At 35.7% G+C, this 1,069,744-nt stretch overlaps 1 protein-coding gene, 3 long non-coding RNA genes and 2 pseudogenes across 8 annotated transcripts; 3 read left to right on the top strand and 3 right to left on the bottom strand.

Annotated features, from left to right (window-relative positions):
- Positions 1–191,977: 191,977 nt before the first annotated feature.
- On the bottom strand, positions 191,978–693,276 carry CACNA2D1 (calcium voltage-gated channel auxiliary subunit alpha2delta 1). 5 transcript variants are annotated; one of them, XR_013172125.1, is made up of 40 exons: positions 692,831–693,276; positions 605,136–605,217; positions 577,427–577,543; positions 433,260–433,319; positions 389,093–389,134; positions 372,067–372,196; positions 321,403–321,534; positions 310,841–310,910; positions 308,935–308,985; positions 307,202–307,301; positions 283,823–283,981; positions 278,833–278,937; positions 266,233–266,311; positions 265,298–265,347; positions 264,021–264,110; positions 257,656–257,733; positions 255,650–255,724; positions 255,318–255,392; positions 252,763–252,819; positions 248,697–248,768; positions 246,756–246,827; positions 243,039–243,100; positions 238,240–238,316; positions 236,183–236,243; positions 231,844–231,941; positions 228,736–228,823; positions 227,643–227,705; positions 226,862–226,965; positions 225,856–225,942; positions 224,511–224,578; positions 224,051–224,089; positions 222,408–222,479; positions 221,251–221,403; positions 221,106–221,158; positions 219,377–219,432; positions 218,806–218,935; positions 216,015–216,124; positions 213,905–213,987; positions 197,248–197,333; positions 195,973–196,084 (listed from the first exon to the last, which is right to left on the bottom strand). XR_013172125.1 is itself a non-coding variant. In XM_077151905.1 (39 exons), the coding sequence occupies exons 1-39, from the start codon at positions 692,923–692,925 to the stop codon at positions 195,968–195,970; spliced, it is 3,312 nt and encodes a 1,103-aa protein (XP_077008020.1). In that variant the 5' UTR covers positions 692,926–693,276; the 3' UTR covers positions 191,978–195,967. The 5 variants fall into 5 exon arrangements, 4 of the variants coding, with proteins under 4 accessions (XP_077008020.1, XP_077008040.1, XP_077008054.1 ...); XM_077151905.1 differs by lacking the exon at positions 197,248–197,333 and having other exon boundaries at positions 191,978–196,084; XM_077151925.1 differs by lacking the exon at positions 197,248–197,333 and having other exon boundaries at positions 191,978–196,084; positions 248,697–248,753.
- LOC143676514 (uncharacterized) lies at positions 252,867–267,577 on the top strand. Its single transcript, XR_013172163.1, has 3 exons — positions 252,867–252,957; positions 266,247–266,327; positions 267,320–267,577. It is a non-coding gene; the product is annotated as an uncharacterized LOC143676514 (long non-coding RNA).
- LOC143676050 (guanine nucleotide exchange factor MSS4 pseudogene) lies at positions 562,670–563,031 on the top strand (annotated as a pseudogene).
- A 537-nt stretch (positions 693,277–693,813) lies between the features above and the next one.
- On the bottom strand, positions 693,814–730,554 carry LOC143686574 (uncharacterized). The gene is made up of 4 exons (XR_013177256.1): positions 730,500–730,554; positions 704,523–704,704; positions 694,302–694,521; positions 693,814–693,954 (listed from the first exon to the last, which is right to left on the bottom strand). It is a non-coding gene; the product is annotated as an uncharacterized LOC143686574 (long non-coding RNA).
- Positions 730,555–781,061: 50,507 nt separating this feature from the next.
- On the bottom strand, positions 781,062–802,556 carry LOC143686567 (uncharacterized). The gene is made up of 3 exons (XR_013177255.1): positions 802,044–802,556; positions 797,670–797,720; positions 781,062–781,513 (listed from the first exon to the last, which is right to left on the bottom strand). It is a non-coding gene; the product is annotated as an uncharacterized LOC143686567 (long non-coding RNA).
- Positions 802,557–877,366: 74,810 nt separating this feature from the next.
- LOC143681385 (protein O-linked-mannose beta-1,4-N-acetylglucosaminyltransferase 2-like) lies at positions 877,367–1,045,745 on the top strand (annotated as a pseudogene).
- The last annotated feature ends 23,999 nt before the right edge of the window (positions 1,045,746–1,069,744 follow it).

Raw genomic sequence — 1,069,744 nt, 5'->3', positions numbered from 1 at the left:
TACGCACGCATACACATGTATGTACCTTCTAACGCACACACGTATGTATGTTCTAAGACTTTCACTAGAAATCCCTCAAGTTGTTTTTAATTCGGGAATAGTGAGTATGCCTCTCTTTTCCAGCTCCATCCTCCTACATGCACCCACCTCACCGCCTCCAGTGTCTAAATGGAGGGATAAGAGCTTGGCCTGGCTGCAAATGGGGGGTGGGGGGGAGAGAAAGGGGAGTTCACATCTATCAAATCCTCATGGGATCATTTCCCAGACACCTCTCTCTCTCTCTCTCTCTCTCTCTCTCTCTCTCTCTCTCTCTCTCTCTCTCTCTCTCTCTCTCTCTCTCTCTCTCTCTCTCTCTATCTCTCTCTTCCCCATAGGATTTGTCTTTGTACCTTGAAGTGGATAATCTGATTGCTTTAGAAAAAGTTTGCTCGTGTGTCCCCCAGATGAGTTGAAGTGGGAACCAGCGTCTCTGTGGATTGGGGAAGGGGAGGTGGGCACAATGTGGGAATGACTCCACTGCTGAGTGTGGCTGTGCAAAAGGGGTAGAAGAGCAAAATTAACATCCTCAGAAGAGCACTCTTCTTTCCACGTCAGCCTTCATTCTTCCTGCCCAGCTCCCTTCACACCCATCTCCCAAAAAGCCTGCCTGATCAGCCTCCAAGGTTGTGGGATATCTAGAGACGCTAGATTCATTTAATATTATATTTTTCTGATGTTAATCCTTCTCGTTTTATCATTTTCTTCTTATTAAAAAATTGATGTAAAATTTAAAAAATCATTTGTCAGCCTCTCCCCTGAGTCCCAAGTACCCATTTTAGTTTTCTTTTTCATTTCTATTATGCTTTTTGGAAAATCTCAATTTCGTGTTTTCCTGGCCATGACCCTGCATTTTTCCCAATGTATCTTTTGTACTTTATTAAGGATTACAATTACTTTCAAAGAAGCTAGATTTTTTTATAGGCAAATTCTTCTGTAGGTAAAGAGTAAAGGAGACCAATATCTCTTAGTTTCATCTCTCACTCTCCTAGAAAGCAAAATTCAGCTATAAGCATAATTGCAATTGTCTTCATAAGCTTGAAGCTAAATCTATTCAGAATAAGGGATTCAAGGCAATACAAGGGTAAATTTATTTAACAGATCACACATTTTCACAATATATTTTTGTAATTTTAAACATGGTAAACACTTACCTTAATTGTACTTACTTACTGCGTGTTTATATTTGTCTTTTGACCGAAGTTACTATTTAGTTTCTCTGTATTGAAATAATAGCTAGTATGCACTGAGCTTTACTGCATACTAAACATCATACTAAGGACTAAAAAGACTGTTTTATTCAATTCTTATAATGAATTTATAACAGAAGAATTATTATAATTGCCCATGTTTGACTAAATTATTTTGATTCGTAAGTAAGTTTCCCAAGATCCCACAAAACCAAGTTGCAGGTGTGCGATTCAGACTCACACAGGTCACACCCCACAGGATGGAGTGACTTTGTGTTAACCCCTAAGGAGAACCCCTATGCTTCTTTTGTTCAAAACTATAACTGTCGGGCGGGCCACGGTGGCTCAGCAGGTAAGAATGCTTGCCTGCCATGCCCGAGGACCTGGGTTCGTTTCCTGGTGCCTGCCCATGTAAAATAAAAAAATAAATCAATAAAAAATAAATAAAACTATAATTGTCAAAATTGACCTAAGAGTAAACATTCAGGAGATGTTCAATAATGATTTACAAAATAAATCAATTAACAAATATAATAAAATCTTCCCAAAATACAACATACAAATGAAACAAGTTACCAATTATGCTATTATTTTACTTTGTTCCGATAATGCGTTCTTTAGTTCTAAATCATAATAGTAATGTCTTCTCCCCCCCATTAATTACTTTTATTTTCCATAGGTGATATTCAAACTGGGTGTATAAATACCCAGAAATGTGTCCGAAAACTTTTCCCTAAAATAGAAAATCCTTTAAAGAAAATCCTTTAAATGCTTCAATTACTATAATGTCTTAAATACAGGACAGATATTCAGCGCCCTATATAATATTTTAAATCAGTCCCAAGTTTGAGATCTCTTGTATCTCTAGGATTGAATGGGAAAATGTGTGATTGTACCTTTTTTAAAAGGCTGCACTTCGTTTTAAAACGGTAACAATTGTACATCTTGACAAACAAACATAAAACAGTAACCACAAAACTTTGGCTTCAAAAGCCCCATGTATCTAAACAACAAGCGATATTTGTAGCAACATACATTGGAAAAAAGCTCATTCAACCCTGTGCTCTGCAAATGAGTTTTGTGCTTTTGGAAAGTCATTTCATTTATTAAGTGCCTGTTACATGGTTGGTGCCATTCAGTTCGCCTTTGGCAGTCCTATGGACTTAGATTAGTCAGGTTATTCTACTTATCTAAATTCTTTAGTTTAGCCATACTTCTGCAATATTCTTCACTTCCACATCTAAGAAAGAAGTACCTGTATACTTTTTGGTACAGCTTATATTTCCCATACAACCATTCGTATATATTTTTGGTTCCTTTCCTCATTATTGAGTTCATTCTCTAAATGGTAATTTTTCATCCAGGGCCCCACCACTGAGTTATTTTATGTTGACTATTCTTAGTGCATGAAATATTGAAAAATTAATTGAGGTTTGTACTGAGTTCTTCTAAATGATACAGCTCATTTCAGAGCTCTTGCATAAAATGTTGATCAAATGTATTAGTTTGCCTCATTTTACATTGAGGTATCTATAACAGGAGCGCCTAATGAAGAAAGAGTATATTGCAATGATGGAAAAGGGTTATTGGGTGATTGCTACACGTGCTTCTCAGAAAACAAAATTTAAAAGGATGTCTAATGTGTAAACCTGAGGAGTGGTTCAACTGAAACATTGCACCATATACATACCATTTATAAACACAGAAGCAGAATCAGAAAACATAATATGGTACAATCAGACATGATGGCAATTTGCAGATTTTTCAAGAGTGGGTGCATTGGACACATTTAGACCTAGACCTGTGCGATATGGTAGCCTCAAGCCACATGTGGCTGTATGATTTTAAACTTAAGTTAATTAAAATTAAGTAAAATTAAAGCTATCCTTCCTCAGTGACACTGGCCACCATGTTTCAAATGCTCAATAGCCATACGTGTGTGCTTAGTGGCTACCTAGGGGACTCATCTCAGAAAATTCTACTGGATAACATTGATCTAGTCTAAGATGATTGGTGTAAATATTATCTAAATGTGGTTATGGGCTCAACAAGAGGGGCAGAGCAAAAACAATGACGTTAAAGATGTATTCAAAGAGGGTATTAAAAAGTAATCTGTATGTTGGAGACATTTTAGCTTGAAACTCACCCCTACGTTACTTCTATCCATAGTTTAGATAGTTTAAACAAGGATAACAAGGTTTAATTACCTGGTCTTGTGTACATAAGATTATTATCACAGAAGACAGCTAATTGGAGAAATGTCTAGCACATACCACAGACACAAACCCAGAGAAATAGGTCATGAAAAAATGTATTTTAAAACAGGCATTGTTAACGAAACACCTGTTACCTAAGGAACATGATGCAATCCATGAAGCTATATTCTCTAGAAGTGTGAAAAGTCTTTGTCTATAAAATACTGAAAGTGTTCTAACTGCAAACAACTGGCAGAAGTTTAGGTCAAATTATAGATGTAACCAACACTTTTTAAAATTAATTCAACATTGATTAACCACGAAAAGATTCTAATGGTTACTCAATCAAATCATAGTCTTAGCTACTCACCCATGACTTTTGTCACACTCCCAGGAAATCTGTTGCAGAATTTGTGGTGAGACCACAAGGCAACATCCAGGAAAATGACAGAAACAGTTTAAGTACATCATCATAGTGTAGAATTGTCATAGGCGTCATAATAGTGGGGTTATTTTTTTTCTCTAGAAATATGTCATATCAAGCAGAAATCATCATTTTTCTTGATGAGATTCACGAATAGCCACAAAGCAAGTACATGGTGCATATTAAAATAAATTGTTCAGAGCCCAAAGATAGTTGGGTTTTGCCTTGAGCTTTGCCTTGCATTTTGGGAGTAAAGAGAAGATATGCGGTGAGAAGACCAGGAAATCTGAGCTAAAACTGACCTCTCTGATGCTGCATTTTCGTTTTCTTTTCTGAGTCGCGAGAGGCCAGTCTCTGAATCCAGGGGGCCTAGTTAACTAACACTCATCACCTTGCACTTAGAGGCCAGCTTTTATGTATTTCCAGGTGTTGGCTGCTTTGTTAAATGTGGAGTGCCCCCGAACTTATAAAGCCTAAGCATTCCACACCTGGTACATCGGACACGGGTATATTAGTAAATGCTTGGAGTTGGGGAGTCTATTCGTTTTGTCCTGTGATTAGAATTCAACAACTATAAAGTTATTAGTATAAGAAGACTGAAGTGTTCGTGATAGGTTGCTTTTCAAAGCAACTGTTTAATCCATTTCTATTGAATCTTAAAACCCTCATAGTAAAATCAAAGTTTCCCTTTTATTATATGTACATGTTGTATGTTTATAGTGGTCTTGGGAATATCTGAGGGCAACCTCATTTACCATATGGCACTCAATACCAGGAATTACATTTTAAACTTGGGTTTAAAAAGCTTCACATGGTGGAACAGTGCTTGAGGTGCAGAGTGAGGTAAATGGAAGGGGAAGGGCTGTAGTTTTTATTTGTGTGCTTGTTTTTAATATACTATACTGTAAACGGCTTATTTAGTGCATTGGCCCTAAATACATACTACTTAAAGAGATAGTTAGCAGATGCCAAAATAGTTGTATCCCATATCATATATTAATCTTGATAAATTCAAAGATGGCTGAATTAATACCCATCTTATACTTAATAAGGCAGCATAGTTTCGGATTTTTAAGAAGTTGACACTTGAATTCCTAATCTAATGAGCCTAGGACCCATCATTATAAATTATTTTCTAATGCTGATAGGGTCATTGACATTCTTCTTAACCCCTTCGTATTTGTGAGTCTTTGTTCTCACTAGAATCCTGAGTACTTTCTAGAATTAAGGCATTATTAAATCCATCAGAAACATCGCTTTTCTCCAGCCATCTAGTTTTGAAAATAAGGAGGCAAATTCATAGTTCCTGAAAATGTCTGTAATTTTCTGTAATTATTTAACCTTGCTTCATATGTGTGTTTTTCAAAATTCATAATAATCTTAGGGAAAAATGGTACAATTATGGAAAATGCAAGAGGAAGGGACAGTCCAAGTATTTCTTGCTCAATGCTTTAATCTAATCCCAAATGGAGCGAAAAAAAAACTGTAGAGTGAGCCAAATGTTTTCACCCTGCAAGTTTGAAACAGAATTATGCCTTACATATTGAATAGGTGATGACATTCAGCAGAACACCCACTGTGAAGAACACGAGTTTATAGCTATCTTGAAGCTTTTTTTTTTGCCATGACAAATGAAAGATGTTGGTAAAGTTTCTGAATCTCTTTTGCAAGTTTGGGTTTTTTCTCATCTATGAAAGAGGTTATAGCATTCTCTTTTAAGAGTGAAGTTAATAAAATATCTTTCAGCTATCTCTTTCCACCCTGAAAACAATGAATGCATACTATATTTATGTTTAAATGTATATTAATATTTTCCAGGTTGCTTTTTTTTTCTTATTCCCCAGAAATAACTTCCTCTCCAAAATGGTATGCCTTACAGTTTTTCAGTATCCTCTCAGGTATTTCTGATCAGAAGAAAACTTTATGTGTTGCTTAATTTTTAAATCACTATTTCTATAAAATATGTATCTTCAATACCATACTTGTTAAATTTTCTTGTTATGAATTTGTCTAATCCTTTCCTAGGTGCCCAAAGTCAAGATCAGCCAAGTCCAAATTACACCACTTCCTAACTAACAAGCCTTGGAAAACTTAATTCACTTTATTTGTCTTCAAAATGTTCATAATAAGGGTTGTGACAGTTATTTATAATTATATTTTATTGTATAATTATTAATATACTAATGATTAGAGAATAGACATATAACATATAGGACACATTCAGAAGTACAAAAAAAATTTTAGTTGCTATTACTCTTGCTACTGAAAAGTTTAAGGTACCCCTTTGGTAATTAATATCTCAAACAGAAAATATCTAAATTAAAATACAGAGTGAAGACATGCTTTTGGCAATAAGATGTTTAGACCCTCAATGCTTCATAGGCATTTAATCCAAAACATCTGTTAATTTTTACAATAAATAGTAAATGAAATTAAATGTGAATTAAAATTTTCCATATCAGTCACTTAATAACTAATGTAAGGAAGCAGAAAAAGCCACAGAATCCCATGTTATAAAATATTGTTAGTAAAAAGTTATATTTAAGTAAGATAAATTTTTTTTTAAAGTAAACAGTTTTGGGCATGGTCAACTTTGCATTGGCCTCTTGTCTTACTAAAATTCATTCAAATAATCATGACGGTGTAAGGTACATAGAGCATCCAGAAACCTACAGCACTTTTTTTTGTTCTATTAAATACATGAAAAAAGAAATTGAATATCAACATACTTTTTCCCAAGGTGACCTTATTTACTCACGTGGTGGTTAGGCTTGTTTGTTAATTTGGCTAGTCTAGAGTACCGTTATTTAATCAAAATACTAATCTTGGTGTTGCTGTGAAGATATTTTGTAAATATGGGTAACATCTTCAAATAAACATGACTTTATTTGAAGGAGATTTAATGTGGGTGGACCTCAAGCAATCAGTTGAAGGCCATAAAAGCAAAAACTGAGGCTTTCCAGAAGAGAAAAAACTCTCCTTCAAGACTGCACAAAACTTCCTGTCTGAATTTCCAGCCTCCACAATCACTTGAGCCAATTTGCATATATCTCTTATTGATTCTGTTTCTTTGAAGAATCTTGACTGATAGAACTCAGTTGCTAAATGCTAAAATATTTATTGAATTTTACTATTCAGAACAATCAAAAACTAATCATCCATTACATTTGTCTATGCAGTACATGATTGAATAGACATTGTACACCTTGTGTATTTTGGCCTATAGAAGTGTCTGGAGTATCTTAATGACTATCAAAAGCTATGCAGAATCTGAGTAGGCTTTTATAATTTTTATCTTATATATCCAAAGTGTTTGGTGTTTGTCTTCAAACAACTTACAAGATAGTAAATTAACCATTTAATTTATACACACACACCCATGCACACACATATGCATATGCACACATGTGTATGCAATATGTATTTGTAGGAATGCATAAATAAAATTGATTAGGTAAAATCATTATAAAGTACTCTAAAGGGATTAACGTGTCCTTACCATTCAGTACACTGATAAGAGTTGTAAGTGACCAAAGATTTTTCAATTTACAAAATGAGAAATTGAAACTGAGAACAGAGTTCTGTTTTTCTAGAACTCAAAGATGCTCTATGCTCCGATACTCAAATTTATACATGGATTTAAGGCTAAACCCAAGAACCATGTCTGTTGAGGCTGTTTTTGAGATTGATTTCAACTCTAATAAGTACCATTCTTAATAGCATATAATTTGTAACAGTGGAACTATCAGTAGTTAAGATGCATTCACATTAGGATTGATTTCTGAAAACTCTGACAACCCTCAATAATGTTTATATCTGTACATTTATAATCATTTCAAAGTTTGACTTGAAATAGTTTTATATTCCTGTAGCCATAGCAAGTCCTACAAGATTTATATACAAGTGATATTTATTTTCATAAACCTAAATATACTTCCATATATCTTAATTACTTTATGTGGTTGTCTAGTCATTCATTGCTTCAAAGTACATATGGAACACTGTGCTAGGTGCTAAAAACACACTTATTTTATATGTTGCTGTAGTTAGAATAAAGGCTCCTAAAGATGTCTACATCCAAATCCCCAAAACCAGGGAAGATGCTGTCTTGTGTGGCAAAAAGGACTTTGCAGATGCAATTAACGTAAAGGACCTTGAGTTGGGGAGATTCTTCTGGGATATCCAGGTGGGTCCAGTCTAATCACGTGAGTCCCTAAATCAGATAATCTTTCCCAGCTGTGTTCAGACAGAGAGCTGTGCTGACTGAAGACGGGCCAGAGGAATAAAGTTGCAGGCCTTGAAGATGGAGGAAGGAGGCTGCCAGCTAGAATATAGGTGGCTTCTAGAAACAAAAAATCAAGGAAACAAATTCTCCCCTAGGGCTTCCAGAAAGGAACACCACCCGGCACACATCTTGATTTTAGCTCAGGGATACCCATGCTAGACTTCTGACCCACTGCACAAAGATAATAAATGTGTGTTGTTGTTGTTGTTTTGTGCATGGGCAGGCACCGGGAAACAAATAAATGTGTGTTGTTTTAAGCCACCAAGTGTTGGTCATTTTTTGACAATAGCAATAGGAAACTGCCATATTTGTTTATTTCTTACCTACGTGAGTAGTTCGTAAGCATTTTTAAGGTAGGATTCAAGTCTTTTATTTCACTGTATCTTTCCAAAATATCTCTGTCTATATTTCGCACTTAGCTATTCAAGAGCTCTTGATTGAATAATTGGTATAATGAAGATTTTTAAAGCGCTACTTTTACTGATTTAGGTTGCAATGGCAATCTTAACCTCACAGTGGTTTCAGGCTGTGCAATGATGCACTACAAGCTCTCTCAGAGAAACATTTTGCAATGTGCTGTTTATTCAAGTAATCGGGAGAAAGCACAAAAATTACACTTGACATTGCAGGAAGATTAGCAAACAATAGTGCGGTTTTGAAACATAGAGAGATCTGTGTCTTTGAAACGGGAAGTTGCAAAACTGTCTTTTCCTTTATCTATTCAGATTCCTTAGGAAGGGGGATTTTACAACTAGTATTATCCATGTTGGCGACTCTTTTATACATCTGGCTTCCTCCAGTCCGAGTTTATCTGATACCCTATGGCTTCCCAGAGCCTGCTTTGGGATGAAGATCCAATATTCTTGTGCAAAATGTAGCTAAAAAATTGTTGCCAAAAAATGTATTAAAAAGGAATAGAAAAATAGTTACAGGAATTACGCAAAGACTGTCAAACACAGGTGGGTTTTGGCAAAAATACTGGCCACATCCTCTTGGACCTGTGGGTGTAAAGTGGGTAATTGGAAGTACTTTTATTTCTCCCCTTTACCTCATTGGCCCATTCACTATGCCTCGGATGGCTGTTGTATTTACTTATCTTATTACAAACATAAATCATGTGTTAAAACCTACTCCAATTCTTGCACCTGCTGAGAAATAACATCAATAGTCACTGAGTGCCCACTGTACTGATAGATATGAGGTCATACAAAGAAATAGGAAACCTGTTCCCATCCAAAGAAGGAATTATCTTCTACCAATCAGCATAAACACATTAAAATAACTAGATCCACTACAGAGTTTTGTATACTTATTTATATTTTTTACATCATATATTTTTATACTTAACTTTGAATTTTCATTCTTTGTATTTATATTTCTTGTGATTTTTTTTCAACTGCTAAGTAAATAACCACATCTGAGTTTATTTCTCTTCCTTTCTTTCTCAGTTATCCTAGTTATGGGTGACCATAACTTGTCAGTAATATTCATCCATTTCCAGTTTTTGCAACCTTACAATTTTCACTATATTTTCTAGTTAAAAGGTGACTAGAAATAATATATTCATGAATTTAGGAAATAGGCATGGGAAATCACCAAAATATCTCCCATATTTATTTTGCTGCAATCATTTAAATAAAACAGCACACTGCAAAAATGCAACTCCAGAACTTTTACTGAGCGCTAATTTTAAGCACATTCCATATTTTATACTTTTAAAATAACTTTTTAAAATCTTCACAACAAACAAATGGATAGATACTGTTATAATCTCCATTTATAGGTGAGGAACTGAATCAAATTACAGACAGCTAGACACCAATGTTTATAGCAGCATTATTTACAATTGCCAAGAGTTGGAAACAGTCCAAATGTCCATCAACAGACCAGTGGCTAAACAAGCTGTGGTGTGTGTGTATATATATATATATATATACATTATATTCCATATATAATGGAATATTATGCAGCTGTAAAACAGAATAAAGTATGTAAAAACCTGGATGGACCTTGAGGACATTATGCTGAGTGAGATTAGTCAGAAACCGAAGGACAAATGCTGTATGGTCTCACTGATGTGAACTAACATTATTAGTGAATAAACTTGGAGAATTTCAGTTAAGAATAGAGATCATCAGGAGATAGAAATTGGGTAGATATCAGATAACTGGAGCTAAAGGGATACAGATTGTGCAACAGGACTGATTTTAAAAGTTCAGAAATGTATAACACAATACTACCCAGCTGTAATACAGTAATGTTAGTATAGTGAATGAAGCTGAATGTGAGAATGATGGAGGAGGACTGGGGGCACAAATTAAATCAGAAGGCAAGATAGACGATAAAGACTGAGATGGTATAATCTGGGAATGCGTAGAGTGTAATGATAGTGACTAAATGTACAAATTAAAAAAATGTTTTTGCATGAGGAAGAACAAAGGAAGTCAATACTGCAGGGTTTTGAAAATAGATGATAGTTCATATTTTAAAACTTTAACTTGTGTGTGAGACTAAAGCAAAAAATGTTTATTTTGTACAAAATTTTTTTGACTAGTGCATTTCCTAATATAGCTTATGTGGACAGTTTTATTGAACATCATGAGTACATGGAACCTTGAGTAGGGTATGAGATTTTGTAGGTTTGTCCAGAGTGATGCCCTGATAAATCCCAGAGTGATCTGAACAGTGAATAAAACAGTATTTGCCAAGTTCCCTTGGGGGAATGGCGAGAAAGGGGGAAAATTCAACTTCCCCATGTGGAGAATTCCTGATATTCTCACAAGCAGTGGGGACATCCAAAGCAAAGGCTGAAAGCCCTCAATCTTGGGGTTTGTTCATATGAAACTTATCACCGCAAAAGATAGGATAAGCCTACAAAAATCAGACCTAAGCGTCACCCCCCAGAGAATGTCTTTTGTTGCTCAGATGTGGCCTCTCTCTCTCAGCCAACACGGCAAGCAAATTCACTGCCCTCCCCCTCTCTACATGGGACATGACTCCAAGGGTGTAAACCTTCCTGGCAACATGAGACAGAAATCCTAGAATGAACTGGGACTCAGCATCAAAGGATTGAGAAAACCTTCTCAGCCAAAAGGGGGAAGAAAGAAATGAGACAAATAAAGTGTCAATGGCTGAGAGATTTCAGAGTCGAGAGGTTATCCTGGAAGTTATTCTTACACATTATAAAGATGTCACCTTTTTAGTTAAGGTATATTGGAGAGGCTGGAGGCAAGTGCCTGAGAATGTAGAGCTGTGTTCCAGCAGCCATGTTTCTTGAAGATGATTGTATAATGATACAGCTTTCGCAATGTGTGATTGTGAAAACCTTGTGTCTGATGCTCTTTTTATCTACGGTATGAACAGATGAGTAAAACACATGGATTAAAAATAAACAAATAATAGGGGGAATAAACGTTAAAATAAATTTAGCAGATTGAAATGCTAGTGATCAGTGAAAGGGAGTGGTAAGAGGTATAGAAAAAATAGGGGAAACAAAGGCTAAAATACACTGGGTCGATGGAAATACAAGCAGTCAATGAGAGGGAGAGGTAAGGGGTATGGTATGTATGCGTTTTTTTCTTTTCTCTTTTTTATTTCTTTTTCTGAATTGATGCAAATGTTCTAAGAAATGATCATGGTGATGAACATACAACTATGTGATGATATTGTGAGCTATTGATTATATACCAAGAATGGAATGATCATATGGTAAGAATGTTCATGTTTGTATGTTGTTATGTTTTAAAAAAATTTTAATTTAAAAAAAAGAAATTACAGACAGCTAGTACTATCAAGACTATGATTGAAACCCAAGGATTCTTTTTCCAAAGCCTATGATGTATTAACCTCTAGCAAAAAAAACCTAATAAAAATAAAATATTGCATAGCAGTCTTGGAACACAAGATAGGGGTTTTCCTCTAATTCAAACTTGAAGTTAAGTGTGGAAATGGAGAGGAATCTATCCATTAACAATAAAACTGATTTCCCTTCATCTGGCAGGTGGCAGCTTAATCACTTCTCTTAATCCTTACTCAGGACCAGCCTGTCCCCACCCACATAGTTCAATATCACTTTTCACATTTTCTGAACCATACTGATGGTTATGAGTTTATTGGATATTGAAATAAAACACTAGTTTTAGAATCCTAATGTACCCATTGTTGCTAAGAATATCTCCAACCAGTAGTCATTCATCCTCTCTTATTTTTTCAAAGACAGGAAGTCCACCATTATTTTAGGCAATACTTTCTGGTTTTAGATGTTTGTAGAAAATTGTCCTTCATATTGATCTGAAATATGCCGCCTTATCACTTTCATGAATTTGGTCCTGATTCTGCCTCTCAGAGCAGAAGAAAATAAGACTACTCCCTTTCAAATATCTAAAGAGGTGCAATGCTTCACATGACACACCCCCATTCCAGGCCTTCTAACTACTTATTCTTAACTCTTACTCATGGTCAAATGTCATCTCAAACTGGCATGTCCAGAGGCTAATGAAACACTATAAACATGACCTGATGCACCCAAAGTGGAACTCTGATTATCTCAATTCATGAACTAAAAACCAAAGAGATGTCAATGGGATTAAATTCTTATAATGCAGAACCTGCCATCTCTTGACAGGCTATTAAGTGTCCAGAACTGGGAAAGACATATATACAACACCATGTCATTTAAGCCTTATAATAAAGGGAGTACTGTGAGGAGAAAAGTGTGCTATCTCTGTCCAGTGCAAATTTTCTTTCTCCACGCTGTGTTCACTGTGGTCTCTAGGTGCCCACTCAGTATCACCTTTGCAGCAGCCTTGTGAAACTTCACTTACATACTTGGTGGATATGGAGGAGCAATAAAATATAAAATGTAAGAAATATATTTTATAGCAGTATTAAAATGATGTAGTAAAACCATTCCCACCTAATAAATTCCCATAAATGCAGTAATTTTAAAGTGTTATTTTCCCATGTAATTCTTTCTTTAACTCATACTTGTAAGGTTATGTCAGCTCATATATTCACATATGATTTGATTATGTAACATTAACAGATAAGCATTTGATATAGCAGTTTTTCAAAACTGAAATCCACTGTAATTAGGGGAAAAACCCGTATTTTATTAAGAGAAAGTTGTTTGGAATGGGAAAATAAAACAACTATAACAAAAGTATCCATAAACCACAAAGAAAAAAACTTTGGAACACTTCCTACACTTAAAACCAGAAATCTTGGTTTTTCAATTGGAATAAAATTTAATTACGGTACCACTAGAATCAAGAATAACTCCCCGATAATGTGTTTTAAATTAACTAAATGACACCTTACACTCTTTTCACATCTACTCCAGGAACCACTGATCTTCATAGTTCACGAAAATATAAACAGACTTGACAGAGCTCACGAAATTTATTAAGATTTGGCAAAATGCCTGTGCAGAAAAATCACGTTTCAGATGAAATTCAAACGGGAAAGAAAAATAAGCTCTTGAGCAAAACAGGTTGCAGGTAACTAGTGAAATAATGAGTTTGGGTATTTATTTATCATATACTGACCATTCTATTTTATTTAACAAAATTCTAACAGATTTACTGCAGCCTGCTTTCTGTTCATTCAGGCAGATGTAATCAAAATCTCACTTAGGTAAATCAGTGTCATGAAAATGAGGGAGAAAGATGAGAATAAGCACATTGCCTAGGTGATGCCATCACGTACACTAATGCCTTATGTTTGTTTTCACCTGAACCTTGAATTTATGTCATTCTTGGTAAATTACTCATGTATAATGTTGGCTTAGCATAAAACCTGAGACTCTGGCTACTTTAAATTAAATTATAAAAAGACAGATAAGAAGCTTTGCATAACGGTTACAGAAAAAAGTGCATTTCAATGACTATCCTTTAATTTCCTTATTTATATGGTGTGATTAGCATTTTATTTGCCCTTAGGAAATAAATAAATGATATTTTATTGCTATATAAAACATTAATATATGAACATATTAATGTGTTAAAGATGATTGCACATAGACAAAGTATACATCCACATATTCAAGATGTGGGATGAGATATTAGAAATAAATAGTACATTCACAAATATTACACAAATGTCACAATAGTTTAATGTCTTAATTCTTAAAGGATCATTTCTCCAAATCTGTGTTTGCATTTATTTACAAAGATATTCATAATTATTCATCAAGAGTTTCTGGCAGTATAACATTTTTCAAAGACAAACTCCTTAAAAATGTAATGAGTAGATATGTTTGATTTAAGAATGAAAAATAATTTTGTTCAATAGACACAAAATACTCTGCTGGCCTACCAATATGATGCAGAAACTGTGATCATGATAAACCTAATTTTCTGCTACTGTGCACATATTTCTACAGTTTCTAATTCTGAGATTTAAGGATTTAAATTTTCTAGATGTATTTATAATTTAATCTGATTGTCATGAATAAAGCAAAGGGAAACAACTTCTGAAGAAAAGTGAGTTTTATAACTTTATTTTACCTTAATTCTTCCAATAAAAACAAAGAGAGGTCAACATTTTATCTGTCATTGAATATATCGTAACAACAAAGACATTCAAGACACAATAGTCAAAACTCAAACAAATTTGGAGACTAAACTAGCTATTAAATACATAATTGCCTTGTGAGATATAGACCAAGTGTAAGTTTCAGTGAGATAAAATTTAAATGGTAATAATTAAAATGTAACTTAAATTTTCAGCCAAGAGAAATATTGTTTTCATTCTTGCTAATCTTTTCCAGCTCTTGAACTACCACTAACATTACATTTGTCTCCAAATAAGGCCACTGGTTTCAGAGGAAACTGATCATATAAATGGGCAAAATATTGTGATCTCATGTAGAGAAGGGTAATTCCATTTAATTGTTCAGATATAGCCATATTGTTATACTTTCTTCTATTACTATTATTATATATTTAGTACTCTACATAAATATGATATTATTTACACATGCAAATTTGTATTTAAAACATCACTGTAAAACTATTTCAAGAACAAAACTAGAACAGTTTAGTATTTTAACTTGTTACTTATTTTTGAATAAGACTAAAAGTAGAATTAATGTTAGCATCAAAGTAGGACCTTCATATTTTTTATTATCTGTGCAATTAATGGGTAAAGAACAAATTAATTTTATATGCCAAAAATATTCACCATAAAGCATCTCTCCCCATATGTTTTTCTTACTTGGTTTCTATATTATACTATCATACTTATCATTGCATATTTTTGTTTTTCTCTTTTATTGTATTAGTTTTGCTCCATGCACCATATTTATGGCTGTTCTCTGGAGTTCACCCATCATTTTGTTCCATGTCTACACATCCTCCTTAAGAAAACTGATTTATTGCCAGGGTGTAGTTCCTTAATGACAAGTGATAGATCTCATTAAATTATGAATCATCACATTTAATTTGGAGACTCACGTGCATTTCAATTAAATTATCTACATTCATTTCTTCTTTATTTTACTTTTCTTTCTCTAAATATTTAATGAGTACCTAACCCATGCCAATCACAGTTCTAGGCTCTGATGATGCACTGTTAAATAAGACAGGCTAAAGCCCATAGTCCTGGAGATGTCTGTAGTGTAAGGAGACAGTAGACAATAAGTTATGACTAAGATCACTTCAGACAATAATAAGTGCTATGAAGAATATAAACCGGGATGCTGTATTCAAGTTTTGGGGCAGGTAGGGATGGAAATCTAGATTTTTGTGATAAGTGCATTAAGAACAGAATGTCAAGAAGGAAATAGCTCAGGAATATCTGGGACAAGAAATTCCAAGCAGAGGAAATAGCAGGTCTGATTTTAAATCCGTTTCTCCAAAATGAACCTGTTACGTGACCTACCATCTCAATTATTTTCAGGTACTTTCTCATCATCCCAATAAATATTTGGAAAACTACTCAAAGTCAGTATAACAAACCATGATATTAACCTCCACTTTAAATATGCTGTATTACTTTCCTAGCTGCTAAAACAAGTACCATAAGATGGGTTGCCTTAAACAAAGAAAATTCACTGGCTCACTGTTTTGAGGCTAGGAGAAGTCCAAACTCCAGGCATCAGGAAGGGATGCTTTCACCCAGAAATAGTGGCATTCTGGGACTGGCTGCCAATGATCCTTGGTCATTGCTTTCTGTCACATGGAAATGCACAGGGCAATGTCTTCTCCTTTTTCTTCCTGGTTCTATTGACTTCCAGCTTCTAGCTTCATGTGGCTTCTTTCCTTCATGTTTGAATTTCATTCTGTTTATAAAGGACTCTAATAATCCAGAGTAAAATGAACTAATGCAGCTTGCCACAGCTTAAATAAAAACACCACCTTCAAAAGGTCTTATTTATAATAGATTAGCACACTAAGTGGATAAAGAACATGTGTTTTGGGGGTATATAACTCCAAGCTACCTCACTTGCTATCTTTTTTAACTTTAAAATGTTTTCAGTGATACCACCAATTTCCAAATCACCAGGTTTAGAATTCTGAATTAGCTGAGATCCATATTCTTCTTTTTCAATAAGTATCAGTCAATGTTCTTTTGATATTTTCTCATATCTCTTTCATCTTAGTTCACCAGAATGGTCCACCTGGTCCAGTTACCTGACTTTCTTAAAACTTACATTTCTCATTTGTAATATGGAGATAATAATTATATACACTTCTTTTGGAAGGAACATGGGTTTTGAAAGGAGATAAACAGATTTAAAATCTAGTCCACCACTAATTAGCTGTGGCCTCAGAAATGAAAAATGCACCAAAACTTTAATTTCACTTCCCATGATTGAGTTTCCAAGGGTGCAGAAGTTTCATGGAGAAAGCGCTGGTCCCTGGTGCCCTGCTGCTCCAGTAGCAGGCGGTGAAAGGACTGATCCCCTGAGTTCATCGGGAGGGGAGGCCTCGGCCTGGGCCTGCGAACCGCACATCTTCCGTGATCAGGAGACTGGCAACCTCCCCTGCGGACAACAAAGTGGCTATACTATCATACAGCAGGTCACCACCCTCAAAGATTAAGAGAGGATCTCACTGTGAAATTATTATTCTCTGCACTGGGAGTTCCAGCAAAGAAGGGCTTTTGCTGTGATTGCTTTACTTGTTTTCATTTTGTTTTGTTTTTGCTTTTGCTTTTTTTTTTTCTTAACCAAGTTCAAAGCAAAAGATGTGTAGCTCACCCAAAAAGTATACTCAACTTCATGCCAGAGGAATTTCTGACAAAATGAATGGTTTCACATGCAGCAGCCTGTCTGCTGACCAAGTTCCAGACTTGAGTCTCACTGGAATCTGCAGTGTCTCGATTAACCCTTAGCATAAAAGCCCCTCATTTTGAGGTTTCTACCATCTCTATTTATGCTCCAATCCTAGAAACAGACCAGGTAGGCTAATTTGGACAGCTAGATGTGTGGTCAGACTTAAAAGCTATTTTGTACAGCTCCATTTTTTAAAAAATATGTTTAAAAAAAAACAATGTGAGGAGAAAGCAGCAAAGCCTCTTTAAAAGCACAAATTCAAAACACTGCAGAAGGAACACAGGAAGTTTGACTGAGTAATTGAAGTGATTACATGCAAAGCACTTGCCCATAATCAGTGAGTTTCAAAAGAGGGTAGAGGATGACTGACAGCACTGGCCACCCTTGAATCTACATCCTGATTGGAGGAAATAATTACAAACAGGGAGAAAGTAGCTCAGGGTTCTGCATTTCTTTTATTTTCAGTTCTAACCTGGAAGAAAAACTGTCATGGAAAAGAAAGTTTAGAAAGTTTAGAAACCTTGTTCTTAGGGAACAAGAAAGCTGGAATCCCTGTTATACCTACCACAAAAGATTGTACTATTTTCCATGTATTCATTTACTAAACACTTACTAGGCCCCAGATTCTGGTAAAAATCAAAACCTGTATTTGATGAAAGCCATTCATTTGAATTATAAGCCTATAAATAGAGACAAACTGTCGTTGTAGGTATTATCTTTTAAACAAGTGTAATTAGGGCAAAGGGACAAGTTATGATGCCAGATCAAACTTGGTGTCTGTCTGCTAGAATGCTCATTTGTATATCCATCCATGTGGGCCAGATACAAGCAGAGCTGTTTCAATTGAGCAGGCATGAGCCAGTCAACTCCAAGAACTTTAGAGCTCCAAGAAAGAGTTTGAAAGCCACTGGCCTAGAAGAAATTGTTCATGCATCTTTGTCTGCCGTTGATGCTTTGAAATTCAAAAGGACCCAGCCTATTTTCTTGCTCTTTCAAATGCATTCTTCCTTTTTTCTTCCATCTCATTCATACACACCAATGTTTGTATTTTGAATTCTTTATGTTTTTTTTCAAAACAAGCATAAGCTTGCCCAATTCCCCTAAAGATTCACATTAATCCATTGATTTCCCCCAAATACCCAAACTATCTACTGAAGATATAGAATTTAATCACATACTATCTTTTTTATTACTTGCTTAGTGTATGAATTTCTCATAAGTCCCAAGAAGGCCATGAAATAATTATCTACATCTTTTGAAACGCTTATTATAAATGTCTGGCTTCTAGATTCACTTTAGAAGGTTTGAATCCTGGCTCAACTGCTCAATAGTCATGACATGTGAGAAAGCTGCTTACCATCTCTAAGCCTCATCTTTTTTTCATCTGTGAAAGGGGGAAAATGCTAGTATATATATCCTATATGGTCACTTTAAGAATTAAATAAATAGTGAAAGTAAAGCACTTAGCACAGTGCTTAGCACATAGTAAATATGCAATAAATTTCAGCTCTTATTAATTACCAGTACTATAATTATTTTCTCAGAAAAGCCTTACTGATCAGAATTCTATTGACTAAAAGTTAGAATAGGTCTGTGTCCCACATTCTTTCCCAAGAAGAAAAATGGAAACTTTTCAGAATGTCACCCATTCACAAGAATGCACTGTCAAAGCCAAATGGAAAAGAACTAGAAAATCCTGAATGGAACTAGCTAAGCAGAAAGTATATCAGACTAAACAACAAGCTGGCTCATGTGGGAGAATAAGGCATTAACATGAAAGCATTGGCTTTGAAATCTCTGGTTATCCCTGGTCAAGTTGGATGAGCAGAAAGTAACGTGGCCCAGCTGCCTTCCCTCCCACTGCCCCTTCCATTTGCAAGTGTTTTCTTGTGAAAGGTTTAACACCAGCAACATTTAATGTAACCTTTAGCTGTTCCACTCCGTTTCATGACTAAATCATTTCTAAGTTCTTTAGTGGATTTTTTTTTAGACCAATTATAGGTGGTAGAAACTAATTGGTCTAGAAACAAGTGTAGATCGCGGATATTTTTAGAGACAGATGCTCAGACACTCCGCATAGAGACTCAGCCACTAGCTTCGTTGTGAGCTTTATTATGATAACAGAGTAGTAAAACCTTAGATTACTACCAAGCAGAAAGCAGTGACAACTACAAAATGAAATCTTTTGTAGATCTTGTACACAAGGAAATACCCTAAACAAATTCTTCTTTTAATCATGCATCAATGAATGTTTTTATCTCACAATTTTTTTTTCTCTAATTCAGTCAACATTCTCTCAGCAATCTTGTTAACTAAAAAGTATTGGCCAGGTGCACGGGCGGTTCAGTGATAGAATGAGCATCTTTCACATGGGAAACCTGGGTTCAATTCCCAGACCACGCACCCAAAAAAAAAAAAAATTATTGGCCAATGGTCTGACCCTATCTCATGCATTAAAAAAAAAGCTACTTTATAAATAACTGAATATTTCATCCCATATGTAATAATTCTGTGTGTATATGATAAAAAGCAAAGTATCAAATCCCTTTATAAAAATAAGCTCTATAAATTGCATATCCCACTTGGAGACATTTGTGGTCACAAGAGTTAGTACATTTTCCCAGGCTCAATACATCATAGACATTATTAGGGGCAGACTGGAAAAGTATATTCTCCATTATTCTCCATATTTTTGGAAGTTAAAGAATCATAGGCTAGAATTCAGGGCTCATTTATTCACTCATTTAGCATATATTTATCGAACTCCTCCTGTGATCCTGAACAGTTGTAGTCTCATGGTATGCAATTATTTAGCCCTTTTTATGTGCCAGAAATTTCCCAAGCACTTTACCCATTTGATAATCTGAACAACTCAATGAAATAGATATTATCCTCCATTTTACAGATGAGTAAACTGAGGCACAGAAATGTTCAATAATTTTCCTTAAATCTTAACAGCTATTAAATGGCAGGACTGGCTATAAACTCAAGTAACGTGCCTCCATGAAAATAAGACCAGAACACCACAGTTGTCTTTATGAAGCTCTTAACTGTGTGATGGCAGAAAAGGTATCTCCTTCTCAGTTTGAATAATGAGTGTTTATGTTCAAAGGAGAAAAATTTAAACCATAGTGATGAAGCTGGTTTCACGCAATCTTAAATCAATTTTTGCATCAGTAGTACATTAGGGAGAAGTACTGCTCTTACTAACATTGGGCATTTATGTATGGTTTATTAAAGATTATTATTTCTTTTAATAGTCACAGCACTCCAGGGAAAAAGGAAACTTCTGAAAGAGATTCTTAAGTGCAGGTTTGAATTTTTTTTTCTTGCTTACTTATTATACTAAATTACTTTTCAGACAGCAAGGCAACTGCTAGTTTTGTCCATTTAAAAGATTAGGCAGCTGTAGCATAAAGAAGTCAAAAAAGATACTACACTCCAGAACATTGGACAGAGATGAAACGAGAAGCCAAATCTCTTTGTTCCTACCCAGAGTTCTTTCAGCCAGTCACACTGCTTTCTCACGCTAAGTGGTGCCCAGTATTCTAGATATAAATCATAATCACTGGGTTTAAAAGATAGTAAATAATGCTGCTATTCTCCTCAGTTTGTGCCCTCTCCCTTCACTCACCCACTGACTGATTTCACTTTGTATAGCCAGCACCTGTGACTCTTCGGAAGCCCTGCTGGAAGAGCCTGGGCGTTTTATCCTTCTGGGATGGCTCTTAAAGCAATACTGAGGGGACACTAATTCCCTTGCCTGGGAGAACAATTCTGAGGCACAACTTATACTCCAGAGCCCTCCCACCTGCAGGATCAAGTTGAATCTACCCTCTGGAGGAGTCGGTCTGAGATCATTGATCCATTGTTGGGTTAAACCCCTCTCATGTCCTGCTTCTCCCTCCTTTACCGCTTTCCCCTTGGAGTGCTTCCTCAATAAATCACTCGTACCTGAACCCGTCTCAGGGTCTGCTTCTGGGCACGTGATATTTGCTTATTATTATTAATAGTGTTGCTTTATTATTGTTATTGTCCTAGACCCATTGATGAATGCTACAATACTCTGATTATCACTCTTGCAATGTCAAATCCTTACCTCCTCCTGAGATCTGGATTATTACTGGGCATAATTCATTTGGATGCTCTGAAAATTCCACCAATATCTAAAAGAGGACATCTTATCTTCTCCACAAAGCCTCACTGTCTCTCCTTCTTATCTCTGTTAGCAGCAATTTTTAAATTAAGAACCATCAGTCATTTTAATGTTTTCTTCCTTTTTACCTTCATACATTCTCATACACTTTTTGAAATAATTTTTATTCTTCTTTTCATTACTACTGTCTTAGTTTGCATTCTCATCAAACCTTTCTGGTACTGCTCTAATAATATTCTACATTTCTCCACTGTCTCTATTATATATCCTCGAATTCATCTTATGCCAGAATGATCTTGAAATTTGACATTGTTATTTCTTTGCCTGATGAACTCAGATGACTTTCCAGAATTTGGGATACAAACCCTTCACCAAACCAGTTCTAATTGAATCCTCCAGCCTCATCTCAAGACAAATTCCTCCACTTAAGGCAATGCCCAAGCTACTCAGAACTGCTGGCAACTTTATGAAGGTGGCTTGCATTTTACAACTCAATGTACATGCCATGTCCCTTCTGCCTGGAATTCACCTCTCCCAGTTTATCTGGATCCTGCTCATTCTTTATAATCCAACACCTCTATTGAATTATTTTCTGACTTCCCCAGTCAAAAGTAGCTCTTCCCCCTTCTGTGGTAATTGAGATTTGTAGAATGAACTGGTTAGAATATTTGTCACATAGTTTTATCTATTGCTATATTTCTGTCTATCTCTCTTTAAACTCTTAGTTCCTTGAGGGCAAGGACTTTGTCAGTCATGTATTTTCAGTTCCAGGCACATACTAGATGAGCAGAATATGCTTGATGAAAAACCAAATGATAAATGTTTTGTAAATACATGAAACTATATATTTTTTAAATGTTCTAATTCTGAGACCTATATGAAAATATAGGAAATGGGGTTAATTGTACCTACCTCACACATTACCCTAAGGATTACTGACAGAAAATATGTAAAAGAATATAGGGCATTAATTGGCTTTTACTTATGCAGGTATTGCTTTTGGCACTAAGGGCTACAGCAAGAGAAGCAATACCCATGATGGGGGGCCCACTGGGAGGGGAAGGAGGGAAGGCAAGCTTTGTTGTTATAGTTGAACAGACCTATTATATTTGGGGGAAGCTCTAAATATCCATTTCAGATAAACAGTGCTCATCCATTTAAAATAGTATGAGATGCCACATATTAATCTTGTAAAAGTACAAAAGGTACACTTATATCTCCTGAATCTTCCAGATTAATAATTAACCCAGACTGGTGTCATTCAAAATATTCCATTAAATGACCAATGTGTTACTATAGATTTGACTACTTCTAAATTTGTGGTAAATAATTCTAGATTAACTATCTCATCTTCCAAAATGATACCTTCTTCATGAGGAAGAGGATTAAACATTATAAATTCTGATGTGACTGTGTGACTGTGAAAACCTTCAGTCTGAAGCTCCCTTTAACTAGGGTATGGATAGATGAGCAAAAAATATGGATAAAAAATAAACGAATAATAGGGGGAACAAAGATTAAAATAAGTTGGGTAGGGCGGGCCACAGTGGCTCAGCAGGCAGAGTTCTCGCCTGCCATGCCGGAGACCTGGGTTCGATTCCCTGTGCCTGCCCATTCCCAAAATAATAATAATAAGTTGGGTAGATGGAAATACTGGTGGTCAATGTGAGGGAAGGGTGAGGGGTATGGTATGTATGAGTTTTTTTCTTTTTTCTTTTTTATTTCTTTTTGTGGAGTGATGCAAATGTTAAAAAAAATGATCATGGTGATGTATACACAACTATGTGATGATATTGTGAGTCATTGATTGTATACCATGTATGGGATGTTTGTATGTTAAAAATGCTTGTATGTTGTTTTATTAAAAATATTTTTAAAAAATTGTAAATTCTGCATTCCAGAATTTATGCCTAACTAAATGATATCTCTTGCTTCTAAATATTGTTTAGCTTAATATAATTCTAAGAGCCCATATAAGCCAGAGACAAACATACAAATTTGCTCTACAAATATTAACTGCAAGAATATATATACTTTTAAAACTAAATCCTCATCAAAACACTTAAAATTTTCAGATTTAAATGCTACCATATTTAGCCATGCCTATGAGATTCTTTCTGCAAACCCTACCTCTGTTTTTCAAAGGATTTTAAAATATAGAGAGAGATAGGTATTTTTATAAAATTATCTGAGTGATTTCAACTCCCATAAGTAATACCTTAACGAATGTCATGTCTTTGTAGATAAAAATGTAAAAATTTTCAGGTGACATATTTAATACAGATTGATGATGTTTATAGTATGGTGCAAACAGTAAGAATTATTTTAATTATTCCTAATGAAAATGTTGATGTAAGCTTAAAAATCATCAAGGCTCAATAGAAAATATGTTTACCTAAATGATAGTGTTTATGGTTTTTATGGTTGGGAAAAATAAATGTCAGTTATTTACTTCTTTGTGTGAAAACCCTATGTTCAAAAGGTTAACAACAGATTTTGACTATTAAGATAGAATCTTTGTACAGAATTTTATGTCCAGTGATTGGATAATCTCCACCAGGACCAAAACATGAAATCAAAATATAAATAAAAGATCAAAGACTTTGCACAGCTGGCCACTGTGGCTGTTCAATTCACACCAGGTCTCGCTAAGCAGTTAGCCTTGCTGTGGGTCAGTGTCACCCTGAAATCAGAACAAGTACGGAAATTAGGGAGGGAAAATAGAAAAAGGGTTATGTAGAAGAGAAGCTGAAAATATCAACAAAATCTCCAGATTTTGCCTTACAAAGAAGAAAAATGATTTTGCTTTTTAAACTTCTTTCACCTTAATAAGCAAATTCATTTTGCAAACAATTATTTTAAGTTGATTTCTGAATTAGTAAGCATTTTATTTTTCAAGCAAAACCACAGGACATTACCAAGGAACCTTAAACAAGGTCTTGGCACACTGCATGTCATCAATCCCTCTCTTTAAATCAGGCATGCAAATTTCCTGTCATTTTCTAGGAATCAAGAATGAATCGTGTCTTGTTTATATTAGATTGCTTTATGCACGGTCTCATTCATGGGATAATTTCAAAGACCATAGTGATAAATATGCATTGAACGCCTCCAGAATGAGATTATTATGCAGAACAACACTGGGTGGATCCCGCAGTTTAAGAAATAGACCATCCCCGCTCCACCCACCCCACCCCCGCCGCTTCTCTTTAATACCCTTTAAAACCTGTCTATAATACATCTGGTGTTTGTTCTCCTAGAGTGAAAATAACTAGTAGACCACCAGTAATTTAAATTGTACCCTGTTCCAAGGAGGTTTGACATGTGGTCCCTTTGGAAGGACTAATGCAAAAAACTGGCTCTAACCCTGGAAATAAGGGTACTACAGACTAACAGAAGGTTGCAATTAGCTAATATCAAAAAGGTTAACCTGAAAATTTCTCTCTCAAATGCATACTAATCTCATTTGCAAACCATTTTATTCATGTACAGAGAATGAAATAATATGGGTTATAATGCTTAATATTATAGTTAATTTCTTTTCTCCAAAAAGAAAAATAAGAACAAAATGTGACATCGTTAATAATCACCAGAGTACTGAAGAACACACATAATGAATTTATTTAATACTTACTATTCATAGAGAGGTAGATTAATAGATAGATGGAAAACGTACATTCATTTTGAAGACCATAATGTCTGTTCTGCTTTCATTGAAATATGCATGAAAGAAATAAGACTTAAGTGTTAAGATCTTTTCATAATTCCCCATCATTGTGATTTCCTAGAGGGAACAAAAAGGGATAGAATTCATAGAATATTATAGAGCGTGAAGAGTTAGACAATTATCTTATTTAACCACTATACTTCACAAATCAGTAAACTAAAACCCAGATCATTGAAATGCCTTGCTGCGGTATGCACAGCCTGTTATGGCGAACACAAACTAGAAATCTGTTTTCTTAATTTGAAGGCCAGAACACTTTTTTACAATACCACAGTGTCCCCCATAAAATATTCTGCATGTATCTCTGTAATTGATAAAATGTGGGCATACTTAACTGAAAAGTTAAAATGAAGCATATAAAACTTGGTGACAAATTTAAATAAATTATTTTGTAGACAAAGGTCAATTTTAGAACATTTTAAAAAATGGGACAGGCAAGCAGAGAGAGTTCATTCTTAACTAAAAGAAGAAACTTGTTTATTTTCATTAAGTAAACAAGAGCCTGGTCATGAAACATTTAACACTTATCTATAGTTTTAAAGAATTATTTTAATTCATGCTGACTCTTTGGAACACAGTGCATGGGTAAGTATGAAGATCATGTTAATCCAGTAGTTTATGAATTATGGTGTTGTACATCCATGCATGGTGGAATCAACAGAAATCCGTACGATAATTTCTTTTTAAACTCTGTGATTCAAAAGAGTCCATTGTGGAATCACATACAAAGCTTACAAAGCAAAATAAGATAAAATAAAAATTGAACCTGGCCTAGAATATTCATTTATTTATATGATGATAAAAATTGAAAATGATAAAGATCAAAATTTAATTATTCTGAAAATAAGTAAGTTATTGCTAATTTTAGTCAAGTTTATTTTTGCTTTGTAGTGTTGGATCACCCTTCTCCCTAATGACCACCATTCCTTGCATGCCTTCCAATTCTTTTTTTTTTTTTCTCTTTTGGCTCTTGCAGATAGAAAAATTATCTTTGAAAAAGTGCAACACTCATTTATTTCCTCCATATAAGCATCAAACATGAAATACCATTAATAATCCCATTAAATAATAATAATACTATTAAATCTTACATTTTAGAACAGTCAATGCTATTGCAGTAAAATCATTCTTGAGTTTTTTACAATATATTCAAAATAAGCAAAATCGAGCAACAGATTTGGCACAAAAAATGTGAACAATTTGGTTAAAGAGTGGATCCTCATATAGGGAAGGAAATGAGCATATGATTGACTTTAGAATATGCCATTAATAATAAAGTTATCAGACCTTATAAATGAGCTCAGCAGTATGTATAATTAAAATTTGTACAAAGTAAAAAATTAGAAAGTGATACTTTCCGATCATACAATTTGACAGACTTTTGACAAAATATTACCACTGGAGAATTAGTCTTGAAAAGGATCAAAAATCAGAAAAGCTAAATATAAGTTAAAATAACATTCTTCAACACCTATATAAATGATAAAAACAAGCTCTAAAATAGGTCTAGACTACCTTGGTTTTTGAGATAGTATGACTGTTCCAAACTCACCCTAAAGGCAGCATATCAAATTTTATATCAACTTTTCATTCAAGGTATGGAGAGAAGTTCTCTTAGAAGCTAGAAGCGATAAAACCATAAAGCCATGAAACCATATAGATTACAAATGTGAGTCATTCTTTCAATTTCTTGAACTTCACGCTCCTCATCTGACAAACATAAAAATCAATAAATAGCTTGTAGAGTTGTGGTGATTTTCACAAATATACAAAATGCCTGGTGGAGAAGAGAAATTTAATAAATTTAAATTTATTTATTAAATAAAAATTTAGCTCATGTTATGAATGTGGCTAGAGGACATAGGTTCAGCATAGTGTGGGAGAAACTTCAGAAAGAGGCTAGAAGTAAAGTATGCCACAATTTTGCTAGGTTTGGCTCTATTAAACATCAACTTGGCAAGAGCAAATCACTTGTACAAAGCAGCATTTTTTCAGGCAGACACAAGCACATGATTTGTGTCTTCTTAAAAATAAATCTGGTCTTACACGTCATTGACTATGAAAAGTGGGGCTCCCCTCACCCAGTGAATGTGTAGTAATGGTACCTGTTTATTTTTTAAAAAGTGAAAATGTTGAGAATGAGTAACAATCAGAATTGTGTAAATGACAATGTCAGCAAAAGCTTAAAGTATTTGAAAATAAATTTTTAAAAATATATTTTGCCTGAATTCAGGGTTGGTCATTGTTAACTATTTTAAAAATATTATGGTTTCTCCTATACCACAATCAGCATCACTGTGTAAGAAATAGTATTCTTCAAGCAATTAGATGAGTGAAAAGCAGTTTAAAACTGATACCATAGGTGATGGGTTATAAAGATCTAAATAGAGATGGACTTTAAACATGCAGTAGAATTTCGGTTATCATTTGCCATCTGTGAGACCATAGTTAAACACTGAAAGTTAGTTTTAATAACAGTATTCTAAGTCAGTATGTCACTAATGTTCTATCATTTTTAATTTAATGTTTTAATTTAATTTATTTTTTTTCATGTTCAGTCATGAAATCCTTTCATCAAAAGATAGCTTACTCACATGGACATCATTTAATATAGGTGAATCTCCATATTTTCTGGTTGAAGCAGAAATAGTAGCCAGATAACCTTCCAGCTTCCGGATTGGCCCAAACACTTTCTTCCCAATAAGCTTTTCTCTTGACCAGGGTGTACCATGGAACCCAGTTTGAAATACTCTTTTCAGGAGTCTTTTGATCTGAGTGTTCTGGTCCCAGTGTTCATTTAGAACAAGTGTTCCATTTTGAAGTCTATCTTATAAGGAATGATTAACTCCTCTTATTTATTAATCATGAGTCATGCTACAAGGTCTACTGAAAAGACAGCATGGCATAAAATAAATGCCAGAGGATTTAATGTAAAAAAAAAAAATCTGGTTTGATTCCACTTTCCCCAGTCGCAACCTGGGTTATCTTGTCCAAGTCATTTAACTTCCATTAGGCTTAACTTCTCTAATGGACACAATGATCTCTAATTACCTCAAAGGAGTATTGTGAGTTTACCACAAGATAAACATATAAAAATGTTTGGGGGGAGGGGTGGTAAGTGTAGCTCAGTGGTAGAATTCTCACCTGTCATGCAGGAGATGTGGGTTTGATTCCTGGCCCATGCACTTCCCCCCACCACACACACAAAAAAATCCAACAAACGATGCCGCAATAACAGGTTAGTCACATGGAAAAAGAATGAAATGCGACCCCCCACTATACAGCATACAAAAAAAATAGTGTTTGTGATATTTATAAAATTTGCCTTCTGTACTGGAATCTTAATTACCACAGATTTTTAATCTTAGTTCTTAATTTAAATGTTCACCACTGGTCCTTATATCAAATTTTCTCATTACTAAGCTCTTTATTTTGATTAATTTCTAATTTGGTTAAACTTAATCTTCAGTTAGCTCTTTCTAGAGGGCTTCATAAATGCTGTATTCCCTTAGATATTTTCATTCTTTGTTTTCTTCCTTCTCTACTCCCTTGCACTGCTGGTATTTTTACTTCCTTAATTTATTCCAGATTCTTAAGGGGAATATAAAATTTCTCCCATCTCCCATTTTCCCCCACATTCCTAACTCCTTGAGCCCTTTATCTTTTTGTTCTAATTAAGACTGATTGCCCTATAAGTCCCCTGAAAACTGTCATCTTGAATATTTCCTTTATTCTTTTTCAGGATTGGTTCCACTGTTTACTCTCCATTCTGCAGGAGTATCAATTAACATCATAAGAGAGGAGATGCAAGTCGTAAAGTTTTCTGAGTCATTGTCCTTTCAAAAATGTCTTCATTTTACCCTCAGATTTGATCAATAGTTATAACTAAGTATAGACGCCTAGGTCAAATAAAGTTTCCCTTAGAATATCAAAGATATTGCTCCTTTGGCTTCTGGTTTCTAGCACTGCTGATTAGAAATCTGGGAAGTATTGTCTTTCAGAGCTGGAAATTATGTTGCTTGTTGGTAATTTCCTCTCCTTCATTTGCTCTTTTCTGTGGGCCCTTCTATTTAGTTTTAGACTCACTATACTGATTCTCTATGTCTCTTACCTTTTCTTCATCTCTTCTGTCTCCATTTGTTCTACATTTGTTCTGAAATTGAGAAAATTAACTCAATTTTACCTTAATTTATTATTATTATCTTAAAATTGGACCCAATAGAGGTGTGCCAAGTACAGTTTCTAACTATACACTGACTGGTATTACTAAAATCAATATTTAATCATATTTGAAGTTAAAAATAAATATTGTTCCCATAGAATGAACTTCTATCTAATAAAAAATTCTAAGTTATATTCCCTAAAATTCATACTTCTACAAAATTGTCATTTAAAGTATCAGTAGTCAAATTTTGAAGGTTCATCATGAGAAAGTTGTAATAAATTTTCGGCAGTACCTGCTCCTAGTTTGCTCCTGTAATTTCTATGCTGCTTATTTTAAATTCTATGTAAAAGCTCACTTTTAACTTCATATTTAAAAACACTATTTGTAGGAAGAGGAATATAATTGAAGAAACACTTTAACAGTTACATGCTTTCTATAACAAATACTGTGTTCTGATTTCATAGTGTGGGAAAATTTCAAATCCTTTATTTTCAACCTTCTACAACTATTAATAGTCTATCACAATTACTTTGGCAAGGTTTTTGTTTAAATATTTGGCTGCCTTAAATTCAAAACTATAGGATTTGTCTTTGTTTTCTTAGTACACTAAAGTTGACTGTTTTGAAATTTTATTAATGAAAACAAAATGTGTTTCAGGTCCCTCAATTTTCTGTGACACTTTTATTTTACCATATTCTTTATTTCGTTTATTGTATCTGCATAAAAGAAAACTTTCCATTGATATTGTTATACATGATTTTAGAGTTTATGCTCTTTAGGACATTTTGAAGCAAAGTTGTCATTTTCTTTTTTTAATTGTGAAAAAATAACATATATTAAAAAAAGCAATAAATTTCAAAGCACACCACAACAATTAGTTACATAATAGACTTCAGAGTTTAGTATGTGTTCTATAAATTTAGGGGTTTTTTTGTAGCTGCTCCAAGACATTGGAGACTAAAAGAAATATCACTATAACGATTTAGCAGTCATATTCATTTGTTAAATCCTACCTTCTTTGTTATAACTCCTTCTCCTTTCATCTTTCTCCCAATCTTTACAGGTATTTGGGCTCTGCCCATTCTAACTTTTTCATGTTGGAAGGGTTGTTGATAATATGGGATAGGGTGATGGAACTAGTGGGTATTCTAGAGAGGCTGGCTCCTCTGGGTTTCAGGACTTATCTGGCCTAGGAAACCATCTGGAATTTGTAGGTTTCTGGAAAGTAGTCATAATGCATGGAAACTTTGTAGAATCTCAGATAGAGCCCTAGTATTCTTAAGGGTTGGCATGAATGTTTTTGATTGGGGGTTAGCAAACCATGGTAAATAGCAATATCTAGCTGGAGCTTGTGAAAGAGAAGCCTTCAGAATAGCGTCTCAACTCTATTTGAACCCTCTCAGCCACTGATACCTTATTTTGTTACTATTCTTTTCCCTCTTTTGGTCAGGAAGGCATCACAAATCCTATAGTGCCAGGGCAGACTCATCCCTGAATCATGTCCCACGGTGCCAGGGAGACTTTCATCTCTGGATGTCATGTCCCACATAGTGGAGAGGGTAATGATTTTACTTGCAGAGTTAGGCTTAGAAAGAGAGAGGCCACATCTGAGCAACAAAAGAGGTCCTCAGGAAGTAACTCTTAGGCATTATTATATGTAGGCTTAGGTTCTCTGCTACATAAGTAAGCTTCACAAGAGGAAGTCCCAAGATCAAGGCCTTAACCTATTGATTTGGACATCCCTAATGTTTGAAACAGTGTCTGGGTTTTCCCCAGTGGTAAAATTTAATAATTTCATGTTTTCTCCCATCTGTCAAGAGACTTTGCCAATACTTTTTGATTATCTTCTCAATATACTTAGGGATGTATCCAGGCATTAAGCTATAAAAAATTATAAGCCTTCATTCCCATTTTGGACTCCATATGTTTGAGTTGTTGAAATGATCTCTCCAGACAGATTGAGCTACATTATGTGCTACAGAAAATTTAGGTTTTGGACAAAATAAACCTCTCTTCCTTTGGAATCATAGAATAGGTAAACTTCTAAATACAGACAATATCCTCCTGACCCCTCTGTTCTGATTTACCTTGGTCCCAACCTTGTTGGCTTCATTCTTATCTCTGGTTGAAGCCTGATCTCTTTTCCAGTTTCTTTAACAGTTGTTTGTTGTATGTGGCAATGCTACGTTTTGGACCTGCAGAACTCCTACTTATACAATATAGCATAGCCTCTCCAAATCTAGAAACAACAATTACAGCTCCAGCCTAAATGTGACTGCTATAAGAGTTTACAGTCTAGGCCCCAGTTTTCTTATAAGTACTTCCTAAATGCTACCACACAATATTTGCTCTTTTGTTTCTGGATTATTTTGCATCACTTAATGTCTCCAAGGTTAATTCACATTGTTGCATCCCTTACTGTCATTTTCTTTTAATTTCATTCTTATAAGATGAAAAATGATTTTAATTGTTTTTTTGAAACCTTATGCCGAAATTGAATTGAACAACTAGAAATTATATACTAGCTTTAATGGTATATTGTGTGTGAATATTGAACTACTCTGAAATGAAAATCATGTTAACACTACTATCTAGCAGAATTGCTATTATTCTACTTTATTATTTTCTTCTTTAGATAACATTACATGCTTATTTTTATTTGTTTTTTTATTTTGACATGAATTCAGAGTTATTTTTGATAAAGCTGGAAAAATAGTACAGAGAGTGGCTGTAAACTCTTCACCTAGAGTCATCAAATATTAACATTTTACCTCATTTCCTTTATCACATTCTTACTCTATGTATAGATTTTTTTTCTGGAAGCATTGAGCGTAAGTTGCAGATATTTTGCCCCATTATCTCTAGAGAATTCAGGGTCTATTTCAAAAAGCAAAGACATTTTCTTTCCATAACCAATTTACAACCATAAACCTAGGAAATTAATATTGATATGATGCTATTATCAAATCTCCAGACCTTATTCATATTTCAGCAATTGAGCCAATACAAAAGAAGACCCTGGCTCATGGATTACATTCACTCGTCATGTGTCTTTAGTCTCCTTTAATTTAAAACAGTTCTTCAGCCTCTTGTGGTCTCTCACGACTATTTTTGAAGAGTGCAGCCAATTATTTTTAGAATGTCTCTCAATTTGTGTTGTATTTGTATTTCTTCATAAATAAGTTCAAGTGTGCATTTTTGTTTAATATTCAGATTAATTTCTGATTCATTTCTTGCTTTGACTCTGAAAACAATTATGATTTTTTCATAAAAATACCAGTTTATAGTTTCTTCAATTATTTACAGCAAAATTTTAAACTTGCATATATATCATTAAATATAATAAATAAATACATATATATTTATACTTCGACTGATTGCTAGAACTTCAACATATATGTCACCCAAAAATCTTTCACTTCGAGGGAAGTAAATATTCACATATGCAAAATAAATCTGAATGGCATGGCCTATTCTTTTTACTAGCATTGATGTGGCAGTTAGATTTCATGGCACCCCAATCACTTTTCATATATATGTTCAAGAATGCCAGAAGTGACATTGAAGCAAACATTCACTTTTGTGTTCAAAGATTAAGGCTGAAGCCAAAGCCAAATAGGAGATTATGACCAAATTTAAAAACTAAAGGGGAAATTTGGTTCATCTTAGATATATTTAGTTTTCATGGTCTCGCTTTTGTTTTCTATTCATTTTTCTAAAATTTTTCTTATTCTTATTTTGTGGCCATGCTTATCTTTTCAAATCTTTCTGAGGGTATCCAGTAAAGATTGATTTGAACTTGCTTCTGTGTTCTTAGCAGGGCCAGCCTCACGGGCATGTGACCTATGCAGCTCGTTCCCCAGGGCCCTGTGCTCAGAAGGTCCCTGCACTTGGTTCAGTGCTCTGCTGTCACCATCTCGAAATTATTAATAATTTTTAGACAGGGGCCCCACACTCTCATTTTGCACTGGGTCCCGTACAGTATGTGGCTGATCCTGCTTCTATATGCGCTCTTTCTTCTTGGTTCAAGGTTTTTAATATTTTCTCATGTTTACCTTAGTCTTTTATTTTGATTCACTTCCTTTCCTCAACTGACTAATAATCTTTGGTTATCTATTCATTTTTAAGAGTAAGGCAAGAGTAAGTAAAAACTGCCCTTGGTATTTCTGTGTATACAAGCAGGGCTTTGACTTAAAGGACTCGGGCAAGGAATCAGCCGTATTGCAGGGAATTCGTGAAACCTGTTTTGGGGACATTAAATTCCCTCACAGAACAGATTTCTAATTAAATGTGATGTTGATACAATCACCTTTCAAGTTAGGGTCATTCCAAGGTACAAATGAAAACAGACCTCTCTTTATCCTCCTTAGCATGTAGCAGAATATATCTATATAAAAATCTTTTTCAAGAAAATCTAGTTTAATCTGTCCATTGTCTTATCATCAAACACCTAACAAATTATTTGTTTAAACTACTAACCAAAATAAAATGTTAAGATTGATTTAGTGGGGAAAAAAAGAGGCTGTTTTGAGTAGCTGAAGGAAAGTCACTTTATAAGCAAATTAGTTCTGTTATCAAACAAATTGATTGAACTCGAAGATGAGATGTATTAGCCTCCTTTGTGGACACCGGAAACGTTGACCCCTGTGTGTGCGCGTGCCTACATGCGCGGGTTCGCCACCTGCGTATTTTAATGGTAGAAAGAGAAGATGAATTGAGGGGAGCTGGAGACATGGGAGGAATTGGACATGTTGATAAAGGTTAGTAAAATCAAGTCTTGCCTTTATATATTATAATCTTATTCTTTTATTATCCAAAGTGTTACTATTTTTTAAATTTGAAAAATATACCATATGAACGGTTTTTCCAAGAGTCAGTATGTTCTTGCTCAAAAAGTGCTTGAAATAATAGAAAATTCATTTAATTGCTCAATTTATTTGACAGAGACACTTTTAAATGGTAGTAAAATAATGTATATGCTATTACGGACATTATTATATATAAAGAAAGGCTATATTGTTCAGGCAGCCTTTCAGTACACATTTCCCTAGTAAATTCTCTGATAGAAAAATACACAATTAAGCGAGGGGTCTTACCAGACAACCACTGTGACTTCAATGTTTTGGGGGTTGATGAGCCCCCTGAACTCATTTATAAACTTGTATGAGGGATTGTGCAGGTTATGTATATTTTTTTCTGAGTGGAGAAAGAAGATTCAGAGTTATCAAATCCAGAGATCTGAACTTCTTCAAAGTTAAAAAAAAACAAAAATCAATTGTCGCTTTTATGAAACTAAGAAAAAAGAACAATGTCAGAAATTGAGATATGGTAGAGAAATAAATTTCTTCAATTTCTATCCTCACTATTCAAATAACTTTATTATCATTGTTTTAGAGAAAAATATAAATGACATTTAAGATTTGAAGGTATGAAAGTTAAATCAATGAATAGCTTCTGCTGTTATTTGGCTATAATTCTGGGTCACAGGTATCCCATAAAAGTCTAAGTGTCTGCCTGCGTGCTCTTTTTTTTTTTTTTTTTTGTAGGCTGTATTGCAGGATCACATTTCATTCTTTTTCCATGTGACTATCCCATTATTGCAGCACCATTTGTTGAATTTTTGTTTGTTGTGGCTTGTTTTGGTTTTTTTCCCTTTCTTTTGCTCGCTTGTCTTTTTGGAACTGCATGGACCGAGTATCGATCCCGAGTCTCCCGCATGGCGGACGAGAATTCTACCACTGAACCACTCTTGCACCCGTGCCTGCTCTTCTAAAATAAGATTATTTTGAACAATTATTCCTCAAGTTACTTATACCCAGGGAATAGGACTGGTAGAAAGATTTGGGTGTCAATGGCAAGGAAGTTTTGCTTTTAAATGGCATATAAATTGAATTTTTATAAAATTCTTGGAAACATTTATATTTCTTCTATTTTTTTAAAAAGATAGTATAAAAATAATAAATTTAATTAACTTATATAAATTAGATAATCATAATCAAAACTTCGAGAGAGTCCTTCAACAGATGAAAGGACAAAAAATATAGTACATCTACAGTGGAGTATTACTTGGAACACAGAATGAAGTTTTGAGATAAGCTGCAACATGGATGAAACTTGAAACCATTATACTGAGCTAAATAACCCAGACACCTAAGGAAAAATACTGTATGACTTCACTTATATGAAATATCTAGAAATAGCAAACTCTAACAGACAGGAAATAGATTACAGGATGAAGGGAAAGGGAAGGGAAAATTGTTGTTTCATGGTTATAGAGTGGTTATGATTTTGGAAATGCATAAATTTTAAAAATTAAAGAAAAATATGTCCAGAGAAAGTAACTTCAAACTCTCTATCACCAAATAAACTTTCTAAATTTTTCCTAAAATGATATTGGCCACCTGCAGTCTTATTTCTTTAGACTTTTCTTCTTTCCTTTTTCTTTCTTTCTTTCTTTCTTTTTTTTTTTTGATAGCCCATAGAAGTCAAGCGTGCTGTTAAAAAGAGGGAAATGGATTGTGGGGAATTGATCCAAATACACTCAATGCCCAATACCCATGTCAGCAGCCACAATACCGGTAGCAGTATCTTATCTGACATTTATTGACTGTTTATTATGTGAAGACACGATTTGAGTTTTGCATTTATTAATCCTTGCAACCACCCTATGAAGATGGCACATTAATTTATAATTACAATTTCAATAAATAAGGTTATCCAGAGATAAATAATAGAACTAGAATTCAAATCTGACTGCAGATTCAAAATCTGTTCTTAATTCCTATGGACACGTTCAACAGCTATTTTTAAAGAGATGCAAAACCTGTCTTCTCAGCCTTGGTAAGATTATAAATTCACCCATTAGGGATACTCACATGGAAAAATAATGAAATGTGATCCTACCATACGGCATACAAAAAAAACACCCAATAGGGAAGCCAGTGGGTTTCTGAAGATTTCTTCCATCAGAACCTTCCTCTCACTACCCTGGTTCAGCTAAAGGGTTAGCATGTGTGCTGGGCTCAAAGGATTATGTGCCCTAGAAAAGCCATGTTTCAATCCTTATCCATCTCGTGAAGGCAGCCATTTCTATAGTTCCTATTCCATACCACAGGTTGGGAACTTGATTAGATTATCTCCACAGATGCGACATGCCCAATTGTGGCTATTAACCTTGGATTAGAAGGAGATGTGACTCCACCCATTCAAGGTAGGTCTTGATTAGTTTACTAGAATCCTTTAAAAGGAAACATTTTGGAAAGCCCCTCAGAGCCACGAGAACCATGAGAGCCCACACAGCAAGAGACCTTTGGAGATGAAGAAGGAAAATGTCCCTGGGGAGCTTCATGAAACAAGAAGCCTGGAGAGAAAGCTAGCAGATGTCACCATGTTTGCCATGTGCCTTCCCAGTCAAGAGAGAAACTGTGAACATCATCGGCCTTCTTGAACCAAGATATCTTTCCCTGGATGCCTTAGATTGGACATTTCTATAGACTTGCTTTAATTTGGACATTTTCACTGCCTTAGAACTGTAAACTTATAACTTACTAAATTCTTTTTAAAAGCAATTCCGTTTCTGGTATATTGCATTCCTGCAGCTTGCAAACTAGAATAGCATGTCGCCTATGCTCAAACAGAGTAAGTCTCTCATGAGACTTTTAATCTTGAGCATTTATGAAAATATCTGATATACATTCTGCTTTTTATTTGGGGGGGGGCGGCCCTTTATGTCTCTTCTTCCTTGAAGATGATGGGTTCACTCCCTCCTCCTTCTCCATCCTCCTGCACTGTGGCCTGGTAGTGAGGATGAGGAGGAGTGAAGATGAAGATTCCCGGTTAAAGTGTTTCATTTTCTTCAGAGAAATTCCGTCTGGTGCAATGATATGTAATCATCACAGATTATTAAATTTCACTCTCATTTCAGGTTCAATGTTCCCTCTTCCCTCGGCATGGTTAATTTTCTTAACCACTGACATGGTGGGCAGGGGTGGGAGAGAGCAACAGTGGTGAGAGCTGGGAAGCAGTTTGATATCTCAAGTGACTGCCCCAAAGAAATGCTTGTTGTAGAAGCAAAGGTGACAGAAAAGTGAGACTTAGTCATTGATGTGGTAGTGCCTGAGAGTGACTGTCAAACATTTCCAGCTACTGAGACAGAAGTCACCTTGTTATGGTTATAGACACAGGGACAGCAGAAAAGTGAGACTTACTGAAATGCTATTGCCTGAGAAAGGCTGTCAGATCGTTACGGCTACTGAGACACTAAAACAACTCGTTTCTCTTGGGTCCGGGCCGGTTCTGCAGCCTTCTCTCTGATTCTGTGTGCTCCTTCATATCTGTTCAGTAAACTTCCTCTCATTTCCCAGAGGTGATATCTGTTGTTTGAAACGAAGACTAACTGAATTAAACCTATAAAATGTCACTTACTAGATAAATTTCCGAAAGTTAGTATTAGGAGAAAATTTGTTCTCATGATATTATATTTTGCTTCCCATGAGACAATTTATTGTATTTCTCATTTTGCCTTAGTCACTAGAAATTTATGGCTAAAATAAACTGCGATAGCTATCTTTAAGCTAGGACGTTAGAGAAAAAATAATGCCCTCTTTTTTCTCTTTTTAGCATTTCTTTACCTTTGTTTTCACACTCCATTACATGTGTTACCTGTTATTGTCAGTTGCTTACTTTATTCTTTAATGGATGAATAACAGAACTTAAAAAAATAACCAAAACAGAGAGAGAGTGCATTTTTATTTCAGACTTTACTCCTTTTCTGTCCTCCTTGGTAATCTTCTACACTCAGCCCCCCCCAAAATGGTGTGAAAACATAAAGTCTTATTTGGTGTGATAAGTTGATCCTGAAGTTTCTTTAAGCAGATTTCTTTTAAAACTATTTGCATATATGCATGGGTATGAAACATTAGTGTCAGTAAGGCAGATTATCATGAACGTTTGCACAATCCTTTTTTCCTCTCTGATATTTAGTGTCATTGTACCCTTTTCTTTATATTTAAACTCTTCAGTGACACTCACTAATGATTAATGACCCACTGGCTCGTGCTGCCTTATAACATGAAAGTCACCGAAATACCTTTTCCCTGGAGAGCAATTATTCTATGGAACCATATCCCCTACCTAGTGGATTGAAGTCCCAAAGGTTGGCTGTTAAACTCGCAGTTGTAATTCGTGAAAAAGTCCAGAATGCCTAGTTTTGAACTGCTGGAGATTTTATGCACAGTTTCATTTTACTAGAAAGAACTTGTTTCTTTTCAGCCTTTGCTTGCAAAAATTTTGAATAAATGGCAGACATGACACAAACTTGATCTAGATGTTTTTCTTTTTCTGACCAAAGAAACTTATCTGGGAGCTATGTATCTTTCAGGTTTGTTTTGTGAAATTATGCTAATGACATGAAAAAAGAGGTGAAGAAAGCCAGGAGTGTGAATTTATTCAGATTCTTAACTATTTTGATATTTCCATGGGTAAGACAGTTAGACAAAAAATGTAGCATAAGCCTCAAAGTTACATTTCTCACAGTAAAGAGTTTCAATACATAATACAATTTTACATGTAAATCTATAGTCCTTAAATTAAAGGATGCTGCCTTTTTTTTTTGATATTTTCCTTGTCCACAAAATGTTCAAGATGTCTAACTCAAGGTAAGTATATAAATGAAACCAAAATCATTGGACTTTTAAAGTCTAAAGACTGAAGTCTAAAAATGTCCCTATCTTCTCACCAATATTTGGTATTGAGGGACACCTTGTGAGTTTTTATAAGTTGCAACTTATAAAAAATAATAACAACTGTTTCATAATATTTTGGCAAGATGAAAACATCATATCTATTAGAGTACAATGAGGGACCAGCATATGAGCCAATGATCTAATACAAACATATGAATTCAGAAAATGGAGACATCGTTATAAACTTGCTTAGACATAGAATATGGGGGACAATTATTTGAAGCTGAGCCTTCCGTTATGGTTACAGTTTGAATAAAAAGAGAAGAGGTAGAAAGGAAGGAACCAAAAATAATTTAAGACAAGGTTTTGAAGCAGAATAAAGTCACTTGTGTAGGAGATGAGGTGGAAAATGGCCTTCATAGAGCAGAAAGTATTTCCTAGGACTATCCCAGGAAATAGATTTAGATTAGAAAGACCTAGACATCCCAGAAGTGTTTGGATGACCTAATGGCTGAGAGTGTTGATGGGCCACTGATCTGAGGCAAGAGTAGTGGATGGAGTATAGGCAGGGGAGCCATCCAGCAGGCTCTTAGCGATTCAAGTCTGAGGTGATGAAAGCCTGAAGTAATGAGGTAGCTGTGGGAATCAAGCAGGGGTGGCAAAAATGAAGGAATGATAACTGTTGAGGGAAGATTATAATTAGGCAATGGAGGAGTGGAAAGAATAAAAGATGGCTCCAAAATTTGTAGTCTTATCCACATGACTAGAAGAATAGCAGTATATGTGAGGGATATAATGCATTCAAGAAATAATAAATTGAATGTGGTGGTAAGACATTTAAGTGGCAAATCCTACATGCAGTTGGAAATGTGGCTCAGGGAATTAGCTGAAAGATCTAAGCTATATGTAAAAATATTGAAAAATCTCAGTCATTCAAACAATATCTGGGTGATCCCAGGTCAGTGACTCAGCCAGCCATTTTACACATCAATTTACTCATCTATAAACTGGAGATGACAACCTTGGCCTTTCTCTACTCAAAGGAGAATATCAACATATTGATATTCTAATTATATTTTATACTAAAAAAATAATGCCAGGTTCATCCATAAATAAATTTAAAAACTGACCAAAAAACCCCCCAAATCGTATTTTCACTCTTGCCATCTCTTAACGATATAAATATACATAGGGATACCTCATTTTATTGTGTTTCTCTTTATCGCACTTCACAGATATCATAGTTTTTACAAATTAAAGATTTGTGGCCAGTCTGTATCAGGCAACTCCACCAGTGCCATTTTTCCAACTGGATGGGCTCACTCTATGTCTCTGAGTCACATTTTGGTAATCCTCACAATATTTCAAACTTTTTCCTTTTTGTTATATGTTTTGGTGATCTGTGGTCTTTACTGTTACTGTTGCAATTGTTTGAGGGTGCCCTGAACTGTTCCCATGTAAGACAGTGAATTTAATCAATAAATGTTACTTGTGTTCTGACTGCTCCACCAACTGGCCATTTTCCCATCTCTCTCCCTGTCCTCAGGCCTGGTCACCCAAAGAGCTCTGATGGAGATGTACAATAAGATTAATGTTGTTTTCATGCCTGTTAACACAATATCTATTCTGCAGCCCAGGGTTCAAGGAGTCGTTTTGAATTTCAAGTCTTATTATTTAAGAAATACATTTTGTAAGACTATAGTATAACTGCCATAGATGATGATTCTTCTGATGGATCTGGGCAAAGTCAATTGAAAACCTCTGGAAAGGATTCACCATTCTAGAAGCCATTAAGAACATTCATGATTCATGGGAGGATGTCAAAATATCAGCATTAATAGGAAGTTAATTCCAACCTTCATGAATGACTTTGAGGGATTTAATACTCCAATGGAGGAAGAAAATGAGAATTTGAACTGGATCCTGAGGATGTGATTGAATAGCTGCAATCCCAACATAAATGTTTAATGGTTGAGGAGTTAATGGATGAGCAAAGATACTAGTTTCTTGGATGGAATCTACTCCTGGTAAGAGGCTGTGAACATTCTTTAAAGGATTGAGATTATTATATAAACTTAGTCGCTAAAACAGCAGCAGGTTTTGATAGGATTGACTTCAATTTTGAGAAAAGTTCTACCATGGATAAAATGCTATCAAACTGCATTGCATGTTACAGAGAAATCTTTCGTGAAAAGAAGAGTCAACAATGTAGCAAACTGCATTGTCTTATTTTGAGATAAGACAAATATCTGCCACCCCAATCTCCAACAGCCACCAGCCTGATCAGTCAGGAGCCATCAACATCAAGGCACTCTCCACCAGCAAAAAGATAACAACTTGCTGAAGGCTCAGATGATGGTTCACATTTTTTAGCAATCAAGTCTTTTTAAATTAAGGTATATACTTTTTTAGACATAATTCAACTACACACTTAATAGAGTATATTATAGCGTAAACATAAGATTTATATGCACTGAAAACCAAAAAATTCATGTGACTTGCTCGATTATGATATCTGCTTTATTGTAGTAGTCTAGAACTGAACTCACAATACCTCCAAGGTATGCCTGTATATGTAATATATAAACAATATTTAAGGCAGTTTCTAAGATGGACATCTACATTTGTTACTTATTAAGAGCTGGCCTTGACTAGTCAGCTATGAGGCTCCCTCTGTGTTACTGTAGAGTCAATATCTCGCTTTTCTCTCTCTTTCTTAACCCAGTGATATCTAACATGTCTGCTGCAAACTCACCACCATCTGCCTGGCACTATTTCCTCCTGCCTCTTCTAGTTTTGGGGGCTTGTGGGGAGCAATGGAGCATGGTGGCCCTGACAGACATGTGCAGACGAGGAAAGGAAGGAAGAGTTGCGCGTTCTTACCCAGACACCATCAGACCATTGACAGCCATAGTACCCACCAATGTTCCGATGGCGATTGGAGAGGAAGTAGAATGAAAAGAGGAGGAGGAGGAAGCAGGAGGAAGCTGAGAAGGAGAATAAGTCATACAGAAAGGAAAGAACATGGAAAAGTTCTTTTTAAACTTCAACAGGAGTTATAGATTCCCTTTACTCATTGATCACATTGCCATCTCACTCCTATTTCTCAGCCCCTAATCTCTGATTCTGGAACTCTGCTTTGTCTCCTCTATCCTGGAGTCCTTGCTTTGTTAGATACAGGTTATTGAAGGCAGTGCCACCAGTTCTAGAGTTGGGGACAGTCCTTTTTATCATAATCACCATCTAGGACACATAGGAAACAGTAAGAAACAGGAGAAAGAACTGGTTTTCTGTCCCACACACTGTTGAGATCTTCCTTGAATTTGTGATAATTGTTTGAAGGTTACTATTAAAAGATAAATTCATGTCACTGAAAATGTGGATTTGAATGTCCATTTTCTCTCCTTTCACTACAATACAGTACATTGAAAAAAGATATTTCCCAGCACTCAGCCTGTGGTGTTCTATATTGCATTGTTCTGTTAATAAATTTTTTATTATATATATTTTTCATCTGTGGATTAGACCCAGTCATTGATATTTTGTTTTCTTGAATTTTGAATCTTCTCTGCCATTTTGTGTAGAAGAAAGTAGCGAGCCAAAAGGAAACAATTTTTATTCTTGTCCCAACTCTGTCACAGTGGCCTTGAGAAAAACACATTTATTTTGGTCTTGAGTGTATGTCCTCTCTGGGGATAATGTTTATCTTACCAAGCTGTTGCAACCTTAAATTAAGTAATGTACTTAAAGCATTTGGCAACTGTTTGTATTAAATGATAGCTTTAAAATTCCATATTTTGTAACTTTTTAATGACAGGATCACAAATTTGGAGGGATAAAGGATGACGTCAATGGTAGGTGGAATAACAAAAGTAGGAAATCAAACCACTTTATGAACTAAACATTCTGGAATTCAGAGACTCTTGATATTATAAATATTTTTTTTTAATTTTTGAATAGAGAGAAAGGTTATATTTTAAGGCAAATTTTTGTTTGACAATAATACGGTAAACAGATGCCTAGAACCCCATAAAAGTGGAAAGACACCTCTGTGTTCTTGGAAGATAAGGCAGCAGAAATATTATTACCAGCTTACCATGAGAGGCAGAGTGGGTGGACTATGCCTTTCCTAAGTTCCACCTGTTCTGTATTTAAGTAGAAGTTTAATTCCATCATTAAGGCAGCATTAGGAGAACAGAGATATAAGGAAACACCCAGGTGTCTGCTTTTGTGATTTTAATGAAAACTAGATGGTTTTAATGTTGCGAATAAACTTGAAAATATTTTTAATGAATTCGCCTCTCATTTTTGTTGATTATTAGTGTCATGAAGATAAAAAATAGAAGTTTAAAAATTTCACTTATAACAAAAATAATTCAATATTAGAAATAATTCTAAATATTTACTTCTTACATGTTACACATATCTCTCTTTTCTTTCACTACATATGTATGCATTTGGGTATTTAATTTATTTTCTGCATAGAAGAATAATAAACTGCTTTTGTATTACATTGAAATTTTTTAAATATTTTAATAGTGGAGCAATATAAGATATATATATTTTTCATTTTAAGAAGTTTTATTAATTTTGCTAAATCTGTGACTTTACCACCAAAATTTCTTTATTCAATGAACAAGATGCATAATTGTGTGTTTCTTCATCTAAAAGTTAGTAATACAATTTTCTTCCCTTTTTCACTTTCTAAGGGAAACAAAAGCAAACTTGGTGTTGTGATATTTATCATGGAACTTTATACCAATTGTCCATAGACATGCTACTATATGCTCTGGCTACCAATGACTTTAAAGGGAAAAGATTGGATGTCTTATAGGCCACAGTTTTGGACACAGAAATCTCTTTTTCAAACTCTGATATTTATTAATATCAGAGCCTTAACTTGTGCGGTGCTTGGCGATACATACTTTATGAACACTGGAGCAAAGCAGAATTAGTCACCTTGGCTTCCAGGGCTTGTCATTTAAGTTTCCTTTTGCCTTGGCTATCTGTAAAATGGGACTAATAATGCCTTCCAGCAATGGTTGTAAGGGCAATCAATGAAGCAGACTTTGTGGAAACTTAAAGTATCTAATGAAACAAGTGTTAAATCACCCATCATGCACAGCACCTGCCTGGGAACTGGCAATTATGGGCACAAGCATGTGTGTATGTGAATGTACACACACACACACACACACACACACACACACACACACACATACTTTTTCCTTTTTGGTGTTGAAAGATGCGATGACACTATTTAGAAAAGTCTCTAATTTATCATAATGAAACCCTGTTTAAATACAAACTGAGGGCCAGCTAACATACAAAGCAATAGGGGAATCCTTTTCTCTTTGGACCTCTCATACTTCATTCTACCAGTCACAACTCCATGGCTGCAGTTTCCCAAGGTGGTGAACCAAGGACAAGTATTTCTCTATAAACTTGACTGCAAGTGGGCAAAAGGCATCGTTTCACCTTCCCATCAGTCTGATTTACAACAGCTTTCAACCAGGTAGCGGTTAGAAGAGTACAGGTCCCGGGAAATATTCTGTTTGGGGAACTCCCCCAAACATGTTAAACTAAATGTTCTAGCAACAGAAACCGGCTTGAATGCACCTTTCCCGGGCCACTTTGGTTTACTGGCGGATTGCCGGGAGGCAGCTGTGTGCTCATGCAAGACAAATTCATAGATTTCTGAAAATTAGTTTCACCTATAAACGCAGTGAGACAATACAGGACTGAGATTTGACTCCCTCAGAAATAGGCGCTGGGTGGGGAAGTACATCTTCATATGTCATCACACAAAAAATACTGAAGTTAATTTAGGGAACTTGGAGTTTATGACCAAAAAAATATCATTACAAAGGCATAATTTTTACATTTTGATGTTTTCTGGAGTCGCTTTTGCCATGTTCAGAGGGTTTGGTTCTAATTAAATACCAGAGAAATAGACCTTTCTAGATGAAAAGAGAAGCCAGTGATGCTGCCCTCTGAGTAAAAGTTCTTTAGGGATTTGGAAGTGAAGATATTCTCCGCAATTTGCTTACAGTGACAATGCAAGACACTGAACTTGACTTGCCCCATCAATCTTCGCCAATCATGTGGTCCACCCAAGTCTTGAGCTGACACAGGGATGGCTTGCTGATGCCGCAGAATTATTTTTAAGTATTATTTAATGGTCTTGGGTCTTTTGCTAAAAAAAAAAAAAAATAGTGAGACAGAGAATTCCTCTTTTTATCTTAAGTAGGGCAAGCCATCTCTGGAGGTTCTGACTAAATCATCAGGACCTGATGAGTAAAACTAACCCTATGGACTAAAGTTCCACTTCTCAGCTGACTGCTATGGCATGCAACAAACACTATTTTAGGTACAGACAGAAGGCAGCAAATCCTATAATATTTATGTGTAGCCTGCATTCCTGAAATTTTTTTGATGACACCCTGTGAAGGAAATCAGTCACTTAATGAGTGGGTCAGCCCTATAGACTATTTAATATCCAGTGAATACTGACACTAACGAAAACTATGATGTGTCTATACAAACAAAGAGCATGCAATTTATTATGGCCAGTATTATTAATCTTTGGAAAAAAGGTATTGCAGGCTATTGTAAATTCTAAGAGGATTCACAATTTGTCAGTTCCCTTATGGAGTTATCTGATCTCCATAATTGAGAAATGCAGAAATTTTATTTGGTGAACACACCAGAAGTGGCTTGTAGCAGATCTATAAATCCAGCTCACAGTAAAACCTGGGTAAGCCAGGATGGCAATCATCAATGTACAACAAGAAATGCAGTTGTATTGGAGACTGAAATCATTGTCCCATGTGAACACTTGATTTCTTTTCTGTGGGGGACTTTCACATGAATATAAGCTGAAACGATAAGCATGAAATCAGATCAAAGGAATTACCCAGCTCATCTAAAGAAGGATGCATATCTGTATCAGCTAGTGAGCTTGTAAAAACTATAGGTGACTTATTAGCTGTAGATTCTGAGAGGGGTGTAGAAATTGGATTTTTTAAAGGCAACTTAGACAATTGTGTTGACACCATTTTGCATCTGGAACAGCTGAGAGATCATCCAGTATGTACCAGCATCACTCTAGGACAAAAGAAGTTGCTCATCACTACCTTAGGTATAAACCAATTCCCTGAAAAAACAGTTCAATTTTTTATTTCCTGTTTTCTGGACCTAGATGGATGAGTGTTGCCAGTGAAGTTCTTTCTTGAAGTGTCTATTCTGAGCAACTGCATTTACAACCAGCAGCTTCTTTATTTGCACGAATTCTCACCTTTCTTTGATATTGTATATCCTTGTATATCCTGTGATCTATTTAACTTCCTCAAAGGCAAATTTCTCAGATGATTGTACATGGTCATAGATGATGATGAACTGCCTTGCAAATTTATCGCCATTTTATTTATCAACAAAATCAATTTCAGTGAAGTTAATGGATTTGCCCAAAGTAAAACTTGTAAAAAAAAAAAGGTGAGACTGGAGATCAAATTTGGAGGAGGTCATTTTAAATCCCAGTGCCATAATCACTAAGCATATTGCCCTGCACATTGATTTTATACTTCAACTCGCAAAGGACATGATTAATTCCAAATGCGTGTGTAACCTCTCACTGTTTTTTTTTTTTCTTCACGAATTGTTTGTCTGGAGAGTTGAAATACCTGATTGTCTAACAGTGCATCTGCCTGGTCCAAACAAAGATTCAAATTTTTTTTTTGGTTCATATCCACATTCAACTCTTAGACTCAGTGATAATATATTTCAGCTTTCTGACCATTTGCACTTTAATTTTCATAGAATATTGAAAACAGCTAAATATCAGAAAAAAAGCTTTTATGTAAGTTGTATAAAAATGGATATTGAATACTACCACATTATATCTTTTATTAAAATATGTACGTGTCTATATATTGAAATAGAAAATGACTGACAAATATTGAAAGAAAAAATGCTCTTATTTCACTAGAACGTTCTAAGAAGACATGTAAAATTTCTTAATCTTGAAATACCAAGGTCAAGATTCCATCTGCTCATTTTTGTTACTTCCCCTCCTCACTCTTGGTGGAAAGGCAGGTTAGCAAGAGAAGAACAATATTATCAATGGCAAACTTTGTTTAGCTTTCTTGGAGTTCATTTGGAAACATATCAGAGATTTAAAATCTCTTCCAGTAATGAAAAGTAAGGAACTGCTACCTGACTGCCAGGCGCACTGCCTAGATTCTCCTTCATCATAAAGCGTTACTCCTAAGAACCAAGTCACAAACTAGAAGACGAAAGAGAACCGAGAAAAGCTGGTATTTTGGTCAGAAGACTGAACATTCATTGGAAATGGATTCTAATTGGGTTGAAAATTAACTCAGTAGGTAAAGGAAATAAGTGTTTGGTACCATTCAACAGGTTCTAGACTTCACTAGCATTCTTTGTCATCTAACATGATTGGTTATTTTTTCTAGTAGAAGATTATACTTAAATATCCTGCCAGATGTTGAAGATAAAGAGGTTAGTGGACGGTATTAAAGTTTTCTTCCAGCAATGAAAGTAGGATCGTTAAACCTCAAATTCTGTTGTCTTCACCTTTTAATTAATTAATTAATTAATTAATTAATTTTTTTAGGGGGTGGTTCACGGTCCTGGAATCGAACCTGGGTCTCCCACGTGTAAGGAGAGCATTCTACCACTGAACCACCTATGTACCTTTCACCTTTTAGTTTTTCAAAAAAGACATCCATGTAAAGACCTAACCGGGAAAATGCTCATTTTATCTCCTTCCTAATTTCCAATTTGATTTAAGAATAGCTCAACATTTGCCCAGTCACAAACTTTTATTGAGTCAATGCTATGATTCAGACACTATACTATGGTTCTGCTTGCTGATTAAAGTTTTCCCATTTGATGAGTTTGTAACAGATTAGTTGTATTTCAAAGGCTATTTGATATTTCTGTAGTTTTACTCAAGATCTCTCTTTTTGTTGTTACATCTTACTACTTTGGTCCAAAAAATAAGCATATACTTTATATTATAAGACTCAGGCCATAGGTTATCTATTATTTTAAGCCTTCCTTGACCTTTCCCACCCATCTAGAATATTGGCAACCTCTAACTTTTTGCTCTTATTAAATGCATTTGTATTTCTATATAATAACTGTTATAAAAATGTACCATTTTAAAGTATATGCAGAGGATATTACATTTTTGGAAATATACAGATAGTTTTTGGAAAAAAATACTTCCTTCCATTTTAGCCCCTGTAGTTCAGTTGAACTGACTCCACCTCCTGGCTTCCAGGGTGGACACACAAAACAAATCAAGCCAATCACAATACTAGATTCATCTGGCCAAAATTAATAACTTGGGAAGGACACGTGATGTAAGTGATAAAAATCAGATTCTTATTTGAGATTGAGGCCAATATTTGAAATCAAATTATCACTCTTCTGAGAGTCAATTGCTTAACGTCCTATAAATCTGTGCATCATATTTGCCACCATTTATTGGAGACATGGCTGAGAATAAAGCCATTAAAAAGAAAAAATAAATAAATAGGAGTTCAAGAGAAAGAAAAATGAGAACTTAAATATTATTTGAGACCTTGGATTTTGCTATGGCTGAAGCAATATGTATCCCCTAGATATTTTATCTACTCTTGCTAATGGTCTTTTTTTCTGATTAGGCTAGTTTAGGTTGAGTTTTCATCATTTATAAACATGATGTGGAACTGCCACCTCTATTCTAGGGCAGGATATGAAACAAAGCAGGTACTAAGTTTGTTAGAAGAAAAAGAAAGAAGGAAAGAAGAAAGGAAGAAAAGAAGGAATGAAAGAAGGAAGGATAAAAGAAAGAAAAAAAAGGAAGAATGGAAGGGAGGGAGGGATGAAGGAAGACGAGATGGAGGGATGAAAGGAAGGAAGGAGGGAGGGATAGAGAGAGGGAGAGTAAATAAATGAAAAATAACTTAGGAATACTTAGGAAAAATCCAGTGTTTCTGGCCATAGTACAAGTACCCCAACAATTTGTTTGTTCTTGCCCCCAAACACACAAGAGTCCCCAAGTAAAAATTATCTAATTATTTTACTATATGTTGCAGGGTCACAGTGGGCCATGATCCCTCAGACAATGCTAAAGGTAGCTTACTCAGGTTGGGTGGTTTTAGTAAATATCTCAGGATAATTAGCCCTTTATTTACAACTTAACACAAAATGATACCTTCCAGGTCCTAAAGTTATTTTCAATGGTATATGATATGTCGTTTCTCTGTCTGTTCCTTTGGGATCAGATTTCATGGTCTAATCAGACTCACCGTTAACAATCTTCCCCTGGACAGGAACAGAACTAATATAGTGTGATGAGAGAGTGTTGGCTGGTGACTGAAGCAGCTCTGCAAGTCTGCACATGTGGATTCTATTTCCAAACATATGATTGATTTACTTTCTGACTATGGCAAACCACTCCATTCTTCCCTATGATGCTTATGAACAAATGGTGTCTGCTTAACTCATTTAATGGGAAAATTTAGGTGCATTTCAGAAAGTTACAATTATTTCCCATGAACAATTTTTGCTTTTCTTACCACAGTACAGTTCTGTGTGTATGATATATCACCTGATTAAAATAAATAGTTACTTTGGGATAGTTATTTAAAATTCTGGATATTCACTTTTTCCCTTTAATGTAAAAATTGACCTCTTTTGAAAATTTGATAATTCTCTTATCTGAATTCCTACATCTTTTATAATCTCTACCATAAAAAATGTCTTTTGAGGATGTATTGTTTTTTAACATTCTCTACTTGGTTTCCTACAAATGCTAAGTTACTCAGATAGGGAGGGATCAATACTGAAAAAGATACTTATTGATTTGACCTAACATGCTTTTAAATTGATACAATATCATCCATTTCACATATTCATATAGAATGATTATATATATATATATAATCTTATACACACATATATGTATATACAAATACAAACTGCTAGAAGAATAAGAGGGCAATCATTTGGGATTCATTTTTATTTTGATATACAAAATTGATCTGTTTTATGTTGAGAAGAAATGGCATGGCTCCATAAAATAGTTAGAGCTACTGAATTATTGTTGCACCTCTCACTCAAGACGACCTCAACATCCTCAACATACTTTAGAAGTGATTCCATTATTTTAAACTATTTGATAACATAATAAATTCTGTAAAGCACTGTGACCCATACATTTTCTCCTTTTTTCATTTCTAAAAATCTACCTAATGGGGTATGGATTTGTTGTAGAGTTATGCTAACTCATTTATCTCAGTGTTATGGACCAGATCAAACAATATCTGAATTATCTGTTCTTCTGAGGATTGAAAAGTGTTTCCTGGGAAATTGTCTAAGCCTGGCACTTCTGGAGGCTCAATAATCCAATGGTCATAGTTAATGGTTTGTGTTTCAATTTGCCAAATCTGCCAGAATGCAAAATACCAGGAATGGATTGGCTTTTATGAAGGACATTTATTTTGTTACAAATTTACAGTTTTAAGGCCATGAAAATATCCAAATCAAGGCATCCAAAGAAAAATACTTTGACTTTGAAGAAAAACCACCAACATTTAGAACACCTCTGGTCAGCTGGGAAGGCACATGGCATGTGGCTGGCATCTGCTGGTCCTTGTACCTGTTTCATTGCTTTCAGATGCTGATTCCAGTGGCTTCCTTTCTAAGTGTCCATGGGTCCTCATTAGTTTCTTTGGGGCAAACTCTGGATTTCAATTCTTAGCTTAGCATCTCCAAACATCTGTGTCATCTGCTTTCATCTCTCTGTTCTTTGTGTTGGCTCTAAGCGCTCTTTATGTAATCTGTTTTTCATTTTCTTTATTTCTTTACAGAAGACTTCAGTAAAAGGATTAAGTGCCACCTTGAATGGGCAGGATCTCATCTCCATGGAAACAACCTAATCAAAAGGTTCCACCTGCAATTAGGTGGACACATCTCCATGGAAACAAACTAATCGAAAGATCCCACCCAAACAATAGGTCTGCCTCCACTAAATTGGATTCAAAGAACATGGCTTTTCTGGGGTACAGAACAGTTTCAAATCAGCACAGTTGCTTAGTATTTCTATCTCTTCCAGGGTCAGTTTTGGTTATTTCATTTTTTAAATTTTGTTTTTATTATAGAAAATCATCCATTTTTTAGGTTTTCATATTTATCTACAAGTACTTTTGAAAGTGGACTCAAAAATTGTTTAAATTGTTTAAATTGCCTATATCTGTATTTATTTACTCTTTGTCTTGTATAATTGTGTGTACTACTGTTTTCTGACTTTAGTTTTTAATTTTTAATTATTTTTACTAAAACAAATTGATCCTTGGCTTTACTAATGTTACTTTTTTCTATTTTTATTTATTTGTTTCTAGTTTTGATTTTATGTGTGTCTTTCACTCTTTGTTCCTTAGATTTCGTTTTACCAATGTTTCTTTTTTCTATTTTTTAATTCATTTGTTTCTAGTTTTGATTTTATGTGTCCTTCACTCTTTGTTCTTTAGATTTATTTTGCAGTCTATTTATATCTTCTTGCATTAAATGCTAATTTAATTATTTATATTATTTTGTACCTAACTAAATAATTTAATGTGTATGGCTATGTCTTCACTGAAGCCCAAGTTTAGCTTTATTACATACGTATATATATATATGGTGATTTATTATGAATATTTTATATCTTTTCTGGATATTAAATATATGCACACATGCATGCACATACACATATGAAGTGATTGGCCACTTTTTTATTTCATTCTAGTAGTAAAAATGTATGATTTTTTTCTAGACCTTATCTTGAAATGCATTGTCTAAAATATACTTTTTTTGTTTTTCTTTTGGTTTTGATAAATGGTCTAAAATAACTTGCAAAGAAATTTTACTCTATCAAGATTTTCTTGATATATATTTTTTTGGGTCAACATTATTAATTGCTATATACATCTGTAGCTTTTTTTTGTCTTTATGGTTTTCTTGATATGCCATGTGAGTTACTCTCCTGTTTTATTAAGTTTCTATTGATTTCTCCTTGAAAATATGCAGTTCTTACTTTTTATATTTCATTGTCTGGTATTTACTGCATAATCATTCATTTTCTGATTAAAAGATATTAGCTTTTCATAAGTTTAATATTAGTTCTACACCTAACATAAATCATCTTTTCACCAGCTATTTTTTTCTATGTCATTATTTTTATTCTTTGGTATGCACATTTTATTCCTTCCTGTTATCCTGTGTTAGTTCTGTAATGATATTGTTTTGGTCCTCAATTTGTTTCCTTGAGTCCACAGCTCCTCATTTACATCACTGTTTTCTCTCATCCTCAGTTAAGTTTTTGTTTGATTGATTTCAGGTTCTTTCACATTTTTTGTAGATGAGTACATATTTTTGGAAAAAAAGTCTTTTTCAGGATCTTGTATAATTTTCTAAGAAGGGATTTTTAAGCTTTACATTGTATTTTGTGTTCCTTTTTAAAAACGTTTGTAGCATTTGTGTTTTCATAATGGCTAGGGTTTTTCTTTACATCTTTATCATATTTAATGTCGAGAGTTATGTCAGGGCATTTTTATGACTTTCCTATGAGGCTTTTACTTAATTAGCTGATATTTGTAGCTCACCTGAAATTTGGAGCTCATGACCAAAAGTCATGAAGTTTGAGGATAACTGTGTTGGTTTGTGTTCTACCTGTACTTTTGTGCTCCGATACTAGTTTGGAGGCACAGGTTCCTCAGGTGGGTTTGTGTGTTGACATAACTGATACATTTGGTATCCGATATGTTTTATTAAAAGTTTTACACCACCTAATTAGAAGCCTTTCCTAACTCAATAGGAGATATATTTGAATTTAATATAAAAGATAAATCACAAAGGCTTCAACTCTCACAGATTAATCAGAGAGATTGAGGCCAACACTTTGGCCAACCTTTCCCCAGCAGTATTCCAGCTTCTGTCTTGATCGGAGGAGAGAAAATTAGCTAAACTTTAATCAGTTTAACAGAGCTTTCTTTGAGGCTTTTCTTTTCCTTGACCCCCAGAGATTCCTGTGTAATTTATTTTTTCTCTTGTGGTTCTATCTAATTTCACCTTTATTATTGATGACCATTATTAGTCTGTATTACCCACCCACCCCTGCCTTTCTACCTGCAAGAAGACAAAGTCACTCATCGTTGATTAATAATTCTTATGAGGATGACATTTGCCTCTTTTCCCTTTGGCTATCTGTCTGCAGATAGAATTAATTACTCTGGAAATGAGGTTTACCGATTATTTAACCTGAAGTAATCCCATTTTCCACAGCTCAATCAGAATTCTGGGAGGTAAAACTCTGAAACAAGTGTTTTCTGTATCCACAATGATCAATGCGCTAAACTATTCATTGTCTTCTAAAAATGTCCACTTTACTTTTCTTAGCTCCACAATGACAATAAGACACCCAAGTCTTATAACAATTTCAGCTTTTACATTTTCAAATGCCTATAAGCGTTGATGTCTACAAAGTTAAAAGCAAGGCTATTTCTTTAGTTTTTGCCAGACTAATTTGTTCTGGTCAAGCCAAAATATCATTTTGCTCATGTGGTATTTAATTGTGAACAGCAATGGCTAGAGGATTTTAAGGGTCACTAGGTCCAGATGTTTGGTCATTAGTCACCACCATATAACCCACCTTCAATATAATAAATACGGATAAAATAAGGAAACACTTCAGCCGTCAACAAGATTAGTGTTCAAGACTAATAGGAGCCTGATTTCTGCTTTTTAACTTTGTTAACATTTAACCCTTTGAGGGCAGAGGATTTTGCTTGAAGTAAATCTCTCTTCACACACTCTCTCTTATTTTCTGAAGTTTATATACCTTCATTAATGGCATGTCCATTCAACAAAGAAGTGCAGGCATGCTTTTAAGTATTTTAATACTTTACATCACACTTCATATCTTTTTTCTTAACAACATATTGGAATGTTTAAGAAGGTGGTTTTGTTGGACAGTCAGGTAATTGTCTGATAAAGTGCCCTACGTCTGTGGCTATAGACTAGCCTATTTAAAAGAATTTATTGGACATTTTGGGCTGACCTCTACTCCCCCAAACAATAAAAAATATTATTTTAAAATATTTTTGGTGTATTCACCCCTCTTATTTTTCGGTATATGTATAAAATGAAAAGAAAATAGCCCAAAATCTTTTCTCTCTCATTTAGTGTTTCTCATGGTATAATAGAAATAAAAACCTATACCCATATATGTAGCTAAAGCCTTGGAATCTAGCTGCATTGAGGCCATCTCTAGGACTTCTCTGAGCCATGGTTTCCTCCTCAATAAATTAGGAATAATAATTCTAATCAAGTTGAGTTGTTTGTTTGGATTTGATGCAATTATGTATGTATACCATTATTGCTAAATTTTGTTATTTATATAGATATTGTAAAATATGCTGACACAAATGTTTGCAAATCAAATATCTACCTCAAAAAAGTGAAAGAGATACTTTGCTACAAGATGCAAAGTAGCCAGTTTAGCTCCTTTTGCTGAATTAATATGGTATTTTAGCATTGTGCAATGCCTTTGTTATTATGAATATATCTCACTCTTTTGGGGAAATCACAATGTTTTATTAGACTAAATATCACCTTGATTCTCTGTTTGGGGTATGTCTTTGTTCTCTATCAAAGCAACCCTCATTCTTTACTGTTAATAGGCTACTTAAATACTAGCTGAATCTTCAAAATAAAAGTTATAAGTTGAAAAAAGTGAAAACAAAAGAAAAGCTAATGTCTTTAACTGTTGGGTCAATTTATTAGGGTTTATTTTTATAGACTCACATGGCAGTTGTGACCCTTCTGTGTACTGATTACTTTTGCTCTATTCCATGGCTCTAGAACCCTAAGTCTGGCCATGTTTGTATCATGCTTGCCTCCCCCAAGCCTTTGAGTCCCTCCTTGACTTATCACAAGAAGCTAAGTGACAATGATCCAGGTGAAAGTAGTCATTCACTGAAAAGAAAGTACTGGGAAAACAATGGGCCACCTTATTCAACCGAGAAAGTAGGAGATCCCCTAACTAAATACCAAAAGAGCCTCAGAATCCTTCCTGTCTTTATGAACCGTGTAATTATCTTCTCTTTCCTCCTCTCCCTTTTCTTCTCTCTCCCTTGTTTTATAATTTGTTATTTTGTCTGCTCCAAAAATTAATAGTAAAAATCTCATTCCACATGGTCTATTTACATGGTATGATGCATTTATATGAATAGTAAGAAAAAGGGAGTCATTCATACCGTTTCTCATTGTATGATCTTAAGAAGCCAGAATTTATAAGCATTTATATAATATGTAAATTATATATTATTATATAGTATATAAATTATATACATATTATATAATTTATATAATGCATTAATCATTTTCTATTGAGATTTTTCATGTTTTCAAAACTCAGCTTTTGGTTTTATTCAAAAACTGAAAAACTTCTTTTTTATTTGTTTACTTATGAGTAACTTTTATTTTTCAAGGCCATTTTTTAATTGCTATATTAAATAATATAGCAATTTATATTTATATAAATAAAACGGTTATGTTTGTTATGTATGTTTGTAACATACACGTGTTGCTCTTGTTCTGCATATATGAACATCAATATGCAGATTATTTTTACTTGTGTTCATATGTTATTATAAATCTGGAAATAAGTTCTCCAGTGTCTGCACCCATCCCCTTGAGTCTAGGAACATTGTCACAATTCATGTAATGTGCTGCCATGAAGATAACAAGAAAACATGCAATTTCTTTTTCAATTGTCGACAAAATACTTTATAGATTTTTTTCTCCATCTGCTCCTATAACCCTTTTAGTTAAATTAGTACAGCTGTCTGAAAGATCAGATTTAAAGCCTCCAAATGTTTCCTTGGTCTTAGAACAGATGCCTCAGGAGACTTGCCACCAGAGAGGTATATTGAATTAGCACAGCCTGTTTTCTTACTGCATTCTTTAAACAGAACTGACAGCCCCAAAATAAGGAGGACAATTTATTTGTTAGGATGTGTATGGAATTTAAAGAGACACATATTTTCACCCTACCAGTATGAAGAAAGGAACCAAAATAGGTTATCCAAGAAGCAATCCCATACCATTCCATGAGCAGGAGGAGGGCGAATTAAATATGTAGACATGGGCAGGTTTCTATCAAATGAAATGGACGCTTGCAAAATGAGAAGAGAGATTTGAGGCTGACGGATTTAGTGTCACAACTTAATAGAACTATCAATCTAGGAGTAATTCTATGCTAAGGCTTCTCAGTAAATGGCAGCAGTCTTGATTGCACACACTCTGATCTGATTTTTTTTTTTCATCGGAACACGAATATTAATCGAAGCCATGTTTATTGATTAAGGAACAGGGGACATGGTGAAATCTGAGACAGAATCTTCAATTCCTTGAGAGAAGAATAGGTTTAGGAAAGGATGCAGCACCTGCTCTTTTTCACCAAGTGAGATTTAGGGATTTACTTTTTCTTTGAACTCTGAACTGACCAGAATTTAGTCTTTGGATAATTCCACAGAATTAGAAAACACAATTCTAAGATGGGAGGTAAAGTTATGTCATACGTTATAGAGCCCTAAGGTTTAACGGATAAAAATAAATAGTAAATGTAAGTATGGTGCTTTGGAGCTGTATGTATCCAAGAAAAACATGTTCTTAAAATTAATCCATTCCTGTGGCTGTGAATGTAATGTGTCCACTATAAGTAGGACTTTTTTGTGTGATTACTTCCGTTAAGGTGTGGCCCACCTCAATCAGGATGGCTGTCAATCCTGTTACTGGAGCCCTTTATAATCAGAATGAAATTCACACATAGAGAGAGAAACCCACAGGGATTAGCCAGAAGCTGAAATTCAACAGAACTGGGAAGAGAGCAGAGAGGCCAGGAGAGGCCCCTGTGTTCACAGCCAGGTGATGGCAGAGCACAGGACTGGTCCCAGTAGGCAGCCCCAGAATGCCACAGTCTTTGGCGAGAAAGCATCACCCTGATGATACCTTGATGATGCCTTGATGCTGACATTTTCACAGCCTCAAAACCATGAGCAAATAAAGCCCCCCTTTTTGTCTTTGAATATGATCCATTTCATGGTATTTGCTTGAATAACCAAGGAAACTAAAACAGTGCGCAAAGTACAAAAAATTTTTCACTGTACTCCTCTGATTGTATGGGGTGGAGAAATGTTTTTTTGTTAGAAACTCGTGTTTTGGGTAATCAAAATCTTACTCTTTGGATAAAGAAAATTTCCATCATGAAACAATAGTTTGTACACCAGATTGTATACTATTTGTTTATGTCGGCACCAGCCTGTGTTGACGGTGTCACTGAAATAACAAGCCACATTTCTATGCAGTGAAGAGCAGGAAGCCCCACACAAGCAACCTTCACATCTATTTTCATTTCATTATTTTAATGAAATATAAATTTTAATACATAAAAGGCAAAAATATTTCTAATTATGAACTCAAGCATATCTAAATTTTCCTTTTTGCAAAGCTATACTGAATGAAAAATAAATATTTTATCAATGAGAAAACTAATCAGTTATCACACATAATTAAGATGCTTAACCCATCTCCTTCAGTTTCCAAGTCTTGTATTTTTTGCCACAGGTTCACCATGCTTCCCATTTGTCACCTATTTTTAAATGATGAATCAAGGAGCAAACACATAATTGAATAGTCAAAGAAAATCAAATCAAATAGATATTGTATATTTTTTCTTAAAAAACAGGGTCAGCATAAGAAATGTCATTATTTTTACCATGTTGGTAAGCAGCAAATCAAGTTGTCATATCTACATTAAATATAGGGAAGTAATGGAGAATACATATTCGCACCCCCCCCCCCAATCTAATTCTTTACATTCCTGGGACAATGCTATTTCCAACCAATTTAAAACTATAAAATCTCAAAGGTTAGAAACTTTGTGTCTTCCAATGTCCTAGACAGGCATCCCAATCTTACTCTCAGCCCAGAGCAAGGATTCATTCCTTCCTTCAGTAAATGTTTTTACCTGTCCTGAACAACAAGACTCTCTGGCATTCTATACCCTCTATCTTTATGTGTTATGTGATCATTTCTTCAATTTTAAATATTTCTAATTGTTAGAAAGTTCATCCTTTTATTGAATTAAAATAATTCAATAAATTAATGAATTTTGAATTAAATATGAAACTCTTAAGTCCTAATTCTACCCTTTGAATAAAAACCAATACCCTAGCCCATGATAACCCTGGAAATATTTCAACTATATCTCATGACTTGTCTGGGCTAGATATTTTTATGCTTTTCCTTTCTGGGAAATAATCATGACTTGCATTCTTCTAGCTGCTACCATAAGGAATTTTTAATATTTGTGGCCCATGTTTTCAGAATATGTCTTTTAGCCCACAAACAGTTTTACAAAACTTGATTGCCAAGATTAAAAATCAGGAGATACCACATAAAAAATACATTTCCCACATTTTTTTAAAAATATATAAAGTTCCTAAGGACTTGCATCTCATGTATATTGTAGTAATTTTGCCTTAACTAGGGAAAGTACTACACAATATTCTTCACCAATCCCTATTGCCTTCTTACCACTGAGGCAGGCCAAGTGGCAGTTGCCACTTAACATTATGCTTCCTTCCTTCCTTCTTTCCTTCCTCCCTTCTTTCCTTCTTTCTTCTGGATATGCTTTATTCCTTTGCATTATAAGCATGTTTGTGCCTAAACCATGTGACCCTATTCCTCATAAAACTTTAAATCTGGATTCATGAGCAAAGCAGCATTTGGAGACACCCTCTTTAATCTTGACACTATATTTCTAAATGCAGATAACAACTGTATTATATTTTTTGGCTTATAGATAAGCTTATATTGAATTCACAGTTAACTAAAATTCTCAAGGTTGAAGCCCCGAACCCTGATTTCCAAGACTGCTGGAATTCCTTGAAAATTCCCTGCAGACTCATCACTTCCCCAGATCCTAGAGAGAAACACGCTGTTCCAGCTAACCAGTATTAAACATTAAGTCACCACTGGAATGACCCATGGTTATGTTCTAATAACTTGGATCTTAACTCGGATAATGGGCCCCTGCCTACTGTCCTGTGTTCAAGCTCCTGCTTGGTATCCTATCATTTCAGAATATGTGCCTGGTCTTTAAATCCCAGCGTAGTAACTGACATTGTCACTGGCCCTAGACAGATGCTTGCTTTGATCTCAAAATGAATCTTGCCGTTGGATTTTCCCATTACTACCAGCATTGCCATTTGCCATTTCTCATGATCTACCTGTTGGGTTGGATCTGCTAGTCGTTGCATAGACTGGTCCTCTCTGTGTCTAGAAGGCAGCCAACTCCAGAACCCAGGCACTGTTTGTTGTCTGCACTGTGCTGCTGCTATGTAAATCACCCTTACTTTTATTTTTTTATATAAATATTGTATTAGTTAGGGTTCTCTAGAGAAACAGAATCAACAGGGAACACTTGCAAATATAAAATTTATGAAAGTGTCTCACGTGACCGTAGGAATGCAGAGTCCAAAATCCACAGGGCAGGCTGTGAAGCCAATGACTCCAATGGATGGCCTGGATGAACTCCACAGGACAGGCTCACCAGCCAAAGCAGGAATGCAACCTGTCTCCTCTGAGTCCTCCTTAAAAGGCTTCCCATGATTGGATTTAGCATCACTAATTGCAGAAGACACTCTCCTTTGGCTGATTACAAATGGAATCAGCTGTGGATGTAGCTGATGTGATCATGACCTAATCCTATGAAATGTCCTCATTGCAACAAACAGGCCAGCACTTGCCCAATCAGATACCACAACTTGGCCAAGTTGACACCTGTCCCTAACCATGACAGTCCACCCCTTGTCAACTTGGCACATATATATATATATATATATATATATATATATATATATATATATATATATATATATATCACCTTAGACCATACTTAATTTCCAAATGAAAACAAATAAGCACACATTTTTTCTTTTACCTGACAATACTCAACTGTCCTGCATATAACTGGAAACACATTAAATCTCTCCAGAATAGCATGCAAATCCTTGGGCAACATTCATTCTTAAACTTGATATCTTACAACTTAAATAGTATAACACGAACAAAACAGCATTACAGTCCTCGTTTCTGTAACTGATCACATGGTCAAAGTTCATATTTATCACTACCTTCTTCCACTACCCATTCCATGTTCCCTTTCCCTTCAGCAAGCACTTCAGCTGGCCGTGGTTCTTTGCCTGGTGGGGTGACCCAAACCTTCATTCCTGAAGTCTCAGAGCCATTAGTGGTCCTGCCTGGATTGTGTTGTTGCAGTTTTCCATTGATTTTAATCACAGGGCATGGTAGTACTAATAGACGCCCCAGGGGATCTCCTATATTCCAAGAAAACTCTTCTTTACCTCCATTATGTATTTGCAGTCCTACTTCCTTCTGATAGTCAGGGTCAATTACCCCAGACAATAATGTAATCCCCTTCTTGGTGTGTTGATCCAGAGGCATACGTAGCCCAAAGTGGCCAGGTGGCAATCTTAACTTCCAGTTCAGTGGTATCACTGTTGTTTCTCCTGGAGAAAGCACACCCTGTTTTGGAACTAAAACCTGTAGACCAGCAGAACTCAGGGTAGCAGGGACAGGAAGCAAAAATTTTCCTAGTGGATCACTAGGAATAATAGTGAGTGGCACCACACCCATTTCCACCCCTTGGTTCCTGGACCCATGGATCCTGGCTATGGGAGAAACAGCACCATACAGTGGACGCTGATTCAGAGCACACACAGCTTCCTGGAGAACATTACCCCAGCCTTTCAAGTTTTTGTCACCTAGTTGGCACCGTAATTGAGTTTTCAAAAGGCCATTCCACCATTCTATCAATCCAGCAGCTTCTGCATGATGGGGAACATGGTAAGACCAGAGAATTCCATGAGCATGTGCCCATTTTCGCACTTCATTTGCTGTGAAGTGTGTTCCTTGATCTGAAGCAATGCTATGTGGAATACCATGACGATGGATAAGGCATTCTGTAAGCCCACGGATAGTAGTTTTGGCAGAACCATTGTGTGCAGGGAAAGCAAACCCATATTCAGAGTAAGTGTCTATTCCAGTTAGAACAAATCGCTGCCCCTTCCATGGAGGGAGTGGTCCAATGTAATCAACCTGCCACCATGTAGCTGGCTGGTCACCTCGGGGAATGGTGCCATATCGAGGGCTGAGTGTGGGTCTCTGCTGCTGGCAGATTGGGCACTCAGCAATGGCTGTAGCCAGGTCAGCCTTGGTGAGTGGAAGTCCATATTGCTGAGCCATGCATAATCTCCATCCCTACCACCATGACAACTTTGTTCATGAGCCCATTGGGCAATGACAGGAGTTGCTGGGGGAAAGAGGCTGACTGGTATCCACAGAACGGGTCATCTTATCCACTTGATTATTAAAATCTTCCTCTGCTGAAGTCACCCTCTGGTGTGCATTCACATGGGACACAAATATCTTCATGTTTTTAGTCCACTCAGAAAGGTCTGTTCACATTCTTCTTCCCCAGATCTCTTTGTCACCAATTTTCCAATTATGGTCTTTCCAAGTCCCTGACCATCCAGCCAAACCATTAGCAACAGCCCATGAGTCAGTATACAAACTCACCTCTGGCCAGTTTTCCTTCCAAGCAAAATGAACAACCAGGTGCACTGCTCGAAGTTCTGCCCACTGGGAGGATTTCCCCTCACCACTGTCCTTCAAGGACACCCCAGATAGGGGTTATAATGCTGCAACTGTCCACTTTCGGGTGGTACCTGCATATTGTGCTGAACCATCTGTAAACCAGGCCCGAGTTTTCTCTTCCTCAGTCAATTCACTGTAAGGAACTCTCCAAGAGGCCATAGCTCTGGTCTGGGAAAGAGAAGGTAATGTGGCAGGAGTGGAAACCATGGGCATTTTTGGCACTTCATGTAACTTACTTGTGCCTTCAGGACCTGCTCTGGCTCTATCTCGTATATACCATTTCCATTTTACAATAGAGTGCTGTTGTGCACGCCCAACTTTATGGCTTGGTGGGTCAGACAACACCCAACTCATGATAGGCAACTCAGGTCTCATGGTAACTTGGTGGCCATGGTTAAGTGTTCAGTCTCAACTAAGGCCCAGTAGTAGACCAAAAGCTGTTTCTCAAAAGGAGAGTAGTTATCTGCAGCAGATGGTAAGGCTTTGCTCCAAAATCCTAAGGGTCTGCGTTGTGATTCTCCTATAGGGGCCTGCCAAAGGCTCCAGACAGCATCTTTATTTGCCACTGACACTTCCAGCACCATTGGATCTGTTGGATCATACGGCCCAAGTGGCAGAGCAGCTTGCACAGCAGCCTGGACCTGTCACAAATCCTCCTCTTGTTCAGGTCCCCACTCAAAATTATCAGCTTTTCTGGTCACTCAATAAATGGGCCAGAATAGCACACCCAAATGAGGAATATGTTGTTGCCAAAATCCGAAAAGACCAACTAGGTGTTGTGCCTCTTTTTTGGTTATAGGAGGGGCCAGATGCAGCAACTTATCCTTCACCTTAGAAGGGATATCTCGACATGCCCCACACCACTGAACACCTAGAAATTTTACTGAGGTGGAAGGCCCCTGTATTTTTGTCGGATTTATCTCCCATCCTCTGACACGCAAATGCCTTACCAGTAAATCTAGAGTAGTTGCTACTTCTTGCTCACTAGGTCCAATCAACATATCATCAATACAATGGACCAGTGTGATGTCTTGTGGGAGGCAGAAATGATCAAGGTCTCTGCGAACAAGATTATGACATAGGGCTGGAGAGTTGATATATCCCTGAGGTAGGACAGTGAAAGTATATTGCTGACCTTGCCAGCTGAAAGCAAACTGTTTCTGGTGGTCCTTACTAATAGCTATTGAGAAAAAAGCATTTGCCAGATCAATAGCTGCATACCAGGTACCAGGGGATGTATTCATTTGCTCAAGCAATGATACCACATCTGGAACAGCAGCTGCAATTGGAGTTACCACCTGGTTGAGTTTACGATAATCCACTGTCATTCTCCAAGACCCATCTGTTTTCTGCACAGGCCAAATAGGAGAGTTGAATGGGGATGTGGTGGGAATCACCACTCCTGCATCTTTCAAGTCCTTAAGAGTGGCAGTAATCTCTGCAATCCCTCCGGGAATACGGTATTACTTCTGATTTACTATTTTGCTTGGTAGGGGCAATTCTAGTGGCTTCCACTTGGCCTTTCCCACCATAATAGCCCTCACTGCATGAGTTAGAGAGCCAATGTGGGGATTCTGCCAGTTGCTCAGTATGTCTATACCAATTATACATTCTGGAACTGGGGAAATAACTACAGGATGGGTCTGGGGGCCCACTGGACCCACTGTGAGATGGACCTGAGCTAAAACTCCATTGACCACCTGGCCTCCATAAACCCCCACTCTGACTGGTGGTCCAGAATGATGTGTTGGGTCCCCTGGAATTAATTTCACTTCTGAACCAGTGTCTAATAATCCCTGAAATATCTGGTCATTTCCTTTTCCCCAATGTACAGTTACCCTGGTAAAAGGCCCTCAGTCTCCTTGGGGAAGACTTGGAGGAAGATTAACAATATAAATTTGTGGCAGTGTAACAGGTTGCTCCCCCATAGGGACCTGGCCTTCCCTTCATTCAAGGGGCTCAGGGCCTGTAAACTGTTTCAAGTCTGGAAATTGATTAAGGGGCCATGACTCTGTGTTTTTGTAATTCAGGTTAGACTTCTGTTCCCTTGACCTAGAACTCTTTTGTTTATATAGCTCCAACAAGAATTTAATAGACTGCCCTTCTATTGTATTTCTAGGCACCCCATGATTTACTAGCCAATGCCACAAATCTACCCTGTCTTTGGTGATTAAGTGCTGCCACCTGGCTTCTGCCAACTCGGGATCCTGTCATCCCCATTGTGTTTAAGAATTCCAGCTCAGTGACAGCAGTTCCTACAGTAATATCTGACCTACAGAGAAGTGCAACTACAGAGCTCTTTAAGGATGATGGTGCTAGTCTCACAAATTTATTTCTCACTGTTCTGGTAAAAGGTGCATCCTCTGGACATTCCTGGGGTGTAAGAGCAGACTTTGCATGATAAATCCACTCTAACATTCCAATCTCTCTAAGCCTCTGGATCCCCTCATCTACATTATACCAGGGCAGTTCTGGCATTTCAACCTCAGGTAATGTTGACCACCTTTTGATCCATCTTTCAACCAACCATCCAAACAAACTGTTAATACCTTTTCTAACCACTCAAGCTATAACATTGAACGCAGAATCTCTGTTTAGTGGGCCCATATTAATAAATTCAGCCTGATCCAGCCTTATATTCCTCCCACCATTATCCCACATTCTTAAAATCCATTGCCACACATATTCCCCTGATTTCTGTCTATATAAATTGGAAAACTCACACAGTTGTTTCGGAGTACAATGTACCTCCTCATGTGTGATACTTTGTATCTCACCTTTAGGGGCCTGTTGGGACTTTAGTGTAGTTATAGGTCTGGAAGAAATGAAGGGTGGTGGGGGTGGGTCATGAAAAGAATTAGAAATATCTTCCAAGCCATTTGCTTCAGGGTCTTCATTTGCAGTTTCATCTGGTGAAAGAGGATTAATCACTCTAGGGCTAACCCCTTTCGGGGGGAGGTTGGATGGCCAATTCCTCAAGCAGGCTGGAGGTGGGGCAGCTATGTCCTCAGGGCAGCCTATTACAGGGTTATCTAGAGAAGACTCAGCATGGCCTGGGATTTCAACCTCACCCCTGACATCATCATCAATCCGTATGTCACCATCCCATTTTTCAGGGTCCCACTCCTTTCCAATCAATGCCCTTATTTAACAGCAGACATCATGCAAGACTGAGATTTCAGTTTATGTTGTAAAGTTGCTACTCTAACAATAAGATTCTGAGTCTGATTTTCAGAAATCTCAAGTCTACGGCTACAGGAAATAAGATTTTCCTTCAGGATACTCATAGAAATGTCTACATCTTTCAGACGGCGCTTAGGCTTCTCATTTGAAGCCTTAAGCCCATCCCTTTCACCCCTTAATGTAGCCAGTATATCTAACAACAACGAACCAACATCTCTATAACTCTTATTTTTACAATACTTTGTAAAGGTGTCAAAAACATTATCCCCCAGAGTCTGGCTTCATACAAGCGAAACATTAGGAGAATCGAATGATGATATTTTGACTATCTCCTTTGCCAACTCACTCCACGGATTGGGAGTGTCATTCTGATTATGGGACTCAGAGTCCTTAGTGCCTTTGAGTCCAGTCAGAGTAGAAAACCATTCATAAAAACCCATTTTTAAGATTCAGTTTCTTAAGAACCACACCTGGCACCAAGATGTATTAGTTAGGGTTCTCTAGAGAAACAGAATCAACAGGGAACACTTGCAAATATAAAATTTATAAAAGTGTCTCATGTGACAGCAGGAACACACAGTCCAAAATCCACAGGGCAGGCTGTGAAGCCGACGACTCCAATGGAGGGTCTGGATGAACTCCACAGGAGAGGCTCACCAGCCGAAGCAGGAATGGGACCTGTCTCCTCTTGAGTCCTCCTTAAAAGGCTTCCCATGATTAGATTAAGCATCACTAATTGCAGAAGACACTCCCCTTTGGCTGATTACAAATGGAATCAGCTGTGGATGCAGCTGGCGTGATCATGATCTAATCCTATGAAATGTCCTCATTGCAACAGACAGGCCAGCACTTGCCCAATCAGATAAACAGGTACCACAACTTGGCCAAGTTGACACATGTCCCTAACCATGACAATCAGTGTTTTAATTTCCTGACTGAAAGCAATGCAACTAAGCTAACAGACTCTTTCAAGGCAACTGAACCTTTGCTAGGTTATCTCATATAAACAAAGGAAAATGATGCATTCAGAAAGTACAGATGGCCAGTGAGGCTCTGGGATCTAAACAGCAGCATCTAAGAACCATCTCTAGTCCCCCACCATAAACCTTGAATATTGCTATAAAAAGGTGGTGGAAGGTTACTGAGTAGCTAAATACAAAAGGTAGCTTCTGGGGGTGTAATGGTAGTTGAGTGGTAGAATTGTTGCCTGCCATGCAGGAGACCCAGGTCCGATTCCCAGTCCATGCACTTCCAAAAAAACAAAACAAAAACAAGCAAAACAAACAAATAAATAAAAACTCAACAAAGGGTGCTGCAATAATTGGATATTCACATGGAAAAATAATGAAATGTGATCTCGCCATACAACATACAAAAAAAAAAGGTAGTTTCTATTTTAGGCTTTTATTCCTATCATTATTAAGAATAGAATAACAATAGTAACTTCTTTCGGTTAGTTATTCCTGGTATTTTTTTTTTTAATATCTTACTTCAATGAAACTTTCTGTGATATTTCAAAACTGAAAAAAATTCATCCAATTTTTTCCAATTGGAAAAATCCAATTTTCTTGAATTTTTCTAGGCATTTAGTCATATTACACGTTAGTAATTGTTATTTTGTTTCTTCTGTTCTAAAACTTCTACTGTATCTTTTCTTGCCTCATTGCATTACAGAGTATAACCTAGTACAGTGATGACTGATAGACTTTTCTTTTTCCTAATTCTAACAGAAATGTCTGTACTGAATCATTGTTCAGTATGATTTTGGATTCAAATACATACTTTTTATCACATTAAGGAAGATTATTTCAATTACTAGACCAGGATTATTGTTACTGTAAAATTCGGAATGGATATCAAATTTTATGAAATACTCTTTTGCATATGTTGAAATGTAGTTTTCCTTTTTTACTTTATTTTCAAAGACAATTACAGTAGTAGACGATATTACCAGATTTACTTTAGTTGAATCACAAATGTACCCTTTAAATAAAGCCTTCTTTGTTATGGTGTTTTTTTTTTTTTTTTTGTATGTTATATGCCCAGGGTCACATTTCATTCTATTTTCATGTGAGTATCCTGTTATTGCAGCATGGTATACCCTTTTAATAAGAACATCGAACTTAGCATATTTTATTGGTGTATTTATATGATAGATTGAAATATTTACCCTGATTTAGATAAATTCCTAAATTTAATCCATATTTCAATGGGAGTGAACCCATTATAAATAGGATCTATTGAAGATATTATTTTAGTTGAGGTGTGATCCAGCTGAATGAGGGTGGGCCATAATACAGATTACTTTATAAGAAGAAATTCAGACTTACTAAGAAAGCTATTAGAAGAAGCTGAAAAAAGTCAATGCAACCTGGAAGAGAAAGGCTAAGACTTCAGCATGCGTAATGCAGGGAGGTAAGCAAGGACCCTTAAGGGTAGCCAGCAGCCGGCACCAGTATGGTACAGACCTTGCCAATGCCTCAATTTTAAACTTCTAGCTTCAAAATCACAAGCCAGTAAATTCCCATTGCTTAAACCAACCAATTGTGTGGAATTTGTGATAGCAGCTCAGGCAAAACTAAGACAACTTGCATTGACAACTATCAGTAAGCTTTATCCACAGTATTTTTGTAGCCATCTTTCATAGCATTTTTTCTGAAATCTTGTTTGTCTTTGAATATATATTGAGAATGAACTTTCTCTTTACGTTCTCCTCTATGCCGGAGTAGCTCAACTTTAGTATCATTGACATTTTGGACTGATACTTTTGTTTTTGGAGGAAGAAAATGACTACCTTGTGTGTAGTAGGATGTTTGGCAGCATTCCTGGCCTCTGCCTACAAGAAGCCAGTAGCAACCCTTGTTTTCCACCTTGCCCTGTTGTATCAATCATAAATGTCTCCAGACATAGCAAAATGTCCCGTGAGGAGAAAAAGTCAGCCCTGGTTGAAAACCACTGATGTATGTTTTGGAAGAGTTTTATGTATGTGAAAACTTCCTTATGACTCCATTTGAAACTGGCACCTCTTATGGAGTAGCATGAGATTGTTGGCAAGCTTTTCAATTTCTTCCTGAATATTATTTATCTAGTGGGGTATTTAGTGACATAATTTAAATAATTCTCATAATGTTCACCAGTGTTCTGTCCTCTGAACATTTCCCCATTCCATTTGCATGTTCTTGGCGAGATCATAATTTCCTATGGCTTCACATTGTGTCTGTTCACTTCTGAATTCCAGATCTATTTCTCTTCCATGACCTTATAGGGTTCCACATGTCCAAAATATAGCTTATTTTCTTACCCTATCAAAGCTAATTCCCCTACTCTATTAGCTGAGGTACTTTCTATACCCATCACATAACACAGACTCAGGAGAAACAACATGCTCTTCTCTTTCTTCACTTCACTTTGAATCAACCACACATTCTGTAGATTCTACAACTCACATTTTAAATTATACCTTTTTAGCAGTTCCTTACACTTTTTATCTGGACTATTTGTATTTTCTTGATGAAGAAAAATTGTAACTTAAGGTTCTTAAATATTGGAACTCATATTTGTTTATTGAATATTCTCCAACTACTAAATACATCAATGTTATAATAGGAAGAGGGGAAAAGGCTAAAACTCAAATCCTAATGACATAGTAAATCAAGAAAATATTATCCCAGAGAATTGTCTATAGAAGAGAGCTATAAATCTCTATACTTTGCCTTATGCAAAGTTTGCTTTAATTATTTTGTAGATAATAAAGGGATGTGTAGATAATAAAGGGATGATTATCAATGTTTCAGAAGTTGTTAGTACTAGAATGCATATAGAATATGTTCAGTGACAGAATCAGAGCTGAAAAGAGGTTTTATAAAATAAAATAAAAGGTTAAATCTAAATAAGCCAATATAGCCAGGAAATTTATTAATTTTACACTTAGCTTTAAAAGCTCAATTGTAAACTATAGTTCAGTGCTAAAGAGAACAGCGTGGAGGCTGATGGTAATCAAAAAAAAGGACAATCTGGAAAATATGGACACCATAAAGATCCTTTGTGACTATTTTGGAAGTGAAAATCCATGCTAATATAAGACAATTATATGCTTATTTATTCATTAGATCACTAATAAATACCATCATTAATAAAAATCTAAAACAAATTCAACTGTTTCAGCACAAAGAATTACTTAGCTTAACTAATATTTATATTGTTATTTATATTTGTCATGGTTAGGGACAGGTGTCAACTTGGCCAAGTTATGGTATCTGATTGGGCAAGTGCTGGCCTGTCTGTTGCAATGAGGACATTTCATAAGATTAGGTCATGATCACGTCAGCTACATCCACAGCTGATTCCATTTGTAATCAGCCAAAGGGGAGTGTCTTCTGCAATTAGTGATGCTAAATCCAATCATGGGAAGCCTTTTAAGGAGGACTCAGAGGAGACAGGTTGCATTCCTGCTTTGGCTGGTGAGCCTGTCCTGTGGAGTTCATCCAGGCCATCCATTGGAGTCATCAGCTTCGCAGCCTGCCCTGTGGATTTTGGACTCTACATTCCTACGGTCACGTGAGACACTTTCATAAATTTTATATTTGCAAGTGTTCCCTGTTGATTCTGTTTCTCTAGAGAACCCTAACTAATACATCTTGGTACCAGGAGTGGTTCTTAAGGAACAGAATCTTAAAAATGGGTTTTTATGAATGGTTTTCTACTCTGACTGGGTTCAGAGACACTAAGGACTCTGATTCCCGTAATCAGAATGACACTCCCAATCCATGGACTGAGTTGGCAAAGGAGATAGTCAAAATATCATCATTCGATTCTCCTAATGCTTCGCTTGTACGAAGCCAGACTCTGGGGGATAATGTTTTTGACACCTTTACAGAGTTTTGTAGAAATAAGAGTTATAGAGATGTTGGTTGGCTGTTGTTAGATACACTGTCTACATTAAAGGGTGAAAGGGATGGGCTTAAGGCTTCAAACAAGAAGCTTAAGTGCCGTCTGAAAAATGTAGAGGTTTCTATGAGTATCCTGAAGGCAAATTTTATTTCCTGTAGCCGTAGACTTGAGATCTCTGAAAATCAGACTCAGAATCTTATTGTTAGAGTAGCAACTTTACAACGTAAACTGAAATCTCAGTCTTGCATGGTGTCTGCCATTAAAGTGAGGGCATTGATTGGAAAGGAGTGGGACCCTGAAAAATGGGATGGTGACATATGGATTGATAATGATGTTGGGCGTGAGGTTGAAACCCTAGACCATGCTGAGCCTTCTTTAGATAACCCTGTAATAGTCTGCCCTGAGGACATAGCCGCCCCACCTCCTGCCTGCCTTGAGGAATTGGCCACCCAACCTCCTCCTGAAGGGATTAGCCCTAGAGTTATTAATCCTGTTTCACCAGATGAAACTGCAAATGAAAGCCTTGAAGCAAATGGCTTGGAAGATATTTCTAATTCTTTTCATGAACCACCCCCACCACCCCTCATTTCTTCTAGACCTATAATTAGACTAAAGTCCCAACAGGCCCCTAAAGGTGAGGTACAAAGTATCACACATGAGGAGGTACGTTATACTCCAAAAGAATTGTGTGAGTTTTCCAATTTATATAGACAGAAATCAGGGAAATGTGTGTGGCAATGGATTTTAAGAGTGTGGGATAATGGTGGGAGGAATATAAGGCTGGATCAGGCTGAATTTATTGATATGGGCCCACTAAGCAGAGATTCTGCATTCAATGTTATAGCTAGAGCAGTTAGAAAAGGTGTTAACAGCTTGTTTGGGTGGTTGGTTGAAACATGGATCAAAAGGTGGCCAACATTACCTGAGGTTGAAATGCCAGAACTGCCCTGGTATAATGTAGATGAGGGGATCCAGAGGCTTAGAGAGATTGGGATGTTAGAGTGGATTTATCATGCAAAGCCTGCTCTTACACTCCAGGAATGTCCAGAGGATGCACCTTTTACCAGAACAGTGAGAAATAAATTTGTGAGACTAGCACCATCATCCCTCAAGAGCTCTGTGATTGCACTTCTCTGTAGGTCAGATATTACTGTAGGAACTGCTGTCACTGAGCTGGAATCCTTAAACACAATGGGGATGACAGGATCCCAAGTTGGCAGAAGCCAGGTGGCAGCACTTAATCACCAAAGACAGGGTAGACATGGGTATTATAATAGACAACAAACTCAAAGGAGGCATCAAAATTATATGACACACAGAGATTTGTGGCATTGGCTAGTAAATCATGGGGTGCCTAGAAATACAATAGAAGGGCAGTCTACTAAATTCTTGTTGGAGCTGTATAAACAAAAGAGTTCTAGGTCAAGGGAACAGAAGTCTAACCTGAATTACAAAAACACAGAGTCACGGCCCCTTAACCAATTTCCAGACTTGAAACAGTTTACAGACCCTGAGCCCCTTGAATGAAGGGGAGGTCAAGTCCCTATGGGGGAGAAACCTGTTACACTGCCACAAATTTATACTGTTAACCTTCCTCTAAGTCTTACCCAAGGAGACCGAGGGCCTTTTACCAGGGTAACTGTGAATTGGGGAAAAGGAAATGATCAGATATTTCGGGGATTATTAGACACTGGTTCAGAAGTGACATTAATTCCAGGGGACCCAAAACGTCACTCTGGACCACCAGTCAGAGTGGGGGCTTATGGAGGCCAGGTGATCAATGGAGTTTTAGCTCAGGTCCATCTCACAGTGGGTCCAGTGGGTCCCCGGACCCATCCTGTAGTTATTTCCCCAGTTCCGGAATGTATAATTGGCATAGACATACTGAGCAACTGGCAGAATCCCCACGTTGGTTCTCTAACTCGTGCAGTGAGGGCTATTATGGTGGGAAAGGCCAAGTGGAAGCCACTAGAATTGCCCCTACCAAGCAAAATAGTAAATCAAAAGCAATACTGTATTCCTGGAGGGATTGCAGAGATTACTGCCACTCTTAAGGACTTGAAAGATGCAGGGGTGGTGATTCCCACCACATCCCCATTCAACTCTCCTATTTGACCTGTGCAGAAAACAGATGGGTCTTGGAGAATGACAGTGGATTATCGTAAACTCAACCAGGTGGTAACTCCAATTGCAGCTGCTGTTCCAGATGTGGTATCATTGCTTGAGCAAATGAATACATCCCCTGGTACCTGGTATGCAGCTATTGATCTGGCAAATGCTTTTTTCTCAATAGCTATTAGTAAGGACCACCAGAAACAGTTTGCTTTCAGCTGGCAAGGTCAGCAATATACTTTCACTGTCCTACCTCAGGGATATATCAACTCTCCAGCCCTATGTCATAATCTTGTTCGCAGAGACCTTGATCATTTCTGCCTCCCACAAGACATCACACTGGTCCATTGTATTGATGATATGTTGATTGGACCTAGTGAGCAAGAAGTAGCAACTACTCTAGATTTACTGGTAAGGCATTTGCGTGTCAGAGGATGGGAGATAAATCCGACAAAAATACAGGGGCCTTCCACCTCAGTAAAATTTCTAGGTGTTCAGTGGTGTGGGGCATGTCGAGATATCCCTTCTAAGGTGAAGGATAAGTTGCTGCATCTGGCCCCTCCTATAACCAAAAAAGAGGCACAACACCTAGTTGGTCTTTTCGGATTTTGGCAACAACATATTCCTCATTTGGGTGTGCTATTCTGGCCCATTTATTGAGTGACCAGAAAAGCTGATAATTTTGAGTGGGGACCTGAACAAGAGGAGGATTTGTGACAGGTCCAGGCTGCTGTGCAAGCTGCTCTGCCACTTGGGCCGTATGATCCAACAGATCCAATGGTGCTGGAAGTGTCAGTGGCAAATAAAGATGCTGTCTGGAGCCTTTGGCAGGCCCCTATAGGAGAATCACAACACAAACCCTTAGGATTTTGGAGCAAAGCCTTACCATCTGCTGCAGATAACTACTCTCCTTTTGAGAAACAGCTTTTGGTCTACTACTGGGCCTTAGTTGAGACTGAACACTTAACCATGGCCACCAAGTTACCATGAGACCTGAGTTGCCTATCATGAGTTGGGTGTTGTCTGACCCACCAAGCCATAAAGTTGGGCGTGCACAACAGCACTCTATTGTAAAATGGAAATGGTATATACGAGATAGAGCCAGAGCAGGTCCTGAAGGCACAAGTAAGTTACATGAAGTGCCAAAAATGCCCATGGTTTCCACTCCTGCCACATTACCTTCTCTTTCCCAGACCAGAGCTATGGCCTCTTGGAGAGTTCCTTACAGTGAATTGACTGAGGAAGAGAAAACTCGGGCCTGGTTTACAGATGGTTCAGCACAATATGCAGGTACCACCCGAAAGTGGACAGTTGCAGCATTATAACCCCTATCTGGGGTGTCCTTGAAGGACAGTGGTGAGGGGAAATCCTCCCAGTGGGCAGAACTTCGAGCAGTGCACCTGGTTGTTCATTTTGCTTGGAAGGAAAACTGGCCAGAGGTGAGTTTGTATACTGACTCATGGGCTGTTGCTAATGGTTTGGCTGGATGGTCAGGGACTTGGAAAGACCATAATTGGAAAATTGGTGACAAAGAGATCTGGGGAAGAAGAATGTGAACAGACCTTTCTGAGTGGACTAAAAACATGAAGATATTTGTGTCCCATGTGAATGCACACCAGAGGGTGACTTCAGCAGAGGAAGATTTTAATAATCAAGTGGATAAGATGACCCGTTCTGTGGATACCAGTCAGCCTCTTTCCCCCAGCAACTCCTGTCATTGCCCAATGGGCTCATGAACAAAGTTGTCATGGTGGTAGGGATGGAGGCATGGGCTCAGCAACATGGACTTCCACTCATCAAGGCTGATCAGTTACAGAAATGTGATCAGTTACAGAAACGATGACTGTAATGCTATTTTTATTTATGTTATACTATTTAAGTTGTAAGATATCAAGTTTAAGAATGAATGTTGCCCAAGGATTTGCACTCTATTCTGGAGAGATTTAATGTGTTTCCAGTATATGTAGGACAATTGAGTATTGTCAGGTAAAAGGAAAAAAATGTGTGCTTTATTGTTTTCATTTGGAAATTAAGTAGGTTTAAGGTGATATATATATATGACTGCCAAGGTGACAAGGGGTGGACTGTCATGGTTGGGGACATGTGTCAACTTGGCCAAGTTGTGGTAGCTGTTTGGTTGGGCAAGTGCTGGCCTGTCTCTTGCAATGAGGGCATTTCATAGGATTAGATCATGATCACGTCAGCTGCATCCACAGCTGATTCCATTTGTAATCAGCCAAAGGGAAGTGTCTTCTACAATGAGTGATGCTTAATCTAATCACAGGAAGCCTTTTAAGGAGGACTCAGAGGAGACAGGTCCCATTCCTGCTTCGGCTGGTGAGCTTCTCCTGTGGAGTTCACCCAGACCCTCCATCGGAGTCGTCGGCTTCACAGCCTGCCCTATGGATTTTGGACTCTGAGTTCCTGCGATCACATGAGACACTTTTATAAATTTTATATTTGCAAGTGCTCCCTGTTGATTCTGTTTCTCTAGAGAACCCTAACTAATACACTGATATATGGAGGACAAAAGAAAGGAAAGTTCTATCAGAAAAAGAACAGAAAAAAAAAGCTTAAGTAATTATACATATATTGTTCATGGATGGGGAGACCCAATCAGTAAAGATGTAAATTTTCTTCCAAATTAACCAATAGAATTTTATATGATCACAATTCTACTTCAAGGTTATAACCTTCAACTTAATTACACTAAAGTTCATTTGACAAAATACATGCATGGAAACAGGACAATTTTAGAAGTATAATGCAAAGTATCTCCCAATCAGATAATGAAAGACAGAAAGGAATATGAATAAATACATAGAAGAACAGAACAGAAAAGAAATTCTGGCAACAACTTCATGTATAATAAATTATAATTGAAAATGAGCAAAAAATTATTCAAACAAAGTTTACTGCCTCTTCCCATCTCTCTCTCTCACACACACGTAAATTCCAAATTGATTGAATATTTAAATTTAAAGTTTAAAATCATAAAAACCAAAGAAAAATTTAGGAGACTATTTTCATCACCCTATCTAGGGAAGGTCTTTGTTTGGAAAAAATAGAAACCTAGGCAAGACATTATAAAAGAAAGGGCTGATAATTTGTTTACATAAAAGTAAGGACATAAAAGTTTCTACCCAGCAAAAGTCACATTAAACAAAGTTAAAATACATATTTGACAAATGAAAAAGATGTTTTGCTTCAACAGAAATTCTAGAATTGCAATTTAAGGTAACCAATCAAGTTGAAAACCATTGGAAAGACTAATACCTATTGAGAAGGGATTTCTCAAACACTACTGATATAGAAGAGTGCATTTCTGAAGAGCAATTTGGCAAAAGATATTTAAATTCTAAGTGCACAGTAAAAAAAAAAACTTCTACATAGCAAATTTATTACTATGAACTTATTAAGGGAAAATACTTTGACAAGTGTAAAACATGTATTTACATGACTCATTGCACATAATAATAACAATTTGGAAGCAAACTGAATGACCTTAAGTGGTGGATTTCTGAGCAAAAGTATGGCAAAACCTTTCAGTAGAATATTATACAGTCATTTAAAAAGTTAAATTATGAATAAAGACAATGAAATGAGTGGTTGTTCCCAATACATTATGTAAAATAATGCAGGTTTCTATATTCAATATGTAAAATCTGCATGGTAGAATATAATCACAAATTATTAAAACAAATATCAAATTATTAGAATGATTACTGTGGGATAGGAAATTAGAATTTTTTTTAAAAAAACACTGTATAGATTTTTGCATCATCTTGAATTTTTCAAATAGATCATTTCATTTCTGTAATTGTAGTATAAATTAATATTACTTCAAATTTCGAAGAAAAGTTGTGTCAGAAAAGAAATCCGACATTTGTACCCACCCAATAATATTCATATATTATAATTGATCCAAAGAAAATAATTCAAAAATAAAAAGGGTCTTTAGGTACAGACTTATTTTAAAAAATATTTTTATTAACATGTCTTCACACACATACAGTCCATATATGGCATACAATCAGTGGCTCACAATGTCATCATATAGTGTGTATTCATCACCATAATTTTTTAGAAACTTTGCATCACTCCAGAAAAAGAAATAAAAAGAAAAAAGAAAAAACTCATACTTCCCATATGCCTTACCTCTCCCTTTCATTGACCACTAGTATTTCCATCTACCCTATTTATTTTACCCATTATTCCCCTATAATTTGTTTATTTTTTTATCCATATTTACTCCTCTGTCCATACCCTGGATAAAATCAGATGCAAGGTTTTCACAATCACGCAGTCAAACTTTAAAAGTTATATCTTTATACAATTGTCTTCAAGAATCAAGGCTACTGGAACACAGCTCAACAGTTTCAGGTACTTCCATCTAGCCATTCCAATACCCTGTACACTTAAAAGGGATATCTCTATAATGTATAAGAATAACCTCCAGGATACCCTTCAAACTCTGCTTGAAATCTCTCAGCTACTAGAAACTTTTTTTTTTCTCATTTCTCTCTTCCCCCTTTTGATCAAGAAGGCTTTCCTAATCCCATGATGCCAGGTTCTGGCTCATCCCAGGAATTCTAACCCACATTACCAGGGATATTTACACCCCTGGGAGTCATGTCCCACATAGTGGGGAGGGCAGTGAGTTCACCTGCCAATTTGGCTTAGAGAGAAAGGCCACATCTGAGCAAAAAGAGGTTCTCTGGGAGTGATTCCTAGGCATAATTTTAAGTAAGCTTAGCCTATCCTTTGAAGAAATAAATTTCATAGGGGCAAATCCCAAGATTGAGTGCTTGGCTTATTGATTTGTTTGTTCCCACTGTTTGCAACAATATCAGAAATTCTCCAAATGGGAAAGTCGAATATTTCCTCCTTTCTCCCCAGCCCCCCAAGGGAGCTTTGCAAATACTTTGGTATTCACTGCCCAAATTACTCTGGGATATATTGGAGTATCACACTAATCTGAACAAACCAACAAGATATCAGACCCTATTCAAGATTCCATATACTTACAGTGTTCAACTAAACTGACCATGCAAATTAAATTAGGTAATGTGCTACCCAAAATATAAATTTTGCACCAAATAAATATCTCTCCCTTGGTCTCATACAGAAGTTGAAGTTTTAAAATATGGATGATATCATCCTCTACCATATTCTGATCTACCTTTGTCCTATTCAGTTCAGTTTTCTTTGTATCTCTAGTCATAGTCTAATCCCTTTTTCACATTTTAAAACAGTTTCTGCATGGGGAACTGCTGACTTTCATAGCTTCAGCGCTCTAACTCTGAGTCTCAGTTATCACATAAATACATGAAGTTTCTGAGAATGACCAAATTATATACAAACCGCTCATTATCTCAGAGTTTAGAAACAACAGTCACAGCTCCTGAATATATGTGACTGCTATAAGAGTTTATAATCTAGGGCCTTTTACAATAGGCCCCAACCTGATAACACATACTCTCAACTTCAGTTCACTAAGTTTTTATATTATAGTTAGTTCATATGAGTGAGACTTGATAATATTTATCTTTTTGTTTCTGACATTTCATTTAACATACAGTCCTTAAGTTTCATCCACCTAGCTGCATGCCTCACAACTTCATTCCTTCTTGTGGCTGTTCAGTAGTCTGTTGTATGTGTACACCACAGTTCCCTTGTCCATTCCTCAGTCATACCCTTGTGGTGCCTCCATCCATTGTGAATCCAAACACTGTCTCCATAAACCCCGGTATGAAAATGTCCATTTCTGTCCCCACACTCAGTTCCTCCAGATATATAATGAGCAAAGGGTTTCAAGATCATATGGCAACCCCACCCTTATCCTCCTGTGGAACCACCACACTGCCCCCCAAGGGGCTGCACCTCTCAGTTTCCCTACTGACAGTGAATAGGTACATCTCTTTTTCTCCATTTTCTCTACCACTTGTTTATCTCTGTTAATTTTTAAACAGTTTTATTCACACATCATGCAATCCAACCTAACTATATAGACATGACCTCACCACCATAATCTATATGAAGACATTTCCTTTTCTTCCACAAAGAATTCATACCCATCCCCCATGCCTCTTGCCTACTGACATTTAGTTTTGGTACAATGCCTTTGTTACATTCAGTGGAAGCATTTTATGTTACAGTTGACTATAGACCCTAGCATGCATTTATTTTACTTCTTCCTGTATACCATCCACTTTCAACACTTGTAATGTTGGCATTCATTTGTTCTCCTTCATGCAAAAACATTTTATTTATGCATTTAATCACCATCATTGTTCAATCTAGGCATTCCTACATTATACTGTCTCATTCTTTATCTTCTATCTTTCCTTGTGGTTTCATACTTGCCCTTAGCCCTAATCCCTCAATCAAACTCACATTCATCTTCATTCAGTGTACTTATATTATTATGCTACAATCATGTAATATTGTGCTATCCATTTCTGAATTTTTACAATCAGTCTTGTTGCACAATCTGTATTCTTTCAGCACCAAATGCCCAATCTCTACCCTATTTCTATCTCCTGATAACCTGTGTTCTTAACTTCAAATCTCAAAGTTTAATTAGAGATGGTAGTACATATTAGTAAAACCATACAAGATTTATCCTTTTGTTTCTTGCTAATTTCACTCAACATAATGTCCTCAGGGTTAATCCACAATGTTACACACTTCATGATTATATTCTGTCCTACAACTGAGTGATATCCATCATATGTATAGACCACAGCTTGTTAAGTGACTTGTTCATTGATGGACATTTGGGCTGTTTCCATCTCTTAGCAATTCTAAATAATGCTGCTATAAACATTAGTGTGCAAATGTCCATTTGTGTCTTTGCCTTAAGGTATTCCAAATATATACCTAGAAATGGGATTCTGTATCATATGGCAATTCTATGCTTAGCCTCCTGATGAACTGTCAAACTGCCTTCCAGAACAGTTGTACCATTTTATATTCCCACCAACAGCAGTTAACTGTGCCTCTTTCTTCACATCCTCTCCAGCACTTGCAATTTTCTGTTTTTTTTATAATGGCCATTCTACTGGGTGTCAGATGATGTCTCATTGTGATTTTGATTTGCATTTCCCTAATAGCCAGTGAAACTGAGCAGCTTTTCATATGCCTTTTAGCCATTTGTTTTTTCTCTTCTGAGAAGTGTCTGTTCATGTCTTTTGTTAATTTTCAAAGTGGGTTGTTTGTCTTTCTGTTGTTGAGCTAAAGAATCTCCTTATATAGTCTGGATACTAAACCCTTATCAAATATGTGGTTTCCAAATATTGTCTCTGATTGTGTAGGCTGCCTTTTTACTTTCCTGGCAAAGTTCTTTGATGTGCAAAATTGTTAAACTTTAAGTACTTCCATTTATCTATTTCTTTTTTCAAAGCTCATCTTTGGATGTAAGCTCATGCTTTGGAAACCTGATCCTATTATAAGATTTATAAGATATATTTATAAGATACCTACATTTTCTTCTAAAAGTATTGTGGTCTTAGCTCTAATGTTTAGGCCTTTGATCCATTTTGAGTTAATTTTTGCATAAGGTGTGAGATATGGATCCTCTTTCATTCTTTTGCATATAGATATCCAGTTCTCCAAGCACCATTTACTAAAAAGGGTGCTCTGTCCCAGGTGGGTTGGTTTGACTGCCTTTTCAAAGATCAATTGTCCATAGATGAGATGGTCTATTTCTGAACACTCAGTTCAATTCCATTATCAGTATACTTATCTTTATGCCAGTACCATGCTGTTTTGACCACTGTAGCTTCATAATATGCTCTAAATTCAGGTAATGTGAGACCTTGCACTTCATTTTTCTTTCTCAAGATAGTTCTAGCTATTCAGGGCACCCTGCCCCTCCAAATAAATTTGGTTATTTGTTTTTCTATTGCTGTAAAGTAAGTTTTGGGATTTTAATTGGTATTGCATTGAATCTATAGCTCACTTTGGTTAGAATTGACATCCTAACTATATTTAGATTTCCAATCCATGAACATGGTATGCCTTTCATTTTATTTAGGTGCTCCATAATTTCTTTTAGGACTGTCTTGTATTTCTGTGTATAGGTCTTTTGTATCCTTAGTTAAATTTATTCCTACATATTTGAATCTTTTGGTTGTCATTTGTATGAGCTAAGGTTCTCTAGAGAAATATAATCAGCAGAAGACATCCATAGACATAAAATTTATAAAAATGTCTCACATAACCATGGGAACATAGAGCCCGAGGTCTGTAGGGCAGACTGCAAGCTGGTAACTCCAAGGAAGTTCCTCAGAAAACTCTCAGGAGAGGCTGGCTGGACAACCATGGAAATGTAAGTGTCCAAGGTCCATAGGACTTGCTGTGAAGCTGGCAACTATGATGAATGGTCTCGACAAACTCCATAGGAGAGGCTCACCAGCTGAAGAAGGAAGAGTGATTGTCTCTTCTGAATTTTTCTTAAAAGCCTTCTAGTGATTAGATTCAGTGTCACTCAAGCAGAAGACACTCACCTTAGCTGATTACAAATGCAATCGGCTGTGGATACAGCTGATGTAATCATGATTTAAATCTATGAAATGTCCTCATAGCAACAGACAGGCCAGCGCTTGCCCAACCAGATAACTAGGCACCACCACCTGGCCAAGTTGACACATGAACCTGACCATGACAGTCCACCCCTTGTCAACTTGGCAGCTATACACATCACTTAAATCATACTTAATCTCTAAATAGAAAATAATAACAGACACATTTTTCCTCACCTAACAATACTCAACTGTCCTGTGTACAACTGGAAAAGCATTAAATCTCCCCAGAATAAGATGCAGGTACTTGGGTAATAGTCACTCTTAAACTTGAGAGCCATAGTCCTGTCTGGATTGGGTTGTTGCAGTTTTCCATTGATTTTAATCACAGGGCATGGTAGTACTAAAAGACACCCTAGTGGATCTCCTATATTCCAGAAAAACTCTTCTTTATGTCCATTGTGTAGTTGCAGTCCTATTTCCCCCTGATAGCCAGGGTCAATCACCCAGCCAGTAAAGTAATCCCCTTCTTGGCTTGTTGATACAGGACATGAGTAGCCCAAAGTGACCAGGTGGCAGTCTTAGATTCTAGTTCAAGGGTATCATTGTTTTTCCTAGTGGAAGTACTCCCCTTTTTGGAACTAAAACCTATAGCCCAGAAGAGCTCAAGGTCACAGGTATAGGAAGCAAAAATTTTCCTAATGGATTGTTAGGGGTAATAGTTAGTGGTTCCACTCCCATTTCCACCCCTTGTTTCCTAAACCCGTGAATACTGGCTATGGGAGAAACAGCATGTGCTGGTTTGAAAGGAAGTATGCCCCCTAAGAAAAGCTTTGTTTTAATATAAATCTCATTTCTTAAAGGTAGAATAATCCCTATTCAATACTGTATATTTGAAACTGTAATGAGATCATCTCCCTGGTTGATGTGATTTAGTTAAGAATGGTTGTTAAACTGGATTAGGGGATGACATGTATCCACCCATTTGAGTGGGTCTTGATTAGTTTCTGAAGTCCTATGAAAGAGGAAACATTTTGGAGATTCAGAGAGACTCAGAGAGAGCAGAGAATGCTGCAGCACCATGAAGCAGAGAGTCCACCAGCCAGCGACCTTTGGAGATGAAGAAAGAAAACGCCTCCCAGGGAGCTTCATGAAACAGGAAGCCAGGAGACCAAGCTAGCAGATGACACTGTATTCGCCATGTGCCTGTCCAGCTGAGAGAGAAGCCCTGACTGTGTTCGCCATGTGCCTTCTCACTTGAGAGAGAAACCCTGAACTTCATCGGCCTTCTTGAACCAAGGTATCTTTCCCTGGATGCCTTTGATTAGACATTTCTATAGACTTGTTTTAATTGGGACATTTTTCTCAGCCTTAGAACTGTAAATGAGCAACTTATTAAATTCCCCTTTTGAAAAGCCATTGCATTTCTGGTATATTGCATTCTGGCAGCTAGCAAACTAGAACACAGCACTATACAGTGGATGCTGATTCAGAGCATACGCAGCCTCCCAGAGAACATCACCCCAGCCCTGCAAGGTATTGCCACCTAGTTGGCACTGTAATTGAGTTTCAAAAGGCCATTCCACCATCATATCAATCCAGCTGCCTCTGGATGATGGGGAACATGGTAAGACCGGAGAATTTCATAATCATGTGCCCATTTCCATACTTCATTTGCTGTGAAGTGCATTCCTTGATCAGAAGCAATGCTGTGTGGAATACCATGATGATGGATAAGGCATTCTGTAAGTCCACAGATGGTAGTTTTAGCAGAAGCATTGTATGTAGGAAAAGTAAACCCATATCCAGAGTATGTGTCTATTCCAGTTAGAACAAATCATTGCCCCTTCCATGATGGGAGTGGTCCGATGTAATCAACCTGCCACCATGTAGCCAGCTGATCACATGAGGGAATGGTGCCATATCATGGGCTGAGTGGGGGTCTCTGCTGCTGGCAGATTGGGCACTCAGCAATGATTGTAGCCAGGTCAGCCTTGGTGAGTGGAAGTCCATGTTGCTGAGCCCATGCATAACCTTCATCCCTACCACCATGACCACTTTGCTCATGAGCCCGTTAGGCAATGATAGGAGTTGCTAGAGAAAAAGGCTGACTGGTATCCACAGAACAGGTCATCTTATTCACTTGATTATTAAAACCTTCCTCTGCTGAAGTCACCTTCTAGTGCACATTCACATGGAACGCAAATGTCTTCATGTTTTTAGCCCACTCAGAAAGGTCTAGCCACATACTTCTTCTCCAGATATCTTTGTTACCAATTTTTCCAATCATGCTCTTTCCAAGTCCCTGATCATCCAGCTGGATGACCAGGCACCACTGGCTGGCCAAGTTGACACATGAACTTGACCATGACACTTTTGTAAATGAATTTTTTCTTGATTTCCTCCTCAGTTTGCTCACCACTCATGTATAGAAACCCTACTGCTATTGCTGTGTTGCTTTACTACCCTGCCACTTTGCTGTTCTAGTAGTTTTCTATAAATTTTTCTGGATTTTTGACATATAGTATTTCATCTGCAAACAGGACAAGTTTTACTTATTTCTTTCCAATTTGCACGCCTTTTATTTCCCTTTCTTGTCTAATTGCCTTGTCTGGAACTTCCAGCACAATGTTGAATAACAATGGTGACAGTCAGCATCCTTGTCTTGTTCCTGTTCTTAGAGGGAAAGTCTTCAGTCTTTCCCTGTTGAAGATGATGTTAGCTATGGGCTTTTCATATATTCCCTTTATCATGTTGAAGAAGGTCTCTTTTATTCCTACCCTTTGAAGTGTTGTCATCAATAAAGGATGTTGAATTTTGTCAAATGTCTTTTCTGCATCAATCGAGATGATCATGTGATTTTTCTGCATTGATTTGTTGATATGGTGTATTATATTAATTGATTTTCTTATGTTGAACCAGCCTTGCATGCCTGGAATAAATCTCACTCGGTTATTGTATTAGCTAGAAACAGAATCAGCAGGAGATATTCATAGATATAACATATATGAAAGTGTCTCACATAGCCATGGAAATGTAGAGTCCAAGGTCTGTAGGGCAGACCTCAAACTGATAACTGATGAAGGTCCTCAACAAACTCTCAGGATAGGCTGGATGGGCAACCATGCAAATGTAAGGGTCCAAGGTCTGTAGGGCAGGCCACAAGCTGGTAACTTCAATAAAGTTCCTCAACAAACTCTCAGGAGAGACTGGCTAGATAACCATGGGAATGGAAGATTCCAAACTCCATAGGGCAGGCTGTGAAACTGGTGACTCCAATGAAGGGTCTGGATGAACTCCACAGGAGAGGTTCACTTGCTGAAGCCGGAAGAGTGACTTTCTCTTCTGAATCCTCCTTAAAAGCCTTCCAGTGATTAGATCAAGCATCACTTTTCACAGAAGACACTCCCCTTAGGTGATTACAAATGCAATCAACTGTGGATAGGACAGCATAATCATGATTTAAGTCCATGAAATGTCCTCATAGCAACAGACAGGTCAGTGCTTGCCCAACCAGATGGCTGGGCACCACCACCTGGCCAAATTGGTATGTGAACCTGACCATGACAGTCATGGGGTATAATTCTTTTCCTGTCCTGCTGGATTTGATTTGCAAGTATTTTTTTTTTTTTTTGAGGATTTTTGCATCTACATTCTGTAGAGAGATTGGTCTGTAATTTTTTTTTTTTTTGTAGTATCTTTGTCTGGCTTTGGTATCCAGGTGATGCTGGCTTCATAGAATGAGTTAAGTAAAGTAACTTTCCCTCCTCTTCAATTTTTTTTGAAGAGTTTGATCAGGATTGGTACTAATGCTTTTTTTTTTTTTTTTTTTTTTTTTTTTTTTTTTTTAAAGGAAAGACAGAGAGAAGGAAGGAAGGATAGAAGGAAGGAAGGAAGGAAGAAAGGGAAACATTTTTAAACATTTTCTTGTTTTATTGTATTTTGTTTTTCCGTTTTTTGTTACATGGGCTGGGGCCGGGAATCGAACCGAGGTCCTCCGGCATAGCAGGCAAGCACTTTGCCCGCTGAGCCACCGCGGCCCGCCCAGGATTGGTACTAATGCTTTTTTAAATGCTTGGTAGAATTCACATGTGAAATCATCTGGTCCTGGACTTTTCTTTCTTGGGAGCTTCATGATGACTGATTCAATCTCTTTATTTGCAATTGGTTTGTTGCAGTCATCTATTTCTCAAGTCAATGTCAGTTGTTCATGCCTTTCTAGGAAGTTGTCCCTTTCACATTGTTTAGTTTATCAGCAGATAGTTGCTCAAAGCATCCTCTCATTACCTCCTTTATTTCTGTGGGGTCAGAGTTATATCTTCTCTTCATTTCTGATTGTATTTATTTGCACCCTTTCTGTATTTTGGTCAACCTAGCTCGGGGGCTATCTATTTTATTAATTTTCTCAAAGGACCAACTTTTGGTTTTGTTGATTTTCTCAATTGTTTTCATATTCTCAATTTCTTTTGTTCCTGCTCAAATCTTCATTATTTCTTTTCTTTTGTCTGCTTTGGGGTTAGTTTGCTGTTCTTTCTCTAGTTCTTCCAAGTGAATAGTTTTGCTACTTCTTCTTTTTTAATATAGGCATTTAAGGCAACAGATTTCCTTCTCAGCACTGCTTTTGCTTAATCCCATAAATTTGGATATGTTGTGTTTTCATTTTCATTTGCCTTTACTATATTTACTGATTTCTCTTGTAATTTCTTCCTTGACCCACTGGCTGTGGGAAGGCATATTGTTTACCCTCCATATATTTTTTAACTTTCTGGCGCTCTGCCTGCTTTTGACTTCCAACTTCATTCCATTATGATCTGAGAAGGTACTTTATATCATTTCAATCTTTTTAAATTTATTGAGACTTGCTTTGTGACCCAACATATGGTCTATCCTTGAGAATGATCCATAAGCACTTGAAAAAAATGTGTATCCTGCTGTTGTGGGGTATAATGTTCTGCAAATGTCTGCTAAGTCTAGTTCATTTATCATATTATACACATTCTTTATTTATTAATCCTCTGTCTAGATGTTCTATCCATTGATAAGAGTGGGGAATGCAGTCTCCAACTATTATGGTAAGGTGTCTGTTTCTCCCTTCAGTATTGTCAGTTTTTGCCTCATTTGGAGCACTCTGGGTTGATGTATAAATATTTATGATTATTTCTTCTCGTTGAATTCTTCCTTTTATTAATACATACTGTCCTTCTTTGTCTCTTTTAATTGTTTTACTTTTAAAGTCTAATTTGTTGGATATTAGTATGGCTACTCCTTCTCTTTTCTGATTGTTATTTGTATGAAATATCTTTTTGCAACATTTCACTTTCAAACCTATTGTTGTAGGTTTCCAAAAAAAGAGATATCCCTGGTCTAGATACTCAGATATCATTGCAGTGAAAAGGCAGTGATATGATATATTTAAGATTCTCAAAGAGAAAAACTGCTAACCAGAATTTCATACCCAGAAAAATTGTCCTTCAAAAATAAGGGGGAGAAAAAATATGGAACTGTTGAACTTTATCACCAGGAAAGCCTCTGATACTGTGTCAAACACTAGGGACACCCAAATCAATAAGCTAAGCCATTAAACTTGAGGCTTATTCTAGACCTTTCACATAGGTTCTGTTTAACTGATCAGAGTTTTCCAGTTCTTGTTTTACTGTTTCTTGCCTTGCCTATATGGAGCCTTTTTTTTTTTTTTTTTTTGAGGAGGAGGAGGAGGAGGATCCCTTCAAAAATATCCCATATTTCCTAATATGGGATAGAAGAGGTGGAACTAGTTGATGTTCTGGAGAGTCTGGCCCCTTTGCATTTTAGGACTTATTTGTTCTAGGTACCCAGATATCCAGTTTACAGTATATGCCTTTTGATTGGGGAGTTTAACCCATTGGTATTTAATGTTATTACTATAAAGGCAGTATTTTCTTCTACCATTTTGTTTTTTGGATTTTATATGTGAAATCTAATTTTTTCTACTTTTGCCTTTACTGATAGAGTTCCTCCTATACTCTTCTCCAGATTTCTCTCTCCTGCCTTTTCCTATCTGCCCGTAGTGCTCCCTTTAGTATTTCTTGCAGAGTCAGTCTTTTAGTCACAAATTTCCTCAGTGATTGTTTGTCTGAAAATATTTTAATCTCCCCCTCATTTTTTTGTTCTTTATTTAATCAAGGTGACACAAAAGTTTGAAAGTAGAGGAGTTAACATGATTTTAAAAAGACAATTTATTTTTTAAAGTGAAGGCCTTATCTAAAACAAAAAGGAAGGAAATGGTCAACATACATATCAATAAGTATATTGGGCTGATGAGATATAGAATCTTTGTCATCTAGGCAGAATGCTCAAATGGTTAAAAACCTTTTATAACTTCTCACTCACAGCAAACAAATGATCCAAGGAAACATTGTCATTTTAACAGAGTGAAAATCAAATTCTTGTTTTGCATGAAGATACATCTGATAAGAAAACTATTTAAAAATCCTATAAAACTATAAAAACTTAGCCAACCTTAACCACAATCAATAAAATTCACTTCCAGCAAGACTTCTACAGTTTCCTGTATTCATCCATTTTGTCCTACATACTCCTGTTTCTTATTCTGTAGCAATCAGTTACTTTACTTTAGGGGAAAAGTACTCACTTCTTCCTTAACAAAAACACTTCCTCCATACTTTATATATTTAAGTTACCAAACAAGATCTTGAAATCAATCTTCAAGCCAACATCCTATGAAGCACAGTCTCTTTTTCTTGTTGTTTTCTTTTTCTTTTTTGTGAAAAATAACATAACAAAAAAGCAATAGATTTCAAAGCACATCACAACAATTAATTGTAGAACAGATTTTAGAGTTTGGTATGGATTACAAGTCCATAATTTTAGGTTTTTACTTCTAGCTATTCTAAGATACTGGATACTAAAAGAAATATCAATAAAATGATTCAGCAATCATACTCATTTGTTAAACCCTACCTTCTGTGTGTAACTCCACACAGATCTTTCTCCTTTGATCTTTCTCCCACTCTTTAGGGGAAATAGGGCTATGCCCATTCTAACTTTTTCACATTAGAAGGGGCTGTTGATAATATGGGATAGAAGAGATGAAACTAATTGGTGTTCTGGAGAGGCTGACCCCTCTGCATTTCAGGACTTATCTAGTCTAGGTACCCATATGGAGGTTGTAGATTTCTGAAAAGCTACATGGAAGCTTTGTAAAATCTTATATAACACCTAAGTATTCTTTAGGATTGGCAGGAATTGTTTTCATTGGAGTTTGGCAAGTTATGATAGGTAGCAAGGTCTAACTGGAGCTTGCATAAGAGTGACCTCCAGACTAGGCTCTTGACTCTATTTGAACTCTCCCAGCCAAATACCATATTTGTTATACTTCTTTCCCCCCTTTTGTTCAGGATGGCATTGTTGTTCCATGGTGACAGGGCCAGACTCATCCTTGGAAGTCATCTTACATGCCAGGGAGAGTTTCATTCCTGGATATCATGTCCCAAGTAGGGGAAAGGACAATGGTTTCACTTGCAGGGTTGGGCTTAGAGAGAGAGAGGGGCCACATCTGAGCAACAAAAGAGGTCATCTAGAAGTAACTCTTAAGTATACCTACACATAGGCTAAGCTTCTCCACTTATATACATAAACTTCACAAGAGCAAGCCTCAAGTTCAAGGGCTTAGCTAATTGATTTGGGTGTCCCTAGTGTTTGACACAGTATCAGAGGCTTTCCTGATGGCAAAGTTCAACAGTTCCATATTTTTTCTCCCTCTTATTTTTGAAGAACAATTTTGCTGAGTATAAAATTCTTGGTTGGCAGTTTTTCTCTTTGAGAATCTTAAATATATCATATCACTGCCTTTTCACCACAATGATATCTGCTGAGAAATCCACACATAGTTTTATCAGGCTTCTTTTGTATGTGATGCATTCCTTTTCTGTTGCTGCTTTCAAAATTCCTTTGCCTTTGAAATTTGACAATCTGATTAGTAAGTGTCTTGGAGTATGTCTATTTGGATGTATTCTGTTTGGGGTACAGTGCACTTCTTGGATCTGTAATGTTATATTTTCATAAGAGATAGGAAATTTTCAGTGATTATTTCCTCCATTAGTCTTTCTCCTTTTCCCTTCTCTTCTACTTCTGAGACACACACAATACATATATTCTTGCACTACATGTTGTCATTCAATTCCATGAGACCCTACTCATACTTTTCCATTCTTTTCCCTATATTTTCTTTTATGTGTCAGATTTCAGATATCCATCCTCTAGCACACTAATCCTTTCTTCTGTCTCTTCAAATCTATTGTTGTAGGTTTCCATTGTTTTTTTTTTTCATCTCTTCTATTATGTTTCATCCCCATAAGTTCTGTGATTCATTTTTTTTCAAACTTTTGAGTTCTTTTTTTGTTCACCCAATGTCTTCTTTATATCCTCCCTCAACTCATTGATTTGATTTTTGATGAGATTGTTCATGTCTGTTCAAACATCTTGAATTAGTTGTTTTAACTCCTGTATCTCATTTGAAGTGTTGATTTGTTCCTTTGACTGGGCCATATCTTTGATTTTCCTAGTATGGCTTGTTATTTTTTTGCTGTTGTCTAGGCATTTGATTTCCTCAATTAGTTTATTCCAGAGGTGACTTCACTCTTTTAGGTGGGATTTTCTTGCTGGTTGGCTTTGTTCTCTATCTGTTCTTTGACATTCAGTTTAACTTATTCCAGACCTTTAGCATGGGTTCTGTTTAACTGATCAGAATTTTTCAGTTCCTCTTTTACTGTTTCTTGCTCTGCCTATATGGAGCCTTTTTTTTTGAGGAGGAGGAGGAGGAGGATCCCCTCAGATATAATAGACACCCCCCTCCCAAGTCAGATTTTCCCAAGCCAGGCAGGTCCATATCTCTGGAGGAAAGAGTAGCCAGCATCAGTTTTCCCTGAGGGTGAGATCCAGTAGGTTTCACAAATTCTTATCATGCCTCTAGACTCTGTGGTTTTCCTATCCTGCCAGCATGTGGTCCTTGTCTGCCCACGGCTTCCCACCAGCTTAAAATGATGCAGTGTCACTAATTTCAACAGTCTCCCCCTGCCAGGGGTGTGGCTGAGACAGAAGTGAGGTAATATGATGGCTTTAATTGCTTCAGTTTTCCAGTCCCTGGGGCTGAATTCCTTGAAGGAGGAATTCCACTTGAGCTGGGCCCTACCCCTTTTTACTTAGGGAAGATACACCCTTTAGGGAATTATCTCCTTTCACTTGACTAGTTACTTTGTCACTCAGAAAAGCTTAATTCCACCCTTGCCTGGGGCAGTGTTGGAGCCTGAAAGTGCTTCCAGTTCCATCTAATGAGTTGTTAAGGAATACAAAAAAAAAAAAAAAGAGTTTAAGTTAGTACATGGCTTTACATATCTCTTTTCTAGTATTTTGTGCTGTGTGATTAAAAAGCCTTTGTTTTGTTTTTTTTTTTTGCTTTTTTTTTTTTTCTGCCAACACTGTCCCCTCTCTGCCAGGGCAAAAACTCCTAGTTCCTTTAGAGCTTATTGGGATTTACCTGTGTTGGGAGCCTGTTTTCAGTTGTCAGAATTTGTTAATTAATTCCACAATTGGAGCTTGGTTGTGCTAAGCCCCTACTGCTAGTAAAGTCTGTTTCCTTTCCCCTCAGAGAACCAACCTGTTGTGTGTGTGGGAGGGTTGCCAGCCTCCTTGGCTTGGGGGACTTACAGTTCTGTGTGGGGTCTCAGCTGGTCCAGCTGGTCCAGACTGGTTTATGTTGTGTGTCCCATCACCGTTGTTCCCCCCAGCAGTTGTTCTGTACTGTTCCTGGCTATTTTATAGCTGCTCTGTAGGATGAACAAAATTCCACAACCTACTATGCTGCCATCTTGCCCTGCCCTGTACAGACCTATCCTATTAGAGCAAATTTATCACTGTAAAGTAGTAAATTGTAAAATAAGAAAATTTTCACTGTAATAGCCAATAAAATGTAAACTAAGCATATATAAAAACTTGAGAAAATACGCTTGACAAAATTAATATGTGAAAAAAGCAGGATACAAATTCTATGTGTTTAGATATTGGCATTCTATGTGCATATGGATGATAGATTTCAATAGTCAATCTTACGATATTAAAATTGGCAGAATTATTGTTAGTGTATGTTTTAATTTTCAAACTCTTTGTAATAATATCTACTTTTTTTCAAGAAAACTCATTTTTTTATTGAGACATATTTTGTTTCTTCCCAGGTAAGTATCTTTGGTTGCCCTGTTAACTCCTGAGAGGCACTCTTTTAGTTTTATCATTGATTCTTCACTGTCATTTCATATCACTAATCACAGATTGTGATCATTTGTTTATTTGTACTTTTATTGGTTTAAAATATTTGCAGACTTAAACATATATTTGTAAGTTCTATTTGTTCTCATTTTACTACTAAATTCTAAATAAAAGCTATGAAAATATATTAAAAAGATATTAAAGCTATAATTTTTCTATACTTACACCCAAAGCCTAGCAATTGCTCAGAAAACAAAACAAAATGAAACAAAACCATACCTCAGCTAGGGGAAATATATTTATGCAAAAGACCAAAGGGTACAGTAAAGGAGAAAAAATAGCTAATAGTTATACATTCCTTTATTATACGCAGGGTACCATTATAAGTACTTTATATACATTATTTCCTTTACTCCTCATAACAACCCTATGAGGTACATATTATTGATAAACTGGATTTTATAGATGAATAAACTGAAGCATAAAAGGTTAAGGGCAAGGTAGACCCTAGATAGGGACTCAGTCTCTCTGGCTGTAGATTCTGGCCATTCTTTACTACTGTTATCATCTAATGCCTAACATGGTCCATTGGTAATGTTGTTAAACATTTCAATTAATGTTATGCATTTCAATTAATATTACATGAAATATACCTTGACTAATTCATGTTAAGAAAACTTGTGTGTGTGTATATATATATATGGCACATGGTATTGAAATTTATTATTTATAATTTAATATTTTGTGATGATTTCATAAATACTTAACAGTAGTTGGTCTTGGGGAAAACCCATTGTGGTAGCTTGGAGCTATGTATATCAGAAAAACATGCCTTTAATCTTAATGCATTCCTATGGGTGTGAACTCATTGTTAATAGGACCTTTTGGTGAGGTTATTTCAATTAGGTCTGGCCCAACTGAATGAGGATGTGTCTTAATTTTAAAGATGGAGTCCTTTACAAAAAGAATGTAATCCAGACACAGAAAAAGAAAGCCACAGGGAACAGCCGAAACTGGAAATCAATGGAAAGAAGAAGCCAAGAAAGAACGCCATGGGCATTGCCATGTGACAAAAGGGCCAAGGACCAAGGGCCCTGGCAGCCAGTCCCAAAGCATCAAATTCTTCTGGAAAAAAAAAAAAAAGCCTCACCTTGATGATGCCTTGATTTGGGGCTTCTCCTAGCTTCAAAACCCTGAGCCTATAAATTCCCAATGTTTAAGCCAAACCATTGCATGGTATTTGCTTTGGCAGCTAGGAAACGAAAACATCCATTATCATCTATCCCAACTGTAGCTTAGGTCTAATTAATAATAAGAATCTGCTTTGATAAATGATCACATAACATTGTTAAGAAACAAAAATGTGTATATCTAGCATATGGAATTTAGATTCTGTTTTGAGAGTTCATCTGTTTACATGGGTTTTATGATGTAAAATAAGACTTGCTATTGTACAATATGGTTGGTTGAATTTTCCTTAATAATCTTAATGGGTTGTTGGCAGTAGAAGAGAAATTTCAATTATAGAAAGGTTCAGCCACTAATTCTATTGCAAGCTATCCTACTGAAAGATTTTAAATAAAAAAATTCGCAAAGTAATTTGCAATGCAGCACCAAAAATATTTTGGGGGAGAAAAATGATTATTTTTTTAGCATATAGATTCTCCCAAACATTGAAAATGTGATCTTAACTTGTACTTCCTATTCTTTTGATAAATTGGATACTTTCTACTGCCTAAGTTTTCATTACTGTCAGTGTAGTTCAAAGACAATCTATCAAGCTATTTACACAGCAAAAATGATTGAATTGTACAGACTGGAAAGAATGCCTTGCAAACAATCATAATTTCATAAGTACAACTTTTCTTCCATTTCAAAATAGCTTGGGGCTATTGAAAGCTATAGTTAGGATGTTCCTACTTTGATGTTATTTTCTTTTGGTACATGTGGCAATTAGGAAATTCAAGTATGTTTTCAACAGACTTAGTGTGGGTGCTATGAAAAATTCGCAATTGATGAAAGCAAAATATTCATACTTTAATGTCACTTTAGGTCAAACAAATGGACAACAATGCTCTACTCGTTCATGATATAATTTTTGTTTTGTTTTGTTTTGTCATTTTAAAGTGCCCAGTGTCTTCTATAGAGTGTGGATCTTACTCCTCAGAAAGATTGTGAGTATAAAACAAGAAAATACATGAAAAAGCACTTTGGAAAGTATAAATTAAGAAAGGCTATATCCTCATCATTCTTAGATTCTCCCTTTCCTTCAGACTAAGACAACAAGCTTCCCTTCCATTGTCCCTCTTGGGATAGATTTCCCATTAGTCTTTAATCAGTGCACCCATTTCATCTACTTGGGGTAGACTCAGGTAATTTGAGTCACATTCCAAAATTTCAATCAGCTTCTGTTTAACAATGGGGGTGATGCACTGTCTATTCACCATATTGTCATTTACAAATTCAACAGATTACTTAGTTAAGACATTTGTGATTCTATACTTCCTTTGTAATATTTTAACTTTACCCTTTTCTCACAAAAATTAGAGCCAATTAAATTGGCAGTAGGAAATAGATAGATAAAACACCTGAGCTTTGGAATCAGACAGAACTGTGTCCCAATCTTTACTTTGCCATTTCATAGTTGTGGCACTGCCATTGAACTTCCTAACTTCTCTAAACCTCAGTTTCCGTATCTGTCAAGTGGTAATAGCAATAAAACCTCAAACTGTTTTGGAGTTTATTATGTAACATGTGGCATTGAGGAAACTCTCTATGTGTGGATATCTGGTGTATTTTCTTCTTTCTATAACAATTAAATTCAATCCCTCTGTATACAGCTATATTTAAAAGTGCTAAATAATCTACTTTTATGATACCTACATGAGAGGAGTCATAAACTTTTTGTCTCTGTCATAATAGGAGTGACCAGATTATATGTAAACCAAATGTTCTAAAAGTTCAAAATGATATGGTATTTGTTTGCCAATTAGAAGTATCTTACAGACTAATTTGGATTCTTGATGTTTAATTTCCGCTTTCATTCTGCTTGCAACCAAGATGATAACTAGAAAAGAGATATAAGAAATGTTTACCCTTTAGTTGATCCTCTTGTGTTCTTCATTAACTTTCTGTGGGTGTTGTTCTTTTAAAAGGCCAAGGTTCATGATTCTGTGTTTAAATTGCAATTCGCTCTTTCCTTTCTTCCAGGAGCATCGCCTTTATCATTGCTTGAGAGATTTACAGCGCTTCCTTCCATCCTCAGCTTGCTAATAGGCAGTTGTTGAACTCCCCTGAGTCTGAACTGGGAAATATGAGCAGTATGTAATTGTTACAGCTGGCATCGCATTCCACTTCAGAAGCTTCTTAACAGCATTCTCAGATGTGTGAATATCCATTAGTGACCCAAGGGATTACCCACTGGCACCAAGTTTACCTCTGTGAGAGGCCTGGGTGATGAGACTTTCCTCTCCCGTAAGAGAAAGGTGAGGAGAGGCAAGGGGTTAGGACATTGGAATTCGTTGAATTCCAAACGAAACCGTGTGGAAACAGGGAAGGCTTTTTAAAAAGAGGAATTCCAAAGGAAAATTATAAAATTTGCCCTTGGGGGTGTGTAGTTTAATATTTATATTGAGTAAACAACTAACATATTTATCAAAACATCCAAGGGCAATAAGGCTAAGTAACGTGACTTGATCTTCCTGTGTCTGTTTATGTGGATGGTAATTGACAGTAAGCAATGCTGAACTTTCACTTCCTGCTCACTGTATCTAGGACAGACAATCGTGAGGATGACTCAGTTACTTCTGCACCAACTGCCCTTTGAAGAAAAAGCTTCCTGATTTCAACATGTCTCTTTTTAAATATTTTTACCCTTCCTGCCCACCCCCATCAGCTCTTCAGCTTCTCTTTTTGCAGGGACATCTCTAACCACTGTCCCCCTAGATGTTATAGCAATCAGAAAAGCTGCATTTCATAGTTTCAAATTTAAGGGACATATTTTGGGGTCTCTATACCTATTTTGCAGAAGAGAGTCATGGCTCTTCTGGCATAAACTATGTCTGCCTTATTACCTGCGCACAATCAGTGTGAAAGGTGATCACATGTAAAGTAAAATTTTCAAGAATGTAAGCAAAAGAAAAAGGATTTTAAAGTTAAATTTGTTATAAGCCCATGGTAACAGCAAAGTGTGGAAGGAATTCAAACCAGAATCTGGAAAGTATCTGGTCATATTGTACAGTTTTCACAATTCCTAGCAGGAAATTTTGTTCTAAAAGTAAATATACTATTTAATATTAGCGTAACAAATACAAGATTTAATAACATGATTTTAAGTTATTAAAAATTTTGAATTAAAATATGGACAAATGATTGAACAAATGAATGAATATAAGGGCCATGTAATTAGAAATAGAAATATTCTAGGTCAAGAGTAATTGGTTTGTATGGTTTATAAACAGATGGATATTCAAATTTTATCCATTAGACCATGTTTCACAACCCTGGCTGCACAATAGAATCACCTAGGGAGATTTTTTAAAATTGCTGCTTGTGCCCCACCTCCAAAAATGCTGGTTTAATTGGTCTGTGGTGGCTTAAGCATGAGTATTTATTAAAAACTCCCCCAAGTGATTCTAATATTCAGTTGGAGTTAAGCATTACATCCTTGTAGGTAGGTTCTTAGAAAGACTTCAGATTATAAGAAAAATGTCTTTTGCTGTTGTATTAGGTGAGGGCACTACAAAAAGGAGAGAGAGAGAAAAAAAAAGAAAGGAAGGAAGGAAGGAAGAAAAAGGGAGAATGAGGAAGAGAGGGAGGTAGACATATGATCTGACTATTCTGCATTATAGCATATTTATTCAACCGTTGGTAAATATGTGTTAAGTTTTTACTGGGTGTCATATGCTCTGTTAAGTATTGATGCTATAATAGCAAGCATAAACAGTCTATAATAGAGCCAAAAGTCTATTGAGAGAAACCAGACATTAATCAAATAAAACAGAAATGCCTATGAAATTATAACTCTGACAAATGTCATGAGAAAAAGGAAACACATAGTACTATGGGAAAGGGCTCCTTCTGTATTCCTTGGGAGAGATAGTTTTCCCAATAAAGTGACATTTGAATTGGGATCCTAATTACAAGCAAAGATGATGTAATATTGTAAGATGGAGGAAACTATGTGCAAAGGCCCTGAGCCTTCAGGGCCTATTTAAGAGAAAACCAGCAGGGTTGTCATACAAGAATCAAGGGAAAGCTTAACTGGACATGTGCCTGATGAAGTAGGCAGGAGTCATTTTATGCTTGTTGACCAAGTAATGTTGACTTGTCAGGCATACGGAGGCTTTTCATCATCATCCTTAAAGCAGAGGAATTCAATAAAGGATTTTAAGAAGAGGTGGAGTATTATCAGATTTGCATTTCTCATGATCATCTTAGTGAAGAGAATGTTTCAGCAGGGGGTGGGGGTGAGGGCAGAGGATAATGTGCAGGGCAGACTAGCAAACTGAGCCACGTAGGAGAAGTAGAAGCTTGGATTAGGATGAGGGTTTGAACAGAAAGCAGTGGAAGGTTTTCAAACAGTGTTTTAAATATAGACTGTAATGGGGAGGTAAAAATATTGAGAAAGAGGATCAGATATAGGAATAAGATTGTGAATTTTTTTTTTTTAATACAGCCTAAATTTGAGTTACTTTTATACATTTCAAATGAAAAGATCAAACAAGTTGTGGGTTTTGTAGGCCTGGAGCACAACGTAATTTTTAAGCAGAAAATAGAAATTTGGTAGTCATTTTCAAACAAAATGGGTTAATGTAAGCCATGGATGAGCTATCCTTGGAGAAAGTATAGTGTTTGAAGAAACAGAGCCTAGGGCTTATTCTTAAAAAACAATTCTAGCATATTTGGCCAGAAAAAAGCATGACCTACATTTACTTCAAACTTTCCCCCTTTTATTTTCCTTCCTGTGTGCCTCATGAAATAAAAGTTTCCATGAACTTGGAACTAATTTAAACCAAAACAAGGTCACTAATGCCTTTTCTCCCATTCAACTGACTTAGATTTACATTTAGAATAGCTTTTATAATAAAGGCAGACTGGGAAAAACCAATCTACTTTTCAGAAAAAAAAAAAAAAATAGAAGATGATTCAAATGTGAATGAGAGGCTTCAAAACTAGAGCATCCCAAATTGTATACAACTTAATATCAATCTACTAGTGGTGTGCTGGTAATTATTTAACAATTGGTTCTCCAAAATGAAAATAAAAACAAAAGGCGAAACACAATTCCCCTCTGATTTGTAGTGTTTGTCCATTTTCCTGATGCAAATACTCCCATCATGGCCAATATCATATTATAAGGAGATGTCATTGATTCTGGACTTGGAAAGAGATTGATATAGTTAACTTGTGAGCCAGTTCCAGCCAGTTCCAGCACACAACTAGATCTAATATTTAGCAGATGAAAAAAAATGAAACCCCAAGAGATGAAGCAATTTCCATAAGCTCATAGTTGTAGCAAAGAGAATGTCCTGAAAGTGGTCCCAGAATTTCTGACTCCTCGGTGCTTTCTCTACTTACCATACTAATAACAGTGTGACAGACCAGTACTTCTCAACGTGTGGTCTCAAAATCAGCAGAAGTATCTGTGAAATTCTTTGAAATGCGAACTCTCAATTGAAAAATTGGGGGTGGGGGGGGGTAGGAGCCAGCAGTTTATGTTTTAACTAGCCCCCTAGATGATTCTAACGCATGTGGATGTTTGAAAATCACTAACAGACAATAACAATATCTTGATTTTTCAGGTACTTGATGTTTTTCAAAGACTTGTTATTCTCTCAGCCATGTTTCCCATAAATCTGAATTCAAATAACACATGTAAACTTGCTCTTTAGGAAGATCAAGCTTGCAGCTTTGTTAGGTTCAACAAATAACTTTAAAATTAGAAACTGGTTAAAGTTCTGATTCATTGTGCTAACTGTGAATCAAGTGGAATAAGGATGGACCTGAATCTGCAGCATGGAGACCTTATTGGAAGTGAAGGTTAACACACAGACTTTTAACTCGGTTAGCTGGAGGGACGGAGGAACAAAGGTTTCCCCAAAATTAATATATAAATTCTGTCCACACACCTGGCCTGGTTTCTCTGTAGGTTATGGCTATGGCTTCCCTTCTTTTGAACACACCCAGCAGCAAGGTATAAATATGCTTCATATAATACTCACTCTCCTTAATAGCATTTTCCCCATCTTTCCCCTTGGGGGGTGGGGCTTTGGCCATCCTTATAGCCCTTGCAAAGCTTGGCAGAATGTCTTCCACATAATAGACAACCATAGTAACTGCCATAAGGAACCCACCTATAGGAATAACTTCAAAAAGGTAGTGGATTTGTTCAATACTTACTTTGACACTTCAGGACAACGGGAAATCCTAGGTGAAAATATAGAGTTAGAGTCAACTTTCTAGGCATCAGCACAGTCCATATAAACCCTTAAACAAGGTTCTTTCACAGCTCAAATGCGTTTTTAAATGAGTTCCCTTTGCTACCGCCAGCGCATTCTGCATATGTATACCAAATCATTGATTTTAGAGCCTTTTCTGATGTGTTTTTAGCTTCTTTAGAAACGGATTAATTTTTCATTTTATAGTCGTCAACCTCAATTGTGGGAGCATTTTGAAATTTAAAATACAGGATTAATTATCAAAATATATTTTAAAAATAAGTCTCTAAGTTTCTTGCTCTCTGAAATACTAGCAATAGCTAGATGGGGAAAAATCTGTCTTCACATTTATGTGCAGAGTGTGTATAAAATATTTTGCAGAAAATAAAATAGAAGCTTATAGTAAATTTTTTAAATGAAAAGTCATTCTTGAGTGTGGTTATTATCAAAACTTGAGTGTGGTTATTATCAAAAAGAAGGAAGAAGGGGAGGAAGGAAGGCAGGAGGGAGGAAGAGAAAGAAAGAGAGAGAACGGAGAGAAAGAGGGAGGGTGGGAGGGAAGGAAGAAAAGAAGAAAGAAAGAATTTTGCAAACTCAAATGCATAAGGAATCTTCAGAAAAAGTAGTATATTTATTTACATATAAGCCCACTCCTTATATTCTTCTGCCATATTCTAAAGATTTATCCTTAAACAGATTACACTATATGAAGGTGGGTAAGAAGAGTTTAGGTAGTGGAAGAAAATGACTAGAATTGAATCCCAGTTCTGCCATTTGAACCATGATCTTGAAAAATTTAGTTCACGTACTTTTCAATCCAAAAAAAAAAAAAGAGGATAATAATAAAACCTACTTCAATGTGTTGTTCTGAAGACTAAAACATTGATTAAAATAAAGGAAGTGGCTCATGGTGCCGTTTTCAACATTCATTAATTTAATTCTGACTGTTATTATTGTTGAATGTGTTGCTTTTTCCCAGGAGCAATCGCAGCCCAAGCATCTAAAACCTAGACAGGAACATTATAAGAGATAAGAAATTGATTATCTGAAAAATGAATCAAATGAAGGAATCATTCATTTCTTGTCATCATAATCATATTGTATGTTTTTGTTTAAAAAGCCCTTGTCTCTTAGAGATATGTTGAATATTTACAGATGAAACAATATGATGTGTTGGATTAACAAATAATCTGGGGAAAAGCAATCAATGAAACAAAATTAGTCAACCTAGAATACATATGCACTATACAGATTTCATTTTACTATTCTCTCCACCTTTGTACATATTTGACAAATCATAATAAAAAGGCAACTAATAAGAAAAAATGAATGAAATGTACTTTTCTGTGCTTTCGTGATTTTTACCGGTCCTTCAGAAGCTTGACTTTCAGATATGCAGCTGCCTAAGCCGTAGGCCCATGCCTTCAGCAACTGCCAAAATGTCCAAAGTTCATTCAGCCAGGAGCAAGATGGTTGTTCTTGTAGCCCGTCCTAATTACAAACAGGTATGTTTCCCCCCCCAAAAATAAAGGAGGAGTTATGTGACTAGAATTTTGTTATACACAAATGAAGGCATTTTTCAGTAAATATGAGTGAGCACAATAATTTTTGTGGCAGATTGGAAGCCTAGTGGATTTAGAAAACTCTGTATAGTGAGGCATGACTATTATTCAGACAGCAAGGAATAAGGCAGAGTCAGTATAAACTAAAGTTACATCAGGGTAGTGGAAATATGCTAAGTGATGGCCATTTGAAAATTGACCAATGCTATTTAAAAAGTAAATACCTTCCCCAACTCTCACTAATCTGCCCTGGTGGAAATGCTCTCTAAGTTAGCTCTTTGGCAATCAAAGGGAAAATGTATGGATAATGTTGAAGTTCATTTACCCTAACCAAATCCTGCATAATTGATAGAAGGCAGCTTTCAAGTCTCAAAATAGTTACAAGTATCCCAAGATAAAAAAATAAACTATTAGTTTCATTTTAGATATAATTTTTGTAGCCACCATTATTGGGTATGTTTCCGTTATATTTATCAGAATATGATTGTTCTTGATCTTATAATAAACTTTTCATGAAATCATTGTTAAGTCATTGTGGTGAAGGGGAACATTTGACTTTCAAAGAATGTTTATGATTAGGAGGTATTGTACTTCAAAGTTACTTTTAGGAGCGACTTTGGTAGCTGATGTGCTTTAATTAGGCCTACTTTTACAAACTTCCTAAAAGGAGCCTAAAACTTTTGGTTTTATCTTTTACAAATATATGACTTTCTGACAACCAGATACTGGTAATTAAATATGTATCCAATGTAAACATGAGAAGCCATAAATCATCGTATCCTTTATAAACTAATTTAGTGCACTGTGTATGTGTTTCAGAAAATTGGAAGCATGCTAATCTGCTCAAAACAAGGAAGACAAATTCTTCTCTCCTGGTTTTAGGAATATCCTTCTTGTTATTATTGTTGCTGAGGTTGTTTAATTTAGTGTTTAAGAAAAGTGAAGAGGCAAACTTCTAATTCATTAAAGCTGAAATAAAAAATAAAATAAAATCCCTTTGTTTATTCTCAGAAGTTATTCTGATCTGTCATCTAATCCTAATAATCAGACTATAGAATACAGTTAATTGCATTCAAAAAGGAAAAGGTTAAATAGGACAATATTATTTTTATAAATAATACTATACAGCATGTCCTTTAAACTGAATTTATTGATACTTGTGGATTGAATTCCTGTCATTATTTCTGCTTAAATGATTATTTGCAAAGAATGCATCAAGAAACTACAGAAGGCTATCTCTCTGTCTTTTTTTTTATCTTTACAATGTTAGTTTATGGCAAAAAGTGCAACACCCGTAGGTATTTCCCTCTAAGGTTAAGTTAATGCTTATGATTTATGAAAGGAAGTAAAATATGGCCAGATTTTGTCTGTAGAAAACAAAAATGCTTGGAGTTCTGCAATTTGGAGATACATTTCCTTCTTTTTCAGACATACAAGACAAAATTCCTGAACAGCCCACAAGAAATTATTATAGGATGTTAGTCACCATCAGTGATAACCCTTGACTTTTATAGTGCTGTCAGTAGTAGGATGATAAAACAAGAAGCCTAACTTGCACTGTGATATGATCACATAGTCCTTTTGGCTGAATTTAGACAGTGTTAGTGTTAAGTTACATTGCATTCATCATGATGACATGAATATGAATGATGCAGTATAGGAAGAGACAACTGATCCAAACTTCTGAACTTAGAGCATTCTCCATCACGTGTCTGCTTCTTTCTGTTCTCTGAATGACAGAACAATGCTTTCAGCTTGGCTGACAGGCTGAACAAATCTGAATATGCCAGAAATACATCAGATGTCTCAAACTGCACTCCAAACTTTTGATATCTATTAAATTTCATGTTATTAAAAAATGTTGGTGTGTTCAACTCTGTTGACAGGTATTGCTCTTTGGAGTTGCTTATAGCAAGGAAGGGTTGGCAAAGAAAGAAAAGTTATCTGTAATTGTCATATGCATATTTTAAAGGAAATGGAATCCAATTGTCTTTCCCCTACTACAAATAAACACTACAATTTTGAAAAATTAGCCCAAGACAGTGGAGAAGACATGTCTTATCTAAAAGCCATACATTTCTACTTACGAGCTCTAAAAAGAAAGATTTAATAGAATACATTTTTTTCACTAATATTCCTTTAGGTCCCTAAATCACACACAGGCACACACACACACACACACACACACACACACACACACACATGCACGCACAGAGTGTCTCAGTGTCTGTGGTGGTTTGAAGTTGTATGTACCCCAGAAAAACATGTTCTCAAATGTAATCCATTCTTGTGGGTGTGAACCCACTGATGAGGCTATTTCAGTTAAGGTGTGGCCCTCAGTCAGGTTGGGTCTTAAATAATCCTCATACTGAAATCATCTATAAGTGAAATGAAATTCAGACAAAGAGAGAGAAAGCCACAGAAAGTAAGAAGCTGAAATTAATGAAACCCAAAAGAGAAGGGAAAGACCAAGACGCAGCCATGTGCCTTGTCATGTGATAGAGGAACCAAAGGTTGCCCGCAGCTACATTCTTCAGAGAGAAAGCATTGCCTTGATGACGTCTTGATTTGGACTTTCTTCCAGCCTCAAACTGTAAGTGAATAAATTCCCATAGTTTAAGCTGAACCATTTCATGGTATTTGCTTAAGCAGCCTAGGAAACTAAAACAATGTTGGCGCTTCTCTAATTTTTATGCCATGTGGATTTTGAAGAAAATATGGTTTGTCACTGATGTGAGACAAATGTTAATACCCTTTCTTTTCTCATTTAGGATGGGTAATATCTGTTTCTTAAATTTTATGCAGTGATCAATACAAAAAAATATGTAATATTCTTGAGAATTCTATTTTTAATATTTTCTTTAAAGTAATATTTGAAAGATATTGAACAGAAGTACCACAAGAACCACTTAACCCTATGATTTCTAGATTTCATGAACAGAAAGAAGTTTCAAGGCTTGTATTAACTGTCATCCATCATAGCCTGAAGGACTGTTGCACAGTTTTGCAAAACAACTAGCACAAGATTTTAATTTTGGATTCTAAATCAGCGTGACAGGGCAACATACCGAGTAGATATTAAAAATATGAGGTTATTACTTTTTTACATTATTATCAATCAGAGATTGTTTCACATTTTAACGCTATAAGTCTTTCTCACTATTTCCCCAAGCTATGCATAATTTTTGAGTTTTGATATCTAGTATAGGTTATGAAAGCAACAGGTATATAAAAAAGGATTTTCACAAACTCCAAAATCCCTCTTCTTTCTATAGAATGAATTTCTTGGTAAACTCCTTCCCAAGGGGATATGTTTTCGAGTCTATTCCCTGGTAGAGAACTACTCTCTAGATGAAGAATTTTTTACTTGAAGTCAAAAATCATGAATGTCTGTGAATCAAATTGAACATTTTAAAAATAATTTATTTGCGTAAAAATTTAAAATCTTATTAAGGGAAAAATGACCATTTCTTAAGTAACTTTTTTTTGGGTGGGGGAGTGCATGGTCCAGGAATCAAACCCGGGTCCTGCATGCAAGGTGAGCATTCTACCACTGAACCACCCATGCAGCCTTTTGTTAAGTATTTTTTTTAAACAAGAAAGTGGCATAAAGAGTCATGAAATTTTGTATATAATATATTACCATTGCCATTTCTGTGTTGTGAATTCCAGACTGGCATTTGTAATGGTTGAATGAGAACCCCAAAAATATATGACCACATCCCAAACCCCAGAAACTGAGTCTAACTTTATTTGGAAAAAGAGTCTTTGCAGAGATAATTGAGTTTCTCAAGATGAGATCACACTGGATGTACTTGTTTGAAACTATCATGTATCCAAGAAAAGCCATACTTTAATCCTGATCCAATCTTGTGGGTCCAGACCTATAGTTTACAGTGGGAATCCTTGGGTTGTTTCCATGGAGATTTGACACACCCAGTTGTGGGTGTGACCTTTTGGTTGGAGTACTTACATGGAGATATGACACACCCAATTGTGGGTGTGACTTTTTGATTAGATAGAGATGTGACTCCACCCATTTAAGGTAGGTCTTGATTAGTTTACTAGAATCCTTTAAAAGGGGAAACATTTTAAAGAAACCTCAAAGGCAAACTCTTGGAGAACAGTTGCTTCAGAGCTAACAGAGGCATGAATAAACATTTGGAGATGCTTGGAGTGCTGACAGACAGAGCAGATGCCTGGCAGACACTACCATGTGCCTTTCCATGAGATCCTAAACAAACCTGAACCTGGAGAAAGTCAAGGGAAGCCAAGAGATGAAACCCAGCCTTGGAGTAGCCAAGTGAGGAACCCCCGCAGAAACAGAAGCTGAGAGCAACAGAGCCCAGGAGCAAAGGATTGGCAGATGCCAGCCACATGCCTTCCCATGACAGAGGTGTTCTGTACAGCATCACCTTTTCTTGAGTGAAAGGCATTCTTGTGGATGCCTTAATTTGGACATTTTCATAACCTTAGAACTGTAAATTTGCCAGTGAATAATCCCCTTTATAAAAGCTGATTCATTTCTGGTATATTGCATTCTTACAGCTTTAGCAAACTAAAACACTGGATGATGTAGCTTGACCCTAAATCCAATGACAAGTGATCTTATTAGAAACAAACAGAAGAGACACACGGTGGAGAAGAAGAGAAGGCCATTTGAGGACTGAGTCTGAACACGGGAGTTTTGCAGTTACCAGCCAAGAAGCACCTGGGGCCACCAGAAACTGAAAGAAGGATTGCCCCTGGAGCCTTTGGAGGAAGAATGCCCCGTGGACACCTTGGACTTGGACTTCAGGCCCTCAAAACTGTGAGAGAATAAATTGTTGTTATAAGCACCCGCCTTGCAGTAATTTATTATGGCAGCCATCAGAAATTAACACAGCATTCAATTATATACATTAAAGGAAATACAACCTTCATTTTAAACTATAGATCCTTACATAGGCACAAGACATAAGATAAAAGACTTACTGAACAGAGTCCCAGGTACATAGTAGGTACTTGATAAATATGTTTTGATAAATGACATCCATCGTTTTTATGCCATAATTCATGTAAAAATGTAAAAAGTATAGAAAGTAAAGCAAAAATTTCATATCCTGTGCATTTTTATTTCTGTACATATGATGGGGGAGAAAATCTCTAGTGTTTCTTGCTGGATGAATTTGTTGTCTCTCTGTTCTTTGACATTCAGTTCAGCTTTTTCTGGACCTCTAGCTTAGGTTTTGTTTAACAGAGGAGAATTTTTCAGTTCTTGCTTTCTTCTTTCTTGCAGTTTGTGTGGTGCCTTTTTCCCCCCACCCTTAGGAGGGTCTACTTAGGTATTATAGACCCCAGCCGGATTTTACCAGACCAAACTGGTCTCTTATCAGGAGGAAAGTGTCACCTGTGTCAGTTTTCCCTGAGGGTGAGACCCAGCAGGTTGAAAGACTTTTCTGTGAAGTCTGGACTCTGTTTTTCTTATCCTGCCCTGTGTGTGGCGCTTGTCTGACTGCAGGTCCCACCAGCATAAGATGATGTGGTACCTTTAACTTTGGCAGACTCTCCCTGCTGGGGGCATGGTGGAGACAGAGGAGAGGTTGTAGGCTGCCTTTAATGGCTTCAAATTACCAAGCCCTGGTGTCTGAATTCCTTGAGAGAGGGATTCCACCTGAGTTGGGCTTCACCCCTCCCCTAGGGAAGGCACAGGCTCCAGACAAGCCCTCAAACAAGCTTGTTTCTGCCTATGCCTGGGGCAGTTGCAGCCTGAGAAGCCCTGCTGCTGTTTCCAAAGGCAGTCAAGCCTTTGTAGAAACACAGCCACAAAAACCTGTTTCATTTTTTTTTTTTCTTTTTCTGTTAGCCCTGCCCCCTTGGCGCTGGAGCAAAAATGAGCAACCTCTGCTTTGACCAGGTTCACCTGAGCTGGGGGCCTATTTTTAGTAGTCAGAATTTGTTAATTAATTCCACAATTGGCGTTTGGTTGGGCTCAGCCCCTGCTGCTGGTAAAGTCTCTTTCCTTTCCCCTCTGGGAAGCTGCCTGTGGGGGAGGGGCACCGGCCACCACGGCTTGGGGAACTCACGGTTCTGGGTGGGTTTGCAGCTGGTCCAGCTGTTCCAGACTGGGGTACGCTGTGTGTCCAGTCACTGAGGTGGCCCCAGGAGCTGGTCTGTACTGTTTCTGGTTATTTGGTAGTTGTTCTGGAGGACGAACTAAAACGCGCGCATTGCTAAGCTGCCATCTCGATTCCTCCTCAAGTCTCTGGTGTTTCTATTGTTTATAAGTTTCTTCTAAGTGTGAGAATCAACAGGAATCAGCAAGCCTAAAAAAGAAAACTTACCACTGTCCATTGTGGAAATATATTGTGCAATAATATGCATCTTTTTCATGAAGGGAGAGTTTCATTTGAAAAGACTAGCAATTTCCTATAACTTGCTTTTCCCACAAACAAAACCATGAATGAATTGGCATAACAGTTTTAAATTATCTTCATATAATATGCTATACATGTAAATATATATGTTCTATATATGTTATGAAGCACAGTAAAGAACAACCACTCTCTCCCCCATTCAGCTTAAATCTAGAACATATGAAATGACTGTTTTTCTTTTCTAGTTTCATACTCCTTATACTACCCCCTCCCCCTGTATTAGTTTCGCTGCTACCAAATCAAATTACCACAAATTTAGTGCTTAAAAGAGCACCCATTTATTATCTCACATTTTCTGAGGATAAGAAATCCAGGCACTACACAGCTCAGCCAGTTCTCTGCTTAGGGTTTCACAAGGCCAGAATTAAGATGTCACCTTAGCCACATACCTTCTGGAGGCTCTGAAGAAGTGCACACTTCCCAACTCATTCAGGTGATTGGCAGAATTCACTTCCTGGCAGTTATAGAATGAAAGCTCCCATTTCATTACTGGCTCTCACCAGGAGACTTCCTTCAGCTCTTTAAGGCTTCCTATGTTCCTCACACATTGCCACTTTGTCATCAAACCAGCATTAACACAGGATGCTTCTCACACTTCACATCTCTGACTTCTTCTGCCACATCTCTCTGACTCTAGCCAGAAAAAGAGATCTCTGACTTAAAAGACTTTTGTGATTGTTCATGGCTTACCTGGATAATCAAGGATAATCTCCCTAATTAAAGGCCTGTAATCTTATTCAGATCAGCAGAGTCCCTTTTGCCATGTACGATTAAATATTTAGACATCTTTGGATGAATATCCTTCCTACCATACCAAGCCAGATAGAACTACTATCCTGAATTTTGTTCATATTAGTCCTTTGCCTTTCTAAAAAAATTTTTTCCATGCATAGGTATCCCAAAGCACATTTATTTAGATCATATTGTTTGGAATTTTGTTAAAATCATCATCATGAACTAATCAATCCTCATCGTATTTTTTTCTATAAACTTTATTCTGAGAATTATCAGTTGCAGCTATAGTTCACTTCCCCTATTGTATGAATTTTTAATGTATGACTATGCAAAAATAGTCACTGTATGAATATGCTGTGATACTTTTAATCTATTTTGTTAATGGTGGATATTTGAGGGTTTCCAGCTTTTAGCTATTATAAGCAATGCTACTCCGAATATTCTTATGTCTCCTGGCCTATAGATGGCAGGAATTTCTCTAACATCTATTATGTGCAGAGTGGAATTGCTGGGTAGAAAGAGTTGATATTAAGATTATCTATAGTGAGATTTTACCAATTTATGTTCTTAGCGACAGTAATTGAATCTGGCTCCACCTGCTCATCATTTTTTCATAATGACTGATGTTTCATTTTTCTGCTCAATCTCCCAGATATAAAGGAAATTACTCTTTTAACTTAGTGTGCAGTTTCCTAATTATTAATGACCTGGGTTATCATTTAAATATTTATTGGCATCTTTTCTCTTTTCAAATAAATGTTCATATATTTGAGATTTCTTTTTATTTTGGGAGGTCATTTTTAATTGCACTTTAGGATTCTGCATTATAAAAACTTTTACATATATGAAATAAATGTTTTTTTCATTTTTTGTATGCATTTTCATTTTCTGTTTGACATGTCTGTATTTTAATGTAGCCATATAACAGACAATTTACATAATGTTTGTTTAACATATGTCATGGTCAGGTTCGTGTGTCAACTTGGCCAAGTGATGGTACCTGTTTGTCTGGTTGGGCAAGTGCTGGCCTGTCTGTTGCTATAAGGACATTTCATAGAATTAAAGCATGATCATGTTGGCTGCATCCACAGATGATTACATTTGTAATCAGCCAAGGGAAGTGTCTTCTGCAATGAGTGATGTTTAATCTAATCTGGAAGTCTTTTAAGGAGGATTAGAGGAGACAGGCTCTTCTTGCTTCGGCTGGTGAGCCTCTCCTGTGGAGTTCATCCAGACCCTCCAACGGAATTGTCGGCCTCACAGCCTGCCTTACAGATTTTGGACTCTATGCTCCCATGGTTACATGAGTCACTTTTATAAATTTTATATCTATAGATATTTCCTGCTGATTCTCTTTCTCTAGAGAACCCTAGCTAATACAATATATAAATATGTATTTTCACATAGGTAAAAAGTAGACTGAAGCTATATGAATTATAGCATAATATAGTTATTATGTCTAAGTTATACATAAATGTCAATTACAGGTATATATATCTATATACTGATATAAATATTTAAGTATAGGTAGTTCAGATCTAGTTTGTAGATATAAATATAGACATAGTTTTTTACTCATGTTTTAAGAAAACTTTTTTAAGACATAAAAACATTGTTCTGGGGCGGGCCGCGGTGGCTCAGCGGGCAAAGTGCTTGCCTGCTATGCTGGAGGACCTCGGTTCGATTCCCGGCCCCAGCCCATGTAACAAAAAAAACGGAAAAACAAAATACAATAAAACAAGAAAATGTTTAAAGATGTTTCCCTTTCTTCCTTCCTTCCTTCTCTCTGTCTTTCCTTTAAAAAAAAAAAAAAAAAAAAAAAAAAAAAAAAAAAAAAAAACATTGTTCTGCATTTTCTCCAAAGTGTCCAAATTATAAATTTCCACATTGAACTATAATCCATCTGAAAATCATATTCTGTATGATGTGAAGTGGGGATATAAGTTCTTTTTTCTCCCAGATAGCTCTTATTATTATAGCACCATTTTTTAGAGACGCAGCTCCTTATTTGAGGCTCTGCAGTACCAGCTTTGCCCATATCATTTATATAAATGTTGATCAAATCAGGCTTTCTAGCCTGATCCATTGGTCAAATGTGTCTATATCTGAGCCAAAACCATACTGCCTTAATTACTGTAGTTTATTAATAATTAATTTTTGTTTGTTTATTTGTTTTCCAATTTCCCTTCTACTAATATGTAAGTAATCAACTTTATTCTGGATAATTTGGTATAAATAATTAATTTAGTAAAACTTCAGTATGCATGTTTTATTCATCCAAATCTTAATTTTGTTGATACATTAAACCCTCCTAGACAACACGGGAAACTTAGAATGCTATAATTCTGTTCTTCTCCTCCCATTTGCATGATTATTTTGGCATTTTAATCTATTGTTTTACCAGTACTTATATTATTATTTTGAAGGACTATATAAAGATATAGATAATGGGTGCACATTTTTTTTAAATTGTTGGAAGACATGAATAAGATAAGCAATAAACCTAAGGTATGCCAAGTAAGATCAAAAGAGGAAATGCATAGCTTCCAAATATTAAGAGAAATGCCAGAATGCTACAGACAAAGGCAAGACCTTAAAATCATCCAGACAGAAAAGACAAATCACCCACCAAGTACCTATGATTATTTTCAGAGCTGCGCTCTCTACAGAAAGAGTAAAAGCCAGAATATAGTAAAATAATATTTTCAGAATGTGCAGAAAAATAAGTCAAACTTAGATTGTGAATCTAGCATAACTGTCTTTCAAAGATATGAGATGAATGAAGATAATTTTGAGAAACAATAATGGAAAGTTTGCATCTAGTACATCTGCACTGAAGGAACTTGTTTGAGAAAGAAAGAATATAACCCCTAAAGGGAACTCTGAAATACAAAAGGAATGGTGGACAAAGAAATCAATAAATATGAAGATCTTTATAAGCCCAGGCCTTAAAAGCCCTTGTGCTGATCCTGCAACCCTGGTATCAGACAAAGACTTGGAAGAACTGAACTCATGTCTTTTTCAGCTTCTTTAACAGTTGCTGTATGGAGTAATGCTGACAGAGCTGCAGAACTCTAAACCTGAGTCTCAAGTGTCCCACAGACACCCAATGTTCCAGGGAACTACCAGGGTATACACCAAGAGCACAGCATCCCAGAATTTAGAAATTAAAAAAAAAAAAAAAAAAAAGTTAAAACTCAGGAACAGATATGTGACTTCTGTAAGAGCTTACAATCTAGGAACCTTTACAGTGAACCTTATTTGAACATTCTATACTCTTTAATCATTGATTGCCCAGTCTCTACCCACTTTCTATCCCCTGGTAACCTATGTACTTGAGTTCAGTTCTCAGAGTTTGCTCATGATTGGTAGCTTATCTCAGTGAGACCATAGATTATATGTCCATTTTTTTCTGACTTATTTCACTCTACATAATGTCCTCAATGTTCATTCTCCTAGTTGCATACCATATGACTTCATTCCTTCCTGCAGCTGCTCATTATTCAGTCATGTGTATACACCACATTTTACTCTTCTGTTCATCAGTCAATTTACCCATAGACCACCTCTAACCATTGCAAATTATGAATAATGCCACCATAGACAAGGGACACTTGAGACTCAGATTTAGAGCTCTGCAGCTCTGTCAGCATTACTCCATACAGCAACTGTTAAAGAAGCTGAAAAAGAGATGTGACTCCAATTAAAGATATGAATGAAATAGACCTGGTGAGGACTAAGATTAAAGGATGATGCCATCAGTATTTCAAAACATCAACATCTGTAGGACACTAAAGGAAGAGATGTTTATTTGGTCCAAAATTTTAATTTTCTGTAGCACACTAACTAAGTTAACCTGTCTAGTTTATTTAAACAATCTTATAACATGGACCTTAGAATAGGGAATGAGATCTTATTATTCTGTATAGGTTAATGTAATACCCAGATACATTACAAAGTATTTTGGGCAGAAAATAAAGATGTAGTTGCAAAGTCAAATTGAGGGACTGGGGAAAAAGGTGGAACTATTAAATTCCTGATACTCTTTCACACATTAGGGACTCTCAGTCTACTTAGCCAAGCCCTTGATATTGAGGCTTGCCCTTATGAAACTTATTTCAGCAATGGCAAAGCTAGACCTGCATGTAATTATGCCTAAGAATCACCCCCAGAAAACCTCTTCTTTTACTCATATGTGGCATCTCTCTCTAAGCCAACTCTGCAAATAAATTCATACTTTATCACCCCTACATGAGATACAACTTCCAGGGGTAAAAGTTTCCCTGGCCACAGAGGACAGACTTCCAGGATCAGCCTGGTCCTGGAATCATAGGATTAAGAATGACCAGGAAGAGGAAAAGAAATGAAACAAAATAGAGTTTAAGTGGTTAAGAGATTTCAAATAAAGTTGAAAGCTCATTTTGGAGGTTACTCTTGTGCAAGCTTTGGCCAGATATTTCAAACGACCGCAGTTTGCTGTACCCCAATTACCAGTACTCGTGAAACCCTAGGTAGCACCTAGGGCTTTATCTAAGTCTCTATAAACATTTTCTTTAGTAAGTTTATTTTTTCAGAAACTTAAGACCCTCAGATTGACCCTAGGCTAGATAAGTCTTAAAACCTTGAGGTACCAGTCTCTCCAAGAACAACCACCAGCTCATTTCTCTACACCAGAAGGTCAACACCACTTTCCAACATGAGAATGTCAAAGTAGCCATTGTCCAGATACCTCTGAAGATTAAGAGAAATTTCAAATGAGAGGAAAGAGATGTAACTGAGAAATTAGTATTTAACAAATAACTATGACTACTGACTCATTAGACAGATATTTCTTTTTAGTGTCTGGTGTTTTAGAATAGCCAGAAGGAAATATCTGAAATTGCTGAACTGTAATCCAGTAGCCTTGATCTTTGATAATGATTGTAAAATTATACTGCAAACAAAGAAAGAAAAGAAAAAGTCATTACCCATGCTTACATGGATATACTTTTGACTTCTGGATGTTTTATTTTGTTCCACTGATTATATATATATATATATATATATATATATATATATATATATATATATATATACTACACTGTCTTAATTAACTTACCTCTATTATGAGTCTTAAAATTGTGTAAAGTGCAGTACTAGTGGTCAATAAGAAGAAGGGGTAAGGGGTATGGGATGTATGGAGTTTTTCTTTTTTCTTTTATTTCTCGTTCTGGAGTAATTCAAATGTTCTAAAAATAATCACGATGATAAACACACAACTATGTGATGATACTGTGAACCACTGATAGTATATTTTGGATGGATTTATGGTATGTGACAATATCTCAATAAAATTACATTAAAAAATAAAAAAGCCCTTGTGCATCTTCACTTTCTCTCTTAGAATCCTAACCAGCTGCCATGGGAACAAACCTATGCTAGTCTGCTAGAGGTTGAAATCACATGGAGTTTAAATAGGCTGTCCCAGCAGAGGCTATTCTAGCCAGTCTCTAGCTGACATAGTAACTGGCTACAGACACATGAGTGAGTTTAGCCAAGAAATGTCAGCTGGGCCAAGTCCAAATTGTCCACTCACAAAATCATGAGCTAAAAGAAAGGACAAAAAAGCAATAAAACACATTATTTTGAGATAGTAAGATATAGGAAGGTTTGTTACACACCAAAATGCAATAAAAATAACCAGAAAATGAATTTTACTGTTTGCTAATGGTGTCCCTAAAATGCTTGGCCACAACTATGTTCTTGTTATTTTGCTATGAAAAGCAGCTCTATCATAAAAGCCAGCTAAATATCCTATTAATGTTGAATTTAAGGAATTCTGATTATTCATTCTTCTCACCTCTAGGCTTAAAATAATTAAAATGAAACTTAAGGGTCAAATAGCCCTAACATATAAACAACTAAAATACAATTCTCTTTCAAAATACCATCTTAGGATCATCATGTTTCTCTATTCCCATTTTTAATTGTATATCTTTCTTGCCTGGTCTCTGAGTCCTCAACATTTCTCTAACCTAGATTTCTCCAGCTATATAGTCTATTTCCTTTCATTTTCCCTTCCTGTTCAGCTACTATTTAGCTGACTGTTATAACAAAATATGTTTTTGTAAATCAGTACAGGTTATTCTTGAAATTTTGAACATTGACAAATTCTATTTTTCTTTTAACTTTCCTTTTTAACCTCTAGGTTAATATTAATTTAGTTGAAGTTTCATTTTTTCCTACATCTTCTCAAGAAGTTATACATGCCTAATTTTAAAAGGTTTAGTGCCCTTTTTCATATATTCTTTGATAGACGCCACTATACCTCTTAGGTTGTAACTCTGGTGTCCAAAGACTACCAAAATGGTCAATATGAGAACCAAAATCAGACCATGATTTGTGGAAGGTTTACAGAGACTATGAAGAAGATGACCATCTCACAATTCTGTCTTTGGCCTTTGATACAGTTCAACAGAAGTTTAAAGTAAAAAAACCCAAGCTTTCATGCAGCTCAGAGGATACAGGAACTCTTAGGGGGAAAAAAATCGCACAAATGAAAATGTGAAACAGCAGTAACAAAACATCTACCATAAAGAAGAGCCAGCAGACATGGGATCTTTTTACACACCCTCATTAGATACTTCAGACCAAACTGTTTTAACAGACATACAACAGTCATTCTGCTACAGGCATGAAAAGAGATATTTTTCCTTACTAGTATTGAAAGACACACACATCTTAAAATGCCTAACTAATGATGAACTTTCTTATTTGATAAGGATATATAAATGTTTGTGATAATTCAAAGAAATATATTTCTCATAATTTGCTGTCAAAGGTTTGACAACTTTTCTGTAAGAAATTTAGTAATGATTATCAAGAAACTTAAAATGTTGATATTCTTTGGCACAATGATTTCACTGCGACAAATTTATTCTTCCCTATATGTTTTTTTCAAATGTTCTCCAATGAGCATAAATAATATTAGTTTTATAAATCAGAAACAAAAAAAAAATAGTGAATGTTATTTGAAAACCCACCTGTTCTTGTAGTCATTCCAGTTCCAATGACTTCTCAATCTCCAGTTACAATGGATTATATCTGTTCATCTGCTTTTCTGTCTTTTGTTTTCCTGAATTGCAATCAGGCCTTTCCTTAGGCTCTTTTGATCAGCACTGCTATTGTTTTTCATGTCCTACTGAAATAATAATGTTCTGTGTGTGATTACAGACCTGCTGAGGTAAATAGAGAACTATTCTGAAAAACACTGCTTAAAAAAATTCAGAACACTGCAAAAATCTCTCAGTCACTCATTTGGTGAATCAAAATACAAAACAAACTCCAAAAACTTGCTAAGACATATACTATTTCACAAATGTGGCAGAGGCCCATTGGATGAAATAGTAGCAAGCAGGCATAGCAAGAAGGAAAAGTAGCAAGGAAGAACATAATCAACAAATTGGAAACCGAATAATTGAATAGCTAAAATACATCCACAGTTTTGGGATTATTTCACTATAACAAGTTTTCCAAACTTATTTTGTAATCCTGTGTTTCAATAAATAGTATGGTATAACTAGCATACAATCTACTGAACTCAAAAATGAGCATATGCTGATAATATTTTAAATTCCAAATGTATGTTGATCACTATGGCAACATACACAGGAAATCCACTCTATTGGCTTGTGATATAGGAATTTACAATCTAATTGTGAATAACAGCCTGACATTTAGAACATCTTAAAAGATGTTAAATCAACTTTGAAAATAAATTACTAGACTATTAAATTAAAATAGTAGTTAAAACTGAGTAGTTAATTGAAAAGCGAGATGTTAGACATGAGAACATAAATTTTAAATTGAGTATTGGGGAAAAGGAGAAGACCAAGAAAAAACTCATGATGTGGGAAAAGCTTGGAGGGAAGAATAAACAATAAAGAATTCAATGACTGCAAGAATATCTTTTTGTGAATATACACTTTGATGGCTTCCATGGAGATGATAGTTCTTGATGAACCTGATACATTATTCTTAGGATACTGAAGTAGTATAAGATTTCTTAAAATCTTCAATAATTAGCTTTTTAAGAAGACTTAAAACACTAAAGAATTAAAATAGTGGGCACAAAATTGTTATAAACTTTTAATATATTGTGACAATATTTTCCATTTAATATTAGTTTAAATGGTACTTATAATAGTAGTGCATATGTGTAAGGTCTTCCTTGTGTTTTTGGACAAATTTTAAGTACTTAGACCTAAACAGTTTAAGTTGTGCCTGAAATAGAGTTCTACTCAACAAATAATTATGGAGAGCTACTATGTGCCAGGCAATAATTCTAGGCACAAAGGATATAGCAATGACAAAAAACAGGAAAACTCCTGCTTCGTGAAGCTCTCATTCTAGTAGAAGGATCAGATAACAAACAAAATAAATAAGTAAATTATATAATTATTAAAGATGATATGTTCTCTGGAGAAAAATGAAGGAGGGTAAACTAAATAGACAGTGCCAAGGGAGGGAATGCTACAGTTTTTAATACATGGTCAGAGAAAGAAGCTAATTCTAATACTGATTGTGCCGGCTTGAAATTGTTGTGTACCCAGAAAAGCCATGTTCTTTAATCCTGATTCAATATTGTGGGGTGGAAACTTTAACTGGAGTGTTTCCATGGAGATGTGTCACACCCAGTTGTGGGTGGGACTTTTGATTGGATTATTCCATGGAGATGTGATACCCAGTTGTGGATGTGACCTTTCAATTAGATGAAGCTGTGACTCCACCCACTCAAGATGGGTCTTGATTAGTTTACTAGAGTCCTTTAAAAGGAGGAACATTTTGGAGCTGCTACAGAGCTGACAAAGACATCAGAAACAGCAGATGCCTAGGCACAGATATTTGAAGATGAAGCCCACTAGACATCACCATGGGCCTTCTCCTGAGATGTGAAGCAAGCCAGAATCCAGAGTTGTGCCCCAAAAAAGGTCAATGAAGGCCCACAAACACCTAGGGAAGAAACCACTGGTATCAGAATCTGGAAGCAATGGAGTTGAGACCAAGGACCAGCAGATGCCAGCTATGTGCCTTCCCATGTGACAGACATCAGCTTTTCTTGAGTCAAGGTATCTTTCCCTGGATGCTATAGTTTGGACATTTTTATTGACTTAGAACTGTAAACTTGCAACTTAACAAATTCCCTTTTTAAAAGTTGTTCCATTTCTGCACTTCAGCAGCTTTAATAAGCCAAACAGATTTTGGTATAAGAGAAGTAGAGTGGTGCAGTTTGTGAATACCAAATATGGTAGAATGGCTTCTTAAATGGATAAGAGGAAGATTCTGGAAGTTTTGTGATATGTTTGATAGAAAAGGCCTGAATTGCTTTGAACAGACTATTGGCAAAATGTTGACTCTAAAGATACCTCCAATGAAGCTTTATTCAGAAATGACGAATGTGTCATTGCAACCTAGAAGAAAGGCAACCCATGTTTTAAAGTAGCAGAGAATTGGCAAAATTGACTACTGCTGTTGGATGGAAGGCAGGATTTAAAAGTGGTGAGCTGGAGTACTTAGCTGAGGAAATTTCCAAACTAAATGGAAAATGCAGCCTGGCTATTCCTTGTAGCTAGTAAAATGCGACAAAAAAGAGAGAAGTTGTGAACTGAAATCTTGGGTACAAAGAAAACAAAAATTGATGGTCTGGAAAGCTCTCGGCTTCCAAAAAGTGAGATCCCAGTGAATAGAGACCCACATGAAGATTTAACCAACCATGGAAGCTTTGTATTGTATTTATATTGTTACTAAAATGGCTTAAGGCGTTTGTGATTTTTGTGATTGAATGAAGGTATTTTGTATATGGAAAGAACATGTCTTTTGGGGGTCTAGAGGGTAGAATGTGCTAGTTTGAAATTGTTGTGTACCCCAGAAAAGCCATGTCTTTAATCTAGATTCAATACTGTGGGGTGGAAACTTTGGAGTGTTTCCATCAAACAATTGTGGGTATGACATTTTTATTAGAAGGAGATATGACTCTGCCCATTTAAGGTAGGTCTTGATTAGTTTACTTGGGCCCTGTAAAAGAAGAAACATTTTGAAGAGAGCTCAGAGCTGACACAGAGAGAGATCTTTGGAGATGTAGAAAGCAAATTCCCCTGGAGAAACTGAAACCAGAAGCCAAAGGACCAGCAGATACCAGCCACATGTCTTTCCAGCTGACAGAGGTGTTCCAGACCAATCAGCCTTTCTTGAGTCAAGGTATTATTCTCTGGATACCTTAGTTTGGACATTTTTATGGCCTTTGAACTACAAACTTGTAGCTTAATAACATTTCCTTTTTAAAAGCCACTCCATTTCTGGTACATCACATTCCAGTAGATTTAGCAAATGAATACACCAATCAAGAGTGGTGGGTTAACTGCAAAGGATAGGTCAAGTCTACTTAAAATTTAGGCCTAAGAGTCACCCCCAAGAGAGCCTCTTTTGTTGCTCAGATGTGGCCCCTCTCTCCAGCCAACACAACGAGCAGTCTCACCACCTACCCCTCTCTACGTGGGACATGACTCCCAGGGGTGTGGACCTTCCTGGCAACATGGGACAGAGATTTTGGAATGAACGGAGACTCAGCATCAAGGGATTGAGAAAAACCCTAGAATGAACTGAGACTTAGCATCAAGGGATTGAGAAAACCTTCTCCACCAAAAGGGGGAAGAGGGAAATGAGACAAAGTGTCAATGGCTGAGAGATTCCAAACAGAGTCGAGAGGTTATCCTGGAGGTTATTCTTTTTGCATCAAGTAGATATCATCTTGTTAATCAAGGTGTAATGGAGAGGCTGGAGGGAACTGCCTGAAAATGTAGAGCTGTGTTCCAGTAGCCATGTTTCTTGAGGATGATTGAATAAAGATACAGCTGTCACAATGAGACTGTGTGATTGTGAAAACTTTGTGTCTGATGCTCCTTTTATCTACCTTGTCAACAAAGGAGTAGAACATATGGAATAAAAATAAATAATAGGGGGAACAAATGCTAAAACAAATTTAGTTTAAATGCTAGTGATCAACGAAAGCAAGGGGTAAGGGGTATGGTAGGTATAACCCTTTTTTTTTTCTTTCCTGTGTTCGTTTTATTTCTTTTTCTATTGTCTTTTTATTTCTTTTACTGAATTAATGCAAATGTTCTAAGAAATGAATATGCAACTAAGTGATTATATTGTGAATTACTGATTATGTATGTTGTTTTATTTTGTTTCTTTATTTTTTTAATTAATAAATAAATTTTTTAAAAAAAGAGTGATGGGTTAGGGTGGGCCACGGTGCCTCAGCAGGCAGAGTTCTAGCCTGCCATGCCAGAGACCTGGGTGTCTGCCCATGCAAGATTCCCGGTGACTGCCCATGCAAAAAAAAAAAAAAAAAAAAAAGGTGTTGGGTTCTCTGCCAGATGTGCTCAAAGGACCAATTCCTGAGACACAAAATTTTCAAAGAAAAGCTTGAGTTTATTGTTAGGCATGAAGTAGGAGATCAGACATCCTATCAACTTAAGAATCTGTCTCCCTGAACTGCAGTAACTCTGATGGTTTTATAGTACCAAAAAATGGGCAGATTTTAGGATAATGAACACAATGGCTCAAGATGAGAAGCTAGAGGTGATTTGGAATTGGGGTGGAATAGTTCTGGGCTGACTCAAGGCCTTTCATTAATAAACATTAGGGGCTAACTTTGCTGATCACAATGCTCCAAAATTGAAATGAGTACAAGTGGGGATTGGTCACAAGGTTTTTACAATCACAAGATAAAGGCTATATAGTTATGCAATTATTATCAAAACTAAGGCAGCTGGATTAGGGTTCAGAGATTTCAGGTATTTCTCTCTGTCTATTCTAATATACCAGAAAGTAAAAAGGAATATCTATATAATGATTCCGTAATCACAACAGCCCCTAAATCCTAACTTTTCAGTTATAGTTCTATGCCATTTGCCTGCTCAGATCTGTTCTCTACACTTTTCTGTTCTGTTCTGGTACACCAGGAAAATGATGTATATGCACTGCATTGTCCATGCTTTCATATTCTCTGGATTCTAATTGTTTGCACAATGGCAGGTACCAGCAGGAGGTCAGAAGTTAGAGAAATCTGTAGTTTATTTCTCTCAACCTGTCACCATGAATCATGGTTTGCAGTGGCTAGAAGCCACTACTCTAGCCACAGTTACTGGTAGGTAACATCCATGCTATAGACATGGCTCTTACTGGTTTATGTTAATAGTTCCCCACCCTTGTTTCTCAGGCCTACAGGTATTTAAAGGGCTTCCCATCAATGATTTTCCTGAGTGTTGTGCCATTTCTTATTGCTTCTCTTTACTCTAGTCACACCTATGTAAACAGATCCCATATTAAACGTTCTCAAATTGTTCCTTTGAGTGTGCTGTTTCCTACTTGGACATTTTCTGATACTTTACCTGGTACCAAAACTGACCCCAGAACACACTCTAAATTGGATTCTAGAACCATTGCTCACCTATTTGATAGATGCACTCAAAGTATTTCCTTGTGTGGGATGAGTGGAGCATTGCTAATCTGCGACTTGCATTGGTATTAGGGTTTCTCAGATTATCACTGTAGTGGCATGGGATGGAATGCTGATGAAAAGTGAGACATTTGCAAATCATATGGTAATGCAGCCTTTGCTGATGATGGTGACAAGGATGATTATATAAAAACTGCAGTGAACTAGCTTTTCCATATTAACCTAAAACCATTAACCAAGAAAGTCTTGAATCCAAAATTCAAAGCCTCTAGGCAACCACAAGGCAGACTTGGTTGAAGATCCAACCCAAGGCTTAATTGTTAAGACTGAATAATTGCAATTGCAATTTCAATGAATTACACAACATCTCCAGTCTCTTCTGTTAGGAGAAGAGCACAGGTTTGGTACAAACAATACCCAGAGATAGATGATGGGGACATTTGGGCAGAAATGGATAGGCTGAAATCATAAAACACCCAAATCCTTCTCAACCCTCACAGTAAGAGAAAGCAGCCCCTTCTCCCACACTGTCTCTATAGGGACAAGTTTTCTCTCTATAAAAATATTTTAATAACATCACCTGAACAAATTGCCTAATAAGGAGAAGCAGATTCTCTTGGTTACCACTCACAATAACTCCCCTTGCCCCCAGGGCTATCGGGAGATTGATATCTCCGCATAGCCTAGACATAAAGGTGTAAAACCTGTTTCAAGAATGAAATAGCTTAAGGACGGGCCACAGTGGCTCACTGGCAGAATTCTCACCTGCTGTGCCGGAAACCCCAGGTTCGATTCCTGGCATCTGCCTGTGTAAAAAAAAGAAAAAAAAAAATGAATGAAATAGCTTAAACACAGGATCTTGCCTATTTGCATAGTCAGGAATTAGACAACTCATGTGGAAATTAATTACAAGAGTGTTCGACCAAACATGAAACTGAATTTAGGAAAAGGAATAAATTCATTTGGGATTTATGATTTGTTAGCTCAATCACCTGGAAATAGAGTTACTCTGCTTGGTTTACTAACAAAATGGAAACTGAAATGAAGATAGAATGACAGCACTTCCCTGGCATGCCAGAGGATGGAGTGCAGAAGCCTAGAAAGATGGGAAAGTTGGAATAGATTCACAACTTGCCACCTCCTATTACCTTTCTGGGAAGGCAAGAAGACAGTCTCTTCACCAGGACATTAATAAAAGTTCAGGAGGGATTGCACTTTGTCAGATGGAGATGATGTTGGGAGATGCTGTAAAGGAACTGAGATCTTTGGTTTCTATGTTATGTTAATGATAGACTCCTAGATCATAGATGCCAGAAACAATGTGGTTACAAATACTTAAATAATAACTCAACAATGTGCAATGTGGCCACAAGTTATAGCGTGAACGTTTCTCTAAATCTTCACCAAATAAAGGAGGGAAGGAGAACTCTACACCAGGGGAAAAAAAAGACACAGACATTAGGGAAGATTATCAGACCCTGACTGTTCACTGAGCTTAATCCCTGGAGAACCAAAATGCCACAAAGATCCACTGATTATAGCAGCATTTGTAGATGTAAGATGATAAATGTAATCTGTCTCAGAATGGAGTCAAAGGGCCCACTCATATATTTACCCAACCCAAAAATGAAAGTAGGAATGGATATTCTTAGAAATTGGCAAAAACCCCACATTGATTCTCTGACCCATGGAGTAATAGTTATTAAGCCTGGAAAGTTCTAGTGCAAGTCCCTGTAAATGTGGCTCACAATCCGAAATAGTGACTCTGAAGCAAGAGTCTATCTCTGAGACAACTGCAGACATGAGCACTCTCATAAGAGCCTTGAAAAGTGCAGTGTTTATAATTTCTCTCACATCCATGTTTCACTTGTCTCTTTGGCCAGTTCAAAACTGGATATGTCTTGAATATTATGACTGTGAATTTTCTTAAATGTCATCAGGAGCTGGAGCTAATCCCATCTCTTCTTCCTGACATGTGGCTGGATGAAATCAGTCCTTGGTATCTGATATATATCCGTTTAACAGGAAATCATTTTTGTTTCAATTCCCACCAACAAAGATAAGCAGAGTTCATTGACTGACATCTGGAAAGTCAGCAATTTATGTTCACAGTCTTACCTCGGAGCTCTATCAACTCTGTCATATTAGAGGCCACAGGAATCTTGGTCATCTTGCTGGTCCATTAGAAGGACATCATGACAGAACATTACAATGATGAATTTTCTTAACTGGCTGAGATATACAGAAATAAGCAAGCACACTAGATGCTCTGTAAGACATATGTGTGTCAGAGAAGGGAGATTAAAATCGTGATTTCAAGGTTTAGGCACCTGGGTGAATTTTCTCAGTGTCCAGTGAGTCCAGTCCAAGAACTACTCTCTAAAATAACAAACAAGTTACTGTACCTTGCACTGCAAACTACAAAGGAAAGAAAGCAAAATGCTTGTTGAGCTTTTTTGGAGCACGTTACTGCATATGAATATTTTTGTCAATATTTCCTTACCTGATTACCAAATAACAAATTATCGAATATCCCAAGAAGATGCTAATGTTATATGAAGATGGAGCATGAACAGGTTTTATAAGTTGAGGTATAAGTGGGCCTGTCATTTGAAAGGTTATGTCTAACTGACTCAGCGTAGGAAGTGTCTTGCTGTATAAATCCAAACTGGACGATCACAGCACAATCACACACTTTAGACTCCTAAGATTTTGAAGGAAAGTCATGCTCTTTCATTCTGGCAATTATTCTACATTACTGGCTAGCCCCTGGCTTGATATTGAGCCCTAGTAGAGACTAAACACCAGAAAAAAATAGTTAGCTAAGTGCACTAAACTGCCCATCATTTCTAATTCTTTGAATCATAAAGTAAGACATGCAGCATCATTAAATAAAACTATTTTTTACAGTTTTGTTCCTGGAAAAGTCTGGAAGTCATAAGCAAACTGCATGAGCAGGGCTCCAATTCATATGATACCTGCTCCTACTACATCAGTGCTGTGGTATGTAGAATAACAACCTCCCAAAAATGTCCGCACTGTAATTCTTGGAGGTTGTAAATATGTTGTCTTATATGGCAAAAGGGACTTTACAGATATGATTAAGGCTACAGATGTTGAGACAAAGAGATTATATAGTATTATCTGGTGGGCATAATCTACTCTCAAAAGGTTTCTGAAGAGCAGAAAACCTTTCCTGGCTAGATCAGTGAGGCAATATGGAGAAGACTCACATGTTATTGGTGGCTTGGAAGACAGAGGAAGGTGGTTATGGGCCAGGAAATGTGGGCAGCCTCTAGAAAAAGGAAAAAGAAAATAGGGATAGAGTCTAGAGCTTCCAGAAAGGAAGGCAGCCCTGCTGACACAATAGGTTTAAGCCATTGAGAATTGTATCAGAATTTTAACACAAAGAACTATAAATCTATGACTTCTTAGAAATGTCCCTAAAGCCAGTTAATAGAGAAGGAAAAAGCACAGGCCATGTTACATATATACCAGCAAGAAAAGACCATCTGTGTATATACTCTCAATCAGAGGTGGCCCTGAAAAGCAGTGGTGAAAAGAAAATCTCCTCATGGGCAGAACTTTGGTCAGTGTTATCTATCCGTCGCCTTGTATGAAAAGAGAGATGCCTCCAGGTATGGATCCACAATGACTTATAAGAAGGAGCTAATGTTTTGACTATAGGAATGGGAATTGTAAGTTTGGTGACAAAGAGGTTGTGCTGGTTTGAAGCTATTATGTACCCCAGAAAACCCATGTCTTTTAGTCCTCATTCAATATTAGTGGGTAGAAACTTTTTTTAATTGTTTCCATGGGGATATGACCCATCCAATTGTGGGTGATAACTTTTGATTAGACATGTCTCCACCCATTGAAGGTGAGGCTGCTTACTCCCTCTTTAAAGGAGAATCATTCTGGAAAAAGCTTTAGAGCCAAGAAAGCAAACAGAACCAACAGAGTTCACACAGCCAGAGACCTTTGGAGATGAAAAAGGAAAACACCCCCTGGGGAGTTTCATGAAACAGGAAGCTGGAAGAGAAAGCTAGTAGACATCACCATGTGCCCTCCCAGCTGACTTCATCAGCCTTTCTTGAGGGAAGGTAACCTCTTGTTGGTGCCTTAATTTGGACATTTTCATGGCCTTAGAACTGTAAACTTGCAACTTCATAAATTTCCCTTCTACAAAAGCCATTCTGTTTCAGGTATATCGATCGCATTCTGGCAGCTTTCAAACTAATACAGAGGTTTAGGGAAAACATATGTGGAAAACCTCGCAGAATGAGAACAGAATTTGAAGGCTCTTCCAGAGCACAGAAGTATTCATCAGAGGGGACATTCGCTATGGAAGTGGTTCTCAGAAACTAGAAATAAATATTTAACAATCTGCTTCCCAAACCTTTCCATTGGCCCATGTACAAAGCGGCCATGTGTAGGAATGGAGACTAAAGAAGAAGAGGCTCAACACGCATGAACTTGCCTTCATTAAGATTGATCTGAGTGCCCCTAATCTAAGAAAACCACCAGGCCACTGCAAAATCTAATGCTGAGCCCCTGTCAGAGCTCAGAAGAGTAACAGTATGCTGTCTACTTTCTTTTCTTGCAAGATAGGAGTATACTATATGCTACTTTGTTTTTAAATTCAGAGAGTCTCAAGATAGCAAACAAGTTGAAATTGTCACAACTTAAAATTGTCTTTTTTAAAGTTGCACAAGGATTTTATACTTGAGTTTCAAAGCACAGTGTCAGAGGTTGCATAATCAAAAAGAATTAATTGACAGTGACCACCACTGAAGTCTTTAAACTCATTCATCATTTTGCATGTAAATTTTACATTTGCATTACTAAAAAAAAAAAAAAAAAGATACAAGCATTTACCAGGAAAGCTAGGACTCGGAAATCATAAAGCACGCCATCAAAGGTACTTAAAATTTTTTTTCAAAAAAATAAAGTTTGTGTGGTTAGGTCACTGACGTCAGAGCAATGACGTGCCTCACAAGAACAGATGTGAGCAGATGTAAGTTTACAAATATTTCATAAATTAAATACATTGTTTTCTTAGAAGGGTTTCAGTTTATTGTAATTAGAATCTAATGTGTCTATTTGAAATTCTGTAATCATTGCTAGAAAAGGTCCTACAATTTATATATGATAAAAAGGAACAATATCAATGAATTGTTAAAATATTGTTTAAGTCTCTATTTTTTTAAGTTAATTAACACAAAGACAGCTTTATTCAATATTTATACAGAGGTGAGATTAAACAAACACTCTCATTCTCCTCATCAAGGCAAAATCATAAGAGAATGTTGCCTTTATAGAATGTTTTTATTTCACTGCTATAATTTTTTTTTCCACAGGATTGTCCCTATCACACATCCACAATCTGACCTCTTGGTCCTCCAATAGACACAGAAACACAATACACACACACACACACACACACACACACACACACACACACACACAGCATCAGTTTTGCCTGCCCCTATGGGTCCTCTGCAGATTGCACACTGTTCAACGGCGGCTGGGTATGTTTTTTTGCATCCACTTCCCTAGAATTTTACTCCTTTAGAGGAACATTTAATTAATGGCAAAAGAAACATTAACTTTACTTACAAATCTTCAAAATTTCAAATGTAAGATAGAGAAGGACAGAGGACATTGGAAGAAACTCATGTCTGAGTGTTTGAAATAACAAAAGTAAAAGTCATCCTTCCAAAATCATAATGGTCTAATATTTTATTAGGGATTTAAAGTTTTAATGCATTTTCATTGAGAATCTATTAATATATGTAATTCTGACAATGACCTCGTAGGAGCCACTTATTTGTACATGTGGTGCATCATGACTTGGATTAAAAATAACTCTACATTTTTACTCTAAGTTCATGTCTCCCTAGATATAAAGTCAGTAGATCAGTTTTGAATGGATTCCCTAAACAATGCTATCTCACCTCTAAGAACTGGTATATGATTATCTAATGATAATTGCTTGTTGCTCATTGACAAATATATATTTAAAAATAAAATGCAAAATCTAGCCAATCTGCAGTTATCAATAATTCTTATAATGGTGTCTGCATGTATATGAATAATGGCAGAATAGAAATACAGGCTTTTGCTAACCCAGAAAATATAGAAGGAGGGTGTAAATGAATAAGGAATTTATATTGAACCTTTTTAATGTAATTGCATTACTTTCAATAAGCACCCTAGCAAAACTGCATTAATGGGCTCTTTCATCAGGTGTATTTTAAAAGTATATACTTTTCATAAGTTTTTGCATATAAATAGCACTTTGGCTTTTTAAAAAAATTCTGTCCTATTTTGTTGACACTACTGATTTTCATTGAGAAATTAGAAAAAAAAAAAACCTGTCAAAGATCTACTTATGTCTAGTTACTGATCAAATTTTTAGTCTAAGTTAATGGAATCTAAATAAATGCCAGAAAAGTGAGTACTGCCCTTAAATTCTTCCTTTCCCCTAGCTTCACATTTAATTGTTAAGTCCCAATAATTATAACTTTTAAATATCTCTTCAATACAAACATTCTTTCCATACCACTAACATTTGTATTACATCAGCCTTAACCCAAATCTTTTTATATCCAGTTTTGAATGCTGAGTCATTGTTAATACAAGCATTTACCAGGAAAGCTAGGACTCAGAAATCATAAAGCATGCAAATGACAAAACACAACAAATGACCAAAAAAAAAAAAATGACAAACACTGCAAAGTTGTCTCTGTAAAACAAATTTGACCCATTGTATTTTTTTAAGCCCTTCAGGGCTTTTCGTTGCTCTAAAGATAACATCCAACTGCCTTACAAGGACTTAATAAACCCTTTATCTACTGGCCTCTGCCTATCTTTACTCCTCATCTTCCCCATCTCTCCTATCCTCCCTAAATCTGTTACTGGACAAAGACTGTGGATTGTTTGCCTGACGTGCTCAATGACCAATTCCTGAAACAACAGGGTTTCAAAATGAGAAGAGTTTATGGCTAGGTGGGAAGCAGGAGATCAGATGGCCTATGGGCCCAAAAGTCTATCTCCCTGAACTGCAATAATTCTGATAGATTTATAGTATCAAGAGATGGACGAGTTTTAGGATAATGAGCACAATGACCCCAGATGATGTAATTAGAGGTGATCTTATTATTGTGCATGCACAGATTGATTATATGCTTAGTCACAGAAAATCGCAACCTTAATACAATGTGGGCATGATTTTTAGTATTATAATGAAGTATAGGTGATTTATGAGTTAAAGTCTAAGCTACTGCACATGTCAGGTGTGGCCATTTTGGTTAGATGTGGCTTCAGTTCTTAAGATAACTTTGAAATTGGGGTGGGTCAGTTTTGGGCTTAGCCAGGGTCCTTTATTAATAAACATTATGGGCTGTCTTTAGTGATCATAAGACTCTAAAGTAGAAAAAAACAGATAAATGTGTACAAGTGAGGGTTAATAACAAGTTTTTTACAAGCACAAGGACAAAGATAAAGGCGTACAATCATTATCAGAGATCAAGGCAGCTGGATTACAGTTCAAGATTTCAGGTATTTCTCTTTGTCTACTCCAATATACCAGAAAGGCAAAAAGTAATACCCATATAATAATTCAGCAACCATAACCATCCCTTAAATCCTAATCTCCCAGTTACAAATCTACCTTCTAGACTCCAGACACCAATAAACTAAAACAAAACAAAACAAAACAAAAACCTGCTCTGCTTTTTTATTCCAGTCATACTGGCTTCTTTGAACATTTCCTGAGTTTACCACACACTCCCTTGCCTCAGGTCTTTACATATGCCATTCTCTCCACCAGTACTTAACTTAAAAGTCACATCTTTCAGTAGCCTTCTATAGTGCATTGAATGCCCACCCCCCATATATCCACCAAGAATCTTGAACATGAACTTATTTGCAAAAAGTATTTTATTGCTATAATTAAGTTAAGGATCTCATGATGAGTTTATCCTGGATGAGTTTGGGTTCTAAATCCTTTTAGAAAAGGAGGGGAGGAGAGACAGAGGGGAGATAAGTTTAGGAATGAGTGACCAGAGTGATGTAGAGATTGAACAGATGTATCTTTCAATCAAGGAACACCAGGGATCACCAGGAGTTGCAAGGGGCAAGGAAGGAATATCCCCTAGAGCCTTTGAAGGGAACTTTTTACCTGTAGACTGCTTGATTTTGGACCGCTGATTCCCAGACTGTGAGAGAATAAATTTCTGTTTAGTTTGTGGTAATTTGTTAACAACAGCCCTAGTAAACTAATAAACCCTTTAATATTCTCCTGTCTTTTGGGGCCAACTTGAATGCTTCATCTATGTCATCCCATGGCACACTGATATATTTATTATTTGTTTATTTGTCAATCTTCCCTAACTAATTGGGAATTTTCTTAAATATCTTGCTTATTGTTTTATTCTCAGCACTTAGTGGAAATTTTAAAAAGTGATTTGATGACAGTGGAATTATATTCGTTTAAAATTTCTTGCAGAGTAGTTCATTTGATACCTCCATATAAAATAAAAATTGTAGCACAGTGAAGCATAAGAAAAAATTGATATTCACAATTCCTGTATTGGAATTCACTCTGCTTTCCTCTGCAGACATGCTCACCCACACCATTACCTACCTAATGGCAAGAAACATAATTTAAAACAAAAATCAGATTATATCCTTTGGTACATAGTCTATAAATCCCTACTTGATCCAATTTTGGTCTGATTCCCTAATCTCATATCCTACCACACTTTTAGCCCTTGTGGAGACCCAGGACTGGGGCTCCCCCTCCATATTGAGAGTAAGATACTGCATATAGCTGCCTATATGACCAGGACAGAAGTTAAAGGTCAACAGACCTCCTCAAGGACAAAATAATATACAGATGGTTTCATAAATCACTTATCTTATAAAACTTCCAGACCCCTGGATCGTGAGACCCTTCTGAAATTCTGTCCTCATACCTTACAGAATATCTTTGTCCTAACCCTGATAAGCTGTTCCTTGCACCCTCCATCCTTGCAGTATTCTGACTTCCATTTCCAGAATGGCTGCCATTGGGAAGAATCTTCTTCTGTTCATAAGTTCTAATAAAATTCATGTCAACTCTGTGCTTGATGTGTTCTTGGGTATTCAGGCTGTGCTGACCCATGCTCTTCAAAAGCTGGGTTGGAGCAATTGGTGAGTCATCCAGGAGACCAAAGAGCTACTGGCCAGAGTGGGCATGAGTCCTGGGAAGGAAGACTCCATGGGGAAATCCTAAAGTGGCCTAAGTTGCCCATGTGAGGGGTGACTCCTTCCTGAATGAATCTTGACTGCTGCAAGAGTATGGGGATGCCTAGTAAACCCCAGTAGGGTTGCTGTTTTGCAACAGAAAGCAGGACAACTAAATTTTAGTAAAAAAGAAAAAAGAATACCAAGTTGTTATGGCCATAGCCTGGCCCTCTTAAGAGCTTTACATATGGTCACAGAGTCAGAACATGTAGCAAAAGCAACAACCCACCATCTAGAGGAGGAATTAAAACTCGAAAAAGATACATCACTTGCCCAGGTGGAAATGAAAGACTGTCTGATTGATCTCCTCTGCTGAGAGGACTGTCAGAGACCCTGGCATGCAGATATCCCTGAGTCAGAGGCCAGAAATTAACTTGGGCTCAAAAGTCCAGAGGATTTTGACTACTCCAAGACGAGACCATAGAGCATGAGACCCCATAGACTCCTCCTCACAAAAGGAAGGGAAGAAGAAATAGGAGCTGGAGGAGGATGAAAAATCCTACAGATGTGCCCCATAATATAACAGAAATGGAAGCTGTCACAAGATCAGCCCCTTGAGGTTCAGCTATTCCAATTTCCCAACCAGAAATTACACATTACTATGAGAGATTATGCCACTGCCAAATTGGGTGATTTAGGGCAGTAGTATAAACACAAAACTAGAGAGACCCTACTCAATTGGCTTCTGAGGTTATGGGACAGTGGGGGGGTAGTGCTTTCTTAAGTGGAGATGAGTAATTTGGCATCTATTTCAACACACCCTTCACTATGACAATGCATATATGCTACCTCAGCTTATGCAAAAATGTGGCTGCTTGTCAGGTATAAAGCTACATGGCCTAATGAAGGGGATATACTGCACAGTACCCACTACTGGCAAAATATGGTGGAGATATGAGGCATTTTAAGGGGGCTGGGTATGAAACATGCCACTTATACCATGGCTTTTGTAGATCTTTGCACCACGGGAATGAAAGACACAGTATTGCATATGGCCCTCAGCCATTACCATGGGCCTCTCCTGTCTACCCTAAGACCACTAGTAGGACAAGCCTGTCTCCCTTGCCACTCAGGCCATGGCTGACCTTGAAGAATCAAAGAAGTAGTGGAGAAAGTGAGCAGGAATAAGGGCAATGGGAAAAACTCCCCATAAGCATGACTTGGGTATCTTGTAAATAGATTGGGAGGATCTCATTGCTACAGGCCCAGGGATAGATACTATGAATAAGCAGCCTAATGCAGTTGGTAAAACTATGGGGAAAATTGCCTAAGGACAACTTGTTAAAGTGAGCTCTCAAGCTCCTGAGGAAGAAAAGAATTCAGGAAAGAAATCACAGTTCAGAGTCCAAGCCCAGTAGCCCTCTACTCCCCCAGAAGTAGCTTGGCAAACTCCTTTCCCTCTTCCAAAGGTGGGAGGTTGGAATCCCCAGGTGTGAACAATAGCCCAGAACCCTGAGGAAGGAAGCAACATGCAGAATTAACCACCTACTGGTCCCCTACTACCCAGCAACAAGTGTTAGTGCTAATAGATACAGGAGCCAAATGTACCTTAATCTAAGAGAATGTAGCCTTATTCCGCAGGCCAGTGCTGGCCACCAATGGCTATAGGGGAAAGATAATTAGAGCCACATGGCATAATTTGATCCTGCAAATTGGGAGATTGCCCCCCACCCCAAGTTTATATGATATGTATTTCCTGTATACTGGAATACATTTTAGAAATTCATCTTCTCCAGAATGTCACATTGCAAACCACTGTAGGGGGATACTGTCTCTGGTGTAGAGTGATTAAAGTGGTACTGAGAGAATGAGAGAAATGTTTCCCTATAAAAATACCTCATCCTCAGGGGGTAGTGGCTACTAAACAATATAAACTTCTGGGAGGGCACCAAGAAATCTCAGCCACTATCAAAGGGTTGGAGCTGGTAGGGATAATAATAGCCACCCATAGCCCTTTCTATAGTCCTGTGTGGCCAACATGAAAGCCTGATGTGACATGGTAAGACAGTAGATTATCAGGAGTTAAACAAAGTAACACCACCGTTATATGCCACAGTCCTGAACATTACATATTACAAGAAATTTGCACCCAATTGTGTCAATATCATTTCGTATTGGATCTTGCTAACACTTTCTTTATTATCTACCTTAAAAAAATTAAGCCTTTACTTGAGAAAGCCAACAATGGACTTTTACTGTGCTTCCCCAAGGCTATGTACATAACCCAACCAACTGCAACAGTCCTGTGGCAAAGGATTTAGCTATGTAGAAAAGCCCCACAAGTGCAACTCTATTTCACTATATTGATGATGTCATGTTAACCAGTAACTCTCTTTCAGAATTACAAGAAGGCTCAGGTTCATTGCTATCTCACTTTGAGGTTGGGGATGAGCAGTTAATCACGACAAATTGTGATACCCTGACTGCTCTGTCAAATTCTTGGATGTTGTATGGTCAGGTGAGGCAAAAACTAGGCTTTCTGCTGTAACTGACAGGGTATAATGTTTTCCCATGCTGCAAATGCCAAAACAACTAACGGCTTTCTTGAGGTTGTTGGGGTATTGTAGATCTTTTGTTCCTCCCTTAGCCCAAATGTTAAAATCTTTGTATGTTTTGACTAGGAAAGGCCAAGAGGCTCTTTTGAAAAGGCAAAAAGGCAATAGCACAGGTACAAGCACTAGGTGGTATAGACCAAGAACTGCCCTGTGAATTGGATGTAGCCAGCACTGGTATTGGCTTTGGGTGGGGTCTGTGGCAAAGGCAACATTCTAAATTAATGCTTCTTTTTTTTGGGGCCACAATTAAGAAAAGAGTCAGAACTGAAATATAGCTGCCTTGAAAAGCAATTATATACTGTATATAATGCCTTATTGAAAGTGGAGGGACTGAAACAAAAATGCCCAATTGCCTGGGCATGGAAAATGGCCACCTCTGTTCAGAGAAGGCACACTCTGGAGGTACCCAACTGAGCACACAGACCAAATGGAAAGCCTACCAATTACAACATAGCATTTTCAATACCAGCCCTCTGAATGCAAATAATTGATGAAATTCTCAGACCAATGTCCTATATAGAAGATTCAACAGCTAAAGCTGTTGGACCTAAAATAGCTATTTAAATACCCACTATAGAAGGCATGGGTACCATTCCTGTGTCTATTTGGTATGCTGATGGATCCACTAGCGGGCAGCTTCCCACATGGACAGCTGTGGCAGTACAACCCTGTTCTGACATATGGTGGGAGACTGGTGCTATGCAAAGCAGTCAATGGGCTGAGTTAAGAGCCGTATGGATGGTAACAGTACGTGAACCAGGAACTATCTGTATTGACAGCCTGGGCTTTTTGCAAAGAACTTTCTTTATGACCTGGTTGGCAACCTAGAAGCAAGAGCAATGGCGAGTCATAGGTTGTCCCCTCTGGGGACAAGAATTGTGGAAAGATATCTGGGATGTCTGACAACGATGAACGGTAACTGTCTGTCATGTCCCTGCCCACACTCCTAACATGTTACCTCGCAATGTGGAAGCAGATGCACTGGCACAGGTTCGGAGTAACACAGCTGAAACCAGGAAAGCAGCAGAATGGCCTAATCACAAAAGTGGACACTGAAGGTATCAAACACTGTGTATCAAACAGTGGAAGCAGATGCACTGGCACAGGTTCAGAGTAGCACAGCTGAAACCAGGAAAGCAGCAGAATGGCTTAATCACAAAAGTATCAAACTCTGTGATTCGTATTCCCTGCATCAACCACATAGGCTACCATGCCAGATGGGACACATTGTCCAGTCACAAAACCCAGTGACCCAGTGGCAAATGGATTATATTGGTCCCCCTTCACTCTCAGAGGGGTGAGGTATGCTTTTACTGCTGTGAACGAGGCTACAAGACTGGTGTTAGCTTTCTCGGTGGGGAAGGCTAACCAATGGGCTATGGTCTGATGTTTGGAGAAAGTAAGTACTCTGTATGGAGTGCCTACACAAACAGTGATCAGGGAACTGCTTTCACCCAATTGTGGGCCATAGATAAGAACATCATGTGGACATTTCATGTATTTTATAATCCCATGGATGTGGGCCTTATTGAAAGAATGAATGGCCTCTTAAAGGAAAAGTTGAAAGATGATAAAAGGTCCTTGCAACAGTAGACTAAGAGACTCTATCAGGTCTTAGTCCATTTGAATGTGACATCTTGGGCCGCTGCACCTGCTCCTATTGAAATGCTAATGGAAGGACTAATGCAGGCCCTGAGAATACAAATTAAAAAGCCGACTGCTTTCCAGCCTAAAAGGTGGAAAAATAATAGTTAATGTTGCCTATGCCTCAGACCATACAAACAGGGGAGAATGAGGTCCTTTATCTTTGGTCTATCAACCACCCTGGTTGGGAATCTTAAGCTCATGGGGAACAGGAGTTACCCAAAATATTGTAATCTGGCTATTGTTTGTACAAAAGATGCTTTTCAAAAATTTTTATGAACAATCTGGGGCCTTCTATTCTCATAGGTACCTTAAGCAAGACTATGTGAACCCTCCTTATGTCCAGACTTACAACTAACAGAACTGTAGAGGACTCTCAAGATTTGCATGGGTAGAAAATATGGTACTCAAAACCCCCCCATAATGTTCCTCTGCCTGGTACTGTATTATCAAACAGTGGAACTCTAGCACGTATATTACTAGATCAACAGGAATTACCCTTTATTGTTCACCATAGAACATTTTCTTTTTGCCCATAATGCCCTAACAAACACCTTCCTATAGTGGGCTTCAGTGGAAACTCATGCCCAAAATCAAACCCAATGTTGGGTTTGCATGGACTTGCCATCTTCAGGAGATACCAGCCTTCTGATCTGGCAGAATTCAATGTATCAGAAAATCTGGAAATCCGAAATCCAACTTTCATTCTACAATGAGACCAGGGCTTATATCTTCTCCTTTATATGGGAACAGGTGAATAAGCCTCTGCCTGTTTTGGGTTATGCTGTATATGATGGTTTAGGGTGGTTGACAACAGAAGCTATAACAGTAGACCATATTGACCCTGTTTGTATGGAACAACCTGATGAAATTTATGATGTGGAGTGGCTATCTTCTGAATTGTGTGATTTTATTGTTAAGCTATGTGCTAGTTTGCTAGTTGCCAGAATGCAGTATACCAGAAACAGAATGGCTTCTAAAAAGGGGAATTTAATAAATTGCTAGTTTACAGTTCTAAGGTATAGAAAATGTCCCAATTAAAGCAAGTCTATAGAAATGTCCAATCAAAGGCATCCATCCAGGGAAAGATACCTTGATTCAAGAAGGCCGATGAAGTTCAGGGTTTCTCTCTCAAGTGAGAAGGCACATGGTGAACACAGTCACTGTTTCTCTCTTGGCTGGAAGGGCACATGGCAAGCATGGCATCATCTGCTAGCTTTCTCTGGCTTCCTGTTTCATGAAGCTCCCCAGGAGGCATTTTCCTTCTTCATCTCCAAAGGTCACTGGCTAGTGGATTCTCTGCTTTGTGGTGCTGCAGCATTCTCTGCTCTCTCTGAAGCTCTTTCATTCTTCAAAATGTTTCCTCTTTTATAGGACTCCAGAAACCAATCAAGACTCACCCAAATGGGTGGAGACATGCCTCTACCTAATCCAGTTTAACAACCACCCTTGATTAAATCACATCTCCAGGAAGATGAGCTAATTACAGTTTCAAACATTCAGTGCTAAATAGGGATTAGAAGAAATGGCTGTCTTTACAAAATGGGATTAGGATTAAAAGATGGCTTTTCTAGGGTTCATACATCATTTCAAACCAGAACAAGCTGCAAAACAATAGTCTTTTCCACTGGCAAAATATCTCCAATTAACATGGGGCATATCCTTCCCTGAAGGATGGCTATGGACCTGTGGACATTATGGTTGGCCCTATTTACACTATAACTGGAGAGGACATTGTATGTGGGGACAATCCCATATCCCTGCTACATTATGACTCTTTACCCCATCCTTCTAGTAATTTGGAAATGGTTAAAGCTCAGTGTAGAATAAAATGCACTCCCTGGTGGTATTTATCCTCTAGCCATGTCTGCACCAAGTGGAGTTGCAATAGCTACAGATAAACTTGTGGCAGCTGTAGCCAATCACACTACCTAAGCACTTAATAATTCCCAAAAAGCTATATCCTTACTAAATGAAGAAACCATACAGCTTAGAAAAGTAGTTTTACAAAATAGAATGGATTTAGATATCCTCACTGCAGCACAAGGTGGCACCTGTCCCTGAATTAATGCACGGTGCTGTGTATAGCTTCCTGATCATTCACACATTGTTTCACAAGTTTTAAATAATATACAAGAACAGATACATAATATTGATCAATTATCAATAGACCTCTGGTTTAAATGGTGTAGTTTCCTTTCTTGGCCATAGTGGCATTTAATTGTAGGGTTTTTATCCCTGCGGAGGTGGGGGGGCTCCTAATGTTCGGCTGCTCTGTGGTTGTGGAATATGGGTGCAATGTCTGTCCTGTGGTCAGTGTGGTCTGCTACGTTGGGGTGGGTTGTGGAGACCCAGGGCCCGGTCTTGCTCTCCATATTGAGAGTAAGTTACTGCACATAGCTGCCTACATGACCAGGACAGAAGTCAAAGGTTAACAAACCTCCTCAAGAAGGAAAGAATGTTTAAATGGTATCATAAACCACTTATCTTATAAAGCATTAAACCCCTTTCCCTGGATCACTGTTAGATAACAAATCTCCAAACCCCTGTCATGAGACCCTGCTGAAACTCTGTTATCAAACCCTATGGAGCGTCTTTGTGCTAACCTCTTATAAGCTATCCCTTGTGGTGTGCTGGCTTCTATTTCCAGAATGGCCACCATCAGGAAGAATCTTCTTCTGTTCTTAAGTCTGAATAAAATTCAAATCTAACTCTGTACTTAACATGTTCTTTGGTCTTGAGGCTGTGCCAACCCACGCTCTTTAAGAGCTGGGTTGGAACAGCCCTGCTCAAACCTCTTGAGACATCTTGTGGTTTTCTGATGCTTGATTCCTCCTCAGGGACCTTATCCATGTTATTCTCTTTGCCCTTAATAACATGCATGATTCCTTCTCCTACTTAGGTCTTGTTAAGAAAACAACATTCAAAGACAGCTACCCTGAGATACTTTTGTAACATTTTATATTTACATTTATCTCCTGTTGGTTTTATTTTTCCAGACATTTAATCCAATCTGAAATATCATTCTTTGCAGACATCATGACTCTCTTTCCTTACTCTGATCTTTGTATTTTCATAATAGTTCTTTTCAATACAGCTCAATGAACAGGGATTTACCTTAGAAATAGCCATATTCCCAGTACCTTCTCTAGTGCCTCACATTTAGTAGATATGAAAGAAAAATTTCTAAAGAGGAAATAAAGAAAAAAGCAAGGAAGGAAGGAGGGGACAGGAAGGAAAGAAAGGAGGGAAAGAGGGGAGAGGAGAGAGAGAGGAAGTAATAAAGATTATAAACAACTAATTTTTAAAAGCAATATATTCAATGTTTAAACCAATTGATTAGTTCATTTCCATTTTCACACGAATTAGGTATACAGTCTAATTTTTTTAGCTAGTCTCAAATCGTGCACTCTCATCCTGCTCTGTGATCCCCTAACAACTGACATATACAGGAAGAGGTGGGCACTTTGGGTTTAGAGTCTCATGGAAATATTATGCTGACTTCCCGGCTCTTGCAATGGATTCTCTCCACGCAGAAAGTACATGTTCCTCCTTTCAAGAACTGAAGGCATGTAAGTATTACTTGAGCCCACCTCCTCATTCCACGTTGCCTGGATCCTTTTGTACCAAGTAGAGGTGATATATCACACAGGTAAGAGCTAGGCTTTTGAGTTATTTAACTCTGGCTTTGAAATCCTGATTCTGCTACCTGTAAGTGTTAGGAATTAGGATAAATTATTTGATTGTTTTATACTTACTTTCCTGACATGAAAAAAATGGGTTGCAAATGTGTGACTTATAGTTTTTTGTTTCTTTGTTTTGTTTTTTGCTAATTTTAATTTGAAGTGTTTGGTACATATTAGTTCCTCAATAACTTGTAGCTATTATTATCATTATTCTACTCAACATCAAGTTAAGTCACACTGAAAGACCACTTTTAAATAAGAGCTTCATGATAAAGAGTGACAGAATTGGGTCAAAGTCTTTTAAAATATTTTTCAATGAGCAATTAGCTTAACTTTCACAAAATGCACAAAAGTATAGTTGCTATTATTTTTGTTATTTTAAGAATATGGTTTGCTTAGATTGCTAAAGCTCCCTGTCAATTCTAGCACTGATATAGATAATTTATTGTTATTACAGAAAAAAGCTAGCATAAATTCTAAACTCTCAGAGATGATGTCTCCAGTTTTGAAAACCTAAAATTATTTCTTCTTTATGGAATGTTTCTATAATGAACTGTATAAGATTTGCTTGTAATAATTTATTAAAAGTTAATTCCAATGTATATTTTCCCCAGACCTGTAATAAACATTCAAGAATTTCCAGGGCTTAGATATTGTTTTGAGAATATAGCATTTAAGAATAAGTGATTTAATTGGTTAAACAGCAAGAAAATAAATAATTTCTTGGAGAGTCAGGAAATTGTAATCCATATCTCTTTTGTGAGTTGCTATAATTTAATCCTAATTAAATGGGTTTTACGGTTTTTCAACAGCTTCTGCATTTGCACTGATATGGCCACAGTTTTGAGAGTGACATTTGGAGACTAGGAGAAAGGATAGATGATGGAAGGCCCAAAATGGGAAAACAAAAATGCTCAAAGAGAGGAGCATTCTTTCCCTATACTAGAATGACAACCACATTCAATTTCTGACCATTTGAATGCAAATATCTCTGTAAATGTCATCCTCTATTTTTTTTATAAGTTTTACTAAGGAAACCGATGGTGATCTGTGAAAATATACTAAAAGAACTTTGGATCCAGATGATTTATATAGCATTCAATAATGCTATTAATTACAGGTATGACAAATATTATTCCATTCTGTACTAGGCTTTGGCATCTGTGATGGTTAGATTCATGTGTCAACTTGGCCAGGTGATGGTGCCCAGTTGCCTGGTCAAGCAAGCACTGGACTAACTGTTACTGTGAGGACATTTTGTGGACTAAAATCATCAGTAAGTTGATTGCATCTACAGCTGATTACTTCTACAATCAGCTAAGGGGAATGTCAGCTGTAAGGAGACATTTAATTCAATCAATTGAAGGCTTTTGAGGGAGAAGTGGAACTTCAACAATCAGAAGAGAAAATTTTCATCTCTATTTCAGCCAGCAAGTCTCCCCTGGGAAATTCATTGAAGGCTCCTATTGGAGTTGCCAGCTTACAGCCTGCCTTATAGAATTTGGATTTGTGCATCCCTACAATTGCATGAGACACTTTTATAACATTTCATATTTACAGATCTCTTCTCCTGGTTCTATTTCCCTAGAGAATCCTAACAAATGCAGCATCCCTGAACAGGTTTTTCAGAAATGAAATCGCTCCTTTGTCTTCTTCAATAAATTGATAAAAAGATTTGTACAACAGTGTACCAGTTTGAATGTTGTGGACTCCAGAAAAGCCCTGATCTTTAATTCCTGATTCAATATTGTTGGATGGGATCTTTTTGATTAAGTTGTTTCCATGGAGATGTGACCCACCCAGTTGTGGGTAGGACCTTCTGATTAGGTGGTTTTCATGGAGATGTGTCTCCACCCAAGTGTTTCACTTGCTGGAGTCCTTTTGGGGGGAATCAGTTTGGAAAAAAGCTTTAGAGCTGACACCAATACAGATGTTTGGAGATGCAGAAGGAAAATGCATCCAACGAAGCCATTTAAAACAAGGAGCCTGGAGAGAAAACTAGTAAAAGTCACCATGCACCTTCCCAAATGACAGAGAAACCCCAAATGTTATTGGCCCTTTCTTGAGTCAAGGTATCTTTCTCTGGATGCCTTAATTTGGATATTTTTATGGTCTTAGAACTGTAAAATTGTAACTTAATAAATTTCCTCTGTAAAAGCCAACCCATTTCTGGTATATTGCATTTCCTGCAGCATTAACAAGCTAAAACAGTTTTGGGGGGAAGGGAGGAAGAAGAAATATATTTACAGAATAAAGACTACTCAGCATTCCAATATTTTAAGGCTAGGATGCATTAATATCTTACTTTAAAAGTATATTTTTAAATGAATAGTACCTTGTGGTAATTTAGGAAAATATAAGGTAGTTTCATCTCATGTAAAAATAATAATAAGGAAGAAACATTAACAACCACAAAATCCAAATCAATTCAATATTTAGTTATAAAAATTAAATTATTAATTAAAACTAGAAGGAAATAAGTTAAAGTATGTCTGCAGTTGAGCACACAAAATTATATATATCTAGAACCCTGTAAATAATCATAACTTGATCCTTCAATGTTACTTCCAGGAATTTACTCTGGGTTATCAACAATGTATGTGCATAAAATTTTATGTACAAAGATGTTTGTTGCAAACAGATTTATATTAGTAATATATATATATATAAGACAAAAATCTAGATCTCAATTCTATGTCTGAAACTAGTAAAATGACTGTTTCATTTGTTAAAGACATAAAAGAGATAATACATTTTCAAAGTATTTTCAGAAGATTGGGTAATGCTAATGATATAATGTTAAGTGAAAATATAACACACCTTTAGTGCAATTTAATTGATAAAAATTACAAATTAAAATAAAATATTAATAATTATTATTTTGGAGTGGTGTGATTAGGATTATTATTATCTTCTACATATTTTTCATTTTTTCAATTCTTAAAAGTCATATAATAATTTCAGATCTTATTCAAAATAAACAAAATGGCATATATGGTAGAGGAATATGACTGTCTACCTTCCATATATGTGAGAAAAATTCTACATTTTTTTCTTTTTCTGTCAGTTTATATTAGCTTTCTTATCTATCAAAAAGAGCTTGAGCAAATTTGAACAAAAACAACTAAGAAATCTTCCTAAAATTTTCTATTAAATGAACATTATTAATAAGATTAATGGGGTTTGGAGGGAGCCCAGTCTCTCCAGAACATCAGATAGTTCCATCTCCCTACCCCATATTAATGATAGACACTCCCAATATGAAAAAATTAGAATGGCCATAGCCCAAACACCCCTAAAGAGAGGAATGGAAAGATCAAAGGTGATGGCAAAGTTATATAGTAAAGATAGGATTTAACAAATGAATATGAATACTGAATCATTAAATCGATATCTCTTTTAGTCTTCAGTATCTTAGAGCAGCTAGAAGTAAAAACCTAAAATTGTGGAAGTGTAACCCATGTCAAACTGTGAAATATGATCTACAACTAATTGTGGTGCTGTGCTTTGAAATTTATTGCTTTCTTTGTACATATGAAAAATGAAAAAGGACCATTGTGATGGTAAAAAATATATATATATTTAAGCCCTCTAGCCTCCTATATTCCCGAGCAGCTAGAAAGAAAAATCTGAGAAGATTGTATGGTACCCCATGACAAACTCTGGGATCTGTCCTGTAACTACTTGTTGAAGAGTGCTTTGAAAACTATTGCTTTTCTATTTCTTTGCTTTGTATATATGTTATACTATACAATAAAAAAGTTTACCAAAAAGATTAATGGGGTTTGGTCATGAGTGATTTCACTGAGGGATGTGAAATAAAGAGCAGATTTTCTTTTTCTTGATTCTCATATATGATTATTCTCTGAAAATAAATAGTTTGACACTTTATGTTGCAATGGTGGTGCATATGGTTTTCAAATATTTAAAATGACATATCAGAACCTTAGGCAGAGCAATATTCCCTGTAATAGAATATCATAGATGAACTTGCACGCTGTCTTCTTCAATAACATCCCATTGCCCTCTTGGCTAATATTATTTGTGTTTTTCCAGTGTGAAGCATATCAGCATGACAGAAGTTGACAGTACAAATCTAAGGCAATAAAATACAAACTTAAAATAATTCCTATTTAAAAGATTGTCTGATGCTCAGAAAGTACATTTTGTCCAATTGCATACACATTCAACAAATCCTTTGGCTCACAGCATAATTACTGATTTGTTTTACCAGTTACACATTGCAATGCTAATATAGTAAACTATATTTAAAGGGAACTTTGAGTTCATTGCTATCTTTATCAATACTTTTTATTGATCACTTAATATACTCCATAATATGTGATACCATAGGAATGATAGCTATCAAAAGATTTACATAAAAATGGTGAACATTAGAAATAAGACAAGATGAGGCAGTAAGTTATTTCCAGATATGTGTTTGTGTGTGTTCGTGTGTGTGTGTTTCCTACCTCCAGAATAAACATGAATTTCTGATGTTAAAAATTAATTTCCCAGGCAATGCAACAAGGCTCAGCAGGTAGAATTCTCACCTGCCATGCCAAGACCCGGGTTCAATTCCTGGAGCCTGCCCATGCAAAAAAAAAATAAGCAAGGAATTAATTGGAGATGTCTTAATTTGCCAGGGCTGTTATGTAGAAATACCACAGACTGGTTAAGTTAAATAGGAATTTATTTTGGAAGCTAGAAATCTTTCAACAAGGTATTGGCAGGCCATGCTGTCTCCAATGCTATAGAAGCATTCTGGTGGTGGCTCAATCTCTGAGTCCATCTCATGGGGATCTGTCTACTTGTGTGTCCTCTTCTGGCTTCTCTTCCTACTCAGCCATCTCCATCTCCATTGAAATTTCCTTTCCTTATAAGGACCCTGGTCATGCTGGCATCAGTTTGGCTTCATCTTAATAGGAACCTTGAAGAGCTCATTTACAAATGAGTTCACACCTACAGGACCACAGGTTAGGACTTGGATATACTTTTATAGGGGATGTGACCTAATATACCATAGGGCCAAGGACTGTGATATGGAAAAGTGAAATAGAATCAGGGCTGGGAATAAAACCAAAGAGATAAAAGGTGATCTGGACAGCAGGAGAATATTAAGATAATCCAACTGGCTCTCAGAAATTCAAACATAGAGTAATGGGTAATAGAGCATAGACCTGATTCCAGGTGATGCTCTATCCCTTCCTAGCAGTGTGATTGTGGGCACAATAGTTGCTAAACTTCATTGAGGTGTTACTTTCTCAGGTGCCTTAAGTGTGTTGCTCCTAATTATCAAGAACAATAGATGGGAATTATCAGTTTCTGGCATATAAAAGGTGCCTAATAAGAATTTATTATAAATGTATTTTTAATAGTAATAGTATGTATAATTATTTATATAGGGTAGTATAGAAAGTTTTATGTAACACCTATTGATATCTATTTTACCTGCCAAATCAAACATGAACCAATACATTTTAAGGGAATGTGATTAAAATTCATCAGGTTTTCTTCTAAGCTGTGGTATTAGAATTACATCATCAAAAATTAGCTGTTGTGAGAATAAGAGAGATGGAAAATTCATAAAAATGGCCAAAGGTAAAGGAAATATCTGTGGTTGAGAGAAAGAGGAGTAATAATTTCCTCTTAATCTGGGGAGAGAGTGAAATGAGAAAAGGTCAGAATAATTGCTTTTGTTTGTAAGCTGCTGGAATGCAATATACCAGAAATGGAAAGGTTTTTAGAAAGGGAAGTTTATTAAGTTGCAAGCTTACGATATAATTCTAAGGCCATAAAAATGTCCAAACTAAGGCATCCAGGGAAAGATTCATTGATTCAAGAAAATGATTCCCTCTTGAATCATTTTAGGTATTCTCTTTAGCTCTGAAACTTGCCTTTTTTGTAGAATTTTTGAACTTTAATAATTCTAGTAACATTATTTTGCCAGTTTTAAGCTATTATGCATCCCAGAAAAGCCATGTCCTTTAACCCTCATTCAGTATTGCTGGGTGGGATCTTTTTTATTGTTTCCATGGAGATGTGACCTACCCAACGGTGGGTGGTAAATTTTGATTAGTTTGTCTCCATGGAGATGCATCTCCACCCATTCAAGGTTGCTTACTGGAGTCCTTTAAGAGGGATCATTTTTAGAAAGAACCATCAGAGCTGAGAGAGCCCACATAGCCAGAGAACTTTGGAGATGCAGAAGGAATACACCCCTGAGGAATCCTTATGAAATGAGAAGCCAGGAGAGAAAGTTAGCAGACCTTACCACGTGCCTTTCCAGCTGACAGAGGTATTCTGGATCCATCAGCCTTTCTTGAATCAATGAATCTTTCCCTGGATGCCTTAGTTTGGACATTTTTATGACCTTAGAATTATATTGTAAACTTGCAACTTAATAAACTTTCCTTTCTAAAAACCTTTCCATTTCTGGTATATTGCATTCCAGCAGCTTACAAACAAAAGCAATTATTCTGACCTCTTCTCATTTCACTCTCTCCCCAGATTAAGAGGAAATTATTACTCCTCTTTCTCTCAACCACAGATATTTCCTTTACCTTTGGTCATTTTTATGAATTTTCCATCTCTCTTATTCTCACAACAGCTAATTTTTGATGATGTAATTCTAATACCACAGCTTAGAAGAAAACCTGATCAAGTATACACTGATCACTGAAACAATTTTCATTACTGAAAACCCCAAATTTACTGAAATGAAGTCACTGATGTTACCAAAGATAGCCACAGAGATGACACTCATGCTAGCCACAGCATTTTATTTAGTTCTGCAGATGTTTCTTATATGCATGGTCAAAGGAGGAAACTCCAGCTTGTATTTTCATATTTTATCTATAGCTTTATAGGAAGAGAAGTTCTTAAGTTCAATGGCACCATTCTCTTTCACATGGCCAAAGCTGTTGACAGAAAAGCCCATACTGTAGCCCTCATTGTCCTGATCCTGGCTTAATTCACAGTCTTCCCAGTTTTGCTCACTGTAGGACACCAACTTGCTGTTCTTGTGAACGTGCTATTTTTCCAGCACCAGCCAGTCACTCTAGTCTCTGACAGGCGTATGGCTCCCTCCACTTTCTCAAACCTGCTCTTCGGAGAGTTTCCACAGAGCTGGGTTTTCTGATGTGGCTCCTCAGATTTCTTATTTGATCTTATTTACACGAACTTCTCTTTGCCCCTATCACCAGAGTGGTTCATGACAGAGTTTAAGAATGCTTGTCCAGGCAATATTTACAGTCTTGTATAATGATTTTCCTCATTTCCCCCCCCCCCCCAAGTTTTCCTTCCACATAGCTTTTGTTTAGCTCTCTTCATTTTCCTGATGTGCTAGGTCATATACAATTTTCCACACTGCTATTGAGTGTCCTGCCACTATCCTAAGTCATGCACTACTAAAGCCAGCCCAGAGAAGAGGTTAGTTCATATGAAATATGGTGTCACTGCTGTTGAAAAGTAAATCTAGGAGTGTAAAGAAAAGTTTGGTTACATCAATAAATACTTTCCAAATAAATCATTTATTCCTGATTTACTAATGAGAGAATAGAAGTGCAGAAATATGAAGAAAAAACTCCACATCTACTCATAAGGGAAGAATGTTTGGGTTTGCTAAAGCTGCCGGAATGCAGTATACCAGAAATGGAACAACTTTTAAAACGGGAATTTATTAAGTTGCAAGTTTACAGTTCTAAATTCATAAGAATACTAGGGCAGCCAGAGAAAGAGACCTTGACTCAAGTAAAGGCTGATGACATTTGGGGTTTCTGTCAGCTTGGAAGTTATATGATGCTTGCTAGCTTTCTCTCCTGGCTTCTTAGTTTAAAAGACTTCCCTGAGGGCATTTTCCTTTTGCATCTCCAAAGGTCTGTGTCAGCAATGAAGTTTTTCCCAAAATGGTTCCCTCCTAAAGCATACCTGTAAGCAACCCCATCTGAAATGGGTACAGACTCATGTCTATGGAAACCACCTAATCTAAAGATCCCACCCACACTTGGTGCGTTACATATCCATGGCAACAACTTAATCAAAAAAGATCCCACCAAGCAATATTGAAACAGGATTAAAGGGCATGGCTTTACTGCAGAAAATGACAGTTTCAAACCACACAGAGTAGATCTAGGATCCACTGCTGGATTCTACATTACTGACTTGAAAGGCTCTACTCTTCCCAGTTATCAGCTACCATCTGCAACTACAGGGCATAATTATTTTCTCCTACACAATACAAGTCTGTGGAGATGCTAATTAATCATAGCACCCTCTCCTGTTGAATCCAAAATCACCCTCTCAATCCTTCTCAAAAGGAAAGACCATCCTTTCACAAAATTAGAATGCACTCTTTCCCTGAAATAATCTGGCCTATGTTTACTTATCTGCAGATTGGGCACATTGGATTAGAAAATCTCTGAAGTCCTTGTTGCACTAAAATTTTTATGAAGGTACTAGCATATAATGCCAGAGGCTACACGTTTTAGGAATTGCTAAGCTTTTTTCATAGAAGATATATTTGAATGATAGTGTTTTTACAATAGAAAAGTGGTGTTGCTCATGAACTTACATTTATTTTGTAACCTTTAAAGAATCTTCCTCAGGGTGGAAATTTCTCATGCTTGATCACAGCCCAGAGATAAATTTGGTCCTGGAAAATACACACACCGTATCTTTATTCATCTAGAAGTCTTGTCCACATGTGAAGAAAAATTTTTTAAAAATGAAGAAGAACCACACAGAGTTGAAATATTCCATGTGTCTGGTCTTTACCAAGACATGTTCTCCTGAGAATAACCATTTGAAATATGTTTTACAAATTGTATTTTTAATGGAGTGCATGTAATATGAGGTCAGAAGAATTCTTTGGTGATTTCTTTGAAGTCTAATGCTTTAAAAATAATGCCAGTACAGATTTAGGGATCTTTAAAAATTACATAACTGTGGTTTAGTCTTGCTTTTTAACTTAGAGGTGTAATCTTTGCTTTCCCTTTTGAAAGACACCAAAAAATTCTTATTTGAGAAGCATCTCCCATTCCCAACCCCTTGTGTTTTAGCCAAAGTTATGTTCACATCTGTCCAGAGCAACCTTTGTGTTTTCAGCCTGCAGCCTAGGAAATAACTACCTGTGTGGGCAGACCCTCAGTGCATAAGTAGTAAGTCCTACAAAACTAAGGACTCAGCAAAAAAGACAAAATTCCTGCTTCTTCCAACAAAATGTTCACCTTCTTAGAGGTTTCATAGCCAGGGTTGTACACAAAGCAAAGTAGACCTGGGACGGTATATTTCCTTACACAATGAAAAACATAAAAAAAAAAAATTTTTTAAAAAGTACATAGTACCTTTAATGATATTTAAGAATATATTTGATATAATAAAAATATATTTACCAACTCTGTGCCAGAATTTACCCATTGTGCCGGTTTGAAAGGATGTATGTACCCTAGAAAAGCCATGTTTTGATTGCAATCCCATTTTGTAAAGGCAGTCATTTCTTCTAATCCCTATTCAGTACTGTATGTTTGAAATTTTAATTAGTTCATCTCCCTGGAGATGTGACTCAATCAAGAGTGGTTGTTAAACTGGATTAGGTGGAGACATGTCTTCACCCATTCCAGATGGGTCTTGATTAGTTTACTGGAATCTTATAAAAGAGGAAACATTTTGGAGAAAGGAGAAGATTTAGAGAGCAGAGAAGGATGACAGAATGCTGCAGAGAGTCCACCAGTTAGCAACCTTTGGAACTAAAGAAGGAAAATGCCTCCTGGGGAGCTGGAGAAGAGGCTAGCAGATGGTGCTATGTTCACCATGTGCCTTTCCACTTGAGAGAGAAACCCTGAACTTCATCAACCTACATGAATCAAGGTATCTTTCCCTGGATGCCTTTGATTGAACATTTCTATAGCCTTGCTTTAATTGAGACATTTTCTCAGCCTTAGGATTGTAAACTAGCAACTTATTAAACTCCCCTTTTTAAAAGTCATTTTGTTTCTGGTATATTGCATTCCTGCACCTAGCAAAATAGAACACCCAATTAACCATCGTCTCAACCCTTTACAGTACAGATTATTGTTTTTACTTTGTAGATGAAGCAATTAAGGGCCAGAAAGGTTAAGTAAATTGTCCAAAGTTACAGAGAGTAAGTGATGGGCTAAGATTTGACTCATGGACTTCCCACTAAGATTCCCCTAGCAAACCACTGTCCATGTTATCCCTTTGCTAGAATAGAATTATGCAAGAGGCATGCATTCTTCTTAGAGCCCTTATAACCACACATGGAGTACAGTGGTTTGGTTATTTTCTATTTTTTGGTGGGGAGAGAATGTGGGAAAAAGTCTACCTTTTTGAGGGTGTATCACTCCCACACAGTCCTTAGCCTTAAGTAAATGATATTTAGGAATTTCCTATACCATTTTCTTCTTTGCAACATTCCAAGACTACCTACCCCCTTTAGAACCCCATTGGGTACCACATGGCCAAGTCTGACACTAGCATTCTGTCATTTTCTTGCACCTAATCAGATAATTTACTCTAGTATTTTGGCAGGACAGTGATAAAGAATCTGGAAATTCTATTCCTTAAGGGTCCTGCAGACTTTGACTTCCCATGGTATGACTCTGATCCAGGCAAGTGAAGGTTAGGGACCTACAGTTGCCATTTAATTGCTGTGTGTCATTATTAGTCTAAGCTCTGGAAAACATCCCTTCCTCTTTAGTTTTCTGCTAGACATAACAACAACTTTCGGAGGAATGTAAAAGCAACATTGTTTGGTGATCCAAACTGACATTAAGCTGTGACCAACTAAAAAGGCAAAATGTGCAAATATAATGTTTTCCCATTCTGCAAATGCAGCATTTAAGATTTTTTAATTCTAGTTTAAATTCCAGAGCAGTCAAGAAACAGTAGCCACAGAGATGTGTAAAACTGGCTTTGAATCTTTGAATTCACCCCCTCCCTTCCCAATGCTGAAGTTCAAGCAGAGTGTAGTGGCTCATCTGCCAAGGCAGGAGTGGAGAAAAAACTTAGATTAGCAGAGAGTTCGAGCGAGGGATCTTGAGAGCCCATCCTGATATTAGCATTAATGATTCTAAGATTTTGTGAGACATTAGTATATTAGGAATAAAGATAGAGGTCTAAATGGTAATTATGAGTTTTAAATTATATAAAAATATAATTTAAACCTAAGCCAATTTCCATGTAATTAGTGGTAAATTGAATTAGATTAAAAAACACACTCACACACACAAAAACCTCTTCTGGCTAGATTCCCCGCAGCTAATCTATATGGTTATGCCATGTGGTTGGGAACAGGAAACACCTGTCTCCCTGCTCGCTAGCACTCACTTAACATGATCCCTGGCAAGACAGTTTTTTCAGCCCCAGTCCAATTCACCAGAGGTCATTTCAATATGGACTATTTCAACTTGTGTTACAAACCATCAGTGTTTAACAATTTTCAAGCACTTTCTGGATATGCATCATTATATAGTCGCCAGAGGCTTTAAAACTATTGTCCTGAGGTCCTCTGAAAGAGATCATTTGCAAATTTCAAATTCATTGGGATTTCAATGCATAAAATACCTTATTTTTACATTTTTATTGTCGTGGAGAGAATATATCTCACCTTGCAAAACAGAATGCGTATTTCTAGTTCCTTATTTTTTTAAAAGCATAATAAATAAAAGGCTATTGTAAGAGTTTCAAGTGTCAGCACAATATGTTTGCTTTAAGGTTTTTAGCTTCTTTCTCTTTGACTTTTTACCATATTAGAAAACAGAATCCTTGTATTTAATATCCCACTTCAGTTTTGACCTTGAATTTTGTAATACTAGGTTCAACAGTTACCACCAAAACAGATGCTTCAGATATGCCAACAATGTCAGCTTTGGGACTGAATATTTAGACTTTTCTTTTTTTAACACTGCGATAATTTCATAATTGTCTATCTGCCTTTGTTGATCAAGAAACAATGAGTTTTGGCAATTGCTTTCCCATTCTCTCTAGGTCTGAATATACTTATTTCTAAAATGAAGAAATTGAAATAATAGACTATATTTTTTGTTACCAAATTTGTAAGCGTTAAGAGGCAAACATTGACTTAAAACAGCAAATTGCAGAATGTTCATTATGAAAATGATTCACCATTACCTCACTATTTAGTTAGCACTCTTCAGAGCTATGAAGCTGCTTAGGAGAGCTGTTTTCAGTCCTGATTTAACTACACTTTTCTACCTCTGCACCAGACTGGGCATAAGCTGCACCTAAAAATGTAGAAATCAGCACTGATATATCAATTTAAGAAAAAACTCTCAGTCTCTCCCCATGGGAAGATGACTGTCAAAGATTCCGTGATTCTCCTGCCAGCTCTGAATTGCTGCCATGTTTCTAGAAATACATTACACTTTGAAAGTCCTATCATTACCAAGGAAATTATAATTCAGACCCAAAGATGACTCAGGAGAACACCAGAGATGGACTTCTATTCACATCACAAATTTATCAATTCAGGGTGGCAGAGTTCTATCCCTATACGGAAGTATCTCAATTAAGAACGTATTATTGATGTTTCCTCTGTCTCAGCACCCCAATTTGGATATGCAAAAGGTAGGTGGAGAAGAGAATATAATTCCCTCCACACCTATCTTAATTTTTGAAGGGAAAGAAAGGAAGGGGGGGGGTAGGGTGGTGAGGAGGGAGGGAGAGAATGTGATGAAGACAACACATTTTACAGGGCCATTTGGATGAAGTAAAATAAAAATTCCTTACTAAAGTTACCAGACTCATTTCAAGCTGATTTGTTTCCAGCTGCACCTTGAACTACTTGGGCCTCTGCCACGGACAGAGATTTCATGAAACTCTTTCCTGCTATCGCGCACTCTCCAATCTTCAAATGATTGTAAAGGCACAAATGTAGCTTATATTATTATCCTTCCCAAGTAGCGAGGTATTTTTGGGGACATTGTGTTATTCCAGTTTCTAAGTAAAAAATGTAGAAAAGAAGATTTGATGGCAAAGTTGTAATTATAATTTCATCCCCCCAATCCTAACCTCTCTACTTTTACCACTTCCCACTCAGAGTTCAAAAGAAATAGAAACTCCTTTGAACAAATCTCCATGTTGATTTTCAGTTTAGTAAATTAAATGTTTCTTAAGTTTTAGGAATCAGTCAAAAACAATGACCTGATTTCTCTTGAGAAAGAAAATAAAGGCAGATCATTTTCTCAGTAATGATTTCTCCAAATCTAATGAGTTAAAATCCTTGCTAGATATTCCAGAAGAAGCTGGCTTAAATGTTTAATGTTATAACTGGAAATCAAGAACAAAGTCTACGAGGGCAGGAGATTTGGGGGGCTTTGTAGAATATAGGGGAGTATTTTTAGATATTACTTGGGGCCTTCATTAAGGTCTTAAAGAAAGAGGAGATGCCAAAGACATTATGAAGGTAGAAAGGGAACTATGTGAAAAGCAAAAGCAAAAAAAAAATTTTCTCTTGGTGGATGGGATTCTAAAATGACTGAATCAAAAATACTTTTTCCTGGGGAACTTGAAAGAGCCAGTTCTCTGCCATATATTAAGGTTCATGTGGACAAAGACAAAGGATTGGAGATAAAATTGGGTTGTGATGGGGAAGAAAAGAGAAATGGGAAAATCCTGAACCTTTAGGTACCTCTGAAAGGGACTACCTCCTGCTGAGAACTCTGTGCCAGCGTGCTAAAATCCCCCACCCCCAGCCCCCACCCAGCCCACTATTATGAAATGGAATTTCCTGACTGCAGCCTGGGGACAGGGGCTCATTTGACCTTCCAGAGAAGGGGAGGTACAGATCAAGGCAGTAGTTTTAATCTGAAGGTAAGGCTTTTTTAGAAAGCCTGTAACTTTCTAAGGGTTAGTATTGCCAGAATACAAGAAGACAGGTAAATTGTTCGAGCTGCCAGAATGGAATATACCAGAAATGGAATGGCTTTTAAAAAGGGAATTTAATAAGTTGCAAATTAACAGGTTTTAGCCTGTGGAAATGTCCCAATTAAAGCAAGTCTATAGCAATGTCCAATCTAAGGCATTCAGGGAAAGATACCTTGATTCAAGAAGGCTGATGAAGTTCAGGGTTTCTCTCTCAAGTGGAAAGGCACATGGCAAACACAGTCAGAAGGTTTCTCTCTCAGCTGGAGGGGCACATGGCAAACACAGAGTTGTATGCTAGCTTCCTCTCTAGCTCCCTGGGAGGTGTTTCCCTTCTTTATCTCCAAAAGTTGCTGGCTGGTGGACTCTCTGCTTCTCATGGCTGTGTCATTCTCTGCTCTCTCTCAGAATCTCATGGCTTTCTCTCCTGTGGTTGTCTAGCTTTATCCAAAGTGCTTCTTCTTTTAAAGGATTCCCGTAAAACCAATCAAGACCCACCTGGATTGGGTGGAGACACATCTCTACCTAATCAGATTTAATACCCACACTGATTGAGTGACATCTCCATAGAGATAAGCTAATTAAAGTTTCTAACATATAGTACTGAAAAAGGATTAGAAGAAACAGCTGCCTTTATAAAATGGGATTAGGATTAAAACATGGTTTTTCTGGGGTACATATATACTTTCAAACTGGCACATAAATATTAGCACACGATTCCTTATAAATATCCTAGAAGCAGTGAAACTCTGAATCCCTGGCTCTTTTGATCTTCCATCTATCTATCAGTTATCCCCTTAACCTGCCCCCAAAATGGGCCTTATCTTCCCCCCCATTAAATAATTTGGTGTCAGTTTTTTTTTCTATTAAGAAATTCTCAATATTATAGAGTTAAAAGAAAAATCCCATTCGTTAATCATTCAATATCTTTTTTGATGGATATTTTTGACATGCTTTGCAACATTGGAGTCAGGAAAAATTTTGAAGTTTATTTATATAAGGCCCAACTCTGAAAGAGGAGATGGAAGGGGGACAACATGTGAAATTCCAAAGCTGGAATACTTCTGCAAAGTGGAGCAGAGAGAAAGTCTCATTAGTTTCACTACAGCAGGAATCTGAAGACACCTGGGAACCCTGCAGCCCTCATTTGAAGATTTATTCTGCTTAGGCAACCTCAGAATTGAAATATGATGGATTATTCATTTCTTGCTAACGTAGACAACATCAATAGGTATACCTTGCCAAAGATGATGTCAGCCTTGAAGACAAAAAAAAAAGATTTGACATGATTGCAAAGAAATGTTAGAGAATTCTGGGTTTTCTCGATATAAGTCAACTTCATCTGGAAATGTGGCTGTGAGAATTCACTGTTCTGTTTGCTAATACATACCTTTGTGAGTCTGGATTTTCTGCAGCCTGTTGCCAAATAGAAAATATTCTACAGCAATACTTGTCAATAATTACATATTGCCATGTGAAAGACCATTCAACCAATTCAAATTATTTTCATATCCATGAAATAATCCATGACAGCAGTCTTCTTATTGAAGTTTACATGGAACAGTATTAAACTCTAATTTGCACAGGTTGAGCTTATTTCAATTTTCAAGAGAAATGATCATACATTTTGCAACAAAATAATTAATGAAAGAGGCTTAGATTTTTAAAAAGTTATTTTAGAATATTCATGTGTGATGGAAATATATTTCTAATATAATACAATGAATGTTTAGGTATCTGAGGGCAAATGCTTATGTATATTGGAAGAGGCAGAGGTGCAAGAGGTTTGTAGATTTCTTCAGATTCCTACAAAGGTCCATGATTTCAGAAGGCTGAGTCATTTTTATATGGTTTACACTTGGTTTGCTGTTTAGCTACTCTTAGCTTTGTTTCTTAGTGATTGGCAATATATTCCTCCTACATCCAAGCACTTTAAAGATTCTCCTTAACATTATTGGTAGTATTATTTTAGATGATAAACCAGTCTTCTGACTTCCGTAGTGTGAAAAAAAGAATTTAACATTATTTTATATCCCCTTAAAATTGCTGCACCGTAGATTTTTCCTCTACTAGATATAATCTTGACTTTTAGACTTTGTTTATTGTTAAGAATTAAATTTTTGGATATCCATGTTGTCTTTGAAGAATTATTTTTAACATATAATGTGTACTCCACTACTATATTTATCAAAATTATTCAGAGAACACTGTTTAAATTTTTTCAAGATCCATCTACTACTCATTTTTGGGTTTTTTTGTTCTAGATATTTTTGAGCCATTTCCATATCTGAAAAGATCTTACTATAGTATTCAAATACAAATGAAATCTTACTGAGATTTAAATTCTTATTTTGTAACGTTTCACTAAAAAAATCCAGTTGCCTTATTATTTCATGTTCTAGGCCTAGATCATCATCTTGACTTCCAATCTGATTTTTGTTCCCTTTGCATTAAACTTTTCTCCTCTTTTCCAATTTATATTGCAGAGTGTTTTCTTGCTTTATTTAATGAAAAATATTTATGCATAGCTTTCATTAAATTTTTATGGTTCATTATAAGCCCTTTAGTTTTCTGCATTACATGGAGTCTTACAGTCTGGAGTTTCTTTATAGAGAGTCTGTTCTGTTTTTTTAATGCATACTTTATTATTTTTGAGTTATTTTGATTTCATTATCACCAGTTTCTATTTCTCAAGCCTCGATTCGTTTTATTTCAATTGTCCCCTTACATCTTCTTTGTTTTCCTAATTTTAACCAACTTGGCATTTACACTTCATTACACCATTGCATAGAAATAATTTCTTAGGTTTGTTCTCTACTTAAATGATTCAGTTTATGCAGTGTCTTTTTAATATACAGAATATTTATTTTTACTCATCTACTAAACTTTTAATTTCTTTAAATCATTAAAAAATATCAACAGTGAATAAAGATAGTCTTGCTTCTTCCTGACCAATCTGAATTTTCTGTTTCTTTTGTCTCCTTACAGTGTTGAGAACCTCCAGCTCAAGGTTGAATAAAAGTGGTGAGAGGGGAAATTTTACCTTTTTTTAATGTTAGGGGGAAAGTATTTAATCTTTCAATAGTAAGTATAATGTTACCTTTAGGTATTTCAAAGATGCATTTAATCATATAGAGGAAATTCCCTTCTATTCTCAGTTTTCTGAGAGTTGTCTTTTGGAATGACTGTTATATTTTGCCAACTGTTCTTGTCTGCACTATTGTGGTCATAATTTGAGTTTTTATTTGCCTCCTTAATTTTTCAGTATAGTGACAAATTACATTGATTGATTTCCAAATGTAAAACCAACCTTGCATTCCAATTAGCAATAATTTCTTCATATCCTTGCCAGTATTGCTATTGTTTTATTTTAGCCATTCTAATATGTACACACGGATGTCTTTTTATTGTTTAAATTTGGATTTCCCTAATTACAAATGATTTTGAGTATCTTTCTTGCATTTACTTTCCATCTACATATTTTCTGCTCTGATCTTTTGTTCATTTTTTAATGAGTTGCTTGCTTTCTTATGATTGTTTCAAGAGTTCTTTATATATTTTTGTTTCAACCACATCAATTATCAGATATGTGATTTGAAAATATTTCCTCCACATCTGGTTTGTATTTTTATACCCTTATAGATGTGTTTTTGCAAAGCAAAATTTAAAATTTTGGTAATATTCAGTGTATCAATTTTCCTTTCAAAAACAAATATTGTTTTTGGTGTTGAATTTAAAAACTGATTGACAAACCTCACTTAGTTTTTCCCATATATATATAATTTTAGGAGTTTTTTGTTTTCATGTTTACATGTAGGACTATAGTCCTATTTTTGTATCACATACGAGTTGTTTGTGGGTCTTACTTTTTTGGATATGGATGTTCAATTATTCCATATCATTTATTGAAAGGGCTATACATTCTCTATTGAATTGCCATTAAACCTTTTAGTCAAAAGATGTGTTATATATATTTGTGGGTATATGTCTGAGCTTTCTATTTGATACATTGATAAATGTGTCTATCCTTTTTCCAATACCATGCTGCAATGACCACTGCAGCAGAATAGCATTTTTGAAATCAGATAATTTGAGCACTCTAAGTTTTCAATTCCTTTTCAGAATTCTTTTGCCTATTCCAATTCCTTTGTCTTTCCAATAGTTTTAGAAACCACTTGCCAATATATATATATATAATACTTCATGGATTTGGGATTATGTTGAATATCTAGATCAAATTGGAAAGAATAAACAATATTGAGGTTTCCAATCCAATTGTTACCAGACAAAGGTGGTGGATTCTTCCACCTGATGTGCTCAAATGACCAATTGCTAAGACACTGGGATTTCAGAAAGAGAAAAAAGTTTATTGTTAGGCAAGAAACAGGAGATCAGATGGCTTCTCTGTTCCAAAATCTTTCTCCCTGAACTTTAGTAATTCTAATAGTCTTATAATATCAAAAGATGGGCAGGTTTTAGGATAATGAGCACAATGGCCCCAGATGATATAATTAGAGGTGATTTAATTATTGAGCATGTGCAGATTGATTACATGCTTAGTCACAAAATGTATGTAAGAAAATGGCAGCCTTAATGTTATGATGGGAGTGATTTTTAGTATTAGAATGAGGTATAGGTGATTTACAGGTTAAAGTCTAAGCTACTGTGTATGTCAAGCAGATTCATTTTCATTAGATCCGGTTTTGATTATCAAGATAACTTTGGACTTGGAGTGGGTTAGTTTTGGACTGACCCAAAACCATTCATTAATAAACATTAGGGATTGTCTTTAGTAATCACAAGATTCAAAAAAAAAAATGGGTACAAGTGAAGGTTAGTTACAACAAGGTAAAGGTTATACATCCATTATCATAGATCAAGGCAGCTGGATTACAGTTCAAAGATTTCACTGTTAACACTAATATAAGGGGTATCTATGTAACAATTTAGTAATCATAATCATCACTTAAATCCTATCTTCTCAGTTTTACATTGACATAAATTTCTCCATTTATTTAAATCTCTTCTTTCTTTCATCAGTGATTTACAATTTTCCACATATATCATGAGAATATTTTTGTAAGGTCTAGATTTAAGTACATCATTTTGAATCCATTCTAAATACATATATTTAAAATTTTTATATTCCATTTTTAATTCCTGATATAGCAGAATATGATTAACTTTTAAAAAATGACATTTTATCCCTCAACCTTGCTAAATTCATTCATTAGTTCTAAGAGTTTTATTTTCTCCTTTTGGTTTTATGTAGATTCATTGAGATTTTCTAAAATCATATCATCTGAATAAAGACAGTTTAATTTAATTTAATATATATATTAAATTAATTGTTCTTGCCTTATTGAACTAGGTAGGATTTCTAATACATTATTGAATAAGATTGGCGGGAAAGGACATCCTTTCCTTGTTCCAGATCTTAAGAGAGAGAACATTCTGTCTCTCATTATTAATTATAATTTTATCTGTACATTATCATAGATGCTTTGTATTAGGTAAAGAAGTTATTGAGTATCCACATTTGGTTGAGGGTTTTTATCAGGTGTGAATATTGTATTTGGTTAAATGGTTTTCCTGGATCTGTTGAGATGGTCATATGATTTTCTCATGTAATCTGTTAATATAATGACTTTCATTTATTGCTTTTCCAATATTGAACCAGTCTTGCATTCCTTGGCTAATCTTCTTGGTCATAGTGTATTATCATTTTTATACATTGCTGTATTAGATTAATAACATTTTCTATGCTATATGTGTCTATGTATATGAGAATTATTTATTTGGAGTTTTTTTTCTTTTCTTTTTTGATAATATCTTTGGTTTGGATATTATTTTGACCTCAAAAATGTTGCAAAATGTTCCACTGATTCAATTTTCTGAAAGTGATCATGTAAGACTGGTGTCATTTCTTTTTAAAATATTTGGTAGAATTCACCAGTGAAATATTTTGTCCTGTTTAGTTTTTACAAGGCTTTTTTTTTTTACTTAAGTAAAAATAGATTTATTTAATATATATATGACTGATCAGTTTATCTATTTCTTGTTTAGTGAGCCTTTGTAGGTTGTATATTTCAAGAAATTGCTCCATTTACATATATGTTAGTGCATTTATGGACATGTTTTTTTCATAATAATTCCTTATTATCCTTTTGACATTGCTGGGATAGATAGTGATATCCACTCTGTGATTCGTGATATTGTTGTGTCTCATCTTTTTTTCTTCATTACCCTGGTTGGATTGTAGACTTCAGCTAATAAAGCAATGCAATTTATGAAAAATACAATGAGAAATGAAAACAGCATGTTTTGAACAGGGGATACTAATTTATGCTATTAACGTCTAAATAAAGCTATGACAATTAAAAGAAGGACATGGAAGACCAAAATAATATATTGAAGAAGGTAGTTTTAACTGATATATATCAAACTCTGCACTTTAAAAACCAAACATATACCTTGTTTTCCAGGGTTCATGGAATATTCACGAATGTGACCATATATTACTTCACAAAGAAAACTTTCAAAAAATCTAAGTAGTCCATGTATATATGACAGGCTCTGATTGATCACATTGCACAAAAATGAAACAAATTTCATAAATAACAATAATGTAAACCCTAGTAAATTCTAGTCTCAGTGGATATTAAACAATTTGAAAAGTTGTAACATCATGCTCTGTAAATAAGACCAAATAAAACCATCTAAGACATATTTCTTTCCCTTTGAAATATTATCAATTCAATCAAAATAACCATTGTGCATAGAACCAACCCTGGTAAAATTAGTATAACCTTCAAAGGTATAAGGCTTATAAATACCAAAAAACAAAAGGCAGGAGAAAGTCTTACATTTCAGTAGTTTTTTAAACGTAAATTATTAAACTCTCCAGTCAAAAGGCAGAAATTGGCAGAATGGATAAAAGGCCTAACTATATACTGTTTATAAGAGACTCACCTTAAATTCAAAGATGCAAATAGGTTGAAAGTGAAAGGATGGGAAAAAATATGCACCACACATATAGTGACAAAGAGAGAGCTGAGGTAGCTAAAATAATATCTGATAAAATAGATTTTAAGTGAAAGATTGTTGTCAAGGACCAAGATATATATACTGATAAAGTGGCAAGCTCAGCAAAAAGACATACCAATTATAAATATATATACATCTAAAGACAGGGCCCTAAAATATATGCAGCAAATACTGACAGATCTGAAGGGAAAAATAAATAGTTCTACAATAATGTAGGGCACTTCAGTATACCACTTTCAATAATGGTTAGAACATGTAGACAGAAGATCAAAATTGAAATGGAAGACTTGAATGATACTGCAATCTAACTAAACCTAACAGAGATATATAGAACACTTTGCCCGACAGCAGTAGAATATATCATCCTCTGTAGGGCCCATGGATCATGCTCAAGGATAGACCATGTGTTAGATCACAGCATAAGTTTCAATATGTTAAAAAAGAACTGTTGTCATATAATGTTTCTTTAGCAACCACAATGGGATGAAGCTAAAAATCAATAACAGAGGGAGAACTCAAAAATTCACCAATATGTGGAAATTAAACAGCAGACTCTCAAACCATCAGTGGATGAAAGAAGAAATCCAAGGGAAAATAGAAAATACCTTGAAGTGAATAAAAAGGAAAATATGACATACCAAAACTTATGGGATGCAGCAAAGACAGTGCTGAAAGGGATATTAATACCCCTGCCTGCTTACCATAAGAAGGAAGAAAGCTCTCAAATCAGAAACTAACTTCAAAACTGAAGGATATAGAACAACAAGAGAAAACTAAACCCAAACCAAACAGAAGGAAGGAAGTAACAAAGATCAGAGTGGAGATAAACAGAGTATAAAAAAATAACAGAATGAATCAACAAAATTGAAAGAAGGTTTTTTGAATAAATCAGTAAAATTCACAAAGCTTTAGGTAAACAGACAAAGAAAAAGAGAGAGAGGACATAAAAACTAAAATCATAAATGAGAGGGGGAACATTATTATCATCACCCTAGAATAAAAAGAATTATAAGAGGATACCATGAACAACTGTATGCCAACAAATTCCTAAAAAAAAAAAACAAACTACCTGTGTTGACTTGAGAAGAAATAGAAGATATCAACAAACCAATAACAAGTAATGAGATTTAATTAGCAATAAAAAAAATTTTCAACAAAGTAAATCCCAGGACCAGGTGGCTACACTGGTGAACTCTGCTAAACATCCAAGAAGGAGCAACACTAAGCCTGCTCAAATGCTTCCCCAAACTTAAAAAGAACAGAATATTTCCTAATTCAATTTATGAGGTTAACATCACTCTCATACCAAAGTCAGATAAAGAGATCACAAGAAAAGAAAATTATAGACCCCAATTCCTTGTGAATATGGATGCAATATATAGATCCCAGGTATGCAAATTTGGTTCAATATAAGAAAATCAATTACTTGCAATATACCACATCAACAGTATGAAGGATAGAAATCACATGATCATCTCAATTGACATAAAAAAGGCATTTGACAAAATCCAGCACCTCTTCTTGATAAAAGAAATAGAAGGAATTTTCCCCAATATGATAAAGGGCATAAATGAAAAGTCAACAGCTAACATTAAAAAACTAAAAGTATTCCATCTAAAATCAGGAACAAGGTCTGGATGCCCTTGGTCACCGCTGTTATTAACCCTGTACTGGAAGATCTAGCAGTGTAATTAAGCAAGAAAAAGAAATAAAATACATCCAAATTGGAAAAGAAGAAGTAAAACTTCACCAATTTGCAGATGGCATGATACCATACAGAGAAAATCCTGAAAAACCCAAAACAAAGCTCCTAGAGTTAACAAACAAGATCAACATGCAAAAATTGGTAGTATTTTTATGCACTAGTAATGAATAATCTGAAGACATCAAGAAAGATATTCCACTTACCACACTAACTAAAAGAAGCAAATATTTAAGAATAAATCTTTCCAAGGATGTAAACGATTTGTACACAGAAAACTGCAAAACATGGCTGGAAGATATCAAAGAAGACCTAAATAAAGGGAAAGATATTCTGTGTTCGTGGATTAGAAGACTAAATATCATTAAGATGTCAATTATCCCCAAAGTTATTTGCAGATTCAGTGCAATCTCAATCAAAATTCTAACAGCCCTCTTTCAACAGCAGAAATAGAAAAGGCAATCATCAAATTTATATGGATGGGTAAGGGGTCCTTGATAGCCAAAATCATCTTGAAAGAGAAAGTAAAGTCAGAGGGTTCACACTTACCACTTTCAAAAGTTATTATAACGATATGGTAATCAAAAATACATGGTGGTAATGTGATTGTATACTTTGGAAGGATTGTATGGTATGTGAATATTTCTCAATAAAACTGCTTATAAAACCAGCATGGTACTGGCACATAAAACAGACATAAAGAGCAATAGAATGAATTGATAGGTCAGGAAAAAAAAACTTCATATATCTATGGTCAACTGTTTTTTGACAAGGGTGCAAAGTAGTCCTAATGGGGTAAAATAGTCTTTTTGACTATGCAAAAGAATGTATGGACCCTTAACTCACACCTAATGCAAAATTAACTCAAAATAGTTTAAAGAGGTAAATATAAAATCCAAAATTAAACAACTTGTAGAAGAAAATATAAGTAAATATCTTTAGGACCTTGTTTTAGGCAATGATTTCTTAGACTTTATGCCAAAAGCATTTGACAACAAAAGAAAACCAATAGATAAATGGGACTTCATCAAATTAAAAATTTTTGTGCATCAAAGAACTCATCATGAAAGCTAAATGACAACACACAGAATGGGAGAAAATATTTGAAGCCACATATTCAGTAAGGGTTAAATATCCAGAATATATAAAGAAAGCTTACATCTTTCAACAAAAAGACAAACAACCCAATTTTTTAAAATAGGCAAAATACTTGAACAGACATTTCTCCAATGAAAATGTACAAATAACAAATAAGCACATGAAGAGATGCTCAAAACCTTTAGGGAAATGCAAATAGAAACCATGAGATAATATTGCAAACGCTTTAGAGTAATAACTTCAAAAAATGGAAAATAACATGTTGGAGAGGATATGGGGAAATAGGGAAACTCATTCATTATTGATGGAATGGTAAAATAGTGTAGACATTTTGAAAACTGGTAATACTTCAGAAAGTTCAGTATAAAATTACCATATGACCCAGCAATTTTACTTCTAAGTAGAGAACTACTTAGACTAGAAAGCAGGAACTTGAACATATACTTACACACTTATTCATATTAGCCACGTTCACAGTTGTCAAAAGATGGAAGCAACCCAAGTGTCCGTTAATTGATGAATGGATAAACAAAATGTGGCATATACACACAATAGAATATTATCCAGCCAAAAAGGGGAATGGAATTCTGATACATGCAACAATTTGGATGACCCTTGAGACATTCATCATATTGAATAAAATAATTCAGGTGCATAAGGACGAATATTGTATGATCCCATTGAAATTAAATAATTAGAATAAACTAATTCATATATTCAGAAACTAGAATACTCATTACCAGGAGCTGGGATGGGAGTAGGGAATTGGAAGTGAAGGCTTAATTGATGCAGAGTTTCTGTTTGGAGTGAGGGAAAAGTTTTGATAATGGATGGTAGTGATGGTAGCACAACATTGTGAATGTAACTAATGCAACTGCATTATTATATGACTGAATTAACACATTTTTTAATGTGGTTAAAAGAGGGAAATTTGGGAGGGCCGCGGTGGCTCAGCGGGCAAAGTGCTTGCCTGCTATGCCGGAGGACCCCGGTTCGATTCCCGGCCCCAGCCCATGTAAAAAACAAACAAACAAACAAAATATAATAAAAACAAGAAAATGTTTAAAAATGTTTCCCTTTCTTCCTCCCTTCCTTCCTTCCATCTTTCCTTCCTTTCCTCCCTCTCTCTTTAAAAAAAAAAAAAAAAAAGAGGGAAATTTTAGATTGTATATATGTAACTAGAATAAATATATTTTAAAAACCTGAAGTTATTGTATAATTATAATAATATTGTTTCATTGATTGTAACAAATGTACTACTTGAATGCAAAGTGTTAATACTAGGGAAAACTGTGAGTATGAAGGGAAATATATTCTGTATGATTTATTTTCTGAATTTTCTTCATGATTTTTCTGAGCCTACTTCTTTAATAAAAACTAAAAACTTAAACAACAATTTTTTTAAATTGCTGTGTCTTTACAGAGAGGAAAATAGCATAATCCAACATATTTATTTCTACCTAGAATTGTTTTTTGTTTGTTTACACTAAAAGGTATTAGCACAGCTTCCTTGCCTCCAATTATTTATTTTATTTTATTCCTTGGTTGTTATAGAAATACATAATATCTCCTTTACATTACAAAAAAAATTTTCCAACAACTTAAAATTCTGAGAGTATTACTGCATTGCTATATAGTTTTTGTAGTTCTTAAACTGATTCTGGAATTATGACGTAAAAGTAATTATGCCCTCTATATTTGACAGTTTATTTTATAATGTTTCTATGTTTTTAATATTAGAATGGGGGAATTTGCAATTTATAGATTATTACTTTTTTTAATGACTTGTTTGTAAGTAATGGATATCTGTCTGCTAATTTGAGTTCAGACTATTTCTTAAAGATATGACAAATACATATAATCCCATAGCCTGGAGGAAGTAGACTTTCAAATTCTTATATAATACCATTAGCAATCAAAAAGCTATTTCCCATACATTAAGGCTTTGTATTGAATGGTAGATACTACCAAAGGAAAGTTCAATTCTCAGGCTTACCAGACCTTCATATGTCTGAACAGAATTAACAATGGTAGATTAATTTTGTATTTAACCAGCTTCTAGTGAATTTCCATTCTAATTAAATGCATTTCTTCAATGAATTAGTGGATTATTTTGAAAGGTTACAGAATAAGTCTGTAGTTCTTATTAAGAGAAACTGCAAACAAGGGTGATTAAGGTATGGGTACAACAAATAATGTGGACGTTTTCCATTATAAAACAGCTAAGACTGGATAAGATAATAATAATGTGCAAAACAGACAACTAGAGAGTCATGTCAATTTCATACACAAACTGGTGACAATTTCCTGGTTTAATTTTCCTCCTCTGCAGGTTGTTTTAATCTTGCGAATTTTTCAGTTACTTTGTCAAAATGTATATTTGTTTCTGCAAGAAAACATGCATAGAACTCCATTTGCTCCTCTTTCTTTCTACTCCTAATCACTGCTAAACTTGCTGACTCAGCTAGCAATATAACATCATTTGATGCCTCTTGTCTCAATTCCTGCTTAATTCATCAAGGACGGTTTCTGTCCCTAACACTTCATTGCAATCACAGTCATTAAGGTCAATGGCTTTTTGCCTTCTATCTACTTTGTTTAATCTCATCAACACCATTAGCCTAATAGATTGCCATTTTATTGTTCTTCTTCTTCCCCTGGAATGAGATTTTGATTTGCAATTAAAAAGATTATTCAATCTCCAGGCGCACTGTATGTACACTGTGGCAAAAAAAAAAAAAAAAAATCCAGTGTGTAAAAAAATAATCATAAAGCAAGATTTCTCATGTGGCTTAAATGCCATTTCAGTATTTACTTGAAATAATATGTGTTTATTGATAAATTAGCCATGTTGCTTAAAGAGTGCAAAATAAACAACTTCGTCTGGAAACAAAAGTGAATACTTACAATAAAGTTGCTTTGTCAATTTAAACATTTAAGAGGTAATTTTTCAAACTGTTTCAATGGTCTGGAGCCAAATTCTATGCTTCAGGTGAACAAAACTCTATCCTTTCTAAATGAATAGTATGGACAGATGGTTTACTTGGGAGAGAAAAATGCTTAATGTATTTTCTTTGCTATAACTATCCATAATGATATAGATAACCTGGAAAATACAAAAAACTCCTTTGTGAAGAATAAGTTTTACTTCACCCTTTGTTAAGATAAATGAAATTTGTACTCACAGAAAAGTGAAATTTAAACTAAAATGTACTACTAGTCACATCAGTCCTAAAAGGCTTACTTATGTCTCAACCATATGGATGAACATCAGAAAAAAAAAAAGTCAACTAGATATATGTCTTCAGGGAAAGGAAAAAAAAGTATGTGTTTTCATTTTCTGGCATAAAATATTGCTGTTCTAAATGTTTTTTTTCCCCCTCAAAGCTCATGAATATACCATACATCTAAAATAATACCAGTGAATTATGAATCTTAAAGTATTCAGTATCTGAATAAATTAATAATGGATCCCAAAGTATGGAATAAATCCATATGGCGTACAACAGACTATTAACTCTTAACAGGCTAATCATTTTAAAACTATGCAATTAGATTATTTTTAATGAAATATATATCATAATTACTTATTTTATTAAGGTGGGAAAATTAGATATAATGAATAAAAAAGTAATAGTATCAAGGTGTATTGAATATGTCAGGCTAGGAGATGGCAATTATGTCTGCCGAGCAGCAAATATAAAAATGCTTAGCAGTTTCAGTTGCAGTTAAATAAAATGGATTGAAGAATACTATCTGTCTTGTGAATTACGTTCTTTGAAAGACAGATGTATGGGAGAAATGGGGGCAAGGTAGGGGTAGCTGTGGGCGGGGGCAGGGAGCTCTTTGGAAAGAGTCAAAAGTGGAAAGCTTGGGCTAGATCAGAACAATGCGAACCTTATGTTATAAAGAAGCACAATATTACGTCAAGGGTAGTAAGAGGAACAAAGGTGATGAACAACGTAAGTGCTCCTTATTTCAAATAAAGTTTAAAAGACTAGTTTTTAATATATAGATTTGCCGCAAGGATGTGGAGAAGTCGAGTATTCAACAACATAGTGCAAATTTTATCTATCACCAGATTACTATTAGTCAAACTTTCATCTGGAAAATAATTTCCGCCTGGATGACAATTCCCTATTTTCCCAGTCTCCCCTTTCCTTCAAATATTCTTTTCTACACAACCAAAATATTATTGCTGAAATTATTTTCATTTCATTGCTTTGTGAAAGAAAGTAATTTTGTTACCTGTGTGATTTTCCTTATAAACATTAATATTACAATATGGTTTCATAGATAAATCCTTCTGGTTCACTTTAAATTAGTTTTTAGTGGTAACTGAAGTCTTAATGATAGACTTTCTAGCCAAGTGTTGGGGGATTGAATCATGTCCCCAACAAAAGGCATATTTAGTCCCAACCTTTGGTCCTGTGGGTGTGAACTCATTTGTAAATAGGACCTTTGGAGCTGTTATTGAGGTATGTCCAAACTGAATGCAGGTGGCCTTAATCCAGCATGGCTGAAGACCTTATAAACAAAGGCTATTGGACACACAGAGAGAGGAAGCCATGGGGAGCAGGCAGAAGCTGAAAATCCACAGAATCCAGAGGAGGAAGGAGAAAATGCCACCATGTATATTGTCATGTGATGGAAAAGCCAAGGAACCTCAAAGATTTCAGGCCAGCCAGAAGATACCAACACTGAGAAGAAGCAAGCTGTCCAGCCTTTTAAACTGTGAACCAACAAATTCCTGTTAAACCAAGCCATTGCATGGTATTTGTTTTGACAGCCAAGAAAAGAAAACACTAAGCTTTTTTCCATATATTAGCTTCAATTCTTAGTAATATTTAAGATTTTCTTAATTTTGCACATTTCCTGTTGAGATGATCTCTAGACCTTTAATCTTTTTATTCTTATTTTCTAATATATGCTTACATGTATGAAAGTATTTAATACAGCATATCAATTCTGCATCCATCTCCCTTGATATAGTTTACTGTTTGTAACATTCTCCAGGGTTTAGCTCGTATCATTACTTTAACAAATAATGATAATTTTTCTTCTTCTTTTCCAATTATTGTAATATTTTCCTTTTTTTCTTTTCATTGTTCTAGTTATTTCTATAGTGCTGTTCAAAAGTACTCGGGAGTCAAAGCCTCTGTGCTGGTTTGAAAGGATTTATGTACCCTAGAAAAGCCATGTTTTTTTTTTTCAGATTTCTCATAATATTTATTATTTTTAATTGCACATGCATATAGTCAATTTTTGTTATTCGTGGTAGTTAGGTGTTTTTTTGTTTTTTTTTTAGTTTTTTTAATACCAAAAAACATCAAACAAATGCAAACATTCTTAACCTTTGATCATTCTGTTCTACATATATAATCAGTAATTCACAATATCATCACATAGTTGCATATTCATCATCATGATCATTTCTTGGAAAATTTGCATCTTTTCAGAAAAAAAAATAAAAAGAAAACAGAAAAAAATCTATACATACCATACCCCTTACTCCCTTTCATTGATCACTAGCATTTCAAACTAAAGTTATTTTCACATTTGTTCCCCTTATTATTTATTTTTATTCCATATGTTCTACTTGTCTGTTGACAAGGTAGATAAAAGAAGCATCATTAGTTTTTCTCCTCCTTTTCCCTTCTCTTCTCCTTCTGGGACACCCACAACACGTATATTTGTGCGATTCACATTGTCCTTGAGTTCCCTGATACCCTGTTCAAATTTTTCCATTCTTTTCCGGATAGTTTCTGTTTCTTTTTGGAATTCAGATGTTCCATCCTCCAAATCACTAATTCTATCTTCTGTCTCTTTAAATCTATCATTGTAGGTATCCATTGTTTTTTCCATCTTTTCTACTTTATCCTTCACTTCCATAAGCTCTGTGATTTGTTTTTTCAGTTTTTCTATTTCTTCTTTTTGATCAGCCCATGTCTTCTTCATGTCCTCCCTCAATTTATCGATTTCATTTTTGAAGAGGTTTTCCATTTCTGTTCGTATATTCAGCATTAGTTGTTTCAGCTCCTGTATCTCATTTGAACTGATGTGAACGGACATTCAAGAATAAACTTGAAATATGTCATTGGTAACAGAGTCCAGCAGGAGTTAGAAACAGGGTAAGATAACGGGTAATTGAAGCTGAAGGGATACAGACTGTGCAACAGGACTAGATACAAAAACTCAAAAATGGACAGCACAATAATACCTAATTGTAAAGTAATCATGTTAAAACACTGAATGAAGCTGCATCTGAGCTATAGGTTTTTTTTTTTTTTTTTTTTTTACTATTATTACTACTTTTATTTCTTTCTCTATATTAACATTTTATATCTTTTTCTGTTGTGTTGCTAGTTCCTCTAAACCGATGCAAATGTACTAAGAAACGATGATAATGCATCTATGTGATGATGTTAAGAATTACTGAGTGCATATGTAGAATGGTATGATTTCTAAATGTTGTGTTAATTTCTTTTTTTTTCTTTCCATTAATAAAAAAAAAAAGAAGCATCAGACACAAGGTTTTCACAATCACACAGTCACATTGTGACAGCTGTGTCATTATAAAATCATTTTCAAGACACATGGCTACTGGAACACAGCTCTACATTTTCAGGCAGTTCCCTCGAGCCTCTCCATACATCTTGACTAACAAGGTGATATCTACTTAATGCATAAGAATAACCTCCAGGATAACCTCTCGAGTCTGTTTGGAATCTCTCAGCCATTGACACTTTATTTTGTCTCATTTCACTCTTCCCCCTTTTGGTTGAGAAGGTTTTCTCAATCCCTTGATGCTGAGTCTCAGCTCATTCTAGGATTTCTGTTCCACATTGCCAGGAAGGTCCACACCCCTGGGAGTCGTGTCCCATGTGGAGAGGGGGAGGGTGGTGAGTTCACTTGTTGTGTTGGCTGGGGAGAGAGGCCACATCTGAGCAACAAAAGAAGTTCTGTTGGGGGTGAATCGTAGGCCTAATTTTAAGTAAGCTTGACCTATCCTTTGTGGGGTTAAGTCTCATCTGAACAAACCCCAAGACTGGAGGCTCAGCCTATAGCTTCAGTTGTCCACACTGCTTGTGAGAATATCAAGAATTCAACTTGGGGATGTTGAATTTTCCCCCTTTCTCACCATTCCCTGAAGGGGACTTTGCAAATACTTTTTTATTCACTGTTCAATTCACTCTGGGATTTCTCAGGGCATCACTCTGGACAAACCCACAAAATCTCATGTCCTACTCAAGGTTCTATGTACTTATGGTGTTTAATTAAGCTGTCTACATAAGTTATATTAGGAAATGCACTAGTCAAAATATAAATTTTGTACCAAATAAACATTTTTTTGCTTTAGTCTCACACATAAGTTGAGATTTTAAAATATTACCATCTATTTTCAACACCCTGCAGTAATGACATTCCTTTGTTCTTCCTCATGAAAAGCCATGTTTTAATCCTAATCAGTTTTGTGGGAGCAACGGTTTCTTCTAATCCCTATTCAGTACTATAGGTTGGAAACTTGATTAGATTATCTCCACAGAGATGTGATGCAATCAGTTGCGGGTATTAAACTTAATTAGATGGAGACACGTCTCCACCCATTCTACATGGATCTTGATTAAGTTTACTGGACTCCTATAAAAAACACATTTTGGAGAGAGTTCCCTTTGAGAACAAGGAGCGAGCCACAGAGCCATGACAGAAGGACAAAGAGAACCACAGAATCCACCAGCCAGCAACCTTTAGAAATGAAGAAGAAAAACACCTCCTGGGGAGCTTCATGAAGCAAGAGGCCTGGAGAGGAAGCTAGCAGATGCTGCCATGTTCGCCATGTGCCCTTCCTGCTGAGAGAGAAACACTGAACATCATCAGCCTTCTTGAACTAAGGTATAATTTTCCCTGGATGCCTTAGATTGAGCATTTCTGTATCCTTGCTCTAACTGGGACATTTTTATGGCCTTAGAACTGTGAACCTGTGACCTATTAAATTCCCCCTTTAAAAAGCTGTATTGTTTCTGGTATATTGCATTCTGGCAGCTAGCAAACTAGAGCCTCAAATAAGTTTGTTAGGTCATTTTAGAAGTTATTGTGAAAAAGGTATATTTTAGAAAGCTTTGAAGTACTGCTAATTAGAATTAATAAAGGTGTACCTACCTATGAGGGCAATGGCTTGTGAGAATGTTCTGAATCTGTTACCTTCAGTGGAGTATATAGCTCTTACGTTGGCACTAAACATTACAGGAAATGATTTGTCACCCTCATTTTATTGATGAAGTAACTGATGCAGAAGTAACCTCAGCCTTTTCAATTCCCCCCCCCCCCCCCTTATTTTATCAAACATTGTTCCATTTGCTGTCTTTCTCCTAACCCACTTCTGGTGCTGATTCCACCCATCACCACTCACCATTCTATGGATTTTGTTTTGTCACTAAGGACTGCATGTGGTCATCTTTTCAAATGTGCTATCAATTGGATTTACGGTCTACTGCCCACTTGTTTCCACAGGTCATTCATATTAATTCTATGATGATCACTCTCCACACCCAATGCCCCTCATTCTCTGTACTGGCGCTCTGTTCTTACAAGGTCCCCTTCCTTGGGAGAAGAGTGCTGACCTTGAACCCCTGTCCAGTGTATTGTGATGTTAACTCAAAGGCAAAACTTGCAGATGAGCACCTAACTTACTAATTCCCAACCTTGACTACCTATTAAAATTATCTGGGGTACTTTAAACAAATACTACCATATGGGTTTCAATCCTAGATGTCTGTTTTAATTAGTCTGATGTGGGAACCCACATCTGAAGCTACTGTATAGTCAGTGTGGGAACCACTGTTCTTAACTTGATTCTAATATATCATTTCCCCCTCTCTTCTACCTTTTTGGATAACATTCTTCCACTGCCTGGACACCAATGGGTGACCATAATTCATATTAGCTTCAGTTTACCAATTCCTTGGCCACTGTTCTTTGTTTTGTCCACCTGGCAGATGCTCCATTGTCACTTATCAGCCTATTCAAATCTGGTAAACTGGTATCTCTCTTTTCACCTCACCTTAGCTGTAAGGAGTGAGCATAGTTCATGTTTTAGTCACTCACATGGATAATTAGTGACAAAGCCAGGATCAAAACCCAGGTGCTCTGATTTCTAGACAGCTGTTCTTTACATTATGCTTGAATGCCTTTAACTTAGCACATTATTTACCTCGCTATGTTCTAGATTCTCCCTCTTTCCCCATATTTGGGCCTAGTACACTCAATAAACATAGATGGTGATTATTTATTCTTTTACACATTTTCTCCCTTTGTATGCATATCTCATTTTAGACAATGCTGAAAAGACTGTGATTCATTATTCCATGTAGTAACTAACAGCTGGAGTAAATTAACGCAAGTCTAATGCAAATCCCACATGGTACAGAAGCTGGATGAAGTTTTTATTGAAGTTAGACATAGGTAATGTAATATGCAATGTACCTATGGTCTCTATCACATTTCATTCCACATGTTTTTTTAAACTTCGGTACTACGAGAAGGCATGATCAATTGATGAAACAATATGTCTATATTCTCTCCAAAGAAATAACTTTTTCTTTCATCTAGGCCCCCTCAATTGTGCTTTAAAATTAATTACAGAAAAAAAATTATTTTTCACACTCCAATACTGAAGAGATCATGAAACAAAATAGCAGAAATGTGACTTAAATTGTAACCTAAAGCTTTGCTCCTTGATAGTTCTTATAAGAAATAACTTTCTCATTTCTTCTCTCTTTCTCTTAAACCATCAGAGAGCAAGCAAGAGGTCTTTTGTTTTTTTAAGTAGTAGTGATAATCAGGATTTTCTATTTTAGGAGTAGTCCTCTCAACTAGGAAGAAAAGCTAATAAGTTCAAATACAGGAGCTAAAATATAATTCCTCAAGATTATATTTCTATAAATTATATTATTACACTAGACATGTACTTTGTGCTTTATAGTGTAATACCCTGATGACTAAAAACCTTAAAGAAGTATCGTGTATTTGGCCTATAACAAATAATAGCAAATATAGTACTAGGCAATGTTTTAATTTTGAATGGAAAAGGAAATGAAATAGAGCATCCCCTAGAATCTCCAGAACGGAGTACAGCTTTGCCAATGCCGAGATTTTAGCACCTTGAAACCCATTTTGGACCTTTGAACTCCAGAACTGTAAAATAATGCACTGCTGTTTCTGAACCTCTAAGTTTTGGTAATTTGTTAACAGTAGCAATGGGAGACTATCCAGATCCTTTGCCCATTTTAAAAATTGGAGTATTTCACCTTTTTATTGTTGGGTTTTAGGAGTTTTCCTAGATTCTGGAAATAAATTTTTAATCAGACGTATGATTTTCAATTATTTTCTTCATTCTTTGGGTTGTCTCATTTCTTTGATGGTGTTCTTTGAAATGCAAAAGTTTTAAATTTTGACAAGGTCCAATTTATCTATTTTTTCTTTCGTTACTTCTGTCTTTGATATTATATCAAGAAACTTGTGCTTAATCCAATGTCACAAATTGACTCATATATTTTCTTCTAAAGTTTTATAATTTTAGCATGTACATTTATATTTAAGATTAATTTTGAGTTAACGCTTATATGTCTTGTGAGGCAGGTATCCAACTTCATTCTTTTAAATGTGGATATCCAGTTGTCCCAGAACTATTTGGTGAAAGCACTCTTCTCTGCCCCATTGAATTGTTTTGACATCTTTGTCAAAAATCAGTAGACCACAGATATGATGGTTTATTCTGGTCTCTCAATTATGTTCCCTTTTTTTCTTCTTAAACCTTCCTATAAAATTAGAATATTATTAATAAAAGTCTGAAAAGATAATATACTATTTTAGACATCAGAATTAATACCCAGGATTATTTCTCTTCAATTCATTTTTTTGTTTGTTTTTGTTTTTACACGGGCAGACACTAGGAATCAAACCCAATTCTCCAGCATAGCACGCAAGAATTGTCACTGAGGCACTGTCACACCACCCTCCTCAATTCATTTATTTTAAGTTGCTTTAAGTTTTAGGATAGTCTGCCAAAGACACAAATCACTATATTAAAGTTTTTCTTGCATCCATGGATCCCAACTATGCAAGGTATTTTTGCTTTTTGTTTAAGGACATTCTTCTACTATGGACTTTTTAAATATTTGAGATACCAGAGAACAGAGATTCCTTACACCTGCTTGAAGCTATTTTCATTTCTCTATAAGTCCATCTTTATGCCACTACCACACTGTCTTGATTACTGTTGCTTTGTAATAAGTTTTAAAACTGGGAAGATTTCTCAACATTCAACTATAAAACACTGAGTTTATATGATATGACCTGAGTCAAAGCTCTATCATATCATGTTGCTATTATTTGTCAACCCCTGATCATACCAGAAGGAATTCTAGAATATCCATTAGTCAGGGTCTCTGTGCTGATATCTGGCCTTTGATATCAGGCATAATAATCTAACAAGATACCCCAAGAAATACCTTTGTCATCTGCAATTCTTCTAGTCCCCAAGTAAAGCATCTAACTTATTCTTACTTGAATTATGAAATAAATTTCCTCAGCCAATCCAGTAACCATTTTTACCTGCTGGCTATAAATATAAGTCTGAATTGACCTAGTAGCAGACATATTTTCCAACACATTACAAAAAATTTTCATGTTCACTGGGGGGAACAATTTCTCCTGGATACTAAAAACTTCTACATGAGAGTCTCAGGAGAAGGAAACATCTTATTTAGACTTTACTTATAATTATAAGAGACTCTGTTTCTTCCTTCATCTCCTATTTAACCAACTCATGTTTTTGGGTTCTAGTAGATTGCAATATTTTCCCAAATTCTTCAGCCCTACCAGCCTCAATGCCCTTTATCATTTTACTTTGTTTACTTTGTTTACTTTGTTTCCTTCATCTACAGGCAGAGTTTACTTCTGTGGTCCACTGTTCTTAGATTTGATCTTGTGATTTGATTTGGTCAGTGGTATGAGAGCATATATGTCATTATAATAGCCCTAAGCTGAGCCCTTTAGATGTATAACTCCTCTTATATGTCCATTTCTCCTCTGCAAGCACCACAGTACAGGCTTCATCTGGTTAGCTACTGTCTCTTCTGCCTGGGTCCAGACCTGAGCCCAACTTCGGGTAAGGAACCAATTCTTGCTGGACTTGCAGCCTAATGCAGAGTGGACCAGTTGAGCACAGAGTAGATCAGCTGGTACAGATTCAACCTGAAAGCCTACAATCATGAGAGTAAATATTTATTGGTACAAGCCACTGAATTTCAAGTGGTATTTTTACAAGTAATGCCAACCGAAACAGAAATTACCCCTAGAGTTTGGGTGTCACCATATCAAAAACTTAAAATATGTGGCAATGATTTGGGGCATGATGGCAGGAGGTAAGAAAGCTTATTGAAGACTATAAAAATAGTGACAGGTTAGGTGTCCTTTCAAAGAAACAAGTACATCTGTAGGCTCTAGCCCCATTCTCATAGCTGAATGTGAGAATGACATTAGTGTCCCCCAAATCTTCATATTACCATTTCCAAAGCTCTTATCATTTGGATAAACAATTAGATACAACCCTCTGTAGATCTACTTTATTTGGAAAGTAATGGCCTGAGATAAGGATATACTGATAATTAATCTGCCTCTGGGATACATTTTTTTTTACTTTATATCATAGCTAGTCTTGTGTGGAACTGTAATATATAGAAGTCTTCTGCAGGCTGCTGGTAATGACTTACAGAAAGCTATCTATAGTAGTTGTGGTTATGTTTCCTTTTTCAACCAAATACAGGATCAACCCATGAGGCCATAAGTGGAATAAATGGGTGGTGGTGTGGGAACTCTGGGAGCCTGAGCATCCTGCACGTGCTTCTTTGTCCCTTTGGGTGTTCTCAGGGCTGCTCCCTCATGCCACCTTTCTGCCCTGAAGATGGAATGCTACTAGGTATGCCTGGCCCCTTAGCTCATTGGAACAGATCATGTGCTGGTTGGAATCTGTTATATGCCCTAGAAAAGTCATGTTTTTCTAATTCATTCTTGTGGGAGTAGACCTACTATTGGCAGGAACTTTTGATTAGGTTGTTTCCATGGAGATGTGACCCACCCAATTCAAGGGAGGTCTTAATACTTTCCTGGAGCAATTCTCCTGAGAGTGAAGCTAAAAAAAAAAAGTCTTAGGGAGAAGTAAGAAGGACCCACAGGAGCAGAGAAGGCCATTTAAAACCAAAAGCCAGGAGAGAAAGACAGCAGACATCACCATGTGCCTTCCCATGTGACAGAGGAACCTGGGTTGCCAGCTGCCATTCCTCCAAGAAACTATCCTCTTGTTGATGCTTTAATTTGGACATTTTCATGGCCCTGGAATTGTAAGTTGTAACTTAATAAATCCCCTGTCATGGTCAGGTTCATGTGTCAACTTGGCCAAGTGGTGGTACCTGTTTGTCTGGTTGGGCAAGTGCTGGCCTAGTTTCTTGTGATGAGGACACTTCATAAAATTAAATCATGATCACGTCAGCTGCATCCATAGCTGATTCCATTTGTAATCAGCCAAGGGGAGTGTCTTCTGCAATGAGTGATGCTTAATTTAGTCACTGGAAGCCTTTTAAGGAGGATTCAGAAGAGACAGGCTGTCTTCCTGCTTCTGCCGGCAAGCCTGTCCTGTGGAGTTTGTCTAGACTCCCCATCATAATTGCCAGCTTTACAGCCTGCCCTGCGGATTTTGGACTCTGTGTTCCCACAGTTACAGGAGACACTTTTATAAATTTTATATTTGCGAGTATTTCCTGTTGATTCTATTTTTCTAGAGAACCCTAACATCCAGGGAAAGATAGCTTGGTTCAAGAAGGCCAATGAGGTTCAGGGTTTCTCTCTCAACTGGAAAGGCACATGGCAAGCATGGCAATGTCTGCTAGCCTTCTCTCTAGGCTTCTTGTTTCATGAAGCTCTCCCAGGGGTGTATTCCGTCTTATTTCCAAAGGTCTCTGGTTGCACGGGCTCTGACTCTTATCATTCTTGTGACTCTGCTCTGTTGCTCTCCCATCATTCTGAAGCTTTCTCTAAAATGCTTCTTCTTTTAAAAGATTCCAGTAAACTAATCAAGAACCACCTGGAGTGGGTGGAGTCACATCTCCCTCTAATGAAAGGTTAATACCCACAATTGGGTGAGTCACATCTCTGTGCAGATAATCTAATCAAGTTTCCAACCAGAAGTGAAAGAAATGGTTGCTCCTACAAGATTGATTAAGATTAAAACGTGGCTTTTCTGGGGTACATAAATCCTTTCAAACCGGCACAGGCAGCAACTATCAGATCTCTCAGAATTTCATCTTCAGTTGGCTTTGATGACAGGGGACCAAAGTCTTCTTGGCTCTGCAACATTAAAACAAATTTGATCTCATATCCTCTTGAAAATTTGTTTTAACCCTCCCATCTGCAGTCTGGTTTAGATGCAGCACTAGATGCTTATCATATTCATTTTATTAATATAGTTTTATACTATGTATCTCAACCAAAGCTACATTTTCCATGAGAGCAGACAGCACACGTGATTACATTTTTTTCTCTAGAATTTAGCACAGAGTCTATATATAGTATATATACATTAAAAGCCTGTTGAATGGAGATTTAATTAAGAACAGGGCAATGAGAATAAGACAGCAAGAACAATATAAAGAAGTGGACATGGCTCGGTTCTATTACACTTTAACATATGCTGTCTGATGGGCTATATTTAAAACTACATATAATGTTAGTTGCTCACATATCTCATTACCTCATTATTGTTACGGGATAATAGAATGATTTTGTAAAGTGATCTGATTATCCATGTTCTGAATTTTAAATTACTGAGTTTATATCTTTGGAATCTTGCTAAACTCCTATTATCACATAAAATGATGTATGGTAATCTAATTCATGCAATTAATATCTACTTTATCTAAGGAATTCCCCATTCTTGGATCACACACATAAGCTCATGTCTCATAGTTTTGAACACCACATTTAAACCACAATATCAGAGAAAACTTGAGAAATCATTTTCTCATTTAGTCACTACAAAGAGGGAAAAAGAATAGACAAGAGGAAACTAAGAGTCGAATATGTATTTTTTTCTCATATGAAAATTTTAAAAGAAATTAAGTAGCAAATAAATTCATGGCAGAGATATGGCCATCTACTGGAAATAATCAACCCACTATGTGTTCCAGGAACGCACTGCTAGACCACACTGCTAGACCACCCTTCAGAGATGGCTTGAATTGAGGCAAGTTTTCCAGGTCTTCGTAACTTCTCTATCTATTCCTTTGGTGGAGGGCCTAACTTGGGGCAAGGAAGAGCTGAGTGCCTCAATCTCCAAGGTAGGGATCTGGACAGCGAACCAAATCACCCCCTATATCTATTAAATACTCTGTTGGAGATATCAACTTGGCTATATATAATATATCAAATTGTATAGAAGAATCTGGACATAAAATTTAAGACTAGAAATTTAAATTTGAGACATCTAATGGGCATTCTTCACTTACATACCAATGTACAGTGCCAAAGATAATAAGTAGTCAAATCCCTATGCCTAAGGATGAAACAATATTAAGAGGCTAATGTCTTAAGAAGATAATAACAAAGACCTAGATATTGCTAAGGAAAACACTGATATTATTTGCAAGGTATCTCAGTTAGACTCAGTAACAGTCTGTGTTTATCTTCCATCTAATTTAGATAATATTCACGTTAAAGCTTTAGTGAAGACTTCAATGCATGATTTCTTACGTCCATATAGAGGTTACCATGCGTCAGGCACACTATTAAACTTTCACCACACATATTTAAGAATGGCCAGGAAGAAAAATACACAGAATAAATGACAACTTGGATTTACTGCTGGGATACTGGAATAACTCTTGGTAGGCTAGAATTGATGGAATTTGCTTTATGATGACCACAGTCCTCCACTGCAATTAATGGCAAAGCAATAAAAAAATAAGCAGTAGGTAGCAACTGAGCATTCGCTTGTGTTAGAATTGAAGCATCTGCAACTATACTACAGCAGGACAATGCCATTGATTAAAGAGCTTCAGATTGATAGGACTAGTTTAGTACTGCCTCAAGGTTTCAAAATCCCATGAGATAAAACCAGCAAAAATTGAGACAGCTTAGGGTTACACTTCATCTGCATTCGAAGGGGCAACTCAGATACTCAAAGCAGCAGCAAATTAGCTAATGGAACCAAATTCTAAATTAATAAACCAGTATCATCTTGTACCTTAATGGTATTCCTCAGAGTGGAGTAGTCCTGAGATGTAATTGTTATATGGAGATTACTAAGGCATGCTCTCAAGTACGCAAAAACATACACTGTTGTTTTTGAAAAAACAATTTTAGTGATAAGGTCAGCATGAAACAAAATATTTTTAGGTTTAGCCTAATCATTCTTTGAGGTTTTTACTCATACTTTTCTTTATTAACCAGTCTTTCATAGCATCCTTATGCCTTGAATGGGCAAGGTATGCAATAAAAATGTATATGGAAACTTTTTGCTAAATTGTGGAGTTAATTGTCATTTAAAACTATAGTTTTTTTGCTCCATTTTTATACAGTGCATAATATGGAAAAAATATACGTAGCCATACAAATATGAAGGTATGTAGATAGAGATTCAAATGTGTATTTATCTATAATCAGTAATATAAATTTGCTAAGATGGCTTTACAATTTTACCATTTTCTTCAATTTAATATTGTTTGTGTGCAATATGTTTCACCAACCATACACAAAAAGGGCCAAATTATCAAGGCAATAAATAATTAAAATAAATGAAGACAAAGCATTTCTTACAACAAACTTGCCTAATTACAGACCATGCCCTGCTAGGGACAGGTAAAATAACAATAACTGGGTTTGGGACTTCCTTCCCAGGCTTGTATTATTCATAATTTTTTTAAAAATCAAAATGTGAGGGTTCCGGAGAAGATGGCGGCTTAGTAAGATGCGCAGATCTTAGTTTCTCCTCCAGAACAGCTACTAGGGGAGTAGAAACGATACAGAACAGCTCCCAAAGCCACGACAGAGATAAAAAAGACAGCGTACCCCATCCTGGAACGGCTGGCTGGCTGAGAGAAGCCACTCGGGTGAGATTGCCGAGGGGCGTGGGCTTCACCGGGCGGGGCGGCATGCGGCCGGAGTCACTTCCTTCCCCCTTCCCGGGCCGGCTGGGAGAATTGGACAGGCGGTCCCCTCAAACCACGGCGGCTGGTGCCCACACCACGCGCGGCCCCCCGGACCAACTGAGAGAATTGGATCGGAAATCCGCAGGCCGCGGAGAACGGTGATGGGGGGAGCCCCTTCCAAACCCGTGACTCCCCGGGAACGGTGCACACTCCTGGGCAGGCCGCTGTGGCTGGCGCCTCCCGCCACGCTTGGCGCCCCGGGCCGACTAGGAAATTCGGACGGGCACTTTCCCGGGCTGCGGCGACCAGCGACCCTCCCTGCGTTTGGACCCCAGGCCGGCTGGCACTCTTCCAAGCCGCTTCGGCTAGCGAACCTCCCGGACGGCGAGAGTTTTCCAAAGTTAAAGGACCCACAGCACCTTTTACTGGTGGGACCCGCAGACAAACATGTGCCACGAGCACCACCTACTGGGCAGGATAAGAAAAACAGAACCCAGAGATTTCACAGAAAAATCTTCGAAACTTTTGGATCCAACACCCAGGGAAATCTGTCTAAATGCGCAGATGCCAGCAGAAGATAACAGATCACGCTCAAAAAATTGAAAATATGGCCCAGTCAAAGGAACAAACCAATAGTTCAAATGAGATACAGGAGCTGAGAAACTAATGCTGAATATACGAACAGAAATGGAAAACCTCTTCAAAAACGAAATCGATAAATTGAGGGAGGACATGAAGAAGACATGGGCTGAACATAAAGAAGAAATAGAAAAACTGAAAAAACAAATCACAGAACTTATGGAAGTGAAGGACAAAGTAGAAAAGATGGAAAAAACAATGGATACCTACAATGATAGATTCAAAGAGACAGAAGATAGAATTAGTGATTTGGAGGATGGAACATCTGAATTCCAAAAACAAACAGAAACTATCGGGAAAAGAATGGAAAAATTTGAACAGGGTATCAGGGAACTCAAGGACAATATGAAGCGCACAAATATACGTGTTGTGGGTGTCCCAGAAGGAGAAGAGAAGGGAAAAGGAGGCGAAAAACTAATGGAAGAAATTATCACTGAAAATTTCCCAACTCTTATGAAAGACCTGAAATTACAGAACCAAGAAGTGCAGCACACCCCAAAGAGAATAGACCCAAATAGGCATTCTCCAAGACACTTACTAGTTAGAATGTCAGAGGTCAAAGAGAAAGAGAGGATCTTGAAAGCAGCAAGAGAAAAACAATCCATCATATACAAGGGAAACCCAATAAGATTATGTGTAGATTTCTCAGCAGAAACCATGGAGGCTAGAAGACAGTGGGATGATATATTTAAATTACTAAAAGAGGAAAACTGCCAACCAAGACTCCTATATCCAGCAAAATTGTCCTTCAAAAATGAGGGAGAAATTAAAACATTCTCAGACAAAAAGTCACTGAGAGAATTTGTGACCAAGAGACCAGCTCTGCAAGAAATACTAAAGGGAGCACTAGAGTCAGAAACGAAAAGACAGAAGAGAGAGATATGGAGAAGAGTGTAGAAAGAAGGAAAGTCAGATATGATATGTATAATACAAAAGGCAAAATGGTAGAGGAAAATATTATCCAAACACTAAATGTTAATGGACTGAATTCCCCAATCAAAAGACATAGACTGGCAGAATGGATTAAAAAACAGGATCCTTCTATATGCTGTCTACAGGAAACACATCTTAGACCCAAAGATAAACATAGGTTGAAAGTGAAAGGTTGGGAAAAGATATTTCATGCAAATAACAACCAGAAAATAGCAGGAGTGGCTATACTAATATCCAACAAGTTAGACTTCAAATGTAAAACAGTTAAAAGAGACAAAGAAGGACACTATATAATAATAAAAGGAACAATTAAACAAGAAGACATAACAATCATAAATATTTATGCACCGAACCAGAATGCCCCAAAATACATGAGGAATACACTGCAAACACTGAAAAGGGAAATAGACACAAATACCATAATAGTTGGAGACTTCAATTCACCACTCTCATCAATGGACAGAACATCTAGATAGAGGATCAATAAAGAAATAGAGAATCTGAATATTACTATAAATGAGCTAGACTTAACAGACATTTATAGGACATTACATCCCACAACAGCAGGATACACCTTTTTCTCAAGTGCTCATGGATCATTCTCAAAGATAGACCATATGCTGGGTCACAAAGCAAGTCTTAACAAATTTAAAAAGATTGAAATCATACACAACACTTTCTCGGATCATAAAGGAATGAAGTTGGAAATCAATAATAGGTGAAGTACCAGAAAATTCACAAATACGTGGAGGCTCAACAACACACTCTTAAACAACGAGTGGGTCAAAGAAGAAATTGCAAGAGAAATTAGTAAATACCTCGAGGCGAATGAAAATGAAAACACAACATATCAAAACTTATGGGATGCATCAAAGGCAGTGCTAAGAAGGAAATTTATTGCCCTAAATGCCTATATCAGAAAAGAAGAAAAGGCAAAAATGCAGGAATTAACTATTCACTTGGAAGAACTGGAGACAGAACAGCAAACTAATCCCAAAGCAAGCAAAAGGAAAGAAATAATAAAGATCAGAGCAGAAATAAATGAAATTGAAAACATGAAAACAATAGAGAAAATCAATAAGACCGGAAGTTGGTTCTATGAGAAAATCAATAAGATTGATGGGCCCCTATCAAGATTGACAAAAAGAAGAAGAGAGAGGATGCAAATAAATAAGATCAGAAATGGAAGAGGAGACATAACTACTGACCTCACAGAAATAAAGGAGGTAATAACAGGATACTATGAACAACTTTACGCTAATAAATACAACAATGTAGATGAAATGGATGGGTTTCTGGAAAGACATGAACAACCAACTTTGACTCAAGAAGAAATAGATGACCTCAACAAACCAATCACAAGTAAAGAAATTGAATTAGTCATTCAAAAGCTTCCTAAAAAAAAAGTCCAGGACCAGACGGCTTCACATGTGAATTCTACCAAACATTCCAGAAAGAATTAGTACCAACTCTCCTCAAACTCTTCAAAAAAATTGAAGTGGAGGGAAAACTACTTAATTCATTCTATGAAGCTAACATCACCCTCATACCAAAACCAGGCAAAGATATTACAAAAAAAGAAAACTACAGACCAATCTCTCTAATGAATATAGATGCAAAAATCCTCAATAAAATTCTAGCGAATTGTATCCAACAACACATTAAAAGAATTATACATCATGACCAAGTAGGATTCATTCCAGGTATGCAAGGATGGTTCAACATAAGAAAATCAATTAATGTAATACACCATATCAACAAATCAAAGCAGAAAAATCACATGATCATCTCAATTGATGCAGAGAAGGCATTTGACAAGATTCAACATCCTTTCCTGTTGAAAACACTTCAAAAGATAGGAATACAAGGGAACTTCCTTAAAATGATAGAGGGAATATATGAAAAACCCACAGCTAATATCATCCTCAATGGGGAAAAATTGAAAACTTTCCCCCTAAGATCAGGAACAAGACAAGGATGTCCACTATCACCACTATTATTCAACATTGTGCTGGAGCTTCTAGCCAGAGCAATTAGACAAGAAAAAGAAATACAAGGCATCAAAATTGGAAAGGAAGAGGTAAAACTATCACTGTTTGCAGACGATATGATACTATACGTCGAAAACCCGGAAAAATCCACAACAAAACTACTAGAGCTAATAAATGTGTAAAGCAAAGTAGCAGGTTACAAGATCAACATTCAAAAATCTGTAACATTTCTATACAGTAGCAATGAACAAGTGGAGGGGGAAATCAAGAAACGAATCCCATTTACAATTGCAACTAAAAGAATAAAATACCTAGGAATAAATTTAACTAAAGAGACAAAAAACATATATACAGAAAACTACAAAAAACTGTTAAAAGAAATCACAGAAGACCTAAATAGATGGAAGGGCATACCGTGTTCATGGATTGGAAGACTAAATATAGTTAAGATGTCAATCCTACCTAAATTGATTTACAGATTCAATGCAATACCAATCAAAATCCCAAAAATTTATTTTTCAGAAATAGAAAAACCAATAAGCAAATTTATCTGGAAGGGCAGGGTGCCCCGAATTGCTAAAAACATCTTGAGGAAAAAAAACGAAGCTGGAGGTCTCGCGCTGCCTGTCTTTAAGGCATATTATGAAGCCACAGTGGTCAAAACAGCATGGTATTGGCATAAAGATAGATATATCGACCAATGGAATCGAATAGAGTGCTCAGATATAGACCCTCTCATCTATGGACATTTGATCTTTGATAAGGCAGTCAAGTCAACTCACCTGGGACAGAACAGTCTCTTCAATAAATGGTGCCTAGAGAACTGGATATCCATATGCAAAAGAATGAAAGAAGACCCATGTCTCACACCCTATACAAAAGTTTACTCAAAATGGATCAAAGATCTAAACATTAGGTCTGAGACCATAAAACAGTTAGAGGAAAATGTTGGGAGATATCTTATGAATCTTACAACTGGAGGCGGTTTTATGGACCTTAAACCTAAAGCAAGAGCACTGAAGAAGGAAATAAATAAATGGGAGCTCCTCAAAATTAAACACTTTTGTGCATCAAAGAACTTCATCAAGAAAGTAGAAAGACAGCCTACACAATGGGAGACAATATTTGGAAATGATATATCAGATAAAGGTCTAGTATCCAGAATTTATAAAGAGATTGTTCAACTCAACAACAAAAAGACAGCCAACCCAATTACAAAATGGGAAAAAGACTTGACCAGACACCTATCAGAAGAGGAAATACAAATGGCCAAAAGGCACATGAAGAGATGCTCAATGTCCCTGGCCATTAGAGAAATGCAAATCAAAACCACAATGAGATATCATCTCACACCCACCAGAATGGCCATTATCAACAAAACAGAAAATGACAAGTGCTGGAGAGGATGCGGAGAAAGAGGCACACTTATCCACTGCTGGTGGGAATGTCAAATGGTGCAACCACTGTGGAAGGCAGTTTGGCGGTTCCTCAAAAAGCTGAATATAGAATTACCATACGACCCAGCAATACCATTGCTAGGTATCTACTCAAAGGACTTAAGGGCAAAGACACAAACGGACATTTGCACACCAATGTTTATAGCAGTGTTATTTACAATTGCAAAGAGATGGAAACAGCCAAAATCTCCATCAACAGAAGAGTGGCTAAACAAACTGTGGTATATACATACGATGGAATATTATGCAGCTTTAAGACAGGATAAACTTATGAAGCATGTAATAACTTGGATGGACCTAGAGAACATTATGCTGAGTGAGTCTAGCCAAAAACTAAAGGACAAATACTGTATGGTCCCACTGATGTGAACAGACATTCGAGAATAAATTTGGAATATGTCATTGGTAACAGAGTCCAGCAGGAGGTAGAAACAGGGTAAGATGATGGGCAATTGGAGCTGAAGGGATACAGATTGCGCAACAGGACTAGATACAAAAACTCAAAAATGGACAGCACAATAATACCTAATTGTAAAGTAATCATGTTAAAACACTGAATGAACCTGCATCTGAGCTATAGGTTTTTGTTTTGTTTTGTTTTGTTTTGTTTTGTTTTTACTATTATTACTTTTATTTTTTTCTCTACATTAACATTCTATGTCTTTTTCGGTTGTGTTGCTAGTTCTTCTAAACCGATGCAAATGTACTAAGAAGTGATGATCATGCATCTATGTGATGATGTTAAGAATTACTGATTGCATATGTAGAATGGTATGATTTCTAAATGTTGGGTTAATTTCATTTTTTCCGTTAATTAAAGAAAAAAAAAAGAGAAGGGGTAATTGGAGCTGAAGGGATACAGACTGTGCAACAGGACTGGATATAAAAACTCAGAAATGGACAGCACAATACTACCTAATTGTAATGCAATTACGTTAAAACATTGAATGAAGGTGCATGTGAGGTATAGGGTTTTTTTTCTCTCTATTATCATTTTAATTCTTATTCTGTTGTCTTTTTATTTCTTTTTCTAAATCGATGCAAATGTACTAAGAAATGATGAATATGCAACTATATGATGATATTAAGAATTACTGATTGTACATGTAGAATGGAATGATTTCTAAATGCTTTGTTAATTTTTTTAATTAATAAAAAAATAATCAAAATGTGTTCCTCCTTTTTGCTCATTTCCCTTTCCGTCTTATCTAGTGTGGTTAAACTGTCTTGCTTTCCGTCAACTGAAGGCCACTTACTGCCTTTCTTGAGGCTCGGTTTGACCCTGGAGTTTCAGAGCCTATGAGGAGTCCTCCGTCAGCACCAGCTCAGCACTGAGTTGAACTTACCTCTGAATCCTGATTTTGCATTCCAGTTTTAATCTTTTAAATCATTTTTACCTTTCTTATTTAAGGGTAAGTTCTGCCTGCCATCTGACCTGTTATTTTCTCCACAGTTTTGGTCTGTTTCACTTTTGCTAATCCAAGAATTCTGGTTTCTATTTCCGTCCCAATCTCTGTGACTAGATTCCTTCTACACATTATCCTACGCTGGAATAGTTAAAAAAAAATTATGAGTACACTCTTGAATTATAGATGAGATAGTCTGTGACTGCAGGTAGACAAGTCCTATTAGGGTTCCTTGATATGGCAGGTGAAACTAATGTTAAATTAGAGAAAGAAGCAGAAGACATTACATCTTAACCATTAGTTAATCTGAGATGAAAGTGTTAATAAAATATTAACCAAGTATTTCAGTGCCAGAGGAATTCCCGTTGTTCTGTCAATAACAAAGAGACAATGGCTATCAGGAAATTATGTATTTATCTTATGAAAAATTGCTATATTAAACCCCTATATTCTACAATTCACTGATTTATATAATTATTCTATATCATTAATAATTCTTACAAATATCTTGCAAAGAAAGCAGAATTATGACAGTTTACAGTTGAGGATACTGATGAACTGAGATGTTAAGTAAATTCCTAAAGTTGTACTAGCAAGAAAAAAATGTGGTTGAAACCACGTTTTTCAAATTCTAAAGGGCACACTTCTTTTTAAGTGCATCACAATTTCACGGATTGCGACAAGGTTATGCTCCAAATATTATGGTGGTTTGTAGGAGGTAAAACTGTGCTTTAGCGTATTAGAAATGACTCCAATGAGAGGGTAGCATCTGAACTGGATGTTGAAGTGTGAGTAAAAGTTGATAAGGGAGGTGAGGAAGAAGTTATTGTTAAAATCATGTGTTCAAGCACTGAAATACAAATTAGCATGTTGTATCTGAAGAACTGTAAGTAATTTGGTAAGACAAAGGAAATTTGCATGCATTTGGCAGTAGGACGGTGATGGGGGGAATAGGAGGTTAGATTTAGGCAGAGGCTAGCTCCTGATTGGTATCATATGTCCTCCTAAGCCACTTATATTTTGTTTTATACGTAATGGAGAGTCACAATGTTTTTAAATAGGGAGAGGTGTGATCAGATGTAAATTTTCAAAAATTAAAATAGCATGGGGAATGGATTGAAGTGGAAAGAAACTTAGAAGAAATCAATCGGGAGTCTCTAAAAATAGTTTGGTCAAGAGTTGACAAAAATCTGAAGCGAGAAAGTAGCACAGGACATTGGAAGTAGTGGGAAATAAAAAGTTATTTAAGAAGTAGATTTGTCAATATTTGGTAACCAAATGACTCTAAAGGAGTTTCTAACTTGGGTGACTAGGCCTCTCTGACTAAGTCCTGTTAAGCAGAATACAAGAAAAGGGACATATATTGAGGAGGGGATAATACTATTTTCTTGGCATTTTAAATTTGACATATATTTAAGACATCCAGGTATGATGTCAATTGAAACTGATGTCAGTGTGGCCTTTGGAAATTCGGACCATAAAGCAGATAAGTGATGAAACGTAATAGCTCAGATTGGAAAAAAAATGTAGAGTGAGATGAATAGAAAACTAAGGATAAAACTCTACAAACATGGATATTAAAGTGGCAGATGTGTTGAAGGCTTCAGAGAAGGAGGAGTAAGAGAGGAAGAGAGTGAGCCAGCAGACAGCGGAGCACGGCACCAAGAGAAGTCCAAGTTTCCCAAAGATAGATGATGACAGTTGGAACACACTGCGGTTGAAAAGGACAGTTAAGAGGCCACCAAAAGCAGTTTTAAAGGAGAAATAGAAATGAAATTTCAGGAGTTGAGAACCAGTGGTAAAGAAGGAGGTGGCAATACATAACAATTATCAAGAAGGTTTGCAATGAAAGGAGAAAAAGGTAATGGATGATGGAGTATATTTTTACTGAAAGAAACTAAAACAGACCCATCAGTGAGATGAAGTTCTGCTTTCACATACCAAATTGCTAACTTAAGCATTCTTCCCAGAGCTAATATTTTCATCTACTTCACTAATATGTAATCTATATCTGAATTTCTGCTGCTGAGTCCCAGAAGTTTTATTGTCTCAGAAACTTGGGTAAAGACATCCTCATACAGTTTGGATCTTCTGTTTGCCTCCTATCCGTGCCAGTTATGAAAGCTAGGTCAGATTCCATCAAACCCTTCCCTCCCATTGTCATCACCTCTTATTACCAAGAGCTTTTCTAGCATAGTATTTTTGCATAGTTGGTAATAATATGCTTATTTCTGTGACTTTGAAATTAATTTTCTTCCCACGCTCTTCTACAGCTTTGGCTATGTTTGTATGACTTGTCATTGTATCCCCAGTAGCAGCAGAATGAAATACTAGAAGTTCTGGCAATATTCTTTATACCTTAGGAATCCTCTTGGTGCCAGATATTCTCAGGCACTCCTGAAATGATGAGCATCAGAAGGTTTGAGCTTCTGAAGTAAGAGGTAGCGGTGTGAAGGTAGTAAATATTAGATAAAGGTTATTAGTGTTTATTGAGTGAACAATATGCAGCAGACAGATGAGGAAGAGACACTTAAATGTGATACATAATAGGTCCAAGTAGGCCCAGGTTGGAGAACTGTGACATGATCCAGACAGTCAGATTGGCTGGTTTGGAGTCTCTTCCATGTACTCTTCCAGGTACCACACATTTTTTCTTGCTCCAGTTAGATTTCCCTAGGCTTTGGTGCTCTGGATTAAGATGGACAAGCAACTCAAAATCTATCTGAAATATTCATCTTTTGAGTTTTTCAGGATTAGATTTTATTTCACTCCTAAACATTACTTAATCAGCATTTTAATGATTTAATTATAATATGCAAAGAGAGCAAATTAAGTAAAAGAATATTCTTTTCTGACTTTATTCTGAGCTTTCAGTATAATTGACCAAAATAATGAGCTGACTTCTCCAATGATATTTATAGAAATCTATGATCCAACTGTTAAGGGTTTGACACCATTAATATGACTTAAGTGAAAACAGAATCTCCTATAGTAAGAATTACCCTAGTAGTGATAGCTGATTATCAACCATCATAAATGAGAACTTTATTTTGTCAGCTATGGGTACAAGGAGGAATATGAAACAATACAAAAAATAAAATAAAATAAAATAAAATACAGTACTCAAAAGGTTCACAATCAAGTTGGGGTCTAATGCTGTTTTTTTTAAAAAAAACATGTTCAAATTATGTGTTCATTTAAACTGAACCAACAACTTGCATCCAAATACAGCTTTATAAAGTATAATGTAGAAATAACTGGCATCAGAATTATTGTGTTTGTAGTCTAATGAGCCCCCACATAGCATAGCCCTAGCAGCATAGTAAAAATACCTGAACTGCACGGGTGGTTCAGTGGAGAATGCTCGCCTTTCATGCGGGAGACCCGGGTTCGATCCCCGGGCCATAACCTACCACCACCAAAAAAAAAAAAAAAAGAACACTTGACATCCTGGTTTAGTGGGCAAACCTTCTGATCTTGGTATGTTCAATAATGTTCATTCACAATTTTCAGAAGTGCAATCTCTTTTTCTCCTCCTGACCTGCCCCACCCAACTTCTCCTGGGGAATGGCACCGTAGCCACAATGCTAAACTTCAGGACCCTGAGCATAATTCCTTCTTCAAACCAACAGTGAATCACGAAGTCCTCTGCTTTCTCCCTTCTAAATATTTCTAAAACTGACCCACTTCTCACTTTGAAACTTCTTTTTACCAGGCAACGAAAGTTTCTCATCTCCACAATAGCTTGTTAATTGGTCTGTTTTCCTGTAGGTGGTCTTCCATCTGTAATCCACATTTCCCCAGTGCTGTTGTCCTAAATGCAAACCCAATTATACTTTAATTGGCTTAAAAATCTTCAGTGGCTTCCAGATGCCTAACTCCCTATGTGATCCAGAGAGTATCCCAAGCACTGGCCCCTTTGTCTCACTAGCCTCATCCTCCATCTCTGACTGCTCATTGCCTTCCCCTCAAGCCATACTGAATTTATATTCAGCTTCCAGGACCTTGATTCACTGCTTAGACTTCACAAACCCCCTTCTCTTTGAACCTCCTTCCTCTCTGGCTGCTTAGTTTAGTTAGATTTCCCAACTCTACTCCCATATCATCCTTTATTTCCAATCATAGCATTTGCCTTAAATGGTTGTAAATGCTTATTAAAATTTCAAAATCCCCACTCAGTGGTTCTGTAAGTGCAGAAACTGTTTTGTTGTTGTTCTGTTTACTTATTTATTTTTTAAAGGGCTACTATTCTTTCAGATGCAAATTTTTGTACTCATCCTTTTTTTTAAAATTATTGAAGTTCACAGGACCTATACTGTAATAATTTTGAAGTGTACAATTCAGTGCATTCACAGCGTGGTGCGACCACTACATCTGTCTGCTTCAAAACTTTTCGTCACCCCAGAAGAAAACCCTGTAATCATTAGTCAGTCATTCTTCATTGCCTCCTTCCACCACCCCCTTGCAATCTCTAATCTGCTTTCTGTCTCTACAGATTTGCCTATTTTGGATATTTTATATGAAAGGAGTCATACAGTATGTGACCTTTTGTGTCTGGCTTCTTTCAGGATCTGTTTTTATCTTGTATAATTTCTACTTCTTATACTTCAGTTTAACAAATAATGAAGAATATTTCAAATGACAAGTAAATACTGCACGCAGATAATTAGGGTCTCAAAAAAATGACAATTATGATGACCGGGAAGTCAATTTGTGATAACAATTCATAATACTAATGGATGGCCTTTTTGAACGCTTACTCAGTGCTGAGTCTTATTCTAAATGTCTTATACTAACTATAGCATCTAATGTTCTTGGTAACCTTACAAGGTGCTATTGCTTTTTCCATTTTACAGATGAGGAACCTGAGGCTTGGAGATATTATATAACTTGTCTGTGATTACAAGTTTAGTAATCGTATAAAGAAGTAAGGAATCAAATCTAAGCAATGAAATCTAGAGTAACCATTTGTAGTGGTTTCTGGATGTAGGAATTTTAAAGACCAGTAAAATTTTAAAATAAAAAATAGGGCGGTGCAACAGTGGCTCAATGGCAGAATTCTTGCCTGCCATGCCAGAGAACCAGGTTCAATTTCCAGAGCTTACCCATGCCAAAAAAAAAAAAAAAATAGGGAGAGGAGCACAGGTCATGAAAACTGACATAAGGTTGACAACTATTCTGCTACAAAAAATGACATTTACAAAAGTTACTGTCAACTATTCTGCAATTTCACAAAAGAAAGGTCATTTTTATAACCTAAACAATTAGAGAAGAGAGAATATCTGGAAAATAGCAGCTCTTCCAAATACAGGAAATAGGCAGCCTTATTCCAACTTGGTAAGCTATACCTTGTCCTTCTTATCAGGTAGAATAAGATCCGCTGTGCTGGAGAGCTGGCTCCTGGAATCATTGCCTCAGAGAAGTGACTGAGCGTCAGCCCACTCAGCCCAGTTTTTACAGATGGAGCTGGTGGCCTTGAATGAGACAACTTCTCTGGACGCCTTCATGGGAAAAGTGAGTTCTAAATTTAACTGCATTGGCACTATATCTTAGAGTCTGTTAAGTTTGGATTTTATCTTAAGCATTTTTTTCATAGAAAAAATGTAATAAGGGGAAAGGCGCTTTAAATTATTCATCTCTACCATATAAAGTTGATGATGAACATGTCTATTTTTTAGAATATGTATTTTTAAAGCAACAAAGCATGGAAACTAACTTTGAAAGACATGTTGGGATTCCATACTCTGAGATATGGAAAATTATGATTATGATGGAGCATTTTAGAAAAAGCCCCCACACACCTAAGAAAACTCAAACTTTTAAAAGATTCATATGATGAATATGCATTTTGGTAAATTATATATTTTCGCATGTTTAATATTAATTTATAGCCATATTTTGAGTACTAGTTTACCCTTTTAAAACTTAATGGTAGAAAATACAAAAATTAATCTTATTCCAATAAATGCATTGAAAATGTTTTTTAAAATATGGCATGGTTAACATTGGCTGTATGCTGTATGATAAAAATCAATGATTTTATTGATTTCTTTTAGCTTTAATAGCTATGAACCTACTCTAATGTGATATACCTACCATTACGGTAGTTATATTGGTTTTCTCATTATAGTAGCGTGGTGTCTTAGAGCTTTGCACCCCAGAAAGCATGTTTTTAAACCTAATCTATTCCTGTGGGTGCAAACCCATTGTAAACAGGGCCTTTCAATGGGGTTACTTGTTAGGGTACACACAACAGTCACGATGGGTAGGGAAGGCCACAGAAAGGTAAAGACAGAGGGAAAAGCCAGAAGTTTTTAATGTCTATGGAAATGAGAAAACAGCGAGGCTGCCGCACGCCCTGCTTTATAACAGAGGAGAAAAGGACCAAGGATCACTGGCAGCCAGCCGAGAAAACCAGAATTCCAATCTTCCAGAAGAAAACATCGCCTTGATGACACCTTGATTTGGACGTCTCCTAGCCAACACATTGCATGGCATTTGCTTTAGCAATGAGGCAACTAAAGCAGGCAGTAATGTTCGATTTCCTTTTTCCAATATACTTATTCAAAGATAATAGTGAGTAACTGCATGTTGAGTTTTGTCCAATTTAGAGAAAATTTTGACCTCCACTGAGAAGAAAGCATTTGAAATTCAAGAACTGCCCCAATCTTGAATTTATCGGGACCTCATACTGGTAATTGCAAATTTTCAATGGTACCCAAAACTAGAGTTCAGAGAGAATGTGCCTTTCGGAGGTAAAATTCCAAGGCCTACTTTAGTATCTGACAAAGAGAAGAGACTACTGACATCGGTTTGTTGAATGCACAAATGAATATTTTAATTTTAGGTCTATAAGTCTAGGAAGAATTAGGGTTACAGACAGCAGAGGTTGTTTGTTTGCTTTTTGTGTTTGTTTTAAATAGAGGTGTTCTGAATGTGTTTGAAAGTAGAGGGAAAAAAGCCTGTGCAGAGGGGAGACTAAATGTGCTTGAGAGAAGAGAAGTAGTGAACAGGTTCCCAAGGGAAGAGGTAGGGATGGGAGGGAGATGATTGATAGAGGAAATGAGGGTCTCCGGAGAGTAAGAGGATTGATTGAGGGGATAAACTCGTACAGAATGAAGCCAGATGTTACACAAATGCTATCTACTTTACACTTTCAAGTAGAGTTTTTCCTGTTAAAGTGCCTTGATCAGACACTGGAAGAAAGATTTTCTAGTTACCACCATCATCAGCACCCACATACAACATTTGACCCATATGTTGGCAGTTCTGTTTTTGGGATTCTCTAGAAAGAAACACAAAACGAGGCCTACAGCACACTTGAATACACATAATAACAGGATTATTAAGTAAGCATAAGAAAGCAGGTGGTAAACTGGTATAGAGGTAAAAGGAAGCTGGTACAGTTTTGAGAAATTTCTTACAATACATCACATTGCCTCAACTGCTGTTTGCTGTTATACAACTAGTAGAGTTATTTAAATATTAGATGTATAGAATATATACACATTTCTGTTATTCTACCTTGTTTCTTTCAAACTATTTTCCCAAGATCTTTAAAGCTACATGGAGACATTATATTTGCCTAAGTAGTTGTTTCACAATAGAAGTCCCAAGTCAGCTTTAATAAGTTTCTTCAGTGTCTTCACAGCAGAAGCACTTTAGAAAGGTCAGAGTTATATAAAGGAGGGGCAAGTGCATCTGTTTGTGGTTGTCAAAATGTAAAGCCCTTATGTAATCCAACATTTTCACCCGACAATGCAGAATTCTCTCCATAGGAAGACTTGCTTTCTTTAAAGTACACTTATGGCAGAGCCTTTTCTCACTTTCAACAGGATCTTAAATGAAGCAAATGATCAATCTGGGTGGTGACTTTAAATGATAAACTTTTATTCTGAATATACTGTTTTTGCACAAGAAATAACACAACATTTTCTGGGATTATAAATATTTTTATAACAGTATTATACAAATTTTTACAAAATGGTTTTATTAGGCTAGTTAATTTCCACAAAAGTGTCAAGAGAACATAAAGGGGAGTAAAGATCTACAGTTCACAAAAGCCTCTTGGTCTTTTGCATGGATGTACGCCGAGCATTTCAGTAAAAGTATCCTCAAAGTATGATCTGACAACTTTACAGCACAATATAAAAGACAGCTTTGTCAAGTCACATTATAAACTCAATCGGCATCTATATGAGGCAGTATCCCATTAGTCAAAGTGAAATTTCTTTGAGATAATTACTTATACTAGAAGAAATAAGGTAGATGAAACTATTGATGAGTGCTCTAATTCTTTGGAATTCTGGAATTTTTTTCAACACTTGATACTTTTGTTTTATTGACTTGCCCTTTACAGAAATGTACATTGAATATTAACAATATTAACATTATGCTATGGGAAGACAACAAAAGTTGCAGATAGTTAAAAAACAGTTGAAATTTAGGGCAAGTGATATAGTCATTCTATTCTACATTTTAAAAAAGTCACAACATTCCATTTTGTTTCACTAGGTCAGACTGTGTACCTCTAGAAATTTTAATGTCAACTAACATGATCGATGGAATAGTTTATGAGTTTTAAATTAAGACATAGGATTTAAGCTTTGATGGAGACAGACAAAGGCTTTAATGAGATGTAAAATACAAGAGAACATCAAATAAGCAAGTAACACTTGGGTTGCAAAGGTCACTTAAAAGGGATAATGCCTATTTGAACCCAGAGTAAGGCCAGTTTTAAAGTTAATAAAAGGAATATTATAGGAAAACTTACAAATGGCAGCAACACTGTTTTGTTTTTTCCAAGTTAAGCAATAATGCCTTGAGCATTAGAAACATGAAAAAGATCATACTAAAATCTTATAGGCCCAGGACTTAAAAATCTCTTCGGTCAAACTTGCTAACTATGTCATGTTAAAAACCTGTTACAAATATGGACCACGATTGGTGTTTGGCAGTAATGCTGGTTGTTCAAATGAAGAAAATATAAAGAAACCAATAATATGGAACTCTTTTATGTCACTCAACACCAGTACAAGACTTATTTTGATTTTGCTTTAGTGACAAACTACATTAAGCTGCATGAGTACCGCAGAAATTAAGTGAAAACAGTTTAAAAGCTTTTTCTTGATTGCTGTACTAAAAATTAATTAAAATTAATATTAATAACAAGTTATAATTAAAGTTACTGTCAAGAGTTAAAACTCCCATAAAAGCCCTAAATTTAAAATAGCAATTTGATGGGATGAGTATTATTGTCTTTAAAAAAATGAATGCCAGTCATAAAGACTACTTATCAGTCATGAGAATGATTTTTAATCAGAGACCACTTTCTCACTCAATTTATTACCATGTATGTGATTGTTATACCATATAATTTTATTTTATAACAGAAGATAAAGGATCATATCAAGACTCATGCATGAAAATATATTTTGATGGCAACAGCAATCAAATAGGACCCTGCCAAGAGATGCCGTGTTTAACTGTGAATATACAATAATAGCTTAATTGATGAAAACATACTATATCAGTGGCATTAGCCATGAAAATATATTTAATAGATTTCAAACATAATTTTAAGGTAGTTGGTTGTATGCTGGAAGCAATTTAATTATTTTCATGTGTGTCACTTATATACACAAACTAACATAATTTTATATTTTGATATCTCATTCTCAACACTTTCATGATTTAAAATAGTCTAGCAAAAGTCAACAATAAGTTGTAAATATTTAATTAACAAACAGTATGATTTAAACATATTGTTACTAGAGTGAGAAGTTTCCATGTATTTTTTAATCACTTTGGTATTTTCTAAAATGTTAATACCAGGTACAAATGAGATTACAAAACCACAACAACACATTAGAAATGGTAACTGATGTCAACTCTTAGAACAATAGCTGGCAAAGTGATTCCATTTCTCCCTTTCCCCCTTTTTAAATAAAAAATATCTTAAATAAGGAAAATGCACACAAACGGCACCCAGGGTATGTTGGTGGTGGGAATTACAAACGTATGCAAAGCTAAAAACAAAACAAATCAATCTTTTAAACTATGCAAAGAATTGTTTATATCTTTGATATGTGGATCATATTAAAGCATGCTGGATAATGTTAATAAGATTTTGACTTAAAAATGATATTTAGGAAATTTTCCAGGATATACACACACCAGAGTTGGCATGTTCAGAAAAAGAACAAATGCATTTTACCATAAAAAATATCTGCATACTTCTAGCCTTTAGCAAAATTATTCACTATCACTAGAGTTACACATTCATTTTATCCTTTCTTCAAATACTATTTACTCCTGAAAATAAGTTTTAAAAGCATAAATAATATTCTGCTACTATATTAATCTATAATGAAATATTTGTTTTACTACACTTACCATTTTCACCAAATGAGGCTGTATAAAAACAATTTGCATTATTCACAATCAAGTATTCATGTGCATACATATAGATTCAAGGTTTCCTATTTGTTCAGATTATTGTAAAAAAACTCAACCCACTGCATGGAAATTTTGGTCAAGTGACCATACCATTTTAAATGGAGGGATCAAAGCAGCAGCAGCAGCAGTTTTTGGATTGTACATGCTACTATTCAAAAGAACAAAGAGGAAACCTAGGATGAATTGTCATTGAGAACATATATGTACTTTTCAAAAAAATAAATGTGTCAAATCTGATTTATGTACTTAAAATATCTGTACATAGGTTTCCAGGCAAAAGCACGAAATCTGTATAAAATCCCTTAATTCCCATTTCACCATTTACCTAACCCAATCATTCAGCATTTACATTGCACAGTATATTCAGAGTAGTTCAATGATGTTTTTAAAGATGATTTAAGTGCATTACACTGCAAGGTTCAGATTCTTACATAACAATAATGTCACTCAGCTTTTCAATGGACTACAGTCTACATTAAGAAGAAAACAAACCAAAAAGTTAAAATAGCAGCAGCATCATGCAAAATACCCTTGGCAACCAAAGTTCACTTATCACAAGAAAAAACATTTCCCCTCCCCCCCAACAAGCTTTTCTTAGAGCATTTTGAAACACCTGGCTAGCACTACATAACTGTACTGTGAACAAAGGGAAAATGACATTGAAGCATTTATTAAGGGCTCACATTTATGAGGAAATGTGTCACATATTCAAATTTTACCCTCAAGCACCTTTAGTTTAATAATTTACTTGTATTCAAAGCATCAATTCTTTACCCCATCAAAACTTAATTGGTCATCAATTGTGTTATATTTTTTTTGGTAGAGAAGCCATTCTTCATAAGGCATTTTATTCATGGCAAATTTTTGCAGAAAATTAGCCATTATTTATATTTCAAGAGTTTGGACAATTGTTAATTCTCTCTTTTTCTTTATATATATATATATATTTTTTTCTTCTTCTTCTTCTTCTTCAATAATTACTCATAGCAGGAATCATTTTTTTAAACAGAAGAACAGAAGAACATGTGAAGGCAAAAATAACTTCCTAGGAATTTTCTCGGTAAGAATCCAGGTCAAAAGACAATTCTTATAATTCGTAAACGGTTTTATGGGGAGCCCTTTTACATGAAATCACCAGTGATACAACAACAAATTCTCAAATTTCCCAATACAGCATGTATAGCATTTTTGTTTTGATGTTATACATAGATGATGCAGCATTCACACAAGTTTAAGGACCTGACACCCTGACATGCAGCCAGTGGGTGCCTTAGAGATATGCCATGTACGGGCCCAGCTAAGGTTCTGCTGATTTGAAGACTGACCCCATTTTAATGTAATTGAGGGCTCATGTTCTGGTAGGGTCTGGAGTTTAATTATGCAGATTTCGGTTGTAGAAGGTCATAATGGGCAGTGTCTGCTGCCAGATACCAGCCAAAGCAGGAGAAACTGAATTCCAATGAGAGACCACAGGGAAGGATTTAATCCAGAAACACCACCACAGTCAGTATAATCCTCCTGATGGAAAGAAAAGGAAAAATTAAAATCTTTGTCAACTTCTGAACTCATCTTACAAAATTGCTTTAATGTGGACTCAAATAAATTCCATTTTCCTAGATTTTACTCTTCAGTTTTGCATAAAGCAATCTCCCAGCACCATTTGATGAATGCTTTAAAACTTTAAATATAGATTCTTATGATGAGGAAAGGAAGTATTTTTTAATAATAAACTGTTTTGAGTAATGTAACCAGTTTTAAATAGAAAACTTACTTTCAGTATCAAACTTCTGATATATTTATAAATGCAAGAAATAAATAAAAATAAAATTTAGTTGTCTGTTTAAAAATTTTTAAGAATTACAGTTTCAGCAGCTATACTTAGTAAGGAAAAATCGGGGACTGGTAAAGTAAATGAATTTAAGAAACAATCCCCATTTCTCATATGTCTTACATCCAAGGTGAATATACTATGCACAGCAGGAACTTCATCAAAACTTAAAATAAAATGAAGAGTAATGTACTTGAACTACAAACAATGAAGGGACACTGAAAACATTCCAAAATTAAGAGCAAGGATAGAGTCTGAGATCTACATTGTTTAGAAAACCATCAAATATAAGCAATGATTATACTCAGATTCCATACTGACTAATGACTGCTCATTAGGTTCTCTTCTAAAACAAAACTGTTCTTCATCTTTTATTACTAGATTCTATATTCTGTAACATTTTCATGTCCTTTAATTCCTTTTAAGAAATTATTTTCATTAAAAAAAAAGCCCTCCCATGTAATCATTCTCCATAACATCTTTTTTTAAGGATCCAAATAATCCAAGGTTCATCTTTCAAAAATAAAATAATAGATTATGTTAAATAAAAATGAAAGTGTTTTTTTCTTTAGAATAATTTTACAGAGACTTTAAGCTCTCAGAGAATGAGAACTTTGACTCTTTTGCTCAGTAGGTTTTAAAACAGTACCTGTTGAATATTTAATACATTTCTTCCCTGAATGTTATTTTAAGGCAGCAGAACACTTTTTGCCAGTTAGAGGAAAGAGTAAGAAGGGAATATTCTACAGTGTCAAATGCTCCTATCATTTGAAAGTCTGGGGGACAGAACCCCAAAGGAAAATTTTATTTTTCAAAAGCTATCTCCCAAAGCTAAACAGAATCATAAACTTACAATCATGTGTGTCTTTGAACACTCTCTTCCAAACTCGTTTGTTTCATCTTATATTCTTTGGCTTGATCTCCTTTTCTTCAAGCCCTCTAAATGTCAGAATTTTCCACGGATTAGTTCTATCTTTTGTTCTTTACTTTTTCCTTACGTGATCTAATCCATTTCTATGTCTTCAAATTTTAACTATTTGCTAATAACTCTCATTTTCATATCTTTGGCCATGAATCTTCCCTTGACTCCAGGTTCATATATCCACTGATCTTTACCACCTCCCCTTCTGTGTGGCTCAAAGAGACCTCAAACTTTCCCCAGATATTATTATTCTGCATCTCAGTAAATGCATCTTTAAAAGTAGTGGATTAGACTAAAGATTCAAGTCAGCTATGACCCCTCTTTTTTTCTGTAATCTAATCCATCAGCATGTTCTCTTAAATCTAGCTTCAAAGTATATCGCCAAACCCATTACTTCTTATACTCTCAGGTCCAAGTGGCAATCACCTTGAGCCTACACTCCTGAAAAAGCTGCCCCACTTGTCTCATTGCTTCTACTCTTGCCCTTTTACAATCTCTTCTCCAAAAAATGTCAGGGGATCTTCAAGAAGCCAATCCTGGCACTCCATGCGTGAAATCTCCCATCACTCTCAGAATAAAATCTGAATTCCTTACCAAGGTCTTCAAAGCTGTAGGAGCCTGGCTGCCTCTCTATCTCCATTCTCCCCTACTCTTCTTCCCTCCTACTTTCATTCAGTCTGCTCCAGTCACAGTGACTTTCCCTGCAACAGGCCATTGTGTTTACTATCTCAGGGCCTTTGCACTTACTCTTCTCTTTGCCTGAAATACTTTTCCCCCAGGTCAGGTTGCCATGTAAAATAGAGGGCACCCAGTTAAATTTGAGTTTCAGATAAACAGCAAATACCTTTTTACTGTGAGTCCCAAATATTGTATAGGGCATACATATACTAAAAAAAAAATTGTTTACCTGAAATTCAAATTTAACTAGCCAAGCATCCTGTGTTCTTCTTTTTCTAAATCTGGCAACCCTCTCTTGGGTGTATTCACGGCTGACATACTTACTTGTTTCTGGGTGCCCGTGCAATGTTCTTTCTTTATAGAGGCCTCCCCTGACTGCTCAACCTCAAACAGCTCTTCCTAACCTTGCAGTCCCATTCATCAACCTTATTTTCTAGCCTTTTCCTATATCTCCACTTTTCACTATCTGATACTTATAAAATATGTATTCATTGTCTATCCCTCCCACTAAAATGAGATACATGAGATCATGGGTTTGGTCTCATTTATTGCTGTATCTAGGGTGACCATATTACTCATTGTCCAAATTAAGGCAGTTTTGAGAATGAAAGTGAGCCTTTTAATACTTCTGCTGAGAAAAAGGGCATAAATTGTGACTCTCCCAGACTATCTCTCCCACAGAGACACGGCGAGATATGTAGTAGGTGTACAGTAAGTATTCATTGATAAATCAATACTAGATACTCAACAAGCAGCACACAGTTTGGTTGGTTAGAAACACCAAGAGCATAAAACACTACATTCAAATCCTATGGCACTTAACCAGAGGTACTCCCCCAGTTCTGGTTAGGTGCTAATTTGGTGGAATGGAAAACTAGCACACAGATGAGACCCTTTTATGCGTTTAGGATATAGACTGTCAAAGAAATTTTCATAATGCAATATTCTAGAAATGCATTATGGAAAGAAAAATATTCTCTCTGGCTCTTATTCTGTTGTTTTGATTTTTATGTTTTACTTCCATTTCTTTTGTGTGATGATGAGATATGTCTGTTCCTATTTGGGAGTCGGTAGTTCAGATAAGTTATTTGGAGTCCCTGTAGTGTGCATGTTGACTTACTTTGAAAAACCTGCCTCTTCAGTTTCCTGATCATGTTTTCTCATGTGTTTTGTATTGTGAAGCCATATTACTAAGACTTGAAATTAATCTATGAAAGTGAATTGTGGTATACATTCTAAAAACATTCTAAATCACCAATGCACAGACACAGGAGAAATCTCAGCATTTACTCCCTCTTACAGAGACAGAAATCCCACCGATAACATGACCAGACAAAGCAATCCAATATTAAAAGATTACTGTCATAGAAAATAATAAATTGGTACCTTGTTCAGTTTAAGGTATTAAAACAGAAAAAGGACACAATGCCAACCATATATATATTTATCTTAAAAATATGATGAAGAGACTAATTTTATTAGATTACCTCATAGGGGACCTCTTTCAAAATACTCTATTAATCAAGGTATCAATTTGAGAATTCTTTATTGTTTTTCCTGTTCCCATTACTCATTAAAGGGAAAAATAATCTAGAGTATAGTTACAGTCATATGATTTTGAGCCAAAGTTTATCATAAGACCGTGTATATTTTTAGTTACAATTTTTTCAATTTTCTGCTGTCAAACAGTACTGCTAAACCCTTACTCTGACTTCCACTCCCTAACCAGAACCTACGACAATTAACTGCACATAGTAAGAGCTTAATAAATTTTAATTTATTTAAATAAACTTAGAAATAAATTTTCCCCAAATAAAGTTTTCAAGTCATTTGGTCAAGAAGGTTTTGCTCTTTCTTTTCTGAATTATTATAGTCATTAAATTTCCTTCAAAACACAAATCATAGTTAAAAACCTCCACCAAATAATGACTACTTTTGAATTTAGGTTGGTCTGTATATAAGTCACCCCAGCAGCCACCTCAAAGACAATCTATATTTGAAGTTATTCAGGCAGGTAAATACTCCACAATGACTCCTAATAGGAAGAAGTTTCCTAATTTTAAAACAAAGGTCTTCTGTTACACACACTCTGTAACACTTAGCACATTAACTCATTGTTCAACCACAAATATAGAGAAATAAATATAGTTATACATAAGCACATTTATTTCTATATATTCAGTCTCTACATAGTAATATGTTTTTATAAATTGGGTGTATAAAATAATGAAGCTCCTCAACGGGAGGGCAAAGAAATTACTTTTTCTCTGAAACTGTTAATCCTATTACAACCATTTTGATATGAATTATATTCTTGGCTTGCTTTACTTTTGTCTTTGGAGTATAAATAAACGTTAGCCTTTTTGTTTGTTTATTTTCCTTTTGTTCTTCTTTGCATATAAGTCTTCACAATGGCCTTGTCAAGGCGCCATTTGAGCAGTTGGGTTTTAAGGAAGTCCTCATAGCATGGTGTGTCACATTTGTATGCCTACAATCTGTCATCTTTTTGAACTCCACAGGGTCCAATGGCCCTAGCTTTAGTCTGAGTCATTCTTTAAATGCCTTAGAGAGAAGGCACCCTTTTAAAGGCCTTAGAGCTTACACCACCATCCCAGCTTTTTTTGTAACGAGAACCTAACCCACAGCAAATTCCTGTGAGAACTAGACTAACATTGGAGCTTAGATTATGAACTTTATCAGTCTTCAATGTACGGGACAATTGCTAGCTAACCTCTCAGTATTTTTTGGTAATATTTATGTTACTTTTTCAACTTTTTTTTTTCTGGAGGAAATGCTACTTCCTTTGATATCATCACAGTAACACTTAAATTGCATAGACTGGATTCACCGTTCCGTACTGATAACTATGTTTTGAAAGACCGAAGCTAAGTAAATCTTATTAATGTATGGTATCCACCTACATCTCAAGAAAAAGATGCTTCTTGTATTCCTCAAGGAAGCAAAAATATCAATAATTTCAAACACTTTTGGAAGACGCTTTCTTCATTTTCCAAAAATTATCTCATTAAAATGTATTGCTCCCATCCACTTGTGCCTATGGTGTTATTTATTTCCATGATACATTTCCAGCAATGGTGAGACAGAAAAATATCATTATGGGAAAATTCAAAATTTTATTTTTGGGGGTGACATTATGTTAAAAATTTTAAAAAATTCATTATTACTTATAGATTTTTAAGGTAGAGGTAAAATAGAAGCTGACCTATTCAAAAGCAAGACTTTTGCAGATATTTGTATTTGATTGATAGTATGTAAATCTTATTTGTATCTAATTGATAGCATATAAATTTTATCTAACCTTGATTAAGAGAAGTGAAATTTTGAATCAAAATGTAGTAATTTTTACACTATTCCTCACCCTAGAGTATAATGTAAAAATTTATTTTCCTTCTGCTTTAATTTACTCATCTCAATTGTGATCAACTATAGCCATGATTATGCACACACATGAGTTACTAAACCTTTCATATGAAAGTGGTATGATTATTTATGTACTTCTTTAAAATATATTATTATATTATATATTTTAAATATATAATATTTTAAATATAATTAAAATATAAAATTATATTTTGATTAGCTGCTTACTTATTGATTTATATAATGTTTCCTGAGAGAAGAATTATTTGATTTCGGTCTTTTACTCTAATTATTAAAATCAACTAAGCCTATCTCACCGGGAATCTTTTGATATGAAAACCACATTTGGTTACCCTAAAACAAACCTGGTTATTTTCTGAGACTCCCTCTCCTACTGCACTTTCCCCCACCTCTGATGACCTCACTCCTTTTATAGTAATGGTCATATCTCCATCTAGTGGTTTCCCAATCAAAATGAATACCTGGACAGCAATCAAGGGCGAGGTCAACAAAAGTTGCTTTGGCAAAAACAATCATGACAATTCCAGAGCATCACAAAAAAAACTGCAGATCAGTAAATGGAACACAGAACACAACACATGAAAGCAGACTTCAAATCATCTATTCAGTAATGTTAATTATATAAATCAGAAATTTGTCAAAAAGGTTAATAAATAAATTTTACCTAGATAATGTAATATTAAAGAAAATGATTTTAGAAATTTGAAGCACTTATGCTAAAACAATTTTAAAAAACTACAGTATTTTCTGAATAAAAATCTAAAAGGTTGTTTAAATCAGATTTGCTACCAAGAAAAAGAGAACAAAAATGAGAATGGTTGATTTAGGAGTCCTTAGCAATGCTTGAGAAAATACATATGATCCATTAATTTTACATTACTAAATTTTGAAAATAAACTGTAATGATCAGCTTATATATTTCTCTTTAGTAAAAGATATCATAAGTCTGTGTATTTTTCTTCCTAGGCACTAACTTAATCTTTATATAAAACCTTATGACAAAATAATGATTTTGAAATAAATACAAGAAAATGATATTTTCTGTTTAGTATTATAAATTTTGCTCTATTTGAAATCAGCTGTGTAGAAAAACATATTTGCACTGGAATTTTAAAAACCTGACTTCAGAATATTTAATATCGTGGATTTGGAGTTAGGCATTTTTTTCTAAAAGTTCGAGCCATAAACATAAGCAAAGAAAAATTAGAGAAAGTGACTGACCATCCATAGCATATGAAAACTTGCAGTAAAATGAAGATAGGAGCTGACATCATGGTACAGGCACGACTCGTTGTGCATATAAGTTGATCCTATTAATAATGGGCAAAGTAGCAAGTACAGGAAAAGGAAAGAAAACACAGAAAAGAAGACAGACAAGATGAGATTTCATGCAATTTGCTGGCAGTTAGCAGTTAGGGTAAGCCTCCATCCAGAGCAGATTCACAGTGACCATTGCAAATAAGCATTATCAAAATACCCCACTGCCAAAGAAACACAGCACATTATTAGCACATCTAGCACATCCAGCTACTGAGCGAGAGCTGTACTTTCACACACAATCCCCTACACAATTTATAGAAACTTGAATTGTTGAAAATTTCTTTTTTAGCCAAATCTTTTGCTGCCTTGATCAAAATATATCTTTTTTTTAGTTATGAAATTTGGGGGATAATAAAGTTTCTTAAAATTTTTTTGAGATATATTTACTTATATAACCATCCAAAGTGTACAATCAGTGGTTCACAGTTTCATCATATAGTTGTACATTCATTATCACAATCAATTTTTGAACATTTCCATTACTCCAAAAAAAAGAATAAAAATAAAGATAATAATTAAGAAAAAAAACACCCCAAACATCCCATACCCCTTATCCCCCTATTATTTATTTATTTTTTTATCCTTATTTTTTAACTTATCTGTCTATATACTGGATAAAGGAAGTATCAGCCATAAGGTTTTCACAATCACATGGTCACATTGTACTGAATTATAGTTTAATCATTTCAGGTATTTACTTTTAGCTGTTCTAATCCATTAAAAACTAAAAATGGATATCTATATAAAATGCACATGAATAATCCCCTAATGACGTCTCAACTGTGTTTGAAATTTCTCAGCTGCTGAAATTTATTTCATTTCATTCTCTTTCCCATTTTGTTCAAGAATGCTTTCTCAGTCCCATAATACTAGGTCCAGGCTCATCCCCAGAGTGATGCCACACCTTGCCAGGAAGATTTACACTCTTGGGAATCATGTCCCATGTAGGAGGGAAGGCAGTGGGCTTAGCTGCTGAGTAGGCTTTGAGAGAGAGGTCTCATCTGAGCAAAAGGGAGGCTCTCTGGGGGTGGTGACTCTTAGGCATAATTATAGGTAGTCTCAGCTTTTCCTTTGTAGGAATAAATTTTGTAAGGGCAAGCCCCAAGATTGAGGGCTAGGCCTATTAAACTGGTAATCCCCCAATGCTGTGGGAGTATCAGGTCTTCCCCAGGTGGGGAAGTTTAATATTTTCACATTTTTCCCGAGTCCCTCCAGGGGACTTTGCAAATACTCTTTAATCTTCTGCCCAAATTACTCGGGGATGTATCAGGGTATCACACCAACCTGTACCAACTAATAAGATCTCACTGCCTATTCAAGAGTACATGTAATGAGGGTTTCAAATAAACTGACCATACAAGTTAAATTAAATAGTGTGCTACAGAAAATACAAGTTAAATTAAATGGTGTGCTGCAGAAAATACAATTTTTGCACCAAACATCATTCTTTGATCTCACACAGAAGTTACAGCTTTAAACACAGTCCATATACTTTACCCTTTAGTCAGATATATCTTAGTCCAAACCAGAGCTGCTTCATTCATGTTTCTAACTGAAGTCTAATCTCTTTTTCAGTTTTTTTAAAAATTTGCTTTATGGGTTAATTCTGACTTTCAGAGCCGCAGAGTTCTAGGTCTGAGTCTCAGTTGTCACACAGATACCAAAAGTTCAAGGGACCAATGAGGTTATACACAAAGAGCTCAACATCTCAGAATTCAGAAATAACCATTACAATTCAGGAATTGATGTGACTGCTGTTAAGAGCTTACAATCTAGGAACATTTACAGTAAACTTTCCCCTGATAACCTATGTTCTCGGGTTCAATTCTTAGAGTTTGCACATTACAGTTAATTCATATTAATGAGGTGGTATAATGTTTGCCTTTTTATTTTTGGCTTATTTCATTCAACATTCTGTCCTCAAGGTCCATTCACCTAGTGGTATGCCTCACAACTTATTCCTTCTTGCAGCCACAAATATTCCCATTGTATATTTTGCCCTTAGGTGAATATGCACCCTTAGGCCACCTCCATCCATTGCAAGCTGTGAATACTGCCGCTATAATAACCAGTATGCAACTATCCATTCATGTACCTGCTTTCAGTTCTTCCAAATATATACCTAATAATGGGATTGTTGGATCATATAGCAATCCTACACAGAGCGTCCTGTGGAAGCACCACTCTGCCCTCCATATGGACTGCTTCATTCTACATCTCTACCAATAGTGAAAAGGTAACAGTAAGTACATCCCTCTCTAGATGTCTTCTCCCGCGCTTGTATCTTTGTTTATATTTTAAACCATTTTATAACACATCATATAATCCATCCTAAGTAAAGTATTAATGGCTCCCGATATAATCACTTAGCTATGCATTCATCACCAAAATTTGTGTGAGGACCTTTCCATTTCTTCCACAAAAAAAAGAGGAAAAGGAATATAAAGAAAAATGAAGAATAAAAAATAAAAATTAAATTAAATTAAATGAAAGGAGAAACACCAACACCAACATCAAGAATCCCATACTCCTTCCTTATATCCTTCTCTTATTAACATTTTGCTTTGATATGCTGTCTTTGTTACATCTACTGGAAGCATATTACAATGCTACTGTTAACTATAGACTCTAGTTTGCATTGGTTATATTTTGTCCCATATACCATCCCATTTTCAGCACCTTGCAATGTTCCTCATTTAAAAACATTCATATTTGTACAACTAATCACCATCATTGACTACTCCAGGCTTCACTAAATTATACAGTCTCAGTCTTTTCCATCTTTTCTTCTGATGTCATACATGCCCCCTCTTTCAACCATATGCACCCTCAACTTTGTTCAGTGTACTTACAATATTGTGCCACCAACAGATAGTATTGTGCTATTCATTTATGGATCTGTACAATCAATCCTGTTGAACATTCTGTACTCCTTTAGCATCAAATGCCTAATTTCTACCCTCTTTCTATGTCCTGAAAACCTGTGTTCTCAACTTTAATTCTAAATGTTCACTCATTAATGCTAGTTTCTATTAGCGAAACCATACAGTATTTGTGCTTTTGTCTCTGGCTAATTTCACTCAGCATAATATCCTCAAGGTTCATCCACATGGTTGCATGCTTCTTGACTTTACTCTGTCTTACTGCTGCATAATGTTCCATTGTTATGTGTGTTATGTTTGGCCACTCATCTATTGATTGACATTTGGGCTGTTTCCATCTCTTGACAACCGTGAATAATGCCATTATAAATATCAGTATGCAAATGCCCATTCATGTCCCTGCCTTCAGTTCCTCCAAATATATACCTAGTAATGGGAATGCTGGATCATATGGCAATTCTATAGTTACCTTCTTGAGGAACCACCAAACTGCCTTCCAGAGTGTTTTCACTTCTACATTCCCACCAACAGTGAATATGTGTGTCTTTCTTCACATCCTCTCCAGGATGCAATTTTCTGTTTTTTGTTTGTTTGTTTGTTTTTTAATAATGGCCATGCTAATAGGTATAAGATGATATCTTACTGTGGTTTCGATTTGCATTTCCCTAATAGCCATTGAAGTTTAGCATCTTTTCATATGTTTTTGAGCCATCTATATTTCCTCTTCAGAAAAGTGCCTGTCCATGTCTTTTGCCTATTTAATTGGGTCATTTATCTTTTTGTTGTTGAGTTGTAGGACCTCTTCATATATTTTGGATATTAGACCCTTATCTGATATATGGTTTCCAAATATTGTCTACCTTTGCAAAGGTTGTCATTTTACTTTCCTGACAAAGTCCTCTGAGGCATAAAAGTTTTCAATTTTGAGGAGTCCCCATTTATCTACTTCTCTCATTGCCTGTGCTTTGCATATAAGGTCTAGGAACCACCTCCTATCACAAGATCTTTAAGATATTTTTCTACAATTTTTTCTAAAAGTTTTATGTTCTTTGCTCTAATGTTTAGGTGTTTCATCCATTTTCAGTTAATTTTTGTATGAGGTGTAAGACAGAGGTCTTCTTTCATTATTTTGGATACAGATATCCAGTTCTCCAAACACTGTTTATTGAAAAGGCTGCTCTGCCAGTTGAGTTGGCTTGACCACCTTATCAAAGTACAACTGTTCATAGATGAGAGGGTCTATTTCTGAACACTGAATTTGATTCCATTGGTCAGTGTATCTATCCTTATGCCAGTGCCATGCTGCTTTGAGCACTATAGCTTCGTAATATGTTTTAAAGTTCAGTAGTGTGAGACCTCATTTCATTAGTTCCAGATAGCTATTTTTAATTTATTTGAAACACCCTGCCCTTCCAAATAAATTTGGTAATTTGCTTTTCTACTATTTTGCAGAATAAGTTGTTGGGATTTAATTGGTATTGCATTGACCTTATAAATCAATTTGTGTAGAACAAACATCTTAACTATTTATTTTTCCAATCCATGAGCATGGCATGTCCTTTCATTTATTTAGGTCTACTTTGATTCCTTTTAGTAATTTCTTGTAATTTTCTATGTATAGAATTGGTTAAATTATTGGTTAAATTTATTCCTAAATATTTTCTTATTTTGTTTGTTATTGTAAATCAAATTTTTTTCTTGATTTCCTCCTTAGATGCTTTTTACTCTAGTGTATAGAAATGCTACTGACTTTTTCATGTTGATCTTGTACCATCACTTTGCTGTATTAATTTATTTGTTCTAGGGACTTTGCTGTGCATTTTTCAGGATTTTCTACATATAATATCATGCCATCTGCAAACAGTGAAAGTTTCACTTCTCCCTTTCAATTTGGATGCCTTTTTGTTTCTTTTTCTTGTCTAACTGCTTTGGCTAGAACTTCAAGCACAATGTTAATAACAATGATGACAGTTGGTATCCTTGTCTTATTCTTGATCTTAGAGGGAAAGCTTTCAGTCTTTCCCCATTGAGGATGATGTTACCTGTGGGTTTTCATCTATTCATTTTACTATGTTGAGGAAGTTCCTTTCTATTCCTATCCTTTTAAATGTTCTAATCAAGAAAGGATAATGAATTTTGTGAAATGTTTCTGCATCAATTTTATACTGCATCAATTGAGATGATTATGTGGTTTTTCTGCTTTGATTTATTGATGCAGTATATTACATTAATTGATTTTCCTGTGTTGAACCAGCCATCCATACTTGGAACAAATCCCACTTGGCCATGGTGTATTGTTCTTTCAACGTGCCCCTGGATTTAATTTGCAAGAATTTTATTGAGGATTTTTGCATCTATATTTCATATAAGAGATTGCTCTGTAACTTTCTTTTCTTGTAGAATCTTTATCTGACCTTGGTATTAGGATGATATTGGTTTCATAGAATGAGTTAGGTAGCTTTGCCTTCTCTTCAATTTTTTTGAAGAGTTTGAGCAGGACTGGTACTAATTCTTTCTTGGATGTTTGATATATTTCACTTGTAAAGTCATCTGGTCCTGGACTTTTCCTTTTCAGGAGCTTTTTGAAGATTGGTTCAATCTCTTCACCTGTGATTGGTTTGTTGAGGTCATCTATTTCTTCTAAAGTCAGTGTTGGTTGTTCATGCTTTTATAGGAAGTTGCCTATTTCACCTATGTTGTCTATTTGTTTTGTTTGTTTGTTTTGCTTTGCCAAATACTTGCTCATAGCAGCTTTTCAGTATCTCCTTTACTTAGACAAGGTCAGTAGTTATGTCTCCACTCCATTACTGGTTTTATTTGCATCTTCTGTCTCTTTTTATTTTTCTCAGCCTAGCTAAAGGTTCATTGATGTTCTCAAAGAAATAACTTCTGGTTTTGTTGATTCTCTGTTGTTTTCATGTTCTGAATTTCGTTTACTTCTGCTCAAATCTTTGTTATTTCTTTCCTCCTATTTGCTTTGGAGTTACTTTTCTGTTCTTTCTCTAGTTCCTCCTGGTGAACAGTTAATTCCTCAATTTTTGCTCTTTATTCTCTCTTTTTTATTTTTTTTTTGGCATGGGCAGGCTTGCTCTGGGAATCGAACCCATGGTTGATTGGCATGGCAAGTGAGAATTCTGCCACTGAGCCACCATTACACTGCCCTATTCTTATTCTTATTATTTAATATAAGCATTTAGGGCAAAAAAAAAACCCTCTCAGCACCACCTTTGCTACATCCCATAAATTTTGATATGTTGTGTTTTCATTTGTCTCAAGATATTTTTTTATTTCTCGTATAATTTCTTCCATGACCACTGGTTCTTTAACAGTGTGTTGTTTAGCCTCCACATATTTGTGAGTTTTCTGGTCTTCCGCCTGTTACTGATTTCCAACTTCAATCCATTATGTACCAAGAAAGTGTTTTGTACAGTTTCAATCTTCTTTAATTTATATAGAATTGCTTTGTAACTCAGCATTGATCTATCGTGGCGAATGATCCAATGAGCCCTTGAGAAAAATGTGTATCCTGCTGTTGTGGAGTGTCTATTATAATTGTCTATTAAGTCTAGTTCCATTATTCATGCTATTCAACATCATTGTTTCCTTACTGATCCTCTGTCTAGATATTCTATCCATTGGTATGAAATCTCCAATTATTAGTGTAGAGGTGTCTACTTCTCCCTTCAGTGTTGTCAGTGTGTGCCTCATGCATTTTAGGGGACTCTGGCTCAGTGCATAAATATTTATGACTGTTATGTGTTCTTGATGCATTGTCCCTTTTATTAATACATAGTGTCCGTTTATGTTGCTTTTGTTTTCCAATTGAAGTCTAATTTGTCTGCTATTAGAATAGCTACTCCCTCTTTTCTGGTTGTTGTTTGTGTGAAACATCTTTTTCTAGCCTTTCACTTTCAACCTATTTTTGTCCTTGGGTCTATTTAGATAGGTCCTGTTTTTTAGTTCATTCTGCCAGTCTATGTTATTTGACTGGGGAGTTTAATCCATTAACATTTAATGTTATTACTGTAAAGGCAGTACTTTCCTTTACCATTATGTCTTTTGGATTATATATGTCATCTCTTATTTTCTCTCTCTCCCTCTTTTTACCTTCCTGATAGTGTTCCTTTCTACACTCTTCTCCAAATCTCTGTCTTCTGTCTTTTCCTATGTACCTGAAGTGTTCCCTTTAGTATTTCTTGTACAGCAGGTCTCTTTGTTCACAAATTCAGTATCTGTCTGAAAATATTTTAAACTCTCCCTCATTTTTGAAGGACAGTTTTGCTGGGTATAGAATTCTTGGTTGGCAGTTTCCCTCTTTTTTTATTTTAAACAAATCATACCACTGCCTTCTTGCTTCCATGTTTTCAGCTGAGTAATCTGCACATAGTTTATTAAGCTTCCCTTCCATGTGATGGGACACTTTTCTCTTGCTGTTTTCAGGATTCTCTCTTTGTCTTTGACATCTGACTATCTGAATAGTAAGTGTCTTGAGATCTATTTGGATCTTTTCTTTTTGGATTTTGCTGGATTTGTAATTTTATGTCCTTCATAAGAGATGGGAAATTTTCAGTGGCTATTTACTTCATTTTTCTTTCAGCCCCTTTTTCCTTCTCTTCTCATTCAAGAACACCCATAACATGTATATTCATGCACTTCATGTTACCATTCAGTTCCCTGACACCCTGCTAATATTTTTCTATTCTTTTTCCTATCTTTTCTTTTGTGTGTAGGATTTCAGGTGTCCTGTTCCCCAGTTCACTAATCCTTTCTTCTGCCTCTTCAAGTCTACTGTTGTAGGTCTCCACTGTGTTTTTCATCTCTTCTATTTTGTTTTCATTACCATAAGTTCTGTCATTTGATTTTTTCAAACTTTTGAGTTCTTTTTCATGTATGCCCAACATCTTCTTTAAATCCTTCATCTCTTCTGCCATATCTTCCCTCAACTCACTGATTTGATTTCGTATGTCTGCTTGAACATCTTTTACTGGGTCATATCTTCATTTTTCCTAATATAACTAGTAATTTTCTGCTGGTATCTAGGCATCTGATTTGCTTGACTAGTTTATTCTGGAGGTCTTTCAACTAGGGTTTCATGTTGGCTGGCTTTACTCTCTATCTATCTGCTTTTAGGAGTTCAGTTCAACTTATTCTAGACCTCTAGCATAGCTTCTGTTTAATTGAGCAGAATTTTTAAACTTTTGTTTTTCTAGTTCTTGCCCTCAATATGGGGAAACTTTTTTGGGGGGGGAGGGTCTCCCCATATATGACTGACATCAATCACATATTCCCCAACCAAAAAGATCCAGGTCAAAGGAGGAGGGTGTTATCAGTATCAAATTTCCATGAGGACGAGACCCAGCACATTGTCACACTTTCCTATGAAGCCTCTTGACTCTGTATTTTTCTTGTTCTGCCCAGCAGGTGGTGTTTGTCAGCCTGCTGCTCCCCACCAGTGTAAAGTGATGCAGTGCCTTTAATTCTCAGCAGACCCTCCCTGCCAGGGGCATGATTGAGACAGATGCTGAGGTAGAAAGCAGGCTTATGTTGTTTCTGTTTTTCAGCCCCTGGGGCCTGAATCCCCTGAAGGAGGGCTGCTACTTGAGCTGGGCCCTGGTCCCTTTTCCTTGGAGTGGATACACCCTTTGGGGAATTATTTTTCCTACTTGACTCATTACTTGTTTCCCAAACTTATCTTAATTAAGACCTTGCCTGGGCCCAAAGTGACAATCAAAAATACCTGAGGCTCTCAAATGAATTACTTAAAATAGTTCTAAAAAAGTCACTTTTCGGTGCCAGTCCCCTACCCCCAAGTTTCACCAGTCAAGAGCCGGTGTTGTTACCTGACTGTATGTACCCCCCTTTCCAGTACTCTCAGCTTGACCAACTCCAAAATCCTCCATCTTTATTCTTTTTTATTTTACTTTTTTGTCTGTCAGCCTCCACCTACTCTCTGCTGGGATTAAAACTGCAACTGGAGCTTGGCTGAGCTACTTTCCCTTGCTCCCAGTTGAGAGTACTTAAAGATATGCCCTTTAGGAAACTATTTCCTTCATCTGACTAGTTACTTTGTCTCTTAGACATATGCTAATTCCACCCTTGTGTTGGGCAGTGCTGAAGCCTGAGAATGCTGGCAGTTCTATTTAGTAATCTGTTAGGAAGTTAAAAAAAGAAAAAAAAAGAAGAGGGAAAAAAGTCCTTTTCAGAGCTGGACTCCAGCCCCATTAGTTTGTCAGTCAAGAGCTGGAGTTGGTACCTGGCTCTATGTGCTCTTTTTCCAGTATTTTAAGCTTGTTCAATTAAAACAGACTTTTTTTTTTTTTTTTTCCCCATCAGTCCTCCCACCTGCTGGGATGTAACCTCTGGGTTCCTTTCATGCTTGCTCCAGGTTTATCTGTGTCTAGAGCTTGGATTCAGCAGTTGAATTTGTTAGTTAATTTTGCAACTAGAGCTTGGTTGAACTGCTTTCCTTGCTCCAAGTAGAGAGGGTTTCTTTTTCCCTTGGGGAACCAATTCCAAGACAGCCTGCCATGCCATCTGGGGAGGGGCACCAGCCTCCATGGCTTGGGAAACTTACAGTTCTGTGTGGGATCTTAGCCATTCCACCTACTCTAGACTGGGGTAAGATGTGCGTGCTGTCACTGAAGTCCCCCTAACGAGTTGTTCCAGACAGTTCCTGGCTATTTACTACCTTCCCTGGAGGACTAAGTAAATTCCACATCTCACTAGCCACTATCTTGCCCCACCCCTGTAATAAGGTTTTTATAGCATTTAAAAAATCCATCTGAACGATTTTAATCTCAGTCTTTGCACTGCTTAAAGTTAGTGACAATACAGTTAATGTGTGAAGTTTCCTGAATTAGCTGCACTGCCCCAAGGCCCTCATCCAACACTTTGGTGAGATTGATTTGACATGAGTAAAGCTTCTGAAAGCGTAGTTGATAGAACAATAGGATTTATCATTTATGCATATTACTGAAGTGTTACTGAGTAAAACTGAAAAAATTATTTAGCTTCAAGTTTGGACCACTTCTCTTATCAAAGAGGACTGAATGATCAATAGCTCTCACAGACAACTGGGGTATACTGTCTAAAACATCTAGCATTTTTAGTTGTATTCTCTACCACTGATATTATTTTTCTTTGTTCCACTTCTAATTTCAATGATATGATTTTATAACATCTATCTGTGGAAGTGCCTTTATCCTTTCTGGAAAAAATGTGGCTATATTATTGAGTAAATAAGTACATAGTAGGTAAATTGAATATAAATAAATATAAAAAACCCTCTTCATTATGAATGCACATTAATCAAAACATGCTTTAGCATGATTCTTGAATAAGCAGTTCATGGTATGATAGTGCTCTATGTTTTGATACTCATGATGTGATAAGCCATTTAAAACAAACATGCACCTTGAAGAACCACAGAACTGGGGAATATCACATTTAAAATCTACAAAAAATGTAGGCAGTACTTTTTGTGTGGTCTTCATCTTTGAGAACAAATTTAAATTTTTAAATAATCTAATTTCAAAAACATGAAGTTGGTTTGCAGTTAGAAACAAGAGTGTTTATTAGGGGAGGTCCACTGCCTTAAAGGAAAAGTAGTGGTCGTACTTAGATAATACACATTAAGAAGTCTTTGCAATATTTTATCAAATTAACCATGTATAACTGACCTGGTCTAATTTCAAGTATTAGAAAAAAATATTAAACAACTAATGGAAATAATATAAATCAGAAACCACATGAAAGAATGAACCATAAAATAATAGGAAATAACTGTTTAACTTTTTTTTTTTTTTGAATGCTGTATGGTAGGGGTCACATTTCTTTCTTTTTCCATGTGAGTATCCTGTGTTTAACTGGTTTTTAAATATACTAAAGACTAAACACAAACTAATAAATATATTGTAATTAAAGTATCATCTACAGCTCAGGACTGGAAATATAAGTTAAAGTTGTAGATATACACACACTATAAATAACACATACATGTTATTATTTATTAGAAAGGCTTTGAAATCATCAGCTTCATGAGTCTGGATTATTAATGCATTGATGGGATTGTGTTTGAAAGTACAATTTCTGTGGGAAAGACAGATAAAAGAAGCAACTGTTTAGGTTACGCTAACCACAAAAACTGTTGAAATGAGAAATCTATCCACCAGCAAGTACACCATGTTAATGAGGGATACTCTGGTTAAGACATTATGTTTGAATTAAAACTGCAATTTGTCTTCTTAAATGCTTCTGGACAGTGGTTTTATTTCACATATTTTAATTCAGGAAAAGTTTCCTCTTACCAGGTCATTGTTATCAAAGCAGACATCAGGCCCTTTTCGGTATCTGGGCTGCTTAACCATATCACAAGGATCTGGACCATCAGCTAAAAAGACTTGTTAAGGAATATGATGTGATTTAAAAATACATACATATAAGGAATACAATATATTTGTTTTCCAAAGCAAGCAGGAGACATCGATGTTATGACTCCAGTCCAACACAACTGGCTTAACCCATTTGTAAATAGGACTTTTGAAGTTGTTATTAGTTAAGGTGTGTGCAGACTGAATGCAGGAAGGCTTGGGTTGAAATCCCAATAAGCAAAGGAAATTAGACACAGAAAAGAGAAGCCACAGGGAGCAGCTAGAATCTGGAAGTGAAAGCAGTCTGGAAGAAACAGGAGAAGATGTCACCATGTACTGCCATGTGATAGAAAAGCCAAGGAACCCAAAGCTTGCTGGTCAGCCAGAAGATCCTGACCCAAGGAGGAAGTAAGTCTTCTAGCCTTGCCAATCAATTCCTTTTGTTAAACCAAGCCATTGTACGGCATTTGTTTCATATGTTAGGAAACTAAAACAGATAATGCTTCAAAAATAAAAACAATTAACATAAGCCCTAATGAAAGACAAAGGTGACTGTCTATCTTTCTTTTTGCTCTAATAGAAAACAGGCAACCATTCAGCAAGGACCAAAATTACTACATTTTGCATTTCAAGAATATTTGTTACAGTGCCTTACATTCCATAAATGTCTGCAACAAAGAGAGGAAACGAAGGTTCAGTTGTCACATGAAAATATTGGTTTGAACAACTTGATTATAAATTATAAGGTTATTTTAACATGTTATATATGTCTCTTTATATCTGATATATATAGAAAACCAAAAAAAAAATCCTTTTTACTCATAGTTTATAAAATTGTATATGGGATATAACATCAAATTTCTACTAAAACTCAAAATACTACCAGTTCAATTACATTTCCCTGAACATTATTTCAACAATATATATTATTTATTACTATTTATAAGTTGTAAAGTAATGTTCCTATCAGATCAGTGTAAATGTAGCAAAGAATGCATAATATAAATTAGTATAGCTTCCTGTGGCCCCATAGAATATCCTGTCTTAGGGGTGAAGCAACATTCCCATTTTCCCTGACAGACTCAGTTCTAGAAAAGAAAGTATCCTCTGGTTTTCCTCTCCAAACTAACCCTAATGCTAAAAGTAGTTTTGATGATGAAACAAAGCTTAACCTCAGCTCCTTTGTTAAATTAACATTTACTGATTCTGCACAAAGGGTGTGAGGTTTAACTAAAACTTTACAAACATTATTTAGTTAATTTTCAAAGGAAGTTTTCACAATACTGTCTTTTAAAGAAGTGAAAACTGAGATGACAAGAATCAGATGACATGATGCATTTATTTTTCTTAAAATCCTGGCTTATATTCCTGAATGATCTTCAATTAGTACTTTAATTAACCAATCATCCGCACAAGCAAAACATTTTGAACTCTTTTAATTCTACTAATTATACATTAGTGGTGTCATCCTCGTTTTCCCTTGGTAAATACATTAAGTCACATTCCATTCAAAGTAAACATAACCAAACAGTATTGAAGCCGAAAAAAGTAAGACACTGTTGACTCTATAGAGCATGGCTCCATTTTTGATGTTTGTTGACAACTTTCAGGCTCCACAACTCCCTTTGCCCTCTGCCTCATCTGAGCAAGCTGATAGGAAATCCAGGTGCTCCTTCCTTTGACACCACCATGAAGTTGAAGCCCACAAGGTCCATTCTACACAGGCAGAAACCCAGCACCAATGCCTAGCCACCACAAAACCACAGAAAACTGTGGTTTTCTGAAGTCTTTTTGGATCTGTCAGGGAACCTGCCCTGCCCTCTCCAGAAAGACTTATTATGTGAATAATAAGCCTTTTCGTACTGAAATGGTACATGAGTGGCATCATCAGCCACATTTTTGGGGAGAGATTCTTCCTGCCTTCATGAGTGACCACAATATTCTTCAAGATATTTCTCTTCACGAGCATAAGCAAAGTGACAGGGTTAAGTAATACATTACTTTAAGATAGCTTTCTGTTCTTGGCATCTCTGATGTCAAAGGATACAAGTCTGCTCTGCTTGTATGAGCAATCGTGTGTCACAGGGACATGTTCCTTTGCTCTCGACCATTATGAATATTAAATTGGTGTTCATAAGCTTTTCCACATGAAAGATTCTGTAAAATAAATATTAAAAACATCACAGAATATTAACATGATGTTAGAGAAAATATTTCAAGGATCCTTCACATGAGAAAAAGAAAATATGACATTTTGAAAAACATAGCATCACCAACATCAAAATGAGAATGATTTTAAAGGAGAAAGAGTACCATTTTAATTTATTAGCACACATATTACCTCTCTCAGATGAATAGTAAAAAACTGCAACAGAAGATGTAACCTTTGTTTTCTAAGTGTTATTCCTCATAAAATAAGCAGTATTTATGGTGCTAAAATTCTTGGAAAAATGAACTGATTTAACATATTTAAAGAATTATAATATTTAGCACTGAAAATCTGCTAAAGTTGCCTTATTTTACATATATATAAACTGAGCACAAAAATGGTGACTTAAACTGCCCAGTTAATGGTAAACTAAACTTTCTATCCAAAATGGTAACTTCTAGCCACATGTGGCGATGGAGTACAGGCATAACTCCTTTTATTGTGGTTTGCCTTATTGAGCTTCATAGAAACTACATTCTTACAAATGAAGATTTGTGGCAACCCTGTGCCAAGCAAGTCTATTGGTGCCATTTTTCCAACGTGTGCTCATTTGTGTCTCTGAATCACAATTAAGGTATCTACATTGGTTTTTAGACATAATGCTATTGCACATTGAATAAACTATAGTATAGTGTAAACGTAACTTCTATATGTACTGGGAAACCAAAAAAATCATGCGATTTGCTCTACTGCAGTGGTCTAGAACCAAATCCTCACTATCTCCAAGGTATGGTTATATTTGAAAATGCAGCAAGAGAGAATGGACATAATTTTAAATTTTTATTTAATTTTAAATGGAATTGAAATAGCCACCTGTGGTTGGTCTTTACTAGATTAGACAACACAGATGTAAATAGGACCAAGGTTTTTAGATTCTACCCACTGTTTTGCCCACACTTTAAGCTGTTTCTGCCTTCTTTGGAAGCCAATACAAAAAATGTAGGTGTCAATTAAAATAATTTCTTTATGATTATACATTTTTCAAAAAAGTGGATCTTGTTTCTTTTCCCCAAGTGGAATGTGGGACACAAGCATAAAATCAGAGGAAATCATGAGTCAACTTAATGTTTTGATTACATTGATCTTTACAACTGAAATTTCACCAGTTCTTTAAGCCCACGTTGCTTAATGAATAAATTAATAAAAGGCCACAGGATTTTGAAACTATTTCTGATGTACCCGCCAAACAGGCTAGAATTGTGTTTCCTAAAGTTGGTGGGCTGATGGTAAATCTAGAGAGTCTGCTGTTTCCTGAGCTCATGCCTGACTCCTACCCTTTCCTCTCCCTCCTCAACTTGCACTAAAGTAGGTCATAAAATCTTACTATGACAGTTATAAATTCATGCTAGTTTCAGTAAATTCCCTTCTTGGGAATACTCTGTTATAAACTTCTTTTCTGATCCCCCAGTAACTTTGAGTATTCCAGCTTTTCCATATTCTCAGATTACTTCGCCTTCTCATATTCCCTCTTCTCTATGTTAACATTTCTAATTATAGAATAAGCTGCCCTCTTCTCCTTCTAAAAGCAATGTGATCCAATTCTGTGCTTTGTAACCTGTGACTGTGTGTTCCTTTCTCCTGAGGCATGGGTTATCATTTTCTTCACAAAACTTCACAATTTCCCATCTCACCTTTCTCCTCCCTCCCACTTAACCAAATGAAATTTGCCATATTTTCCAAAAAAAAAAGAAAAGTAACAAATCCAAGTTACTCTCTCCGACTGCAATCCTATTTTTCACTCATTATCCAAGTTAAAGAGTAATTTATGCATCTATCCTTCTACACTTCAAATCTCAGGTAATCTGGTAAATTACTGTAATGACACAATTCCTTAAAAAGAAACTAAAGAAATAAAGGTCAATAAAACCATATATATCATAGCTATTGGTTCATTATAGAAGGACTCAGTGAATACATGTATTTGCTTCAAATTTTATGGTGTTTTGCAACTACTGTCTGCCTACCTTTACCCTTACCTTAGGAAACAATATTTTCACCTAATCCCTTCAGTTTCAAATTAGAGATATACCCAATTCTTCATGTCAGTGAAGATAAAAAGGAACAACAAACAAACAAACATAAAAGACCCAGAATATCTTCTTGTAAGCCTTTAGTTATCACATATAAAAAGAAATTATATATTTAGTTTAGAATTACTTAATATAATTCTACAACTTTCACTATATTAGAAAATGTTTATTATGGATTCTTTTAGGCAAAAAATACACTAAAATATCATCATCAAATTTCTCTATGTTCTACTTAAAAGTGGAAGCAAATTATCTTGGTCATTTAACTATTACTAGAATTGAAGGAATTACAACTTAACAAAGTTAGAATTAACACTGTTAATTTTAAAAGCCTACACAGGGCTGGCCACGGTGGCTCAGTGGCAGAATTCTCGCCTGCCATACCACAGACCAGGGTTCGATTCCCAGAGCCTGCCCATGCAAAAACAAACAAACAAACAAACAAAAAAACCCTACACAGACACTGAAGATCTTTACAGATAATTATATCTCATAGACAAATACAACCACAATCTCCACCACTGTCAGCAGTGATTGTGAAGGTGGATACAATTATTTAGTGAAATGGGGCTACCCCAGATAATAAAGAAACGAATTACCTGGAACAGTTTCCACAGTCTAGTACACCACTGAATGATTTACTATCATTGTCGAAGAAATACTGGGTTTGTTCAGTAATGCAGCTCTGCTTTGACAGGGAGGTTGTGAAGTCATCGTCCTCCATCTCAACTGTGGGAGTTCAAACAAAGACCACCATCATGAGGGGCACGCTGGAGTCAGTGCCCCAGAGTTCTCCTCCCTCACTGAGCAAACGTGTAAGGGCACGGGCCACTAGTGGCTTTCTAACTGCTGTGTAATACAGTGGCAGCGGCCAATGGGTCACCAGTAAATATCAACAAGATGAACTAATTCAAATATATAAGAGCTATAAAATGAGGCCAATGCAAACTAGGAAAGTTTTCTAAAGCCTTGAGAAATTTTGGATGAATGATTGCAACCTACAAAAGTATCTGATGGATGGATACTAATTCTCTCTCTCAGACACATGCATATACCAAACACACACACACACACACACACACACACACTTACACACATACAGTTAAACTCAGCCCAACCCAGAGAAAAAATTTTGATTTTTAACATGACAGTGTCTGGACATTGACATACCTGCCTCAAGAAGTCGTGGAAAAGTCAAACTCAAGACAAACTGCTGTAGAATAGACCTAAATTTTAAAAATGAATAATTATTTATGAAAATATGGATATTTTCTTTTATAATTTATAATAAAAATCTGAATATTTTTGTACAACATTGTTCTGACATATGTACACACATACATGTACTCACAGATTTCTTTATCAACTTTTTTGGGGAAAAATTTTTGAGAAACTTTTAATAGAAAGTTTAACAGTTTTTTATATATAAATATTTATTATATTATACAAAAGACTCTAACTCTTAGAAGAGTTTTAACTCTTCTAACTTGCATTAGAATCATTTGTATAAGAAGTTATGAATCTGGTCAGGACCAAGAGAGGTGGATAGATAAATGAAGAGGCAATAAGAGATTGGAGAAAAATCTTAAGTCTGAGAGAAGGCGTATTAACATTTGAGTACAGTGATTTTCACACCCACTATTTTCTCCTTATTTTAGTTTATGAAAACATCATAGCAAAACAAACAGAAACCAAATAAAAGACAAACAAAACTAATGAAGCCCACTTTGTCTGTGACACCAGTGTGTCACATGCAAACTTTACATTATAGGATATATTTGTGACTACATAATGCAACATTATATATGGGGGATTAGGAATATTGCCATTTTATATTATATAATAATTGAGCCAAACATTACTAAATCAATCAGTATTGGATTTTAAAAAGGGGGAAGGGATTATGACCAGAAAATAGCACAAAACAGTAAATGATTTCCAGGATCATTAAGAGATTCACAATACCTACTTAAATTAATATATAACTACCCTCATCACAGAAGAAAACACCCTTTGCCACGGTTTTTTTTTTTCTTTCAGAAAAAAATGGGACTTTTAATCTAAAACTACCAGTCTTCTTTTCTAAATTAATAAAATTAGCTGGGAAACGTAAACATCAAATGAACAGTACAGATTAAACTACATGGAATAAGACTTGGACAATACAGTAGGATGATGAGAAAGAGGGAAGAAGGAAAGAATAGAAGAAGGAAAGAAGGAAGGAAAGGAGGGAGGGAGAGAGAAAGTAAGATAATGAATCCCAAACACAACAGGTTTAGTAACTTCACCGACTAAAACTAAACAATGAGAAGTTTTATCATCCAGACTTCCCACAGTGCCTCAATACACAGTTTGAGTGATTTAGTTTCAAACATGGTGGGGCACAGATGGAAGTGAGGGAAGTAGAAAGAATTAGATCCATTTCAGCAACATGATGCCTCTGAAATATGTCAATCCTTGTATTAATAATAAAGAGGCAGAAAGTTAAGATACCTTGTCATGAATTTGATCAGTGCAGACATTTAATTTGGATATTAAAGGCAACAAACAGTAATGTTACATAGCGCAATGCACCTCAAAGTTAAGAAGTTGAGTCTAACGTAAAGAAAAAGACAGACAAAAAGAGCTTCAACAGATTCGTAGAAAAAGGAGCCTCTGAAAAGGTTGTTTACCTGAGCATTATGCTGTTTTCATATGAAAAACTGACTAATTTTAAGAAGTTTTACAATGATCATTTAAGGAAACTAAATATAAATATTATGAGAATGTGTTATAGTAAATGGAAAAAATAATTCTTATAAGAAAAAGTTACATGTTAGATAACCCCTATATTCATCCATTTTGCAACTATATCAGAGCAAAATTTTTTTCAGTACTAGTAAAACTGACACTGACTTACCAGGCAGCAGCAGTAGCCCACCAGCCAATGTGTAATATGTCTGCTATTGATGGCTATAAAATAGAATTAAAAAGTCACTGTGTAAGTCTAGCACCTGCACGTCCCCTGGAGAAGAACTGATGAGCTGACAGTGGATATTACTGACCACATATGCGGAGCGATGCCCTGCTCCTTGTTTTGGGGCAGCACCAGGCTCACACACTGACTGATAATCGTACGATTTGTTAAAAGCATAAACCGATATGTTAACAAGGTGTCTCATCAAGCTGGGGTCGATCTCTCCAAAAAATCTTCCAATCTGGTACAGAAAAAAATAAAATAAAATAACAAAGTTTTACTTTAAGCCAAATAGAAACATGTGAACCAGTGCAATGAAAAGAAATAATACCAAAAAAATTGTGAATTAAAATTACACAGGGTTCTTGGTGCCTGCCCATTAAAAAGAAAAATTACTCAGGAGCTTACAAATAAAAGCAAAAAAATCAACCCATGACACTGAAAGAACTGAAGTGAGATTATGTTTTCATTACTCAGTAGTTCTGCGAGATACATTATTTGTGGAAGGCGTGAATGCAGATTACTAAACATTAAAGTCACAAACTGAATGTCTATAAAGAAAGAGAAAAGTAGCCTAATTAGAGAAGTGGGTCAAACTAGACAGAGAAAAGGAACTTGGGAGGATTGTGATGGACTCAACAACTCACATCTAATGGGGCAAACTCTTATCAGTTCCAGCTTATAAAATTGTTATTCCAGAAAATTTCCCAAGTTGGGAGGTCTTTGTCTTTTCTTTTTTAAAAGAGAAGCCAGAAATGTAGATTCAGAAATGAAATTAAGCGGCAACTCATTGAAATTTGTTTAAAATTCTTTGTGAGACAAATAGTCTATGTGCTGCAATTTGCAAGTTTGGGTCAAGAAATTTCATCAGTTTCAAACCAGCCATGTTTTATGTTAGACATTATCTACTGATAAATACTAAATATGTGAAAAGTTTCTAAATTTCTGTCAGATAGGAAATAAAAAGTTCATGTTGTGTTAAAATCCCTAACTGTATGTGTTAAAAGTAACTGTTAGCACCAGGAAGAAAAATTAACTAATCAATATAGAAGAAAAACCTAGATTTAGCATGCATATCTTAATTGTATACATTGAATTATACAATTCAGTTTAAATAATAAATGAAAATTTATTTTATGAGAGGTAAATCAACTCATGTTTATAATGGTTTGAAAGAATGTCTTTAGTGTTAATCAGGGAAACATAATTTGGGAGCTCTGGTTCTCTCCCACTTTAGGCACATACCTGATTAGTGTAATCATCATGATTTGCCATCAGAAGAAATCCACCATCGTCTAGAATCACACAATCCATTACCTGACAAAATAAATGTAAAAATTGGCACATGTTTAGCAATATTGGGAGGTTGCATCACCATTACTTAATGTGTAACTGGTTAGAACAACCAAAATAGGAGACAAATTCAAATGACTATAAATGAAAGGCTGGCTTTGATTCACTGCTTTTTACACAGCCCTCAGGGATTGATAATCCACTGTCATCTGTCCAGGTAAGGGTCAGTTTAGTCTGAACAAATCATAGAAAAATTAGACACAATCTTTTTGTTATTCCAGGGTCATTTAAATGATTCAAGGAACTGCATAGACCAAATAATTTAGTTTTGCAATTCATTTATATTTTAAACACATACTTAAGATTTTGACAGGAAAGACAATCAAAACAAAATAAGTTTAAAGACATCATGTTTTCTGGACTGAAGAGAAAACAAAAACAACAAAAAGAGCAGTGTGAGGCTATTTAAAACTACTTTATATTTTTATATTAAAAATGTTGGGGGCAGGCCATGGTGGCTCAGTGGCAGAGTTCTATCTGCCATGCCAGAGACCTGGGTTCAATCCCCGGTGCCTGCCTATGCAAAAAAAAAAAAAAAAAAAATGTTTGGTCAGATAATTGGAGATTATTCCCATATGGTATAAATTATCACATAGTTCAAATCACGTTTACACGCATGAAACAATTTAATGATTTTTATTTAATAAAGTTAAAATTAAAGCATTGTTTTCATCACATTTCAGGACACCATAAATTCCATTTTCCTAATATGGAAGCAGCTTATAAAAATCTTTACATTAAAAATGGCTACTAAATAATCTATGTAAAATGGATAGCCTTTAAAAATCAAATTATTGCTTTAAGATTTCACAGGGCTAGGGGAGAGAGAGAGAGAGAGACAGAGAGATGCTGTGAACCTCCTTTGCTTAATATATAGAAATACACAAAGCATTATAAGAAAGCAGTGGAATTTAACATCCTTAGGACATCTTCAAATTTTAAGCAAGAAAATCTCATATTTGCTTTTTCAATTTCTCAAACATAAATAGACCTTTATTAAATTATATGGTTACAGAATTTTATGATAAATTATACAATTGCAGAGTTTAGTTGGAAATATTTTCCCATCACTATAAATGAAGTATGAATACATAAATTTAGAGAGAGTGCTAAAGATGAACGAGAGAAGGCAGCAAACATATGTACTGATAAACGATAAGAAGATAAGGATGCTTTGGCCTGAAATTTCCCATTAAGAAGTAAAGCTAAAGATAAATATGTAAAAAAGAATTTATCCCAAGTGAGACTGAAAACAATTCAGTCCATGTTTATATGGCTTTCTTATACTTTCTTATACTTATTTAATTTCCCATAATATTTAAATTAAAAAAAAATAGGAGCAATGAAGGTTAGGAACTTGGGAATTAAAAATATGATGCCAGTTCTTATATAATGATCAGTTCCCATTTCTACAGAATATTTTCTAGCATTCAGCTAAAACTTACTGCATCTTCTTTTAATTATTAAACTCTTAAGAAGACTAACAGGAAAACAAATTTTAGTTAAAATAAATTTATTGTAAAGAGTTTTCTTACTTCACTGTTTCTTTTGCAGTCACAAACTGGACCCGCACACTGAAAGACACAATTATTTTATCAACTCACATTTTTAAAAAAATCTGGATTTTAGTTACTTCATATTAATTAGTAATGTGCATAATTAGAAATATTAGAATAATTTATCTATTAAGCAAAATTAAATTATATTCTGTCCATAAGAAAAAAAGATGATAGTTTTACCTTTAAAATTAGGATACAGACATTTAGATTTTGAAGTTATACATGGAAAGATTTTTCTTTCTAAATTCAGTTGTATTAATTGGCTAATTTAAACAAAGAAAATCTTTGAAAAAAGGAATTCATAATTCTGTCTCAATGAAGCATCACTGAAAATTTATTTTGTTACTGTAAAAGATGCTTACTGTTTTTTTTTCCCACCCTACACCTTTGAGATTATTAAGTGTAGCACAAGAATTTTAAAAATTTTATATCTTACCGGATCTCTTATTGAAGTTTTGGTAAAATTCTCTATCCAGGAATTTACATCAATTTTAATTCCAACAACTGAAAAATTATGTAAAAACAAATGGATACATGTATTTACAGAAACTACAATTCTCATTTAGCTATTTTTCCACTAATGTTAAAAACTCCTAAGCAGGCAAATCTAAGTTTCTTGAGGTTAAAAAATATATATATATCTAACTTCAGGTATACGTTGAAAAATTGTTATGTGTTGATTTAAAAGACTTAATTAGCTGCAATACAATCTTAGTTACATGATAATGTAGGCAGTTTCTACAATAGCAAATAAATGAATTGAATAGAATGCTTATTACAGAGATACACTTCTTTGGGTCTTCATGAAGTACAACTAATAGCTCTTAAACTATTACATAAACTTTAATTCTTATTCACAAAACGTGTGAATACATCTGCCGTAACATGGCCAATTAGCAAATATAGTAAACTAAGGGAGATGAAAATGTTAATGGTTGGGGATAGCCTTAAAAATATGAGGTCATTCAAATGCTGGGTTATTAGAGTCTTTGCTAACCCCAGCAGGGCACACAGTAAGTCCCAGTGAGAGTGAAGGAGTAAATAGACGTAATGGAACCACTTTTGGGTTAACACTGCCCGCAGGGGCAGGAAGGCAATCGCACTTCTCGATTTGGTCTTTCTAATACGAACTCTTTGTAAAACCCAAACAATACCAAATCATACAATAACAAAAAGCAGTCACTTTACTTTTTTTATTGTAGCCACACCCTCCAGCCCTCTTTCAATATCCATCAATCCTTAGTTTTACTAGGTTTCCACATTTGTTAGCTGTATCTGTTTGCTTTTACCAAAAGTCATGTTTATATAACTTTTATTGCACTTTTTTATAGAAACCTACTTGGTTCTTTTTCACATAGTAGTTTATGGTATAGATAGTCCATAACTTACCTACCTTCTCCCCCACTTTAGCTTTCCATGTTTAAATTATTACAAATATGTATATCATTGACCATGTATCTTTATGTGCATTTGAAAGTGTCTTGTAGGATAGATTTCTAGAGGTATTATTACTGTACCAACCCAGCAATTACAATTTTGCATTTAAAATTTTGATATATTACACTAAATTGACTCCCAAAATTTGTACCAATGATGTATAAAATAACATCTTATCTGTAAATTCCTCAACTCTATGTATTATCAATCTGATTTTATCCCTACTTTATTTTAAATTAAAGTTTTCTGATGACCTAAGTATTGCCCTTTTATAATATAAATATCTAGTCACACTTGATTTTTATCATAACTTGTCTATGCTTATGTGTGACATGCATGCTTACCTGCAGGCTTAAGGAGTTTTCCTTGGATATATATTTCTACAGCTTTGCTTACCATAATGCCTGATTCATAGGCACCAGGCCCACTTCCTAAAAAAGAAAAGAAAGAAGACAAACCTAAATAGATAAATCAAACTATTACATTTAATTTATTTTAAGACATATAGATTGATAGTGTTTTGCATAAATATTCTAATCTAGATATGCTACAAAGACTGGTCTTTTCCACCTTTCTTTTTCTTCTAAATACCGGGTCAATTAGAGTGCCCATGCATTGGCTTGTATTAAAATGGCTTTGGGATGTGAATTACTCTGCTTGGCTGCTTCCATATACATAATATAATGGATGCACATGGAATTTCTGCTCCATGACCTTTGCTAAAATGTTGGGGACAATGCTGCAGTAAAGTGATAAGGATTCCAATCTTAGATTCATCAAACTGACTTTGCCTTTTGTAAGCTGTACGCCCCTGGACAAAACTCTGAAATTCTCTGAACTTCAGTTTCTCCATTTGTGAAAATGGGAACAAATATTACTTACTTTGAAAGTGTCGGAGAGTTAAATGAGATACAACTTGGGAAAGAACTCCTAAAATATTTTAAAACATGGGCTATTATTAATTTTTATAAATATTATCAGAGAATACTGATAAAAAGTAGTCAATTTTTTCCACCTTAATTTATGAAAGAATTCTTCAATATATATTCAGTTTGTGAAATGAAGGATTATCTACATATATTTCTATGTATTCTCATGCCTGGCAGCCATGAAGTTAACTATATGCTGTCTCCACATTATTGGATTACTGTTTCTTGTGTATGCATTTTACTTCTTCAACTGAATGGACATTTCTTTTCTTTCTTTCTAATGCCTCATGTTTATATATACTCAACAATGAATATTCTGACCAGTTCACATAAAATATCTTGATTCCTGGTAATGCAGGTAGCAGCATTAATTTACAAAAAAATAACCTGTGAGAGGATTGAACTCCAAAGCAATACTTACTGTTAAAGTGGGGAGCAGTAAAAACATAGTTGTCGTTATCCAGACTCCGCTTATAGAAGCTCTCCTCATATGTCTCTGGGTTTTCTTGCCAATTTTCTCCAGCCCTAGGGAGGAAAATGCTCGTCATTTATATTCTTTCATCTACCCGATAACCAACCTGCCTTTCCTTTTGTGGATGTCACTGAGCTTTACAGAGGTGACTGCATCTCAGGTATGTCTGAAGAAATGAGTGGTAATTGATGGTGTAACTGATACTCATTACTAAGCAATAGATCAGCATAGAACTATATTAAGAATATGAAAAAGCTGAATTCTAGTCTTAACTCTTACATTTACCAGCCAGGTCATCATGGTCAAGTCAATGAATAAGTCAATTAACATTAACAAGACTGGGTGCCTACCTAGTCCACTTCACAAAACTGTTCTGAAGAGACAGATGCATCAGAAACAGACATAGATGCATCAGAAAACAATGAAGTTCTACCTAAATATTAATAATAAGCTATAATCATTATGTTCAGTCTCCATCTACAAAAAGAAAAATCTCTTAAATTTTGTTATAAATAGCTATGATAATCAGAGATATCACTGAGGAATCCTACGATGATATTCACAGAAATGGAGTATTTTTAATAATATGAGTACTTTAAATAGTGGCTTACATTCAATTTACTAATATGACCAGTTTCTCTGAAGCCACCCATACTTCTACAGTAATGTATGGATCCCTACAAATGTCTGTTGTCAGGCCCTGAGTTTTACAAATATTATTTGAACTTACTCTTTGGGATAAACTCTGGTAATCCCACCATCAGTCACAACAAACCGTGCTTTCACTCCCTTGCTAGAACAGAAGACAAAAGGAAATTTTTTTATACAATTTACTCTGTGTAAGATATTAAGTTAGGTGTCGCTGATACGAAGAGAAACAAAATTAGTCCCTAAAATGAAGGAGGCCAAAGTAAATATATAAATAGACGTGAATGAACATATTTTGAGAGTTAAAATATCTGTGAAGTAAATACTTAAAGGCAGGATGCTTAAGGAAGGCATCCAGAAGGAAATGACAATGGAGCTGCGTTTAGAAGATGGAATAGAGTAACAGGGATGAGAAGGAAGTAGGAGTATGTGTAAGGGAAAGTTGGTGGAGAAGAGTGATAGTGTTTGATGTGATAAAGGCATAAAGTGGGAAACAACAGGCGGTAAGGTTTCATCTAGAAGTTTCTTAAGAATGGTCAGCTCTTGACAGATCTTGGAATCCATGCTAGAAAGCTTCACTTCTAGAATCAAATTTTGGAAACAAGGCTCTGGAAAGTAAGAACTGTATGGAAAATAAATAGGTAGAAGAATGGGAAGCACTAAAAGCAAAAAAACAAAACAAAACTGTTATGGTAATTTCTCAGAAATGGGACCTTAGGGCCTTGGATATAAAGAGGAAGAAAACATTGTTAGGAAAAATATTAAGGATTTTGTGATTGAAAATGAGGTGGAAAAGAAGTTATAAGTGAAAATTATATTCAGATATCTCAATTTCTTGATGGGTTCTAGGGAAGTGCTATTAGAAAGTAACCGAATATTCACAAAACATCCTATTTTACCACTAACAAAGAAACACATGTGAACACGCTTATTTAATTTGGTGTATTCACACTGAAGCGTTATGTACATTAAAACTGAAGAATGGCACATATTAGTGTTGATAAATACATACTACTGAATGCGCAATTGTTAACAAATGCAAAATGGAATTATTGCTAAAGATAAGTAATAAACTTTAAATTTATGAGATCCATTTTCCAAGATATTTCCCCAGAGAGAGGCTAAATTGAAATACGGAGTATGCATTTTTTTACTAATAAGGAAAGGATACTCACATGTTTTTCTGCTTACTCCAGTAATTTTGGACAAGTTCATTTGTAAACCCTGCATCCAGCAAGATTCTATTAATCAAGTCTGTGTTACCTAACAGAAAAAGGATATCCTCAATTACAGCCATACAGTTTTTAATCAAGATAATAATGAAACAAATATATTCTTTATTTCCAAAGGAATTTAGATTGGATGATATCTTTATGAATTTAAAAATATATCCTATATTCATTTTCTACCTGTGCCCTGTGTTTTAAATATTCATCTTGCCTCACATATTTTTCAGGATATTGGCAGAATTAGAAGAGGAAAAGCCATTTCTGAATGAGGCAAATTATTTTTTAAAACTTTATCAAAATGATATCTGAAATAGGCTGTGCCAGGAAACAATAAGGCAACAGCATTCTTCTTTTTGATTCTTGGTTTTGGAAGCTGGTATGGTGATTACCAACCATCTCAATTCATGAACAATTAGAAGATATGTGAGTGTATGTACACATATGTCTTCATTTGTCAAGTAAAAATGTTGGAGAAAAAGTTACTATTTTCATCTTCATTTCTTATAAGAAAGAGTATTAAATTCTCCTTCATTCCCAAACACCAGATAGAGTAAAATCTTTGAATAAATTTGACTTAAATATTATATCGTGCCTTTTAAAAAAACTTTATTCAAGGATCAGAAGACCTTATCAAAAATGAGCTCCAGTCCGTAAGGAGAAGGAGCAGAGACTTCAGGTTGTCATTTCTGGAATAATTTAGGTCAAGTTCAAAGGTGATGACGAAAATAGATAATGAGGAACAAGGATACATTAACATACATTCCTAGACAAAGAACTTTGTTTTCTTCTTCCCTTTCTCCTGACTTTTCTCTTCTAAACTCCCTAAACTCTAAAATAATCTGTAAGAGCCACCTGAAACTTCATATTTATGATAAAATCTCATTATATTCAGCTGAGGAAGGTATGGTCTTATGTAACAACCTACTTCTATAAGAGGCGGAGGTGAGTATCCTGGGAAGTGTTTTAGTTGGTTTTAATTATTTTAATTTAATATATATTTTCACCTGGGACTAAAGGATTTATTTAATCCATATTTTAGACTGCATTTCAATTAATTCTAGGAAGTCTATCTTTTATGATATTGTTTTAGAAATGGAATCACTTTTTAAATAGTCCATTTCGGAAGTGAGTTATATATTTTAACTCTCTCAATTCCTTTTAGGTGAAACAACTAAAAATAAATGAGAACATTATTCTACTTTGTGATATAAATCGATGTCGCAAATAATTTTATATTTTTGTTCATGTTTTCATCATGCTCAAAGACTGCCTTGAAATATGTTCTCTGCAGCTGATTATATATAACATATACAGGGATTATTAGTATTAAGCTTTATCATTTTACATACACACACAGAGTCACAATCTCATTTTTATATTGGTTCAAGAACAAAGAAGGGTATAAAGAAGAAAATCACTTGATATCATAAACATTCAGGTGGGTTAATTTAACATAAACACAGGTAAGCATTTTAATTTCTCTAGTGGGTTAAGGATTTTTATAAAGCAAAATTAACTTGACTGTACTCCTTTGAAAATCTGTTTGGATCATTGTTAGATTTTAATCACTGAAATCTACTTTTAAATTTAATTGTACACTTTATTTGATAACACAAGGTAAAAAAATAATTGAGAAAAAATCTGTAATACACAACATAGACCAAAATGTAAATTATTTTATAGCTATCAAATCATTATAACATGGTTGTATAATCATCTCAAGCATCTATTGGATTATAGGGGAGGCAGATGACAGATTAAAGGTGAGGTGAAATGAAGGAAAAAACTGATGAACAAACAACAGTATATGTACTTGAACCTAAATTACTAAAATAATTTTGCTTAAACATATCCATACTTCCCTAGGACCTAGAAGCAGTGAAAGAAAAGAATGATTCCAATGTTTACTATATTCTGAAGATTTATTCTGCATGTTAAGACAAACATATGACACACTCCTTTCCTTTGCAAGGAGTACGGAAGTGTCATATAACCTTCCAGCAAACTGAAGGAATACTTCGGTGTTCAGAGTGGCTCTTTGAGGCTACTAGCTAATTCGCGCCAAAGTAGAGACCCTGGAAAAGTTATTTCTTCTAGTATGACATAACAGGCTTGAGAGACAGCTTTAGGAAGAAGGGTTTTGAACTTTTTTTTTTATAATTGATAAAGTTATATATATATAAAAGCTTTGTTTAACCCTTCTTTACAGAAATGAAAATAATTAAGAAAAAAAGGAGGAGAAAATAATTAAGAAAAAAAGGAGGAGAAAATAGAGAGAGAAGCAGGAAGATAAGAGGAAGCGAAAGGGGGAAGAAAAAAGTCAATCCTTTGTGCCCTTTTTTTTTTTTCAACTTATGTGTTTACAATGTTGATTTTTGTCATGCAGTTGTTTTTCCTCTATTATTTCTCACTCACAGTACATTATTTTTCATGCTGGCAATTTACAAGAAATAGGTTATTTTTAGGGAAAAAACAATTACGATGTTTAAATGCTTTAAAAGCCAATAATCTATAAATCTTCATGAAGCTTCAAAGTATGAACGACACAGATTTTTCTGAAAGACAAAAAATGAATGGTTAAAATACAATTGCAGGGGGTGGGCCACGGTGGCTCAGCAGGCAGAGTTCTCGCCTGCCATGCCTGAGACCCAGGTGTGATTCCCGGTGCCTGCCAGTGCGAAAAATTAAAATGAAAATGAAAAAAAAAATACAATTTCAGGGTGCATAGGTGGCTCAGTGGTAGGATGTGAAAACTCAGGTTCGATTCCTGGACCATGAACCAAAAAATACAAAACACAAAAAACAATCACTGAAATTTCTGTTTTCAATTCCAATGTGATTGATTCCCATTTGATTGGCTTCATAAAATAGAAATTAAACAAGCAAATGAAACTTCTATAAAAAATAAAATTCCGAGTCTAATTGCTATGTTTTGCCAGTAGAAGTTTATAAGGTAAACAAATTTAATTAGCACACCAACAATTCTGAACCAAGATTTAAACTCTTTGGATATAGCCACCCTGAAACAATTATTGCAAATAAATGCATACTTACATGATGGGTTGTTTGGAGTTTTTCTATCAATAAATTCATTGAAGTTTAAAAGAAACTCAGTGTTATTATCTGATATTTTAAGATCGGTGCAGTAATCTCTGAAAAAAATATTTTAACACACTATGTATTAAGATACAAATCTAAAAAAAAATCATAGTAGTTGAGGTAATGAAATCATCAACTTTGTTTCTTTACTAACTGTATGACTGCAAGCTGTTAACTTTTTGTTACTTCCACTTCCTCATTTCTGAAGTGAAGCAACACTTTGCCAGTAAACAGTGATGAGTATAAATACTGTATATTAAGCACTTTATCCTCTGGACAGTAGGTGCTCAATAAACATTAGCTTTTGTTATTCATATTACATGATTATCACTGCATATCCTAAGGCAGAGGTTCTCAAACGTTTTGGTTTCAACTTAGTTGACTTCATAAAATGGGAAATTACCCCTTTACACTTCTCAAAATTACTAAGGTTTAGTTTAAGTGGGTTATATATAGCAATATTTACAATATAGAAATTAAGCCTGAGAAATTAAAAATATTTATTTATTCATCTTTCATATCAGTAGTACAGTCATTGCATGTTAACATAAATAACAATCTAAACAGAAATTACCGTCTTCCAAAAAATCAAAAGCATTTAGTGAGAAGAGTGGCATTATTTTACAGTTTTGCAAATCTCTTTAATGCTTAACTTAATAGAAGACAGGTATGCCTCTGCATTCAATCAAGTTCAAGATATTGTTTTGGCACATACTCTAAAGATAAATTCTATTTTTTTTATATAGTCTAGATAAATTCTATTTTCTTTTTTTATATAGTCATCACAGCTGGTTTGCTTAAGGAACACTGAAATTGTACAGAATATTTTATATATCTTTCAGCCATTCTGTCTGCTGGGCTAATGACCAGTCACCATCAGGACTGAGCAACCCTATTCTATCCATAGTTTAAAAAGATCTCCTTCCTCCGGAACTTGGGTTCTTAGGGAACTCACTTTCCACAGAGGAAGGCTTTGGAACTGCTATAGTTCATAGCTCTCAGAATGCTTCTCAGTGCTACAGGGGCTATCAGAGTGATTGGTGAAATGGAAAGGTGGATGAGTTTCTTATTACCAGAAAAATCATCACGGGGAGAAAATCAGAGGGAAATAATGGCAGAAGTGAGATTGTGAAGTGGAGATTAGATCATGGGTTCTGTGCTGGTTTGGATCTGTGGTGGACCCCAGAAAAGCCATGTCCTTTAATCAGCATTCAATATTGCTGGCTGGGAGCTTTTTGATTGTTCCCATGGAGATGTGACCCACCCAATTGTGGGTGGTAACTTTTGATTAGATGGTTTCCATGGAGATGGGCCTCCACCCATTCAAGGTATGGTTTGCTTACTGGAGCCCTTTAGGAGGGAACCATTTCAGAAAAAGCTTTAGAGCCCGCACAACGAGAGATCTGTGGAGATGAAGACAGAAAATGTTCCCAGGGGAGCTTCATGAAACAGGAAGTCGAGAGAGAAAGCTCGCAGACATTGCCATGTGCCCTGTGAGCTGAGAGAGAAACCCTGAACTTCATAGGCCTTCTTGAACCAACGTGTCTTCCCCTGGATGCTTTAACTTGTACATTTTCATAGTTTTAAAACTGTGAACTTGCAACTTATCAAATTCACATTTTTATGTTTTGTTTTGTTTTTTTAACATGGGCAGGCACTGGGAAACGAACCCAGGTCCTCTGGCATGGCAGGCAAGCATTTTTGCCTGCTGAGCCACCGTGGCCCGCCCCAAATTCGCATTTTTAAAAGTCAAAAAAAAAAAAAAAAGATATTGTATGGTTGATGAAGAAAATATGTACAGGCAGTAGAGGAAAATGGCATTACTGAAATACTTGAGACATGTGGCTGTGTATCTAGTGAGATGGTATTGATGGTGGTTACTTGTGAGGCTAATGATAACTGTTCACAACATGCCTGGGAGCTGAAAACTCAAGACTGTTTCTAGGTTCATGTCACAAAAGAACCATCCCATGACAGAGGTGGCAGAGCAATGACAGTGGCTGCTGGAACTGCGAAGAAGATCTCCCTCAGAACATGTGGGGAGACCCAGCTGATATAGTTTCTACAAGGCATGGCTTCTCTAATAGAGATCAATTGTAGAGATCAATTGTATTAACACTGAACATTAGTTAATAACTTTTAGGAAAATAATGCCTCAATAAAAGCAAAGCAGCAAGCTGGAGAAATCTTTGGAAGGCTTATAAGACTTGAAAAAACAACGTGAATTTCAACTTGTTGAAGAAAATAAATCAATTTATGAAAATACATCCAGGGCCTGAAATCTTAAGTTTATTTTGGTCATTTTTGTGTTTCTGACCAAAAGGGCTCTGTTGTTTAAAAGGTTTGAAAATAAAAGACCTATGGCACAAGCAATTTAGCAAATTATCTATTTCCAGAAAACTGAAAGTGAGTTTGTTTTTCATTCTACTTGACAGAATTAATGGGTCATATCTCACAAGTTAGTATTTCCGTACAGACTAGCACATATTTTTACTTCTTTTTCATTTTAACTCATCTTTATATGTAAAGTGCCCTTCTCATTTTATATTAATTGAAGGTGGCAAAACTAATTATGTGGTGAGACTTCATCCCTACAGTTGTATATTTGTTAAAGGCAGGAATCTCAGTATTTTCTCTGTATAGTAGTTTAAAATTCAAGGAAACTCACTACAAAAAAATGGGCCATGAATCAGTACTAAATGGCTTAATTTATTTAGCAACTCACAAAAATGGTTCTCTTTTCTAAAATTTGAGAGCTTTCTTTAAATTTTTTTAACACCTAACTTCTTTTCAGCACATTTAATGAAATAATACTTTTCTCTCCTCCCTCCTTCTATTATCTACTTCTGCAGCTGTTAACGATAGTAACTAATATTTATTTAAAGCTTTTACCAAGAATTATGCTAAATACTCTGGATGTATTATCTCATTTAAAACTTGTACAAACTTTATATTTTAAAAAAAGGCATTATCATAGTACAAATAAAGACCCTAAGGCAGAGAATTTGAAGGTCTGGGAAACGATGCACATGGTCTTGCTCCAGACCTTGCTACACTGTTTCTCATTAATGACAGCGACTCTTCTCTTCTATTATCGGTCTGTCTGTCTGTCTGTCTATCTATCTATATCTATCAGTGTTGTCCTACTCCAAGTAAATATGTCTTTCCTTTCTGGTTTTCCTTTATCCCAATTTTTCATCACTATATATCCCACTACTCTTGTGAATACATCTTTACTAACTTTTCCAAGAAGTCTTTCTACATAACATTTTACTCAGATTTACCGAATGTTCTTTTGAGATGCCTTAGTTTTTACATATTCAATATACATACGTACATATTCAATGTACATACAATGTACACTGTACATGAAATCATTCATATTCCATCTTATTTAACATCTTTATAACTATTGCCTAATTTTGAAATGGGGATAGATTTGCTTTCAGCAGTTACACATGCATATGAAAGGCTTAGCACATGTTAATTGAGGTGGGCCCTCCCCAGTTTGTCCGTAAACTACCATTACTTTCTCCCTAATCTGGTAGCTGCTTCTTGCCTAAACATCCAGATGTCTTCCAGTCAGCCCTACCGATGGTGAATGTGGCCTCAGAAACAGTCTATATCCTCGTCCTTCCTAGACTACCTGAGTCCAATGCCAAAGAATTGAGAATTGGATGTAGATTTGTCTTTTCCGTGGGTGCCTGGACTTTTACCATATTTCCCATCTTGTCTTATGGAAAAGCTGAGTAAGCCACTCTGCACAGGCTTTTATTTAACAACTGGGAGAAATAAGTGAAGATGCTGCCTAGAGAAAAAACCAGGTCATTGATGATGGGAGAGACTGGATAACATAGCAGGCCAAGTTTCAGTTGCTTTTTACATTTTTGCTGTGTCAAGATTCCTACTTTTGATTCTCAGTGCCTGCCCATGCCAAAAAAAAAAAAAATAAGATTCCTACTTTTGGAATCTATGGGCACCACTGTGTCCTTAAAATTCTCTCTTCTAGCTAACTTTGGTTTTTGTAGATTTAATTTGCCCCAAGTTACTTGTGTTGAAAAAGTGCTAATGATCTTATTCACCATTGTCAGCAAGTTGCTTAGCATATGGTAGGTGCTCAGTAAATCTGAATGAGTAAACAAATAAATGAACAGGATTCTGTTTTAGTTTTTAAATTATTAATTCCTCTGGTCCCATAATCTGGCATAAAATTAACACACAGCAGTCAGAACTGTTTTTGAAGGCCTACCCATCCATATAAGGTATACAAAAGGAAAAAATAAAAGAAACCAACCTTGGAGCTATGAATGTATAGCCAGATTCTTCAAAATTATCTGGTTTCAAGGTTTCTGAATCTGCAAAAATAATATTTCAGGATTAGATAAGCAATCCAGAGTATATGTCTCAAGATTCTATAACAACCAAAGACTTTAGAAAGAGTACTTAATTAAAAAAAAAATTAAAGATAGACTACTTACACCCTAAAATTGAAACACAACAATGAATAAAAAGGTCCTCAATGCTTCACAATATAATAATAAAATCAGTTTTATTTTCACAACATGAATCATGACTGTTAAAACGTAAAAATTTGTTATATCTGATTTTCCCATTTATTAACCCTACCATAATCAAGATCACTTAAAAAACAGTTTTATATCAATGTTACATCCATGTTTCAGGAGTATTTTATTTAAAAAGCCAATTTTTAAAGTTTACCAATATAATATAACAAATTAAATGATTTTAATATACCCATTGATGCTTTTAGTATATTAGTAACATTTTTCATATTTGGTACGAATTAGTAAGTGGAAAGATAAAAACAATGCAAATATTTAAATTGAAGAAAGAACCTGAATGTGAAACAGGTTGCATCTAAAAACACAAGCACTTTCTTTTCCCCCTTTCCTTTGCTGCTAAGATTTGATTGATCAAGAGAAAAATCTAGCAAATGAGAAGCACAGAGGAAGACATCCAGTAGGAATGGAAATAGTGAAAACGTCATGTACTAAACAGAAAGAAATTGAGCAACAGTAATATACTTGCCCTTCATTTTTCCCTTTTTTGCTGTGATAATCCATCAGAAAGAGAAAGCAGGGAAACAAAAAAAAAGAGGGTAAAGCAAAGGGGGTCACAAACAATATTTTATTCAATGACTTTCTTGAATAAAAATATTGTGCATAGATCAAAGGTTCATTTATGTACAGCTGTAGTCTGGAAAAAAGACATGTATTTATGAAGACTGGAAAGTATGTCCTGTTTATTATTACTAGAGAACCTTCATGTACAGTGATTATTTCAAGGGTCTGTTTTGTAAAGTGGTTAATGCAGGTGCAATACCAATGTTAGCCTAAACAGAAGCATCTATCAACCATCAAAGGCCCACTAGTTATCCCCTCATTATCAAATACTAGATCATGCAAAGTTGTTCATTGTTAAAAGACCATCATACCTATCTATCAAGTGCAGGTGGAAACATAAATGTTTAAAGTACAGAATGCACTATGAAAGCCAGGAGCAGAGAGGAAATGACGGGGAAATGGAAGAAATTGTGGCTTACTTTAAGGTTAGATGTAAAGCTAGATATTCTTTTTACTTCATCCTAGTAGAAACACTTTAGGTTGAGTGATGCACAAAGGATATGATGGTCATTTTACTTTTCAAAATCTAGTCACCCAAAACGAAATAAAAACCAACAATGACTTGAAATATGCACAAGGGTAAGAAGTACTCCACATTCCAAATGATGCGTAAAACAAAACAAAATACAAACACAGCAAAAACTCATCCATCTGAGCTACTGAAGGCATTACATTAAATTGTACTTTAAAAAACACGAGAAGAAAATTAACTGCTAGACCAAAGTCAAAGACAGCGCAGTTTAATTTATTCAAAGTAAAAGATGTGAAGCACAATATTAGTGTTGCCAAATGCCAATCGCTTAAAGCAGGAAAAAAAAAAAAAAAGGAAAAGATAAAGCCTTGCTAGCACAGTGCCACAGATAGAGACCGTGTTAATAATTAGCACGTAAAATGCGCCAGCTTAGCAGAGCCTTAAAACGACAGCAACAGAAGACACAGCTGGGCAATGATTCTGTGAGCACATAGCAAGGCAGGGAAGGGTGGTGGGGGGACTTCCAGGGAGACTGGAGTACCTGCTCATATTCTATCCATGTAGAATATTTCTTGTTCCTTGCATGTTTGGAATGGGTTAGAATCATTGCTGTAGATTTGGTAATAACACCTACTAAAATGTATAAGCCTTGGGTATTCCAAAATCTAGACGTACTGAAACATCTGATACTAGGAGATAACAATTAGACCCTGGAGTTGCTTTCACAGTACTTACATCTGGCCTGAGTTATTGTCTCTTCTATTTTGGCTTTTATATAGTAAAAACTGTAGGTTGGTAATACCAAGGCCAAACTGCAATAGAAACAAGAGAAGCATAAACACAAACAAACGAACGAAAAATGAAACATAACTTAAAAAAAAGACACATCAGGTTTACGGAAAATCCAAAGATCTTCCTCATGAGAAGGAAAAGACATGTTCCTTTGACAAGAAAAGGCATTCAGCAAATAGGGTATTTAATTCGGTCTTGCCATCCAGTTCTCTAAATTGTAGGGAATCAGAAAAGACATGGAAAATAAGCTACTAAATGTACCCATAAATCAACTGAGGAGAAAATTTCATGGGTCCCTATTTTGCTTAAAGAAAATTTTATTAAAATTCTTTTCATGCTAACAAAAATAGAAAAACAATATGAGATATATTTAAACAGAATAGATATATCATACTAAATGGATACCCTCTTCATTAATGCAATATATATTATGTGAAAGCATTTTATAAGGTAGAGCAATATTAAAAATTTCAAATGGGAGCATTAGCATATCATTACTTTTGGAGAATGCATAAATCATCTAAAATATGCTCTTTGAGGGAATAAATACTCATTGTTTTAAAACTAACCCTTTGGCAGGTTTCACAGTGCAAGTTGGTGGGCAAATGCAGACTCTCTTATGGCACTAATACATAATGCCTGGCCACCCCACTAGTTCTTAAACAGTAATATAACTAAGGAGAGCATCATTTCAAGTTCATTTACCACAGATACTCCATATTATTTGGTAGACTTTTATTAGGCATAATAGGAAATACATCTTGGTTTGGTAGTTGGCAAGAGTCATGGGGGTACTCTAGACTTATGGTAGATTTTCAAACTGGAGAAGAGTTCCAATTCAAGTCTTAAGCCAAACTCAGAACTTTTAGACAAAGAGATTGTCAGACAAGCCTATCATCAAAATTTGCCCTAAGGGCTGCTCAAAATCAAAAGCTGTCATGAAGGTAATCTCACTCATATTGAAGCTGTCATTTAATAAGATACATGATGTGTTATAACTGTTCAAAGATTTCAGAATATTATGCAGTTTCCAATAACATAACTAGCATAATTATTCTACTGCTCCCACTGGCTAATATACATGCATAAGACATAGCTAATTTAATACATTCAAAGTTGCAAATAAGCTTTGCTGTAATTTGGAATAGGAAGAAAACTTGTACAGTAACTTGTGTAAAAAATGAAAGTATCTCTAACATTTTCATTTCAACTATTTTTTAAAAAAAGATGCTTATTAACGTGACTGATTAAGTTTCAGTCCAAAGTGTGGCAATACATGGTAAAGGGGGCTGTGCATTTTCAGCTTTCTGAGCATTTCCAAGCTTTTGAGAATCTTGTTACAATCCTCAAGCCTCATAATTTCCAGGCTTTGGGACAGATGACCCACTCTAATCATGTTATATATTGTCTGTGGAAAATATAGAAGAGGATAAAATATGAAATTTCAGATTTTTCTTCTTACTATATAAACATTAAAAGTTTATTCCATGAAGAAGACAAAAACAAGGATTTATTTCCCTCAATTTAATTATGCAGTCAAGATAGCAAAATGAGTAGATGCTTGTTACCCTCTAATTCTCAAATCTTTCTCCATCATTGAGTAATTCATAAACTTTTCTTTTGGGAAAAGGTCACAGAAATAAAATGTTAGGTAGATTTAATGAACAGTTCTACATTCATTTTATGTTACTTCTTAAAAGTGGAGGGGGAAATTGAAATTAAAATAAGCAGTGCAATTAGTCTGAAAGCAAGATGACCTTTCATGATTCACTTGCCATTTATAAAGCGTAGAGCAGAATGAGCATTTAAAAATTGTCTCCTACAAACTCCTCTCAAGGGAAATTAGGACATTTTTATTGCCCCATCAACATTTATTGCTAAGAAAAACTTCTAATTAAAACTGATAGCATTATATCATGCGATTGCTGCAGTGTCACTTTGTAAGCTTGGGTTACATCTCATATAGCATGAAAAATAGTGTGGAAACCCATGTGGAACACAATAGAAAGTTTGAAATTGACATATCAAATGTATATTTTGCTGACCTGCAAGTCTCATGTTTTATTATTAGCTTCAATCCTCTATAGAAAAAGTGTTATTTCCGTCTCAAGGCAGCAGTTATTTCTCCACCCAACGAAGATAAGATCTTTGTTAATATTCTGAGTCAATGGTGCTGTCATATGCAGTGTGTGCTCTCTCCATATAAAACCAATAGTCCAAGACCACTTTATTGCCTCTTAGAGATTAAATTCTAATAAAGGCCAGATGGATGCTAGAGTCCATGCAATGTTTTTGTGACTTGTATAAACACGGTTAACTGAGTTAAACAGAATATAACACAATTTCCAACTCAATCACTTATCCCAATAAAACTAAACTTTTCATTTCAGAAAGCATAACATTCTATTAAAATAATTATTTACTCCATTTTAACATATTATATTAAGTTACATCAAAGCTTAAGGAGAGAAAATTCACTAAGTAAAATTTGGTACCGTATTCATTAAATCAAAACACCATTTTTTTTCCTTAAATTTAGATGTAATATTTTGTTCTAAAATTTAATTTGTGAACTTATTTATAAGGAAATTCAAGAAGGCATTAATAATGAAAATAGAGTCTATCTAGCCCAAAGTTGGGCATTTGTAAAGAAAAATCAGTGAGAAAAAAATGCAAAACTGGGGAAGTATGGAGTATGTTTACAGAAGCCAGACTAGTTGGGCTAGGAAATGTGTGATATGGTGATCAAATTGGAATCCTGAATTTAATTTGGATGGAAATGAGAAGAGGCTAAAATTTTGTGAACAGGGAATGACACACTCATAACATGAGGCCTGAACCCTGACCTGCCCACAGAGCATACTGTATCCAAGTGTTTGAGGGGAAAGGGTGAGTATACGAAACAGTTTTAAGGCTATCACAACACATCTAATACCCAGAAAGTACCAGTATAATTAAACTTGGACCCATCATCATTGCTGAATTATTTTTAGTGTCACAAATGTCCAGTTTTTGCAACTTGGAATTTATTCATCTAAGAAAAAAAAGTATAGAGTACACTCCCACGTTGTGCATCCAATATCATATCATGAAATCTTCTCTAATGATGATTTATACTCCTAGATTTCCTCTCCTTTTACCATTTTGAAAAGTTTACCCCCAAATTGAAAGATGTCAGTAATTGTGGAATATAGAGGATAAAGAATGAATACGTATGTAAAGATTGTGTAGTTGTAAAGAGATGCCTACATAGAAATGAGAGATAGGAAACAGGAGATAGAAGTAAGATAGTCAAAACAGTCATTATGGTATTACCCAGTAAGTCCAGAAATAGATAAAAAACTGAAAGAGTGAAGAAGGACTGGTATGTCATGTATCATAACTGCAATCCCTATGCTCTCCTCTTCTTTATCAATTATGTAAATTCTCATAAGAACACAAAGAGATGGCTCCCTACCATAACAGCATTGCAACCCTGGGGACAATTCCAGCAGCCTCTAGTCCCCTAACAAATTTGTGTATGTTCTGAAGGGTCATTTGGTTTTATCAGTCTAAGGTCAGGGGAGGAAAAGATCATCAGAGAAGAGAAGGTCAAGAAATGAAGAGTTCAGGTACAAGAATAAGCACCTATTGCAATGCTACCTGAATGTAGTCCATGGAACTGGTACATCTGCAAACTGATACCAGCCTGTGACCAGTAAATACAGCAATACGAAAACTAATTTTATGTCTTTGGAACCTAATAATAAATGTTTTGAATGTATATTGTGTTTGTATGTGTGTGTATATATATATAGATATCTTTTAAAATTTAATTTAGTGAATAATTTTTATTTTATTTTATGCAAGTGTGGGACTGTCATAAATAGCGTGAAAAACAGTGATCTATGTAAATTTAGGAGAAAATGAAAGTGAGCCTGGAGCTAAAATCTAACAGCAATAAAGAGGAGATGACTGTTAAAAGGAGGGATGGTGAATGGCAGGGTGTGGTGACATGACATTTAAAATGGGAGATTTTAGGAAGGAGGAAGAAAGGACAAGAACAAGAAGTATTACCATAATATCAGGCTGTTCCATGATGATATAATAGACAGGACCACAGGAAAAGCAGTGACCTCAGAGGAGATTTAGAACAATATAGCAAAAGACATGCTCAGGAAATGAAGATGGAGAATTTTCAGGGCATGTATAGGTTATTAGTCTGTCCAGTTTCCCCAGGCTCACTCAGTGAGAGGGATCAGAATAGTACAGAATTGCTACTCAGTGGAGGTAAACTCTGTCAACTAAGACCTTTTATATTTGATTATATTATAATGAAATGAGTTTTATTTGTAGGTTCATTTGCAACCTAAATGCAAGTAATGTAGGCTAAACGGCAATTTGGAAGAGGAATTCAGTGGATGTGATCATTATAAATTATTACTGGGATTGTTTCAACATTTAATATTCCTAAATACATATACATATATCATATAGACTCATATCACATATGCTTTCGTTTCAAAATTCTATAATGTAAGTTTCTTTCTATCAATAATCTAAGCCTTTTAACAACTAGAATCTACAAGTTTAATATATTTGTGTGCTAAAGGTATAACTGTCCTATTTTAATTACATAGAAAATATCTAATGAAAGTGCAAAGACACAAATAGTCCACTGGAAAAACAGCTATTAAAAATAGGAGTAAGACCCTGATCTGAAACATTTTTTTTTGGATATACATATAAATATCTTTAGTTACCTGTAATCTGTGCCATTGACGGGAGTCCATGTGTATGTTCTGTTCCCTTTGTCAATATACCTCTGGGAAAAGAGTTTGACTTGGTTATCACCACCTTATAGACTGTTTGGATTTATAGGACGAGCAAAGCACTAAGATATATTCATAAATTATGCAGTCAATCACACTTCTTCACAAAATTGTGACCTAATTTATTCAACATGTTCTGATTCTGTTGTGGGTGCGTGTGTGTGAACCAAAATACTACTGCAGAAATAAACATCCAAATGATAAACTTTAAAGATGAAAAAATGCAAAATCTTAATTTATGTTAATCTTTAAACTTCAAAACATTGCACTAATAAAACAAGATAATGAGATATTAGACCTAGTCGCATGCTTCACATAAAAGAGTGTGTTTAAGAGTAATGGCTAATATCAGAAAGTTCATGCAGTCAGTGTGTCTAGATGAAACTGTATGATTAGCATGTTACTGTTCTTATTAAGCCTCATTAGAGTATTTATCTATCATAAAAGATTAATTACTCAGTATGACTGAGAAATGGGAAAGGAATTAAATTCAACATAGAAAGGAGGTACAGAGCTAAAGAACTTCATGGATATAGAAATCTTCCACACTAACTACTGAACACATAAACAGGAATTCTCATTCCCTTTTCCATTAGGGTATAGTGATGACACATATCTACTGTTTTATTGTTGTAGTTTTCTCCAGCTTCATCAACCTCATCAGAATCATAACAATTATTGAAGTGTTACTTAGTGTTACACACTATAGCAAACATTTTAAACAGTCATTGTCTCGTTTAATCAAACCCTGAAGTAGATAAAATAATCTAAATATTACTGGCAAGATGAGGAATATATATGATGTCAAATTCATTTTCACAACAACTGTGCCATGTTGGCTCCATTCATCAAACATCCTTCTGGTTTGATGTGCATGAGGAAGTGAGGGAAGATGAAGTATACAGGAGATGTTTGGACTAGAAACTGATTTTAAAAAAAATCGATGTTCATATATTTGTTAGTACCCCTTACAAATCATGACAAACTGCTATTCTGCAACTTATATTAAAATACTCAATATCAAAATATATCAAAACCAGTATTAGATTATTTTGATATATCAAAATATATCAAAAACAGCATTAGATTAGGAAAAGAAATGTATAACATAGTTTTCTCAATATTTTCAATGTGAAAATTGTCATAATCCTGTTCAGTATTAAATCTGAACGAAAGCCATTAAATAGACCATTTTAAACCTTGCAAGTATCTATTATCTTAACCAAAAAATTTAAGTTTTCTGATTGCTTAAAAAGTTTGGGGATATCCTCAAATAACTGCAACTCCTTATAAAATCAACCTACCATTTTTATTTGCTCTGTTCTAAATAAGGTAAAAACTTTGAAAAACTATTTTAAAAATCATACAAATAAACGTTTTGAAGAAATTGGCACAGAAATAAGTATATTCAACGCCATTTGTGATGGCTAAGTTCAAGTGTTAACTTGGCTAGATCATGGTGTCCAGTTGTTTGGTCAAACAATCACTGGCCTGATTGTCATGTGAGGCATTTTGTGGATTTAAATCATTAGTTGATTCACCTCTGGCTCATTGCATCTATAAACAAAGGAGCAGTGAGGGAAGTGCCATCCAATCAGCTGAAGGCCTTAAAGGGAGAACTGATGATCTCAGGGTCAGAAAGAGGAATTTCTAACTCTACTTCAGCCAGCCAGCTTCTCCTGGGGGATTCACTGAAATCTTCATCTGAGTTCAATTAAAGATCAGCAGCTATACTTATTTACATTAACACATTCAAGGGAAAAATCTAAAATTTCTAAGGTATAACAATTTACTTTGTAGATTGGTATTGCTAAAAAATGAATTTACATTAAATTGAAGAAGGAAAAATATCAATGTGAATTAATAGAAACAGAAACAAAAATAGAAAAAAATTAATTTGTGAACTGAACAAAGAATGCTCTGGTCGAAGAGTACTTATTGGAGGAACAGCATAGAGGAGAAGTTGGCAGAGTTGCTAAATGGTGTTTCTTTTCCTCTATGGTGAGGAGAAAAACAGAATAGCTGAAGTCTAAAGAGAGCCAAAGTTTCAACAAAGGCTGAGCTTACCATTTATCTCCCCTTGTGTTCTGGTAAGGAGGCTCTGTTGATATTAAAATGAGAAAAGCCACAAGCTAATGAAGGATCCTACTAAGAAGTTAGCTAGCTCCATTTTAGGGGATGATCTGCTGAGGAATTTGGTAAAAATGTGTGCATCTAAGAAGAATGAAATTGTGAGGAAAAGGATATGTTATGTATAATAAGTTTAATTAAATTTCTGGGTTCAAAAGCCTCTATGTACTACATATATTTCAAATACATCATCTAAATATGTGAGTGTATATTTATCCCACATGTGGCTGATGCCCCCCAGACACATACAAGGAGACGCTAAATGTCAGTATAAACATTTTAAGTGTATACATACTTGAACCAGTAATTTGTGGGGGTACTTGTGTTATCAGATGATTTAACTTCATGTTTAAATGCAGAAAGATAATAAGATAAAATGTATTGATATAAAAGAAGAAAATTCAAGCCAGAAACGAGGAAGCAACAAAAATGAAAAAGACAAAATCATCAATTTATGGGACTCAGTGAAATGATTAGAATCTTAGAACATCTGGAGGTATCAATGAAAACAAATTCACGATTACTAAATACCAATTTTGGATTAATGGCACAGGAAAGAACCTGGCAGAATATTATAGTATGGGCTCTACTTCTCACAATAATAAAATATATAGAGATAAAATACGATTATAATACATTGTTAATAGCATAGGAATTCATCAGGTAACCCAGAGTAACATTATTTTATAAAAAGAAAAAGGAGATAAATGATATCTTATTAAAATATCTCTTCAGCTAAGAATGCCAAAAATTTTTCTTTTTAATCTAAAAATCTGTTTACCAGAGACATAGAATCATACCAGTTTTATAACTAAATATTGGATTAAGAGAAAGGAAAAAATGTATCAATTATTATTACAATATATTTTAATTTAAAAATAACCTAACTCTCTCTCCAGCCAACACAACAAGCAAACTCACCACCCTACCCCTGTCTACATGGGACATGATGCCAGGTGTGTGGACCTTCCTGGCAATGTGGGACAGAAATCCTAGAATGAGCTGAGACTCAGCATCAAAGGATTGAGAAAACTCACCACCTTACCCCTGTCTACATGGGACATGATGCCAGGTGTGTGGACCTTCCTGGCAATGTGGGACAGAAATCCTAGAATGAGCTGAGACTCAGAATCAAAGGATTGAGAAAACCTTCTCCACCAAAAGGGGGAAGAGTGAAATGAGACAAAATAAAATGTCAGAGAGACTCCAGAGTTGGGAGGTTATCCTGGAGGTTATTCTTACGCATTAAGTAGATATCACATTGTTAGTCAAGATGTAATGGAGAGGCTGGAGGGAACTGCCTGAAAATGTAGAGCTGTGTTCCAGTAGCCATGTTTCTTGAAGGTGATTGTATAATGATACAGCTTTCACAATGTGACTGTGTGATTGTGAAAACCTTGTGTCTGATGCTTCTTTTATCTACCTTGTCAACAGACGAGTAGAACATATGGAATAAAAATAAATAATAGGGGGAAAATAAAATAAAATAAAATAAAAATAACCCAAATTATTTCTTACCTCATCTTGAGATTTAACCAGAGTTCTGAATGTTTTTTCTCCACTTTCTCCATCTATCATTTTATTTCGAATCTAATGGAAAAAGAAATAGTTATTTTTATTCTTGGAACCTAATTGACGCAGTAAAATATGATTGTTAAAGTAGTTTTTCAAAGTTTTTACCTTGTTTAGAACAGATCAAATAAAAATGGTAGGTTGGTTTTATAAGGAGTTGCAGCTATTTTAAGGGGATCTTCTTTTAAAAGTAATTGTCATGTTGTAATCATCTTATTTTATATTTTAAAAAGGTAAAAATAACCTTAATGAAATCTTTCAACTAGCCATTCATTTGAAAATGTAATTAATGAAAGAGCAATCAGTTTATGAAATGTGAAAAGTGGTAAGTGAGAAAATAAGAATATATACATGCATAGAATATGGAAGGCCTCAAATTTCTGCTTTAACAAATAGCCAGTTAAATTTGGGAAAGGATTTTTTTTTTCAAGAGTAAACTTTATAGTTTTAAGTTTTTATCAATATCTAGCAGTGCAAAGAAACTGCAATGAAGGTTGGAGAAAATATAAAGATCCATTTGAATTACTATAATAGTCTCCTTAATGAGGGTTTTCCAAACTTAAAAATAAGCAAGGCCATATATATTCACAGAAATATGACTTTACTGGACGTTCTCAGAATGTCCTTTAACTTGATTTTCATTTTATGTACTTCATTCAGTGATTTACTTTTAACTTTTGGTAACTGCAGAATGAGTGAACAAAACCTCGTGTTGATCAAAATAAATAACTTAGATTTGAGGAACAGATTAATAGCCTTATTTAGCTTAAATATTTTGGGTCAGAAAGGGAGTGGATATGACTCCTAAAGCAAGTAATATAATTTATAACGAGGCTGAAAATCATGAAGAATTTTTATAAGCCAGGTCCTTTGTTAATTTCTCTATTACTTCATTCAATCACTGTCCTAATTGATTAAGAGGAAACTGAGGCTTAGAGAAGATAAATAAGGTCATTATTTAAATTAGAGGTTTAAATGCAATTATTTACATTCAAGGTTAAATAAGATCAGATGGACACAGGGTCAAGAGATCCAAGCTTTTCACCATGCCACTATCCTACTTTATTACGTCAAAACACTTTACAATATAAGCATCAAAAAATCCCAGCAGTGTGGCATATTCTAGAGTAAAAAATAATTAAAATTCTACTGTTTTAAAATAAGGAAGGCAGATGGGTAAAACACGTATGGATTAAAATATGCTGTAACAAATTATAGAAGTATGGTGATATTTACATAGGTAAGAATTCATCAAGCTGGAAGAATCTAAAAACTCTGTGCTCTGGAGCCCAAGAGCCTGGTTCAAATTCTGTTTCTGCTCTTTACCAGCTCAGGGACCATCGGCAAGGTGTTAACAATACTAATAATGCTACCTACTTTTACGCCACTTGAGAACCCATGCCTGACATATATTCTGTATGTAATAAATGCTATTTTTTTACTTTTATTTCTATTATCAATCCATTTTCTTTATTATTATGGAAGACATCTCAGAGGAAGTGACGCAGGGGTTTCACTTGAAATAAAACAGGAATTTGCCAAACAAAGTGTACTAAGGAAAACATGGAAGCTTCTCTCCTTAGGCTGCTCACTGTCTGGATGGATCACCTCCAACTTTTCTTTCAACTCTTCTCTATGGTTTTAATAAAATTTTATAGGTTACATTTATATTAAAACAATTATAATATCTCTACCTTCAGAAGAAGAAAGAAAGTAAGGTCATACCAACTTATATCTATTCCCACTTTTTAAAGACAAGGAACTTTCATTTTTGTTTATAAAGCATCCAAGAGAAAGCCTAATAAAACAAGCTGCTCAAGCTTATGGAATGGATAAATCCGAGCATATGACCTGAGGATCTTGTTTGAGCCTACCAATTATACTCACCTCTACTTTTATATCATTCTCTAATTCTGCATCGAGGAAATCCAACGTTACTGGCTCCTGAGATTTGGGGTTCTATACAGAAAACAATAATAAATAAAAATATACGATATGTGTACATAATAATTCAATGGAAATGTAAGTAGGAAATTCAGTAAAATTACTTACCTAAGGTACATTAAATAATCGATATAATAACTGTTTAAAGATATCTTCTGCCATATATAAAAAAGTAAGCTAAATAGCATGAGCTAGGGATCTGAGCTTTAAATGCAACAGACATATTTTAGTTAATCATCAACCGAAGACAGATGCTTTCGAGTGTTGTATTAGATGCTGCATTTATAAACACAAATTCTGTGAGAATATAATTTTTGAAGATCCATTTACAACTTATTTTTCTTTAATTACAATGGAAAATGGCAAAATACAGCCATTTGGATTATTTATTTAGCAAAGAAACAAATGCAACACATAAACAATGTAAGCTTTAATTGGTTTCTAATTAAAATATAGGAGGTAAAATTATAGGAGATTATAGGAGGTAAAATGTTTTAGATACTGAATTTTCTAAACAAAACTACCTCTTCTAGACCTCATCAAAATGCTTAAGGGAAATATGCAAATTTATTTCATACATTTGAATCTCAGAAACTTTATATTTTAATAATTCAAATTAAGTCAAGATTTTTCATGACAAAATTTGTGGTCTGGTCATAAGGACTTTAATAAGGATTAGCTCTCATAATTATCGTGCAACTAGAATAATATCCTCTGGGTTCACTAAATATTATTTCCTGCTTCAACATCCCCTATTGCTTAGAATATTAAACTTCTTCCTGATGTGCAGTAATAAATGAAGTTAACTGTGGAATAAAATAGATTCTTTCCTTGTGTAAGTATATCAAATGAAACTGTTAGCTTAACAAATTCACCTCATATGACAGTATTTTAATTTCCCAATCACAAAAGGAAGATTCATTGACTTATCTGATAAATAAACAAAAATATAATGATTCCCTTATAACAGTTGCTAGACAATTTAACATGTCACAATAGAATATCAAAATTCACTAGAACAATAAAGTCTTACGTGTCTCTAATTTTAAAATTGCAAAATTTTAGACTCTGGAATTTTAATGTTTCTAAAACAATTATCAAAATCTAATAAAATAGCAATAAGAATGACAAACTATGCTGGAGTAACTCAAGGCTCACTGATATTTTAAAAATTTCAGCCTCACAGACCCTTCCAAAATGCATTCTATTCATCACTATTTCAAAAACTGTTTCGGGAACATGGACTACCCAAAACAATAATGCTAATTAAAAATGTATTAAAAGTAAGCATATTGTATGTATTTAAAAGGCTGATGACAGAGCACACATGGCTATGTCAATTTAAAACAAAGTTAATTTTTGACAAAATGACTTTCTTCAAATAGTAGGTCCATTTAAATTATGAAAATGTACAATTCTAATAGGTTTTGATGGATAAGGATTCCTAAGGGTAAATTTAAAAAACTTTTCAACTGTTTGGCTCTTTTATTGAAAAATACTCAGTACTCATCAATTTTATTTCTACAACAAAAAAAGTTTTGTTTTTCTTTATTTTCCATACTTTCTGTAAGTACCCAATTCTCAAAATATTTGATCAGAAGAAAATTATAGTTCATATTGCAAATCTTTCTAAGCCTTTGTCTTTGTTTTTTTTATCAAAAACAAACATAACCTAAAGGCACCCCGCAAAAGGATACTGTGAAGTTTATCTGTTCAAAACTGCATATTTAAAGTTTCCTGAACTAAATCATTTTCACCAGAACTATTACACCAGTGTTAAAATTTTAACAAGCTTACTGCAAAACAAAGTCAAAATAATGAAAATGATAAAATGTAAACAAAAAGAACATTATCTTACATGCAATGGATAATGCATAGCATGATCAGACCCAAACAGCATGCATGGAGGCATTGTCAGGAAGAATTGGCAATATGAAGATCAGTCCCCATCCAACATATAAAGACATAGAGAAGAAAACGAAATTGTAAAAGAAAAAATGTCAATGCATAATCTGTACTTTTTAAAATGGCAATCTGGCTGACCATTCATTAAAAACCCATAACAGGGCACAGTTACTGAGAAATTAAAGAGCAGCATTTTCTAATAAAGCATCAAGAGCTTTAAGAACTGGAAACCAGTCCTTGCTCTCCTATTTCTTTTATTTGATATTCTAAATAGTTAACATTTCTCATTTATAAAATTTGAATATAAATTGACATAATTATCACATCATTTGTGGAAATAAAATTAAATTAAAAGCAGATTGCAATGTTATGAAAATTTTGAAATTAAAATAATTAGTGGTTAGTGTTATTGGAAATACTACATATTTTGAAAAATGATCCCCAAAGTGAGAATTCTTGTGTGGTTGCTAGTTTGCCATTTGAGGTTTTTGTAGGAGGAAAGCAAAAACAAAACAAACCATTTTTTCAGGTTGTTTATGTTTTAATTATATCACAATATTTACATGCATTATTTGGCGTTGCTACAAAAATAAAAATTCACTGAAATGTACATGATGGCAAAAAGTAAAATTTATGATAATACACAAAAAGAAACATGCAAAAGAAGTAACATGAAGCAATTTAATATTTCAATAAAGGGTATAAACTATTTTAATTTCTACAGAAATAACAAAAGACACAATAACAGCATAATATTTAGATGGTCATAGAGTTCTAGAGCTAGAAGGTGGATAAAACGTCTACGTCCAGTGGCTCTGAATTTTCAAACATCAGGGAAGATTTAAAAATTTTTCAGATGCCTGGGTGCCATCCCAAGCCAAATTAAATCAGAATTTTCAAGAGATAGGAGCTGGGTATAAATGTGTGTGTATTTACCTATGTATATCTATCTATCTATCTATCTATCTATCTATCTATCTATCTATCTATCTATCTATCTATCATCTATTTAGCTATCATCCATTTTTCTTTTCTCAGATGAATATACTGTGTGGGGTAGAAAACAATGATTAGTTCAATCTTCCTGATTGTCAGATGAAGAAAGCCAAGTACTGCAGGGTAGAGTGACTCACTCAATGGTAAAGAGCTGGCTATTAGTTGAATCAAACCAGAACTCAATTTATTTAATGCAGAATTTAATGATCTCTTCTTAGCATCATAACACCTCTTTATTATCATCATCAACTTTTTAAAAGAAATGTTAGGTACATGTAAAATCTTAAATCATGTCGAGTGTTCCTTTAAACTCTTAAATTGTCTTACTGAGTTATACTAAACTGTAGGAAGTATCATTTTATGACTATTATTTTTAGTGTACTTATGGAAATAAGTATATAAGCATAAATATAATAACTTTTAAATTTTGTGGCCAACAGAGAAAAGACTTTGCAATGAGATTGTCAGACAATAAAAATTAAAATTATTGGGCGGGTCACAGTGGCTCAGTGGCAGAGTTCTTGCCTGCCATGCCAGAAACCTGGGTTCAAGTCCAGGTGACTGCCAAAAAAAAAAAAATAATAATAAAATAAAATTATCTGCAATTTTGGACATTTTTAAATAGCTGAAGGGAAATCTCTCTAATATCTAATCCAAAAATACTTTTTCAGAAATACAAATATATTTTGGCTTAAAATTTGTGGTTTATAGAAACTATCATTTCAGAACTTTATTTTATTTTCCATTTACAAATTAATTTATGAGCAAATTGTTAGGATTATATGTACTTGATATTAATTTCATAATATTTAACAACTCATTTCCTTTTTAGAAAGCCATCTCATTATGATTACTCTGATTATTGAAATTATTATATCATAATTTGCTAGCACTCTTTGATTAGTCATTGCACACCCTTTGTCATTAAAAGCATTTTGGTCCAGTTTGTTGAGAAATGATGCTCATATCCATCTCATGCTCTGAAAGCTTGATATCAGAAAGGCAGCTTTACAATAGCATAATCATAAGCTTTTAGGAACAGAAGCTTAATCCCAACTCCGATTTAGCAAATTTGAAAGCTCTGCTAAGTCTACCTTCATTCAGTTACCTGAACATTGGGTCTCCTTTTTCTTAAATTAATTGTTGGTATACCTACACCAATAGGCTGAAGCAACAAAGAAGTGGTAATTCAACATTCTACATATCAACAAAGGAAAAGGTTCTATCTTACATTCAATTGTGACCAGATATTTCCTTGATTGGAAAAAGGGCTTGCTGATTTATCTAAAATTCAAAATACCTGGTAGGTAATATAGGATTCATAAAAGATATAAAAGTTATAAAAGGCAACTTTAAAAATATCTCTCATGAAGAAAAAATTTTGAATTCGTAAAATACTCAAAATTCTTTGAGCACAATTGTTAACAATTTCCATTTTTTTCCCTAGAAAAGCAAACATAGGCAAAGTGAGAAAGACAGCTTGTCTCAGATACCTCTTCTGCCAACTCAAAAAAAAAAAAAAAAAAGACAAACAGGAATTGTTAGAATTTACATGATCTATACGTATTAAAGTATAATTATTCTGGAATATTGAAAAGTTTTAATCTTAAACTCTTGAAAATTGTGCTTTTTAAAAAAAATGATACCAAATGTTATAGCTCTGGAACTAATGAATACTTTAACTATAACATTGTGGATTTATTTTAAATGTTTTCTTCTAAAATGTACATTATGGATCTTTTGTAGAATAAATATTTTATAATCAATCAAAATGACATACATATAACATATATATATATATATATATATCTGATCAAGGTATTTCAATAAAACAAATGGAGAAATTTAAAATACACTTTGGAATAAAGCAGGATACATAATTTAATTTATCAAGAGGTGATCATGGTGGTGACAGCACACTTAGAAAATTAGATATGCAGAGAAGGTTCTTGGCTTATTTATTTACTAATATTCTGGGATTTTTAAAAGCCACTTATCCTGCCTTTTACTAACTACAACATTTTTCTAAAACATTCTGAATTTTGATTACAGTATCAGGAAGAAAGTCATTCAGGCATTTGGATACGAATTCTTGCACAACACACTAGGCTTTCAACCTTGTTCAGTAATATCAGATCTATGAAAGAGAGCTTCATTTTGTTTTATTACTATTGGTGGATTTCTGATAAATAGATTAAGATTAATTTTGTGAATGTTCTTTCATTAGTTGAACCAAATGTATTACACTAATGCAAGGAATTCGTAAAAGAGGAGAGGTACATAAGAACTCTGAATTTTATGCATGATTTTTCTGTAAATTCCCACGACTTTTCTAAAAAAAAAAAAGTGATATGCAAACTTCCAAACTAAAAAAGTAAATAAATAATATGCACTTTATATACAAAGACCAAAAAGTAATAATATTGCAAAATAAAAAAAGAAATCTCAAAATTAAGTAGATAAAAATTACAGCAATATCCAATAATAGGATAGTCAATTATAAACAATTCTATTAAGAAGAATTTTACATGATATGTTTTAAAGAGTTATAATAAAATAACACATTAAAAATAATGCAGAGTGATTGGCAGCTACATTGGCTTAGCAAATATTTAGATGATGAGTTTTAACACGGAAATAAATTCCAGTGAAGAATAATTAAATATATAAATATATAAAACCTTTAATATATTTATGCATTAAATATCAATGGGTCAATTCTTGATTTCAATATTATTTAAATCACATAACTTTATATATAAATATGTGTGTAAGTACGCATACAATTGTGGGTACCTACAATGTCAATATTAAATATCCATGAGATGAGAAGAGGGAAAAATATGCATAAACCTGCAAACATTTCCTTCCAGCCATGATTTAATAGTATATTGAATACATTCTTGAAGTTAAGCAACAACTTGAAGATGCTTTTAAAACTAAATTACATTGCAAGATTTTGCCAATTTTCAATTCTAGATAAATAAGTTTTACCCACCTTGGAAGTATTCATGAAATGTTAAAAGAGTGGAATGATATTTTTAATGAAAATATTTTATATTTTGGGAAAACAAGCATAAGGATTAGGATGGAAGGGTTCATTTAAGGAATCTTTTCACTTTCTGATGAACTCACTGATTAATAAACACTTCCCACTTCTAAAGCCTGTCCCTTGGAATTTCACTGTTAAATTTCACATCTAACTTTACAAACCTGCCTGAAAAGTAGGAAGAAAAACACTTTAGGATATGGTAGCCGAAATAATTATCAGAAGAGAAGGGCCATGGAAATGCTGCCTTGGCAGAGAGGAACATTACGTAATGTTTATCAACTTCACACCATATCTGAGGCAATATCCTTTACTAGTTTACAGCTTTAATCAAAGCCAGTCATGGTATGTACGAAGTTGAGTCAAAGGAGCTGATAATGGCTCTCTTCAAGACAGGAATACTGGCTCAGTTAAATTGGTGAGAGAAAATGAAAATTGCTTTCACACTTTCATATATCGCAAACTGTGATCTTGTCATCTAATGAAGGGAGCCACGCTACACTGTTGTTTTATAACAGTGCTACCTAGTGAATCAAAAAAATAGCACCATATTACAGAACATTAATCATTAATTTCACAGAAAACTAATCAGCATAAACAAATTATATACATACCTTTGGCTGAAGATTTGGATGTAATAAAACATAACCATTAGGATCAATTGCAAAATAATAGCCATTGGGACACAGCTGAAAAATAATCAAGAAAGTTTATATATAGTTCCCTGAAGCATGTGCAGAAATCCACATTCTTTTTAAAAAATTTCTTACACATTTACTAGCACAAAGAAGGATAATATAGCATTCTTGTGTTTTAAGAATGCTTTTTAACATTTAGTTCTTTGTTAAGATACCTGTACATGATTTCAGAGAATTATTTAAGTGATTTATGGACAAGCTAAATTTACAGAGTTTTAAAATATAAAAGGTATGAAATTGAAACTTACTGTAAAACGTGGTGTCAGCCTTTTAATGTCTTCCAAAGACACATCAATTCCCATCACCCCAAGAATCAGCTGGTTCTAGAATAAGATAGCAAAAGTTAGTTTATTTTATACTAAAATTTTGCATATTTCTCTACAATAACTATCCACGTTCACCCTTTCGCTTTGACAAAGGTTGGTGTTACATACTAGCTTAAATATATATTTGGTGAAGCATTGGAGGTGTCACTTTACAAAAGTTTTCTCAGTTTTGATGGTTTGCTTACAGCTTTACCATCATTATCTTTAGCTTAACAGCTCTAAGTCTGATGGTCACAGCAAAAATATAAAAGAAATATGAACATTGTATTTGACACCTTTTTGTGTCCCTTAAAATTCTTAAAATATTAAGAACTAGTGTACAGGCCTCAGCTATAATTGTGGGTGTGGGTATATGCATGAGTGTAAGAAACACAAAAATGTTCAACCTGAAGATACTGGGCAATATGGGAAGACCAAATGTTAAATTTTTGGTGTTAACTGTAATTGTGAATGTGTAACTATCCTGAAAAACATGTGGCCTTATTGATAACAAAATTGAAGAAACCCTAAATATATTGCTTCTAGTTGCCATCATTCTGTTAAATACAGAATAATGGGCATTATTTTATTTGTAGTTGTAAATCAAAGAGACTGTGACAAATTGCTATCACATAAAACATTTTGTGGGACTTAAAAATGGAAATAGTGTTAAATTTAGAATCTTGGATTTTTGTTTCAAGAAGAATTATATGAATTACAAAAGGATAAACTGAAATGTGTTTATCAACAAAATTAAAGAATCCAGTGAATATTTATGATAAAAACATAAAACTTTGTGGAGTTGCCAATAAAGAAAGTTATGTCACAACAACACTCTTTTCCCAAAACTATGCTCTTTTCCCATGAACTGATCCTAGTCTATGCAAAAATTCCACATTACAGGAATCCTGTAGGCAGTCCATAGTGAAAAAATTCATATAAATCTGCAAATACATATGAGAAGGTGTAAAGGATTGCTTTTTAATGGATTATAGTACTTAAAATACACAACCATGTAAGAACGGTAATGGGAATTCAAAAGAATTTAACTATATTTTTTAGGGTCACATTAAAATAAGGATTTCAAATTGAGATATATAACTTAACAACAGTGTTTAATTAGCAAGGATTTAATTATACCATTAGCTAGAAATAAATATCAAATCAGGAATGTCCTCAAATCAAATGTCATCTAAATTGTATAACACATTTTTTTAAATCTTAACTTCTCCTGCAGTCTTTAAATTCCTTCTGAATCAAACTAAGAGATAGGAATGCAATGCTGTTTTACATAAAAAAAAAGTGTTAAACAAATAAGAAAATGTTTTTCATAAGCACAAGATAAACATTATTTCAGAAATTTTGAGTAGGTAGGCATCTTATTGCACTGAAAATATGAGTGCTTATAAATGAATCATTTTTATGAAACTCATTAAACTTTTTTTGCTGAAACTAAAAAATAAAGAGAAAATGAAGAGAACTGTTGATGTAAATCAGTTTCTTTACTTACATGGGGATTAAAAAGGTAAACAAGCTATTATTTGAATGGGAGTAAGGGAAGAACAATTCAATAAATTCACCCATGCACACGTGACACAAACACCATGATTTTATTCTTTGGATTTTTCTTTCTGAACTCCATGGATGTTTTGGCCTCATCTTGAAAATGTGCACATTATTGTTCATTTATCATGTAATTACTCTCAGCGTTAGGTTAAGTTCTCATCAGGTCATGGTTAGTGAGCCCAGTCGAATGTTGGCTCTTGGGGTGACAGAGAGTATGACCTGTGTTTCCTTTTTCCCAGGTGGTTATCAAATAAGCAGCTGCTGTCTTTTCTTCCAACCTCACAAGACAGTATGTAATTCTGTATGTAATATCTTATCCACATTTTGTTTCAACGTCACAGTTTATCATTTATTATTATTACTTTTATCAATTAACTTTTAACCTTTAAGTTTGCCACATTTTCATCTTGGCCGGTTATGTTGAAGACAGGAAGAGTTCCAGTAATGACAAGGCCTAATTCCTAAAAATAGATTCAAAGAGAAAAAGCAAATTAAAATTCAATTTAAACTTTGCCATACTGTATTAGCCTTTGATTTTTCTGAGACCACATTTTTTTTTTGAGACCACACTTCATGGTTACTTTCTAAAATCCATGAACGTCTAGCAATTAATTTTTGTACATCTCTTGAAGCTGATTTTCCAAAAGTTTCAATTAAAATGCCTTGGAAAAGATCAGGTCTATCAGAGAGCTAATTACTAAAGCATGCAACATCTAAAATAATATTCGAAGAGAGCACTGCAAATAACTTAAAATAAAAACCTTCAATGTACACAAATGATTAACAGCCTCTAAATATTTCAGCAACCCTGTCCACTTTTTTTTTATTCCAGTGATAGTCCACCTAACATCAGGGGCCTCCATAAACTGAGTGAGACTAAGTTGTTATTGTAAATTATTTATTTAGCATTCCAGCTTTAACTTCATTTTCAACTCTCTCATGCCCTACATTAGTGGCTTCATGCTAAATCACAAATGTGCAGCACAGTAATATTACAAACAGAAGAAACATGCTATCGATGATACTGCATTTATAGAATAGTATAAGTAAATATTTTAAAATAGTTAAAAGAAGCAATAGCGCTTCTATATAACCCCAAAATAAATAGCATGCTTGGCAAAAATAAACTGATAAAGAAAGGATAACTGGAAGGATCATATATGAAATGTAGTAATGAAGCAGTTTAGTACAAACCAAATAATGATAGTATTAATCATCATGTAGGTAATTTTATATATAAAATGAATCCATGGAGATTAATTGAAATTGATTTTCAAGCCAGAGGTGTTTTCTTTTTTTTTATTACTGATAGAGGAGGCAACTTTTATTTTTACCACTATTTCATGTCAAAAGTACATTTTAAACAAAACCACTCTAAAATAATTTTGAAACTATTTTTGGAAATTTTGTATTTGCCGAGCCTAGAAAATACCAGTAATCTCATGAATAAGAACCCCAAATCCAAATCTCATGACTCCTATTCTGATCCCAAAATCAGTATGATCTTATATGCTAAGATTTTAAGTCATACCTTGTAGGAAACCCCAAAATAATGGGAACTGAATTAGCAAAAAGGGTAATCACAGAGAGGTTTTCATCAGAACAAGAGCAAACTGGGCCAAATAAAAATTAAGGAAACAACTACATATTAGTGGATAATGATATGTATCTTGGCTTTCTATTTAATCCCAGGCAAGAACATCTCAAAATGAAAACAACCTTGGCTAATTTATGTCAAATAATACTCACAATTTAAAACTTCCACATCAACAAAGTCAGAGTACAGATTAATTTATCAATTTGGTATTCAAAAGATAATTCAGTGAATATTCTTCTTGGTGAAACTTGTATATGAATTATAAAGTTATAACTTTCTATCTATATTTATATCTATACCTGTTCTTCTCTTCCCCCTGTGTGTGTCTGCATGTTATAACAGCTATAACAGTTGTAAAAATTCACCATGGTATAAAATAAAGCACATTTGGATACAGTATTTTCTTTCCATCATTTTTGCATTTACACAGAACACCATGATTTGCTTCTAAAAATGGTAATATATACTCTAAAACAGGGTACTAGAAAAATAAGATATTATACTTCAAACATTCATGGACGAACTCATCGATGTTCAATCTACATTTTTTCCTCATTTATTAAAGACAATAAAATTGCACTCTCTTCCTAGGTACTGCACAAATCATTAGAGAATAAATCTGTCCTTGATTTGATATTAATTTTCTAGCGTCCAGCTCTTTTCATCTTTCTTTTTATATCATGAAAGTCACGTTTTATCTTCCAAATTAAGTGAAAACAGCCTACTGTCTGAGCGCTCCACAATACTGTCCAGGTTTTATTTCAGCCCTTATCTCTTATTATCTCCAAAAGTGATTTAGCTATATCACTCCTTTAAATGCCAGCACTTCCCTCACTTCTGTCCTCTAGCCTCTTTGTGTGCAGCACTTCACTCCCCACTACCAATTGTAAAAGCTTTACCTGGAACTACAGGTTCATCTAAAACGTCAACATCTTATTAATCATGCTCCCCTCCTCACCCTTAACCCCTGCAAATATATGGCTTCATTCTTTTGAATTTCCTTGGCTGTTTGCATTTTTCCCATGATATTTATATTTTTTCATAGACTGCTGTAAGCTTTTTCCTTCTTAGTATAACTTGATTTGGCAAACAAATGATGACTCTGCTATATAGGGAGATTGTAAACAAATGATTAAGTACATGATGGGTCATTTATTCTCAAGCCAGTCCATTGATTGAATAGACAAGTTGTGTCCCATTATTTCCTTTTTTTTCAAAATTTAGTTTCAGCTTGCAGAACAGGACATTTAAAACCCACGTTTCCTCCTAATGTCATCTGTGCTATCAGTAAGAACCTTACCAGCAAAGCAGACATGCTGGTTAATGAACTTCTGGTCACAGGAAATACAACAAGGCATAATAATTGACTCCTCATGCCATACACTGTCTTGTGATGGATTTGAAAAAGTGAAACATTTGACCACAGCATTTGATGACCATGTGACCTTAAGTAAATATGTGATGTCAAGAGCAAACACTGGAGAGTAATTTTAGCTAGGGCTTGAGGTAAGCAAGCTTCACTTTATCTTTCTTAGCATGCAAGATTGCTGCTAATAGTGCCTATTTTTCTTCTAACTTCCTGTATATGTTTGTTTTACAAGAATCAAATGATAAGCAATTCTAAATGGATTGCATTTTGGTCTCTGGGTTCATCATCGCATTTAGAAAACTGGTATCAGCAAGCAATTGAACTCTAATAGGGAAAGGGGTTATTGAATCAGACTTTCAGAACTCGGTATTTTGAGTTTCTCCAATATAGTATGTTAGAAATTCATTAATAAAGTCCTCTTCTTAAGAGTAAGTATATGTTACACACCAATGTTTATAGCAATTATTTACAATTGCCAAGAGATGGAAACAGCCCAAATGTCCTTCAACAAACGAGTGGCTAAACAAGTTGTGGTATGTATATATGATGGACTATTACGCAGTTGTAAGACAGAATAAAGTCATGAAGCATGTAACAACATGGATGGATCTGGAGACATTGTGCTGAGTGAGATTAGCCAGAAACAAAAGGACAAATACTGCATGGCCTCACTGATATGAACTGACATTAATGAATGAACTTAGAGAATTTCAGTTAAGAACTGGGGCCATCAAGAGATAGAAATAAAGTAGATTTTGGGTAACTGGAGCTGAAGGGATGCAGATTGTACAACAGGACTGACTGCAAAAATTCAGAAATGGATAGCACAATACTATCTAATTGTAGCACAATGATGTTAGTACACTGAATGAAGCTATATGTGAGAAGGATAGAGGGAGGAGGGCTGGGGGCACAAATGAAAGCAGAAGGAAAGATAGACGATAAATACTGCGATGGTATAATCTAAGAATGCCTAGAGGTAAAAAGATAGTGACTAAATGTACAAATTGAAAAATGTTTTTGCATGAGGAAGAACAAAGGGATGCCAGTATTGCAGGGTGTTGAAAATAGATGGTAATTCATATTTTAAAAACTTCAACTAATGTGTGAGACTAAAGCAAAAAATGTTTATTTGGTACAAAATTTATATTTTGACTAGTGCATTTCCTAATATAACTTATATGGACACTTTAACTGAGCACCATGAGTACACGGAACCTTGAATTGAGCATAAGATTTTGTAGGTTTGTCCAGAGCAATGTCCCAATAAATCCCAGAGTGATTTGAACAGTGAATAAAAAAGTATTTGCAAAGTCCCCTTGCGGGAATGGCGAGAAGGGGGAAATTCAACTTTCCCATTTGGAGAATTACTGATATGCTCGCAAGCAGTGGGGGTAACCAAATCAGTAGGCCGAGCCCTCAATCTTGGGGTTTGTTCATATGAAACTTATCCCCACAAAGGATAGGCTAAGCCTACTTAAAATTACGTCTAAGAGTCACTTCCAGAGAACTTGATTTATTGCTCAGATGTGGCCTATCTTTCTCTCAGCCAACAAGGAAAGCAAACTCAACGCCCTCCCCTTCTCTACACGGGACTTGACTCCCATGAGTGTAAACGTCCCTGGCAACATGGGACAAAAACCCTAGAATGAGCTGAGACTCAGCATCAAGGGATTGAGAAAACCTTCTCGACTGAAAGGGGGAAGAGAGAAATGAGACAAAATAAAATTTCAGTGGCTGAGACATTTCAAACAGAGTCGAGAGGTTATCCTGGAGGTTATTCTTACATATTTTATAGATATCCCCTTTTTAGTTTAAGGTATATTAGAGAAGCTAGAGGGAAGTGTCTGAAACTGTAGAACCATGTTTCTTGAAGATGAATGTATAATGATGATACAGCTTTTGCAATGTGACCATGTGATTGTGAAAAAAAAACAAAACTAAAATTGTGGAGTTGCAACCCATGTCAAACTCTGAAATATGTTCTACAACTACTTGTGGTGCTGGGTTTTGAAATTTATAGCTTTTTTGTATATATGTTATTTTTCACAAAAAAGAAGGAAAAAAGGTCGATTGTGATAAAAAAATATTTAAGCCCTCTAGCCTCCTATATTCTGGAGCAGCTAGAAGGAAAAATATGAGAGAATTGTATGGTAGCCCTGACAAACTCTGGGATCTGTCTTGTAACTTCTTGTTGAACAGTGTTTTGAAAACTATTGCTTTTTATATTTTGCTTTGTATATATGTTTATACTATACAATAAAAAAAGCTGAAAATTAAAAACAAGATAAAGCATATGAATATATATTGTGTGATAATAACTATTTATAACTTTAATGAGAACAAATAACTATAACTTTAATGTCATGAGAACAAAAATTACATTGAAAATGAAATTCTTCAACCTTGGCACTATTGATATTTTGGATAATTTTTTGTTTTTTGTGGGTGGAGGGCAGTGGGCTGTCCTGTGTATTGTAGGATGTTTAGCAGCATCACTGGCTGTGCTGGTCTGAATCTGGGGTGGACCCCAGAAAAGCCATGCTCTTTAATCCTCATTCAGTATTGCGGGGTGGGAGCATTTTGATTGTTTCCATGATGATATGACCCACCCAATTGTAGGTGGTAACTTCTGATTGGATGATTTCCATGCAGGTGTGTCTCCACCCACTGAAGGTGGAGATGCTTACTGAAATCCTCTAAAAGAGGAAACATTTTAGAGAAAATCCCTTTTTGGTAGAGCCATGAGAAAGCCAGCAGATGTCACCATGTTCACCATGTGCCCTTCAGCTAAGAAACATTGAATGCCATCAGCTTTCTTGAACCAAGCTATCTCTCCCTGGATGCCTTAAATTGGACATTTTTATAGACTTGTAATTGGGACATTTTCTTGGCCTTAGAACTATAAACTAGCAACTTATTAAATTCTCCTTTTTCATTCCATTTCTGGTATATTGCATCCTGGCAGCTAGCAAACCAGAACACTGGCCTCTACTCATTGGATGCTGGTAGCTCCCCTGTCCACAGCCATGATAATCAGAAATGTCTCCAGACTTTACCAAATGTATACTGGGGGAGAAATCACCCCCAATTGAGAATCACTGCTTTAAAATATGATGAATACCTTAATATATTAATGGACGATTTTATAGGTTTTTGTTATTTCACAACAGATTTGACCATCTCAAAGGCAAATTTCAATAAAATGTCTGGGTTTGAATCTCAAGTTTGCATTTAGAAATGAATAGTGATTAGGATTGTATGATTACAGCATAGGGGAAGCTCTTTGCCTACAAAACTGAACATACTTCTCAGGTTTGGTGGGTCTGTCATAGTTGTGGAGTCTATAAATGCCTCTAGCTGAAGTCTACTTTGAAAACATTTTCTTCAAAATCTGGAGTAAAAGATTTTAAGAGAGTCACAGGGATTCAGCATTATATGTTTGTTTGTGTTAAAAGCTATAAAAATTATTGAAATGCCTGTAAATCCAAGATTCTAGGTTGGAAATTCTAGTTTGTAATTCTACGTTCTTAATGGATCAATCAGAAAATAAAAGGACATTTAATGTTCGTAGTTCTTCTATTACATACAGATCTAGGTTTTTAGGGGTAAATTATCTGAATTCTGGCAAAGAAGTGTGTGATAGAAGGAATCTTAGAAAGGATTAATGCAGGTGGTAAGGGGGTGGAGAAAGAAAAAGAACACTTAGGAAAAAAGTAGAAATCAGGTGTGTATGCCTTTATTATGGCGTTAGTCTTTGATAGAACAAAGCAACATCTTACCAGTGCATCCAGATACACATTCGTCCATTGGACTTGCTTAGCTTTTTCTCCTGCCAAAACCATCGGTCTTCCCAGAACATCCAAGTACTCCTATTTATTATACCCCCCCCCCCAAAAAAAGTTGCATCATTACAAACTAAGAATTCGGTGATTCAAAAAAAAAAACAATCTCCAGGGAAAAAATCTAGAGTTAAGCATGAATATGGAATCAAAAGTATTTAGAGATTATATAATCATTCCTATTTTGGGTTCTGCATACTTGAACAACAACATTTAACATATTTATACAATCTATGTTTTATGGTAACAATCAGAACATTCTCTTTTGGAGGTACAGCCAATGATAAGTGAAAAACATTCCTTGTGCATTGTTTTATGTTAATCTAAACTATTTGAGGCTCTGTGATTTACTTGCACAAATTTGAAATAATAAAGCAGCACATGCTTGCTTTCATATCGCAGATTGTTTGGCTGAAATTCAAAATTACATTTGAACATATCAAAAATAAATGAAATACTGGGCCAAATCTAGACATCAGACTAAAATGCAGCTGCTGTTTCATTTCAACATTCAATGTATTCAGTATTCATTTCCACAAAAACCATATTATTTATGCTAAATTTTGGCTTGGTGTATTTTGCAGATCACAAGATATGCTTAAAATTGAGTAATGATTTTAAATAGCAATATATGGATATTTAAAAATAATATATATTTAAATTAACTTAATTATTTCATTTTACAAAAAGTTATTTAACAGGCATGTTTTCAAATGAATAGTACAGAAAATTCATCTCTTTGTACCTTTATTTTCAACAGATAAATAGATCTACAGGGTGTTTTGAGACATGACTAAGTTCTGATTAGGACCATGTTTAAATTGTTTATAACAATAATTGCTTAATTTTCTATGTGGTTCTTACATCTTTAAGAAACTCACTTAAATGATTTGCAATACAATCAACATCAAATTACATGAGATGAAATTGCTGATAAATTTCATTTTCTTCATTGTCCATGATGTTTTTAAAACCCAAAATAACAATATGCTCATTTTTTCCCCTGAGTTTTGAATGTTTGAAAACACTTGGAATCTTAGTAAAATAAAAGCTAATACATTACTATGATACTCAAGTATTTTAAAACAGGTATAATATTATTAACCTGTTTTCATTCTTACCTATTATATCCACATTGAGCATGTTTTAACAATTAATGCAGAAAAGAAATCTTACTCTTTGCAAAAATAATCTCAACAAGTTTTAAATAACTGTACCTGAGTATTGATTCTTATAGCTCCAATAGAAGGAATTTCATAATAATAACCTGAAATATATACACAAATAATTCCATTATAATAAAGGGCCACAAAATCATTTCATGTCTTTCTAGGAGAAAGAAGCATTTTTCACTTCTAATTGAGCCAAACCTAAAATATTAATATCATTGATGAAATCAGAAAAAGTTTGATTAATGTATATTTACAACCAATGCACAGGCTTTATGATAAATTTCACTGTAGTTCTTAGAATAGTATAAAATAAAAGCTGTTCTACAAAGCAGTATGGAACCTGAGTTATTAAAAATGCATTTTTCATTTGAGAAGTTTTTGAGATGCATGATTTTGGTATCAGATAACTGTCTGATAATTAGTAATTTTATATAAAAATATTTGCCTAAATATAACTAAGCTTCTTAAAAAATTCAGGTTGTTTTGTTGCTATGTGATCACACTTTATTTTTCAAATAATATCTTTTTTTATTGAGTGCAAAGGAAAATAGGTACATTGTATAAAATTTGAATTACTCAGGAATTATTAGAAGAAATAAAGAACAAACAAGCAATAATTTAACTACTCAGAGAAAAAATGTACATATATGTCACACTCTCTTATATCTGGTTTTACAAAATTCAGATACTCCTTCATTTCTAATTTTCTATATGAGTATATTTGATATTATATCATTACATATCATTCAATATAATATATTAGTTTAGGAATGTACAATAGTATGATCAAATGTATTGATTTTTACATAATGTAACTCTAATGTCAAAATTTGTTGTGTATGTGTGTGTATGTTTCTGCTATAGAAAACATGTTTGGAATCTTATTTTTGTCTTACAACTAAATTATGTAGATCTAATGACAGCTATTGAAATGTTTTATTTCATCTAATAAACTATGGTCGAGAAAATAGATCTGTTACCTTTATTTTCACAGGCCATCCACTGAATAGGTCCTCTGTCATAATTATGTTGACCAACCGAAAATGTGAATACACGTACCTGAACAAATGGAAAAGTAAGTATCTGTTAGCTTGAATAAAATTTAAATGAATGGTAAGAGAAAAACCGCTGAAGTAAAAACCAGAACAAAACGTGCTTTTCAGCTAATTAATACATCAAGAAAATTGACGCCAGCAAGAATTCAGGAAGGCAAAAAGAGTGAAACCACACATTCTACTTCAAACACACGATTTCAGTTGCTAATTTAGCAATTGGGTGCCCTGCACCGCATCCCAATCTTCAAGCAGAATCATGACTAAGGTTTCATTAGTAGAAAAGGGTGTCTTTTGGGGTCAATGCAACTTCAACAGCTCACCTAGTTAAAAACATTTAATCTACGTCAACAGTCCCTGCAATGACATATTTCCATGTTTCACAGATACATGATTATGAAAAATTATATGGAAAGTTGTTACTCTTTTAAGTGCTTAAGGCTATTGAACATAAGAATGGTCTTGTGAATTTCACCCCATGGAAATATTTAGAATGCACACGTGTGACTATGATGTTAGTATGTAACTTCTTTTCTTCAAAAGATGACAACACATACAACAAAATAAACATTTTAAGCTTCTGTGGTTTTAAAAGAAAACCAAAACATTGACTGTTTCTTATACTGTGCTAAAAAGCATACAGATATTTGAAAAATTCAATTTATATTGGTTTTAAACTGTCATAATTTACTTATCATTACCATCATTAAATTCAAATAGCATAAAAATATAGAAGATAAATTCAATTGCAGTCAACAAATAATACAATGACTATTTAACATATCTTAATTTTTACTAATTTACTAATCTAAGTAAAGTAATATTTATGTTCAAAATTTGAGCTTTTCCTAGAGAAAAATATGCAGAAAATCACTTGTCCGTGATTTCAAATTTTGGTTTATGACTGTAAAACATGAACTAAGTTAAGAGCTTTTCCTTAATTCATGTTGATTGACTATTTGAATTGACATTTTCTAATTGTTTCATCTGTTTTATCTTTTGAACATGATCCCAGAGCACAAATCTCAAAAGACATTTCACATCTGTTCTCTGTTCTTCGACTGGTATTGGCCACACAGATCACATTATAACAATTCCTGCCCAAAAATGAAGTTCGAGGATGTTGCTGTTTTCACTTGGAAAGAGGTTTTATGTGAGTCACTCTTGAGTTGTCCAGGTTTGCCTTAACTAGCTATTTAAGAAATCACTGGATGAACATATCTGAGTTTTTGTCACCTCAAATTGTAAGGATAAAAGAATGGTTCTAAGTAAATTGACTACAAAAGTTGGTGACTCTTTATGTCTGTTCTCTCTCTTTTTCTCTCTCCAGGAGTTCCCTTCAATTGAAATCGTTTCATTTTCTTTAACACCCTAGTTGGATTACTTTTTGAGCTACTTATATATTTCGATGTAGTGTTAATGGTTACATAGTTGGGCTTATTGCTAAATGGAAATATTTTTATAAGCTGGTTGGTCACCCTTACTGGTAATTCAATTTAAATGCAATACCTTAAACAATCATCACATCAATTCAGGGCAGGGGAAAAAATCCAGATGCTCCAAAAAAAAACCATTTGGGAATCTCGTTCATAACTAATACTTGAAAGCATGCCTAAAATTTCAATTTAAAGCACTGCTTTGTCTACTTGTTCTTGTTACCACTACAGTGTTTTAGTAAAATATTTTTCTATGATTTTCAATAAGAAGAAATAAATGAATGAGACTATATGAATTATTATATATATATTGCTAGAGGGCTAGTATTTCCAATAACATAAGCATACACTTAAAGACACATCATGTGTTTCTTTTGACTGATGTTACTCATCAAACAGTCTAAATAAACACATAACTCAGCCAAAAAACACACCAGTCAAAACAGTTATGTTGCTTTATTTTACTATAAAATTTTGCCTAACTGACATGTATTTGCTAATGTGGAGCCCTCAGAGGACGTCAAAATTATGGAGTTTGGGATCAGGGCTAGGTGTGGAAGTTAACATTCTATCGCTATTTAAAATTTTATAAAAAGTTTAAACACAATAAGTGAATTTTTTTGTTTGTTTGCCTCTGTTCATTTTAGAGCTATTTGAGCGTAAGTTACATTAACCAAATGATAATGTTTAATGTATACCCTTTTCCTCAAATTTTTATCTTCCTTACTGCAGACATTTTAAAAGATACTATTCCTCTGCCATTCTCCTCCTTTTGCTTACTAAAATCTTAAGAATTACAAATGCATCCTTTTAATCATTTCTGCGCTGTTCTACCATTACTATATTTACTAAATCTTTGTAAATATTCAATGTGCTTATTTTTCTCTTGATATACACATGCCCCATATATATTTAATGATTTTTTGATTATTAGATTATTCTAGAACTAGCCCAAAATGATTTTGTAAACATGCATTTGGCTGAGAAAAAGTTTAGCATAAGCTACTCAAACTGTTGAACCATTTACATGACAATGAAAACAGATATGTAAATTATTTCAGTCCCATGTGCCACACACATACCGATTATTTGGCTTTGCTTTAAATATTTTAATCAATTGTGTAAAAAACAATTTTAACTTTACTGATTTCATAATCCTTTTGCATTACATATTTTATAGTGTGCATAAATAATGAATTGATGTAACTGAAGAGATTCTTTACGGGCACTAACTTCCCATTTAGCACTGTAGATGGCTGCTGTTTTCCTATACTATATTACTGCCACCCTGTGGAATAGTTAATGAGCAAACTAAAACTCCAGATGCCAAAATCCAGAGACGATGACTACCCAGGGAATTGTTGTTCCACCAACCCACTGCAGTGTGATGTTTTCCAGTTCTTTACATCTACAGTTCTTGTTTAGCTATAGCGGTGGGAAAAAGCAAAATGAAAGTGATTCCTTGAAATATGCACAATTTAAAACTTAAGGTAAACTGCATAATCAGGATGTGTTTGTTATGTTTAAGTTGTTCTTTTCCAAGGGGTGTATTTGCATGGCTCTACATAAAAGAAAGTAAAATGGCACATAAACTAACTCAAAATATTTAATGTGCAGAAGTCTCAATTAAGCAAATCACTTGATATCATTTTCTACATCAAGGTACAGTTGATTTTTTTGGGAGGAAAAATTCCCTTCCCTATTCCTAGTTGTACTTTTATGATCATAGCACTAAATTTACATAACAAATGCATGGTGAAAACTTTCCTTTCTTAGTAAAATATCCCTAGAAACATTGTTAAATTCTCTCCAACTAATCTATGTGATTTTAAGTTTATGTTTCAACTGTTTGCCTCTATGAAATTTTCATTGTAGGTTCATATATAATACATATACTATCATAGATGGATTTGACAAATATTTTTCATAATACTGAAAGTCAGAAAATAAAAATGGGAGGCTGGTATTGAAAAAAGGTTGGGTTGGTTTAAAACAATTACAAGTCTACACATCTCCCAGAATTTTGTATTATTACAGTGCCTTTCACATAGACAGAAATAAATATTAATGAAAACAAGTGATTGGCCAAATGAATGGTCTCTATTTCATACCAGAGGAAATCTTGTTCAATATATAAATGAATTGATTATAATATATGAGAAGGGTGGAACCGAGACTAGGGTAGAAGTCGCTTGAATTTTGTAATTTTGGCCATTTCATTACACTTACATCAGAGTAAATTCTTACTCTTCTTATTTTATAAATAATTCTTATTATGCAGACTTGGTAAACGGAGCTGAATAAACTATTTCAGGCAAAATAATGTGTACTTAATACTTAATACATTGGTGTAATGATATCACTGCTTTAAACCTAGAGAATGAAAAAATATTCTCCTTATTCTTGGTTTGTGCTTAGTAATATTAGCATTTTACTAGAAGCAATAGTAATCTGGGAGCAGTTTAAACAAAATTAAACCTAAAACAATTAAAATTTGGACTTCCATGTCAGTTATAAATGCATATGATTTTGTCTTCAGTTGTTTCAAATTATTATGTTATCTGAACAGAATAATATAATTTCAATGCTGTCCTAGTTGATCAGAGGAAAACAGAGCAAATTTGATTACTTAAAATATACTACTGGTTTGTTTCTTACAATATAACACTGATTTATGACTTTACCCTACAGTTCTTGACTCCTACTAATCTGTTTTTTGTTTTGTTTTGTTTTGTTTTGTTTGTTGAAGCTTAAAATGCTTGCCTTCAATTAAGAGTTCTCCCAAGCCACAGGGTCAATCTATTTTAAAAAGCCAGAGGAATTTCTTGTTTCCCAGCAGAATCCAGTTACTGGAAACTGTCACCTCAACAATTATCAGTTATCCAGAGTTCAAGTTTAATTTACAATAGGCAAATCTCCAAAGAATAATAGAAATGAGACGATGAAGAAAGTAAGCCAATAAAACTCAAGTAAAAACTTCAGCTATTGAAACATGTTAACAAAAATGATGTCAGAGATGGGTTCTATTAATTTATTCTTTGTACTAAAATTTTTGGCATCATGCCTATAAAAATAATAGATTGGCCCGGATATTTTATGAAAATTTCTACAGTGGTTTCCATAATTCACAAATATACCAGAATCCAGAGGGTTTGAATAATCCACATCTCTAGTTTTATAGCATTATAAAATAAAGTAACCAAATTCATCTTTAGCACTTAATCTATTTGCTAAACTCCAACAGTCTGAAAGGTACTTGCAACCTGAAGTTTTGATGACATAGTTTAATCCATCTTGGGCTGGTAGTGTGCTGAGGAGCTTGTCCCTTTGGGAAAAGTCTTGCCTGGCTGAGCAGGAAGAAGGCTCTTGGGCGGGCAGGTGATGACCGGCACAGGCACAAGACTGTCCGAGGGTAAGAGGAAAGCAGGGCCTGGCGAATTGCACACGAGGTTATGAAATGTGGACTGCAGAGCAGTTAGATCCTTGACTCTGTCACTTATTAGCTGCATGACTTCCAGTCAGTTACTTAACTTCTCTAATCTTGGTTTTCTTATGCCCAAAATGGGGGCGATGATGATGGCGCTGATGGTGATGATGATGATGATGATAATTTTACCGTATAGGTATTCCAGCAATAAATGAAATGATAGTTGTAAAGCAGTTCTATTATGTGGAAAATCATAAGTGTGATAAATATTAGCTATGATAATGAAGACAATGGGGATGATGAAGTTATAGTGTTGTCTCCTACGGTCAAACTATGAGAATTCAGGGAGGTCCTATTTTCCATTCATGGAGCAATAATCTTCCAGGCCTAAAGAAAACTCAAAATTAGCACCCTTCTAGAGGAGCAATTTCAGCTCGCTTTATTATATTAAATTCTGACAAAAAGGGACCTCTGTTGTCTAAATGCCATGTGAGGTAGACCTCTCGGGTTTCCCAGGTTCTGACAGAGGCAAGTGGTCAACCAATGTTTGCTTAATTTAAGTAAATAACACAAAACAACCACTTACAAATTGGAAATAAAAATATAGTATTCATATAGGTTTTCCATGCATGACATTAAAGAACCAAGCTGATATTTTTAATGCATTAACAATGAGTATAATAAATCACCCTCATATTATCAGATTAAAAAGGAAGTGATTTGGGGTTCCCTTTCTCTCTACATACATTACAGTATTTGAAAAGCAGAAATAAGCTAAGGGCACACTGTGTTTCCAAGCAATTTGTAGCTCCGCAAACAAGCGAAGACTTTGATCCGCTGAGAAGTCAGAAGATAAGGCATACAGCAGTTTATTTCAGATGCTCTTCTTAAGTAATTCCAAATACCGTACTGACACTAGCAATGAAAACATTCATGAAAATCTGTGTGTTGAACTGATTACGGTGAAGGAAAAGGTGACATCGATACAATTGTCTGAAATATAAACTTACACTCATTCCACTTTTACACATATTTTAATTTACACAATAAATTAAAATATGCAAGAGGGCCACAGTGGCTCAGCAGGCAGAATTCTCACCTGCCATGCTGGAGACCTGGGTTTGTTTCCCACTGCCTGCCCATGCAAAAATAAATAAATAAACAAGTAAAAATTAAAAAAAAAAAATGAAATATGCAAGAATGGGTCATCTATATCAATTTGACTTCAGATTCCAAATACAAGAAAAACTTACAGTTTTTTCGTGCCTCCTAAAAGAAGAACAACACTATCTTGAGGTTTCCCTAACATTTAACTATACCTCAGAGTTTATCTCAGGAATACATCTATTGCATATTTACTCTGTTCAACAACTATTCACTGTGCACCTTTTGTGCACTGAGTGCTATGCTCAGCTCAGTGACAGGTTTATAAAATAACACGATGCATACTGTATGAAACTTACAATAGAGAGGTGGATTCAAGATAAAAAAGGGAACAAATGCTTAATTTAGTCAAAAATGGTAATTAGGGAGAAAGAAAAAGATGAAAGGGGTTGCTGAAAAAGAATGATGAAGGAGTGTCTGGAGAAGAAGAATCACTTTAGAAAGCGAGTGGGGAGACGCCTCTGCAGGGCGACACTCTAAGCAGGTCCTTACCCCAGGACAAAAGCAGGGTGTCTCTTCTGGCATAGAGCTTTAACACAGTCAGTGGGCAACCCCAATTCTAGGTGGTACGATCCCACTTGGAAATTATTTCAAGTGTACATTCTACACTCTTAGGTTTATATCATGTTAGGTACTTGGTGCTTGGTGTAATACTTAATCTTATTTCTCATTAGACTTGTTTTATATATATTAAGCTAAGGGCTCTGTGAAATGCACGCAAATAATATTACTCAAACTTGAAGAAGATGTATCTGGTAAGATTTTCCTTACTTTAGGGAATGAATTGACGGCATTATTTTTACTCTAAGAGCAACAAATGCTGTTAGAGACCAAGACAAATACAAAAACACACATACACACACACACAAAACCTGTATTTTAAAATGATGGCATCTTTACTGGCAGGGCCAGAGTTACAGTGTGGTCATCAATCGTTGATTCTGGCTATGTTAGTATTCTTGATTTTTATCAGCAAAGGTATAGCTCTATTCTAAAGGTGGAAATCTTTTATAAACTCTTGAAAGTGCCAAAATATCTGAAATTAAACTTTAGGAGCTGTGCATTAGAGATTGTGTTGAATAAGTTACAAGGCCAAATTTGAATACAGCCCTCCATTATTACATGTTTGAATATTCCTCCAGAAGGTGTCTACTGCAAAGAAAAGCAGTAGAGCAGGGCAATGAATTACTTCCTGTGAATTATTCCCTCTACCATCTGTTGAAAAATTAATCAGCAATTTTCATTCTAGCTATATAAAAACTAGATTCACCCATATATTACTTGTTCTAGATTTCTACAGGCTGTAGATTACTTCCCTCTACTTTGGACCTGACAGCACAACAAAAGAGAACTTGTCTTTTTTATTGTTTTTGGCATGTGCAGACTCTGGGAATCTAACATGGGTCTCCCACATGGCAGACAAGAATTCTCTACTACTGAGCTACCTTTGCACTGCCCCAAGAAATTGTTTTTGTTTTCTTTTTCTTTTCTTTCTTTCTTTTTTTTTTTTTTTTTTACATGGGCAGGCAGGCATTGAACCCAGGTCTCCAGCATGGCAGGTGAGAACTCTGGCTACTGAACTACCACGGCCTACCCAGAACTTCTTATTTTTAACAAATTTAAAAAATCAATGCATTTATCATTAGATGATTATAATGTTTGCTATGTTTCTTTTTATTGAAAAGTGGTCCACATCTATCATGTACTTTTTTATGTCTATTTTTTCTTCTCATTCGACTTGAGTTATTTTGAAATTTTCATTTTGTTAATTTTGAATGCCTTTGTATTTTTTTTTATTGATTCTGAGAATTAAGCTAGGAATCAGAGAACTATTTCCTAGCTACCTAGACAATCCTTAGTGTGCATTGCTAATCAGTCCCTTTGCTATTCTACAGAAAACCAAATATCTCTAAGTTTACTAGCCCTGTGAATTATCTTTCAACTACGTGTCTGGTTTTACTTTACTTTATTCATTTGTTTGGATTCTATGATAGAGTTCATTTTAGTTCTGGCACTCTTTTTAAGTAGGTCTTGTACACATGGGTAAACCCTGAGGAATGGCATTGCTGCAGGTAGAGATTAGAAAGTAAATGTACTTTAATTTGGAACAGCTGTGTGAGGAGATTAACATGGATTCAGTTTTAAAGCTGTACCTATCTATAATCAGGTAGATTAATTCCCCCAAAGTAATACATTTCACAAAAGAACCCAAACATTTTGTTCTAATTCTCAAACATTTTAGCCTCATTAAATTGGACCATATATCTGCAGCCTCATTCATCAGCTCTTCAAATGTACCTCATCACACCTCCTACCTGGGTTGCTCCGAATCATTTTTGAAGCCATCGGGATGAAAAATGAATGGAAATGAAGCATTCAGCAACCCTGCTAATGCCAGAAAGAAGCTTGGGGAAAAGAACGTAGCATTCAAAACGTAGTTTTAAGTTTTGTTTTTTTTTTTTCCCTCTAACCTCACCACGCTTTCTTCATGGCTTTGCAATGATAGTTTTTAACTACAAGTGAACATTTCTTATGAAGCTTGCTGTTAATAAAGTTACAGTCAAATGTAGAATTTTAAAGAGCTCAGAAAGTTTCTATTTTACTAAATCAATCAAATTTCCTTTTTACACTTTGACCATTTGAAAGATGATGTTTTGTGTGGATAGTAAACTTCTGAAAAGATAGTTAATATTAATTTACAGATAGTTAATATAAGTTAATTGATATTAATTTATAGATCATTAATATTAATTAATATTAATATTAATTAGGTAGTTAATATTAATTTAGGAGGTATGGAATTGGTCTGTCATGCATGTCCTGACAAAGATAGACAACTATTACTTGTAGAAATGCCTGTGCACTGCAAACCTCTCAGACTGTCTGTTAAGATAGAAGTGTTCCTTATCCATCTATATATTTGAAGTCATATTTGAAGACCGTGGAAAATAACTTTTGTACAAATGCACACTATTTTATAGTATATACATATACATGCTGTATGCACACATACGTCCTTGACATAAACAATAAACTATGGAATTGTTGGCTTAATAAAATGTAAATACACACAAAAAAATAACTGAATTAATAGGGGTTGTCTCCCATCATCTATTTTGTTTCAGTGGATACAAAACATGCAAATACCAAGAAATGTGTTTTTGTTTGAACAAGAATTTCCCACATAAGATGTGGCAAACCACTGAGCTTGAAAGTAGAATGCATATGACATTGCTTACAGAAATCAAATTCCCACTTGTCTAATCCAGAAACCTGTGCTCTGCATCTCTCTCAATTCCACCTCATTCAGGGATGTCCATCATTTAGCCTCTCATTTTGAAACTATCATTTTTCTCTGTTCATGTATCTTTGCACTTACAAATAATAGTGGTTAAGCTCTTACTTCTTAAAACAAAAGAAATATGTATATATACATATGTGTATATGTGTGTACATAAAAATACAGTATGTAGTTTCAATATCATGTTAATTTGGGGGGGAACAAGATTTATTAAAATGTCATGGAAACTGCAGGCTAATTACTTAATTTTTAAATTGGTTTGGTATTAATAAAGGTATGTTTCCTTAAGAAAAAGGTATGCCCTTAAAAGTACAGCAGTCAAAATGTAAATAGACAAACCACAGGATTGTTGAAGTTGAATAAGAAGACTCGATTCATTAGTTTCACAAAAGTGAATGTGATATGAATCATTTATTATGTGGTTAATCATGTCACAAAATGTAGCCTTTGTTGAAAAAGCTAAGTTCCTTGGAAGAAGAATGGGATGAGAAGCAGTATTTAAGATGATAATATTTAGATTGAACAATTTTAGGATGCATCTAAAAAAGCCTTAAGCCAGTAAATTCCTCATTTATCAAATTGAGGGGACAATTTTTGAAACTAGAGGCTAGAATACACGTGTTTTCCTTATGACATAAACCTCTCATACTGGTGACAGAAACACAACTACACAAACACAAAACTAAACAAAATAAAAACTAAAGGTATGTTTCTAAGACATGTTATTGTGTTAATCCTGTATGCAGATAGTTTTTGGAAGAGAAAAGCAAAGGAAAAAGTTAAATTCAGATGAAAACTCTCTCTACCATTATACATTTATGTTCTTCTATTTAAATTTGTTTAAAAATTGTGTCATTAATCCTTTTAAAATTAAGGTAAATTTTAGGCACAAATTCTGAAAAAAAAAATAGTAAAGTTCAGTGTCATGTTTGTTTAAGAAACTTTCTTTTTGAAGGAAAGAATCCAAAGGAGAACAAGATTCCTGTTGGTTGGTTTAGGTGATGGAGCAATATAAGAAAAGCGGTTTATCTAAACTTTTATCTATTAAGAAATGATACAGGTAGGGACTTGCAATTACATGCCTTTATCATAAAATAATAAAAAATATTTAAAGTTATTTTAAGTATAAGATGCTAAAAATTATCTTCCAAATGATCAGAATCAGGATATTTAGGTGGAATTTTGAGTATTTTATTACACTCATACAGAAAAACGTTTCTATTAAATTTATTTTATTACATTTTTGTTCTTCAAAATCATCTAAAATATATAACAAAAATACTCTTTGTCCCAGTTATATATATAAATATATATATATTTTTTTGGGAGGGGGGTGTTGATGGTCTGGGAATTGAACCTGAGTCTCCCACATGGAAGGCGAGTATTCTACCACTGAACCATCCATGCACCTCCCAGTTATATTTTGTAATACGAATTTCTTCTTAAACAGAACTCATATTTCTAAATTTTTTTTTTGGATAGCCCCAATTTTTTTTCCTGTCATGTAGTGGAAACTATCCATGCAACAGTGCTTTCTGCTGGAAAAGTGAAACGTGACTCAGGCCCACTCTTCTATGACCTTGTAATCCAGAGAGAGGGCGGGTGAGAGGTTCTGTGGGCACGTATCATGGAGGGCTGCGCTCAGTCTGCCAGGGGACTCAAGGCCAAGCAGCGAACCAAGTTTGGAGATCGGGGGTAATGATTGCCCTGAAGTTTGAATGATGGGTAACGCAATTGAATAAGTAATGAACTTTATACATTTGACTAATGCATCTTCCTATTACTTTTGATTGCCATCATCTCTTTGGAAGAAATCTCATAGAATCAAGTTATCATCACTTGGAAGTATTTGCAATCTATTTACAGTTCAGTCCCTCTATCAACTTTTTAAAAAGGAGTGGCTAGTCTATACCATTAAAATAACTAGTTGTTAAAAAAAATTTACACTTTGTATTAAACTTATGTCATCTGACCTTTAATTTATGTCATATGGATAACCAATTTGCTGAAGTATTAAAAATTGTGATTGAAGTTATATGGGTGTTTAAATTTTCAATTATTTGATAATTTTCAAATCACATATAGGAGTGTTTCCATGTTCCAAAAATTTGTATCAAAACTGCCCCCCCATTATTCATAATATTGCCTGCCAAATCATCTGAAAATATCATTTCATAATTCTCTCTCTTTTTTTTTAAATTCTCTAAGGACATATGAAATATTTCAGAGCTAGTCATGAACTATGCCTCTCTAAATTGTGGAAATTCCAATCAAAAGCAAAGGAAGGGTGGTGCGATGGTGGCTCAGTGCCAGAGTTCTTGCCTGCCATGCCGGAGACCCAGGTTTGATTCCTGGTGCCTGCCCCATGCAAAACAAAAAAAGGAAACTGGCATTTCTCACTATTTTTTTTTTTAGGGTGGATCGTTTAGCATTTTAAGAAACCTTGTTTAAGAATCATTGCACCCTTACAAAATGCAGAGTCAGTCATAAAATTGAAAGAAATGAATGGTAGTCCTGCTAGGAAAAATCACAGTTTAATAAAAGCTGATATTCTCCATACTGTCAGCTCAGCAAGTTCACAATATGGGTGAACTTTCCTACCAGTTGCATTACTACAATACTTTCCATTCCGGTAAAACAAATACTGAAACAAAGATGCTCCCGCTGATCTAAACAACCTTCATGGCCTATTGAAATAAGATATTTAAAAAGATGTTTTGCTTATCAAGGGATTTTTGCCTTCAATCTTTTATTGAAAGCAATCAGTTTTCAAATGAGGATGTGATTTGGTTGTTGTGAACTGTGGTTATTTGTGATTCTAAAAATTAATTATTAGGCTCAATAATAAGTGATACAATGAGTTTATCTCAGAAAAGTTGAAATTGTTCCTATTTTTCCTATTCTGTTCTGGTTTCTCTCTTCTTCTAACATTTTCTTATTTAGACTCTATGCCTAGGAATTGAGGAGGAAATCCACATTTCCAAGTTACTTTATTAAATAAATTAGTTACAGATGCTTAGAATCTCCTGAAGACTTAACAATTCTCTGTTTCCAGGCGTGGTTAGTAACCCATGATCCCTATTACTTTATAATTGGCACATTAATGTTTTTAACCACGAGTATCCTCACACTGCCCTGCCCATCAATAGCTCCTTAAAATCACTTACATCAAAATTAAAATACTATACATTTAAACTCACTTTTTTGTCTCTGTTGTATTTGGCAAATATTTCCTGAGCTCTCTCTTCTCCACCGTCCGTGAACAACATGATAATCTTATTGCAGTTGGCTCTGGAAACATTGTACTGTTAAAAAGACAAGGATACCCACATCGTTTGTAATAAAAGAGAGGAGACATACAGCAATATGAAAAGAGCATGAACAATTTCAAGTGATGAGTGAAATACCTGCTCCATAAGGGTATTCTAAGAATACCCTTTGGTTTCTGGAAAAGGCCAGACCTGCTCCCTCACGGGCCTCTATTCCCTCTGCCAGGAATGTCCATCCATACACATTAAATGTCTCTTTATCAGTGGGGCCCTTTCTGACAACTATGCTTTAGAAGGCAACTAGATTGCAACCTCCCTCCTTGGCTTTGGTTTTCTTCATAGCATATATCACTCAATGTAGTATATATTTATTTGTCTACTGTTGGCTCTCTCCTATAGAATTTAAGCTCCATAAGGCCAGGTAATTTTGTCTTTTTTGTAAGTGCTTTTTCCTGTGCTGCTTTGAAACTGTTATATACCCTAGAAAAGCCATGCTCTTTTAATCCAACCTTGTGGGTGCAGACTTATTGTGGGTGTGACCTCTTGCTTATTTGAAGATGGACTATGTCCATTCAAGGGTGGTTTTGGTTAGTTCACTGGAGCCCTTAAAGAGCTCATAGAGAGAAAGAGAGCTCAGAGCCAACACACAGAACAGAGAGATCAAGCCAAGAGGTGGATGTTTGGAGATGCTTGGAGACAGATAGAAGCTCAGAGAGGAGGCACTGGAACCAGGAGCTGAAAGTAATGAAACCTGTGAGAAAAAGGGCCAGCAGAAATTGCCATGTGTCTTCCCAAGTGACAGAAAACACCAGTCGCTATCAACCTTTATTGAGTAAAGTTATCCTCGTTGGTACCTTAATTTGGATATTTTCATGGCCTTAGAACTGTAAAATTGTAATCTAATAAATCCCCTTTGTTAAAAGCCAGTCTGTTTCTGGTATACTGCATTCTGGCATCATAAGCACTGATTTATAAAATGCAGCTTCTTTAGAACCATCAGTTCTATCGCTCAGCACTGTCCAATAGAAATATGATGCAAGCCCAACAGGTAATTTTACATTTTTCTAACTGCCACATTAAGAAAGAAAATACAAATATCTGAAATTAATTATAATGAATTTTACTTAGCCAGTAATCCAAATTATAATCAATACAACATGGACTCAATATAAAAAATTGAGATAACTTGTATTCTTTTTTCCCATAGTAAGTCTTCCGCATTCAGTGTGTAATTTATAGTTGCAACACATTTCAAATTCAGAGTAGATACATTTCACTTTTCAAGTGCCATGAACAAAGCCCTAGCCTTTAAATGACTTACGATATTTTAAAGAACGAATATTCCCCTGCAGTGTTCAAGATTATTGAAAATGAGAACTCTATTCTGTTTCTCCAAAAAAAAAAAAAGTAACTCCATTTCTGGCAATAAAAATTAATGAAGACAACATTTTGCTTTATTAATGAAAATATTTTATTCAATGGAATTTTATCCCATTGACTTAGCTATTAGAGCTCTGGCAAAAAAAAAAAGATCTTTTAATCAAGTATTATGAAAACACAAGCATTGACCTTAAATTCAGTTTGACATATTAAAGCACAATTCTCATCTTTGAATATGAACTATCTGAAATGTTGACTATACTAAAATTTACATAGTTCATCATCAAAATATTTTTGAGAAAAATGCCTGAAATCTGTTGATTAAAATTAATTTTTCTGATGGCTTATCTTGTTTCATCTTCATGTGTAAAATAGGCAAAATAATATATACCTAAAGGGTTGTTTTGTAAAAATGATAAAGAGAGTAAAAGTTTTGTAATAGACCATGGTTGTACTTTTTGAAATATGGGTATTATCATTATTATTGCATAAAAATATCACTGTAAGTTACACATTAGGCTGTACTAATCATTGGAACATTAGTGTAAATAAAATCATAATAATCTTTCCCAAGAGAGCCAGATATTAGGGCCCAAAGGCTAGGGGGGAATTTGGGAAAAATAAAAAATGCTTTGCTTTCGTTATGATTTCTCTTAGGAATAGCCTCCTTAGGACTTGTGGTAGAGCAAAGTATATCAAGGGAAATATTCAGTGGATTTGTAATTATCTGAGGAATCGCACAGCTACTACAATTATACACAGCTGGCTTATAACAAATTAAGCAAAGAAAAGAACTTGATTACTTCAATAAAAATACAATTAGTACAGTTGGTAATTTACTTTAATATGGTATTTCATAACATGCTTTGTCTGTTGTATCCCTTTATGGCTAAGGCACAGCACAGCATCCAGCAAATACAGACTTAATATTTTTTTGAAAAACTGCATTTTATATACTAGGCAATATTTTAGGCAATACTACCTGAATAAATTCAAATTTAAATCTAAGGTTTTTCTATGGGACTAAATAATATGATAATTTTATTTGACACTTGCATTCGTGGTCTAAAAGATAAATCTTGCAAGCACAAATATAAAATAGAGAATGACACTGCGTGATAAAAGAAGGCTAGCAGTAGGTTTGAAAGAAAAAAAATTGCTTCAGTTTTGAATAAGGTAGTCATAGCATTTGAGGAAATGACTTTACAATGAACAATTCAGTATACAAGGGAAGTGTGGAAGATGGAACATATGAGACTTTCTCAGGGAATAACTGAGAAGATATTAAAAATCATTTACAACTTTACAAAAGTAGTACGAGAAGCCAAAGGGGGTTAAATCATATTTTAGCAGTAACCAGTAACCAGCCTGGGAGTTAAAGTGCTTCTCTATTTAGACTGCTTCTGAAATGTGCATTAGGCTTAAGTCTCCTTATCATTTCACAAATAAAACCTGAACAGGACGGAATGCAGCGGAGCAAATTAACAATACTGAAAAAAATAAATAAAATGCCAAGACCTTAAAAACTCAATTACTGACTCAAGAATAAAGAAATATGTATTTAAAAATACACATCCCTTCACAAGAGGAAGAATATATCTCAATCTAATGATTAATTACACTTGAATTTCAAAGTTTGGAACTTTCATTTTTTTCCTAAAGAACACAGAACATCTAACAATGAACACATTCTATAGAAGATAATTTTCCCTGAAAACTGCAGTGTTGAAATTCTTTGCTGTCCTGACACTTCACTCACATATATCAGGTGTCTATTAAACATTACCACCTCAATCTCAACATGTCCAAAGCTGAGTTCTTCCTAATCTCACAGTCCCTCCATCTAGGTTGATGGTGCCGCCATCCACCTAATATTCCAATCCAGAGAACTTGGAACCCCCTTAGCACTCTTCTCAATAGCCCCTCCTGCCCCCAGGCAGATTCCATGCCACCCTCCTTAATACACCTCCTCGTCTACTCCCATACTCCCAGGGTCCCCACACTATGATAGCTTCCTAACTTAGAACAATCCTTAGATGATGCCACTCTCATACTACACATTTTTAGTTTGCTCCTAAATACTTCATGAACTGACAACCTTATGGCTTTCAATTTCCTTCGCTGCTCCTACATTGTTTGTGTCCCAGCCATATCAAACCATGCAATTCTTTAATGTGCTATGCTGTCTCATACTTTTATTTTCATTTGAAAAGACTTTCCCTTTCTCATCTACCTAGGTAGAATGTACTCATTCTTCAAAATCCCATTTTCAAGGAAATGCCACACTTCCCTGACCTTCTTTGGATGAATTGAGGTCCTCCTCTCTGCCACTCCTGCAAAAACTATCTGAAGATCCTCTAATGACACGATTGCCTGGTACTAGGAATGGTGATTAGTGTGTTATGCTGGCCTCCCAGCACCAGCACTGTGATTGTGCTCACTGGACACCATGAGGCACTCATTCGAAATTGGCTGCATGAAAAATGATGAACCAATCAGGCTTCTCAAAATCTCTTTAGTATATTCACTCAGAAAGCAACAAACTTTTGCAGAAAGTCAGCAAATTTGATAGTAATTATATGAGGTGACTCTGAACCAGACACATGCTAGTCATTAATTATAGTAATAACGACCATGCCTGTGACATTAACCAACAACCAGCACTCACATGTTTGTTATGTGCAACCATGTGTGTACAGTCCTGTCCACAGGCCTCTGACGAACATGCTAGGATGACCCCCATTGCGTAAGTGAGAAAACCAAGGTACCAAGAGGTTAGGCGACTTGCACATATTACACAGTTAATCCTCTGAGGCCATACTCTTAATCACAGTGATGATACTGCCTCATCAGTGGTTCCTGCTTCCAAGTAATTCAAAGTGAAATGGAAGGGGAGGTGACCATTTTGAAAATAGCCAGAGCTCAGTGTGAGATGCATTCTTTAACATGGGGTGGTAAGATCCCAATGGCCACATCTAACTGTAGTCAGAGATGGGTGGGTCAGTGGAATTTTTACTGAGGAAGAGAATCCAACTTTGGGACTTGTCTACCTGTTGTCCTTAATAGCTTCCATTTGAAACTTTCTGTAAATGTAGGGACAACATAAAGTTAAAGACCCAAGCTAGATGCTTACAACTAAAGTAGTTCCAGCAATCATTTGATAATTGAAAGTGCAAAGTTTACAGAAAAACCTATAGCAAGTGAGAATTGATCAAATACATGGCACTCTAAATATGTCAGTTAAGTTCAAAGAACTTATGAAAAATTTAATAATTACTTTATAATAGGTTTATAAACATAGTTTAAAATAAATGGTGGGGAAAAGCATCTAAAAAACAAAATCTACATATTGTAAACCTTTAGAATTTAATTTAAAATAAAAATAGCTAAAAGACTTTTTCAGCCTGGACACATCTGCTTCCTAAGTAATCGAAACGCAGCAGTGTTACCTAAACTTAAATAGCAGTAATTATCAGACCACTGAAATTCAGATTCTACAATTCAATATTGAAATAAAAAAGGGAGATGCATTGATACTTACATTAAGTAGCTGTTCAAAAGCAAAACTAAAGCCCTTCTTATAATCTGTGATTCCTTTGGCTGTGATATTGTTCACTGCATCTTTCAGCACTTTCTTATTTCTCACATTCGCTTGGACAAGGTGTTGAAAACAGCTTACGTCCTGGGCATTACTGTTAAACTAAAGAAGATAAAAAGTAAACATGTAGACAATCATTAAAATCAATCATAAAATTTCCATGGCAGCTGTGCTTTACTTCATCCAGTGCACCACTTTCTCTTTCAAAAGGAAAAGGCAAACAGATTGGTCACAAAAAGTAGCAGGGGTAATTTTCATCTAAGTCACTAATTACTATTGCAACTCTCAGCCTGTCACTTACAGTCCTGTAGCTTGGTTCCCGTGGTTGTAAAGTTGGGATTTGAGCTTGATGAAATCCCTTCCAGCTCAAAGTTAACAGGAATTTAGACAAACTTCAAAATAGATCCAGAATTCAGAATGCAGTTAGAAGTTGAGCATTTTATATGCCTCTGATAGGAAAGGCTGGGTGGAAAAATATTACACTGGATGACAGGAACGGAGCTTTTATGATTTTGACATCTGATGATACCTTACCTCTAAAATGGGGGATAACAAAGGAAACCAATCTAGAAGAATCAAGAACAACCTGGGGACTTTTAGAAATATGACTCTGAAGGTTATATGAAGAATGAAGGGGAAACATGAAGACAAAGCTAGCAGGCACTGCAGGTGGTTAGATGTTGCAAGTGATGAGGGTTGAACCACAGAAAGGCTAGGGGAGGTGAGGACAGGAGCTTCAAAGCTCCTGCCCCAAACTGAAAATTTAAGAGTGGCCACTGATGTTATCTCACCAACCCTAGGAAGAGTGTTCGCATAGTTCATTGGATAGCTCCTTAAAGATAAGAACAGGAGGAGTACTTCAATAATATCCAAGATACTGTGATGAGTGGGACCATTCCATCATAAATTAACTCTGTAATTTGTGTAAGTCACTCAGGCTCTCTGGACCTAACTGTTACATCTGTAAATTAGGAATAATAATAAACTTATTAGAGGACGTACTGGGTAAGATAAAATGTTGAAGATATTGTCAGATCAAAACCATATAATTAAATGATTTCAACAGGTGGGTCATAAGCCAAAATACGAATTTTATAAATATTACATATTCTTATAAATATAATACACCAGACTTTTTTTCTCTGAAGGTCACCGAAGCCTATTAATAAGATACAATGCACAATTCAACAATCTTTCAAGCAAGTATTTATTAGAAACTGATTTTATGCCAAGTGTAATGGTAGGTGATAGTTTCGTGTCTTCAGACATGAAACACACACACATACACAATATATATATGTAAGGAAATATGTAATCCTCACTATATGCTATGTACAAATACTAATCACTTACCCTTTCAAACGCCTAATGAGGTAGCTATTATTATTATTGCTCCCATTTTATCCATGAGGAAACTGAAGCACAGAGAAGTTAAATAACTTGACCATAGTCACACAGCTAATAAGTTACAGAGAGCCACGATTCAAACCAGCACTGCAGCAGGAGTCTATGCTCTTATCTACTCTGCCACACTGCGACCAGATATATTACAATAAATTATTATTAGTTCTATAAAACAAAATAATATGCTCAAGAAGATAATATCAAGGGAAAGGGTCCTAATTTGGGATGTGAGCAGTTTTGGGACAATTTCTCTGAGAAATGGCATTTTCTCTTATTCCAGAGAATTGTTTCAGAGAAGTAGATGACAGGTGAAGATTTCAGGCAATAAAACAATATGTGCAAAGGTCCTGATGTTGGGGGGGGGGGTTAAAAAAAGATTCTTTGAGAGACACAGGAATGAAGAGTTTGGCTTTATCACATGTGAGAACAAGTGGTATAAAATCAGTTTCAGGAACAAGGCTGGCACCAGGGTCATGTGGAGTCTAACAGAAATACTGAGGAATTGGGATTTTCTTCTCTGTGAAATGGGGATTCACTGAAAGATTTTAAGCTACATGGGAAAGAATTTAGAGTTTTAACAGATCACTCTGGCTAGGAAATGGACTTGAGAAATGGCACAGACTCTTCTGCCCGAATGCTAGTTTGAATCTTGTCTATTATTTATTAGCTGTGTGAGTCTGAGCAAAATTGAAATAGGGAGAGTGATTAGAAGGCACATCATGGCTTTGTTATTAGGAGATGGTCAGAAAAAGAGGGATTCAAGATATATTTTGGAAACAGAATCAATAGGACATGCTATTGGACTGAGTAAGCAGATGGGCAAGAGAGCAAGATATGCTGCTGGTCTAAATTTGACTATATCGTGTATATAATTCGTGACTGTGGGCAAATTATTTAAACTTTCTGTGCTTCAGTTTCCTCATGGATTAAAATGGAGACAATAATAGTACAAACAGTATAGGACATTTGAAAAGAGTAAATGAGGGAAAAAATGGGCAGTTTTCCATTGGACTTTGCAATATGAATACCACTGATGGTCTTACGAAGTAGGTCTCCACGGGGTGGGGGGGGGACCCCAAATGGAAGGTACTGAAGAGCAAAGGGATGGCAGGAGCTTGTGCAGAGGCAAATCTCCAAAGTCCCTTGGCCATGGAGCTGAGCAGAAGAACAGGGTGATAACTGGTAAAGAGGAACTGGGATTTCCAAAAGATTTTTCAAAGCTAGGGCTCAGTGGAACACAAGGGGATGGATAATGAAAGAGGAAGAGAATAAAGACGCACGAAACAGGGGATAGGTGAAAAACAAGGCTTTTTCAAAGGTGAAGAAGGATGGAATCCGGACAGCATGGAGAATGGTCCTTTAGGAAAATGCACATCCGCTCCCTTGTTGGGGGAAAACAACAGTGGAAGCTGGGCCCTGATGGAGGTGGAATGTAGATATGGTCAGAAGAGGACCAGTTACTGTCTGTGGCTTCTGCCTTCTCCAATGAACAACGAGGGGTGGCGATCAGGGAAAAGCACGGAAGGGGACGGAAGGTTTGAAGATGCAGATAAAAAAGGAAGCAAAATGTCCTTCACAGACAACGTGAGCCTTCCTCTATTTTTATTTTGAAACTCTACTTTCGGGTACATATAAGAGACAAGAAAGTTCTAATCCATTTATTTACTGTTAACTATAAATCTGATTGTTGAAAACTTTATGCCTTCAGATCCAAATGACCAGTTCTACTGCCCCTTTTAACTCTTCCATTCTCTGATAATTTGACTCATTCTTATAAGAATGTGAAAATTTCCCTTTATTAGTAAGTAAAAAATAGTTTGCCAACACATTAATAGTAAAATATCTGTCCTTAGAGATTTATTAGAAATGGGTACAGGAAATGTTATTAACTGATTTTGCTAAACCATGAATCATCATAAAGTTACAAGTTATGCCAAAAATGAGCACTGAATAATGTATTCCCCTGAGTCTTTCAGTTGGCCTTGACCTGCTTTTAACACAGAAAAGCAAAGAGTATCTCATTGTTACTTTAACACAACCTGATTAAACGTAAATTCAATTCATTAAATACAAATTCAGTGGTGTATAACAGAAATATTGCAATTACACTCACAGCAAAACTCATAAATAATGCAGAAAAAAAGGAATAACTCATAAATGTAGGTCTCTATTGTAAATCTAATTCCCTTAGGAGGTGATGAGAAATTTTTAAAACTTTAAATTCGATTACAGCATATTTCACAGATGTCTTAGACTCATCTGCTTTTAGAACAGTAAAACAAACAAACCACAGGTTTATTTCCATGAACTGAAATTGCAGTCTTTGATAATATGTGCCCAGATTTTAAGTTATAAGCCACACATTAAAAATCTGAGGGCAAAATCTTAATACTATAGCATTACAAAGCTTTGAAATTGTGTGTGATGAATTAAAAGATCTGTGGGGCCCTGCTTTTGGTATTTAAGAAAATAGATATTTTTTAAAGTATACATCTGGCTAACTCTGCAGTCAGTAACACAAACTAACATCACACTGATTCCTTTCCTGATCCCAGAAAATTCAGCAAAGTGAGTCCTTGTTGAGAGCTGCTCAGAAAAATCTTGGCTGGCTTGCTCACATTAGGGCTGGGGTTTAACATCAGCCCCAGGGTTAAAAATCACCGGGAACTTTGCATCTCTACCCCAGCACACTGACATTCTTTTATTTTCTCTTTCCATATACTCTATTCCTGCCTTTTCCTAGCTACACAGGTTGCTGCTTCTGCCTACGTTTCCACTCCTCTCCATTAGATTTTCCTACCTAGCTCGACAGGAGTTCCTCATGGGAGCATGTTACGACGTTCCTCAAGTAGGTAAAACAATCCTTAGTGTAAGCTCTCTTAAGTCTATGTATCTTTTACAGAAATACATCACAGTTACAATTGTACATTTCTTTGTCCAATGTCCTGAAAAATGGACCCTTTCATTGGAAGAGTGGTCAAAGAAAGCTCCAGGTGGTCAAAGAAAATGTCTGTCTCACCAATGCATCTTAGGTACTCTGGATATAATAGCTGTGCTGCAAATATTTGCTGAAGGAATACATGAATTTTCAATTTAACTCCTGGGATATGGAGTTCAAGTGTAAAATGTTAACCAATAATCAAACAATAGACCTGTAAGTTTAGAGACTGAACTTGTCTTTTAGCTCTGCAACACATGTTAAATATAAATATAAATACTCTGTCCATATTGATACTGTTAAAATAGTCAAATGAAAATGCATGCAGAACACGCGGCATAGAGTCTGGCACACGGTCGATGTTAAATAACTGCAACTATAATTATCTTTTTTTTCATTACTCTAGTAAAAAAATAGTATATGCAAGTAGTGAAATCAGAAAGGACTCAGGACAAGGATTCAGATAAATGTGTCAGTTTTCTTTTTTAATTTATTTATTAATTAAAAAAATAAAGAAACAAAACAACATACATAATCAGTAATTCACAATATCATCACTTAGTTGCATATTCATCATTTCTTAGAACATTTGCATTAATTCAGAAAAAGAAATAAAAAGACAATAGAAAAAGAAATAAAACGAACACAGGAAAGAAAAAAAAAAAAGATTATACCTACCATACCCCTTACACCTTGCTTTCATTGATCACTAGCATTTAAACTAAATTTATTTTAGCATTTGTTCCCCCTATTATTTATTTTTATTCCATATGTTCTACTCCTTTGTTGACAAGGTAGATAAAAGGAGCATCAGACACAAGGTTTTCACAATCACACAGTCACATTGTGACAGCTGTGTCATTATTCAATCATCCTCAAGAAACATGGCTACTGGAACACAGCTCTACATTTTCAGGCAGTTCCCTCCAGCCTCTCCATTACACCTTGATTAACAAGATGATATCTACTTGATGCATAAGAATAACCTCCAGGATAACCTCTCGACTCTGTTTGGAATCTCTCAGCCATTGACACTTTGTCTCATTTCCCTCTTCCCCCTTTTGGTGGAGAAGGTTTTCTCAATCCCTTGATGCTACATCTCAGCTCATTCCAAGATCTCTGTCCCACGTTGCCAGGAGGGTCCACACCCCTGGGAGTCACATCCCACGTAGAGAGGGGTAGGGTGGTGAGACTGCTCATTGTGTTGGCTGGAGAGAGGGGCCACATCTGAGCAACAAAAGGGTTCTCTTGTGGGGAACTCTTAGGCCTAAATTTTAAGTAGATTTGACCTATCCTTTTTTGGGATTAAGTTTCATATGAACAAACCCCAAGACTGGGGGCTCTGCCTATAGCTTTGGTTGTCCACACTGCTTGTGAGAATATCAAGAATTCAACTTGGGGAAGTTGAATTTCTCCCCGTTCTCATCACTCCCTGAAGAGGGCTTTGCAGATACTTTTCCACTCACTGATAGAGTCACTCTGGGATTCATCGGGGCATCGCTCTGGACAAACCAGCAAAATCTCATGTCCTACCTGAGATTCCAAGTACTTATGGCGTTCAAACTATCTACATAAGTTATATTAGGAAATGCACTAGTCAAAATACAAATTTTGTAACTAATAAACATTTTTTGCTTTAGTCTCACACAGAAGGTGACATTTTAAGATATTAATTACCACCTATTTTCAGTACCCTGCAATAATGACATTCCTTTGTTCTTCCTCATGCAAAAACATTTTTAAAATTGTACCTTGTACATTTCACTATTATTATACACTCTAGACATTCCTAGATTATACCATCTCAATCTTTAACATCTATCTTTCTTTCTGATTTCATTTATGTCCCCAGCCCTCCTCCCTCTATCATTCTCACATGTAGCTTCATTCAATGTTTCAACATAATTATATTACAATTAGGTAGTATTGTGCTGTCCATTTCTGAGTTTTTGTATCCAGTCCTTTTGCACAGTCTGTATCCCTTCAGCTCCAATTACCCAATATCTTACCCTATTTCTATCTCCTGATGGTCTCTGTTATGAACAAAATATTCCAAGTTTATTCACTAATGTCAGTTCATATCAATGAGACCATACGGTATTTGTCCTTTAGTTTTTGGCTTATCTCACTCAGCATAATGTTCTCAAGGTCCATCCATGTTGTTACATACTTCATAAGTTTATTCTGTCTTAAAGCTGCATAATATTCCATCGTATGCATATACCACAGTTTGTTTAGCCACCCGTCTGTTGATGGACATTTTGGCTGTTTCCATCTCCTTGCAATTGTAAATAATGCTGCTATAAACATTGGTGTGAAAATGTCCGTTTGTGTCTTTGCCCTTAAGTCCTTTGAGTAGATACCTAGCAATGGTATTGCTGGGTCATATGGCAATTCTATATTCAGCTTTGTGAGGAACCGCCAAACTGCCTTCCACAGTGGTTGCACCATTTGACAATCCTACCAACAGTGAATAAATGTGCCTCTTTCTCCACATCCTCTCCAGCACTTGTCATTTTCTGTTTTGTTGATAATGCCCATTCTGGTGGGTGTGAGATGATATCTCATTGTGGTTTTGATTTGCATTTCTCTAATGGCCAGGGACATTGAACATCTCCTCATGTGCCTTTTGGCCATTTGTATTTCCTCTTCTGAGAGTTGTCTGTTCAAGTCTTTTTCGCATTTTGTAATTGGATTGGCTGTCTTTTTGCTGTTGAGTTGAACAATCTCTTTATAAATTCTGGATACTAGACCTAAATGTGTCAGTTTTAGTGAACTTTAAATAAAGTTAACTAATGGGACTATACAAGTATCCCTCAAACAGTGACAGAAAAGTCTTTGGGAGAAACAACATCAGCCAGTTTCAATGCTTCCCAAAGGACCTTCCTATTAAGTTTCACGGCCAAGAACACAGGCCAAAATTAAAGACACTTTAGGCCCCAAATAAATTGAACTAATGTGAATGCTTGGTTTTGAAAATGGGGAGTCCATTTCTGTTCTGATTCCCTCTAATGAATAATAAATTATTTTATAAAATGTCTCTCATAGAGAGAACTCTGTGGCTCATTGCATTATCTTGGGACACAAATGATGAGATGGAGCATTGCTTTGATACACACCAAATCAAAAAAGCTTAACTTCCCGGAGAAAGCCCCTTGTCTAGGAATAGCAGTTGAAATGTACCTTCACTGAAGCAAAAAATCTTCCTCTGAGATGGTTAATGGGTTTGAGTAGTTTTCCACTGCAAACATTAGGAATTAGGGATAAGAGAAACTCCTAAGAGTGTTATTCTTGTAGAAAAAGAGAAGTGACCTGTTTAATCTTTTCCCATTCAGCTGGCCTTTTAAATTCCACCCTGCCACCTCACACCAGTTCTCCTGATCCATGGATATAAAGTCTGGTATAAAGGCAGACTTTATTTAGGATACTTTCTTACACTATTTAGTCATAAAACTTTTTTTTTTTTTTTGCATGGGCAGGTACCAGGAATCGAACCCGGGTCTCTGGTGTGGCAGGCAAGAACTCTGCCACTGAGCCACCGTGGCCCACCCTAGTCATAAAACATTTTTAAGGGGCAAAATAGATGTGATTTATAATCCCTTCATTTTGAAAACTGAGTAATATCTTAGAATACACTTCAATTTTCTCCTTTCTCTTCTTTTTGCATATAAAAGAAATACAGCACAAAATGGTGTGTCCCACAATGATCAGCCAAAACAAGAACTCAAATTTAGAATGCTCTGGAACATGGATATGTTTTAAAATTACAGAATATTAGTAAACTTCTTTACGCAATGTAAGTATAATAACATATAACATGTAAATTACATAAAGTGTAATTTATTTAAATTAACACCTTTAATTGAATAAACAATTAAAATAATAAGAAATGCTTATTTTAAGGCAACACAGTTGCAATTATGGTATCAGAAGTCATTCCCAAACGTGGCCACCAGATGGCGATGCAGGAAAATAAAAGGAAAGTGAACAATGGTGATCTTCCGAGTCTTGATCACGCTTAGGTTTCTATGCACAATAATCCTATCAAAACACTTCTAAAAATTTATTTAGATCCATCTATTTTCCATATGAAATTTGGAAACTAAATGATAAATAAAAAAATAAAAATTATTATTTCTAAAATCCAGAGAAAATAGCTGGATAAATAGCATTTATCCATACACATGTGAACATATTTCCATCTAAGAATGAGTTTGCTATTTTTGATCTATTGCCAAATTATTTTTCCAGTATTCCAAGTCAACTTAATGTAGGTGTGCCAATTTTGTTGCACCCTCAAAAACAAAGTTAATGAACACCTTTTTTTGTTTGCTGAATCGTAAGTAGCAGTAGTTCAATATTTTAATTATTTAAATTTCCTGGATGGCTATAGAAGTGGCATTTTTTCTTATGCATTAATTTTTATATGCTTTCATGAATATCAGTCCCTGTGTCATCGCCTAATTAGGGTAGGCAGTATTTTTTTAATATGATTCATAATTATATTTATCATACATGCTCACTTACTGTACGTCATACTTGTGAAAATATTGTCCAGTTTATTGTTCACTTTTCAATCAAATCTTCCACCCTTTTCATTCATTTATAATTTCTTAAAAGAATTTTATACTTTGACAATCTTTATCCATCCATCAGGTGAATATTTATTTATACTCTTTACTCAGGTTTCATGGTTTTATTGGTTTATTTTCCATTTTGGTGTTAAGTCACACTAGTATTTATTTTTCCCAATAGTATGAAATGACAATTAGATGAATCTATTTGTCTTTTCAAAACAGTCAATTCTCCCAGAACTCTTAATTGAGCAATCATTCATTCATGATGATATCTTCATAGGGTAAGATTTCAGATGCAGTTCCAGAATTTTTGGATACATTTCTAGAATCTACTTTACTTTTTCTGTTATTTCATTAATTTCTTACTTTTAAAAGTTTATAAATAAAATATTAGTTAATGTGTACCAGAATCATATGTTTCTGTTATTTCATTAATTTCTTACTTTTAAAAATTTATAATAAAATATTAGTTAATGTATACCAGAATCATATGTGTGTCCGGCTGAGTTTTTTCATAATATATGAAAACTTTATATACATTATTTCTTTTAACATACAACAAGCTTTGGAAGTTACCTATAAGCTTGGCTTTACTTGTTTTAACAAGGCTCCTACTGTACAGTAGAGGAAATGAGGCTTACAGTGTTAAGGAAGGTACTCAGGGTTAAATAACCAAGAGCAGATCTCAACCTCCTCCTAGCCTCAAAACCATGAGCCATTCAATTCCCATTGTTTAAACTGACTCATTGATTTGTATTTGTTTGAGCACCAAAGGGAATTAAAACACCCTGCCATGTTATTTTTTTCCCCCCAAATTTCTTCCTATTGATTTTTTGGTAATATTTTTTGCCAAATTAAAATGGCATTTACCAATAAACTGTGAAAACCTTACATCTTCACTATTGTCAGCTTTTCATTCCAGTTAGAATTACTTATTAATTCTTCATTTATTACCTGCATCTCCATTTCATGTCTTCTAAATATATTTCATTTTTTCTTTGCTCTTTTTTCATACAGAACCTAAAAATGTTATTAAAATTTTGCTTGGTAATTCAAGGTTTTGGTATTGTTATGAATGAGATATAAATTTATTTTATTAATTCCTGTCCAGGGAAAACCAGAAAGGGTTGCCTCCCTCCAATAATTAGCTTCTCTAACAGCATCACTAGACTTGATCACTCCATCCTCAATTGATGATGCTGTCACCAACGCTGGCTGCTGGTTTGTGGCTTCACTGGCCCATTGCATAAACACAGAAATATATTGATAAAGCATTTTCCACTCTTTAATTCAATTAAGAAAAACCAAGCCATAGTTCAGGCTCTGCCTCTAATAAGCAACATGATCAAAACTGACTCAATTGCCTGAGCCTCAGGTTTCCTTTACCCAAAATAAAGGGTTTTATCAGATCACTTGGAAAGTCCCTCAAGTTTTAAAATCATATCATTCTGATCTTATGGTTTCAACTATCAGAAAAAAATCCATAAGTGAAGAAGAATAATAAATCCAGTATATGTTTTATTAAGGAATAAAAATATTGGTAGAATTATGAAAACAAGGTCCATTTATGCTTGTAAATGTAATATATGAAAACTTAAAAAAAAGTTTTTTAAACAAATATTCCAATTAACATGAATCATAACATACAAAATTCAGTCTTTTTACCTCTATTGAAATGCTCAGTGCATTTTTATTAAGTCCCAAGTATCATTTTAAATACAATGAATCTATTTTTTGATGCAGAAAACATCTACAGCTCTCTAATATAGCTTTAGAAAAATTTCAGTCAATTGACTGAACTGTGCCATTCTTTTGCCTTACGTGCAATTTTCACTTAGTTTCTTCAATCATCTCTACTTACTTCTATGGTTTCTCAACCATCTTGTACATTTTTCAACTATCTTTTATGATTGCCACTGGACAACTCTGATTCCATAGCACTTGTGCAACCAAAATTATGGGTAGCTTTCTTTCCTACTCCATCTTTCTCGAGATGTCAGTGTTGCTTCTATTTACAAACACTTTTTTCTTTTTTCATAGCCCTGAGAATTTGAATGTCATCTCCTAAAGATTAAACCTTAATGAAATGACCAAATGATCACATCCTCTTCGATCCATTTCTTCTTACCAACACTGTGATGCAGAGCTTATCAATATGTTCAATATTTTTGTGAGACCTGAAGCAGATCAGTTTGGGGACATTTTTTCTACTTGAACAAGCAACAGTTACAGTGTGGTGGCAATCACTCAGTTTGCTTAAAGAACACAAAGAGAATGATAGACATATCTAACGAATTTGTAGAACAGAGATACTGCAGTACTGAAATTAAGAGTGAGGCTTACTCTAGCAATATAAAAACATAGAGATACTTATCCCTGACCGAACTCTGTTATAAAATTCTATGTAGCACTTTTTCTTTTTTCTTTTTAGCACTGTTAGAAATCAATTCAAGAAGAGCCACATTCCTTTTTTCAAAGACATTCATCCCTATGTGGTAAACTAATGTTTACTGAGTATTTAATAGGTGGTGTGAAATGTTCTCTGTGCAGAGACGTTTGACAGATAGGTCTCTGTTCCCAAAAGGGCATATATTCTTCGGCAAGCGAGAAGTGCAGGGACATAGAGAAGAGACAAATAACAAACACGTATACACGATGTGAGGTGGAGAGAAAAGCTATAAAGAAAAATGAAGTGGGGTAACATGGTAAAGAATAACTGAAATTAGACTGTTATTTGAGATAGTCAAGGATGGCCTCTTTGGTAGCGTTTGGGCAAAGACCTGAAAAAAGTGAGGGAAATAAGCATGCAGCTGTATAGGCTCAGAAGCAGAAAGACTCATCTAATAGTAAATACAGGTGATTTCTAATCTGTACATACCTATAATACAGGCATTTAACTAGAGACTTTTTAACATTACCAATGGTTTTTCCTTTTGCTTTTCTTTTTCTATAGTAGAGAAAATATGGGTTTACTGATCATGCATAAAATACAGGTTTCTATACATCACCTTACAACCAGCACTTTGCACTGATGTGGAACACTTGTTACACATGACGAAAGCACAATTCTATAGCTGGACTATTAATTAAAGCCCATAGTTTAACTTAAGGTTCATTGTGTAGTGCAGTTACATGGATATTTTAAAAATTTGTATTCTGTTCCCATATATACAATCTAACACTTTCGCTTTTAGTCATATTCAGATACATGTTTCAGTGCTATTAGTTGTGTTCACAATAACCAACAGGTCTTTTATACATGAAATGGCATCCGGAATCAACAAAAACAATTGATACAAGTGATCAGTTAGGGGTGAAAGATCTATATTCATTATTATTCAGCTCTACTGAGATCAAACGTACACATTTGAAAAATCTCAAGCATGATTATAGTATAAACTAATGAAAAATAAGAATTGTCTTCACAATATCTATCAGTAGAGCACAGTTAAACAGGGAAGATATCAGGAAGCAGTGAAAAAATGTTGTGCAATATAATTTAAAGGATGCAAAGGGCAAGAATTATTAACCAAAACATTAGAAAGGTGTTATTAATTGTGGGGAAAAGCAAGTAGCCAATATCTGCAAATGAAATTTGTAAGAAAACGAGATGCAAATTGTCACTTTATGGCTAAGCTTACAATGAAGAATACAATGAAAATATGTTCACCGTGCATGTTTTTCAAGCTATAATATATACATGGAAATCCTCAAAATTAGCTTTTTAGTTCCTGAAGAGTTTACTGAAAAGGATTTTGCTGTGTGCACTTTCTGCTAATTATCTTAGCAAAGTATCAATATTCTAACACTTTTATAAATTTTAAGCCTATTAAATAAGTAAGAGCAAACATATCTTAATTTTATTTAAATATCTGAGTAGATCTGCTAAACTTTAGCCTAGGTCAGTCCAAATTATTGTCTTTCTCCACACTCGATTATTTAAATGAATAAATGTACTTGAAGGGCGGGCCACGGTGGCTCAGCAGGTAAGGATGCTTGCCTGCCATGCCCGAGGACCCGGGTTCGATTTCCGGTGCCTGCCCATATAAAAAAAAAAAATGTACTTGAAAAAATTTTACCCAATTAGCACTGCAACCCATCTGTGCTCACTGAGTATGGAGTCTTTCCCCAGGTTTTCAAGTCCAAGCAAATAGGTCAAGAACCTACATTTTTAAAAACAATAGCATATCTCAGGATAAAAATATTCCCTCTGCTTCACTTTGAATATTACTTTGCTATTCCTAAAACTGCATATAAAACTAACTTCTAAGTGCCAAAAACTATCTTTAGTGCACATATAATTAATGGAAAAAATGTTTATCATGCTTGTCATCAAAATGTTTATCATACTTGTCAACACCTTTTATAAACTTTCCTTATACTTACAAAGCAATTAAGTTATCCTCCAGCAATCTTTTTATTAAAAAAAAAAAACAAAACTAAATAACCTGGTTTACTTTGCCCTGTTATTAAAATCCCTAGATCTGTCTTCTTAGGAATCTTTTCTTGACATACAGGCATATAATTTGTTTAGGTAACTTTTAAATGTAATTCTTTTTTAAAAAAAGAAAAGCACCTATCTTCACCAATTAAAAAAATTCCAGAAACACAAAAAAAGAGAGTACTTTAGTTCTTTTAATTCCACTCCTTCTTCATACTTTTTAAATAATCCCCCAAAGTAAACATGTACTAAAAAAAATTCATAAACATCCATAGAACTTGTAATTCTATGAATTATAAATGTGTCAACATCTTAAGTCAGTGATAAACACTATCAGTTATAACAAGCCCCAGATAGATATCTATTGGACTTTGCTAAATGGAACTTTCTAATGTATGCTGACTTCCTGACTTTGTTGTTCCATAATGAAATGAAACAAACCTGTTGTACATACACTGAGCAGTCATGTGGTAGAAACCAGTGTGCAGGAATCACATGAGGAACTTGCTAAATGCAGATTCTAGCTCTGGAGGTCGGAAACGGAGTTTGGATTTTGCCTTTCAAACCAGTCGCCAGGTGATCTTATGATGTTTGGCCACACTTCACCTAACAAGGGCATAAACTCAATCTTCTTGCATGTTGACATGAATGAGTTACGGATCAAGATAAAGTTTTCCTTAGTTCTAGATGGATAATTTCATTTTATAAGACATGGAATGAAATTACTCTCCTAGAATTCATTTGTCGCAATACTGTGTTGGCATGCCAAACATCTTTGATTTTACTGAGTTTTGGCAAAAAAAAAGACCTAATTTTTAAAGTATTTAGAGTTTTGTGGGGTGAGAAATTGAGTGCAATTTCAAATGGTGCAGCAGCTTGCAAATGTACCCATTATCATATTCTGAGTAGTAAAGTTCCTAACATAAGAAAACCATGTTCTTGTTTAGGAATACACCAGCTATATTTTCTAAGGAAAAGTGTAGTTCAAAACACACAGGAAAAGGAACAATACAAATCATATCTTTCTTGCATACTCAGTGAGATCCGATATTTAAATGAACCCGAACTCTGACATTAGTTGGTGTTAAGCTGTCAAGTTAGGAACTGTGAAGTGTCCTGAGATTTTACCATATTTGCAAGCTAACAAGTTAGAGTGCTACACTTTCATCGATATTGGCAGAAAAAAATACAAGGCCTCTGGGTAAGAGACAAAGAGGAGTTTATTACTCACAGCAATAGCAATAGCCAGAGTCATGTCTTTGTTTGCACAGGCTCCTCAAACCCCAGTGACCACAGAGTGACCTGAGAAGCAGCAGGCGTGAGCTGCAGAAGCAGAGGGCATGTCACAGGGAAGGGCACCACAGGAGCAGGCCCTGATCTTGTTGAGGGAGAGACAGAGACAACCCCTTAATTGCCTTGTGACTTGTGTATCTACTGGGGAAAGAGACACCTTTGTCTTTACTATCCTGGAATGTAAATAAATCTGAGCAAATTGGCTATTAATGCTTAGACCTGAAGAAACATGACAGATTCCTGATGGATTGTCTCCCAACAACTGGTAGCAAGTTGTTGGAACGTGACAACAGCCACTACCACCTCCGTAACAGCCATTACAATATATAAGTGCTTTATGTATGCCACATCATCTGATGAGCCACAACATTTGGAGAAGTTACATGTGATTCTGTTCATTTTAAAGAGGGGGAGACTGAGATTTATAAGTGTCAGGTAACTGGTGCAAGATCATACAGCTAGTAGTTTCAAAGGTTGGACTTTATCACTACGTAATTCTGCAGGCACACCTAAGAGGCGGGATTGTCTAAGAGTAACTCCTGGGTCACTTAACAGGAGACTTGGCCTTAGAAATGACAATGTGGATAAAATGTGTTGGCTGAATCATTTTGTCATGTTGCTCTTTATTTGAAATAGAGCAAATAGATAAAATAGATAGGGTGTTGATTCCTTTATCCATATTCTGTGGAAAATAGAGTTTTATGATCGTTAGCACATCATTTTCAGTGTTGTTTGGTTGTACAGACACACGGGAGCATGGACTAGTCACACAGAGGTATGTGCCCAGGGAAATCTGCAGTCATTTTTAAGAGTTGCGTTTAGGCGAAAGATTCTAGGCTGGAGTAAGGCTCAGCTTCCCAGCCTCCTGCTTGGCTATGTTTCCTCACTTCTCATTTTGCACTTGCATTTACAGACTCTCACTTCTAGAGTTGCTATTTAAGCGACCTACAATCTGTGCAAAAGGTGGAGTTTATTAAAAAAAAAAAAACAGCAACAGCAAAAATCAGTTCTTTACAACCAATAGTATTAGAAGAAAAGACATTTGGCTTTTTTTTTTCTGGTGTGTTGTCAAGGACAGCATTTTATAATAATCATGACTTAGATCTTCCTTAAAGAAAACTGGCCCAAAGGACCTTAACCCAAACAAGATATTTGCATCTAATGCATAGAGAAGGAATATGTGTTTATATTAAACTACAGGAGGATCTTCATTTGTTAACTTTTAACATATTGTCTGTAATCAAAATGCATTTGCTTTTCAGCCTCCACTGGCTTACAGTACAAGCTCCCTGACATTCATAAATAAATCCCTCTCCCTGTGTCAACATTTGAAATTTTGCCTATAAATCAGAACATGCTGTGATTCAATTGCTGCTCCTATCATCTACTACTTACTTGTATCAAAGCATATAAATGGATTAGCGGGGAAACAGCTATATTATGCTTGCACTTGAGCTTTTCCTAACAGCAGGCTTTCTTTCTGCAACAAAGAACAGCCCTGGAGATATGAGAGACACCAGGAAATGATACGGCATTAGTTCTGTCATCTGACATTTAAGCATAAAAATAACCATTCTTTACAAAAAAAGAATAATAATAAAGAATCTAAATATATAAACCTAAAAATGAGAGGCTGCATGATTTTCTGTCTGGCAGTTCTAGGCAATTTTGGAAAAATGTTGGTATAGATTACTATTCCATTACTCTTGGGATGACTAACATGATCTTAGATATGAGAATGAAGAGAAACCCATGAGGCTTTGTGGGAAAATTACTGTCAAATTTAACTATAGAAGCACTCACTGGTTTCCTCAGCATCTTATTACTAAGTGTCACTGCAGTTACAAAAATGTAAAGTTATATTGTTGCTGTCCAGGACTTACAGTTTCAGAGAGAAAACGGGAAAAAAATAAACACACACAATGTAATATTCTAACTGTATCTAGAAGGATTTTTTTCTGAGTATTTCCAAACCATTAAATTGCTAAATTTGTATTTAATGAGAAGTACCTGTTAAAGACAAAAATATGTTTACTTTTCTATAACCAAAATGTTGCATAAGCATTAATTTTCTTTAACCATATCAAGTTTAGGTAATTTATTTCCAGGATAAACTACAACTAACAAAATTGGAGAATTTATTTTAAATCATAGTAATGTGATTGACACTAAATAATACATAAATATAATCAAGACTATATGAAGATGATGGATGCAAAAAAAATATGCCAAAGGAACTGAATATATATACATATATAAATATATATATGACATAATATGTAGGCACAATGTATAATTCAGATACATTGTTCAAGTGTTTATCTGCAATTATCACAGTAATCCAATTAATATTTGCTTTTTTCGAGTCTAAATAAAGCAAATTTCCTTAAAAAAATCCCTCCACAAAATAACATTCTTCTTAAAAAACAAGTAATAAATTTAGACTTACAAAGAAATGTTTCTCTTTGCTTTTATAATCTATTCACTTTATTCTATTTTAGAAAATCTTTCCTTCAATGTGTCAGGAATAACTATAAAATTAATGAACTTATTCTATATTTTTCTTGAAGATTCAGCCTCCTAACTTTTTGGTTAAATCTAGACTCTGAAATAATTGTACTATGCTCCAATCCTGTCTTCTGCATTGGGGATTTACTGGAACTTTCTTTACCTATATTTCCTCATCTTTTAAATTGATAATATTTTCTAGCTCCACAAGACTGTTGTGTTTCTTAATGATTGTTTCTTAATAACTCAATTAATTTTCTTTAAGATAATTCACAATTAAAAATCATGTTCTAAAGAAAGCAATGGTCTTTAAAACTCATCTGGCATTGAAAATTCCAATGTCAATTCCATCTAACCTCTTTACATTAACTAGGGAAGAAATATTAGCTGCTAGTTAAATGATAAATGGGTAAAATTCATTCAAAGCCACTTGTACTGTTTAATTATGAATCCTTTTAATATATATAAATATATTAAATTCTTAAATATCAATATTAAAAAGAATTCATTAAGTATTGTAATATATATATATGTATTAACGACACTGTTCAGTCCCTAACTGAGGCAGATGTTGGTGTCCTATTCACAAGTCAGCCCAACACTTAATAGCTAGCCTGTGCATATGGAGGCTCAGACATGGCAGGGAGCAGTCCTCAATTTTAAATATCCCAGCACATTTTTCCCTTGGAAAGGATAACTCTGATTCAACTGATCTACACTGGTTCCCAGAATTACCCTGCAGAATTAAGCTCCAGTTTCTCAGCGTGGTAACTTGACTGATAATGCATCATTATTAGTTCTCTTCCCTTTGTTTTACTTCCACCTTTTCTCTAACAGCCTTTCCTAGAATTACTTTCCAAATAAACCATTTGTACTTTAATCCTTATCTCAGATTCTATTTCTGGGGCATCGCATTTAAGATAGTTTGAATTAACAGCATTCTTAGGGAACAGACCCCCAGGAAGGAATTGTTTAATTGGATCACTTACCAACCAGGTGGCAACAAAGACGCTGTTGGTAACTGGATGCACCAGTGGTAAGTGGTCAAGAAAATCCCTCACAGGCTGTAGCATCACAATTACTAAGACTTTCAGCTGATAATTGGGACCGAATGTAAGTTGAAGGGGATTCACCCGCTTAACATTTCAGAGATATAGAGGTGACAGGAATCACAAGGCTGGGAATTGGTTGGTTGCAGTTAAATTTCACTGAAGAAATTGAAAAATTCAGGTCAGTCAACTATCATCAAAGGAGATGATATGAAAACCAGAAAGCTTTTATGGCAGCTTATATAAAGAATTTCATCTCTTATAGGGGAAAGGCCAATGTGTGACAAAAATTAGGCTCAGAATTTGATTTTGAAAATCACAGAGCAGAAAAACAGAGTATAAAAGAGGCTGCATTTATAGCCCTAGCAAATTTCCTATGCCAACATCAGGGTACTGATAAGTAAGGAGCAGGACCGAGACTGAGATGAGAATACTTGGGTAGATGCATTTAAGAATGTTAAACTTCCAGATTTCCCTATACCCTCTGGGAAGGCAGAAGTAACTCCTGCCCTTAGAGGATAAGAGTTTCTTATTACCTAGAGATCATAAAAGATGATACCTGATATCCTCAAGATCTGATCTCATCTCCCCTTATGGCTTCCAGAGAACAAATACATTAGGTCTCAACATGACCCACCTAGAAAAGTACAATTTCTGCTCCAGTGGGGAAAAAAAGAGATTATTCAACAAAAGAGTTGCAGGTTCTGCCTAATACGAACCAGTAGATACTGAGAGAGCACACCAGGGAATGGATTTGTGGCAAAATATACCTGGTCATGAACTTGGTATAGAAGAACAGATGCCCCTAGGTAAGAAAATATATAGACTCCTGTGCAGTGGTTAGTGGCTTGGCTGGTTGGTTAGGATTCTGGAAGGAGCAAGCTTGGAAGATCTTTCCCAGACTGAGTTCTGTAGAAGACGCATCCTGATAGTCATGGCAGTAGGCACAGAATCTCTTCATCTTGCATCAGTGACCACTAAAGAGGATCCATCACAGAGGAGGTACTGAGCAACTGAATGGATACGATCATTCGTCCATAGGAGGTTATTCAGCCTTTGACTGTGACTACTATAGTGCTTGCACAATGAGTCCATGAACGGAGCAGCCTGATGGTAGGGACAGAGGCTAAGCACTGGCTGTTTCCCACCAAGTTTGATATAGCTACTACCTTAGTGAATCACAGAGCCACCAGAATAGTCCAATACTGAGCCCTCAATTTCTCCATGGTTGAAGGAATTCAATATAATCAATTTACCAGCAAGCAACTGGTTGTTCTCCTTAAGAGACAGTGCTTCATCCAGTATCACTAATCCCAAGGGTTCACATATTGCATAATCTATCTTCATGACACCTATATTACATTTCATTAAACCAACTAACTCATTTTATGCTAAAGGAGGTCCATAATGGATCCAAAAATAGGACCCACAGGGCCTAATACACTGCATCACTAGAAGCTTCCAACCTGATGGAACACTGAAATAGTCTCTTACTTGTGCAACTAAGGCTCCAGCTTGGGGATGATAACCACTGGATATGAATATCACCCTTTAAGATGCAATATATGGCTTGAATCATGGTACAATATCTAGTGGTATGGGTAGCTAGCTTGTACCTGCTTATGAAATCTGATGACATTTCTAACATTTTCAGAAATTTTTAAAGCTAGTTGACCTCATGTTGAGCATTTGAAACTGGCTATGGTGGCAGTATTTGCACTGTGAAAATTGGCAAATGCTACCAAGCAGGTCCCACCTCCTCCTCACAGACTCTGTCCCAAAAAGAGTCGTAAAATGCACAAGTTTGGGAACCAAGGGGAGGAAATAGGAATGACCCTTCTGACCATAACTGAGAGTGAGCCACTTGGAAAATTTGTACTTCTGGCCCCTGCGAGAACTATAGGTTCTGCTGAACTAAGCATTCTTTCCAAGTGTGCGTGCTTAAGAGATGGGAGGAGAAGGGTGCTGCTAGTAACGGCACAAGGAATTCAGTAATTCCATAAATCTTAATCTTTAGCTAGTGCCTAGATGTTTTGGAGTACTCATGCTATTATACCAAAGCGCAAGAAAAACAAGGGACTCTATTGGTTGGGGTATCATGCCATCATGTCTCTGATTATCCTGATGACGGCTGCTAAATTGTGTGAGTAGGGAGCAGTATACACGGTTCTCAGGGGATTCATCTAACATCTCCATGTTTGGTGATAACTGTGAATGGACAGTTGCAGAATCCATGCTTGAATGGACACTGAAATTAGCATTCACTGACCTCTGGGATCAAAGCATAAGTCATTCCTCCAAGTAAGCTACCAGAAGTGCTGACCAAGGTACAAGGAAGTTGGGAAGGTTCATAAAGCTAAAGAAAAGATCAATATATATTAAATATCACCTCAGTTTTTACTGTAACAGACTACCTTAATGTTGTACTATGTTTGTTTGTTGAAAGAAAAAATTGTGACCAGGAAACAAGTTTAAGAATCACCGATTGACTGCCTAGAGTGGATACTGGCCAGGCTTCTACCAGTACCTGTAATTTTCAGTTTCAGTGCTCCCTCTGGTGGCCAGAGTTGGCTCTGCCCCACATGGGGCAGATTGGTGACTAAAACCACAGCTCCTTTTGGCAAGTGGGCAGGATAACATCGAGGTCCCTATTCTATACAGCTTCCAGGACTCATCAACAGAATTAAGTTACTGAAATTAAATTAAGATCCTTCAATCAGCTTCCTGCCTTCCCTTGCTTCACTTTTCCACATCTTCACTGGTGGTGGTTCTGGGGCTTACCTCCCAGTTATATCACTTACATTTGAGTCCTGGTAAGGATCAGTTTCTGAAAGAAGCTAAATTAAGACACTAACTAAATTTATTATATGCTGGCTTTATATAAATTTAATCAGAGATGCCAAATCCCAACTGAATTAATGATTTTAAGACTATTGTTCTAGTCTGCTATAGTTAACCATTCCAAAGCCTCTATAATAAACAATAGATCTACAAATGAAGCTGTTCTAGTTTGCTAGCTGCCGGAATGCAATATACCAGAAACAGAATGGCTTTTAAAAAGGAGAATTTAATAAGTTGCTAGTTTACAGTTCTAAGGCTGAGAAAATGTCCCAATTAAAACAAGTCTATAGAAATGTCCAATCTAAGGCATCCAGGGAAAGATACCTTGTTCAAGAAGGCCAATGAAGTTCAGAGTTTGTCTCTCAAGTGGAAGGGCACATGGCAAACACAGTCAGGGTTTCTCTCTCATCTAGAAAAGCACGTGGTGAACATGGTCAGGGTTCCTCTCTCATCTGGAAGGGCACATGGCAAACACAGCATCATATGCTAGCTTCTTTTCCTGGATCCCTGTTTCATGAAGCTCCCCAGGAGGCATTTTCCTTCTTCATCTCCAAGGGTCGCTGGCTGGTGGACTCTCTGCTTCGTGGTGCTGCAGCCGTCTCTGATCTCTCCAAATCTACTTCCTTCTCCAAAATGTTTCCTCTTTTATAGGACTCCAGAAATTTATCAAGACCCACCCAAATGGTTGGAGACATGTCGTCACCTAATCCAGCTTAACAACCACTCTTGATTGGGTTACATCCCCAGGGAGATGATCTAATTACAAATTCAAACATACAATATTGAATAGGGATTATTCTGCCTTTACGAAATGGGGTTTTCATTAAAACATGGCTTTTCTAGGAGACATGCATCCTTTCCAACCAGCACAGAAGCTAAATTATCTTTTCTGATCATCTTATATTTGAGAGATCAATCATTACATTTTACTTGTTTGCATTTTACTGAATAAGGGGTGAGATAACACACAGGGTCAGACATTGAAATGAAACTGACATGAATCAGAAAATCTTATGCAGTATAAAGTTTAACCAAATAACGTCAAAAGCACAGATAATCTAAAGGTTCAGGTGAAGCAGAGAAAGGTCAGGACATAGAAGACGGTCCTGAGGTCCTTCCTTCCCAAGCTGGACATGTCTCTCTGGTACAGAAGAGAAGAGGGTTCTGGTGGAGGCTCACAAGGTTTCTTGTACAGCGTGAGTATTTAAATTATGAAATATCTCCAATTTATTCCTCAGAGACTTGTATCACCAAGACATTTTCCAGGAAATCATGATGCATAGATCCTGGGTTCTATTTACTCTATTTACCACTAGCCAGAGCTAAAGCATTTTAAGGATGAATTCTCCTTCTCCTAGCAAATATCAACCTAGTTACCTGAAGCTCCAGTTGGCAAGGAAATTATACCAGGTCTACTCCCACCTCTTTTTTTTCCCCTGGGGGTGAAGGAAATGAATAGATGGCAGACAAGCCGCTCTAACTTCTTCATCCCTAGACGTTTCCGACACAAGATTACTCTCATGCATTCAACACAAAACAAACACCACCAATTTCTCCTTCTCCAGCTACATCTGCAAGGATATATCTACCTCAAATGTAAAATTTTCACCACAGGAAAACTGCCCACAAACATTTTTGACTGAATTTTGCTTGACTAAATTTTATGAATTGAAATGGGATATAGTAATATTCATTTTTTTGTTTGTTTCATTTGCCTCAGTGTTCAGTACTTTCTAGCTTAGCACTTTCTAGACAAAAGTAGGAAGGTCTAAGATGATTCTGGCAAAATAAAACACTAAAAGGCACATTCAAATGTCTACTAGTCCTGTGCTAATAAGAAAAATAAAATTCAAACTCATACAGCACCATAGATATGCATCCAGTGTGAAAATGTGCAGCTATTATAATGAACAGAAAACCACCCTCTGATCTTACTACCAAGTTGCTACCGATGAGGAGTCACAACAGTACTGAATACAGGGGCTCGTGTTACCTACTGAAGCTCCCCGGAGTCAAGGAAAATATGTGAAATGCTTTTCCTTTATAGTCATGGCCTCAGTTACTTCGCGCAGGAGTAAACTCTTAGAAACTCAAAAAGGAGACAGGCCTGAAGGCACAGGAGAATCAGTAAGATAGGACAGCTCACAATGAGCCTTACAATAAATCAGAAATATCTCAGCCCATGATTAAACACTGGAAGGTAAATAAAGTCAGGAGAAGACAGAAACTGAAGATTCAGTTCAGAGAAAAACATAGTCGTCTTGTACTTACTGAAGCTACATTCACGAAGTCATCATCCGAGAGGGTTTCCAGCATTTCGGAGACTGAGGTTCGGATGAGTTTGAGGGTCAGTCCACTAACACTTCCACTCCTACCAACAGACAGACGGGTCCGTGCAGGTTACTCACCATGCATTTATTTAATGAAATCAGAAACCATGAAGAAAAGTAAAACACACTGACTCTGGGTCATTTCTATGCTATTCAAATAATAATTTGGCTTTTCAGAAAACAGCAGTAGAAGTCAGATTTTTGATAGGGTGAAAATGATAAGAAGTCTCGCCTTTCCTTCATACCAGTGTCACTATGCAGATATTACTGACTAAAATAATAAAAATGACAGGACAAGCAACCATTTTAAGAAAATATGCAGACTCATAGCCAATTCATTCATTCCAGAAATATTTACTGAATGCCAACTCTGTTAACTGAGCTAGGAATAAGGACTTCAGGTTACTAAGCAGAATCACTGCCCCGGGTGAGCCCATTTTTTGACTGGATTAAACCAAAATGGATCTATTTTTCTACAAAACATTGGATTTATTTCTTCTAGTGAGGCAAGTAAAATATGAGGATATTTTCTGGCAGATAAAGAAATCTAAGTATTTTTATACTTTTTATTTTAATTCTTTGATAGTACTCTTAAAATGTAAGTGTCCATAGCAGGATGTTTTCTTTATGTACGGGTGTGTGTGTGTGTGTGTGTGTTTTGACTGGCAGCAATGTAACCAACCAATGAAATGTCAAATATAAAACTCCTGTATGATGGGTTCCTAGGCCAGATAAGTCCTGAAACCCAGAGGGGCCAGCCTTTCCAAGAGCCTCAACTAGTTCCATCCCCAATCCCATATTATCAACACCCCTTTCCCACATGAAAAAGTTAGAACGAGCATAACCCAAATACCCCTAAAGAGTGGGAGAAGGTTCAAAGGAGAAGGAGTAGTTATAGCACAGAAGATGGGATTTAACAAATGGGTATGACTAATGAATCATTATATTGATATTTCTGAGTCTCCAGTGTCTTGGAACAGCTAGAAGGAAAACCTAAAATTGTGGAACTGTAACCCATACCAGATTATGAAATCTGTTCTATAATACTTGATACAATGTAGTTTGAAATGTATTGTTTTTTGTGATATGTGTTATATTTAACAATCAAAAATGTTAAAAGTAAAAACAAAGCAAAAAATCCTGTAGTCTTTCTTGTATGTCAGCACTACCTTTCAAAAAGGTCTAGTTCTGACTTCTAATATATATATAAAAATATATATATTTTTTTATTTTTTACTTCTAATATGTTTTATATTTACCTGTTTCTGTGGTCAAATCCCTAAAACTGAATTGAGTCATTAACAACTAAGTGCCAACTACTCGTACTTGTTTGTTTGCAGCAGGAGCTGTTTAGTTTTAGAAATGCCTGTATTTTAACATTGTTTAAAATATAAATCAAAACTTGGAAGAAAAAGGATAACATTTCAAAAAGTTCAGAATTAAGAACCATGCCATAATCTTCAATTTTAAGGAAAATTCTTTTTGCCTTCAATAAGAAGATTTTGATTTTGTTTCTTTCTTAATATCACATCTATGTCTCGGTATAAAAGACATCATAATTATTTGTCATCTTCCAATCTATCATACTTGACCCATCCCAACATATTACTGTTACCTATAAATTCTCCACATATTCCACAGCTTATAAATTATATGTAATATTTAACTACTTACACATCAACCAGAATCAGCATGTCTTTAGGTGATGCAGCTCCTTGAATGTACCTAAAACAAATATCAGATAAATATTGTTTCTACCTCAAAATGTTAAATAAAGAAATGGATTGAATTGATATTTTCTGATTTCTGAGATAAAGACTTTTTCAAGCAAACATTCCTCAGTGTCAACCTGAAAAAAAAACACCCTTATATTTAACATACAAGAGGCATCAGAGGTTTAATTATTTAAGTATGGTTTTCATATATTTACATCAAATGCTAAAGAGATGCATTTTAATTTTAATATTAACTAACAGAAGAACATTTTTCTGGGAGAAAACCTAGAACTCTTGTTTGTTGAAAACGTTTAAAAAAATCACTCTAACAAATAATAGATTATCATTTTTTAAATGGAGAAAAATAAAAGCAAAAAGAAGATAAGTAGGAATATGAAAAAGCAATAGCAAAAGAAATTACAAGTAACCAATAACGTAATTTAAAACACAGTAATGTGTGATGTTAGTGCCAACAGTTTCTAGTGGTGGCTCTCAAATTCTATAGTGCCCTAGAATCACCTGGAGAGCCCACTGGAAATACCGAATCTCTCAAATTCAAATCAGCCCTATAGAATCAGAATCTCAGCATTTTAAAGAGAATTTCAGAGTTTTATGGAGACTGTTCAGCAGTTCCAGGGAGAGTTGAACTAGCTTGTAGGTGAAAGACCCCAAAAGTTCACGCAGCCTGACCACAGACTGATGTGGAACAAACAGCCTGTTTCCCCAGCAGGAGGTGCAGCGCCTGAGCTCAGCTCTGTACCGCTCTCTGAAGCTTCCCTAGTTATCTATAATTAGTTAGAAGAAATCTAACTTCTTAGAAGCCTGCTAGATACTTGGCTGCTCATTTCAGACAACATCCAGCACCATTAGTATCTACTAAGGACCATATGTTGATATAACAGTTATAATTTATAACTTACATGCAATTTGGTTCTCATATTTGCATTATAAGAAGGTAAAGTCACACAGGGTTGCATGTACATTACTACTGGAAGGTTTTAATAGGCACTTAAAAAGCCTTAAATTCATTTCTTTTGAATCAGCTATTATGATTCTTAGAATTTGCCTGAACTCTAGCAAAAACTTAGAAATAACCTAAATGTCCAATAATGGGTATTGTTTAAATAAGCTACCATATATTATTCATTTAAAATGATCTGTGCCTCAATTCATGAAAATGCACTCAAAGATATGGATATGAAAAGAATACATTATAAAGCAGTATGCTATGCATAACATAAACTCATTAAAAAAAGGTATATCCATGAATTAAATATACTTTTAAAAACTCAAACAAAATATAAGATTTTAATGGTGGTTGTTTTGCAGTGAGTGTAATCATGAGTTATTGGTATTTTTTTTGAGTTTTATATTAGGAGAATGAGCTGTTTTAGTAATGCGGAACAAATAAAAGCTCTTTGGAAAAATAAAATGTAAGCTCTATGAATATAACCAGGGGCAGTTCTTACCTTGGAGCCAATTCTCATTAGTTCACTGCCAGTGGCAAGCTACCTCCTACTCTCTTTAGTTGCTCTGATACAGCTCTACTTCAAGCAAACTGGGAACTTTTCAATAGAAATCCCCATCAACTAAAAAATATTTAGACCTAACACTGATGAATATAAAACCTAAAATAGTCCCTTTGAAATGAATTTAATAAATCAACTCAGTTATTCATTAGTATTTCCCACTTGAACTCTCCATTCACCTTTAACTGAATCTATTTATTTAAAAAACACCAGAGCTCTTAAAATAAATAGACAATATTCACTCTAATAAGGAAAAGACTCTCTCAAACATTCTAATAAAAACTGTAACCTTCTTTGGTCTATTTCATCTTTTCATGACTACCTAAAACTTCTTACCATGGTCTTCGGCGAACATCATAAAGGTCAATCTTGTTTGGAGTTCTACTATTATCAACCCATGGAGAAGCTTAAAAAAGAGAGAGAGAGAAATTTAATGAAAGTAGTAGATATGCTCTACAAAAAATAATACTGAAAAAAAAAAGCATAGATAGGTAATCCCACTTATCTACAGCAATGTTCAAATGAGTGGTACCATTTTTATGCCCTTCAACTTTTTCTTTTTTAAAGTGGTAAACAACACACGTCTATAGAAGGATGTCAATATGAATCAGTTCTCTCTTTCACATTATTCCTGACATAATTTTTAGATTTATAGGTAGTCTTGGGTGTTCACCCATATTGTTTTACTAGGTGGCCAGTATGTATACATTTTTTTTTTTTTTGCATGGGCAGGCACCGGGAATCAAACCTGGATCTCTGGCATGGCAGGCAAGAATTCTGCCACTAAGCCACCATCATGCTGCCCTAGTACATATACCTTTTTTTTCCCCTTTCTACTAAGAGATAACTTAACAGAGATTTTAATTGCCAATAAGGGAAACTGCAATGTCAATGATTAACCACTATACTATCATTCAATATTATATTATTTTGGTCTACAAGAAAACTGTTTTGCTTTGATTGTTATCATATAATATAGCATAATTTTTAGCCTTAATATTAACATACTTGACCTTAGCCAATCCATGTTGAATTTTAAATTTTATAAAAAGTTAAACTATAGTTAAAATAACTTCATAAAAGCTGCTTTGCTTAAATTTATTTGCATGATATGAAATAATTCAAGTAAAGATTTAATAATCATGTGTTAGTTCCAAAACCTTTGCCATTTGCAATAATCAGAAAAAAAACACACTTCATTTTCTAATTACACCGATTTTTAAATGCAACTACTTTACACTTAATTTATTGTAAGCAAATTTATTCCTGAATGAAAATTCTTTACACAAACACTAACACATACAACTAAGACCTGATAGAGAAACACAAATTACAATAAATTAGATGATAGTTAACTCTATGTTGAATAAGTCCCTATCCTTGAACATGTTTAGAAAAATGATTCTTGGGGAAATTCTTACGATTAATTTATATGAATTATGCCCAATAGTCCATTTTTCCCTTTTCTTTACTGAAAAAAAAAATGGCAGTTGTGGAGAACTTTACTGAGAGTTCAGGTTTACTAGCCAACTAAGATAATTTGGACCATTAGAATATGTTGAAAAATATATACTGCTAAGCCTTGACTGTAAAATTTCACCCTTATTAGAGGTTACATTACAAAACGATTTATTCATTTTAAATGACTAAGCATATTTACAAGAAACAGTAAGTACTCCCACAACGGTCATTTACTGATAAAGTCAATGCAATTGAAATGGCATATTTGCTTCATATCAATTCTTTACATTTATAATTGTATAAATTGAGTGCCAGAGATGAATTACCACTTTTTTTTTTTTCTTTTTTGTGATAGCACTGGAATCAGAGAACAAGCATGCAGGAAGGTATGTTGATTCACTTTCAAGTATTCTTCCATAAAACCAGACTCTCCAAGTTAGGGACTCAGTAAAAACTAAAAGTTCAAGAAAGTTGTATTGTATTTTCAGCACAGTGCTGTGCTGGTTATAGATATTGCTTCTCAGGTCCAAATTCATCCTTTTAACCTGCTCTATGGAAATGGATCCCTGACCTTTAAATATTTCTCCTTCACCAGCAGGCACAATTTCAAGCTTCAATGATGCAGGAGAGAAATTGAATGAGAAAAGTTTTTATTTTCTGTTTCTGTTTTGCTTGCTTAAAAGAAGCCTTACAGTATTTGTAGCTTCTATTATGTCCAGTTCCTGCAGTGTACATGTATATCCCAGATCTCAGCTCCTACAGTGTTTGCAGCTTCCCTGGAACTCAGATTCTGCAGCATAGATAGCACCAGGCTCCTGACTCCTGCAATACACAGGGTCCAGCAGCAACTAGTGGCTGGCACTCTCCTACCTAAGAGCATTTGAGTAACAGAACCCCCCTGAGACATCTACAACCATACTGGGAGTTCCAGCAAGTTCTTCCAGTGTAGGCCTGGCAGGAACTTTCTTGCCATTCAATGCGCCATGGCTTTGTCCTCTCCAACAAGGTCTGGATCCCAGCCCAGGGATACTGAGAGGCTGTGTTCTTCACTGGGTACTCTTACTAAGGGTAGGGATTATCATATATTAGATTATACAATTCTACATATGCTTTTCCTATATTCTTGAGAGTTTCTTTCCTTCTAGCCAATCACTCATTGCTCCAACTTTTGCCATAGTTAATAATTGTTTCTATCAAACTTTCTCTGCTCAAAATATTGAATGTTTTTCTCTATCCTTTTGAACCCAGGTTGATACAAATGTGTGGGCAAGATGAGACAAATGAGGTTAGTTTCCAGTGCCAACACAATAGAAACCATCAAGAACTGAAAATTCTCAGCCAGTGAATCTGAGAAATAATTTAATGAAACTGGAATTTGAAAGTCATGTTTAAATTAGACTTCTGAATTCTTCATAGATCACTTTCACCTACAATTTCTGTTTTCACTGTAATTGCTAATTGAAATTAACTGGGATATGTGCTAATATGCTCCATAAAATTCATGTGTTTCTTTAAAGACCAAAAAAGTTTAGAGAGCTATAAATTACAATATGAATCAGAACATTAAATTTTAGCATCATTTATAATCTTAGGTGGTTTGTATTAAAAACATAATTTTCTCTTAAAAGTCTTCTGAGATATTTATTATTAGATATTATATCCTGATTACACTGTCAAGAGTTTTATAATATGTGAAAATAAAACAATTATTATCTCTTCAGTGATATTACTAATTAATTGGTTTTAAAATCCCATTATGGCTGTTAGTAGAACATTATTTATAGAGGCTCAGAATTACGAAAGGTCAAATAAAAAAAGGATAATAACCATAATAAATACACTGTAATTCTCTAAAATAATCAGAACATAGTGATAGCTACATGTTTTGAGAGGGAATCAGACCTTCTAATATCTCTGCCAAACATGAGTGAAATGTTACTGATTTAGATGTCTCTTTAGTTATCTAAGAAGATTTTAGGCTGTAAGGAGATAGAATGAGAAATGACAGCCTTCAAACTAAGTGTCTTACTTTTCCAGGCTGCTAAGAGAAATACCATACACTGCATTGGCTCAAACAATGGGGATTTATTATGTCATGGTTTTGGAAGCTTGAAGGCTTGCGTCTCGGTCAGGTCTGTAGCATTCCAATGCTGGCTTGCAATACCTTTGGGGTTCCTTGGCTTGAATCCCTGCCTTGTTTCCCTTAGCAATATCCTCACCTCTCTCTTCTGGGTTCTATTTACTTCCATCTACCTGTTACTCCCCATGGCTTTCTCTGTGTCTGAATTTCTTCTTCTTATAAAGGACTCCAGTGATCTGGATTAAGGCACACCCTCGTTTAGTTGGGCCACACCTTAATGAAATAGCACCTTCAAGAGATCCTTAATTCACAGAGGTATGGGTTAAGATTAAGAACACGTTTTAATTGGGGTATCTAATTCAATCTACCACGAAGGCATCTCATTTCTAAATGCCATCGTTAAAGTGATAATGACCACCTGTCGGAATGTTTTTCCCTGGGTCAAAATGAACTATGGTTGTGTCTCTTCTTAATCTTCTGGACTCTAATTCTACTTCACATAATATGTAGTGATGCAGCATGGCAAGCTTTTAATAATCAACTCTGCAGAATCAAATTTTTGGTAGAAAAAATATTCTTGAGAAATTAGGTAGATGTTCGAGCTATTTTCTAGTTAGTATGATCTAAAGTAATAGGAGATAATCAGTTTTTCATTTCAGATGCTAGGAAATTTTGAAATAAATGATGTATTGAGGACTGACTCTCTTGGTAGAAACTCCATTTGAAATGACAGCTGATTTCATTTCCAATTAACAAGTTCAAATGTATTTTCTAATGTTAAAAGACTTTATTTTTTTTAGCCCCATGAAAAGAAAAAAGTCAATTTCACATACTCAAAAAATACTCTTAAAAGCCAGCATCTGACCCTTTTGCCCATGAAAGAGGAATAGGGACCTGAGAATTCCCCCAGGGCCCTGCCAGTTACTGACACAGAGCAGTCAGATGAACTGACCAATAAACGTTTATCTTCCCTATTGGGATGTGATAGATACCATGAACCAGTGATTTTTTTTTCACTCTCTTTTTCCTAATGGAATTTTTTAATGTAGTTATCCATTGTTTATTCCACCAATTTATATTAAATATTTGGACAGGGATGGGATAAATTGGGGAAAATAACTGGTATTCTGCTATATAAGTAGTCAAACTTATTGAAAAATCTTATCCACCTAATGGAGAGACAGTCATGTAATCCAGAGCTCCTAAAGTTTGAACTGGATGTACTTATAAAGTCACATTTAGTCTGGAGTGGTAATTGTTAGTTCTGGATTTTGAGGGGCTGTTTTATATATGTATAACCTGGTATTTAGAGATAAGAACAAAACCAATCAGTTCAGGATTAAGGTAATTCAGAATAAAGGGGTAAGAAAGACATTATCTATATTTTAGAACTTTTTATATCTTTTAGACAAAAGGAAGAAAGGTTTTTAGTCCAGAACCTCTATTTTCAGTAGCACAAACTCGAACTCAACCTGTCTGGATAGATCATTTTAATAATCCAAACACAGGGAACCCAGAATAAGAATGAAAGCCTTTAATCCTGTATAGTTTAATGTAATGCTTGGATACATCCCAGAGTATATTAAGCAGATAATCCAAAAAGTATTGGCAAAGTTTCTTGAGGGAAGGGAGAAATAACATGGAACTATTATACTTTACTATCGGGGAAACTGTGGCTGCTGTGTCAAACATTAGAGACATCCAAATCAATAGGCCAAGTCCTCCATCCCAAGTCTTGCTCTTGTGAAGGTTATGTATGTAGCAGAGAAGTTAGCCTACCTATAGGTATGCCTAAGATTTACCTCTGGAAGACCCCTTTTGTGCTTAGATGTGGCCTCTGGCTCTCTAAACCCAACTCTGCAAGTAGAACCATTGCACTCCCCTACGTGGTATATGACATCCAGGTATGAAAGTCTACCTGGCATCATGGTAGATGACTCCCAGGTATGAGTCTGGCCCTGGCACTGTGGGATCAACAATGCTATCGTGACCAAAAGGGGGAAAAGAAGTGTAACAAGCGAGGTATCAGTGGCTGAGAGAGTTCAAATAGAATCAAGAAACTACTCTGAAGGTCACTCTTACACAAGCTTCAGTTAGACATTGTTACTCTCATAACTTGCCAAACCCCAACCAAAACCATTCTTGCCAATCCTAAAGAATATCTAGGGCATTATATAAGTTTGTACAAGGGCTCCAATCACTAGGGTAACTTTCCAGAAACCTACAACCTCCAGATGGGTCCCTGGACCAGATAAGTCCTGAAATACAGAGGGGCCAGCCTTTCCAGAACATCAACTAATTCCATCCCCCATCCCATATTATCGACAGCCCCTTCCAACATGAAAAAGTTAGAATGGCCATAGCCCAAAAAAGAGAGAGAGAAAGATCAAAGTTTATAGTAGAGTTATACAGAGAAGGTATAACTTCTAAGGTAACTCCAATACCTTAGAGCAGCTAGAAATAAAAGCCTAAAATTTTGGAATCGTAACCCATACCAAACTCTGAAAGCTGTTCTACAAGTAATTGTTGCAATGTAATTTGAAATTTATTGCTTTTATGTTTATATGTTATTTAAAGAGAAGGAGGAATATAACAGAGGAGAAAGAATTTAACAAATGTGTATGACTGTTGAATCATTATATTGATGTTTCTGTTGTTCTCTGGTGTATTGGAGCAACTAGAAGAAAAAACAAAAGATCATGGAATTGTAACCCATACCAAACTTTAAATGCTGTTCTATAACTAATTGTTAAAATGTATTTGGAAATGTATTGCTTTTTTGTATGTATGTTATTTTTCACAATACAAAAAGTGTTTAATAAAATAGTTGACTATTCATAAGGAAAAAAGTCATCATATATACAATATACACAGGTTCTTTAGCATTTTATTCCAGTAACATCCTAGATATATAATAAGAAAATATCTCCCAGAGGTCAATTTTACATTAACTCAACATACAGTTGAGTTAAAGTTCCCTTTATTTTAATACCATGGTTTTGAAATGAATAAATGAGGAGCAGAGGGAACAAACGATTAACAAGACATTAAGTAAATGTTACACGGAAATAAACCAGATTTTTAGTTTTTTATTAAATGCAACTAACAATATAAAAAGAATAAGTGCTACCTACATTGTGAATTTCAATGAACCACAGAATCCTAATTACAGTTATAGAAATAATGGTCCAATTCCAGGAAACATTAAGAGGTGAAATAAGTAGTTTGAACCTACAGTTTTTAGGATGCATAAAAACTCACAAAGTTGACAGCTCACAAAAGCAGGTTTAAAAGCTTTAAAATAAATTTTTTAAATCAGTGAAGAGCTTCTAAAGGAAAGCCGTCATAAATTAAACTGATTTTCAAATAAATACACGTCAATAAAGATATCACTAGATATAGGTTTTCAGCTCTAGCTATGCCAAGAACTAGCTGGAACATGTCATTCTAGTTATCCTGCAAACCAAAGATTGTGGACTTAGAAAATGCTAAAGGTGTAGAATTAGCAGCACATAAAGTTAGTGTCTACTGTGGAAATCATTGTGTTCAACAATCGCTGTTGCTGATGAAAAAATAGTTTCAGAGATGCAACATGACCTAGCCAAAGTACACAATCATGCCAATGGATATTAAATTTCAAATAAGAATGCCTCTTCTTTTACTACAACACAGACTAACCTACCTTCTAATTTTAGAGTGGAGAAAAAGAAGGCAGGGGAGGGAAGAGGTGGGGGAGGAAGCCGAAGAGGGAAGGTGCAGAAGAAAAAGAAGAGGAAGAGGAAAGAGAAGGAGAAGGAAAAAAAAGGATACACAGCAGTAATTTTTCTAGTTTATTTCCTTATACATGAACTAAATTAGAAAATGGACAACCCATCGGTGTTCAGCCTAAGACAGATGTTAGATTCAAATCTCCACTAACTACCAAATCATCTCAGAATGGATCAAAAACCTAAATATAAGAGCCAGAAATAGAAACTCTTAGGAGAAAATGCAGGGAAGCATCTTCGGACCTTTGCTAAGCAATAATTTCTTAAACTTCACATCAAAAGCACAATCAACAAAAGAAACTATAGATGAATGGAACCTCATCAAAATTAAAAACTTTCATGAGTCAAAGGACTTTATTATGAGAGAAAAATAACAACTTCCATACTGGGATAAAATATTTTGAAACCACTTATTTGACAAAGGTTCAATATCTGGAATACACAAAGAAATCTTTTAACCTAACAAAAAGACCAGCAAACCAATTACAAAAAGGGCTTGAATTAGGTAAGAACAATTTAAAAGTAAGCCCTCGATTTTGAGGCTTACCCTTATGAAACTTCTAAGTTCTTATGATTATGCCTAAGAGTTACCCCCAGAGAATCTTTCTTGTTGCTCAGATGTGGCCTCTCGCGAAGCCAACTCTTAGACATGACTCACAAAGATGAACCTGGCCTTGACATTCCGGGATTCAGAAAAACTTCTTCACCAAAAGAGGGAAAAGAAACAGAACAAAATAAGGTTTCAGTAGCTAAAAGACTTCAAATAGAGTCAGGAGTCATTCTGGAGGTTACTCTTTTGCAAGCTTCAGCCAGATATTACAAATTATCACAGTATGCCAAGCTCTAACCAACAGTATTCCTGAAAACCCTAAACAATACCCTGAGGTCTATCTCTATATAATTTTTTCTTAGTAAGTTCATTTTTTCAGAAACTTAAGGCCTCTAGATTATTCCTTTGCCAGGTAAGCCCTGAAACTCAAAGGTACCAGTCTCTCCAAGAACATCAATCAGTTTCATTCTTCTACCTCAAAAGGTCAACACCTGTTCCCAGCATGAAGTTAAAAGGGCCACTGTCCAGATATCCCTGCAGAACGAAAGAATGACCAATTGAGGAGGAGGTGTAACTGAGAAATCAAGATTTAACAAATGTTTATGACTATTGACTCATAATATAGATAATTATTTTTAGTTCCTAGTGTATTAGAATAGCTAGAAGGAAATACTTGAAATTGGTGTACTGTAATCCTGTAGCCTTGAACTTTAATAATGATTGTATAACTATATAACTTTCATTGTGTGACCATGTGATTATGAAAACCTTGTGACTGACATTTCCTTTATCCAGTGTATGGATAGATGAGTAATAAAATAAAGACCTATAATAATAATAATAATAATAATATGGAAGAGGAGGATAAGAGGTATGTGCTGTTTTGGGTTTTCTTTTTATTTTATTTTATTTTATTTTTTTGAGTAAAGAAAATGTTCTGACATTGTGGTGATGAAAGCACTATCATATGATGATTAATATCTGGAACACACAAAGAAATCTTTCAACCTGACAAAAAGACAAGGAACCCAATTAAAAAAAGGGTTTCAATTAGGTAAGAACAATTTAATACTGTGAGCCACTGTGAGCTACTGATTGCTTACTATAGATGGATTATATGGTGTGTGAATATATCTCAATAAAATTGCATTAAAAATATGCTTGAAGAAGACTTGAATAGACATTTCCCCAAAGAACTCTTCCTTCTTACTCAACCCCAGTGTTCTCTCTCCCCTTTCTTATGCGCTCTTCCCTTCCTCTCCTCTTCCTATTTCTCACTTGTTACCCTTATTTGTCTCTCTTTCTCATCATTAATTTCCCCCTGGCTCTGGACTCATGGTCCTATATTAGTATCCTTATTTTCTCTTACTTAACCTTTTTCTTTTTTCTCTCAAATGGTCATATATGAATTTTGTAATGAGGTAATATAGTTTAGAAGACTTCAAAACTACATAAAATAAGTTTTACTGTTATTACTGTTAAAATATTTTAATATTTGTATATTATTGGATAAGATATTGGGTGTCTAATTTTTATATTGCAAAACTGTACTTATAAATGTTTTTAGAAGACCTGGTATTTAATTTTAAGGTTTATTATATCAGACTAATTATGTGCATGACAACTTTATTTTTTTTCTTTATATCCTTTTATTTTCCTTTTTATTTTCAAACTTTATCTTACATATTGAACTTTTCTATTTGATACATAATAGTTAATGCTTAATAAAAGTAACTTGGGAGTTTTTAAGAATGGTTGTATTATATTAAACAATATTTTTGTAAGGGAAAAATTCTAATACTATAATAAAAATCTATGTGATAATATTTTCCCCACATCAGAGGCTAGTATTAATATTTTAATATAACTCATGTTTTTTTTTTTTTTTTCAGTACTGTAATATGCCTTTCCTAGACCCCGGGATTTCTACAAAAAATAATTTTCACTGGGCTTGCCATCTGGCATTTGTAACAATGCAGAAGTTATATGAGCTTTACATTAATTTGAGTTCTATTAAGTCTGACAACACCCACTGGCTTTTATTCAATGCTATTGCAACCCGAAGATAGATATTATCTAATTTCTATTTCACCCCTTTTTGCTGCAGTGACTTTTTATTGTGAATAACTCTACTTTTAAAACATGATTAGAAATCTCTAGTCTAACGTAAAATTCTATTTATCACCTAGCATGTTATCACATAACTCAGGCCATGTCTTGAAGAAAGAAAATGCATTTTGTGCTTGTGGGCTTATTCTAAAAGGCGGAGAGATTATCAATAGACATTTCACGTAAAATATTTTCAATAAGCTCTCAGGATGTTCTAGTGATTACTTTTTCATTTTGGTTGTAGAAGTTGCTATTCTTTTCTTCGTATCCTCTTTTATAAGAACAAAGGACATTACAAAAGGATTTAGCCATTTTAATTTCTCAAACATATTCATCTTCATTGACTATAATGATCACTGTATTACATCTGTAATAAATTCTTCAGATTTACCTTGAATTAACCCACACAAAAAAGCTGTTTTCCTTGAGATTTCATTAAATTTTTGTCAGATCTATTTTAACAAGGCCACATTTCTGATTAAATATAGCATTTATACCTTGGATATGAATTTCAAGCACAAACTTGAAAACTGGAGGGTAATCTTTCAACTGATTTCAAAAAATTCTGTTCAGTTCTCTAATGTGACTCACATCTTGGTCCACACAAAGCATTTGCACCTTTGTCTCTGCATTGTTTCAGGATCCTCGGCCAACTCCCCTTCCTGGTACGTACCCATGGATAACTGCTCACGCTCTTATCTCAGCCTGGCCTCATCCCAGGTGTCAGCTGCTCCAGCTACTTCTCAGCTGTGTTGGTTTACAGCAGCTTTGGTCACTATAGAGCCACATAAGCAGACTACCCTTCCCTTGTTAAAGGAGTATAACCACCTCCATCTTACTATATAGGAGAAGGTAATCGAGTGTTATCAAGAAACATTAAAGCTGGTACTTGCAATTTCATTTGGTATCTATTGAATCAATAAGCACTTACCTGGATAATACCTGGCCAGGCCTGTGGCACTGCCAAATACCTGCCACAACAATGAAGGGTCTTCCTCTCGATTTTTTTTGAAAACTTCATCTAAGGCACTTGTCCAGTTCAGTTCATTTAGCACAATTGTTGCTAACCAAGAAAAAAAAAAGGAAGGAAAAATCAATTAATTTAAATGTGTGATCCCTAAACGAATGTGGCATTTATTTGCAAATAAGTTTACATTTTCATTGCTTTACCTACAGAAGTACTCAAAAACAGTGGTTATCAAACATTTTTAGATGTGGAATTATTTCTTCAAACAAAATTTTTAAATGATGTTTGCTCTATTGACAGTTGGGGCTGGGTAATTCTTTGCTGCAGTAGCCGTCCTGTGCCTTCATGGGGTTTAGCTGCATCCCTGGAATTTTACTCACTAGATCTAGTACTATCCCTCCAAGTGTGACTAGCAAAAATACGTCCAGACAGTGAGGATGTCATGCGGGGAGCAAAATTGCTCCTGGCTGAGAAGCACTGTTATTCATAAATCAGATGGCAGGGTGGGCCACGGTGGCTCAGCAGGCAGAGTTCCCGCCTGCCATGCTGGAGACCCGAGTTCGCTTCCCGGTGCCTGCTCATGTAAAAAAAAAAAAAAAAACAGACGGCAGCAGAACTCTCCCGGCTGGGGAGTGGGATGCATTCCTCCTATCCACAAAGGCAGCTCTGGGGAAACTTCAGGACACCTCAAAGCACAAGTTAGCAATCCCAACTGTTAGCTGAGTTTAAAAAATCACTACTTACATTGGGCAAAGCCAACAGACTGGGTTTACACAACAAAAAATATGTACTTTTTTTAATAGGAAAAAATTCACTCAGAGGCTTGACTATACTAGTATTAGAAATAGGAACTAGCTCATACTTCATCACTGCCTTTATGAGCAAGTGTTTTTATTCTGATTAGTTCAATTAATAATTAGAACACGGTACTAATAAGAGCCACATCACTGATTTGATACCTATTTATAACTGACTGATTCTTGTTAGGTGTTGCAAACATATGCCATTCATTTATAGTAAAGAGAACCAAATATAACATGGATTAAAGCAGTGCATAACTTTTCCTCATGGGCCTTCTTGATCATAGCATCCTGAGTCCAAAGTATTTAATAGGCTTAGATAATCTCATATCTTTTATTTCTTTTCTTTATATGTAAAATATGTACCATGCACCCAGCCAATTAGCAGATTGAGCCACTCCCTATTTGTAAATCTATAACCAAGCCTGAACAGTGGAAACATGCCTATGATGAAGACTGAAGATACTGTTTATTCTTTTATTCTTTTCTGTGACTACAGAAAATAAAGGAAACAAATACAATCATGGTTACATTTTGCACAAGATTTTTAAAGGTAAAAGAAAAAAAGAGTTTCTATCATAAAAGATGCCCAGTATTTATAAAGGGTAAGATTTACCTAAAACAAGAAAACAATGAAAACAAGGGGATTATGAAACTGGTTTGGACCAGTATCCAAATGCAGTTTTCATTATTGAAAACTGGCAAGATTTTCATCTTTATGGATGTGATCACTTTCAGAAAGATCAGTTGTGTGTGCATGAATATTCATAAGCTGCGCCAGGGCCCTGGTATATCTGAAATACTAGTGAATTCATATTCAAAAGCATGATCCAATGAACATTAAGTGGCCAGTTACATGAAAATTCATATTCACAAAGATAACCTGAACTGATACTCGCAATTCATGAATATTTATACTAATATACAAAACATCACAGAAGTGAGACATCATAGTTTAAAGACATTCATGAATTTTATAATAATATTCTACAGGACAAATAACAATGGTTATATATTTTCCATTAATCCCCAATCTACTCTAGCTCTTTAATTTCCTCAACACTTTGATTCACATCGATTGACTGATTTCTAATTAATTTAATAAAATTTCATTTGTTTTTGAGGATACTAATCTTTTTCTTTGTTTATTTAATAGTTTAACAAACACCAAGTATTAGGCCCTGATACATTGGTTGTTCATGCTACTTTTATGTACTGGAAAACAAGCAATGAACTCTGAAATATTCTTTTTATTATGCTGATATGTTTTAAAATTTCAAGTTTTACTTTGAAAAATGCTTTTATTTATATTTATGCTATATTACTTTTACATTATATTTGCCTGGTAAACATATCCTAAAATGAACAGACTTTTCTCACCCTTTTAAAATTAAATAGTTTACTGAGAATCAGTAAGTGCCAATATTCTCTATTTCTATACTATAGCAGAACTTAGGATAAATAATTCTGTAATACTTGGGTAATATGAAGATGATGGAATAATAAAACTAATGCGGAATCCCACATGCTAAAGCAAGCTTGCGTTATTGTATTATATTTAAACACACACACAAACTCTCTAACTTTTTTTCTGTTTCTCTGTCTCTCTCATTTAAATATGTACATAGAATTTATTTAGGAAGGTTTCTTTAAGTAACTATTCTGGCTACAAGTGGGCAAAAGCCAGGTGCATTAGGAAAATGAAAAGTTGTTATTAGGAGATTCATCTCCTTCATGTTACAAAGAGATTCTGTGGCTATATTGGTACCTTGCTTTATGCGCTGCAATATTTTTAGACTCTTCTATTTTCCAGATACCACAGTTCTTAAAATAAAAGGTATAAAATTTAACTTTCCCACGAGAGAAAAAATAAGTGAAACAACCAAATGCCTCAGGAAATTACTTATTTTCAGCAAATATTACTAAGGTACTACGAAATTGCAGTGCCTTCATTAGTGTAAAGACTCTAAACTCAAAATACAATCGTGGCACTCTGCTTCACTGGGATGCTCAACAGATTATAAATCACTTTTCATTTGTCAATGCATATTTATAAAGACTTTTTAAAGTACCACTAATTTTCTATATATCACAACTGATATTTAACTTTGCAGAGTAAGAAATTCAAACTCAGAGGATTTTTGCAGAAACATAGATATGTTAATAGGAAGATAATGTTCCATAAAAAGAAATAAGAAAAAGTCTTTTTTACAATTCAGAATATTTCTTGATTACAAATAATTTTATATTTGTACAAGGTTTATTTGTACAAATCCATCTAAGAACATGAATAATAGATCTAATTAGTCTTCTATAAATTGTTTAACAGCATTTAAAGTGATACTTATATTCTAAATTGATTATTATATATTTCACTTTTGTTCACCTCTCCCCATCCCCCAAATAATATTGTTTTACATTCACAAAAACTTCTACTTTCCTACTTGAACTGAGGCCTTCATAACCAAGGGCCAATTATTTTTTTCTTCACATGGGCAGGCACCAGGAATCGAACCCAGGTCCTCTGGCATGGCAGGCAAGCGTCCTTTCCTGCTGAGCCATCGTGGCCCATTCTATTTTTTACAGTAGAAAACTAACTTGGTCAGGGCCGATCTAACCTTGAAACTATTGCCAGGTGCTAATATAAACTTAGGTAAGGCTAATTTAAGAATAAAATTAGTCCTCATTTTCTGTCATCTTTTAAGAAGTGAAGCTCTTTATTTCTGTTAGAGAATAAAAGATTTTTCAAAAATTAGTCTTTCATAGATGCCCAAGGCCGAGCTTTCTGAAAGCAGTGAATTGTGGGACAGTGAGCCTTGACTTTGGGGCCTTCCTTCTGAATGGCATAACAGAATTTCAGTGATAATTGATAAGTGATAATTTGATTCAGGACACCAAGTATACATCTCCATTCTTTTTATACTTCGTTTTTAAAAGCATGGCCTTGGTTTTCAGCAATTTTCTCTTTTAGAGTATTCTATTGTTCAGTCTAGCTTCTCATGGAAAGAAAGGAAAATCTAATTTGTAACAGCACAAAAGAAGCACTTTACATTTGCTGCTAATTCTTCTAAAGTATGTGACTCTTATTTCTGTATCTTTGTAACATGGAATACAGAATCCTTGACAAGCTCAGAATTCAATTTTCTTTTGCAAACAACAACCAATAAAATGTTGCACTATTGCGCCTGGTTTTTTTTTTTTTTTTTTTTTGATTTATTCATTCAGCACGGTTCAGGGCTGAAGGTAATGTATAACTTTATTTGAAAAATCTGAAGTTATTTATTAATCTCCAAAAATGTCAACTACAGCTTTCTAATGAAGCTGATATATGCTAGAAAAGGAAAGTGAAAACATATTTGCCATAATTTAATTAAAATAAAAGATAACTTGATAAGTCTCTAAAATTCTTGTAAATACATATATAGTTGTGTAAGTTAAATAAGAGAGCTAGCTACAATGTTTACCATACTTTTCTCATTTAACTAATACCATTCTATTATTATAGATTGCATTCAGATAAACATTGCATATATTACTATTTCTGTTAACAATAGCAAATTAAGTCAGTTATATTAAGTACTTAGCATGCACCAGCAGTTTGTTAACCATTTTCTATGCATTGTCTAATCTCACTTTAAAATAACACTTTGAGTGACACTAGTATTATCTCCCTTTTTTGTATGACAAAAATAAAACCAAAAAGTTTTACAATTTGCCAAAAATCACACAGTGAGAGTTGCAGAGACAGTACTCAAAGAAGTGTCTGCTAGATTCCAAAATTCCTACTGTCTATGAACCATTTGTTTCCATTCTTTTATTTTACATGTAGCTCTGCTGAAATAGAATTTTACATTTGAAAGAAATAAATCTCCTATACTTATAGCACAGTTAAAAACTGAGAGTGGTTTTCCTCCCAGGGGCCATGAGGCAATGTCCCTGAGACACTATAATTACTAGTGAGGTGCAATTGGCATCTAGTGGGTAGAGGCCAAGGATGCTGCTAAACATCCCTCAAATGCACAAGACAGCCCCTATAACACAGGCCAAAATGTCAAAACTGCTCAGGTTGATAAGCTCTGCACAAGGACAACTATAAATATGTCAATCCACTTGGCAGAAAATAAAATGAATACTGTCAATGAAAAGTCAGAGCAAAACTTCTTCAAAATGAAAATTAATACAATTTTTAATAATATTGTTTCATGATGCTAAATTATGCCAATAATTCAGGCCACATTTTGGCATCTTTTGGGTTGGGAAAATGTTTATTTTAGTCCCAGAAACACAAATACACTCTTCTGTTACCAATTAAACAAGTAAGGTTTTCAAAGCTACCTTTTGTTTAATTAAAAAAAAAAATAGGTTTACAGAAAAATAATGTGGCAAATGCACACTTTCCATAAACTCCATCTCACACTCAGTTTTCCCTAATATTAGCACTTTGCATTACTGAGGCATCTTTGTTACAATTGATGAAACAATATTATTTAAATTATATTATTAACCATAGTAAATAGTTTACATTAGGATTCGCTGTTTGTGTTGTAAAGTCTTTCATTTTTATTTACTTTTTTATTCTAGTAGTATATATACAACCTAAAATTTCCCCTTTCAGCCACATCTAAAATAGAATCTGGTGGTGTCAATTATATCTGAAATGTTGTGCTATCATCACCACCATTCATCACCAAATGTTCCCATCATCCCAAAATGAAAGTGTACCAATTAGGCATTATGTCCCCATTTCATGCTTTCACTCTGGCTTTGGAAAACTGTATTCTAATTTCTGACTCTACAAATTCACTCATTCTAATTATTTCATATCAGTGAGATCATACAATATTTGTCCTTTTTGTCTGGCTGATTTCACTCAACATGATGTCTTTGAGATTCATGCCTGTTGGCGCATGTATCAGAGCTCTATTCCTTTTATGGCTACATAATGCTCCACTGTAAGTGTATACCACACGTTATTTATTCATGTATCAGTCTACGGACACTTGGGTTGCTTCCATCTTTAGCAATTATGGATAATATCACTATATACATCAGGGAGCAAATATCTGCTTGAATCCCTGCTTTCAATTTTGAGTATATATCTAGAAGTGAGATTGCTGGATCCTACAGTAATTCTATGCATAACTTTTAGGAACAGGCAAACTGTTTTCCACAGCAGCTACACCTTTTACATTCTCAACACCGAACAAGTGTTCTTATTTCTCCACATACTCTCTAATATTTGTTATTTTCCATTTTTTGAATAGTAGCCATTCTAGTAGATGTGAAATGGCATCTCGCTGTTTGGACTTGTGTTCATGATATCAAACACCTTTTCATGTGCCTATTTGGTCATCTGTGCAGATCACCTTTGGAGAAATGTCTATTTAAGTCTTTTGATCATCTTTTAAAATTAGCTTGTTTGTCATTATCTTGTTGAAATGCAGGATTTCTTTATATATTTTGAATATGAAATCCTCATAGGATACATGGCTTCCAAATATTGTTTCCCATTACATAGGTTGTCTTTTTGCTTTCTTCATAAAGTACTTTGAGGCACAAAAGTTTTTGATGAAGTCTCATTTATCAATTTTTTCCTTGGTTACTTATGCTATTGAAGTAGTCTCAGAAACTGTTGCTTAATACTAGGTCCTAAAGATGCTTCCCTGTTTTCTTCTAAGAGTTTTATAGATTTTTTCTTGTATTTAGGTCTTTGATCCATTTTGAGTTAATTTTTATATATGGTGTGAGGTAGGGGGTCCACCTTCAGTCTTTTCATATGGATATCCAATTTTTCCAGAACTATTTGTTCAAGCAACTATTCTTTTCCCACTGAATGGACTTAGCACTTTTGTCAAAAATAAATTTGCCATGGATGTGTGGATTTATTTCTGAACTCTCAATTTGATTCCCTTGGTCTATACATCTATCCTTGTGCCACACAGTTTTGATTATTGTGGTTTTGTACTAATTTTTAAAATCAGGAAGGGTGAATTCTCCAACTTTGTTCTCTTTCAAGATAGTTTTGGCTATTTGGAGGCACCTACGCTTCAAATAAGTTTGATGATTGGCTTTTCCATTTCTACAAAGAAATGTTAATTGTAGTTGAGTTGAATCTGTAAATAGCTTTGGGTTAACTGACATCATAATATGTAGTGTTCCACTCTATGAACATGGAATGTCCTTCTATTTCTTTAATTTCTTTTAGTAATGTTTTATAGTTTCCCATGAAGAAGTCTTGGTTAAATTTATTCCTAGATGTTTGGTTCTTTTAGTTAATTTGTTGAAGCTACTATTCTTTTCCCACTGAATGGACTTGGCACTTTTGTCAAAAATAAATTTGCTACTGTATCAAGATTTTTTCTTGATTTTCTCTTCAGCTTGCTTATTACTAGGACATAGAAACACTACTCATTTTTGCATGTTTATCATGTACACTGCCACTTTGCAGAATTCACTTTTCATCTCTAGTAGCTTAGTTGTAGATTTTATCTCTCTATAAGATCATGCCATCTGAAAATAGGGAAAGTTTTATTTCTTCCTTTCCAATTAGATGCCTTGTTTTCCCTGCCAATTGCTTTGTCCAGAACTTCTAGTACAATGCTAAATAACAGTCATGACAGTTGGAATCCTCATCTTGTTTCTGATCTTATAAGGGAAAGCTCTCAGTCTTTCACCATTAAGTATGAAATTACCTGTGGTTTTTTAACATATGCCTTTTATCATACTGAAGAAGGCTATGGTGTCCATTTGTTGGGTCAGGCAAATACTTGCCTGATTACTACTGTGAGGATATTTTGTGGATTTAAATCCTCAGCCAGTTGATCACATCTGTGATTGAACACAATTATAATCAACAAAGGAGACTGTCCTCAGTTGTGAGCGAAGGTTCGTCCAATCAGCTGTAGGCCTTAAAGGGAGAACTACTGATTCAAGCAGTCAGAAAGAAGAATTAGTATCTCTACTTCAACTGCCAGCTTCTCCTGGGGAATTTACAGAAACTTCATCAGTCTCCCCAGCTTGCAACCTGACCTATGCAATTCAGACTTGCCAATCCTGACAGTTGTATGAGCCAATTCCTATAATAAATTTCATAATATTTACAACACACACACACACCTCCTGTTGGTTTTGTTTCCCTGAAGAACAACGAGTAATATATGTTTGGCACTGGAAAGTGGGGCTGCTATTACAAATACCTGAAAATGTGGAATGGCTTTAGGATTGAGTAATGGATAGAGGCTCGAAGAATTATGAGATGCTTGAAAGAGAAAGCCTAGATTCCTTTAAAGAGACTGCTGAGTATAAATATGGATGTTAAGGGATGCCCAATGAGGACTTAGAAGGACTTGATGACCATGTTATTGGAAATTGAAAGAACGGTGATCCTTGTTATAAACTGGCCATAGAAGTAGGAAAATTGAATTCTGATGTTGGATCAAAAGTGAAAGTTGTAAGCAATGAACTTGGATATTTAGCTGAGAAGAGTGCCAAAGTAAGAGTAGAAGGTACAGCCTGGTTTCTTCTTGCAGTTTATAGTAAAACGAAAGAGGAAAGAGATAAATTGAGACCTTAAGCAGAAGGGAAAAAAGACCTCTTGAACACAAAGAAACCAGAAATGGATTGTTTGGAAAATTCTGAGCCTATGCAGATGGTGAAATTTACTCAAAGCTGATAAGGATTTTGTGAAATTTGAGAAAGCAGAACCACTGCCAGTCTGGACTAAAAGGGGCAGAATCATGTAAGATAAGGTCTGGGCCAAAGAGATCTTTTCCAGCCGAGAAAGCAGGTACCTAAATATGTATGGAAAGGCCGGTCCACCGCTGCCCTGGATGGGGTAGGTCATCTGCCCCATTGCACAGGGAGAGGGGTGCTGCCTCTGTGCTGGGAGATGGGGGGCCTGCACCCTGCTGTCCTTAGAGAATCTGGTCACCACCCCAATGCTTGGAGAATATGAGGCCTTACTTCCAGTGTTCATGAAGAGCACAGGCTGCCTGCACATTGCACCAAGACTGGGGAAGAGTGCCAGGAGCTTCAATTAGCATATTTTAAAGGCTGCATTTTCTTGATTTAACAACCACCCTGTGTTTAAGAGCAAATCCTGCAACTGTTTTCCAGAGTTCACAGTAAGATGGTTTTGTTAGCGAGTCTGTTGGGGAAGGGCACCCTGCAGTAATGTACGCCAGCATCTGGGTATGTGGCCTGATTCTCAAAGCTACATTTTACTCTCATTAAATGTTATCCCCTTCTTTTGGAAATTCACAGAATATTAAGGTTGTGTATTTTTAGATTCAATAATACTAAGTGGAACTTCTTTTATCATTTCAGCAAATGTACATTTCATACTACAGTATACCAGACAGTCATTGAAAAGAGTTCATTGCATTTAGCAGATGAGCTGAGCCAGATGTCATTAATTGTATTCATCAACCCTAATCTTGAAGACAAAAAATATTAATTCCTGGTGCCTGGCCATGCAAAAAAAAAAAAGTTAATAAGAAGGTATCCGGTGATCCTATTAAGTGCACAGACAAAAAGAATCCACTTTAAGGACTAGACAATGTGCATAAATATTAAAATGAATGAACCCTTTCAGTGGATTTGGCTAATGGACTCTCACCTAATCTCACAGTAAATGAAAGATTAATAAGGCACAGGGAGATGGGAGACAAAAATCTAATCTGTTAAATCATGTCCCAGGCTCCAAAATCCACCTCCCACTGAGGATGGGAGAGCCGAAGGCTCAAAGGCACACGAGAACCTAGCTGAAGGGATAAAGCTTATCCACAGTTAATTTGGTACAAATACTAAAAGGCCCTTGTCCTTGTCCATTCTCTAACCTCTGCGTTGAGATTTCTGCCCTCACTCCCTGTATGGTTAGTTTCTTATAGACTGAACACCTGACTAAAGCCTACAACACAGCTGTCTGCGCTAATGAAATCTGCAAATTGCAGAGCACGTAGGAGGAGCTCAGAAGAAATCCACTTAATTAAAGAAAATAAGAATAATGCAAGGAGAATAGAATGCACTGGGATCTAATATCATCTCTATTAATTGAAGGATTTTAATGTCATTTTTAATAAATCATAATTATCTGTAAATTTAGGGAGGTATATAGGGATTTTATGTAAGAAATCTCATAAGAATGGTATGCAAGGAAAAAAGTTTGTTCAACCCTTCAAGCATTCTAAATTTTTCTGTTCCTAATATTATCAAAACCAAGTACATGATTAGTAACTTCTGTAGCCAGGGGTGTCAATGACTGATACCATACACTATTTAAAATAATAACAATATGTGTCCATTTTTTTGCATCAATATTCCTAGTTATCTACAGAATTTACATGAAGGTCAAATAAATTTATGAATGAAAATGGAATTTGTGAACATAATTTTATCAGAGTTCTTTTAGCAGGATTACAAAAGTATAAGATGCACAACTTCTTTAGATGTCTTACATAGACAACAGCTTCTTTTTACATGTGTTATAAAATCACATTCCTTCTACTCTCCCACCCCCAACTTAGTTAAAAGCTTTCATATCACAAAATACTCCCTCATCGGAGTCAGATAGTTGAAATACTACAATTAAAATATAGGAACATTACATGATTTATAAATATAAACGAGGAACTTAAGTAATTATCTAAAGAAGATAAATTTTTTCCATTAATATTATTTCATAAAACCATTTTCATCAGAATCGGGCTACACCTAAATATGTAAATATATTAGTGAAATTCCTATACATAGAACCTACTAAAATCTGAAAAGAGAAACAGCTAAAACTACCCTAAAAGTATTTTATTTAAACTTTAAATAGGGAAATAAAATATGTGAGTTTAAAAAAATAGAAACTAAGAGAACACAGAAATTAATTTTGAAGCCATACAGGAAGAACAAATCTAAAGGACTCCAAATTGAGGTGTTTTTTTTTTTTCTTTTTCATGCATAGAACAGATTCTCCTACTAGGGAAGCCTTTTCCTTTAAATGGTTGGCATTTAAAATTCTAGCATGTGAATGTATAAACAGTGAGAAAAGACTATTCTCACCCACTGCCCATCACTCCTAGGCTGTGTGTTGTTCTACCAGCAATAGATTTATGACCTTGGGCAAGTCCTTTAACTTCTTTCGACCTCAGTCTCTCCACCTGCATGTTGGGGGCAATAATAACAGAGCATGCCTCACAGAGCCGTTCTGAAGATTCCATGTACTCTGAACACTGCTTGCTGCTTAGGAAATACACAATAAGTGTTACCTGCCCTTATCATTATCATTATTGTTTTTATTTTTTACCTTTTAATAGTTGGCATTTAAGAGATTTTTAAAAATTTCTTAATGGAGGAATTTCTGCTCTAGCTACTAAGAATGCTAGCATGAATCATATAAAATCCAATTTTCCCTCCTTTCTTTAAGGAATCCATCCCCTTTTGCCTAACCCTAAGCTAATGAGCAACAAAACTGCTTACTTTTCTTGCAATGAATCTCCTAAAGCAAATAGTGCTTCCATTGCTATAAGGGAATGCCAAATTGGGGGGGAAAACCCCTCTAATGATGGCATTTGATACACTTATACTTTCAGTGGGTGGGGGAAAAAAAAACTCTAATGATGGCATTTGATACATTTATACTTTCAGTGGGGAGATACTACCAGTGCTCTTGAATCGACTGTTCTGAGTAGAGCACAGATGTGCTAAAATTCTGGTTAAAATATTATGGAAAATCTAAATACATAACAGACACACATACATACAGTTACGCACATACAAGCTGCTATTAAACCTGAGAAGAAACTCCTGTTGAGAAACAGACCAAACTGGAATGGGAAATCTCTTGCCTTTACTCTGAGACTGCCTTAATGTACAAGGAATTTAGTGTCTGCATATAAATCTGGACTGTCAAGTTCACGAAGAAAGCTCAAAAAGTATTGTGTCTCACTAATGAGATATGGTTGAAGAAGAAGGGTAACAAGGCTCCTGGGGGTGAGTCATATTGCCAGTGAAGCACACAGTATTTGGTGGTACTTAAGGGTTTGTGTCAATCAGTTTTAGAACAAAGAGGAGTCACCTGATAATTTTTTTTTTTATTTATTTTTATTTTTTTTTGCATAGGCAGGCACTGGGAACTGAACCGGGGTCTCCGGCATGGCAGGCAAGAGCTGAGCCACTGTGGTCCACTCAGCCACCAGATGATTTTAAGAAGCAAAGATCAAATACATTGAAGAACAGTACATAGTTGTCAGCTATAATCAAGAATAGTGGTCCCTTGTTTAAATATCATGTCGTCTTTCAGAAAGAGAGAAAAAAAAAACTAAGTAAATCTAAGAAATTGAACTACAGATTAGTGCTTACAATCTCAGATTACATAAAGGTAGAAATAAATTTTAACACCCTTTCTAAAGAAATGTGAGGTTAATATCTTTATGATATATCTAGTTGCATATGCAGAGAATTGTCCATATGCACTTATACATACATACACGCAGAGCACTCATATATTGTTACATGTACAGAATGATGTAAAACTATATACAAAAAGAAAAAGAAAGCCAAATTTAATTCTGTCAGTTTTCAGGATGTTTGCAAAATATTGAATGTTTTAGTTTGTTGATGATGCTGGAAATGCAATATACCAGAAATGGGTTGTCTTTTATAAAGGGAATTGATTCAGTTTCAAAATTACATACAGTTCTAAGGCCATAAAAATGTACAAACTGAGGCATCCAGGGTGAGATATCTTGGCTCAAGAAAGGCCAACGGGTTACAGAACACCTCTGACTCCTGGGAGGGCATAATCTGCTGGTCCTTTGGCTTTTGGTTTCAAACAGCTTCAACAGGGGCATTTTCTTTCTGCCTCTCCAACAGTCTCTGTCTGCAATGACTCTAAGCTTTTTCCAAAATGGTTCTCTCTTAAAGGATTCCAGTAGGCAGATTAGGATCCACCTTGAATGGGCAGAGTCACATCTCCATGACAATCACCTGATCAAAAGGTCCCATCCACAACCAGGCAGGCCACATCTCCATGGAAACAACTAAATAAAATAGATCCCACCTTAAACAAAACTTCTGCTACCACAATTCTGGATTAGGACAAAGAACATGGCTTTTCTGGGGTCTACAAAAGTCTCAAACCAGTACAGGGAGCCTGATATATTCAGATTTTAAAATGCTCATTATGGTTATTTGCACATTTTGTTTGCATTTATATGTTCTAGCCACTATACTAGAGTATAGTATACTCTATATATACTATATATATAGTATATATATATAGTATACACTATATCTTCTCATTAATCATTTATATTTTACATGAATTAATGGTTTAATATCCCACTGAAGTTTAAATTTATCAAAGTCAAATTGATTGAAGGAGCTCAAATTATTCTGATTTAGCTTTGAAATATTTTAAATTATTCAACATCTGATCAAAACAGGTACTCTTAACATAAAATTTTAAAACTTAAAACTGGGTTAAAGTTTTTTGACCTGATGCAATATAATAGAGGTGGAAAATGCCAGGTCATGTCAATTCTAGCTCTTATTTATCCTCTTCTTCTCTTGTTCCATGGCCACACTTGCCTGGGTATTTTGCAATAACCTTTGACTAGTCTTTGCTTTCAGTTTTTTCTCCTCACTGCTGCCAAAGTGATCTACTTGGTAAATGCCTTCCCTAATTAAAAAATCCTCTGTCATGCTTGATAAAAGCTAGTGTTTAATGACTGACTTCCATCCAACCTTCTTGTCTCCTCTCCCATATACTCTAAAATCAAACCATAATGAAAGAATTCGACCATTTCCAAAAAAATTCAATGTACATTCTTGCCAGCATGTCATTGCATATACTGTCTTCTCTACCTAGATGATTTTCCTACCATGCCCAGTTGGCAATTTTATTCCTTCTTTCATGTCTCTATTCAGCACCACACCTTTTCTATAAGGGCTTCTTTTATTTTATTCCTCTTTCCCCACCCTAACCTGGCAAAGGTTAAACTCCTTCCTGCTGTCTTATAGCTTTTTTATATACTTTCATTGCACTACTTTCCACATTTCACTATCTTTGTTTGTTTGCATGTTTTCTATTATATGGTGAATTCCCTTAAGAGTACAACTACACATCATTCACTTTTTTCCCAATTCCAGGAAAATGGTGGAAGATGAAATGAAATGAGACAAACCTGTTTAATGTACAATTGCACAACACTGGGGAAACTAAACAATTTTATATAGATTCTTAATTTTACAGGTATGGAGTGGAGAAATTAATATCTATTACATCTAGGGTTATTATGAAAGCTAGAATATAATACTATATTTAATGCCTAGTATACATTCAGTGAACAGTATTAACAGTAATATTCTCGTATATTCAATATATTTTTGTTTAATGAATGAATACATGGATTATGACTCTCAGATATTGGCTCATGTCTTAAGTTAGTGATAATTTTTGATAAAGTGTAAAAATGTTCCAGTTCATTATACAGGTTTCATTGTGCCACATATTTGAGCAGGTACAAGTGGCTCTACTCTTTCCTACTGCTCTCTTCAACCAAAATGATAGGTGAGTGGTGGGTAGTATCTAATTGGAGGAGTTGAATCATTGCAATTTCTTTAAGTTCTGTGATAGACCAACCCCCATTTAATTAATACAGATGTTTTGAGGAGTCTGGAATAAATACTGTGGCCCAAATTTTAGGGAAGGCCTCTGTATTAGTGCATATCGGACTCCTATGATGCTGAAAAACAGAAAATGCCTAGAATCAATATGATGGTTTTCAGACCTAGTGTGATATTTCAGGGTAGAGTTTCAGTTTTCCTTGTAACATCAAAATATCCAAACACATGACAAAAAAAAGTGTTGTGAAAGATTTTTAAACGGTTTAGGTGTTTTTATTGTAGTACATGGAATCTTATAGAGGTGAAAGCCTTACTCCAGCATTGTATGCAGTTATTCAAAACCCATTTAAGAATCCTTGATTAGGCTTTTAGAGGTCAAAATCAAATAAACTGTGATCAATATTCTCAGATTTCTCTGAGTCTAAGGACAAAGAGAAGAAAGATAAATAAATTCCTAGATGACGGTGTGATTCGAGTTAGTTTGGAAGTTTGCATATAGGGCGCTCCAAAGGAGGAGCATCGAGATCCAATTCACTTTGTTGGATGACAGATTCTATTAATATCCACCGAACAGGAGCTTTGTAAATGGACTAAGGGAGAGGGGGTCACAAGATACACAAGAGACACCTGGAGGAGGTGACACATGCAGTTTTGAAGAAAGAGGAGGTGATGGGAGGGCCATGTGACACTGTCAGATAGTACACCTTGTGTAGGACACAGAAGCAAAACTAGGCATGAGACCAGAGACATGCTCTTATCATGATCCTGAAGCATGAAACATATAAAATAATTTTATTCTGAAGGCTGCAGAGTCATTTAAGCTGAAGTGCGCAATAATCAGGTTTGTACTTGAGCTTCACCCAGAAACCAGTGTGGACAGCATGACTGGATATGGGATGGAAGAGAGACAGATACGGGTGGAAAGACAAAATAGGAAGGTGGTGCCGTCGTTGTGGTGAGGAAGGATAATGAAAGGGTAGTGGTGGATGTGAAGAGCGGAAGGAGAGGATAAAGATGTGGAGAAATAACCTACATCCTATGGTGATGGATGGTGAAAAAGAAGAAAAAAGCAGCCCTGGGTTGCAGCCCTGGGTTTCAGCCCTGGGTAGCATTATTAACAAAGATATGAACATTGGAGCAGAGGTATATTGGGGGATAAAATGACTAATTCAATTTTGAATATGATTTGAGGTACCTGTGAAATATCTGCCAAACAGGGTTTTAAAAAGGCAGTGAGAATAATGAATCGGCAGCTTAGTCGTGAAGACTTTACTGAAAAATCAGATTTGGGTGTCATTGTTTCAGTGACAGAATTATCAGTTTAAATGAAGTTAGCAATAAAAAGCAAACGTAAGCTCTTTGGACCCTGAGGTACTGTGGAAATTTGATTTATCAGAGAGAAATTGCTAAAAGGAAATAACATGTACCTGACTACCAATGTAAACCAGAAGATCTTTTCCCACAAAAAGTAATCAGCAAGTAGGCTTTAATATTTATTCTTTTCATTTAACAAAAACAGAAAAATATTCCTTTCAAATATGATTTTCACATCTGCATTAAAATAAATATACTGATTATAAAGTCCTTGTATCTATGCATAACTCAGGCCATCAAGTAGAGATGACACTGAAACCAATAAAAACCCACTATCTTTCAACGGATTTATTTTGAAATTTGTCTTTTCCCAAGTATTTATTGACTTAAATCAAGTATCCAGTGATACAATGCCTGCATCCTCATGGAGAGCACTTTGACTAATGCTTGCTGTACAACAGGAGAATAAGCAATTTCCCTCCTGTCTCAGTTAGAGTGATGAGGTGACCTATTGTGCCTTTACATTTATAGAGAGCTCAAGAGACGAAGGCTTGAGGATCACATGGTTTTAAAAGACTATAAAGATCTCCCGCAGGAGTTGTGTATGTATTATAAAGACCCTTTGAATTGTTGGACATACCCTCCATCACCGTGTTGCTTCCTTCTGTAATTCCCTTGCACCTCTGACTTTCTGAAATGATTTAGAACCTGCATCAGAAGCTCTGAATACACTAATGCCAACCACCTTCATTCACCAGAAGGCAAGACTGAAAAGGTTTAATTACTTAGAAAGATACTAGGTGTCTAAAAAAGAAATTTCAGTCGATCTTTCAGTAAAATTCAATATCAGGGGGTAATACACAGATCTAGACTTCTAAAATACTGCATTTCATAAAACAAAAAATTAGACATGTGTTAGAAAAGTAATAAAATCAATTTAATTTTAAACAAACAGCTATTGCTTTCTGATGTAGACACTGATGTTTAATTGAAATGAGTTTTACCTCTCTATTCAAAATGCATTTGCCTTCACATTAATTTATTCATACTTTTCAAAGAAGCCTTTATTTTCTTGTCAGCTTGTGTTTCTTATCAAACTGATGTAAGCCAGAATCTTTCATAGTTTTTGTCAGTTTCTCTGGATTTTCCAAATAAATTTCAAGCAAAGTTTTGTTATTTCTTTATTTGATTCAGTTAAAATTCTTTTATATTTATTCTACTAAAATACCCCCCAATTCTTGTCCTTCTATTTAAATGTGGCATTGTCAACAATTTTTTATTGTAACCAAAGGCTTGATGCCTTTCATTGTTGTACAACATATTCTTTTGTAAGTTTTTCTAATTTGTAAATATATATATATATATATATATAAATTGAACAAGGAAACAATACCTTCCTAGGAAGTGTGCATGTGCATTACTCTTTATGAGAATGCAATCATGTAAAATTTCTATTAAACTGATCTGTACTTATTATATGCAATGTCAATAACATTTAATTAGTTATATAACATGAGTTAAACCCTTCTAGTTATACATAACGGTTCTAGACACTGCAAAAACTGCACATAGCTATTTTTCATGTGTGTAATGACAGAAAAGATGTGTTTGTTTTTTAAGCTTTTGCAAATTCCAAATGTAATGAGACTGAAATAGGTAGTATTTTCAAGGAATTTTCTCCTGAATGGAAATTTATTCACTTGCTTCAAGGCATGCCCAGTGATATATATATATATTTTTTATTTTATTTTATTTTATTTTATTTTTTTACCACTTGGAACCCAATTTATTAATCATTTTATAGGAAACTTGCAATTTTTAAAAACCAAAACCAATGATCTAATCTCTGTCCAGAATGTAGCATCTTTTTAAGTTAATAAATCTTTCACAGGAATGGTACACACATATGCAATATCTATGTATTTTTAGGCAAAGCAAAATAGGGATTAAGAAGGAGATTTGGAATGGTTTTTGAAATATTTCAATTTTCAGAATGCTTCTAAGAAGGTGTGTTTTTTACTACTGTTCTTATTTTGGTCCAAGACTGATTTCTTCACTTGTTTTAATTTTTTTCTGGCAAATGCTTTAGCGTCATTTTCTAGGTAGAGCTTTAAATTATAATTTTTGAAGTGTAGAAATCATAAGTAGATCATACGTTTCTAGTTACATGCTTAGAATAAAAGGAATTAAGGTATTTGGCAATATTTTTACACAATCTAGAACTCCCCACCTATACCAAACACAAATGTAGATACAGACATTATAAATGCAGAAATGTAATATCCCTTTAAAAACTCCTATCCTAGGGATTAGATTATAGAAACATATTAAGTGTGTACTAAATACACATTAACATAAAATGAAAACCCATAGAAGAAAACAACTATGCACATGTATCAATTGTACCTTAACAACGGAAATTGATTTTTGAATTTGATATGTCTTCTAGCCTTTTTTAGACTATTCTTCAACTTTCACTGTACCAAAATATCCTATATCTTTATTACTAAAGGAAGGTCTGATCTCGGCTTGACCACAGTTTCAGTGAGGCAGACAGCTGATGATAATGTACATCTAACTTCTGCATTATTTACCCAGAAATTCAACAGATGTGTGCCAGTAAATGACTGTAGGGCAGATTAAATTCATAAGACAAATGAGAATCTAAAATTTCTTAAATAAAAATTTTGCAAAGTAAACTTTATTGCTAAAGTGAAAATCAGCAAAGCACATAACAATCCTAATTGAGCCATTGAGAACCTCTATTTTTCAATTTCCATTGTGTTCTGATTCTTCATTATAAGATTAATGAAAAAATATTCTAATTAAGGTATTTGTAGCAATGCTACAGTTACAGTTTCAGCATTATATCTGATCTGGTCCGCTGTAAGGCAAAAATGTCATATTTTATGGACAATGCATTTCATTTTTTCACACCTTAGTGTATGAGGTTTAAGAATCTATCCCTTTCACGAATTTGGTCTGTAACCAAGTGATTACAGAGTATATGTTAACTGAAGTATGATTTGTGATAAGTCATTAGCAGTGTAACTGAGTCAGTGGGAAGTTAACATGGCATGTGGGCAATAGATTAAGTTTGAGTCCTATAAAACAAATTAATAAATTGGACACAATATTATTTCAACATATACAATGTATGCATTTGTATAATACTTTAATCTGACCATTGATTTGAGAATGAGCAAAAATGTAGCTTAAAACTGTCAGAGTCTTAAATCAATTTATCACCCAACATCCCATAAGAATAAGTTGTGCATTTTTTGCTTGTTTATTTACTTATCTCTCAACTGTCATATTTTTAAATCTGAATAAGCAGAAGCAGCAAAAAAAATGAAAGTTTCAGAATAAGAGAAGAGGTGCAAACATTTCTTTTGCAGCTCTAAATAATAGAAATCTGTTTGATATGGGATTTAAGATTTGAGGAATATGAAGTCTTAAAATCTATTTTGGAAACAAAACTTTTAGATCAAAATTTGGACTCGAACATTTGGGAAAAAATCTTGAGAAGCAGAGGAAAGCACATTTGAATCAAGTAACTAATCATTTTATAAGTAGAATGACAAAAAAGATAAATAAAGGAATAGTGACGTTTCAGGAAGATTAGTGAAAATATCAGAATATACAAATGTGTGTATATTTATATACCTGTGTATATGAATTCAGAGGTTAAAACATCAGAATTTTGCTTGCTTTGTTTCCCACCCATCCTACAACCCATTGTTCACTGGTGGTAAGAGTTCAAGTGTGAAAGAGCTGGTGGTCCCTGCCGCACATCCTCATTCTAACCAGGGACCTAGACTGATGCTGGCTCTACCCATCTGGAGCATCACTTGGCATAGGTCAGGAAGAGACTTACAGAAGTCTACTGCTGGCAATTAAAGTGGCCAGCTCATAAATCGCACACACCACATCCACCTATCACCCACCAGCCAGGGATAGCCATATCTCTATCCTGATGGAGGTGGAAAGAGTGCAATCTTCCTCTGTGTCTAAAGGATAGAATAAGACATGATTTAGCAATAAAATTTCTCCTCAGGGCAATACACTAATTGACAATATATTCCTAAAACAATTATTTTTTTTATTGCATGAGAAACATAACAAGAAAATCCATAGCTTCTCCTTTAATAATTATTTATGCTAAAAAAAAAAAAAGATAAGAGAAGTAACTTAAAAGAGACAGAAGGGTAGTAATGTAAGGAACATGCATCCAGGGAGAAGAGTGCCCTAAACGAAGCAAAAGCCCTGTCTGGGTGAAGAGAGGAAGTGAGGTTGGCCAAATATTGAAGTCTTTGACAAGTAGAGAGAAAAACATTAATATATTGTAATTGTGCTATTATGTGACATAGACACCCCTATAATTATTTTTGTGCATAATTCCAGATAGTTTATGTATGATAAAGTATGATAATACATGAGTCCCAGTTACTCAACAGTCTTATTTTCCTTTCTGCATTCTGATTTTTTCCTACTCTTTGTGTCAATTAATACAAATTATACAATCAGATCTGTGTAAATTAGGTCTTTACATGCATCCATTCAGACGTTCTTGCAATACACAAAATGGAAATCACTTTTAGGTTCAGTGTGTATTTTTTTTTTGAGCTATATATAATGGCCTCTGAGTGAAATAAACCTAAATCACTTAAGTAGGAATAGTTAATTTATCTCATCTATAAGAATTTGCTTTGTGGTACCAAAATGATGTTTTGCTTTCATTGTTGTGCTTTTAGAAACTTAACTGAATTTTTCAATCAAATAGTTGAAATCTTTATGTGTTCTAAAACACATAATTTATAAAACAAGGGAGGATGCATATTGATTAGCTTAAAGCCATCAAAATAAATGATTTCATATTTTGATGTTCATATTCACAGTCTATTCATTAAAATATTAAAACCTATCTCAAAATCAGCTACTAAAATTCATGTTCACAAGCCACTTAAGATACTGCAGCAATCCTGCTCAAAAAATTATCAAAAGAATCTAATCAATATAAAATATTCCAATTTAATTATTTTGCACTAGAATAGATTGTCTAATTAATTTTATAATTAAAATCATTTACTATTTCCATTTTGTTTCATATTTATTATAACATTTAATTTTTTACTCTATGAATGAAATTTCTACTCAATTAGTAAAATTTAAAGAGGGTATGTATATGTGCTCAATTCTAGATTAAGCACTTGCAGTACATGACAATATTCCTATTGGACTTACTAAAATAATTTAAACCTAATTTTTCTCATGAAATGTAAATATGATAGATAAAATAAGAACTTTTTTTTTTAACAGTTGTGATGGTTAATTTAATTTGCCAACTGGCTAGGCTATAGTGTCCAGTTGTTTGGTCAAGCAGGCCTGACAGTGACTGTGAGAGCATTTCATAGACAGATTTACATCATGAATCAGTTGATTGCATCTACAATCAACAGAAGAGACTGCCCCCAGCAAGGAGGGAAATCTCCACATTCAATTACTGGGAAATCTGAAAGCCAGAATTGCTGATTTCAGTCAGAAAGAAGAATTTCTGACTCTTCTTCAATCAGTCAGGTTCCCCTAAAGAATAAAATTTGACCTTCATGGAGTTTCTCAGCTTAGGGCATACCTTACAGAATTCAGACTACAGCATTACACGGTTATGTAAGCCAGTTTCTATATTAAATCTCTAACTCTTTCTATATGCATATCTGTGTTGTCAGTTCTGTTTCTCTGGAGAACCCTAACTAAAGCAGCATTTATCTGAGAGGGGCCTAGTTAATTTACATACGTTTTATTCTAATCCTCATAATAGTCTTTTGAGTTATTATAAGTATTATAAAATTAAACATTTTACTGAAGTGCTATTTATCTAAATCTTATCTAAATGGAATACCACCATTTTCTTTTTATAATTTTACTTCATTAAATTTCATTTCCTAACCTTTAATATTTTATTTGTGGTACCATTCCTCATTTATATCAAAGACTATACTATATAATGCATATACTCTATACACTCTGAATGACTTCTGTGTCTCAGCTTTTCTCCTTAGTAACGTCTTTCAAAATCTTTAAATAAATTCACAATGTCTTTTTCAAAATAACAAATACTAGACAATAAATTTGAGGAAATCTGGACTCCGTATGACATTTTAAATCTTCTCCTATGTGAAGATTTTAATGGTTTCAGAAAGCAGTCTGACACTATGAATGAAAACCTATGTGCTGTGCAATGGGACACAATGGGGTACAGATTAATATTAAAAAATGAAGCAGGAAGGAGAGAACAAACACACTAAAGCTTTAAGGATGACAATAAGAGAATCTTAAACCCTCTCTGGTAGACCTTCCTATTGTCATCCTTAGATTTAATTTTTTTCTCATCAATAAAAATTTACATTTATATTTTCGTGTATAAACTTTGGAGCTTTTCATTAGTGAACTACAGACTTTTCCAACCCATAACCCATAGAGTTCAATGTTATTTAAATTACATAATAATTATTTAATATAATAATATAAATTGATACAGATTCAGATTGATGTAATTTCATGAAGAAAAAGATTATAAGGTCATTGTATGTTCTACAGCAACAGTTGTGTCCCATATAATTGGGATAATTATAAATATGTATGTTTATATGTGTATAAACATAGGTGTGTATGGTCTGTGTGTGCGCATATCTCAAGCAGTTTACACGTGAAAAAACTTCTTTACCAGGCCGTTTAGAGGCATATTTTTGTTTTAAATATTGCTTGATCCTTAAAAATTCGGCAGTTTCTTTGAAAAATACCCTTTGTTTTCTCTTTAAGGTGTGTATTCTTGGTAAATAAGGCAAGTTGCAAGATAATTTTAATTGAAGCCAGCATTAGAAAGTAATTCCCTGGTTTCGACTGGTGCGGTTGTTCTATCCATTTGTTTCCCAACAGCAATCAATATTATATTTATATAGTGATCACTTCAATGCTTATTGATTTTTAATGTTCTTCTGTGGAAATAGTAGGAACAATATCTAATTTACAAGATTTTTATTTTTTTAAACATAACAACATACAAACATTCTTACCATATGATCATTCCATTCTTGGTATATAATCAATAACTCACAATATCATCACTTAGTTGTACATTCATTACCATGATCATTTCTTAGAATATTTGCATCAATTCAGAAAAAGAAAAAGAAAAAAACTCATACATACCATACCCCTTACCCCGCCCTCTCACTGACTGCTAGTATTTCCACCTCAAGAACATTATTAATTAGATACTCAAATAATATTATCCTTCATGTATACAGACAGCAAAAGAGTAAAGGATAATGAACAATGACTTTGATCTTTCTAAAATAAAAAATAAGAATTCATTGATTATTTTCATACATCCAATTTGTATTAGCTAAAATGGGCACTGATGGATGTTTTGAACATATCTCCTTAAGATAGGTATACAATCACACGGAAATGATAAAGATGTGAATTCTGACAAAGGAGGTTTTTCTGTGCTATTTGAACAACATATCACTACTTTGGATAAAAATGCTTAGATTTTACTTATGGATAAAATTATATTTTGCTCAATCTATGTAAACAAGTTAAGTCTATATTAGATCCTCATTTGTGCGTGTTCGCACTATAGCAGTACCTTTACCAACTATTTCTCATGGCTCCAAATATTTATTTCCTGAATATCTTTTATGTAAAAGTAATGACGAATTAAATTTTATACCTTTTCTGGACTGATGTAAAGTCCAGCAGAGAAGGCAAGCATAAACTAATGAAAAACAAGGTAATGGGTACTCAAGTTAAGATAAGCACAACATATTATCAGGGCAGAGAAAGGACAGCAAACTGTACCTGGCCAATATAAGGATGGCAATACAGAGAAACCAAATCATATTTTGAAGAATTGAGGAGGTGTTTGCTAGCAGTACAGAGGAAAGCAAAAAGCAAGAGAGAATCCAAGCTAGAGTAAGCACATGTGTCATAAGAAACAAGCATTACTGTGAAATTTTTGCTGTTATTCTTTTTTAAAAAACTTGTAAACAAACCAAATGCCCATCAACAGACAAGTGGATCAACAAAATGTGGCATATACATATGATGGAATATTATGCAGCAGTAAGACAAAATGACGTACATGACAAGATGGATGAGCCTTTGGGACATAACGCTGAGCAAAATTAAAAATTAGCCAGACACAAAAGGACAGATACCATATGATTCCACTTTTATGACCAGCATAAAGGTATAATCAGAGACATAATATAGAATACAGGGGACTTAGAGATACATAGAAACTAGAGATGGGTGAACTGTTAGCTAATGAGGTTGAACTCCAATGTAAGGGAATAAATAGATAGGAGCGAAGGTGATTTTCTAATGAGTTTAGAAGTTATATTACCATACTGAAGATGGACAAGACTGAAAGGGGTTGTATTGACCTACATGTCCCGCTGACTCACACTAGAAATATGATGAGTTCTTGTAAGAATTATTTCAAAATATGATTCTTGTATAAAGAGTGTTTAAGTCCAGGGAACAGGGGGAAAACTGCTATGGCATGCTATGAGCTATGTTCCAAAAGAAACCATCAGCACTACCACAGCAACAGCAGAGGTAAATAATGGGGTGAGGGACAAGAGTTAAGAGTAGGTTTAAATTTCCTATTTGGTCAGGGTGTGTTTATTGGTTTTCTGTCTCTCGGGAACAATGAAATTATCTAAAATTAAGAATGCTGATGGACTGTGGACTTGGGCTCTCTACATGATGCACAATGAATGCAGGTTGCTGAAGGATGCACTGATGGAGAAGTAGATTGGTGAATGATGGTGTATACCTATTAACAAAGGGTACTGCTAACAAAAAGGAACATTGTCGTGAGGCATGCAACGACGTAAATGAACACATGAGATATTTGGTGAGACAAAATAAGCCAGAAACAAAAAAAACAACATTGGTATGGTCACCTTTAGTAAATGTTTATAAGAGAACAGGGGCCTAGATTGTAAGCTTTTAGAGCAGACACATTAAGTCCGGAGTGGTGATTATTATTTCTGGATTTTGAGAGGCTGTTTTATATATATTACCTGATATTTAGATATAAGAATGAAGCCAAACAGGTTGGGGTTAAAGTAATTTAGAACATAGAGATAAGGAAGACTATGTCTATATTTTAGAACCACACACACTCTTTGAAACTAATGGAAGAAAGGTTTATTTGATCTGGAACTGAAATTTTCTGTAGTGCATAATCTAATTTAACCTATCTGTATAGCTCATTTGACCAACTGAAACACAGAAAGCACAGAATGAGAATGAGGTCCTTTAATCCTGTATAGATGATTGCAATGCCTGAAAACATCCTAGAGTACATTAACCAGATAACCAAAAAGTATTGGCAAAGTCCCCTGAGGGAGGGGAGAAAGATTATGGAACTATTAAACCTTAGCATCAGGGAATCCCCTGATACTGTGTCAAACTTTAGGGACACCCAAATCAATAGGCCATGCCCTTGATCAGGAGGCTTACTCTTGTGAAGCTTATGTAGGTAGCATAGAAACTGAGACTAGCTATAGACATGCCTAAGAGTTACTTCTGGAGGACCTCTGTTGTTGCTCAGATGTGGCCTCAGCCTATCTAAACCTAACTCTGCAAATGAAAGCATTGCCCTCCCCTCTACGTGATACATGATATCCAGAGGTAAAAGTCTCCCTGACCACATGGGAGAGGACTCCCAAGGATGAATCCAGACCTGGCACCATGGGATAAACAATTCCATCCGGACAAAATGGGGGAAAAGAAATGAAGTTAATAAAGTATCAGTGGCAGAGAGAGTTAGAGTTGAGAGGCTACTCTGGAGGTTGCTCTTACACAAGCTTCAGGTAGACTTTGCTACCTATCATAACCTACCAATCCCCAACCAGGACCATTCCAGCCAATCCTAAAGAACACCTAGGGCAATTTATAAGATTCCACAAGGGTTCTAGGCACTAGAGTAACTTTACAGAAACCTACAACCTCCAGATGGGTCCCTGGTCCAGATAAGTCCTAAAACCTAGCCCAGCCTCTCCAGAACATCAGATAGTCCCATTTTCCTACCCCATATTAGTAACAGACCCTTCCAATATCAAAAATTTGGAATTTCAATAGCCCAAGCAACCCTAATGAGAGGTATGGAAAGATCAAAGGTGATGGTGGAATTATACATAGAAGATAGGACTTAACAAATGAATATGAATGCTGAATTATTAAACTGGATAAATCTTTTAGCCTCCAGTATCAGAGCAGCTAGAAGTTAAAAACCTAAAATTATGAAATTGTAACCCATGTCAAAGTCTGAAATATGTTCTACACTAGTTGTAGTGCTGTGCTTAGAAATTTATAGCCTTTTTGTATATATGTTATTGTTCACAAAAAAAAGAAGGAAAAAATATCGATTGTGATGATAAAAAAAAAAAAGTATTTAAGCTCTCTAGCCTCCTGTATTCTGGAACAGCTAGAAGGAAAAATATGAGAGGATCATATGGTAGCCCATGACAAACTCTGGGATCTATCTTATAACCACTTGTTGAAGAGTTCCTTGAAAACTTTTTTATTTCTTTGCTTTTTATATATGCTATACTATACAATAAAAAAACTTGTTACTATCTCCTACATTCTTCCTATATAATAAAAGATTAACTCTTAAGCCTGGAGTGGGTTTAAATTTTGTAGTCTGGAGCTGATAAAATTGGGGCCCTCTTCAAGACGAAGAAGACAGAGTACAAAATTAGATACATGTGGCAATGTTAACAAATAATTGTTTAAAAACAGCTTTGTTTTGCTAATCTTACAAAAATATTTGACCATGAGAACACATTACAAGGGAGAGGTCTTAAGTTTAAGCTTTATTCACTTCATGGTATATTTGCATCTTCCAGCATTTGGCTTAAACTTTTAATTTTCCTGATTTAGCAGTCACTACTCTCTGACATTACACTTCTCCCAAGACGGACTGCATAACAATTGGTAAATAAACACAACCTCATGTGTTCCCAAGCCTATATCTTTACCCTTTTGTCTTTCTGATTTGATTGCCTTACACCTTTTCTCTCCAAGTGGAAATTTTACTCCTACTTCATTACCTAGCATACATTCCATTTCTTATATGAAGTCTTTCTTTTTTCTCCCAACATATAAACTCTTACTCTTTTTAACTATTTACAGGATTTCTTTAAATCATTTATAGCAATTGACTTATTCTGAAACATAGAAATTTAAAATTTATCACCAACTGGTGCAGTTTATAATAAAAAATGCTTATTCAGTAAGAATAACTATAGAAAAATTGACAATAAAGAGAAACAGAGAAATAAATACACATGAAAGTTAACACAACTACTATAATGAGCATTGTATTTGATAGTAATCTTCAAGCAATCAAGGCATGAAAGTAAAAAGGCAAGTTATGTAATTTTTATTTTATTGAAATAAAATGTTATCATTTATATAAGAAAAAATTATCAGGAATTTAATTTAAAAAGAATCTGCCGTCAATCTTGAGGGTCCTGAAAATACAATAGCTGTTCCGTGAAGATGCAGTAATATTCTGATTCTGAATCTTGTTTCATTTACCAAGTCCAGAGCAGGAAAGTTTAATTCAATGAAGGTATTTCAGGTAAGCAGGGTGCAAAGTATTAAACAGGTAAGTATCTTTCAGGTAGTCACCCTTACACAGGTGGATACAGATTCCTCAGGTGATGGGAGGGGAAAAAGAGTAAATAAACTATCCTTGAAATATCTGCTATTTTAGAAAGAGGAATAAGGAGCTATGGAATGATTAAAAAGGAAACTCTTAACTGAGATATTGGAGTTGAATCTTGGAGAAGATGTTGGATTTTACTGGGAGGGCAATAACTTGGGCAGCAAGCGTAAGTGAGGGGAAATAATGGTTTGAAGCAGTACACAAAGCTCCACATGGCTGGAGTTCACCTCCAGTGGAAGTGAGGCTAGAGAGAAGCAAAAGCTTCATCAAGTAGAGGCAATGGGAAGTCCTTAAAGGCTTTTAAAGCAGACAAACAAATGATAAGATTTTCATCTAAGAATGGCTTAGTTACTTTGTGCATGTTTTCTTTCAATCCTCTTAATAGTCCTTTGAGGTAAGAATTATTACTTCCAGTTAACAAATGAGGTAACAGAAGCCAAGGTTTGAATTCAAGTTTGCATAAGCCCCAAACACATGCCACACATTTATATTTAAGTTACAAGCTGTACAGTTATAAAGCACTCACCTTCCTGAAGCTTAGCTTCTTCACCATAAAATAAAGCAACATTTACCTTTCGAGACTGCTTACAAACTTGGATGTGATAAATAATATCGAACGTCTTCGTCAAATTCAGAAGTACTACTTACATACTGTCATTCTCATCAATTTGTAGTCTTTGTAGTACACAGAAGAAAGCCTTGCCTGAAGTAATTTATCTGAGAGATTTTAAATTTTCATTATTGAATTTTCTTCCCCCCTACAGTTATCAAGAGAAAACACACACATGCATATGTGTGAATATATATACTATGTATATTCACACATACGTACATTGAGACACATGTATATACACATGTGTATGTATGGATACACATACAGGTATGTCAATTGTGTACAATTTTTATTGCACTTTCATATTTTGGCCTAGATCATGAAGAACTATTTTCTATGATTTTATACCAGTACTTTGTAAGTGTTCTTTTACTGAAAAATATACCTTATCATCTATTTCAAAATTAAAACAAGTACTGCAAATCATATCCTCTACATATACAAATAAAAACAAATTTCATGACTTACTCCCATAATATAGTGTCCAATTCAGTGATTATTTTGTTCTTGATTTAATGATGACATTTGCGATGTTTTTCAACCAGATTATGAAATTGAATTTTTAAAGAAATCACAAATATACCACCATCAAACTGTCATCAATTTTTCAAATCGTCCATCATTTCTCTGAAACTACTTCACAAGATGTTTATCTAAGAAATCATCATTTCTTATTTTATCAGGTTTGTTTTATTTTGTTATCTTTTCTTTTTTCCCTTTTTAAAGATCTAGTCACCTCATAATATATACTTCCCAGGGTAACTCCTGGAAGCCTCCTGTATATGATAGCACTTAATTCCACCCATGCCTGAACAATCAGCTCATTAAATAGACTTAAAATACTCACGCAATGTTTTATATTTGTATTTTCATTTGGATTTCAGGAAGGTTGGTATTTAAGACAATGCTTTGGGTTTTCTAATTAAGTCTAAAGGACAAAAATCACTTCTGCCTTTTCAAGTACAATAAAATATTCTTAATTTGCTTAAAAATAAAAATATGATGAGTTTTCTGTGATAAGAATCAAGATCATTTTGCTTGATGGATCCATCTCAAATATGTAATTCATCCTCCAAAAGGACAACCATTACTGTTTCTCAGAACACGTAACTGGGTATATTTGGTGGCAAAATGCTAAAGGTGGTAGTAGTTCAATAAAAAAATATGGGAAAAATAAATACTCACTAAGGCATTGTAAAGGATGCACTAGAGATGAGTCCCCATCTAAAATACGGGCGGATCAAAATATTAAGTAAATGATTGGTTGCTGACATCTGTTTAAAAAATTATAGCACATAACCCTGGATCCAGTATTCAATTTCTTATTTATTTCTCATCATAGCTTCTCTCAAGTCTGATTAGCATTTTGAGGCTAAATTTCTGTATTTTTATTAATGTTTCTGATGTGGTTGTCAGAATCTTGAACAGTCCATTTCCTCATATCCCCTGTGTTTAAGCTTTCTCAGAAAATGTTAATATTATATTGATTTTTTTTTCACAAAAAGTTGCTTTTGAAATAATGAATCTATCACAAGGCAACATGTTCAATTGTAAACTTTTTGTAAAAATGGATAAAACCTAAAGATTGTGATTACCACTGTAATAATATATCAACCCATTACATGTCAACTTAAAAATAGAAAAAGATGCTTTGCACATCACTCTTGAAGTTCAGACTGATAATATTTTGTGATCAATCCTGTACTTTACTGCATGAGGCTACAGTTTAAATGAATTACTATACAGAAGAACTTTAAGTGGGTATAATTTATAACTATGTAGCTCTATAATAAAGTAGTATTGAAGCAATAATAATTTCTAAATATATTATATATTGTTTTACTAAATTAGTATGTTGTACAAACACCACTCTCAAAAATCCATTCATATTTCTGTATGTTTTGAGAATGCATATACATATGAGTCTATTTTTTTCGCATATACATTTTTGTGTTAGAAGAAACCCATTTTTAAGTATTTGTAAGCAAACTCAGTTATACTATGATGGAGATTATTTCATGGTATTTATAAGTAAATGTCCTCTAATACCAACAAAGCCCACAGATGAATTTGATTTTCTGGTTATATATGCTATGCATACCTTTCTAATTCTTCTAAGCTTATTTTGGCTATTACCCCCATATAATGTGCTATACATTAAAACTTGGAATTATGTTCCAGGTTTTGTGTTATTTTGGAAGTGTTTCTCTGTTTTTTTTGTTCGTTTGTTTGTTTTGCTTATTGTCATATAAATCTAAGGAAATCATGATGGTTTAGATTTGAAGAAAATTGCATTTAAGTGAAAAATGCCATTTTCTGACTATAAAGAAGTATTTTTCCCTAAGAGGGAAAAGTAAATTTTCTTGATAATATCTTGAAAGAAAACAAAGTAGAAATACTTTCAAGGTGGTAAATAAAACTTCATAATTCAAAAAGGTATATCATCTGAGAGTCTTGAGAATATATTCCTACATATAACTGGTATATATTCAGATTATTTTGAAGATAGTAGATTAAAAGATACATCTGAAAAAAGCAGCTTTCATGTTATTTTTAATTATGGTGACTGCTATATAAAATTCCATGTGCTGTTAGTGTTATTTTCTGTAAGACTGTTGCTTGTGTGTCAGCAGCAGAGGGCTGTGCCTCTGATTAACAATGAACTCCATCTAATGATTCAAAATCCTTCACTAACATTTACTGTCAGAGTGTCAGTATCATCAATTACTGTTTGGCTTGCAAAGAAAGGGAATATATGGAAAAATAAGATTAGGGAAAACTATCTTTGAACAATCAGAATGGGATTGTAGGTTAAAAAATACACCTAGCCTTTCCTTTTCAGTTACTATAAAATTCAGCATCAAAGACTGGTCTCTAGAATACCCAGACGTAACACATATAATACCAAAGATCTAGTCCAAAGCATGACAAAATACAGTGTTTGTCGTTTCAGGGAAGTAGAAGCAAGCGGTAGTATTTTAGTTTTTCCCTTGGATACTCCAGAAAGGATTATGAGGAACCAGCAGCTAAAACAATACAGGACTTTACATATTTTTATTCACAGCTAGAACTGTAAAAACATGCACATTCAAAGTAATATATGTGCGCAAGGGAAACAAACATTAGAAAGGCCTCTCTAAATATTCAGTACAGATACATGCACACACATATCCATAAAATGAAGATCAAAACAGTTATTCAAGAGTAACTTAATTGTTACTTTAAAGGTAAACACGTCTTTTTCCTGAATAAGAAGCCCTCTATGTCTAAGAGTAATACATGTATGGATTTAAATCTTAAGTGGCATGAATAACTAGCAGAAAATTAATTCCTAGTTTTCAATAAATTTTCTCAAAGTATAATCATGCCATTATGCTTCCAATTTCCTAAAAGAGATTCTGCTATTCCAAAGTGAAGGTATTAGCGTGTCAAAAAACTGTTACTTTCTGACATCTGTTATAAAATGTGTATTTTTTACATGAATAAAATTAAACTTCGGTAATATGGTTATGTGAGTCCTCTGAGCACTTTGTTTTCTTCTGAAAGCAAATAAAATGCTAGATAATTTATTTAAAATTCTATTTTAAAGCAGAGCAAAGTTGTCATGGATGTAGGCATAATTATTAAAGATCACAAACCAAAACAGAGCATGAGTGCAAAGTATTAACCATGCCCTAAAAGCGATGGTTATCTTCAGTCATACTTCCTTCCCTGGGGACCCAAAGCATTTGGCTCCTTTCCATTATGCTTACTGGGGATCAGTCTGAGCAAGTGAGGGTGGTTGAGAAATCAATTCACAGGGGCACATGATTATAAGGTCAGTGATATTTTCATCTCTACCTGCTTGACTATCTTATCAGTCTTTCGCAATTGGCTCTGAACCAGGGCAGAGAAAAAGTCATATATAAACCTCCCCCATTCACCAATAAATATATCTGATATTTTCAGTAATTTGGCCATGCTAACGTTCAGCCACACTTTTCGTCATTTAGGTCATCAACACCAAAGTGAAGGAGTATAAACCAGGAAATGAAAAAAAAAGTCCATCGGGAGACAGAAGATTACAACTTCCATATGTATTTTCAAAATAAGAAATATTTCTCACTTTACTAATCTGTAATTAAGGGATTTACAAAGACAACTTCATTTGGTAGAACTGTGAACTGGTCAAATGTATTCTTTACTTCATGAAGATAAAGCCTATTAGAAAATAAACATGAAACATATAAAAACCATGTTAATATGTGACAGGGATGTGACGTGCCTGGTACTTGGTAGCAAACAGCAGTGGGGTCTATACCAAGTGTGCAGCCATGAAGACTTTACTGACGATGTAGAGTTGAAGCACAGAAGACTGGATGATAAAAAATAACTAGATAAATCGGGGAAGTGGGGTGAGGTGGGGAGTTCTTGTTGCTATGGTTTGTTTGGCGTTGGACCTATTAACTGAAGAGAGTCAAAAAATTAAATTATTCTGGAATGAGAATATTTTTTCTAGGTAAAAGGAGCCCTGTGGATTTATAAACATAAAGATGAAATAGAGTACCCATTTAAGTATAAAGAATGCCATCCCCACAAAAAATGAAGTTCCTTCAAATATAAGCTGTCCACCAACTATCCGCATGACCAGCTACAAGTGCGACCCTTCTGGGGACTTTGGCTCTGGACCCCCCCTGACCGAGCCGTCCTTCCCTACCATGGAATGTGATTACCAAAGTTCACAAACAACAACTGAGCTTCATTAACCTACAATGGCCACAATGGGGCATTTCCTCAGTCACGCTCCAGTCCATGTAAGAAAACACAAGACATTAAAGGGCCCCAGTGTCCATGGGTGCTTATGATGATTTTCCACATAACTTTCAGTTAATATAATTTGCAAGGAACAAGTAAAAATAAAACGATTTTCACACTAGACTAAAGCAATATTAACAAAGCCTTCGGTTATACAATATTACTAATTCAAGTAGCAGTAAAAAACTGCCATGCATTATTCCTCAAGTAAAAAATTGAATTGATCCAATGACAATAAATGCTGACTAATTCCAATTTGAATATTTGTATAGTTTATAGTCCTATCTCATCTTTGTATCCTGAGAGAAAATAGTCCTGGATTTTTAGGCCCTTTAATATCTTTCCCCTTTTTAATAAGATTCTGGAAATATCTTTTAAGTGCCTGTCTCTCTGGGGAGTAATCTGAGTAAGATATTATCCATGAAGTAAAATGCCAGATGATTAAAAATTTCTCATCTTGAATTCCAGAGCACCTTATTCTTTCCAATTGTCAATCCCTTTTTAATTTGCTGTGAACAGCACTGTCAGTCTGTTTTGGAAGCTATTTTAATTTAAGATTTCATTATCTCTCTTCCTTCAACCTTTGAATGTCCTGTCGGTTGTTATACCCATCACAGAAAGCTAGCCAAGTACACTTCTGATTTCCAGCTATCAATTTTTAGAGGCACTGAATTGTGCACACATCCTATCTCATGCCTTTCCTCCGTGTTCCCTTTGTAATTTCTTTTCAGAAACAAAGAAGGAAAAACTGTAAATTTTTATTTGAATTCTCCACGAAACATTACACCACATATAGCAGTAACTGATCTTTTTACAAATCCTTGAATAAAGCTGTCCAGTCATAGAACAAAAAAATTGGCTGGATATTTTATCATGATACCACTCCAAATAAAACATGAAAAATAAATAGAAATTAAGGAAAATAATAAACATGCTGTAAAAATCTGAGTCCCCCTTAAGAAAGAGCAGTAAACAATACCTGTGAGCAACTGGCCTAGGTAGTTATGGAAAGCTCTGAAATTGCTAAGTGAGTTATGTCCATACCTGACATTGCTGGGATTTAAGTTATCTACCTACAGGCATTATCCTTGCTAGACGGTGTCTTAGTAGGTCTTCCGTAACAAAGTACAATAAACCAGGTGGCTTAAAACATTGGCAATTTATTCTCTCACAGTTCCTGAGGTTTCAAATCTGAAATCAAGGTTTTGGCCAGGACCTGCAGGGGAGAACTCTCCCTTCCCTGGCTTCTGGTCCTTAGCCTGCAATTCTCGGCATTCTATGGCATTCAGCTGCAGCACATACATCTCTGCTTTTGCGTCACACGGTCATCTTCTCTCCATGCCAGACTTTTTCTTTTCCTTTTCCTATACACCAGCCACACTGATTAAGGCCCACCCTACTTCAGTATGGCCTCATTTTAACTTCATTAATTACATATGCGATAACCCTATTTCCAAATAAGGTCACAGTCATAGATATCAAGGGTTAGAATGCCAACATATCTTCTTGAAGGACACGGTTCAACCCATTTCAGATATGGAACATTGGATAAATTCCAAAATTAAACAGGTCTGTTGATGAAAATCCTTACAAAACTTTTCTACGTACTCATGACTCACTGAACTTCCTTCATGAAGCTCTCCTAATAGAACAGCAGAATTTCTACTGGCAATTTCTAACAGTTTACCAAATACGCAATAATATGAGGTAAATTTTCTAATGAAATACAGTATAAGAGATATGTTTAAAATAGTTCAAACTATGCAACATTTGAAGCCAAAAAATTAACTATTTAGTAGTGTCTGCTACGGCTGGCACAACACATACAGGATTCCGCTATTGTCTGGTGGCAATGCAGGTGGTGTCAATGAGCAAATCCAAAAAGCCACGGGGCCACACAAGCCACAGGCAGTTATCACACAGACCAGAGATGTATGAGTTGGGTCAAGGTAACTGCAGAAGAGAAGAGCATGGCAAGCCATTGCTAAACAACTCATAAAATCTCTTCTTCCCAAGAGAAGGAGTCAGCGTCAATGTTGCCGAGACCTACCATCTTTCCAGACCTACCTAAAGTCACCCAGCCAAGTAACAGCAATCCTTTTCCTCCCCTTCCCCTCCCTGCTGCTACCAGATGGGGGGCAAATTCACTAACAGTCAGCAGAAACATATGCCCCTTTCCATGCGTAGCTTCTTCACTGTAGGTTTCCATTAATTCCTCTCCTGAGCAGGAGAGAAAAGAACACTAATTCAAATTTAGAATTTATACATTTTAATTTCTGAACTGAGATTTTTTTGTGACTGTTAAGACCAGAAGTGACCCAGGATATTTTGTTATTTTAGAGTGAGCAGGAAAGCCATCTTTATCCAGAGTCATTTGCTGAAAAAGTTTAAGAAGCTGTTAGAATAGAAAATAAAGTTAAATTTTCACAACAAACCACGTCACCCTTATAAAACATACAAACAGCTCATATACAAAAGTCACATAAACTTACTAAGTTCTGTGCTCATTTGTCATTAATGTAAAGTTTTCTTACTGAAATGTTTATGTGGACTACACTAAAATTGTACCTATGGGATGCCAGTGTTATCTGCTTACATATATTTGTAAAATAATGGGTAAAACCACTTTTTTCTAATTCTTAGCAGAATTTCTCTGAGCTTTTAAAAGTTAATGTGTACTAGGAGTTATCCTGGAAGTTATTCTTATGCATTAAGTAGATATCATCTTGTTATTCAAGACGTAATGGAGAGGCTGGAGGGAACTGCCTGAAAATGTAGAGCTGTGTTCCAGTAGCCATGTTTCTTGAGAATGTTTGAATAATGATACAGCTGTCACAATGTGACTGCGCGATTGTGAAAACTTTGTGTCTTTTATCTACCTTGTCAACAAAGGACTAGAACATATGGAATAAAAATAAATAATAGGGGGAACAAATGCTAAAATAAATTGTTTGAAATGCTAGTGATAAATGAAAGCAAGCGGTAAAGGGTATGGTAGGTATAATCTTTTTTTTCCTTTCCTGTGCTCATTTTATTTCTTTTCCTATTGTCTTTTTATTCCTATTTCTGAATTAATGCAAATGTTCTAAGAAATGATGAATATGCAACTAAGTGATGATATTGTGAATTACTGATTATGTATGTTGTTTTATTTTGTTTCTTTATTTTGTAATTAATAAATAAAATTTTAAAAAGTTAATGTGTACTATGAATCTCCAAGATGGACATATCAAATTTATTTCTCAAATTATGTGATCAGTAAAGCATTGCCCCACTTAAATCTTGATATGGTTTTAATCACCCATAACACAATTTAGAAAATATAGCACATTTTAATGAGCAGTTGTCAATAACATGGTAGGTAACACTGAAAATTGATGCAACCACCGTAACACAAATCTATATAAAGCAGCTGACTGGATCTTGCAGAAACCATCTCCAGAGCTACTTTATAGATTTATTTCAATGAGGCCTGATTTTAAATATTATTATGAGTTTAACTATCCCTTAAGTTTCAATGAAAGGAATCGATGCTCCACAAATTCAACCAGGGAGAAAGTATTCTAAAATGTAATCGATTTTCACTATCCACAAGGCAGTATTATGGTAGCAGAATAATCGTTACGTGCATGGACTAACAAAATGACAATTTGTCAGTGGGACTGCAGCATCATCTTGAACACAGAGCACAGTGATCCGAATGACTAGACAATCAATCAGGCAGTTACAAAATGCTGCCCTCTTTTAAAAACAAACAGAACCTCTATAACTATATAGATTTAATCCATACATGTGCTAAGCCTAGGTACCCACAAAATAAGGAATTCCACATTAAAATGAACTATCCTAATTACCATTGTTATGTGTGTTACAGTTCAAATTCATTGTCTTCTAGTTCAAATCTAGTTCTCTTTTGAATTTGCTAAATATTAATTGATTTCTAGAGCCTAATTACTTCAAGGGAAAGTGCTAAAATCAAGATTCTGAATTAAATTGCAAAAAAAGGATTTGCAGGTCCAAATTTAGAAGTCAAATGATTCCAAACCATATAGCAGGACAAAAGATGAAACAGCCACCTTAATTTTTTCATAGTGTTTCATATATTTCTGATATATTTACTTCTAAACCTGAAACTAGGCATTTTGCAATTTTTCTGTAGAAATAAATACTGTCAAAATCCATAAAACTTCTTTTATTAAAATATTTTTAGTGAGAAATAAACGCACACGTAGAGTCCAACCATATTATACAATCAGTGACTCACAATACCACGTAATTTTGTATTCTTCACCATGATCATATTTAGAACATCTGCATCACTCCATAAAAGAAATAAAAAGAAAAAAACAGAACTCATATATTTCATAACTCTTACCCCTCCCTCTTACTGACCCACAGTATTCCAATCAACTCAATTTTACGCTTTACCCCTCCTCTCCTATTTATCCTTTTTTTTTTTTTTTAACTCATCTGTCCATACCCTGGATATAAGGAACATCAGACACAAGATTTCACAATCACACAGTCACACTGTAAAAGCTATATAGTTATACAGTCTTCTTCAAGAATCAAAGCTATAATGATTCAGCAGTCATACTTATTTGTTAAATCCTATCTTCTCTGTTATACAATATCATTATGTTAATATTTTTGTTGGTCTCCAGTATCTTGGAGCAGCTAGAAGAAAAAATGTAAAGTCATGGAACTGTAACCCATACCAAATGTTAAAATCTGCTCTATAACAACTTCTTAAAATGTACTTGGAAATGTACTGCTTTTTGTATATATCTTATATTTCACAATTTAAAAAAGTTAAAAAAAAAAAAAGTATTAAGGCTATTGGAACACAGTTCAACAGTTTCAGGTACTTTCCTCCACAACTCCAATACACCATAAACTAAAAAAGGGATAGGTATATAATGCATACAAATAACCTCCAGAATAACCTCCCAATTCTGAAAAAAAACTGTTCTTACTAATTAGTCTATTCTATAATCTTAATTGAATTAAAGGACCAGTATCAATAGGATCATAAGAATACTGTATCACTGGTATTTGGGTTTTCCTATCTGAAAGCAATTACTGTATTTCTATGAAAATGCATATGTTACTGAAACATCACTAGAGGAAGGCAATGAATGTAAAGTTCAATCTTCACTTCAAATACAGAATTGCTTCTCTTTATGCCAACTTGTTAAATATGATCAAATTACCCAAGCCTAATATCTATATTTTTTACTTCAGGCTTTTCCTCCACGTCTTTTTATGATGCTTTACTATTTCATTACTTTCCTCCTAATGAGAAAAATGCTAATTATTTAATTAATGGACTTATTACAATTGATGATCACTTTGTTGCAGAAACAATTCTACTTATTAATAATAGCACCCTTGCCTAGTACTTATCAGATTTCTAGCTGCATGACATGGAAACAAAGCTTCATAATTTAAATAGCATTTTAAAAGAAGAAAGCCACTTTATTAGTATAAGAACTATGATAACATTTTAATGAAAGTTCTCTGAAAAAACACTTACTTGTTTAATAGACAATTCTGAAATAGGGGATGATGCACCCTCCAGAATTGCAGAAAACTTTTTCTTTCTCTTTTAGTATTTTATTCAGCTTATAAAAAAAATCAATAAACACAAAACTTAAGAATGCACTACTACTGAAAATATACCATATTATTGTATTTTGATCCAAATTCCCATTTGTGATCAATACAAGGTCTGAAACATCTTACTGAAAAATATCAGCAGGTTGGAAGTGGTGAGGATTCTTCGGCTCCCCTTTAATCATCAGATCACTGGGGTACATTGGGAAATTTCATGTTGGTGGACCCACTTATTTTGGATGCTCTAAAGGCAGCTCATGTAAATCAGGTCATATATGAATAACAAGAAATTTTAATAAGACCAATTTGTCATCCTGCACAACTTTGACTAATTGTTTGAAAACCTGTTTTGATTTCTAAGGCTAACAGTGAACCTATCAAATAAAACACATTATGTTTTTGTAATGATTAGGATTGTTGGATATAAAACTTAAAATTGGCATGATTTAGACTGAAGTAGTAATGGTTAAATTTTTAAATACTGAAAAATACATTTTATATTCATCTTTGAGATTTAAAAATAAGGAGATGGAACCATTTTCTATTTGACAGATTCTTTACATTAGTTATCAGCTATAATCTTAATTACAAATCAATGAGATACATTCCTCTCTTTTAGAGAGGAAGAAGTTCAAGATGTAATACAGTGAAAGTGTCAGGATTTGTAACTATTATTTTAGGTCTGGTCTGTGCATGATGACTGAACCTTGATGAAATGAATCCTTGTTTGCTTTTTACCCCAAAACTATACATTGTATTTGGAATTCTAGTATTTGTAAAACTTATACTATTTTTATATAAATATAAAATGATTAGCATCATGAGATGTAAGTAATGCTCAAAATCACAAATCATTGAAAAAACAGTCCAGTTTATCAGTTAATTATATTAAGCTTTTGAGATATTCATGAGCTTGGAATAAATGTTAAAATATGAAATCAACAGACTATGCACTGGTTTTGGAAAGTATACAGAGGCATACTTTATATGCAGCATTTAGATTTCAAACAAAACCTAACATTTTTGATAGTTCTTGTGGCTATCAAAATATTATTGAGTTATTTTCTATTACATTTTGTAATTTATTTTTGCTAATATATGGAAATATATAAATGTCAATCTTGCATTTAATCTTTTTATTAAAATCTCTTAATTCTTTCAATAATTTTTCAATTTCTTCCCTCAGATTTTCTAAGTACACAATTTTGACTCTTTATATCCAGTATTTGTAACATATCTTACTTGCTATATTACACATTACAGAGATTCTCTAATACAATGGTGGATAGTAGACTGGACAGCAGATGTCTTCTTTTTATTCTTCTCTAAAAAAAGACTAATAGTATACTAATTGGAATTTGTTTGATACATTTTAGAAAATTATGAAAGTGACCTCTTATTCCTACTTTGCTGGGAGATTTTGTTGTTGATAGTGGTAAGTTAGTTAAATCTAAATGTACAACATTAAGCATTAAACAAACAGGTAAATTATATAATATTAAATGTATATTAGATATGTATAATACATAATTATATTTAATATTAAAATGTTATTTAAAAAAATACTATTGGAAAGCTGATAAACTTCCTGTTAAGTAAAGAAGACAGGTATAAACTTTATATACACTCACACAATTTTGCAATATGTTAGTTGGTAGTAATATATTTAATGTATTAGTATTGCTTACTATAAATTTACTACTTTTTTAGGGCAAAATATTTAGATCATATATACACAAATATATATACATACTAATATACAGAATATTAGTATATTAGTTTAACCTTATATTTTTCCTTATACTAGTTTGCATTTCCTAAAATCAACATGTTTTTCCTTTATAATCCAGAAGAAAGTAGGCATTTAAAAATTTTTAAGTCAAAAATAATTTTTTAAAAATCATCAGATTTTTAGCAGGAAAATATATGTTGTTTCAAATTAGAATCTGGAAGTGGAACAACCCAGTCAACATTTTTATTTCAAAGAAATAAGGAGAGTGTGGCATTAGTTCAAGGTTACTTGTTTTGTACAGTAAGACCGCCAAAACATGACAATACACATGGCAACAAACATCAGTATTTGTAGAGTTCAAAACCTCCAGTACTGTGATGTGAATAGCAAAGCAGCAGTCTATCACAGGAAATATGCTCGGTAGGCCCAAAGAAAGGAGCTCAGCAATTGGCATCAGTGTATAAAAATTTATGTAAAGAGAAAAATATATTTTAAAAAAAAATTCTCCTTATGCTTTTCCTCTAGGATTTCTCTCATTGTAGCCTTGAGTAGGCAGGAAAGAAAATGACTCGCCTGGGATTTATTTAAGTACAAGAAAAATTAAATAGTTATGGAGAAAGGGATGCAAAAAATCTTCTGGAAATCTACCAAACTGTACTTCATTTAATTCATTACTCTTTAAAGAACTCAATATTTCTATCTTAGCTCATTAGCTTCTGCTCAATTAAAACTGCTTTTATATGGCTTATTTCGGAAGACTATATTTGTGGGGCATAATGCTTTGAGATAATTGTGTTAATCGACGAAATATCTTCATCAAAGAACTTTTTTTCAAACAAATATGAAATTAGAAGGAAGTACAGACCTCAAAAATATACTGAGATTACATTTTGGATAGGAATATTTCCACATCCATGGTTATAAATCTCTCCTCTGTTCTTGCCCCTTTGATGTCTATTCTTAACAAAGTATCCAGTATCCATGAACTTTCTTTAAAGGTAAGGCAGATTATATTATTTCCCTTCCAAAAAACATTCCATAGCTCTGTTCTAGTTTGCTAGCTGCCGGAATGCAACACACCAGAGATGGATTGGCTTTTAATAAAAGGGGATTTATTTTGCTAGTTCTTCAGAGGAAAGGCAGCTAACTTTCAACTGACGTTCTTTCTTATGTGGGAAGGCACAGGATGGTCTCTGCTGGCCTTCTCTCCAGGCCTCTGGGTTCCAACAACTTTCCCTGGGGTGATTCCTTTCTGCATCTCCAAAGGCCTGGGCTGAGCTGCGAGTGCTGAGATGAGGTAGGTAGGCTGAGCTGCTTGGACTGTGCTAGCTGAGTCTCTCATTTAAGGATCAGTCAATTAAATCAAACATCATTCATTGCAGCAGGCACACCTACTAGCCAACTGCAGATGTAATCAGCAACAGATGAGGTTCACACACCATTGGCTCATGTCCACAGCAACAGAACTAGGTACCTTCACCTGGCCAAGGTGACAACTGAATCTAATTACCACAGCTTCCCATCCCAAAGTAAAGTCCTTGCAATTATCCACCAGGCTGCACAGATAAGGCCTCTGCTTCTATACCTGCTGCTCTCGCTGCTCTGGCTCCTATACTTTCTGTTCCCTATGCTCACAGCCTTCTCAACTTTTGTTAAAATGTTAACATATCTACAGGGCATTTCCTGTCTACCTATGTTAAAACAACAACTTCCCATCTTAACCTAGGTAATACCTATAAACCTTCTCTATTCAATTTTTATCCAGACCATTTATCCCATGCCACATTTCTTTACTTGTTGATCTGTTTCTTATAAACTCTTCCAGAATATAAACTCCATTACTGCAGGGGTTTTTGTCTATTTGTTCAGTGCTCTATTCCCAGTATCAGGACTCGAATATGGCAAATAGTAGGTGGATTAGAACAGGGCATATAATAGGTGCTCAATAAATATTTTCTGAAAAAAATAAATAATGGGTGAAAAACAAGATAAATGGATCACTTGAGATTTTTTCTCACCTATGATACATATTTTAAATGCATGCAAATATATCTGAAACTAAATGTTTTAAATTAATACATGTTCATCATGATTAATCATTAATCCCTAGCTCCTAGGCTCCATTGCTTTCAGCCTCTGTTCCTGTGGAGGCTCCTCACCACTTCTCCAGGGCTGGTTTTCATCTCTTGGCTTCCCTTGGCTCTCTGCAGGTTCTGGCTTGCTTAACATCTCATGGCTCCAAGTCTGCTCGGCTCCAAGCATCTCCAAACATCTGTCTCTCTGTTCTCCACAGATACCAAGTGAGCTCTGCTCTGAAGTTGCTATCAACTCTCTCTGTAGGCTTTGATGCACTGTCATTTCTGACTCTCTCCAAATGTCTTCTTTTAAAAGATTCCAGTAATCTAATCAAGACACACATAGAATGGGTGGAGTCGCATCTCCACCTAATGAAAGGCCACACCCAAAATTAGGGGCGCCACATCTCTGCAGAGATAATCTAATCAAAAGGCCCCAGCCAGCATGATTGAATCAGGATTAAAAGAAAAGGCTGTCTCCACAAGACGGAATCAGGATTAAAACATGGCTTTTCTGGGGTACATAATACTTTCAAACCGCCACACCACCTTATAAGTATTAATAGTTAATATATAGTAACCTCAAAATGTCATGAGCATGCCATTTCCTTCAAATTACCTTTTATCCAAAGAACTTACAATATCCCTCTTCAATGTCAGCGCTTTGACGTTCCTTCCATTTTTCCTTTCTTTATGGCAAAGCTAATTCAAATTTAAAGATTAAAATTACATACTGGAAGTGAATATCTTATCAACATGAGAAGTTTTCTTACAAAATATAATTGGTGAAGTAGAAGTGTAAACTAACATCACTTCATCGAAATCTCTTCACTGGGAATATAATTTCTTGAAGAAGTACAAATGATGGATTTCTAGGCCCTCACACTATGTGGCTGCAGCCATCTGCCTGAGAGCAACAAAGGTCTTGAAGAGGGAGTTCATCTACCTGCAGAACTATCTAAGCTGTGGACTCAGACAGCCTGATGTACTTTGGCCATGTCAATCAATTTGAATATCAGCTATTTAAACCTGTAAGAGAACTATTACATTGTTACTTAGAATAACAAAGTGAAATGAGCTGCTTAAAAGTGTTAAATAGAAACTATTATTTAGCACCCTATAATTTAAAATGGGGATCCCACTCTCCAACCAAATCTTGGCGCAGATCAGTCACTAACACGTAAAGGGGACAGTGAAGAGGACATCGTAAGCAATCGTCTGCAAAGGCAGAGCAGCTTTCTCCCCTGTGATCTTGCACTGACACTACTTGTGATACAGATGATATTTATTTTAAGACAAGACTAATGGGCATCAGGATAAATTACGACCGTATTAGTAATTACTAGTAGTTTAATTTACAAAAAGAGAGTACTTTTAGTAAAGCATTTGAGACTTCAAAATAATACAACTCCTGAAAATTCTTCTGTCTTCTTTCATCAAAATGAATGCATCTTTCAATAAAAAAGAATGTTATGCTTGGTTTTGCATTTCTAAAATGGAAATAATAATTGCCTTCCTTGCATTATAGGGTAAATGTACATGTTCTTACACTTATATAGTTTCACTTTCTAGTACCTGAATGTGTTATGCTTACTTATTATTATTTATCTTTATTAATTCATATTTGATGGAATTATAGTAATTCTATAAACAACAAATTTCTATTGAAAATAACTATAAAATATTCTTTATTTATACTAGCTAAGACTATTTTCTACACTCAGATCTAAAGTGATTCAAATATTAATAAAATTGTGACTAAAACAAATTAGGCCAGAATATTCAGTCCTTCTTTTACAAGTTCTGTGTTTTCTGTACCCCTAGGAAATACATTAGATCTGAAAATTAAATATATTTTGTATGCTCTTTAAAATTAAAGTACCAACCATGAAATTCTCAGAAATTAAAACTTTCAGATAGGGTTCTAATTAAATATGCTGTTTCTAAAATTTAAATGTATCACTGAATAAAAATAATCACATTTCAATTCAAGGGACTTTCTAAAGTAAATGCCTTTGGGATATTAGAACATGAGATTTCTTATGAGAATGTAGCTATACAACAGTCTTTAAGCAAAGAACAGGCTGTTTCCTTTAGTTAAGTCTTCAATTAAAGTGTACTTTCACAGTTATTAAACTCAGAAGCCTAGAACAATTCTCTAAACCTTATTTGTTCAATGAACAAAACCCAGTAATTATTAAATTTTCCAGACATTGCTGACATTTCTGATTTTACTCCTATATCATTTACTCATGCAGCCCATAACATTGGGTATGAATTTTAAAGGAGTAAAAGGCCAGGCAAGGTCAGAGTCTTACTGATGAGATTGCAGCAAAAGAGGGAGAAGCCAGTATTAAGATAAATGGAACTAAACAAATTATCCAAAGAAAGAGCTTCTTTTCCGTTTTTAAACTTGTGCCATATTTAAAAGTATGCTCATTTCTTCTGAAAAGATATATCTAAATATTTCTGATTTACAAGATAATTTTCTTAATTCTCTGAGACAAATAAAATGATCTTTTGCTGATGATTACAAATAGTATAACCTAAATTTGAAAGAAAAACATTACTTAGACAAAGTCAAAATCCTTATATAGGAGACTGAAAAAAATATTTTTATGCTATGGGCAATTGATATTATATCTATTACATAAAATTAAATACATACAAATATATAAATGTTTTAGTTTACCTTATGTGTCAGATTTTGTAATTGTTCCAGAATAAAGCAAATGATTTTAATTATAGACATGATTTCAACTAAATAAAAAAATAAACAGTGCAAATGAATAAACAATGAAAATTTCATGCAAATTCAATCTTTTACTACCTTTCATGGAAAGGTCTGAATCTCAAGTAATATAACAGAGTTAAAATAATACAGTTATTAAAATTTTAACATTTGGCATTAGAATTTACTTTAATCCTGACCCTTCTTATTACTAATGATGTAGTCTTTTTGTTAAATAAAAAGTTTCCTCTTCTTCAAAAATTATTTTAACAAAGTTATGATAGTAAATAAGGTGACAGTAGAGACCCAGGGCCCAGGCCCTCGCTCTACATTAAAAATAACTTACTGCAGTGGCTGCCTACAATGATTGGGACAGAAATTAAAGGTCATCAGATGTCCTCGAGGGAGAGGGGAAAACGTACAGATGGTATCATAAACCAAGTATTCAAACTCCCCTACCCTCATCACTGTTGATAACAAACCTCTGGGCCCCTGTATCTGGAGACCCTGATGAAACTTTGTTCTCACATCCTTATCCTAAACTCTTACAAGCCCTTGCACTCCCCGCTCTTTTGCAGAGCACTGACTTCCATTTTTCTGGACTGCCACCATTGGGAAAGGTCTTCTCCTGTTCATAAGTCCCAATAAAATCCATGCCTAAGTCTCTGCCTAGCGTGTCCTCTTATCTTAGTGCTGTGCTGACCCTTTGAGAACTGTGTTGGAACAACGAAATATTAAGAAAGCTTAGCACAGAACCAGGCACATAGTGAACTCAATAAATGGGTATTTTATCATTATCACTATTGTTATTATTAAATTATATCATTATTATTATCATATCAATATAATTGTGGAATTAATGACCTCTGGTGTTTGCCAAATATATGTAGCAAGTTATTTCTTTCATTAGTTAATGCCTACATTTAAAAAAAAAAATCCTATATAACCCAAATGTTAATTATGATAAATTCCAGGAGGTGCTATTGCTTGAGACTTTTATTTTCTATGTTAAATATGTATGAAATGTTAAATGTTCCCCATGATGTATGGCTTTTAGAAGAAGTAAAATAAAAACCTTTTTTGGGGGGGAGGGGAGCATGGTCTGGGAATTGAACCTGGGTCTCCTGCATGGAAGGTGAGTATTCTACCAATGAACCACAAAAACAGTTTAAAATTAGGCAAAATGCTGATATCCTTCATTGATAATTTCATAGAAAAATAAAGGAAGGATGGCATCCGCATGCCTGAATTTCGAAGAAATTTCCTAAAGTCTGAAAATGACAGAATGCTCTACATGAAAATAAGTAGAAGAGACTCTGGAGGATCCCATTAAATATTTTGTATAACTAAAGGGAAGATGGAGTGAGAGTAGGTCAAGCGGGGTAGCTGGGAGCTGAGTGTATCACAAGAGTGAAATGGTGACTCATTCACCACTGAGAAGCCAAACCAGGAAGCAAGCCAAACACCCATCTTCATAAGTTAAACAGGTAGGCATACGTCCTGCAAAGAATGAGGCTGTGTCCACTGGTTCTTGCTACCATGTCAACTAGAGGAAAAGAATAAAAATCACTGTTGAGGCAAAGACCCTAAAACAACCACCTTCTTTCCTCCATCTGTTAGAGCCACAGTCCATTGAACCTTCTTATTTTTCCTTTTTTTTTGGCATGGACAGGCACCGGGAGTCAAACCTGGGTCTTTGGCATGACAGGTGAGAACTCCGCCAGTGCACCACCATTGTCTGCCCTATTTTTCCTTTAATTGGGCACAACAGTCAAAAAATAATCAAGAACTTTCCCAGACAATGTATTTGACTACCATTACTAGACAGGCAGAGGGTGTCTTTTTTATTGACTATAAGGGGTATGGCAGCAGGAATCTGGTCACTTTGGGTTTGTGTCAATCATGGAGGATTTTGTTTTTATTTCTTTAATGTATCAGTCTTCCATGCAAACATAAATTTTTAACAAAATGTTTCACAGATTAAAGCTATTCAGAAAACAATCAATGACAGAATATCTTGGTGACATTTACATTTTACTGGACTTCATGAAAAAAGAAAATCTTCCCCCAAATCAGGCAACATCAAAATAAAAACAGTCATAAAAGATTTGTAACAAATCAACATCACTCTCAAGTTCGCCTCAGGTTTCTTCAACATACTAATACCCTTGGGAAAACAGTGCCACGGTATCCAGAAAGAACTGACACAAAAAGACTGGATCAAAACCTCCAGATCCAGCCAGTTTGTTCTTGCAATGTGATATCAGTATGATCATAGAGTAATCAAAATTGCTTTCTGATATACCCAACAAACAATAATAAGGAAAATGGAATAATGTTAAAGATACAATATTTAAAAATATAATGAGACACAATCACATAACTGCATATTATCTGATTATTTTAATGATTATAAAAATAATTGCAAATATCAAAAATAAGTTTTGAAAAAAGAACGTACTTAATGGCTGTGCTGGTTTGAAACTTATCTACCTCAGAAAAGCCATGTTCTTTTAGTCCTATTCCAGTAATCTGTGGGCATACCTACTATTTAGGGTGGAACCTTGAATTAGGTTGTTTCCATGGAGATGATGTGACAAATCCCATGGAGTTTGACCTGGCCCTTTGAAGTTGTATCTTAATTAGTTTACTGGAGTCCTTAAAAGAGGTGACCCAGGGAAACATTCCCATGGAGTTTGATCTGGCCCTTTGAAGTTGTATCTTAATTAGTTTACTGGAGTCCTTAAAAGAGGTGACCCAAGGAAACATTTTGGAGAAAGCTCAGACACAGATGTTTGGAGATTCCTGGACAGCCAACATAGTAAGACACTGGAATCAGAGGCTGGAAGCATGCAACCCAGGAGCAAAGAACCAGAAGATGGCAGCCATCTGCCTTCCCACTTGACAGGCATCGGCCTTTCTTCAGAGTCAATGTACCTTTCTTTGGACACCTAAGTATGGACATTTTTGTGGTCTGAGGCATGTAAATTTGTAACATAATAAATCCCTTTTATAAAAGCTAATCCATTTCTGCTATATCATATTCTGGCAGCATTAGCAAACTGAAACAATGGTCAAAGCAAAAAAAAAAAAAAAGCATATATATATATATATATATACATGACTATCAATTAAGATCATTCCAAAGTACTTGTAATTAATAGGGTGAATGTTTTGGAGTGTAAAGAAGTTAATTGTGTTTATTTCTCATACAACATCAGTAATTACTTAAATATACCAAGCAGTTTTTAATATAGATAGAGAAAAATCTTACACTTAAAATCTTAAAAGAACTAATAAAATGAAGACAACGTGCTTTAAAAATGGAGAAACATAAGAATGTATAAAACAATCTAACAGAAGAAATGCTATAAAGAGAATCACAAATGTATTTCAAAATTCCCTTTTGAAAACACAAGCAAAAAATCACAGTGACTCCAAAAGTAAACACTAATTTAATACAATGTGAGGTACTGTATTAAGCCTTGGTGCCTAAATAAATTTAATTATAATTTATAATAACAGCAAACTCTTAAATAGCACTTAGTAAGAAGCAGGCACTGCTATGAGAACTTAATGTATTAATTTACTACTTTATCCTCATGGCAACCTTTTGAGTAGATAGTAATCTTATCACTATTTTACAAATGAGGAAACACTTGCCCGGGAAGTTGAAGGACTTGCCCAAAAACCCAATACTAAGGTTTGGATGTGAATCCAGGCAGTCTGTTTCCAGAATTGATTCCTTTCACCAGTACTCTACACATTCTCTGCAATTAAGGGGAATACAAGTGTGGTAGTTTGGAGCTGTTAGGAACCTCCGAAAAGACCATGTATTTTTTAACCCATTCCTGTGGGTGTAGACCTACTGTGAGTGGGATCTCTAGGTTAGGTTAGGCCATTGAAGGTATGTCTTCATCACTGGAGTCCTTCATAAGAAGATAAGAGAGCTCAGAGAGAGAAAGTCAGTGAAACCAGGAGCTGAAGTCAATGAATCCCAAGAGTTAAGGACTAGCAGATGGGCCATGTGCCCTGCTAGCTGACAGAGGAACCCCAGATGCCAGCAGTCTTTCTTCAGAGAAAGTATCTTTTTCTTGATGCCTTAATTTGGACATTTTCATGGTCTTAGAACTGTAAATGTGTAAACTAATAAATTTCCATTGTAAAAGCCAACCCATTTCTGGTATACTGCATTTGGCAACTTTAGCAAACCAAAACAATATGAAACACATTTTTTAAAAATCTCAAGTAACTCTTTCCCCCTTACCTAATTTTTTCCAAGTGGCCAGATTTTAATTTTGAGAAATAAAACAAATTTCAAAAGCATTTTAAGCCATAAGTAATTTCAAGTGAATGGGAACAGTAATGATTTCTACATCATGTAGAAACAAGCATTCATTTGTTCTTTAGAAGAAAATTTTATGCAAAATCTTTAAAATTAACTGTCTCAAGGCAAATGTTCACTTAAATTCACAATGTCCCTGTTGGCCTTTCATCCCCAGAGAAATGGACTTCAGAAGTCCTCTTCAATTTGATTCTCATTAATCAACTGTGATTTAGCCTTTTCTAACCTCTCATTTATGATAACCAGATTTTAAAGGATATCCCACAAAACTTCTTAAAATATTAGGATAACTGAACTCTTTTCTCTATTGATGTGGTTAGCTGCTAAGAAAAACATCTTATTTGAAATGTTTAGTTTCCCCCTTACTTTTCATATATGCAGAAAGGCAGGGAGCAAGGATGGAGGTAGAGACAACAAAGACCCTGTTTCCTGGGACCTAACTGGTCTTCATAGATTGCTGGGCTGTCCATAAGATAAATTCTAATTAGAATTTTCCATCCCCGCATTTATTAACATACAGGGTCTCTGAGGAATATTGTCATAAGCTTCTTCCCTTCTCTCTGCCTAGACAGCTTTTTTCCTTCCATTCTCACACTGAAGCCTTCTCAATGCCATCTTCCAGTCAGTGCTTTCCATTTCTTTAGGCCTCTTGTTTGTTCTTGGAGCGCAATACATTGAGAGAGATACCATTTACTTGTATCTTAGGGTAAGGCAGAGAGAGAGAAAGAGACAGAAAGGGAGAAAGACACCAACAGACATGATAATAAGCAAGAACGACTTGGAGTCTAAAATGTACAACTTTCTCCCTTCACAGGTTTGTGTGTCTGCATAACAATGTGTGTGTATCTAAAATATATACCTACACATTTTTTTTGTTGTTTTTTTTGGTGTGCGTGGTCTGGGAATTGAACCTGGGTCTCCCGCATGGGAGGTTATGTTTTTTAATTTATTTACTTTTTAATGTCATTTAGAAAGGCAGAAATATTTACTAAACAATAGATTAGAAGGACAAGTGCATGTATACAGACCCTCCTACAAATATCCATGTAGTTAGACCAAATGAAATAACTATTCATTAAAATGAAATTTTCTTTCTTATGTAAAACAGTGCTTACCACATTTCACATACAACGTGCAAATAAAATAGTATACAATGCTCCTTTTTTTTTTTTCCAAATGTGGGTTACATAAGATATATAAGCATGGAATTCCAACAGTTGTCCACATCTGTTTACTTACAGCCCTCATAGATGTCAGTGGGAATATGGACTGCTGCATGCTGGTAGGATATTTGTCGTCCAAAAATAGCATCATCAATAAAAACAGGTTTTATCCTCTGACTGCCTGGCTCACTTTCATTTTTTTCAGGCTACAGAGGAAAAGACAGACAACAAACAGAATATCATAACTCACACTAATACAAATATTTTCATCTTTACATCTTCATTTGTCAAATGCATATTTTTCAAAAAATAAAATCTATAAGAACATTTAATACACAGTACTATTGACCAACATTGAACACACAAATATCCATTCAGATATTAGCATCCACATTATATACTCATGAAATTATGTACATTACAATCTATTTCCTCTAATTTAAAAAGTACTGAGTCACACAAGATTATCCTGAGAATACAGAGCTTTCCCACATGCAGTATTTATTAATATATACAATTAAAGAACAGGATAATTATCTTTAAATGCAACTGAATTAAAATTATCCTCTAGACTTGATTAAATCTGTGTTCCGCAATTGAGAATAATTCTTGGTTTGATGACAAATGGCATACACAACCACAATAACAACACAATGTCCTCCTCTCATTCTTTGCATATTTTCTATGTGTACCAATTTTTTTGTTTTTGAAAAGAGATGATACTAGGAAAGAAAAGATCCTTTGTAACTCTAAGTACAATTATATTCTAACTTCAACCAATTTCTCTCTCAAGGTAGGAGCCAAGATCCAATCAATAATGATTCAAGAAAATCCCACAGGAGTATAAGGTCGAGGATTAATTTTCTATCTATTCAAATTCTGTTTTTGGTAATGAATTATCTTGTTGACCTCTCCTTGCAGGAAACTAAGACTCTCACTCAATCACCCAAAATATACTTCTATATCAATTTTTTTTGCTATTTAGTTTAAATCTATTTTTTTTTCAGTTGAAATATGGTTGCTAACTCTTTACTGACTAAAAATTTTTGTTTTTCAACTTCTTCACTACAGAGGCTAACTAATGTTTTCCATATTCCAAAGGTTATCTCTTCAAAATAAAACTGATGTCAAAATCCCAATGCTTTTCTATTTGGACAGCACACTTCAGTTATGCCCACGATACGCAACAGAGAAGAATGGAACAATCAGAGAATTCATAAACAAGTCCGGTAGAACACCGTGACAATATAAAATGAGATTCCAAAGTAAACTGCATATCTACAAAGAGGTTACAGTGTCAAACTTTTCACATTGATTTGAAAATTTACTGACCAGGATACATTAGTACGTTAGTATCCTGAGACTTTAACAAATGTGTGCGCATATATATATGTATGTATATATATACTTGTGTATTTATTTATTTGAAAAGACTAGACATAAATATGAGCAATATGGTTCTTTTTTTTCTTAGCATTTTCCTTCTAAATTTGGAGATCTGACCTAACTGAAAGGTAATCACATGAATTTAGAAGGTCATGACCAAATTTAAATGAAACATTACCGAAAGTAAATATGAGAATGTACTGTATATCATTAGAGGAAAAACTATTTTGTGAAACTCGTGGTTTAGTCAGATTGGTTCTGTGTCTGTGTGTGTGATTTGGATTGTAAAATGTATTTATCTTCGTTACAAGTGTTTGAAAACTTATAACATGAATTTTTTTTAATTCATGAGAAATACACAAATATTTAATTTGTTCTTCTATTAACAAATGGAATACACAAAAACAGCAAAATAGTCTTGTATTGAAACTCTAAAAGTTTTGCAAAATATCACATGGAGAAATCACTAATAATCATCTTTTCAACAACAGAGAAAATGTGTGCAGTATGAAGGAGAAGAAAGTGCGAGACGAAGAAAAAAGACAAAACAGTGGAGCAATAGAGCATTTAGCTTAACTCATAAAACACATCTGCCATGGCTGCAATTATTAACAAATTAAAGAATGAGAAAAAACTGGGATTCTTATTTTTAGATAACACCATGAAATTTAGCACATTTTAAAATTTGTACATCTATTGAATATTCCTGAGGACTAGACTTGAATAAGAGAAGGGCACATTCAAACACGTTAACTGCAATAACAACATGAGGGTTGAAGAAGGACCTCAACTAATGAATGACGTAATTATTCTCCTCTGCTACAAACATTGTGAATCGGTGACGTCTCAACTTTTATTTTAAAGTTGTGGTTCTGTAACCGAGAAATTAGGATAAGGGACGATTTTAATTGCTGAATCATTGTATAGATACTCGTTTTGCAATCTGATATACTGCAGCAGACAGAGGGAAATTCCTGGAATTTCTGAATTGTAATCCAGCTGCCTTGATCTCTGATAATGGTTGTATAGCCTTTATCTTGTGTCCTGTGATTGTAACCTTTACTTGTACTCATTTATCCAGTTTTTCAACTTAAGAGTTTGTAATCACTGAAGACAGCCCCTAACGTTTACTGATGAAGGATCCTGGGTCAGTCCAGAACCAACCCACCCCATGCTCAAAGTTATTTTGATAACTGAGACTTGACCTAACCAAAATTAACCCACCAGACATGTGCAGTAGCTTAGACTTTAACCTACAAGTCATCTATATCTCATTATAATACTAGAAATCATGCCCATCATCATATTAAGGCTGCCATTTTCTTAACATATGTTCTGTGACTAAGCACGTAATCAATCTGTGCATGCTCAATTATTAAATCACCACTAATTACATTATTTGGGACCACTGTGCTCATTATCCTAAAACCTGACCATTTAATTCCATAAAACTATCAGAATTACTACCGTTCAGAGAGACAGATTTTTGGGACCAGTAGCACATTTGATCTCAGGCTATGTGCCTGGTAAACTTTTTCTTGCTTTGACACCCTGGTGTCAACAGAATTGGTCATTTGAGCGCACTGGGCAAAAGAATCCAACATCTTTTTCTGGTAGCAGATCGAAAAGTGTGGTCCTTGAAAGAAGCAACATCAGTTTGTAGAAATTCAAGCTCTCAGACACTATCCCAGACTAATGAATGGGAAACACCACAGAATGGTCTTGGCAGCATGTATTTTAATAAGTGGTGTAGGTGATTTTCGATGCACATTAAATTGTAGGGTCACTTCTCTCTCACTAAGCCAACACAGCAAGCGAACCCACTGCCCACCCTCCTCTACGTGAGACATGACTCCCAGGGATGTAAACCTCCCTGGTACCATGGAACAGAAATCCTGGGATGAGCTGGGACTTGGCAACAAAAAGATAGAGAAAACCTTCTTGACCAAAATGGGGAAGAAAGAAAAGAGACGAAATAAAGTGTCAGTGGCTGAGAGATTTCAAACAGAGTCGAGAGGTTATCCTGGAGGTTATTCTTATGCACTATTTAAACATCCCCTTTTTAGTTTATGGTGTATTAGAGTGGCTAGAGGGAAGTACCAGAAACTGTAGAGCTGTGTTCCAGAAGCCATGTTTCTTGAAGATGATTGTATAATGATATACCTTTTGCAATGTGACTGGGTGATTGTAAAAACCTTGTGTCTGATGCTCATTTTATCTACGGTATAGACAGATGAGTAAAAAATAAGGATAAAAATTAACAAATAATAGGAGAAACAAGGGTTAAAAAAAATGAGTGGATTGAAATACTAGTGGTCAATGAGAAGGAGGCATAAGGAGTATGGCATGTATGAGTTTTTTTTTATTTCTTTTGCTGGAGAGATGTAAATGTTCAAAAAAATGATCATGGTGATGTATACACAACTATGTGATGGTATTGTGAGCCACTGATTGTACATCATGTATAGAATGTTTGTATATTTGTTTGTTGTTTACAATAAAAATATTTTTAAAAATTGTCGGGTCACTGCTTTAAAGTGTTAATAGATTAACCTAGACATACATTATTGTTTAGTAGAAGTCTTCATGATGAAAAAAATTAGGGTTAAAAAATTATCTTTTTCCACTTCTTCTTGAAAATATCTTTTTATGCCTACAGAGTACTCCTTATAAAAACATCTAAAAAAAATCTGAGCAGGAAAATCCCAAAATGTCTTAAAATGCATTTGGTAAAACATAAAAGAATGAGAAAGATTTTCTCAGACTATTCATCTCAATTAATTTCAATTATAAAAATAGATTAGATCACTTTAAGAAAGAGGAATACTTAATGTTGGATAGGTAGGTCATTCAATTTTATAAGCAGTACATGTTGGCAAATATAATTATGAAAGTCTCGATGAGACTTTCTTGATGAGATAATTCTATGAGACACAAACGGTTCTTATATATTTAGCATGTTTATCTCAAACTAAATATTTCAGAATTGATAGTTATAATAAAAAATTTTATTTTTAATATTTGGTTCTTTTTCATATTATCAAACAAAAACTATTTCTACTTATATCAAAATGTGCAGAAGTTAAACATTTATATATTTTATTTAAATTGCAATGGAAGCTAGCTTAATTATTTTGAACAATTCAGACTGAACAGGCTCACTGAGAGATGGCGTGCAATCATACTACTCCTGTTTGTGCTCCTGCTGTTCTCTATTCTTTTGCTGTGCACACACAACTATGAGAAAATTTGTTGATACTGAATAAGAATGGTTCACTGAGACTGCCTATAAAATATCACAACTGCTATTTCTATCTTCATTGGTGAAGAAGTTAAAAGCACAGCTCTTGTGAAATGAACCAAATTTTTTCATAATCAGAGGCTATAGACTTGTATATAATTTGTGTGTGAGTGTGTGTATGCTTCAATTCACAAATGTTATTTACTACAGGGCCTTGCAACTTTTACAATGTAGATATGACTGATTTTTAGAATTCTTTACTATTCCAACAGAATTCCCAATATCAAATAAAATTTAGGTATTTAATATTTCTCTGGACATCCCTTTGTACTCCAATAAGTGTGTATTATATTTACAATATGATATATTGTATAATATAAGTTTATACAGACTTTTCATACATACACTTTTTAATTTTATTTTATTTTCTGGTATGTTGGTATATTGATATCAACACTACTGATTAAAAAATGGTTTCTCAATAACCAGCAGTTCACCTTTGGAATACAAAGATGCTGTGCTGCTCCACTACTTAAGGCTGGTTACCAATTGTAGCCCTTACAGAGAAAAGATTCCTTTAAAACAAATCCCTTGTGTAAACCAGAAATAAAAGCTTGTCAAAGAGGCTACAGCCGACTATACCCAATAAAGAAGGAATGGACTGAGAGAATCGGGTCAAGTTGTAAGACCAGGTGAAATACGAAATAAGGAATCTAGTACAGTGGCAATAAGAACATTATTGAGCTTTTTTACTTAATTGTATTAGACACTGTATTTTCCTTAAGGATGATAGAACTTAGAGACGTATTCAGTGGATGAAAAGATTGAGAAAGGAGCTGCCATATTTATGTTCGTTGAATAAATGAACTTAAATTCATGCTTCTTGGTTCCCATGCTTGTGCTTTTTCTATTTCAGTATGAAGTGAGAACATAAACACTGTGAGCAGTTTAATAAATTGGACAGAACAGTGACTCAGACAAGAATCTACATTCTCATTCCAGCTCTATTAATCCTTGTTATATCTCCTCATATTCCAATTTTTGAGAGTCAAATGAGATAAGTAAGTTTCCTTCTAACTCCGAAAATCCTAATTCTGAAAGACATGAACTTTAACCTAAAGCAAACTGTTTAGAAAGCTTAAAAATAAAAGCCAAGAAGCAGCAAGAACATGTAATTGGTGGGCTGCTGGGATAGAGAAGCATTTACCAAAGGAGTGCCCTGGCATATAAATGGTTTTCCCCAAGAATTTACATTTTAATTTTGGGCAAAACATTTATAGCACAGAATTAAGACATCAATCAGTTCATAGGACAATTTACAAATGAACATGAATTAAAACAATAGTGGTACTTTTCTACTCAATTTCACAAGCATTCTTTCAGTTACTTCCCTCAAGTAATAATCTAAATCATTTCCTGACAATAGCCTAAGTTAAAATGTGAAACCACTGTGTGTGAACCGGTCTCAATCACCTTTTACACCTCAGCTACAGGAAGGGAAAGTGGAAATCCCACATATGAAGGGTTGTGACCGACTCTTTCACTTGTACAGTCACTTTTATTGTATTGTTTTATACTTTCGATGTAGATTTATATATTATCTTTTCTGGTTTGGCTAACCCATTTCTTGGGGCCAGTAGCTTTAAAAGATTTCTGCCAATTAATCATAATTGGAGATGAAAATCTAGTAATAGAAGTTCCATGAAACAAAAAGAAATAAAAAATGTGACCCCCTTGTTACCAGAATTGGCTCTTCTTCAGTCTCAGTATGAGACAAAAACAATGAGAATTCAATTAATTCAGGCAAGTTGGTCAACAAAATTCAAATGATCAAGAATACCATTTTAAACACTGATTTATATTTACTATCAGTAATGATGCCCACATGACCCAGTGAGACCCTGTGATGGTTTTGAAGAACTATGTGTCCTAGAAAAGCCATGTTTTAATCCTGATCCAGTCTTGTGGAGGCAGGTTCCTTTAATCTCTATTCAGCACCACAGGCTGGGAACTTGATTAGATTATCTCCAAGGAGGTGTGATTCGCCCAATTGTGGGTATTAACCTTGGATTGGAGGGAGATGTGACTCCACCCATTCTGCTGGGTCTTGATTAGTTTACTGGAATCCTTTAAAAGAGGAAGCATTTTGGAGAGAGTCCCTATTTTTTTAGAGCCATAAGGCTGAGAGCCCACACAGCCAGAGACCTTTAGGGATAAAGAAAGAAAACACCCCTGGGGGAGCTTCATGGAACAAGAAGCCTAGAGAGAAAGCTAGCAGACATCACCATGGTGCCATATGCCTTCCTAGTTGAGAGAGAAACCCTGAACTTCATCGGCCTTTCTTGAGTGAAGGTAATCTCTTATTGGTGCCTTCATTTGGACATTTTTATAGACTTGCTTTAATTGGGTCATTTTCATGGCCTTAGAACTGTAAATGCGCAATTCAATAAACTCCCCCTAAATAGTACATAAATTTTAAAGCAAAGGAGAAGTGGAATGTAAAATTTAATAGATAATTGTTGAATTGGCTTTTTTCTTTCATTTTTCTCCCACATTTAATTTTTCTTTCATATCTGAATATCAAGACAATTTGTGCATTGAGTACATGTGTTTTCCTAACTTTTTTAAAAGACTCACCTCTATCATTTTGTATGTACATTGTCTTACATCACTTCAAACTGGTCCGATATTTATTGTCGCAGTATTAATAAGACTAATTTTTATTATAGTTGCTAAAATTTCTGGATTGCCTACTATGTGCCAGGAAATGCTCTTCCATTTTACAAACCAAAAGAATGAAATACTGAGAGATTATGTGACTTTGCCAATATCAGCCAATTAGAAAATGAGAGAGCTGGGATTTAAACTTTTCCTCCCTTAACTCTGCTTCTCCCCAACACTAAAACAACACAAATAGGTTCATCTCCCGGATGTTTGTCAGGAACTTCCTATTTACTTTGCAAATAGAGTGCCACTTTATAAACATTTCTTCACAAATACTAACCACTATAGGTATTGAAACATGCAAAAGTCTGCTCAATTTAACAAGCATTGTCTCAACAATTACTATATGCTACAGAAAAGACAAATTGAATAAGAACTGAGTTGGGGAAGTCACAAACACAAGCTAAGTGGCCATCTTTTGCCCTCTGCTACCCCCACTTCCTTTTCTATTACCTCTCATTCCACAATCTGGGGGAGATGTTAAATCTAATGAAAAGTCTCTGTTTACCTTAAACCTGGAAAATGGGAAAAAGCAGCCCCAAATGTCTATTACAACAGGATTTCTCAATGGCAGTATCCACGTCCCCAGCGAAAAGATAAAATCCACACATAAACAATATAGATTTGTGCAAAGTGGGGCACGCAGAGCTGCCATCTATCAACCCCACACTGAACACCTGTATTCCCCCACATGTGAAAAAAAATAGCTCTAAGTAAAACAGCACACATATCATAATATGCTCTAGGCTGTGATAGGATTTCTTCCCTGCTCTTTTGGACTATGTGAGTATTAAGTATATTTGCCATTCCTGGACTTTATGCTTTACAATAAAGGGCTTATTTCCTGAAAGTTTCTGCTGTGCCCTGAAACCTGTTTCCCATAACACACCGTTGTAGTAACTCGCTCCATAATCCCTATCTGAAAAGTTGCTAAAAATTTAATAGGCAAGATCTTCTCTGTATTCAAACACCATAATGTGAAGTATTATGCCAACAAAGCCAGAAACGTGCTACAAATTGCCTAGACCACCCATAGTAAGGGGATGCCATTTGCCACCTATAAAACAAGGAAGGCCTCACTGGGAGGTCATATTTGAGCTGAGTTTTAAAGAATAATGAGGATTTGGTAATAAAAGGAGTGAATATGTTAACGTTTCTTAGAACACTGCACCCAGGAGAGAGAGTCTTAATTTGCATTAAGGCAACATGCCTTATGTCCTTCCCTGAGAATTGTGACTTACCAAATAATTCAGCATTAAACTTACATTTTAAATTCCAAAAAGGAAGTTAGTTCAATGGTTGCAGTCATGATTTTTATTATATTACACAATCCTAAGAGGATATTAATCGTACCTTGCATTTTAGCCACTGCTTTAGCTAAAACTGGCTGTCACTGAGTATTTATTTTGTACCCACAGGTGAATACAAATAGAATTAATCTAAGGAGAAAAGCATATATATTATAAAATGCTCCCAAGGAATTATCTTATATTAGAGTCCTTGCAGAGTTTAAAGCTTGACAGCATCCCACAAATGACTAATTCAGATGTAGCTTATATAGAGTTATATTCCAAAAGAATAATTTCTGATCTTTAAATACTGTTTTATCTTTAAAAGAAGGCATGTATCATCATATAATTAACAAAATAAAAATATTACACTTAAATATATCATTCTTTATATACAAAAATGAACTTGTTGATATACTATTAAGTTACACATGAAAGAATATAGAAATCAGGAGATTCCAAATTTAGTCCTGATTCTAGCATTTACTAGACTCATGGACTTTGTGTGAGATACTGCTATTACAAAAGCTGCTCCTTCTTCATCTTGAACTATGATATTCTAAATTTCCCATCCCTGTACCATCTTTTCTTAAATGCAGGTGTTCTGAGGATTCTGCTTTGTACTATCTGAAGCATTTCATATTTATATTGTGTAAATGTGTGAGGCAGATTAAGTGTAAAAAAGTAGGGAGCAGTAGTGGGATTGTGACGAGCTGAAGAACGTGTCATATCCAAAAGCATTCAAGTTTGCTTTGTTTTTAACATAATGTAAGCACACTAAAATATATTTGGTAGTGAATCTGGCCTTCTGTATATGTAACTTCACACTCCTTGAGGCTATTTCACCTATTTGTTTTCAAATTCCACTTATAAGTCGAAGAAAAAACTTCTATCCTAGGCCACTCTCTTAAGCAACGGAACTGAATAGCTGGCTGCTCACTAAAAATCTCTTGGATATCCTTAAGCAAGTTTTTGGTATAAATGTTACTGCCATTTAAAAACTTTGAAAGAATAATTAGAGAACTGAATGCACTCTTCCTCTGAATCTTTGATCATTTTCTCTAATCTATTTGCTTTGATTTTATCTTTGGGAACATGTGACTTACGGTTTACATCTGTATTTTCTCCTCCATATTTGCTGTCTTTTCATCCAGAAGTTAGCTCTGTGCAAACTTTTTTGACAAATAATTTGCCTTGTCAGATTGTTCATTCTTCCAATGGAAATTTTATTTGTTTTGGCATTTTTGGTTTTGATGCTTTCATACCACTTTAGCTCACTTATATAGGTCACTGACTCCTTCACTGAGAACACTAAGCATATATTTAACATTGTTTTTCTTTTTACCTGAAACAACACTATCTCAGAGCAAAAATTTTCTCTGAGTCTCTAATACTATGGTTTTCTAGTCTACTGTTAATGGATTTTTACTGCTTCTTCATTGAGTAGTTTGTATTTTATTAGTTTTAAATGAAAAATTCCTAATAGTCCCAGGGTTGGAAAATGATCAGGTGTTACAGATTTTACTCTAAGTATTTGTCACTGATATTGTCAGATTTGTTACTACAGGGCACAAGATGATAGAGAACACTGGTAGTGTCTGGTCAACAATAGGCATTCACTAAGAGCTAATATTTCCTTCAAGGTTGCATTTCGGTTTCTAATACTCCAGATTACAGACACCCAGTATGGGCTGAGGTGAGAGGTGGTCACAAAGGGCATTCTTTATGCGTGAGAGAAGGTATAAAGAACAGAAATGGGGAGGGGTGCGAGGAGTAGTGACTATTCTTGGAATATAATTATGGCTCTGGTTTAGACAATTTATGATTTTCATAACCCATTTCCTATCTGTGTAAAATGAACCCTCATTTATTAAACTTAGCTCTCAGATATTTATATTCAAACATATTGAAGATAAACTCACAAATCAATGTTATCTCAAGATAGAGTATTCCAATTTGCTCCTTTACTTCATTAAATATTAAATTTTGATGTATGAAATGGGAAACTCATATCATATACTATCAAGTCACTAATTTTCAATAACAGATATGGTTTTGTGGAATTGGAACAGTGAAAACACAGAACTAACTAGTTATTATAGATTGAACCAAATCCCTCATAAAGACATGTTTAAGTCCTAACTGCTGGCCTGTGGATGTGAATTCATCTGTTAACAGGATCTTTTAAAACTCTGTTAATTAAGATGAGGTCAAAATGAATCAAGGTGCTCCTTAACATAACATTACTAGAGTTTTTATAAGCAGAGGAAATCAGGAGACAGATGGGGAGAGTGACAGTCCTGTAGCAGAGACTGAGTTATGGACTGCTGACAAACCACCTGTAGGACACTACAGGCTTCAGAGGAAGCACGGCCCTGACTATGGCATTTGTTACAGCAGTCCTACCAAACTAAGACACTCATATTTAGAAAAGCCAGGACAAAGAATGCTGATGATGACCGATTTCAAAGCAAAATGACCAGTTATCCGATGGTATAATTGTAATTTGTGAATACTGGATATGTAACATATCAGGCACATTACAGCTGTGAGTATAGCAATTGATTGAAATCATCAATAATGTAAAACTTTTGGTGAGTGTAAATTTCATCATTAGTAGAAGTCCAACTTCATCAGATAAGCAAGACATTTAGAAAAAAAACAATGTGTAACCACTGGAAATCTTGAAGTAAAATATTAAAGCGTAACATTTACTTATAGGTCTTAACTTTCTTTCATCATAAGATAGTAAATATTTCTATTACTAAAAACAGTATGATCACGGCGATTAAAATATATGTGGATGGACTAAAGAATATACAGCACAGCACAGCACATACTTTTATATTAGTTTTATTGTTAAAGAGAACTTTTCCTTCAGATCCAAGCTGCTAAATTTGACTCTATTTAAATGGCAGAAATGAGTCCGAAGAGGGGGGAATGTTAGCGTCAATTTAATATGTCAAGAAGAATAAACTGAAGATATGTGCTGACCCTGCTAAATATGTCCCAATTCCTATTCTCCCCCTTCTCTCTTTAGTAATAGAACTCTAGATTTTTGTTGGGAACATGCCCATTCAGGGAACAAAACAAACTGTAGTCCACATCCTCTCACAACTAGGCCAGGCTGGTCTGGACAAGGAGTACAGATGGAAGGAAGGGTGTAACTTCTGGAACATGCTTTTAAAAGCAAATGACATGTCCTACATTGCCTTTTGCCTACTTCCTGTTGTCTAGAATGCAAACAACATCCTGGATGTTGGACCATGAATCTTGAAGGAACATGTAAAAACCGTATTGAGAGCTGAGAACATGAGAGAAAGAGCCTCGGTCCTAGGTGTCTGGAGTTGGAAATTAGCCTTGGACCACTTCCTGGAAGGCTACACCCTAGAATGTTTGCTCTAGACCACCTCCTGGAATGTATGGCGCTTTGGCAATTTACTTTGTGCCTTTCTGTAGCAACAGCCAACCAGAGTACGAATTAATACAGCATGATTCATTTTCCACATATCTAAGGTTTCAAAGCATAGTAGTATTAACATATCTAAGGTACTTTGAGCATCCCCAATTTAAAAATTTAGGGAAGTATAAAATAAATTATCTTACAGCTCTTTACAAATTCTCAAAATTTTCATTAAAAATACTACAAATCCAGCAAACCAAGCCACGTTAGCTAAATACACCTTAAAAACACTTCACATTTGGTGAGCTGAGACTCAGAATCAAGAGATTGAGAAAAACCCTAGCATGAGCTGAGACTCAGCATCAAGGGATTGAGAAAATCTTCTCGGCCAAAAGGGGGAAGAATGAAATGAGACAAAGTGTCAATGGCTGAGAGATTCCAAACAGAGTCGAGAGGTTATCCTGGAGGTTATTCTTATACATTAAGTAGATATCACCTTGTTATTCAAGATGTAATGGAGAGGCTGGAGGGAACTGTCTGAAAATGCAGAGCTGTGTTCCAGTAGCCATGTTTCTTGAATATGATTGTATAATGATATAGCTTTCACAATGTGACTGTGTGATTGTGAAAACCTTGTGTCTGATGCTCCTTTTATCTACCTTGTCAACAGACGAGTAGAACATATGGAATAAAAATAAATAATAGCTGGAACAAATGCTAAAATAAATTTAGTTTGAAATGCTAGTGATCAATGAAAGGAAGGGGTAAGGGATATGATATATATAAATTTTTTTTCTGTTTTCATTTTATTTCTTTTTCTGAATAGATGCAAATGTTCCAAGAAATGATTATGATGATAAATATGCAACTATGTGATGTTATTGTGAATTACTGATTATATATGTAGAACGGAATGATCAAAATATGAATGTTTGCATCTGCTTTATGTTTTTTGGTATTAAAAAACAAAGTATAAAGCCACACAAAAAAAAAACATTTCACATTTGGGAAGAAATCTGACATAAAAATTTGGGGCCTTGTCATTTTTTAAAGCCTTCTATAAGTAGAATTATTGCATAATTCTTCCCAAACACTTTTTCACTTGATAAAGTGCATTCTTGCTTTTCTTAACCAATAAGAGTCATATCATCAGTTTTGATTCTATAATTTAGATGGATAACAGGAAGTGTAAAACAAAATTAAATGTTTAGGTGCAATAAAAATATTTTCCTAAATGTACAGCAAAATGTTTTGCATACTCCTTTTTTAGGTTTCTGAGTCTCTTTCTGAAATATTAGTCTTAGTTTTTGATAATAAGTCAGATCAAATTCCATGGGGAAATGTGCTATACAGATTAAAAGTAAGCAAATGCAAGAAATATTCCTTCAAATATCTTAGCAACAAATAAAATAAATAACTTCATATTTGGTATAAATCTCATATATCTATTAAAATTCTAAGATTCCTTAATATGACCAGGAGTAAATAACATCTTGCTTTTCTTAACCAATAAGAGTCTTATTTAATAATAACATGTGCTAGGCAATAGAAGCTCACATTTACAGGTATAAAATGTTATTTCCAACAGAAGGTTGCATTAGTATATTGATTCTTTATAAGTAAACTGAATCTCAATTAGATTAAGGAACGTTCACAAGACCAAACAGCTAGAAAGTAAAAGAGCCTCAACAACCATGGTTTTCCCAAGTAGAGAATGAAATCTGAAACTTTGACCAACACAACTAATCAAAACAGTAAAAACAATATAATGTGCTAAATTACAGTTTTTTTTCTCTGACCATAGTAAATTACTTTTTAAACCTTGGAGAAAATAATTATGATGGTATGGAACTTAGTATTATCATTTTTGTAAAGAATTTTACAATATGGATGAAAGTGTCCAAAATCTTTGATCCAATATTCCCATTTCTGGAAATTTATCCTAAAAATAAAGTCAAAATTTTGATGGAAAAACATCCATACACAAAAATGTTTATTCCACTGCTATTTGTATGAAAACAAACAAAGGAAAATTACATTTTCAGTAAAAGAAAGAATAATCAGGTGGTGGCATATCAAAATAAAAGATGTGCCAACAACTATTTTACAACATAGAAAATGATTCTGGCAGTGAATAATTTGTTCACTTAACAAACATCATGGAAATAAGTAAACATATGTTGGTGAAAAAAACTTGAAATATGAAACAAAAAGATAACATGTTTGGTTAGAGTAGGAGGATAATGGGCATATATTTTTTCCTCCTGGCTAATTATTAAATTAATAATGGGGTTATATTCTTTATACATGTAAATGTACTTTTGCATCCAAAAATATTCAAAAATAGAATGAACTTCATGAAGTACCTAATCAAGTGTATCATGTTTAAGATGAAATAAATTTTTTTTAATGTTTAATGGTTTATGGGTTTTAATGCACTATGGGCAACTACAATTTCAGGGCCAGACTAGAGTATGAATCAAAGTTTCCGATTCCTATTGTAGTGCTCCTTCCACCACATAACATTTTTTTTTCAAATTTATTCTGCCACCATTGTTATTATTTTAAAAATACTTAAATATTTTTTTAAATAAATAAAATATTTAAATAAATAAAAAATATTTTTAAATGTTATTTTAAAAATTCAGTGTTTGGGCAGTGCGACAATGGCTTAGCGGGCAGAATTCTTGCCTGCCATGCTGGAGACCGGGGTTTGATTTCTGGTGCCTGCCCATTCAAATAAATAAATATATAAAATAAAAAAATAAAAAAAATTCAGTGTCTGTAAAGTCATATTTACATTTGCGTACAAATTGTTAGTCATGAGCAAAGAAACCTAGCCACTTTCTATAAAAAAATAAAAACTAATTTTCTAATTTAATCAGATCAAACTTAAATTACTCAAACTGTTGTATTTGATGTAAAAAAGTGTCTTATTTAGTTAGGGGGAAACACGTATTTACTGTAATGATAAAATATTTTAGCACATGCTATTCCATCCACTTAAATTTATGGGAAAACTTTTGTCTTAGTTTTACAAGCCACATGTTTAATAAAAGTTGTAATTGGTGTAACGTTAAGAAAGTTGCCAAGGATTTTGCAAATATTTTTAAATTACCATATAACTTTTAAATATCAAATATTAATCCCAGAGATATCATTGAACAGCATTGTTTCAGAAGTGGTATTCATTCTGATACTGCTCAATAAACTGTCAGAACATTTTGCATTAGCTGACAGTTTGTCCTTGATAAGCCTTGCCTACATCATTAAAATGACATATGAAATATGTGTGTATATATACACCACATTCATCAAAAGAGGGAAATTAGCTCTGGCATTATACCTCTGTCTAGAGAAAAGAAAATACTTAAAAAAAAATTCAGGCTTTTTAATCTATGAAATGAGGAAATAAAACCTTTTTTATAGTGTTAAGAGTTAAATGAAATAATGCGTGTAAAGTCCTTAGCAGAGTACTGGCAAAGTTAGCGCTCAAAACTACTAGTCTTCAGAATAATAGTGACATTTTAGTAAACATTATATATTGTTCTTTTCTTTTCTTTACATGTTACTTGTGCTGTACATTTTTTTTTTTTACTTTCCTTTTAAACAGCTGTAAAGATATTTCATAGAATATATAGGAACATAATGTTTTTCAGATTCTTCTTAAAAACTTATGGGTGATGAATTATAATTTTATTATATTTGCTTACTTTGTTCACTGATATATCCCATGATCTTAAAAACACCTAAAATATAGGGGGGATCACAAACTGTTTCAAATTGAGTAAGTGTATCTAGGTATCATTTTTCTTCGGGTACAAAAAAGTCAAATAAATGAGAATTTGTGGTTTTTGTTTGTACATTTCATATTTTGAGAATTTGTGTTTTAAAAACCCTTGTGCTCCAACTTTGACTTATAACTTTTCAAATGTTTTCATCACAACTAAGTAATTAAAATGTCTCCCCAGTATCTGTTCAAATGCAGTGTTTCAGTTTGAAGTTATGTACCCCAGAAACGCCATGTCCTTTAATCCTCATTCAGTATTCTGGGTGGGATCTTTTTTATTATGTCTATGGATTTGTGACCCACCCAATTGTGGGTGGTAACTTGCGATTAAATGGCTTCCACGGAGGTGTGTCTCCACCATTCAAGGTAGGGTTGCTTCCTGGAGTCCTTTAAGAGGGAGCCCATTTTGTAAGAAGCTTGAGAACCAACAGAGCTCACACAACTAGAGGTCACTGGAAATACAGAAGGAAAATGCCCCTGGGGAAGCCACGAAGAAGCCGGGAGAGAAAGCTAGCAGACATCACCATGTGCCTTTCCAGCTGAGAGAGAAACCCCCGAATGCCATCAGCCTTCTTGAGTCAAGTTATCTTTCCCTGGATGCCTTAGTTTGGACATTTTCATAGCCTTGCCTTAATTTGGACATTTTCATGGCCTTAGAACCGTAAACTGGCAAGTTAATACATTCCCTTTTTTAAAAAAAGCCATTCCATTTCTGGTATATTTCATCCTGGCAAACTAAAATATGTGGCAGTACTGGAATTTGTAGTACAATAATCCATCTCCTAAAATCATTTGAATATGCATACTAGATTCATTCATCATAAAAATCATACTAAGGCCCCACTATGTTTCAAAGATTGGAGAGGTAGGACCAAGTTGTTACATAGCTTCCAGAGGTGTCATTCATATGGTAAAGTAAATGGTAACCCCTGGCAAAGTACAGTGCAAGCTGGAGCAGATGTGGAGTACGTGCGCAGGGGAGTCAGTGCAGCAGGCTGAGAAGTGTATAAGGTGCAGTGGGAGGGCAGTTCAGATCAAGAGAAGTCACAACATTTCTATTTCAAAAAATGAACCATTAATAAATTGTTAAAATTCACATGTGCACTAAAACTCATTACTATCTTTTTGAATATCACCAATATTCTGCTTATGCTACCTTAACACTTTCTGAAAAATTTAACCTACTGGCTCAGTTTGTTCTGTAAAACCAACCCTTCTTAATTATAGTTACATTTACTTAGAGCTTAATACAAAACATTTAATACTTACATCGAGGTCATCTTTTGCATTGTAGTAGACAACTTCATTGCTCTGCAAAAAAAAAAATAAATAAAAGGAGTGCTTTATTAATTGGAGTAAAAATATTTTTAAAAATATTGGATCAAACATTGAACACATTTTATAATTATCTTTAAATAATCAACTCTTCATAATATTCCTTTCACAATATATTCCACAAAGAGCCACGTGGATTTAACCAATATTTTCCAAAATATTGAAACAGCATATCAATGATATACAGTGGGAAAAAAGAACTCAGTATAGGTTTGAGAACCATTTCTTCAAGGAAAAAAAAATAATGAAAAATTCATAATGCAAATAAGTGATATATGTATCCGAGCCATTAAATGATAAGCACGGTTATTCAAGAAGTATGTAGAATAAGTAGCATGTTAAAACTGTTGAAAATTATTTTGAAAAATATATCTCACCATTGAAATTATTCTTGAAGAAATATGTATTTACATAAAACTGACAGGCATGTCCTCTTGAGATTCAGAAAAGGGATTAGGAATAACTCAATTTAGACAGAAAAACTTTCAGGTTATCTAATGTATCAATGATCTTATAGTCTAGCAAAATGGTGAATTAGCATTGGTTCTGCAACAAGAATATAATGTATGTGGACAGCTCTGTTAACCATTGATGTGGCTGAAATATGCCATAAATATAAATTATAAGTAGAAATTGTGTTATAGAGGGAAATGGAAATGAAAGGATGAATAAAATTACTGGTAATGGTAAGTAATTTAAAATTCTTATTTGTGCCTCCAATCCCACTTTTATAGATTTCCCTTTCCTTTCTCCTCATGAATTGACGAGATGGGAGTCCAGTTCAGTACTTCTTCAGCAGTACCATGAGCACTATCTAAAGCAGTATTTCTCCATGCCTCTTAATCATCTCGAAATACAGATACTCTTAAATTTTGTTAAAAGCCAACAAATAATGTACAGAATCAGAAACAAAAGAAAATTACTTGGGAAAAAAAACTACTAAATACTTCTCAATGTATGCTCCCCCAAAATCACTAGTTCCTCAAGATATGTAAAGACATTACATTGGCAAGAGCAGTTCATGTTAATAAGACTTTTGAAAACACAGGGTTAAAGTTAAAATTGTCTCTTTTTGGCAGGGACTTGAAGAGCCTCAGTGTATGAATATACATCACAACTTTTCAAAAGGAAAGGATATCTCATTTAATCTCCCAAGTTTATTTATCATAGATCCCCTTCCCTTTTTTGTTTTTGCATGGGTAGGTGCTGGGAATTGAACTCGGGTCTCAAGCATGGCAGGTGAGAACTCTGCCACTGGGCCACCGTGGCCCACCCTCCCTTCCTTTTTTAAAAGTGAGAAATGTACCATGAAACTAAAGAGTGATAGAATGTCTCTATGAAGACCATTAACAAACAAATAAATAAATAAATAGCAGAACATATAATTCATAATACTGAATAAAACCTGTAAGTTTGAATTAATTTCACTTATTATCAACAAAACTTTGAAAATAACCCTTTAATTGATTTTTAAAAAGAGAAGTAGGAAGTAACTGAAGAATTTCAACAGGCATAAAAGTCCTATTCAGGAAATATTTCTTATAGCATTAGTTCTGTAACAGTTAAAATAAAAACCAGAACTCATTGCATACCCAAAGCAAAAGAAACTTCTGAATCCGAGACCCAAACCTAATTAGTTTATCAATCACTTTTGCAACTCTATTCTTTTTTTGTACATAGCAGACAATTTTCCATTTATAATGTAGATTGCAGTAATAACTGAAACAATGAATAAGTTTATCTTCATTGTAGTCTTCATTTCTGCCATTTCTTGCTTATACTTACAGATAAGGAACATGTAGAAAACATGAAAGTGAAATTTTCAAGTGATCACTTAACAAACATTTATTAAATATTGATATGCACATACAGCTATGCCAGTAGAAACACAAGTTAAACATTCCCTTCCTCAGCCTTTAGATAAATAAGGGACACAAATCACTTATTCAAAAAAACATTTTTCTAAGATTACATATAGTTCATTGATTAGTCAAACTTTTTCCTATGTATAAAACATGGTCATGCATAAGAAATAAAGCTCAAATTTATTTGTTAAATCTAGGATTAAGGGTATCATTTTCATTGTCAGAAGGGGGTATAAGTATGATGAAGAAATGCCAGTTTTAACTCAAGCCAAATATTTTGATTCTGTTAAAATAAACTAATACAGAAAATAATATGGAAGAAAATCTAAGTTTATTGGAGATTTTCCAAATGTTTTTCCCCTTTCACTATATTATATTTTATACAAAAATCCTTTACTTAACTATTCTTTTAGAGACTCTGGAACTGTTACTGGAAATAAGCATTCCAAATTTTCCTTAAATTGTGCATCTGCACAAAACTTTTTACATTTTGGATGATGCATAATTCCAAACACTGATTTTTTTTCTTTTAAGCATACTGGAAAAACACATTAGGCATAAATTTATGTATTAATATACTGCATGTCAAACAATCAAACTCCTTTCTGTAACTAGGTATTTTATATTTCTAATTGTCACAGATCACTTTTTTAAAACTATGTTCATTTCCTACATGGTCAAAATATAAATGCAAAAATATGACTTGTTATAAAAAAACCCAATACTACAAGGCACTTAATTAGATATGTGTGCTTAGATAAGTTGTCATGTTTTAATAACAGAACACAAACCTTTGTGGAATGTGCAACTGATTACATCCACTGCCTGTCATCTAAATTTCTTCCCCACCATTAAATGTGACAATTGCTTTTGGCTTAAGAGTATTTTTTCTCTCTACTTTGTTTTTTTTAAAAATATATTTCCCTTTTCAGACACAAAACTCTGAACTGATAATATTCATATTTAATTATTCTCCTATTTTATGTACTAGAAAAGCTCAATTGATCAATTTTAGTAAGGATAAATCCATATAGCATATCACGATTTGGGAGAACTGTCACTTTCCACTTAATTAGTCAACCCAGTCAAACAAATATGACAGCATGACAACTAAAATAAATGGCAAATATTCATAGAGTATTTAACATAACTATATAAAAATAAAATTTCTCATCTCAGTTCCTCATACCCTTTCACAGAAAATAATAATAATGAAATGTTTAACTGTGATTTTTGTCTAGACTGTTTCAGAATTACTTGGTTCGAGAATGATTTTTAAAATATTTGAGAAAGATCATAATTTGATGAAACAGTGTTCTCCTGCATACTACATTATCTTTCTGCTATATAAAAATATATAGCCCATGACAAATTCTGGGATCTGTTCTGTACCTACTTGTTGAAGAGTGCTTTGAAAACTATTGCTTTTTTCTTTCTTTGCTTTGTATATATGCTGTATTATACAATAAAACAGTTAAAAAATTAAGATGTGTGCATATTTATTAAACAAAATCAGTTTGCACTAGAACGCATCCTCAAATCACTGAACCACTAAAATTATTACACAGATCAACCTTAAAAGGATAGGGATAAGGGACAATTCTCACCAAATCAGCCCAATTTCTAAGTTCCTATGTTTTTGTAGAAATGAGATTTGGTTAAAATGAACTCTGTTGTAAAAGGAAAACAAAAAAGGGAATTTATAAAGACAGTAACCTGGCTTTAAAGAAAGAAATTAAAGGAGGAAAGGCAAAGTATCCACTGAATTCCTTCTCTCTTTTTACTGTCCTGCTTTCTACCTACTTAGAATTTTACAGGGAGAACTTTGGGTCTCAGGAAGACCAAAAGGAGACACATCCCACACATTCCATAATTATTTTGGTGACCTCGTATTCTAGCACTTGAAATTCCCTCATTCCCTTCTCCAGTAAGTGTATAGTTATGTATACCACCGTCAATTAATACTTTGATTAAACTATGGCATATAAATTAATTATCAGAGTATAAAATTGAACCACATTGTTTCTTTATTATCTTCTAGTTAAATGTTTTATGCAAATAATTATAAAACATCATCTGGAAAGGTATTTCACACTCAAAGATAGATGTTTCAGTGGATTTTATGCATTATGCACAATATCACAAGATAAAGTCTGCAACAGCCTCAAACTAGTTTCATGGATTCATCAAACTTTTAGAGAGCTGTTTCTCCTAATTTAAGCACCACCGGATGATAAGAACAAATTGCTATGTTTCTGATTTTTAACGAAGTATTTTTGTTATTTTTTATCTCCTGGAAACAAATTTATCCAAATGGTACTTTCTAATATAATACTGCTGCTTATTGAAATTTAAAACATCCCTTAGCAAGTTGAGAAATTACCTTAGCCTCCCAATGTCTTTTATGAGACAAGAATTAAATCTAAGCAAAACAGACCTTTCCATCTTAAAAATGTATATGATGAGTGACAGTCTCTTGCATGTCAGTTTCCTATAAAAGCTGGTCTCTGATGAATAGTTTGTCAAAAACCGGGAACAAAGCTTCCTCATGAAGCAAAATGCTTCCAGGGCCAGTACCGAAACATGGGAACTTAAAATTAGGATTTTATAGCCAACAACTGAAATATATGACACATTTAAAATTCAAATAGAGATTAACTTCCTGTCCAAGTTACTAATTCTATTTTTCTGGCTATACCCTTGGCTCTGTAGATGATCCACAGCCCGAAAAATTTGGAGCAACTGTATTGTCTGCTAAAGTCACTTAAAAAAATCCTACTTATTGTCATTGTTATCATTCCTCAGTTCCAAATATGAAGTGAATCCATTGAATATGGAGGATACTCTTTCTTAAAAATGAATTATGTCTGCAAAACAGATCAGGCTTCAATTAGAGAAAAGAATGAAGCTGTTTCGGGTCGGGATTCAGTATACAGGGGAAAGGAGGACATTGTCTCTATTTTAGAACTTCACCCACCAAGCAAAACCAAAGGAAGAGAGGTTTATTTTGTACAACACCTAAATTTTCTGTAGTGTATAATCTAACTCAACCTGTCTGTATACATCATTTAAACAACCCCAATACAGGGAGCCCAGAATGGGAATGAGGGCTTGTATTCTGTACAGCTTAATGTAAAGCCCAGATACATCCTAGAGTATGATGAGTAGATAATTTAAAAGTTTTTCAAGTTCCCTTGAGGGACAGGAGAAAAAAATAGGGAACTATTCAGCTTTACCCTTAGGGAAACCCATGATACTGTCTCAAACATTAGGGACACCCAAGTCAATAGGCCACGCCCTTGATCTTGAGGCTTGCTCTTATGAACCTCACTTATGTAGTGAAGAATCTAAGCCTACCATAGTTATGCCTGAGTTACTTCTAAAGGAACACTTTTTTTGTTCAGATGTGACCTAGCTCTCTCTTAGCCGAATTCTGCAAGTAAAATAATTAGCCTACCCCCCCATGGGACACAGCATCCAAGGGTGAAAGTCTCTCTGGCAGTGCGGCACATGACATCCAGGGACGAGCCTCGCCCTGGAACGGTGGGATAGACAATGCCAGCCTGACCAAACGGGGAAAAGATCTGTAACAAACTAGGGTATCCGTGGCTGAGTATTTAAGTTGAAACGAGCAGCGGTTCTGGAGGCTACTCTTCTGCAAGCCTCTACTAGTTATTGCTATTTAACATGGTTTGTTAAACCCCCAACTAAAACCATTCTTGCCAACCCTAAAGAACTACTCGGGCTCCATCTGAGGCTCTACAAAAGTTCCATGCACTATGATTATTTTCCAGAAACCTAAAAGTTTCAGATGGGCTCCAAGGGCAGATAAGTCCTGAAACCCAGAGGGGCTAACCTCTCCGGAACATCATCTTGTTTCACCCTCCTATCCTATATTATTGGCAGTCCTTTCCAACATGAAATTTAGAGTGAGCATAGTCCAAATTCCCCTAAAGATCTAGAGAAAGATCAAAGGAGAAGGAGGAGTTATAACAGAGAATATAGAATTTAACAAACGACTATGACTGCTGAATCATTATTTTGATATTTCTTACTCTTCAGTGTCTCGTAGTAGCTAGAGGGAAACCCTAAAATTGTGGAACTGTAGCCTTTACCAAACTCTGATACTTGTTTTATAACTAGTTGTTACAATGTACTTTGAAATTTACAGCTTTTTTGCATATATGCTATATTCCACAATAAAAACAAAATTTTAAATACACACACACACACACACACAATATCACAATATGTCAATGTTCTCATCTGACAAGATTCACACTGTTCAGCTCAAATCATTTATAAGCCAATTTTCTGGTTAATGTAGGGTTGGGGCAATTTGACCAGAATACAAACCATTGTAATTGATGGCGTCCAATCTTACTATGGTGGGTAGAGTAAGTCAACCAGCAGCCCTGTGATAATGTGTGAATAAAAGAATTTAATATGAGTATGTGGTTTTGTCTGCATGGCCGTGAGTGCATGGGTATGGTAGAAGGGAGGGCTGAATGTGAATGCAAGTGAATGTTTCCAAAGATAGCTAAGCATAGTTGAAACAATAAACTAAAGGTAGTGGTCCTTGAAAAAATGCATTTATATTTGTTTGCAATATGGAACAGGTAAGCATGTTAAAAAGAAAAAAAGGATACACTTCATAAGGATAAAAGGGGGGAAAAGATGGGAACGAGTCTATCTAGAGAACAGTATTATCAGATTACTGGGCTAAAATAAGTAATAAAACAGCATTCACATTATGTGACAAAAAACAAGTAAATGAGACAATTGAGGGAGTGTTTAGTACAATGCCTTTAGTACAAGATATATGTCCCATGAATGTTAGCAACTCTTATTTTACATGTTGAAAAATAAAATTTGGGAATACATATCCACAGAATCTGTAATTAAACATGAATTAAATTATCATAATTTATTTTCTTATATCCTATATCAGTTAATATGCTCTAAGTCTATTTTAATTCACCTACAGTTTCCTACAGCAAAGTGAAGAAAAAATGGAGGTACCAGCTGTCACTGATGTTGTTTTAATCTGATAAGCCAAATGAGATATTTTTTAAGAAAGCCCAAAGTAAACTGGCAATTAAATAGATGGCTTTATATAAATCCTGTCCATTAAAGTGCATTGTTTTTTCCAAATTTATCTTTGATGCTAAGCACTCTTTCCAACCCCTAATTTCCTTTATATACCAATCCTCTATCACTCCTGCCTAGAACATCTTCAGTCCTGTATTCAACCAAAAGTTTCTCGTTCATCCAACACCTAAACTTTGGAACCTTGCTGGAGAAAACTGCACAAGCATTCCTCACACAGGTTCACTTAGTGGTTCTCAACCTTTCAAAAAGTGTTAATAAATGTAGTTTTGCTTTGTATATAGCTTTTGTCTTGTTTTTTTTCTGTTCAGAACTTCTATTGCCTTTGGAAAACTTTTTTCTTTCCCCAACCCAATCCTGTGATTCTATCTGGCTGGGAAATCATACCACCTCACTCTTTGGACCATAGAAATTAATAGGTGCAAAAGTTTATCAATAATCATATCCAGTTCTCGTATTCCTCAGGCCGTTAACAGTAGGTCCAGGAGTAGTTTGTCAGGAAAGCTGAACCAGTTATAGTCCTTTCTTCTAATCACTTGATAGGGCCAAAGAAAAAGAGGTCTCTTGGTTTACCACATGGAAAACAAGAATGAGAATTGAAGATTGCCAGAGGCTCTCTTCCCCAACATCTGGAGAAAAGAAAGAGTAAAGCCAAAATACAGAGGCAAATCAGAACAAGACTGATCAAGTGCCTGAATCCAGCCACAGCAGAGGCTGCCTTCATCCATTGGTTTCTTGATTATAGGACCAATTACTTATTATGTAAGCTCACTAGAATTTGGGTTCTAACTCCTACAATTCATAGTACTAATACAAATACCATACTCCATACAATGTTTTTTCCATTCTAAATTCATGTTACTGCCAGTGAATAATAATTGCTTGTAATATGCTTTCTGTTGACGGCGTGTTCCAGCCCAGCACAGCCATGAGACCGGAGAACATGCTGGACAGAGGATTACCCATGAGTCTATGCAGGGTTTATAGGCAGGAGGAAGGTCTTCCCCAGGGGTAGCCAGCTGGGAGATGAACGTCTGTACTTCACCCAAAGCCAAGAGAGAAGAGAGAGACAGAGATAGACAGAGAGAGATGCCCAGGAATAACTTACAAAGTTTAACAATCTCCTGGGATTTGGGTACAATGGATTTCAGCAGACTTTCATGACATTTGATTATTAGGGGAGGAAGGTTTTACATTTTGACCTTTAAGGCCGGTCCCATTTATGTAAGTGGCTACGTGACTTGCTCTCACAGTGCAGGAGGGGGCAGGCTCAGCCCTGGGTCCTTCCAGGCATTACGAAAACATATCTCCTTTAAAACTGACTCCCTGATCCTATGTCCTGGACCCTAGCCCCTCCTGCTTCCTTAAAGATTTTATTTCTTCATCATTTCTTTTCTGTGTGTCCATCTTCTCTTTAATCACATGTTTAACACAACAAAGAATATTTGTGGACTAGAAATCCAAATATGTTCTGGCACAAAACTGTTTTTTCTAATATTTAAAATACTAGCATAAGACTAAAATAAAGCCAAGAGTTCAATATTTGCTTAGCTCAAGTACGGAGAGAAAAAAAAGATTTTTCTAACAGTTCTCTAATGAATTAATGGTTAAAAAACCCATATAGTGTTAACTTAGTATCTTATATCATAAAAGAAAGTTATTACCATTTTAAAATAGAATTCTATCAATTACAGCAACTATTTGAAAGCCTTTAGAGATTAGTTGCATACTAAAGAATGAAATAACTGTAGAAAGATTGATTATATACTTGAACATTACAATTTTTATTAAAGTAAGTGAGAATGCAATACTGTTGCTAATGTGTTATTCAACGATCTATGGATAATAATGAAATTAAAAAAAAAATCCCTCTCTTTTCTGAACTCTCAGCAGTCACTTTAAAGAATAAATATGCGTAAGCTTTGTACCAAGCATTGTGCTAGATATTTTAGATTCCTAGCTATATGTGTTTTATTTGAGAACCTAACTATTAAAAATAAAGCAATGAGCAGATATTATCAATCTTAATTTGTCACTGGGAAGCTAAGGCTAACAGTAATTAAACTGAATCTAATGCAGATCTTATTATTCCCAATCAAGTACTGCTCATACTACTATTATGAATTTAAGTATGATCTATTTCTCGGAGGCAACAAATTCCTTTTATATGCTACACAGTTCACCTAGAAATAGAGAAAATATTTAATGATGCTTGAGATAAAGTCATATGTTTTTACCTGCTGTTTTAACTGTGTTTTATAATCTGTGTTAAAATATTTATTTAATACCAATTTATTAGAAGGAGAGCAACACTGGAACATAATATTGGCCTTTTGTAAGCTTCCTTCTATTACATCTTGCTAGCATATATCTTCCACATTTACTCCTTATAATTGCCATTATAACAAAGTATTTGCAGTATTATGTTTTCTTTTTAAAGTTGCCATTATTATGCTTATAATGACTGGCTCAGCACATTGACCAACAACAAGCCAAGGACATCAAAGAAGAGTGATCACAGCAACAGATAAATAGATCAGTGGGTCTTTACCTAATTGAGTTCCACTCCTATATTGAAGTATGAAGCTGATGACACAATTGGAAATAGTATCATTAATGGAAGAAAAATTTGTAATATTCATAGAAAGGAAATGATAATTACTTCTAGATAAAATAAAGTAAATTAAAAAAAAGTTCTCTCAGGCAAGAGGGTTAAATTATTCCAATTTGAACAGTGACCATGTTGTATTATTCATATATCCAATGCTGGCATAGTGCTTAGAATGTTGTATAAATTTCTATTGAATGGACTAATGAATGGACATATGAACATAGTAGACCCAGAAGAAACTTAAAAACTCTAGACTAAAAATGACAATAAAATACATGCAAGTATGTGCACTCACACACACAGAAAATGCCTCACACTAAAGAAAAAGTAGGCAGCTGACAAAAAGCTTTAGATAAGTAGAAAGAGACCACTTCTTAGATAAACAAGGGGGAATTCCAAGTGGACTGTGATTTCAAAGTTCCTTGGGTCTTGAATTTCAAAGGAAATCAACTCCTGTTAAACTTTAAGAACTATATCAATTTCTTTATCTAATAAACTTTCATGGAAATCTTGTCTGTAAGCTTTTCCTGGAGTTCCCAATGATATCAATAAATATATGATTCAAAGTGATGGACAGAAACAAAAATAGAGTATGAGAGGATAAATATACTATTTTCTTAGGGACCAAATTTTCCAGAAATCTCAGTCTGGAATTAAAGCACATCCACATAATACTGAAGCATCTGCTTTAATCTCCCTTAATCTACATCTTAATGAAGCTCTGGATATAATAAACTGAAACATTAAAATGTATTCTACCAAAATGCTTCATTTTCTATACTTCTCCTTGACTCATGATCAAAGTTAACATCACTCGATCATAATGATATATGATGTCCCAGCAATAGAACTACATTAATTTGTCCAATGGTAATACAAGTACTGCCTTTTCAAATTAATCAGTGTCAACTTCAGAAAATTATCATATTAAAACAAAATATGAAGTCTTACACTATGGTCAATGAATTATTGAGTGTAAAATAATCTGGACAAAATCAGAACCTCAAAGTTGGTAATTGCTACATCAATTTAATTCATCTTTCATTGGGCTTAGGAGCTATGTAGGATGAGAAAGAAGGGAGACGAAGGAAGATATTTACTGTGTGTCTATTATGTGTCTATTGGCATTAACACACATATGGCATGTAAATCTTACAAAATCTCTCCAATATGCAATTGATTTTTTCAATTAATTTTATTTACACACACTCCATCTCTCATATCAGGTGTGATATTTTTGACAGTACTAAAGTGATAAAAATGTCAACCACTTTGTATCGTGTTACTTTTTAGATTTCCCTTCCCTTTCTCTTCTCTATCCCAATTGCCCATAGATGAAGGGTTTAGACACTTCAGATGAAAATGAATACCAGCCAAAACAAATATATCATTGTTCAGCTTGGATATTTTATTAGGTCTAAGTGTCTACCTGACAACAGCCTTACAGGCCAGGTTTATTTAAAGAAGAGATTCCTAATTCCAAAACCTTTATACAGCAAAGACAAAGCTAGGAAGTCTCAACCATGTTCCGTACTTAAAAAGAACTAAGGATATGGAATAAGGGATATTCCTACCAATTAGGAAAAGGATTGCCAAAAACTTTCTGAGATGGGTAGGAAGAGCAAAAGAAAAGCTAAAAAGAGAGTCCTGGGAGTGATACATATATATGATCTGGCTCCCTCTTATAGCAGAACACAGTGGGATAGAGGAGGATATGTTTGGGATAAACTCCAGACCAGAGGGGAACGTGCCACACTTGCAACTGGAACTCTGGAATAAGACTTTTCCACTCCTCAAGTACGTCCAGGAAGTTTTCTTTGCTGTTGTTACTCAGTTTTCCACACTAAATCAAAATTAGGTACCCCTCGTAAGGCCTCTCACAGACCTTCTCAAATTTTCTCCTTAAAAATAAGGAGATGCCAGAGACCCAGGTTCAGTTTCCAGTGCCTGCCCATGCGAAAAAAAAAAAAAAAAAAAAAAAAAAAAAGAATAGGGAGAATGGCAGGAGCCACATCACTGGTCTGCTGGATGGAATAAATTGATTAAAGCTTGCTCCAAAGAGCAGCTTTCCTCTGTCTATACGCCTATTATACTATTCTTAGCCTCTCTCCTTGTCTGAGCCCTGTAAATACAGAGACTATGCCCCATTCCATGTTTGCACTCAACTCTAGCCCGAAGCCCATTACAGTTTGGACTGTAATATCTACTGCACTAACAAGACTGCCTCCCTTACAACACCCTTAAATCCCCTGTTTATCTTCTATGGACAAGCTCTGTAATGACAGGTTTCTGGCACTGTCTTAAGTTTGGTTCCCTAGAAGTAGATGTTGAGACTAGCATTTGAACAAAAGTAATTATTTGGGAGATGATATCAGGAAACACCAATAGGGGTATGGGGAAGTGAGACATGGTTAAGACAGAGGACCTTGGAGAGACTACACAGAATATTCTTACACTTGGTCAATGAATTATATTCATTAATATTGCTCAAACTTGTCACATCCAAACAGTGAGAAGACTGCAGCAGCAGCCAATCATACCATCATCATTAGTTGAGGTCATTCACTCCTGCACCTATCTGCCACCACAGAATGCTCTCAAGCCAAGATTTGTAAGTGTTTACGGTAGGAAGCTGTAAGCTGTTTGTTCTGAGGAGGTGGGATCAGGGAGCAAACATTATCTTTTATAGACACATTCCAAGTGCTTTAGAAATATTTATGAAACTAAATATGACTAAATCCACAAATGAGTAACTGTTTTACTTGACATCACACAAGAAGACTTGGAGTTGTCTTCATGTCTTTTTTTTTCAGTGAGTTTTTGATTAATTTGTTCTTTTTCTGTGAACACCCAACAGAACTCTAAAAGAAAAAAAAAGACATCTGTGTTTGAATTCTAAAAAGCAAAGGAAAAGCCTTCGTTTTTCTTATTTTAATCTGACAGATCTGTAGAAACATGCAAAACTGTAAGAAAAACTTCTACATCATTATTTTTCTTTTCGTCCTGAAAGGTCAAGTCAAAGTTCATTTGTCCCTGAAAAAACAATTAATTTCTAGGGATAGATGTTTGAGGTAGAAACATCCTCAAAATAGCTTAAATCAAGCCCTTTACACCTACCAAATCCATTCTGCCAATCTCAACATTATGACACATTCTAACTGCTCTGTGTAAACCATGGCTATTTCTCATGAATATGGTGACACCTCATTCATTGGTAATTAACTAATGTAGACATCACAATGTGTTTTATAGAGGAGAGTTTATGCTTTAAATTTGCACTATCAATTTGTAAAAATATTTTTCTTAATACTACAAAGCAATGGGAAACTTCTACAGAAGAAATAATAGGAATAATTTCAGACATTTTGGAAGTACTCCATTCTATATGAATAATACTATAAAATTGATTCGGAAACAAAAAATCACTAATACAACAACAAAACAAGGCAGCATCGGGGTGAGGGGAGAGGATACTGTGTGGGGAGAGGATTCTGTGTACCTTGCCTCATTCTTCAGGCATACTTTTATATTTGATTTATTTTAATTTTCATCATCCACACTGTTTTTTTGGAAATTTAAACTTTTTTCCCTTTCAGGGTATTAAATGCATGCCTTTATGGTTTCCAAAGTATCATAAATGAAGTTGTACCAAGGAGAGGCAACATGATGCAATATGAGTGCAGCACATTGAATAACAAGTTAAAAGATCTAAAATTTATTCCTTGGTCCAGTTCTTAGCCCAAGGAAGCAAAGAAATAATTTAACCTATCCAAGATTTTGCTTTCTCATTTATCGATTAGATAAGAACATCTTCAAAGGGATTAAATATAATTTAATGCTAAAATTAAGCTGAAAGAACTTCGCAGTTTTTAAAGTTTTATTGAGATATATTCCCAGACCATACAGTCCATCCAAATTATACTATCAGTGGTTTACAGTGTCATCACATAGTTGTGTATTCATCACCTATACTTTGTCTCTTTCTTTTTCTAAGACCTGCAAGTGGAAAGACTATGTCTCATTCCGTCTCTGTGCTCAATGCCTAGCCTAAAGTCCATTACAGTTAAAGTGCCAATGTTTAATTGTATATATTTTATATGTTATATTACTATAGTATAGACAAGTATATTAATATATTAATAATTGTATTGGTATTAAGATTATTGCCCAATATTCAACTATATTAAGATTTTTGTACAATAATAATCAAGCCTACTATGTAAGTACCCAGAATATATTTGTTAGAAGGATATAATTATACCTTTAGAATACAAGAAGAAAAGGTCAAATCATCAAATAGAAATGTCTTAGAATTTTTTAAAAATACATTTTCTTATCTAAGTATAGATAATGGAATTTGATTAACTGATTAGCTGAAGAACCAGCCTAAATGAAGTTATTATAACATAAGAGGGTGGTGCAACTTCAGTGGAGAGCAGAAATATTGCAGAGAATCAGACCCAATTACAGGCTTGTATGCATTTTAAATTATGCTTCCAGATGTGTGGCTGAACAAAGGAATACATGAGCATACTCATCTTTTGATCATATTGACTTCTTCCTAACACATAAGAAATTCAGTATGAAAAAAAATTACATTTAAAGAACAATGCAATTTCAAAGTCAATATCCAGGTGGGAAGAGTGAAGAGAATGTACTAGCATCTAATTAACCTTTACAGACTCAATTTCCTCTCCCCCAAATTAAAAGGTTGTGTTTCTCCTCCAACATGTCGTATATTTTGGCCACTCTCCTGCCTTATTTGTTTAGTAAAAATGTGCCTTATCTAGAAACACCCAAGAGTAACACAGATTGTGAACGCAATTCAAATGAAATTGGCATACAAACTTTATGTTTTTAAAGTAACTTGTTCAAATTAAATATTAAAACAAACCTGAAAAGGATAAATCAAAGCAAATAAATATTAACATAAATAATGTGCTTTCCATTCATCATCAAGTAAATGACACAAAAGCTAGTTATGTAATGGCCTACTATTATACATTACTCAGAGATTACTCCAAAAAAGAGAGCAGAATTTAATAAATATAAACAGTTGATGAAAATTCAAGTTAAGAATATTTTTCTAAGAGTTTTAGAAAATGTGTTTATAATGAGGTTGCCAGATAAAACAGACCTCCCAACTAAATTTGAATTTCAGATAAACAACTTTGTTTAGTATAAGTATGCTTCAAATATATATATATGTATGTATTTATGTATCTCTTAAATACATATATAACTGGCATCATGTATTTTTATGTACTAAATCTAGTAACCCTAAAATATATATATGTATGTATTTATGTATCTCTTAAATACATATATAACTGGCATCATGTATTTTTATGTACTAAATCTAGTAACCCTAATTTATAAAATATGATTATATCAATTCCATATATTTTTATATTATTTTTTATAATTACTAAAAGTAAATATTGTAATAGGCAATTTGCAGTGAGGGGTACCACTGCATTATTAAAGACTAGATTTGAAATTAAATCTAGAATAATGATGTCAAAGGAGTCCTACAAACTAAATAATTTCAATGCTACCACTTTGAAGTTTTGTTGCCATCAGTTATTTCATTGTGAATGAGAAGTCTTGGTTCCTCAGGAGTGAATGAACAGGCCTCAAAAGTATTGCAGGTAAGGATTTTAGTCACTTATGATATGTAAACTAAAGGGAAACTAGTCATTTATAAGGAAAAAAGTAACCTAGAAATAACTATATAATGAATTATATATAATAATAAAATAAAAATGTATTTTCTTAGACCTTATCTTCCTTAACTTACTTCAATCATTGCAAACTCAAGCTCCAATTTTTACAAATATAAGACAATTGTTCAATGGCACAATTCAAAGTTTCTAATTTTACCATTTTTCTCCAATATTCAAATACAAAACTCATGGATCTGGAGTAGCCAGTCAAAAACTGGCAATAATAATGTAAGGATATAAGATATTATAGACTATAGGACCCCTATATGTATAATATAAACTTGTGACAAAATATAATTTTCAGAAATTACAAGGCCTTAAAATAATTTTTCCTTATCAGAGAACTTGTAAGTTTACACAAAAAATCATGTATAAAATACAGTTTCCATAAACCACCTTACTATTAACACCTTGCATTACTGTGGTATATTTGTTACAATCCATGAAAGAACATTTTTATAATTGTACTAATAACAATATTTCATCCTTTACAATAGGGTTCACCATTTGTGTTGTACAGTTTTATGTTTGGTTTTAAGACTTTTATTCAAGTTTTATATATATATATAGCTTCCCCCTTTTAACCACATTCAAATATATGCGGGTCATTTGCATATATATCTTCTTTGGTGAAATTTCAATTCAAGTCTTTTGCTCATTTTATAAATGACTTGCTTGTCTTATTATTTAGTTACAGGATTTCTTTTAATATTCTGGATATTAAACCCTTATGAGATGGTTCCAAATGTTTTCTTACATAGACTGGATTACTGTTTTTCCTTTCATGATAAAGTACTCTGAGGTGCAAAAGTTTTTAATTTTGATGAGGTCCTTTTATCTATTTTTTCTTCTGTGGCTTGTGCTTTGGTGTAAAGTCTAAGAAACCATTGTCTAAGATAAGGTACTGAAGAGGCTTCCTCACACTTTTTTTCTAGGAATTTTATAGTTCTGATTCTGCTATTTAAGTCTATGATACATTTTGATTTGATTTTTGTATAATATGATATGGGGTCTACTTTCATTCTTTTGCACATGGACATCCAGTTTTGTAAGCACAATTTGTTGAGAAGACTATTCTTTCACAATTGAATGGATTTGGCAGGCTTGTCAAAATCATTTGGCCATAAATGTGAGGAATCATTTCTGAACTCTCAATTCTATCCCACCAGTCTATCTATCCTTGCGCCAATTCCATGATATTTTGATTACTAAGGTTTTGTAATAGGTTTTAAGATGGGGAAGTATCAGTCTTTCAACTTAGTTCTTCTGCAAGGTAGCTATGGCTAGTCAGGGCCCTTACCCTGCTGTCAGGGAAATAAATGTAGAAGTGAAATTGAACCACAACCCAGGCTCAGGTTCTGCAGGCAACTGCATGTCCATACAGAGGTCTTGACCTCAAGTTACAGTTAAACAATGTTATCTTGGACAAAGCACATGTGCAAAATAGTGATTAGACCTCTAGACCCAAGATAAACTATGGACATCATGACACCTTCTCAGCAAGAGTTGCTCCCTCCTCTGGAATGCTTCATGATGCATTAATCAATAAGAAGACCATGTGCCCAAGACCAGGAACTAGCCCCTCCTGAGTACCTGCACAAGAGCAGCCCAACTCCTGGAATAGCTCATACAAATATTGGTCCTTGACTAGGCAGGCTTTGGAAGTCCCCTTCAGGAGGGGACGCTTTGCCTGGGACCGTGTGGACCGACCAGGACTCTGATCACCTTTAGTTTGGGACCTCCTCAGCCAGGACAATCAGATGTGGGGACTTTGCCCCATTTGGTGAGAATCTTTCTCTCTCCTCTCTCTCTCTCTCTCTCTTGTTTTCACTTTTATAGTCTGCTGGCCAGGTTTAAAAGTGTCTTATGCTTGTACGTTTGTTATACTTATGTCAATGGATGCATTGTTTTATATAATCATTTTGAATTAATAATCAGAAAATCCAAGAAAAAGCCTTTTAAATAATCAATAAATTGTTCAAATTGTTAATCAAATTGTTTCTTCTTCTCTTGAGCATTGCCTACATGAAACACCTTCCATATAAATTTGATGATTGGTTTTTCCATTTGGAAAGAAAGCTGTTGGAATTTTTATTGGGATTGCATTGAATCTGTAAATTGCTTTGGGTAGAACTGACATTATAACAGTATTTAGTCTTCCAATCCACGAACATGGCATGCTTCCCATTTATTTAGTTCATCTTTTATTTCTTTTAGCATGTCTTATAGTTTTCTATGTATAAGTCCTTTACATCTTTGGTTAGATTTATTACTGGATAATCTATTATTTTAGTTGCTGCTGTAAATGGAATATTTTTCTTGATTTCTTCTTCAGATTGTTCACAACTACAGTTGTGAACTGTAAAACACTACTGATTTTTGCATTTTGATCTTATACCCTACTAATCTGCTCAATTCATTTGTTAGCTCTAGTAGCTTTATTGTGGATTTCTTAAGATTTTCTGTTTATAAGATCATGTCATCTCCAAATAGGGAAAGTTTTACTTCTTCTGAAGTTTTTAATGCCTTTTATTTCTTTCTCTTGCTTAATTGCTCTAGCTAGAACTTCCAGTTCAATTTTGAATAAAAGCAGTGACCTGACCATGAGCATCCTTGACTTTTTCCTGATACATAGCAGAAGGTATTAGGCTTTTACCAGTGTATTAGCTGTGAGTTGTTCATAGATGCATTTTATCATTTTGAGAAAGTTTTCTTCTATCCATACTTTTCCAAGTGTTTTTATTAAGAAGAGGCACTAGATTGTATCAAATACCTTTTCTGCATCAATTAAGATGATCATTTCTTTTTACTTTGTTCTGTTAATATGTTGTATTGTATTTACAATTTTCTTATATTGAACCACCTTGCATAACTGGAATGAATCCCACTTCATTTTGATGTATAATTCTTTTCATGTGCTGTTGGATTTGATTTGCTAGTATATTGTTCAAGATTTTTGCTTTTATATTCATAAGAGATATTGGTGTGTAGTTTTCTTTACTTGTGGTATTTTTATCTGGCTTTGATATGAGGGTGATCTTGGTCTTGTAGAATGAGTTGGAGAGTATTCCCTCTCTTCAATTTATTGGAAGGCTGAGCAGGATAGGTGTTAATTTTTCTTGGAATTTTTAGTAAGCTTCCCCAGTGATGCCATCTGGTCCTGGGCTTTTCTTTGTTGGGATGTTTTGGATTATTGATTCAATCACTTTACTAGGTATTGGTTTGTTGAGATCTATTTTTTCTTGAATCAATCTAGATAGCTTGTGTTTCTAGGAATTTGTCTGTTTCATTTAGGTTATTCAATTTTGTTGGTGTATGGTTGGTCATAGTGTCCTCTTACAGTCCTTTTTTATTTCTGTGGGTCAGTAGTAATGTCCTTTCATTTCTGATTTTAGTTATTTTGTTTTTTCTCTCTTTTTCTTCATCTGGCTATCCAATGCTTCATCATTTTTTATCCTTCAGTGAACCAACTTTTAGCTTTATTGATACTCTATAGTTTTTTATTCTTTGTCTTATTTATCTTCATTCTAATCTTACTATCTCCTTTCTTTGGCTTCCTTTGGATTTAGTTTGCTCTTATTTTTTTGTAGCTCCTCTAGCTTTGAAGTGAGGGCTGATTTGAAAGTTTCCTTCTTTTTTAATGTAAGCATTTTGAACTATAAATTTTCCTCTCAACACTACCTTTGACCCTAAGCTTTGGTATGTTAGGTATTCATTTTCATTTATCCTTAAGTATTTCCTAATTTCCCATGGATTGTTTAAGAGCACATTGTTTAATTTCCACATATTTGTGAATTTTCTATTACTCATTCTGTTATTGATCTCTAACTTGATTTCATTGTGGCTGGAGAAAATACATTGTCTGATATTTCAATATTTATGTGGAGTCTACTTTTGTGACTTAAGATATAGCCTATACTGGAGAATGAATCAAGTGCAGTAGAGAATAATGTGCATTCTGTTGCTGTTGGGTAAAGTGTTCTATATATGTCTGTTAAGTTCAGGCGTCTATTTCCTTATTGATACCCTGTTTAGATTTTCTCTCCACCATTGAAAGTGATGTACTAAACTTTTGTGCTATTAATGTAGAATCATCTATTTCTCCCTTCAAATATTTCAATATTTGCTTCATTTATTTTGTAGCTCTGCTGTTAGGTGCATGCATATTTATAATTATGTCTTCTTCTTGAATTGATTCTTTGATCATTATATAATTACCTTCACTGGCTCTCATAACAGTTTTTTACTTAGTCTACTTTGTTGGATATTAGTATAGCTACCCCAGCTCTCTTTTGATTACAACTCCCCATCCTTTCATGTTCAACCTGCTTTAGCCTTTAAATTTAACATCTGTTGTAAACAGCTTTTTGAATCTATTCTGCCAATCTCTGCATTTTGACTATAGAGTTTAAGCCATTCACATTCAAAGTAACTACTTACAATGCTAGACTTTCTTTTGCCATTTTTTGTTTGTAAGCCTTATACCTTTTTTGGCCTTCAATTTTTCTACTAATGTCTACTTTCAAATTTATTTGGCATTTTGTATTGCACCACTTTGAGACACTTCTCATTTCTTGCTGAATATATTTTTCACGGGTTTACTTTGTGATTACAATTTAATATCCTAAACTGACAACAATCATAATCATATTTAATTTGGTACCAATTTATCAATAACATACACATAACTATTTCTATACCCCTCTGTCCTTCCACTATTTGTTGTACTAGTTACATATAATACTTTTGAACATTGTATGTCCAAAACTATCAATTTATCAAACTTTTATGCATTTGCATTTTAGCACCTGTATGAAACAGCAGTAGCATTAACTAACAAACAGTACAACAGAATTGTCATTTATAATTATCCATTTGACAGGTCAATGGTGACAAATTCCCTTAGCTTTTATTTACCTTGGAATGTCTTAATCTCTCTCTCTCATTTTTTAAAGACAGTCTTGCTGGATACCAATTCTTGCTTGACAATTGTTTTCTTTCTGCACTTCAAATACTTCATACCATTGCCTTCTTGCCTCCATGGTTTTTGATAACATACCAGCACTTAATCTTATTGGGATTCCCTGATACATAGCTCACTGCTTTTCGTTTTCATCTTTCAGCACTCTCTCTTTGTCTTTGGCATTGGACAATTTTGTACTATGTGTCTGGTTGTGGTTCTCTTTGAATTTATCATCTTCAGGGTTCATTGGGATTCTTGAAGGTGCATATTCATGGATCTCATTAAATTTGGAAAGTTCTCTGCCATTATCTCTCTGAATCTTCCTTTTGCCCTTTTCTCTATTCTTCTGGGATTCCCATAACACCTTATGCTTCATAGTATCCCACAGGTCTCTTAGGCTCTTTTAATTTTTTTTTTTATTATTTCTTTTATCTTTCTGCTCCTCAATCTGAATCATTTCAATTGTCTCATCTTTGAGTTCAGTGATTCTTTCTTCTTCCATCTCCAATCTGCTGCTGAACCATCTAGGGAATTTTTCATTTCAGTACTGAGTTCTTCAACCCTCTGGAAAGATTCCCATATTGATCGTTCTTTGCTTTCCTCATATCTTCTAGTTATTTTTCCATGTTTTCCTTTATGTTCTTGAACATACTGAGGATCTTTATTTTAAAGTTTCTGTCCAGTAAGTCCAAACTCTGGTCCTTTTCCTTGATGGTTTCTGGATTTTTATCTTGTTCCTTTGGATGGACCACCCTGTCTCTTTGTCTTTTGTCTTTTCTAATATTTTGTTATATACTATATATTTAATATTTTTAAGTGTTAATTCTTATTTAGTCCCTGGATTGCCCTTAAGTTTGTATCCTGGTAGTGCCATAGAAGTGGTTTTCTTGAAACAAACAAATCAAACAAAAAGCACCTTCCATTCTCTTTGCAAATTTGCTCAGCTTTGCTGGTGATCTCCTTCAGAGTTTAGCACTCCTGTCAAGCAGATCAGCCCAAGGCAAATAGGAATTGCAGGGTTCTTTGTCTTATTTGACCCAGAGTGTAACTGTTCCCAGGAAGCCTACTTCTTCTCCTAGGCTTGTGCTTGCTAGAGGCCCCAGAAATTCCCCATTTACAGGGCACAGGAGTTTGACGGAACTCTCCTTCTACTCCCTTTGAAAAAGACCTCCTCCTTGTCCTAGGTATTCTTTTGAGTGACTTAATGCAGGTAGTCCTATGCCCCAGGCTGTTTTTAGTTCATTGTTTCTCACACTGTCCCAGCCATCTACATGGTTTTTTCCTGCCTTCAGGACAAACTCTGGGTGGATGAGCCTGAAACAAGTGGGCTCAGTCTCTCAGACTTCCACAGGATAGATTGGCACTGAGATACATGTACCCCAATATGTACACAGGGGCCACTCTGCTCCCTATGAAACAGTGGGAACACAGCTGGTTTCATTCTGGTTGTAGAATGGGGGGGGGGGGGAGGGGCAGCAAGGGCACCAGGAATTTCTTCCATGGCTTTTGTAGCTGCATTTTCTTAATTCAGCACTTGCCCAGTCAATGCAGCACTTTAGTTATTTTCCCTAGTTTTGAGAAAAGGTACTGTTGTAAAAAAAATTAAGAATTAACAAATATTACAATAGAGAAAGTTTTTTTTTTCTTTCTATATTGTAGAATAGCCAAAAGTTAATACCTGAAATCACTGAAGCTCAACTAGTGTCCACCTTGCTTATACTTACTATTGTAATGATCCTTCTATCCTACTCTGAACCCTGTGTGTACTTTGTGTTTTAATGGTTATTCTAGCCTAGTCTCAGCCATGTTTATACCTACTACTGTAATGGTCATTTTAACCTAGTCTCTTCCCTGTTTATACTTGATACTGTAGTAGTAACAACTCCATCTCCTTTTGTTTGAGTCCATAAACCACCCCCTGAACTCCTTACACTGGGAGAGACAGGTAATTGGGCCCATAGTCATCTGCTCTCCCACTTCAGGCACAGCAATAAATTCATTCTCTCTTTGAAACATTCATGTCATAGACTGGCTGTTATGCACATCTGGCAGTGGACCCCACATTTGTTGAGAATCATTGTTTTTAAGACTCCTCTGCCAGCTTTGTTTCCAGGGGCAATGGCAGCACTCAGAGCAGATGCCCAGAGATCTGAAATAGCTGATCAAAGACAGAGATCTGGGGCCAGACCATGTAGCCTCAAGTTTGGAGGACTGGTTCTTTATTTACCATCCTCACACCAGCAAGTGGAGCCAGGAGCTGCAGCTCCAGACCTCACTGCTGACAGCCGCGAGGAAGGGTGGCAGCTGCTGTAGGGAGGGTGAGATTTACCAGCCTCGTCTTTTTGCTCCTCCCTGGATACTGCACAGCACTCCCCTAGACTCTGGACTTTCAAAGTGGTGGATTCATATAGTTTCTGCCAGGTGAATAGTTGTTTTGGTGGAGGGAATGTTCGTGGAGCTTCCTACTCTGCCATCTTCAATATAGCAAGTAATAAAACATAAATACATTTTCACGTAGACTTTGAAAAGCAAAGAAGTTCACTGAACTCAAGAAGGTATAAACTATGATTTAAAACAAGTGCCAATTGATCTTTGCAGAGTTGTCACTGAGTAACACAAGGTATAAACACTGATTATAATAATGTGATAGCCATTTATTGCTTTTTAGCATGAACAAACACATGTAATGCAGAGACCACCTTAAATATATTAAGGAGATGTATATTATTCCAATTTACAGATGAAGATACTGAATTTCAGGGAGTTAGTCAATTTATCAGGTTACTTATAAATAGCAAAATAGAAATTTGAATCCAGATCTATTTAACATGAAGGCTCACATCGTTTCTGCTAGAGCAAATTGCCCTTCCTTTTAAATTACTAACGTAAATATAGTATAATGCATATTTTTAAATGGCAAGTACTAAACAAACATATTTATAAACAAAACAAACTTCATTAATATGGAAATACTAAATTCTAAATCCTAACCCTCAACCTGCATATAAAAACTGCCCCCTCTGATAAGCTTATGAGGTAGTTTTTTTTTTTTTGCTATTAATAATAGGAAATTAGCTCATCAAAGCTAGAGCTTTCTCAAAATTGGTCTCTGTATTGCTCCAAATCTCTTTTCCTAATTACTACCACAAGTCCAAGTATAATGCAGATGACAAAAAGAGAAAAATGGCAATTAAAGGGAAAGGGAACAGAAATAATACAACATGCAGCAAATCAGTGCCATCATTTTTGTTTATTTCACGAGAGGGCAGCTGAAACAAACAGCTGAAAGTTGGAGAGAAGTATAGTCTAATACATCAACAAAACACTACTACATTTGAGTAGATATTGAATCAGCATGTTTATAGTCTCATGAATTTTGAAAATATGCATACATTAATAGCACTAAGCATTTTATTTACTACTTCCCCCAGCTAATTCTTACAATACTCAATTTATAGAAAAAGCAGGTTTAGAAATGCAAATGAATTTTTTACATCATTAAAGTCTTGGTGATAATATGTAAGATTTAAAATATTAAGTCTATACCAAAAAGTGATTACATGACACCTAACGATGTAATTTTAAAAATAAGTTTTCACAAAGTGTTTGTATACTATGCAGTCAACTTAATTGTCCACATTTTTACTGTTATTCCGAAAGCCTTGCTTGTAAATTTAGTTGCAATTAGAGCCAATGCTTCCTACCTAATTACTTGTTTTGCTGACTTCTTTTTACTTTTGGTTTCTATTTACTTCTTGGTATCAGGTATCCTAGCAGGAAATTCTTTGTAACCAAACTGCCTGCCTACAAATAAAGCCCCAGGGAAGCCTGAGGGCAAGTAAAGTTAAACTACTACTATAGATCAGACTTTTCCAAAGGAGAAGCTGGTGAATCAATCTTAAAGAAACTCAGAAATCAAGATCTATTTTTCTGTGTAGTCAACTATTGTCATTTTACATTCCCAAGTAATATATTGCTACTCTCTTTTTTTTTTTTTTATGAAAATTATCTACTCTCCATTTGGATTAACTGCACTTCTGATAAAGTATGTAAATAAATGAGAAATAATTATGATTTTAATAGTAAGTTAACTCCCTTTTTCCCTCTAAAATGAGTCAGTAATACATACATTATCTAGTAACAGGTAATAACCAGATATTAATTGTGACTCCAGGGCCTGGGCCTTCCCCCACTCCACTTACGAGAACAAGTCACTGCACACAGCCACCTACATGACCAGGACAGACATTAAAGGTCAACACACCCCCTCAGGGGGGAAGGACTGTCACTAAAACTCCCCTTCCAGAATCATCTCTCATGAGACCTACTAAAACTCCATTGTCACACCCTGTGAACCTAAACCTTTATAAGCCGTTCCCATGGCACAGCTCTCTCTCCCTCTCCCTCTCTCTCCCTCTCTTTTTGCACAGAAAACTGACTTCTATTTCCTGACCAGCTATCATTGGGAAAAATCTCCTGTTCTTAAGTCTCTAATTAAACTCATAGGTTACTACATGACAGGCATGTTCATTGGTCTTGAGGATAAGTTGGGTTAGAACATTTGGTGAGCCAGCTAGGAGACCAATGAGCCACCGGCAATAAGAGGCATGAATACTGGAAAGAGAGATTCCTGGAGAGAGTCCCACGATGGCCTGCAACATCTATGTGAGGAGGGGTGGCTACCCTCCTAGATGAGTGGGGGCCACCGAGGGAAAATGGGGACCCCAGGATTCCACAGCTAGACTGTTAGTATTCCTGCAGCAAATCACAGAACAGGGAGGATTTCATAAGAAAAAGGAGTGCCAACAGGCTGCCACAGCTATCACAGGCCCCTGTTAGGAGCTGCACATACAGCCAGGGAAGAGGTCCCTGGCTGCTAAAGCTGAAGTTCCTTGCCTAAAAAAAAGAACTTAAGTTAGAAAGGAACTTGCGTATAGCCCAAGCAGATTTTAAAGATGTAGTGGATTAAAAGCTACACTGTGTAGATGAGAATTAGGAATATTGGCACGCTGGCACACTGACATTAGAGTATGAGGACATCAACTGCCCAAGGGACAAGCGAGGCATATCCCAACTTCCCTGACTGGGAACCTAAAATATGGGATCCTCTTCAGATGATGGTGAGCCAATCTGACTGGGTATTGAAAATGAGGAAAGGAAACTTAGTCCCCAACAAAGAGTTAAGTCAAACATATTCGGCACCCTCACCTCACTTCTAGCAGGGGAGGGTGATGCTAAGGGTGCTGTGCAGCTCCTCCAGCATCCCCTCCTGACCAAAAGACCTTAATTACCACACAGGACTAGGCCACTACTGAATTATGTGAAATTGGTGGTCAATACAAACAAAAACCTAAAGAAATCTTGTCAATTTGACAACTATGTTTTTGGGACAGTGGTGTAGAGGGAGTGTTACTTTCAGGAAAAGAAATAAGCAGATTAGCCTCAATTACTATATACTCCTCTCTCTGACAAAGTATATATACTTTGCCTGCCAGAGCAGAATTCAATTTGTTGCTAAATTGGCTTGTAACAATGTAGAGAAACTAGGCCCAATGTGGGAGAAATAGGATATGGTGCTCCCCACTGGAATATGCTAGATGAATTGCAAGATGTACTGAGGGGACTAGGAAATAAGTGTGCCATTTATGCCATTAATTGTGTTGGACCAGATAATAAAAACTTCACAATAGTCTTAAAGGGAGCAATCCTGCACAGTGCCCCCAATCAGTGGTATGGGATGCTATCCATTTTAGCCCAATAGTAAGGCAAACCATTTCAAAAGTCACCCCAATTGTGGTAAATTTAAGATAGTCAAAATGCCTAAGGCATAGAGGGGTCTTAGGAGTAAGAGCTATAAATCTTGCCCCAAGGGGTCATGACGGTCCAAGCCATGTATCATGCAGACAGATATGGGCCAACCCAATAACTGTTGGCACTAAAATTGAAGATACTGATGGGTAGCCAAATGCAGTACCTGTCAGGCCTGGAGCAAATTATCCAAAGAACAAAGATATACTAAATTTGAAACCAGTTCAGTGGTTGGGGAGAGAAATTCAGGCCAAACGACCCAGCCTTACACTCTACAGGGCCCTCTGCTCCTCCTGCTGAAGATACCTGGCAAGCCCCTTTTTCCCTCACACAGGAGACTAGCCAAGATCCCTGAGGATCTTGGTCAGGTTCATGTGTCAACTTGGCCAGGTGGTGGTGCCTGTTTGTCTGGTTGGGCAAGTGCTGGCCTGTCTTTTGCTATGAGGATATTTCATAGAATTAAATCATCATCACGTCAGCAATATCCACAGCTGATTCCATTTGTTATCAGACAATGGGGGGTTTCTTCTGCAACGAATGATGCCTAATCTAATCACTGGAAGCCTTTTAAGGAGGATTCAGAAGAGACAGGCTCTCTTCCTGCTTCGACTGGTGAACCTCTCCTGTGGAGTTCGTCCAGCCCCTCCATCAGAATCATCAGCTTCACAGCCTGCCCTATAGATTTTGAACTCTACATTCCCACAGTTATGTGAGACACTTTTATAATTTTTTTATTTATGAATATTTCCTGTTGATTCTGTTTCTCTAGAGAACCCTACCTAATACAATCTCCAAATAAGAGCTATATACAGGGACACTGGAGATCAGAGGCTGCATGTTGAGTTAACAATCTTTTGGTCCCCTACTAATGAGCATAGGGTTTGGGCACTCATGGACACTGGAGTGGAATGCACCTTAATATATGGGATAACAGCCCTGACCTGGTGGGCCTGCATTAGCCTTTGCTGCATATAAGGACCAAAGTATTAAAGCAACACAACAACTACTAATGCATATTGGCTAGTTACCACCTGAAAAGTACATGGTGTTCATATCTCCTATTTCAAAATATATATGGGGAATTGATATTTTATAAAATATCACTTTGAAAACTACTGTAGGTAAATTCCATCTCCATCGTTGGGTGGTCAAAACATCCAAAGAGGACTGATAGTGGTCACTAGTAAAGGTACCCTATCCCAGAGGCACAGTGTCAGTGCATCAGTATAAGTTACCAGGGGGCCATCAAGAAATTACTGTCAACATTAAGAAATTGGAAAGAGTAGACATTATAATAACCACTCACACCCCCTTTAATAGCCCAGACTGGCGAGAAGAAGCCGGATGGTGCCTGATAGACGGCTACTGATTACAAAGAACTTAGCAAGTAACTCCCCCTTTGTTTGCGGCTGTATCAAACATAGCTCCTTTGTTACAGGACGTAGGCCAATTTCATTTTGTGTTGTATCTTGTTAATGCTTTTTTTAGTATTTCTTTAGATCCCTCCAGCCAGCCTGTGTTTGCTTGCATGTGGGAAGAACAATAGTGACATTTACTGTGCTACTGTAAGGAAAGTTTCATAGTTCCACTATCTGCCATGGTTTGGTAACCCAAGATTTTAAAATTTGGAAACATCTAGCAGAGGTCACTCTTTTTCATTACATTGATGAATGTTAACCAGTAACTCTCTTCCAGAATTATATACTGCTGCTAAGATCATAGTGGCCCATCTCAAGAGACAGGAATGGGCAGTATTTTGGGAATTACTGGGAGTGGATGCTCTGTCTAATTTTGGGGTGCTGTTTGATCAAGTAAGACTAAGACTATTTCTTCTACTGTTGTTGATGATGTGTAAAATTATTCCACCCCACATACTCCTAAATAGCTCATGGCTTTCCTTGGTTTGTTGAGTTATTAGAGACCATTTTTACCCCAACTTAGCACAGTTCTAAAACCCTTGTATGCCTTAGAAAAGGAAAAACATAGGAACGGGATGTTCCACAGCAGACCACTTTTGAGAAAGCCAAAGGACCTATCACACAAGCTCAGGCTTTATAGGGGGAAGGACCCAGATGCACCTTATGACTTAAACATGGTCAGTACCAATATTGGTTTGGGCAGGGTGTGTGGAAAAGCAACAGGCAAACCAATGCCCATTGGCTTTTGGCCTCAGCTCTGGAAAGGATTCAAGTTATGATAAAGCCCCTTAAAAAACAACAACTGAGGGCTGCCTATAATGCCTTACTGCAAGCTGAAGGACTAACTCAGAAATGCCTTGTGAAATTAAGAACGGCCATCCCCTACAGGGTGGGTATGGAATACTGCCACTAAGCCTCACATTGACAGCGCACAATTGAGCACATTAAAGAAATGGAAAGCTTATGTGCTACAGTGTAGCATTTTTAACCACAGCCCTTTAAGCATAGAAATGCATGATATCTAAGAACCAGTTTCCTGTGTGGAAGAATACTTGCCACTTCCTGCTGATCCTCCTAAGATAGCTGTTTCTGTGTCCACCATTGATGGGTGTGCAGTATACCTGAGTCTGATGGATCAGCACATGGGCAGTCCATCGCCTGGACATGCAATCTAGTATAGACACTATATGGTGGGAAACTGGAACCATGCAAAGCAGCCAATAGGATGAATTAAGGGCTGTATGGATGGCCATTGTCCATGAAACTGGAGATGCACTGACTACTTGTACTGACATCTGGACAGGGTATGGCCTGACGGTGTGGCTGGCTATGTAGAAGCAAGAGCAAAGGATTGTTGCCAGCCACCCTTTATGGAGAAAAGAAATGTGGTGATACATCTGTACCGCCTAAGATAAGCAAACAGTAATCATGTTTCATGTCTTAGCCCATAATACTGATCCTTTACCTGGCAATATTGAAGCAGGTACTTTAGCAAAAATTCATAGCCTAGAGCCAACATCACACAAAGCTGCTGAATAGTAGCACAGGAAAACAGAACACCAAGGGTACCAAACTCTGTGGAGACTGGCACAGCTATTACAGCTGCTCATCACTGGACAACAGCTAAAGGATGTTGTGGACACCTGTCCCTCCTGTTTGCTGCAACGCCCAGGGAAGCTTCGTCATCAACTCACTCATATCAGCTGGTAGTAATTTCAGTCACCAGGTGGCAGGTTGATTATATTGGGCCTCTTCCTTAGCTGAAGGTGCTAAGTATGCCTTTACAGACACAGAAATGGCTACTAGACTGTTGCCGGCCTTCCCAATAGGGAGAGCTAACAAAAGAGCTGCAATACATAGCTTAGAAAAGCTAAGTGCATTCTTTGGGGTCCCCACACATGTGGACACTGATAGGGAGACTCCCTTTACTGGACAACTAACCCAAGCCCAAGCCTGGCTACTGAACATGATGACTTATGAACAATTAATGTGCCTTACAACCCCACAGTAGTGGGGTTAATTGAATGGATGAAAGGGCTTTTAAAAAAGCAGCTAAAGATGACAAGCAATCTTTGCATTTGTATTCAGCCCTCACCAGCCTCTATTTACAGTCCCAAGAAGCTGCTCCTGATCCTGTTGAGCTGGTAATGGCAGGGCCCGTGCAGGCACTGAAATTCAGGTAAAAGGACCAGCAAGGCTTAGCCACAATAAGGCAATGAAATAACTTGCTCTTGCCTGTGACTCAAGTATTAGAAATTTGAGAAAATAAGATCAATTGGTCATGGTTCTGGCCAGTGCAGCCATACTGGTTGGGAATTTTAAGCCCATGGGTTGCCCAAAATTAGACTACAGTTTATATACCAAACACCCAAATTGTATATGTAACCAACTTGGGACCACTGTACCTCAAGGCACAGTATGTACGTCTCTAGGGGCACTTATGCCCAGGCTAACTGTGGATTTGACTCCAGAAGTCTCCCTGCAATTGAAGAGGGGAAAGTTGTGGTATCTAAAATCCCCCCTTAGTACCCCTTCTCCAGGAATATTTCTGTCAACAAATGGAAAATTACCTTGTATTCCATTAGATGAATAAGATTTACATCTCATAGTCCTACATAAACATCTTTCTTTTTGCCCTTAGAACCATAGCAAATATTTTCTTCAATAGGCATCTGTGGTAACCTACATGCACAATACATCTCAATGCTGAGTGTGCACTGAACTTTCACTGTCAGGTGCCACTGCCCTGCCTTGGACTGGGACCCCTGCAATTAGGACTGCACAGAATACCCTGCTGGCCTGGCAGAATTCAGTACATTGGAAAATCTGGAAAAGAATCTCGTTAAAGACTGAAATCACAGATTTTCATCACTTTGTGGGGTTGTTATCTCTGTGTGGGGGACTCCTAGTGTTGTCTCTTTTGCTGTGGTTGTGGAACATGGATTGGTGTGTCTTGTGGTGAATGTGATCTGCTGTGTGAGGGTGGGTTGTGAGGACCCAGGCCCAGGTCCCCCCAACTCCTCCAGTATGAGAACAAGTTACTGCAGGAAGCTTCCTACAGGGCCAGGATAGGTGTTAAAGATCAACAGATCTCCTCAGGGGGGAAAGAATGTCATTAAAATTCCCCTCCCCTAAACAAATCTCATGAGACCTTGCTAAACTCCGATGTCACACTCTGTGGGCCTAAACTTTTATAAGCCACTCCCATGGCACTCCTCTCTCCCTCTTTTGCACAGACACTAACATCCATTTCCCTACACCTGCCATAGGGAAAAGTCTTATCCTGTTCATAAGTCCCTGATTATACTCATGGGTAACTCCGTGCCAAGCAAGTTCATTGGTCTTGGGGCTCAGTTGGGTTAGAGCATTGGTCACTTACATCTTTTTTTTCCTATCCTATTTTTCTTTTGGGAGCGGAGTGTGGTGGGGAATGGGAAAAGGACATCTATGTAGGTTTACTATGTGGGTGATTTAAATGTGTACTTCTTCTCAAGGATCTATTTGTAAACTTTCAAGAATATGGTATGAAAATTGCTTAAATTTTATAATTTCTCTTACCAAATCAACTGTCTTTAACATGGCTAAGTAGACTTCTTAACAAACCACAGGATAGATGTTTGATACCCTTTAAAATCAAAGCATTTTGGTGGCTTTAATTTGCTCAACAGTAGCCTTGAATTTTACATTTCTTAGAGAATTTCAAGGGTGCAGAAAGACATAGCTCCTTGGCATTCTCAAGGCATAGCTATGAATTATTGGAGAACTGCCCTTCTTCATTCTAAATTCACAAAGCTTTCAACATGGCCCAGCAGTGCTTTTGTTGATAGACCTTGGTTTTTCTTGTAAATGCTGTGTTTTTCAACGATGTCACATAGCTTGGTCCAAGACAATTTATAATAGTCTCTGAAGTATCCTTGACATTTTGAGAGTACAGAGAAAAGATACAGCAAGTAGGCCATACTAAGTTCACATTCCTACTTCTAATGAACCAGAGAGCTATTTTCAGTACTTATTTTGTGTACATTCAAAAAAAGATGTGATGTTAATGATATGAGCGTGTGTGTGTGTATGTGTGTGTGTGTAAGGTGCTTGATGATAGCAGGTATTGTACAACTCAGATTTTCCACTGGAAAGTAAAGAGAAGAAAGAGATATAAGGCTAGTAATTAAATAGAATAATTAATTTTGAGTGTTAATAAATTTCATTATATTTGGTTAGCCAATATCAATGTGGTCATTTTCTAGCAAATGTGACATTATTCACATTTCCTTTCTTTAAATCACGATTCAATTAGTAAAAACCCTGTATTAAGCCTGTTTTAGGAAATTTCAAGTAAGTATCAACACATTTCTCTACTACTGATACCAATATTATTCCCATTTTATTGATGAGGATGCTTTGATATAGCAATTAAATAACTGGCTACAATTCATAGACTAGGACATGACTAAATTCTTTCTGGCACCTTGATTGACACTCCTATTTATTATAGTATGCCACTTCTAAAAATAATGTTTCTTCAATAAACTTCATGACGCAAAATAATAATTTTATACTTAATAGTAGATAAAATATGTATTGAATGGACTCAGAAGCACACCAAACTCTATCTAGTATAATCAGTGAATCTTATACAAATAGTAATTATAGGGTATCTGTTGAAATTATCAGAATTTTTATTTTTGGCTCACTATTATATTTTTGCATTGGTTTATGTTATAGGTTATATTTTATTTTCTTCAGTCACAAATCACAAAATTTGTTTTATATGCAATTAATAATATCTGGCTGGATCTGAATGGTAATTAGATACATATTTTTAGGAGCACTTATATTGCACATTCCCCTACTTTGACACTAAAAATGCAGTTAATTCTATTATTATTATCTGCAGTTTTAAAGTTATTTTTTCCTAATAAATTCCAGCCAAAACACAAAAAAAGGAATTTAATCCCAGTAAGAAAGGCTAAGTGGCATTCATCACCTGGTAACCAGAAATACCATAGCTTAAATGTTTTTACTAAAACTCTTACAAATTTCTGCAACACCAAAACTAATTGAAAATCTGCAAAGAAAAAAAAAAAAGGAGTATATTATGTAAGATATTTGAGACCATTCACCCAAGGGCAAGTTCTAAAATACTTGGGATTCTCACCTTTTAACTTTCATTCATCATCTACCAAGTCATTAGTTTATTGGGAAATTCAAGGGCCCACATGTTATAGATGAAAAACCCACAGCTGACATCATACTCAATGGTGAAAGACTGGAAGCTTTTCCTCTAAGATCAAAAATAAGACAAGGATGCCCACTGTCACCAGTGTTATTCAACATTATAATTTCTAGCCAGAGCAAATAGGCAAGCAAAAGGAATAAAAAGTTTCCAAACAGGAAAGGAAAAAGTAAAACTCTCCCTTTTTGCAGATGACATGATCGTATACATAATGAAAACTGAAAAGTCCACAACAAATCTACTAGCTCTAATAAATAAATTCAAAAAGTAGTGGGGTACAAGATCAACACTCAAAAATCAGTGCTGTTTCTGTACACAATGAACAATACAAAGAAACCATCAAGAAAAAAAGTCCATTTTCAATAACAACTAAAAGAATCACATACCTAGGAATAAATTTAACCAAGAATGTAAAGGACTTGTACGCGGAAACTATAAAACATTGCCAAAAGAAGTTAAAGAAGACCTAACTAATTGGAAAGACATTCACGCTCATGGATTGGAAGACAAAATATATTAAGTCAATCCTACCCAAAATGATAAACAGATTCAACACATTACAAACAAAATTCCAAAAGACTTCTTCATAGAATTGGAACAACCAATCACCAAATTCATATAGAAGTGACCCCAAATTGCCACAACCTTCAGGAAGAAGAATGCAGTTGAACAACTTACACTTCTGATTCTAAATTTACTACAAAGCTGCAATAATCAAAACAGCTTGGTACTGGCAAAAGGACAAACATATAGTTGAACAGAATAGAACTGAGAGTTCAAAAATAAACCTTCACACCTTTAGCCAAATGATCTTTGAAAAAGGTGCCAAACCACTTTTTAAGGAAAAACAGAACCTTCAAAAATGGTGCTGGAAGAACTAGATAGCTGCATGAAAAAGAAAAAAATGTACGATGGGCCCCGACCTCACACTGTATACAAAAATTAACTCAAAAGGGAGCAAAGACATAAATATAAGAACCAGAACTATAAAACTCTTAGAGGAAAACATAGGGAAATATGTTCAGGACCTTTTGTTAGGTGGTTATTTACTTAGACTTTACACCAAAACAAAGAAAAATAGATAAATTGGACAGCATCAAAACTGAACACTTCAGTGCATCAAAGGACATTATAAAAAAGTAAAAACAACCTACTCAATGGAAAATATTTGGAAACCCACATCTCATTATGTTTTATTATCCAGAATACATAAATAATTTCCACAACACAACAACACAAAGACATACAACTGAGGTTAACAATGAGAAAAATATTTGAACAGACATTTCTCCAAAGAAAATATACAAATGGCCAATATGCACATGAAAAGATGCTCATTCATTACCCACCAGGAAAATGCAAATCAGAACCACAATGAGGTACCATGAAACAACCAATAGTATGGCTACTATTAAATAAAAGATGGGTGGCTAACAAGTGTTGTTGAGGATGTGGAGAGATAGGAACACTCATACTATGTTGGTGGAAATGCAAAATGATGCAGCTGCTGTGGAAAACTGTATGGCAATTCCTCAGGAAGAATGGAATTCCCATGGGACCTATCAATCTCACACTAAGGTGTATACATACCCAAAAGAATTCATGGCAGGGACTGGAACAGACATTTGCACGTGGATGTTCATAGCAGCATCATTCACAATTGTCAAAAGGTGGAAGCAACCCAAATGTCCATCAGCAGATGAACAGATAAACAAAACATGGTATATACATACAATGGGATATTATTTGACCATAAAAATGAAATTCTGATGCATGCTATAACGTGTATGAATCCTAAATATATCATTTTGACTGAAATCAGCCAGACACAAATAGCAAATGCTGTATGATCTCACTTAGAGGAAGTAAGCATAATATGCATATTCATAAAGTCATAAATTCGAATGCAGGTGACTAGAAACTGAGTAAGGGAAGGGGATGGGAATATAACGTTTAATTTGTATGGAAATTCTGTTTGGGATAATGGAAAAATTTTGGAGATGGAGATGGAGGCAGAAACTTTGCATATGTAATTAATACCATCAAATTGTATATGTGTGAAAAAAAGGGGAAATTTTAGGTTGTATATGTTATCACTCACAAGCACATAAGTACCCAAAGAACAGTACAACACAATGAGTGAAACCGAATGTAAACAGTGAGCTAAAGTTAATAGCATAACTAAATAATATTGTCATGAATTTTAATAAAGTATCACACTAATGGAAAACGTTAATACAGAAATCTGAGCCAGTGTGTGTGGGGGAGAATATGGGTACTTAGTGATTTCTGCATGATGTTTCTGTAAACCTACAACTGCTCAAAAAAAAAAACAATGTAAAGTAAAAGAAAGAACTCATGCATAGACATTTTGAGTGGAAGGGGAGGGAGAAAAAGGAAAACTAGCCAAGGGCATGAAATCCTAAAATAAAAGAGGAATGAATAATTAAGACAAATGGTTTTTCACAGTCTCAGAGAAATTTCAGACATATCTATTTTTTTTTAAAGTGGGGAGGTAGTCAGCAAAAACAAGAAAAGAGGATAAAAGGTAAAGGGGTTCACAAGTTGAGATTGTAAACTAATAGAAGCAAGTAAAATATCTTGCTAAACATACAGAAAAAAAGATTATTTAGAGAGGAACAACAAAAGTACAAATGCATATGAAAAGATCATCGGTACAGGAAGGCTTCCGGAAAACATATTACATGAAATGTAAAAGTATGAAGACATAACAGCATAATAATGGAGAAGATACCCATTGCTGAAAATAAAAAAGGAGGTCCACTTTACACTAAGTGATATTCCTAAAGATCGGAACATGGCAAATAAATTGTGAAAACAGAAAAATATCCTGAAAGACATTATCTCTGAAATAAATTAAAGCTTTAATATAGAGATGCCAAACAATCAACCATGAGATAAGGCATTGCTGATTCAACCTTGGGAATGAAGGAAGTAACATTAAGGAACCAATAAAAAGATCAAGTCAATTCGGGATCAATGTTGAGGGGCTAGAATCGGACTGACTTCAGACTTCTTGATAGCCACTGTCAATGAAAGACAGTGAAGCAATTTCCCAAATTCTGAGAAGAAAACGAAACAATTTCCAAAATTCTGAGAAGAAAACTGCACACTTAGCCAAGGTATCTTTCAAGTCCAAAATGAAATGCCCTGATAATCCCAATACAAGAACTCAGAGATAAGAGTACTCAACAGATCTTCTTGATTAAAATAAATAGCAACAAAACCCAATAAATCAAATCATGAATTGAAACATAAAAAAAGTTAAGTAACAAAATTAGTAATGAAAAGCCTGTGGTAAAAGCACTGCTGATAGTATTTAATCAGTCAAAATAAAGGACCTGGATTAAATACTGGGAGTTATAGATCACAAACCTTTAATGACATAAAAGGAATTATCTGATAAGATTTGGAAGGTATGGGGAAGGTGAGAGAAAATGCAAACACACTGATTTATTCAAATAGAATGTCCTCTGTGGTCACAAGTGTGCATATTCAGTTCATTAAATTAATTAAGAATTCATGAACTATTCTGTGTATCTCATGAAAAATTTAACAGATACATAGAAAAATTAAATATCATGATGCTTCTTAAAATTCCCTTAGCCTTTCTTGAAATGCAATTAAATACAGTACCAAAGTCTAGTTACATAATGTTTTATTTATTTATTTATTTTTATTTACTTATTTATTTTTTTACATGGGCAGGCATCGGGAATTGAACCTGGGTCCTCTGGCATGGCAGGCAAGCATCCGTGCCTGCTGAGCCACCGTGGCCCGCCCTACATTATGTTTTTAAACTTGCAGATGAATATTCAGGTTTTTCCTTTCTTCTTTTTCTTTTCCCCTCTAAGTTTAAATCAGAGACTTCTCAAAAATTTTTTCCATTTACATGAGAAAGTCATTCATCTTGGTTAAGCTTCTGCTTACTTTGTCTATTCTCTACATCATCCAGACCTGTTTCATTTTTTTTTCAGCAGTTCTCCGGTTTTCTGGCCTCATAATATCCCTGCACTGAAAACAGCCTCCTACTGAGTCCTGAGTTCCTGAGGTCAGCTCTCCTGGGCAGCTCCTGATGTCAAAACATATTCAACTAGTGACAGAACTCCATAACCTACATTAATCACCCTGATTCTCATACTTTTTTTCTTATTTTAATGCTTAAAGTTTGACCCCAGTGTCACCCCCTTAGATAGAAAGCTCTTTTAGCCTATCCTTCAACTCCTGGAACATTCTCACTTTCCCATGACAATATTTAGTAAAGTCATTACATATTTAAAACTCCAATAAACTGAAATTATTCCAGCAGCTGATGTCACTCTCTATCCAAAAATTATCTCTGGGACTGTAGTAGTTACTGCCCCAGGGCTCAGCTCTCAAAGATCTACAGGAAATGAAAATATTTATTGGTCTCTGTGCTCACTTAAACATCCCTTCAGATACATTTGCTGTTTGTTCTATAAAGGCAGATCAAGGCTGTTTTGAGGGTACCAGAACTTCAAATACAAATTTAAAACAAACATCAGTAACAACAAAATACTCGTTACCCTTATGTTGAGTATAGGTCACTTCCAAATGTAATCATTCAAAAATGAATGCTGTCTTAATACATAAATAGAATGTAAGTTAAATGTTTTTTAAGTCATTTCAACAAGCGTTCCTTGAGTGCTTTTTATGTACAACACGTATTTCTTTATTGAGAAGATAAAACTTGTGGGGGTGCAAAGGTAGTTCAGTGGTAGAATTCTTGCCTGCCATGCAGAAGACTTGGGTTCGATTCCCGGGCCATGTACTACCCGGCCACCCCACCCCCCCAAAAAGAAAATTCAACAAATGGTGCTGCAATAAAGGGATAGTCACATGGGAAAAGAATGAAATGTGACCCCAACCATACAGCATACAAAACAATATATATATAATTTGTAATTTATCATTAAAAACCTATGTGTCAGCTTCTGAGAAGAAGTAAATCTAGAACTAAACAACACCTCCTATATTAAAATTATCTTTGAGGATATTCCTAACTGCTAGGCATATTTATATGAATTACTCCATTTAACATCATGTCAGCCTTTTGGAGGTATAAATGTACGCAGCATTTATAAGTGAATACCACACTGAACCTCAACTAAGAGGATATGGGTTTGGAGTGGGCAGATTCTCAGGAAACTCTTTTTCATTTTTTCTTTGTGTTTGTTTTTCATTTGCTGGAGGTCAACTTACACTTCCCAAGGAAGGAGAATTATATGAACAATAGTCACAGGGAAGCTGAGGAAATAAGTGTCCTTAAAGATTGCAAAAAAAGTGTTACTGCCCTCATAGTGAAAAGGGTTAAATAAATAAAGCATGAGCTGTTTTCTTGAGGAATTTTGTGACATAAGGATTATAAGTAATAGCTTCAGGGTCCAATTGATTTAAAACCTCCAGGGTTGGAAAGAATCTTCTACCTCATTGCAGAGGGCACTTTATGATTCCAGGCCTTGAACATGGGCTGTATCAGGTGACAACCACCTGAGCAGAGCAGGATTCTTCTATTAGAGCAATAATTATAAGCACAGGAGAAGATACTCAACATCACCATTAGGGAAGCACAAATCAACACCACAATGAGATATATTTCACACCGACTGCTATTAAAAAAAGGGAAAATAACAAATGTTGGTGAGGATGTGGAGAAATGAGAATGCTTGCTCATAGCTGGTGGGAATGTGAAATGGTACAGCCATTGTGGAAGTGGTGGTTCCTCAGAATGTTAAGTATAAAATTGTCATATGACCCAGCTGTTCCATTTCTAGGTATATATATATACATATATATATATATATATACCCCAAAGAATAAGAAGCAGGGATTAAGATACTGACACACTGAAGTTCATAACCAGTTATTCACAATTACCAAAAGATGGAAGCAACCCAAGCACCCATCAACAGGTAAGTGGATAAACACAAGGTGATATATACAAACATCAGGATATTAATCAGTCGTAAAAAGGAATGAAGGTCTGATACAGGAGGTAACATGGAGGAACCCTGAAGACATCATGTTGAATGAAATAAACCAGACTCTAAAGGACAAGTATTGTATTTATATCACCGATATGAAATTATTAAAATAAGTAAATTCACAGAGTCAGAAAGTAGAATTCAGTTTCCTGGGGGCCAGTTGGGGGTAGGGAAACGGAGTTAATGCTTAACTGATACAATTTCTGTTTGGAGCGATGGGAAAGTTTTGGTGATAGATGGTGATGATGGTAGCACAACATTGTCAGTGCAGTTAGCACCACTGAATTGTGTATTTGAAGTGGTTAAAACAGGAAATATTAGGTTTTCTATATGTTACCAGAGTAAAAATTTTAAAAAAACCATAAAATTGTACAACATAAATAGTGAACCCTAATACAAACTATGGAATAGAATTATTTTAATATTGTTTCATCTCTTGTAACAAGAGTATCACACTAAGGCAGAGTATTAATAATAGAAAAAACTATCTGTGTATGGAGGGTATATAACAACGCTACACTTTTTGCATTAGTTTTCTGTAAACCTACAATTTCTCCAATACAAAAATAAAAACACCTTGTTAACAGTTGTAATTTGTCACCCATCAGTGACAGTAATCCATTTCAGTTTAAATGTCATGGGGATGATTTTGAGATTTTCCCCATGGAATTTTTAGAATACTGGCAGGAATTCCAGGTATCTCCCAATAATTTGGCACTGCTTTCATCCAGTAAATCCCAGAATACTGAGCCAGTAAACTGGTCCTGAAAAATATTGAGACCTGCCATCTACCTCTCCATGTCCCAAGTCAAGGACGTCTGCCATTTCTCTTCTACTCTAAATCTTCTCTCTAACCTCTCCTCCAATTCCTGAAGGAGTTGGGGGATGGGTAGGAGGGGCAAGACAGACAGACAGAAAGAGAAAGGAAAAAAATAAAGAGAAAGAAAGAATGAAAAAAGAGAAAGGAGGGGGAAGGGAAGGCAAGGGAGGGGAGGGGAAAGGAGGAAGGTGACCAGCTCATTTTTATCTAGGCTTTCATTAGAGCAGGAAATATCATTATGCTATTTTACTATTTGACTATAGAGGGTTCAAATGTACAAGTCAGGTACAATCAGTGACTTTGGCTTTAATAAAATTTAAGAGAAAGTGAGGTCAAGAAGATATTTTTTAAAAATTTAAGTTATTAGAAGTGAAACCAACGTTTTCAACTAGGTATTAATGAATAAACATCTCATGTCTTCTTCCTTTCATTATAAGAAACAAAAATGAGGGATTACTACCCAGGACAATGAGCAATTCAAAGTTCATGAATATTATTTTGTGCTCTGGTGTATTATAATGATCTTACTTTAGACATTTATATGTGTATATGAACAAAAAGAGTAAGGCATCATAAATTTCCCTGACCCATTTCTATTAATTGGTCACCAACATTTCAGGGTAGATCAATTTTGCATAGTGGCTCCCCTTACTCTATCATGATGATGAGGACAGATTGCCAAGAGTCTTAATAAAAAGAAAAACAGTAGAAAAAATCGATTATATTTCCCTATATTGTCAAGATGTTGAGAAATATTTTAAAATATGCAAGCCCTTGATTCTGAAAGGGCAGTTCCATCAAATGTGGACATTAAGAGAGATCAAATCCAGTCAGAGCCTAAAATCATTTAGTGATGTATTAAATTCATTCATTTATTAAGTTAGAATGCTACCCACATGCCCTTTGCCCCTAAAATTCAGCTCTTTCATATCCAGGAGCTATATACTAAGTTATAATTGAGAATAGTTTCTGTCTTTATACTTTATAATCTAAATAAGTGCAGTATGTTTTCGCAATTCACATATTTAAAACTGTTTTGCTACAACCAACAGGAGTGATGCAATTCCATGAAATGAATATGAATACATAATAACAGTACCTATTAATTTTACTTATATAGACACTAGATTTTAAAATATTATAACTTTTAACTACATTTCAAAATATAACTTAAGCAAGCAATTCTTTAAAGTTTTGAAATCAAAGCTTAATATTGGAGAACGAAATTGGCATGATTGACATTCAATAATATTCAACCTTGCTAGAAAAATTTTCATCTTGTAATTTACTTTCTCTGTGAAGCTGCAGCTAAAAAGGATTTTTCAAATATTTCACTGTCTGGCCAATTTCTAGATGTCTGCCCTCACCCTGCACAGAAACAAGCTGGTGCTAATAAGCCATACATAAAGATCCTACTTATTAAAATACAAATTAGGCATCCCTTATGTTTATACATGTGTAAGTACAATTAATATTGGAGACTTAGCTGAAAACAAAATTGCTTTAGTTAACCAACCATTGCAATGCAATCAAGTAAGATCTCAAATGTAATTGGAAAAGATCTGTTCAGTAGAAGTAATAGCAATTATTTCATGCGGAACAATTTGTCTTCCAAGTTTTTTTGTGTGTTTATTCTACTTAAATAAAATAATTTGCCCATCATAACTGACATAAAATGTCACCTTTAACACCAGTAAGTTACATGGAGCACTGAAAAGCAGCTGCTAGATATAGCCTATTTACAAATATTAGTTCGAACTTGTAAATGCATCACCACATAAATCTTAATCGATGTAGAGTATTTGCCCTTTGTTCTCTCAATTGTACATTCAATTGGGAACTGAATGGTGCCAAGGGAGAGTGTGAATTACATGAGCCCTTTCTTGTTGCCAGCATTTTAGCAGGTTGCCTTTTGTTCATGAGATTTTTCTACATTACACAGCAGGGAATGTTAATCAACATTTTGCTTAAGTAATATTAATGAAACCTGCCTACTTATACTTGAGGGAAGAATAAGAATATTATATTTCTTTTTGAAATGTTAATGTATCTTTTAAGAAATTATTTCTGCCTTCTAAACCAACTTAGTGATGAATAATTAAAGTGTGGCATTAAAGAACTACAGCACTGATGCAAACAAATACCTTAAGAGATAAAAGGATTATAAAGTTTAAAAGGAGGACCACTTAAAGATGGTAGGATTAAACATCTTGATATTTTTGGTCAAAATATTCATAAAATCCACAACTATTTTGTGTGATCTTACAAAATAAGTGGAGATTGAGTATTGATGACTTCTAATTTCTAACAGGAATTTGATTTGTAGTCTGTCCTTGAAGGATTTGTTTAGTCTTCTTATGTTTATAAACTGGAACAGCATCTAGTTTATCACACACACACACACACACACACACACAAAGCAGGTGGAAAGGTTTTGTTTCATTTTTGTGCTTTTTGCTTTTATGAGTCTGAAGATTAGGATATCTTAAACCAGGTTCAATTCTCCAAGCATATTCTTGCCACCATATCAACACAGTATTTTAAAGCAAAGGGCTGCCATGGTAAGAAATGGGAAATGGTAATTCTCAGTCAGCAAACTGACAGGTATGTATTTTGTGACTGTTTTTCACACTTTTTAAAGAAGGGAACCCAGGAAATGAATTGAGAGGGCTCTAAAGTGACCTAATTTACTTTTTCTTTAGTGTTTTCTTGATAATCATACAATTAGCGCTCGGGTCCCAAATAAATCGTGAGGGAATCTACAAGGAAATTAAGAACTATTTTTTTTTAAGAATTCTCCCACATAGTAACCTTTATTTGCTAAGAACTCCTTACAATTATTGGCTAAATCAATTTATTTCCTATTTTACCAAATATAATTTAGTAATAGTTTTTGTATCATTGTGGGACCAGTTTGTTCTCCTGCATAACTTGTGCTTCTGAGAGTAGAAAATAGGGGTTATATTTCAAAGTACTTTCTTCTTTTTACATTTGTATTTCATAAATAAGACTGCAGCTTAAAATGTTTAGTGTATAATAATTTAATTGACTTTTTACTTAACCCTACATACAATGTTAGCATGCTCTCAATTAATGGATCAGATTCAATGAATTATGGTAATAGTTAACATGCATTGAATACTTGTCATGCCTCTACAAGGGACACCTATTACTTCTATACAAAGAAAAAAATTATCATTGCAAAAATATTAATTTAGTGTTAATAGGTTCAGTATCAAGTTTATAGTATATCAGTGTGATGGTTAAGTTATATCTCAACTTGGCTAGGTAATACTGTCCAGTTGTTTGGTCCAGCAAGCACTGGCCTGGTTGTTACTGTGAAAGTATTTTGGGGACTGAAATCAAGAGTCAACTGATATCATCTATAGCTGATGATATCTACAATCAACAAAGGAGATTGTCTTCAGCAATGGCAGAAGTCTGATCTAATCAGTGGAAGGCCTTAAAGGGAGAACTGATGACTTCAACAATCAGAAAGAGGAATTTTTCTCTTTAATTCAGCAAGATAGCTTCTCCTGGGAAATTCATTTAAAATTTTGTCATAGTTCTTAACTTAGTAGTCTGCCCTATGGAATTTGATCTTGCCAATTCCTATGGACATGTGATCCAATTCCTATAATAATTCTCATAATATTTACATATATATAAATCCTTCTGGTTCTATTTCTCTGAAGAAGCTGACTAATACAGTCTAGTAAAAGAAACCTTACATTCAGAAATCAATCATGCAATAGCTACATAAATCAAAACCGGTGGTGTAAAAGGTAGTATTATATCTTTACTGGCCAAGTTATTTGTTTCCATACTATTTTATTCTTAGAGAAGTGAAACAGACAGACAACCAATAAATGAGTATATGAAATGTTGCCAAACTACTGTAATGCAAAGAAAGAAGCTTCTTTGAACAGCAATTAAATCTATAGATTGCAAACACTTAATCTGTATGAGCAAAATTAATGATGCTTAGAACACAAAGCAAGTTTATCAAAAAGATACATACAAATGCTCATATCAGTGAGATGTTCTACAAGTAGAGAAGATTACTTACAGCTAAATGAGAGCAAATTAAGTTTTAAGAAGTTTAATAACTTCATTCTCACTTAAATCATATTGCCCAACTTCAAGGTTATTCTAATCTTAATATTTCTTACAACTTCAAGTAGCTAAATGTACTATGTTTTCACAGGCATATTAAAACACATACAAAATTATTCAGATTTTATCATTTAAAATGAATTTTAATATCATTAATTTTTAAATACCTACAAATATGGAAGCACATTTTGATCGATATCTTTATTTTTTAATATAGAACGTAAGCAGGAACATTTTGAGCAATTTAACTCAGTAACCCAAACACAATTTTCTAAAAATGTAAAGCTGTTTCTGCTCCTATAACAACATAAGTTTTTGTCATTGAAGAAACATTTCAATGTAAACATAATTAACCAGGTGCAAAAGGTCAATCTATTTAAATCAAATGGTTAAAAAGGGTTCTTACTGCAAAATCCTCTCTCCACTGGTGGGCTGCTTGAACTTTCTCAGCTTCCCCAGCCAGGCGCTGAAAAAGAAACAGTAAATATTAGAATTCAAATGATCACATGAACATGTAATTGTTATATAAAGGGATGGGCTGTCTAATCAATTATGAGGATCTAAAAAACAAAAGAGGCTCACTGATAATTCATAAATTCTGAATAATTTAGTGAATTAATCTAATAAAATTGATGTATTTATTTTACTCTTCAGTAACATAAATAACATACTATTTGTGGTGGCTTGAAGCTGTATATGTCCCAGAAAGACATGTTCCTAAATTTAACCCATTCCTGTGGATGTAAACCCACAGTCTGTAGGACCTTTTGACAAGGTTACTTCAGTTAAGGTGTGACCCATCTTATTCAGGATTAGACTTAATCCTCTTACTGGATTCCTTTTTAAATGGAATGAATAGAGAGGAAGAAAAAGGCACAGAAGCAAAAAGCTAAAAGCAATGAAACCCAGAAGAGAAGAGAGAGTCCAGCAGACACCGCCACGTGCATTTCACAGTGCTTGCTCTAAGCAGCATGGGAAACTAAAACACTATTCTTGAGCACTTTCCGTAGGTTTACTACCAATGCTATCATCAACAATGTCTCTGAGACGTTTCTTTCAATGACCAATATTTCATTTTTTTATAAAAAGTTCAATCAGGACTATGTCCACCTTGGCAGAATCTCATTTTTAGAATATATGTTTTTAGCATATATTTCTATATAGGTGGAAAGGAAATGACATTGTGTGACTGATAAATATGTGCTAATCACTACACAAGGCACCTTCATTATAGCATATTTAGTTTTAACCAAAAGCCAGAGAAATACAATAATTTCTTTTGTCGTGGTTTGGAGCTATGTACCTCAGAAAAAATAGGGCAGGTTCTTAATCTTAATCCATTCCTATGGTGTGAACCCATCTACATGGGACCTTTTTTAATTTATTTTTTGTCCCAAATTGTGCTCTTTAGTTTCTTTTTTGTAAAAAAAAAATATATTTTTATTGAGATATCTCCACACACCGTACAGTCCATTCAAAGAATATAATCAATGGCTCACAATCTCATCACATAGTTGTGTATTCACCAAAAGGTCATTTTTAGAACATCTGCATTACTCCTGAAAAAGAAATTAAAAAAAAAAAAACATACATTCCATATCCCTTACTCCTCCTTCTCATTAACCACTATTAATTGCAATCTACTCAATTTCTTTTTACCCATTATCCACCCTAACCCCCATTATTTACTTATTTTTTGTCCTTATTTTTTTTAGTTATCTGTCCATATCTTGGGTAAAGACAGCATCAGCCACAAGGTTGTCACAATCACACAGTCACATTGTAAAAGCCACATAGTTACACAATCATCTGTAAGAATCAAGGCAACTGGAATACAGTTCAACAGTTTCAGGTACTTTCCTCTAGCCACTACAATACACAAAAAACTATAAAGGAAATCTCTATAAGGCATAAGAATAACCTCCAGGACAGCATCTCAACTCTGAAATCTCTCAGCCACTGACACTTTATTTTGTCTCATTTATCTTCCCCTCTTTGGTTGAGAGGGTTTACTTAATCCCATGATGTTGGTCCTGCTCATCCCTGGAAGTCATGTCCCACATTGCCAGGGAGATTTACACCCCTGGGAGGCATGTAATGTGGGACCTATTGATGAGTTGACTTCAGTTAAGGTGTGGGCCAACTGAATGTGGATGGGTCTTAATCCTAATACTGGAGTGCTTTATAAGTACAATAAATTCAGCCATAGACAGAGAGAGAAATCCACAGGAAGAGGCCAGAAGTCAAAGGGACCAGAGAGGCTAGAAGAAGCCATCATGTGCACTGCCATGAGACAGAAGAGCCAAGGCCCAAGGATCACCAGCAGTCAGCCCCAGAACACCAGTCCTTGGGAAGAAGGCCCTGCTTTACTTGAGGCTCAAACTGTGAGCTGATAAAATTTGCACTGCTTAGGTCAACCCATTGTAAGGCATTTATTTTCTCAACCAGGAAACTCCATCTTCTTTGCTGAAGTGCATTCTAAGTAGTTCCTTCAGGGATTGTCTGTGAACAGTAAACTATCTTAGGATCTGCACACCTGTAAATGGATTTATTTCAATGTCACTCTTTTATGATAAAATAGTTTGGTAAAGAATTCTAGGCAGAACTTATAAATGTTAGGAATTGTACCAGAAAAAGTAATCGAAAGAAAGTTCTCTATTCCTGTAAGAGCAGAAAAATTAGCAGAGTAAAACAGAAACTGTATACATTTCAGAAATACTGCACCACAATACTTTTCAAAACTCAAAATTCAATGTGAAAATGTAGCAAAAAGGTAAAAAAAAATGGCAAATGAAGCAGTTTCTTCAACAGAACTTTTCAGTATGGCAAGATGAAGAAAAAGAAGACAGGGTTAGAAAATAAACATAAAGGTATAGTGTTGACAAAATTCAGAACGTAAGCTTTGCCTTTATTATTGTTATTATTATTATTTTGTGACCCCATATGGCGGGGGTCACATCCCATTCTTTTTCCATGTGAGCATCCTGTTATTGCAGCACCATTTGTTGAATTTTTTGTTTGTTTGTTTTTGGGAAGTGCCTGGGCCGGGAATCAATGTTATTGTTTCTTAAAGAATTGAAATTTATTCTTTCTCCATTCTGGTGAACAGAAGTCCAAAATCAAGATGTCAACAGGGCCACATTCCCTGAAACATCTGCAAGGGAGAATCCTGCCAGCATCTCCCAGCTTCATGCAGTGAGAGCTTTGCCTCATTTTTAATGGGCATGTTCACAGGTATGGTATAAACTTACAAATCACATGACTTCACTCACGTACCGGATTGAATGTAAATAAATTAAAGAACTTTATGGATAAAGAAATAAAGAAATATTGGAACTCCAAAATGTCTATTCATCTTGGAGATGGATATCTGTCTTTCCTTTGTTCAACTAATATGAAGAATGCTGCTCGTACAAAGCACACTGATGGACATTCACTTCCAGGGAAATGTACAGTTTTCAGGGCACAGGCTGCTAACTCCACTGTGTTCTTTCCTATTCCAGGGAGCATAATAAAGTATAATTGAACAAGCTTAACAGATCTGACTTGGAATCACACAGCTTATGATACGAATATAATCCATGCTTAATAATACATAATAAGAGTAATAATTAAAGTTAAATGATTTCTAAAGAAATATGGGCAATGGCAACAAAGTAAAAGGCAATACTCCTGGGGTGAGTAGAGTCCAAAACAACTTCATTTCTAACATGTATGTTTAACACTGATTTTATGAGGCAAATGCCATGTATTCGAAGATTCTGAAATAATTTTAGAAACCTAAAGATAAAAGAAAAGAATTTGTATTGGAAGCGGTGATCTGAAGCTCAAATGTTACTAAATCATCCCAGCTTAGAAATCTAGAAATACACAATCATGACAACTACACTATGATTATCTTCTTTATTCATGAAGAAACCTTTTTCTTTTACCTAGTAAATGTCAGATAAAGGATAATATGGCACCTTACAGACTTAGCCTGCCTATCTTGGAACTAGGACCAATAGTTGGTACAGGTGCTCTTCCTGCATCAAAACACCATTAGGGTATTATTTAGAGAAAATTGACATGTCTTCTGGACACTTCAAGCCCCTAACTAACTTCTACACTGTTCAAGTGATGTGGGGTTTTTTGTCTTTGTTTTTTTAAGGCAATAATCAACCATCAAATGTTACAGGCAAATTTTGTTAAAACTGGTACTAGTACTACCTAACAAAATGTGAATATTCATTCAGTAAAGCATCCCTGATTCCATGCTTTGCTATATAAGAATATCCTGTAACAATAACTTATTTCAGGGAAAAAAAAAAAAGAGCATTTCTCTCATTTACTTTTTTGCACAATACAATATAGCATGAAACATTAAAACCAGACTGAACTCCAGAGAAACCCTGTTTAGCATAAATAACTTTAAGAGAACTTTAAGCTCAGTTCTGTTCAAAATAAAATAAGCCAGAAATATTCATTAATTGGCTTAACTATAAAGAAGACAGCTCATGTATGTGTGAGAATCCTTTAGGTATGGAATGATAAGTATATATACAATGTCAGAGATGTATTAACAACACATAAATCATTGTTTCCCTATTGATTTGAACTTGTAATAGAAAATCATTTTGAAGTTTATATTAAGTGCTCTCAACTTTAACAAAATGGATTTGAACCTATGTCTTCTGATTCCAAAGCTCATGCTTATTCCATAAGAGCTTTCTTTAGGTCTCTCACAAAAACTGTCAAAAGTATTTATATCACTCAGCATTCACAGAATATATGAAGATACAGTACTGTCAAACCAAAACACTGTTAGAAACCTATTTCTGCTTAATCAGAAAATGTTAGCAATTGCTAAAGATTAAATACAAACCCAGTACCAAAAGTCTGGTACTATGCCAATATGGTGTCTTTTTTTGCAAAGGTCTTGCCCTCAGATCCTGAAAGAATACTGCTAAAAGCGTTTGAAATGCAGTAGTCTACTGGGAAAGAGTGAGAGAAGGAGAGAAAGCAAGAAAGTAAATGAATGCAGCTTTATCAGATCAGAGAAAGATCAGCTCCCTGGAAGGTCTATTCATTCTCAGTCTTCGCTTTTTGTCATGTCTTTATCTCTACCACTAGCATTGAATTTTGTTAGGTAATTTGAGAGTCTAATACAAACAGCTGAATTAAATAGAATATAAAGAAATAATATTATCAATATTCTTATTATAGTTTATCCCTAAATAGTTTACCTTGAACATAAACTACTTTTTAAACCTGTAAATAATTTACTTCTTGAACTCTAAATTCATTTTAGATGAAATATATAAGAACTTTTCTGAAATACTGAATTATAAGGAATTTTCTTTTGTTGACATTGAAAAGAAATCTTCAGTAATCACATGACAGTTGAGTTAAAATTTCCAGTAATGTTCATAGTCATGTTTAATATAAAAATTTGACTTAAAGATGATATTCAAAGAAACATTGCTGAATTCCAAAACAATTGCTTTGGCTAATGTATGTCAAGATTTTTTTTTTTAAGTAAAGAGTAATAAATATCCACAACAGACCTATACAAGTAAAATATGCATGTGAAATGTTACTATTGCTCAAACAGCTGACACCCAATAAGGATTACCAATTTATTGTATTATATCTATATTGACAAGTTTACCACTCTGAGTTTTGCCTCTCTTCATCAAAGATTCTTAACATATCAAAGGAATCCATAAAATCACTTGAATGATTGAATAATACCTATTGAAAATAGGCAACCTGGGTGAATGAACATATTTCTATGGACTGAAGAAAAGTGTAGAAGTATTATTAATTGAGCTATAATGTAATGAGCATGTACTTTCGAATCAGACACCTCCAGTAGGTGGTGCAGATAAATAGATCTATATTTTTAAATCACATCCACTATACTTGCATCTTACTTAAAATGTTTTTATAAAGAAACATTTTATAAAATGCCTTTGAAAAAGCCCTATTGGCTCAAGAAGCCAGCCTAGAAACAAGGATTTGAGGTGAAAATTTTGCAAAATTTGAAGAGACTAAGCAGGATGTGTTGATTTTAATAACCATGGTAACTAGGTAAATACATACAGACTGGGGGAAAAGTATCTATAAGAAATGTATGCTGCCTTTATTCAATATATATTTACTAATGTAAATATATTTACATATGTATGCTGCCTTTATTCAATATATATTTACTAATCATTTACTACATATAAAGGGTTAGGTAATAAAAATATATAGCACATAGCTGCTGTATCTAAAGGGACCATATATGTACATATACTACATACCTTTATGCACATACATACACATTCACAAAGCACATATGGTTAACTTTTGACAGACGCCCTCTCAGTGTTACAATATATGTACTTTGCTATTTTTAGCTTATTGCAGTGGAATCCACCACAAGGAGAATAATTTTTTTTGTAAATATGGCTCAAAAAAGGAAAATACCTCAAAATTAATGAAAAGCAAGGATTCTAAAGAGTGAGCGTTGCTGCTAGCCTATGACAACTTTTAGTTAGGCACAGCCCTTTTATTTTGTATAGTTTGGGGGGGCTAAAAAACTAAAAATGCTGAAAAGCATGGAAAGAAACAGTGATGAACTCACCACTCAGAATTCACTTTACCTTTTTCTTTCTATTTGTTTTGTAACTTTTGATGTAAGAAATAAAATGCTACAAATAACACTGAAGTTTACCTTATTCACTGTCCCTGACCAATTTCTCTACCCAGAGCAATTACTTTAGTGATCTGATCTGTATCCTTTGGCATAAAATTATACAGGGTAGGCAATGGTGGCGCAGTGGCAGAATTCTCGCCTCCTATGCGGGAGACCCGGGTTCGATTCCCGGAGCCTACCCATGCCAAAGAAAAAAAAATTACACAGAAGTTATCTGTGTAGATTTTGTTGATCCTCCTAACAGGTTGCATTCAGACTGAATGCCAAAGAGAAACACCTAGTAAGGAAAGGTTTGCTTAGAGGTTTGGGAGTGTGCTTCCAGAAACAACTTTCTCTCTCTTCCTCTAGACACTTTCACCTGTGCACCTGATCCCTGAAACTTCTGCAGCTCTTTTAATGACAGGTGAGAGTAAAAATAATGCCAATCACAAGACCCTTTTCAGCACCAAAATTCCTGTATATATTATATATTTATCATGAGAATATAGGACAAGCCTTGTTTGTAAACACAGCCCTGCCAATTTCTTTTTTCCATTGAGTGATCACTTTTAATTCTCAGGCATTGTTTATGCAGTTTGAAAGACTCTAAATCATAACTTAGGCATGACAACTTCCTATATGACAAGCCTATTGCTAGATTAATTCATCATCACATAATCCTTGATAAAATACATCAACTCTTTTTTTTTTTTTTTTTTTTAAAGGAAAGACAGAGAGAAGGAAGGAAGGATAGAAGGAAGGAAGAGAGGAAGAAAGGGAAACATCTTTTAAACATTTTCTTGTTTTATTGTATTTTGTTTCTCCGTTTTTCGTTACATGGGCTGGGGCCGGGAATCGAACCGAGGTCCTCCGGCATAGCAGGCAAGCACTTTGCCCGCTGAGCCACCGCGGCCCGCCCGCAACTCTTAATCCTTGAAAACTGCTATTTTAATTCACCATCATCTGATTCTTAAAAATTAGGGAGAATTTGGCTGGGGATGTGGCAGGGATTCATGTCAGTCCTTGCAATTCTACTCTGGGATTCCAGAACTAATCTATGATCAATTACCGTATTATCTAAATGTTGACAACTAATACAGACTCAGAAACACAAGAAGGGGTGAGAGTCTGGGAGAAGGAGAGAATTCAGACAGCAGAGAGAGAAAAGAAAAAGAAAAATGGACAGTTCCTAAAACTACTTTAGCTGTAGTCCTCCCTATAATCTGTTCTAGGATCCAATGTAATTACAACTATGACATTAAACCACATACTTTAGGAGATTTTATGGTCATGGAATGAAAATAACATCTTTTCAGTGAGAACTGAATTCTTTTGAGTAGGCCATGCTAATCTCAAAGGCCTTCAATCATTTTACTCACCAGCAAAATAAAGTCTAGACGCCAAACTTATGGTCTCAAACTTGATCATTTCCTTTCTTTTTACATACTATGTAACCTCTCCTTGACATCTTTGCTTGTCAAAATTCTACAATCATGAAGATTCAACTAAGGATCTAGCACATTATTTTTCACTACTGTGAAAAACTAAAAGAACATAATAGAGTGAAAACTTCTACCACTTATTAGCTGTGTGACCATTAGCAAGTAAAATAACTTCTTTTAACCTCAATTTTCTCAACTAAAAAGCAAAAATTATAATAAAGCTTGTGTCATGGTGGAGTTTAAGCATTAAATAGGATAATTCCAGTACAGTCTTCAAAAACTGTAATTTTCACAACAGCTCTACCTTGAGATGCAGAGAAGTTAATTGACTCTTATAAAGTTAATAAGCTGAAATCCTGAAATTATTATTATCGCCAACAGATATTACATCGATTTTTTCCAAAATAAAGAAGGTTATTAATCAGGTTAAAACATTGCTGAGATCAGAAGCTTCAGACTTGTTTTGATTATTCCCTCTGAATTGTTTCCACTCAATCCCTATATTGGGAGATAACTCTACATGAGTCCCTTATCCTCTGCAGTCATGTGAACAGAAGCACCAAAAGCCTTTGTTCCAGTCTATCTTATCTAGAATGTTTGCATAACAAACAGCTTTCAAAAGATAAATACAGTGTCTCCCTTCAAGGCAGAAGACATTTGTTTGTTGCCCAGGATAATAAAAACTAATATTCCAGGGCAAAATTTAAGCAGTTTTGCTGGTAGATCCCCTTTGAAAGACTGGGGTTTCCCAAACCCAAAGCATATTCAGTATCCACCTGGGTTACTCCTCATGGTCCTTGTCAGACTTGGGGGACAGGGGAAACCAAGGCAAACATCAAGTCCATGCAGCCCACTGGCTGTGAGTAATAAAGCTCTTTATGTCTGACCCAAAAGGTCTCCTGTAAAGGTCAAACAGTGGCTAGCTAGCTTAGTAGGGTAAAATCTCAGACCATTCATATTTCTTGACACACTATATCTGGTTGAGTCTACTTCTATAAAAACGTTCCCTGACCCATCTCTCTTCTCTCTCTTTCCAAGTTCCCATTATCATTGATTTTTTTATCTTTATTTCATCTTCAGTGGTTCTTTACTGGCATTTATTTGTTTGGTTTTTTGCACCTTGCATTAAAGTCAGAGTCTCTAGGGCAGTTCTCAAAGTAAAGAAGCTCCAGCAGCATTTGGAAAATTGCCAGAAATGCACATTTTCATTTCCCAACCCAGCCTACGGATCAGACAATCTTAGGGTAGGTGGCAGCAATCTGTGTTTCAAGATCTGCAGGTAAGTCTAAAGTGCCCTACAGTTTGAGAACCAATGTTTTATAATAAAAATTTATAGCACTGTTTAAGAAGAAGTTTTATATTATATTAACAGCAAATTTCACTAATGTGGAGGAAAAAATAAAACAAAATATTTATTCTAAAGCTATTCTTAGGAAATAAACCTGGTAAATCAGGCATATTGGAGCTGTATAGCTGAAACAGAAGCTGCTGAATGGACTGATACCAATTCAGAAATTTAATCATGACATAGAGTTTTGTTCTTCATAATTTAGTTTTATGAGCTTTATCTCTAAGGCAATGAACTTTCACTTGGAAACAGTAAAAGAATAATAAGAAAAACAATATTTGCCTTTTAAACAAAATACGCAAAATGAACTACATTTTATACTACAGAACACAATATAAAATATATTTTCAGAAACTATAGAATTGTTTTATTGAATCCCGAATAAAATGTCAAAACTCATTAATTCTATTAATCAAATAGCATTTCAAACACCTTTAGGCGTTTCCCCTATGCAATCTAGGTTCAAATCACTAGATTATTTTTTCAAACATTTATTAACTTTGGGAATATGGGAGAAGCTATTCAATTTCTCTGAGCTTCTATTTCTTCATTACAAAATGGAGATGATAGTGCCCATCACACAGAATTTTTATAAGGATTAAGTGAGATTTTTGTAAAACAAGCACAGCAGTGACAACTTAGTTAACATTAAATAATACTAATTAAGAAGGGGGAAAAAGAGTTCTTTTACTTTATAGACAATATAATCAAACAAGTATGTATAACTATAGTACAAGCCCATTGCAGTGCTAGGAAGATACCGTCATATTATATCTGATTCAGTCACTCCCATCTTTTTCATTTTACAATAATGATTTGCAATCTCAGCTCTCCTCACTACCACCCAGTGTTTGAGTCTTATTATATTAAAAGAGATTTGTTTCCTTTCCCTCAGGCTACTCTCTGACTGGCTGTAAACTATCATTTCTCCCTAGCTATTTTAATTAATTTTTACTTTTAAATAATTTACCTTTCAGTTTAATTAACTCACATACACTGCCAATTTGGTTAGTGAGCTGGTTTTAAAAATAAAAAGTGTGATTTTAGACAGTAAGCAAATTTTCTGTTTCCCTTTTGTTGCTATGGAAATGCAGTCTTTCTTTTCTTTCCTTTATTTCTTTTTTTTTTTTAATACTTTGATGGTAAATGTTTCACATTCTGTATTAGATAAAAGTATGTACTATAGCCCCCCTCACTTTTATAATCTTTCCTCCTAAGAGTTGGAAAATCACTCTGACATATAAATCAGTTGATCAAATTTATAAAATATGTAATTTACCAGTCGTTTTTAATCTCAGAAACACCATCCACAGCTAATTTGGAAAAAGTATGGCAATTTGAGAATGTCTTTTAAAAACACTTACAAAATATTCAGTAGTTCTTTAGTTTAGCTTTTAACTTGAGCAATACTACTAATGTTCCTTTTTGTCAAATGAGATTTAGCAATTTTATCAAAAACTTCCAAAAACTGACATTATCAAAGGTTCTTCTAATAATTCTCACTTATTCTATAATTTTCTCTTCATATTTCTTATCTATGACTTCTAGTCAGTGACAAAATTTTAAACTCGTGGTTCTCAAATGCAAAGTTTAAGACTTTTTTTCTTCTTTAAGAAAAACTGGTATTCTATATTCATTATAAAGTACATATCATATGTAATTAAGAATAATTACGACCTAAATATGTATAGCTCTTTATAGTTCATGAAATTTTTTTATATATGGTATCTCAGTTGACACAATGAAATATTAATAACAATAAGGGTTAAGATTTTTTTCAGCACTTTATAGGAATTATCCCATTTATCTTCCACATAAACTTAGTAGATCCTATCATTAGTTTCATTTTAAAGATAAGGAAACTTACTTAAAAGAACATAAGTTGTCCTGTATCACCACGCTAAGTGGTAAGGGAGCTGAAATTTGAATAGAGACTGCCTGTTCCAGAGCCCTTTCCTCTATTCTAATTCTACTTGAGAAAAGAAAGCTACACAATTTTCTTAAGTTCAACAGAAGCAGAAGACAAACCTTTGAACAGGAGTAATTTGCTATCATTCCATGTACTATAGAGAGAACCTTCAGATAGGTGTCAAACAAACAATTAAGCAGCTAAAAAAATTGACTTTCAGATTTTATTCAAGTTTTGTTCATTTTCTAAATTAAAAGCATCCTTTTAAATCTAATGATTGATTTTTCACTCCTCACCCAGGGTCCTCTACCCCTTTGCTGTAGCATTCATGGACCAGAATATTAGGCCCAGTGGGATAGAACTATGTAGATAAAACTAGATGAGCAAAGTAAAAAAAAAAAAAAAAAGAAAACTAGATAAGTACTACCCAATTGATTAAACATTATTAACAAAATAATAATGAATATCAACACTCAAACAAAAGGACAGATCAGAAAAACAATTTAAAAAACACATTGTGGGTGTGGGGTTTTCCCTCAAAACACCATTAATTATTACTCCTGCAGGAAATATCTATGGTATCTATGACTGAAAAGGCAAGAGAAGGAGAAAGTGTGTTCTGTTTGAAAATGTAGATTGTATTCTCACTAAGAAAATTGGAAGGGCAGATGAGACGTTCTGTAAATGATTTATTTATCCAAGCAATCTAAGAACTCTTCTAGAAAATAATTTATCCTAAAGAAAGGGAAAATAGAGGCAAACAAATCTGTTCCAAAGAAATGGGCCAAAAAAGGGAAAGGTGGAAAACATCAATTCTGAGTGAAGCCTCTTGGATGTAACCTTAATTGTTCTTATCCAAAATCCTAAGAATTCTTGAAAGAAAATACTAAAAACAATTTCACCAAAATCTCTGTAAGGACTAAAAGCACATGGCAGTGCTACTTTGACCATTTTACAAAACAAAGAAAATGGTTTATACTGGGGAATGAAGAGTTCACAGTAGACTCAATTCCTCAGACCTGATATAGATAGAAGAGCATCATCATGGGCAGAGACGGTCTCAAAGAAATACAGCCTGCTAAACATGCTTTAAAAAGTTATCATCTGGGTGCACAGGTAGTTTAGTGGTTAGAACGCCTGCCTTTCATGGGGGAGACCCGAGTTTGATTCCAGGACCATGCACCCCCTCCCCCCAAAAAAGTTTATCATCTGTTAAACTGTAATCCAATAACCTTGATTCTCTTTTTTTTTGGAAGTGCACAGGCCAGGAATCAAACCCGGGCCTCCTGCATGGCAGGCAAGAATTCTACCGTTGAACTACCCTTACACATCCCCCCCAGCCTTAATTTTTGAAGATGATTGAATATCTACAGAGCTTTTGAGTTTGGCCATGTGCTTGTGAAAACTTGTGACTGACGCTCCCTTTATCCAGCGTAAGGCCAAATGAGTAAGAAAAAAAGACAAAAAGAAAATAATAATAATAAGGGGGGTTGGGATGTTTTGGTAATGGATAGTGGTGATGGTAATACATATATGAATGTAGTTAAAGGGAAATGTGATATTGTACATATGGTAATGATTTTTTTTCAAAAATCCATGAACCCACACTATATAAACAAGGAAGCTTAAGTTAAACCCTAAATTTTAACCCTAAGTTAAAAGTACAATTAAAAAATGTGCTTTCACCAATTGTAACAAATGTACCACACCAAAGCAAAGTGTTGATAATAGGGTGGTATATGAGAATCCTGTATTTTATGCATGATTTTTCTATAAACCCACACTTTCCCTAATAAAATTAAAAGAAAAAAAAAATTAAAAAAACACTATCCCTGTTCTGGGACTACGGAATACTAGGTTGACTAACAAAAAAAAGTTTATCATACCCTGTTTTCTCCCTAGGCTGGGCAACATAGATGAAATATCTTAAGGCAAAAGAAATAGAATGGAGAACTTCTAGAAAAGCAATCTCATAGCAATCTTAATAGCTCAATATGATATATCCAAGAAAGAGGCATAGTAGATTTAGACAGAGATCTGAATATTAATCTTTGCTCTTCTGCTTATTCGGTGTAATCTCTAAGTCAGTTTCATCTCCCATAAAATGATAATAATGATGTCAAATATCCTTACAAGCTTATGGCGAAGATTTCACATGACAAGAAACACAGATTTCTGCTCAACGGATCCTAGATTTCTAAACATTTTTTCATTCCATAATCCCTGATCTATTTTTAAAGCCCTAAACAATAAAGAATCACAATAAATGATTTTTAAAAATCCAGGTAGCTAAACTTCAAAAACAGCTGGCTTTTAATAAAAATCTTTAATATAAAATCTAGTATGGTGAAAAAAAGCTTTGGTCAAACCAAATACAAAAAAAATAAATAAATAAAGCCTGTGTGCAACTGAATGCAAATGAAATATGTTTCTAGCTTCAACCAAACACATGGGTTGAAGCTAAGTACCATAATAATTCATAAAAATGATTACATATATTTAGAAAATTATTAAATTGGAATCTTCAGTTATTCTGGAATTGCAAACTTAGAAATGATCTAGCATACAAAGCAGGCACGAAAAAGATATAGACTGATTTAAATTCATCTGATATTAAATTAATAACAAAAACAAGGGAAATATACAATAGTACTTATTACCTTCAGCAACATCCATAGACTAGAATCACTTGTCATTATTATCATAAAGCAATATCATAAAGGGTTAAAACACGAAATACGCATAAATGAGTAAATATAGCAATTACTGGCAGTCAAGATTTCTGAGGATACCAGCCATCAACCAATTAAATTGACTTAATTCATAAAATCACTGAGCACATATTTATTGTTCACCTACTTTCTATATCTACAGCTTGATTGTAGAAACTGTGCAGGTTGCTATGATACCTGTAGCTAAACTTAGCTGCATCATGATCTACTACAAAGAGAAAAAACATAAAATAGACCAAGGTACACTAAGAAAACATTAGCTGTGATTACATGGATTCATGAAGAAGATAGGAAACAAAATGGGAATTCAACAGACAAAAAGGGAGGAAATAAAATCTGGTAGGAGCCACTGTTTCCTCAGGTACCACTAAGGTGTGTGGTCCTTCCAAGGACATTTATGTCGCGTTGGGGTGAAGCCCTCACTTCATCTGGAGCGACTAGCACCACGCAGGGCAGCCACCTGCCCAGCACTTGCAGCCCCCAACACAAGAGGCACCACGGCCCCTACTGTCTCTGAGCTCACCTGCATCTACTCTGGCCTCCTACTCTATGATAATGAAATCACCCTCGTGGAGTGTAAGATCAATGCCCTCATTGAAGTAGCTGGTGCAAATGGGGACCCTTCCTGGCCTGGCTTGCTTGCAAAGGCCCTAGCCAACGGCAATTACAGGAGCCTTATCTGCAATGTGGGCGCTGCTAGACCTGCAGCAGGAGCAGGGGCCTCATCAGCGGGAGGTCCTGCCCCTCTGCCTCTGCCGCCGAGCTCAGGAAAAGAAAATTCTTAGAGAAAAGGATAAGCGATGGAAAAGAACTTCAACAAAAAAATGTATGTGTAGGAAAAACTTGGCTTTCATTCATTGAGTTGTTATATAGCTTCTACTAGGCTAGCTGCTGAAAATACATGGATTGAGAAAAGAATAAAAACTGCATTAGGACTAGCTATAGGGCTAGACATGATCTTGCTTTAGAAACTATATTAAAAAAACATAGGTGAATTAAAGACTTATGTAATATATTATAGTTTCATATAAACACATGAAACGATAGGAACCACCAACTTTACTAGAAGTATATCTCAAAGGGTTTGTAATTTTAAAGAACTAGCTAAGCTTACCTTGCCTTAAAAAAAAGTCTGATGTAGTTTGAAATCTAACAGGGTAGGGTCCAATTATGAGACATTGCCATCACAGCATTCTTTAGCGAAAACTTTTTAAGAGTCAGAGAAACTAAAATATATAATTGAAAGTAAACAGTCTTAGAGGCTGCACAGAAAGTATCTTAAACTCCACAGCAAGATGGTCTTGCTCTCGTTCTATGCATGAAGAATTCCGTTTATCAATTAGTTCATCTTTATTCTGAATGTGAGCCAATGTTCAATCACTTCATATCCATAATTGTATTAACTATGAATAAACTGTTTGAGTAAAAAAGAATCTGTGGCACAAAGGAGATTAATTACTAAAAAGACAATAGCAATCCTTTGCAACCAATCAAACATGCAGAAAAGCATGGCCATCTAATGAGGATTCAACTTCAATAACTGTCTTCAAATCTCATTTGCAATATAAACACCACCATATATTCAATTTTCAGAAAGATAATTTCATCAGGGTGTAACTTGTTTACACTACCCTTCTTATCTAACTGCAATCTCATGTTCTCCTCAAACTTTAATACCATCATATATATTAAAATATTCTTTGATAGTGCCTTGAGCTATTTTCAAGAAAATCAGGGAATTTTCCTGATATCCTTAAATTCATCTCCATTTCCTCTAGACATTATGAAACAAAAACAATTCATAGAATCATGTGTAGTTAGAGGTGGAAGAAATCTTAAAGGTCATTTGGTTCTATTTCTCTCATTTCATTGAATGACAAATTAGATTATACAAAGAGTCTATCCTTTGGACACTGAAAAATCAGTAAGGGGAATCCAAAAATATTTTTGTTAGAAAGGAAAACATGCTAATAAATGATACTACAAAATTACAGACATATTTCATCATATTTACAAATAAATATTTCACATTTAATAAGCATACTGTTAATGAAGGCAATAACAAACACTAAATTCATAAAGATAAAATTTTAAGTACAACTCCAATAAATCTATAATTTCTAAAAAATTTGCTTTTCTTTCCTCATTCCCCTCTCCACATACTTTCCTTATGATGTAATTACGAAGATTTGTAAACAGAAATTTAAGAACTGTGCGGTCAAAAGTCAACATTAAAATAATCTGCCTTAAATATTCTTAGAAAGCAAGTAACTCACTGCACGTTCATTGACCATGTGTTTTATACATTTTAAGATACTTTATCTCATCTGTTCACTATAAGGATTTAAAATGCATATTTATTTAAATATATTTATAATTTATTGCCAGTCTGGAAAGTAATTTTTTCAAAGCTATTTGTTTAAAAGGCTTTCACAGTTAAGGCTTTCTGATAAAAGCTTTGTGAGCTTCCCAAAGCAATCTGGATTTATCAAGCTTTTCAGCAAAAAAAAAAGGTGTTTAATTAGATTGTCTCACACTTCTCTAAATCTGAAAACCTAATCACCACCTTCTAAGTCAAAGAACAGGAGCAAGTTGCTTTGACTATTATCCTCTACAAAACCTTTGGTTTTTCCTTCCATTCATTTCCACCTTCTATCAGAGAAAACTTTGCCTTTACAAGTGTTTTATATTTATTAATATCAAAGAAAGAGCTGAAAAAAAGAGTCAAAGTCACAAGAATAAACCAACCAATTTCCTTCTCTTGTTAAAGAGGCAGACGTGTATGCATGCAAGCCTGTGCATTTATGGGTAAACATATATGTATACGCCTGTGTGCGCTCATATGTACATGTTTATTTGTGCATGTATGTACATATATGATAAACCTCAAGCACAAGTGAATATTTGGAGGCAGCAAATCAAAAGCCTTGAACAAAGTAAAGGGAAAAACTAATTCTCTTTAAGTATTAATGAATATATTTCAAAGGAACAAACTAAAACGTAAAGGCTTAGTCAGATAGGCTTTACTCTTAATTAGGACTTGTTCATCTTAGAAACACAAAGGAAGACAATCACTCTCTACTGAGAAATTAAGCCCCCGACTCAAAAAAAAAAAAAAAATCTCACTGCATCCCTCAGGAAAATTCTTACAGTCATATTTTCAGAATTCCATATATTTTGAACAATGATTAACTCTTCTCTGTGCTTTAGGATATATAACTATGAGCACCATGAGAGAGTGCTTGCCCTCAAGAATTTTACAGTTTAAGTCATTTAAGATCCACTGAGATTCCAAAGAAGCAAATAAGGGGACTGACTGACATTTAATCACTTACTAGCAAATGCCAAGCATGGCATCAGGTAACTGCACAATAACCCTATTAATAGGTATTATTATAACCATGTTAAAGCTAGCAAAATTGTTATCAGGATCTGTCAGCTAGGATATATTTATTTATATTATTTATGTATATTTTTATTTATTGCAAATGAAAGGTATCTCTAAAGATGGAGAGGAATTTAGGAAGGGAAAGTAAGGGGTGGTGTACGCCTCACAGAGAAGAGAGACTAACAAAGGGTTAGTTGCAATTTCTGAATGTAACTAGAATACGGGGGCTGTATATAGGGAAGAAGCAACATAGGAATTGCTGTTCCTACTGATAATTTCTTCTAAAGAGAGTTTAGCAGTTCGTATAGTTGGTTTATATATCATAGCTGGGAAAAGCAGAATTACTCTGTATAAGGGGAAAAGAAATCACAAAATAGATGCAATTCTAGAGGATCTGAGGAGATTCAAAGTCAGGAAAAGGAGACACTTTAAAGTAGTATGTATAGGTAGAATAAATTAAGTGAAATATCAGTGGCAATTTCTCAATTACGGGAGAGTAAAAAAATAGATTTTTTTTTTAAAGAATTGGAAAGTTTTATTTTCAATTTGATGTTATTGCTGTTACAGAGACAAATCTCTTTTTTTGTCTTTCCACAAGAAATCATTAGTATTACACACACAATCACTGTGTAAGAACAGCCTTTTAGGAAATTGAAGAAATATATTTCTTTTCTTTTGGGCCTGTGCTGGTTTGAAAGGATGTATGTCCCCTAGAAAAGCCATGTTTTAATCTAAGTTCCATTTCATAAAGGCAGAATAATCCCTATTCAATACTGTATGTTTGAAACTGTAATCAGATCCTCTCCCTGGAGATGTGATTTAATCAAGAGTGCTTGTTAAACTGGATTAATATGGTGATGACACGTCTCCACCCATTTAGGTGCTTCTTGATAAGTTTCTGGAATCCTATAAAAGGGGAAACATTTTGGAGAATGAAAGATTCAGAGACAGCAGAGGAGAATGACATAGTCACAAGAAGCAGAGTCTACCAGGCAGCGACCTTTGGAGATGAAGAAAAAACATGCCTCCCAGAGAGCTTCCTGAAACAGGAAGCCAGGAGAAGAAGCTAGCACATGACACCGTGTTCGCCATGTGCCCTTCCAGATGAGAGAGGAATGCTGACTGTGTTCACCATGTGCCTTCTCACTTGAGAGAGAAACCCTGGACTTCATCAGCCTTCTTGAACCAAGGTATCTTTCCCTGGATGCCTTTGATTGGACATTTCTATAGACTTGTTTTAATTGGGACATTTTCTCGGCCTCAGAAAGGTAAACGAGCAACTTATTAAATTCTCCTTTTTAAAAGTCATTTTGTTTCTGGTATATTACATTCCTGCAACTAGCAAACTAGAACAGGGCCAAATGGTATGTGAAAACACAGAGACCATGCTTGCAGAAGCAGAATTTTAGACATCAAAGTCACACTGTTAATTTTTTTTTTTTACATGGGTAGACACCGGGAATTGAACCTGGGTCTCCGGCATGGCAGGCAAGAACTCTGCCTGTTGAGCCACCGTGGCCCACCCAGCACTGTTAATTTTTGAAGACAGAAAGTCTTGATGAAGGACTTTCTGAGGAAAACTTTAAGCATTCAGGTTGGGATTTTGGGTGCATATAGAATCTTGGAATCTGTGCATGGATCTCAGAAGTCTGAGGTGGAGAACCAGAGCTTTAAAAACACAAAGGTCTGACAGTCATCTTCTTGCATGTGAAAATGTTCAAATTGATCATAGCAAGTGAGTAGCAAAGAGGGTCAAGGACCAAACCTTGAGAACCACCTGTTTGTGAAGTAGGACAGTGGAATCAGTAAAGACAATGGAAAGTAAGCACTCCAGGATGCTGCAGAATCGGTTCCTATATGTACAAATCAGGTGCAGAAATGAAGAGTGGATATTTAGGTATTAAACTCTTGGGGACCAACTGCCTAGTAACTTTTCCTGTGCTGTCTAGTGAGTACACACAGTTGTTTTAATAGAGATTTTCTGATGCTAATAACATGAGTAGCCATTCCTTTAGCTTTTTTATTTATTGCAATGCCTAACTTGAATACTGTACACATAAACACACACACACACATTCACAAACACAGACGTGCACACAGATTTGGTCTCTGTATCTTTGAGATTGGCTCAGAAAATTGTTAAATTTGAGACCATAGTTTATCAGGATATAGAAAGAGGGCAGAGATTGGACAATCAATATTTAAGGAGTACAGAATGTTTAATAAGGTTGATTGTGAATGTATAGCACAAATACTGTGTGATAGCAGTGCAATACTGTAAGTTGTAAGTGAAATGAACAAAGCTGAGTGTGAGTATGGTTGAATGAGGAAGACTAGAGCCGTGTGGACAATGATAATCGTTGATTGTACAAATATAGTAAAGTTTTTAGGTGAACAACAAATGTATGTCACTATTACAAGGTTTAATAATAGGCGGTATATGGTGGAAAATACAGTTAATATAAACTGAGGTCTATAGTTAAGGTATATTGCAATACTCTTTCATTAACTGTAACAAAAGCACTATACCAAAGCTAAATGTCAATAACAGCTGGGCATACAGAGGGTGGGATTTTTTTTTTTGAGAAGAAATGAGAATGTTATCATATTAACAGTGGTGGTGAATGCCTAACTATGTGATTATACCATGAGCCATTGATTGTAACTTAAAATGGAATACATGATATGCGAATAAAACTATTAAAAAAATGAAAAGAATGGGGGCAATAAGGAGTATTGGATGTTTGGGGTGTTTTTTTTTCTTTTTATTTCTTTTTCTGGAGTAATGAAAATGTTCTAAAGTTGATCAAGGTGATGAATGCATAACTATGTGATGATACAGTGAGGCACTGACTGGCTACTTTGGATGGATGGTATGGTGTGTGAATCTATCTCAATAAAATTGCATTTAAAAAAAAACCTACTACTCTCTTATACAATGGGCATCTATTCTGACCTAGATAGAAAATATTAGTTTGTCAATAATCTTTTAAAAATAACTTCTTTGAAATTCAATGAAAAAATATTTTAGCAAGGACACTTGCAAATCATCAGTTAAACTAAAACTGGATCCCATCCGTTCTAAGTCCTAATCCCCTTGTTCTGATGCTTTCTCTGCCGACCTATTGATGGATATTGCCCTGATCGCAAGAGATTAACAATGGGGTTGTACCAGAATTTCACCTGAAGCTTTATAGTTAGATTTGGGCACAGAACTGCATTTTACCTTGGCTTTAACCCCTCATAATCCAAAACAATAAGCAAGGCCAAACAGGAGAGAGGAATTTTTAAATACTGTTAATGTTTTATACAGCTTGAAATTTTTCAGAAGTAACTTCACACAGTACACATTTACATGTTATCTATTTTTTGATGACTAATGGCCATATGACAATAGAGAATTAATCTCTTCTACCATGTGTGTCAAAATAGTCCTGGGCAAACTGACAAATATCTGGGATATTTTAGCAGACTTTAGAATTAACGATAATTGTTCTCATTGCAGTTGGCCAAATCTTTTGAGATGCATGAGTCTGTGGGGTATTGTTAAGTCCAAAAACACTTAGCATGAACCAAAATGAAATGTCTTAAAATATACTTAAGAAAAAAAAAAGAATCTAAGCAAAACATTTGTTACACTTGTACATGCCATAATCTACAGAAACCTACAGAGACCACATTGAAGTGAGTATAAAAACTTTAGTGCACTGAATTTTCATAGTTGACTTTCTAAATCATTTTTGCACTGTTCTAGTAAACCGTGTGCAATGATTAAGTTCTTCTACCCCAAATCCTATATTTTAAGACTGCACATCATTGAGAACAAATGTATTTAACATGCTATCCAAGATATTTGATATGCTTCATTTTTCATCTGCTTTATAATCTGAAAATTCATATACATTAAACTTCTATGATGGTACCAAATAAAATCCAAGAACATTTATATTTAAATATAATTGATTTCAAATATTACCATTTATGCATTTTAGCTTAAGTATTATCAACTTTACGTAATGAATTTTAAAAGTTTAAAGCATTCCATTGACATATGCTTTCATAACACACTGGAGTTTCATTATAATCATTTTAGCAGCAAACTTAAAAGGCTACATAGTTTTTATTGAATTTAAATTTCTAAAACTAGCTCACCCGATTAGAGTATGATATTGAAGTAGCTGCTAAAAGGCCCTATATATCTGTAAATGAGTTGGCACTAGTCATTGGAAGTATGGAAGACTCTGCATTGATCTCCCATGAACTATTCTGTAGCTGTGGATATCTAGTTGATCAGATACCTCCATCCAGGATCTGAAGTAGTCAAATCCTGACACAGAAACTCCTGCAATTGTACCAACTGTGCCCTTAGAGATGAAAAAGAAACTCCAAGCAGTCACATGAAGGCAGTCATAATAGTACACAGGGAGCATTATAAATTTTACTCTTGTGTCTTTACAAGGCACATTTTATTTTAAAATTTATTGTATTTTTAATTAGCGAATTATAATAAAACTATTTTTTATTTATAAATGATTTCAATTCAATGATTGCACTGAAATTAATTTTCATTTTCAAAATTATTTATACCTATATAATTTATTAAAGACACTGCAATTGGTGTCAGGGATGCAGATATAAAAGACAGTACTTGCACTGACGATTACATAGTCTTCCAAAGGAGACGGATGAGACCACCGCAGTCCAGGTTGAAGAGTGCTGGAACACACGTGAGCAGTGTGTCACAGGAACATATAAGGGACATATATTCCTAATGTAAAGTGGCTCAGGGTGTGACATTAGGGAGGCTCCACTGAGCAGGTGATTACCGAAACGTGTTTTATATCCAAAAGGAGTTAATTAGTGAGAATGGCAATGAAGGATGTTCAAAATATTTTGGTAAGGTACAATATTTGGGGCTGCTGGGATCAGAAAGATGAGGCTGAAGAAATAAGGACCAAATATTTAAAGAATTTGTTTGCTACTGCAACTGTTTGGGTTTTGTTTTGTTTTGTTTTCAGGGGGAGTGTGCTGGTTTGAAAGGATGTATGGAACCTAGAAAAGCCATGTTTTAATCTAAATCCCATTTCATAAAGACAGAATAATCCCTATTCCATACTGTGTGTTTGAAACTGTAATAAGATCATCTCCCTGGAGATGTGATTTAATCAAGAGTGGTTGTTAAGCTGGATTAGGTGATGACATGTCTCCACCCATTTGGGTGAGTCTTAATAAGTTTTGGCAGTCCTATAAAAGAGGAAGCATTTTGGAGAATGAAAGAGATTCAGAAGAGCAGAGAAGAACAACATAGTCACAAGAAGCAGAGAGCCCACAAGTCAGCGACCTTTGGAGATGAAGAAGGAAAATGCCTCCTGTGGAGCTTCATGAAACAGGAAGCCAGGAGAAGAAGCTAGCAGATGACATCATGTTCACCATGTGTCCTTCCAGACGAGACAGGAACCCTGACTATGTTCGCCATGTGCCCTTCCACTTGAGAGAGAAACCCTGAACTTCATCAGCCTTCTTGAATCAAGGTATCTTTCCCTGGATGTCTTTGATTGGACATTCCTATAGACTTGTTTTAATTGGGACATTTTCTCAGGCTTAGAAATGCAAACAAGCAACTTATTAAATTCCCCTTTTTAAAAGCCATTCCGTTGCTGGTATATTGCATTCCAGCAGCTAGCAAACTAGAACAGGGAGGGATGTTATTTTTTTACTAAATCTGTAGGACTTTGTAGAGTGCAAAAAACTGCTTTTCTTCCTTGTAACTTCAAATCTTCTATTCCTGCCTCAGGATGTTATTTCCTACAGATTCTATGATTTTATAATCACTTTTAAAGTGTTGAAAAGATTTCTATGGCCTAGTGAAATCTCTATCAAATTCAACATTTTGACCTTCTTGTAGCTTGGCCTGACTCAGGCTGAAAAACTAGGAAACAACTACCACTATTTTTGTACCAGGCTCTCTGACTACCTCCTACACTCCCTGCAACCCTTTAATGGTTGGCTCAGGGAAGGGAGGGGAGATAATGGAAGAAAAGTCTTACTTGACTGCTGAGAGTTGTAATTTGCCATGAGTGGGTGTGGAGGAATTCCAGCATCACTCTGTCTCCTGGGAAGCTTTAGCAGCTCTACAAAAATTCCCTCACTGGGGATTTCTATTAACATGACATTTCTCCACCATTTCACCTGTGAGTCTTCCCGTCAACTCTGTATTCTGGCAGTCCACAACCAGACATTTTTGGCTGGGGACACAGTAATCCTCATCAGGTATCCTCTTCACATTTCATTATATAGCTTCAAGATAGTAGACTGGCTAAAGCTAGCTTGGGCATCCTTTTGCAAAACCTACATACATGGTTTAGCAACTCTCTGCAGAGTAGGGCTACCTAGCACTTAAAATCTTTAGCTTTAAGTCCTAGCTGAAATTCCCAGACAGAAGAGTTCCATGGTAACAAACCTATTTACTATGCTATGAGAGTTGGATTTTATCACAAAGACAATGCCACTGAAGAACTCTATGTGGCATGCTTAGAAAGATGGGTGGGAGGGACACACTTCAGGTAGGAATTTCTGCTGCACAGCTACTGCACTCTTAGAGTAGGGAGGAAATAATAAGACCCTGGTCTTGAATTAAACTAGTGGCATTAAGAATGGTGATCTGGGAGAAAATTCAAGAAATAGTAAACAGGTAGAGTTGAAAGGATTTGGTAACCAAACCAAGTGTTGTTGTTAAAATGGGAGAACTTATTTGGCTGACTACTTGGTGCTTACATTATTGAGAAAAGAAATGGAGGATGGAGTTAAGCTGGATGAGACTGAATTTTGAAAAATGGGACAGAGTGTTCAAGTAAAATCAGACAGAATTGTATTTATTATAATTTTTCTAGACAATGGGTTAGTGATTGACATCAGGAAGGGAGGAGAGATACCAGCAAAATGTATGGGAATTTAGGAACTTGACTATGAAAGAAGGGAAAAAGAAAAACTTAGCTGCAGGAAAACATGGGGCCTAGAGATATTTACTGTTGTTATCATTGTTTTGTTTTGTTTTATGGTACATTTGTTGGCCTCTCTGTAGGCGTGTTTGCTTTAGAGAAAGAATAAGTAAAAACAGGAATATTTGATGAAGGAGAAGAAAGACATTAGAACATGAGGAAAGAGTCCCAAAACAAGAGTTTATTAGACTCGAACAAAATAGAGTCCAATTTACGTGACTCAGAAATAAAAGAGATGAATTTAGACAGTTACAGATGAGAAAGGTTAGGCAAAGAAAATGAGGAAGCTCCCATGTGGTAGCATCTATTTTTATCTGAATAAATGTAGGCCACTTTAAAATGAAGAAGGATGTGGGAAATTGGAGGAGAGTAGTATAGGCCTGAAATAACTTTTTTCTTGGAGAACTGAGTGAGGACATTTTCTAGGGATATGGAAACGGATTGGCTAATCTTCAATAATTTGAGAAAAAAAATCCTTTTTTATGGGATTTGAAAAATATCAACCTACTAGGTATAATAATTCAAACAAAAACTGGCTAGTTTAAGCATTTAATTACCACATCCATTACTTGATTATCTTAAGAGAGTAGAAAATAGGTTGTCTCATTAAAAATTTAAATTTACATTGAGATTAATTCTTATCAGAGATCTTTTAATTAAGAATGATATTGTGGCAGGAAACAGCATTTGGGAATCTTCAATACAAAAATCTAAGATTTAAAGATTATGTATGGGGTGAACAGGATTATGTATGGGGTGATATATTTAATTTCACCTTATCAACAATTCTCTGAATAATACATTTGATATTTTAGGTGCTTCGGAGTACATTTCTAAAATAAACTGATTTTTCCAATTCAGGAGTATTAGTAAATATATGTGCTACTAAATTATGAACGTGCTTCTATTTTGTAAACCATAAATCAAGGTATAAATGTAACCCGTCATCCTGCGAAGACTACCATTGCCGAGCTCATAGTTTTCTTTCTTTTTTTTAAATGAACAAACCCCAAGACTGGGGGCTCGGCCTATAGCTTTGGTTGTCCACACGCACTGCTTGTGAGAATATCAGGAATTCCACTTGGGAAAGTTGAATTTTTCCCCTTTCTCACCATTCCCCGAAGGTGGGGATACCTAAGATAGAGTAATGACTTCTCAGTGGTTTCTTTGTTTTGTGACGGAAATTACTTTTAATGCACTCTGGTGTTAAAAGCATATAAGGAAACTAAAGGCTTTGCTATACCTGGTCATTCTTCCCAAATTCTGTTGTCATGTAGATGAGCCATAGGCATGGCACAAAATAAGCTAAAAACTATGTTTAGAAGAATTAAACTACTAACTACAATTACTTTCAACACAATATGCATGAAAACAGGATTTCCAAGGACAAAATTAAGCTACATCTTTTATCTTTCTGGTATCTCTTTAAAAACCATCTATATATTCATATAAAAAAGTTAAAATGTGGCCCCAACTACAATTCATTTATCTTGTTATTCTAATGTCAGTAATATTTATTGAAGAATGCGTGTGTTTATATTTATAAATAAATAAAATGGTTAGAATAGAAGGAAAGGATAGCAGCACTTTTAATGGGCCTGGATTGCTATCCAGTTCAATGTGAGAACGGGAATACAAATTAGTCCCTTCTTTTTACATTCAAATGTAAAAAAAAAAAAAAAAAAAAAAAAAATGTGGAACTGAAAACTAAGAAAAAAAAAGTACATACCCCAGTCCTCCGAACCACATCTAAGAATGCAAGTACATTAGAGAGGAAACCTGATATACTCTGTTGCTCTAATGAAAGTTCGAGTTTGCAACCCTACCTTTACACAATTTTTCTAAGTTCAAATTACCCATAGACAAACATTCAGATAATGGACATTTGACTTGGTGAGGAATTTCACTTAAAGCCCCAAGCTGGGGTTGTGATCATTTCTTCTTATTTCTTTCCAATTACAGCTAAATGTTTGGATTTATTTCCCTTGCCTCTGTAGAACATGCCTTGAGAGAAAAACCATATGCAGACATCTTCCCTCTGGAGACTTCTTAGTTACAGCAGTAATAATCATGGACATTGTGTTACCTTTATATCAACTTGCTTAGAGAGTAAGTATTATCTACATGCTTTTATTTTTTTCATTTTTTATTCTGTTTTCATTGCTGGTATTTATATACACTCATAAGTCAAGTACCTATAAATATTGATTAACATGTGTTTTTCATCTTTGAATATAGCCTGAATATACAGTTTATTACAAAGGAGCATAATGGAAGGAGGAAACAAACGTATTTTAGATAAATTAATGAAAAGACAATGCCTTGCTAGGTTGTGTCATAATAACTATATAATGCTAATTATAAAAATAAATTCATTTATTTTATCATACACTGAGCATGAATTTGGGGATTCCAGAACATGTAAAACAGCTGTGAAATAATTCATCCTAAAAGTTTTTAATTCGGTAATGTACTGTGCTCATTTGATATTGTATATGTGATATTTCAATAACCAGGGCAGCGATACTAATTGCTTTCGAACACTTGATCATTAACCTATTTACATGTGGGAAAGAAATTGGAAATTGATTAAGCTTTTTTATTCAGAAAATAACCTCAAACTGAGTTTTCATTTTTGGCAGTTTCTTATAAAGTTGCATATATTCCACCTTTATGATCAAGTAATTCCACTCATAAATATATAACCACATCCTCTAATAAAAACATGTCCACCAAAAACATTTATAGAAGTTTCACTGCAGCTTTATTCATAATAGCAAAGAAAAGAAAATCAGAAACACCACAGATGCACATCAATAGAAAAATGGATAAACAAATTATGGTATATTCATAAGGCTGAACAAAAAGAAGAAAATACTGATATATATGACAACACAAAGGAATCTCAAAAACATTATGCTTAGTGAAAGAAGTCAGATACAAACACTACATACTGAGTGATTTCATTTCACAAAGTACAAGAATGACAAAAATGACATTGATTGGACAATGCTGGTGTCCTTCCCAGTTCCCCTATACTTGGCTGGGTGCACCTACCCCCGAGCTGCAGGGAGCACTAGCTGCAAACCCCTTTTCTGGTCAAGCTCAGACTGCAGGTTGTGTCAACCACTGTCCCCCACTTTTCCCCCATTAGTCTGCAGCCAGTGACTGATCCACATGGGGATGCAAAAGGCCAAGTCTGTCCCTTGATATGAGACCAACTCTGTGGTACAGTTTAAGCTAAAGGGATTGGGCTGGGAGGAGTGATCAGGCTGAAGTAAGTCTTCCAAATGAAACCATGCCTCCTGGCTTAGCCATTTTTCCTGACATACTTTGCTTCCCCCCTCCCCTTTGGATTTCTCCTGAGAGCATCCCCTGAATAAATGACAAGAATTTCCATCTTATTCTCTGCTTCTAAGGGTCATAAGCTAAGACAATGATACAAATAAAGACACACGCAAAGGTATTATCTCTATAATTATAACCATGTGTATAACAAATACTTTTTTCTAAGACACTTAGAAAATTTCACTTTTCTAAGGTGAAATCTTTACTGTCTTCCAGATAAGTATTTTTCCCAACTAACTGGTATCTCTTTGCCTGTCTTTCCTTCATAGGCAGAGCTCCGTGTCAAATAAGGGAATAACCTTTTTTAAAGTAGGGAGAAAACATATATAAGTAAATTTATTAATATATAAGTACTTTTTAAGAAAAGCCAATTAACTTTTTAGGTCAAAAACAGTTGCAAACCAAAAATTTTAAGTTACTATAAGAATGTTGACAGCCACTAATATTTCTATAGTATACACCATTTAAAAATCATAAATCTTTTGTAAAAAGATCTGTGAAGGGCGGGTCACGGTGGCTTAGCAGGCAAGAAAGCTTGCTTGCCATGCCAGAAGACCCGGGTTCGTTTCCTAGTGCCTGCCCATGTAAAAACAAAAAGGATCTGTGCAAATATAAATTCAAACTATACAACGTATAATTTACTGACCCTTTGAAGTGATAAAAAGGTTTACCATTGAGCTATGATATATTCCCATAAAAAGACAGAACCAAGTTCAACAGATTCTCTCTATTTTTTTCTAATTATTTCAATCTTATTAGATACACCTTTCCTAATCTTTATCATTTTGATAGGTGTACAACTTCTAAAATTCCAAGAAAAAAACTCTTTGTAATGAAAAAAAAGCTAATTATAATTTAAAGTAAAAAAAAAAAAAAAAAGCACATAGAATTTACTTCTAACTGAAGATATCCAAAGAAAAATTTGTTTCTGAGGGTGTATGATGCTTCTATTAATCATGATGTTAAGGTATGTTCTTAATTAAATATAACATGAATGAATTTTCTAGGTTCATTTTTTTCAATCTGTAAGCTAAACTCTCATCTATTATTTCTAGAAACAAATTTGCAAGCTCAATGTGAAATCAAATAAGTGTACTTAAGCCATAAGTTTGGTTACTTGTAGGCAGATGAGTCTGTCTATATATTATCTATTTTATTCAGATTGTTTTTACATAGGAAAACTGTAAAAAAAAATTAACAACATTTTTATTACCTCTCATGAATGAAGGAGGTAGAACAGTTAAGTATACAATAATAATAACTATGAAACTGAATATTTATTTTTCTTTGTGATAATTCTCAACAACTACTTATGATGTGTTTTTAAATTTTACTTCTGTATTTGTCTAATGATAACAATGTTACCACTATTAAACCTTCAATAGGTCAAAATAGTTATTTTGGAAATGATATAATAATTAGTGTCCTTCAAATCAAACATTAAACATATACAAAAGAAATTTGCAAATTTCATTGCAAAAAGAACAGAAAAATTGGGTAGGCTTCCTTAGGCAATGCCTGAAGGAGATTATCTCCCTTTGGGCACAGAACAGTAGGAGGTAACCAGTGGGTCTGCTGATACTGTAGAATAATGGGATCCTAAATATAAAGGGTAGTAAAGACTAGTCCAACACTGATAACAATAACTTGGGAGAGTAATAGCTAAATAGGACGTATTTTTAAAACTACATATATGTGTTTATACATGCGTGTTATAGTGCATATATAGTGTAAAACATGAAGAGGACTTATAATCATTAATATTTTGATAGTTCTATTTAATAATATTCTTTAGAGTATAAACATCTTTTTTAATCCTGGTGGTTGCAAATAATTCTCAACAGAGGCATTACCAGACTTTTAAGCAGAAAAAGTCTCGATTGTGCACAACCATCCCCGAGTCCACCTACCATATGCCAGCTGCTTTCATTGCAACAAAGGACCAGAGTACGTTCACAGAACTCTCTTGGGCAGTGCAAATAACATCAGCCCCAACTGGGAACATGATCAAACGTCTAGCAATGGAGCAGGCAGAATTTGGTAAATCTGCCCCAACCCCGGCAGCAATTTACCCTCTCTGTGCCTCTTTGTCCTTCTGTGGTGTGAGGCTAACAATAGCTGCCCTCACTCTTCTCAGAATTATTCTAAGGGTAAAATAAGACTTTGACTGTTGCAAAATCTTTATGTGATGCCAAATGCTACTTAAAATTATAACATTTTCTTTCATTAAAAACATTTCTTGGGCGAACCACGGTGGCTCAGCGGCAGAGCTCTCACCTGCCATGCCGGAGACCCGGGTTTAGTTCCCAGTGCCTGCCCACGCCAAAAAAAAATTCTTATGCTGTACTTTTTACGATTATGTAGGAGAGGTTGAAGGTTTTTTAAAAAGTATGCATTACGGACTAATTTGGACACAAGTGTACTAATTTGGAGCTCCTGAGTTTCTCAGTTATCCTGGCTAGAGGCAATTCTAATCCTTGACAGGTCCTCCAGCCTTAATGAGTCACCTGCTGGTAGATCCAGAGGTGAAGGAAAAGAAGCAGGTACTTGGGAGAAATATAATAATCTCTTTAAGGTTTCCCCTGAAAATTCCACGCTTTTGTTTACATGACAACAACAATATGCCCATTTTAATTTACTTCTACTGATTTATGAAATTATGAGATTTTTTCTATTCCACTGATTTTTCCAATGGTTGTACACACACATACAAAAACACACACAAGAAATTGCTAGTGGAAAACAAAGTACATATATAAAGACAAAACCACACACACATCCACTTTTTTTCCCATTACAGAAGCTGAGATCATTCCTTGCTCTCCTAAGAAGCTTATAAAGCTGTCTAACATTTAATGGCAAATAGCGACATGTCACATTCTGACTTGCTTTGGACTTGTGCCATCTACCTTAAGGGTGAGAAAAAGGGGCAGCCACTTTATAAAGAGAAGGGAACCTTGTAATAGTGTGACAGAATGCACAGCCTAAGTGTGTCAATGAACTTCAGATATGTTCCCCCAAATTCCTTTTTACGTTTTTTTTCGCATGGGCAGGCACTGGAAACCAAATCCGAGTCTCCTCTGCGCCGCAGGCGAGAACTCTGCCTGCTGAGACCACCGTGGCCACCACCCCACTTTTTACCTTTTAAAATAAAAATAAACAGGCATAAAATAAGTAAACATGCATCATATATATGTTATGAAGGATGGTATTGCCATTCTCTTCATTGGCATGAGTTCTTAATAATGAGTTGATATTTGTAATTTGTTACAAAGGAAAAGAATACACATAAAAATATTTCAGACATTGTTCAATCTACCAAACTTACTTTTGCTATTTCTGGTCACAAAGGTTATATCCAAATAATGTGGATTCAAATATAAAGTTAAAATCAGATTAACACTTCCAAGGGTAATTTTTAATTTATTTCTCCGTAAAAATTTCTCAACCAAAAATTAAATCACTTATTCAGATTCTAAATCTATTCGTTATATAACACCTCTCAAATTTTCTTCTACAACTGTATTTCATAAAACCTATTAAAGGGTGGTGTGATGGTGGCTCAGTGGCAGAATTCTCCACTGCCATGCCGGAGACCCGGGTTTGTTTCCCTGGGCCTGTCCCCCCCAAAAAAAACCTAACAAAAATTATCAAGAGTCATCGTCATTTGTTATCATTCAATTTTATCAACATACATTATGCAAGAGAAGTCCTACAATTGGTAAACAAAATGGTTTTCAGTAATTGCTTTCCAAAATTAACTTTCCTTTTTTTTTTTTTTTGTCAATGAAGCAACTGCGGATTAATGAATGCACACACACACACACACACACACACACACACACATCTTTAAAAAAAAAGTCCTGTACATCTCAACCAAATATACACGGGGAAAATTAAACTGGAAATCATTTACTGATTTTCAGTGCACTAGCAAACAATCTCTGCCGCTACATTTCATTCTGTGAAAGCTGTCATAAATCTATGTCCCCAGATCCACTTGCATTTGGCATAAGGGTCTGTAGATTATTTATCAAAGGGATTTCTGTCAGGCTGGGATTAAGATGTCCTAAAAATTCCCAAGTGAGCAATTCATCACAATACAATTTAGAGAGTGAAAGGAGAACCACAATAGAATTTGGTAGCAAAGTGGAAGTGAGTGATAGGTGAACCAAAACTCCCAGGCTGATCTAAAGGAAGCAGACAACATATACTAAGGCTGTCAATCAAGCTGCATCAAGGAGCAGGCTTATGAATATGAAATAAGGAACAAACAGATTGTTTTTTCCTTCTTCCCAACAGTTATAAGAAAACTGATTCTAAAGCTAATGAGCTCGTTTCTGTATATATGCCAGGAAAGTTCTATCTCTAATTCATTCTTATAGTTAAAGAAACAAAAATAGGCATTATTTATGAAATAATGGAGGTTGTGAAATGTTTCACTGTTGCCAAATTGCTCCCTATCTAGCCAGTGCCACATTTTTCACTATGTAAATCACATAAATCTTGCCTCTTTGTTTCTAAAAATTAACATGAATGTATATTTTTAGCACTTATAGGCCAACATTTATAACACTACCTAAAAATATCTCCAATGTAAGTGTGAATTTTAAATTATCATGTTCGACTTAAATAGAAAAAAGAAAGCTGCTAACAATAAAGCAAATGACCTTGGGTAACAGACTCCTTTGTGAGGATCAGCAATCTTTGTTAACTAAAATTTCTCAACTTAAATACAAAAATCAAAGTTTGTCATGGATGCTGATGTAAATAAAATTATAGTCCTCAAGAGCCATACCTAGGCACTATACAAATATTTGTTGAATGAATGAATTGGCAGGATAATTATTAATGTCTTCGTTATTTATTTATTTATTTTGCATGGGCAGGCCCCGGGAATCAAACCCAGGTCTCTGGCATGGCAGGTGAGAACTCTGCCACTGAGTCACTGTCACACCACCCAGTCTTCATAGTTTTAATAAGATTAGTTCAAAACCATTCATTTTATAAGTATGCTGTATTTGCAATAGGTTGAAGCTTCAATCTTAACTTTATTTGAAGCATTTCTCATCTAGTACATTTATTGGCCTCTGAAACAAGTTTGTGCCCATGTTAACATCTGCAAAATCTGGATGGCTCTTACAATGGATAGCCAGTCATAGTTGGTGGACTTCTTAAAAATATATATATTACCCTGTGTCCTACAAATGATGATATCTTAGATTTGAAAGAATAATACTGAATTTAGTTTCTGTTTCATTATTCTGATCTCCTGATCACATTAATAGTCCCTCATATTCACTGGAGGATTGACTAGGAATTTTCTTGCATTGTCTATGGATATATGCTTCCCATTTGTTTGTGCTTTGCAGGGCAGAGATTAATTCTTATTTTTTGCATGTGATCTATAACTGTCTTCCATAGTGCTGGCCACATATAATTGTTCTATATAAAATTATTATTTTGAAAACTGAGTAGTTAATAATTATTTCAGAATACAATGCTAGAACCTCCCCTTGGCTTTCTGATCCATCTTCCCTGGAACTGCTGAATCTTGAGTCAGTCCAATCTCTCTTTTCTGCATCTACAACTCTGTGTAAATTGGTACATAGTCATAGCCAACTGGACTTGCATTACAGCTAATCTTTTAATTTATCAATATTTACTACAACACTCTTCTCTTTCTTCATCTCAGAGGAAAACATATTCTTTAATTTTCAAGCTAATAACTTTTCCCCTGTTCACTGGAGTCTGCCTTCTTGTTTTCTATCTACTTCTCTATCCATGGGCTATGCTGCCTACAACTCAGCATATGAACATCCCCAACGGAACCGCTAAATTAAAAAAAAAATTCTGAGTATTTCCTCCTCCGATATGGGATTAGTAATGCTTATCTCACAGGCATATGAAGGTTAAATTAGTGCTGTTTATTATATCCTAGGCACTGTGTCTGTTATGTCCAAATCACTGAATAAATGGGCAGATGAGAGTTATCACTAGTATTTGGGAGTAACAGCTCATCTTCCCAAGCATGAATCACATGATGTAAAGCACCTGGTCAAAGTTCCCCAGAATTATAACCAAAGAAATGGAATATGGCCAAAGTAATGACAATGCTCCACATAAGTTTCCTTCCCTATATAAATACGGAGTCACTTTACCACAACATTGGATAAGTAAGGACTAAATACCAGAACATAAAGAAATTCATTTTCTAAAATGCATGCCTCTTGCAAATAATTACTCCCCAACTCTCAAAGGACATCTTGTATAACTTGATGGGTATAAAGGTTAATAAAGCATTCTCTAAATTATAATGTATAGATACCAGACAGCTTTATCATTGTTGTTCTTCATATAGATTTTTTTAAAAACCCATTTAAACTTTGGTTTGTAGAAATTCATTTCAACACTATGAAACTAATTTTCCTTTGATTTCATAGAGCAATTTCTTTCATATGCATTCACAGTATTTTTGTTTATAAATTAGGGTTCCACTGGCAACCATCTGAGGTGTGACACAATCAAGAAAATGTACGCTCAAAGCACTGGTGGAGCTTTCACAGACACAATCAATTGTGCAGGGGCAAGCAATGTGCAATCCAGGTGAATAGGATGATGAAATTTCATGAGTTTGAGGGTGGATTTGGATGTGAAAGAAGAAACCCTAAAATCCAGGCTAATATCTACAGGAGTCATGGGAACAAATCAGTCTGAGACACATTATCCATGAGTGAAAAGTATTGGTTGGTTGGTTGGTTTATGGTTTATTTTCAAACAATTGAGAAATTCCCATTTATAGTCAAATAGAGATTGGGAAAAAGGTGAGATCGAGAAATTTTGTTGGTGAAAGAATCTTATTTTAAGACAATGACTGTCATGGCTTAAATTTTAAATATCAATTTTTTTCTCAAAGAGACAGATTTTGGTTCCTTTTTAGAAAGATGTGCAAAGCAGTTTAGGAAACCTGCTTTGACTGGCTTCCTATATTCGCCCAACATCACCAGTCAAAGTGGTGTAAATGAGGCTTCCTAATGTCTTCCCATCCGGACCCCTGCTGTCAGAGTATAATGATGACTTTTTAGTTTCAATTCACTTTTATCTTTAACAGAGAAAGCTAAACAGCAATAAGTATCCCTCCTTGAAATTCCTATAAAAAAACAACTGCATCTTAGTTATCACCACTTCAATTTTCTGAACAAAAGAAACAACTGGGGAGAACTGAAAATGTGGAGAACAATCCTTTGAAACTCTAATTCTTATGGAAAGCAAATCAATTTGGTTGAGATAATTGGAAATTCTTTATTGTTCCTTCTTAAAACAGTCAATCGAGCAAATTCAGGACTCTGACATTCTGTAAAATTAGCTTAATTTTGATCAGGGCTTCCTAAGTAAGACTCCTTGTCTACTATTATATCAGTCTATTGTGCAGATTGCCCAGGAGGACAGACTGACATCAGAAGGCTGCAGATAGACTAGAAGCAACCATGAAAGTAATAGCATTGTCACCGAAACTGAGGCTTTCCTTATGTGGGGTAGAAGATGAAAATGTTTCTTCCTGTACTGGTAACTATAGAAGCAGTAATTTTTAAACTTGATCTTGTGATGTTGTGGTAAGGGGTCATAGGAGCTGGGAACCGGAGGTGGAACTTGGATGACTGGATGGGTCCAGGCAATCTGTGCAGAGGAAATTGGCTTAAGTCCACGGTAAAAGTGAGGCAACTAGACTCTCTGTTTAAAAGAATGGAGTTTTGTAGAACAATGACCTAAGCAGCTCAGCATAAATTTCAAGGTTTTCAAAACATTCATATCATAAGCTAGGAAATTATTCCAAATAAGAAGGGAGGTAAGGGCTAATGCACAAAGATGTTCAACAAAATTACCTCTCATATTGCTTCTTTTTTTCTATTAATATTTGCAAATGTAAGAATTGTGAAATAATATGGAAGTGAACATAAAAAGTGCCCAATAAATATCTGCTTAATGAAAGGATAAATATTATGTATTAGTAGTATCAGTAGTACTAGATACAGTTCAGGGCTTACCCATATTTTTCTACTTTCCTGGCACTTGCTATGAGCTTAAAAAAGATTATCCCATGCAATATGTAATCTTCACAGAAGCACTATTATATAGATACTATTTGTATAAAACATTTTTGTTTATATATATATATATTCCCAGGATGAGTTCCTGGGATCTACAATGCCTTCCTAACCAAAAGGGGGAAAAGAAAAGAAATGTAACAAAAAAAGGGATCAGTGGCTAAGAGAGTTCAAATAGACTTGAGAGGCTATTCTGGAGGCTATTCTTATGCAAGCTTCAAATAGAGCTCATTTATTACCAAGGTTGGCCAAACCTCAAACAAAACCATTTCTGTCAAGCCTAAAGAACACCTAGGGCTCTATCTGAGATTCTACAAAAGTTTCACGCACTAGGATTACTTCCCAAAGAAATTCTACAACCCCCAGATAGGTTCCTAGGCCAGATAAGTTCTGAAATGTAGAGGGGACATCCTCTCCAGAACATCAACTAGTTCCATCCCCCTAACCCATACTATCAACACCCTTTTCCAACATGAAAAAAGTTAGAATGGTCATAGCCCAAATACTCCTATAGACTAGAAGAATCAAAGGAGACGGAGGAGTTATACAGAGAAGATAGGATTTAACAAATGAGTATGACTGCTGAATCATTATATTGATATTTCTTTTAGTCTTCAGAGTCTTGGAGAAGCTAGAAGGAAAAACCTAAAAGTGTGGGAACTATAATTCACAACAAACTCTGAAACCTGTTCTTTAACTAATTGTTACAAAGTATTTTTAAATTTATCACTTTTTTGTATTTGTTATATTTCATAATTAAAAAAAAATTGTTTTGAGACACCATCTTGAAGATTCAGCCCCATGCAGACAGGCCGAGTGGAGAAGGATGCCTTGGGTATATGCATAAGACTCAGATATCCAATGGGAGTGCTAAGACCTGAAGCTTCCCAATAGCTCAAGGTAAATTCAGCTCTTCCTCCTGACTTGGCTGTACTTATATAAAACTATATTCTCTTTCACTCTGAACCACCTAGTAGATTTGACATTCAAGCTTACTGAAGAATGAAAAGCAAAAACAAAACAAGATGTTTGAAATTAAATCATAGTAGAATGCACATCTACAATACAAATTTCATCATGTCACTCTGTGGTGCACATGCAAACTATATTTTCCTATGTTGACAGAACATTTTAAATGATCTATTGTCAGCTTCTCTGCCCTTATTTTTTGTCATTTTCTACTAGTACTCACTGAGCATATAGCATTTCTGTACATGGCCCATGCTTTCTTTTACCTCCACATAGCCTATGCTATCCTATGTTCCTGGACTGCCCTGCTGTGCCCATTTCCACCTGAAAATCTCTGCTCACATGTGAAAAATAAACTTACTTATCTCCTCTGAGGAAGCCCTCCTTGATCTTGCATTACCCTACCTTGGTGAGATGACGCTTTTCGGTTTATCACAGAAATCAAGGGATAGGGTGCCTTTTACCCTTAACATACTAGCTCACTAACCAATCACTGCAGACTGCCTCCAGGCCTTGGTGAGGCTGCTCCCTTCAGCTGAGCACCACCAATCACCAAAACTTCCAGCAGGTGGGAGACTAGGGACCTCCGTCCTCAAGTGGGACTCTGGCACAGCACAGCATGCGGTCCCCAACCCAGAAGTTATGGGAGTCTGGAGTGAAACCACATCACCAGTGATCAGAAAAAAACTTTTCTAACTAATAATAATGGGCATATTTGACACACCCATTAAAAAACATAAACAATTGCAAGTCTCTTGAACATACAGGGATTTCTGTTTACAATGTACCAAAGGTCTCAAAATTGTTCCTTGTAGCAAGTTAAGTATCAGGAAAATCACCTAACTCTTCAATGTTCTACACCCTGATGGTCTGAAAGCATTTATAAACTACTAAACTGTTTAATTATTGTGAAACAATTTAAACAATTTATCAATAGCCTCTTACCTTCAAGGAAACATTACCAAGAAAGAAATGTCACTTAAGGTGCATTTAAAAGAACAATTAATTTAAAAAGAAGTATTAATAAAAGCAATAAGCCATACATCAGAACCCTTTAGCAACAAGCAGGGGATCTTATAATTTCACTCCAAATGCATCATAAACCAAAGTCTCGGCATTTACATTTCATATTCCATAAAAGAAATACTAAATTTCTCAGAAACCTGCACCATGATTTAACAATGTGTAATCCTTTCTAATATATAAAATAATTAATGTCTAATTGTAATTCATGTATGATCTCTTCTATAATTATTTTTAAAATTTATCCTGATTAACATTTATTTATGTCCTGATATATTAATATTCTCCTTTAATACTTCAATTGATTAATACTTCTCCATTATAATTCAATGCCTATAGCGTTTTAATTACATTATATATCTTTTTAAAACATTATTTCTTTTCTATGCCAAAATCACTCGGTAGCACTAAACTTTAAAATTTACTTCACTTAAAACATGTTAGGGTTTTTATTTTCTGATTAATCCTACTAAAATGCCTGCCTCATTTTATTAAAATCAGCTGTGCAAGAAAAACATTTCCTATAGTCCAACTCAATTGGATACGACAAATAACAGACACACAGCAAATTTTAATTGTGCCTTTAAAAATTATTAACTAGTTAAGTATGATTTTGCCTCAAATTGAGGTCTTTCTGTTTAATTCACCATTTTATCATATTTTATCAGACTTTCCTTAGATTATTACCTAATTACAAAACTACTGGCTCCTGATTCTTTACTATCTGCTGTCCTCAAGATGAAGAGGCATTATATTGTGGCCTTCTAATAAGCAGATTTTTTTTATCCTATAGTTATATGGTTTCAAATATACTTAATTATATCATATATTGAGTCTTGGAAATAAGCAAATATATGAAAAAATCATCTTAAATGACTATTGTATTTGAAATTATTTTTTTCTTACCAGCTCAGGATCAGTTTGAAGAGATGGGCATTGTGCTGGTCTGAATCTGTGGTGGACCCCAGAAAAGCTATTGCCCTTTGATCCTCATTCAGTATTGCTGGGTGGGGAGCATTTTGATTGTTTCCATGAAGATAATAGATATGACCAATTGTGGGTGGTAATTTTTTGATTAGATGATTTCCATGGAGGTGTGTCTCCACCCACTGGAGGTGGAGTTGCTTGCTAGGATCCTTTAAAAGAGGAAACATTTTGGAGAGAGTCCCTTTTTGGTAGCGCCACGTGAAGCAGCAGACCCCACCGTGTTCGCCACGTGCCCTTCCAGCTGAGAGAGAAATGCTGAATGATGTCGTAAGGTATCTTTCCCCAGATGCCTTAGATTGGACATTTCTATAAACTTGTTTTAATTGGGACATTTTGTAGGCCTTAGAACTGTAAACTAGCAACTTATTAAATTCCCCCTTTTAAAAGCCATTTGTTTCTGGTATATTGCATTCCGGCAGCTAGCAAACTAGAACAGGCATTTACCAATTTCAGATTAATCCAATAAAGAGTTCATTAGGATACCAGAAGTGAGTCCACCCTGAGATCAGCAAAGTATTTTCTTCTCTTGAACAGAGAGGTATCTTTGAAAAGAATTGCTTTGTTGAATTTGCAGCTTTGCAATTTCTTTTTAAGTAATGGTTAGTTTTTCATTCTTCCTTGCATTCCCTTGAAATGTACTCCTGTTTATTCTCAAAATCCCAGTTTTATTGTTTAAATTTTTCACCACACAAAGCAAATTTTTCTAGGCAGAGTAATAACAGTACAATATAGTTTATAAAAATCAATTTGGTTTGCTACATATTCATGAGACATTTCATTGTAAATATCCTGAACTTTCCTTTTCCAATAATTAAACTGCTAATTTATTCTTCAATTTATGAAATATTCTGGAATTTAAAACATCGCAATAAAAAGACAGTTTACCTCTAAAAATGTTTTCATTTTGTCAATCATTTCAGCTATCTAGAGATCAGATTTCTGAAAAAATCAGGTAGCACAACCACAATGAATCCAAAAATAAAGGACAAAAGGTGAAAATTTCCTGGGTAGCAAGGAAACCACCATAAATAAGAACTGAAGAAAACTAATAAACATTTTGATGAACAAAAAATAGACATAAACTCCAAACCTCTTGATTCATTTCTAGATGAATATCATTAAAAGTGTGAAACAGGGGGAAAAAGAAAAAGAAAAAGATACCTAGAAAACCAACTATTATATTTTCTAAAAACATGGTGTTGAAAACATTTTTTAATTGCATTATATAGTGTTCTTACTATGCCAAATCAGTGAAAAGACATCTTATTGCATTTCATTTTATTAAGTTGCTATTCCTTCCTCTTCATGATGTCTGGCCTTCTCCATTAATAATGGTCAGTCAGGATCTTTTTATTCATATTGGCTGTCTGACTGGCCTAGATTGTGGGTGATTTTTCATTTGTTACCTCTTCTGTGAACGCTTTTAACAACTGCAAGTGACCCTCACAAGGTAACAGTACCCTGAAACCATAAGAATTAAAACGAAGCTATATTGAGACTAGCAGAAATCAAGGTTTCCACTCCATGCCACATTTACAGTACACACACACACACACACACACACACACACATATAATATATATACATCAAGGAACAGTCTGAGTATATCTTTGACATAGAGGAACTTCATAGCTAGTCAAATAAATTAGATATGTATTCAAAATCAACTAAAAATAAAAATAAAAAAATGAAACAGAGGCAGGATATAGAATTTCAACAGTTCTACTATAGCTAATATATTGTGGCCCAAATCATGTAATCTAGCAATAATCATGGTGAAGGTTGTAACTTGTCAAACAGTTGCATTATACACATATCAAATGAATATTTTACTGCAGGATGGAATGTTACACAAACAGGATGGAATATTATACACATAGGGCTTTGCTCCACCATGAAACTTATTCTACACCAGTCTCAGGATCCCTTATCAGAGCCATGACACGGCAATGGATTTCCAGCCACAGGATGAAATAACTGGTTTTTGTTAATGGTTCAGTTACAAAAACTGAGTTTACTACAAAATTCTGACAGCACATTAAAATGGTTTCAGGTTGAATTAAAAGAGATTTTCTATAATGGTGTTTTATAGATACCAATGAATTTAACAAAAAACAAACAAAAACTCCTATAGCCTGAAAAGCTGGGTAGTTTTGGGTGGCCAAAGACTTGTCAGCTTCAATAAAAATTAAAATAAGAGGTTCCTTTAATCCATCTAAAATGTCAAAGATTTTCACTAGGACAAGTAGCCCCGGCTTCTACTCAAAAGTAGGATCCATTTCTTCGTGTGCAAGCAGAGTATCATTAGCAAATGAGCAAAACAGGAAATGAGAATGAGAATGGGCCCCTGCCTGCAGATTCAATGTCCGGAGAATGCCGTGTATCCAACGTAGTGCATCTAATATAATGCCTGGTACGTAATAATCATGAAATTGTATATTGAATAAATAAGTAAATAAATGTATGTACAATTAAAATTGGAGACAGTTTTTGAGGATTTTTGGTTGTTAGTGTTGTAAATGTTGTTTTTGTACTTTGCTGCTAGTATTTTTAGAGGATGCATTGGATCCCCCCCAAAATAAAAATTCTAAAACCTGCTGTACACTCTTCCGTTCTTCTTACTCAGCTAGCCTTACAAACTTTTCCCCCCAAGGTATCCTTGAAATTATCTACAGCACATGAAAAAAAAAAAAAAATACTAAGCCTAGAAAAGAGATTAATGTAAAGGGCTTGTGATTTTTCTTTATTCCACTTTCAGCTGTAGAAAGGAGGAGAAAGAGCACCAGGCTAATCACTGCACTTCTGTTGCATAACCTTGGGCATATCACATCTCTGAACAGTAATAATACTTCCTTTTTTAGGGCTTTAGTGTGGATTAGAGAATATCCATGTGAAGCACCTAGCTCATGGCAGGCATCCAATAAATTATTTGGCCTGTTTTTATACTTTTACCACTATCAGGCAAGTCCAAGCCACTTGATTTCTAACTTAAAGCACTGTGATAGCCTCTAATCAGCCTTCCTGTTCCACACCTGTCCCCATTCTCCACCTATTGTGGTGCTTTGAAAAATGTAAATCACATGCCCCACTCTCCTGCTCAAACCATCCAGTAGTTTCCCAGAGCCCTTGAAATAAGATCCCATTTCCTTGCATCACCTGCTGGCACTGGCATGCTGCACCCCACCTATTCCCCACCTCAGATCTCATCTCCCAGAGGGCCTACCAATGCCTCACTGGCCTCAGTTGTTGCTGCACCTGAAAATCCTCTGACCGATGCTGCTCCCTTCACATCCTTTATTTCAAGTCTCTGCTCAAACATTCTGTTATCAATCTCTCTCAGCCCCACTCTGTCCCTCTCTGCTTTCTTCACTGCTATTTCCCCAGGATCTAGAGCAGTGCCAAATATATAGCAGATCCTCAAAAATATTTGTTGATTGAATAAATAAATTATGGCTAACAACCTGTTTTTTTTTTTTTTACATGGGCAGGCACCGGGAATTGAACCCAGGTCCTTGGGCATGGCAGGCAAGCATTCTTACCTGCTGAGCCACCGTGGCCCACCTGCTAACAATCTTTTTAAAAAATCCTAGGTAGCATACAGAAGAATTAAAAAAAATCATGGAGGAAACTTTGCATTGCCTTAAATTAAAAAATAAAAACACTTATTGAGGGTTTGCTTAACTTAATTGATCCTCACAAAAAGTCTCTAATTATTAACCCCATTTGGTATTTGCAAAAACTGAAGTCCAGCAAAAGTGGATAACAAATCCACGGTAACAAATTAAATGATAAATTTGAGTTTTGAGCTCAGGCATTTGGCTTTCAGAGTTGATCATAATATATACACTAATTTCTAAAAATAACCTCACAACAAAAATACTCTGGTCTCCTCACAACATTCTTGTAGGGTTTATAAAGTCATTTTGATTTACTGTTACTATGGAGTTGAAAGATTTGTTATGACTCAAAGAGTGTTTTCTTCTGTCACGTTGGAAAGGATAAGAAATAAGACAGGATCTATTTCTTAGCCCCACACTTGATAGTTCATATAGGTCTGAGGAGCTATAGCTCTCTGTCTTAAAAGAATCTGTGCGAACTGTTTCAGTTCATCAATCATGTACTTGTCCCTCTTTCCAGAGGGGGACTAAGGTTCATCAGCAAAGCTAAAACGTGCAATGACAGAGGAAATTCCTGCTTCCATTTGAATGTGAAATTGAAACCTAAGTTCATCTCACAGTTGGAAAACAAACATAAGCCATTAATAAGACACATGTTATGCTCAATAAGATTGTCCAATGTAAAAACACATCAAATATTTCATGATTGTGACATAAAATTAATACTCAGAATTATACAATTATTCTCAACTCTTTTTTTATCATTCATAAACTAATTTTGTCAGTGACTTTGCCACACTGTTGAAAAAGAGTCAAATATGAAAAATAAATCAAATTGACAAATATTTGGAAAAACTATAAGTAAACATAAATATTATGAACAGAAGGCTTATTTAACAACAACACATTCCAGAGGCTCTGCTGATTATGGAATTAAATCACTATGAATGTAGCCAGGAAGTAGGGAAAGAAATTGGTAAAGCAGGAATTCAGACTGAGGTGTTTTGCCATGACAGAGAAGCTCAGTGGTTTAACTTCTCTGTACTTCAATAAACTCATTATAAAATTAATCTGATCCGTTGGATCTTCCTTCCAACTCAAGTTAATTAACAGCAGTCCTTAACCTGAGATTCATGAATCACCTACCAGAAAAGGACTCAGAATTTCCATCTATCTCTGGAAAATGTACCAAAAAAAAAAAATTTCTGTAGATATTTGTACATTAATTTTCCTGGGCAAGAGGACATCCATGACCCAATAGAGATTTAGAAAAAGGTCATTTTATAAAACCGGGGGGAAAAGTTGGTATTTGTATATTTTACACAAACACACCCTCAAATATATGGAAGAAAAGCCTTCTCTTTGGGGGAAACAGCCATCTGACATAGAGGAAAACCCTAACGTCTGGTTCAGTAATTTGTTGAGCGGAGAAAAGTCGATTTTGATCATTATTTCCTTTTAAAATGAGGGTATGTCTAGTGACATCATCAACATGGAGATGTAAGATATCCCCTGGAAAAGTATCCCCTCAGAATCAATGAATTAAAGGACAAATCTCAATTGCTTGAAATGCTGGAGGATACTAGGGACTAGAGAAAGACTCCATAAATGCTGAATCAAAGAAAAAGAAAAGTTTCTTGAAAGAAAAACTCCAATATCAGGTAGAAGATTTCGGTCCTGAAGCCCACAGTCTGGACCGTCCCCCTCACTGGATCCCACGGCAGCAGCACGTGGCAGAGGCAGCAAGGCCTGGGTCACGCCTATCACGCAGAGGAAGTATAGGTGGCTGCATAAAATAGAATCACTCACAGCAGTGAGTTAGAACCCTACACATATCCAGGCTCAGGATACCCATGACACAGGAGACTCAGGGCAGAATATAAGCCCCTGAGAGGTGGTGCATATAAAACAGGCACAGGGAGGGGGAGGGGAGTGAAATGCTGTGGCAGAACTGTTGGCAAGAGGTGCACAAAAAGTTCAGTCTCCAATTGCTGGACAACATAAACACAAAACACATTATTTCTGGACTGAGCCAACTTTCTGGATTAACCCCATCTGGGTTAATGGGATGGGATGTCAGGATTCCCTAAAGGGTCAGAAAAGTCATACAGAAAAAAAAGGATGGGGGTTGTGCTGAAATGCTATAAGAAAGGACAGAACTTGGAATATGTCATTGGTAACAGAGACCAGCAGGAGTTAGAAACAGGGTAAGATAATGGGTAATTGGAGCTGAAGGGATACAGACTGTGCAACAGGACTAGATACAAAAACTCAAAAATGGACAGCACAATAATACCTAATTGTAAAGTAATCATGTTAAAACACTGAATGAAGCTGCATCTGAGCTATAGTTTTTGTTTGTTTGTTTGTTTGTGTCTTTTATTATTATTATTTTTTTCTCTATATTAACATTCTATATCTTTTTCTGTTGTTTTGCTAGTTCTTTTCCTAAATCGATGCAAATGTACTAAGAAATGATGATCATGCATCTATGTGATGATGTTAAGAATTACTGATTGCATATGTAGAATGGAATGATTCCTAAATGTTGTGTTAATTTCTTTTTTTTCTTTAATTAATAAAAAAGAAAGGACAGGTCTCAGAACTGAAAAGTGTAAAGAAAAGGGGCCCTGAGTGAGGGACAGAATTTAAAGAAATCATAAGGGCTGGGGAGAAAAGTCTGCACAAAAATAATCAGAACAGATCAAGCTTCCTAGAGAAGGAACAAAACAAGGAAACCTTTCTACTGAGGTGAAACAATTGCACAAAAAGTAAAATCTTAAAAAATTGTACTGCGTATCGAGGGAAAGAAGCGGATGAAAAAGAGCTGAGGAATTCTGAACAGTTAAACACCTGCTACTCCAACAGACCAGAATAAGTTGGACCAAGAATCAAATAAGGGAGTTAAAACAAAGCCAATCAAAAATAAACTCTAGACAAGAGAGAAAAACACTTTCAGAGTTCATGCATCTAAATCATCAGATGCCCAGATGTCATACTAAGAAAAAGGAAGATATGGCTCAGACAAAGAGCAAATTAAAACTTCAGAGGAGCCAAAATTTGGAACAGCAAATCAGAGATGTTCAATAAATATCCTAAATCAATTCAAGGAAATGAGGCAAAATATGGATATGGAGCTAAAAGATATTAAGAAGGCAATATGTGAGCATAAAGAACTTGAAAGCTTAAAAACAAACATAACAAAGAGTCCATGCAACCAGAGCCCTCAGGAAATGAAGATGGAAACCGCTCACAGGGGAGTTTCACAAAACAAGAAGCCAGGAGAGAAAGCTAACAGAAGTAGCAATGCTCGTCATGTGCCTTTCCAGTTGAGAGAGAAACCCTGAACCTCACTGACCTTGAACCAAGGTACCTTCCCCTGGATGCCTTAAATTGGACCTTCTATACCCTTGCTTTAATTGGGACATTCTCATGGCTTTAGAATTATAGACTTGCAACTTAATAAATTCCCCCTTTTAAAAGCCATTTTGTTTCTGGTATATCACATTCCAGCAGCTAGCAAACTAGAACAGATTACGGTACTGGAGAAGTGGGGTGCTGCTGCAGTTTGCAAATACCAAAATATTGGAACAGCTTTTTGAATGGATAAAGGGAAGATTTGGGGGGAGTTGTGAGGAGCTTGATAGAGAAGGCCTAGAATGCTTTGAAGAGATTGTTGGTAGAAATGTGGACTCTAAAGACACTTCTGATGAGGTTCTAGACAGAAATGAGAGATGTGTTATTGCAAACTGGAAGGAAGGTGAGCCTTGTTTTAAAATAGCAGATAATCTGCCAAAATTGACTAGTGGCTTTGGCTGCAAGGCAGATTTTAAAAGCCATGAACTTGGATATTTAGTTGAAGAGATTTCCAAATTAAATATGGAAAAAGCAGCCTGGTTTCTTATGAATATCGATACAAAAATCCTCAACAGCATACTTGCAAATGATTACAAACACATAGTAAAAAATAAAAGGATTATATACCATAATCAAGTGGGTTTTATCACAGGTATGTAAGAGTGATTCGATATATGAAAAACCCACAGCTAACATCATATTCAATGGCAAAAAACTGAAAGCTTTCCCCCCATTTTCAGGGAAAAGACATGAATGCCCATTGTCACAACTGTTATTCAACATTGTTCTGGAAGTTCTAGCCAGAGCAGGCAAGCAAGAAAAGGAAATAAGACACCAAACAAAGCTCCTAAAGTTAAAAAACGAATTTAACAAAATGGCACAGTATAACATCAACATGGAAAAATCAGTAGTGATTTCTATATACTAGTAGTAAGCAAGCTGAAGAGGAAATCAAGGAAAAAAAATCAATTTACACTAGCAACTAAAAGGATTAAATATCTAGGAATAAATTTAACTAAGATGTAAAGGACTTAAACATGGGAAACTACAAAAATTGGCTAAAAGAAATAAAAAAAACTCAATAAATGAAAGGACATTCCATGCTCCTGGATCAGATGACTAACATCTTAAAATGTTAGCTCACTAAAGTGAGTTAGAGATTCAACACAATTCCAATCAAAATGAGTGCCTACCTTGCATAAATGAAAAAGTCATTTATCAAATTTCTTTAAAAGGATAAGGGACCCAAATTGGGTAATTCTAAAATGGATATTAATCTCCCATTTAATTACTTACTAATGCATACTAAGGATTGCTTTCCATGCAAATATAGACAGGGTAGACATAAAAGCCAGTACAGAAATAGAGGCTGTAAAGGTTATAGTAGTCTGCACATCATCCAAAATAAATCCAATTCCAAAATGTAAAGTATATGTTAAGAAACCTAACAGAGTTCTACTTCAGATACGCATTTTGTTTTTAAATCATGTTCTAGGTAGTTGTTTAGTTAGCTTATTTGATAGACAGCCTTTCTTAGACTTCTTCTGCAAATCACAGGTGAATAATAGCCTCATTTTGGCCAAGTAACTTTCTCAAATACAAGACTCATTGATTTTTATTGATTCACAGAGATGCTATTGGCTCAAAATGCTATCACCAGCACCACCCTCCAGAGACATGTTCTGCTCTATATCCACCATTTAGTGAGGGCTGACTCATACTTTATTAGGTGTTTCACACATGTTTCCTCACTTTGACCCCCACAACAGCCCTTCCAGAAGGAGAATGAACTGAAGCTGTATTTTAGATGAGGTCAGCAGTTATTTCCTTAGACCTCCTTTCTGGGATGAAGGTTTTCCCCATTAAGTGTCCTTTTCAGGGAAAGGGAGAAACTGATTTAACTTCTCAAACCAGTGTGCAGGCTCGGAGATATTCTGTCATCCTGCTAGCATATTGGCACTGAAGAAGGATCGATTAAAAAGCAATTGAGCTACAGGACCAAAGGAATAGGCTTCCTGAGTACAGAAGAGGGGGAGCTCATTCAGTCATCCGTTATATAATAATTAAAAGAGATCCACAGATGAAAAAACACAATGAACACCCTAAAGGAAGAAGAATAAGTACTATGGGATACAAAGGAACTTATATGGTCCTATAACGTTAGACCTAGGAAGTATCTTAGCTGGCCGCTTTTTTGCACCCCTCAATTAAAACCCAAACTGTACGTTTTTATACTTTATTGTGCATTAGATATGTTCGACATTTCCTTCTAAAAGAAGAATCAGTTGAGTAGCAATATAAAACTTATAAAAACTGTTTTTAGGAAGCCTTCCCCTTGCATACAAACCTTAGAGTTCCTTTGTACAAGAATAATGAATAACTTTTAACTACTTATACCTTACATTTTATAAGTATACTCTATTCTTCTCTCACATCACATTAATAATTTAAAATGTTTTTTAAAAAGCTTATTTAGGAAGTTGTAAAATGGGAAGATGTCACTATAAAGGTCAACTTATAAAGTCCAGGTTACAACGAGTTGAAAAATAATAAAACAGTATTTATCCCCCACTTTGTAAGTGAGCAAATATATTCATTCTAAGTGAGATGAAGACTCTTGACCAGAAAGAACAAGACACAGCTTAAGAGAAGTTGAAAATTAGTCACCTGAAACCACTGTCTTGTTCTTAAGCAGATCACATAGAGTAGGAGAAAGGGCTTTAAGAGCCAAGATTTATAAGTGCAATTGATATTCTAAGAAGAAAAGAAAAGAAATTGTATGAACAATGAACTTGAGGGTTTGGCATAGCTTCTGGGCAAGGCTCTGGGATTGGTCTGAGCCCTGAGAAAATAAAATAAGGTCAAGTATCAGATTAGCGATTGGTTTAGCAAACTATTAAGATCTCTTCTGATCCTAAAATTATAGACCTATCAATTTTGATTATTTGTTTGGCATCTTTGAGAAAGCATGTCCTTAAACTGTAAGAGGCAAATTCATTAGACTAAATAGTTTAATAAAAATATCACTTGATAACAATATATCCTAGTGGTTAAGAGCAATTTCCTTGGACTTGATTAGACTTGCTGTGCTCTGTATTTATTCCAGCTCCATAATTCTTTATTTGAATCCTTGTGACCAGATAGAGCTCACAATTAACAATGCTGAACACCGCCACTCCTGCTCCCTTCATGGTACCACAGCCTCCCCCACATGCTGACTTCTAACAGCAGAGATTGGTTTCACCTGTTGTATATTTTATTGGCATTGAATCTGAACCTAGTATCAACATTTTGTGTCTAGTTTCATTCACTTGAAGTTATGTTTCAGTTTCACCCCTTTTGTTGCATATTTACATGATATTTACATTGCTATGGGATTGTTAAAGAATGTAGCACAATTTATGTTTTCATTTTACTGTTGATGAACATTTGAGTTGTTTTTAGTTTGGTGCTACTTAAAACAATGTGGCTATGAACATTCTAGTGCATGCCTTTTCGTGATTTACACATCTCTGCTGAGAGTGTATCGAAAAACAGAAATGTAGGATCACAGTTTATGAATGTTTCACTTTAATATATAGTTTTGTTTCCATGACTGCTCAAAGCAAATATAATGCAATGGATCAGCTTAAACAACTGAAATGTTATTAACCCACGTTTTTGAGGCTAAAAGAAAGTCCAAATCAAGGCATCATCAAAGCAATATTTTCTCTCCAAAGTCTGTGGCACTTTGGGGCTGACTGTTGACAATCCTTGGTCCTTAGCTCACCAGGTGGCAAGGCACATGGTCAAGTCTCTTGGTCTCTCCCTTCTCTGGATACTATTGATGCTCAGCTCCTGGCTTGTGTCCCTGTGGCTTTCTCTGTCTCATGTCTGAATTTCATTCTACTTGTAAATACTCCAGTACTAGGATTAAGACCCATTCTGATTGAGGTGGGCCACACCTTAGCTGAAATAACTTCATCAAAAGGTCCTATTTAGAATGGGCTTATACCCAAAAGAATGGATTAAGTTTAAGAACATATTTTTCTGGTGTACTTCAAACAACTACACTCCACACTCCAGACCCAAAAAGATATGTTCTTACTACATGCAAAATACATTAAATCTATCACAACATCTCAAAAACCTGAACTTATTTCAGTAACAGTGCTAAGGACAAAGTCTCATCAAAACTGGCTATGGGTGTGGTCTGTCCTGGGGCACAATTCCCCTCTGTCTGTGGGCCTATGAAATCTAGAGAACAAGTTATCTGCTTCCAATATACAATGGAGGGACGGAAATAAGATAAACATTCTTAATTCCAAGGGGAGAAAATGAAAGGAAAACAGGGGTCCCAAACAATTCTGAAACTCAGCAGGGAAAATACCACTAGATTTGAATGTCTGAGAGTCATCTAGCGATTGATTTTTTTTGTCCTTTGGGCCTGATGGCGTGGCAGCCCCATCCCTTTCGAGTGCTTACGCAGTAGCCATACTCTTCCTGAAGGTGGGATGAAGGCTCCACCCTCTCTGGGCATCAGGATGACAGATAGTTACTCTGCAAACCCCGGTTCACAGGCTCCACCCTCTCCAAGCACTAGGGTGGCAGTCTGACCCCATGAACACTAGGGAATAGAAGGCACCGTTTCTGATCACTGGGGTGGCAGCACTCTTCCTGAACAACAAGATGGCAGTCCTGCCCTCTCCAAGTGTTGGGGCAGACACACCCTTTCAACACACATGGGTCCTTCCTAGGCTTCCATGGTTCTGTCACTCTTCCTGTAATTAGTCCCTTTGAAGTCCCTTTTAGTCCAGGCTGGGAATGGTTCCTTTCATACAAATTTGCAAAAAACCTGTCAGTTTTGCCTGTGGGTCACAAGGGTCCAGCCCATCAGACAAAAGAACTTTTCATAGACTGTGCCTGCAGAAATGCATTTCCAATCCTGACTTCCCTGACATGGAGTCTAAGAGGACTGTGTGGAGAGGCTCAGAAATTTTCTAAACCATCAATTTCTGGTTTCTTTCTGCCCAGGAGTTCAGTTCTGAGCTTATCTCTTTCCTCTCTCATTTCACTATAAGCTCCAAGAAGAAACCAAGCTGCACTTTCCACATTTAACTTGGAAATCTCTGCAGTTAAATATCCAAGTTCATCACTTTCAAGTTCTGCCTTCCATTTCACGTCAGAGCTCAATTTAGCAAAGTTCTCTGCCACTTTAAAACAAGGGTCACCTTTCCTTCCAGTAACACGTCCTTCTAAGGCCTCATTGGAAGTACTTTCAGTGTGTGTATTTTTGCCAAAAGTCCTTTAAAGAAATCTAGGCCTTTTCTGTCAAGCACCTCCCACCTTCCAGCCACTATTTGTAGCCCAATTCCAAAGCCATTTTCACATTTTTCAGTACTACTGGCAATAGTAGCACTCTTCTTCCAGAACCAAAATCAGTTTTAGCTTCTTCAGCTGCTCAAAAAAAATACCATGCAATGAGTTGGCTTAAACAATGGAAATGTATTATCTCATAGTTTTGAGGTTAAAAAGAAAGTCCAAATCAAGGAATCATCAAGGGAATGTTTTCTCTCCAGACTATGACATGCTGGGGTTGGCTGCTGGCAATCTTTGATCCTTAGCTGCTCACAGAGCAAGGCACATGCTGGCATCGCCTGGTCTCTCCCTTCTTTTCTGGATATCATTGATGCTCAGCTTTTGGCTTGTCCCTCTGTGGCTTTCTCACTTCCTCTGTTCTAATTGTATTCTGCTTATAAAGGACTCCAGTTATAGGATTAAAACTCATACTGATTGGGGTGGGGCATACCTTAACTGAAATAGCCTCATCAAAAGGTCTTACTTACAATGGATTCACACACACAGGAATGGATTAAAATCAAGAACATGCTTTTCTGAGGTACATAGAGCTTCAAACCACCATACATAGTAAACTGCTACTCTCAAAAAAAAAAAAAAAAAAAAAATAGGTACCATGTATGTGTGCCCAAATAATACTAAATGAGAAATTTAATGGCCAAATAAGTAGAATCCCAATATTGTATTCTTTTTCATGTTAATACTATTTAAAAAGACTTATTTTTATTTTAAAGAAAACATTGTGGGTATTATGCCAGCCTTACTTCTCCTAGCTTATATGAAATGCAATTTGGACCTACTGAAAATAAGTATATCTGAGAAAAGCAGTATAATAAAAGCATCCTCAGCTTTCTTTTTATGCAGTGTAAAAAGAGAAACAAGAATCTTACATTTTAGGGAGGCTTAAATTAAGCAAGACATACTTCTCCCTTATATAAGCTGCTGGAGGCAGGGGCCAGGTCAAATTCATCCTTGTATTTCTATATCTGGCATGTTCTCTGGTACACAGAAGGCTCTGACTGAATATTTGCGGAAACAATAAATACTCAAAATGCTATGTCGGCAAATGTTTGTCTTGAAATGGTCTTTTAATGGGTGGTAGGGCACTTAATAAAATTCATCAAATCTGCCTTTGCAGCCCTCTTTTGTTGGTGGTGCTTCAGGCCAGAATGCACAGCAATGGAAACTGCCCACAGGCCGTGCCCTTCCACAGGAAGATGGAAAGGGCTTGAGCTACAAAAGTAAGGAAAACAAATGTTCACATTTACCCTCTCTGACAACATAAAGATTGCTCAACCTATGTATTTGCATAAGTGCCTTCCAACCTCAAGGCAAGAGGAGAAGAATTTTGCTTCAATCCAAATGTCCATAGAGTAGGGCAGAGAAGAAAGGAGGGGAAATAAAGGTAAGCTTCCAAAAGCAGAGGCTTCTAGGACCCTCAGATCATTCATATTTGCTGCTACATTAATTGTGCTTGTTAAATAATAGGCATTCATCTTTAAATTTTCTGCTTGAGGCTTAGGTCAAATTTCAATTATACGTTTGGAGAGAACCAACCCAAACAGAACTCCATGGCAAACTGCCTCAATTTTATAATGCTTTAATTTATGACCACAAAACAACAGATTTTCTGGTAAATAGGAATCGGTCTGAGAGTAAAAATGCCTTAAGTCAATAAAAAAGCACTGCTCGGGCAGGTCACGGTGGCTCAGCAGGCAGAGTTCTCGTCTGCCATGCCGGAGACCTGGGTTCGATTCCCACTGCCCGCGCACATTTAAAAAAAAAAAAGAACTGCTCTTAGCATTTATCATGCACCTACCAGCCCCCCTCACCCCATCCCAACTTGAAAGAACAAAATCATAAACATTAAAGAAACATTGCAAAGTTTCCACTATCTTAGCTCAAGAGATATTTACATTTTTCGTAATTCTTATAAAGTCTGATGAGCTATATAATCATAACAAATACATTTATTTATATGATATATAAATATATTTATAGCATTTATCACATATATCATATAATAAATAATGCTAATTATGGTATGTATTGACTTTTTAAATTTTACTTTTTCCCCATGAGACATTTTCCGTATTATAACTAAGTCTTCATAATATTTGTTTAAAAGTTGCATAATATTATATCCACTGGATAAATTGTAATTCCATCTATTCTATTACTACATGGCATTTAGATCACTGACAATTTTTTACTACTCCATGTTTGTGACCTTGTAACTTTCTTCTGACTTTTTTGAATTTTTTCCCAAAATATATAATAGGATTATAAAGCCAAAGACTATGTTTTTAAATAGATGAAGCCAAGAAGATAGAAGGGAGATTGGGAGCCGACATGGGTTAGAGGGAGGGAGAGAATGAGGAGAAACTGCTTAATAGGTAAGGTGTTTTACTTTGGAATGGCAGAAATGTTTTGGAACTAAAGGTGTTGGTTGCACAACATTGTAAAGATATTAAATGCCACTGAATTGTTCACTTTGAAATAGTTAATTTTATGTTATGTAAATTTCACTTTAATAAATTATTTTAATGAAAAATTATTTTTGAAAATTATTTGGGCAATTTTGCAAATTTAAGTAGGCACAATATTAAAATTTAAAACTAAACAGTATTCCAGATTAGGAAGCCATTCTCATTTGGCCTATGTCCACATAACATTGAAAAAGCTCCATCTATAACATAAAGAATCATCTGGATAATGCTTTCATAAACTGACACACATTTTAAAGTAACAAATGTTCACTTCTTTGTATTGCCAGCAAGGAGAAATTCATCCATATTCAACAGTAGATTGAGGTAAGATTCCCATGGGAAAAAAGGAGGAAAACTAATTTTTTAAAAATATATCTTGCCCCATGCCTTATATTATATATTTTCTCATGTGTAATCTGAGATGCAAATGTACTGATGCAAAATATGCAATGTGTCTCATTTTTACAAATGAATTTAAGATAAAGAAATTTGTTCTAGAGCCACCTGGCCTCCATGGCCCATACTGTTTGCACTCTACAAAAAAGTACACCCACCTGGAAATAATAAATTATCATCTTAAACAGATTATAATAATTACACAGGTACTTCAGTATTGATTTCAAGCAGAAGTGTCCAAATATTTAAAATCAACTAGCTACTTTCTTATGACATAGAAGCAATTAATTGAGAAAATCACTTATTTTTTCCTGAATTTGGGCCAATTAAAGAGAACAAACATCGTCAAACTGATGTTAGTAAAATATTTTAATGTGGTTTCTGTGTAAGACTATGTTCCAAAGAAAACTATTTTATCCTTGACTTATCTATGTATTCATAACATAGCCATTTCCATAATTTTCTATATGGGTTCACAAGTCTTTTCTCCTTTCAAAAGTTAAATAATTATTGAAAAAACACTATACACACAGAAAATGATGCAAATCATGAATTTTCACAAATTAAGCACAATCATATGATGATGCATCCAGATGAAGAAACAGAAATTAACAGCCTCAGAGAAATATCCCTCATGCTGTAACTTCTAACACCAGAGACTTGTTTTGCCTTCAGAGATATTTTTTAATCTTGCAAAGCTCTGATAAATTCTGTGACCTTTATTGAAGTGTTCACTTCATTTCTCCTAGCTCTCCCACTGCTGCTAGTTTATCCCACGAGGTCAAGTAAAGTGGACCTGATAAAGATAGTAATATAAACTTGGCACTGCTCAGGACAGACTCTGAATATCTATCATTGGCATATACTATATATTGTAAGACTTTTTCTTTTCTTTTCCACTCATAGGACCACATCAGAACCAGAAAGATTATGTTTTGCTAAAGTAACTCACTGATAGTGATTATATTTGCATAACAGGATTTATTCCTCCTTAGCTCACTACCATCTGTTCCCATATTTTAAGAGGAAAGATTTATACATAAATCAATCTTACATAACTCTTCCCATGCTATTTCAGAGATAGCAATTGGCCCAAATTCTGATTATTCTTCTAGGTATATAAACTTATTTCTGTAAGGTAAAATGGTACAAACCCTCGACATGAGCATTTAAAATTTTTTCACTATGAATAATTTAAATTAAAGATAAATACAACTATGATAAGAACAATTCTTTTTTCATTTAAAATAACATTAATTGAAACATACCTAAGTATATGCTCCTGACATCTATTTTTTTTAAAAGTGTCTTATTTTTATTCCATATGTAGAAAATAAAACGTATAATAATGATAACAGGAAAGACTTCAAAAACTCACTTTCATTAATGTTTACTCCCTCTGAAAATATCCAAGATACTTCTCTTAATGGAGAGTAAAGTTGAATTATGTGAGGAACTAGATACATCTTTTAATTACTAAAACAGGTACAAAATATGCCGTTTCATATCTTTCTAGTTTAATAGGTTTTAAGAATTTGATGATATCTAATTAACATAGATTCAGCACCATAAAAGATACTTTTTGTTTAATTCCTTATTAGTACATCTAAATTAAAATGTCATGGAGAACAGAGTAGGGAATGTAATTATTCAGAGATTTCATTTTCATAGGCCTGAACAGTTATCTATTTATATAAAATTTTTTATGTTAAACTTTATGCTGATTAAATAGCTAGTCAATAAATGTATGTATTTTATTATCAAAATATTTATGATTTTAAATCCATATTCTTAAAACTTTTAAAATTAGCTTATTAGAAAGGTAACTCTTCTTTAATCTTGGGCATTTTACATTCTTTGGCCACAAGGGGGCCATAACTGTCTTTGAATTGTTTTAGGTAAACCAATCAGCAGAAAAAACTGAAAATGGAATAAATCCGTTCACCTGAATTAAATATTTATTAAATATTTATTAAATATTTAATTATTTTAAATTAACCATGAAAGCTCATTCTTGAAAGTCAAGTGAATGTGGATCAGGTTGGTTTGTCCATACATACGTATTTGAAGAGAGAACATATTTCTTAAATACCAAATTTGACATTTTTTTCCTATATCTGCCTCTAAGTCAACCATATCCCCATATTTTCTAGATCTATAACAGATTTTTAATTTTCTTTATTGGAATTAGCATTAAGTATTGTTAAAATTTTAATAAAGCTGTTGTTATTCAAGTGCTATAACTTATCACTTGGAAAATGGCAAGATCATCCGTAGGCTATAGCTAACCCAGTAACCTCAGGTGAAGCTTGAGTATGACAAAAATGATCAGAAATGTTCACCAAGCTAGCTAAAAAAAGAAGAGAATGTCTAACCGTGATGTGCTTAATTCTGTTTCTTCTTTTTTTTTTAATTAAAATTACTCATGTAACAGATGGAATGATATGCTATATAAGGCAGCTAAACATTTTGCTCAAATATTTTCTATGGGGCATTTGGCAAAATCAACTACTTTCTCTGCAGACAAAAATGTTGTGATGTTTGACTCCCGAAAGAAACATTCTACACCAGAGCTAGAGCCAAGTAGAACTAAAGCAATGTTCCCATCTGTGGCCCTGTGGCAGGAATACCTTTATTTAGAACCTCAGAAATTGTTATCTAACATACTTACCTAAGGCAAGTGTATTTTACCGACGGGAGGGGGAAAGCCACTCTAAAAGACTGGGAACATTATCAATTCATTGTTTTCAATGATTCTTTTGTCAGCCATTCTTCTATTCGCGTACTATTATTTAAAGTTTTAGCATACTAGAGAAGCTAAGTGTTGAAAAATAATGATAATAACAATTCTATAAATATTTGGGACAACTGAAGGCTTGATGTTTCTTAGAATATTGCTAACACTTATAATGGTGTCTCTTAGTTTTAAAATTTCACATCACTTCTTTTACATTCCTTCTCATGATTTCACTATATCTGAATTTTCCTCTTTTTTTTTTTCTGAAATGCAAAGTAGAGCTGCCTAACTGCTCTGGTGGTTGAATTTTTAGGCTTGGTGAAATAGTGTCATAGTAAGCAAATGTGACATAGATAAAGGACAAGAAAAGCTTTAATGTGTTCCTAAAATAAAACCCCCCACTGATGTTCGTTCCCCTCAACTTATCTAAAGGAAATACACTCATCAATTGCCCTAAATGCTGATGCCTGAACTCTATTAACCCTCCAGGTAACTCTACGGAAAAGTTTAAGAATCGAATAGAAATGAGCAGACAAATAACATTTGACAACATTTTCAATTGGGTGACCACATGTTAACAAAAGACACTTGTTTGTGAAAGGAAACTAATATTTTAGAAGAGAAAAGCAACAGAGAGGAGAAAAAAGGCCTCTCTAGAACCTCCAAACATGTGACTAGTAAATCATAAATAATGGAATTTGAAATACAACTAGCTGGGCAAGAGTGTCATTTTTTATACAGAGTTTAAAGGGCATTGAATACATTCTGTTCTAAAACAATGTGGGTTTATTCCCCTAGAAAAAAACAAAGTCAGTGTTATTCCAGGAGCCAAAATGCACTAAAATTGGTAATCAATAGCATCAGTTGACATCTGTGTTTCAAACTAGCAGATGCTCTAGGAATGCATAACTAATGTACAAAATCTTTCCTCCATGTTTTTCAAAAGACTATCAAGTTGCACTTGACATTAACAAAAGAGCACATTCTCTGTGATAATGCTATGTCTCTCTTTGGTTTTCAAATAAAAGTGACATTCATAATTTAATCATCGCGCTATAATTGTATAACAGAAAATTTAATTGACTTAGAGTAAGCATTTTGTTCACGAATTGAAGTTAGAATGGAGAATTCAGCCAAAGCTCTTAGATGCTCTTCTCTCTTTTTAGTATTGTTTCAACCTGATGACATAACAAAAAAGTCAGGAGGAAACCTCCACTATTTTTAAGCTCTATTTGACTTATATGTTCTTTACTATGACATTTCCTTGCTTATGCCAGATTCATGCCATAAAACTAATTTGCTATCTACTGTAGATGACTTTCCTTTTTAAAAAAATTATATTGAAGAAAATGGTTAATAATAAAATTAGCAAGAACCTGTTTAAAATAATCCATTTCCTCAGTAATAGTTGAATCCATTTAGATTTTTACAACAGTATTTTAATCCAATGGTAATTAAAAATGTTTTTATATTTTAAGGGGTTAACTTAGATTATATACTTATATCTGTAAAAATGAGGATTACTGCACTAATACTACAAAACTGTGCTTTTAGTGAACATATATTTTAAATGTCTTCTTCCAGTAGCTGGGTACGTACTTATCTAACACATAAATTATGCAAAAACTCAAAAATAGAATGAATGTGTCCTAAATGCTAAGAACAAGCTTTACAAGTCTTAATTTTCTGGAAAGCAAAACAGAAAAGTTTTATGTGTTAGTGGAAAAACATATATACACACATACAAACACAGAGATATATATCTTGTCTTTTAGGGTTTTTTTTTTTTTTTTTTTTTTTTATCTGCTGCTATTTTATCCTACTGGTATTTCAGGCTAGTTTATCTCAGATATTATTCCTTTAAATACTTTTTATCTTACAACCAAATCTTAAACGATTTGCAAACTCATGTTAGTATTTTAATCACCAAGTGGAATTATTTTCTGATTGCCTAATGCATACCGCAGACTAAAATACATACTAAATATAAAACATTTATAAACATATAGCAAATAACCTTTAAAGAGTTTAATCCTGACATGATATACTTAAAAGTATATTTTTTAAGTATATCACCCACAACATAGGAGGAGCAACAAAATTACCTCACACATTAGGCTTTCCCAAATAAATGCTTAATGGAGTAATTACGTGGCCATATCAGAGATGGCTCTATGCAGATCAGGTCTCAAGAGAAGTCTCCAAGAGCTAAGTCACTGGACTTCAAAAAGCCCAAGAAATGATGAATATGCAACTATGTGATGATATTAAGAATTACTGATTGTACATGTAGAATGGAATGATTTCTAAATGTTTTGTTAATTTTTTTTTAATTAATAATAAAAAAAAAAAAAGCCCAAGAGTCTCAAGGCTTTGAAACCAGCATAGACCTCAGTCCAGGACAGACTCATGAGTCTATGGACAGATACCCACAAGTGGTCCATGAATACATTACACGTTAGTGCATCCCCCAGGGTGATTTCTAAACCCTTTGCAAACCTTATTTAACATTAACATTTCCCTAGTCTGATCCAAGAGAGAGCTATTAATATTTGTGGCTTGGGAAAATAAATAAATAAGTAATTGATCATAAAATCAGTGACTCTTTGATATGACTTTCTATTTTGTGTATCAGAAAATGTCAAACTCATTTGAAACCCAGTGGCACGAATAAATGTGTTCATCTGTTCTTTCGGGAGCTCTTCCACGCTGCATACGAGGCACCACCAAGGGTTCAGGCCCACAGGCCCACTACTCTTTGGCACATTTTTCATTTTTAAAATAGCCTGTCTTTTATAATCCTTGGTCACTGAGACTATTACATGCAAATTTTAGGCACTCATTAGATACAAACCACTGGAAATCTAAAATGAGTTTAATTTAGCTGAACAAATATATTGGTGGAAGGATCTTAAGTCTAACAACCTTGCAGAAGTCTGTTAAAAAGTAACCCTCCTATTGTCAACAAAGGACTAGTGATACAATATAGTAAAAGTTCTCATGGATGAGGTCATTTTATCTCTTGTCTTAGGTCTCATCGGTTTATATTTCCTAGTAAATATTTTCAAAAACCCATATAATCCATGTAAATTTCTTCTATCATTTTCAAGATAAATTTCAAATTATTTTGCATAGCTGGTACAAAATGGACATAAGAAAACATGATCATCTCTTTCTTCTCTTTGTTTCCAAACATGCTTTTCTTCTTTCCTTTTTTTGTATCTCCTAGGCCAGGTGGTTGTACCATTCTTACTCAAGCCCAACACAAGTAACCACACCTTCCTCTTGCTTCCCTAGAATTCTGAATTTAATTCTTACAGCCACATTAAATTGTAACTGTATCTCCATTTCCCAGAGGAATCCATGAGTTCTTTAAGGGAGAAATCTTAGCAGACATTTTTGTATCTTCAGTGCTATCACTGTTCCTATCACACAACAATTTATTACATGGTTGCTGAAACATGGCATGTATAAGGCCACACGCAGTCAGCTGAGATGAATTCTGGCTTTGTAAATAAACTAGATGCTGCTTGAGGACAAGCATGGCAACTGGGTTCATTTGTCTCAGTATTCTCAAAACTCATAACACTATCTGACCCATGGTGGATGTACAACAGATCTTTATTAAATGAAAACAATCATTGAATAGATGAATTATTTATTGAGGTCTGATCATTTGGGGGTAACTGAAAGATTACTGAACATGATGTTCGACTGACATGTAGAAAACAATCAGCAATACAATACAACTCTAATAATAACCGTACTGATTTTTAAAGAAATACTTTAGTTAAATCTCTCCTTGCCCTGTCCTCTAATCTACTGAGGAGCAATCAAATGTTAATTTAGAAATACTATTGTGTAAGGAAAATAAAATATATCGAAGAGCATGCTGCTAGTAAACAACTAGATCTTACTGCCCTACATACCAAAAACCCACTCAAATGAAGCTATCAGGGGCCCAGCGTCATACAGAACTCGAACCTAAACAATGATCAAGCTACAAAGAGGGACCACAAGGGAACAAAAGTTTGAGCTCCATTCCAGCATGATCCAATGTACTAATTCAAAAGAACCAAACAACACAATACCACAAGAAACCCAGTGCTATAGAAATAACTTCCCTATCTCCTCCAGAATCTCCTCATTAATAACAGCAAGGTTAGCAGCAGCAGCTAAAAATAATTGTGCTATCTGATGTATTCATTCTAATAAATTTATTTTTCTTTAAGGCATATTTATTTATAGCCTCAACCTTTCCAATCAAAAAAGATCAAAATAAAAAATTCCCGATAGAAATTACAAAGATTTCAAAGTCTATATCACTCAAGTCAGTGCCAGAGTTTTATATAGGATGGAAGTAAGCTCAAGTCTTTCAATCCTAAATTATTAGTCTCTTTTTATTGTAATGTATTAGGAAACAATTGCACGTCCTTGCCAACTAAATTTCTCAGTGGAAGGCAGGAGGCCTCATTGGTAGTATTTAGCCTATCTCCGGATCTACTGGAACTTGCCTATGGGTTTTTGATGTGCACACACACACACACACACACACACACATGCCCACACTCGTACACATACTTATAAACACACTCACACACACACACACACACACACCACCACCACAGGACCAGCCTTCCATTTCTGTACATATTTATAAGATCAGTCACTCAGCTTGAGCTTCATCTAATACCTAAAATCAGAGTCCCTTGTATTTATACATGAAAGGACATGTATAAATTACTTTAAATTGTTGACATTGACAGATAAACAGAAGTATCATTCGTGTATATGTTTCTGTGTAGGGTAGGAATGGAGGTGAGGGGTAATCCACTACATGAAATGACCAAGCTTTGATACAAGACTTTATAATAACTTTAGAATTAAATATTTTGACTCTTCTGTCACTGAAAGCCAGTTCAATACAGAGATTTAGACTGTATATATTTGTTCAAAATGAGAAAATGGCAGCAATTATTCATCATTAATTCAATGAGGTCATCACACTCTTAGTTTCTCTTGCTTACGTTAGTTAAAATTTTATTTGGGGACAGATAATACAACTTCAACTCATTCTCATTGTACAAAGCATAATTTCAATCAATTATTCAACTTTGGGATGTAGGCTTCCTCGCGCAAAAAAAATCAGAGAATACTGTTATGAGAGTGTGAATGCTTGCTTTTCTATGATCAATGGTATAAAGACAAAGACAGTAAGCTAAAATAAGGAATAAATGTAGATGTTGTTTGATTAGCCAAGAATTGAATATAAAAATTGAAAATGCACTGAACTTATTGTGCTGAAGAATGGGCTCAAATAACAATTTCAGACTGTCTGGAGAGTGTATGGAACAAGGATCCTGGACTTTGGAATCATAAAACAAGGGTGCTTACATCCCATTGCCTTATCACTCAGGCAAATTAATTAACATCTATGAGCCTTAGTTTCCACCTCTAACAAAATGGGAGCAGCAATACTGACCTCATAGGTTTATATGGTTAAGAAATCTAATGGTACCTCTAAAGCAACATGCCCTCAATATACCTTATCTCCCTTCCCATTCCCTTTACCCTAATTTACTATAAAACTGCAGGAGGATGGAATTTCAACATTCACCCCTATTCTAAAAATCCCATTTTGTCTTTTGGATCTATCTGGGTTTAGAAAACTATTTAGGCTCTTTTCATGAGAATATGGAACATATAGGGCTTTAAAATCTCAAAGTTTAGAGGAAAGTACAAGTGTATCACTAACCTCACACTGTAAAATCGGTAAAGCATTTTCACAAGACATAGCTTTCATTTTGTGTTGTTCTGTATATCATTCATCAATATAACTTTAATTTGCTATAGCCTTTGTTAATTGAGTCTATAAATTCTTAAAGCATTCTTCACTTAGCCTTTTTTTTGAAAAAGCTCTAACATTTTACTTAAAACATATTTTAAATATGGAAATATTTTAAGATTAGAGCTGAATTAAGAGAAAGCAGACCTAGGGATCTAAAGCAATCTTAAAACACCTTTTAATTTGGTCTTAGCTCTTAGCATTACAATGTCACCAGTTGTATATAAATAGTTTTCCAGACTCTCTCAGTTGTTACTACCCTGATTATGAATTGTACCTTTGAAGGAGTTGTTAATGGTTTAGATTAATAGGTTTTTTTTATTAAAAACAAAATCAGATCTTTAAATTTCCACTTTTAACCCTAAATACTTACTTCTTTTCTGTATTTTGCTCTCTACACCATGAAATAGCTGCAGAGAGAATTGTTGTAATCTGAGGTGTTATTCTGCATTAATTCAATGAATTTTAGTGCTCTAGGGAACTGTTATTCAGACTTGCTTAAGGTCAGACAGCTGAGGAAAAGCCAATACCACACAAAGAAATTCCAAGTGTCCTGGGAATACTCACTTCAAATCTGTGGAATCAATTTGGGGATTCATGACAAAAGGGGTCCCAAGAGATCTACTTATAGCATCTCACCTTTCAGATTCTAATCTCCCAATCATTCTAGAATGCTTGATGAAGTATGTGTTTGTGTGTTTAAGGATGAATGGAAAGGAAGGGGAGAGGAGACTATGTTATAAGGGCTAATGCTGGCCCCAAGCACATATAAGTCAAATTAATTTCTATGTTTACTGCCAGTAGAGCTATATGAACAGTATGGATTTAATGTAATGACAAACTGATAGTAGAAATATATGCTACTATCTTTAATAATACCTGCAGGAGTGAAACTGCCTTACTATTCACAGTATTGTCCATTTGAAAGCCTCAGTACAGGTATATTTCCTGGGCTGTAAAAACAAGATTATGTTGGCACTTCCTCAAATGCATTTAATCATTCAAATATTCAGCATCTGGGCGGGCCGCGGTGGCTCAGCGGGCAAGAGTGCTTGCCTGCCATGCCGGAGGACCCCGGTTCGATTCCCGGCCCCAGCCCATGTAAAAAACAAACAAACAAACAAAATATAATAAAATAAGAAAATGTTTAAAGATGTTTCCCTTTCTTCCGCCCTTCCTTCCTTCTATCCTTCCTTCCTTCTCTGTCTTTCTTTAAAAAAAAAAAAAAAAAAAAAATATTCAGCATCTAAAATCATTCAGCAAAAATCTTACTCAATGTCTCCACCTTAGAGGATAAAATCTGTCACCAAACGTTGCTCTAAGATTTAAAAAACGATAGTACCTGACTTAGATTAATTCACATAATTAATTATCCACATAATAATATTATGTGAATCTGAATATTATTACAGTAAGAGTAAATGAATTTTATTGACAAGTAAAAAATAATATGAGGAAGCACATAGACTAGTTAAAATAATCAGCATTACAAAATAGTTTAATCAATTATCTAATCTCTCTGAGACACTATTATCATGAGTAAACAATATTCTAAGATGTAAAACTAAAGCAAATTTAAACCGAAGCTAACTATATTCAGAAGTCATGTCTACCATTCTCAAAGTGCTAGAATAAACCTATTTCAACTCTTATATTCAAATGCACTACAACTATTTCACTTCTGTTAGTGAATGTTTTTGTGGCTTTTAAATAATGTGTACACATTTATCCTAGTAAGACTTTCTGTGTGGCACATTTTCAAATAAATCCACTTCTTCATGCTCATACACTAACTGGTATTAACTCTCTTGTAGCAGTAATCACAGAAAGAACACGCCTCAGTCAAATACAAAATCTCCTTTTCAGCAAATTTAATAACACGACGTGATATATTATCTAAAATAGAAAATTTTCCCTCTCCATTGTTTGTTTCTTCATTTGTTTTGATATAATCTCATCCACACATTCCAAATCTATTTGATGTCAGGCTCATAGTGAATTTATTACATAAAAATAAATATTTTGTAGGGTGGGCCACCGTGGCTCAGCAGACAGAGTTCTTGCCTGCCAAGCCGGAGACCCGGATTCGTTTCCTGGCACCTGCCCATGTCAAAAAAAAAAAATATATATATATATATATTTTGTAAAAGCAAGAAAACATGTATTTGTTCACATTTTATTAAAATCAAAAGTGTACATTAAATCAAAGCATGATGGTTAGGAAATATAACCTCATACTATAAAGTCCACATTGTTTAAAACCACAAATTAAGTTTGTCAAGGGACTTTGTGACGTTCTCAAAATTGTACATTTAACTCTGTAGAGTTATGATACCAAAATATTCCAAAATATTTTAAGCCTAATGTTAATACAAATCCCCATATAAATTCTGTATCAAAACATTTAAAGTCATATTGTTCTGTTATTCCTTTCATAAACCAAGTATTAAAAAATTCTGCAATAGAAGTTCATGTCTTACAAGCATTTTTAAAGATATATCTCATGATACATCTTTTCCTACAATAGGGATACAAAATTTCCAATTAGAAGAATAGACTGGCTGTCCAAATATTTACATGTAGTTGTCAATAATTATTATCATAAAAATAGCCAACAATCGCTAACTATTTGTTATTTGCCAAGCTCTATACTCAGTGCTTTACATACATTATTTCTTATAATCTCCACAATATGCCCACAAACAAGCCCTTTAGTGATGAGAAAACTGAGGCACAGGGAGACCATATTGTTTAGGCAATGTCACTAAACAGGTACAGCCAGAAAAAAAAAGAAAACATTGTCTGACTCTATATCTCAAGCTCATACATAACCTTCATCCTATACGATCTCAAAAGTAAAATCACAGAATTATTTACATTTAGCTCTAGCTTTTGAATTTTTAAAAATGATGGCTAGTGGTTTTTGCATTTAAAGGTCAAAATTTCCATTTTCAAAGGAGACAAGAATCCCACACAGGCTTCAGAAAGGGAACAGGGAAGAAACACTTTTCAGAAATTTTTGTGCTGAGTTCACTGTCTCTTCAACAGATTAATTCAGAGGGAGAAACACTTTTATATTTCACCTTGATTTATATCTTTAAATGAGAGGGAATAGAGTTTTCATTCATTAATTAATGTGCACAGTAATGAGATAATTCATGGGTTTTATTATTTTTTCAAAAGCATGGAGCTTCTCAAGGGAAAATGTTTCATAGAAACAAAGCACGTTCTTGTTATTAAAACTGCCATTCTTATCTCAATGGATAAATGATACCGCATATGTAAATTCATATGTTAGGACTTTAATCAGCTTAAAGTTCAAATCTTTCATGACACTAAGGGATGAGCTATCCAAACCTACCACAAATCCTTTTATTTATCAGTGGGGTTTCCATAATCCCATATGACAAAAGGAAGAACATGAACTCAAGATATCTAAAATAACTATTAATCATAATTGTGTTTTGAAATGTATTAACATCTGTTGCAATAAAAGGAAAATAAAATTAAACAAGAAAAAATACTCAGAATTGTCACTGTGCCAGTTTGAAGTTGTTCTATACCCCAGAAAAGCTATGTTCTTTAATCCTCATTCAATGTTATAGGGAAATACAATATTGTATTTCCTTTGGATTAGATTATCTCCACAAAGCTGTGGCACTCCTAGTTGCAGGTGTGATCTTTTGGTTAGACTACTTCCATGGAGATGTGACACACCCAACTGTGGAAGTGGCCTTTTGGTTAGATGGAGATGTGACTCCACCCATTCAAGGTGGGTCTTGATTCATTTACTGGAGTCCATTAAAAGAGGAAACATTTTGGAGAAGCCTCAGATGCAGACACTTGGAGAATAGCTGCTTCAGAGCTAACAGAGACATGGATGTTTGGAGATGCTTGGAGTGCCAACAGAGAGAGCCGATGTCTAGACATGAGCAGAGCCCAGTAGACAATGCCATGTGCCTTCCCATGAGATGCTAAGCAAGCCAGAACCTGGAAAGAGCCAAAGGAAGCCAAGAGATGAAATCCAGCCCTGGAGAAGCCAGATGAGGAACTCCCACAGGAAACAGAGGCTGAAAGCAATGGAGCCCAAGAGCAAGGGACCAACAAATGCCAGACACACACCTTCCCAGATGACAAAGGTGTCCTGGACCTTTGGACAGCATCATCCTTTCTTGAGTGAAGGTAACCTCTCATTGGTGCCTTAATTTGGAAATTTTCATGGCCTTAGAACTGTAAACTTCTAATGCAATAAATTTCCTTTTTAAAAGCTGTTCCATTTCTAATATATTGCATTCCGACAGCATTACCAAACCAATATAGTTATTATTAGAAGAAATTGACAGAGGAAAACAAGGTCATATGAAGGAAGATTATTTTCAATAATAACAATAATAAACTTCTTCATTGATGTAGTGTCTTCTTTCATATTTTCATTCGATGGACAGTAGTGTTTAAATAGTTTTTAAGATATCACTGCATCCATTATCTTCACAAGTACCTTGTGAGCAGCTTTCATATCTTATCCCTATGTCATAAATAGGAATTAACTTTTACAAGTCGCACGTACAAGTGAATGGCAAAAACAGGACCAGTGAGCAGTTGCATTTTTAATTTAATGTTTTTGAAGTATACTTAGGTTAAAAGGTTGTGTGGGTGTGCATGTATGTGTGAGAAAGACAGAGAATTGAGGACTGATTATTGTGGTTATATATTATTTTTCTTATGTATGACTTCTCTGGGTCTTCTCTCTTAAAGTTTATTTATGGTACTGTAAAATCTGATAATCTGGGGAGCAAAGGTAAACATCTAAATTTCAGTGCCAGAGAAACTAAAATAATCAGAAATAAAGATATAGCAAAGGTAAAAAAAATGCAATGCTAAACAACAGAAAATATTTGTTTACAAACATGATTTGTACTTGGGTATAGCAGTTTACATATTTCTTAAATTAGATGAATTGTTCAGTTAAACGAGGGAAAGCAGCACTTCAAATGTAGCTTAAAAGTTGTGACAGGTGTGACTGCATGGGTTATAAATACAGATCACAGGTGTCCCAGGGATTTCATCACCAGTAAGATGCATCTATAGACAGCTTGATAAAGTATATCCTAGAGGTGTGTTAAAGAGTAGTTAAAGGATGAAGACATTAGGAATTAAATATTCTGTGTTTATAAAATCCTTTCCTAATGGTCCCAACTTTAACACACTTAAATAAACACAATTAGTATAATTTTCAAATGTCTAATATTAACCATATTCCATTTCTACAGACAATTGTGATACGCTTTCCACAACAGCTCATGAATTATAGGTGGGGGGAAAACCTTGGATCATCACTGTAACTCACACTTGGGAAGAAGAGGAGCAAAATGGAAAACAAAACAACAGCTCAGAGCTGACTTTCTAAAAATCCTACAGGATGTCCATTGAAACTATAGAGTAGCACCAATGCTAGACAAGAAGTACATGTCATCTGCACAACAATTCCAAGGCAAACCTCATGCCAGCCACGGAACATCAGCTTTCCATAGTACCAGTGATACCTGTCGTACTCAAATCATCATCAACACAGGTGAGGCAAGCTTTTCTGAATCCCATTGGGCCTGCAACTCGTTCAGCCCTTCACTGATGCATAATTTGTTTTTGCCTTGAATAAACTCCTGCATAATTCTCTAGTCTTGCATAAATCTCCACTAGACAACCGTAACTCACCTGTACTGGCTTCCAAAATGTTGATATTTCCCAAGATGCAAGAAAATTCTAATAATTGAATAAAAGCTATGTATAGTAAGATTGGTGCAGTGACTTGTTTTATAAATAAAAATTTTGCTAAAAGACAAAGATGCTTAAATATTCAGTAATTCAAAAGGTTCCAAAATCATTGCTCAGCTAAAATATACACACAGAAAGTTTAAGAAAAATAAAATAAAAACTAGATTCATAAAATTCACTTTACAGAATTTTGTAAATTCTCTTTCTTACCTATGAGAAACTGGCAATATTATGACATAAGAAGGCTGTATGCTTACAATATCTTGTAAAAGTTTGTAAGACTTGAGACCTCTGCCTTCTGGCATAGCATAAGCTATGGATTCATCTTTAAATGTCCTTTCCATGTTAATTTGTAGTTTATTATAAGAATTTTACTTAAATTTATTCCAAATACATGTGTGTATATATTTGTGGCATTCACTCATGAAAGGTCAGATAATACACTGTTTATAAATATTAGACCTTTCTTGGAGGGGTAAACTTATTTCAGTATGTCATAGCAATAGCCCTTCAGAGTCCTAATGCTCTGCAGCCGAGAACCCTTATCAATCCCTATTTTCTAAAAAGACATACAAACAAAAAAATAATTTATTTTATAAGTGCCTCAAGTTCATTATTTAAAATTTAAAAAACAATTGATAAGCAAAATAAAAAACTGACAGTCCACTCATTAAATATATGAAAGTATATCTATCTTTCCATGTTTATATATATACACATATATATAGTTTGTTCAACTTTTAAAATCTTATCACATTATAAATTTTCTTGTGTAACCTGCTATTGTTCACATCACAGCAGAACATGAGTCTTTTCTTGACAATAAACAAATATCTGTTACCATAATCACTCAACATATTTAATTAACCAATCTGCTATTAGTAAGTAATAAAAATAGCCAAGAAACATCTTAGAACTTGGAATCACTGCATGAGAAGTGTGGTAGTTAGATTTAGTTGTCAACTTGGCCAGGCGAAGATGCCTAGATATATTGCTGTGGACATGAGCCGATGGCATGTGAACCTCATTCCTGATTACATCTACAGTCATCTAGGAGACTGCCTGCTGCAATGAATGATGTTTGAGTTAATTCACTGCTGCTTAAATGAGAGAGCTCAATATAGCAGAGCCCAAGCAGCTCAGCATACCTCATCTCAGCACTCGTAGCTCAGCCCAGGCCTTCAGAGATGACCCGGAGCCTTCCCATGTAAGAAAGAACCTCAGATGAAAGTTAGCTGCCTTTTCTCTGAAGAACTAATGAAATAAATCCCCTTTTATTAAAAGCCAATCCATCTCTGGTGTGTTGCATTCTGGCAGCTAGCAAACTAGAACAAGAAGCATTTTATTTTAAAACCATTTTATTAATGTAGTAGAGAAAGTCTTTTCATTAGACCCAGTGTGGATCTAAATATGTGTGAGTGTGTAAGTGCAAGTGGGTGTATGTACATGTACATATGAGTGTATGTTAGCAGGATAGGGACAATATTGAGGAGGGGACTGAGAGAGAGAACTTTCATCTTCTCTTATGTGTTTTGTCTCCTACAAAAGCAACTGATGAAACCAGAGCCACATAGCAAGATCCTGACATCTAAAAGGAAGGATTGAGTTTCTTTGTAGAAATCAGTGTTATAAAGAAAAGCATTTGAGAAGTTCAGCGTCCCTACAACTCTCACTTCTTATTTTCATCAAGTCTACAGACTGACACTGAACTCAGTTTCATTATTTTCATAAGCCAAAGTCATAGTTGAGATATCTAAACAAAATGACTGAGTTAAGCAGTGAGTATAAACTTTTGTGCAATTGGTTTCCAGCACGAGACATTCATTCACACTGGAAACATGGGAATAGCCCAGACAAGACACAGGTCTCATTTGCTACGATGCACTATCATGAAATGTCATTGCCTCCTTTTGGAATGTGTACAAATCATATACTTAACAAAATACAAATAAAATTATCTCTCCTTGGCCAGCTGACATAATGATTGAGATACTTGTATAAATTCACCCTATTGCCAGCTGTTTCTTAAAAGTACTTTTAGGTTGTTTTGGAAAATATTTCAACAATTTTGAGTTTTATGAAAAAGGCAAGCCACGATTCACTGCTGATATACAGCAGGCCTAGAAGAGAGTGAGATGGGATTTTAATGTCCTTTTGGCTTGAGTCAGTTTTGCATATAAATACATTCTTCACTCTCATTCCCTCCCAATCATCACCCTCATCCATATACATAAACACACTTAGAGCAGACAAAGGATAAGAAGACCTGCCACAGGTCTTTCCTTTCTCACAGTTCACTGCTTATTCACCAGACACTAGCATTAAGAAGGAAAATCAAGATTCTCTGGGCAACTCGGCAGGTGAACTCACTGCCCTCACCCCCTTACATGGGACATGACTCTCAGGGTGTAAATCTCCTTGGCAATGTGGGACAGAACTCCCTGTCTGTCCCAGAATTCCTGGGATTCTCCAGGAATGGGCATCATGGGATAGAGAAAGCCTTCTTGACCAAAATGGGGAAGAGAGAAATAACACAAAATAAAGTCTCAGTGGATGAGAGATTTCAAAGTTGGGAAGTTAACCTGGAGATTATTCTTATGCATTATACAGATATCCCTTTTTAGCTTATGGTGTATTGGAGAAGTTGGAGGGAAGTATCTGAAACTGTTGAATCCAGTAGCCTTGATTCTTTTTTTTTTAATTAATTTTTTTTAAAAAATATGACACAAACAAATGCAAACATTCTTAACTTAGAATCATTCCGCTCTCTATATATAATCAGTAATTCACAATATCATCACATAGTTGCATATTCATCATAATGATCATTTCTTAGAACATTTGTATCAATTCAGAAAAAGAAATAAAGACAAGAGAAAAAAATTCATACACACCATCTCCCTTACCACTCCCTTTCACTGATCACTAGTATTTCAATATAAATTTATTTTAACATTTTTCCCCTTATTATTTATTTTCATCCCATATGTTTTACTCATCTGTTGATAAGGTAGATAAAAGGAGAATCAGACACAAGGTTTTCACAATCACACAGTCACATTGTGAAAGCTATATCATTATTCAATCATCTTCAAGAAACTTGGCTACTGGAACACAGTTCGACATTTTCAGGAAGTTCCCTCCAGCCTCTCCATTACATCCTGACTAACAAGGTGATATCTATTTACTGCGTAAGAATAACCTCCAGGATAACTTCTCGACTCCGTTTGGAATCTCTCAGTCATTGACATTTTATTTTGTCTCATTTCGCTCTTCCCCCTTTTCGTCGAGAAGGTTTTCTCAATTCCTTCATGCTGAGTTTCAGCTCATTCTAGGATTTCTGTCCCACGTTGCCAGGAAGGTCCACACCCCTGGGAGTCATGGTCCATATAGACAGTGGGAGGACAACTATAACAGTTGTGTTAGCTGGAGATAGAGAGGCCACATCTGATTAACAAAAGAGGTACTCTTGGGGGTGACTCTTAGGCCTAATTTTAAATAAGTAGCCTCGATTCTTGAAGAAGATAGTATAACTATATAGCTTTTACAATCTGATCATGTGATTGTGAAAACCTTTCATCTGATGCTCTTTTTATCCAGGGTATGGGCAGATGAGTAAAAAAATAAAGAAGAATAAATAGATAAATAATAGGAGGAGATAAGGGGTAAAAATAAATTTGGGCAGACTGAAATATTAGTGGTCAATGAGAGGATGAATAAGGTGTTTTCCTTTTTATTTCTTTTCCTGGAGTGATGCAAATGTTCTGAAAATGATCATGGTAATGAATACACAACTATGTGATGATATTGTGTGCCACTGATTGTATACCATGTATGGATTTTATGTGTGTGAAGATTTCTCAATAAAACCATTTTTTAAGAAAATATTTTTTGCACAGAGTATGCATAGAAGTTTTAAGACTGATAGCCATACTTCCTTGACTCTCTTCCTTTATGTCCCTTGGGAATTTTTAAATGGAGATTCTGGAGTGGGGAAAATGCATATCTGTAACTAAGTAATTTGGAGTTAAACCTTCCCAATCATTTTTCAACTCATATTTGGATTTGGGACTGTGGGAGTGGAAGTGGAAGGGCCTACATTTTCTCACACTGTCCACTAAATTCTGCCCTGAGACAAATCCACATAGCTGGATTTGTTAATGCTTTGTCATAGAAACACAGGCTTTGCTTGATTTGATGGCATCAGCTTGGCAAAATCATTTTTTAATATATTCACGGTATGGTAAGATCTTCCATGATTATATTCACTTACTAAGTTTTTCATAGGATAAATTAACTTGATGATGTTTTAATTTTATAAACTCATGATTCATAAACGAGAAATTTGGAAAGAGGTAAATATTGCACCAAGAATAAATTTGAGCTCTAGAGAGAGAGAGAGAGAGAGAAAGCCCTCAGTTCTTTCGCGATAAACGTCAATATGTGACAAGCAGCTCAGTTAGAGAAATGAAACTAAGGAACACAAATGCGTGAAAAGGCCAAGGTATAGGAAGTAGGCACTAAGCAGCTTATATCACAACCAATCTATCACATTTTAACAGGCCAAACAAAGCATGTCAGCAAGTATTCCTCAGACTCCCAGACTCCGGTGTAACTCTTATTTTAGATTCTAAGTTGCTAGAGGTCACAATTGTGTATAAAAATAATATTATGACCCACAATAAAATGACAATGATAAAGTACTTCATGCATAAGTTTAATACTGCCCATGCTGCAGCCAGGTATTTGTTTTGACTTTTTTTTTTTTTTTTTTAATAAATTGTTGGCATATTTCTATGAATCCCATGAGAGGTCTCTTCTCTAAAGGTCCTCCTTCTGAAAGACTGAAAATTGGGGGTAGAGACACTCCTGGTACTCTGAGAAGACAGAAAACCCTCTGGCTTACAGAGAAACTAAAGCCAAGTATGACCATATTTGACTTTTGCTGCTTATTTTCCCAAACAGACTTTGTTTCACATAGTCATGTAAAAGAGGATTTTGATCATTATGAAAAAATGATCGGTAAGATTAGAATCCATATTTTCTCATTCATAGGTTAACACTTCCAAGGGATTTATTTTCAAATAATTTGATGTGAGATTGCAAACCCAAGTTAGAAATATTTTTCTTGCACCTGATACCATTAGAGGATTGAATTTTTATCAGTTTTGTATAGGAGCACAATAACAGAAATGCATCTACTTCTCAAGTATTACGATAGCACTGATGTAGTATATGAAAAATCTGCTATGGTACTCTCAGGGTGAAGGGGTGGACATGGTAATGAAGAAATTTCTATTCTAAAGATGTTCTATTGGGAGAAAGGCTAAAATCCTCTCTTACAATTCAATAGAAGTATCTTCCCAGGCTGCCTTGAGAGCACACAGAAGGAACAGCTTAGATAGCCAATGCGAACGGGGTGAAGAATGCTAGGGACTCCTGTAAAGAGAAAGTCACCCTAGGGTCAAATTGTTAAGAAAAAAAAGGTATTTAGGCATTCAAGGAACTCCTTTAAGTAAATGAGTACAGGTAGAGGGACTTATAGGGAAAAAAATATGGATGGGAGGAATAAAAGTGTAGGACAGTCTGGAAATTCTTAGCAGGATAGATGGTTGGATTAAACATAGGGAACAGACTTGAGACAAGGCAGAAAAGGTATGTATGAGCCAGATCATTAAAGACTAATTTTGCCATGTGAAAGAAACAAAACAAAGTCCATTGGCTCTGACCTCCACTGTACTTGGGTATCATCTTCAGCTGTGCTAAACTCATAATGGCAAAATAGCTAGGAATGGAACTAGGACTGAAACTATCATTGTTTCCATCTGAGGAAGAAAAAGTTATTTTTTCGCAATCATCAAACAACATTCCTGAACTTAACAATAAGAATACCCTTGAAGCAATGTCTGTAATAAAGCACATATCTTCTGCTGATTGTCTTAGGGAGACTTTATTTCCATCTCTGAATTTGGGATGACTAAGCTAGTGAGAATCCATCCCTTAACCTGGGCAAGAGACCAAGATCAATCCTCCCTAAATCTATTATTACAATCGGAGAGTCTGGAGACAGGGGAAAATGGGAAATGGTGAGTAGGCAACCGGCTGAACAGCCTCCATACCTCCCCTGCAATTAATTCCTCCACATTTAAAAAAAAGTTGATAATGTGATGTGGCTAGAGAAAAATAAATACAGAGCTCAACCTATAAAAATAAATTCGGAAAGTTTCTTGTTTCTTGAATACCATATATATATGAGAACTTCTAACTTTTCCCATTGATATCCTGAAGAGTATTCTCCTTAATATTTCATCATGTGACTTAGTACATACAAGGCAATTCCTAGGGATCCAAAGCTAGAGACATTAATAACCCTCTCTTACAATATCACTATTTTGTAAGAGGCCTGAGATTAAAATTATATTCCTGAAGAAATGACTATGTATTAGAGTTTGAATTTTAACAAATAACAATTTCTAACTCACCATAATATCCTGACATTTCAATTTAATTTAATATTTTTAGCATTCTCTTTTCAGTACACATCATTCTTCCAAGAAATTAAATATTGGTTCATTTTTGTTGTTTTCTTGAAAGGAATTTATAACTATGCTGGTAAGTGGCTTTTCAAATACTTGTTTCAAATATTGCTTTCCATCACTACCATTTTTTAGAAAGGCTTTCAGCAACAAAAAGTCACTTGCACTTTAGCACAAGAAAATCTCAGGACTTCATTTGTATAATTTTTTAATAATCTTTTTCCAGATGTTTTCCAATGTTAAGAGAGTCTGTTGTATACACTTATCTATCGATTTAAATAAATGAAGCCAGAAACAATAATAAGCAGTCATAAGAAACACAACAAATCAGATATCTGTAGTTGAATTAAAAAACCTTCATTAAAGTAGGAGACATAACAATGAACATTAGTTTCTCATACACTCCCGTATCTACCATCTCTCAAAGCCATGATGTAATGAGAAATTACTGTGCAAAATTAAATAAAGCGAGAAACACTACCTGCTTCTGCCACCTGCATTAGTTCCACATTTTTAAAGGGGTAATACAATGATTAGTTTTCTAAGACCTAAACATCATATGCTGCTCCCAAGGTATCAGAAAACAAAGAGATTTCAAATTTTGCACTAAGAGCAATTATCTTAAAAAGAGTCCAAAGAATGCTCACCTGCCATGCCAGAGGACCTGGATTCGATTCCCGGTGCCTGCCCATATGAAAAAAAAAGAGTCCAAAGGAACCTTTAGGAGTACTAAAATTTTTCTTGATAGGAGTCTGGGTTACAGTGCTGCACACCACTATCAAACTCATTGAATTTCACATGTAAGATTTTTACATTTCATTTTGTATACATTTTACTTCAAAACAAGCAAATGCATATATACACACATACATAAATAATTCATATTTTACACTAAATGCTGTCTTTATGCAATATACCACAGATGGAATGGAACATATTGAGTTATAAGTTTACAGTTCTAAGGCCATAAAAATGTCCAAACTAAGGCATCCACAGAAAGATACCTTGACCAAAGAAAGGCTGAGGTCTGACACATGGGAAGACACATGACTGGTATCTGGTGGTCCTTGTTACTGGCTCCGTTGCTTCCAGCTTCTTATGCCAGCTAAGCATCTTGGGCCTTCACTTAGCTCTTCCAGGATACAACTCTGGTTCTGGCCAGCTTAGCATCTCATGTGAATGCACATGGTGATGTCTGCTGGGCTCTGCTTCTCCAAAAGTCTCTGTGCTTTATCCAAAATGGTTCCCCTTTGAAGGGACACCAGCTAACTAATCAGGACCCACCTTGAATGGGCAGAATCACATCTCCCTCTAATTAAAAAGTCACACACAATTGGGTGTGTCACATCTCCATGGAAATAATCCAGTCAAAAAGATTACTCTACAATATTAAATCAGGATCAAAGAACGTGGCTTTTGTGGAGTATACAATAGTTTCAAACCATTACAAGTACAATGTATTTTCATGGTGATGTTGCAAGCATGTCCTATAAAGCAATCACCCCATCATTCATTCCCATCCAGGACAGTATGGGTGTGGAAGGATTGCCTTTCTATGGGGTGTAAGAAATTCAGTGCTGCTATGACCTCTGTGTGTGTATGTAAGCGTGTGTGTGTGCTAATTTTCAAATGATACATTGAAAACATTTTCCCAGATTTCTGTGTGTCATCTATTAGATTCATTGAAGTAACTCTCAAATTAATTAGGAAATGCCTAGTAGTCCCTCAGCTGTTTTAGTTTGGAGGGGTGGTTCAAAAGTAAACACACCTGATATCAAATCCTAGCTCCCTAAGTACCAACTTTAATATTTTTTGCCAATAAATAGTTATCCGTTGTAGCACTATAGGGACATGCAATATAAAGCTCTAAGAAATCATTGCTTTATAACTGTATGACTTATGTACTTCCATTTCCTGAGTTTGTGTGTCCTACAAAATACAAGAATATCAAGCTCTTGATCTGTTAGTTATTGTATTTTACTAATACAGTAAACATTAGGTAGAACACTAATGACTGTTTTCCAAATATGTTCCAGTGTATCCTTCTTATTTTACGATAAAATGAAAATGTTTGTGAGTATGTTATGGAGGAGGCAAATGAAAGAAAGATATTTTGAATTTTGATAAGAGTATCCCTTTGCAATATTAATAATTGCTAACATGTACTTGCATATTGACAAAAAGCTAACTACTTTACATAAATTTCATGGCTCCATGTAGTGTATTATAATCACATGATTCTTATACCAGAAATAAAATACACTTAATATTCATTCTCCAGAAATTTGTAAGGTTTTAGAGCAGATTTCCTGAAAGCTATTGAACCTTGAATTTAATGTGATCCCATATGGCTAAGAAACATGAAGTCAAAATATGTCTTTAAGTGGCAGTTTTTTTTGGAAAGCAATGCTTTTCTTTCTTGACAACTCAATTTGATGAGTAGATTCACCCTCCCCTGACTCCGTGCTTTGGGAGTGTTCCTATTCTGACTTAAAAACAAAACAACATAAAAAATTAATGCCACCAGCAGATTATTTGTCTACTCTTTATTCTAATTTATCAGTAAGGAAATAAATAATATTTTTGCTTCACTACATACTAAATAGGGGACCATTAAGAAGTGAATTATAGATGATTAAGGGTTTAAAAAGGTCACATCCTCCCTCTCCTCACCACATGCCATCTAACCTGTGCAATTTAATTTGGTTTCTTTGTATTCTGTCCTTCCAAACATGAATATAAGCCAACCAAACAAAAGAACTTAACATTCAGCATACATCCCTTGGACACCTTGTGTTTTCCAGAGATGTGCTCAGAGGGAAAAAAGAAGTGTAGTAACCTGTAGTGTTGGGTTTGAAAGGATTATGTACCCTATAAAAGCCATGTTTTAACCCTGATTCATCTTGTAAAGGCAGCTGTTTCTTTTAATCCCTATTCAGCACTGCAGGTTGAAAGCTTGATTAGATTATTTCCACAGAGATGTGTCTCGTCCAATTGTGGGTATTAACCTTTGATTAAAGGGATATGTGACTCCACCCATTCCAGGTGGGTCTTGGTTAGTTTACTGGAATCCTTCAAAAAAGGAAACATTTTGGGAAAAGGAAGAGAACCACCAGAACCACCAGCGCCCACACAGTCAGAGCCTTGGGAGATGTAGAAGGAAAATGTCCCCCGGTTAGCTTTATGAAACGAGAAAGCTAGCAGATGTTGTTACCATGTTTGCCATGTGCTTTCCCAGGTGAGAGAGAAACCCTGAGCTTCACTGACTTTTCGTGATTGAAGGTAATCTCTTGTTGGTGCCTTCATTCGGATATTTCTATAGACTTGCTTTAATTTGGACATTTCCACGGCATTAGCACTGTAAACCTGCAACTTAATAAAAGCTGTTCTGTTTCTGGTATATTGTATTCTGGCAGCTTGCAAACTAGAGCACCTCTGCATTAAATATTGAAAATGAGTCATAAAAGGTGACCTTCTTTTGTTGTATCTTTTACTGACTCACATTTATTTAAATTTTCATTTATTTTTCCCTATTATCCCTTCTCTTAATTCTTCAAGAGACTTTCAGGTGGAGATGCCTGGTGTGGGCATAAGGAATATGTTTGACCTATCTTTAAAACAACACTTATGTCCCTTTAAGTTGTGATCTCTCTTGTTGATATAAGCTACAATTTCCCGAGTTAAAAATATGGCATCAGTCTGTGGACTTTGGACATTATACATGATACCTAATGAACGCAGGTGGCTGAAGGATGCTCTGACTCAGAAGTAGATTGGCAAACGATGGTGTAGACATACGACCGAATAATGTGCTGCTACAAAAAGGAACCATGTTTTGAGGATACAACATTGTGAATGAACCTGTGGGACATTTGAGACTAAATAAATCAGAAACAAAAGGGCAATTATGGTATGGTCTCCTTTTGAAAATGCTTATAAGAAAACAGGGGCCTAGATTATAAACTCTTATAGCAGTCACATTTCATCCGGAGGGGTAATTATTATTTCCGGATTTTGAGAGACTGTTTTATATACGCATAACCTGGTATTTAGAGATAAGAACAAAATTCAGAAGATGGGAGTAAGGAAGACACTGTCTGTATTTTAGAACCATACCTACTCTTTCAGACCAAAGGAAGAACACTTGATTTTGTCTGGAACCTAAATTTTCTGTAGCACATAATCTAACTCAACCTGTCTGGATAGCTCATTTAAACAATCAAAACACAGGGAGCTCAAAATAAGTATGAGGGCCTTGAATCCTGTATAGTTTAATGCATGCCTGGATACATCCTAGAATATATTAAGTAGATAATCAAAAAGTATTGGCAAAGTCCCTTGAGGGTTGGGGAAAAAAATATGAAACTATTAAACTTTACCACTGGGGAAACTCCTGATTCTGTGTCAAACATTTGGGATGTCCAAATCAATAGGCCAAGTCCTTGATCTTGAGGTTTGTGTTTGTGAAACTTTTGTAGGTAGCAAAGAGGCTTAGCCTACCTATAGGCATGCCTGAGAGTTACTTCTGGAGGACTGCTTTTGTGACTCAGATGTGCCTCACTCTCTCTAAGCCCAACTCTGCAAAGTGAAATCATTGCCTTCCCGCCCCCCTACGTGGGACATGACAGCCAGGGGTGAATGTCTCCCTGGCAGCATGGGAGAGGACTTCCAGGGATGAATCTGGCCCTGGCACTGTGGGATCAACAGTGCCACCCTGACCTAAAGGGGAAAAAAGAAGTGTAACAAATAAGGTATTAGTGGCTGAGAGAGTTCAAATAGAGTCGAGAGGCTACTCTGGAGGTCACTCTTAAGGAAGCTGAAGTTAGACATTGTTACATATCATAACTTGCCAAACCTCAACCAAAACCATTTCAGCCAATCCTAAAGAACACCTAGGGCAATATATAAGATTCTACAAAGATCCCATGTAATACGGTAACTTTCCAGAAACTACAACCTCCAAATGGGTCCCTGGACAAGCTAAATCCTGAAACTTAGAAGGCCTAGCCTCTCCAGAACATCAGCTAAAAGTATCTCCCTACTCCATATTCTTGACAGCCCCTTCCAACATGAAAAAGTTAGATTGGGCATAGCCCAAAAACCCCTCAAGAGTGGGAGAAAGATCAAAGGTGATGGCAGAGTTATACAGAGAAGGTAAGGTTTAACAAATGAGTATGACTGCTTAATCATTCTATTGATATTTCTTTTAGGCCCCAGTATCTTATAGCAGCTAGAAGTAAAAACCTAAAATTATAGAATTGTAACCCATACCAAACTCTGAAATCTGTTCTATAACTAATTGTTGCAATGTGCTCTGAAATTTATTGCTTTTTTTGTATACATGTTATTTTTCACACAAAAGTCAATTATGATGATAAAAATTATTTATTCCTTCTAGCCTCCAATGTTCTGGAGCAGCTAGAGGGAATAATCTGAGGTGACAGTATGGTAGCCCATGACAAACTCTGGGATCTGTCTTGTAAGTATTTGTTGAAGAGCGCTTTGAAATGACTGCTTTTTTCCTTTCTTTGCTCTGTATACATGTTATATTATACAATAAAAAAAGTTTCTAAAAAATGTGGCATCAGTCATGTTTTGTAGAAAAAATTATCAGAGGTATAGCATTTTATGTAAAATCCCTAACATATATATATAATGCCATGTTGTTATTCCTCTCTTAGCTAGCACATATAGGAAAAGTGTGTTGGGACAGATGTGAGGAAAAAATTGGCCTTGAAAACCCTCATAAGGTAGAGTTCATTACCTTGTTTAATTTACCACCTTCCAGAGACAGGCTCTCAGCTTTGCAGATTCAGAATCTTGATTTCATCAGTACATTTGGAGTGAAATCTATCTCTTCATGTGGATGTAAAATTTACTGTGCTGGTTTCAAAGGATGTATGCCCCCTGGAAAAGCCAAGTTTTAATCTAAATCCCATTTCATAAAGGCAGCATAATCCCTATTCAATACTGTATGTTTGAAACTTTATCAGATCATCCCCCTGGAGATGTGATTTAATCAAGAGTGCTTGTTAAACTGGATTAGGTGACGACATGTGTCTACCAATTTGGGTGGGTCTTGATTAGTTTCTGGAGTCCTATAAAAGAGGATTCAGAGAGAGCACAGAAGAAGAATGACATAGCCACAAGAAGCACAAGCCAGTGACCTTTGGAGATGAAGAAGGAAAACGCCTCCTGGGGAGTTTCATGAAACAGGAAGCCAGGAGAGAAAGCTAGCAGATGACACCATGCTTGTCATGTGCCTTTCCACTTGAGAGAGAAACCCTGAACTTCATCGGCTTTCTTGAACCAAGGTATCTTTCCCTGGATGCCTTAGATTGGACATTTCTATAGACTTGTTTTAATTCAGGCATTTTCTTGGCCTTAGAACTGTAAACTAGCAACTTATTAAGTTCCCCCTTTTTAAAAGCCATTCTGTTTCTGGTATATTGCATTTTAGAAAATTTTCAAACTCCTGATCTACAAGTTCCTACAGAGTAGGGCATTTCCCTGACTCTGTAGCCTTATCTTATGCTCGTAGCCTTCCCTTTCTATACTGAAACTCTAGCCTGATCAGGACACCTGCATCTTTGGTTTTCTCTGCTTGGAAATCTCTTCTCCTTCTATGGCTGCTTTAGCTCACAGCCTCTAGTTTCTAGGTCATCCCCTTACTCCCCACTTGGAAACTGTTCACTCCTCCTCCCCCTACTTACTCTGTGTCATATCACCATGCTCACATCCTTCACTGTGTTTTTCTGAATGTGAACATATCTTGTCTCTCTCGATAGAATATAAGCTTCCAGAGGACAGACACATTGTCTATTTGTTGATTGACGTTTCCCCGAAGTACAGAATAAAGCTATGAGGCCTAATAGTGAGCTCTTAATAAATATTTCACATAAGAAAGAATCTAGTTCACAAGACTTCAATATGATAGAAAACTGTTACAATGTTATGAGAAATATCATTTCCTGGAATACCATAGTTGGGATGGCCAAGTCATTATCAGCCTGCAATCAGAACTTCTTGAAAAGTCAAATGACAAATAGAAAATTAGCTCTGAGCATGTAATCAGAGTAAGAGGCTTTAGATTAATCAAATAGCTAATGAGAACAGATTAGAACAGACTGATGCATCCAGGGACCCTCTCTCCAATGGTACCTACTGTCAAAGTCCAAAGGTTAAGTGTCTCTTCTAGAGGTAATAATTGATTGGTCACTGCCAAAGTTTTTGCTGTGCTCTCTCTCCTTTCTTTACTTGATCTAATGACCATCTGCCCTTCAGTTTGTTAATTTTAAGTAAGTTAATACATTCAGTCAAGTTATGGATGTAGTCATGGAGATTGTGTAGAATCATGCTTCATCCTTACAATATGTGTCCACATAAATTAAAGTTTGACTATAAGAATTTGATCTTCTTTTCAAGTTATAAGTTTTAAGGCATTTAAAATTTGAAGCAAAAAAACTAAATAAGACATTTCATAAAAACAATGTTCAACTTAGTTGCTTTGACTGTATTGCTGGAAATATAATAATAACTAGAATTTCAAAAACTAAATGCCTTACTCACAATATGTGCTGATAATTCACTAGGTAAGGTATTGATGATGATGGCAGTAGCAACAAATCCAGCCTGAATTATTATAATTTGGAAGCATTTTGTTTCTTCTCAAGAGTAACCAGGTTATGCTCTCCTGTCTTCACTATTTGTATTTGCATCAAGTTATAACAGTTTCCATTACAAAAAAAAAAATGTTTCTGTGAATTTCAGCCAAGGAAATAATTCATTTTTCCCTCCTTTTGTGCTACTCATAATGGAAGCTTACATAAGGTATTTCAGCTGAGCAAATCAGCTGTAGTCTACTCTGCTCCTAGAAGAGACTGGCACAGAATGTGAGATAGGATTCTGGCCCTGAGCCCACAGCAGTCTATATTTTACCACCAATCATATAGATTACCCCTGTCTTGACACTGCAAACACACACTCAGTGCCAGTCATCTATTTTCAGAGAAAATGCCTGTGCATCTTGGAATCATTTCCATTTACAACTGGCAAGCTCAATACTTTGAATTGAATCACACTCCCTGTTTTGGTTCAAAGGCAAAGTAGAACGGCCTAAAATGTGAACAGGTACTGGATTGCAAACAGTGAAATCACAGTACAGAACTGATGGAATTAGTAAAAGTTTAAAGCTGCAGACGTAAGTAAACCCAGAACAGTCATAAGTATGTTCTTCCTTCTTTTATGGTGTTATGTTTTCCTCTTTTATGAAATTAATTTGGTGAGATACAGTAATTGCTAATAACCTGCATTGGTCTCCACATTTAAAAATATATATACTGGTCCATGAAACCTGAAAATCTGGGAAACTCTGGAAAAACTCAGTTTATGTAGGAGCTTGGCTATAAAGGAAAGGAGAGAAGAAATGCAGTAGCTAGAGGTGAACAGAGTATAAGAATTTTTTTTTGTTCAAAGCTGTATCTTATAAGCAGGAAGACATAAACTCAGTTTTGAAGTAGGAGCCAGCAAAGGGGAAGAGATTGAAAATAAAATAAGAACAGGCGTAGCAGGCAGAGGAAGACCTCAATGGTAAAAAGCAATCGGACGTAAATGTTTTTGAAAAACAGCTGAAGGGATCAGGTTCTTGCAAAGAAAGGACATTTTTTCTTGGCCTGGAGGTTAAGTGAATAAAGATAAAGTGTGAAGAGATTAGAGTTGAAAGAGGAAAGAATCTCACACCTCCCGGCTCAGAACCCCTAATGCTCTGACAAACCAGGAATTTCTAGTTTAAAATGTGGAACATCACTTTAAATAGTTATGGATGACAAGATAAAACAAGTCCCCAAGGAAGCTCTTTTCAAGGTATTTAAGCATTAATCACACCTCTGTCTTCCAAAGAAAGTGTTCTTACTTCTCATTCAATAATCACTCATCTGACCTAACAGAGGAATATATAAACTAATACTGCTGAAAATGTTTTCTGCTACTGGAAGAAAATTATACCATTTTTAAAAAAATAAAAATCAATGTCTAAATCCTAAATAAACACTGGAATAGATATGGATAGATGGACAGATAGATAGATATTTCAGGAGTATAGAAGGGCTTTTCGGGACTGAGTATCATCTTCCTTTCCATTTTGTAAAATCCCCACCTAAATTGTTTAGGTGGTAGTAAGATTAAGATGTAAAATTACTATTTCATTTTTTAATCTCATTTCATTTTTTTATTTTTAATTTTTTTGTATGCTTTCTGGCAGGGTCATATTTCATTATTTTTCCATGTGATTATCCCATTATTACAGCACCAACTGTTGAATGTTTGTTTGTTTGTTTTGCTTGTTGTTTATTTTTTGGGAAGTGCATGAACTGGAAATTGAACCCAGATCTCAAGCATGGGAGGTGAGACTTCTACCACCGAACTACCCTTGCACCCCTAATTTTATTTTAAATTAAAGATATTTCAGTGTCCTTTTTTATGTTTCTATTTGGCATCCATGTTACATTTGGTGTTTGGACTACTGAGAGCCATCTAAAGCTTTATTTAATGTGAACCTATCTGCAGCATTTCTGAGGCATGCACTTGAATTACTAAGGCTATCAGCCCGATAAGAATGTGAAGACCCCTTCTGCAACGTGCTACCATAGCCTCCCCATCCTGTGAGGTGGGTATGAATGAGGACAGTCAGAGACTGATACGGCAGAGCACCATTTACACAGTTGAGGAATTCCACAAGATCTCTGGGTGTGTGTACATTTTGACTGTCAAGAGACTAATAAATATCATTAATACAAATTTAGAGCATTTTAGGAACTTTTCACAGCTTAAGAAATGAAATTAATCCTTTCCCATAAAGGTCTAGTGGAGGATAGGTGATGGTAGAACAACTCTGAGAACCATTTGGCAAATACCTTTGGTTCAAATATAGCACAATGTCTAGAGACACAGCATTTGTTCTGATTGTCATTTAAGGATGCAATGTATCTGAATTTTTCAATCAAATATTTACGAAGTATGTACTACTTTACAGTCCCAAATGCTACAAGATTACAAAATAGATAGAAAACAACAATCACAACCAATTAGAATCATGGATATCACAATCTAAAGAACTGAACAGTCAGATCTGACTGGGTCACATGCTCATCCAGGTGAGAAGAGAGGAACAGAGCCTTCCCCTTCAGTGGCTAAGAGCTCAGATTCTGAAGCCCGACTGCTTGGATTTGACTACTGACTCTATCACTTACTACCTGACCTGTGTGACTTTGAGCAAGTTACTTAACCTCTCTTTGCTTCATCTAACTCATCTGTAGAATTGAGATAATCTCTATATCATAGGATTGGTATATGGATTAAATAAATTAATATATGTACAGCACTTAGAACAGTGCTTGAAATTCAGCAAGTTCCATATATATCATTAATATCATCATCACCACCACCAATGACATCATTATCGACAACACACCAGGATCATATGTAGTACAGGTGCGTCTTCCATAAGAGAAAGGGGATATTGAGCAGGCAAAAATAATAGCTACTGACTATTCCTTATTTTTTATTATTTCCTTACTATTGATTATTCCTTATAAGGAATTAGAGATTTCCTAGAGGAATAATGCCATACCTAAAAATAATTCATGCAACACCAAATTATGTAAGGTTGGCCAAGGAAAACTTTTGAAATAGTTAAAATATGACTTTAGAGACATCAGTCTCTAAGGTTTATTATTATGAAATCATTATATGATAGAATTTTACTACGCGTTTTACATATGTTATGGCATTCTATCATCAATACAACAATGTGAACAGAAATTAATTGTACCATTTTAGAGTTGAAAAACAAGATGTCAGAAAGGTTTGGTAATTTGCCTAATGATGCTCAGCTTGATAGATGCGATTTTTTTTCCTGGGGTCTTCAATCAAAAAACCTGTTTTGACCATCTATAACAATACCTGTCAAAGTGAGAGTGTTCAGGGAACATAATTTCAAATGATTGTAAGAGAGAGATTTAATGATAGGAAACACTTGAATGAATCAAATTTAAATAAGTTTCTTAAATGTAGGACTTTACCATGTCTTTTACATATCCAAACGTTTATATCCAAGTAAGTCTAGGAGGAGGAAGCCATACTATAAAATGTGTCCAAAATAAATAATTCATGGAATGTTTTTTAGAGAGCATATCATAGGACTCAGATGCTGTAGAAAATGCTGTGGGAAATCTTGCATTGCTCTGTCCCCTTTCTTCTCCTTAGCTGCACTTACAGGAAACTCTAAGAATCTAGTCCTCTCCAGACTTATCATTCTTTTCTCTTTTCTTCTGCTCCTCTCAAAAGGTAGCATGACTGTGGCCAACCTAAAGTGCAGCCTTGTACCATGGTCATAGCATTTTCATGAGCCTTCCTTAAGCTGATGAAGTTCCCTCTCAGGTAGTAATCAATGAGGGGTAAGTGTAGGGGAGGAGGAACCACTGTCTTCTTAGCATTCCCGAAATCACATTTCAAAGGTAGTTATTCCACCTACGTAAGGACATTATGTTAATTAATCATTTTCAATCAAATATAAGCAAACATGACACAGATCAATCATAAGCACTATAGAGATACTGGGAAGAGGGGAATGTCAGATTTAGATACAAAATCTTTTTTCTAAGTGAGGTTTGCATAGATGTAAATGTTCAATGTTGGTGAAGCCTGGTATTCTGTCCTACTGTGCTCTTCTCTCAATGACTTTAATATCCCACGTGTTGATATAGGTTAATCTTCCCTTTGAGTGACTTATTTGGAGGTAACCTTTATTTCAAATGTTAACTGGAAACTGACCAATTTGCTCTTTACTCTGAAAATGATAAAGTACGTGGTGTTTTCATGCTAGCAAATAACAGGAAGCAGTAAATGTTCATTGTTGCTGTTATTTTTCTCAATGTGTAGTCCATTGGCCCACCTGAAAATCTGGTGGAAATTCAAAGTTTCAGGTAAAAGCAGAGAAAAAACACCCAAAAAAGGGAGAAATGTTTTGCCGTTTTACATGTCTCTTACCAGCTGGGGAAAAAATGCTTTGGTCATTTGGTTCCAGATGAATAGACAGAACTTTAGCTTAAATGTAAATGATTACATCTGGAAGATGTGATTATAATAACTGCCACCAACTCAAAAAGCAATCACTTAGATATTTTTCCTTAAAAAAAATTACATAAAAGTGACTCTATCTGTAAAACTGTTGTGAAACTAGAAATGAGTATGAATAACTGAAAAATTATTAGAAAAAATTATTATTTCAATGGGGCAATAATAGATTCTACCTTGACATATCTTAAAGACACACATTAAGGATGAGAAGAAAGGCACGGATATACTTAATTTTATTTATTTTTTTAGTTTTAGTGCCGTTAAAGCAATTATCCATTCTTGTTGGCCACTTCTCACAATGACAAAGAAAAGAAGGCAGGGAGAAAGCTGGGGACATGGCTCATGTTCCTCAAAATGGTATAAAAAATCTATATGGACATGGAAAGCAACATGTAAAGTGACCTACTCCAAGCTCAGTTAAAAATGTACTGAATCACAATATGTCATTTTTTTCTAAGACTGGGATAAAAGTTATAAATAAACACATCATGTTTTTTTTTTTTTCTCCTCTGTTAATTTGGAAAATAGTCTAATTTAACTTAATATGTTGGCTCTCACTGTTTTCAATAATTGCATTAGGCCCATAAACTCATTCTAATTGGCAGATAAAAAAAATGATGTTTATGTTTACAGATCCTAACGCTTTTGAGAAAACAGACACCCGTTTCCATTTCCTTCACTTCTCAACACATCATGCTGGTGACAGATGTTTCTGAACTGTTTCAATGTCCCTGTCCAAATAGAAAATGCACAATTACTGATACCCATGTGTGTATATTTATAGCTCTAGTCATATCTTTATATACCTCCAAAAAGTTGTTCCCCATAGTAATTATATCTTCATTCAATATTAATGAATTATTGGCAGAAAAGCCTCTCTCTCTCTCTCTCTCTATATATATATATATATATATATATATACACACACACATATGCATAGAAAAGATTGGTTTGTGTACATTATAATCATTGTGGATACACAAGTATGTTCACTTTTAAGTAAATGGTCACAATGCTTTATATTTTTCATTTATTTTAAAGCTTTAATTTCCTTTGCTTACTTTCAAGGCATATAGTTAAGATATTTATTGTGAAAGAGTTAAAAGAAATGCAGCTTAGTGTCAGCTCTGCTGTCTTTGACTAATCTGTAAGCCACCCAGTTTAATGGCTCTTCATAAATAATTCAAATTTTAATTATACTGCCAGCCTCTGACCTGAAGAGAAATGAAGAAAGAAAAGGAAAAGAATGGATGAGGGAAATCATATCAGTTGAATTAAATTTGCCTCCAGTAAATGAATTGGTTTCCCAAAGCTCCACTTTCCTACTCTTGATGCACCTGCTTCTTCATCTATGATGTTTTGAAAAATAAAATTAGTGTCATCCAAGATGGACCACTGATGATGGAACCATGTACTCTAAAAAAGAGACAATCTTGCCCTTATTTTTAAAGGCTTTCTCTATCTCTAGCTCTCTGTCTGTTTATCTATTCCCACAGATCAAAATATATAACATAAGTACAGACTTCCCCAAATGATATTGCTCTCTGGTTTCCAGTTTCAGTCTCTAACTTCTTTTCTGAAAAATCAGTGGAGTTCATCTTATTATCAGGCATAGTCATAATACGGCAGTGACACAACTAATCTCCATTATATTTTAAAAGGAACATATAAGTCTTTTTGCAAACCTAGGTCTTATAAGTTATTGTTGGAGGGAATGCTGACAAATTAATGCCTGGATGAATAGACTTAGGCAAATCTAACTGCATCTGTCACACAGAAAGCTGGCCAAGGTAGATCTGACAGGCAGTACATGGCTGAATGATCTCCTCCCACCTAAAAACATCTTTTAATTGCATCAGGTCTCCGAATACACAGTTGAGCATCTGCTCATTAGTACCAAAGCACTATTTCTCAAATTGAAATGCTAAATCTCACTGTATAATTTTTTTCTAAATATTGCCTTACAATTTTCCTAAAGTAAGTAAACCCAGTCATATTTGAGCTAAGATCTCTGGGGCCAAATCTAACTCATGCATATTAATGTTTTATTCTCTCATTTGCTGATGTCGGTGTGGGCTTTTTGTCCCTCCTTTTAACAAAGAACACATTTGAATTTTATTCAAGAAATCTTCAAATCCCATTTGCAGTAGGTCTTCTTGGCTTATTTTCAGGACTCACACACACACACACACACACACACACACACACACACACACACACACACACACACATATATATATCCAGAAGTCAATTTAATCTGATATAGATTCCTTTTATTTTCTGAATATCTGCCTATTTTGGCAAACCCTTATGGCATATTTGGAGATGCTCCAGACAAAAATATGTAGTTGTTTCAAAGATGAATTCATCTTAAATCTGTATCTTATTCTCTAACCATATTCCATTATTTGCAGTCCATTTCCCATTTTCTTAGACCTTAAATCTTTGATTTCTCAATCACTCTCTCTCTACCTTCCTCCCTTATCCGAGATTTTATTCTAAGAAGTGAGAAGCAATACAGAAACATATTTTTACCAACATATTTTTAATGACTCTAACTCTATCTGATGCTAAAAGTTAGATGGAAATATATTGTAGCTCATTAAATCACATTTGATCCATAAGATGTCATATTTATTTGTGTATATGCACCATTTTTGATAAAATTACATAGAGTCAGTCTTAGAGGAACCATTCAAGTACCTTGAAAAAAGCCACAAAGGCATTTCTATTCAATAAACCAATTTGGAAAATGAAAGAGAAATTGGCTGGCCTTTAGATAATAATGAGTATATCTCTCTTCTCTGTTTGAAATTGAGGTTTTGATTTCATATTTACAAGTGCAGAGTGCTCCTGGTTTTCAATGACAGCCTTCTTCATAGGTCACTGTAGTTATAATATGCACGTGCTCCAACAGATCAAAGAAATGCATGCCTTTCCAAAAACTTTTTACTTAGCTTAAAGAATATTTTGCAAAATTGGTAAGGGTTTTACTATCAATTGCATGCAAAATAAATCATGTAGTTGTAGAAATCAACTTATAATAAGTATTCCATAAAAAATATTTCATATAAGAGATCAGGCCTAAAAGCTTCCCATTTGAAGTACACAGATAGAAAGTTTCTCGCAGAACTATATTACCCTATAGAAGACTGAATCCAGGAAGTTCTGATTTGTTCTAAATCTACACTTTAGTCACAACACAGCCTACTTCTGAAATACATTTTCATGCACTAAGTTCATCAGCTATAAACTCCTAAGCAATGTATATAGAATTTAGCCTGCCAAAAGTGACAAAGTTAGATTCAAAGAGTTTGAGGCAAATATCAAAAGCCAAAAACCATCCTTAAAATTTTTTTAAATGTATTTTTCAGTTATTTAAATGAAAAATATATTTGCGAAAAAGGCTATGCCAATGTTTTGATTTGCAAATCTCTAGGAATGAGGATAAGCACTATTCATATGTTTATTAACATATGGGGTATGTGTGTTAAATGCCTCTTCTTATACTTAGCCTATTTTTCTTTTGCTTGTTAATCTTTTTCTTATTCATCTGTAGAAAGTCAGATTTTTTTATATGGGACAGTCAAAACACAGTTAAGTGTCACAATAATTTAAATCAGAAAAGTAACTCAGAATAATCTGATGGCTAACAATTTATCTCAAGACATTATTACAGAACCTAAATGTATATGATGGCACTACTGTTTGATGTTTATTGGTATTTGTCTGTTTCTTCCATTACTACCAAATAATACTCTCCTTAGTATAAGAACAACTTTGCATTTTTCCTCATATATGATCTCAATGCAACTGTCCTACCAAACTGAAGAAACTCAAGCATTCAAAGTTTACCTCCTTAAATCTATAGACTCTGCAAGCTTCCTATTTGGATAAAAAAAATTAGAAAATTAATAAGAACTACTTCAATAGTGGTGAGCTAAGTCAAATGAATATTTTATATGGGCACAGGAAATCTATTTTTACCATAAAGTTTTGTTTTCATATTTTTTACAAAAAAGTTTCAGTGAAATATGGAAAGATTAAAATTGATTAAAGGAAATACGGTATTAAAATTGCACTGGTAAATGGTTAAGATTTAATGTTTCACATATTATCTCTATAAAGATTCAGTAAGTACTTTTACTGAAAATTTTATAAAATATCATAAATCATAAATTTGAAAGTAACCTCTAGAAGTTCTCTTATAAAAATAGATGAAATAGCCTGTGAACTTAAACACTGAGAACCTGAAATACATTGTTTGGTGTTTATTTAATTTCAAAATTTATTGGCATAAAAAGTTATTGACTCTCTCTCCAACCACACACAGTCTATTCTTTTTCCTCTTTCCCCCTAATCATTCACCCACACCCATATATTATACAAAAAGAAGAGAAGAACAAAAAATTGAGAAACTTTAGTTATGCCGCATGGGGCAAGGTGTCTTGTATAATTGTTAAAGGCATGAAAAGCCAAGATGAGCCTTAGGGGAAATGGGAATGAAAAGAGAACTGGAAAGACACCTGAGACAAAAAAATAAAAGGAACAAATTAAGGGTGGTGAATACAACATGAGGAGGAGGAGCCTTCCCAAGACAGTAAATCTGAAGAGCCTACTAAATAGTTTAAGACAGGAAAAAAGCAAGAAGAAAAGGATATGCTGGAAGCTCTAATCCAGACCTCCTGATCTATACACGAGAGGCTGACAAGAGGAAATTGAAAAGACAGTGAGTGGCTCCTCTGGCCAGAGCCAGAGCACAAGATGAAATGGTGTAGGAAATGTTAGGAAGTCCAAGCAGTTTGAAAAAGAAAGTAGATGCTCCTCCTGTACATTCTTGCTTGGTGAAAAGGGACAGCGTCCACTTGGTTATCTGAACCAGAAAACCCACAAAGCTCCATTTCCCCCAGTGTTAACATGCAACTCAGCAGCATGACCTATGTATTCTCTCTTTTATCTCTCATCCCTCCTCATTTGCCCACTGTTTCCCTTCAGACTGTTATCACTTCACCTGGTTTCTACAAAAGCCTCCTAGTTGGTCATCCTTTTAGGATTTTGAACTCCACAACCCCATAGCCTCCTCAAACTGTCCATGTGAATTCACAAAAATACCATTTCTTATTTTCCTTCTTTCATTCTTTTGATGTCACTTTTACAAGAATATCAGCAACCAGGCCTCTGCTTTTAAACCTTACAACCCTGAAAAATAGACACTATTTCCCCATTTTCCTGGCAAATCATAGAACTCAAGTCCAGTTGTCTCCACTCCCAATGGTGGAGGTTTCTGCATGCACGTGCTTTACAGGATCCTTAACTTAAAGAGGTCATTATCTGGCCTCTACCCACTTCTCTAGCCTCATGTCAGCATTTCCTTCATGCATCTAACTTTGCATTATGCAACACCTGGAATTCTCTTTAGGTCCTTCCTTTACCTCAGGGAGTTTGAGAACCTTTGCATGTGTTTCCATGGTACTTAAGGCATCCATTATAATTGTTCACTTATGGACTGCAAGTTCCTTAACACAAGGATAAGTCTTTCAAGTATATACTTTTTTGCTTCTAGCTCAGTGTCTGGAGTAAGGAGGTACTCAGTAAATCTCTTCTGAGGGAATGGCTGGAGCGTAAGAGATACTATGAAGAAAGTGGGAGGAAGTATTAACCCCTTCACTTATGTTCTCCTCTCCTCCCAAGGCATGGCATTAAACTGAGATTGCTAAAACACAAACAGGCACTCTAGCCTTATTCTGTAATCCACTTTCACATCATCCCTCTGCCTTTCTGTTTCCATATCACGGATTCCTGTTTCATAGAACCATGCCTTTGTTTCCCATCTAATTAAGTCCTATATTATTATTATTAGAGATGCTGTGGGTTTATAGAAAAATTGTGCATAAAATAGAGTTCTCATATACCATCCTGTTATTAACACCCTGTATTAGTGTTGTACATTATTGTAATTCATGAGAGAACATTTGTATAATTGTACTGTTAACTACAGTCCACAGTTTACCAGAGGGTTCACCACGTTGTACCGTCTTACTACTTTTTTTTTAGTTTTCATTCTAGTAACATATATGCAATCTAAAATTTCCTCTTTTAATCAAATGGAAATATATGATTCAGTTCTGTTAATTATGTTCACAGTGTTGTGCTACCATCACCAATATCCATTACCAAATCTCTCTCCTAGGCTTTTCTGACTTTTTCCATTATTCTTCACCATCGAATATTTATCCATACATCTTCATCCCTCTTTTTGAGTCAATAGCTACCCCCTCTCCCATAGGTAGCTACCATGCTAACTTCTACTACCTTAGATGAGTTTGCATGTCCTTGCACTTCATATATATTAATTCATATCACATGTAGTCTTTTCTGTCTTTTGTGTGCTCATCACTGTAGATGTGAGATTTATAATTTTTGTTGGCTGTAGCAACAGTTTGTTCCAATGTATGAATCTACCGTAGTCTATTTATGCAATATTTTGTTGAAAGACACCTGGGTTGTTTCCAGTTTAGGGCTATTAGGAATAATTCTGTCTTTGGTAGACATAAGCAACCATTTCAATGGGTATGTTCAAGGAATTGCTAGAACATGAAGTAGATACTGCCAAAATATGTAACAGAGTAGTTGCTGTAAAATTGGATTTAAGTTCCAGTTGCTCTATAGCTTTGTCAACTCTTGGCATTGCCAGTCTTTTTAAAATTGTTACCATTTTGGTGAATGTGAACACAAACTTTCTTAACGTCTTCATTATTAAATTCCTTTTCTTTACTTCTCTTGATCTCACTCATTATTTAACCTATTTCATTATGGCCTCTGTCCTGACAACTTTAGTATTCACCACTTCAAATCCAATTGAGTTTTTTCCCATAATCATCATTCTTGAACTGTATTCATTATTCAACTATAAATTACTTCCCTATCTAAACTCCTCCTCTTGTGACAATGGAATTACATGTAAACACCATCACTCCCTTAATTGTCTGGGTCTTCTTCCCTCTTTCCACCTATAAACATGGTATCTTAACAACAGATTCAGCTTTCTGCGCATTTTTATTTTTTTATTCTGTTATCTCAATGACGGGACATATCCAGTTCCACCCTCTCTCTCACATTGTTAATCCTCTATCTCCAATGATTGCTAGACAGATACAGCAGAGAGCTGCCTGTTATCTCAAATTCATCATGCAGAAAAGTAAAGCCACCACTTTTTCTAGAAGCTAGTTCCACTCTAGATTTTTCTATTACTAGCCAAAAACATCATTAATTGTCCAGATGTTCAATCTTAAAATCTCAAGTCAAGTTTTTTACTCTTGGTTCTTCCCCATATGCAGTAAATCAACCAATCCTGTTCATTCTTCCTCAAATTTCATTTCCATTTCTTTCTCACACAATAGACATACTCCTTTAAAATGGAAAAATGCGACTATAATCACACATCTTCTACTATGTATGACACATTCCAGTCGGGCAAATTTCACACACACTTTGCTAATTTCTAATTTGCTGATTTGGGTCCTTAGACTACCACCACTAACAAAGCAATAACTAGCATCTCAGAGCTCTGAAGGAATACATTTTCTTTTTGAAGAATCGCAGCTAATCTGTGAATAAGGTCATCTTATTATGCCTATTCGAAAGCTGAGAAAAACTGCGCTTTCGGTAGACAGTTATTAATTAGGCTACGGAGATAAAAAGACTTCAAGATTCAGAAGCACAGCTAGAGCCAGGAAAGCAGCTAATTATAATGTAAAACTCCATTTCCTCTTTTTTTTACCACATTCCTGAATTTATTTTTAACTTATTTTGACTAAATAATATATATAATCCTAGGTGTTAGATGATGGACTGACAAAAACAAGTAGTACACAGAAATACATAAATTTACAGAAGTCAAAACTCATAGAAATGGAAATACATAAATACGGAGTTTACAGCAGAATTTTTCTCTCAAAATAACCTCTAAAAGGCAGATATTCTAAAAAAAATGAATGGCATATTAATCGTAACATTTCAAATTATAAAAAATAATAAACTAGCAGGAAGGGTACTGGAATATATAAGAAACATGTAAAATGTCCCATCCTGGAGAACTTTTGGAGAACAGGTGGAGGTGGTGGCCAAAGTGGCCTTCAGCCTAGGGGTAATTGTAGCAGTATTTCTACATCAGTGCTCTGTCAACATGCCAGTGAGAAACTGACAACTATTCTTGTCGTAGCTTTAAAATATGTCCGCAAATTGATACAGTTCTCTTCACAAGGGGAGCTGGACTTGGTGGCTTGCTTCTAACAGGTGGCTAAAGTGGAAGTAGCAAGGTACAATTTAGGAGACTAGATTAGAAAAGGTACTGTGAATTCCGCTTTCTTTTCTCTTGGATTGTCCACTCTGGGGAAATTTAGCTGCCCTGGTTACGCAGCATTTGAGAGACCTGTGTGAGGAACTGAGGTGAGGTCTGTTGCAATAATCCTGTGAGTAAGCCACCTTGAAGCTGTATCTTCCAACCTGGTCAAACCTTCTGATGGCCGCAATCACATAAGAGACCCTGAGACAGAATCCCCGAGCTGAGCCACTCCTCAATTACAGAACTTGAGGGTAATTTATTATACAGTCATAGATAACAAATATAGCTATATAATAAACAAATTTGATGTCACGTTTAAAATAAAACCACAAAGAAATAGATAAAAGTGAGTTACATTTTGTTATCTGTCGACGTAAGTGTTAAAAAAAAATGATAATATCGAGTGCGAGGGTAGTTCAGTGGTGGAATTCTCACCCGCCATGTGGGAGACCCAGGTCCAATTCCCGGTCCGTGCACTTCCAAAAATAATCAACAAATGGTGTTGGCAATAATGGGATAATCACATGGAAAAAGAATGAAATGTGACCTCCCACCATACAGCATGCAAAAAAAAAAAAAAAGGTAATATCCAGTGTAGAGAATGTGGTAGAGATAAACACTCTCATGTATTACTTATAATTTCAGATGGGGAATTTGGCAAGCTGCATCTATATTTTAAAAATTAATAATAATAATATGTCTTTTGATATAGTTCTGCCTTAGGAATGTTTGCTAAGGAAGTAAGAGGTTGTGCATATATTTATACATTAAACTGTTTATGGCATTGATATTTGTGGTATTAAAACATTAAGAGCTCTTTAAAATTAGCCACAGATATTGTTATATCTCTATGACATTGCCATTAAAGCTGTATGTTTATATTATTATACTTTGTTACATATAATTTCTTATAAATATAAATTTTATATTTTAATGCCCATTATTATGTTTGATGACATAGAAAAGAATTCTCAATATATTAAGTGAAACCAGCTGATTCTAAAAATGTGAAAAATATAATTTCCAGTTTAATACATATCATGCATGTGTGCACACATACTGATGCCTTCATGCATGTGCAGGTGGGCTCAGAAAGATAGAAAGAGGAATGGAAATAAAAGCATCACACGTTAAGAATATTTATACCTGCATATGGAATTAGCGTTTTTTATTTTCTTCTTTATAATTATCTTTGAGATCAATCTCTCTAACACTGGGAGTGCTATTTTTCTAGTGAAGAAAATAATCCCTGCCCATGTAAAACATCTTGAACTCTCTTCTAGGGACCATATGTGATCTGACCACAGGCTGCCCCCCTGAACTCTCCTTGGGCATGCTCACGCTCGCTCATTAAGCTCCAGCTGTATTGGCTCTTCTGACCCTGGAACACAAAAAAGCTCCTTCAGCCTTAGGGTCCACTGAATAGTCCTCTTGTTCACCGAAGTCTGTCATCGCTAGGTTATCCTTAATTAAGCATGACAAAGTGTCAAGCAAAACAGAGAACATCATACCTTCGTCTGCCACATGTGGAGGCTCACATGAAGGCAATATATTTTCACCCTCAAAGAGTACGACTAGAACACAAACTCCATGAGGGAAGCAACTACTTTTTGTTTGTAGTTTCCAGCCCCTAGATCAATGTCTAATGTATATTAAGCATTTAATAAATAAGTAATTGTAGACTATACGTATGCATGAATGATCGAAGAGTTCCCAATATATTTTGTTACATGCATCCATAAAAAAGACATAATTTAAGGGAGTAGGAAAAAAAAAAGCCGAATGCAAGTCTGCACACACTGTGATATAAAGTCTGTAGCAGTAAAAGTATATTGAATGAAAATCACTTCTAAGGAACAAATCTTAGAAACAAGCATTAAGTAAATTTGATATGAAATATATACACAGCTGCACAATTCACAGCTTTCGCCATCAAGCAGCCAGCTTTCTGGTGCTGCCAGTTAAATTGCAGTATAAACCTTATTACTTCAATTAAACATCAAAATCTGCTTACAGTCTACAGCAAGATCCTTGGCTCTGTTATGTAGTTCCCTGAAAAGAACTGGAAACAATACCACATCTGAACTGTTTCCCTCGGTAATCAAAATTTCAACACTATTCCTCCTTTTATAACTTCTTTAAATGCAAATCTCTCAGAGCATGCATCCAACAGTGCTTTCACCGTTATTTAACACTCCCTTTTTAATTTCTCTGATCCTCTTGAATAGATAACAGCTGTTCACCCAAGGTGAATGGAGCACCCCCTATCAGGCTGCTCTCTGATTCTATCAGTCCCCAAAGCAGCTCTATCATTATCTCCAGAAGGGGTCTTTCTGCAGAGAGCACAGGGTTTGTGTATGCTTTCGGTACACTCTCCAGTGTGACAAATACCATCTAGCTGGCTTTACACTGTCATTTCCATTCTGAACCTGTAATTACTTTCCACAAGCAACACTTCATCCTGTCAAACTGATTAAAGGCAATATACACTGGAAGGCAAAGAGCAACAATGCTCAGAAATCAAAGGGAGTATCTTGTAAGCAACAGTGGGGTGGTATGCACTCAGTAAGTACTAAATAATTGCTTTTATATGATATTATATTTGCCCTTTAATAGTATTATTAATAATTTTCCTGGTGAAACCGGGTAGATTTTTAAAGAACAAATTAAACAAAGCATAAAGGACTTTCAACTGTCCTTTATTAAAGTATTCCACCATAAAGAATATGCCATTCCAGCATCTCCACTCACATCATCTCATTTAGATATACACCAGTTAGATAATTGTTTAACTTTCACAAATCTCAACAGACAAAATCATTATATTCTTTAACCGAGTTCAGTCTCCTTAACTTCGGCTGATTAGACTAATCAGATAAACCTACAATGTCAATTTTTTACAATGGAGAAGTATTTTGAGATTATGGAATCAAGAAGTACTTAATTGGAGTTGCAGAGTTAGAGTTCTGAAGCTATGAAAGTCTTACAAACATCAACTGATTTAAAAGAAAAGAGTTGTCAATGTATAATGAATGTATCAATATACGCATTATGTGGGTATATTGTTTCAAGTAACAGAGACTGACAAGCTGATTTAAATAGCAGACATATTTATTGCAAAGATACATTGTGAAATTCACAGAATTAAAAGCTATGTCCAATGTTGCATGTGGGACCAGGCTGGGAAGGACATACTTTGACAAGCTGTGAACATAAACATTGTTCATGGCTTACAATGTTTATGTTCAAGCAGCTTGTCAGTCTCTGTTATTTGAAACAACTTCCAAATAATGGGTATATTGATACAGTCATCATGTTTGACCCTTTAAAACTGGTTTAAAGTGCTGTTACCTAACAGCTAAAGGTTCTACTGGACAAAGTTTTTATATTTATCTATATAGCATTATCAGTAAAACAATATTTGAATATTTAATTGTGTTTTGTCCTTTTATACATTATACAATGATTACAAACTGAAAAATTTTAAATTGCTAAAACTATGGATAAAAGTATAAATGATAACTTTACTAGAGTTGGGACAATGATAAAATATGGCCTAAGAAAAATGACCTATCTCTAACCTCAATTGGCATTATATATATATATTTATATATATATATATATGTATCCAATACACACATGTTGGGAATACATCACTGAGGACTCTGTCATAAGAAAAGAAATTTTATAATAAATTTACATTCTAATAGAAGGGCTCCTCCGTCCCTTAACATGTATGATGAATTTCACATATTCAACTTTCAGTAACATATTACAGATAAAAATAGGAGATTGACTATATATGTAAACTTATGTTAATAATACACCAAACAAAATTATACATTTTCCTGACAGAGAAATTTCTAGCTTTGAAATGAGGCCACGTAATTTTCAAAAATTGTCACCAAATTTGTTACAAAATATATGAAGCCCCTTATTTCTTTGTTGTAAACAACAAAACAATGCAAATGAAAATTAATGATAAACTACAAGATTGTAATGTATTACCCACATCTAAAGTTTTATTATTTGCATTTGAATAGGGGAACCATTATTTAAATTAACCTACAATGACATTAGAGGATATCCTAGTTCTGTCTTAGTTGGAATCATAAATACCATGCAGTGTGTTGGCTTAAACAATGGGAATTTATTGGCTCATTGTTTTGAGGCAAGACAAAATCCGAAATTAAGGTAATGCAATGCTTTCTCCCCAAAGTTTATAACATTCTGGTACTGACTCCTTGTGATTCTTGCTGCTTTTTGGCTTCTATCCCTGCCTCTCATCACATGGCGATGTCCACTCCTTTTGCTTCCAGGTTCCACCGATTTCTTGGTCAGTTCCTGGCACTTAAATTAAGCTCTATCACAGCACTGACTGGATACAAGATTAAGGTACAGACACCTCGGAGTCTAAATCCCAGCAATAACACATTAAAATGTCAAAATGTCCAGGTTGCAAAAAAAGATTGCAAAATATATAAAGAAAGAAGAAGTGGTGGAACAGGCAAAGAAGAGTAAAGTATTAGAAACCATTAATGAAAAGGATCAGATATGGGACATTCCAGACAAAGATTAAGAAGTAACAGTCCTGGGAGTGCAAGGGTAGCTCAGTAGGATTCTCGCCTGCCATGCGGAAGACCCAGGTTTGATTCCCAGCCGATGCACTTCCCCCCAAACAAACAAACAAGCAGACCAACAAACAAAAAGCCAAGCAAAAATTCAACAAGTGGGGCTGCAATAAAGGGACATTCACATGGAAAAATAATGAAATGTGACCCCCACCATACAGCATACAAAAAAAAGTAATGGTCCAAAATATACTATAAGATCTAAAGGAAAACAAAAGGCAAACACTAAAGGAAATCAAGGGGATAAAGTAGATGAACAAAAAGAGAGTATCAATAGAGAGATGGAAATTATGAAACCAAGCAAGGCTGAAGATCACAGTAATAAAAATTTAAAATCTCCAATAAGGATTCAAAGCAAATTGAAGCTGGCAGAAGAATCATCAAATTTGAAGATAAGGCAACTGAAATCATTCAATCTGAGGAGTAGAAAGAACAATAAAAGGTGAAGAGAGCCTGAGGAACCTGTGAAACACCATCACTATATGCACAGTGAGAGTGCTAGAAGAAGAAAAAAAAAATGAGAAAGGGGCAGAGAAAATATTCAATGAAATTATGGTTGAAAACTTCCCAAATTTAAATAAAAATAAGGCTATCCACATTCAAGACATTGAATGAACTCCAACAGAATGAACCCAAATAGACCCACTATGTGGCAAATTATATCATCTGAAAATGCCAAAGGTTTAAGCATTCAAGGAGAATGAAGTATACGATCTATATGCAAGTGTTAGGGAAATTGGTTAATAAATAAACAAACATAGATAAGAAAGGAAGGGAGGGAGGGTGGAAGGAAGAAAGAAAAGAAAAAAGCAACTAGCAAATGTGGCAAAATATTAAAATTGGTGGATCTGGGTTTCGGAGGGGATGTGGGTATGTCGGAATTCTCTGTGTGGAGTTTCTATTATTTCTTAAACCATGTTCTAAGTCTAAAAGTAATTAATAAAAGAGGAAGAAGAAGAGAAGGAGGAGGAGGAGAAGTAACAGGAAAAAAGAAAGCACTAGGAATAATATATATAGGACTACATCAACTCTTTTCTGAGTTTCCAATCTGTTGGAATCCCCTATGGATTCCAGACTTGCTGGACCACACAATTGAGTGAGACAATTCCTTAAAATCAAACTCCCGCTAAATGGGATTGACTCTAAGCAAATTCTTTAAATAAGATTTCAATCTCTTCTTACTTTGCTCGCTACTTAGTTTCAGGGGCCCTACAGCCTACTGTTCCTTAATTGTTTCCTGTTCAAAATTAATCTGTGGTTAGGACCTGGAAAAATTAGATTTCCCTATATAAAATACTAATTATTATATAAAATTATTATTATTTATACCTGGCAGTCTTACAATGATACAGAAACTAAAATGTTATTAGATTGTATTCTATGACAATAGTAAATTTAGTTCAGGTAAATGTCATGTAATTAGTCTTCTGTTGACAGCTTACATGAACAAAGATAAATTGAAATAGTATATCTATGTAAAAAAAGCTAATAACAGCCATGTCATTTCCCATACTTCAATTTAATCAATATGGAAAAAAAAAAAGTTTTGGTTAACTGGACACCTCAGCAACAGTATCAGGAATCAAATGTTGCAGCAGGCCACAGTAGCGCAGTGGCAGAGTTCTCGCCTGCCATGCTGGAGACTGGGGTTTGGTTCCCAGTGCCAGCCCATGCAAAAAAAAAAAAAAAAAAAGAATCAAATATTGGGGTCAACTTCCAGGGGAGATAGCAGAGTATGGAGCTACAGGATTCACTCCTCCTAGAAAACCAACTAGTGAACAGACACAGGCTGTCTAAAATAACGATCTTGGGGCTCTGGAGGACAGGGAAACCCTGTATAGCATCCAGGAAAGAGCAAGATGAAGAGAGGAAGACACGATGGTTAAAAAAAAAAAAAAAAAGTGAGTAATTCACTCTACAGAAGGTGCTTGCACCAATACCCCATTCTCTACTTGGGCTGCCTAGTGTCGGTCCCCCGCTGGCTGCTGTGGATGGAAAGGGACCTGGAAGTCATAATCCCCAGGAAAAAGCGGAAGGGGAACACAGTAGAGCACCAGACACAGCTTTGATCAACACAGCTTTTGATCAGCAAACTTAGATCACTGGGTCCCAACTCAGAACCTGTTTATCTGCCCCAGGCAGGAACCACTAAGTCATTGCTGGGATGTAGACAACGGAGGTTTAAAGGGACTCCCTAGGGCTGAAGAGAAAAATGTGCTGAACAGTGCCATCTGCTGGGCAAGCCAGGAAAGTGCAGCTTCAGGGAGCCATAAAAAAGCTTTTAGACATCTTTCCTGACCCTCTCCTAAGAGATCCTTAGAACTGATCTACACCCCCTTCCTGGGTCCCTAACCTTACTTTGGCTGGCAAACACCGGCTTGGGAAAGTCCTCTCTGGGGTGACTCTCCTCCCAGAATTTTCCCTAAAAGGAAAAGCAGCTAGAGGCAATGATAGGGCTGTAAAAAATAATAATAATAATAATAATAATATAGGCAAAATAAAAACAAACAAAACAGATCAAAATCTCCAAAGAGGAAACAGAGGAAGGAAGCTTTAGCCTGGGGCTGAAACAACTGTAGAAAAAGTACAATCTTAGAAACTGTAATGCACACCCAGGGTAAGAATCAAATGAAGAAGAGCTAAAAAAAATCTGATCCCTTAAACACAGGCAATTCTAAAGGAACAAAATAAGTTGAACCAAGTGTCAAAGAAGAGCCTTAACACAAAACCAAACCACAATAAAACCCTAGGCAAGAGAGTTAATCCAGATAATCAGATGCCGAGACACAAGCAAAATATTACAAGCCATACTCATTAACATATAAAATTATGGGAATGAGTTAATGCAAGAGGGAACAGAGATACAGGGAAGGGGCTCAAGAAGGTCAGTTACAATTCCTACAGATTATTTTGTACTTGTAAATGTAATTATAAATGTAAAACACTAAACACATACAAAGGACTGTAAAATTACTCAAGTTACCAGTAGTCTTAGCCAGCTACAATCACTCTGAAACTAACATCTCTAGGGAACTTGCTCTATTCTGGAAAAGGCTCAGGGAATGTTACTAACATAGACATTTAGGCAAACTCTGAGTAAACGTACACTTACAAATGAAACCAAAATTTCCTCAGCCTTATATGGGTTCTGCCTCATCTTGACAATGCAGAGTTCACAATTTCAGATTCTTTTCTATTCTATATGTTGTTAGAAACAGTTAAAACAACAACAACAAAAAAAAAAGCATCACCCATTAAGAGTGGAGAAAAGTTAATATTTGCCAAATTATTTATAGCATGACATTTACTTTGCTGAGAGCCCTTTGAGAAAGGCCTATTGTTTTATGAACCTATTGTGCTAATGCAGAGTCTGAACACAGGCTAGACATACTTGTAATATCAGCACCATGCATGTCTACAAATTAATTTAATGCCAATAGATTTCACCTTGGGTGCCATGTTGATGCACTGGTAGTGTCTGCCTTGAGGCAGAGTTCAGCTCAGTGGGGAAAGTACAAGACTGATTACGATGGCGGGAATGAGGCTGAAAGGGAGCATGCTGACACATGTGCCATATACTGGGAGAAACTGTCTTAACAGGTACATAAAAAGCCACTGGAGTTAGCCCTGAATTCACTATTTTACATCTCAGTGGTGGTGGAGGTGGGATCTATTATGTTGTTTGGGTGGCCTCTGGAACAGGCACCAATACCCGGAATGCACAGCCCTTTAAGGGACTCTGGGAAGCTGATATGCATTAGCCCAACTCTGAGCAATACTCAGTCCAGAGTACCTTTCGCAGATTCCACAATGCCAAGGTGTATGGTAGGCATTCTTGAAACCAGTATTTCCTTTATTTAACTTTTAAAATGTAAGGGACTTTGAATGTTTATTAGCTCTTCACCTCCTGGATGAGACAAATAATTGTAATAAGAAACTTCACATGCCAGGTAGGGTCTGATAAGAAGGTCTCACAGATAGGATGATACAAACATTATGACAGCTTTGACCTATTAATACATTGCCTGGATTCGTTATGATTAGTGGACAATAAAACATTGTCCAAATGGAATCCTTTGGAGAGTTATATATATTTATATCCATACTTCTACATCTTATATGTAATAATCACACACTTCACATATATCCCATATAATTACACGTGATATATGTGTAAAATATATCATATATGTGTGAAATTTATGTACCACACATATATAATTACATATGGTAAATACATGGGACAACAGGCAAAAAACAGGACTCTGTGGCAAACCACAAGATATGGTTACCTTAATTATTTGGGCAATAGAATACTGAAGAGTTGGGATGTGGAGACCAAGGGACACTCTATGAAGAGTAAGTGATGAAGAATCTCTCGCATTTGACTGACTGATTGGGTTAAGTATGGAATTTAGGCTCAGGTAATAAAATAGGAGTGTGCATTTGAATGAATAAGAGTACTCATATGAATGTTAGAAGTTATGTATCAGAATGAATAAATACTTCTATTATTTGTAGAACAAAGGTGAAAAAGTCACAGGTGGATTCCAATAATTATTCTTTTAGTAGATGAAAGCCTTTTACCTGGCCATCCACTAGCAGTGCTTATATCTCTTCCTTCCCCTCTTCTCTCTCATTCTCTTTCATCTTTATACCACACCATCACTTCCTAATTTTCTCCTTTTCTTCCCTATGTTTACCCATACAGCATTCTTGTGTCTGTTGATAGCACCCATGAATATTACTTGCTATCCAGTGACCTAATCATCCTGAAAGCTACATTAAAATGTTTACGGAGAAAGAGTCCCAAGGTATTGAGAAACATCATTTGTGGAGCAGATTGAATGGGATCTACCAGAAGTCTCTGTTGTTCCTTTCTCATCTCTTCCCCTATTTTCGCAGTTCTTCTGCTTTTACTCCATGCCAGTCCTTGCGTTCCTTGGCTTCTCCTTTTATTCAGAAAAAGAAATGGATTTATAGCCACTGCTCTAGTTTGCTAGCTGCTGGAATGCAATATACCAGAAACAGAATGGCTTTTAATAAGGGGAATTTAATGAGTTGCTAGTTTACAGTTCTAAGGCCGAGAAAATGTCCCAGTTAAAACAAGTCCAAAGAAATGTCCAATCAAAGGCATCTAGGGAAGGATACCTTGGTTCAAGAAGGCCAATGAAGTTCAGGGTTTCTCTCTCAAGTGAGAAGGCACATGGCGAACACAGTCAGGGCTTCTCTCTCAGCTGGAAGGGCACATGGCGAACACGGCGTCATCTGCTAGCTTTCTCTCCTGGCTTCCTGTTTCGTGAAGCTCCCCAGGATGCATCTTCCTTCTTCATCTCCAAAGGTCGCTGGCTGGTGGACTCTCTGCTTCGTGGTGCTGTAGCATTCTCTGCTCTCTCTGAGTCTCTCTGAATCTCCAAAATATTTCCTCTTTTATAGGACTCCAATAAACCAATCAAGACCCACTCAAATGGGTGGAGACATGTCATCCCCTAATCCAGTTAAACAACCATTCTTGACTAAATCACATCACCTAGGAGATGATCTCATTATAGTTTCAAACATACAGTATTGAATAGGGAGTATTCTACCTTTAAGAAATGGGATTTATATCAAAACATGGCTTTTCTTAGGGGGCATACTTCCTTTCAAACCAGCACAGCCACCCACAGGAAATTCTGATCCTCAATTATTAACTAACACACACACACACTCACAATGAACACAAGTAAAATGATGCAAATATTTTACAGTTTGTTATAACCTAAGATAACAAAATACAAAGTTATAAAACATCCCAAAGTGACTTTCTCAAGGTCTTTAGTTTTCTAGCTTTGCCCTTTTCCCCTAAAGTTCCTTACTTTCATATTCTGAGTCAATGACTCAGATTATTGATGTAGCACAGCCTGGTGGTGGAAAGCAGATTAGGTCATGTCTAGATACCTCATCAGGCCTTTAAAAAGCTTTGGTTTGTTCAGATAAAAAAGGAAGAAAGAAGCAAAAGAAAAATGTTTTATTTTTCCCAATCTTTTTTTTTCCTTCCTATGCTAAGTTACTTTGTCTCCTTGCCTAAGTGAGAGTTTTTTTTTTTTTTTTACCCCACATTTATAAAGATGAAATGGACTCTATGGGCTGCTTGGAACACATCTGACTTAGCTATGGGTTACAAAAGCACAGCAGGTCCAGGGCATAGAAACGGCAGGCAGGTGCTATATGCATCCTGCACCATTTAACAAGCACTCACAGATTAAAAGAGTAATTTCTTCTTTTTTCTAATCGTCAGTGGATCTAATTTACAGTTCATTGACTATTTATTATCACTGTCCTTTGAACACTCCTTTTTAATATCGTATGTCTTCAACCCAGGGTTATGATAATTAGCACCAATGCATTTTTTACTTTTTGGTAGATTCCCATAAAGTAACTTTAAGACCACTTGCCCAGCTGTTGGCATACAAACCAATTAGCAAGTGGTAAATTTGGTCTGGACTTTCTACTTCTTCTGCACATTACAGAGTCCCTTGTTTATTTCCAAAACCCATTATATCACTAATTTAAATTATACTTAGGCAGGCATGTTTAGAAATAAGATTACTGGCCTCAAGAATGGATGCTATACTTGACAGGGATGTTCTGGAAATAAAGTCATGTTGATTCTATCTTATCTCTTCCCATTTGCCCCATATTGCACAGTTGGGTTTGTTTTCAGTTTTCTTTTCTCATATACAACATCTGTCCTATATGCTTCACTGCACTGTCTTTTCAGTGAAGAAATGCAGCTGAGAAAGAAAATGAATATAAAATTCAGAGCTCCTAGGAGAGCTGACCCAAATTCTCAAATGATACCATTAAAATGCACTTTCTACTTTCTGGAAAGTACAAATCTGGGCTATCCTAATAAGACTCCTTAATGATTCAAATGTCATATATTTTGGCAAGCTATCTTTAACAGTTCTTTTTAAAATGATGAAGACAATTAAAATGATGAGAAAACAAACCCAACTATCTAATGACCTAAATATAAAAGGATAATGCTTGAGAGTGCAAAGGACTAAGAATAGGACGTGTTTACCTTGGCTACAGCCTTTTCAAACTGTTCTGCTTTTCTCAGCATCATTTTGGAGGAGAGTACGGATGCTGGATGCTTACTAATAATGTCACTTGTCTGCTGTGTGAAATGTTATGAATGCTTGAGGTAAAACAGTTCCAAGTATTTTATATATAGGTCTTCAAATCCCAGAGTATACATTCCTGAGGTTGTCTTTTTGACATTCATTCCTGTGTTAGAACTTGTTTTTTATATTCTAATATTGCTAAAGAATATTTTTAATGGCTCCCTTTTAGTTCTACCCATTTCCACCAAAAGTTAACCTATGAATGATTTTAGGGAAATTGAGTGCAGGGAAGATGCTTTGGGGGTTAGAGAAGGGGATGAGATCTGGGGAAAGGGACCTGGGGATATAGAACTAGCACTCACAGTAAAAGCCTGACTTCTCTAGCTAAAACTACATTTAAAAATTAAAAAAAAAGACTGAAGGCTTAGCTTCTTTATTAAGAGTCACTGAATTGATATATTTTATTGAGTAGTCTAGGCAGATTAAAAAGTATTCCTACTTAAATATTCGTTTTTCACAAATGTCTTTTAAAGACAGTAGCTTAATATTCCAGTTTGTAAAGAATCTGATGCTAATTGAGCAGGTTTTCTTTCAGTATTAATTTTAATTATTTAGAGCAGTATGAAGCTCTTCATAATTTCCCACCTGACAACTGGAATCCAGAAGAACAGCTGCCTATGATTTTATGCTCCTATGAACACACTGGAAATCAGAGAGTCAATAAGCTTAGGCATGAATTCTCTGTGTGTTCCATCGGGGTTATGAAAATGAACCCTTTGGAGGAGTTCAGAGAGAACTTGCAACTGAGAGTGATGTCCAAGCCACTGTGCAAAGTATTATGACAGTCATGGATCTCAAAGGAGCTGCAGGAAGAGAGGCTCCCTGCTGAAATGAACACAGCCCAGAGTTAAATAATAAATCACAGCCATGTAGCCAGACTGCAATAGTCACTGCCTATCAGAAAGTCCCTATATAAATATTTGGTTCCAACACAGTTGCATATCTTGATGGGACCTAATTGAAGTAGTTAGTTAATTGTCCTTTTGAAGGGAGATGAATGCTATTTATTTACAATAAATTGAGAGTTGAAGTGATACTGTTTGAATTTAATAATTGCAATAAATACATTGAAACGTACTCTTTCCACATTTATATGTGACACCCACATTCAAATATACCTACTAGCATGATTGTATGGCTCAAGAGTCTAATATAAACATAATTTAACACAAACATCTTTTGAGACCTCACATATTTTTTCTTCTTTTACAAAAAGAACAGAAGGGGGCGGGTCACGGTGGCTCAGCAGGCAAGATGCCATGCCAGAGGACCCGGGTTTGATTCCCGGTGCCTGCCCATGTAAAAAAAAAGAACAAAAGGTTTCTTATATGAACACATAGTATTATATTTGCTCTCAAACATGCCTGTTCAGGATACACTGAATCAGATGAATTATTCATTTTGAAGTTGCACTTATTTGTGGATAGAAGTTTGCAGAGACCCGGAATAAAAAGGTATGTAAATACAGGAATAAAAACCATCAGAACAGAGATCACCATACCAAAGAATGCAAACAGTGAACTATATAATTAATTTCTAACTTTGAAGTATAACAAATAAAGGGTTTCAATTAAAGAACTAAATATTATTCTTACAGAGAAAAGACAGAAGAAAAGCAATCACTATTTAACACAACATAGCTGAAATAGATTTCATTTATCCTGAATTTCTCTCAACAAAAAATTGGCCCACTGGTGGATATGACACCCCAGTCAACATTCAAAAAACCTCAATATTTACAGATTTTCTAATAGTGGGACGTAAAAGGGAGGGTCTTATTTTTCTAATCTTTATATCCCTAGGAACAAGAGGAGTGCCTGCATATATCAGTGATCAGTGAATACTTGTAGAATAAACAACCTTATCAAGAGTTCCAGCAAGGGATGTGAATACTACTGTGCCTTACCCAAGACACTTATTTTCTGATGAAAAGATTTGCCTTATCTTCCACTATCTCTTTTTTTTCACTGTAGGTAATACTTGCATCAGTGTTTTGATTTCTAAAGTTTGATATGGAAACACTTTAGAATAGATTAGAACAGAGAGAAACTAGATGTCAAAATATCCTTTCAGAGGTTTTTGTCATATTCTAGGTGAGAATTAATGAAATTGTAGGCTATGGCAGTGTCACAGAACGGAAGATGAAAGGACAGAGGGAAATACAGGAAAAATCAAAAGGATGCCTCAAATATTTACATGCTGAGGCATAGAAGGAGAAATAATAAATTGTAATTTAAATCTTAGGTAACTGCAAAGAGAGAATTCAAGAAGAAAACATACACCTTTCAGCAGTATTGCACTAGGTAAAATGGGCACAAAGCTAAAGATGTACGAGTCCAAAGCTAAATTTGTAGGGTAACCCGTCATTCTATAAAACAACACAAATATATTTACTTCCAATTAGTAATTGCATAAAATACATTTAATTAATTCTTAATTAAGCTGTATTTTTCCCAAATAATACAGATCTTCAAAAGTTAATTAGTACGGGGCAGGCCACAGTGGCTCCGCAGGCAGAGTTCTCACCTGCCTTGCTGGAGAACCGGGTTTGATTCCCGGTGCCTGCCCATGCAAAAAAAAAAAGAGAAAGTTCATTAGTACTGCAAGTCTTAATGGTAAAATAAAAAGCATTTAATTTTTGGGTGGTGCAAAGGTGCTTAATGGCAGAATTCTCTCCCACCATGCCAGAGACCCGGTGCCTGCCCATGCAAAAAAAGAAAAAAGCATTAATTTTTGAAATTCCTGTCCCACCCTTCCCATCTTTAATTGTCCCCCAGAGGCAATGATTTTCAATTGCTAACTGTCCCTTGCATTATATGCCTGACTTTTTATTATAACATACTAAAATTGCTGTATTTTTTTTCAGTTTTAAATAATTTCCATCACATTCCTCTTATGAAAATTAAGTATTTACTTCCTTACGTCATTTCCCACTTCCCCTCAACACATACATATGCACACACATTTTTCTCCCTCAATTTTCCTATTATAGGTAGTCATGATTTTCATGTCTTGCAATATTTAGTGTTACCATAATTATGATAATGTAAATATTACTTAGAGCTAAGTCATGTAGTGTACCCTGATAACATTTCCTTTACAACCCTTATTTTAACTCTCCAGGTAATTTTTTTTTTCAGTAAAAGAAATACTTCGTTCACATAATAATTACCACTGAGGCACATCCCCAGGCTCGCTAAAGGTAGGGTCAATCGCTTCAATATGGTCAAACACATCAGGTAACCTATCAGCTCCATGTTTTTCCTGCAGTCATCACTCCTGGGCAGAGAGGGAAGCCTCACTCTGCCCGCATTTGGACTGATTACATTCCTGGTCTGCTGTCCTGCTAATTTCCACATAATACCCTTGCCTCTTCCGGCTCTAAGAAAGAACGTATAGGAGGACACTTCTATGAGAAGTCCTGTTATGGTAGGTATGTCCTACCTAACACTCGATTAGGTATTATGGCTCGAATATATAATTCTGGTCTGCATATTATTAACCATCAGAATTTTGAAGGTATCTCCCATTGTCTCTAGTTTCCAGTTTTATTGTTGAAAATCTATTGCCATTTGATTATTAATCCAATGCAATATTCTTAATTTTTCTCAAGTACTTTAATATTATCTCTTTATCATTAATGATCTTAAACCTCTTACCAGTGTCCTTTTCTTTCATTGAACTTCATAATTAGTGATTATTTACCATCTGAATTTCATGCCCTTCAATTATAGAAAACAACTTATACATATATGCATATATGTGAGTGTAATTTAAATATATAAATATATTCATATATATGAATAAAATGTTAAATATTAATATATAATGAAAATTAGACACATTTATACATGAACGTATATGTGCATATATATATGTACATACATATATATATGCACATATATACTATATACACACAAAAATAATTTCCTCCCCTTCATTTCCTTTTCTTTCTTTTTAGAACTCCTTGTATTTCATTTTGGATATAAGAGACTGATCTAATTTTCTAAGATTTGGTCTTCTATTTTTAATTTTTTTGAATTACTTTTCTTACCTCCTAGCAGTGTCCTCTACTCTATTTTCTTTCCTTTCTACTTAATCATTTTGTTTCTGTGATCAATTTTCTGTGCTCTCTAAATATTTCTTTTTTAACAGCATTCTGTTCTTATTTCATAACTTAAAGATAACTTATCTAGGGATACTTATAATAATTTTTGAAGTTTTCATCTGCTCCTGCAGTCTCTATTGCCTCTGTGCTGGTTTTATCTTTTTCTTCTTTTTATTCATATTTGGCTTTTTGAGTTTCACATTATGTTTGAGGTTTTTCTCAAATGTATTTAAACTTTGGCTATCCATATTTAAGGGTGCCATTAAAAAGCTGATTAGAAGCTTTTGGTGTATGGACAAGCTTTGCTAAATTGTTGGTTTTACCACAGGTAATTAAGTGGACACTGGACATGTTTCTTGTTGTTGCTGTGTTGTGATTTTTGTATTTTTTGTTGTTGTTGTTGAATCCCAAAATGTCAGTCTCACACCTCAGGGTACAGAACTCATTTAACCATTTTCTCTTTTGGTATGATGCTTCAGCCTTGTATCTCTGAACTTAGAACTCCTTGTGTTCAAACCTTGGAGAAGATACACCTCCAATATCCTGCAAGGCTGAGTTCAACAGGGGACGGAAACTAGGAAAGTAAAGTAATTTAAACTCTCTCAACCAGTCTTCAGTTGTGCAGTTCTACCTGGCAATCTACCCATCAGAGACAACTGTGGCTCCAATTTCTAAACCCCACCAAGGTTTCAAGGAACAAATGAATTTACTTCTCATCCTATTATCCCAATGCATTCTCTAAGCGTTTTGCTCTTGCTGATTTTCTAAGTCAATGATCACCCTTCCAGTTCTATAATTTTGTTAGAATCTCTTACGTAAATTCTCTTTCTCTATAATCCTTATTCTTATGATTTATGTCTTTTTATTCCTTTATGTTAGTTTAATGGCGTATTGGAAGTGGAGATAAATACATTGTTCAATGTGTTTAATCTTAACTCTAGTAAAACAGTAAACTGTTTAGTTCAATAATAACATAAACTGGATCAGCTATACTTTGCTACAGTTAAACATGCTAGTAAATTCCTTAATGTTAAAAAAGTACTTTGAGGGCAGGAGACCCAGATTCGGTTTCTGGTGTCTGCCCATGCAAAAAAAAAAAAAAAAAAAAAAAAAAGTAAAAGGTACTTTAAAATGAAAATAAAGATAATGTTTCTATTATAAATAAAAATTAAATATTTTTTGTTTTCTCTTTATTTTTATTTGATGTGAAACTGGTAATATAGCATAGATCAAGGTTTTTGCTTGAAATCTGGTCCCTTTATTACAGGCTTTCCTCTCTTGAATTTACAAATTCAGAGTTATCACACTTGAAATTTCCATATGGTTGCATGACTCATCATTTATTTTTACTATAGCTGGGTTCCCCATTGCACAGAAATATGACTTTCATACATGAGATAGCATGATTTAATTCTTGGGAGAGAAATATATTTTAAAATAAAAAGCAGACTGACTAATAGTTATAATAAATCTTATCATTAAGTATTTCCTAATATAAAAAACATATTTCAGAAGTCAGGGAATATATTATGCTTAAAATAATTACAGAGGAATCTTTTATGGAAAACAGATGATTGTCTAGATTTAGATTAGTTGTATCCTGAAGCCCAACAAAATTTAAGCTATCCAGATGGTAAATATCAATTCTATCTTTCTACAGCTTCATCAGGAGATTGCACTAATACATTTGAGGCTGATTTCTAGAATATAAAGACCCAAAGCACTAGGTCAGAGTTTTCCAGGGAAACAGAACCAATATGCATATATAAAATATAAATTTTATGAGATTTTTTTCATAGGAATTGCTTCATGTGAATGTGGGGATGGCAAGTCCAAACTCCGCAGGGCAGGCAGCAAGCTGAGAAATCTGATGAACGTTTTTGATGAATTTCCCAGGAGAAGCTGGCTGACCAAAGTAAAGATGGAGCTCCTTCCTAACTGTTGAAATCATCATTTCTCTTTTAAGGCTTCAACTGATTGGATAAGACTTTTCTCAATGTTGAAGGGAATCTTCTAAATTGATTGTAAATGTAATCAGCCATAGATGTAATCAACTTATTGATAATTTAAACTCATAAAATATCCTCACAGTAACAGTCAAGCCAGTGCATGCTTGACCTAACAATTGGATACCAGAACCTGGTCAAGTTAACACACAAACTTAACCATCACACTCTAATTTACCGATATTTTAATATGCTAAATTATAAAAGAGACAGAGGGAAGAGTTGCCATCTAATTGTTACGAGCACAAAATCTTTCAAGAAAGGAAGTAAAACTTGAGACATCACTTTGGAGGAAAAAAGCATATATTTCTTCCCATTTCTTCAAATATTCTATAGAGAAATAAAAGTCCAAACTTAAAAGTTAATGTAAATGTTTCATGCTATAATAAAATAATAAGTATCAGGGGAGAAAAGATTCAGTCATTGAATCTTGTTAATAAGAGCACTTGGGCCACCTACATATAAGCATGTCCAGGAAAAAAAATTTTCTCTCAACTGTGCTCTGACTTAGAAATTGTATCTGGAGCGACAGTGTCATAATTTAACAAGGCAGAGAATTTAGTGATTTACAGTTTAGGAACATAAGTGAGTCAACACACTATAACAGAACAACTGTGTAATCATATAAAAGACAAAAGTGTCAAAAAATGCAAGTATATCAATACTTGGTTATTGAGTAGAAAAACTGTTTTGATAAGTGACCCATTTTTAAATCAGATTATCATCAGAGAGCATTTCTGATATGTACATCAGTCCCCTTAAAGTGTCAAGTTAAAATTGAGCAGTTGTAAGAGTAACTGAAATTTTGTGCTACCACAATTAGCAAAGGCAAAGCCCTCTTGGAGGGGCAGGAGTTTGATGAATTTAGAGAAATTTAAACCTCAGTGGCCTAACTGCACAATTTTATTTTTATAAGTATGCTTTTTCTTTTAGCCATCTGTCAAACTTATTCTTCTTTAATTTTTATTAATTCACAATGTAGCTATAGAAAGGTCTGTCTTCACCCAACCCAAACCAAGATAGAGTTAATCAAGACCCCGTATATATTACCACTTGTGCCAAAAGAATTATGTACCCTAGAAAACCCGTTTTCATCCTGATTCAATCTTTTGGAGGCAGCCATTTTTTAAATCCCTATTCAGCACTGTAGATTGGAAATTTGAATAGATCATCTCCCAGGAGATGTGATGCACCCAATTGCGGATATTTTTTTATTAGAGGGGATGTGACTCCGCCCATTCAAGGTAGGTCTTGATTAGTTTACTGGAATCCTTTAAAAGAGAAAACATTTTGGAGTCACAAGAGCCCACACAGCCAGAGACCTTTGGACATGAAGGAGGAAAGCACCCCCAGGGAGCTTCATGAAACAAAAAGACTGAAGAGAAAGCTATCAGACATTGCCATGTTCGCCATGTGCCTTTCCAGCTGAGAGAGAAACCCTGAACCTCACTAGCCTTCTTGAACCAATGTATGTTTCTCTGGATGCCTTAGATTGGACATTTCTATAAACTTATTTTTAATTGGGACATTTCCACAGCCTTAGAACTGTAAACTTGCAATTTAATGAATTCCCCTTTTTAAAAACCATTCCATTTCTGGCATATTGCATTCCGGCAGCTTGCAAACTAAAACACCACTGTATTTTCAATGCTCCTTATGGGTTCAGTTATTATAGTATTCTAATTTTTTATTTATGTATGGGAATATGAATTCTTGCATCTCCAGCACTTATTTTGTATCTGGCTTATATAGTCTATATTCACTAAGCAAGATTCTAATATAAGTCACTTGCTATCAAAAAGATACATGCTTATAGTTGGAAACTGCCTACAAATCTGAAAAGATCTTCCTAAATTTTAGAGTCTAGGATGCTATGTTTTTTTCTTTTCAAAAAAACCCACTATGTTAAAATATAATATACCATTAGACATTATCACAATAATCTTGGTAATTGATAGGTGACATACCCCCTGGCATCCCATGTTGAATAAAAATGTCAGCCCCTTTAATATTTTTGTCAGGAAATAGGTTGAAAGACAATCTTCCATTTGCTTTCCGCTAACATCATCTGATAAATTAGAAGTATATTTCTTCTAATCTTATTATGAAAGCTCTAGGGTAATAGAATGTACTAAACTTGGAAAACTAGCAAACATCAAGTAAGATTAACATTTATTTTCAAAAGTAACTAAAATAAAGAGAAGATTCATTGTCATTATAATATAAGGAGGCGCCTATAAAAATTAAAAAGATTTTTAGGACACCCTAGCTACATTTATACTCAAGATCACATTGGTCAGTCTCATTCAATATAGCACACCCACCCAGGAGATATCCTATTTAAGGTGCTGAAGGCCAGCAATAAAGAATTTTACCATATTTCAGCAAGAGTAATAGGCTATCTTAAAAACAATTATGCATCCATTTGCCTTCATAAACAACCTTATCACCAAATGAGACTTGAAGATCATTGTTCACAATTACTTTGTGGTATAGATATATCAGAAGCAGAATTATTGCCAAGGGGTAGTTTTAATTAGAATCAAGTAGGGTACAATTGAGACTTTAATAAGAAACTTTTAACTTAAAATACATTAAAACCAAATTATTATGAAATGCATGACTAATTAGAAAATGCTATTCAAAAATGTCCTTCAATTAAATACAAAGAAATATTTGCAACAACTATAGAACCATAAATTTCAATTATAATGATTAAATAATATTTAGTTTGAATTTTTAAAGTGTTCCAGTAGTAATAGCTCTAAAGATCAGTGCCATATAAATATTTTCCACGAACTGGAAGTCCAAAGACAATTTTAAGATTCCTGTAAATGACCTATCTTTGAACATCTGAGTTTACTAATATATATTTTACAGAAAAAGAAATATAGCTGTCATTAAAGGACAGATAATATTACAGAGTCACATTATGCAGTTCACTGAGGTTCCACTGTCTTTCTCTCCCTCATTTATGCTTATAAATTTCAGTTCTCATAATCCAAAATTTCCATCCTTCTTTACAATATTATTAACATCTGACAACAGCATGTTCCAATTGGAGACTTGAATTCATGAATTAGTTTCCTATCTTGATTTTAAATTTCACATTCATAATCATTCGCATTATGGAATTTATTTAAAATGAAAGGCTCCATAGATGTGTTTTATAATGATGCAGATTAAAGTATGCACAATTAAATAAATAAGTAAAAGCAATGGTAAATGTCAAGTCATTTTCGCCTGATTCAGTGAATTAGAAAAATTAATCTCTCTAATTATCACATGAACATGTTAACATTACACATCTCTTTAACATTAAAGAGATACTACATAAAAAATGAAAGTTGAACTTATACCAAACTATGTTCAGAAAATTTTTTTTGAGGGAGGGCTGTTTAAGTGAGAACTGTAACATTCTCATCACTGTTTTTTTCCCCAAGCATTGTCTTCTCAGAAACAAAAGTAAAAGTTGCTTCAGGTAAAAAGAGAGAATATGTCTCTACAATTTCAATGTATCTTCATTATTATTTCACCAATCTTTCAGTTTTACTATTACCTGAGTAACAACCAAAAATATGATTTTAAATGCATTTCTATATCACTAAATGAATAAAAATTCTAGGAAAACAAAATTTTAGAAAGACCATTAAGGAAGCAAGATTATATTTTAATCACTAACCAATTTATTCATTCAGTAAATATTTACTGAACACTCACTATCAGGAACTGTAAATCTACAGATGAATAAGAGAACTAAAGTAGGTCCAGTAGATTTCACAGCACAGGAAGACAAAAACAAACAAGCAAAAATTTTAATAATTACCAATTGGTAATAATTGCTTTGAAAGTAATACAGGTATCTCCAATTCATTATAACAATCGGGGATATCTGATTTTGACAACATAATCAGAAAAGGCTATTTTGTTCAAAGGACTTTTAGATTAGAATCTGAGGAATAAAGAAAAAGCATTAAAGCACTGAGCTGGAAAAGATTGTTCTGAGAGAACAGAATATGCAAAGACTCCAGGTGGGCACGACCTTGGCATACTGGAAGGAGGTCAGTGGATTGAAGTATAGTGAGGTATCACGTGGTAGGAGACTAGGTCAGAGAGAAAAGGACAAGCCAGCTCACATAGGGTCTCAGAGGCCTTGATGGGAATACAGATTTTATTCTAAGTGAATAATATTTTATATGTGTGAAAGGGAATTTGTGAAGCTCCTCTATGATTGGACATACAGATTACATTGTCTAGACACACACACAAATTAAAAACCATGAGTAATTCATATGAAACTAAATTTTAATTCAAAATATGTATAAAAAACACTTTGGTGATTACTATATCTTGATATCACAAGGTATGCAGAAAAGAACATTTCTAAAAGTAGTAACTTTTATCGCAGGTTTGAACACTAACAACCATGTTTATAGTCACCCAAAGGAATATTTAAAAACAAATAAAGGAAAGAAAAATCACAGATTTTATAACAAAACAGTTGCAATTTCTTCCAAAATGATTGTTTCTAAAGGAAGAATTAATTCTGTTATTATCCAACTAATTAAATTCATGTTTTCAGAGAATGATCCATGAAGGCAAAATAGTTTTAGAAAGAAAGATAGAAAGAATAGAAAGAGAGAAGAGATTGCTGCCATTTCCCAAGTTCTATATTTGAATTTATCATTTAAGAAATCTTGTTTTAATACACTTACAAGTTATTCTTTTTACTCTGAAAGTAGTAAAATAAAAATAAATAAATTTTTCAAAAAAAGAAGGCTTATATGGAAACATATTTATGAAAAATTACTTTTAATTTTGTGTTTGGTATAGAATTCATATATAAAATGTGCCCTTCATCTAATAAACATAATTCTAAAATTGTACTAAATATTATAAGTATTTTAATATAAATAAACACAAAATACTTCCTAAAAATAAGATTTATTACATCTATATATTAGCCTTTCAAAGCTAATTAAAATACTTCAATATAGTATCTGAATTACTGGTAGTGGTGATGATAATGAAACATTTGATGGTAATTTCCAAATTTAAATTTAATAAAAGAAAAATGGATTAATAAATAAGATTCAAAAAGAAACATTGGAATTTCATTTACATACTACAATTCCATGACAACTGCATAAAAGTTGAAATCGAAATGGATGATTAGCTAAACGAAGGTTTGCCAACCTAATAAATAGAGTGACCTAATATCTCCAGTGATATTAGGTTCTAGTTTTTTTCTGTTGTATTATAAAGAAAATTTTATATAATGATAAAATTTTCACTTTCCTAGCTGACACATATTTTTAAATGGTAATTCCCAATTATGTAAAGTTTGGAAAATGGGTACATGCAAACATAGCAAAAACCTTCATAATTAATTTGAGGATATATAACAAAAAGACTTGGAATATGCACACACACATTTGCTAATTTTTACCACGTATTCAAGGGAATAACCCAGGGTTTATGAAATGACTTTGTGCAAGGATAAGCATCCCAACATTATTTATAAATAGACTATAAGACAAATCTAATTTAAGACAAAGGAGGATTATTAAATAAATTCTGTTATGTCCAAAGGTAGTTGGACAGCTATTAAAAGCCATGTTAAAAATGAACAATTACTCCTATTGGAAAATTTATGATGCACGGGGGGTATATGACTGAAATGATACAACATAACTTTTATAATCAGAAGCACAGTTAGCAGTTTCCAATGGTCCTGACTTTACCACTAATTAATCTCATAATCTTGAGAAATGTATTTAATTTATCTGGTTTTCAGATATCTCCTCTCTAAAACAAGTATTATAATGTGACAAATGTGAGTCCACTGAGATAATGCATTTGAAGTATTTTTCAAGAATCTGGGGTGTTCATTCACATTGACTATATTGGCATAACCTTAACTTGTAACATAAATATTTGTATATAATTAATTGAATATTCATTCAAAAATATGAATCATGGCTATATCTGATGACAGGATTAAAAGTAATTCTCATTCTCATGTATCTTGTATCCAATCTGTGTAACTTATGTAATTAGAAAATATATTACTTTAAAATAATAAGAACTGAATAAAAATAAAACTATATTAATGTTATGTCAGTGATTAAAAAATTGTTTAAATATTTTTAAAAACTAGCATACATTCTTTTGCCAATTTTTATTTATATCATACTTTTCTAAGAGAATCAAATGACTAAATAACGCTTAACTCATTTACATTTTCAATCTTAATAATGCTTAGGTTGCTTCTATATCTGATTCTCAAAGGATGAAAGGTTGCCAGGGCAAACAGGTAAATACTTTTGTTTGCTTTATTTTATTTCATTTTTTAAATTTGGGTTATTTGCCATCTTAGCTCAGTTGAAAATTGAAGATAAAAAATTAAGGTTATATTAGTCTTCATTAATTTTTTACAAACTCTACAGAAATTGCGCTTGTGTTCAAAATGCTGAAAACATTTATTCTTCTAGTCAGTTGTATGTGCTGCTTATTAAAGAACATGAGAAAGCCAGAGAATACTGTTTCACTCAATTCTTCCAAACACTGGGATAATAAGACTTCCGGCAAAGCACACATACACACACACATAGTAATCTTACTTATGTATATATAGTCAGCATACCAAATAAGTGTAATGACTGTCAACAGTATACATGAAGAAGTACGAGAAAATATTAACACTGAGGTGTGCTAACTATTGACAACCTGAGGGCATCTCAAACTTTGGCATGCAATCTTTTCCTTAAAAAACATATAGAGGGTTCATATCTGGGTAAGAAATAAATATTCAAAAATTTCAATTTGTGATTTTAAAACAAAAGTCTCTTTCTCCTCCCCTTACCCAAAAACCGTCCACTCTCACAGCAGAAATAATGACATTTTAGTGAGGCACCGAATGCATGACCTAACCCGTCACTATACCAGTGATAATGTGATGATTCAAAGCAATGTGATTAATGTTACTCTGTGTTTCTACCATACCACTTCAAATTACAATCTGGAATAAAGAACAAAATAGCTTTGTTTCTCCTACTCTAGATTTTTAAGCATGCCACTTCCCTAAATAATATAGTCATTGTTAGATACTGATAGTAAATTTGAATAGAAACTAATATCTTCCTACAAAAAATTTTTATCAAGCTATTGAAAGTAACAAAAGCCGTTAGATTTGGATTTTCTCCATATTTACCTTTAAGCAGCATATTTTTAATGATTAATGGCATAATCAGAACTTTGTATAATTTACAACTAGATAACATACCTTAAAATACATGTTTATAATTGGAAAGAAGACATATTAATGTTTTGCTTAAAATAATGCAAAATTTTACATTCTTAGTATTTTTCACATGGTTGGACATCGATAATAAAAGTGATGTATATTGACATTTAGAGAATAGAATTTCATTTGGTGAGAGGAGATTCTTTGACCTGATTATAACTTCTTTCCCTCTGTTTTCATCATTTGCTTATCCTGAATCAATGAATCAAACTGCATTTCCATGAACCAGTTACCAGATAGAACCTCTAGGCAACCAGTTCTACGAGATCCAAAGGGAGAGAACTCGTGCAGGGCTTACTTCCCCAGGGGCTTTACATTTGCTGGAACATGTATAGAAATCCAGTGTGATGAGTGAAAAACAGAAGATCCGAGAAGTTATCACCTAGCATCTGGTTTTGACCTATTTCCATTCCAAGGTGTATGCAGTCCCCTATAAGTGACCCTGTGAGGTATTGCTGACCTCAAAAGGCTAAGCTGCAGTTTCTCTTAAATGGGGAGCAAGGGTGGTAGTCAACTATAGTCAAGCATTAAATTTAGGGGAATCTGGTGAATATGATATGTAATGTTTTATTTATCTTTCAATTTTTCTACATGTTTTTTGTTTAAAAGTTAATAATTTTAAATAATGAATTTAAATATTATTTTAAAATAATTTTAAATTTTAAAAATGGGCGGAGTGAACAAAATGGATATTCAGAGTGAGCCTTCCTTACTCTTAAGGCTAAGAATGTGCAAGAAAGACTCTGGGTCAAAATGGAATGATTACCACTTCGTTATAACACAAGACCTCAAAGGGCTAAAGACTGCACTCCAGGTGGAGCAAATAAAGGTTCTGAGTCCAGAGAGAAGAAAAACAGAATATTCTCCTAGCAAAAGAGAGTGTATGAACAAAATAAATGAAATAATAAAACAAACAAATGATTGAGGAAAAAAAATCATGGTTTCAAAATAAACAGTGAAGCAGATGAATTAAAGAAGAAGGTAATAGTGGAGGTCTCAGCTAGTGGCCTGAAAGTTCAAAGACAAGAAATTCAAACTGATGAAAACTTAAAGCAACACAAATAGTAAAGGAAAAGGTAAGAGCTAAGGAGAAGAGATCTAGGCAAACAACCTACCATGAAAAATAGTAAAATATTCTAAAAGGAGAGACTCTAACTAAATATTAATTGTTATTAATATTAAATGTTAATTTTAATTAAATGTTCCTGAGCTGGAAAAAGACCTAAGTCTGAAGATAAGAATGGCTCACAGACTAGTAGGTTAGGTGGAGGATCTATGCACCCCCGCCTAGGCACACCTTGATAAAATTACGGAATTCCAAGTAAAGCTCTCAGAGACAAGACTGCAGCATAAGGGATAAGGAGAAACTGTGCAGGGATGTGAAATATAAATGCTTTAAAAACGCTCTTGAAGAACCTCTTCTGTTGCTCAGATGTGGCCTGACACAAACTCACTGTCCTCCACCTGTCTACGTGGGACATGACTCCCAGGGGTGTGGACCTTCCTGGCAACATGGGACATAAATCCTAGAATGAGTTGAGACTCAGCACCAAGGGATTGAGAAAACCTTCTCGACTGAAAGGGGGAAGAGAGAAATGAGACAAAATAAAATGTCAATGGCTGAGAGATTCCAAACAGAGTCGAGAGATTATCCTGGAGGTTATTCTTCTGAATTAAATAGATGTCACCTTTTTAGTTAAGGTATAACAGAGAGGCTGGAGGGAACTGCCTGAAAATGTAGAGCTGTGTTCCAGTAGCCATGTTTCTTGAAAATGATTGTATAATGATATAGCTTCTGCAACACAACTGTGTAATTGTGAAAACCTTGTGTCTGATGCTTCTTTTACCTACCTTATGGACAGATGAGTAAAACATATGGATTAAAAATAAATAAATAATAGTGGGAACAAATGTCAAAAAAATTTATAAGATTGAAATGCTAGTGATCAATGAATGGGAGGGGTAAGGGGTATGGTATGTATGAATTTTTTTTTCTGCTTTCTTTTTATTTCTTTTTCTGAATTGATGCAAATGTTCTAAGAAATGATCATGATGATGAATATACAAATACACAATGAAAAAAGAATGTTCATATTGTGTGTTGATTGGTTTTATTATTTTAAAAAAGTACTCTTGAAACGCATACAGAAGGGACATACTATGAAAGAAATTCTCATAAGAAATAATCTCTCTCCTAAAATTGTATCAATAGTATTAACAAGTGTAGGGAAATTAGGAAGAAATAGATAAGAATGTTGTAAAACAGCACATCTTATTTGGGAAAATAATAGGGGAAGGAACAGGCTGGAAAGGCAAAAACTGCCAAATTGCCAAGGGAGAAAATGGAAAGAAAAACTATTAGATCACTTTAAAAAAGGAAAAAAGGCTTTATAAAACAATCAACAGTAAGATGGAAGAGATGAAAAAGTAATTGAGACATCAAGCAAAATGTGAATGGTTTAAATTCTTCCATCTTTTAATGGGAGAAATTATTAGATTGGATTAAAAATTAAAAATGAATTATACATTGTTTAAAAGAAGCACGACTAAAAGGTGAAAATGTTCAACATAAAGGGAAAGAAAAAGATATCACACATGAACAAAAAAAAGCAAGTGAGATGATACTGTAAGACAGTGAATTTTTTACAAAATCACCTGCTTAATTCACATAAAATATCATTTCTTACCGATGACATGAAGAAAATGAGGATATTAAGATCCTGGAAAATTAAGTTTTGAGTACGAGATAATACAAACATTTTATTTCTCCACATATCTAATTCCATATATAAAATAGACTAATTTCCATAAATATTAGTATCAATCAAAATGAAACTCAATCCTCTCACTTATTTTTTTAAGTTGTACTTAACTACTGGTTATATTTTGCAAGTACTGGGAGAAGTTTTAATTAATTCCTTAGATCAAGAATTTAAGGAATATCCCAAGTGGAAGGCATTTTTGGGTAACATTTGCTTTCTGGTATGGGGACTTCAGAAACAGATAAATTGAAAAGAAAAACCTCCCAAAAATAAAAAATCAAGTTTATTTTTACTTGATGAATTATAATTTTTCTTATATTTTTACGATCACTAAGAATGACTTAAGGAAACAGATAATGAATAAGGTAGTTTTAATGATTTAACATAACTACTTAATTTAGCAAATTCAAATAACTGCTTTAAGCATATTTAACAGACTGTTCTAATCACTAATAGAACAGAACTGTCTTTCAACTACATCCTTTACTGAACACTTCTTCGTATTTGGGTATATATCCTTGACGTCGTCACTATTTTTGTCATTGCCAATTACCTTTATAAACTATTTTATAAGCAGTTATTAGAACTATTTCTTCTCTGTATAAAACTGAAAAAAATTAATACTAAATATTCTCAGACTTGCTGTTATAACTCCAATTTTCCTCTCTCACCATGCCCTACTTTGCACAAAAGAGAACAACTATACATTTTCCCAACTCTGATAAAGCAAATAGAATTATTTTCTATTTGAACAGAAAACTAAAGCACTTGAACCATATTTTAATATATAAATCAAAATATCTGACCCACTGACACTTGAACACTTAGTACAAAGTGAATCAGAAGCAAATGCACCAATATAATTGAGAGCATATTATGCAGAGCCCAGTCTCTCTTTGTTGATTAATATTAGTTGAATATTATCCAATTTTTAAACACTAGCTATCCCATACGAATCTGTGTTTATACAAGCTACCAAGAACACATAGGAGCCTTTTGGGGCTCACCGCTTCTTAAAATGTGTACATTATTTTCTTTTTTAAACCCTGCCACTAAATGGAGAAGTGGGAAATTACTATTGTCACACAAACACAACAAAATGTACACTGCCAGCTCTTTCCGTAATGGACGCCTACTTATGTGGCAATAAAACACTGGATAATTCCCCTGTGTGCAAGCGGAGGAGAGGAAAAGTATGGTCTGCCTTGACAGGAACTGCTTTTAAGTCTTTAAACTGTCCTCCTTCCAGTATTTATTCAGCATGCATTCTATGCAGCTGAGAAATGTTGTTTCAAATCAGTGAGCATGTCTAAAATATTTAGGGGAGCGCAGCTGAGAATCTTTAGGATAACTAAACTTAGCAACTTTTCTCAGAGAAGGCATTAGGTGCCACTTGCTGCTTCTTAATATCCTGATGTAGCTTCCAATGGTGATGCAGGGATTGGTATGAAGAGTCAGCTAAGGACTAGAGTCTACCATTTAGTGAAAAGAAATTTGATCACATAAACACAGCAACATTAAATAGCCCTGATTTTCCTGACAAGATTACCGGCAGATACTCAGCATCACTGAAATTAAAGAAAGCAACCCCTCTTCAAATTCCCAAAGGACAGCTTCATTTTTTTAATTATAAACTCCAATAAACAATTATTTGGGGTAAAGGAATGACAGTGAATACATTAAACAGCTACAAATTTTATTAAGAATTAAATTCTAAGAGTCTAATCAAATTCTTTGTACTTGACCTCTCCTAATCCTATAGTGCACCTTTCCTTTATCCTTTTAGGAGTAAGATCTTGTCTTTTCACTACATTCCAGGCCCTGCATTTCTCACCATTTGTGATTAAATGTTGGATAATTTAAGCTTATTTTAAGCTTAGAACTTAACTGCAAATGATCCAGTTAGCTCTGCATATTTCTGTGTGGCTTGCAGCAATTCAACAATTGTTGGTTTTCACAGATAAATTAAAGTAATTAAACTAAGCCTAATAAAATCTTTTGGATTTTATGATCTCTGTCTCCATCTCCAGATAATAAATCCAGCACATATTTTTATATAAATACATAATAGTTAGTAATAGGGGAAACTATGGTTATAAGGGATTATAAGGGAACTCTGTACTTTCCATGCATTTTTTCTGTAAACCTAAAACTGCTCTACAAAGGTTTATTTTTAAAAATGCATAATGCATTAGCAGTAATTGTAAGGCTAGTGGGTAGTAAGACAAGATCCTCCTTCCTTCGATCCCTCCTTTCCTTCCTTCCTTCTCTTTCAATTCTTCTTTTCCTTGTGATTAAAATTAAAATAAGCTGATAACATTACCACTTTTTTGTACAGTTCAATTAATGAAAAATAAAACATAATAACCTATAATCTTATTTTGAAACAAAATACCCCCCAGAACTACATGATATATTAAAAAATGCTTAAAACTCTAATCGTACACTTTCTTGCATTATTTAATAATAAGAAGATGAACAGGAGAAATGAGAAGAGAAATGCTGAAAGAATTAAATGAATACGTAAAAAGTGATTAGCAGAGAATCTAGTACATAATAAGTGTAAGGTACAATGAGGGAAAATGCTACTACAAAGGTTGAACTTTAGAATTAAGTAGATTTGGATTCAAATTTTCAGGCATGATAGCTCTATAAAACAGAGATAATATTAGTACCAAATGCTAAAGTATTATAAGGATTAAATAAGTAAATGCAACATAAGTTCTTAGCACAGTGCCTAGTATATCAGAAGCATTTACCAAAGTATTGTTATTACTATTATACTCTTATTACAAGGTCTTTTACAAGGTATTGAATTTTTAAAAAATGTTTTTGGTACTTTAAACTAAAAACTTCATTACTCTCAGAAATGCAATCAAAACCATAGTGAGGTACCACTTCACACCCACTAGGATGGCTATTATTTTTTCAAAATGTTAATTAAAAATAACAAGTGTTACCAAAGACGCATAGAAATTGGAACCATTATACATTATTGGTGGGATTGCGAAATGGTGTAGCCACTGTGCACATCGGTTTGGTGATTCCTCAGAAGGTTGAGCATAGAATTACCATATGAGCTGGCAATACCATTTCTTGGTATATACCAAGAAAAAGAACTGAAAGCAGGGACTCTAACAGTTATTTGTATACCAATGTTCATAGCAACAGTATTCACAATAGCCAAAAGGTAGAAGTAACCCAAGTCTTCATCAACAATGAACAGATGAACATAATGTGGTATATACACTCAGTGGAGTATTATTCATTAAAAATGAATATTTTTATGAATGTAGTTCTGATACACACTACAACACAGATGAACCTTAAATACATCATGTTGACTGAAATAAGACACAAAAAGATACTGTATGGGGCAGGCCACAGTGGATCAGCAGGCAGAGTTCTTGCCTGCCATGCCAGAGACCTGGGTTCAGTTTCCGGTGCCTGCCCATGCTAAAAAAAAAAAATACTGTATGATCTTGATTATTAGAAATGCCTAAAATAAGCAAATTCATAAAGACAGATAGAATAGTGGTTACCAAGGGCCTAGGGTTGAGGTGAAAGGAGGGTTATTGCTCAATGAGTGCAGAGTTTCTGTTTGAGGTGATTAAAAAATTGGGATAATGGATGCTGGTGATGGTATGTAGCATAATATTTTGAATGTAATCAATACAACTGAACTGTACATTTGAAAGTTGTTAAGAAATTTTGAGCTATATATACAATGATAAAAATTTTAAGAAACTTTTTAAATATCAGAAAAAACTGCATCACACAACTGAGAAATTGTAAAAATTAATTTCACTTCAAAATATAGTTACTGATAAAAGTGTCAGAAATTATATATTAATCTATTTTGATCACTTAAGTTCCCTACTTGAGAGGGGAAAAGTTCAGGTATATGAAGTCAGTTCATGAAGACGGACATTTTTGCAAGAGCCAAACATATCTTTATAAGCGGCAAGCAAAGATGGCTATTGAAATCCACATTAAAAAAAATCTCCAAGCACATAAATATCATACAGGATGATTTATTTAATTATTTTCCTATTTAACAGGTCGCATTATGTTCTACTAGGAAAAAGAATGACATAGGCAGTAATATGTAATAGGGCAATAAATTCTCCATAAACCTCTTGTTGTAATGAGTCATTATTATTTATTATAAGACTTTTAAGGCAGCAGACCTAGAATTTCTGAGAAAAGTCAGTGTAAACAATCAGAGGGTATAGGTTCATCAGGCAACAACAGACCAATATTCATAGTAGTTTTAATGAGGAAGTGGTATGGGACTAAATAAATTAAGCCGAGAAGAAGTGGACAGTTTTTTGTAAATAAGGTTCACCTGTCAAGACATAACTTGGTTTTTGTTTTTCACTAGGCCTTACCGTTGTCGGTTGCCCTAGAATTCCAAGTCTGCCAACAGCAAATCACTCAAATATGCAGCATACTGGCATCTGCTGTAGCTGGGATAATGCATGTAAGACACAGCATATGAGAAGGTATCTTTAATCAGTAAGTATAACTCTCAGGCTAAAATCTGTTAAATCTGTTTGTTTTTTTAAATAAATCTGGAAGACAGATGTTTGCTCCAATCAACCTACTAATTTTGAACGGATTATGGCGCCAACAACAAAGGATTATTCTGTAGAGAACAATAGGATTTTCTGACATCATTATGATAATTAAAAATTAATCTGTTATTTAAAAAGTCGAATTTTATTTGCAAAACTCTATTTAACTTATTACACAGGACCAAATACAACCTGATCATTCCTACCTAAGTCCATCAGAAGCCCTGTTATTTAAAAACAAATTTTAAAAAAAAGAGAAGAAATTAATGGAAGGATTGAAGATCCTTTCTATTTCTTAAAAAGAAAAATACAAATAATTCCCCATATGCTTTTTAACACAGCCATTCCAATTATATAATTTTAATAAAATAATCAAGAGTTTCCCACAAGTATATAAGATGTATTATAAACAACATTAATAATGTCTATAATATCAAAATATAAAGACAAACCAAATATCAGTGGAAGAGTGCCTAAATAAACAATAATATATCCATATAATGAAATACTACACGGCCATTGAAAAGAATGGTATAAATTAATATCCATTTACAGAAAATTTTTCAGGAAATACTGGTAAATTACACACACATACACATGATGGTCTTAGAAGGTAGTCACCAAACTTCAAAAGGTAATTTTCCTCTGGTTGGTGGAAATGTAGGGATTTTTTTGTTTTTGTCTTAATACTACATTTTTGTAGTATTAAGTATTACTCACATTATTTATGACAAAGCTACATCTGCTTAGTTAAAAAGCATATCGGAATCACATAACATACATCTAATATCAAATAAGATTCAACTCACAGAGAATAAAGTATTTCTGGTAGTAACTAGATGATAAGCAAATGAAAAATTAATTCACTGTTATACTTTATTGGGGTACTCCTTTTCTGAAATACAGCCTTCAATTTTGGTCTCTCTGTTTTAAGAAAATTGGGGAATAAATATTTGATAGCTACCAGAATACAAGACAAAATGTAAAAGGAATAGGAAGTACATTTAGATAGAAAGTTAAATTCATTAGGTTCTAGAACTATATAACATAATGTTGAAAACTGTAGGTTTTACAAGTCAGGCATACCTGGGTTTAAAACCTCCTCTACCAGGTACTTAGAGTTGGATGGCTTTGGGCTTGTTATGAAATACTTCTGCTCTTCAGACACAATCACATACCTACCTCATAAGGCTGTTCTAAGGATTAAATTTGACAATGCAGGTAAAGCACTAAAAGTGATGTCTGGCAATATGATTGCTCAGGAACGGATAGTCATCATTATTTAGCAAGAACAAAAACCAATGATGAATTCATGACGGCTCGTACCACCTCTAACATTCCCCTAACAGCACACAACATGTGAGATACACTTGAAGAAGAATAACTGCCCTTTTTTCCTCAAGCAGACAATCCCACCATTCTTTCAAAGGTAAAATATATGCCCCTAATCTTCTTTCTTTCTATTTTTTCTGGAATTATTCTTCAACATTTAAACTTTTCTTTCCTTATTCTGAAATTTCACAGATTGCTTTCCCGCTGTCTATAAGCATGCTCATATATCCTCCATATTTTAAAACAATAAAACAGAAAGTCTTCAGTAGTACACTGCATTTCTCCTTCACTGTTCCAACAAACAGTGAAATTTAGACAAATACCTTGCCAATTTCTCACTTCCCAATCATGCTTTATCATGGCAGTTTTTATTCTGCCTCAATTCATTTTACTGAAGCAGCTCACAAAAAGAAACCAATGAGAATGTCTGTGGCAGTAGTGGTGATGGAACCAGGTGAGCAGCTGAATGAATTAGTGCCAGAGGCCAAAACCGGGAGGCGGTGCTGTGCCAATGCTGTGGCTCCCGGGAACTGTCCAAGGACCACTCTCTTCTCTTGCCAAAAACTTTTACTTCCCTCCGAGAGGAAGAAACCAGCTCTGGCTGATGGCAGCAATGCTGATGGTGAACTCCTCAGGAACACTGGCTATCTGACAAGCTCATCTTTGAGAATGTGGGCTCCACCAAGGATGTGGGCAACATCAAGATTCTAGACTGTGTAGACTATGAAATTGGACCAATTTCCTGGTATTACCTAGATGACAAGAATAATTTCTATGAGGCCCTGGTACGGGTTTCCCATGAGTAACTGAGGGGAGGGGCCTCAACTCTACCTCCTGCTATAAAAGCTACTCCCCCTAAGAACTGGCCTTTCCTGTACTAATATAAAATTATGACTATCAACATGTTCACTTAAATATGCAAAGGGTTAATCCTCGTTCCTTAAAGCCTCGAGAGCATGCCTCTTGCTTAGTTAGCTTTGCATCACAACATTTTCTCCTCTCTCTTTCTTCCAGTTTTGGGACCCTTGGGTAGCTCCACAAATCTGTTCTCATCCCTGGTGTTCTGCCTGGGCTGCATTTCACCCAGGGGCTCCCTGGTTTTCTGCTCTAGAAGAGCAGTGTTCAATGTTTTAGCCATTAGGGCATATGGCAGACAATGCTCATGTGCAGATGGTTGAAAGTCCTTTTTCTCTCTCAAGAAAGCATATATGAATACAAGTGTCTGAGAGTGACTCTGTGGTACGGCTAACCTTGTAGCTACAATAATTAGTTCTTTTAAATGGTATAATGCTTAGAAACTCTGGTATTTAAAGCACTAGTCATAAATATGTTATTCTGGACACACCGCTCATATACCTCTAATGCCCTGTTTGAGAGTCTCTGCTCTAGGTTGGTTGTGACATTTTATTATAATGATGAATTCAGCCCATCTTCCCTCCAAATCTTGATATGGTTTCTCTTTGTTATTTTAGCTACTCACTGCTACAGCCTTTTCAACCCTATCTGACAGCCACCCCAAGGAAAACTCAGCCCTAGCTGTTTTCCCAGGATCTCTAAAAATCAGAGTGAAAAATATTGGGTATTTGAGGGATGGGTCTTTGCCAAATTATACATGAGTTTATAGGTCTGTCTCATCCAAACAGTATCATCCTTGGTTCTTAGAGAAACCTTTTGATTGGATGCCATCCTTTACTGAACCTACTGGGCATGGTCTCCACAGAGTTTTGATTCAATCAGAATCTCTACACCAATCCAGCTTACAAATTTTCTGTTCAGATGCCTCTATTTCTATGGCTGTGAACTTGATCTAACTGTTCAATGTTGGCATAATTGCTTATTAACCTTGCCATTCTGAAATGACTTACCATTTTATAATCTGATTACCAACATTTCAGGTGCTCCTGTCACCTCTATCTCTAAGATTCAGAAGACCTAGAATTGAAATAGAACTAAATAGAGACCTCACCATCCATATCTTAGAAAAGTGGCTACTTGAACAGAGGAACGTCGTTTTCTACTGAATGATCTCTAGTAAAAAATCAGAGAACTATGTTTTTCAGACAAATGGTAAAAATGTCCATTTTTATGGCACTTGCAGAAGAACAACTGTGAGATTAACCACTCAGGTCAGAAGGAACAAACCCAAATAGACACCTCTAGGGGCACATGGCCCCTCCCATCACAAGTCACATCTCAGCAAAGTATTTTTTTTATTAAGCTTTAATTTTTTCTTTCTTTTTTTTTTAATCACAGAAGTAGTACACAATTCATTACAGACACATAAATGTAAAGCTGCATATAAAAATTTTGAAAATCATTCATGCTTTCAGCACCCAGAGACTGCCAATGGTAATGTGGTGGTATATACCTTCTTGATGTTTTTCTGTGTATACAGAGAAACAGGTAGGTTTCTTTAAAACAAATAAAGATCATACTGTACTCTTTTATAACCTTCAAAGAACTACAAATATTTACTGACCATTGACCATGTGTGCCATGCATTAGGTTTACTGCTTTACATACATCAGCTCATTTAGTCCTTACAATGAAGATTAAGTAACACCTCTGACGCTGGTGTGACCAGTTTGTATTCCCATTCCACAGATGAGAAGATCGAGTGTAAGTAAGTTATCCAAGGTCCATAGTTTAATTGGTAGGGGAGACTGGCTTTAAACCCAGATTTCTGTGACTGTATTATCCAGTGTTTCCCCCTGCTTTACTCAGATACAACAATCCAAGACCCTGGGACACAGTTCAGATCATGTAACACATCATTCAAAGGCTTCTTTCACTAATGCAATTGGCTAAACTGCAGGGCAGATGTGAAAATTTAAGAATCTGCTTTTGATCTTATAATATAATCTGCTTTGTTTTCATTTAACAAAACAGGGTGAATATCTTCCTATATCAGTAGTTATCCATCTATGTATAGCATAATTTTTAGCATTCCACAGTATTCTGTACTATAGTGTATTTAACCATTCAACTATTAGGCTGCCACCCGTTTCCTACCCTTATAAACAATGACATAATGTCAACCATGTAGTTAAATCTGTATGTACATTCTTAATTATTTCCTTGGCATTCATGATTAGAAGTAAATTGCAGGGTACGTATATTTGCAAGCCTTTGCTAAATTGACACATATTCCTCCAAAATAGATGTGCTAATTCGCCTTCCTCTAGCAGTGTGAAGGAGCACTCAATTCTTTGAACCCTTACTAACACGGGTATTTGTTATTACTAAAAAATTTATCAGCATAATAAGAGAAAAAATAATATCTCATTGTTTTAATTTGCATTTATTTTGTTACTAATGATATGTTTATGTAATTATTGATAGCCTGTATTTCTTCTTGGAGAACTGCCAAACATTGTTGCCCCAAAAGCCAAAACTAACAAGCTGCTATTCCACCTTTTCAGTTTGATTTGAAAGAAATAAAGGCATTCAAATAGTGGGGAAAAAATAAAATAAACCAATGACTTCTAGTAGTCAAATGCAATTATGTTTAAATTCTTCTTTCAGGATCTAAGGAATTTTACAATTCTTTCTTGTACTTCTGTCTCACTTTCTTTGACCTAAACATTTCTTGGATTTCTTTAGATCTCTGGGAGTAATAGCAAGGGATTATCATCTTTTTCAAATTCTATGGCCTTTGCTGATACACATGAAAATTGAGAATTACCTGTCTAAGAACCACAAAAATAATATTAAGAAAACTATATTAAATTAAAAAACAATATTCTAGTCCTCCGACAGAAATACTGCTTTAATAGTCATTTGAAGAACATTTTTTTGTTGTCTCCTTTTCATTATCTAATAATAAGATGAATATCAAGGCTGATTTGACTTGTGGCATGTGATGGTTAAGTTCATGTGTCAACCTGGCTAGGTTATGGTCTCCATTTCTTTGGCCAACCAAACATCGGCCTGATTGTAAGTTCGTATGTCAACCTGGCCAGGTTATGGTGTCCAAACCAAACATTGACCTGATTGTTATTGTGAAGATATTTCATGGATATGAATCGTCAGCAAACTGATTGCCTTCAATAGTAAGTGAAGCCTCACCCAGTCAGTTAAAGGCCTTTAAGGGAGAACTGATTATTTCAGGACTCAGAAGGGAAAATATCCATCTCTACTTCAACCATCCATCTTCTCCTGGGGAATTCATTGAAAACCTTCATCACAGTTCCCATCAGAATTCAAGATTCACCCATCTCCACAGCAATATGAGCTAATTCCTATAATAAATCTCATAACATTTATATTATGTGTATGTGTGTGTCTGTATAGGGTGTCTGCCGTGAAAGCCAAAGCATGCTCTGGAAATGAATAGGATCCTGAAAATTGGAATGGAGATATATGGACTGAAAATGATGAAGTTGGGGGCACTGAAACCCAGCTTACAATCTCCTGAGTTTTCTCTGCAAGATAAACCTGCAATGGTCTGCCACCTGAGGAATCAGCCACTTCTCTAGTTTGCCCTCATTACCAAGACACCAGACTTCTAGTCAGCCCTGAGGAATCTGAAGAGTTTAGTCTCCGCTTAAAGAGATTAACCCCACTGTGTTTGATATACCTGTATACTGTGCTTGATATACCTGTAACCACCTCTCCTGAGGTCACAGCCCTCAGGCCTCTGTCTGAAGAGATTAATCCTGTTTCACTAGATGAGATGGGGACCCAAGAGGAGGTACACTACATCTCAAAAGCACTCAATGATTTTTCCAATTTACACTGGCAGAAATCAAGGGGATGTGTGTGGTAATGGATACTAAAGATGTGGGTTAAAGGTGGAAGAAATATAAAGTTGGGTCAAGTTGAATTTATTGATATGAGTCTTAGCAGAGGTTCTGCACTGTTGTAGTTCAAGGGGTTAAAAAGGGCTCTAACAGTTTGTTCAGGTAGTTTCCTGAAAAATGAACCAAAAGGTGGCCTACATTGCTTGACATCAAAATGCCAGTGCTGCCCTGGTGCAATGTGGATGAGGAGATCCAAAGGCTTAGAGAGATTGGAATATTAGGGTGGATTTATCATGTATGACCTCCTCTCCTACCCCAGGAATGTTCAGAGGATACAACTTTCACCAACACTGTGAAGAATAAATTTATGGGACTAATTCTATCATCCCTGATGAGCTCTGTGGTCACTATACCCTATAAGTCAGATAATACTATGAGAGTTGCTCTCACTGAACTTGGATGAGATAAAACATAACAGGATAATTGACTCACAATTTGGTAGAAACCAAGTGGCAGCTCTTCATCACCAAAGACAAGGTGAGCATGGCTAACATAACGGACAGCAAACAAAAAGCAGATAACTTTCAGAGATCAATGGCATTGGCTAATAGATCGTAGGGTATCTAGAAGTAAAATAGATGGGCATCTACTAAAAAATCTTATTTCATCTGTATAAACAAAAGAGTTCCAGGTCAAGTGAATAACAGTCTAAGTAGAATTACAAAGTCAGTGACTCACAGACTCCTAAACAATTACCAGAATTGAGACTATTTACAGATCAAGAGTCCCTCAAATAAAGAAAATGTCAGGACCCTTGAGGAAAGAACCCTACAGTACTACCAAAATTTATACTGTTAATTTTCCTCCCAGCCTTCCCCAAATGGACCTACAGCCTTTTGCCAGGGTGACTTTGCATTGGAGGAAGGAAAATGAACTGACAGCTCAGGAATTATTAGAGAAGTGAAATTAGTTCCAGGAGATTCAAAACATAACTGGGGTCCACCAATCAGAGTGGGGGTTACGATTAATGGGTCAGGTGATAAATGGAGTTTTAGTTCAGGTCCATCTCACAGTGAGTAAACTGGGGTCCCAGATACATTCTGTGGTTATTTCCCTGGCTCTAGAATGTATAACTGGAACAGGCACACTCAACAAGTAGCAGACTCCCCAGACTGATTTTCTGATTGTGAGGGCTATTATGGTAGGAAAGGCCAAATAGAAGCCCCTAGAACTATCTCTATTCTTTCTAACAAAATAGTAAATCAGAAGCAAAATACCACATTCCTGGAGGAATTGCAGAGATTAGTGCCACCATCAAAGGATGACAGTGAATGATTATAAACTTAACCAGGTGGTGACTCCAATTGCAGCTTATTCTACATGTAGTAACATTGTTTGAACAAATCAGTATAACCCCCAGTACTGGGTATGCAGCTATTGATCTGACAAATTCTCTTTTCTTGTTATTTGTTAGTAAAGACTACAAGAAAGTTTCTTTCAGCTGGCAAGGCCAGCAATACACCTTCACTGTCCTGCCTCAGGGGTATATCAAAGCTCCACCCCTACGTCAAAATCTACTCTGCAAGGATCTTGATAACCTTTCCTGCCCACAAAATATCACAATGGTCCATTATATTGACAGCTTAATGTTGATTGGACCTAGTGAGCAAGAAGTACCAACTACTCTATACTTATTGGTAAAGCACTTGCATGTCAAATGGTGAGAGATAAATTCAATAAAAATTCAGGGGCCTTCCACCTCAGTGAAATTTCTAGACATCCAGTGGTGTGGAATATGGCAAGATATATCTTCTAGGGTGAAGGCTAAACTGTTGTATCTGGTCTACAACCAAAAAAAGAGGCACAGTGCTTAGTTGGTCCCTTTGGGTTTTGGAAACAACATAGTTCTCATCTGGGTGTCCTACTCTGGCCATTTACCAAATAACCAGGAAAGCTGCTAGTTTTGAGTGGGTACCAGAAGAACAGGCTCTGCAACAGGTTTAGGTTGCTGTGCAAACTGCTCTACCACTTGGGTCATACGATCCAGCAGATTCAATGGCACTGGAAGTTTCAGTGGCAAATAGAGGTGCTGTCTGGAACTTCTGGCAGGCCACTATAGCAGAATCACAGGGCAGACCCTTAGGATTTTGGAACAGAGCCCAGCCACCCTCTGCAGATAACTCCTATCATTGTGAGAAATAGATTTTGGCTTGCTGTTAGGCCTTAGTAGAGACAAAACACTTAACCATGGGCCAGGTTGCCATGACCTTAGTTGCCTATCATGAACTAGGTGTTGTCTGATCCACCAAATCATAAAGTTGGGCATACACAGCAGCACTTCATAATCAACTTCAAATTGACTACAAGATAGGGTTCAAGCAGGCCCTGAGGCCTACAGCTTCTTCGGGAGTTCCATAATTAAAAAAAAAAAAAAAAAAAAAAAAAGTTCTGGTTTATAGATGATTCTGTATACTTTACAGGTACCACTCAAAAGTGAACAACTATAACACTACAGCCCTTTTCTGGGGCATCCCTGATGGACAATGATGAAGGAAATCTTCCCAGTGGGCAGAACTTCAAGCAGTAATTTTTGCTCAGAAAAAGAAATGGCCAGGGGTACATTTCTATACAGATTCATGGGCTATGGCCAATAGTTTGGATGGTTATGGACTTGGAAGGAACATGACAGGAAAATTGGTAAAGAGGTCTAGAGGAGTGGTATATGAAAAGATCTTTCTGAATGGGTAAAAAACATGAAGATATTTGTGTCCCACATGACTATTCACCAGAGGGTACTTGAGCAGAGGAAGATTTTAATAATCAAGTGAACAGGATGACCCATTCTGTAGATACCAGTTGACCTCTTTTCCCAATCACTCCTGTCATTGCCTAATGGGTTCATGAGCAAATTGGTCATGGTGGCAGGGATGGATATTAAGCAATGTCTCAGCAACATGAACTTCCACTCACCAGAGCCAATCTGGCTACAGCCACTGCTGAGTGCCCAATCTCCCAGCAGCAGAGACTAGTAGGGCAGCATTCCTTGAGGTGCTACCTGGTAGTGGGTTGATTAAATTTGACCACTTCCATCATGGAAAGGGCAATGTTTTTGTTCTAACTGAAGTATACACATGCTCCATCTACTGGTTTGCCTTCCTTGCACACACTGCATTTGCCAAAACTACCTCCATAGACTTACTAATGCCTTATCCACCATCTGGTATTCCATACAGCCTTGCTTCTGGCCAAGGAACCCAAGTCATTGCAAATGAAATGCAGAAATGGGTACATGCTTGTGAAATTCACTCATTTTTACATGTTTCCTGTCATTCTGAAGCCGCTAGATTGATAGAACAGTGGAGTGTTTTGATGTTTTGAAGACCCAATTATAGTGCCAACTGGATGGCAATATTTTGCAGGGTTGGGACAATGTTTTCTTTACTTTAAATCAACATCCACTCTATGATGATGTTTCTCCCATAGCAAGAATTCACTGCTCCAGGTATTAAGGGATGGAAATGGGAGTGGCACCACTCACAATTACCCTTAAAGATCTCCTAGAAAAAAAATTTTGCTTCCTGTCACTGCAACCTTAAGTTCTGTTGGTCCACAGATCTTAGTTCCAAAAGGTGGAGCGCTTCCACCAGGAGATGCAACAGTGATTCCATTGAACTGGAATTAAGACTGCCACCTGGCCACTTTGGCCTCCACATGCTTCTGAATCAACAGACAAAAAAGGGAATTGCTGTATTGGTTGGGGTGTTGATCTTGATTATCCAAGGGAAATAGGACTTCTATTGCACACAAAAAAAGCAAAGAAGAGTTTTCCTGGAATGCAGCAGGTCCCGTAAAGCATCTCTTAGTACCACCATGCCTTGTGATTAAAGTCAATGGAAAACTGCAACAACCTGATCCAAGCAGTCTATTAGAGGCCCAAAGACTTCAGAAAAATAGGTTTGGATCACACCACACTAAAAGAAACATGATCACCTGAGATGTATGCTAAGGGTAAAGGGTATATGGAATAAGTAATGGAAGACTGTAGTCATAAATATGAGTTATGAATATGTGACCAGTTACAGAAACAAGGACTATAAAGGTTATGAATATTTCTTCCTTGCTTTGTTATGAATGTGTAGATAGACAGATAGATAGATAGATAGGTAGGTAGATAGATAGAACTTTGTTTTCTTCCCTATCTTATCCCCTTGTCACATAGCATAAGTTGCATTAACTTTAGGTCATAGTATTTAATTTATAGCATATCAAGTTTAAGAGTGAATATTACCCCAAGCACTTGCACCTTCTACTGGGGAAAGAGTTAGTGTGTTTCCAGTTGTATGAAGAACAACTGGATTGTGTTAGCAGGAAATATGACTGTTGTTGCTCTTATTTACAGATTAAGAATGGTTTAAGGAGATGTGTATGTATAGCAAGCGGACTGTGATGGTTAAGTTCATGTGTCAGCTTATGGTTATGGTGTTCAATTGTTTGGTCAAGCAAGCACTGGCCTGACTATTACCTGAAGATATTTTGCAGATTTAAATCATCAGTAAGTTGACTGTATCTATGGCTGATTACATCTACAATAAACTGAGGAGATCGTCTTCAACAGTGAGAGAAGTCTTTGTCAATCAGTTGAAAGCTTTAAAGGAAAACTGATGATTTCAATAGTCAGAAAGAAGAGGACTCTACTCCAACCAGCCAGCCTCTCCTGGAGAATTCATTGAAAACTGTTTCAGAGTTCCCAACATGTGACTGGCCCTACGAAATTCAAACTTGCCTATATGCCTATTTCCTCAGCTGCATGAGCAAATTCTATAATAAATATCATACTATTTAAAATAGATATGTGTGTGCATGTGTATATGTGTGTATCCTGTCAGTTATTTCCCTGGAGAACCCTGACTAATACAGGGCATATTATGGTATTTAAGGCTTTCAATTAAAATTTCTATTTTAATTTAAGTTACTAAGACAACCAGCAGGAAACTAGATATGCAATAATTGTAGAAAGGTCACTAGATAATTTTTTTTATTTTAACATTGATCCTATTTTCTTTGAATGAAATGCTCAGAGACCTTCATTTTCTCAGCAGATATCCTTGATGGGGCTGCTTGGTGAACAATTCACCTCCCTCTCTTGGGAAGCAACATTGGAAATTGGGTTGTTTTTTTGAAAAGTTTTTTTCAATGAACTGTTCAGTAATACTGACAGATATTTTACCTTAGTTCCTGTTGTGATGAATGTTAACGGTGATGTGAAACGATTGTTTCTTTTTTCCCTCCAAACACTGTTCAAGATTGCTGTCAATAAAGAAGCATCCAACAATGTTCACAGGACAATTATCATATCTAGCCAATTTTTCGGACAGACATATACCAAGTGATTAGAAAAACAGTCATTTTAGTAGAAATGTCATAAATGAAATGGCTAAGACTATAATTTATCAGTGCAAGCTTAGAGGGGGAGAAAGCTGGATTGATAGGCAGAAGTCTAAGAATTGAATTCTACCACTAACTCAGGCTATGTAGTCTCAGACAAGAACTTAGATCCTATGTGAGTTTCCTTATTTATAAAACAAGAATAATGTTTAATGTGTCTACTTCATATGATTTACTGTAACTGAAGTATATGAATCATTGGAATCATAACTGATTTTACAGTCACAGAACAGAAAAAGGTGGTTAATAGAACAGATCAAAAGTTATAACTCATATGAGTCTTAATAAGACATCAAAATAAATGCTGAAATAAAAAAAGAAAGACAATAAGTTGTACTTGAGTTTTTAATGAACAGGCTATAAAAGATAGAAGTAAAAATTCAATGTTCAAATACATAAACTCTGAGTGCATGCATGCCCTATAAAATTAATTGCATATATTGAAAAGTAATCATTCTGTTAAAAAAAAAAAAACTACTCCAGTTCATTTCTCTTAAAATATCTGAATTGCCGAGTATAAAGTGTTAGGTAATTTCTTTAATAGACATGTAAGAAAAGAAAGCTTCATTTACTTCTCTTTTCTAGATTTTATACTTATAGATAGTGTATTTTCAAAAATAATTTATGTTAATAATCTTGATACTTGTTATGGCCTGGAGCATACGTACCCCAGAATAACCTGTTCTTCAACTTAATCCATTCCTGCAGGTGAGAACCATTGTAAGTATGACCTTTTGATGAGGTTACTTCAGTTAAGGTGTGGCCCACCTCAATCAGGATGGGTCTTGATCTTATTTCTGGAGTCCTTTATAAGCGGAATGAAACTCGGAGAAAGAGACATAAACACTGGAAGCAAGAAGCTGAAATTCAAAGGAACCTGGAAGAGATGGGAGAGGCCAGAAGAACTTGCCATGTGGCTTTGCCATGTAACAAGCTAAAGACCAAAGATCACCAGCAGCCAATCCAGGAATGCCACAGTCTTCAGGAAGAAAGCACTGCCTTGTTGGTGCTTTAATTTGGAGTTTTCCTAACCCCAAAACTGTGAACAAATAAATTTCTATTGTTTAGCTAACCCGACTCAATGTGTTTGAGCCGCCAAGCAATTTTCAATACTGAAAAATAAGTTATCAATAAAGTTTCAAATTCAAATAAAAATAAAATCCTCTTCAATACCAGATATTATTTCATTTGAATATTTTTTTGAAAAAGGTTAGTTGATACAGGATTCACTGAAAATTCCACAACCTTCCAGGACATTCTAATACCTAAAGCATCCAATTCTTGATCAGTCTGAATGAATTTACAACATTTACCATTATTTCTTCCTTGTTATAATTATAGACTTTGCCAGGCCAAAGAGATGCATTTGCATAATAGTTACAAATACAGATCTTGAGGTCAGACACATCTGAATTTGAATCCTCTCACATTCTCATTATCCAAAGTGTGCTCTTTGCAGCAGGAATACAGCATTACCTGCGAGCTTCTTAGAAATGAAGCATCTCAGGTCAAATCCAACGGAAAAAAATCTGTGTCTTAACAGGAGCCTTGGATGATCTTTACATACCTTAAAGTTTGAGAAACATGGGCATAATTGCTTATCATATATCTGACTGTGAGCGAGTTAGGGGAAAACTTGAAGATGCAGCTTTCACATCGAAAGGAATAATGCCATCTAAAGCACAGTATTATTGTCAGTATTCAATTAGATAATGCTACATAGTAAGCATTCAATAAAGTTTAACTGGCATTACATTTTATCATCTACCTCGGATGTTTATAATCATGATTTTATCTACTATATTTATTTATGGAATACATTAATGTCCCACTCAGATAAATTAAAGCTTCTTTAATCCAGGTGTCTCCTGAATTTAAGCTTACAACAAAAACAGAAGTAAATGAAGGGTTTTATGCAACACCTTTTTTTCAATTAGCCTCAAAATATTTCTCTTCCAAAATAATGTGTTTTCTATTTTTGTAGAGTCAAAGAAGTGAAATAAAGAACCTCGTTTGAAAACAAACATGAAACTTTATCTCTCATATGCAAATCTAGCTGAGTCTACATTTAATTAGTCATTGTGTCTTCTCTATTCTGCCATCATGCATGTAAAACAGTCACTGATCCTCCAAAGGACTCAGATTAATGCACCAGGTATCTTGAGTTTCAATTCCAAATGATGGAAAAGAAAAAAAAAAAAAGAAATCACGATAGGTTTCATTTTGATCCAATTAAAGCAAGATAAAAACTTTACAATGGGACTTTGGTGTCCAGATTACCTGCCTCCTGCACCTGAAGGAAAAGATGATGTAAGGTGAAGTCAATATAAATGGAATTATTTTCACTATCACCAGAATATGAATCACTTTGTATACTTTAATAGAAAAGACCTTATTTTTGTTAGATAAATTTTCATTGCAAATATACCTTACACCTCTAAATGACACTTAAAAATTATATATCCACATTCCCAAAATTTAAGTAATCATGATTTGCATATTTGAACTTTCATATCATGAAAGTTTGTCTTACCTTGGATTCAAGAGTATATAAAAAAATTACATTTTTCATCTTCTAGCAGTATGGCATACCAAATATCCCAAAGAAACTGTTTAAGTTTCCTAGGCTGTTTAAAGCAAATGTCCTAAAATCAGTTGGCTTAAACAATGTACAGTTATTTGGTTACGATTTTCAGGCCAGGGAAATATCCAAATCAAGGCATCACCAAGGCAATGCTTTATTCCCCGAAGACCAACTGCCAGCGATTGTTGTCGCCTCTGCCGTATGGCAAGGCATATGGCAGTGTCTGTCGGTCTCACCCTTCTCTTCCAGGTTTCTACGATTTCAGCTCCTTGCTTCCATGTCTCTTTCTCTCTCCCCACCCCACCTCTCTATATTCATTGCATTTTTTTAAGGATTCCAGTAGTAGGATTAAGTCCCATCCGGAATGATTGGGTCACACCTTAACTGAAGTAGCCTCATCAAAAGATCCTGTTTACAATGGGTTTACACCCACAGAAAAGGATTACATTTAACAATATATGTTCTTCTGAGGAACATACAACTTCAAACCATCAAAAATGCTTGTGTTTTATTACAACAAGATCCTGGAATATTGCTAAGAAATGTAAATTTATAAAGATTTTGAGGTTAAAGAAAGTGTCTGAGAACCAAGATATATATATATAATATGATCATCTGAACTCTGCCTGTTAAGTAAATAAGAAATTCAGACACATCCTGGGGATAAATGCCTATAAAGTGCAGAAATCTACAGCATAAAGGGAGCAAAACTCAAACGCCAGCCTTATAACTAACAAAAGATATATATATATAAGAACTTTATGGAGACATTTTTAAAACTTTATTGACTGGCATACAAAATTACTAAACGGAAAGAATATCATTTCATAAATAGACAAAATATCAGAAAGACATCAATTCTTCCCAATTTGATCTGATTCAATATAACACCAATCAAAATCCCAGTACAGATTTTCCTGGATAACTGTATGATGAATCTAAAATTTAAATAAAGGTGAAGGTTCAAGAATACTCAAGATCCTCCTAAAGATGGAAATAGTTGGAACCTTGGCTTACCACATATCTAGTTTGATAGTCAGAACTCCCCGGGGGAAGCAGTCTAAAACTATATACTACTATTAGTTCCAGGTGAGCTACATTTTTAAATGTGAAAGAACTTGGAATCTTTTAGAATAAATTATTTAAATTTTGCTTATAGCTTCAGGTAGGAAATGATTTCTTTTAAACAAATCGATACCCCAAATATTAATACTTATAAGAAAAGTTGACTTTGACAACATTAAAATTAAAATGTTAGTGCATCAAAATTCACAATAAAGATAGTAAAAAGATAATCCACAAATTGAAAAAAAGATTTGCATTAAGTATGACTACAAGGAATTAATGTCAAGAATCTATAATCTATAAATCAATTTAAAAAATAAAAGTGCACAAAAGATACGAACAGATATTCACTAAAGAGGAAACAATAATGGTAAATGAATACATAGCAAGATGTCTTAGTTACAGAGTTGTAGTTTTAGACCCATTTGATTATCTATGATTAAGACGTCTGACATTGCCAATTTTGACCAGGATATGGGACAACAGGGATTTTTATGTACTGCTAGTGGAAGTCTAAATTGTTACCGCCATTTTGGAAGACAATTATTATAATTTTGTACAGCTGACTTTGTGCATCCCCTACAATCCGACAAGTCTAGGTAGGACCCTAGAGAAATTCTTGCACATGTGTTCCAGGAGAAGAAAATTCATAGTAGCATCCATTAGGAAATAACTCAAATATGTATTTACCAAAAGAGAATGAATAAGTAAATTGAGATATATCCTCATAAAATAATATTAAGCCCTCTGAATATAAACAAATTAAAGCTAAGCACAAGTATGCAGATGAATCAAACAAACATAATGTGGATGGAGCAAAGCAAGTCACTGAAGACTACATTGTGTTAAGATTTTAAAGCTGAGAAAGAAGCAAATGAAAAATATCTTGTTTAACACAATATTTATGTGAGGTAGATATACTTTTAGAAGGCAAAAAAATGATACTGAATATCAAGCATATGGGCCACCTCTGACAGGGAGGCAGGGTGATGGATTCTGGAAGTACTGAAGCAGCTTTAAAGAGTTTGGACTTATTCTGGATTTTATGTTTTATGATAAAAGTTAAAAATGTTTATTTTAATATTATGCATCCTTACTTAGATATGTACATATGTTATCAAATACATTATCCCTATCCATCAAAATTGCCCACTAATTACATTAAAAATAAACTAATAATTACCAAAAAATTGTTTAAGTGGGACTCACAATGACATTGTGATATCTCATTTTTTATGATCACATTAGGTAAACAGTTACCAAGTTAAAGAAAGGTACAAAAGATTGTCTCCAAACCAAGCATGAAAAGTAAATCATAGATAAAAATGGAAAATTGTAAAATGAGTGGATCCAATCTACACTCACCACCAGGGCTTTAGATCTGTTGCTTAGAAGTTTCTCGATATCCCTGGCTGCAATTTCCACCAGCTGGCGTGCATTATTTGGTTCCACAGTATACAAATCTTGGTACTTCTCATAAATCTGTGTGAGGGGAAAATAAAATTAATGAGAATAATAAAGGCTTATTTGGTTCACAATGTAACACTAGAATGTACTTAAAACTACACCAACACCCTTTTTTTTATATATTCATTTTGAATTTTTTGGAGTTTAGGTGTGTCAGGAAAAAAAATAGATAAATGTAAATTCACTCTAAGACCACCAGCTCACCAAAATAGATCTTATTAAGAGGTTGCAAAATATCTTGTACCACATGGATTTGTGTGTACAGTTTTAAGGGTTGAAGATCTATGTATGCCCAACACCAAAACCTGGCATTAACTGCCACCAGAGTTTCAAAGAAAAATGGAGACTATTCTAGATAACAGAAAGAGGTGAGTTGGAGTATGGGAGACTCAACCAAGAAGGTGTTTATGGGTTGAGCAAAGACGCAAGGAAAGGAAATGCAATAAATAATCTATTCAGGTGGACACCCTACTACCTTCCTCCCTGCAAAAGCTAATCTTTTAATGTGCTAGTAAAACTTACGAAATAAGAATGTGTGCGTGTGTATAAGGGTGTGTATGTGTGCATATGCACGTGGGTGGCATGTTTGAGAGAAAGATGATCAAGTTACTGCTAAAGCTCTCCAAGAAGACACAAGGTACTTCAGAAGTAGTTCACCAGCACAGAATTTGAGTTCTTCACTAAAGCTTTGATTAAAATTGCAGTGCTGCTTTTTTTATTTTTCTTAATCAAATTGAAGTTTTTTTTTAAAAGACGTCAGTATAGCTAACTGTACTGAATATAAGCTAGGTAGCTAAGGCAAAACTCACTACATTTTGGCTTGCCTCTCATCATCTGTGGAAGGATTTCCCTAGAGTGGCATAAGCTGCATCTGGTTTACAGAACCTGTACTATACACCCTACAGGAGAGGAAGAATTAAAGGAAAAGGGTGTAATTAAAAAAAAAAACCCACAGTGGTCATGTTTGTGGCTGAAGTGCTGAGCTAAAAAGGAAATCCCTTATGTATCCAACAGATGGGTTACACATGCATGACTAAACCATCTTTGAAAGCCAGGGTCTGGCAGGTTTCTACTGTCTTGTGAGAAGTGAATCCAGGCACAATCAGGAACCACTCAACCTTGGTTGAGCTGTAGCATTCTGCTTTACTACTAACAATTTTAAAGCCTGGTCCTGGCTGAACAAGGATGTTGCTGGTGAATGCTGGCTTTAAATGGACACAGATCAGATATATATGTTAACATTTACTTATAACAGAACTTATTAGTTGAATGATTATCATTTTTTATTTAATTGATTAAAAATCAATACTTTAACCAAAAAGGTTGATTATATGGTACTAGAATAAAAATTTTTAAAACTCCACGGAACTGCACAACTCAAATTGTGAAACTTGAGTTAAACCATGCACTATAGTTATTGGTACAATAATTAAAATGTACTATCATCTATTGTAACAAATGTACCGCACTAATGCAAGGCGTTAATAGTAGGATGGCATATGGAAATCCGGTATTTTATGCATGATTGTTCTGTAAATTCTCAACTTCTCTAATTAAAAAAAAAAGACTGGAAGAAAAAAATCTATACTGTAAAAAGAAGTAAAGATTGACTTATTCAAGCTAGGAAGTTTCTCATACTTGTTTAAACTTTAACTTTGCAGGCTTTCATTTGCAACTACTTGATTCAATGCACATTAATTTAGTCATATAAAATTTCCACATGATACATATAAAATTGCCATATGATCCAGCAATACCATTGCTAGGTATCTATTCAGAGGACATGAGGGCAAGGACACAAATGGACATTTGCACAGCAATGTTAATAGCAGCATTATTTACAATTGCCAAGAATAGAAACAGCCCAAATGTCCATCAACAGATGTGTGGCCAAACAAGCTGCGGTATATGCATACAATGGAATATTACACAGCTGTGAGACAGAATAAAGTAATGAAGTATGTAACAACATGGACAGATCTTGAGGACATTATATTGAGTGAGATTAGCTAGAAACAAAAAGACAAATACTGTATGGTATCACTGATATGAACTAACATTAATGAATGAACTTGGAGAATTTCAGTTAAGAACAGAGACCATCAGGAGATAGAAATAGCGTAGATAGCGGGTAATTGGAGCGGAAGAGAAACAGATTGTACAACAAGACTGATTGTAAAAATTCAGAAATGGATAGCACAATACTACCTAACTTTAATACAATAGTAGAAGTACAATGAATGAGACTGAGATGGAATAATCTAGGAATGCTTCGAGTATACAATGATATTGACTAAATGTACAAATTAAAAAATTCTTTTGCATAAGGAAGAATTCTAACCTTCTTCCTGTGGTAGAGAATACACTAAACTTCATAGTTAACAGAGTTTAGTTCAGGATGTGCAATCTGTACTTTGTATCATGAATTACAGGTAATACCCTTTATTGTGTAATTATCTACATGTCCCGGATAGTTTAGTGGGCATTTTAAAAGAATGAATGAATGTGTAAGCATATTCAATTCTTCTCAAGTATATACGGATATCTTCTCAAATTCTGTTTCTACGGGTAATTTTTAAACACTCAATAAATCTAACTCACAAATAAACTTTAAATTAATGAAATCAAGGAAGAGTAAATCTAGAGCCCCAATGTCAATATTCTGCTGTACTTTTTTTCTGTACTTTTTTATATAGAGAAAACAATATTTGAAATGTTTCCTCAGTAATCAAAATAAATTAAAGTTAGGGCGGGCCACGATGGCTCAGCAGGCAGGAATGCTTGCCTGCGATGCCAGAGGACCGGGGTTCGACTCCCGGTGCCTGCCCATGTAAAAAAAAAAAAAAAGAAAAGAAAAAAAAATTAAAGTTATATAACTGCCTGAACAAAAGAACTAGCTCTTGCTTCTGGTTTCAAAGAATACAACATTTCTTATTTTTGTAAGGAATATTTTGAAAGCTCTCAAAAAAGTCTCCTGATATATATTTAGCAAAAATTTTCAGAATAGAAGGGTTCACATGAATTTCCTAAATTATACATTTTCATAATGCACCTATATTTATAATTCTTTCTACCACTAAAATAAACCATTTTTCTGCAATAATTAATTATTAGTATATTTCAAATACAACTTTAAGTCTCTTTTCTTTCCCATTTCCTAGGGAAAAGTAATTATCTGTTTTACTATTTTATCTAATTTCTTTTCTGAAGGAAAAACAGTATGGTAAAAATAATATGAGATTGGGGCACCAGACCAATCCTCATTCCAAATCACAGATCAACTCTTCATATACTGGGTGACATTGACCTTAATTTCGTTATTATAAAATGTGATATATATATATTTATTTATTTATATAAAATTCAAAACAGGATTTTTTCCTCCTAAGTAATAAGTATATTACTTATATACACTGTTATGCTTTGGTTTTTCCATAGTTCAATTCCTCTCACTGCTACACTTGACATAGTTCTTAACAAAAAGAATCATCTTAGAATGTATATTTTTTATTTTTTACAATCTTGAGAATTAACTGGCTTTAATGTTCTTTCCCTGTTATATTCACAAATCAAGTTGTGCTGTGATCAAAACATAGGTTATAGTTTTCCTTTTTTTTCACTGTAAATATCTTTCTAAATCTCTCCTTTAATTTAAAGTCTATGATTTCAAGATAATTTTCCAAAATAATCTCAAATGTAATATCTAAAGAGTGATAGCATTTACTGATATAATTTCTTTATAATCATTCCTAAAATTTTTTTTAGAATTATAATGCTTACAACATGCCAAGGACATCACAGATACTCCAGAGGTGCTTATTGAAAACTACATATTGAAAACTACATTTCCAAGTTTGGAGACCTAGAAGATTATTATTATCAATCACTTTTATGTACTCTATAATGAACTGCTAGTTGCTTCATATACATAATCATTTATTTACTTTTTTAAAGAAAATTTAGAAAACTATGATATTTATGAGAATGGTAGAATTCAGACTTTAGAGTTTCAAAGTAGAGGAAATTCGAGCCCCATTTTACATCATAAAGGAGCAAATCACTGCCCAAAGCAGCAAAGGTGACAGTGGTAGTGTGTGTTCAGGCAAAGCAGGTCTGCAATGCCACTCCATCCTTGAATCTCCCTTGGCTACAGCAGGCATGGAGATAAAGAAATTTTCAATAGTCAGTTAAGAAGAATGAGAAAGGCAGATGATATTTAGGCTCTGCATGTCTGCCAGGCTTCAGGACCTGCCACCCAAGACGACAAAAGGATTTCAAAGCAGAGGTTGAGAGATGGACAGTGGAAAGCAATGGCCTAGCTCAAACATGACAGTGAGAAACCAGCCGGGATCTGAGGCTTCCCAAGAAGATGGTCAATTCCTAGTAGCAATCATGTTCAATGTCTATGTGAGGAGAACAGCGGAGGAGACCAATCACACCAGACACCTCCTCACCTAGGTTTCCCCAAAGCACCCAGATGCCGAGAAGCAAAGTAAAGAACAGCAGAGAATAATGAGAAAGAGTTCAAACTTGGATTTGACAAATTTCTTAACTGACCCCAGAGGGCTATTTGGAACTGAAAGAGACTAACCTTGAAGTAAGAGATGTTTTTTTCTCCCCCGGGGGAGAGAATTGGAGCTCATGAGCAAATCAAGTTTCCTAAAGAGAAACACTCAAGTTCCTGCATATGAAACCTTAAGTATATTGAATCTGACAAGCCCTCCACCAATCACTTGCACATTTATGTGCCTCTCATGGAATGTGTTATGAAGCAATCAGGATCCCTTCCATGCCCATAGCTATCTTTCCAAAGGAAACTTCTCCTTTGACAGTCACTGCTGGAAGAGCACTAGAGGTTTCCCTGCACATGAGTGACAGTATTCTAATGTAAAAGACCTTGCCATTCCTTGGCCCCTAACTAATCCTATCAGCTCTGACATGCAGCAGCTAACTTCTGAGTCAGTGGCCTGTGAAGGAGCAGGTACAAATGATCTCCATAAACAATAATAACAAGATGACAATGAAGTTCTCTCAACATAGGATGACAGTTGTTTTCACATACAGTTGACCATGTTAGCTAGAATATGCCCCCATCCCACCATGCTACCAAAGATATCCAGGCCCCAGGGCAAAGCGGAATTAATTTGCAGATGGAAATAAGGTTACAAATCAGCTGGCTTTAAAATAAGATTATTTTAGATCGTCCAGAAGAGCTCAATGTAATCACAAAGGTCCTTAAAAGTGGAAAAAGAAGATGTGACTACGGAAGAGAAAACCAGAGAAATGGCAGCATGAGAACGAATCGACCCAACATTGATGGTTTTGAAGATGGATCTTCAGTACTCTAAGATAATAAATCCACATTGTTTTAAATCAATAAGGTTATGGTAAACTGTCACAAAAGCAATAGAAAACTAATACAAGTTTAGTGGAATCTGAAAGTAACAGAAGGTAAAGAGAAGACAGGACAATGAAAAAAAAACGAAGAGGATTTCATCTATAGTTGCATGAAAGAAATGCAGAAATCAAGATTATGTAAGCCATGTCTCGAGTCTGAAGAGCCTTTCCTTGCCCTACTATGTACTAAATACCTTGAGTTCTTGCTGGAACCCAGGCTTTTTACACAGTTCCATTGAATTTGTTACTGGTAATTTTTAAGAGTATTTCCACCATAAACTCCCATCACTTGAATGATTCACTGTCTTAAAAATTAAAACACCACCAAAGACCCTAAATTTTCGAAGCTGTAATCAACTAAACAGTATTTATCAATTACTGCTTTGCACTTTCATTTCATTAGTCACTGGATTCTGATGAATAGGAAAGGTGAGCTCTGTTAGGAAAAATAGATCATTTCTGTTAGGCTTTAGGAAATAATGAAATTAGCTCATTATTATGTTTACAGTTATGTAGGGTTCTGAGAAGAATGTCTAGACAGAAAGCTAAAAATATAAAAACAGATGTGCACATACTCTATAGAAATTAATAAATATCATTCCAGTTTGTAAGAGATGGAATTAAAAGAAAATGTTGGGTTAATCTCCCCATTATCATTCTAATTTCACAGTCTTTTTTGGCTAGCAGGAGTTAATTCTTCAATATATCCTCAATTCTAATACTGGCAGGAAAAGAGATTCATTGTCACTTCACCTGAATTAGATATCCACAAAATCAATTCCACTTAATTTTAGGTGAATTTAGCAATGTGAAATGGTTTGACTATGGATTATTTTTTTCTCCATTAAATTTTCCTTGGGCTTTTGAACTACTCGTTCCCTAGCAACTGAGAACGTCTTATTTCTAAAAGGGTATATTAACACAAAAGAATGATATAGTGTCTTTCTTGGTCATTCTAAAAGATCAAAGTTCCCGTAACTAAAGAAATATTTTACAATGATTCAAAACTATAGTAAGTCTGTCTTTTTATTTATAATAAATCTTATCATCATCTAAGCTGGCCAATATAGAGAGATACTGAGAAATGTGAAAATGCCATCATCTAAGGTACAGAGTTTAACTAGTGACTCTAGACTCTAGATGTGAATGGATGTTAGAATGTATTTTACCAACAACAAAAATGATTTTTTAAAATCCTAGTTTCCTCCTTTAAAACCTAAGTTTTTAAAAATGAATTTTACCACAAAAAAGTATGCAATATTTTTTCTAATTAACCACTGATCTCATCTAAATAAATTCTCCCCCTTTCCCCTCTGATTAAAACAGTAAACAATGCAATCTATTAAACAAAAGTTAAGCTATCAGAATGCCTTACTATATACTCTTTAATTTATTGCCATCTGTGTTTAACATAAGTTAGGTCAAAATCAATGCAAATGCCAATTGCTGAAACCTATTAACCCAACGTAGTTTTGCATAAATTCATGAAAATACAAGCTCCCGTTTTGCAAGATACACGGCATTGCTAATTAAGACTCACATTTGATTCTCTGCATCTTTTTTAAGTAAACTTTAACTCTTATTTTTTTTTCTTTCTCCTGTAACCACACTTCTGAGATAGGATACTACCTTTGACATTTTTATGGTTTGAGAATTCTAATTTGCAGTTTTAAAGCACTTGTAAACATCATGTAACGCATAAATACTTAAATAGCATGTTTATTATGCATTTTCTATTTCAGTTAGCCATGATTTAGGCTCTGTGATGACAAAGATGTTTGTCTCTTTGTTCACTGGAACACACCCAGCACTCAGCACACTGTCTGGCACACAGTATGCACTCAGTAAATAGTGGTTGTGTGAATTAATGAATGGACACTGATACTGGTTACTGTTTCAGGTTTTGTGGGAATGTGAATGCTGATCCATAACAAGCTCTTCCTTATATTTTAAAATCATTACTCATTTTGAGCCTACCAAAATAACAAAATTGCATTAAAAAGTTGCTATGAAGCTACATAACGAAACATAAATACAACTCCTATATGCTAGTAGATTAGAGTCTGAAAAATAGAGTAACTACACATAAGTTAATGATCAACATGAGGAAGAATATCAGTGTTCTAAAGAAGAAATACAGAAACTAAATACTGCCAGAATTCAGAGGAAAGTAAAGTCACATGGACTATAATTGTAAAAAAGAAAGGATTATAGTTCCACTTTTGAGTAACAGTTCTTTCAAGGAGGGTGGAAAGAGATCAGACTTTATGTGACTTGGAATTTTTGGCAAATAAAGTTCTTAAGGCAAATTGGTACTCAATTTTAGACGACTAGAAAAGTCAGACTATTTTTACCTTATTCTGTAATTAAATCCAAGGTATTGAAGTACTAGTTAAAACAAAACTTCTAATATCTAGCACAGCATTTAACACATAGGAAGAATTCAACATATTCCATTTTCAGACTGGAGACATTTTGCATATAAGGTAAATCATTTAAAACAAAGAAAATATTAATGTATGTAAAATAGGAGCTATCTAATTTTTCTTTCTTAATTACAGAGCTAATTTATTAACAGTCTCTTTCCCTTTCCATATCTGAAGCAATCTGTATTGTGAATTGAGTATGTATTTAGACCATAAAATTCACATGCAATTAAAATTGGAAGAAAATCATACTAGTTCAATTAAAACTAAATTAAAAAATAGTTAACCATAAGCTGCCAGTTTAATGTACCTAACCGCACATGACCTAAATTCATTTCAGTGCCAACAAATGAATTTTTAAAAGCAGCCTAGTTTAATTTACATTAACTGCCACAACTTATTAAGAAATGGCTTTTCTAAACCAAATTATTATCTACAAATTCTGATGTACAGTTTTATAAATGCATTATATATATATATACATTTATTTGAAGAATTTCATTAACGTATTCTTGTCTCAAATTCATCAATTCTTCTAGAAAAGAATTTCTCAAACTCAGAACTACTTACATTTGGACCCAATAATAAGTTTGTCGCTGGGGGACTATCCTTAAGGTATTGAGCAGCATTCCTGACCTCTGCATTAGATGTCATGATATTCCCCCTCAAAGTGACAATCAAAAATATTTCCAATCCAAATGATGTCATATGTCTCCAAGGGGAAAAAAATCACCCCTGAATGATAATCACAGCTCTAGTTATATAGACATCAAAGATTCCTTCGGAAAAAAGGAGAAAAAACCTGTATGTTGCATATTGAGAGTGTGCAGTAGCAAATAATGTTCTTTTATGACCGCCATTTCCTTCTAGAGAAGAAACTAACACTTAGCACCACCACTAATGAGTATTCAGCCATCCTCCATGTCCTGCATCTACATCCTGCATCTCAATGACAAGACAGAGCCACTATATCGCATGCTGTCTGTGCAGGCATAACTCATTTTATTGCACTTCATTTCACTGCACTTCACAGATACTGTGTTTTTTTATGAATTGAAGGTCTGTGGCAAGTCTGTCAGCACCAATTTTTCCAACAATACGTGTTTACTCTGTGTCTCTGTATCATATTTTGGTCATTTTAACAATATTTCAAACTTTTTCTTTATTGTTATTATACTGTTATGGTAGTTTCTGATCAGTAATGTTTGATGTTACCATTCAAATTGTTTGGGGGGCATAAAATAATGAGATTAACTGATAAATGTGTGTGTTCAGACTACTCCACCACCCAGTTGTTGTCCTGTCTCTCTCTCTCTCTCTCTCTCTCTCTCTCTCTCTCTCTCTCTCTCTCTCTCAGGCCTCCCTATTCCCTGAGACACAACAACAATGAAATTAGGCCAATTAATTACCTTACAATAGCCTCTAAGTATTTAAGTGAAGAGTCCCAAGTCTCTTTAAGTCAAAAGCAAGAAATGATTTAGCTTTGTGAATGAAAAAATGAAAGCCAAGATATGCCAAAAGCTTGACCTCTTGTGGCAAATAGCCAAGCTGCAAATGCAAAGGAAAAGTTCTTGAAGGAAATGAAAAGTGCTACTCCAGTGAGCACATGAATGATAAAAAATTGAAGCAGACTTATTGCCGATTAGGAGAAAGTTTTAGTGACCCGGATAGAAGATCAAACCAGCCACAACACTTCTTTACACCAAAGCCTAATGCACAGCAAGTCCCTAAACTCTCTTCAATTCTATGAAGGATGACAGAGGTGAGGGGGCTGCAGGAGAAAAGTTGGAAGCTAGCAGAGGTTGGTTCACGTGGTTTAAGAAAAGAAGCTGTTTCTATAAGATAAAAGTACAAAGTGAGGGAGGGAGAATCAAGATGGCGGCTTAGCAATGTGCGCGTTTTAGTTCATCCTCCAGAACAACCACTAAATAACCAGAAACAGTACAGAACAGCTCCTGGGGCCACATCAGTGACCAGACACACAGTGTACCATGGTCTGGACCAGTTGGACAGGCTGCGAGCACCCCCAGAACCAAGAGTTCCCCAAGCCATGGCAGCCGGCGCCCTTCCCCCACAGGCTGCTTCCCAGAGGGGAAAGGAAAGGAACTTTACCAGTAGCAGGGGTTGAGCCCAACCAAATGCCAATTGTGGAATTAATTAACAAATTCTGACTACTAAAAATAGGACCCTAACTCAGGTAAACTGACCCGGTCAAAACAGAGGTCACTCATTTAGCCCCGGCACCAAGGGGGCAGGGCTGATGGAAAAAGGAAAAAAAAAGGAAACAGAGGTTTTTGTGGCTGTGTTTCTACAAAGCTTTGACTGCCTCCAGATTCAGCAGCAGGACTTCTCAGACTGCAACTGCTCCAGGCATCAGCAGAAACAAGCTCCTTTCAGGGCTTGTCTCTAGCCTGTGCCTTCCCCAGGGGAGGGGTGAAGCCCAACTCAGGTGAAATCCCTCCCACAAGGAATTCAGACACCAGGGCTTGGTAATTTGAAGCCATTAAAACCAGCCTACGACCTCTCCTCTGTCACCACCACATTCCCAGCAGAGAGAGTCTGCCAAAGTTAAAGGTGTCAGATCATCTTAAGCTGGTGGGACCTGCAGGCAGACAAGCGCCAAACACTGGGCAGGATAAGAAAAACAGAGCCCAGAGACTTCACAGCAAAGTTTTTCAACCTGCTGGGTCTCACCCGTCAGGGAAAACCAACGTAGGTGACTCTTCTCTCCTGATAGGAGGCCAGTTTGGTCTGGGAAAATCTGGCTGGGGTCTATAATACCTAAGTAGACCCTCTTAAGGGTGGGGGAAAAAGGCACCATACAAGCAGGGCAAGAAACAAGAAAACAAGAATGGAAAAATTCTCCTCTCTTAAACAAAACCTAAGCTAGAGGTCCATAAAAAGCTGAACGGAACGTCAAAGAACAGAGACAAAAAATTTGTCTAGCAAGAAAACCCTAGGTAAAAGAAGTGAAAGCAATCTCCAGAATAAACTAATTAAGGTAATTAAATGCCTAGATGCCAGCAAAAAATAACAAATCACACTAGGAAAATTGAAGATATGGCCCAGTCAAAGGAACAAATCAACAATTCAAATAACATACAGGAGCTGAAACAATTAATTCAGAATATACGAACAAACATGGAAAACCTCATCAAAAACCAAATCAATGAATTGGGAGGATATAAAGAAGGCAAGGAAAAAAACAAAAAGAAGAAACTGAAAGTCTGAAAAGACAAATCACAGAACTTATGGGAATGAAAGGCACAGTAGAAGAGATGAAAGAAATAGTGGAAACCTACAATGGTAGATTTTGAGATGCAGAAGGTAGGATTAGTGACCTGGAGGATGGAACATCTGAAATTCAACAAGAAAAAAGAAAATATAGGGAAAAAAATGGAAAAATATGAGGAGGGACTCAGGGAGTTGAAGGACAATATGAAGCACATGAATATACCTGTTGTGGGTGTCCCAGAAGGAGAAGAGAAGGGAAAAGGAGGAGAAAAACTAATGGAGGAAATTATCACTGAAAATTTCCCAACTCTATGAAAGACTTAAAACTACAGATCCAAGAAGTGCAGTGTACCCCAAAAAGAATAGATCCAAACAGACATACTGTAAGACTTTACTAATCAGAATGGCAGAGGTCAAAGAGAAAGAGAGAATCTTGAAAGCAGCAAGAGAAAAGCAATCCATCACATACAAGGGAAGCCCGATAAGACTATGTGTAGATTTCTCAGCAGAAACCACAGAGGCGAGAAGACAGTGGGATGATATATTTAAATTATTAAAAGAGAAAAACTGCCAACCAAGAATTCTATATCCAGCAAAATTGTCCTTCAAAAATGAGGGAGAAATTAAAATTAAAATATTTTCAGACAAAAAATCACTGAGAGAATTTGTGACCAAGAGACCAGCTCTGCAAGAAATACTAAAGGGAGCACTAAAGACAGATACGAAAAGGCAGAAGAGAGAGGTGTGGAGAAGAGAGTAGAAAGGAAGACTATGAGTAAAGGTAAAAAGAAGGAAAATTAAATATGACATATAAAATCCAAAAGGCAAAATGGTAGAAGAAAGTACTACCTGTACAGTAATAACACTAAATGGTAATGGATTAAACTTCGCAATGAAAAGACATAGACTGGCAGAATGGATTAAAAAACAGGACCCATCTATATGCTATTTCTACTCAAAGGACATGAGGCAAGGACACAAATGGACATTTGCACACCAATGTTTATAGCAGCATTATTTACAATTACAAAGAGATAAAAACAGCCAAAATGTCCATCAACAGACAGGTGGCTAAACAAACTGTGGTATATATATGTACGATGAACTATTACGTGCTGTAAGTCAGAATAAAGTTATGAAGTATGTAACAACACGGATGGACCTTAAGGACATTATGCTGAGTGAGATTAGCCAAAAACAAAAGGACAAATACTGTATGGTCTCACTGATATGACATTAGTGAATAAACTTGGAATATTTTGTTGGTAACAGAGACCATCAGGAGATAGAAATAGGGTAAGATATTGGGTAATTGGAGCTGAAGGGATACAGATTGTGCAACAGGACTGAATATAAAAACTCAGAAATGGACAGCACAATATTACCTAACTGTAATACAATTATGTTAAAACACTGAATGAAGCTGAATGTGAGAATGATAGAGGGAGGAGGGCTGGGGGCATAAATGAAATCAGAAAGAAAGATAGACGATAAAGATTGAGATGGTATAATCTAGGAATGCCTAGAGTGTATAATAATAGTGACTAAATGTACAAATTTAAAAAATGTTTTTGCATGAGGAAGAACAAAGGAATGTCATTACTGCAGGGTGCTGAAAATAGATGGTAATTAATATTTTAAAATATTAACTTATGAGTGAAACTAAAGCAAAAAAATGTTTATTTGGCACAAAATTTATATTTTGACTAGTGCATTTCCTAATATAACTTATATAGATAGCTTGGTTGAACAACATAAGTAGATGGAACCTTGGGTAGGAAATGAGATTCTGTTGGTTTGTCCAGAGTGATGCCTCGATGAATCCCAGAGTGATTTGATCAGTGAGTGGAAAAGTATTTGCAAAGTCCCCTTCAGGGAATGGTGAGAATGGGGAGAAACTCAACCTCCCCAAGTTGAATTCTTGATATTCCCCCAAGCAGTGGACAACCAAAGCTGTAGGCTGAGCCCCCAGTCTCGGGGTTTGTTCATATGAAACTTAACCCCACAAAGGATAGGTCAAGCCTACTTAAAACTGCTGATGAAGACGCTGTGAAATGACAACAAAGGATATAGAATATTATATGAACTTAGGTGATAAAGCAATGGCACAGTTTGAGAGGATCTTCTCCAATTTGAAAGAGTTTCTACAATGGGTAATACACTATTAAACAGAATCACATGCTACAGAGAAATCTTTCGTGAAGGAAAGAGTCAATTGACGCGGCAAACTTTGCTGCTGTCTTATTTTAAGAAATTTCCACAGCTGCCCCACCTTCTGTACCACAGCCCTGATCAGTCAGCAGCCATAAACATCAGGGCTAGGCCCTCTGCCAGCAAGATTAACATGCTAAAGACTCAGATGATGGTTAGAAAAAAAATTATTTTGAACTTAAGGTGCGTACATTGCTTTTTTAGACATAATACTATCGCACATTTAATAGACTATAAAAGGGTGTAAACACAACTTTTGTATGTACTGGGAAACCAAAAAAATTATGACTCACTTTACTGCAATCTTTACTTTATTGTAGCGGTCTAGAACCAAACCCACAGTATTTTAAAGATTTGCCTATAACGGTATTACCAAACCATTAGATTCTTACTTTAAGAAGCAATAAATAAAAATTTATCCCAAACACTACCATAACTTAAGAAAGTGTTCATTACTGATTGACATTAGAATAGAATGGTAAGGCCAAAAATATATATATATATAGTTTAATAGTCTTTCACCACTGATGTTTGTGTATTTAATGGTTAAAATTAAAACCTCATCAAATACTGAATGTCATCATAAGACTAGAAATCGCTTTGAGTTTATCTTGTATCTGTGAAATTGAATATAATTGACCACTGTTTAAAAAAATACAAAAAAACTTTAAAACTTCCTACTTTAAATTAATTTCCAGGATTGGATGGAGTGAATTCATAATCTCTACTGGTAATGCGTTTTGCTATGGACCTAATTTTCTTTCCAGCTAGGAAGAAAAGGAGAGGGAAAAGATGAGATAATGTCCAAGTTTCCTAAATAATTATGGTAACTGATTTAGGTAAAACATTTCATTGTTGAGGGAACTAAGACAAACATGAACAAAATCAAAACAAGTGAAATAATAATAGCTACATTTGTAGCATTTAACTTTCTCAAAGCATCTGCTATTAATTTCACGTTTCATTTTCAGACCCTTCTTTTTGCAATAACGTAAAAGTTACGAAAACTCCTGAGTTCCTAGACAGAAAGGGGAAGATGGTAAGGAAATAGTGTACAAAGGAGGCAACAAAACTCCCAGATGATTGTAATTTGCTTACATTTTTGCTGTTTACTTTTCAATAGGGCAGGGTCAATCAAATGTAGTGGCTAAAGATTTCTGGCATATTTAGGAAGTTCTATTTTCTTTTAAAAAAATTCTTACTGATTCAGAAATGCATTTTATAGAAAAGAAATACAGTAGTTTCTATTCATCAATTTATTTTGTTTAGAAAACTTTTTCATGAAACAAATACTCATTCCTACAGAATGCATTAATTCAGAATATTTGATGATTTGGTTACTGCTCAAAACTTACATATATCTTTATGATGAAATATTTAATGAACAAATTAAATGAAAATAATAAATGCTAGCAGAATGTTTCATGAATTTAAAAACAGTTTTCAAGGATGTTAAAACCACTTTCATTAATAAACGATAAACAGCCCATGCATTTGCCAACTAAATGAATGGCTAAAGTTATATACAAATATAGATGATTAGATATAGAAATACAGCCACATACATATACGTATACACACACACACATATAAAAGCAATATGTCTTTAAAATATTCTATAATTCAGACTGTTTTTAAAAATTCCATACAGATCATGTTACACTTAAATTTTCAAAATTGGGGGATTTTTTTCTATTTTTCCAATAATTTTTTTCATGGTCCGGGAATCGAACCCAGATTTCCCACAGAAAAGCGGGCACTCTAACCACTGAACAAACCGTCAATAATATTTAAAATGTATAAATGCAATTTCCATATAAGATTGACTTCTTTAATAAATGCAATCAAAAATATATATATACACTCACATGGTTAGATATAACTTTTATAAGCTGTTTCAATTTGCCAGTGCTGCCAGAAATGGCTTTTAAAAGAGTATTTCTTAGGTTACAAATTTACAATTCTAAGGCCATGAATATGTCCAAATTAAGGCATCCAGAGAAAGATACCTTGATGTTTAAGAAAGGCCACCAACATCTAGACCACCTCTGTCAACTGGGAAGGCACGTGACTGTCGTCTGCTGGTCCATTGCTTTCAGCTTCTGATTCCAGTGGCTTTCTCTCTAAGCATCCGTGAGCCCTCACCTAGCTTCTCCAGGGCAAACTCTGGATTTCATCTCTCAGCTTAGCGGTCTCCAAACATGTGTGTCACTCGGTTTCATCTCTCTGCTCTCTGTGTTGCCTCTGAGCTCTATGTTTTATGCTTTTTATTATCTTCATACAGGGCTCCAGCAAAAAGATTAAGAACCACCTTGAATTGGATGGGTCACGTCTCCATGGAAACAATTTAATCAAAAGGTCCAGCCCAAACAATAGGTCTAGCCCCACAAGATTGGATTAGATGAACATAGATTTTTCTGGGGGTATATAACAGTTTCAATGCAGCGCATAAGTATACTATTTAAATAAAAATATATATCAGTAGAAAACTACCAGCTGTCATCTACTATTTGTTATTCCTTCTTCAATTGTGATAGAGTTTTACTTGGAAACATAACTCAAGACGTTAGTAAGATGTGAGCAAAGCATCTTACCCTAAAGTGACTCGGTGTCTGCACCCTGGTCGCTTTCCCTCAGGAAATCACAACAATCAAAGAATTATCATGGAACCAGGAATCTCTTGCTGAGAATGGCAAGTCACACTGCCAAACTAGACTGTTCACCTCTAGACTTATGTGAAAGAGAAATAAACATTTGCCTTATGTCTTTGCTACAAGACTTAGCATATACTCCAACTAATATAATGAATAGCATTCCTGAGTACTGATTATGTCAAAAATATTTTGCATGGGTTGTATCATCAATCAATCCCAATAACTCCATTAGGTTAAATATCTTGGCCAGTTCGCAACCGGCAAAACTAAATTATAACAGTCTTAAAAATCTTTAAAATTGATATGCTATAATATTCCATTAAAAAGCATATGTTATATTATATAAAAAACAATAAATATATTTTATGCCATTGGAAGACCATAAAACAAAAGCAAGGAAAACGTGGTTTATGTATCACTCTTAGCAATTCCTTCAGTGGATGTACAAAAAAAAACAGTTCTGTGCGCACCAACAAGAAAGGAAGGTTTAAATTATGCATTTAGGTTTACATTTTAAAATTTCCTTCTACAGTTTTCCTTTTTAAAGAAAAATGAACATGTTCATGAATGCTGGTAGCAGAGCTTTGGTCTCTTCTAATTTATTTCTTTTATAGAAAGAACAGCAACAAACACAGATATATCTAATGGAAATCTGATTATCTTCTCAAAATAGAAGTAAGAATATATAAGTATAAAATATTAACATGTATTCTAAAGTCTCACAAACATTTTCCTGAAAATTTCAGTGTTACAAATAATTTAGCATTTGTGCAACCTAGAACAAAATTTTAAACTTGTTAACAATTTCTTCACGCATTTTGGAAATGATGATGTTTACTGCACAAAATTGTTGAGAAGACTAATGATATAATGCATGTAAAAAACTCAGTACAGTGCTTGAGCTAATGAAAAAAAAAGTTCTACCATTATATTTAAAAAGTTTTATTAAATGCAGTAAAAAAAAAATCACAATGCATTATTTCTTTCCCATTATTTTATTTTTCTTTCAATTATTTTATCTCCTTGGTTGATAAGCATATGCAATTGATAGATATATATAGTCTCTGATTATATGATTAGATAAGGGTGTAATTCAATAAAAGGACTCTTAAAACTTGAATATATTGGGGATAATAGTATTACTTAAGTCTATTCACTGTTGTTCTTTAAGAGAAGAAAGGCACATAATGTTGGCAAAATTTCTCATTTGTAAAACTAAAGTACTGATTTTACTAGATAATGTATCAGCTAGAGTTTCCCAGAGAAATAGAACCAATAGTATATATGTATATGTATTTAGGTACATTTATTTTATTTTAAGGAATTGGCACCTGCAATACAGGAGACTGGGGAAGCAATTCTAAAATGTGTGGGACAGGCCAACAGGTTAGAAACTCAGCAGGATTTGATAATGCAGTCTTGAGACCAAGTTTCTTCTTGGGAAACCTTAGTTTTGGTTCTTGAGATCTTCAACTGATTAGATAAGGCCCACCCATGTTATTAAGGGTAATCTGAAAGTCAACTGATTATAGATATGAAACCCATCTACGAAATATCTCACAGTAACATTTAGGCTAGTGTTTGCTCAAACAACTAGCACCTTAGCCTAGCCAATTTGACAACTAAATATTAACCAACACAGGTAACATTGTAATATGCTTCCAATGAATGTAACAAAGGCATTATGTCAAAACTAAATATCAGCAGGCAGGGGGATTGGGAAAGGGCTATGGATTCCTCATGGAAGAAAAGGAAATATCTTCAGATACAGTATAGTGGCTAAGGCATGTCTGTATACTTAGGCTGGATTATAAAATGTGTGAATAAAACTATTTAAAAATGAACAAAGAGAAACAAGTACTAGAGAAAATATGGAGAAAGAGATGTATCTATTCACTATCAGTAGGGAAATGAAAGGTGCAGCCCCTTGGAGGTCAGCGTGGTTGTTCCACAAGAGGCTAGGGGTGGGGTTGCCACATGATCCTGAAACCCTGTTGCTCAGTATACACCTGGATGAACTGAGTGTGGGGACACCAATGGACATTTGCACACTGGTGTCTTGGGCAGCAGTGTTCCTGATCCACAGTGAATGGAGGTGGCCTAAGGGTACAACGACTGAGGAAAGGAAGGGGGAACTGTGATGTATACATAAAAAGGACTACTGAGCAGCTGAAGGTAGGAATGAAGTTGCACAGCATGCAACTACATGAATGAACCTTAAAAGCTGTATGTTGAATGAAATGTCAGGAACTAAAAGACAAATATCACGCCTCAATCATATGGACTAACTATAATAGAAAAATTTGATGAATTAAAGTTGAGAGCATGGGATAGCAGGTTGGGGGATATTGTAAGCGTCCTAGATTAGCAGTCATATATACTCAGGAGGTGTAACTGTGAATTATAAATTGTCAGATACTGAGCTGTTTGTATAAAACATGGTCTTTCCCAGAAAGTTCAGGTATTTATGTAACACTTGAAACTCAGAGTTAGAGCTCTGAAGCTTTGAAACTCAGCAGTACGTCATCCAGGAACTGTTTAAAAGGGTGAAAAGTGATCAGACATTGAGTAGAAATATGAATGAAGCTGGTCTGGATAAGACTAAGGTATATCAGAAGACTGGGTAAAGGATGTTATCCATATTTTAAAACCTCAACTTCTGTGTGAGACTAAATGAAGAGATGTTTATGTGGTGCAAAATTTATATTTCAGGTAGAGCATTTCTTAATTTAACTTGTATGGTCAGTTTAATTGAACACCATACGTACATAGAATCTTGAATAGGGAATGAGATTTTGTTGGTTTGTCCAGGTTACTGTGATGCCCCTATAAATCCCAGAGTTATTTAGACAGTGAATAAAGAAGTATGTGCAAAGTCCCTCTGGAGGAATAAAGAGAAAGGGGGGAATATTCAACTTCCCCATTTGAAGGATTTTTGATACTTCTGCAAGCAGTGGGGACAACCAAATCAATAGGCCAAGCTGTCAATCTTGGGGTTTGCCCCTATGAAATTTATCCCCAAAAAGGATAGGCTAAGCCTACTTAAAATTAGGGCTAACAGTCACCCCAGAGAACCTCTTTTGTTGCTCAGATGTGGCCTCTCTCTAAGCTGACACAGCAAGTGAATTCCTTGCCCTCCCCCACTATGTGGGACAGGACTCCAAAGGGTGTAAATCTTACTGGCAATGTGGGACAGAAACCCCAGGTGAGTCCTGGCCTGGTATCAAGGGATTGAGAAAATTTCTTGACCAAAAGGGGAAGAGAGAAATGAGACAAAATAAAGTTTCAGTGGCTGAGAGATTTCAGAGTTGAGAGGTTTCCTGGAGGTTAGTTTTATACATTATATAGTTATCCCCTTTTTAGTTTGTGCTGTATTGAAGTGACTAGAGGGAGGTACCTGAAACTGTATAACTGTCTTCCAGTAGCCTTGATTCTTGAAGATGATTGTATAATGATATAGCTCTTAAAATATGACTGTGTGACTATGAAAACCTTGTGTCTTTATCCAGGGTATGGACAGATGAGAAAAAATATGGATAAAAAATAAACAAATAGGGGAAATAAAGGTTAAAATAAATTGAGTAAATTGAAATACTAGTGGTCAGTGAGAGGGAGGGGTAAGGTATATGGTATGTATGAGTTTTTTCTCTTTTTCTTTCTTTTCCTGGAGTGATGCAAATGTTCTAAAATATGATCATGGTGATGAATACAAAACTACGTGATGATATTGTGAGCCACTGATGTATGCCATGTATGGAATGTTTGTATGTCAAGAATGTTTGTATATTTGTATGTTGTTTTTACAATAAAAACATAAAAAAAAGTTAAGGGAAGATTTAAATTTCTTATTTGGTGAAGGTGTGTTTATCGGTTTTCTGTCTCTTGGGAGCAATGAAATTATCTAAAATTGAGAGTGTTGATAGACTGTGGACTTTGTGCATTATACATGCCTAATGAGTGCAGGTGGCTGAAGGATGCAATGACTGAGAAGTAGATTGGCGAATGATGGTGAATACATACAGTCGAATATTGCGCGGCTACAAAAAGGAACAAAGTTGTGAGGCATGCAACGATGTGAATGAACCTGTGGGACATTTGGTGAGGCAAAGGCAGAAACAAAAGAACTATTATTGTATGGTCTCCTTTAGAAAATGCTTATAAGAAAACAGGGGCCTAGGTTATAAGCTCTTATAGCAAACACATTTAGTCTGGAGTGGTCATTATTATTTTTGGATTTAGAGGGGCTGTGTTATATAACTATAACCTGGTATTTAGAGAAAAGAATGAAACCATCAGGTTGTGATAAAGGTAATTCAAAACACAGGGGTAAGGAAGACACTGTCTATACTTAAGAACCACACCTACTCTTTGAGACCACAGGAAGAAAGGTTTATTTTCTAATTGCTTAAATTTTCTGTAGCACATAACCTAACTCAACCTGTCTGGATAGCTCATTTGAACCACTGAAACACAGGGAGCCCAGAATAAGAATGAGGGCCTTTAATCCTGAATAGTTTAATGTAATGCCTGGAAACATTCTAGAATATCTTGAGTAGATAATTAAAAAGTATTGGTAAAGTCCCTTGTGGGATGAAAGAAAAAATATGAACTATTAAACTTTACCATCAGGGAATCCCCTGATACTATTTCAAAGATTAGGAACACCAAGATCAATACACCAAGCTCTTGATCTTGAGGCTTACTCTTGTGAAGCTTATGTAGGTAGGGGAGAAGCTTAGTCTACCTATAGGTATGCCCATGAGTTACTTCTGGAGGACCTCTTTTTCTGCTCAGCTGTGACCTCTCTTTCTTTCTAAGCCCAACTCTGTATGTGAGTGAAATCATTGCGCTCTCCCTACATGGGACTTAATATCCAGGAGTGAGAGTCTCCCTGGTGACATGGGAGATAACTCCTAGGGATAAATCTGGCCCTGGTAGCATGGGATCAGCAATTCCATCCTGATAATAAAGGAGGAAAAGAAATGTAATAAAGTATTAGTGGCTGAGAGAGTTCAAACAGAGTCAAGAGGATACTCTGGAGGCCACTCTTACGCAAGCTTCAGTTAGACATTGTTACCTATCACAGCTTGCCAACCCCCAACCAAAACCATTTTAGCCAATCCTAAAGAACACCTAAGACAACATATAAGATACTATAAAGTTTCCATGCACTAGGGTAACTTTCCAGAAACCTACAACCTCCAGATGGGTCTGTGGACCAAATAAGTCCTGAAGCCTAGAGGGCCAAGCCTCTCCAGAACATCAGCTAGTTCTATCTCCCTAACTTGTATTATTGACAGCCCCTCCCAACATGAAAAAGTTAGAATGGCCATAGCCCAAATACCCGTAAAGAGTGGAATAGAAAGATCAAAGGTGATGGTGGAGTTATACAGAGAAAGTAGGGTTTAACAAATTAATATGACTGCTGATATTTCTTTTACTCTCCAGCATCTTAGAACAGCTAGAAGTAAAACCTAAAATTGTGGAATTGTAATCTATATGAAACTCTGAAATCTGTTCTACAACTAATTGTTATGCTATGCCTTGAAATTTATTGGGTTTTTTTCCTATATATGTTATTTTTCAGAAAAAAAGAAAAAGTCAATTGTGATGATAAAAAAATATATTTATCCCTTCTAGCCTCCTAAATTCTGGAGCAGCTAGAAGGAAAAATGTGAGAGTATGGGATGGTAGTCCATGACAAATTCTGGGATGTGTCCTGTAACTACTTTTTGAAGAGTGTTTTGAAAACTACAGCTTTTTTTCTTCCTTTGCTTTGTATATGTTATATTGTACAATAAAAAAGTTCAAAAAAATTAATCAACACAGATAATGTTTATCAACCTTCCCTGGAATAATATTTTATGATGCCATAAAGCAATTTACATCAAACAGTAAATATGTATTATCTTAGCTATTTTGCCTCATTGCAGTAGTTTCTTTTTTTCAGGTAAAAGCTTAGTTTCACCCTCTGAAGTAAATAAAAACAATGAGATTAATTAATTTTGGAAGAATCATTATTTCTGCAATACAGAATTTCAATCCAGAAGCCTAAGTTCCCCCATTTATCTACTTTCTGGTCCTCACTATGTATCCAACACCACAGTCAGTCTCAGAGCAGAGTTTACTTTCAGCTCTGGCATCCTTCAGCCAATCTCTGCCTTGAGTTCCCATGACCAAATAAAATGTACCGCCTTTGCCCTATCATAGAACTTCTCCCCAGGGGGAAAAAAAAAAATGAGGCACATGGAATTATTTATCTATAGAAAATGACAGTCTTCATATATGGCCTAATACTTAAATTCTTTCAAATATGAATTGTTTTTGCTCTTTCTCATTTCTCTGTTACATAACTTATAATTCTATGTGTTTTTTCTGTCTGTAATTAGATATACGTCTCACAAACAGAAAACCATGGGGATTCTCTTTAATCCTTTGCATTCTATTTTGTTACCCTAATTCAGAAAAGGTCATTTATTCATTCATAAATACTTATACTCTTTTTGGTAATCCTGGTTCATAAAGAATGATGGAAACTAGATGAGACAGTCTTTGCTTAATCATTTACTAGAAAGTACAGATTTGGTGAGAAAAGATAGACATAATTAGCACCAAAATTAACACTGAGGAGGACTTCCAGAGAAGATGGCGGTTTATTAAGACACGCGGGTCTTAGTTCCTCCTCCAGAACAGCTACTAGGGGAGTAGAAACGATACAGAACAGCTCCCAGAGCCACGACAGAGATCAAGAAGACAGCGTACCCCATTCTGGAATGGCTGACTGGCTGGGAGAACCCGCTCCAGTGAGATCGCCAAGGGGTGCGGGCTTCCCCGGGCCGGGGCGGCAAGCGGTCGGAGTCCCTCCCTTCCTCCTTCCCGGGCCAGCTGGCAGAATTGGACAGGCGGTCCCCTCAAGCCGCGGCGGCTGGCGTCCCCCCCACGCGCGGCCCCCTGGACCAACTGGGAGATTGGATCGGAGATCCCCAGGCCGCGGAGAACGGTGACCGGGGTCCCTTCCAAACACGTGGCTTCCCAGTTTGGCTGGGAACGGTGGCGCCCCGGGACGGCTAGGAGATTCTGACGGGTGCTCTCCTGGGCTGCAGCGGCCGGCGACCCTCCCCGCGTATGGATCCCCAGGCCGGCTGGCCTCTTCCAAGCCGCTTCAGCTGGTGAACCTCCCCCACGGCGAGAGTTTTCCAAAGTTAAAGGACCCACAGCACCTTTTACTGGTGGGACCCGCAGACAAACAAGTGCCATGCGCGCCAACTACTGGGCAGGATAAGAAAAACAGAACCCAGAGATTTCACAGAAAAATCTTTCAACCTGTTGGGTCCAACACCCAGGAAAATCTGACTAAATGCCCAGATGCCAGCAGAAGATAACGGAGCACGCTCAGAAAATTGAAAATATAGCCCAGTCAAAGGAACAAACCAATAGTTCAAATGAGATACAGGAGCTGAGACAACTAATGCTAAATATACGAACAGAAATGGAAAACCTCTTCAAAAACGGAATCGATAAATTGAGGGAGGACATGAAGAAGACATGGGCTGAACAAAAAGAAGAAATAGAAAAACTGAAAAAACAAATCACAGAACTTATGGGAGTGAAGGATAAAGTAGAAAAGACGGAAAAAACAATGGATACCTACAATGATAGATTTAAAGAGACAGAAGATAGAATTAGTGATTTGGAGGATGGAACATCTGAATTCCAAAAAGAAACAGAAACTATAGGGAAAAGAATGGAAAAATTTGAACAGGGTATCAGGGAACTCAAGGACAATATGAAGTGCACAAATATACGTGTCGTGGGTGTCCTAGAAGGAGAAGAGAAGGGAAAAGGAGCAGAAAAATTAATGGAAGAAATTATCACTGAAAATTTCCCAACTCTTATGAAAGACCTAAAATTACAGATCCAAGAAGTGCAGCGCACCCCAAAGAGATTAGACCCAAATAGGCGTTCTCCAAGACACTTACTAGTTAGAATGTCAGAGGTCAAAGAGAAAGAGAGGATCTTGAAAGCAGCAAGAGAAAAACAATCCATCACATACAAGGGAAACCCAATAAGACTCTGTGTAGATTTCTCAGCAGAAACCATGGAAGCTAGAAGACAGTGGGATGATATATTTAAATTACTAAAAGAGAAAAACTGCCAACCAAGACTTCTATATTCAGCAAAATTGCCCTTCAAAAATGAGGGAGAAATTAAAACATTCTCAGACAAAAAGTCACTGAGAGAATTTGTGACCAAGAGACCAGCTCTGCAAGAAATACTAAAGGGAACACTAGAGTCAGATACGAAAAGACAGAAGAGAGAGATATGGAGAAGAGTGTAGAAAGAAAGAAAATCAGATATGATGTACATAATACAAAAGGCAAAATGGTAGAGGAAAATATTATCCAAACAGTAATAACACTAAATGTTAATGGACTGAATTCCCCAATCAAAAGACATAGACTGGCAGAATGGATTAAAAAACAGGATCCTTCTATATGCTGTCTACAGGAAACACATCTTAGACCAAAAGATAAACATAGGTTGAAAGTGAAAGGTTGGGAAAAGATATTTCATGCAAATAACAACCAGAAAATAGCAGGAGTGGCTATACTAATATCCAACAAGTTAGACTTCAAATGTAAAACAGTTAAAAGAGACAAAGAAGGACACTATCTACTAATAAAAGGAACAATTAAACAAGAAGACATAACAATCATAAATATTTATGCACCGAACCAGAATGCCCCAAAATACGTGAGGAATACACTGCAAACACTGAAAAGGGAAATAGACACAAATACCATAATAGTTGGAGACTTCAATTCACCACTCTCATCAATGGACAGAACATCTAGACAGAGGATCAATAAAGAAATAGAGAATCTGAATATTACTATAAATGAGCTAGACTTAACAGACATTTATAGGACATTACATCCCACAACAGCAGGATACACCTTTTTCTCAAGTGCTCATGGATCATTCTCAAAGATAGACCATATGCTGGGTCACAAAGCAAGTCTTAACAAATTTAAAAAGATTGAAATCATACACAACACTTTCTCGGATCATAAAGGAATGAAGTTGGAAATCAATAATAGGCGGAGTGCCAGAAAATTCACAAATACGTGGAGGCTCAACAACACACTCTTAAACAACGAGTGGGTCAAAGAAGAAATTGCAAGAGAAATTAGTAAATATCTCGAGGCGAATGAAAATGAAAACACAACATATCAAAACTTATGGGACGCAGCAAAGGCAGTGCTAAGAGGGAATTTGTTGAAGGAATGAATGGATGAATTGGGTATACCCTAATCTGTACTGACAACCATCATCGGGAACAGAATTTGAAATACCTGGTTTGCACCATATATGTCCAAACATAGTCTTAATGGTAAAGAGAGGGCCGTATGTCTTAAGTGACCTTCCATTTTCTGAGAGTTCTAAGGACCAACGAAAAGGGTATGGAGAAGGAAGAAAAGAAAAGCTTCTTGGTCAAAGGTAGGAGAAGAGTAAGGCCCCTAAAGCAGAGGGTGGCTGTCCCGTTTATCTATTGCTTGTAACAAACCCACACAAAATTGTGTGCTATAAAACCACCACAATTTTATTATGCTCGCAAATTCCGTAGGTCAGGAATTTGAATGGGGTAAAGTCGAGATGGATTATCTCTGCTGTTTATCTTTGCTGTTGAACTCTCCTGAAAAACAGCTAGAGACAACAGCTGGGACTAGGGAAAGGGGAGTGGGGATGAATCTCACTGATTTTCCCTTTTGCCTCAAACTACAATAAGGCTCCACACGGTACTGCTACCAATCCTGTCTTTATTTAAAATTTTGATATCTTATTGATCACAAAATTTTTTGCATTAATTTTGGCTTTTAAAAATATTACATTAAAATATTATTTATCTTGACTTTGGATGGACTGTAAGGTGTGTAAAGATATCTCAATAAAAATATTTTTTTAATATTATTAAAGAAAAAAAATTAACACTGAGGTCAGCCATGCAAGTGGTTTTTAAGGTTGAAAAAGCACTGAAGGAGTGAAGGGAGAGGATCCCAAGAACATTTCATTTTTAATCATAATCCACAAGTAAAGACAATGATACAGATTCCAATAAGAAATTGAAATTTCTCATTTCCTAGTTCTCTTTAAGATTCACTAAAAGCTGCTTTTTCAGTCAATTCAAGTCATATTTAAATAGAAATTCAGAAAACAGTTTTTTCTGGAGGTTCCATAAACTCCATTACTTTCATAGAGAGACACTTATTACATCACCACTTTTCATATTCTGCTACTCCGTAATGGATAATTGCAGATACTAAGCATTGTTTACAACAGTTTTCAGAGCTGTTTGCATTCCCAGTGGTTTAGATTTTTGATCACCCCAATGTGAGTTTTATGAGGAGAGGAGCTGTACCTCTTTGGCTAGCCTCTGTAGCCTGCATAGTGCCTGGGACATAATACATGCTCCAAGAATATTGAGTAGAATTAAATTTGATCATTGTTGTTCATTAGGAACACCTTTAATTTCAATTATATTCCTTATCTCATGGATATTTAGGTTTGTCCACTCTTCAATATGTGCTATAATGTATAGATTACTAAAAAAGCTGTTAATGTTGATGAATAAAAAATCTCTTGGTTTGGAAACTACAATTCTTTTATAAAGTGACACTGGAATAATTTTTTGAAGTATTTTCTTAATAAGCTTTTTTTATTAATATATATACATCCATAAGGTAACCATACATCCTAGTTAATGCCAGAGAGGAATAATCACACATATTATATATATTAATACTAATACATATTAATGTGTATAACATATTAATACATCACAAATACAACCACTTTTATACCATTTCCCTTACTGACTCATTTCTTTTTTAGAAATAAACAGCCTCATTGCATCATTAAGAACATAAGGTGAAAGTACTTCCAAATGTCACGTCACTTTATTGAAATGAGAGCATTGAGACTCTAAAGTCTCTAAAGAAATGACATTTAATTCATAGTAAATCTTACAATCTATACACATAATGCAATCATCCAAGCAAAATAATCCCCTTAAGTTGCTACACGAGTATTTATATATTGCCGTCAATTTGAGAAATCATTTTAGAGCTACTTCCATAGCCAGCCATAACAAGAAACCATGTTTTATAGGGACAACTTTTCGTCCACCAAACTTTACCCATCTCAGTGATGCCCTCTAGTTTCCAGACATGGTTGTAAATAGTTTTCAACTACTTTTAAAAATAAAATCTACCCTCAAAGAATGAAGATGTGTCTTCACTAAAAATATTCAAAAGGATTCATCTCAGAACTTTTAGTCATCACTAAATGAGAGATTTAAAAATTTAATCTGAAAAATAGAAATACTGTGGTAGTAACTGCATGCCATCCTAATTTGAATTCTGGAGGAGGTTACATATCATATGGAATCATTTATGTGAGACCTGCATGTAAGCTATAAAATGTTGTGCAAAAGTTTTACTAATTGTTAAGAATGGCATTGCCTGATCAAAATAATTAACAATACCTGGGGTCTCTTTTAGAACTTCACCACCAAATTCACATAGGAAATATTACCCTATTTGTAAGACAGTAACAATTTCCTTGAAGATAGATTTACATACCAATTAAAGAAACAGTTAACAGGTATTTTTAGGTTTTACTCACATCAACTAGCTGATTAACTCCACTTGCTGTTTTTGCCAGCGTAACAAGGTCTTCTTGCATCTTATCCACCCATGACTTGATACTGAAGGAAGCAAAAAAGAGAATGTTCGGTCAGATCTTTGGCAAATAAAGGCCACAGGCACTAATAAACACTAACATTTTTAAGTACGTGCTGTAGATGAATCGTTAAATTGCCATTTAGATTTTTCTTCTTTCTCCTAACTCCCAGCATGTCAACTTCCCAGCCCACCTCCAAATTACAGAAGTATTGAACCTGTATTGTACAACTTCTTAGGATGCTGAAATACCCCCAAGTCAAAAACAGGAAAGGCCTTGTCTGCCTTGTCAAATATGCAGACAAAAGTGTACTTAGCTTTTATTAAAATTCCACAAAAATTTAGTTACTAAATAGAACATTCTAAACTACAAATTTCAACCTTTAGTTTACAAATCCACTGGATAGAATAGTAAGAATGTACTAAATGTGAAAATACACAGACTGCAAGAAAAAATAAGAATTTTTTAAAACGACTCAATATTACAGATTCCCAAAAAGATATGTTGTAGCCCTAATTCCCAGTACCTCAGAAGGTAACTTATATTGAAATATGGTTGTTAGAGGTGGAATTAGGCAAGTTTAAATGAGGGCCGACTGGAGTTGGGGGGGAGGGTCTTAATCCAGTATGGCTAGTGTCCTTATAAGAAGAGGAAATTTGGGCATAGGAAGATAGATGGGATAGCATATGTGACAACTGAGGTAAAGAATGCAATGAATTCTCAGCAAACCAGGGCCAGAAGCAAAGAGGTAGTCATGGGACAGACTCTCCCCTATAGGTTTTAGAGGAAGTATGACACTTTGATTTCATCCTTCTAGAACTCTGAGGGTAGATTTCTCTTGTTTTAAGCCATCCATTTTGTGGTACTTTGTTTCAGCAGCCCTAGGAAACTAAGATATTTATAATTCCACTACCTATGGATAACTGCTCTTAATATTTTGGTGCTTTTCCTTTTATTCTTTTAATTTCCTTTCACATAGCTGAAAGCATATTATACAAAATTCAAATATCTTTTTCGCTTTTTTTACATGGTATGTTTCCACAGCACTAAAAATATTTTATAATCAATTTAATTTTAATGATCCTTTGATATTCCATTGTCTCTACATCCCATAAAACATTTGACCATTATCTCTATATCCCAAAAAACATTTGACCATCCTCCTGTTTAAGAGGTATTTAGGACATGATCAGCTTTTTTTTTTTTTTTAATATTTCTACTGAGAAATATCCACACACGTAAAATCCAGCCATACTATCCAATCAACAGTTCACAGTATCATCATATAGTTGTGTATTCTTCACCATGATCATTTTTAGAATATTAGCATCACTCCAGAAAAAGAAATAAAAGAAAAAGAACTCATCCATCCCATATCCCTTACCCTTTCCTCTCAATGTATTTCAATCTACCCAATTTTACCCTTTATCTCCCCCCTATTGTTTATTTATTTTTATCTTTTTGTTGTTGTTGTTGTTAACTCATCTGTCCATACCCTGGATAAAAGGAGCATCAGACTCAAGGTTTTAGCAATCACACAGTCACATTGTAAAAGCTATATCATTATACAATCGTCTTCAGGAAAATCTTCCAACTCTGTCTGAAATTTCTCAGCCACTGAGACTTTATTTTGTCTCATTTTTCTCTTCCCCATTTTGGTTAAGAAGACTTTCTCATTCTGAGCATGCTGGGTCCCAGCTCATCCCCAGGAGTCAGGTATCACATTGCCAGGGAGATTTATAGCCCTGGGAGTCATGTCCCAGGGCAGTGAGTTCACCTGCCCAGTTGGCTTGGAGAGAGAGAGAGAGGTCACATCTGAGCAACAAAAGAGGTTCTCCAGGGCTGACTCTTAGGCATAATTATCAGTAGACCTAGCCTCTCCTTCGCAGGAATAAGTTTCATAGGGGTGAGCCCCAAGATCAAGGGCTCAGCCTATTGAATTGGTTGTCCCCACTGCTTGCAAGAATATCAGGAATTCCCCAGATGGGGAAGTTTAATATTTACTCCATTCTTCCCAGTGCCCCAAGGGGACTTGGCAAATACTTTTTCATTCTCTGCCCAAATTACTTTGGGATATATCAGCGTATCACACTAACTTGAAAAAACCAACCAGATCTCACGCCCTATTCAAGATGCTATGTAATTATGGTATTCAAGTAAACTAACCATACAAGTTAAATTAGATAATGTGTGACCAGAAATAAAAATTTTGCACCAAACAAATATCTCTCCCTTTGATCTCACACAGATGTTGAAGTTTGAAAATACAGCCATACATGATCAACTTTTAACCACTGCAAATTATGTCGCAATAAATATCTTGGAGCATAAAGCTTTAAAGTGTTCTATTTCCTTAGCAAGACTTCTAGATTTGCAATTACTGGATCAAACCTAAATTTTAAAGCCAAGATTTGGGCATTAAAATTATGGTTGAAGGAGTTTAGTTCAAGTTCTTTTTATGCAATAAAAATAGACGAATGCAAAAAACTTCTTAAAATAAGAGCTATGAATGTCATTACATTTTTGAAAAACCTAAATAAATGCACCATCTTATTTTTCCTGACATCATAGACATTAATAAATAGTACATGATTTTCACCATTCAAATCAATATAATTTAATTTGCATTTCTTTCAAATATTTCATTTATTCATCTGCATGTTGTATATCTAAAGTAGGTATTTTTTTCTGCCTGTGGAAACATTAGTGAGTTTAGTAAAAGTTGATATTTGGATTTGAACTTCTGTATATATATACATATACTAATGTGAGTCTTAGTTTCCATGAGCTGCTACTGCAAATACCACACACATCGGTTTTGGCTGAAACAACAGACATTCATTGGCTCATGTTGGTTTCAGAGCCTAAAAGTCTTGCTTCCTCCAGGTTTGGAAGCATTCTGGTGCTGCCTTGCCTCAATCTTTGAGATTCCTTGGCTTGCATCTCTGCATGTCACATGGCAATGTCCTCTCCTCTCCCTTCTGGCTTCCTGCTGACTTCCTGTTTCCAGTGCCTCCTGTGGCCATCTCTGACTTGGCTTCCTGGTTTCTTTCTCTTAAAAAGACTGCCAGTGATCTGGACTAAGACCCAAGCTCACTCAGAGGGGCTATACCTTAATCTAAAACGGTACCTTCAAAGGACCCTAGTTACAGTGGATTCACACCCACAAGAATGTATGTTAAAAAGTTCCAAGAAATGATCATGATGATGAATATGCAACTATGTGATGATATTATGAATTACTGATTATATATGTAGAATGGAATGATCAAAAGTTAGAATGTTTGCATTTGTTTGGTGTTTTCTGATATTTTTTTAAAAATTAAAAAACTAATAAAAAAAGAATGTATGTTAAGATTAAGAACATGTCTAAACTGGGACATTATAATTTAAGCTACCACAATGTGTATCTATCTGTTGGTTATTTACTAATAGTTACTTAAAATTTTATTAGTACTAAATGTTTTCCCTCTGTAAGTAGAACACCAAGAGTGGTATAGTAAGGTGCCAGTTGACAAAGGAAAATGAACTTTCAGTTACATATGTGCTTGAATCATAGAGACTTAACTGTGTATGTCTTTTTTTTCTAAGATTAAATAAGAATTGCAGTAGAATATCAAGGTCACGAGGTTTATATAAATTTAAATGTAACAGAAAAATTAAATGTGAAAAAGTATAACATGGAAAAGAGATTAAAATAACGAGCCAATAAACTAAAGAGGAAGGAAAAAAAAACTGGAAAAGAAACAGTGAAATGCCTTACAGGAAAACAAAGAGATTTGATTTACATGTGAAACAAATAAGATATTAAATAAAATAGATAAAAGTTAAGGATACCTTCAAACATGATGTATGAATGATAGAAAAAGGTAAATGAACATCAAGAAACAAAATAAAGATTATAAATAGAGATTTTATGATCAATGGAAAAGTCTAGAAGACAAAAATTTATGGAACAATTAAAATGAATTATGCACACAATGGCATTCTAATATTATAAATTTCTTATTGTTTTTGAGTTGGTGCACACATTTGGAAAAATATTAAATACTAACAGCTTTACCACCACTATTAGATAAATATAATTTTGCTCCATTTTACCTTAAGAACAATATATGCAGTAGGGTAAGACAAAAGACCACTGACACCATATTCTAATTTGGATCAAGCTATCTCGTTTCACCATGCAGTTACTGAACAAGACCTAGAACCAGAGAGAATGAATCAACTCTTCTCAAATATAATTCCCCCAATAGTGATAATAAAAATCTTATATGTCCTTCACCTGGGAAACCTAGAGATAATAATAGATATTTAAAGAAATGAATTTAACTCATGCCTGAATTCTGATTTTTGCTGATCCAAAGTTTGCATTCTAGCTTGACACTTCAGTTCACTGTCACTAATAATGAACCTATTCTGGCGAACCTATTTTGCCTGAAAAGCAATTCAGGACCTATTTAGTCTTGTCTGTCCTACTGACAAACTGTCAAGAACACTTTACAGGAGCAAGTATTCTTTTTCTTAGATATGAGATGTCAACGGGTTTTCCTAAAATACATAGTTACTCTGCTCTAAAACCTGGAATTAGAAGGTGACAATGGCTAAGAAATAAGCAAAGATCCCATTCATCACAAAAGTGAAAAGTTACACAAGGCAAAACACTCATATACGCAAATACTTTTTCAAACTTCTTTCTTGGTAAACCATCAAGCCCAAATGTATATTCACTAAGAACTATTTTAAGTGTCTTTAGAAGGTACCATAACATTAGGAGGAAAGTTATAGGTAACACAACCTTTTTATATAATAAAAAATATAGTACTAAGCTAAGAAGAGTTTGATTTTTGGTTATGTTTTAATCCATTCAACAAGTATCAGTATGGGCTCAAGAAGATGCTAACTGCTGGAAATGCAGAAATAAAAGATGCAGAACTTAGGGCAGTGCAGAAAATTCAGTGACAGAATTTTCACCTGCCACGCTGGGGACCTGGGTACGATTTCCTGCGCCTGCCCATGCCAAAAAAACAGATGCAGAACTTAAAATTTAGTGTGGGATTGAAATTGGGTCTGGCCAAGAGAGAGGTAGAGGAGAACAAGAATATGCTAGAGTACATTTTAAGAACAAAAGTGTATCACTAAATGCTTATTGGGTGGTAGGGGAGAAGCATGTATGTGGAAGTGGCTTTCTGGAATGGTAGTTACTTAAAGTGAGATTTGAGACACAAGTGGAGTTTGACAAAATTGACAAGGAGGGAAGTAACAGTGAGGCAGTGAAATGTTAAGTGGTGAGGCAGGAATACTAGGAAATAAATTTGGACAGATAAATGGGACAGATCATGTAGGGTCTTAACACTGCAACATTTAGATTATATTCTCAAAATTATGAGTAGATATTGGAATATCTGAAGATAATACAAGATGAAATAAAATAATGTATATCAACATGCTAAAATATTTCTATAGCAGATGAGTCTTCAGGGGAAGAACAGAAAGTACGAAAGGAAGGATTATTTAAGAGTTGACTGTATAATTCAGATAAGAAATGAGGAGGATCTAAACTGCCAGTGGTCTTAGAAGTGGGGAGGGGAAGGGAGTAGGTCAAGTAGAGGCAACTGTCTCAATAGAAATTTTGAGTTATGGTAATAGTATTTCATGTCTTATTGGATGTAGGAAGTGAATGGAAGAAAGGATTTGCATATGATTACAGGAGTTTCTCAGGTCATTTTGATAAAGAAACTACAGGAATAAGTTGAGTGGGACAGTGCTACATTCATTTATATTGGCTTTTTAGAGATATTGTTGGAAGATTCAAGTGCAGATATTCAGTATCAATTGGATATACCTGGGCTCGGAGCACTCAGAAGGGAAATGTGGTAGTTAGATTCAGTTGTCAACTTGGCCAGGTGAAGGCACCTAGTTCTGTTGCTGCAGATGTGAATCAATGGTACCGTGAACCTCATCTGTTGCTCATTACATCTGCAGTCGGCTAGGAGGCGTGCCTGCTGCAATGAATGATGTTTGACTTAATTGGCTGGTGCTTAAATGAGAGCCTGCAACATAGCACAGCCCAAGCAGCTCAGTGTACCTCATCTCAGCACTCGCAGCTCAGCCCAGGCCTTTGGAGATGCAGAAAGAAATCACGCCGGGGAAAGCTGTTGGAACCCAGAGGCCTGGAGAGAAGGCCAATAGAGACCATTCTGTGCCTTCCCACATAAGCAAGAACCTCAGTGGAAAATTAGCTGCCTTTCCTCTGAAGAACTAACAAAATAAATCCCTTTTATTAAAAGCCAATCTGTCTCTGGTGTGTTGCATTCCGACAGCTAGCAAACTAGAACAGGAAGTCTCAACAGAATGTAAAGATTTGATAGTTTCATGTATATAAAGGAGATAAATAAATCAAGTTATTATTTCTAAAAGATAGTGTATAAAGGTAGAAAGGAATTGAAGAGTGGTTAGAATTCTGGAAAATAATATTTTAAAACTGGGTGCAAAAAAAAAAAAAATCCAAGAGCAAATAGTACCACAAAAGTCAAAGAAAGAAAAAGTTCAGTGAGAAAGTGACTAAGTCACTAAATAAGAAGAGAGAAATTTATCTACCCTTTCTATGAGGGGAACAAGAGAAATTGTGTGGTCTCATCACTCAATTTTCAAGTGCCTATTACACTGAATTGCATACAGTTGGCATGAAGTATTTATTGAAAAATTAACTAAATATACAATTGCATTATTGGTTTTTTTGAAAGCACAAATCTTTGTTTAGTTAACGCATACAGAATAAGCTATCTATTTACTGAATTCCCTCTTCTCCCCATATTCTACATCAGGAAATAACTGCTAGACCAACGCATCTCTTTTTTTTTGTATGCTGTCCATCGAGGTCACATTTCACTATTTTTCCATGTGAGTATCCTGTTATTGCAGCACCATTTGTTGAATTTTTGTTTGTTTGTTTTGCTTGCTTGTTTGTTTTTTGGGGGAATCAAACCTGGGTCTCCTGCATGGCAGGTGAGAATTCTACCACTGAACTACCCTTGCACCTCCTTAGCTTTTCAACAAGTAACAGATCTTCAAAATGTGGGCTTAATATTTCAAAGAATTATTAAATCCCTAGAGTGCACATCTTGCAAACCCAAATCTTTTAAATGGATATTGTATGTCACAGAGAAAGAAGAAAGTCTTGTAATTCAACTTTACCCCTACAATAACTTATCAGAGTTGACCCGCAGTGTATTTTGCCAACTGTTGAATGATTTCTGCAGATTCAGTGTAATTTGGAGTATTCACCAAGAGAACCCATTAAATCTAAAGCAAATATTTTATTGAATAATTGATTTAATTTCCTATATTCTTTACTTTATTATATAATAAAGTAAATTCTAAAAGCAAACTAGTATAAAATGTTCAGATTTTTCACTAACTTGAAGAAAAATTAACTTGCCATTCCATGACTATTGCTCCTTGACGTTGGATTTGCCTGAAATATGGCTTCAAAAGAGTACTGCATAGTTCAGAATTAAATCTTATTTTCAGGAAAAAAAAAAAGTAATCCATTTCATTCTGCATGAAGCTGAAGAACATCAAATTGAGATCAGCACAAATTACACAGCTAAATCTATCCTAAAGAGCAACAGTTGACACAAAGTGTCAAATCTGCGTAGCTATCTACCTAATCGTTTTAAATGCTGAGGAGAGAATTTGCCTCATTACTGGCTGGAACAATGGAGCTAAAGGAATAACTAAGAACTGTCACAAGAAGAATAGGTCCTACCTAGACTAGCTGTCCTTCCTTCCTATATTTGATATGGGTAAATCCTCCAGAAAAAAGAATAATGGGTGTTAACTACTGCTGTTGGATAAGGAGAGCATATTAAAATAGACATTTTTCTTCATTCCCTTCTTGGATTATCCACTTGCAATTATCATCGAGACCAGAGCAGAAAAGGCATGGGAGCCACACGGAAGCGTAAAGGGAAGGGAAGAGGGCTTATTACAGTGAGGGATTTAGAGGAAAGATAGTAGCAGAGTGAGAAGGTAAGTCTCTTAATCTTTGGAGTCCTTGTCCTAAAGTAATACTCTGCCTGTGCTACTATTTTTAAGAGATACTCTTATTTTTAAAGCAGCATTAAAAGAATAAGGCCCATGGACCTGGGGGGAAAAAATCAGAAGATCTAACCAACTGATCATTTCAACTATATATAAATAGCTTATTCACAAATTTGAAATAATAAGATCATAGATTTCAAAAGTCAGGTGTTCTATTTGCTTTAAATATCCTACGAATTCTAAGCTGCTCCTATTTTTGTTATATAATAAACCACCCACAGTGTTCCTGTAGCTGGGTAAAAATAAAATAAGTAAGCCAAAGATTTAGATACTATGCCATGCTTTTCTGCAAAACATGCATTTCTCGTAACATTGTTATATAAAGAAATGCAATTTTTGTAAGAGTAAGAGGAGTACTTGGTATCTACATTAGATCTTATGATGGTTTGTGCGATGGGTGGTATGCCAGGAATGTTAGTTCCTGAAATTATTCTCAATCTAAACCATTTCAATAACACTGCTGCTCTGTTTTTAGAAAGCTGCTTCAACTTGTGAAATGCTTTATTATTCCTTTTATTCTAGAGCAATCCTGTTAGAAATGCAGAAGGGGATACTCTCATGTTAATCAGTGAAAAGGTAAAGTATCTGAGAGCAGAAAAAAGGTTTCATCACTAAAATCTGCTTCCTAAACTGCTCATTTATCACTGTCATCATTTTCGATTGGCCTTTTGCTCACTTGTGTGCGTGTGTGTCTGTGTGCAGTTAATCCACTTTAAACATATTCACCCTCGTAGTTCACAAAGGCCAGTGATTCTTCATGAGATCTACTTTTCACACTATCTTGGATTTATTTCTGTTTGAGCTGAGCATTCTTTTATTGTTTCTTTATATAATTAATATTTTCTGCCTCAGCTGCAGCAATTTACTTCCAGCTTCCAAGACAACAAATGAGCAATTCACTTTAGGGTTGATATTAAGGCAGTTCCACGGATTAGCTAGACAGGAGAGTTCTCATATGTAAGATCTGCTCCCTGGTGTCCCTGAGAGCTTTGTTTTTTATCTTTCCACATCCCAGCTAGTTACGACCTCCAGCAAGTCTTTATGTAGCCCGGTGCCAACCGAGGCGTCCCACATGGCTACACAATCTGCTGCTGGTGTTTCTATGAACCAAATGAGCTGAATTTCGAATTGCTCATTACAAAATCTCCATTCATTTTATTGAATATCTTCCCTTCCATTGTTTATCTGTTTTTTTTCTCAGCCATTGCAGACTTTTCACAAAATTTATTTTAGCCTAATTCAAGCGTATAAACATTATTTGATGTCATGATAAAAATTTCATTTTCTTTCTTCTCTGAGTTATTAGTTGAGCATTCATCATATTTCCATACTGCAAAATACTCAAATACTTATTGTATTTGGATTCTGACCTAAATGGCCAACCCACTTTCCCACATAAATCAGTTTCTCCTCCAATCAAGCAAGCTTAACTGTTTCACAACCATGTCAGTTTTGTCAAGTTCTTCAATTGTATTTTCTACTTGCCTGAAATTCCCTCTAAGCCTCATCAGCTCTCAAAAACCAGGTCCCTCTTCTTCTGGGTAGTATGAGTTGTCAAATTCTCATAAATCTTTCCTTTCTCTAAGTTCCTAAGATATATATAGTCTGTCCTACAAAACACTGGACATATTTATATACTGACTTATGTTATTCTTATATCACCAGAAATATTTAATTTTCTTGAGTGGATAGGCCATAGTTAGTTCTGAGAACCTAACATATATATTTCTGAGTGTATCTAACAGTTCTGAACATACAGTAATTGCTCAATAAGCAATAGGTATCAACTTTTTTTTTTTTTTTTTTTTTTTTTTTTTAAAGACAGAGAAGGAAGGAAGGATGGAAGGAAGGAAGGAAGGAAGGGAGGAAGAAAGGGAAACATCTTTATTTTTATTATATTTTGTTTGTTTGTTTGTTTTTTACATGGGCTGGGGCCGGGAATCGAACCGGGGTCCTCCGGCATGGCAGGCAAGCACTCTTGCCCGCTGAGCCACCGCGGCCCGCCTAGGTATCAACTTTTAAGTACTTATATACCAGAAGGTATTCTAAAGATGTTATGTGAACAAACTTTAATTCTTGTGCCAGTTTGAATCTGTTGTGTATTCCAGAAATGCGATGTACTTTAACTCTCATTCAATATTGCTGGGTATCTTTTTTGTCATTTCCATGGAGATGTGACCCACCCAATTGTGGGTGGTAACTTTTGATTAGATGGTTTCCATTGAGATGTGCCTCCACCCATTCAAGGTGGGGTTGCTTACTGGAGTCCTTTAAGAGGGAACTATTTTAGAAAAAACTTAAGAGCCGACAGAGTCAACAGAACAGACAGAGCCCTCAGGAAGCCATTGAAGAGAAAGCTAGCGGACATCACCATGTGCCTTTCCAGCTGAGAGAGAAACCCTGAACATCATCGGCCTTCTTGAACCAAGGTATCTTTCCTTGGATGCCTTAGATTGGACTTTCTATAGCCTTGCTTTGGTTGGGACATTTTCATGGGCTTAGAACTGTAAACTTACAATTTAATAAACTCCTCTTTTTTTTTTTTTTTTTTTTTTTTAAAGGAAAGACAGAGAGAAGGAAGGAAGGATAGAAGGAAGGAAGGAAGGAAGAAAGGGAAACATCTTTAAACATTTTCTTGTTTTATTGTATTCTGTTTCTCCGTTTTTTTTGTTACATGGGCTGGGGCCGGGAATCGAACCGAGGTCCTCCGGCATAGCAGGCAAGCACTTTGCCCGCTGAGCCACCGCGGCCCGCCAACTCCTCTTTTTAAAAGCCATTCCATTTCTGGTATGTCGCATTCCAGCAGCTTGCAAACCAAAACAATACTGAGATAGATACTACTATTGGTTCAACTTTACAAATAAGGAAACTGAGGCACAGAGAGGTTAAGTGACTCACCCAACATCACAGAGTTAGTAAGTTGACAGAGCTGAGCTATTTGGCCACAGAAACCAATAGAATATATTGCCTTATTGAATGCTGATTGTTAAAGTAGCCTGAAACATGCCTGTATAGTGGTCAATTCTCCTCTCACCTAATTTACAAATGCTTCCCGTTTTCAATTTTACAGAATGTCACAGCCTTGGGTTCTAAGTCTGCTTCACAGCCTTGGGTTCTAAGTCTGCTTCACTGATATAAAGAGAGAAAATGACATTTTACATGAAAAATAAGCAAGCTAGTTGTAGTTAGGAAATAGGGATTCAAATATTTGAGAATATCCAATATTTTTCTTTCTTAAAGAAATCTTGATGGAAATGTGCACATAATTACTTCACTGCTATAATTTGTCCTTAATTTCAATTTTTAAGTGTTCATCAAGATTATCAAATTAAATAAACACTATTCGTTTTACTCACAACCATAAATTTTGCTTCTTTCATTAACATAACATGACAACCTCAATATTATGCATCTAGATACACAGCAATTGAACTGCAGTTTATTCCTAACATGTACATAGATTTGACATAACATAGCAGGTTAGATGTAGAATCAGCCCTGATGTACTTTTTAAATATAAAATATTCTAAAAGAAACACTAAATCCTTCAAATATGAATAGAAAAGATGACTTCAAGGTTTGTTTAGCTAACATTCATTGTTTTCATAATGCAAGTTTAGATATGCAGACATATAATATGCAGCCAGGCCCCAAATTGATTCCTGTGATACTTCTTTAAAGATAGCCATTCTGTATTTGTCTAGCAGCTGTTTCAGGGCAGAGTTTAATCAAAAAGCTGTAGAAGCAGCCTATGAACCTGTAAGTTAGAAAGACAATAACTCTCTCTTGATGAAGACCATCAGAAGAGAAGCGCTGCAAGTCCAGCCTGCCACCAACATTTCTATCTCTTCATCATTAAGCACAAGATTCTAGAGAAACAAGAATGAAGCCTCATTATGAAACGGCAAAAATCTTTCTAGTTCAGAAAACATACTGAAATTTAATCGTCTTTGATCTCTTTATCCCCATGGGACGTGGTTCTCTTTGACCATAATTGCTCGAATGGTGCATCCACTGTGCTTGTGTCCCCCTCTGATGGTCTGAGCATACTGAGTATCCCACACCAAGATTTCTTTTTGGGTAGGAATTATAGCCGGCTCTGTCCCCTGACCTGCTCAACAAAAAAGATTTAGAAATATAAAAATAAAAACCAGACTACTGCTATATCAAATTGTTTTTAGCTGTATTTTATACATGATGGCTCTTGTAAAACCATAAAGTTTTCTAATGAAGGAAATTGGAAAAAAAAATAATAAGACTTTTATCAAATCATTTTTTCAAATCATATTTAACCTAGTGAAATTAACAATGAAAATTGTGTTTTAAAATGAATATTTATAAAATTGAAAAAAATCTAGTTTCTAGAAATATCAAATTACCCCTTTCAATGAATATGAATCATTGATGAAAGGTTTATTAATGACAAAGTAACACAGAAAAAAGAAATTGTTTAAAATTTGTCAATTTCAAAAGAAAAATATTTGTTGTCTTTATTTTTTAATAATGTAACACTGACAAATATTAAAATATTTTTAAATTATGAACTTTAATGCATTATGTGCACAAAAGTAGGTCCAAAGGTAAGTTAAATTAAAATATATATATATATATACTAGGGAGAAAATGTTAGCACTTTATGTAGGTAAATCCAGTTGAAGCTTCTATGTTATGTATTCAGCACATCTTTAAAAATACTATATGGTACAATTTATGTATGTACAGTGCATTAGAAGGTATTTTTTAAACTGTACTAAAACACCATTTTTCTAATTAAGATAAATCTTTAATATCAGATGATTCATTATTACAATAAAAAAATGCAAACAATATTAACTTAAAAATCACAACAAAGTCTGACATATATTTTCCCTTATCAGGAAGCAAATAACAAAATGATTACTGGAATTTAAATTATTTATATAAAATATTAAATAAACCCTTAAAAACACAATGGTTGGTCTTCTCATAGAAAGTCTCATCTGTTGATATTTATATATCCCTTACATATTAAATAATTATTCTGCAATTACATGGAAGCAAAGCCTTAGAAATGGGATCACATTCAGTCATTTAGAGCCATGTAGAAAGCATTTAATAGGTCCTAGTGAAAAGAGGACAATAGTTTAGCTTGAGGTCACTGCTGTGAGATGGCGCCTTTATAAGTCATCTTATGAAATATGAAAGACTCATGAAGCCAGCAGTAACATGAATTAAACATCAACATTCTGAATTAATTGTTGCAGATTTTTTATTTTTTCATTCTTAGTCACTCTAATCCTTGTGTCCATTTAGAGCACATCTCAGTGTGGATTTCAATAAGCCATTAAAATGGACCCTGGATTGTAACGTTAAGCCTAAAGATTTCTAAAGCTAGTTCAATGAATCATGTGTGACTCAGCAGCCTCCCACAAGCCTGACAATCCATATATTCTCTCATAAAATGTTCCCACTGTAGAAGGAGGCTTAATGGACTCCCTTATCACTACTGAGAAAACACAAAAGAACTTGAGTGCATTAATCCATTAGAATTCACTCTACCTGTGTTAGGTCACCACTAGGAATAGAAAAAAAGCCCATACTTGCTATCTGCCAAAATGTCCTTTCTGCTATGTATGGCGTACTTTTCCAAAGCTCCAGACATCTTCTCAGATATCCTAATCACATTAGGGAAACAGGAGCCTCGTAAACATCTACTACCCTTTTAAACATTGTGCAACTGAATCATCATCTGAGGTTATTTCTCCAATTCATGCAAGTAATAAACATTATTTTCTGATACTGAAACCGCAGAAGAAGAAAAAAATTTGGTCTTCTGATCCAGTTTACTATTTAATGGAGGTCTCCCTTCTACAATATCCATGGAAAATTATGCCAATTCCCCCAATACTTCCTTTGATAATCATTCAGTACCTTACTAGTATTTTTTCATCTGAGGGCAAAATTGTTGAAAAAGTCTTCTGAGTGTGAAAGAAATTATGGCATACTGATATTACTAATTGCTAAGCAAACATTTACCTATTTTACACATTTTTATATTGTTTAATTTTTACAATGAGTATTGTCACTTTATAATATACAAATAAAGACATAAAAACTTCCGAAAAAAAAATCAAGTGTCAGCAGGGGTCCAATTTCTAATAGCCAGCAAAAGAACACATATAAATAGTATATATTTTATAATGCAAACAGCTCACATAGTCAGTTGTAGCCATCTGACTCCCACTTTTTTATTTGTTACCTTATCCTTAGATTCAACCAGAATGAGAGGAGTGAATAAAAATATACGTAGTTATATCTTCATCCTGCTATTAAAAGCAACAATCAGCAAGTAAGGGCAAAATAGGAAATAATGGGCGGGCCACAGTGGCTCAGCAGGTAAGAGTGCTTGCCTGCCATGCCCAAGGACCCAGGTTCGATTCCCGGTGCCTGCCCATGTTAAAAAAAAAAAAAGGAAATAATGATTAATAAGAGTCTTACACAAGTTTAATAAAACTATTTTTCAGACCAAATGAGAATCAAGCAGTTACAACCTACTAAGTTCTTGGACCTAGGGCTGAGGTTTAGAGGTAGACTTGGGTCTGGCTTTTCAGATAGTTTCTTCAGACTATGGCTACAAGGAGAAACCAATAATCAGTGTCCAAAAGCAAACTTGAAGACAAGAACCAAACAAACCCCACAGGAATAATCGTCCAATGAGGCTGGGCAAGCCAACTCTGCAAGACACCTCATTACCCTCCCCTGAATGTGGGACATGACGTCCAGGGGTATAAGTCTCCCTGGCAATGTGGGACACAATTCCCAGGGATAGCCTGGCCCTCGTACCATGAGATCGACAATATCATCCTGACCACAAGGTGGAAGAAGTATAACAAAATAAGGTATCAGTGGCTAAGAGATTTCAAATAGAGTTGAGAGATCATTCTGGAATTCACTCTTATGCAAGCTTCAGCTAGATATTGCTAATTGCCATGGTTTGCCAAGTCCCAATCAACAGTATTTCTGTAAATCTTGAAGAATACTCAGGGCTCTGAGACTCTATAAAAGTGTCACTCAAAAGTTTATTTTTCAGAAACCTAAAACCTCCAGATGGTTCCTAGGTCAAATAAAATCTGAAATCCAGAGTTACCAGTCTCTCCAAGAACATCAACCAGTTGCATCCCCCTGCCCCATAATGGTAACACCCCTTTTCAAAATGAAGAAGGTATAATGGTCATTGCCCAGATAGCCGTAAAGATTGGCATGAGGATTAAAGGAGAAGGAGGAATTGTAACAGAAAAGATAGGACTTAACAAATGAGGATGTGATGGTTAGATTCTGGTGGCAACTTGGCTAAAAGATTATGCCCAGTTTTCTGGACAGGCACACACTGACCTGACCATTGTTGCAAGGATATTTTGTGGCTGGTTGATTAATTCACCATTTAGTTGATTGCTTCTGTGGCTAATTAATCTGCAATCAAGCAAAGTGTGCCCCCCATGAGATAATACAATCAGTTGAAGGCTTTTAAGGAAGAAGAGAAACTCTTTCACTGCTTCTTCAGACAACAAGCCTCTGCTGCGGAGTTCATTCAGACCCTTCATTAGAGCTGCCAGCTTCATAGCCTGCCCTATGGATTTTGGACTAATCCATACCCATGGTTACATGAGATACTTTTATAAATCTCATATTACAGATCTTTCCTGTTGGTTCTGTTTTTCTAGAGAACCCTGACTAACACAGAGTATGTCTACTGAATCATTATACTGATATTTATGTTTAGTCTCCAGTGTCTTAAAGCAGCTAGAACAAAATATCTGAAATAGTGGAACTGTAACTCATACCATATATTGAAATTTGTTCTATAACTACTTGTTAGAATGCACTTTGAAATTTACTCCTTTTTTTGTATACATATTATATTTCACAATAAAAAATGTTAAAAAAAAAAAGAAATAAAGAGGTTGGGCAGAAAGAAGAATGCAAGGCTCAAGATAATTATTATAGACAAGGACAAATGCCAAAGATGGAGCAAACAACTTTAGGATTATGGATCAAAGGAGCTGCCCAAAGAATTTCCTGAAGTGATGGAACGTATTCATGAAGACCTATCTATAGAGTCTCTGTGTGCTTACTCACCGATGGATACAAAAGAAGTTGCTAAAAGCCCTGATTGGTGAAGGTGTTGATAACATTTTGTTTAAAGATCTCCATACTCTGTCTATAATGCCTTGTGCTGAGATCCTAAAGTGCATCAAGCCAATACCACTAAAATAGGAAACTGATTTAATTTCCTGCTCCTTAAAGGCAACTGAAGTTAAGAAGTAAATAATGCACCTTCATTCAGTATTCATGCCAGGGCTCCAATTAGAACCTTTGCTTTCTACTCAAGTTCTTCCTGCTAGATTTTTCAGAAAGCCCAAGGAACTGACTTTGGATAAACTCAAGAACAGTGTATATATGTTCCACTTAAAGATATTATCTCTGCCAGGATTGTGGTAAAGTGGTTCTAACTCCCCGCCCCGTGCGCCAGCAGATGTTGTTCTGTATGTCCATCCTTCTGGTTTGACAACATGAGACATCTGTGGAATGAGTAGGCAGACAATAGAAGAAATGGAAGCCTCTCCTTGTACCCATCACCATGTCTTTCCCCTTCACTAGAGACATCCAGGGGAGTGCAGAGAACTGGGAGGCCCAGGGGAAATAGCATGGCCCTTATTAACCCATTCCGCCTGAACTTATAATACAGCCACCTGGTAGCAAATAAGACGAAAGACGGAAAATACAACTGAAAGAACTGAAAGAGATTCAAAGCACCCAAAGGAAAAGAGAGAAAGTATGAGAAGAAAAGGAGTAATGTGGATGTGAAGGAGAGGAAGGAGAGTAGAAAGAGAATGGATATTAAAAATCAATGTACATTTAAAAAATTAATACGAAGTTTCCCCTTAAAAGGTAAACTCTACTTTGTACATTTTGAAAACTTGGGCTTTGCGCCAAAATTTTAAACAATGAACTTTTTAATACTGTTCGAATAATCACTGCAATTTATAAGGTATGAGATTAACTGTCCTATAGACTCAGACTAAAATAGCATAGCCATTAACCCAATTATGGAATGTGTGGTGATTTTAGTCTATTTTAAAAGGAACTGTGAAAGCAATTTTCCCTAAGTTTATTTTTATTCATAAGAAAGCACTTTTTTGTTTACATTCAAATTAATGTTAGGAAAAGAAATGTTTATTGATCTTTATTGCTGAAGAATATGTCTTTTCAGTGTGGACAAGGGATCTGAATAGTATTGATTTTTTCAATGTAGATCCACTGATCTACAAATCAATAAATGAATGGCTATTTTTTAATAGCAGTCATGAAGTTGGCTCTCTGCAGAGCAACGGAGTTCACAGTTGTGTTTCTCTACATTTTAGCTACACTTACATTTGAAAATGTCCACGCAAGACAAAATGCTCACTACTTCAGTGCTCTAAATACTATAGTGCCATGGCATTTGCTACGTTTAAACCATAGGGAGGTATCTCTCACATTCTTCTAAGGAGTTCTATGTGGCTAACATGGAGAGGTTTAAAAGAGGACTGAGGTTGTATGGCTTGATTTGCATAACCCTACAGGTTATTTTTTCTTGAGAATAATGGATGGAAGACAGGATGGTAAGCTACTATAGGGAAGAGATCTTGTTTGCTCTCTATAATCTGATTGGGGCTTCTTTACTCCCTAATATCTTAAGTAGTGAATTAAGGAACTTGGCACTCAGACCCTAAAAAGGAAAATAAACCCAAATGGCAAATAACTCCTTAGCCAACCCTACTCCTAGACCACTGAACAGATATGCAGGCCTATACAAATCACAAGCATTTTTGGAGACAGAGAGGCAATTTATGTAAAAAACTAGCCACACTATTTTAGAATTTGACAGCAGCATTAGTGGGTTTCGCATAGTGCCCGCTGTTTCTTCTGCCTTCCATGATTCTGCTTTGTCTTTCCATGTCTACTCACTCCTTTAAGCCCCAAGTTCCAATGTCACCACCAAGAGAAGTCTTCTGACCACATTAGATAAAGTAATTTGTCCTAACTTCTGATTAGATAAAGTAATTTGTCCTAACTTCTGTCCTCAGGATCTTACTGTTTCTTTAGAACATTCATATACTTTATAATTATTGTATTTGTCTATTTGATTTTAGTCTGTTTCCTCCATTGTGTAAACTCCCCAAAGAAGGTCTTTTTAACCTGACATTAAAAGACTTAGTTTTGCCCTGGAATAAAATAGATGTGCAATAATTGACTAACTAAATAAATTGTCCTTTTGGAGGAAGCAAAGAGTATAGTCATATTGAGATACTAGCATTTATCCACAAGGCAAGATAGACTCGATTTCAGTTGGAAAAGCATGGTCTTAAATCCACTAACTTTTTTTTCCTTAATTAATGGAATGGTAGCGAAAGGGTAAATGTAACTTTGACTATCAGAGTGACAATAAATTTTCTACTAAATTCATATGAAAAAGTTAATATTTCAAATGTCTGAATTTTTATACAGGTTCTTAAAATTACTTCAGATCCTTCTGGAGTGGAAAAATAAAAGGATCATTGTCTCCCCATAGCAAAAATTAGAAAATCCAATAGAGATAAAGCCATTACATCAGTAACTTCAATGTAATTATAAAGTAATGATTTGGGAACACTGTCCACTTACACAAGGTTTGATCCAGTGGCCCACTTACAGGAAGTATTGCACACCATTGCCAATTTGCTCAACCACTTACTGCTTTGACAGTGTCTACTTTGATTATGGGAATGTTCTTTGTCATCTACAGAAACTTTAACCCAAGGGAAATATAGGCATCTCCCTATTAAACTGAAGTATTGGTGGGCTAGGGTAAATGTTTAGTCTTCATAGAAAAGCAGAAAAACAAATTGTGTGGAAATATCCAAGGGGTACTATTTAATACTGTATGGCTTTGCTAACTGCTAAAATTACTTTTAGAAGATCATTAAGCCTTTGAAGCAGGAAAGTAAGGACACCATAACTGATTTCTCATTCAAAATAAGCAGAATCTCAAATTAAAGTGGAATATTTCTCTATTTCTGCATTTTTAGATGTTAGGGAGATCAATGTACTATTTTATTTTCCATTACATTTTTAGAGATTATTAATTTCAAAGAATATGTTATTTTGTATTTTAAATATATGGTTTAATTTAGTCTTAAATCTTTAGATAGTTGTTATGGGACTGATATTATCTCTATTATTGAACACTAAAAAAAAAAATGAAGCCCTAAAACTTTGGTAATCATAATAGCTAATCTATTATTTTATTCTCTGTTCACACTCAAGCACATCACAGTAAGTAATTACAATATCTTTAAATTGAAAAAACTTACCACCCCCATGCACTTCCCAAAAAACAAACAAAAATTCAACAAATGGTGCTGCCATAACAGGATACTCACGTGAAAAAAGAGTGTAATACAAAAAAAGAGAGAAAAAACAGCATTCAAAAAAACATATTATGTACTATTCTACTGAAGAAACTCGAGTAGGAGAAAAATTAATAAAGACATTGCAGCATGAAAGATGCAATATATGATGAAAAATAAGTAAATATTGTACTTTATTTGCACTCTAACAGGAGTGATATAAATTGTGAGCATTCTGAGAAAGATACACACCAAAATGTTTACTAACAGTGGAGCAGGTGGTGCGTGTGGGGAAAGGGTCACAAGAAGAGGATTGTATATGTTACTTTGTTTATAATTTATGAACTGTTTGAATTTTTTGCAACATAAAGTATTACAAGGTAATGAAAGTAAAAAATTTAAAGGCTTATACACAACAATTCAGAGACAGAAATGGCCTAGCATGATTTGGAGAATTTCTATCCTAGTTAGCAGTATAGCAGTGGGGTGGGTTAAGCTTTTGGGTGCTGGGCTAGACTGCCTAGGCTTTAACCCTGGTTTAGCTGTTGACTAGTTGATGTGGGACAGTTATTCAAAAACTAGGCTATTTACTGAAACCTATAATTCCCAGAGGGTTCTGAGGTCAGATAAACCATGAAACCCAGAGGAACCAGCCTCTCCATGATTATCAATTGATTAACATTCCCCCGTCCTTTAGTGCGAGACGGATCAGAGGAGAAGGAGGTATAACAGAGAAAATGGGATTTAACAAACGAGTATGGCTGCTGAATCATCATACTGCTGTTCCTTCTAGCACCCAGTGTTCTGAAGCAGCTAGAAGGAAGAATATGAGGTGATGGAATGGTAGTCCATGACAAACTCTGGGATCTGTTCTGTAACTGCTTGTTGAAATGTGCTTTGAAAACTATTGTTTTTTCTTTCTTTGTTTTGTATATATGTTATATTTTACAATAAAAAAACATTTAAAAAAAACAAGCTAGTAATGCTGCATAACTCATAGGGTTCTTTTGAGGATGAAATAAATTTTATATATAAAGTACTTACAATAGTGCCAGGTTTTTAATAAACCAAAAAAAAAACGCTCCCCCCTCCCCCATAAAAGCTATCCATGCCAAATCCCCAAAACCAGGGAATATTAACTTACTTGGGAAAAGGCTCTCTGCAGATATGACTAAATTAAGGATCTTGAGATAAGGCAATAATCCTGGATTATCCAGGTGGGCCATCACAAGTTTCTTAAAAAGAGAGGCAGAGAGAAATTAGGCAGAAGAGAAGATGATGTGAAGTCAGACAAAGATTAGAGTGACACTGGAGTGACAGGGCCATGAGTCAAGGGATGCCTGCAGCCACAGGAAGTTGCAAGATACAAGGAGGCATTCTGCCCTACAACAGACTCCAGAGGGAATGCAGTCCTGTCAACCCCTCAATTTCAGACCTGTGGCTTCCAAAATCATGAAAGAACTAATACCTGTTATTTAAGCCACCAAGTAATGGTAATTTGTTACAGCAGCCACAGGATGCTAATACACTGAGCTTTGTGGTTGCTTTACAAAGCCTACAGTACTAAGAACTAAAGCTTAAGGTTGAGAAATAAATGCATGGTTAATCTATAGCTTTAATTTTTTCAAGAAGGAACAATTATTTAGATTTGAAAACTGTGTCCTTGATATGGAACACAATGAAAACAATCACTTATTCTAAATGAGATTTAAAAAATAACTTTCACTATAATGAAATCCTATGAAATATTTAATGTGCAGTTTTATTACAAGACTTAGGCCTTGAATATTGTAGAACTGTTTGTCACCTTCATTCTTTTATTAAAATTCCCCTCAGTATTTTTCCATATGTAATAAGCATTCTATTATTAGAAGAAAAATGAAGTTAGCGATCTTTGTTTCATATTTGAACAGATTAATAACATAAGCTTAAGAATGATACATTATTTGATTTGTATATTATCTTTAATATGTATTTTTGTATAATACAAAATGTGTGTTCAACTACAACATTAATCATATAACTTCTATTACAAAGAAACATTCAAAAATGAAAAAAGAGTGAATAAATAAATTCAGAAATAAACTATGCTCTTTAAGATATTGTAAACTTCACTGCAGTGTTTACAAAAGTACTGAGTTATTTTAACACAATTACTCCTCCAAAAACCTGTCCAATATTTTGGGAATTAGTGAGATTACCTCACTGCATTTAAGAGAAACAAGTTCTATTTTCTAATCTTACCTAAAACATTACAAAAAAATATTCAAAATTAAAATGTGATTTGCAGAGAAGAATCTTGAGAACTATTCACAAATACTTCAGTATTTGATAAAATTCTTTTTTTCTTTTGCAAAGTCTTGCAAAGGACCTACAATAATAGATGACAGAGTGAAGAGAATGACTTACAGTTTCCTTTAAAAATTCTTATATTCTACTATTTTAAGATATAACTAGGAAAAATAAAGATACTAACAGAAACAAGAAAAATATTGAATTGAGAATTGACAATTACTTAGACTTCAGAAATGTCAGTTCTTACTAAGCAGCCTTAACCTATTTAACTTCTTTTATATTGGAAACAGAATTATAATTGATGTTACCACAACCAAAGACTCTTTAATCATTTTGTGAATAGCATATCAATATCTTTCTCCTTTATTTAGGAAAGCCACAGTCCACAAAAACATGCTACCACATGCTGGTAAACTAGGTGATTAAACAAGATCAGTCTTCTACTCTAAACAGTAATACAAGTAAGCCTTGACCATTATGATTCATTTTTAAGAATTTAATCTTCTGTGCTGTCAATTCCCCTTTTTTAATTGTTACAGGATCTCATACATAATGCATAATTTTATTAAAAAACATAGGATTGCCTTGTGACATAGCATGGATTGTCAAGTGAAATGTAATATTCTTTGGCCTCAACCTATCCATCGACATTAATAAAAAATGAAAATCACTCCTACAAACTGGCTAAAAGGGGTTTTATGCTGTGGGACCAGTAACTTCCCTAGGTAATGTAAAGAATATTTAGCTCCTTAGACACTCTCCATTCTATTGTGTATCTTTTCCTATTTTGTTTTCAATTGTGTATATAAAATTCACTGGTTTTCACTGAATATGTCTAGTTGTTAAGTTGATCGATAATTTACAGGTATGCTCAATGTGATAACACATAAACATGAAAATATGCAATTGGTGTCTCATTTGCTTGTACCTAGACATACCCAGAATAAAAGCAAATTATAGTTTTAAATAATACAGGCTTAATTTTAGTCTGGGAAATATTTTCTAAAGAAATCCCTCCCAGAGATAAGATTACTTAACAAAAATTGTATTACCCATGGGAAACCCTCCTTTTGTTGCCAGCAAAGGTTGACAAGGGTCACTCTACAATGAAACTGGGCACAACTGACATTCATGGCAAACCAGTTCCAATATAGCTCTCTTCCAGGGAATATTACACTTCTTCTCTAAAACAGGGTAAATGTTTTAAGGTCAGAACACAATGCTTGTCAAAGTGTTCCCTGTATGCTAAAAAGACAGGTAATTTAGGAAAAGTGTCTGACATTTAAAACAGAATCATGCTTTCAGGGTCTCCCCCTCCTCCAACTTGACACCTAATTAAGCATCAATACAAAGCAATATAATTGAACAGATGTAGTAGTCATTAACAGAAATTACCCATTCTCCTATCGAATCAGAGTGTACAGAAAGGGCTCTATTTGTAATAGGTCTACTTAATTGCCTGAGAATTCCCGGGAGAAATGTACAAATGGATCAAGACATCTCAGGCGCAGTACGCGCACACACACACACCACAAACACAGGCACTCTGGCTGAGCTTGGATCCATGCTTTTGTCATTGTTACATCTTTGTAAATGAGAATTTATGGTAGTTGAAATCAGCACTAGAAGATCAAATAAATAGAAAAATGAATAAATTGAAATAAAAGGTAATATAATTCAGATTTAGCAATGCCTTTAGTTTCCAAAACAGCAGTTATTTTCATAATGTAGTTTAAATTCTTGGGTAAAATTGCAGCACAATATACAAACAAAAACACGATGAAAAAAATAGTACAGAAGAATTAGTATCTTCTGACAATTTACTGTGAAACATTTGTTCACAAGGATCTGATTCACAATTACTGCAGCTGCATGGTTTGTTGATTAAATCAGCCTATAGCTATCATTAGCAGGGGGACAGAAATTCTGAAATGTGCCAACCAATTCTTCTCACATCATTATGCAAGGCAAAGAACCCAGAAAATTAACACGATGTAATGTCTTCTTGTCCCTTTGATTAAAAATCTTCTTGGATATGTATATAGTATATGCTGACTGATGTGGTAAATACATGCTCATTTTACCCCTAGAAAAAGTCACCTCAAGCAATCATTTTCATGTGGAAAATAAGGGACTTCTCTAAAGGGTTAAGGATGTGGCTGGATTTTAAGGTTTAGAAAAAGATTCAAATTTTCTAACCCTCAACAAGTAAAGGGCATCAAAATGCAGGGATAGAAGAGGTTTCTCCCAAGAATATAATATTGGGGATAGCTTGAGTGAAAACTTGGTATTTCTCTAATGAGGTCAGTAATATAGAAGAGACAAAGAGGAGCAGAAGGCATAGGAGCACAACTCTCATACTGGATACTCACACTCACACACACTCAGGGCATTTAGGCTTACCACTCTTCTATCTGCCCCTCACAGGAGGTACGCAGGAATACAGAAAAGCCTCCGCCTGGTAACATATCACCCTAAGGCATATTTCAGGGCACTAGAGAATAAGACACTGGTGTTAGGTTGTGATTCAGCCCTCTAAAGATGGCTCTGTTGAAGGCTGTTCCCTGGCATTTGCAGTGACATACAGACTTCCCAACCACATCATTAAATCACCTCTATTGAAACTGCAAGTGCCCCAGTCATCTCCATGGCACCTCCTCCTCCTCTTTTCACAGCACAATATTATCTGCTCCACTCATTAAACCACTTAATCTGGTACTACTTTCATCAGTTCTTACAATTCTGTATTTCTTGGGTTTTTTTGTTTATGTAGAGTTAACATGCTTTCTGTGTGTATATTTTCTCCCCAGCAAGAAGACAGATTTTGGTAAGCAGGGTATGAGCTATATTTCTTTGTATTTAGCACACTGTTTAGTAAATATCCTCAATGCTCCCCAAATATTATTGATTTCATTGTAGACTTTCTTAATTGCCAAACAGCTTGTGTGTGAGGTCGCTAGGGGTGAAACCAGTTACTGGTGCTTGCCTCAGGCTTTCTTGGCTCCAGGGAGAAGCTTAATGTTGAAAACACATTGGCTACCCGTCAGTGGAATAAGGCCACATGTCATTGCATTCCTGCCTAGACAGAGAGTTGGGGTAAAAAACAGCATCCCAAAGAGAATCCGCAGGGCATGGAGCACCCTACCCCTATAGGAAATATGAGATAGCTGTGCTCTTATCCTTTAAAAAAAAAAAAAAACTGGCTGGCTGGTTTTGTCTGATTCATCAGCTGGGAGCCTGATAAGAAATGCAAGTGGATCACAAACATTACCAACTTTAGTTTTAGATTTTTAATATATTTTTTAATTATGAGGAGCTTTACAAAGATATTTTTCCAGTTTGCTACATGTCTTAAGCAGTTTAGAAAGTACTCGTTGTTGGCACAGTCGAAAAAGGAAACAAGCTTTAATGTACACAGTACCACTCTTACATTTTACTCGATTGTTATCATAAATATAAAACAGCCGGGAACCTGCCAATACCAGCACAACACTCAAAATGTTCAGTAGATATTGTCCTTGCTTTGCTACCCCTAGTAAGGCTGATTTTCTCTTCACAGAGGAGCAAACAAGAGGTAAGATAAAATCTTTGGATATGAACTGTATATTCTTTTCCTAGTAAGTAAACAGTAAATATTCCAAAGCAGCAGGCATCTTATTAATTCACTAGGGTCAGCAATGGTTAAACTCTCCTCATCTGAAAAGAACAGCTCCCTGCTTCTCTTCCAAATATATACCTCTGTATCTAAAATAAGAATTCACATGGGTTAGATCCTTAAATCTATGTATGCATGGAATTTCCATATAGTACCTAGTCCCATTAAATTTTTCGTAGCTAGTAGCTTTTTCAGACGCTGCCAAGTAAAATACTTGGCTTTCAATAGCATTTCAGTTCACCGTTGATGAAAATGATTTCTATTGAGCAATGTCAGATTTTTACTTTTAAAAAATCTCTCTGGTGATGAGGAAAACAGAAACAAAACTAACACAACTTTGGAATAAAATGTTGAACAATGAAAGGAGGGGGAGTATTAATTCCCTGCCACTTGAAGATTGTTTTCTATCTGATAGCATGCTGAGATAATTATACACACATGACAATGTATTATACATACTGCTTGCCTACTTCAAAACTGTTCTGTAATGCAACCATTATTGACTTTAGCTTCTTGTGCATCGTGTTAACGTCCTTAAAAAAATACCTAATTTCCACTGGAGTTAATCCATTATTCAAATTTTGTCAAGGAAATTCTGTATGGATTGTGCAAAACTGCCAGAATTTATTCTTAATAAAAATTGATTCTTTTTATTGGGGTTATATAGTCGACTTTTAAAATCTAACATCTCTTCTTTTGCCAAAATCTAGCATTCCAGTTATTGATTAAAGATTCAGAGCTGTGTTGAAAGTTATTAGATTCTCTTTTCTATTTAGATCAGGTTTGCTATATTGGATCAATGCAATCAGAACCATCTGTCAGACGCAGCTCTCCACATTGGCTTTTCTTGGCCCCCATTTTATCCAAAGAGATAGTATGGTCAGTATGACTATTAGTAGTATTGGGAAAATTGTCAAGGATGGGGCAGAAAATCCAATAAAAATTATGAGAGAAAATATTTTTTGCTCTCTCCCATAACTTGAAATATTTGGCTGCTTCCTCCTGGGTCAAAACTCACCAACCCTCTTGCCCCATCTAAAGGAAAGATTTGATAATATAATTGGTGCACACTTGAAATACAGATTGGTCCATGAAATACAGATTGGTCCATGAATACGAACAACCAGGAATCATGTCGCTCAAAAGGTGGAAGCTGGAAGCCCTTAAACTTGGCATTTTCTCCTTCTTAACTCATGATAATCAGGACTCAGACTATATCACCATGTTTCCTTTCTTTTTCTGGCTCTAAGAATTTACATAAAAAAGAAAACAGAAGTCCTCCTTTGTGGTCCCAGTTTTCTCTTTCTCTACCTTGCTTTAACTATCACTTTTCCTTCAAATATTTGAGCGTGAGGGGTCCAAATTTTAGATTGACAAAAGATTTCTTGCAACTAAGGCATTAGCTCCAAACACTGAACTGGGCCTGGGCTGCTGGACAATTGTGGAACATCTAGGAAAGTAGTATTTTATTCCTGATCTATGTCACCAAATACACAAATCCTTTGAAAACCCCCAAAACAGGAGAAGTGTTTGGCAGAGCAATAGTCAGGCATTTCCAGATCCTTCTTTGTAATACTATCCAATAATAAAATGCTTTCTTCTAACCCCTAACAAGATAAAATCAGACATTCATTGGATGGAAAAAGGATCAGCCTTTGTAAACTGTGCCATTAAATAATACAACTAACCTTTAAGAGGTCGTGATCATCTGTACCTATGTAAGATTTAAGATTAAAGATTAAAGAAAATCATTAAGATAAGTAGTTGACATTTAAAAACGAAACTAAGCAAACATCTAAAGGTGATTTAACTCAAACCCTTATCCAATGATGATAGTTTAATATATTAAACTTTAGTTTGATCTTCTTACAGGGAGTTCAGGATTCAGATTCAGAAGAATTGGTATTCCCCGTCACATAAAGCCTGTACTACCTTTCTCCTAGGGATCCTGTGAGAATTAAATACAATAATAGATGAAAAGGGACAACAGTATTTAGTATAGAAATGTTCAATAAATTGCAATTATTGTAACTAAATATGTTAAATACTGAGTGATAAGGAGTTTCTTGAGAATTCCATTCTATCTTAAGGTATGCTTATTATTGTTGGAAGATACCTACTTCTTTTTGTGATTTTCACCCACTAGGCTTCGGGAATTTTCAATATATGTCTAATTCTATCATGAGTTCTCTGGTCTCACCAAAAATACCAAATCATCAATTATTATTTTTCCTAGAACATGACTCCTTGATACTTTAGCACCCTAATCTCCTTAAAAAATAATCTAATTTTTCATTAGACTTATTAAATAAAATCTGTCATTGAGAACTAAAGCCAGCATTCAAGATGTCATGTGACCCCTGTGGAGCTTCGTGTCTCAGTTGGGATGGTATGTTATGTTCATATTCCACTTACCTTCCTAGGTTTTGGGTTATATTGTGTTGTTTTTGGCTGTTGATGCACTTTCTGCTGTTGCTAGTATGTGCATGTGAGTGTGTGTATTAAACTCAAGAATTGTATGTATCTAAGCCAGTTCTCAATTCCCCACTATATATTTTAAACTTAAAGTGAAAATAAGACTCTATTTGTCCCTTTGAAACTGTAGTGTTTTTAATATAGAAGTGAGGGTGAGGATTGGGAGAGGATGTTGTACATTTTTTAGTGGACTGTGCCAGTTTTTAAAATATCTTTCCCTCAACCATTTACATCATAAGAAATTTGTATGCTTTTTTAAAATTACATATTCTCTGCTTCAGTCCAGGTCTGCTGGATAATGAACTTCAAGGCATGGGTCACAAGTCCATATAAACATAATTCGTAAGAGAGTTTGTCTCATAAAGTTATTAAACATCTATTCCTCCCTAGAAAAAACATTTGAATTAAAGAAAAACCTTTTAAATAACAGAAACACCTAATATGTTTTTCCATTTAAAATATGAAAAGGATTTGCACAAATATAAATTCTTTCATTATTAACATAACAAATTTATGTATTGATTTTACAAAAATTGTTTTGATTATCTAATTTATTAACATTTATCAGAACTTCTCTGATAATATGCATGCATATTTTTTAACTTTTTATTTTCAATTAATTTGAAACTTACAAGATAGTTTCAAAAATAATATAAATCCCCTGCAGAGAAATTCAACATATCTCCACAGCCCTGGGCACCCAGATCCACCAATTTGAACATTTTGCCACAGCTGCCTTATGTTCTACCACCTATCTGTCTATCTACCTATCTATCTATGCATCCATTCATCTATTTTCTGAACCTCTGAGAGCAGGTTGCACACATCAAACTACCTGAACACATATTTCCATGTACATTTCTATGAACGAGGACATTCAATTATGTAATCACCCTAAGTACAGTTATCATGTTCAAGAAATTTAACATTGATATAAAAAACTTACATTCTATGTTGTAATTTTTTCTTATGTACCAATAGTATCCTCTTGAGCTTTTTATCCTCCATTCTTGTATCCCATCCAATATCATGAGTTGCATTTACTGTCGTTACCTCCTTCTCTTCTTTTTTTTCTTTTTTTCTTGCTTTGTTTTGTAATTGTGAACACACGTATACAACCTGAATCTACCCATCCAAACCGTTCCCAAGCACACCACTCAGTGGGATTAATCGCTTACTAGTAGGGTAGTACCCGTCCCTCCATTCAATACTATCACTTTCCCTTCATCCCAAAGTCCTACATTCATTTTGCCTCTGCTCCCACCACTAGTAACCTATAGTCTACTCTCTGTCCCTATAAGTTTGCATGTTCTCTGATGTTTTTATGTGCATACCATCCTAAATCTGTAACCAACAGGCTTATGTACCAATTTAACAGCTTAAATAGCATGTAGCATTAACTCTGTTCTTTTTTTCCTCTTTCTTTTAACAAAGGACAACATTTTTATTTGAATAAATTAAGTCCAAATAATTATAAATGTCCTCATGGAGAAGGCCTCGTCTTTAAAGTTTTCCTCACACTATGGGCCAAAAAATAAGGCAGTACTTATAGTACTACTGAGCCTTACTGTAAAAACATGGAATATCCTGCTCCTGATTATTCTTAAAATCCTTCCTTTGGGGGAACAAAGGTTAAAATAAATTGAGTAGATTGAAATACCAGTGGTCAATGAAACGAAGTGGTAAGGGTATGGCATGTATGATTTTTTTCTTTTTTCTTCTTTCTTTTGCTAGAAAGATGCAAATGTTCACAAAATGATCATGGTGTTGAATACAGAACTATGTGATGATATTGTGAGCCACTGATTGTAACCACATCAAGAATGTTTGTATGTCAAGAATATTTGCATATCAAGAATTTTGGTATGTCTGTTCATCATTTAAATAAAAAAATTTAAAATATATATAGATAAAAAATAAATAAACAAATAATAGGGGAACAAAGGCTAAAATAAATTGGGTAGATGGAAATGAGAGTGGTCAATGAGAGGGAGGGGTCAGGGGTATGGTATGTGTATGTTTTTTTTTTCCTTTTTCTGGAGCAATGCAAATGTTCTAAAAAAAATGATCATGGTGATGAATACACAACTATGTAATGATATTGTGAGCCACTGATTATACACCATGTATGAAATGTTCGTATGTTAAGAATGTTTGTATGTTGCTGTTCTTTTTTTAACTTTTTTATTGTATAATATGACACATATTGTTGTTTTAGCAATAAAAATATATTTTTTATATATTTATATCCCTCCTTTGTTCCTGTGTGCCAGGCCATCAGTTGCATTAAGAAGAAGTGGAAATAAATCCTTTGGTGAAATGCCAAATATAATTTGGGTAAAAAGTCACCCTGACAGTTTTCAAAGTATTTTCCCTCTAAGTTTGGGGTTTTCATAGGAAACTGGTTATTTTTTAAAAAGCAAGGGACCAATCTAAAAAAAAGGATAGCAAAATCTTGTATGAGACAGCTAGCAATATAATAGCTACGGAATTGTGGTGACAGTAATATTTGGATATATTTGGACCATTTTGATATATTAGCTCCTCCAGAGTAAAGCACTCTTATAGCTTTAAAATTGTCACTAGTCATGCATTACCCCAAAGAATAGCCAGTCATTGAAAATGTTAACAGTTTTTCTTAGAAGCTAGCCAGTCATTGAAAATGTTAACAGTTTTTCTTAGAAGCAGCAGCACCCAACTGAAGAACAAGTTCTGCCCTGGGGTTCCTTTACTCACAGGGCTGAGGTGGGGCCACATTTTCCTCTGTGGTGCTTGAATTTGAGTGATTATTGTCTAAAAGTTTTCTGTCTTGCTAGATTGCCCCATTCCTGGTCCTCTGGCTAGAGCTAGCAGGCTTCTCTTGGAATTTTCTGGCTTACACCCATTTACATTTCTGGGCTGCTAACTTCTCTAACACTCAGTCTGGGATATTGAAACAGGAAGACAAGTCATAGAACTCACCAGCGTGTCTTTCCCAGGTCCTGAGGTTCCTGCCTGAATTGCTTTCTTTTATCCACCTTTCAGAGTCTTGGGTCTTTATATCTTTGCTTTATAGATAACGTCCAGAATAACTATGATCTTTAACCCTCCACCTCTCCACCTTGATGTAGCTCTTGTCACAAACTATATATTTATACATTATGAGCCCAAAACCATCTATTTATCATTACAATTTATGCATTTGCTTTTTAGATCCTATAAAAAGTAAAAAAATAATAATAATAAAAAAGCAAATTAAAAATACAATAGCACTGGCATTTATATTTACCCATGTCATCTTCACCAGAGATCTTTATTTTTCCACGGGGCTTCAGTCAAGTGTCTAGTGTCCTTTCCTTTCCACCTACAAACCTCCCTCAGCATTTCTTGTAGGGCAGATAAAGAGGTAACTACATCCCTCAGCTTCTGTTTATCAGGGAATGTCTTAATACTTCTCTCGTTATTGAAAGACAGTTTTACCAGATACAGAATTCTTGTTTGGCTATTTTTTGCTTTCAGCACATGGTTTCTGCAAACAAACGGGCACTTAATCTTATTGAGATACCCTTGTATGTGACATGTTGTTTCTTTCCTGCAGCTTTCAGAACTCTCTCTTTGACGTTTGATTATAATATGGCATTGTGTAGGTCTATTTGGGTTCATCCCGTTTGGAGTTTACTGAACATCTTGGAAGTGTGCATTTGTGTCTTTTGTTAAACTTCTGAAGTGTACATTTGTGTCATCTGTTAAACTTGTGAAGTTTTCAGCTATGATTTTTTTAATAATCTTCCTGCCCCTTGTTCTCTTTATTCTGCTTCTGGGACTCCCACAATGCATACACTTGTGTGCCTGATGGTGTTCCTCAGGCTTTGTTCACTAATTTTCTTCATCCTTTCATCCTTCTGCTCCCCAGCCTGTATGAGCTCAATTGTCTTATTTTTGAGTTCACTAATTCTTCTGTCAGCTCCAATTGGCTGCTGAATGCCTCTAGGGAATTTTTTTAAATTTCTGTGACTGTGGTCTTCAGTTCTATTTGTTTTCTTTTCATAATTTCCACCTCTCAACCAATATTCTGTTTGTATTCATCTATCATTTTCCTACTTCCTTTAGTTCTTTGTCCATATTTTCTTATACATCTACATGTATATTTAGGACCATTTATTTTGTTTTTTAACATTTTTATTAAGAAATCTTCACACACATACAGTCCATTCATAGTGTACAATCAATGGCTCACAACATTATCACACATTCATCACCACGATCATTTTTAGAACATTTGCATCACTTCAGAAAAGGAAATAAAAAGAAAAAAGGAAAACACTCATACATCCCATACTCCTTACTCCTATCTCATGGATTACTAGTATTTCAATCTACCCAATTTTTTACCCTTTATCCACCCCTATTATTTATTTATTATCCTTACTTTTATGCATCTGTCTATACCTTGGATAAAAGGAGCATCAGACACAAGGTTTTCACAACCACACATTTACCTGTAAAAGCTATATAGTTATGAAGCAGGATAAAATAGGACAACTACGAGTCCCTGGTTTCCTATTCAGCTACGAAAGAGTTTAACAGGTAACTCCAAGTCCCTTGTTTCTTATCTAGCTCCAAAGGTACTAATACAGTGCCACAAACTTCCTGGGACAAAAATTTTCCCTAAAGACCCAAACCTTCCCCAAACCACTGAAACCTCCCCAAACCATAAAAGCTTGTAAAATTCTGGGCCCAAAGCAAACTCTTAGTTAATAACAGGGAGCACAGGGTCATAAAGATTGTCAACCATTTGCCCAAAGACAAAATTTTAGATACCTCTTCCTAAAACAAGGAAGGCACCTAGTATTCAAAGGTTACTATGGGAAACCTGCTACCCACAAAACTTTCCTATAAAACAAGCTGGTCCACTCCACTCAGTGTGGGTTTGTCCCTTGGGCATGCCTGTGTTAACCTCTCTAACGTGTACTCTCTCTTTTAAGAAACTTCTCTCTTAATACGCTTTTACTACTTATGCCTACGGGCCCTCTCTAAATTCTTCTCATTTCAAGACTTTTGTACCTGGATCAGGGCTCAGCTGGCACCATTGCCAGCAGGGCACCATTTACAGTTCTACAATTGTCCGCAAGAATCAAGGCTAATGGAACACAGCTCAACAGTTTCAGGTACTTCCCTCCAGTCACTCCAATCAATACACCATAAACTAAAAAAGGGTATCTATATAATGCATAAGAATAACTTCTAGGAAAACCTCTAGACTCTGTTTGCAATCTCTCAGCCACTGAAACTTTATTTTATCTCATTTCTCTCTTCCTCCTTTTGGTCCAGAGGGCTTTATCAATTCCATGATGCCAGGTTGGACCATTTATTATTATTATTTTTAGGGGGCCATTTATTTTTAAGACTTTGTCTGGAATGTCCCAGGTCTGATCCTCCTCACTGCTGGTTTCGAATGCTCTTCTTCTGCTTTGCTTGTGCCTTTACTTCCTGTATCTATGAATGTTTTGTAATCTGTTGTTAAAAAGGAGGAGGAAATTATATTCTGGAGCAGCTAGACTCTATTCTGGAGCAGCTAGAAGGAAAAATCTGAGAGGATCGTATGGTAGCTCATGACAAACTTTGGGATCTGTCCTGTAACTACTCATTGAAGAGTGCTTTGAAAACTACTGCTTTTTTATTTCTTTGCTTTGTATATACATTACACTACACAATTAAAAAGTTATAAAACATAGTCACATGACCAAATGCTGGCAAGGATGCAGAGAAACTGGGTGTCTCATGCATTGATGATAGGCATGTAAGATGGTAAAGCATCTCTGGAAATCAGTCTGGCAGTTTCTTAACAAAAAAGATAAGTGTATATGTACAATAATTCAGCAATTGCACTCCCAGATATTTCTTCCAGCACAATGAAAACTTGTCATCCACACAAAAACCTGCAGATTATTATTTATAGAGGCTTTATTTGTAAAAGTCAAAAATGAAAATAACCAAAATGTCCCTCAATGGGAGGATAGTTAAACAAACCACTGTATATCCACATGACAGGTACTTTGAATGAACTACTGATATATGCCACAAGCTAGATGGCTCTTAGGGACATTTCACTAAGGGAAAAAAGTTAACATCAATAGGTCACATACTGTAGGATTTCGTTTGTATGTATCATTCTCAAAAACAACAAAATTATAAAGATAGAAATCAAATTAATGGTTTCTAGGAGTTAGGGATGGCAGGTGGAGTAACTACAGAGGGATAGAACGAGGAGATCTTTGCCGTGATGGAATGTTCTACACCATGACTGCAGTGGTGGCTACACAAATCTAGACATGTAATAAAATAACACTGGACTGTAGAATTATACACAAACATTATATCAGTGCTGTCAGTTTCCTGTTTTTGATATTGTACTACAATTATGTAACATGTAACTATTGGTGGGTAACTGGGTGAGAATATGAGAACTCTCTGCACTATCTTTGAAACTTCTTGTGAATCTATAATTATTTCAAAATAAAATTATACATATATTAAAAAAAAAAGGGGGGGGGGGGAGGTAAAAAGAGAAAACACCTTTCCCAGTCTTTGAAGATAGACCTGTGCCCTCCTTCGGGGCTTATCCTATAACGAGTGGAGAACAACTCCTGGCCAAAGAGTAGGGGCCTCCCAGATCCTTTCTTCCCCTGCAGGAATTCTCCTATCTATACTTAAGGACATATGAAAGTCCCCTCTTCTCTAGTAACAATTTCATCCCAGACACTCCCCTTTAAGTCCCAGCCAACAATTCCTTACTCCAGGTGCATGATTTGACTGCTCTCTCACAGCCTTCCATATGAGAGCTACGGTCTTCAACTACATTATCTTAAAACCTCGAAAATTACTTTTACTAAACTGGGCTTTGCTTTTACATATTCCTTCAGTTGTTATGGAAAGAAGTTTACAAAATCCAGTCCTGCAGTTACATTCCTTCAACATCTCATGTATTGGAAAACCATGGAAATTCTTCATTTCATATCTAAGTACTAGGAAAAATATTTTAGCTCCCTTATGGAATTAAAATACTGCTTCCATACATAAATTATGTAACAGATTTGTTTCCCTTTTTACTTTTCTATCTAGCAAAATCAAGAATGAAATTTTCAGGTCAGTTTTTAATAACTATTTAATATCTTATGGTTTATACACTTAGATTCCAACTTTATCCTGGCATCTTATTTGCATTTACCTTTTTCCTGTCTTTAATTTGTATTGTATTTCTTTTCATTTCTGTTTAATTTTTTGTGTGTATTTGTATAAGGACATAAATAAACACAGAGATGTTAATAGAAATCATTTTTCCTAGTGGACTCATTTTACCCATATCACAGATGAGACTATTTTAGAAACCTAGACATCACAGAAAGAAATAAAGCTTCCTAACTCGAAGAATGCATTCAATAAAGACACTATGCATTCCAAAATGATCGAAATAAAGCTTGAATTGAAGCTTGGTTCAATTGCGGAGTTTAAAACATACAGACTTTTAGTATGATACATACACACATGATGAATAGCTGCATATAGGAATTCTTTTAAATTTTAAGGAAAAATCCCAATAACAGCAGTTTTGTCCTTTACTTCTTAACTTTATTAAAATTAAAGGAAAAGGGAAAAGGGAGGCAACTAGTCCTTCCTATGCCTTCTCATCATGGAGCCTTCCTCTATCAAGTGGGTGATTTAGACCCTAAAGCGTTCTTTTGTTTTCTTTGTCTGAAGTCCTTCCAAGATTAGTTTGTGACTTGCTTAAACATGTTTCCCAGCAGTGATCCTGGACTGTGCCATTCACTTCTGACCTGCACCTGCTCTTTTCAAGTGCTGCACCAAGAGTGGCTGAGGCCTAAAGAGAGGCGTGCTGGCCCATTCACAGAGACCATTCAGAGAGCTGTTAGGGGAGGGGCAGTGGGAGGGATGGCAGCCCTCCAGAAAAGAAAGGAAAGTGACCCTTTAAATCAGAAAATGACCTTTCATTTGTCATTGGTTGTCTAAGTAAATGTAAGGGGACCACCTCCTCCATAATGTGCTTTGTGTACCGTAAATGTTACATGGCCTAAAATGGTGCTTCTGAAAAGATTAGATGAATTATTGCTATTTAAAACTAATTAAGTGACATGTTTAGATATCCAGAAAGAGTATAAAATCTATTGTATGGCTGAAATCCATAAATATTTACTACTTTTTTCCAAAAACAAGAACGTAAATGTGTTCAGAAACAATTCTGCATGAAAACATAAAAGGGCAGCAAGGGATCTGCTGATGACTTAATAAAACTCTCACTGTCTAAAGTTTGGGGTTCAGACATTCAATTGTATCTACAAAATGGCATTGTTCCACAGTAGTAAAAAAATTAGACTCACAATGGTATTTTATGTAGCAACCTAAAAGTCAGAAGAAGTTGTAAAATTAACCACTTAAGATATTTACACACTTGCTGTTTGAAATACAGTGCTGATTAGAAAAATTGGCCATAATTCATTTTGGTTATCTTTTGCCATTGGAGGAGTTTACAGAACTTGTGCTTCAGCTTTTTTACTGAGATTCTTGTGTGTGTGTGTGTGTGTGTGTCACTGATCTATTCCAAAAGAGAAAAACTGGGAATGAGGATTAATTTTCCCATCCCAAAGATGCTTGTAGGTACAACTACAGGCTGTACTATTGCACTACGAATTAAAAACTCCTTGCCATTCAATTATTCATCTGGAGTCCTTGTTTAGGAAAAGAAGGGATTAAGGAGAAACACAGCACCAAACAGCTGGACTGAGAAGGAAAGAAGACGAATTTTAATGATTTAAAAAGGAAAGGACAGAAACAGCCACTATAGAGTTGTATTGACATTTGAAACAAAGAATAGAAAAGATGCGCCCAGGAGCTCTAATAAAGATGGACAGCACACATACAAAAGAAATTAGTAGCAAATATATACAAAAAGGTGCCCACTTCAAAGAAAGGCTTGAACAAGCTGAGGGCTTCAGAGAAGAAACAAGAACAATATTTGTATTGTATTTCTCCTGATTTAGCTACTCTCCCCTGCACCCATCTCCACAGGAACTTTTATCACTTAGCCTAATTTCCCCTATTTTACATCAATCATATTCAATATTTAATTCTTATTTACTAACATACATTAGGTTCCTACTTTATTCAAAGTTCTTTTCATGCAAATTATAATTTCCAACACTGTTATTAGTAAATATTCAAAAGGTATCTCTTTACACTAAGACACGTAGGTGGTCAAAATTTTATAATTTGAAAAACCAAATAATTTTTTAATCAAACAAGCTTAAAACAGTGGCAAGGAACTTATGCAAGTCTATATGAAGTATATATTTACCATTACAGTCAAGTAAGTGTTGAAAATATGGCATAGTGAAATCTACAAGAAAGCTAGATTCTTCTAGTTAAAGCATTTAAATCTCTCATTTATAAAGATTCATTTGACTAAAACCATAGGCAATTAATGCCACAACTAAAGAAGTTTCCAGGGGTATTTTGCTTTTAAAAGAGAAATAAAATATTTTGAAATAAAAAGAATAAATCACTGAAATAGTCAAATGAAGAAGAGGGTAAAAAAAAAAAAAAAAAAGAAAAACAGACTTTGTCCAAGAAAGAATTTGTTTTACAATATGAGATTAACACTGCAATAAAATGCTGAAGAAAAAATAAATGAAAACTTATTTGTGTGTCTTTTATCTAATGACAAAAACAAAATTTGGCTAGTTGAAGAACAAATAATTTTCACATTTAATTCAAAATCAGTGGAAATTAGGGAAGAAATCAACAGAAAGTAAATTTCACTGCTGAAAGCAGCAGTGATGAAGTTCTTCGTAACTGAACGTTGATGCAAGAAGCGAGGGAAAATTTTGAAGGCATGACATAATCAATTACTGCATGTAGACAGAACATAAATCACATTAGTGTACTGAAATGCTCTCACACCCTCTATCCCTTACTGGGGATATTCAGTAGGGATATCCTCTACTGAAATACTGGGCCTGAAGTTAATGCGTTCTCCTCCATATTAATTATTCCCTTTTCCTCATTTCAACATCTCTTACAAAAGTTACCACTGCACAAGAAAATGATCTAAGAATTGTTTGCCATGCCTCTGGATTGCAAGCTCCTTGAGGGGCAAGATAGCTTCGTGTTCAGCTTTGTGTTTTGTTCTTCCTTCCCCTCCCGTCCCTGCTACTGGAAGCCAAAAAAGGCTGGAGAATCTTCATTCCCACTGCTGGAATAAGAAAGCTATTTCAAAATCTCAAACTGTTACTTCAACCATATTGGAGAAGGAATTTTTCATATCTCTGCCCCCACACCGCCACCCCTTACCCCTAAAGTTGCAATGTTTCCTATTGATGCTTGATACATATTTGCTGTGTAAATGAATGATATACTGAATACAGCTGATAACAGTGAGGTATTTTCCCAAATATTTTGTGGAAATAAAATCTGGCTATAATGAATACAATATGAAATAATCAAGAAAATGCTTTACAGAATATTTTTTACATGGCCTATGACCATAAACACAGATATCTGCCACATGAGATAAAATCTAAGTAAAATCTAAGGTTATAAGAAACCACTAAACACTTGTACCATGGTGTACCATCTGCCAAACATAATAATCATAACACACAGATACTTGGTAATTATCTTTCTTGCCCCCATAGGGTATTTGCTACATTATTAAAGGAAAAGATTTTAAAATAAACAAAAAGTTACTAATTAATCAGTATTAGAAATGTTCTTTTGGGTGCACAGGTGATTCAATGGTAGAATGCACACCTGTCATGCGGGAGACATGGGCTCAATCCCTGGCCCATACACACACACACACACACACACACACACACACACACAATCCTCCAAAAAAGTTCTATTATCTACAATCACTGATTTCTGCAAAATGTGGAGATACAGACCTTTTTTTTTTTTTTTTGCATGGGCAGGCTCTGGGAATCGAACCCAGGTCTTCAGCATGGCAGGAGAGAATTCTGCCACTGAGCCACCACTGCCCGCCCCAATACAGCTTTTTACACTTAACATTTCTATCTCATAAGAAAGACTGGTGGTTAAATATGGTACAATGTGGATTAAAAGAGCTTTGCGAACTGGTCAGGGAGCCTATTGCTTTATGATAAAATATATTATTTGTTTTGGAACACTACTGCAAAATACCACCTGTATTTTGACACACTTTCTAGCATTGGTTGCATTTAAGTTGTTTTGCTTTTGAATTATGCCACCTATATTTTGACATACTTTCTAGCACTGATTGCATTTAAGTTGTTTTGCTTTTGAGTTAGATAACATTAACTAAGTTCTAGCATTAATATTTAAGTTACAGAATTTTAACCAGAATGAGTAATTGCAGTTAATTTCAAAATATTTTTGGTTTGTGGAATTAAAATATATTCTTGAACTCTTGCAAAATCCTCTGGAGAGCACCAACTACCATTAAGTAAGCAATGGAGCAGCTTTTGTTGTTCAAATAGACAATAATCACTGCAATAACTATACTCAGCAAAAAAAAAAAAAAAACACTATAGAATCAAATACCCCTCCCTTTTAACAACCAAGTTTCCGATTCCTATTTTGTACTGGATTCTCCTGTGGAAACTTTAATATGAAGCACAATTGCATATCATTAGGAAGTGCAAAATGTACAATACATTTGAGATACATTTGCACTTGAGTTTGAGGGAAGAAATTAGCTCTTGTTTCAAATCACATCTTAATATACTAAGCATAAGTGAGCCAGCACTTAGCAGAAGTGCACAGTGCAGGTATAAAGAGTGAGATAAAGTGCAGTCCCATACTCATTTAAAGACTGGAAATGCAGAAGTATCAAATACATTTATAAATAGTTTTCATTGTAAAAATCTACTATGTTAATTTTGCTTCTAATTGATTGTAAAAATACTATTTACCTAAGGCGATTTGAGTAGTGTCCTGTACTATACACAAACACACAAAAAAGTAGTTGCAAATTAAAGATAGTATATATCATGTGGTTAAATAATAGTCAGGACAGTTTATTAATTATTGTACTTCAGATGTTTCTTTGGAAAAAACATTATTTCAGGCCATATGGCCTTTATAGATTATTAAATGCCCTTCTATAATGCAAATTAAGTAATACATAGTAAGCCCTTTCCCAGACTCACTTTGTAAATAAAGAACCATAAAAAATAATAATGAGGGGCAGAAATATTTGTACTTCCAGAGGCATCTCTTGGAAATAGGTACAGTTTTCTTTCATACTCTTCAAATTTCAGGCACTTTTTCTGTGCTTCCAAATTCTCTTAAAAGGAAAAAAAAAGAGAGAGATGGCATTTTCTCGAATATTAATCTAAAAGTGAAATTGAAGATCAATGTAACAGGAAGATCAGATCTGAGTCATTCAAAACATAATTTTTTAACAATATTGTTTGTTCATTTTGTACTGACAAATTTAATGTTTCTTCAAATTCACGAATGTTTTATCAAGGTGGGAAGTGCCGCAGGTGGCAAATTTTGCTTAAGAATCATAATAGGATACTCAATAATGAAAGGCATCATAGAATATCAGGTTTCACAAATGTAAATGAGTCCTCAATTTCCTGAGGGGTTCTGAAGATCAGGAGGAATAATTCTGATCAAAAACTAGTTTTTTCACACATTTTCTCTTCTAACATATGGGACCAACACAATAGTAGCATTTTGCTGTTTTCTTAGCTGATGCAAATGAAAATTAAGACATTAAAAAACATCAGAAAAGAATTAATAGGTCACAATAAGGCTTCCTCAGTTCTCATTTAAACAGGAGCTATTCTCTCTGTCAAGATCTGACTTCCCACAGACAAGTTTGTGTTCTTTGCACATGCAAACAGGGAAGAAATACTGAACTTTCTACTTACAAATTCTCATTTACACTAAGAATTAGGAAATATTTTAAGCGATTTCATTATACTTCATAGTTTTGTGATGCTTGGCTTATTTATTCAGTCACTAAATGAAGGTGTATCTACCTAGAAATCAGAAGGATTTGAAAATAAAATATACATGTTCTGACCATGAATTCTCTATTCTGGGAGTATAATTCATAAAACTGTACAAACAAATCCAGGTTGGCCTTTTATTTTTCAGAGTATTTTTCATTTCATATAAGATGCCCAAAGAACATAGCATCCCTTCCATTTTAGCAGCTCTACGGTATATGCGAAAGTAGCAGTGGGATGAAGTCAAGCTAGCAGAGAAGAGTCAAGCAAAATTAACATTCATCAAAGAGCACCAACTCAGAACTCCACTAGCTTCCCTGGAGTGGCATCTTCTTCACAAAAAAAAAAAAAAAAAAAAAAAACTTGCTTGGAAAGTTCACCTTTGCAGGTAAGGAGAACAATAAAAAATTATTCCAAAAGCAATATGTTCAGGATCTCTCCTCAAGACTTAATCCTCTAAACTTTGTTTCCAGAACAAAAGAAAGCTAATCTACAATGGAAAGAGGCTTTTTAAAGGTAAATTAGACAATAAGGATGGAGATCAATTTTTTAAATCCTTTCATTACTCAGATATTCCTCAACAGAATATTTTCTATTAGAGTTATTTTGCCTATTATTTCTACCCCAAAATATTTTAATGCAAACAAAAGATTAAATAAATTTTAAATGCTAATGTTGGTGGCATTTCACAAACTACTTTATTTTTAAATTACATTTATATACTAAATATGCAGTGACTTTTATAATATTTCCAGAGTTCTTTTCTTAATCTCCATTCTTGAATATGTATTCCATTAATAAAGCAGCATTTAGATGCACAGGATGCAAAATAATGTGAAGTGTTATTTTTAATCTCCTAAACTCCCTGTCCAAGCAGTCTTCTAATCATGAAGCTGGCCCACTTAGCTGCTACATGAATTTGATGTCTCATTATTACTTGATGTGTGTGACCATACAAACTCTCAGCCTTGGTTTAGTTTGTATTTAAAATGCAGGTAGAAATAGTTAACTTGTTCAAGTTTTAACTCTAGACGGTTCTTTAAAATTTCCAACTTTATAATTTATTAATAAGTAAAATATATCTCACATGTTGCTTTTTGTCGTTAATTAAGTTTAAAAATATGCATGCAACAGGAGTTTGGGGGAGAAAACAATCAAGACTTGGCAGAACTTTCTCTAGGACCTTCAGTGGTTAGCAAGAACAAGCAAAATTAAGATGAAAATGGCATTTCAGAAATCTTCAAAGTTTTACTAAAGGGCAAGGTAGGTATGGAATATCTGAATGACAATCAGTACCACCGTTTATTCAAAGTCAGTGAAAGCATCTGTAAGAAAAAGATGGGAGAGAACGGGAGAGAGTCATGAATCCATGGAAAGAGGTACATAACGAAGGCGCCAAAGCAATTCCTCGCTTAGATCTTAACTTCAGCAGAAAGCCAAGTCACTAAGTCTCCCATGTGTGTGAAACGTCATATTCTCTTGGAGTTAAAGAAAAGCCTCTTGGGAAAGTTGAGAATTCCCACCGTTCTCAGGTAACTGTGCAGAACTGGCATTGAAATTGGGCTGAAGCTTCAGAGTCTCTTTAGGGATTTCTTAAAATGGGCCTTAAGGATTACATCATCAACAAGAAATGACCAATTAGCAAAGAAGCTAGCACATAAAGAGAAATATATACGAAACACATTCCTACAAAAGGAGTTTATTGAGCAATTACTGTGAATGTGTACAGCTCCAGAGATTCTAGGGAAGCCCAGCCTTGATCTTCTCTGTAGAAAACGTATCACCTCTTATCCTCTTGAGATGTTTACTATTGGTTATGGAAAGCAGCATCTACATACACACAAACATATACAAAACTACATATCCAACATATAAAACACTAATTACTGAAGGTAGGTATGGAACATCTGAAAGTTACTCAGAAACAGAATAGAAAGTTATCAAAGTGAAATAACATTTTTAAAAATGTTTATCTTAGAAATACTGTTTTAACAGAAGTGATCTTTTTCATGATATAGTAACTACATCTACTAAGAGTAGTTTCATTTAGGGTTGATATTATCCTGACATTCAGCTTTTTCTCCCATGGAAAAAAAAAAAAACATAAGAAAGTCTTTGGATTATTTCCTCCTTCCAAGGTACACCGTAAGGAAAGGCAGGAAAAAAAATGCCTAAAACCCTGCCAAAAAGCTGTACTTCTAGGCGAGACAACTGGCCCATTAACAAATGTCTTCATCAATATCTTAGCATCTGCTGTTTGCACTGTACTTGTCAATATTGAGCATCACTTACAGTACATATGACCATATAAAATCTCAGAAAACAGAATACCAAGGTGGAAAAAAAATGCTACCTCGTATATGGTTTTAGAATCTGGTTTTAGAATCACTGCACAAGTATGTAATTGGATTGAAACCAGTTATGTACTCTGCGTGCTTTATGTATCAGAGGAAATCCCTCATCATTTCTCTTGGTAGATTGAATAGGTCTGGAAATTTATGCATTGCAGTCTCCACTTCTCTCTCTGGCTCACCCTGATTCTGCCCACTCTTCTAATTCTGAAGCCTCAGATTATCCAGATTAATCTGCTTAAATTCAAAACACAGTGAAATTTTAGTTATCCATGTGATAAAAGAGTACTGCTATTTTGGGCAACCAAGATAGGATAGAAAAATATGATATTCAGCCTCAAATACTTTAAATGTTTTCCCAATAGATTTTTTTCTTCAATAATATTTTGTTTGTTTTTTTGTACAGATTCAAACAGAAAGCAGAAGTTATTTGCAGAGTAAAGTTAATGGTCCCACACTGTGGATACAGGAAAGACTAACTACCTTTCCAGGTCTACTTAGTCATTATTTTTTTATATAAACAAACTTTTTCTTTCCTGAAATGTTTGAAAATAACCCTGTAAGGAGTTCTGTGCTAAATCACTCATAACTTAGACTGAATGATTTTATTGGTATAATCAAGTAAATAAATAGAACAATATGTGAGCACTAAGCGCCTTAGGGAAAAAAAAGAAAATTCTTGGTCCTCTCCCACATAAAATACAATGTTCGGATTAGAAATGTTTCCCCTTGGTTTTGAATGTTCAGATGCCCTGCAAGTCATTAGGCCATATCAAAAATAAGAAATAAATTTATTAGCCCTCACCTTGAAAACTAAAATTCATCCCTTTCCTAGTATTCTAGGAATGATATCAATTTTATTGTATTATCACCAAAATTTCCATGAATTTTTAAACATGAGGTTTCAAGTATTCAGTATTCCAGGTGAATTCTGAAATATGCAAATACAATTAGATGTCAGACTAAGAAAATAGACAAACCATAAAGAATAAGGCAATAACACTTAAATGAATTTGAAACAGCACCTGCATGTGAAATTTCTAGCCATATACAGCCATGTAATATTCGAATGAAGTGATGGAAATGAAGGTCATCTTTCAATAAGGGAACTGTTGAATTATTTCCCAAAGAACAATGCTAGGCATGTTCTTGAATATTAAGAATGTATAACCTAAGTTGAATACAGCACAGATGTATGCAAGCTATGCAATGGCCCAAGTAATGGTACTATATCCAGGTTAACAAAAACACAGACAAAAAGGGGAGCTAATAAGATAAACATTTAAATTAGAAAATGGGAATAGAGATAAAATTTAAGCCCTTGACTATTTTATTTCAATTTAATAGCAACCATGATAGACATGCTTTCCCTACTTTATTGCAATAATTTTAATGAATGGAAATAAGACTTCAAAAAAATATATACGTAGGGACCAGTTAACCAAGCTCCTTTAGACTTAGCTACTAAATGCTGTACTGATAGTAAAGCTTTCATTAGCCATCTTAATCATATAGAGAAGACTCAGAAAAATAAGTGCAAAGAAAAATGTATTCTTGATATTCTAAAATGTCAAATCCCCAGACAAATTTGTTAAAAAACCAAACATTTGAGTTACATGTATAATTTATATACAATTTCCTTTTTATTTATAGGTAGATGCCTTTATTTATAGATTTACAGATAGATAGATAGATACCTTATAGATACTTACTGTAACATCAATTGGAAAAGGGCAGCACAATCTATATTGAAATAAGAATTAGGGAGTAATAGAAAGGTGGAGTGGGAAGTGTATGAAACTTTCTAGAGTTAAAGGATGAAATATTAATAATGCATTTCTTTAGCAGTCTATAAAGTCAATCATTTACTAAACAAATATGTATTAAGCTTCTCCTATGTACCTGGAAGTATACAATGCAGTGACTTGAGATAAATGAGCTTCAGTTCTTATTCCAGATAGATCAAATAAAGTAGGCAAAAAAAATCAAATAAATTAAAATCAAATGTATTAAGTACATAATAGACCCAAGTACCGGGTAGAATGGAATCCTAGGAGGGTTTGATTAACTCTGGGTTAAAAATAGAGAAGGAGGGATGATCTCGAGGTCTCTAGGAGGATACATTTCTAGATTTTAAATCAGAATTCAGTGATTTTAGCTTAATACTTTCACTCCTTTTTATAAATCTTAAATGGCTTACAAGAAAAATGACAAAAAGAAGAAAATGAGAAGGAAGGGTAAGAGAGAAAGAAAAAGAAGGGAAAAAATAAAACTATAATTATCCATATTAAATGAAACACATATGATAAAGGATAAATTAGAGAAAGAGACAGAGAGGAATGGATGATAGATGGATAGAAGATGGGTGTGTGGGTAGGTGGATGGACGGATGGATGGATGGATGGATGGATGGCCAGGTTATAAAGAGCCAATTTACTTGCCAGACATTTTTTGAGAGCAATGTATTTGCATATGTATAGAACATAGAATTAGGGGCCATATCTGAAGCATCAACATGTAAAAGGTTTATTTGGGGAGAAAAGATGTTAAGACTTTTGTTTGTTCTGTTTGTTAGTTTGTTTTCCTACAATTTCTTCTGTTTCAGAAAGATTTCTCAAAAAAAAAAAACAAAAAGACAAGCATTTCAGGCTAATATTAATATTGAGTACATTACAAATGCGCCTAGGCTGCAGGAGTGGTTCAGTGGTTAGAGTTCCCGCCCTTCGTGCGGGAGACCCGGGCTCGATTCCCGGACCACGCACACACACACACCCCCAAAAAAAGTGCCCAAATATTTATAAAATCATAATGTACTAGACCTATGACCTTCCAGTAACTAGTTTTACTTTTAGGGTAGAAAAACTACACTTAATTAGCTAGAGTTATTGTATATAAAAGCATGACAAGGAAGGGAAATAAGAGAAAAAAGAAAAACGAGTCACAATATCAATGGTCAAATTGTTAGCCTCAAATTCAGGATGAACCAAACCATTAGAAGTAAAAGAATCTAAGGTAGATTCTGTTAAGGGAAACAGGAAAAGTAGAACAAGAGACAAGAGATTCAAGGCCAATCCATACCTTTATTATCAACTACTTAAAGCCATGGCTCTCCTCTCTGACTAAACTGACCCAGCACTTCCATACTTACATACCTTACCAGAGTGGTGAGCCCTTCTTCAGGACATCACTTGGCACCAGTGTCTTTCACTGTAAAAACCTACATACCCTTATGTCTTTTTATGTCTGTTTCACCCTTCACTATGTGGTTAAGTTTTCCATATTAGTGGAAACTAATAATGATAATGAAAATAATAAGTGTTAACAATCAGCATTTTCTATTGGCCAAGAATTATGGTAAGAGGTCTACTTTCCAAAAACCCTAAGAGGTAGATAATAGTCATTCCATTTTGCAGATTTATTCAAAAATATTTATTGAATGCCTACTACATGTAGGACACTGTTCTAGAAATTAAGAATACAGCATTGAACAAAAGGACAAAAATTCCAATGTTGACAGACTGTATGAGCTGGTAGATTAAATTGGGTTACAGAGAAGTTAAAACATACTTGCCTGGCATCACACACCAAGGCAGTGACGAAGCCAGTGTCAAGCAATCTGATTCCAGAGCCCATTCTACTAGGTACTTTGCTTCTATGGAAGTGAAAGCATACTTACAGGGATCATCCACAGTACCTGGCTTTTCAGATTTTAGATCCTGTCACTTAACATTATGGTAATAGCAATTTAATGTAAAATTTGCTTTTTATTTAATATCATTTAATAAGTTTTTTAAATATAACTTTTTAATAAAACTTGCACGCACACAGCTAAGAATGTAAGGCATCTCAATCACTATGACTATTGCATTTAAACTTATTTATAAAATACTTATTATAAAAGTATTTGAATTGAATAGTATGTTGCTCCCTGATATGTGTCCATTACCTATTTGGGTATAATAAATACTCTAAAGGAAATTAGAATAATGCATTCTGTCTGTATTATCAATATGTCACATTTTGGTCAATATTTAGTACTGAGCGCTTACTTTCTCAGAATGTGGTAATTTGAGTCAAGCAGATGACTCATTTAACTATTCTTAGCCTCAACAAGTTCATATAAAAAAAATGGGCATAAGAAACATTTCTGACATTTGTTTCATAGGCTTATGTGAGATACCATACGTAAAAATACTATGCAAACTACAGAATGCTTTATCATTTCCTCTTTTCAGAGTTACAGAATTGTTTGGACATGCTAATACGTTTTATTTCTTCTGGTAATTTTTTTTTCTATAAATAATTCAAGGTAAAAATACTCTGCCTTTAATTCCTAGTCATAATTACCCAACATCAGAGTTTAATAACCATTTTTCTGATTTTAAATTATGTACCCAGCTACTACATTGATCCTTTATTCTCCAAGCTTTTTCTTAACATCTTTCAAGTTTTGTAAAATTTTCAAGCAATGAAGAGTTCCAGGTATAATCATATAGGTTCCTTAATCTGGGTCTTTATAAAGGAAAATTCGAATAGTCTTAAGCCAGCTAATACCTCTTAATATTAGCATTTTTTCATGGTTGAATTCAGAGTTTACTTAGCGGCTATACAACATATGTCTGATCAGAGGGCATTTTCATTTTACTTCTAAGTAACTTTTCCTTAATTTCTAATACTGAGCTTCATTTCTATTCACTGTTTACATCCTTTTTGTGACACTCACTATTTCTGATTCTGCAGGTAGTGGTCCTGCTACTTCCTGTATCCAAATAGTGAAGGAACTCTATGGCAAAACCAAGACTTAAACTAGTACTCAAAATATTAAACTACCAGCCACATACAGCAGAGAAAGAAAACAAGTATCTCTAGGGAATAGGCAATTGATACTTTCTGATCTTATTTCTTTAAATTTATTTTCCTTGACTGAAAACAAATATAACAAAATTCCAAATCAGAGATTAACCTACTCACATCTATTTCCCTATGAGCTTAAATGCTTTTCTTTTTAAACTGTTACAGTAAATTCCTTATGTCTTTCATCTGTTTCCAGATTTTTCATCAAAGTTGAATGCTCCCCCTTGTCCCCTGTCCCCCTTCTTCCCATTTCACACAGTTTATTTGGTGTTAGAACCAGAATCCAGACAGAAGAGGCTTTCATTTGCTTACCCTTTGTGGTGGTTTGAAGCTGTATGTACTGCAGGAAAACATGTTCTTAAACCTAATCCATTCCTGTGGGTGTGAACCGATTGCAAGTAGGATCTTTTGATGAGGTTACTTCAATTAAGCTGTGGTCCAGCCCAGAGAGTCAGGACGGGTCTTAATCCCATTACTGGGGTCTTTTTAACAGAATGATTTTCAGAGGCAGAGAAAGAAAAGATAGAAGCTGAACATCAACAGAACCGTGAAGAAAAGGAAGACCAAGAGATGCCACCATTTGCTTTGCCATGTGACAAGCTAAGGACCAAGAACCGGTGGCTGCCAGCCCTAGAATTTCACAGTTCTTGGGAGAAAAGCATCACCTTGGGGGCGCCTTGATTTGGACTTTTTCCCAGGCTCAAACTGTGAGTGAATAAATTCCCATTGTTTAACCTGACTCATTTCATAGTATTTGTTTGATCAGCCTAAGTCCCCTCCAACAAGCTCCCTACCCTCAAATGGATTTACCTTCTCATTATACTTTGAACAATAAGAACAAAAAAAATAATTTATAATGAAAGAACATTATGCTCTTCTTTGAATTTTCTTCTTTTATTTAATATATTTGCAGTTTAGTCTCTCTTTATTCCTTTGGCATTCTTTTGACACTGTATTTATATGTTTAATATGTTTATAAAAATAGTTTTAGATTGCAGGAGATTAAATTTATTTATAATATTAAATTTGTCCAGAATTGAGCATTTGGAAATGCAAAAATTTGTGCTTACAGAGCTCACAATTTAGTGGGGAAGCAGAGACAAATCAATGATTACAATACAATAAGGATTTTAATGAGGCAGTTGTACAAAGTAATTTTAATATTAAAGATGGCAAATAATTCCTTCTGACAGCCACATTTATTAAGCATATATTACCGTATATCAGTCATTATACTAAGCACATATGACCTCATTTAATCCTCACTGCCATGCTTCAGATAGGTACAGTTATATAGATGAAGCACAGAGAACTTAAGCAACTTACCAAAGTTAACACAGTATACTCAAGATTCACACTTCTTACTGGGTTAAACTGGGTCTTGAAAGATGACATGCGTTTACTAGGTGATGAAAAGAAAGAGTAAGACAAGCCAGGTAGGGGGAAGAAAATGACCAACAGCCAAAAGTAATGTTTATTAAAGGACTGGTAAGAGATACCAGTGGGATAGGTTTAAATAGGTGGGAAGAGTAGCCAAGCATGAAGCCTTAGAGGGAGACTGTGCCCAACTACTCTTTTATCTAAATAAAAAGGGGTGAAATAGCTCCTTACATGTTATGTCTGCCAAATACTGAAGCTAAACAACTACTGAAAAACAGGGAAGACTTGATTTCCTTGGAGCGCCAGTCCTAAAAGATTTAGAGGGTAAGGAAGAAGGAGCACTTAGGCTGAGAAAGAAGGATCACTATCTTTTTATGACTTTTATTGCAGCAAAGTAGCCAATTTACTACCCCTATCATTTAACTGTCTTTGCCACAGTAAAGGTAAACATCACTCCATTTAGAGAAGTTTATTATAAAAATAAGTCATAGAAAAGATGAGTTCATATTTTCGAACTATTTATTAAGTGTTGAGTAAATGTATATATGGGAATGTTTGTGTGTGCATTCATATTAATATAGACAGAAGTCAAATACTGCTGTTAGATATAGCAAATAAAATAGTTGTCATTATAAAGAAACTCTACCCATTTCTGAGTGAGGTTTTCCAAGAGCCGCATTTTCTTTTTCTCTCCCTTCCTTCTTTCCTTGACCATATATACATTTACTCAACACTTCATAGTTAGTTTAAAAATCTGAACTCATCTTCAGATGACTTGGAAGCTATATTGTTATAATAAACTTCTCTAAATGGAGTGATGTTTGCCTTTACTGTGACAAAGACAGTTAAATGATAGGGGTAGTAAATTGGACACTTTTTCCCCTTCTTCTTTTATCTTCCTTTTGTTCTTTAATTACAAGCTGAAAGCTGTTTTGATAATGAGGTAGAGAATTTTTCACATTTAAGTCACCAATTCAAATTTGACCAACCCAGTCACCAATAGCTGACTAGTATGATTAGTATAAAATTAAATAAAGTTTTGAGTCTCATAAAGTCACAAGTATGCCAACATTAGCCAGGAGAAGAAACATTTCTGGTAAGAGAGGGTGGAGATGAAAAGTGCTTTAATTTTGAATTTGTTAAGTATAAGATATAGTGATACTGAGGTCAAGATAAGCAGCCAGAACCTGACATGATGTGCAGATTTTGATTAAAGATTCCATAGTTAATATTAGAGAATCATCAACAAATTGTATCCTTCTAATAGTTATAATGTTTTTGGTAAAAGCATACACAAAATCCAACCCAAGTTGGATTGCATGATGGAACTGGCTCACTTGCTAAAAACTTCTAAAAGCAATGTGGAATTCAAGAGCAGCTTAATCAGGGCTCCAGCTCTCTTTCTCTGAAATTTTTGACACTGTCTTCTACCAGTTTTGTCATCAAGATCGCCTTATTGGAACATAATCTTGTAGCAATTTTGAGCTTTACACATTTCTCTTTATACATTTCACAAAACCCAAAAGAGAAATATTTTCTTCCTTACTCTTTGAACAAACCTCCTAGACATTATTCCAGATCAACTTAGGAGTCATTACCACCACTGTCAAGAGGGATAGGATTGCATTGATTAGTTTGGAATCAGGATCCACTCAAACTACACAGATGCTACACAGAATGAATGCTAGGGAAGCAATCCCTCTGTCTTCCTCTAGTCCCTTCCAAGGCTGACAGTGGTTTATCATTGCATTTATCTTGCAGGATGTTTTGGTTGGTTTTTTAAATCATAGGTTTAAAAAAAAAGTATTTTTTAGAGATATATAGACATTTTAAGATTGTTCCAATATCCCCCAATCCAACCACATTTCCCTGACCTGATGTAGTGGGAATGCAAAGATTTATGCAATATGAGAAAATATATTAGTAAATATTAGCACTGAATAGTTTTACTAAGTGTGAGGGGATAAACTCTCATTCTGTTTACTAAGGATTCACTCTGGCCTACCTTTCCCTGCCACCTCCAGCCCAATCTCTACGTTAAGTCAGCAGCCAAAGGAGGACACCAAAGAACACAGACCAAAGAACCAAATTCTTGGATGGGATTTCTAAATAAGTTTTTGAAACTCTGGCCAAAAGAGCAATGTGGAAGTAGCTCAGAGACTCCAGTGACCTGAAGGAACCTCACGGTTGCAATAAGGAGGACATAGAGTGACATGTACAGCCAAGAGGTCACAGTAGCACATCGATACCTAAGGATCTGTAGTAGGGAAAAAGGCCAGAGCAAACAAGCTCGTTTCAGAGGATGCTAGCAGAACTCCTTTCCAAGCCCTTAGGCTGTCCCCAGATGTTAATAGCCATCCCTGGTTCAAAGAGTTTAAAGAATCCTTAAACTGGTTGAGATTAATTTTAAGTAATGAGCTTAAGTTTTCTAATAATACTCTTACTGAGGGCTCAAGATGGAAGTAAAGTTCAATAGTGGAACAAATTTAATTACATTTTGAATACCTAATTTTGTATGCACTTCAGAATATTTACTTAAAGCCAAACTCTTCTACACCTTGAGCCATCTGACAAATTTTGAAACTAATTCATTATCCCACACCCTCAGTTAAAACTACTAATTTTATACTGCAGAAAAGAAAACTGTGAGACTGTGCCCTTTATCTCATATAGTGTCATGCTGTAGTCATCAGAAAAGATATTTGCTGGGGCAGTGAGGTCCAGAGAGAACAGTGATTTGCCAAATATGGCCCATCAGAGATCTGCGAATTTAAGATTAGGTTTCAGCATTTGTTGCTGTCACTCATTACTAAATCTATATTTACTTGGGGCAGTGAGTGGAGACCTAAATAGAAGAATCCAAAGTGTCCAAGTTGCTTCCCTCTGCTGACTTCGTTGATTTTGAGTTACTCTCATTGAAACATAATGTTTCAAAACTGGTTAGATAAATTCCATTTGTATTATGACAAATTTTGTTGGGGTAAAACGGGAGAGTTTGTAAATAGTACCGACACTCCTTTTACCATTGTTTCACTATCTAATTGGTCATTTAGAAGGCACTTATCATGGGGATCCGGACATAAAACATGGTTGATGTTCAAAGACAAGTGCCTCCAATTGAAAATCAAAGATATCATGCCAGATTAAGATATTGATAGTTAACATGAAAATAGTAGACAGTGAATACATTTTAAAAGTTCAGCAGACTGGTCTGAAAAAAAGACAATGGAATTTAGGTTTTATAATCAACATCTAGGATCAAGACAGCAGGGTGAGATGCTTCTTGGCTCCATCCCTCCACAGACGTTTTGAATATCCAACAAAAAATGGCAGAAATATCTTTCTCAGAGCTCCAGGAAACAGTTAAAGCACTACAGTAATAGGGTTATCAGTAAATAAAATGCGAGTTTCTCATAGTACCCTGGCCAGGTCAGCATTGAACTGGTCCCCACTCCCACTGCAAATCCCTGGTCCCAGTTCCTGAGGGAGCAGAGTAAGCATCATGCACATAGTGGGAGTATGCATGTCTGGTTCAATCCCTCTTATGATAGCCTAAGGTATTTGCTGCCTCAGAACTTGCCCTGAGTAGATAGAAGACAGCTCACCAAGTTCTCCTACAGAAGCTGTAGGAGGGTAGTCAATTGGCTGCCTGGGGCAAGGAACTGCAGTGCCTGGACCATGAGGAAACTGTTTCCTAGGGAAGAGGAGACATTCATAACCATGTAAATGGAAGAATTCCCAGGGCCACATGCACATGCCCAAGAGAAGACACATACACAGAAAAAAATCAAGGAAGCCTTTTGTTTTGGGATAGAGCTATTCTCTAAACTCATTGTATGGATATGCCATGAAGGAGAGCACTTGTACAGGTCAATCTGCATAGAGTGGGAAAGGTGTGGATTTTTTCCTTCTTTTTTTTATTTTTATCTTTGTTGTTAATTCCTGAAATTCAAGGAAAGCTCTGTCATAACACTAGCTGAATGGATACAAGCTTAAGGATAGATGAATCAGGGTCTAAATTCCAGTAATAACACTTTAATATACTAAAATGTCCAGGTTGCAATAAAAGATTACAAAAAAAAAAAAAAACTAGTAAGTTATGAGTCAGGCAAAGTAGAAAATTAAGGCATTTAAAAGACATCAGTGAGGAGAACCAGACCTTGGAAATACCAGACAAATTTTTTTTAATGGTCCTAAATATGCTTGTTCATTGATCTAAAGGAAAACGTGAACAAAGAACTACAGGAAAACGAGAGCTGAGCAAAAAGAGAATATCAAATGAGAGACAGAAATTATGAAAATGAACCAAGCAGAGCCAAAGACCATAACAATAGAAATCTAACCCCAGAGGGTTCAACAGCAGATTCAAGCTGGCAAAAGAAAGAATTAGTGAACCTGAAGATAAGAAAACTAAAATCATACAACCTGAGTAGCCAAAGGAAGAAAGCATGAAGAAAAGTGAACAGAGCCTGAGGAACCTGTGGGACACCACCAAGCACATCAATGTATGTATTGTGAGAGTCCCGAAAGCAGAAGAAAGAGAATGGGGTAGTGAGAATATTCAAAGAATCATGGTTGGAAACTCACAAATTTAACAAAAACATGACCATACACATCCTAGCCACTCGATAAACTCCAAACAGGATAAACACAAAATGGGCCAACACTGTGGCATATTGCAATTCTGAAAACTGCAAAAGAGAAGCAAAATGTTACATAAAAGAAAGACTCAATAAGGCTAAATGCCAATTTCTCATCAGAAACTACAGAGGTCAGAAGGCAGTGGGATAGCATATTTAAAGTGCTGAAAGCAGAAAAACTGCCAACCAGGAATTCTATTGCCAGCAAAACTGTCTTTCAAAAATGAGAGAAAGAGTAAGACATTCCAAATAAGCAAAAGTTGAGGGAGTTCATCAACATGAGACTGTCCCTACAACAAATAAAAAGAGAGCTCTGCAAGTTGAAAGGAAAGGACAATAGAAAAGAGACTGAAACCACATGAAGAAATAAAGATCTCTAATAAGGCTAAGGTCAGGGGTAAATATAAATAACAGCATTTTTGTATTTTTTTTATTGGTAACTCCACTTTTTACTTCCTACAGGAGCTAAAAGGCAAATGTGCAAAATGTAATGAGAAATCAGTGGTATTGGCCTCAACATAGCTAGTGATAAGAGCTATATAAAAGTGGGGAGAAGAGGGATTTGGAAATACAGTTCATTCATATTATTGAAGTTTTAAGTTGGTATCAAAGTAAACAAGATTGCATAGATTTAGGATTTTAATTTACACCCCATGATAACTATGAAGTAAATATTATAGAATACACAAGTTCGTAGAGACATAAGGTAGAGTACAGTTTGCCAGGGAAGGGGGCAAGGGAAATGAGAAGTTAATGTAAAGTGGATATTGGGTGTCTGTTTGGGGAGATATTGTTTTAGTAATGGAAGTTGGTAAAGATGCCACAACACAGTGAATTTGATTAATCCCACTGAATGGTATACTTGGGAGTAGTTGAGATGGAAACCTTATATTGTATATATGAGGGAGGAAGGAAGGGAGGGAGGGAGGGAGGGAGGGAGGGAGGGAAGGAGGGAGGAAGGAAGGAAGGAAGGAGGGAAGGGAGGGAGGAGGGAAGAGAGGGAAGGAGGAAATGACAAAGAGAAAACAACTAAGGTAATTCATGATCTTAATGAGGATTTAACAATGGAGGATCAAAAGAACATTAGGATGTATGAAAAAACTGGATTATAGACTGCAAGCTTTATATCAATGTTAAATTACTTGAATTTGATTACAGTTCTTAAGGTGGATACATAAGTGAATATCCTTGCTCTTAGGAAATGTACATGGCAGGATTCTGTGTTCAGTGAGCACAATGTATACACCCTAAACAGATAGACATACAAATATACAGGTGGATGGATGCATAGATAGAATTGGTGGATCTGGGTATCATAGGGGATAGGGGTTGTTGTAGTTCTCTGTATGGGATGTGTATTGTTTTTATAACTGTCCTTTATATTTGGAAGTATTTCAAACTAGAAGTTTAAAATTAAAAAAAAAAATTCAGCATCTAAATTTCATTATACAAAAACATTAAACTTATGTGAAAAGAATATTTCTGAAACTGGGAAAAGTTACTTCAATTATAAGTAAAGGCACTGTAGCAACCCTGGCAAAAAGAGTTATGTTCCTCATTGAGGAATAAAACCACAGGAGGTAGTTACTAGGAAAATAAAGAGGAAAGTCCAGGAATTCATAATACGAGCACTCAATAACAACGCTGTGGGTGGAATTCAGAGGGGGTTCCAAGGAAACTGGTTTGGTAGACGCTCATATTCTATACTGTAAGTTATATCTGTACAGTTGGAAATACTTTTCAAATGTGGGCTTATGGTTTGAATGGGATCTGTTGGAAGACATTCTCCAACCCCATTATCAAAGAGCATCCCATTCCTCATTCTTTCTACATGGGGGTTTATATTTTGGATGCTTGTACCATATATAAAAAGAAAAATATTTTTCATTTTGAAGAATCCTGGTTCTGAAATCATAGCTTTGAGATTCAGTTAACTATTTTTGTTTTTAAATCTTCATTATTTGATTCCTAGAATATCTGGGGATGGGGGAGACAATTCATTACTTATTTTGGGCTTTTCATTTTCTTTCCAGTGTGTGTGACTCCTATAAGAAAGATGATAATTACAATGAATTAACTAAATGAGCCCTATATTTAATTAATTTCCAGTAGTAGGTTCACATATTTAAAAATTAATCACAATTCGGTTCCCGGTGCCTGCCCATGTTGAAAAAAAAAAAAAAAGCTAATCACAAGAATCAATATTCTATTTACTATCCCTTTTATAAATATTATAAAGTGGTGAATGAGATATCTGTTAAAGGTAAAATTCTTCTGTCTGACTGAAGGATGATTGGCATACACAGAGAATTCCAGCACGGCTTAACCTAACAGCTGCCTGACAGTTGTCTTCAACTTCTTCCTCAAGTGATTTCTGAGATCTCCTCACCACCCTAAGCTATATTACCACAGGGAGCAGACATTCTGAGTGTATGAGCTCACTATGCAAGAGCGATGAAAATACACTTGAAATTCAAACAGGCATTGGGAAATGGATTTTTGACATCTGTGTTTGTATACTTTAACTCAAATTAAGGTTTCACCACATCACTGGATAATGGGGTAAAATATAAGCGCACAAAGTGTCTCATAATATTGCTATGCCCTAAAAGATTTGTGTATTTCCTGTCTCTCCAAAATATTTGAAGATTACTGCTGTTTTAATACATAAAAATAGCTAATAAAACCAATGCCTGGAAAGTTTTTGAACGTGGAGTCCCTTTTCACATAAAAAATGAATCGCATGTGATATTTGAATCTTTTTTTAATTCTTTGAAGGAGAAAGTTCATACCAACTTAAAGCTACTATAATTGCAGTAAGAGTTCAACATATATTTTATTAATAACAGCATCTACATATAGTCAAACAACAATAATGGCTGTTGTGAATAAGACAGATTATGTGTTCATTCTGTGGATAATGTTTGGCATTTGATGCCCATGCAGTTTTGAGGATTGCTTGGAAATAAGTGCATAGTCCTCTTCTCTGTTCAACCAGAGCTCCAGGGCATGCAGATTGGGGTAAAACATGGTATTCACAAAGCTCAGGAAGGGAATTTAATGATTGATGAGGTCAGTTTTACTTTGTGTTACAGCCAAAATATTGATAATTATAGACAGTTTTTCTTCAAGGAGTGTCAGTAAGCAAGAGATAGTTCAAAAGATTTGTTGGTCAAATCTAATAGATCATTAATATCCTCTTTGACACAAAGAAGGCTATTATATATTTCAGTACATAATCTATTATTTTCTTGCTTTCTATAATCCCTCACTATATCCTCTCAAAATGTGAATTATCTTCACAGATATAGAGACATGGCAAAAGTGGTATTTTTCATAGCCCAATGTTAAAAAATTTCATATGAAGAATGATTCTGCATTATTAGATGGATTTATCTCCATACTTAAAGCAAAAATTAATAATATTTACAATACTAGGATGTCACAGCATGCTATTTCATAGCTCTTGATGACAACAGAACTATTTTTGAAAAATTTTTTTGTGAAACAAAATAAAAATCAAAGAACAAAGACACAAAATAGATAGCAGGGAAACATTTTAAATGTTCATTCCTTACCCATGTAAGCAGCTTTATGTGAGTAGATGGGAAATAGTAAACACCACCCAGACCAACAATTGAGATACCTTTTCTGACTGCTACTACTTCTTCATCTTTCATATCATGTAACTAAATTCTGCCCACTTTCCATCACTTCTTCTTTTCATCTATCCCTTCCAGTTGGAACCACCTGGACCACTAAACATCTTTGTGAGCCCTATATACTCCTCTCCCCCTCAAATACATCACTATCACAACTGGAGTATAAAGAACCCAATCATCTAATAGGCTGGGTCAACAATACGATATATTAGAGGCAGATGCTGTGTCATACTTGTCTTTATTCCTAAAGTATGTAGCACAGTATATTAGAGGGTTCTAAATTATAAGTAGTGACTGTTAATGCATTTGTATTCCCAGGGACCAGAATACTGTGTAGAACATAGTATGTGTTTAATAGTTTATGAATGAATAAACATTTCTATTGAACTGACATATCCTGTATATCCCTGCTGGATTAATCTTATAAAATACATTCCCCCTTCAAAAACCTTCAGTGGCGCCCCAATTTCAACAAGCAAAATTTATTCTTTGTACAGGTATTCGAGGTATACCTCAAAGCAGCTTCTCCTTGTATTTTTCCCATGTCTCCTGTTATTCCTCCTTTACACAAGGTAGCACAGCCTAGTGGAGAGGCCACTAGTTTGAGATCAGAATGGCTGTGTCTCCATTTGAATTCTTTGGTGAATTCTTAATGAGTCTCTTACTAAGTAAAAATAAGTAATAATTTAGGGGAAGTTGTAAGCATTGCATAAGATAAGAATTCACTTAGCACATGGGGTGCATAGAAGATGGAGTTTATGGACTCTGTCATTGCTGCAATAACTTTCTCTCCTTTTTAAATCAACTCTTAACCTTCAATATTTTTCACCTTCCAACCTCAAACTGGAAAATTCCCATCCATTCTGAAAAGTCACAGCGAAAGTTATCCTGTTTTAGATAAACACTATCTTGACGGAATAGGCAGTTGTAAATACAAGATACGATGAGCTAAGTAAGGGTCATCCCAAAATGACATGACTCGATGAGGAAAACAGATCTACAGGGGAAAGACAAATAGGCCTGTGTTAGTGATCTGATCTCAACAATTGTAAGCTTCAAAGAAACCAAGGCTTTAAGAGCAGAGCTGTGATGGGGAAGACTGCAAACCAATAAACTGCAGAACTTCGCAAATGGCATATTCTCTACGAAGCCCCATGACTACGTGAGCAGAGTCATTCTTTTCCTGCATTCATTTGTTATTGTACATTGCTGTGAAGCACGAACAGCTTTGGACTGCTAGTTATTTCTTCAGTTTATATCTATTAGGTGCTCATGTCATAATTCCCTGAGAGCAAATAAAATGTTGAATCCCTTAATTTCTCTACCAATGCCTTCTTCAAAGTAGGTATTGAAAAGTATTTATTAATTAACATATGCAGATTATCTGGTAATGCAAGCCCTGTGACTTATATTTGCAAAATGAATGCTAGTACCTTTTAAGACACTCTATTTTCTATAATCATCCAAGCCAATATAATTGGATTTAGAGGATTCTGATCACATTTTACAGAGTTCCTTGGTTTTTTAAGATGCTATTTCTTCTAATAGCCTCTTAATTCTAGGCACTGAAATATAAAGAAGCTAAGTGCAATACCAAGAAGCAGAACTAGGTACTGTTAAGTTCTTTAATTTAGTGGTGCTCACCGTGGCTACACAATAAAATCATCTGGGGAAAGTTTAAAAAAAAAAAAAGCCAGGCCAACTATCACAATATATAGGGCAGGGCATGGGCACTGTTAATTTCTGAAAGCTCTCCAAGTGATTCAATTGTGTTTTTATACAGTTAAACGACTATACATCTCCCAATTCCAGTGAACAGTGTGAATTGCTGACAGCTACTGAGAAAGTCACTGTTTAAGGTATCTTCTATCTACTATTGTTTCCTCGGGTTTATGTATTTTTTTTTAAGTACTGGAATTTAGTTCTTAACAATACCTTTTAAATTAGTATACTTGTTTGTTTCTTGAGTAAATACTTGAGATATTATGGATAAATCACAAAACAATAGTCCCTTTAACTTTTTCAGGAATATAAACACACATAAACAATTTTTTAATTTAATTTATTTTGTATTATCAAACCAAAACAACATACAAACATGAGCATTCATAACATACAACATTCCGTGTATGGTATAAAATCAATGGCTCACAATATCATCACATAATAGTATATTCATTACCATGATCATTTTTAGAACATTTGCATCACTCCAGAAAAAGAAATAAAAAGAAAAAACTCATACCATAATACTGTACCCCTTACCCCTCCCTCTCATTGACCACTAATATTTCCATCTACTCAATAGATTTTAACCTTTGTTCCCCCTAGGTTTATTCTATACCCCTACCACTCCCTTTCATTGTTCACTAATATTTCAATCTACCAACTTATTTTAACATTTGTTCCCCCATTATTTATTTTTAATCCATATTTTTTACTCATCTGTCAATACCGTAGATAAAAGGAGTATCAGACACAAGATTTTCACGATCACATAGTCACACTACAAAAGCTATTTCATTGTACAATCATCTTCAAGAAACACAGCTACTGGAACACAGCTCAACAGTTTCAGGCACTTCCCTCTAGCCTCTTTAATACACCTTAAACTAAAAAGGGGATATTTATAAATGTATAACGATAGCCTTCAGGATAACCTCTTGCCTCTGTTTGAAATCTCTCAGCCACTGCATGTGGCTGCTTTTATTATTGTTGTTATTAATGTGCTCTGTTTTTATCACACAAAAAAATGTCATTTGATATGGTTTGGAATTTCTATAACATTAGTTTAACTTATGTAAGGGAACCTTTGTCATATAACTTTTCACCTTTTCCTTGTAAAGGAATCCTTCATAGCAGTTTAGCTAAGCTATTCTTTTTTTTTTTTCCTTAATATTTTTATTGAAAAGTCTTCACACACATACATCCTATACATGGTGTACAATCAATGGCTCACATTATTTATATTTTTATCACTGCTGCACCACTATCCATCCAACACCATTTCATTCTGTTTGGTTTAAATTGATACATGTTAATAGGCGGTAGAAAAATCCCCTTATGAGTTCAGTGAGCTGCCGGAACACACTACAGCAGATGCCAGGTAACTGGCTTGCTGCGCTTGAGAAGAGGCCCCTCACACCTGTTGAGGGAGGCAGACACTGAGCAGGCATAAAAGGGCAAACAGTGCTCCCAACTGCTGTTAGCAAAGCTCTAAAAATAAAGCTCTAAAAGCACTGGGAAGGCAGAACGGATTCTTAACACTTGCACTCTTCTATTTTAGTCTGTTTCCAGGCAGGTGACCTCAGTACTGAGCAACCAGACTTTTAACTTTCCATATCCCTCCCTTTCAAAAATGATCCTCAGCTATGTTGATCATAACTGAATTCATTCCACCTGTTTCAAATGCATAATTGTAAAGACAAATCTTTTTCATCTTTCAAGACTGCTCTCTCATAAGATTACATTCTAAAATAAACCTCTTTGATATTCATTTGCCTATGTTACTTTGAAGATCTCTTTCACATGTATTATTTTGAAAAAGAAAAGTTTATTCCATTAACACTGTATTTATTCTTTCTGGGACTCATATCAATCAGGAAGCAAGAGTTCAAAGGTCACCTTTTAATTATATACAAAGGTGAACTAAATATGAAACACTGTAACAAGCCTTGAAAATCATTCCATCTTCATTCACTCATTTATCTAGAAAAACATCCACTCACAGGCCTGGATTGTATCCCTATCCCACTATTTATGTATTCCAGAACAGATTTAACTGCTAAAGACCTAAGTTCCTTCACTTAGAAATGGAGGACATAATGTCTATCCCACTTTTATATGGTCAAGAGCAGAGTTAAATAAGAGATCTAAGGAACATTCTAACATATTGCCCATCACCCAGGACTCAATAAATAGCAGCAATTATTGTTATTCCTAACAACAAATTATTATCCAAATAAACAGGTGATGACTCAAAAGATCAAGATGCAGTATTATTTAAAACAGGATATTGATGGTTTAAAATAAGCATATAACATTTATGTCCAAGAATTCAAAACCTCACTATCATTTCTATACAGGCATGCAGATGCCTCGCATCTTTCCATTTTTCTGGTACATGGAGCAGAGATGCTAGTAGGGATAGAAAATATCCTGTGAAATTTTTTTCTGAGTAGTAGATTTCACAGGAGGAATTTTTGCATTTTGGGACATTTTCCACAATGTGCATGCAAAGGAGATGTCTGACCTTGATGAAAGGTTGAAAATTATTTCAGAGACATTGAAAGAGCCTTGAGACGTTCAACCCTTTACCTCAAGCCAAAATGAATTTTTCCCAGAGCTGTTCAGGGCTTCCTTTATAGATTTGTATTTGAGTTTGAAGCTGTTGGTTCCTCTCTTGAAACTGTTTTTCTCTGATTTGTTTCTCAAAGAGTATAGGAATGTGGTTAATCTTGTAAGCCCTCATTTTATTTTTGAAATATACACTAAATTGCCTCTCACCTTACTCTTTATCCAGAAACCATCAATAGTTCGTTTAAATGAGAAAATTATTCAGGATATGTGTTAAAAAATAACAGGTGGGATTCCAAAGGTCTGTTGAAGGTGAATGTTGTATAACTCCCTTGAGACTTTCAAAATAATTTGTTAAATTCAGAATTAACTGAAACTTTCCCAAGCTGTTTCAAAGATACAAAATGATGAGAGAAGAAAACTCTTAAAAGTTGATGAGCCATTTAAATAAGCATTACTAGTTTGCTGAAAGTGGAGTACTAAGCTTGGTAAAATTCTTCTTTTTTTTTTTTTTAACATGGGCAGGCACTGGGAATCAAACCCTGACTGCTGAGCCACCGTGGCCTGCCCGGTAAAATTCTTACTTTTAACTATAATCAATCATAAACTTAAAAATTAGAGCTTATTATTTGAATTAGTTCCATGGCTCTATGTGATTTTTAACTGTTATACAAAGTAAACAGATTTTCATAGATTACAATATTATTCCTTGGATAACTGAGCAGTTCTTAATTGAACATTTCTCAGTCAACCATTTTTCATCTCCCATATTTTGAGTGAAGAATCATTTTTAAATCTGTGCAAAAGAAACTATATTAACTTATAAATCTTTCCTCTTTAATAGCTAACAGTTACCCAAAGGAAAGTGGGTCACCAGAAAGTTTATTTCTATTCATGGCCTAATTTCTCAGCCAAAGAAGCGATGTGTCTGCATTTTCAGGCCCGGTATGAAAGCTGCCCTTTCAGGGTCTTCCCATAGCTTGCCTGGCTTAGGACCAACATCTCCCTAAGGAGCTCCAAGATGATGGCTGACATTGGGTTTGGCGCTCAAAGCCCTGTTACCCCTTGAAAAAACAAATAGAGTTTGTTCTATTCGCATTTCATGGAAAAGCATTTTTAGAAGTATTACCATTCTTTCTCAAATGATTCCATTTTAAAAAATTCTTCATAATGCTAAAACATTTGTAAAACCAAAATAATTTAGAAAAAATAAAGCTTTTAAGATGGTGGAGAGAATGGTTAAGAAGTGTTCATTATTTTAACTATCTTGCATATCACCTACTGTAGGATCTTGTTCTATTGACTGTTTCTTCAGGGTCTAACATCCTAACCAGCCCATGGTTACAATGTCTATTGTATTATTTTATTAATGAGTATACATTATCATGATTAATATTTCAATCTAATCCATCTACCAAAATCTTAACCAATGAAATACTAGAATAATAAACCAAGATGTAATAATAATAATTCAGGCAAAACGTTATTTGGTCGACCAACCAATAAACCTAGAAGTAACTTAAAGAGCAAAATAATAGCATACAAATACTGGTAACTACCAGGATGCCAAACATTTCAAACACAAAGATGAGCTCAGAAAACACAAGGTCCTAAAATAAGTCAGACCACCAGCCTCAAAGGCAAGTTTAACACACAAATTAACAATCAGGCTTAGTGAGAGAGACAAAGAGCCTGATATCACAAATAAGTATTATCCTCTCCGTAATTTTTCAAAGTACTCTTGTACACATTGCCTCACTTGAATATCACAAGGATTCTGTGAGCTAGGTAAGATAGAACACATGAATGCATTTTACTAATTAGTAAAGGGAGACTCCGAGATGTTATGTGCATTACCCAAGAACTCAGGACTAGTTCAGAAAGCAAACTTCCATCTGACCCTATGCACATATTATGGGGCTGGTTAAAGGAGACTTCAAAAAAACACAGGCAAAATGAATAAACAGTGAGAAGACCCACTAAAAATAACTATGGACAGTAAAATGTTGAATATTAATTTATGGGAAGTGTGAACAGAAATGAAGGCTCAAAGTATGTATCAAGCATTCCACCCAGGGAGGCCAAAGTGAAAACTGGCAAGTTCTGGAAGAGAAGACACGTTGTATTAATTCAGCCTACAAGTAATTTGATCCATTCTAGGGAAGTGTATGTGTCTAGAATGTCTATTTGAAAATGTTTTCTTCAAGAAGATGAATATAAGTACTAGCACTAATAGCTTAACATGAGCCTGACCTCTCACTCTACATGACGGTACACAATGGGTGGGTACACCGCAGTGAAACTGTATATTTCATGCACTGGTTAGAGCTACCAGTTTATATTTATAATATCATTCGCATTCTAAACATATACTTATTAACAAATTCCATACTATTCTAACTTAAAATGTCCTAAAGTAGAAACTATTACCAGATTATTCTATTTTAGACACAATTACTTTTCAAATTAGCCTCTCCTTTCTCATTAAACAAATCTTTAAATGCCTAAGGGTTTTCTTTATTTCTTGGGAAGTCTATCTGGCAAGAATCAGCCTATCCATCTATCACACATTTTTCAAACCTGGAGAAGATCCATTGGTGCTATGCCAGAGAAGCATACCGAAAGACAAACTGGATTTGAGTCTCTCTATATGAGTAACAGAATGCTAGAAAAACTCCCTAGCTCCCCGGAAACTGCTTGAATTTATCTGGAATCTGGAGCTGTAGGACCTCCAAAGCAAGCTACAAAGCCTGTATCTTCACTCTGATCAGGTAGATTATACCGGAGTCTCACCCTCTGCGTAGGCAGCATAGAGCTTTGTCACATAAGACTGTATTTTTCCTCTAGTTTTACATATAACTACATTTCACCTTTGAAAGAATCAGGCTTTATTAGCTGAATCTAGATTTTCTTAGGAAAAAAAAAAGCCCTAGAGAAAAACAAAGCGGACGGTTCAGAGTGTGTAATGTCAGTATGTGTACATATGCCCAATAAAAGATCATTTTTATCTGGGAGTCAAAACACAGGAAGCATTTGTGACAAAATGTTCTAAGAGAATTATTTTAAATGATGCCTGGTTTAAATGAAGCCGTTGTTATACTGTAGTATATGACGACAGCAGGCTCCTCGGGGCCTTCCATGACTGAATGGTGATGTCAGACCATCCCAGCAGAGGAGCTCAGACAGGATGATGGTGTCCCATGCAGGGACTTAACATAATTCGGCCGCTCACAGCTGTTTAAGTATTTAACATCGCTACTGAGGAATGTATTTAATTAGATAATTTCTTAATGCATTTAAAGGAGAGAAAACCCCCAAAGACATCATCCAGGATATGAAGAAGTTAGAACAAGTACTGCACAATCATGTTCTTTTAAGAGTTGATAAAGCCTCAAGCCAGACATATGTACAGAACTCTATGAATGCACATACATCTTCACTCTTTGTTATACATATATATTAACCATATATAATTTAAATATCCTGAAGATGATACCACAAGGTAGATTGCACAGTAAAATTTATTTGTGAGGTGGCTCAAGCACAGGATGACCATATAATGCATTATCCGAGCTGCAGCATCTGAGAGTAAGAGGGCATTATTAGCAACTAGGCTGGGACAACAACAGGCAGAACAAAGATGGCCCTAGTTAAGCCCAACATAAGGGCAAGCAAAGAGGGGATGCGAGCTTAAATAAAATACTGGTAGATAAAGGATCAATTTCATAACATTTGTCTGCAATTGAGAAAGGGAAAGGCAATGATTATTCTGCTCACATATAAATAATAACTAAAATGAAGGGGTTAAAATATGTGGAAATTTACTAGATTTGCATATAGTGAACTGAATTGAAGAGTGTCCTCCCAAAATTCATGTCCACCTGGAATCTGTGAATTTATTTAGAAATAGGGTGATGGTAGATGTAATCAAGTTAAGATGAGATCATACTGAATTGGGGGTGCCTTAAATCCAATATAGCTGATTCCTTATAAGAGAGATCCTTAAAAAAGAAGTAGAGGGGAACTTGAACATGGAGTCATGCTGACACACAGGGGAGAAGGCCATGTGAAACAGGGGTAGAGAATGGAGTTATTCACCTACAAGCCGGGGAACATCAAGAGTTGCCAGCAACCACCAAAAGCTAGGAAAAGGCCAAAACGGATTCTCCCTTAGACTCTTCAGAGGGAGAATTGCTCTGCTGACATCTCGATCATGGAGTTCTAGCCTCCAGAACTGTGAGAGAATAAATCCCTGTTGTCTTAAGCCATCCAGGAAACTAACACAGTGAGAGTGCAACAGATTTATCATTTGTAATTAAAACAATATACATGGAAATGGATTCATAGAGAGGACAATATTAAAAGGAGATGCTGAACAGGTAAAAGTGGATCTTTCTAGCCTCTCCTAAGGTGATCAGAATAGAACGGATCTAAAATACTTCAAGAGTCCACTTAAGCCCAATCAACCAATGAGGTAAAATACATTATTTCTTTGAAGACAGAAAAGAAAAAATTACTTTTTGATAGAATAAAGGAAACAGATTACTCTAGACCAGAGATTCTGGGTTTCCATTTTCCCTCCTATAACTGCATTCCCTCCTAACCAGTGTAGACAGTTCTCATCGAAATAACTGTTTCTATACTACAGTACTCTGTGTTGTCATTCTTTTTAAGTTCACTGTCCTACAAGAGAACAAACCAGCTTGTAGCTGTCTTCCATTTACACAAACACACACACACACACGCACACACATACATACATACACACACAGTAGATGAGCAAAAGTACCAGGTACTCTTTTCATACTCATCAGGATATTTTTTGTGTGTATCAAAAGTTCAGGTCAGCTCTATAAATGTTCAAAGCCAAATATAAGACTGAACATTATCCCAAAAATGCCCAATCGTGCTCTTATTGTTTTGTGGTCTCTTATCATTGTTCCCCTCTGAAAAAATGGAGCACTGTCAGCCAAGAAAATCTTCATTAGTTTTCTGTGCAGCTTTCCCAGGTGAAACAAATGTCCCTAGCAAGAATGTGTGTCCATGTTAATTACAGTTTGCCCACAGGCCATCCTGGCAACTGGCCAGCCTTTCTGGTATCTACAAAGCATTTTATGAAGTGTGCACAAAGACAGGATAGAGTGTCTCATTTCCGCTCCAGACCCAGCGGGAAGGGAAAGGTCTCAGTACCCTTCTGTGAAAGACAAGTTTCACTGCAAAATTTCCCTACAGGAAATTCAGGGATCTCTAGGAACTGGGGAATTCTACTCCTGTACATTTGGCTATCTGTTAAATAATTAAGCTTTCTGCTTCACCAAGCACTCAATTTAACATCTTAATTTAAGCAATATTTTGAACTAATTTACTTGCTTTAGTCACATACTTATTAACAGGGATTGATGACATAAACTCATTGATGTGACAAAACGTTAGCCAAATACAAATACCACTTCAGTATTATGGGAATAAGCCAGAAGTAGACACCACTGACAACAGGAACACGTATCATGGGTCGGTGTATTGTCCAGATTTCACTGGAGATGTGCGTTAAAGTAATATCTTCAATCAGCGGCTCTCAACCAGAGGTAGTTTTGCCCCACAGGGGATATTTGGCAATGTCTGGGGCTATTTTTGATTCCTGTGACTGGGGACAAGGGTGGAGATGAGGGGTGGTTGCAATTGGCCTCTAGTGGGTAGAGGCCAAGGGCGCTGCCAAACGTTCAGCAATACACAGGACACCCTCCTGTAGAGAATTATCTGGTCCAAGATGTCAACAGTGCCGAGCTTGAAAAAACCCTGCCTCAGCTGTGTGGAAAATTTAGTCATTTTGCATACATTCCATGTGGCAATACTATCTCCCAAAGTTGCAATTTAATAGACCTTTAAAGTTTTTAGTCACCTTTTTCAGAAATGATTTTTAATTATTATTATGAATTGTCACAAATACTGTAAGATTAATTATTATGAAGTACAACCAAATAGTATTTAAAATTAATATAATAGTCTAGCATTCACCATGCTGTCCTGAAATTTAGGAGGGACCAAGGAATTGGTATGAAATATTAATGAGTCAAAATGGAATGGAACATAATATTAAATGAACATTCCTAAAATCTCCTAATTTTCAGTTTTTACCCCATTACCAATTCATGATTGTTTTACAACAATCCTTGCACTGTTTTTGCTTATCATATCAAGACCAGAAGAGAATAAATCTCGTTGTGAGATGAAAACATGAGAAAAGTATCCAGAAATGCATTTAACTAGATAAGCATAAGAAATTCAGTTGTCTCTTAGAAAATGCTGAAATTGCTTCTTTGTGATATACTTTTAAGAATGATTGCTTTACATATTTTGAGGTCTCATTTATAAACAACAACAACAATTTTAAAATGTACTTCTCTTTGATGAATTTGCATAATATATTATGTGGAGCAAATTTTTGAACTTCAGTTCAGAGTTACGTAAAATAGAAAAATCATAGAGAACAGAAAAACATCCAGGCTGTACTTTTATCTAATGTTGATTGCATCACTCAGTGTTTTAAGTACATCACTCAACCATCCTTTCATATTTCCTCAAGAGCATGTCCTTCAAAACATCTATGTCCTTTTTCTCCTAACAGTCTGCCCCTCTTAATCTACCACACTGGTTAGTCTATCGAGAATTTTATAAAATTATTCTCTTTTATATTATTATAAAATACCACATATGCCCAGAGTAGTTATCTTTACTGACCATGCTCAGTTTTTTATCATAACAACTTTATTATATCCACTGATAGCTATCTAAAACTTTGACTTTTTTTTAACAGTATCAGAATCCATGTTATAAACGGGGGAAAATCCAAAAAAATTATTGTTTCAAAACCTTTTACATGACTCTATACCAAGACATTAGTGAGCAAACTTAAAGAAAAAAAAATCCAGATATTCTTTTTTTAAAAAGTGTTTAATAGTTGCAATCACCATTAGGAATAGAACTACAGAAAAATCCTTTCTTCAAAAATATGGAATATGTTTATAATGGTCTATATACGTTAGAGATTTATCTGTGTTAATAAACTCCCTTTAAAATCAATCTCTAGGAAGATTTTGTTTATCAAATGGTTTGGGAAAAAAAGGATTTCTCTGAATTTAGGGTCTCAAATCATGGGTGGAGCATCAAAATAGGACTGATAAACCAAAGAGCTGATGGGTCCTTGATACCTCAGGAAAAGTACAAATTTAGCAGTAGAAAGGGGCAGATGGATACACCATAAAATTTCACCATGGTTAGTGACTGCTACCTACACTACTGAAAATAATGTCCATGCCACCTCCAGGACACTCAGCTGGATGTAATGCTGCCTTAGAACTAATCAGATCATGTTCACAGACATGTGCCTTAATTCACAACCTGAATAAAAGTGACAATGGTCAGGGAAGAGAAAGAGGAACCAAAGAAGTTCATTTCAGGTCAATCTAAATTCATAGGAATGATCTTAGAGATAATATGAAGACCCAAACCCTGGGCTCTTAAATTTCTATGAGGCAGCACATGCTTCATCCATGTGTATTCTTTCAATATATATTCTCTCTTCCTCTTGCTCCATATAGCTATAAGGAAAAGGCCTACCCAATTTCTAATTAAAGCTGTTCAGAAAGAAAATAAAATTTTTAGATCTGACATATGATAAGTCAATGGCATCTGGCACTAAATTCACACCTCTTTTTTTTTTTGTATGCTGTATGGTGGGGGTCACATTTCATTCCTTTTCCATGTGACTATACCATTACTGCAGCACCATTTGTTGATTTTTTGGGGGTGGTGAGGGAAGTGCATTGGCTGGGACTCGAACTCAGGTCTCCCAAATGGCAGGTGAGAATTCTACCACTGAACTACCCTTGCACCCTCTCTCACCTCATATTTTTTACCAAATTGCAAAAATATTGCATTAAGTTAAAATATTCATGTATGAGGTTTAACTTACCAAAATGCTTTAGATGATGTGCATATACAGTTAATATTTTATAGCCATAATTAATTAAAAGGTTATCAAGGCCATTTTCACAGGTAAGGTCTCAGCAGATTTCTCCCAAGAATCATGGCCTTTGTAATGTTCTAAGTTGCGTGTTTCCTTTCTTGAGGGGGATTTCAAACCACATGGAAACAGCTATTACTTTTACTATGTGAGATTCATGAAGTAATAAGACAATATATCATAAGATGTTTTTGCATGAGATTACTCTGAAAATCACTTAGAAGGGGTAACAACTCTGGGAAGTTTAGAAAGTGTCATCTAGCACTGCTAATACTGATACTGTTCTGACCTGATATCCTAACTATTATCTGAGAGATGCAACATCTTTACAAGAAGATCTAGTTTAATTCAATTAGTTTTAAGTGGCCCACTAAAGAATAAAACAAGAACACTTTACGAAAGTCTTAAAACATATAATTCTGATTTCCTAGGGAACTGGTTTATCTCAGCAATCTGGAAAAACTCTATAAATGTCCTTGAGACAACTGTTCAGGAATAAATGTATAATCTCAGATGTAATTTTACAACAGATTATAAGGGAAGGCATAAATTAAAGAGCAGATAAGTCTATTGATACAATTTAATATGCCTCAGCTTCATGGGGTAAAATCCTGCATGCAACATAATAGTAACATATTCAGCAATATAGAATAGAAGAGTGTCTGAAAAAATCTGTAGTCGAACCAGTAGAAAATAATAGACATATGCTTTGTCAGAAAACCAACATTTTTTTTTCATACATTTCAATCTCAATGTGCACAGATGCCTGGAGAAAAATTGAGATATACAAAATGAAAAAGCTCTGCAATTCTCACTATTATATTAAATAGGCATTTGAACCAAAAATAAATGGCACATTCCATTCTTTGAAAAAATTTTATTGTTTTTTGTAAGAATCATATGGTTTGAATCTGGATGTGTTTGAATACAGAGAGTATCTTTATGACTTTTATACCTTGGCAGACATTCTGAGATCTGAGATATCAATGGAGATTTTTATATAACCTCAACCACATATGCCAAGTACATCTTATATAGCTTAACGTTAAAAAAAAAAGTGTTAAGATAACTCAACCTGCCCTAAAGTTTGTATTAAGATGTTTTTAATCTTGAATCTAGGATATAAGATCTTTATGAAATAACCATTTTGTATTCATTGATTTCTTGATAATACCTAAAAGGAAATAGCTACATTCATATTAGCTCTGACTTACTGAAGTGATTGATCTTGCAGAGTTTATTGCAGTGCCAAATAATTGCTCTGCAAATACCATGTGTTTAGACTGACGGTGAACAAAGTTCTAAGGAAAAAACAATGAAAGCCAAATTTGCTTGTAAACAGCATAAAATTTGATAAGCAACTACAGAATGCATAATCTAAAATAGATGGCTCCCTTCAAAGCAAAATATTATGATTATTTTAAGAAAAAAAGGTCAAAGCTATCCAGTAGCCAAACAAAAGATAAATATTATCTTTCAAAATGCAAAATGGTATTTCAATAACCAAATCAATTAGACTAGAAGTACTCAGAGTGTGGTCTGCAGATCCTACCAGTCTTAGAATTGCTTCTATCAGCCCACATTAAGAAAAGTACAGAGCTTAGGTGTTTAAACATTTTAATAATAACCTGAAAAAGTAATTCTATGACTGCTGAGTCTAATTATTTACAAATGAGGGTTATATTTTGCATCTTTTTAAATTTGATTTTTCTATTAACTGATTTTCAATGTATTTCACAAAAATATAAATTTGCAATGAATTTGAAACTTATCACACACACACACACAACTGCTCCTTCACCAGTTAGTGTGAAAAACACTGAATTGAACAACTACTCTGGCCAGAATCCCCTAGTGTTATCAATTTAATTAGTGCTAGAGATATAACAAGCCAAATCCTTACCAAATCAAACTTGTGGCAAAGTGCAATGACTAGGTATGCTCAAGGAAGAGAGGGAAGTATCTCTACACAGTTTAGCAGGGCCCTCTAAGGGAAACCTATGAAGCAACCAGTACTTAGGTACTGTGAAGCATTTCATGATTTTTTTATCTCTGAAAAGCAGAAATCATAGCTATTAACCTAAATCTATTCCCCGAAGATGAAAAATCTGCCATGCTTTTATTTACATATGAATATTTTATCCCACATATTTTAAAACTGGAGCACTAGAGAGCATAACCATCCCATATGGATACATATAAAAAACAGATAAGGATTAGGATTAATCCTTTAATTTAATTTAATTATAAATTAGGCAGAGAAATTTATACAGGCAGAGAAATGGTCATAATTTCAAGAGAAACCCAAGGTTTCATGAAATGTAGACCTTAATTTCTAAGTTTCTTAATCCTTTACATTTCTGAAGAGTTGTTTAAAAATTTTTCTACAGATTTATTGAAAAAGTTAGGGCAAATTGACTTAAGCCACAGCAAAGAGAATTTCTTCTATGGCGAAAGTGAAAAGTTCAGCTTTCTAACTAATGAAGACAATACCGTTAATGAGTAGTTAACGAGTTACTAGAATTTACTTTCCTGACAGGATGTATCAGGACCAATGTGGCAAAGCAGAGTCGCTTGGAGGCAAAAGGATAAGTCATCTGGCTGCTTCAAAGCATTTCTAAGATCTGTGGAAATCTGAAGTGGAAAGGAATGAGGAATCCATTTATAGTTTTGCTGTATTAATAAATATTTGATGGTTATCTAAGAATAAAACCTGTGGTAGGCAGAATTCTGCCCCTTGTATAATCCCTCCCTTGAGTGCAAAAGAGACCTGCGACTATGAGGAGACCCATAGTTGAGTTACACTATATGGCAAAGGTGAAGGGATTCTCCACACATAATGAAGATCTCAAATCACTTGATTCTGAGTTAATCAAAGGGAGATTATCAACAGTGGAACTGACTTAATCAGCTGAAAACTTTTAAAAGAGGGATTGAGTCCTTCCTAAGCAAGGCAATTCTCCTGCTGCCCTCAAAGAGGTAAGCTGTCATATTGTAAGAGGACCTGTGAGAGAACCATATGGCAAGGAACGGTTAGCGACCTCAAGGACTTGGGACCAGCTCCTGGCTAACAGCAAGAAAACAGGGTCCTCGGTCCTACAATCCCAAGGAACAGCCAAGAGACACATGAGCTTGAAAGAGGAGTTAAGTTCCACAAGAGAATTAAGGCTTCATGCTCTAAAACATGTATTATTTTTAAGTTAGCTTCTCTTTGCCTCTAGAGTGTTATTAATTTAAACATCAGCCTTAAGAGAACTAAGGGCAAAATACTCCTCTGTAGTCAGATGAGGAAACCTGGTCAGGAAAGGCTGCAACCACACCATGGTTGATTGCTTTGTTAGAATGAAACTTTGATGATACTCAACTCAGCATGGATTCAACACCCAGTTTCACTAAAAACACAGACCTGTGCTGCATGGCCTGGAATCTGTCCCAAATTGGTAAGCAGAAAAGTCACAGTTCTGACCAGCATCTGACACAAACTTACCATTCCTTCCAGTGATATTCAACCCAACTTTGAACAAAAATCATAACACAGAGCATGAAGATACATAAGCATAACCTCAAAACCTTGAACAAGAAATGGTCTAGTACATTATATGTTTGTCTTGGGTCTTCCCTTCTCAAGTCCATTGCAGGAGAGGAATTTTCCTCTTTGCTGCAATCTGCTTAATATGAAGAGAGTAAGAGATTATTTAAAGAAAATAAAGTGATTGCTTATAATCTTATTAAAGAAAATAAAGTAATTCCTATAATCTCCACAGACTCCTCCCATAATCAATTAAATCCTCAAGATAAGTCTCTAGTTCTAATAGTTCCACAGTAGAAGAAAAGATGAAACTAACCCAGAGTTCCAACTCTTTGCTCAACAAACACAGTGAAAGATAAATATACACATTCTTAATGGCATTTCTCTTAAGCCTCAAAATTTCCCCTAAAACCTAGGGAATGTGATACTTCTTTTCAAAGTATGAACCAAAAGCTCAAAAAAATGAACTATCCAAGAACATACAGATTGTATCAGAGGCAGCACTTAATCATGAAACTCCCAGACTCAAAATCTACCCTGACTTCTCTGTACTTCCAAAAGACAGACTAGGGTGATTTTGGCTTTCCTCAAATATCTATTAATATGCTTATTAGGAATTTGTGGAAGCAAGTGGAATATTATGGAATCACTACAGGGTTTGAAAGATGTGAAATAGTTGGACCACAGTACAAAAAGTTAAAATCTATAATCAACAAGAAACCATTGTATCCACTTTGATGTTTCAGTTAAGGAAACTTACAAACCTTCATATATACAACAGTACTTCTGGATACTAGAAAACATTTTCAGGTGTTATGATGCCTTCTAAGTATACATTTACATACACATAATGCAACTGAATCTGTGTACATTTTATTAATGTTTCATCGATTATACATCTGTGCATATGTTTCCCTGCAATCAGAAGTGTAGTAGAATCAGGAAGGGAGAAAAAAGTGGATCATGAGCAGCTTGTTGACCCCAGGTTTTATACCCCTTTGCATTTTGTAAGAAAATAATTCCAGGGCTCAATCCACTTCACTTGTGGAAAAACCCATAAGGGACAGGACCAAATCCAGGGCTCACAACCCTCAGATTGCCACTCTGTCACGGGCACTTACACACAGAGACTCAGCTGGCTTTTAGACACCACACAGACAGGTTGTGTCACATCTGATAATTTAAGGAGACAAATAACCTCATTTAATTATCATGCATGGTTTGCTCTGTGATGAGTTACCATTCCCCTGTTTATTTATTACCGACAATTAATATAAATTTTAAACAACTGCTCACCAGGCAGAACTTGACACCCATGTATCAAGTCCCTGGGAACTAAGCTACACACACACACACACACACACACACACACACAATAAAAATTTGCCTCAAGAGAATGAATTCTGCTTTCTACACTCACATCAGCAGGAAAATCAGGTGTTTCAAGGACAATCGCATTCAGTATGTTCAATTTAAAGTAATGTGTACACCCTCCATTGTGCCTATCTTTCCAAAGTTTCACATGCCTATTTGTTTGAGTTGCCTAGAATTTTTACAGATGCATATTTAAGTCAATTCTAATATAATGTCATGGCAAAGGGCTGGTATTTTTTAAATAACAGACATCATAAGAATTTTACACATTCCTTTCTGTGGCAAATGTCAAAATGACTGCCATAAAGAAGTGGGTTTCTGGCACTTGAAAACTTGCTGCTTCAAAGGTTATCAAGTTGTACTCATTAGTCAAGGTATTAATGTATCATTTAGTCTAAATTGTGCCCCCACTTACCCACCTAATGAATTCAAAATGTGAAAGGCATTTTTATTTGTTTTTGTTTTCTCCCAATGACAAAACAGTGTTTGTGAAAGGCTGAGCATCATTTATATTATAAAGTGAAGGAGTGGGGATAAATGAGTGTAACTAATCATCTGTTGGCATGAGTGAAATGAAAATTGGCCTTTTCCAGTACGCACTTGGCAGATTTTTGCTGACTTCTGTGTTGGTTGCTAAAAATGCAACTGGTCTTGATTTTACTACTCTGTGCTCACCCAATTTGTAGGGTTGTCTGGAATCATTTCTATAAACATTATGGATGGCTTGCTTTATTAACTTTCACATATTCTGTTTTGAAGCTGAGGACTCATCCTGGTTGACAATACGAAGTTATTAGTGGCAAAGCTACAACTTTTAAAAGTAGAACAGCCTTTGGCTCGGGAGAGACCAATGTGCAACTTTCTTCGGTGGTCTGGCATCCAGGTTCATCCAACACCAGCCGCTCCTCCATGCCATCAAGCTCCAGACCCAGTGAAATCAAAGTCAGTACCTGAGGTGCACCGTGGGGAAGTCTGTGCCACGTCTGCCTGCCCCCAAGATCAGCCCCCTAGGTCTGTCTCCAAAGAATGTTGGTGATGATATTGCCAAAGCAACTGGTGACTGGAAAGGTCTAAGGATTGTGGTGAAATTGACCATTCAGAACAGACAGACCCAGATTGAGATGGTACCATCTGTCTCTGCTCTGATCATCAAAGTCCTTAAGGAACAGGAAGAAGCATAAAAACATTAAGCACAGTGGAAATATCACCTTTGATGAGATTATCAACATTGCCCAACAGATGAGGCACTGATTATTAGCTAGAGAACTCTCAGAACCATTAAAGAGATTCTGGGGACTGCCCAGTCTTGGGCTGCAGTGTGGATGGCCACCACCCTCACAGTGTCATAGATGACGTCAGCAGTGGTGCAGTGCAATGCCTAGCTACTTACAAGCTTCAAAGGAAAATATCTCAATAAAAGATCATTTGACAGCGCCCCCGCCAAAAAAAAAAAAGAAAAAGCAGATGCAACCTCCTGTGCCACAGTTCTCATAAAGCAGGTTCCTGGCTGAATGTTAAGAGGAAAAAAAAGAAAAAAACATGAAGTCTTTTGTGGTTGTGCTTTCTTTAGGGTCTCTTTAAGGTTACAGGTTTTGTACTTAACCTGGAGATGGTACTCTTCACTCACTCTAGTCCAACTGCACTCTATTGCATCTATTTCACAAGACTACACTAGTTTTAGGAAGAGATCATTTTTAGGCCCGTTATGCATTCTAATTACCATTCATTTCAAGTTTTTCTCATGGTGCAAATGATATAATAGCACAAAATCTAGCTCACTAAACCTTGGTCATCAGTTCACCATCCTGAAGGCAGAAAAATCACATGTGGTACAAATAATAAAGTCTGGCTATTAAACACTCCTTCAAAGTTCTCCACACATTATCTCATTTGATCTTCACAAATAGATGCAGGATTAACTTACTAATATACTTGTCCTAAAGATGGAGAAATTGAGACTTAGAGGTAGTTCTGCTGTACTTCAGATTGATTTTTTTTCCTCCATCCATATTGCACAGTTGGTCTGTCAAAATTAAAACAGGGGGTGGGCCATGGTGGCTCAGCAGGTAAGAATGCTTGCCTGCCAAGCCCGAGGACCCCAATTCAATTCCCGGTGCCTGCCCATGTAAAAAAATAAAATAAAAAAATAAAAATAAAAGAATTTGAGAAGAAGCAAACATAATCTTAAAAAAAAAAAAAATTAAAACAGGTAAGATAATGAACGCTAATGCCCCAAAGATTCACCCATATCAAGGCAACAAAATATAGCAAGAAAGTATAAAACTCTATTTTGGCTTCTAAGGAAATTCAGAAATGCTATTTACATTCTAACCTTAAGTTTCCCCATCAATAGAACAGGTATAATAGTAATCCCTATCTTAGAGGATTGATTTGAAGGTTAAATGGATTAAAACATGGAGGGAATTAATTGATAGTGTCTGGTATAGAAAAGGAGTTCAAAAATGACAGAAATAATTGAATGGTCATTGTCAGTAATTATTACTGTTCAGGTACCCTGCAGGTAGAGACGTAAAAATTTAGCTTAAGTAAATTGTGAATACCTATGAAAAAGGAAAAATATTTTCTCACCTCATACCGCAACACAGAAGTTTGGTTTTTCCACATTGCACTGGTGCCAATGAGGTCAAGGCTGGTTTTTAGGATCTATTGGCATTTGTGATCCTAACCGTTCATTCAGACATCTTAGAAACTCAGGAACTACTGCATGATGGCAGCTGCCAGTAATTTCCACACCTTCAGGAGACCTGAGATGCTTCAGTAACAGTTGCCCAGGGACATGTTTGCAGGAGTATTTTGTCAGTGACTTATCAAGTTTTGTTGTTGCTGTTTTTTTCTTGTAAAAGATCTGCTTTAAATCAGTTTTCTGCCCTCTACTGAAGACTAGGTATGGGGTTGGGGGAGAAGAAGCACTGATATAGTGGGGTGGTAAACTACCAATGCCTACCCAAAAATTAGTAACTAATACTAAATTATCAAAAACAAGACCCATTCTTTTCTGTTTCCTTTCCATTAGTAACTGTATTAATTAAATTAATAGTTAATAATTACCAAATTAACAACTTAACTGTAACATCTTTCTACCACAAGGACATACACTGATGGTCTAACAATTTTCTGCAAACCCCATGTATCTTTAATATTATAATCTTTCTTAGGAAAGAAGTAAAAGAAAAATAAAGACAAAAGAGAAACAAATGTTGGTGTGTCCAAAGGGAGTAATGGTGATGAACTGGAGTTCTTGTTATTATCAGGAAAAGCTCTAGTCTATGTATCTCAAAATTGTACAGTTACTAATGTCTATGTATTACATTTCTGAATCATGTCATTCCTTCTTGAGAATGGAATATGTAATTTATGACTTGCTCCAAAAACATCTCCAGTAAATTGAAAGTGTATGTATTCTATATCCCAACCATCTGCTTTAATTCTCAAGGCTGTTTCATATTTCAAAAGTTATTTTGCAAGACATCATTTTCAGTCTTGATCCCTTCCTCACCTGCCTCTTTTAGAACATTCATCCATCAATCATGGCCCCTCTCATATCTTTCATCTCTTGTCCATTTGGTTTCAACCTCCAATATGCTCAAATCTCCCCTCTGGTGAGGCTTTACTTGGGTTATCTATGCAACCTCCCCAATCCTAATGAGCCTTTGTCTAAGAATTGCCTCTTCTGCTATTTATAGTAACAGCAATAGCTGTTCACAATGTAATACCCTCAAATGAGATTGCACCAAGTGTGGAGAAGAGACCCAAGCTCAGGCAACCAGAGTCCCTTTTCCAAACCCCATCTCTTGATCACAATTGAATGGGCTACGTATAGATGGCCATCTTGCCCGTGTTCAGACTATCAACATGTCTTCTTAGGGAAGCTGTGTTTTGGATTAGGATTCTCATCTCAAACTAGAGAACAGGTTCCTAACTTCAGTGAAGAAACCTATGGCAGCCATTCAGCACCATGAGCGCTGGAAAGCAGATAAAGCCAGGCTGCAGGCAGAAAGAAGAATGAAGTCACTCAAAGCAAAGGAGAGCCTGGAGAGATAGTCATAATGGCAGTCAACCCCCTTCTGCAGGTGTGAGCACTTTCTTAACTTTTATTTAATGATTGAGTCCAGCTTCCCTACCATTTAATAATATTTCCCTTTTGGTTTCAATAACCCTATGATTTCCTACTACTTGTAGAAAAGTACAAATGGCCTATTGTGATACTTAATCTTAAAGCAAAACAATTCAAACTTTCTTCCTTTAAACTATTTTCCTCTGAATTTACTTTCTATCTCTCCCTTTCCTTTTATTGCCAAATTACTTGATAGAATAATTTGCATTTGTTGCCTCCCACTTCTCACCTTTCACCAACTCCTCAAGCCACTGAAATTGTCTGTCCCCAGCTCTGTACTGGAACTGCTCTTATATACTCACTGGCCTAATGACTTTAAGGGTTCATCTTGTAAAATGAAACTGTAGCCCAAGGGTCTCCTTCTGAAACTCACAGTGCCTGTCACAGTAGTTACTTAACAAATATTAGTTAAATAAATAAATGAACTCTTCTTCTGGCTTCAAAATTACTTCTCTGAATTTGCCTCTAACTCCCCCAGATGCACCTTTCTAATGTCCTGGCAGACATATACAGAAACTCTGAAAATTCAAAATGTCCAACAGTGAATTTACTACTCCTATCACCACCAGCATTAACCTGGAATTTCTTACTGTGGTCCTATCTTATGCAACATCATGTAACATGATCTACCTGTTAGAGATCTTTGAGTCATCTCCAACTCTTCTCTTTTCCTGACTCTCCAAATCCCATAATCACTAATGTCTGTCAATTTTACTTCTACAGTGTATTTCATACCTGCTTTGGCTCCCCACTGCCACTTTTCTTTTACAGGTCTTGGGCATCTTTCACACCAAAAATGGTGCATGCTTTGTTTCTGCCTCAAATCTTGGCCCACTATTATCCATCTTCTAAATATTATCATTCAAAACCTATTTTTTTTTACTTAAAATCTCAGCAGCAACATAGGATGAAATCCAAATTTGTTTGGGTATGTAGAGCAAGACTATTGCAAATGTCCATGGGCAGTGAATAAAACTCCGCCTCCCCTCTCCCCCCACCCCTGCACTGATGCAAACATCTTACAACCTGGATTCAAGCCAAGGTTCAGTCACAAAATATTTCTGCACACCCAAAACCCCCATATCTAACATGGAACAGACCTTTAAAAGCATATAGCTATGCTTTTCTTTAATCATGCTTTGTTGTATCTACTGTTTCAGTCAGCTTGGAGTTTTGAAGGTCTTGGGAACTTCCTTGGGGAACAGAGATGTCTCAATCTCTAGTGACAGCATGCAGTTCAGTGCACATAATAATTGCAGTAATTGTTGTACTAAATTGCATTTCATATTAAAAATATTTGAACTAGGATCTCTTAAAAGGGACAATTGCATGTTAAAACTTTAAAAATAAATAAGATGAGCTTTTTACTTTCAGATTTAAATAGTATTAAGGCATTGCCTAGAAGCCTAATTACCTGCAAGTTATTTCATTTTTCATAATCTAATTGGACAAATTTGCTAACAGAATGTTTTTCTTAATTATCAGCTTTTAATAAAATGTTATCTTAATATTTCTTATCCCATGAACCATTTCCTCAAGGTTTCACAGAAAATAAGAATATTTAAGTGCATCTATTTTTCGTCTTTGTTCTCTGAAGTGTACTTGCACATCTAAATATGCTGCATTTTAAAAATAAGTTATTACGTTCAGTAAACAATTTCCAGGGTAAGCAGACATGCATAGGAAATGGGGGGACAAAAAGAAAAATAACCAACTGCCACTTCAGCATCCTTAATGCAATTTCACACCTCTTTAATCTGAAGTTTCCTTTTTCTACCTCACTTACACATGCATCATTCCTCATAGCATTTTCTCCAACATGCCTCTTAATTACTTTTTTTTATAACGAGATGCTTTCCATGTGCCTAAACTCCTTTATTGAACTGAACCATTCCTCATTCAGTTCTCAAAATAAGACATCACTAAAGTTTATCTATCTTTTTATATGGCCTGACAGTATATACCTTAGGAAGAGAAAAAATTTATTAGTTCTTTTCCATCTTTTCCCTCTTTCCCCAAAATGTAACCACATTATGTGGACCAATCCCAAAAGAAACTATGATAATAGTCAGTGAATATTTAAATGAGAAGAACCTGAGATCACAATGGCTACAGGTCACCTATTTGCATTCATGGCATATGTAAATACTAAGAAATCATGACTAGAGGTAATTGTGTGGCTGTAGGTGTTTATAAGAAAGAGAAAAACTAAGAGTGAATTATTTGAATAAAATAAAACAGGAATTATTTTTTCATTGTTTGTCAAGACTACCATAGTAAAAATGTTTAATTAATTACAAAAGGAACTTCAAATAGTAAGATTCCTCCCAAATCTGAAGCATTTAAAATGGCCAACAAAATTATTTTCCACTGCCATCATTTCTAGCTTTAATGGTTCTTCTACAGATGACATAGAACGTAAAATGTCTTCCAATTCTTTTTAATCTAACAGAACCATAAGCTTAAAAAAAAATCAGAAACAAATAACATTTATTTGTATTTGTTAAATAACATTAACAAATGTTAATGTAATAAATGTTAAAATAACATTTGTTAGCCTAAAAAAAAAACTTTTAGCCAGAAATATTTCATTCATACTCAAGGAGAACTTCAAATACTATGCTTTATATATAATAGTCTGATTCTGAATTATTGAAACTAACTTTAAAAGTATGATGGTTTGCTGGGGTCACATGTCAATATTTTCCTTGCTCATAATCTTATTATAAACTGTTTAAATAAATGGCAGAAGGTAAAAAGGCAACAGCCACTTGCCTGACTCCTTTTTTTATATATAAGAAAGTTAATAATAGTAATTTATTCCTGTGTATTGAATTTCAAAATATTTAAAGCATATGAAGGGATACCTAAAAGTAAACATTTTACAAATAAAATTTAAAACATGCATATTTGTCCTTTTTTCAGAAAGTATTATGTCACACTGCCATAACTCCTACCAGTATAAAAGTATCCCATAGCTAAATTGTGAAAATAAATTGCTTGGTATGCAAAGACCCTTTAATAGATGTTTAACATTCAAAGCTTAAGTTTCTTTCTCATACTTGTTATTTTACTTAAAAGAAAGCAAATTTTTAAAGTCACACTTCTTTTGTTACTTGTCAATCATGCTAATAACATGTCTCTAGGAATTGAATATTTTCAAGCTTTTATATACATTGTTTCATTTGAACCTCTTGAGAAATTGTTCTTAAAATGATCGCCTTATAAAAATATTTTGAATGTGATATAACCCCTAAAGACTGTTGTGGATTGGCACAGACTTTAAAGTATGAACACTTGTTAACTGAAGTTTTTCCACATTACCAAACCACTTGAAAGAAGTTCAAAATAAATATACGCGTATATGAGTGCAGGTGCTTGCACACATATACATATACGTATATTCACACATATATAATACTATCTATTAAACAGAATACTGTAATAATAAAAACCAGACTAAAATTATCTCATTATGCAATGTTAGTATTTTGGACCCCCAAGGAAAAGTTGGTAAATACAGTTTTATCACAAAGTGCTGCTAGTTTTTTTTAATATCTCAATTGACAAATAAGTCAATAGCTGTTTTCTTTCAACTGTACAAACAATATGACACTGCCATTTCCATGTCATGGAGCACAAAAAATGACGCATGTGTACCCTATCATGGTTGGCCATCACGACACAGTTCCAAGTTTACTGAAAAGGTACCATATGAAAGGCTTGGGAGTAATAGTGGAACTGCTCATAGTGAGCTCACAAAAAGGAGAACCAGTTGACACACTTAGTGACACAGTACCTAATGCACATTGTAAGCCCTAAATAAATATGGAGTGGATATAATAGAACAGAATTAGTCTCTTATGGTAAGCAGCTTACAGGTTTTAGAAGTAAGACCACACACAGCTTTTTAATTACAAATGACGGAAGGTCACACTTTAATGACAATAAAATGTTACTTTTTAGAAATACCAAAATGATCTTTTCTTTTTTAAAAAGTCTATCTAGGTACATTAGAACTGTTTATGTCCATACATTTAAAATAGTAAAGATGAAAAAATTTACTATTATATACTGAAATATACTATATACTATATATACTGAAATATATTTTACTTGCCTAAAATATATTTCATTTTACCCATTTAAAACTGCAAGATAAGGTCATAAATACTTGAAAGATGCATACTAGGTAATAAGATGTGAATTCAGTAGAATTAGTTATTTTCTTGGAAATGTGCATAGTGATAAAAATAGGGAAGACAACAGAAGCCTCTATGTATATGTTCCACAGAGTAATACTGCAGTGAATACATAAATAATACAGGCTTTGTTCTGGGCACGATTTTAAAAGTTATTTTGAAAATTCCTAAATGTATTATTGTTTCTCATAAATACATACTTCTAAAAGCAAAAACTAAATATGAACAGAATACATGATTTGCATACATTGTTTACAGATTGCATGTGTAAAATAAATGGAAGATTATTTATTCATGTTCCTTTTAACAGTATTGTTAAGAAATAATAGAAAAGTATCTACACAGCCACATTTCTCTGAAAAAAAAGTATGGTAAGGATTTTTCCATTTTCAAAATGAACAGCCTGCTTTAGTTTTTGGTTTTATGTTTACTTATTGAAGTAAAATGCCATTAGTGAGAGCTAAGAAAGAAAAGCTCATAATAAAGGCATATTTTATTTCTTTTCTATAAACTCTAATAAGGTTAGCTTCTTCTAGCTAGCCAAAATGTTTTTTACATTATATCCAATTACTCTGCCTAATGTTCATTCAAATACCTACAGACATAACTATACAGAAACATTAATGAATTTAGCATTATGTTACTCCTTATAAACAAAATATATCTACTGTTGCATACTTTAAACATGCACCTGTGGAATCATGAATGCTGTCCTGTGGTTAAACAGGTTAGAACAAGGTAAAGATATAAGAAAGGGACATATTAATGCTAACTGTTTATAGATTTATTTTATGTTTAACATTTTATCTCATCATTTAACATAAGGTACATTTTCTGAATATGTGGTACATAAATAGAAATTGCTAAGCCCACTTCTAGCACATGGAGAAGCTATTCATTCCAAGCCATAACACACAGCTACTTCTTTTTTCTATATCCTTTAAATATACATTTGTGTAATAAGAGGCAAAAAAGGTTTATATTATAAGTATGAAAGTTGCAAAAGTGATAGTCTTTTATGAATTTTATCATTGTTTTCTGTAGATATCTATCATTTTTAGTTACATACTTACACCATTATATACTTTACATTAAAATCCCCAAATACCAATGGGCTCTCAGCCAATTCTTTTTGACTGATTGGCATTTTTGTATGTCTGAGATATAGGTTTAATATGAATTGTAGCTATAATTGCAATGCTTTTAAAAACCTGGATTTTAAACAGATCTAAAATTAAGGACAGATTTAAATTAACATCATAATCCTGGTTACCAAAAGTGTTATCCTGATTTTCAAAATAGAAGTGTTTCCATATATGTGCCAAGAAATTTTTTCTAGAACAAAGTAGAGAGCCCCTTTTTGAAAATGATATTGTAAATTAACCAATTTAACATGTGCATACTATAACATGCAAATGATGCATCTCCCATTTATGTATAATGAATGCACATTTGGTGGTTGCTACCGAAAGCATATTATGTTTCACACCTCACCCAGGGAAACATTTTCAAAAGAAACACCTAATCCAGTGAAATATTATCAAAATTCTTTTTGTCTGAAAAAAATAAAAACCCAGACATTTTCATGTTAATTCTCAGAACAATTTCACTATTATTTTAATCCAGAAGACTATATTGTATTAGAGCCAAAAGCAGTAGATTACAGAAGGCATTTAAAATGAGATATTATTTTGTTAAATTATAATGGAATTTAAGCCCTTCATACAACTGTAAACATCCTACTTAAAATTTTTTTAAACTTTTAAACTACTAATTCTAACTTAGGTCCCACTACAGTTAGTGCATAATTAATTTTATACTGCGTTGATGGCATGTTGCTCCTCTTATGAAGTTAAAAACTTCTTATATTACTTTTTCCCTGAAAACTACAATTGTTAAAAAACAAATTTACAAATGACTTTCAGTGGAACTGAAACATGATTTGCCTTTAGCGAATGCAAAAATCTTTGTTCTAAGTTTTTAAAAACTGGAGTTTTTTCTCAAAGATCTGAGATTTATCTTGATAAAACACTCTGTATAAATTATTTTCTTGAAAGACATCCAAATAGCACCAAATCTTGATAAAATTAATGCTGCATCTTTTTTTATTTCAAGAAATTTATTCAGAAATATTATATGAAATACAAATGACAACTAACATCTCCCCCTTCCCCAAAGGACGGTATTACTAACTTTTCAAATAGATGCCTTCCAAAACTATTAATAATACTACGGACAAGAGCCTGACTTATCTTCACAAAATCTTCTTAAGTTCTTATTTTATGAAGTAACTAATGTTTAGATAATTTTTAAATATCTTAAATTGTATTGTTATAAAAATAAAATTCAAATCCTTTCAAAGGAAAGGAAATGTGGTACGGTCCCATTTTAGTCCACTATTTCTTCTTTTCTATCTTGTCTCTAGTGGAATTCTGATCATGAAACTGGAGTTATTTGAATTTTATTAAGGGATTTATTGCAGATGCCCCCTTAAAATAAGGATTTTTACATTAATATTTTCCTATGGTATGTTCAGAAATGTAAGGTTGAATTTTGTTGTATTTTGAAAGGCCATAGTTATTCCCAAAGGTATGAGATGCATTCTCCCCAAATACCAGAAATACTGATGAATGGCAGTTAAAAACAACACTTTAAAAATGTGTAAACAGAACCTAATTAAAACGTGACTCCTTTTTAAAGGACTACTTGTTTACGTGATACAAAATGTAAGTAAGGGAGTCACTTGAGTTCTCAATTTATAGGCCAAGCTACAAAAAGACTAAAACATCAAATAAATAAAAGTGTGATTTTTTAAATAAAAATAAATAATTTGTAAGCATCTGTAAGGTAATCCTTACTATCTTTTATGTTTCAAAACATCCACTTGAAACATACTGCCAGTCAAACAAAGATTTACAGATGGCATTTCCCCTTTCGATTCATAACAAAAAGGATCTGCAATCATTTTTATGGAAGATTATCTAAAGAGGAACGTTACTGTAAATCAGTAACAAAAATATACTAGGCATTCCCCCTCTCCGGGTTAGAACAGGCATCCTCCCGATTCCTGCCCTGATACCTAACGTAATAAATACTTAAAGCTGGATCTAAAGGAATAGCTGTAGGTTTTCAGATGGTAAAGATTCACCGTTTAGCATCTACCCAAAACTCCAGTATTCAGCCTCTGCCAACAAAGGATAGCAAATAATCTCAACAGCATAAATACCGGGAAGACTACCTTGGGCTTTGTTTTTGTTATGTAAAATGCATTAAAGTGACTCATCCATTTAAGATTACCTACTGTTAGAAGCTTTAAAACAGCTTCAAGAACCAAAATAAATGCTTTCCCAGAATGCCTGATAGTCTATTCAGTGCATTTAAAAGCACCTATATATTTATATGTGCCACGGGCTTTGACTCTTTTTTTCAGCCTAAGAGAGGAGAGAATTATTTTTCATTCCTTTCCTGTCGTGTGACTAGAGCTACCTTTAAACTCTCGGTCTCCAGAATAGCAGAGCTTTTTTATTTAAAAGTTATCTTAGAAACGTTAAAAATAAGACAAAATTGCAGGAGATTCTTGAAACGCTCAATCCCTTCCTCAAAGAATAGGTTCTATTCATTCTAAGAACAGGAACCGCGTGTCTGTCGGCACTTGAAGGTTTCGAATAAAGGGTTAGGCGGGGTCCCTCCCTGTACCTGAGAGCCCCCTGCACAGTGGACAGCACGCTTGAGAACAGAGAAGCTGTTAAGTGAGCCCAGCAATTTGGGGTCTAAACGAGTTTGGACACGGTTGCAATTAGAGAGCATCCCGGAAGCCAAGTGCGGAAGAAGTCCACACTATTCTGGCAAGCTGTGAAATACCCAACCAAAATTCAACTTTTTATTGGCCTGGGTTTGATGAGCATTTATCTGGCAGGAAACTTTTCCCCCGGTGCGGCCCAAGCTCTTAAATCTAAAGGGTCCTTTCAGGGATGGGCTGGCCCGCGAGTCTCAGTGGACGGTTTCCTGGGAGCGCCGGGTCCCGGGTCCCCGACCCCGCCGAGGCGCGGGAGACGCCGGTTGGGTGCGCACTCCGGCGGCTAGCGGTACGCTCCTGTTCGGCGTCTCGGGATCCGAACCCGGCTCGCCGGTCGCCGGCTCCCCACCCCCACGGGCAGAAGAGCTCGGCAACGGGGGAACGGACCTCCACCCCCAGCTCCCGCGGCGTCCCTCTCCCCGCGGTCCCCGCCTTCCCTGGCCGGGCCTCCGGACTTACGTGACGGCCGAAGGGAACGGCTCCTCCGACGAGGGGCAGATCAGCAAAGATTGGAAAAGTGTGAGAGTCAAGGCCAGCAGGCAGCCAGCAGCCATCTTCGCGATCGAAGATCAGTCCCCCCTCCCTCCCCAACTCGGGGAAGGAACGGTGCTGGAAACCGCGGGAGAAGGAGAAGGAACACACTCTCCCCAAACCGCGAACGTCTGGAGGGCTGGCGCGTCCTGGGCCGAGGCACAGAACGGCCCTGGGGGCTACGAGCGCGAAGCCGGGAGCCGGGGGAAGGGGCGGCGGCGGGCGGACCCTCTAGCGCGCGTCTGCTGTTCCGCGTCGCGGCTGCCTCGCCTCGGCCGCCATCAAGGGCGACTTTGGAAACAGACCTTAGCGAGCCCGCCGGCGCTCGCGCTCTCTCGCTCTCTCCTCCCTCTCGCTTTCCTCCCTGATTTATTCCCCTGATTGCCGGAGAGAAGGAGGGGGCGGGGGCGGGGGCGGAGGAGGGGTGACTGCGCTGGGCCCGGGGGGGTGGGGTGGATGCAGAGATGGGGGATTGGCAGGCAGAGAGACTTGTGGAAGGGAGAGGCTCCGTCTGGCTTCTCGGGGCAAGTCGGAGGGAGGTGGCTGGGGGTGGGCAGCGGGAGGGCCGGGCTTCAGAACAGTCGGGCGGAGACCGGCCGAGAGCAGCCCTCCATACAAGGCAGAAAGGAACTCCCAAACTCGGCGTCTGCTGGCTCCTGCCGCCCGGCGTGCGGAGGAGGAGTGGACCCAACCCCGGGGGCTCCCGGGGGACAGTCAGCTGCCCAGCGAGCATCCACAGACTCCCGAGGCTCCAGGCGAGCACTTGGCTTGAGATCTTCAGGGGTTATTTTTGCACATGGAAACGGCGTTCCCCGGGCCCTTCTAGGCGCAGAATCCGCTGCCTGCCTAGGAATCGTGAAGTGATTTGACAACAAATGTAGGAGGGGTTTGTATTGCATTTTAAAGCACCACTATTGCCTCTCTACCAGGTGGCACTATTTGTCCGGGTGTGCCAGAGGTTAGAGTCTGTGGCGTGGACTGGGTACTAAGTGTGCCAGTGGCCCCCAGCCTCATGTACGGCTCACCTGGCGAGGACAGAGACTCGAACCGACCTGGGGACAGACAAGGAAGGTCCTGATGCTGTAAAATCTCCAGATTCTAGCCGTTTCAATAAGGCAAAGGTGCGGGGGGAAAAGTCTCTACCCAGGGAGGACAGTGCTGCGCGAAGGGCTTTGCAACATCCTAGTGGAAGTGCCTCCAAAATGTTCCAAACGCCCAAATCTGGCCACTGGGCTGCCCTGACTCCCAAGGTTGCTGCAGGGTGAGTTCAGTTTGTCAGCCTGAAGGCATGAGAGTGGTAAGCAGCAGGAACAGGTGGTACTGCGAAATGAGCCCGAAATGTGGAGGAAGAATTAAGTGGGGAGAGCTAGGGAGCAGCAATGCCGGAAGCGCTCCCTACACGCTAGGGAGAAGCGCGGAGGCAGGGCGTGTGCAGGCCTTCTCATAGAAAGAACAGGGGGTGTTCCCGTAGGCAGAGCCCGCGCAGCACAGTCCTCCTTCAGGAAACTGCTGAACCTGGAGTAGAAAGGTTTCCTTGAGCATCTTCAACACTTAAGCTCCCTCCTGCAGTTTTAGAGTAGGTGACATAAGGCGCAGAAAACACCAGAAAGATGACCACCCTGTATGAGAAAGGGAAAAAAAAGCTGTAATTATTGGGGTGGCTGTAAGATTTTTATTTAGCCTTCCTTAATTCCAGGAGAAACATATGAAAGGAGAAATCTTTTATTAATTAGGTACTGATTTTGTAGCTCTTTGAAGGAACCTCCCAAAAGAGCCAAATTTTCAACTGTAACTGATTTCATGATTCTTGGCCCAATAATTTTTCCTTCCCTCTTTTCTGTTTCTTTGTATGCTTTATTTTCTTCAGATTTCTACATCTTTATCTTGCTCTTTGCTTCTTTCTTCCTACTCTGAGAGATCTCACAAAAGGCACCCTACGGTGACTTAACTTTGTTTTCTGCTAGGCCTAGAAAGTGTGGCAGCAAAAGCAACACAAATGAGGGATGAAGTGGGGTGTAATAGGACTGAAAACTGGACCTTGGAAGTACAGTTTATATGACTGAGGATAGCTTCCCACTCCAAAATTAGACAGACAAATAGACGTTTTGGTTTTTTTCAGTTCTTAGTGATTCAAAAGCAGTTTTTCCTTCCCAACATGGGGATTAAAAAAATAGCAGAATTAGAAGTCCGTTATTGTCTGCCTTATATGTTGGTAACATAATAAATAGCTTCACTACATAAAATTATTACTATAATAAATATTCTGTAAATTATTTCAATAATGAATCCAAACTTCCTACTATTGTACACCATTTCCAATTTTATATCTTAAGGGTAAAGACTTAAAGAATAAAAGAAGTTAAACTTCTAAAGAAGGTAAGTTATATTTAATTTTAACTTTGGTGGCCTTTGAACCAAATCTCAATTTCTATAGATCACTGATGAAGCGTTGTGTGCACCAATATCTGAAGCAGTTGAAGGAAAATATTGCCTCTGCAATTCTTATTGAAAAGGTTGATTCTCAACTCTGAACCTAAATCATTGGTTAATGTTCTGTTCTGAGGTTTGCATTAATTGCTTTTTATCAGCGTAAACCTTTTTAATGAGGCTATCCAAAATGTGTTTTTTATTTCTTTAGTATAAAAACTAAGCCAAGGCCATTTTCCCATTTTCACAACACAGCATTATGTCAAAGGTATTACAGCCTTCGATAGTGCATTGTTTTTGGCTCACTTCGGCTACTGTGGGAAGTTGTACACAAGTCAGATCACATCCCATCAGTTTTAATAATATTTTGCTAAGTCACCAACATTTTCCATTCCAGATAAAAGGTTTATAAATCATAAGGATTAATGTTAAAACTCTTACATCATGAACTGTAAGTGAGCAAGAAGTCATAAATCAGTATCTGTTACTCTTTTAAAGGGAAATATTTTAGTAAGAAAGCACAGATTAGTGAGGTGTTGCTAAGGAAGATACTTGCATTTACTGATTTATAGAATTAAGATTAAAATTTTAGTTCGGGCAAAGTACTGACATTTACTTGAGACAAAACCATGGTTCCTAACTTTTCACTAATTCTCAACTGTTACTGTATGTAAATGTTTAATTTATTCATAACACTTTTCATTTTTTAATTAAAATTAATGTGTTGTACAAAGAACAATATGAACCAGATAGCCATGAAATGTTCATTCGTACTCCCTTCTTGCCGTACAGTATAATAAGAATAATGGTTGCATCAAATTCCATTTTTGTTATGTATCTATGAGGGAATTTTTCTATGGTTTTGTTTTTTAGTAAATTGAATGTCATTTCTTCAAAACCTTTGGTTAAATAATCAGATAAAGTAGCCTAACCAAAATGGTTTTAATCTCCCCTATTTTTTGTTCTCATGCACTGACACAGAAACTGCAAAAGAAAATAGTTCCTTATGGCAAAAAAATGAAAAGTCCTTAATTTTCTAGGTTTGTGTGATTATCTTAAGGAGACTAAGATAAAAGCCTTGATAGTAGGCCTTATTTGCTTGTATGCAAAGAGAAGTATACAGCCTATCTCCAAGATAAAGATATACTATAATAGCTATAATCAAAAATACTTGTGATTTAAAACAAGAGTATGCCTTTATGTACAAACAGATGCGTGCCAGAGAGAGTCAAAATTAAAGACAAATGAACAGAAAGCTTCAATTATCTATCTCCTTGGGGAGTACTTTCAAGAAAGGGTATAAGAAGAAATCTACTCAGAAGTGTCAATTCCCAAGAGAACGATTAAAGGAATATGTAGTGATTTTTAATCAAAGATCACATTCAGTATTTTATAAATAAAATAGCATATAGAAACCTTCTATAGAAAGCAACAAAAAAAATGAAACTACTTTAGATTAAGATTAAGAAAAACGGTCAAGTATTTCCCACAAACAAAAATATTTAGAAGTAATTTTTTCTTAGCCCAAGGAAAACAGCTATTAACAGATACCACGTTGAACTTTTGCGGAAAAAAATACCTGTCCTAAATGAACAAAAAGTAATATTGAACAGATTTTTTTGCAAGTTTATTATTCCACTTCAGAGTCCCACATTTACAAACTTATAACTTAGGAAAAATGGCACATAAATTTAAAAATAGCATTGTATCTTCAGCCAAGCTGATATGCTATTCTATTTTTTGAATCTCTGCTAATCATAGAATTTTCCATTCTATTTCTTTTTCTTGTTTTGTTTTCAGTCTTCCTCTCTCCCCAAGTTAAACACAAGCACATCTCAGAAAAAAATAGGGCCTGCAGCATGACTTCCCATGAGAACTCTAGATTTCAAAGTAAGATCTTCATTCTCTACAAGTAGAACTGCAGGAACTTTTGAACTGTAAGTTAATCACAAAAGCATATGGAATCCATTTATTAAGGCCCACATAGGAAAAGGGAAATAGTGGTTCCTCCACATGTTTACTAGCAACAAAAATGCAGTGAAAAGTGGTTATTAAGAGGTAGATAATTTAAAAAATGAAATGGTCAAAACTAGTAACTGCTGATGATATTCTTGCCAATTTTTTTACTTTTCTGAATGCAGACTTAGAGAGATGATTCATTAATATGATTCTTCTGAGTAGGTTTTTAATATTCTTTAAACTCAGTAAATGCCTTTATAGCCTATCATATTTCTATAAGATTTTGGAAATGTTATAGGTCAAATTCACTTCTTGAATAATATAACTCCTTATAGTAAGATAGAGATCATATATAGTTAATCTATTAGATGGGTGTCTAGAAGCACCACAAAATAGTGTTGCTAGAATCACTCCCTCTACTTGATGAGCATGGCGGGGAAAATAGGAATCAATTTACCTTTGTAGCCAAATGCTTTAGATTTATATGATTAAAATACCTGCTATTGTTACAAAGAAGACATGACTATATGGACGTACCAGTGAGCTTACAGTTAAAATTCTGTTTTCATTGATAGATGAATAAAATAGAGATCATGTATTTGTCATCTATCACAGATGGAGATGTCAATTTATGAGGTTTGTATTTGGAAACATTTGAAAATCAATATAGAGAAAATATTACATAGTAATACTATTTTTTTCAAAATGTAGCAAGGTAGTGGGGGATAATTCTAAAGAGTCCCTGATAATTTGGAAGGAAAAATAAACTTCCTGCCAAATAAGATGATGGATATTGTTAAATGCCATCTAATATCCTATTGTGTTTTTAGAATCGAAGCAAGAATTTTTCAATATTTCATACCTTTAAAGCTAAGACTAAGAATTTAAACAATTCTGTTCTAAGAATGGCTTTCATTATCTAAAATTAGAATTGATATGCATTGGTTTTTTGTTATTGTTCTTATTCACAAGTCTTTACATTCTTTCAGAATATGTTTACTCACAAGTCTTTATATTTTACTCTTATTCACAAGTCTTTACATACTCTAGGTGACCCATTCCTTCAGAATAGTGCCCATGACTAGCTAGAAGGAAAGGACTAATTTAATAAATTTGCCTACCTGCTGAAGATGATCCAAAGTAAAACAGTAAAATAAATTTTAAATTTCAAGGTGAGTGTATTTATTACTTGGATGTGACTGCAAATCTTTCTGCTACACAGAGATTGAATCTGTCTATAGCCAAGATGTCATTCACTTCTGTGATTATTCTTTGTATGTTAGGATACCCGCTGACTAATTTTTACTTAATTGCCACCAACAGCAGAACTGTAAATCATCAAATGAATAACTTCAAAATGCTTTCATTATATACTAATAATATTTAGCAATCTAGCTGCCACTAATAATATTCTTAACTTTAATTATGTCATATTTTCCATATCATTAGCAGTCATTATTTCTAACAAGGCTAATAATGTTTTTTGTTGGGAGGGCTGTGTATATTCCCAAATTCAGTCATCTCTGTCTCTTTCTGTGTTAATATCTGAAATTCCTTATGGTTAAGAACTGATGTTTCTCAAAGATTATCAGAGTCCTTTTTGATTTCCCATATATTTTATTGATTATGCTGTACATTTTCTTTAAATTTCATATTTATTTTGCAAAATACGTAAAACTGTTCCCTTTAAGAAAAAAAACTATCAAAGATAAGTATCAAAGATGGACTGTCATCATAAATCTAATTGTATCACTTGTGACCACACTGCAATTCAAGTCTTTCGAATACCTGCAGTTCATCTGTGTTTAGAAACAGAACCCAGTTCAACTGTTTATCCTTTTCTGCCCCAAGTTATCCAGCCAGCCCCACTCCGCCCCTTCTCCACCCCTCTTTTTGATCTTTTTCATCCCTAATAGACAATAGTTGAGTATCTTAAGCACATTACCAAAAGAGGGACTTTTTTTTTTAAGTAATAGGGAGAAAATCAAGTGGAAAATTAAAGAAGACGAAGAGAAATTACCCAGATAAAAGAAAACTGGAATTGTAAAGGAGGAGCAATATGAAGAAAGAATGAGTTTATTCATTTAACATAGATAAACATAATACAAGGGAAAAAGAGACAAAATAGGAACAGCAGGAAGCATGAAGACCAAATTTGACTGTAAATGATACCATAGCATAAATGAGGCAAAAAAAGAATAGGGACAAGTTAATTTATTTCAATATTCAGTGGACTAATATTCAATATTAGTTTTAATATAAGCTAATATTCGGTAAGCTAAAAATGTTATTGCTAAACAAATATAAAATACTCTTCAATATCCCCATATTTTGCAGAAACAAGTACCCTTTCACAATTCATATGCTAATCTAAAAGAGCAAGTTATATATGATGATAGTATTTAACTTATTTCTTAAATCAAAAAATGTAAATGATGCTTAAAATTTTAGATAAGATACAACTACCGTAGCCTATGTTTACGATTTCCTTATGTATTAGCTATACCTTCACATATGAACTCCGTTTGAGCTGGTTTGAAGCTTTTATGAACCCCATTAAAGGCCATGTTCTTCTAATCCATTCCTGTGGGAGCATATTGTGGGTAGGACCTTTTGGTAAGGTTGTTTCAATTGAGATGTGACCCAGCCCAATCAAGGTGAATTTTAATCCTGTCCTGGAATCCTTTATGAGGATAAAAAAGAGAAAAGAGAGTAACAGCCACAGAAATTGAAAGAGCCACTGAAGCCAGAACCAGATGAAACCTAGAGAGAAAGACCAGCAGATGCCAGCCAGGTGCCTTCCTATGTGTCAGAGTTGTCCCAGATACCAGCAGCCTTTCTTCAGAGAAGATATTCTTTTGTTGATGTCTTAATTTGGACAGTTTCATAGCTTTAGGATTATAATTTGTAGCTTAATAAATCCCCATTGTTAAAAGCCAGTATGTTTATGGCCTATTGCATTTTGGCAGCTTTATCAAATTGAAATAGAGTTTGGTACCAAGAAGTAGAGTGCTGAGATGCAAATACCAAAAATGCTGTGACAGCTTTATAAATGGATTAAGAGAAGATTCTGGAAGAATTGTAAGATGCTTCATAGAAAAGGCCGAGATTGCTTTGAAGAAACTGTTGGTAGAAATATGGACACTAAAGATATTTCTTATGAGGTTTTAGACAGAAATGATACATGTATCATGGCAAACTGGTGAAAAGATGATCATTGTTTTAAAGTGGCAGAGAATTTGGCAAAACTGAGCCCTAATGTCAGATGGAAAGTAGAATTTGAAAGTAACAAGCTGGAATATTTAGCTGAAAGATTCCAAATTAAATGTGGAAAATGCAGCCTGGCTTCTCCTTGCAGCTTGTAGTAAAATGTGAGAGGAAAGAAAGAAGCTGAGAACTGAACTCTTGGGTACAAAGAAACTAGGAATTGATAGTTAGGAAAATTCTGAGCTTTTGGAAAATGAATCCCTAAAGGGTAGTGCCCCACGTGAGGATATAATCAAACACGAAACCAGCCACCCATCTCAAGACAAAAAAGAACTTGTAGAAAGTCCTATTGTCTGGCAGTTGGTACTCCTGACTGCTGCATGTGGAACTGACAAGTTTATTACAGGATCTGTGTAAGTGGAACCACTGCCAATCTGGAGTAAATGGGACAAATTGAAGGAAAAGCAATGTCTAAGGCAGAACCGTGGGAGCTAATGCCTGAAACTTCAGGCCAGTGAAGTAACCCACCCAAGTATGTGGAGAAGGTGAGTTTGCCCTGGGGTTTGCAGAGGGTAGGCCTTCCTCCCCATTGTTCAGAAAGAGTGTTGCCACCCTAGGGTTCTCAGATGCCAGGGGAATTGAGGAGAGCTTGGCTGCCTGTTGTTCAGGAGCAATGCTTCTACCCTAGGTCTCCGAGAGCATGGAGCACATTCTCTAGGGATTGGGGAAAGCCTGGTAATGACTCCAATTTGGAAAGGGATGAGACTGCACCCCAGAGATGACAGAGAGTCCAGCTGCTACCCAAATGCTTGAAGATGGTGGAACAGAAAACATGGCTGTCTCCCTAATGTTTGCAGATGTGGGAACCCTCACCCCAGTGTTTGGAGAGAACAGGGCAGCTGTATAAGCTCTTGAAAAGGGTGAGACTACTACTCTCAAACCCCAAGGATAGAACATCATTTTATAGATAACTTTCAGACCTGGAAATCTGATGAAGTATGCCCTGCAGGTTTTTGGAACTGTTTGGGACCAGTGATCCTGGTTTTCCTTCCAATTTCTCCCTATGGAAATGGGAACATTTATCTTATGACTATCCTTTCCTTATATATTGGCAGCAGATAGCTTGTTCTAAGCTTCACAGGTGCACAGCGAGAGGGAAATTTCGCCTTAGGACAGATTTGATGACCGATTTCACCTGTACTGATTTTAATGAGACTTTATACTTAATACTGTTAATAAAATGATTTAAGGTTTTTGTGATATGTGATGGAATTAATGTATTTTGCATATGGAAAGAACATGCCTTTTGGGGGTCCAGAGGGTGGAGTGTGCTGGTTTGAAGCTGTTTTGTACTCCAGAAAAGGCCACGGTCTTTTAGTCTATTCCTGTGGGGACAAACCTATTGTGGGTGGGACCTTTTGACTAGGTTGTTTCAATTGAAATGCGACCCAACCCATTCAAGGTGGGTCTCAATCCTTTACTGGAGTCCTTTATGAAGATAAAAGAGAGAAACACCCACAGAAGATGAAAGAGCCACTGAAGCCAGAACCAGAAAGCAATGAAACCCGGAGAGAAGGATCAGCAGGCACTGACTGCGTGCCTTCCCATGTGACAGAGATGTCCTAGATGCCAGGAGCCTTTCTTCAGACAGGGTATCTGTTCTAGTTTGCTTGCTGCCAGAATGCCATATAATAGAAACAGAATGGCTTTTAAAAAGGGAAATTTAATAAGTTGCTAGTTTACAGTTCTATGGCTGTGAAATTGTCCAAATTAAAACAAATCTATAGAAATGTCCAATCTCAGGCATCCAGGGAAAGATACTGTGGTTCAAGATGGTGGATGACGTTCAGCATTTCTCTCTCAGCTGGAAGGGCACATGGCGAACATGGCTGCATCTACTAGCTTTCTCTCCAGGCCTCTTGCTTCGTGAGGCTCCCCAGGAAGCATTTTCCTTCTTCACATCCAAAGGTTGCTGGCTGGTGGATTCTGTGATTCTCTTGTCCCCTATTCTCTGTGGTTCTGTGGCTCTCTCCTCATTCTCAAAAAAGAACTCGCTCCAAAATGTCTCCTCTTTTATAGGATTTCAGTAAACTAATCAAGGCCCACATAGAATGGGTGGAGACGCATCTCCATCTAACCAAGTTTAATACCCACAATTGATCAAGTCAGATCTCCACAGAGATAACCTAATCAGCTTTCCAACCTATATACTGAATAAGGATTAGAAGAAACTTGGCTTTTCTAGGGTACATACATACTTTTAATCCAGCGCAGTATCCTCTTGATGATGCCTTAATTTATACATTTTCAGTGCCTTAGAATTGTGACTTGGTAACCTAACAAATCCCCATTGTTAAAAGCCAGTCCATTTATGAACATTGTATTTCAGCAGCTTTAGCAAACCAAAACGGTGAAAAACATCATAATCCATTTCATATAAAATATTGAATTACATATAGCAATATTTTATTGTAAACCACTCAACTTTAATGAACCTACATCTTTCCAATTACAGTCTTCAGAACCACTTCTTTCTCCCAATTCCTCTTTTCAGAAAAATTCATGAACAATAATAAGATGTAAACAGATTAAGAGGAAAGGACAACAATGATTTACTGCTTCTACAGCTTTTTTCACCCCTGAAAACTGTTCACATTTAGAAAATCTTCAGTATCAAATTAATATAGAAGAGTCCTGAACTAAGTCATGTGTTCCAGGCTCCTTCCCAGGTCTTACATTAATTTGCTATAAATTACTGAGAAAACTTGGTCTTATTCATCTCTAAGGCCTCCATCAAGTATTCCAATTCTTGACCCTAGATATTGTACTGACTGTTGAAATCATTAGAACTCCTCCCTAATACAGAAGAAGGTCCATGTACAGTATTATGTTAGAAAAGGCACAGGCATATCTAACTTCAAAACTTAGTTCTGTCATTTAGTAGCTGAGATATAGGCCCAGTTACCTGCCTTCCAGAGCCTCAGTTTCAAATTTTACAAAATAGGAAAGATCCCATGAAGATAAATGATATGGCATAATTTTCTTATTCATCCATAGCCCCAACCAAAGTCAGGGATGGTGTGGGATAACAAAACAGGGAGCCCTGCAAGGTGACAGATTGCTTTGTATTTATGGATTTAAGAGTTGAAAAGAAATCTATTTACTAAAAGTTATTGGAAGGAAGAGTAAACAGTTACCTGTAAAAACAATTAGTAATATACATTTAATGACTTCCATCATGCACACATGCTTTAAGGAAGTGACATTATTTTGTTCATCCTTTTGAAAGTCATATGTTGGTATACACGTTAAAGAGTGCACAATACAGCATCATACTAAAGATCAACAAAGGTGGATTGATTTAGAGAAAAGATTTGTAATGAAGAAAATATGGTTCAAGAATAAATAAATCATTTTTGAGGCTTAATTTTTGTCAGCAATAACTAATAGAGTTATTGGAAATAACTGGAGTTTTGTTTTTCAATTTTTTTCTTTTCCTAAAACAGCTTTATTGAAATGTCATTCATATACTCTGCAATTCACCCACTTATAGTGTACATTGCAATGACTTTCAACATTATAAGATTTTATAGGAAATTTTTCAATGTTACTTTAATTTTAAAAGATCATACATTACACAATTAAATTTGAATGACATTTGATGAGACCTGCAAGTGTTGGCTATGTAGACATGTACCAAGTATCAATTCAAGTTAACCTTACATTAGACAAATTTTAATGGCTTCGGTACTTAAGCCAAATTGACTTCTGGCGATCAGGGTTTTTCCACATATAAAACCTCAGCCTCTTTGTTTCACAAGGTCCACCTCAGGCAGTTACTCAGTAAGAAAACAAACAAAACTTGTGTTTAAATTTATATGAAAAAGAAATAGTCATTTTGACCCAGTAGGATTGATGCATATAAACACAAAATTATCACTTAGATGGCACATGCAACTATTTCTTTATCTGTATCATTTATGTATAAGTTATAGAGCTTATTTTATGTTGTCATCTTTTTACTTACACAATGAGAACAGTATTTATGATATTGAAAAATGTGAGGCTATAAATGGCACTTGCGTTCATCAGATATATCAACTCTGCTTGTACATTTAATCACTGGCTAGAACTATTTATTGCTTCATGTTCTGTTCTTCCATAAAAGCAATACCTCAGTAGGACACCTTCATACTACTGATTTTCCCCCTTTAAAAAGAGAAGAAAAATAAATATTTTATAGAAATAAAATATTTTCACCTTGAGCAAGTAAAGAAGAAACTTTAAAAAATGAATATAGGAATATCAGAAACAAAGATCAATAAAGTCTATAACTAAGTGCATTTCATTTTGAAGCATTTTATTAAAATCTTCAAATGTACAATATGTGAAGCTTTGTCATTTTATTTCTCAAATAAGACAACTGACTTTAGTGCTTTCTCTTAGGAAGGTGTGTGCATGTGCTTTTTCAATTTAGTAAAAATACTTTCTAAACACTATAATATTAAACCAAAATTATAGGTTGTCCCCAATTTATAAACATGTGCTATATCAGTATTTTGAAACACAGTATGCATCTGATCATAGAAAAAAACATGGATTATAATTAAGAACCTGAGCATACATTTGCTCTCCAACTTCAATTGCTTGATCTAAAATCACCACTTCTAAATACAAAGCCTAACAAACTCCAAATTTATTTTAATTAACAAACTTGGAAATATAAGTTGATTAATGTGGGTTGATGATCATTTAATTTCATTAATATTATCAAGAGTAATTTATCATATTTCATCAAGGAAAAAAAAGCCAAATTCTCTGTGTTCCACCATGTACAACAGAAACCCAAAGAACCTACAATATTGTCTTATGCAAACTAGAAATAAAGTTGTATGTCTTTATTCATTCTTTCATGCATTTATTCATTCAGTCAAATCCTTTGCTCATCTATTGATTTGTTATTAAGAGCTTGCTAGGAGCTAAACATTCTCATAGGAATCATGTGCTCCATAAATTTACATTTATTTCAACCTGACACCCTGAAATTTGTGTTAAAATGTCTTTATATGTTGCATATAAGTGTTTATATGAGACATCAACTTATTTTCCAGTCTTAGAAAGTTTGATGCCCTTTGTTAAAAGTAAGTTTTAAAATTCCAAACTTGTGTCCAAATTGCAGATTAAGAACCCCTGTAAATTACACTGCTGGTGGGAATGTAAAATGGGGTGGCTGCTTTGGAAAACGTTAAACATAGTTACCATGTGACTGAGAATTCCACTACTAGATATATACACAAGAGAAATGAAAACACATGTCTATGCAAAAACATGTAAATGAGTATTCATAGCAACATTATTCATGATATCCAAAAAGTGGAAACAACCCATAGTCCATTAACTGATGAATGGATAAAGAAAATGTGGTATATCCATACAGTAGAATATTATTTGGCAATGAAAAGGAATGAAGTACTGATACCAGTCTCAAAAGACCACATATTGTGTGATTCCGTATACATGCTCAGAATAGGCAAGTCCATAGAAAAAGGAAGTAGATTAGTGCTTGCCTAGAGCTGGACTGGCGTGCTGTGGGAACAGTGAGTTACTGTAAAGGGATACAGGGTTTCTTATTAGGGTGATGGCATGATCTAAAATTGATTTTGCTGATATTTGCACAACTTTGTGAATAAACTAAAAACCATTAAACTCTCAGTAAAGCTACTATATACATTTATATGTAATATATATATAAATATATGAAAAAGAAAAGAATCTGTAAATGGTTTATAAATTTCACCAAATGAAGAAAACCCTTACGCACAAAGATGTGAAAATGGCAGTTACTTGATTGCAAATGTTATAGACAATGACTTTATTCAAGTGTCTGGTCCACCGTAGACACTCAATAAATAGTTTAAGAAAGAAAGAAGACAAATAGGCAAACTGGTCAAAACACAAGAACAGTTCACCAAAATTTGGTATTGTATCTGCTTAAAGTTAACCTGGTATAACGGAACTTTTCTAATTTTCTTCCTATGAACCAAGGTGAAGGTGTAGAGATATGAGGCTTCCCCTAAGTAGTTTGGAAAAACTGTGCAGCACTAGGAAGATGAGACAGAGCCTGAACTGAGGTGCTGCTGGTAGGCATCATAATGACTGCAGAAGGCTACACTGTGAAGCTACAGTGCCATTCATCTATGATACTGGTTCTCAAACTTAAGCACACACCAGAAGTACCTGGAAGACCTGTTAAAACCCAAATTACTGGGCCCCAAGTTTCTGATTTAGTAGGTCTGGGTGGGGTCTGAAGATTTGCATGTCTAAAAAATTTGCAACTAATGCTGATTCTGTTGGTGGTGAACTACACATTAAAAACCACAGAAGGCAGTATGGAATTCATTCGGGGCAAATATTTCATTCTGAAATTAAATGATTAGAATGTTTTATTTAATTTACCATGAAAATAAAATCAGCAAGAACAATAATCGACAAGAAAAATGTGTTTTAAAAGAATATTTTATAGTTCCTACAATGTTTCTCAAATTGATTTTATGTGACATTGAGGGACTATTTCATTCTTTTTTACACTATTTCTAATAGAACTTAGCTTTGTTTGAGACAAAAAGCAAAAATAATCAAATTTATTTATTTTGCTTAAAAAATGGGAACTGGTTTTTTGGGCAGAAAAGCAATCTTCTTAAAAAAAAAAGCAATCAGAAAATAAAACGTGGTTATGAAAGTATAAATCATTCAATAGACAATATGCAGAATTGTAATTCAGCTTTTCTCTTCTTTCAAGTGCATGAATTGACCGAGGAAATCTACGTCATTTGGAGATCGATGCGTGTGTGTTTTACCTTGAGTATATCAATTAATGTGAAAAAACAAATAGACCCACTAATACTGAGACTGGCAGAGCAGAGGTGAATACATGGATTGGGTTAATATTAGGTTTTCTGATTTTCAATTAAAATTTTTAAAGCATAATGAATTTTGAAAACCACTTCAAAAGCCAAAATATAGCTAAAATATTTTACTTTATAAAGAATATTGTATTGCAGTTGTAAATATTTATTAATCCAATGTTACATTCAGGATTATCTTTTGTTATTGGACAAGCTGGTTCTTGGATTTAAATTAAAGCGTAAGTGGTATTATTAAACCACCTCAATAACATCAAGGAAACCAAACACCAGAAATGTTATGGCTACTTTGGCAACAATTTACCAATCTGAATAAGTTAATTCTCGTCCTAATAATGAAGTGGTATCACCCAAATAATTTGGTTCTATTATACCACTTTTATATAAAACAATAATACTGTTGTGAATAGTGATTTTATGTATCTAGATATGTAGAGATAGAGATGCTTTTATAATTGTTCTTTAATACAAAAATAGTTCCAATCGTAGTTTGACAAATTGTAAAACCTGATTATATTCATTCATAGCTTAATATTTAAAAAATCCTTAAAAATAAAAATTTAGGATCATGCTAAATTATGTCCAACAAACTGTTTTTGTCTGGTTGTTACTTTCAGCAGAATAGTCAAAAGAATAGGCATTTCTGTACCTAAATCATGAACAATTTTTGTACTGATTACAGTATTCTCAGAACTAATTACTTATGTACTCATGCTATGAGATGAATAATTGTTGCTATTTTAATAAGGGATAGATAAACCCACTCTAAAGTTAATTTTTAATTTTATAATATTTAGGTATTTTACTGATTATTTAATCTTTCTGATATTTTTTCTGTGTTAGGTAGGTTAACATTGGTTTATGTGAGAAAATAAAGCCTTAAAATTAGTGGCTTAATACAGAAGAAAGTTATTTTTTGCTCACTTAGTAGTCCAATGTAGACTTTTTTGTCACCAACGAGATTTTTCCTAGTGGTAATTAAAGGAACCAGGCTCTTTCCTTCCTTTGAGTCTTCTCTTCCCTTCAATAGCCCTTTGCACCCAGGCCAAAGGATAAAGGGAAATTGGACAAGGAATATCCATATAATGGTTATGTTCAGGTGTCAGCTTGGCCAGGTGATGATTTCCAGTTGTCTGGTCAAGCAAGCACTAGCCTAGCCATTACTGCAAGTACCTTTCATGACAGGTTAATAAACCAAAAGTCTAGTTTATTAAACCATCAGTCAGTTGATTGCATCTGTGTCTGATTACAAATACAACCTGCTAAGGGTATATCTCCCACAAACAGAGAATTAAATCAGCTGGATTTAAACCAATCAATTGGAGACTTTTACAGGAGAAGAGAGAATTTTCACTGTTTCTTCAGCCAGACAGCCTCTCCTGTGGAGTTCATTGAGGACCTTCATCAGACTTGCCAGCCTTGCAGCCTACCCTGTGGATTTTTGACTCCTGCATCCCCACTGTTGTGCGGATTCTATAATGAATGCCCTGAGGTAATTGGTTTGAAAGATACTTTTATAAATCTCATCTTTACAGATATCTCCTGTTGATTCTGTTTCTCTAGAGTACCCTGACTAATACAGTTTGGTACTGGGAGTGGTTATTGAGAATAAGAATCTTAAAAATGAGTTTTTATAATTCATTTTCTACTCTGAATAAACTCATATGCCCTAATGGCTCTATTTCCAATAAACAAGATGGCGCTGACAGTCCATAGCATGAGTTTGACAGTAGAGATAATGCAAAATATCACCATTTGATTCTCCTAATCATACTCTTATATGAGGCAAAGCTCTGAGTGATAGTGCTTTTGACACCTTAAAAGAGTTGTATTTAGTTAAGAGGTGTAATGATGTTGACTGCTTGTTCTTAGATATGTTGGATACAATTATGAGAGAGAGGGATGAGCTCAAGGCTTCAAATTTGCAACTTAAATGCCACATGAAAGATGTAAATATTTCTATGTGTGCCCTGAAAGAAAATCTTATTTCCTATGGTTGCACACTCTCAAGTTTTCTGAAAACTAGACCCAGAGTCTCATTGTGTGAGTAGCAAATTTAAAAATAATTAAATTTTCAACTTCTGCTATTAAAGTAAGGACTTTTGTTGGAAAAGAATGGGATCTTGAAACTTGGAATAGGGACATATGGGTTGATAATGATGGCCTAGGGACATAGAAACCCTGGATTCTGCTGAGTCTTTGCTAGATAAACCTGTAAGCGTCTGTCCTGAGGAAACAGCCACCCAATCACCAACTTATGCTTAGAAGACAACAATGGAACCACCAACCTGCCCTGGAGAAACAGTTTTCTGACCCCCCAGCCTATGTTGAAGAAACAGCTTCCTAGCCTCCAGTCTGCTCTGAGGAGTATGCCATCCAACCTCCACCTAAGGAGATTAACTGCATGAGTTTTCCAATTTATATAGACAGAAATCAGAGTAATATGTGTGGGGACAGATATTAAGGGTGTAGATTAATGGTGACAGGAATTTAAAGTTGGATCAGGCCGAATATGTTGATATGGGCTCACTAAGCAGAGATTCTGCATTCAGTGTTATAGCTCAAAGAGTTTAGAAAGGGCATTAACAGTTTGTTTGCATGGTTGACTGAAATGTGGATCATAAAATGAACTACATTACCTGAGGTCAATATGCCAGAATTGCCTTGGTATAATGTAGAAGAAGGGATCTAAAGGCTTAGAGACATTTGAATGTTAGAGTGGATTTCTCATGGAAGGTCTGCTCACATACCTCAGGAATGTCCAGAGAAGAAACCCTTTACCAGGACTTTGAGGAAGAAATTTGAGACTAGACCCATCATCCCTGAAGAACTCTGTTGTCAGCCTTCTCTGTAAGTCAGATATTTCTTTGGGAACTGCCGTCTGTGAGCCAGAATCCTTAAGCACAGTGGGAATGATCAGATCCCAAGTTATTAGAACTCACATGGCAACAGTTAATTGCCATAGACAAGGTGGGCATGGCCACCATAATGGGCAACATACTCAAAGCAATAGTCAAAATAATTTGATTTAGAGAGACAAATTTACAGAGGTGGGGGCTGGTAGATCAAAGGATATCTAGAAGCAAAATAAGCAGGCAGTCAACTAAGTTCTTTTTTGAGTATGTAAGCAAAAGAGTTCTACGTCAAGTGAACAAAGTAGAAATAAATACTACGTCAAGTAAAAAAATTTTAGCTTGAATTGTAAAAATAGAGAGTCATGGCCCCTTAATCAATTCCCAGACTTCAGACAATTTACAGATCCAGAGCCCTTCTAATGAGGGGAAAGCCAGTGTGCTGGTTTGAAAGGATGTATGTACCCTAAAACGCCATGTTTTAATCTTAATCCCATTTTGTAAAGGCAGTTGTTTCTTCTCATCTCTATTCAGTATGGTGTGTTTGAAACTGTAATTAGATCATCTCACTGGAGGTGTGATTTAATCAAGAGTGGTTGTTAAACAGGATGAGGTGGAGGCGTGTCTCCACCCATTTGGATGGGTCTTGATTAGTTTACTGGAATCCTATAAAAGAGGAAACATTTTGAAGAAAGCGAGAGATTTCTGAGACAGCAGAGAATGACATAGCCACGAGAAGCAGAAGGTCTACCAGCCAGCAACCTGTGGAGATGAAGAAGGAAAATGCCTCCTGGGAAGCTTCATGAAACAGGAAACCAGGAGAGAAGGCTAGCAGATGACGCTGTGTTTGTCACATACCTTTCCAGATGAGTGAGAAACTGTGACTGTGTTCGCCATGTGCCTTCTTAGTTGAGAGAGAAACCCTGAACTTCATCGGCCTTCTTAAATCAAGGTATCTTTCCCTGAATGCCTTAGATTGGACATTTCTATAGACTTGCTTTAATTGGGACATTTCCATGGCCTAAAAACTGTTAACTTTCAACTTATTAAACTCCCCTTTTTAAAAGCCATTCTGTTTCTGGTTTATTACTTTCCAGCACCTAGCAAGCTAAAACAGCCAGGTATCCTTGGAGAAGAGTTACACTGCCCAAAATTTACACTGTTAACCTTTCTCTGAGTCTTCACCAAGGAGACTTATGTCCTTTAACCAAGGTAATCGTGCATTGGGAAAGGGAAATGATATTTCATAGATTACTAGATCCTGGCTCAAAAGTGACACTTATTCTAGGAGACTCAATATGTCACTCTGGTTCACCAGTCAGAGTAGGGGATTATGGAGGTGAGGTGATTGATGGAAGTTTAGCTCAGGTCCATCTCACAGTGTGTCAGTGGATCCCCAGACCCACTCTGTGGTGATTTTACCTGTTCCAGAATGCATGATTGGAATAGACATAGTCAGCAATAGGCAGAATTCCCACACTGGTTCCCTGATTCATGAAGTGAGGACTATTATGATAGGAAAGTTAAGTGGAAGCCACTAGAACTGCCCCTACCTAACAAAATAGTAGCTCTGAAGAGGGGCACTCTTAAGTATTTTAAGGCTGCAGTGGTGATGATTCCCACCATATCCCCATTCAACTTTTCTATTTGACCTGTGCCTAATCAGAAAACTGGGTACCATCTCCTGGCTAAGCTGACACCTGAACCCAACCATCACAGATGGTATGAATATTTTCTCCTTGTTGTGTGATGAGTATGTTTGTATTTGTACATAAAGCAAATATCTTGTTTTCTTCTTATAAGTTGTATTGTTCGTGTTATAGTATTTAAATTATAGGATATCAAATATAACGGGGAACGTCACCTAATGACTTGCACCCTATTCTGGAGAAATGTAGTGTGTTTCTGGTTGTATTCAGGACAACTGAATATTGTTAAGTAAACATATGTCTGTTTTTGTGCTCTATTTAGAGATTAAGTATGGTTTATGGTGATGCGTATAGCTGCTAAGTTGACAAGGGGTCAACTGTGATGGTTGGGTTCAGGTATCATCTTGGTCAGGTAATGGTGCCCTGTTGCCTGGTCATGCAAGCACTGCCCTAACCATTACTGCAAGGATATCTTGTGACCAGTTACTAAACAGAAGGCGGGTTTATTAAATCATCAGTCAGTTGATTGCATCTGTGGCTGATTACATCTATTATCAACAAAGGGGGTGTCTTCTACAAATGAGGAATCAAATCAGTTGGATTTAATCCTATCAGTTGAAGACTTTTAAGGGAGAAGAGAGAATTTTCACTGCTTCCTCAGCCAAACAGCTTCTTCTGCGGAGTTCATTGAGGACCTTCATCAAAGTTGCCAGCTTTGCCACCTGCCCTACAGATTTTGGGCTCTTGTATCCCTATAGTTGCATGAGACTCTTTTATAAATCTCATATTTACACATTATCTCCTGTTGATTTTGTTTCTCTAGAGAACACTGACTAATACAACTCATTTCTTCAGTGATAGAAACATATCACCTCTACTCTCATTCCTCTTGGGTAAACCAGTGATAGACTTCCACCTAAATGCAATTGCTGGCCAGTAACCTACCTTAAATCCAATGAAAGCTGGAGCACAAGTTTAGTTGATGAATTAGCTATCTCTGCTATAGACTCTCCTCTGATCACAAATGTCTATGCTTCCTTCTTTATACATATGGATCACTCTAACCAAAGCTCCTGTCGTATCCCGTTATCCAGCTCCACTTCAAGGATAAGCATATAATGCATAATTCTCTCTGCTGCGTCTAGATATGGCTCCCCACGACTAGGTGAACACTAAAGAAGTTTCATGCCCCTTCTAAAACACCTACAATATAAAAATGGAACAGTGAAAGGATTACTGCAACAAAATTTCTCATTTAGAAAAGGAAAATGAAACGTACACAATAGTTACTGTTCCTCAACAATGACAAAATCCTGCTGGACAAACATGGTGAAGAGCACTCACTCTTCAGGAAGTTCCATGATAATACCTTATGAGAGATTTCCTTAACTTATTTTTTATGATTAGTGATTCCAACTTTTGGGAGGTTTGTCTCTGTCCATTGTCCTCCATGACTGCTTCTGAAATGAGCACTGAGCCATATATTCTTCTTGGGAGCTACATGGCTTTTGGATCACGATTCTTGCTGTTGAAACTTTTGGGGGATAGAAGCTTGTTTTATAGTTGCAGGCTTTATTTTAAGGCTAGGATCAGATTTGTGTTTTTGTTTTTTGTCTTGTTTTATATTTTTACCAATATAATTTTCTCAAAATGTAAGGACTTTGGATCTAATTACTTCCATGAGTAACAAGTGACATTAACCACCTTCAAAATTCTTTCTTTCCTAGACATAATTTTAAAGTTTACTTTAATTCTTTTATTTTTTTATTGCCATGCCTTTCTCTCACCCTCTCCATCTTCTTCTCCCTTTGTCTGTCTGTATGTATGTGTGTATGTGTGTGTCTCTCTCTCTTTCTCAATCTCAGTTGCCTTAGGACCCTCTAAATTTATAGATTTATTTGGGTATCAAACACTCTTGGACAGATTTTTGCCATAGGACTGAATTTTTCATCCTATTCTTCTCTGGGCCCTTCTTTTTCTTGTAAAACCTCATTGACTCAAGAAAGAAACATCAGGTACATGTTCCTTTTAGTCTGGACTTTTCTTATCTTTTTCTTTGTATAGATCTATCAGTGGTAGATGTGTGGTTTACTTATTAAGTTCTGCTGGTGACAGTTTGACCAAGTGTCAGCCCAGGGTCTGTATCTTTCCAGTCTGTTTCGTAGATTTCCTTGCTCACGGCTTCATGCCCATTAAATCAATTCCATAGACTTTAGATTTTGTTCAGGCAGCACCCAGGTCAAGGAAACAATTTCTAAGAATATTGTTACAAATACAAATGTTGTTACAAATTAAACCTATACATTTCAGAGGCTCAAAAAGGCGCGTTTATTTCTTACTTTATTAGTAGGACAATGTGTGGGTTTACCTAGATGGTAACAGGAAACAGACTCCCATCAATCTCATAGTGCCTTGCTCCCTAAACATCAGAGCTGTCTGTGTATCAGCAGAAGGAAAGAAGGCAGAGAAGTCATCTGTTTTTTTAAGTTACTTGTCACGAAAATGTCTATTATGAATTGAATTGTGTTCCTCCAAAATTTATGTTGAAGTCTGAACCCTGAGTACCTCAGAATGTGACCTTATTTGGAAAAAGGGTCCTCAGAGATGTAATCAAATTTAGATGAGGTCATACTGAATTAGGACTGTCCTAGATGCAGTATGTCTAGTGTCCTTACAAGAAGAGGAGAGGACAGACACAAGACAGAAAGTCATGTGATGACGGAAGCAGAGGTTGAAGTACTGCAAGGCGAGGTATGCCAAGATTATTGACAAATGACCAGAAACCAGGGAGACACAAGGAAAGATTCTCCCCTACAGGTGTCAGAGGTAGTATGGCTCTGCTGACACCTTGATTTCAGACTCCTAGCCTCCAGATCTGTGAGACAATACATTTTGGTTGCTTTAAGTCACCCAGATTATAGTACTTTGTTACAGCAGCCCTAGGAAATTAATAAGTGACTCCTAACATTTCCACTCACATTTCAGTGGGGAGAACTAATCACATAGTCCTGTCCAAATACAGTAGGGACGTGAAATGCAGTCTTTTTCTGGGTAGGGGCTCCCTAAAGTCACCTGTATAATATGGGAAGAAGGGTGCACATTTTATTGAACAGCTAACAATTTCTGCCACTGTGCAGGAAAGGTTTAACACATCAGGTCTGGGTTGCTCAACTGGCACTTGCCCTGCTTATGAAGGATGACCTCTGAGCCCTGACAAGGTGGTTTTGAATGTGTGAGGCCTTGGCCAAGCTGTACCAGTGTGATCAGATAAGTTTACCATACATGTGATTTCTGATGAACTTCTGCATTTGCACTGGGCAGCCATAATGGGTGTGAGAGCATTGTTGGGGTCTGAATAGCTGAGGTCAGCCACACAGGTGCTGTATGCCTATCTGATGGACCCCCAATACAAACCCTAGACACCTAGGCTTGGGTGAGCTTCCCTGGTTGCAACACTTCACGTGTGTTGTCACACATTATGCAAGATGAATTAAGCACATCCTTATGCAACTCTGTTGCGGGGGACACCTAGAACTTGCACCTGGTATCTGCTGAATTTTGCTTAATGCACCTTTTCCCTTTACTGATTTTAAGCTGTATACTTTCAATGTTAATATGCTATAACCATGAGTATAACACATTTCTGAGTTCTCTGAGATCTTTTAGCAAATCAGTGAGCCTGAGGGTGGTCACAGGGACCCCTGGCACAGCCACTAATACCTATTTATCATGTGTGAAAAGAGTATTTTTAACATTTATGTTATTTATAAAGGTTTGGCTGACCAGGACTGTGTTCTGAGCCAGGATAGAGAGCCACTGCTCAGGTATGTTACTACATTCTGAAAGGCAAAATTACAAGCTTGAAAATGTTGATTAGTTAGAAAACTGAATGTTTGGCAAGTGACCAAGATAAAAGTCAGTAACATAGAACTGTTATGTGCCGAGGACTGGGAAGGAGCAGTTAAAAAAAAAAAGTACTATCTTGAACCTTAAAATTTGGTCAGACAAATATTGTATGATTTTACTTACATGAAATACCTAGTATAGACAAATACCTAGAGACAGAGAGTAGATTACAGGTTACTGGGGGATGGGGATGAGAGTTATCACTTGAGTTTTGTTTAAGGTGATGAAAAAATTTTGACAATGGATGGTGGTGATGGGTGCACAATATTGCAAATGTAATTAATATCACTAATTAATTACATATCACTAATTGATAGTAGTTAAAATGTGAAATTTTGTGTTACCACAACAGAAATTTTTTAAAAATTTGGTCAAAAAATAAAACTAAGCAAATAGCACATTTAAATATAAAATTTCATAAGTGCTATGGATGAAAAGTTTTAGGTACTATGAGAGAATGCAGCAGGAGCAATTAATTTAAACTGATGAGTTATAAATAGTTTCTCAAAGGAATATACTAAGAAGAAAATAATAGGTAAAGAGTAGAGGAAAAAACTTTTCAAGCAGAGGAAAATATTTGAAGAAGCCAAAGCAGTCTTCTTCTTCAGATAGCATGCAGTGTACCAATGTTTCTTTAAAGAAGAACTAGAAAAGCCACATAAAACAAAAGTATCAAAAAATCTGTTAAAACCGTCAGGAAAAAGGGGACCAGAAGTCTGCAGAAAGGGGAACTGATGGAGATGAGCCAACTCCTCAGCCAACTCCTAGAACATGACCTTTGCTTGAGCAAAAGGTCACTGCTGGAGGACAGAGAAAGCAGGAGAGATTTTGTTTTGGTGGTCTTGCAAGGCTGAAAAGAAAAAGGAAAATAGGAGATATGGAGCCAGAATCCAGATGAAAAGAGAAGTTTGAAGAATAATGCCTGGCACATGGTCAGTTTAATGAGCTAAGAGGAAAACTTCTGAAAAGCATAGCAGGGTTTTCAGTAGTTTCACAGTGCTGAGAAGACAAAAAATAGAGGTCTGGACTTTCTAGGAAAGGGGCTCAGACACAAATTTGGAAGCCTAGAGGACTATACTCTAGAGACAGGAGAGATCAAGAGGTACACAGAACCCTTTCAGCTTCTACTTATATTAAGAGACCAGCCTCAGCGTATATACCTAGCGGAAGAATAGGGAAGGTAATATTATTTGGAATCTCAATGGGTTATTTATGCCAAATGTCCAGCATTAAGTCAGGTATTACTGGATAAGTTAAAGATAGAACCATATGATCAAGTATTTAGAAAAAAATAAGAATATAGAAATAGGCTCACTGTGATCCAAATAGTGGAAATCGCAGACAAAAATGTTAAAATAAATAGGTTTAAGGCATTCAGGAAAAGAGAGAAAAGGATAGAGAAATAGATGAAAAGTTAGAAATTTTGCCAGAGAGTTAACTCAAAATACTAGAACTGAAAAATATCTGCATTTAATAGAAGATTAGATGTACAAAAACAAGATTAGAGGCTTGGAATGCAGATTTACAAAAAAATATTCAAACTGGAGACAGAAAATGGAAAAATACAAAAAGTGTGCAACAGATTTGAGGTGAAAAGGTTTAACGTTCATGTGATTGAAGTCCTACAAAGACAGGAGAATGGAGCAGAAGCAAAGCAAGCACTGTTAAGCTCAAACAGTATAAATAAAAATAAAACCCCACATAATAGTTAACCTGTTGAATACAAGAGATGATGTGAAAATTTTAATGGCAGCCTGTTGAAACAAAAAGACTAGAGGTAGAAAAGATTTTACCACATTCAAGAAAATTTTTTTTTGAAAACCAGTGTTGAACTTTAGCAAAAAAGATTATGTGGGGTTTTATTTTTATTTATACTGTTTGAGCTTAACAGTGCTTGCTTTGCTTCTGCTCCATTCTCCTGTCTTTGCAGGACTTCAATCACAAGAACGTTAAACCTTTTCACCCCAAATCTATTGCATACTTTTTGTATTTTTCCATTTTCTCTCTCTTTATATTGAAGAATGGTTCAATATAAAGCTGCAAAAGGAAGAAATAAGTCAGATTATGCAAACTTTTAGAGTACTTGTTAAGGATTTTAAATTTTATTTCAGTATAATGAAAAGCCATTGAAAGATTTAATAAAGGACAATGTAAGATATACACAATTAAGTTTACCTTTGCAGTTCTGAGGGGAATGGATGGGGTGGGTACATGTTGGCATAAGGAGATGAATTTGGTTACCAGAACTGAATGCAAAATATATTGGAACAAAACTGAGGCACATTTAACATAACTGTGGCCCAAGTTCAGAGGAAGGATGACTTGATTCTAGGTCTCTGTGTTTTGACTGAGATCTTGCAAAAAAGCCTGCTGATGAGTCAGTGATTGTTGGGAAAATGGCAAGACTAAAATTATTGGTCAGCATTCAATGATCAAATCTGTGCTGACGGGAAAGTTGTCAAGGTGAAGATGAAAGGAATTTGATACTGCTGATATGCACCATGGTGGTTTGGAGCTGTATGCACCCCACAAAGACATGTTCTTAAACCTAATCCATTTCTGTGGGTATAAACCATTGTAAGTGGGACCTTTTGCAAGGCTCCTTCAGTTAAGGTGTGTCCCACCTCTCAGGTTGGGTGGTAATCCTGTTACTAGAGTCCTTTATAAGCAGAGTGAAACTCAAACAGAAAGAGAGAAGCCAGAGAAGGAACAGCCAGAAACTGAATTCAATAAAATCCAGAATAAAGGGGAGTGACCAGGAGATACCTCCATATGCCTTGCCATCTGACAAGCTAGGGACCAAGGATCACCTACAGCTGCCGGATGTAATATCAGCCTCATCTCAAAAACCCTCTGCTTAGCAACTCCTGACATCACTGCCGGATGTAAAAACTCGTCTTCTTCTTGCTAGCCCTCTACCCAGTAACTCATTACCTCACATCACACCACTCTCCTCTCACTCTCTAATAGGCCCATTAACTCGTCTCCCCACCCAAACCCTCCACCAATCGCAATGTCCTTCTACCCCCCTCCCAATTTCCGCCACCGAGCTATATAAACCCTAGCACTTCCCCTAATAAACGTTGGATGTGTGCATCTCCCCTCGTTCCCGCGACTATTTCTTTACCGTTGCGCGCCCTCCAGACCTTCGAGCCCCCGGGGCTGCAGGTGGATCGCGACCACCCCAGCCCCCCCACTCGCCAGGAGGAAGACCCCAAGCGGGAAAGCAAGAAAGCTGCCCCGCATACAGCCAGCCCCAGAATGCCACAGTCTTTGGGGTGAAAGCACTGCCTTGATGATGCCTTGATTTGTGCTATTTTCCAGTCCCCAAATCATGAGCTAATACAACCCCATTGTTTAAGCCAACCCGTTGCATGGCATATTTGCTTGAGCCACCAAGGAAACTAAAGCAGATTTTAGTACCAAGAGAGTGTGGTGCTGTTATTGCAAATACAAAAAAAAAAAAAAAAAAGTGGAGATGGCTTTGGAATTGGGAAATGAATAGAAGCTGAGAGAACTGTAGGATGCTTGATAGAAAACACACAGATTGCTTTGAAGAGACTATTGGTAGAAATATGGCTGCTAAAGGTATTTCAGATGAGGCCTTAGATGGAAATGATGAATGTATTATTGGAAACTGGAGAAATGGCGATCCTTATTTTAAAGTGACAGAGAATGTGATGGAATTGAGTTCAGTTTTTGAATGGAAGGCAGAATTTGAGAATAACGAACTTGCATATTTCGTTGAAGAGATTTCCAAGATAAACATTGAAAGTAGAATCTGGTTTCTTAGTGTATAGTGAAATAAGAGAGGAAAGGAATAAGTTGAGAACTAAACTCCTGGGAATAGAGGAACCAGAAATTGATTGTTTAGAAAATTCTGCACTATCCAGATAGTGTGCTCTGAGGTTAGGGACAGAAGTGGCTCTATCAGGCTCTGTCAGGGTCCTCTCTGAGTTTTCAGAATGTGAGTCCTTGGAGAATAGGAACCCATGTGAGGGTTTAGCTGAACTTGGAACCAGGCATCCATTTCAGAGGAAGTCAGGATTAGAAATGCAGTTAGGCAGGGAAGACGTACAGAAAGTCCTTTTGTTATGAACTACATGTGAAGCCAAAACGCTTTTGTGAGATTTATATGAGTGGAACCACTGCCAGCCTGACTAAAAGGAACAGAGAAGGAACAAACTGAAGGAAGAATGGTTTCAGGGGCAGAACCATTGTAAGCTGAGGGCTGGACAGAAGACATCTCCTTGAGCCAAGAGAGCAGGCCCACACATGTATGTGGAAAAGGTAGGTTGGCCCCTGCTCTTAGAGGGGCAGGCATTCCACACCACTGTTCAGGAAGAGTGTTGCCACAAAATGCTTTGGAGATGGTGCAGCCTAGGTTCCAGCCTTCATGGAGAGCTGGCCACTACCCCATTGCTTAGAGAGAGTAGAATCAATGCCCCAGGGTTTGCAGAGAGCCTGGCTGCCATCCAGATGCTCAGAGAAGATAGAACCTTCACTCCAGTGTTTGGGGAAAACATGGGTCCCTGCACAAGTACTTGAAATGGATGGGACTGCTGCTCCATCAGGCCTGGAGGACAAAATATTGATCTAAAGATGACTCTCAAATCTTGGAATCTAATGGAGTTTGCCCTGCTGTGTTTTGGAATTTTTTGGACCTGTGACCCTTTTTCCTTCCAATTTCTCTCTATTGGAATGAGAATGTCTATCTTATAGACTGTTCCCCTCTTTGTATATTGGAAGCAGTAACTTGTTCTCTGTGTTTCACAGGTCCACAGACAGAGGGGAACTGTGCCACAGGAAAGACCACACCCATCACCAATTTTTATGAGATTTTGTACTTAGCATTGTTTCTGAAATGACTTAAGGCTTTAGTGATGTTGTGATGTTATATTTTGAATATAAAAATAGCATGGGGATCCAGAGGGTGAAGTGCGGTTGTTTGGAGCTGTATGTGCCCAAGAAAGACGTCTTCTTAAACCTAATCCATTCCTGCGAGTTTAAACCCATTATAAATTGGACTTTTTGATGAGGTTACTTTAGCTAAGTTATGGCCCACCTCAATGAGGATGGGTGTTAATCCTGTTACTGGTGTCATTTATGAGCAGAATGAAACTCAGAAGGAAAGAGGGAAAGCCACAGAGGAAACAGCCAGAAGCTAAACATCAGTGGAACCAAGAAGAGAAAGGAGAGACCCACACACACCACTGTGTGCCTTGCCATGTGCCATGCTAAGAACCAAGGATTGCTAATAGCAAGCCCCAGAATGCCACAATCTTCTAAGAGAAAGCATCAGGACTTATACCTAAGTGAGAAAATTGAAGCTAAGTTTAAGTGATTTTTTTGAAAGTAAAACAGTGATTAAGAAACCTGTTTAAGAAAGCTCAGCTACCAGATGACAGCACTGGAAATGAACTGAGGTCACTGACTTTGAAAGGCTGTAGTGTTTCTGCCATATTCTGCTCTGGAAGACTCTTTAAAAATCTTCACATTATCATTCACAATTTTCATTAGTGAATTAAAATGTGATTAGATTCAACAAAAAAACTGGACTGAGAAGGACATAATAGCAATTATCCCAGTTTATGGGACCAAGGGACAGAATAATAAAGGGAAAGTGACTTAGATTCAATGATTATGATCACTTCTTCCAGTTTATGAGTCATATACAGTTTTGTTTTTGATGACTTCTACTAAAATAATAAAATATTAATAAGTATTTACAGTTCCACAGAATAAAGTCATCACAATGATTTGTCATAAAATCATAATTACAATATACAGTAACATTTTGGAGAAATGTATAGAATCTTAGCATTTTTCCCTATCTGCTTCTAACAGATTTTGATTGTATCTTTGTTCAAATCTCTAAACTTGGCACATTTTTCATTGGGTTTTCAGTTAAGACTGAACTGAAAATGTGGAAATATTTCTATCCAATTTTATTCTTCCATGAAAGATCATGTAATGAATGCTATGCATTATATAAGAGCAAATATTTCTTTGGTATGAAAATGAAGAAACTACAGTAGAGGAAGATAGTCATGCATGAGAATACATTTAATAAAAGTAACTTAATACCATTGCTACAGTTTCCAAACTCAGTACGTCATAAAGGATGACTAGGCTTGTGAAGAGGCAAGAAATTGTGAAATTTCTTTTAAAAAGTGAAAGCAGAGACAAAGAGGTAGAGTTCTCATCTTATTAGCCCCTGAAGCACTTTAATTGATTTCCATGGGACCAAGCAAAATCCTCATAGCTGACTTAGCTGTAGTCTAGGAAAGACTGAAAGGGTTCATGAAGTCTTTACCAGATAAGCTGGATCAAATCATTCATTACTGGGTACAGTACTTCTTGGGGACTTTAGATAGCCTTGTGTTAAGAGTGTAGGCTCTGAAATCAGTCCATTTGGAATGGGATTAATATTCCTATGCTTTCACAAATCAAATGTGTGAACTTTGGCAAGTTTACTGAAACTTTATTTGCTTTGGTTTAGTGATGTGAAAATGGAAATAGTACTGGAACTATCCCATGGAATTAATGTGATGGTCAAATGTGTTAATACCCTAAGGTAAAGAGAATATTGTCTGGGAAATAACAAGTATTCCATAAACATTGGATAGTATACCATCATCATCATCATCATCATTTTAATGTTATTAATATGTCATCATAGCTGGAGGGAACTGCCTGAAAATGTAGAGCTGTGTTCCAGTAGCCATGTTTCTTGAAGATGATTGTATGATGATATAGCTTTTGCAATGTGACTGTGTGATTGTGAAAATCTTGTGTCTGATGCTCCTTTTATCTACCTTATCAGTAGACAAGTAAAATATATGGAACAAAAATAAATAATAGGGGGAACAAATGTTAAAATAAATTTAGTAGATTGAAATCTAGTGATCAGTGAAAGGGAAGGGTAAGAGGTATGGTATGTTTGATTTTTTTGTTTTCTTTTCATTTCTTTTCCTGAATTGATGCAAATGTTCTAAGAAATGATCATGATGATGAATATGCAACTATGTGATGTTGTGAATTACTAATTATATATGTAGAACAGAATGATCATATTTTAAGAATGTTTGTGTTCATTTGTTGTTATATTTTTTTAAAAAATTAAAAATAAAATAAATAAATAAATAAATATGTCATCATAACCCACATTTGTTTGCTCTCTGCAATTTTTCCTTTGGGATTGCCATATTGCTCAGATTACTTGACTATATTATGCTTCCTTAGTCATTCTTTTTCTTTATTGTTTCTTCCTTTATCCCTTTTAACTCCATGCTTTTAATTTTTTAAAATTTATTACATATGAAATTATATCTATAACATGTTATAAGTTATAATGATTAATCATAAATCAAACACCCCATACCCATAGCCAGGTTAGGAAATAGAACATAACAAGAACAACTTGGAAGGCCCCGGACAGGTTCCATCACCCCCTCTCCTCATTCATCATGAATTAACTACTCTCCTGAACTTTCTATTGGTCACTATTTTATTTTACTCATAAATATTATCTCCTGGGTCTATATTCTTAATCAATATACTGTTTACTGCTGAAATTTTCAAAAACTTTATATATAAATATAAAGTTTATATATATATCCTAAATTCCATCCTAAAAATGGGATTTTGGTTAGGTGGTAGGGACAATTTTATCAGCTAACACCAAATTGTTTTTACAGTAGCTATCGTGCTTTACACCCCAATGAGCATTGTATAAAAATTTAGGACACTATAGAGCTTCACTTACTCTTGATAGCGTCTCGTATATTTTTCTGCCACATCAAAACTTAAAATTAAATTTACCTGCATTTAGGATATAAGGACCTGTAGCATTTTGCTGAGCCTAAAGACATGAGCTGTTTTATCAACATTAATTAACAGTTTCATCCTTGAAACTTCTAATCTGTTTATAACTTTGGTAGATTAGAACATTTGAAGTAGTAGTTTTGAAAATGTTAACATTTTAAGTAACCTAATTGACCCTCCTATCATCAAGCACACAGTAAAGATAAATGGAAATAACACAGTAGGCTATTGTGGCAGAAGATTGGAAGCATCATTGCTGTTGTACAGATTACTCTGTGGAGACGTTGACAAGCTGGGAAGCTGGGAGAGATTTTCTACAGAAACATATCAAGAATACAGAGTTTATGGGGGTGCAAGGGTAGTTCAGTGGTAGAATTCTTGCCTGCCATGTAGAAGACTCCTGGCCCATGCACTTCCCAAACAAACAAAAAATTCAACAAATGGTGCTGCAATAAGGGGATACTCACATGGAAAAAGAATGAAATGTGACCCCTGCCATGCAGCATACACACAAAAAGAGAATACAGAGATTAAATTACCCTAGCTCAATCTCTTGGAAATGACATTGAATTGTGATGGAAGAGCCTAGTGTGGAGACTGGCATGCCTCCAACAGTTTACAATAATGGCTTTGCAATCCCAATGACAATGGTTGAAAAAATCAGTTTAAATCGTTCACACCTTCTTTCCATTAAAACCATATGCGTATAATACAGATTTCTAATACTGAAGTGCATAATGAAAATCAAATAAATTTCTCTATATTTAAGATCCCTTTTGACAGGAAAGCATGTAGCTTCCAATGCTAGAAGTATAAAGTATGATCCTATAAGCAACATTTTGAGAAGTGCTCCTTTGGTCTTTGATAATTGCACTATAGAAGACTTGCAATTGTGAAGATTTAAAGTCTATTTAAAAAAAAAAAGGTGGAGGGGGGTGGGTGATGATTGCTTGGGAAGAAAGAAATCTTGTAAAAATTATCAGGCCCACAAAAATTCCATTTGGGTTGCCAAATTTGCATTAGTCCCACCCACAGTTTGAAATGTCACCCCACCCTCTCTTTGCCATCTGCACCACCACCTACTGATTCCTATGTCACTAGTCTTAGAGAACAGAAGCATCTGCCTATGACAGGCACATTCAGAATTGCCCCCCAAACACAGATTCAAATAAAAATCAAAGAAAAATATTAAAGAAGAGTCAAGGTATATATTCTTTTAGAGTCACAACTTGACCACCATAAGGTTTTCAGGCTGATTTTCCCCCTCGTTTCTTCCACTTTATTAGTGACACAAAAGAGAGGACATTTATTTTTATGATGGCTCTAAATAATTTTGATATATTAGTAAACAACATGCAACCTGTGCAAATTCCTTTACTTATTGTTAATTAAGTGATTGAGTGATTTTCCCACTGATTACTTGATCATTTATTAACTTACTCATTCGATTAAGATCTTTAAGTCCGTATAGTCATAGGTATAGGATCAATAAAATATGTTCTCTTTATTCATGAAGACCAAAGTCTGGTGCAGAGCTAACAGAAATATAACACAGGCTATATAATTTTAAATTGTCTAGCAACACGTTTAAAAAAGTAAAAACGAACAAGTGAAATTGATTTTTATTTATTCCAGTACACCCAAAATCTTATCATTTCAACGTGTAATAAACAAAAAGTTATCATTGAGGTACTTTATGTATTTTTTGTAACTAAACTTCAGTATCTGGTATATCTTTTACAGTTACAGAACATCTCATTTTGGACTGACCACATTTCAAGTGCTCAGTATGCACAAGTGGCTAGTGGCTGCTGTATGGACAACACAGGTCTAGTGGGAAAGAAGATAGTTATTCATTATTCCCCAGGGAGGAAAATAGCAAATTCATACATCCATAACTACTAACGATGCAATCAAAGGATGATGAGAGTGATTGGGGCTGAGGGGCAGGGCTTGCAGGAAGACTAGCCAATACTAGGAGACTGGGAATGTTTTCCAGAAAATCTTTTTTGGGGGGGCTTAAACAATGGGATTTTATTGATCACGGTTTCGAGACTAAGAAAAGCCCAAATCAAGGCAGCATCAAAGTTATGCTTTCTTCCTGAAGACTCACATTCTGGGGCTGGCTGCCAGTGACCCTTGGTGTTTGGCTCCTCTATCACATGGCATTGCACTTGGCAGCCTCTCCTAGTCTGTTTCTTCTCCTCTGGGTTCCAATGACTTTCAGCTTCTGGCTACTCCCTCTGTGGCTTTATTCTCTGTCTCTGGCCTTCCCTATAAGGACTTTAGTAATAGGTAAGACCTATCCTGGACCACACCTTATTTGACGTAACCCCATCAAAAGTCCTATTTACAACGGTTTACACCCACCGAAATGGATTAAGTTTAGGAACATGTTTTCTAAGGATACATAGTTCCAAACACCACTCGGGATGGGGTAAGGGTATGTTGTGGTTTGTAAGGGTATAGTGTGGTTTGTATTATTTTTGTAACTGTACAGAAAATTTGAAAGTATTGCAAAATAAAAAGTTAAAAAAAGGAAGAAACTTTGGCTCCCAGCACTACCCCCAACACTGAAGTTTGCTTTATTCCTTTCCTTTGATTTCTTCTTTTTCTCTTTATTCTTTCTACCTTCTACAAAAGTGTTTTACCCCTGCTGCCCTCTAAATATTAATGTTAGAAACCATAGAAGTACATAAGAATAATGAGAAGGAAAATATGATTCCATTCACACAGTGGGGCAGTAGGGGATGGTTTTAGGCTGGCAAAAAGAGTCATGTAGTCTGAAGCACAGAAGTAAGACAGGGTCGAGAGAATGAGGAAGGGCCATCTAAGAGAAATACGATAGTATGCGTGCTGAAGGGAACATTAAGCTAAAGGTTCCCAGGCTGCAATCTCTCTTCTTTCCTCCAATGACTGCTCAGCTCATTTTTGAAGAGTGATCCGCTCTGGTGAACCAGTTCCTAATAACCAAAGACAGAAAGAATGATTTATAAGATTCACCAACAATCAAAATCTCACTGTAAATTGAGAAACATGTTTGCCAAGAATATTTTTTCAGCCAGGCAGTACAGCCTCTTCCCAGGAGAGAAAGCCCTCTGGGATCAGGGGGTTTCTTGGCAAATAGGTGAACAGGGACTTCAAAGCAGACGAACTTGGAGGCTGTGAAGTGATATTTTCTCCAGATTCTGGAAGTCTGTCATGTCACCTCCTCTTGGGATGCAAGAAGAGTGTGTCCAAGATGATGGATGGGGCATGCCAGCTGTTCATGAACCCTCTCTCCTGCAGGACAGGAGACACACTAGAAAATACTTTCTTCCTTAGACCCTTCCAGAAGACTCCTAAGCCAAGGCCTGACTGATGAATAGAAGCCACACTTGCTACACTCACAAGACAGAGAGTAGCACAGGGAAGAGGAAGACAGTTTTCTAGGCCAAATTAATAACATATGACACTTTGAGATACTGAAGTAAGTTCAGTATAGGGAAACATATGCAATAAATACAGAAACTGATTATATATTATTGATAGATGTTCAAGATGTAATAATAGTATGAAGAATAGAACATTTCTGGGGTTAGGAAAGGAGATAAGATTTTAGTTTATACCTGAAGAACAGGTAGGAGTTTGTGAAATGGATGAAGAACATAGGGAAGGAGATGTGATTTTCCAGACAGAGTGTAAAGCTTAGAGTTGTGAAAGAGCATGGCAATGTGGGAAACCTGAACTAGTTCTTTTTGGCTGAAGATTAAGATGTTTGTTTGAGTGGCAGGAAATGAAGCAAGAGAACGACACATGGGCCAGACCATGAAGGGGCTTGTTTGCTATGCACATGTGAACTTTATGTCATAGACGATGTGGTGACATTGAAAAGCAAGGCAAGGCCAAGATCAGATTGTCATGAGAAACCAGCTCTCTGCAGTGTAGGGATGCTACCAAAGGACAGTGCGACTGCAGGGAGAAATGTCACTTAGCAGGTAACAAGCTCTCAGAAACGAGCTTGTTCTGTTTTGGGGGAAATTTCATGTAACAACATTAGAATTCCACTTGACTCTTCTCTAATTATTTTGGTTTGGTAACCTTGAAATTGAAGAGCTTGGTAACCTTGAAATTGTAGAGTTCTGCTTATTTTCTTTATTATATCCCTTTCACTTTGGGTCATTTAGTAGCTCCCATCACTAGGTTTCTAAATTACCTTAAATACTAGAAACCAACCTGACCCTGGGCAGGAATAATGTTGGAAGAGTCCAAAAGCTGAGTATGTCAGCTTCAAATTAGCTTTGCTGTTTTCTTGCATAAATATATATATTTTTTCCTGCATAAATGTCTGAGCCAGGTTCATGCATTTTTCTCATTTATGCAGCAATCAGAGTCTTGAATTGCTCTTTGATCCTCATAATCCTGCCTTAGTATCCTGGTACTTCTAGGACTGTTACCTTGTGTTTTCTCACCTTTCAGTTCCTATGGAAACCTGGCTACGGATAATAGAATCCAGACTCATGACTTGGATCTTACTGGTTTCTGACTAGGTTCTGTTCAACTATACATATTTTTCAAGGACTATCTTACATATCACCTCCTTTATAGAGCTTTTTCTGATTTCCTCTACTGGAAATGACCTCCCTTTTCTCTGAACTGCAATATGACTTTTTGGCTCTTTTAAAATAATAGGCTCTCATCTTCCAGATTTTGTCTTATAGTTTCTGAAACGGGATTTTCAATTTGCAGTCAACATACTGCAGTCTGATTTTTGCAGTGATAAGGTTTATGAAGAAGAATAAGTTTTGGTGCTATGTCAGTAAGGGTATGTGTTGTTCATCCCTTTATGGTGGGTCAAAAAGGAGCTTGCTGATAAAGTGACATTTGAGCAAAGACTTGAATGAAATGAAAGGGGAGAGTGTTACAGGGAGAAAATGGTAAGGCCACGGCGCAGGCACTGCTTGTTTGGCAGGCAAAGGAATAATCAGGAGGCCAGTATGGCGGTACAAGAGTAAGCCCGGCAGAGAGTGGTTGTAGTGTGTATCAACAAGGCACCTCAGGAACGAAATAAGGTGTGACCTCCTATACTATAAGAACTTTTAGATATGATTGTGATTGAGTTGTGAAGCCATTTTAAGATTTGCGCACGAGAGACATACTATGACTTTTACCTTAGAAGTGTCATTCTGAAAGGCATCTGTGCATGTGAGTGTGTATGTGCACGCATGCAGAATATACTTAAAGGGACACACTGGATTTAGCGAGACCAGTTAAGGTTTTACAGTTCCACAGGCAAGAGATAATAATGGCTTAGATTACAGTGGTGGAAGTGAATTTGGGTGAGAAGTGGACAAATGCTGAATATATTTTTAATATAGTCTGTAGAATTTAATAGATTTGAAATTGACTATTAGCATAATAGAGAAGTCAATAGTGATGCCAAAAATTTTTTCCTTTACTAGAGGAATTGTGAATAATCACACATACAATACAGAATTCCCATATACCACCACCCCATCACCAGTACCTTGCATTGGTATGAAATATTTGTTAAAATTGATGATAGCACTATTTATAATTGTCCCTTTAATTAAAGTGAACGGCTTAACTCAGGGTTCATTGCATAGCATAGTTCCATGGCTTAAAAAAAAAATTTATTCAGTTACCATATATACAATTTAATACTTCCACTTTTAATCATATCCAGATATATAGAGATAGAAAAATAGATGGATAGATATTTCAGTGCTGTTAATTGAGGTCACAATGCTGTGCTATTATCACCACTGTCCAGTACCACATTTTCATCATTTCAGATAGGAACTCTGTACATTTTAAGCTTTCACTTCCCATTCCATATCCCCACCCTGTTCCTACATTCTAATGCGAATTCTAATTATTTCAAATCCGTAAAATCATACAATATTTGTCCTTTGTGTTGGCCTATTTCACTAAAAATGTCTTCAATGTACATCCATGCTGTCACATGTATCAGGATCTTATTCCTTTTTATGGCTGAATAAAACCCCATTGTATAAGATGCAGGCCCCCAGCAGTCACGTGTGCACCGACAGGGAGTAAGCCAAGCTCTTTTCTTTGAATGTGCTATGCTCACGCGCACTGCCCCCGTCCTGCTACCCAAGACTCCCCCAACACCCCACACACCTAAACCCTGTCACCCGCACCCCCACCGAGCTCCAAGCATTCCCACTCGCCCCTCTCCCCAACCATCCCCAACCCACACCCCCCATGCATACAAGCCTGTCCCAGTCTGACCCACCTCTCCCACGCAAAAGTAGTCTCACCCAGCCCCTCCAAGACTTGGGTACCCGTGTCCAGCCCCTTGAACACCAGCTCCCCCTCTCTGCCTCCAACAGGTGGTCACCTGTGCATCCCAACTGCAGGTTCTCACCTTTATGCCTGGGCCACACCTGTACCCAGCCAATAGAGTCACTCAATTCGACCAGGGCCCCCCTCCCCAAGCTCTGCACACACTCACATCAGCATCCAGCCTTCCAAAAGTGCACACGTACACACACACAGATCCATTCACGGCATACCCCTCAGCTCTGGGCAAGCGCAGACCTGCGCATCTGGGCCACACCTGCCCCCAGCCCATGCAGGCACAATCCCACCCCACTACCAGGGCTCTGCCCCCCAGATCCACGCACCTGCCCACCCACATCCTCCCTGCGGGGCAGCCATGTATCTGTGTATGAACCTCTTGACCCTTGCACCCCAACTTCCTGCCCCACCCCACGGTGCAAGTGCTCTTCTCCCACACCTGGCAGGTACTCTCAGGCACATTTGTACCACATAGCCTCCACCCCATACAAGTGGCCACCTCTATCCCATCCCTACCCCTCACCCGTTCCAGGGTTCTGCCCACGTGTCATCACCCGCCTCTGACACACATCCCACAATCTTCATTCTGTGAAGAATACCTAAGGCATTATAAAAGATTCTAGAAGGTTCTATGTATTAGGTTTCATGATCTAGAAGGTTCCATGTATTATCCATGTGTGCACCAAAAGCCAAGCTGCTTTCTTTGAATGTGCTACCATGGGCCACCAAGTTACTACGAGACCTGAGTTGCGTATCATGAGCTGGGTGTTTTCTGACCCACCAAGCCATAAAGTTGGACATGCGCAGCAGCACTCTATTGTAAATGGTATATACGAGATAGAGCCAGAGCAGGTCCTGAAGGCACAAGTAAGTTACGTGAAGAAGTGGCCCAAATGCCCATGGTCTCCACTCCTGCCACATTACCTTCTCTTTCCCAGACCAGAGCTATGCCCTCTTGAGGAGTTCCTTACAGTGAATTGACTGAGGAAGAGAAAACTCAGGCCTGGTTTACAGATGGTTCAGCACAATATGCAGGTACCACCCGAAAGTGGACAGCTGCAGCATTACAACCCCTTTCTGGGGTGTCCTTGAAGGACAGTGGTGAGGGGAAATCCTCCCAGTGGGCAGAACTTCGAGCAGTGCACCCGGTTGTTCATTTTGCTTGGAAGGAAAACTGGCCAGAGGTGCATTTGTGTACTGACTCATGGGCTGTTGCTAATGGTTCAGCTGGATGGTCAGGAACTTAGAAAGACCATAATTGGAAAATTGGTGACAAAGAGGTCTGGGGAAGAAGTATGTGGATAGACCTTTCTGAGTGGGCTAAAAACATGAAGATATTTGTGTTCTATGTGAATGTGCACCAGAGGGTGACTTCAGCAGAGGAAGGTTTTAATAATCTAATGGATAAGATGACCTGTTCTGTGGATACCAGTCATCCTCTTTCCCCAGCAACTCCTGCCATTGCCCAATGGGCTCATGAACAAAGTGGTCATGGTGGTAGGTATAGAGGTTATGCATGGGCTCAGCAACATGGACTTCCACTCACCAAGGCTGACTTGGCTACAGCCACTGCTGAGTGCCCAATCTGCCAGCAGCAGAGACCCACACTCAACCCCCGATATGGCACCATTCCCCGAGGTGACCAGCCAGCTACACGGTGGCAGGTAGATTACATTGGACCACTCCCTTCATGGAAGTGCAGCAATTTGTTCTAACTGGAATAGACACACACTCTGGATATGGGTTTGCTTTCCCTGCATGCAGTGCTTCTGCCAAAACTACCATCCATGGGCTTACAGAATGCCTTATCCATCGTCATGGTATTCCACACGGCATTGCTTCTGATCAAGGAACACACTTCACAGCAAATGAAGTGTGGGAATGGGCACATGCTCATGGAATTCTCTGGTCTTACCATGTTCCCCATCATCCAGAAGCAGCTGGATTGATAGAATGATGGAATGGCCTTTTGAAAATTCAATTACAGTGCCAACTAGGTGGCAATACCTTGAAAGGCTGGGGTAATGTTCTCCAGGAAGCTGTGTATTTTTTAAAAAATAATTATTTTTCATATTTCCCTTCTGGTTACCATGGGATTAAAATTTTACATCCAAAATGTGGTAGTTAGATTCAGTTGTCAACTGGGCCAGGTGAGCATACCTAGTTTTGTTGCTACGGACATGAGCCAATGGTACGTGAACCTCATCTGTTGCTGATTTACATCTGCAGTCGGCTAGGAGGTGTGCCTGCTGCAATAAAGGAAGTTTGACTTAATTGGCTGATGCTTCAATGAGAGACCACAATGTAGCACAGCCTAAGCAGCTCAGCATTCCTCATCTCGGCGCTCGCAGCTCAGCCCAGGCCTTTGGAGATGCAGAAAGAAGTCACCCCGGGGAAAGTTGTTGGAACCCAGGGGCCTGGAGAGAAGGCCAGCAGAGACCATCCTGTGCCTTCCCACGTAAGAAAGAACCTCAGTGGAAAGTTAGCTGCCTTTCCTCTGAAGAACTAACAAAATAAATCCCCTTTTATTAGTAGCCAATCCGTCTCTGGTGTGTTGCATTCCGGCAGCTAACAAACTAGAACACTAAATATATAACAACTACATTTATTCTATACCAATTTACCTTCAATAACATGCACACATAATTTCCCTCTACCTCCCTGTTCCCCTACCATATTCTTGTACTTGTTACTACTTATATCTTTGTACATTGCATGTCCAAGAATTTAAGATTTATTGTTACTTTTTATGCATTTGCATTTTAGCACCTGTAGAAAGTAATAAATAGAGTTACATACCAAATAATACAATACAATAATACTGGCATTTATAATTTCCCACATGGTTACCTTTACTGCAGGTTTTTGTTTATTTGTACTGCTTTGGACCACCATGCAGCATTCTGTCATTTCAGTCTGAAGAACTTCCTTTAACATTGCCTGTTGGGCAGGTTTGATTAACTCCCTCATCTTTTGTTTATTTGTGAATGTTTTAATCTACCTTTCATTTTTGAAAGAGAATCTCACCAGATATAAAATTATTGGCTAGCAGTGTTTTTTTATTCAGCATTTTAAGTATTTCAACTCATTGGCTTCCTTCCTCAATTGTTTCTGATGACAAACCAGTACTCCATCTAATTGGGACTCACTTGTACATAACACGTTGCATTTTTTCTTGAAGCTTTCAGAACTTTCTCCTGCCTTTGCATTTGATGGTATATAAAAATATGACTGTGTGTTTATCCTTGTTTATCCTGTTTGCTGTTCTCTGGGCTTCTTAGATGTGCATATTTACATCTTTTGCAAAGTTTTGGAAGTTTTCTGTTACTATTTCTTTGACTATTTCTTCCATTCCTTTCTCTCTTTCTTCTTCTTTGGAAACCCCATATTACATATATTGGTGTACTTGATAGTGTCCCATAGCTGTCTTAGAATATTTTCACTTTTAATGTTTCTTTCTTCTTTCTGCTTCTCAGCTTGACTCATTCCAAGTGTCTTGTCTTCAAGTTCATGGATTTTTTTTTCTACCAGCTCCATTCTGCTCTTGAAACCTTCTGTTCTGGTTTGAAAGGATGTGTGTAACCTAGAAAAGCCATGTTTTAACCCTAATCCCATTTCATAAAGGCAGCCATTTCTTCTCATCTCTACTCAGTACTATATGTTTGAAATTGTAGTTTAGATCATCTCCCTGGAGATGTGACTCAATCAAGAGTTGTTGTTAAGCTGGATTAGGTGGAGATGTGTCTCCACCCATTCAGGTGGGTCTTGATTAGCTTACTGGAATCCTATAAAAGAGGAAACATTTTGGAGAAAGTAGAAGATTCTGAGAGTGCAGAGAATGCCACAGCACCACAAAGCACAGTGACTTTGTAGATGAAGAAGGAAAATGCCTCCCAGGGAACTGGAGGGGAAGCTAGCAAATGATGCTGTGTTGGCCATGTGCCCTTCCAGCTGAAAGAGAAACCCTGAACATGTTCATCATGTGCCTTTCCACTTTAAAGAGAGACCCTGAATGTCATCGACCTTCTTGAACCAAGCTGTCTCTTCCTGGATGCCTTAGATTGGACATTTCTATAGACTTGTTTTAATTGGGACATTTTCTCAGTTTTAAAACCATAAACTAGCAACTTATTAAATTCTCCTCTTTTGAAACTGTTCCATTTCTGGCATATTGCATTCCAGAAACTAGCAAACTAGAACACCCTCCTGGGCAATTTCCATTTTAGTATTATTGTGGTCTTTAACTCCAGTGGTTTTCTGGGTTCCTTTTTGAAATGTCTGTCTCTTTACTGAGCTTCTCATATTGCTCATTCATTGTTTTCCTGATATCCTTTAGTTCTTTCTCTCTACTTTCCTTCATCTCCTTGAGCATTTTTAGCGTTAATTTTTAAAGGTTTTGTTCAGTATGTCCACATTCTTGTCTTCTTCATTGGTGTTTTCTGCATCTTTATCCTCTTCATTTAGGTGGGCCATTATTTCTTACTATTTTTCTTGTACTCTTTGTTGCACACTGTATGATTTAATATTTTAAAATGTTAACTTTGGAATTTACTCCCTGGGATGTCTGTTTCTTAAGTTTAGAAAGACAGAAATTTTGGGGGACTTTAACTCTCCTATCAGGAACGTATGCCCAAGGAGACTGCAGTGTGCAGGGTTTTCCCTGTTTTTCTGGGGCTCTGTCTTTTCCTAGGCTTCTGCTTTTTAGTTGTTTTGAAGTCCCCTGTTTATAAGAGTTTGGTTGCCCCCTCCGTTTCCAATGGTATGAACCTTTCTCTACTGGGTATTTAAGGCTGGCAGGTCTTATGCCCCGAATGTCTGTCTCTACAGTTTTTTGCAAAACTTTCATTGTCTTACTCTGCTTTTGCCTGGAGGGTAAATTCTGGGAGGAGGGTCACCCTGGAGAGGACTTTAACAATTTGGTCTTTACCAACCAATACAGGGCCAAGCATCCATGCAGATGAAGTCCAAAGTGCCTTGTGGAAAGAATCAGGAGTGACATCAAAATCTTGCCAAGTGTCTCCCCAAAACTGAGCTTTCCTAGCCTGCCCATCAAATGCACCCCTTCAGCTAACTGCCCCACAACCCTGAAGAACACCCACATTTAAAAATCTCCACTGCCTTCTTCCCTGTCCAGGGAGGTTTGAAACAATGCCTGCCACTGTTTCTGTTCTGGGCCGGTTGAAAGAATAGCTGCCCTTAGAGCCAGGATCTAGGGATCCAAATTTGCTAATCAAAGCTGTGATGATTGATTGGCTGTGCATACCCCTGTTCTTGGGGAAGAGGATTTTTATGTCCCTTTCTGTCACCAGCAAGATAGCCAGACTGGATCCTGCAGTGGCCTACCATGCAAGTGGGGGATGGGCAGCAGTAGCTACCTCATGGAGAGAGTCGTTTACAGCTGTTTACTATAATTTATCAGGCTCTTTTCCCCACCCCACTCTTCCCTGGATGCTGTACAGTGTTCTTCTGGCCGTAGAGTTTCAAAATAGTTATTTCAGGCAGTTTCTGCCTGTTTAATAGCTCTTTTGGTCTAGGGCATGAGTCCTGGAGCAACCTCCACAGCTATCTTCTCTGGGAAGTCCCCGATGCCAATGATTTTAAGCTGAACAACTCATAGAATAAAGTGAACATTTATTGAGTTAGAGAAGGCATAAGGAGGAGCAGGTTTAGCGTAAGGAATACATCAATAATTGTGTTTTGGATATGCTAATTTGGGTGTGTGTGCTCTTTGAATTTCCTTTTAATATATAACAAGCTCCTTTGCACATTGGTTTTGTTTTTGCTCATTTTTCCTCTTTATTTATTCATTAACTTAAAAGTATTTATTGAGTACCTAATATGCCCAAGGCACTATCTTGGACACTGTTTAGAGTAGTGGACAAACAGATAACATCCCTGGCCTTATTGAGGAAAGCTATAGGAAGGAAAAAACAGCCAAAGAAATGTCTAATAGAGCAGTGAGGATGCCTCTTATCTAAAGTGGCAAGGAAAAATACTCTAATCAATAAAGACATTTATTGTCTCACATAACATGAGGTCATGGATGAGAAGAGTATGAGGATGATTAATTCAACAGCTCAAGCACCTCATCACTTACAGAAATTCTTCGATTTTCAGCATCTTATCCAGTCTTTTTGCCTAGATTTCCTCATGATTCCAAAATAGCAAAGAGGTTTAGGTGTCATTTTTACACAATGATATAGGGTAGTATTGGGATATTGTTTTTCAGAGTAAGATCCATTTTCTAGAAGTGTACGTCCTGCCCCCTACCCAAATCTTCCCCTGAATTGTAGACAGGCTTATGCCCAAACTAATCCATTGTCTTGGACAGCAGTGATTGCCCTAAGATAATTGAGAGCCTTGCTCTGGAGTTGGCAAGTGTCTGGTCTCCCTTGAAGACATTGTTCATCTAGGGGATGGTGAGTAAAATCAAGGTTATGTTATCAAAGAATGCCTGTAGGATAAGCAACTAAAGTGACTGTCACAATGAGTAACTGATTACGGAGTGTTAGAAATACTGGGAGATCTCTCTGAGACAAAATTTGATCTGACAGGAGAAAAGCCCAGCTCTGCAGAGATCTGGGGGTGGGGTGGGGAAGTGTATTCCAGGCAAAGTGAAGAATAAGAGAAATGGACCCAAGATGGGGAGAGATTGATGTGCTTGATGTATAGAAAAAAGATAGTGTGGTTGAAGCACAGAGAATATCTGGAAGAGTAGTTGTGCCGGTTTGGTACTATTACGTATTTTAGAAGAACCATGTTTTAATCCTGAGCCAATCTTGAGGGACCAGCTATTTCTTTTAAGCTAGATTCAGTATTGTTGGGTGGGAACTTTTGCTCAGAATATCTCCACAAAGATGTGGTGTGCCCAATTGTGGGTGTAGCCTTTTGATTAGATGGAGATGTGACTCTGTCCACTCAAGGTGGCCCTTGATTAGTTTACTAGAGTCCTTTAAAAGGGGAAATATTTTGAAGAGATCTCTGATGCAGATGCAGACACAGATGTTTGGAAATGCAGATGCAGACACTTGGAGAACAGTTGCTTCAGCGCTGACAGACACACAGATGTTTGGAGATGCTTGTAGTCCCAATAGAAAAAGCTCAGACACAGGCAGAGTCCAGCCACCATCATCATGTGCCTTCCTATGAGATGCTAAGCAGGCCAGAACCCAGAGGTGTGTCCCAGAGGAGCTAGCTGATGGCCCATAGACATTTAGAGAGGAAACCAACAATACTTTTGTTGGTTTTCTATGTAGAATGCAGGTATCATAACCATCAGACAATAGGACTTTCCACATATCCTTTCTGCATAGCTCTAGCTCTAATCCTGGCTTTTTCTGAAATGGCAGACTAATTTCATTTTGGTTAAATCCTCTTATGGGGCACTATTCTCTGGGGTCTCCCTCTCTAGAAGAACAGAATTTTCCAGATATTGATTTCTGTTTTCTTTGTACCCAGGAGTTCAGTTTTCAACTCATCTCAATCTTCTCACATTTTACTATAAGCTTTAAGGAGCAACCAGACTGCATTTTCCACATTTAGTTTGGAAATTTCTTCTGCTAAATATCCAAGTCCATCCCACCCTCTCAAATTCTGCCTTCCTTCCAGTTTTCTATGACACATTCATCATTTCTGTCTAAAGCCTCATTGGAAGTATCTTTAGAGCCCACATTTCTACCAACAATCTTTTAAAAGCATTCTAGGCCTCCCCTATCAAGCTCCTCACAACTCATTCAGAATCTTCCACTTATCCATTTAAAAAGCTGCTCCGATATGTTTGGTATTTGCAAACTGCAGCAGCACCCCACTTCTCTGGTACCAAAATCTGTTTTAGTTTGTTAAAGCTGCTGGAATGCAATATACCAGAAATGGATCAGCTTTTATAGAGGGAATTTCTTATGTTACAAGTTTGCACTTCTAAGGCCATGAAAATGTCTAAATTAAGGCACTAACACAAAGTCACCTTCACTGAAGAAAGGCTGACACCATCCAGAACACCTCTGTCAGCTGGGAAGGCACATGGCTGGCATCTGCTGGTCCTTGTTCCTGGTTCTGTCACTTCCAGCTTCTGTTCCTGTGGGGGTTCCTCACTTTGCTTCTCCAAGGCTGGCTTTCAGCTCTTATCATCTTTGGCTCTGTCCACTTTCTGGTTTGCTTAATATGTCATGATGATGTCTGCTGGGCTCCAAGCATCTCCAAACATTTGCATCTCTGTTCTCTTCTTGTTAGCTCTGCTCTGAAGTTTCTGTCAGCTCTCTCTTTGTCAGCTCTCAGATTTCTTCAAAATGTTTCCCTTTTTAAAGGACTCTAGTCAACTAATCAAGACCCACCTTCAATGGTTAGAGTCACATCTCCATCTAATCAAAAGTTCACACCCACAATTGGGTGTGTCACATCTTCATGGATATAATCTAATTGGAAGTTTCCACCCTACAGTATTGAATTAGGATTAAAAGAGACAGCTACTCCCACAATATTGGGCTAGGATTAAAACATGGCTTTTCTGGGGTACATAATTCTTTCAAACCAGTCCATGCCCCAATATTTGGAGAGGGTGGAGCTGAGAAAAAGGTGGTCTCCCCAATGCCCCCATGTTGCAACTCTCCCCAGCATTTGAAGAAAGAGCAAGAACACTACATATGCCCTTGGAAAAGGTGAAACTTCTGCTTTCTAAAGCCTCGAGAATAAATAACTCTCAAACTTTGAAATCTAATGGAGTTTGCCCTGCAGGTTTTTGGAACTATTTGGGTCCAGTGACCCCTGTTTACCTTTAGATTTCTCCCTATTGCGATGGGAACATGTATCCTATTACTATCCATCCTCTGTATATTGGGCAGCAGATAACTTGTTCTGAGTTTCACAGGTCCAGCACCAGAGGATAGTATTTTGTCTTAGGAAAAACCATGCCTGTAACTAACTTTGATGAGATTTTCTACTTTTTGTTTTTGACTTTGTATGCTATTTGTATTGTTACTGAAGTGGTTTAAGGCTTTTGTGATATTGTGAAGGAGTGAATGTATTTTTTAAAACTTTTTAATTGTGTAATATAACATGTAAACACAAAGAAATAAAAAAAGCTATAGTTATCAAAGCACTTCTCAACAAGTAGTTACAGGACAGATCCCATATTGTGTCATAGGCTACCATACCATCATCTCAGAGTTTTCCTTCCAGCTTCTCCAGAATATAGGAGGCTATAAGGCTTAAATATTTTTTATCACATAAAAACAATAGACTTTTTAATTCTTCTTTGTGAAAGATAACATATATTAAAAAAGCAATAAATTCCAAAGCACAGCACCACAATTAGCTGTAGAACATATTTCATAGTTTGACATGGGTTACAATTCCACAATTTTAGGTTTTTACTTCTAGCTGCTCTAAGATACTCGAGACTAAAAGAGACATCAGTTTAATGATTCAGCAATCATATTCATTTGTTAAACCTACCTTCTCTGTATAACTCCACCACCACCTTTGATCTTGCTATCCCTCTCTTTAGGAGTATTTAGGCTATAGCCATTCTAATTTTTCATGTTGGAAGGGTCTGTCACTAATATGGGGTAGGGAGATGGAATTACCTGTTGTACTGGAGAGGCTGGGCCCTCTAGGTTTCAGGATTTTTCTGGTCCAGGAACCCATATGGAAGTTGTAGGCTTCTGGAAAGTTACACTAGTGCATGGAACTCTTGTGAAATTTATATATTTAAGATTGGCTGGAATGGTCCTGATTGGGGTTTGGCAGATTATGATGGGTAGCAATGTGTAACTGAAGCTCATGTAAGAGCAACTCCAGAGTAGCCTCTTGACTCTACTTGAACTATCTCTGCCAGTGATACTTTATTAGTTACACTTCTATTCCCTCTTTTGGTCAGGATGGAATTGTTGATGCCACGGTGGCAGGACCAGACTCATCCCTGGGAGTCATCTCCCACATTGCCAGGGTCATGGTACTGTGTTGAATCTGTAGACCAATTTGAGGAGAACTGACCTCTTAACTATATTTAGACTTCTTTTCCATGAGCAGGAAATGTGTTTCCACCTATTTAGATCTCCTTTGATTTCTTTTAGGAATGTTATGTAGTTTTCTGCGTACAAGTCCTTTACAACCCTAGTTAAGTTCATTTCTAAGTACTTGATTTTTTTCAGTTGCTATTTTGAATGGAATTTTTCCTTAACTGACTCCTTAGCTAGGTCATTGCTTATATATAAAAACATTACTGATTTTTGCACATTAATTTTATACCCTGCCACCTTGCTGAATTTGTTTATTAGCTCAAGTAACTTTGCTGTAGCTTTGTTAGGATCTTCCAAGTATAGTATCATATAATCTGCAAATAATGAGAGTTTTACTTCTTCCATTCCAATCTGGATGCCTTTTATTTCTCTGTTCTGCCTGATTGCTCTAACTAGAATTCTAGGACATGATTCTTTCCTTTTAAACATAGCCCATAGCATGCAATAGCAGTTTCCCCCTGTACTCTGGGCTTAAACACTCTTTGTACATGAATCATACCTTTGAAGTAATTCTTGCAAGAACTAATTCATATTTCTAGTGATAATCAGTGGGACATGTAGGTCTATACAACCCCTTTCAATCTTGTTCATCTTCAATATGGTAATATTGCTTATAGACCCACTAGAGAACCAACTTCACTTCTATCTATTCCTTTACATTGGAGTTCAACCTCATTAGCTAACCGATCACCCATCTCTAGCTCCTATGTATCTCTAAGTCCCCTGTATTCTGTATTATAAGCTTCTGATTTTACCTTTACCATGGTCATAAAAGTGGAATCATGCAGTACCTATCCTTTTGTGTCTGGCTTATTTCATTCAGCATTATGTCTTCAAGGTTCATCCATCTTTTCATGTGCTTCAGGATGTCATTTTGTCTTATTGCTGCATAATATACCATCATATTTATATATACCACATTTTGTTAATCCACTCATTTGTTGATGGGCATTTGGTTTGTTTCCATCTTTTGGCGATTGTGACTAATGCTGCTATGAACATCGGTGTGCAAATGTCTGCTTGTGACATTGCTTTCAGCTCTTCTGGGTATATACCAAGTAGTGTTATTGCTGGGCCATAGGGCAACTCAATATTTAATTTCCTAAGGAACCACCAAACAGTCTTCCACAGTGGCTGCACCATTTTACATTCTCACTAATAGTGAATAAGTATTCCAGTTTCTCCACATCCTCTCCAACATTTATAGTTTCCTATTTGTTTAATAGCAGCCATTCATATAGGTGTGAGGTGGTATCTCATTGTGGTCTTGATCTGTATTTCCCTTATAGTCAATAAAAATTAATATCTCTTCATGCACTTTTTTTTTAACATGGGCAGGCACTGGGAATCCAACCTGGGTCCTCTGGCATGGCAGGCAAGCATGCTTGCCTGCTGAGCCACTGTGGCCTGCCCTCTTCATGTACTTTTGAGTCATCTGTATTTACTCTTCAGAAAAAATGTCTATTCATATATTTAGCCTATTTTACAATTGAGTTGTTCATTCTTTTGTTGTTGAGTTATATGATTTCTTTGTGTATACAGGATATTGAACCAAAGCCTTTCTTGGGTGAAGGTAACCTCTTGTTAGTGTCTTAATTGGACATTTTCTCAGCCTTAGAACTGGTAAACTTATAATATAATAAATTCTCTTTATAAAAGCCATTCTGGTATAATACATTCCAGCAGCTTTAACACACTGAAACAGTGGTATAATAAAATGCCCCAGAAATAAGTAGTAGCTAAATCTATAGGGTCTGAAAGCTATGAGAAGATTTTTAAGTCTGGATATTCTTTTTTAAGTCATTTTAAAATGGCCTCCCTGGTGGCCACATAAGAATGAACTACAATGAAAGGTAGTATCATTTAAGGTTAATGCAGTAAAACAGGCAAGAAATGATAATAGCTAGGATAATGATGAGACGGAATCATACATCAATTATATGTTGGAGTTAAGCTGATAGGACCTACTAATGGATTATTTGTCAAGGATGTGGAAAGAGATAAATCATACATGACATCTAGGTTTGGGGCCTGTCTTAGTTTTCAGCTGCTATACAAATATCAAACAATGAATTGGCTTAAACAAGGGGATATGTTGGCTCACAGTTTTAAGGCTAAAAGGCTTTTTTTCTTCCTGGGGTCAGTAGCCTTCAGGTACTGTCTTGCCAAAATCCTTGGTTTCCCTGACTTGAGTCCTTGCTCATGTGAGATGGTGATGTACTCTTCTTTCTTTTCCAGCTCCCATTGACTGCCAGCTTCTGTGCATGACTTTCTTTTTATAAGAGATCCAGTGATAGAATAAAAACCCATCTTGATTCAGTTTGTCACATCTTAGCTAAAATTGGTATCTTCAAAAAATCCTGTTTGCAATGAGTTCACAGGAATGGAATGAAAATTAAGAACCTGTCTTTTTTTCTGGGTATACAACTCAGTCTGCAATAGGGCTTGAGCAAATGAATTGACATTTGTGCCCTTAACTGAGATGGGAATTTCTTGTGCAGAAATTGATCTTGATGACTAGGGACAGTAAGAGTTCTTTGGGTATGTTCTGACATGAATCCTCATGCCTTGTAGATACCCTAATAGAAATATGAATAGAAAATTGAATATATGAGCCTGGAGATATGTATAGGGTTTTGGAATATAGATTTAATCTGAGAAATTATAGTATAGGTTAGATTTTAATTCATGGACTGGATTTTAATTCATAGACTGAATGAGATCAACTAGAAAAAAAGGAAATAGAGAAAAGGACTAAAAACTTTAAAGACACAAAAAAGTTCAGAGTTTTGGCATATAACTAAACTTTGGGAAAACAGCTTAGAGAAGAACTGCCATTATTGCATATAAATAAAGATAATGTCTCCTTCTGTGGCAAAGGTTAGCAAGGTTTACTGCCAATAAGGTAAGAGAAAAACCGAGATACTGTAGCATCTAGGAAATTAAGAGAATAAAGTATTTCGGGATTAAAGGTTGGTTATTTTGTTGGTGCTGCTGAGAGGTGAAAGAAGTGGAGGACATATAATTGGCCTTGGAGAAATGGAGATTTTTGATGACTTTGATAAGTAACTTTAACACTGTCAGTTCTATGTAAGTAGTTGTTGAATTAAAATGATTTTCTGGTCTACTTTATTTTCTAGCTCCCAAATTACAATTACAATTTAAAATTCTATCATGCAAATAGTTTTATTGTAGCTTAATACATATTTTCACTCTAATATGGCCTTAATGATTAGTCAGTCTTAAACAGCTTGATTTAACATTTTGTTGGTAATAATTCTCCAAAGTCCCTTGGGTTTCTATTCACCTTTTAAACAGACGAGCTGACAGATTTTGTTCTAGACTGACTTACCAAGGATGTTTGATTAGGGAACAATCTTAGAAAATAGAGATAATGTTGCCCTCTGGAGCAAAAGGCAGGCTTGTTTGTTTACCTGTGTTTAAATAAAAATAATACCTCCTCCTGGAGTAAAGATCAGTCAGGTTTACTGCCCAGTATAAAAGATTTGGTTCCTTAAACTCAGTTTCTTTCCTGTAACGTAATCAACTGCATATATAAGTGATACCTGACCCTCTTCAATTTTACACTCTGGCTGCTGCTATTACCATGAGTGAAATGTCTTTTCTGTCTGACCCAAGAGTCTCATGTCTTCTTCCAGCAATCAGAAACTGTGGCCGGAAAATTTGTTAGCTTGCAAGAAGGGTAAAATTTGAAACTCTTCACAATTCCTGAAACATTTATGTGTCTTAGTGAGATGAGCTGAAGATAACCAAAGCAATTTCTTTCCAGCTTTTCATATTTAACCCTATTATGAATTGAAACATGACATGTTCAAGTCTTAACCCCTGGTCCTATGTATGTGAACTCATTTGCATATTGGATCATTGAAGATATTAGTTAAGATGAGACCAACCTGGGTCAGGGGTGCACCCTAACCCAAAATAACTAGTGTACTTTTAAGAAGGGGAACTTTGGACAGAGAGACAGATTTCTAATGCAGAGAAAATGTGGTGGTCATGTGACAAAGGCAGAGAATGACAGCCAGCAAGCCACCATAGAACCCTATAGGCTTCCGAGGAAGCATGACCCTTTCAAACCCTTGATTTTAGGCTTCTAGCTTCTCAAACTGTAAGACAGTCAATTCCTGTTGTTTTGGCCTGTTGGCCACTATTATGACCCTAAGGAGTGTTAAAGTAAAAAAAGAGAGAGAGAAAGGGATCAGGGGATCCAGAGACATCAGTCTTCAGACAAGTTTATTTCCAGCCAAGTACAAAATTATATACTAGCAAGAAAGGTGATAAAGGTTGTTTACATGCAAAAGCTAAACAATGCAAAAACAAGTTCCAGGAAGTAAATATTTCTAAGACTAGGATGTTAATTTCCCTTAAGCAAGTTTCTTCCACACCTCACTGTGCTTTATCTGCATATCTCAGCTTCTATTGAAGTTCTAGATCCTGAAAGGTCAAGTCTGCATTTCCTCATAGACTTGTGTTTGCAAGCTTTAGGTTAAACATCAATCTTTTAACTCCTACATTGGCCAACTAGTTTGTTTTACTTTGTTGAAGCATGCCTGGAAAACTAAGACAACCCTCTAACAATTCTGCCATTATATAAATTTTTTGGCCTATGATAACTTATAAAACTGTTCTCTTTCATGTCTTTACTAAAATATTTTGACTGCTATTTTAACTAGAGAAAGTTACTTTTTTGCTGTTACTTACAAATATTTGGTAGAATGAAGAGTTTCTTGCACAGACATAGAGTGCATATTTTAATAGGATTTCTAAAGAACTCCAGAGATTCTCTCAAACTTTGGAGTCTATTTTCTGCTTTTTTCTTTGATTATAGAAATAGAAATGGAATTCTCATCTTTTTGAAATTAACACATTGGTTTCTGTGTAAAACAAATGCTGTCATTCTGTTGAAAACAAATATTTCTTCAATAATATGCAATGATTTATTTTCTCTTTCTTCACACACTCAGAATAATAAATTCTAGAGCCAAGAGAACCTCAGAACTTTATTTCTAATTCCTACTTCTATGTATGAAGAAATTAAAACTCAGACATGCTGAGAAACTTTTTTTTTTGTTAGTTATTGTTTTAGCTTGCTAAAGCTGATGAAATGCAACATACCAGAAATGGGTTAGCTTTTTAATGGGAATTTATTAACTTAAAAGTTTACAGATCTGAGGCCATGAAAATTTCCAAATCAAGGCATCTACAGATGATGCTTTCTCCCCAGAGACCAGCTCCAAGTGACACTCAGCATCTCTGTTGCATGGCCAGGCACATGGAGATATTTACTGCTCCCATTTCTGGCTTCAGTGGCTTCCTCGCTGTTTCTGTGGTTTCTCTCTTGTGTCCTCACTCAGCTTTTCTGGCTTCTCTCTCTGAGCTTCTGTTTGTGCTTCTCTGAATTTCATCTTTTAGAAAGGACTCCAGTAAGAGAATTAAGGGCCCCCAGTAAGAGAATTAAGACCCATCTGGAGCACACCTCAACTGAAATAACCTACACAAAAAATTCCACCTATAATACATCTACATCCACAGGAATGGGTTAGCTTTACAAACACAATCTTTTCTGGAATTGATAAAACCTCCAAACTGTCAGTGTTATAATACCAAGACTGAACATGGACTTTCATTGAGTAATTTTTCCTTCCACATGCCTCATATACTTGCTCCCCTTTTGCCTGTGCTTTGCTTATTCCTTCATCTCCCTGTTAATCTCTTAGTGCCAAAAAAAAGGGGTTGTTCTGACACACAAGGTGTAGTGGAAAAGGGAATAACATAACAGACATGAGAGATTTAGGGTTAAATTTGTAGTAGAGGCTCCCAGTCTCCTCTGGCCTCCAGTTTACAGAAAATTCTATTAAAAACAAACAAATCTGCAATTTCCCAGTTCTGATTACCTTAACAAATCCTACTGGCTTTGAATTTACAGAAATTGTTATGAGCAAGTTATCAATAGGTAAGGGATGTTAAGCACTATTACCACTGTCACAGCTTTCCTTTATTCCTTTACTTAGGTCCCTGGTCAATTCTTCAATTGAGAGAAGAAATAATCAAATGATTTGTTTGTCATTATATAGGACAAAATTCAGGGTACCTAGTTTCATACGCATATATGTATTTCCTTACAACTGTTTTGTAGGCATTATATAGACAAAGAATTAGAATCCTTCCACAACTAGATATACAGGACTTTCTAACAGTTTATGAATCATTTTAAAATGGGTCTAGTTTGTCTATATGTAACGGCTCTTGAAGAGAAGGTACACATTTGAAATTTATATTTTCCTTTTAAAAACAGTAACAGTCTTTTGTTTATTTTGTGTTCTAAAGTGAATTATATTTCCTTTCTTGAGTCCATCAAAAATGTACAAAGAAACCTCAATGTCATTTTTTCCTTGTATGTGTAATTTTGTTTAGGACTCTATATTTCTTGAGTCAGCTTCACTTTAAGAATGACTGATTCATATCTCCAACCTACCTTGAGATTAAAAAAAAAAAAATCAGCTCCAATGAGATCCTGACTTTACTCTTACTTCAAGACTAAAAGTGACATTGCCTAAGCAGCCACAGAAATAACAGTCTCTGCCAGGTTCTTGAAATTTGGCTGCTGTCTGGCAAATTTATACACTGCTATCTTAACGGTGAAATTTATTTTTACTGACATCAGTCATTTCTAAGAGAAGCAACAGCATGGAGAGTCTGAGCACAGCAGTAAATAGCTGTTATGACAGAGACTTTTTTCTTTACATTAGCATTAGCTATAGCTGGTTGAAACCAATTACAGTGCTTCTTAGGGTTATAAGACTTTTAAAAGTATTTGAATTTGCATAGTTAAGAAGCCATTAGTAAACAGAAACATGTCCTTGTTGAAATCAATATATGTTTAAATTTATCTTAATTTGTATAACAGATGATTTTTTTAAAGTACTCAAAATAAATAGCCATGTTGCAAAAAAAACAGAGGGAGTATATTAACATGATTTTTCCAAAATTTGCCAATAGATACCAGTTCTTATTTCATATTTCGGATTCAATTTCAAGATACAGCTTAATTTAGACTGTTTCTTTACTCATAAGGAGAGAAACAAATCACTGAATTTCTCTTGAAGATTGAGACAAAATAAATCTCTATAAGGTCACCATCTATTATTTTAAAATCTGTGACAAAAAGTTCAGTGTTCTGTCTTGGGGACACAGTGAGCTTAATTCAAAGGCTTGCTCATTCTTTCTCATTGGTCTTGTAATGTCTCTTGCTTTCTTGATTGTATTTTGGGGCCTCATTCTAAGATAGCCTTGTCAGTCTGTCATTTCTTTGTTACTGAGTATCAGTGAAAATACGTTAATATTGTTCCTCTTGTTTTCTCTAGGGAAATCTTCAGCTCACTGGTTCCTTTTTAAAATCACTCTCAGCCGCTGTGATTCACTCACATGGGTTTATGCATTCTAGTACAATAAACATATATTAATGTTTATCTTTATATTTGTGTTTTAATCTCTAAAGATAACAAGAAACACTGTTATACTAGAAGTCAATAAGAATTCATCTCTATTGTTATATTAGGGTTCATAAAATTTCTAAAATAGTGATAAGTGGTTAAATATAATGTTAATCAAAACATTTTCACTTACTGAAATTTCTGTGTTTTTTCAAAGTTAAATTATCATAAAATTTCACTAAAATGAGAGTTAAGAAGTCATCCTATTAAATCTTATTACAATTTATTAGGATATGGTTGTTTTAATAAATACTTAATTTCTCTACACAATTTGCTTTATAAACCTAGATTAAATTATTTACAATAAGCTAGAATGTAGACAAATGTATTTACCTATTTTATTTAAATTTACTATCAACTTGAATTTCTTTTCAGGTATGTCAGTTTGAAATTATGTACCCCAGAAAAGCTATGTTCCTCTAATCCTAATACAATATTGTAGGTTGTTTCCATGGAGATGTGACACTCCCAGTTGTGGGTGTGACCTTTGATGCCATTGGCCTTTATTGAGTCAAGGTATCTTTTTTTGGATGTCTTAGTTTGGACATTTTTATGACCTTAGGACTGTAAACTTGTAGCTCAATAAATCCCCTTTATAAAGGCCAACCATTCTGGTATATTGCATTTTGGCAGCATTAGCAAGCTTAAACATCAGGTTTTTGAAGCAAAGTATTAAAATCTCTGATCTATTCTTTGCAAAGACATGCAAACTTTCTATATCTATTACCTACAGTGTTATAATTGAGCTTCCTCTCTTGAATTTTCCCCTAATAGTATATCCTAAACACAGCTGTGAAATTAATTTTCTCAAATAACAGGTCTTGTATCATTCTGTTGGAAAACATTCAGTGAGTCTCAATTTTCTCTTAGACTGAGGACAAATATCTTAAACAGGCATTCAAAACTCTGTAATCTGCATCCAATCTTCTTTTCAAACCTACTGTAACATTCAATAGAGCTAAGCTGTATGCTATTTACTTAGCTTTTTGTCAAAATTACACTCAGCCATTTTTATTTAGAATTTATCTTACTTCATAACTTTTCAATTCTTTGATTATGCTATGGACTTATTATAAGCTCTCACATGCTCCTTTTTAACTTCTGATATTTATTAACCATATCATGATACTGTACATATCACCATATATTTTATAATATGAAAAATATCACCAAATATATTGTCATTTTTAATTGTCCTAAAATGTTGTGATGTGGTCATTGTAACAACTGTTTCAAGTAAAGAAAGTGAAGCTCAGAAAAGTCACTTGTTTGATATCACACAAGTGGCAGAGCAGAAATAGAATCTACTGATTTAGTCCAGTGAGTATTATGTATCTTTGTGACACTCTAGCAGTTCCTTGGCTCTCATGTTATGATATCATCATTTCTTCAGTATCATCAGCCTTATTATTATAAAAAGGAAAAGACCAGGCAAGGTCTCAAAACTTAATAATAAAACTTTTACAGAGTAGCAAAAGCAAATGTGAAAACAGATTAAAAATAATGTCAGTTCTCTTTATACCTGGAGCAATATTATACACATCATTTAGACATGAACTGAAATTGAAAATATATTATATTTTGATAATTCAGGAAACAGGATTTTTAGCTATGTCATATCATTAGGAAATTTTAAGATCATATGGATTTAAGATATAGAAATGAATAACCAACATCCCAAAATAGGTATAAATTTCAGGATTGCATGTTAAAAGATGAGAACTTAATGAATTTTAGGTCTGTTATTTCCAAGTAGCTGAACTTAATTATTTCTAAAATAGTTGAAGCTAAAAGCATTCAGTGTATATTAAATGCTGCCAGACTTGCTGGCTCCACCACTTACTGTCATGAGGTATTGAACAAGTTATTAAACCTATCTGTGCCTCAGTTTCTTCTTCTACACAGTCAGGATGGTAATAGTACTTACCTAGCAGTTTTGTTGTGAGGATTGGAGGTCTAAATTCATATTACACAATTGAAATAGTTCTTGGCATATTCAATCTGTTTTCACATTACATACGCTGAACAATGCCAAGTTCAATAATGTCAACCACTGCCATCATCATCATCATCATCATCATCATCATCATCATCATCATCATCATCACCATCATCATCTTCATTACCAAAAGCCTTTGAACACTTTTGTAAGATTTGGAAAGGAAGCACATTCCCAGAAAAGTATACATTTTCCAACATCTGTTTCAAGTTAAAAATAATTCAGTGATATCAGAATTCAATGATATTTTCTTGCTTCAGTTTAATCAAGCTGATTTAAATAAATCTAAAATACAGCTAAAATGGAGACACTCTAAAGAAGCTAAGAAGTCTTTGTGACCCTTAAAAAAGTGAACCTGAGGTTTATCATGTTATCATTAATCTATACATTCTTCATCAGTACATTGCCAGAACATTTCTTATCTATCACAGATTATGTGGTCATGCTTGAATAAAAGGCACTATACATTTAAAATAAATATTAGTTTATTTTGTTATAGTAAATCCATTGGATTTATCTAAATGATAAATAACCATAGTAACTGAAACATAATGTAGTGTTAACTTCTGGTTTGTTTCCAAATAAATAGCTTCAAAAATAGAGAGCAAAATGCTTGTCACAGTACAGATGTATAAGAGCTGTGATTTCTCATGAGTTGGTTTGAATCAAATCATTAACTCATCTGTATTTATAAATTAGATCAAAGTGTAATTATGATCATTCTTCTTATAATGGCTTTAAGTGTAATAAATTGTCATATATTGCTTAAATGAAATATTTCATAGAACTATTTTTGTATGGAATTGTGGCTGTATTTTTCATCTCACCCTCTAGTGGCCACATGCCTATACTACAGAATCCACTTTCAGTCATTTCACAGAAGTCTGTTTTTACTTTCTTTAACACTTATTTACATTACAATATGTAATGGTTTGATCACATCCTTAAATTCATGCATAACAACTTTTTTGTTGATGCTTAAATACTACTCTTACAGTGATAGAGAAGAAAGGGGTTTATTGTCTGCAGTGATCATGCATTCTGCCTTCTACTTATTCTTTTTTATCAAAAAATTTTGGAGCATGGGTGCTTCATAGCTCCAAAACTATTAGTAGCCTCACAGGAAGAAAAGTAATTGACATTCTTCTGAATTTTCCTCATCTTTAAATCAATTTAAAAATCATAATAAAATAATATAGTGGTTAATCTCATGAGGCAATTTGACTAGGTTATGGTTTTTGGTTGTCTGGTCAATCAAGTACTAACTTGATCTCTACTGTGAGGATACTTCATGGATTTCAATCAATAGCAATGTCTCCTGGGGAATCATGGAAACTTTCTTGGAGTTCCCAGCTTGCAACCTGGGTAAAAAAAAAATATCTCCTTAGTACTTGAACAAGAAGGCCAGATAAATTCCCAAGATGGAAAATCACTACCTCAGAATCTTAGAGGTGGGAAACTTCAAAATTTCATAAAAACATGTGTTTGGTTAGTAACTAGTACATTCCTATCACCTCTTTCAAAAGGAGCCAAAATGCAGAATAATCCAGGGCTTGTTCTCTGAAAGTCTTTTACACAGAAAACACTGTAAGATTGACCTACAGCTTGGTCTCATTGTACACTTGTTTTCACAGCCTAGCTTTTAATGATGCCTGCCAAGACTCTCAAAAGCACCTTAGTTTAAGAACAATGAATTATAGTGTCACGTTAACTGTAAGACATTAGTACATCCTCAGTGTAACTCACCACCAATAGCAGATCATATGAAAAAGCATTTTAACCACTGTCAGAAGCAGCTGGATACCAGTCAGTATACTTTAGTTGCAAGCTATAGAAACTCTCTGTGGGAACCTTAAGCAAAACTGAATTTCTTGGAAGGATATGGGGGTGTCTCACTGTGTCTCAGAGAAAACGGAAGAACCAGTATACCAGTGCACAGGCATCAAAGCAGTTCCTGAAGTCTAGCTAACTGAAACTAAAGGATGATCTCTTTAGGGGGTTACAAATCAGGATACTTTGCCATGGAGATTCATTGTTTGTGTCACTCTGCTAAGTTTTCAGATTCTAGGCATAGGCAATCTGATTTAACTTGGGTCATGTGGTCATTTCAAGCCTAAGGAATGTTAGGGCAGCTTCATTAGCCATTCCAACAAATTACATCCAATGGGGAAAACAAAAATGAGGTGAAATAGAAGGAAACCACAAATGTTCACCATGTACTGTTAAAAAGTTAGGGAAGTTTCAATTGATACACAGGACACACTACAGTGAGAATTTCCCATTTAGAGATTGCATTCATTCTTTTTTTAAAAAATATTTTTATTGACAAATCTCAACACACAAGCAATCCATACATGGTGTACAATCAACGGTCCTCAACATCACCACATAGCTGTGCTCTCATCATCATGAGCACCTTCCAGAACATTTGCATCACTCCAGAAAAAGAAACAAAAAGAAGAAAAATCTCACACATACCATACCCACCACCCCTCCCCCTCACTGACCATCAGTATCTCCACCCACCCAACCCATTTTAACCTTGTACCCCCACCATTCATTCATTCTTTATCCATATTTTTTACTCATTTGTCTGTACTCTAGACAAAAGGAGCATCAGACAAGGCTCTCATAATCTCATAGTCACATTGTAAAAGCTGCATCATCATACAGTCATCTTCAAGAATCAAGACTACTGGAACACAGCTTGGCAGTTTCAGGTACTTCCCTCCAACCACTCCAATGCACCATAATCTGAAAAGGGATATCTATAGAATGTATAAGAATAACCTCCAGGTTAACCTCCCAACTCTGTTTGAAATTTCTCAGCCACTGACACTTTATTTTGTCTCATTTCTCTCTTCCCTTTCTGGTCAAGAAACATTTCTCAATCCCTTGATGCCAGGTCCGGGTTTATCCTGGGATTTCTGTCCCACATTGCCAAGGAGATTTATACCCCTGGCAGCCATGTCCCATTTGGGGGGAAGGGCAGTAAGTTTACTTGCTGTGTCAGCTTAGAGAGAGAGGCCACATCTGAGCAACAAAAGAGGTTCTCTGAGGATGAGTCTTAGGCATCATTTTAATTTTAAGGAGGTTTAGCCTTTGCAGGAATAAGTTTCATAGGGGTGAATCCCAAGATCAAGGGCTCAGCCTATTGATTTGGTTGTCTTCACTGCTTGTGAGAATATCAGAAATTCTCCAAATGGAAAGTTAAATATATTTCCTCCTTTCTCCCAAGTGTCCCAAGGGTACCTTGTGAAATTTTCTTTATTCACTGCCCAAATTACTCTGGGATATATCCTGGGATCATACTAACCCGGAAAAACCAACAAAGTCTCACACCCTGTTCAAGATTCCAAGTATTTATGGTGTTCAACTAAACTGATCATACAAGTTAAATTAGGAAATACACTACCCAAAATGTAAATTTTGCACCAAATAAACATCTCTCTCTTGGGTCTCAATACAGACTTTCAAGTTTTAAAATAGGGACAATATCATCCTTTACCCTGTATTCTGATTTACATTAGTCCTATCCAGATCGGCTCTATGCATATCCCTACTAGAAGTCAGGTCCCTTTTACAACTTTTTAAACGGTTCTGGTAAGGTTACAGCTGATGTTCATAGCTTCAGAGCTCCAATTCTGAGTATCACATAGATACGCAAAGTTCCTGGGAATGACCAGGTTATAATCAAACAGCTCAATATCTCAGAATTTAGAAGTAACAGTTACAACCCATGAATATATGTGACTGCTATAAGCACTTACAATCTAGGATACTTTACAATAAAACCTGATAACCTATGCTTTCAACTTCAGCTCACTGAGCTTTTTTCTTTAATTTTTAAAATTAATTTTTAAATTAAAAAAAATTACAAGAAACACATTCTTAATATATGATCATTCCGTTCTACATATATAATCAGTAATTCACAATATCATCACATAGTTGCATATTCATCACCATGATCATTTCTTAGAACATTTGCATCAATTCAGAAAAAGAAATAAAAAGACAACAGAAAAATAAAATGAAAACAGAAAAAGAAAAAAGATTATATATACTGTTCTAGTTTGCTAGCTGCCAGAATGCAACACACCAGAGACAGATTGGCTTTTAATAAAAGGGGATTTATTTTGTTAGTTCTTCAGAGGAAAGGCAGCTAACTTTCATCTGAGGTTCTTTCTTATGTGCAAGGCACAGGATGGTCTCTGCTGGCCTTCTCTCCAGGCCCCTGGGTTCCAACAATTTTCCCTGGGGTGACTTCTTTCTGCATCTCCAAAGGCCTGGGCTGAGCTGCAAGTGCTGAGATGAGGAATGCCCAGCTGCTTAGGCTGTGCTACGTTGTGCTCTCTCATTTAAGCACCAGCCAATTAAGTCAAACATCACTCATTGCAGCAGACACGCCTCCTAGCCGACAGCAGATGTAATTAGCAACAGATGAGGTTCATGTACCATTGGCTTATGTCCACAGCAACAAAACTAGGTATGCTCACCTGGCCAAGTTGACAACTGAATCTAACTAACACACATACCATAACCCATGCCCTTCCCTTTCATTGATCACTAGCATTTCAAACTAAATTTATTTTAACATTCGTTCCCCCTATTATTTATTTTTATTCCATATATTCTACTCATCTGTAGTTCACTGAGCTTTTATATTATAGTTTGCACATATGAGTGAGGCCTGATGTTTGTCTTTATTTCTGCCTTTTCATTCAATATATAGTCCTTAAAGTTCATTTACCTAGTTGCATGACTCAAAATTTCATTCCTTCTCATAGCCTCTCAGTAGTCTGTTTCCTATACATCCAAGTTTTCCCTACAATTCCTTAGTTGTTGTACCCTGAGGCCACCTCCATCCATTGTGGATTGCAAACACTGCCACCATAGACACCAGTGTGCAAATGTTCATTTGTGTCCCCACACTCAGTCATCCATCAGTTCCATTTCTTGGCAATCATAAATAATGCTGCTATAAACACTGGCATACAAATATCTGTTTGTGTCCTTGCCTTCAGGTCTTCTGAATATATACCTAGTAATGGGATTGCTGGATCATATGGCAATTCTGTACTTGGCTTTGAGGAATCACCAAACTGCCTTTCAAAGCAATTAAACCATTTGACATTCCCACACCAACAGTGGGTAAGTGTGCCTCTTTCTCCACATCCTCTCCAGCACTTGTTTTTTTTTTTTTTTTTATAATAGCTATTCTACTAGGTGTCAGATGATATCTCGTTGTGGTTTTGATTTGCATTTCCCTGATAGCCAGTGAAGTTGAACATCTTTTCAGGTGTCTTTTAGCCATTTGTACTTCCTCTCCTGAGAAGTGTCTATTCATGTCTTTTGCCCATTTTTCAATTGAGTTGTTTGTCTTTTTGTTGTTGAGTTGAAGAATTTCTTTATATATTCTGGATACTAAACCCTTATCTGTTATGTGTGCTTTCCAAATATTGTCTCCCATTGTGTAGGCTACCCTTTTCCTTTCTTGGCAAAGCTCTTTGATGCACAAAAGTGTTTAATTTTGAGATGTTTGCATTTATATATTTCTTTCTTCAATGCTTGTGCTTTGGTGTAAGGTATAGGAAAATGCCTCTTATTACAAGTTTTATAAAATATTTCCTTACATTTTCTTCTAAAAATTTTGTGGCTTTAGCTCTAATGTTTAGGTCTTTGATCCATTTTGAGTTAATTTTTGTATAGGGTGTGATGCATGGATGCTCTTTTATTCTTTTGCATATGGTATCCAGTTCTCCAAGGAGCATTTATTGAAGAGGCTGTTCTGTCCTAGGTGGGTTGGCTTGATCACCTTTTCAAAGATCAATTGTCCATAGATGAGAAGGTCTATATCTGAACACTCTATTTGATTCCGTTGGTCAGTATATCTATATTAATGCCAATACCATGCTGTTTTGACCGCTGTAGCCTCATAATATGCTTTCAAGTTAAGCAGTGTGAAGACCTCCCACTTCATTTTTCTTTCTCAATATATTTTTAGCTATTCAGGGTACCCTTCCCTTCCAAATAAATTTGGTTATTGGATTTTTTATTTCTGCAAAATAAGTTGTTGAGATTTTAATTGGTATTGCATTGAATCTATAAATCAATTTGGGTAGAATTGACATCTTAACTATATTTAGTCTTCCAATCCATGAACACAGTATGGTCTTACATTTATTTAGGTCTTCCATGATTTCTTATAGCAATTTCTCACAGTTTTCTGTGTATAGGCCTTTTGTACCTTTAAATCTATTTCTAAATATTTGGCTCTTTTAGTTGTTACTGTAAATAGATTTTTTTTCTTGATTTCCTCATTAGGTTGCTCATTACTAGTGCATAAAAACACTACTGATTTTGGGGTATTAATCTTGTAGCCTGCCACTTTGCTATACTCATTTATTATCTCTAGTAGCTTGCTATAGATTTTTCGGGATTTTCAACATTTTCTTGTAGTATATTTGTCTGGCTTTGGTGTTAGGGTGATGTTGGCTTCATAAAATAAATTAAATAGGTTTCCCTCTTCAATTTTTTTTTGAAGAGTTTGAGCAGGATTGGTATTAATTCTTTCTTGAATGCTTGGTAGAATCCACATGTGAAGTCATCTGGTCCTGGACTTTTCTTTTTGGGATCTTCTTGATGATTCAATCTCTTTATTTGTGATTAGTTTGTTGAGGTTATCTGTTTCTTGTCGAGTCAATGTTGGTTGTTCATGCCTTCTAGGAAGCTGTCCATTTCCTCTACATTGTCTAGTTTATTAGCATATAGTTGCTCATAGTATCCTCTCATTACCTCCTTTATTTTTGCAGCGTCAATTGTTACGTCTCCTCTTCCATTGCTGATTTTATTTTATTTTCTTCTCCTTCTCCTTCTCCTTCATCCCCTCCCCCTTCCTCTTCCTCTCCTTCTTCTCCTTCTCTCTCTCTCTCTCTGTCAACTTAGCTAAGGGCCCATTGATTTTATTCATTTTCTCAAAGAACCAACTTCTATTTGTATTGATTTTCTTGATTGTTTTCATGTTCTCAATTTCATTTATTTCTGCTCTAATCTTTGTTACTTCTTTCCTTTTGTTTGCTTTGGGGTTAGTTTGCTGTTCTTTCTCAAGTTCTTCCAAGTGAACAGTTAGTTCCTCTATTGTTGCTCTTTCTTCTTTTTAAATATAGGCATTTAAGGTAATACATTTTCCTCTTAGCCCTGCCTTTGCTGCATCCCATAAATTTTGATATGTTGTATTTTCATTTTCATTTGCCTCAAGATATTTACTGATTTCTCTTGTAATTTCTTCCTTGACCCAGTGATTGTTTAAAAGTGTGTTGTTTAGCCTCCATATATTTGTGAATTTTCTGGTTCTCTGCTTGTTATTGATTTCCAACTTCTTTCCATTATAATCTGTTTTGTGTAATTTCAGTCTTTTTAAATTTATTGAGATTTTCTTTGTGACCCAGCATATGGTCTATCCTTGAGAATGATCCATGAACACTTGAGAAAAATGTGTATTGTGCTGTTGTGGGGTGCAATGTTCTGTAAATGTCTGTTAAGTCTGGTTCATTTATTGTATTATTCAAATGCTCAACTCTCTGTTTCTTTATTGATCCTTTGTCTAAATTCTCTATCCAGTGATGAGAGCAGGGAATTGAAGTCTCCAACTATTATGGTAGAAGTGTCTATTTCTCCCTTCAGTGTTGTCAGTGTTTGCTTCATGTATTTTGGAGCACTCTGGCTCGGTGCATAAACAGTTATGATCATTATGTCTTCTTGCTGAATTGTTCCTTTTATGAATACATCATGTCCTTCTTCACCTCTTTTAATTCTTTTATATTTGAAATCTAATTAGTTGGCTATTAGTATAGCTAGTCCTAATCTTTTTCTGATTGTTGTTTGCATAAAATATCTTTTCCCAACCTTTCACTTTCAACCTATTTTTGTTCTTGGGTCTAAAATGAGTCTCCTGTAGCCAGCATATAGAGGGGTCCTATTTTTCAATTCATTCTGTCTATGTCTTTTGATTGGGGAGTTTAATCCATTAACATTTAGCGTTATTACTGTAAAGGCAGTACTTTCTTCTACCACTTTGTCTTTTGAATTTTATATGTCAAATCTAATTTTTTTCTGTTTATACTTTTCCTGATAGTCTTCATTTCTACACTTCTCTCTAGCCCTCTCTGTCCTGCCTTTTCCTATCTGCCTATAGTGCTCCTTTTAATATTTCTCTCAGAGTTGGTCTCTTGGTCACAAATTCTCTCAGTGATTGTTTGCCTGAAAATATTTTATCTCCCCCTCAATTTTGAAGAATACTTTTGCTGAGTATAGAATTCTTGGTTGGTAATATTTCTCTTTTAAAATCTTAAATATATCATACCACTTCCTTCTCACCTCCCTGGTTTCTGCTGAGAAATCCACACGTACTCTTATTGGGCTTCCCTTGTATGTGATGGATTGCTTTTCTTTTACTGCTTTCAAAATCCTCTCTTTTTCTTTGACATCTGATTAGTAAGTGTCTTGGAGTTTGTCTATTTGGATCTATTCTGTTTGGGGTGTGCTGCACTTCTTGAATCTGTTATTTTATGTCTTTCATAGGAGATGGGAAATTTTCAGTGATAATTTCCACCATTAGTCTTTCTTCTCATTTTCCCTTCTTTTCTTCTTCTGGGACCACATCACACATATTCATGTGCTTCATGCTGTCATTCAGTTTCCTGAGACCCTGCTCATATTCTTCCATTCTTTCCCTTATATTTTCTTTCTTTCTTTTTTTTTTTTTTTTTGCATGGGCAGGCACTGGGAATCAAACCCAGGTCTCTGGCATGGCAGGTGAGAGCTCTGCCTGCTGAGCCACCATGGCCTACCCCATATATTTTCTTTTGTGCATTGAATTTCAGATGTCCAGCCTGTTAGTTCACTAATCTTTTATTTTGCCTCTTCAAATCTATTGTTGTAGGTTTCCTTTTTTTTTTGCATACTGTATGGTGAGGGTCACATTTCATTCTTTTTTCATGTGAGTATCCCCTTGCTGCAGCACCATTTGTTGAATTTTTGTTTTTTCTTTTTTTACTTGTTTGTTTGGGAAGTGCATGGACCAGGTATCAAACCCAGGTCTCCTGTATGGCAGTTGAGAATTCTACCACTAAGCTACCCTTGCACCCCTGTTCTAGTTTGCTAGCTGCTGGAATGCAATATTCCAGAAACAAAATGGCTTTTAAAAGGGGGAATTTAATGAGTTGCTAGTTTACTGTTCTAAGGCCGAGAAAATGTCCCAATTAAAACAAGTCTATAGAAATGTCCAATCAAAGGCATCCAGAGAAAGATACCTTGGTTCAAGAAGGCCGATGAAGTACAGGGTTTCTCTCTCAAGTGAGAAGGCACATGGTGAACACAGTCAGGGCTTCTCTCTCAGCTGGTAGGGCACATGGCGAACACGGCGTCATCTCCTAGCTTTCTCTCCTGGCTTCCGGTTTCATGAAGCTCCCCGGGAGGCGTTTTCTTTCTTCATCGCCAAAGGTCGCTGACTGGTGGACTCTCTACTTCGTCGTGGTGCTGCAGCATTCTCTGCTCTCTCTGAATCTCTTATTCCCCTTTTATAGAACTCCAATAAACCAATCAAGACCCACCCAAACGGGTGGAGACATGTCATCACCTAATCCCTTTTAACAACTACTCTTATACTATATCACATCATCCAGAGAGATGATCTGATTACAGTTTCAAACATACAGTATTGAATATGGATTATTCTACCTTTATGAAATGAGATTTATATCAAAACATGGCTTTTCTTAGGGGGCATACTTCCTTTCAAACCAGCACAACCCCCTTCATTGTTTCTTTTTCCATCTCTTCTGTTGTGCCTTTCATTCCCATAAGTTCTGTGATTTGCTTTTTCAAGCTTTCAATTTTCTTCTTTTTGTTCACTCAGTGCCTTCTTTATATCCTCCCTCAACTCATTGAATTGATTTTTGATGAGATTGTCTGTGTCTATTTGAACATCCTGAATTAGTTATTTTAACTCTTGTATCTCATTTGAATTGTTTGTTCCTTCAGCTGGGCCACATCTTTGATTTTCCTAGTATGACTCATTATTTTTTTCTGGTGTCTAGGCATCCTTAATTAGTTTATTCTGAAGGTTGTTTTCATTCTTTACCTAGGATTTTCTTGCTGAAAAATGGCTTTGTTTTCTATTTTTTCTTTGACATTCAGTTCAACATATTCTAGATCTCTAGCATAGGTTCTGTCTAGCTGATTAGAATTTTTCAGTTTTTGTTTTTCTGTTTCTTGCCCTGCCTTAGCCCCACCTTTCTCTTGGGGAAGGTACAGTCTTTACGGAAGGTTAACTACTTTTACCTGACCAGTTACTTTGCCTCTCAGATAAGCTTGCCTGGGGCACTGCCGAAGCCTGAGTAGTTGCCTGTTCCATCTAATGTGCTGTTGAGGAGCAATAAAAAAAGCCTTTTCAGAGCAGGAACCCCACTCCTCAGGTTGTCAATCAGTAGATTAAGTTGGTATTTGTCTCTATGCATCTCCAGGCTGTATGTGCCCCCTTTTCCTGGGGTCCAGCCCTTTTGCAGTAGTTTGTGCAATAATACAAGCCTCTATTTTTTTTTTTCCCCATCAGCCCTGCCCCCTCTCTGCTGGGGAAAAAACTTCTAGTGCCTTTAGTGTTTATTCCAGGTTATTTGTGCTGGGGGCCTGTTTCCTGTAGTCAGAATTTGTTAATTAATTGCATGAGAGGAGCCTGGTTGAGCTAAGCCCTTGCTGCTAGTAAAGTCTCTTTCCTTTACCCTCTGGGAACCAGCCTGCCATGCCCGTAGGGGAGGAGCACTGGCCTCTGTGGCTGGGACTTATAGTTCTGTATGGGATCTCAGCCAGTCCACCTGGTTCAACCTGGTTCAGACTGGTCTACGTTGTGTGTCTGGTCACTGATGTGGCCCCAGCAGTTGTTCTGTACTGTCTAGGCAATTTACTAACTGCTCTGGAGGAGAACTCAATTCCGCACCTCACTAAGCCACCATCTTGCCCCACCTCTACCTGCATTCATTTTTTGTTTTTAATTAAAAAATTTTTTTTAAATACCAAAAAACACCAAACAAATGCAAACATTCCCAACTTTTGATCATTCCGTTCTACATATATTATCAGTAATTCACAATATGCATTCATTTTTAAGACTGATGATTTTTCTGTCATCTTTTTTTTTTTTTTTTTAACATAGGCAGGCACCGGGAAATACACGTGGGTCTCCGGCAAGGCAAGTGAGAACTCTGCCATTGAGCCACCGGTGCCTGCCCTATGTCATCATTTTCAACTATTTTAAATTTCTACATCACTTTGTTATTAAAAATCTCCCTCAGTAAAAATGAAATTTAATTTAATGGAAAAACCTGCTGTTTTCAGGTAAACTAATTCAGTACCTTTCAATTGGTCCTGATCTTAAGTTTTTACTTTGATATATAGATGTAGTGATCCAGGAATTAAATGTATCTACTTGCCAATTCCATGTACAGTGTTTTTTTGACCTTTGCCTTTGTCAAAATCTCCCTACTCCGTATCATATTCAACTGTAACACATCCATCAAGAGCCAGCTCAATTTACAGCTACTGTGAATTACTTTATCTTGCTCTTGCAGTTTGGCGTGTTAAAAATTCTGCTTGGCAGTTGTAATGTCTTGCACAAATTATCTTGTCTCATGAATATGGCTTATACTTTCTGCAATATCATAAATTTGGTAAGTGTCAGAAGTGATATCATGTAATTTTTTATATCCATACAGTATGCCTTGACCTTTGTGGGTTGAATACTAGCTTAGTTTGCAAATAGCAAAGATTAGCTTCCAAAGGTAAGCCTAATTAATTACTATCGTCTCTGTTGTTTTTATTTTAAAATATACACTCAAAATAAGTTTCCTACTATCTTTAATACATTTATTTGAGAAAATTCTTCAACTTTTAAATTATACTGAGAACATAGGTCCACTAGCTCATATCTTTTTACATATTCAAAATGAATGCACTGTACTTATGCATGTGGTTGATGTAAGTCGATGCATCTGGTTGATGTAAGTTGATGTCCTCTTATGACCTGGAAGCCAGAATGATGGTAATTTAAAAAATGACTAGCCCTGCAAATTCATGCATTTGAATTGATCGATTAATTTCAATGTTTGTATTACACATAGTACGAATAAACACATCCCTTTAGTCCTTTATATTAGATAAGCCTAGTATACTGCTTCTAAATTTACAGCAATATAGAGTTGCTGACAAAGCATCAAGATTTTGGCTGGTTTTATGTAAGCCTTTGAAAAAGCTTGGAAAAAATCCAAAACCAACATACAATTCCTTTATTAAAAACATCTATTGCAGTCCAAAATTGATTCACATTACTATTTCCATGTTATCTTCATGCTCTAGAAATTTTTGCCTAAAATATAGTACTATATTTGATATTTAGGGATTCCTTTCCATCACCCTTAAAGTTGTTGCCTGGTGCCTAAAAATCTGATTTACTCTTCATAAGCATATTACTCAAAGATTTAATTAAACTGGCTTTTTTTTTTTTTTTACATATAGATCATAATTTGTCTTCTGCTCTTAACAGACCTATCTAAACTTCTGCAGTTGAAACTTTAAAATGACATTGAAAATTCCGTAAATTTTTATCACTGGCCCTCAGTGGTTTTTTCTTCAATGCCATTCTACGGCCTTCAAACATTGTCCAGTTGAAGTTTTGAAGTCTGTTATTTTTCTATCTAAATCAAGATCTATTGATTCTTTGATGCTTTATGCACTCATTTGAACATCCAGCCTAACCAATCACTTCATATTAGTATGGTTCTTTGTGATTTGACATATACACATGAAACTGTTTAAAACTGTGGTGATATCAGACCAGGAGTGCATCCAATTCTCTGAATTTAAGTGGCAATGTAATTATTGGAAGACAGTGTTCATTTAATCTCCTATAAAAGCAAACGCATATGCTCCAAAACTCCAAGGCACCATAATGACCAGAAATGTGGCCAGAATGACACTGTAAGTATCTGGTATTTTTTAAGAGTAAATATCCATTTACCACACTGTGGCAAGTTCCTTCATTTACAGAAGTGTTAGGCATGTCTGTTTCTGTTTTATTTTCAGGTAAACAACTTGACAAATATAATGTCCTGCTTTGAGGGAGGAAAGGCATCATAATATTGAATATGAATCTCCAAAAATGACAGCATCTTTACTAAACCACCCAGAGGGGTGACCAGTGACATGTTCTCTCTTCTTATAGCATTGCTCTGCACCATCTTTGTGTTGGTGCAGTTGGTTATGGCACAAAGCTAATAAGGGCAAATCACCGATGCCCCAAGTGTATGCCAGATAGTTCCCTTCTTCTCCAAAGCAAAAACCCCATTTCTAAACAATTTGATCTTTACAAGCTCTGTTAGTCATCGAGAACACTGGACCAGAAAGCAGAGGGAAGTCACTGGGAAACCATAACACCCTTGAGGGGGAAAATACACAATTTATGGCATATACATTTCTTAAATGTGGTCACTTCCTAATCAATTTAAGGGGAAAAATAGTTTTCCCATGTGTGCTGGTTTGAAAGGAAGTATGCCCCCTAAGAAAATCCATGTTTTAATATAAATCCCATTTCATAAAGGGAAAATAATCCCTATTCAATACTGTATGTTTGAAACTGTAATCAGATCATCTCCCTGGATGATGTGATATAGTCAGGAGTGGTTGTTAAATGGGATTAGGTGATGACATGCTTCCACCCATTTGGGTGGGTCTTGACTGGTTTATTGGAGTCCTATAAAAGGGGAATAAGAGATTCAGAGAGAGCAGAGAATGCTGCAGCACCATGAAGCACAGAGTCCACCAGCCAGTGACCTTTGGAGATGAAGAAGGAAAATGCCTCCTGGGGAGCTGCATGAAACTGGAAGCCAGGAGAGGAAGCTAGCAGATGACACCATGCTCGCCATGAGCCCTTCCAGCCAAGAGAGAAGCCCTGACATGTTCGCCATGTGTCTTCTCACTTGAGAAAGAAAACCAGAAGTTCATCAGCCTTCTTGAACCAAGGTATATTTTCCTGGATGCCTTTGATTGGACATTTCTATAGACTTGTTTTAATTGGGACATTTTCTCGGCCTTAGAACAGTAAACTAGCAACTCATTAAATTCCCCTTGTTAAAAGCCGTTCCATTTCTGGTATATTGCATTCTGGCAGATAGCAAACTAGAACACCATGTAAGTGCAATTTATCCCTCATCTATACTTCCTTGATCAACATTCTAGCAGCAGATCCCTTTCAATCTTCATCACAAGGATGTTCCAATAGAGGCATCACTGAGCAAAGCAGTTTTCAAACTTTTTGTGGTACCCTCAAGTATTCACAAACTCTTGATGGGCCGTTCAGTTTAAATATATTTTGACTTAAATGTAAATGCATTGCAGTTAGAAAATTAAAAACAAGTCCGATTGAGACGACATTGGAGGCTAATAGCATGTTTAATGGGTACTGTACATTAATCGATTTCTGTGGGGCTCTTGTAATAATGGATCCCCTCTCACCTCTGTGCATAAAGTTGAATGTTTTGCAAAAGTGCAAAATACTAAAAAAGGCTTGGTTTTGCAGAGTTTGACAAAAAATAGTTCAGACACTGTGTGCATTCACTTGTGCAAAATTCCCAAGGAACACACAATCCACATCAGGCAAGTCGTTGGTAAACCTGCCTAGGGTCCGCTCTGATGATAGCACTCCAGACAATCCTGCCTGCACTGAACAAGTGAACACCTAACAGCTTCATGGTTTTGATGCTTTGAGTAGTTTTAATCCATACTGTCAGTTTGGGGAGATTCTTGTTTGACATGCACATTTATATTTCCTTTCAACCCGACTAATTTCCAAATTTGCCAACCTTCTGGGGTCAGTATTAATTTTCATATTCAAAGAACAATAGCTTGAGCCCCACCTTGCCTATAGTGGCTAGACTCCCAGGATTTTGGGGGGAGTGATGGGGATTTGATTACCTTTCTTACTCTGTCTTGGGCTAAGTCACACTCAACTGTTCCATCCCTCTTAGGTCTCTCATCTCTCTCATCTATCCACTTCGCCCCAGGCCAATTTCTATTCCTGTTCTTTCATTTCCCCAAAGCATGCTTAAAAGTTTATAGATGTAGAGGACTTCCGGAGAAGATGGCGGCTTAGTAAGACGCGCGGGTCTTAGTTCCTCCTCCAGAAAAGCAACTAAAGAAACAGAAACAATACGAAACAGCTCCCGGAGTCACGACAGAGACCAAAAAGACAGCGTACCCCATTCTGGAACAGCTGAACGGGCAGGGAGAATCTGCTGCGGTGAGCTACCCGAGGGGCGCGCGTTTTCCCGGCTGGGGCGGCTGGCGACTGGGGTCCCCTCCACGCACGTGGCTCCCCGGTCTGACTGGGAACATTGGATAGCGGGGCCCTCCCATCACGCTTGGCGTTTCGGGCCAGCTGGGCAATTAGGACCGGCACTCTCCCAAGCCGCGGCGGCCAGCGACCCCCACCTCCACGCGCGGTTTCCCGGGCCGACTGCGGTGCAGACAGACGAACGCCACGAGTGCCACCTACTGGGCAGGAAAAGAAAAACAGAGCCCAGAGATTTCACAGAAAAAGCTTTCAACCAGCTGGGTCCCACATCCAGGGAAATCTGATCAAATGCCCAGACACCAGCAGAAAATAATGGATGACGCTCGGAAAATTGAAGATATGGCCCAGTCAAAGGAACAAACCAATAGTTCAAATGAGATACAGGAGCTGAGACAACTAATGCTGAATATACGAACAGAAATGGAAAAATTCTTCAAAAACCAAATCAATAAATTGAGGGAGGACATGAAGAAGACATGGGCTGAACAAAAAGAAGAAATAGAAAATCTGAAAAAACAAATCACAGAACTTATGGGAGTGAAGGACAAAGAAGAAAAAATGGAAAAAACAATGGATACCTACAATGGTAGATCTAAAGAGGCAGAAGCTACAATTAGTGAACTGGAGGATGGAACATCTGAATTCCAAAAAGAAACAGAAACTATAGGGAAAAGAATGGAAAAACTTGAGCAGGGGATCAGGGAACTGAATGACAATATGAAGCGCACAAATATACGTGTTGTGGGTGTCCCAGAAGGAGAAGAGAAGGGAAAAGGAGGAGAAAAACTAATGGAAGAAATTATCACTGAAAATTTCCCAACTCTTATGAAAGACCTAAATTTACAGATCCAAGAAGTGCAGCGCACCCCAAAGAGAATAGACCCAAATAGGCGTTCTCCAAGACACTTACTACTTAGAATGTCAGAGGTCAAAGAGAAAGAGAGGATCTTGAAAGCAGCAAGAGAAAAACAATCTGTCACATACAAGGGAAACCCAATAAGACTATGTGTAGATTTCTCAGCAGAAACCATGGAAGCTAGAAGACAGTGGGATGATATATTTAAATTACTAAAAGAGAAAAACTGCCAACCAAGACTCCTATATCCAGCAAAATTGTCCTTCAAAAATGAAGGAGAAATTAAAACATTTATAGACAAAAAGTCACTGAGAGAATTTGTGACCAAGAAACCAGCTCTGCAAGAAATACTAAAGGGAGCACTAGAGTCAGATACGAAAAGACAGAAGAGAGAGGTATGGAGTAAAGTGTAGAAAGAAGGAAAATCAGATATGATATATATAATACAAAAGCCAAAATGGTAGAGGAAAATATTATCCAAACAGTAATAACACCAGAAGTTAATGGACTGAATTTCCCAATCAAAAGACATAGAATGGCAGAATGGATTACGACCCAGCAATACCACTGCTAGGTATCTACTCAAGGGACTTAAGGGCAAAGACACAGACGGACATTTGCACACCAGTGTTTATAGCAGCATTATCTACAATTGCAAAGAGATGGAAACAGCCAAAATGTTCATCAACAGACGAGTGGCTAAACAAACTGTGGCGTATACCTACGATGGAATATTATGCAGCTTTAAGACAGACTAAACTTATGAAGCATGTAATAACATGGATGGACCTAGAGAACATTATGCTGAGTGAGTCTAGCCCAAAACTAAAGGACAAATACTGTAAGGTCCCACTGATGTGAACCGACATTTGAGAATCAGCTTGGAATATATCATTGGTAACAGAGACCAGCAGGAGTTAGAAACAGGGTAAGATAATGGGTAATTGGAACTGAAGGGATACAGACTGTGCAACAGGACTAGATACAAAAACTCAAAAATGGACAGCACAATAATACCTAAGTGTAATGTAACTATGTTGGAACACTGAATGAAGCTGCACCTGAAATATGGTTTTTGTTTGTTTGTTTGTGTGTTTGTATCTTTTGTTTTTGTTTTTTTTCTTTTTCCTTTTTATATATATATATATTATTAGTATTATTATTTTAATTCTCTTCTCTATATTAGCATTCTATATTTTTTTCTGCTGTTTTGCTAGTTCTTTTCCTAAATCGATGCAAATGTACTAAGAAATGATGATCATACATCTATGTGATGATACTAAGAATTACTGAGTGCATTTGTAGAATGGAATGATTTCTAAATGTTGTGTTAATTTCTTTTCTTTTTTTTGATTAATAAAAAAATTAAAAAAAAAAAGTTTATAGATGTAAATAATTTTACTAAAATTTTATTGATAAGGGCTGGCAATCAGAACTCAGGTCAGAAAAATGAACATACAAACAAGCAAAAACTTTAAGTTCAATGCCAGACTTCACTGTTTCTGAATATTTAATCAGGTATTCCCACAATGGAATTTCTTACTAGTCATTGTTTTAGTTTGCAAGCTGCTGGAATGCAATATACTAGAGGTGGAATGGCTTTTTGAAAGGGGAATTTAATAAGTTGCTAGTTTACAGTTCTAAGGCTGAGAAAATTACAATTACAAGTCTATAGAAATGTCCAATCAAAGGCATCCAGGGAAAGATACTTTGGTTCAAGAAGGCCGATGAAGTTCAGGGTCTTTTTCTCAAGTGAGAAGGTGCATGGCGAACACAGTCACAGTTTCTCCCTTGGCCGGAAGGACACATGGCGAACACGGCATCATCTGCCTCTTTCCCTCCTGGCTTCTTGTTTCATGAAGCTCCCTGGGAGGCATTTTCCTTTTTCATCTCTAAAGCGCTGGCTATTGGACTTTGCTTCATGGTGTTACAGCATTTTCCGTTCTCTCCGAATCTCTTTCATTCTCCAAAATGTTTCCTCTTTTTTTTTTTTTTTTTTTTTTTAAAGAGAGAGGGAGGAAGGGAAGGAAAGACAGAGAGAGAAGGAAGGAAGGATGGAAGGAAGGAAGGGAGGAAGAAAGGGAAACATCTTTAAACATTTTCTTGTTTTATTGTATTTTGTTTGTTTGTTTGTTTTTTACATGGGCTGGGGCCGGGAATCGAACCGAGGTCCTCCGGCATGGCAGGCAAGCACTTTGCCCGCTGAGCCACCGCGGCCCGCCCATGTTTCCTCTTTTATAGGATTCCAGAAACTTATCAAGACCCATCCAAATTGGTGGAGACATGTTGTCACCTAATCCAGTGTAACAACCACTCTTGATTAAATCACATCTCCAGGGAGATGATCTGATTACAGTTTCAAACATATTATTCTGCCTTTATGAAATGGAATCTAGATTAAAAATGGCTTTTCTAGGGGACGTACACCCTTTCAAACCAGCACAGTCACAACCACTGTATGTCCACAGCCTTCTGCTTATGCCTGAGGCTTGTTCTCTTTTCTCTTCATAACTCTTCTTTCTCCTCTATTTCAAGTATCCTCAGTTTTCTATTTTAATTCCCTCAAGTAATAGTTGAACAATTTCTCTTACATTCTTAGGCAGAGGAATAAGTCTACTCTTTGTCTGCTTCTTCTCAAACATGCTGTTGTCGGATCTCAGTTTTCATGGTAAAAAAGAGATTCTTTAAATTCCAAGCAAAATTAAACACGAATCTTCCCCAATTTTTATTATGCCCAATTTATATTGTCTTATTTTCTAAGCCAGGAAGAACTTAGACAATTTGTTCTTTAAAGAAAATTCCTTTTTTCTTTCCAATTTTAGATGATGTAAATAAAATCACTGTTAAAGCTAGAAACACAATTATTGATTAATAATAGGAAAATACAGAAAAAATTGAGATTGATTTGCCTCAAAATGAAACAAAATTCTAGTATGCTATTGCCAATGATCCTTCAAGCAGTTTTTGAATATACTCAGTAAAATACATGAAATAAAAAATTTGTGATAATCAGTAAAAGCATTTACATAAAGTCATTCGAAGAAGGTGTAATGATTATCATTTGATATGGGGTATTTCCTTTATACTAGTGAAAAGAATACTTTGTATACCTTTTTTTTTTTTGGCATGGACAGGCATCCGGAATCGAACTCAGGTCTCCAGCATGGCAGGTGAGAACTCTGCCTGCTGAGTCCCTGTAGACCGCCCTGTATACCTTTTTATGTTTTATTGTATAAAACATGTTTAAGACCACTGTATATTATATTAAGCAAACATTGCAAAATAAGTTTTAACCCTATGAATTTAAAGAATAATTTTTCAGTAGAGCACTATGTTAATGAAAATAAAGCCTTCTGTTTCTTTTCATAAAAAAATCAACATTATCACCATTGGCCATGCTTTCCTGGTCTCTTTTCCTGGATCATTCTCAAGGTCTGTATCTCTCAATATGGGTTTGCCCTAAAATCCAGACCCCAGGTCCTTTCCCTCTATCACATACACTCCCTAGGTCATCTTATGCAATCCCATAGCTGTACACTCCATCTATATGCATATGACTTCCAAATAGATTTATTTTCAGCCCTTTGCTTAGTTCCAGACTCAATAGCCAACTCATATCTCTTCAAAGTATTCCTATGATCTTATGGATCGCTCCCCTTGGATGGCTAAAAGCCATCCCTTATTTCTCATGTACCAAACACAACCCTTGAATTTGCCCTTTCTCGAAATCCTTTATTCTCCCAGTATTCCTCATCTCTGCAAAAGTCAATCCATTCTTCCAGGTAAGTAGTTTAGAGACATTGAAGTCATTCTTCACACATCTATTATTCTCACATTCCACATCCAATTTCTCAACAAGTCCTTTATGTGCTACCTTCAAAATTTATGTGGAAGCTAACCCATAAACATCATCTTCACTGCTGTCAGCCCAGTATGAATCACATTACCTCTTGCTTGGAGTAGTACCACAGCTCCCTAATAGGTTTCCCTTTTTATTCTCTCGCTTCCTTACAGCCCATTCAGGACACAGCAGACATAGTGATTCTTTCAAAACTTCGGGTGAATCATGTAAGTCCTCTGCCCCAAACCCTCCAATGGCCGATCATTTCAATCAGAGTGCAATCTAGGGCTTTACCATGGTAAATGAGAGCCTACATTATCTGTCCCAAGCCACCTGTTTCAAATCCTCTCTTATCAATCTCTCCCTCTGTCACTTTTCTCTGGCCACAGTGGTTTCCTAGCTGTTCCTCAAATATGCTGAACAATCTTGCTCAGGGACTGTACTCACTGTTTCCTTTGCATGAAAAAAAAAAGTTCTGCAGTTTCTCCCATGCTAAGTCTGTCTTACTTCATCCTGGTCTCTGCTTAAATATCAACTAATCAGAGGCTCTTTGTTAACTATCCAAATGAGCCCAGGCATATGGCCTCCCCGGTTTCTAGCTCTTTGTCCTGGCTAATTTCTTTTTAGCATCTGTCCCTTGACTCTGTATATATATATATTTATATTCATTATTTGATTATAATCTGTTTCTTCAGTTAGCATATAAGTACCATAAAATTAGAGACTTCATGTGCTTAGTCCACTGCTGAATCTCCAATGGCCGATGATGTCTGATGCCTAGTAGAAGCTCAAAAAATATTTTTTAAAAATAAATTAATGCACCCAAAGTCTTATAGATAAAATTTAGATATGAAAAATATATATATTACACAAGTGGAAAAAAACCTATTCTTTTAGAAGATTATTTGATACCATGCTACTTGTAGTGCCAGAATTACTGGATAAGCAAGCTAGTACAAAAGTAAAAATAATGTTAAGAAAATAGAATACAGAAAATGATTCAAGAATATACCCCCAAAAAAGGAATTAAAGAAAAATGCAAGAACTCAACCCCCAAGACTTGATGAATTGGTACCAAAAGATGGCCTTATATAAAATATTTCTAATTCAACTGAGGCACTTACTGGTTTGGAGCATTGTGCTTATTTTTGTCCAGTTTATACCAGTGGCTTAAACCCAGGACCATGAATACTTGGAAAAACAAATGAGTTTTACAGAAAAAAAAATAGTGGCTTTAAAAAATTTAAGTTTATTTACTATCATATTCAAGTAGTCTGGGAAGGAATTAGTTCAGCTTAGTTATGTAATTCCTCAGTGTCAGGTAACCTGATTCTTTCTATATTGTTGTCTCTAAGAATGGCTTCCATTCTCAGACAGCTTATTGTTGAATATGGTTTCTGGCGATCCTGCTCTTATATCTGTATTCCAACCAGCAGGAAAGTAAGAGGTGAAAAAATGGGCATTATAGACATTTTCTGTAAGTTGTACATATACCACTTTTCCTTATAATTCGTTGGCTAACATTGAGTCACATGACTGAATTTGGCTGCAAATAAGGATGGTTGCTGTGTGTCTTGATAAAAATAAGATATTTCCTTACTAAATGAGAAGGTCAAAATGAACATTAGAAGACATCTAACAGTCTTTAACACATATACATCAAAAAAGGAAATATAATGTGCTTAGATCTAGATTTTATATACCATCAAATGATGTGGCCATTTGCAATAATACAACTGAAAATATAAACAAAACAAACTAGTGGCTTCTACAAACGTATATGCTAAAATATGTGTCAACTCTCATTGTATGTTGCATTGACCAACAACATTTGTGGAATAAAGAGATTCTAGTAATATTCTATTCTGTGGTAGTACCTTAATATGTATCATTTAAGGATGAGTCTTTTAATTCCAAGCTTTCTAGAACTACAAGCCATTTTTAGGTCAATGAATTTCAATATTTACTCTTTGGGGTTTCTTTGAGGCAAATAAAATGAAGTAAGAAATTGCTAAAGAATAGCTATTTACTTAATTTTTTTCAACTATCACATATTTGCATTCATTTATATATTGCTAAGAAATACTCCATTGGGTAATGCAGAGTATGAATACCTCAATGCTTGTATTCAATGCAGAGTATGAATATGAGAGTACCTATTTAGTGATTAAATAGGATTAATTTTTTTTGAATATAGTTAATAATCTATCTATGAAGTTAAAATGTCTCACTACTCCTCTTTCCAACTTCTGGATTGGATTAACATACTATTGTCATGAAATTGTTAGGTGAACATTTTCAAACATGGGTCAGCAAGCATTTTCTGTAAAGGGGCCAATATATATTTTTGGTTTTATGTATCATAAAGTCTCCATCTCAGCTATACATCTCTGCCATTGTAGCTCCAAAGTTGCCATGGGCAATGGATAATTGAATAAGCCAGGTTGTGATCCAAACAATTTTGTTTACAAAAAGAGGCAGTAAAAATGCAGATAAAAAAAAGAACAAAGGTTAAAATAAATTGAGTAGATTGAAATACTAGTGGTCAATGAAAGGGAGGGGCATGGGGTATGGTATGTATGAGTTTTTCTTTTTTTATTTCTTTTTCTGGAGTGATGCAATTGTTCAAAAAAATGGTCATGGTGATGAATACACAACTATGTGATGATATTGTGAGCCATTGATTGTACACCATGTTTGTATGTTAAGAATGTTTCTATGTTTGTGTATTAGTTTTTTCAATAAAAATATTAAGAGAAAAAGGCAATAGATGGGATTTGGCTTACAGATTTTAGGCCACATAAGGAAGATTATGATAACTACTTATTTGTGTGAAAAAGATGCACTTTTTTGTATTCCTCCTACTAAATACAAATAAAAACTCTGGACATTATATATAAAACAAATGTAGGAAGGTTCTGTAAGGTGAAGAGAAGAAAGCAAACCAGCTAGAGAGCTTGGAACCTTAGAAACAACATGGTGGTGAAATCCCTGGGCTTTCTTTTTGACTGGGTGCTGGAGAAGCCAGCTATCTAGAAATCTGAATGGGTGCAGAACAAAAGTTCCAACAAAAGCCTGCTCTGTCCAGACAAAATACTAGGAAAAGGGTGACATTTTCAACATGACAATGTAAATGTCCCTTGAAAAAGGCTGGCCAGAGATTTAGCAAATAAAAGGAGAAATTCCACTTGCTTTGAATGCTGGATGAAGGTAGAGACTGGAGAATGATTTAGCAATTCTGAATCACAGAAACAGAAAAACCTCAGATAGGAAAAGTACATTCCGACTGTCAGTCAGTTCCCATTCCTCTCCCCCTCACTCCTGCAGACTGAGTCCCAGCAGGAAGTTGGCGCTCCATGCAGAGACATACAACTGCAGAGACTCAGGATGGAACAGGAGCTGCTAAGGAGTGCTGTATACAAAAGGGCACTTGAAGGAGGGGCAGAGAGACGGCCATAGAAAGGCTGGTAAGAATGGTTGTGACCAACCCAATTTCAGTTGGCTGGACACCTAAAGGCAAAAAGGACTTGTCTGAAGTGACACACTTTTCTGGTTGATCCCAGCTGGATCCCTGGGGTGGAATACCATGATGGGGAAGAAACCAGAGACAGGAAAGCCAGAGAGAGAGAGAGATTAAACTGGACTGCTGTAAGACAGGATGGGTCCCAGAATTGAAAACTGTAAGGAAATCAGGGTACTGAGTGAGGGAGAGAATGTAAATAAATCATAGGAGCTAAGGAGAAAAGTTAGCACAAATACAAACAGAACAGATCAAGATTCCCAAAGAGGGAACAGAGGAAAGGAAGCTCTCTACTGGAGGTGAAACAATTGCACCAAAAGTACAATCTTAAAAATCGCATTGCACATCCAGGGGAAGAGTCAGGTGAAGAAGAGCTGAGAAAATCGGAACAATTAAACATGGGCTATTCTAATGTCTAGAATGAGTTACAGCAAGCATGAAAGAAGACCCCTTAACACAAAACCAGTGAAAAGTAAAACCCTAGACAAGAAGGAGAAACTGAACTTCAGAGTTAACCCATCAAGAGAATTAGATGGGCCTCTCACTGCTGCTGCTGCTGCTGCTGCTGCTGCACTGATGGTTGGTACCTGTGCCTCAGAGTCACCAATTCATTCTTAAGAATCCTCTACTCTTATCTGTCCTAAAGAATGAGCTTCAGGATATTCAACTCACAGGGATCAAACCACTTCTAAACGATAAAAATGGTACAGAAAACTTCCAGGATTTTGACTGACAGGAATATGACAGAATTAACTCATGGTGTGGTCCTTGTTACTTTAAGAGGCATACTGAAAGGAAACAGATGGTTATTCTGACACATCACAACATTGGCCTCAAATGTAAATCCTGTTTCAATGCATTGTTTAACTTTGAGTACGTGCAAGAGATGACCCAGCACCTTGCTGTCTGTCATGTGGATGCCCCAGGTCAGCAGGAAGGTGCACCCCCTTTCCCAACAGGGTGCCCATACCCCACAATGGATGAGCTGTCTGAAGTGCTGCCTGCTATCCTTACCCACTTAAATGTGAAAGGCATCATTGAGATTGGAGTTTATTAGTTTTAATAGCTTTGCTGCCAATTTTTCAAGAACTTCTTTATATAAGATTATGTCATCTGCAAATAGTGAAGTTTTCCTTCTTCCCTTCCAATTTGGATGCATTTTATTTCTTTTTCTTGCTTAGTTACTCTGGCTAGAACTTCCAGTGCTCTGTTGAATAACAACGGTGATAAGACAATGGGAATCCTGACTTATTCCAGATCTTACAGGGAAAGTTTTCAGTCTTTCACCATTGAGTATGATATTAGCTGTGAGTTTTTCTGTTATGCCCTTTATTCTGTTGAAGAAGTTTCCTTCTATTCCTATGTTTAGAAATGTTTTTATCAAGGAATGCTGCTGTCTTTTGTCAAATGCGTTTCCTGCATTGAGATGTCATGTGGTTTTTACCCTCTGTTTTGTTGATGTGATGTATTACATTAATTGATTTTCTTATTTTGAACCACCTTTGCATAGCTGGAATAAAATCCACCTAATCATCGTGTAATTCTTTGGACGTGGTGTTGAACTCAATTTGCAAATTTTTTTTTGAGAATTTTTACAGCTAGTAGGACTAATAAATTCAGCAAAGTGGTGAGGATACAAGATCAACACATAAAAATCAGTAGTGATTCTATACACTAGAATTAAGCAAGTTGAGGAGGAAATCAAGAAGAAATTCCATTTATAATAACAACAAATAGAATCAAATATATAGGAGTAAATTTAACCGAAGGTTTAAAGGACTTTTACATAGAAAACTGCAAAATATTGCTAAAAGTAGTAAAAAGACCTAAATAAATAGAAGGACATTACATATTCATGGATTGGAAGAATAAACATCATTAAGATGTCAGTTCCACTGAAATTGATTTACAGATTCAATGCAATCCCAATGAAAATTCCAACAGCTTACACTGCAGAAATGGAAAAGCCAGTTATTAAATTAATTTGGAAGAGTAAGGGGCCCTGAAGAGCTAAAAAATCCTGAAAAAGAAGCACAAAGTTGGAGGACTCATACATTCTGCTTTTAAAACATAAAGTTACTGTTGTCAAAACAGCATGGTACTGGTACACAGATAAATATATCAACAAATGGAATTGAATTGAGAATTCAGAAATCTATCCTCACACCTATGGCCAATTAATTTTCGACAAGGTTGCCAAATCCAATTAATTGGGAAAGAATAGTCTTTTCAACAATTGGCATGGGAAAATTGGATATCCATATACAAAAGAATGAAAGAGAACCCCTTTCTTTATTTTTAAGCAAAAAATATTTTTTAAGCAAAAATTAACTAAAAATGGATCAAAGAGCTTAATGTAAGAGCCAGAGCTATAAAACTCCTAGAAAAAAAGTAGGGAAGCATGCAGGGTACTCATATCCCACTTCAGGATTTTGCATTAGGCAATGATTTTTTTAGACTTTACATCCAAAGCACAAGGAACAAAGGAAAAATGAGACAAATGGGACCCCTTTAAAATTAAAAACTTTTGTTCATCATAGGACTTTGTCATGAAAATGAAAAGACAACCCACTCAATGGGAGAAAATATTTGGAAACCACATAACTGATAAGGGTTTAGTATCCAGAATATATAAAGAAATCCCACAACTCAAAAATAAAATGACAAAGCAGCCCATTTTAAAAATAGGCAAAAGACTATTGTATTTTGAAGAATAGAAATTCTCCAAAGAGGATATACAAATGGCTTAAAGTCTTATAAAAAGATGCTCAACATCACCAGCTATTAGAAAAATGTAAATAACAACCACGAGTTATTTCACACCCACTAAAATGGCTATGATTAAAAAACCAAAAAATTACAAGCATTATAGAGGATGTGGACAAATAGGAACACTCATTTATTGCTTGATGAGATTGTAAAATGGTGCAGCCACTGTGAAAGACAGTTTGGCAATTCCTCAAGAAGCTAATTATAGAACTACCGTATGACCAGGTAATCCTGCTACTAGGTATACACTCAAAAGAAATTGAAAGCAGTGACTTGAATAAAATTTAACACAACATATTCATAGTGGCATTGTGGTAGTTTGAAGCTGAATGAATTCTGAAAAAGATCATGTCCTTAAAGCTAGTCCATTCCTGTGGGTATGGGCCCACTGTAAGAAGAATCTTCTGGTGAGTAGGATTTTAACTTAAATTGAGGTATGAGGCACCGTGTTCAGGGTGGGGCTTAATCCTTCACTGGAGTCCTTTAGAAGAGGATAAAAGACAGAGAAAAGACAAGGGGAAACTAAGGTTGGAGATGCTCAGAGAGAAAAGCCAGAGAAGCTGAGGGAAAGAGAAACATACAGAAGCTCAGAAAGAAAGCCACAGATGGAGCAGCTGAAGCTGAAAAGAAAAGAGCCCAGAAGAGTCAAGAAAGACAGGCAGACACCAGCCATGTGACCGAGGAGCTCTGGATGGCCAGCAGCTTTTCTTTGCAAAGAAGGTTTTGTCCTGTTGATGCGTTCATTTGGACATTTTCAGAGCCTCAAAATTGTAAACTTGTAAGCTAATACATCCCTGTTGTTATAAGCACATCCATTCCTGGTGCAATGCATTTCATCAGCTTTAGCAAACTAAAACAGGCATTATTCATGATTGACAAAAGGTGGAAGCAATTCAAGTGTCCATCAACCAATGAATGGATTTACAAAATGTGGTATATACATATGATAGAATAGTATTCAGCTGTAAAAGGGAATAAAGACTTGAAGCATGTGACAATTTTGATGGACCTTGAGGACATTATATTAAGTGAAATAAACCAGGCCCAAAGGATAAATATTGTATGAGCTCACTGAAATGAACTAATTATAATAAGCAAACTCATAGAGATAGAATCTAGAATTTGGTTACCAGGGGATAGATTAGGGTAGAGAATGGGGAGCTGATGCTTAATTTGTACAGAATTTCTATTTAGGATGATTGTAAAAATTTGGTAACAGATGGTGGTGATGGTAGCACATTATTATGAGTGTAATTAACAGCCTTGAACCGTGTATGCGAATGTGGTTGAAAAGGGAAATTTTGGGTCATGTATGTTACTAGAAAGAAAATTAGGAGTCAAAATATGGAACTGATTAACATGGTGAACCCTATTTTGGGTGATGGGCTGTAGTTAACAGTACAAATATAAGAATCTTCTTCATGAATTATTACAAATGTATAACCCTATTACAAGATGTTATTAATAGGGCAGTATGTGGGGAAAATACACCTAAAGTAAACTATAAACTATAGTTAATAGTAATATATTAATAACATTTTATCAGTTACAACAAAGGTACCACACAAATACAAAGTGTCAACTATAAGAGGGTTATATAGGAACATTGTGCTTTTTATTAATGATTTTTATGTAAACTTACAACTTCTCTAATAAAAAATTTGCAGTAATTTTTAAAAGATATGGTAAGTGAAAGAAACCAAGCACAGATACTATAAACTTTATGATTCCATTTATATAAAATGTGAATATAAATACATTTATAGAGACAGAATTAGGTTAGTGGTTATGTAGGACTGAGAAAGGATAGAGGGATTGAGAGGTGACTGCTAAGGGTATGGGTTTTGTTTTTTTCTTTTTTTGGAAGAATGAAAATACTTAAAAATTGATTGTGGTGATGAAAGCACAACTTGGTGATTATACTAAAGGCTATTGATTTTCTACTTTGTATGGATTGTATGGTATATGACTGTGTCTCAATAAAACCACTTAAAAAATAATGCCAGGTGAAGGGCAGTTACCCGCCATGCAGGGTCAGTGGAGACTGTGTTGTGAACTTGGATTTCTACCACCATCCACAGTGAAAAGGTGCTCCACCTCTCCCCACAAGGGTGGTATTAGAGGAGACCAGTGGAGAGTCAGGACTTTTCCCATTTCCCAGCCATTGGGAGGCCACCCACCCCCACCCCAGTGTAATCAGTGGAGGTCATTTAGGGAGCAGTTATGAGGAACTACTACCCTCTCAGCCAGGCTAGTTTCAGAGGAGACCTAAAGGAAGCTACAGTTCCATTCCATCCCAACAGAAGTCAAATGGGGAACCTGGACTTCCACTTCCACTTGACAGTGGCAAGGCAATGCTCTCCCTTTCCCCATTCCCTACTGGAGTGGAGTCAGAGAAATCCAACTGAAATAGAATGTTTATGCAATATCTGTGGTCTTATAACCTGATACCTGGAAAGTCTAGGTGTCAGTCAAAAATCACTTGTTATGCCAAGAACCAAGAAAAACACAATTTGAGTTTTAAAAAAATTGTTAAAACAATTTTGAAAAAGAAAAATAAGATGGGTAGAATGTGTCCGCCTGATAGAAAGATTTAATATGTAATTACAGTTTGCAAGACTGTGATATCGGCAGGGAAATGGAAACATAGATGAATGAAATAGAATAGAGAACCCAGAAAAATAGATCAACACAAATATACTCATCTGATATTTGACCAAGGTGCAAAAGTACTTCAATGGAAGAAAGATATCCTTTTTAACAAATGCTTCTGGAACAACAATTTCAAACCACATATCTGACAAAGGACTCATATATAAAACTCCTAAGGAACTCTCAAAATCTTACAGTATAAAGCCAAACAATCTAATTTGAAAATGGGCAAAAGACATGAAGACATAATTCACTGAAGAGAATATACAAATGGAAAATTATCACATGAGAAATTCTTCTGCTTCATTACCCATGGGTGAAATTCAAATTAATATCTCTACATTTATCAGAATGACTAAAATGGAAAACAGTGACAATAACAAATGCTGGTGAGGATGTAGAAAAACTGGATCACTCATATATAGCTGGAAGGAAGGCAAAATTGTACCACCACTCTGGAAAAGAGTTGGCAATTTTTAAATAAAACAAAACATGCAACTACCATACAACTCGGTAATTGCACCCTTGGGCATTAATCCCAGAGAAATGAAAACTTATGTTTACAGGAAAACATGTCACAAATGGCTGTAGCAGTTTTATTCATATTCACCCCAAACTGCAAACAACTCAGATGTCCTTTATTGATTAAACAAACTGTGGTACCTCCATAGCATGGAGGCAAAATAAGGACTTGGAACTTTAATCCTCACTGTTCACAAAGGATCAAAACTTTGTTACATGCAACAACTTGGATGAATCTTCAGAAAATTATGCTGAGTGAAAAAATTCCAATCCCAAATGTTACATACTGTATGATCTGATTTATATATAATGGCTTTTCTTTTGCATGGATGAAACAAAATTTATTATATGTTACCTTATATGATTTACCTGTAGGAGCATTACATGCTTCAAGTGCCAAGAATAAAATTGGAAAACATGAAACTATTCCTTTGAAAAGTAGAAATAAAAACCTTAGGATTATGGTACAGGGGATAGTATTCTTAAAATGACAAAAATAAGGAAATAGAGAACAGCTAAGAAGTTGCCAGGGGTCAAGGAGTAGGGGAGGGAGGGAAGTGGGTGTGGCTATAAAATGACAGCATGAAAGATCCTTGTGGTGTTGGAAATGGTCCGTATCTTGACAGTACCAAAGTCCATATCCTGGTTTTGATGCTGTGCTATAATTTTGCAAGATTTTAGCACTGGAAGGAATTGGGAAAAGTGCACTTGGGATCTCTCGCTAGTACTTTTTACAACTGCTTGTGAATCTACAGTTATCTCAATATTAAAATTTTAATAAAAAATAAACTTATCTTTATTTGTTTTGTTCTTGAAAATCACTTGTGAAAATAGTTTGCATATATATATATAAAATGGTAGACAAACACTGCTTTAAGCCTAATATGACTTGAACCCCTCTGAATTCATGACAGATTAAATTAAGGTGAACTCCAGGAAGTTTAATGTCTTGCCCTTGCTGGGAGTCTCAGTGACCATAAATCAGGAAGAGGAACTCCTCATTCATTCTGGGTACCTTGGAGCTTTTGAGTTCACAGAAAATTTACTCAGCCAAAAGGACCCTCAACAGGGCAACTCATAAAGAAAAGCGTGCATGTGATTTAAAGGTTTCATTCTGCATACCAGATATATTGGTTACCACCACAATAAATGGTTTGCTGTCCCCAGGGAACTGTTCCCTTTCAGAGGATTGTATTTATTGGATGTAAAATGCTAATGGCAGTAGCAGCATGAACAGTGGTGTCAACCACTACATTGTGATATGACTTAATGAGGAAATATTTGCTAAGAAATATTTATTTTATACATGAATTTCCAAGGCTGAATGGTACAATTCGTTATATCACGTTTCAATCAATGTGAATGAACATCATTGCCAAGAACTGTATGGCTAGGTAACCCTTATGGGGAGCAGCTATAAGTAAATGTGTGTTTATTGCTGGCATTTCTATTTCTTTGGTTAATTTCAGTCATATATTTATTTCTACCAGTGTATACCAGCCTTAATAAGCATCCACAGGAGATAAGTATATGAATTTCAAAATGTCTATATCACAAACTAAATAATTCCCCAAATCTTCCCTCACAATCTTCTCAAAGTTGTTATCGCATGATTGTTTAGAATTCAACTTTAAACAAAGAATTAGTTAATACACATGCTGATGGTTTTTTCTGTATTTATAATAAATGGTCCAAGTTGGAAATCTCCATCACATATAAGGCCAAAGGCTAAATTATTTTAAGGACAATCACTATCCCTTACTCATATTTATATTCCCCTCAAGGCTACTCACAGTTCTCTCCACACACTAAACACTCAGTTCATTTGTCAAATAAATGCATGTGTGCATAATATTAATTTTCTTGAAAATTTATCCTACTTTTGAGTTTCCAGTTGTGAATGCTACATTCAGCTTTCAATATCTACCATTAGAGTTCAAAGTAACTTGCTCATTTCTATGTTTTGAGTCAATTGAGAAAGAAAAAAGCAGCCTTTGACATCTGGAAGCAGGTCTGACAGTAGCAGCTAAGCCTCACGCTCAGGAGCTGGCCTGAGCTCAAATAGGCCGCGCTGTTCTGCTGAACATAGACAAGCGCACAGAACATCATCAGACAAGGTCATTCTGAGATCATGATAAAGTGAGACAAAACAAGGCCATTTCATAACTTTATCTAAGCAAAAAGCAGTTGTCACTGTGTCACCCACAAATTATCAAACAGCTCCATCTCTCAGAAAAAATGAGTGACTGCTGCTTTTGTACCAATCCCATCTTTCTTCTGATTCTAGTCTGCTCTTCCTTTAGAGATTTATTGAGATGCCCAATCTTAAAAATGATCCTTACTTCTTTTTTCTGGAAGCACTTCTAAATCAGATGTGTCCCAGATTGTCTGGAGACTAAAGCTGTCTAATAGCACTTCTCTGCTGTCTTTTGAAAGTTTTCAGACCTACAGAAAAGTTGAGAGAATAGAGCATGAGCAACCAGGAACTCCCCATCTAGAGTCAAGTGTTGTCAGTATTCCACAACGTTTGATTATCTGCGTGTGTGGACATAATATATTTTTATAGGCTAATATTTTGAGAGTTATGCATGTCCTGTTCTCAAACAACTTTTTGCCCAGTGATTTTATCATTGACTGATGATTCTTGCATGATTTATATTGGGCAATGGAAGATATTTATTTTACTCATTCCATGATTCCTCTTATATTTATAAAGTGGCATTTCCTCCTTTCCTTCTCTTTCTCTCTCTCATCACTGAAGATACTTAGATAATTTTTAAGCTAATGTATCTTATGGACTCCTTAAGTCAAACACTGTATTCTTTTGAATCTCACTAGTCTTAGAGAATTTTATTACTTATAGGCATGATAAGCCATACCAGGTTCACCCTGTACATTTCCCGCACAAATGATTCCTCTAAATATGGTGTCAGGCATTTCTACATGGAAAGGTATCACTGGTTCCTTTTAATGTTAAATAGAACTTGGAATCCAGCATCCGGGTGCTATGTGCATTCATTGTTTCTGGAAATGGCTGCTAGGTTATTTTCAACCATTTTTCTTTTCTATAAATTTCTTTAAAGTGTGGCATTAGTTTTATCCTACATTTTTTATATGAAATATTTTTATTATATCCAGTTTAAAATATTTTATAAATTTCCATTGTGACTACTTTTTTGAGGCATTCATTGTTGTGTTAGTTTGTAAGCTGCCAGAATGAGATATACCAGAAACTAGAAGGGCTTTTATTAAGGGGAATTTTATAACTTGCAAGTTCACAGTTCTAAGGAAGTGAAAGTGTCCGTGTTAAGGTGCCAGCTAAGGTTACCTTCACTCAAGAAAGGCCAACGGGTCTGGAACAGCTCCGTCCTGGACTTCATTGTCTTTAGCCTCTGTTCCTGTGGGGGCTGCTCACATGACTTCTCCAGGACTGGCTTTCATCTCTTGACTTCCCTTGGCTCTCTCCAGGTTCCGGCTTGCTTAACATTTCACGGCAATGTTTGCTAGCCTCCAAGCATCTCCAAACACGTGTGTCTCTGTTCTCCACACGCAACTGTGTCAGCTCTGCTGTGAAGTTTCTGCCGGCTCTGAGGCGTCTGTCATTTCTGGCTCTCTCCAAAATGTTTCCTCTTTTAAAGATTTCAGTGAAATATCAAGAACCCCCTGGACTGGGTGGAGTCACATCTCCATCTAATCAAAAGATCATACCTACAATTGGGTGTTTCACATCTCCATGTAGATAATCGAAAGTTTCCAATCTACAATATCAAATCAGGATTAAAAGAATCTTGTGTTCCCACAAGATTGGATTAGGATTAAAGCATGGCTTTTCTGTGGTACATAACACTTTCAAACTGGCAAAGGTATATTTCCAGAAGAACTGTAAGCAGGGACCCAAACAGACATTTTCACAACAATGTTCATAGTGCCTTATTCATAATTTTCAAAAGATGGAAGCAGCCCAAGTGTCCTGTCAATCAATGAATGATTAGACAAAATGTGGTATATATACAGTGGACTATTATTTAGTTGTAACAAGGACTGAAGTCCTAATGCATGCGACAACATGGATGAATCTTGAGAACATTATGTTGAGTGAAACAAGCCAGACACAAAAGGACAGATATTGTGTGAGCTCACTGACAGGAACTAATTGTAATATGCAAACTCATAGAGTTAGAATCTAGAATATAGGTTAGCAGGGGATAAAGTGAAGGTGGAGAATTGGGAGCTGATGCTTAATTTGTACAGAATATCTACTTAGATTCATTTTAATTGTTTGGAAATGAATAGTAGTGATGGTGGCACAGTATTGTGAGTGTAATTAACATCACTGAGCCATGTATGTGAATGTGGTTGAAAGAGGAAGTTTGGGATCGTGTATGCTACTAGAGAGAAAGAAGACAAAACATGGGTTTTGTGTATAACATGGTAAGCCCTGTTTTTGATGATGTGGTTTATAGTGCAAATATAAGAATGTTCTTTCATGAATTATAAGAAATGTATAACACTGTTACAAGATAATAATTGTGTGGTATATGGGAAAAATACCTAATGTAAACTATGGATTATAATTAATAGTAATATATCAATATTCTTTCATTAACTGTAAAAAGGTATCACACTAATACAAACTGTCAACAATAGGAGTGTGTCTGTTTGAATCTGTTGTGTACCCAAGAGAAGCCATGTTCTCTAATTCTTATTCAATATTGCTGGTTGGGATTTTTTTTTTTTAATTGTTTCCATGGAGATGTGACCCATCCAATTGTGGATGGTAACTTTTGCTTAGATGGTTTCCATGGAGATGTGTCTCTACCCATTCAAGGTGGGTTTCTTACTGGAGGCCTTTAAAAGGGAACCATTTTGGAAAAAGCTTTAGAGCCAAGAAAGCCAACAGAGTTCACACAGCCAGAGATCTATGGAGATGCAGAAGAACACCTCTGGGTAACCCTTATGAAACGAGAATCCAGGAGAGAAAGGTAGCAGATGCCACCATGTGCCTTTCCAGCTGACAGAGGTGTTTTGGACCCATTGGCTTTTCTTGAATCAAGGTGTCTTTCCCTGGATGCCTTAGTTTGGACATTTCCATGGCCTTTGAATTGAAAACTTGCAACTTAAAAAATACCCCTTTTTAAAAGCCATTCCATTTCTGGTATATTGCATCCCTGTAGCTTTTACAAACTAAACGAAGAGGGGTATATCGGCGTATGGTAGTTTCTACATGACTTTTATGCAAACCTACAACTTCTCTAATTAAAAAATTACAATAATTTAAAAAATTATGCTAACTCAAAGAAAGCAGACACAAAATACTATACTTTGTAGCATTCCAATTTAAATATAAATAAATTTGTAGGATCAGATTAGTGGCTATGTTGAGCTGTGGAAGGATAGAGGGATTGAGAGGTGATTGTTAAGAGAGTATGGAGTAATGAAAATGTTCTAAAATTGATTATGGTGATGAATATACCATATTAAAAGCCATTAATTGCACTTAGGATGGATTGTATGGTATGTGAATATATGGTAATAAAACTGCTTTAAAAAAATCCACTTTGACAATCTTTGTTAATTGGAGTGTCTAGCCTATTTACATGTACTTTATATTGCTATATTTGAGTTCAAAACTGCTATATTAGTCTCTCCATTCGATTGTCTATGTGTTCTGTGCTGCCTTTCCCCCTCATTCTTGCCTTCTTTTAGATGAAGTATTTCTTATTGCTTTATATTGTCCGCTTTGTTAGCCTTATTAGATCATTTTCCTATGAGCAGGTACTTAACACATGCCTTTGAAACAATTACTGAAACAACAGTACATATAAGGACAGCAGGAATTTGGAAGACTAGTGAGTTGGGAGGTTTTAAATAAGAAGAACTGGTAGAACAGCTTAACAGAAGGCTGTCTGTAAGAGGAATTCAGATTCTTTGAATCTGAGCACTGATTCGTAGAAGTGAGACGTTTAAACCATCCATGAATAAGAGTCAAACTTAAAACCTTAAAAAAAAAAAAAGCAGTGGAGAAGAAATTGATTTTGAACCATGAGGGAACTTGGTTCAAGAATAATGTTGTGGACTCCCTCCCTCCTTCCCGGGCCGGCTGAGAGTCTCGGAGAGGCAAGTTTCCCAAGCCGAGGCGGCCGGCGCCCCTCTTTTGCGGGTGGCTTCGAGTCTCGGCTTTGAGTCCGTGGCTATGAGTCTCGGATCAGAGGGCTATCCAAGCCGCGGTGGCCCCCCCCCCCCGCAGGCGGCTTCCTGGTCCGGTGGGGAATTCCCCAGGCCGCAGCGGCCGGTGACCGACGCCCCTCCCCTGCGGGCGACTTCCTGGTCCGGTGGCGAATTCCCCGGGCCCGCTGCGGCGGGCGACTAGCCACAGGGTCCCCTCAAGCCGCGGCGGCTGACGCCCCCACCACGTGCAGCCCCTGAACCAACGGAGAGAATTGGATCGGAAATCCCCAGGCCGCAGAGATCGGTGACCGGGGGTAATCCATTCCAAACACGTGAGACAAACGTGTGCCACGAGCGCCACCTACTGGGCAGGATAGGAAAAACAGAACCCAGAGATTTCACAGAAAAATCTTACAAACTTGTTGGGTCCGATACCCAGAGAAATATGACTAAATGCCCAGATGCCAGCAGCAGAAGATAACGGTCCATGCTCAGAAGATTGAGAATATGGCCCAATCAAAGGACCAAACCAATAGTTCAAATGAGATACAAGAGCTGAGACAACTAATGCTGAATATACGAAGAGAAATGGAAAACCTCTTCAAAAATGAAATCGATAAATTGAGGGAGGACATGAAGAAGACATGGGCTGAACATAAAGAAGAAATAGAAAAACTGAAAAAACAAATCGCAGAACTTATGGAAGTGAAGGATAAAGTAGAAAAGATGGAAAAAACAATGGATACCTACAATGATAGATTTAAAGAGACAGAAGATAGAATTAGTGATTTGGAGGATGGAACATCTGAATTCCAAAAAGAAACAGAAACTATCGGGAAAAGAATGGAAAAATTTGAACAGGGTATCAGGGAAATCAAGGACAATATGAACCACACAAATATATGTGTTGTGGGTGTCCCAGAAGGAGAAGAGAAGGGAAAAGGAGGAGAAAAACTAATGGAAGAAATTATCACTGAAAATTTCCCAACTCTTATGAAAGACCTAAAATTACAGATCCAAGAAGTGCAGCGCACCCCAAAGAGATTAGACCCAAATAGGCGTTCTCCAAGACACTTACTAGTTAGAATGTCAGAGGTCAAAGAGAAAGAGAGGATCTTGAAAGCAGCAAGAGAAAAACAATCCATCACATACAAGGGAAACCCAATAAGACTATGTGTAGATTTCTCAACAGAAACCATGGAAGCTAGAAGACAGTGAGATGATATATTTAAGTTACTAAAAGAGAAAAACTGCCAACCAAGACTCCTATATCCAGCAAAATTATCCTTCAAAAATGAGGGAGAAATTAAAACATTCTCAGACAAAAAGTCACTGAGAGAATTTGTGACCAAGAGACCAGCTCTGCAAGAAATACTAAAGGGAGCACTAGAGTCAGATACAAAAAGACAGAAGAGAGAGGTATGGAGAAGAGTGTAGAAAGAAGGAAAATCAGATATGATATATATAATACAAAAGACAAAATGTTAGAGGAAAATATTATCCAAACAGTAATAACACTAAATGTCAATGGACTGAATTCCCCAATCAAAAGACATAGACTGGCAGAATGAATTAAAAAACAGGATCCTTCTATATGCTGTCTACAGGAAACACATCTTAGACCCAAAGATAAACATAGGTTGAAAGTGAAAGGTTGGGAAAAGATATTTCATGCAAATAACAACCAGAAAATAGCAGGAGTGGCTATACTAATATCCAACAAGTTAGACTTCAAATGTAAAACAGTTAAAAGAGACAAAGAAGGACACTATATACTAATAAAAGGAACAATTAAACAAGAAGACATAACAATCATAAATATTTACACACCGAACCAGAATGCCCCAAAATACATGAGGAATACACTGCAAACACTGAAAAGGGAAATAGACACAAATACCATAATAGTTGGAGACTTCAATTCACCACTCTCATCAATGGACAGAACATCTAGACAGAGGATCAACAAAGAAATATAGAATCTGAATATTACTATAAATGAGCTAGACTTAACAGACATTTATAGGACATTACATCCCACAACAGCAGGATACACCTTTTTCTCAAGTGCTCATGGATCATTCTCAAAGATAGACCATATGCTGGGTCACAAAGCAAGTCTTAACAAATTTAAAAAGATTGAAATCATACACAACACTTTCTCGGATCATAAAGGAATGAAGTTGGAAATCAATAATAGGCGGAGTGCCAGAAAATTCACAAATACGTGGAGGCTCAACAACACACTCCTAAACAACGAGTGGGTCAAAGAAGAAATTGCTAGAGAAATTAGCAAATACCTCGAGGCGAATGAAAATGAAAACACAACACATCAAAACTTATGGGACACAGCAAAGGCAGTGCTAAGAGGGAAATTTATTGCCCTAAATGCCTATATCAGAAAAGAAGAAAAGGCAAAAATGCAAGAATTAACTGTCCACTTGGAAGAACTGGAGAAAGAACAGCAAACTAATCCCAAAGCAAGCAAAAAGGAAAGAAATAACAAAGATTAGAGCACAAATAAATGAAACTGAAAGCATGAAAACAATAGAGAAAATCAATAAGGCCAGAAGTTGGTTCTATGAGAAAATCAATAAGATTGATGGGCCCTTAGCAAGATTGACAAGAAGAAGAAGAGAGAGGATGCAAATAAATAAGATCAGAAATGGAAGAGGAGACATAACTACTGACCTCACAGAAATAAAGGAGGTAATAACAGGATACTATGAACAACTTTATGCTAATAAATACAACAATTTAGAGGAAATGGACGGGTTCCTGGAAAGACATGAACAACCAACTTTGACTCAAGAAGACATAGATGACCTCAACAAACCAATCACAAGTAAAGAAATTGAATCAGTCATTCAAAAGCTTCCTAAAAAGAAAAGTCCAGGACCAGATGACTTCACATCTGAATTCTATCAAACATGCCAGAAAGAATTAGTACCAACTCTCCTCAAACTCTTCAAAAAAATTGAAGCGGAGGGAAAACTACCTAATTCATTCTATGAAGCCAACATCACCCTCATACCAAATCCAGGCAAAGATATTACAAAAAAAGAAAACTACAGGCCAATCTCTCTAATGAATATAGATGCAAAAATCCTCAATAAAATTCTAGCAAATCATATCCAACAACACATTAAAAGAATTATACATCATGATCAAGTAGGATTCATCCCAGGTATGCAAGGATGTTTCAACATAAGAAAATCAATTAATGTAATACACCATATCAACAAATCAAAGCAGAAAAATCACATGATCATCTCAATTGATGCAGAGAAGGCATTTGACAAGATTCACCATCCTTTCCTGTTGAAAAACACTTCAAAGGATAAGAATACAAGGGAACTTCCTTAAAATGATAGAGGGAATATATGAAAAACCCACAGCTAATATCATCCTCAATGGGGAAAAATTGAAAACTTTCCCCCTAAGATCAGGAAAAAGACAAGGATGTCCACTATCACCACTATTATTCAACATTGTGTTGGAGGTTCTAGCCAGAGCAATTAGACAAGAAAAAGAAATACAAGGCATCAAAATTGGAAAGGAAGAAGTAAAACTATCACTGTTTGCAGACGATATGATACTATACATCGAAAACCCTGAAAAATCCACAACAAAACTACTAGAGCTAATAAATGAGTACAGCAAAGTAGCAGGTTACAAGATCAACATTCAAAAATCTGTAGCATTTCTATACACTAGTAATGAACAAGCTGAGGGGGAATCAAGAAACGAATCCCATTTACAATTGCAACTAAAAGAATAAAATACGTAGGAATAAATTTAACTAAAGAGACAAAAAAACCTATATAAGAAAACTACAAAAAACTGCTAAAAGAAATCACAGAAGACCTAAATAGATGGAAGGGCATACCATGTTCATGGATTGGAAGACTAAATATAGTTAAGATGTCAATCCTACCTAAACTGATTTACAGATTCAATGCAATAGCAATCAAAATCCCAACAACTTATTTTTCAGAAATAGAAAAACCAATAAGCAAATTTATCTGGAAGGGCAGGGTGCCCCGAATTGCTAAAAACATCTTGAGGAAAAAAAACGAAGCTGGAGGTCTAGCGATGCTGGACTTTAAGGCATATTATGAAGCCACAGTGGTCAAAACAGCATGGTATTGGCATAAAGATAGATATATCGACCAATGGAATCGAATAGAGTGCTCAGATATAGACCCTCTCATCTATGGACATTTGATCTTTGATAAGGCAGTCAAGCCAACCCACCTGGGACAGAACAGTCTCTTCAATAAATGGTGCCTAGAGAACTGGATATCCATATGCAAAAGAATGAAAGAAGACCCATATCTCACACCCTACACAAAAGTTAACTCAAAATGGATCAAAAATCTAAACATTAGGTCTAAGACCATAGAACAGTTAGAGGAAAATGTAGGGAGATATCTTATGAATCTTACAATTGGAGGCGGTTTTATGGACCTTACACCTAAAGCAAGAGCACTGAAGAAGGAAATAAATAAATGGGAACTCCTCAAAATTAAACACTTTTGTGCATCAAAGAACTTCATCAAGAAAGTAGAAAGACAGCCTACACAATGGGAATCAATATTTGGAAACGACATATCAGATAAAGGTCTAGTATCCAGAATTTATAAAGAGATTGTTCAACTCAATAACAAAAAGACAGCCAACCCAATTACAAAATGGGAAAAAGACTTGAATAGACACCTCTCAGAGGAGGAAATACAAATGGCCAAAAGGCACATGAAGAGATGCTCAATGTCCCTGGCCGTTAGAGAAATGCAAATCAAAGCCACAATGAGATATCATCTCACACCCACCAGAATGGCCATTATCAACAAAACAGAAAATGACAAGTGCTGGAGAGGATGCGGTGAAAGAGGCACACTTATCCACTGTTGGTGGGAATGTCAAATGGTGCAACCACTGTGGAAGGCAGTTTGGCGGTTCCTCAAAAAGCTGAATATAGAATTGCCATACGACCCAGCAATACCATTGCTGGGAATCTACTCAAAGGAATTAAGGGCAAAAACTCAAACGGACATTTGCACACCAATGTTTATAGCAGCCTTATTTACAGTTGCAAAGAGATGGAAACAGCCAAAATGTCCATCAACAGACGAGTGGCTAAACAAACTGTGGTATATACATACGATGGAATATTATGCAGCTTTAAGGAGGATAAACTTATGAAGCATGTAATAACATGGATGGACCTAGAGAACATTATGCTGAGTGAGTCTAGCCAAAAGCTAAAAGACAAATACTGTATGGTCCCAATGATGTGAATCGACACTTGAGAATAAACTTGGAATATGTCATTGGTAACAGAGTTCAGCAGGAGTTAGAAACAGGGTAAGATAATGGGTAATTGGAGCTGATGGAATACAGAGTGTGCAATAGGACTAGATACAAAAACTCAAAAATGGACAGCACAATAATACCTAATTGTAAAGTAATCATGTTAAAATACTGAATGAAGCTGCATCCGAGCTATAGGTTTTTGTTTTGTTTTGTTTTGTTTTGTTTTGTTTTGTTCTTATTATTATTACTTTTATTTTTTTTCTCTATATTAACATTCTATATCTTTTTCGGTTATGTTGCTAGTTCTTCTAAACCAATGCAAATGTACTAAGAAACGATGATCATGCATCTATGTGATGATGTTAAGAATTACTGATTGCATATGTAGAATGGTATGATTTCTAAAAAAAAAAAAAATGGACAGCAGAATACTACCTAATTGTAATGTAATTATGTTAAAACACTGAATGAAGCTGCATCTGAGCTATAGTTTTTTTTTCTTATATGGTAATGGAATAACACAAGGTTTGCTGAGTGTCAGATTTTGGAGACCCTTCAATGTTAAGCTTTAATCTTTCAGAAATCTTTGTAGGTTCTGATATACTGGAACCCTTGTTTTTTAAAATTTTAATCTGACGTATAATTGGCAGGTGGAAAAAGTTTTTAAAAAGATACTGATTCAAGTATTGAGATAAGGGCAAGAACTAAGGAAGTGCAATGAAAAGGAAAAAAAGGGGTAGTTAGAGTGTGAGCTCCCTGAAGGCTGGGTTTGTGTCTTACTTTCTTGGAAACACCTAAGAGAGTGTGTAACACTATTGTCAACTGAATATATACAATTTTCATATGGAAAGGAACCATTTAGGAAAAACGTTCAACCTAATTGTAAATCTTCCAAATTTTGAAATTACATCTGACAACTTTTTTTTCCTGATTCAATGCTAGAGAGATGATTGCTGTTGCCCTTGAAAGGGTCATTTTTGTATAGGGTCGGACTTAATTTACATCGCAAGAGATTGAGGCGGATTAATAGTCTAGGAGATAATTGCATTATGAAGCTGTTTAAATTAACTGATTATAGTTGACACATTAGGGGCTCGTACGCTGCCTTTATTGAAAATTGTCTTCCACAGGAATCTGGCTTCCTGGTGATGGGATGGACACATGACACAAATTGACCAATCAGATCTTGCACAGGGGAATTTGAAAGGATTATGTACTCTAGAAAAGCCATGCTTTAAACCTGACCCAATTTTGTAAAAGCAACCTTTCTTTAATCCTGATCCAATAATGCAGTCAGGAAATTTGATTAGATTATCTCCACAGAGATGTGACTCACCCAATTATGGTTATTATCCTTGATTTGAGGGACACGTGGCTCCACCCATTCCAGATGTGTCTTAGTTTGCTGGAATCCTTTAAAAGAGGAAGCATTTTGGAGAGAGAGAGACAGAGTCGCAAGAGAGCCATGAGAGCTGCAAAGCCCACACAGCCAGAGACCTTTGGAGATGAAGAAGGAAAACTTCCCTGAGAGAGCTCCATGAAACAAGAGGCCTGGAGAGAAGGCTAGCAGACATCGCCATATTCGCACTGTGCCTTTCCAGTTGAGCAAGAAGCCCTGAATTTCATCAGCTTTTATTGAGTGAAGGTAACCACTTGTTGGTGCCTTAATTTGGACATTTTTATAGACTTGCTTTAATTGGAACATTTTCATGATCTTAGAACTGTGAACTAGCAACTTATTAAATTCCCCCTTTTAAAAGCCATTCCATTTCTGGTATACTGCATTCCAGTAGCTAGCAAACCAGAACAGTCCCTTAAAAGAAGTATTCCTGAGAACTTTGTAAAGATAGGGAGGCGCAGGTTAGCTATTTTCTACCCTGTGCCTGGGTACATGGAAATGCAGAGGGAGCAAGATGAGAGGTTCCGTAATTTCAAGGAGAGTGAGAGACTGAGAAAGTGACCAACTGCCTTGCCTTCTGGTAGTGTTCTACTTCTTGGTTTCAGGATCTTCTGAGCCTCCATTGAATACCTTGCTGTTTGATAGCCTTCAATTATTACAATAAAGGCTAACTCTCATTTTCTATTACCACCTTATTTTGCCTGGCTACTACTAGAAATATCACTCAATGGATTGGCTTAAGGAACAAGCAGTTACTAGGTTATAGTTTTGAAGCTAGAAGAAGTCCAAAATCAAAATGCCGTCAAGACTTATTTTCTCCCAGAATCTGTAGCATTCTGGTGCTGGCTGCTGGCAAGTCTTAGGGGTTCCTTGGCTTGTATCTCTGCCTCCTTTCACATGCAATCTCTCCTTGCATCAGCTCATCAGCTTTCTGCTGACTTTGGGAATCAGACTCCTACTTGTGGCTTTTATTCTGGTTGCTGGCTTAAGTTTCTTCTCTTTATAATGCCTCCAATAATATGCATTAATACCCACCCTCATTCAGTTGGACCACACCTTAAATAAAAATAGCCTCTTTAAAAGGTCCTTGTTGTGGTCCGGTTCATGTGTCAACTTGGCCAGGTGGTGGTGCTTGGTTGTCTGAGCAGTTCCTGGCCTGTCTGTTGCTTTGAGGACATTTCTGGACTTAAATCATGATAATGTTGTCTACATCCACAGTTGATTGCATTTGCTAGCTGCTGGAATGCAATTTACCAGAAATGGAATGGCTTTTAAAAGGGGGAATTTAATAAGCTGCATTTGCAATCATCTAAGCGGAGTGTCTTTTGCAATGGACGATGCTTAATCTAATCAACGGAAGGCTTTTAAGGAGAATTCAGAAGAGACAATCACTCTTCCTTCTTCAGCCAGCCAGCCTCTCCTAAGAGTTCATTGAAACCTTCATTGGAGCTGCCAGCTTGTGGTTTGCCCTGCAGATCTTGGATTTTTACATCCCCACAGTTGCCCAGCCAGCCTTTCCTGAGAGTTTGTTGAAGACCTTCATTGGAGTTTGATTTTGGACTCTACTTCCCCATGGTTACATGAGACATTTTTATAAATTTTATGTTTAAAATTAAGAATAGAATCTCCTTCGTATGTATATACCACAGTTTGTTTAGCCACTCTTCTGTTGATGGAGATTTTGGCTGTTTCCATCTCTTTGCAATTGTAAATGACGCTGCTATAAACATTGGTGTGCAAATGTCCGTTTGAGTTTTTGCCCTTAATTCCTTTGAGTAGATTCCCAGCAATGGTATTGCTGGGTCGTATGGCAATTCTATATTCAGCTTTTTGAGGAACCGCCAAACTGCCTTCCACAGTGGTTGCACCATTTGACATTCCCACCAACAGTGGATAAGTGTGCCTCTTTCACCGCATCCTCTCCAGCACTTGTCATTTTCTGTTTTGTTGATAATGGCCATTCTGGTGGGTGTGAGATGATATCTCATTGTGGTTTTGATTTGCATTTCTCTAATGGCCAGGGACATTGAGCATCTCTTCATGTGCCTTTTGGCCATTTGTATTTCCTCCTCTGAGAGGTGTCTATTCAAGTCTTTTTCCCATTTTGTAATTGGGTTGGCTGTCTTTTTGTTGTTGAGTTGAACAATCTCTTTATAAATTCTGGATACTAGACCTTTATCTGATATGTCATTTCCAAATATTGTCTCCCATTGTGTAGGCTGTCTTTCTACTTTCTTGATGAAGTTCTTTGATGCACAAAAGTGTTTAATTTTGAGGAGCTCCCATTTATTTATTTATTTCTTCAGTGCTCTTGCTATGAACCATGTAATAACATGGATGGACCTAGAGAATATTATGCTGAGTGAATCCAGCCAAAAACTAAAGGACAAATACTGTATGGTCCCACTGATGTGAACGGACATTCGAGAATAAACTTGAAATATGTCATTGGTAACAGAGTTCAGCAGAAGTTAGAAACAGGGTAAGACAATGGGTAATTGAAGCTGAAGGGATACAGACTGTGCAACAGGACTAGATACAAAAACTCAAAAATGGACAGCACAATAATACCTAATTGTAAAGTAATCATGTTAAAACACTGAATGAAGCTGCATCTGAGCTATAGGGTTTTTTTTTGTTTTTGTTTGCTTGTTTGTTTGTTTGTTGTTGTTGTTTTTTACTATTATTACTACTTTTATTTCTTTTCTTTATATTAACATTTTATATCTTTTTCTGTTGTGTTGCTAGTTCCTCTAAACCGATGCAAATGTACTAAGAAACAATGATCATGCATCTATGTGATGATGTTAAGAATTACTGAGTGCATATGTAGAACGGTATGATTTCTAAATGTTGTGTTAATTTCTTTTTTTTTCTTTCCGTTAATAAAAAATAAAATAAAATAAAATAAAATAAAAGAATAGAATCTCCTGCTGATTCTGTTTCTCTAGAGAACCCTAGCTAGTACAGTCTTATTACCATGGGTTCATAGGGACCTGTATTAAAATTAAGAACATATCTATGTTGGAGTAAATTACTCAATCTAGCAAAGTTACAGATATTCAATCTATTACACCAACTACAGAAGGTTTTCATCAAAATTGTGAAATGTGTTGAACATGCATAGTAAAAATGTCAGAATAGCTTGGCAGCTCACCTCTTCACAGAAGCCTTACTGACAATCATATATAAATTAATCCTCATCCCCTCAAGTCATTCCCGATAGTGTTATTCTGCTTTTCAGAACTTATCACCATATGAAATTATTTTTTCTGTTAACTCTTCTTGATTATTACCTGCCTTCTCCCTCCCAAGGAAATGACAACTCTGTGAGATCAGAACCTTTATTGGCATTATTCTTGACCTTTGTATCCTTAGTGTCTAGAGAAATTCCAAGCACACAGTATTTAATATACTTGTTAAAGAAATAAATAAAAGAATTCATTCCATGGTTGGTGATTAGGAGAACCAGGGCAGAAACACGAAGGGGATAGAGTTAAAAGTATTGTGTGGAAGTGTGTGAAGTGATGGGTTCCAAGAGAATAGGGAATGAGTAAAGCTACAAAGGGTCTGAAAGTTTGTGAATAATCAAGGATTTTCAGGTAAAGACGAAGTAAAAAAAAAAGTGAAAGTAACCAAAGTTAGGAAGAAAGTGCCAGAAGGTTGTTTCAGTTTGCTAAAGCTACTGGAATGCAATATACCAGTAGTAAGTTAACTTTTTCAAAGGGGATTCATTAAGTTATAAATTTACAGTTCTAAGGCCATGAAAATGTTCTAATAAAGGTATCAACAGGGTGATAACCTGGACTCTGTAGAAACGCTGCTGGCATTTTGGACACCTCTGTCCACTGGGAAGGCACATGGCTGGCATCTGCTGGTCTTTGCTCCTAGTACTGTTGCTTTCAGCTTCTTATTCCAGTGGCCTTCTCTCTGTGTTCTTCAGGTCTTCTCTTAGCATCTCTGGGCTTTTCTTTCTCTAAGTGCCTCTGGACCCTCCTTAGCTTCTCTAGGTTAAATTCTGGATTTCATCTTTTAACTTCCCTTAGCTCTTTCCAGTTTCTGGCTCTTTCAATTTCTGTGGATCCTTGCTTTGCATCTATCTCTAAGTGTCTATGCTTTCTCCAAAATGTAGCCCTCTTTAAGGATTCTAATAAGCAGATTTAGATTGACCTTGAATGGGCAGGGTCACATTTCCAATGAAATAACCTGGTCAAAAGGTCCCATCCACAATAGGTCTGCATCCGCAAGATTAGATTAGAAGAATATGGCTTTTCTGGGGTACATATCAGTTTCAAACCGGCACAAATATTAAGAGATTGATAGGGAAAATGATCAGAAAGGGCAAAATTAAACTCGATTAAGGGTTGAGCCCTTTAGGTAATGACAAGATCGTGGCCCAGGTAAGAGTTACTGAAAGTGGATGCGGAGGTAAACCATTCATCCAATGAATGCTATGGTTATCCAGAATCTGAATATCTTATCTCTTCACTCCCTGACCAGTGTCTTTATGCTTTACTACAGTTGTTTGATTAACAAAATTAAGCCACCAGTAATTATTTTTTATTGTGAAAAATAACATATACCAAAAAAAGGAATAAATTTTAAAGCACATGACAACAATTAGTCATAGAACAGATTTCAGAGTTTGGTATGGGTTACAGTTCCACAATTTTAGGTTTTTCCTTCTAACTGCTCCAAGATTCTGGGGACTAAAAGAAATATCAATATAATGATTCAGTAGTCCTATTCATTTGTTAAGTCCCAACTTCTCTGTTATAATTCCACCTTCTTGTTTGATCTTTCTCCAAATTTTTAGGCATATTTGGACTATGCCCATACTAACTTTTTCACATTGGAAAGGGCTGTTGATAATATGGGGTAGGGGGATAGGACTAGTTGATATTCTGGAGAGGCTGGCCCCTCTGGATTTCAGGACTTATCTGGCCTAGGAACCCATCTAGAGGTTCAGGTTTCTGGAAAGTAAACTTGGTACACGAAACTTCTGTAGTCTCTCAAATACAGCCCTATGTGTTCTTTGGCAGGCGTGGTTTTGGTTGGGGTTTGGCAAACCATAGCAACCAGTATTTATTAACTTTGGTATTTCAAAACTTACATACCAGAAAATATATTTACCTCCATCCTTGAAGCCATGGTTAATTAGCAAACATTTATAATGTAAATCTTAAGGAAGCAGACAATGAAGGAATGAAAATATTTGGAATAATAATCCAATACTACAAAATACTATATTTTGTAGTATTAACAATTATTTTTAGTAGTATTGACAATTGCTTTTATTTTTTCCTAGCAAAGAAATCATGATTTCTTCCTACTCATTAAACTGGATTGTACACTTAGTCTTTTGAGAGTTCCCCAAAAAACATGATTTCATAGGATATTTGTTTGTGTGAGTATGTGTATTTTGGGAAAAGTATGTTTGCTAATAAATTTAAGACAGCATGGCTGCATTTTGTATGGCACATAACCTTGGTACTGTGAAATATTGTCATGGTTACCTGCAAAGCAGCAGGATGTATGTGGGTGAGAGATGAGGTTCAAACAGTATAACAGGCTCTTTAACAGAAACCAGAGTGTATGGACAAAGAGAGGAAGGTAGAGGAAGGTAGGAGGAAGTGTGAACAGACCATAGTTTAGCTGGTTTAAAAATAACGCATTGATTAAGTAATTAATTTTCTGTAGTTATGGTCTGATACTTACTGCTTCCAAATGGGTATAGCTCAGGGATTGCTTTCTTTTATGGAAGTAGTCCTACAAAAAATTGAAGAAATCAAGAGTAAAACAATAAATTATAGAAGGAAGAATTATTTAATAAAATGATGATGGTGTTCATTGGAACAAGGCATAGTCCCACTACTTTAGACATTTTGTGATTTTTGAGACACTTAATAATCCAGCTTGCAGCAATAATATATTTACCCAGGATATTTAACCATTTTTGCATTTAAAGTTCTTTGCACTGATAATTTGTTTTTATAAACATTCTCCCCCAAATAAGATTTATTTCTGTAGCTATTAAAAAACCTGCTTATTGCTTAGATTTGTCAAATCTAGTTAGATTTGACTTGTTATAACAATTTACTCATTGTTTATTTTGTTTCTTACTTTTTAGCAGCTTGGTTAAAGGGTGATGTTATCTTATTTTTAAATTCCCTTATGAATCTAAAGGAAAGAGAAAATTACGACAAAGAAATGGTATTTTTTTACCTAGATAATTCAACAATGTATTCAACAACTATCTATCCAGACACATTGCAAGTACCAGCTTAGGTAGTGAACAACACATGATTCGAATTTTTCTCACAAGAATGAGAAAAATGCTGCATGTACAAAACTGACAAGTGTGATGAGGCTTGTTTTAGGTTGAGAAATAAAGGGATTTGGGATTAGGAAAAGAAAGAAATGGCTTTACATTCAAAGTCATTCAAAAAAGAATGACTTTACATTGTTTTTAAAAACAAAACTGTGACACAAACATGATTATTATTTCTGTAAAGAATATGAAAATTGATACAACTATTTTCTAAACATCCTACTTTAATATTAGCATAGAATCAGAAATAATCTGTCACCCCAAAAAAGCATATCTTTCATGAAAATTCTAGATTCTTTCCATCTTGTGAGTACAGTTTAATTTGCTTGATCTTGTAAATAAACTCAGATTAATATCTGAGATATAAGATATATATATATATAAGATATAAGAATATATATATTATATATATATAAGATATAAGAATATATATATTATATATATATAAGATATAAGAATATATATATATTATATATATATAAGATATAAGAAATAAAAAATGATTTTATTTCTTTTCCCATAGGCTTAAAATTGCTGTTTAAAATTACACAGCCTATAAAAACAGGCTAACTAACACAATAAAGTGAAAATGCCACCAAAATTACACAACATAGGATGACACAGGGCCAGATTTATGAAAATATTATTTCCATGAAGTTTAATTAACTTTTTCTGTAATAAATATTTTAGGGCTAATATCTGTGCAGTAAATTGATTCTAAAAATGTATAGGTAAGAAACTGGTAATAAAGGAGACATGGTTTCTCTATTCCCAAAAGGAAAGCGTCAAACTGCAGTTGGACAGTTTTTCTCCAGGGTCCAATTATAACAGAGGCAATTATGTTTTGTGATACATTTATGCCCTTTGCAATTGTCCTATGCACCCATGAAGTAAAGTTCTGTACATGTTTCTGCTGCAATTTACTAATTGTATCCTAAATATTGCTTCATCTATCAGCAACACTTTACCTCCAAAGAAGAAATGGGAACTAATGTAAGATTCCTTAGCTTTTCAAATAATGTCAAATTATAGATATATTAAGGGTGGATTGCTGACTCAGATTAACCAGGGTCTTCAAATAAAGAGCCAATGAAGGTAGATCTTTCAATTGATGGAATGATTTTGTTCTTAAAAATGTTACAACTTCCTTTCTGTTACAATTCCCTCTATTTTAGTAGCACCCCCCCAAAATAAATAAATAATGACTTCTTTTAAAAATAGGAAACTAATTCTGCAAATCTATGATTGCTTTAATGAAAAATAAGAATTTAAGATCTTATCTGAAGCCTATTGACTCAAAATTGGTACCATTGTTGTGAATATGCTATGACCAAAAGTCAGTATATCACTGTACACTAGACAGTCTCTGATTCTCATATTTTCTTATGAGCTTTTGGTTTGACTTTAAAGTGAATTGAACTGTCAGTCTTTTTTTCCTATAAGTAAAACCTGTTTTAATGCCAGTTGGTTTTTCCCTCTCACAGTATAATTTTCCATAATTTATATGGAAAGAGGATTCTCTTTTTGAAAAAATAAAGTTCTTTTTCTTTCTTGTTTAATAATACCAAGTGCTCAAATTCTTGTTTTGTCTTCCCAGAGAATTCATGCAGAAAGTTTTCTGTGATAACCAGAAGAATATCTTTAAACTGATTAATACATATTTTGCAATAGACTTGAAATATTAAATTTAGAGCTGCAAGAACTTAGAAATCCCTATCTCTTAGCTATCCAATTATATAAGGATTTAGTTTGAGGTCCAAAGATATTCATTGGCCAAATGGCACTGTGACTAAAGTCTTCTGATGCCAAGTATGGAATTTTTTATGAGCAGGGAAAAACCCACACTTGAATTGGATATTCTGTTAAATTAAAAATAAAAAAGCAGCAACAATATATCAATGATTCTGGGCCAACAGGGTAGACTGGAAACTTAAATTTATTTCCCTTCTCTCTCTCCAAACCACATTACAATGATAGTGAGTGAATTTTAAAAAATATGTACTACTACACCATAAAGATAACAAAAAGACAGGCTCTTAATGGGCAAGAGAGTTCATCAAATATCTGTAAGACAGAAAGTGGATTGAAGAAGGCCAACAGAGCTGGCTATGGGAGTTCATTTTACAACTGTGACAGAAGAATCGAGGAGGAGTCCAGCTTTGAATGCAGAAATGTCATGCATTTCCAAGCATCAGGTGTTTGACACCTCCTCCCCCACCTCCACCTGCAGAACAGCCTGCAGCCTGTGTGCCCTACATGAATCCTCCTACAGAATCTGGTTTTTCTGAATAAATCAAACACAAGTAAAGGAGCTATAGCGGCTACTGAAACCCAAGTCCAAATCTCTCCTAATTTTGGAACTTAAGGGCCACCCAGTATAAAACCCAATCTCTGCCTCTTTACCCTAAAAGACTGTCATGAGGGAACTTCCAGGGAAGAAAATGGAGTTGGAAGCTCCAGGACTCAGTCCTGACATGAGAACACTATCAGAAAGACAAGAACTGTTGGAAACAATTATTTTGAAACCTCAGAGGAGTGAAGCATCCAGGAGAACAGGAGGAAAAGACTGATACATTATGATAAAGAATTGTAACGTGCTCTCTTTGCATGATGGCTACTGGTGCCTATCCCTCACTCTCATGGCAGCCCCCCATGGGGTTCACGCCCTGGCTAACTTGCTATTGAACAAAGGTGAGGGCATGGCTGATTGCTGATCAAGGCTTTTGATTAGTGAACTCAGATCACTGGGTCCCAGCTCTGAAAGCAGCAATTGTTTCATCTTAAAAATGCTTGAGGAGAGGAAGGAAAGTACAGAGAAAGAACTAAAGGAAATCAGGAAAATAATGAATGAACAATCTGAGAAACTTAGTAGGAGAGAAAGACAGAGATTTGAGGATATATTCTGGCAAAAAAGATGGATTAACTAAGAAAGATAAGCCATTGGATTCAGAAGAGGGTGAATTTAACCAATAATTGTAGTAAAGGGAATTTCCAAAGGCAGCACTCTGTCCAAACTGAAACGGAAGGATGGAAGTCTCCTGGAGGGTACTTTAGGAAAAAAAAATTCCAAAGATGATATGGGAGCAATTGATTTGATATAAAATCAGGATGTGAAAAAAAGTACACAAAACAAGAAAATACAAAAAGGCCCTTAGAAACTTAAGAATCAAGTTTCCTGCACAGGAAAATTTGATCTAATAGGCAGACATAAGCCAAATTAGAGCCAAAAATTATGCTTCAAGAAAATAAAATGAATCCAAGGAGTAGATGGAATGATTAAGATTAAAGATATTGGAGATAATGTGAAGTAAAGAAATGTTGCTTTTTCCATAGAAAGAGAAAAAAGGATGTCATAACCCCAAGAAAAAGCAATTAAAAATATCTTTATAATATGTACATAATCCAAGTATAAAACTAACCAACATGTGGCATTAGTTGAGTCATTCATGTATCCCTTTCTTTATTCATTCACTTATGCCATATTTACCTGCTATTATGTATCAGATATTGTTCCATACAAGGGATAAGCAGCAGTGAACACAGCTATGCTTTGTAGAAAACCTCACTGAAGGAAAAGGTTGACAATAAACCAATGATATGTATAACATAACATAAGTAAAAGTACTTAGTAGAAAACTAAAACACAGTCAAAACACAGGGACAAAGACTATACTCTTAAAAAGGATGGTCAAGAAAGGCTTCCTTTAGGAACTGACATTTGAGCAGACATAAATTAAGTGGGAAGAGAATTATGTACTTACATGGGAGGAAAAAGTTGTTCCAAAAAGTGGAAAGGCCTTGATGCAGCATCCTACATTAATATCAAGAAAACAAGCAGGTCTGGAGATGAGTGAGTGAGACAAATTGTGAAATGCAATGAGGTTAGAGGAAGATTTGGGTGCCAGATCATATGAAGATTTTCAATTTTATTCTATGTAAGACTGGAAGTTCACTAGGAATTCCAGGCTGAGGGGTGACATAACATTGTCTTATTTTCCCAGGGGTGCTGTAACAAATATCTGTTGTTTAAGTCACACATCAGGCTTAAACAACAGATATTTATTCTCTCTCAGTTCTGGAGGGTAGAAGTCCACAAACAAGAACCATGTTCTTTTAAGCATCTAAGACACCAGGGCAGACTTGGATGACAGAAAGCCAGCACAAAATCTTGGTCCATCAGTCTTACAGCTGCAAGGAAGTGAATTCAGCCAAAAGTGCAAATAAGCTAGGAAACATATTCTTTCCCTGTCTAGCCACCAGAGGAGAATGTAGCCCAGCTGATACATTAGAGCCTTATGATGTTACCCAACAAAGGCCAGGGATTCTTTTGCTTGATGATGCACTCAGTAACCAATTCTGAAGTAACTCAATTCCATCAAAGTTCGAAAGAAAGAAAGAATTTATTACTACACATGTAGAGAGCAGATGGCCTCTCAGCCCAAAATCTGTCCTCCTGAGCTGCAGTAATTCTGAGAGTTTTATTAGAGAAAAAGATGGGCAGGGTTTAGGATACTGAGCACAGTGGCCCCAGATAATGTCATTAGTGGTGATCTGATTATTGAGCATGCGCAGATTGAATACATGCTTAGTCACAGAACAAATGTAAGGAAATGGTGAAATGAGGTATAGGTGACTTATAGGTTAGAGTCCAAACACCTGCGCATGTCAGGAGGGCCCACTCTGGGTAGATCCAGTCTCTGTTATCAAGATAACTTTGGACTCTGGATGGGCTAATTCTGGGCTGACCCAAGACCCTTCAATAATGAAAATTAGGGGCTGTCTTTAGTGATCACAAGATTCTAAAGTTGAAAAACTGGATAACTGGGTACAAATGAAGGTTAGTCACAAGGTTTTTACAATCACAGGGGCAGAAGATAAGAGCTATACAATCATTATCAGAGATAAAGGCAGCTGGATTACAATTTAGAGATTTCAGATGTTTCCCTCTGTCTACTCCGATATACCAGAAAGCAAAAAAGGAATATCTATATAATAATTCATTAATCAAAATCATCCCTTAAATATTGATATCTTGGTTACAATGAGGAGCAAAAGATACAGCTACATCATGCCTCATCACTGTCCCATGGAAACTGACAAATAAATGTGTATCTTTTATATTTGCAATGCTAAATTGCTAATTTTGGGGTAAACTGTTACATAGCAATAGAACACTGATATACTTAGTAAAACACAAACACTAAGCAAAACAGTTTATGCAACCTTAAATTTAATTGTATTATCTTATTAAATAAGTGTACATATTTATATGGTAAGACGACTGGAATGAAATACAACAAACAAGTGTTTACTTCAGAAGGCTAACATTATAGGTGATTTTCATAGTCCTATTAGACTTTTATGGATTTCCAAATTTTGTATAATAAAAATTTTAATATAGAAATCATTTTCAATAAAAATGAAAAGCTGATCATTGATTTAAAAAAGAAAACAAATGATTACTTTCACTGAGAAGGTCACCTGGTCTGTGTCCTAGACCCGACTCTGTCTCTAAATGTTGACTGAGTGTTCTTTAGTAATTTGTATCTCTGATGGAGTTGAAACTATTGATTCTTAACATCCTTTTGATGTCTAATATTTGGTGGTTTTATTTTCCTTTTACAGGCCAAAGGACTTCACCACAATTATTTCAACTTAATGACCATTCTGTAGTATCTATAGGTTTTATCTCTTTTGTATTAAAAGTAGAATTACATAGTTCAATAGGCTCACCAATCTTTTGATTGATAGTAATAATAATAGGAATAAATACTATTATTACATAGCATAAATGCATTATATAACTACTATTACTATGAGAAAAACCCCTCCTACTTCCAGGAAACCTCAGTATACCCTAAAGTCTTACTTAAATATTGTCCTCATCTTAAATATATTCTATAGGGGAAATCACATATTAAGACATTTTTTACAGTTGCAGAAACTAAACTCTTTGAATCAGAATGAAGAAAAATTCTGACTATAAAGGTATAGTGCATTTTAAGATGCTTTGAGAAATGGGTTCCTCATAAATTATGTGACAATGAGAACAAGAATTTCTGATACCATTAATCAGAAAATGCATCTTTTTAACTTTCTTGAAAAATATCCAGAGTTAGTAAATGAACACTAATATATGTGGCATTTAAATTGAATTACAAATAAGCATACTTTTACTGAATTTTTTTAACCAATACTAATCAATAGTGCTAAATTAAATATAAGATTTGCACTTTGTTAAAAGAGCTAAATTACAAAATTGAAAGGGTTTCTTATATAGGTCTGACCTACATTTAGCATATTGCTATTCAGTTGCCTACTGTATACCTTTTTTTTTCTTGCTATGCCTGTGATAAACACCATTCTGTTTGGAAATACTATTACATAACCAAATCTGAGAGAAAATAGAAATAAAACCAGAAACGAAATTAAGTAGTTTATTTCAAAATTTTGATTAATTATCAAGGGTGTATTCTCAAGGATCAGGACTTTAAATTGGTTTCTCTCAATGAATGATCCAGTTTCTGTGAGAATTTACAAATAAAAAGGACATGCTATAGGAGATCCCGAAACATTTTAATTTCTTATGCATATCTTTTTTGATGTACCAGTATGATGATTTTGTAAGCTAAAATTATAAAAGAAAGAGTGGTATCATATACCGGAATAGAAATGAGAACAGTTCCACCTACCAATGGTCTGAATGAACTTGACAAGAAATGGCTCTATGGGTTTTCTAATTCTACTAACTCCAAAGTGTCTCAGTGATTACCAATTGATGATTTTATCACTTCACAAAAATGTTAAATAAAATGTCATTTATTATCCTCAGTTTGCTTTTGAATATTTATTTGGCATGTCAAAACTCCAGGTTCCCGGGTAATAATTGTGAGATCAAACTATTAATCTCTATGTTACTTTGCTCACTAGATTGCTCCTGGAAGAGAGATTAGCAAAGATCTTATCAGCTTTGTAGCCTTATCTCGCATTACATTCATGTATGAGTGGGTGAAAAAGAAAATATTGAATGATTTATGCACATTTAACATATAGCATCTGTTAGGGGTTGAATTGTGTTCCTCAAAAAGATACGGTGATTTCCCATTTTCCCTTGAAAGCCATTTTGCCTTCAAGCCCAGGGAAGCATGCTTAGGACTACTTGCTCTTTTGTAGGATAGAGGGGGAGGCAGAGTGGCTACCCTTTAGAGAACCTGCTGCGACAAGGCCTGGGAGGACCCTTCTTCGCTTACCAGGCTGGGCCTGCACTCCCCGCAGCTCTGGAGGCCCCAAGAAAGGGAGGCCGGGGCAGGCAGGAACAAGCCTAAGTCTCAGGTCTGGAAACACGCCTGGGGCTACCTGGAAAGGACCTCAGGCCCGAGTGTGGAGGGTGCAGCACCCACAAAACCCCGGCTGGAGGAGCTGGGGCAGAACAAGTGGTCTTGGGGCTCCCTTGACTAGTGGGCCATCTCGGAACAAGGCCCTGAGCCGTGGAGTCCGGGGGCCAAGCCCTCTCGGCACCACGGCCGAGGAGGCAGCAGCTTCCCTGGGGGCCAGGACGCACAGCACAGGGGGCTGGGTGGTGGCAGCTACGGTCGGGGTTACCCTCATTGAATATGGCCCCCTTTAAGATGTGAACATGGTAGAGACCCTGTAAGAAAAGACAATAAAAGGAAGCAAATGGAAAATAATAATAATAAAAAAGATATGGTGAAATCCTCACTCCCAGGACCTCAGAATGTGAAGTTGTTTGGAAATAAGACTGTTGAAGATGTGATTAGTTAAAATGAGGTTATTCTGGAACAGGATGGGTTCTTAATCCTTACAACTGGTGTCCGTATAAGAGGAGGAGAGGCAGACACACAGAGAGAACACCATGTAAAGACGAGCCACACTGAGGAAAGGCTGCAATGTGAAGATGGAGGCAGAGAGAGGAGTTAATGCTACACAAGCCGAGGAACACCAGTGATTGCTGGTGTCATGGTCAGGTTCATGCGTCAACTTGGCCAGGTGGTGGTACCTGTTTGTCTGGTTGGGCAAGTGCTGGCCTCTCTATTGCTATGAGGACATTTCATAGAATTAAATCATGATTATGTCGGCTACATCCACAGCTGATTCCATTTGTAACCAGCCAAAGGGAGTGTTTCTACAATGAGTGATGTTAATGTAATCACTGGAAGCCTTTTAAGGAGGATTCAGAAGAGACAGGCTCTCTTCCTGCTTCAACTGGCAAGCTTTTCCCGTGGAGTTTGTCCAGACCCTGTATTGGAATCGTCAGCTTCACAGCCTGCCCTACAGATTTTGGACTCTACATTCCCACCATTATGTGAGACACTTTTATAAATTTTATATTTATGAATATTTCCTGTTTATTCTGTTTCTCTAGAGAACCCTAACTAATACAGCTGGTAACCACTGGAAGCTAGGAAGAGGCAAGGAACGATTCTCTCCTGGAGTCTTCAGAAAGTGCAAGGCCTTGCTGCATCTGTGATTGCAGACATTTAGCCTCCAGAACCATGAGAACATACATTTCTGTAGTGTTACACCACCCACTTTGGGCTACCTGCTTTTGCAGCAGCCCTAGGAAACTGATCTAACATTCAACTTTAACCACATTTGTTTTTATATCAACTATAAATCATAAATAGTCACAATAAAGCATTCTTATTTCTGACATGGCTAAAGTATTTTTCATTCATTTTTTTCCCTTAAAATTATTTTTATGTCAAAGTCATTATGGGACAAGCATTAGAGGAAGAAACAAATAAATATTATATTCCTGTATTATTTTGTTTCAAATTTTCATGAGCATTTCAGGTATGCAGAATTCATTAGTAACCAATTCCACACAGGAGAAGTGTTTTAGGTTATAGTTTCTAAGTCTGTCTTCTTTCAAGCCTCTAGCTTGAGGAGTTATGTTCAAATGCATAATGGAAAAAAATGAAATGTTGGTGAATATATGATTCACAGAAAGCAGGTAATTAAAATGGAGTTTGTAGTATCTATATAGAAATGTATCATTGCATGATATCTAATCATTAGTCTACTGTGTTGTAAACTAAGCAGGAATAATACTGAAGGTTATTAATCATCCAATTTTCACAGCAGTGCGCCAGCAGGAATTATTTAGCACAGTCACTTGCACTATTTGATACATTAGAAAAAAAATCATTCTATCTAATTGGCCTTCAAATTCTCACTTCCACCAAGATGCTGTTAAGCTATCATTATTTCACATGACATGTGCTACATAGCACACAGTGAACACTGCCTAGTTACAGATCTGCTAAGAAAGTTTCATTGTGTCTTCATGTAGCCCCTTAGATCACTCTCTTCTCCTCTTGCAGTGTTATAAATGCATACCTTTTCAAAGAAGGTAAAGTAAAATGAAATCTACAGTAGCTTTGTCTGTCTAAACCAGTGTGAATTCTCACCGCCCATCAACTGATCCAGTTTTGAAGACTGAAATGAAAGACGAGTGCACCATGGCTTTTGTGCCTCAAATACACTTTTTTATTCATTTCATTTTCTGCAAGTAATTTTATCACTCTGTGACTGAAAATTGTCCATTATCTAGATTCTATCAAAAGCCAGAATAAATTAGAATGATTTCATAAGAAAAACAATCTAAGAAACATGATACCCTCTCCTCTTAGTGACACATCACAGCCTTCATGGATAAACAGGGGTTTTATTGAGGCATGTTAGAAGAGAGATCCAATTGGAAAGCACTTCCTGGGTTCCAGGACTACTTCCATCACTTCCTGGGTTCTAGGACTACTTCCATTTCTTTCTTGCCGCTGATAGCTTCAGCCGGGCCGCGCGACCGGTACACTAGGTGGGTTTGGGGCGAGCTCGCAGGGAATTAACCTGGGTAAGCTGGAGCCGGCGCTTTCCCCAGCCGGCGGTCGCGAGAAAAGTCTTCACTGAGGCCAGATTCGGGTTAACGCTTTTATTGATACACACCGGGATGGGCCACCCGGGAACCCGAGGAGTGAGACGTCTGGGGTCCGAAGACCCCGGGGCTCGGACGACCCAGAGCGGGGTAAGCGTGGGGCTTAAGTACTCTCGGGGAGGGGTGGAGTCTTGGGCGCACACGTCAGGAAGGGACAGCCAATCACACAAGGCAGGAGGCAGTTGCTAGGCTGAGGGCTTAGGTTAGGTATAGAGGAGTGAAGAGAATAACAGGAAGGCTTGCGGTTTAGTGGTGAGCTACGGAAATGGGCGGTCTACAACAAGAGGGGGAAGGGGGAAACAGAGAGGGGGGTTACAGGTACGGAGGGCAGAGAGTGAATGTAGAGAGGGAGAGAAGGATTAAAAAATTTTAAGCATGGCTAGGCTCCAGTCCCTGAGAAATATGCCACACTTTCTCCTTTTCAAAGTTCTTTCAGTACCTCACTGCCTCCTTGAGGAAGGATACTAATACTTATTATTACGCCTTCTATTTCATTTGCAAAATTAAAAGCAGTCACGTAGCAACTCCAATTACCTTCCACCAAATAGGCAACTACTTCATTTGTTCAAAGATGCTCTGCCTTCTCTGTTACTATGAATGATGTCTCCCTGTTTTTATCGAAGGCTAACTTTAAAAAAAAAATTTTTTTCTATTTTTACCCTTGGAGATGAAGAAGGAATGTCAAAGTCTAACTTTAAACTCCCTATTTGAGTTCTAGATCCCATCCCTTCTCACCTTCTCAGAAACTTTGTTCCTATAGTTAGTTCCCTGAATCATTGGGTTCTTCCTATCCACTGAGTTATTTCCATCAGCATACAAACATGCTTTAGTATCATTTAATATAAAGCAAATACCCCTTCTGTTACACATCTGTCCCAACTGCCATTTATCTTGTCTTAAAAAAAAATCTCAAAAGAGATGCCAATCATTATTGTCTCCACATTATTTCTCAACAATTATCAGCATTTTGCCATTCTTGGTTTGTATAATTCTGCTTCAATTCTTTTTTGCTGAGATATTTCCAAGCAAATCCCACACATTATATCTCTTCAGTAATAAATACTTCAGTATGAGTCTTGAATAGACGAAGCCATTGAAAAATAACCCAGAACACTATTACCACATTTAACAAAAAACAAAACAAAACAGTAACACTTAGTGATCTACTATCCATTTTGTGTTTATTCTCTCTTCATTCTTTTAAAATGCAGTGTTCTATAATAGTCAGGTCTCTCTAGAGAAACAGAATCAACAGGAAACATTTGTAAATATGAGATTTTATAAAGGTGTCTCATGCAACTGTGGGGATGTATGAGTCCAAATTCCACAGGGCAGGTAGCTGGCTGTCAACTCTAACGATTGTTGATAAACTCTCCAGGTGAGGCTGGCTGGTTGAAGAAGAAATGAAAGTTCTCTCTTCCCCCTCAAAAGTCTTCAACTGATTGGATTAAGCCCAGCTGATTGGATCCTCTCATTGCTGAAGACACTCCCTTAGTTGATCATAGATTTAATCAGCCACAGATGCTGATTATTTAATAAATAAATAATAATATATTATTAATAATGTATTAATAATGAATCAGCAACTGATGATTTAATAAACCAGCCTTCTGTTTTATTACATGAAATGTCCTTGCAGTAATGGTTAGGCCAGCCCTTGCTTGACCAGACAACTGGGCACCATGCCTGGTCAAGTGGGCACCTGAACCCAACCATCACAGTTCCCTTACCCTTTTAAAATACCACTTATTTTTAGAAGGAACTGGATCACATATCCCATTGAATTTCACTGATTGTATCTTCTTATTGTCAGTTTTTTCTCCCTCTATCCCCTTAGTTTCTGGGATCTGATAGATTGAGAAGCTTCAAGTTTTTCACCAAAATACTGAGTATGCCAGTAACATTGTCCAAGATTTCCACCTTTTAAAAACAGTCACCTGTTCTCCATTTAAAAAATTTCTTTCTTCGAATCTCCAACAGCACTACCCCATTCCATCTATACCTTCACACTCAGCAGATAACTTCTATGCTACTTCAGAATGAAAGCTGTTGGAGGAAAAATCCCTCAACATCTTTTCAGTGAATTAATAAATCTACCTGGAATTGGCATTATTTTTCCTACCTAAGACTCATCCCTCCATAAGATTGTGTACTGAAATGATATTAACCAGCTTGAATCTCCAAAAACATCATAAACATGCCGAACGCAATTAGAAGTAAACAAATTGAGAAAAACATATTTGTATAACAAATGACAACTGGACATTCATGAAAGGTATGATATGGATTTGCTTGATGCCTGCCAGAGGGACACTCCCTCGTTAAAGAATATTAATGACCAGACCTCTGAGACATAAAAACCCAGTGCAGATGCCACTTTAGTGAGCATTCAGTAGTGGCATATTGACACTCAGTTGCTCTGATGCCTGGCTCCAATGCCTGGAAGGCTTGTTGCTGTCCTCACAGCACTGTAAATAGCAACCACTGTTGGCCTCCTATGGTCCACTGATGCCAAGTGGAACTGACTCCTGAGACCTCTCATTAAAGGCACCTGTTTCTTTCCATTGGCCCCTCCAGCAGATGGACTTGAGAGACACTCGTATCCTCCATCTTTAAATGCGCTGTGTGCCCTTTACCCAGCAATTGAGTATCTGTTATAGAGTAAGTTTGTGATTAAGCATGCAAATCAATTCCATTGAGCATCCAAACTATGGTTGTGTTGAATCTGCTTTTGTTTTGCAATCATTTCTTAGGTCTTTTTAATGACAATTTTACTATAATTGCATGCTACTCAGGGAAGTTGCCCCATTGATTTATCTCTTTTATTCCAAACTATTTTTTTCTGCATCTTTTCCATTAGCATTTTAAATGTTTCTAGTAATATAAATAATGAAAGAACTCTCTTTTAGTCTCTGAACCCCCTATAGCTAACTCATCCCAATTCATGACAAAACACTTTGAAAGAGTTTATTCTACACTCCTCATGAAGCCCTTCTTACACCCACTCACTTCTCAACCCATTGCAATCTGGCTTCTTCCCACCAACAACACCGTTGAAATTACAGTTGCTAAGGGAATCAGCAATTTCCACATCACTAAATCAAATGAGCATGTCTCAATTTTTAATCTTGGTTTAGTGCCTAGAAATAAATATTTGACAGTCTTGACTTCTCCTTTTTTAAATGAACACTTTCTGTTTTTGTTAAAAGATAAGGCAATCTTAGCATACTTAAAAAAAACCAAAACTATCACTCTTAGCTACTTAGGAGCCACTCTCAAATGAATGATTTTGTCAATTGCCACTTCTTTTGGAGTGACACAATTACCATAGGAGGGTCTCTAAATTGATATTTCTGGAATTACTATGGTCATAAGCCTAAGATTTGTCTGTCTCTTCCTTTTACATTTTCAACTTTTGCTAATGAGATTTTTCTCCAGTACCAAGGTATTATCATGTATGTCAGGTCTTAAAGAGAAAAATAATCTTTTCCTCTACCATAGCTTCTGGCACAAACTTAGATTGTCCCCATTCAAAATATTTCAATATTTCACTCTTATAAGCATATCTTAAATCTGTAATATCAGTTTTAAAAAGAGCTTGGAAAGTAACATTTCTTTTGATTATAAAGATCAAATTCTCAGCACTACTGCAGTAGTAAGATTAAAGTAATCCTAACATCATAACACTGAGCAACAAACTTAACAAGGACAGTAAATCACTGTAAAAAATTCAGTTGCAATTGTATTTTGTAGGATATTTGATTGAAGATGATTTCCGAGATTTTCCATAACTTAAATATGTAAACCATGCTGGATGTGTTTTTCTTAAAGAAAAAGAGAGTAGTTTTGTCCTAACGTAAAATGATTGGTTGTTGCAGAATGAGAGGGTTGTAACTGTAATCCAATCAACTAAGTAACCTATTCCAAGAGTCTTAAACGTAATTGAGCAGCCACTCAATGAACCTCATTGCAATCAAGAAATGAAACAAACGTGAAAAAAAGAAGTAAAAAAGGAACAGAATGAGTGTCTTCATCACCCAAAAGACAAGAAATCAATGGTGGTAACCAAAGTGTTTTGATCAAGTTGCCAATGAAATCATTGGGAAAATGGCCAAAAAAATGGGAATGCTGAGTAAAATAAAATGGCTGCCTATGTTTGATGTTGCCAGGAGGGAATCCTTTCCAGGAAAGCTTTTTCCAGATGGTAAATGACCTGCAAGAGCTTTCTGAGAAAATAGAACAATGGAATGCACCCTACAGAATTGCAGATAAGTAAAGCCTTGTGATAATTCAGTTTCAGCCCAGGAGAGATAGCTTATCTGAATGGACAGCTTATCTGAATGGACATACCACACTAATCAAAGTATAACTGCTCCTCACTTTGTAAGCGCCCCCTCCATAAAAGGAAAACAGTATCAGCCAATCAGAACATTTCTTCACTTACTCCTGCATTTGATCTCTATAAGCATCTCGTTTCCACTCCCTCAGCAGAGCACCTTACTGCTTTCAGTTTGGGGCTGTCCAATTCACAAAGTATTAACTGCCCAAATAAAGTTTGAACAAAAATTTTAAATGCTTCAGTTTATCTTTGACAACTTTTATGAACCTATCTTTTTTTCGTATACTGTATGGTGGGGGTCACATTTCATTCATTTTCCATGTGACTATCCCGTTATTGCAGCGCAATTTGTTGAATTTTTTGTGTGCGGGGCAGTGCACAGCCGGAAACTGAACCCGGGCCTTCTGCATAGCAGGCGAGATTCTGCCACTGATGAATGTATCTTAAATCTGCAATATAAGGAATTTGAAAAAGTAATTCCTCCTAAAGGAATTATCACTAATTCTTAATGGCCATTCCCATCAAATATAGGAGTTTTAGTGAGAGCGTTAACAGCGTAGGATGGCAGAGCTAGCATTAAAAGAAAATAGACTCTTTTTACTTTATTTTCCTCTGGACAGAAAAGACCTTAGATCTTCTTTCTTTAACAGCTAGCTAATTAGAATGGGGAGTAGAGTCTGGATGTAGAATTCCTGACCACCATATCCAAGGAAGTTTTGTGCAGTTGATAAGGCTGTTTTTTTTTTTTTTAATTCTTGAGCCCTAAGGAATTAATTAAGAGTGAATTAAAATAATGAACACAAGGGCTACATAGGTCTTGTTATACAAGTTCTTTTTATATTATGATAATTAACTACAATCTCACATTTCTATTATTTAAGCGAGGGCATCCTGATTCGCATCGATTTGTTCATTTCTAAGTAAAAAGCTTTCTAGCCAAAAATGTCATTAATATTAAAAATTCTTATTGAATAAAAAATGTAAATAAAGATAACTTGTGATTTCTGTTTAGAAAGATACTCAGAGAAAATAGTATTGCTATCAATAGCAATAAGAAAAACCTAACACATTCACAACTGGATGCTTTGCACTGATTCTGTTAGGTGACCACGTCGGCCTTACTATCATGGCAATGCTGAGAATTTGATCTTTATAATCAAAGGAAATATTACTTTCTAAGCTCTTTTTAAAACTCCTGATAGTACAGATTTAGAATATATCATAAGAGAGAAATACTGAAATATTTTGAGTGTGAGCAGTCTAAGGTTGTGGTGGAAACTCTGGTGGAGGCAAAAATAATCTGTTTCTTTCAAGACCTGTCATTGTACATTGATGTTGGAGAAAAGTCTCATTATTTAGTCATTATTACCTAGTTATCACAGAAAACTTTGTCACCAGTCAAGATAAGTATTATTTATAATTTTGCAGAATGTCATTTCTGTTATATTTGAGAATAAACTAAGAAATTAGATTGTGATCTGCCCACATTTTCTATAAATTTTATTAAATTGGATTCAAAATTCAGATAGTTTGTTTGTTGTCTTTACTTCATGTAAAATATAGTATAAGTACATGAGTTTTATAGTTGTGTGCTATTATTAATTTATTTACTTTGAAATAAATGTAAGTAGAAAGTATAGCTATGCCACTACATACACCAAAGAAAGATGTAGTCATTTTATATGACATACATAATATATGTCCTGTAAATACAGATCAAAGATTCTGGAGTCCTGAGGGTTCTAAAATGTAAAATTGCTCTATGTAAATAGTAAAATGTAAAACTGTGTTGAGGTAGAGAAATTATGCATTTCTAGGTATTTACTTAAAAGAGATGAAAACATATATCCACACAAGAGCTTGTATATGAATGTTCATAGCACCTGTAGGAGAAATATAAGTTAAAATGAAACCTTCTCTTAACCTGCACAACCTCTTCACAGAGGTAGAAGAGATAATAAAAAACAACAACAACTTTATTATTGAATAAGTTTTAAACCAGAATGTGATGTATCTCAGGCAATCTGCAAAGAGATTGCAAAGACAGAAAGAGATCCCATCCTTTTTTTGTGGCCAAATAGATACAACCCATCATGTACACATTCTTCAAGATATTTCAAGGGTAGGTTTACAATTTGGAACTAGGAGTCCCCTGGAAGTTATGCAAAACTCTTTCCAAGAAACTGGAAGATAGGGGTGTATCTTCCTTGATTGCCTTATAAAGAAATGGATTCCTTCTTGAGATCTTCTTGCCTGGTGAGAGTTGCAAGAATTTATTTACATAAATTTACACAATTTTAAAAGGACAAAGAAAAAACTTACACTGATAGGTTTTCTAAAGTAAGTGCAAACAGAGATGAGGGAGGAGGAAGTCTCTTCTCTTACGTTCAACGGAGAATTAAGCCTATAATTATTATTTTCTTAATTTTGTATTTGTCACTACACACCTTTGTCCCTAAAAACCCAAACCTGGAAAAGACACAAATATTTGTCAACAAGTGAATGGATAAAGACACTGTAGTATGTCCAGTCAGTGAGATGAAAGGCATGAACTACAGTTACACACGACAGTATGAGTATATCTGAATATCACTATGTCAACCAGGCACAAAAGATTAACACATTGCATGATTCCACTGTATGAAATTCTGGAAAGGACAAAAAACATTCTCCATTGTCAAAAAGCATTATATTAGTTGCTTGTGGCTAGTGCCAAGGGATTGACTCTAAAGTGCATATGGAGACTTCTATGGGTGCTGGAAATGATCTATATCTTGATTTTGGTAGTGACTATAGGGTCAAAATCTGATGAATCATACTTAAAAATCTGTGCAAGTCTTGTATATAAATTATGCATCAATAAAGTTGATGTATATTAGAAAAACATGTACAGTGAGTGAAATTAGAAGCTACAAACTAGAACATATTTTCAACACACAAAATGATAAAATTTCTATGCAGAGTAAATGAAGTATACCTACAAATCTAAAAAGAAAATAAACCAACCCAGTGGAAAAATGAATAAAAGAAATGAACATACATTTCCTGGAAGAAAAAACAAGAATGCTGAAAATATGTGAATGAATGAGCAGCCCCAGTAATTAGAGAAAACTAGCATATCATTTATACCCTCTACTCTGGCAAAAATGAGAAGTAACAGAACATGCCATACATTGCTGATGGAAAAGTAGATTGATATAAAAATTTGGGGAAACAATATAGTATTATATTATAAATGCGAATATATTCATACCCTATGCACTCTACTCTTAAGTGTGCATAACAGAGAAGTTCAGCCACATGTGCAAAAATCTTCACTGCAGTAATGGTGACAGCAGAGTCCTGATCCAGGTTTGATAGACTCGAAACTAAAAGAATTGGAGATGAGAAGACCAGTAGGAATACGTAGTAAAGTTTATTTAAAAAAAAAAAAAGACGTTTATTAAAAGAGAGACTACATGTCAAAGAGGTTAACATGGAAGTGCCCAAGGGAGGGAAATGCACTGAGTGGAGTGGGCCAGCTTGTTTTATAGAAAAATTTTGTTGGTAGCAGGTTTCCATAGTAACCTTTGAATACTAGGTGTCTACTTTGTCCTAGGAGGAGATAGCTAGCAGAATTCATGATTAGTTGTCACCTACCAAAAATTTGTCTTTGGGGAAATGGTTAACCATCTTTATGACCTTATGCTCCCTATTTTTTTTTCTATTTATTTATTTATTAAACATAACATACAAACATTCTTACAAATGATCATTCCATTCTTGATAAATAATCAATAACTCACAATATCATCACATAGTTGTATATTCATCATCATAATCATTTCTTAGAACATTTGCATCAATTCAGAAAAAGAAATAAAAAGAAAACAGAAAAAAATTCATACATACCATACTCCTTGCCGCTCTCTTCCATTGATCACTAGCATTTCAATCTACTAGATTTATTTTAACATTTGTTCCCCCTATTATTTATTTATTTTTAATCCGTATGTTTTACTTGTCTGTCAATAAGGTAGATAAAACCTATTATTAACTAAGAGTTTGCTTTGGGCCCAGAATTTTATCAGCTTTCATAGTTTGGGAAGGTTTCAATGGTTTTGGGAGGTTTGGGGGCTTTAGGGAAATTTCCCAGGAAGTTTGTAGCTGAAGTTTGCAGCTCTATATTAGTGCCTTTGGAGCTAGATAACAAATAAGATATTTGTAGTTGTCTGTTAACTCTTTCAGAGATGAATAGGAAGCCAGGGACTTGCAGATGTCCTATTTTATCCTGCTTCAGTACATCTAAAATAATAGATGCTTCAGGATAATCCGTTCTGATCTTTCAATTTAGATGTTACATCCTCAGGAAAGTCATTTCTGATTATTTGGGTTATGTGTTCTGCTGCCCATTTCCTGTAATTACTTTTATCATCCTCTATCATAATTGCAAGTTTATTCTTATATATCTCACTCCAAATATATCTTTTTTGAGACCAGAGAATTGTTCTGTTTTGGTTTTCATTGGGTTAAATTATCTAAGCCAGCACTTTTCAATGTAACTTTCTTTAATGATAGAAACGGTTTATGTCTGCACATCCAATAATGGCATATATAGTCATATGTGGCTAGAGTCTTTGAAATATGGCTCATGATGCTAAGGAGGTGAATTTTAAATTTTGTAAATTTTATTTATTTTTGATTAATTTAAATTTATATAGTCACATAACTATCATATTGGACAGCACTGGTCTAAGCATTGGTATTTCATATTGAATTGAGCTAAGCACAATATTCTTTGAATATATCTGAGAATGTAAAATAAATTATATTTATCAATAAAGTATTTTCTTTTTTATGTTTTCTTAAAGAATTGAGAAAATGTTTGACATGATTGATTTAGCAGTGAGTCTGGATTCTTTTTTATTTTCATATACTCACTTGTAAAGACAGATGAAATGAATACCTAAATTATTTCTTTTAGGCACTTTACTCTTTCAGAATTGGTAAAGAAACCTATTAACAACAACAACAACAAAAAGCCCCAACTTACTCATTTGAATAATCTTGAATGAGTACATATATCAACAGCATATTCTTAACAAATCACTTATCTATAAAGCTTTCCTAATACACCACAATGCTAGCTCTTCTACCCAAAAATGCGAACACTAAATGATAAACATATATTCTGAGTTGGTAATAAATGCATCTTTTTTTTTTTGCAAGTGACAGAAAATCCAATTCAAATTGACCTAATAAGAACAGGTGAATTTTGGCTTACATGGGGAGAGCAAGCTTCAAATGGGGCTTGATTTAGGACTGAGTTTAGACCTGGGATCTATCAGGTTTCAGTTGCCTCTGAGTGGGCTCTGTTATTACTCACAGGATCGTGGCTCTTGGCTCCCTGTTATTCCAAGGCTTCCATACTTTGGGCAAGAGATGAGACTTTTCCCCCATTATATCTATAAATGCCCTGAGCATTACTGTGATTTGACTGCTTAGGTCAGATACCCACCTTCATTAATCCAAGAGCCCATGGAATATGATGACGTTTGAGACAGAGGAATAGAGTTTACTACTTTGAGGACATTGGAGAATGGTGGACAAGGTGTCTCCTAAGAGAAAATCAGAGTATGGTCACTAAAGATGGGAAACATAATGAATGGCTCAAAAACCATAACTGCTCATTCCAGAATTGTTCTAAATCATTTGAACTCTCTGTTCCTCTTTGAATGAATTCGTTTACTGAATTCGTTTTAATTAATTAATGACATTCATCCATCTTGGAGGGGGCAGGATAGATTAAATGCAAATAAAACAAAAACAATAGTAAGTGAAAGAAAACGGACCCTTAAGTGCAAAAAAGGGATTTAAAAATTTAAAGTGAACCACACATACTAAATGTGTGGCAGAGAGGGTAACATAATTCAAATGACAACGGCTAGTGAACTTCCTGTCCTGACGGATAGTAGCAATGACATCTAAGAGAGTAAAACTCTGCGTCATGTGTCGCTCTAAATTTTAAAAGCATATCACTTGAAGGCTATAAAATTGCACGTGCTCTCTTTTTATTGATTTTTCTGTTAAGCACATAATAACATATGGCGAAGCGGGGGGAGTTTTTCATTGCTGTTTTCTTGTTTACTTACCCTGAGGTGTCTTTACAGATTTTCTCTACAAATACATTTCTCTGAGTTATTTTGAGTAAATATACTTTACAATCTTGTAAGAAAGACGTCCTTTTCAGGTTTCTCACTGAGGTTTGTTTTCTTTGAGGTATTTGTTGCTTTTAAATATCAGGGGAAACACTCAAAATCAATTCTATTCCATTGCTAGACATAAAGTGACAAAAGATATTTTAGTATGATTTGAGAATATGATAATCTTCAGCATGGCATAATGCCACTTTTGATCTGATTCATATTTAAATTTATACGCACATTACACCACTCATATCTATATATTCTGTGACCCGATCTTACTAAACGACCTAATAGTTATCATTTAAAGTGGCACTTTATGCTAGGTAGTGTGCTAAGCACTTTATACATATAATATGAAACGTTACAACTATTCAGTGACAAAGGAATTATTATATAACTCTCATTCACTCCAGAGGAAACTGAAGCTTGGAAAGATTGAGTATTTCAAGGTCACAGGGTCAGCATAGGTAATAGATGCCAGGATTCCAATCTCTACATGAGTCCAAGCCTATACCCTCATAAGCAGTGCCAGCAAACTGCTTCCTGCTCACTTCTCAAAAACCACCTTATTATTTCTACCTACATGTTTATGTACTCAACTTCAATTGCTAGAAATGTCCTTATCATTCTTGTCCGTCAGAAAAGTTCCCACATATTTTTCCATGGAGGTGACAAATAAAGCTTCAACCTCTCCTGTCCCGCCAGCTCCCGTCACTTACCACAGGGCATCATAATTGTTTGTTTTCAAATCTGATTAACCTCAGGCTGTGGTTTCCTTGAGGATAGAGAAATTTTCTTATACAACTTTGACCTTAGAGTCTGTCGTGAAGCTTAGCTCTAGGAAAAAATATATATATATACATACTCACAAGCAAACTCCATCATTATATGTTTCTTTGATGCTGCACCCAATTGTGTTAGGAATGGTTGGTGCAGCTCATAAGTAAATTATCTTCCTGTTAGCTTATTAAGCATATACTTAAAATCTGAATGTCCACATTTTTTGGTTTCCTTTTTTCTTCTCTTTTCTCCTTCTCTTCCTTCCTTTCTTCCTTTTCTTCCTTCCTTCCTTCCTTCCTTTCTTTCCTTTCCTTTTTTTTTTTTTTTTTTTTTTTTTTTTTAACTTTTTACTGAATCCAGAATGTGGCAGAGATTTAAGGGTAGCTTTTCTAAGATATCAAACTATTCCTGTTTGGAAGAGGGGCGGCAAAGTACAGAGAGCCTCCATGTTCCAATTATTTTCCCTCTTTTGTCTCTTAGTCAATATTTGACCTGTGAATTTCCTAAGATTCTGCCTTCAGCTCGGATTGGCAATAAGTCACTATGTGATGATGATGAATATGCAACTATGTGATGATATTGTGAATTACTGATTATATATGTAGAACGGAATGATCAAAATAGGAATGTTGGCATTTATTTGGTGTTTTTTTTGGTATTTAAAAAAAATAAATTACTATGTAAACCTGTTCTACTCTGAAAAGATGGCAGGGGAATGGCACCCCTGGGAATCTGTTTCCTAAATATGAAGCTAGAGGACCCCCATGATGGCCAGGATTCTAGATGGAATATCAAAAACAAAATCATACCACTCAACACTGAGAAGATTAATTTCCTTTTAACACATATTTTGTAAATTATGTTTAAAAAGGTTGTCCAAATCTAACCAAGGTGCTATAAGGTTGCTTTTTGTATTAGTATTTATATATGCCAGGCAACAGGATATGAGAAGGTTGGATAGGAGATAAGAAAGTAAATTCTTACACCTTATAAAATGTTGATCTTTAATCTACTAGGTATTTTTTTCTTCCAGAGGTTACCAAGCCTGGCTAACCATTAAAATCACCTGAAGAGTTTTCTTAATCTAATTCACCAGGTGTCTAGTGGTACCCTGGAATCTCTCTCTTTTTCTCTCTCTTTTATAAATAGCTTCCCAATATTCTGCCAACTATATAATTTTAGGAACTATTGTTTTACATGCTGACAGTAATCAAATTATTCTTATCAGCGAACCACTGTTTACCACTTCTATCTCTTTCTAAACTATCATTTTATCATTTATTACAAAGCTGTATCGCTCTCAGATCACATCAGTATAAGGATATAATTTGAGCTGAGATGCCAGAAAAGAAGAAATTAAAAGAGATTAAGTTTTTGCAGGTAATCCTTGGATTGGAGAGGACACTGTAGTTAGTTAACAACTGTTTAGTGAGCACTCACAAGATTAATAAATCGTGATACGTGCTATGATGGAAGTATAAGTGAGGAACAGCAGGTACACAAAGGGTAGGGAGCTGCTATGTCTGGAGGAATTGAGTAAAGCTTCATGAAGGAAGTAGTTTTGAACTGGTCATTTAAAATGAAGGAAATTCTTAGAAGGCCATGCATGACATGTTAAGTATTTTAGACTTATATGCTGGCAGTAAGAAGCCATTGAAAACTTCAGGAGGTAAGTAATTTGACTAGATGTATAGTTTAAAAAGATCCATCTAGAAGCAGTGCAGAGGCTTAAAGGGAGTCAAAACTACAAACCAAGAGACTACTAGTAGGCAGTTGTCATTATTTGACAGTAATGAAGATGGTCAAAATGTTACCAGACAAATATATTGGATCCTTTTGCTTGATACGCTCAAATGACCAATTCCTGAGACACTGGGGTTTCAAAGACAAAAAAAAAACCTTATTACTAGGCTTGTGTAGGAGAGCTGATGGCCTACCAGACCCGAATTTGTCTTCCTGTGTTTTGGGGGTTCAAGGTTTTATGGATTTTAGCAAGGAGAGATGAGGTCATTACGATTTCAAATAGCAAGTTTTTAAGCAGAAAAGAATACAGAATTATTATTTCAATGGGAAAACATAAACAGAAAGGAGGAGAGGCAGAGTTATCATTTCAGTACTAAAGGTGTAAGGCTAAAGGAAGGGAGACAGTTATCTTTTCGATAGTAGAGTCTAGCCAATATGATTCACAAATGTAAGGGGCTGGAACAAGTTAATGGCTGACTTCAAATTCTTTATTCATTAGGCCCTTTGCCCTACATGTAAAGAAAATGACCAGGAATACTGTTGGTTAGTGTTTTAGTTTGTAAAAGCTGTCAGAATGCAATATGCCAGAAATGGAATGGCTTTTAAAAAGAGAACTTATTAATTTGCAAGTTTACAGTTCTAAGGTCATGAAAATGTCCATATTAAGGCATTGTGGGAAAGATACATTAATTCCAAAGAAAAGGCCAATGAAGATCGGGGTTTCTTTCTTAGCCAGGAGGGCATATAATGACATCTGTTAGCTCTTTCTCCTCATTTCCTAAGGCTCCCTCTGGGGCATTTTCCTTCGGCATGTTCAAAGGTCTCTGGCTGTGCTGGCTCTGACAGCACTCTCCAAAATGGTTCTCTCTTAAAGAGCTTCAGTTAGCAACTCCACCTTGAATGGAGACACATCTCCATGGGAACCTTCTAATCAAAAGTCATCACCCACAATTGGGTGGGTCACATCTCCATGGAAACAATAAAAAAGCAATATTGAATGAGGGTTAATGATATGGTTTTCTGGAGTACACATAGTTTTAAACCAGCACAGTTGGGGTTTGCAATATTGTGGCAGTTTGCAATATCTGATTGAAACTTGCATATGAGTAACATCCAGAATAACCTCTCAATTCTATTTGAAATCACTTAGCCACTGAAACTCTATTTCTTTTCCCTCTTTTGGTCAATCAGTCCATGATGCCAGGGCTAGGCTTACAACCCTGGAAATTATGTCCCTCATGAGTGAGGGGAAGGTCCGAGTTTGGCTTAGAAAGAGACTGCATTTGATTAACAGCTGAGGTTCTCTGGAGATGAGTTTTAGGTATTAATTATAAGTTGGTTCAGTTTGCTATTAAAGAAATAAGTTTCATAAGGACACGCCTCAAGATTGAAGCCTTGGCTTATTAAATTGGGAGCCCCTCTTGCTTGAGAAAATATCAGGAATTTCCCAGGTGGGGAAGTTTAATAGTGCTATTTTTCCCTCAGGGGACTTTGCAAATTTTTAAAAAATTTTCTGCCCAAAATGTTCTGAAATGCTTTATGGTATAACATTAACTTGTATAGAATATTAAGATTTTAGTTTTTATTCTAGGTTTTTTATTAAATAAAGCGGAATTAGGGTGTTTAAACAAACTGACTAGACAGATTGAATTTGATAGTATGCTATGGAGAATTTAAATTTTAGAATAGTAAACATTTTTCTTTTTGTCTCACACAAAAATTAAAGCTTTAAAATATAGACGATATTATTTTTTTGCCTTATATATTGATATACCTTAGTTTTAACCAGATTAGTTTCATCACATCTTTAATTAGAGTTTGAGCTTTTTCTTTTTTCAACAATTGCTGTATGGAGTTATGCTGACTTTCCAAGCTGGAGAACCAACTCTGAATCTCAGGTGTTACACAAATACTTCAAGTTCCAGGGAACTACTAGGTTACACAAAGAGTAAAGCATTTCAGAGTTTAAAGATAATAATTCACAATCTAAACTCTAATATTTATAAACATTTTAGAATAAAGCTAATTTCAGAAATTAAAAACACTAGACAATTATTTTATATTAACAGACCATAGCAGAGGTTTTGTTCTATTTCTTTTACACATTTACCAGTTATGTTAATTAACAGATAAAATATAATTTATATATTTTCCTGCCCTTCTTTTATCTTTCCTTATTACAGATGGAGCTCTAACCTATAACTAACCTCATACACTTTTAGAGAAGTATTTAGAGCAAAGCAGTGCAACAACAATTTGGCTGTTTCTATGATCTTTAGTTTTTCTAAGAGTAACTAAAACCATGACTAACAACAGCACACCATCGCTCACACAGGTCAGTCTCAGGACACAACACTGACGGTGAGAACCTTCTGTCAAAATTTTAAGAATTTTAGACAATCTCTAAATATATAAATAATATTATTTTATCTGTGCAAATTTAACCAGTAACAGGATATTTAATTTAAACTTTTAACCACTGTCATACTTCCCAAACACCTCCTATGCAATAGGTTAAATTATTTTAGCACCCTACTTTCATAAGATGAAAGAACAAATTATTTGTAATGGTTTTTCCCTTAACAGTGAGAAGACTAATTTTTTGAAATAAAGGAGGATAAGGTCAACATTAATATCAACAAGGATATCATTCTGATGTTAACTCTTTGTTTTCTAGATAAAATACTCAGATGATCAAGAAAAAATTTTTTTAAAAACTTTACATGAAGAGCAATCTACCTTATTGTAACAAGGAGAAAACTAAATTTTAGTTTTGTATGAATACCCAACTTGACACAAAAGCTTTATTTTTTTTTAAATACATGATAAACAGACTACTGAATTTTAGTCAGCACTGACTATGACAGACAGAATTCATGTTCATAAACTTTTTACAACTCTCTATATTCTTTCAGAGCTTATAGTACATAATCAGAAATACATTTAAGAACAAATTCACAAAGTTTTTTGAATTTGCATACTTCCTTCCAATAACAGTATTCATGAAGAGAAGAGACAGATATACTGCAAAATAATGGAAGAAGGAAGAAATTTATGCTTGGGTTTGAAACACAGCCAGTATCTGCATACTGTATACTCAGAATACCCAAATGATTACTTCACAGTATGCCTAAAATCTCTTAGTCTAATTCAGCACTACTGTCAAAGGTCAGAAAAGCCTGAACAGTTTTAATATAATAAGTTTTTGATATTTAAAGGTTTTATGCCCAGAAAAAACTCAAATTTCCCTCAACATTATTCCCAAGTACTAAATAAAACCAGAAATGTTAATTTACAAAATTAAGTTATGGCTTCTAAAAAAACTAGTTCAGAGTTCCATTTATTTAAATACTACTATCTTATTAAAAGGACTTACTGTGTCATATCCTTTCTGTTAATTAAATCCTTCTTTATGCTTTTTAAATTCATCAGCATGTTTATTCCTTCATTTTTACTACCTTATATTATGCCATGGTACAAGTATATTCCAACTAAAAAATAAACTCTTTGAAGCTAAGAATTAGGTTTTCCTTATTGATAACAGCACTTACTAATGGAAATATACTGGTTGACATTACCAAAGCCACTACAAATTCAAATTCTTTCATTTACTGAGGTAACAAGTAGCCAAATAACTAAAAGCCAGATTATTTGAAATCCGGATAATCAAGGTTATAAAAAATCTGTTTGTATTTCTTACTAAACTGATTTCTTAAATCATTTATATTTCTTACTTGAGATCTTAAATAGAATATGTTTGAAGTATTAGCATATTCTTATTTTAATATATTTTTATAAGTGTTATCATTACTTGGTTCATGTAACCTAACCTGTCTAGTTAGTTTATTTTTTTTAATTTTATTTTAACATTTGTTCCCCCTATTATTTATTTTTATTCCATTTGTTTTACTCATCTGTTGACAAGGTTGATAAAAGGAGCATCAGACACAAGGTTTTCACAATCACACAGTCACATTGTGAAAGCTATATCATTATACAATCATCTTCAAGAAACATGGCTACTGGAACACAGCTCTACGTTTCAGGCAGTTCCCTCCAGCCTCTCCATTATGTCTTGACTACCAAGGTGATATCTATTTAATGCGTAAGAATAATCTCCAGGATAACCTCTTGACTCTGTTTGGAATCTCTCAGCCATTGACACTTTATTTGTCTCAATTCACTCTTCCCCCTTTTGGTCTGGAAGGTTTTCTCAATGCCTTGATGCTGAGTCTCAGCTCATTCTAGGATTTCTGTCCCACATTGCCAGGAAGGTCCACACCCCTGGGAGTCATGTCCCACATAGACAAGGGGAGGGCAGTGAGTTTGCTTGTTGTGTTGGCTGGAGAGAGAGAGTTAGTTAGGCTATTTTTAAGAGGAATATTGAGAATATACTTATAACACTAGCTTATTTTATTAGTAAGTTTATATAAATTTAGGAAAAACATACCCAAGCAAATGAAATCACATTTGTTCAATTCAAAATTTTACCATAAAATTCCTTTTACTGGACATTGAAAAAAACTGTTTTTCATAAGATCTTAAAATACAATTTTAAAAGTACATTGATTATTAAGTTCTAGAAAATACAGTGTAAATTTTTCCCCCAAGCTTAAATGCAGGAAAACTTCTTCATATCTCTCAAAGATCTTTCATTTTACTTACTGAAATTTGGGAATTAGATTATTCAGTTACTCCTACTCCAAGATTATTTGTATTTTAATAATGATCTGATTACTACAGTAATCAGATCAGTAATCAGCAAAGGTCATATTGGAAAATAATATTAGCAAACATAGTGTATTCTGCAGCATTTTTTCATGCTTACCATTTCTTATCTCCAGGCCCAGTAAAAAGAATTCTAAACCACACCTCCCCCATCTTTCTGTGCCTAACCCTTCACCTGTCACTGTTTGTTTTACATTGTTAGGCCTGGGGGCAGAATGAAGCCGGGCTTGTTGAAAGTTTTAGGTGAGGGCCATGGAATTTGGAATGTTTCTATGCCCTTCTTTAACTATTTCCAATTACTAGATTTATTTTACTAAAAGCTGTGACTAGGACCATTGGAAAAGGTCTTTGTTTTTTCCAGAGGCAGCCCTTTGGCAGTTTTCTGCTGCCTTAGGGAAATTCTAGGGACATTTTCTCTCTAATGTCCAGGTTTATTTACAGTAATTATAAAACCAATGCTTTTGCGTCTTGCTGCTCAGAAAGTTTTTCCTTTTTTATTGCAGAAGTACCAATTTATATAAAATTTACTAAAAAAAACTATTTATTTCTTAAGCAATTCCAATAGCGCTTTTGAAAAGAATTTTTGTTACTTTGTTTTTACTATCCAGAGGTATGAGAATACATATTGACTAGGTAGACAGACATAAATAGAAAGTTAGTTACACACAAAGCAGAAAAACAAATAGTTTTGAGAAGGACAAATAAAGGATTGAACACATCATCTCATCCCATTTTTACCTTTTTGCGGAACAATTTTAACTGTAGTATCTTTAATTTTAACTGTAATGGTAGTATTTTTATTTTAAATCATTTTGAGGCCAGGTTAATTATAGACATAAACGCTTTTTCTATGGACTCAATTAAAATCTCTTCAATTTTCAATGTAGCGCAAAGTTTCCCTTTTAAAAGGATTTCTGTAATCAGTAACCAATTAGGAACATTTGACCAATACAAATGCAGGAACATACCAACTAATAAACTTAAAAAGACACTCAACACACTATATTTAAGTAACATACCAATTAAAAACTAGACCAAACATACCAACTGTTCTAGATTGCTAGCTGCTGGAATGCAATATAGCAGAAACAGAATGGCTTTTCAAAAGGGGAATTTAATAAGTTGCTAGTTTACAGTTCTAAGGCCGAGAAAATGTCCCAACTAAAACAAGTCTATAGAAATGCCCAATCTAAGGCATCCAGGTAAAGATACCTTGGTTCAAGAAGGCCGATGACATTCAATGTTTCTCTCTCAACTGGAAGGGCACAAGGTGAACATGGTGGGATCTGCTGGCTTTCTCATAGCTCTACAAAAAGGGACGCTCTCCAAAATGTTTCCTCTTTTAAAGAATTAATGGGTGGAGTCACAACTCCATGGAAGCTATCTGATCAACAGTTACTACCCACAATTGGGTGGGTCACATCTCCATGGGAACAATCAAGAAGCTCCCAGCCAGCAATATTGAATGAGGATTAAAGGACATGGCTTTTCTGGGGTCCACCACAGATTCAAACCGGCACACTAACAATTAAACAGGCATTAAACACTTAACACGCTGCTTAACAATTAAACAAACATTAAACTCTTACTGTACCTAATAACACACTGGCTAGCACTTAAACAGGCTTATTTAATTTCATTGAATGCCAATTAATTGTTAGATTACTCATTTTTTAGGAGTATATGCAAAAGACAAATTTAGGTCAGGGCTTCAAACCCTGTACAGCCCGTCATCCTGGAAACAGAAAGGTGTTGAGGTCGGAATAAGAGGATCACTCTGGAAATAGGACCAGCCTGCCATATTTACTCTCTGATCCCCTTTTACTCCTTGTTGACCCACTCATCCAGTCAGATGTCTGGACATGGAACTGGAAATGGTTTCTTTCTTTGAAGCTTATTAAGGTGCCAAAAGTCCCTGGTTGCTTTGTCTCTAGACTAAAATCAGTCCAGTGGCTACAAAAGACTTGGTTAAATAACTTACCTGCTCTCTTGGGGCACCAGAGCTTTGGGTCTACATCTTATCTGGGTTGCAAAATTGTTACTGGACAAAGGCAGTGAATTCTTTTGCCCAATGTGCTCAAATGACTAATTCCTGAGACATTTGGGTTTCAAAGAGAGAAAGAGTTTATAACTAGGTGCATAGTACAAGAGTAGATGGCCTATTGGCCCCAAATTTGTCCCCCCAAGTTTAGGGGGTTCAAGGTTTTTGTGGATTTTAGAAGGGAAATGAGGTCATTATAATTTCAAATAGCAAGTTTTAAGAAAGAAAAGGAGACGTGTTGTCATCTCAATAGGAAAATGTAAGCGAAATGGAGAGGAGGCAGAGTTATCATTTCAATACTGAGGGTATAGGCCTAAAGGAAGAGAGGGAGTTATCTTTTTGATAGCAGAGTCTAGCGGATACAATTTAAAAATGTAAGAGGCTTGAACTAGTTAATGGCTGACTTCAAATTCTCCATTAGCATTAGGGTCTTTGCCTTACAAGTCACTTAAAGGAAATGACCAGATAAAGGGAGTAACAGTAACAAAGGCACAAGACAAGGGCATTTACAGTCATTTCAGATATCGGGGCAGCTGAATTATAGTTTAGGGACTTCAGGTGTTTCCCTGTCTACTCCAGTATACCAGAAAACAAAAAAGGGGAAAATCTATATAGTGATTCTGTTATCAAAATCATCCCTTAAATTCAAATTTCTTGGTTACAAATAGATGTTAGAAGGCAGTACTTTTTTTTTTCACAAATACAATCTATGGGATGAGAGAAAAGGGATTATGATGACTTCCAGATGTTTTGGAATCAACATTTTTGTGGGTGGTTGGGAAAATTGAGACTGAGCATACAAGAGTGGGTTTGGAAGAGATTAAGTTTTCAGTTTCAAGAATTTTGAGTTTGAAGCATTTCTGGCTCATCCAGGAGGATTTGTCCATAGAAACATAGATTTTGGAAATGCAATCATTTGCGTAGTAATTATCCCAGATACAAAAAAAATGCAAAAGCCCTACATGTGCCAGTTTGAAGCTATTATATACCCAGAAAAGCCATGTCCTTTAATCCTCACTCAATATTGCTGGGTGGGATCTTTTTCATTGCTTCCATGGAGATGTGACCCACCCAATTGTGGATGGCAGCATTTGATTAGATGGTTTCCATGGAGATGTGTCTCTACCCATTCGAGGTGGACTTGCTTACTGGAGTCCTTTAAGAGGGAACCATTTTGGAAAAAGCCACCCAGCTGAAAGAGCCTACCTATCCAGAGACCTTTGAAGATAAAAAAAAACAAAAACAAAAAAGAACGGTCCTGAGGAAGCTGTTGAATAATCTGGGAAAGAAAGCTAGCAGATGTTGCTTTTTGTCTTCCCAGCTTGCAGAGGTGTCCAAAAGTCAGAGACCCCAGCAAATAGTCACTTGCCTTCCCAGCTGTCAGAGGAGCACTGGACAGCATCAGCCTTTCCTGAGTGAAGGTAACCTCTTATTGGTACCTTGATTTGGATATTTTCATAGCATTAGCACTGTGAACTTGCAACTTAGTAAATTATCCTTTTTGAAAGCCATTCCAGGGGTGATAGGGTAGTTCCTGGCCCATATACTCCCTGCCCCTCCCCCAAAATTCAACAAATGGTGCTGCAATAATGGGATAGTCATATGGAAAAAGAATGAAATGTGACTCTCATCATACAGCAAACAAACGAACAAAAAAGCCATTCCATTTCTGGTATATTGTATTCCGGCAGCTTTTATAAACTAAAACACTAAAGCTTCTCTTGTGATTTCTATTGTCTACCCCAAACTTCTTTTTCTTTTCCTCCCAAAACAGTAAACAACCCATTAGTGTTTCACTTAAAAATTTTTGATGCTACAAAGAAATTTACCTTTTATTATCAGCATTGTCCTTGCTTATAATCTGCCCCTAATAAAGATTGATTGACTGACTGTTTTAATGGATGAATGTGTAGTGGAACTTCTAATCTAGTTAAGGGAATCAAGATAGTAACATAAATGTTAAATAGTGGATGGCATATGAATGGAGGGAGAAGTCTCAATACACCAGAAAAGACATGAAGATTTGATAAATTAATTTGACATTAAATTGAGCTTTGAAGAAAGGATAGGTTCTGGATAAGCATGTTGAGGCAGAAAAGATAGTGAAATTGTGAAACCTGGCTTACGAACAGTTTTAAGTTATGTAAATATTTACATATATTTAGTACCTTCTACTCAGTGGTATCCTTTTAATAATCTATTAAGATAAAAAAAGAGAAAGTAAAGAACATATGGTCATATATTGTTTGTTCATGCTGTTAAATGGCTTACACACCTGGATTAAAATAAATTGTAACCGCTATAAATTTAAGATGATTTTTCAGCTTCCAAATTACATTGAAAAAATTACCCAATGTATGTATCATTTCACTAGAAAGAACAGGAAGGTGGAAAAAAAGGAGAAAATACAAAAAATAGTTTAGTGTGGAGAACTGTGTATCATTGATTTACTGTTGGTACCCACAAAAGTAGCTTTTCTACTGACACAACCATTATAGAAATAAAATGAAGATGAAATCAGATAAAGTCATAGAAGATCATCTTTTGACATTTTCACTGGAAATAGATGTTACGGAATTTCAACACCACTTATGGTCATGAGATAACCTATTGTTTCAGCTTGCTAAATCTGCCAGAATGTAATATATCAGAAACAGATTTACTTTTATAAAGAGGATTTACTAAGTTGCAAGTTACAACTTTAAGATCATGAAAGTGTCCAAATTAAGGCACCAAAAGAGGATATCTTTACTCAAAAAAGGTTGATTGAGTCTGGGGTTTCTCTGTCATGTGTGAAGGCACGTGGTGATGTCTGCTGCCCTTCTCTCCAGGCTTCTGGTTTCAAATGGCTCTCTTACCATCTCAAAGCATCTAAGTCTGAGCTCTTTCCAAAATGTTCTCCTCTTAAAGGGCTCCATTAAGCTAATTAAGACCCACTTTGAATGGGAAGCAAGCTAATCAAAAGGTCTCATCCACAATAAGTCTAACCCACAGGTTTGAAAGAGTGTAGCTTTCTTGGGTTTCATGATAGTTTCAAACTAGCACAATTATAAATCTTAGGTGGTCTATGCAGTCAGCAGCCATAGTATCTGTGCCATTTTGAATCTGTTATGTATCCCAGAAGAGCCATGTCCTTTAATTCTCATTCAATACTCCTGGGTGGAAGCTTTTTGATTATCTATGGAGCTGTGGTCCACCCAATTGTGGGTGGTAACTCTTGATTAGATGGTTTCCATGGAGATTATGTGTCTCTACCCATTCAAGATGGGGTTTGCTTACTGGAGGCCTTTAAGAGGGAACCATTTTGGAAAAAGCTTTAGAGCCCATGCAGCCAGAGACCTTTGGAGATGAAGAAGCTCCCCTGGGGGAGCTTCATGAAATAAGAAGCCTGGAGAGAAAGCTAACAGACTTCCTCATGTTCCCATGTACCTTCCAGTTGAGAGAGAAAACTTGAACTTCACTGGCCTTCTTGAACCAAGGTATCTTTCCCTAAATGCCTTAGATTGGACATTTTCATAACCTTGCCTTAATTTAGACATTTTCACAGCCTTAAAACTGCAAACTTGCCACTTAATAAATTCCCTTTTTTAAAAGCTGTTCTGTTTCTGGAATGTTGCATTCCCACAGGTTAAAAACTAGAACACTATCTAGCTCAACATCTATAAAAAGATATAAATATGGCACAGATAAGCAGCAGGTAGTGAAAACAGAAACTGTGAGTTGTAAACCTGGGTAAAGATATCAAATACATAAACCAGGAAGAACACTGATATGTTGGCAGAAATTTTTATACTTTAGGCCCCATTTATCTTAAAATATTCTCAATTTAAAATCACACATATGCTTGTGCACAGGTTGATGTACAGTATTAAACACTTTCTTAAATTATTTAAATGTGGGCTCTATTTAGTATCAAGTTATTATCATTTGTGTTTCATTTATTATCTTTTGTGAGTATGAGCCTCCTTTGCCTTGGTAATTTACACATGATTCAAAGATAATAAATTCTAGGCTTTTTAATAATAATTTATGTTGCTCTTGGTGACATAGCAAACACTGAATGCTTAATAAACACATTTCCTGACAATAATAATACTTGCCATAAAAATTGGGAATTTTCACTTACTGGAAAGTCTCTCTTTAAAGTCCTCACCTCAAAAATATTAAAAATAAATCTGTCATGTGTTCAAACCAAAACCTTTTATTTTTTTATTTTTTGTATTGAAATCCTTATGAGATCTAGTTGCTTGAAAGAGGGAAGAGTCAACTGGAGTGAGTGTCAAAGGATGGAGCACAGTTGATATGTATAAAGCATAAGCAAGGCTCCTCCTGGTATTTAAAATAAATTTCAGTGGCTATTATTAATTCTTGACAGTTTTATTTCTGATATCAACTGGTTGACATAAAAGAACCTCAGTCAATTCTGCAAATATGGATTCCAGAATAGGAAGAGATAACCAGGGTAACATAAAAAAGAATTCTACTGCACTTAAAGTAGTTAAATTTTTCTTAATTGGAAGGACTAAGGAAGACAATAGTGAATACATATTTTAAATCTCTTTTCTTTCCATTGCAGATAAAAATACAGTATCCTCTTGTTAGAGGCTCTCTTGTTGGTGAAACACTTTATTTTGGGTACATTTTATATTACACTCAGCAATGTGCCTGATGAATTGCTTTCAGTTTTTCTGACACACGAATAGAATCCACATATACTTTTCCCTTACACAGTTTTGCAAAGTCATTAAGAGTAAGCAGGGGTGGTCGGAGACAACTTTGGTTTGCAAGGAATAGTCAATGAAACAATATGGGTAGGTTATTTAATACAGTTGTAATCGATTGCTGCTGTCGCCTTTCTGGCCAAGCTGTTGTGCAGGAACAGATTTTTAATTAAATAAATAGCTGGGTCGGCAGGCAGGTGCGCTGAGGCCTGCAACCTGCCCCGGGATTTGGTTTGCAGCAGTTGCTTGGCAACACAACACAGCCGGTGTCTGAACAACAGCTGCACCCTCTGTTAGCAGCTAGCACATGCTCACACCTCAGAGAATGGCATCAGAAATAACGATTTGTGAATAATAGTTTGTGGAGCTCTCTAATAAAAAGAAAAAAATAGACTGAATGATAAAGGCCAAAGATATTCTGCACTGCTATAGTGAATGTGAATTTGTATCCAGTAAAATTATCAGAAAAAAACAATGAAGATAAAATATGACTGTTATACAGTTATATTTAATTCTCCGAATAAACTTCTGAGATAGGTGTTCCTGGTCTATTTTAGCAGATGAGACAATATGACTCAAAGAATTTAAATCACTTATAAATATAATGTTTTCCCTATTCTTTTAGTAAGTTAATTTAAAATTGTGTGGGAGCCAAAGACAAAATGTTTAACACCTTATGAGAGAAAATATGTGTTAATATAATAACTGCTAGTACTAGCAACTAGTCACCTTTTCAATTTATTAACTGCATTCCTTATGTTGTGTCTAGAGGATCATGCTTGAATTTAATATTACCAAAAGTTTTAGTGATTTGATTTGTGGCAGCTAATTTAAAAATATTTTAAAATGTAGGACTGGAAATTCCAAATCCCTGTACTCATAAGTACATATAATTAAGTTGTGTCAAACCAGAACCTCCTACTATTTTATTCTTATTTGACTATCCCATGCCATGAACATATGGTCCCAATTTAATGTTCCCTTTGATACAAATCCAGTTGAATGAAGTCATTAGACTATTTTCTATCTGTATTTTGGGAAAATAAAAAGTTGTTTGAACAGTTATTTTAAAATTTACTATGTCTCTTTCAAAAAAGAGGCTTTTAAGGAAATTTAAAGCAGTTTGTGTGTTTCTTTTTTTTTTTTTAATACAGTCCATCATCATATGTACACATCAGGTATAAGAACCAAAGGACAGGTTACAGGCTGCACAATCATACAGATAAATGTCTCCCCTTATACATACCTACTTTCTCCTCAACTTACAATAAATGGGAGTTGACTAATAATAAAGCACCTTTGTTATGTAAGTACATGAAGTAGAGTATTTTGTTTCAAATACTCTTTAGAAAATAAAAAATATTCTTTCCTTCAATGCCCTGTTTTCTTAAAAAAGCATATTCACATGTTATTCATTCATCATAATATTTTTCCATGAATCTTTGAATGAAAAATATTTATTGATTTTCTATTTTAAATTCCAAAAATATTAAGTCCCTCAACAGTTTTTATATGATCACAGTTGAGGGTGATCACAGTTGGGGGTGATCTGGGAACCAAATAATCACATTTTTTAAATGAAGAGGTATAGCACTTTATATTATTTTGTTGTATGGTGTTGAGTAATTAAAGGTTAAAGGACCCTACTAAATTAATTCTTGTTAGATAGATCAATAAATGAGAAATTGCAGATAAACTAGACTAGGTATCTTTTATTGTTTTTTCCGGGATATAAACAAATCCAGTGAATAAGGCGTTACACATACAAAGAATTGAATGCCTGAAAAAGATGGAATATCAAGATTAAATCCCTAGGGGAGAGAAACACTTTTCTAAAAGCAGGGCAATGTTTATTTATTAGGTATATTATTGAATTCTAGAAAAAAACACCCTCCATTTTTATTCATCCTTAAGATATATCTAAATGTTCAATAAATTGTTAACTAATTCTCAAAAACACTTCACTGACTCATCAATGCCATGTTTGTATTGAGGACAAGGTGTGGAAGGTCCTCTCCATTTGCTTGTTCTGACTGAATCTTTAAATAAAGAAGGTCAGGTAAGGAGCTTTCCAACATTGGAGCTGGCCGCTCTAGTTTATGCAGGTAGGTTTAATTTGCAAATGTTTTTTTTAACTGTCCTCACAATCAACCTCATTCCAGAAAGGCACTATGAAGCTTTGCTTTTTAAAACCAACAGAGAGAAGCACAATATCACAAAGAGCTTTATTATATAAAGTTTTAGAAAAATCTAACATATGCAGAACTATCCCTATAAAACAGAAAAGTGAAAGGTTGCCTTTGTGATATAATTTGAGGAGTTCTGTGAATAGAGCCTGGTATGATGCAATGAGGACACCATATCACTTCTATGGTATTCTTCTCCAAAATACATAAACTGAATTTAATCGTGAGGAAATATCAGATAAACTGAAATTCAGAGACATTCTACAAAGTAACTTGCTAGAACTTTCAAAAGTGTCAATGTCTCAAAAGAAACAACTATTCCAGATTAAAGGATACAACAGACATATTATAGCCAAAAGCAATGTGTGATTTTCTGTTGGCTCCTTAACCAGAAAAAAAGACGTCAGTGGGACAGTCAGCAAAACTTGAATAAGATCTATGGACTAGACAATAATAACGTATCAATGTTAATTTCCTGGTTTTGCTAATTATACTGAGGTTATATAAAATGTTAACAACTGGGGAACCTGGTTGAAGAGTAAACAGGAATTTTTTGGATTATTTTTATAACCCTTTTTATGTCTGAAATGATTTCAAAATAAAAAGTTAAATAATTTTGAAAAAACTTAATACTAATTCCTTAGCATCAAATCATTGTTGGATACAAGACAAAACCTACAGAAAGTGTCAACGTTAATTTCTTTTTAATATCAACCTCATTTTATTTGATATGGGGCACTGATATTTTCATTAAGGACAAAATATATTGGATATAAATATAGATATAGCTTAAATAAAGGTATAGATGATATAAATATAGATCAAACCAAACAGCTTGGGAATAAGATGGGGAGCTATGATTATTGGTACAATGGGAGTTCATGGGACTGTTCAGAGCAAACTGGGGTGTATGGTCACCGTGTTTAGAGACCCTACTTAAAGAACTTCCTGGGTTTCCATAGAAACAGACTGTAACAATATCTCATCCATCTCTGTACTCTAAGCACTTAGCACAGTGCATTGCAGTGTGGAGAAATTCAGTGAATGGTTACTGGGTCACACAGGAGCTTGGTGAGGAGGGCAGCTTCCTACCGGGAAGAACAATGGCATATTTCACAGCTTAATATGGGACAAGATAGCACATTCAGAAAATGAAGTTCAGGGAAATGTGTTTTCCATCATATTGCTGTATTTTAAAATCATTAACATCCTAGGAATGTCTAACCACATATATGGTACGAAACTACGACCCAGGTGAGGATGTCAACTCAGAAGTGAGTGTTGCAGGAGGAAATGGAGGGCTTCTAGGACTTTCAGTTAGAAATGTTAGGAATTTTGCGATTGAAAAACAATCAAATACCTTCAGTTCTTTAGAGGAAGTATAAGCAGTAAGTCATAATTGAATAGAGAAACAACTTTGTAGAGGTCAATCTAATTGTTGAATGTCTCCTGGTGGTGTAAATCAGAAAATCATTAAACACCACTATTTCCCAAATTATACCTCATCACACACAAATAACAAAAGCCTCAACAATCAATCAGGAAATTCATTCAGAATCCTGTATTGTGTCAAGAAAATTACTAAATGGTACTTGTTATATTACATTTTTCATCAGTAAAGAATATAGCTTGTCTACATTTTCCTCTTAAGTACATTACTCTCTAGAAGGAAAGCTAGAGGATAAAACATGGGATTATATAACATGGTGAAGCCTGTTGGGGACAGACTGTGGTTAATTGTACAAATAGAAGAAAGTCTTAAACGAACTAGAACAAATGTTATATTGCTATCACAAGGTGTTAAGAAGAGTGGTATGCGGGAAAACATACTATTAATGCAAACTAAGGACTATAGTTAACAGTAATAATGTAATATTATTTCATCACTCGTAACAGAGGCACTTTACAGGTTAAGTGTCAATATCAGGGTGGTATAGGATGTATGGATTTTTTTTTTTCAGAACAATGAGAACGATCTCAAATTGGTCGTGGTGGTGAATGCACAACTCTGTGATTGCACTAAGAGTCACTGCTGTACACTTGGATGGATTGTACAGTGTATGAATGAAGCTGTTAAAAAATAAAGGTAATTTTGAGGTAGAAGTAAAAGGTTAGTAACTGCTTAGCCATTTTGAAAAATCATGGGAAATTATTTGTTGGAAGTTAAGGCTCTTTATATGACCATATCAGAGTTTTACTTTGCTTTTCATATTTTAAGCTAGCCAGCTGAAGAGATGAGCTCTTTCACTGTCACACCCTTACCACATAAACTTGGTGAATAACTTTTTCATTAAATGTTAGAAAATGAAGAAAAACACTAAATAAAATTACTCCAAGCTCTCAGATTTTAGCTATTTTAGAAACTGTTTCAAACCAGGATCATTAAAAATTTAGAGCAGGAAGTTCAAATATTTCAGAATATTTTGTATATAATAAGGAGGCATGGGAATTGTGTTCCTGAAGATTGTGCATAGCTGCTTCTTTTCAAAGGAGTTTTATCTTCATATGTTTTTTCCTCAGCTTGCCAGTTTCAGGATTCCTTCATGTACTTGAGTATCTGTTCTAGATGTTTCTGGATGATTCCATTCTTGATCTCATTGAAATGATTTAGGCTTCAGCATTCTATTCTTTGCTTTAAAACACAAGAAACAGAGTTTATTGAAATTATAGACATTTGAAAATTTTTCAAAAATCTTAAGCTAAAAACAATCAATAAAAAAATAGGAATTTCATAATTTTATTATGGATGCTTATATACCTGCTTAATGTATGTCACTTTTGAAAAGGTCAAAAGAACAAAAAGTGTTTATATCTGCCTTGATAGATTAGGCTATTGTCTCCGGTTGCCAGGCAGCCATTACTACGGGCTGGTCTAAACAATAAGAATTCATGGGTTCACAGGCTTGCTATGCCCCCTGGTGTTAGGTGAACTCTTGTGACTGGGCTTGGCCATGGGTTGTGAATGTTAAGTGTTGTGTCACTTCCGGGTGGGAGGAGCTTTTTGAGCAAGTGTAGCTTTACCAACTCTCTTTCCCTGTGAATATTCCAACTGTTGAGTTCTCCTTTAGCTTGGCCTGGAGTGAGTACAATGTGGAGGCGACCTCCAAACAACTTGCAATAGATTGTAGCAGGAGTGAGAAATAAACCTTTGTTTCTTTAACTCACTGAATTAGAAGCCAAGACTAGCAGGCTTGCTTCTTCTTGGGTCATCAGAATTCTGGTGCAGCTTGCCACAATTCCTTGGGTTCCTTGGCTTTCTTTTCACAAGGCAATGTATTGTCTTTTCTGGTTTCTTGCCTACTTCAGGGTCCTGGCTTCTCTCTGCGGCTTTCTCTAACTCTGGCTGTCAGTTTCTTTGTCTTTGTAAGGTCTCCAGTCATCCAGATGAAGACCCAGCTTCATTCAGTTGGGCCACACCTTAATTTAAAATAACATCTTCATATTTTTGGTTGTATTTATTTATTTGTTTTTCGAGGAATGAAATGTTCTAAAATTGATGGTGGTGATGAATGCACAATTATGTGATGATATTGGGAGTCATTGCTTGTATACTTTGGATGGATTACACAGTGTGTGAATAAATCTCAATAAGATTATATATATATATATATATATATATATATATATATACATATATTTTTTTAATGTAGGCAGGCACCAGGAATTGAACCTGGGTCCTCTGGCATGCCAGGCAAGCTTTCTTGCCTGCTGAGCCACCGTGGCCCGCCCAATAAGATTATATTTTGTAAAATCTTCAAGAGATCCTATTTACTATGGGCTCACACCAAAAAAGAATGCGGCTGAAGACCAAGAATGTGTCTAAATTGGAGTGCATAATTTGACCCAACACAGTTATGATGCTATAAATTACAATCCCCTTAAACTCAGTGAGTTAGAGAAACAAAGGTTTATTTCTCACTCCTGCTACAATCTATTGCAAGTTGTTTGGAGGTCTCCTCCACATTGTACTCACTCCAGGCCAAGCTAAAGGAGAACTCAGCAGTTGGAATATTCACAGGGAAAGAGAGTTGGTAAAGCTACACTTGCTCAAAAAGCTCCTCCCACCCGGAAGTGACACAACACTTAACATTCACAACCCATGGCCAAGCCCAGTCACAAGAGTTCACCTAACACCAGGGGGCATGGCAAGCTGACAGCTGGAAATGTCTGGTGAAGCATCAGTTTAATTCATAAATATTCAGTCAATATCCTTATATATTGGGGCTGCTATAATATAAAACAGTTTTATTTGATATTTTTTATGTCCTTGCTAAATTTTCTTTATATATCCAGTCTATGTTGGGTAAAAATATTAGATACAATGTAAAAGTTTCTTGTTCTACAGAAATTAAAACTGGTTGGACAGAAAAAACTACATATTTGAAAAAGAAAAATCTTCTGGTGACCAATGCCAAAGGTTTTGATAAATATACTCAAAAGTGCTAAAGAGGATGGGTATAGAGGCAAAATACGTTAAATAAGAATGAAGGAGAGGAGATTTAATCTGAATGTTGGAGGAAGTATAGAATTTACACTGAAGAAGTATCAGATGGACATTCCAAAAACAGGAATGACTATGAGAAAATAGAGGGACATGGAAATAAATAAATTTTTGAGTATGAATTATGAATAAAAATAATAAGCACCTATTAATATATATCTATGGCGTTTTTCACAAGTTAAAAATACCAACAAAGCTTTGGATTGTTTTAAACTGCATGGAGGCAATTTGATTTATTGTCCTGGACAGGTTGCAAGTCTCAAGCATCACTTTTTTAAATGCAATTTTATTGATATATATTATATATTCGTATACCATGTAATCATCCAAAGTGCACAATTAGCAGTTCATAGTATCATCATATAGCTGTGCTCTCATCATCACAATCAACTTTTCTTTTTCTTTTTTGTGATAAATAACATATATACAAAAAAGCAGTAAATTTCAAAGTATATTGCAACAATTGGTTGTAGAACAGATTTCAGAATTTGGTATGGATTACAGTTGCACAATTTTAGGTTTTTACTTCTAGCTGCTCTAAGTTACTGGAGACTAAAAGAAATATCAATAGGATTCAGCAATCATACTCATTTGTTAAACCTGACCTTCTCTGTATAACTCCACCATAATCTTTGATCTTCCCACTCTTTAGGGCTATTTGGGCTATGCGCATTCTAACTTTTTCATGTTGGAAAGAGCTATCAATAATATGGGATAGGGGGATGGAACTAGTTGATGTTCTGATAGGGCTGGCCCCTATTACATGACTTTCTCTGGCCCAGGAACTCATCTGGAGGTTGTAGGTTTCTGGAAAGTAATCATAGTGCAAGGAACCTTTATAGAAGCTCATATAAAGCCCTAGGTGCTCTCCAGTTTTGACAGGAATGGTTTTGGTTGGGGGTTGGCAAACTATGATAGGTAGCAATGTCTAACTGAAGCTTGCATAAGTGTGACCTCCATAGTAGTCTCTTGACTCTATTCGAACTCTCTCAGCCACTGATACCTTATTTGTTGCATTTATTTTCCTCCTCTTGGTTAGGATGCAAACATCAGTCTTATAGTTATATGTTGCTAATTTAAAGGAAGGAATGTGACTTCTCCCTCATTGAGCATCATCTTTAAACTAAGGAATAATTAATAAGGTTTACATATTTTTGCTGACTTTAAAAAAGAGAACATGCAAAGATTTTATTTTCTATATTCTCTACTTTTTCAAAAATTGATTTCATCAGGTTGTGGTGAGCTTTATTTAGTAAAACTTTTATAATAATATGTGTTTTTATTTAAGAAAAGTCTTCTATATAGTAGGAAAAAACAATAAAGGCAAATGAAAACATTTGGATACTAGGACTATATATATATATCAGAAATAGTAATGTCATTGCTGACCATTGATTAAGATAATCATCCCTTTTTAAAGCTTAAGTGTTATTTCAATTATTTAAGAAAAATGGTTTTTCATTTCTTCAAGGAAAGAGAAATTAAGAATCAAATAAGCTTAAGTATTTCTTTTCTTTTTTTGGTTCTTTATTTAATTGAAGTGACAAAAATTTGAAAGTAAATAGAGGAGTTAACATGATTTTTAAAAGGCATATATATATATTTAAAACTGAGGAAGCATTGTCTGAAACAGTAAAGAAGGAGATGGTCAACATACATGTCAATAAATATATTGGTCTGAAAAGACATAGAATCTTTGTCATCTAGGCAGAATATTCAGATGATTAAAAACCTTTTATAGCCTCCCACTAACAGCAAACAAATAGTCCAAGAAAACATTGTCATTTTAACAGTGAGAACCAAATTCTTGCTTTGTATAAAGATACATCGAATAATAAAACTATTAAAAAGTCTTATAAAACTATAAAATCATAGCCAACCTTAACCACAACCTATAAAATTCACTTCCAACAAGACTTCTACAAGTTTCTATATCCATCCATTTTGTCCCACGCATTCCTGTTTCTCATTCTGCAGCAATCAGTTATTCTACTTTAGGGGAAAAAGTACTCTCTTTTTCCTTAACAAAAACACTTCCTGCATATTTAGTATTTATTTTCTATCTTGAGCATGCAGATCTTTGAATTAAGACTCAACTGGAATGGTAATATTTAAAGAATTCTGGAAGAGGGAATATAGGGAACACCAGACAGTATTATTAGCCTCAAATAGTCCAAGATATGAAAGACATTAATTAATTTGAAGCAATGCAACTGGAAACTTTATTTAGCAAAATATTTTCTCCTTAACTCTTAAGGTGTCTTCACAACTTTACTTTTACCATCTATTATTCTAAAGGCATAATATCTGTGATCCCTAAGATCTAGACAGAAGTTCAGAGATTGAGCATAGTGGCAAGGGAGTAGGGGCAGGATGAAGAGTTAGATATTATTTCTTTCTTTCTTTTGAAGCCCAGACACAAAGGAGGGAACCAGGGTTGAAATATTTTATATTCTTGAGAGACAGAAAATAAGTAAACAAATAGTATTTTACTGCTATTAAATCTATCTGGGCAAGGTACAAATAATGGGTCAGAAAAATTCCCACTTTACTCTTTAGCAAAAATAAGAAGCTAAAAATTTTTTTCATTTGCAGTTATTTGAATGTAAATAACTTTTACTTGTGCTACCATCCATTTTATACATTATGTATACTCATAATTTCATGAGTCTTAATGCCACCTCTAGTCTTAGCAAACATTATCTAGAATTTAAATATATATTAATAATGAATTGTCAATATATCTTTAAAAGGATTGATTGCTTTCCAGTGGGAGTATGTAGAACAAATGAAGCTTTGGAGCAAGTTGCTTCTCAGTTGTCCAAGAGCCTGGGACATGGTAATTATTGATGTTTTACATAAATAGGTGATTTTCAATCTGAAGCACATTAGAATCATCTATAAAGCTGTCAAAAAACATTGATGCTTAGGCCCCAATCCAGACCAATTAAAACAAAGTCTTCAGGCTGGAACTCTGGCAATGGTATTTTTTAAACTCCCCAGATGCTTACATGCAGCCAGGGTTGAGAAACGTTGATCTAAATACTTTAATGGGCATTAGGGCCTCTCGCTGGAAACATCCCCTTACTGTGTGACTGTGGTCAAGTTTCCTCATCTGTGAAATGAGGCTGAAAATAGTAACTACTTCATGGGATTGCTAAAATAGTCTAACAAATTAATTTTTGTAATGCAGCGAGGTCAGTAGTAATGATTACATAAATATCTGCTAAATAAACAGAAAAAATAAATCAGGGGTGGTGCAACAGTGGCTCAGTAGTAGAATTCTCACCTGCCATGCCGGAGACCCGGGTTCGATTCCCGGAGCCTGCCCATACCAAATAAATAAATAAATAAATAAATAAAATCAGGCTTCAGGGTAGTATAAAGGGGAAAAAACTTTAGGAGAGGAAAGGAATCAATGTAGCAGTCTTCTAACTAGAGTGAGAATACTGGAGTATTTCGATGCTTTATTTAGTTGCAAATGAGCTAACTAAAAATTACTGATGCACGTAATTGAAAAGATCAGTTTCTCAAATATGGTTATAAGGATTTCTCCTCTTTCTTGGCTCTGCTTTTCTTTCCTGGTTTCATCTGAAAGGATGTGCCTCTTCTTCACAGCAAGTAGTTCCATCTTACATGTGTCCCACCTAGTAAGTCAAGAAAAGAGAAATACTGTAGGTTCATATAAAGTCCCATGATTAGGTTTCACTGGCTCTGGTGTGGCCTGTCCATAATGATGTTAAGATACCTTTGCTTCCATAACTTCAGAGTCCCCTGGTTTGCCAACCAATGAACTAATCACTCGGTGCATGGGAACTTGGTGCTCAAATTAATTAAACCTGTCGTAGGCTAATTTCACAAGCCAGAGTTGGAATCAACCCCACACAAATCAGGGGTTAGTAATCCCTGAAAGAAAAAGCAGGGTGCTGTTATTAAGAGAAGAAAAATGGATGCTGGGCAGCCAAAACAATAACAGATGTCGCTGTGATTAAAAAATAATAGTTCTCTACCCCTTTGAGACTCTCGACCAGTGAGCTCTTACATCTAGTTAGATTTAGAATTTATGGAGGGCTACATTAAGGGGCCAGGGAAGGACTTGCCCCAGTTGTTGAAGCTGGTCTTCTTGCTTGGTGTTTGTGAAGTTTTTAGAAGGGACACAACATTTATGCTAAGACATGCAATGCAAATAACCCTGAGTGGAGAAAATAGTTATCTAAACTCAGAGTAAGATATAATTAACTGCAGAGATTATCGCTGGAAAAAAAAAGTTTGATTGGGGAAGAAGAGAAAGAAGCCAAGGAACAAGTGAAATGGGCACAGAAAGGCAAAGCTTCAGGCACTCTGGACAAACAGCCTACTTCACACAGCTGCCAACGCTGACTGTGTCCCTTGTCAGGATACATTACCTTCTGGCATCTTAGAGCATTGAATGTAGTTCACAGTTTCATAATCTGCCTAAAGTACCTTTGATTCAAAATCAATTCTTTGGGTGGTTAGATGGGATGGATTGCAGATGGCAAAACAATCCTTCAATTCAATGAAGGACTTGATTGGCTTGATGTTATTTGGATTAAATCATGTGGTTTTTGACTAATTTCCTTCACATTTAAGGATGTTCCTGGGATACAATGCAGACAAGCCAGTTTTAGCTTGAGCAACTGCCAGAAATGGACAGAAGCGGCACTATAACCTTAAGGCCTAGATGCTTTTATCTTGGAAGCCTGACCATTAGAAGACTGAGATAGATTTTACTTCTTTTCCCAGATACCCTCTTTAGGTTGCTGTGTCTGCTGGCTTCTCTTTCTTATTTTGCTTGCCTATTTTTGCCCTGCATCTTCTTTATTCCTAGTTAACAAGTTTCTACTAAATGCCCACGATGTGTCCTACACAGTACTCTGTGCTGGGCAATAAAGCAGTTTTAAAAAAAATTTGCTTCTATTGGTATTTCTGGGACATAGGGCAACTCAATGTTTTGTTTCCTGAGAAATCGCCAAACTGTCTTCCACAGCACCTGCACCATTATACATCCCTACCAACAGCGAATGGGTTCCAGTTTCTCCATATCATCTCCAATATTTGCAGTATTCTAAGTTTGATAGCAACCATTCTTATAGGTGTCAGGTGATATCTCATTTAAATTTTATTTGCATTTCCCTTATAGCTAATGAACATCTCCTCATGTGCTTTTTAGTCATCTTTCTTTGCTGTTCAGAAAATTGTCTATTCTTATCCTCTGCCTATTTTATAATTGGGTTGTTTGATCCCGGAAGAGCTGAAAACATGATATGAACAGACATTTGCACGTCAATGTTCATAGGGACACTATTCACAATTGTCAAAAAATGGCAACAATCCAAGTGCCCATCAACAGACGAGTGGATAAACAAAATGTGGTATATGCATACAATGGAATGTCATGCAGCAGTAAAAAGAAATGAGGCCCCGAAACATATGACAACATGGATGAACCTTGAGAACATAATGCTGAGTGAAGTAAATCAGACACAAAAGGACAGAGACTGTATGATTTCACCATTATGACTGTGGTAAAGGTAATCACAGAGGTCACACTGTAGAATATACCAGATCAAGAGGTACACAAGAGCTAGAGATGGAGGATAGGCTGCCCAAAGAGGTTGAGCCTAAATGCAAGGGAAAGGATAGAAGTGACGGTAACTGATTAGTGGGGTTACAAGTAACATAGCCCCATTGGAGGTGAATGTGATTCAAAGGGGATGTATAGTGCCATGTATCCCACTGATTAAATCTACACTTATAAATAAGTTCTCCCATGAACTATCTCAAATGTTTGATAATGAACAAGGAGTCAATAGTAGAGGATATAGGGGGAAAACTAAAAATGTATGCTATGGACAATAGTTAATGGGAAGACATCAACAGTACCACAGCACTACTGGGGCAAATAATTAGAGAGAGGGACAAGTTAGTTTTGATTTAATAGTTGGTGATGCTGCGTTTACCAATTCTTTCTTATGGACCAATGAAAATTGTCTAAAATTGAGAGTGCTATTGATTGTACAACCGAGCAAGGACACTGTAAGACATGGTTGGTTTATTTTGGCCATTGTCCGTGATGCTCAATAGACAGCAGGAGCTGAAAGGGACTATGACTGAGAAACAGAATGGTTTGTTTTGGTTTTTTTGGGAGTACTTGGGCCAGGAATCAAACCCAGGTCTCCCGCATGGCAGGCAAGAATTCTACCACAGAGCTTCCCTGGCACCCACAAAGTGTGATGTATTTATCTGATGGAATATGGAGCAGCTACAAAAAAAAGGACATCAAGGGACACATAACAATCTGAGTAAACCTGGGGGACAATGTGTTGTGCAAAATAAGCCAGAAACAAAAGAACGAATGTGCTAAAATCTCTCAGAAAATATAAGAAAATTGGAGCCAGATTGTAAGCCCTTAGAGCAGCTACACTTAGGCTAAAGTTGTAAATGTATTTCTAAATTCTAAGACACTGAGCTATATCCATATCAGTAGGTATTTCCCTGAAACTTTGAGTGGCTCTGTAGCACCTAAGACCCAGAAAACGAGTGCTGCAGCCCTGAAAGTTAGCACAGATATATATAATAACAGTTGGGGTGGCCAAAAGAGAGGTCAAGCCTCAATTAGAGTTAAAAATGAAGCTGGTCTGTCTGAGTCTAAGATAAATTAGAATTCAACATAAAGATGACAGGTATGTATCTAGACCATCACCTACGGTATGAAACCAAAGGCAGAGAGGTTTATCATGTCTAGAAGCTAAATTGCCTGTAGCACATAATCTAAACCAACCTGTCTGGATGGCTCATTTACACAACCCAAACTCCTGGAGTCCAGAGCAGGAACAAGGCCTTGTAATTCTGTACAGCTTAATATAATAGCAAGATATATCTCAGACTATGGTGGGCGGATAATTAAAAAGTATTGGTAGAGTCCCTTGAAAGTCTGAAGGGAAAAAAATATATATGGAACTATAAAACTTTCCCATCTGGGAACCTCCGGATACCCATTCACCCACTGGGGACTCCTGTGAAAATAGGCCAATCCTTTGATTTTTAGGCTTGCCCATAAGAAGAAGCTAAGACTATCCATACTGAGGCTAAAAGTTGCTTCCAGGAAACTTTTTTGTTGCTCAGATATGGCCTCTCTCTCTAAGTCCAACTCTGCAAGGAAAATTGTTGCCCTCCCCCCTACATGGGACATTACATTCAGGGGTGAAAATCCCCCTGAGATGTGGGGCATGACTCCCAGGGATGAGTCTGGCCCTGGTACCATGGGATAAACAATGCCTTCTGGATCAAAAGAGGGAAAAGAAGTGTAGTAAAATAAGGCATCAGTGGACAAGAAAGATCACATCGAGTCAAGAGGATATTCTGGAGGCTACTCTTATGCAAGCTTCAGTTAGATAGTGCTAATTGCCATGGTTTGCTAAACCCCGAACAACATCACTCCTGTTGACTTTTAAGAACACCTAGGACTCAAACTGAGAATTTTTAAAAGTTCCATGCACTTGGTTTGCCTTCATGGAACGTATAACTCCTGGGGGGTTCCTGGGTCAGATAAATCCTGAAACTCAGAGGGACCGGACTCTCTAAGATTAGCTATTAATTATATCTACCTATCCTTTAGTATGGACACTCCTTCTCAACATGGAAAAGTCAGTACAGGCATCTGTTTCCAAAGCACACTTCAACAAGTAGTTACAGAACAGATGCCTAAATTTGTCATGGGCTACCATTTCACCATCTCAGATTTTTCCTTCTAGTTGCTCCAAAACACTACAGGCTAGAAGAAGCATCAATATAGTGATTCAGCAGTCATACTTATTCGCCAAATCCTGTTTTCTCTGCAAGTGTGCTTTGAAAATTATTGCCTTTTTTCTTTCTTTGCCTTGTATGTATGTTATATTTTACAGTAAAAACTGTTTAAATATTTTGTTCTTTGTGACCTTTGAGATGAATTTATCAAATCTTTGTCTTGAAATCTGGCTTCCATTTTCTCCATGAATCTGGTCTGTTGCTTTTGTCCTCCCATTTTCTACGTCTGCTTCACTTTGCTGCCCAGAGTAAATCTCAGGGCGCCTTTGCTTCCATGAATCAGAATCCCCTGATTTCCCCTGATACCTTCCCGATGAATCTGTCTCCTATTCCTCACTCCTTAAATGTAAGTGTTCTTTAGACCAAATTTCCGTCTTTAAACTGAGTTAGATGTTCCTTCTCTGTATTTCATAAAATTCTAATAAAGAACTAATCACATTGTACTGTAATGAGTTGTTTGCCTTTTGTTATCCCCGCCAGAATTCAAACTTCTTGAGGAAAGTAACTGAATATTATTCATGATTTTAATTCTATTACCAAGGTCAGTGCCAAGAACTGAAAATCAACTCTTTTCCCCTAATAGAATATATCCGAGATAGCTTGCCAGAAGATGTCACATTATAGGGAGCGGCACACCAGACCCACATTCCACCAAATTAGCAGACCTAATACTGACTGGAGAGTGATCTCCAAACTAGAAAATTATCCTGCTCTTTCACTCCAGACTTATGGAATGAGAAGCTTTGTCAATCACCAAATAGTTGCAATGACTTGTTTCTCATACATAGAGTTATAGCAGTAATTTTGCCATATTTAAAAAAAGTTCAACATCAACACAGGTGGATTCTAATCCTGGTGATGAAAGTACTTGCAGACGAGAGAATTTATGAAAGTACATGAAGAGTGGCAGTTGTTAGTGAACCACTTCTGTATACAAATGACTCAGGACATTCTTTAAAAAGTGCATATTCATTGGTCCACCAACTTTATTTCCAGAAATTATCCTAAGAGTACAATTGTATATAGGCACAAAATAGTGTGAGCAAAGATATTTATTCCAATGTTTTTTTTTTAATAGCAAAGCATGGGAAAGAACCTGAAAAGAATCACAGGGGTATGTTTTAATGAATCATAACACATCTACAAAATGGAGTGTTACCCAGCCATCCAGAAAAATAAAGTATCAATAATTTTCTTGAGTTGTTAAGATATATATAATATACTATTTGTAGGTTACAAATCTGTGTAACAACTGTAACATGATTTTAGCACAGTGGAGGTAGGTCTTTGGTGATGTTGAGATAAGAGGAGATTTAATGGAATAGGTGAAAGAAAGATTGGATTGGGTAAAAAAAAAAGGGCAGGCCACCATGGTAGAGTTCTTGCCTGTCATACTGGAAGCCCGGGTTTGATTCCAAGTGCCTGCCCATGCAAAAAAAAAGATACTGGGCAGGAAAAATTGGAGACAATTACTATCAACACATCTTAAAAGGAGTTTTGCTATAAAAGAAAGGAAGGAAATGCCATGGTTGTTGGAAGCACAAGTAGGGCCAAAGGGAAGTTTTCTTAAGTTGTGAGAAATAACAACATATTGGTATGCTATTGAGAATAATGATCTATGGAGAAAAATGAGATTGGAGGGAGATTTACTGAAACAATGTTCACGAGTTCGTAGGAGGGGTCGGAATCTTGTCCATAATGGAGGGGTTGGCCTCAGTTGCACAGAGTCTCTCCACGTAACAGAAGCAAGAGTAGGCTAAGGACACAAGCACAGGTCAGTGAGTATATGCGGGGGGTGTAGCTTGTATAAATCCTCTTTAACTGTTTCACTTCACAATGAAAAAAGCAGCAAATCATTAGCTGAGAGTGAGGAGGTGCTTGAAATGTGCAGAGAATTGTGAAGGAATGAAGGAATTTTTTAATAGATTGAGAGAGTGATGAATGACTTTCACATTGCTGATTTTGTGTAATTTGAATGATCAACAGAATTTGGCATAGTTTATCTGTCCCTCCTTCTTAAATGCGTTTCTCAAGTACTTGTTTGATTTTCTCCCACATTTGTGGCTATTACAGTTAGCCTCCATTGCTGGTTCAACAGCTTCTCCCTAAACTCTAATAGCTCCCCATAGCTCCACCTTAAAATTCTTCTTTTTTTTTTTACTGCAATCCTAGATCATCTTATCCATTCTCAGGATTTAAAAATCATTTTCATGTTGATAAAATTTACATTTTCTCAAAATTTTCTCTCTAGCCCTGACTTCTCCACTGAATTCCAGATTCATATATGCAGTGGTCTACTTCACATCTCCACTTGAATTGTACTAAATTTATCAAACTTAATATGCTCAAAATAGAGTCCCGGATATACCCCTAACCACCATCAAAGCTCCTCCTATACTATTCCAGCGTAGTAAACAACAGTTCCATTCTTCTGATTACTCAAACATGAAACTGGGAGTCTCCCTTGACTGCCCTCTTTCAGCAGAGCTCATATCAAATTCATCAATACATTTTTTGGCTATGCAGAGCAAATCACATTTCCCTACTTCCACTGCCACCACTTTGATCTAAGCCACCTTTTCTTTCGTCTCTTAACTAGTTCCCTGCTTTCATCCTCAACCTTTTTTTAGTCTATTCTTTCTTTTCACATTAAATTCCATCATCTAAAGAGAGCCAGTTAAGTGTGTGTGTTTAATCTATAAACTTTAAGGACAACCTTTTGTTATATAATATGCCTGGTGGGTTGCAGGAAAATTGAGATAGGCATGTCCCCTATGTAGTGCTTTTGTACTTACAATTTTCTCTGATTTGAACACTGCTCCCTTTGTTAATTGTGCTGGTTTGAAAGTATTATGTGCCCCAGAAAAACCATGCTTTAATCCTGATTCAATCTTGTAGAGGCAGCCATTTCTTTTAATCCTTATTCAATATTGTAAGTGGAAACTTTTAATTAGATTATCTCCATGGAGATGTGACACAACCAATTGTGGGTGTGATCTTTTGATTAGATGGAGATGTGATTCCACCCTTTCCAGTGGGTCTTATTTAGTTTACTGGAATCCTTTCAAAAAGGAAAGGAGAGAGTTAGAAATGAAACCTCAGAAACCTCAGAACTGACAAAGAGAGAGCCTATAGAAATGGCAGAGCTGGCAGAAACTTCAGAGAGCAGAGCCGACATGGATGCTGACACTTAGAGAACAGAGACACAGATGTTTGGAGATGCTTGGAGCACGGCAGATGTTTCCATGAGATGTGAAGCAAATCAGAACGTGGAGAGAGCCAAGAGAAGCCGGAGAAGCAAAGACAGGAAGCCCCACAGGAACAGAGGCTGAAAGGAATGGAGCCCAGGAGCAAGGGATGAGCTGATGCCAGCCATGTGATTACCCAGCTGACAGAGGTGCTCTTGACCCATAGACCTTCCCTGAATTAAGGTATCTCTCCCTGGATGCCTTAGTTTGGACAATTTTATAGACTTAGAACTGTAAGCTTGTAACTGATTAAATTCTCTTTTTTAAAAGCCACTCCAGCATATCTGGTTTATCACATTCTGGCAGCTTGCAAACTAGAACATCAGCCATATAACCAACTCTCTCCTCAAGTCTTTCTTGATATATAGAAAAAGGTGTGGCTAACACTACTGAAGATTTCCCACACACCAGATTCTGTCAGAAGCACAGTATCTTATTCAACCTCCAACTGTCCCATGAAAGAAATGCTATTGCTGTCTCCTCTTAAAGATGAGATATAAAGAGATTAAGTAATTTTGACTAAGATAAAATAACTAATAAATAAGGGAACCTGAATTCAAACTGAGGTCTGTCTGATTTTGGTGGCTTTGGTTTTGAACACTGGACTCTACTCCAATAAAAAAGATAGATTTCCTGACTATAAACTCCAAAATACGGGAATCAGGGTTATCTGAGTTCTGACTTGGGCAACCAAGAAAGCCATCAGAGGGAATTTTTCACCTGATACCAGATGACTCCTGAACCTCTTTTTGGTTTCCTCTTAAAATGAACTGTTATTTCATTAGTTTAAGGCCCGGAGAATAAGGAAATATGGACAAAGGTTAACCTCAAGTCCTTCTCTTTTGCCAATTGGCGGATAATTTTCAGAAAGATATTTGTTTCTGTATTGCATACTTCTCATTGCAAAATTAGTATTTTTCACTATTTTCTAAGAACACTTACAACTCAGTATTTTTAAAAAGTTTCTTTTATAAGTGTTTGTTTCAAATGCATAAATAAACACATAGTAATTCTAGTTTTAGAGTCATGGATCAATTTTACCATACAATATTTAAAATCTACAGAGGTCTGATAGATAAATTTTGGATTCTTATCATGACAGTAAGGTGATGCTGAAGATCATCACAGAAATTACTAAAGTCCTAAAGTATGACCATGTACGGGTCAACAGACGTTGCTCAAACAATAGACCACCAGGATGTGGGGGCTTGCTCTTTCCATTGAAAGGTTGTTAGAAGAGAAGGGTAAGGCTGGGCCATTGTGGCTCAGCAGATAAGAGTGCTTGCCTGCCATGCCTAAAGACCTGGGTTTGATTCCCAGTCCCTGCTCGAGTTGATTTGCCTTTGGATATGTTTGTCTTATGTAAACAAGAAACAAGCCCCAAGAAGCAGATTCCTAATAGCCATAAGGGTTGAATGTTCAGAGCTTCTTTAAAATTAATAAAAGTCTACCATTCTTTGGAAAACTTTGAACATAATGAACACAGGTACATGGGTATTGCCTGGCTAATCAATATTAAGTCGAATGTGGATAGAGAGTGGTACTGTTATATTACTACACTGTATATTTACAAATGTACAACTTTGGGAATGAATAAATATTTTCCTTGTTTTTTTTTTAATTTATAAATTGAAAAACTGAATACAATGTTAAATAAACTTTTCCCAGTCTTATTGTCTGTTTATCTGAATGTGAATCATGCAAGATAAAAGGACTTGGTATTTGGAAGGCTTAGTTGAAACATTAGGAAGCATCACCAAATGTTTCCATTTAAAAGTAACTATTTTCTAATGAGGAAATAATAGCCTTTAGAAGCACTAAGGAAGAAAGCATTTTAACCACAGTAAAACCCTGCCCTAAGGCAAGAAGTGTGCCTTAAAAAATCCAATAGCCCAAAAATAAGGGTTTGTTTTATTTTGAGGTAAGTTCCCAAGCCTACCCTGATGTAGCAAGCCCTCTTATTTCCAGCACTTTGATTATAGATTCCAAAGTCATCCATTCTTGTCCCTGTTGTGGTTTGGCGCCATCTGGTGGAAGTTCTCTGGTTTGAAAACTTATTTGGAGTTGAACGTGGGTCCTGGTGCCCAGGAATTCCAAGATGGCTACAATGATTTATGAAACTTCCAAATAAGCTGACACCTATATCATTGCCCCATTAAGGGAATTGGAACCAGGAGAATGTTGGAAATGAATGAAGCCATTCTTTTTACCACTTTCCCAGAAGAAGGAGTACAGCAGCCGGGTCCCAGGCACATTATTTCAAAATAGGTATCATCATACAATCTTACCAAATTTATATTATTATCCAAGCATAGTGCCGATTGAGTTTAATTTTGGCGGTGGATGCTGGAGTCACCTACTCTTGTGGAGACTAACATCTTTCTCTTATTAATTTCTTAGCAGAATCAACCAATGTCCTTCCAGCTTCCACAGTTGCTATCTTGGGTGTACTTTGAAGTTTTATTGGGTATGCCTGCCTCTCTTCTGGTCCATTCACTTTGTGTTTAAGGGGATGCAAGTTTCTTTGCTTAATTGTGCTTCATTATTCAACTGTCCCCTTGGCTTTATTACTTCTCTAATCTCTTCACATTTTGGCTTCTGGAGAGAATTGCAGTTTGGATTTCTATGTTATTTAAATACAATTTTGAGCAAAATTTGGTTAGATCTCAGAGCATTTTATTGAATCAATTTATAAATTGGGAAGGTTCCAATTGCCATGAGTTAGAGAGAATTCTGCTGAACAAAGAGAGTAAGAGGCTTTTATAAATAGAAAATCTTTATTGGTTAATGCAGACTACATTGGTTAGTGCAGGCAGTTGCTTAGCAATGAAGAAATTAGCTGATGTAAGAACAGGGAGTTGGTGATAGCTGATTAGCTGATTTAAATTCTGATTTCCATTTAAGAGAAATAGAAACTTATTTAAATTTTGGCTTTACTGATATAAGGCTTAGCATGAGCACCACCATATTGGCCTACTAAATTTTATTTACCAATATATATAATATTTTCTCATTTTGTAGTGTAGATTAGATGCATTTTTATATTTCTTTGATCATTTCAAAGGAACTTGAGGAAGGAGGACAAGTAAATGTATTTTGTAGTCAACTTACTAAAGATTTTCTGTTTCTTTACTTGTTTAATAGGTGAATTTATTCAAGTCCCTTCTATTTAAACAGCCAAATATTCCATCTCCCACTCTATGCTTTTTTGAACTTCTGAAGCCATATGCTTGATAAGCTTTGAACTTTTTCATTCCTTCTTCAACTAACTGTTGTTTCTAGTAGCTGGAAAAGTTCTTTCTCCAGGGCATTTGGGAACTGGTGTACATCCCTTTGTAGGTCCCTGGCCTTGTTTTGGTTGGGAAATACTGACTTGGGCCAATCCTTTATGGGGTGAATCTCTTCCAAGAATTTTCCCTCCAGGTAAAAGCAGCTGGAGACCATGAAAAAGGTGTTAAAAAAATAAAAAGGCAAAATAAAAACAAACAGAACAGATAAAGATTCCTGGAGAAGTAACAAAGGAAATGAAACTTTCACCTAAGACAGAAACAATTGCCCAAATAGTGCAGTCTTAAAAATTGTACCACATATCCAAGGGAAGAATAAGATGAACAGCTGAAAAAAGTCTGATCAGTTAGACTAGAGCTGTTTTAAAGGTCTAGAATAAGGTGAACCAAGTATCAAAGAAGAGCTTTAAATCAAAGCCAGTCAACAAGAAAACCCTAGACAAGAGGGAAAAACTGACCTTCAGAATAAAATCATGAGAAAATCAGATGCCTAGATTTTAGTAAAAAATTACAAGCCGTACTAAGAAGCAGGAAGATACGGTCTAGTCAAAGGAACAATTAAAACTTCAAAGAAGGTACAGAATTTGAAACACTAATCAAAGATATTTGATCAAATCTCCTGAATAATTCAAAGAGATGAAGAAGAGTGTGGTTAAAGAGATAAAGGATCTTAAGAAGGAAGACACTGGTTGAGCATAAAGAAGAACTTGAAAGTAAAGAAGGAAACATAACTGAACTTATGGGAATGAAAGGCACAGTTGAAGAGTTTAAAAATACACTAGAAGCATGTAACAACAGATATGAATAAACAGAAGAAAGAATCAGTGTACTAGAAGTTGCATAATTGAAATCTTACAGACATAAGAACAGATATAGAAAAGAATGGAAAACGTGAGGGGATTCTGGGATTTGAATGTCAACATGAAGTCCACAAACATATACATCATAGGTGTCCCAGAAGGAGAAGAAAAGGGGAAAGGGGCAGAAAGGATATTTGAGGAAATTATGGCCTCAAATTTCCCAACTTTTATGAAAGACATAAATAGATATGTTAAAGATGTGCAACATACTCCAAACAGAATAAATCCTAACAAAAGTGCTTCAAGACACACCCATCAGAATTTCAAATGCCAAATATAAAGAAAATCCTAAAAACAGCAAGAAATAAGTGATTCATTGCATACAAGGGAACCACAATAAGATTACGTGCCAATTTCTCATCAGAAACCATGGGGGTGAGAAGACAGTGATATATTTAAGGTACTGAAAGAGAAAAACTGTGAGCCAAGAATTCTTTATCTGAGAATATTGTCCTTCAAAAATGAGGGAGAATTCAAAACTATGTGATTACACGAGAAGTCATTGACTGTACACTTAGAATGGATTGTAAGGCTTGTGAATAAAACTGTTTAAAAAATAAACAGAAAGATGCAAGTGCTAGAGAAGATGTGGAGAGAGAAATGTAACTATTCACTGCTGGTAGGAAAGTAGAAAGGTGCAGACCCTCTGGAGGGAAGTGTGCTGGTTCCACAGCCTCCTGTGGAAGCTAAGAGTAGGGTTGTCATATGATCCCCAAACCCCATTATTAGGTGTATGCTTGGAAGAACTAAAAGCAGGGATATGAGTAGACATTTGCACTCAGCTATTTATAGAAGCATTATTCTTGATTGCCACTGGATGGAGGTGGCCTTAGGGTACATCAACTGATGAGTGGAAGGGCAAACTGTGGTGTATACATAGGACAGAATATTGAGTGGCTGCAGAAAAGAATGAAGTAATGAGGCATGCAACTAGGTGAATGAAACTTAGGGCATTGTGCCGAATGAAATAAGCCAGAAACAAATGACAAATATTATGTGGCCTCATTTATATAAACTAACTATAATGAGCAAACTCTGAGAATTGCATTTGAAAACATAGATTATCAGGGGATAAAAAGTTGGCAGAGATTGGGCAAATGATGATTTAAGAGTACATATTGTTCAATCAAGCTCGTTGTAAAGGTTCCTAGATTGTAAGCTCTTACAGCAGGCACATTTATTTCTGAGTTTCAACTGTTATTTCTAAATTCTGAAATGCTGTGCTCTTTGTGTATAAACTGGTAGCTCCCTGGAACTTTAGTTAATCTGTGTGACACCTGAGACTCAGAGGTCTGCACCTCTGAAAGACAGCATTACCCCATAAAGCAACCGTTAAAGAAGCTGAAAAAGAGATCAGATTTCGATTAGAGATATAAATAAAGGAGTTCTGATTACAACTAAAGTGAATCAGGGTAAAAGATGATATGTCTGTATTTTAAAACTCCTACTTTAGTGTGAGACCAAAGGGAATGATGTTTATTTTGTCCAAAATTTAAATTATCTGTTGCACACTATCTAATTTAACCTGTCTGGTCAGTTTATTTAAACACCATAGTTATATGGAACCTAGAATAGGAAATGAGATCTTGTTACTCTGTACAGGTTAATGTAATGCCCTAATACATTCCAGAGTATTTTGGGCAGGAAAAAAAATTTCCCTTATTGAACTGGAGGAACTATTAACCCTCCCCACCTGGGGAATTCCTAATATTCCCTCAAGCAGTAAGGGCTCCCAATTTCATAGGCTGAGTCCTTGATCTTGAAGTTTCCCCTTCTGAAATTTATTTCTGCAATGGCAAAGCTAAGCTTACTTGCAATTATGCCTGAGTCACCCCAGAGGACCTCTTTTGTTGCTCAGATGTGGTCTCTCTAAGCCAACTCTGCAAATAAACTCACTACCCATCCCCATATGTGGGACATAATTCCCAAGGATGTAATTTCCCTGGCAACATGGGACATGGTTCTCAGGGATAAGCCTGGCTCTGACCTAAAAATAATACACAGAACTTTACACCTCAAAATTGCAAGATATGTGTTCATCTCAAGTACTCATGGCTCATTCTCTGGGGTAAACCAAACGTGGGGTCACAAAACAAATCTCAATAAATTTAAATGATTGAAATTATGCAAAGCAAATTCTCTGATGATAATAGAATGAACTAGAAATCAATAATGACTATCAAAGGTGTTCATATAACTCTACTTAATAAAATAAGTGGGATGGCAAATGACATAAAGGAGATCAAGACAGTAGAAGAGCACAAAGAGGAATTGGAAAGAATAAATAGAAATAGCAGATATCAAAGAGATTAAAGACTTTGTTGACCAAATAAAAAACATACTAGAGGCACGCAACACCTTATGTGAAGAGACAGAAGAAAGAATAAGCAATGTAGAGGACAGGATAACTGACTTCGAACACTCAAAACAGCAAATGGCAAAAAAAAGATGGAAAAATTTGAATTGAATCTCAGGGAGATGCTAGACAAAACATATACAAAGAAGTTATACAACAACAACAAGAAACAACAAAAAAACAAACAATCCAATTATAAAATGGACTAAAGATATGAATAGATATTTTTCTGAAGAGCAAATACAGATGGTTCAAAAGCACATGAAGAAATGCTCATTTTCATTGGCTATAAGAGAAAGGCCGATCAAGACTACAGTGAGATACCACCTCACACCTATAAGAATGGCTGCTATTAAACAAATAGGAGACTATAAATATTGGAGAGGATGTGGAGAAATTGGGAATGTATAATGATGTGGCCACTATGGAAGACTGGTGGTTCCTTAGGAAACTAAATATCAAGTTGCCCTATATACCAAGCACTAATTGGTATATATCCAGAGGAGCTGAAAGCAATGACACAAACAGACATTTGCACACCAATGTTCATAGTAGCATTATCCACAATCGCTAAAAGATGAAAACAAACCAAATGCCCATCAACAGAGAAGTGGATTGATAAAATGTGGTATACACATATGATGGAATATTATACAGCAATAAGACGAAATAGCATCCTGAAGCACATGACAAGATGGATGAGCCTTGAGGACATAATGCTGAGTGAAGTAAGCCAGACACAGAAGGATAATACTGTATGATTCCACTTTTATGACCAGCATAAAGGTATAATCAGAGGCATATAATACAGAATGTAGGGGACATAGAGATGTATAGAAGCTAGAGATGGGTGAACGGTTAGCTAATGAGATTGAACTCCAGTGTAAGGGAGTAGATAGAAGTAAAGGTTGTACTTTTGTGGGTCTATAAGTAATATTAGCATATTGAGGATGAACAAGATTGAAAGGGGTTGTATAGACCTACATGTCCAACTGATCAACAGTAGAAATATGAATTAGTTCTTGCAAGAATTACTTCAAAGATATGATTCATGTAAAAGGAGTGTTTAAGTCCAGGGTACAAGAGGAAAACTGCTATTGCATGCTATGGGCTGTGTTCAAAAGGAAAACATCAGCACTATCACAGCAACAGCCGATTTGAGGGGAAGGACAAGAGTTAAGAGGACGGTTAGATTTCTTATTTGGCATGGTGTGTTTATTGGTTTTCTTTCTCTTGGGAACATTGAAATTATCTAAAATTGAGTGTGTTGATGGACTGTGGACATTGGGCACTGTATATGATGCCTGATGAATGCAGATGGCTGAAGGATGCACTGACTTAGAAGTAGATTGGCGAACGTTGGTGTATACTTATGAACGAAGGTTGTGCTGCTACAAAAAGGAACAAAGTCATGAGGCATGCAACGATGTGAATGAACATGTGGGACATTTGGTGAGACAAAATAAGAAGAAAAAGAACAACAATGGTATGGTCTTCTTTAGAAAATGCTTATAAGAAAACAGGGGTCTAGATTGTAAGCTTTTATAGCAGACACATTAAGTCCAGAGTGGTGGTTATTATTTTTGGATTTCAAGAGGCTGTTTTATATATATATATATTAAGGATAAGAAAAAAGATGATCAGGTTGGGGTTAAAGTAATTCAGAATCCAGGGGTAAGGAAGACAGTGTCTGTATTTTAAAACCACACATACTCTTTGAGACCTAAGGAAGAAAGGTTATTAGGCCTGGAACTGAAATTTTCTGTAGTGCATAGTCTAACTCAACCTATCTGTACAGCTCATTTGAACAATTGAAACACAGGGAGCCCAGAATAAAAAAAGAGGTCCTTTAATCCTGTATAGCTTAATTAATGCCTGAACACATCCTAGAGTATCTTAAGCAGGTAGTCAAAAAGTATTGGCAAAGTCCCTTAAGGGTGGAAGAAAGCATATGGAACTATTAAACCTTACTATCAGGGAATCCCCTGATACTATGTCAAACTTTAAGGACACCCAAATCAATAGGCCATGAGGCTTCCTCTTGTGAAGCTTATGTAGGTAGCAGAGAAGCTTAGTAAAGAGTGATTGCACGTTTTAGAAATTTTGCCATTGATAAGTCAAAATTTACTTTTAACTTTGGTATAAACTTCCCTTGACAACACTAACTCCCACAAGTATAACGAGGCAATAGATGTGTTTGGCAGAACAGCTATTTATGTCTTGTCTTCTTTGTTGCCCCGGTGATGGTTGCAATATTGAAAACATTGGAGGTGGCTGCTATTGGCAAGGATCCTGATATTCATTTCCAAATGGACGGGCTGGAAAAAGCCAAATGTATGCTGGGATGTGGGCAATAGACTGACCAAGGCGATGCATAAACTGGATGAATGGATTTTTGGTGACTAACCAAATGTAGGTGTCATTTTTGGAAATTTGATACTTAGAGACACTCTCCTTAGTGATATTTAACATTTTATTCACAGTTAGTGATTAAATAAAATACTTGGTCTTTTAGAAAAATCATATCATTGTATGCTGTCAAAAATTATACTTTTCACCCATTTTTCTCTTTCCTTTCTTTTGATTGAAAATAATTCAGAAGGTATACTAAATATGAATAAAGTACATTTATTTAGAGATCCTTCCTCTAAATAAGAACCGAAATATTGACACACTACACATTCAGCTTCTAAAGGATTTTTAAAACATATTTATTATATGCTTTAAAGGGAATAAATGATTACATGGCACTCCCGAGAAGAAAAAAATCTTCTGTTAAGTTTCTATTGAATTTCCTGTCTCATGAGAGCACCACATTTGTTCAGACACATGAAAAAGGAACAAGTAATGGGTGACTTTTTCTCCCTCACCAACTTTCTCAATCAATCTCTTTATCTAGTAACTGGAGTTTAGTCTCACTTAATTCCAAGGCAGCTTCTATATTGTCATTGGGATAATAAATAAATAAATAAACCATCTTTTGGGAGATGCTGTGGGTTGACCCTATCAAACTGTCTATGTCTTCTTTCTTATAGTGTGGGTGCCCTTAGGTGCTTGAGGTTGATGAGAGAGAGAGAGAGAGAGAGAGACTGAAACTGCATTTTTTAAAAGAAAGATTTCTTTGCTGCTAGGTTTCTTAAAACAAACTAGATTTTACTAATTATATGCAATGCTGTGATATTTTAAAGGCAGAAGTAATATGGAGACCATATTTCATGTTTGCCCTGTTCATTTCTGTTGATAAACACTATCATATTAATGTGAAGCTTTTCTGCAGCAGAGTTTTAGTGTACATTTTCCAGCTTCTTGGATTTTGAGAAGCATTGTGCAGTCATCTCTGGAGGCCCAGCCTAAAGCTCACCTCTCTGACTGTTCCAAGAATTTTTAAATTACCCAATCCTCTGTTTTAAATCACTTTCTGCTAAAACAAGCAAACAAACAAACAAAACACCTGGAGTTGTTTTGGTTGCCTATATAATAAATCTTTTTCTGCTGTACAAACCTTGTCTAATGCTTAAAATGTCAATACCCACCTACACTTTATGGAAAAATATCCAAAATAATTAGGATTTGCTCTAGTTTGCTAGCTGCTGTAATGCAATATACCAGAAACAGAACGGCTTTCAAAAAGGGGAAATCTAATAAGTTGCAAGTTTACAGTTCTAAGGCTGAGAAGATGTCCCAATTAAAACAAATCTATAGAAATGTCCAATCTAAGGCATCCAGGAAAAGATACCTTGATTCAAGAAGGCCGATGAAGTTCAGGGTTTCTCTCTCAAGTGAGAAGGCACACGGTGAACACAGTCAGGGTTTCTCTCTCAGCTGGAAGGACACATGGCGAACACAGAGTCATCTGCTAACTTTCTCTCCTGGCTTCCTGTATTATGAAGCTCCCCGGGAGGTATTTTCCTTCCTCATCTCCAAAGGTCTCTGACTGGTGGACTCTCTGCTTCACGGTGCTGCAGCATTCTCTGCTCTCTCTGAATCTCTCTCATTCTCCAAAATGTTTCCTCTTTTATACCACTCCAGAAACTAATCAAGATCCACCTAAATGGGTGGAGACATGTTGTCACCTAATTCAGCTTAACAACCACTCTTGATTAAATCATATCTCCAGGGAGATGATCTGTTTACAGTTTCAAACATAAAGTATCAAATAGGGATTATTCTGCCTTTATGAAATGAGATTTAGATTAAAACATGGCTTTTCTAGGGGACATACATCTTTTCAAACCAGCACAGGATTATTTTAAAGAGTCTGTATAATGACAAATTCCTTTCAATTACAGATGTATATTTTATTTCTCCATGCAATCCTTTCAGCTCTTCCCATATTAATTCACTAATAATCCAGCATATCTAGCATATATATGCATACATATGTACATGTATATTTATTAATGTATTGTTCTTCTTTTGTCTAGCTTACTTATGGAAATCTACTTCCTTCATGTTCTCATTCTACTCCCACCTTAATATGATAAATCTCTTGGTCATCTAAACAGAACTGATCTCTTTCTAGCATTTGTTTCTTCAAGATCATGGGAATCTCTTCAACACCTTTCAATTTCAACTGGGCATTGATGATTCTCTCCTCCAATTTATAGCATTCACTTATCTACCCAATATTATTGAGTTCCTAGACATGAGCCAGTTACTGTGCTGCACATGTGGATGAGGTATAAAAACACAGTCCCAGCAGGCCACGGTGGCTCAGTGGTAGAGTTTTTGTCTGCCATGCCGGAGTCCTGGGTTCGATTCCCGGTGCCTGCTTATGCAAGAAAAAAAAAAACAACAACAACAAAACAGTCTCTGTCTAAATGAATAATGTCAAAATACCTTTATAGCCTAGTAGGGTAGTTAGTTACTAAACAAAAAGACACCAAATAAATATAAAAGTGTCAATTCTGATAGGTCCTATAAAGAGAAATATTATGTGTCTTTAATCTGGTTTGAGGCTTAGTGAAAGTTATTCCATGGAAGTGACACATTGGTTGACATGTAAAAGATGATTAGAAAATATATAGGAAAAGTCTCTCAGGCTGAGAGAACACCATATAAATAGGACATGAAGTTGAAACATGGTGCACAAAATAGTTCGGGAATAGAAAAAGGCCAGAGGAGCTGAAGAACTGAGACTGAGTGGTACTGGAGGTGTGTGATGAGAGAAGTAGGCATGGGTGAGGCCATGCAGGGCCTTGAAGGTTCCGTAAAAATGTTGAGCTTTTCCAAAGAAAGAAACCCATGCAGGGTGGAAGGTGAACCATGGTATATGCAGATGGGCAGTGGGAGTGTGGGGAGGAATATTGGAAACAAGAGGAATAGATCAGTATATACTGTAACAATTCAGTTACAAAAAAACAGGGTAGCTTGGAGGGAAGCAATTGTAGTGGTGATGATGAAGATGAAAGAAGCAGCCACAAATTTTTTTCTACATAGTAAGTGCAGGTTATAATATACCCATATACATTGTTGCACCTGTACCCATTGTTAAAATTTTGTTATACTTCCTCACTGATTAGTAAAACGTTGCTCTCCAGAGCCCCCAGAATATTTTCCTGGTCATCTTCATGATCTAGCAATTAAATAGTTAGACCTAGATACCTAATACTTAAATATCTAGAACAGCAGGAGGCCCCAGATTTTTGTTTCCATTCAGACCAGTCATGTGTGTGCCTTACCATTTGTTAAATGTTTTAAATTTGACTCCCAGTAATATGTATAAGACCACAGGACTGAGGGATGGAATTGATGTGAACAGTGAGAGAGCATGAGGAGTCGTGGATGGCTGTCACATTTCTGGATTACACAGCTAGATGAATGGTGGTGTCATTCACTGATATTCTAGGGCAATGGCTGAAAAGAATGGAGAATGCCACTTCGGTTTTGAGTTTGAAGTGTCTTAGAAATACCTAAATAAGCATATTATACAGACAGTTGGTCATCAGATCTCAGATCTCAGAAGACAGTCTTGGAGTAGATGTATAAATTTGGAAGACATTGGCATTTGGATGTACTTGAAACCATAGTTTTGGATGCTGTGCCAGTTTGAAAAGGTTTATGTACCCAAGAAAAGCCATTTTTTAATCGTAATCAATCTTGTGAGAACAACAGTGTCTTCTAATTTGTGTTCATTACTATAGGTTGGAAACTTGATTAGGTTATTTCCACGGAGATGTGACTCAAGTGTGGGTTTTAAATTTGATTAGATGGAGATGTATCTTAATCAAGACCTTATTAGATGGGTCTTGACTAGTTTATTGGAATCCTGTAAAAGAGGAGACATTTTGGAGAGAGTTTCGTTTGCGATTCTGAGAGAGCGGAAAATGACAACAGAATGATGAGAGCCATGAAGCAGTGAGCCCATGCAACCAGAGACCTTTGGAGATGAAGAAGGAACATATCTCCTGGGGATCTTCATGAAGCAAGAAGCCTGGAGAGAAGGCTAGCAGACCTTGCCATGTTTGCCATGTGCCTTTCCAATTAGGAGAGAAACCCTGAACTTCATCGGCCTTTTTTGAGTGAAGATAATTCCTTGTTGGTGACTTAATTTGGACATCTTTATAGACTTGCTTTAGTTGGGACGTTTTCTCAGCCTTAGAACTGTAAACTGGCAACTTCTTAAATTCCTCCTTTTTAAAAGCCGTTCTGTTTCTGGTAAATTGCATGCCAGCAGCTAGCAAACTAGAAAAGATGCCTAGAAAGAATAGAACAACAGCAAGGAAAACTTTGAAGAACTTCAACTTTTAAGAGAACAATGTGAGAAAGGATGAGAACAGCGAGCAAAAGCTACAAGAAAAGTTAAAATTCTTTGTTGAGTTAGACAACTCTTTCAACTGCTTACTCAGGATAGCATGGTGATCATGAACATGGGTTTTAGAGTTAGATCTAGATTCAAATTCTTGCTTCCTTCTTTCACTTTCTAGCTTTGTAATTTTAGGAAATTGCTTAGCCAAGAGTCTTGGATTACTAATCTATGACAATGCTATCACCTCAAAGGTGATTTAGAGGGTTTAAATTTAATAGTTAATGTAAAAGCATGTAATATAGTCCTTAGATAGAACCCTATGAATACTAATTAAGGTTAACCAGCTGTGCCCCACTTGACCATGCCACATTCATATGCCATTTGCCATGCTCATCTTTATAGCAATAAGGTATATACCTGAGGTGTAAAGATAATGTCATACATAGTTACATGTCCCTTCTAAATCTAGAATAAAAAAAACCTTCAAATAGTTGCGATGCTTTTTAGAGCTATTGAATATTTAGAAAAACCATGAAGAAAACCAAATCATTATATTCTCTGCACTCACTTTATTCATTCTCAAGTTTTGATTACAAGATTTTTGTAGCACAATTATATGCATTTTATGACTCCTTTCCAGGGGGAGAGGTGTTTCTTGAATTCTGAGATGAATGCTTATTTACCAAAATAAATCCATTTTGACTAGTCCTCTCCTTCCCAAGGAGGTACTAGAATTGAGTTCAAAGAATTAGTGTGCTACTGAAGACCTCCAGAGATTTTCTTGACCATTCTCTTGATTTCAATTAGTGTTGTGTCCACAGTTTGTCTACTAATGATGAAATTTAAAGGTGCAGAATCATGCACAATTTTGCCCAATCAAACACATAGATGTTTGGCTGCAGTATATAATGCATTAAAATATTATAGCATTTCTAAAAATTCTGGCAAATAGAGATACTCAATATCGATTTAGAAAGCAAACTTTAAAATGTACTGGATAATACAATTCAACTGTCATTCAACTTTCCTTTTAGGTTTTTTTTGCGGTTTTACCAGTGTCAAGTATCATAACTGTAAAACCCAATAAATATTTAATTTCTGAGGACACTGTACCCATTAGGGATGTGTTTTTTTACTTAATTAGTTGCTGTTGTTGGTCTCCCTCCATTGGCTGTCACTGCTTCTCTGGCTAATACTGACATTCCCTTAATACTGCCAAAAGGCATCCAAGATGTTAGCTCTCTCACATGAGCTCTGGTGGTGATATTTCTCAAGGTCTTCACAGTTTCTAGTTCCCTGAGAGGTTTCATCTGGTTTATCTGGTTGGTACACCAAGTATACTAAGTAAACTTGGTATTGGTTTTGGAAACTGAGGAAACTTCCCTTTAATTTCCACCTTTTACTGCTGGGGTACCCTCATCTGCAGGCAGGTCTTTTGGGTGGCACAGAAAAAAGAGCTTAAGCCTTCTTTGCAGTGTTCAAGGAAGTCACTAGAAACTAGAAACTTATACCTCATGACAAGGACAAAATGGTGGGATACAAGGCAGCCCTGTGACATCCATTCTCTTGTCCTGCTCTTTATCTGATATTTGGTATCTCTTTTTAGGAGAGACATAAAATGCTAACCGGGCATATGACAAGGAATGGAACACCTGCCTTTTGCACACAGAGACTTTCTTTTATTAACTTTACTTCTCATTTGGCTTTGGAGATTGGTGAAGCACCTTTCCTCATAAGGAATTATTCTCATTAAAGATTGCACTTTCTATAGGGCTGACCACACTTATGACTCTATTTTTTTTTTCTACCACTAAGTCCTTTGCTTGAATACATATGCACTTGGGGGTATAAATAACAACAACAGAATGACACATTGCTGAGTATTTACCAAGGTCCAGTACTCTTCTATTTATTTACATCTATTTGGCATTTAATCTTCACAATAACTATATGAAGTAAATATGATAAAATGAGGTTGCCGTATCAAGGAGAAAGTTGAATGCTCACTAAATATTAGGTATAAGCACCATTGAGCATTTACCATGCACTAAGTATAGCTATTTTAAGCACTATGTTATTAGCTGTTATTATCCCCATTTTACTGATGCAGAGACTGAAGGCCAGAGAGGTTATGTTACTTGCTCAAGCTAGTTACATAGCTAGTATGGCAGGGCCAAGATTTGAATCTGGGTAGTTTCAGTATAGAACCTGTGCTATTAACCACTCTATTGTTTTTTGTGTTTTTTTAGAGTAAGCAGGCAGAAAATTTGTTGAGAACACATGTGGGAGTAAATGCAGGCACTCACGAAGACAGAGGTGAGGGAGGCAAGAAGCAATATGGGGCCATTTGCTTTCATAGATTAGCGTTACTTACTTCCCCTCCTTCTTCCTTGTTCAGTGTTTTCTCTCCCCTTCTCTTCTCTCCGGGGTAGTGCCTGGTGGTAGATAGTGCATTTAATGGCTTGACTGGCTCCACCATTCTGCACCTCACTCAGGTGGAGGTCATTTGGTTTCAGATGGGTTGGCTGATAGGTCCAGAACACCTCTGTCAGCTGGGAAGGTACATAGTGACATCTGCTAGCTTTCTCTTCTCTTTTCATAAGGCTTCCCTGGGGGTGCTTTTCTTCTGCATCTCCAAAAATCTCTGGCTGTGTGTGCTCTGTCAGCACTAGAGCTTTTCTAAAATGATTTCCTTTTAAAGGAAACCAGTAAGCAACCCCACCTTGAATGGGTGGAGACAAACTCCATGGAGGTCAACTTTTCAAAAGTTATCACCTACAATGGGTGGGCCACATCTCCATGGAAACCATAAAAAGATCACACCCAGCAATATTGAATGAGGATTGAAGGACATGGCTTTTCTGGGGTACACAACTGTTTCAAACCAGCACACTTGCCTTGTTTCTCTCTCTATCTCTGTTTTTTAGGTGCCTAAACAATTAACAGATAAGGCTTATTTCTTCTTGGACACACCCATGTTGCAACCATGGAGGCTGGTGGTCTTGGTGCTCTGGCCTTGGACACAAAGACCCGAGAGTGGGGCAGCCATCTATGGGCCTGTATCTCCTTCAGTCACTCCAGATCTTCATGGAGCTTGTACATGTCCAGACTGTTGGCCAGGACCTGGCTGTATTTTCCATCCTTGACATCTTTCTGTCTGTTCAAGAACCAATCTTGGGTCTTATACTGGTGCAGATTCTGCATAATCGTGATCACTTGTTCCACCTCATCCTTAGTGAGCTCTCCTGCCCTCTTAGCGAGGTCAACGTCTGCTTTCTTCAACACCACATGAACATACTTTCATTCCACACCCTTAATTGCAGGAATGGCAAAGGCTATCTTCCAATGCCCATCAACATTGGTGCTGAGTACTCAAAAATGGGCTGAGACATGCCTGCAACAGCAGCCGTGGTTCATAGGCCTCTGTGGAAACATCTTGTTTCTCTTTTACAGTCCTTTTTGGTTGAAGATGAAATTCTGATTTATAGCTAACCATATGTACTTTTAGGGAAACTTTAGAGTAAAGTGTATAACTGACAAGTAAATTTGTTTTTTGTGATTGGTAACTTTTAAAAAAATATTTTTATTGAGAAATCTTCACACACATACATTCCATACATAATGTACAATCAATGGCTCACAATATCATCACAAAGTTGTGTATTTATCACCATGATCATTTTTAGAACATCTGCATCACTTGAGAAAAAAATAAAAAGAAAAAAGAAAAACTCATATGTCCCATACCCCTTGCCCCTCCTTTGCATTGATCACTAGTATTTCAAACTACCCAATTTATTTTATCCCTTATCCTCCCTATTACTTGTTTATTTTTTATCCATATTTTTTTGGTACATTTATCCAGACCCTGGATAAAAGGAGCATCAGATACAAGGTTTTCACAATCATACATTGAAAAAGCTATGTCATTATCCAATCATCTTTGAGAATCAAGAACAGTTTCAAGTACTTCCCTCCAGCCACTCCAATACACCATAAACTAAAAAGAGATATCTATATAATGCATAAAAATGATTTCGAGGCAAACCTCTTGACTCTGTTTGAAATCTCTAAGCCACTGAAAATTTATTTTGTCTCATTTCTCTCTTCCCCCTTTTGGTCAAGAGGGTTTCTCAATCCCATAATTCATTATCATTTAATGTTATTACTGTAAAAACATTAGTTTCTTCTACCATTTTGTCTTTCGGATTTTATGTCATATCTAACTTTTTTCCTGTCTTTCTTTTTTTTTAAACTTTACTAATAGTATTCATTTTTTACACCCTTCTCTAGACCTTTCTCTCTTGCCTTTTCCTATCTGTTTGTAGTGCTCTCTTTAGTATTTCTTATAGAGCTGGTCTCTTAGTCACAAATTCTCTCTGATTGTTTGTTTGAAAATATTTTGACTTCCCCCTTGTTTTTGAAGGACAGCTTTGCCGGGTATAGAATTCTTGGTTGGCAGTTTTTCTCTTTTAGAATTTACAATATATCATACCACTCCCTTCCTACCTTCATGGTTTCTACTGAGAAATCCACATGTAGTCTTACTGGGCTTCCCCTGTATATGATGGATTACTTTTCTCTTGCTGCTTTCAAAATTCTTTCTGTCTTTGACATTTGACAATCTGATTAGTAAGTGCCTTCAAGCATGTCTATTTCAATCTATTTTGCTAGGTGTACCCTGCACTTCTTGTATCTATAATTTTATGTCTTTCATAAAAGATGGGAAATATTCAGTGATCATTTCCACCATCAATGTTTCTGCCCCTTTTCCCTTCTCTTTTCCTTCTGGGACACCCACAACATGTGTATTTGGGTGCCTCATGTGGTCATTCAATTCCCTGAGACCCTGCTCATATTTTCCCTATATATTTTTTGTGTGTTGGATTTTAGATGCCCAGTTCACTAATCCTTTCTTCTGCCTCTTCAAATCTATTGTAGATTTCCATTGTTTTTTCATCTCTTCTATTTTGCCTTTCATACCCATAGTTCTGCAATTTATTTTTTCAAACTTTTGAGTTCATCTTTATGGTCAACCAATGTCTTCTTTATATCCTCCCTTGACTTTTTGATGGGATTTTTGATGGATTTTTCATGTTTGTTCAAACATCTGGAATTAGTTGTTTCAACTCCTCTGTCTCATTTGAAGTGTTGGTATGTTCTTTTGAATGGACCATATCTTTGATTTTCCTAGTATGACTTCTTATTTTTTCCTGGTATCTAGGCATTTTATTTCCTTAATTAGCTTATTCTGGAGGTTGTTTTTACTCTTTTGCTTAGGGTTTTCTTGCAGGATGGCTTTGTTCTCTATCTCTACTTTGGCATTCAGTTCAACTTATTGTAGACTTCTAGCATTTTTCTGTTTCACTCATCAGAATTTTTCAATTCTTGTTTTTCTGTTTCTTGCCCTGCCTATCTGGAACTTCTTTTTTTATGAGCATCTCCTCAGATATCAACCCCAGTCATATTTTCCCAGACCAGACAGGTCCAGGTCTCAGGAAGAAAGAGTAGCCAGCATCAATTTTCCCTGACATTGAGACCTAACAGGTTGTCAGACTTTCCTGAAGCCTTTAGACTCTATGCTTTTCCTATCCTGTCCAGCATATGTTTGCTTGTCTGCCTGAAGCTTCCCACCAGCTTTCAAGTGATGTGGTGCCTTTAATTTCAGCAGAATCTCTCTACCAGAGGTGTGGTTGAGGTAGGGGTGAAACAATAGGCTTTGATTGCCTCTGTTTCCCAATCCCTGGTGTCTGAATTCCTTAAAGGAGGCATTTTACTTGAACTGGGTCCTGTACCCTCTTTTCTTGGGAGAGATACACCCTTCTGGGAATCAATCCCTTTCACCTGAGTAGTTACTTTGCCTCTCAGACATGCTTTAGTTCTTCCCTTGCCTGGGGCAGTGCTGGAGCCTGAGAATCTTGCAGTTCTATCTAATGAGCTGTTTAAGAAGTGAAAAAAAAAATCATAAAAGCACTTTCAGAGCTAAACTCCCTCTTCATGTTTACCAATCAAGAGCTTGAGTTGGTGTGTGGCTCTATGTGGCGCTATGCATCTCCAGGCTCTATGTGCCCCTTTTCTTGGGGTCCAGTCCTTTTCCAGTATTTTGTGCTTCCAACACAAAAAGTCTCTGTTTTTTTCCCCATAAGCCCTGACCCCTCTCTGCAGGGGCAAAAACCTCTAGTTCGTTTAGTGTTAATTCCAGATTTATCTGTGCTGGGTGCCTGTTTTCAGTAGTCAGAATTTGTTTATTAATTCTGCAATTGGAGTTTGGTTGCGCTAAGCCCTTGCTACTAGTAAAGTCTGTTTCCTTTCCCCTTGGGAAACCAGACTGCCATGCCCATGGGGGAGGAGTGCCAGCCTCCACGGCTTGTGGGACTTACAGTTCACTGTGGAGTCTCAGCCATTCCACCTGGTCCAGACTGGTGTGGGCTGTGTGTCTGGTCACTGATATTGCCCCAGCAGTTCTGTACCATTCTCGGCTGTTTACTAGCTGCTCTGCAGGACAAACTCAATTCCATACCTCACTATGCCACTATCTTGCTCTACTCTCTGGTAACTTTTTTTTTTTTAGAATAACTAAAACTATGACAAAAAAATCATATTGTTGTTTAACATTAGTTGGATTAGTAATAGGACATAAAACGGGCAGTGAGCACATTGCCAAGACTTTAGGAATTTTAAATGATTCGAAATACATAAACAACATTTAGCTTAACAGAAGGATAGAAAATTTCTTTTAATTATTGTAATATTTAATATGTTCAATTATTTTAGCACTTCACTTTTTACTAGGTGAGAGAATGAATTTTTGTAACAGTTTTCCTTTAAGAGTGAGAAGACTTATTTTCTAAAGTAAAGGATGACAAGTTTAACATAGATATTAACAAGGATATTGTTTTGATATGATAGAAAATTTGTTTCCTAGGTAGGGTACTTAGATAGCTAAGAAAAACTTTTATAACCTTTCATCAAGAATTGTTTAACAGAGAGCAGTTGTGTTGGATTGAAAATATTATGTACCTCAGAAAAGCCATGTTTTAATTCTGATTCAATCTTGTGGAAGCAGCTGTTTCTTCTAATCCTAATTCAATACCATAAGTTGAAATCTTTTGATTAAATTATCTCCACAAGATGAGTCCAATTGTGGGTGTGATGTTTAATTAGATGAGATGTGACTCCACCCATTCCTGATCAGTCTTGATTAGTTTACTGGAATCCTTTAAAAGAGGGAACATTTTAGAGAGAGTCAGAAATGACAGAGCCTACAGAAATGATAGAAGCCACAGAGCCAACAGAAACTTCATAGCAGGGCTGACACAAATGTGGACGTATAGAGAACAGAGACAGATGTTTGGAGATGCTTGGAGTCCAGCATACATTGCCATGAGATGTTCAGCAAGCCAGAACCTGGAGAGAGATGAAAGCCAGCCCTGGAGAAGCAAAGTGAGGAACCCACAGGAACAGAGGCTGAAGGCATCAGAGCCCAGAAGCAAGGGACCAGCAGATGCCAACCATGTGACTACCCAGCTGACAGAGGTGTTCCTGACTCATCAGCCTTCCTAGAATTAAGGTATCTTTTCCTGGATGCCTCACTGGACATTTTTATAAGCTTAGAACTGTAAACTTGTAACTTTATTAAATTCCCGTTTTTAAAAGCCATTCCAGTTCTGGTATATTACAATCAGACAGCTAATAAACTAACACAGCAGCATTGACTAAGACAGAATTCACTTTTATAAATCCTCTATAGCTTCTTTTAGTTAACAATGTCTATAAGCAATATTTACTTTTCTCAAACATCCATCAAGGGTTTGTAGTTAGCAATTTACTACAAAATTTACTTTCTCAAACCTTCTGCAACTTTCCATAGTCACTTAGAGCTTATCATTGTAATGACTATAAAAGCAAATAGGTATTGAGAATAGGGTGAAGAGGAAACAAAAAATGCATTTTTAAGATCTAGGACTGAAAATTTGAATGAAGACAGGGACTACTCAACAACTCACCCTAAGATCTCTACACCGCAAAAGGACCAGTTTATTTGCATTAAGGATATTCTTTGGGATGCCAAGATGCCTTGGAACTAGTAGGCACCTGGGGCAAACAAGAGGGTGAACACTAACTGGGTTTACTGGTCCTAAAGTGGCTCCCAGGGAGTGAAGAAGATCCTTCTCTAGAATTGGGATGGGGCATCCAGGGACAATGAAAAAATTGATGGGATACTAGAATGTCCTTAAGCTTACAAAGGAGAAGGGTAGTGAAGGTTTTAATTTTTGCTTTACTGTCAACCCCCATAACTAGGCAAGTCTGAGTGGAAGTTTAGGAAAGAGTGGCTCCAGTGTTAATTAAATTAATCATTTTTCCTGTTATGATCAGTGTTGCCCAGGGGTCCTTTAAGTTGAACAGATGTAAAATCAGCAGAGCTATTCATGGCCTTGGGCACCCTCAGTCTTCTTTACTTGCTGCGAGCAGAGCTCAAAAGGTTCTGCACCCCCTTTGGGAGACAGTATGGTTCCTGGATCCAAAGCCCGTGTTGGTGGCACCTGGAGCAAGGCTCTGGTGGGTCCCAACTTTGAGGGTTATATCAAGGTTTCAGGCACCCTTGCCATGGCTTTTTGACTCACAATTGAAGCAAAGCCTTAGAGACTTGGAATCATGATTTGGGTGACCTTGAAAAGACAGGGTGCTGTTAATAGTGACAGTAATAAACTGAGCCTGTTCTGTTCTTTTTTCTTTTCTCTCTTTGCCTTTGCCTCCCCATCAGCCTTGTTTCAATCATTTTTGCTGCCTTTTTAGGGCTATTTCTAACCAAGCTTAGCAAATCCTGTGGGGAGGATTATGACCTCTTTTGGGATATCTCTTTAGAAAGTGGGTGTTTACTACATCTTTATTCTCAGCTTTGGATTCTAGTCATCATCCTACTATATACGAGAGATTTCTTCCATCTCTCAGCACATCTCTGGACTTCTGTCTCTTTTAAGGTAATACATGCTGAGAAATGTACAGAATTCAATATTAAAATTAATAAAATATAACAAAGAATGTAGATTATTTCAAAGGTTATATAAATAACTGAGCTTGTATGCCTTCTGAATAATTTATTATTTTGAATGTTAAGCAATGTCACTTGTTTCCATTAGTTTGGATTGATAAGAATGAAGTAAACTATGGTAAAGGGATAAATAGTTAATGTATTTTAACTAAAAATAAACAAAAAATAATAACCAAAATTATTTTGCTGGTGATAAGACCAGCATAATGAAAAAATATGTTATAGATCTGACTTGTAAAATAATGGTCTTGCCACAGTCCCACAGATCTTCCTTTTCCATAGTAAAATAGCAGAGTTTTACTGCTGAGCTCTACTGATGACATTAGATGGGTATTAGTGTATCAAGCACATCAAAGCATTGTACAAGACTCTGGTTCTGGGCTTTCCAACCAGGCTGCTGCACCAAGAGCTTCTGCAAGCCTGGCAGTGACAGACCAGATTTTGCAGTGGATCCAGCTCATGCTGCTGGGATCTCCTGGGCTCAAGGCAGGCAGAGGACTGGTGCAATGAGAAGGCTTGTGCTGGTTTTAAGCTGTTATGTAACCCCAAAAGCCAAGTTCTTCTAATTCAATCTTATGGGAACAGATCAATTGTTGAATGGCACATTTTGATTAGGTTGTTTCCATGAAGATGTGACACTGCCCATTCAGAGCATATCTTAACCCACTTACTGGAGTCTTATAAGACAGAGACCATTGGAGAAAACACAGATGCTTGGAGAGTTGACACAGAAAGTAGAGAGATGAAACCAAGATAGAGATGTTTGCAATGCTACGCTAAAAGATGAAATCTTGGGTTTGCCCCAGAGAAGGTAAATGAGGACCTATAAAGGCTTAGAGTGACAGCCACTGGAATCAGAAACTGAAAGCAATGAAACTGGAGCAAGAACCAGCAGATATTAGTCACATGCCCTCCCAGCTGACAGAGGTGTCCCAGATGGTGATGGTCTTTCTTTGGAGCCCAGGTATCACCCTGTTGATGCCTTAATTTGGACATTTTCATGGCCTAAAAACTGTAAATTTTTAACCCAATAAATCCCCTTTGTTAAAGTCAATCTATTTCTGGTATATTGCATTTTGGCAGCTTTAGCAAACCAAAACAGATTTTGGTACTGAAACAGAGAAGTGGGGTGCTGCAATTTTCAAATACCAAAAATGCTGAAATAGGTTTATAAATGGATAAGGGGAAGGCTCTAGAAGAATGTGATATGCTTGATAGAAAAGACATGAATTGCTTTGAAAAAACTGTTCATAGAAACGTGGACTCCAAAGATACCTCCGATGAAGCTTTACACAGAAATAATGAATATGGCTTCTTGGAAGAAATGTGACTTTTGTTTTAAAGTGGCAGAGAATTTGGCAAAACTGAGCTTTGGTGTTGGATGAAAGGCAGAAGTTGAAAATGATGAGCAAGGTTAGACAGCTGAAGAAATTTCCAAACCAAATGTGGAAAATGAAGCCAGGCTTCTCCTTGAAGCTTATAGTGAAATATGACAGGAAAGGATAAGATGAAAACTGCACTCTTGGGTACAGAGAAACCAGAAATTGAGGGTCTGGAAAATTCTAGGCTATTAGAAAGTGAGGCTCCAGTAAATAGGGCCCCATGTGAGGATTTAACTGAAATTTGAATCAGTCACCCACTTCAGTACAACTCTGGATTGGAGATGGAGTTATCCAGAAAGGATTTGTGGAAGGTTCTATTGTCTGATGGTTGAGATCCTTGAAAACTGCATGGAAAACTTACAAGAGTGTTGTGGGATTTATATAAAAGGAACCACTGCCAGTTTGGACTAAAAGAGACAAAAGGAGGCAAATTGAAGGAAAAATGACTTCAGAAACAGAACCATGGAATCTAAAGTCTGGAGCCAAGAAATCTCAGGGCATGCGAGTGAACCCACCCATGCATGTGAAGAGCGTGGGTTGCCCTGGAGGCAGAGGGTGGGCCTTCTGCTTTGTTGTTCCATAGCAATGTTGCCCACTCATATCTCAGAGAGTGTGGAACACATTCCCCAGGCATTGGGGGAGAGTCTGGCCACCATCCCACTGTTCTGAAGGGGTTGATCATATGCTCTGGAGATGGCACAGAGTCTGGGTGTCACCGAGATGCTTGAGGAGGTTGGGGCCAAGAACAAGGTGGTCTCCCCAACCCTCTTCACTGTTGCAGTGTTTGAAGAGAACGTAGCTGCTGTATAAGCCCTTGGAAAGGGTGGGAAATGACTCTCAGACTTTGAAATCTAATGGAGTTTGCCCTGCAGGTTTTGAGAATTGTTGTCTGGTGATCCCTGTTTTCCTTTCAATTTCTTTCTATGTAAATGGAAACTGTTATCCCAAGACTGTCTCTCCTTTGTATATTGGCAGCAGAAAAGTTGTTATAAGTTTCACAGGTCTAGAGCCAGAGGAGAATTTTGCCTTAGGAAAAACCATGACTGTAACTGACTTTTATGAAATTTTGTACTGTTTTTCACTTTGAATTGTATCTGTATTTTTACTGAGATAGCATAAGGTTTTTGTGATATTGTGAAAGGATGTATTTTATATATGGAAAGAACATGTCTTTTTGGAGTTCAGAGGGTAGAATGTGCTGGTTTGAAACTGTACCCCAGAAAAGTCATGCTCTTATAATCCAATCTTGTGGGGGCAGATCTAATGTTGGGTGAGACTTTTGATTGGGTTGCTTCTATGGACATGTGAACCACCCAAATTGGGTGAGATCCTTTGATTAGGCTGTTTCCCTGGAGATGTAACCCTGCCCATTCAGGGTGTGTCTTAATCTACTTACTGAAATTCTATAAGAGGGGGACATTTTGAAGAAAGCACAGATTTTTTTTTTTCTCATCAAGCATGGTTTTATTCCCTTCACCCAGCAACATATCATCCTTTCATTGATTTTATGATTCTGTCACATTCTCTAAACTCTATGCACTCTTTAATTATTTACTTTCTTCATATACGAATCTCTCTACTACATTTAGGGTTTTAGGCATAAAATCAATATCTATTTTTTTCCATACCCTGCAGTCTGTTTTTTTTTTTTTTTTTAATAGGGTAAAATTCAACTTCCCCACGTGGAGAATTCTTGATATTCTCACAAGCAGTGGGGACAACCAAAGCAATAGGTTGAGCCCCCAATCTTGGGGTTTGTTCATATTAAACTTAACCCACAAAAGGATAGGCTAAGCCTACTTAAAATTAGGCCTAAGAGTCACACCCCAAGAGAACCTCTTTTGTTACTCAGATGTGGCCTGTCTCTCTCAGCCAACATGACAGGCAAACTCATTGCCCTTCCCCCTCTATGTGGGACATGACTCCCAGGGGTGTGAACCCTCCTGGCAACGTGGGACAGAAATCCTAGAGTGAGCTGGGACTTAGCATCAAGGGATTGAGAAAAACTTCTCGACCAAAAGGGGGAAGAGCGAAATGAGACAAAATGAAGTGTCAATGGCTGAGATTCCAAACAGAGTCGAGAGGTTATCCTGGAGGTTATTCTTATGCATAATATAGATATCACCTTTTTAGTTAAGGTGTAACAGAGAGGCTGGAGGGAGCTGCCTGAAAACATAGAGCTGTGTTCCAGTAGCCATGTTTCTTGAAGATGATTGTTTAATGATAAAGCTTTCACAATGTGACTGTGTGATTGTGAAAACCCTGTGTCTGATGCTCCTTTAACAGATTCTTGGAGAGCTTATACAGAGAGCAGAAGTGAAATCAAGGTACTGATATTTAGAGATGCTAAGTTAAGAGATAAAACCCAGTATTTTCCCCAGAGAAAGTAAGTGACATCTTACTCTACCCAGACACTTAGAGAGAAAGCCACTGAAAACAGAAGTGGAAAGCAATGAACCTGGGGCAAGGACAAGCAGACACCAACTGCATGCCTTCTCAACTGACAAAGGTGTCCCAGATGCTGACAGCCTTTCTTTGATGCCTTAATGTGGATATTTCCATAGCTTAAAACTATAAATTTGTAACCCAATAAATCCCCTTTGTAAAAGTCAATCTATTTCTGGCATATTGTCTTTCAGCAGCTTTACTGTTTGGATATGTTCATGGAGGCAGTGTCATGGTCAGCTTCATGTTTCAACTTGGCCAAGTGGTGGTGCCTGTTTGGTTGGGCAAGTGCTGGGCTATCTATTGCAATGAGGACATTTCATAGAATTAGATCATGATCACATTAGCTACAACCACAGCTGATTCCATTTGTAATTAGCCAAGGGGAGTGTCTTCTGCAATGAGTGATGCTCAATCTAATCACTAGAAGCCTTTTAAGGAGGATTCAGAAGAGAAAGGCTCTCTTCCCACTTTGGCCGGTGAGCCTCTCCTGTGGAGTTCATCCAGACCCTCCATTGGGATCGTCGGCTTCACGGCCTGCCCTGCAGATTTTGTACTCTGCGTTCCCACGGTCATGTGAGACACTTCTATAAATTTTATATTTGCGGGTGTTTTCTGTTGTTTCTGTTTCTCTGGAGAACTCTATCTAACACAGGCAGCGTTGTGGTCCTAAGGCTTTTGCTGTCCTCAAATGCCCACAAGGATGGGTAAAACCCCCAGTGTTGGTGGGCTGCAACTCTCAGTGTCAGTGCTGGCTGCAGTTCTGTTTAAGCATATGTGGCTGTGCAAGTATGCAGTCACTCTGAAGGAGGAGGTGGCCCTCAGCTGGCATGCCCCAGAACCATTTCCAATGCTGAGGATTGACTACCCAAAGGCACTGCAGATCCTGATGGAAGGTAGCATACATATGGCTGCATCTACCATGTCAAGTGGCTCAGGTCTGCCAACGAAGCTGCAGAGTTAATCCTCTTCCATAGCAACACCGCTGTCATGCTGCCCAGTCTGGGCTTGCAGTGCTTCCAGCCTGTCCTGTTTGACCTGTCTATGGTGGAGGAGCACAACACTCAGTACTTCAACTTTCTGTAGCTGTCAGCTGCTGCATGCGTGAGCTAGTGTTTGTGTCTGATGTTGTGCTCATTGCCAACCACTTTAACATTAACAGCGTCATGCACATCTTCCACAATGAACAGGTGCCCCTCTTCTACAGCCTGCAGAAGTTCCCTGGCCTGGCCTACAAGGCCCCACTCTTCTTCATGGAGGTCTGTGGCAAGAGTGTATGCTTCAACCTGTACAGGCTTCTTAGCCTTAAACAACTACTCCTAAGGCAACGAGATCCAGAAGTTTGCACAGTTCATGATGGAGAAGTTGAATGTAAGCATAGCAGGATCTCACCAGATTAAGAGTACACTCTAATATACAGCTGCACTCACAACAGATTCATCCATGAGAAAGAGCTACTGTTGGCACTGGCCTAGGTGTTCCAGATGAAGACAGCAATGGTGTCCAGGAGGGCCATGCCTCCAGGATATCTGGCTAGTTAGCAATGCCTCCATGTTGGTCATCATGCAGGGAGCCTATCTAGCAACTGCTCTCTTCCTGCCCCAGGGGATGACTGATTGAGTTCTTCCCTTACACCATCAATCCTAGTCCTGACCACTATGTCCCCTATATTATGCTGATCATGCTGCTCCTCATGGCCCTCCAGTCCATAGTCTGGTGGAACATGATGCTGGAGAGCATGGTCATGCACTCCCATCATCCTGGGACCAGAAAGGCATCACCCATCTGAACCAACCAAACATGCCTTTCCCTTATCTTGCAAAGCAGGTAGGTCCGGTGGCATCTCTGTTGCTGGAACCCTGAGTAGTTCTTCTGAACATGCCAGGACACCAGTTGGACATTCCATCCCTTGTCCAGACCATATGGTAAGTGCTGAAGGGCCAGCCAGGGCCGCAGAAGCAGAAGAGGACCCTCAACCTCTACCCCAGCAAGGGGTGGGAGGTGCTGTGCTAGGCATCCATGCAGAGCTGAAGTATGAGGTGTGGCTCCAGAGCAGGGAGAAAAGACCTACATACCTACTCTCCTGGCCCTGAAGATCCACACTTTCATTGACAACACCAAGCCCTTCACCACCTACCTGGTGTGGGTCCGCTGCATCTTCAACATTATCTGCCTGGGACTCTTTGCAGATATGCTGGTGTGCAGCACTGTAGCAAGTGGCTATGGCCAGGCCCCAGGAAGGTGGCTCCTCCAGCTCAATATTCCTGGGTCAGTCAGCCCCACCCACCACCAATCTACCCCATGGTGGTGTCTGAGAAATATTTATCCATCTACCTATCTATATCTATTTATTTGTTTATTTATCCAAAAGGCTGTACTCAGTCCTGAGCCTCAGAGCCTTCTTGTTGCATCTGGTGTGTGGGGTCTGCAGCACTCCCCTTTGGTACTGCTGAGATGGAACTCTCTCCTACCCTTCTCCCATCATGAGCATCCAAATCCCTGCATAAGTTTCTTAGAGGGGAGGAGGAAGGGAAAAAGGAGGGAGAAAAATAAAAATCCCAAGGACCCTTTTCGGCTAAGTGATTGTGCTTTTTCTTTCGAAGTCTTGCTGGTTTGTGTCCAGGTTTCTAGAAACTGAATAATCATGTGGTTGAGTGAATGGATGGTTCATCAACTCCTACCATCATGGAATCCACCTGTAGCTCAGTGAGTGGTGTGCTTGGAAAATCCATTAAGTAGTAATAAATATCCTAAAAAAACCAAACATGTTATACAAATTTGTGTTTATTTATGTACATGTACTTTTATGGGGGGGAGTTTTTTTTATTTAGAAAGTGCTTTTATTAAATTTCCAGAGTGCTTTCCCGAAAGGTCAAAAACATTGAGGCAACACTGTGATATAATTATTAAGACAAAATAGATCTAAGAAAATTCATGCTATTTACAAATACAGGACAAAACATTCATCACTATCTATTAAGTAAGAAGACCACTGTTCATAAAGATAGGCTATAAAGCCATTAAAGTAAACATTGATTTACACACCTCTGACATGGACTAAGTCAGAATGGGCCTCTGAAAGATCAATCCTATGTAACTGTTTTCCTGGCAGCAATCTATTCTCTGCTATCAGCAGCTCATCTTTTTTTAAATCATTTTTATAACTTTTTATTTGAGGTTATTACAAGTTAGATAAAATTCAGATATCTAATTTTATAAAGTTAAAATGTTCTGATAAAAAGTCAAAAAAATCTATTTTCCCCTCAAAAAATCTAACTTCCAGAAGGCACATTTATTTTGGTCTCACTGCTCATAGCAGAGATATTACAGTAGAATAAGCTGAGAGCTGTCTTCATAACTCAAAATTCATATTAATTCCATAGGTAATGATAGAAGGAGAGCTTATAGCCATGTTTTGGGTGGTAGGATTATTTTATCTACTAATCTATTTGGGTAGAGAAAACAACTGTCTTAGAATCAAAAGCAAAAAAGTAAAAGTTATATATATATCTCCATCTGAGATAAAAAATTTTAAACAATTTAAAACATATATGTTAATGCCAAATTTGGAAAATGACACGCATATTTTAAAAATCATTTAATAAAATATAAGGAAATAGATTACTAGAACAATACAGCATACCAGAGAAAAGATACTTGCCTTATTCTATTTCTAAATAACCTGCAAAGCATTTTTTTATTATAGACACTCAAATGTCTTCATATAATTACTGCAATGTGAAGTGAAACATCTTCTGAAAATACTACTATTAGAAGATTTTCTAATAGATTAAGACTACTCAGAAGGCACATATTTGCAAGAGAATTAACTGACATTAAAAGAGAAAAAAAATAAAATAAAATAAACACCACCCAAAAGGGAAGGTCAAGGGAAAGTGGACATGTGACTTTGTGCAGTCTTCTGGTTTTCATCTAACTCTGTCCTCTCCTCTTCTCTCCTCACTTGGTGCTTGGATAGCCTCTGTTTCTTAGATTCTCTTGCAGTTGGGTGTGGCCATGTGATGGATTTTTCTTGAATGGAATGGAATGAAAGTTCTACGTACTGACTCCTAGCCTTAAGTTTTAAGACCTTCGCATTCTGTTCTCCCTTCCACTCAGATTTTGAGTATGAAGATAACGTCAATGTTCTAGAGAAGGATTCTTAAGCCAGGGGCCATCACTGAGTAGAATTTAGTGTGTTCCTGAAACCTAGCTGGTGAAAAAAATTGTACCTTTATTTTTATTAATCTAGGATTTTCTTCCACCATCAATGTAAATAACAAACTACAGTAGTATTAATAGAAACTTTGGCTTTGTCATTAAATAGAAACTGCAGATATTTTCAAATCATGTCATAGTTATTAGAAATGTCTTAACTTATTGGTTAGTTCCTAATAACTTCAAAATTATGCTATTTAATCATACCACTGAATCTGGTAATTTAAAGTGGTAATAAAGAAATGCATATTTTTATATTTTGATAATGGTTTTTAATGTAATTGGCTTCCTTTTTAATCTGATGCATTTCATTTTATGCATTTGGTAAACATCATTCTGAGAAAGGGTTCATAAGCTTCCTCAGATTATCAAAGAGGTCTACGGCATAAAAACAAAATCTAAGAACTCTGCCCTGGAGGGTGGAGAAAAAAGAACTTGGAAGATATGCTGGTTTGAATCTGTTATGTAACCAGAAAAGCCATGTCCTTTTAATCCTAATCCAAGTTTGTGGAGACAGATCCATTGCAGGGTGGGATCTTTTGATTAGGTTGTATTCATGGAGATGTGGCACACCCAATTGTGGGTGAAACCTTTTGATCACATTCTTTACATGAAGTTGTAACCCTGCCCATTCAAGGTGGGTCTTAACTAGTTTACTGGAGTCCATAAAGAAGTTCACAGAGAAAGAAAGCTCAGAAAGCGGCATGGAGAGCAGAGAAATGAAATCAAGTGTGCCAGTTTGAAAGGATTATGTACCCTAGGAAAGATGTGTTTTAATACTAATCCATCTTGTGGAGACAGCTAGTTGTGTGTGTGTGTGTGTGTATCCCTATTCAGTACTGTAGGTTGGAAACTTGATTGGATTGTCTCCACAGAGATGTGACTTACCCAATTGCAGGTATTAACCTTTGATTAGAGGCAGATGTGACTCTGCCCATTCCAGGTAGGTCTTGATTAGTTTACTGGAATCCTTTCAAAGAGGAAGCATTTTGAAAAAATCTGGAAAGCCATGACAGAGCCATGAGAACCCACACAGTCAGAGACCTTTGGAGATGAAAAAGGAAAACACCCCTGGGGGAGGTTTATGAAACAAGAAGCCTAGAGATAAAGCTAGCAGACTTTGCCATGTTTGCCATGTGCCTTTCCAGTTGGGAGAGAAACCTTTCTTGATTTTCATAGACTTGCTTTAATTGGGACATTTTCATGGCCTTAGAACTGTAAAATTGGAACTTAATACATTTCCTCTTTCAAAAGCCATTCTGTTTCTGGTGTATTGCATTCCAGCAGTTAGCAAACTAGAATACCAAGATGCAGAGGTTTAGAGATGCTTGGATTCAGACAAAAGCTCAGAAAGGAGACCACTGAATCAGGAGCTGAAAGAAATGAAACCCAGGAGCAAAGGGCCAGCAGATGTCACCATGTGCCTTCCCATATTACAGAGAAACCCAGATGCTGCATTTCCTCGGAGAAGGTATCCTCTTATTGGTGTCTTCATTTGGACATTTTCATGGGCTTAAAATTGTAACTTGTACCAATAAATAAATCCCCTTTATTTTATTATGTGCGTAATAAATCCCCTTTATAGAAGCCAATCCATTTCTGGTATTTGGCATTCTGGCAGCTTTAGAAAACCAAACCAGAAGGTAACCGGGTCCCTGAATGACCACAATCAGAAGAGCTTCCTCCTGGCCTAGAAGATGCAGCTCAATTTTTCTGTGAGAAAGAAATTGCCTGTTCTTTAAGTCGTCCATTTTGGGTCTCTTGTGCTGTAGAAGGTTAGTCATATCCTAACTAATAAAGCATTATACCATCAACTTATATTTAATGTTTTGTAAAGTTAAAGAGTGCTGAATATTTTAACACTAGTAAAATACTTATGTAACAATTAAACTATCTCCAAACACTGAGCAAAATGGTAAGTGTTCTAGTTTGCTAGCTGCCGGAATGCAACACACCAGAGATAGATTGGCTTTTAAAAAAAAAAGGGGATTTATTTCGTTAGTTCTTCAGAGGAAAGGCAGGTAACTTTCAACTGAGGTTCTTTCTTACATGGGAAAGCACAGGGTGATCTATGCTGGCCTTCTCTCTAGGCCTCTGGGTTCCAACAACTTTCCCTGGGGTGATTTCATCTCCAAAGGCCTGGGCTGAGCTGTGAGTGCTGAGATGAGGTATGCTGAGCTGCTCAGCTGTGCTACTTTAAGCGCTCTCATTAAAGCACCAGCCAATTAAATCAAACATCATTCATTACAGCAGGCACATCTCTTAGCCATCTGCAGATGTAATGAGCAACAAATGAGGTTCATGTACCATTGGCTCATGTCCACAGCAACAGAACTAGGTACCTTCACCTGGCCAAGTTGATAACTGAATCTAACTACCACAATAAGTAAATGAACTATATTACTCTAAGCAATTGATGGATTTGATTGAACACAATTACTTAAAAATTACCATTAAGCCAAGGATCAGCAATCATATTCATCTCCTAGGGTCTGTCATCACCAATCACTGAAAATCTGCCATCACCCAAAATTCAAGCACCCACTCTCTGATAAAACCATTTCCTGTCTTTCCAGATTTCATTCCCTTCTGCACTGACCTCAATAATCCTTTAAACACAAGGAATATGCAACCTATTGATCCTATCAAAGTTTTGCTTTCCAAAATTTTGATCAGGTCCTCACTTCTCTCCTTCCCAAGTTTACATTCCACAGTCAAACTCCCTTGCATTCCCTCAAAATCTCTTTTGTTGTTGTTGTTGTATTCTCTGTATATGATGAAGCATCAGCTTGGGTAGGAGAAAAAGATTATTACTATAAATCCCCATCCTCACCTAGACTTAATCACTGCTAATTTCAAGTGAACCTTTAGAGATGTCTATCAACAACTGAGCATTTCTAGTCAATTCACCCTTCTTTCCTAGAAAATATTTCATACTCTTCTTCTTTCTTCAAACTTCTAATTAACTATCTCTATCTTTACTGTCAGTTAATACCCATTTTCCTAGATCATGGAGAAAATGGAAGCAAACAGAGATCTTTCTCCAGCTCCCTCCAGCACATCTCTACATCTACCATCAGTGAGCATAATGTACTGAACCTTCCCTTCTGTTACTATGGATGGACAGCCAGTGCTTCTTTGAGAGCCAGCTTCTCTACTTGTGCACTAGTGATTTGCAGGAAGTCATTTTCTCCCAACCCTCAAGGACATAGTTCCTGCAGTCTCCTTCTCTGTACTTGATCACTGTCACTGGCATATGTAACATACTGTGATTTCTACTATCCTTGAAAACAAAAAACAAAATCTCTTGATCACTTATCTCTGCAGTAGCTATCTCATTTCTCTCTTGTTTTAATATCAAAACTCTTAGGTATTGTCTATAATTACAGTTTTTAATTCATCTCTAATTTGTTCTGTGGACTCGTTCAAATTAGCTTTAGCTCATACTCCTCTACTACCAAACTTCTCTTTAGCTCATACTCCTCTACTACCAAACTTCTCTTCTCAGGATCACGTCTGTATTACTAAATCCAATAGTTGGTTCTTGGTCCACATCTCACTCTATCTATGAGGAATGTTTGATAGAGTTGATGATCCATTCTTTATTGACATATATCCTGCTTTTTCAGGATACAATTTACTACGGATTTCCCCCTCCTTCCCGCAAATCACCAACCACACTACCTTACTCTCCTTCCTTGGTTTTTCCTTTTCTCCTGACCTCATAATATTGGAAAACTCCATACTTCAGGTATTGGCCCTTTAAAATTTTTTATCTACTCTCACTCCTTTAATGGCATTAAGTACTATTTATTTTTCTGACATTTATAACTCTACCATGTACTTCTTCCCAGAACCCCAGGCTCATATATAAATCTCATGCTGAAAATTAATGGGAACTCATGAACTTTCTCTGCAAACATGCTCTGCCTGCAGTCTTCTCCATCTTGGAGTGGAAGAATGTGATTTATTTTTCAGCCCCTAAACATCGGTGTCTCCCTTGACTCCTCTCATTCTCTAAATTCCACATGAATTCTTTAAGTGCATTCTGTCTTTTCTACCCTCATGGTGACTTTGACCATAGTCTGGACTGTTGTGAAAGACTCCTGCTGCTATCTTGCCCGACTTCGGTCTATACTCCACCATGTACAGTATGATTCTGTTATAATTTAAATCAGTTTACATCAATCCTTAACTAAAAACCCTCATATGACATCCTATCTCAGAATAAAAACAAGACCTCTTGCCATAATCTGTAACTCTTTATGTGCTCTCCCCCCCTCTATGATTTACTTCCTATTCTGTTCTCTCTGCTTGTCCTTCTTAACTTCTTGGTATTTCTCAAACACACCAAGCATGCTATAGCTTCAGCGACTTTTACTCTGTTTCCTTCTTCAGGATGGATGCCCTTTCCCCAGGATTTCTTATGACACATACCTTTACCAGTTTCAAGTCTTTGCTCAACTGTTACCTTCTTAGTGATGCCTTTTTCTGATCACCCTATCTAAAATTCATCTTCCCATATTTCTGCACTTTCTATGCCTTTCCCTGATTCAATTTTCTGCGTACATCCTAACACTTTTAAACATACTTTTTGATAAATGTGTTTAGTTTAGTGATTGTCTTTTCCCATTGCGGTATAAGTTACATCAGAGTAGGTATTTGTATCTGCTTTCCTTGCATTTAAAAAAGTATCTGACCCATAGTAGGCACTCGGGAATGTCTAGCTTTTTCTATTATAATTTTTTTTAAACATGGGCAGGCACTGGGAATCAAACCCAGGTCCCCAGCATGGTAGGCTAGAATTCTGCCACTGAGCCACTGTCACACCACCCTCTATTGTAATTTTTATTACTGCTAACTAGATTACTTGTGTATACCTTCTGGTTTATGCTATCTAGAACATAGAGAAAACAGTTTTAAAGTCTATATGAATCATCATAAGATGATCATAAGTCTTCATCATAAGCTAATGGAAATATTTGTTAACATTAATAGCACTTATTTTCTAAAGAGTCCCAATTTTGCCAAAGATATTAAGATCTTCCCCATTAAACAACAGTAACAACTTACAAATTAATTTACAAATTTCTTAAGTCTTGCAAACAACATATACAATATATTAAATGGGACTTTATGTATCTATTGTACAAGATACAACGCATGAGCTGACCAGAGAGAATTAGACAGCTTCACAAATATCTAATACTTCTTAACATTTTAAGATCTTGAATTATACTTATGAATGTATAGTATATAATTTTTGAGAATGATCTGCCTACCATGACATTTAAGAAATAGAATAATCAATATGTTTGAAGCCATGTGTATCTACTTCAATTACTTCCTCTCCCTATCTCTAAGAGGTAGACACTTACTGGAAGTTGTGCTAATCATTCCTTTACTAACATAGTTTTGCCACATCTGTATGCATCCATAAACAAGCAATATATTATTCATTTTTGCTGGACTTTGAAGTCTATATTTAAATAAATATGCTGTAGATTTTTGTGCTGGTTTGAAAGGATGCATGTACCCTAGAAAAGCCATGTTTTAATCCTAATCCCATTTTGTAAAGACAGCTGTATTTTCTAATCCTTATTCAGTCCTGTATGTTTGAAATTTTAACTGGGATCATCTCCGGGAGATGTGACCCAATCAAGAGTGGTTGTTGGGCTGGATTAGGTGGAGACATGTCTCCACCCATTCCAGGTGGGTCATGATTACTTTACTAGAATTCTATAAAAGAAGAAGTATTTTGGAGAAAGCTTCAGAAACAGAGAACAAGAGAAAAAGCCAAGAGATTCACAGAGAGCAGAGAAGAATGACAGAGCCACGAGAGAGCCACAACAGAGAATGCCGCAGAACCATGGAGCAGAGAGTCCATGAGCCAGTGGATTTTGGAGATGAAGGAAAATGACTCCTGGGGAGTTGGAGAGGAAGCTAGCAGATGACGCTGTGTTTGCCATGTGACCTTCCAGCCAAGAGAGAAACCCTGACTGTATTTGCTGTGTGCCTTTTCATTTCAGAGAGAAACCTTGAACTTCATCGGCCTTCTTGAAGGGTATCTTTCCCTGGATGCCTTAGATTTGACATTTCTATAGATTTGTTTTAATTGGGGCATTTTCTTGGCCTTAGAACTGTAAGCTAGCAACTTATTAAATTCTCCTATTTAAAAAGCCATTCTGTTTTTGGTATATTGCATTCTGGCAGGTAGTAAACTAGAACAATTTTGTTCTGTGACTTCATTTGGATATTCAGTGTTATGCTCTTGAGAGATACATCCATGTGGATTTGTTTCACCCTAATTCATTTAAATTGACGATCTTATGAATATTCTTGTTCATGATTTCAGTACCACATGTTTAAATAGATCCTTAGGAATATGCATAGGAATGAACTAAGTGGCTTTTTAAAATTACATATATGTTTAGCTTTATAAGTATCATGATTTTTCTCTTAGAAGTGGTTATAATATTCTCTATTTCTGCCAGTTAGTTAAAATAGTTTCTATTGTTCAACATTCTTGCTGGCATTTTTAATTGTCAGAGGTTCTATTTCTTTTTTGGCAAGCCAATGAGTGTGAAATGATATTGTGAGTTTAATTTATATTTTCATGATTATTAATAAAGTGGATCTTCTTATTCAAATAAAAAATATTAAATATAGTGTAGTTGCATTTTTAATATTGCTTAAGACTTTTTTTGAAGAGCTACCATTTGAATCCTCACTTTCTTACCCTTAATTCATAGAGATATTTCCCCATATTGTTATCTTAATTATGTTGTATTTCATATTTAAATCTTTGATCCATTTGTAATGAGTTTTGAGCATATGTCAGGTAGAAATTCAATTTCCATTCCAGCCCAATTTATTCAATAGTCTGTCCTTAATTTTCTGAAATGTGAGCTCTGCAATATATATGATTTCTTTGTAATTTTGGGGTATGTCTAATCCTAATCCTTTGGTCTCTGTATATTAGTCAGCAGTAGAACCCTATCATATTAATATAGCTTTATAATAGGCTTAAAATTAATAGAGCAAAACCTCCTGTATTTTTTTTCAGTAGTCTTAAATTTAATTGGGGTATTTAAATCATTTCCACTTAACTGAATTATTTATATGGTTGGGTTTTTTTGTAATTAATTAAAAAAAATTTTTTTAAATGCCAAAAAACATCAAACACAAACATTCGTAGCTTTTGATCATTCCATTCTACATATATAATTAGTAATTCACAATATCATCACATAGTTGCATATTCATCATCATGATCATTTCTTGGAACATTTGCATCTATTCAGAAAAAGAAATAAAAAGAAAACAGAAAAAATTTCATACTTACCATACTCCTACCCCTCCTCCTCACCGATCACCAGCATTTCACTCTAAATTTGTTTTAACATTTGTTCTCCCTATTATTCATCTTTATTCCATATGTTTTACTTGTCTGTTGATAAAGTAGATGAAAGGAGCATCAGACACAAGGTTTTCACAATCACACAGTCACACTGTGAAAGCTATATCATTACACAATCATCCTCAAGAAACATGGCTACTGGAACACAGCTCCACATTTTCAGGCAGTTCACTCCAGTCTCTCTACTACATCTTGACTAACAAGGTGATATCTATTTAATGCATAAGAATAACCTCCAGGATAACCTCTCCACTCTGTTTGGAATTTCTCAGCCATTGACATTTTATTTTGTCTCATTTCACTCTTCCCCCTTTTGGTTGAGAAGGTTTTCTCAATCCCATGATACTGAGTCTCAGCACATTCTAGGGGTTTTCTCAATCCCTGATGCTGGGTCTCAGCTCATTCCAGGATTTCTGTTCCACATTGCCAGGAAGGTCCACACCCCTGGGAGTCATGTCCCATGCAGAGAGGGGGAGGGTGGTGAGATTGCTCATCATATTGGCTGGAGAGAGAGGCCACATCTGAGTAGCAAAAGAGGTTCTCTTGGGGGTGACTCTTAGGCCTAATTTTAAGTAGGCTTGACCTATCCTTTGTTTCATATGAATAACCTCAAGATTCGGGGCTCAGACTATAGCTGTGATTGTCCGCACTGCTTGCAAGAATATCAATAATTCAAGTTGGGGAAGTTGAATTTTCCCCCTTTCTCATCACTCCCTGAGGTGACTTTGCAAATACTTTTTTATTCACTGTTCAAATCACTCAAGGGATTTATCAGGGCATCATTCTGGACAAACCAACAAAATCTCATGTCCTACTCAGGGTTCCATGTACTTATGGTGTTCAGTTAAGCTGTCTACATAAGTTATGTTAGGAAATGCACTAGTCAAAATATAAATTTTTGCCAAATAAACATTTTTTGCTTTAGTCTAGTCTCACACATAGGGTAAAATTTTTAAATATTAATTACCACCTATTTTCAGCACCCTGCAGTAATGACATTCCTTTGTTCTTCCTCATGCAAAAATGTTTTTTAACTTTGTATATTTAGTCCCTATCATTATACACTCTAGGTATTCCTAGATTATACCATCTCAGTCTTTATTGTCTATCTTTCTAATTTCATTTGTGCCCCCAGCCCTTCTCCCTCTATCATTCTCACATTCCGCATCATTCAGTGTTTTAACATAATTGTATTACAGTTAGGTAATATTGTGTTGTCCATTTCTGAGTTTTTACATTCAGTCCTGTTGCACAATCTGTATCCCTTTTGCTATAAATTGTACGGTATAAGAATGCTAAACATTATATTTCATTTCCTGGTTCTCATCCCTGTGGTATTCTTATCATGCATTTTACTTCTACATGTCATAATCCCCACAATACATTTTATTATTTTTGCTTTAGACATTCAGTTATCTTTTAAAAAATTTTTAAAATAAAGAAATGTTTTTGATATTTAGCCTCATTTTACCATTCTCAGTGATCTTCATTTCTTTGTATAGATCCAAATACACATCTGGTATCAGATTCCTTCTCTTTAACAAAATTCACTTAACATTTTTTGTGGTAGATCTGCTGGCAACAAATTGTCCCAAGTTGTGTTTCTCTGAAAAAGCCTTCGCTTTGCCTTCAATATCTGCCAATATTTTCACTGGTTATGGAGTTGACAAGTTTTTTTTCAGTCCTTACAAGTGTTGCTATAATGTCTTCTATCTTGTATTATTTATAATGATATTCTTTATATTATTTGCAATGAAATGTCTACTCTCATTTTTTTCTATGCTCCTCTGTAAGTGATGTTTCTTTATTCTCTGGATGCCCTCAGGATGTTGACTTTACTTTTGATTTTCAGCAGTTATACTAAGATGTGTTAAATGTGATAGTTATTTTATTTTATCCTGCTTACGATTCTCTGTGATTCAAAAATGTGTGGTTTGATGTCTTTCATTTATTTCCTGTTAACCATTTTTTCTTGGACTCCAGGTGTTTTAATATGCTCAAGCTGCCAGAAAGCAATATACCATAAATATATTGGCTTTTAACAATGGGGATATATTAAGTTGCAATTTACAATTCTAAGGCCATAGCAATGTCCAAATTAAGGCATCGCCAAGAGGATACCTTCACTGAAGAATGAGTGTAGTCATCCAGGGTTCGCCTGTCATATGGGAAGGCACACTGCTGGCATCTGTTGGGCCTTCAGTTGCCTTGAAAATCAACATGTTTACAACCAAAGGCAGTGGGATAACCAACAGCCATCCTGCATTTCTTAGAGAAATTATACACACATACCCTATTAGCCATCAACTGCATTCTCACACACATGCACTAGAAGAATGAAATTATTCATGAGTCTTGTTCTTAAAAGCTAAATAGGGAAAAATACGTAAATATCCATCATAAGAGAATGAATAAATATAACAAAATCTATTCCTACAATGAAATACTATGCAGCAGTAAAAATGATTGACAGGCATCTATCTCACATATACACACGGCTGAATCTTTAAAACATATTTCAATTAAAAAAACACATTTCAATGAAAAATTAAGTCACCAAAAGTTAGAAATAGTTGCTTAAAAGCTAATAATAGGGGCGGGCCGCGGTGGCTCAGCGGGCAAAGTGCTTGCCTGCTATGCCGGAGGACCTCGGTTCGATTCCCGGCCCCAGCCCATGTAACAAAAAACGGAGAAACAGAATACAATAAAAACAAGAAAATGTTTAAAAAATGTTTCCCTTTCTTCCTTCCTTCCTTCTCTCTGTCTAAAAAAAAAAAAAAAAAAAAAAAAGCTAATAATAGGAAAAAATAAGCAATATGTTTTAGTGGATAAATATGTAAAGAAAAACAAATGGAAAATGAATGTAAAATTTCATTTCATTACTTCCTCCCATGGGGCAGGAAGAAGCATAGAGAAAACTTTCAAGGTTATGGTAATGTGGGAAGTGCCATACTTAATTAATTTTTCTGCAACAAACTTCATCGTACATGAAACATCTAGTCATGAAATGGCAGTGAAGAGGCAATAATAAACGCTTGCTGGAAAAGTGAGTTTCCTTTTCAAAAAAGTGATAAATGGTTAAAAATTTCCAAGTAAAATTATGTTTCCCCAAATGTTAAGACTTCCTCTGTAAATATATATCTTGTATATATACACACATATATATGAAAATTTAAAAATATATCTAAAATGTAGTTTTCAGCAAAACTTGTTGGTTAGGAGTATATGAATTAGTATCACTTGAATATCTTCCTGAGAAAACAAAAAATTTTCTAACTAAATGCTGAAAGCAATGAGACTAATACATTATGTAATCTCCTGCTAGAGTCTCAAAATATTTTTATATTCTCCCTCGTCTTTTGTAGTTAAAAATTTTACTTTCTCTCTTTTGGTAGGGAACTTTTATTGTTATACAAGAATTTTTGTATTTTCAGATTAAAGTCTCATTCAGTGAAATCTCATTTTTCTTCAGAGTTAAGCGCAAAAGAGTAATGATTAGTCTACAATAGAATAATGTAGTGAAACTTTAGCTAAAATCTATTTGTCAGTAAAAACAGAAGCTCCTCCCTGAGAGAAAGGTTATATTTTCTTACCAATGTCTGTAACACCAAAAGAAACTATCTGTTTTCCATCACTGATGAGTTTGGCAAAGCACTTTTCTTAGGTACTTTCCATGTTTCTGAGATGAAATATTTATGTCTACATTAATAAACATAAAAAATTAATGTGCATGTAACATATTCTTTAATAAGTATTTGCTGTTAGAATATTGTTCAATGTATAAATTGAGGTATACAGTAAGATCTTAAACAATTTTATCTCCTCTTTCACAATAGAATACCCTTATTGTGATATTAGATAAGTGTGGCTTTTAAGGACTTCTCCAACCTTAACTATCCATTCATCCATCCACTTTCAAAATTAATTAAATAATATTTTTTATATTATTCACTTATTAACATTCATTTTTTCAACAAATATTTATTAATCACCTCCTGCTTGGCACAATGTTAATTTGGAGGGATACAATAAGATAAATAGATAAATGATCCCTGCCATCATGGAACAGAATTTGTATGGGGAAACAGATATTCCGATTATCACTTAAAAATTATAACTCATGCCACATTGTGATTAGTGCTACAAACTGAGGTGTTTGGCAGTCTTGAGGTAGAATTGAGATTAATTAGCATTAACAAGGGAAAGAGAATAATAAAAAGCATGTAAAAATCCCTGTGATTGAAGAACTGAAGACAAAAGGACAACCAGCTAGAACCAAGAGAGCAAGAAATAATGTAGTACACAATGATAACATAAAGGTTGGGAGATTTCAAAACTAGGTAGGACTATTAGTTCTATAGTTGTTCCCTCTCTCTCTTACAAAGCAATGTGACAACAATGAAGGAGCTTAAGTAATGTAGAGCTATTACCTGACTCATATTTTGAGAATATCACTTAGCTGCATTTTTGAGACTATTGGGGGGTTTGTGGGGGGAAGTTCACGGGAGAGATGATGGTTGTTGGGGTCAAGTCATGATGGTGGGAGGCAAAGAAGGGGCTGGAATTGAGGGGCTAGACTCAGTAGCGAAAATTTGGCTTAGATGAGGTGGTGAAAGAAAAAAGAGAAACGGTCAAGGATAAAATGCTAGTTAGTACTTTGTATAACTAGATAGACAGTTATACATGTTGAAATGTGCTACACTGGAAGAGGGAATATGCTTAGTCATAAGTACGGTTTTGAATATATAAATATGTGCTACATGACTAGTATTCCAAGAGGAGATGTCAAGTTGACAGTTGGATGTTTGGGTCTCAAACAAGAAATAAATTGCAATATATAATTTATTATATATTATTATATATAATATGTTTTTATTAACTCATGGTTTTGAGTTTAGAAAAGTTCAAATCATTCATCATCAAGGCAACTTATTATATATTATAGATATATAATAAGTTATATAGATAACTCAGAAATAGGAAAAATAGGTTAGATTTGATTGGAAGAAAAAATATATAGTGAGAAGAGGACCTAGAACCAGCCTTAATTAGCTTCAACATTCAATGGCTAAATTTCAGTTCAAATCCTCTTTTTTTTTTTTTTTTTTTTGGCAAGTGCAGGCTCCAGGAATAGAACCCGGGTCTCCCCTGCATGGCAAGCTAGAATTCTACCACTGAGCTATCCTTGCCACCCAGTTCAAATACATTTTTTAGTCCACAAAATGAGTATTTTGGGAGGCATTAGTTGGTGATATTCATGAAATGAAAAATTGCACAAAGATTCCATATTCCAAGCTTCTCTTGATAAACTGGAGTCTATGGCAATATTGTCTACCATTCCTACTAACCAACAGCTGGCTAAAGTGAGCAGCCACTAACCTCTATAAAATGCAGCATGGACTCCCCAGCGATTCACAATCCCCAACTCTCCCACTGACTTTTTGAGTGGGTTATCATTCATCAATAACTCATGTAGTTTTTCAAAAACCCAACCCCATTATTTGCCTGCCTCTTGTAGGCATTTTAGTTTGTGAACTCCACACATGCAAGTGTGTCTTCATAAGAGTCATTAGATTTTAGATTCTTCTGAAGTCTAATGAGCAGTAAATATATGTAAACACACACAAACAAGATGATAAGACCCAAGTAAGATGATACAAAGTATGAAGGGTAACAGCAGAGAGACTCAGTTACTCTGTCTGGAAAAATAGGTAAAGCATTTAAGGAGATAAAGTATATTTAGTTTGGTTTTGAAAGAAGTTTAAGAAGCTTTTTTTTTTTAAAAAGAAAAATGGGGGAAAATCCGAGAAAACAGAATTTTATAAAGTTATAGATTTTTTCCTGGGAGACAATGAGAAATTTGATGTATGGGAGAGCACTGTGTGAATTTGGGAAAACAGTTGAATATGGATTCTGAGAGATAATTTATGACAGGATAAAATAGAGATTTCATCCTTTAAGCACTAGAGTCATAGGTAAAAAATAATCTGGAGCATGACTCTCTGTTGGTTAAATTTGGCACTGTTTTACCAGCTTAAAGGATAAAATCTGTCTTCTTATATTTTCATTTACTTCCTGTAGCTGGCTATCTACTTTATATTTAGTGTATAAAACCAACTTGCTTTTATGTTTCAGTTCAGATACCAATAATTTTTTTCCCTACATTTGGCCTTGATTCTTAGAAGCAAGCTAGGCCTATGAAACAAAGCTTATTGACCTAGATGTCAGGCAGCCATTCAAACCAAAAAAACTTTTGTTTCCAGGGTGGCCTCTATTTCAGTTTCCTTGGCTGCTCAAACAAATATCACAAAATGGATCAGGTTAAACAATGGGAATTTATTAAGTCATGGTTTTGAGTTTAGGAAAGTCTAAACCATTCATCATAAAGGCAATGCTGCACCCCATAGACTGTGGCATTCTGGAGATGGTTACTGGAAATCCTTGGTCCTTAGCTTGTCACATGGTAAGGTACATGCGGCATCTCCTAGTCTCTTCCCTTCTCTCTTGGATTCTGTTGATGCTTGGCTTATGGCTGCTCCCTCTGTGACTTTCTCTTTCCTTGTCTGAATTTCATTCCCTTATAAAGAACTCCAGGAATAGGATTAAGACTCGTTTTCATTGAGGTGGGCCACACTTTTACTGAAGCAACCTCATCAAAAGTTCCTACTTACAAGGGATTCACACCTATAGGAATGGATTCAGTTTAAGAAAATATTTTTCTGGGGTACATAGGACTCCAAAGCACCATAACTTCCCAGTTTAAAATTTTGGGCCTTCTCTAGAAACCAAATCTCTTCTGGTCACCTAAACATCAAACAAACAATTGAAAACCTGTACAAAGGACTAGCACTCTGAAAACATGTTTATTTCTGTGAGATAATAAATGCTTCTTCACCTAATTAAAGAAATAAAGTTTTAAGTAAATTAGAAACATTTGGCTAGTGAACACTTACATTACTTATTTTAGAACAAACATACTATAGCTTAAAAAAAGATATGGACATCGATAGAATGGGAAAATAGTAGTGGTATAGCACAAGGGCAAATGCCAGTTTTTGAATTATATATACAGATGATTCATAGGCATAACCATAAATCTTAAATAGCAGAGCACATATATCTTGGGGAATTGTCAGGAGCATATGAAAAATCAGGTGTTGAAGTGACTAATGACTATTCTTACCCAAGAGTAAAACCCCAGCTTACTTTCTAGGCCCACATAAGTACAGGATAAAAACTGTAGCACTACTGGGCAATTTTTCCCTAACCTTTGTAAGCTTCAGAAGAAAGAATTAGGACTGAGCAAATCATAGATATTAAATGATCAATTTATTTAACTGGGAGACAGTTTATGTCCCCCCCCCCCCCCAAAATGGTCATGCTCAAAATTACCAGCCTGTGCATATACAGGTATATGCCTGTATATGTATTTATGTGTCTACGTGTATGTACACTTGTGTATGTCAATGGACAGGCAATAAACCTAGTAGTCTCTGGTACCATTGTGACCATTTGAAACAACCATTTTATGTGTGCATATGTGGTGACATTTTATATATTTGTTTTATTAGAGAAGTTGTATGTTTATGGAAAAATCATGCATAAGATGCAGGATTCCCATATACCACACTATTATTATTATTGCCTTGCATTGGTGTAATATCTTTGTTGACATTATGAAAACACTTTCTATAATTGTACTATTAACTTTAGTCCGTGGTTTAGCTTAGGGTTCACTAACTGTGTTGTACAGTTCCATGGATTTTTTTAAAAAAATTATTCTAGTAACATATATACAACCTAAAACGTTCCCTTTCAACCACATTCAAATATATAATCCAGTGGTATTAATTACCTTCACAATGTTAGGGTACTATCACCACCATCCATTACCAAAGCTTTTCCATCACCTTAAGTAGAAACTCTATACTTTTTAAATTTTAACTCCTTATTCCCTTACACCATCCTGTCCCCTGGTAACCTACATTCTACATTCTGACTCTCTAAGTTCGCTTATTCTAATTATTTCATACCAGTGAGATCATACAATATTTTTCTTTTCATGTCTAGCTTATAATGCCTTAAAGGCTCATCCAGGTTGTTGCATGTATCAGAACTCTATTCCTTTTCAAAGGTGAATGATATTCCTTTGCATGTATATGGCACGTTTCATTTATCCATTCATCAGTTGATGGACATCGAGTTGCTTCCATCTTTTGGCATCTGTGAATAATGCTGCTATGAGCACTAGTGCTCTGGGTATATACCTGGAAGTGGGATTGTTGGTAACTCTTTAGTCAACTTCCTGGGAAACCACCAAACTGTCCTCCATAGTGGCTGCTCCATTTTATCTTCCCACCAGAAATGAATGAGTGTTCTTTTTTCTATAGATCCTCATCAACATTTGCAATTTTCAATGTTTATTTGTGGTTGTTTGTTTTTAATAACCAGAAACTTTTAAAGAAAGTTTAAACAAAAAGAGGCTTGATGAAGTAAAGAGTGAAAAGCATTTCTGATGAAGAAAGATATGATCTAATACAATATCTCCAGTTTTGAGCTGGATAGTTAATTATGAGCTATTTTAGGTATTAAATATACAAGGTTGAAACTAATGAGGAGGTGTTGTAGTAGTGACTTGTGAGGAAATAACCTAATTAAATACTTCCTCCAGGGTTTCTCCATGGCTATTACTGAGAGAGTCCATACTTTAAAGTTGACATAGTATTTATTTTTTCTCTTTTAGATTACCTATAGGATATATATTGACTGTCTGAGACAACAGGGGTCAAACCAAAGCGAAAGAAAAAAATTCCTGCCCAGCAACAAGAGAGGAGAACCATCAATGTGTGACAATCCCTACTGCGCTTTTCTATTTTCTGTAAAATTAAGCTGAGAGAAAGCTGCTTCGTTTTTGTTTCATCAACTCCACTGGATCCCACTTGCACAAAGATTTCAGTATCTAGGTAGCCTTGGGGGACTCCACTTCTAACAGTTCCTTCAGTCTCACTCTTTCTGCTAAACTAGCCAGGTTATTTTTAGTTCTGTAAGTGCAAGTTCACCAGGCGGGGAGCAAAAAACAAACTAAGGGTAAGACTGTGGGGAGTTTTCAAATTCAGCCTTTAAAACTAATTAAGTAGAGGCAATTATGTACTCCTCCAAATTTAATTTCTTTTAAATGTCTTTTCACCTATTTTGCTTAAACATAAGATAAATCTTTTGGAGTAGTTTGCAGGAAAAAAAAAACAGAGAAATTTAGAAAACAATGACAAAAACAAAATAACCCAATACATTATGGTGGGTTTTGAACCTAACGTCTTTGAGGCTTAATTTCATCTCCTAGGAGGAAGTAGGACAATTCTGACAAGACAAGCATAGATTGTTTTTTGGCCTTAGATCATTTTCTTCTTTGTGTTCGCAATTTGATTTTTTCCAGGGATTTTTACAGATGAATAATTAATTATAGTCCATATCAATTTTCCATGGTCATTGATTTCTGCAGAAATCTTCCTGGAATATAACTTTGAATTTGTAAAAAGTGAATTGCTACATGTTCTGCTTTCCTTGCAATTTTAAAGTTGCCTGCATTCATCTGAGATTTGTCATTAAAAACTCATTAGCTTTTAAAGTATAATATTGAATATATTTTCCTTGTTACATTCTTCTTTTTATCACTCCAGCAACACCCTGGGAGATTTTTATTATAGCTTGAACCTTTTGGATTTTATTAATTTTACTATGTTCAGCAACCACTTAGCACCCATAATAAATTAGATAATAAAAATATCATGTAGCTAATATTGTTTGTTCTTAGGGTGGTATTTTTGTTTTTGTTTTTTGTTTTTTTTCTGGCATGAGTAGGCTCTGGGATTGAACCTGGGTCTCTGGCATGGCAGGCGAGAACTCTGCCACTGAACCACTGTTGTCTACCTGTTTAGGGAGTTTTTTAATCTTATTTGATGGAAACATTTTAAGACTTTATGTACTAGAAAAGAGCATTTAAATAAATGAATACATAAATAATGGAATCAAAGAATTAGAAGCAAAATTAAGATAAGAAAGTCCAAAATCCATTTATGGTTCTCTTGTTCTAAAATATCTGAGATGATTCTACAACTTTTCTCATTAACCTTTGAATAGCTTTATTTGAACACTTAGATAATTAAAGAAAATCTTTTCAGTTAAATTATTTTTTAGTCTTTCCTTCTAGTCTCACCTTTCAAATTTTTCTCTTTGATTTTGACTTTCATGTATCTCCTAAGGTTTTAAATATTTCCTTAGATAAGGAACTGAAATCTAGTTCAATATGGGTTCAACAGACTCTGACCATAAGGTGTTCTATAATTCATTTCATCTCTACCTCCTAAACGATTCCACACAGTTTAATTTCCTATGTACTTTCAAAATTAATATATAGTATTACGGGCTTATATTTGGTTAAGCTCAAAAACATGCGTAGTAACATATTTTAAAATTTTTACACTGTTCTGTTTTTCCTATTTTAAAATTATTTTTCAAACTTATTAATATTGATAGCAATTATCTTACTGGGTAATGGATTGTAATATTTACTTGGAATTCATCACCCTCCATTCTTTACCCTCTTTTCCATTTTCTTGATCTAGAGCACCTATTTTTTCATATTCTACCATACATTAGTGACAAGCAGATTTATTCTCCCTATGATCCTATTTTCATATATTTGTCTTTCCTCCTTCTCTATTCTCCTACTCATCTCCTTTTCCTTTTCATGTCTTCACCTGTCTGGGGTACTCTTGCTTTTCTTCAAGATCTGCCACAAAGCTTTCTTTAACACCCAGCCTGAAGCAATAGCTCCCATCTCTGAACTGTTATAACAGTTATCCAGTATGTAAATTAATTTTATCATTCTTTCATTCAGTAAAATTTCTCAAACATTTATTTTGTGTCACACACTTTTCTACCAAATACAGCTGCCATCGTCTTAGTTTGCCAGGCTGCTATCACAAATACCAGACAATGGGTTGGATTAAATAGTGGGAATTTATTAGCTCATGGTTTTGAGGCTAGAATAAGTCCAAAATCAAAGATTCAGCAAAGCAATGCTTTTTCCTCAAAGTCTGGGACATTCAGGTACAGGTGACCAACAATCTTTGGGGTGCTTTGACTTGCAGCTCTGCCTTGTGTCACATGGTGATGTCCTCATCTTTCTCTCCTGAGCTCTTTTGATTTCCAGCTTTGGTTCCTCCCCATGGCTTTCTCTGAACCCTGGTTTCCAGTTCAAGTCCTAACCTCACTAAGTTGGGCCACACTTTAACTAAAAATAATATCTACAAGAGATTATATTTTATATATATTACAATGGGTTCATACCCACAAGGGTGCAGATTCAGATTAAGAACATGTCTAAATATGGGGGACTTAATTCAGCCTACCACAGCTATAAATGCATGCCTTAAGGAAACTATATTCTAGTGAGTGAGATAGACCACAAACAAAAATAAGCAGAAAGGGATTCCAGTCAATCAAGATGGCAGTGTAAGATGCTCCAGAAGGCTATTCTCCCACAGAATCTCTGAACAAGTAGCAAGACCTGGAAAAACCATCTTCCTCAAAACTCAAAAAAGCAATTAAAAGGTTATAGTAACTGGGCAAGTGCTGAAACAAGAAATCATAGCTTTTAAAAATAGTAAGAGAGGCTCCTGGTGCCTGGGCTGGTACCTCTCACACACTCCTTGGTGTGGTATGGAGCCAGGCTGAGCTCCCATCACGGGTTCATACTGGGCATACTGAGAATTCAATGTATAAAGATATAATTTGTAATTAGTACAACAGAAAATTGGGGGATGGAGGGAAATAGGGATAGTTTATGTGAATGCTGTTGAAGATAAGTTGGTAAATCAGTCATAATTGTTACAGATTTAAGATGTTAAATTTATGCTCTGTGGTGACCACAGAGAAAATGTACAAAAAATATATACAGAAAGCAATAAAAAAGGATTCAACAAAACACAATACAAAATATCAAATAAATATGAAAGTAGGCATTAGCGGAAGAATTAGGGACAAGAAAGGTATAATGCTTACAAAAGACCAAATAGCAAAATGCAAGAGGGAATCCTACATTACTGGTAGATACTTTAAATGTAAATGAATTTAACTCCCCTGTCAAAAAGTAGAGACTGGCAGGATGGATAAAAAGGCTTGACCCAACTATATGCTGTTTGAAGGAGGCTTACCTTATATCAAAGACACAAGTGGTTTGAAAATGAAAGGAAAAGTTATATATCATGCAAATAATAAGCAAAAGGTAGCTGGGGTAGCTATACTAATATCGAACAAAATAGACTTTAAGTCAAAACTGTTAAAAGGGACAAAGGAAGCTTCTCAATAGGTATTGACAAAGGAGTCAATTCAATAAGAAGATGTAACATTTATAAATATGGATGTACCTAATATCAGAGTCCCAAAATGCTAATGTTGATGGATTTGAATGGAGAAATAGATGATTCTACATTAGTGGGATGAGACTTCAATACACCACTTTTAATAATGGCTGGAATATTTAGGCAGAAGATCAATAAGGAAATAAAGAACTTGACCAATACTATAAACCAAGTAGATCTAACAGTTGTGTGTAGAACACTTCACCCAACCACAGCAGAATACACACTCAAGTGCACATGGAATATTCTCCAGGATAGATTATAGATTAAGTCACAAAACACTACTCCATAAATTAAAAATTATCGAAATCAAACAATGTAGCTTCTCTGACAACCATGCAATGAAGTTAGAAATCAAAATAGAGTAAAAACTGGAAAATTCACAAATATGTGGTAATTAATGCATTATTAATCAATGAATTTGAATGTCATTAAAAAGAGAAATTTTAGATTACATATATGTTACTAGAATAAAAATTTAAAAAGCAACAAGATAGGACTGTGCACATAAGCAGTGAACCCTAATGAAAACTATGGACTACATTAATAGTATAATTGTAATAAAATTGTCTCATCAATTGTAACAAAGAGACAAATGCAAAATGTTAATAATAGAGAAAACTGTGTAAGGGAGGTCATATGGAAATTCTGTATTTTCTGCATGATTTTTCTGTAAATCTACAAATTCTCTAAGAAAAATATAATTAGTAAAAAATGTATATAATTATAAAGTATATTAGAAGGTGATAAAGAAAAGAAAACAGAGGAACATTTATGGTGGGAGGGAGAAGGTTTGTGGTGGTGATGGTAGGAGTTTGTGTCTACTTACTATTTTTTTCTGTTGGCTTTTTGTCAAGGTCCATCTGGCTCAAATGCATAGTTATTTTGTATCAAATGCTAGATTGGAAAAGAAAAACTAGAAACACTTTGAGGGGCTGATTATGTTATTTCCCTCCAGAGGCAATTTATTTTTCTCCTGGCAGACAGCTAGGCCTGCATACTAACATTCCCAGATCATCTATGAACCTAGGAACCAAGGTAGTTTGAAACAGGGCTTCCATTCCTTTGAGGAAATGGATGAGTTTCATTCCACTCTTACTTAAGCACCAGGAGGTATCCCTTCCAGTCCTGAACAAAAGTCTTGGCAAGTTTAGACACCCTTTTGCTCCCAGCTCTGTGAGTCTGTTAGGAACTCTGTTCAGCTTCCTAACTGTTTAGCTGCTGTTTTTGGAGTGGGACCATGTTTTGCACAGAGCACTGTTGATGAAAGTGAAATGGGGAATGGATGAGAGGAGCTCATGGTTTTAAATAAGGTAGTTCCAGAAGGTCTCTGAGCTGAATGTTCTCTAGTAATGCAGTTAGTTTTTATGCAATGACAATAAACTGTTGAATCCTGATGAAGAATCAGGGCCCTCTGAAGGGCTTCCTGCCCCTTCAGTGTGGTCCTGACCTTTGAGGGAGTGGTCATCGCGAAGTCCTGGGGCTGCAGCATGGCCTCTGTGCTCTCTATTCAGGCCTCATAGATAGAAGTCAGATGCAGGCATTTGTCATCCAGGTGGTCAAGAAGTGCTAACTTCATCTGAGTCATTTTAAGTTGCCCTTCTTCGTAACTGTTCTTTCTCTGCTCCATATGAACTCAGGTATAATTGATGTCCTAAAATGTTTCCCTGTACAGAGCCAAGGAAGTAATAAAATTCCCTGACCATTTGGGTTTTCCCGAGCTTCTCTCATGTGCCTAGCCCCAGTTGAAATTTAGATAATAAGAGATTAAACTTCAGGCCCCTGTATGACTTCTGAGACTCAAAGATAGAGTTACACAGCTCTGAAAGTCAGCATTACTCCATTCAGCAACTGTTAAATAAGCTGAAAAAAAGATCACATTTCAATTAGAGATATGAAGAAGTGGATCTAGTTAGGACTAAGGTAAATTAGAATACAGGGTAAAGGATGATATTGGCTGTATTTTAAAACTCCAATTTCTGTGTGAGACCAAAAAAAAAATGATTATTTTGTCCAAAATTTAAATTTTCTATAGCACACCATCTAATATAACCTGTCTGATCAGTGTATTCAAACAACATAATTGCATGGAACCTAGAATAGGGAATGAGACCTTGTTACTTAGTACAGGTTAACATAATACCATGATACGTTTCAGAGTAATTTGGACAGAAAATAAAAAATATATATATTTGCAAATTCCTTTGAAGGACTGGGGAAAAAATGTGGACCTATTAATTGATATTCTCTCAAGCACTAGGGGCTCCCAATTTAATAAGCCAAGCCCTTGATCTTGAGGCTTGTCCTTAAGAAACTTATTCTGCAGTGGTGAAGTTACGCCTATTTATAATTATCCTAAGAGTCACCTCCAGAGAACCTCTTTTGTTGCTCGGATGTGGCCTCGCTCTCTCTAAGCCAACTCTGCAAATAAACTCATTACCCTCTCCCATATGTGGGACATGACTCCCAGGGATGAGCCTGGCCCTGGCATCATGGAACTGAGAATACCTTTCTGACTAAAAGAGGGGAAAAAATGGAACAAAATAAAGTTTCAGTGACTAAGAGATTTCAAACAGAGACAAGAGGTTATTTTGGAGGTTACTCTTATGCAAGCTTCAGCCAGCTTTATACAAGTTGCCACTGTACACCAAGCCTTTGAAACTCAGATTGTTCCTGAAATCCCTTAAGAAAATCCTGGGCTCTATTTTAGACTATGAATATCTTACATAGTAACTTTATTTTTTCAGAAACTTGAGGCCTCCAGATTGTACCTATGCCAGATGAACCCTGAAACCCAGAGTCACCAGGCTCTCCAAGAATATCAATGTTTTCATTCTTCTACCCCATAAGGCCTCTATCCAGCACAAAGAAGCTAAAATGGTCATTGCCCGGATATCCCTGAAGAGTAAAAAAATGATCAATTGAGAAGGAGGTGTATCTGAGAACTTAGGATTTAACACATGATTATGACTACTGACTCACTATATAGATACTTCTTGAGTTTCTTCTTGAGAAACTTGAGTTTCTAGTGCATTTGAATAGCCAGAAAGAAATATCTGAAATTGTTGAACCAGAATCCAGTCGACTTGATCTTTGATAATGATTGTATAACTATATAGCTTTTACTATGTTACCATGTGCTTGTAAAACCTTGTGAATGAGACTCCCTTTATCCTGTGTATGGGTAGATGAGTAATTAAATAATGACATATAAATAAAATAGGTAAGGAATATGGGAAAAAACACCCCTACATAAACTATGGGCAATAGTGATAGTATTACTTTAATAATCTTTCATCCATTGTAACAAAAGTAACTACTGTTAAAAAATAGAATTACAAAAAAGTGTTATCATTAACTGTAACAACTTTTCCATATCAATGAAAGTATTGGTGCGAGGTGGTATGTGGGAATCCTGTATTTCATCCATGATTGTTCTGTAAACCCACAACTTCTCTAATAAAAAATATTTTAATAAAATAAAGAGATTAGAGAACATCTATCACTTCTTCCTTCACCTTGGTGGTCTTTCCTTATTCCTCACACAATTCTCCAGGAGTGGAAGGAATAACCTCCGCCTCTTTCCAGCAAGAATTGCCTTTTGGCTTAAAGTGTTGGGGGAGCATTCTGGAAGAATTCTTTGTGCTGGGTCTTCCAATTTATTTAGCAAATCCTACCTTAAAGGCAGGCCTTCAAGCTATTATCTTCCAGAAGGGGACTCATTTTTACACAGTCTAGCTCTGGGGTTATAAGCCTCAGGGCATGGCCTTAGAGGTGAGAAACTTCAAATGGAACCCTAGTTAATGAAGGAAATTAAAACACATCAGTTTAATCTTTTCAAAATATTATCCTTGCTAAATTAGAGAAATTCTCTTACTACATAATGCCCTTGTAAATGTGCTTTCTTAGGCTTGATCTGATTTTGCCATTTCCATTCAGAGATTGTTTCACCAATTAAATCTCAATACCCTATATGAGTATCTAGATTCGTTGCAGTCTTTCATGCATTGCAAATGATCAATCAGAATGTGATCATTTAAGTCATTATATATTAAGTGATTTTAAAAAGAAATGCTTGAACAAACCTATTTTTTCCCTATCAACCCCCAGTCAGTATAATGGGCTGCAAGTGGAACAGTTATTTCTTCCTAACTAGTTTTGCTTCCCAGATTTGCACAACTCCGACTACTGTGTAATTGGTTACTAAGCAGAGCGTTGGTGTTGGAGGTAGACTCACTACATATTTTCTGCAGATTTTAATTAACATAACAAAGTTTTTCTCCTCTAGTGCAGTATTAAACACTATCTCTATCATTAAATGTTTACTTAATTAAAACTGGTTAGGTGGCTACAAATGAGGGGGTATTGAGGCATGTACTCACTTGAGCATGGGATAGACCACAAACAAAGAGGCATTTGGGAATCTGGACAGGGAAACTTGAGGGCTAATAATTCTGGGTGGAAAGAATCAGAAATCAAGAATTTAACAACTTCTGGGAAAGGAGCAGTCATGTCCTACTACATCAAAAGCATGGACTTTGGAGCTAGATTGCCAGGGTTCAAACCCCACCATTTACTTGTTATGTGACTTTGGGCAAATCGCAAAATGTTAGCCATGTTATACTAGAGAAGCCCTTTTATGGGAATGGGGCGGCCTAGGCTTGATCTGATCGTGCCATGTCAGGAGATCGTTTCACTTTCCAATAGCAATGAAGCTTTGCAAGAATCCAGCTCCAGTACAGACTTTCATTTCTTCAATTTCACTGTGCCCCAACTCCCTCACTTATAAAATGGAGGTGATAATAATGCCTGCTTCATTGAACTGTTAGAAAGATTAAATGGATCAACCTTTGTAAAGCAAAGAGATCAATGCCTGGAACACATTAAACACTACATAAATAAAACCAACATGTGCCTTGAAGCTGTAATTTTTCTGCAAAAACTGAGCGTTACATAAATAATACCATAATAAGCCAGAAGATGTTTTAGAGGTTAAAACTACATAAACAAAATATAAAATTTACTTGATAATAAAGCACTATACAAGTCTCTCTTAGGGATGCAAGCTTTCTTAAATTCTAGCAGCCCACAAACCTTTACATAGCTACAGATAAAAAAGTAAAAAAGTCTGCATATAAAGGCTAGATTGTAAGCAATTGTCTCTGCAACTGATAGTAAATGCCACTGCATAAAGAATCAACTATTCTGATGTAGACAGAGCAGGATATGAACCTCGTGGGACTTAGAAAAGGCCAGTAGCTGATGAAGGGCTGAAAGATTTAAAAAGACTGAGGGTTTAAAAGAAGTAGCATGGAGGGCTATGTGTTTTTAACAAATCCTTAGTGAAAAACTTGAGGAAATTAATATTATATTATGGGGTATTTCTGGTTTGTTTTATATATGAGTATGCTTACATTAATTGCTTAAATTATTAAGTGGTTTCATCTCATTAAGTGTTTCACTCACCTTTCATTAATCCTCTTGAATAAACAACATTTAAGAGGAACGTCTAAGAGTACAGATGGAGGTCGGAATTAGGAGGACCCGAAAATGGGCATATCAGATACACTATATAAAAATGATGCCTTAATGATATGTTAAGTTTCTAATAAGATGCAAATACTGAGAGGAAGAGAAGAACTTTAGGAGGGATTTGTGGAGAAGGGTACCAGGGTTATTTATACATTTTTAATGCTAAATCTATTACTCTGAAATATAGTAAAACAGGAAAAAAGGATTTTTTCTTGAACATGTAAACATTTACTATAGTTTTGATTTTAATCCTCAATTATACTGTCATGATTAATTCTTTAAAACTTTTTTTCTTTATGAAAGATGTTGTGCATTACAGAAGAATCATCCATAAAATACAGGATTCCCGTATACCACCTTATTACTAACACCTCACCTTGGTATGGGACGTTTCTTACAAGTGATAATAGCACATTTTTTTTGGCATGGGCAGGCATCAGGACTCGAACCCAGGTCTCTAGCATGGCAGGAGAGAGCTCTGCCAGTGAGCCACCGTGGCCCACCCAGCACATCTTTAAAATTGCTCTATTAACGATAGTCCATGGTTTAACTTAGGGTTCACTGTATAGTGTAGTCCCATGGTTACTTCTTAAAATTTTTATTCTGTTATCATATGTATAATTTAACATTTCCCCTTTTGATCACATCCAGATACATATTTCAGTGAATATATATTCACAATGTTTGCTGCCATCACCACCATCCATTGCCAAAACATTTCCATCTTTCCAAGCAGGAACCCTGTACATTTGCTATGATTGCAGCTTTAAACAACTTAAATAGCAGACATGACATACAAAAAGGATTGCAAAACTCATTAAATTTATATTTATTTATGTACCCCTTCTTTAAATAACAGCACGCACATGTATTTTATTTATTCTTTTTCCCATACTTATTTTTGTATGTTTTTCTTGAATCATTGCCATTCTTAATTTGATAACCTCTTAGGGATTCAGTAATATTTTAATTCCTTCCGAGAGTCTTAGTAATGCTTGCAGAGCCCTAGACTCCAGATAATATCTTTTCAGGCCTTTTGAGTATACAAAGCTGGGTAAAAGATCAATTGATTCTAATAGGCGAGAGGCTTTCTTTTTAGAGTGATGAAATTTATGTTGTGGTGATGGTAGGAGAACTCTGTGAATATACTAAAATATACTGTTGTATGGTATATGAATTATATATCAGTAGAGCTATAAAAAATCAGTTGATTCTTGCTTGCTTCTCCCAAGGTGATTCAAAATCAAGGCACTAGCCATTCTGCTGAACTTTACTTAAAATAGCTAATTTTTTTTTACAACATGGAGTTTTTAAGACTACATCTTTCATGTTTTATAATTTGTAGCCTGGTTTCACCCCACCAAAGTGATTTTTATAATTCTTATTTGGCCAGTCAGCATATGACATGTAATTATAGCTCCTTAAGAGTATTTTAATTTGTAGGGAATCAAAGATTTCACCCTCTGGGAAGAGTCTGAGTAGTTAGATTTAATGGAGTCCCTATAGAATATTCAGTATCATAGAAGTCACATGCACAGGCCCTGTGGCCACACTACCTAAAGTTAAATCCCAGCTCTGCTCCCTGTTAATTGTGTGATTGTGAGCAAGTTATAGAACCTTTGCATCTCATTTTCTATCTGTAACATGGTGATAATACTAGCACCTACCTCAGAAAGCTAGAAGAAGGATTGAAAGAATTAGCATATGTAAAATGCTGAAACATTGTAAGGACTATTATTAACATTAGTTACTATTATTTATCAATAAACCATGCCTTTTTTATTCATTATCACTTTGTTGATTCTTCTTATATTTGGTTATACTTTGTGTCCACTGATGCTGATCAGTCCTTCCTGTTCTCAGATTAGTAACTACTTTTCCTCCACCATTTGATTAATTATTGTTCTTTATGTTTATTCTTGTAGAATAACAGATAGACACAGGTTTATATCTATACTTTTAAAACTGAAACATATATGAAAACTATATATCCATATAAACAAATGCTCCACTTTATTGCATATTAAAATGAATAAAGAACTAGGCACATACTATTACGTTCACTCTAATTTTCTTGGTAATTACCTTTGTACATACTTACAATAACTTCTCTTTTGGATACTGGAAAACCTTATCCTTCTATAAACTCATCTTCATCACCATTATAGTCAACATTATCATTATTAGCATTATTTTACTACTAATATTGTCAAAATTGACCATTAGAGCCAGTTTAAATTGGTTGTTGATTCCTTTCAGCACTGCCTCAGAAATTTCAGAATTGTTTTTAAGAGATGGACTGCGCCATCCTCATTGTTTAGCCTTGGTATATCAAGTCAGCCATCCTCCGAGGAGCACTGATTCCTTTTGAGTGGTGACAGTTTTAGAGCAAAAAGAGGTCACTAATAATGCACAGCAGAATGTGGGGTCGGCAGAAGTGAGGATTTGGCTCTTTGGCTACTTTTAGTTATTTCACAAATGGGACATAAGTTCCATAAGGTCTTATCTTGTTTGGTTATGAGTCTGTGCTGCTCATTTTAATTTTTTTTTCCTGATTTAATATCCTACATTGTTATTTCACACTTTTAGTATGTAGGTACACCTACCCATCAACATTTCTCCTACTCTGTTAACAAAGTCAAAATTTGATTTACATATACAAAAAAAAGAAATCCATGCCCTTAGGTAACACCTTTTAAGCAAATTACATGTTTGCCCATCAGCCAACTAGTAACATGCATTACATCTTTGGTCTAGTTTTGATTTCAGAAATTTAAAAAAGTATATAGTATGGAAAATTTTTTCTAACCAATGAATGTTTTATATTAAAATATTTTTATTAATATATCTTTATTATATTACATGCAGTCCATCCAAAGTATACATTCAATGGTTCACAATATCATCACATAGTTGGGTATTCATCTCCATGATCATTTTAGAACATTTACATCACTCCAGAAATAGAAAAAGAGAAAAGAAAATCCCATACATCCCATTCTCCTTACTCCTGTCTCTCCTTGACCACTAGTACTGGAATCCATCCAGTTGTTTTTACCCCTTACCCCCTCATTATTTATTTACTTCTTGTCTTTTTTTTCTTAACTCATCTGTACATACCCTGGATAAAGGGAGTGTTAGCCACAAGGTTTTCTCAATCACACAATCACATAGTAAAAGTTATATAGGTTATACAATCATCTTCAAGAATCAAGGCTACTGGAACACAGCTCAACAATTTCAGGTATTTCCTTCTAGCTGGTCTAAATATCTATATAATATATAAGAATAGCATTCAGAATAACCTCTTGACTTTGAAATCTTTCAGCCACTGAAACTTTATTTTGTCTAATTTCTCTCTTCCTTCTTTTGGTCAAGAAGGCTTTCTGAATCCCATGATACTGGGTCTCAGCTCATCCCCAGGAGTCATGTAGAGCATTGCCAGGGACATTTATCCCCCGGGGAGTCATGTCCCATGTAGGCGGGAGAATGGCGACTTCACCTGCTGAGTTGGCTTAGAGAGAAAAGCTACATCTGAGCAACAAAAGAGATTCTCTGGGGGGTGATTCTTGGGCATAATTATAAGTAGACTTAGTTTCTCCTTTGCAGATATAAGTTTCATAGAGGTGATCCCTAAGACTGACATTTGGACGATCAATTAAATTGATTGTCCCCAGTGCTTGTGAGAATATCAGGAATTCCCCAGATGAGGAAATTGAATATTTCCTCCTTTCTCCCCAATCCATCAAGGGGACTTTAAAAATACTTTTTTATTATCTGCCCAAACTACTGGGATGTATCGGGGAATCACACTAACCTGCACAAGCCAATCAGATCTCACTCGCTATTCAAGATGCCATGTAATTATGGTGTTCAAATAAACTGACCATACAAGTTAAATTAGATAGTGTGCTACTAAGAATACAAATTTTGCACCAAATAAAAATTTCTTCCTTTGGTCTCACATAGAAGTTTTAAAATGAAATATGTCTTATTAACATAAAAATTATTATTCAATGCCTTATGGGATCACAACTTTTAAAATTTTAGTTCCTTCCTTTTTTGGTAAGCTTAAATAAAATATCTGTCTTCTGATTTCATATCCCAATCTTGCCTTCTTAAGATATTCAATTAATATTTGTTGATGAATAAATGAAATAAAATATTGTGCATTGATGTATACCAACACTAATAAATCCTGTTGTATTGACATATACTATAAAATTATCTAGTGAAATGGCAAGCCCTTGGAGAAAAATAATCCCACTCAATTTGTTTGATACTTGTTTTTGACTGCAAGTAAACTTCTGACCCTCAATAAGGCATCAATAGACTATCCAGAAAATGAAATTTTCAGATTTTGATATAAACTACAAATTCTGAAATGGCAATTACAGTTCAGGTCCTTCAAATAATAAACACTCCAGTTCAAGACTCAGACTAATCATTGTTATTGTTTCAAAGGGAATATATGAATTCAAAGTAAATCTAACTTTTAGAGGGTTTAGTATTTAAAAAAAATACCATTTTATGTTTCCTCTGCAGAAATGTGCTCTTATACCTTGTCTTAAGGAAAACTGATATGGTAAGATTATTTCTGCCATTAATAAAGGCATATCAGAAAATTTCTTTTCATTAGGTTGGCAACAATTAATACAATAATTACATATCAGAAGTAAGGGCATTAGGAGGCAAGTAGATTTGAATTAAAATCCTGGCTCTAGCACCTACTGGTTGTATAACTCAGGGCAAGTTTACATAACCCTTCTGAATTTTTGTTTCACTAATTTAAAAATGAGAATAATAGTACCTGTTGTGGTGTTTTGGAGCTGTATGCACCCCTGAAAAAACATATTTTTAAATGTAATCCATTCTTGTGGGTGTGTATCCATTGAATATAGGACCTATTGATGAGTTTATTTCAGCTAAGGCATGGCCCACCTCAACCAGTATGGGTCTTAATCCTATTACTGGAGTCCTCTAAAAGTAGAATGCACTTCAGACTGAGAAAGTGAAAGCCATAGGAAATAAGAAGCTGAAATTCAATGGAACCCAGAAGAGAATGACAAGGCTGCCATGTGCACTGCCCTGTGACAGAGGAGCCAAAGACCGAGGATCACAGGCAGCCAGTCCTAGAACGCCAGTCTTCAGAAACAAACATTGCCTTGATGACAACTTGATCTGGACTTTCTCTTAGCATCAAAATCGTGGGCTATTACATTCCCATTGTTTAAGCAATCCAATATGTGGTATGGGCTCAAACAGCCTAAGAAATGAAAACATCTTGCCCTTATTGTTATCGTGAGGATTGCATGAGATAATATTTAAAGCGTACGTTGCTAGCACCACAGGCGTAATCCATGGAAGTCACTATTAAATGTGTTTCCTTTATGGACACATTTATATGCTTCTATAAGGTACATCTTCCTTGCTCTGAACAACAGTATTATCATATGTAGACCTTTCCCCCAAGTGTAGTAAATTGTGATGATCCTCCTAAATCTGGCTTTTGTGGAATTGTCTGATGCTCCTGAAAAAAAGCAGGGACTCCAGGTATTACTGGGGGAGGAGAAGTATGATAGTGTCACCTAAATCTCAGCCTATAGCTGCTCTCTCTTTTTCAAAAATCCATTGATATTAATTTGAATTTGACTATTTGTGCAGGTATGTACCAAGCAGAGTGGAAAAGACACATGGAGTTGTTTGGTCTAATGTGTATACTTTTACCACATCTACTCCCTTCATACCAGATAAAGCCTTGAACTAATAAGAGTAAAAAAATAACACTTCCATTGTTGTCTTTAGACTTTTCAGAATTTATACTAACAATTCCTTATTAACTGAGATTCATAAGCTGTTTTTATGCTGCAAAACTTTTAATACTTAAGAAAAAAAGATTCATTTTTTTTTTAGTATAGCTCAGTTGTGCCTTCAAGGATTGCCATGAGCCTTGATTTGGGGGTAATATTTACTAAACAATGATGATCCCTATTTAGTATCACAGTGAAGGGACTTTGTATCGGGAAAGGACCCTAGTACTTGAGGTTCTATGAATTCTTCATAACCAGAAAAATGATATCAAACTCATGGTCATGATGCCCCTTATTGTACCAATGGATTATTACAGTTACATTTGTGATTCTTTCATTCTTGGTACTTTTTGCAGATAGAACTCTACAGATCAATGAGAAAAGATACCAATATGAAAATCTCAGAAATTTATGTGTTAAGAATAATCTCTAGATCACAACTCCCTCTGTGATCTATTTTGTATTTAGCAATATCTGTATTGCCAGATATCTCCTATTCAATATCACCAACTTGATAGACTTAATTTAGGAAATCTTGCCACCATACTTTCAGATCATCACTGTGTCATGTGGGTAAACTAGGTTAAGATAGATTTTCTGCAGAGTTCAAATATGGCCTCGATTGCACATACTACATAAGGAAGGCCATCATTTTAAGTTATGCTTCGTTATTCAAAATATTCACTGACCTACTGAACAAGAGAATGTTCTATTGTGCTCTTCTTCAAAGAAAAATAAGAATTTGATTCACTATGATCCATAATGAATAATCTTAATTAAGGAGAGAACGTAGAAGTTTGTCATCTTCGCTCTAATATTTCTCAGTTAACAGCTTATTGGAAAATTGTTTACCCAAATAAATATTTTTCATCAGTGTTTAATCTTCTCAAATTCAATTTAAATTCTAAGTTCTTATTACTCTTAATTGTTCACTGCTTCTTTCTACTCCTTACTTATGGTTATTATTAATGCTGTTCATATTCTATTCTCCTCAGGGCACAGGGTAGGATTGCATTTCTCAGCCCCTTTGAATTAGGGAAGGCCATGTGGCTTGCTTCAGGCAATGAAACGTGAGTGGAATTATACATTTTACTACGGGGTTAAAATTCAGAAGCCAAGTGTTTGCTTCTCTTTCACATACCCTCCAGATAGAGGCTGCCCTGTGTCCCAGAGTGAAAACAATGCAGTGCGGAGCGGCAGTGGGTAGAAGAAGAAATGGCAAAACCTTCACAGTGTTAAGACAAAGAAATAGGGGGCTGTTTCTTTCTTTCTTTTTCTTTGTATGCTGTATGACAGAGTCACATTTCATTCTTTTTCCATGTCAGTATCCTGTGATTGCAGCACCATTTGTTGAGTTTTTGTTTCTTTGTTTTTGTTGGTTTCTTTGTTTGTTTGGGAAGTGCATGGGCCATGAATCGAACCTGGGTCTCCTGCATGGGAGGCGGTAATCCCACCACTGAACTAGCACTCCCAGGAGGTTGTTTCTTACTGCAGCATAACCAAGCCTAAAAGGACAAATACATTCTACATTTTAGATCTTTTTTTGGGGGGGGGGGGGGTGCATGGTCCAGGAACATTTTAGATCTTCATACTTATTTTTCAAGCTTCCTCTATTGTTAAAATTATAGGGGATTATTTATAGCTTTTGAAAAGTAATTTTAAAAATCTGATCCATACCTTTAATAATCATTATTTGGTTAATAATTTTCTATCAATATAATATAGAAATTGAATTTTTTTCTAATAGCAATAATACGCTGTTACAATTTTTCACTTAATATGATGAGCTAAATTTTAATAGAGCATAGTAAATAGAGATGGCAAAGAATCAGTATTACTTTGTCCAGAATGATGTGAGGGACAAGTAATCTTTTTGGTTTCTCTAACATTCATAAAAATAAAAGCATGTAATTTTATTTTCATAAAATGTTTATTAAAATATATTTCTAAAAGCTTTTGATAAACTGGTATTAATGATGACCAACTATCATGCCACTGACTTCCTCAGCGATCTATCTTAATTTTAAAGAGTACTTGGTTATATCTAATATATCTAGAATCAAGCGAACCTGTGATGTTAAGTATAAGGGCATAAAAATTCAGAAAAAATGCACACCAGGTACATGGGCAGTTCCGAATTCTCACCTTTCCTGTGGAGACCTGGGTTCGATTCCTGGAACATGCACCCCCTTGTTCTAGTTTGCTAGCTGCCAGAATGCGACACACCATTCGCTGGTGTGGCTTTAAATAACCACACCAGCTGGTGGACTGGATTTAAATAACAGGGGATTTATTTCATTATTTCTTCAGAGGAAAGGCAGCTAACTTTCAAATGAAGTTCCTTCTTATGTGGGAAGGTACAGGGTGATCTCTGCTGGCCTTTTCTCCAGGCCTCTGGGTTCCAACAACTTTCCCCGGGGTGACTTTCTGCATCTCCAAAGGCCTGGGCTGAGCTGCAAGTGCTGAGATGAGGTATGCTGAGCTGCTTGGGCTGTTCTATGCTGAGTTCCTCATTTAAGCACCAGCCAATTAAATCAAACATCATTCATTGCAGCAGGCATGCCTCCTAGCTGACTGCAGATGTGATGCGCAACAGATGAGGTTTACATATTATTGGTGCATGTCCGCAGCAACATAACTAGGCACCTTCACCTGGCCAAGTTGACAACTAAATCTAACTACCACACCCCCATGCACCAAAAAAAGTGCACCTATATGATTGGATAATCAACTTTTGTTTTCTTTTACTTGAAGTTGATAACCTGAAGTTTATATGTTCTAAGTCTTTGGTACTTGCAGATAAATCATTATCACATTTTCCCTATGCATTTTACCTCCTTTATTACAACCTGCCAGGTGGTGTTGAATTTCTGATCATTTAACCATTAACACACTGTGCTTCTGTAGTAACTTCAAGATCAGACTGGCCTTCTATAGTTTTGAAACTAAAAGGTAGACTTTTCCAATTATTTTATATTGCAAACTCCTTTTTATTGATACAAAGTTTACATAGAATAAAACACACAAATTTTAAGTGTACAACTTGATAATTTGAGAAATATTTGCATCTATTTAACTACTACTCCAAGCAGGAAGAGAACACTTTCATGCAGATGTATGCTTGTGACATTTTCTAGCTACTGCCCCCTTCCCATTCCAAAGGCAATCACTGTTCTGATCTCTGTCAACTTTAGTTTTGCTGTTTCTAGAACTCCATATTTCCTATAAATGAAATCATATGTGCCTATCTCTCTTTTTCCCACCTTTTCCTGTTTTTTTTTTTTTTTTGTTCTGGAGTATTTTGCTCAGAGGGATATTTCATTCATATATTGCATGTATTAGTAGACTTTTCCTTTTTATTACTATGTAGTTTTCCATTCTATAAATGTATGACAATTTGTTCATGAATTTATCTGTTGATGAACATTTTGCTTGAAATTCAGAGTTATTTTGAAATAAGCTGCTATAAAAATTCTCATATTTGTGATTTCATTTCTCTTGGATAAGTGCCCAGAAGTAGAACTGCTAAAATTCAGGGTAGATACAATGTGAAAATTTGTAAGAAACTGACAGTTTAATAAAGTGATTGTACTATTTTATAATTCTACCAACAGTGTATGAGAATTCCAATTGTTACACATTCTTGGCAACTCTTTGCATTACCGTCTTTGTGATTTAGTCATTCTGTGGACCTGAATTTTATTCTATTATTATTTTAATTTGCTTTTTTTTGACGACTAGAAATTTTAACATCTTTTTATTGGTTTATTGGCTATTCTTGTATCTTGTGAATTATCTAAGTTTTTTGCCCATTTTAAAAAATGGAGTTTGTTTTCTCAATATTGCATTGTAGGTGTTCCTGATAACTGCCAGACACACATGCATACATACATACAGTTTGTGGCTTGCCTTGTTGTTTTCTTAACAGCATCTTTCTAAGACTAGAAGATTTAAATTTTGATGAATTCCAAATTCTCACTATATTCTTTCATGGCTACTACTTTTCTGAATCCTTTCTAAGAAATCTTTGCCAAACTAAAGGTCATGAAAATAATGTACCACCTTTTATTCTATTTGGATGGTTTATATTTTAGGTCTTGTATTTCGACCTATGACCAACTACAAACAAGTTTCTGTATATGGAATGAAGTAGAGTTTGAAATAGAGGTGGATACTCATTTTCCATATGAATATCTAGTTGTTCCAGTATCATTTCTTGAAAAAAAGTTTATTTCTTAATTAAATTGCTTTGGTAACTTTGTTGAAAATCAATTGATCTTGTAGGTGCAGGTTTATTTATGTACTTTTCTCTTCTATTCTACTGATGTATTTTCCTATCCTTATACCTATTCCAAACTGTCTTTATTTCTGTGATTTTATTAAAAGTCTTGAAATCAACTAGGATAAGTCCTATAACCTTGTTCTTCTTTTGCACAATCTTTCCTGGTTCTTTTGGTTTCTTTGCTTTACACAAAGAATCAGTTTATTCATTTCTCTAAAAAATCATTCTGGGATTTTTATTGGAATTGTGTCTGATCTCTACACCAACTTGTGTATAACTGACGTAATCAGTATTTTGTGTTATGCAATCCATAAACTTAATATATTTCTCAATTTACTTAGGTTTTCTTTAATTTCTCTCTGCAATGCTTTATCTAAAAGAGATGTAAAAGTGCATATAATACTACTTATTCATTGAAGTAATATGTATAACATAGAGAAGTATAAATACAATTCCTATTGCCTTAAAGGTTGCAGGGGATAGTTTATCAAGCCAGCCTAGTATGAGAAAAAGGAGAGCCTCCTCCAAAAGCTGGAATCTGAAAGGCTACATTTAAATAAAAGGGAAAACCAGATAAAAACCTTCTAATCCTCCTACCTCCCACAAGAGTGAAAGAAATTTTGCCTGATTCTGAAGAGAATGGAAGAGGGAAAATCATTTCACATCCTTAAGAATCTCAACTATAATCAACTCTCACATGAATTAGTCTAAATTCACATATTCTGGATGGTTGAAAAATGCAAACTGTACATTTAGTTTACAGTGGTCCTGATCAGTAATGCCTCCAGATGTCTGGAAATATATATACCCTCTCTAAGGAACACAGCTTTATTTATCCTGGGTTTTAAAGAATTCCCACAGACATCTTCCAAAGAAAATAAGCTGTTCACAGTCAAGAAACACTAAACACAAAGGGAAATAAATCACAATGAGCAAAACAGCAGGTATCAGGAACAGGGCTATAAATATTCAATATATTAGAATTTTCAACCCAAGAATACTAATTAACTATAGTCACAGCTATCTTCTTCTGAATGTCTGTTTTCAGGAAGGATTGCTGACATTATGCAGGGAAATACTAACTACAAAGCAATTTAATAATTTCAAGTGGGAAAAATTGTACCTTAAACATCAACCTTGACTCTTCAATATAGCAAAAACTCATTAATATATTTACATTTAATTAACAAACTACTTTGCTACATTATAAACTATGTAAATATCATTTCCTTATCATTAAAACATTGGTATGGTTGTCACAAACATTTGTTTTATTTGCAATAACATGGCCTTAGCTCAATAACCATCTGAGACCTATCTTCTTTGTTGGCACTCATTCACATGTAATTCTGAGGATCAAAATGTGACTTGAGATTTTTCCTAAAAATTATTTTGCTCAAAATGTACTGAAGGATGTGCAAGGGTAGTTCAGTGGTCTTTCGCCAGCCATGTGGGAGACTGGGATCCGATTCTTGGCCCATGCACTCCCTCCCCAAAAAGCAAACCAACCAAACAAACAAAAACTCAACAAATGGTGCTGCAATAATGGGATACTCACATGGAAAAAGAATGAAATGTGACTCTGCCATACAGCACACACAAAAAAATTTACTGAGTTTTGAGGATGTAAATGTAATTTTTTCTTTTATAAATATTAGCCAAAAATATATTGAGAAAATCTGTCTGTTCAATGAGATTTGGACATTAAAAGCCCTTTTATTGAGTTCAACCCAAAAAATGATAACTTGGGAGATGCTCTATACCCATACTGTGTTTAAATATGTAAGATGAACTTAAAATATGTTCAGGAAACAGAAAACTCTAAAATTTAGCCAGTATATTTGAGAATGAGCTAAATAGAACTCCTAGGGATGAAAAATATAGTAAGTAAATTAATAAAATTGTATACCAGAGATAAGTAGTGAACTAGAAACTCAGTCATAAAATGTTCTCTAAGTACAACAGGAGAGCCAAGGAGACTAAATATGTGAAAGAGATATTCAGAAACAAGCAAGATCACATGAGAATATCTCACAAATCTAACATATGTCTAATTAGAAAAAGTATGGGTAGAATAATTTTAATGAGGTAGTAATTGAGAATTTACTAGATAAAAGATATCAATCCAGAGATTCAGAAAGCCTGGTGAATCTCAAGAAGCATCTTAAAAATCCAAATTTTGAACACATCTTAGCAATACTGCAGAACATCAAAGACAGAGAAAAATTATTTAAAATGCCTAATTTTTTTTTTAAAAATGGAATTTATCTTGAAATGAATGACAGCTAAACTGAAAGCTGTCTTCTTAATTGCAAAAATGGAAGTCAGTGACATCAGTATTATCTCTTCAGATGATGTGAGAAAATAACTGTGAACCTAGCTAGACTCTATTGAAAAAAATTTTCAAGAACAAAGGCGAAGTAAAGACATTTTCAGGCAAACAAAAACAGAAAATTTCAGGTTTCACTTCGAATGATGGCAGATTGGATCTTATCAAACAATGCTTTCAACTGGTCCCCAAACTTCACCTCATTCCCTTAATAAAACTGCAACGAACTTTTGCAAACATTTTTTAAATCACATAAAGAAACTGGAGAGTGGCCCAAAAATATGCAGACTGGAGAGATGTCAACACATAGAAGGGAATAACACTGTGAGGGTTCCTTTTTATTAATATATATATTTTTAATCTGTGGTACTGTACCACTTGGCTGAAACCTGGATAGAAAGCTGCAGTTTTGCTGGCAGGAAGAATGAGTAAAAGAGTTTGAAACACCCCCAGCAACCTGAATCTAATGGGAAAAATCCTGAAAAGGATTTTCTCCTGAGAGGGAGGGCCCAAAATTCTGTGTATAAATGTTTTCACTCCTTTCCAGAAAACATTTGAGATGCACACTATTCCAAAAACAACAACAACAGCAAAAACAATGTGGCTCTTAAGAGTGAAACAAAAATAGTAAATCAAGGTAGTAGAAAAGTAAAATTCCTAGGGATGAAATTTCCAGGATGAGGCAGAAGCAGATACAGAAAGTAACACTCCAAATTGAACAGGGAGATGGAGGAATCCCACAGTGATGTCAAAAATAAATTTACCTGAAGTGTTTGCAATATTGAGAGAATATTACTCTTCTGGAAGATATTAAGGGTGAATTAGTAATACGTACACAGACAACTAAGCAAATGAAAAAGTAGGCAGTAATTAACTCCATGGAGAACAGAGTTGTACAAGAAAGAACATACAAGCATAAGATACCACGTGACTTATCTGTGAATAATATTTTCAAGTCACAGTTATAAAAGGACCGGTTATTTCTCTAACTAAAACTGTGATATAAATTGTGGCAGATTGAGATTATGTACTCCAGAATAAAACGTGTTCTAAATATTAATCTCATCCCTCTTGGTATGAACCCATCATAAATAGGACCCGTTGAAGATGTTATTTTAAGTTAAGACGTGATCCAAATGAATGAGGTAGGTCTTAATTGGATTACTGGAGGCTTCATAGGGAGGAAGTCACAAGGAGTAGGCAGAAACCAGAAGTCAAGGGAACCCACCTGCGGTGTTTTGAAGCTGTATGCACTACCAAAAAATGTATTCTTAAATCAAATCCATTCTGGTGGGTGTAAATCCATTGTAAGTAGGACCTTGTAAATCCATTGTAAGTAGGACCATTTGAAGAGCTGGCTTCAGTAAAGATGTGACCCACCTCATCCAGGATGAGTCTTAATTTTATTACTGGAGTCCTTTATAAAGGGAATGAGTGTGGAGGGGGTGGGATGGGAGAAAGACACAAAAGAGGCTGAAACTAATGAAACCCAGAAGAGAAGGGAGAGACCAGCAGATGCCATCATGTGCCTTGCTATGTGGTAGAAAAACCAAGGATCTCCAGCAGCCTGTCTTCAGGAAACAAGCATCGGCTTGGTGATGCCTTAATTTGAACTTTTCCCCAGCCTCCAACTGTGGGCTAATAATTTCCCATTGTTTGAGTTGAATCATTTCATTGTATTTGCTTTAAACAGATTAGGAAACTAAAACAAAGATTTTGATACCAACTGTGGAGCGTTGCTGTTGTAAATACCAAAAATGTGGAAATGGCTTTGGAATTGGGTAATCGGTAGAAGCTGGGGGGTTTTGAGGTGCTTGATGGAAAGACCTAGATTGCTTTGAAGAGACTGTTCATAGAAATATGGATGATACAGGGACTTCTGCTGAGGTCTTAGAAGGAAACGATGAATGAGTTATTGGAAACTGTAGGAAAGGTGAGCCTTGTTTTAAAGTGGTAGAAAACTTGGAAAATGGAGTTCTTGTGTCTGATGGAAGGTAGAAATTGAGAGTAATGAGCTTGGATATTTAGCTGGGAAGACTTCCAAGCTAAATGCAAAAAAGTATAACCTGGTTTCTCCTTGCAATTTATAGCAAGATGTGAGAGGAAACCTATAAATTGAGAAGAGTGTTTGGGGAGACCATGGCTGCTAAACAAGTACCTGTCATTCCATCAGGCCCAGAGGACAAAACATGGCTCCGAGATGACTCTCAGACCTTGAAATCTAATGGCGTATGCCCTGCAGATTTTCAGAACTGCTTAGGACCATGACTCCTGTTTTCCTTTCAATTTTTCCCTACAGGAAAATGTTTATCCTATGCTTGTCTCTTTTTTATATACTGAAAGCAGATAACTTGTTCTCTAGGTTGCGTAAGTCCACAGAAAGAGGGGTATAGTGCTGTAGGACAGGCCAAACCCATAATTTATTTTGATGAGACTTTGCACTTAGCACAGTTTCTGAAATGACACAAGGCTCTTTCTCAGCCTTAAACCACAAGCTAGTAAATTCCCATTGTTTAAGCCAAACCATTCAATCATATTTGCTTTACATAGCTTAGGAAACTAAAACATCAACCCAGGAAAGAAAGTAGAAGATAGTGCCATAGATAGGAAAATTAAGGAATCTAAGGACTGCCAGCCAACCAGAGTGCTACCAACCCTGGGAAGAAACAAGTCTTTTCGTCTCCAAAACAGTGAGACAGTGAATTCCCAATTTTTGAGCCAACCCCATTATGTGGTATTTGTGATCACTGCCTAGTCTAATGAAGACATAAATCCTTTAAGAAAATTGAAAGATGATGTGCAAAACAGGTAAAATTTCATAATAGGAAGTCATAAACAATACCTCAAACTGAAAAAAGTCAAGAAATAGTCAGTGTGTTTTTTAGTAATATGGAGGCAAATAAGAAAGAGCTAAAGATATAGAGTTTGCTTCTAGAAGTGAAATCAAGGTGATTGTAGAGGTGAAGCAGGATGCTACTGTTTTTCATCAAACTTTTGTAAAAATCTTGACATTTTAAGCTATGACTGTGTATTAATAACATTTATTAAAAAATAGGTTAAATTAAAAAATTCAAAAGTCAATTTCTCATGTAAGACTTCCATGCAAGTAATTCCCAAACTAAAATTCTAGTCCAAATCTCAATGGATTTATATATCTTACTGCTTTTTTGACATTCGCGTTAGATACTTCATAGTTATTTCTAACATAGTGTCTCATTCCCCAGGCCTGTTTCCTTGTCCTCTTTCTGTGTTTTTCCATGCAGAAAATGGCACCATTGTTCAGCTAGTCACCCAAGTTAGAAAAAGCATCTTGTGTCTCTGCTTTACTCGCACACATAATCACTGAATTCTATCTTTTTACATTATCTGGAATCAGTTTCTTTTTCTTTATCTTCCACTGACCCTCATTTTATTAGTGCCTTGTGCTCTTTTACCTTTAGTTCTAATCACATACTGGTGCTTCTCTCTGGACCACTTTTATGTCTTTCTCTTTTAGGGATCAGCTAAAGCATTGGCTCTTCCAAAACATTTCTCCTGACACATTTGCTCCACTAAACAATTTGGCCTAGATGTTATATTTGTGCCTATCATAATAATTGACAAATACATGCACATAATTTTTTGTGTGTATGAATAAATTAATGAATGAAGGGCTGAAAAGATGTTGATAAATTCCAAGAGAATGTGATTGATTTTTTTTAACATTCAGTAGGAGTCATTGCTAGGTTCACGAGGTTTATGTAAAATATCCCATGTTTGTTCCATCTAAAGTCTATGCTACCCAGGAATTTTAAAAAATATTTTTATTGAGAAGTCTACATATTCTAGCCATCATCTGCAAATCCAAACACCATAGGGTTTACATGAAACAGTAAACTGCCTGTCAATGTAGGTATTTTCTTTTAACTTGCAAATATTTTTAAGAAATGTGTCTTCTACTTAAGGATGTGTCTTTTGCTTGGGGAGGTTAAATCCATTGGACCAACAGTCTCTGCTCAAAATCAATCAGAGATTTAGCTACTCCTTTTCTTCTTGCCTTCCTTAGTTGAGAGACTGTCAGTTTGCCAGGAAAGACCTCAATCCCTGCTCTGCTAGGATGTCAGGAAGATGCATATTCATCTAAGACTGTTAAGTACAGTGTGAACTTGGGTGGCTGCATTTCACTGCATTTATTTTTAGATGGAATTTATTTTAAGATGAAAAACTTCTCCCTCACGTTAGAATATAATCTTGACAGCTCAGGGGGTAAATAGTCACAGGAGGTTGCTGAGTGGAAAAATTCCAGTACAGCTAAGTTCAAGAGAAATATGAAATGAAATGACTGTTGTACAAGCAACATAATTACTTTTGTCATCTCCTTCAACTTTTCAGTACTAGATCTTTCCGTAGTAAGTCACTACTGGAATGATTCTGTTTTCATATTTCTTCATATACATTTATTAGTAGGAGGTGGCAAAATGTACACAATTTATTCTTATATGCTTCCGCTCCTTTTTTTGTGAATGTGATTTGGTAGGAAATGCGCGGGGAAAGAGAATCCATGAGTTATAGCTGGGCTCATCCTTTACTTATGACCTTGAAATATTCTGTCAGCAATTTAAAGCTCAATTTCATTTTCTATAAAATGGGGATACCATATTTCTTGACAAATGAAAAAGATTTTAAAAATACATAAAATTAATTTACATGAAAGGACACTGTAATTCTAAAAGTACTTTACAAATGCAAATTATTTCTTATATAATGCCTGTCATATTTATAATAGAAATTTCCAAGCATGTTTATAAGAAACATATACAGTACCGTATATATTTTTATCATTTCCTTCTTTTTAATTATTTTTTACTTCCGTTACCACTGATGTGATAAATTTGATCTTCCACTCTGTTTTTAATTCTTATGCATTGATGTCCCACTTGTAATAGTTGATTTTGTATTATTTGCAATACTTGCAATTATATTTAGCATTATATTCAAAATTTACCGTCATTTTGGCATTAGGGTATTTCTCTGTTAATTAATTTACATCTTGAAACAATTTTCATTGTATAGATATCCTTCCATAATTTATTTAGTAGGACAGAGTCCACCAAATTCAAATACCTTCATAATGTATTTCCTTGCTCCTATGTTGAAATAATCATTAATCAAAGTTGCCATATACTAAATATTGCTTAAATGATTTAAAATAAAATAAAATTTACCCTGTAACACAAATGAAACCCAATATTAGGGCTAGTTATATGTGGAAATTGCAGCCCACCTGTTGAGCCTCCTTATAAATTTCATGTTTCATGATCTCCGCACTGGGGGCTTGTTGGCAAATAAAAGAGGACTAGTCTGCAGATGAACTGAGATAACATTAATGCTATGTAGTTTTTGTCCAGGGGTCAGGCTGCTGACTTTTTCAGGACTTACAAACATGTTTTTTTATCACTCCATTGACACCAAAATTATATGTGAACAATTCACCAAATTTTCTGGAGAAATAGGAAGGTGACAGAGAAGCTTCCCGTGATGAGCAGAGTTGGACCGTTCAACCACCATGTAATGAGGTATAAGGAACCCTGAGTCCACAACCTTCTTATCATGTAGCTTGGGATATGACACAAAGTGACACAAAGATTCAGTTATAACCCAGGGATGGAAAACAATGATCTTTCTATTCACAGTAATTTAAGAGTTGCTAATTCAGTAGCCGAAGAGACGTAGGGTTAGCCTTCTCTTTTGTTGCTGCTCTTGTGCCAGTGCCATTAGCTGGGTTCCATGTTACTTACTACAACCTTTATGCTATACCCTAGAAACTTGCTTTCTCCATCCTTCAAATCTGAGGCTGACCTTGATAACGTCTGGTGCCTCATTGTCTCTAAGACTGGGGCATTTCCCTCAGGATTGAAGGCTGGCCTCTGAGCACCAGTCTTGAACTTGCTCCCTTGTTCCTCCGGGCACTGCATTCAGGTCTGTCTCCCTGGGTCTCCATAGGAAGCTCAACACAGACTCTCTACTGCAGGGTCTTGTTAGTGCTCTGAAGCAGTGCTTCCTAAATATATTTCTTTTAAAAAATAAGAAAAATATTGTGTTTTTCATGATTCTTTATCTTTTCACTTAAAGATAGAGCATTATCTGTATCTAATCTGAGTTTACATCCTTCCTAATCTTGAGATTGAAATGCCCCTTAATTTGTGGAATGGTGATGACACTGATTTTTATTTAAGTCTTTAGTTCAAAAAATAAGTTGACAATCATGTGATGTGTTTGCCTCAAATTTTTGAAGTTTTACTGAATCATAAAATCCCAAATTCTGGGGAGAGAAAACAGCTCGATATAACTGTAGTTACTTCTCTGTAGTTCTCTCAGACCCATTTGTTGCCAGTTCTTGTGTCAATAAGAGACCAAGTTCAGCGGCAAGACTGTACATAGTCCCATGGCCTTAAGAATGCTCTATCCCCAAGGATGGCTCTTGGTCAGGGGTTATTTTCTATAATTTGCCAATCTAGAAATCGAGGCCTATAGGTCTCAAGTGACTTGCTTCAAGTGACAGGTTTCATAGTCAATCAATGCCAAAGTGGGGAATAAAATGAATGCTAGCAATTCAGCAAGGGACTACAAATCACAGTGACTGAATCTATCCATTACACCCAATTCTATTATAAGAAATAGGCTTGATGAAATGCAACAACTTAATCCACATAGAAACAAATTTACCTTATCCAGCAAGCAAGCAAGACATAACGATTATAATGTTCCCTTCAAAGCAGCTTCTTTATAGAAATTTTCTAGATTCCTCTAAACAGCTCTTCATACAGAGAAACTTTCCAGATTTCTTTAAACATGTCTTCATATGGCGTACCTTTCTGCAAATTTGTGTTGCCCTAATTTAGTCATCTAAGAGGATTCTAGTCACCAAATACCAAAAGGTCTACACGTTTGTATGTGTTTTGCATTGTGCTTACTATGCATTATTTCTAATTATTAGCATGATTGCAATATTTATCCTTGCCAAGACATTTTATTATTTTGTAGGCAACTGAAAACAATTTTAACTGGCTGTATTTTGGTAAAAATCTTTCTGCTACATTTTCCCACTTATGCAAATACATTATATAACAAGTATCATCTTATATTCATATATTATGTATCCAGGTCACCCTTCAAGCAGTGAAAACCAGAGAGTTGAACATAAATTTTAGATTAAAAAATGTTTTAGGAAGTGCCAACACTTCCAATGCCCCAAGTGCCTCAGCTTAATCATGATCAGCTCTGTAGTGGGCAACCGAAGGACAATTGCAAGAATGCTGTTTATCTACTTGGAGAGGATCCATTACTTCAGACATTATTTGACATGAAAACAGATGTACCTCTGTCACTGCTTTGACCTCTTTAACAAGATGAACAACTAGGCTGATACATTTATTGATCAGAGCAAAACCCATTCCACCGGAAATAGGTAATAGATGCACACCAGTGCAAATGAGGATTTAACATCTGTTCCAAGTAGATTGGCTATTAATCTGGAATCTGAAACAACACAACAAGCTACTTGGCAATGCTACCTTTTCATTGTAGGTATAGAGATAAAAGGACTTTCGTATTTCTCAGTGGGTGAGCTCATTTTATTTTGTTTTGTATTGCTCATTTAATGAATATAGATAATGGTATACAAAACTTGCAAATCAAATATGACAACTTAGTCTGTATTCTAAGTGTGTGGAACATTGAAACTGTTCATCATTTTACAATTAATTCTGTTTCTTTCCTGTACTTTTCTTTCTGAAGGTAACATGAAGTATTTGTGAATGTTAGTGGGGTCTTATTGAACAATTGATTCAGATGCTCTTTCATTGTTATTGATAGTTGCAATATTTGCATGTAATAATCTTAAACAAAATATTACACTGAGAAAATATTAAAATAAAAGTTGTACATGAGAAAGTGCAAATAGCTTTTTGACTGAGTAAAAAACTTGTTAGTTGGAACCAATTTTATGAAATTTACCAGTTCCACACTCTTTTCATGTTCTTCTATTGGAGCTATGCTTTATGGTTCCTAAGGACTAAAAAAAAATTAGTAATTAACAAATACATAGTGCAAATTAGAAATAGATATGACTAGTGTAAGGACCATGAATCATTCAGTAACTTTCTTGGTGCAACTGAATTAAGGTATGTATGTGTTTTGGGAAAGAGGTAGTGGAAAAGCAGGACAGAATGCTGGGGTCTGGTTATTTTTATCTCCCCTGAGATAATCCTTCCTCTTTTTAAGTAAAAGCAACATTAATTGGATGGCTATATACACACATGACTGGATCTTCTGCCCATTTTGTCAAACTTTTAATGGGGAAGAATGATGTATGTTTACTGGGACAAATAATTTATATCAAAGATACATGAATCAGTCAATAGATTTTAAAGTGATCTAATAGAACAACTTTTGGGCCAACTCCTGTGCTATAAATATTAGCTGTACCATGCTGAAATTGCTTCTTTCCCATAGAGATTTACTGACAAAAACAAATCCCTCAACATTCTGAATGTAGACTTATGCAGTGATAAATGCCATTAGCCTTTCGGCTGTCACATGGTTCATTCCTTTGTCTGTGGAGCTGTGCTTTTTCACTAGAAGTAACAAAGAGAAGTTCCCACATAGTCTCTCTTGAAGAACTGAATTCTTTTTCGTATAATAGTATTGAAGTTGCTGAATTAAAAACCCTATTTAATGAAAATAATTACAGATTTCTTTTAAGTAAAAAAATTACAAATTGTAATGACAATACTCTCAGGGCATGAATGGCCATTACACAAATTAGTGCACAGTTTTGAATATCAAGAATAATTCTGGACAATTTCTCCATCAGTATGAAGTTATTCTCCTTCTTTAATAGTCTATTGATTTGCAAGTATAAAATCTATTATATAATCAGGGCTGCAATTGTAAAAATTGAACCTATAAAGAGATTTCATCCCTGTTCGAGTCAAATTTGTTCATACCACAGTAAATTTGCTCATGTTATTTTTTTTTAACTCTTGAAATTCTTCCTCTAATTGCTTTAACTACAGTTTAGCTAAGAATTTTAGGAAGGCAAAAGAAAATTTTAAATTGGGTAGAAAGAATGCTGAAATATTCTTGGTCTTCATTCTTTCAAGATTTTGTGGTCATAAGAAAAATGTGGTATCTTGATATTATCAGAATTGCTACTGCTTTTAATGACTGATGTGTATATATCACTTTAACATAGAAAAACATTTTCCTTATGTTTCTCATTTGATCTTCAGAATGAAGTGATGATGTAGGTAGGTAGATAAAGCAGATATCATTTATTATTATTAATAAACAAATAATGAGGACACAAATTGAGAACATTGAAGACAATTGTCCAAAGTTTTAATTTGAGGCAGCAGTAGAGCAGAGACTAAACCACCAGATTTTTTTACTCCAACTCTAGTGTCTTTTCCATCATGCCAAGCTTCAAATACAGTTAACTTCCATGTTTTTATCTGCTGTATGTCTTATTAAAGGGCTTTTGGGTATTGCTATTGCTTGAACATGATCTTCATTTCAGTAACATTTTTCATGGCAAGAAGCATATAAGAAGATACAAGATGTTTGTGATTGGCTTAAGAAAAGAAAGGAGTAAGCTGGAGAACATTTCAGGACAGTATGATAGTACACGTTTGGATTGTGTGTCAAGAAGCTATTTATGTCAAATTATTTTCATTGTTTCATGGAAACAATTCTCCTTTGCAAATTTTTTCTGGTCCTTTTCCCCACTACCAGATTTCTAGAAATAACTCTTTGTTGATGAAGTGTGTTTTTGACTTCTTCTTCCATGTAGCGGTCTTATTAATAATGGGAAAAATTAATGGATACCTTTCAATTTCTCATGTCCCATGTGCAGTAACTAGAGCTAAAGCATAATCCAAACTAACTAGCAACATAAGACATAATGCTACTGTCTAAATCGGTGAGCATCTCACATAAAGAAGCCTTACTGGAGATGTTGTTATATTAAAATGTATTGGAAGGGTATGGAATAACTTTTAAGTTTATTTGTCTAAAACTGTTTACTAATTTATTAAATATTCTGGAATTGTTCTGCCATGGTATATCTTCTTTCTATGCTCTCATAGGTTGAATATAGCCTTCAAAGTTACCAGGTGCTAATCCCTGCAATTTGTAAATGTTACTTTATGAAAAAAGTGTTTTTACAGAAATCATGAAGTTAGGGATCTCAAGATGGGGCAATTATCCTGGATTATCCAGGTGGACCCTAAATGTAATGACACATTTCCTTATAAGAAGGAGGTGTGAGTTTTGACACATACAGAGGAGAAGTCAATATGAAGATGGAGCAGAGAGAGATTTAAAGATGCTTGTCTTAAATAATAGAATGATGCAGCTGAAAAGCAAGGAATGCTGGCAGCCACCAAAAGCCGGAGGAGACAAGGAGCAGATTCCCACCAAAGCTTCCAGAAAAACCATGATTTCAGCCCAGGGATACTGATTTTGGACTTCAGCCTCCAGAGCTATGGGCAAATAAATTTGTTGTTTTAAGACACTACGTTTGTAGTAATTTTTTTACAGCAGCAACAAGAAACTGATACAAATGCCAAATATGAATATAAAAGCAAAATTTTAGAAACCTTAAGGCATGGTCTTCACTTTTAACTTTGTTTTAATATAGTAAACACTATAAATCATAAATTACACTTTGGTAACTAGAGAACTGCACAATTCAAAAGGCACAGTACAATTTGCCTAGGATGTCAGATAGGGTCTTACAAGTTAGGTGTCCATTATTAAAGAAGCAGAGAGGGATCAAAGAATCAGGCAGGCATCCAAAGTTTCTCAGATGAAGTCCAGAAACTAATTTCAAAGAGAAATAATACAGAATCACATAAATTTACACCTCATTTTTACATCCACGTAGGGGTACTTAAATGGTAGTAAATGGTGCAACCATAAAAAGATAGGAATGAATCTCAATGCAAATAATGGGAACAAGCCTCATCAGAGAGAGAACACAATGTCTGATAAATATTGCAGTAGGTAACACATGGCAAGTGGAAGTAAGAAAGTGATTGGTATTGGAGTAAACTGGTTTAGTATTAGGGGGTTTGCAGTCAAGACCCCAACTGTGCTAGTTTGAAACTGTTATGTACCTGAGAAAAACCATGTTTTTTAATCCATTCTTGTGGGGGCAGATTTATTGTTGGGTGGAAACTTTTGATTAGGCTGTTTCCATGAAGATGTGATCCCACCCATTCAAGGTGGGTCTTAATCTTTTCCTGCAGTCCTTTATGAGAGAGAGCTGAGAGAATTTAGAGAAGCTAAAACAGAAAATGCCCCAAGGAAAAGCAGAAGGACCCACAGGAGGTGAGAGAGCCAATATGAAACCAGAAGCTGAGAGAAGGACAGCAGGTTTCACCATGTGCCTTTCTAGGTGACAGAGGAATCCCAGATACTAACTTCCTTTCCTCTGAGAAGGTACCCTCTTGTTGATGCCTTAATTTGGACATTTTCATGGACTTAGAACTGTAACTTGTATTGTAATAAATCCCCTTTGTAAAAGCCAATCCATTTCTGGTATATTTCATTCTGGCAGCTTCAGCAAACCAAAACACCAACCAAAAGAAATGGGAATTTTGACAATTGGCACATAGGACAGGATAACATGAAATCCAAGAGCAATTGATATTTGATTATCAAAATAGCCAAAGATGTAGTACCTGAAAAGCTATCAGGGTTGCAGATACTAGGTGGAACCTCAGAGAAAATTTCTGTCATAGACTGAACTTTGTTGATAGCAGCAGTCATATTATATTCAGTTTTATATTTTCCTTGCCTAGCAGAGTGCATAGCACATACTGAGCTCTCAATATTCCTTAATTATTTAGTGAAAAAAATGCATGAGTTGGCAAGAATCTTTTAAGAATACCAGGGCGAAAACAGAAAATTAGAAGATAATTTTTTTTAATTACCATAGCAACAATATCAGAAACAAAATTTGGATTTTGACCACTTTTCTTCCCTATATGCATACGCTTTAATATAGTATTCGTGTTGATTTTTGTCACAATAATTTTACTTAGCATTATTTGATAAGAGGTTGTTAATATCATAATTTTCATAAATGTTATATTTTATGACTGCCTAATGGTTAACTAAGAGTATTATTATAATTTTCATAAATATTATATTTTATGACTGCCTAATGGCTAACTAAGAGGAAGAAGCCATTCAACAATTCCCTGTTAGATGACATACTTAGGTTGCTTCAATTATTTTGCAATATTTTTAAATGATCATCTTTTTTCATACAAATTTCTTTAAAAATTTTTTGGGTTGTTTTCTTAGGATAGATTGCCAGAAGAATTTGGAACAGAAGGATATAAATAATTTTTAAGGATAAAATATTTTCTCAAATTCTGGTTCAATTTAATTGTCACAAGCAGTGTTTGAATGCACCAGTTTCTCTGTGCCCTTTCTAGGATTATCTTTGTTATGGTAATATGATGGAAGTAAGTGCTAACTCACTCAGTTAATTGGCCTTTCTTTTATACTAGAAAGTTTGAACTTTTTTTTGGTGTATTCGTATTTTCTCTTTCAAATTTCTTTCATATATTGACATATTCATTCCTTTAACAGATATTTATGAAACTTACTCTCTGCCAAACACTTGCTGACATGAAGAATTCAAAGTTGAGAGGAAAATCCTTACTTTTAAAGTACAAACTAGAGTTTATACTCTAGTGGTATAGAAAAGCCAAAGAGAGGCAAGAAATGGATTATTAGTATTACTCTTTTTCCTCTTATAAATTATTAAGTAGTGCCCATTATCTGACTAAATATAATTTGAGCACTTTCTTTTTAGGGTATATTATTGCAATACAGATTAAAGCACATATTATTAACATAAGCAGAAAGATAAAATGAGCTTATAGGTGCTGAGATACAAGGCATACAATTGTAATGTATAATGTCAAATAAGCTTTAGTAAAGCATGAAATGCAAAATGACTATAAACCATTTAGAAATGTAAATGATTAATAATCTGTTCCCTTTAAAAAACTGCCAAGTCTTCTTGTGTGACATCAGATTAAAATGGACTTTTTTCTCCACAATTTTCCTTCTTTCCAAAATGCTTCACTTCTATCACATCTATTTAATATAACTACCATCAGCTTTCTATTCTTTTCATTCAATGATCATTTTTAGGACATTGTGAACTGAAAGCTAGGATAATTGCGCAACATATTTAAATCCACGAATCTATCTTGGCACCCAGTGGAGCTAATACGTAATTATAATTGTTTATAATTTACAAAACACATTCAGTATAAAAATGTCTTGGAATCTGTCAGCAGGGCATGGGATGGAAAAATGACAAGACAGTCCTCTTTCACAAACATGGTCAAGGAGAGCCAAAAGTCTCTAGTAAGGAATACAATCAATCCTTAAACAAACGTCCTTTCAACCCATTTTCAGCCTTTTCTCCTTAAATACCTTTGTGCCTCACAATTGCTATTCCCTTTTCAATTAACATCTTTCCTACCTTTGATTAATTAGCAAATTTATACCAATTTCTAAGGACTACATTTAATTTTATTTCATGATTTTCCTTGTCTCTGACCTCCTTTATGCCTTTGGGAATCTTCGTTTCTTGTTTCTATTTGTAGCTCCTACTTTGTACCTGCCGCATAGTAATATCGCGATGTGTTTTCTGTTGGTCTCCCTTTCTCTCCAAAAGTTATTTCATATATACTCAGTACCTAGTACTCTTCCCAACATATATTACATGCTCAGAGAACATTTGCTGACTGCTACAGCAAATGTGAATAACTGAATTGACTACTCATGTTTGCAGTATTGAAAGTTAAGGTAGAGGTGACAATGCATTTGGATTTACCTGTTCTAACTATGGAGGTACTGGGGAGGACAGAGAAAGAAAATTAAAATAAAGTCTGCCATAAACTTATTTAGGATTCTACTCACAGGAGCTTCCTAGTGGAAAAATATTAATTTTTCATTTTATATGAAAATTTCATTGTATTTCCCTCTCCTTGGGTGCAGTGATTTGATTCTAGCCAATAGGAGAGATTTTATGGATGTAATTATAATCTCAAATCTATTGAGACTGAGTTAATAAAAAATGGGAGATGATCCTGGCTGGGCCTGACTTAAGAAGTCTGGCCTTTTAGAAGAAGTAAATTGACATGTAAGGCATGGCAAGGAAATGAGTGGCAACAAACTGCAGGCAGTGTCTGGAAGCTGAGTGCAGCCCCTAGATGAGAGCTGGCAAGAAAGCAGAAACCTCAGACCTAAAGCGAAAGAACTTGAATTCTGCTAAAAATGATATGTGTTTGGAAGAGGACCCCAAGGAATGGAAAATAAATCAGCCTGGCTGATATCTTGCTTTCAACCTTGTGAGAGCCTTACCAGAAGGCATAATTAAGCCATGATTGAACTCCTGACCCATGGAAAATTTGAGATAATGTATGTTGTTTTATGCTACTAAGTTTGTGGTAATTTGTTACACAGCCAGCAATGAGATAACTAATACATGCCTGAAATAGAAAATCAGACAAACTATATGAAACTATAGTTTTCAGACATTGGAGAATAAACAGTATATAGGAATATGATTCCCATAATGGTGAACCAAAATGAGTCATATGATTTCCCTGACTTTCTACCTCGAGGCAGTTCCCAAGCTGCAATGCAGAAGGAAAAATATATAAGTAGAAGTAAGAAATGTTTAGAGGGACATAGTATTAGGGCAAAGGCTGTTGCATACAGACAGAACTCTGGAGTTTTGAAAAGGGTCCTTTTGGGCCTTTGGCTGTATGTCAATTTGTTCATACAGGATTAGGAACAGTTTGTGTTCCACAGTGGAAATTATGGGGCATCAGGAAGAATCCTCAGCAGTGTATCCCCTTAGAAATGGGATCAAATTATGGCTCTAGACTAGTGGCTTCTCTGAACCTGACTTAACAAAGATTTAAAGCAAGCTTGAGAAGGTTCCTATTGATTCTTATTAACTAAACACCTTCCCCAAACCGAAAGCTATTCTAAGAACTACAACAAAACCCAGCAATCACAAGTTAAAATTCACAACATCTGTTGTATTAATTTGTTAAATGCTGTCAGAATGCAATATAACAGAAATGGACTGGCTTTTATAAAGGGAATTTGTTACAAGTTTACAGTTCTAAGGCTGAGAAAATGTTCAAATTAAGGCTCCAACAAGAGGTTACCTTCACTCAAGTAGGGCTGATGGCTTTTCTGAACACCGCTGTCAGCTAGAAAGGCACATGGCTGGTATCTGCTGGTCCCTTATGCTTGGGCTCTATTGCTTTCAGCCTCTGTTCCTGTGGGGGTTCCTCACTTTGCTTCTCCAGGGCTGGTTTTCATCTCTTGGCTTCCCTTGGCTCTCCCCAGGTTCTAGCTTACTTAACATAGCATGGGAAACCACATGGCAACATCTGCTGGGCTCCAGGTGTCTCCAAAAATCTGTCTCTGTCAGTTATGAAGCAACTGATCTTCAAAGTTCTATATCGGCTCTGCTTGTCAGCTCTGAACTCTCGGCAAAATGTTTCCTCTTTCAAAGGGCTCTGGTAAACTAATCAAGACTACCTGGAATGGTTGGGATGATGTCTCCATCTAATCAAGAGGTCACATCCACAATTGGGCATGCCACATCTCTAATGTGGAGATAATCTAATCAAAAGTTTCTGCCTGCAGTATTGGATCAGGATTAAAAGAAATGGTTGCCCCCACAAGATTGGATCAGGATTAAAATATGGCTTTCAGGGGTACATAATAGCTTCAAGCTGGCACATTTGGCATCCAGTCAAAATTTACCAGACATGCAAAGAAGTAAGAATATACATTCCATAATCAGGAAAAAAAATCAATGAATAGAAACAGATTGTGAAATGACAGAAATGATCAAAATGGCAGAGATTGACATACATTAAAACAGCAATTATATATATGTTCTATATATTCAAGAAAGTAGAGGAAAACATTAGCCTGATGAGAAAAATAGAAGCTATTAAAAAGATCAGAATGGACCCTCTATAGGTAAAAATATATAAAATGAAAACTACACTGGATTAGATGCTACAGGAAAAACTTGAAGACTTTGAAAGAGAAACTGTCCAAAATGAAGCACAGAGAGAAAAAACATAATGAGAATGAACAGACTATCCATGACCTGACCTGTATCAAGCAGTTTAACTAACATGCAATTTATGTCCCAGAAAAAGGGTGCTGGAAGTATGCAGAAAAAACAGTTGAAAAAAAAAAGGCCCATATTTTATAATCTTGAGGAAAATTATAAATCCACCCATCCAAGTAGTTCAAGGAACCCCAAGAATAAATGTTAAAAAAAATTTAAAAAGGAAGATTCAAATTATCATCATTTGTAAATAGTATTATATACTTAAAAATTTCATTAAAATGTTTTTCAGCAGCAAGACAACTTACTAGCATAACAGGTGACAAAATTAATGGCATATATTATAAAATATATATGAAAGAAGAAATATGTACAATAGTAAAAAAAGGTAAAATATCTAGAAATAAATTTTACAAAATCTATGCAAAATCTGTTTTATAAATGAGGAGATAAAAAAAGACTTGAATAAATACAAAGGCTTTTCTTGTTCTTGAATAGAAAACCTCAATATTAAAATGATGACGTTTCCCTAAACAAATTAGACAACCTATGTGCCTTCGGTTGACTGCTATAATTTAGTGTTTAGCAGAGATATTGCTAAAAGGTCTCCTTGAGAATGAAATATACTCCATTTATTTTCCAAGTGAGAAGAGCTATAAAACTAGATGACGAAAGAGATTGGTGGTAGCATAAAAATGTTATCTTTGCTTTAATACAACTGGCCAAGTGACCAAAATAGTCTCCAGATGACATCTGAAGTAAATACATTACTTGATGTGAAAGTCTAAATTTCTAGTCAGGTAAATTAGGTTCCAAGTGTAAGTTTTACAAAATAGTTGACTTTACTCAAGGAATCTACTTAGGGATTCCTTAAAAACTAATCTCAAATAATGCATTTCATATTCTTTTATTTGGAAAATTTGCTTTAAATAGCCTTTTGAGCTGAACTTTGGTGCATATGTGAAGATATATCTGTGTCAGCAAATAGTTTTTGAGTAAATTCAAATAATCTACTTGGTCATTTTTCTATTCAAAGCCAGCAAGTGTATTAATAATTTCTCCATAGTATTGTGTTTGTTCTTAAAAACACAGAATGATGACAAAAAGAAGATTCTTTGTTACTTCTTCAACAGGTATCCCTTTTAAAAGTGCTTAATTTGTAAATTTAACATTTCAGTCTTGATTCTCTATCACTTTTACCTATTACTTGGGCCTGAGAAGACAGATTCTCCCTATGGTTGATGGGTCAAAACCTCCTAAAACCAAATAGAGGGAATAGGCATGAACAAACATACCAATGGTCTCGCCTAAGACTGATCTAGAAACATCTAGAAGCTTGCCTTTCACCATCCTCCATCAAAAGAGTAGGTTCACAGGGCTGGCATAGACTCTCAGGAAGGAATCCAGATTGGACTTTCAAGCTGAAAAATGTGCGACTTAGCCTCTTAGCTGCCTGGTTACAGAGGCACAGATGCCTTCCTGAAAACTTATCAGAAAGTGAGAAACTTTATTTAAAAGTGTCATCTGTGCAGGGAAAAAAAAGGCAGAAAAAATTAAAGCATACCCCTTTTTAAAAATTCAGTTCATTTATTAAATTAGGCAGAGTACCAAAAGTTGTGTCAAGCATTCTGTCATGGAGGTTTGCATTTTAATCCTCTCAGTTATAGGTAATACATTAAATGAAAGGAATTAATAGGATCATAGATTTAGGAAAGATGTTTTTCATTTAACTTATTAGGGCTAAATTATCCATATGGTGTATTACATTCTTATTACCTATATTGCAACTGAATGAATTGGATTTTGTTTTGTCGTTTCATTTAACTATTCCTGCACAAAATATAGCTCAAATATTGAACTATGGTCAGAAAGTGTGACTATATTAAGGACTTCTTTTTACTGTTCATTCAAAAACTAATTATTAAATGTTTCCTAAATAAAATGCATAATAGATATTTGTTTTTGGCAGGAAATTATATGAAGGTAATCTCTGATGCATAATTATGAAATTTAACTTTTAGCGTGGGCATTCATAATAGTTTGCACATCTCACATTTCCTATTGGATTTGAAGCTTTATGGGTGATGTGTCTGGAATAAATAATTGTGAGAGAAAGAATATCTGCCTTTCCAGACAGATCAGCTCATTTGAGCAATAAATAAATAAAGTAAAAGATGTCACAACTGGATCATCCTACCTTTTAAGCAGATGTGAGATCTCTAGTGTAGTAACATATAGGCTGCCATATTCATTATTTCACATATGTCATCAAGAATGTACTCTATGGCAGACACTGACAAAGGCAGCAGGATTTTAAAATACCATGTCTCTTTCCCAAAGAATCACACAGTCCAGTGGGCCTGGGGAGGTCTACTAATTATTCATTAGAATGCAATGTGATTTGCATTGCAATAGAAATAGGTACAGTTTGCCATAGAGAGTAGTCACTAACTTTTTGGATTAAATTAGGAAATATTTCACAAGAACAGTGACCTTTGTTGGCTAGTGAAGAGTTATGGTTCTGGGTGAACCAAGGAAGAAATTGGCACTTCATGTAGAGGATACAGCCTATGGAAAGACACAGAGAAGGGAGAGACTCAAGCTGCTGCAAGGCCATGTTGTTCAGTTTGACTCTAGCAACTGTAGCAGGCCCCCTTTGCAGGGATGGTGTGCGGTGAAGCTCTTTCCGTGGAGGTCAATGAATAACTGGTCCTATAGGTCATGGTAAATATATTCAGTTCATCTTGTAGGATAATTTAAAAGTTGGGATTGTGACATATCAGATATTCTTTTGAGATATGTTTAAAAGTTTGGAGAAATAGGTGTGAGAGCGGGACAGACTCAGCAGATGAGTTAGGATTCATATTTGTCAGGAGCCCATCGGGTGGCACACTCAATCTAGAATAAATCAAAAAGATTGTATGCACAGATGGATTGATTTCAAAGGTATGGGAAGAATGTGCGGAAATCACAAAGGGTAGTGCCATACTCGCAGCAGTGTTGCTATTACCATGTTTAGGCCCAAAGGGATGAGGAAAGTGACAGATTACAATAACCTGGACAAGGAAGGTGGCCTCAGAAGGAGCAGTGACCTTCTGTTAGAATATAGTCATCTTAAAGACTTTGGGGGGGGGGAAGGTGGGGGAAGCCTCCTGCTGAGGCTCTTTCTTGGCCAAACTCAACCTGAATCCTGACAGCATGGCTTCCTAGGGCACAGAGCTCAGTGGAAAGGGATAATGAGCAGACCTTGAAGGGCAACCAAGGATATCTGTTGCTGTAGTGATTCTCATCTAATATAAGCAAGGTTGTTAGGATAGAGAAGAGAGGTGGGATTTGAATATGTAAAAACCATAATAGCCAGGATATGGCTTAATTGTGATAAATGTGGCGTATAATAGTAGAATATAATTCCAAGATTTCCAGCTTGGGTAAGTAAAGAGATGCAGGCAATGGTGTGATGAGGTAGTACCGTCCATCAGGGACACCCTCTGCCATTCTGGACCATTTCACTACCAATTCTAAACCATTACTCTCCCCTCCTTGTGTTAAGGCTCTTCCTATTGTGAAGTTCATACAAGAAATCCAACTGTAATCCTTCTTGTGTAAACCTCATGACCTCCCCGTCATTAATGTGGTTGACTGGACACTCCCTTCTAGATGACTACAAAATCAATGTGGATCTGACTTTTCAAAAATTACTTATTTCAGCAATTCCCGCTGGATGACACCTAGTCCTGGCATCACCAAGAACTTCTGTACTTTAGAAATATTTTCTTTCTTAAGTATATTTTCTTAATCACATCAAAGTATATTACACATTAGGGCTAACTCTGACAAGTTCTTATTCTTCAGCTCTCTCCTTTTACATGTCATGTATGTTGTCAAACTACATTAATTAAACTATGTTCAAGAAACACTGGTGGCTCAGCAGAAAGATTTCTTCTGCCTAGCAAGTTTGATCTTCAGGAAGAATGTAAATGCAACATATAATTTGAATACAGAAACATTAGAAATGTGTTAGTTCTAGAAAGGCAGAAGGGGATTCTAAATAAAGAGACTATTATGTTCAACCAGATGAAGGTTTAAAATACTATGCATATTAGCAACTGCAAGTAGTTCATTACTAGACAGAAAAATCCTCAAGTTGAAATACTGAGAAAAATGTATACTAGATACATCTCATTTCTTTTTATTATGAGGGTTATAGAATGGGACATGTAGAAAAAATTACTGTTATCATTTAGTCAAGAATCAGTTCATTAATAGAAATGTAATAAGGTCTATCTATATCTAGTATTTTTTCATAGGCTGCTGATTTAATAGCCATATATATGGACATGACTTTATCTATATCTATGATATTAAAACAAGGAAGCCAATTATTCTACAAAAATGATCAGCTGCTTGTCAAAGGTGAAGAATGTCTGTTTGTAGGCTCAATCTAAAATAAAAAATGTGCTTTCCATCGTTTGTGATCAAAGAATGCAGAGTTAATTTTATTTCTTGCATTCTTCCTTGCACAGACAGTTGGGTTCTGAATATTTTTTTTAGTCAAGTTTTTTTCTTGGTAGATGTCCATGACAGATTGTGCAAAATGAGACCATTGATAGGTGGATGCTAATGAGCAGAGGGGAGTTGTTTTTCCTGAAGAATTTGCCAGACAAGAACAACAGCTGAACAAGTCCATTGTGAAGTTTAGACCTCTAACTCGAACAGCCTTGGAGTATATAAGATACAGTTCTCAAAAACAAACAAACAAATAAACAAAACTAAAGCTCCATAAAGTGACGAAATTGCTTTTATCTTTAATCTTTATACTAGAATCTGCATTTTAACTTGGAATCAGGCCAGGAGAATCACAATTACATTGTTCCCTTAACCTCACAAATTTAACCAGGGGGAATGCTGTGCGTCACTCATCTTGGATTTATTTTCCATTAAAAATTCATGAAGTTTGCTTGCACCTGATGAAAAATTCTGCATTGCCTCCTGTAATCTGGTCATTTTGTCTTGTCAGCCAAGCACAGCATTTTAATGTCGAATGCAGAGCCCTGGTTGGAACTCAGTGTGGCTTCATTCTCATCTCCCTAGTTTTTCCGCATGCAGCTGACTTCACCCAATGTGGCATTTTATATTAGAGAAACACCTTCACCATTAAATGCCAAAGGGAAATGAGTTTGATTTTATCCTTTTGTGATTAAACTCGAGATATCCACATTTGGAGGACATCTATTCTAATGAGTTATTGTAGCATGTTTCATTTCCTTATATTTTTTGAATTTTATCTTTGTTAATCTTGAACAGTAACTTGCCTAAAATTAACCAACATCCATTTTAACCAAATTAGAATAACTCTGAGGATAATTTCTCCGTCTTCCAGAGCATAGATCTTATGTGTTAACTTATTCTCTTCCCTGGTGCTCCAAGGCAGTAGGAGAGTGGAGAGTCTGGAGTTTGGACGTGTGGGTGGGTGATTAATGATCATACAGAAAGCACTTCTAATTGTTGCTAATGAGCCCCTCATGCCTCTAACTGAGCACCTTAATCACTGCACTGTCATTTTCTCTTTCTATCTGTCTCTACCATTAAAGAGGGCTCCTCAGAACAGGACTATGTCTTATGTAGCTTTCAATTCCTAGGACCCAGAACACTGCTCAGTATACATTACATTGAATTCCAAAAATGTTTAATTTCAAGACATTTTATTTGGGAGAGCTTATGAGAGAGGTCTTCTACATCAAACATTGGCTTTACTACTTGTTACCTGGTTGACTGTATCAGTTTTCCAGCTGCTAAAACACATATCATACAATGTAATGGCTTAAACAATGGAAATTTCTTGGTGCATGACTTTGAGACTAGGAGAAGTCCAGGCATCTGCAAGGAAATGCTTTTGTTCTTAAGGACTGGTGTCTGGGCCTGGCTGCCGGGTGATTCTTGGTGCTTCTTGGCTTTTCCATTTCATGGTGATTTTAACTCCTTGCTTTCCTAGGTTCCACTGTCTTCCAGTTTCTATTTGCTCCCCTTGGATTCTTGCTAATCCCCATGGTTTCCCTCTCTGTGTCCAATTTTCCTTTGCTTATAAGGACTTCAGTTGTATTGGATTAAAGCCCACCGCTTTCAGTTTGGGCACATTTCAATTAACATCTTTGAAAGTCCTATTTACAAATGAGTTCACACCCACAGGAGCAGAGTTAGGATGTGAACATGACTTTTGTTGGGGGAACATGAATCAATCTCAAAGTGACCTTAGGCAAATATAGTCAACATCCAATCATTCCAAGCATATTTTCATTCTCTTTTTGTCATAGAATCTTGACTTTTGTTCCTCCTTTGAGGAAAGAGGATGTGGGTTGAGTGGTCTGAGTCTAGACCCAGTTCAAGAGACGGTCCTGAGCCAGGCAATATATACATTTATCCACTGAATACAGTGGTGGGTTCACAGGTGGGCACATCTCCAAGTCACGCCCAGGTGAGTGGAGCCAGGGCTAGTCAAAACTCTTGGGAAAAAAGAATCTCCTGGAGGACTTGTGGAACACAGATGGCTAGGCCCCACCCACAGAGCTCCTGATTCCCTAGATTTGGAGTGAATAAAGAATTTCCACTTCTAGCAAGTTCTAGGTAATGCTGATGCAGAAATCCCCCTTTCCTAACCCTTGAGAACCACTGACTTTAAAGTTTAAAGTCACATTGTAATGATTCTCAGGAGATTGCTTGTGCCAAGAGGGAGAGGAAGGGCACTGGGAGATTTTTCTTCTTTTCATAGCATTTTACTGCCCCCTGCAATTTTTTTTTTTTTTTCATGGACAGGCACCGGGAGTCAAACCCCATCTTCGGCATGGCAGACGAGAATGCTGCCTGCTGAGCCACTGTGGCTTGCCCTCTGCAATTTGGTTTTAAAGCAGATTAGTAAAATCTCTAAATTAATTACATTCCTAAATTCAACAGGGAAGACCATCAACTATTTGCATATAAAATACTGAAAGCGAAATCAGGATCCATGTGGAAAAATGGCCCATTTTACTTTTTACAATAGCAGGTTGATTGTTTAAAAATATGACTCCATTTTTTTGTTGTTGCTGTTAAAGGCATATTTTTATCCCCACTAGAGTGCTCCTCAGAAAACAGATTGCCACTAACCCTAATTCATATGGTCTTTAATGACTTCAAATTCTATTCCATATCCTGGAAATAAGTTAATTTTTATTTCAGATTATTTTGTTCTTGTGCTTTCTTAACTCTGATACTGCATTTTTTTTATCTTCCAAATCCATTTGACTTTGGCCCAAGTCTGAAATTCAGTCTTATTTCCTGAAGTTGACCCAAACCAAACAATCCAATAACATTCATGCAAATCTTTGTGTGTGTATGGATTTGACTGGAGATTTGGCTGCAGAGTAAAATTACCCTGAGGAGCTTTCAAAAAATACCTCTGCCCTGAGAACCAGATCAGATCAATTAAATAAGAGTATTCGAGAGCATGATTGGGCTTGAGTTTTTGTGGTTTGTTTGTCTCTATTTTTTAGCTTCCTAGGTGATTCTAGCATGCTTGCCTAGAATGAAATCACTGTTCTAGGCGCTGCAAGCCAACCACAGGTTTGTTTTGTTTTTTAACTCTTCGTTAGCTCATCATAGTATATGCTACAAAGATTTGCAAGAGAACAGTATGCCAATATTTGTTGAATGAATGAGTTGTACAGTATAAGACAGAGAACTTGCAAAACTATTCTTGACACACCTTTGCTACTTGATGGGATCATTGGTTTGGAATTTGACTCTTACAATGGGCTCCCCTCTACTTTTACTATTTAATATATAAAAAGATAATTTTGCATTATTATGATCATAAACAGAAGCATCTAATGCCAGTTATCAAACTTTCAGAAGCAAATTTAATTAATATTTATAAGAAAACATAAGTGTTAGACATATGTCAACAGTTACATGATTTACACATGGATGAGAAAATAAATGTCATAACCTATGCTATTTATGAGTGGCTCAAGAAATAGCACATAAAACATTAGACCACAGTTGTTACAGCACCAGATAGGAAAAGAAAAGATTACTTATTTCTCAAACGAGGATTTTTTTGGTATGTGTATAAATCACAGGTGGCTTTTAGTAGTTCAGAGAAACATTCTTGAATTGTCTCTCAATAGTACATATTGAGCAATGCTTAAAGTTATTAAAAACTGCTGATATAAACATGAAATTATAAAACCATACATATTATTTTTAGCTTCCTAGAAATTAATATATTGTTTTAATAAACTCTTTCTACTACTGACTGTCACTATAAAGAATCATCTTCCGGTGTTCACATGCAAGATAATATATTAACATTTATTACCACAAACATTCTTATTAATATTTTATAGAATGACTGGCACAGAAAGTGACATTAAAACACTGAGGGGCTGCTGTCTTGTTTCTTTTAGGCTTTTACTTGAATTCTGTAGTAGCGAAAGAGAATCAATGTTTTTAGGTATCTCAATTGAATTTTAGACAAATGTAGAGAATAGTAACCATCTTTACTTCATTCATTGTTTATCTTTGCTATTCTAAATATAAAATATGCTAGTCAGTGAGAAGATAAATAGTAGGATAACAGCAAAAACAGAAAAGTAACTGTTAATCTTTTAAAAGAAACTTTGAACATGGAGTTCATTCTTTTAAAATAGCATCTTCCCTATGTCAGACACTGGTAGGCATCATGGAACTTTGGCAGCCATTCTTCTCTTGTGCGTGTCTTTAGAGCAGCAGTTTTCTAAGGAATATTCTGTGATCATGGACATCTCTATATGGCACTCTTTTCCCCTCCCCTCCCCTCTCCTTCCTTCTCTATCCCTTCCCTCCTTTTCTCTTGTGTCTCTCTCGGACTCTCTCTCGGTTCTTCTCTCTTTTCTTCCTCACCCCCTTTTTTTCTATCACTAATCTTCTATCTCAATATCTTTTTTTTCCCCTATTTTACCACAATAATTATTATTTATAAGACCCTACTATAGACCCTGTATTAGACATTGGAAATAATCAAAACATCCATGCTTCTAAAAAGGATTTTGGAACTTTAATTTTTTGAGTCTTACCTTTTTTATAATATATTATAGTTTAGTCCTCAATTTATAATTTACTGAAATGCTGTTATAAGAAATACCACATTTCCTCTAGACTCCTCTTACTCAAAGTGGAATTTGAGGACCAGTAGTATCAAAATAACCTGGAAACTTGTAAATAATAAAAGAAAAGGGAAAAAAACATATCCCTATCTGTAAGAAATACTCTTGCTTTATTAAAATTATTTTTTGGTGAAGGAAAAAGTTCTAAGAATAGTCTAATTTCAGAAATGCTAGAATATGGACAAATCAGAATGAAGAAGTAAAATATTATATAGCTTACCAGAGACTTTAGTTATTTTTACTTTGTAAGTCTAGTTTATCAAGGATTCCCAAGTTGATTCACGGAGTTAAAAACACCTTTGAGAATAATCTAAATTTGTATCTATACAGTGAGAGCTCATGGTAGGATAAGTGGACCTAGTAGGATAAACAACCTTTTCCCCTTTAGGCTTCTATAAAGGAAGGTGAGAACCTGCCTTCTTTAAATCCTCTTCTCAAGAGCTCTTGAAGCCTTGGGCCACCACTTGACTCTGCTTGGCGCTCAGGTAGATGCCTGGGAAAACTGTCCTTTGTTTCTCCCTCATGCTTTGTGGCTTACCTCTGGCTTCAGCCACCTCACCTTCTGCCCTTTCCCATCCCTTGAAAATCAATAGCCTCCTGTGTTCTTGTAAGGAGAGAATATTGTCAATCAGTGCTCAAAATTCAATTTTCTAAAACTGATACAGACTCCTGATATACCTTTTCCAACACAAGAGAGTATAAAGATGACTCACAAAGTGAATAGCATGAAATCCAGTTTGACAAGACCAATACTGAGTATTTCTTCTTAAATGTCTAAGAATGCTTTTTGAGGTGGTGACGTCTATTTATCAATAGAATACATTATCCAGGCCCAACGAAAAGATGGCAATGATTCCAAATAGGGAGAATTCAAATAAGAGAGAGATAAATCCACCATTTCTAGAATCCTTTTCAATGCCAACTTTCCATTTCTATTTTGAACTTGCTCATTGTTTTTTCTTGTTTTTCTTTTAATTATTATTATTACATGTCTCTTGCTGCTATTTTCTTTCTCCTAAAACACTACCTTAAAGCACTGTCATTGGAAACATTTCTCTAAAATGAATTAAGCTAACAATATCCAAGAAGGGTAAAATTCTCTGGGTTATTCTACTTTTAGAATCAAAACCTCTCAAAGGGAGAAATTTAATATTAGAAAGTTGAATATTGGATTTTTGAAACAATTTGTATTCTCTAAGTTTGTTCCAAGAAATGGGACATTCAGACAGAGATACTCATTTTTAAATTATGCTGCAAGACCAATAAAATCTGCTAACATGGCAGTAAGTATGGGAAATCAGTGATAGGGTGCATCACTAGGACATTGTCATTCCCCTGATTTGAAATGTTTGGTTTTCCTTTGCGTGAAAGATAAATTCCAAATTTCAGAACGTGGATGCAATGCACCTTACATGTTACCTAAGCTGTCTGTTGCATCTCCCTTTCTTTTTTCTATACATTGCATGTTCTAACCCCTCCTAACTCTTCATCATTAAAGGAAAGTATCCTCTGCTCACATACTACCCTGCCTTACTCTTTCTTTTGCTTAATTCTTCTTCTGCCCTTCTCTAATGGCAAACTAGTAATAATCCTTCAGATCTTACCTCGAAGATGCTAAGATGCTCTTCCCTTTTCCCTGTCTGTGACAGCTACCATTCCATTATATTGTGTTCAGTTACCGTAGTTTTTTTCTCTATCATTCTAATTTAAATTCTAAAACAAGAGGAAAGGTTTTATTGATCCTTTATCTGTACCATAATGCTTGACATTTGACAGGTACTTAAAAAATGTTTGATAAATGATTTTATCAGTTAGCTTAGGGCAAGTTCAATTGTGATTAAAACAAAAACAAAACCTTAAAACAGTGTTCAATAGTTCTGGGCAACCACGGTTTAGTTCTTAGAACGTGTCCATCTCCAGATCAACTTTGATCCTTCAGGTCATCTTCATTCCAGGACCCAGGCATATGTAGGCCATTGCTGGTCTAACATAGAGAGTTGAGAGAGAGATGGTGGAACCACACAATGGTTTTTAAAGCATCTTCTTTAAAGAGGCCATTTTCACTCACAATTTTATTGGCTAGGCAAGTCATATGGGCAATCAACGGAACTTGTTCTCCTTACAAGGAACTTGAGACTCCTAGAGGGCAAGTAATTAACCAAACCATGCAGCTCATAAGTGGCAGAACCTATAAATATTTGGATCTTCATACTGTTTCTCCATAAAGGAGTTCATGAATAAACACGATTCTTAAAAAAGAATAGAAAAAATAGCAATAGGCTGCTATTTAAGCCATAGCTTGGTTTACCAACTAGATAGTGAAGTATCCATGCTCTCATACAGTATGTCACACATCTTGGGCAATAGTGCTTCTCAATCTGGGGACTGCCCCTCAGGGGACTTTGACAATACCTGGTGTTCTAGTTTGCTAGCTGCTGGAATGCAATATGCCAGAAACAGAATGGATTTTAAAAAGGGGAATTTAAGAAGTTGCTAGTTTACAGTTCTAAGGCCGAGAAAATGTCCCAATTAAAGAAATGTATAGAAATGTCCAATCTAAGGCATCCAGGGAAAGATACCTTGGTTTAAGAAGGCCGATGAAGTTCAGGGTTTCTCTCTCAAGTAGAAGGCACATGGTGAACATAGTCAGGGCTTCTCTCTCAGCTGGAAGGGCATATGGCAAACATGGCATCATCTGCTAGCTTTCTCTCCTGGCTTCTGGTTTCATGAAGCTCCCCAGGAGGCATTTTCCTTCTTCATCTCCAAAAGTCACTGGTTGACAGACTCTGCTTCTAGTGGCTATGTCATTCTGCTATTCTCTCTCTAAATCTCTCATTCTCCAAAATGTTTCCTCTTTTATAGGACTCCAGAAACTTATCAAGATCCACCTAAATGGGTGGAGACATGTCATCACCTAATCCAGCTTAACAACCACTCTTGATTAAATCATATCTCCAGGGAGATGGTTTGATTAGTTTCAAACATACAGTATTGAATAGGGATTATTCTGCCTTTATGAAATGGAATTTAGATTAAAACATGGCTTTTCTAGGGGACATGAATCCTTTAAAACCAGCACACCTGGTGACATTGTTGTTTTTCACAACTAATTGGGGAGGGCCATCTGGGATCCACTAAGGCAAGGCCAGGGACGCTATGCAACAGCCTAGCTGTTCTTCCACTACCAAGAATCATTAGGCCAAAAATGCCAGTAGTGCCAAGGCCGAGAAACCCTGGTCTAGCACATAGATAAAATATTTAGGTGCCTTTAACTATAAAAGACCTCGTTAAAATAAATAATTATAGGAGGTCATTTCCAATCTTGCTTAAAATCTCTATCATTAATTTGACCTCATATCAATTTTAAACTACCAGCACATTTTAGATAATGTATTCATATATTCCTAAAAAATTATCCACTATTTATTTTAGAAAGAATTCACACTCTATACAGATGTAGCTGAATGATGTCATTCTGTAGGAAGGTGACCTTTGGTGGAGAGGCTTTAAGCACCAGAGGATGAGGTTGTCCATCTGTCAAGGAGCTCAAGAGGCAGAAGCTGCTGAGAAGCTCAGCCAGCTCTTGGAACGAAATCACTTTTTGATGCACTCAGTGACAATTTTCTTCTCCCGCATTGCTATGAATGTACTTTATATTAATTAGCTAATGACTCAAGTGTTTAATAATGAAAATTCAAGTAAATAATCACTACCATTAATGTCCATTCAACCTCCTCTTATTACACGAGAATATCTTAATGTGTATAGGATAGGCAATATTATTTCCTTATTGTATTAGACTCTTGCTTTTTTCTTGATATAGCCTTTGAATTATTTCTAAAAATTTTCATGTTAATGCAAAATTTAAAACAGAGTGTACTAAGGTATTTTATAACTTAAATCTTGGCCTTATAAACAACTTTACTGGTCAATTTATGTTCCACTTTTGCTTTTATTTACTTTTCTGAGTTACCTCAAGTGATTTATGTGGTGTCATATATCAACAAAATAAATTAAGTACAATTTTTAATATTAACATGCCTCAAGCATATTTAGTTGACAACATGGGCTGAAGACTCAAATAAAGCACTATTGTGTCAATGCTGCAAATCCTCACCTGATATTTTGCTCATAAAAACAAAATTGGCTTGTTTGTGAAGGTGACCATCATGAGGATTTAAGAAAATACATCAGTCTAAAAGTTGTTGAGCTTTTACTGTAAAGGACTAGATTTTTAGGTATTGTAGGCCATATGGCCTCTGCTGCAACTTTTCAACTCTGCCACTGGAACCCAAAAGGAGCAAAAGATACTCTGTAAACTAATGGGTTGGCTGTGTTCTGACAAAAAGTTGCAAAAATAAATGGCTAGTCCAATTTGCCCTAAGGGATGATACAATTGTGCCCTCAGGTAGTTTACCAGTAACACCTTAGTCAAATCAAAGGAGCAGTCACAATTATATAAAAAAGAAAACCTCTCCCCTAATGATATCCCAACTACTCCACAAATTCTCTAGCTGATTCATCAAAAATCTCTACCATCTGACCCAAACTCTGTTCTCAGTATTTTTTTTCTCCTAAGCTCATGTACATACCCGCACACCAACCCAATGAACCATTTCTGTTATCTATATGGAGTTAAGAATTTTGTGGTCTGTTATTCCTACCTTCCTTGAAATAGTAAGCAATCTACTCTAAATTCCAGCTCTAGAATTAGATGCTTCATGTTGGAGGCATGACCCGGTAGTCATGGTTTATTTTTGACACTATCAAGTAGTGTTCTACATTTAACACAGGATGTCAAAACTGCAGGGTGTGGAAAAAGCATGGGCTTTAGAGTGAGACACTATAGACTTGAATCTCAGTGCTACCATTTGTTAGTTAAATGACTGTGCAAGATGCGTGGTATCTTTGACGTTTATTTTTTTCATCAGCAAAAGTAGACAATTAATACTTACATGAAAGTACTATGTTAGGTATAAATTAGTTAGATGAAATAGCACCTACCTGGGCTTGGTGATGTCAATTGAGTTATTCACACCTCCTCCTACCTCTAGGGAGTCATCATAACCATACAATGAATCTAAAAACCAACTAACTAAATAAGGGTTACAAGGCAAATTCACCCAGTAAAACTTTTCTGATCTTATTCAAAATACTAAAGGCATTATGATGTGGACGGAGAAAGATGAAGACAATGAAACAGAAATCAGATTTCTGTTATAGACCCCAGCATCTAGGGGAATTGATTGATGATACAATTGTGGGCAGAAAAACTGTTATTTAATAAATGTGAAAAGGAGATAAAAGATAAGTTCCAGATAGCTCAAACATGTAAAACATTAAAAATGAGGTCATAAATAAAATGGAAGCAGTATGATAGAATCTATTCACAGTAATTGAATGTGAAGGCCTGAATTTTCAGTAGCCATTAATAAGAGATTGAAAAATTCAGACTTAGAAAATTAATAACAACAAAATTTATGGATGACAATAAATTCCAAAAATTAAATCGAAAAGCTGATAACAAAATGGAAAAAAAATCATGTACTTGACAAAAAGGTAATTTTCTTAATTTAAAAAAAGCTTATGTAAATTGAAAAAAAAATGAACAAATCAATTCTCAAAAGAGCCAGGAGTTTTTAAAAAATAGCAAAAAATTGCATGCAAAGGATGTTCAACCTCAGTAACAATTGAAGAAACTGAAGTAACAATTGAAGAAATGCAAAGTATGAGAAACATTGTACTTTTTTCTATTAAACTGTCAAAAATTAAGATAGTTTGATTCCCCCAGTGTGATCCAGCATGTGGATAAATGAGCTATTTCACTGTGGTTGGGAGTATAAATTGTGGCATTCTTTCTGGAGGACAATATCTTATCAATTTTTAAAATATACCCTTTGCCTACTGCTAAAAATTTAAGCTATTACTACATGTATCAAAGTTTACCAAAATTTATGTACAAGGATATTCACTGCAGAAATTTCTGTAAGAGGAAAATGCTGAAAACAGCCAAAATGTTATTTGTCAAAAGGGGACAGATTTATATGATACCATATATAAATATAACAATACACTCTACCATCATGATAAATAATACAATATTGATGTGTGTGCTTGCATGAAAAAATCTCTAAGAACTATTTTAATGGAAAAAAAGAAAGATGCAGAATAATATATAGGATCCTTTTTGTGAAAGTAGATTTCAAAATAGCTACATATAGATGGATAAATGTACATTTTGGAGGGGAAATAAACACAAGAAACTCATAGTGTTTTGCTTGGAGAGAGAGACAGATAGTAGGCATTATTTAATAAATGTGAAAATTAACAAAAAATATTTTGGAATTTTCAGTACCATGTGGATTTTCTAGCATTATATAAGGCATTATATTGTTAGTAGTACTTTGTCACAAGAGTCAAGTGGGTGGTAAGATTAGGGGCTATTTTATATTTTGTTCTGTTATTTTGAGAATAAATGAATCAGCATTTTAAACACAAATATAGATCCACACACATTTTTAAAGGTTAAGCTATTCCCAAGAAAACTGTTTCCAGTTTTCTGTTTCCAGAGAGCATATGGTTTGTACCAGATTGTATTAAACGTAAGGTAGATATGGAGAGAAGATGTTTAAAACCAAGTTAATGATCACCTAACAGTTGTGGATAAATATATCTTCAGGCAATTTTTCTGTCTCAACCACTGTTTCTTAAATATTTATCATCTTTTTTTTTATTTTTACATTTTTGATCTCTGAAATGTATGTTACTGAGGAATTACTAGCTTTGTGTTCTCTTTTCATCTATACTGATTCTATAGGACTCCATTACAGAAATGTCAACCTTAATTTTTTTCATTTATTTACATTTGTTCATTCTATGTGTTCTTTAAGGGAAGATTTAAGGCAAGATTTGAATGTATACATGACCAATATAATGATTATAAAGCTAAAAAATGTGTTCTTTGATGCGTATAATACCAATAACCATTTTTTAACAGTAAATGGATTAGTTAATTCAAAACATCAGATTGATATTTTGAATGTAGACAGTCTCAAATATAATTCTTCATATACATTTCAAGATGTTGGGAAAAAATACGGAACTACTCAACCCTACTCATGACTTTCCTCAGTGCTGCTTCACAGCTATTGTATCTGTCTTGAGACATCTTCTTTTCCCATTCCCTACAACAGCCTTATAAGTGACTATCACATTTCTCAAAACCTGTGTATGAACAGGTTCCTTTTTTCTCAGATGCTGATCATGTTTGCATCAAAGTAACTTACAGTGGTTGGAGGGAGGGAAGAGGTTAGATGGAGTCTCAATGTCAGCAGAATCATCTGAGGGTCTGACACTGAACATCTCACATCTGCTCCAGCACACTGTCTAATAGCATCCTATATTCCATTCATCTCTTCATATATATTTTTTTCCTCTTAGATCAAAATTTGAGTTAGCATTCTTTTAAGTTTCTGTATTTGCTATGTAGGCTTTATACGAGTTGGTGTTGGCTGCATTGGCACTAAACTTTATGAAGTTTAATTATGATTTTTAGCAGTCACTTTACTGCCAGGATATTGGAGTGTCTGATTTAGAGAGGCATTTCAAAAGAATACCTCATCATCTGAAAGGTTCAGAGTACATGTGAATGATCAGATGAGTTCCTGAAATCCATCGCAAATAGCTCTCTCCTTTAGACTCTCCTGACATTGGGCTACAACTCTTAGTTTAAGATATTGGTTCTTCCAGAGGTGAAAGAGAAGGTGAATGAAAGACACTGTGAAAGAGTTTACAAGATGCAGAGAGACTTGAACCAGTTCAACTGTTTTATGAAACTGAGCTCCTGTACTCCTATGCTTCTATGCAAAGTCCTGAGTGCAGACAAAGAGCTCTATAGAGAAAGCCCAAGATCTACAGGCCAGTTTAGCCTTTGCTATGCTTTCTTGCAGTGATTGCAAGCCACAGTCACCCAATGATTCCCACTGTTCAAGTTTGCTAGCTGCCGGAATGCAATATACCAGAAACGAAATGGCTTTTAAAAGGGGAATTTAATAAGTTGCTAGTTTACAGTTCTAAGGCCAAGAATATGTCCCAATTAAACAAGTCTATAGAGATGTCCAATCACAGGCATCCAGGGAAAGATACTTTGATTCAAGAAGGCTGGTGAAGTTCAGGGTTTCTCTCAAGAGGAAAGGCACATTGAGAACATGGTCAGGGCTTCTCTCTCATCTGGAAAGTCACGTGGCAGGCAAGAGGTCATCTGTTAGCTTTTTCTCCCGGCTTCCTGTTTCATGAAGCTCCCTGGGAGGCATTTTCCTTCTTCACCTCCAAAGATTGCTGGCTGGTGGACTCTTTGCCTCTTGTGGCTATGTCATTCTTCTCTGCTCTCTCTGAATCTCTCATTCTCCAAAATGTTTGTTCTTTTATAGGATTTCAGAAACTAATCAAGACCCACCCAAATCCAGTTTAAAAACCACTCTTGATTAAATCACATCTCCAGGGAGATGATCTAATCTCTGTTTCAAACATACAATGCTGAATATGGATTAGAACAAACAGCTGCCATTACAAAATGGGATTAAGATTAAAACATGACTTTTTTAGGGTACATACATCATTTCAAGCCAGCACACCCACTATCCTGCTTCATATATGTGCTTCCTTCCTTTTCCTATGACAAAAGCACCTATATTTTACTGACACCTTCTTATCCTTTTTCTAGTTTCATTGCAAAGATCTATTCCTTCTAAGGCTCATCACTCTCAAGCATTCAAGAAGCTGGTTTTATCAAGTGTTCCATCTTTCTTCTTTATCTTCAACATTTCCTTCCTCTTTGCCCCTTCTTTTCAGCATATAAATACACTCATCTCTTCTTACTGAATAAATAAAATAAAATAAAAAATAGAACTTTCCTGCTTTGATTTTCTATCTTCTGGCTGCCAGGCTAACTAATACCTTACTTTAATGAGTCAACATTTTAGAAGAGTATATTTTTGCTCCCTCACTCTGATACTTATCTACAACTTCCATCTCAGTCTAAGGCAATCTATTTTCTGCCTTAATCACCCTCAAAGCACTGCTCATTCCACAGTACTCATGATTTGTCTGTAAAAATTAAACAAAGTTGTTCTTATTTCATCACATTTCTTAATTTCCGTGGTTTTTCATCTCTCCTGTGTTGCAAGGTCCCCTGCTATATGCTGGGGCCATTTCTCAATCTTCTTCACTGGGGTTTTCCATGTCCGCCTGTGCTTTAATTGCAGTGCTAGCCAAAGCTCTCCTGTCCCTTCTCCTTTCTTCCCCTTCCTTCCCTTCTCCTCCCTGTCTTCTCTCCTGCGCTCCTTTTCCTCTATGCAAACTTAAATAGGTTCACAACCTAGGCTATAACCTCTGCAACCTGTAACCTCAATCCCCAAACCTATAGTTTCAAGTCTAATGTCCCTCATTCCGAGTGCATATATTCACCTGCCTCTGAGACACCATAGCTTTGACTTTTGTGGATATCTCTTAGTCGATGCCTCATAGGCACCAACCCCTCAAAACTCCACCCAATCAAAGCTGAACATTCCCTCTCCAAATCTGTTTCCAAGTCAAACATTTATTCTCCCAATATGATTCTCCTCCCTTTCTGTTACCTGTCATATCCTGATGCCTGCCCCGTTCTTCAAGTATCAGTCTTCAAAACAGCCTTCCATTCTTCTCATTCCTGTTGACAGAGCCAAGACTGTGGGGCTGGCAGCTCTGCTGGTAGCTCTGGTGCTCATTCAGCAGGGCAGACAATTACTCCCTCAGGGGCCCTTGGTTTAGCAGTGTAGCTTTGGGAATTATTCCTGAAAACTCAAGTTCGAGCCTATTTCTTCAGCTTTCTGAATTATCCAGTTATTGCACAATAAATCACATAATGCTTAATTTAATTAGAGTGACCCCTGTTCTCTGCAACTGCATCTTAACCAGTGCAAACTACTTCTGTAATTTTCTCATAAAAATGTTTCTTATTCTCCACCACATTTTTCGTTGACATGTTCATTACTTTTACCTGGCTGTGAGCTACCTGAGGCCCACATCCCTGTAATAGAGCACAGAGCAGCTATTCAATATTTATAAATTGGATGAATTCATGAATAAACAATATATGCTATACAAAGATAACTCACAGTAACTATTTCTATCTTCTATGAACAATTAAAACTAAATAACATGATGTTTAAAATATTAATGAAAATGTGACTTCAACCCAGTATTTCTTTTAAATAGAAATTATTTTCCAAGACTTTTAATAGAAATTATTTTAATAGAAAATATTTTCCAAGACTTAAATTTTTCTCTAATAGCTGGTCTCCTTTCCAGATTCTCTTTGATCAAGAAAACTGCTTTTGTCATCCTCGAAATTTTCATACATGATTTCATTTTCTTTGTTGCACTTGAAAATAGAAATTGAAGTTATAAAGTTATAACCTTAAGATACATGGATGCTGTCAAACTGAAGGCCATGTAATTTTTTCTTTGCATTCCTCTGTGGTTCTTAGTATGTCAGGGATGACTAGTCACTTTCATTAAGCACCATGACCTGAGATTGAAAATCCAAAGATATTGCAGGGGCTTGTCAGAACAGTTTAGCTCTTTTAGCATCTTCTGTGTCATTTATTTTAAAATTATAAAATGGAAAACAAAGAAAAGATGGTTAAGGACTTGGTTACAGTTAATAATTTTGAATGATATTATAAATGATATTTACTAATGCTCATATAAAATAAAGGCTACAGAATTAAATGTCTGGAAGGTTGAGGCAGGTTTTGTAACCAAGTGAATTGGGCCAGATTGAACACGAGTGGGGAGACTGAGGGAAATGAACTTAGCCACGAGGCCTAAACAGACTATCCCAGCTTGGGAGCAGCAGATTGTCGCCTTTTAGAAAGGCAGGCCCAGTGTGGCCAAATTTGATTTTTTAAATATAAACCAGGAGCCTAGAATTTGGTTGAGTTCTCTTTCACTTTAAATGTTGCCAAATATATAAAATTTAATAAAAACAAAGCTAAATTAAAATGGAGTGAGTCAAATTCATTGTTACTAGGTGCCATCTTGGTTAGAATGTAGGAGGGGAACAGTTCATTGGCACAATATACTATCCATACAAAAATGTGGATTGTTTCCTCAGTAAAGAACATTTATTTTTAACTGCATGTGTATATTTTTTCAAAAACAAATGAACTTTGACCAATGACTTCTGAGTTTTCTTTATTTTAAAGTTATTGGTTAGAAACTTAACTAGTGTTCAGACCTATTAAAGGAATGAATGAATGATTGAAAGAATGAATAGCTTATAGAAGTAAGAAAATGAATGAGTTAGAAGAACTCACCATTGTTGTTTTTAGAAAGCATAGGGACTGTTCTAATTTGCTAGCTACTGGAATGCAATATTCCAGAAACAGAAAGGTTTTTAAAAAGGGGAATTTAGTAAGTTGCTAGTTTACAGTTCTAAGACCCAGAAAATGTCCAATTAAAACAGGTCACATGGTAGACATGGCGTCATCTGCTAGCTTTTTCTCTGGCTTCCTGTTTCATGAAGCTCCCTGGGAGGCATTTTCCTTGTTTATCTGCAAAGGTCGCTAGATGGTGGACTCTGCTTCTTGAGGCTATGTCATTCTGCTCTCTCTGAATCTCTCATTCTCCAGAACGTTTCCTCTTTTGTAGAACTCCAATAAACCAATCAAGACTCACCCAAATGGGTGGAGACATGTCATCACCTAATCCAGTTTAACAACCACTCTTGACTAAATCACATCATCCAGGGAGATGATCTGATGACAGTTTCAAACATACAGTATTGAATAGGGATTATTCTTCCTTTATGAAATGGGATTTTGATTAAAACATGGCTTTTCTAGGGGGCATACTTCCTTTCAAACCAGCACAGGAACCTTACAGAATCATGGGAAAAACGAGTTTCTAAACACAAAAGTAAATTTTGATATGGCAAACAATCAAACAACTAAGGAGAGATGATGCTTCTATCTTGAAAATACTAAATTATTAGTAGAGGAAATATAAATATTCACATGCCCCAAAATGCCGAACAATATGATTTATGTTAATAAGGGAGATATGCAGACCTACAAGGGTCAAAGAAAGTTTAACAAAGGGCGTGATGTGTAAACTGAGTGAGTTTTCTGGAATGAGCAGAGGTTTTCAAGATGGAGGAAAGGAAGAAATCCAGAGTGAAGAAAGAAAATGAGCATCAACTGTGTGGCAGGAACATTGTTTTCACTCAAAAGCATATTCAGCACAAGTAAGAAGCGTGGAGTAGTTTTGACTCAGAAGGTTGTAGGAAGTTAAGAGAGTCATCCCCATATCTCCATTCCTGAAAGTCATCATGATACATTTGTAGCTAAGATTGATTTGACTACAAACAAAATTGCAAGTATTTATATAGAGTTTCTTGTGCACCAATTTTATCTAAGTGTTTCACTTTTACTAACTTTTAATTCTCATAATAACCCTGTGAGTGAGTACAATTATTATCATCATCTCCTTTTTATAGATGAGAATAGAAAGAACAGAGATGTGAAATAACTTCCCAATGTCATGGCAAAAGTAAATAGCAGGGCTGACATTCAGAGCCAAGCAGCTTAACTCCATGAATAAATCTACATTAAGGTGATTCTCACAAAGTCTTACTTTCTCTGCAGGTAGTTTTTCTCAACGTAAGCTTGGTGGCCTTATGTGGGTAGTTTGGAGCTGGTATAGACCCCAGAAAAGGCCATGTTCTTTTAATCCATTCTTGTAGGTATAGACTTATTGTGGGTGGAACTTTTTGGCTAGATTGTTTCAATTGAGATGTGACCCAGCCTTTTCAAGGTGGGCCTTAATTCTTCACTGAAGTCCTTTAGGAGAGGATAAAAAGCTGAAACACAGAGAGAGAGGGCTTACAGCGAGATGCTAAAAAAGGACCCACAGGAGCTGAAAGAAAGGCCACCAGAACCAGAGGCTAAACCAGGGAGAAAAGGACCTGCAGACTCCAGCCACATGTCTTCCCAAGTGACAGAGGAACACCAGATGCCATTGATCTTTCTTCAGAGAAGATAATCTCCTGTTGATGCCTTAATTAGAAATTTGCATGGCCTTAGAGCTGTAAGTTTGTAAACTAATAAATCACCATTGTAAAAGTTATTCCAGTGCTAGTATATTACATTCTGGCAGCTTTAGCAAACCAAAACATCTGGTTTGAGATGCTTATATGTTTGAAGGTAGTCATTTTATGTGTAAGGAAATAGGAAGGAAAATACGGTCAGGTCATTAGCACACTGATTTTATGACTGACATTTTAGCAAATCTAGTCATTTTCTAAAATTATTTACAATTCTGTAAATAACAATCATATTTTTATGGTTGACTTGTTTATATTTGTGCTATTTTTCACAATCATCTTGCTACTTCACAAAAGAAGATAAAGGATTTCACTGACTGTATATGTAAAATTGATTATATTGATGACCGTATAATAAGATTGATTATATAGTTCATCATAAAATGCAGAGTAAAATGGCTTTTTCAGTCAGTGAATGTAAACATAAGTATTATAACGTTAGTAAGTGGTATACGTATCTATCCCTTTCCTTCCTTATGTAAAGGGATTGTCATATAAGTGAAAGCAAAATCCAAACAAAATAAGGTCAGTGAAGCTTCATATTCCTGGCTTCAGTTTCTTTTCTCTCCAGGCCTTTCTTTCCCAGCATCTTCCTCAAAAGTTTCAGTTTTGAAATTAATCTAATGCTTTTGCTTTCCTCTTCCTATTCAAGACTGCTGGGCTCTGCTAGGAAATACTACTAAAGCACACATTTAGGCACCACTACAGATTTGTGGACCTTGTCTTCATGTACAGCCTCTACCCAATGCTACTAGGCAAACTTAGATTTTCCTTCGTTTCAATCCCATTCTCCTATAAAGCTATTTTCTTAACTCATTTCTTCGAGTCCCACTGTCTCTCTTCTTATCATCAGATTTTGACCAAGAAAATAGGATTATTATATGCAAAGCATATTGGCCAAGAAAATAAGATTATTATATGCAAAGCATTGCTCTCTACCCCAGTGGTTCAGGGTCTACTCTCCCTGGCATGAGCAGTTCTCTGTCCTACACTGTCCTGTGTAATCCCCCATTCATTTTGCCTTTGGTCTGTACCTGCAAAACTAGGCACATTCCCCCTGATAGTATGCTTCTCTTCTCCACAAGAAGCATTAGAGAGAAACTAAAGCTGAGTGAGAGGATAAGCTATTTTTTCTTTTTCTTTTTTTTTTTTTACAGAATAATTGGAATAATGAGAGGAAACTGTAACATAGGAAAGAAGACTGTTGCAAAATGTGACTACTTACCATAATTTAAGGGAAGGCATTTCTGAAGTTAACCTTTCTTAAGAACATCTCATCAAAATAAAAGCAGTATGTTTCTTCCAGAAGTTCAAAATTTGGAGTTGTACCGTACTAAGAATGGAAGTCTCTGGTACTCAACTGTCTTAATGTCAGAGCTGCAAAGAAAAGGTCTGCATGCTTCTCCTAAGAACACCTGAGCTGCTCTGATTTCTTCCTTGATTGAGACATGATTAGATAATTTTTATTTATTTTCTCTGCTATTTTTCCAATGAAGTGCCTTTTGTTCAAACTATCTAATGAATTCCATTTGAAGGAAGTTGAACTACTAACATTTAGTATGAACATGTCAAAGAAAATAAGGGACAAAAGAGGAGGAATATAGTAAGTTCAAGTAAAGATGCTGACATCAATAGTCTCCTACTCTGCATTTGGAAATTATTGGAAGCTGCCAAAATATATTGGAAAATTATTTTGGAGCTCTCTGCACAGAAGAAGGGAAACCTGTAAAGTTGGATAAACTGCATGCATCTCTACACGCAGATTAATTTTTTATTTTAAGACCTCTTAAAAATAAAATAAAGGAAAATATGTCTGTTTTTCTATGAACATCCAGATATTACCACTTGAGAAGATGACGTCAAAGATTCTCTCGAAGGCAGTATGAGTAGGACTAGAAATTGATATTTTTGAATTGCATATTAACCAAGGTAGATAAAAGAATTCTCTGTGATTTCTGTGGATATTCCATTAGAGATCAATCTTGTCTTTCTCTTGGATGAAAATATACTTTTTATGAAACTGAAATTGCTGAGTATAAAACCTCCAATATAAGGGTTTATAAATATTGTACTCAGGTTTCTCAAAAGATTTAGTTGATATTTTACCTATGATGACAAATGGGCTAAGGAAGACAGGGTAACATTTTTTACTCTCCCTCTATTTTGGACAGACACGATTTATGTCCCTGTGTTCCAGAAAGGACCGAGGATCTCAGGCTTCTCTCACAAATCTATTTACATTTGCTGTGGAATGGATATAACAACCAAATGTTTGAGTGCATTAATTTTTGGGTTAACAAGAGCCATTCTGTTTCAAAATAGGAAAAGCTTTTGGGATAATGGAAGAAGGGTACCAGCGGGGTGCTAGTTGATAGTTACAAACTAGCTCTCTGAAAAAAAGAAAAGAAAAGAAAAAAGCCCTGATTTATTGCATTTGCTGATTTTCTTGGTGTAAAAACTTCCACTATTTTCAATTTCAACTCACCAATGCAATATCAACTCGTTTAAAAATGCAGAAACTGTAATGTTAGTGTGTGTAAGAACCTTTATGAGCCACTTCCTGCACACCACAGAATAGAATGTGAGATTTCTTTTTAGCAGTTTCAAGCTGATTAATGAAATGATTAAAACAGTATAGAAAATCAACTTTAGCCTTATTTCACCAAACTGGAAATGTTACTGCATTATTGCTTTAATATAAAAGAAGACATACAGCAAAAATGAAAAGAAATAATAATAAAAAACAAACAAAGGAACAAAAATAAAGCACACACAAATAACCTTTGGAAAATGACACAAAATATCTTTTCTCATACCATGAACTTGGGCTGTGGTCTTCCTGCAAGCACCTCCTTATTTATTTATTTTTTTTAACTCTTTTTTTATCATGAAAAATAGCATATATACAAAAAGCAATAAATTTCCAAGTACATTTTAACAGCTAGTTATACAAAAGATTTTAAATTTTGGTATGAGTTACAGTTCCACAATTTTTCATTTATTTCTTCTGGCTGCTCCAAGACACTGGAGACCAAAAGAAATATCATCATATTATTCATCAGTCGTACTCATTTGTTAAATCCTATCTTCTCTATTATATCTTTTCTTTGTGAAAAATAACATATATACAAAAAAAGCAATAAATATCAAAATACATTGCAACAATTAGTCGTAGAACAGATTTCAGAATTTGGTCTAGGTTACAATTCTACCATTTTAGGTTTTTATTTCTAGCTGCTCTAAGGTATTGTAAACTAAAAGAAATATCGATATACTGACTGAGCACTCGTACTCATTTGTTAAATCCGACCTTCTCTGTATAAACTCCACCATTATCTTTGATCTTTCTTTTACTCTCTAGGGGTATTTGGGCTATGGCCATTCTAACTTTTTCACATTGGAAGGGACTGTAGATAATATTATAAGAATCAAACTAAGTTTAGCTCTCACAAGGTTACGAAGACAAGGAAAGGGGAGGGCCTCTGACGCAAACTTAGAACTGGTGCCAAATCCTTAATGACCAGGGTCATTAAAAATGTAAAACATAATCAAAGGGGGAATCTTTGGAGGGAAGTTTAAATTAGTTAGATTTCCTGGATAGGCTGTAACCTCTGAAGCATCCAATCAGCGGAGAAACAGCGGAGGGACGCGGGTCAGGCACAGGTATAACTTTTCACTGTTTTATTGTTTGGCGTGCCAGCCACTATTTTGTGTTCAGCTAGGCCCTCACTCTTGCAAGATCATGAGTAAATTCTCTTCTCCTCCACAATGAGATTTGTGGTTGTCCTTCAGGTATGGCGTTCTTTCTAACAATATGGGATAGAGGCATGGAACTAGATGATGTTCTGGAGAGGCTGGCCCCACCTTCATTTCAGGACTTATCTGGTCCAGGGACCCTTCTGGAGGTTGTAACTTTCTGGAAAGTTACCCTAGTGCATGGAACCTTCATAGAATCTTATATAATGCCCTAGGTGTTCTTTAGCATTCGCTGGAATAGTTTTGGTTGGGGTTTGGCAAGTTAGCAATGTCTAACTGAAACCTGCGTAAGAGTGACTTTCAGAGTAGCCTCTCGACTCTATTTGAACTTTCTCTGCCACCAACACCTTATTTGTTACACTTCTTTTCCCCTTTTGGTCAGGATGGCATTGTTGATCCCATGGTGCCAGGGCCAGACTCATCCCTGGGGGTCATTTTCGATGCTGCCAGGGAGTCTTTCATTCCTGAATATCATGTCCCATGTAGGGGAAAGGCAGTGGTTTCATTTGCAGAGCTGGGTTGAGAGAGAGAGAGAGAGAGAGAGAGAGAGAGAGAGAGAGAGACCACATCTGAGCAACAAAAGGCACTTTATTTTGAAATCAACATTTAGAAAAATAAATCATGGAAATTTAAAGTAGAAGTGGTCTATAGCAAAGTTGATATTTGTAATAACATTTTTTTTGGGGTGGTGCATGGTCCAGGAATCATACCTGGGTTTCCTGCATGAATGGGCATTCTAACCACTGAACTACCCATGTACCCTGATATTTATAATAACTTTTTACTTGATATTTTGAGAATGCCACAATTTTGATAGTTAATCAAATGGTATTTAAGATAGTGTTTAATATTTAGGATTAAACTATGCTATCTATATTTATAGATTTTTTCCTTCCTTGCTTTAATTTTAAATTGATTTATGAAATATATTATGCAAACAAGCTTTACAATGATTACTTAGATATATTTTTTAATATGCCCATGGATAAGCTAACTAAAATATCCATTTTAGGTGGTTAAGATTTCCATATGTTAATAGTAAGAATATTTGTATCTTCATAGTTTCCTGAAATCAGGAAAATATTTAGTACCATAGGTCATTACTATAAGCAATGCAGATATTTGTAAGAACTTTCTACTTGATATTTTGAGAACATTCACAGTTTTGACAGCTGATCAAATGGTATCTAAGTTGGTTTTTAATACTTAGAATTTAAGAACTTTGCTTTCTGAATATGTAGATTTTTTTCCTTGTTGCCTTAATTTTAAATTGGTTTATTAAACTTACTGCGCAAACACAGGCTTTACAATGATTATATGGATACTTTATTTAAATATGCCTATGGTTAAGCCAATTAAGATATCCATTGTTGGTGGTTCTAAGGGTATTGTTTGCTTTCTTAAATAAAAAAAAATTAACAACAAATAAAAAAGAAGTGAAAGAAATCTTCCTCCATTTATGCTCATTGCAGAAGAACAAAACAATTCCTTGGATTAGCATCATAGGAATGTGTCAAATGATCAGAATAATTCTTAGCTACAGACAAGGCCAAGAATATCAAGAAGGTATGGTACAAATTATACCTCTCAAACTAATAATATGTATACAAAACATATTACTATTCATAATACATTTTAGTACTTGTGTAAGTGAAAGGAAAAATTATAAAAACACAAAATATCCATGAGAAAAAAAAACACCAATCATATAAATAGGATATTCCATGAGTTAGGTATTATTATCACCAATATACACATAAAGAAACTATTTTTACACATTAGAAACTATAGAGAAGTTAAGTGATTTGCCCAAGGTCACACAACTGGTAAATGACAGAGCCAATACCCCATCCAAATTTCAGGTTCTTAACCATTAAGAAATTTGGATATCACTACCAGAGAAATATCCCTTTACCACATATAGTTTAGGATCATCTATGTATTCAACAGACTCTTTTGGTTCTGAAGGGCAGAGTCTTGGTCAGGTTTCCTAATCTAATGTGGGAATATTGAAAACAAGAATTACACTGTACAGCCAGGTTTCACTAGGACCTAGAAAAAAGCTGAATACCCAACTTTCAGGTGAAAGATAAGAATTGCTTTAACCATACCTCAGAAAGTAGAGCAACACCATTCTGAATTCAAGGCAACTCTGGCTCTCACATGACCTTGCAGCCCCTTGTACAGAAAAGCTCATTGATCTCTTCTCCTGTGTTCTGGAATTGATGTGACTCCACTAGATTCTGTATTGAACTTTTTGGTCAAACTTTGGAAAAAGAAACTCTGGGCCCGTCAGTTAGCGTTGTCCTAGTTTAAGCAGAGCTTTTCACTAAGGCATCATCCTAAAAGGCACTGGATGCTTAGACAAGGAGATGGAGTAGGATACGACCTGACTTTGAGCTATGACAATAGATGGACATCAGTGCCGTTCATCACAAAAGAAAAGACAGGAGAATGAAGGGGTGATGATTTCAATGTCAGTTGACTTGAGTTTTAGTTACCTAGAAAATATATAGGAGTAGTTATTCATTACAAAAGAAGGTTAGCAGTCCCTAGCTCAGGAAAGATCCCCAGACTGTGAGTGATGAAGGTACTTTTCATGGTTAAATCAAAGTGTCTCTTAGTCAAGAAATAATTAGCTGCATATCTCTCCTTTCTTATTTTCATTTTAAAGCTGTCAATTAAATATTTAAATTAGATCCTCATGCTTCTTGGGGTGTGAAGTTTTGATTAAAAATTAGAAAATTATGTTTTTTCTCATGTAAATATGTTGCTTGAAGGCTGCCTGGCAAAGTAAGAAAGAATGAAACAAAAAGCATCATTGAAGTAAACACAGCAATATCATAGATGCAGTTTCTCTGAGTATAGCTGCAACAAATATCCCTTCAGAGAAAGGAAGAAAATTCTTATCTGTAACACTGCATGCACATCTCCTAAATTACACTGTTTTGGAAAAGTCATTAACAGTTGCATCCTCAGTGTATATTTTTTTATGGCCTCACTGTATGTGACAACATTTAACATCATTAAAAGAGTAATTAGAATAAAATGGGAAAATCCATATTCTTTGAAATATATCAGATGTAGTCTGTCCTTGAAATAAACAAACAAAAATGCAATAAAATAAAAGCTAGGTTTTCTTCCCCTTCTAACATACATGGACAGAACAATAAAAATGTCTCTTAAATTGCCTTAAAAGACACGATAATTATAAAACAAAATGCTAAAGATAGGAAATTTCAGTGATTTATAAATTTCCTAAGTGAAATGATGCTTGTAATGTAACTAATTGGCAATATATCCAAAGAAAACAAAGCACAATTTTTCTTTGAGGAAACCATGGGATCAAGCAAAAGAAATTTACTGTAGCATTATTTAGATAAGTGAAAGATAAGAAAAACAAACATACTACATTTTCATATATACTTTCAAAGTATAGTTCATAGTAGGAAAATACTCACAAGATAAGAATAAGTGAAAAAATTCAAGATACCCAACTTTATAAAGGAATGATTTAAAATCATAGGATGGAAACTTAGTAACAATTGCCTCACTATCCATTTTCCTCCCTGAACCATTAACTGGAAAACAAACAAAAATAACAAAAAAAAATTTAGAAAAGCAGGTTAGTTTTCTACACGGTATCTAATCGACTTTCCTATGAAGTAAAAAGTCAGTGTAGGAGTTCTACAGGAATGCCAGGTATGGAAAGAAAATGTGCGGAAAAGGTAGTCATCTGTTACTCCACTGAGTACAAAGTGTGCCCTCTGCTCCAGCAGGGGGAGATAAGGGTTAATTAAAAAGGTGATTGCTTTTGTTAGGAAAAATGTATGCTTTAGCTTTGGATCTAGAAACAGTTGGACCGGTGTGTGTATTTTTGTTTATTATGCTTAACTATTGATTTCCTTAGTGCTCTTCTTTGAAAATAAATATTTATTTAAATGGATGCGCTAATTTGCAAAGAACTTTTAATAAAATATATCAGAAAAGTGTTATAAAAAAAAACAACTGAAAGCATTAAAAATTCCATGGGAAAAAATTAAATAACTATGTTCCTGATAAATAAATTGGTATTGTAAGAAATGCTCTCTTACTTAGTTCAAACATTGGCATGCTAGAGAGCTCGTTGTATAAATTCACTAAGATATTTTGAGATTGAAAGCCGGTTTTCCTTTAGGAATGAATTTACATTCTGCTTCAGGGGAACAAGATGTCTTTCACTTCTTCATCATTCAAAATGTTAAGTACCTAGTTAGTCACAACTTTAGCCTCAAGCCTCTGTGGGGATTAGCGGACACACACTGAAAAAGACTGAACAACGCTTAAGTGAAAAGATCGACAAAGCTCCAACTTAATAAAAAGGGACCTTTTTCCTCACAGAATTCAAATTTATAACTAGAGTCACATTTTTATATAAAACTATTTTGAGGGTTAAAATATAAAAAAAGAATTCAATATTTTGAATTCAGTATTCAATTTTAATATACATATACAGAAGAAGCAAATATTCTGCCTTAATGCTTGCTAATTCTAGTGACTTCTGTGTCACTGAGGAAACTTTGCAAAGATCTTTACATAGGGTTTTTTTCTATAAATCCAAATGGAGTGGAGGTCCATGATGGCAGATCACACTTGCTGGCACCACTTCCTTTTACTGGGCAAGAATGCTCAACATCACAGCCATCATTGTCCCTTGCAGACATTCCCTAGGCTTTATTTCCCTTGAGTGCGAACCAAGGATCTTCTTGGAAGCTTGTTAGAAATGCAACATCTCAGGCCCCATCTGAAACCAAGACAGTAGGAATCTGCACTTTAACAAGATCCCCAGGTAGTTTTCCAGGGTGCCCTGCCCCGCCCCCACCACGCGTCCCTGCTTGGCGGACTCCAACCCGCCGTTGGCCAGGACATGGCCACCAACATGAACAAGATGAGAGACCACATCGACCTTGAGAACTCCTCCAGCAACCGGTACCTGATCTGGAGGAAGAGCTCAACAAGATGTTGAGGTGATTCTCTCTGGAGAACCAGCCTCAGCTGTCGACATGGTGGAGAGTACTGGGGGTGGGGGAGTTGGGGGTTCCCCAGTGAGATGCCTGGTCACACGCTGATGACACTGGCACTCAGCAGGCTGGCCCTGCCCTGTGGGCGCCTCAGCTTGGACTTGAGAAGCAGATCAAAACAGACCTAGAAAAGGAATCCAGAAGAAAACAATACGATGCAGGGAAGAGACAGAAAATGAAAGCCAGAACGACAAAAGGCACAAATATATGGCCTCAGAGGGGTAGGCAATGCACTCAGGGAACTTAGTATGCGGCTAATGGGGAATTACTTAGAGAATGAGAAACAGGTCTTGCAAAAGAAAAAATGGGTCTATAGAAATAAAAAATGTAATGAAAGAATAAGGTGATAAAGTTGAGGACGCTGCCTGGAAAGTAGGACAAAAGCACAGACTAGGAGAGAAAAAAATACAGAAAATTAGAAGGTTGATCCAAGTGTGCCAACATCCAAATAGTAGGAATTTGAGAAAGCAAAAAACCCTGCAAAAGGAAGAAGAAATGATCTAAGAAATAAGAAAACATCCCAGGACCAAAACATGGAAATGTACAGATTCAAAGATACTACTTCAGACATGTTTTAAAGTTTCAGAAATGAGAAGTGAAAGTCTTATAAATGCTTTCAAAGAGGAAAAGCAGGCCATAGATGTGAGACTATAACTGAGAAGTTAGGATTTAAAGGACCATTATGATATATTGGTATATTTCTGGTATATTGGAGTAGACAAAGGGAAATACCTGAAATCATTAAACTGTAATCCCGCTGCCTTGGTCTGTGATAGTGATTGTATAGCCTTTATGTGCCCTTATGATTTGTAAAAACCTTATAACTAACCTTCACTGCACACATTTATCCAATTTTTTGACTCGAGTCTTGTGATCACTAAAACAGCCCTTAACGCTTATTAATGAAGGGTCTTGGGCCAACCCAGAACTAACTCACCCCCAAGTCCAAAATTATCTTGATAACCAAAATGGGATCTAACCAAAATGGGCCCACCTGACATGCTCAGTAGCTTAGACTTTAACTTATAAGTCATTATATCTGATTATAATACTAAAAATCAAAGTCATCATCATATTAAGGTCACCATTTTCTTACATACATTCTGTGACTAATTATGTCATCAATCTGTGCATGCTCAATAATCAGATTATCTCTAATTACATCATCTGGAGCCACTATGTTCATTATCCTAAAACCTGCTCTTCTTTTAATGCAATAAAACTACCAGAATTACTGCAGTACAGGGAGACAGATTTTGGGGCCAATGGGCCATCTGATCTCCTGCTTCATGTCTAGCAATAAACTTTTTCTCTCTTTAAAACACTGCTGTCTCAGGAATGGGTCATTTGAGTGCACCCACAAAAAAACCCACCACCTTTATCTGGTAACAGGACCAGGAACCAAACTGTAATTGGCCTTTCCAAATGCAGCTTTGCAGGTGAAGAGGCAGTGGGGCAGTGACCCTCAGTTTCTATACCCCACAAGACCACTGTCCTACTACAAGGTGGACTAAAGACATTTTGGGGCATGCACAGTCTCAAAGGTTGTCCCTAGCTTCTTTCTCAGGGCTGGCAGAATTTGGGCATTACCATGGAGCAGTAATCCCAAGAGGAAAGCCAGGGTTCCTTCCACCCAGGAGGAAGGCAGAGGGGTCCCCGAGGGCAGCCAGGGTGAGCAAGAGAAGGCAATGACAGTCTCCAGGAGTAAATGATTTCCCATGTGCTTCCTCTGTTCATGAACCTTGCTGTGAGAGTTTTAGAGAAAAATCAGGAATAGTTATATAGAAAACCATGCAAATTAAAAAGACGATTGGGAGGCCCTCATAACCGTTGTATAAGGAAGGAAAAGAAAGCATATTTGATCATGCCGTTTGCTCAGCTGTTCTTACTATTCACATAATGATAATTCTATAGACATTGAGAACTGATTCAATCAAAACCGTTAGATTGTGAGGATGGAGCTGTTGTGTGTGGTGAGGCCTGAGGGCACAGAGGTCTAGTGTACCCTAATAGGGAGCTGTTAAATCATGACCTGGCAGCCCAGCCCACCTTTGAGTGGAGGCTTCTGGAAGCCAGGGTAGATGGGAAAAAGTTTCCTGGTTTACTTTGTAAGTTTTGTAGTACTCTTTGACATTTGTATGCATTTTATTTTGTATACAATCTGAAATTTTAAAAAATGATGTTTTAACCTCACAATGATTGGGGGTCTGTCAAAGGAAACTAGAAGTAACTGAAGGAGCTTCAATTGGCCAAAGCTGGAATGATTTGGGTGGCAAAAATAAAGAAATGTAGTGTAGGACTTGAACCTGAGGTATAAAATAAACATGCAGGAGTCCATACTGATGTAAAGAAATGATTGAATACATAGATTAATAAGGGAGAAGAGCAGGGGCTCAGCTCCGCACTCTGCGTGTGCTGCCTCTTGGTTATATCCTTCCAGACAACAGCATGGAAAAGGGGACAGAGAGGAATTTTACAGGGAGGAAACTGACAGACCCAATCTCAGCCAGACAGAATCCATAGGCCTGCTGGCAGCGTGTACCCTTGGTGGGCTGGGTGAGAAGGCATCTTCACCTCTGCAGTCTTCCTTCTTAAATACTGTGAGCTCAGTATTATCTTGAGAAAAACATTGGACAAGTCCAATGGAAGGGCTCCCTGTTACATACCAGAGCAGGGCTCCTCCAATTGCCAACACTGTCCCCAATCTGAAAAGTGAGACACTCTTAGCCAAGAGGAGCTCCAGGAGAGGTGGCAACTCAAAGGAACTTGGGATCCTGGATGGGTCCTGGTCCAGAAAAGCAGGTTAGGTAACAACTAAGGAAATCTGAGGATTGCGTGGGCTTCAGTTAATAAGATAACATAGAATATTGATTCATTCACTGTAGCAGATATTCTACATTGATGTACAGTGTTAGAAAGGTGCATATGTGCGAAACCTATTTTATTTTAAAATAAAAAAATAATTAAAAAAAATGTGGATATGTATAAAATCCTCTGTATGTGATTTGTTTTATTTTGTAACTGTCCTATAAGTTATAATGTTTTTCAGAATAAGACATTTAACAATTAAAAAAATATCTTGCAGAAAATGTAGAGTTCCCATATAAACCCCTCATTATTAGCACTTTCCATTGGTATGCTACAATTGTTACAGCTGATGAAAGAATGTTATTATAATTTTACTATTAGCTATAGACCATGGTTTACATTAGGATTCACTGTTTGTGTTATATATACCTGTGTTGTTGTTTTTTAGTTTATTCTAGTATGATATATACAACCTAAAATTTCCTCTTTTAACTGCGTTCAAAGACATAATTCATTGGTGTTAATTACATTCAGAATGTTTACAATCACCACCATCCATTACCAAAACTTTTCCATCACCTCAAATAGAAATTCATTAATCTCCTCATTCTCTGCCCTACCCTGGACCTGTATTCTAGTTTCTGGTTCTATGAATTTGCTCATTCTAATTATTCCTTATCAATGAGATCATATAATAATGTCCTTTTGTGTCGGGTTAATTTCACCCAACTTGCTGTCTTCAAGGCTCATCCTTATTGTCTCATTATCAGAACTTCATCCTTTTTCATGGAATGAAATTGCATATATATATACTACATTTTGTTTATCCATTCATCTGTTGATGGACACATGGTCTGCTTCCATCTTTCGGCTATTGTGAATAATGTCACTAAGAACATTGGTGTAAAAATATCTGTTCTAATCCCTACTTTCAATTCATTGGTGTATATATACCTAGAAATAGGATTGCCAGATCATATAGTAATTCTATACTTCTTGTGCAACTACCAGACTTTTTTTCCACAATAGCTACACCATTTTATATTCCCACTGAGAATGTATAAGTGTCCTATTTCTCCACATCCTCTCCAATACTTGTGGATACTTGTGGTATTTTCTTTCTTTTTTTTAACAGTAGCCATTCTAGTGGGTTTGAAATGGTATCTCATTGTAGTTTTGATCTACATTTCCCTAATGGCTAATGATGTTGAGCATATTTTTGTACGCTTTTTTGGCCATTTGTGTATCTTCTTTGGAGAAACCTCTATTCTAGTCTTATGCCCCTTCCACCCCTTTTAATTGGCTGCTTGACTTTTTTGTTGTTGAATGGAAGGATGTTTTAATATATTCTAGATATTAAGCTCTTATCAATCATGTGGTTTCCAAATATTTTCTCCCAGTCTATAGGTTGTCTTTTATTTTCATGATGAAATACTTTAATGTGCAAATGCTTTAACTGTTGACTTAAAGTCCTGTTTATCTATTTTTTTTCTTTTGTTGCTTGTGCATTTGGTGTAAAGTCTGAGAAACTTTTGCTTAACACAAGGTCCTGAAGATGCCTCCATATGTTTTCTTCTAAGAGCTTTATAGTCCTGGTTTTTACATTTAAGTCTTTGATTCATTTTGAGTTAATTTTTGTATATGGTGTGAGATAGGGCACTTTCATTCTTTTGCATGTGGATATCCAATTTTATCAGTACCATTTGTTGAAGAGACAGTTTTTTCCAATTGAGTGGATTTGGCAATAATCATCAGTCATAACTGTGAAGATCTATTCCTGAACTCTCAATTCTATTCCATTGGTCTATATGTCTCTCCTTGTGCCAGTACCACTCTGTTTTGATTCTTGTTGTTATCTAATACATTTTAGGATCAGAAAGTGTGAGTCCTCCAATATCATTCTTCTTTTACAAGATGGCCTTGGTAAGTTGGGGCCCCTTACCTTTCCATATAAATTTTGTAATTGGCTTTTCCATTTCTGTGAAGAAGGTTTTTGGAATTTTGGTTGGGATTGCACTGAATTGGTAAATTGCTTTGGGTGGAATTGACATCTTGACACTATATAGTCTTCCAATCCATGAATGTGGAATGTCCTTCCATTTATTTAGGTCTTCTTTTATTTCATTTAGCAATATTTGAAATTTTCTGTGTGTAATATATTCCTTGATATTTGGTCATTTTATTGCTATTTTAAATGGAATTTTTTTCTTGATTTCTTATTTTGATAGTTCATTGCTTATTTATAGAAGCACTACTGATTTTTGAGTTTGATCTTGTACCTTGTCATTTTTCTGAATTCATTTAATAGTTCTAGATGCTTAGCTGTGAGCTTCTTAGTATTTTATGGATATAGGATCATGACATCTGCAAATAGGGAAAGTGTTACTTCTTCCTTTCCAATTTGGATGCATTTTATTTCTTCTTCTTGCCTAATTTGTCTGGCAAGAACTTCCAGTACAATGTTGAATAACAGTGGTCACAGTGTTGTTTCTTGTTTCTGATATTAGAGGGAAAATTTTTAGTCTTTCATGATTGAGTATGGTACTCAATAAGAAGATTAAGAAGTAAAGTATAGACAATTCAGGGGAATATATAATTTAAAATATGTAATAAAAAACTGTGTTTTTTTTTCTTCAAGTATGCCCTTTATTATGTTGAGGAAATTTCCTTCTATTACTAGTTTTCTAGTAATTTTTATCAAGAAGCTCTGCTGGATTTTGTTAAATGCCTTTTCTGTGCCAGTTGAAATGATCATGTGTGTTTTTCTCCCTTGCTCTATTAATGTGGTATATTGCATTAATTTGTTTTCTTATGTGAGTCACCTTTGCATACCTGGGATAAATCACACTTGATCATGTTGTGTGATTCTTTTAATGCTCTGTTAACTTCAGTTTGCCAGTATTTTGTTGAGGATTTTTGCATCTATGCTCATCAGGGTTATTTGTCCATAATTTTATTTTCTTGTAGTATCTTTATCACATTTTGGTATTGGAATAATTTTGATGTTATAGGATGTGTTAGAGAGTGTTTCTTCTTCTTCATTTTTTAGGAAGAGTTGAGCAGTGTTCATGTTAGTTCTTCTTGCAATGTTTGTTAAAATTCTGTTTCATTTTCTGTTTCCTTTTGAGTCAGTGTTGTTTGTGTGCTTCTAGGGATTTGTCCATTTTATCCAGTTTATCTAATTTGTTGGCATGCAATTGTTCATAGTGTCCTCTTAGTAGTCCTTTTTATTTCAGTGGGGTTGGTATTAATGTCCTGCCTTCTATTTCTGATTTTATTTATTGCTATCTTCTCTGTTTTTCTTTGACAATCTGGCCATCTTGTCCCTAAAGCTGAAAACTATGTTAAAACAATTCTGTCCCAATATTATGTGTTTGTAATAGGAAGATAGCTATCAAAATCCTTCTGTCAATGGACCTTAAAAATGAGATGTAAAGTTTCTAGTGACTACCTTAAAACCATTGATTCATTTTTTTCTTTGTATGCTATGACTATAATGGTTTCCTCTTAAAGGACTCTAGTAAGTGACTCATCTTGAATGGGTGGAGACACATTTCCATGGGAACCACCTAATCAAACGGTACCACCCACAATTAGATGGGTCGCATCTCCACGAAAACAACTGAAATAAAAAAGATCCCACCCTACAATATTGAATGAGAATTCAAGAACATGGCTTTTCTGGGGTCCACAGCAGTTTCAAACTCACAGGAAGGGACTAGGCATGGGGAGCAGCACAGTGAAACATACCTGGAGAGCTCCACATTTCGATATTCATGTTTAGCTGTTGAATAAGTCTAGTTCTTTCTTAGTTTGTTTTAAAATACATGTATTAGTTAGGGTTCTCTAGAGAAACAGAATCAACAGGGAACACTTGCAAATATAAAATTATGAAAGTGTCTCACGTGACCGTAGGAACGCAGAATCCAAAATCCACAGGGCAGGCTGCGAAGCCGATGACTCCGATGGATGGCCTGGATGAACTCCACAGGAGAGGCTCACCAGCCAAAGCAGGAATGCAACCTGTCTCCTCTGAGTCCTCCTTAAAAGGCTTCCCATGATTGCATTTAGCATCACTAATTGCAGAAGACACTCCCCTTTGGCTGATTACAAATGGAATCAGCTGTGGATGTAGCTGACATGATCATGACCTAATCCTATGAAATGTCCTCATTGCAACAGACAGGCCAGTGCTTGCCCAATCAGATGAACAGGTACCACAACTTGGCCAAGTTGACACCTGTCCCTAACCATGACAATACATTCTGATTTTAAATTATGATATGTCTTTCACTCATGTATACATTTTTTTTTTACAATACACTTAGCCACATATTCTACACAATTTCTTGCAAGGAATCCAGTAGCAAATAAAAATATCCAAATCTTCCTGAGTTTTTTCCTCCAGAGGTAAATCATCTCTAGGAGTATGATTTAACATGATTTTTCCTAGTTAATTTTCCAAAATACTGAACACCATTTGATATCTATTTGTCATAAGGATATATTTAGAGCAATACCTAGGAGGGATTTTTTTTCATAAATATTTTTATTGTACACAACAAACAAACACACAAACAATCTTGACACACAAACATTCTATACATGGTGTACACTCAATGGCTCACAATATCATCACATAGTTGTTTATTCATCACCATGATAATTTTTTGGAACTTTTGCACCTCTCCAGCAAAAGAAATAAAAGAGAAAAAAGAAAAACTTTTACATGCCATACCCCTTACTCCTCTCTCTCATTGACCACTTGTATTAGAAGGGATTTTTTTAATGCAGGTTTTGAGGAAATGAATTAATGAAACAATAAAAAATTACAGAACACATAAGATATACTGCTTCTTAGCTTTAATTTAATTATAAACAATAAAATATGCATAATATACTGCATGTGTAATATAGTATGGGATTCCCATGTCAATTTCAAAATTCTTTTCCAATGAGGGATTAGTGCAAAGTTTGACCAGTGTGGGTAAGAGAACTGCCTCTATGGTCTGGTTTGAATTTCCCTTCTGGAACTATCAAATATTGCTGATCTTTTCCTGACTGTTTCTATCAGATCTTGTCCCTTCCTAGTTTTCACTAGAATGCACTATTCCATACAAAATTCCTTCCCTGATGAACAAAGAGATTAAACTTATAAAAACCATCATTACTTAAGAATTCTCCATTGAAGAACCTAAGACTTTCTAGGTAAACCAGGATGGAGGAACATCAATCCAAAGTGAAAACATTTGAAAATTAAAGAAAACACAACAATAATGCCCATTAAGAAAAATGTATTTAAATTATTTAAAACAAAAATATGCTCTCCTAAAATAAATTCAGTTTGAAATAGTGGTAAATGAAAGCGAGGGGTAAGGGATATGGTACGTATAGTTTTTTTTTTCTCTATTATCATTTTATTTCTTTTTCTGTTGTCTTTCTATTTCTTTTTCTAAATCGATGCAAATGTACTAAGAAATCATGAATATGCAACTATGTGATGATATTAAGAATTACTGATTGTATATGTAGAATGGAATGATATCTAAAGGTTTTGTTTAATTTTTTTTAATTAATAAAAAAAGTTTAAAAAAAGAATATGCTCTCCTATATTCTTTTCCATTTATCATGCCCAGTATATTACATATTTTAAATTATATATTCCCCTGAATTGTTCATACTTTGCTTCTTAATAAGGTGGGCTATTTGCAGATAAAATGCATATTAGAAAGCATTTTTCTATGACTTGTCCTGTCTTCTAAAGTTAATTTTGTATTTTAGTGACATTAAGAAATGAAATTCTAGATTCTTTATTCCTGTGTCTTGCTTTGGTTCATTAAAACCTATCATATGTCTCAGAAAAGACTTTGGTCTTCATTTCCTTCATTTCCACAATGCTTCTTTGCAAAATACTTTCTTTCGCTTCTTTTCTCTTCCAATTTCCCAATTCCTTTTTAAAAGATAGGAATAAATCAATTTTACTTGTATCATAAATATTATGTGTGTGAAAGAGAAATTCAAAAGATAAAAGTTATTGCATTAGTGTCAGTCATGAGACACTAGACTATATTGTAATTACACAACTTCCAAATTAAGAAGGTTGATATCATCAGTGATTTATATCTCATTCACAGTACATGGTGGGAAAGGGTTGATTAGTTAATTACTCTGCTCATTTTAGTAACTCTGAGACCCAGACTAATAGAATAGCCATTATGTTGAGCTTTGCCAAACTCAGTACCAGAGAGAAACATGAGCTGTGGAGGGTCTCACATCAGAAATTAAAATTTAGGCCGAAGGGTGACATCTCTTCAATTATGACTAGTGCCTACAATTAATCAAAACCACACTAAGAGAAACAAAGGGCAATCCTACCACATACTCAGAAGAGTTGATCCCTGAAAATACTTGGAAACAGCTACTGACTAGCACTCTTTGAATTTCATATAAAGTGATTTATGTACGGGAGGGGATTGTTAAACAGGGGCCCTTATTCTTTGGTATAAGAAGTCCTGTACTATGTAATTTCTCAAAATTTAGATTTTTATTCAAATTATTCTCATTGCCTGATTTCTAAAATTATTTTCCACCGAAGTTTGCCTAATAATCTCTAAAGTTATTCCTTGGAACAGCATGGCTTTAAGCTCTCTCCCTTCCCTACCATCTTTTTTTTTTATTTTCTGCCTTCATTGTATTTTGTCTGTGCTAGAACAATGAGAAAATTTTTCATGAACTTATAGTTTTGTTTCATCTTGTTTTTTTGAAGATAGAGCATTCCAAATAGAATTCAATTTGAAATAGTATTTTCAGTGTTCAAAATTTGGACACTCTAGTAATATCATTCATTTATTTTTTCTGGCTACAAAGGCTTGTTTCTATTTCCCTCCCATTATACCAAGGACCATATTCTGAGATTTCCATCTCTTGAGATGTTTAGTATTGACTTTCTGTTTGGTCCAACCTCCTCAGGATGGTGTTCAGACCCATTTTGTCCACCTTTGCACTAGTCTCCAATACATCTACTGAATTGGGCAGGCTGCTTAACTCTCTAACCTCTTCACCATACTTTACCCTTTCTCACCAACAGAGTATTATGCATGTCACTTTGTGTTTTAAATGCACTCCCTAATTTTCTCCAACTAAACAATTTCCTAAAATGCCAATACAAAGAAATGGGGAAATGACATAGAGAACATAATGAGAAGGATAACGTAAGTGTAATCAAGATTCCAGCAGAAGAAAAAGAGAATGGGGTAAAGTAATATGTAAAATGAGACTGGGGTGGTGCAACGGTGGCTCAGTGGTAGAATTCTCACCTGCCATGCCAGAGACCTGGGTGTGCCTGTCCATGCAAAAAAAAAATAAATAAATAAAATGAAAGTGACTGAGAATTTTCCACAACTGATGTAAAATTTCAATTCACAAATTCAGGCAGAAAAACAAATCCAAACCAAGATAGTTAAAGGGAATTCTACACCTAGATACATCACAAAGAAATTGGGGAAACAATCAAAGACAAATAGAAAATCCTGAAAGCAGTAAAACAGATTCCTTTCAAATGAGTAGCATTTAAACTGAGAGAATGACTTATTGGTAGATAAAAGGTAAGTGAGATCCTAAGCATTTATAGTGTAATTGGCCTTTGAATGAAAGAATATGTTGTGACAGGAAGGAAGGATATGGTTATAGATGAAGACAGGTTTATAGATTCATGGGGCAGGGGGTGGGGGAATGTGAGTATTCCCATATATGCTGGTTTGAGGCTTTGTGTATCCCAGAAAAACATGTTCTTAAATCTAATCTATTTCTGTGGATGTGAACCCATTATAAGTAAGACCTTCTGATGAGGTTAAGTCAGTTTTGGTGTGGCCCACCTTAATCAGGATGGGTCTCAATCCTATTACTGGAGTCTTTTTTTGTCATGGTTAATTTTATTTTTTATTTAAGAAAACAAACCATACCCTTAGAATCACCAAAATGGATATCTTTGCTTAACCATAGGCATATTTAAATAAAGTATCCATATACTCATTGTAAAGCCTGTGTTTGTGCAGTGAGTTTCAGAAACCAATTTAAAATTAAGGCAACAAGGAAAATATCTACATATTCAGATACCAAAGTTCTTAAATTCTAAGTATTAAACACTAACTTAGATACCATTTGATCAGCTGTCAAAACTGTGAATGTTCTCAAAATACCAAGTAGAAAGTTCTTACAAATATCTGCATTGCTTATAGTAATGACCTATGGTACTAAATATTTTCCTGATTTCAGGAAGATATGAAGCTACAAATATTTTTACAATTAACATATGGAAATCTTAACCACCTAAAATGGATATTTTAGTTAGCTTATCCATAGGCATATTAAAAAATGTATCTAGGTAATTATTGTAAAGCTTGTTTGCATAATATATTTCATAAACCAATTTAAAATTAAAGCAAGGAAGGAAAAAATTTATAAATACAGATATCAGAGTTACTTGAATTCTAAATATTAAACACTGTCTTAAATAAGATTTGATTATCAAAACTGTGTGCATTCTCAAAATATCAAGTAAAAAGTTATTACAAACATCAACTTTGCTATAATAGTGAGCAAATATTGAATACTAAATATTTTCAATTTTTTTATTTCAATAATTTATCTACTGCCTATGTTTTTTTAAACCATTATTTAGTTGTAAAATATAACATATATATACAAAGAAAAGAAAGAAAAGAAGCAATAATTTTCAAAGCACACTCCAACAAGTAGCTACAGAACAGTTCCCAGATTTTGTCATGGGCTACCATGCCCTCAACTCAGATTTTTTCCTACTAGCTGTTCCAAAACACTGATGGTGTGATCAGTTATAATAATGGAATCATATTGCTATAGAAATGACCTATCTGTCCTTTTGTGTATGACTTATTTCACTCAGCATATATCCTCAAGGTTCACCATACATTTGGGGACATCATTTTGTCTAAATGCTGCATAATATTCCATCTTATGTATATACCACATTTTGTTTATTCACTCATCTGTTGATGGGCACCTGGGTTGTTTCCATCTCTTGGCAATTGTAAATAGTGCCACTATGCACATCAGTGTGCAAATGTCTATTTGTGTCACTGCTCTCGACTCTTCTGGGTATATACCAAATATTGGAATTGCTGGGTCATAAGGCAACTCAATATTTAGTATTCTGAGAAATTGCAAAACTGATTTCCACAGTGGCCCTGAACCATTTTACATTCCCACCAACTGTGAATAAGTGTTCCAATTTCTCTGCATCCTCTCCAAGATTTATAGTTTCCTCTTTGTTTAATAGCAACCATTCTTATAGGTGTGAGGTGCTATCTCATTGTCATCTTAATTTGCATTTCCCTTATAGCCAGTGAGGATGAGAAGCTCTTCATATGCTTTTTAGGCAGCTGCATTTGCCCTTTAGAGAAGTGCTTATTCATTTCCTCTGCCCATTTTATAATTGGGTTGTTCATTCTTTTGTTGGTGAGCCGTATAATTTCTTCATGTAGATAGGCTATCAAGCCTTTATCCAATATGTGGTTTCCAAATATTTTCTCCCATTGAGTTGGCTGCCACTTCAATTGTTTAACAAAGTCCTTTGAGGCACAAAAGCTCTCAATCTTAAGGAATTCCCATTTTTCTATTTTTTTATTCACAGCTTGTGCTTTAGATGTAAATTTAAGAAGGTGCCTCCTACTTATGGGCCAAGATGGCAGCTTAGCAATGTGCGCATTTTAGTTCATCCTCCAGAACAACTATTAAATAACCAGAAACAGTACAGAACAGCTCCTGAGGCCACGTCAGTGACCGGACACATAGCATACCCCAGTCTGGACCAGCTGGACCAGCTGTGAACCTCCCCAGAATCATGAGTTCCCCAGGCCGCAGCAGCCGGTGCCCCTCCACCACAGGTTGATTCCCAGAGGGGAAAAGAAAGAGACTTTAACAGCAGCAGAGGCTGAGCCCAACAAAACACCAATTGTGGCATTAATCAACAAATTCTGACTACTAAAAATAGGCCCCCAGCTCAGGTGAACCTGGTGAAAGCAGAGGTCACTCATTTTTGCCCCAGTGCCAAGGGGGCAGGGCTGATGGAAAAAGAAAAAAAAAAGGAAACAGAGCTTTTTGTGGCTGTGTTTCTACAAAGGCTTGACTGCCTCTGGATTCAGCAGCAGGACTTCTCAGACTGCAACTGCCCCAGGCATAGGCAGAAATAAGCTCCTTTCAGGGCTTGTCTCGAGACTGTGCCTTCCCCGGGGGAGGGGTGAAGCCCAAGTCAGGTGGAATCCCTCCCTCAAGGAATTCAGACACCAGGGCTTGGTAATTTTGAGCCATTAAAGCCATCCCACAACCTCTCCTCTGTCTTCACCATGCCCCCAGCAGGAGAGTCTGCCAAAGTTAAAGATACAGCATCATCACATGGTGTTGGGACCTGCAGGCAGACAAGCACCACATACTGGGCAGGAGAAGAAAAACAGAGCCCAGAGACTTCACAGGAAAGTCTATCAACCTGCTGAATCTCACCCTCAGGGAAAACCAATGCAGGTGACTCTTTCCTCCCAGTAGGAGGCCAGTTTGGTCTGGGAAGATCTGGCTGAAGTCTATAATACCTAAGTAGACCCTCCTCAGGGTGGGGGGGAAAAGGCACCATACAAGCAGGGTAAGAAACAAGAAAACAAGTACTAAAAAATTCTCCTCTCTTAAACAAAACCTAAGCTAGAAGTCCAGAAAAAGCTGAACTGAATGTCAAAGAACAGAGAGACAACAAATTCATCCATCAAGAAAACCCTAGGTAAAAGAAGTGAAAGCAATCTCCAGAATAAACTAATTAAGGTAATTAAATGCCTAGACACCAGCAAAATATAACAAATCACACTAGGAAAATTGAAGAAATGGCCCAGTCAAAGGAACAAACCAACAATTCAAGTGAGATGCAGGAGCTGAAATATTTAATTCAGAATGTACGAACAGACATGGAAAAACCTCATCAAAAACCAAATCAGTGAATTGAGGGAGGATATAAAGAAGGAAAGGAATGAACAAAAAGAAGAAATCAAAGTCTGAAAAAACAAATCACAGAACTTATGGGAATGAAAGGCACAGTAGAAGAGATGAAAAAAAACAATTAAAACCTACAATGGTAGATTTCGAGAGGCAGAACACAGGATTAGTAAACTGGAGGATGGAACATCTGAAATCCGACAAGAGAAAGAAAATATAGGGAAAAAAATGGAAAAATATGAGCAGGGACTCAGGGAATTGAAGGACAATATGAAGCACATGAATATGGTGTCCCAGAAGGAGAAGAGAAGGGAAAAGGAGAAGAAAAACTAATGGAGGAAATTATCAATGAAAATTTCCCAACTCTTATGAAAAACTTAAAATTACAGATCCAAGAAGTACAGCATACCCCAAAGAGAATAGATCCAAATAGATGTACTCCCAGACATTTACTAATCAGAATGTCAGAGGTCAAAGAGAAAGAGAGAATCTTGAAAGCAGCAAGAGAAAAGCAATCCATCACATATAAGGGAAGCCCAATAAGACTATGAGTAGATTTCTCAACAGAAACCATGGAGGCGAGAAGACAGTGAGATGATATATTTAAATTATTAAAAGAGAAAAACTGCCAACCAAGAATTCTACATCCAGCAAAATTGTCCTTCAAAAATGAGGGAGAAATTAAAACATTTTCAGACAAAAAAACACTGAGAGAATTTGTGACCAGGAGACCAGCTCTGCAAGAAATACTAAAGGGAGCACTAGAGACAGATATGAAGGCAGAAGAGAGAGGTGTGGAGAATGGTGTAGAAAGGAAGACTATGAGTAAAGATAAAAAGAAGGAAAATTAGAAGGACATATAAAAGCCAAAAGGCAAAGTGGTAGAGGAGGGTACTGCCCGGGCAGTAATAACACTGAATGTTAATGGATTAAGCTTCCCAATTAGGGGGCATGGACTGGCAGAATGGATTAGGGAGCAGGACCCATCTATATGCTGTCTCTACTCAAAGGACATGAGGGCAAGGACACAAACAGACATTTGCACACCAATGTTTATAGCAGCATTATTAACAATTACCAAGAGATGGAAACAGCCAAAATGTCCTTCAACAGACCAGTGACTAAACAAACTGTGGTATATACATATGATGGAATATTATGCAAGTGTAAGAAGGAATAAAGTTACAAAGTATGTAACAACATGGATGTACCTTAAGGACATTATGCTGAGTGAGATTAGCCAAAAACAAAAGGACAAATACTGTATGGTCTCACTGATAGGAACTGACATTAGTGAATAAACTTGGAGAAATTTTTGGTAACAGAGACCATCAGGAGATAGAAATAGGGTAAGATATTGGGTAATTGGAGCTGAACAGATACAGATTGTGCAACAGGACTGAATGTAAAAACTCAGAAATGGACTGCACAATACTACCTAACTGTAATACAGTTATGTTAAAACACTGAATGAAGCTGAATGTGAGAATGATAGAGGGAGGACGGCTGAGGGCACAAATGAAATCAGAAAGAAAGATAGATGATAAAGATTGAGATGGTATAATCTAGGATTGCCTAGAGTGTACAATGACAGTGACTAAATGTACAAATTTAAAAAATGTTTTTGCATGAGGAAGAACAAAGGAATGTCATTACTGCAGGGTGTTGAAAATAGATGGTAATTAATATTTTAAAATTTCAACTTTTGTGTGAGACTAAAGCAAAAAATGTTTATTTGTTACAAAATTTATATTTTGACTAGTGCATTTCCTAATATAACTTATGTGGATAGCTTGGTTGAACAACACAAGTACATGGAACCTTGGATAGGAAATGAGATTTTGTTGGTTTGTCCAGAGTGACGCCCTGATGAATCCCAGATTGATTTGATCAGTGAGTGGAAAAGTATTTGCAAAGTCCCCTTTGGGGAATGGTGAGAACAGGGGAAAATTCAACCTCCCCAAGTTGAATTCTTGATATTCTCACAAGCAGTGTGGACAACCAAAGCTATAGGCTGAGCCCCCAATCTTGGGGTTTGTTCACATGAAACTTAGCCCCACAAAGGATAGGTCAAGCCTACTTAAAATTAGGCCTAAGAGTCACCCCCAAGAGAACCTCTTTTGTTGCTCAGATGTGGTCTTTCTCTCCAGCCAACACAACAAGCAAACTCACTGCCCTCACCCTGTCTACATGGGACATGACTCCCAGGGGTGTGGACCTTCCTGACAACATGGGACAGAATTCCTAGAATGAGCTGAGACTCAGCATCAAGGGCTTGAGAAAAACCCTAGAATGAGCTGAGACCCAGCATCAAGGAATTGAGAAAACCCTCTCGACCAAAATGGGGAAGAGCCAAATGAGACAAAGTGTCAATGCTGAGAGATTCCAGAGTTGAGAGGTTATCCTGGAGGTTATTCTTACACATTAAGTAAATATCACCTTGTTATCCAGGAGGAAATGGAGAGGCGGGAGGGAACTGCCTGAAAATGTAGAGCTGTGTTCCAGTAGCCATGTTTCTTGATAATGATTGTATGATGATATAGTTGTCACAATGTGACTGTGTGATTGTGAAAACCTTGTGTCTGATGCTCCTTTTATCTACCTTGTCAACAGATGAGTAGAATGTATGGAATAAAAATAAATAATAGGGGGAACAAATGTTAAAATAAATCTAGTTTGAAATGCTAGTGATCAATGAAAGGGAGGAATAAGGGGTATGGTATGTATAATTGTTTTTCTGTTTTTGTTTTATTTTTCTGTTGTCTTTTTATTTCTTTTTTTTGAATGATGCAAATGTTCTAAGAAATGATCATGATGATGAATATGCAACTATGTGATGATATTGTGAAAACTGATTATATATGTAGAATGGAATGATCTCATATTAAGAATGTTTGTGTTTCTTTCCTGTAATTTTTTTAAATTAATAAAAAAATTTTAAAAATTTTTTTAAAAGTTGCCTCTTATTCCTAGATCTTGAAGATGTCTCCCTACATTTGTTTCAAGAAGTTTTATGTTACTGGCTCTTACATTTAGGTCTTTGAACCATTTTGAATTAATTTTGTATGGGGTGTAAGATAAGCATCCTGTTTCATTCTTTTTGGGTATTGAAATCCAGTTCTCCTGTGCTCGTTTATTAACAAAAACTATTCTGTCCCAACTCAGTGGATTTGGTGGTCTTATTGAAGATCAAATGTCCATAAATTTGGTGGCCAATCTACACTCTTGATTCTATTCCACTGGTTAGTCCTTCTGTCTTTGTGCCAGCGCCATACTATTTTGACTACTGTGGCTTTATAGTAAGCATTAAAGTCAGGAAGTGATAGAGCTCCTAACTTGTTCTTTTTTTTAGGATATCTTTGGCTATTCAAGGCCTCTTTCTCTTTCCAGATAAATTTGATAACCAGTTTTTCCAAGTTCTCAAAGTAGGTTGTTGGGATTTTTATTGGTATTGCACTGAATCAGTAGATTAGTTTGGGTAGGGCTGACATCTTGATGACTTTCAACCTTCCTATCAATCAGCATGGAATATCATTCTATTTATTTAGGTCATTTTTAATTTTTTTAAGCATTTTTTTTTGCAATTTTCTGTGTATAGGTCCTTGACATCCCTGGTTAGGCTTATTCCTAGACACCTAATTCTTCTGGTTGTTATTCTGAATGGAATTTTTTCCTTAGTTGTCACCTCAGGTAGGTCGTTGCTTGTGTATAGAAACAATACTGATTTTTGTACATTAGTCTTGTGTCCTGCCACTTTGCCAAATTTGTTTATTAGCTCAAGTAGTTTTACTGTAGATTTCTCAGGATTTTCTAAGTATAGGATCATGTCATCTGCAAATAATGAAAGTTTTACTTCTTCTTTTCCTCTTTGGATATATTTTATTTCTTTCTCTTGTCCAATTGCTCCAGCTAATACTTCTAATACAATGTTGAATAATAGTGGTGACGATGGACATCCTTGTCTCATCCCCGATCTCAAGGGGAATGCTTTCAATTTCTCACCATTAAGTGTGATGCTGGCTATGGTATGGGTTTTTCATATTTCCTCTTTATAATATTGAGAAAGTTTCCTTCAATGCCTAACTTTTGAAGTGTTTTTATTGAGAAAGGATGCTGGATTTTTTGGAATGCTTTTTCAGTATCAATCAATTTGATATGCAATTTTCCCTTTTGATTTGTTAATATTACATTGATTGATTTTCTTATGTTGAAGCACCCTTGCATTCCAAGTATGAGTCCCACTTGACCATGCTGTATAATTATTTTTTTAATTATTTTTATTATAAGCAATGAACAGACATAGTAACATTCTTGACATACAAACATTCTTGACATGGCTACAATCAGTGGCTCACAATATCATCACATAGTTGTGTTTTCATCACCATGATAATTTTTTTGAACATTTACATCTTTCCAGTTAAAGAAAGACAAAAGAAAAAACTCATACATGCCATACCCCTTACCATTCCCTTTCATTGATCACTAGTATTTCAATTTACTCAATTTATTTTAACCTTTGTTTTCCCTATTATTTGTTTATTTTTTATCCATATTTTTTACTCATTTGTCCATATCATAGATAAAAGGAGCATCAGACTCAAGATTTTCACAATCACATAGTCACATTGTGAAAGCTATATCATTATATAATCATCTTCAAGAAACATGGCTAGTGGATCATAGCTCTACAGCTTCAGGCATTTCCCTCTAGCCACTCTAACACACAATAGAGTAAAAGGGGATATCTATATAATGCTTAAGAATACCTCCAGGATAACCTCCTGACTCTGAAATCTCTCAATGACTGATACTTTATTTTGTCTCATTTCTCTCTTCCCCCTTTTCAGTCAAGAAGGTTTTCTCAATCCCTTGATGCCAAGTCCCAGCTCATTCTAGGATTTCTGTCCCACATTGCCAGGGAGGTTTACGCCCCTGGGAATCATGTCCCACCTAGAGAAAGGAGGGCAGTGAGTTCACTTGCCATGTTGGCTGAGAGAGAGAGGCCACATCTGAGCAGCAAAACAGGTTCTCTGGGGGTGACTTAGGCCTAATTTTAAGTAGGCTTAGCCTGTCCTTTGTGGGGATAAGTTTCATAGGAACAAACCCCAAGATCAGCCTATTGATTTGGTTCTCCCCACTGCTTGCATGAATATCAGGAATTCTCCAGATGGGGAAGTTGACTTTTCCCCCTTTCTCCACATTCCCCCAAGGGGACTTTGCAAATACTTCTTTATTCACTGTTTATAGCACTCTGGGATTTAATGGGGCATCACACTAACCTGGACAAACCTACAGAATATCATGCCCTACTCAAGGTTCCATGTGCTTATGGTGTTCAATTAAACTGTCCTTATAAGTTAAATTGGGAAATGCAGTAGTCAAAATATAAATTTTGTATCAAACATTTCTTCCTTTAGTCTCACACAGAAGTTGAGTTTTAAAATATAAATGACCATCTATTTTCAACACTCTGCAATATTGACATTTCCTTGTTCTTCCTCATGAAAGCATTTTTTAAATTTGTACATGTAATCACTATCGTAGTATACTCTAGGAATTCCTAGATTTTTATAATTATTTAAATGTGGTGTTGGATACAATTTTCTATTATTTCATTAAGAATTTTCATATCTATGTTCATTAGGGAGATTGGTCTGTAGTTTTTTTTTCTTCTATCATCTTTTTCTGATTTTGGTATTAGAGTGAATTAAGTAGCATTTCTTTTCCCTCAATTTTTTTTTGGAAGAATTGAGCAAAATTGGTGTCAGTACTTTTTGAAAAGTCTGATAAAATTCCCCTATGAAACCATCAGATCCTAGGATTTTTTTTGAGGAGGGGGCAAGGGCAGACACCGGGAATGGAACCCGGGTCTCTGGCATGGCAGGTGAGAACTGCCACTGTGCCACCATAGCCCATCCCCTAGGCATTTTTTGTTGGAAGATTTTTTGTGACTGATTGGATCACTTTACTTGTAATTGCTTTGTTGAGATCTTCTATTTTTCTCTAGTCAGTATAATTCGTGTGTTTCTAGGAATTTATCTGTTTCATCTAAGTTATCTAGTTTTTTGGCATATAGTTGTTCATAATATCCTCTAATGATTTTTAAAATTTCTTCATGATCTGTGGTATCAATGCCCCCTCGTTTCTGATTTTATTTATTTGCGTCCTCTTTCTTTTCGTCTTTGTTTAATCTAGCTAAGGGAACATAAATTTTATTAAGTTTCTCAAAGAACCAACTTTTAGTTTTGTTGATTCTTTCTATTGTTTTATTGTTCTTCAGTTTGTTATTTCTGCTTTAGTCTTCATTATTTCTCTTCTTTTATTTGCTTTGGGATTTGTTTACAGTTCTTTCTTTAAATTCTCCAGGTGAGCAGTTAAATCATCAAGTTTTACTCATTCTTGTTTTTTAATATAGGCATTTAGTGCAATGAATTTCCCTCTCAGCACTGTTTTTGCTGCATCCCATAAGTTCTGATAGTTGTATTCTCATTATCATTCATCTCCAGATATTTACTGATTTCTCTAGCAATTTCTTCCTTGACCCACTGATTCTTTAAGGGTATGTTGTTTAATCTCCATATATTTGTGAAAGCTCTGGTTCTTTGGTGATTATTGATTTCCAACTTTATTCCATTATAATCAGAGGAAATGCTTTGAATAATTTCAATTTTGTTTAATTTTTAGAGACTCAGTTTATGTACCAGTATGTGATCTATCCTGGAGAACATTCCATATGCACTAGAGAAGAATGTGTATCCTGATATTTTGGGATATAATGATGCATAAATGTCTATTAGATCTAATTCATTTATCTTATTGTTTAGGTTCTATATTTCCTTGTTGATCTATGTGTGGTTGTCCTATCTATACTGGAGAGTGATGTATTGAAGTCTCCCACTGTTACTGTTGATATGTCTGTAGCGCCCTTCAGTTTTTCATATATGTGCCTTTTGCACTTTGGAGCTCCTTGAGTGGGAACATAAACATTTATGATTGTTATTTCTTCCGGTGAATTGTCCCTTTTATTAATAGGCAGTGTCCTTCTTTGTCTCCTATGATGTCTTTTCATTTAAAGTCTATTTTGTCTGATATTAGTATAGCTACTCCTGTTTTCTTTTGGTTACAGCTGCCATAGAAGATCTTTTTCCATCCCTTCACTTTCAGTGTAACTGTGTCCTTGAGTCTAAGATGCATCCCTTGTAAATGGCAGACAGATGGGTTATGTTTTTGATCCATTCTGTCAGTCTTCATCTTTTAATTGGTGAGTTTAGTCCATTAACATTCAGAGTAATAACTGTAAAAGCAGTTCTTGATGCTACCATCTTGTCTTCTAGTTTTTATTTGTCAGACCTGTATATCATTTTCCTTCTCCCTCTCTTTTCCTTTAAATTACCTTTACTCATATTCTTCAATTCTGCACCTTCCTCCAGACCTCCCTCCTGCCTTTTTTTTTTTTTATCAGCTGACAGGGCTCCCTTTAGTATTTCTTGTAGGGCTGGTCTCTTGTTGACAAGTTCTCTCAATCTTTTTTTTATCTTTGAAGATTTTAATCTCTCCCTAATTTTAAAGGATAACTTGGCTGGATAAAGAATTCTTGGTTGAAAGCTTGTCTTATTTAGGATCTTAAAACTATCATAACACTGTCTTCTTCCTTCCATTGTGACTATTGAGTAGTCTGAAATCAGTCTTCCTTTCATGTAGTAGATTGCTTTTCTCATGCTGCTTTCAGGACTCTCTTTTCTCTGTAACACCTGACGTTTCTGATTAATGTGTGTCTTGGAGTGGAATTGTTCAAATTTATTCTATTTGGAGTTTGCTGGGGCTCTTTGGCACATATTCATGTCTTTTATAAGGGTTAGGAAGTTTTCCCTGATTACATCTTTGACTAACTCTCCCAACCCTTTACTCTTCTCTTCTCCTTCTGGGACACCAATAATTCTATATTTTTGTGCCTCTTGTTGTCCATCATTTCTCTAAGATCCAGTTGCATTTTTTCCCATCTTTTTTGCCATTTGTTCTCTTGTGCACTCTAGTTCTATTATTCTAGCTTCTGGCTTACTTATTCTTCCTTCTGCTTCTTCGAATCTGCTATCGTGTGTCTCTGGGATTTTTTTTTTCCTTTATTGTCTTTTTATTTGAAAACAAGTAGGTTTGGTTAAACTCACTTCTTCAATTTAAGTTTTTTTTTACTTTTTTATTAATTAAAAAAATTAACAATCAAAACATTAAGATATCATTCCATTCTACATATAAAATCAGTAATTCTTAATATCATGACATAGTTGCATATTCATCATTTCTTAGAACATTTGCATCGATTTAGAAAAAGAAATAAAATGATAATAGAGAAAAAAGAGATTGTATATACCATACCCCTTACCCCTTGCTTTCATTTACCACTAGTATTTCAAACTAAATTTATTTTAATATTTGTTCCCCCCTATTATTTATTTTTATTCCATATGTTCTACTCTTCTGTTGATATAGTATCTAAAAGGAGCATCAGACACAAGGTTTTCACCTTCACAGAGTCTCATTGTGAAAGCTATATCATTGTTCAATCATCATCAAGAAACATGGCTACTGGAACACAGCTCTACATTTTCAGACAGTTCCCTCCAGCCTCTCCGCTACATCTTGAACAACAAGGTGATATCTACTTAATGCATAAGAATAACCTCCAGGATAACCTCTCAGCTCTGTTTGGAATCTCTCAGCCATTGACAGTTAGTCTCATTTCACCCTTCCCCTTTTGGCCGAGAAGGTTCTCTCAATCCCTTGCTGTTAATTCTCAGCTCATTCTAGGGTTTTTCTCAATCCCTTGATGCTGAGTCTCAGCTCATTCCAGGATTTCTGTCCCACGTTGCCAGGAACGACCACACTCCTGGGAGTCATGTCCCATGCAGAAAGGGGGAGGGTGGTGAGACTACTCATCATGCTGGCTGGAGAGAGGCCATATCTGAGCAAAAAAAGAGGTTCTCTTGGGGGTGACTCTTAGACCTAAATTTTAAGTAGACTTGACCTATCCTTTGTGGGGTTAAGTTTCATATGAACAAACCCCAAGACTGGGGGCTCAGCCTATAGCTTTGGTTGTCCACACTGCTTGTGAGAATATCAAGAATTCAACTTGGGGAAATTGAATTTCTCCCTGCTCTCACCATTCCCTGAAGAGGGGTGTGCAAATACTTTTCTGGTCACTGATCAAATCACTCTGGACAAACCAACAAAATTTCATGTCCTACCTGAGATTTCAAGTACTTATGACATTCAATCAAACTATCTACATAAGTTATATCAGGAAATGCTCTAGTCAAAATATAAATTTTGTAACAAATAAACATTTTTTGCTTTAGTCTCACACATAAGGTGACATTTTAAGGTATTAATTATCATGTATTTTCAGCACCCTGCAATAATGACATTCCTTTTTTCTTCCTTATGCAAAAACATTTTTGAAATTTGTACATTGTACATTTCACTATTATTATACACTCTAGGCATTCCTAGATTATACCATCTCGATCTTTAACATCTATCTTTCTTTCTGATTTCATTTATGTCCCCAGCCCTCCTCCCTCTATCATTCTCACATGTAGCTTCATTCAGTGTTTTAACATAATTACATTACAGTTAGGTAGTATTGTGCTGTCCATTTCTGAGTTTTTGTATCCAGTCCTGATGCAGTCTGTATCCCTTCAGCTCCAATTACCCAATATCTTACCCTATTTCTATCTCCTAATGGTCTCTGTTACCAAGGAAATATTCCAAGTTTATTCACTAATGTCAGTTCATATCAGTGAGACCATACAGTGTTTGTCCTTTAATTTTTGGCTAGTCTCACTCAGCATAATGTTCTCAAGGTCCATCCATGTTGTTACATACTTCAAAAGTTTATTCTGTCTTAAAGCTGCATATTATTCCATCGTATGTATATACCACAGTTTGTTTAGCCACTCGTCTGTTGATGGACATTTTGGCTGTTTCCATCTCTTTGCAATTGTAAATAATGCTGCTATAAATATTGGTGTGCAAGTGTCCGTTTGTGTCTTTGCCCTTAAGTCCTCTGAGTAGATACCTAGCAAATGGTATTGCTGGGTCATATGGCAATTCTATATTCAGCTTTTTGAGGAACTGTCAAACAATCTTCTACAGTGGTTGCACTATTTGACATTCCCACCAACAGTGAATTAAGTGTGCCTCTTTCTTCACATCCTCTCCAGCACTTGTCATTTTCTGTTTTGTTGATAATGGCCATTCTGGTGGGTGTGAGATGATATCTCATAGTGGTTTTGATTTGAATTTCTTTAATGGCCAGGGATGTTGAGCAACTCTTCATGTGCCTTTTGGCCATTTGTATTTCCTCTTCTGAGAGTTGTCTGTTCAAGTCTTTTTCCCATTTTTTAATTGGATTGGTTGTCTTTTTTGTTGTTGAGTTGAACAATTCTGGATACTAGATCTTTATCTGATATGTCGTTTCCAAATATTGTCTCCAATTGTGTAGGCTGCCTTTTTTCTTTCTTGATGAAGTTCTTTGATGCACAAAAATGTTTAATTTTGAGGAACTCCCATTTCTTTCTTTCTTTCTTCAGTGCTCTTGCTTTACGTGTAAGGTCCATAAAACCACCTCCAATTATAAAATTTATAAGATATCTCCCTACATTTTCCTCTAACTGTTTTATGGTCTTAGACCTAACATTTAGATCTTTGATCCATTTTGAGTTAACTTTTGTATAGGGTGTAAGATACAGGTCCTCTTTCATTCTTTTGCATATGGATATCCAGTTCTCTAGGCACCATTTATTGAAGAGACTGTTCTGTCCCAGGTGAGTTGGCTTGACTGCCTTATCAAAGATCAAATGTCCATAGATGAGAGGGTCTATATCTTAGCACTCTATTCGATTCCATTGGTTAATATATCTATCTTTATGCCAGTACCATGCTGTTTTGACCACTGTGGCTTCATAATATGCCTTAAAGTCAGGCAGCGTGAGACCTCCAGCTTCATTTTTTTTCCTCAAGATACTTTTAGCAATTCGGGGCACCCTGCCCTTCCAGATAAATTTGCTTATTGGATTTTCTATTTCTGAAAAGTAAGTTGTTGGGATTTTGATTGGTATTGTGTTGAATCTGTAAATCAACTTAGGCAGAATTGACGTCTTAACTATATTTAGTCTTCCAATCCATGAACATGGTATGCCCTTCCATCTATTTAGGTCTTCTGTGATTTCTTTTAACAGTTTCTTGTAGTTTTCTTTGTATAGGTCTTTTGCCTCTTTAGTTAAATTTATTCCTAAGTATTTTATTCTTTTAGTTGCAATTGTAAATGGAATTCGATTCTTGAGTTCCCCCTCAGATTGTTCATTACTAGTGTATAGAAACACTACAGATTTTTGAATGTTGATCTTGTAGCCTGCCACTTTGCTGTATTCATTTATTAGCTCTATTAGTTTTGCTATGGATTTTTCAGGGTTTTTGATGTATAGTATCATATCATCTGCAAACAGTGATAGTTTTACTTCTTCCTTTCCAATTTTGATGCCTTGTATTTCTTTTTCTTGTCTAATTGCTCTGGCTAGAACTTCCAACATGATGTTGAATAACAGTGGTGATAGTGGACATCCTTATCTTGTTCCTGATCTTAGGGGGAAAGCTTTCAGTTTTTCCCCATTGAGGATGATATTAGCTGTGGGTTTTTCATATATTCCCTTTATCATTTTAAGGAATTTCCCTTGTATTCCTATCCTTTGAAGTGTTTTCAACAGGAAAGTATGTTCAATCTTGTCAAATGCCTTCTCTGCATCAATTGAGATGATCATGTGATTTTTCTGCTTTGATTTGTTGATATGGTATATTACATTAATTGATTTTCTTATGTTGAACCATCCTTGCATACCTGGGATGAATCCTACTTGGTCATGATGTATAATTCTTTTAATGTGTTGCTGGATTCAATTTGCTAGAATTTTGTTGAGGATTTTTGCATCTATATTCATTAGAGAGATTGGTCTGTAGTTTTCTTTTTTTTGTAATATCTTTGCCTGGTTTTGGTATGAGGGTGATGTTGGCTTCATAGAATGAATTAGGCAGCTTTCCCTCCACTTCAATTTTTTTGAAGAGTTTGAGCAGGGTTGGTACTAATTTTTTCTGGGATGTTTGGTAGAATTCACAGGTGAAGCCTTCTGGTCCTGGACTTTTCTTTTTGGGAAGCTTTTGAATGACTGATTCAATTTCTTTACTTGTGATTGGTTTGTTGAGGTCGTCTATTTCTTCTTGAGTCAAAGTTGGTTGTTCATGCCTTTCTAGGAACTTGTCCATTTCATCTACATTGCTGTATTTATTAGCGTAAAGTTGTTCATAGTATCCTGTTATTACCTCCTTTATTTCTGTGAGGTCAGTGGTTATGTCTCCTCTTCCATTTCTGATCTTATTTATTTGTGTCCTCTCTCTTCTTCTTCTTGTCAATCTTGCTAAGAGCCCATCAATCTTATTGATTTTCTCATAGAACCAACTTCTGGCCTTATTGATTTTCTCTATTGTTTTCATGTTCTCAATTTCATTTATTTCTGCTCTAATCTTTGTTATTTCTTTCCTTTTGCTTGCTTTGGGGTTAGTTTGCTGTTCTTTCTCCAGTGCTTCCAAGTGGACAGTTAATTCCCAAATTTTTGCCCTTTCTTCTTTTTTGATATAGGTATTTAGGGCAATAAATTTCCCTCTTAGCACTGCCTTTGCTGCATCCCATAGGTTTTGATATGTTGTGTTTTCATTTTCATTTGCCTCGAGATATTTACTAATTTCTCTTGTAATTTCTTCCTTGATCCACTGGTTGTTTAAGAGTGTGTTGTTGAGCCTCCATGTATTTGTGAATTTTCTGGCACTCTGCCTATTATTGATTTCCAACTTCATTCCTTTATGATCTGAGAAAGTGTTCGTATTATTTCAATGTTTTTAAATTTGTTGAGACTTGCTTTGTGACCCAGCATATGGTCTATCTTTGAGAATGATCCATGAGCACTTGAGAAAAAGGTGTATCCTGCTGTTGTGGGGTGTAATGTCCTATAAATGTCTGTTAAGTTTAGCTCATTTATTGTAATATTCAAATTCTCTGTTTCTTTATTGATCCTCTGTCTAGGTGCTCTGTCCATTGATGAGAGTGGGGAATTGAAGTCTCCAACTATTATGATAGATGTGTATATTTCCGTTTTCAGTATTTGCAGTGTATTCCTCACATATTTTGGGGCATTTTGATTTGGTGCATAAATATTTATGATTGTTATGTCTTCTTGTTTAATTGTTCCTTTTATTAGTAGATAGTATCCTTCTTTGTCTCTTTTAACTGTTTACATTTGAAGTCTAATTTGTTGGATATTAGTATAGCTACTCCTGCTCTTTTCTGGTTGTTATTTGCATGAAATATATTTTCCCAACATTTCACTTTCAACCTATGTTTACCTTTGGGTCTAAGATGTGCTTCCTGTAGACAGCATATAGAAGGATCCTGTTTTTTAATCCATTCTGCCAGTCTATGTCTTTTGATTGGGGAATTCAATCCATTAACATTTAGTGTTATTACTGTTTGGGTAATACTTTCCTCTACCATTTTGCCTTTTGTATTTTATATGTCATATCTAATTTTCCTTCTTTCTACACTCTTCTGCACATTTCTCTGTTCTGTCTTTTCATATCTGTCTCTTGTGCTCTCTTTAGTATTTCTTGCAGAGCTCGTCTCTTGGTCACAAATTCTCTCAGTGACTTTTTGTCTGAGAATGTTTTAATTTCTCCCTCATTTTTGAAGGACAATTTTTCTGGATATAGAATTCTTGGTTGGCAGTTTTTCTCTTTTAGTAATTACATATATCATTCCACTGTCTTCTCACCTCTATGGTTTCTACTGAGAAATCTACACATAGTCTTATTGGGTTTCCCTTGTATAATGGATTGCTTTTCTCTTGCTGCTTTCAAGATCCTCTCTTTCTCTTTGACCTCTGACATTCTGACTAGTAAGTGTCTTGGAGAATGTCTATTTGGATCTATTCTCTTTGGGGTGCACTGCACTTCTTGGATCTGCAATTTTAGGTCTTTCATAAGAGTTGGGAAATTTTCAGTGATAATTTCTTCCATTAGTTTTTCTCCTCCTTTTCCCTTTTCTTCTCCTTCTGGAACACCCACAACACGTATATTTGTGCACTTTATATTATCATTCAATCCCCTGAGTCCCTGCTCATATTTTTTCATTATTTTCCCTATAGTTTCTGTTTCTTTTTGGATTTAAGATGTTCCATCCTCCAGTTCACTAATCCTAACCTCTGTCTCTTGAAATCTACCATTGTAGGTTTCCATTGTTTTTTTTCATCTCTTCTACTGTATCTTTCATTCCCATAAGTTCTGTGATTTGTTTTTTCAGACTTTCCATTTCTTCTTTTTGTTCATTCCTTGCATTCTTCATGTCCTCCTCAATTCATTGATTTGGTTTTTGATGAGGTTTTCCATTTCTGTTCGTATATTCTGAATTAATTGTTTCAGCTCGTATCTCATTTGAACTATTGGTTTGTTCCTTTGACTGGGACATATCTTCAATTTTCCTGGTGTGATTTGTTATTTTTTGCTGGCATCTAGACATTTAATTACCTTAATTAGTTTATTCTGGAGATTGCTTTCACTTATCTTACCTAGGGTTTTCTTGCTAGATGAGTTCATTGTCTGTTCTTTGACCTTCAGTTCAACTTTTTCTGGGCCTCTAGCTTAAGTTTTGTTTAACAGAGGGTAATTTTTCAGTTCTTGTTTTCTTGTTTCTTGTCCTGCTTGTAAAGTGCCTTTTCCCTCCCCACCCTTAGGAGGGTCTACATCAGTATTACAGACTCCAGCTGGGTTTTCCCGGACTAAACTGGCCTCCTACCAAGGGGAAGGAGTCACCTGTGTCAGTTTTCCCTGAGGGTGAGACCCAGCAGGTTGAAAGACTTTCCTGTGAAGTCTCTGGGCTCTGTTTTTCTTATCCTGCCCAGTATGTGGCGCTTTCTGCCTGTGGGTCCCACCAGCAAAAGATGTTGTGGCTCCTTTAACTCTGGAAGGCTCTCCCTGCTGGGGGCATGGTGGAGACAGAGGAGAGGTTGTAGGCTGGTTTTAATGGCTTCCAATTGCCAAGCCCCAGGGCCTGAATTCCTTGAGAGAGGGATTCACCTAAGTTGGGCTTCATCCCTCCCCTGGGGAACAGGTGGGAGACAGCCCTGAAAGCAGTCTGTTTCTGCCTATGTCTGGGGCAGTTGCAACCCGAGTAGTCCCACCGCTGAATGCAGAGGCAGCCAAGCCTCCATAGAAACAGCCACAAAACTTCTGTTTCATCCTGTTTCCTCTTTTTCGGTTAGCCCAATAAGCGACCTCCACCTTGACCAGTTTCGCCTGAGCTGGGGGCCTATTTTTAGTAGTCAGAATTTGTTGATTAATGCCACAATTGGTGTTTGGTTGGACTCAGTCCCTGCTACTGTTAGAGTGTGTTTCATTTCCTTCTGGGAAGCTGCCTGTGGGGGAGGGGTGCTGGGCGCTGACTGCCTTGGCTTGGGGAACTCATGGTTCCGGAGACTCGCCGCTGGTCCAGCTGGTCCAGACTGGGGTACGCTGTGTGTCCAGTCACTATCGTGGCTCCGGGAGCTGTTCTGTACTGTTTCTGGTTATTTAGTAGTTGTTCTGGAGGACGAACTAAAACGTGCACATTGCTAAGCTGCCATCTTGGCCTCTCCTCTGTTGGATTCCCATCTGGGATATTTTTTATTTGGTCTACTGTATCTTTCATTTCTGTGATAGCTGCCATTTTTCTTTTTTTTTTTTATTGCATAGTATAACATATATACAAAGCAAAGAAATGAAAAAAACAATAGTTTTCAAAGCACTCTCAACAAGTAATTACAGGACAGACCCCAGAGTTTTCCTATTTAACCTCCAGAATTCTTCTGTATGCCCTTCTAGTGTCTTTGTGATATCCTCTATTTCTTTATAAATATTTTTGAGTTGTTCCATATTCTGCATCCCCTCTGGAATTCTGGTTTGGTTGTTTGTCTGGGTCATTTCTCCTTGGATCTTCACATGTTTTGTAATTTTCTGTCATGTTTAGGGCATTTGATTATCTTGATATGGTTATTGTGGTAGTTAGATTCAGTTGTCAACTTAGCCAGGTGAAGGTGCCTAGTTCTATTGCTCTGGACATAAGCCAATGGCACGTGAACCTCATCTATTGCTGATTACATCTACAGTCAGCTAGGAGGCCTGTCTGCTGCAATGAATGATGTTTGGCTTAATCAGCTGGTGCTTAAATGAGAGACTCAAGGTAGCACAGCCCAAGCAGCTCAGTATACCTCATCTCAGCACTCGCAGCTCAGCCCAGGCCTTTGGAGTGGCAGAAAGAAATCACCCCAGGGAAAGTTGTTGGAACCTAGAAGCCTGGAGAGAAGGCCAGCAGAGACCATCCTGTGCCTTCCCACGTAAGAAAGAACTTCAGTTGAAAGTTAGCTGCCTTTCCTCTGCAGAAATAACAAAATAAATCTCCTTTTATTAAAAGCCTATTTGTCTCTGGTATGTTGTATTCCAGCAGCTAGCAAACTAGAACAGTTATTATACAAGTTGGTTTCCTTTATTCTTCTAAAGATTTGTATTTCCTTAGTTTTTGCTGAATGTTTCCTTTTGCACTTTTTGTCAGTTTATTCTCTGCCAAACCAAGGTCCAGACCTCATGGAGGGGACACAGTTCAACTTGAGGGTCTATTATAAGGTAGGCCACAGTGCACAGGTACTCCAGTGGCAGAATGGGTGACTAGCATGCAGGAGATGCAGAGTGGACTCCTAGCCTATGCTCAAAAAAAAGAGAAAAGAAAAAAGAGATAATAATAATAATAAAGTAAAATGATAATATAATAAAAATATGAAAGTCAAAAACAAGAACCACAACAAAATACACCAGTAGTAGGCACCAGAATCAAAAGGAGACACCCCTGGACATACTGGGAGTGAAGTCAAGCTGATGTCCAGCAGAGGGAGAGACAATTTAAGAGAAAAATAGTAGTAGTAATAATATAAATAAACGAAATGGAATAATAAAAATAACATGTGAAAAAAATATAGAAAATGAGTAAAATATAATAATATAAAATATCTATAAAATTTTTAAAAATATTGTAAAGGACAATTACTAATAAAAATGTATAGAAATAATATGTCTTAAAAGAGAGAAATTAAAAAAGGAATATTAAGAAGAAAAATTTTTTTAATGAAATAAAAAGTAAAAATAAAGACCTAGATCAATAGGTAGTCCGCTGGCCTGCATATACCCCTTCTCCACAGCAGGTGGTGACCCCCTCCCTCTCTGGTGCAGCCAGTCTGCCCTTACCATATCTGACCAGCAGATGGCGAGCTCGGGTCTCCTCCCCCTTCAGCCCCATCTCTCCTGGCAGGAGTGACTTGGGGTTGGCTGCTCAGCAGGTAGGTTGCTCTGCCAGGGGCAGCTGATCGGCGGGTCACTGCTGGGGGAGCCAACCAGCACATGAGGGATTAGCTGATCAGGTGATCCACAGCGCTGGTGGGCCTGCCAGATACTGCTACACTGGGCTGGCTTTTCCTGCACCGGATGAGGTGATCACTCCCCCCACCCCAAGGCCCACCCTGCGGTGGACTATCGCTGGTCTCTGGGTTACCCACTGCAACCGCATGGGGAAGTTTCCCAGCCGGCAGTTGGAGCCAAGGAGGGTCAGCTTCCTCCAATTGCACCTTCCCAGTGCACCGCAGCCTGCCCGGTGGAGGGTCCCAGTCACCTGACCCACTCACTCTCCCCGACCCTGCTCCCCCTCAAAACTGCCTAAAGACCCTCCTAGACTACTCACATCCTGGGACCTGCAGTTCTGGACATTTTCTCCCTGACCTCTATCTTGTTTCACTGAGCAGGAGTGAACTCACTCCACTCTGGTCCTCCATCTTCCCCGAACCCCCCTCCTACTGGAGTCTTTTATAAACAGAGTGAAATTCAGAGGAAGAGAAATTCGCTGAGGCAAAAAAGCTGAGTAAATGTACAAATTTAAAACTGTTTTTGCACGAGGAAAAACAAAGGAATATCAGGACTGTAGGGTGTTGAAAATACATGGTAACTAACATTGAAAAAAAAAATTCAGCAAAACCCAGGAGAGAATGGAGAAACCAGGATAGGCCACATATGTCTTCAGGAAGAAAGCATTGTCTTAATGACACCTTGATGTGGACTTTCTTTTAGCCTGAAAACCATATGCTAATAAATTTCCATTGTTTAGTCCAACCTATTACAAGGTATTTGCTTGAACAGCCAGGAAACTAAAATGCCATCCATGAACTATGGGTTATGATTATCAGTTAATAGTGGAAAAAAGAATGCTGTAAAAAGGAATGAAGTCCTGATACATGCAACAACATGGATAAACCTTGAAAACATCATGTCAAGTACAATAAGCCAGCTACGAAAGGACAAGTAGTGTATGATCTCACAGTTTTGAAACAATTAAGATAAGCAAACTCAGAGTCAGAATCTAGAATATAGGTTACTAGGGGGTGGGGTAAGGATGGGGGATGGGAAGTGAAGGCTTAAAATATAAAGTGTTCTTGTTTGGAGTGATGGAAATGTTTTGGTAATGGATGGTGGTGATGGTAGCACAACATTGTGAATGTAATGACAGCACTGAAATATAACATCTGAATGTGATAAAACAAGAAACGTTATATTGTAAACATATGATAACAGAATAAATATTTTTTAAAATCCATGGTACTATGCTAGAATATACAGTGAACCCTGAGTTAAACCACGGACTATAGTTAATGGTAGAATTGTAAAAATGTGCTCTCATCAATTGTAACAAATGCTACACACCACTGTAAGGTATTAATAATAAGGTGGTATATGGGAATCCTGTATTTTATGTAAGATTGTTCTGTAATCCCACAACTTTTCTTAGAAAGAAAAAAAAGTTGTGGGGGAAGAAAAAGTGGTAAGGAAAGCAGTATATTAGGCAGTAGGAGACTAGAAAAATACATAATAGGATTGCATGCAGAAATCAGTGATATTAAATGAAAACTGTGGAAAAACAATATACGAGAGAACAGCTGTAGCTTGAGAAAAGCAGGTACCCCAATGACAGAAGACTTGAGAGATTTCTGCAGCAGGGTGGATTAGGTGGCTGGAGACAGGAGGCTAGCTGAACTGGCAAATGATAACCAGGATTTAATTCAGAACATATTCAATTTTCTTAATGATTTCTACAAATGATTAGTGTGAGGAACTTGGTAAAATATCATGCCAACTGCAAATGAAAGTTGTGGGTCTTTCCAGGTAAGCATTAAATGATATGTGATTTCACAGACTGGTTGGGTCTGAGATATGTAGAGAGCATGTACAATTAATCTACACAAGAATGCAAGCTGTATTCTCTGCCATACGAACTCAGTAATTATAGACTCCTGTTTCTGTATGGCTATGGAGTTATTTTATAACATTACCTTGCCTATGTCTGCAGGAAGAAAGGAAGACCTACCACGTTTCTTTTCAAAGACCATTCCTTGGGCATTTTATTTGCTCCCCTATGTGAAATGATAGTAGCTAACATTGGAATATTTGAATTAGCTTGTTGATCTACTTACTAGTTTAATTTGAAAAAGAAAGAGTAAGTAATTTAATGAATCTGTGTTGTAACTATGGTTTATGAAATATTTGAGCAGTTGGGAAAACATTTCTTAACAGAATAAAAGGTAAGGGCAATGAATCACTGCATTAAAGGTATATAAATGGCTCCCACAAAAGCAATAGAGGGAATCACTGCATCTCAAGGGAACCCTCTGTACTTTACTGCACTTTATAACCTTTAAGTTATTGGGGAAGATAAACCTTTGCAATGTGTGAGGTAGCTATAATCAGGGGCTAAACTGAGTCCTATATAATCATATAATCATATAAAAGTTCAGAAGTCCATTTTTTTCTCAGCAACAGATTATTTTCTAATATTGTGCTATTTAGATTTTTTTGCTGCACAAAGTTTATATACACATTAAGAATTTCTCAGAATTCCATGGTATCTCTCTAGAGGCTATAAAATGAGAAGTTACGTTCTCTGAACAGAATAGTTCTCAGTAATTGAATAACAAGTTCAGGGATTAATTGAGTAATTATTTCAGTGTTTTGTTTATCCATGTATTTCTAGCACTTAGCTCATCAGCAGTCCATTTAGATATTTAATAAATATTTTTGAATGAAACTATTATATTTAGTATAGTCATATTAAAATGCACAAGGTCAAAGTTTGGACCATAGTCAAAATAAGTCTTAAGAAAGATTTTTACTACCTAAAATTGGAATAAAGATGAATGCTGCACTCTGTATTGTGATGTGTAGTCTATAATAAATTTTTCTATATCTGTTTTGAATTAATTAAGTTGGATTTTAAATTTAGGTCCAAGTGGAGGTCAGAGTGGACACATGGGAAACTATGACCATAATGCATGAGAAAAGATGGTGTATTGCTCACAGGTCCATCCCAGGAGTGGAGTGGGGGGTAGTGTGCTGTGAGAAGCAGAGAACACAATCTAACATGGCTCAAGCAGAGTGAGAGGGACCCATGAGCTGTGTCTTTATTGGAGTCCAGGGTGAAGATTAGCTATCCAATGGGAGTCAAGGATTGGTTAGTTTAAAGCAAACGTGCATGCAAAGGGTTCTGGGTGAGGCATGTGGGTGGTGTGGGTGGTAGCTGCAGATGTGGGTGTGAGCTCTGGAGGGTCTAGGCCCCAGGGAAGGAAAACTGTTTATTAGGTAGGTCAAAGGTCAGTGTTGAGGCAAGTGGTTTAGACAAAGTAAGATACATGCTAAGACAGCACAGACATTTTGATACTTAGGATATTTTATGTGCTTTATTTACTAGTAGGTCCCTCAAGGTCATCTTGCTTGTCACTAAATTGAGGCCTGGTACCAGTTTGCATTGATTTCAAAATTTAAGTTCTTGTCAAGTGGTAAAACTTGGAAGTTGACTCATAGCAACCAAATTCATGGAAGTATGTGTGCGTTTCATGTGTGTGTATATCTGATTTATTAATTGCAATGAGAAATATAATTGCCATGTGGGGCATCAAAGTCCTCTATGGGCAACAAAATTGTTCTGAGATTAAATTTTACTTGGTGAGTTCTGGCTCCACTAAGAGTTTTATTTTAATATTTTAATAGATAATTGTATCTAACTAAGGTAGCTTGATTCATCAAATTCTCTTAAAGGGTTTGTCATCTATATTGGCTGGAAATGACAAAATTTATACTTCAGGACTTCCTTCCAGGACAGTTACCAAGAGTACCATATGTAATGTCTTTAATAAGTGTTTTAGTTTGCTAAAGCTGACAAAATGCAATATATCAGAAATAGGTTGGCTTTTACAATGGGTATTTATTAACTTACAGGTTTACAGTTCTAAGGTTGTGAAAAATGCCCAAATTAAGGCATCAACAGGATGATACCTTCTCCCTACAGACTGGCTATTGGCAATCTGGAGCTCCTTGGCCACATGGCCAGGCACATGGTGGCACCTGCTGGTCTCTCCCTTCTCTCCGAGGCTTTCCTGATTCCAGCTTCTGTCCTCAGTGACTTCCTTTGTGTGTCCTTGTCTTAGCTTCTCTGGGACTTTTTTCCATAAGCTTTTCTCTTCTTTTATCCTCTTATAAAGGACCCCACTAAAAGGATTACAGCATCACCCTGGGGCGTACCTCAATTGAAAAACCTAATCAAAAGTTTCCACCCACAATAAGTCTGCACCCACAGGAATGGTTTAGCTGATCTTTTCTGAACATGATCTTTTCTGGGGTACATATTGCTTCAAACCATCACATCTGGTACTCTGTTTTGTTTTGTTTCTGTAGTTTTTTTCTTACAGAACAAACTGGACGCACCTTCTTCACTTGACCTGACTTTTTCTTTATCACGTAAATTCTAATAGGAACAGAATGAAGTTACACCCTGATTTCTTGTTTGAAATATTGCTACTCCCAGAATTTCCTAAACACTTATTCATTTTGTGTTAATGTAATGCTTTTTAAATTTAATATACTTTTCTGCACAACAGACCAAATAAGGGATAATTGCCCAAGCAAAAGAAGCAAACTTAAAGTCTGGAGTAATCATGCAACAACTTCTGATTCTACATCCAGTTGCACAAAAGTGGATTAGACAGAATTCGGTGAAGTCAGGTCAGTTATACTACATTCCTTTTGGTGAACTATATTTCACAAACCATATTTACAAACATTAACTAAATTCAGTTACCAGCTCAACTCTCATTAGCAGGTTTTACCCCATCATATTTGCGTATCACTGAGGCTCAGTGAGGTTTGGTCAGAGCTAGAAAGTTGAAAATGCAAAGAAACCCAAGTATTGTTGGTAATAATTTTCATCATGTTAACATGAAAGCTGGAGACAGTAATTAGGTTGAAAGATCACGTCTGCCACTTGGAAGTAGAATTCACCAATATGTAGGTGCTTAGAGGATTGATAGAAGTTGGTAGTCAGACAGTAAATGAAAATGTTTAAGACAATATTGTGATATTCCAGAAACTCTAAGGCTACTTTCAGAAAGATTGCTGTTCTTGAAGCCAATGAGTTCTAAAGTAAGCTTAAGTATAAATATTTCAAAAGCCATGCCAAATGCATTTGTTCCTTGACGTTTGGAATGTTCTTTATTTATTCAACTGAGCTTAAATATTCTTTGATACCATGGTGCAGTTTATCAGCATTCAAATTTTGCTAACTTCTTCATGATTTTATTCTTTGCTCACATTCTATACATAATTATTTTGACATTTTGTTTACGAAATAAACATCTGGCATGAATTTTGGAAAAGGAGGTTGGGTTCAATACATATTCATCAAATGCATCATACTTTTATTGATATTGTTAATATTTTTTGTTACTATCACAGAGAAGTGAACAAATGTTGTCATAGACTATTATTCAAGACACTGACAAGAAAATGAAAATACTATAAGAATATTCGAGAGCATTTCATAGGTGGAAATCCTCTTTATAATTCAAATATAAATTGTCTCAAATTTTCATGAGAAAAATAATCATTACCTAATTTTTTAAATATAATAATAATAATACCTATAAGAGAGGATTCATATATTTGATAGTTTTATAGGCCTTTCATGATACAACTTTTCCTTTAAAAACAAATTCCTGAACACCTTTTCAATTTGAGAAAAGTTTCACATCTCTGCGATAATCTCTTGAGAGTAGAAATCTAATATAAGAATATGCATATATCAGAAAGCTGTGAATATTTATTTCCTTTGATTCCAAGTTTTACCCCAATGTAAATAGTATGAATTCCACAAAGAGTTAGACGATTTTAGTAGTATTTTGTGTATGTATCTCAGAATATAATAATTCTGTCAAGCAGGGTCTTTTATTTTTAAGCTTTTTAATTGTATAGTATAGCATATATACAAAGTAAAGAAACAAAAAGCGATAGTTTTCAAAGCACTCTTCAACAAGTGGTTACAGGACAGATCCCAGAGTTTGTCATTACCTATCATATGATCCAAGCAGGGTATTGTTTTTTTTTAATTTCTTACCATAGAGTGATTTAAGAATAACCATAATAGACTGAAGAACTTTCCAGGAGACAACTCAAATATACTGATATGCCTTGGCCATGGAATTCTGTGATTTGAATCTTGGCTCCATGGCTGCATTACTTATTAATGAGTGTTACCCTGCGGAAAAAAATCAGCTTTTCTATTATATATATGTTTATAGATGTCAAGTATGGTTTTACCAATATATATATGCCAAATTATGGATGTTGAATATGGTTTATGATATGTATAAATACTTCTATCTCATAAGTTTGTTATGATGATGGAATTAGATAGTGTATCTAAAGCACCCAAAACATTCTAGTAAGTCAATAAATATTTGCTTTAAAATAATAAAAATCATAATAGCTAATATTTGATAATGATAACAATAATTTGATTATGATAATAATAACATTTATTGGATGTTTAATATCTGCCAGGGCTTGAAATACTGTGGCCAATAAGATAGTCAAGATAGTTCAACTCAAGGGGTTATATCCAGTAGACAGTAGAGAAAAGAAACTAGGTAAATTAAGAAGGTTTAAGATTATTTGGGGAAAGTGATAGGAAGCATATGATAAAACAATTTTAGACAAGATTAGAACTGAAAGCTTTTCCAAGGCAATGTAATTTGATGAAAGACCAAAGGAATGAAAGGTAGAGTACAGAAAGAGCTGGAGGGAAGTCCAAAAAGTATCTAGCTTGCTTGAGGAACAAAAAAGAGGCCAGTTTGAGTCAAGTTATATGAATATTACAAGATAAGAACTGGGGGTAAGCAGAAGACTGGTCATATACATTTTCATAAATCTTAATAAGGAAGTTGAATTTTTATTCTAAATCATTTAGAAGCTACTAAAAGGTTCTAAATAAGGGAGGTGTCATGATCAGAATTTAAGGTTTAATCTGGGTGCTATGAAGAGAATGAAGACTCAAAAAAGGGTGATCAGTCTGGAATCTTTTGAAATTGATGTAGTAAACATACCAAATTGTTGGCTTTTATTAGGATCATTTCAGGGCAGATGGTACAAGCAAAACGCATTCCGGGTATATTTTGGTTGTGGACTCAGTATGAATTGCTGACAAATTAGCTATGAGGGGCTTAAGGAGAAGAGAGAAATCAAGAATGTGGTGCTGGTTTCAAACTGTTATGTACCCCACATAAGCCTATGTTCTTTTTTTTTTTTTTTTTTCACATGGGCAGACTATGGAAATTGAACCTGGGTCTCCAGCATGGCAGGCAAGAACTCTGCCTGCTGAGCCACCATGGCCCACCCAAGTCTGTATTCTTTTAATTCAATTTTGTGGGGGCAAGCCTATTGCTGAGTGGGACACTTTTTTTTTTTTTTGCATAGGCAGGCACCAGGAATCGAACCTGGTTCTCCTGCACGGCAAGTGAGAATTCTGCCACTGAGCCACTGCTGCACTGCCCAAGGTGTTTTAATCTACTTACTGGAGTCCTTTAAGAGGCAGACATTTTGGAGAAAGCACAGATGCTTGGAGGCAGAAAATGCCCTGAAAATGCTAAGCTGAAAGATAAACTCCAGAGTTTGCTCTGGAGAAGCTAAGAGAGGACCCACAGATGCTTTAAGAATGACAATGAACCAGCAGAAGCCAGATGGACCTGCAAGAGCTGAAAGAGCCATTTTGAAACCAACCTAAGAAGGAAGGGCCAGCAGACATCACCATGTGCTTGCCCATGTGACTAAGAAACTCTGGATGCTATCAGCCTCTCTTAAGTGAAGACATCCTCCTGTTGATGCCTTAATTTGGATATTTTCATAGCTCTAGAACTGTAAATTTATAATCTAATGAATCCTCTTTATAAAAATCAATACATTTCTGGTATATCGCATTTTGTCAGCTTTAACAAACTGAAACACATGTCTTCCACACATGTAGTTTGAACCACTTAAATGATGGCTCCATTTCTTAAGATGGAAGATAAGTGAGAGAAGAGATGGAGAAATCAAGAATTTTTTTGCACTTACTAAGTTTGAGATGCCTATTACACATTCAAATACAAATGTTAAATAAGATGGATGGGATTGAGAGAATGATTCTGGACTAAATATTTAAATTTGCAATTCACCAGCATATAGATGCTATTTAAAATCATAGAATTTGTCATGGTCATGTTCATGTGTCAGCTCGGCCAGGTGAGGTGCCAGGTTGTCTGGTTGGGCAAGCACTGACCTGTCTGTTGCTATGAGGACATTTCATGGACTTAAATCATGACCATGTTGGCTGCATCCATAGCTGATCACTAAGGGGAGTGTCTTCTGCAATGTATGATGCTTAATCTAATCACAGAAGGCTTTTAAGGAGAATTCAGAAGAGACAATCATTCTTCCTGCTTCAGTCAGCCAGCCTCTCCTGAGAGTTCATTGAGGACCTTCATTAGAGATACCAACTCATGGCCTGCCCTCCAGATCTTGAACTCTTACCTCCCCATGGTTACATGAGACATTTTTATAGATTTTATACTTGCAGATATCTCCTGCTGATTCTGTTTCTCTAGAGAACCTTAGCTAATACAGCTTGGCACCAAGAGTGGGGTGGTTCGTAAGAAACAGAATCTTAATTAATTTTGTAATTTTTATGATTGGTTTTCTACTCTGACTAGACTCAAAGGCACTAGTGATTCTGTTTCCTATAATCAGAATGACACTGCCAATCCATGGGTGAGCTTGCAAAAGAGATCGTCAAAATATCACCATTTGATTCTGCTAAATTGTTCACTTATATGAAGCCAGGCTGTTTGGTCATAATGTTTTTGACACCTTTAGGGAGTTTTATGGAATTAAGAGGTATAGATATGTTGGCTGGCTATTATTAGATATGAGGGAAAGGGATGAGCTGAAGACTTCAAACAATAAGATTATGTGCCATATGACAGATGTAAAAGTTTCTATGAGTACCCTGAAGGAAAATCTTATTTTCTGTAGCTGCAGACTTGAGATCTCTGAAAATCAGACTCAGAGTCTCATTGTTAGAGTAGCAACTTTACAACATAAATTGAAATCTCAACATTGCTTGGTGCCTGCCATTAAAGTGAGGGCATTGATTGGAAAGGAGTGGGACCCTGAAAAATGGGATGGTGATTTATGGATTGATAATGATGGCTGGGGAGACATTGAAACCCTAGATGGTATTGAGTCTTTTCTAGATAGCCCTGTAATGGTCTGCCCTGAACACATAGCAGTTCTACCTCCAGCCTGCCCTGAGGAATTGGTCACCCAACCACACCTGAAGGGATTAATCCTTTAGTGCCTGTGAAGTACATAGTTACCCCCCATGGGGAAACAGCCCTTGCTCCTCTGCCTGGAGTAATTAATCTTGTTTCACCAGATGACACTGCAAATGAATGCCCTGAAATAACTGGCTTGGAAGATATTTCTAATTCTTTTCCTGACCCACTCCCATGACCCCTCTTTCCTTCCAGACCTATAACTAGACTAAAGTCTCAACAGGCCCCAAAAGGTGAGGTACAAAGTGTCACCCATGAGGAGGTATGCTATACTCCAAAAGAACTGCATTAGTTTTCCAGTTTATATAGAAATCAGGGGAATATATGTGGGAATGGATTTTAAGTGTGTGGGATAATGGTGGGAGGAATATAAAGCTGGATCAGACTGAATTTATTAATATAGGTCCACGAAGCAGAGATTCTGCATTCAACGTTATAGCTTGAGGGATTAGAAAAGGCATTAGCAGTTTGTCTGGATGGTTGACTGAAACATGGATCAAAAGGTGGCTGACATTATCTGAGGTTGAAATGCCAGAACTGCCCTGGTATAATGTAGATTAGGGGATCCAATGTTTTACAGAGATTGCAATTTTAGAGTGGGTTTTTCATGGAAAGGAATGTCCAGAGGACACACCTTTTACCAGACTATGAGAAATAAATTAGTAAGACTAGCTCCATCATCCCTTAAGAGCTCTGTAGTTGCCCTTCCCTGTAGGTCAGATATTACTGTGGAAACTGCTGTCACTGAGCTGGAATTCTCAAACACAGTGGGAATGATGGGATCCCAAGTTGGAAGAAGCCAGGTGGCAGCACTTAATCACCAAAGTGTGGATGTGGCTATCATAATGGACAGCAAACTTAAAGAAGGAGTCAAAATAATCTGACTCGCAGAGACTTGTGGCATTGGCTAGTAGATCATGGGGTACCTAGAAGTACAATAGATGGGCAGTGTATTAAATTCTTGTTTGAGCTGTATAAGCAGAAGAGTTTCTAGGTCAGATGAACAGAATTCTAACCTGAATTATAAAAACAGAGTCATGGTCCCTTAATCAATTTCCAGACTTGGGAGTTTATAAACCCAGAGCCCTTTGAATAAGGGGGAGGCCGGGTCCCTTTGGGAGAGCACCCTATTACATTGCCACAAACATATTTTGGGGATTATTAGACAGTCGTTCAGAAGTGAGATTAATTCCAGGGGACCCAAAATGTTACGCTGGTCCACTAGTCAGAGTGGAGTCTAATGGAGGTCAGGTGATTGATGGAGTTTTAGCTCAAGTCCATCTCAGAGTGGGTCCAGTGGGCTCCCAGACCCATTTTGTAGTTATTCTCACAGTTCCAGAATGCATACTTGGGGTAGACATACTGATTGACTGGGAGAATCCCCACTTTGACTCTCTAAGTCTGGAATGAGGGCTATTATGGTAGGAAAGGCCAAGTGGAGGCCACTAGAACTGCCCCTACCTAGCAAAATAGTACATCAGAAGTAATACTGGATTCCTAGAGAGATTGCAGAGATTACTGTCACTCTTAAGGACTTGAAGGATGCAAGGGTGGTGATTACCACCACATTCCCATTCAACTTTCCTATTTTACCTGTGCAGAAAACAGATGGGCCTTGGAAGATGACAGTGGATTATTGTAAGCTCAACCAGGTGGTAACTCCAATTGCAGCTACTGTTCTGGATGTGTTATCATTGCTTGAGCAATTCAACACATCCCCTGATACCTGGTATGCAGCTATTGATTTGGCAGACACTTTTTTCTCTATAGCTGTTAGTAAAGACCACCAGAAACAATTTGCTTTCAGCTAGCAATATTCTTTCACAATCCTACTTCAGGGGTATATCAATTCTCCAGCCCTATGTCATAATCTGGTCCACAGGGACTTTGATCATTTCTTCCTTCCACAAGATATCACACTGATCCATTATATTGATGATATCATGTTGATTGAACCTAGTGAGCAAGAAGTAGCAACTACTCTAGACTTACTGGTAAGACATTTGTGTGTCAGAGAATGGGAGATAAATCCAACAAAAATACAGGGGCCTTCCACCTCAATGAAATTTTTAGGTGTCCAGTGATGTGGTGCGTGTTGAGATATCCCTTCTAAGGTGAAGAATAAGTTCCTGCATCTGGCCCTTCCTACAACTAAAAAGAGGCACAGCACCTAGTTTGTCTCTTTGGATTTTAGAGACAACAAATTCTTCATTTGGGTGTGCTACCCTGGCCCATTTATCGAGTGACCAGAAAAGTAGCTAATTTTGAGTGGGGACCTGAACAAAAGGAGGCTCTACAACAGGTCCAGGCTGCTGTACAATCTGCTCTGCCACTTGGGCCATGTGATCCAGAAGATCCAATGATGCTGAAAGTATCAGGGACAAATAGAGATGCTGTCAAGAGCCTTTGGCAGGCCCCTATAGGAGAATCACAATGCAGACCCTTAGGATTTTGGAGCAAAGCCTTACCATCTGCCACAGATAACTACTCTCCTTTTGAGAAACAGCTTTTGGTCTGTGACTGGGCCTTAGTGGAGACTGAACGTTGAATCATGGGCCACCAAGTTACCATGAGACCTGAGTTGCCTATCATGAGCTGGGTATTATCTGACCCACCAAGCCAAGTTGGGTGTGTGCAGCAGCACTGCATCATAAAATGGGAATGGTATATATGAGATAGGGCCAGAGTAGGCCATGAGGGCACAAGTAAGTTACACAAAGAAGTGGCTCAAATGCCCATGGTCTGCATTCTTTCCACATTACCTTCTCTTTCCCAGATCAGAGCTATGGCCTCTTGGGGAGTTCCTTACAGTGAATTGACTGAGGAAGAGAAAACTCAGGCCTGGTTTACAGATGGTTCAGAAGGATATGCGGGTACCATCCAAAAGTGGACAGCTGCAGCACTACAACCTTTCTGGTGTGTCCTTGAAGGACAGTGGTGAGGGGAAATCCTCCCAGTGGGAAGAACTTCGAGCAGTGCACTTGGTTGTTCATTTTGCTTGGAAGGAGAACTGGCCAGAGGTGCATTTGTATACTGACTCATGAGCTGTTACTAATGGTTTGGCTGGATGGTCAGGGACTTGGAAAGACCATAATTGGAAAATTGGTGACAAAGAGGTCTGGGGAAGAAATATGTGGATAGATCTTTCTGAGTGGGCTAAAAGCATGAAAATATTTGTGTCCTATGTGAATGTGCACCAGAGGGTGACTTCAACAGAGGAAGGTTTTAATAATCAAGTGGATAAGATGACCTGTTCATGGATACCAGTCATCCTCTTTCCCCAGCAACTCCTGTCATTGCCCAATGGGCTTATGAACAAAGTGGTCATGGTGGTAGGGATGGAGGTTATACATGGGCTCAGCAACATGGACTTCCACTCCCTGAGGCTGACCTGCCTACAGTCACTGCTGAGTGCCCAATCTGCCAGCAACAGAGATCCACACTCAGCCCCCCCCATATGGCACCATTCCCCAAAGTGACAAGCTGGTTACATGGTGGCAGGTTGATTACATTGGATCACTCCCTTCATGGAAAGGGCAGAGATTTGTTCTAACTGGAATAGGCACATACTCTGGATATGTGCTTGCTTTCCCTGCAAACAATGCTTCTGCCAAAGCTATCATCCATGGACTTACAGAACACCTTATCCATCGTCATGGTATTCCACACAGCTTTGCTTCTGGTTAAGGAACACATTTCACAGCAAATGAAGTGTGAGAATGGGCACATGATCATGGAATTCTCTGGTCTTACCATGTTCCCTATCATCCAGAGGCAGCTGGATTGATAGAATGGTGGAATGGCCTTTTGAAAACTCAATTATGGTGCCAACTGTGTGGCAATACCTTGCAGGACTGGGATAATGTTCTCCAGGAGGCTGTATATGCTCTGAATCAGCATCCACTGTATGGTACTGTTTCTCCCATAGCCAGGATCCATGGGTCCAGGAATCAAGGGGTGAAAATGGGAGTGTACCACTTACTATTACCCCTAGTGATCCACTAGGAAATTTTTTGTTTCCTGTCACTGCAACCTTGAGCTCTGCTGGCCTACAAGTTTTAGTCCCAAAAGGGGGAGTGCTTGCATCAGGAGAAACAACAATGATTCCATTAAACTGGAATCTAAGACTGCCACCTGGTCACTTTGGGCTTCTCATGCCCCTTGATCAAATAAGCCAAGAAGGGGATTACTTTACTGGTTGGGGTGATTGACCCTGACTACTAAGAGGAAATAGGACTGCAACTACACAATGGAAGTAAAGAAGTATTTTCCTGGAATATTGGAGATCTCCAAGGGTGTCTCTTAGTACTACCATGCCCTGTGATTAAAATCAATGGAAACCTGCAACAACCCAATCCAGGCAGAACTACAAATGGCTCTGAAACTTTAAGAAAGAAAGTTTGGGTCCCCCTACCAGGCAAAGAACCATGGCCATCTGAGGTGTTTGCTGAGGATAAAGGGAGCATGGAATCAACAGTGGAAGAAGGTAGTGATAAATATGAACTATGACCATGTGATCAGTAACAGAAACTAGGACCCTAACGGTATGAATTATTTCTTCCTTGCTTTGTAATTAGTATCTGTGTACTCATACATAAATCAAATATCTTTGTTTTCCTCTTTATTTTATCCTCTTTTTCATGTGACATGAGCTGTTTTGTTCATATTATAGTATTTAAGTAGTAAGATATCAAGTTTAAGAGTGATTATTATGCAAGGACTTGCACTTTTTTTTATAAATTTTATATTTACAGATATCTCCTGCTGATTCTGTTTCTCTAGAGAACCCTAGCTAATACAGGATTAGATACACTTACTTAGGAGGAGAATAGAGAACAGATTTTCTCTAATGATACAATATGATAAATATGATAACATATAATGATATACTTATATATCCTCAAGTGTTTCCAGAACTGAGCTGAAAGGATAAAAGGTTTTGGTCAGAAAGTACAATATTTGAAATTAAGAGATGGTAGAGGTGTTGTTTAAACTAATACAAAGGATTGGTTTGCCAAATAAGATTCACAAAAATTGGAAATCTTACTTTCAAGCTTCATGCAAAAATTATGAGGCACAGGAAAAACAGTAAGAGCTCTGGGACCCAGTATGGACTTTTTGACCCCTCTCTGCATCTGATATGCCTTCGGGCCAAGAGTTATAAATAGATGAGGTTTATAAATGAGATGTAAAGGCTATCTCACACAACAGGTAGTAGTTTAAATTATGAAATATATCCATTTGTAATTGCAAAACTTTAAGCTTATCTAACATTTCAGAGAGCTATGCCTCATAAGTTCATAGATTCTAGGCTTGTTATCTTAGAAATATTCCTATTGATAAGTATTTTCCTTCTAGCACAAACCAGTGGCTAGAGGAAATCCAGTTCACTAGGAAGTCAATTAGCATATTATATGGAGATTTGACAATGTCACATCCTCTCAGTAAAGGGAGAGAAATGGATCACAATCCAACAGCTTAACTGCTTACTTCCCCAGATATTGTCAGGGACCAAAAAATGAATGATATGGTTGAGACAGAGGGAATATTTTGGTTGGGGAAGACAAATATGTAAAGGAATGTATAGTGTGGGAGTGTTGGTTTTGTCATTCATGTGGATGCTGAGGTCATGGAAAATGATGTCAAAAGTAGGAATAAAGTAAAAAATAGCACATTAGGAGTCTTTAGCTAACAAGGGGGAATGATTGGCAGGTTGTAAGGTGGCATAAATAAGGATAAGTGAGAGTAATACACTTGAATGGTGTGAGCCTCAATGGAGGAACGGTTTTTGAAATAGGCAGAAGGAAACATTATTTTAAAATGGTTATGATGGAATAAAGGACCTGCATGTTCTTCTTCTGGCATAGATTGGATGTCAAGAGATAGATGTAAACAAGCAAACAAAGAAACAAACCAGTCTTCTTTTAAGAACACTAGAGAAAGAGAAAAGTGTTGATGGTGGGGATTTAATTTAGTATGAAGGAGATGAAGAGGAACTTCAGGGAAGAGGTTGAGGATAATGGGAAGTTTAGGAGTGAGAGTAAAGGTAGATGACTGAAACAGAACCAGGGCATGGATTGGAATTCTTGGTTGTCTGAAGATTGATTGATGTCCCTGTATATTGGAGAGATAAATCTTGAGATCTTCTTAAAAGAAGGTCAGTGATCCAATCTGGCTTTCTTCTTTAGCAGAGTCTTAGAAGAACTTCACACTTACTTCCATGGGTTTACTATGCTAAATTAGAGTGGGGAGATTAAGACTAAAGGAAATTACTACCTAACATTTCTTTCTTTCTTTTTTATAATTGTATTCTTAACTATAAAAGTTTCATTTAAAGGTTATGTGCTTGGTTGAGAATGCTTAGTGTTTACTATAATTTTTTTTTATCATCACAATAGATTTTTTTAATGAAAAATAACATACAAACAAAAAGCAATAAATTTCAAAGCACCATATAACAATTAAGTGTACAACAGATTTCAGAGTTTGGTATGGGTTACAATTCCACAATTTTAGGTTTTTATTTCTAACTGCTCTAAGATACAGGAGACTAAAAGAAATACCAATTTCATGATTCAGCAGTCATATTTGTATATTAAACCCTATCTTCTCTGTGTAACTCCACCATCACCTTTAATTTTTCTATTCCACTCTTTAGGGGCGTTTGGGTTATGGTCCTAACTTTTTCATGTTGGAAGGGGCTGTCAATAATAGGTGGTAGGGAGATGGAAATAGCTGATGTTCTGTAGAGGCTGGGCCCTCTAGGTTTCAGGACTTATCTGGTCCAGGGATCCATCTGGAGGTTGTAGTTTTCTGGAAAGTTACCCTAGGACATAGAACCTTTGTAGAATCTTATATATTGCCCTACATGTTCTTTAGGATTGGCTGGAATGGCTTTGGTTGGGCTTTGGCAAGTTATGATAGGTAGCAACGTCTAACTAAAGCTTGCATGAGAGTGACCTCCAGAGTAGCCGCCTGACTCTACTTGAATCCTCCCAGCAACTGATATGTTATTAGTTATACTTCTTTTCCCCATTTTGGTCAGGTTGGAATTGTTGATCCCATGGTGCCAGGGCCAGACTCATCACCAGGAGTCATCTCCCACGCTGCCAGGGAAATTTTCTTCCCTGGATGTCATGTCCCACATAGTATGGCTGGCATTTCTTTTTTTTTAAATTTTTTTTTATTAATCAAAAAAAGAAAAGAAATTAACAACACAACATTTAGAAATCATTCCATTCTACACATGCACTCAGTAATTCTTAGTTTCATCACATAGATGTATGATCATCATTTCTTAGTACATTTGCATCGATTTAGGAAAAGAACTAGCAAAACAGCAGAAAAAGATATAGAATGTTAATATAGAGAAGAGAATTAAAATAATAATACTAATAAAAAATATATATATATAAAGAAAAAAAACAAAAACAAAAGATACAAACACACAAACAAACAAACAAAAAACCATATTTCAGGTGCAGCTTCATTCAGTGTTCCAACCTACTTACATTACACTTAGGTATTATTGTGCTGTCCATTTTTGAGTTTTTGTATCTAGTCCTGTTGCACAGTCTGTATCCCTTCAGCTCCAATTATCCATTATCTTACCCTGTTTCTAACTCCTGCTGGTCTCTGTTACCAATGATATATTCCAAGCTGATTCTTGAATGTTGGTTCACATCAGTGGGACCATACAGTATTTGTCCTTTAGTTTTGGGCTAGACTCACTCAGCATAATGTTCTCTAGGTCCATCCATGTTATTACATGCTTCATAAGTTTAGTCTGTCTTAAAGCTGCATAATATTCCATCATAGGTATACGCCACAGTTTGTTTAGCCACTCGTCTGTTGATGGACATTTTGGCTGTTTCCATCTCTTTGCAATTGTAGATAATGCTGCTATAAACACTGGTGTGCAAATGTCCATCTGTGTCTTTGCCCTTAAGTCCTTTGAGTAGATACCTAGCAGTGGTATTGCTGGGTCGTAATCCATTCTGCCATTCTATGTCTTTTGATTGGGAAATTCAGTCCATTAACTTTTAGTGTTATTACTGTTTGGATAATATTTTCCTCTACCATTTTGGCTTTTGTATTATATATATCATATCTGATTTTCCTTCTTTCTACACTTTACTCCATACCTCTCTCTTCTGTCTTTTTGTACCTGACTCTAGTGCTCCCTTTAGTATTTCTTGCAGAGCTGGTCTCTTGGTCACAAATTCTCTCAGTGACTTTTTGTCTATAAATGTTTTAATTTCTCCTTCATTTTTGAAGGACAATTTTGCTGGATATAGAATTCTTGGTTGGCAGTTTTTCTCTTTTAGTAATTTAAATATATCATCCCACTGTCTTCTAGCTTCCATGGTTTCTGCTGAGAAATCTACACATAGTCTTATTGGGTTTCCCTTGTATGTGATAGATTGCTTTTCTCTTGCTGCTTTCAAGATCCTCTCTTTCTCTTTGACCTCTGACATTCTAACTAGTAAGTGTCTTGGAGAACACCTATTTGGGTCTATTCTCTTTGGGGTGCGCTGCACTTCTTGGATCTGTAAATTTAGGTCTTTCATAAGAGTTGGGAAATTTTCAGTGATAATTTCTTCCATTAGTTTTTCTCTTCCTTTTCCCTTCTTTTCTCCTTCTGGAACATCCACAACACGTATATTTGTGTGCTTCATATTGTCATTCAGTTCCCTGATCCCCTGCTCAAGTTTTTCCATTCTTTTCCCTCTAGTTTCTGTTTCTTTTTGGAATTCAGATGTTCCATCCTCCAGTTCACTAATTGTAGCTTCTGTCTCTTTAGATCTACCATTGTAGGTATCCATTGTTTTTTCCTTTTTCTTCTTTGTCCTTCACTCCCATAAGTTCTGTGATTTGTTTTTTCAGATTTTCTATTTCTTCTTTTTGTTCAGCCCATGTCTTCTTCATGTCCTCCCTCAATTTATTGATTTGGTTTTTGAAGAGTTTTTCCATTTCTGTTCGTATATTCAGCATTAGTTGTCTCAGCTCCTGTATCTCATTTGAACTATTGGTTTGTTCCTTTGACTGGGCCATATCTTCAATTTTCCGAGCATCATCCATTATTTTCTGCTGGGCATTTGATCAGATTTCCCTGGGTGTGGGACGCAGCTGGTTGAAAGGTTTTTCTGTGAAATCTCTGGGCTCTGTTTTTCTTTTCCTGCCCAGTAGGTGGTGCTCGTGGCACTCATCTGTCTGTGAGGCCCACCAGTAAAAGATGCTGTGGCTCCTTTAACTCACCAATCCGAATCTCGCAGTCGGCCCGGGAAACCGCGCATGGAGGCGGGGGTCGCTGGCTGCCGCAGCTTGGGGGAGTGCCGGTCCAAATTGCCCAGCTGGCCCGAGACGCCAAGCGTGATGGGAGGACCCCACTATCCAACATTCCCAGTCAGACCGGGGAGCCACGTGCGTGGAGGGGACCCCAGTCGCCAGCCGCCCCGGCCGGGAAAACGCGTGCCCCTCGGGTATCTCACCGCAGCGGATTCTCCCTGCCCGTTTAGTCGTTCCAGAATGGGGTACGCTGTCTTTTTGGTCTCTGTCGTGACTCTGGGAGCTGTTTCGTATTGTTTCTGTTTCTTTAGTTGCTTTTCTGGAGGAGGAACTAAGACCCGCGCATCTTACTAAGCCGCCATCTTCTCTGGAAGTCAGTGTTTACTATAATTTTTAAAACCAAATTAGTTAATGAAACTTGACAAAAGACTGGAAGACTATTCAAAAGGAACTTGGATTTTGCATGAACCTTATCAGAAATTGGATTGTTTTGTGGGCTGTTTATCTTCTGCCTTTTCCTTTTCCTTCCCTTACCTCTTGCTGCTCCTTTTTCTCCTTTCTTTCCTCCTACTTTTCTTCCTGTATATATGGACTAGTATTTAGATAATACTGTTAGAATACCTCTTGTAGAATTCACTTTAAAATTTGGACTATGTTCTTTTTAATTAAAAAATATTGGGGTGCATGGGTGATCCAGTGGTTGAATGCTTGCCTGCCATGTGGGAGACCTTGGGTTCGGTTCCTGGGCCATGCACACACACACACACACACACACACACACAAATTGACAAACTATCAGATGAAGCTAAAAGCCATCTAAACACAAATAATTCCAAAAGAGGTATTACAGAACTATTTTAGTAAATTAAACTCTTTAAAATAAGTGTTCTGCAAACTAGAAGAACATGTATTTAAATAGAAAATCTTTGGGGTTTGTTAAAGCAAGTATGATCTTATTAACTTTACATGCATCTAATACAAATTATGCCCTCCGAATGCATATTTAAAAAAAACAACAACAAAATTTTAATCTGTTGAGCAGTCAAGAAGTTCCTAAGCAGCAACTGCTGATCATCTTGCCACACTTCTATATATTTTACTGATGAGGAGACAACAAGCCCAAATGGTTTAAGAATGGATTCATGGCAAAGCAGTCAGCATAAAGCATAAATTTCATGTTCCTGAGTCCCATGGGGGCAAATCAAAAGCCCAAATGGTTTTAGAATGGATTCAAGGCAAAGCAGGCAGCATAAATGCCATGTTCCTATTGATTTTCCTTGCTCCGGAGTTCTGTGGGAATTCCACAGGGGCCAATGGGCTTAGGTGGCTCTTGAGCAGATAATGGATCTGTTGAGATTAGGAGATCTTGACCTGAAACTTGTATAGGGTTGCTGGTAACCATGGCCCTCCTCCCTTTCAGGAAAAGACATTGTCTTTGATACCCTGGAATGGCTCCAGGAAGGGAAACTTTACTTTTTATAATGCTGTAAGTTAGCCAGTCTGCTCCTTGCCTTGGAGTAGCTTTGCAAACTTCCTTAAAGAAAGCTAACAATGTTCTTTGCTCAAAAGATTTGCAGAAATATCAGAATTATCTCCAAACAAACACATCTATGATGAATATTTTAAAGGAAAGTGTGGCTAAGGCATAAAATACTCCAGGGTACAGTACCTCAACTTTCTTCATTTTTTACAACCTTTTGCCTCTCTCTTTTCCAATTTCAAATGAAAACAACAAATTAAACATGTGGCAAACAAAAACACCAGAATTAACAAAGAATGAGATTGTTTTACTTTGCTATTGGATATACAATCATTTTATTTTTCCATGTCAGGAAAAGACACATTCCACTTAAGTTATTCAAATGATTCAATGTAATACTTCAAAAATAAATTGTTTTCAAACATTTTTTAAAATTTAGATTATTTTAATTTGCTGACCTCTTATATTGAACAAAGCTAGGACTTGACATTCTCCTACCATAGTTTTAGACTGCAAGTCCATGACCTTTTGTATGAAAGGTGAATGAGCTGAAGTTAGGGTTTAAAGCATGATGTTCAGAGACCATATTTCATGTACTCCTGGATTTGGTAGTGGTTTTCAGAGGGCTCAGCTGCCAACTCCATTACCTCTGAATAGCTTTACCAGATATTGTATTCCCTTATCATTTTTTTTTATCAAGACTAGGCAAGATTCCACTTAAAAATTACAAGAAACCAGTCATTTCTAGTGACTGTCTAGCAGCCTCACAAAATGTAGACAATGATCGTATGGAAGTTCAGAGGATACCACAGAACTGTTAATCTAGGAAGTTATCTGCTGAAGGTCAATTCAAGCATGAACACCCTCTCTCACATGTCTTTTTAGCTAGACCTTACACAGACTTAATGGAAACACTGAAGAATAAATTAGAAGAAAAATGGCACTCAGTGGATCATGATTATTTTAAAAGAAACTCCTATAATTTTGTTTTCATTAAGGATAATGTAACAAATTTGGAGACAGAATGCATAAATAAGAAAACAAAATTCATTCATGATCCTATCACCCAAATATAAAGCACTGTGCACTGTTGGCCTATTTTCTGAGGGTTTCTCTCTCTTTCCTCTCAACGAGTATGTGTGAGTCTAATATGTTTCACATGAAGCTCACAGTTTTGTACCCTGCCTCTTTTTTTTTCATTCATTGTAACATGAGCATTTTCTCAACCTTCCCCTTCACTTTTATGCTTTTAAGTCTTTCCCTTTCTTCTAATCCAAGCTGACCAGGTGGATTTCAATCTCTACTGTGCACAACCTATTATAGCACATAGTACACTTCAATTTGTGATTTCCTGTCTCTGCCTTTAGATTGTAAACTTCTTGATGTCAGGAACTGTCTCTGTCACCTCATCATTACCAGTTCATTGCATTTTACTTGAAGTAAAGGTTTAATAAATGAATGTTGAAACGATAACCATTCTTTCAGGATTAATTCAAAATTGCTCTTTTTCATGGTTAACTTCATGGGAAAATCTCTCCTTTTTAAGGTCTTCTATATTATTTTGTATATTTTTTATGGCATTTATTATTTTCTTTGCTTGTTTTTTCTCAAGAAAATGAAATCTTTTTTAAGGCAGAGACAATACTTTCTTTAACTTTATATCCCTCATCCCAGTGCCCTGTATAAAACATTTACGAAAGAAATCATCAAGGAAGTTAAGTCAGAAGGATCCGATTTAAATTAAATCCTTCCTGTAAAGAACCAAGTGATCCAAATAAGTTTACTTTTTTTCATGAGTAGTCATTTTGTGAAGTGAGGATGTCCAAAAAATAGATAAAAGTTATAAAATGAACATCATCATTTAAACATCATTATTTAATTTTTCTGTATTACAGGAAATTGCCATAAAAATTTCAGACATGGCACTTATATATATTCAGAGTTTATATATTCAGAGAGAGAAGGGACTTTGCCTTTGTATCTTATTTTGCAGCCCAACAATATTTGTTTTGTGATTTGAAAAGTATGTAGATATACTTAGTTTAGGAAATTCTAAAGGACCTCAATCAAAAATCATTTTCTTGGGGCTCTTTCATGATGACTGTTAGACTTTTTCTCCTTTTCATTTTATTTTATTTTTAAATGAATCAAAATGAGGGCATTATCTTGGCTAGATTTTTAGAACTTATCTCCTGAAAGAAAAGGAAAGTTCATGCCAGATTGTGTGATATTCTCTCTTGTTCTACAAATACACGCTTTTGAAACTGTAATATAAATATTATGACTCATAAAAATTGAAAAATGTCACTATTTTGACCTGCTGTACTCATTTTTCTAAAAATACCTCATATTTATTACATTTTATTATTGAAATTTTAGTATCTTGGTATTACAGTAATAAAACTGTTCACTAAATATGTAATGGGTGATTTTGTTATGTTAACTACCCAGTTTACATTACAGTGGTACATAATTTTGACACGCATAAAAGTGATTGAATATTATAATAAAATTTAAAGCAGTTGTACCATTTTTTCAGGTTTATTTCAGGTAACAGAATTATTTTGCTCCAAGCATGTGGTAACTATAGTGTTTGAATTTTTAGTCCTATATATGGTGCTCAAGCTGTCTTGTTCAAATATAAAAGTCCTTGTACTAGGAATTTAAAAATCTGGGTTTTCAATCCAATTTCACTCTTACATTAGAAACCATCAAATTTAAGAAAATTCTTATTGTAAATTGTTTCTTTTTCTGCAATATTCCATTCAAATGCTCTATAAACATTTCCAAAGCCCTTACTATATTCCAAATACTGTAAGTGTAGGATTAGAAAGCATAGACTCTAAGAGTAAAATCGCTAATTAGATGCAAAATTAGTTAATGCTCTAGACAAGAATCCTTTGAACCTACCAGTTAATGACTGTCCTTCCAGAGTTGTAAATTTTCTTAATCCATAGTAAATAGTAAGTCAAATAAAGGCACATGCTCCTAGGAATCAGAGAATCCCTGACTGGACTGATAATGTTCAGCAAAACACTGAAAGAAAACAGCAAATCCACCTTTGCTTATTTACAAGTTTTGGGTACCTTTCTTAGCTGAGGAAAAGAGGTCAGTTACTCAATGATTTAAGACCAGGAAGCAATTTGACATAGGTATGAGCAAGATACTATAAAACCACATCAAAGTTGTATCTGTTGGGGACTAGGGGATGAGACCATCAGTTGGTCTTGCTGGTTGCTGGTCTTAGTGGTCTCCCATTAAACACAAATAATTCTATAAGACACCAGTGTCAGACAAGGCCACTGAGGTAGTTAGAATTTTGCACACTAAAGAAAGATGTTCTTAACCTTAATCTGTGCTACTGTGTGTTTGAATTTCTTGGTAAATAGGACCTTCTGAAGATGTGTATTAAGGTGAGGCCAACTGGATCCGAGTGGGTTTTAATCCTATTATTGGAGGCCTCCTAAAGAAAAGAAACTGCAAGCCAGAAGTCAGAGATAGCTACAGAAGGAGCAAGAAGCTAAAAATCAGACGAAACTGGGAAGAGCAGACATTAGGGGAGGGCAATCCCCCTATGGAGGCAGAGATGCAAACCAGGGAACTCCCAGGGATTGTGACAAGTCACCACCAGGAGGATACAGACTTTGGATAGAAAGTATTGTTTTACTAATGCCTTGATTTTGTACTTGTAACCCTCCAAACCGTGAACCAATAAATTCCTGCTGCTAAGCCAACCCATCGTGTGACAATTGTTATAGCAGCATGGCAAACTAAGAGAGCCACTCTGTGACTAATGGATCGAGACCAAAACAAGACCACTCTATAACTATAACTAAACATAGACAAAAACATGAACATTATTAAAACCACAAAAATGACCAGATATCCTTCTATCCCATCAAATATGAGAAATGCAGCTTCTTTACCATTTACAACTTTAGCTGTATTCTATTCAATTTTCTTACTCATCTGCCCATATACTGGATAAAGGGAGTATCAGTCAAATTATTTTCATAATTACATGGTCACTCCATAAAAGCTATATTCTAAAATTTTAGAAACCATTCATTAAGCTATCTGTAACAGACAACTCTAAGATGGCTCCAATTATATTAATAGCCTGAGTTCATACCAATTATAATCTGCTTTTCTTGAGTTTGGGCGGGACCTGTGACTTGCTTTTCTTTCTTTCTTTTTTTTTGTATGTGGGGTCACACTTCATTCTTTTTCCATATGAGTATCCCATTATTGAAGCACCATCTGTTGAATTTTTGTTTGCTTTGCTTTCTCTTTCTTTCTTTGTTTATTTCTTTATTTTGGGGGAAGCTCATGGGCTGGGAATTGAGTCTGGGTCTCCTGGCAAAGGTGATAGAATTTCCTTTTGTGATGATATTACATAAGACTGTAACTTCCATCTTGCTAGCAGACTCTCCCGACTCTCTATCTTTGATTTTGATGAAGTTGCCATATGGAGAGACCCAGGAGGCAAGGAATGGATGGTGGCCTCCGGCTAACAGCCTGCAAGGAACTGAGCTCCTCAGTCTAACAACCCAGACTCCTGCCAATAACTACAGGAGCTTGAAAATGGATCCTTCCTCAGAAGGAAACTTTACATGAAAACTTACCCCAAGACCACAGGCCAAATGACACTTCAATTGCATCATGAGGCCCAGGATCTAGCTTAGCTCTGTTTACAGAGATAAATGTGCATTGTTTTAAGTTGCTAAGTTTGTGGTAATTTGTTATGCAGCAATAGATAACTAACATAATAGTGAATCAGAGGTTTACCACCATTTCTTTTTTCTTTAGTGCAATCTTATTCAGATATATTCATATAACATATAATCATCCAAAGTACGCAATCAATGGTTCACAGTATCATCACATAGCTGTGCCTTCCTTACCACAATTAGTTTTAGAACACTTTCATTACTCCAGTGAAAATAAAAATAAAAAGAACACCTAAAATATCCCAAATTCCTTGTCTGCCCAAATATTTATTTATTTATTTTTGTCTTTGTTTTCTCACTCATCTGCCCATATACTGGATAAAGGGAGTATCAGTCAAAAGATTTTCATAATTACATGGTCACTCCATAAAAGCTATATAGTTATACAATTATCTTCAAGAATCAACGCTTCTGGATTACAGTTCAACAGTTCAATGTATTTCCTTCTAGCCATTCTCGTACACCAGAAACTAAAAAGGAATCTATATATATATATATTCTGGAGGTTATTCTTATGCATTAATATATATATCTTAATGCATTATATATATATATAGTTTTAGACCATATATATATATATAATGCATAAGAATAACCTCCAGAATGACTTCTCTACTCTATTTGAAATCTCTTAGCCACTGAAACTTTATTTTGTTTCATTTCTTTTCCCCCTTTTGGTTAAGAAGGTGTCATGGTCAGGTTCATGTGTCAACTTGGCCAGGTGGTGGTACCTGTTTGTCTGGTTGGGCAAGTGCTGGCCTGTCTGTTGCAATCAGGACATTTCATAGAATTAGATCATGATCACGTCAACTGCATCCACAGCTGATTCCATTTGTAATCAGTCGAAGAGGAGTGTCATCTGCAATAAGTGAGGCTTAATCTAATTGCGGGAAGCCTTTTAAGGAGGATTCAGAAGAGACAAGTTCTATTCCTGTTTCGGCTGGCGTGCCTCTCCTGTGGAGTTTGTCCAGACCCCCCATCGGAATCACTGGCTTCACAGCCTGCCCTGTGGATTTTGGACTCTGTGTTTCCATGGTCATGTGAGACACTTTTATAAATTTTATATTTGTGAGTGTTTCCTGTTGATTCTGTTTCTTTAGAGAACCCTAACTAATACAGGAGGCTATCTCAGTCCCATGATGTCAGGGCTAGGCTCACACCTGAGAGTCATGTCCCATGTTGCCAAGGAGATTTATACTCCTGGGAATCATATTCCACATAGGGGGAAGAGCAGTGAGTTTATTTGCAGTGCTGTCTTAGAGAGGGCACATCTGAGCAACAGATGAGGTTCTCTGGGGGGGTGACACTTTGGCATAATTATAAGTAGGCTTAATTTCTCCTTTGCAGGATAAGTTTCATAAGGGCAAGCCCTATGATTGAGGGCTTGGTTTATTAAATTGGGCGTCCCTAATGCTTGTGAGAATAGCAAGCATTCCCCAGGTAGGGAAGTTTAATATTTCCACATTTTTTTCCCAGTCCCTCAAGCGGACTTGACAAATACTTTTTTATATTTGGCCCAAAATACTGTGGAATGTATTAGGGTATTACGATAACCCATACAAAGTAACAAAATCTCATTCCCTATTCAAGGTTCCATGTAATTATGTTGTTAAAATAAACTGACCATGTAGATTAAATTAGATGGTGTGCTACAGAAAATGTAAGTTTTGTACTAAATATACATCTCTTCCTTTGATTTCACACAGAGGTTAAAGTTTTAAAAAAGACGGTCAATATTATCCTTTTCCCTGTATCTTGATTTACCTTAGTCCTATCCATATCTGCTTTATTCATATCTCTAGTCAAAGTCTGATCACTTTTGTAACATTTTAACAGTTGCTGTATGGGGTAACACTGACTTTCACAGCTTCAGTGCTCTAACTTTCAGTCTCAGCTGTTACATAAATACCCGAAATTTCAGGGAGTGACCAGGCTACACACAAATAGCTCAGTATCTCAGAATTTAGAAATGACGATTACAACTCCTGAATATATGTGACTGCTGTAAGAGTTCACAATCTAAGACCCTTTATAAGAGCACCTAACCTGATAACCCATGCTCTCGACTTCAGTTCACTGAGTTTTTATATTATAGTTAGTTCATGTGAGTGAGTCATGATAATATTTGTCTTTTTGTTATAAACATTTCATTTAACATACAGTCCTTAAGGCTCATTCATCTAGTTGCATGCCTCACAGCTTCATTTCTTCTTGTGTATTCTACTCGGTAGTCCATTGTATGTATACACCATAGTTCCCCCTTCCACTTCTTAGTCATTGTACCCTTAGACCACCTCCATCCATTACCCTTAGACCACCTCCATCCATTATGAATCCAAACACTGCAGTCTAAGCATCAATGTGCAAATGTCCATTCCTATCCCCACACTCTGTTCCTCCAGATATATACTGAGCAACACGGTTTCAGGATCATATGGCAACCCCACCCTTAGCCTCCTGTGGAAGCATCACCCTGGAGGGGCTGCATCTCTCAGCTTCTATACCAATAGTGAATAGGTACATCTCTTTCTCCACATTTTCTCTAGCACGTGTTACTCTCTGTTCACTTTTTGGGGGGCATGGCCAGGTTCCGGGAATTGAACCAGTTCTCACCAACATGGCAGGTGAGAACTTTGCCATGGAGACACCATTGCCCGCCCTCTGTTCATTTTTAAACAGCTTTATCTGCACATCATACAGTTCAATCTAAGTAAATAGCCATACTTTCACCACCATAATCTATATGAAGACATCTTCTTTCCTTCCAAAGAGAATCCATTCTCCTTACCCCATATCCCCCACTTATTGAGATTTAGTTTTGGCATAATGCCTTTGGGTTACATTCAATGAAGCATACTGAAGTGTTATGTTAACCATAGACTCTAGCTTGCATTGATTGTATTTTTTCCTGTATACCATCCCATTTTCAATACCTTGCATTGTTGACATCCATTTGTTCTCCTTCATATAAAAACTTTCTTATATGTGTACATTTAATCACCATTATTGTCCACTCTATGTTTTGCTAAGTTATACAGCCCAGGTTTTTTTTAATTGTACAATATAACATATATACAAAGAAAAATAAGAAAAAAGGAATAGCACTCTTCAACAAATAATTACAGGATAGATCCCAGAGTTTGTCATGGGCTACCATACAATCCTCTCAGATTTTTCTTTCTAGCTGCTCCAGAATATAGTAGGCTGAAGGAATAAATAATTTTTTATCATCACAATCAACTGTTTTTTCCTTTTTTGTGAAAAATAACATATATACAAAAAAGCAATAAATTTCAAAGCACAGCACCACAATTAGTTATAGAATAGATTTCAGAGTTTGGCATGGGTTGCAATTCCACAATTTTAGGTTTTTATTACTAGCTACTCTAAGATACTGTAGTCAAAAAGAGATGTCAATTTAATGATTCAGTACTCATATTCATTTGTTAGATCCTATCTTCTCTGTATAACTCCACCATCACCTTTGATCTTTCTATCTCTCTCTTAAGGGGTATTTGGGCTATGGCCATTCTAACTTTTTTGTGTTGGAAGGTGTTATAGTTTGCTAGCTGCCAGAATGCAATATATCAGAAACTGAATGACTTTTAAAAGGAGAATTTAATAAGTTGCTAGTCTACAGTTCTAAGGCTGAGAAAATGTCCAAATTAAAACAAGTCTATAGAAATGTCCAATTTAAGGCATCCAGGGAAAGATACCTTGGTTCAAGAAGACCGATGAAGTTCAATGTTTCTCTCTCAGCTGGAAGGGCACATTGCAAACATGGCAGTGTCTGCTGGCTTTCTCACGGCTCTACGAAAAGGGACTCTCTCCAAAATATTTCCTCTTTTAAAGGATTCCAGTAAGCAACTCCACCTTCAATGGGTGACACACCTCCATGGAAATCATCTGAACAAGAGTTACCACCCTCAATTGGGTAGGTTACATCTTCATGGGAACAATCAAAATGCTCCCACCCAGCAATATTGATGAAAAGACATTGCTTTTCTGTGGTCCACCACAGATTCAAACCAGCACAGAAGGTTTCAGACCCAGTTTTATCCTCTATCTTTCCTTCTGGTACTATATAAGCCCTTAGCCTTAATTTTTAACTTTCAACCTATTTTTGTCCTTGAACCTAAAATGAGTCTCTTGTAGACAGCATACAGGTGGGTCCTGTTTTTAAATCCATTCTGCTGGTCTGTGTCCTCCAATTAGGGAGGTCAATCCATTTACATTAAAAAATATCACTGGAAAGGCAGTACTTTCTTCTACTATTTTGTCTTTTGGATTTTATATGTCATATCTTATTTCTTTCTCTCTTTTTACCCTTATTGGTAATCTTCATTTCTACACTCTTCTCTAGATCTCCTTACCTGTCTCTTCCTATCTGTCTGTAGTGTTCCCTTTAGTATTTCTTCTAGAGAAGATCTCTTGTCCACAAACTCTCTCAGTGTCTGTTTGTCTGAAAATATTTTAAACTATCCCTCATTTTTGAAGGACAGTTTTGCTGGATATAGAAATCTTGGTTGGTACTTTTACTCTTTCAGTATCTTCAATATATCATACAACTGTCTTCTCACCACAATGGTTTCTGCTGAGAAATCCACACACAGTCTTTTCAGTCACTGATACCTTATTTGTTACACTATTTTCCCCCTCCATTGTGTTTTTTCATCTCTTCTATTGTGCCTTTCAAGTCCCATAAGTTCTGTCATTTTTTCAAGCTTTTGAGTTCTTCCATATTTGTATGGTCACCCAGTGTCTTCTTTATATCCTTCATCTCTCTTTTTTCCTTCACCTCATAGGATTTGATTTTTCATTTGATTTAGAAGATTTGTTTGAAGATCTTTAATTAGTTGTTTCATCTCCTGTATTTCTGTTAATCTGTTCCTTTGACTATAAGGACATAACTTTGTTCTTCCTAGTATGACTCATGATTTTTTGCTGATGTATTCGCATCTGATGTCCTTGGTTAGTTTATTCTGGAGGCTGTCTTCTCTCTTTTACCTAGGATTTTCTTGTTGATTGTCTTTGTTCTCTATCTGTTTTTGCCATTCAGTTCAACTTATTCTTGACCTGTAGCTGATCAGAACTTTTCAGCTTTTGTTTTTCTGGTTCTTGCCCTGCTGGGTAGGGTTGACTCCAATCAGATTTTCCCAGACAAGACAGGCCCAACACTTAGGAAGATGGTATAATCAATATCAAGATTCCATGAGGATGAGACCCAGCAAGCAACGAGTCTTTCTGGCGAAGCCTCTTAATTCTGTGCTTTTCCTGTCCTGCTCAGCAGGTGACCCTTGTCAGCCCACAGCCCAGTCTAAAGTGGTGCAGTGCCTTTCTGTAGATCCTGTCCCTTCCAGGGGTATGATTGAAAGAGAGGCTGAGATAGAAGGTGGACTTAAGCTGTTTTTGTTTTCCAGCCCCTAGGGTCTGAATTCTCTGAATGAGAGCTGCCACTTGTACTGGACCCTGCAATCCCCCCACTTTTCTTAGGGTAGATATGCCCTTCTGGGAATTACCTTCTTCACTTGACCGGTTACCCTGTCTTCCAGACACACCCAAACTCCTCCCTTTCCTGGGTCAGTGCTAACAGTTGAAAATGCCTCAGGGGGCTTTGTTTAATGGGCCAATAAAAAAAAAATCCCTTCCAGAGCCAGTTCCCAGCCCCCTGAATTCATTGATCAAGAGATGGAGTTGGTACCTGGCTTTTTTGTGCCCCTGTCTAGGGACACAGCCCTTTCCCAGTATACTGAGCTCAGTAGACTCCAAAAAGTCTCTCTCTCTCTCTTTTTTTTCCGTTAGCCCTACCTCCTCTCTGCTGGGAGGGATCTCAGCATTCCTTTCATGCTTGTTCCAGGTTTATCGGTTCTCAGAGCTTGTATACAGTAGTCTTAATTTGCTAATTAAATCTACTACTGGAGCTTATTTGAGCTCTCCTTGCCTTGCTCCTAGTAGAGACTGCTTCTTTTTCCCATGGGGAAGTTTTTCCAAATCAGCCTGCCATGCCAGTGGGGGAGGGGGTCCAGTCTCTACAGATTGGAACACTTTGCTTACAGGACAGCACTGGGATCTCAGCCCTTCTACTGTTTCAGACTGATGAACAATGTGTATTGTTCAATGTGTATTGAACAACTGCCCAATGCACATAGAAGTTAAGGCTGTGACATCTTTATTTTCTGAGAAAATAAAGAACTTTTAAAATCCTTTTGGGAAGATGGCGGCTTAGTAAGACGCGCGGATCTTAGTTTCTACTCCAGGACACCTACTAGGGGAGTAGAAACGATACAGAAAGCGCCCAAAGCCACAACAGAGATAAAAAAGACAGCGTACCCCATCCTGGAACGGCTGGCTGGCTGAGAGAAGCAGCTCGGGTGAGATCGCCGAGGCGCGCGGGCCTTACCGGGCGGGGTGGCAAGCGGCCGGAGTTACTTCCTTCCCCCTTCCCGGGCCGGCTGGGAGAATTGGAGAGGTGGTCCCCTGAAACCAAGGCGACTGGCGCCCACACCACGCACAGCCCCCGGACAAACTGAGAGAATTGGATCGGAAACCCCCAGGCCGCGGAGAACGGTGACCCCGTGACTCCTGGGGAACGTGCACTCTCTCGGGCGGGCTGCTGCCGCTGGCGCCCTCCCGCCACGTTTGTTGCCCAGGGCCAACTAAGAAATTCGGACGGGGTCTTTCCCTGGCTGCGGCGACCAGCAACCCTCCCTGCGTTCGGACCCCGGGCCGGCTCAAGCCGCTTTGGCTAGCGAACCCCCAGGACGGCGAGAGTTTTCCAAAGTTTAAGGTCCCACAGCACCTTTTACTGGTGGGACCCGCAGACAAACGTGTGCCACGAGCGCCACCTACTGGGCAGAATAAGAAAAACAGAACCCAGAGATTTCACAGAAAAATATTACAACCTTGCTGGGTCCAACACCAAGAGAAATCTGATAAATGCCCAGACGCCAGCAGCAGAAGATAACTGTCCACGCTCAAAAGATTGAGAATATGGCTCAGTCAAAGGAACAAACCAATAGCTCAAATGAGACACAAGAGCTGAGACAACTAATGCTGAATATACGAACAGAAATGGAAAACCTCTTCAAAAATGAAATCGATAAATTGAGGGAGGACATGAAGAAGACATGGGCTGAACATAAAGAAGAAATAGAAAAACTGAAAAAACAAATCGCAGAACTTATGGAAGTGAAGGATAAAGTAGCAAACATAGAAAAAATAATGGATAGCTACAATGATAGATTTAAAGAGACAGAAGATAGAATTAGTGATTTGGAGGATGGAACATCTGAATTCCAAAAAGAAACAGAAACTATAGGGAAAAGAATGGAAAAATTTGAACAGGTTATCAGGGAACTCAAGGACAATATGAACCGCACAAATATACATGTTGTGGGTGTCCCAGAAGGAGAAGAGAAGGGAAAAGGAGGAGAAAAACTAATGGAAGAAATTATCACTGAAAATTTCCCAACTCTTATGAAAGACCTAAAATTACAGATCCAAGAAGTGCAGCGCACCCCAAAGAGATTAGACCCAAATAGGCGTTCTCCAAGACACTTACTAGTTAGAATGTCAGAGGTCAAAGAGAAAGAGAAGATCTTGAAAGCAGCAAGAGAAAAACAATCCATTACATACAAGGGAAACCCAATAAGACTTTGTGTAGATTTCTCAGCAGAAACCATGGAAGCTAGAAGACAGTGGGATGATATATTTAAAATACTAAAAGAGAAAAACTGCCAACCAAGACTCCTATATCCAGCAAAATTATCCTTCAAAAATGAGGGAGAAATTAAAACATTCTCAGACAAAAAGTCACTGAAAGAATTTGTGACCAAGAGACCAGCTCTGCAAGAAATACTAAAGGGAGCACTAGAGTCAGATACAAAAAGACAGAAGAGAGAGATATGTAAAAGAGTGTAGAAAGAAGGAAAATCAGATATGATATATATAATACAAAAGGCAAAATGTTAGAGGAAAATATTATCCAAACAGTAATAACACTAAATGTCAATGGACTGAATTCCCCAATCAAAAGACATAGATTGGCAGAATGGATTAAAAAACAGGATCCTTCGATATGCTGTCTACAGGAAACACATCTTAGACCCAAAGATAAACATAGGTTGAAAGTGAAAGGTTGGGAAAAGATATTTCATGCAAATAACAACCAGAAAAGAGCAGGAGTGGCTATACTAATATCCAACAAATTAGACTTCAAATGTAAAACAGTTAAAAGAGACAAAGAAGGACACTATATACTAATAAAAGGAACAATTAAACAAGAAGACATAACAATCATAAATATTTACGCACCGAATCAGAATGCCCCAAAATACGTGAGGAATATACTGCAAACACTGAAAAGGGAAATAGACTCATATACCATAATAGTTGGAGACTTCAACTCACTGCTCTCATCAAGGGACAGAACATCTAGACAGAGGATCAACAAAGAAATAGAGAATCTGAATATTACTATAAATGAACTAGCCTTAATAGACATTTATAGGACATTACATCCCACAACAGCAGGATACACCTTTTTCTCAAGTGCTCATGGATCATTCTCAAAGATAGACCATATGCTGGGTCACAAAGCAAGTCTTAACAAATTTAAAAAGATTGAAATCTTACACAACACTTTCTCGGACCATAAAGGAATGATGTTGGAAATCAATAATAGGCAGAGTGCCAGAAAATTCACAAATACGTGGAGGCTCAACAACACACTCCTAAACAACGACTGGGTCAAAGAAGAAATTGCAAGAGAAATTAGGAAATACCTCGAGGCGAATGAAAATGAAAACACAACATATCAAAACTTATGGGACGCAGCAAAGGCAGTGCTAAGAGGGAAATTTATTGCTCTAAATGCCTATATCAGAAAAGAAGAAAAGGCAAAAATTCAGGAATTAACTATCCATTTGGAAGAACTGGAGAAAGAACAGCTAGCTAACCCCAAAGCAAGCAAAAGGAAAGAAATAACAAAGATTAGAGCACAAATAAATGAAATTGAAAACATGAAAACAATAGAGAAAATCAATAAGGCCAGAAGTTGGTTCTATGAGAAAATCAATAAGATTGATGGGCCCTTAGCAAGATTGACAAAAAGAAGAAGAGAGAGGATGCAAATAAATAAGATCAGAAATGGAAGAGGAGACATAACTACTGACCTCACAGAAATAAAGGAGGTAATAACAGGATACTATGAACAACTTTACGCTAATAAATACAACAATTTAGAGGAAATGGACGGGTTCCTGGAAAGACATGAACAACCAACTTTGACTCAAGAAGACATAGATGACCTCAACAAACCAATCACAAGTAAAGAAATTGAATTAGTCATTCAAAAGCTCCCTAAAAAGAAAAGTCCAGGACCAGATGGCTTCACATGTGAATTCTACCAAACGTTCCAGAAAGAATTAGTACCAATTCTCTTCAAACTCTTCAAAAAAATCGAAGTGGAGGGAAAACTACCTAATTCATTCTATGAAGCCAACATCACCCTCATACCAAAACCAGGCAAAGATATTACAAAAAAAGAAAACTACAGACCAATCTCTCTAATGAATACAGATGCAAAAATCCTCAATAAAATTCTAGCAAATCGTATCCAACAACACATTAAAAGAATTATACATCATGACCAAGTAGGATTCATCCCAGGTATGCAAGGATGGTTCAACATAAGAAAATCAATTAATGTAATACACCATATCAACAAATCAAAGCAGAAAAATCACATGATCATCTCAATTGATGCAGAGAAGGCATTCGACAAGATTCAACATCCTTTCCTGTTGAAAACACTTCAAAAGATAGGAATACAAGGGAACTTCCTTAAAATGATAGAGGGAATATATGAAAAACCCACAGCTAATATCATCCTCAATGGGGAAAAATTGAAAACTTTCCCCCTAAGATCAGGAACAAGACAAGGATGTCCACTATCACCACTATTATTCAACATTGTGTTGGAGGTTCTAGCCAGAGCAATTAGACAAGCAAAAGAAATACAAGGCATCAAAATTGGAAAGGAAGAAGTAAAACTATCACTGTTTGCAGACGATATGATACTATACGTCGAAAACCCGGAAAAATCCACAACAAAACTACTAGAGCTAATAAATGAGTACAGCAAAGTAGCAGGTTACAAGATCAACATTCAAAAATCTGTAGCATTTCTATACACTAGTAATGAACAAGCTGAGGGGGAAATCAAGAAACGAATCCCATTTACAATTGCAACTAAAAGAATAAAATACCTAGGAATAAATTTAACTAAAGAGACAAAAAACCTATATAAAGAAAACTACAAAAAACTGCTAAAAGAAATCACAGAAGACCTAAATAGATGGAAGGGCATACCGTGTTCATGGATTGGAAGACTAAATATAGTTAAGATGTCAATCCTACCTAAATTGATTTACAGATTCAATGCAATACCAATCAAAATCCCAACAACGTATTTTTCAGAAATAGAAAAACCAATAAGCAAATTTATCTGGAAGGGCAGGGTGCCCCGAATTGCTAAAAACATCTTGAGGAAAAAAAACGAAGCTGGAGGTCTCGCGCTGCCTGACTTTAAGGCATATTATGAAGCCACAGTGGTCAAAACAGCATGGTATTGGCATAAAGATAGATATATCGACCAATGGAATCGAATAGAGTGCTCAGATATAGACCCTCTCATCTATGGACATTTGATCTTTGATAAGGCAGTCAAGCCAACTCACCTGGGACAGAGCAGTCTCTTCAATAAATGGTGCCTAGAGAACTGGATATCCATATGCAAAAGAATGAAAGAAGACCCATCTCTCACACCCTATACAAAAGTTAACTCAAAATGGATCAAAGATCTAAACATTAGGTCTAAGACCATAAAACAGTTAGAGGAAAATGTTGGGAGATATCTTATGGATCTTACAACTGGAGGCGGTTTTATGGACCTTAAACCTAAAGCAAGAGCACTGAAGAAGGAAATAAATAAATGGGAACTCCTCAAAATTAAACTCTTTTGTGCATCAAAGAACTTCATCAAGAAAGTAGAAAGACAGCCTTCACAATGGGAGACAATATTTGGAAATGATATATCAGATAAAGGTCTAGTATCCAGAATTTATAAAGAGATTGTTCATCTCAACAACAAAAAGACAGCCAACCCAATTACAAAATGGGAAAAAGACTTGAACAGACACCTCTCAGAAGAGGAAATACGGATGGCCAAGAGGCACATGAAGAGATGCTCAATGTCCCTGGCCATTAGAGAAATGCAAATCAAAACCACAATGAGATATCATCTCACACCCACCAGAATGGCCATTATCAACAAAACAGAAAATGACAAGTGCTGGAGAGGATGCGGAGAAAGAGGCACACTTATCCACTGTTGGTGGGAATGTCAAAGGGTGCAACCACTGTGGAAGGCAGTTTGGCGGTTCCTCAAAAAGCTGAATATAGAATTGCCATACGACCCAGCAATACCATTGCTAGGTATCTACTCAAAGGACTTAAGGGCAAAGACACAAACGGACATTTGCACACCAATGTTTATAGCAGCATTATTTACAATTGCAAAGAGATGGAAACAGCCAAAATCTCCATCAACAGAAGAGTGGCTAAACAAACTGTGGTATATACATACGATGGAATATTATGCAGCTTTAAGACAAGATAAACTTATGAACCATGTAATAACATGGATGGACCTAGAGAATATTATGCTGAGTGAATCCAGCCAAAAACTAAAGGACAAATACTGTATGGTCCCACTGATGTGAACGGACATTCGAGAATAAACTTGAAATAGGTCATTGGTAACAGAGTTCAGCAGGAGTTAGAAACAGGGTAAGACAATGGGTAATTGAAGCTGAAGGGATACAGACTGTGCAACAGGACTAGATACAAAAACTCAAAAATGGACAGCACAATAATACCTAATTGTAAAGTAATCATGTTAAAACACTGAATGAAGCTGCATCTGAGCTATAGGTTTTTGTTTTGTTTTGTTTTGTTTTGTTTTGATTTTACTAGTATTACTTTTATTTTTTTCTCTATATTAACATTCTATATCTTTTTCGGTTATGTTGCTAGTTCTTCTAAACCAATGCAAATGTACTAAGAAATGATGATCATGCATCTATGTGATGATGTTAAGAATTAATGATTGCATGTGTAGAATGGTATGATCTCTAAATGTTGGGTTAATTTCTTTTTTTCTGTTAATTAAAAAAAAAAAAAAGAGAAGGGATAATTGGAGATGAAGGGATACAGACTGTACAACGGGACTGGATATAAAAACTCAGAAATGGACAGCACAATACTACCCAATTGTAATGCAATTATGTTAAAACACTGAATGAAGCTGCATGTGAGGTATAGGTTTTTTGTTTTTGTTTTTTTTGTTTTTTTTTTCTTTCTATTATTGTTTTAATTCTTAGTCTGTTGTCTTTTTATTTCTTTTTCTAAATTGATGCAAATGTACTAAGAAATGATGAATATGCAACTATGTGATGTTATTAAGAATTACTGATTGTACATGTAGATTGGAATGATTTCTAATTGTTTTGTTAATTCTTTTTTTAATTAATAAAAAAAAATCCTTTTGGAACTCAAAAAAAAAAAATAGATAAATAAATAAAGAACTTTAATACTGACTGGCATGGAGACAGGAGGCCAAGCTCAAATCTGTCTCCTGAACTGAGAGAATTAAGCAAGTGGGAAAGGAAGGTAAGAGGTAGGAAATAAGGGTGAAGGTATAAATTGGCATAGTCCAATTGGTTAATTATAGAACTGTCCATATGTGGCAAAGTGGATTGTAGGCCCAATATTCCTAATGAAGGACCACTCACTTTTGATTTGCTTCTGATGTCTCCCTATCCTAGTAATCTTGGCATCTGTTCTTGGTGTCTCAAAGGTCATCTAAAGGACAAGAGTCAGTGTTTTTGGTGCCTGCTCAGGTTATATGTCCTGCAGTTAAGCTCAGAAGAAAAGGTTGTAGAAACAGAGGCTATCTCCACAAAATGGTTTTTCCTGCCCATGGTTTCAAAATAAGTCCTTCATAACACCCTCTTTTTGAGGCCCGTCGACAATTCTCCACAGTACATTCTCCCCAGTTGCTATGATTAATCCCCCAGCTTGGTTCAACTATAGGTGTGTGTGTGGTGGTCTTTGGTTATGAGGTATTAACACTTGTTCTTTGTCTTTCCACACTGGGTTATCACTGGATATCTTTGATCATCAACCTCCCCAAAGACCACCAGAATCACCTATTGATCAAGCAAAGCTAAGTTTTGAGACCCACTGAAGAACCCCAGCTTGACAGACTCTTAGTCATGTCGAAAAATGGAGAATATAGAGGAAGATAGAGGAAATAGAGGAAGATATTGACGGTGTTTAAGGGCCAGGGCTCAGTGGTTTTAAATTAGGTCTTGTAAGGTGGAGAACTGGTTGGGGCTGGTCAGAATTTATAGCATAATGACTTTGGATCAGTGGGCACAACAAATACTCAAATCTTGCTAAATAAGCTCTTTTAATGTGTGCAGTGTTATCTTCTAGGAGCAAATATTTCCTGGATCAAGTAACATGTCGTATTGTTTACTTTTTACCTGCCTTTAGTTTAACACATCATGGGAAAGAATTTTTTGTTTCAGTATCGTTTCATGTAGGGACAGGGAATTAAGTTGGTTCGATTTTCATATTGTTGTATCTTATTCCTTGTAACACTGAAGGTATGTATGATTTGCTTATTGGCTTTGTTTAAATTTCACTTGAAATGCAGATTCTGTCTACTCGAGGGTTGCTAACCCTAGTGACCTAGTATTTGATGTGCATTAATATCTCTTTCCAGCATTTCTTATGCTCTATTCTCATTGGAGGGTCCTATGGAAATGTACCAGGTGGAAACACAAAGCAGCAGCATGTAACCCAGTCTGTGGGCAGGATCTCAGTTTCACATCTGAGTTCTGAATACGTTCGTTCCTGGGCATAGCATGCATGTTCTGGTAGTTTTGAGTAATACTATTAAAACCCCCTACTGCATGCAGCAGCTCATTGTTTTACCATTTAATAACCTCCTATTCTCTATCCTATGGCTATACTTAACCTTTTTCAAATTGATAAAATAGAATTGAAATCTTCCTATCTGTGATACTAGACAAGAATATAAATCTTTATACATGCATTTGTGGACTGTGTCATTGTTATGTCTTCTTAACAGTAAATCAGTGTGGTCCTCATTTGGGGCAGGAACACATCTTCCTGTTTTTGCAATTTTCAGTTCGATCAACCTCTGAGTTGCATCTCCTGGAACTTTTCTTTCCTACTTGCCAACAATCACAGGCAGGCAGTTTCTTTCCCTCATCTGTCTTAGCAGTACAGTAAGTGCAATATGAAAATAAGTTATGGGGAGGAAACAAAATATCATCACGTCTGGCAGTTCATAACTATTTATTTAATCTGCATCAATTACTGAGAACATACATGTGTAACTTGAATAACAAATTTGAGGCCATTTCCCCTACTATAATACATTCAGAGAAAATCACCTTTGTTTTCCCCTCTGTGTCAGACATAAAGGCATGCTATAGGTGCAACGTAAGTGGTTGCTGATTGAATTCAATTTAGATACATTCAACAAGTATTATTGAGTGCCTATTACATGCCAGAATCTTTTCAGAATCTTATGTGCTTGTGATGTATCAGTGAGGAAAACAAAGATCCTCGCCCTCATGGAAACTATAACAGGAGGAGACAGACGAATAATAAAGATAAACAAGTTAACTGTATAATATTGATAGGTGATAAGTTCTATCTAAAAAAGGAAAAAGTAGAGAAAGGTGGAAAGAATGAGGAACGGTGAGAAGGAGTGGTCTGGGATATTGCTGTATTAAAATGGTTAGCCTTCGAGGAGAAGACACAGTTTGTCAAAATATGAGTCAAAGGAGAGGTTTCCAGTCAGAAGGAATACCCAAACAGAGGCTTAGGAGGGAGTGCCCCTCACCTACTAGAAAACCAGAAAGAAAGATGCTGTGACCAGAACAGAATGAGAAAGGGAGAGAATAACAGGATAGCTGATGAAGTCAGAGAAGTGATTTCTTCATTTATTTCATTCTAGAATAGCAATGATATACTTGATCCAACTTTTTGATTTCAAAAATCACTTTGGTAGAAAGAGACAAACAAGGATGGGAAATATCTTATGGGAAATATTTATTATTCTCCATAACACTGCTAATGTTAAATGACATTTATATTATTAAATATATTATTCCATCATAAATGGGTCTTATTCGGAGTTAGAAAAGATAAATGCAAAAATTAAATGAAAACAATCCAATTTTAGAATGAGCTTTCAATAAACTACCAAGATCTAAAAGTAAAATTCAAGACAGTTGACAAATATACAAAACAGAGTCCCTATCAAAAGATAGTCATCTCTCACATTACACATCTCCATTGTTTGCAGCTTCCCAATTCAAGTAAGCTAGTTAAAAAATTTAGTCATTTGTGCCACCTAGTGGCAGTTTTTGGTAGAGTGGATGAAAAAGTTTTAAAATGCTGCTTTCATTTCTTTGCTTTATCATTTTAGGAAAATATCACTTGTCCAATTGGTATGAAAGGAGAAGATATTATAGGTGGCATTGGCCATGCTGCAATGCTAATTACTCAAAGTATTTAAAGGCTGCTAAAATAGTGATGTGGGAAATACCCAAATATAACATAAGGGACTGATATGGCCTCCACATTCATAATCCAAACTGGTCCCAATTAGACACTGAAGCGCAGACTTTCAGAAATAGGTCTTTGTCATTTTAGGCTTTATTAGAGCTAGAAAATTTAAGAAACTTCCCAAACTTGCCAGAAACTGTGAAAATAATCGTTCCAGTGTGTGATCAGATGATGTTACCACTCACTTGAGGATGGTAATAGATTGTCTTAAAAAAAACATAGTTTAGTTACTTTAAAAAACGAATCCCATTTACCACCACAATCTGATGTAAACCTTTTCAGCTTTAAATTTTGGTTGATACTCTCCGTTCGAAGGTGAGTTTGTGTTGACATAAATAAATGTTGGTGTCGTCTTTCCATTGAAACGTCACTTTAGGAGTCTGCTCAAGTTAGCTGAGGTTTATTTTCAGATGTTTTCACTTGGTCCTTGAAGGACTGAATGATTGAATTATTCATTTTTTGTAGAGGATCCCCACCGCCAGAAGTTTGGGTAGGTTGAGGCTATTCCTAAAGGAGCACTGCTCTGTGAAACACAAGTCCCAGGATCAGTCCCAGGTTCTGATCCAGCTTTGTCACTGGTTGTATGAACTTAGGTCACACACCAGTGCAGACGTCAATGTCCTCACCTTAAAAATGTGGCAAGAAACGTATCGCTCTCTAAAATAATATTATTTGGTATCGTATTATATTGTAATATAAACATGTTTTTATTACAGTGTATTACAAATATTATGTTCTACTCGACCATGTACTTAAATCTTGGAAATTGTAAAGGTTAATGAATTATGGCTAGTAGCCCTTGGGACTATAAATGGGGACAGGGATCTAAAATAGGGGGGATTTTACAAGTGTGAAAATGACAATACTGGCAAACATGATCTAAGATGAGAGAGATCTAAATACACATAGCACTATATATATATATATTTTAATTTTTATATGTATTTTATACCTAAGGGAAATAATTTTGCTAGCTACTGTCACTTAAGTTTAGCATTTTACTGTTTGTTCACATTTTATTTCAGGTTGTAAAAAGTGAAGCAAATTTTTACATGCTTTTAAAGAGTTAAGTTATTTTGTAAAAGTTTTTAATAAGTTGCTATTGTTATTAAGCCTTTAAATTGTTAATAGTTTGCAAAACACCATTAACATCCAGGTATTTACGCACTTGACAATTGATAAAACACTTTCTGTTTTTTTTTTTACTACATTATGTAGAATTAATTTTGCTGGCATATTTTTATAACAGAGCACAGAGTACACAGGCATGTCACCTTTTCTGCAATACATTACTCACCTGAGTCTTCAAAAGTCAGGCTGGCAAAAAGTAATAAAGAACTTATATACAAACTGTTTTGATTTTATGTTTTTAAATCTTGAAATAAAAGATGTGATTCTAGAAACAGGTGACTTTATACGTAGTGATAAATAAATCTGCCAAACCCAAAGACAACAATCTGTCGAGTTTAAATTTGTTTGATAAGAATAACAAGGGCTCTTGTTCAAAATACAGTTTACTGGCCCCCCACCCCAGATCTCCTGAATTAGAACCTCCAGGGGAGGGGTCTGAGAAATTTGTTATGGTGAAAAGTAGTCCCAGGTCATTATTGTCATGCTAATTTATGAAAGTCAGCTTTAATTCATCTCTGAACTAAGCCAGGAAACAATCTAAAGGACAAGACAAAAATCTCCGATTTAATGTTTCTGGCTTTGATTAAGCCTTGGTTTTCTCAATGTAAACAGGGAAATAATGCTGTTCTCTACGTAACTGTAGGGCAGTGAATCAACGTGTAGCAAACACCTAGCAAAGTGTCTGGCACAAAGTCAGGACCTACAAATTGTTGGCTGTGATATTGCTATGCGATCATCGTCATTGTAGAGTGATTTCAATTTTTATAATTTATGTAGTCGTTTAGGAGATGTGCTTAAAATAGAAACAATTTTACAGCTATTAAATCTGCATAGAAGTTAAACAGCAAATCAAAATTAGACTTTACCCATTTAAAATTGTTTTTATAAATCTTGTAATGAAATATATACTGTTTTTTTTGGAAATGCTTTACTTTCAAAGAGTTATATCACCACCTTGTGGCAAAACTTCAATTTACTGAGGTTAGGCATCATGGAATAAAAATTCTTCATACAGGTGAGGAAATAAGTGCAAAGTGCTAAAAATATTGGCCAATAAACCTAAGTGAATAATGTGCAAATAAAAAAATAAATCCCTAAACAGAGAAATAAAATTTAGAAATAAAATTCTAAATTGAGTATTCAAAATCTTTCACGGGCAGGAAGAAAATTGCCCCAGGGTCCTCAGAGAGCCAGTGAGTTGGGACAATGCCAGCTTTGGAAATTCACCGGTCTGGGCAGTAAATGTCCAGGTTAGAGGCAATTCTCACCACATCTCAGAAATCACCTTAGACAGGACGTTGGACAAATGTATAAGCCAATTGATGCTCACCATATAAATATTTTATACATGGAATGCACGTTCATAGACATTTTATAAGCATATTTTAGAAATCATTTTAGAGAAACATTTCAGATTAATTTCATGTGGAATCCCATCCTTCTACTGCCCTTTCCTATCCTGACAATTTTCAAAATGATGAGATATTAATTTAGAATGTCAACAGAACTTTAATGAAAATTTTGCATTATTTCAGTTTTGCTACTCAAAACGAACACTCAAAAAATGAAGCATTTATCTAATCTACCATTAATATGAAGAAGCTCGGTATGAACTATCAGTGGTGGACCAAATTGTTCTATCCACTTGTATCAGCTCAAACATTGATTTCACTACTTGAAGTTTTTTTTTTTCTGACAAGCTGGCAGCACTGACCAGGTGAAATTAATTTTAAAAAGCTTTTTTTTTGTATAGACTTAATTGCCAGCAAGCTCCTCAGCATTTCCCTATTTTTCATTTAATTGGAACTCCTCTGGAACACGCTTTGACATTTCCGTTTTAATTCTCACCCACCAGTATTCAATTATCACTCTATTAACATATAGACCAATAACGGCTTCCTCAATCTATTTTACCTTGCTAACAATTAGAAGGAGATTACCGGTGAATATGGGGGGGTGGGTAGGGAAAGAGAACATTTCCTATAAGGAACCTTTTGAAAGTACAGAACTATGACAATCTTCAAACGAACATAATTTGTGATAATTTTCCTATTGCATCTTTAAACATTAGCCTATCTTTAAAAATTAGAGTACAGAAAGATTAAACATAATAAGGATATGAAATACTCTTAGAGGTTGTATTTGATCATGTGACGATGCAAGGCTTCAGCAAAGTTATTTATTAATCAATGATCATATAGAACATTCTAGATGTAATGCACTAGGACAGCCACACATGTTGCTCAAAATGTGGTCCTCAATGACCTGATATGATAAGAAGTAAAATATATGGGTGCAACTATAATACATTATAAAAACTGCTCTGTGACTTCAGAGATGGCAAAGTTTACATATTAGTACCACATGATCTGTAAGGGCAGCTGTTTTCTCATCAGCATCCTCAAGTTCCTCTCTTCTTTTGTCCTTCAGTATAACTCATCTATTAACACCCAACCTGGAATTAGTTCCCAAAGCTGCATTCTCAGCTCCTACACTGACTAATAAAACACTAAGAGAAAATCAAATCACAAATGTAAAAACCGAAAATGCATGGTTTTCATCAATATTTGGATCCTCAGATCCACTAGTCAACTTTTATTTAGTTTTGCTCAAGTCTTTCTTCCATTCTGTAGGCAAACATTTAAAGAAAAATTCGCTTTCAAGTCCTACAGAACTCCTCACCATTCTTTCAGGCCCCCATCCCAGTCTTCTATTTCCTGGAGAAACTTGAGGCCATTAGGCATGAAGCTCCAGAGCATTTTATACAACCCCTCACCTGCAAATGCAAATGCATCTCATCTCTATACATCTACACTGGGTTTAGAGCAAAACTCTCTACTTCTTTTCTAGACATTTTCCTTCCCTTTCTCTTTTTGCACTTTTGCATCATTTTTAGTCTCCTGCATATCTTGAATCTCTCCCTTGCTACTTTCTCTTTGACAATTACTACTTGACATAGTTTGACTTCTCCCACCTTCTAGAAAACACCCCTCTCTTGGTTTCTTTTGTTACCGGGTTACCATATTCCTGGCTATTCTTGTCATTATTTCTTTTTCTCTCACTCATCTCCTAAAATGTTGATGTTTCCTTGGCTCTTTTCTTTGCTTTTCCTCTTCTTACACTATACACACTTCTATGGCAATCTTTCCAATTTTCTTGATTTAACCTAGCAATCATATCCACACCATCAAAATTGTCCTCTTCTCAGATTTCAAGACCCATTATGCGAGTGTTTTCCTGCTTACAAACTGCCTTTTTATTCCCCACCACCTTGGGAACTATCCAAATTCACCCTTAATTAACATGTCCTCTCAATTGACTTTGAAATTCTCTCTCATTAATATTCTTTCCTCTCTACACTTTTTCCAATGATTATTTTAGACTTTCTAATTTTTCTGCTCATCAACCCTCCCTCCCATTGTATCCTTCTACAACTCACCCATATTGCACACATTATTATTTGATTTTTTTAATGGTGGCTAATAGCTGTGTTATAGAAAGCATCTTTCTGAGAATATGAATCTTAGATATTCCATGAAAAATTGTACTCTAACCGAATGAGTTGGAAAATTCTTCATATTATAAGCTGGCCTTAAATATTTATCATGCACTTCTGCAAGTTAAAAGCTTGGAGAATTTTTACTAGGAAAAATAAAACCAAACATCTTTAACTTTGATTAGCTCAACACCTTTGAAATTTACATGATCAAAAGTACTTTTTGTATAATATCTATGAATATCCAATAAAGCAAATGTTACATTGAATATAGCTGGGAAGATACTGGTCATTAACATAACGTACATGACTCTTTATAGTCTTATTCTTGCTTGCATCTCCAGTCTGATCTCCTTTCTTTGCCACTCTGCTTCTCCACTGCTGCCATGATGTAGCATCACTACGCTTCCTAATGGAAGCAATATTGGTAAGTCAGTGAAATAAGGCTTTGTTGTCTCTACACTACTTCATTCTTCATGTATCTTGTCTTTTAATACACTGTGAGAGATATGGAAGATAAATGTTGAGTAAGAGTCATGGATCCTGTCCTTATGGAGTCTGTAGTCTGGTTGGTGAGAAAGACATTAACCAACTAATCACATTAATATAGAATGAAAAACTATAATACGTGTTATGAAGGAAAAATATAGGGTGATATGGAAGAGTACCACAGTGTCAGATCCAGTCTAAATTGTCATGTGAGTCTTGCTTGTGTTAGTCTTATTAAGGACAAACTTTCTAGTTCTAGGGTTGGACTCAGAGAAAGTCATTTTTTTTCTGTAAATGAAAACATAGGCAGACACAGTAAGTGCGTCCAGACATCTTATCAAATGCAGTAGGAATGGCATGATGGGAACACAGTTTGTGTTATGTTGACTCAGAATGTCCTAGAGAGACAATTATTGGGTGTATTTTTTTTATAGGGCCAGTTGGAAACAGGCCTTGTTCTTGTCCAAACTGCTGCAGCATTCAGGGAAGTGACTTACCAGATACAATCCATCCATCAACCATTAAAAAAAACATTACTTGAAGTCAATCACACATTTTTACATTTCAAACATAGCATTGGCCATGTTCAAAATCCTGAGTTAGGTTCACGTTACATAAGCCAATTATGTATTTAAGACCTATAGCCTACAATTCAGGGGACTACTATTATTTTCATGATAAAATGGCATTTACCTGGTTGCTTCAGGCTCCAAAAGTGAATTGTTCTGGAGACTTCTACAAAGACACTGAAAATGCGATATGTGAAATGAGAGCTAAATGGTGAATATTAGGTAGGCAAAGAGAAATAACCTGGGCAAATGTCCTTGTGGTTGTAGCAGAGAAAAAGAGGAAAAGTAGGGAAAGAAAAGGCTAATCAGGAGCTGAATCACATCAGTCCTTGGAGGATCTGTCCTAACAGCAATGAGAACCATTGACACCTTTTTTTTTTTTAGCATGGGCAGGTATCAGGAATTGAACCTGAATCCCCGGCATGGCAGGAGAGAACTCTGCCTGGCCAGCCCCATTGAAACACTTTCTGCTAGGGAAAGAAATGATCATATTTTCCTTCCAAATGAAACTTTCCTTTATAGCATCCTTAGCATCCTTAACTCGAATCTCACCTGCAGTGCCTCTTCCTTTTATAGCTCACTGGTCAGGCCTGGACATATGACCCCTAGGGCTGCAGATCCAAAGGTTCAATGAGATAAGCTGGACCAACTGGATTTACTTTCTTAGGAATTTGAACTAATATATAACAATTTTCCAATTATGAGAAGATATAATAGTAGTTGAGGACTTATGCAGAGATGCCAGGATTAGTTGGGGACATTCGTCATTTTATAAAGATTCTGACTTAGAAATAAAATTGTGTACTTTAAAAATGTTTGTGTACTCTTTGTTGGGATCCTCTCAAACATACTGGCACTTAAGCTACCTTTTTATTCAGTATCTGAAAGCTGAGACTTTTGTCTGTTTCTAGAAAAGATAAAAGATTTTAATGTATTCATTTATTTCTGTCTAATGAGATTTCTACTCTGCTATGCTATTTTCTCCCCTTCCCTCCACAAGCCCCAAATTTCCTTCTCTATTAAGTTGAGTGAATTTCATCAACTCAGTAAAGGATTTGTGTGTTTGTGAGTGTGTGTGTGTGTGCCTAAGCATCACTCTTTAACAGTCTTCTATTATCTAGGAATTCATCAAGATAGCTTTTCAACATTACTTTCTAGACCATACTTTGTGAATATATGAAATGAGCTTTTTCTGTACTCAGATAAATTTACTTTTCTGTTAACATGTTTCTTTTCAGCTACGGACATTTTTTTTTCCACCCAAATCTTTTTAAAATCTGTACTCCTCTTCCTCCCCCCACCCTCCCCCCCCCCAACCCCGGGAGTTTTTCTGTTACCACAGGCTTTTTTTTTTTGCTGTTTCCTCCTTCCCCACACTGCAGACTTCTCACTGGCCGTTTAAAAAAAAATTTTTTTTTTTTTTAATTTAAATGTAGTCGTGCTTGTCTCTGCAGTTTTAAATCTTCTGGCGGTTCATGGTTTTTATCCTGGCAAAAGATCATACTGGAGGACAGATTTGACATGACTGTCTGGTTAGTCAGAGCTCTTCAATATGCTGAGCTAAGTCCTTGCAGATGGTGCTCAAGGGCCCTGTGCATCTCCAGGCTCCCAAGACTGAGAAAATGTGGGGGTGGTTTTTGTTGCATATGAGAAGGCTACTGTTTCTCTGTGTCCATGCGCCAAGTAGTTCTTCTAATTTACAAAAGACACTTTGATTCCTTAGGCAGAAAAAGGAGCACTTCACAAACAGGTTGGGCACATTAAGCAGAGTAACTCCTGGTACACTTCTGCAGGCTCTGATGGAAGTTGTCTTTTTAATAATGCTACAATGATAATTGCGCATTGTGCCCTCGCCAGTGTTTGTATCGCAATTAGCGGAGAGGATATGGTTTTTGTTTTTGTATCTTATACCATTCTGTGCGTTTCTCAAGAAGCAAACAAGTCTCCTTGTCATCTTCGAGCCTAACGTATTTATTTCAACTGCTAAAAGTTTCAGAATTGTACTTAATATGATGCTCTTTAACTACAACCAGAGCCGGTCAAGTGGAGCAGCGCTGAGAAAGCAGACAGCGTGCGCCGCCTGGGTTTCAGGCCGTCTGGAGCACAAAGAGCGGCTCTCACATACCAAACACACCCAGACTGGAGGGTGAAATAGAGACAATTAAATAAAATAAAAGTAGAATAAAATTTCATGCCAGAAGTAGAAACAATAAAATATCAGGGCCCAAGAGTCAGCTTCTATCTGATAAATTGCTAATTCACTGATAGCTTCTTTTGGTCTGAGCAGAGTTCACAGTGTGACTCAAGAGGAATCATGATTTTACTGATAAGTCTCCCTTTCCTGAGCTCCAGGGATCAAAAAGTACATACCCCGGCAGGGGACAGATAGTTCTAAATTTCATTCCTCTATCCTCAGTTGCACTGATGGCAGATTAAAAAAAAAAAAAAAAAGGATGTTAAAAAGAAGATTTATATATTAATATATGCTCATAGAAATATTTAGCAAATAGGTAAAACAAAAACTACCTAATTTAATTTTGAGCTTTTCTTTTTATGGTCTCTGTATTGCTAGAATGTAAATGCATAACAAATATTTCTTGTCATATACTCAGAAATGTATATTATTTTTCCTGTTTTCTCTGGGTTAACAGTTTGGAAAATACATCCATAAACCAGGTTTTCCCAAAAAGTTGATTAAAATCTTCTGAAGTTGTCTAAGGAGCAGACCTGATGAGGCAGCCTACAGTGACTTCTAGTGATAGAAGTGACTTTGGGCTCTAGTTTTAGAATGACAAGCAACGAGAAAAGATAAACATAAGCAAGAGAATATGAGCTCTAAATCATTCTTTTTTCTGAATTCTAGAGGGCTACCATAATAGTGATATTGAAAACTCTTGAAAGTTCAACTTGTAAAATAATTAGCACCTTCAAGTGTCCTAATCAATCAATTAAATTAGTAATACAACAAAGAACCATTAAGATGAAGTTAAAAATTCAATTGTGGTCACCCTTTATATTCATAGAGTTTTATAGCTGTCAAAAATGTTTAAGGCCTATTTGCCTGTGTCTTCTGTGTTGAAGAAAGAAGGAAAAGGGAATCAAATGAACATCACCCAAAACATGCTGTGCTTCCCTGGTCACTGTCGTGGGAATTTCAGAAGAGATAACCAGTTTCTAACGGTCAATTTGAATGGAGGGAAATATTTACTTGGATGAGGGAGATCGGTGAAGCCTTATTTTTACCATGGATCTATTAGCAACTGTGTCTTTTCTAGGAACTCTGGCCTTTACCCACAAGTCTTATTCCCTGTCCTGCCCCCAATCACATTCCGGATACAAAAAATGGTTATTTGGAGATTGTGAGTCCCAGGAATCACTATACACTCAAGGGCCTTTCTTTAATAGATGGGGGAGAAGGAATTCAGGCCTTTCTCCACTTTAACAAGTGAGAAAAAGATCCACATACCCAAAGTTTCACATTTTCTGTTCCGTGTTCTCTTTGCTAAATAATTACAGTAAAGTAGCGTGTTCTTGAAAAGTTAGCAAAATTGGGGGGGGGGGAGGGGATACAGCATAGCATAGAATATCATTACGTTATCATCTTCTCCCACCTGCAATCTAATCCCAAAACTTCTAGTTAAGATGGTAGATTGAGTACACACATTTAGCTCTTTTGTCTTCCCATAGCTCATTAGAACGAGAGTAAATATGATTTTAAAGAGGCAGAAATTTTAAGTTGTACAGAGTTTCTATTTGGGATGATGGGAAAGTTTTGGTAATGGATGGTGGTGATGGCACAACAGTGTGAATGTAATTAACAGCAGTGAATTATATGTTTGTGGTTAAAAAGGGAAATTTTAGGTTGTGTATATATTACTAGAATAAAAAGTTTTTAAGAATCCATATGATGATACAATACAAACAGTGCACTCTAAGGTAACAAGCCATGACCTACAGTTAATTGTACAATTAAAAATTTTTAAAATGTGCTATTATCAACTGTAACAAATACGCTACACTACTGCAAGGTGATAATAATTGGATGGTATATGGGAATCCTTTATTTTATTTGTGATTTTTTCTGTAAACCCACAACTACTTTAATTAAAAAATAAATTAAAAAGGCAAATATTGATAAGGACAATAAGAATGGAAGAGGAGACAACAGCAACAATATTTTGGAAACTGAAAACAGACCACAAAGTGTTCAGTTCCCAGCTTCGATGGAGAAACTTTTAACAATGCAAATTACATTGCAGAACCCTGCAAAGGCCCAAGATTTTGTGGCCTAAGTTACCTGGAAATGGGGGAAGAGGCAAGGCTAAGATAGGAGAATTCGATGAATGGATGTTTAAGGAAATGCTAGACCCCAGATTTCTTCTCCAGTTGTAGCAGATCACTCTTTTCTTGCAGAAGATTAGAGGGGCACAAGACACAGATGAGGAAGAAACTACCATACTGAAAATAAGAGGATTAACTAACTATTTTTATACTATATGTGAAACCTCCTGTTCACTTGCAAAGCTCCCAGAAAAATAATGGCCAGGAGCATTCCTTCCAAGGAGAACATGGGAAAAGTCTTCTCTGGGGAATTTGAGCAGCCAAGAGAAAGCTCTAGGTCCTGTTGACATGAAGACTTCCACGAGATCTTTCCATAGCCAGATCACTCCACAATGAAGATCACAGTTGACCAGCCTCATTGGCATATAGAGCTTCCATTTGGATTTTCAGTGTGTTTCTCTTAAATGTCAGCAAACACAGAAGCAAAGAGGAGAAGCAGAAAAATACAGGAAACATGGGTTAAACAGAGATATGAATAATATCATAAAAATAGCATCAATATCCCAGAGAAGAAAGTATTGCATTCACTAACTAAAATAAAAGTCATGTTCAGAGAATAAAAGAGGTACATTTGGAAATTAAAAATATAATAGCAGAAATGAAAAATTCGAAATACGACTGAGATTATAGTTAGTAATTCTCCAGAAACCAGAATGAAACGGCAAATGAGTGGAAAATAGTGAGAAAAAAAAAAGGAAATAAACAGTCCAGGAGATCCAATAGTAATTTCAGGAAAAGAGAAAAAGCATTTAGAGGGGACAAAGTCATGAATAAAATAATTTGCAAAAGTTTACCAGAACTGAAGAACAAGAACCCCCATGCCAAAGATATTCACACACAGAATATCCAGCAAAATGGAGGGAAGCAGGGTCTTCCACAGTACATACCTGTGAACCGTCAGAGGAGCACTGAAAAAGTAGAGGAAGAGGGGGAGGGGGTTAGGGTGATAGAAGGGGAGAGGGAGGGGGGAGGGTGTGTGTGTGGGGGGCGAATACATACATGAGCTCCAGATTTCAAACAAAAGACAAAGAATATGAATGATTCCAGTAACACTTGGAACTAGAAGACAGTGAAGAAATACCTTCAAAAATCTGAGAGACAACAATTTTCTGCTTAGAATTCAATACTTTGCAAAACTATTAAATGGAAAATTAGAATATGGAAATATTCAGAGATGCAAAACCTCAAAAAAAAGTTTCTTATATGTCTATTAAGAATCTGCTAGAAGATGTGCTCCACCAAACAAGGAAATGGAGAAAGAAAGAGAAGACCATGGGAACTGGGAAAGAGAGGATCCCACAGAGACAAATTTTGATTCAAAGGAAAAACAAAGTGTGTTTAGAAAAAAAAAAAAATTCATGGCTTATTCCAAAACTTTGCTGTAAGTTAAGCTTACTTAGTTATATAAGCAAAATTTCACTATTACTAAATTGAGAGGATGTGTATGTTTGTTAGTGAGTGTGTTTAGGGGGTTAGGAAAGGGATTGTGAAAAGATCTGAATCCTCATTTTAAATAAAGGGAAATCAACAGATAATTTCCAAAAGAGAACTCAGAAAGTAGAAACATGTATAGTCATGTTCTATGGAGACATGGAGGCAAATACCAAAATACCAAATTGAAAAACTTAAAGTGGAAGGACGCTACAGGGCAGTAGCAAAGAGGGTGGCAGAGGGGAAACAGACAAAGAGCTATTTGAATCTTTATGCAACCTTTAAATCTATTTCTGTAATTAAATAAAAGCCATAGGGAGGAGAAAAAGGGAAAAAAGGGAGAAAAATTAAAGAATCTGAAAGAATGTAGTAAAAAGAGAAGATACATCTATGTGGCACAAATTCACAAACGTATACTATCTAACCAGCTCTCTCTATACTGCAGCATTTTTTTTTATCAGCAGCCTTTGGACAAGCTTAAGGAGAAAAACAAGCCTCATGGCTCCTCAAGTTTTATCATTCTGGGATTACACGTATTTTCCTTTTTTAATGTTTAAAAGATATAGCCAGAAGCTTTATCCCACAATTGTAAAGGATTATTTTCCTCTGTCTTCCAGGAACAATAACAGGCTCTTCAACTATAGTGCTCTGTAACTCTGTATTCGTGAATAAATGTTTCTACTTAATTTCTTTTTCTACTGAAGTGTTTCTTTTTTAAAAAATCATGTGAACATTCTGATAGGGGGAATCTTCCACATGGTCTAAATCTCCTTTACTTTTTTAAGTCTACTCAGTACTGGAGAGTCACAAGTCCCACTATTTCTAGACAAAGACTTGGGAATATAAGTTAGTTTTAATTCTAGCTCTGCTACTCAATAGCTGTGTGATTCTGAGCAGGTTCTGTTGACATTATGACCTTCAAATACCTTCATCTTAAAAATGGGAATGGGGCAGGCAACGGTGGCTCAGCAGCAGAGTTCTCACCTGCCATGGGAGAGACCCAGGTTGGATTCCCAATGCCAGCCCATGCCGGGGGGGAAAAAAAAGGAAAGGTATAAATATATTACAAGTGTGTTGTAAGGATTACAGATAATTAACATATACTGCACAAAGTAGGTGATTACTAGTGCTATTAATTTAGGTTGGGATGTGAAAAGAAATGGTCTTAGCATATCCCAATTTCCTGAAACATGATATCTCTTATTTTGACAAATAAAGAATGTGTTTAAAATACAGTGCAGTAGTATTTGGTTGTTTTTTTTAACAAACTGTAAAAAAGGTCTGATTCCTTTTTTTCTTTTTTTTTACAGAAACTGCTTTGGAGATCGTTTTAAGATGGCTTTGTGTACAATATTGGTGGTTTTGAAGGGTTTAAAGTACTGTTTTGGTAATATATTAAATGCAGTTTTCTTTCAACAGGGGACTTTGTGCAACTACATGTTTTTGTATAAAAAGACTTTTTTTGGCAGACAAATTCTTCGCAAAGTATTGGGAGTATCAAAAAGGGAAGGATACATCTATATGGGAAGAACAAAAGCTAAGTTGAGAAAAAAAGTAAAATATTTCAAATAAAGAGTTGCCCATTATGGGAAGGAAATGAAAGCAGAAAGCTGAAGCCTCAAAACTGTCAGAAATATCTGACTTCACCTCATTAGCCTATTTAAAATATACTTTATAAATTGATCGCTGTAGAAAGACTCTTGTGTCTGAGCTACTAGTGAGCACAGAATTTTTGCATTTCCTCCATTAGCAGGAATCATCATTGATTAAAGAGTTTTTAGTGAAATCAATATAATAATGCAATACTGGATTTCACAACCTCAAATCCAACCAGTGAGACTCTAGTAGACGGCACAATTCACAAATGAAGCAGCAGGGGAGGCTTTAGAAGAAAAAAAAATTTAAAAAGCAAAGATGAATTTGGAATTTCCAGTCTCAGGTTCTTTTCCTTTTCAGTGGTTGGATTCAGTTAATTAGTAATTTATACTAACATTACATAATTCTTGCTTTTTGCATTTAAAGAAATGGTAAAATAGGAAGCTGATTTTCTGGAAAGAGATTAATTATTGAATAAAGTGCTTTAAAAATTGAAAGAGAACTTTTACTTTTTATTGCATTTTTTGTTAACATTTTTTGCATTTTTTCCATTAAAATGCTTGGGTATGTGTTTTCCTTTTTGGACATGAGCTGGACTATTGAGCCCAGAATGTGGGGGAAAGAAAACACATTTATTATGTCAAGTTAACAGCATATTTTAGAGAGGAAAAAAGTCATTGCAGTGAGAAAGTACCTACAGCTTAATAAGGGTCCTTGATAATGAATTAAAAATAAAACCAAGAAAACACAACTGAATAATAATTAATTTGCTCTTTTAGACAAATGTCTTAAAATATATATGCCTAAGTTATACTTAAAAAAGGAAAAGTATTCCTGGTGTCAGAAATATTCAGAGGATATGGTGAAACTGATGGAAGAGCCCAGAAATGAATCCCTCTAATCAGGGTTGCTTGTTCTCCAGATCTCCTGACCTCAGAATATCTTCTTTAAAAATGTTCCACTGTGCTGAGAAGGTAGGATTTAACAAGTGAATAGGGTCGCTGAATCATTAAATTGATATTTCTTTCAGTCTCTAGTATCTCAGAGCAACTTGTAGTAAATATCTAAAATTGTGGAATTGTAACCCACACCAAACTCTGAAATCTGTTCTACAACTAATTGTTGTGCAGTGCTTTGAAATTCTTTGCTTTTTTGTATATATGTTATTTTACACACAAAAAAGAAGAAAAAAGTCCATTGTGATGATAAAAATATTTATTCCTTCTAGTCTCGTATATTTTGGAGCTGCTGGAAGGAAAAATCTGAGAGAATCGTATGGTAGCCCATGACAAACTCTGGGGTCTGTCCTGTAACTACTTTTTGAAGAGTGCTTTGAAAACTATCGCTTTTTACTTTCTTTGCTTTGTATACTATATCATATATATAATATACATATTATATCATGCAATTAAAAAGTTAAAAAAAAAATTCACTGTGTGTGGCTGGCCAGGGTTTCCATGTCCAAGTCCGGTTGACCTTCATGATAACAGGAGAAGAAAAAACCATTCCCATAAACTTTCCCTCACCTTCCTATTCAAGACCCCAACATTTGGTCTTGGTGTTTCTTGGAAGAGCTAGGAGTTTGAGCTTTCACCTTTCACTTCTAAGTATTTGTCGGGAGCCCTGAATCTGTCCTGTTGTGCATAGGAGACTGCAAACATTAGCTCACCCTGAGTAATGCTTCTCACCTTGAGGAAAAATGATACTTTAAGTAGTGACTTTTAAAATAACAATGGCACCGGGCGATGCTGCGAGAAAGCAAGCATTTCAGCGCCTACAATTACAGAACTTATGCTATCAGGAGGATAAGAGATGCCTTCAGAGAAAATAAAAATGTAAAAGATCCTGTAGAAATTCAAACCCTAGTGAATAAAGCCAAAAGAGACCTTGGAATAATTCGCCGGCAGGTCCACATTAGCCAACTGTACTCAACTGACAAGCTTATCATTGAGAATCAAGAGAAGCCCAGGACCTAGGGGCCTGGGGACCTGCCACCACCGGCACCCATGGACCACCTTTGCCATCCATTCTCCGCCTGCGAGGGGGGCCTCAGCATACACTAATGACCTCTTACACCAGCTTAAAATAGCCTCTTGCTCTGGCTGCCCTGTAGGAGTTGACAAACTGAGCAACATTTCTTTTTTTTTTTTTCCCCAACCTCCATGAGAAAGGATTACTGTCTCTCCCTAGTTCAAGTGTTAAAGTGTGGAGCTGGAACTCACTCAAACTAACACTGTTATTGGGTCTCCTCTCTGCCCCCACCCCGATTGTGTTACCCATTGCCACTTGTGTACACCATATCCACACTCTGTTTCTTGGTCCTTGACAATAAACAGATTTGTCTCCCTAAAAAAAAAAAAAAAAAAAAAAAAAATAACAATGGCGATGATAATAACGATGGTGATAATGTACAACAACAGTATGCAAAAAGCAAAAAAGACAGCAGAAAACAGAGAAAACTGATATCAATGGGAAGGGCAATAAATAGGCTATCTATGGGCCCTAGACCATAATAAATAAAAATCCTCTCAGTGGCATATCTAAATGTATCTGGGTCCTGGGATTCTTTTTCTCCTGGGAGAAGACACACTTTCATATTCCATGCTATGTGAGGACTAAATAATTGCAGAGGCAGCAGCTCTGACATTCTTTTGAAGAATGTAATAAAGAAGCATTTCAAACTCTACTAAAAGTGTGGTGCACAAGTATCAGAGGAACTTCTGGGGAAGACGGTAGAGTAGGGAGCTGTAGGGCGCAATCCCTACACCAAAACAACTATTAAACAGAAGGAACTGTCTGAAACAGCTATTTTGAAATGCCAGAGTCCAGAAGAACATTGTAAAGCATCCAGGGAGGAACAGAGGAAGAGACATAAATTATGATAAAGAACTGTAAATTGCTCTCTCTGCAGCAGCTACCAGCGGATTCCAGTCCCTGGCTAAGTGCTGGTGCAGAAAGGAACTTGAGAATCCTCTTTTCCAAGAACAGGGGTGAACAGGCTGGCTATACCACTTCTAGGTATGTACTCCAAAGAATTGAAAACAGGGACTCAAGCAGATATTTGCGCACTGATGTTCTTAACAGCATTATTCACCATTGTCAAAATTTGGAAGCAACCCATATATGTGTGTGTATGTAATATCCACACATGGAATATTATTCAGCCATGAAAAGGAATGAAGTCTTGATACATGTGACAATATGGGTGACCTTTGAAGAGTGAAATAAGCAATGTTGCACAATCTCAAAGATTTGAAATAATTAGAATAAGCAAACTCAAGAGTCAGAATCTAGAATGGGATGGGATGGAGAGACGGAATGGGAAATTAAGCTTAAAATGTACAGATCTCCTATTTGGAATGATGAGAATGTCTTGGTAACTGATGGCCATGATGGTAGCACAACATTGTGAATGTAATTGACAGCGCTGAAATATATATCTGAATGTGATTAAAGGGGGACACGTTACATTGTATATATGGTAAGAATCCTGGGTTTTATGTATTGTTCTGAAAAAATCATCGCTTCTCTAATTAAAAAAAAAATAGTGAGTTCTATCATTAAAACCAACATTAAAATGAAAAAACCAAAAGCATATTTACACCAAGCTAAACTTTTTTTTCATACATTAAGAGAATATCAAGCTATCAAGAATGATGCAATTAAAAAGATATCTCCCTTTTACCCATTGTCATGGTCAGGTTCATGTGTAAACTTGGTCAAGTCATGGTACCTGTTTGTCTGGTTGGGCAAGTGCTGGCCTGTCTGTTGCTATGAGGACATTTCATAGAATTAAATCATGATCACGTCAGCTGTGTCCACAGCTGATTCCATTTGTAATCAGCCAAAAGGGAGTGTCTTCTGCAGTGAATGATGTTTAATCTAATCACTGGAAGCCTTTTAAAGAGAATTCAGAAGAGGCAAGCTCTCTTCCTCCTTTGGCTGGTAAGCCTCTCCTGTGGAGTTCATCTAGACCCTCCATTGGAATTGTTGGCTTCACAGCCTGCCCTGCGGATTTTGGACTCTTTGTTTCCGTGGTCACGTGATACACTTTTATGAATTTTATATTTGCGAGTGTTCCCTGTTGATTCTGTTTCTCTAGAGAACCCTAGCTAATACACCCATCTACAAATAAGACACTAGGATAAAATTATTCATTAGATCTTAGTATTTTATTGTTTTATTTTATAAACATTTTTTAAAATGGGAAAGCTTTACACATACAATATCATATTTGGTGTGAGACATAAACTATCTGAAGAAACCATGTACATTTGGGTTAAAAACCTAAATTATGCTTAAAGCAAAAAACAGTGGTACTCAATAGGCTCAGATATGGAATGGGATATGATTTCTAATTCTAAACCTAACCCTAATTTTTCTTATAGTCTTAAGTTCTAACTGCCATAAAGTTTCTCTAGACTGTGTCTGTATTTTGTGGTGGATTCATGCAAGTGACTTGCGGTGGCCACAGAAGTGCCCCACCCAGAGCTCCTTCATGAAAACCCTGAAGCAGAGTCGATTAACAGCTTTCAGTTGCTGCCCCTATAACATCACACATCCCAAAGCTACTCCCAACCAGTAGCTGTGCATGGCAAGGAGTCTAGAGATAACTCACACCTGCCTTGAGCAACATTCCTCTACTGGACCAATTTTCAGTGGCGTTTTCCTGGGGCCTGTCCAAGATTTTCTCTGTAACCTGAAGCTCTTCCCTCCCAAGTCTTCCTTCCTTCTCACCTTTCACAGATGCCAACCCTTCCTCTCAGGCTGAAGGTTCTCCCTACCTGTTTTTCCTCACTACTGCTCTATCCTTCATAGGCAATACCCCCCACCAATCTCTTGTGTCCTTAATCATGCCTCGGTGCTTACTTCTTGGAGGATCCAAACTAACACAAACGGCAGCACTTTCTTGAAGCATGCTGGTAAGGGCCTCAGAAAAACGGGTCAAACTTATTTCTAAGAATGACTCTTAGAGAGCAAGAAAAGGCAATGGCTCATACTAGTAAAGTGCCAATGGCTGTGGTGTCCTAGCAAACTGTAGAGGAAGAAGAAAAAGGCTCAGGAAAGTGGGCCTAGAAGAATGCATATTATATGAGGCTGGAAGACCCATTAGATAATATGCTTCAGGGGGGTCCTAGGGAACCCAGAATTCAGGAAGGTCATCAGGAAGACATTGTTGGGTACACAGGCATTCACAAAAAGTTTAGTGGTGGCTCATCCTGGAATGGCAAGGCTATCAGTAAGAGAGATGGTCACAGAGCTGTTTTCTGATTAGTATCTGTGAGGCCTTGAAGTTCAAAGCCAGGTCATAATGCATGGCTGCTAGAAACAAGGGGAGCACAAGACCAGAGTGGTGAACCAGAGGGGCTTGAACTTCTGGGAGTTATAAAGATTGTTAATAGGACATGACATCACTATGAGCAAAATAGATAATTAGCCATTGAGGGGGCTGCTTGACATGTATAATCAGAAACAAGTTAGAATGAGGAGCAGAAGGCCAAGAGAAGTTGCCTCAGTAAAAAGCAATAATTTTTGCTTAGAACTCAAACCTAAGCCAATTTTAGATCTTGAACTCATTGACTGAAGAGATGATCATATACCCAGGAGAAAAAATCCTGAGAAACCATAGCAAGTATATACAGTAATGATAATCCAAGCCCTTTCTCAAAGAGACTTCTGGTCATTTACTCATGTGACTACATACTAGGAAAAGGAAAATACCCAGAAGGCTATTGAACATAGACTCTGAATTGTCACTGATGCCTGGAAACTTGATGCATTATCATGGGGCTTTCAGGGGAGATGTAATAAATGGAGTCCTGCTAAAGCTAGTTTACAGTCAGTCCACTGGGTTGACAGGCATACCTGGTGGTCATTTTCTAGACTCCAAGTAAGTAGTTGGGCTTGGTCACTTGGCAGTTGGAGTGACCTACATGTTGGGTCCTTGGCTTATTGAAAAGTCCAAGTGGAAGCATCTGAAACTATTCTCCCACCAGAGCCAAGACAGAAAGTGAAGCGTCCCTGGCATGCAGAAATGAGTATTTTTGTTACCTAAATGATGAAAGGACTAGTGGTGTTAACATATCTGTTTAATTCGTCATTATGGCCCCTGCAGAAATGGAATGGATCCTGGAGAATTACTGTAGAGTACTACAATTCAGCCAAGTAATAGCTCTGGTCACAGCCCTATACCATATGAGGTATTATTAGAGTTGACCAATAAGCATTTAGTTATCAGTGATATGTAGCCATTGGTTTCACACTGATCAGAAAAGATTAGGAAAAAGTTATATTTATGTGGAATGGACAACACTTGTCATGTGCAATTTAACCTCAGGACCATATTCTCTCTTACCCTTTTATCATAACACACTCAGAAGAGATCTGGACCATCTGAACATTTCACAGATCATAATATTGTTGACACTGATGACATTATGCTTATTGAGCAGTATGAAAAACACTTGGCCTGTATATTGTAGGCCTTGATAAGACTCTTATTTTAGGTACCTGCCTTTTCAGTAAAGTTTTTCTAGCTTCAGTATTCAGGAACATTTCACTATATCCTCCCCAAAGAAAAAGACAAAGTGCTGCATCTGTAAATCACAGAAGAGGAACCACGACACCTAATAGTTCTTTTGTGTTCTGAAAGCAACATATTGTGCACATAGGAAAACTGTTTTGGCCCTTAAGTCCAATGATGTGGAAGGCTGCCAGCTTTGAATGGGTCCCAGAGCAGAAAAGAACTCTGTAGCTGGTCCAGGCTGTGATAAAAACAGCCCTACCATGTGGGCCATATGATCTGGGAGACACTATGTTGTCGAAAATGTAAATGGTGAGAAAGATACAATGCGAATTTAGGGAAAGCCCCAGCAGGAGAGTCATAAAGCAGGCTATTGGGAATCTGGAGCAAAGCCATGCCGTCTGTAGTGGGGAATTATACTCCACTTGAGAATCACCTGCTGGTATAATACTTGGCCCTGGTAGAGAGAAAACACTAGACCATGGGGCATAAGTAACTATGTGTCTGGAACTGCCCATAATGAGCTGGGTTCTGTTGGGCCTGCAGTGTCATGAAGTCAGACAGGCTTAGCAGAAGTCTGTTATAAGTTGCAAAAGGAACATTTGGGATTGAGTACATGCAGCAATAGAAGGCAAAACAAGCTGTATGAACATGTGTCCCAGACCCCCTGTCACTTAAAATGATTGCACCAATACCCCTTCAGGATGAGTCCCTTATAACCAAGAGAAGAAAGAGGAAAAAGCCCTAGCTTTACTTACTGATGGGTTGGCTCAGTTTAGGAATGCAAACTGATCATGGGCAGTAGCAGCATTTCTTGAAAATTGGTGGAGAGAGAACTTTTTCCCAATGGGTGGAAGCAAATAGCTAGAAAAAAATGAGTAGTTCGAGAATTTTCAACATTCTGTTTCTCTTTATACTTTTCTGCGTCATCATCACTTTCTCCAGTTGCATTTTCATTTTTTAGTAATACTCAAAAGCAAGGGTTTGTCAGGGCTATCATTATGATAAATGGAATGAAGATATCAGTTACTTCAAGGAATACTAATTTCATGCAGATAACCACAGTACTTTCCAACTAAATAAGAACTTTAAAGTAGCATTATTTTAAGTAGGAGAGAATATATAATACGGTGGAAAAAACACTGGACAGTCAGAAATGGAAAATATTTCCAACCATTGCAAATGCTCTTGGGAGGTAACAAAATTGTCCTGGGGTGTAGAGCAAAATCACCACTGGCTTAAGAGAGAGATTTGAGGGCGGGCCGCGGTGGCTCAGCGGGCAAAGTGCTTGCCTGCTATGCCGGAGGACCTCGGTTCGATTCCCGGCCCCAGCCCATGTAACAAAAACGGAGAAACAGAATACAATAAAACAAGAAAATGTTTAAAGATGTTTCCCTTTCTTCCTTCCTTCCTTCCTTCTATCCTTCCTTCCTTCTCTCTGTCTTTCCTTTAAAAAAAAAAAAAAAAAAAAAAAAAAAAAAAAGAGAGAGATTTGAGAACCGAAAGAAGTGCTTATCAAAGTATTTTGATTTTTATGTCCTAAAATTTCAATTTTATATTTTATGTGTGATGGCAGAATCAGTGCTGTAGGTTGATCAAATCTCATTTTATTATTCTCTTCCTGGGCACAGAATAGGATTTCATTTCCCAACCTCTCTTTCCAAGTTAGGTTGAGACCATAAGACTAGCCTTTAGCCAATGTTAGGTGGGTGGAAATGGCAAACCACTTCAAGGTGGTGCGATGGTGGTTCAGTGGCAGAATCCTCGCCTGCCATGCCAGAGACCTGGGTTCGATTCCCCATGCCTGTCCATGCAAGAAAAAAAAAAAAAGAAAAAAAAGAAACAAAAAAAGAACCTCCCGCACTGTTTTTGAGACTTCTTTCTTCTATTGTTATCTTAGAAGCCATATATTCCCTACTATAGTATGGGTGTAGTTCCCTGAATCAAGTGTTAGAGGAAACCTGCTTTGAGGTCGGTAAACTCTGCATCATGTTGTTATGTGAGTGATAAATAAATCTGTATTGGGTTAATCCATTAGGATTTATTACCATATCACTTAGCCTGTCTGACAATATATGATTTCTGCAACCTTAGATAAGTCACTTCAGCCCTTTGAACCTTGGTGTCGTCAGTTTTAAGACAGGGGTAATGATGATTCCTCTGAAGGAATTGTTTGCAAGATATACTGAATGTGAAAAACCTATACAAATGCTAATTTTTGTGAGGAGTAATATGAAACTACACGAAATATATTTTACATATTTTATTGAGGATTAGAGAACTATTTTAAGGGGACCTTCTTATGAATAGCTATTTTATCACCTTTGAGTTTTTAAAGATAGTGAATTTTTTAAAGATAGGAATTCAGAAATGAGGAAAAATTCTTTGTGATTCTGGGTTAGAATTGAAAAATTTCCATGGACTCTTTTAAAAAAATTAAAATATTTAAATGAGATACTTTCATTTATTAACTCAGTCTTTATGTTTATGTAGATTCTTTTACCTTTCCTCTTTTCAGAGGGCAAATAAGAAGGATGACTTGAGTTTGATTATTCAGAGCTTGAGAGTGCAAATGATTATAATTAATGTTAAATGTATTGTGTTTGTTTTATTGTCCTATGAATTTTATCTCATTACTGCTCATCAAAAAAACATAAGAGACAAGAATCATTCATTCTTTCAACAAATATTAATTGAAGACCTACCATTTGCCTAAAAAGGGATATAGCAGTGAAAAAAAATAGTAGTGAAAAATTCCTTTCTTCATTGAGTTTGCATCCTAAAATAAGAGAGTGACAATAACTAAAATATATCAGTCAAATATATGGTGTGTTAACTAATGATAAGCAACAGGGTGTAAAATAAATCAAAGAAGATGATGAAGTGTGTGAATGGTATAATTGGAATTTTGGTGGAGTTTCTAAAGAAAGCCTCATTAGAGTATGTACTGACTTCATGTTGACTCAAGTTGTATTAATGAATTTGGAATTCCAGGCTGAAGATATAAATTTATATCAAGTCACTAGCATGTATTATATTTCATCAGATATAAGGTGCCATGTATTATAAAATGGTCCATTATTTCATGTAACACAAAGAAAGAGAGAAATGCAGCTGGGTAAGATTTTAAGACTTTATTGATTATAAGATACATGCTCATTTCAAAGATGTCATAACATGAAAAAAGTGTGCATTTTACGTCAAAGAGAAGCCATAAATAGTATTTAAAATTATGAGGCTAAGGAAGTGAGTAAGGTTGGTAAAGAGAGGAGGCACAAGAATTGAGTTCAAAAGCATTGGATATATAGGATTTGAAAAGATAAGAAGAGACCAGCAAACAAGGCTGAGAAGTGGCAAAAAATGTACAAGTAAAATGAGGAAAGACTAGTGTCTTGGAAGGAAGGTGAGAAAAAGTGTTTCTAGGATGGGGAGTGATCCAAAGTGTCAAAGTTTCTGGTTGGTCAAATAATATGAAAATTAGACTTGGTCATTTATTTGGCAACATGGAAATCATTGGGAATCTTGACAAGAGCTTTATTTTTAAAATTGGTATGGGCAAAAGTTTGATTCAGTCAGGACCAAAATAAAATGGGAGAGAGAAATCAAAGGCAGTACACAGAGATAATTCTTTCAAGAATCTTTTTTTTTTTTTCTGGAAAAGGAAGGCCAGAAATCGGATTAGAAATGGAGGAGATTGAGTAAAGAGATTTTTATTTTTTTGTATGACAGATTTTACAGTATATTTAAATGGAAACACTGTTTATTGGTGGGCCAAATCTTCTGTTGGGTTCTTCAGGAAGCAGACTCTCAGATGGCTACTTGCCTGCAGGAAATTTGTTGGGGAGTGCTCTCAGAAGCAATGCTAAAGAGAGAGTGGAGGGAGCAGAAATGGGCAAATGGAGATGCTAAACAGTGAAGCGGTCACTGCAAAGCCCTCAGCCCATTCAATGGGAAGCTATGGAATGAGGTTTGCCCTTTAAAGTGGTCCAAAACTGAAGTTGGGGAGCCTGCCTCTGACGTCCTGCACCCCAATCACTTAGTCATTGAATGCAGGCTGCTCCGGGGAGGAGTAGAAGAACAGCTCCCTTTGACCGAGGGCAATCCTGGGGAGATATTCAGCTGTGAACTTTCAGGAGAAGAAACTGCAGTAATGTCATGTTGAAGGTGAAAGGGGACAAGATATGGTTTACAAGGGAAAGGATTTCTTTTTCTCAGAATATGGACAGATCAACTATAGTAATAGGGGAGAGGTTTTCTGAGATAGATATCTAGGCACAGAAGCAGGCAGTTGAGTTTATATGATGATATGAACTTAAAGCACTATTTAAGATCAAGGATTGATGAAGAGTTTGAGTTGGTGGTGATTTAAAGAGAGGGGGAACATGTGAAATAGTCATCCAGATGACTGGATGAGTGAATGGCCTAGATAAGGTGTAGACTGATTGCTGGGCAGCACTGAAGATCCTCAGAGTTAGTGACAATTAGGGAAAGTAAGACCTCTCAGATTGATTGGGCAATGTTCTCTAAGTAGGTGCAGCAGTTTGTATATAGACAGAGAAAAGGCAGAAAGTGGGTTTGAAAACAGGGATGGGGTTTTGTCAAGTGAACACAAAGAAGAAAGGGAGGAACAAGAGAGTTTTAACATAAAAAAGAAGCCTACTTTCAAAGTTCTCATGTCTTCAGTGTCATGCAGTGAGAAAATGCATAAGCAAGGATTTGATTCCAGATTTTTATGGCTCCAGTCTATACATTTTCCATTACATCATCTTACCTATACAGTACTCTAATGAAGCATATAAAAGGACCAAGTAAAACTTATAAAAATAATATAGCAATGTAGGCATAAATCTATAGCTTTTCAGTGTCATTAAGTTTTTACTTTTCCTCCCTCTCTTATAGGGTGTTTAATGCTGCATTGCCAAAAGAGGCTTTTCAAGAGAAAAGGCCTCTTTGGGAACCTTTTCAGTTTCCAAGGTGTCTTGGGTTTCACTGATAAGAAAGCCTGAGAAAGATGACCATGTGAATTCTTTCAACTATAGGAAACTCCACGTAACACTTAAAGCCATTCCCACAGTGTTGAATCCCTGGGCATTAACACAATGCAGAAAGGATTTTCAGAATTGCTGATGATTCTCTCCAACATTTAAGGACTCCATATGCATAGACCCTGCTGACATATTCACATCTTCTCCTTCTCCTATTCTCTAGAATCTTGAAACTCATGAAAGGTATTTGCTAGTATATAAATGTCATTCTGTGTGTGCATTTTGGTCTTACAGTCCTTTTCCCTCTTTCCTAATCCTACACCATATTTCTCGACATCCTTACTTCTAGATTAATTCCTTATACATTTTTGAAAAGAAGGTCGATTTTCTCTTCCATCAGTGTTTCACCTAACTTTGAGCCCACCTGGGTTTTACCCGTTTTCTTTGTTGAAGAGTGTGTGTGGTGCTAGAGATGAGGAATGGAATGGATTAGATGAACCCCAATTAGAGGATGCCTGCGAACCTTTATGTATTAATATTTCTTGTCTCATGAGCACTGAAATCCCCAAGAGAAACTTCCATTTTAACCAGTGATGAGGTGCCAGTTTCCATTATTCTCAAAAGCAATTGATACTGAGAGAACGTTTTAATCTGCCATTGGTGAAAAGAGTAATTGAAAAATTCAGGGAAAAGAAGAAAAATTAACTTGAAAGTAAGATTGAGTGAAGCCTTTCAGTAGCATAGTCCCAGGAAATGGGTGCACGTAATTGAATCTATTGATTTGGAGAGCTCACGGAATGCAGAGCTTACAGTAGTGTGCATGGTGAAAATGAAGTTTTAGCAAGGAAATATATTATTTTTTTGGTTTCTGAAAATACAAATGAATTATACTCAGAAGAGATAGCTCTATTTTGAATGAAAATGCATCTACTAAAGTCTCAAAATTAAAGGTGTCTCGAATCATGGTTAAGGTGATGAAGAAAAGCTTTTGCTTTAGGATCATTCCATTTATTTAACCTTTTGCTTAATAATGATCAAGTTCCTACAAGAAGGTGGCATTTGGGGTAGGAAAAGTGCAGCCATTTTTACTTCGGGTTTATTATGGCTTAGTCTTTTGATCCTACCACAGTAATTTTAACTAGTGATTTGTCGTTTTACCTCTAAGTTTGCTTAGCAATGTCACATCATTTTTTAGCCTTGTAAATCTCGTTGTATTACCAACTTTGGTGACAACCCCACTTTTCCTCTACAACTCCCCAGTGCAAATTCTGAGCAGAGAGTCTATGTTATGTTTCAGCTGTATGGCCTTCTGAAGGAAAAAGAACTTATGATGCTTGCTTCACCCAGGATGGCCAAGGCTCTGGGGCTGTGCTATCCAATATGGTAACCACTAGTTACATGTGACACTTACATTTTACATGTAATTAAAATAAAAAAACATGAGAACTTAGTTCCTTAGTCACATTAGCCACATTTCACGTTTGCAATAGCCACACATGAACATTAGGCCCTATATTGATGGCAAAGATAGAGCATCATTGCAGAAAGTTCTATTGGGCATTGCCAGCCTGGGAAAGAAATTGTTTCCATTACATCCCTTGAACAGGAATTGTCATACTTTGTAATATTATGACACAGTGCTGGGTGTGAGTAAGACCAGAATTCCTAAGATCCAGTTTCTGACTTCTAACAAGTCACAGATACAGGTTTAGATTAGTACTGTACAATAAAGTTAATCCAAAGGAAGTGCTATGAGCAAAACTAGAAGAGTCTTGGTAGGGAAGTCTTTCTGAGACAGAGGTTTGGGGTCTCAAAGAAGGCTTTTTGGAATAGGTACATGCATTGAGCCTTCAAGAAAGAGCAGGAGACATTTCAGCAAAAGTGTGAGCTGGGAGAAGGGCATTATTGGTAGAATACAGCTTCAGCAATAGATGGCGAGAAGGGACAGCATGATGTGTGTAGAGAACAAATAGATTAATATTACTGAAAAAATAAAGTGTAAGATTTAAAATAACAAGTGATGACACTAGAGAGGTGAGCAATAGCAGCTTATGGAGGGCATTTTATGAAATATGAAGGACTTTACATTATTTCAATGATTCTGAAATCTCTTCATGGAATTATCTTCTATCTGCAGCACAGAGCAAAGTAGTACATATTTGGAGTGGAAGAGGAGGAGAAGGAAAATTTACTCAGATACTGAGTTTAAGTATTTAAGTTTTCTTTCGCTTCTCCTCCCCTCATCCTTTTCTATTCATGTGGCTTTTGCACTCTTCTTTACATTAACTGTGCTTATTTTAAATAAATAGAATATTTTAAATTATGTTCCATTGGGAAAAATTAGTGCCTCAAATAGTTGTGGCCTGTTTTTTCCTCTAAGGTTACAACTGTCTGAGAAACAGTAAGCCTTTAGACTAAATAAAATTTATTGAGTACCTACTGTATGACAGAAACAGTGCAAGGAATTGAGCTTAAAATGGTAAGCAAATCTAACACGGTTCTTGCATGAAGTTCAAAATTGTACATTAGTCAACTAGTTACCCAAATAAATAACTACAATCTATAGTAATTGCCTGGAAAGAAAATGCAGAGCATTGCTAGAGCACAGCCCGTGGGATGGCTCACTCTTAGGGGTAGGTGATGTTTGGGGAGCAAATCCCAGGCAGAGGGCCAGCAGTGTGGGAAGAAGTTCCTAAGTATTGGAGGAATAGAAAAAAAAAAAGCCTGCGGATAGATGGGAAAGCTGCAGGGAGGGCTGTATTAGATGAGTCTGGAGCAGGAGTATGGGTTTTTGAGGAGTTTGGAGCAGGAGAAAACTTTTTGGTCTTTATCAAAAAGCAATGAGACATCAATAAAATGTTTTAAGTTGTGGGTGGAGCAAATGAGTACGGAATTATAAAATTTCTCTGGCTGAAGAGAAGAAAATGAGTAGGAGAAAGGTGAGAGCAGGTGGTGGAACTAGACAGGAAGCAATTTGCAATTGCCCAAATGAGGGAGAAAAAGGAAAGGCTTAGTGATTTTTTTTTTTAATTACCTGAATTTGGGGGGAGTGGGGCATGGGAAGAGTACAGGAGAAGTTGGCATCAAGAATGACGTTGAACTTCTTGCTATGGTTTTGGTGAAGTGAAACACTGACTGAGATGTCTTAAGCAAGGGCATGTTATGGTCAAATACGCTTTTCAGATAGAGTGCAGGTAGCTGTGGGGAGGATGCATTTGAAGGGAACAAGGTAGCAAGGCCAGGTAGGAGGCAGTTGTGGAAATCCAAAATGAGATGAAAGGCTATAAACTAGGAACAACGAATTAAATATCATAGGTAGCTATACTTCATTCAGTCTGCAACTCCTAACTTTACTGTTATAAGTAATTCAATTGTATATGACTTTCTTTCAAGTGTCTACATCAACAGATATGAATAGTCTTGAAGGAAATATTTGAAACAATCAAAATATCCAATCAATTGACAGTAATTAGTCCCTTGAATTGTACAGATGGAACAGAGAATTCGAATAACTTCTCCAACTCAACAGAAGTCCCCTTCACCCCCTGAAAGAAATGTTTCTTCCTTAAAAGCAGAAATGGCATCTGAACATCCTGGGGTCAGTTTTACTGAGTAGGAGCTCAGCAAAGTTTTATACAAGGGAATGAAAAAAAATTGGTCAATTTTGCTAAGGGTTATTGTATTAAGTTTGGCTATTTTTTTTTCTGCAAACTTTCAAATGCATTTCTGGGTATATTCTAGGAAATGGTAATTTTACTTTTGGAAATGTGCTGTGAATTGCAGAGAAGCAAATATGTCCAGGAACATTTTGTTTACAGACTTTTCAATTGATAAGTGAAATAAAGAATAAAGTATCACTGCTTCTGAGTAATAACATTGATTTTATAGCAATATCTTTTCATTTTGAAAAAAATACTCAGAATTTATGGTGATTTATGAAATCTGATCCTGATACCGTATGACCCTCCCTTTTCAACTCTTGCAAACTATGCCTAGAAAACATGGCTTCTGAGCATTACTGAAATAATTGGTGCACTTTCACAACACTTTGCTTTTATTATTATTATGATTTTTTACAACATTCCCTTAGCCTTAATACTTATTCTCTTAGTTCAACTCATAAACTCTTTCCCCCTGCTAGAATTTCATTCATAGTCTCCTGTAATGTCCCTGGAAGAATTAGTTATTTCACCCTCTTCTTTAATTTTATACGTCTTTCTATTTCCCAGTACATTGGACTTTATATTTATGAATTGTGTGAAGTAAGGGAAATTTTTCTTTCATGTGGTTATCCAATTGACTCACACCTTTCAACTGGATGTCCATGCCTTTCTGCAGATTTGCTTTATCTCTTCTGTTATATATCATGTCCGTTAGCATGTGAGCCTACTGACCTTGTTATTTTATTCTACCGTTCAATTTATCTATCCTACATCATACTGACACTAAGTTTCTGTACCTTTACAATTACTTATGATACTTGTTAAATTTTTCTCTTATTTTTTTTTGCATTCCTACTTTGTTTTATTCTTCCAAGTGTGCTGTGAATTTTTTGACTCCGCATATTTCAACATAATTTTATAATCAACTTATCAAATTCCCAATATTTGCAAAATTTTATCACATTAAATTTATGAATTTGTGATTTGGAAAGAACTGATTGTCACTATATTATCCAATTTTTAATCAATGAACACTGTATTTGCGTCTGATTTAATATCTCAGAGTTTTATTGTTTTCTTTGTGAAAGTCTTAAAACATCTTTTTTCACTTTTACATAGGTGATGCTATTTGATGCTATTATAGTGTCTTTTGAAAATTTCATTTACTAACTCATTTGTTATCCACTATAAAGAAGGAGTTATTTCTGGGCATTTTTCATATCTAGTAAAAGTATAAATTCCCTTGTATATTCTAAAACAGTTTTTTTTATTGCTTTTTATTTTCTACCCATAAAGTCATTTGGTCAGCAAATAATCATAGTTTTTATTTTTCCTTAAACTTCGTTTTCTTCAATTTGTAGTCTGTTTTTTGGGGGAGAATGGGCAGGCACCGGGAATCAAACCCAGGTCTCCAACATGGTAGGTGAGAACGCTGCCTGCTGAGCCACCGTGGCTCACCTTGTAGTCTGCTTTAATTCTTGCTTTATTACACTGGCTAGGAACTCTGGTAGCAATATTGAATAAACATGGTGATAATAGGCACACTTCCCTTGTTTCTGGTCTTAAAAGAAACACCTTCGTACCTTTACCATGAAATTTTTTTGGTGGATAATATTTATCAGATTTAGAAAGTTCACTTTCATCCTAAATTGTCACTATGAATGGATTTTAAAACCTAATAAAATATTTTCTACCATCATAGGTATTTGTGCTTTAATCTATAAAATGATAGATTTTATTAATTAATTTTTCAATGTTAAAACAATCTTGTGTAACTGGAATAATTCCAAATTGGCCATCATCTTATTTTTTATCTACACTTATGGCTTGGGTTTGTTAATTTATGGCTTTGGAGCTTGACATTTTAAAAAATTTCTCATAACTGCTAATATTAGCCTTCTTTCTCTTTTGATTGCCACAGGTTTGTTCTTTTCAAAGATACAAAGTGTTGAGAGTTCTTTAATCTGGGGAAACATTTCTTAGTACTTTTTAATTTTTTTGGTGTTTTCAGTAAAACAGAGAGTAAAGATTTTGATTTTTTTTTAGTAACAATATTTTATTACTTTTAAATAGAAAACTATATTGGCTTTAGCTACAAAATCTTTAGGCTGAAAATTCAGGGTATTTTCAAAACTTAAATATTCAAAAATGATAATTCCCACTAGTTATTCATATAATTATGACCTTTTAGATCTGGCCTTACCTTCAAATAATGGGCGAGATGTAGTTCACCTTAAAATGACTTAAAAATGTACCAATAGTGTATTATATAAAAATTGATCAATCAGTGACAATTCATTCTTAAATGCAACTATTTTATAGTGATGAATAGAGAGAAAAATAAAAATAAGAGCTTAGAAGGGTGCATGGATGGTTCAGTAGGATGCCCGCCTTCCATGCGGGAAACCTTGTTCGATTCCTGTACCATGCACCCCCACCGCCCAAAAAAACAAGAGCTTAGGTAGATTTCTTACAAGGTTTAAAGTTAATACATAATAGATAACATAGGAAGTTATTGAAGACTACCAGAAACATGTAAGGTTATTCGAAAAGCCCCCACTGGTCCAAAGGGTTAATTGTGAGTATCAAAAAGAATAATAGCTTCAATGGATTAAAATATATCAAATATGTATTGATCTTTGGGTTTCTTTTTTTTTTTTTTTACAATGGGCAGGCACCAGAAATCGAACCTGGGTCCTCTGGCATTGCAGGCAAGCATTCCTACCTGCTGAGCCACCGTGGCCCGCCCAATCCTTGGGTTTCTAATGACACTAAAAAAAGAAAGCAAAAACCAACTGGTTGTCTTTGGATGCTTATTAGAAACAAACTCATTGTTTTTTTTTTTTTTAAGAGAGAGGGAGGAAGGGAAGGAAAGACAGAGAGAAGGAAGGAAGGGAGGAAGAAAGGGAAACATCTTTAAACATTTTCTTGTTTTATTGTATTTTGTTTGTTTGTTTGTTTTTTTTTTTTACATGGGCTGGGGCCGGGAATCGAACCGAGGTCCTCCGGCATGGCAGGCAAGCACTTTGCCCGCTGAGCCACCGCGGCCCACCCCTAAACTCATTGTTTTGTGTATGGTAAGTAGATGAAGGAAAACTGCCAAGCTTTACCCTGCTTTGCAAACTATACCAGAGGGCAAGCAAATATTGGTTGAAGGGAAATTTCTCACTGTAAAGAAGAAGAAATCATTAGAAATAGTAATGAAGAAGTAATGATTGATTAGAATGACACTATTTTGTAACAAATAATTAGTAATGGATCGTTTACAGACTTTGAGCCTCAGAGACTGCAAATATTACAAAAAATAGAGACAATCATCAGATATGGTATGTCTCCTAATGGAAGAACACAGAAGTAATTTGTGATAGAGAGTGAGCATGAATCAGATCAAGCTCATACAGCCACGTACCAATTTAAAGACAATTCAGAGGATCATGTTAACTTTACCATGAGGATGCAAATCCAAATGTGAAGAAAACCTAGGGACTGAAAGATCAAATTTCTTCTATAAAGGAGAGGCATAGAAAACAAAGGTAGGGGAAGAGACTATGTAGATTGAAAGGGACTTAGAAAACATATTCCAAAAACTCAGGAAGACTGTACTAATGTTT

This window comes from Tamandua tetradactyla, chromosome 1 (assembly GCF_023851605.1).
Source record: "Tamandua tetradactyla isolate mTamTet1 chromosome 1, mTamTet1.pri, whole genome shotgun sequence".
Lineage (NCBI taxonomy): Eukaryota > Metazoa > Chordata > Mammalia > Pilosa > Myrmecophagidae > Tamandua > Tamandua tetradactyla.
This window is presented reverse-complemented; position numbering and strand designations above follow the sequence as displayed.

Coding starts and splice junctions, on each gene's coding strand:
- CACNA2D1 (XM_077151905.1), bottom strand. CDS start 692,925: ATGGCTGCTGGCTGCCTGCTGGCCTTGACTCTCACACTTTTCCAATCT. Junction 255,393..255,649: donor GGCTGACACCACGTTTTACA/GTAAGTTTCAAT, acceptor ATTATTTTTCAG/CTGTGTCCCAATGGCTATTA. Junction 221,159..221,250: donor GGCATCGCTCCGCATATGTG/GTCAGTAATATC, acceptor TCTATTTTATAG/CCATCAATAGCAGACATATT.